Genomic DNA, 1,095,284 nt, shown 5'->3' with positions numbered 1-1,095,284 from the left:
GCGGGTCCCGTGAGTTCCTTCTGCCCTTCGTCTTACAGAGCCCGCTCATTCCACAGCGACCTGGCTCAGCCCTGTGTCCCCACCCCTCCTCCCGGTGGCTTTGGATAGGCTCACTTCGTCTGCTCTAAAATTCTGTGGGTTTGGACAAATGCAGGTGTCGTGGACCCATCGCCACAGGGCGGTGATGACAGTCTCCTCACCCTGAAGAAGGCTCTGTGCTCCATCTCCTCCGTCCCCACCCGCCTTCAAGTCCCGGCAATCACCCGTCTATTTACTCTCTATCATTTTGCCTCTTCTAGAGGCCACGGTCATGGAGGCAACAGCATGGGGCCCTTCCGGAACGGCCGGTCGTACTTAGCCACACGCCCTTCAGGATCGCCCACGTCTGTGTGGCTCAGGAGCTCCCTCCTTCTGTCGCACGTTGTGTATCCACGCGCCTGTCAAGGACATTTTGTTTGCTTCTGGTTTTTGGCAATTACTAATAAAGCGAACACAAACATTTCTACGGAGCTTTTTGTCTGGACAGGGCTTTCAGAGCAGGGGGACAAAATTTCTGCGGCATAAGCACAGGATTGAATGCTGACATTATCTTTATCTTTGTAAGAAACTGCCAGATTACCTTCCGAAGTGGCTGGACCGGTTTGCAGCCTTCCAGCAGGGAGGGACAGCTTCCCTGGGTCTCCTCGCCAGCAGCCCCGTGCTCTCATTTGGAAAACTGTGATAAGATACACATAACATAGAACATATCATCATGACCACTTTTAAGTGTTCAGGGGTGTTAAGTACATGGTGGTGCCACCGATCTTGAGAATTCTTTCCATTTTGAAGACTCAGACTGAACCCCGTCCCCTGCCCCCATTAAACGACGACTTCCACTTCCCTTCACCGGCCCCTGGCACTCACCACCTACTTTCTGTTTCTATGGCTCTAGGGACCTCGTATAGAAGGTTTCTCATGCAGTAGCCTTTTGTGAGGGCTGATTTCACGCAGTAAAATGTCTTTAAGTTTCGTCTCTATTGTAGCATGTGTTAGAATTTCCTTCCTTTTTAAGGATAAATAATGTTCTGTTGTGTGGAGGGACCCTGCTTTGTTGATCCATTCATTCCTCGATGACAGTCGCGTCACGTCACTGCCGGCTGTTGTGAATGTTGCCGCAGTGAACGTAGGTGTGCAAATATCTCCTTAAGACCTTGCTTTCAGGGGTGCCTGGGGGGCTCAGTCATTGGGCGTCTGCCTTTGGCTCAGGTCAGGATCCCAAGGTCCTGGGATCAAGCCCCGAGTCGGGATCGCTGCTCAGCAGGGAGCCTGCTTCTCCCTCTCCCACTTCCCCTGCTCATGTTCCCTCTCTGGCTCTTTCTGTCAAATAAACAAATAAAATCTTTTTTTTTTTTTTTAGATTTTATTTATTGGGCACCTGGGTGGCTCAGTGGGTTAAGCCACTGCCATCGGCTCAGTTCATGATCCCGGAGACCAGGGATCAGTCCCGCATCGGACTCCCAGCTCCATGAGGAGTCTGCTTCTCCCTCTGACCTTCTCCCCTCTCAGGCTCTCTCTCACTGTCTCTCCCTCAAATAAACAAATAAAAATCTTTAGAGGGGCGCCTGGGTGGCTCAGTTGGTTGAAGCCTCTGCCTTCGGCTCAGGTCATGGTCTCAGGGTCCTGGGATCGAGCCCCGCATCGGGCTCTCTGCTCAGCAGGGAGCCTGCTTCCTCCTCTCTCTCTCTGCCTCTCTGCCTGCTTGTGATCTCTCTCTGTCAGATAAATGAATAAAATCTTTTTTTTTTTAATGTTAAGGAAAAAAAAAGATTCTATTTATTTCACAGAGAGCGAGACAGCCAGAGAGGTAGCACAAGCAGGGGGAGTGAGAGAGAAGGAGAAGCAGGCTTCCCGCTGAGCAGGGAGCCCGATGCAGGGCTCGATCCCAGGATCCTGGGATCATGACCTGAGCCGAAGGCAGAGGCTTTAACCCACTGAGGCACCCAGGAGCCCCGAGGCTATTTTCAAGCCTTGTCAGAGCGAGTCTGGGTTAGCCTTTTATTCTGGGGAAGGTCAGCTCTACGACTAAGATGGGACCCTTACGAAATGTCCAGGAGTGCCCTGGGTGCTTCATGAGGTCTGTTGGGCACCGGCACATCTCTCTGTCCCCCGTGAGCCCTGGGAATCGTCCAGCTCCGCCGTTCTGCCTGGGCTGTTCTTTGCTAAGTCTCATGGGGTTTCCTTGAACACAGGTTCAAGTTTAAAATTTACCAAAACCCTTAAGGGAACGTCTGTGCAGATTTCCGGAGCTTGTCCTCGGCACAGCTACTTCCGCTGGGGCGCCCGGGCCGCTCGTTCCAAGCCTCTCCCAAGCCCAGTGTCCGTGGCTCAGTCCAGAGAGCACCTCCCAGCAGAAAGGCAAGAGAGCTGTAGGCCCCGCGTCTTCGCCTTTCTTCTCTTAGGGATCTCACAGTCCTGGGCGGTCTCTGGTCCAACGTCTTCCAAAAGTTGCTGTGTATTTTCTTTTCTTTCCAGTGCTCTGGTTGCTGATGGCAGGACGACACACCCCAAGCCAGTCACCCCGCGGTGACCAGACACCGGAGTGCCCTCTGTGCTTCGCGAGGCACATGTTAACCTATTTTCAGGATATTTAGGATTTAAAGGACACATTCCTCCAGGATCTGACTTTCCTTCTATCCGCACGCGAGTGACCTTCCACACCCACACACGCGGGGCACCTTCTTTGTGGCTGGGCGGTGTTGGGCCGTGGAAACCCACCGTCAGCCGCGGCTCCCCGATGGTTCCGAGGCGGCTCTAAGTTTCTATCACACACAACGTACTGGAGGCAATTCCCGGTTCTGCAACTTTATGAGCTTGTCTGGCGGTGTCCGCTTGTCCGACCCTCTCAGCCAGCCAACCTGGAGCTTGCTCCAAGGGCGTTGACATTTGAGGACTTCACCTAATTTTCGGGGAGAAATTTCTGCTAAAATGGGGAGCTTCTTCGGCACCTTTCTGCCAATGAAGCGAACAGCAGGCAGGCCTGGGGGGCTGGGCTCGGTGAATCACGCGCCCCCGCGCTTTGCCCAGAGAGCCACGGGCACGTGAGCGTGTCCCCGGGTGATCACATACTCGTGAACGTGTCTCGCCGGACAAGTCAGCTGCCCCCGCGGGCTAGGGTTAAAAGCCACCTCGCTGTGATGGCCTGAGCGGTAGAAGCTCCCTGCGCGCCCGCCACCATCCTCAAGGGAGGCTCCCCCAGGTGACGCTCCTGGGCCCATCTGTGGGCTCTTCGTACGTATCCCCAAACTGCTTTCCACTATGTCGTGCCGATTCACAGCCCCTAGGTTCCTCCTTGTCCCCTAAGGTCAGTGGCTCAGGCTCTGGCAACTGGGTCATCCCGTCCCTGAGTCACAGCCCTGGACGTGGCTGACGGCAGGGGTGGCCGTGGGCCCCGTGAGCTCCCGGCATGTGGCACTGGTTGCATTTTGCTGTGTTGAGGTGGCTGGAGCCAGCGGCGGCCGCGGGACCGCAGACTTCCCGACCAGCTGCGCGTTCTTGACCCTGCCCCCGCCACCCCTGCTCACCTGTGAGCCTTCCGATCCCTAATGAAAAACTTAGCTCCTCCGCCCGGGGCGCGTGGCTGGCTCAGGGGGGCTGAGCGGTTGACTCTTGGTCTCGGCTCAGGTCATGATCTCAGGGTCTGGGATGGAGCCCCGTGTCAAGTCCTGTGCTCAGTGGGCAGTCTCTCTCCCTCCGTCCCTGCCCCCTGGTCACACGCGCACGTACTCTCTCTGACTCTTAAAGAAATAAATGCATCTTTTAAAAAATCCTTCTTCCGGGGCTCCTGGCTGGCTCTGTTGGTGAGCACGAAGACTCCGGATCTTGGGGCTGTGAGTTCGAGCTCCATGTTGGGTGTAGAGATGACCTGAAAATAACATCTTTTTTTTTCCTTTTTTTAAAGTTTTTATTTATTTAACAGAGAGAGATCACAAGCAGGCAGAGAGACAGGCAGAGGAAGGGGGAAAGCAGGCTCCCTGCTGAGCAGAGAGCCCAATGCGGGGCTTGATTCCAGGACCCTGGGAGCATGACCTGAGCCGAAGGCAGAGGCTTTTAACCCACTGAGCCACCCAGGCGCCCCAGAATTTTTTAAAGATTTTATTTATTTATTTGAGAACGAGAATGAGAAGAGAACATGATGGGGAGAGGGTCAGCAGGAGAAGCAGACCCCCCCCCAACTGAGCAGGGAACCCCAGCCGGGACTCGATCCGGGGACTCCAGAATCATGACCTGAGCCAAAGGTAATTGCTTAACCCACTGAGTCACCTGGGCACCCCAATAAGTCAAATCCTTAAAATACATAAATAAATAGGAGACGCGTGACTGGGCCTGCATCTTCCTCCTTTCTTTTCTTCTCCCCCCACCCCCAACACCCGACTGTGGGGTGGACTGTGAGCCGCGGGTGACATTCCAGCAGCCACCCAGCAAACCGTGAGGACAAAACGCGGGCCAGCTGCTCGCCGTGTTGGAGCGGAGGGCAGAGGGGTGCGGTCCTGGACGCGGACAGCCCCGCCTCCTGATTTCACGCGAAACCCAGGTCACAGGAGAAAAACCAGCCCCGTCGTCTCCTGTCCCGTTCACCGGGCACTGCCCCGCCTGCGGCTGACTTAGTGCCCGACCCCGACGCCCTCACACCTGCCTCTGCAGATCAACGCGCGTATTCAGAGAGCGCTTGAGGGCTTACAAAGGCTCACCCTGGGGCACCCCAGAGTCATTTCGGGATATGTCCTCAGTCGGGATTCTTGCCGACAGCCACAGACACCCAACCTTGAGAAACAAAGTGCCAGACAGTTTGGTGGATGAGACCGGGCAGCCCACAGAAGCCTCTGGAAGACAGAGGGCCTTTCCCAGGCGGGAAGGACCCCAAGGAAGCAGGCGCCCAGCCCGGGTGACCTGGTGAGGTCCCGTTGTGTGGTCTCCTGGCACCCCAGCCCAGATGCCTCAAGTGCATCCTCAAGACCACTGAAGGAGGCTGAGGGCCATGTCTAGGGAGAGAGTGTGGCTCTTCGGCTGGGATTTTTCTGGAAACCGTTCTGGGATGCCTCCTTCAGACTCGGATGCCCTCACCTTGTCCGGTGTAGATAAGTAATTCTCTTGGATATTTTCCAGATTTCTTTATACCGTAAATATTAATGTGCTGAAAACAAATCCCTTTTTCTGACTCCCACAGATTTTGCCTATCTTGGTGATTTAGGCAAAAAAATGATCCAAACTGTCGGGCCCAAGGGAAGGTCAGCACCCCACCCCTGCCCCTGTCCTGAGGCCGCCTGTCCCCATGGGAGGCATGGACAAGAGAGGTCAGGGGCCAGGCCCTGCTGCCTGCCGGGGGCCTCGTGGACCAATGGGTGTCCACCGCTATGGACAAACGAGCCAGCTGCCAGGACAGCACCAGCTCTGACGACACCGCCTGGGGAATGGCCCGCAGCCCAACTGCGGGGCGTCGGGGAGACTGGCACGGGGCCTTCCGCGCTGGGGCCCCATGACATCAGCCGTCCAGGGTCGGGAGATAATTTGTCAGCTCTCTGCCCCACGTGGCCCCTGTGGAAATCAAAGAAGCAGTCTCGCCCGTTTTTAGAGATAAATTAAACGCATCAGTATGAGGAAGTCAGACAGCGAGGCGGAGGGGGGAGGGTGGGTGGAGCCGTGATTTATCTGCTCTTTAATGAGCATTTCTGGGGCTGCCCTGGCCTCCCGCCCAGAGCCAGGTGCCCGGGAGCCTCTCCACTGAGGTCACGAGTGGGGCTCCCACTGCGACCTGCCACTCGCCGGCGAGAGGCTCATCTCCCAGCTGCTGTCCCGGAGCATCAATACGAAACGGCGCTGGAGCTGATGGGGAAGGAGCGAGGGGCGGGCAGGATGGGGCCGTGGCGCGGGATCGGTCACCCCAGCTACCTGGGACCAGCCCCTGCAGCCACAGTGCCACACCCGGGAGTCAGCAGCCCAGGAGCCAGAGGCCGCCCGCGGGGGAGGACGCCCTCTGGTCCTCAGCGGGGCCCCTGCCCTCCCCGCCTTTGCCCTGCACCCACCTTGTCGTGCCTGCGTCTGCTAGGTGAGAAACGACACCTTGCAGCTGTTTGAGCTGGGGGGGGCGTCGTTCAGCTCCGCTGGGGTCACGGCAGAAGATCTGCTCCCAGCCATGGCCTCCATTTTATTGAAGTGCTGCGGGTTTTCCTAACAGAGGCGCTCTGATGTGTTGAGAATGTCAGCGTTTGGTCGTGTATGTGATACAAAGCAGCCCCGCTTGCTGCTGCGTACTGGTTCTGGGGTGGGGCTGCTGGGAGGGTCGGCCTTGATCTGAAAGGTGGCCTACAGATGTATGGTGGGTTCATTGTCAACCAATACTTAGGGAGGGCCCCCTTCTCAGGATACGGCTGCAAACACAATGGGCAGAAAGAACTCACATCCTAGTGAGGGAAACGGACTTAAAAACCAGGAAACTGCAGCGTGGGGGGCGGGATGCAAGCTTCGGAGGAAAAGCGGGGGGCGGGCGGTGAAAGCTGGAGTAGGGGCTGGAGAAGGCCCCTCTGAGAGGACAGCCTTGAGCAAAGATTTGAAGGAGGGGGGGCACCTAGATGGAAGGGGAGAGAGAGGTCCCCAGAAGCACGGACACTGCAAAAGCCCTGGGGTGAGAGCAGGCCTGGGTATATTCCAGGGACCACAGGACGGGGGGTGTACCTGGAGCTTGAGCGCCTGGGGCCATGAGGTGGTCAGGGCCAGAAGAGGGAAGTGGTCTGATGAAATGGGGCTGTGAGGGGCCCCTGGGTGGCTCAGTGTGTTAAGCCTCTGTCTTCCGCTCTGATCATGATCTCAGGGTCCTGGGATCGAGCCCCGCAACAGGCTCTCTGCTCAGCAGGGAGCCTGCTTCCCTCTCTCTCTCTGCCTGCCTCTCTGCCTACTTGTGATCTCTGCCTGTCAAATAAATAAGCAAAATCTTAAAAATAAAAAAAAAAAAAAAAGAAAGAAAGAAAAGAAAAGAAATAAAAGAAATGGGACTGAGTTCCTGGGAGGACTTTGGCTTCTCCTGAGAGCTTCGTGGGGAGTCCCCAACTCTCTAGCAGTGCAGTGTGGACAGCAGAGCCGGATTCCCAGTTTGGGTTAAGAGCACTGAGGCTGGGAGCCGGGTGACTCACAGAGGTTTACCTCCCCAGCCCTGAGGCCACCAGCCCCTCTGAGGCCCTCCCTGTCTGCCTGCCCTGTCCTCACTCCCTGTCAGGACCTGGGGCTCCTGAAGCCATCCAGGGGAGCAGAGGGCCCAGCCCATTGGACATGCCCCTACGCCCCCCAGGACCGTGCAACAGAGAGAGGGAAAAGGGGATGGGGTGGTGCTTGCCCCCAAGGGTGGCCCCCCACTGTGCACAGCGAGAGGTGTTATGGGCCCATGATCCTCCCCAAAGTGCTCTCTGCACGGAGCTGGGCTCCCCGGAAGAGTGAGGCACCTGCTTGGCCCTGTCACTCAGCCCATTCCCCTTCCTGGAGGCCCGGGGCTCTCCCTCTGTGGCCGGATCCCAGGCAGGGGGCAGGGGGCAGGGGGCAGAGGGCAGGGGTTTTCTCTGGCCTTCGGCCTTTGTGTAGAGCCTCCCAGGCCACCTGGGCAGGCCCGAGGCGGGGACGGGGGCCGGCTCCCGCCAGAGGCCCCCCGGCTCCGAGACAAGGGCAAGGTCCTGTCCGGGAGGTCCAGGGTCCCCGCCGGCCTTTGGAACCTGGCAGGAGGGCTCTCCGCGGAGGGGCGGGCGCCCTCGATCTGACTGGTTCCCCCTGAAGCAGAGCTGACCTAACGGAAATTCTCCCAAAGCCTCTCCACGGGGCTCTGGGGCTGGGGCAGGGGGAGGCGAGGGGAGGCGGGCGCGGGGGAGGGCGAGGCCGGCCCGCCCTGCCGGGGCCCCCGCCGCAGCGGCCTCGCGGCCCGGGGACGCCTTTGTCTCGCAGATGCGCGGCCAGATGCCGCCCAGCGCGCCCCGAGGGCCGTCTCGCCCATCCCGCGCCTCCCCTTTGTGCGGCGCGCGGACGCCCGCCGGGTGAGGACGCCGCGGCGACCCGGCGCTTCCTCCTCCCGGTCCTGGGTGGAGGATCCGCGCGCCCGGGGCCGACGAGGGGCGGGCGAGCACCGACGCCGGGGCACCCGGCGAGGCCGGCGCGGGGAGGGGCGCCCAGGCTTCCAGAGCCGGCCAGGAGCGAAGCCCGCGCGGGAACCCGGGTCGGACGGGGGCGGGGCCGCAGTGGGTCCAGTGCGCACGCGCCCGCAGCCCCGCCCACCGCGCTCCCACTGGGCGCTGGGCCGCCTCCCTCGTGCGATTGGCCCGGGCCGTCGCGCTGTCGGCCAATGGACGCGCGGTTCCTGGCGGGCCGCGCGGCGGGGGCGGGGCCGGCGCCGGAGCTGGGGGGGGGGAGGCGGGGCCCCTCCGGGAACGCTCGGCTGCGGTCCGGCAGTGGGCGCCGTGAGCCCGCGATCGAGGCCGCGCGCCCCCTCCCTCCGTAGCGGGCCCGTGCATGGGGCGGCGGTCTGGCCGACCGGAAGGCCCCGCGCCGCGCGGGCCGGGGGCGCCCTCGCACGGTGTCGCGATGTCACGGCGGCCCCCGCCGCCTCTGCTCGCCCCCCGCCCCGCTCCCGCGCATCCCAAAGCCACGAGCCCACCCCCGCGGACAGCAGCGGCGTCCCTGAAGGTCGGCGGGGGTGGGGCTGGCGGTGACCGGTCGTCCGCCCCCGACCAGCCGCCGTCAGTGGACACAGAGTAGCGAAGGAGAAGGTCGCTTTCGGGGGCGCCGGGGCTCGTCGGTGCAGCGTCTGCCGTCCGCTCGGGTCGCGCTCCCGGGGTCCTGCGACTGGGCGCGCACGGGACTCCCTGCTCCGCGGCAGCGGCCTCCCCCTTCCGCCTGCCTCTGCCCGGCCCCCGCACAGGCCCCGCTCTCGGCTCGCGCGCACAGACGTCTGAGAAAGCAGGTCCCGCCCTGTAGCCCTCGGGCCGCTGCGGCGACAGCCCGGGGCGGAGGGACGCGGCGGTGGGACGTGGGAGCGCGTGGCCGTGCGGGGCTGGCGCGCCGCGTCCCGCACCGCCCCAGCCGGACGAGGGGGGACAGCGCAGGCGTCCGCGAGCCCCGGCACAGGGGAAGCGCGCGGCGGAGTGTCCCCGCCCGAGGGAGGCCGCTCGGACCCGCGGCCGCACGTGGATCCCGGGGCGGCGCTCACGGACGCGGCCAGCGCAGGGCAGGGCGAGCTTGCGGGACCGCACCCCGCCCCGCGGTGCGCCCCGCGGGTCCCGAGAGGCCGCGCGGGCGGAGGCACCGGGCCGGGTCGCCGCGCCCTGGCGGCGGCTGCTCGGGGACCCCGCGGCGACGACGCGCGCACGACAGCGCCGCACGGTGAAGGCCACCGACTGGGCACGGAAGTGGCCCTACAGCGGCGAGTGTGACGTCAGACACGTGGGCCCGGACTTGAGAAGATGCTGGGACGTGCCGGACCTCGGGGCTCGTCCGGGCCAAGCGGGCGAACCGCCCCAGGCCGCGACCCGAGCACGGCGTCCGCCGGCTCCGCTCCAGCGGCGGCCCGCGGGGCTTTGGCGGGGCCCGGGAAGGACACCGGGGCCGCACGACGCCCCGACCCGGACGAGCCAGACCCGGCCTGACGCGGGGTCCCCCCCGCAGCCGCGCCCGCCCCTCGGCGTCCCCCCCAGAAGGCGTCTCGTTTTTCCTGTCCCACGGCAGCCTCCCTTCGGCTCCTAGATCCCCCCAGCCCGGCAGGAGCGGGGCGCCGGCGGGCGGAGGCGTCGGAGGCCGGACGCTGGGGGACCGCCAGCCCCCGCTCCCCGCCGGGGGTCCTGCAGGTCGGCCGCCTTCCGGGCCGCGGCCGCTGGAGGGCGCCCCCGGACCGCTCCTGCCGACCCGCGGGCTCCCGCCGGGAGGGCCCTCGGCGGCGCCGGAGGTTGATCTCCTGGTTCACGCCAGAATGGGACGCGGAGGGTCGGCGCAGGAGGCCGCGAGCCGTCTTCAGACCTGGTCCCCAGACCCGCCCGGCGGCCACTTCCCGCCCCAAGGCTGCCCCGCAGCTCGCCGGGTAGCGGCGAAGATGCGGCAAAGTCTTAGGAGGCGAAGGACGAACCGCTGTTCGTCCTTTCCAGGGTCCTGTGCCGCCCCGTCAAGGGCTTGGTGCTCAGCAACTCCATTAGCAAACCTGGACTAACCCCGCCCTTACGGGGGGACGGGTGGCCGGGACAGGCCCTCAACACTCACTTCCTCCAGACGCGATACAGAAGGCCGAAACCCACCATGCCTCTCGGGTCCCTCTGGGCCCTTCCCAACACCTCTGTGCCTCCAAGCTCTACCCTCCGGGCGGCGGGGTCCTCAGCAGGTGACAGCAAGGTCCAAGCGAGTGACACCTCCCCTACGCTGTCCCCCACCTGGCAGGACCTCTGTCTGCACAGCTCGGCCTGGAACTCAGGCTGCCTCCTCACCGTGGCCTGGCTGGGAATAGGGCGTCCCCCACACGGATAGGCCCTGCCATGAGCCCCCCCATCATCCAGTGAACTAGCCCAGGCTGATCCCTGGACGTGGGATCCTCAGCCAAGGCCTAACCCCGACCTTGGTTCACCCCAGCGCCCTTTCTCAGCCTCTGCCCTGCGGCTCCTGCTGAGGGCAGAGGACGGTCTCCCGCTGACCACTCTGTCTTCCACAGCTGTTTACCGATAAGACCCTGTTGGCCTCGGTGGTCCAGTCACAGTCACCTGACATCCAGAGACAGCCTTGGGCTGGCTGCTCAGGGTGACAGAGAGAGGGCCATCGCAGTGCCACAGGAGCCCTCTGTGTGGGAAGGTCGCTGCGTGGAGAGCCTCACCTGAGTCCCTGCCGCCCCCACCCCGCCCCTGCAGCTCCAGGAGAAGGAGGGTGTTGAGGCGGTGGCCCAGCCCCCCTTGCTGGAGTCAGGGGACCGTGGCAGCTCGGGGAGGGGCAGGCTCCCCAGCAGTGGCTGGCTCTGGGTCAGCTGGGTCACGGAGCAGCCAGTCCCTAAATCATTCTGGGCCTGCCCAAGCCCGAGGCTTCCGCTCCAGGTGGGTGACTGGGGGCCCAGCTATCACCGTCGCAGTCTGTTTCCTTTTTCCTCTTTCCTCTGCTGCTTCCCTGGGCCTCCTGGGGCGGACTCTTCTCTAGGTGGAGCCTCCCAGCTTCCGGAGGCCTGTGTGTGTGTGTGTGTGTGTGTGTGTGTGTGTGTCCCTGCGCTTGCAATGGGTTGGGAAACTCTGGTGCCCCAGAAGGTCATAGGGCAGGCAGTCCAAAAGCCCAAATGCCTGAATCTTAGGTGGGGAAACGGGTCTCCGTCATGCAGGCACCCCTTACCACTGGCGACTCTCCCCCACAACACTCGGGGTGGCCTTCTCTTCCGTCACTGCGGCGGTCAGCCCCCCGAACAGCAGGGAAAGGGGTGTATGCTCCCATCTTGCCCTCGAACGTGCACCAGGGAGACACCCCGAGAGACAGGCGTGCAGCCCCATCGCCCTCTTCCTGTGCGCCATGCCCAGCCACCGGGACGGGGCCTGTTTAATTGATTCAATTTGTCCGACAGTAAAAACACTCTGCAGATGTCAGCCTCCCAGCACCCCACCCCCAGGGAGGCAGCAGACACCTGCCAAGGCCCTGGGGCTGGGAGTCCTTCCAGGGGCCACTACAGCCGGACCGCGGGGCAGGCCCCGGCTCCCACGCTGCTTGCTGGGAGCTGCAGCCAAAGAGACATCTATGGCTGAGAGACCGCCCCGCGGTGGCACAGAGGTATTCCGAATTCTGATCAGATCAGTCTGTCTGTCCCAGGGAACCATGGTCTGTCTGGACTTCCAGTTCCAGGCAGGTAAGTCCTGTTCTGGTAGAGATGCTATTCCTGAGCCGTTGTTAGAATTTCATCTTCTCCATTAACTAGGGCTTCCGGGCTTTCCAGGTCAATGGGGGTGGAAGGGGGGGCCGAGGATCCCCTGGGGCCTGGCCGGCCCCCCTTCCTAGGGCCCCAGCCATGGCTTGGTGGTCTCCTTGGTGGCCACCTGGTGGAGGGAAAGGAGTTGAGCCTCTGAGCTCACAGCTGGTCGGGGACCTCAGGTCCCTGTGTAGAGATTAGGAGCCCTGGGTCCACAGCCTGGGCAGTCCTGCAGCCTGTCCGCCTGCGGGGTATGTGTGAGTGGCCACTGCCACACTGGCAAATGCTTTGGGGCAGTTTCTAGGGGGAAGGTGGTGAGCCAGGAGGCCGACTCAGACCCGAACCCCTGAGCCCCTCGCCCAGCCCAGAGCCCCTCTCTCCCTGTGTGGGCCCCTGGCCCCAAGAGCCACCACTCTCCACCCCAGAGGGAAGAGCCGGGATGATTTAGGGAGAGTTTGCGCCGCTGGCCCCTCCCCCGCCCAGCCCCAGCGGGACGGGCGCCCGGAATACGGTCTCGGGGACAGGTCGGCCGAATGCGGACCCCGCGCCCGCCGCGGCGCGCCCCCGCCTGCAGCCTTCTCTCGTTCGCTTTTACGTGTACCCGGAGCGCAGGCTCGGTTCTGGCGCGCTCCTCTGCACAGCTCCGAGGACACCGGAGGGGGCGAGGGGACGGGGACCGCGCGACGGAGACCGAGCGGGCCGGGGCAAGGTCAGGCCCCGCACAGGCCGCGTGTCAGGCGGAGGGTCTTTCTCTTGCGTGTGAACAAGCCGGGGGCGGGGGCAAGGCCGGGCCCCCCGCGCGGCCATTTTGGAGGGGCGTCGGGCGGCAGCCGGCGGCCCCCACCACATCCCCGGCGGCCCGGGCCCGGCTCCGGGTGGGGGTCCCGGGAGGCGGGGAGCGGGAGGTGGGGCGCGCGGCGCCGAGGAAGAAAGAACAAAAGGGAGCCTCGCCCCCTCCCCCGGCCGGCCCGCGGCGGCCAATCGGCGCGGCCGCCTCTGAAGGTGACCTCTGATTGGCCGGACGGTGACCAATCCGGAGTCGGAGCCCCGGGCCCGTGCGGCCCCACGTGGGGCGACGCGCGCGGCGGTTCGCGGGCCGCGGCGGGTGGGCGGGGCGTGGGGATCGGGGCCGCGCCTTGGGGACCGGACGGCGACCGCGCCCGCGCTTCGCCCCGGGGACCCCCGCCCCAGGGCTCCCCGCGCCGCCCCAGCCGTCGCCGAGACCCCGAGCGCCGTGTGCGCTCGAAGCGCTGTGCCGCCTTCCGGCCGGTCTGCGGTGCGGGGCCGGGTGGTGGCTGCCCTCGCTGCGCGCGCGGGGCTGCAGTGACCGCCTCGAGGCCACCAGCCTGTTCGGGGCAGGCGGCTGCCGCGCCGCGGGCCTCCCTTCCCCGGGGCCGGGCGCCCGGCTTCGGCCCCCCCCCCCGGCCCCCCCCGCCGCCCCCCAGGCCACTGCGCTCCGGGGCCGGGAGCGGAGGAGAGGGTCTCGGGGCTGGGTCGCGCGGACGGGGGGAGACGTGGCCCGCTGCGGGCGGCGGAGGGGCCGGGGCGGCCGCTTCACCGACGGAGTCAGCTCCCGGTGCGGCCCGCGGCAACGGCCCAGCGGGCGAGAGGGCTGGCCTCCCCGCGGCTTCCATTAACCGCTCCAGGCTCCTCGGAAGGGGACGCGGACCGTGTTCTCTGATGAGGCACTGACGTGGCCTTCGTGCCTCTGGCACCCTCGGACGGTCCCGAGCCGAGCGCGGAGTCAGTGGAAGTCAGTGAATTAAAGGGCGGATGGTGCAGTGCCCGGGCCGGCAACAAAGGGGAGCTGTCACCACTGCAGACTGAAGGGCCGCGGTAGTCCCGGGAGGGGCCCAGCCAGCAGGAGCTGTGACCTTGGGGAGAGGGACACAGCGACCCGGCAGGGAGCAGGATGGGTACACAGACTGACCCGGCTTTCCCCGCCGGCTTTCTTGTCTTCAGGCTCCTCTTTGGCCAAGCTGACACTGTGGCTCCGGGACAGGCTCCGGGACAGGCTCCGGTACCAGGCAGGGCAGCTGGGGCAGCGAGGTGTGCTCTGACCGTTCTGAGGCGGGAACTGACTCATCCTAGAAACGTCGCTGTTTTGGTTTATGGCAGTGCCATACGATGCAAGTGAAACCTGTGAGCATCCTGTGCAGAGATGGCCCCACACCCCGTATCTACACTACATAACTCCTCGCCCCAAATCCCCGCTCCACCCCCACCGGCAGCCCAGGGCTCAGCAGAACCTTCTCTCCCACAGAACCATTTGGAGCCTTTCCTGCCAGGACAGCCTGCCAATGAGGAGTGCAGGGCACGGCAGTGGAGGAACCGTGCTCCTGCTGGTGCACGTGAGCAATGAAGTTAGGTGCCTCCTCCCCCAGGAAGCCTTCCTGGATATTCCATTTTCATTAAACCGTTGCCACGGGGGACTATAAATCTGGTGGTAGGGACTTGCCTTGTTCACTGTCCCCTCTTCATGGTTCCTGGGTCTGCTGGGTGCCCAGTACACACTAGGGCATACGGTCCATGCCAACACAGGCCTGCCCTCGAAGCAGGGCATATTCACCCAGAGAAAGGGGGCCTTCCTCTGCCCAGCCGGGGCTCAGCCCCAGGGGGCCCCAAGGGGAAAAGAGTGTGTTCCAGTCGGGAAGTTCAGGGTCCAACAGCACAGCCACACATGAGTTCAGGATAAGGCAGCCTGAGCCAAGGACCTGGAGAGGTTCGGGAGGGAGGGACTCCGAACAGAATGGAGATAAGGGAAGGAGGTGGCCCATGAGATGGCTTTGAAAGCAGGTAGGAGGTGGGGCGGGGGAGAAGGGGAAGCAAGGGCAGGAGGGAAATCAAATCGTGTGGCATCTGGGGAGTCTGATCTTGAATGCACACTGACGGAGAGCCCTGCCTGTCCTCCGAGGGGCCCCCGCTCAGCTAAGCCACAGGCGGCAGCCCACCACTGCTTCTGTCTGTTCTTTTGCACGGCTGTGTTGTGTTTCACTGTATGGGGCGGCACGGTTTATTCTCTCCGGCTCCCGGCTCCCTCCGGGTTAGGAGCAGTGCCGCTCTGAGCATTCTAGAGCCTGTCTTCTGGGCGTGTGCCTGGTGGTGGGGGGCCGGGGAGGCAAGTGTTTGGTTTGGTCCGGATGCGACCGGTCCTCCAAGGGCAGTGCTGACCACCATTTCCACCGGCAGTGTGGGTGGGTTCCGGTGGCGCTGGACCTGTGCCAGCCCTTGGGATTATCTGTCCCTCACTCTGCCCTTTGAGGGTGAGGGGAACACACGCCATCTCTTGATCTTCCAAATGCCTCCATGACTAAGAGGCGAGGGGTATCATCCCCATTTATAGGACAGAAACTCTGGCCACAACTGCCAGTGAGCACTGGAGCTGCTTCTGGAATTCCCGTCTCAATTCTCCCAGAAAATGACATGCGGCTGGTGTGGCTAGCTGGCCAGCCCGGGGCATGGAGCTCCGGTGAGAGGTCAGGGCTGGTGCAGAACAAAGCGAGCTGGGGAGGGGATTCTGGGCTTTGGGGGAGGGGCGGGGGGAGGGCCGTGGTGTCGGTAGGGTCAGTGCCCGCCTGGTGGGGCTTTGCTGGGTGCACGTTTGTGCGCAGACCCCGAGCTGGGTGCAGGGATATGAGGGTGCACACAGAGGCGGGGGCCCTGCTCACAGGTTAATGGCAGTCCGGGGCAGCGGGCAATCCAGGAAATCCACAATAAATACATAATTACAGGCTGCAATGAGTGCTCTGTGCTGCGAGAGGCCTGCCCCGGCCTGACGTTGGGACTGAGAGTGAGCTGGCCTCGGAGATGGCAGTGTCCCGGGGACTCTGGAGGGAAGTGTCCCAGCAGCACGGGGATGAGGGGCCCGGAGGAGGCACAGAGGTGGAGGGGGAGCCCTCCGAGCCCGCGGGGGCCACACTAAATCCCAAACTCCGGATCCGTCCCCGCAGGAACTCCAAAATACAGTGACTTAAGTGAGGGGGACATTCCTTTCTCTTTCACGGGAAGCCTCCAGGAAAGCTTGGGGGTGCTTCGGGGTCGGCGGGAACCCACGCTCGTCATGCCCTGTTGCTCTGTTATCCCGAGTGCAGCTTCCTGCCCCTGGTCCCCCTTGGCGGCTCAGCTGTCACGTGCACAGGACAAGCAGCTGGAGGGGAGGGCGGAGGAGCACAGCCTTGACACAGAAGGACATGGCGTCACTGTTCACCCTTGCTGGCTAGACCGTGGCCCTAGTGCAGCATCTAGCTGCAAGGGAAGCTGGGGAATGTGACCTTGACGCCGGCCAGGCAGGAGCCCAGCTACACGCTGGGGAAAGGGGAAAACAGATGCAGTCTCTGTCCCTCCCAGTAACCAGAAACCAGGGGATGCTGTTGGGGCCAGAAATGACCAGTGGATGGGCTCCCCCTCGTTCTCTGCACACAACGGGCCCCTCAGGGCCCAACAGCAGCGGCCACAGGGTCACAGGGCACGCCGGAGCCCCCGCCGGAGCCCCCGCTGATGCCCCGTCCCGCTGGCATCTTCTCGTTTTCAGAGATGAGGAACTAGGTCTCAGAAGAGCAAGGGCCCACGGTTGACAGGCCAAGAGAAGCAAGCCCGCTGAGAACTTTCCAGAACTACTGTCCATCTGCGGGGAGCTCCCTTACCCAGGATGCTCCCACTCTCCTAGTCCCTTCTTGACCGGCGCTGTCCCTGCCCCCTCTTTAAGCAGGACATGGGAGTGGCCTTAGGCCCCTTCCCATCTTCCCAGAGCACAGGAGGCAAGTCAGTGGTGGGTGGCCAGGCCCTGAATGACCAGTGTGCCCTCAGCGCTGGGCAGGAGCACAGGCAGAGAGTAGATGACCTGGGAGCTGCGGAACGGGCCAGGGACACGACAGGGCACACACTGGCCCCTGCTCCCCTCCCCAGCTGCTAACCGGCTGCACAGCACCGAGCGGGGTCTGCCCAGTCCGGCTGGGTGGCTGCTGTCGGGCATGTTCGAGCTTCCAGCATTCTCTGGACGTCTCGGCCTTGCAGTACTTCTGCAGGAGCTTGGGGGTGCTCCCCAGAAATTCACCACCCTTTCTACCCCATCAGGCCTCCGCTGGCCCCACCAGCCACCAGAGTGTGCTTGCTGGACCAGAGCTTGGGGGGAGAGGGTGTGCACTGGCAGGAGGGGTGACTGTGGGCCTCTGGCTGCTCAGAAAGGGATGGCAGGCCGGGCATCCGCCCCTCAGGGCTGGTGCACCCAAGCCCCTCCAGTTACAACTGAGGGACTCTGAATGCCAAGTTTCTCAGCGGAAGTTGCTACCAGAGCCGCCAGGGGCAGCAGCCCCGCCCTCTGGGTCTCCGAGGCGATCGGAGATGCTGGGTTTCTCTTGTTGCTGGCTTGGCTTCTCTCTGCGTACTGGCTGGGCCACGCGTCCCAGCTTGGCTATCCAGTAGAAACACGGGTTTTTCACGGCATGTCCAGGAAAGGGCTTCCTCCCTGGGCCAGGGGTCAGCACACTGTGGCCGTCCAGGCCTGGGTCCCGAGCTCAGCGCTGTGCGGGGGGCGGTTGGTGGCTCTACGGAACCATGTGGGTTGGTGAAGGCAATTCTGACAGGAAGCAGGGGCATCTGCCGTGGGAAGAAGTGGCCAGGAGGCCCCACTCTGGCCCCGTGGAAGTCACACATTCTTCCCCCGCTCACACCACGACTCCAGGGGCCCTGCCTGGCACAGTGCCACTGTCTGAGGGTCAACAAAAACGTCCTTCCCAACAGAGGTTGACCTCGGGCACGTGACCGTGGCGGGGGAGGCGACCGGGACCACAGTCCCCTGGGGTGTGCGCACTCCCTGAGTTCTGGTAAGATCCTGCCCAGTGTCTGGAGCCTCAAGTAGACGCTAGAACGACCCACCACCCGCATGTCTGCGACCCGTGCCACAGCGGGAGGAAGGAAGAGGAAAGGAGGGGAGAATAAAATGTGTCCAGCCCCGGGCAAGTCCAGACGATGCCCTTTCCTCTCCCGTGGGGTCGCAGCTACGGCTGGGGTCCGTGACCCCTCTGCTGCTGACCTTCCACGCTGCCCTCGCCTCTAGCCGGTGCTGCGGATGGGTGGGCTCCGCGCCGAGGGGCTCACCCAACCTTTATTGCTGAGGGAGTCAGAGCCCTTGTGCCGTTTGCCCTCCTGGGATTGCGAAGGTCCCCCCTTAACACATCGGCATGCGGCGGAGGAACGTACCTGAGGTCCCCAGTCCCACCCATGTCTTCCTGCCAACTGCAGTCCAGGCTGGTCACCCCAAACCCTCCTTCCCCATGCACTCCGTGTGGCCCCAGCTCCCATTTCCTGGGCTGGCCGTGTCCCCCCCCTGGAGAATGCACTCCAGAGCAGCCCGGCTCTGAGTCAGGACGGAAAGCAGAGCCCAAGCTCGCTGGTACAACGCAGGAAACGTTGCCTGCTCCTCCAGCTCCTGGACATGTCTGGGGCCAAGGGAGAAACAGCCCTTACGTGGGCCTGTGGGCTGCACCCCTTCAGCCCGAGCTGCAGGGCCGGGTGGGCGTGGCACAGGGATGATCATAGTCCTTTGCTCCGAAAGGAGTTCCTCCGTGGCAGGGGCTGGGCGGGGTTTCCTGGGCAGGTGTAGGGGTTCACGAGGCCCATCAGGACGTGTCATGGCGGAAGGGCCCAACGTCACTGACTTGCCGCTGCAGAGCGGCTGGGTCCCCTGAGGTGTGGTGTCACCGTCGGGATGTGAGGTCTGTTGTCGCTGACACTTGGGTATTTGTCGGGGGATCCAGGTGGAGAGGTTCATGGCGGGGTCCTTGTGCACATCTTCCTGCCCACTGTGCTCTCAGCCTGAGCTCAGGAAGCAAGCCTGAGGCTCCCAGGGGGAGGGGAGCTGACAGGCCGCCCTGGGGTGGGTCACATGCTTACTGGACCGTGCAGGACTCTCCTGCAATGGTCCTCTGATGGCACTCACATGGGCAGGCAGATGCCCAGCCTCTGGGCACCGTCCATGATGTCTGTCCACTCTCCTTCTCCAGCCTCCCTGAGTCGAGTCATTTGCTCCTAAGTCCCTCATGGCTGTTGAGATGGCCAAGCTCTGCCCAGGACTCTGTGTACATCCTGGCCTTGGACATCCAGGCCTCTGCTCAGCAGTCTGTGCCCTGCCCCCCACCAGGGCCGGAAGGATTGTCCTGCAAGGCAAGGCTGTGACTGCACCGCGTTCCGCTTGCGGCGGGGGCTGGCACATCTGCACGCCCACACTGCTTCTCCCTTGGTCAGCAGATCACCGGGCTTCATAGAGGCCATGAATTTGTGGCAGCAGTGGCCTCCTGTGCCTTGGGGCCTGCTTGGCCTCCTCTATGTGCACCCTTCTGCTCCGTGCTGGACACCTGCTGGGTGCGTCCGCTGCGGCCGGGGGGCTCGGCTGCACCCAGTTTGACAAACAGCTGGGTTTCGAGGTCAACGCACTGACCCCCAGTGGCAAATCCACACAGGACGTTACAGAGAGCGGGTGCCTGGCTGGCTCCGCCGGTAGCAGTTCCCGACACCCGATCTGGAGTCGTGAGTTTGAGCTCCCGGCTCGGGAGCAGACGGAGGGGCGCAGTGAGTAACCTTTAGCATAAGTATATCCCTAACACCGCCTGGACGGTTCTGACGCTACAATTACTCGTTGATCTGGAAGTCGAATTCGGCTGGCGGTCCTGAGCTTTATCTGGCGACCCCCACGGCTCGGGTGTGCGGTCCTGCCTGAGGACAGCACGAAGCCGGGCACCCAGGTTGCACTGGCGGTCACCTGGGGGGGCCGACGGCCGCACGGCTCCCTTCGCTGGGGGCGGTGATCGCCCGAGAACCCCGGGGCAGGCCCTGATTGGCTCAGCTTGGGTCACGTGCTCACCCCTAAAGCCAATCACCTCCCCAGAGGAAGCGAGAGGCGAGGCGCCGCGATTGGCCCAGCCGGGGTCATGTGACCGGAGGGCGGCAGGGCAGCCCGCGTGGCTCGGCGCGTGCGGGGCGGCGTGGCCGGCGGCCGTGCTGGGCGCCAGCCCGCAGGGGCGCGTCTTCCGCGGCCGGAGGGTCTCGGTCGGGCGCCCGGATGGCCTCGGATGGCCTCGGGTGTCCGCGGGGCCGGCGCGGCGTCGCTCCCCTCGGCGCCCGGAAGCCGGGGCCTGCGGGGCTCGTGTGTCCCTCCCGCGGCGCCTGCAGCCCGGGGCCGGTGGGCGCCGGGGACCTCGCCCGGGACGGCTGCGTCCCCGCCCGGCCCGCTGGCGGCCGCCCCGGCTCTGCGTCCGTGCGGGGGCGCACGCGGGACGGAGGCTCGCAGCCGGTCCGCGGGCGCGCAGGCCGACGGGGCGGGCGACCGTGGCTCGCAGCAGACCGCGTGCGAGGCCCGAGCCGGCCCGTCCTGCGGGGGGTTGGGGCGCCGGCCCCGCCGCCGTCCGGAGCGCCGCTTCCCGGCGGAGCCCGATCCCAGCGCCCGCGGCCGGGCGGGGCGGGAGCAGCTTTGCCCCGGCGTCGGGGTCAGCCGGCGCAGGGTCAGCGACCCGGGCTGGAGGCGGTTTTCTGGGCCCCGTTGTCTGAGGAGACGCGGGGACGGCGGCGCCTGACTCTGCCGCTTTGCCCGGGAAGCGGGAGCTTGAATCCACCTCCGCGCGTTAAACCCGCGGAAGGAGGCCGGGGAGGTGCCCCTGGAAGGACTTGCTGCCGGGGCCGGGCTTCCCGGGAGAGGGGCGAGCGGCTCCCTTCCTTGGGCTCCTCGGCCGGGCTGCTCGGCCTGCCGCCGCCCGCGCTCGTGAGGGGCCCTGTCCGGCGGGGCCTTCCTGAGATGCTCAGCCCTGCGCCCCCGTGCCTGGCAGGGAGCCCGGCACGCAGTAGGTCTTCAGCATGTACTTACGGAGGTGACAGACCGACGGACGGATGGCCCGGATGCGAACAGGTGGTGTTCGTGCCGGGAGCACATCACATCTGCAAGGGCGAGAAACGCTTGCCTGATGGCGGAGCGGCTGCTTCCACGGAGTTGGCCCTATATGGGAGGCGCGGGCAGCCTCTGCAGCCCCGGCTGTCCGCAGCGGCTACTGTGCCTCCATCCCGGAAAACGGGACTGCTGAAGGTTTTCTCTGAACCGTAGGCACGGCCCGGGACGCCCAGCGCGCTGGGTCAGTCCCGGGCCTTTCTCCCTGTGCACAGGTGGTCTGCCTTGGGAGCCCTGCAGAATCCGACAGGAAATGCCCCTAGGAAGGGACCCCCCCCACCCCCGGGTTGGGGCAGCAGGTGACAGAGAGCACTTGAAATTCAGTCTATTCTAGGCCAGAGAAGGGGGGTGGCATCAGGGGAATGTGGGGCCCAAGAAAACAATTTTCCAAGTTCGCAGCTCATTTTGAGCCCCCCACCCCCACCCGGGGCTCCAGGCCGCCCTCGTCAGCTCTTGTCCAAGGCAGTGCGGGCCAGGACGTTGGGTGTTCTTCAGGGATGGCTGCAGCCTCCCGCTTCGGTTGGGAGGGCCTCTCCCCACCCTTCAGGGGTGAACCGAGTGGAGAGGTGTGTGAGCTTCGGGGCCGCTGTAGGTGCTGGGAAGCTTGGGTCTCCGACTCCATCCACTCAGGACCGCACCAAACACAGAGGGGGTGTGCGCAGGCCACCCTGCCCCTTCCTGCCTGAACCGTGCCCCTGCGGGACTCCCAAGCAGGAGGGCTTGGGATGGGACGGCTGTTGAGACTGCAGAACAGTGGGCCGGGGGCCAACCGGCGCAGAGGGCCTGCCCCTCCCCACAACCAGTTACAGCCCCCATGGGTCCTCCGTCCTGCGGCCTCTGGCTGTCCTGGCCAGACTGGAGGTAAGGAGGCCCAAGGATGGTCCCAGGGCTGTCCATAGGGCCCACAGTCACCCTATCCATCCGAATCCCCCTGGGGGGGGGTCTGTCCCTACTGGATCCGATGGAGATGCTCTCCCCCCGGGGGCCCAGACTACTCTTGGGGTCCTGTGCCCACCTGGACATAGGAACAGTGCGTCAGAGCTCCTGGCAGGGCACGTCCCCGGAGTCGGGGCCTACAGACAGGACAGCCAGTGCGGGGAGGAGGAGCGGTCACACCTCCCACCCCAGCTTCTCCCCAGAACTCCCCTCCCTGGAGGCATCTCTGCTCACCTGGCCTGGAAGCCTGGGCCTTGCCCTCGGTTCTCTTCTCCGGGTCCTGTTGGTCTCGGAGCGTTTGCCCCAGCAGCCCCCATGCTCCTTCAGGGCTGGCCAGGGAGCTGCACGGGGCCCACGGCCTCCCAGGCTAGTGTGGGGAGGGGGAGGCATATCCCACGGCTGTAGACCCCTCCAGGCCTCATCCTTCACACAGGGACGGCAGGTGCGTGCACACCTGACACTTAGGAGGTTCTGTGAACATTTGTCAGAGAAGGGGTTGTAGCCCCCCATAGGCCCCCCAGGGAAGTCCCTGCCAGTCCCTGGACTGAGCCCCTGGAGCAGCTGTGAGGACCTGGGTAGAGTTGTGGGGGCACCTCCCTGGGCCCCGAGGGATCCCCGGGTGGCGGGTACCGGGGCCCCTGAACCGGGCGGGGGTAGAATCTGGCTCCAGTGAGTCCATCCTGGGGCCGGGCATGTATCCCCACACTCTGAGTCCTGTCACTGTCACTGCTGGCCAGAGGATGAGAAGACAGTGCGCTTGGAAGGGGTAGCCCAGGGCTGGCTGGGCCATTCTTCGTCCCATCTGGGGCGGTGACGTGGGGTCCAGAGAAAGGGCCCGGTGTGCGTGCGTGCGCCCCCAGAAGCCCCTTCTGCCGCCTCTCGTCAGCTTCGCCTTCATCTTGTCCCGTTCCCGGGGGCGGTAAGAGCCGGCGGTGGACTCGGGCCTGGGCCGCGGCAAGGAAGAGCCGGGCTGCCACCCACCCGCCGCCTCGCCCTGCCTGCCTCCCTTGTCCTCTTTGGGGGCCTGCGTCACTAGGGCCTCTTGGTGCCCCCGCCCGTGGTACTCAGGCCCGGGGTGGGCCCTGAGAGGGTTCCTTTAGTGCCCTCCCGGCCGGTCTGCCCAGAGCCGCCCTGCTTCCGTCACCGTCCTGGGTTTGAGCTGGCGGTGGGAAGAAGCACAGGAGGCCTGGCCTTTAGAGGAGAAGCAGCGCTGGGTGGGGGGCGGGGGGCTGGCTTTCACTAGGACCCCTAGGGGGTGGGGCGGGGGGGGGTGGCAAGGAGGCAGTATGGAGGTCGGGACTCCTGGGGTCCTGGCAGGAAGCAAGGAAGCCTTTCAGGGTCACTCCTGGGTGCCGGCTCTGTCCACTGCCTTAGCTGGCAGCCGGGGCCGCAGAGGCAGGTCTCACCTCTCTGCTGCACAGACACAGGAGGCCGTGGCCTTTGGCTGGCTGAGTGCCCAGATGCCCCTTCGCAGGCCGGGGCACGGAGCTGACCTCTCACCTGTCCGTGGCCCGGGTCTGGGGCCGGCTCCCACCCACCCCAGGCTGGGGCAGAAACAATTAGAGGCCCTCGTCCCGCGATTGGCTTGTGGTGTTGAAAAGGAATGGCGATCAGCCGAGTTGTCATTTCTACCTGATCAAACACCCCTTGTATCGATCTCCGTGCCCAGTGCCACCATTTATCTTGCTTTGCGTTTCACATAATGGCTCGTTTGTCTTGGTCCAAGTGCAGTCCTGTGTATTTAACCCTTGGGGCTCCACTGTCCACCCCCTCCCCTCGCCTGGGGCCCGGTTCTGGGGGGTGGGAGGTTCTAGAAGGCAGGGGCCATTCTGAGTGAAGGTGGCAAGCGGGAGGGAGCAGGGAGGCACCTGGAGGGGAAGGGGAAGGAGCAGGTGCAGCTGCTGGGGGCTCGCCCAATCCTGCTTCGGTCCCCCCTTGCTGTGTCCCTGTGGTCATCAGCCTCTGCCCCACATGCCCCACATGCCCATGTTCCTGCGCCCATCACCACGCCCCCCAACACTCCCAGCACTCCACGTACTCTGGCCCCCACCCAGGCCCTTAGTGCCACTCTTTGGGCACCAGCCCTTCCCCAGGGGCTGGCTGGGCCCCTCTCACCTGGCCCAGCGGGGGTGGTCTCAGCGGGCGTGTGGGCCCTCCGCCTAGAGCCTGTCGTCTGGCAGACCGCACAGCCACCGCCATCGGGCCTGTCACACTCCATCTCTAGCATCGGGCCCCTGTGCCTCCTGGCCGCCGGCCGTGTTCCTCACCGCCTTTCTGCCTGCATCGCCTCCTCCGGGAAGCCCTCATGAGCTGCTGCTCACGGTGTCCTTGAAGTCGCCGTCCGTCTGGCTGCAGCGGGGAGCCCAGGGCGGCAGCTAGCAGGCCTGGCTCAGCCCGAGCCTCCTGGCGGAATTCCACTGGGGACGCCGTCTTGGCCGCAGGACTGTTGTGATGTCCTTTCCTGTCTGCCTCTCAGGGTGCCCGGCATCTCGAAGGCTGTGGCTGGCGCCAGTATCGGTGGAACGGAGGCTTCGAACCCGTGACGGGTCAGGGGAGCTCTCCCACCCGGCTGCCGGGCGGCCACTGTTGCCCTTTCTGGGCATCGGCACCCATCCCGCTCTGGCCCCACCCTGCTCTCTCGCTCCAGAACGTCCACTGTGACCGCCGGTGCCCACCGTGCCCTGCGTCTTGGTGTGGGCAGGAGGCGGCGCAGTTGCAAACCCCGGCTCGTGGCCCCCAGAAGCCCGAGGCAGTGGCTCCAGGCCTTCATCCTCATCCTGGCCCTGGGTGCCCTGGATTCTGCCCCTGCCCACAAGTAAACGTGTGAAGCCAGAGGCTGGGTTTCTCGAGCCTCTGGCCTGGCCCCTGTCCCTCCTCCCCAGCCCAGGGAGGGCTCTTAAGCCAGAAACCTAGGTTAGCAGGCTCTCCTTCCCTCAGAGCTGCCCTTCCTGTTTTATCAAGTCCCATGGCTCAGCCTGGCCCCCAAGGCCTCCTCCAGCCCCATTCTGTCCCTCTTCCTGCTGCGGCCCTTGGATAGTTGGGACCATGGGCCACCAAGACGGAAACCCCACCAATTCCCGTGTGAAGCAGGGGCTGCTGATTCATGGACTCAGTCCAAGGGCAAAGTCTGTCCACCTTCAGGCACAGCTGAATCCAGGCGCTCAGACTTCAGTCAGGGGATGTTCGAAGCAGATGTGTGCCCTGAGTGTACACAGCCCCAGGCCTCCTGCTCAGACACCCCATTCTAATCCTCCTTGCTTGGCAGGCTCAGAACTGCTGAGGGAAGAGCTTCTTGCCCCTTCCACCCGGCTCTGTGCCCAGGGCCCTGTCCCCTCTGCTCTCTCTGGACAGCTGGTCCAATGGAGGAAATGGGGGGGGTGTCAGCAGGTTGGCTGAGGGCAGCCCCAGCGTGGGCTGGTGGTTGTGTGTGGGGGTGTGTGTGCACAAACGGCCCACGGCTCCCTACACACCTGCAGGGGGGGTCCCTGTGTCGTGGCCTCACTCCCCACACTTACCCTGCCCTGTCCACCTGCCCTAATCGGAGTCTCCTTCCTGGGGTCTGTAATTCCAGCCGGGACCTCCCTCCCCAGGGACCCTGGAGGTGGAGGGAAAAATGGAGTGCCTCCTCCCTGGCTGGACGGACAGTTCCAGAAAGACCTTGGGCCTGCAGCTTCACTGGACACAGCTCTCTCTAGCTAGCAGCTTGTTGGGGTGGCTCCCCAGTTCCCCGATGTACCCTGCGTTCTGACCACCTCCAACCTGGGGGGTTCAGCTCTCCATCAACGGTCGGGAGCACTGTTTATTACCCCTCCTCAGGGCTCTCAGCTAAGAAAATGTTTGTTGAATGAATGAATTCCTCTTCTCCCTGAGGAGGTGTCTATTGTCTGGTCTGCCCAGACCCCTCTACGAGCTGGCACTTTAGGGACCACCCATCCCCCCTGTGCCTGTGCCTTGCGGGGGCTGAGCCTCCCTCCTTTCCTCCAGGAGCAGCTGCCCTGGCTGGTGAGATGTGTAAAGAAAGGGACCCTCCTCTTGGGAGGTCTTAAAGGCCAAAGCCACCCCAGGCCCATTCTGGTTGCAGAGTCCCCTCACGTGTGTGAGTCCCCGTGCCCTGAGGGGCTCCCCTCTCGCGGACTTGGCCTGCACGTGGGCATGTTGGCTGAGACTGCCCCCCAAGACGCCGTGGCCTCCGGGGAGACACCGAGGACGTCAGGCGGACGCCGAGGCACAGTTAGGATTCCGGACCACTGACCACCTGTACAATAGTTCATATATTTATTCTTAAGCAAGTTATCAATAAAAAATTTAATACTAAAATGCCTTTACATAGAGTTTGCTGTTCATAAAACCTTTGTGTTTTTTGTTTGTTTGTTTTTAGTGTTTACATTGAAAAAAAAAAATCCAACCATCCTCTTAGTTTACACATTTACAAGAGCGAGCTCCGCCGCGTCCACCCTGGGTCAGAGGGCAGGCCGCATGGCCCACACGCTCCGGTGGAGGGACGGACGGGAGAGTCAGCGCGAGGGCCGGGAGAAGGGGCTGCTCCTTCGCTGCGTGCCCGGGCTTGCGAAGGGCCTCGGACTCTCGCTGTTGCGGCTGGGCCGTCCCCACTCTGCGCCTTGGCGCCGGGCGCGTCTTCTCCACTCTGCTTGTGCAGCCGCGAGCAGGCCCTCGGGCGCCGCCTCCGGGGTGACTGCCAGGACTGAAATATTGCACTCGTGCCGAGACAAAGGGGAGAGCGAGGTGGGAGAGGTAAGCTGGTGGGCAGGGGACCCCCTCCCTGCCCCTGTGCTTCCCGTGGAGCCAGGAGCGGGAGGTGGGGCCGGAGTGGTTTCCCGGCCGGAAAGGAAGGGGCCAGAGAGGGGCCCGGCTGGGGTGCCGGGCACCCACCGACATCCCACATTTTCCAGGGACCTGGGCTGCAGAAACAGTGACTAACTTGGGGGGGGCTTTCTTGGGGTTCCTGGGGAGTGTGGTGGCACGTGAGGACACGCGGCCCTACGTAGGTTTCTGGGATAAGAGCTGCTAGGCCGTGGGTCTGGCTCACCCGGTCTCTCTTGCCACAGGAGGAATGAGGGGGTGACAAGCACTTTGAGGCTCTTGGGTGCGGGGTGAACAGCCCCTCGTGGGCGTGGGTTCAGGCAGACAGGAGGGACCCGAGCGGCCCCATGCCCCAAACACTGGTCTCCCAGCCCGGCCATCGGCCATGCCCAGCGGCCACAGAAAAGGCGCCGGAACCTCCCGGTGAGTTGGCGGGGGCTGGCCCCTTCCCTGCTCCGAGTGGAGGCTCGGGCAAACCGACCATCGCAACGGAAATCAGTAAGAACTTGGAATATTCAGGAAATAAAATCAAAATGTCATTTTTTTCCATATCGATACGTTAAAATATTTGTTCATATTTGTTTTGAACAGAGGTAAGATACACATATGGCTGCTGGGGGACCAGCTGGTCCTGGTTTTATTTCAGCCTCTGGAATCCCTTCTGTCCCCGGGGACCCTCAGGGGGCCTCCCTCACTGCCCTGCACCCCAGCTACGCTTTTCCTAGTAGGTGGGTCAAAAGGGAATAAACACCAGTGTGACTCCATCGCACGGGGCCCCGCGATCAGTGCCGTGACCGAGGGTCCTGTCCTCCCTCCCGTGGCCAGCCCCTCCCCCAGCTGCTTCCGTGGCCACAGACGCCCCCGTCAGAGCTCAGCCAGGCTGAGCAAAACAGTGCATTTTCAACGAAAACCCCCAGAACGAAACCTACACACGCACGCACACACTCACGCACACGCATGCACATACACCCTCATCACGCGTGTGGGGAGAAAAAAAAATCCTCTTCCACTATTTTTTTCCATAAAACTTCCCGCAGAAATACAATATTTACATAGAGAAATAAATAGACAACACACCTGATTTCTGCTTTCCCTGGCGGGAGACAGTCGGAGGTACTAGGGAGAATATGGCTTGGATTCTGATCTCTCGGGGACGGCCGACGGGAGCGCGGGCTCCCGTCCGGGCGGCCGAGGCGGGGGACCCCCGAGGGCCGGGCGCCGCTCCCCGGGGAGAGGAATGCGAAGCCTGGGCCCGGGCGCGCTTGCATATTTGCCGACTCGCTGCGTGCTCCTGCCGCCCGCCGCTCCCTGGGCTCGAGCCCCGGACCCGCTCGGCCGGGCTCAGCCCAGGATAGGCGCTCCGTCGGCCGCCACCAGGCGCCCCGTGGTGGGGTCGTACGTGCCCGCCAGGTAGTAGAGGTCGCGCCGGTCCTGGCACCGGCGGCCCCGCGCCATCTGCTCGTACTGCTCCCGCCCCACGACCTGGCACTTGTGGGAGATGGTCTGCACGTCGTTCTCGTCCTCGTGGCAGGACTGGTACAGCGCGTTCTGTCGGGGGAGCGGGGAGCTGGGCGGGGCGGCGCTGGGGAGCCCCGTCCGGCGCGGGGCCCGCCTCTCGGTTCTGGGAGGGCCCCTCAGATCAGCTCTGGAGCCGTGGCCCCGGCACTCTGGGTCCTGCCCCTCTCTGAAGCGTCTGCAAACCCGTGTCCTTCCCGGGGGAGAACAGAGGGGATGCTGGGGGCCTCCTGGGTGGGGTCTGCTGCGGAGAGGGCCTGCTTGGGGCCGCGTGCCCCCTGCGAGGTGAAACCATCCCCCTGCCACAGGGACCCTGGGAGGCACGGCCGGGGAGGGACCCCGGTGACCTGTCTCCAGTGCCTCCGCCCTCCGCGGGGACGCCTCAAGGTGTGGGGGGCGGGGGGGTGTTCACGGATGGGGCCACTCCTCTGGTTTTGCCTGCCGCCCCTGCCCCCCATCCCCCCACCTTGGGTCTCCACCTCCCCCAGGCCCCCGCCTGCCCCGGCTCTCACCTTCCCATCGCTCTGCCGCTTCCCCAGCTTGGTCTCCTCCGGGTGGTAGAACCACTTGACCTTCACCACCATGTTGCTGCCCCACGACTCCCACATGCTCTCAATGCGGCCGATGTAGGGCAGGTTGGGCCGCCCGGCCGACAGGAACACGGCGCAGTCCCCGACGCGCAGCGTCTCCTTGCCCCGGACGATGGCCTTGTAGAACAGCTTCCTGGCTTTCCCCTTCATGCCCCGGCGCTGCAGGGGACATAGCCAGAGGCAGACGGCAGTGAAAGACCCGGGGACTGGCGGGCAGGAGAAAGACAGGGAGGGACAGAGGGACAGCGGAAGGACAGACGGCACGTCTCGTGTGCAAGCGCGTGTGCACAGACGCCTTCGAGGGCCAGACGGGGCGCTCCAGGGTTAGGGTCACGCCCGTGCCCGCCCTGCACGCTGGGTCATGACTGAGGAGGGATGCTGGACCGGAAGGTTTGGAGGGGAGGAAGCCACGGGGGTGTCCACGGCGGTGTGGCTCCCAGGGCAGAGAGGCACAAACGGCGTTTCTGTCCATAGAGTGCGTGTGCACGCAGTGGGGCAGCACCCTGCAGCCCCCTGAACCCACTCCGTTGTGCACACAGAAAGATGTACCCCCGGGGGTCTGCCGCATGGGAAGCAAAACTCTGGGGGACACGCCCCACGGCACCGTGCAGGCGGCGGGGACTCAGAGGGGACACGGGGGCAGCTGCCTGCCTGGTCACATCACGCACAAGCTTTTGCTCTTCCCAAAGTTCATTTTTTTCTGTTTGTCGACCCGAAATAGAAAAACCGAAAGCAGGACGAGAGGGAGGGAGCGCGCGGGCTTCCGGGCAGCAGGGGCTCCCGGCGGGTGGGGCGGGGGGCCGGGCCACCTACCTGCGTGGGGTTCCCGGACCACTTCCAGAGCTGCCGGGCGGGCAGGAAGGCAGAGATCTTTGGCCGGTTTTCCACGGAGGGCAGCCGCTGCCTCCGCGAAAGCTCTTTGGCTTTGGAGAAGCTCAGAGCCTCCTTGCGCTTCAGCTTGGACTTGCCGCCGCCGGGGCCCGTACCCGCGCCCCCGCCGGCCACGGCAGCCCGGGACAGGAAGCAGCGCTGGGCGTGCGCGTGGGGCCCGCCGCCCTTGGAGCGCAAGGCCTCGGGCCGCGCCAGGAGGGCGGGCACGGGGTGGGTGAGGCAGGTCTGCAGCAGCAGGGCCGGGTCCTCGTCGTCGGAGCTGTAGGAGGAGCCCTCGTCGTCCGAGGAGCAGAGGCTGGAGGTGGACAGGGAGCCCGACGACGAGGAGGTGGAGGAGCCTGAGGAGGACGACGACACCGACAGGCGGGCGAGGAAGCGGGAGGGCACGCCGGGGGCCAGCCCGGGCCCGTCCTCCTCGTCGTCCGAGTAGGAGCTGTGGCAGTCGCTGTCGCAGGGCAGCGGGAACTCGGCCTGGCCCGCGAACTTGCGCAGCGCCAGCCCCATGGGCAGAGGGTGCACGGGCGCCCGCCCCTTCCTGTCCTTGCCCACCAGGGCCGGGTGCGCGTAACTGGGGCTAGGCAGGGGCCGCCCCAGCTTGGGGTCCTTGTCGCCCACGAGCAGCGCCTTGCAGTTCTTGTTCTTGGGGGAGGTCACGCCCTCGTGGTCCAGCTTGACCAGGAACTCGCCGCCCGCCCGCCGCCGCGCACCCTTCTCGGCCTCCGCGCGCTCGGCCTTCTTGGCCCGCAGCAGCTTGTGCGCGCCCCCGGGCAGCCCCGGCCCGGCCCCGCCGACGAAGGGCGCGTAGGCGCTGGCCAGGCTGCTGAAGGAGTCGGCGCGGAAGCCGTTGCCGAACACGGGGGCGGCCACGCTGTGCACGGGGAACAGCGCCTCGCGGGCCCGCAGCTTCCTGGCGCTGCCGTTGAGCTGGAAGAGGTTCTGCAGCGCGCCGGGGCCCTTGCTGCCCGCCGCCGCCACCGCCTTCCGCTTCGTCTGCGCCACCGCCGACCAGCTCAGCAGCGGGCTGCCCCGGCGGCCCAGGAAGTGGTCTGCGGCCCCCGCGGGGGGCTTGGCACCTGAGGTGAGGAGCTCCGCCTTGCCTGGGGGGGGCAGGTGGAGTCAGAGGTCCCACCTGTTCCCCCCCAACCCCCTGCCGAGCTCTGGGCACTCCGCCCCCTCCCCCCAGGTGCTTCCCTGCGCCTCCCCCATGGGTACCGGCTTTGTCTTTGCTGACGGACTTCTTCCCGGGGGTCTTCGAGGCTTCGGGGCCGTCATGCACCTTGGGGGACAGGCTCGGGGCGGGGGCCTCGCTGGGTGGGGGGACCTCGAAGGAAGATTTCTTGGTCCTCCGGCAGCTGCTGGACACCAGCAGTGCGGGCGAGGGCTCAGTGCCTGCAGAGTGGACGTGCGGCCTCAGCGTGGCCCGGCTTTCCCCCAGGTCTTGGGAGGAACCAAGGGAGGGGAACAGCGTGGTGGCAGGGAGGGGGCAGGGAGGGGGCAGGGAGGGGCCCCCCGCAGCAGCAGCCCCAGGGCTCACACTGGATTTTGAAGTCGGGAGGCAGCAGCCGGATGTTGGAGACGGCGATGTGGCCGGTGTCGCCGTCATCGAACTCCACGACCACGGAGTCCAGGTCCTCCTCCTCGTCGCTACGGGAGCCTGGGGGTGAGGCCCAGCTGAGCAGGGGGCCCTCTCCGGCTCCGCGCGGCTCGCCCCGGCCGCCAGGTGGGGGGCTCCTGGCGCCTCGCAGACACCGGGACCATTCTGCCTCCTCGGGGCTGCCCCGGCTGCCAGGACACAGACAGCCTCGCCGCAGCCACTCACTCACCTGCACGACCCCGGGGCTCCACACCCTTGCTTGTGGCCCAGGGGACCCCACATTCCCTGTTGTTCCCGGCCGGGCCACGTGGATGGCCACAGCCGCCCGCCCTGTCCCCACCCAGGGCCCAGGGAGCCGTGTCTGCGGAGCCTGGACGCCGGACGTCGGCCCGGCTCACCTCGGACCACGTTGCCCGGGTACAGACAGCGGGACTTCTGGCTCCAGTAGGCACAGACCCTCGTGCCCGGGGGGAGGTAGCGGCTGGACTGCGGCCGCACATCCAGAACCTGCGGGGCCGGGAGACGGGCAGTGAGGGGGTGGCGGGGCCGGCGGCCGCGGGGCGTCCCCTCACCGCCCGCTCCCGGCCCCGCCGGCCCCGCACCGCCTCCTGCAGCAGCTGTTCCAGCGAGTAGATCCTGGGCCGGTTGCCTCTCTCGCCCTCGATGACGATGCTGTAGCTGCGGGAGCAGACGTGTGAGCGGCCCGCGCGTCCCTGCCCGCCCCCCCGCCCCGCGCTCCCCCGGGCCTCACATGTCAGGGGGCTGCAGGGTCCTGACGCTGCCCGCGTACAGCAGACTGTCCTCCTTGGGAATGAGCACGGGCAGCCCGTCCTGCAGGTCCTCCTTGTGGATGGTGCACGAGCGCGCTGAGGGAGCAGAGCGTCAGCGTCTGCACGGCCCCGCCGCCGCCCCTGCCGCCCGGCACCCAGGGGCACTCCGGGGCCGCTCACCCAGGGCTGCGCTCTGCTCAGCGCTCAGAGGCCGGCTGGCGGCCGCCGGCTCTTCCTCCTCTTCCTCCTCCTCCTCCTCGAAGCTGCCGTTGTCGTCAAACGCAAAATCGTTGTCCACCGCAAAGCTCTCCAGCAGCCGACTCACAGCCCGGCCCTTGCCCTGGGGGGCCAGAGGGGTCAACTCCCACTGGAGGGTGGGCGGGAGAGGCCTGCGTCCTGACCCGGCGCCCGGGGGATGGGGGCGCTACCTGCTGGCCCACGGCCTCGCTTTCCACCGTGCCTACCTTCCTGCCCTTCCCCAGGATGGCCTTGGCGTTCCGAGGCGACAGCGCGATGGACAGGGCCCCATTCTTCCGCTGTTGGGGCGGTGGGAAGGAAGGAGGTCAGCGTGGCCCCGGCCTCCGGCTCCCGGCCAGCCCAGGGTGCGCCCAGGGGCCTGGTGTGTGCTGACGCAGGGCAGCCCACCGTGAGCAGGGAGAGAAGGGGGAGCGAGCGCTCCCTTGGCATCACTGCCCGCCCACGGCACCCAGGACCGCCGGGGCCCCCGTGGCCCTCACCCTCAGCCCCGGCTGGAGAAGCGTGCTCTTGCGCGTGGCTCTTTTGAGACGCTCGCTGGCCAGCTTGCTGCCCTCCTCGCGGCAGGTGAAGGCCCGGGCGGGGCTGAAGAGGGTGTCCCTGCTGGAGGCGGCCCCCGCGTCTGTCCGCAGGCTGCCTTTGGCCTTGCCCTTGGCCTTCTTCCTGCCTGGGGCGCCCGGGGGCCTGCGCCCTGGGGCACGCTCCAGCTTGGCGCCCACCTCGGTCTTCACCACACGCCTCTTGACCTTGACCTCGCTGTCTGGGCTGGACAGGCGGCAGGCCCCTGTGGGGGGAAGGCGGCTGTCCCAGGGGTCCCCGAGGCTGGGAACCTCCCCCCACCCCGAGGCAGACCCCTGGCCCGCCCGTGCCTCCTGGTTACCTAGCAAGCCCTGCCTCTCCTTCTTCTTCTTGGCCTTCTGGTTGGCCTCCATCTTGACCACAGAAGAGGGGGAGGGCCCCAGCACGGTCACGCTGGCCCCCGCGTGCAGCGTCAGCCCGGGCTCCTTGGGGGGTGCCTCTGTCCCCAAGAACCTCTCGCAGTTCTCGCTGTCATAGCCACTGCCTGGGGGAGGCCGAGGGCTCAGGTGACTCGGCGTCGGGGCCACACCGTGTTGGGGTGGGGTCGGGGGCCCGACGGTCTGGCGCACAAGCTATGTTGGGGGGTGGTGAGGGGGCCGTCACTGTTGCCCTTGGGGCTACTATAGGGGAGAGGCACCTGGGCCAGGCACCTGGGGAGGATGTTTGCTCCAGGATGGGGAGGGTGGGCCTCTCTGACCTTCCTCTCCCGGCCTCTGCTTGCCTTTCTTACGCCCTGAGCAGCAGGGCGCCCGCCTCTGGGCCTGGGCACGGCCCTCCCCAGGGCAGCCCCTCCCCCAGCCGGCCTCCTGCTTCCTCTTCCCTCCCTCTGCTCTTTCTCCAGCGAGAGCGTGGAGGGGGCGGGCAAGGCCTGGGGCGGCCGAACCATTGATCTTCCCAGACGCCGGTCTCCCTGGACACGCGGCTTTGCTGGGGGCCAGATACCCCTCCGGGTCAGACCGGCCGGACGCTGCAGGAAAGCAGCCTTCAGCAGGCGGAAGGCCTATTTTTAGCCCCTGTCCAGGATGTGTCCGGGGGCTCCTTCTCCCCATGGCCCTGCAGAGAGCCACTGGGCTCAGCCTTGGGGCGGGGGCTGCTTCCCCCGCAGCTGTAGCGGGAGGCTGTCCTCTTCAGAGGTCCTGACCCGGCTCTGAGGGCTCTCTCAGCCGTGGGCCCTCTCCCCCAGGCCCTGGGGGACCGCAGTGGACGTCCTGGCTGGGGCCCTCATGCCGACGACTTGCCTGCCTCCTGTGCTGTGGCCACCGAAGCCTGGGCCGGGAACTTGGGTGTCTCCCTGCTGGCGCCACCGTCCTCGGGCTGGGTGTGCCGGGCTGCCCCGGGCACCTTGGCGGTCTTGCCTCGGGACAGCTTCTTCCGGATGCGTCCCCCGGGGGCAGCCTCCTTCCGCCTGAAGGGGCCGAGGCCGGCAGGAAGCCCCTTGGTCCTGACCTTCGGCTTCAGCTGGGTCACTTTGTGGGCTGCGGCGGACGCCAGCTCGCCCTGCCCACTGCCTCTCTTGCAGCGAACCTTGTCCTAGAAAGGGCGGCAGCGGTCAGTGTCCCCACCCCGAGCCGCCCTCCCCCCACCGGCCGCCGGCCCTCTGCCAGGGTCAGCGCCAAAGCCGCACTTCCCCGGGTCCTGCCCTCCGAAGTCCAAGGGGGGGCTTCACCACTGGAACCTACCCATCCCCCGCCCCGCAGCAACCCCCAGACCGCTCCCTGACTGCGGAGGGAGCCCACGGGCCCAGGGGTCTCACCTGTCCCTCTCAGGGCCCTAAAGTGGGGGATGGGACAGGGGGTGCCCTGCACGCAGAGGAAGGGCCCACTGGCAGCGAGAGAAAGCCCCTGAGGGAGGCCGCCCACTACGCAAGGGAGCGGTCCAGTCACCGTGGACAGCACGGGCTCTCACGGCTTGGAGTCTGGAGCCCAGAACAGTCTTTCTCTTTCCGCTGGAGCACAGACGTGGCGGACGCACGAGCGGCCGGAGCCACACCCGGCTACCTGCGGCTCCGCAGGCCTCTACTTCCTCATCTGGCAGGGGGACCCCAGCTGGGGGCCAGCACGGGGCGGGTGTGTGGCCTGCAGCCGTCTGCCCGAGTCCCCGAGTCCCCGCGCCCGCGGAGGCTGCCGCAGTGCTCACCGCCGATGGTGCCTGCAGGCCCGCGTAGACACCGGCCTCCAGTCGGCTCTGCTTCTTCGGGGGTCCGTCGCTGCCCCGCAGCTCAGCACACAGCAGGCTCAGGCTGGACCGCACCGCTCTGGGGGGATGGGGTGCCGGTGGACGTGGGTCAGATGCGAGCCTGCCTCGGCCCCCGGGCCCTGTCCGCCCAAGGGTCCCTGTGACAGCAGCTAAGAGACCCTGCCCCGCCCCCACATGGGCTCTGCTTCTTTCCTGGACTGGACATAGCTGTTGGGTGGTCCCAGGGGCTGAGCCCCCCGCTTCCCGGCCAGGGCCTCCGCTCGCTGACCAGGGAGGGCAGCCCAGACTCAGGACAGGGCCCTGAGGCCTGCTGGACCACTCTGTGAGCTAGCTGTGGCCTCAGTCTTCACACCTGGAAGATGGGGACAGTAATGACTGTGGCCCTCTGCAAGCCTGGGGTGGGGCCGCGCGTGGTCCAGGCCTGGCCCTCGGTGAGTGCCAAGGCCACCTGCCCCAGACTTCAGAACAAGGAGGGAGCTAGAGAGGCTCCTGAGAGTGGGGTCCCTTCCCTTCAACTTGGCCACTGCCAGGAAGACAACGGGGCCCAATGGCCAGAAAAACTCACGTCTAGGCTCTGCCTCCCAGCCTCCAGGGACCCCAGCTGCCGGGCTCACACCCCTGTCCTTAATTCCAGGTCTGGAGGGAGGGGTGCCCCACAGGTGTGGGCTGGGAGCTTGGCGGCCTGAGGGGCTGGGCCTGACCCCACCCCATCCCTCACTCACAGGGTGGTAATGAAGAGAAGTCATAGAGGGAGGCTGAGGGCCTTGGCTTTTGGGGGCCCAGAGAGGCAGCCAAGCGAGAAGCCGGCCCATCCAGTGATGCTGCGCCCCACTCCCACCCACGACCTTCTGCTTCCTGCTTGGTCCCCACTGCCGGCCAGCAGTGCTGGGCCAGGCCCCACAGCAGGATGGAGAGAGAGTAGAAGCCCCAGATTCAGGCAGGAGCCCTGATCCTTGGGAAGAGAGGGTCTTGGATGCTGTGTCCCTTTTTGTCTTGACGCCGCTACCCTCTAGCTGGGACCTGCCGTGGTGGGTCAGCGAAGAACGTGGCCGCAGTGCAAGAAGCAGGACGGAATTTCCAGGGCCGGGGCTCAGGGCCCCGGGGACCCCGGGAAAGCGTGGGGCAGCCTCACGGGGACTCCGACAGGGCCCCGAGCCAACCCCCCGCCTCCGTGGGCTCCGCCTTCGCCAGAGGTCCCAACGGCCTTAGTTGGTCCACAAAGGGAAACTCTGGGGGGTCCCCCGCTGAATGGCACCTGGGCAAGGGGGAGGGAGGGCTGGGGAGGCCCCGGCTTCTCCCGCCCCTGCCCACAGGCGGGTGGACTCCCCCTCCCCGTAACCTTCCCTGCATTTGCTAATGTTTTGTGACATAAAGCCCTGAGATTAATTTTTTGCCTCTGTCTTAATTGAAGAAACCATTTAGTGCCGATTTAACTATTATTACCAAATCATCAGGATTGATGCAGGGCGCACACGCGCTCGCCAATCGGCTTTGCAGGAGCTCGTAGGATTTATGCAAATAGGTCTGCCGGGAGAGGCAATTTGCAGCCGAGAAGGACAATTATGCCCGGCCCGGGAGCGTGCCAACGAGTGCGCCGGGCGGGTAATGGGTAATAACACGGCGCCGCAGCGTGAGCAGCGCCGGGCGCGACCAGCAGCATCAGACGGGGCAGCCCGAGAGGCTGCTCCGTGTGGGCAAGGCCACGGCCAGGGGTGTGGGCCTGCTGTGGCTGCGGTCCAGGCCCTCTGGGCTTCCAACAGGAAGCAGGGAGCCTCGAGCGCAGCACCGGGAAGAAGGTGGCGCCTGCAGCGGGCTTCGTCCCCTGGACGCTCACGGGGACTAGAGCTCTGGGGGGGAGGGGCTGGGTCTTCGGGGGCGCTGGGGGCGCGAAGAGGGGCCTAGAGGGAACTACAGCCCCACCCGGCCCAGAGCGCCCTGCTCCGCCTGCACACGCACCCGGGACTTACTTGACTTTCTTGCCGTCGCCCCTGGGCAGCTGGCCCCCAGGACGCAGAGGGGACAGCAGGCTGGAGTACTTGCGCTTCCTCGGCCGGCCGGGCCCTCGCCGAGCGGGGCTGCGCGAGCTCTCGTCTCTCCTGGAGGCCGCAGGAAGGGCGGTCAGAGGCTGGCGCCCACCTGACTCCCCAGCGAGGGTGGGGTGGTGTGCAGGGGGCAGGGGCCTTTTGGAGGGCTATGAGGGTGGGGCAGGCCCTCCCAGGGAGCCGGGTCCCCATGCGCAGGCTGGTTCCTCATCCTTCCTTCCACTGCGTCTGGAGGCTGCCCCAGACCCCAGCCTGCAGTCTAGGTTGGCACCCGCAGGGGCCCCCGACCTTGAGGTGGCGGCCCTGGGCTGTACCACTGGGCCTCCTCCCCGCACCCCCGCGGGCCTGGCCGTACTCATGGTCATGCCTGCGCTGCAGGCGCGCCAGCTCTCGCTGCTTCTCCTTGTAGCGCCGCTGTAGCTCCGCCAGCCGCACACGCATCTCCACTTCCTGCGTGTCCAGCCGCTCGATGGCGGCCTTCAGGGGGCACACCTGCTGGGCAGGTGCACCATGAGCCCGGCTCAGGCCCCACCATGAGGGTGGCCAGTGGAGGGGGAGACTCGGGGGTCCCCTGGGATTCCAGCCCCGGGGCAGCCAGGCCCCCTCACTCACAGGCTTGGTCTTGGGGGTCCAGGTGTCTTTGCGTTGCAGGATCTGCATGCGGGGGGTGAGTGTGGGTGCCCTGCGGGCGTCGGGAGCCGGGGGCTGGGCGCAGGACGGTGGGCTGTCCAGGCCAGCAGCCTCCACCAGGGACCAGGCCGAGGCCAGTGTGGCCAGGCGCCGCAGGTCGAACGCCAGCATGTCCTCTTCCTCTGCAGAGGACACGAGGGTCAGCGTGTGTGTGGGCGGCAGGCACATACTGCCCCCTGGACAGGCTCTCGATGTCAGCCGGCATCTCGTCCTGGCCCAGAACCTCCAAGCTTCCCAGTTCCCCAAAACGTGGGGACTGAGGACCAGGGTGAGGTGGCTGAGAGCCACGAGGTGGGCACAGGGCCAGGCCTCCAGCAGCCCTCGCCTCAGCTCCGAGGAGGTGGGGGGACATTTCTCTTGGCTGCTGTGGGCCAGGCCAGCTGGGATGGCCCAGACCTAGGGGCAGTGCCCAAAGCATTCACGCACTAAGAGACCGGCTTCTTATGCTTCCGACAGAGAGTGCCCGTGTGTTTCTGCCACGTGAAGAGTCGGGTGAGAGAGAGGAATGGCCCAGTGCAGGGTCAGAGCTGGGCCCGTGGAGGGCAGCATCTGTCCAGTGGAAAGGCCCGGAGCCCGGACTCAGGACAGGAGGGTGGTGGCAGAGTTGGGGAGTCAGGCACGCAGGGGCAGGCTGACCCCACAAAGAGCCACAGCCAGGGAAAGGGGGCCAGCCAGGGGGAGCCCTGGGCGGTCAGATGGGGTGCCTGGGCTGGAAGCTGTCTGAGGGTACCTCAGGACATATAGCTCAGGACATATAGCTCTGCCCTCTGAGAGGCAAAACCTCCGAGGGGCAAAACCCCAGTTGCAGTGAGCACCCCAACACTCTGAACTTGGCTTCTAATACCATCCCACCAGGACAGGGCCCGGGCTTCTCAGAGAAACGGCTGGTCCCAGGGGCAGGGGAGGTGTGCGCAGAGCCAGGAAGGGTCCCTCGGTGACAGGGACACGTCGGCGCCCACATGGGCCAGCCATGGGAACACGATTCCATCACCACATTAAACAGTGAAGACGGGTCAATCACAGCCCATCAGAGAGTGAGACCCCATGAGCCACACGGATGTAGGAGATAAATACACAGGAAGACGCACGAGGGGTGGGGAAAACACCCCACTTCAGCCACCGCCTGCGAGATCCTTGCTGTGTGCCAGGGGAAGTGCCTAGTCATGCCCACAGCCACGGCCCTGCAGGGAGAGAGCCTCCGCCACAGGACAGAGTCGCCCGGCGGGTGCCAGGAGCGCCAGCCTCTGGCCGCTGGGCGTGAGCCGCGGCCGCCGTGGAAGTCTCTGGACACTCAGAGTGCTGGGAATTCAGAGGTGCCCGGGCACGGGAGCCAGAGGGAGGCTGAGGGAAGCTGGCTCCCTCAGCAGCCAGGACAGGGCTATCCCCAAGCCCTATATCAGGTAGAAATCCCACACTAGGTCCTATCTGCTGGGGTCACTGTGGCAGCCAGAAGCCCCTCTGCTCTACCCCCCCCCCCGGACTCAATCCACCCCCCAGACTAGGCCTGTGGAGACCACAACCCCGCGGGTGAGCCTGGGAGGCTGGTGCCAGTGGGGAGATGTGCTGGGGACGGCTCTTCTCAGCTTCAAACTACACCCTGCAGACACAGCTGGGGAGGGAGGCTCGGGCTTCCCGCCACGGTCCTGTCTCACGGGGTCAGTGGGGTGGGGGGTAGGGGGCCGCCAGGACAGGGCTGAGGGTCGGGCAGCAGGGGAGGAGCAGACCCGTACAAAGCGGGCTCTAGTTTGGGATCTTGGCTCAGCGTCACCCGGTTTCAGGCTCACTCAGGACAAAAGGGGCATCGACCCCCCGCGAGGGACGGGACTGGAATTCCGAAATTCCGGGGAGGACGGGAGGCTGAGGCGGTGCCTCCAAGAGCCGGATCGCTGGGAGCCTCAGGGCCGGGCCCCCGTGAGCAGGCCTCACCCCCCGAGGACAGACAGACACAGCGTCTGGCGACTAAACCCCTTTCCGGCTCCCAGGACTCAGTGGGGGGGGCCCGAGTCCCTTGGCATGGATCCGGTACGGAGGTCTGGAGGCCTGGCCACCTACCCACCCACTTCCCCCAGCCCGAGCCCAGGTGGGGGCAGGCCAGGCGTCCTGCGGCTGAGGCCTGCTGGGTGGGGCTGGAGGGGGTCTGAGCACCCTGGCCGGCGAGGGTGCCCACGAGCCAAGGGCTTGCGGTTTGAGCCCCTGCTCCACCATAGCCCAGCTGCCAACCTGGTTAGGTCCTCACCCCCACTTCCCGGGGGCCCCTGGGGACTTTCACCAAACGCCACGCCTGGCCGAGGGGGAGTTCAGGGCGTCCCTTCTGGGGAGGATGGAGCAGGAGACTCTGCTGTCCCTCTTGGCCTCTGCTTTCAGGGAAGTATTTCTCCCACGTTAACCCTCTGTGAATCTCCCTGGTCATCTGAGAACACAGCTGATCTCCAGATTCGCTTCAGGCACAGCGCTCACTGCGCTCACCGCGCTCACGGAGAACAGCTCTGGTTCTGAGAGAGTGGACGCCGCTGGGTGGGGGTCTGTGGGGTCCAGCAGGGGAGGATGGGGGGCTGGGAGCAGCAGGGAGCTGGGAGTCTGGAGTGGAGGCATGGCCACCGCGTCTCCCTTGGTCGGCGCACAAGGTGATGGGCATCTGGCCCGGCCCGGCGGCAGCGCCCACGCTGGGCCGCACGTGGCCTCCACGTGAGCGTTCACGCAGTGGATGGGCGCCCGTCCAGCGGGTGCTCGTGTGCACCGACGGGCTGGACACACACCCCGCCCGGCTTCCGCTTGGCTCCCTGGGCCGGCGCACGGGGGCTCTGGGCCTGTCCGGAGGCCCCCGCCGCACCCTGTAGCCCCAGCCCTAAGCGAGGCCCTCAGGGGGTCTGGCGCGGAGCCGGCGGCACAGCTGTGGGTGGACAGCCCGTTTGGGAGGACAGAAGAGTGACACCGAGGCCTCTGGGGAGATGACCTCCACGAGAGTTTCTGCTCTCCTCCCGGCAGCACTGAAGGCGCCGGCGACGGGCCGCGGGGAGCCTTATGTGTCAGGGAGACAAGCGGACAAGACCGGAGAACTCTGGCAGGTTCCTTCTGTAAACATCACGGACGCAGTGCCTGGCTGGGGGTGCTCCCTCCAGAAGGGGGTCTCCTCAGGGGCCCCTCGAGGTTCCTGCTCAGGCGGGAAGGAGGGTCTGCTGGCCTGCGTGGGGACCCCACGGGCTCCGGTCCAACGCTCCCCGCGGGCTGGCACAAGACCCTATGCCTGCGCCCTGGGGTTCTTCCGCGTGCTGGGAGCCCAGGAGCCTCTTCACCTGCAGGTCGGCCCTGGGGCAGAAAGGACCAGCACCCTAGCCCTCAGCCCTGGGGAAACTGCGGGGGACATGTGGGTCCAAGGCCTGGAGACGGTGTGACCAGCCTCAGGCCACCTCCCCTGGGCCCGTGTGGGAGCGGGTCAGAGCTGAGCACCTACAGAGGAAAACACAAGCATCCCTGCTTTCCCAGTTAGCCACCCGGCCCCGATGGCCTTGGCATCCTTGCGGGACACCCGAGTCCCCCGAGGGCACCGTGAACACCATGACTAGGGGACGTCATTGACCGTCTCCCCAGCCAACAGCTTCAGGTGGGGCCAGGGTCGGGGGGGGGAGAGCGGTGGGGGCCCCATGGTGGGGCAGCTGAGCTGAAGCCCACAGCCCGACCCTGGGCCCTAGCAGGCTCCCCGAGGCTCGGGCGGTGCTCACCCTGCAAGGCCGGCTCCCTCCTCCGCTGCTGGATCTCCAGGTCTGCCAGCTCACTGAGAAGGGCGATCCCGTGAGTCCCCGAGCGACAGGGCGCAGGGGCGGTGCGTGAGGGCCCCGGGACAGCGGCAAGCTGCGGGTCCCGCGGGCCGATGCCTGGCAGGTCCCCCAGGTCGATGGTGGCTGCGACCAGGGCATCCAGGCCCAGGAACGTCCTGGGCAGGTGGTGGCTCCTGCAAGCAGAGCCCTGGCCCTCTTCCTCCTCCAGCTCGTCTTCCCGATCCTCAGCCCCCTCCTCCGACCTGGCTTCCCTGGGGGCCTGCTGCTTGCCAGGGGGGGCCTCGTCGAGGGCGCCGGGGCTTCTCTGCTGCTGTAGGGCCTGGAGGCCGGCCCCCGACGAGGGCCCGACCGCCTCACCCCCCTCCGCTGCTGCCCCTCCCTGAGTAGAATGAGCCTGGGCAACGGCCTCAGGGCCCCCTCCCTCGAGGAGGGCCCCACATCGCAGTTCTCGAAGCCCCTCCAGTGGGCTGGGGTCTGCTGCCTGCCCCAGGGGTCCCCGCTCGGCAGGGTGGGGGGTGGCGGCGAGGTCCTGGGTGGCCTCCCTGGCCCTTGAGGACAACCCCGGCTCCTGTGGGCTCTGGGGGCTTTGGGGGGGCAGCTCCCTGGGTGGGAACGTCCTCGCTGGCTCAGGCTGGACCCTGGGGGCTGCAGTTTGCATAGTTTTGGGGTCCGAGAGGTCAGGAGAGTGCGCGCTGGGGGACAGGGCGAAGCCCGAGCTGGCCGTGGGGCAGGTGTACCGAGGAGGCAGGCCTGTGGAAAGAGCAGGTGTCGTCGGGGGAAGCCGGGGGTCTGGGGGGCTCTGTTCTACATGGAGAGAGGGTGGCCTCCGATCCCTGACTCACAGCGGGGAGGGAGGGTCCCCAGCCAGCCCTTGGCCTCTGCCTTTGAAGCAGGGGAGATAGGAACCGGGAACACATTATATCGAAGGGGGCTGAGAGCCAGACTCGGGGCTGTGAACCGGTCCTGCGGCTGGGCCCAGCCTCGGCCACCTTCCCCGGCAGGCCAGACACTTTGTCACCGCTGACCCCCGCTGCAGGCCAGTCCCCCGAGCCTGTCCCTCATCCTACCCTGCCTGCCGGGAACTGGGGAGGAGAGGTCAGAGGTCAGAGGACGGCGGGGACCCTGAGCTTCCACCACGGAAGGACTGTGGACGGGGAAGGAGAGAGAACAGAGCACAGCAATGGCGCCCTGGGCCCTACTAGGGGCCCTGGGAGAGGACGGGGCCCTGCAGGGGCCCCACGAGGCGGTCCCTCAGTTCGGCTCTGCACATCCACAGGTGGGAAGAGACCTCAGAGTGGAAGGGGCGGGCCGAGGTCAGCCCAGCGTCCGCCGCGCTCACCTGCTTCCAACGTGCTAAGGTCGGCTCCAGCCCGCCGGCTCTCCCCACTCGCGACCTCGGAGCTGGGCAGCTTGGAGCCAGGCCCAGGGCTGCCCGAGGGGCCGAGAGAGAAAGTGCACGGGGCGCTGGGGCGTGGCGGTGTCACGGGGCGGCTGGCGGGGGCCTTCGGGCTGGGCGAGTGGCAGCAAGGGGACAGCTTGGCGGGGCCTACGGCGGCCGGGGAGGGGGTGCCCTTGGCTGTGGGGGTTAAGGCAACTGGCTTGTGGGCAGACTTGGGGGTCTTCTCCTGGGCGGGCTCCTCCAGCTCCGGGAGATGGTCCTCAGGCTTCCGCTGTCGGGGTGAGGGAGAGGCTCAGGGCGTCATCCCGCGGCGTGCGGGGCGAGGGGATTCTGGGGCCGCAGCAGAGGGAGGGAGGGGCACCGCGTACCCCCTGGGTGCGGCCTGGGGCGGGTACCTGGACAGGAGCCGTCCGCTGCTGCTGCTGCAAGGCGTAGAGCTCTTGCTGCCGCAGGAGTTGGGACCGCGAGTACACGGGGAGCTGGCTGGGGGGCTGCACGTGCGCGGCGGGACCCCGGGCCCCGTACATGGGGGGCCACAAGGAGGCCTGGTCCATGACGTCGGCTGTGGGCAGGGCCAAGGAGCCATCAGACCCAGCGAGGATGGGACGCAGGCAGCCCCCCAGCCCCCCGAGGGCCTCACCGCCACCCGCCCGCTGTCCCTCCTCCCTGGCAGCTCCTCTACCCGCCTGCTTGCCTCCCAGGCGGTGGCCGGGGGCCTGCCCTGCCACCCCGTCCCCCTTGCGGGCTGCTCCCTTCCTCAGACCTGCTTCCTACACCTCCATGTTCAGGCCGCCCGCCCAGGAGGCTCTTACCAAGCGCGTGGGGGGCTGTGTGGGGGGTGGGCTCCGAGGGCAGGATGACGAGCTGTGCAGGGCTGTCCTGGGACAGGGGGAAGACGGAGGACATGGAGCCTGGCACGGAGGTGGAGAAGCCTGGGGGCAGGTTCTGGTGTAGGGCAGGGTGCCCAAGGCCTAGGGACACAAGGCACAGCGGTAAGGCAGAGTGGAGTGGGGAGCCCGGTCTGGCCAGGCCCTGAGCTCTCGGGCCTCCCGCACCGGGCCAAGGGCCGCTCAGCCCCACGCTGGCCCTGCCCCACGCCCGCGGACTGCCCCCTTGCTTGCCGTCGGAGCACTGACCGTAGGAGTGGCCCCCCATCCACAGGGAGGGGCTGCGGGTGCGGGGCAGCCAGGGGGGATGGGCGGGGTGCGGGTGGGAGGCCGGGTCGCCGCCCAGCTGGCCGGTCTGCAGGGAGGATCCGCCGGCGATCATGAGGTGAGGGGCCAGGTCCCCGGGGCAGCCGCCCGACGGGGGGATCCGGGAGAACTCTAGGCGGTCCTTGTTGTCTCTGTGGGTCACGGCGGGGATGGGGGTGTGTGGCGGGGCTCAGCACGGCCACTGGCCACCCAACCAGCCCTTCCACCCCATCCTGCTGACATCAGCCTTGGAAGGAGGGGCTTGGAGCCTCATGGGGACAGCCCAGGATCAGGTGGGCCTTGGTGGTGGGGGTCTCCATCCCAGCCGCAGCCCTGATAGCGGAGGGAAAGTCAGCAGAGCTCCCCCACCCCCAACAGGGGCAGAAACCCCAGCCCCGCGATGGCCTGTCAGGCCGCTCTGTCCCAGAGCTGTGGTCCTGCTCGCCCCCGGAGGGTGGCCAACACCCCGTCCTTACGGCAGCAGCAGCTCCCGGCCGGCGAGTCCCAGGCGGTCCTCAGGCAGCCGGGCCCTTTCCTCCTCGGCCTCCAGGTCCAGCGCGGGGGTGGGGCGGGGCGGGCCGCCTGCTGCACGGGGAGGAGAAGGCAGAAGGCTCGAGGGTCTGGGTGGCTGGGGCGGCTAAAGCAAACAGGGACCCCGCTTTGAGCCACGGGGGCCGACGAACAGAGGGGTGGGCTCTGCCGAAGGCTGGTGCAGGGAGCCGGTGGCCCCGAGGGATGGGGGCGGGCCGGCCAGTCCTACAAGGGACGGGACCGCCGACATGGGGAGGGGACAGCAGGAGAGCCCAGGGCCCATCCCAGCTAAGCTTCAGATGGCACGTGAGGGCCGGGGAGCCCCACTGCCCACCTCCCTGCCCACCAAGGGTCCTACCTTTGAAGGCAGGGGCTGCCCGGCCCTGCCGCCCGGTGTTGGCGCCGTAGGCTGTCTCCGGCCGGCTCACCGTGTCCTTCTGCCGGGACAGGGCCACCGCGATGCCCACGGGCGGCTGCCTCACTTCTGTGTCGCTGTGCGCGGTGTCGTGCTCCCGGCTCCGGGCACAGTCGGGCCTCTCGGCCTCGCTGGGGGCCTGCGCGGGGCCTTTGGGGGCTGGGAACTTCATCTCCTGCTGGGCACAGCTGGCCTTGAGACTGCCCAGGCCCACGAAGGGTGCCTTCCGGCCGGCGACCAGCGCTTGGCTGCTGTACTTGAGCAGGCTCTGCATGGCCGAGACCTCGTCGGGTGGTGCGGGCAGGTCCTGGGGCAGGAGGCCGGCCTGCTGGAGGCCGCCGCTGAAGGGGTCCAGGTAGGCACCGCCCTTACGCTCCTCGCCCACGGCCATGGCGGCGCCCTGGCCCGACTGGATACTCCATGGGGGCAGGTGGGGCCCGCCGTAGCCCAGAGAGGACAGTGCCAGGGACTTGCGCTTGGCTTCAGCCCCGCCGCCGCCCCCCGGCTCCCCCTCGGGGGTCACCAGGTGCTGCTGATGCCGGATCCGGGCCACCTTCTGGGCCCCAGGGGGGCCTGCGGAGGTCTTTTCTAAAGTGCAGCAGGCCTGGGGGACCTTCCCCCCCAGCGGGTCTGGGTGACCTGGCCGGGCACAGTCCTGCGAGTGGGCGGGCAGCTCGAAGTAGCCACTCTTGTCCAGACCACGTTTGGGGAGCGTGGGGAAAGGCGTCTCGGGGCCTGTGCTGTTGAAATACTCCAGGCCCTTGAGCCGGGGGTTGGGCGCAGCCTCGAAGCCCCCAGGCCGCCGTTCGCCCTTGCCCTCGGCTTTCAGCTGGGTGTAGGGGACCCCGTAGGGCACGGCGTGCTCAGGGCCCAAGGCGCCGTCGAGGTGTCGATCTTTGCCCTCACCTGCCACGGCACAGGCCTCGGCAGCCTGGAAGGGGCGGCTCTTCTCAGCCAGGTGTCCCACGGAAGGCACGAAGGTGGGCCCGCTGGCCTTCAGGTCTCGGGGGACTTTGTCCTGCAGCGGGCAGAGCCCGTCAGGGCCCGCGTGCAGCTGCAGGCAAGGGAAGGAGCCAGCGGCCGTGCTGAGGGGCGGGGGCGGCCCGGCGGGCAGGCCGGACGGCACCGTGTAGGCCACGGCGTGGTGCAGCATCTGCCGCCTCTCCAGGCACTCGCTGAAGGCCGGCCCGGGCTCTGCAGGGCCCGCCGCCTCCTTGGCGCAGCGCCCGGGGGCCGCCCCCGCCACGCCAGGCCGCACCAGCATGCCACCCGCACAGCTGGCCAGTGCGGCCTTGCCCATCTCGCCGTTGAGCACCTTGGTGTTGAGGAGGCAGGAGGCGAGGTGCTTGGGGCGGCCCTCGCAGGCTCCGCGGGGCGCGACGCCGCCCTCCTTGCAATGGCCGTCGGCGGGCACGGGCAGCACCAGCTTGTGCCGCTGCTTGCCGCCCTCCTCCTCGGCCGCCGGCCGCTCCTGGCCCTCCGCGGCCTTCCCGGCCTTCTCTCTGCCCAGCAGGAAGCGGTCGAACTCCTTGGCCCCCTTCTGGAGGGGACCAGCCTCGCCCCGGTCACGGCTGCAGGAGCCAATGGGGTGACCAGGGGCGGCCCGGGCCACACCGGGGAAGCTGTGGTTGGCAGGCAGGAGGGTGGGCTGGGGGGGCAGGTAGAAGTTATCTGCATGCCAAGAGAACCGAGGTCACTGGGAGGGCTGGGCCGGGGGCAGGAGAGGTCAGACCCCCCCCCCCCAACACAGGCTCTAGGAGCCTCTCCCCTCCAGCCGCTGGTAGCGACCCGCGGCGGCTGTTGCAAAGAGCTTATGCCGTGAAACCACGTGCAGTTCCCCGCGCTCGCCTTTTGTGAGTGCACACGTCAGAGCACGGAGCCCACTCACGCACGCGACCCCCACCTAGACTTGGGCGTCACCCCAAACCGAAGCTGTGCTTCCCCTGAAGGTTCTGACGGGCGTGCAGCCCCCCGGAGACAGGAGCGGCGAAGGGTCTGGCTCCCCTGCCCGGTGCCGAGGCGCACAAGTGGGGGAAGGGCAGGAGCAGAGGCAGGGTGCAAAGCCCCGGTCCCCCGCTTCCCAGGCGACGCTAGCAGAGTGAGGACCAGGTACCCCGCTTCCCGGGCAACGCTAGCAGAGTGAGGACCAGGCCAGTCTTTACAGCCACTGGAGCCTTAACACCGGGCAGGGCGCTGACCCGCCGCCGTGGGTGGGCTATGTGGACGGCGCGCACAGCGGGAGAGAGCCTGCGGCCTGGGGACCGCACACGGATGACCGCCCAGCGCTGGGCTCTGACCAGGCCCCCGTGAGAGCTAAGACCCCCCAGGACGAAGTGAGGCCTTGTCTGATGATGGGCCCCTGGCTCCTCTGTACGGTGGTCACCGTGGACACCTCTGGCTGGGGCTCCAGTGACAGTGCAGACGAGGAAGTTGGCCCCCCCCCTCCAGACGGCCGGCCGTCGCTACTTCTAGCCTGCGATCGGCTTGCGACAGCCCTGCAGCTCAAGGTCCCTCCAGGAGCCCCGGCCCCCTTGCTGGGCTACGGCTTGCTGTCCAGCCTGGGCCCTGGGCCAAGCCGGCCATACCATCCCTGGGGGTCCCTGGCCAGCCCTGGGGACACCCACTGCTCCCAGAGCAAGGGCTGGGCTCCTGTCTCCGGGGAGCTGGGAGGCCACCCCCCTGCAGCCAGCTGGGGTGGCAGACAGAGGAGGGTCTGGAGCCCAGAGGGGGCAGACGAGGGAAACAAAGAAACATTTGGAACTTGTAAAACTGTCCTCAGTCGCAGAAGTTCCTTGTCAATTTCCTGCTAATTAAAACAAGGGGGAAGAGGGTAGCCTGGGTGAACCCTAATTAGCTTGATTTCCGAAACCCAAATGTTTGGATGGGACGCTGCCACAACGCTGAACGCCAAGAGGCCACCAGCGCTCGGGATGCCGGCGACCCACGGCTGGAGGGGAGTTTCTGGGCTCTGGTTCAGCCCCTACAGACGCCGTCAAAACAGCTGCACATGTGGGAGTCTGGGGGACCGAGCCCAGGGCTTGTGGGGGGCTGACCATCCCCTGGGGATGGGGCGGGGGGCTTTCCCGGCCCTGCCCACTGCAGGCAGGTCTTATCTTCATCAATCCCCACCAGCCAGTCCAGGGCGGGGTCAAGGCCGCGGCTTTCCCGACCTTGGCCACCCTGCCAGGCCCAAGGCAGCAAGACACACCAGTGTCCTAGAACAGGAGGCTCTTCGGGAGAAAGGGCTGGGGCGGGGGTAGGAGGACACGAGGGATGGCCGAAGCCTCGCTCCCAAATCTGCCACACTGGGGTCGTCTCGCTAAGGTCCCCTTCCTTGCCAGAGATCCGCTCTGGCACACTCTGACCTGACCACTACCTCCTGAAACACTGCCCGGCGTCCTGTCTACCACGCCGTGGGCTTGGGGGGTGCCTCCTTGGCCTCCACGAGAGCCCCAGTCTCGGGGCTCCTGAGGCTCCCCCGAGGTGTGTCTATCCTCACCCGGGGGGCTCCCCTGGCACCGACCCCCACCATGTGTGCCCAGCCACCACCTGGATACTACTGGGAAAGACTTTCTGTGTGGGAGGTGGCCTCCCCTCTTCCCCTTCTCCACAGCTACACCCCTCCCAGGGTCTGGCCACGGATGGGGGTTCATCGAGGACCTCCTGACCCTCACACACCAATTCAGTCTCGTGTCATCAGAAACACGTAACCAAACCAGCAGTCTCCCTGCCTGTCTCCTGGGCACCAGCCCAGAGAGCCCTTTCTAAAACCCAAACGAGAGGCCAGTCCCCCTGGGAAAACTCTGCAAGACAGGCCACGAAGGCCTGCAGCCACTCCGCACACCTGTCCCTTCTCTAGGGGCCACACCTCCCTCGGCCTCCTTGACAGGGTTCATGTCCTGGACATCGGGCCTTTGCACAGTGTGTGTGCGTGTGCGTGGGACAGCTCACACGCATGTGCCCTCCCCACCCTCCAGGATGCCCTGTGCCCCAGACCCTAGCACGGCCCCAAGCCAGCACTTGCCTTTTTGGGTTCCATAGAAACGATGTTGCCCATAGAGAACGTTGCTGTTTCCATGGTGATCCAAGTGGCTCATGGGTAGGAAGGTGGATGCCAGACCCCCCGAAAATCTGGGGTACCCTGGAGCTAGGGAAGGAAGGAGACTGGCTGCAGAGGCACGGCCAAGGCCCTGGCCCGCTCTGGCCCTGACCCCAGGGAGGTGAGAAGCAGCGGGCGGCCCAGGGGCGACGCCCTGCCAGGCTTGGTGTGTCGTCTGCCGGTGGGAAATCCACCCCTCAGCACATCACATTAGCTCTGGCTAGACCAACGCCATCCCTCCGGTGCGGTACAAATTGAATTGCTGATGGGCCGGGAGGGGAGGGCGGACGGTGGAGGAGGGGCTCGTGGTGCCTTCCCCAGCTGCCCATGGCGGCGTGGGGGCTCTGGGGCGGGCAGGAAAGTGGCCCTGGAGAGGCACCGTGGGAGGACATGCACACCGGACACGGCCTCAACTCCCAGCCAGGACAGCCGGGGCCGGACGCCACCTTGGCCTGCGCCATCCAAGCTACCGGGCAGCTCCGGGGTTGGGCGGTCCACACCCTGGGGCTGGCGCGGTCAGGGTATGGCCGAGGACCGTTTGGCTGGAGGCTGCCGGCCCTGTGGTGTCTCCGCTGCCTGGGCCTCCTCTGTGCTCGGAGATCTACAGAGGGAGCTGGCCCCCAGCCCGGAGACCCTCCCTGGCACTTCTGAGTCATGCCTGGCAGGCCCTTCTCTGGGCCCCAGGGCCTAAACTGGCCTCTAGGCCTGGCCCTGTCCTGCCCGAACAGGAACGCCAGCCACACCCTGTCCCCCATCCCCACCCCTGCCGGTCTTGGACCTTGGGAGCTCCAGCCACCTGGTACACACACGCTGCCCCCAGGGGATGAAGACAGACAGGAGTAAGCAAGGCCTGGGAGGCCCTTCCTGGACCCCTGCCCTGGCCAGGCCCGGCTGTGTCTGCGGGACGCCCAGAGCCTCCAGGCACCTTGAACGTGGCTCTTCACCGCTGGTGATTCCTGACCTGGGCCAGCAGGGAGGGGTGGCGCTGGGGCCCAGTACTGGGAAGCCGGGTCACCTGCTGGGCCGAGGCAGGAGGACGCAGTCTCACGCTCTGAACACTTTCTCCATGGAAAGCTCTGCAGGAGTTTCTCTCGGGGACACCGGGATTGTTGTCCCTGGAGGGACCGGCTCCTGGAGCAGCTTCCCACCCTTCTGGGTGGCCTTGGCTGCAAAGAGGGAGCTGCCATCCAGGGGTTTCCCCAGAGAGGAGCTGCTGCGGGGCCCTGCAGACAGGCGTCCCGGAGGGTAGGCGAGGCCAGGTTCCCAAGCGAGTGCCTGTTGTGGCCAACTCTGGGAGCCACATGCTGGGGGCTACATGCTGGGGTGGGGGAGGGGCAGCCGTACCCCTCGGAGTGCGTCAAGGGGGAGTCCCTTCCTTCTCACTCGCCCTCTGTTTCCCGAGCTGCACTTATGACCGAACCCCTCTGCCGACCCAGTGAACGTTTCTTGTGCCGGCTGGTGGCCGGTAAGGCACCAGCTGGTGGCTGGGCACTCCATGGGGTACCCCGAGGGAACCACCTTTCCAGAAGGGGCAGGGTCAGAACCACAGGACTGTCCTCCAGGCCCCCATGCCCTAGTCCTCGGGCAGGGACATTGGCTCATGGCCTGAGGCGGGCCTGGCTGGGCTGCGGGAGGGATGGGGGGTGGAGGGTTGGAGCCGGGGGCTGGGCTCTAGGTCAGTGCTGGGCTGCTGCAGCTGCGCGGGGGTGCGGGGCAGTCCGCAGCTCACCTTGAGCGTCAGGGGTCCGGGAGGCCCCTTGCCAGGCCTGAGGCTAACGGGGAGCCATGCTGCCCCAGGGCAGGCTGAGAATGGGTTGCAGGGGCAGAGCTTGGACTGGAACATGGCCAGCGTCGAACGGGAGCCCCCCCCCGGGATCAGGCCCCTTTCAGACCCTAATGATGCCACGGGTGGTTCTCTGGCCTAGCGAGTCTGAGGTGAAGCTGTGGAGTCTCCTCCCCATCCCCACAGAATGTTCTAGGCAGATCCCACAAGCCTGACGCACTCCACTACAGCAGCCCCATCTGCAGGCTCCAGAACGGTCCAGACAGAGGTGTCCCTGCTTAAGGCTTCCGTCCCCAGGCTCATCCGAGGGCTCCGGAGAGGTGCCGACCACCACCCTGGCCCGTCCCCTTCCAGCCCCTCCCGCGGAGGCAGGGCCGGGTCCGCAGAGTCCAGCCAACTGGCCCGGTCTGTCTGCAGAGACGCATCTGGGACAGCTGCTCCCCAGATCACACTCAGCTCCTGGAGGCCCCGACAACAGCCGCGAGCGGGCTGGGGCAGGGAGCCGCGGGGCGGGGGGCCAGGGGAGGGGGAGAGGTTCAACCACCACAGCTGTCCCCTTTTAATTGGCTGCTGTTAAATGTTTTACGGGCCTCGTTTTGGTAAACAGAAGTCTGTAAATTCCTCCTGCTCAGAACCCGTTTCCCGAGCGTGGACCCCCCCCTCTGTGACCCCCGGGGAGGTCCGGGCCTGCTGCCCACCCGCTGCGGGGTGGCGCTGTGAGGGTGCCCGCCGTGCGCAAACCTGTCCTTCCGGGCTGGTGGCCGTCCAAGCGCAGGGGCCCCCTCCCACCCCCAGCCTGCCTCTCGGACACCCCACAGGGGGAGTGGGGGGAGAAGGAAGAAACAGCCGAAGGGCACGGACCCGGGCGGGGGAGGGGGCTGCAGGGGACTGGGGGCAGGGGGCCTCCCAGCCCGGACACAAAAAGGTCCCTTTCTTTCCCCCAACACGACCATCCTCTCTGACCTGAAGAAAAGAAAAGCCGATTTTACACAGCAGCTTTTAACACAGGGCCGCCGTGGCTGGAACCCACGGCCGGGTCCTTGAAGGGGCTATGCGGGGGACAACGTGGGGGCTGTGGTCGTCAGCAGGGCTCGGGGCTCGAGGCGCAGGGAGAGGGTAGGGGGCTGGACACCAGAAACGCAGGACCAGAGCTCCTCAAGTCCACACCCCTGCAGGGGATAGTGTGGTTGGGGACCTCCTTCCCGGACCCCTTGTACCCCTTGGGTTTGGGGCTGCTATGACCACCTTAAGGGACAGGGGGCAAATGTGTGTAGAGCAACAGCCCAGGGTCAGGGGAACCAGGCCCCAGACCTGTCCCTGGGCTCCGACTGCCCTCGAGGCCCCGGAGGGCCTTGATGAGCTCTGAGGAGGAGCCCCGAGCCTCGGTGGGCGTCTCACGACTCCACAGGATGGAGGACACCCTGCATCCTGTCCCTGCCGCTCTGAGCCACAAGAGACTCCGGCCAGTCCTGTGACATAAGGGACAACGGGGCAGAGGGCCAAGGCCTTCACCCGATGGGGGCAATGAAGCAGACGCAGTCAGGCCCTGGGCAGGGGCAGCACCTTCCAGGTCCCTGGGCTGCTGGGGGGCAGAGCGACCTCACACTGAGCCCCCTCCCGGGATCCCCTGGGCCTTTGCTGGCTGTCCGGGGAAGTCAGGGGTGCTGGGGAGACAGGTGGGGAGTGGGCAGCCCTCCCATGTAGGGGCTGCCCAGAAGGCCGGGTCTGACGCGCAGAGGGGATAGGAAAAAAGGCAGGGACACTTTATGGGGGACCCGGGCAAGAACGATGGGGCGGGGGCTTCTCCCGACCCTCTCCCAGTGAAGAGGCGGGCGCCTGGGAGGACCCAAGGTCTGCGGCTTCTGAATGAGAGAGGAACACGGGCCGCACCCCCATGTCCCCTCCGAGCGGGGCCCCCCGGACCGGCCCGCAGCACCTCCCTGCTCCCGGGCCTCACCACGCTACTCCCCCAGCCCGACCTCCCAGAGACCACCCTCCTGGGAGGCCCCGTGCCCTGCTCTCGCATCTCTCGGGAAGCCAGGTCTGGGGGTGTGGGGGCGTGTGGCCAGGCAACCAGAGGACTGGGGCTCTCTGGGGGAAGCTGCCCCCCAGCCCAGGCCCAGAGTCCGGTAAACTCTTCTGGGGGCCCCGGCCACCTTCCCTCCCCCAGGGTTCTGCCTTTCTGCCACAGACATCCCATCCCCCAGGCCACCCTGACAAACAGCGGGCCGTCTCTCTGGAGGGTGACCGTCCCCCGCATCCCGAGGCTCCAACTGCTGGAACGTTCTCACCAACTATCAGGCCTCGAGCTGTGGCTGCGGGTCCCAGGAGGGTCCCAGTGCCAGACCCCGAAGGCAGCTCCCCACAGCACGACCGACCCTGGAGGGCCGGCTCTGAGGAACCCAAATGCCCATCTGGCCAATCAGAGGCCCATCTCCTCTGGGCCAGACCACTGGGGGACCAGGGTTCAGCAAGGGTCAGGGCCTCCAGATGGAGCCCAGCGGATGTCCCACTCCCACCTGCAGATCCCACCCGCCCGGGGACGCTCCTGCCACACAGGCCCTGCTAGGGGTCCCGGCCCCATGACCGGACGCTGGCTCGCTCCCGCACGACGCCCCTCTCAGGATGTCGGGGATTCCAAGTGTGGCACGCAGGTCTACCAAGTGACAGCGACCCCGCAGAGTGCTGGGTTAAAAAGGATTCTGAGAGGCGCCTGGGCGGCTCAGGGTCCTGGGATCAAGTCCCGCATCGGGCTCTCTGCTCGGCGGGGAACCTGCTTCCCCCTCTCTCTCTGCCTGCCTCTCGGCCTGCTTGTGATCTCTGTCTGTCAAATAAATAAATAAAATATTTAAAGAAAAAAAGGATTCTGAGGTTGCAGCCACATGCACCTGGAGTGCCATGATTGACTAATAACCTCTGTCCTGGGAAGGGGAGGCATGGGCCGTGAGCAGGAGACGTGCCACCCCTGCTCGAAATAGCCTCGCGACGGCCCCTCCCATGTCCTCCCAGCTTCCGTCCAGAGGCCCCCTCACACTCGGCGGTCGGGCCGAGGCTGTCCAGGCTGAGCTTCCAGAGGGAGACCCCTTCCCCAGGACGGAGTGGGCTTTGGAAGCTCGGCCCTCAGGGAGTGCCCGCACCTCGCCCTCCCACAGCTGGGGGTCAGGGCCTAAGTGTGGGCTCGTGGTGGTTCCAGGTTCATAGCATCTGTCAACGTCCCGGTTCAGGTGCCCCCCGCTGCCCAAGGTGCAGGGCCTGGCAGCGCCGGTCTCGTCCCAGGCCCACAGCAGTGCTAAGAGCCGGGGGAAGGTGCCAGGCCCTGCACCTTGGGCGGCTCTGGCATGAAAGCAGCGGGCAGCCTGCCCGGGATCCAGGCAGTTTGTGGACAGCCCAGGCTCCTGGCACGTGCTGCCCTGAACACAGATGCAGAGCTCTCTCAGAGAGGGGCGGGGCCTGAGGGCCTGGGAGGGCTGGGGGCAAACTGGCGTGATCCCCAGAACCTTCACTGAGATCCCCCAGGACAACCCTGGCTTCTCGGGAGCCCACCAGGCCGGCCTACTCGCCCTCTGGAGAGCTCCAAGCCCCAGGGTTCGGGTGGCCTGGCCACAGGTGGTCACCAAGCCTAGAGGATCCTGGGGGCCACGAGGACACCCCAACCCAGCCCCATCTACAGTTGTGCCGCAGACAGGTCGTCTGCCCGGGCAGTGACATGGGGACCTCTCCCCAGCCCAGACGGTGCTGTCCTCACCCGTGCTCGCACTACAGGCGTCAGCCCAGGAAGCGGCCAAGGCCCCGGCCCAGCAGTGGACAGCTGCTACGGGGGACACGGCAGACAGACACAGCAAGCGCTCGGGGAGGCCTCTGCCGGGCACCGGCTGGCCAGCAGGCTGTGTGAGACTATACCACCCTGGGTCAGGAGGGCTCTCCCGGTCAGCCGGGTGCTTCTGGGGCAACAGAGGCCCAGGGGTGCCATGGCTCCCCCAGCCTTTCGGGACCCACTCTTGAGCAGTGAAGGTGACCCCTGCAAGGGCCAGCTGGTCCAGCAGGGTCCTGACCACCCCCTGCCCCCCCACGGCTGCCCGGGACACGCACACTACCTGGGTCCCCGCAGGAGCTGGGAAAGGGGGTACTCATTCCCGACACAAGGAAGGCGGAGGGAGCCCGGGCTGGGGGGACCTGGGGCTGCCGAGGAAAGGGGAGGGGTGGACAGTCTCTCAGTTGGGCTGTCTAGACTCAAAGCCCGCCACACACTTTCCCCGGCCTGTTCCCTCCCCTGTAGGACGGGTGAAAAGCCGCCCACCTGCCACGGCGTCGCTCCGAGAAGCAAACGAGGCACGTGCCGTCCCTGGGCCAGGGTCCGCACAAAATGCCGTCATCCTGAGCACACGCGTGGGCTCCCGGCCTGACCTAGAGCCAGGGACTGGCCCGGGCCTCCCGCCCTCAGGGCCACCTGTGGCGGCAGGACCCGGAGCAGCGCAAGGCAGGCTTGACCGGCAGAGTGACCCTGCCTGGGACTAGCCTCCCAGGGGTCAGGCGGGGACCTGTGCCCTCAGCAACCACTGCACAGGTTAGGAGTCACATGGAGGAAGCGGGCCTGAGCGCCAGACTCGGGCCCATGGCGGGGGCGGGGCGGGCGGGCAGCAGGGGACTGGGACCCGCAGGAGACAAGGACCAGAGCAGGGAGCAGCCAGGGCCGGAGCACCCCGTCAGGGTCAGGGAAGGCCACGCAACAGCCCCAAGGACGCTCTGTTGGGGGTCCGAGGTCCGCAGGAGATGGGCCTCCCTGATTTCCACGTTGGGACCAGGGGAGCTGGGGCCCTTCCCACACTCTGTCCTCAGATCTCAGAGCGGCCAGCCACCCCACGAGCCACCCCCTTCCCTCCAGCAGGGGCCGGGGTCAGGGGGGCAGGGTGAGGGCGACCACAGACACGGGCGGTCGTCAGTGGCTCTGTGGGGTCAGAGTCCCAGGCCATCAGGGGAACGGAGGCCAGGAGAGGGAGAAGGAGCGGACAGGGTCGGGGGGAGAGGGGCCGGGGCTCAGGAGGGAGACCCGCCTCACACGGCTCCTCTCCGTGGCTCTGGAACACACAGTCTGGGAGGCAGGATGGCCGGAGGTCCCACAGAGGTGGGGGGTGCTGGGCGACCCTTCTGCCCTCGCACAGACATGCTCCAGCCTCCCCAACGTCTGCATGGGGAAGCTGGCGAGCATCAGGGAGCACCCACTGGAGGCTGGCCCAGCCCCGGGGGAGAGCAGTAGCCGCCTCTGCTAGAGAGCCCCCTGGGGGCCACTGCCGTGGACGGCACAAGGGCCTGCTTCCTCCCACAGCCTCCAGTCCAGGTGGCACTAGAGACCGCAGTGGCCTGTGGTGCGTGGCCGCTGGGGGCCCCGCCCCTCCCCAGCTGAGCCCCCAGGAACAGAATCTCCTTTCGCGGCCCTGTGGGTGGTCCCAGCCCGCAGCTGGGGGTGGGGTGGGGAGAGAGGGGCCAGGCTCCATGACCATGGGACCAGCTGTGCTGTGCCCCCCCGCCCCCCCACTCTGACCCACCCAAGGCAGGCTTGCTGGACACTGGCTCACCCCTGCCCGCACTTCCGCAGCCCACTCCCACCCTAAGCCTCAGGGGGGAACGTCCAGCTTCTGGCAGGTCCCTTCCTTTGGGCAAGCCTGGGAGGCCAGGAGGCCTGTGGGCTGGACCGCCAGGCCCTGCCCCAGGCCAGATGTTCCCGGCGGCTTCTCCAGCCCCAGCCTCCCCGGCACCCAGCTGCTCTGCCAGGGAAGCAGGAAGCCTGGGCGCTGCTCAGATGGCTGCCCCCCAGATGCCGAGCCGGGTTCCCCAACGGAAAAGTGGGCAGTCCTGCCTGGAGCTGGGGTGCCGTGGGGTCCCTTGGACCCCTCCCCTGACTTGGCCCCCACCTGCCGCCCGGTCTGGGCCTCCTGGCCTTTCAGGAGCCCAGCCCCGGGCCGGCCCCCGGCCAAGGAGGGGCGGTGAGCAGGCGCTGCTGGGCGCCTGCCAGCCTGCCCAGCCCGGGGGCGGCGGAAGGAAGCAGGACGAGGGTGAGAGCCAGCCCTCAAAGCAGCCCGCCCAGGCAGCCCACCATGCCTGGCGGCCCCCGCTCTCCGGCCGTGTCGCGTGCCCCCCGCCCGCCTCACCCCCCTTCTCTGCGAACACACACGGCAGAGAAACAGGCCCCGGCACGCGGGGAGCCAGCTGGCACCCAGTGAGACTAGCAGCCGGGCACTGTGCCAGGGCAGCCGGCCAGCAGGCGCTGCCGCTCGCTCTGCCCCCCCGCCCCCCACCGCCGGCCTTCACGCTCCGAGCTCACGGCGAGGCAGCCGGCACCACGTGGCCCGTCGGGGAGCGAGGCTGCGGCAGGCAGACAGGCAGAGGGCGGAGGGCAGGGGAACCCCCGCGGGAAGGAGATCCCGAGGCGGGGCCGCTCCGTGGACGGCAGAGAGAAGGGAGGTGGTGAGGGGGTAAACTGAGGCACGGGCCTGGCCGGCGTCGGTGGCTGCACGGTCCCCAGGACACACACACACGGCAGCTTCCCTCAGGTAGGACCGGGCAGGTCGGGGGGGGGGCACTCTCCCTGCTCCCTCTCCCAGGCCCCGGCCTCGGGCTGCTCCGCACACGCCCCAGCTTCGGAGGCCGCCTCCTCTTCTCTGTCCTCTGCCCACCTGCCTTGCCCACGGAGCCCCTCGCCCTGGCAGGCACCAAGCGGCGGGCGTGTGGAGCCCCAGCAGGTGCAGGCCGTGTCTGTGCGGGGGAGGGGGGTACGGACAGACCTCAGGGCCAGCCTGAGAGGGAGAAGTGCCCCCGGGGTGCTCTAGACTTGACCCCCTTCCCGTTCAGGCTGGCCCTGCCTCCGAGAACCCTCTGGAGCACGTAGGGCAGGGTGGAGGCTGCAGAGGCTGGGGCAGAGGCTGGGGGGCCCCACCCCTCCAGGTAGCTGCCCCGGGGCCCGCAGCTCATCTCACGATGCAGAGGCAGCCGTTGGCTCAGGGGAAGTGAGTGGCGGGAGGCCGTTGAGGGCGCTGTTTGCAGGCGCCTCCCTCCCGCCTTCCCTGCAGCCCCCCGGGGGGCAGGACAGGGACACCTCCCTGGGCCCCAGGGCAGGTGGCGCTGCCCACAAACCGCCCTCCACGCTGACAAGGTCCCCAAGGGTGACACGGGGTGGGGGTCCATGCCTCCTGGAGCAGAGCTGCTGACCGGACCACGGGCCCCCCCACCCCCCGCACAGAGGGGAAACCGAGTCAGCTAGCCGGGGAGCGCCCGTGCACCTGCGGCTGGACCCGGGTGCAGCATGGCCGTTACTTCGTTATTTGGAGGTGGTTCCGTGGCTGCTGCAGGCCTCCCCCTGCCCGACCCCTCCCGGCCGCCCCCCTCCCTCCCACAGACATGCTTCCCAGATGCTCCCGCCAGGGCTGGGAACTCGCCTGGCAGACACAGAAGGCGGAAGGGCTGGAGGGGCCCGGGGGAGAGGCGCAGAGTGCCTGGGGCCCACCCACGGCTGCCAGCCAAGCCTCCCGCCACCCCCACACCCCTACACCGGGCTGCGTAGGGGCCAGGGGTCCCGCCCTGCCTGCCCGGCCGCCCGGCCTCCCTCCGCGGGGAAGGAGAGCGGCTCCTTATCGCCCGGCCGTCCTGTGCGCTCCGCACGGCGCTTAAAGCCCAGATTATTTGAACAACTGTCCCTCACTTGTCACCTGTCCTGTTTGGAAAACAGCCCCTTTCTTGTTGCACAAAGAAGTTTCTCTGGCTCTCCAGCCGCGCCGGGCGCTAATCTCCCGGCCTGGAACACGGCGGCAGGCGCGGTGTGTGGGTACGCGCTCTGCAAACGCCGAGCTTGCCGCCCAGCCGTCACTGAGTTACGGCGGCGCCGGTGCCAGGAGCCGAGAGCCCTCCGTGCCCGCTGCCAACTGCAATTACCTCCCCGCGTGCCAGCCAGCGCCGCCGGCCTTAACCCTTCCGGGGCCGCAGGGAGCCAGCAGGCACGGGGCTCGGCTGCTCCCGGGGTCGCCGCGCCAAGGGGCTGAACAGACCGGGGAGAGCGGGGGATGCTGCGGGGAGCCCCAGGGTCCCAGCGGGGGGCCGGGGCCATGGCCCATGTGCCTCGGGCTGCGTTCCACGGGGAGGCCGGGAGCCTGGGAGGGACTCCGCTCCCGGCCAGGCCCCCAAGGTGGCGGGGTGAGCATGTTGACAGCTCTCCCCTCCCCTCCCCTGCCTCTCTCCCAGCTGGCACATCTGGAGCCCATACCGCTCCGAGTCTGGGGAGGTGGGTGCAGCCCCAGGCAGAGGGTGCAGCCCGGCCCCGGCCGGCCCAGCTGTGTTCCACATTTCCTCGCCTCTCCCAGAGCCCTCTCGGCCGCACCCCTTCCCTCCCTCTGCTCATCTGTGGTGCGCATCTGGCCAGGACCACTGCTTGGTGCTCCCCCCCACCAACCCGTTTCCAGCCAATTACCACCTCCCCCGTGGGGGCTTCCTCGGCAGGCCACAGCAGGGGAGGGAGCCCCTCTGCTCACGCCAGCCACCCCCCGGGCTTACCTTCGTGGGAGTGGGAGAACCAGATCTGGGAGGTGGCGGGGTGGGAGGCCCGGTAGGCCTGCTCCGAGGGGGCTGGGGTGGGGCCGCTGGGGTGCGCGGGGGCAGCTGAGCCCAGGCTGCCGGTGAGAAAGCTGCCCATGAAAGAGGAGGCCGGGGAAGTCCCCATCAGACGGCTGCCGGCTGTGGACACGGGGGACAACAGTGAGTCTGAGCAGAGCTGCCCCGCCGCGGAGCCCTGCCCCGGTGCTGACTCTCGAGCCCCCTACTCTCTGTCCTCAAAGAGCTCGGAGGTCACCGGCAGGAGAACCCACCCATCCAGGCCCCCGACAGGCACACTTGGGGTCCGCTGCCCTCCCGTGACTGTCTGCACTTCCGCCGCCCCCCAAGCCGGATGCCAAGCACTGTGCCCGCGGGGAGCCAGCTGCTCAGCGAGAGTCCCCAACTCTCCCAGGCCACGGTACCCCCGCCACGGCCGACTTGCCAGACCGCTTTGCCCACACCTCCCAAGAGAGCTCCAGTGTCCCCGGTCCCCCTACCCCAGCCCGGTGGGCCCCGCAGCCTCGGCCCACCGTGCAGGCAGCACGGGGCTAGAATGGTCTCTCCCCACAGTGGGGTCCTCAACCTCCTGCCCCATCCGACAGGCTCCTCAGCCCCGTCCCAGGTGAGCGAGACGGGAACGAGGGCCACAGAGCGAAATAAGAGAAGCCCGCGGAGAAGGCCAGGACCCGCTTTTCAGAGCCACGGGGGGCTCCCGGGGTCAGGCCCCAGCCGGGCTGGCAGGCGACCGCACAGTCATCGGCCTTCCAGGAAACCTCTGCGCTTCCGCTGGACGCCAGCCTCGTGGCCCTCCAAGCACACCTGCACCCTCGCCACTGGGTGTCCCCTCTGCCCAAATCCAGAGGCCACGGCCAGGCCGAGCGGGCATCCTGGGATTTGCACGCCAACCGGCCATGTGTGTTCACAGACCGCGCGCAGCCCCGGGTGCCTGGCTGGTGGTTTAGGGTTGGGCTGGGCGGCCCCCCACTCTGGTCGCACCTGGTCCCCTCTGTTCCACGGGCTGTGAGTCAGGCCTGGGACCATCCCAGCGGACGGGGAGCCGGGACCTGTGGGCTCACCACCCCGTGGGGCTGAGTGCAGGGGCCCGGTGGGGTTCGCAGGGGCTCGGGGGTCTCCACGGGCAGCAGGCCCTGCCCCAGGTGAGTCAGGGCGGCTGTTTCCCAGCCCGGGAGGCGGGGGGAATTTGTGACTCCTCATCCAGCCTGGCCTGGCCCTGGGAGCTTCCCAGACACGGGGTGACTCAGCACAGAGGAGGCCCAGAGCAGCGGTGAGGGAGGGACGGCCCCGATGGGGACCCTGTTGGCTTCCCACCCCGCCTGTGAGCGAATGGGACATCACGGGAGGAAAGAGGTCTTCCCTGGGCAGAGGCCACTGAGGCGGGTCTGTGAGCACTGGCGGGGGCCGGGCTTCAACCTGACCTGTGTGGTGGGTGTCAGGCTGCACGGAGACCCCGAGAGGACCCAGGGGCAGGGGACGAAGGTGCCCATGAGCCAGGGACTTCCCGAACCACAGGGCTGGGACTGCCATGGGCCGCTGCCAGACCACAGGCGTCCAGCCAGAGGAGGGACTCTGGGCTGGGAAGGGAAGTGTCGGCCTCCAGAGGCCGTGGGCGGAGGGGCAGGAGTGGGCGGAGGGGCAGGAGCGGGAGGGCGGCCTCTGCTGGGCTCTAGGGACCCCGGGGGGGCCATGCCTGGCGGATGAGCAGGCCTCTTCCTGCCTCGCCTGGGCCAGCCTGAGTCTCCCAGGGCTTCCCACCCCCGCACCCTCCCAGGGAAATCCCTCCCACCCTGCTCCTCCCGGGACACTGGGAGGCAACCGAGTCCAAGAGTTGGGTCTGGATAAAGGATTTCTCCAGGAGCTCAGCCTGAGAAGCCCGCACCTTGAGCTCTCCCACACCGCGGGGGCGAGGCAGAGGGCCAGGCCTCAGGCTGGGCGGGAAATGCAGCTCAGAGTCGCACAGGGCCCTCTGGCCCTCGGGTCCAGGGACGCTGAGGCTTGGAGGTGGGTCCAGGCACCAGGCAACCTCTGAAGACCCACGCCAGGGGTCACCACCTGGGGCCAGGACAGACGGGGTGCAGGCCTGAGGCCTGGGGCCGGTCCAAAGCTGAAATCTGGGTTGGGCAGGTGCCAGGACACCATGGCCCTGGGTGACGGATCCTGGCCCTCGGGTGGGTGGAGACTCTCGGGGTGCCCTGCTCTGACACCATCCCGGTGTGGGGGGGGTCGCACTGCAAGGGGTGTGGGGGAGGGGCAGCACCTCGGCTCAGCCAGCCCAGGCTCTCGGCTCCACAGGGCAGGAGACGTACTTCCCACTGAGCCAGAGCCCCCAAGCCTGGGGCCGACCTCGCCCGACACAGCCTATCTCCTGACCGGGGGTGGGGGGGTGAGGGGGACCTTCTTGGGGATCCTCAGAGAGATGGTTTCTCAGAATCCGGAGAAGCGACCCGTGCCTCAGGGCATGGGCCATGAAGGGGGTGGGACAGCCTGCCAGCCTCTGCCCCCCCCGCCCCCCATGGAACCCTGCTACTTCTGGTGGCCCCGGCCCTGGGGAGCTTCTCCTCTCTTTCCCTTTCATACTGAAAACAGAGGAGGCTCGTCATACAAATGTGAGGCCTGCACCGTCACTGTAAAGTGCCCTCCAGGAAGGAAGCAGGGGTCACTGGAGGCCTCTGGCCCCAAGGGCACACCACAGGGCCCTCGCCCAGACACAGTGCCACGGGGGCTTCCGGCACCCCCACTGCCCACACGGACACCCCATCCCTGAGCCACCGTCACAGACTCACTCCTAAATCCCCAGTCTGCAGCACCAGGTCTGGGGGGGCGGGGGGTTCACACACCCCTTGATGCACAGGCCAGTCCCCTGGCCCGAATCCTGTGCCGTGGGGCTCCACACTCCTTGCTCAGAAGGGCTCAGTCTCTACCCTGCCACTCGGGCTGAGCAGCTCAGAAGTAGCTGAAGGTCCAGCCGGCCTTGCCCGGGGCGTGGGGGGTGACTATGGGGGGTGGGGGGCAGGGAGTGGTCTGATGAAGCCCCCCCTAGCTGGCTCTCACTGTCACCTCCACCTCCAAGGAGCCTGGAGATGGCAATGTGCCTGGCCAGCAGGGGCCTGGGCTGACCTGGCTGCTGCCTCCCCAGCCCCTCCCGCCAACCAGTAGCCAGCCCAGACAGAGCGTGAGCTGAGGCGGCCTGGGCCTCGGCCAGGGCTGAGCCTCGCGGCCAAGTCTGGCCGGTAACTGGGCTGAAGGGTTCTTTCCTCTTGGCAGGGTCCTTGCCCACGGTCTGTAATGGTCACCGGCCTGGGAAGGGACAGTGGGAGCCCGGAGCATCAGGGAAGGCCAGAGGGGTGCTCGGTTAGGACACCCCTGCCCCCGGCTAGGACCCCCAATCCTAGAGCCATTGGCACCGGCCCTTCTCAGACCAGGGGCTCTACAGACCTCCCAGTAATTGCTTTCAGGTAGCCCCGACGGCAGGCCCACCACGGGGCATCTGGACTCCATGGTCCCAAGGACCTCTGCTGCGGTTTGAATGAGGCCTGTCCTCTCCAAGGCCGCCCCAGCCCCACCAGTGTGCACGGTCCGATCTCATCACAGATAAAGTACATGTGTGGAATGACTTCAGGAAAGAGGCCTGGACGCGGTGCGAAGTGTTCGTGGGCCCAGAAACGGCCCATCTGTACTGCACATTCAGGCCCCCAGTGCCTGACCAGCCCCAGCTGGACACAGGGCTCCTGTCCTGGCTCCAGCACTGCCCAAGCTCGCCTAGTACCCCGCGGAGGCCTGGGCGCCGGGCTGGCTGAGGAGACGGCTCCAGGGGCCAGGGTTCCTGGGAGGGCCTGCTGACACCCCCCAGCGGCCTGGCTCCTCAGGCACAGCCCCGGCCCTGAGCCCCATCTGACCCCACATCCCCAGGCCCAGACGACCTGGGCTACGGCTGTGGCGGCTGTGTCCCTCGTGGAGGCCGGCCCAGTGGAGCCAGGCTTGAGTGACCATGGAGCCCCGCCTCCGCCCACAGGCTGCTGCGCAGAGAGGCTGGCGGCCGGCCGGCGACGAGCTGCATCGGCCTTGGCAGAGGTGGCTCCGTGTGGCCCGGACAAACAGCCCAGCTGGGCCTTCCACGGCTGTTCTGTTTGGGAGGCCTACCTGCCACGGCCCAGAGCACAGCTGCAGCCGGGGGGGGGGGGGGGGCCCGTCTAGGGACCACGGAGACCGACCAGCAGCAACGCGGGGTTTGGGGTGCCAGTACACCCTAGGCTTGGGGATTCGGGAGGTCAGGTGCCCACAGTACCACCGCACCCCCTCTCCGTCCGGCCCCCACCTCCGCACCAGGCTGTCCTACGGTGGGAACACGGGGAAGCCGGTCTCCTCTCTGTGACCCCAGGCTGATGGCAGAGGGAGTCGAAGAGGGAAGACGGGCAGACAGAAGGGGCTCAGAGAGCTGGGCACAATGAGTATTTGCGTTGTCTTGAGTAAGCCGTGGGGACAGCCGCCTCCCTTTCTGGAAACCCAGATGTGCTGCAAAGGAAAGGCCTAGACGGCTGTAGCCGCCCCCGAGAACCAAGCCCTTCCTGGAGCCCAGCCGAGGGGCCGGCACGCCACTCCCCGGCTCCGTACCCACCAGCTCCCACTCACACCTGCTCGGGCTCCCCACCGCCCCAGGCCCTGCAGGGCTCCCCAACTCCCCCGGGGTCATCCCTGGGTCTCCGCCAGCACACAAAGGCAGCTGAGACACTGGAGGGACGGGAGGTCTGCCTAGGGAACCAAAGGGCTCCTCCGTGCCAAGCCAGGCCCGGAAGGAGCGGTCAGGAGGAAGAGGCAGGCAGGACGGGCAGCCACGGCAGAGCCTGGCCGCAGCCCTCTCGTTTCGGGACAGGACACGAGGAAGGAGTGCAGCCAGCTGGTGTCCGGCCTCGGTCCCGCCTGGACGACAACGGAGAGGACTCGGCCTAGCCTGCTAGAAAGCAGGTGGGAGAGGGGACAGGGATGGGGCGACCCGGCCCTGGAGGGAGGGGCCGCTCTGGGACCGCCCCTGCCCGGCAGCCCCACAGCGCCGCCCAGGGAGCCGCTCTGGGTGTGCTCTGGAGGCTCCGTTTCCAGATGCACCCAGGGGACCGTCCCGCGGGGCTGGCACCCACCACCAGCCCAGGCGTGAGACGATGGTGAGCACGCGCACGGGGCAGGGGGCGGCCCAGGGGTGCTGTGCGGGACCCGTGTGGCGTCTGGGCCTGGCTGCGTGGCTGGGAGCATGCGCACGTGGCCATGGCTCAGCCCGCACCCTGGGTACAGGTGTGGACACGCGGCTCTGAGCGCGCACGCCGTCGTGTTCTTGTGTGCGGGGCCCGAGACCCACCTCCCACAGCTCGACTGCCACAAACCGGTCCCTTCACCGGCTGGGACCCGGGAAGTGGCTCCTGGCCTTTGGTTCTGTCTGCTCCGCGGGGTGCCACGGGAGGGGACCGCAGGCGGACTGGCTACCTGGGTCCTGCCCACCTCCTCCTCCATCCCGGGAGGTGGGAATGCGCCCTGGCTCGGTGGTGGTGGGAGGAAGCCCTAGTTGGCACCAAACTATTGCTCCCGCGCTCCCAACTCCCGCGCCCCAAGCCAGCTGCTCAGCCCCGGTCACCTGGACCTGAACGTGGCTCCAGGAGTCATGTGGATGCCGGGGGACAGCTGGCAGGCCACGTGGCCAGGCCCACCTCCCCACAAGCAGCCCACCCTCTCTGCCGCAGAGAAGCGGCTTAGATTGGCACAAAGCCCTCTCTGATCAGGGATTCGCCCCTGCAGGGCCAGCCTTGCTGCGCTGCCTCGCCAGGACCCACGCATCGTCCAGATCTGGGGCAGTCCCCTCCGGCCGCAAGCGGGCAGCCCCCGGATGTCGGCCTGTCCAGCACCATTCCCTCACTCGGTCTGGCCAGACCCAAGCCCTGCCCGGCCTCCAGGCAGCCCTCTGCCACCACGGCCCTGGGAGTCCCCGAGCGCCCCTCCCAGCGACGGCAGCTGCTGTCCACAATCCGAGACGGTGGCCAGACAAGAGGAGCCTGAGACAGGCACCGGGAGAGGGGAGGGACAGAGACAGGAGGCAGGAATGTGAGGCCGCGGGGGAGCCTCCTGGCCGGCCCAGCCCTACGAGGCGGAGGCAGCCCAGGGTAAGGGGCACCCGCCCAGAAGCACGAGTGCGTCACATGGGAAGCCCCTTTCCAATGGCCCAGGAGAACCTTCCAGAAGCCCGGGTTGGCCCAAAGGCAGCGGTTCTCAGGCCGTAATAGGAAAATTCTGTGGTTGCCGAGCCACCCAGCGGACAGGCGCGGAGGCAGGATGACAGGCCCAACCACCAACAGCCCAGAACTAACAAAAGAAAAGGAAAATCGGATGTAAGTCTGGTTCTTATTAAAAGGGTAAATTTAGCCCTTTGGCTGGGCAAAGGGGCCGCCCTCGGACTCGATGCTGAGAGTGACTCAGAGGGCCCCTCGGCCGGGGGGTCCAGGCAGCAGCGGCCAAGGGCCGCCCCCTCGTCACTCGCCCCTGCCCTCCCGCAGCCTCCCTTCCCTGCACACGCTCTCTGGCAGGCAGCTGGCACCTCCGCCTCCAGGACACTCCCGAGGGCAGGAAAATATTGGGGGGGGGGCATGGGGAGGTGGCCAGGGCTGGTCAGCACCACCCCCGCACGCCCCAGCTGGAAGAGTGGCCTCGGCCTAAGCAAGGCAGCTCCCTCCCACCATCTTGAAAGAAGCCAGCTCCAAGGAGGTGGCCGCGCGGGTCTAGATGCTGGTCTTCTGCCCCCTTGTGCCCTGGGCCCGGACCCCCATGCCCTCCAGCTTCCCCTGGACCTGCCCTGTGTTAGGTGAGGTCAGACAGAGGCCCAGGCAGGTCTGCTCACAGGGTGGTGTGAGCGGTCATGCCAGTACAGGATGGACCCCAATGGAAGCCTCCATGCCCGAAGGGTGAGGAGTCTGCCCTGCTGGCCAGCCCCTCCCTGTCTGCCAAGTGGACCCGGCCAGAGTGTCGCGCATGGCCTGGCATTAGACCGATGTCTGGCAGGTGTGAGCTTCTCCCCCTGCCCCAGCCCCATGAAGGCGACATCATTGCCTGCATCGGGCAGAAGCTCCAAGGGCAGAGGCAGGGGAAGTTAAGGGGTAGGAGACAGAGTGGGATGAAGGCCCCTTGGGGTCAGGCTTACCACCATCTGGGGCACCTTCCCAACCTGTGGGTCCGTCCATCCATCCGTCCACCCATTCGTCCACCCAACCGTCCACTTATCCCTCCCGTATGGGTAGTCACAACCCTAGACCAAGGTACCTCCTAGACCAAGGGCCCTCCCCTACCTGGAGGCCACCGCCATTGTAGGTCAAGCTGGGCACCAGCTGTGGAGCCGAGGGCATGCGTGCTACAGCTGCCCAGGCTCTGGCCGCGGAGCCGTCCCCCAAGCTGTCCCCGAGCCCGCTGGCCACAGAGGCGGTTCCCTCAGTTCTCCAAGCAGGACCAAAGCCACCAAGTCCAGCCTCTTGCTCCCAGTGGAGTTCACAGACCCCTCTGCTGTCCTAAGTAAAGGCAAGATTCGCACCCTGCCCGGAGGCTGGTGGCTTCGGGGTGGGGCGCTTAGAGGCCCCACATCTTCCTGGGGGAGGAAGGGGACACCCCACACCCTGCCCCAGCGCCCCTACAGCTCCCACCTTGCACCCCGCAAGGCCCGGAGGTTGGGCTGGCTTGGTGGGCGTGGAGGGATCCAAAGTCCCCTCCCGGAGACGCCGAAGGAGGCTAGAGGCTGAGCCAGCCCCCTGCACCCACACCCGGGCGGGAGCTCCGTGGTGGCGGGACCTGAGGCAGGGACAGCTGTGCACCCTGGGGTCCCGACCGCTGGCCGTGGGGTCGCCACCATGTTGGGCTGGGAGAGCTCCCCCGGGGCCGCTGCAAGCACTCGGGCCGGCTTCTGCGGCCTCGTGCCTGAGGACAGGGGACCAAGGGCCTGACTCCCAGAACAGGGCTGGCTCGGGCTGCGGTGTCCAGGCGTGGGGCCAGGAGGGGGACCCGAGACCGCCGCAGGTCGCTGCACGCATCAGCCTCTGGTCTCTGAGAAAGAGAGACCGGTGCGCTCTCAAGGTCGGTGGGTCCCTGCTGCCAGCGCCGCTCTCTCTCCTTGTGTCCCTGCCGACTCCGGCAAGTACGGGGCTCACCCTCCTGCCCCTTCCCGGAGACCATGCCCCTTCCCGACTCTGGACTTCTCAAGGCCCCATTCGCACCAGCCCCCTCTGTGAAACTCAGCCAGGGCCCGCACAGGGCCCGGCCTTCAGCACCCGGCCATGCCCCCGAGCCGTTCAACACCCTCCAGCCCCGGCAGAAGAGGCCCAGGGCCCGCGTGGGCGCCGGGCGAGTCTAGGGTTCCCAGGACCTCAACCCGATGGGGAACAAAGCAACAGCGGCAGGCGGACCCGGGTGCCCCAGTGAGCACGGGGTGTGGGCAAGGCGGGTGGCCAGAGGGACTCCAGGGTGAGGCCGTCTGACCCCAGCCCCCCGGGGAAGCTGGTCCTGCCTCAGGCCTGGTCGGCACCAGCCCCCCGCGGGTCCTGACAGGGCACGGCTCAGGAGGGGGGCCTCTCAGCCACAGGGGTCTGCTCACAGCCAGGCAGGGGCCCTGAAGGAGGGGAGGCCAGCAGGAAGCGCAGAGAGCCAGGGAGCGCCCCAGGGCAAAGGCCACAAACAGGACAGCCTGGGGATGCGGAGGGAAGTCCTGATGGGCACGTGAGCCCCGGCAAATGCTCTGTGGGTGTGAGACAGGAGGGTCGGGGAGGCGATGGGGAACGGGCGGGGGTCTGATTAGCGAGAAATGCTGTATTTCTCAGTGAGATTGCATCGCCGTGCAGGGCTGGTGTGGGGGGAGGTGCAGGCAGAAGAAGGGGACCCGGGGAGGCCTGCCAAGCCCATGCCCTCGGCCGCGTGGAGGCCTGGGGGTGTCCGGCTAAGAGAGCCACGGTGACTGGCCCCCGAGCCACCGAGTACGACCAAATCCCCAAGGGGCCCCAGGAGGGAGACGGGGTCTGGGCCAGCCCGCGGCACCCACAGCCGACACTCCCAACAGAGAGGCGGGCCAAGCGACCCGGGGCCTGGGCCTCTCCTGGCACAGACCTCCAGGGAGCCCGAACTTCGGAAGGCCCAGCCCTCCCCACTGCCTCTTAGTCCCCAGGGCCAGAAGCAGGAAAAGGCCTGGCCCCCCCGGGGCTGCTCCTGGCTCCTGGCGGGAGGCACAGACCTGGCCCCATGCACAGTGCTCAGCCTGTGGTGCTGGGCCCACGGTGCTCGCAGGGCAGGGCGTGGACGCGGGATGGAGTGTGCCCCATGGGCATCCTTCCAGCTTCTTCTAGAAGGACAGACATAAGGAATTCTCAGCTCTAGAAACACCGAGCCGAAAGAGGAGGGAAACCTCACTTCTCAGAGGTGAAACTATGGTGTTTCCGGGGACTCTTGAGGGCAAGAAGAGCAGCTCTGGGGTGGGGGACAGCAGACCCCGGATCCGAGACCCCTCCCAGGAAGAGGAGCAGCCCTGAGGAGGGAGGGGTGGCTTCCAGAAGGGCCGGATTGACGGCCAGCCCAGGGGAGCCCCTGGGGGCCCATGCCTGGGGGAACCCAGCAAGAATTTCCCCCAGAGCGAAGGCTCAGCGGTGTCCCCTGAAGCTCCCACCTCAGCGTCCAGCCCTTCGCTCCCTGGTTCCCGGAGGCCTGGGGCCTGCCAGCGGCCAGGGCAGGAGGCACAGGGGCAGAGAACCAGCCCTGAGCCCCGTGCTCCCGCCCTGCTCCCAGTGTGACCTCAGGGCAAGCAAGTGGTCTCACTGAGCTCTGTCACTAGGACCCCGTCAGCCCCGCGGGACTTGTCCCTGAGCCTAAGGACTGATGCCCTCAGCCCAACTCACAGCCTGAGCTCTGAGCAAGTGTTGTGTGCAACACAATCAGAAGAGGGAAGGGCTTTGTGCTGGGCTGCCCGGACAGGACAAGGCCCCAGTGGGTACCTCACACGCAGCCTCAGAGGGACCCAGGGCCTGGCGAGGTTCCCAGGGTCTGCCCCGACCTGCACTGGCTCCCAGGGGCGGGGCGGGGGGCAGGTAAGCCCAGGGCACCTGCTGACCTCCCCGGGGCAGGCACCTGGCTCAAGAAGAGCATGAAAAGTGCTGCCCAGACCTCACCAGGCCACGTCCCTGTCACCCAAGCCGCAGCCTGGAGCCTGGGCTCCGTCCGGACACGGAAACTCTAACCCAGGTCATTCACTAGACAAACGATTACGGAGAGCACGCCCCACACACAGGGTCACCCAGTCCCACCGCGGCCCAGCCTGGAAGCTGAGGAAACCACAGGCCAGGCACCCTGGCCTCTGACAACGGCCCTTGGATCTCTCAGTGACCTGCACCATCCTTGAGGCCATTTTGGGGCTGAGTCACAGGCCTGCCGGTGGCATGTCTTTTTTTTTTTTTTTTTTTTTTTTTTAAGGTTTTATTTGCCAGAGACAGAGAGAGAGAATACACACAAGCAGGCAGAGAGGCAGGCAGAGGCAGCGAGAGAAGCAGGCTCCCTGCTGAGCAAGGAGCCCGATGCGGGGCTCGATCCCAGGACCTTGGGATCATGACCTGAGCCGAAGGCAGCTGCTTAACGAACTGAGCCACCCAGGCGTCCCCCGGTGGCGTGTCTTGAAGCAGACGTTGCACAGGTGGTCAGAGGACAACATGCCCAGCCTGCAGAGAAGCAGGTCCCTGTTGGTCTGGGTCCTCTACAGAGCAGGCAGCAGGCTGCTGGAGGGGACAGGCCAGGGAGGGGTCACCGTGAGGAGATGATGACAGAGTTGCAGAGCAAGGAGGGGGCTGAGCTGGACAAGAGGGGACAGAGGCTGAGAGGCTGGGCCAGGTCCCATGCAGGGAGCCCGGGAGGGTGGGGGGAACAAGGGGCCAACCTCCAGGGCCTCCGGGGCCGTGACAGCTTCAGGAGGGTCCAGATCGAGTGGGGCTCCCAACGCCCCCGACCCCTGGTATTCACGCCTCTATGCAATCCCTCCCCTGGGCGTGGGAGGGATTAGACTTACTTGTACAGAACCGTTGTCCCCAGCCGGCCCCAGAAAGGAACTGAGGCCTGTGGCAGCCACGCGGGGGGAGCTTGGAAGGGGACCCCCCAACCGCCGAGCCCTGAGATGCCCACAGCCCTGGCTGCCACCTCGACTCCGATTCCTGATCCCCAGGGAGTACGAGGCAATCGTGTTGGCTGCATTAAGCCGCCAAGTTTGAGACGATCTGTTACACAGCAATAGCTCACTAACGCATAGAGAAGCCACAGAACCCGGGCGAGGAGAGGTTCTGCTGCATTTACAGGGGAGCCCAGGGCAAAGAAGGAACCTTCAGGAAGGATCAGGAGGGGAGTCGGCAACTCAGGGTACAGATCTGCTTCTGCAGAAAAGCCCAACATCTGGGTCTACGTGGGAAGTTCCCCCAGCCCCACCCTGGCCGGACGGCCACCTCCTGACCCCGGCAACACAGACACACAGGTGCCCCCCAGCTTCCCGTCAAGCCAAGCCTGAGGTCACCTCAGCCCTTGATCCCTGCAGGCGCCAGCAGCCACAGAGGCCCCTGTGTGGGGTCGCGTCCTGGCCCCTCCCCTTGCGTCGGGCACTCTAAGGACCGTCTGCCCGTCTCCCACTCGAGGGCCCTTCGGACTTTCCGGATTCCTGCTGGGTATTTGCCATCAAACCTACAACAGGTTATGAGGGATGGGACAGTCTCATGAACGTCTTCCCAACTTTTCCCAATCCTTTCTGTATTCACGCACGTTAAGGACTTTTAAGAGCTGGCCTAAAGATGCGTTACAATTTAATTTAGAATTAATTCTAATGTTAATTTAAAATAAATTAAAAGCTTATTTTTAGGAGGCCCAAAGGGATGCAAAAAGTCTCAAAAAGGGGACTGGCTTCAGGCAAAGTGCCCACGAGTGACCCGCTGGCCGGGGTGGCCGGGGTACAAGCAGGCTGAGTGGGCAGGATGGCTGTCCCGCAACTCCAGAGGCCAGCTCCTTCCCCTCCCTCCCGTGCACCCTGGCCAGGGACGAAGGGATCTGCTGTCACCCTCCTACAAGGTGCCACTGCTGAGGCCAGAAAGCAGGTGGGAGCCCCAGTTCTGCCCTCACCATAGTCACACCCAGGCCCGGTCCCGAACCCGCCGCCTGGGGGCCACCCGCGCCCTGGAGAGTGCTGCGGAGGCGGCATCTGGGCTGGTGCCCTGCCGAGTGCATGGGCAAGGGTTATGGGGGCCACAGGGAAGGCAGGAGCAGGGGCTGGGCGGGAAGCAGGACTGAGGGAGGAGGGTTGGGGAGGACCTCCGTGAGATGCTCAGGCTGGTGGAGGGTCCGCGGCGCAGAGGGGGAGTAAGAAGGCCCAGAAACCACGGGAAGCTCGGGGCTCCCCCGGGGGCAGGGGGCAGTGGAGGGGAAGGGGAGTGGGATTTGCCTCCAGAGGACACACATCTTCTACCCACCGCCCCCCGGGGCCACCACACGCCTGGGCCGGGGTGGCCGGCCGCCCACCGGGGCTTCCCAGCAGATGCACCCAGGTTAGGTCAACAGACAGGCTGGGCTCTAGGGCTGTGGAGAGCCCGAGGACGGGGCATGGAGGGGAGGAAGGAGAAAGGAAGGCCAGCGCTGGCCCCAGAGTTGCCAGGAGCTGAGCGGCAGGGACAGAGCCCGCCCGCCGTGGGTAGGTGGCCGTCCCCATGCGCAGCCGGTGGTTGCCCCCCCCCCGCCGACTTCCTCCCTGGGGGTCTCCCCGGCTGTCCTCACTGAGCCTCACTCTCATTGGCCCAAATCACAGGGCTGGGCACAGGTGTCAGTCTGGGGTCAGGGTTTGGGGGTATGGAAGAGGGGGAGCAGGGAGGAGGCTGCAGGGCACATCCACGGTGGGGCAGGGCAGGGGGCTGAGGACAAGGAGGGCGGGCCGGGAACAGACGCGCAGGCAAGGGAGAGACCCCAGGCCCGCTCGCGGCGCAAGGTGGCGTCCCGGCCCCCGTATGACGAGCACCTCTTCCCGCTCAGACAGAAATGACGAGAGAAGTGAGAGCTAAGACAGGCTCACAGACGCTTCCTCCTCTCCGACCCCGGGACCTGCCCGGGCCCTCGGCCTAAAGTTCCCGCGGGCTGGGCGCCTGGGGGGCTCCGTGGGTTAAAGCCTCTGCCTTCGGCCTAGGTCATGATCTCAGGGTCCTGGGATCGAGCCCTACATCGGGCTCTCTGCTCGGCAGGGAGCCTGCTTCCTCCTGTCTCTCTGCCTGCTTGTGATCTCTCTCTGTCAAATAAACAAATAAAATCTTAAAAAAAGAAAGAAAGAAAGAAAGAAAGAAAGAAAAGCCTTAAGTTCCCACGGGCCATCCTGCCTCTGGCCTTGGACGGCTCCCTGGGATCTCCAGACACGTGCTCAGCACCCCTACCTATAGGGCTCCGCACCCCTACCTATGGGGCTCCCAAACTCGCAGGCCGCCCTGCCCAGGCCCGGCATCTCCACCTCCAGCCCTATGATGTCAAACCCTGTGGCCCCGAAGCCCAGAGACATCTGACGCACCCTGGGCGACGGCCGCCAGAAGCCGAAGCCAGCCAGGGGAAGGATGGCAGGACCCCAAAGCTGGGTGCCGCTCAGGCCCTCTAGACAGACACCATGGGAAGCTGGGGGACTGGGACCCGTGAAGGGGGTCCCCCAGGAGGTGCCCCATGTGCCTCTCTGCCTGTCCCCAGGGAGGCAGCCCCTCCTGCAAGACACAGGCACCAGTCATTTTCTCTCCAGGCCTCTGGGCACATCCTGGGGCCAGGGTGTGTACAAGTGTGTACGTCCAGCCAGCTCTAATGGGCTCCTAAGGGACAGAACAGGGGCGACCAGCAGTCAGAAGGCCTGGACACGGCCGGTCCTGCCACACAAACCTCCCAGCCAGGCGCCAAGGTCCAGAGAGCAGAGTGGCACCGTGTGGAGGTTCGCCTGCCTGGGATGGAGATGCCATGCAGGGCAAGGGGGCAGAACCACAGCCCCCGCCTTCTGCCAGCTCCTGTGTCTCCACTGCGCCCTCCTTTTCCTTGGGTTGGTGGCCCCCACCACACGCAAGTCCCCCGCCTGGGCAGCCGCCCACAGCCACCAGGGAGGAGAGCGGCAGCCCCCCCCCCCGCCCCCCGCAGCATCTCTAGTCACTCACCAGTGCCCTAGGACTCAGGTGAAGCCTCAGGTCTCTACCCCCAACCCCCGCCCCAGGTGTGATACTAACAGGGGGACAGCTTCCTCTGTCCATCTGCTTAGTGCTCGTACCTTTTAAAATGTGGCACACACAGCTTGGGGGCCTCTGCCAATGACAGAAGATGCTTCTGGAAGGTGAGACGCTGACCCGGCCCCCGGGAGGTGTCCACACAGGCTGGGGACACGCACAGGGCACTGCCAGCATGCCGTCCCCATGTCATGCTCAGGCAGGCGGGCAGGGCACCTTGGTTTTTAGTGAAGAGACCTACCCCCTCCCCCTAACTGCCTTCTCCCGGAGACGGTCCTCATCTTCCCTCTTCTCCAACGTGGGAGAAAACCCGGACGAGGCTCTCCTTGTATCCCCAGACACACGCGTGCTCCCCAAGTGCACACCCCCACCTGGGGGCCCCCATGGTCCTGGGGGGCCCAGCGCCGGCAGAAAGGAAGGGATGGAGGGCACCCCAGACTTAGGAGTCTGCAGCCCCATGGGGAAGGGCTCCAACTCCACCAGCACTGGTCCGGGGAGCTGGGCAGAGCCCGCTGTTGGCCTGGGGGCACAGGGCACCCAGGGGGTCAGGGCCAGAAGGCCATGCAGCCTGTGGGACAGGGGATGGGCCAGAGGCCCAGGGAGGCCCTCCTGAGAGGGAGAGGTGGAGTCTGGGCAGAACGTGGGGGCACGTTCAGGATCCGCACAGCAGGATCACCGGGAGGCTCTGAGAGTGGGTGAGGCCCGGACCTGGTGGGGTCAGCTGCAGCGCCGAGCGTGTGACAGGGTCTGGGCACGGGCGGCTGTGTCGGCGGCCCCCTGGAGACCTGGCCGCGGGCCTGCTCCAGAAGGGGCCGGAGCCCGTGGGTGGCTGGGCGCAGACGTGGAGTGCTAAGTACGGTGGGGACTCCGTACGGGAAGCCCTTCCGGCAAGGGGAGCGGGGGGTCTCCGCGGGGCCACGGTGGGAGAGGCACAGAGGGGCTAAAGCATGGTCCACGGCTCCCCAGGGCCCAGCCGCACAGCAAGGGCCCCAAGTGGGCTCCGCCCTGCCCGGGGCCCAGGACCTCAAGGACAGAGCAGGTGGCAGGAAGTGGCACCAGCAGGCGCTCAGGTCACCGGACAGCTGGCTCTCCCAGCGGCGCCGGAATCGGATTCCTGGAAGGCTGCTTGTGCGGGAGTGGGAAGGCCTGTCCGGCAAGGAGAGCGGGGGCGAGCGGGAGGCGACCTGCGTCCACGCACCGCGGCCCCTGGGAGCTCGGCCAGGAGATGCGCCGGTGCCCCCGTCGGGGTCTGCGGGGTGGGCCTCCACCTCTGCCCACAGAGGGGATGGGGGCTGTGCCAGGAGGCGGGGCTGTCGTCAGTGCCCGAGGCGGAGCCCGTCCTGCCGTGGGCGGGTGCCAGGCGGGCAGCGCGAGCCCAGCCCCCTCCCACTCCCACCACTGCATCCCCGCCCTGGGCTCCGCTGCTCGGGTCTCCCGTCCAGCTGTCCCTAGCGGGGCTTCTTCTCGCCCCTGCCCAACCGGGCTCCAGCACACCCTCCTCCACGAAGGACGGGCCACCCCGCTGCCCACTGCCCAAGCTGCCTGTGGCTGTGCCCAGGAGGAAAGCCCCTGGCTTCCCTGAGGAGCCCGCAGAGGGACCCAGCCGTGACCTGCCCTCCCGGGAAGATGGCCCGGGGCGTACAGTCCCGACGTAATTCACCCTGGGACTCTCTCGTTCTGGATGGGGTGCCCCAGCAGGGCGCTGCTCCCAGGCCGCCCTCGGGGACCCCAGCTAGCTGCTTAGAGGCTTCTATGGGCAGCACAGGGGTCCTCTCCGCCCCTCCCCCATTTCTGGAAATTTCCAGTGGAAAACCAAGTTCCTGCCCTAGGGAGGGGGAGGGGCTGCTTCCTCTTTCCTTCCAGTTCCGGGCACACACAGTGGGTCTCCCTCCCCACACCGAGCCTCAAAAGCCTTTGCATCTAAAGACACTGGACTCTTTGTTGGGGGGCCAGGGAGGGGGGAGGGGGGAGGGGAGGGGGGAGGGGGGAGGGGGAGGGAACCCAACCCACCTGTTCGTTCCCTTCTCCTCCTCTCCCCAGCCCAGGTCAGAGTGAAAAAACCGCTTCCTGGCTGATTCCATCTGGAGCCTAATCACCCAGACAGCTGCAGCGGGCCTCGGCCCTCGGCCCTCGGCCCTCGGCCCTCGGATGCCAGCCCCTGGCTCCCAGCTCGCGTGCTGGACGCCTCCCCGCCAGGCCCACGCGGCTCCTCCAGCAACCCTCCTCCCCAACCCCCCGGGGTCGCCGGGGCCTCCGGTGGCAGCTGCTCAAGGGCCGCAGGACGCACCCATATCGTATATGACAACAGACAGAGGCGGCCGGCTGTCCCACAGGCCTGCGTGATCTGACAGTGTATTACCCCGTGAAAACGTCAGAGTCGCGGCGGAGCGGCGGTCCCCCCTTCCCGGCGGGGCTGGCGGGGCACTGTGGGACGTGTTCCGGACGCTGTGAGTGGGCTTGGATTTTGAGGCGATCCCCCCCCACCGCCACCCAGTCTCTGGGATGAGAAAGGAGGCCCCAGAGATTAAGTCGGGGCTGAGGCACCTGGGAGCGGCTCCCTGGTGCCGAGCAGGGGCGGGGGGCCATCAGAGCACATGGCCTATCTGCCAAAGGGGGTGTGCCCTGTGCTTCCTGCCACTCTGAAGTCACCCATGGAGAAAGCAAGGGGGTGACGCAGGAGGACCTCGCAGTGGGGGAGACCTGGCGGGGGGGAGGTTGTCTCCAAGGGGCACCTGGGACAGGCCCCCTCTCCAGGGGGCTGCAGGTGGCAGCCAGTTTGAGAACCTTCTTTGGACAGGTGATGACGAGCCGGGCCGTCCTAGGAGCCCAGGGCGTCTGTCCTGGGGGGACGGTTTCTTCTCAGAAACTGCCAGACGTCGCTCCTAGGCTGCGCGCAGACCCGCCTGGTTTGGGCAAGGACTGAGGACGCGAGGCCGGGAGAAGGCGCCACGCCGAAGGCTGTGAAGGGTGTTCTCATGGGACTCCAGGACAGAGACCAGCCTGGGGGCCAGGCAGTGCCCCCGGCATCCCTTCCACACCAGTCCTCAAGGAGGAGACCAGGGCCCCTCTGAGAAGGCCATGCCGAAGGGAGGCAGGAAGCGTGGGCTGAAATGGGGAGGGGCACTGGTGGGAATCCCCAGGGACTCTGGTCACGCCAGTCAAGATAGCGGCCATGCAGGTCCAAGGTTGCGGGGCAGCTCCCCACTGCCGGGGCCCAGGAGCCTCTCCCAGGAGGCAAGCAAGGGAGGCTCCAGGGGGGTGGTGACCAAGGACCCTCTCTGGTCTGCTGGAAAGCACTCATTCTCAGTGGCACTGGCTGAACTCTCAGTGCCTGGGAACCACCCCCACCCCCAGAGCTGGACCAGGGGCATCCTGGGAAGTGTAGTCTTTTAGGAGTTAGGAGAGCGGGCAGGGATTTCCAGGGGCGGTCCTCTAAGGAACAACGGAGGAAGAGAAGAGACCAAAGGGGATTACTCGGACCCTAATCCCTGGGTGCAAATTTGACATTCCTAAAGTGGCTGGATGTAGACATCTGCTGCCCAAAGTCACCAGCCTCAGGTCCTCCCGCAGTGGCTTCTCTAGCAAGATGACCGAACTCTTATTTTGGCGGGGAGACCCGATGTTGGAGACCCAACGTGTCCCCCCACTCCTATCCTCCTCTGCCTACTGACCCCAGACACCAGCAGAGAGAAGCGCCAGCCAGGGGACAGGGGTGCTACCTGCCGGTGCCCGCCGAGGCTGCCGCACACTCCGCGTTATTTATGCTCACAGCCCGCTCTGATGACATATGTAAGTTGACAGCGAACATCCTATCAACTTGCTGGAGTGTATCTTGATTGTTAAAACACACTCTTAAAGGTGTACGATCGTTTATCAAATTAAAACAGCCGCACCTAGCCCGTCTCCTTTCTGCCTCCCCTGACCGCCCACCCCCAGCCCTGCAACCTCCCTCCTCCTTCTGCCTGGCCTCCGGGGGCCGTTGTGCCCTTGCACCCAGGCCCTCCTCCCGAGGAGAGGCCATCCTGTGCTTCCAGGGACCCCAGGCCCTGCACCCCCTCCCCACCCTGCCCCAGGCCAGGGCAAGCCCACTAATAATCGCCAAGAAGTGACAAACGCCAGAAACCCCACCAATTAAATTTAAACTCATGCAAAGCTCAGTGGCCAGTAAATTATTATTTTTATTAGCTTGAACCAAGTTCCCGTAAGAGAGAAAGTCGACTTGCTCCCATGAATGGCTCTTGTATAATTTATTTAACTCTGTGCTCTTTGCCAAAGCCTGGAATATTTTTAGCTCGTTCTGTTGTTGGATTTGGCTTTTTTATGTGTGTTTCTGAGGGGTATTTTTAGCCTCATCCATGTTATTCTAACAGACTCCTATGCGTTCGGTCCTGTCTGTGCGGGCTGCTGAACCCAGTCTCGAGGCAGAGGAGGGAGATTTCTAAGAATAACCGGGCGGCGTTTGGGGTGCGTGTGTTTTCCTGGGGAGATGTGCTATCTGTACGAGGCCGCTCCCTGCCTCGCTGGCTAATTTGTTTTATTACTCACGTGACCTGGATATTCCTATAGGAATATCCTTATAGGCAATAATCAGACATGGCAGCACAAGCCCCACTGAGAAAAAACCCACATTCCAAAAATGGCTTCGGAGGGGTGGGCAGGGCGGCTGTGGCCGGGCTGGTCTACGCGGCCGCCGGATCCCCGGGGCTCTGCAGCGGGGCGGCCCGCTTTGATGTCTGGTTCTGTCACTTCCCAAGCAGGATGGGTAGAGTCTTCAGAAAGTAACTCTTTTCACACCTACTTAATGTTGGTAACTGTTGCAGAAACACCATCGTGTCATTGAGTTAATGAGGTATTTACGAAAATGTATTTTTTTCTTTACAAAAAAATATCACATGATGAGGGAGGGGGAACCTTTGATGGGGTCTTTTCACACTAGGAAATTATCTTTCTTCCTCCAGTGTTTTGCTTTCTTTCTTTTCAAGGTTGGCAATCCGAAACGCCTTTAAGCAGGAAAGGAGTCTGCGTCCTCCCAACAGAAGGGACCTGCTGCCGCCCTGTTTATTCCCAACGCCCCCCTTCCCCGCGGCCCCTGGCCTCCAGGCCGGGCCCGTCTACACCCCAAAAGAGACAAGAGAAGAGGCAGAGAGGAAAACCCAACCCGCAGCCAGACTGCGGAAATCGGCACCTCCGCCTGTCTTGGGTAGAGGCCCGGTGGTTCTTGGAGGCTCGGCCCAAGGCAGGGGGGTGGGGGGGCGGTGGACAGGGAAGGATGGAGGACAGGCGCTGACCCGGCCGGAAGAGGGGGTGGGCACCGGCTTCTCCCAGGCCCCGCCGCCTCGTTTTGAAAGGAGCCGGGAGAGGCGCGGTCCCCAACCGCTCCAGGCGGTAGTGCTGATGGAAAATCTTGGGTTGATGCGTTGTTGATTTTCTTTTTTTTTTTTTTTTCCCCTAGACTTCACAGCTTTGCCTCTGGACCATCTGTATTAGAGACAAAATCTAACACTGCACTAAAAATAATGATTCCAAACATTTTAATTGCACCTTTTGGTGACAAGGTTACTGGAACAGCACTTTACCATAAAACCCTACAGCCCGATTATAAAGCTACCAGCACTTTCATTTTTAGAAAAACAATAGAAGAAACCCTGGAGCCCAACGTCCCATCAGGGTCCTCAAGCTGACATCTTGAAAGCACTGGGTGGGGCAGCACAGGCAGGCGGGGTGGGGGGGGTGGGGGGGGACAGGGAGCCCCTTGGCTCAGCCCTGCAGGCCCTGCCGGGGATAACGAGTCCTGGGAAGCCGGGACTCCATGCTTGGTGGCTGGACCCCACTCCCGGTTAGACCTGGACACACAGGAAAAAGCTTCGGGGCAATTTTCCTTTCGGGGGCAGTCGGAGCAGTGCGGGGAGGGAGGGGCGGCTAGGCTGCGGGCAGCCTGGCCTGGCCTGAGGATCGGCGGCCATCTGCGGATATGGGAAGCAAGTCCGCCAAACTAGCCATTTGGAAATCTGCACCCAAATGGGGAAAAAAACGTTTTTAACTTAATTATACTTTTTTTCCTTTCTAAACTAGATCATATATAGATACAGTCCAAAGCAAAGTGATCTGGGGTATAATTCTTTTAAAAAAATGATGCAGCTAAATTTTAAAAACCAATACAATATTCTGGCTTTCAGCAATTTCAAAAGGCTTTCGGCGGCAGACATTTCTCGCTGGACGCCCATTCGGGCCAGCCTTTCCGTCACTAATGGGTCGGACACCTCCAAACACAATAGCACTCTGGTCCCCCAGGGGGTGGAAATGGCCTCCAGGAACAGGGAACACGTGGCCCTTCAGCCCCCTGTCGAAGGGTGCCCTGGGGACCTCCAGCGCCCTCTGGAACACCCTGCATATGGGAAGGAGGGCCGGGTCTAGGTCAAGGACACAGACCAGGCCACGGCCCACCCGGGATCTCCAAACCCAGCAAGGCCTCTGCTCCAAGAACCACGTGGTCAAACTTGGAAAGATCAAGACAATGGTCCGGGCCACCCCGACCACATTCCCACCTGACTTGGTGATGCCTGCATGTGGCAGAAACAGCAGAAAAGAGACATGGTGGCTGACCAAGACCTAGGTTAGGCTACAGGTTTGGGAGTGGGGACCGGGGAGGCAGCCGTGACCTGAATGGATGGGGAATCCCACCTGCTGGGGCCTCTCCCCAGTGGGATAGCCTGGGGGAAGCCTAGGCATCAGGCGCCCTTCAGACCCTCTCTGGACCCTCATTTCAGGCGGTGATGCTCCTACCTGCCGGGCTAGCAGGCACAACGCTGGGGGGGGGGGGGTGTTGCAGCTCCTCCCTCCCCATCCCCCATCCCCCAACCTGCAGGCTCAGCCTTCCCACCCTCAGCAGGGCTGCAAGCCTTCGGGCTGAGAAAGGGGGCTGGCAGGGAGACCACACTGTCCCTGTGGCCAGCAGGAGCCCCGCGCCGCAGCCCCCCAGTGTAGGCTCCTCCCGGTGGGCACCACCTCCAAACCCGGGGCAGGAGAGTCACTAACTCCAGGGACAGCCAGCACAGATATTTTTAAATCACCCATTTCCCAAGCAAGTACGTTTCCTCTTTCCAGTTATAAGTCTAGAGAGGAGAAAAGAAAAGAACAGAAAGCGGAACCGCACCAAAGAGCGGGAGAAGGGCGGCCTCAGGGAGGCCCCTGGCCGGGGCTGAGCGCCCGACGCCCGGGAGCCCAGCCCCTCTGCTCCCGCCTCCATCTAACTTTCTGAACCTCTCCGTGTTGTACATGCTAAAAGCCCATTAGTAATTAAGGAATTCTGCATATTTTTTTCTTTTTAGGAAATTTCGGTTTTTCTGTCCGCCTGCCCTCCCTTCTGACATGTTCCCTTCTAGCCCGAGTCTTCCATCCGTGTTAATCCACACACTAATTGTAATCCCATTAAAGCAGATATAATTTTATTAGTATTCACAGTTCATCAAGCTAGCAATAATAACTGTTACTGCCAAATTAACAAACAAACCCCAAAAAGCGGCAAACAGCATTTCCGATGTTTAGAACAAACTGTAAACAAAAGCAAGCCAGCCTTCAAGCCTGACCGGCAGGCCCCCACCCCAAGCCCCAAACCTTACTCCTGCAAACTCTGCGGGCTAAGGCCGGCGACCTCCAGGGTCTCCCCGAGATAGCCGCCCCTGGGCCCCCCGCTCCCTCCCCTGACCTTGCTCAACGGTAATATCAGAGCCGCCCCGGAGGGGCGAGGGCCACTCGGGAGGCCTGGGTCAGCCCTGCCCAGGAGCAACGCTCCGCGGAAGGGGATCCGCCAGGACGGGAACGCCGGGCAGGCCCGTTCACTCCTCTTGGAGCAAATTCGCGGCGCACTCGCCTGCACCGAAATGCCGAGGCGGCCCCGCGCCGCCCCCAGCCAGGCCGCCGCCCGGCGCTGCGCTCCCCCGGGGCGGCGGGCCTCGAGCCTCGGCCGCGCTGCAGCCACGCTCTGTCCGGCTTTAGCAGGATACCGGACGCACTTGTTAAAGCCCAGGCAGCCCCTGCAAACCCATTCTCACCCTGACACTTCAAGGCTTTATATAGAAACAGGATTTGCTCGTCTTACACCAGCAGTCCCTATTAGCGCGCACCCCGCGCGCACACCGCCCTAATCCGCCGGCCGCGGCGCCCCCCGCCCCCAGGCACAACAGCCGTTTTGTTCCCGCAGAAAGTGCCTCGTTGTCCCGGCCCCGGAATGTCTCAAGGATGTGAATGCAGAATGCAGAAACGAGGTTTCCGGGGGAGTTTGGGTTTTCTGCAGGAAGGGGTGGGGGAGGGGGCCGGAGGGGAAGGCTTTATTTTTAGCCGGCTCCGGGGCTGCCCTCCGAGACCCGGGGGACCCCGGCAAGGCCGCTCTAAACCGCGGCTCGGCGGCTCGGGGCCCCGCCACCGCGGCCCCGGCGGGGAAATGAAAGCGAAGCTGCCCCGCGAGGGCTCCACGGAGAGGAGGGGCGCGCGCCCGCTCCCCCCGGACCGTGCCCGCCTCTCGGCTGGGCCTCCTCTCCCGCGCCCGCCCCGGCCGGCACTGACCTGTGTGCGAAGCCATGGGCAGCGGCGACGGGAAGTACTTTCCGGGCTGGAAGTGGGCGGGCGGCTGCGCGGCCGGCCCGGCGGGGGCAAGGCGCGCGGCGGCGGCGCTGCGGTGGCCCAGGCTCCCGCGCTCCGACAGCAGATGCGGCGGCGGCGCGAAGTCGCGGCCATCCATGCCGGGCCCCGGCCCCGGCCCCGGCCCGCCGCCGCCTCCGGGGAGCAGCGCGGCCGGGGCCCCGGGGCGGCTCGGCGTGCGCGGGCGGCGCGCGGGCGGCGCGGAGGAGGCGGCGTCCGGGGTCAGCGGTGGGGTGGCGGGCGGGTCAGCACGCCGGCGGACTGGGCTCCTCGGCGGGCAGCCGCGCGCCGAGCCGGCGGCCGCCGTGCGGGTCCATAGTCTGCGGAGGCAAGCAGAAGAGACTCGGTGACTCGGGGGGCTCGGCTCGTCTGGGAGGGGGTGTCCTCGCCCCGCCCGCCGGCCGGACCCGGGACAGTCCGCGCGTCTCCCGCCGCTTGCGCGCGCGCCGGGCCACCCGGGCCGCCCTGTCCCCGCGCGCACACGCACCGTCCCGGCCGCGCTCGGCCCGGAAGAGCCTGGGGGAACCCGGCTGCAGCGCTCGCCGCTACCCCTTCGCGTCTCCGCGGGTCCCTGCGGCGAGGGCGCCGCGGCAAAAGGCTGCTGGCTCCGCTGGGTGATAAAAACCCAAATCTGCGAAGCCATCACGCACACACACACAGACACACACACTCACACGCACACCCCCTCCCCTCCCCCGCTGCCCAGAGGTGTCTCGGAGGAAAAGGCCTGAGGTCCACGCTCGCCTTTTTCCTCTCCCCCCTTATGCCGAGGTCCAGCTTTTACTACATTCCGCTTAACCGAATAACCATGCTAATTAAGCGAGTAATTTTATTGATTGTAACTCAAGAGTTTTTTTTTTTTTTTTTAAATAACCTTCCTTTCTCCCCTGTTCCCATCCCCCCATGCGTCTTTCGGCCCATTCTTTAGAACCCGCCGCCCCCGACAAGGCCCCCACCCCCAGCTCCCAGCCGGGACCCCGGGGCAGCTCCCCAGTGTCCCAGGAGTCTGCGTCCGCCGCCGGTGTCACCTGGGCGGCCACGCCGCAGTGCCCGGCCTGCCGTCCCCGAGCCGGGAGCTTCCCGGCTAGGCTGGAACAATTACCCCGCCCCCCAATCAAATTCGCCCAGGATCTTCCACTGCGGACTGGGGACTTTGGGGCGGGGGTGGGGTGGGGGATGCTTTGAGAGTCAGAAAGTGTTCTCTCTTGGCTCCCCGAATCGGCCACAGAATTCCTCCCTGCAGCGCCTGCCCCGGGTCGCCGAGCCCAGTCGGTCTCCGAGCGGCCGCGCGGCCCGGGCACGCGGGGGTCTGCGGCGGCCGGCTCAGCCCTCCGGCCGCGGGGAGTCGGCCCGGCCCCGCGCAACCTTCGCCCCAGCTCAGGGCCCAGCAGAGCCCGGGACTCAGCCCTGGGTTTCCCCCTCCCGGCAAAGCCACTGAAAAACACCCCCGCCTCCCTTCCTTCCACCCCCGCGCGGCCGGGGGAGTGCACTGGGAGGCCGAGTGGGCAAACACGGACCCGGCGACAGAAACTGCACGGCCGGGCGCGCGCGTGGACCGCTTTCACTTTGCATATTTCCCCTCATCTTCCTAAATCTGCCTTGTTTCGGCGTTCGGTGTCAGCTCCCGCCGAAGGGAGAGGGGCAGGCTCGGTACTCTCGCCGGCGAACCCCGCGGAAAGCCCGGCTCCTGCCTTCCCGCCGTCCCGCCGTGGCAGCAGGGCGACCAGGATGCTCTCCAGGCCGTGAGCACCAGTTTAGACGGCCGTGTCGAGCGCTACGGGCTCCACAACGTCTTATTTGCAGACTATTTTGTGTTTGATTTAATCTATAACCGAAAACATAATGTATTAAGTGAACACATATTTGCTCAGCTGATAAGCTTTTCTCCATATTTATCCGGAGAACTTTCGCATTGTAAATAAATGGGACCTGCACAAAGAGTTCTCTTTGTCTCTCAACTTCATACAAAGGGGTTTGGGGTTCCCTCGCCGCCAGGGATCGCCGGCTCTCTGCCCCGGTCTAACAAACAAACCCGATCGCCGCCGCGCGGGCCTGCAAAGCGAGCGCCGCGCCGCCAGGGCCAGGGCAGCGCCGACGAGCGGGCTGCCGGCGCCGGGTCAGGGGAGGGGCGGCCCGGGCCGGGGGCCTCGGGGAGGGACAAAGACAGAGAAGGAGGGGAGGGAGGTCTGGAACCTGCGACTTCAAAGGCGCCGAGGGCCTGGGCTGCGCCCGCGGGGGCGCGAGGCTTGCCGGCGGCCTCCGGGGACTCGTGCGCGCTACGCTTTTGTTCGTGGGTCCTTTCTTCCCGCAGGGGACTGCGACGCGAGCTGCTCGCGATTCTCGGGACGCGGGCTCGGCCGCGCGCAACGGTCTCAGTCTCGCGCGCCCCGCGGCCGGATCGCGGGCTCACCGTCCCCGCCAGACTCGGTACGCACCCTGGGGGCGCGAGGACGGTCGCCCGCCCCTGCAGCTGCGATTCCTACGGGGCAGGAGGGACTTCCCTTTGTGCTCTTCGCTCCCGAAGAGGCCGCGCGGCGCCTCCGCGCCGGTCGGCGGGCGGCCCTGGGCCTGCGGAGCCCCGGCGGAGGACGGCGCTGGGCGGAGACGCGCGGGCGCCGCGGCCCGGACCCGAAGCCGCCGAGCCGCCCCCCGCCGCTGCCCGGGCTGCAGCCCCCTCCCCCAGCGCCGCCGCAGGCCGCGGCCACAGGCCTGGCGGGTCTGGAGCAGGAACCGCAGCGAACGCGGCAGAGGGCAGGGGCCTCGCGCCGGGCGTAGGAACGACGAGCACGGTTTGGAAAGAACCGAACTTCGGACCGCTGGGACGCTGGGCTCCTCCCGGGGGAGCGGGCTCGGTCCCCAGAGCTGCCGCCCCCACTCTGCGTGGCTCGCGCGCTCCTGAATCCGGGGTTCCTGGGGTCTGCCTCGCTTCTAGCCGAAGGACCAAAACAACGCGCCGCCGCTTCGGCCGCCCTAGGGCTCGGAGCACCCTCTCTGCGCGTCCCTCCGGCGCAGTCTCGCAGCGCGCGGGCGCCGTGGGGCCTGCAGGCTGGGCTGGAGCCAGGGGCGCACCGGGGCGCGGTCGGCTCGGGCGCCGCCGCAGAACCCGCTCCCTGCGAAACGGCCGCGCCCGCCCCCGCGGGAGAGGACCGAGGGCCGGGGCCGCGCGGGAACCCGCACCCCCAGGGCGCACTCGCCCGCAGACCCCGCCCGGCCGGCCGTGACCCGAGCCCTACGCGCTGCCCGGGACGCACGCGGCGAAAACGCCCCGCTGCGCTGGCCTCGTGCCCCCCTTCCCCGTCCTCGGCACCCCCGCCTCCCAGGAAAAGAATTTCTGAAATGTTCTGCAATGAATTAGGCTCTGGAAAGCGAAACCCGAAGAACTCGCATCACCGCTCCCCACCGCGGGCCCTCGCGGGCGGCCGGAAAGCCCCTCCGGCCAGCGGCCCGCACCGCCGCAGCCTCTCCGAGCCGGCGCGTTCCCAGGGCCGCCGAGCGACCGGGCGGGGCCGAGCCGCGGCGGCTCGCGGCGGGGAGCGAGGTGGGGGGCGGACAACCGGGGTCCGTCCGTGGTGCCGCGGGAGCCCGACTCGCGTTGGCGGCGCCCGGGTCCTCGCCCACGGCCGCCCGGAGCCACCCGCGCAGCTAGCGCTGGACGCAGCCTGGCGGTCCCTGGCCTGTCGCGGTTATTTATTTTTAATGCTGGGTGTCGATCGAGACAACAAGCGCTCAGAGCAAAGCAAGGACGCGTTACGGGGGGAATTTTAAGCCGATCGATAAGATTTTTCAGAGGAAAAAAAAAATCGCTCTTATATATAGTCCATCTTAAAAAAAAAAAAAGCCTACTCGACATTATAACGGAATTTTCAAAAGGGAAGATATATACTTCTTAACATCGCAACCCTGAATTTCTCTTGCTAAAAAGAAAAAAATGTAAATCCCCAAAGCCAAAATAAAAAATAAAATAATAATAAAAATACAAAAACAAAAAATGAAAGCAATTTCAGTTACTTACTGGAGGCTGTTTCCTGGATACAATTGAATGCAATACAATTAAATCAGTAAATGTGACTTTGTTTTGTATTCCTATTGGTATTTTCAATGTGCTGACTGTTGCACTGTAAATGCACCGCTTCCACAACAACGACTCTAGCGAGCCCATCCAGAGCGACTCTCAAACCTGCAGCCCGGCGCGGCGAGCCACGGGCCCTGCATACTAATAAGCTCGTGCCACTCAGCCCCGAGCAGCCGGCGCGCTGATTGGCTGCGCGGCCCTCCGCGGCCGGGAGCTCGTGCCACTCATTCGGCGTAAACAGGCCTCCCAATAGGCTGGCGCCGGGCCAGGGAGCTGCCAATCAGGGAGCAGCAGGGCTACTACTGAGCCCGATGGCGCCTAATTCAAGCCCGGCGACTGCGCAGCTCCTCTGCGCAGATCGTTGCTGCTGAATGGGAATGTGGTGGCGCAGGGCGGGAGAGGGAGCAAGGCGAGTGGGAGCGCGTGTCCGCGCATAGGGGAAGGCTTTTCCTTTTTCTTTCTTTCTTTCTTCCTTTTTTTTTTTTTTTCCCCAATTTAATCCAGCAGGCCTAACGTTTGGCTTCTGGTGCACAGAGGCCGAGAGGAGAAACAGCAACACCCGTGAAGAAGGCAGATGTTTTTTTAATACCTGGGATCTGTCTGGCAGGTGGCTGAACCCCGCGCAAGTAGGCCCGAGCTCCAGACGTAGAGGCCTCCTCGGGTTGCCGGCCCTTCCACCACTCCGAGACGTTCGCCTGCTCCGGCCGAGCTCAGGAATGCCCCCCACGCCCGAGGCCTGGGCAGCGCAGGGTCCCAGAGTCACCTGCCTGGTTGTCTCCTTTCCCTGCCTGCGGATCAGACCTCAGGGAGAGGGTCCTGCCTCTCTGGCCATCTATCTGTCAACTCTCATTTTTATCTCCCTCGGCCATACTTTGCAACGGAGCACTGATCAAAACGAAAATAGGGGAATTTATGGCCAAGACAAAGATTGCCCTTTTCTGCATCTGCAACTAGATTTTAAAAATATGTTTACCTTCATATGCACAATGCGAAAACCCTGCGCGGTATTTTTCAATGCCACTCTTCTGCATATCCGCTAAATTATCTCCCCCATTAAAAAGAGCCACTGAACGATTATCTTCATCATTATTAGACGCAAAGCACTTTTTAAAATAGTCTCCAAATAAATATTTCTGTTGGAATTTGGTTTCCCAACAAAATGCTATTTATTCTCCGGGAGTCAAGCTGATGTCTCAGTAGGGATGGGTACATTATTTTTACTCCTCTTTCTTATCGTGAATCTCTGCCTCCCCCTCTGGGGGATTTAAAAAAAAAAAACGATATTTAAACTAGATGCTAACCAACGCACGCACACGCATTTGAAATTCTCCACCGGCTCATTCCGATAGGGACACGAAAGGGTTAAGCCCAAGGCCTTCTGTTGTCTCCTTCCTTTTCCCGCCCCCCCCGCCCGCTCCCGCGGGACAGCCGCGATTGGCTGGCACGCTGCCAGCAGGCTGTCAATCACCGAGTGTAAACAAGGCGCTGATTGGCTGTTGTCCAGTCCGCACAGGGCCTCCTGAAAAAAGCAATTACTGGCTCCGCGGTTTCAAGGCGCCCAAGGCCGCTTGATGAAAGGAGATAAGCTGGGGACGGTTTCCAGGACCCCCACGGGCCGACCCCGGCAGCCCGGGAGCCGAGGTGCGCCGCGGAGCCCGCGGATCAAAGGAATCCGGAGAGAAAGGGGAAGCAGGCGCGCGGCCCGGGCCGGCCTTGCCCCGCGGGCATCTCTGACCTGGGCTGGGGGGCTCGGGCGGCGGGCGTGGGCTTCGGGACTGGGCGCCCGCTTCGGGCGGCGCGGCCGGTGGAGCCGCTCCGGAGAGCCGGAGGCTGGCAGGTAAGCGCCGGGACGCGACGATCGCGGACAGGGCGCGCGGTCCCGAGGTGAGTCCCGGGCGAGGCCGCGACGCGGCGGGTACAGACCCCCCTGCGGCCCGAGCCCCCGGCCAGTCCCCAGGCCGACGCCTGCGGAAACGACCCCGGGCGGCGCGCGGCGACCGCGGAGAGAAGGCGGCCGGAGCAAATCCGTAAAGCGCCGGGCGATCCGATTAGCGTGCGGCTATTCATTAGGCCGCGGGCGATTGAATTAGGTCCCCGTTGCGGACCCGTGGGAGGGGGGGGCTCGGGCTGGCGCGGCCGTCGGGGCGGGGGGTGGCTGACGCGGGCCACCGGGCTCGGGCCGCGGCTTCCGGAGGATGGAGTCTGCGTGGCGGCCTCGGCGTGTGTTGGGGGGACTGGGTTCCTCCGGGTCCCGCCCCTGTGGCTACCTACCGAGGCCCCCGCTTCCCGCGCACATCCGGGAAAGCCGGCCCGGCTCGGGAGAAATCAGTCTCACCTGTGGGGGGGGGGCAGGGGCGGCCGCGGCCTGCGCCCCGGGACCGATGGCAGGGCCACGCGGGGCGGAAGCTCGGCCTGGGAGCGGCTTGCCGCGCGTCCCGGAGCGCGCCGGGCTCACACTGCGCCCCGGGCTCCGGTGGCCTGGTGCGCGGTGGTTGCCGGGTCCGTGCGCCTTGGGGTCTCCACCAGCTTCTTGCAGCCCCTCGGCCCAGCTCTCCAGCCCTGGAGTCCCGATCCCCCGCAAAGCGCCCCTCGCTGACCGCGTATTGCCTGCTTTGGCTCGGAAAGGGACTTCCCCATTGCTGACTTTCTCCAATAAGCTTGTTTTCTGGTCCAGGAACCTTTTTTTTTTTTTTTTAATCTTAATATGTAACATTATGTATTAAAGCTCCATTTGAAATTAAATATATACGTGAGCAAAGTACTTGAAAAAGGATCCTCCATGCAAGAGAACACCTTGGCGACGGCCGGAACCCTGGAATTTCTCCGAGCTCCCCGAGTGTGCCGCTGAGACCCGGGTGCCCATGAGCCCGGAGGGGATCCCTGGCCTCTCAACCGCCTGCTGGGGGAGACACAGGGGCTTTTAGCCTCCAGGATCCCCCACCGTGTGCGCGGAAGGGTGCCGCCTGGGAAATCCTAAACCCTGCTCCCACCCCCTCGGGCAGAAGATGGTCTGAAGGTCCTGGAGCCTGGCTGATGGGCCCCACCCCCGCCTCACCGGAGACAGGCTGGCCTGGCAGAGAGCTGCTCCGGGAACGCTAGGGTAGGGGAGCTCCCTGCTGTCTGCGGGTTGCAAATCGCCCTCACTGAGGCTTTCCAGCTCACCGTCACCAGTTTACTCATCCAGGGGGTGAGAGCTGGCTTTCGGAGACTCTCCAGTGCTGTGCCCTGCCCCTGGTGACTTGCACCGGGATGCAGGCTGCAGGCCTCCGGAGGGCCTGCCTACCTTGGATGTGCCTGGGCCTCACGCTCCCTGCCCAGCCATGGCCCCCAACCCCTCCTTCTTCCCCCGGCATCACTTAAAACCAATCTGGTGGGCTCCCCCCCCAGTGCTGTTTCAAAACAGTTGTTACAGCAAATGACTGCAGACTGCCTCTGGATGCGGCAGCGGCTGGCAGCCTCCCAGCTCGGGCACCGGGCCGCTAGGCAGCTCCTGAAGTGCCACGGAAATGAGCTCCCAGTGTTCCCCCTTGAGGCTGGGGCCGGGCATGTTTGGCTGGGAGCGCTATCAGCTCCAAGGAAACCTCCAGTTTCCTTTTCACTCTCTCTGCTGTCCAGAGCTAACAAATGTTTTTAATTTTAGAGGAACGTGGTGTAGGGATCTGTAGACTTGCCTTCCACCCGGGCGGGAGAGAAAACCAGGGAGAGGTCAGAGAGGAGGAACAAGGGGTCCCGATGGCAAATCGGGTTGAGCTGGGGTGTCCAGGCCCTGCAGTCACCCTCCGTTTCATGGGGGAAGGGGCTCTCACACCCCAGCAACCTCTATGCCTGCCCCCGCCTCAACACCACTAGCAGGGTGAGCCCCCAGCAAGGTCCCTCCCTACAAGAGCCCTGCTGGCACACGCTGGCACACGCCTCTCCTGGTGAACACCCCTCTTGGCTTGCCCTCTGGCCCCAAGAAGAAGATAAAGAGATCCCCGAGCCGCCAGCCCTTCTTGGACACTTGGGCATGTGCTCTCCCAGACCACACGACACACATGTGCCCTCTCCCGCATGCTCATGTGCCCCGCGTACACATACATCACACGGGCATACACTCGGGCGTCGCACGGCACATGACATCCCGTGTGCACAAAACGTACGTGCACCCACTTCCATGCCCCACGCTGACACGTGTTTACAGCAGGCCCGTGTATCAGCGAGTATCTGGAGAACCTGCCTCCCCCAACGCAGCCTGGGCCCCTGCCGGCCAGAGCCCATCCCCAGCATCGGCAAGGGTCCCTGGGAGGTGGTGACAGATCTAGATCTCTCAGCTCCCGAAGGACCGCGATCCTGCTCTGTCTGAAATCATGAAATAATCATTTTATAACACCAGAGGGTGGGGTTGTTGGGTGAGTTACATAAAATTGTGAATTAGTCCCTGCTCCAAATAGGCACCTGCCTGGGCCAGAGAGCCACGGAGCCGCGTGCTCTGTAATTGTGCGTCAGGAGTCTCGCCATTGTTCCCTGGGCCATTAGTCAAAGGGCAAATTAGGAACAATTTCTTGACAAAAATTGACTCTTAATTCTACAGCGCCCCCCCCCCCCAGCTCAGGGGGCCAGGTCCAGAGGGCAGGCAGGCCGGCCTGCTGAAGGGGGGGCCCTGTACCCACAGGTCTGTACTTGCCCAGCGTCTAGAGTTTGTACAGGAGAGCAAAGTGGGGTGAGCTGAGCCAGCACCCCCTCCCCTGGCCCAGGAGGAGAATGGTGCACATCTGCTCTTTCCGAAGACGGTACAAAGATTTGGAGTTTGGGGTCACCTGGGTGGCTCAGTTGTTAAGCCTTGGGCTGAGGTCGTGATGGGGGATCAAGCCCTGCATCGGGCTCCCTGCTCAGCGGGAAGCCTTCTCCCTCTCCCACTCCCTCTGTTTGTGTTCTCTCTCTCACTGTATCTCTTTTTCAGTCAAATAAATAAATAACATCTTTGAAAAAGAAAAAAAAGATAAAGAGTTTGCACCCCCCTGCCCAAGTAAGAGGGATTTAAAAAAAAAAAAAAAAAAAGGAGAAAAACCAGACACATTCCCCGGAGCACCTCAGCTGGAGGAGCTTGGCCCCAGCACCCCGAATCCGGGCCTCCTCACGGTCTCCTTGAAAGAGGTCTTCTGCCACCAGATTGGGGGGTGGATTCTTTTCATCAAGGCCTCTGGCTGGTGCACTGGAGGGAGCAGAGGTGCTGGGGGAAGGTCAGTGTGGACCAGCCCCAGCCCAGACCCCAGAAGCACTGTCCCCCATGTGGCTCCCTCACTAGGGCAGCTTGGACCCCCACAGGCCCTCCCCAAGGTGCTGTATAGGGGTCTTTGTGCCTAGACTGGAAGATGGTCTTCTTGCCACATTGTCCTCTTTGGGGGCTTAAGCTTTGTTAAGGCAGCCCTGCTTTGGAGGGGAGAGGAAGGCAGAGATCCCCTCCCCCAAAGAAAGGGGCCCTCCCCCCTCCCCACTGGAAAACAATGCCTTCTGTCACCGAAGGCCAGGTGATGGGGAGGGGCAGCAGACAGAAGGCTTGACCTGGGCCAGGCCAGGGTGGGAGGGTCCTTTCTGCACCTCCCCCAGGAAGTCTCCCTCCCTCAGTGCCAGGCCCCGTGGCCTGGGCGGAATGTCTCCCAAGTCCCAGCTCTGGCCTGAGCAAGGGGCCTACGTGCTGAGGCCAGACACCACCCCCCACCGCCCCCCATCCCGAACACAGCTGGTCCCTGCAGGCCACAGACAGGCTCCAGGACAGCCTTGGGGATGTGGCTGGAAGTTTCAGGAGCTGCTGGGGAGCCAAACTTTGAAATTGGATGAACAGCTTTCCCAGGCCCCTCCTGCCTGGGGGGGTAATTCTGTTTCTGGTTGGTCCAACCAGGTCAGAAGGCTGCCCAGCCCCCTCAGCTCTGGGAAGGTGCTTGTTAAACAGAGCCATAATTTGTGGCTAAATATAACCCAGTGTGTTCACACCTACAGTATAATTCAGGGTGCTGGTTGCGTGAGGTTATCAACAGGAGACCCATCTGGGTTAAATCGAAGCGATTTTCATAAAAGGGCAGGAGCGTCCCTGTTGCCCAGCTTCCTCCCCCCAATGGCAGCGAGGCTCTTCTGCTGAAGAGGATGAAGGGCCGGGAGACGCCTGAGACCCCCAGGGGTGAGGAGGGCCCGAGGAGAGGGAGCCTTACTGCCCGCTGTCCCCCGCCACCCTCCAGCCTCCTGGACACCTTTACACATGGGCTACAAGAAGGCCAGGGACCCCGCGGGGATGTCCGGGGAGGAAGCAATAGCGTGTACCAGGCCGCCGGCCCCAAAGGCCAACGGCTCCTTCCCGACCTATGATCACCCTCCATAGCCAGAACTGTGGAGGGGTGTGTTTCGGGATCTCCTTGCAGGAGTCTGGCCCAAACCGGGCCCTCCTCTTCCTGCCTGTGTGGAAAGACCCGAGCCCCAGCCCCAGCCCAGGGGAATGGAGGTGGCCTAGTGGCTGGAACAGCCCTGGCGGTGGGGTGGGCCGGGCCAGGGTGGGGGACAGAAACTGCTGGACCTCGTGAGGGGCCAGGTACAGAGTGCTTCTGGGCACTCGCCCCCTGCTCCCCGCAGAGACTGGCCACATGCCTTCTCTTCGAGGACACCTGCCTCCTCCCAGACCAGGCCTCGCACTCCCGCCAGAGGGAGAGCCAAGTAAGCAGTTGCTGTGCACTGCTCCTTCCCGGCCGGCCGTTTGGGTGTGTTTACACATATCGCTGTCAGGGTATGTCTGGACAGGGTCTCTGGGGCCCGGCTTCCTGAGACTGATCTCACATGGGGGTGGGGGGGCTGAGAGAGGGGTACAGGCTGGGTGTCAGGGTTTCCTCTGATAAAATCCAGCTGGCCCTGGCGAGCCAAGACAGACAGGCAAGGCCAGGAGCAAAACCTAAAGGACGCGTCTGGGACCAGGCTGGCCCGATCTTCAGGGGCTGAGCTGGCCACAGCTCCTAGCTCATCGCACCCCACCCTAACATGTGACCAACACAGTTCCTCTGGCACCAGTTCCCCCCAGATGTAGGGGAAATGGCACCTGCCCCTTCTCACCCCAACCTCCAGAGTGGCCAGGAACCTTGAAGCAAATTTCCCTGCTGGACTTTTTCACATTCCCGAAGGTGGGAGACCCCGCCACCCCCCACCGCCCTGCTAGGCTCCCCTTCCTGCCTCTGTCCCAGCAGAGGGCTCCAGATGGTCGGGGCTGCCTGGTGCAGACTGGCCTCTGACACACAAAGCCAGAGGCCTGGACGGTTCAGCCTGGCAGCCCTCCTGTTCTCTTCCTGCTGTGAAGTGGCGGCTGGCCTCGCTCCCCACTCACATCCCAGATCCTGCTCCATGGGGCGGGCACACCTCACTACCTCCCCTTGTCCCTGCGCTCCCTAGGACTTTTCTCCCAGTCGGATGGCCAAGGCCGCGCAGGCTGTGTCTAGGAAGAAACCAGGGCTGGGCAGGTACCAGGTCTGCCTGTTGGCTGCCTCCTTACTGCTGGGGGGTTGAGCCCTCCGCCTGTTAGCCTGCGGCATATATGAACCAACAATAAATGATTCCCCTCAAAATTCCCATAGAGCAGCTGGGGACTGTGGCAAAGCCCTTTCTCCTCTCATTCCTCCCAGGCAAGAAAAGGGCTTGGCCCAGGCAGGGCCACAGGACCACCACTGCAGCCTGCGCACCCCGCTTTTTGAGGACAGTAGATCCATTCAATTGAAAGATCTTTCAATAGCCCCGTTTATTATTACTGTTGTTGTTGTGGGGTTTTGACCTGCAGGAATATGTGCCATGTCCCAGTCCATGACCCATCAGTGCTGCGGGGGGCGGGGAGAATCCCCGGGAAAGTCCCCCTTCCAACAGGGCAAGGCAGGATGGGCAGCGGGGCCGCACCCAGGGCAGCGCCGAGGCCGGCCCCCTGCGCCCAGAGAGCCACCTCCGCGGCGGCGTCCCCAGCGCGCGAGGCCCCGGCTGCGAGCCCAGAGTCCGGCGGGCGAGGGGCCGCGGGGGCGCGGACGGGTCGGTCCCCACGCGCGGATTCGGGCCCGGGGAGGCGCCGCCCGTTCCGGGGTTTGCGCTCGTGTTTTCCGGGAGCGCGAGTGCCCGAGGCCCGGAGCCGCCGCGCGAGGCGGGTGGGAGCGCAGAGCCCCGGCGGCGAGCGAGAAACAAAAGCCCACCGGGGGCGGCCGCGTCGGGAGGAGCCACCGCTCCGCGGCTCCGTGTCCCCATCCGGTCCCGCTCCGGGTCCCCGCGCGGGAAGCGGCCGCCGCGCTCCCCCGTCCCGCCCGTCCCCGGGGCGCGCAGGCGGCTGGAGGCGCCACAGTCGGATTCACGGCCCGGGAGGCGCCCCCCCCCGCCCCCGCTACGGGCCGGCGACAGCGAACGGGAAACTGACGGGAGGCGAGCGGGGTCCGCCGTCCGCCCCGCACGCCGGCTCGGCTCGCTGCTCGGGGCCGCCGCTGGCCGGGACGCGGGGAGGCCGCCGCGCGTGGGAATGGGGGCCCGCGCTCGCTGCTGCCTCCCGAGCTCGGCCGGGTCGCCGGGGGTGGGGCGAGACCTCGCCCCGCTTCCCCTCCAGCCCCCACGCGCGGCCCGCCGACCCCCGCCGCATTCCGCACCCTAGTGCCACCCGCTCCGCCGCGCCCCCGGCTGCCCCATCCCGCCCCCACCGAGCGAGTGACCACGCCGGGCGCGCCCCGGGTGGCTGCGGGGTTGGCCGCGGACGCCCGCTCTCCTCCGCCCGCCGCGCGGCTCCCCCGGGGCTCGCCCGGCGCCTCCTGGCACCGACCCCGCCGCGCCGCGTCCTTAAAGGCGCCGCCCGCCCGGCCGGCCTTTGTCCGCGCGGCGGCGAAGGTCACGCCCGGGGGGAGGAGGGGCGCCGCGGGGCCGGAGGTGCTGCCGGTGAGCTGGGCTCTATCCCCCCATCCCCTCCGCCAGCCCAGGGGCAACATTCCGCGGAGGCCTCCCCCTGCCCTGCTGGCGGCCTGGAGGAGGCCCCGGGCCCAGTAGCCACCAGGCCAGAGGCTTCCTGAGGCCTCCAGGCTGGGGCGGATTGTCCTGTGGCCCTATGCAGTTGGGGCCAAGGGCCTGGCTTTCAACGACTGAGGGCGAGGGGTGTGCTTCTGGGAGAGGAAATGAATGAGGGACCCCAGTGGGGCAGCTTGCAGAAAGGAAGGCTCCCATCCTCAAGAGAAAACACAGTACCAACCAGGCTGGCAAACTGGCTGAGCTGGGCTCTGGCCAAGAAGGGACAGTCCCTGGGGAGGGACTCACTCCTGGTCTAGGGACCAGACCAGGATCCAGAGGGCAAGACTTGGGCCAATTCCACTGGTCTACCTCTTTGATTTATGTGACTACATGGACATCTGGGGGCCAAATGGTGTCCTGGACCCTCATTTAATACTCTGGGTAGCCGGGGATACAGATGGCATGACGATCATTCCCATTTTACAGATGAGCAAATGGAGACTGGGACAGTCGGGAACTGGCCGGCCTGTGTTCTTACCCAGGGGCTGGGTGCTGGGGTCCCAGATTCTGCAAAACCTCCGGACATGGATTGACTGGCCTGTGGTCAGTCTTGATAGCCCCAAGACTCATGGACCGGGCAGACTGTGTCCTGACGTCTCCAGGCCCTTATGCTTGTAGACGGAGAGCAGGAAAAGGTGGGCCTTATAACCCCACACTGTGGGCCACAGCACCCACAAGCAGGATGCCAAGGGCCCCGTTCTCCCTGGGAAGTCCCCTCTGCAGCCTCTGCCAGCCAGGCCTGTTTTTCTGAGTCCCTGGGATGAAGGCACAGCCAGGCAGGTCACCATCTCTACAGCTGGGGAGAACTGCTAATATATGGGAAGAATCTGGAAGCCAGATTCCAAAAGGTCACATTGGACTGAAACCAATAAGATTATGTTTAACAGGCTGGGTATGAACCTCCACTTTTGGGTTCAGAAATCAGCTGTAACAATGCAGGCGGTTTGCACCCGAGGCTGGACGTGCGGACTTGCAGCTGTCTGTACCTCTCGGGCAGAACTGGCTTCCCCGGCAGAGGCCCCTTGTGAATTTCTCTGAGCCCCAGCCCGGCAGCTGAGCCTGTGCCCTTGGGGGCCCTCCCGGGGTGTCAGGCTCACTGGGGGAGGGGACACAGCTGGGCACAAGAGAGAATGGGGTCCTTGTGCTGCTATCATCAAACCCGGGGCTGGAAGAACACAGCTTTGTCTGCACCCACACTCCCGTGGTCACCACGGGACCAGGGATCAGCGCCTGGGGCTGGGGGCCCCGGAGAACAACAGTGGCTCTGCTTTTTGGCCTCAGTTAACCCTTGAGTGGGTGTTGCATGCATAGTTTTTGCCTGGCTCTGTGCTTGGGGGCTGGCGGCATGTGGGAGAAGGGTAAAAATCAGTGTCAGGACCCAAGGTTCAAAACAGTGTCCTGAAACCAAATGTTTTCTGGATTTAAATGGCTGCAGCTGGGGGGATGAGCTGGTGGGCCTTGGCAGGGGGCGGCGGGGGCGGGGGTGTTCCAGGTGGCGGTAGCTCTGACACGCACTCAGCCTTCCCCAGATTCCCCTTCCTGTACTGGGCCCGTCTGGGAACAGAAGCCCAACCTGAGGGCACCGCATTCCGGAGCTGGCTGCGGCCCGCACCTCACTCCAGGGGAGTTCTCCGTCGTGTAGAGCAGCTCCCGCACCGGGCAGCCGTCAGCTCTGCCGGATCTCTTCCCTGACCACAGGGACACCCAACTGGGAAAAGAGCCCAGACATCCTTGGCTGGAAGCCGGAGGACCTTGCAGGGACTTCAGAGCGAGTTGGGGTGGGGGTGGGGGGTCAGGAAGGGCTTCCTGGAGGCAGGAAGGGCGGGTGGAGGTCAGGAGAGGCGGATGAGGGTGATTTGCAGGCTTCCAATTGGGCGTCTGGGCTTGAACTGCCAGAATCTGGGCCAGGAGTGGGGTCCTCCCTGCGACTGTGGGCTGTTCTCTCGCAGTAAGTGGCAGGGGCAGCAAAGGGCCAGCGAGGCATACGGGGACCCCAGGGAGCCCCGGGGCCACAGCATCTCTGGCCCAGGCCACCGTACCTGTCTGGCCCACTGACCCAGACTCAGGCCCTGTGGTAGGGGCAGGACAGTTGTCTTCTTTATAATTTCCTAGGCTTCTCACATTTCTCTCTCTCTCTCTTTTTTTTTTTTTTTTTTTTTTAAGATTTATTTATTTATTTATTTGACAGAGAGAGATCACAAGTAGACAGAGAGGCAGGCAGAGAGAGAGGGAAGCAGGCTCCCTGCCGAGCAGAGAGCCCGATGCGGGGCTCGATCCCAGGACCCTGAGATCACGACCTGAGCCGAAGGCAGCGGCTTAACCCACTGAGCCACCCAGGCGCCCCCCCCCTTTTTTTTTAATTTATTTATTTGACAGAGAAAGATCACAAGTAGGCAGAGAGAGAGAGAGGGGGAAGCAGGCTCCCCGCTGAGCAGAGAGCCCGATGCGGGACTCCATCCCAGGACCCTGAGATCATGACCTGAGCCGAAGGCAGCAGTTTAACCCACTGAGCCACCCAGGTGCCCCACACATTTCTCTCTTGAAAGGTTTTTTTGCGTGTGTGGTTTTTTTTTAAGATTTTATTTATTTGACAGAGAGAGAGATCACAAGCAGGCAGAGAGTCAGGCAGAGAGGGGGGAAGCAGGCTCCCCGCTGAGCAGAGAGCCCGATGTGATTCGGGGATGTGATTTGGGGCTCGATCCCAGGACCCTGAGACCATGACCTGAGCTGAAGGCAGAGGTTTAACCCACTGAGCTACCCAGGCGCCCCTGAAAGTATTCTTTCTGCAATCAGAGAAATCCAAAACAATAGGCATGACCCCCGACACATCTCTGGGCAGAGGCCCCCGGCCGTGCCGCTGGGGGTCACTAGCTCAGTGTCCTCGGTCCTCGGTCCTCCCCAGGAGCCTCGGTCCTGTCCCTGCTCCACGGACCCCTTGATGGTTTGTAGACCCTGGGGTGCCTCAGTTCGCCCTACAGCCCCTTCCCCAGGCCCTATGGAGACTGCCAGCTGGGCTCAGGGGGAGTGCCCCCCGCTCTGGCTCCCCAGGGTCCAGTCTGGTCCACCAGCTCCCAGAAGCCCATCGCCAAAGCTGGGCGCTTGTCTTCTGAGCCTGCACGTGAAGTGAGCCCTGGGCTGCAGGTCCCGCTCGCGAGAGGCCCACAGCCCCGCACATCCCATGCCGCGGCTGGGCAGCGAGCTGCGCAGTGAGGGCCGTATGGGGGGCCCAGGCCTCCGCGGCTGAAGTCAGCCCAGACTCCTGCACCTTGTCAGGGCCCTGGGAAAGCCTCACACAGGAGTCGGGGTCCTCTGCCGGCAGGCACACCCTCATGTGGGGGCCCATGGCAAGAACTTCCTGATGTCTCATGGGTGGGCACGATGAGCTGAGGCGGGCACGGGGCTGGGTGCCCTGACCATGCCTGGCCTGCGGCCGGCTGCCCTATTTTCACCACAGGGATTGCTGGCCGGACTGGCGCTGACTCTGCCCTGCCCCCACCCTGGGATCAAGGGCCATGGGTTAGGAGCCCCCATGAGGGTGACAGGTGTGGGGGTGCCGAGGGATTTCCCGCGGAGGCTGCTGGACGAGAGGCTGGCTCCGGGGAATTGCTGGCTTAGCATGCACTGGGGTGAGGGGGTGCCGGGGGTCCTGGGGGTGGACAGAGCAGGCCTAGGGCCCTCCCCTGGGGAGGGGCAGAAGAGATTTCCCTGCACGGAGTCAGAAAAGGAATCTGTGGGGGCACCTGGTGGCTCAGTCCGTTAAGTGTCTGACTTCAGCTCAGGTCATGGTCCCAGGGTCCTGGGATCGAGCCCCTGCATCGGGCTCTCTGCTCAACGGGAAGCTCCTTCTCCCTCACCCACTCCCCCTACTCGTGTTCCCTCTCTCGCCGGGTCTCTGTCAAATAAATGAATAAAATCTTAAAAGAAAAGAAAAGAAAAGGAATCTGGAGGGGGCCTGGGGGGACGGAAGTGGGAGAGGATGAGAAAGGGCCGGGTCCCTCGCTAGGCCTGGGGACACAGCAGCCGGCCAGCCTCACTGACCGAGACGGAGAAGGGAGGTTTTCCGAGCGCGAGCCGCAGGCTGACCCCTCACCACTGGCTGAGGCCGCGCAGGCAGGAGGGAGCGCAGCCGGCATCTGGGCCCAGGCGTTGACCCCCGTCTGAGCTCTAGCTGCTGCCCACCAGCCCCGAAAACGGAGAAATGTAGGATTTGGGCAATGGGCTGCCTCACAGGGGCCCCTGCTGGCCTCTGGCTCAGGACAGCCAGACTTGACCCAGACAGCTGAAGGGCCAAGGGGGCTCTGCAGAGTGTTTTGGGGGGAGCAGCTGTTCCTGTCCTCATCCTCCTCCGCGGCCATGCCGCAGACACCCCCCGGCCACCCTCAAACGCAGGTAGGGTAGGACAGAGGCGTCTTCCGCCTTCTGCCCTGTGGGGCTCAGGTGCTCAGCTGTTTCCCCAAGGGACAGGCCCCTTGGAGGTGGCCAGCTGGACTTTGGGGTTTGTGGGGAAGGGGCTGAGTCAGAGCCCAGGGCACCTGGGACAGAACAAGGGTGAGGCCCGGCCCCAGGGTTGAGGGGACATGCGGGGACCCGGCCTGCTTCTCCCTCTTGTTGGGTGATTCACATCATTAGTGAACCCACAATACAAAGTTCAAAGCTCCAAGGGGCGTGTCCGCTCAGAATGGCTCCCCAGCCCCATGGGCCCCATCTGTTCTGGGCCATGAGACAAGAGAGGCCCCATTAGGCCTCAGTGCATGGGGTAGAAGTTGGTCCCCTGAACCCCTCGTGTCTCTGGCTGCCTGGGCCACACACAGCCCCACTGTGTGCCCACACCTGTGCCCGTTCCCCACCGCACACACCCGTCCCCCACCACACACCATTCCAGAAATGGAATCTCTGGGGGCACTTCCAAGGTCCCTCTTCCTCTGTTTCTCGGGGGCTGGCTGGTATCTACAGGGCCCAAGTCCCCTAGGTCTTGGGACGAGACCTTCTCTTCCTGCAAACTCTTTGTAGCCCTGCTGCACCTGCTTAGGTTCAGCCCACCGCCGGGCAGGCAAGGGCCTCCTTGGGCTCAGGAGGTCTGGGCCCACACCCAGGTCTGCCATGTCCTGCTGGGGCACCCCACCTCCCTGAGCCCAGCGTGTCTCCCACAATCACAGGGAAGACGCTCTCTCGGTGGGGATGAGAGGGTTAGGTTGGATGGCAGGGTGGTCCCGCTGACATGGAGAAGCCTGGAGGCAAGTGTGTGTGCATAGTGGCGGCCTGTGTCCCCACGGCTGGCGTTCTCCCTGGCCTGAACCGCTGCCGGGGCCCCTTCCCCACACAGGCCTGTCCTCGTCTGGCTTTGGGGTTGAGGCCCTTGGTGACTTGCCCACAGCTCTCAGACCCCACACCCCACTTCTGTAATCACATGGCCGGGTGACTGTGTCCCCAGGGCTCGGGAACCCTCCTGGAGTGGCTGGATGGTGACCCCAAAAGACAGTGCACCTGGCTCCTGTGGGTGTGTGCTGGCGCGGGAAAGGTGTGGGGGCGGGGGGGAGGGTGTTCTGCGTCAGGTCGGGCCCCAAACCCACACCCAATGGCAAGTGTCCTTTTAAGAGAGAGGCACAGGGGCATTCGGGGTGGCCTCATGATGACGGAGGTGAGGACCTCGTAGGGTCACCAGAAGCGGGAAGTGCAGGAGGCTGAGCCTCTGGAGCCTCGGGAGGGAGCGCGGCCCCGTCCAGCCCCGGATTTGGAACCGTGGCCTCCCGCGCTGAGATAGTACGTGTCTGCTACGCCAGGCACCCAGTCTGGGGTCCTCCGCGTGACCAGCCTAGGACGCCAACCCCCATGCGGGCCTGGCTGTGGGCAGCTCCTCCGCGCCTGGGCACACGGTGAGGGTGTGAGCTGGTCCCTGGGAGGGAGGTGTCCGTCTTCCTCTGCGCTCTCAGGCGCTCGCTGAGCGATGTGGCCCCATGGCAGGCTGCGTCTACCAAGCGCCACGACGTGCCGCTCTTTAGGAGAAGACATAATTGGTTAGTCATCTTGAGATGAGGCCACCGTGGTGAGAGCCGGGCCTAAGCCCGGTGACAAATGTCCTCATTCCAGCGGGACTCATTCCAGGGGGCACAGAGGCAAGGCCACGTGGCCACAGAAGCCGAGACTAGAGTGATGGGACCCCAAGCCACAGGGTGCCGAGGATTGTCGAAGCCCCCAGAAGCCAGGAGGGAGCTCCGGACAGAGGGACCGCTGGACACCTGTGGCCTCCCAAACTGTGATGGGGCATCTGTGCTGTTCTGAACTGGCCACTCCGAGGGCCTCTGGGGACGGCAACCCTGGGACACTGGTGCAGGGCTCCAGGGGACAGAGGGAGTGCATGTAAGGAGCTGGCCACACAGTCCCGCGGCTAAGTCCGAGGGCTGGGAGCTGGCCGCTGGAAACCGGGCCGTCCCCTGTCTCCGTGTGAGTCCTGAGGCGGGAGAAAGGGGCGCCCAGCTCTAGTATGCGGTTGCTTCCCTGATGATTAAGGGCGCCGAGCTACTTTTCCCCTGCGTGTTGGCCACTTGGAAAGCCCACAGGTCTGGGCAGTACCTGTTCAAGTGTTGTACCGGATTCAAAAATTGCTTGATTGTCTTGTTTTAATGGTTTTGTGGATGTTCTTTATGTATTCTGCTCAGGAAGGCGGCTTCGGTTGGGTACCTGTCTGTCTATCACGATAGACAGATGGGGGGGGGCGCCCGGCTGGCTCTGTCCGTACCGCATGCAACTCTGGATCTTGGGGCATGTGTCCGAGTCCCGTGCTGGGTGTACAGATTACTTAAAAATAAAATCTTTTTAAAAAAAAGATACACAGATGTATGGAGTGGATGTTGTCTCCCTGTGTGTGGCTTACCTTTCCACTCTCTAAATGGCGTCTTTTTTGTTTTTTAAAGATTTTATTTATTTATTTGATGGCAGATTGTAAGTAGGCAGAGAGGCAGGCAGAGGGCGGGGATGGGGGCAGCAGGCTCCCCGCTGAGCAGAGACCACCCCTCCCAACCCCCCCCCCGCCCCGTGTGGGGCTTGATCCCAGGACCTTAACCCACTGAGCCACCCAGGTGTCCCTCTAAATGGCGTCTTGATGAGCCAATGTCCTTAAACTCAATGAAGTCCAATCGTTCATGGAGAGAGCCTTTTGTATCTTGGAGCAATCTTGCCTAGTGATAAGGTCTTGAAGAAGTTCTCTTATTTTTATTCTGGAAGCTTTTTTTTTTTAGTTTACTTTTCACATAGCGGTCTGTGATCCATTTTTAATTGATTTTTGTCTATGGGGTGATGTCGGGATCAAGGGTCCTTTCCCCCCATCAAATCCAGCGGACACGGCGCCTCGGATGAGAGGCCCAGACTCAGGCCATCTTTTCACCCTGCGCCACAGCGGCCCTTGCGGTGGCCCCGCTGATCGGAAGATGGGGTTGAGGGGTTCCTCATCCTGACCCTCCCTCCTGTTCCATTGGTCTGTTTTGCTGTTTTCGTGCCAGTCATCAGAGGCTTCTGCTCGCCGCCCAGTGAGTGCTCCCGCCGGCCGGAGCAGAGGAGGCCGCTGGAGAGCTTGTCTTGGGCCCCAGGCCTCCACGTGTCCATCTGCCCAGCTTACTTCTCTCCGCCGCGGGCTGTGGCCTGCTCCCCTCCCACACTGAGTGCCGCCAGCCCCACCGCGGTGTCAGCAGAGCCCAGATTCCGCGGCCCGGAGACCCAGCCGCTGCTCCCAGGCAGGTTCCCAAGGCCGAGCACGCCTTCTGGAAGATACCTGGCATGCAAAGTGGGGGTGGCTCGCAGGGAAGGGGCGTGCCGAGGTCAAGCCTGCCTGCCAGGCAGGAGTCCCCCCTGTGGATCCTCACACTGTCGCCTGGCACCGGCTGTGGGCCCTCCTTGGGCGCCCGGAGAGCTGGAACCTTGAGGAGATGACCCCCGGAGCTGACACTGCAGTGGGGGGGCGGGGGTGAGGCGAGAGCTTGCACCAAGCAGTCATCTCTATAGCACGCTCAGGGAGTGCATGGCCCCCAGGAGGCTGGAAGGTGTTGCAAATTCAGACAGGGCACACGCAAGACAGCATTTGAGCAAAGCAGTCAAGGAAATGAACCAAGTCATGAAAGTTGTGGCGGGGGAAGGGGATCATTTCAGGCTGAGGGGCTGGCAGGTGCAAAGGCCCTGAGGCTTCTAGGAATGAAAGGGGGCCAGTGGGCCTTCAATGGCGGTAGAGGGGAGAGGAGATGAGGAAGGGGCTGGGGGAGCCGGTGGCTGCATCCCGGAGGTCTTTGTAAGCCCTGGAAGACCAGCACGAGAGGCCCGGGGAGAGCCTGGAGTGTGGAAGAGATGGCTGCGACTGTGGGGGGCGGAGGGCACTGGGTGGGGGGAGGGGCAAGCCCAGGGGAGGCAGCTGCAGGTCAGGGAATGGCATTCAGCCTGGGGAGGGCCGGAGCTGGAGCAGCTGGGGGCGTGTGGAGTGAGCGAGAGCCAGCCCCCAGCTTGCAGAGTCGGCCTGGGGGAGTCCCAGTGTGGTTCGGATGGAAAGCAGAGGTGTGGATGAGGTCCGTGCAGGGGTGAGGAGGGACAGTCTGGGTCCTTCCTGTAGAGGGCGGGGGAGAGGCAAGAGGGCCACCAGGCCAGGGAATGGAAGCCTGGAAAAGGAAGGTCTTACCAAGCAGGCGTGGTCCCCTGGGTCAACCAAGAGCAAGACCGAGTGCCACCCCACCCCACTGTGGGGACCCTCCCTGAACTGGCCTCCTGGCCCCAACCTCTCACCCTGTGGGGAGGCCCCAGCCCCGAGGTCCAGCCCCTCTGGGCCCGGTGAGCCCGGCAGTGTCCCTAAGGTGCCCGGGGCCCTGCTTACAGCAAGCCCTCCTGGCAGGGTAGGACTCCCTGATGCCCTGGTCGGACCCACGCTGGGGACAGAAGGGCTCCTGCCTCCCATCCCCGTGACCCCAGCGGTGCCCTGGTTCCCACCTTCCCCGCCCCCCATACCAGCAAAGGGGCAGAACTTGGAGGACTTGGGTGTGAATGTCACCGGAAGGCTCAGAACCACTGATGTCCTCTGGCAGCTCTAGAGGCCAGAAGTCCCAGGCCATACGGGGCTCTGAGGACAGTCGGGTCATGCCTCTCGGCCTCTGGTGGCCACGACAGTCCCCGCCTCCGCCATCCCGCCGTCCCATGTCTTCTGAGTCTCCCTTAGCCTCCCTCTTCTTTCCTCTTTCAAGTTTTTACTTATTTTTCAGGCTGTGGTGAAATGTACATGAAAGGGGCCACGTCCACCGCTTGTAAGCACAGCTCGGCGGCTTCAAGCCCCTCCATCCCTGGCACCTCACTTTATAAAGACTCCGGTCACCCCGTTAGGTCCTGCATCCCTGGGAACTGGGGAATACCGCCCCCCCCCCCGCACCGGCAGGAGCAGGGAGCCCCTGGGACCCTGCTTCTCCCCCTCTGGCTCTACCCCCCCAACTCCTGGCCAGCAGGGGCCCTGGCTGGCTCCATCCTGCCGAGCCTCCTCTGAAAACTGGGCTCTCCAGCCTCCCTCCAAGGGCACTGTGAGCGTGAACGGCCCGCCTTGCAGAAACAGCCCCGGAAGAGCCAGCAGCTTCCCTGAGCACCCCCAGGCCTCCTGCCCTGGACCCCACCCTAGAGGAGAAGCACGGGGAGCACAGAGGGGTTAGGGGAGCCGCGGGCCCAAAAGGCAGGACATGCTGGAGCAAGCTGGCTGCTCCCCCCGGGGCGGATGGGGGTGCGAGGCAATGGCCCCAAGTCCTGACAGGTGATGTCCTGCATCAGCCCCTCCTGTCCCAAGTGCAGGAGGGGAGAGGCGGAGCCCTGGGGAAGCCAGGCACGGCCCCGCGTCCCGCAGGCCCAGGGCAGCAGCTGGTGATCCTCTGGCCTGTGGGGAGAGCCGCAGGCCCCCTCTCTGGGCCCTGACATGCTCCTAGTCTCACCATCCCCCTGTCTGAGGCGGCCCGGATGGCTTGGTGGAGGAAGGGCCCTGCCGCTGTGTCCCCTGCTCCCGGCCTCTCGGCCGTGCAGGCTGTGACACAGCCCTCAGTCTCCTGTGCAAGCTTCGACCTGATCCTGCTTCCGAAAGGGGGAAGTGCATGAAGCCTTTGTCGAACGCAGGCCCCTGGCCTTCCCTCCTCCCCTGGCCCTACACCTTTGCAAGTAAGGGGACCCACTTTGGGCCTGGCCACCTCTAGAGCTGGGGGAGCACAGAGGGCTCAACAGGCCACCTGCTCGCTCCTCCCAAGGCCGCGTCTTGGGTGAAACCTGGTGGCTGGGCCAAAGCAATAGCCTGGCTGCCCCAGGACCCCCAGTGGATGGGGCCTCCAGGTGAGGAGCAGAGGTCACCGGCCAAGGCCCCAGGGCTGCAGAGGGCCCAAACACTCGGACCTTACCGGCCCCTCGGCTCTGTGTGGGCAGAGAGCCACCCCAGGAGGGGCCGCTGGGACAGGCGGGCACCCCCCACCCCTTGGCCCCACTTGGTCTCTGCAGCACCTGGATCTGGTCTCAAAGAGACCTCAGCACTTCTCTGTGGCTTTCCTGCCCTGGTCCCAGCCAGGGTGTCCCGAGCCCAAGGAAAGGGGCGCTGGGAAAGCACCCAGCCACATGGGCACCTGCGTGCTGAGGCTCCAGCCAGGCCCAGGTTCCTCTCAGGGCCATGCACCTGCATTTCTAGACTGGGGGCCGGGCTCCAGGTCCGCGGTCCCTCCTGGTTCTGAATTACATCCCATTTTCACATGAGGTCGTCCTGGACTTAGGCTTGGCCCTAAATCCAATGCTAGCGTCCTCATGATCAGAGAAAGGTAGAGGGACATTTCAGACTCAGAGGCACCGGGAGGGAGATGTCCAGTGAGGGGGAGGCAGACACTGGGGAGGAGCCCCGGGAAGACCGGTGAATTCCCCCTCCCAAAGCCTTTGGAAGGTGCTTGGCCCCGCCCACACCTTGATTTAGGACCTGTGGTCTCTCCAGTGGTCCGAGTGCCAATTCCCGCTGCTTTCAGGCACCCAGTGAGTGGGAAAGTGTCACGGAAGTCCGAGGGAAATAACACAATACTTAAAAACCAAATCCACACGGTAGAGACGGTAGAAATGACCGAGGGACCGATGCTCCAGGGGCCTGGTGCCCTCCCGGCGGCCATGGGGACATGCGGCAGGACAGCCCTGCCGCCGGGCCGTCCTCAGCCAGCCCCACGCTGCCTGCCTCCCCGCTTAGCCCCCCACAGCCCCTGAGTCCTCCAAGCCAGAGCGGGCGGCCCGGCCACTTTCCGAGGACTGCTCTCTGCGACTCTGCCAGAGGGCTGGGCCTCTTAGGCAAACGGAGGGTGTCGGTCCTCCGGTCCCCATCAGGTCCGCCCCACAGGAAGAGGTGGAGGAGGGGGGCGCTGGAGCACAGGAGGCCGCGGGCTGGGTGCGGCCGGGAGCGAGCACAGCTGGGCCCCCCCAGGAGGCTCCCCGCCCGCCTCTCCCCGCCCCGGCCGGTGATGGACGCGCAGTTAACCGGCCTGCGGTTCTGCCGGCGGCGGGAAGGGGACAGGAAGCGAGTGTTACAAACCAGGGCCTTCCAAGTTATGACAGATTCATCAGACAAATGAACCTGCGAGCCCAGAGGGCCGCGCGCCTCCCTGCGCGTCAGGAGACAAGGGCCACTCCGGCTCCGAGGGCGGAGGCGCCTTCCAGCCCTTTCGGGCCCTTCCCCGAGCTCCAGACTGAACGGTGCACAGGGCAGGGCCCGCGCTCCCAGGTGTGTGATCTCGCTTCGGGCCTCAGTTTCCCCTTCCGAGAGCGGCCGGCAGGCTTTGATTTCCCTCTTGAGTTCCAGATGCCAGGCTTGACCTGGTGCTGCCAAAACCAAACAGGGTCCCCCCCTCCCCACTCCGCTGCTTGAGGGAGCAAGTTCCAGAACCTTTATGCTAAGGGCTGTGTTCATCAGGGCAGGTTGTCTTTTAGGTTTTAGGCCCAGGGTGGGTTCGATATGGCTCTGAGAGCACCGCAGAGCCTGAACAGTGGTGGCAGGGGACAAGCACCGATGGGGCAGGGGTGCTGGCGTGCGGCCCTCGTCCCACTGCTGGGATTCTGAGCCAAGCAGTGTCCGGCTCGCACGCACGAGGCCACTGGCTCAGACGCCCTGGGCCAGCATGGGCTCATGGCTGCCCCGGCCCACCGAGGATGGCTCTGGCTTGTCCGGACCTGAGACCCAAAGCCGCCGCAGCCCTGAGGCCAGAATGAAGACAGGTTCCCTTTTGGGGCTCTGAGCTCAATGCTGGCTGCCGTGTGGAGGGTCCCCCAGCCAGCATGTCCCCCTTGTCTTGTGGGAGAACCTATTGGCATGAATTGTTTTTTGTTTTTTTTTTTAAAGATTTTATTTATTTATTTGACAGACAGAGATCACAAGTAGGCAGAGAGGCAGGCAGAGAGAGAGGGAGAAGCAGGCTCCCCGCTGAGCAGAGAGCCCGATGCGGGGCTCGATCCCAGGACGCTGGGGTCATGACCTGAGCCAAAGCCAGAAGCTTTAACCCACTGAGCCACCCAGGCGCCCCATGAACTGGTTTTTTAATATACAAACAAATGCTGGGATGTGCGAGCCGCGTGCTTCTTGGCTCTGTCTGCCCAAAGGGCCCAGAAACCGAAGTCCCAGGGGCAGTGAGAACACCTGGCGCCCAGACCTTGACTTCCAAATTCCGTTCTCCTCTAAAAGGAACGAGGCCTTTTTGGAGACATGGCGGGTTCCAGGGCTGGGGCAGGGAAGGCTCCAGATGTGCCTGGAAGGCCTGTGGGGCCACAAAGGCAGGCAGTGTGCAGAAGAAGAAGGTAAAGGCATGGGAGTCAGAAGAGGCTTGAAGAGGGTCCCACTGGCCACACCGGGACAAGCCGAGCAACAGAATGAAGACCGTAACGGGCCACCATCCTCGTTTACAGTCGAGATCGGCCGTGCTGCCACTAAATGAACGAACACAGAAACAGGACAGGAAGCAGAGTCTGAAATGCCGAGGGCACGCCGCAGTCGGCCCAGGTGAGCGGGGAAGGCAGCACGTCCGTCCCCGGTTCACGGAAGAGCCCGCAGGAAGCTGCCGGCCAGCGAGAGGCTGGAGAAACGGGGTGTCCACGCGACTCAGCACATCGCCCCACGGTTTCTACTAATTATTGCTTACTAATTTTGTGAGTTCAAAATACGAATTAATTGACCTTATGGTGGAGAAACCTGGCAGACGTGACCTTCACCGGGTGGCAAATGTTCATACCGCGTGCACTGGGGCAGACAGATGTCGCGTGCCTCCCGGTGCCACCACCAGGAAGAACAATACGTCGTTTCTGGGAGATTTCACCAAAAGCGCAGAAGTGGGGCCCAATGAGGAGGAGACATCAGACAAACCCAAACAGAGGGATAGCTTACCAAGTCAGTCACCTGTACCCCTCAAGAATATCACGGTCATGAGCTATAAAGACCAATTCTCAAGTTAAAGTTTGTTTTTGCCTTTTTTTTAAAAGATTTTATTTATTATTTGACAGAGAGACAGCGAGAGGGAACACAAGCAGGGGGAGCGGCAGAGGGAGAAGCAGGCTTCCAGCCGAGCAGGGAACCTGATGCGGGGCTCCATCCCAGGACTGGGGACCACGACCTGAGCCGAAGGCAGACGCCTAACAATGGAACTACCCAGGCGCCCCTATTTATCACATTTTTAAAGTAAGCTCTATACCCAGCCTGGCGCAGAGGAGAGAGCCAGGCACCCCAGATGTATCACATTTTTAAAATTTTTATTGAAGTGTAGTTGACAGACAGCATCATATGGGTTTCAGGCGCAGGACAGAGTGATGCTACATTATACACGCTACCATGTTGTTACAGTATCAGCACCGCATTCCTCACGCTGTTCACGTCCCTGTGGCTTACGCTCTCTGTAACCCCAAAATCACCCCCTCTGTCCCCTTCACCCATTTGGTCCACGTCCCTTCTGGTAACCACCGGTCTGTACTCCCTACCTGAGTCTGTTTCTCTCTCTGTCTCTTTTTTTTTTTTTTTTGCGTGTTTGTTTTGTTTTTTAGATTTCGGCGTTATAAGTGAAATCGTATGCTATTTATTTGTCTTGCTCCAACTTATTTCACTCAGCGTAATACTCTTTGGCTCCAACCATGTTGTTGCAGATGGCAGGATTTCATTCCTTTTTTGTGACTAAGTAATATTGCATTGTGTGTGTGTGTGTGTGTGTGTGTGAGAGAGAGAGAGAGAGAGAGAGAGCTCACACGCACAGCACTTTATCCATTCATCTATCTGTGGATCTTTGGGTTGTTTCCACGTCTTGGCTATCATAAATGATTGTGCAACAAAGAAAGGAGTGCATGAGTCTTTCCGAATTCGTGTTTTTGTTTTCTTTGGATTAATACCTAGACATGGACTTGCTGGATTGGACGGTACTTCTACTTTTAGTTTTTTCAGGACCCTCCATACTGTTCTCCAGGGTGCTGCACCAGTGCGCAACCCCACCAACAGTACATGAGCGTCCTTGTTCTACGCACCCTCACCAACACTTGTGCTTCTTGTCTATTTGATTTTAACCATTCTGACGGGGGAGGTGAGATCTCATTGTGGTTTTTATTTGCATCTCCCTGACGTTGAGTGATGAAGAGCATCTTTTCAGGTGCCTGTTGGGCATCAGAGTGTCTGTTCAGGTCCTCTGCCCATTTTTTAATTGAATTATTTGGGTTTTATTCATATCAAGTCACATAAGTTCTTTACACATTTTGCATGTTAGCTGCTTGCCAGGAACCCGATTTGCAGATACCCTCTCCTGCTCAGTAAAATACCTTTCCGTTTCACCAATTGTTTCTTTGCTGTGCAGAAGGTTTTTTTGTTTTTTTGTTTTTTTTTTGGTTTTGGTTTTTTTTTTTAAGTAATCTCTACACCCAACCTGGGACTCGAACTCAAGAGTCACATGTTCCACCGACTGAGTCCGCAGAGCACCCCAGTGTGCAGAAGCTTTTTATTTTTGCGCAGTCCCACTTGCTAATTTCTGCTTTCCTTGTCCTGCCTGAGGAGACAGATGATCCAAAAAATACCACGAGGCCGATGTCAGAGAAATTACTAGGTTTTCTTCTAGGAGGCTTGTGGTTTCAACTCGTACATTTAAGTCTTGAAGCCATTTTGAGTCTATTTTGCGGTATGTGTAAAAAAGTGGCCCAGGGTGTTACTTTTTAAAAAAAAAAATATATATATATTTTTAAAGATTTTATTTATTTATTTGACAGAGAGAGATCACAAGTAGGCAGAAAGGCAGGCAGAGAGAGGGGGGAGCAGACTCCCCGCTGAGCAGAGAACCCACTGAGCCACCCAGGCGCCCCAGTGTACCAATTTTTAAAGTAGATTTTGGAAAAGCAACCCTTTTACCCTCTGACCTTTCGGATTGCCTTATCAGCGGACAGCACCATCCAGAGTCCCAGGGTGTGTGCGGCCTTAGGGAAGGGGCTGGCGAGCTCGGGAACCCCGCCGTCCGCCAACCATGCCGCACTGAACAAGCCCCTGCATTTTCCTGGCCTCAGTTTACCCTTCTGCTTAGCTTGTCTTCCTTCCTGACTGCCGAGGCACTGACCTTGATTATCAGACCAAAGTGTGGCCGGTGAGCTTTCCCAAGCCTGCGTGACGAAGTCACAAAAAAAGACTCGGATTCCAGATCGAAGGAGACTGTGGAATGGGACAATGACTGACCTGTGGCCCCGCGCTGGATTCTGGAGCTCTCTAGGACACGTCTGGGACAATCCGTGAAATGTCCCGGGGTTTGTGGTTGAGGAGTAGCGTCATATCAGTGTAGTGTCCTGATTTTGATTGCTATGCCGTGGCTGTGTGGGAGCCTGTCCTCGTTTGAGGAAACCCACGCTCACTGTGAAGGGATCACGGGCATCGTGTCTGCGACTCTCAGTGGTTCAAAAAAGCTGTAAAATGCTAGGGCAACACAATGTGGCGAAATGTTACTACTTGAGGAATCTGGGCGAACAGTACAGAGGGACTGTGTCAGCCACTTTTCCGTAAGTTCGAAACTGTTCACGAGCACAAAGTTAAGGGTGCCTGGTGGCTTAGTCGTTAAACGTTAAAACTTAAGTCGTTAAACTTCTGCCTTCGGCTCAGGTCATGATCCCAGGGTCCTGGGACCGAGCCCCGCATCGGGCTCCCTGCTCGGAGGGAAACCTGGTTCTCTCTCTCCCGCTCCCCCTGCTCGTGTCCCCTCTCTTGCTGTCTCTTTCTCTCTCTGTCAAATAAATAAATAATCTTAGGAAAAAAAAAAGAGTACGGAGTTAAAAAAAGGAATTAGGTCCATCCACAGGCTCGCGTGGGTCCCCCAGCCCAGCCGTGGAAAGACAACAACTGGGTTAGGAAATGAGCAAACGGCATGAACAGACAGTTTCCTGCAGGGGCCCTGCGGGCGGCAAGTGATCCCCTGAGAAAACGCTCGACAGGGAGACTCGAGCTAAAGGCACACCGAGTCCCCAGCACGGGCCACAGAAGGGCTCCCCCGTGGCAGAAGCCACAGCCGGAGAGCGCGGGGGTCGCCGTGGTGCAGCCTCTCTGGACAGCGGCCTGGCGGGGTCTCTTAAAACCGAACCTGAAGGGCGGTCACGTGTGTGGGTGTCACTGTCTCAGAGAAGCCGCGACCTGTGTTCACACCAAACCCCGAGTTCCAGCGCACACCGCGGCTCTACTGGTGACGGTCAAGACCAGAAACAACACCCGTGACCTCTGGCGGGTGGGGGAGCTCCCAGGATGATGGTGGGTGAGGAAAGCCAGGCCAGAGGTCAGCGCCTGGGTGACCCCTCCTCCACGCCACTCGTGAAACCGCAAAAGTATAGAAATGGAGGCCGGGCGGTGGTCGCCGGGGGTGACGGGGCGGGGGGTAACGGAAGGGCGCGGGCCTGACCCGGGGTTCTGTATCTTGACCGCATCCAGGCCAATACCCAGGTCACGATGCTGCGGGATCATTTCGCAGGGTGTGACCACAGGTGGAACCTGGGGAAAGGGGAGGCGGCTCTCTCTGTGCTATTTCCCACAACGGTGCCGGAATCCATAATCATTTCAAAATAAAGAGCCTAACAACAACAGATCCTAACTGATGCTATGTGTGTGTGTCTAATGTGACTTTGTATAGTTGCCAAATATATATGGCAGTGCGCTAATTATTATATACATTTGCATATGCAAATACAACTTTAAGTGTTTAGGAAGAAAAGCCCTTGGCGGGTTGTCTCCACAGCCTCTCAGGTGGATTCCCTGATGGCCTTCCGGAGCTTCCCATGTCGGTCCTTTTTTTATTTTTTATTTTTTTAAAGACTTATTTATTTATTTATTGGACAGACAGAGATCACAAGTAGGCAGAGAGGCAGGCGGGGGGGGGGGGGGGAGCAGGCTCCCCGCTGAGCAGAGAGCCCGATGCGGGACTCGATCCCAGGACCCTGGGATCATGACCTGAGCCGAAGGCAGAGGCTTAACCCACTGAGCCACCCAGGCGCCCCCCCCACCCGCCCACGTTGGTTCTGCTGTGCACTCAGACGGAGAACCACCAGCTCTCTGGGGACAAAAGTCTTCTCAAGCCCACAACCCTGGCTAAGCCACACACACACACACACACACACACACACACACACAGCCGATCCAGACCATTCCAAGGATTTATGGAGGTGCTGTGAGCAGGTGTTGGGCTAGTGCTGGGGGACAGAAAACAAGGAGGGCCCTGCCTGCGTGGGGCTCGCGGGCTGCGAGGGACAGAGGTGAGGTGGCCAGCGAGGCCGAAGACCGTGAGCCCTGGCCGCCATCTCTCGCATCTCCCACTGGTGGCGGACCCCTCGTTCCAAGCCGGCAGCCAGGCCTGGGGCCCGCCCCTCCATCACGTATCCACCCAGCTCTGGCGGCGGCCGGGTGGGGTGATCTTGATGGCTCACACTAAGTTTGGAAAAACCCGGAGAAAGTCACTCTGATGTCTTTCAAAGTGAGTTTCCCCTGGGGACCCTGCATCAGAATCACTATGGGAGCTATTCTGCGAGCTTCCCAGGCCCCACCCTGAATTCAGGGACCGAACTTCCGGGCCTGCAGTCTGAATTTGAAGCGGGCTCCCCCGGGGATCTTTCTGCATTCGAACGGGACTCAGCGGTCGGATTCTCCCTGCCTGGAATTTCCACTCCGGCAGAGCTGAGAGAGGCTCGTGCGACATTCCCTTCGCCATAGTCTGAAAACAAAAATGCTCACAAACTAGTCGATCCTCTTTCCATTAGTGGGTAGACCTGCGTCTCCCCAGCCCCGTCGATCCGGGTCTGGTCTTGCTGACTGGGCTGGCTTGGTCAGAAAAGACCAGCAGCTTCGGCTCAGTTCTCTCCCTTCCCAGGCCAGGACTGAGCTGTAAGCAGCCCGGTGCTCCAGGCTGCAGGGCTTGAGGCCACAGGAGAGACTCACAGCTGGTATCGACTGCCAGAAATAGGAATGCAGGTGTTTCCAGATGATTCCAGGCCCCAGGCTGTTCAAGTCACCCCCAGCTGTCTTCCCAGCCCAAACCTCAGACTTCGCAGAGCAGAGATCAGGACCCGCTGCACCAGGTCCAGATTCCGGCCCACAGAAACATGAGCCTAAGGGAGTGGGGGGTTTAGCTGCGGAATCTTGAGGGTTGTCATGCAGGGTTAGTGGCCAGAGCAGGGCAGAAACTTCCCTTGGAAAAGCCTGAGCAGGAGGTTCCTGCCCCCTAGATTCCAGGAGCACCCCTGCTTCTGTCCTGGGCCGCTGGCCCCTGCCTGGTTATGCAGCTCTGCCCTCCAATCTGTGAGCCAGCCTATATCCTCCCCAGTTAGCTCCAAGAACCCGTGTCGACACAGGGACGCCGATCCGGAGGAGCCGTGGACATCCGGGAGTTGGCCAGAGGGTGGATCCGGACGTTCTTGGCCCGTAGGTGTGGAAGACCCAGCCCACAGTGTGGTCCTGCAGAGAGAGCACAGAGCGCGCAGAGGGCCAGGAGACGAGGGCCCACTGGGTGGGCGGCGAAAGGTGGGGACACAGAGGAAGGTGGGGACACAGGAGAGCGGGCTCAGCGAAGGAAAGGCCCAGGCCTCCAGGGAGCTGCCCAGGGAGGGGAGGCCTGGGAGACCTTCTGGAAGCAGGGCCCCGGGCTGTGGATTCCGGAGTGGGCCAGCACTCCCCTGCAGCAGGACACCAGGCCCGGCTGAGCAGCCCGGGAGCCCAGACAGAGCACTTAGCAATATGCACAGTGAGCTGGCAGGGCTATGGACGGCTGCGGAATCCTGCAAGATTAGGGCCCCGCACTGGGGATGCCTTTGGGGTTTTATTTTATTTTTGCAGTCATTCATTTTAGTCTGTTTGACAGGGGTACTTGTTCCAAAGGACTGGGGAAACACCAGGACAGGACAGAAGCCTTGGAGTGGACGGACTACCCTTTCCAGATGTCTTGCGGAGGCGAGAGGTTGCGCAGGCTAAGGGGAAGTCGTGCACAGGAGGCGTTTGGGGTTGGCTTGCTGTGCGGACGCTCTTTACTTTCTGGTGCGTCTATACATGGAGAGAAGAGCCAGTGGGGAAAGAAGGGTGACAGGACGCAGCAGAGATGTCACTGTCGGGGTAAGGGCCCCTCTGGAGCTGCAGGAAGACCCCTCGGGAGTGTAGACACGCGCGCGCACACGCACACAAGCACGGGATGGGGAAAGGGACCAAACATACAAATGCAGAGCGGGGGTCTATTTGTTTGAGCAGGAGAATGTGTGGTACACCAACAAAAAAGAAACCGAAACCTAGAGTATTTCCTAGGAGGAAGAAAAGCTTAAAACTGACTCAAGAAGAAGTAGAAATGATCAGTGGAAATTGTCGAGAATCTAGCCATAGAAGTGTCACCAGGCTCAAATGGTCTTAAGGAAGGTTCCACCACATTTTCATGGGACAGGTAAGTGACAGATAGGGAACCCCCCCGCCCCAAAGCACAGAAGACAGGGATCGTCCTGACTCTTCTACCAACCCAAAGGGGAAAAACCAAAAGAAATGTTTCAAGGTCCTGTGTTCCTTTATGAACACAAATGTAAAAACCTTACCTAAAATGTTGGGATTTCTTTGCTCCTTTTTATAAACTTCTCCACTCGAAGGCTGGATTTGTTCCTTTTCAGTCTTTCTTGCCTTCCCATAATGTCCTTAGGGTGCACATTTTCAGTTATTCCTTGGGGATAAGCACACAGGCTTATAATACTCTCATTGCTTCTTCATTTATAAATAGTTTACAATTGCTGTTTTGATTTCCTCCTTTAGCCAAGAGTTATGTCAATGTCCTTAAACATCCAAGTGATTAATCTTTATGTAAACTACTTCCTCTTAATTTCTATATGACTTCGTTGTAGTCAAGGAATGTGAACTGCATGGTATCTGCTCTGGTAATCTAGTCGATATATTTTTTTTCAATTAAGTAGGCTTCGCTCCCAGTGTGGGGCTTGAACTCACAGTCCTGAGATCAAGAGTCCAGTGTTCCACCAACTGAGCCAGTCAGGTGCCCCAATCTATTAGATTTCTTTTGTGACCCAATAAATGGACAGCTCTGTGACCAGTCCATACGTGTGAAATAATAGAGCTTCTGTTCATCCATCACAACGTTCTCTTACAGAGATCTGTGGGATCGCATTTGTTAATTGTGCCTTTTAAAGCTGTCATATACTTCATTGTTTTCTGTGCACTGGGTCTCTCGATTTCTGAGACTGATGTGTTAAGATCTATGCGCAGCTTTGTGTACACTATAATTTTTTTTTAAAGATTTTATTTTTAAGTCATCTCGACACCCCATGCGGGGCCCGAACTCACAACCCTGAGATCAAGATCCTGTGCTCCACCAACTGAGCCAGTCAGGTGAACTCTGTGATTTTTTGCTCTCTGTGTTTTGAAGACATGTTAGTTGGTTTATAGCAGTTTGTGATTGGTGCCGCAGACTCTGCCTCCCTGGACGATAGGAGTGTCCGTGTGACCTAGTCCTGACCAAGGAGATGTGGGCAGAAACCTCTGCGGACTTCTCCACCTAAAAATAAGGGGAAGCTTTGTGGAAATAAAGCTTTACCCCTTGGCCCTTTCCCTTGCTCATTTTTGGAAACAGGATGTGACTAGAGGCACAGCAGCCATCTTGTAACCATGAGGACATAAGCCACATGCTGCCAAAAGACAGAATCTGTGCCCCTGACAATTTCCTCAGGTCGCTCTGTTAATCATAGACTTCCAATGTCTGCACTTCTTGCCGCATGAGACAAACAACGTGCAGGTCAGTGTTAAGTTTTCCGTCATTTGCAGCTGAACGGCTACAGGACAGCCAATGCACTTGGCACGGCTCTGTGGCGGCTGGAAGGGAAATGCAGTGCACTTTGGGGGATCGCTTTACACGCCTTTTGCCTTGAATTCCATTTCTCTTACTAGCATTACTACATATGTTCCCTTTTGTTAGCATTTGCTTTAGCAATGTTTTCTCTAATCCTCTGAAATTTTCTTCCTTTTTGTTGTGGTATACTGTACATACAAAATTCACCATTTAAAGCATTTTTATATACGATTCAGTGACATGAAGAGCCGTCACAATGTTGTGCAACCATTACCATTGGTATGGCATTTTTAAATTAAATTTAAAAATTTTTTAAAGATTTATTTGACACACAGAGAGATCACAAGCAAGAGGTAGGCAGAGAGAGAGGGGGGAAGCAGGCTCCCCGCCAAGCAAAGAGCCCGACACAGGGCTTGATCCCAGGACCCTGAGATCATGACCCCAGCCAAAGGCAGAGGCTCAACCCATCGAGCCACACAGGTGTCCCTGCTATGGCATTTTTCAAAACGATGAATTGAAGGACAGTACACGTACACGGATGGGAACCGGTATTAAATGTGCAATTCTACCGGGCACCTGGGGTCGCTGTCGCTTGAGCCACCAACTCTTGGTTTCGACTCTGGTCACAACCTCAGGGTCTTGAGATGGAGCCCTGCGTAGGGCTCGGTGCTGCTCCGACTCTGCTTAAGACTCTCTCCCTCTACCCTTACCCCCTGCACGTTCCCTCTCTCTCCCCCTGTCTGAAGTAAATAAATCTTTAAAAACAGACGCATGCAGCCCTACACTTCTCACAGCGCGGCGCACACAGACGGCGGAGCAGCCCGTTAGCCCGCTGTCACCTTTGACCGTTCTCTCTGCTTGCTCCGTGTTTTCTTCCGGGCGGGGGTGCAGGAAGCAGAGACTCCGTCTCCCTCTGGCATCAACAGTGATGAAGTTTAACATTTCACACGAGGAGGGGGGCGGGTGCCGGAGCTGACAGCTGGGGTCCTGCAGGGTCTCTCGCAGACCTGGGCTCCTGGGCTCTGACTACAAGAGGTGGAGAGGGGCCGGACCGCCCTCAGGCTGGGTGAGGGGACTGGTGGTTGCAGGATTCTCACCCAAACCCAACAGGATCCAGGGGAAGACCAGAGCATCTGCCCACAGGAGCACTTACAGAAGTAACGGGTTGTCCTGGAGTCCTTGGAGCGCGCGTCCCTTTGCGTGCGTGCGTGTCCGCCCTGCCCGGGTGTGGGGTCAGCAGCTGAGTCACGGAGATTGGTGGCATTTGGGGGTGTGTGGATCCCTTCTCAGAATAAGGTTTTTAAATACAGAAAACACATAGGATTATAAGAGAAACCAACTATATTCAAATACAATCATCAACGTCTATATGATTTTTTATGTTTTGTACACGTGTGTGTTAATATATCATAAACATCCATATGTGATTTGAGCTTCTTCGTTAATACATTACATAGTTACAAAATTTGGAAGCGTTAATGGACAGAAACAGTACTTCAAGATGCCTGCACCAAACACCAAGTTGCAGTGGGAAATGAAAGAAAAGAAGGGTGATGACTCTGTCCTAGCCCTCCTCATAGGCCTCAGGAACCTCCTGCCTGGGCTCTCTCTGTGGGCCCAGGCTGGGTACTGGGGTCAGCCTCCCTGACAGCCGGGGTCTGGATTTTGAACCTTTATTTATCCCAAGCGTCTCTGCCTTTGAATGCATGACTTTAACTCCTTCGTGTTTATTGTGACCGCCAGGGTCCTGAAGTCCAGTCCTGTGATCTAGCCTCAGCTTTCCATCTGGAGGCTTCCTGCCAACCCCCCATTTCCTGTTTCTCTTAGATTCAAAAATCATCTTTGCTGCAGCTTTCCCTTCTAATGGCTCGGAAGGCTTAGACCATACTTCTATGCACCTAGTGGTTACTTAAAATTTTTAGCATGCATATATGCGAACTTACCTTTTCCTACCGATGTTGAGAGTTAATCAGGATCCAGATTGTCCCCAGGAATGAGATACACTTTCCAGCGTTTCCACACTTTCCATCAGGATTTTCCTCCCAGGCTGTTGAGAGGATTTTCCAGCACGAGTTCCCCGATAAAAATAATTTCACTGACTCCTGTACGCCCTGTCTTCCTCTTGGATTCATTTTTCGTTTTGCTAGAGCATATAATCTAGTAATTATGTCAGATAGTATTTGTTGGAAATAAACTCTCTGAACACTTGGCATGACCCAAAAAAGTGTTTGTTTTTCCTCCCAGCTGAATGGCTGTTAGGCCTGGCAGAGAATCACAGGCTCAAATAATTTCCCCTCCAAACTGTGAAGGTACCCTGAATTGTTTGGAATCCGAAGTTGCTGATGTCTGACATCAGGCTTATCCTTTTCTTTCTTTTTTTGGAAGTAACTTGTTCTTTTTTTTTTCCCCCCACTGGGAGCTTTTATTTGCTCACTTTGTCTGGGTTCCAAAGTGTTGTCATGTGTGTTCTCGAGGCCGGGGCGTTTTCCTGGACTCTGTTGCAGTAGATAGTTTTCCCTCTAGTCTCTGTGCTTCGGAATTCCGTCTAAATAACGGGATATAGGAAACTGTGGAATTAATTTTTATGCTTCTTAAATTTTCTTCCTACTTTATAACTTTTTACATTTTACTCTGTGTTCTAGAGAATTCTCCAGCGCACTAGTTCGTGGCTCCACTGTTTCTATTCTACTCTTTGGCCTTCCCCCCCCCCCCATTTTTTAAAAAAGTAATCTCTATGCCAAATGTGGGGCTTGAACTCACCACCCCGAGATTAAAAATCACATGCTCCACTGACAGCCTGCCGGGTGTTCCTGAGTACTTTTTTTTTTAACCTATTGTTTATTTCAACGTCCACATTTTTTATGTCCCAAGATACTTGACTTCTGGAAGGTATCTTTTAAAATTCATTTTAATTTTTTTCACAACAAACCTGGTTTTGTTGTTTTCGTTCCTCTGAACATATAAACAACATATTCTTGTAAAAATTGTGTGATACATAAAATTATTAAAAAAGAAAAAGAAAACAAAAATCATCTGAGAGTTTGTTTCCCCAGATGCTGTTTTTAAAGGATAAAATCAGGATGCCTCAGTGGCTCAGTTGTTAAGCGCCTGTCTTCCACTCGGGTCATGGTCCCAGGGTCCTGGGATGGAGCCCCACATCCACTGGGCTCCCTGCTCAGCGGGAAGCCTGCTTCTCCCTCTCCCCCTGTCTGTGTTGCCTCTCTTGCTATGTCTCTGTCAAATAAGTTTAGGGGTGCCTGGGTGGCTCAGTGGGTTAAGCCTCTGCCTTCAGCTCAGGTCATGATCTCAAGGTCCTGGGATCAAGCCCTACACTGGGCTCTCTGCTCAGCGGGGAGCCTGCTTCCCCCCCACTCTCTGCCTGCTTGTTATCTCTCTCTCTGTCAAATAAATAAATAAAATCTTTTTTTTCTTTTTTTTTCTTAAGATTTTATTTATTTATTTGACAGACAGAGATCACAAGTAGGCAAAGAGGCAGGCAAAGAGAGAGGAGGAAGCAGGCTCCCCGTCAAGCAGAGAGCCCGATGCGGGGCTTGATTCCCAGACCCTGGGATTGTGACCTGAGCCGAAGGCAGAGGCTTTAACCCACTGAGCCACCCAGGCACCCAAAATAAAATCTTTTTAAAATAAATAAATAAATAAAACTTAAAAAAATCTTAAAATAAAATAAAGGATAAAATCTCTTTTTTTCTCTATGATGGTATTACAGATGCTGTTTTACACGTTCCGAGTGTTCTGGAAATTCTTGCTTCTTTGTAGGCAAGCACAGCTCAAGTCCTGTAACACCGAGACCCCGCATGTAACTGTGCATGTTAGAACCTTCTGAAGCTCTCACCTGCCCAGGGCAAGCATCCCATTTTGGGGTAGGAGGTCCTGTTTCCAGCAGGTGGCTTCCTTGGTCGCTTGGACTGTCCCTGCCCTGGCCGTGGGAAGGGGAGTCACAGAAAAAGTCTCAAGAGAGGTCTCCGGGCTCGTCTGAAGGTGACGCACATTGCTTCTCCCACATGCTCTTGGACAGAACGGCTTACCTGGTCACACCGATTGCAAGGGGAACCCAGGGAAGGGTCGTGCCGCGGGGGCCAGGGCTGGGCAGCTAAGACATCTGCGCTTTGGCCTCCAGAGGTCCACGAGCACCCAGGTTTCCCCCAGGGAGAAAAGCACCTCATCTCCATGGAGATGGCCCAGCCCAAAGCCCAAATCTCTCTCACGCCCATGCAGCCTCCCCCTCTCAGAAGTGCGAGCGCGGGGCTCTTCCAACCTGCAGTCCCAGGCCCTCTGGGCCACGCCGCCAGCCGGCCATGGCTTTCCGGTGAGGCCACAGGGAAGCTGCAGAGACCGCCAACGCGCCCTTGCCCTTGGGGCCTTGGCGACCGCTGCCCCAGTTTTTCCGAATGTGTTGCCACGACCTGACAAGGGAAGTGTGTTATTATTTCCAGCTCGCCAAGTCTGCTTCCCGGTCCCCCGCGAGCTGAGCACGAAGCCAGCGCCACATGTTTTCGGGCTTTGTCACACCGGCTCCCCGGGCACCCGTTTCTGCCTTAGCTGTGGTGGGCGGGTTAGGCAGCCGTTGCCACAGCGACGCCGCAAACAAACCACCCGACGTCCGGCGGCAGGGCCACAATCACGGATGCTCAGGCTCGCAGCCCTGAGGGTCGCTGGGGCCTGGACGCAGGCCCGCCCCTCGGGCGCCCCCAGCACATGGCACTGTGCCCTCCGCCCTTCCAGCGCAGCCTCCCCAGGCGCCGGCCGACAACCCGCAGGCTGACGGGGTCGCACTGCCAGGTCCAAGGACAGCAGTGCCTCCCACTGCCCAGGGGGCCACGGCCTGCAGGTGGACGTGCAGGGCAGTGAACCTCGAAGGGGTTGCCAGCCCCAGCGCACAGACCTGGCGTGACTGCACAGACCTGCTGTGACCACACAAACTCGGAAAAGCTGCTTTGTCTCCGGAAAAGCCACACCAGGGCTCCGAGTGGCGGTGGCCTGAACCCCGGCCTTCAGAGTCCGGGATGGTGACCCGCAGTCTCTGAAGCTTCCCGTCACCCTCACCGGGCTTGTCACCATTTAGGCCCCCAGGAGGGGGTTTGGGCCATTCCCAGACAGGGCACCTGTCCCGTCTGCTCAAGTTCCACTGGACAAGGGCTGGTGTCCCGGCCACACCTACTTGCTAAGGAATTTGGGAAACGGAGTCTAGCCCGTGACCAGGGGACCGGGGAACCCGATCCCCGCAGACAGCTGCGGCCTCTGCCCTGCTTCGGGAACTTCCTGGGCGCCGCCGCCTCCAGGTCTGTGGTCCTCTTCAGACACCAGGCGTTCTGTTTGTCCATCAGCACATTGTCAGTGGCCTATGGCCACTGTGTGGAGGGTCCAGCAGGCCGCTGAGGGGCTTGGGGACCGCTCAGGGGACAGGGCACTCCATGTTCCTTCTGGGCATTAGGCACCCGTAGGCTCTCCTCTTTATCTGCTGTCTGGTGCTTGGCAGCCAGGGGTGAAGCTGCCCCCACAAGGCCCCCCCCCAGGAGTCACCCTGACAGTTGTCCCTGTGGCCCCACAGCAGCATCCCCTGACCTCCTGTCGCCTGCCAGCAGTTGCGGCCTCTGCTTTTTTTTTTTTTTTTTTTTAAGATTTATTTATTTATTTGACAGACAGAGATCACAAGTAGGCAGAGAGGCAGGCAGAGAGAGAGGGGGAAGCAGGCTCCTCACGGAGTAGAGAGCCCGATGTGGGGCTTGATCCCAGGACCTTGGGATCATGACCAGAGTCGAAGGCTGATACTTAACCCACTGAGCCACCCAGGCGCCCTGGCCTCTGCTTTTAGTTCAGTTTCTCCCCTCGGGGCAGAGCAACCGGTTCCACCACCACCCATCTCCCTAGAACCCCTTGGGATCTCTGGTCCACTGAGGGCACCCTTCTTGTGCTCCTGGTTAGAATGGATTTTCAATTTTTCTGTCGTTTCCTGGTTTCAAGGGCAAGTCCAGAGGCTGCCAGGAAGGGTCCAGACCACCATCTTTACTCATCTCCTTGTGGCATCCGAACCTGGTCAGTTCTCAGGATTTGCATCCCAGGGAGCAAAATCTCCAAGGACAAGCTGATGGGGTCTGTGGGCTGCCACCAGGGTTAGGGGTGGCCTTCCAGGCCTGCCTCAGGATCACCTAGGCCTGGAGTGGGGAACCCCAGAGTGGGGCCTCACTGTCTTGAGGCCTTAGATATGAGAGTTGCATGGTGACTTTGGTGACATCAGCTCCAGTAATGTGTGGACCGAGAAACCTCAGCCAAACCTGATGAGTTCTGGGTCCGTGTGACATGGCAGGTCCCTGTGGCAGGCAGCACCTCATCCTGGTGTCCAACTCACCCCCCAGAGTAGGACCTTCCCAATCTCCGCTGTGGAAGAGAACCACCCACAAGTGCTGTGCTCAGGATCTTACTCGGGTTTATCCGTGATTGTACTCTGAGCCCAGATTTGGAAGCCACCCTCTCTGCCATGCGTGGTGGCTGTTGCTCCTTGTGGAATGAAGACCATGTCTTCTACTTTCAAAGAAGGTACCGGAGCGGCGTGGGCAGAAATCCCCCATGAAGAAGCAAGCCGACACGCTGCGTGTGTGTGTGCGTGTGCGTGTGTGTGCGTGTTTCCTCGGGAAAGGGGACCAGAGGAGCGATCCGGCGTCCTGGAGCTTTTCACCTTCTCCCTCGGTGAGGAGGCAACAAGGACACTGTACAGAGGTCAGAACCTTTCTCCGTCCCACAGGGCTAGCGTGCGGGCACAGGCAGACCCTTCCCGTGACCCGGCCGTCCAGGGGAGCTGGAAGCCCACCTGCGGGAGGACACCAAGGGCGGCAGGTGCGCAGCCCCCAGATCTGAGAGGCTGTGGGTGCCGCCTCTTGGCGTTCTGACATTTCCCCCTCAATATGACCCCGCTCATGGGGACAGAGGGCCGGCCACTCCTTATCCAGGGTGACCTGAGAGCCTCCAGGCAGGGAGCGCGGCCAGGACTGGCTCCTGGGCCCCACTCCCACCCCAGGGGACCCAGTTCGGGGAGGAGACGCCTCTAAGCGGCACGTCCCTCGGGGGTACCGGCTCTCAGGGACCCTCGCGCCCTCCCGCTGTGCTGCCTTTCTCTGCAGGGCGCCGGGCGCGCGGAGCCCCTCGGGCCAAATCCCCCAGGGCCTCGCGCTCCAGGGCGCGCCGTCGTCCCGCTCCGCAGTGCCATCCGCCCTCCCGCACAGCGGAGGCGACTCCGAGAGGGGAGACAACGCTGCGGGCCGCCGCCGGCGGGCCACCTGCCTCGGGGCCGCCGTCCCGGCCGCAGGCGCGGGCCTGCCCGAAGCCTCCCAGCCGCGCGCGGACCCCCGGGGCCCCGGCGCCGCCCCGCGCGGCCCGTCCGGCCAGCCCATTGGGCCAGACGCGCGCCGCCCGCGTGTCCGCGCGCCGCCATTGGCCCGAGCCCGCGGCCCAGACAAAGGGAGCGGCGGCGGCGGGCGGTGATTGGGCGGCGGCGGAGGGGGGCGAGGCGCGGCGGCCCGAAGTGGGAGGGGGCGCCGCGGGGGGAGGCGCGCGAGGGGAGGACTCCCGAGCGGAGGCGGGGCGAGGGCGGGGGCGGGGCGGGGTGCCCTGGAGGGCGGCGGCCGCGGGGCGCGGGGAGCCCGCCCGCCCCTCCGCCCCTCCGCCCCTCCGCCCAGCACCCCTCCCGCCCCGGGGCTCCTGCCGGGACCGCGGCCGCTGCCGCCTCCTCGTCTTCCCCGAGGGCTCCGCGGCCGTCTCCGGAGCTCGGCGGGGAACGGGGGAACGCGGAGCCCAGGCCCGGAAGGATGCGCGCGGGCCGGGGGCGCGACCTGCGGCGAGAGCCCCTGCCCAGCGGCGGGATGCGCCGCTCCCCGGCCTCGGCGCCCCGTTCCCGGCCTGCAGGGCCGCGGGGATCTTCCCCGGGGACGGCGCCCTGGAAGCTGGATGCTGCGCCCGGACTGGAAGCTCCTCGCGCTTCCTGAGGACTTGACTCGGAGGGGTGCGTCGCCGGGGAGGGAGGGACGGGCCGCGGGGCGACCGGCCGGGCGGGGAGTGGCTTCTGGGGGTCCCCTTGCCAGCGGAGGCCCCGCGAGGCCGCCCTCGGAGCGCCGCCAGGTACGTGTTTCCTTGTTTCCAGCGCGCCCGGAGCGCACCCGGGTAGCGAACGAATAAAAACCCGGTTGGTGTGTAAGAGCCTTTCGCTGCAAGCGTGTCTCTCTGCAGGGCTCTGGGGGGGCCGCTGGAGGCGGCGTGGACGCCGGCCCGGGTTGCGCCTGCAGGCCCTGAGGGGGGACCGTCCTCCGCTCCGCTTCGGGGCTGGGACCTCGTGCCGCTCTGCAAAAGCTTGTTTTCTCCAGGTTCCGTTTAATTCGCCGAAGAGACCACGAGCCCTGCCTGGGTCCCAGAGCGGGTCGACGGCGCTTTGTTCCCTGCAGTTTCTCACCCTCATCCCCTGGAAAACCCGGATTCTTTTCAGAGCTGTGAGGCCCAGTTTGGGGAGGGTCGGAGGGAGCTCAGAAAGGCGAGACCCAACCTTGGCTCCATGCTGGGCGGGCAGCTCCCCTAGTTCCGTAGTGATCCCTCCTAGCCCCAGGAGCCCCGAACTTGCCGGTTAGCAGAGGCCGCGGGCTTTGTTTTTTAGGGGGGTTGATAGGGGAGGCCCCGTAGCCGCCCCCCGGCGGGCTCCTTCCCCTCCCCCATGCCCACGTCAAACAAAAGAAGTCCTCTGAGAATCGTTTTGGGGGGAGAACTCTTCTGATTGTGAACCTGTAGCCCCCCCCCGGCCCCCGGTTCTTAGGATGGGACTGAGTCTTTGCAACAAAGGGGAGGTTTGGAGAGCGCTGAAGGAAAGGGCGCGCTTTTATCTGGGGGACGCTTTAAGGAGGAAGATGCACCTCCTCCTGCCCACTTTTGATGGGGCTTTAGGTGGTGTTTGGATTTGGGGTGTTTTTGTTTGGAGCCTGATTCACAAAAGGAAGAGTCCTACGTGGGAAACTGGAAATGTGGTCTCTGCCCGGTGGGGAAAAATCCCCCATGGAGTGAAATGTATTCTTTGCCGTTCGGGGGAATGCTGAAAATGAAGCGACGGAGGGGGTGATTTCGTGTCCTTTTCTCCTGTCCGCCCCCCCCCCCAATGAGAACAAAGGGCCTGGGCGAAAGGGGTGGGGGTGCGAGTGAGGCACGCCGTCCCTGTGGACACTCGAATATTCTCCTTGGAGCTGGTCTGGAAAGAAGAGGAGGCCTCCCGCCCCGGAGTCGGGTTCTGGACAACACCCAGCCCCGAGACCCTGCTTCACGTTGTCCCAAGTCGTGGGTACCGGGCCGCGGAGAGGGGCCGCGACAACAGGAAAAGCCCCTCCGCTCGGCAGAGCGCGCAGTTTCGGTTTCCACCTTCCGGGGACGGAGACGAGGGGTTCCCGGCGCCCTCGCTGCGCGCGGCCCGGCTCGCCCCGGCGTGGGGCTCCTGGCGCAGACCCGCATCCACCAAAGCCCTGGAATAAAACTCAACAAACCGTAAAGGCTCCCGATTCCCGTAGAAAAGGCGCCGAAGATTTATGGTCCCCCGAATTCCCCACACTCTAATTATCCCTGTTTTTAGTTGACTTACGGGTGGTGACCACTAAAGTCATTTTCCATTTTAGATTTTTTTTTTTTTAAAACATGAAAAACGAAAGTTTCACTCCTTAAGTCTTACCCGCTTGGGCGGATCTTTTATCTGGTGGGAAGAAAAGACATGCGGCCTCCCGCTGCCTTCTCTACCACCCCGGGTCGGGGGCACCCGGCCCAACGCTCTCCATGAACCCTTCCATTGCAATTTAGGGGAAAGTATTTCTCTTTCTCCTGCCGCCCAAGGGCCTTCACGGGGATTCCTCCCAAGGAGCCCGGCCTGGCAGCGCCTTGGAGACGATGCGGCCTGCGCGAGGCGCTGAGACCCGCTGGGGGGTCGCGGCTCCCACCCTAACCAGTGGAGGAAGCTGAGCCGGCCTGGAGAGTGAGTCCCTCACGTCCCGCTGGGATCACCCTTCGTCCTTCGACTTCCCGGAGACCCACGCAGGGTAGGAGCCTGGGGCTCAAGGGGCCCCCACTGTGCTGGGGGGGGACCCCGCGGATCCCTCCGCTGCCGAGTGGCCCCATCCCCCATCCTCTCTTTGTTTGCTTCTCTGGACAGAGTCGAAAGTGGCAGGAACAAAATGATTAGATGGAAGTCAAAGATTAGGCGGGTGCGCTGGCTGCCTCCGGGAGGCCTGGCCGACACCCCACCGGCACCTCATAAATCTGCGAGGGCCTGACAGAGCCAGTCCTCGGTTACCTGGGAGTTTCGAGCTTCTCCACCTCCTCCTTGCCTGCCCCCCAACACCCCTCTTTGGGAGCACTGATGGAAAATCTTTGGGGGGCCGGCTTCTGGCCAGCGCACGATGCCCCCAGCCCAAGCCTGGAGTCCGTTAATTCTCAGAGGTGGAGGGTGCCGCACGGGGAGGGCCTGGGACCCCGGACCCTCATGCAAGGAACAGCAGCCCAGACCCGACCCCGTTTGCCAAGCAGATCAATACTCCCAGGGTGTTCCCTGTTCCCTGCCCCATGCTGCCCCAGGAGGGTGTGGGGTGGGGATGGAGAAGGGTTGGGGGTGGATTAACCCCTCCTGAGCGACTCCTTTGTCTGGCCTGGCCACTGCGGAGGCCACGGCGGAGACTATCTGACCCACAGCGTGCTAGGCCTCAGGGCCCAGCACAAGTGCTGGAAGGAGCGAGCTGGTCCCCCAGGCACTTCTGTGGCCCAGGTGCACAGACTGCGGGCAGGGACGCGGCCGCTGGTTGGGGCTGAGCCAAGACGTCCCAGCACCAGGGGGTCCGGAGGTCCAGGTGTCTGGCCGTCGAGATCTTCCGGGCCCAAGTGCGATCCATCCGGGAGCTCTGCCCTAGACGCTCTGCAGCCTCGGAGCTGAAGAGGACATGAAGGAAGCCTTGGCCCATTCGGATTGTTTTAGAAACTCGAATTAATTGGTGAAATAGTGGCGGCGCTTCCCAACACAGAGGAGAGGTTGAGGGGGAAAGTCTTTCTTTAATTATACCCCCTTGTTGTGGGGGTTGTACCTGACCTTTTCCTACGATTAAAAGAAATGTTGCCATATTTAATTTTTGTTGCCATGAGATATGGAGAGGGTAGCCCCACATTTTGAAGTAATTTGATAAGCCTTCAAGTAGCAAATCCAGAGGGGAGGCGGGCCCCAGGTATGGCTGCCTGATAGCCCGAATTTACAACGAAAGCATTCTCCTTTATGGATACAATAGATTGGATTTCACAACTTCATTCACCGGAATGGCTCCGTTTAAGGGAGCTCCGGCTGATTTTATTACGCCAAGCCAAATTGGATGTTTGTGGTCTTAACGAAAAGTGATTGTGACATAAAATATATAATTTTTAAAGTAAAAAAAAACCCAGCGGGTTCGACCCTGTCCCTCCTCTCTCCGGCCGACCTTCTCACACACACCTGCCCCCCAGCCCCGCCTCGGTTCCCCAGTGTGGGAAATACCGAGAATTATTTGTTTGTTGATTTGTGCCCCAGAGACAGGAACTCACACCCAGGGCGGGAGTGGGGGGCACACCCGGAGCTGCAGGCCTTGTGTCCCCTGCGGCCTCCTCCGCCCGGCTCCGCCAGCCCGCCCTCCCGGTACCGCGCACTGGGTGCCCTTCTCCCCCACCAGCAGGCTCGGGGCCGCTCCTCGGGGTCCCTGGAAACGTCTAAATTCCCAGCACCGGCTTCGGAGTCTCGGGCCCCCGGAGCACCCAGGGGGGCCGGAGGTGTGCCAGGACAGCGGCTCGGCGCAGGACCCTCCGCGGGACCCTGGGGACCGGGAGCTGCGGGGCCTGGCCACCGCGTGCGAAACGCCTGCGCTCCGGGACGACCGGCGCTCGCGGACCCGCTGCGCCCTCCAGCCCGGACCCCGTGCGGCCCGCGGGGAGTGGGCGCCAGCTCCAAGAACTTTCCAGGCCCAGCCCGACCCCCGCCGCCTCTGAGCCCACCCCGGAGCCCGCGCTCTCCGCGCCCCGCGGAGAAAGGCGCCCCGTGTGGCCCGCGCGAGACAGGGGCGCGGATGGGGCCCGCTGGCCCGGCCGGCCCGGCCCGCCCGCGCCCGCGGCCCCTGCTGCTGTCACTTCTGATTGAGGTCGGCTCCGCTCTCCCGGCGGCGGCGGGTCCTGCTCCTTCCCCTCCCCCACGGGCGGGCTGCTTTGTGGATCACCGGGGGAGCCCCGAGCCTGCCGGCGCCCGGTCCCCCGTCCGGGGTCGGCCTCCGGGCCGCCGCGACAGCCCCGCAGGGCAGGGCCTCGCCGAGTCTCGGGCCACGACGCGGCCGGCCCGGCGCGCGCCCCGGTCCTGCCGGGCCGCGAACCCCGCACCCGGGCGCGAGGGCGGTGCGTGCCGCGGGCGGTGCGGATGCCGGTGCGCGCCTTAAATTAGATCTTCGCGGCGCCTGACCTGGTTTTTTCTCGGCCGGATCGCGGCAGCAGCTGTTTTCTCCAGAATTCCTGCTGCTGGGGGAGGGGCGTTATTATGATTATTTTGGGGCCGTCACAACCTCCTGGAAAAATTCCCTGGCCTCGGAAAGTGTTAACAATAGCCCCGCGGATTTCTGGAGGAAGCGCCCCCGCCCCCGCTTTCTGCCGGGACGCCTTTGCCCCCAGGCTGCTGCGGGGACCTCGGCAAAGAGCCGGGACCGCCGCCCCTGCCCCTGCCCCTGCCCCGACCCCCTGCTGGGCTTTCTGCTCCGGTTCCGCAATCTGCCTCCGCCCTGGGGTCCCGCAGGGCTCGGGACTGGGGAGATAGGGCCCTTCTCCAGCCTCGGTGGGGCGCGACGCTGGGGGGATGAGGTGGAGCCTTCCGCCCCCGCCCCTAGCCGGAGTGTCCCTTCCCCAGGAATCCTATTCCTGTTTGCTTTCGGGGTCAGCGCTAGCCCAGAGGCAGTTAAAGATTAATGGGCCGCGGCCCTGGGGGCTGGGGCAGGGGCGCTGGGGATGGAGTTCAGCACAAGTGGTACAAGTGGTAGTGGCTGGCTCTCAGTCTCTCTCTCTCTCTCTCTCTCTCTATCTCTCTCTCGGTTGGGCACATGGTCTTGTTCCAACCGCGACGTTGAACAGAGGGTTTGGGAGGGCCGCAGGGCCTGTCCACCTGCGGGCCGGGAGGAGACGGGGGAGCTCTGTTGCCCACCGCTGCCCTTACTGTGCTTTCGGCCTCAGCCCTGCAGACTCCCAGGGCAAGTGTAGAAAGAGGAGGGGACTCTCGCCCTCCCAGCCCCTCCCATAGTGCTGCAAGAAGCCCCAGAAAGTGGCCATGCCCCGGCGGGGCCCAGAAAAGCCAGGCTAGCTCCCGGGCCTGGGGCGTGCGGCTGATCCGTCCCACTCTGCTCCCCTGTGCCGGGGTGTGGGGGGAGTGTGGAGGGGCTGCTGTCTCTGCAGTCCTCCTCTGTCAGGAAGGAGAGTGGGGAGGCCCCGCTCCCCCCACCCCCCACCCCAGGCCCAGAGGCCTCTCCAGGGCCCCCGATCCATCCCTCAGGAGGCAGGGGCTCTACCTGTCGCCTCCAGGACTTTCCCGAAGCCTCTGGCTCTGCCCATCGATGTATTCACGCTGCCGTTCCGCCCGGTGCGTGGCCGGGAACCGCATCCCCCAGCCCGCGTGGACGGCGGGCCCTGAGCCGGTCTCCAGGCGAGTAAGGCTACAAGGACTAGACTTCACGAGTGGCTGTTATGCACTAAAGGCGATACCATCACTCCTCCTCGTGATTTCAAAATGCAATTTATTTTAATTTACCTTTTTAAGAACTTCTGGGGCCTGATGGGGGCAGCTAGGGCATTGGTGGAGGGACAGGCACGGCCTGGCTGAAGCGCGCCGGGGGCAGCAGGAGACGGAGAGGCGTGGGCAGCGGCAGGCTGGGCCTCGGGCTGGCAGAAGTGGAATATTCTGGGCTGCCTTTAAAAAGCGGAGAAAAGTCACCTGGAGGCCTTGCCCTTCTGTTCCTGGACGCTGCAGAGCAGGCTGGGGACAGCGTTCCTGAGCCAGACATCTGGAAGCTTGCTGGGCAGGACTAACCCCCAGGGCCCTGGGGTCTTGGGCGTGGTGGTCCCCGGCTCATCCCGAGGGAAGCAGGGCTGCTTCCTCAGGTCCAGAGGGAACCTGCCTGGTGCCCCTCCCCCCACTGTCAGGAGCCCCCCTGTGGCTCTGCCCCCCTTCTCCTTCCCCTGCGTGTGGATCACATTCCGGTTCCTGATGCCTCTGGAGGGTCCCCTGACTCCCGCTGAGGCTCTCTGCGATGCCGAGGCCTCGGGGCCCAGACAGTCCGTGCACGGGTGTCTCCTTGGTTCCTTCTGCAGCACCCGGACCCTGCCCACCCCACGCCCAGACTGCGGGACAAGGCAAGAGCAGGGACAGGGGACCCGTGAGACTCCTTGGGGGAGCCAAGGCTGCCAGGGTGGGACCTGGCATTGAAGTGGAGGGGCCTGACTTTGCACAAAAGTGAGAAAGTGAGAAAAGAAAGCACATGAAGGACCAACACTGTGGCCCTGGCTGTCACAGGACCCACGGCCACCAGCTCTGCCAGTCAGACCTGGCGCTGAACTGTCAGCGCCGTTGTTGTTCCCACCTATAGACTATGAGAGCTGGGGCTCCCAGTCCAACCCCCACAGCACGTGCACACGCGCGTGCACACGCACACACACAGACACACACACGCACACACTTTAGGAGCCGTGGCCCAGAAGACCAGGACAGCTTTGCCTCCTGCCACCTGCTAGTGGCATGGGTGGGTCGGAGCTGGGGAGGCTCCTAATTGCTGTGTCTGTGCCCTCCAGTGTCCTGAGGATGACGGCGTCTATACCCGCTTCCCCCACACCTCTCACCAGGACTGTCCCGGGTCCCTGCCTGCCTCTCCCTGTTACTCTGGCCACCTCGGTTTGCGGAATTAATTGGCAAACTTCCCCAGAAGTAAACTTGAGGATGGAAATTAATAATTTTCCTGGCGTTGAACTCACTGCTAATCGTGCCAGCTGGGAGTCGGGGGCCCGGGTGCACAGGGACCCCTGAAAAGCCATTAGCATGACGAGAGCCTTCTGAGGAGCCGGGAATCCCTCCCTCAATTTAGGGGCTGAGCTGCCCGGGGGGGCCAGCGGAGCCAGGGCAGGCGTGAGGGTGCTTCCGAAGGGGCCGAGCCAGCCGCCCCTGCACCCTCCATCCTGGCTCTCTTGCTGTGTGACCTGGGTCTCATGGGGGCATCTGGAGTACTTCCTAGGGACACCAAGGACATCCTTCACGAGGGAGGTGTGGGGGGGAGGGGAACCCTGACTGGATGCCCAGAGACCTCCAGGCTGGGGGTGAAGGATGCCCTTGGGAGCCGAGGAGGAGAGGCAGGGGAGGGCGGCCAGGGGCTGGGGTGGGGAGCAGGGCCACCTGCCCCCATCCGGAGACAAGTGACCGTGGTCTCGTAGGTCCACTCCAGCAGAGGGTGCCTGGGGCTTGGAGAACTTCGCCAGGACTCCCCCATCCTGTAGAGAGGCCCAGCCCCTTCTCTCTCATCTTCGCGCTCTGGGCCAGGTGGGCCTTGTCTGGCAGGGGTGGTGAGGGGAGTTAAGTCTGTGGCCGAGCAGGCCTCCGCACATCAGGGCTCAGCTGCCCAGAGGCGAGGCGGGCCCAGCGCCCGTGGTGGGGTCCCCAGCAGGATCTTGCACAGCCGGAGGCCTTGCCTGGCCTTCAGCGCCTTCTGAAGGATGTGACCGTGCAGGGGCCCTCCAGGGTCCCTGGTGAAAACCCAGACGCCCTGGAGAGAGGCCTGGGAGGCCTGGGGGTGACCAGCACGCCTGTGGACGGCTCTAGCATGGCCAGTCCAACTATCACCCAGGACCCTGGATGGGCTGCAGGGTCAGTACTGGGGGCGGGGGCCTGGGACGCCGCCCAGCCCACCGTCCAGGCCTCCCCAGCACCTCCAGCTGTCGCAATGGGACCACCAGGAAGCTGGGAGAGCCAGGCTGAGATGGGGGGGAGGGGCGAAGACGGGGGCAGAAGGTGGGGGCAGGGCAGCGAGAACAGCAGAAGCCCTGCTAGGCTGCAGGAACCAGGCTGCCAGCTGTCTGCCCCAGCTGGACAGGCCATCCCACTCACCTGGCAGGTGCAGAGACCACCTGTGGCCCCCCCTCGGCCATCCTCTGTTCACCCTTAGCCATGCTGACCCCTCCGTGGGCTTGGTTGTCTTCGGGTGGGCCACCACACTGCCAGCCCCAGGCCCGCTAAGAGCACTGCCGAGCTGCCCTGTCCTGTCCTTGCCGCATTTACAGCATTGGCACTGTGGGTCTCCACAGCCGGCCTGCCGTGGAAATGACTGTTAACCTTGAAGACAAGGTACACAGAGAGGTTTAGTCACTTGCCCAAGGCCACACAGCAGGACTGAACCAGGTCTGTCCAATGGGGAAGCCTGCCTTTGTCCAAGACACAACTCGTCATCCCAGCAGGGCCCCCCATGGGCCCTTCCTCCCACCTGGGGCTGTGTCCATAGCCCCGAGCCACCCAGCTGACCCGGGCTTCCTGCGCTTGGGATCACCTACCATGACCTCCGCACACCCAGGCTGGGCCCATTCTAGTCACTGTGGGAAATGGTGTCCTGGCCTCAGGAAAACTGTCGAAGTCTCCGTGGGCTTTGGGGCATTGTCCTGACAGAGCCCCCGCCCCAAGACATCCCCAGGCACCCTGGGATAGGCGTATGATAAGAGTGTGGCCCGCAGAGCAGAGGGCTGTAAGAGCCCCTCTCCCCACCCCTAACCTCGGGTTACACCAAGTCCCTCCCATCCTGCCCCTCAGGTCTCCTATTCTCAGCCTTGTCCCTCATGTGTCATTGCCGCCCCCCGCCCCCTGGCCTCCCGGACCCACCCGTAGCCAGGAACCTTAACAATTCACAAATCATCCCCAAGGTCTTGGTCTAGTGGCCCTTGGTCCTCTCGACCCCAGCCCGGCCCAGTAACACGGTGGACGTTCAGGAGGGTGGCGCTGGTCTGCTGGGGACACGCGGGAACCAGGCTGGACAGCAGAATGCACTGCCCTCCCCATCGGGCCGATGCTGACAGGTGGGTGAGTGAACCCAGCTGGGCCCCGGGCTCTCCGACCCCGTCCCGGGGCTTGGGAATCTGCCATTTGGTGATGTTTTCATTGAAATGGAATTTGCTCTATGCTTGTTTATCGATTTGAGTTCCTGGGGCCCGATGGGCCTGACTTGCACACCCTGCTTCTGCCCTGCTGTGCACTGTTCTGACCCTGGGGGGGTTGCTGCCGCTCCCCTGGCATCAGGGCCACCTCCCCTGGGTGAGTGGGGCCAGGATGGGGTGGAAGAGGGCTCCCGACTCTGCTCTCCGTCCTGCAGCAGGTGTTCCCGCGCTGTCCTTGGGTGGGCCTGAGGGGCCCCGGCAGACGCCAGCCACACGCTGATCTGATGTCCTAGAACTTGGTGCGGCACAGCGTACTTCACGTACTGGGAGAGCCAGAGCAGCAACACAGAGGCCTTCCCAGAGGCCCTCTGAGCCCCCACACCCGGGGGCTCAGACCTGGCAGGGGCCCGTCTCTCTGCCAGCCTCACCACCTCTGGGATTCCGTCAGAGAAGAGCTTGGGAAGTCAGGGATGTGGCCACTTCCCCAGCCCCTCGTCCTCATCCTGCTCGCTGGGTACCCGTGGCTGCAGAGAGAGAGAGAGAGAGAGAGAGAGAGAGGTCAGGCTGCTCCTGTCTTCCCGTCGGACACAGCCCCTCGCAGGTCCTACCCTGTGCCCCGAGGCCCCTTGCCCCACACCCTTTGGATCTTCCTGGAGACTCTGCCAAGGGAAAGGGATTTCTCCTGGTGTCCCTCTGCTCCCAGCCCTCCAGGGAACCCTGAGCCCCACACCTCAGGCTCTCTGCCCTTCACCTCTAGCCCTCCTGGGTCCCGCCTCCTCCCTGTGCCCTGCCCCGCGCCCCTGGGCAGCTCAGAGAAGACCCAGCAGGTGCCGCATCAGGGAGCCTTGTCGTTGGGACCTGGGTGTGGCTGACAGTGCCCATGGGGGGAGGCCAGACGTACCGGGGAGCGGGGTCTCTGCTCTCGTCCAGGATACCTACCCTGAATGGAGCCGTAGGTCCGACAAGGGGGAAACCCCGGTCACAGGACGCTGTGCAGAACGAGCACTCTGGAGGCTGTCCAAGGTCAGTGGCGAGGAAGACGGAAGGGGGGGGTGTCTCTTTTACAAGGAAGGCGGTTAGAGAGATGGGACAAGTAATCGCAGTGCGAGGCCCAGGCAGTGTGCCGGACCCTCAGGGTTGGGGGGTCTGCTGTCTGGGACTATGGACAGAGCCAGGGACCAGGAGCAGAGCGGGACCAGCTGGTCTCCTGGGTGCGATGATGCGTGAAAGCCGTTCCTGGACGTCGGCAGCCCGCCTTTACGATTGCCTGCCCGACGGCCGGCCGGGTGTGCAGGACATGGTCACAGCACCTGCAACCGACTCCCAAGTGGTTCAGAGATTGGCTTTCAAGGGAGGAGAGGGAGCAGACGCCACGACATCTGTTTAAAAAGAGCTGCCGGGAGGGGGTGGGGACTCTTGATCTCGGGGTCGTGGGTTCGAGCCCCACGTTGGGTGTAGAGGGTTACTTAAATAAATAAACTTTAAAAACTAAAAGCTGTTGGATACAGAATCAATATACACAAATACATTTTATTTGTATGTCCTTACAGGGAGATCTCTCCTGGGGCCCTCAGGCAGCACCCAGCCTACAACGAGGACTTCACGGGGATCCCAGCGTGGGCCCTGGTTTCCGGGGCCCGAACTGCCACTGCTCTGGCTCCGCAGCGTTGATGAGGGGGCGGTTCTGTTACTCAAATGCAACTGAAAGGAGTGACCACAGCCCTTAGACACCTGTCCGTACCCCTGAGGGCCGAAGGCCTTGACGCTCGCCAGGAGGCCCTTGAAGGGGAAACCAGGGTAGTTACGAAATCCTGCCTCAAATACGCACACCAGGAGTTCGCTGTCATTAACTCATTTCTAAAACTTTAAAAAAAGATCGTATTTATTTGAGAGGGAGAGTGTGTGTGTGTGAGAGCGAGTGTGGGCGCAAACAGGGAGAGGGACAGGCAGAGGGAGAGGGAAAGCCGAGCTGGGAGCCCGACGCGGGGCTCGGTCCCAGGACCCTGAGATCACGACCTGAGCCGAAGGCAGCGGTTTAACCCACTGAGCCACCCAGGCGCCCCAATAAACATTTTATTTTATTTTATTTTTAAGATTTTATTTATTTATTTGACAGACAGAGATCACAAGTAGGCAGAGAGGCAGGCAGAGAGAGAGGAGGAAGCAGGCTCCCCGCTGAGCAGAGAGCCCAATGCGGGACTCGGTCCCAGGACCCTGGGATCATGACCTGAGCCCAAGGCAGCGGCTTAACTCACTGAGCCACCCAGGCGCCCAAACATTTTATTTTTAAGTAAGCTCTGCACTCAACACCCAACACGGGTCTCGAACTTCAACCCCCCCAGATCGAGTTGCTGGTCCACAGGCTGAGGCAGCCAGGGGCCCTGGGGTTATTTTTATCATTTATTTGTTTGTCTGTTTATTTTCAAGAGAGGGAGAGTGCGATGGGGGGGGGGGGGGCGACGGGCAGAGGCAGAGGGAGAGGGAGAGTCCCAAGCAGACTTCCCCGGGAGTGCGGAGCCCAGAGCCGGGCTCCAGCTCTGCACCTGAGATCACAACCCGAGCCGGAACCAAGTCACACGCGTAACCCGCTGAGCCACCCAGGAGCCTGTTAACATGTTTTTAAACAGGAAACTGAGGCCAAGAACGACTAAAACTCAGGAGCAGCTGGTGCTCCCCATTGCTCAGATGAGAAAGCAGGGGCACAGGAAGGCGCCGGCGGGGAGCAGGGAGCTGGGCCCTAAGCCCCCTGGCTTCTCCCCTGCAGCAGCCCCTGGGTGGGGGGGGGGGTCCTCACTCGGCCTCCAGCTCCAGGCCCCCGGCTGACGCCCCGCATCAGTGCCCCAGACCCGCTCTGCACACTTGCAGGGCAGGGGCTGCTCCGGCCGTAGGGAGGGCTCCAGGGGCCTGAGAGTGTGACGGCCACCACCGCGTCTCTCTCTCCGGCCAAGAGAAAACCGCAGAAGAGAAAACGGGCTCAGAGAGGGTCTGGGGCTTGTGGGCTGGTGTGGACTGATGGGGACCCCCCCTCCGCACCCCAAGCTCCAAGGCCCTGGGCAGGCTCTTTGGTGCCCCTGAGGACAAGGAGCTCCGTCCCTGGGGGAGGGCACCGTCAGCCCTGGGCAGCACCCCTGCCGCCACAGGGCCTTCTGCATTTTCACGAGGCGGCTCAGACCCAGACCCGCCCTGGTGGCCTTTGCTCACCGGGCTGGCTGCGGCCCCGTTTCTTCTGCTCCTTGAGACCCCAGTCAGCCTGCAGAGCCCCTCAGCCTCCCCCACCGGCTGCACAGGCCTCCAGGCCCGCTCACCAGATTTTGCCTTTCCTCCTTTAATTTGCTTTTCCTGTGCTTGAGATCCTGCAAGGGGCCGGGCCGGGGTGGGGCCTGCAGGGGGCTCAGGGCAGGGACAGGGCTCCGGGTCCGGCCCATCTGCTCCCTGCAGCCTCAGCTGTCCCTGGGGCCTGGGAGCTCCAGGCAGGCGGACGGACAGACAGCCTGCTCCTAAGAGCTCGCCTCGCGACCCCCTGCCCCTCCAGGCCCAGTCAAAGATGTCCGGCCGTGGCTGGCTGGGCCGGCCTCCCTCCTCGGGCCTCTTCCTGGTCAGGACGTCCCCTCTGCTTCCCCCCACTCTTGGGTGCGCCTCACTCATGGCACCAGGCTCCCCTTGGTCCCCCTGAGCCAGCAGGCACCCCTGCATCCGTGTGTCCATCCCTGGGCCGTGGTCAGCAAGCTCGAGACAAGAGCCGTGTTTCTCCGATGAGGGGTGGGCCCCGAATGCAGGACTGGCATCCTGTGTGACAGCGGCAGCGGGCTGGGGGCGGTGGGGGGCTCTGAGCCCTTCATCCGGGTCTTGCCGCCCCCTCGGGATGGCTGTTACCACGTCGCCGTGAGGCCAAAGAACAGGAGCGGAGTCCCCCAGCCAGAGGGGGAGGCTGGCAGCGGGGCTTGGCATAGGGCACCGTCCTCTGCACCCCAGTGCCGGCAGGCCCTGGCCATCTGCCACCCCTGCTCCCTGCAACAGTCCCAAGTCCTGCTTCTCAGTCCCCCAGGCCGCGCCCGTCTGGCCCCGCCCCGGAGCCTCTGCTCTTTGCTCTGCCAGGAATTTGTTCCTGGTTCCCAGGAATGTTGTCTCCCTGAGGACTCCGCCCGCTGCGGAGAGGCTGGGTGTCCCCGTGTCCCCCCCCCACCCCCCTATCCTGACAGCCGCCTGGACCCTGCCCCACCCCTCCCCAGCTAACCCTGGGGCCAGCCTGGTGCCCGGGGCCAACGAAAGGAGGGGACAGAGGAGGAATCAGGGCCAGTATGCCTCGGTGAGGCTGATGGGGTGCTCCAAGCAGCACCCCCATGAAGGGTCCCTGGGAGGGACACCCCCCACTCCTAAGTGGTCCAAGCCCCCTCCACCAGGGAGGGTGTGGGGAAACTGACGGATCCTGCCCTCTGCCCTCAGGGCCGGGACCTAGCCCTGTGTGGTTGGTGGGGAGGGTGGGGGGAAGCTGAGGGGCGCTGCTTCTGGGTCTGAAGAGAGCCGGAGCCCCAGTTTCCAGCACTGCTGTCAAAGCAGCGGCTCCCCACCTGGGTGGGGCCTCCCCACCTCCTGCCTTTGCCCCTCCCCGCTGAGGGCTTGGGACTCTGGCCTGGATCCTGGGTCCTAGGCCCAGGGAGCCATGGTTATGGCGTCTGCCAGGGGAAGCTGCCAGGCCGGTGTGGGTGTGGGAGGGAGCCTGCCACCCAGCCACACCTGTCCCGCCGCAGGCCCTGGGGTGGGGTTTCCCATCGGTGCTGGAGTAGGGTCAGGCTTCTCACTCTGCCCCGGGGCAGGGTGCAGAGCAGATGGGCCCCTGCCAGCTAGGAGTCACCGCCCAGCCTCTGGCCGGCCTGCCCCGGCTCCGACAGACGGGAAAACCTGCGGGGAGGGGATGGGCTAGCCTGGAGCGTCGAGAGGGAGGTTGGAGGGGCTCCCTCAGGCCCCAGGGGACAGCTCCTGCCCTGCCCTGCCTCTCCCCGCTCCTCACCCAAGCCCCTGCGTGGCGGGAAAGGGGGGCCACGCCCTGAACCTCAGTGTGTCCGGACCCCGAACCACCATTCAGACCACGGGCTTTTCTTCCTGATCTCGTCCCAAGCGTATCTGTGAAGTCAGAGGCGTGATGTGTTGGTTTTATTTTTTCTAAGACATGCTCAAAGAAGTTATGCATTTTATTTTATTTAAGATTTTATTTATTTGACAGAAATCACAAGTAGGCAGAGAGGCAGGCAGAGAGAGAGGAGGAAGCAGGCTCCCCGCCAAGCAGAGAGCCTGATGTGGGGCTCGATCCCAGGACTCTGGGATCATGACCTGAGCTGAAGGCAGAGGCTTTAACCCACTGAGTCATCCAGGTGCCCCAAATTTATGCATTTTAAAGAAACTTTGCAGGGTCATCTGTGGACATGCCCGGCAGTCTGGCCTGGGGAAAGGCCAATCCCTCCTTTGGAAATGCCAGGCATTTCCAAATTTCCGGGGTCCGGGCAGCAGTTGGGGTAATCCGGGCAGCCCCAGAGCAGGGAGGCCAGGGTCTTGAGTCCCTTGTGAGCCCCTGCCTCATCCTTGACAGGCCAGACCCCCAGAAGCAGCCTCTCTCGGCAACCCAAGTCCTGTCTGCCCTAGGAACGGTGTGGAAGGCCAGGCACCCCAAGCAGACTCCCCGTGGCCCCACAGGCATCCACACCTTCCCTACGATCGCCTGTTCGGGCTGTTCCCCTCGTCTATAAGCACCCCCACAAGCCCCTTCCAAGTGCCTCCTCGGCCCACCCAGGGTGAAACAGTAGACCCCAGTGACCTCGGCCCCTGGGGTCCATGGTCGGGAGAGACCAGCATGGCCAGACCTTCGTGCTGGGCTCTGCAATTCAGGGGAGATGCATACGCGGGGTGCACCCCAGGCCCAGAGCCAGTGGTTTATGCTGGACCAAGAAAGAGCCCCCCACTGCCCTCGGGAAAGGCCAGGACCATGGCAGAGCACAGAGGGCCCCTGCTGGACAGAGCCTTGGGCCGCAGGTCAGCCCCTCCCAGCCTGTCCCCTTGCCCCCAGGGAGGGGCAGGCAGTGAGGGAGGGAGAAGCCTGTGCCCCCTGCTCCCCACCTTGCCCCGGGCCTGTCTCCAGGCGGCCAGATCCACTTCCGAGCTGGCTCTGCCCTGGGGCCCTCGGAGCACTTTAGAGGGAGATGAGCCAGACTGTGTGGACAGGGTCTTGGAGACTCCTGGGCTGGGTGCTGGAGGGTCTGCGACCTTCTTCCCCAGAGGGGAGCTGTGTGTCCTGAGGCCAAGGTTACTGACGAGGAACCCGTGCCACACCTGTCTCCACACTCAGGAACCTCCAGAGAGGTAGATCCTGTTCTAGCCGCCTTGGACAGATGGGGAAACCGAGGCACAGAGGGCTGGATACACCACTGGGCCGGGTTGGGGGTGGAGGGGAGGGTGTCAGAGCTGGGACTGAGATACAGGCTGGTCCAGACTCCGGGCAACCGGCGGAGGGGGCAGAGCGCCCCCACACCACTGCCCACAGGGCCCGGCAGCTCAGAGCTACTACTGGCCTGGGCTGTGAGTGTGGCCTTTCAGGTCCCCTACCCACCTGCCGCAGCCCCTCCGCGTTTCCCACCTTCCTGGATTCCCCTCTGGTCCAGGACAGGGAACGGAGACAAAACCTTTATTTATTTATTATTTATTGGACAGACAGAGATCACAAGCAGGCAGAGAGGCAGACAGAGAGAGGAGGAAGCAGGCTCCCCGCTGAGCAGAGAGCCCGATGTGGGGCTCCATCCCAGGACCCTGAGACCATGACCCGAGCCGAAGGCAGAGGCTTAACCCACTGAACCACCCAGGCGCCCATGGCCCCAGGTCTTGATCTCAGAGTTGTGGGTTCAAGCCCTGCGCCGGGGTTCCATGTTGGGTGTGGCGCTCACTTAAAAAAATGGTTAAGGGGCGCGTGGGTGGCTCAGTGGGTTAAAGCCTCTGCCTTCAGCTCAGGATCGAGCCCCGCATCAGTCTCTCTGCTCTGCGGGGAGCCTGCTTCCCCCTCTCTCTCTGCCTGCCTCTCTGCCTGCTTGTGATCTCTGTCTGTCAAATAAATGAATAAAATCTTTTAAAAAATGGTTAAAATGGTGCAATTATCTGTTATGTATGTTTTAGCACATGAAAACGGGTTATAGAGGAAAGGGCCTGGTGAGCGTCTCCCTGGGCTCGCCCCCTCCCCGCCCGCCCCATCCCTCTGAGGGTCAGAGTCCCTGCCAGGCCCGCCCGGCTTCCCAGCAGCCGAAAAGCAATTCTGCCCACTTCATTCTTCTTCAGAGACGGCTGGGGAAGGGCGACCCCATAGGCATAGACGTGGGCTGGGCCTCGTCTATAGGGTCCCCATGTCGGCACCCTCCCACGGCTCCAGTTTTGGGGTGCTCTGTTGGCCCACGGGCCACCGCAGGAATGTGAGCCTGAGTCAGGGCCCGTCCCCTACCGCCTGCGGGCTGGTGTTGGGCCCGCAGCCTCCTTCCTGGGCCATGGAGGCTACACGGAAATCGCCCCACGGGGTCTGTGGGAGGAGTATCGGTCTCCATGCGAGCCTGTGCTGCGGCTCCTGGTGGGGCTCCTGGTGGGCCTCCAGGACCATGCTCCCCCTTGCGGCCCCCATGGGGCATTTGGATGCCTGTGACTGAGCCCCTGCTGGAACAAAGCCATAGGGTCACCCTCGGGCCTCACCTAGTCCTGCAGGAGAAGGCGGCGCCACTGTTTCCAGGCTGTGCTGCCTCAGGGCAGATGCTTAAGCTCTCGGAGCCTCATTTCCCTGACCTCTGAAGAACCTAAGGCCGGGACTGGAAAATGCCTGTAGGACAAGCACTTACTTGTCTGACCTAACTCGGAATACGGCTTCTCAAGGGTGGGGTCCAGGGGAGGCCGTCTCTATGTAGGGGGTTCAACGAGAACCCCACTCCCCATCTCCCCAAAAGATACGCTCACCTGCAACCTGGGAGTGGGCGCTTCCTTGGAAGATGGGTCCTTGTCTGACCACCGTCAAACAACCCGCAGGAGCAGATCCGTGGAGGTCATGGTTACCGTCCTGGGGAAGGAGCCATAGGCCCCAGTATTCTGCCTTGTCGACTCCCTGGAGCCCAAGGCCTGAGCCTCGAACTCCCTTCCAAGAGGGCCTGTGCCCGGTCTGACCGGCAGGCTGCGCACGAGGTGCCCGCAACGGACCCCCACGTGTCCGAGGTCCTCTGCGACCCTCCGTCTTCTCATCGGCCAAGCAGGGCACCCTCAGCTCCCTTGAGCATTGGAGGATGCCCACCAAGTCATATTTCCCCAAAGGCTTGGTGGCTTGGGAGGCAGACATGTGATCATGGCTGTGAGCGTGCAAGGTCCCCAACGGTCACGGTCTCGGGAGGGCGCGGTCCGGGTGAGAGAACCCGCTGAGGCCTCCTCAGGCCCAGGCGGACCCTGGCTGAGCGGGCTTCAGCCCCAGCATGACCCCAACTCCCCGGCCAACTCTCTGAGGCCTGGACCGGGGGTGACCTGAGGGTCTGGCCCTTCTCGCCCGGCTCTCCAGAGTCAGGGTGGGCATCCCAGAGAGAGCAGGAGCCCTTGCGGGTGCCCCCTTGTCCCGGCCATTCTCGCCCCCCACAGGAAACAGGCCCCAGCGGCGGTGGCCTTGGCCTGGGTGCCCAGGTTCGCGCACTGGGCTGCGCAGGCCCGCGGGTGTGGAACCGATTTATTCGGTAGCTTTGCTGCTGATTAGTTGCAGGTGAGTGGACGGCACGTGGTTCGTGCTGTAACAATATTTTGGGACAATTAGATTGAAACCACATTGCTGGAGGCCTGCTGGCAGCTCGCCGCAGCCCTGCACTCTCCCTGCCCCTTGTGGCTCCCGGGCCGGCCGGGCCACCCCCAACCCTCCGGGGGCCTCAGGGCCTCCCACCCGCACCCCCGTCCGGCTCTTGCCCTGGCCTCCAGCTGACCCCGGCTTCCAGTTGCTCCAGGAAACAATCGCTGGGGTCTTCCAGGGGCAGGTGGGGGCCCTCGGGGGCCCTGAGTGGGGCTTCCAGGCTGGACAGCCACCCCCTCCCCCAAAGGTTTTTCTCCACACACCCCTACCCCTGCCCGGGCTACAGTCCCTGGAGCGCTCCTGCCCTCCGTCCCAGCCAGCTGCTCCCCTAGACTGTGCCCTGCAGGAGAGCGGTCCCAAGCCCTGTGACCCCCGACGGGAGGGCACAGCTGAGGCCGAGATGGCCCAGCTGCTGGTGGGGGTCCTCTGTCTTGCCCCCACCCCTGGACCATGCTGTGGGCAGAAGGGCCTAGAGGCTGGGTCGGCCCTCTCACTGCAGGCGGGAGGGGGACGTGCTTCCTCCGCAGGCCCTTGGAAAAGGCCGAGGGCACAGGGTCCATCCTGCAAGGGGACCCCTCGGGCCAGGCTCGGACTTGGGGAAGGGGGTAGTCCATGAGGTCTGAGCACGAATTTTACACCAGACAGACCAAGTCCACTTGGAGTCTGGGGACATGTGCATGTCCGGAGGGGATGGGGAGGGAGGCGTGTGGCACCTCCTGGGGCGGCGTCAGGGGCTCAGGGCCCTCCTTCTCTTCCTCAGACGCTCGGGGGTCGTGCTTCGGGCCCCAGCCCTGGCGCAGAGCATGCTGGGACCCTGCAGTGCGGGTGGCGTGTGTGAGGGGACCCCTCAGACCAGGGGCTCCTGGATCTTTCAGCCTGCTGGGTGTGAGGGGCACAGGTGAGGGGCCGCGCCCCGCTCTGCTCCTGCCTGCCAGCCTCTGGCCCAGGCACCTGCAAGCCCCCCAGGACCCCCGCAGACATGGGGGCGTGGGGACCCCGAGCCCCAGTACAGCTGCGGTAAGCGGAGAACCCGCTGTTCGCTACCGGATGACGGTGTTTATCGGTCTTCCGACGTAATCTCAGAAGGCTCGTTAGCAGGCTGTGTTTCTAATGCTTCCTGAGCACTCAGAGGGCTTTTTCAGAACGGGGTTTTCCTGGAGTTCTGCTCACTTGCCCACGTTTGTTCCTTCCCTGGGATCCTTGGCTCTCTCTGACCGGCCTTCTACTCCAGCGCCGCCCGTGACATGTTCAGTTCCAGGAACACAGATCCGGAGCCTGAAACCTCAGGCGTGTCTGACGTCGGGGGGCCGCCTGGCCGGCCCCGGCACACAGAGGGGGGAGCCGGCTCTTCCTCCAACCCCGCTCTTCTCGGCCTCCCCTCGGCTCCATCCTGGGGGGCCCATCTTCACTCTGGGACTTGAGGCTTGGTACTGTGGAGGTCGCTCTGGGCCCTTCGCTCCCTGACTCTCTCTCAGAGGGACCCTGCCCTGTGTCACTGTCCTGCCTCTGTGTCTGTGTCCTACCAGAGCCCCTGGACTGGCCCAGGAATGCAGAGGAGAGAGGGGGTGTGAGGGCCAGGAACGACCCTGTCCCGGGTGGGTAGGAGCCTCTCAGAGCCCTTCGGAAGGTCCTGAGCCTGGCCGGCCTCTTCCTTTCTGGGTGTCCCCGGAGCAGATCTCCAAGGCCCGCTGCAGCCTCGGGGCCCAGCAGGGAGAGCACCTCGGCAGGATCCCCGAAGGGCAGAGAGACACCGGCTCCCCGGCTGCGGCCTCGAGGACGCCTCACGGAGCTGGGGCGGGAAGCATCCAGAGAGCACCCCTCTGGGCTGAGGGGAAGCAGCCCGGGCTCCCAGCCCCCAAGAACCGAGACCCACTGTCAGCAGACATGCGGTGTGGGGCGGGAAACGTCAGCCGGTCAGTGGTCACCTCTCCCCCCGCAGCCCGACAGTCCCCAGGCTTTGGTGGTCCCGGGCATCCCCGTGGCTCCGAGCGGACTCTGGCCGCTGCCCTCACCCTCACTGGCTCCCAGGGTGTCTGGAACGTGGGGAGCACCTGTCCCACCTGTGGCCAGGGACAGAATCTACTAGGGCGTTTGCCACATCTTGGGGGCCTAGCCTGGGTCGGGGTCCCTGTGTGCTCCTCACTATGTGGGCGTGTGCACACCCAGGGTGACCCCACATGAGCCGGCGTGGGACAGGAAGCAGGAAAGGTGGTGAGGCTCCTCCAGGAGCAACCCACTTCAGCGGCACACAGGGGTCCCCTGGGAACCGAGTCCCCTCTGTCCCCAGACTTTGGACTGGCAGCCCCTGGCCTGGCCTGGGAAGGGAGGGTTTCCCTCCAACCCTAGCTGTGGGGGCGAGAAGGAGTCCCCTGCGACAGGCCCCGTGGGGTGCCCAGCCCATCGCTGGTCCTCACCCCGCCAGCACAGGGTGGAGGGGAAGCTCCCTGAGCGTGCGGGGCTTGCCTGTCTGGGTTGAAAGGGCAGAGGCACACGCATGTTTCCTTCTGACGAAAGAGTGGGGCTCGGGGACACCCCCGTCAGCAGGTCAGCCTGCCGACCGTGGGACTTCTGGAGTCGGGGCAGGTGCCCGGCCCGGCCGGCCAATCAGAGCAGGCCGCGCGTGGGTCATGTGCGGGGTCCCTCGGCCTGCCCAGCCTTCGGGTGTGGTGGGGTGGGTCCAGGCAGTGGGCAGAGCTCCTGGCCGCAAGCGTTGGGCACAACGAGAGACATTGCCTTCTCGGTGTGGACCCAGGACTGGCAGCAGCAGCCGTGCCTAGAGTTAGAGATGCAGACCGCGGAGCCCGGACCTGCCACAGTGGGTGGGCCGGCAGTCTGCGGCTCGCTGGGGCGGGGTGGGCGGTGAGGCCCGCTGGGTGGTGCCGCCAGCCGGACCTCCTGCAGCCAAACGAGAAGCACCCCGTGTCCTTCGCCCACAACTTGCTCAGTCCCAGGGTCTCACCTACATCCCTCTTGCTGTCCTTGCCCTGCTGTGTCCTGGGAAGGTGCCTTCTACCCGTCCTTCCAAGGTAACAGCGGCAGGTCCCCCTGGGCCGGTGCCCTCCCTCGCCAGGTTGGGGCTGTCCGGGGTTGGGGAAGGGAAGGGGGACTTGGCGGTGGGGGGGGGATCGAGTGCAGTAGGGAGTGGGGGTGGGGGGAGGCACCGGGTGGTCCTGATGCCCAGTGTGGCTCCCACGTGAACCAGGGCCCACGGCCCACTGTCCTCAGGGGCTGGGGCCAGGCTCTGTCCCCCAGCATGGCCTCACTGCGGCGGGCTGGGGACACTGCTTGCTTCCAGTAAAGTGTAGAATCAGACTTGGGCACTCACAGCGAGAGCCCCCGCTGGGCCTGTAAACCGGCCACACGGGGGCTGGACCAGCCCTTCCTCTGAGCCGCCGGGACGTGCGTTTGGGGGCTGTGTCCTCGTGAGGAGGGTGGACGTGGGGGAGCCTCCAAGGGGAGCACCTGCGGGAGCCAGCGTGGGAGGCACGCGTGAGAACAAAGGGCCAGGGTGTCCCAAGGAGAGTGCGGGGAAGTGGAGGCAGGCGGGGTGGGTCCCCCAGGACAGGCCATCCGGGGAGGTCCCAGCAGGGGCACTGGGCAAGGGACTGGGAGCCTGGGAAGGCCGGGAGCCACCCCCGGGAGAATGGGCCCACGTGGAACGCATCATGGCCCTCCGGAAGCACCAAGTGTCAGATTATTTCCAGGAAGTTTTGGCAGCCCTGGTTTTGCCTTTGTCTGCCTGGTGGGCTCTCTAGCATGACGGGGGGGGGGGTGCTCCCCCGGGGGGTGGGGGGCTGCACTAGGGACCCAGAGCAGGAGCTTGTTTCCTGAGAGGCAGAGGCTGCTGACACCCGTCTGCCCACCGAGTCCACGGGACGGTCCCAGCACGCCAAGTGTGGGCTTCTTGAGCACATGTCCACTCTGGTCACCGGTGTCCCCAGGTGTGAGCGTTCATGGAACTTCTCTGACCCATGGGGGATGCAGCCCAGGCCCCTGTCAAGGCATCTGTATCAGGCTTCCCTGTGTCCCCACATTCTGGGGTCACCTCCCGGGGGCTATGGGGCTCTTGCTCGGGACCTGCCTTAGGGGGTACACAGGGGCCCCCCAGCAAGGGTGCTAGTCTCCCGGGGCTGCCATCACAGAGGACCACGGAGTCAGTGGCTTTGAACAGCGGACGTGATTGTCTCCTAGCTCTGGAGGCCACAGGGCTGGTCCGTCTGTGGCTCTGGGGGAGAGCCCCGCCTGGCCTCTGCCCCAGTTCCCGGGCCATTCCCGGCACGCCTTGGCTTGTGGCTCTCTCCTCTTCCCAGCATGAGGTGTGTCCTGCCGTCTGCTTACAAGGACGCCCGCCACTGCTTTAGGGGTCGCCTACCCCAGGGGGATCTCTTCTCGGGATCCTTACCTTAATCACATCTGCAAAGGCCCTACTCTACATCAGGCCACGTTCGCAGGCTCTGGGTGGACACCATTCACCCTGCCACAGCGAGGGACCCCGGAGTACCCCTGGCCCCGTGTCAGGGAGTTGCTGGGAGGCAGCTGACCGGAGCTTGAGTGAAAGGTTCAGCAGAGCAGGTGTGACAGGAGGAGGGATGAGTGGAGAGGGGCTTCTCCCCGGGGGTCTGCCTGGGAGTGGGGGGCCCTGGCCGGGAAGGGGGAGCAGGCCGTGGAACAGACCCTGGCCGGGCAAGGCCCGTGGTGACCATGGCCACACTTGTGTGCCAGGAAGAAGAGGGGACGGAGGTCGGGTCCCCTGAACCCTGGAGGAACGGGCAGCTTTGACCCACTGGTCAGGCCTGACCCGGTCAGGACTCCCTGTGCCCATTACACACTGGCCCGCACCCGGCTCTGTCTCTCCAGCCCCAGCCACTGCCCATGGGCTCGCTCTGAGGGTGCCTGCGGCTCACCAGTTGCTTCCACCGGGGTATGGGGCCTGTGGTCAGAGGAGTGACCGTCAGAAGGCAGGACAGGACCCTTGGTGTGGGTGTTGGTGTCCCTGGAAGGGGAGGGCACTGATGTCTGTCTCTGTGCTGCTTCTCCCTGGTGGGCCCGGTGTGGCTGGAGAGGAGGGCGGTGGGGGGCTGTGAGCCTGGGTCTGGCACTTTGGAAACCCCTAAGAGTAAGAGGGGATCAGCCTGAGGGGCTCATTTCTGGGGCCTGAAGCCATCACGACTGGGGACTAAAGGGAAACTGACAAAACCCCAAACCACCGACAGAAAGAGAAACTTATTACACAAAATGCTTTGAAATTTCTGCCTGATAAAAGCGTCGTTATTAACAAATCTCGAAAGGCAGCAGACTAATCAGGAAACGCAGACAGAAACCACAGTGAGACTGGGCCACACAGCTCCCAGCTGAGAGCCGCGGAGCCGGGGATGGAGAGCCTGTGGCGGGGGGACCGCGGCGTGACGGGGCCAGGGAAGTTCCACGCGACCCAACCGTCTAGTCCGTGGCATCCATCCGGGGGAGAACACATGTTCACGTGCAGCCTTACCCCGGAAAGTTCCTTAAGAGCCCCGCCTGGAACAGCCCAGATGTCCAGCCACAGGGACCTGCCACAAACATGGTCCCCCAGGCCATGGTCACCAGCCCACAATAGGAGGACACACCTCATTAAGAACCCCGATGTGTCTCAGAATCGCTGGGCTGAGTGTGGGAGCCGGTGCCTTCCACATGATTCCATTTGTTAAAAATATTTTATTGAGCAGCGTCTGGATGGCTCACTGGGTTAAGCCTCTGCCTTCGACTCGGGTCATGATCTCAGGGTCCTGGGATCGAGCCCCATGTCGGGCTCCCAGCTCAGCGGGGAGCCTGCTTCTCCCACTCCCTCTGTCTGCTGCTCCCCTGGCTCATGAGCTGTCTTTTTCTGTCAAATAAGTAAATAAGATCTTTTAAAGATATTTTATTTCTTTATTTGAGAAAGAGAGAGTGTGCACAAGCAGGGGGTAGGGGTAGAGGGAGAACCAGGCTCCCCGCTAGCCGGGAGCCGGACAGGGGGCTCGATCCCAAGTCGAAGGCAGAGGCTCTACCGACTGAGCCCCCAGGTGCCCCCTGCATGAGTCCATCTACAGGAAATTCTAGAAAGGGCGAAACCATCCCAGAGCGACAGGAAGGGGATGGGGCCCGCGGGGACTGCCATCAGGTGCGCGACCCATTGGAAAGCAACGCGAAGAGCTGTCCTGGGTCGCCGGGACGTTCTGTCTTGATTGTGGTGCCGTTGCATGCCTGTAGACATTGTCCAGAGTCATCGAACTGTACACTTAAAATGGGTGCATTTTATTGTATCTAAATCATATGTTACTAAAGATTAAAATAGAACAAAATAAAATAAAGCCCCACCAGGACACTAGCTGTCCCCTGTCAGATGACGGGGGTCAAAACAGCTGGGGGGGGTCCAGCTGTGCCAAGAGGCGGGGGGGGCGGGGGGGCTATGTTGGCACACGCCTGCCGGCAATTTGGCAAGAACAATCTAAATTTGAAACACGCTTGCCTTTTCGCCTAGCAGTTTCTCTTCCAGGAACTGAGTCTTCCAGACGGGCTTGCACAAGGGCACGAAGATGATGCGAGAGGGCCCGTGCACAGCCAACACTTGGTACGTTGGGAAATGAGAGTCGGCCAGCAGGCGCCGGCCGGCTGAGCACCAGGAAGCTGAATGTCGGTGTCCCGGACCGTCCCGGACTAGCACCCGAAGTCCCGAGGCCTGGGAAGCCCCTGGGGGCCGAGAAACAAAACAACCGAGTTGCGGTGGCACAGGGCCGTTCCTGGATGTCGCCTCCGGAAACCCAGGGTGCTGGGGACACACTACGTTCTTCCCAGCCCATCGCGCTGTTGGATTCATTGGTTTTCCGTGTATACGGATTTTATAATTAAAAAAATATTTCTTTAGGAAATGTGACCTTGGTCTGCGTCCAAGGCAGGTGGGTGGGGCGTCTGGACCACCAGCCGCAAGGAGGCAGGTGTGGTGAGGGCGGGGCCCAGGCCCCTTCGGCAGGGGAGGAAGGCCAGGTTGGGGAGGGGCATCTCGAGGTCACAGTCTAGGGGACCCGGGCAGTGGAGGCTGTGGACGTCTGGGCGGCCTCCAGTCTTCCTCTTCCTTCCCCTGGATGTGGACCCCTCCGGAGGTGCCCCTCGCCCCGGGACCGCCTCCCAGAAATCGGCTCGCCCGCCTGGCTGCCTTTGAACCCCTCGGCCTTCAGCGGCAGCCCCCCAGCCTCAGCCAAAATAAGGCAGACCAGGATTGTTACACAAATTGGCTGGTGGGGCCCTGAGCCCCGCTAATTCCTGTGTCTTAATGAGTGGGAAGATGAGGTTTTTATTCATCACTGGGGCTTTAAAAATTGCAGTAAAGCGGCCCACTTTGTAAAGAAAAAATCAATAGAGAAAAGAAAACAGGAGTATGTAAATGGACAGAGTGACAAAAAGCAGGCCAATTACCCCCAAAACGAGACACAGTTATGCCTCCATTAACTCAATTATATTTTCAAAAAGATTTCTTGCGAGGCCCCCACCCCAGCCCACCCCCACACGCCTGTAATTTTTACATCAACTTCAACCCATTAAGTTGCATTAAATTATTTTGTGGGAGAGAGAGGTGTGTCTGGGGAGGGGAGCGGCGGGCCTGTCCGGCTCCGCTGGGGGCCTGGGGTCAGCGGCGGGCAGGCTGGGGGCCCCGGGGGCGGGGGGGATCCAGCTCTCAGCCCCTGTGAGACCATGAGGAGGACGGCCACCGGCTCCCCCCGCCACATGGCCGCCCCAGGACCTGCCGGTCTCCCCTGCCCCAGAGGCCCCCCACGCCCTGCCCCTGCCCTTTATTCCCAGACCATTCTCTGCTCTGCACGTCCTCCCCCTGCCCCCGGGCGGGGACCCACATGTGCCAATCCACAGTGGACACCTGCCCTCGCGGCCTTCCCGAGATTTCTCTTTGTCTCGTTCCAGTTGGAAAACTTAGTTTTTTTGAGAAATAGGAAAATGAAGTATTTAAAATAAATCACCGCCCAAACTGGGGACTGAACAGGGTAGAGACCGATGCCTGCCCGACGGACTGCCCTTCCGTTCGCCCGGGGTCCGGCGGCCCAGCCGCACCCGCCTTCCCTGACGGTTCTTACGAGCTGCTGCTTCTGTGGGCCCCGCGGCTCTGGGCTGGCTGGCTCTAACCTGCTTTTCTGCCAGCCGCCCCCCGGGAGCCGAGGTCTGTCCTACATAAGCCTGTGTCTGGGCCAGCCCGGATCTGGAGCTTAGTATCAAGGACTCCAGGCGGCGGCTAGAGGAGGAGGGGGTGGGCTGGGGCACGGAGGGCACAGGAGCTGTCAGACAGGGAGTCGCTAGGCACGATGTCGAGGGACACAGGGCCAGGTCTCAAGCCAGGGAATATAAAACCCAGCGAGACTCAGGCTGAGCAGGGCATGGGTGACCCCGAGACATAGGCCAAGACCCCCTCCAGGGCCGGCAGAGTGAAGGTTTAGACCACAATACAAGACCCCCCAAAGAATCAACCCCTTTGTCCCTTGGGGTATGAGATCCACGTAGCAAGGGACCTGCCCGGGACAGGCTCTAGGGTCTGGTCGCCAGAGGTTTCCTGCGCTGGCCTGGCCGTAGGGACAGTGGCAGGGAGGGAGGAGGGACAAGGCACGGAGACAGAGAGAGGCCGCTGTGACCTGGACGGGGTTCCGCGCGGCCAGCCCCTGGGTGATCGCGCCGTGGGGACACCGGTGTGAACTTCAGCCCCTCAAAACCTCCGTCGCCCACGAGCACCCCGACTCTGGAGCTGAAGCAGCCACAGCAGTCGGACGGCCCGCAGCCCGGGGTCCACGGCCAGGGTGGGACGGGTCAGGTGCCCGGACGTCAGTGTGGGCACGCGTGTGTGCGTGTGTGGGAGTGGCAGCCTCCGCGCCCACCTCCGCTGCCCACCCCCATGCCCCGGGGGCCTGCCGCTCGCTGCCGGGTGCTCCTGGGCCGAGAGGCAGACATGCGGGCTGGACTGCAGAGTCCTGGCTGGAGAAGAGCCCGCAGTGGGGGTCGTGGCAGGGTGTGGGAGCCCCCGCTGGGCTGGGGAGGGGAACTGGGAGAGACCCTGCAAAGAGGGAGCACCCCACCCCGCCTGTAGCCTCACCCCGGACCAGTGCTCCCCGCATGGGGACCCCCTTTCGGCCCCCAGAACCCTAAGGATGGAGGATAGCTCAGAGAGGGGGCCGGTCCTGCCTTCCCTAGCTGCCCTCCAGCCCCTAGGGGCCCAGCACCCCAGGCCTCTGGGGAAGTGGGGGGATTCCGCCTCCCTTGGGACTGGATCCGGCGTCTCCTTGCTCTGTTTTCTTTATCAGTCATCTGTCCGCTCACTGCCGGGCCACAGGCCGCCAGGCAGACCTGCCCTTGCCAGTGAGTGGCCTGAAAGGGCCATTGTTCTGGAGCAGATTCGGGAAGGGCATGGAGACCCATCTGCCGTCAGTCAGGCCCACGGGGTCAGACCTGAGGACCTGGGTCAGGCCGGTCTCAGGAAACTCCCCAGGACCGGCTGTGCCTGGGCAGCTCGGGGGTGGGGGGGGCAGTGCCCGAGTGAGGGCCAGCTTGGGGGCCAGCTTCCCTGTGTGGAGAGTCTAGGACCCCAGCCCCCGGATCGGCTGAGAAGCGGGGGTCCTCCCTGGGGCAGCCCAGGGTTCATCCTCTCCACCTCTGCACCCCATGCCCATCCTGCCCCGAGCAGACTGTCCGCACAGGTCGGGGGACGATGGTGGGTGCAGGTGCTGGGCCCCGGCTGACCGTGTGGGCCGGCATGGGGGCCTCCTGGCTCCCGCCTGCCTGTTCCCCACACCCGACCTACCCCCTCATTCTTTTCGGGGTCCTGCCCAGCCTCTCTGCCACCTGGGGCACCTTCCTGAGAGCCGTGCAGGCTGGGCCGGCTCCTGCGCTCGCCTGGCTGAGCAGCTGGGACGCTGGGCCCCCCCGGAGGGGAGAATGTCTGCATCTTCCCAGGAGCCTGTCGCAGGCCCTGCTTCTGCCGGGGTCCTCTCCCTGGTTCTGCTCAGGGCTAGGCCCCTCCCTTCATTTCTCTTAGCCCCCCGCCCCCAACAGAGCGTGACCTGGGATTCCTCAGGCCCCGGGAGCTCTGTGGGCATGGTCTGGCAGCCAGAGGGGGCCAGATGGGTGGCGCAAGGCTGGCTGAGCCCTGGGGCTCTGGGGAGCCGTGGTCCAGGCTTTGGAAGACCGTCAGGAGGATGTGGGTGGCCCAGCTCCCGGGAGCAGCAGGCTGCCGCAGGGTCTAGGTCTGGGTGGTCCGAGCCTTCCAGGGCTGGTCCCGTCTCAGGCTGCTGCAGGTGCAGGGGTCACCTTGGTGGGGGGCGTGCCCGGCCAAGGGGCCACAGCCTGCCCAGGCTCTGTGTCCGCCGTGCTCACGCCCCGTGCCCTTCCCACACAGAGCCCCCCAAGGTGATGAGGGCGACCTTGAGGGCTCCAGCTGTCCCACACCAAGGTCCAGGCATCAAGGTCACCGCCAGCCTGTGCTGCAGGAAGGGGGAGGGGTGACTGGAGGTTGGGGAGGGAGAGGGGGAGGGAAATAAAAAGAGATTAGATTTTGTAAAAGGTACTCGAGCTGTCTGCTGACACCGTCTCTGGTCTCCATCCGTTTTATAGCCTGACGGCTCCGCGGCTGGGCCTCCTCCGTCAGGGCAAGCTGGGGGTTGGGGGGTGAGGAGCGCCCCCCCACCCAAACCAGGGCCGCCTCGTAGATGTGCCAGTTCTTCCCCTGCCCGGCCTCTGCTCAGGGGCGGCCCCAGGTCACAGGCGCCCAGCCCCCAGCAGGACCAGGGCACTCTGCGCAGGTGGGACCCGGAGGCTGCCCGAGGACCCGGCCCCCCGCTGGCGGCCACTATCGCGGCCCATCTATCCCCCTGACAGGTCAATTTTCTCCCGTGTTTTACAGAACCTTTCAGAGCAGGAAATGTGATCCCGCGGCTGATTTATGTCCTTACCTGGTCTTTGTTCACAAGCTGCCCTCCACGGGGCTGCGCTGAGTGTCCAGGCCCGGCTGGAGGACGTCTCTTGACCGAAGGGAGTCCCGCCCTCTGCCCCTCCTGGGCACCGCTTTCCACAGAGCTCGCCTGGGACACGGGGCGCTGGGCTGTCACCGTGTTTCCCAAGACGGGCCTTCTTGGGGTGTTTTGGATTCTGGAGGGTGGGCAAGCCCACTCCTGCCCTGTGAGCATCCTGGGGCCACATCCTGGCGGGGAGCCCGTCCCTTGGTCCCTTCGCCTCCCGGCTTGCAAGGGAGGGTGCCCCGGGTAATTGTGTGTCTTGTTCCTCAAAGCGGGCTCTTCCTCGTTGCCACAGCTGAGCTCTCAGGGCGTCCTGGGGACAAGGGGCCCCTCTTTCCCTGTGTCCTCTGGAGGAGGGAGTCCCTCAGCAGCCGCCTCCCGAAATAATGAGGACCTTTTGTGTACGATTGTCGGGCTTGCAACCTTCTGCAAGCGGTGCACAACACATCCAGAGACTCTCCACGGACGTTCCGAGTGGGGACTGCTCAGCGCCACGGGGCCCTGCCCTGCCCCCTCTGCCAGTGGCTACCCCCCACCCCTCCCAAAGAGAATTCTGGGAACCGGGGGCCATGGGGTCTTTCTGTATCCCCCCTGGTTCCACATGGTTTTGTGAGGTGGGAGCTGCAAGCGCAGCCCGCTGGGGGCTCCAGGGACAGATGCTCCCGGCACACCCGCTCCTGAGCAGCGGCCTCTGCCCCCGAGACTAGCAGGGGCCGTGCATGATTCTTGGCAGGCGGCGACCCCGCACAGCTCTCTGGCCTCTGATCCCGCAGGGAAACCCAGACCTTGGGCTCAGCCTCCCTGGTCACACATGTGTGACCCAACCTTCGGCAGACAGACTCTCCCCAGCTCTGGGTGTTGACCCCTGACCGGGTCACCAGGTGAAGACACGGGCAGAGTCGTCCTGGTGTAGCTGCCCGGGTGTCCTGTCCAGGCGGGGCCGCCCTCCTGCTTCTCCTCTTCCCAAGCCCACATTTCAGCCGCCCGTTTCAGCAGTGAGAGCTTCCACTACCCCTTCAACCTGACTGATGGGCAGAACCACGCTGGTTGCTGTCGCCAGAAGCTGACCGAAAGCATTGGCTGACACAGGACCCAAGGCTGGGTCTTCAGATTCCACTGCGGGGGGAGGGGACGGCGCCCCTCAGCCCACTCACCCATCTGTCCGTTCATCCACACACGCACGCACCCATCTGCCCCTCTGCCCTGGCATCCGCCCTGGCATCCATCTGCCCCCTTCCGCCCACGCATGTGTCCATCCGTCCGCTCACCCATCCTCATCTACTCCCTCTCCCTCCTCACTTTCCTGAATAGGGCACTAACCCTATTCCGGGCCTGGTGCTAGGCACCGAGGCCACAATGGTACAAGAGCCCTTTATTGGTTCTAATCTGGGGGAAGAGACGACAGCATGTAAGTCCAGGGGGCTCTGGGCAGGCGGAACCCAGCTGCGGGAGGAGAGGTCCAGGGAAGCTCCCAGAAGGAGACAGAGCTTCGACATGGTAGGGAATACGGGCTTGCTAGGCAGAGGCCAGGGACGTTTCGGTTTTTCCAAGGCGCGTGGCTCGAGGAGGTCAGAGAACAGGGTTGGGGGCCAGGAGGTGCGTCCGGAGTTGCACTCGACATGAAGGCTCCTTCCCAGTCTGTCTACAGACGGGAGAGGCATCGACAGTCTTGTGCTTAGGTGGCCGTGGCCACTGCACTAGCGGCAGGGGTCCGATAGGATGTGGCATGCCAAGTCGCTAAGGCACCCCAACTCCCAACACCGACCTCTAAGGCACTGCCTGAGATCCCGCAGGAGCCCCGGGCCGGCCCCAGGCTTTTCCCCTCCCGGCAGCCACCGGTCCCAGCCTCGGGCCACTGCTGGCATTTTAGCAAAAATCTCCCAAGAAACAGGGGGACTGCACAGGCCCCATGCACAGAAGGGCCCCGTGGTCTGTGGTTGTCTTGAAATCCTGAAGAAAGTCCACTTCTAGCTTGTGTGCTCTGCGGGGGACCCTGGGGCAGGTGGAAAGTGGAAGGGACACTGCGTCCGGGGTGTCCCTGCTGTGCCGCACGCCTGTAGGCAGAGTCCAAGAAGCCCCATGAGCAGATCTGGGGGTGCCCCTGAGGTGAGAACCCCAAAGTGAACACAAGGTAAGTGTGTTGCAAGGAAGCCGGGGGGGCGGTGCACCACAGCCGCTGGGGCCACACTTCCCCTTAGAACCAGAGATGCCTCCTCACACGGGAGGGGTGATGTGTAGCAAGAGCACCGGGAGCAAGGGCCGCCACACGCGCTCTCAGTGGTGCCCTCCCTGCCCGCCGTGCCCTCCCTGCCCGCCTCGCCCCAGAACCGTGCCGATGCCCGGGAGGGGACGGGACAGTGGGGCCGCCAGACCCCCTCCCAGGCCCTCCCTGCCCTGTTTCCCGGATGCGGATGGAGCAGCAGGCAAACAGCCGGCCCAGCTCCGCACTGTGCGAGCCCCGGGGCTGGTAACGAAACCCAGGAGCCTGGACGCCAGGCGCGGGGGGCACTGCGTGGCCTCAGTGCTCCCGCCCGCACTTGCGGTGCAGAATGGCATCGCGCGAGGTGAGAGTGAGCAGGAAACGTGTGCCGAGAGCTGTCCACTTTCTGTACTTAGAATAGCGTTAAAGAGCAAACACCGCCGCCAGGGACGGAGGGCGGAGAAGGGGAGCTCTGGGCTCTCCCACCTTCCCGGGCACTGTCCGCAGCGTGTGCCGTGGGCCCTGCCCTTGCTCTTCCCCGTGGCTGGGCGCGCAGCGTGAGGAAGGCCTGGCCTGCGCCCCTCTCAGGAGCCACCTGCTGGGGTTACTTCCGCCCCCACCCCCGCGTCAGCTGGGGGACGGAGGTGACCTTGTGGCTCAGCGCCCCCCCCAGGAGCTCAACACACAAAGGGTTCCTTTCAAGAGCCCCTGTTCGGGGCTGGAGGCCCCCAGGAAGGGTGGGGACAGCTCCCTGAGGCTCTGTCCTGTGACTGTCTTCACCAGCCTGGGCCTCCCTCCCTGCCTCCAGAATGCTGAGCACAGGGTAGTTCGTCGTCTGCGCAGAGAGGAGGGGACAGAGGGCTGGACCGAGCCGTGATAAAACGGTGTGGAATAGCCACTGTGCACTTTGAACCCACTGATCTGCGGAACGGGGCTGTGACCACCCACGTCCCGCCTGGCCTGGGGGCAAGAGGCCGGGCCCTCTTTTCTCAAGACACACCCACCTTCCACACCAGGAGAGGGGGACAACTGGGGGGGCTTGGGCCAAGAACCTGAGTCTGGGGGATCTTCGTCATCAGGCCCCACCCCTGGGGGCTCTGGCTGTGCCATGGGAGACTGAACTTGGGCTCAGAGCCCCCCCAACCCCCGCCCCAGCCTGGAATTTCATGAACTCACCTGTGTCCTATGCAGACTTCATCTGTGCTCGTCTGGGCACCCGAACAACAGGGACAATGACACCAGCCGCCAGGGACCGTGCCCCTGTGGGAAACACACCTGCTGCTTCCCTTGCGGGGCCTGCTTCACCCCTGACACCGGCCCTGGCCCGGCACGAGGCCTGCGGGCCACCAAACACGAGGCTGGCTTTCACTTGCAGAGACGGTAGTGGGGCCCCCACGGCCACCTCCGGAGGGAGGGACGGGCCGCGCTGGGCGTGGGGGCTGAGGGACCCCGGGCCCTTTGTGGGACTCCATGTCCTGTCTCAGCCCTGGGAGGGGGAGGGGAGCGCCTCATTTCAGGAAAGGAGACCGAGGCGGTGGAGATCCTGGTCCAGCCGCTGGCAGGAGGGTGGGGGAGCTTATGGGCTGCGGGGAGAAGGCTGAGGCCGCCTCCCCTGCCGTGCCGGGTGGGGGTCCTGCGGGGGCGTTAGAGCCAGAGACCACTCCGTACCACGGGAGGGACCTGAGGCCACACAGCCCTCTGGGAACTCGGATTCAGGGGGCCTGGCCAGACCCCTGCCCCCAGGAAGGCCGCCCTCCCCGGGCCCCGCCCCCCCCTCCTCCCAGGGCCTCCAGGGACAGCACGTCCCACACCTCCCACCTGTGCTGCCTGACTCTGTCTCCCCCAGGCTGCCGAAGGCTCGAGTTACCCAGGCTCCATCTGCCCAGGCCTCTGCACAGCTGGGGACGCTCTCGGAAGCTCTGTCCCTCGCCTGGGCATGTCACATTCCTGCATACCTCCCCGTGGCCCACTGTCCCGCTCACAGTCAGGACAGCCATGGGTGAGGGAGCCTGGGGGGCTGCAGCTGCTGGATGGGGGAGCCTGGATGCGGCCCAGCCGTGCCCCAGGGCTCCCAGCTGCGCCCCCTCACCTCCCCCGTCAGGGCCCTGGCTCCCAACCCAGCACAGGGAAGGCAGTAATTCATCACTGGGGTCCACTGGGGCCACCTGGGGGAGCTCTGGTATCTTGAGGGCAAGGGAAGGACTTCCCCAGAAGGGGTTGTCCCATGAAAGGCAGGACCATGGGACGTTTCCAGGGTCTCCCCTCATCCACTGTGGGTCACGGCCTTCCCCGGGGGCGGGGCGGGCCCCGCAGGCTTTGTGCTCTCCGGACCAGCCCAGCTGGGGGCACACCTTTCAGGGGAGACCGCAATAGCCCTGATCCCCGGGTCGCTGCCCTGGGAGAGGATCCGTCTGGGGAGGTCTCCCCACTTCTGGGGGCCACCCAGGTGGGCCAGTGTACAATGGGCAGTTCCCACTGAAGTGGCCGGAGAGGAAGGTGGGCGGGGACCCCCCAGACCTCCCCACCCCCTGCCTGCCCCACTGGGACTGCCACGGCTGTTGCGTGCTCTCTGACCCGAGTGGAAGCTCCTCGGTGCAGAGAAGACTGTAGCCATCCAGGAGACAACTGATGGGAGCCACGTGGACGCTCTGGTCTGATCGGGCCATTCCACTGGTGAGAAAACTGAGGACCCAGGAGAGGGTCCCTCTCTCCACTCTGCTGAGCCTGGGTCTTCCCCCAGGACCCGGGTCCCAGCGCCACGGATCGCCAGAGTCCTGGATGTCCCGACTCCAGCCTCAGCATCGCTTCCACTCTTGGGGCTGGAAAAGGAGTGAGAAAGCTTTTCGGGGGGACTTTCCTTTCTGCCTTCCCACAGCTGGGAGGGAAGGGTCCTGCTTCTTCAGTGCCAGCGCCGAGAAGCACGGTGGGGGGGGAGGCAGGTGGGAACCCCAGCCCCTCTGCTCTGTCCCGACCAGGCCTGCCCCTTTGTGCCCCTTCCTCCCCCCATGAGAAGATGCTGGGGACTCACTCCGTGGAATGACGGCCTTGGACCTCCGAGCAGTCTCGAGGGGCTGCCCACTCACACCCTTCCTCAGAGGCTCTGGTCACTGCAGCCCCCCCAGCCCCCCTAGCACCCCCCACCCCCACCCTGAGCAGACCTTGTGCAGTGCAGACCAGAAAGCTCTAAGAATGGGGGAGGCCGCCAGTGTTGAGCCGGATGCCCTCTAGTCCTAGAATTTGCTCCAGGAGAAGAGAGCTCTGGGCAAAAGGGCAGAGGGGCCTCGGATCCCAGGACCCAGCGTGCTTCTGTGCGAGCGGAGCCTGGCAGGAACTCCGGGCCTCCGTGGGCCCCGTGCCCGCTGGGCCGGCCGACGCTCCAGACAAGGGCAGAGGCTGGAGAGGCTGGAGAAGGCTAGTCTCATGCCACAGGCCTCCCCAAGCGCAGCAGAGAGGCCAGGCTCCGGGATCCGAGGGGCCTTCCCACGGGGCGGTAAGGGTCGGAGCTAAGGACGAGCAGGAAGGGTCTGTGGGGGGCTCCCTAACTTCTTCAGCTGCGGGCACCTGCTGGAATTGGGGCAGGTTTCTCCTCCGCACATGCCTTCGTCAGGCGAGCCCCTGGGGATCTCCCAGTCGAGTGCGGCCAATTAGGTGGTGCTGTGAACCGGCCCCGCAGGGGTGTGCAGCGGCTTGGGCGGCCAGGGCGGCCAAGGGCAGCGAGGAGGGATGGCAGGGGAGGGGAGGGCAGGCAGAGCAGGGGAGGAGGCAGCAGGGCCTGAAACCTGGGAGTGTCTGGGGCAGGCCGCAGGCCACCCAGGGCGGTCCTGGGGCTGCCGTCGCAAAGTTTCATAAACCGGGGGCTTCCAACCACAGAGCTCCCTTACCTCCTGGGTCTGGAGACAGAAGTCTGAGCTCAAGGTGTTGGTGTTCCGTTCCTCCAGCGGGAGAAGCTGGTCCTCATCTCCCAGTGCGGACGCCGCCGGAGACCCTCGGCTTGCAGGTGAATCGCTCCGATCTCGGCCCGTCTTCACACGTGTGCTTTCTCTGTCCAACCTGGAGCCTTTTTTGTTGTTGTTTTTTTTAACAAGTCACCAGATTAGGGCCCACCATTCTCCTCTTAAGCGATTCTACCTGCAAGGCTCCTATTTCCAAATAAGGACCCATTCCAAGGCACTGGGGCTAACATTGTGCATAAGAATTTGGAGGGCTGTAATCTAGCACAGCCACGGCTCACCGCCCCGTCGGACTTAACTGTGGGAAACTCCCCTTGGCCGTCCCCCCCAACAGGCACCGTGGTGTAGTCTCCTCAACAAGGCCCCCAGGAGGGCAGAGGGAGGGCACTGGGGCCAGGCTGGGATGGGGGTGCACCTCCCCAGCAAGAGTCGTCTGGATGCAGGGGTGACCGGTGTCTGAGACCCGAGGCAGACGCTGCCACCACGCCCGCACCCCTGGATCGCCCAGGCCCGCGCAGCCCGGGGCCAGAGCAGCTCTCCTGTCAGCCTCTCCCCAGAGCCCGGCCTGCTCAGCACAGCCTGCGCCTCAGCCCCACTCCCAGAACCCAAGCCACCAGGGGGTGACCACAGGCGGAGCTCTGGGAAGAACGCTGGGGTAACAGCTTCTGGACCTGGAGACGAGGATGGACCCCCAAAGCTGGGCCACCCAGCCCCCAACACTCAGCCCCATCTGGGCTCTGGGTATCTCCAACCTGGGGGTCCCGACAGGAAGAGGGCATGTGTTCACCTGGGGCCTGCCTGGGGCTCTCCCATCTCACAGGCCTCCCCGCCTCTCCTGAAGGGGCCCAGGAAATAATCGGAGGAGCGGACATGGGGAGGCACCCAGGGCTGGGGGAGGGACCACATCTGAGCCACTGCTCCAACCTCATCAAGAGCCAGGGGCCTCCACCCTGCCCCCACCCAGGAAACCAAGACCAAGGCCAAGTGTGTGTGCTGGGGAGGGGGTTGCATCTCAGGACTCCGTGCGCCGCTGCCCCTGGGATGCGGCCCTGGCTGCCCCGAGCTGTAGGACGGGCTTGGAGGATTCCAATGGGCACCCATCACGGGGATACTAAATGACGTCTCCTCCTGTCTGCTGGGACTCTGGTCAGTGTTGCGGCTGTGGGTTGTATAAACGGCAGGGGGCAGGGACGGAGCCACCAGGTGGCGGCTTCCCCCATCCCTCCACGGAGCACCTCCCTGGATTTGATGCAGGCAGTCTGAAAGGGGGGAGCCCCCGGGGTGGGGGATGGGAGCTGTGGCTTCTAGACGGTGCGGCCACTGGGCTGGAGTGAACGCAGAAGCCCTGCCTGCCAGGCCCCACGCAAGGCTCCCCCACACCGCACAGCCCAAGTCCTCCACCCGGGTCCCGGTCCCTGGCGCTGACTTCCGAGGCGACATCCCGGCCTCCCGTCTTTCCGCCAATTTGGAAGCTGGAGGCAGATGAAAAAGCAGAGAATTGTCCAATGAAGATGCTCTCTGGGAGAGAAGGGGCCAGTGCTCCCTGGGACGTTATGTGCCCCTCACAGGGTAGCCCCGAGTGGGGTCATGGGCTCCACTGTCCACTCACAAACACGGAGGACGGACTCTGCTCCCTGGCCCGGGGTCTGCCGGCCGCTGGCTCTCCCAGACCCTTCTCAGAAGCAGCCACAGCTTCCACGTGGACGGAACCTCGCTGGGCCCCTGTATTTCTTTGTTGAGGATCAAGGTTGGGAGAGCTGGAGGGGAAGGAGGGGTTAGAGAAACAACCTGCGCAAGGCGGCACCCCGTCCCCCGCAGGGGAGGGATAGGACCCTCACCTCAGCACAGACAAGTGTCAGCGTCCCTCTCTCTTTGAACATGGAGGTTGGCAGTCCCCGGTGTCGGGACCCACATCCGGCCTCCACCTTCCCCAGACAGTGCCCACAGTTGTTGCCTCCAGAAACCCAACGGAAAGTTGTTGCCCTGGGAGCTGCCACTTCAGTGGTGGGGACCCCAGGGCAGGCTCAGGGAGGTTCATGAATGTGCCTGAGGTCACACAACCTCTGTGTTCCCAAAGCCACAGATGCCTCCCATGGGACACGGGCATCCCATCAATCGTGGCGACTGATCTCACGGGGGCGTAGTAAAGTCCACCCCTGCGGACGGGGTGCAGGGTCAAAAATAGCCACGGGGCTTCCTTTCTTCATCCCTTCCTGTGCCCGACGTACACTTCAGTCCTAAAAATGTCAGTGGGGCAGGATGAAGGGAGTGACCGAGCCTGCAGGGACTAGGGGGTGGGGAGGTCTCGCAGAACAGAGTGGATGGGGCGGGGGCCGGGTGGGGGTGGAGGCAGCCAAGGGCAGGGTGTTGGAGCCAAAGAGGTGGGACAGCATCAAGTAGGAGTTATGAACGCAGAAGGGGGACTTCTAGGCCCGGGACCTCCGGGAATGTTTGGAGGTCCTGCCGGGCACTTGGGGCTTTCAATACACGCAGACGGGCTTTGGGAGACGTCGGGATGTGAGTGCGTGGACCGTACACACCAGCCTCCCAGCTCAGTCCGCTGCGGTGCCCAGGAGCAGCGGCATCCCGTGGCTGTGAGCACACTGGGGCGCAGATCTTGGCTTCTCCTTGGAGAAATGACTGACGGCAGCAAAGGCCAAGATGAGCGGGGGACATCTTACGGAGCAAGAAAGCAAGAAAGTGCTCAGGTAGTGACTGGGACACACCGAAGGACCCAGAAGCCGGCGGAGGGCTCCCGAGGTACAGGTCCGGGGAGATGAGGGGAACGGAAGAGACAGCGCTAGCCGTGGACTGCGGCCATCGAGTAAAACAGGAAACTGTGAGTCTGAACCGACAGAGAAACTGATGAATTAAAAGTCTGATGGGACCAGGATGTTTGGTCTCAAATTACCCGCTTCCAAACCGCTGCTTAATTGCAAAGGAGAAATCGGGAACTTGACGGGGGCAAAGCGGATCTCATCAAGCCGTCCAAGAAAACATCATCTGTAACTGAACAAAGCAAAATCTTCCAGCGCCTGACAGGGTCCCCTGAACACACGGCCCCACTTGTACGGTATTCCTGCCGAAGAAACACAAGGTAAGTCTCCAGGTGAGTGTTGTGGGTAGAATAATGGCCTCCCCAAAGATATGCACCTCTCGGGGCCTGGAGCCCGAGGCTTGGAGACGGAAAGATGATCCGCGCTATCCGATGAGGTCGATCTAATTCCGTTTCCTTAAAATTGGAAAACTCCCTGGCTGGGTCAGAGGCACGTGCTGGGAGAGGGAGCTGGGCCCTCCTCAGCGCCGGCTACGGAAGTGGAGGAAGGGGACCATGAGGAGGCCTCTAGAACCCGGGACGGCCCTCAGTGTACAGCTGGGGAGAAAAGGTGTCTTGGTCCTCCTGCCCTGAGGAAGTGAATTCTTCCAGCTGCGGAAGGAGCCGGAAACGGATTCTCGCCTCGGGCTTCCAGAGCGGAGGCAGTCTGCCCACACCGAGATTTCAGTCGCCAAGATCCCTACCGGACTTCCGACCTACGGAACTGTGAGGGAAGGGGTTTCTGCTGGGTGAACTGGTAAGTTGACAGTGATTGGTCCCGACAGCAGTGAAAGACTAACAGTGAGGAGCAAGTGGGTGACCCAAGTCGAGGGGCACAGCGTTAGTGATGAGCACACAGAATTCCTCAAAATTCATAAGAACAAATATGAACAGCTCTTTAGAAAAAAAACGGGTGAAAAGGAACAGGCATTCGATAAAAGAAATATAAATGGACGATGACATTTGAGTAGGGTGATTAACTTCATTTGCAATTAAGGAGAACAAAGTAAAACCATGATGAGATTTCATTTTATTCACCAGCTTGGCCACCCTGAGGATACCAAATGAAGGTGACAGTTTGGAGCAGGGGACTGCAATGTACAGCCTTCAGCCAGACTGGGCCAGCCAGTGCTTTTATAAATAAAGTTTTATTGGAACACAGATACTCCTCTGGTAGGTACTGGTGAGGGCTGCTTTCAAGCTACAACAGAAGAACCGAAGAGTCGTGACCGAGACCATATGGCAAGCAGGAAATATATGCTGTCTAGATTTTTTAAAAAAGAGAGATTTGTTTATTTATTTGAGAGACAGAGAGAGCCAGTGAGCACACAGAGGGAGAGGGAGAAGTAGGCTCCCCACTAAGCAGGGAGCCCAACGCGAGACTCGATCCCAGGACCCGGGGATCCTGACCTGAGCCGAAGGCAGACGCTCAACCGACGGAGCCACCCAGGTGCCCCTACTATCCCTTTACTGAAAAAAGTTTTCCAGTCTCTGATGTAAAGGAGTCCTCGTAAGTACTTTGAACAGCCCTTTGGCGAAATCTGGTAACGTCAAAGGTGTGCATAGGCTTGAATCTACAATTCCACTTCTACAGGTCTGCTCTAGAGAAACTCTACGGGAGGACAGAGACCAGCACTAACGTTCACTGCACCACTGTTTCTAAGGGCGAATAACGGAACGGCTCTGGTGCCCTCAGCAGGCGCGTGAGTACATGTATCTTGGGCCGTTTGAACAATAGAATTCCAGAGCAAAAATGAATGGCTCTGAGGAGCAATTTGACAATGAATCTTGCCAACAGCTGAGTGAAAAAGGAAGTTGCAAAAGAACACATATGTATAAACCCATTAGTATAAAAATAAAAAATGCAAAAACGCTCTACCCCAACACGCAGTTCAATTAGTTAGGCTATAACTTTTGGTTTCTTGCAGCGAAGTCCAAAGTAACAATGGCTTAAAGGGGGTGGTTTGTCTCTCTCTGGTATGGAGGATGTAGCTAGGGGCTGGGATGGCGGCTCTGCTCTGTGATGTTGTCCAGAGATCCAGAGATGCAGGCTCCTCCTAGCTCGCTGTTCCACTCCCACCACGGTCCGCATGGCCCAAGACGGCTTCCTCCCACAACCTCCATGCTGCAGACAGTAGGAAGAAGCACCCGTAGCTGCAAAGGAGGCTGCGGAGTGCGCTCTCTGTCCTAGGCAGCCGTACATGCTGGCAAAACTTGGGAGACTGCGTAAATGAACACGAGGACACAAGCTGTAAAGTTCCCCACAGTCTGGGCACATGCCCACGGGTGGTAAACCTCTAAAGGAAAGCACGGGAGTGCTAACGTCAGGGTAATGGCGATCCCAGGACAGCGGCGAAGGGGACAGGAAGGTGGAGGCGAGGAGGCGCCACCAAAGGGCACGTCTAAGTTTCCGTCTTAGAGCCGAACGGCGGAGTCATGAGTATTCCTTATTCTCTGTTAACACATACTTTCAAGCTTCATACTCCATCATAAAAGTGAAAAAGGTTACAGAACGTATGTGTGATTTATACAAAGGGCAATGAATGGCACGTACTATTGTGGCTTTGAATTAAGAACTTATTATTATTATTTTTTTTAAGATTCTATTTACTTTAGAGAGCAGAGGGGGAGGGAGAGGAGTCTCTCTAGGCTGAGTGCGGCGCTGGGCCTGGGGGCTGATCCCCGGACCCCGAGATCACTACCGGAGCCTAAAACCAAGAGTCCGGGACTGTGCCACCCAGGTGCCCCTGCATTAAGTACTCCTGACCGGGCATTCCCTCCTCTTCCCCTGGTGCCTGGGGGTGCTACAGAGCTTTCCCTACCTAGCGGCTGGGAGAGTGGAGCTGAGGAACCAGCTTCTGTTCTAAGACATAAGGTCCTCCTGGGTGCCTCCTGGGTGGCTCAGTTGGTTGGGCAACTGCTTTCAGCTCGGGTCATGCTCCTGGAGTCCCAGCATCGAGTCCCACATCGGGCTCCCTGCTCACTGGGGAGTCTGCTTCTCCCTCTGACCCTCTCCCTCTCATATTCTCTCTCTCAAATAAATAAATAAATAAAATCTTAAAAAAAAAAAAAAAGGCATAAGGTCCTCCGGGTGTCCACAACCGGGGGCGCCCTTCTACCCTCTCCCAGCAGCCTCGGGTTCCTGGGGCGGTCCACCCTGCTTGGAATTACCTGCGTGGTCCTGAGAAGGCCCTTCCTTCCCCGCCCTCCGTGGCCGTGCATGCCTTCAGCGGACACACGGTGAGCATCTGCCCGCGCCGGGCATCCACAAACGCATCAGGGCTTTTCTCTGTTCTCTCCCCTCCCCAAGCCCTTCCTCCTCCAGTCCCATCTGTTTCTCCAGGCCCGGCGGAGAAGCCACCTCCTTCTGGAAGCCCTCCTAGATTTCTCCGGCCCTTCTGTTCCCCAACCTTGCTGTCCTCTCGGCGCGTGTCCTTTGCTCCGGCGCCGCTGGGACGTCAGACCCGCAGGGCGCCGACCCGCGTGCCCTTCCGAGGGGCCGACCCGGGGAGCGGGTGCCACGCTCTCTCCTGCGAGCTGTGTGCTCCTGGCGGGGTCGCCAAGCCGCCCTGCGCCTGCGCGTGTCCCCCGTAACCCGGGGTGCCCGCTCCTCCGAACAGGCTCAGGGCGCAGCTCCCCCGCTAGCGAGCCCCGGCCCGGGTCCCGAGCGCGCGCCCGCACAGCCGTCCCGCGTGTAACCGCTCAAGGTGAACCCTTCCAACCGCTCTCCTCCGAAGGCGCCGCGCTTCTCGCCTGACCCCCCCGACCTTGTCCTGCAGCCCCTGCAAGGCGAGGCTCGAGGGACCAGACCCGCGGGCGAAGCCGCCTGAAGCTCGGGACCCGGGCCGGACCGCAGAGCCGGGTAGGCCCCGCCCCCGCCCCCGCCGCGGGCCCCGCCCCCGGAAGCCCGCACCCGCTTCCCATTGGCTTGCGGTCCGCCGAGGCCCGCCTCTCCGGGCCACGCCGCAGCCTTCCCCTCGCCAGCCCCGCGGGCCCGGCCAGGCCGGCCTCTCATTGGTGCGTGCGCGCGGAGCCCCGCCTCGTGCCGTCACTTCCGGGCAGGGAAGCCTGCGGAAGGCGGAAGTGTGCGCTGAGAGGCGGTCGTGAAGAGCGGCCGAGGTGGCCCGGGTCGGTCTCTGGCTGCGCTTCCGCGTCTGGGCGCCGGGACACGGAGGCGGCCGGCGACAGCGAGTGGGGGACGATGCCGTGAGGCAGCCGCAGGGCCTGGCGGGGTCTGGAGGTTGACCGTCCCCGCCGCCTTCGCGCGAGGCCGCCGCCTCCAGGCAGTCGCCCGTCCGTGTCAGGGTCTCGCATCCCCGGTGCTCCCAGGGCCTCGGACCGGGGCGCCCGGGCCCTAAGCCCCGCGCGATGACCGCGGCCGCCGCCTCCAACTGGGGGCTGATCACGAACATAGTGAACAGCATCGTGGGGGTCAGTGTGCTCACCATGCCCTTCTGCTTCAAACAGGTGCGTCCAGCGGCGCGGGGTCGCCCGCGGGCCGTCGGGGGCGCTGGCCGGCCGGCGGGCGTCGGGGCGGGTCGGAGCCGGGGCGGGGTCGGAGCCGGGGCCCCCGCCGGCCGGGGCCCGAGCGTCCGCGCGGCTCGCGACTCGGACGCGGCTCGGGCGCGGGTGCCGACCGCAGGGTCCCTGCGTGTCTCCGAGCGCGCGCTTGCTTGCGGGGCGCCCGGCTGCAGCCCTGCGGGCCTCGGGGGTGGGCGGGGGCGTGGGCGCCGAGGTGACCCCAGAGTTCGCCCACTGAGCCGGGCCGTACGTGAGTGTCCGCTCCGCCGAGAAGCCTCTGGAATCGGTGCCACGCGACGGTGCGCCCGCGGGGCTGCACCCCCCGGCTTGCGTGGGGTCCGCCCGTGGACCGGTCTTCGGCGCTTCGCCCAGGGGAGGCTGCTGAGCTCCTCGGCTCGGGCACCTCCTTCCCTCAAGCCGAGCTCCTGGGCCTCACGGGTGCCCGGGCTGGGCTTGCCGCGCCCCTGCGCCCTGGCGGGGGCCGCGCGTGTGCGGGGGGCCGGCGGCCGGCGGGAGGCTGCGGCGCGGACCAGTCTGGGGATGAAGCCAGGCAGGGAGAAGTGGAAATAAAGTGGGCGCCATCGTTTAATTTTAGGCTAAACACTTTGCATTTTCGTACTTAGCATCTTCGGGGTAAAAATAGCACCAATTTTTTTTTAAATCTGGAGATTATTAATCCCCCACCTCAGCCCCGCGGCCTGAATTGCTTCCCAGTTCCCAGGCGAGTTGTGGTGACTGTGCTGGCAGACGGCGGGCGGGAGGACAGGGACTCTGGCCGCTGTAGAACCAGGGGCAGCCCCTGTGACCTCACACTGAGTCCCAGCGCGCCCGGCCACTCGCGGGCGTTTCTGGAAGGACTGTGGGCCCCAGGCTGCACGGAGACTTGCCCGGGAGCCGCGTCCCGGGGCCGGTGTGTGTTTGGGTCTGTAAAGTGCCGTGGCCGCACGGCTCTGCGGGGGCTCCTGGGCAGCTGTCGGACCCCGGTGACTCAGCCCAGCGCAGATCTGGGTCTGGCGCGTGGTGGGCACGAGGCCCCGGCCAGACTAACGTGCCCAGGAAGGCTCCCGCTTAGTGGTGGAGGCCTGCGTGCGAGCACAGGACCGCAGGGGGTCCCCCGTGCTGAGGGCCTGGCCCAGCGGGGGCAGCCTCTCATGTGGGCGCAGCACCTGCTCCCCAGGAAGGCCTCGGCTGGGGCACCGCGGCAGGCCAGGGGCAGTTGGAGGACGTGTGTAGTTGGTGTCCGACAGCCGTGTCATGGTTTTGGGGTTCTTTCTGTTTGTGTGATTTTAGTAACTTGGGTACTTTCCAAAATAAATTAACATTTCACTCAAGTGTGACACGTATACAGAGAAGTGTGCTCTTGGGTGTGTTCTTGGTGATTTTTTAAAAAGTGAACGAACACACGGCACTAACTCCCAACTTAAGGAGCAGAGCACGGCCAGCACCCCGCGCCCTCCCGCCGGGCCACCATCCCGCCTGCAGCGCCGCAGAGCAGTGCACCTGTGTCGTGGAAGCAGACTCCTGCATGTCACCTGGTGTCCCTGCTGCGGACTCCTGCGTGCCCTCTCGTGTCACCTAGTGACCCTGCTGCGGCTGTGCCGGTTTCAGTCCTCTGCCTCCGCTCGGCATCCACGGCGTCGCCTGCCTGCGGCTCCGTGAACACCTGCACACAGGCTCGGACGCTCTGTGCGTTTCCCGGGGGTGTTTCTCAAGGGCAGGGTGTACGCTCACCTCCAGTAGAGGCCGGTAGGACACTTGTTTCTTCGGCTTTTAGATCACGGATAAACCCCTCTAAACACCAGCAGACAGGTGTCTGCGTGAACACTTCCGTCTCTTCCGGGTGAATCGCGAGGAGTGCGATGGCTGGGTGGGAGGGTGTCTGTCAAGTCCTAAGAAAGGCGACAACGTCATTTTTCATCTCTTCCCGCCAGAGCGTGTTCACCGCTGCTGGCTGCTGGTCCAGGGGGCTGGAAGGCAGCATAGTGGGGGGCGCTCGCAGGGAGCCGCGGGCGGGGGCGGTGGTTGGCAGCGCGTAGCTAGCTGTGCGGTAAGACTCGCCGGGGCCACGGAGGCAGTGGCGTCTCTGGCACTCTTTCAGGGTCACAAAGCACGTGGTCACCACCTGTAGGGAATTGGTCCCTTTCAGTGCTGGGAATTATCACCTGTAGGCAGGGGAGTGAGGCAGAGCTGGGGCCTGGCATTGGCCAGGGTCGAGGGAGGCCGAGGGGGTGCTCGGGAGCCACGCGGGTGAGGCGGCAGCACCGGGTCACTTTGTTTTGTCTTATTGTCTCCCTCCCCTCCAGTGTGGCATCGTCCTGGGGGCCCTGCTGTTGGTTTTCTGCTCTTGGATGACGCACCAGTCCTGCATGTTCCTGGTGAAATCTGCCAGCCTGAGCAAACGGAGAACGTACGCGGGCCTGGGTGAGGACGGTGGCGCTGGGCACGGCGGCTGGGCGTCCCCGAGCCCTTGCCTGGGGAGTGCGGCGTCCGCGACCCGGGCGTTGGGGCCTTGCTCCTTTTTTACTTACTTTCCTTCCACTTCATGCTTAAAGAGCTCCTTGAACAGCAGGTTTTCTTCCTTATTTTAAAGGTTTTAAAAAAGATTTTATTTATTTATTTGACAGACAGAGATCACAAGCAGGCAGAGAGGCAGGCAGAGAGAGGGAGAAGCAGGCTCCCCGCTGAGCAGAGAGCCCGATGCGGGGCTCCATCCCAGGAGCCTGGGCAGAGGCTTTAACCCACTGAGCCACCCAGGCGCCACTTATTTTAAAATTTAATGCTGTTTTTCAAAACCGTAACTAGAGGCAATGGTCTTCCCCGAGGAGGTGAGACTTGCTCTCCTGTTTCCCGTTGATGCAAACACCTGTAGAGGGCCTCCCCTTTGACATGCAGGCAGGACCAGCGGCCCCCTGCTCCCCTGTGCACTTGCTCCTTGTCTGCCTCTCCTGAGCACCCGGAGCCTTCCTTCGGGGCCGCCTGCTGGGGGCTGTGGTGCTTTGCTACTTTGAATGTCGTGGAGGAGATGACCGTTCCGCCCGGGCCGGTGGCCGGGATCCAGCTCCCTATCTCTCTAGCGCTGCTGTTTCCTGATGCTCTTGGTTGTAATTTCATTTCCTGTAGGTCTTTTTCCTTTGATTTCGGCCAAGGGCCAGGAGGCTGTGCTTTCTACTTCCTTTTGGTTTGCGCTGTTTCCTGGGGCACTCGGCTCGGAGGGCAGGGGCCGACTTTCCCGCCACCCTCAGGCTGCTGTGCTGGCGAGATCCGGCCTGGGGGCTCTCAGGAGCTGGGGAGAAGCCCTGGGCCCCGGATGGAAGCCCCCCTCCCACCCCGCTGCCAGTGTGTGGCCGGGACACTGGTCCGCTTGTGCTCTCAGAGCAGAGAGGCGGTGGCGAGAGGAAGTGGCGTGCGCGCTCCAAGGGGCCAACTAGAACAAAAACACGTGCAGGGTCCTCGCGCGTGGGCTGTGGCGGTGCCACCTCCGGTTTCCTCCCAGCTCGTCTGCTTTGCATCAGTGCCGCGGTCCTGGCGTCTGTTCTGAGCTCAGAGCTGAAGGCGCGCCTCCTTCCCTCCTTGCCCGTGCGAGCGGTGCTGTCAGGCTCTCGGTGCCGGAGCCACACCAGGAGGTCGCAGTTACAGGTGAACGGATCCCGCGGAGAGCACCTCCCGCAGCTCGGGATGACGTGTGCTCCGGGGCGCCCCTTCCTCCACCTGCAGGGCTGTGACTTTTGGGGTGATCTTTTTCTCCCCTCTGAGGGTCACCATTTGGCGGGGTTCCCGGAGCAGACGTCCCATGAAGGCCTTGGCTGGGCCATGACAGAGGACATGTGACCCTAGACCGCGGAGACTGGTGGCTTTGGACAGCGGTCTGAGTATTCTTCGAAAGTCCCTGAGAAGGCAAACCGGTTTGGCTGGATGAGAGCGTCTGCCAGGAAAGCAGACGGGACACCCTCGAATGTGGCTGCCCGGGGCTGCTGCCCTGGGCTGCTCGCCGTGACTGGAGCCCAGCTGCTGGAAGCAAAGACGATCCCGGTCCACCGGCTGTCCTCGGTTGTGCCTTTGCGAGCCAGACAGCTCCGTCGTGCGAGCTCCCACAGACCGTGTGGCCCTGTGGGCAGCGTCAGATGCCCTGGGTCCAGCCTCGGGCCCCGCACTGTCGCTCAGAAACAGAGGCCCCGCCACTTGCATGGGAGTCGCGCACGGGAAGAGACGAGATTCTCTAGGGCGCTTGGTCGGCGGCCCCACCGCGCCGGGGCAGGCTTACTGAAAGGGCCTTTTCTTCTCACGCTCTGCCTTCTCCTGGCCCAGAAACCCCGTGCGAGCTTGCAGCACAGTTGGAGAGGGTGGCCTGAGACCCGTGGCCCCGGGGTTCGGGATAAGCAGCCTCTGTTGGCAGAGCCCCCGGCCCCAACACGCGTCGCCTGCTGGATCCGTGGGTGCCAGGAAGGTTGGGGGCAGGCATGTGGCCGTGTGGCCTTCGGCCAGACCTGGAGACAGAGCGGGGCCCAGAGGGGCCGACACAGCTCCACGGCAGGGGTGGAGTGTGCGTGGGGCTGGTTTCACGGAGGATGTCTGCACGTGCAGACGCCGGTGAGACTGCCACCGTGCCTCAGTTTGGTGAGCCCCAGCGGTGACCCCAGTGTCGCCCCTTCCCCGTGAGCGGTGTGCGGTGTCTGGTGGGGAGGGCGCCCTCCCTGCGGGGATCACGGCGCTGGGGCCGTGTCTGTTGGGGGAGCTTCTGTGTGTTTGTGGTGGTCTGGCGGCTGCGCTTGCGCCAGGTCGGCGCGTGTCCCCCGCGTCTCACCTGCTCCTCCCTCACCGTGTGCATTGTTTCGCGTAGACTTTTTAAAAAGACTTTATTTATTTATCTGAGAGAGAGAGAGAGAGAGCACGAGCAGGGGGAGGAGCAGAGGGGGAAGCAGGCTCCCCGCTGAGCAGAGAGCCCGACGCGGGACTCGATCCCAGGACCTTGAGACCATCCTCCGAGCTGAAGGCAGACGCTTCACTGACGGAGCCACCTGGGCGCTCTCATGGAGACTTTTCTAAATCTCGTTTTCGGAAGATGGCCCTGCCAGCCAGTCAGCCTCCCGCAGTGGTCTCAGCCCCCCAGGGCCTCCCCAAGGACCGGACCCCACTGTGCTGAGTGTGGCCTCTGGGCTCCCCGTTGTGTGCTCCAGATGCTTCTGGCACTGTGTCTGGGGTCCTGGGGTCCTGGTCAGCCTGCCACCCACTCTGGGCCTGGGGTGGGGCCTGCCGAGGGCCTGTCTGGCCAGTTTTCTCCCTGCCGGTCTTCGGACGTGTGACCCACATGCGTGGATATGTGGCTCGGGCGTGAGGGCTGTGGAGCCAATCTTTCTGGTGCCCGGGGGTCTCTATACCCTCATTGGCCCAACAGACGTTCTTCCGGCCTCTGTGCAGGTGGCACTGGGGAATCACGTAGTCCAAGGCCTGGCTCCGGGGGCGGCTGGCTTGAGGTCACCCTTCTGTCTCGAGCAGCACAGTTTGGTGTGTGAACCACCTTCTCTGCCCTGCTGATGCTGGCGTTCATGAGGAGGAGGCTTTGGAAAGCTGGTGGAGAGAGTGGGAATGGGGTCAGGGTCCTGCGCTGAACCGGGAAGTCTCAGCGTCAGCCCTGTGTCCTCAGCAGCCTTGGAGCCACAGGCCGGGCAGTGGCTCCCAGGAGGAGAAGCTCCTGCCCGGCCTCCCAGGGAAGGACCGGGAGAGGCCTCCTGACAGCAGTCCCCGCTCCGCACGAGAGCACTGGCTGGACTGGTCCGAGGCCACACCTCCTCCTCGTCCGCATGGCCCGGCTGCTGGCTGCAGAGTGTCTGTCCCAGGGAGAGGCAGAACCCCTCCTCAGATACCTGCTGGCTCGCTGGGCCTGGCCCGTCACTGTGGTTCCTCCCCCGAGGGACAGTCCCGGGCCCGCTCAGCCATGCCAGGTGGGAGGCTAAGGCGGGGGCTGCTGGGCATTTTTGTTTGGGACTCGGGGTTGGAGGTTGCCGAGGGATCCGCCCTGGAGGTGGGGAGTGGGGGAGCCCAGGTAAGGAAGTGGCTGAGCGGGGCGGCCCGAAACTGGGATGGCCCCGTTGGGTTGTCCTTGTGGGTATCTGGGTGAAGAGAGCCACCTCCCATCTTGGTCCCCTGACTTGCTGAAGTATTTTCCGGTTCCCCGTTCTCCAGGGTGCAGGTGTGTTCTGGAATGTTTTCTCCGAGCATTTGGAATGCGCTGTAGCTGTTCAGCTTCCTCGCAGAGCACGATCGGCTGGGAGGGGGCCACCTCTGCGGGGCACTGGGTTGTGTGGTCCCGTCCGGAGGCGCGCTGCCCAACGGCTGTCCTTGGGAGCCTCGGAGCGCCTCCCTTGGGCGACAGCAGGCCTTGGGGTCCTTAGTCTGTGAAGGGCTCAGCTTGGCCTGGCGTCTGTGACGAGTCAGACAAGCCGGGAAGGCCAGCGTGCCCCTCAAGGCTGGTGCGGCTTACCGGCCTTCTGCCTGTTCATGGCCTCTGTCCTGTGTGTGACGTGCCAAGCTCCCCTGCACTTGGCAACACTGTCCCTCTTCCTAAGTCACTGGGAAGTGGCAGGCACCAACTGGCTACGTGTTTCCTGCTCTCTGAGTCTCCTCGGAAAGGGAAGCTGGGCTGTGCTGCTGCGCGCACTCCTTCCTGGCCTCTCCTGGGAGTTGGGAACTTCCTAGAGGGTGGGGGATGTGGGGTTCCCGGGGCCACGGTCGGGTCCTGGGGGGCCTTGCCTTCGTCTCTCGGCTGCTCAGGGCAGTTCTGCTGTCAGGGAGGAGGGACAGGCCTCTCTTGTCCGCTGCGGGACACGCTGTTCTCAAGCCCGGCTCCTTGATCGTCTGCCTCGAGGGGGCAGGCCTGAGACCTCTTATCCCTTCGCCCCCCAAAGTGCCCCACTAGAAAGGATTCTCTGAGTTTCCCTCTGGAATCACAGTGGGTGAACCTAAAGCCTTTAGCCAGGTCCCTCTGGCGTGGGCCGCAGAAGTGTGGAGACCCGTGGGCACTGGGCGCACCCCCGACTTGGGCTTCCCCAGCCTCCCTGGCTTCCCGGCCTCCCCCGACCTGGGAGCCCGCGCGGCCTCGGTCACGGGCACCCCTCCCCCACGGCTGCAAGCAGGGGACCACTGCTTCACAGGGACAGGTCTCCTTGGTTATTTCTAGTGAAAAAAACCGACTGCCTGTGCCTTTCTCTCCTTTTTATTCTTTTCTCTGTGGTTTCCGTTTGTTGAGTAGACCCGAGAAAAGCATGGGACCAGAATCTTAAAATGCCCTCCCTACACCCCCAAAATGCCAGACCAGCAGGTTTTTGTCCAGGGGCCCTTCAAGGCTTCCCGCGGGGGGGGGGGTGTGCGGGCGTGGCGTCCGTTCCGTCCGACTGACCCCGCTTCTCTCTCTCCGCGCCAGCGCTGCACGCCTACGGGAAGGCGGGGAAGATGGTGGTGGAGACCAGGTACGTGCTGGCGCTTGGCCACCTCTGCCCCCCTCTGCCCCCTCTGCCCCCCTTCACCGCCCCGAGGAGAAGCCTGAGGGCCTTCACACCCTGAGCCGCGCGTCTCGGACCTGGACTGCTTTACGCGGTGGTGCTTTTCTCGAGTGTCACTTAGTGTTGAAAGCGGCATTTGTCGGCACCGTAAAGTAATCTGGGTTTGGGCCGAAGTCCCATGTAAGTCCTGCTAGGGAGGATGTGAGAATGGGGAACTCGGGGAACTCAGCCCCGCTCCCGAACCCCATGTGTCCCCCTGCTGCACACGTGGTTGCCTCGAGGCCGCGCGGAACGGTCCTATCCTCCCCCTTGGAGTAGAGTTTCGTGAGATGACAAAGTTGCTGGAAATGGAAAGTTGCCCTTTTAGGCTTGTAAGTTAGGGAATTGTGGACTCAGGGGAGCGGCCCTCTGAAGGCAGTTGATGGTTCTTTTCACTCGTGGAGCATCAGGGCGCGTTCGTCCGTTCGCTGGGAAGAGCGAAGCGCCCGGGTCCCAGCCCAGGCCCGCAGGCGGGCGTTTGCAGGACACTGCCTCTTCCTCCAGCTGGCCTCGGCGATCACGGGCCAGCCGCGTGGTGGGGACGGGTCTCCGTGGGGGGTGGGGGGTGGGGGCTGGGGGGTGGGAGGCGAGATGGCGGAGTCCGGTGAGGATGGGGCCCTTCAGCCCGACCTCGTTCTCTGCAGCATGATCGGGCTGATGCTGGGGACCTGCATGGCCTTCTACGTTGTGATCGGCGACTTGGGGTCCAACTTCTTTGCTCGGCTCTTTGGGTTTCAGGTGAGGGCACGCGCAGGGGCCCGGGGCCTTAGTGTGCTTGTGGCTGCTCGTGTGGCAGCTGCTGGCGACACCCCTGCAGGGTTGCCTCTCAGCCCCCGGGGGTGGGGGGCAGGGGCAGGGTGAGGCCAGCTGCCTGCGGTAGGTTAGGAGAAGCTTCTGGGCGCTCTGGGGTTAGTTCCAGGCCCGCGGGTTGGAAGCTCTGGGGAGCCACTGGGGTGGCGCTTGCCCGGCCTGCTCGGCTCCCCGCAGGTGGTCGGCACCTTCCGCATGTTCCTGCTCTTCGCGGTGTCCCTGTGCATCGTGCTTCCGCTCAGCCTGCAGAGGAACATGATGGCCTCCATCCAGTCCTTCAGCGCCATGGCCCTCATGTTCTACACCGTGTTCATGCTTGTGGTGAGTGCTCCCAGCGGGGACGGGAAGGTGCTCGACAGCCGGGCAAGTGGTGGAGTCGTGCCCGTGAGCCCTGGCGGGGCACGGGGGCCGCCTGGACCTGGGCCGGCAGGGCAGCGATGGTGCCCAGGCAGGGGTGCAGCCGATGCCCCAGGAAGCGCGGTATGGAGGCTCCTCGTTTGACGGACATTTCATGTGTAGTTAGTGATCGGGACTCATGGCGCGGACGCCTGGTCACAAGGGGGCAGGTGGTTTTCTAGATGAACATGCTTTGCCATCCAGTTCTGGGTGGCCGGCGTGGAGTACATGCTTGGAACACTTGTGTCCTACCGCGTGCCTGGAGGCCTCTGAGTGGGAGCCCGTGGGGCCTGAGCCCGGGGCCTGACCATCATGGTGAAGGTCGGACGGGCCCACTCCTGAGTGAACAGCGTGGAAACCTTTGCCATGGGTTTTCCTAAGAAAGCTGAGCCCTTCCCAGTACCCCAGCGACCTCCTTGGGAAGGCTGCCCAGTAAGGTCACGCTGTTCTCCAGACAGCCCTGTTCTCTGGGGCTTTGTCTTTTAAAATGGGTGGGGGGGCTGGCTGCCTCAGTCGGTGGAGCGTGCGGCTCGTGATCTCAGGGTCGTGAGTTCGAGCCCCGTGTTGGGCGCAGACCCTACTTAAAGAAGAACAAAGTGTCCAGATGGGCCTGGGAAGGGCCTGCCGAGTTTGTAGGGACCGTCCTGTCCCCTGAGGCAACTGAGAGGGGTGGCAGGTGGGCCTCACTGTGCCCCGTCTGCCACGTGTGTTCAGGGCATGGGCAGCTGCCTCAGAAGCCCCGCTGGCTGTGTGTGTCCAGCTCGTGGCACAGCGCAGGGCAGGAAACCACGGGTGCGGGACCCCAGCCAGCGGCACCAGGTCTCGCCACAGGGAGCGTGCGGCCATCTTCCGGTAGCGTGGCCCGGGCCACAGTACTCGCCCGGCGCGGGGGTCCTGATTCGCATCCCGTGTGCCGATCTGCCCTGAGCTCGCCTTTCTCGTCCCCGTGCAGATCGTGCTGTCCTCCCTCAAGCACGGCCTGTTCGGTGGGCAGTGGCTGCAGCGCGTCAGCTACGTGCGCTGGGAGGGTGTCTTCCGCTGTATCCCCATCTTCGGCATGTCCTTCGCCTGCCAGTCGTAAGTACCGTCCGCTGCCCGGGGGCCCGAGGCATGGGGGTGTCCCTTGGGGCGGGGGGTCGCGGGGAGATGGGCGTCCTCTCTTGTCTGGAATTGGCGATGCAGGCCACCGTCGCGTGATGCCTCGTTCTGTTGTGACTTGTTCCCCTCCAAGCTGAGGGAGAGAGCTGTGTGTATTTTTATCGAGAGAGAACTCGACTTTATTCCCGAGATGTGCTGCCGGCAGGACTGGGGACAGTGCCCAGTACGCCCCCCTCCCCCCAGAAGAGTTGGCTGTGGGGAACACAGAACAGCCCAAAACCATCTGATTCACACAGTCCCAAGCATTTTGCCAGAACTGAGCTGTTCGTGTGAGAATATTTAAAAGGAAATTGCACAAACATTGACTTCCGACTGCCGCCGGGGCGCCTTCGGAGGCGTGTGCGCGTGCGCGAGTGTGCTTTCTCTCTGGCACGCAGAGCTCTGGGAATGCAGATCAGGCTATTTCCATAATTCCAGCAGCATTACCTTCGCCACCGAGTGACAAGAGCCAGTGATTCATGCCCGGTCGGAACGGTAACCCGCTCAAAAGAGAGGCGTAAATCCGGCACGGACGGGAAAAGACCATCAGTACCCGGGGGGGCCCGCTTCTGCCAGCCCCCCCGCAGCTCCAGTGGGCTTGTATTGTGCCAATCGTAAACTAATGTGGCAGATAAAATTTGCTCGTGCTGCTGTGTTTACACCCACATGCGAGATCCAAATCGTCATTTCCCACTTACTGTCTCTCTTGGCAGCTTGGGTTCCACCAGAACACGCTCTACTCTTGCTGTTTAATGTCCCCATTATACTTGGTGACAGAAGTTCCACTCTCTCACGGCATACCTTGTTACCAGTTGTCCTTTTTTGTCTGTGAGTTTGCTTTTAGAACAGAAGCCAGTGGTTGGGCTTTTTGGTGGCAGCTGCAGAGTAGCCAGCCCACCTCGGTTGGGTTTGGGTCCTAGGTCAGATGGTACGTTCTGGAAGGTTGTCCTGCTCGAAGGGAGCACTGGCCCTACGGAGAGCGCCCATGTTCTCCCCAGTGAGCGGCTGGCAAGGGCGTCCACAGAGCTTGGAATGACTGGTTTGGGGACCTCCCCTTAGAAACACAGGCATTTACCAAGGGCGGAGACCAAGCGCTCCACTCCCGCTACATCTCCGCACGGGCGTGCGTGAGAGACGGGCCTGCGGGGTGACTGCCTGCGTGACTGGTGTCCTTTCTGCGGGGGTGGGCCAGGCCGCTGCTTTGCTCTTGCCGTCTGGCCCTGTCTGGTCTTACTTCCTAGTAAACGAGTCCAGAACCACGAGGCCCTGTGGCCCACAGAAGCAGCCTGGGGAGTGCCGAGCACAGAGGGGCCTGGTCCACACGGAGGCCCGGGTCTGTGCGCTGGGGCTGCATGTGGGAAGCTTTGACTCGGGTAAAGCAAGTCTTGGAGGCCGCTCGGCGAGGTGGGCGGTCTGGGTACGCTCCGTGGGGTGCCGAGGTGGTTCTCATGGACGTCTGTGGCTCCCAGCAGTTGTTCCGGGAGCACGGGCAGGATTAGGGGGGCCTTTCTGCACTTGTTCATGTGCCAGCGTGGGGCACGACCCACTCCCCACGGTACCTGCAGCTCCTGGTGTGTGCTGGGGGCCGGGGGTTGGGGGAAGTCCCCGTCCGGGGGTCTGACTCTGCTTCCCCGAGTTGTCACTCGCTGGTATGGACCCTGGCTCAGCCCGAGGAACCGTCTGGCGCTGGGATGTTGGTGCCGTGTCCCCTGTGGGCCCTCTGCCGTCCGCTTGGGCTGCACGGATCGGTGCTCCCTGGCACCCTCCAGCTGGGCCGAGGGGAGGGCAGCTCTCCGGGGTGACCCCTGGCCACGGTGGGTGCCCCAGTGGGACAGTGCCCGAGCTCCTGCTGGCCGGTTCTTCCCACCAGTTCCTGTTTGCTTTGCGGTGATGTCTCCTCTTACTTTCTTGAAGGTGGTTTCGGGGTTTGGCTTCACTTACCGCTGTGCTTGTCCATCTATTGGCGACCATTTTCTGCATCCTGGCGCGTCCCTGCCAGCTGGCATTCCGCACGCATGACCGCGGGCTGTGGCGCTCTGTCCCCCAGCCGCTGGGATGCCACAGTACATGGGCGGGAGAGTGGCCGCCTTCTGTTTGGACACCCCCGAGCCCGGCTTCCCTTCCCCGTCTGCACATAGACCTCTGCTGCCCACCCCTTTTCCTGGCCCTCCCCACTGCTCCCCACAGGGACTGTCCGCTGTTTGCAGAGGGCCCGACGGCCGTGTCCCTTCCACCGCCCAGCAGCACTGCGCCGCTGGCCCTGGGCTGTGCGTGGGATAGAAGCTGCCTCTCTGTCCCTGTGGGCTCCGACCGACAGCGCTGAGGCGAGGGCAGGTGGCCCGGCCCTGCTTATGTTTGTTTAACTTTCTGTTCTTTTGACGGCGGCGCTCTGCACTGCTTCCTGCCTCCCCTGTAAACACGTGTGGCTTCACTGCCGCCTGGCACTCTGTGTGGTGGTCACGCTCCTGCTTCTGCGGGACAGCCGGCCTTTCATTCTGTGGCACTTCTGCAGCGTTTGCAGATAGCTCGTGAGGGGGTGCTCGGGGCCACCCCGCCGTCTGAACCTCAGTTGCAGCCTGGAGTTACCGTGGTGGCGGGTGTGATTGGAAGGACCGTGCTGGAGACTCGGGGGTGGGGGGACTGGGGACCTGGGGACAAGGGCAGGCAGAGAGCGTGTCTTCCTCTGGAGTCTGCTTGGTGAAGTCGCTGGTGTTTATACAGTCAGGTTCTGCCCACCTACGACAGCCTGGATGAGCCGTCGGTGAAAACCATGAGCTCCATATTTGCCTGCTCCCTCAACGTGGTCACCGCCTTCTACGTCACGGTAGGAGCCCCTTCAGCTGTCCCCTCCTCTCCTGTGTCAGAAACCGCTGGGCTCTCGACCCCCTGCAGGCCTGCCCTTTGCTCCTTTCCTATCGGGGACCAGGTGGCCACGGGGGCAGACCCGCCCCTCGGCTCCGCTCCAAGGCCGCGCGCAAATGCAAACACGCTCTTCCCCCGGCGGCAGCCGTATCTCTCCCGTTCCGGGGGCCCCCATCACGCTGGCCGGGGGTCTCTCCTGACTCCTTCTCTGAGTGAGACCTTTGCTTATCTGCGCTGGAAAGAGCCCCGTCTGTTTACTGAAATGGGGACATAAAAAAAGCAGAGGAAAAAAATAACCTTCGATTTGGGTAGATTTTTCTTTGGGTCCCCATGTTGCCGTTTGTCCTATGAGCAGTGCACACTCTGGCCCGTGGCCCTGAGCCGCAGAGCACCCGTGCTCTCGTCAGCTTCCCCAGCGTTGTCCACGGGGAGTGGCCGTCCGTGGTGGGCACGGTTTGCCCCATGGTGCCCGGCTTTGGCTGTTGCCCTCGGGGAAGATTGGCTGCCCTGCGGGGCTTGCCGGGAACCCTGAGGCTTCCTTTCCACGTGGTAGCTCGCTGCCCTGGGGCTTGCTGTCCGCACGGGAGGCAGACTGGAGCCTCCTGACAGCCGGGCCTTCTGGGCACGTAGGCTGTGGGCCCGCGGTCCCATGGGCGGTGTGGTCCTGCGGACACTGCTCAGGGCTGTCTCCATGACCGTGCGCCCCCGCTGTCGCTCTCCCGCAGGTCGGCTGCTTCGGCTATGTGAGCTTCACCGAGGCCACTGCGGGCAACGTTCTGATGCACTTTCCCTCCAACCTGGTGACGGAGATGATGCGAGTGGGCTTCATGATGTCCGTGGCCGTGGGCTTCCCGATGATGATCCTGCCGTGTCGGCAGGCCTTGAACACACTGCTTTTTGAGCAGCAGGTAAGGCTCTCGTGGCCCTTTAGGCGACCCTCCACCAGCAAAATGCTGTCCTGCTGACCTCCACTGTGTCCGCTCTGTTGGATTGGGCCGGTTCTCTAGCTCTCCGGGCTGCGGCAGGGAGAGCTTTTTCTACTTAAAAATGGAAAAGCTGGGCGCCTGGGTGTCTCAGTGGGTTAAGCCGCTGCCTTCGGCTCAGGTCATGATCTCGGGGTCCTGGGATCGAGTCCCGCATCGGACTCTCTGCTCAGCAGGGAGCCTGCTTCCCTCTCTCTCTCTCTCTGCCTGCCTCTCCGTCTACTTGTGATTTCTGTCAAATAAATAAATAAAATCTTTAAAAAAAAAAAAAGGAAAAGCTTCGGTTGAAGTGAAATCTCTTATTTTTTAAATGTTTTTAAAATATTTTATTTATCTGTCAAAGAGACAAAACGAGAGAGGGAATATAAGCAGGGGGAGCGAGAGAGGGAGAAGCAGGCTTCCTGCCGAGCAAGGAGCCCGATGCGGGGCTCGATCCCAAGACCCTGGGATCATGACCTGAGTTGAAGGCAGAGGCTTAACCCACTGAGCCACCCAGGCACCCCAAAGTGAAATCTTCTAACAGGGATTTTTAAAAAAATCCCTATTACAAGTAGGCAAAGAGGCAGAGCAGCAGCAGAGGGGAAAGCAGGCTCCCCGCTGAGCAGAGAGCCTGATGCCGGGCTCGATCCCAGGACCTTGAGGCCATGACCCGAGCCGAAGGCAGGGGCTTTAACCCACTGAGCTACCCAGGTGCCCTTCGGGATTTTTTAAAAACCAGCTTTGGAGAAAAGAGACCGTGCCAGAGCACACAGGGGTCTGTCCCCACGGGAGGCGTGGAGCCCTGACTCCCCAGTCCCCCGGCTGCCGCCTCCGAATCAGGTGGAGCGGAAACCCCGAGGGGTGCGGGGGTGCTGGCAGTGTGGAAGAGCTGGCTTCGTAGGCAGGCACTGACATCTGGGCCCTGGGGTCAGCGCACTTTGCTTTTACGTTTATGTAACTGGACATTTTAACAGTTCGGATCAGAGACGGCACGAGAGGCTGAGTTCTCTTCACTTCCGCGTGTGCGGGCATGAACCACTGAGTCTTTAATGAGAAGTTTTCAGAGGTGTGGGTTGGAGCTAAGAGTCTCCTTTGCTGTTGCCAAGTTAAAAATAGAAGGTCCGTGTGTAACTTGCGTCCCAAGACGTGCCCCGAGATGCGCCCACTTTGGGAGCCCACGGACCCGCCCACAGTTTTTCTCCATGGCGGTGTCTTGTGTCTCTGGGTGGAGGTCCTTGAGTGTGGTCTGCGGTCAGCCGGGACTCCTGGTGGCCACACACGTGGAACTGCTTAGGCCACAGGGTGGGGGGTGGGGAGTGAGGGGGTGGGGGGCTCTCAAAACTCCAGGAGACAGTGTGTCCAGTAGCCACACTGGAGAAGGTGGGCCCCTGGGCCTTTGGAGCAGCTAGAACTGGGCTCGTTGTCCACAGGGTTGTCCTGTGCTCAAGGCAGCTTCCCGCTGATTGTGCATCGAGACGGCCCCTGGTGGCGGAGCCAAGCCCTGAAGGACGGGCCGTCTTCCCCATCCAGTCCGAGCCCTCATTCCCGACCCCGTTAGCTGGGCAGGCACCTGGGCACCAGGCGTGGCACGATTTAATGCCTGGTCCCTCGGGGGCAGCGGTGGGGACAGCTCTTGTCTCCCCCACGCCCCCCGCCCCCGCACTGTGAGCCGCTGGCCTCCAGCTTTCCCCCTTTGATGCTCTGTGTGTGAACAGCATTTGTGTTTCTGTACATAATTTTTACCGTTGAGGAAGCAGTCCACAGCGGCATTCGAGGCGCTGTTAAATCGGGAAGAAGATTCCCCTTCGTGCCTCCGTCCTCCCCCAGCTGACGTGGCGTTTGTGCGCGTCTCCGTAGAGTCCTTTCGCCGAGTCTCCTGCCGTCGCTGGGCGTCTCCATGGAAACCCGTGACGCCTCGCTCTTGCTCTTCCGGCTTTTGTGGGAGACTCTGCCGCGGTGGGTCCTTCATGCTTGACCTCCCACGGGTGCTCTCTCCCGACCACACGTACCGCTGCCCCTTCTCCCTCTCCTCTTGGAGTATCGGGTAGACTTGTAGGCAGGAGTTCTTGGGTCAAACGGTGTAGCCCCAACGCCCCTCCTCGCCGGACCCAGTGCAAGCTGTCATCCTAAGGTCGATCAGAAATTTGGGCTGCAGCGCCCCCCAGTCCATCCTAAGAAAGCCACCTGCATCGAAGGTCTATTATGGAAATGGGGTGATTTAAAATTCTAGTTACGGAAGGTTCTGAGGCTCCCCTGGAGTGGTATTGCCCGGCCCAGGAATAGGAACTATGGTCAGCCCTTCCTGTGTGCCCAGTAGTGCTCTAGAAGCTTCACTCCGGCTACCAGACCAGAAGATGGTTCTGGTGAATGGGCCTTGGAGGAGGAGTAAGTTTGGGTTTGGTTACATCATGTCCTATCATCTTTCCTTCTTCTCCGAAGCACCTGGAAATTAGAGCATGCACGGGAGTGTGTGCCCTGGGTGGTTCTGCTGTACCCGGAAACCATCAGCCTGGCTCTGTGGAGCTCCCTCTGGCTTCTGGTGGTCCCGTTTTTAATCTGGCTTGTGCACTGCCCCAACGGAAATGGAAGGTCCTGCTGCTAACATTTTGAAACAAAGTTGTAAACTCTCCGTCCTGTTCCATCCCATGCCTGCCGTGAGGAGCAGCCTGGGCCTTCCCGGCCCGGAGCTTTGCTGGGCTGGGTTACTGGTTGGGTCACCGTCTCGCGGCAACACCGCTCAGCCAAGTCATACCGTGTCTGGAGTCACCTGCTGGCCTCCCATGCACACCTACCTGGGCCACCGGCAGAGCCCTTTACGGGCATCCTTGCTGGAGGGCGGAGAGGCAATCAGTCATTTCAAAACCATTCTGTTTTTGTTTCCTCTCACCCAGCAAAAAGATGGGACCTTTGCTGCTGGAGGCTACATGCCGCCCCTGCGGTTCAAAGCCCTCACCTTCTCAGTCGTGTTTGGAACCATGGTGGGTGGAATCATGATCCCCAACGGTAAGTGGGAAGACTGCCCCGGGGACTGGCTTCCCGCCCGCTCTGTCCTCTCCCCGTCCTCCATGCTTGCTGTGACAGGGAGGGACCCCAGGGCTGACGCTGCCTGGAGTCTCCGTGTTCAGCTGACACCCAGAGTCTCACAACCCTCTCTAGTCCCTAAAAAACATGTAGAGGCCATCTGTGAATCTTTCGATTTCCCCCCGGGAAAGGCGTGGGTCACTGTAGTATCCTCAGGGAGCCGTGGGCGTGTGCAAAGCTGAGCTAGTGACTGACACGCAAGGACACCAGCCTGGTTGGTGGACTCGGTGGGGATGCTGTTGGTTGATTCCTGGTTTTGAGGACACATCACCAAGGGACAGGGAAGGGCCTGAGTGAGATTTGCGCAGTCACACATGGTGGGGAGGTTGGCGATTCAGGACAAGCCATCCGAGAAGCCCCCGCTGGGCGCCCAGAGGCTCTGAGAGGAGCCAGTGCGGTGCTGTAGGCCTCGCCCTGTGCTGGGCCCCGTGGGAGGACACCTGCTCCCCGTGGCTCACCGAGGTTCACGCAAGCAAGGGAGGGAGTCACGTTGCCCCCATTTCACGGGCCAGGAACTGAGGTGCAGGGAGCAGGGAGCTTGCCTGGGACTCCTGGCTGGGAGGTTGGGGCCTCTGGTTCTCACGGGGCTGCGGATTGCTCCCCAACGCCCGCGTAGCAGCCAGGATGCCCCTCACGTGCCTGTGGGCACACAGGCTGGACTTGCGGAGGCGCGCGTTCCCCAGGCCCGGAGGCAGGGCTGGCTTGCCTGCCTGTGCTTGCTAAAAGCCTGTGCTCCGTGCCTTGCCGGAGCCCCTGGCGCTCACCCCCCTCCTGTCTTTCTCATTCCCAGTGGAGACGATCCTGGGCCTCACGGGCGCGATGATGGGAAGTCTCATCTGCTTCGTCTGCCCGGCTCTGATCTATAAGAAAATCCACAAGAACACCCTTTCCTCCCAGGTGAGCGCCGCTCAGCCCCACCCAGGACTGGTGTGGGCCGTGTTCTCAGATGAGAGTTTCTTCCTATAGGAGGCCCTTGGTTCGGAAGGTCTGGGAGATGCGGGACCAGGCCAGGCGGCTACCTCTGTACGTATGGAGGTTCCCACGGGCCCAGGGTGCGCAGGCGCGCCTATGTGTGTGAGACCTTCTTACTTTGCCTGAGCGTTGAAGACCGAACCGCTTTTCCCCAAGCATGTGTGTGTGTGGTGACAGGGTTATCCGTGCCTGTGTGCCGCACTCTCCAGGCCCCTCCCCGTTCCTATCCCCGACTGTCTCACTAGGGGACTGTCCACGGGGTCACTTCTGCCATGCTCTGGTGTCATAGGGAAAACCATGCCGATTCTCCACGTACATGAGTGTTAGGATGCGTTTGAGAGCATGTCTGTGGGAAGCTTTCTGGAAGAGGAGTCCCCGTGTCCGAGAGGAGGAGCACGTGGGCACGGGAGCTTTTACCCACAGCCCGTACAGAGGTCAGTGCCGTCACCGCCTGGCCGAGCCCAGGCCTCTTTCCCCGTCAGCGGTCTGCGGGGGTGTCAAGTGTCTTCTCGTGTGTTTACGAGCGACTGCATTTCTCTTCCTGGGAGCCACCCTTGCGTTTTGCTCACCTTCCGCGGGCTTACGGAGCTTTTTGTTTTTGGGATTTCCCCATGATGGTTTCAGGAGTGCCGCAGAGCGAGTGTACAGCAAAGCACCCGATTCCCCATACAGCGTGAGGACCGTTTGCCAAGTGAGCCCAGCCATGGAGCCACCATCCAGGGAAGGTTTATTTAGAACATTCCAGCACCCAAAGCTTCCCCGGGGTGTCTCACGGTCTTTCCCCTCCAAAGGTTACCGCTCTTCTGTCTTCTAACGTTTGGGAATAATTCTGCTTGTCCTTGGAGTGGGCGTGGACAGAGTCTCACAGTACGTGCTGTGTCTGCTTCCTTTCTCGGGCGTCACGTCTGAGGTCAGCCGCGAGGGCCGCAGCCTGCCTGTTCTCCGTGCTGCGGGGCTCCACGCGGGCCCCCAGAGCACACAGTGGGGCTCTCTGTGCCGCTCGTCCGGGACGTGCATCCGGCGTGTGGGTTACTCCCCGAGGCGGGTGTACCGGATCCTGGGCTTAGGGGTCTGTCCGGTTTCAGGAGATTTTTCCAGGCTCTTCCAGGTGGGCCTCTGGCCTCGGGTTGGACTTCCAGTTGCGCTAGCCCTCTGCCTCCCTCGCACGTGCTGGCCCTTCTGAGGGGTGAGCAGGGGCTCCGTCTGGGTCTTCAGTTGCAATTCTCAGGTGACTGATGATGTTGAGCATTTCATCGTGGGCTTCTCAGCCGTGTGAGTGTCGGGCACGTCCTGCCCTGTCAGCCGGACGGTCTTCTTCTGAATGATTTGTGGACATTTTTCAAGCTTCTAAGTCTTTTTTCAGAAGTACACATTGCAAGTTCTCTCTGGGCTGCCTCTCCGTGCCTTCTGTGATACCTTTTCACCAACACGTATTCTTCGTTTTGTTTTCTTATTTTATTTTATTTTTACTTAATTAATTTTTAAAAAAAAGATTTTATTTATTGATTGGACAGAGAGATCACAAGCAGGCCGAGAGGCAGGCAAAGAGAAAAGGGGAAGCAGGCTTCCCCCTGAGCAGAAAGCCCCATGCGGGACTCGATCCCAGGACCCTGAGATCATGACCCAAGCCAAAGGCAGAGATTTAACCCAGGCGTTCCTATTTTATTTTTTAAAGGTTGATTGATTTTAGAGAGCGCACACATGCAGGTGTGTGCAGGGGTGAGGGGCAGAGGGGCGGGAGGGGGAATCTCCAGCAGACCCCACGCTGAGCTTGGAGCCTGACCTGGGGCATGATCTCACCACCATCAGGTCGTGGCCTGAGCCGAAATGAAGAGTCGGACACCCAACCAGGCATCTGTGCCGTCTGTGACGACTGTGCCGCCAGGTGCCTTGGTGTTCTTCATGCCGGCGCAGTTCCGTTTGTCGCCTTTCTCTCTGGCTGGGGCCTTTTATGTGCCGCCCGTTACAAGGCCCTGCAGATAGCCTTATAGGTCATGTTCTAGAAGCTGCTTGTTTTCTGGACCGCATTCACGTGCAAGCTCCATCGGGTGGGGAGGTGGGGTGAAGGCCCTTAGCTGGTCGCACCCCCCCTTTCCCCGGCACTGTGGTGTCACGGCTGTCATCAGTCCCGTTTCCCCAGGGGATTGCTGGGGACACCTCTGTTGCTGGTCTGTCAGTCTGTCCTCGTCCTCATGGCCCTGCTCCGAGCGCTGCGGCTTTACAGTCTTCACGGCGGGCGGCAGGTGCCCTTGACCTTCATTCTTCCCGGGGTCTTTCCATCACTGGCCCTTAGCATCTGCAGCGGAGTCCGCTTGCTGGCCTCCTCCTGCACAGCCGTGTTGGACTTTGATGGGGTTGTGCCAGACCACGGACCAGAGGACTGACCCGACCCTTCGTGTCACAGCATTTCCCAGTTTTCCTTATGTCTTCTTTTACCCGTGGCTTCTTCAGATGTTCAGACTCTGGGGGATTTCCTCATAATCTTTTGTACTGATCTCTAGTGCGACCCCATTGTGCTGGGAGAACACACACTGAAGAATATGAATTTCCTCCTTTGACCTTCTTGAGACTTGCTTGCAGCCCAGCTTATGGTTTGCGCCGATGGCTGCCGTGGGCTGCGGGTAGCTGTGCGGTTAGGTCAGCTGTACTCACTGCGATGGTCAGATTTCACATGTTCTTGCTGTTTCTTTAATCTTGTTTATCAGTTCTGGGGAAGATGTAACAAGTTCACTGTAATTGTGGATTTGTTTATTTCTCCTTTTAGCTGTATCAGTCTTTGCTTTTTATCTTGAAGCTGTGTTATTGGGAGCATACAGTTTCAGGACACTTACATCTTGTTAAACTGACCCTTTTTCTTGTGAAATGTCTCTGTTTATCTTTGAAATGCTTCTGTCCTTAAAATGGTCTTGTCTGATACAGTGTGACTAACCCAGCTTTGTTTTGGATTTATATTTACCCAGACAAGTTTTTTGTCTTTTCTTTTATGATCTTTCTATGCCTTTATACTTATGGTGTATCTCAGATAATGGCATATGGTTGGCTTTTGTTTCGTTTTGTTTTTATCCAATTTGTTAATAGGAGTATTTAAGACTCTGTATAGTGAATGTAATTACTGATTTTGGGGGGATTAAAGCTTCCATCTTACTCTGTTTTTACTTGTCCCATCTGTTCTTTTTTGTTTGTTTCTTTCTTGGTGACTTGGATAAATCACACATTTTAAGTATTCATGTTTTATTTGTCTTTTAGCTGGAGGTGCACATTTCTGTTCTAATGGTCACACAGAGCAGTTTAGTATGGGTCCTCGATTTATTAGAGTTGACTGTAAGTTGGTTTTACCAATTCACAGACAAGCCAAGCATCCCATAACGTTTTACTTCCATTTACCCTCCTCTGGCCTGTGGTGCCATTGTTTCTGTGTATTTTAATTTTATGTATGTTTTAAACATTGCGAGATGTTATTATTGTTTTAAAATTGCCAACATTTCATTTTATTGAGCCTTTGCAGCCTCTTAGTTTTCTGTCACTTGGTCCTGTCTTCTGGCATGCTTGGTAGTTGGTGGCCATTGTGTTTGAGAAATGGTAGAGGTTCTCGATGATGCTGTCTTCCAGCAGACAGAGGATGGCAAAAGGCCTGTGTTCACTTAAGGGGAGGCTGTTCCTGGTTTGCCTCACTCCTAGGGCACAGCCCTTCCAGGGTCTCAGCTAAACGCCCTTGCCCTCACATTGGTAAATTCTCTGCTTAGCTTCTGTTGTCTCGCACCTCTCTGCGTAGTTGGCATGTACCTTAGGGAGAACTGCATGCAGAATGTGGGTGCCCTTCTATGAGGATGGTGGCTGCCCGAGTTCTGGCTGCCCGAGAGCCCCTCACCCTCCCCTCTAACGCCTGACTCCGGCCTGAGCGTCGCAAGCTCCAGGGTGCTGCTCTCCTGCCTGGTGCTCAGCACTGCAGGTCAGGAGGAGCCTGACCTCACGGCGCCTCCGTGCTTTCCTCCGTGATCCGGGGTCTCACCAGCGGTCTTGGTGGCCAAGGTTGTCTGCCAGTTGGGCGATTTTAGTGAGTTTGGGGAAACTCCTGAGGGCATGCGGAAACTAACCAGCTGCTGCCTCCAGATTGCAAAGGTTTTTCTGTTTGTCGCGTCCCAGAGTTTTAGTCCCTCGGACTCTTTCAGGGGGAAGAAGTCATTGTTAGAAAGACCCTTCCTCTTCAGTATGATTTTTAAAAATTCTTTCTTCAGTTCCAGGGCTTTCATGACTTCATTGTTTTTCATGTAAATCCTTGATCGTCTGTGTTTTATTTCAGGGTAAGAACCCAAGCAGGCTCCATAGATGGCAGCCCCGGGGCTGGGTCGCTGCTGGGTGGTGGTACTGCTCTCGTACTGGACCTCGTGTGGACTTGGGCCTGGTTTGGGACTTGTGTTCGAATGTGCTGCCGTCCGTGCTGCTTGCCACTGTGGCCATGGTAGTGCCCCCTGCTCTGTGATGCATCGCTCTGGAAACTTTTTAAAATTTGGATCCAACTTTTTTTTTTTTTAATTTTATTGATTGATTTGTAGTAATCCCCACATCCAGGGCGGGGCTAGAACCCACGATCCTGCAATTGGGAGTTGCACACTTACTGACAGCCAGCTGGGTGCCGGCTTGGGAAACATTTGAATTCTGATCCTTCTTCCTCACTTTTACTTATGACATTTCTGGATATGTCGCCTGTTCATTCTCCAGAGGCGTGTTGGAGTTAGCCGATCTGACTCTTGCCAGAACAAAGTCCAGCTTTTTGTTTCTTTGGTCTCATCAGAAGTCTTCGAAGCTGTAGATTAATTTGGACGGTGTCGTTCCCTCTGCACTCTGGCGAATCTGCAGTGCGTACCTTGCAGTCTTCCGTGCAGTTGCAGGCGGTGGGGTCCGGCCCGGCCCGCACCAGCCAGACCGCGAGACGGCCGCACCGCCACCTCGGAGATGCCCGAGGCTCCTCTTCTGCCGGCTTCTTCCCTGCCTGTTTCACGGGTCTGCTCTCTGCCCTCCCAGCTCCTTGCGGTCCGACGGCACCTCTGGACTATCCCACCTCCTCCTTCCCAGTTGTTAGGGCTTCTCTTTCCTGATCTGTGTGTCCTGCGCATCTGGCCGCGGGGCCAGCTCCTGACTCAGCGGCGAGAGCCCCTGGTGTCGAACTGTTGAGCCTGGTGTGGCTGTGGCTGCGCGTATGGGAACAAACATGCACGCCCACACGCCTGCACACGGCGTACGTGAGCACCCGTGGAACTGTGCTAAGACAAGTGTCCATCTGTGCCTCCTTTGCTCTGGTTTTGAAATCCAAAAAACACATTGAATCGTCTTAACCATTTGTGAAGATGGTAAAGTTTGTCCCTCCAACTCAGTGCTCTGATGACTCGGGTATCACACGTCAGTTTGGGGATGGACCGTCTGACTGTGGTGTTCTGTTCGTATGTGCTGCTGTGTTTTATTTGCACACAGGTAGCTTTAGTGTTTTGAGGGAAATGAATCTTCCAAGGCACAAACTGGGCGATGTGGCTAGAGTTTGGTGCACACAAAGCTCGGGTCTGGAGGGCACCTGCTTGGCTCCTTTCTGCCTTCTGTCCCGAGAGCTCTGGCTGCTGCTCCTGCGGAAAATGTGGGCCCAGTGCCAGGCCCAGGGTCCGCTCCCCCTGGCTCGCCTGAGGGCTCACTGGACACAGACCTAGAGAAGAGCTGGACAGGGTGCGTGGCTGATGGACATGTCAGGACTGGGCAGCAGAAAGTCTCAAAGGGAGGAATGTGCTGAGAAGCATCCTTGTAGGTGGAGTGAGCCTGTGACACAGTGTGCCCTTAGTGCATCAAAAAGGAACTTTCTCTGCCATCATGAGTTCATTCTTTACCTTGAGAATCTGAGAAATTGGACGGTCTCTCCAGTCTCCACCTGGATGGAGGTGTTGGGAATTAACATGCCACAGCCTGGAAGCCCGCAGAGGGAGCAGGAGCTGCTGGTGGGGCCCCAAGGAGAGAGCAGGGGCTGCCCAGGTCACAGCCGGTGCTGTGCCCCCAGAAGGCTGTAGGTGAACACATGAGACCGAGACTTGGAGACAGTGAGCCACACACCGGTTGCCATCCGACCTCCACCAGAGCCCAGCACCCAAGGCCTTCCAGCTGGGATCTGGGGGCTGGGGGTGGGGTGCACCCTGACGCGGAGACCCGAATCAGGGCGTGTGGTTGCACGGCGGCCAGAGCCCCCGTCTCCAGGTGTGTTTCAACAAGAGGTGCGGAATTTGAACCCGTGTGGTGTTCAGACAGGCTCCCGTGTAAGAAGTGAGTGCTTTTTTGTTTTTGAGTCGGGAACCTCTGCAGATCTGGAGGCTACATGCAGGTCATGGCTTGAGGGGTTCTCTGGGACACCATGGTACTTGTGGCCCCGGGCCAAGCCCCGGGTTTTGCTAAGCCTGGGCTAAGCCCTCGGAGTGTGCTGTGTTTCTCCTTCGGGTGGCCCTGCTGGGGGACTGTGGAGTAAGGCTGGCACACCGGACACGCTCACCGCTCTCGTCCTGTTGGACTCATGCAGGGCTGAACCCAGAAGGGGCTGTGCTTGGGGCGCCGGAGGTGAGGTTGAGCTCCAGGCCCAGCTGACCCCCTCCCCCCGTCCCGAGGCCATGGCACCCCTGCGCCCCAGGCAGGCTCCAGGGCAGCTCCCAATCGTCTATCCGTGGCCAGCCCGGATGGCACAGACCTTGGCCCCTTCTCCAGGGTCAGCATGCCTTACTCAGGACTTCAGAGAACCCGCGATCATTCCTTTTGGCGCCCATTCCACAGCCAGCCTCCCACACTTCAGTGGCGGAGTGGGGGCCCTGGGACCTCTCGCCGGTCACGAGATCCTGGGGCCTCATAGAACTCAGGTCTGTGCCCATGGTCAGCATGTAGCCGTTACAGCTGCCCCTGGGGACTGGACGCCCCTGTGCCCTCTCCCCTGGCCTGGCTCTGGCTGACTTGCTTCTACTTCGTGCTTGCCGGGAGATGGCAGCTTGGCTGCTGCATGCGCCATTGCCCCGTGGACTGGAGCCCACCGTGTCCCCGCTGACAGTCTGCGCGCATTCATCTCACGGCCGCCCTCCAGCCGGGGTGGCTTTGGCTTCCCTGCCTGGGGGTTTCCTGGGCCCGTGGTGTTTCTTCAGAGAAGCGATGAGGATGGCAAGCTGGGGTGAGGGGCCGGTTCCCGAGGCTCTGCCTGGCCTGCAGGCTGCCCCCGCTCTGGCCCGCGGTCGGCTGCTGGGGGCCCTGCAGAGCCCGGAGCAGCCGGGTGAGCCCGGTGTGTGGGGAGACGAGTGGGGTCTCAGCACAGGGGGTGTGGGGGCTGCCGCCGGGTGTGGGAGCGGGGTTGGAGCTGGAGGACACACGCCCAGGAGGGGGCATGGGAGGTCCGGGCAGGTGGCAAGGGCAGGTGTGTGGGGGACCTACTAGAGCTGGTTTCTCTTCTGGAATTTCCGGGCTCCATGCAGGCCGTTCTTGCTAAATCAGCCTTATGTTAACGCGCTCTTGGTTTTTTTCAGGAAGCTTGCTGTCTTCCAGTATTGAAGGAGTTAATGTTTATTTATTCTGCCTGTGAGGTTTTTGCTTTTAGACCAGGAAGCCCAGGGTTGAAAGAAAAAATTCCGAGTCATGAGTGAAATGCTGCCATTCCAGTCTCCCGTGGGGCTGCTCGGCGATGTGGTAGGAAAGCAGTGTAGTGACCGACTGGGCAGGACGCCTCCTGCTTTGTGTCCCCGTCCTGTCGGGGTGGCCCCAGGCGGGTGCCGGCCTCGGGCTACTCTAGAGTGGTCTCCTGCCCGAGCGGCCGCTGGAGCCGCAGAGTGGCTCGCGCCGGGGGCTCTTACCCACTGCTGGTCACTGTCCTGATGGTGCCGCGCGCTCCGAGTTAGGAGAAGAACTTCTCTTGTTGCTTCTCAGCGAGGTCATTTCTGCTGTTGGTTGGGAAGTATGAAATGCAGGGGATTTGAAGTGTCCTTTCCTTTTAACTTTTAAAACGACCTCGGTCACTTGTGGACACCATCACTGCCCCACGAATCTTCCCTTCTGGGGAAGATGTCCTGTGCTAGCGCTGAGCGTGCTCAAGCTTGTAGGAAAACACTTGGGGGGGAGGCGGCGTGGTCACAGTCGGGAGCTCTCGACCCCATGCTGCGCGGTGTGGAGTCTGCAGATGCCGCGTTGGCTTCCCAGATCTTGCTGCGAACCTTGGGTAACCCTGTTGCACCAGCCGTGGCAGGCTGGAGGGGCACCCCAGGGCCTCCCTGACGTGTGGCCGGCCTCGGGAGAACGGCCTGTCCTCGGCCTCTGTGAGCGCCGGGGCAGCACAGTGTTTGTGGAGCGGCTGCGCAGAAATGGACACGTCCTGCAGGCTTTGTCCCCCGGCCTCGCCCGCCTTTGTGAGTGGAGGCTGTTCCTCTGAGGAGCGCCCCTTCTCCGGCTGGTTTGCCCCAGGGAGGGCTCACTGGTTTTTTTTTAACTGGTCCATTTTAAAGTCAACATGACTTTGGGAAAAAAGTTTGAATCCTGGCTCTGAGACTGCATGGGGTGAGCGGCAGGGTCTCCCTGGCTCTTGGGGCAGGTGGCCTGGCAGGGGGACGTTCTGCAGACTCAACAGGACCAGGCGTCCCTGCTCCGTGGGGACAGCCTGGCAGGCCGGGCGCAGGCGGGGCAGAAGTAGCTGCAGAGATAATGGCACGCGTCGGGCCAGCGTGTGCATGTCTTCACGGAGACATTTCTGGAGGGGACGGCGTCACGCAGGGCAGGCTTGGTCCTCCCAAATCTCTGAGCTGCGTTTGTGACCTGCCTGGCTCCCTTGTGGGAGGGATGGGCCCAGGGGCGAGGACCCTCGGCAGGCAGCAGCATGGGCAGCACGACTCACCGGGCAGCCGCACTGGGCACCCACTGCTCAAGGTGGGTGGGGAGCCGCCTCCCCCTCTGTGCCGGTGGCTCCAGGCGTGTCCCACGCAGGACGACATGGGAGGCAGACCGACTACGCCCTGGGCCCGCTGCACAGCTGTCGGGTGACACGCGGGAGGCTGAAGTGCCCCCTTAGGGGAGGGCACTGCCCTGAGATTCTTCCTCTTCTGGGCGGAGCCATCAGGAAGCCCTACCTCGGCAGCCACAGGTGTCGGCAGGTCCAGCTCCTGCTTTCCAGGAGGCCTGGCCGGTGGGCGCGGGGGTCCACTCTTTGCAGAGAACCTGCCCCTTCCTTCGGGGCCGGCCTGGCTCTGGCAGGTTGGGCCAATGAGTCGGTCACGTTGGCTAGTTAGGGACCCCCACCTCCTAGCGGCCAGCATGGGGGCAGGCCGGCCAGCAGGACCACGGCCTCCCGCTCTGCGCTGTGCCCTCCTGCCCCTTCCTCCCCTACGTGGGGCAGGGCTGCAGGGATCGCCCGACCCCTTTGACCCTTGGGTCTTTGTCTTGTCCAGCTGGTGTTCTGGGTTGGCCTGGGCGTCCTGGTGGTTGGCACACACACGACCCTGTCCGTGAGCGAGGACGCCCCCGTGGACTTGGCCGAGGAAGCCCCGGCCGGCCGGATTGAAGAGGCCGAGGGCATCGTAAAGGCAGAGGCGGCTCGGCTCCCAGGTACGCAACGTCCAGGTATGCACACGCCCCAGCCCCGCAGCTTTCCCGGGGCGCCCCCGCAGCGCCGTCTCAGGGTCACGGCGCACGAGCGGTACTTCCCGGCTGTCTCCCCCACTCTGGTCCCGTTTGGCTGGTCGAGTAGGGCCGGGAACGGCTGCCTGCCTGTGCGGGACAGCAGGATGGAGAGCTCAGAGCCCACCGCTCGGAGCGCTGACAGGTAAGCAGGTGTGTGCGTGTTGTCAGGTTTGCTTGCTCTGGTTTGGGGATGAGGGTTCAAGCCAGGTGTTGCTTGGACAAGGTCAGCGATGCCCCATGGCTTTGTTTGATGGCCCCCCCCCTTGCTGCTGGCCCACCGACCCGTGGGGAGGGGGGGCCCGCGCGGCCTTCTATAGCTGCAGGCCGGCTCAGAAGGCCTGCTGCCGTATGGCTCCATGGCCCACCCGTGGCCTTGCTCTCCGGGGTGCAGGGTGGCTTCTGAGCGTGGCTTTCTGGGCTGCAGAAGGGGCTCCATCGTGTCCCGAGTCGGTGGGAGAAGAGTTTTCTTGGAGCCTCTGGCGGTCCCAGGCAGAGCTGGCAGGGGTGCAGGGAGGGCTTCCTCAGCCTTCACCCCGCAGCCGCTGAGTAGCATCAGGCTTGGGTGCTGGGGGAGGGGTGTGCTTCATTCTGGGGCTTCTGCTCCATGAAGGTTGGGTTTTAGGCGTTCACACTCCTGGTGTGTCCGCGCGTGTCTGAACCCTCCCCCACAATAGACCCCCACCGCGGATCGTGCTCTGCCCGGCTGCCGCCCGGCCTGCCCTTCTGGGAGAGGCCCCTCGGGAGCAGCAGTGCTGTTTGCCCCTGGGTTTTGGGTGTCTTTTGCTGGTGATGGCTAAGGAGTGCCTGCCCTAGTAGGAGCCCGGTCTCCCTGCCTACCACGATCGACAAAAGGTCCCAAAAGCCTGGCAAGAGAGTTGAACTTGCTCTAGGTCCTGGGCAGCCAGGCTGCCAGCCGTGGAAGGCATGTGGCCCTTAGATTTGTTGCTGTCTCTGTCCCCGGGCTTAGAAAGCCCCTAGCTGGTGTCCATGCCCCCCACAGCCTCCCCTCGGGGGCACAGTCTCTCCTGGGGCTCGGAGGAGCAGGCTGTGCTCTCTTTTGTCTTCCTGGGAGGACGGGCTGGCAGAAAGATTCCCCTTTTGGGGGTCCCTGCGGAGAGGGCCCCGGGGAATGGCGGGGTTCCCCAGAGAAACAGATCAGAGTGGTCAGAAGCCATCTGAGTGTCCTGCGCCAAGTTGCATGGATTTGGCAGTTAGGATGGAGGAAGTCCCCTTGGAGAGGGACACACACACCCAGCCCCTGCTGGGTCCCTCACCGCCGGGCGTCTCGGCCTTGTGTGCTTCATGGATGGCTGCGGCCGAGGTGGACTCGGGTGCCGCCGACCTCGGCCGGCCGTGGATTTCCTGGCATTGGTTGGCTCCGGGCTGCCCGTCCCCCCTGCAGTACGCACCCGCGGTCTGCGGCCTGTGCCAGCAGCTGCGGCCTGTCGCGGAGCCGGGCCGCGAGCTCACCTGGAGCCCGCCGCGGCCACATCTGGTTTCCATTGCTTCCACGAGCCTGTAACAAAACACATGGCCCCTCAGAACCACACGCCGTTGGTTTTTAGCGCGTCCTCTGTTCTTCTCAGCCCTGGCGCCCCCATAATTGATGGGTGGCCTCGTCGAAGCAGAGCCGGGGCTGCTGTGGCCTGCGCCGTGTGCGCGCCTGTCACACTTCGGCCTGTTGGCCTGGAGTGGGGCTTTACTGGTCTCTCTGGTGGTGCCGAGGCCAGAGCAGTGCAGGTTTCCTTAGAGCCGGAGCCGGCCCCGGGGCAGACGGTGGCAATCCTGCCCCGCCGGGGACACGGACTGGGACCCGTGGCTGGCACTCTTGGAGAGCGGAGCCCGGGACGCGTGCTTGCTGGGGTGGTGAGCAGCGGCAAGCGTGGAGGAAAGAGGTCGCTGGGCCCTGTGAGGCGATTCTCTGTTAAAAAGGCTAAGACCATTGCTCTCCTATCTGAGCGCGCCCCACAGGGCCTGGTGGGTCAGGTCGGGTTCTGGAACATGCTTGGCTCCCTCCTCTGAATGCGGCCCCGTCCCCTCTCCTCCTTCCCCCGCAGCGTGCCCACCCCATGCCCGCAGCCCGTGTCATGGTGTCAGAGCACCCGTGGTGCGCGCGCTGCCCCTTGGCCACCCTGCAGGGGTGCGGGCTCTGCTCTGTGGGGAGAAGCCCCAGAGGACCAGGATGGAGGCTCTGGTCAGGCCGGCGCAGGCTAAAGGCTGGGGCAGCAGCTTGGCTGTGACTGTAGGTGCAGGTGGCCGAGGGTGACCACAGGCTTGCGTGAGAGCTCACCGCAGGGTCCCCTGCCCTGTACTCGCTCTCGCGAGGACTCAGCCCTGCACGCGGGCGGGAACGTGTGCACACTCTGCAACAGGTGCCAGGCCGTGTGTGAGGGACGGGCCCGGCGCTCGGCTCTCCTCAGCTGGGGCAGACGGTCCCACCACAGCCCTCCCAGTCTCCGCCGACAGGGCCTTTCACTGGCCGCTGTGCTGCGGCACCTGACCCACTCACTGCGTGTTCCTCGGGCCCTCCCAGGTGACTCGGTCAGCTCAGCCACACCGCCGCCTGGGGCAGGGAGGCCGCTGTCTCCCACGTGCAGCCCTGAGTGACCCCGACCCGCCCTCGGAGGCCCTCGGGGAGCAGCTCACCTCCTCTGCCGGTGGGGGGCCCTGGCGGCTCTAGAGGACCGTGAAGACTGAGGCTCGGGCCGCCGCGGCCCCTTGGTTGGGACGCTCGGGTCTGGGGAGCCGAGGTGACTCCTGTGTGCTTGGGAAGATGCAAGGATACGGCGGTCACGCCTGCCCGTGCCAGCCACGGCCAGCAGAGCGGGCTTCAGGAGTCTGCACGCCCCGACCCACTCTCGTGGCCACCTTGAGGGTCAGGAAAGTCACTTAAGGGCCAGGCCTGGCTCTCGGCTCTTGCCTTACAAGTGCATGGCCCTGGGGTCCCACATGTCTCTTGAATCGTGGTTTCTCCGGGTGACACGTACCCATCTGTGGGCTCAGGTGTGATAGGAGCAGTCCCTTTGTTTGGGTGCTTGCTGACTTAACTGAGCCCTGGGTCCCCGGAGAGAGGCTGTTCGATGCCGGCCGCCCACAGCAGTCGCCTCTAGCCCAGGTGTTCAAGTGCAGACGTCCTTGGTGTAGAGGTTGTGACCCCCCCGGCCCCCGCTGCCGACGCCGCATCCCCGATTCCAAAGACAGCCCAGAGCACAGGGTCTGTCCCGCTGAGCTGGAATTGCGGACTCGATCCCCACGCCGGGCCCTGGAAAGGAGAGCCTGGTGGGGAACCATCCGTGGGCCTGTCTCAGGGCGCTTCCAGCCTCTCCATCAGGCGGGTGAGTAGGTCCCTTGTCACCATGCGGCCTGGTGCTTCTGAAAGCCAGATCCGCCCCCGGCAGGGTCTCCCACCGCCTGGCAGAATGAGGCACGGACCCGGAACTGTCCTGGGTCTTTCCTGGGTCATTCTCTGGTTGCTGGGACCCAGCAATGACCCTGAAGGTGAGCGAGGTGACCGCTGACTGCTGGGGACGCCGAGGTGCCCATCTGCTCTGGGCCCGTCCGCGCGGCCCTAGCTGCCTGCTGGGTGTGGTCAGCTCCTCTGTCCCTCGTTCTGGGGGTCATGTTTGGTTCGCTATGCTGGGAGGCATTGCCGGCTGTCTGCGGCCGAGAGCCCGGCTCCCGCCCGGGGTGTGCTGGTCGTTGCTGTGGACCGGGATGCCGGAGGCCGGAGGCCGGGTGCCGGCGGCTGGGGGTGCGGGAGCCCCAAGGCACCTTGGCCTTGCTGGGAAGCCGGCTGCCCCCACAGCTCTGTCCGAGGGCCCTGGCGGGAGACTCCTCGCCGCTTCAGGTCCCCGCCATCTTGCCGCCCATACGGGGGTCCCCCTCAGCCCAGCCCATCAGGCTGCCCCTGCTCTCACGGGGGACTTGCCTTGGTTCCTGCTGAGACAGGGCCACACGTAGGTGACTTGGTCTTGTGATGGCTTAGCAGCTTTTCTTTTCTTGTGTTTTTCCTTTCTTTTCTGGCCCTTTTTGTTTTTTAAAGATTTTGTTCATCAGAGAGAGAGCAGGAGCAGGCAGAGGAGCAGCAGAGGGAGGAGCAGACTCTCCGCTGAGCAGGGCGCCTGATGCGGGGCTCGATCCTAGGACCCTGGGACCATGACCCGAGCCACAGGCAGCCGCGTAACTGATGGAGCTACCCAAGTGCCCCAACAGACCTTTTTTTTAACTTTGTGATCCATGAGATAGACGCCTTGATTTATGGTGACTCCTGTTGGAGCACAGGGCCTCTGGGAAGGGGTGAATTGTGTGACAGAGACCAGGGTGTTTTCATCCGCTCAAGCGATGGTCACCCGCTTACTGTTACCAGCCCCTTGGTTCAACTGTAGAGTCCAGAGTCTGCCTGCGAGCCCGCCACCTGGCAGGGCCCCGTCCCTGCACTGGTCTGGTGAGGGCACTGTCCCAGCTGCCTCCTGGCGCCCACGTGGTGAGGGCACCGCCCCGGGCTCATAGGTCCTGGGCTGCATAATAATTTCCTCTCCTTTGGGACCAGCAGGGCCCTGTCCGGACAGGACACCATGACACCACCACCCCCGCCCCAGCCTCACCTCCCGCCAGCAGCCCTGCTGCCCGTGGAGGGCAGTAGTCAGCCCTTCTCTGGGCAGCTCATGTCCTGTGATGGGGAACAAGAGTGTGCTTCCAACCTCTAGGGTAAAATGATGGATTTTTAGTTTCTTTTCCCAGGATGTTTAGTTTTTGCCCCATTTGCCAATTTTTTAATGGCAGCCGCTTCCTAACAGGCTCTGTTTCGGTCCTGCGGGGGCCCCCGGTTGCCATGCGGGTGAGCTATTGCACAGGACTGTGTGGGGACAGGTGTGGACAGGCGTGGCACTTGGGGGCAGGGGAGGCGTCGTGCGCAGGCTCTGCCCGTGGCCGTCGCCGCTGCTGCCCATCTTCGCTGTTGGCAGTGAGAGGCTCACAGCTTCACCCGTCGGCGTTCCCAGCGGCGTTCCCTCCCCGAGCACCTCCCAGCGCCACCAAGCAGCGGGGCTGCACTTTGAGGTGTGGCAGGCTGGTTGTCCCAGAGAAGGGGGGACCCTGGGCAGATGCCCGCCCCAGGCTGCCACCCCGTCCTGCCGCAATCCGCGGGTTCGTGCTGCCCTCTGGTGGTGACGGCCGGTATTCCGCAGCGCGGTGCTCTTTTGCGCCCAGTTAGGTGTAAATTGCATTTTGACATATTTTTGTTATGAATGCACATGAAAAATGACAGTTCTCTGTGCTACTTAGCTGCTAATGATTGAGCAGGAAAAAAATAACTGCTTAGGCTCTGCCATCCGACTGGGAAACGTGATTACAATCTAGGGACAACCGCCCAGTCCCTGTGTGGGGTTGGGGGGTGCGGCGTGGCCTTGTGGAAACTGCTCAGTGAGCCGCGCTCTGCTTGCAGGCCTGAATCCAGGCGTGGACACGGCCGCGGACGGCCGAGATAAGCCGAAGCTGCCCAATGAGAAAGATGAGATGGAGCAGGCCCAGATTAAGGGCCCCGTGGACGCGCCCCAGAGGGAAGGTGCCAAGGAGAAGCAGGAGGAGGCGCAGCTGGACCGGCCGGGCCGAGGTGGGCGGTGGGCGGCGGTGGTGGGCGGCGGAGGAGGGGCCTGCCTGAGTTCTGGTCCTTTCTGCTTCCTTCCTTCTGTGACTCAGGGGCAACTCAGATGGGGGCCCCGCCCCCGCCAGCTGGCTTGCAGCTGCCCCGTTGTAATTCTCTACAGGTAGCCTCCGTGCTCAGGCAAAAGTCCGGTCTGTGGGAGGCGGCACTTGCCAGCCTGCGTCACACCGTTGGGCACTGGGACGCAGCTCACGCTCTGGGGAAGGAGAGCCGGGCCGCCCCAACCTGCCTGCTCCACGACGCGTCTGTCTCCCTCCAGGTGTGGCAGCACCCGTGGGCGAGGCCCACCGCCACGAGCCCCCTGTCCCTCATGACAAGGTGGTGGTGGACGAGGGTGAAGACCGAGAAGAGCCAGCGGAGAATGAGCGTTCGTCCAAGCACGTGGAGGAGAAGGCTCCAGGGGGCAAGGCTCAGATGGCACTGCCTCTGCCAGATTCGGAAAGAGAGAGACCCAGACAGGACCAGGTCTTAGAGGTAGCAGGGGGTCTCCCTGAAGACCCCTGGAAGGTTCCAGAAGGCAATGGTCAGCCAGCTATCGAGCCCGTGAAGGAGGACCAGGGGCCAGGCGACGGGGGTCTGCAGCCAGGGCCCCAGGCAGTGCCACCCGAGGGGCAGGACGCCCCAGCAGCTGGTGCGGCGGAGAGAGCCGGCGGGGACCCGCTGCCGGGCCGGGCTGCAGGCGCCGCGGGCAAGCTGGTGGACAAGAGTGAGCCCGGTGGGTGTCGGCTGCGCTTGCCTTGGCAAACTGCTCTCCCTAAGAGGATCCTCGGGGTGGGGGGGGTGGCAGGAGAGGCCGGGTGGGCGGGCCTCCTCCCGCCCGCACTCCCGCTCGGCTGCCCAGGTCAGCACGCGGATGCGCGAGAGCAGCGGCCCTTCCGCAGCTGCTGGGGAAGCCCAGAGTCTGGTGATGTGACAGCTCCCGGGGTATCTGTCACGCAGTTGCTTGCCAGACCTCTGAGTGTTAGGCGGCGCGCTGTCCGTGCGTCTGGGCCCTCGCGGGGGACGCTTGACAGGTGCCGCCCCGTTCAGGGCCGTGCGGCGCGGCCGGGCCGGCTCTCGCATGTTAATTGGCGAAGGTGGTTAACGCTGGCTCGCTGCCACCAGCCCGCGAGATCGTTAAATGTGTTTTCATTACTTGGCCGGCAGTCATCAGGCGGATACAAACTGCTGACAGGGGGTGACGCGGAGGCTGGTTTCCGGAAGGCCCCCCCCCCCACCCCGTCCCTCTCCCGCCTTCTGCCCCCACCTGCCCCACCCACCGCTTCCTCCTGACTCTCTGCAAACCTCCCGCCTCTCCGTGTGTGCAGGTGGGAAGGCCGCCCTCCCGGTGAAGCTGGCCCCCGAGGCCGGGCCGCAGGCAGAGCCGCAGGAGCAGGGGGATGCGGAGGGCCAGGCCGGAGGCCACGCCGGCAGCAAGCTGGAGGGTAAGGCCTTCGCTCTCCTGCTGCATCCTCGCCGGGGCCGGAGCCCTCTGCCCCTTCCTTCCAGACCCGCAGCGAGGGCTGGGGGAGGCAGGCGCAGGTGCCTGTCCTCCCGGCCGGGCTGTTCGAGCCCCCACCCCCGGCTCTGGACTTGCTGGCTTCCTAGTGAGGAAAGACCCGAAGTAACCCCCTTTCCCCCAGCAGCTTCCTCTGGGTACCCCCGCCCCAGGTAGTCTGTGTCTCTCTTTCTTCCCTTAAAAAAGCCTCTGTTGTGCTGTCACAGGGTTTTCCGTTCGCGTGGGTGGCACTCTCAGGGCGGCCGTGCCACTGTTGCTAGCACGTGCTGGTCAGCTCCCCGGCTGGGGGTGTCTGTGCCCCCGGGCACTGCTTAGAGCTAGGAGCTGCCCTTCCGGCGGCCCAGGTGGGAGGACAGATGCCACCTGCCTCCCCTCAGCCCCTGTGTGTCACCCGTCACTTAGGGGGACGTTTGTGCCCATCTGTAGCGAACACCCAGCACCGTCTGGAAACAAAAGCTTGTCGCGCACTTTTATCTCCAGCGGCTAATCCTCCTTCGGACCTCTGTGTCTGTTTTGGGGCGAACCCTCTCCTCGTGACCTCGCCGCATTAGGTGCTGCCTCTGTAGTGTGGCTGGTGGCAGCCTTCCTGGCTGGTGGTCTCCTGTCCTCATTTCACTGGTGACCAAGGGGCCTCTGCACACCTGCTCCCTGGTTAGCGCCCCTCCCCACCCCCACCCACCTCCCGGGACACCGAGTCTGTTTGCAGAGGGGCCCCGTGAGCCGTGCCAGGGCGTTTCTCCCTGAGCCTCCCCCGGGTCTGTGCGTGTAGATCTCGGTGGCACAGCCCTGGGGCTGTCGTGTGTGACATGCACCCCGCGGCGCCCCCCAGCGGCCCCCCAGAGGGTCCTGCGGGGACAGCCCGCCCAGAGCACTGGGCTTGGGGCTGCCTGCTGAGCCCCGGGGGCAGCCAGGGGCCTGAGCCAGGAGTCCCTGGAGGTTTTCTGGGGTCTGGGGGCTGCCCTGGGGGCTTCCTGTCTGGTTTGTCTCCCTGTGCTCACGGATGCCAGTGCTTATCCTCTGTTACCTAAACCTGTTTGATTCTTTCGATTTTTTTTCTTTCTGAAAAGACAATTCTCACGGTTTCCTACTCTGCCTTTCTTCCGTGCGCCTCTCAATGGGATGAGCAGCCGAAATCAAACAGATAGTAGCAGGTACGGACCCGGAGGGCACGCTCCCGCCGAAGCCTGCGCGGGGTCTGAGATGCGAGAAGGGGAGGGCGCAGGCCGGCCGGCCACGGGCCTCACTTGGAGCCGCCGCTGCAGCCCGCCCCCCGCCCCGGGCTCGGCTCTAGCCCCACAGCTGGGGTTCCCCCGATGCCCTAGCTCCCTCCTTCCCACAAATGCCCCGGTCCTGGAGGACGGTGGGTGCGGTCTGCACACGCCGCCGGCTTCAGGCCTCCCCGAGGGTAGGGCCTGCATGGAGGTTCTTCCGTGTGCATGGCCTGGGATTAACGTGTTTTGCATGCGTGTTAACATCCATCTGGGGTCCTGGCGGGACAGGCTCCGTCCGTGGGCACGGCTTGTCACCACTCTGGTCCACACATGTCGCTTCTGGCTGGACCTGGCCTGGCACCGCTTCGCTCCTCCTGCATCATCGGTCCCGGGCTGGTCCCCCGAGGGGCCGGGCAGGCTGGGGCTGCTCCTCCAGCACCTGCTCCGGGGACAGGCCGTGTGGGCGGCACGCGGGGCTGTCGTCATACTGTTGACTGTTACGTGGCTTTGAGCCGTGGGTACCCGGAGTGACAGTGAGGCGCATGGCTGAAGTGGCTGGTCTAGAGCCCTGGGGGGGCGGGTGCCAGCACAGCGCACTTCCCTCCACGGAGCCCCAGTCCTGTCCACAGGATGTGGCCTTTCTCAGGCAGGTGTCTTCATGACCGTAGGGGGTTTGGAGGAGGGCCGGGTGGGGGTGGGGACCGCCGCACAGGGGACTCCGCGCGGCTCCTCCTCCCTGCCACGTGGTTCCGCGTATTCCTCACGGGCCTCTGGCTGGAGGGAGGCCGACCCCGCGCTACCATGGCAGGTCACGGGTCACCGTCGGCGAGGACGGGCGAGCTTGTCCGCGTGTGCAGCCTCGCCGGAATGTGAGCCGTCGCCACGCCCAGAGCGTCCTTCCTTCAGAGCTCGCCCGCCCCCCACCCAGCAGCCCACGTCGTCTTCCACAGCCTCCTGTTGAGAGGCAGACGGGTGGTAGCAGCTACATAAGCCGTGGCTGCGCGCAGGAGACGCTGGTGCTGAGGCCTTTGTAGCGAAAGCCGAGCTCCCCGGTGCTCCCGCAGGTGGCCGCTGCCGGCTGCAGGCTCAGACTCGGGGCCTCTTCCTGGGCCCACGTTCTGGGTTGGGGGCGTGGAGAGCCGGGCGGGTCCTCGGACGCACGCCTGCTGCGCGGCCTCCCCCCGGCCCACCTCCCTCTGCGCCTGCCCGCAGCCAGTCTCCCGGGCGGTGGTCAGTGGGGTCAGGGCCCTGTGGGTGTTGGCAGCCGGCCTCTGCCTCACGGAGGGTCCCTTTCTTTCTTGTCTCTGCGGGAAAGACCGTTCTGTTTGTTTCCTAAATTCTCACCTTGGAGGAAACTTCCTCACAGTTCTGGGATTCTGTTTTTAGAGCAGTCTGTAGCTCGGCGCGCCCCAGCCCAGGGCACGGCAGCATTCCCACGGCACAGACCTCCCCTGTAGCTTCTCTCGGCGTCTAGTCCCAGGGGGCGGCCATCTGAGCAGCTGGGCCCCTGCTGGGCATGTCCAAACCTCAGGCCCGTGTGAGCCCGTGCGAGCGAAGGGCATCCCGGGGAGAGCCCCCAGGCGAGCCGGCGCCGGCGCCCCGCGTCCCTCTGCCCTCCACCCGGCCCAGCGCCTGCGCGGACGGGGCAGGCTCCGAGTGTGCGTTCTCCCCTCCGCAGAAGCCGGCCGTGCGGAGATGCTGGACCATGCGGTCCTCCTGCAGGTGATCAAGGAGCAGCAGGTGCAGCAGAAGCGGCTCCTGGACCAGCAGGAGAAGCTGCTCGCGGTGATCGAGGAGCAGCACAAGGAGATCCGACAGCAGAGGCAGGACGGCGAGGACGGCAAGTCAGGGCCTATCGGGCCGGGGGTCATCACCGAGCGCGCGGCTGCCCGTGGCGTCTCCTGGGGACTCCGTGGGGCCGGGGCTGGGGCTCTGGGGCCTGGGGTCCTGCTGGGCAAAGTTCTGGCTCGTGTTTAATTGCCGGCCAGTTCACCTTTCTAGCCCCGTGTTGGTAGCTTCCGTTCGCTCCCGTGGTTCAGTTGGCGACTGACTTCATTTGCAGCCGAAGCGCAGCCAGAGCCTGGGGTGCCGGCGCCCAGAGGGAAGGAGCAGGAGACCCAGGAGGGGCAGACCGCGGACCACCCCCCGCAGCAGCCTGTGGAACTTGCACTCGGAGCCCCCGGGCGTTTCCCCGCTCCGCCCCAGGGCCACGGCCCGGGCGCCTTGGAGGAGCCCAAGTCGGCTGTAGGCAGAGCTCCAGCGGGTCCTCCTGGCGCTGCCGACATGGAGCCCCGGGCGGCCCAGGCTGACCTGAGGGAAGGCCAGCGGGGCGCTGTGGCCCAGGCAGCTGGCGCTGGCATGCCGGAGCGGGTGCCCGTGCCGGACCCTGCCGAGGGGCCCAAGAGCCCAGAGAAGCCCGTTGCTGGTGAGCTGCCCGAACAGGACACTTTCGGCAGAAGCTCCCACGAAAGGAAGAAATCCCGGAAAGAGGTGGCCCCCAGTGCCAGTGCTCAGGAAGCGGGTGTGCTGGGGGTGAGGGAGAATGGCGACCCTCAGGTGAGGTCCCAGCCCGTGAGCCGAGGCCGGGGACCCGCAGGCCTGTCCAGCAGGTCAGGAGGAGCAGCCCCCGGGGCCCAGGCTGAGATTCGGCAGCTGGAACACCGGGCTGTTTCTGTTGGGACTCAGGGTGGGCAGCAGGGCGCTCACCTGGAGGCCAGAAAGGAGGCCATCGCCGGGGACCGTGCACGTGCTCTGGGGGAGGACACTGCCGTCCAGGAGCCGGAGCGGAGGCAGAACCCTGATCCGGGGCCCATCCCTGGGGCTCAGAAGCTAGAACATGCCAAAGCCAACCGAGACCTCAAAGTCCAGGCCGGTTCTGACCTTAGGAGGAGACGGCGGGATGTGGCTCCTGGGGCAGGCGGGGACCCGGCCCCAAGGGACAGGGTCATCATCAGCTTTAACCCTCTCCCAGACGTTCAGGTCAATGACCTCCGTCGTGCGCTGGAGACCCAGCTACACCAGGCCGCGGGGGGTGCCTTGTGGGTGGTCCACGGCCGCCAGGTAAAGCAGCTGGTGGGAGCCCCAGAGGAGCCCTGAGCGGCCACCAGCGGCTGCTGTCCTCTGTTGGTGGGTCTCAGCCAGCCGTGCAGAGGCCACATGGGTGCAGAGTCAGAGTCATGCTGTGGCTGGGGGTCTCAGTGGCCTGTCACCGCAGCCTCGCTGTCCAGGCGGCCCGTGCCTTCTCCGTCCCGCATCTTCAGCTTGTCCGAGTGACCGAGCTCAGCAGGTCCCAGATGACGCAGCGGCCGGCTGGGGAGCACGGCCCTGATACGGACACGGGCTGCCCTGAGAGCCCGCTGCACGCCAGGCTCCCGCTTTCTCCAGTCGTCACAAGCGAGACGCTGCGAGGGTTGCAGAGAACCACGGCGAGCTCAGCCCACGCTCACCTCGCTGGACGCAGCTTCATGGCTACGGGTGTCTCGAGGGTCAGAGCCACCCGCCGCGCGCCCGCCTTGGCCCCTGTCACAGCCCCTCTGCTCTCCATGTTCCGTCTGCTTTTCTAAACCATAAAGTTGTTTACGAATTAGAAACGTCCCGGTGTCCAGTCCATGAAGCTGGTGTCCGCTGTGCTGGTGGTCGTGAGGCCGCCTGTGGACCAGGCCTCGGGGGGCGGGGAAGCCCGATGCAGCGCGGCCTCCCACAACCCTGCGAGCAGCTGGGGGGTGTTTGTGGTGTCCCGTTTTCAAGAACGGGAGAGCCGATGGTCGCCCCCTGGCCGAGGCCAGCGGGCAGGTGTGGCCACGGTGGGCTGTCCACCCGCAAGCCCAGGGCTCTCACCAGCTCGCCTCGCGCTCCAGACCCCGCTGCCAGGGGCCCCAGTGGCTGCTGGCGGGCTGCTGGCCAGAGGGGCCCGGGCGCGTGAAGGATCACAGCTGCCCGGCAGCTCCAGCCATGGCTTCTGGCCTCGACTTCCCCTGCGCCTTTGAAATTACATTGTTTATCGTAGTCCCGTGTCCTCGGACAGCCTGACGACTAGAAACAAGTACCAAAAGGCCAAGGGTCTTCCTCCTGACCCCAGGAGCTGGTGCTAGGGAGACTGGAGCCGACGGACACTGCTCCTGCTGTGGAAAGCCCCGGAGAGGGAGGTGGGTCTTGGGGTTCTTCCTGTGCTTAGGTAAGAATTGCCAACAAACGCTGCTCACTGGGAAAACGCCTTCTGGATGTTGCCCCGAGATCAGAACTCCACTTTTTAGAGTGGGGTGTATTTCTGGACACATTTACCTGGATCTCTTACCTTGACCCGACGTTCGTGTCTTCTGGACGTCAGGTCGTCCTCCTGCAATCTGCAAGGTCCCATTCTACTCAGAGTGGGGGACCCAGTCCCCGCTCCCCTGGACACTTGAGGTCTTCGTCCCAGGACACGCTTCCCCAGCCTCCCCAGCGTTCACCCCCTCAGGGAAGGACCCAGGACCTCAGGGTGAGGTCGCCTTGCCAGGATCACAGGGAGCTGGAGGGGCTGGGAACTGTCATTTGCCTTCTGGCCCCAGACCACTGGTGCCAAGACTGACAGGTGCAGGGAGCGCGCCAGGCGAGCACCGTAAGCACAGCCGCCAGTGGGTGACCCTCCTGGTGGGTAGTTGCCCTAGGCGACTGGGGTAGGATCTTGCCTGTGGGTCCTGTTCTAGCGCAGGGCCAGCGACTGGAGGTAGGTGGGAGTGAGGATGGACCCCGGGGCAGCGAGGCACACAGAGTTGCGTGCGATAAGGCGGCTGCAGGAATGGCTGCATCCAGACACCAGTTCTGTGGCATTTCCCTCAGTCAGAAAATAAGGACGAAGGCCAAGGAACATGGAAGGGGGGTGGGTGTGTGGCCTGAAGGGGGGGGGACACAGGTTGGACTAGAGCTAGGAGACATGGGGGCAGGAGGGCACCTGGTAGGACTGTTCCAGAAGTGGCTTGGAGCCAGTGTGCCCAGCAGAGACCCATGTGCGGGAGCACAAGAGGCTGCCAAAGGTCAGAGTGGAGAGTGTGAGGGTCTGGAAAAGCCCACCCTCAAGGCCACAGGAGGGAGGAGAGTCGTGGTGAGGAGCGCTGGGCTCCCAGGCCCACCCCTTCCTGCTCTGGCCCTCGGTGTGTGTGGGGTCAGGGCGCGACCGCCCCCCATCAGTGCATGGATGCTGGACTCTGGCGGGCCAGGGGCTGTGGACCCCAGGGGAAAGGTGACCTCCAGGCTCCTGGAGCACAGTCCCCAAGCGTCCAGCAGGCGGCGCTCTGGACCTGTGGAATCCCTGGATTGCAACCGATTTCATTCTCAGGTGGCAGGGCTGGGGTGCTGGATGGGGACTGTCCGGAGGGCTCGGGCTCTGACCTGGGGGGCTGCGGAAGGACAGGTGCCCCACACAGTGTCACTGTCGCTGGATTCCTAAGCCAGACCCTCCCTCGGCTGGCTGGCGCCTCTAGAAGGGCAGCCCCTCCTTTTTTGCTTCCAAGTCCAGAAAAACCGCCTGAGTGGCCTTGCCTACCCATGGCTCTTTCCCTCGTGGCGGCTGGACGTTGGCTCTGGCACGGCCTGTAAAGCGGCAGCTGCATCTGCTGCCCCGGTCAGGCTCAGGTAAGGTGTTTTAGATGAAAATTCTCCAAAAAGTGACCATCCCGAGCGGCGCGTCCCCACGGCCCAGGGTGCTCCGCGCTCGACAGAACAGCCTCTGGTGCGGTCCGCCTGCTCTTTATTGTGGCTTCCCAGGGTCTCACGCTAACCCGAACCCTCACACGCGCGGCGCAGGAGCACCAGCTCGCCCCCTGCCCCAGTCCTTTTGGCTCTGAGCGCTCCGGGTGTTTCCGCCGTTTGCCCTTTGGGGCCGTGGGCGCCGCCGGGCTCTGCTCCCTGGGGCAGCAGACAGAAGTGCCGTGCTGGCTCGTCCATCCTAAAGGCCTCCCCTCGGGCTCTTCTTGGCCTGGAAGGAAGAGGATTTGGTATGAACGGGGTAACTGAGATGAGGCCGCGGAGTCAGGAAACCGCCCACACCAACGCTGTCTGCAGCCACTACCTTCCCGAGAGCCTGGCCGCCGGCGCCGGGGACAGGGACGCCTAGCAGGGGGCGTGGGCGCTCGCAGCTGCCACGGGCCACGCTCCACCTGCTCCACACGGGCGCCCCCAAAGCCACGCCCCCTGGACCAGGCCCTGTGCAGATGCCGCGGCCCCGACACCCCGGGCCGGTGCTCCGAGGCAGCAGAGCTGCTTACAGAGAAGGCTGCAGCCAAGCGCTGAACACTCGCCCGAGACAGGGCTCCCGGGACGCGCTGGACGGGAGCCCGCCGCCCTTTCTGCCTCTCACGCTGCTCCCCACAAGTGCCGTGGAGTCCGGCAGGAGGGGCACGTCTGTGAGAGAAACACTCAGGTCAGGCACTAGTCCCCGAGCCTGTCCTCTTCCGTCACGCTGGCGCCTGGAACAGCTCCCGAGCGTGGGGCACGGAGTGTGGGGACCTCTGCGGGATCAGAGCAAAGGCGAGTGCGGACGCCGGGAACGGGGAACTGCCAGCACAGAAGGCCGTCCCGAAAACCTCGAAGTATCACGGCCGGTCCTCGTCTCACACGTGGGTTCTTCCAAGCAGTGACCCCTGTGCTCTGGGGAGGGCTGTACCACGAGAAGCCACCGAGACGACAGGTGTGACCGGAATGAATGACCCACGTCAGACCTGTGGCTGGTGACAAGGGCTGACCAGGGATGGGGGCAGGACGAGCCCAGAGCGAGCGGCCGTTACGATCACAGGGAGGTCCCCGGGGCAGGCAGCACGAGCCCTGTCCTCTCCCTGGAGGAGTGGCCAAGCCGCGGAAAGCCGGTCTGCTCGGGGGACGCTGGAATGCCGGGAAACGGCCTCAGCAGCCCTAATTCCTGCTCACCCGACTGCCCCGTCTGTGGTCCAGGTCTCTCGCCAGCAGCTCCGGAGAACATCATGGCCCAACCCCGACCCCACGCAGGGGGCACCAGCCCAGGACCCGCGCGGCAGGCAGGCAGCCCCTCCTCACGCCCTCTGGAACCCCCGCCCGCCTCCCTGCGTGTGTCTGCAGCTCCTCCGACCCGACCTGCCGCACCCTTCAGGAAGACGTGCGGACGCTCGGTCTTCCCTCGCGCGGGGCTGGTGACCTTCAGACTCGCGGCTCCCACCTGACCCCTGGGATCACCAAACGCCTCGGAAACAGAAGGGACGAGCCGCTGAGCGCGCAGAGTCCCAACCAAGAGAGGCGCCGACGGGTGCCACCACGGCCCCTCCGGAGCCCAGCAGAGTGCCCTGCGCGTGCCCCTGGGGCTGTCGGGGCAGCGACGTCCTCCGCGGCCGCTGGCGGGCTTCGGGGCTGCAGCCGCGCGCCCAGCACACCCGTGCGGCGCTCACCGCCCGCGAAGCGAAGACCGCGGATGCGGGGCGCCCGGGGCTCCTCTGGACACCGCGGCCGCCGCACCCCACGAGCTCCAGGCGCCCTCCGCGCGCGCCCCGCACCGGCATCCGCGCGCGGGGGCTGCCGTTCGCCTCCCCCGACAGGCGCGGGCACACGAGGTCCGGCGCCCGACGCCCGGCCAGGGAGGGCAGGCCTGCGGGCCCCCCGCGCGGCGGGTCGGGGAGGGAGAGGCCCGGGGCGGCGCCCACCTACCGCGGCGGCGAAGCAGCTCCGCAGGGCCTCGAACTCCCGCGCGCACAGATCCTTCGTCAGGCGGCCGCCGGGGGCCGTGGACGCCTGCACGCACCTGCCGTAGGCCGCGGCCTGTGGGCGGGCGGGGACGGGCGAGGATCGCGGAGGCCCCCGCGCCCGCCCGTCTCCCGGGGCAGACCCCGCGCCCCGCCGGTCACCGCCCTGCCCGCGCGGGCCCTCCCCGTCCCGTAGGCACTGCCCCGCCCGGCAGCTCCTCACCTCGGCCCCACAGGCTGCGAGGCGCTCGGGGAAGGCGCGGAGGCGGCTTCGCACGCGCCCCCACACCGCTCCGTTCCCCGACATGAGCGGTTCCTCCCGGCACCTCTGGACGCCTCCATCTTGGGCCGTCCTCTTCCGGCGTCCGGCGGCTCGATAGGCGCGCCTTCCGCCCACAACCGTCCCTGCGGTTCTTGATTGGCCAGGCTTCAGTCCCCGCCCCTTTTCCGGGGCGGTGTCGGGTCTGCCCGAGCTCTGCAAGTGGCTCTCGGATTTGTCTGTCTTGGATTGGGACTTCAGATTGGCTCAGGCTCAAGTTATCTGTCGGCTCGGCGCAGGGACCCGCCCCGCGCGAGCGATTGGCCATCTGGGCCAGGCGCGCGCGCTGATTGGAGGGGGTCCGGGGCCGTGGCCGCGGGCGGGGCCGGAAGGTGACCGGCAACATGGCGGCCGCGCCGCTGCTGCGGGACCGTCTGAGCTTCCTGCAGCGGGTACGTGCGGGCGACCGCGGCTCCGCCCTGCTCCCGCTCGGCCCCCGTCGGGGCGTCCTCCGGGGCTCGGCGACCCCGCCGCTCCCCTCGGCCCTCCCCGTCTCCACGGCCGCGGCGTGGGCAGGGTCCGAGCCACGCGGGACGTTGCGGCCGCGGGGCCAGAACCGAGCGGGAGCGGCGGCCGGAGGCCCCGGGGTCTGGCTTCCTGGTTTTGCGGAAGCGCAGCCCCGGGGAGCGGCCCCGCTGGACCTAGGCCGGGGAAGCCCCGCGCGCGGGCGTGTCCGCGCCGGGAGGACCGAGGGGCGGCGGGCTGGGCAGCGCCGGCGGCCCGCAGCTGTGTGCGGGTCGGGGCCCGTCCCGCGCCGGCCCGGAGGCGGCTCCCGGGGACGGCCTCGGGGCCTCGACAAGCGGCCCTCCTGCAGAGACCGGGGTGACGGTCGTGCGCGCGGGGGCCTGCGCCTCGTGCCGGGACCGAGGCCGGTTCCCGCGGCGCTCCCCGGCGCTGTCCGCGGGGCCGGGCCGTCAGCTCCCGCTCTGGGCCGCGCGCGTCACGGTTCCACGGGCCTCTGCGGCTCCCCCTTGGCGGGCTGGTGCGTGAGGAGGGCACGTCCGCAGCCTCCCGCGCTTTCCACGCACCTGTTCCGGGGCTCCGCTGTCCCCAGTAAGCGCAGTGCGGGCGCTGCTCGGGCCGCGTGCCCCGGAGGCTTCCGTCCCGCCCGCGCGCCGCGGCGGCCAGGTGGGGACCGGCCTTGGTTCTGTCCCGCGGCGCGCTCAGGGGGCTCTCGCTCCCTTCCAGCTCCCGGTCCTGCTGAAGGGAACGTCGGACGACGATGTCCCGTGTCCCGGCTACTTGTTCGAGGAGATCGCTAGTATCCTTCCTTGTGCCCACACGCGGGGCCCTGGCCCGCCCCTCTACCCTGGAGACTAGTGTGTGGGGCCCGAAGCCACATTAGGACGCCCCGGGGTTCAGGAGGTCCCCAAGCCCGGAGCTCTGGAAACCAGGGCCGGGTGGGTGTTGGTGGGAGGGCTCCTGGGAAGCCCGGTGGCGGGAAGGCCGGGTTCTCTCCCCAGCCAGGCCCTAGCGTGGCCCGGGCTCGGCGCGCTCCGTCCCTAACCCAAGCGCCTCCCAGAGATCTCCCACGAGTCCCTGGGCAGCAGCCAGTGCCTCCTGGAGTACCTTCTGAACCGTCTGCACAGCGGCTCCGGCCGCGTGAAGCTCAAGGTGAGCCCCTGCGCGGCCCCCGCAGACCCTCCCCGGGGTCGTGGCCCCAGCTCCCGCCAGTGGCTGGCGGGGCAGGAGGCCGCAGCGGGACGTGTGCCGGCTGCCCCCCGTGACCGCCCTCCGGTGCCGCCCCCGTGACCGCCCTCCAGGTGCTGAAGATCCTGCTCCACCTGTGTGCCCACGGCTCCGCGTCCTCCCTGCTTATCCTCAAACGCAACCCGGCTTTCATCCAGGAAGCCGCAGGTACTGGGGGCCGGGGGACAGGCAGCCAGGGTCCCCCCTCCCCCCACTCAGCTCAAGCCTTCTCGCCTGCACCCCATGCCCCAGCTGCCACCGTCTCTGTCCCGCGCCTTCCCCTTCTGGCCATCACGGCAGCACGGGGGAGAGTGGCCCGTTTCTGCCCGCGTGCCCGGCCGCGCCTTGGCGGCCCAGAGCTGTTTTGCCTGTTCTGGGGCCTGGCACACCACAGGGGATCAGCACCGCCTCCCGGTGTCATGGGCTCGGTCTCCTCCCCAGGGCCCGGGACGGGGAGCACTATGAGCTTCTGCTTCAGGAGGTCTGTGGGAGGCCATCAGGGAGGTGGGGCTCTGGCCTGTTGGGGTCTAAATGCATGTCTCACCGCCACCCCCGCTCAGGCCGGGCGCTGTCACCTGTCTTGCTCCTTAACCAGGACTTGGGGGGATGCGGCCTGAGACCTTCCCCTCCGTTAAGGCAGGAGCCCTGGGTGGTCTTGGGGACACAGACCCCAGCACATGGCCTGAATGAATCGAAGTGAGAGCCGTGCCCACTGAGCAGTCCACGAGAGGGAGCACCAGGGAGGGGGACTGAGTTGCTCTGGGCCACCTGGTGCTCACAGGGGACCCTCAGCAGTTAGGGAGCACGTCCTACCTGCCAGGTGCTGGGGTACACCCCCGCCCTGAAACCACTGTCGGCCCTTCACTGAAGGCAGGGCTGGGAGCGGGTAGGTGCTTGGCGCCCGAGAGAGCATCACCGCACAAAACCAGACACTGCCCCAGGGGTCCGTCGGGGCTCGTCCTGGTCCCAGCGAGCTCCCGAGAACTAGCGCACAGAAACAGCACACTCCGGGATTCTCGCCAGCTGGTGGGTCCCAGCGGAGTGCACCGTGGCCCGTGCGAGTCATCACCTGGGCCCTGCACCCCCGGAGCATGGGTGGAGCGGCTCGGTGGGGCCGGTGGGGGTGGGCAGACCGCGGTTCTCTGTTGGCACCACGGTCTCTCTCTCCACGGGGCGACTACCACGTAGCAGCCTCGGTCCGCCGTGCTCTTAGCGTCGACCCTGCGGGACCGTGCCACTGGCCGTGGGGAGGTGGGGCTGGGCCCGCGGTGGCTCTGGGGCAGGGGAGCCCACGGAGGACCGCCTTGGCTCACACAGGAGGGGCCAGGTGCTGTCCCTTGTCCATTGGTGGCTCAGTTTCCGGCCGCCAGTCTCGGCTGGGCCCAGGGGCTGATATGTGCACACGCTGGGCCGCCTGCCAGGGCGGAGACGGGCAGCACCAGGCCGCTGTGGGACTGTTTGTGACAGAGGAGACAGGGGGAGCCTGGGATGGTTTAATTTTTTCTAAGAAAATTTCGTTTGCTGCGGCTGGTGCTCCTGGGAAGGCCGAGCTTGGAGGCCGTGATGAAGACCGGTTCGACCCTTGAGCCCGGGGGGACCTGCAGGGCTGGAATTGGATGGGACTCACTGGTGTTCTCTCTGGGTGGACAGTGGGTCGAGGGAGGTGGTTAGGCCGCCAGTGCAGCGGCTCCGCTGAGAGCGACAGCAGTGGGGTCGGGGAGAGGGGCCCCCGTGCTGCGCTCTGCAGGTTGCCACGCGGGCCTGGCTGCTGTGTGCATGCGCGAGGGGGCAGCCGGGGCCGCGGGTGTGTGGCCTCTGTGGGCCAGGAAGGTGATGTGGCTCTGAGGAGAAGCCTGGGGCAGTGGGTTCTGGAGAAGGGGCTCTGGGAGCTCCCAGGCTTGGACCAAGGAGCAGCAGTATTCTGCGGAGTGGCGGGTTCCCCAGGCTGGTGGCTGCCGTAGGGACCAGGAAGCCGTGTCACTGTAGGGACTTAGACCAGGAAGCCGCATCACGTGGGGGACTTGAGGACAGACCTGAGCTTTGGGAAGCTTTTCGGACCCTGGGTGTGCAGGGTCACCTGCCAGGGCTCAGAGCTCTAGGGACCGATGGGGGGTGGCCCGGGCTGGGATGGGCTGCAGCTCAGTGTCCCGGGGGCCAGCCACTCAGCCCTGTCACTCTGGCTCTGCCCACAGTGTTCTCGGGGCCCCCGGATCCTCTCCATGGGAACAGCCTGTCCCAGAAGGTGCGCGCGGCTGCCCAGGTGAGTCCAGGACTCAGGTCAGCCCCAGGACAGCTCATCGTCCCTCCACCCGGGACCCTGGCTCTGCTCCTGCTGTGGGGCCAGATCTGGGCTGCTCCTCAGAGAACCATGGGGTCGGGGGACAGCAGCCAGACCCCATGCACTGAGCGCCCTTCTGCTCGTCTAGGACTTGGGGAGCGCCCTGTTCTCTGACAGCTTGTCGCCTCCGCCTCCCTCGCAGCCGCCCAGGGCCCTGCCTCCAGCGGGTAGGCGACTGTGTCCATCCCTGCCCCCGAGTCTTCCCTCGGGGTCCCTCGGGGTCCCTCCTCCCCACCTGACGTCCTTGGCTGCCCTGAGCGGGGCTGGGGGTGGGTGGCCACACTTGAGGCTGACGTGGGCCTCGTCCCCAGGCATGGGCTCGCAGTCCAGACCCCAGAGCGCCCTCCAGGGCTTCGGCTACAGCAAGGAACGGGGCCACGTGGGTGAGTGCTGCAGGGGCTCTCGGGTGCAGGGTGCCTGGCAGCTTGGGCCTGCTGAGGCATGGAGGGTGGTCTTGCTGGGCTGCTGTACCTGGCGGCCATGGTCTTCTCTGCCCAGCCCTGCGGGGCAAGGAGGCAGGGCGGGTCTGCGCCAGCAGGCAAGACGTCAGGCCGAGCCTCCGTCGCATGTGTGGGCGCCCGGCCCTTGGCTCCTTCAAGGGCCGGAGGACACAGGGTGCTGGGCCTGGCGGGGACAGAGGCGACCCCGAGTGTGGGTGGTGCTGTTTGGGGTGGAAGCCGTGGTGGCCCACGTGCTACCCGTTCTTGTCCCGGCGTTCGGACTCCCCCCTAGCGCTTGGGAAGCCTGATGCCAGACCTGCTTGGAGGTCTTGTCTCTTCCTGACACGGGGGTGACAGGGTTGGTCGCGGTGGGGCATTCGCGTGGGCCAGGGCCCGAGCCGCCATGACGCTTGTGAGTTCCAGCACGAGCAGCACCTTGTCCCCTGCTCCCACACAGGTTGAGGGGACTGGGGGGCGTGGTTCTGCTGTAAGCTGTGGAGCACCCGGGCTCCATCGGGCCTGGGGATACACTGAAGCAGAATTCCCCAGGGAAGCGTCCGGAAGGCCCCAGATCCCCTGCATAGCCTCTCCTCTGTAACTTCAGCTCAGGTCTCCACCTTTTGATCCCTGAGCGGGAGCACGGCATCCCCCCAGGAAATGTGGGCGAGCACGGGGGGACAGGACCGAGAAGGGCCGTGACCCTCCTCCTCTCCCTCTGCTGCAGGCTCTGCGGGCGAAGGCTTCCTCTCCGCCATCCAGAAGGCCGCAGAGGTGGTGGCCAACGCTGTGCGTCCTGGGCCCGAGAGCCCCCGCACCCAGAGCTCCCTACCGCGGGGAGATGCCTACCAGCCGGCCGTGACGCTTTCAGCCAGCCACGGGGGCCCGGGTGCTGGGAAGCCGCTCTCTGGTGCCCTCCCAGGTGCCCGAGGAAGTGGTGAGACTCCTCTGGGGGGTCTGGCTTTTCCCGGCCTGCTGGGGTCTGGGTGAGCCGGCCTTCCCTGTCCACTGAGCGGGGAGAGGGGACAGTGGGGTGCGGAGAGCGAGACCCCTTTAGTAGCGAGAGCCACGGGTTCGCAGCTCCGGGAGGGGCAGTCGAGGTGGGGGCTGTGGAAGGTGCCCGGCGCGGAGCGGGGACTCTGCTGTGCCAATCCGGCTAAGACTCAGGCAGCACGTGACCCGATGCTCCTAAGGGCGTGTGGCCCCCCCCGCAGAGCCTCCCACTGGCCTGCCACTTGTTTGCCGTGGTCTCTGCGGTGGCTTCCCTGTCACACAAAGGTTATGCACAGCATGTAGATGCTGCTTTGCCAGTCTCTTGCCTGGAGCTCCGGTGTTACAGTCCCAAAGCGGGTGGGGCTCCTAGAGCCCCTCGAGCCCCTCCCCCCACTCAGATACAGACCCGGGACCCCAGCCCAGTTGCTGCTGGTTCAGCCGGGACAGCAGGGGTGCACGGCCAGGGCCAGCGTCCACCCCGGGGAGTAGACAGCGGCACCGGGGGTCACAGCCGGGTGTGTGTCCAGGAATGTCATTGGGACAAGGGTCAGTGTGATCGGTCCCTCTGCCTGTAGCAGAGCCTTCTGGGAGCTTTGCTGTCTGGAAGGGCAGCGTCAGGACTCCCCGAGAATTGAGTGCCGCCCTGTCGGGCCCTGCACCTCCTGCCATGGGCCAGCGCTCCTCCGGCCTCGGGTGCCCGGCGCTGCTGGGTCTGCGTGAGCTGGCTCGAGGGCAGGCATGTCCCAGGCTGGCGGTCCCCGCCCTGAGCCACCCATGTGACGGGTGCCCCCCTCTGTCCCACATCGCCTCGTGCCGGGTGTTTATCTGGAGCTCAGGCCCTTCCCTGGGTTTCCTGGTCCAGGTGCCCGGGAGGGGCGTGTGAGGCAGGTCAGAGGCCGCCCGATCTCACCCCCAGTCCCGTCTCGCACAGTCCTGAGACCCCAGCCCGGGCAGGCTGGAGGGGGCTGGGACGAGCCGGACAGCAGCTCCGGCTCCCAGACGTCCTCCCAGGACAACGGAGAGCCCCGCAAGGCCTCGGACTCAGGCAGTCGGTCTGGCAGCGACAGCCCCTCAGCGGCCAGCCCGGCACCCAGCGACCTGGCGGAGCGGTGAGTGGGCACCACGGGGCCAACCTGGTCCTTTACTGGGTCCCGGCCCGCAGGGAGTCCTGGCCTGGAGGGGTCTCCTTCCGATCCGGACCGCTGTGCCCACAACAGGGTGGAGGCCGTGTCCCCGAGTGACTGCCGGCAGGAGCGGAGCCTGGTCCAGACTGTGACGCGCGGGCCACGTGCCTTTCTGAGCCGAGAGGAGGCCCAGTGCTTCATCAAAGAGTCAGTCCCCTGCCATTCCCCGCTCCCGGCCCCCGGCCCCGAGCCCCCCGGCCCCGCGCCCCACCTTCTGGCTGCCCCCCTGCAGGTGTGGGCTGCTCAACTGTGAGGCCGTGCTGGAGCTGCTGACCCGCCGCCTGGACGGGACCAGCGAGTGCGTGCAGATGGTGAGGCCCTGCCCATGGTGGGTGTGGACGGGGGCGGGGGGGCGGGCAGGGGTAGCCGGTCACCTCCTCACTGGGGGTCTGACCGGGGCAGGAGGGGAAGTGAGCCCAGGACTCCAGGGTGGCCTGCCCCAGGGCTTCCCCGCCTGGGAGCCGCAGCTGGGCCAGGAGGAGGGGAGCTGGCCAGATGGCCCTGGGTCCTGGGGGGGGGGGGCCGTGCTGACCTTCTGTGTGCCTGGCAGAGAGCGCTGGGCGCCATTGCATCTCTGGGGCACACCGACCTGCTCTCCCAGGAGCACATCCTGCTTCTCACCCGGCCGCGGCTACAGGAGCTCAGTGCGGGCAGCCCGGGACCTGTGACCAACAAGGCCACCAAGGTGGGCGGCAGCCGGGGCGCAGAGGGCGGGTAAGGGGGTGCCTCGGCAGCCCCACTCCTGTCCTGGGCAGCCTGTCCCAGCTGCTCCTTGCTGTGTGGACAGCTCGCGCCCTTAGAGCGGCAGCTGGGCTTCCCGGCTCTTGGCACTCCACGCTCCCCAGCCTCTGCGGGAAGCCCTCCTTGCTTGCTCCTGTTCACCCTGGGTCACAGGTCACGGGGCCATGCTTGGCTTCCAGACCCCTCCCTGGCTCCTGGAGGGCAGAAATGGTTTTGTTCTCCCAGAGTCCTTTTTCCACTGAAGCCTGAATGGTGTGCAGGGCACCTGACTCTGGGGAGCTTCTGGGCAGCACCCCTGCAGCCAGGCCCCGGCCGCTGCTCTGCCTGTTGGCGTCTCTGGCTTCTCCATTGCTCTGTGGCCCCAGAAAACTCAGACCTGGAGTTGCTGGCCTTCAACAAAGAATTAGTGACCCAGCAACATCTGAGTCCCAGTCGTAGTGGGGTTTGTGGGGACGAGAAGGCAGGAGGAGGCCTTGTGTGTAGCAGTGGGGAAGGGCATCTGTGTCGGGCTGGCGTGGCGCCCGACGGGCCCGCCTCTCCCCGAGCTGGCTCTCCGCGCAGCGAGGTTCGCTGATGGGGGAAGTGTCGGTTGTGTCGGCAGGCCATGTGTGGGTGCAGAGGGCATGACCGGTTTGGAGCAGGTGGGGGACAGCAGCAGGAGGAGGAGGCCTGGGTGGGCAGCCGAGCGGCCCGCTCTCAGGGCCGGAGTGCTTGGGAGGGGTGTCTCTGCACCCCAGGGGTGCACGGGATCCCTCAGCCAGTCCCCTTTCCTTCATGTCCAGATCCTGAGGCACTTCGAAGCCTCCTGCCGACAGCGGCCCCCAGCCCGGAGGCCCCCGGCTGAGCTGGGCCCCGCTGCTGCCCCCATGGGCCCGTCTGACCTGCTGACCGATGCTGTGCCTTTTGCTGGGAGCCAAGCCTTCCTGCGGCCGCTGAGTCCCACCCTCCTGTCGCCCAAGAGCTCCGCGCAGTCCCCTCCCTCGGATGGCTCCTCCCTCTCAGTTCACGGGGAGTCTGGGGAGGTGGAGACCAGACTGAAAGGTCCCAGAGAGCAGGGGGCCCCCTCTGAGTGGAGCCCATTGGGCACAGGCTCCCCAGAAGGATCACCAGCACTTAGCCGGGAGCCCGGCCACGGCCTGCAGAGCCCAGCGGCCAGTGGTGGCTGTAGCTCCTTGTTCGTCGGAATGGAGCTGGTGGCCTGTCCCCGCCTGGTGGGGGCCGGGACTACCACAGGAGAGGCCCCCCAGGCCCCGCGGACGTTGTCACAGAAGGTGGCAGCGAGAGAGCCTCCTGGCCCACAGTCTTCCGCTTTCCCGTTTCTAAACTCATGACCTGGCCGGCCTGGGCTGCACATGGGGTCCTCACTGCCTCTGCCCTGTAACTCCCAGGACCCCGTGACTTGTACTGCCCTGTTTGCACACAGCCCCCATGTCCCACTGAAAAGAGGTTCCCCTTGGGCGTCTGCTACGGACCCTGCTCGCCCTCTGGCTGCTTCCTGTCGCTCGCAGAAGACGTGGGGCTGGTGGCTCGCGAGCCAATCTGAGCCACTGGTCAAGCCTGGGTGATGCGCCAGGAGTCCGCGCGCCAGGCAGAGCCAGGCAGCACGTGCAAAGGAGTCCACGGGGGCCCGCTCCCAACCCAAAGACCACCTCCCCGATTTCCTGCAGGGGAAGATGGACACCCTCACACACGGGCCCTTCTTGTGAGCATGGTGGCCGCACAGGGAGAGCCGTGTGGGGTTCTAGGCAGAAGTAGATGCGGAGCAGCTTGTCGGATGGGCGGCTGGGGCGTGGACGCTGGGTCTCCCGGCACGCAGCCATCTGCCTGGGGGTTAGCCCCGTCTGCTTGGCCCCATCTGCGGACGGGCCCTGCTCCCTGCGGCCAGAGGGAAGGGAAGGGGGAGCTGTGGGGCAGGGGGCACAGCAGGGCCTGCCTGGAGGGGACAGGAGGGGACCCTGCCTGGGTCCTCAGAGCACACTCAGGCACGTGGAGAGGAGCGGCCGGCTCCTCTGTGGGGGCCGCGTCGGGCGGGGGAACGGCCCAGGCCACAGCCCTTGCCACGCTGCTACTGCTTCCAAGTGACCGCAGAGGAGGGCCTGGTGCTGCCTCGGTTTCCATCGCATGTCTCCTGTGCCGGAGGCCAGCTGTTTGGACTCGGATCCCTGGAGAGCAGGCAGGCTTACAGCAGACCCTCGGCGATGCCGGACCTCAAGGTCCCCTGGAGACCCGCACCTGCCTCCCAGAAACAAGGATTTGTGTGGGTTTGGAACCACCGCTTGGCTCTTTATTTCTGAACTCAGACCCCTGCCCCTGTGGGGTTATAAGCAGGTGGGCGCTGTCTGTGATGTCCGGTCACTCAATGAGCCACGTGTGGCTGCTTGCCACCGACTGCCCGGGGAGGTCACGACACCTAAACGTCCTAAGTAAACGCTGGTGTGCACCCGGAGCTGCCTGGCCCTGTTACTCCTGCCCGGGGCGCATGCGTTTCGGGGGAAACGGCATTAACGAGGCCGCACGTAGAGGACTCCCCCCCGCCCCCGTCCCCCACAGGACAGATTCCTTCTTACTTAAGTGCCGGGGGCGACTCGCTGGTCGGAGTTCTGGTTCTTTAATGTTACTGGCGAGGTTTCAACTATGAAATGAAGTTTCTCTCGCCTGTGAAGGGCTCTTCAGGTTATGGTCCCACATGAAGGTCAGGAGCTTGTCCTCCAAGGAGTTGGTCTGTCGCACAGACGCCGCTGTCTGTAGGGTCCGTAATGATGTTCCATCATTATTCCACATGTTGATGACTTTTTCCCACTCTTTCTTGGGTAGTCTGGTTACAAGGTCATCGTTCTTTCAAGAACAAAACCTTTGTATTACTTTTTCCTACCTTTTTTATGTTTTGTATTTCATTGCTGTCTACATTTTCTTTCCTACTGTTTTGGATGTTTTCTTTTTTTTCTGGTTTCTTTAAAGTGGAAGCTTAGATCATTGATCTGAGACCTTTATTATTTTTCTTTTCTTTTTTTTTTCAAGATTTTAATTATTTATTTGACAGAGAATGCAAGTAGGCAGAGCAGCAGGGAGAGGGAGATGCAGGCCTCCCACTGAGCACGTAGCCCGATGCAGGGCTCTGGGATCATGGCCTGAGCCAAAGGCAGCCACTCAACCGACTGAGCCACCCAGGCACCCCAATACCTTTATTATTTTTCTAACTTTGGAAATATTAATGCTACAAGTTTTTCCCAAGACACTGCTTTGATTACATCCCATGAATTTTGATAGTTTTATTATTTTTTGAAAGATTTTTATTTATTTTAAACATAGAGCAAGGGGAGGAGCAGAAGGAGAGGGACAGGCGGACTCTGCTCAGTCCCACGACCCTGAGATCATGACCTGAGCTGAAATCCAGAGTCAGACAATTAACCAACCGAGCCACCAGGAGTGCTCGATAATAGTTTAATTTTCACTTGTTCAGGATATTTTCTAATTCACCTTGAAATGTCTTTTTGTCTAGTGGGTTGTTAAATGTGTTTTTTCCCGTTATGCTTTTAATTCTGATATAGTAAGAACATTTTTTCTATAACTTCAGTTCTATTGTTCAAGATTTGAAACTTTTGTTGAAGTTTGTTTCATGGCCCAGAATATATAGTCAGTCTCGAGGATTGTTCCATGTGTATGTGGTCTAGAGAGCTACCGACCAATATCCTTCATCAGCCTCTGAGTATCAATCTATAATTCATCAAACTAACATTTGTGAAGAAAAATCACATTTTATGCAGAAAATGCCAGAGACAAAAGCCAACATTTCATTCATGAAAAAAAACTCTGTCAATGAGAAATACAACGATCTCTGACCTGGTCCCAGAGCTAACGTGCATGCTTAATGGTGTGGGACTGAAAGCTTCCCCCCCAAGATTGGGAACAAGGTGGTTCTATCCATCGTAACTACTCCCGTTCAGCATTGTACTGGAAGCCCTGGCCAGTTCACTGAAACAGGAGAAAAGGGGGGCAAATAGATTGGAAGGGAGATTTATTCACAGTTATTACTGTCTATGTGAAACTCCCATAGAATCTACAAAAATTCCTAAGACTGATAAGTGAGTTTAGCAAGGGCATAGGTTATGGGGTCAATTATATGCACCACTGTATTTTACATACTAACAATAACACCATATGCCGAAAAATACTGGAGACTGGTAAGAGAAGTCAGTGAAGGCCTATGTAACGGAGAGGTATACCATGCTCATGGACTGGAAAATTCATACTATTAAGACATCGGTTCTTCCCAAATTCATCTACAGATGAATTAACATAATCCTCATCAAGTGTCACTGGGTGGCTCAGTCAGTTAGGCGGCTGCCTTCAGCTCAGGTTCTGATCTCAGGGTCCTGGGATCAAGCCCTGTGTTGGGCTCCTCGCTTGGAGGGGAGCCTGCTTCTCCCTCTCCCTCCTGCTCCCCCATGTTTGTGTGCATGCGCTTGCTCTCTCTCACAAATAAGTGAAATCTTTAAAAAAAAAAAAAAATCCTCATCAGAGTTCCAGCTGGGTTTTTTTGTTTTGTTTTGTTTTTTTGTTTGTTTTGTGGATGGTGACAAGCTGATATGAAAATTTATAAGAAAAGTAAAAATAAATTGAAAAGCCAAGGTAATTTCGAGAAAGTAGAACAAAGAGGACTCCTATGATGTGATTTGAAGATTTACTGTAAAGCAGCACTAATCCACGATGGTGGAAGTTGAGACACAGATCAATGGGCCAGTGTAGACAGTTCAGAAATCAATCCATGCAAATATGGTCAACTGATTCCACAAAAGTGTGGGGGTAACTCAATAGAAAGGGGATGACCTTCTAACAGATAGTACTGGGATAAGTCGACATCCATGCACACCCCACCTCCCCGACCCCCACCCCAGAAAAAAATTATCCCATATTTCACACCTTACACAAAATCTCAGTTGAACCATAGACCTAGATATGAAACCGCCGCATCGTCTTGGCAGGGCAGTGGCCTCCAGTCTATGACCAGGTCCTGGGACAGGGCGCCTGAGAAAGGGCACCAGCCTCGCTGCTGCTGGATGTGCAGGTGCCAGCCCTAAATGGAGCTCTGCGGGGTGGGGGGTGGGTGTGCGCAGCAGGATCTCGCGTCCAGACGGGGCTCAGCGGGGTGGGAGTCTGGACCCGCGGACGGCGTGGGCACCGGGGAGCAGCATGGGCGATCCGGACCGTGTGGCAGCCAAGGGAGGGCGTGGAGTCCGGGGGACGGTGAGGGCACCGGGGGACAGCATGGGCGACTGGGGACCGCGTGGGAGTCCGGGGCCGCCTGGGCGTCGCCGCGGACGGCCGGGTACCGCGTAACCGTGCCGGGAGCGCCACGCCGTCCACGCCGCGCCCGCCCCGCGCCTCCCTGAGGCTCCGCCCATCCCGCCCCCGACTAGCCGAGGCCCCGCCCTCTCCGGCTGGTCCAATCGACGGCCCGCTGCCCCGGGCGGGCGGGGGGGCTCCGCTCCTCCCGGCTCCTCCCACCCCCGAACGCCCGAAGGACAGCCAGGCGCCCAATGAGCTCTTCGGACGGCCGGAGCGGGCACCCGGACGGCCAATCCGGAGGCGGCGCGGGCGGGAAAGGCGGGCCCCCGTGACGGACGGGGGAGGAGGCGCCCGGCTGGAGGCTGGTTGCTCCGGCCGCCGCTCGCCCTGCGGCCCCGCCGCTTCATTGTCACCTGGGCCTCGGAGCCTGCGCCAGGGCCGGGGCGCGAGGTCGCCCGCCCAAAGCCGGCGCCTCGGGCGTCCCACCCGGGAGGGCCTCGCACATCCGCCCGCCGGCCGGCCCCGCAGGCCCCGCGCCCCAGGCCCGGCTCGCGCAGGTGAGGGGGCCCCGCGCAGGTGAGGGGGGCTGGCGCGGATGCGCGTGTGCGGGGCCCGCGCAGGTGAAGCCTTTCCCCCCTCGGGCCCCCGTGCAGGGGCGGGCGGGGGCTGCACCGGGGAGCGGAGTCCAGTGGGCGGTCTCGGGTCCCACCGGCCCCCTTGAGCCGAGACCTTGGGGGACCGGGAGCTGCTCCGCGGGGGCCCTGCTCCGCCGCTGCTGAGGACGGGGCAGGGGCTCGGGGGCTGGGGCAGTCTCGGCGTGCAAGGCGAGGTCTGGCCCGCAGGTTTCCAGGGAGAGGCTGTGTTTACCTTCCCAGAGCCCGCGCGCCGCCGCTGCCCGCGTGTCAGCCCAGCAGCCCGCGGCCGGCCAGCCCGGGGCCGGCGGGGTGTGGCCAGGGCCCTGGGGAGCGGAGGGCGTGACCATCACCCGCGCGACCGGAGACGCCGGAGTGGGGACACCTGCGGGGTGAACGGCGGGGACAGATCTGTGCGCCACTCTAGAGAACAGAGGCACTGGCCCTGGCCAGGGGCCCCCGACTCCGGGCGTGTGGAGGGGGCGGCCGCGGGGACCCGCCGTGGGAAGGGTGTGTGGCTGTTGGCCCACCAGCGTCCTCCATGGCCGGCGGGGCTGTGCTCTCCTCCGTGGTCATTCCGTCTCCCGCTTCACGGGCTCCACTCCTGTTGCTTGTGTGCCGGCCACGTGCCAGGGGCTGGGGCTACGGGGTCCTTGTCCTCGTGGTGCTGATGTTCCTATGAGGAGTCAGACAACACAGACTGACCTGTGTGGCCAGGTGAAGGGAACTAAAGCAGGAGGAGGGAGCCAAGTGATGGGGACCGCTGGCTCTGTGACCGAAGGGGGAGCCTGGTGACATCCCAGGGAAAGTGGCCGCAGGCAGAGGGGCCCGCAGGTGCACGGGCTGGCCATGGAGACAGCCCGGCCCCGTCTGAGGGGCAGCAGGATGGCTGGTTTGGCTGAAGCAGAGCGCAGGGCGGTGGGGGTGGGCAGTGAGGGGTCGCAGAGAGAGCAGGGTCAGATCTGAGGGTGCTGGCTGTCTAGACTTTATTTTCTGTGCCAGGGAGCCCTGGGAAGGTCTTCGACAGGGACGCGGTGTGATCTGGGACCTGGTAGACAAAGATGGGCTCTGGCTGCTGTGGGGAGGGCAGAAGCGGGGGGCTGTGTGCTTGTCCCGGTTCTAGGAGAGACCGTGGAGGTGGGGGGTGTGGGGAGAGGGCACAGGTGTGGCAGGGAAGGGCAGGGAAGGGCAGGATGTCCGCTTGAGATCCAGTCCTTGGCCTGAGTCCGTTACAAAACATGACCCTGGGGCGGGGGAGGCCGGAGGTGGACGTCAGGGTTCTGCTTTGGTCCTTTTGGGGCTGGGGCACCAGATGCACAGCTCGTCCTGTGGCAGAAATTAGGGAACAGAGTGGGTCAGGACCTGTCAGCCTCTGTTTTGAAGCTTGGGGGCCAGACGTGGGCCCCAGTTGGGAATCTGGGTGGAGGGGAGGCCAGGGCAGAGCCTGGGGGTCCTCTGAGCAGAGGGGCTGGGAAGAGGAAGGGACAGCCAGGGAGACGGAAGGTTTATCCTGGGGTGGGGTGGGGGGGAGCAGATGCCACAGCCAGGACGCTCCGGGCGCTCTGGGGAAATGCAGGGCTCCCACGGCCGGACAGCAGGCCAGAGCTGTGGCCCTTGGGTCGGGCAGCATGCGTCAGACCACGTCCCGGCTAGACCATCTCTCCTGGAGCCTCACCGCTGCCCTGTCCAGGACGGCCCCAGGAAGAAGCACTTTGCTTGTCTTACAGATGGAGGAGGGAGGCTCGGACGGGTGCAGAACCTGCCCCGTGGCGGGTGGGGGGCTGCCCCTGGCCACCCTCGGGCAGGGTGGGTCCCCCTGGAGAGCCGTTACTCGACCCCCACCCTCTCCGTGAGGAGATGGCTGGGTTGCAGCAGGCTCCTGGCCTGGCGGGAGGGGGTGTGTGTGAGGAGGCCTGGCTCCTCAGAGGGCATCCCACTGCGTTTCTTGCCTGCTCAGGGCCTGCTCCGCCTCCATGAAAGGCTCCCGGGCCGCCAGTGGTCCCTCCGGCAGCCCCGAGGGCAGCTCAGAAGGGGTGGACCTGAGCCTGACGGGCCTCCCTCCGCCTGTGTCCCGGCGTCCCAACAGCGCCTCGGCTGCCAAGCCCCTCACCCGCTCCTCCTCTGTGGTCACAGGCAGTGAGCCAAGGACGAAGGTGCTGGTGAGTGCTGGGGCCGGGGTTGTGCGGGCGCCCCCCGGCACCCCCACCTCCTGAAGGGCCGCCCCACCTTTCTACAGGCCCTCCACCCCTTGTCTGTTGTCCTTTCCTTGCCTGCGGCTGCCCCAGGCTCAAGAGGGACTCCGTTCATAGACCAGAGACCTAACTTGAGAGAGGTCAAGGCCAGGGTCGGCCGAGGGTGGACCGGGCCCAAGGCAGAGTAAACCCTGCTGGCGCCGACCTCTCTGTCCATCTTGCTCTGCCACCACCGGATTTGTTTGCGTCCTCAAGGAGCAGGGTGACTTGGGGGGAGGGAGACGAGCTCCTTCCGGCCTTGAAGAAAGCCTGGTGGGCTTGCCGGCAGCAGGGGCTTGGTGGGAGTGAGCTGGCCGTGCTCTCGGGTAGCCGATGATGGTCACGACCGGGCCCGGAAGCCATTGCCAAGGCCCCCGGGCCAGGCCCCACGTGCTTCCTCCTGGGCACTCACCAGCCAGGGACGAAGGGTCCCCACATTGTTCAAGGAAGACGAGTCCTCGGGAGGCCGAGGACCTGGGCCAGGTCACCCTGACCCTCACCCAGGACCCCACGCTGCTCTTGTCCACAAGAACCAGGAGACCCTCTCCTCTCCCCACATCCGTTCTCCGAGGCCTGGTGTGGCACGGGGTGAACGGGTGAGCGTCTGAAGCCTTTGCCACGGGGCTGCTTGCTCCTTCCTTCCGCAGGAGGGGCCCGGAGGGGCCCGAACCATCAACAACCTCCGCAGATCCAGCAGCACCACACAGGTCCGCCAGCCGCCAGCCAGCCAGGCCTCGGCCGACCCCCTCAGGTAGCCGCCGGCCTGCCCTGCTCCTGCCTCTGTCAGTCCCCCTTCCGTCCTCACCGGGTTGGGCCCAGGCTAGACACCGGGGCCTGACGGGACGGGCACTCGGTCCACCCCTGCCGGACGGGGTGGCGGGGCGGGTGCAGGCGGGACGCATCTTGACCCGTCCTATCTGCGAGTAGAGATGCAGACCCCCAGGCCAGCGTCCCCTGCCTGCTTCTCTCCCTCTCCCTCCGCGCCCCTCACGTGGGTGTCCAGGTGGCTGCAGCTCCGGTGGGGGCATTTCCTTCGGGCGTGGTCGTCGGATCATAGCTAAGCTGCGACAGGCCAAGCTGTGGGCTTGGGGACAGGATTCTCTGTGACCTGGCTCCTCCCGTCCCCTTGGAAGACCTGCCCATTTGTGCTCCTGGAGCTGGCCTCCCCGGACTGACTGTCCCTGCGTGCCGTCCTCTCTCCCAACGCAGGCCGGCCGAGCACCCCCACTTCCTGACCCTCTTCGAGGGCGGCTCCGGTGGGAAAAAGAGACCGGCTGGTGTGAACAAAGCTCCCAGCGAGAAGGGAGCCACATGGAATGTCCTGGTAAGGACCGAGTCTGTGTCCCTCGGAGAGTGATGGTGGGCCCCCGCCTGCCTGGCCAGCGGGGAGGGGTCGGTGGTAGCCAGCTCGGATCACCGCGGGATGGGTGGCGGAGGAGCGCAGAGACTCCCAGCCCCCGGACCATCCCGTCTGTGCGTGAGGCCGTGGGGGCACTCGCCAGGGGCTTGGGGTCAGTGGCCTGTGCAACACATCGTGGTCTGAGGTGGCTACTGTGTCACGCAGGATGACCAGCCCAGAGCCTTTGCCGTGTCGCCGGAGTCCCGGAGTCCCAGCACTGTCGATGCGCCGGTGGGCCCGCGGAGGAGAGAGTGCACCGTGCCCCTGGCCCCCAGCTTCACTGCCAACAACAGGTGGGCCCCGCTCCTCGTGGCCCTGACCACCCGAGGCCCCTGGGCCGGGGGCGGGGGTGTGCTGTGTGTCTGCCCGTGGCAGGACCTCCCCGCTCTGGAGTGAGGGAATGAATGAGGGAACGCGTGGCCGGCTTTCTCCGCCCAAGGGCCCGGGGAACGAGGCTGCAGGGCGCCGTCTTGCACACAAGGTGGGGCTCTTCTGGCCTGGCGGGGAGCTCAGAGGGCGCACACCGCCGCGGGCCCCCACCCGCCCTCTCCTCCGTGGGGCAGCTTTCCTCCAGAGGGCCCGAGACACCCGGCTTCATTCCTGAAGGGGCCGCTGGCCGCCATATGAGGCCCAGCTCCACGTCTCAGGAGGGTGGAGCGTGTTTCCCGGGGCCCTCCGGGCTCGCTGTGCGCCATTAGCCGGTCTGCGTGCCGGCTCCTGTGGTCCCGGGTCGGCTGCGCCGCCCCCCACCGCGAGACAGAACCAGGTGTTCGCAGAGTGACGGCCAGCGTGCAGGGGTCTGCAGAGGCCGGGGAGTCGTCGGGACGGCCAGGCAACCGGGAGAAGCTGCAGCGGAAAGCAGGCTCGGCTCGGCGTCCCCGGGCTGCTGGGGGCGCGGGTGCACAGGGACAAGGGGACGCGTTTGCTTCTGTGCGAGGAAGAGCTGCTTCTCGACGCAGCTGCTGTTTGCCAAAGGAACAGTCTGGGGGGGCTCTCGGGGACAGGTCCCCAGAGTCGGTGTGGCGAGAGTTCCTGCTTCGGGTGTGAGAACTTAGATGAAAACCTCGTCGTAATCTCCGAGTGACGCGTGCGCACGGCTAAGGGAGGAGCCGGAGCCTGGCAGACCTGCTGCCCTCCCTCCCCGCCAAGTCCCGCTCTCCGGACACAGCCGCGCTCTGGCTGCTTCCAGTCTTTCCAGCGTGTTCTCCTGCGGTCTCCTCCCTTTTCTTTGCTGTGCTACCGCGTGGCCGCCGCTGCCCGGTGCGCCTCCTGGATGGACTCTACAGCCGGCCCTACCCCGCTGTCTCCTCTGCCTCCAGCTTCGGGACCCGAGGGGCCCGCGTACCCCTGAGCTGCACGCCCGCTCTTGCCTCTGTCCCCGCGTGGCCGAGCCGCATGGCCCTGGGGCCCACAAGCTCCTCCCGTCCCCAAGGGCGGCGGTTCTCGCCCCGTCTGTGATGATGTGGCTGTGACGGCCGGGTCACCTGCCCCAGCTGCGGAGGCCGGCTGTGCGCTAGGCCCGGCTCCACGCGTGTCTCGAGTCCGCCGCGCTGGGAACGTTGCAATCGGCAGACCCCAGAAATACGAGCTATTCCCGCAAACAGGCTGTTAAACATTTGCCGGCGAGCCTGGTGGCCAGTATGGATTCTCGACCACGCCCTGTCCTCTGCCGGGCCCGTCCTGTGTGTCTGCTCTTCGCGTGTGTGTCTGTCCTTCGGTGTCTGGAACATGAGTTGTGCGGTGGCTCACGTCAGGGCGACTGGGCAGGGGCCAGGCTGGTGTCCCAGGGGGGCTGCACCTGTCCCCAACTGGGGCTCTTCTCGGGGCTGCTGCGTCTGTCCAGGGAGGGATTCTCTGGTCTCCTGACTTGGGGTTCAGTTCCTGCCCACCACTGCTGCGCACCCCGCGGGACAGCGGACACAGGCGTCCTGCTCGGCACCCAGACGTTGCTTCCCCAGGCGGGCCAGCCTGCATCCTGGTGCCGGAGTGCTGACGGCCAGGAGGGGATCTGGGGCCCAGCATTGCCTTAGAAGAACCCGGCGGCCCCACTTCCTGTACCTCCACGGGGTCCTGGGGGCAGAGCGGCCACTCCCACAGCCCCGCGCCCCTGCATCTCCTCCCTTCCTCCCCAGGTCACTTACCACGGGCCCTTCTGGGCCCTTCTGCTTCTCGTCCTGTAAAACACTGTGGTCACGTGTTTGCAGCTGTCTCCGCCACGTCCTCTTTGTCCACGTGTGTCCGTACCACGTGTATCCCTTCCGGTGGGTGGGAGGGCGCGGAGGGCGGACTGCGGGTCTGCCGTCCTGCGTCGCCAGTTCAGGAAGGCGCATCCTGCACGGACTGAGGGTCTGTGGCTGGCTCCCCGCCAGCAGCCGTGTCTGCCCTCAGGGGCCTGGGTTTTCACGGCCCGCACCGGGCTCTGCTCCGTGGAATGCCGCGGGTGGGGCTCTCCCGGGTCCCGAGAAGCCCCCGCTGGCGCTGTGGTGGCCATGGAGGGGCCCCCAGGGACGCGTGGGTGCTGGCGTGGCGAGCATGCTCCAGGGGTCTGACGCCGCTCCCGCCCCCCACAGGAGCAACAAGGGAGCCGTGGGCAACTGCGTCACAGGCATGGTGCACAACCACTACTCGCCCTCGGGCCGGGCGCCGCCCCCCAAGAGCTCCAACCACACGGCTCCCTCCCTCAAGTAAGGCCTGGCTCTGCTCGGGCGGGTGTGGGAGCTGGCGCGCCGGGAGCGGCCCGGCCCGGGTCCCCATGAGGCCTGGTGCTGTGCCCACAAGGGGCACCAGGAGAGCAAGAGCGCATCCAGACAGACCCCGGCAGGCATGCGGCCCTGCTAGGAGCCCGCAGCAGCCCCCCTCACGGCATCGCCTTGCCCCTGCACAGCACACTTGCAGGAGGGGGTGCCCGTGTAGTGTCTCGGGTCACTGTCTGGCTCAGGGGTCCTGTGACTCGACATCTGTCTGCTTTTTTGAATGGGAAGAGGCCATGCACCCCGGTGCTACCAGATGGGCCCGTGGGAGGGGGTCGACCAGCATTTGGCACCGGGGAGCAGGCTGTGCCTCCTCCTCACGTGCGGTGGGTGCCTCCTTCCAGCCCCAAGGCGCCCGGGGTGAAGCCGAGGCCGCCCCCTCTGCTGGCAGGCAGAGCCGCCGGCCGGGGCTGTGGGGGGCCTGGGCGGGCGTCCCCAAGCCCCTCCTGCCCTTTCCGGTTAGCAATATCCTCAAGGCTGCCGCCGGCGAGGGAGAGAGCTGCGGCTCGGCAAAGCCGCACGAGAACTTGGCCGGCAGCAACCGTGTGGCCCAGAACAACGCCGGGGGCGCCCCGCTCAGGAGGAAGGAGGTGACAGAGGAGGAGGCCGAGAGGTGAGCGGGAGGGGGCGGGAGGGGCCTGGAGCTCCCGGACCGGAGGGGGCGGGAGGGGCCTGGAGCTCCCGGACCGGAGGGGGCGGGAGGGGCCTGGAGCTCCCGGACCGGAGTTCTCGCTTGAGTGGTTGTTCTCAAACTCGGACGCTGACGAGCTCCCGGGTCGCCGGGGCCCGTCTGTTCTAAATGTGGAGAACAGGCAAGTCTGCGGGGTGGGGCGGGGGCCCTTTGTGGGGGGAAGGAGATGCTCTAAACCGGGTCCCACCGGCGGGTACACCCACCTGTCTGTTTAGGCAAAGTCCTCAAACCGTTAACTTGATGGGTACGTCTCATAGTACGTCCCTTGCAGTTCGCTAAAGCTCTCAATTAAAAAAGGATTAAGGGGAAGGGAGATAAAACAAAACAAAAGCCACTAACAGTCTTACTGCGTCTTACGTGGTGACCCCTGGTCCACGGCGTTGCTCCTGGTCCGGAAGCTGCGTGACCTGAGTGTGGGCTGCTCGGAACCCCGCCCGCCGGGCGGTCACTGCCCCGCAGCGGGCCCGGGGAGCAGGCCGGGAGCCCGCAGCCCTGTGCTGCGCCCCTCTGTGCGCCTGTCCCAGGGCCGGCGACCGACCGGGTCCTGGCTGCTCCATTAGGGCCTTCAGGCGGCCCGAAGAGCCGAGCTTTACTGGCCTGACCTGCAGTAGGAACCACACGTGTAACGCGTCGCGTCGTGGAGACTTTGGGCAGCAGCGCACACCCGTGTCGTCTGCAGGGAGAGCCGCCCAGACAGAACGTCCGCCTCGCCCAGAACCCCCCACCCCGCTTCTCCAGGCCTGACCTTGGCCACGCCCAGCTGCCCCCTCAGGGCTCTATCTTTTCTAGAACGCTCTGTGGCTGGGGCGCCGGGCCTGTGGCCTGTACCTGTGTGCGGCTCTCTGTCCGTGAATGGCGTCCACCGTCAGGCCTGCAGTGTTCACACGGCCAAGCCACAGGCCTCTGGCTCATTTCCGGCCGCGGTGATGAGCGTCTTCGGGAACGTGCGGCTGTCAGCTTGTCCGCTCACCTAGGCCTTCGGGGGCGCGGGGGTGGGGAGGCTGTGGCTCGGCTGCCGTGAGTCCACAGGGGCACGGGGCTGGGCCTCGGTCCTGAGCCCGGCTGCCCCTACCCCCCGGCAGGTTTATCCACCAGGTGAACCGAGCCGCCGTCACCATCCAGCGATGGTACCGCCGGCAGGTGCAGCGACGCGGAACCGAGGCTGCCCGCCCAGAGCACCTGCTCGCGTCCAAGCCGAAGGTCAGCGTGGAGTGTGAGCCGGGTGGCAAGGGTGCAGCGTCCCAGGGTCCAGCGTCCCAGGGTCCCAGCCACGCACAGAGGGGTTTCTGGGACCAGTGCCATTGCAGCCTGGGATTGCCCCGTGGGTCTGTGCCCCGTCCAGCGGCCCAGCTTCTTCCCTGCTCCGAGTCACAGCCTGGGTGTCAGGACACAACTGCCAGCCAGCGGCACCCTGGGCCGAGCGGTCCGAGCGGGCTTCCGGCTGCAGGGCCCTGGCTCCTAGAGGCAGAGCGGCCTCCCCAGCTGGAAGAGCCCTGCCTGCCTGGAGGGAGCCTTGTTTTCTCTGGGCAGAGAAGCGGCGGTCGGGGGGGCCATGGGGTCCTGTAGAAACCCGGGGCTGCATCAGGCAGCTCCACCTTCCCCGTCAAACCAGCTGTGACTTTGACTTCTGCAGGAGCAGGGGCGGCAGCTCGGAGAGGGGCTCCTGGGCCTGCACCAGCAGAAGGAGGCAGCCAGGAAGAAGGCCCGGGAGGAGAAGGCACGCCAGGCCAGGCGAGCGGCCATTCAGGTGCCCGAGGTGACCCAAGCAGCGTGGAGAGCCCAGTGCCAAGCCAGCAAATGCTTGCTGGGCCAACCCCCTGTACCCTGGGGACCCCTGCTTGCTGCCTTCCCTGAACCTCCTTCCCCAAGCCACTCGACGTTGGGTCCCAGGGCAGCAGGGCTCAGGAAGGATTAGGGGCCTGGCTCTGTCGGGCGAGGCTGCTCAGAGGGGCCCCCCACGGCAGGAGCTGCAGCAGAAGCGGGCCCAGAAGTCAGGTGACCCAGAGCCCAGGCCGCTGGAGGACGCCCAGGAGACGGAGAAGCCCCGGCCTGCCCAGGAGCCGCTCCCGAGGCCGGGGGGCACCACTCACGCCCAGCAGACCCAGAAGGCCAACAACGCTGGTGAGCGCAGCGGGGCCTGGGACCGGCCTGCCAGCCGGCCTGGCTCTGGGCACCCTCAGGACGTCACCCCACCCCAAGCCCAGCCCAGACAGCCCTGCCCCGTCCCTCTGGGAGGGCTGTGGCCTCTGCTGGTGCCACTCGCCCCCCGGAGCCCCCGCTCTGCCGTGTAGCAGACCCTTAGGCCCTGCCTCTCTGCTCCTGCCTCTCTTCTTCTGGAGCTGGACATGGGGGCACCAAGGGTTCTGGGGTCGCACCAGTTCCCCTGACCCTTCATCCTAGTAGGTTAGCGCTCCCGAATGTTCCGTGTTCCACGCGAAGTCTGCCGTGGCGCCTGCTGTCACGTGCTCTGCCTCCCCTGCGTGTGGCCTCTCCTTAAGGGCTTCCCCAGATTTGCTGCCCCAGCTGAGTGGGGGGCGGCCAATGCTGTGCTGTGTTGTGCAGGGTCTGGCTTCCGAACGGCGGGCCCAGAGGACCCCTGCCAGTCTGCCTCCAACTCCTCCCCAGAGCCCCGGCAGTTTCCAGAAGACAAGCCTCAGGTGTCTGTCCAGCTCCTCCCGTCCACCCTCCCGGCTTCAGCTTCGGGGCGCAGCCCTGCTTGGGTGGCCCAAGCCTGCCCCTCCATGGCTGTGGGGTCCCTGGTGCCAGGAAAGGCTGCCCAGCGTGGGTCTTGTCGCTCTGATGCAGGGATGGGGTCTCACGGGTCAGTGTGGAAACCCGCTGGGTTGTCACCGAGGCTCCGGGGTGGGGCCCGTGCGCCTGTCTCCAGAGGGAGCAGGAAGCCCCGAGCTGGGGAGGGTCGAGGGGCAAGGTCAGGGGCGTCCCACGCGGCCGCTCTTCCTGTCTCCCTGGAGGTGGGTCGGGGCGAGTCTGGTCCATGTGCTTACGAGGGCACGAGCCTGTGCAGAGGAGGCCTCCCCTCCCCCGGCCCATCTCCCCTCTAGTGTCCCCCCCTCCCCCAACGGCTCTCTGGCGCCTCCTAACGGCCTTCGTGGCTCTCCCTGTACGTGTCCACTGCAGGATGCCAACTCCCGAGATGTGGCCAGCCAGGATCTGGAGGTGGTGGGTCCTGCCGGGGGCAGGGCCAAGTCCAGGGCCACCCTGGATGAGCTGCTGGACACTCTCCGGCTGCTGGAGGAGGAGCCCGAGCCACTGCCCTGCCCCAGGGCCTACCACCAGGACAGATACTCCTGGACCGACCAGGTCCGCACGGGTCATGGGGGCTCCTGCCTGCTTCGGTCGGGACCCTCACGAGGGCCCAAAGGGGCTTGTTAGGGCGTTCAGAGTAATCCTGGGTGGGCAGTGAGTATTGCCTCTGCCCATGGTGCCCCAGTGATGCCCCACAAGCCTCTGGGCAGAGAAGCCCTTCCTTCCGGACCAAGCCCTGCGCTGGCTTCTCCCCCGCCTCCCCTGCCTGGGGTTCCCCGAGCGACTCCCAGGAGTCCCTACCCAGGTCCTCGGCTGCCCCAGCAGCGCCTGCCGCTGTGTCCCTTCCCCGTAGGAGGACGGCGGCAGCTCCCTGACGGCTGACAACCTGGAGAAGTTTGGGAAGCTGAGCGCGGGCTCCAGCCCTCCCGAGGACGGGACTCTGCTGTCCGAGGCCAAGCTGCAGAGTATCCTGAGCTTCCTGCACGAGATGGAGATGGAGACGTCGGGGCAGGGCCGGCCGGCCTCAGCCCCTCAGGTGCGGAGGGGCCCCGGGGAGGGACGGTGGGGCCTCACCAGGTGACCAGGGCCTGCCTGATGCGCGCGGCCTTCCCAGGGGCTGGTGCCGGAGGAGGGGCGTCTGGGGCCCACGTGCACGGCGAGCGCGTCTGTGATGCGGCTGAAGCTGGAGGTGGAGGAGAAGAAGCAGGCCGTGCGGCTGCTGCAGAGAGCGCTGGTAACGTCCTGTCCCCACCCCTGCCGTCCTGTCCCCACCCCGCAGACCCTCGCCCGCACGCGGGGGCCGTGACCACTAGGGCCCCGCTCGCCAGCCTGCCCCTTGAGAGGGCCTCGCCCCCGTCCCCTCCCCCTGGTGCGTGCTGCCCGGCCACACACCCCCACCCCGGGCCCCTCGCAGGTGCAGCAGCGGGACCTGACTGTGCGGCGCGTCAAGGAGACTGAGAAGGAGCTGGGCCGGCAGCTGCGGCAGCAGAGGGAACACTACGAAGCCACCATCCAGCGGCACCTGTCCTTCATTGACCAGGTGCCTCCGCTTGGGCAACGGGGCACCCAGGGAGAGGGGCCAGGACCTGCTGGGCCCGTGGGGTTGTTGTTCCAGACTGGCTTGGGCCTCACGGAGAGTTCCGGGCCCATGGGCCTTCCTCGCTGGGCCCCCTCCCCTCTGTGGAAACGGGTGGCATCTTCCCGTGGGAACACTTGCCGGGCTGGTCCCAGACATCGCTGGGTGCTTCCCCAAGGCCGTGACCCACCCCACCCCACGGCCGTGTCCCCCAGCCACAGCCCCTGCCCGCTGGCACGCCTGCCCCCTCAGCCCCAGAGTCCCCCCACGGGCTCTCGGGGGTCACGGCGGCGGGGCCCCCCCCAGGGCAGCAGCTCTAGCCCCCGCCCTTGGTCGCAGCTGATTGAGGACAAGAAGGCCCTGGCCGACAGGTGTGAGGCTGTGGTGGCGGAGCTGAAGCAGGGGGACCAGCGGCACAAGGACAGGGAGGCCCAGGTGCAGGAGCAGCACGAGCTGGTGAGTCCCTCGGGCCGGTGGCCTGTGGCCGGGGTGACCGGCCTCCACCACTGTCCCCGCAGCCTGCTCCCAGCCCCAGCGAGCTCTCAGCACCTGTGGGAGGGAGGCCGCCTTGGAGCATGAGAGTCGCCGGGGCTTAGGAATGAGACCCCGGGACCCATCATGCAGCCTTGGGACCAGGAGCACACACAGAAGAGCCTCAGGCCTGAACCCCACATCCGGGGGGCCAGCCGGGGGGCCGGGGGTGACGGAGAGGAGCTGCCCCAGCACCAGTCACGGCCCCTCCCGCCCCTGGAGCTGCTTCCCTCTGCCCTGCTGGGTGCCAGACCCTGGGGCCCAGGGACTCACAGCACCCCTCCAGGGTCACATATGAGGAGGGAGGGCTCAGAGCGGCCCCCACCTGCCACCCCCTCCCCCCAGTGCTGGCTGCCCCAGCTCTGGGTCCCTGGACAGAGGGACCACACATGCTTTTCCTGGTTTTGTCGGCTGAGGACCAGACCCCTGCCTCATCTGGCTTTGCTGGTGGCCACCGGTCACAGGCCACCCCGCCCCAGCTGCACCTGCCGCAGTGTGGGCGGCGATGGTCCCCAGACCGGAAACTGACTCTGGGAAGTCAGTGGCACCAGCATTTTTTTTAAAAGATTTGTTTATTAGACAGAGAGAATGCATGTGCCAGCAGGGGGAGGGGCAGAGACCAAGGGAGAACCTCAGACAGACCCCTGCTGAGCCGGGACGCCCCCCTACACGGGTCTAGATCCTGCTACCCCGAGATCACGACCTGAGCCAGAACCAAGAGTCGGGCGCTTAACCGACTGCACCACCCAGGAGCCCTGGCAACAACAGTTTTTAAAGTCCCCCCTGCCATGGCAGGGGGCACCAGAGTTGGGGACCTAGGGGTACCCCAGTGGGGCCTCTGAAGACTAATTACTTCCCCCTCAGGCCTCCACGTCTGGGGAGGGCAGAACAGGCTCCCTGGCTTGTGCAGGGGAGGGGGGCGGGGGGTTCGGCGCCCCCCACTTCCTCAGCTGCTGGGGACTTCTTGTTTCCTGCTTGGCAGGAGATGAAGAAACTCAAAGAGCTAATGAGCGCCACCGAGAAAGTCCGCCGGGAGAAGTGGATCCATGAGAAAACCCGAAAAATCAAGGAGATCACAGTTCGAGGTGAGCACCGGCACCCCCGGAGCTGGTCAGAGGCTGACGAGCCGCACGGCCCAGAGGCACGGGATGGCAGCGTCTTTGAGCAAGGACAGTGGTGGTTTCAGTCATAGCCACGGTACCCTCAGGTGACATCTAGCGGGCTTGGAGGCGGGGAGAGGGCCGGCCCAGGACCCAGGACAAAGGGCAGTTGGAGAGCATGGGCCATGCCTTCCCTCTGCCCCCTGAACTCCTCCACCTTCCCGGGGCCGGGGGTGCACTGGGTGGAAGCATGGGGGGCACCCTGGGGTCCCTGCGACCTGGGACTGTCTCTGCTCCCCGGCTTAGAGAATGGGTCTGAGGCTGGCGGAGCTCCCCAGCTGTGGCCACTAATGGACGCCCACACCCAGCCCACCTGCCCCCGGGGATCCCTCCTCCAGGGGGAGCCCCACCAGGGGTGGGAGGGAAGGTGGGCCTAGGGGGACTCCATGGGGCTTTCTCTGGGGTGGCTGGGGTGGGGGACCCCCTGGATGGGCTGGGGCCCCTGTGTCCTAGTGGGGGAGAGCTGGGGGTCCCCTACAGTACCAGAGGCAAGGGTCAGGGCCCCGGGCAGCATAGCCGGGCGAGGTGAGGGGCCCGCGGTCGCGAGAGGCTGGAGGAACAGGCCCCTGCTGTGCGGTGCCGTCCTCCAGGCCTGGAGCCCGAGATCCAGAAGCTGATCGCCAAGCACAAGCAGGAGGTTAAGAAGCTCAAGAGCCTGCACGAGGCAGAGCTGCTGCAGGCGGACGCGCGGGCGGCCCAGCGCTTCGGGCGCCAGGTGGAGGAGCTCCGGGAGCAGCTGGAGCGGGAGAAGGAGGCGCTGGGCCGGCAGGAGCGGGAGCGCGCCCAGCAGCGGTGGGTGTCCTCCCCGGGCGGGCCTCACCGGGGACAGGAGGGAGTCCAGGCCAGAGCAGAGCTGGGGTGTGCCGGGACCCGCGGGAGGAGACGGCGGACGCTGCGGGCACCGAGCTGGTGCCGGGGCAGGAAACCCCGAGGGCAGGACGCGCGGCCCCAGTGGGGCTCTCTGCGAGCCCCGGGAGGACCGCAGCTGCGGGCGGGGCGGGGCGGGGCGGGGCGGGGCGGGGGCGGCGTCCAGAGCCGGAGCCGAGCCTCTGGCCCCACAGCTTCGAGCAGCACGTGGAGCAGGAGCAGCGGGCCCTGCAGCAGCAGCGGCGGAGGCTGTACGGCGAGGTGGCCGAGGAGCAGGAGCGGCTGGGCCAGCAGGCCGCCAGGTGCCACCCGGAGGGGAGCCGCCCGCCGCCCGCCGCCCCACGCGTGCGCCCCGCGCGCTGACCTCTCGCGGGCCCACAGGCAGCGGGCGGAGCTGGAGGAGTTGCGGCAGCAGCTGGAGGAGAGCAGCGCGGCCGAGGGCAGGGCGCTCAGGGCCGAGTTCGAGAAGGGGCGAGAGGAGCAGGAGCGCCGGCACCAGGTGCGCGCGTCTGCCCTGCGCTGTGCGTCGCGCGGGTTCTGCGGGCGCGGGGGTGACAGCCCGGGGGGTGGGGCTGGGCGGAGCCTGGGCGCGCGCGCCCGGGGATCGAGGCCCGCTGTCGTGGTGCCGCCCGCCCCCCAGGTGGAGATGAAGGCCCTGAAGGACCAGCTGGAGGCGGAACGACAGATGTGGGAGGCCAGCTGCGCCAAGAAGGAGGTGGGGAGCGGGAAGCAGCCTCCTGCGCTGTCCGGCCGCCACCTGTGGGTTCCCCTTCCGTGGCCTCCCGTGGGCATGGTTCTGGGTTCCACTGCTGGGGGGCTGGTGGGCATGTTCTCGTGTGCACTCAGTGGGGGGCTGAGGAGAGACCGGGGCCAGGGGCCAATCTGATGGCAGAGGGGGCGGTCCTCCCCCTCCCCCACCCCCGGTGGCTGCCCTCCTCATTCCTGGTGCCTTCCCCAGGAAGCACCAACCTGCACTGCCAGACGTTTCTGGAAGAGGTCAGGGTGGGCAGGTGCCTAGGGTCACACATGAGGCCGTGCGCATGGGCCAGATGACAGAGGCCCGTCAGTGGCCGGGCAGCCTCCGTGTCAGCTCGCAACCATGCACGGGGGTCACTGTATTTGCGTTAGCAGATGCTGGGCAGCCGGGTCAAAGGCTGTGGTGTGAAACCTGAGGGGAATTTCCAGAATCGCCTTCCCAGAGCCTGCCCCGTTTGGGCCCTCGCCCCCGCCCCCCAGGCTGGAGGTGTCCAGCCCGAGGATGGCCCCCCTGGGCGGTGCTGCTGGTGCTCCTCCTGTGCCCTACCCTGGGTCCTGAGGGGGCCCACGGCGGGCGGGGTCCTGCCACCCGGGTTCCGTGGGGCCCACCCCGCGCGGGCCCCAGCTAGCCCCGTGCGCCCCCAGGAAGCGTGGCTGCTGAACCGGGAGCGGGAGCTGAGGGAAGAGGTCCGGAGAGGCCGGGATAAGGAGATCGAGCTGGTTATCCACCGGCTGGAGGCCGACATGACGCGCGCCAGGGAGGAGAGCCAGAGGGCGGCGGAGAGCCGGTGAGCCTTCTCCCCGCGACGCGCGCCGAGGCCCGAGGCCCCGGAGCCCCCTGACCCCGCCCCTGCCCGCCAGCGTCCAGCGCATCCGGGACCAGCACGCGGCGGAGCTCTCGGAGCTGGAGCGGGCGGAGCGGACGCTGCAGGAGCGGTGCAGCGAGCTGAAGGGGCGCCTCGGGGAGGCCGAGGGGGAGAGCGGGCGCCTGCGGGGCCTGCTGCGGCAGAAGGAGAAGGAGCTGGCGCACCTGGCGGCGGTGAGCGCGGGGGAGGGGCGGGCGGCGGCCTGGGGGGGCCCCTCGCGCCCCCCAGCCCCGCCCGCTCACCCCCGCCCCCGCCGGCCCAGGTGAACGAGCAGCTGGTCAGCGAGAGGAGCGGCCTGGCCGAGGCGCTGCGCCAGGAGTTCGCCGACCGCCTGGCAGCCTCCGAGGAGGAGAGCCGGCAGCTCCGGGCCGAGCTGGCCGAGCTGCGGGCCCGCCAGCGGCTGGAGCTGGAGCAGCTCACGCGGGAGAAGCAGGCGGAGCTGGAGCACGTGCACGGGAGGTCGGCGGTGGGCGCTGGGGAAGCGCGGTGGGGGGGGCGCAGCTCCGACCGGAGGGCGCGGGACCTGAGAAAAGGAAGTGGACTGTGGGTCTGCCTCTCGCCGCTGGCGGGGAGCTGGGGCTGTGGGCCACCGCTGTGGGCTCCGGGTGGCACCGGTGTCCCGGCAGGACGGGGTGGCTGCTGCCCCCGGCGGTCTCTGGAGGCTCCCGGGTCCTGTGTGGGAGGAGTCGGAACCCTGGGGACTCAGCAGGGGGCAGCTCCCCCAGCCCCGCGGGACCCCGGGGTCCTTCCAGAGAGGCGGGGCTGAGGGAGGGGTCCTTCCTCATCTCGGCAGGGAGCCTCCCTCTGGGCTCTAACTCACCCAGGCCGGTCCTGTGGGCAGCGGCCCCGGGCCCAGCCGTGGGGGTCACCACCAGTCACCAACACGCACAGACGGCCCGGTGCCCGCTGTCAGCAGGGTGGGATGGGGTGGGCGGGCACAGCCACCTGCCAGCTCTTCCGGGATGGAGGCCCCTCCTGGCCCCCCTGCTGCCCTCAGCCTCCTGCCGGCCACGGGGTCTGGGGGGAGCTGCCCCAAGGCCCACTGAGCGCTCCCCTGCAGGGTGAAGGCGGCCCTGGCGAAGAAGGAGGAGGCCGTGCTTGGCCTCCGGAAGCAGCACCAGGTGGGTCCCCGAGGCCCGGCCTGCGGGGGGCGGGGGGGGGGGTGGCCCAGGCCTAACCTCGGGCGGTGTTGCAGGCGGCAGTGAAGCGGGCCGAGCACCTGGAAGAGCTGCTGGAGCAGCGCGGGTGGCCGCTGCCGAGCGCCAAGTGACCCGCAGCCCGGACGGGGAGACAGCAGCTGGGCGGAGGGTGCCTGGTGCCAGGTGGAGCCCGTCCTGGCCCCGCGGCGTCCTTCCGTCCCTCTGCCCTGGGCTGGGCCATCCCGACGTTAGAGCGCCCAGACAGCCTTTGAACAGTAAAGGTGGTTTTGATACTTTGTGTCGCCCGGCCTTGTCTCTCTCTCCTGGGCTGGAGGCCAGGCGTGGGGTGTCCCCGGCCCAGCTCTGCTCTCGGGCTGACTCCCGTGCCCCCTCCCTGCTGCGGGGCCTGGGGTTGGGTCCCAGTCCCCCAGCACAGAGAACAGCGCCCCGGCTGGCCCGCCGCACCCCCAGAAGGAGCTCGGGGGCTCTTCCCCGACCTCCCCAGCTGCCCCGGCTGTGCCCCCGCGCGGGTGGCCGGGACAAGCCCTCCAGGAGACCCTCGTTGTCCTTCCGCGTGCCACTGGAAGTGTGACAGGCAGGAGCCCCCAGGAGTGGGCGCTGGACAGGCCCTGCCGTGAGGAGGATGGAGGCCCCCCGAGAGTCGGGGGGCTGCCGAGGGGGCTCCCTCTCAAGGACTCGCCTCCCCGTCCTTTGCCGGCACTGGTCACGCCTGCTGCGGAGCCCCTCCGGCTCACGCGGGGCGTCTCGGCGTGCCCTGCAGGGAGGCCGAGCCCCACCGACCCACGAGGGCTGAGGCAGCTTGCGGGACTCTCACCTGTGGGGCCTCTCCCGTCACTGTCGTCCTGTCTCGGGGCGTCCTGTCTCCCCTGCACAAGAGCGTCTCCTCTGTGTTTGGTGCCGGAGCTGGTGCGGCGGGGATACACGCCAGTCCCTCTGGCCTGACCCCTCCCTGCGTGTGTGGGCCTCCGTGTGGCCCCCAGGCAGCCTATATGAGCCCTGTCTGTGTCCCCTCCTCGTGGGGCTGGCTTGTCCTGTGACATGACCAGGTGGGGAGAAGGTCTTGTGGCTGTCTAGTCTGTGTGCCTGGGGCGCCCAGTTCTGGGGCTTGAGGCGAGGAGGGCGGTCCTGGTCTCCACCGAGCTCCCAGGCCTGCTTCCTCCCTCTGGGGCCGCCGTGGCCCTGCAGCTCCCCCCGTCTGCCCGCTGTTCGGAGCTCCGGGCTGGCCTTTGGATGCGTTCCTAAGTCCGGAGAAGGGCGGGTGGCTGGCCCCCAGGGGGAGGGGGTGCCCCTTGAGGGGAGGGGTGGCGGGCACCGGCTCTGCCCCCCCGGGAGGGAAGGCTGGCTGTCCAGGGCTCTTGGCTGGGCTCCCAGGGGTGTGTCCAGGACCACACAGGGGAAGACGGGCCTTTCTATGGAGGCTCTGGCCCACCAGAAAAGATATTTTTGTCTGAAGCAGTTAGGAATTGCTCCGGGGGAGTGGCTGGAAATTACTGAACTATGTATTTTGCAAGTAAGGTGTTCAGCAGTTGGAAAGAGGGGGTGGTGTCCAGAGAGTGGGGCAGGCAGGGAAGCCAGGAAACCTGCGGAAATGGGCAGAGGTGAGGCTCCAGCCAGGGGCAGGCCTGACTTCCCAGCCTGGGCAGGACGGGCCGCCACCACCAGGAGGAGCGCCCCAAAGCCTGCTGTGGGCAGGGGATGGGCGGACACCCTTAGTTTCTGGTGTGGTCCCTTCCCTGGATGGCTGTGGGTTATAGGGGCAGCTGGGGGGGATCTGGTGTCACCCCACCTGGACCCCCTCCCCAAGGCCACGGAACTCATGCCCTCTGATGGAACCTGCTCTGACCAACCGTCCTTTCAAGAAACAAGTGACAAGCACAGACAAATCCTTGAAGTTCCTGTTGGGTCTGTGCTGGGCAGAACTGTGGGCCCAGCAGACCAACAGTCTGCCCTGTGGGTTGTGCCCTTTAGCGGGGGGCAGGCCAGGGGGCACTGGCCTTGACCTTTCCGAGTTCCTCTGCGTCCCTTACTCTTCTTTAGACGGAATCATCTTTTCTTTCTCTGACTCGTCAGGAGGTGTTCTCAGGCTGTCGATGCTTGGTCTTTCCCTTCCAAGCCCATGCAGCAAAGACTGAATTTTCCCCCAAACAATGTGAGGTCTTGGTTTATCGTAGTTTTGTTATTCACAGTAATTTCCTAATTTCCATGGTGGTTTCTGTGAACGGTGGGTGGTTTTGCACTGCACCGCTTTTCTTATCTTTTTGGTTTGTGGTTTAACTTGACTTATCTACGGTCAGAAAACATGTCAACTCTGACTGATTTCAAATCTGATTGCTCTGCGGCCATCGTGCAGTCCGTTTGGTAAGGGCTCTGTCTGTTGGGTTAAAGAGGAGGAGGTTGTTGGATGCGGACGAGATCTGTATCACTTGGGTGGAGTTAATGCATCGTGTTTCTCGCCTCCTGTATCCTTACCGATTCTTTCCTCCTCGCTCTGTCGGCTCCCAAGAGGATCGCTAAAGTCTGCCGCGGTGCGCCGTGTCCTTCTCACCTAGCTGGCTCATTTTTGCTTTATGAATTCCGAGGCTCTGTTAGCGGGTGCGTACACATTCGGAGCCGTGTGTTTTCCACTAAACTGATCCTTCATCTTTATGAAAGGGCCTTCTTTGTCTGGCAGTACCTCTTGCCCTATGATTCTTCATCTCCTAGAAGTAGCCGCACCGGCTTTCTCACCGTGGTGTTTGAGTGGTGGATCTCCACCACTGGTTTTACTTTCAGGCTTTCCGTGGCATTCCGGTGAAGCGTAGCTTGAAAACAGCCGCAGATAATGCGCCAGAACATGGCATGGCCAGACTGCATTGAGCTGTGTTTGGCCCCAGTCCAGAGGGATTTCTTCTGCTCTTGGGGGCAGTGAGGGGAAGGATTGGGCTTGCTGAGGCCAGACTCCGGTCTCTGTGAGGACTGGCTTGGTTCCCCTGCCCTCACTCCTTACTTCGAGCCCCAAGACAAGCCCCTCCCCTTCCTCCTTGGCAGGTACCAAAGACCAGGGAGGCCATTGGGTGCCCTCTTCAGCTCTCAGCCTCTTGGCCACAGTTACCAAGACCTGATGGGGAGCTGGTGACGACATCAGGCTCGCCTCTCAAAGCTTTTCTTGACGCTTTTCTTGCTCATAACACGAATAACGAATAAGTATCACGGTATATCAGGAGACGGAGAGCACTGCGAGGGAAGACGCCTCCCCTCCCCCTGCACAGAGATGCAGAGTGTGTGGCGAGGGCAGGCGTGCTGTGCAGGAGGTGGGTTCGGACTCACTTCTTCGGGATGTGACATTTGAAGAAACTTGGCAGGAGACACGGGATTTGGTCACGCGGATGTAAAGCTACAGAGGGGCACGCCAGGCCGGGAGGGCCACACAAGGGGAGCCGAGGGGGAGCCGTGTGCCCGAAGCCGAGCCTGGAGGGGAGCAGGACATGTGGGCGTCCCGAGGACGGGACTTGACAGAGGAGCCTCTAGAGGGTTCTGAGTGGAACGAGGCAGCTTTTTTTTTTTTTTTTTAAAGTAAGCTCTGTGCCCACCATGGGGCTTGAACTCACAGCCCTGAGATCAAGAGTCGCCTGCTCTGTCCACTGAGCCAGCCGGCGCCCCAGATCTGACTTCTGTTTTTAAAGGAACTCCAGCTGCTGTGCTGAGACCCGACAGTCCGAGGGTGGAGGCAAGGAGGCCGGTCCGGGGACCACCGTGGCCCCCCAGGCAAGAGAGGGTGGGGGCCAGGATGGCGGCAGGGAGTGGGGTTCTGGGTGGCTTCTGAGGGTGAAGCTGCTGGGATTCCCGCGAAGGAGAGGAGGTGAGGTGGTGTGAGTCGGGCCCTTTCCTGCCTCGGCCCGGCGGGGGTGCTCGGCCCGGCGGGGGTGCTCGGCCCGGCGGGGGTGCTCGTGAGGGACGGTGCCATCGCTTCTCGGCTGGTCCAGCCCCCTCGACCCCTCCTTCCTGGAGGCTGCAGAGTCCGGGGGAGCGGCTGAAAGAGGAAGCCCACTCCCGCCGCGAGTGACACGGGCCCCTCCCCTTGCCCCTGCGGACATGGGGGACCGGAAAGGGGGCCCAGAGCTGTCCCCGGACCGGTGCCCAGGGTGGAGGGAGAGTGGGGCCAGCACAGTGCCGGGGGCCGCAGAGCTCCTGGCCGGATGGGCCCCAGGAATGGCGCAGCGCTTCTGGGAAGGCACAATGGCGGGAACCCACGGAGGGCGGAGCCCAGCCTCGCGCTGCAAGTTCTAGACGCCTTCTTCACGTGCAGTGGGGTGTCTGGAAGCCACGGCGGGCGCAGGGGTCAGGAGCACGGGAGAGAGGTGGGACCGGGGCCACGGCCCACACCTGACACCTAAACCATGGGACTGGAGCCCACCGGGTGGGCAACTGCTGGGGCGCGGAGGCTTCTGCTGGGGGTGGGCGAAGGCGGCCGGGGGTGGAGGACTGACCCGGAGCACAGGCCAGGGCACAGACCAGCGCACATACCCAGGGCACAGACCAGGGCACAGACCCAGGGCACAGACGAGGGCACAGACCAGGGCACAGACCCAGGGCACAGACCAGGGCACAGGCCAGGGCACAGACCAGGGCACAGACCAGGCTTCTTCGGCTGCAGCCCGGGCCCGCAGGTGCCCCCGCTCTGTGTTCACACGGCTGCTGTGTGAACCCTGCAGCCTAGCAGAGCTCACCTGGGGAAGGGAATCCTGCCCCGGTCTAGACACAGAGAGCACTGTGCTGGGAGGGGCGAGAGCTGGCGGTAGGACCCCACTGCTGCAGGTGCCCCCCGTGATGTGGGGACAAAGGTGAGACAGAGGGGCGGGGACTGGGTGCATCTGCCCGCCTGGCCTCCCCTTCCCGGCCCCATGCATTCCCGACCCCGGCCCCACCCCCACCCCCGCTCATACACTGCCCCCAAAAAACACTCGGGCTGCGATGTTCATTTAATGATGCTTTTCTTCCATTTTCCTGGCACGTGCTGTGTCCACCCCACGGCCTCCTCGGTCGGCCATGCCGATGTCCCACGATGCCCCATGGGGTCCCCTCCCCCGGCCAGGGACTGGCCGTACACTACTTCTTCTTTGGAACTTTCTCCTTTTTGATCAATTCAGAAAATTCTAGAATAGGAGACAGATTTCTAGTAAATAGTCCCCTTGCCATGTGCCCCTTGAGCCCTGCAGACCCAATGGGGAGGCAGGCCCCACCCTATGAGGGGGCCTCCTGGCATAGAGGACCCTGCATCCTGCCCTCCTGGGCCCTGGGGAGCAGGAGCGACCAGAGCCCTGTGCCCCCACCCCAACGGCCCTCTTGGTGGAGATGAGGCAACCCCCTTTGGGGGCTTATGACAGACTGGGTCTCTGCAGTGACTCTCAGGAATTCTTTTCACAGCTCCTGAGATCATCCTGCCTTTCTCAGTGGGGGAAACTGAGCCACAGAGAGGCTGGGGGGCTGAGTCCCGGGCCATCCCCCGAGCCAGGGCCACCCTGCTGCCCTCTGCCTTCTGGCCCAGGGCCAGCAACTGGGGAGGGGGCGCTGTGAGATGACCAGACCCCACCGTCTGGAGCCATGGGGGGCCTCCGTCCCTGGTTCAGATCTTCAAACCTCCCTCCCTACCTGAGACCACTCCCATCTGGGGTGTCTCGGACCCCTGCCCCTGTCCAGCCAAGCCTGCCCATGGCCATCTCAGCCTACCTCTCCCCCACTGAGCAGCCCGCAGTGGCTTCCTCCCCCCACTCAGCACCCCCAACACTTTCCTGTCCGTGGTGGAGGATGGCGCCCAGCAAAGACGGCTGTGAACTCCGTGCCCGGGGAGGGGGAGCCTACACAGTGTTGTGCCCAGATGGGCACTGAACGGTTTTGGGGGGTCCCGGAGGGGCGGGCCTGGAAGGTCCTGCGAGGTCCCTCCAGCCCTGTCGACCGCGCTGACCCACCTTCGAAGTCAATCCTCCCGTCCCCGTCCGTGTCGGCCGCCTGGATCATGGCCTCCGCCTCCTCATCGGTCAGCGGGGCGGTGGGCCCGCTGCTGGGAATGGTGGAGAGGATGTACCTGCGGCGGGGGTGGGCTCAGGTTAGAGCCGAGGGGGTGTCTGCCCGGTGCCCAGTGGTTTGCAAGATGCTCACTCCCCATTTTACAAGTAGGGAAACTGAGGCCCAGCTGGAGAGGGGTCTCTGGGCCTGGCACCGGTGCTACGGACCTAGACTGTTTTGGCCACCCCCACGTCCCCCAAGGCCAGCTGGGGTCTCCTGAGGGGGGTGCCAGGTCTCCGCAGGGGTGGGCGTGGTGTGCCGGACGGCCCGGCCCGGGTCAGAACCCCGCCCCCCGCCGCCGGCCGTTACTTGATTTCGTTCCACTCGATGAAGCCGCTCTTGTCCTTGTCCAGGGTCTGGAAGGCCTGGCGGATGGCGCTGTCCAGCTGCCCCGAGGCCTGGAACTTCTGCATGTACTCCAGGAACTTGAGGTAGTTGAAGGAGCCTAGGACAGCCAGGCCCAGGTCACAGGGGCCCGAGGGAGGCTTGTGGCCTGCTCTTCCCCCTCCCCCACCCTGTGTGTCCCCGGGCCGCTCAGCCCAGGGAAGGGGGAGCCCGCAGAGGGACTCTGGGGCCCACGGGCCTGGGGCGGGGAGGCCACGCTGGCGAGGAGGTGTGCATACCGTGATGCCGCATGTCCGTGGGCAGCAGCTCTATGTCCTTGTCCGACAGGGACGTGCCCATAGCCAAGGCCATCTTCTTCATCTGAGAGGAGAAGTCGCCGTCCATCCTGGCCCTGTGGTGGACAGGGAGCGGCTTGGGGCGTGCGCACGGGTGGGGTGCGGGCGCTCTGCTCAGACCGAAGCAGACAGAGCCCCACATGGTGCCAGCCCCTGCGTCCTGAGCAGGGTCCCCCATCCCGGGCTGCAGAAGCCCTTGGGGCATGCAGAGCCCTTGGGGCCGTGCAGAGACTCTGGTGTCCAGGACCCTGGAGGGAGGTGTGCCCGAGAACCCCCTCTTGGCTGGCTGTATGCTCGGAAGGTCACTTCCGTCTCACAGAAAAGGCTGAGACCCCAGAGAGCAGGTGACGAGCACGGGGTCCTTTGCTCTGCTTGGAAGCCGTGGTGGCCGCCGTCAGACCCGTCAACTCTGCCGGGAACTTCGCTCTGTCCCTGCAGGCCGATCTCCTAGCCACGTCCTCTGGGAGCCCTACCAACTTCCACCATGACTCAGGGCCCGCAGCCAGGGCCTTGTTCTCCCAGAATCCGGACCGGACGGACTTGGACCTCCCAGCTGGCCACTGGCCACCCGTGGCGCATTGGATCGGGATTGAGCGATGCCCGGATGCTCTGAGCCAGGAGGGCCACTGCTCCTTCCCCGGCATCTGCCCACAGGCCCCGTGGACATCTGCGTGTCACTGCCAGTTCAAGGAGAGTCGGTGGCAAGCAGGAGCCACCGGGGCAGGCCAGGACTCCAACCAGGCAGGTGGGGGCCTGGTCGCAGGCTCAGGGGCCAGCAGGTGGGGACCAGGCTGTCCTGGGGCCCTCAAGGCGGTGCCTTGTGACCTGCTGGGCTCTCGGGTTGCTGTCCCCGGGGTGGGGTTGTGTTCTGGGGCTTGAGGCAAATCAGCTATTTCAAAAGCTCCTTGGCCCTCTTGAAAGTTCATGGGGTGGCAGAACCTTCTGGAACATACCCCCATGACCAGGAAGAGCAGCCCAGTGGCCCGTGCATCCTGAGTGGGGCTGGACAGTGGCCGGGGGAGTTCACTCTCCTCCGAAAGAGAAGCCACAGATCCAAGGTGGCAGCTCCAACCTGACAGCCCGGGGGTGCAGGGAGCGCTGGGTAGAGGCCCAGGACCACGACCTCCTTCCTGACTCTGGCCGTGCCTCACAGCTGTCCTGGGCCTCAGGGTCAGCATCTGTGAAATGGAGAGACCCCTGCCCATCGTGCCCCTTCTCAGGGCCTTGGGAGGAGCCAAGAGAGAAGGTCCCGGGGAAAGGGATTTATGGCCTGTAGGGGGCCCGGAGCTGGGTCCCCCGCACATCCTGCCTGAAAGCTGGGTCCTGGGGGGCTGGCCTGGGAGGCGGGGTGGGGGTGGTCAACCGCGAGCCAAGGCAGACCTGGGCCACAGAGGCCCACAGGACAGGGCTTGAGCAGAGCCCCTGATTGGCCTTCCCATCCCCGAATCTCAGAACTCCATTCTGGAAGCCGGAGCCGCCCCGCCTGCCCCTTGGGCCGGGCCAGAACCAGTGTCCCACGCTCCGGGAGGGAGGGGCTGGGCCACATCCCAGGCCAGGTCTGGCTGAAACTGGGGTGGCCGTCCTGTCTGCAGAGCACGCCGGGTGCCCTGGGCTGTGTCTGTTCCCACCCAGTCCCAGCCCTCTGCTCTCCTGGGTACCCCCCACGGGAAGGCAGAGGAGCCGGAGATCAGAGCTGGCGTGGGGACAGGGCCTGGGGCCTCAGTGTGCTGGCCGTTTATTTATAGCCCCAGTCCAGGCCCTGGGATGGCGTCTCACTCACCCCCAGAGCTAAGCCGACATGTCCCGCCACAGCCAGGGGTGGGAATAGCAGGCACCACCCCCAGCCAGCCGTGCGGCGCCCTGCGGTTCCCTGTGGCCCTCTGCCCGGCCTCCTGGGCTGCTCCCACTTCGTCCTTCGCCTCGGACAGGACCCCTCTCTGCTCCCAGCTCACTGCCTTCCACAGCCGAAGCAGGACTGAGCTCGAAAGCCTGGCTAGGACCCCCCACCTGTCCCCAGCATTGCTGTGCTCTGAATGCCCTCCCAAGGCTGCCAGGGACCTCGGCCCACCCCAGACCCCTGTGGACCACCATCATCAACGCCGACATGAGAAAAAAATGCTGCGTGGGCTGGAGGCTGGGGTAGGGTCATTGAGCCGGGGCCCCAGCAGCTGGGGCCTGAGTCCCAGGGTGGGCTGGCAGGGGAATGCGGCAGAAACGGGACCTCATGGGATGGGGACTGGGTCCCAGAGGGTCCTGAGCTGACTTCGTGTGCCCGCCGGAGTCGGTAGGTCGGTTGGCCTTGGGCCCTCTGCCCTGCCAAGCTCCCTGGCCCCCCACTCAGCACCTGGGGCCCTGAGGTCAGTGAGCGGGTCTCAGCCTCCCTCCCAGCCCTGCTCCCCAACTCCGAGCACTCTCCCAGGGGCCCACATAAGCGCACACGAGCCCTCGTGCTCACCCCGGCAGACCCAGGCACACACGGCTGCCTCTAAGCCTGGGGCTCCCTTGGGGCCGCCCCTCCCTTTCCTGCCTCCCCTGGACCTCCCTGGGGTCTCCTCGGTCCCTTGGGCCTCCGAGTGTCCTATGGATGAGAAGGAGGCTGCAAGCTTCGGCCGTGCAGCGTGGGCAGCCCTGGCTGGGCCCAGAGCCCATAACCACCCCTCCCGGGGCAGGGCTCACCTCCGCCTGGCTTCCCTCGAGGGTTCTGGGGAGGCAGGTCGGGCTGGGGGTGCTCAGAGCCTGTGGGGGCCCCTGCTTTTATACCTGTAGCCACTGGGCCTGTTTACAGCTTGGCTGCACCTGTCCTCTCCGCCCCTGCCCCTCCCGGGCACTCCGGCCTGGCACTCGGGGCCCCCAGGGGCTCGCTGGCGCTTGGCTCAGCCACGCTGGGCCGGGCAGACTGACCGCCCGCAGCGCCCGGCCTCCCCAAGCCCAGGGCGGGGCTGGAGAGAGTGGACTGCACCGGGCAGCAGGAGAAGTTTCTGTCTACTGATTAGGTACACCCCTGCCCTCTGGCCTTACAGGGTGGCAGGAGTGTGGTGGGCCCAGAGAGGGGCCCAGAGGCCTGCCAGGGTCACCCAGGGGTTGCAGGCTGGCCAGCATGTCCGAGAAACCGCCAGAAGCCACTGGACAATGGGACCTCCTCCAGCAAGCCTCCGGGCCGGGGAGCTGTGCTTCGTCCCTGGGTCACTGTGGGGGTCCGGAGAGCCGTGTCGGGGCCGGCCATAAAGGTGAGGGGAGAGGAGGAAACCCGTGAGGCCACACTGACTTCCGCATTCAGGGGAGCAGACCTGTGTGACCTCGGCCAGGGCTGGCCTCTCCGCTGGGAGGGGACCTCGCAGGACCGTCGCCAGGCTGAGAACGGGGAGACAGAGACGGATGCACCCTGAGAGCCCCTCCTGGCTCTGGGCTGGCTGGAGGCCCCCCACGTCCACTGACCTTCACGCACAGAGCCATGATCCAGCACCAGCGCAGAGACCCCGGGGCGCAGCCCTTCCCAGCACCCGACCACCGCTTTCTCTGTGCGGATCTCCCCGGTCGTTTTGCACAGTGTGGACGCGGCCCTGAGACCCGCCTTCTCCGTGGGAGAGTCGCTCCCACGTCACTGGGGAATTCACAGAATGTGCTGGGCGCTACCTTGTGTTGCAGCTTCGTGTGAGGCCACTGAGCTGACAAAGTTCCAGAAATGTCCGACAGCCATCAGCGGATGGAGTCCGAACAGATGCCAGCGTTTTGCTTGTAGAGATGCTACTTCAGCGTGTCTCTGTCCAGGGGAACGTCTCCTGCTCCTGGGTCGAGTTCACAAGACTGGGATGACTGGGACCGACAGTGGAGGGTTACACACTCGGCCCCCGACGCTCGCCAGCACACCCGTCCGCACGCACCCCGAGGCCCCCAGCGGGCAGCACTGAGCGCCCCTGGACACACTGTCCCTGAAGTGGGAGGCTGTTCTGCACCAAAGGGATGAACCGTGTGCCACGGACATGGTGCACACCCCCCAGCGAGGGGAAGAAGCCGGTCACAGAGGACCACACAGCACCTGGTCCCGTGTGTGCCACATCCGGAGTCGGCAAATCCACACGGACGGAAAGCGGGTTGCTGGTTGCCGAGGGCTGGAGGAGAAGGAGTGAGGAACTCATGTTTAACGGGATGGGGTTTTGGAGTGGGGAGAATGTTCTAGAACTGAGTAAGGGGCTGGTTGCACATTCTGAATGTGCTAAATGCCACTAAGTTGTTCATGTTTGAAAACAACGGTTTGTTTTGGGGCGCCCGGGGGGCTCAGTCGGTGAAGCCTCTGCCTTCGGCTCAGGTCATGATCTCGGGGTCCCGGGATCGAGCCCCGCATCGGGCTCTCTGCTCAGCCGGGAGCCTGCTTCCCTCTGCTGCTCTCCCTGCTTGTGCTCTGTCTCTCTCTCTGACAAATAAATAAATAAAATCTTTTAAGAAACGAGTTTTATGTTATATGAATTTCACCTCAATTTAAAAAAAGAAATACGCGGAATGGGAAACGACGCTTTGAATAAAGCCTGAATCAGACAGAAAACACGGACCCGCAGGCGCCTCACCGAGGGGCTGGCCCAGCGTCGAGCCCTGCCCCACCTGCCCTGCGGGGGAAGCGTCTTCCGGAAGGCCCGGCCTGCCCCTTCGGCAGGCGCTGCTCAACCCCACCGCGACCCTATGGTTGGGGACACGGGGTCCCTCACTCGGCTTCTCTCCCGGAACACGGCCGCCCCCGCCCCAGTCAGTGCTTTGGTGACACCCAAATGTCTCCCCACTTCTCGTGCCCGCTTGCCTGCTGCCGGACACGACTTCCGAGCTCCCGGGGTCCCCTGGGCACCCTCCCCGGCCGCACGCCCCCCTGCATACGAGTCACACCCCCTTCCCGGCCAGGCCCACCCCTGCGGGTCCTTCCAGGGACAGGTGCCCTCCCTCTGCCGTCCTAAACGTGGGCAGGCAGGACTCGTGCCGGACACCGTCTGCCCCGGAGGTCTCTGTGACCAGAGGCCCGGGGGCATCTCGCCTCTGACCTCGGTCTCCGCGGGCCTAGGGCCCACGCTGCCCTGTGCTAGCAAAGCTTGGCCTGGCCTCTGTGGTGCACACCCCTCGGGACAGGCCGGCCCCTCAGCCAGTGGTTACTCAGGCATGTGGCACCCCTGCACCCCCCTTTATGGGGCTCAGCCCCTGCTGTGGCCGCGGAGGACTCCGGAGCCTCCTGCCTCCCCGCAGGTCAGGGGAAGGAGTGGGGCATAGTTTCAGGACTCTGGCCATCGCAGGATCCGCAGAAGTCACCCCTGCGGGAATCTTGGGGTGGGCTGGCCACCGGTCACCCCCAGATTGGTAGGTCCACCCCTTCCCCCCTTTCACCCCCACCTGCGCTCTGCACTGGGACCCGCCTCTCCACCGCCCCGCCCCTGCCGCGGGACAAGCAAGGTCCCGGAACTCAGGACCTGCCCACAGTAGCGCTTTTTCCTGCTGGTGTGAGGGTCCTTTCCTGTCCTGACTTTTCTCAGAGCTCAAGGGCCTGGACCTCCAGCCGGAGGCCAAGGGAAAAGTCCGCGGCAGCCTGGCCGGCCCCAAGGAGCTCCGCTGTGCCCACCACAGGGTCGAAGAGCCTGGTCCTGCCCCGTTGGCTTCCTCATGCCAGCGTGGGGCAGGCTCCTGTGGACCTGGAGGCCTTGGGCTAGGAGCCCCCAGAAGCACAGCACTTCCTGCCTCTGCCTACAGGAAGGGAAGCACACAGACCCTCCCCTGCATTCCAGCGCCCGCCTCCCTGCCCCAAGGGACAGACAGATGGCAGAGAGTGCTTGCTGCCCGGCCTCACATGGGAGCCCCAACCCAAGGAACAGACTAATTAATGGTGCAGGGATCTGGGACATCTCTAGTTCAACGGTCACCATGCCCAGGGAGCAGCAGGGCTCCGGGTTCCAGGAAAACCTCAGAGGATCCTGGTTCCCCGGGGGCGGGCTGGGGTGGGAAGGGGAGTCAGTAAGGTCGGATGTGGTGGGATTGTTGCACCTGGAGCCCCCCGGGTCTTCTCCTGCCCTGCCTGGAGCCCAGACGATGGTCCAGAGCCCCAGAGCTCTGAAATCGGCCCATCCTCAGCCCGAGGCTTCTGCTACAGGGGCCCCTGAGTGCTGGGGGGTGCGCGTGCACACGTGTTCACAGGGGAACTGGCGTGGAGGACTGTCTTCTGACCCTGGTCACTGAGGCCAGCCACAGTGGTGCAGAGGCTCTGGACAGAGGCTACTTAGGGCTACTGGACATCTCCCCTGCCTGTCCCTAAGGGGTGCCCCTGGATTGGTTGGGGTCCAGGTATGTGGGGCACCTGCTCGGGCAGGAAGCAGAGATCCCTGACTGCGGGGACACGCCAGATCACAGGCCTCAGACACCCCACCCTCGGGGGCCTCCTGCCTTCCAAGCCCCTGGGGTCTGAGCATTTGCCGCTGACCAGGCCTCTACTGGCCACTCCACCTGTGGCTCCTTCACCGCCCCCCACCTCGGCCTGGGGGCCAAAGCTGCTTAGAGCAACTTCACACCATTAGGGCCAGAAAGAAGGGTCTGGATCCCCTGACCCTCTGCAGGCCCCTGGTGGGGTGGGGCTGCCCCTTCAGGGACCCCACGGGACCATTCCTCTGGCCATCAGGTACTTTCTACACAAGAGGCCCACTTAGAAGGACAAGGTCACGTTCTGACACCCTCTCCCTACGGGGCGACGGCTCTGCGGGGGGCCCTGACCAACCCGTGCTCTCCCCAGAGCCCCGCCAGCCCTGCTGGGGGCAAGCGCCCCTCCCGCCCCCACAGCACCGCTGCCCCCAGCGGCCCTGCCAGGGGCTGTGCTACTCCGCGGAATGAATGGACGCATGAACCAGCGCGATCCGAGTTACGTAAAGCCCAGCTGCCCGCTACCCCGCAGCTCCCCAGCGCCACAGGGAGGAGGGGCGTTGGCCGCAGCACCCCACCCCGCCCCGCACCCCACGGGCCCCCCTGCAGCGGGCGCCGCAGCCGTGCAAGATGGCGCGGCCTGGGGGGGTGACGGTCGCCGGGTGCCCGGCGCCGCCGCGCCGCCCCAAACGCCCGGCGCGGTGCACTCCCTGCGGGGGCGACCGCCTCCTCCTCCCCGGTCGTCGCGGCGTGGCCCAGCGGGGGCGGCCGGTGCAAAACACCCCCCGCTCCCCCCCCGCGCGGGCGCCGCCCCAAGGGCGCGGGGCCGGACCCCGATCCGCCCCCGAAACCTGCGTGTGCGGGCCGCGTGCCAGGCCCGAGCCCCGTGCGCGTGGCCCCCCGCGCGCCTCCGGGCCCCCCTGCGCGCGCTTTCGTATTCCTCCTGCGTGCCACGGTGCCCACCCCCGCCTGTGCCGCCCTGGCCTCGCCCGCGTCGCGGGGCCCCCTCCTGCCTCCGCGCCCCCCAGCCTCCTCCCTCCCCCGCGTCCCCAGGTCTCCCATCCTGCGTCCCTCTGTCCCCCTGCCCCAGCCTCCGCGCCTCCCCCCTCCGCGCCGCCCGTCTCCGGGCGCGCCCCCCCCAGCCTCCCCCCTCCGCGCGTCTCCGGGCCCCCCCCAAGCCCGGGAGGGAGCCCCCCCTCGCCCCGCGCGCGCTCCCGCCGGTGTTTTCGGACTGCACCAGCCCCGGAGCCCCGCGGCGCCGCCTCGTCCACCGCCGCCGCCCGCGCCCGCACCGCCCCCGCCCCGGCCCGGCCCCCGCGCCCGCCCCGGGCCCGCGGCTGCGGCTGCTGCGGTGGGCGCTCGGCCGGCCGGCGGGCAGGGCGCGCTCCGCACCTGCGGCGGCCGCTCGGGCGATGGCGCGGCGCGGGCCGGGGCCCCGGGCGTCCTGAGCGCAGCGTCAGCCGGGGATGCCCGCCGCGCCGCCGGCCCCGGCCATGTCGTCGTCCTTCTTCAACCCCAGCTTCGCCTTCAGCTCGCACTTCGACCCCGGTGAGTCCGCTGGCCGCGCCCCTGGGCCAGCCCTCTGCCCAATGCGGCTGCCCCCCAGCCCCCCCCAGCCTGACGGGTGCCCCCCCAGTCCCCCCACTGCAGACATGATGCTTCCTGAGCCGCGGTTTCCTCTTTTGCATGGAAATTAACCCTTTCCCCACCCTGAGCAGAGCCCGGCAGGAGGAACCGCTGGCAGGCGGGAAGGACCCCTAGAGACCCCCAGCTCGGTGGAGGTGGGCAGGCCTTGGTGTTGGCGCGGCCCTGCTGAAGCCTCTGGTGGGGGGGTGGGCAGCGGAGGTGCAGGCCAGTCTCTTGGATGCCTCGGGCTCAGGTAACTGGGGCAGGAGGGCCTGCATTGGCCCCAGGTGTCCAGGGGAGGAGGTGGCCAGGACCAAGGGCCTCCTGGAAGGGGTGGGAGTGTGGCCTTTGGGTCCCAGGCCACCACAGCCCTTTGCCTGTCTGTGGTCTTGGTGCAGGAAGCCCCTCTCCAGGCTGGGAGCCAGTTCTCGGGAGCCCTGCCTGGCTACCCAGCAGCCTACATGGGGAGCTGGGATGAGGTGGCTGCCCACAGGACAGAGCCCACCGGGCAGAGGCTTGGAGGAGTTGGGCCTCAGTGGGTACCTAGGCCTCCCGGACAGCGGGAGAGGCCCAGGTGGCCGCATCTAGCTGGCCAGGGGGAACCTGGGGTCCGGCGCCTGGCTCGGCCAGACTGGTGGCGCCAGCCGCGTGTTTACCGGTGGCTGCCTGGCCTCCTGGCAGTGGTGGGCAGCTGCGGTGGCCACAGGGGCCGGGGGCGGCTAGAGGCCAGCGTCTGCTACCAGGAGGGGCTGGGCTTTCTTCCCCCGGTCCTGGCCCACTCTAGCCCTCCTCCACCAGCGTGGGAGGGGGTCCCTGCCCGGGGCCATGGCCCTGGGGCCAGAGTCCCACCCACATGTCACCGGAGCTCTGGCACAGGCTAATCCAGCCGAAACAAAGCCGGGAGCACATGTGACGGGCTCTCCGGGGTCTCCCCGCCTGGAGCCGGGCCCAGTGTGTGTGGCCATGCGCAGGGTCCCCTGGGCACGGCCCCATCTGAAGGCATTTGCTCCTGGGGGAATGGAGCTGACGTGAGGTCTGTCTGTTGGGTTTAGGGTGTGGGTGTCAGTCCCTCAGGAAACACTTGCCAGGCAGCAGAGTCCCAGGGCTGGGAGAGCATGCTGTCGCCGGGGGATGGCTCAGAGTCTGGGCAGCAGCAGCCCCAGCTGGCCCCGGGGGGCTGGAGAGCAGCAGCCCCAGGCCCGGAAAAGCTTTGGGGACCGGCATCCGGGCATCCAGGTGGCCCAGGGCCAGTGCTCCAGGCAGCCTGCCGGCTGGGAGGTGAGGGTCCAGCCTTAGGATGCGGCCTTGGAACTACTGGCAGGCGTGGGGTGTGTGTGTGTGTGTGTGTGCGCGTGCCGGGACTGGCCCTGGGATGGAGGCTGTCCCCCACGTCAGCCTCTTGCACTCTATGTGGAGCCCGGGCTGCCCTGCGGGGGGGCTCAGCACGCCCCTCCCTCCCCTGGGCTGTGTCCTGGGCACCCAACCCCTCCCCCACTCCAGAGAAGCAAGGGGCTTTGCGTGTCTCGCAAGTGTTTGCGTAAACAGCTGCCGTCCGTGTAATTACAACGTGTCGGTGCAGTGACTTACGGAGAAAGAAGCTGCCAGGAGCGCAAGGGGAGGTCTCCTTGGCGGCCCGGGAAGGGCAGAGCTGTGTCCCCCATGGGAGGGTCAGCCCTGGCTGGCGGCGGCGGGTACTGGGCCGGGGTGCAGGGCTCCGTGCTGGTCCCCACGTGGGTGCTGGTGAGAGCAAGCGTGGGGTCCCCGGCTTCCTGATGGACGCCCGGCATTCAGAGCCCCCTCCCACCCGCCGGAGTCTCCCGGACATGGTCTCGTCTATAAAAGGTGGCAGCGGCCAGCACCTCCCAGACCCTCATGCTGGTTAAGCGCCGGGGAGGCTTGGCCCTGCGTGAGCAAAGACTGTGCTGGAGGGGGCGGCGGGAAGACCCAGGGCTCTGTGGCGTCCCTCTGTCCCCGAAGTGGAGAGAAGGGGTTCTTTCGGAGGGCGGCGGGGGTGGGGTGGGGCGGACCCTGCTGGGGGCCACCAAGCCCAGAGGGCAGGGCAGACCCCTGTTGCCGGCCATCGGGAAGTTTATTTCTGTGACTGCCCCACAGTCAGGGGTGGAGAGAGAGGCCGGGCCCAGGCGGGGCGTCCTCACAAAGTCACCGGGCCCGGCCACAGTTCCTTCTTGGGATTCGGTGGTGGTCCCTTTTGCGGTGGGGACCGGGATGGTGGTGGTTACGTTGAGAAAGGGCCTGCGCTGGAGGCTCAAGTGAGGCCCGGGGCTGGGGGTTCTGCACCTACACCAGAAGCCAGCTGGGCCACCACCTGCTCTCAGATATGGGCAAAATTGGGGTGCCGCGAGGGGCAGGCTCGAGTGCGTGCTCTTGGGGCAACGTGGGCCGGTGCAGGCTGCTGTCGGACTCTTTCCCAGGATGTGAGGCTGTGCGGGGTTTCTTGGTGCCTCAGCTGCGCGACTGCAGTGCTGTGTGGCCTGGGGCTGAGTCCTTCATCTGTCTGAGACTCAGCCTCCCGTAGGCGACACCCCATTCTGGGGGACACCAGCTGGGCAAGGGGTGGGAGCCAAGAGCTGAGGGGTGCTGGGGCTGCCGTGGGATGGGTCGGGAGTGGTGGGGCCAGTCTGGGAGGAGGGGATGGTGTGGCCTCCAGGGAGTGGGGTCACCTCTCCTCCAGGAGTGTCCCAAGGCAGGGGACTGGCCAGGTGAAGCCTGAGGGACCTCAGTGGGTGCCGGGCGGGTGCAGAGCTCACTCAGGCTGCTGTGGTTTCTGGGAAGAACTCGGAGTCCCTGATCCTGGGGGGCCTGGAGCTGTTCAGGGGCTGCCTTCTGGCTCTGGCTACCCCGGGGATCCCCAGCAGTGGATACCGCCCCTCTCTGGTCACGTGGTCCTCTCTGTGCTGCCTCCGTTTCCTGACCTGTAAGGTGGGAGTCAGTGCAGTGCTCACCTCCGAGGGTCACGTGAGAGTCCCCAGGGTCTGTGGCCCTGTGAACAGAGCAGAGCGGATACTCGAGCCTCGGGGCCGCAGGGGACCGGATGGTGGGACTGGGAGTCCAGGGAAGCTCTCGGCACACCAGTGCCCCGTCCCCCCACCCACCAGGGGCTTGTGCTCTGCTGCTGCTTGTGCCTGTGCTCGGCCCAGGGCTGGACACGCCTCCATGGGGAGAGTGCCCCCGGGGCACTAGGGGGACAGGCTAGGAGCCCTGCTCCAGGGCGAATGCACCGTGGCCACAGTTCTCAGCCCCGGTGGCTTCTGCTCCCCGCCTGCTGCCGTGGGGCCTGGCTGGAGGCAGACGCTCCCCAGGAACCCCCAGACCCGCTCAGGCTCAAGGGTGCCAGAGCCGCCCCTCTGCCCAGTGTTGCTTCCTTTCCTTGTGCCCAGGAGGGGCTGGGGTGGGCCATGTCGTGCGGCCAGCGAGGGGAGGCGTGACCCTCTGGGCAGGGGGCCAGGGGAGGCCCTGCCTTCGCTTTGGGCACATTCTGCAGCCGGGCTCTGCCCTTCCCTCGGAGGGGCCGCTTCTCCCCCGAGGGCCCCGCACCCACACAAGCAGATACGCACCCAGGCTCACACACGCGAGGACACGTGTGAACACACACGAATGCACACAGCCCTCCGTGAGGAAATGTGACCCACACCTACATCTGCACACGCACACACCCCCCCGCAGATACCTGGAAACACACAAACGCTCTCACACACCTGTGCGCCTCACGTGCACACACACGCACACGCAGGTGACCTCGGTGTGTGCCCCCGCACACGATCTCTTCACGCAGCGGTGCACACCCCCCGTGGGCAGAGCTTGCTGCTTCAAACGTAGGGTCACCACCTTGGGGGGCGGAGGGGGCGTCTTGGACGAGTTCGCCCGAGTGTGGCCTCCTGATCCCCCGGCCGCCGGGGAACCTCTCACTCCGTCTATCAGGCCGAGCCTGGACTAGGGGCCTGGCCTGGACTCCGGTCCCTCCGAGGCCAGACCACCTCCCTGGCCTTAGGTGACCTTGAATCAGGCATGCCGGTGCCCCTGGCTTTCGTGTGTGGACTCTACTGCCACCTTGTCCATGGGGGTCCCACCCGTGAGGCCCACTCAGCCCCCGCCAGGACCCATTGCGCCCATGGCCCTGACCTCCCGGGTGTCACGCCCACAGTCCCGTTCCGCTGTTGACTTCTGCTGCCCTGGGGCCGGGGGTGGGGGCACGAAGGCTTCCTGGGTGGGGGTCCGGGCTGAGTGGAGAGCCACATTGTGCCTCACCCGCTTGGGCCCCCGCCCCCGCCCCTGCTCTCATTCTGACCTATGGACAGAGTCGTCTGTCCTAGTGGCTGGTCCTCTGCTGTCACCAGCTACAGAACCTTTCCCGGGGTGGGCTGGCCTGGCCCTGTCCCGGTGGTCACTGCCTTGGGGTGCACGCACTCCTCCGTTATCTGGGAGACTTCTCCGCCGACCCGCTCTTCCCCATCTCAGTGGGCGCCTGGATACACCACCGACCCCTGTAACCCCTGCCCAGCGGGGACCTTGTTTGGAAACAGTCTTTGTGGGTGTCGGGCGTCCAGATGACGTCCTGCCGTTCGGGGAGGGCCTGGGGCCCGTGGCTGAGGTCGTTACAGAAGAAAGCAGAGGGGTTCGGGGGAGCAGGAGGCCGCAGGGCGCCTCTAGAAGTGGGGAGAGGCCGGCAGGACCCAGAGGGAGGGAGGCCTTGATGGAGGGGTCCTGAGAGACCCCGCAGGGCTGTGGCTGACCCCCCAACTCGTGATTTGTTCCAGAGTCCCTCCCTGGGGGGTCCCGGCCTGCCTCACGCCCTCAGCCGGCCTCCCCTCTCCACTCATGCGGCCGCATCCCCCTGGAGGAGGCTTGGGAAGAGCATGAGGGAACCGATGTGCAGGCAGCCTGGGCACCAGCGCGTCCACGGGCCGGGCCTGCCTCTCGCACAGAATGGGCACCAGCAGGGCGGTGGCCTGAGGCCTCCCCGCCCCCGGCAGAGGAAGTGAGAGCAGGGGACGCTGGGCCGGAGCCAGTCCCCGGTGGTCGGTCTGGGCTATGTCCACGCCAAGCCCCTGGGTTCCTCCGCCAGGGCCGGGGCCGAGACAGGGCACCTGGGGGTCCGAAGGGGGGTTGGGGGCGTCTCCTGATGGTCACCCTGGGGTTAGATCAGCAGCCAGAGCCACGTGGGAGCAGCTGCCCAGAGCTGGGCACGTGCGGGTTTCTGGGAGGACGTGGGCCCCTGTCCCCCCACCAGCCCCGGGCGTGGTGGGGGCTTAGAGCCTCGAGGCCCCGGCCACGGCTCTGGCCCTGGCAGAGGAACCAGCCCCAGTGCAGGGGCTGGTTCTGGGCAGCCGAGGGGTTACTCACCTGTCACAGGTTGTGTGGGGTGGGGCAGTGTTTTCCCGGGGACTGGAGGACTGGGCGGGGACCCACAGGTCCCCCCACAGGATGCCGCCGGGCCTGTCCTTGATCACCCCTGGCGAGGCTGTGGTGCGCCTCCGCCTTCCCCACAAAGAGGGGCCGCGCAGCTGTCGCCCACCTGCTGGCCTGGGCACATGGCCTTGGGCAGCCCCGACAGCTGGCCCGGAGCTGGCCGAGGAGACGGCCAGCCCATCCTTGTGAGTCAGGCCAGGAGCGGGGGAGCCGGCGGCCCAGGCCCGGCCCCTACCGACGTCTCCCCTGTGCCGAGGGTGGCGTGGGGGATGGGCAGCAGAGTGGTGCCAAGGACACGGGCCCATGTCAGGGAGTCCTCCCTGGGCGGCCAGCTCCGGGGACAGGCCTGCTGGGCATCATGCCCCGTTCCTGCTGCACGACGGTTCTCAATGAACCTGAACAAGGGGCGCTACGGGTTGTGCTGCTGGGACCCCCTGGGCCGCCGGCCAGCCTCAGGCCCCAGTAGGAGGGGCGGGGCGGGGGTCGTCTGTAGAGGGATGCGGTGACTTTGCAGTGCCGGGCACCTGCTCTGGCAGCCTGGGGCTCTGGGTCCACCTGTGGTCCCCGGCAGGCAGCTGGGCTCTGCTGGTGGGGAGACCGGCCAGGGGTACCCCCCAGCCCCGGGAAGAAGGAATACGACTTCTCTGGGGGTGCGGCACCCGCTGCCTCACGCCGGATGGCCCTGGTGGGGTGGCGGGTCGCGGACCCCGCTCACTCCGCGGACAGTAACCCCCCAGGGGACACGGCGCGGAGCTTTCACGGCCCAGCTGTGGACGGTCCTCGCCTTCCGTCCCCCCTGCTCTGTGACGGTTTCGCTGAGATGTGGGTCGCGCTCCGAAGGACTCAGCCCTTCAAAGCTTCCGTGGCGTTTCTGGTCATTGCAGGTTGCGCAACCGTCACCACCAATTTTAGAACACACTCTGTCCCCGAGGACGAACCCCACGCGCCCTGCCAGTCCCACTCCGTTCCCGCCCCCCCAGCTCCCCCACGCATGGAGGGGTCGCCCCACGAGGGCACATCCTAGCAGCAAATTGTGCAACACGGGGTCTTTGCTGTCTCCCCGGGTTCGTGGGTCGGTGCTGGCTCCTGGAGCTCGCGGACTGGCTTCTCGCTGTGGCCGATCCAGGGCGCAGCTGCCGGACTGCCGGGTGCCTTCCTGGGGCCTTGTCGCCCGTGTGGCGATCTCGTCCATGAATGCCCCCTGAGCCTCTCTCTTATCCATTGGGGGGACAGATTATCTCCCTTATCTGCTGCGTACCCTGGGATCAAGCCCTTGGGCAGCTACGTGTGTCATGGCTCCTGGGCCAGTGCCGGGGGCCCCACTTTTCCTGATTCCCAGCTCCGTGATGCCCCTGGTTGCCCGACAGGCCACTGTGGGAGACGGCCCCGCTGGAGGCAGCAACGGCCACGCGTGGAGACCTTCCCTGTCTCCGTTCGTTGTTTCCAGAATGCTGGCTGTGAAGCCTTTGGGCCGTCGTGTTTATTCTGGGAAGAAGCCTGAAGCCTTCCTGGGAGGAGTCACCCCCCTACCCACTCCCCCCCCCCCCGCCCCCGCAAGACGCAGTCTCTGGCCCAGAGGCGCTCGGGCTTCTCAAAGCTGCTTGGCCTTGGAGGGAGCTGTCCCAGCCCTTTGGTGGGTCCCGCTCTCGGCAGGCAGAGCTGGGCTCCTCTTGCTGGGCCCACGGGTGTGAACCTGGCCTGAGCCGTGCTCCTGCCAACCCCTTTCCTTGCCAGCCTCACCCCAACTCTGCCCTGCACGGGGTCCAGGCAGAAACTTGGCACCAGGATGGTGCGAACTAGGGGGCCTGAGCAAATGTGAGCCTGGTGGCCATTTGGCCTCTTCCAAGCTGCTGTCCCCAGGGCCCCCCACCCTGGCCACGCTCAAGAGAGAGAGGACTCATCTCTCCAGCTCAGGTCGCTTGGGAGGACCCGGTGCCCAGCATGTCACGGCGGGTGCCGGGGAACGAAATGGTCAGGACTGTCTTCCCGAGGTGTTACCCACAGGCCCCCAGGGGGCATGGGGGCGCGGGATGTGTGCGTCTCCGCAGGACAGGTGGACGAGGCTGGGGCCAAGTGGGAGGAGCCAGTGTGTCCGTCAGAGGGGAATGGGAGGCAGCACCCTGGTAACCCGTTCTCAGCCAGATCCCCCAAGCCCCCCCGTCCCGGGACTGGCCAGAGGGCTGGGCCCCATGGTAGGAGGGTGAGCCTCTGGTGTCGGTGGGGCTGGCCAGGCCTGAGTTTTCTCCTGTGTCACTGGAAGACACGGAGGTTGCGGAACTTCCTTCCGTCCCTGTGTCTGTGACAAGCTGGCCTGACGCGGGGCGGGGCGGGAACAGCAGCTCAGCTGGCCCCAGAGTGGGGTCCTGGGGCGGAATCCTGATGGAACCCCTGAGGCCACCCCTGGACGGCCCCTTGCGTGCTGCTGAGAGCATGTCCATTGTGTGCGAGTGTGCGTGCCCACGCGCGCGACCGAGTGTGAGCACGTAGGAGGGCGTGGTGGCTGAGCTTGGTGGAGTGTGTGCACACGTGGACACGTGCGGAGTGAGCGAACGTCCGTGTATTTCGTGGCCGTGTGCGCGTGTCCACGTGTGCGTTTGAGCGCCAGTGCCTGGTGCGTGCCCCCCCTCCTCCAGAAGGAAGGCCCAGGCCCTCCTGACCCTGGGGAGTTAGAGCCCGCGGGCCCCCTCACGGGCTCCGGGGAGGTCCGAGGCCCGACTCCCAGGGAGAGCGGGCGGGGCTGACACCGGCTGCAACCACCGCCAGCTGCCCTCGGCGGGTCTGTGGTCCGGGCTCTGGGAAGGGCCCCCCCGCCCCCGCCTACCCCGTGAGGCGTGGTCCACCGCCGCAGCGCCCCAGCAGGCCCGGGGCACCTGGCAGGGGTGGCCTGGGTGGGCCTTGGAGCTGCGAGTCCTCATGGGGTCTGGTGGGCTCGAGGCCGTCGCTCAGGCTCGCGCCTCAGCTGGCGGTCGTCCTGGGACACTCGCGCCCTCCCTCTCAGCCCCACCCCCCGTCCCCGGGGTGCAACCCTGTCCCCCACCCTCTGTCCTGCACACAGCAGGCGGCGCCCTCGTCTGTCTGGCCGGTGAGCAGACTGGCCTCGGGGCCCCAGAGGTGTGGGAGGCTCTGGGGAGGGGGCAGTGGGGCCCAGTCTCCCCACCCAGGCGCCCTGCGGGCCTCTCTTACCTGGGGGGGGTGGAGCCCGGGCAGCTGCGGGTGTGAGGTCGGGCTGGGCCCTGGCCCCGAGTCAGTTTCTGAGGTGGGGAGGCCTCCGTTTCCCCGCTGGGCTGTGGTCCGATGAGCCGGTGGTGGTCCGGGACGGCTCAGGATACAGCAGCAGCCCCTGGGCGGGGGGTGAGTCCTGCAGGTGTGGCTTTCGCCCTGGGAGGCCGGGGCGGGGGGAGGTGGGCGTGCTGGCGCCTGGGGACCAGAAGCCAGTGTGTCTGAGCCCGCGTTTATGGGCCCACGTCCTCCAGCCGCTGCTCCGGCCCCACACGGGAGCCTCCCTTACGGACGAGTTGGGGCCCCGTTGTAGTCCTTGGTCTGTCCTCTCACGCGTGGGGCTGGCCTCTGAGAGTTGGGGGAAGCCAGGACGCAGAGGGGTCTGGGTCCTGCGTGCGAGGCGCCCGGCCACACGAGTCCCAAGCCCGGTGGAGGGCCGCGGTGTCCCTGCTCGGGACGCCCCTCCTTTTGGAATGAACGTCCAGGTCTGGGCCCACGGACAAGCCTTGTGGAGAGCCTCTGCCCCCCAGGCCCCCCAGCCCCGGGTCTGTCTGCGGTGTGGCCTCCCTCTGCTTGCCCCGGGAACCCCAGAATCCTGCCAAATCCTGCGGTTTGCTCGGCGGGGGGCTGGGAGGTGGGAGCGTCAGGGCCACACAGTGGGACACTCTGGGCACCTCTGGGACCTCGGCCCCGACAGCCCAGGCACACGGGCCACCGCCCCCAGTGCTGTTCTCTGGCCTGATCCCCTTAACTCGGCAGAATGCCCCCTGGCCGAGGGTCTTTCCTGGGCAGGACCCTGTTGGCGTCACCAGGCAGGTATGGGGGCCAGCAGGCCGGTGCCAGGGTTCCTCAATGCCTGGCCAAGACCCCGCCCAGGACTGCCGCTGACCCTGGAGCCCAAGTCCCCGTGGGCTGGGCTGCTGGGCCACCTCCAGGAAGGAGCCCTGGGCTCACCGACTGGGCCGTGCTGGGGCCCCTCCCGGAGGAGTGAGCCCCCCATGGTGTGGCAGCCGGAGCATCTGGCCGCGACGGGCAGGACTTTCTGCGGTGGACATGGCCGCCGTCCCAGGGAGGTTTGGGCAGCGCCCCGAGGGGACGGGGTGAGAAGGGGGGCTGTGGGCACCCCATGAAAGAGGAGTGAGCCGGCTGGGGCTGGGGGTCGGCCAGGGCTGGCCTGCTCTGACCCGGCCTCCGAGGCATCACAGGGCTCGCGTCGCGCTTTCTTAAGCTGAAGTGAACCACGGCAGAGGGAACAACGGGGCACTGAGTGCGTTCCCAGTCCCAGAACATTCTCCTCACCCCGTAAAGACCCAGGGAGCCACGCGTACCCCTCCCCACCCCAGCCTCGGGCAGCCGCGCCCCTGACCCCCCACACCAGTGCAGCCGCCCAGCGTGGCCTGCCGTGGCCGCCACTTTTCAGAGCGTGACTCGTGGAGGACGAGGCTCCCTACTCCGCTTCCTCGCTCACGTCCCGTTAGACAAATCGTGGCCACCGTAGTGGGTCAGACGGCACACTTGTCGTTCAGAGCAGCTGCCTGGGGCACGGCAGGGTGCGGCCCCTCTGAGCGACCCTGGGGAACCCGAGGCCCCTGGTGTCGAGGCCGGAGGTCTTGACCTGGCCCCGCCCTTGCTCTGTCCAAGCGGTTCGAGTGTCTCAGGCGCCGGCGTGTGCCCTCAGGCTGAAGGGACAGGGAGGGGAGTGGCCAGACTCTGGGCGAGTGGGGTTCGCGTGCGGGGCTCTCAGGCCGTGCCGGGGGTGGTGCTTTAGAAGGTGGCTCCGGCCGAGGGTGAGGAAGGGCAGGGCGGCTCCAGACCCCTGAAGTGGGGCAGCGTCCTGGCTGCGCTGGTGGTGGTCAGTGGCCTGGGAAGGGCTGGATGTGGGAGACAAGAGGGGTCTGGGGCATGGGGTGTCTGGTTCACGGAGTGGCCGGCACGGGGCCGGGGAAAGGTCTGTGATGCTCAGGCTCACCGGAGGGAAGGGCCGGGCCCAGAGGGCTGTGGGGGTCTGGGGCCCCGGACTTAGTGCCAGAATCATGATGGGGTCAGGAAGGGGGTGGAGGCCCAGCCTCGGCCCCCTTGGGGTTGGGGAGGAGGGTCCAGGTCAGGCCAGCGGGGTGGGTGCTGAGAGGGGCCGTGCTGGATCTGCCCCAGGGCCCAGAAGGCGGCCCAGCCCACTGTCCTTCCTGCCGCTGGAATCAGGGCCAAAGCCCAAGTCCCCGGGTGGTGGGAGCCAGGGTTGCTGCCTCTTCTCCTGCCTCCTCCTCTCCTGTGTCCCCACCGCGTCCCCGGGGAGACCTCAGTGACCTCCGGCTAGGTGACTCCCCGGGATGGGGTTAGAGGGGGGTGGGGGTGAGGCCCCAGGACTCGCTGACGCCGGGGCGTTATTCTGTGTGTGCTGGGGCCGTGCGGGTCTTAAAGAGGGAGCGGCGGTCATTGTGTAAAATTAGGCACGTTTGATTCGAGGTGCACCGCACGCTTACCGTAGGGCATCGGAGCGTGGACGACCAGGGGAACTGTGCGTCCAGACAGGCACTGCTCTGCTCTGAGATCTTTTCTCTCACGTGGTTTTTGTTTGTTAACATGGTTGTGACTCGGATTCGTCCACGGTAAACGGTTTTGCAATCCTGCCTGTTCCTTCCAACCTCGTCGAGGTAGACCCGAAGCAGAGGGTGGGGTGGGGGAAGGCAGGGGGGGGGGCCTGTCCAGCAGACTCTGTGCCCAGCGTGGAGCCCAACGTGGGGCTCGATCTCCCAACCCTGAGACCATGACCTGAGCCGAAATCAAGAGTTGGTTTCGCCCAACGGACGGCACCACCAGGCGCCCCTAAGCCGTGCACGGTCATGCCCTTTGGGGGACTTTGTGCATATGTTCGGGGTCCCCCCAACAAGGCCGTGGCCCCATAGTCCCGTAACTGACGCTTCGTGCCCAAACACATCCTCGGGGCCTTTCTTCTGAGTAGCACGACCTCGAGCTGTCCTTGTTTAAAGCTTCTCCTTTAGTTCACTTTCACAGCTTCTTGGCAGGTGTGTCAGAATTTCTTGTCATCCTTCCTCTGCGGGGGGCCCGTTCGGGCTGTTTCTGTTACAAGTGTCACCAGGACGCGCATCTCCATGAGGGGCTTCGGTCTGTGCTGGTAACGCTCGTTCCCGGCTTCGCTCTTGCTCTGGGTTTGGGGGTCCTCCGGGTCAGTGTCTTGGGGTAAATTCCCAGACGAGGCGTCCCTTGGCCTACGGGCAGGCCGACCCAACGGGCGGGTCTGCGGTGGCTCTCCGGCTTTCCCGTCGCTGCTGGGACGCTGTGTGGGGTTGGGGGGCTGGGGCAGGGGCTGGCGTTGGGGTCGGGCTCCTTTGACGTCTGGTGCGGGCTTCTTTAGTTGGCTTGTTTCTGGTGGGGGTCCTTAAGGTGCTTTTCTTATTCTTTGCTGACGGTGGGTCCCCTGCGGTTGGGGCAGCGTCTTCCAGTGTGTGTTTTGTGAACCTTTATCCTGGCGCACGGTGTGCCTTTCACCTGGGCCAGCGCCGAGCGCACGTTTTCACGGAGCCGAACCCGTTGGCATTTTGCGGTTCCTCCATCGCTCTGAGCGTGAGCTTTCTTCTCCAGGAACAAACCTGCCTTCGACCCGTTTTCTTCTGCGCTGCTGTGATTTGCCTTCGACTCAGTCTGAGGTTCCTCTGCTGAGCGGCCAGGCGGCTGTTCCCCTGCCGGCCCGTCACCAGTTCTCGGAGGCCCTGGGGGCCCCTGGCGTCCCGTGTCCTCCAGGCGACACGGAATGTGCCCCTTTCTCACACGGGATCAGCTCCAGGCCGGGGCCTGCCCTCTGCCCCGTGTGGCTTCCTTCACGGAGGACAGCTTCCTAGGGTCACAGGACAGGTGCTTGGAGAGGACACGGGCGGGGGCTGACCCTGTCCCATGACAGCGCCCCCCGGACACCACTCACCTGACGGCAGGCACGAGTCACATTTCCTTTTATGGGACGCCCAGCCCAGGCTCTGGCTCTGTTCTGAGCTGTGCCCCGCACTCCTCTCGTACGCCCAGCCCAGGCTCCGGCTCTGTTCTGAGCTGTGCCCCGCACTCCTCTCGTACGCCCAGCCCAGGCTCCGGCTCTGTTCTGAGCTGTGCCCCGCACTCCTCTCGTACGCCCAGCCCAGGCTCCGGCTCTGTTCTGAGCTGTGCCCCGCACTCCTCTCGTACGCCCAGCCCAGGCTCCGGCTCTGTTCTGAGCTGTGCCCCGCACTCCTCTCGTACGCCCAGCCCAGGCTCCGGCTCTGTTCTGAGCTGTGCCCCGCACTCCTCTCGTACGCCCAGCCCAGGCTCCGGCTCTGTTCTGAGCTGGGCCCCGCACTCCTCTCGTACGCCCAGCCCAGGCTCCGGCTCTGTTCTGAGCTGTGCCCCGCACTCCTCTCGTACGCCCAGCCCAGGCTCCGGCTCTGTTCTGAGCTGTGCCCCGCACTCCTCTCGTACGCCCAGCCCAGGCTCCGGCTCTGTTCTGAGCTGTGCCCCACACTCCTCTTGCTCCGGCTCCCTGGAGACCCTCCATCCCCTTTGCAAACTGGCCGGGAGAGCTCGGTACACAGCAGGTGCCCAGTAAGTGTGCGGTACTGTTCCTAAAGGTGGCGGTGGGGTTTTACAGAACGCCGTACCTCGCCTGGAGATGACCGGCTGTGCCGGGCTGCCCGGCCACAGAGGAGGCGACCCTCTCCGGTGCGGGCAGGGGCAGAGCCGTGGATGGCGGCCGGCGGGCCCTGTCCGCGTTGCTTCTTCGGTAGGTACGCGTGACCGACGGGACAGGGTCCGCGGCCGCAAATCGCCTGACGTGAGTGTACCTGGGAGGCAGGGCCTGGGCCGGAGGACGGCTGAGGCCACTGGGTGACTCCGGTCTGCAGAGTGGGACGCGGTTTGCAGGGGTGGGGGGGCGTTGGGAGGCGCTGGGGTGCACTTAGCTTCTGTCATTACTTGTCACGAGTGTTTGAGCCCACGGACATGGTGGTTGAAGGACTTGTGATTCCACACGACGCACAGGGGACTGGTCCCTCCCGTGGGGACTCGCCTGATTACAGCAGTGGCCATGCTAACAACGCAGGAGAGCTCTTCCTGCCGGCGCTGTGACCCGTCCAGCCCGCAAGGCTCTGGGGGCGGCAGGAGTGGACTCCAGCTGCTGCTTCCAGGAAGCCCCCATGGGGTTTTCCTCCAGAACCCCCAGCCAGGCCCCTGCCTCCTACAGCTGTCCCCCGGGCTTCAGTGGCCCTCAGAGGATCTGGGCCCAGGGTGCCTGAGGCTGAGGCTGGAGGCCAAGGACAGGGGCTGAGGGCCGAGGCTGCGGCTGAGCCTCCTGAGGTGGGCCGGCCCGGCCCCGCAGTCTGCAGCCCCAAGGGCTGGGTGCTGCTGGACCGTGGTGCCCGCCGTCTTCCTCAAGGACCCGGTGGGGCAGAAGACGGCCCCAGGCTCCAGGGCCCGCCAGGAGAGGGAGGTGCGAGAGGCCCTGGGGACAGGTGGAGGGCGGGGGAGGGGAGGGGAGGGCGCGGCAGAGCCGGTGGAGCCCGCATCTGGGGAGGGTCCGCCGTGCGGGGGCTTTTGTGAACCTGGTGTTGCAGGGGGCGGGAGGCGGGGGTCCCTGCTGTTCCCAGGACAGAAAGTACCGGGGGGCCCTTGATGGTCACTTCAGCAAGAGGGTAACTTGGACACGTCAGGCTGCATGCAGGAACTCTGTGCCCAGCCAGTGTGGTGCCGCCTTCTTGGGGAGACAATTCTCCCACGTCAGGGCGCTGACCCCCAGCCGCACAGAGCCTGGCACGTGGCCAGCCCCAACGCCCCCCACCCCCATCAGCGGGGCCGGGTCCCTCCTCCTGGCCCCTTGAGGTTCTGGCAGGGGTTACCACGCTCAGAGCTTTGGCAAGGTGACCATCGATGGGGAGGCGGGGTGACCAGAGTCTGGAAGAGACACGGAGGGCCATTTCCCATAGCCCCGAGACCCTGACCTCTTGGACGGTTGCCCATGAGCCCCCTGAATTGGACCCCGGGGAGGTTCCGGCTGCTTTGCCCCCCGCATCCTTTGGGTGAGGTCAGAGCGGCACCCAGTGGCCGTTCGGGGAACTGCAGGCTAGGGCCGGGGTGGCGGCTCCTGTGTCCACCTGCCTGCCTGGGGCCTGGCCACCCGGCCCGTGGGTGACAGGACTGGTGGGTCTCAGCAAGGGGTCAGGGTGCTGAGGCTCAGGCCTCTGTGAGTCGGGGTGGGCCGGGGAGTCAGGGGTTCGGCTGGCCCCCGGGTGCAGCTGCTGGGACTGGGCGAGCATGGGGGCAGGGCCACGGAGGCTGCCCGGTAACCCCCTCTCCCTCGGCAGACGGCGCCCCCCTCAGCGAGCTCTCCTGGTCGTCCTCCCTGGCTGTGGTGGCCGTGTCCTTCTCCGGGCTCTTCACTGTCATCGTCCTCATGCTGGCCTGTCTGTGTTGTAAGAAGGGTGGCATCGGGTTCAAGGTGAGGGCTGGGGGATCCGCGGGGGATGGGGACGGGGTCCCAAGAGTCGGGCCCTCTTGTGCCCACTCAGTGCTGAGCTTCCTCCCTCCTGGGGTCACTGCAGACCATACAGACCTGGGACCCCACAGCCTGACCCCCGGGGGTGGCAGCGAACAGGAGGGGCCTGGAGGCTTTCGGGGACTCCAGCCCACTCCCTCCCCCACTTTGGGTCCCTTCTGTGTGGGCGTGGCCTCTAGTCCTGTGCCCAGGTTGGGCAGTCCCGGCCATGAGGATGGGTCTTCTTGCCCGAGGCCCGCTGGGCTCCTGAGCCGGCGTGGGAGGGGCCCCCTTCCTCTACTTGGTGGTGGGGGAGGTGCCCCGATCACCCGAACCAGCAGCCACCCAGGCGCGCTGCCCCCGCACCAAGGCCACCTTGCCAGCTGGAGTCACCTTCCTTTGGGCGTCTTTTGCCCCACGGGGAGGGAGCCATGTGCTGGTGCTACACAGCGGGGGGACCGTGCCCTGTTGCTGTTTGTGGGGCTTCGGCTAAAGGCACGGCCCTGTCTTCACTGAGGCTGGCCCCCAGGTTCTGTGTCCAAGGCGCCTGGGCTGGATCCTAGGGCTAAGGTCCCCTCCTGAGGATGGTGGCTGAGGGGCATCCCTGGGGGCCCGCAGCTCTGAGACGGGAGGACCAGGCGGAGAAGCTAGTGGCCGAGAGCCCCCGGTGGAGCCCCCCCCCCCCCAACCAGCCCACATGGGCTGAGTTCTTGCTGACTTAGCGAACAGCGTGCTGGCCTGTGGCCATGCGGTCATTCCGCGCCCGTCCCCTCCTGCCCTCCCCTCCCGGGCTGGAGGGCAGATTCCTCAGCCTGCTGGGTTTAGGAGGGGCGGGGCTGTCCTGTGGCCCCCATCAACGTCGCACGCCCCAGCCGTGTCCCTCCCAGGTTAGAGAAACAGCGCCCCTGCTCTGGCATGCCGCGTCACGGAGGGGCCTGCAGAGGACGCCCCCCTGCCCAGCGAGGATGGGGACCTCGCCTTTGACAGAGGTCACCTGCCCAGATCCCTCAGGGTCTCTAGGCCAGGCTGTGGCCGTGGGAGCTGCAGGGTCCGTGCTCCCGCCCACGTTCTCCGCTCCCGCGGGGGGCTGACCCGTACGCACACCGTGGCGTGTCCCCCAGGGTTCTGGGGCCCAGACCGCGAGGGAGGTCATGGGGGGCAGGCGTGGGGGACCTCGTATAGGTCAGCCCCTCCTCAGGGCGCTTCGAGAACAAGGCCCCAAACAAAGGCCAGGCCCCGGCCCCTCCCTGCCTTGCCCTCCTCACCTCCTGGAGAACACGGTGCCCAGAACATTCCAGCCCTAGCCTGCCTGGGTGGGCGGCCCTGCCTGCACCCGGGGCTGCTGCCTCGTCGCTGGGGGCCCAGGGCTAGGCACGCCTGTGGAGCTCGCTGGGCGAAGGGGCCGGGCCGCCATGCTCACATTGTCCTACTTGATCGCCCGCTGCGCTGGCACGATCCGGCGGGCTGCCGGGCGGCACCGTCAGGTACGGGCCGGGTCCGACGGGCGCGGATGGAGCTGCAGCTGCTGCGGGCCCCCGGGGCCTCAGGGCAGGGGCTCACGGGCCCCCGGGAGGGGAGGCGTTGCGGTCCCCTTCCCCCAAGGTTCTGTCCTCTCTGGGTAGGGACCAGGACTGGCCCACAGGGACGCCGGCAGAGGGCTTCCGGAAGGAAGGAGAGTCCCCCGGGGCACGCAGGGCCAAGGGACGCACCTAGGCCCCCATGGCTCCCGGTCTATCCCCCTGTCCACAAGGTGGGGGAGGGCTCTGGGCTCAGATGCCCCTTTGGGCAGCGCCTTGTGGGCGCCAGGAATGGGGGCTGCCCTTGATTCAGTAGCAGGGGATTTATTTTTTTTTTTAAGATCTTATTTATTTTTTTGACATAGAGAGAGAGATCACCAGTAGGCAGAGAGGCAGGCAGGGGTCGGGGGGAAGCAGGCTCCCCGCTGAGCAGAGAGCCCGATGCGGGGCTCGATCCCAGGACCCTTGAGACGGTGACCTGAGCCGAAGGCAGAAGCTCAATCCACTGAGCCTGCAGGCGGCCCAACAGGAGAGGATTTCTGAGACTTGGGCTCTTCTCTGGAGAGTGCCCTGGACCTGGGGGCAGGGGTCCTCCCCACAGACAGGTGCAGCAGCCGCATTTTGAAACACTCCAGTCACGTGGGGCCCAGCCCCAGGCTGCAGGACCAGGCTCTTAGGGAGCCCCGGGAAGCAAAAGCAGACGGCCTGGCCTAGGGTGGAGATGGGGGGTGGGCTCCTTGTTCTGGGCATTCAGGAATTCTCTTTGTCTGGAAGGGGCAGGCTGGGGGTGGGTGATGGAGCCCCAGTCCCCGCTCCCCAGGCCTGTCCCTGAGGTTGGGATCTCTGGCTGCTGGGGGGGAGGGGTGGCAAAGAGGAGTCGGGGGCAGACAGGAGGGACCTCTTGGTCTCCTGGCTCTGGCCCCACCCCTGTCAGTGTGGGGCCAGCCTTGCCCACTGGTGGGGGCCGACTGGGCTGGGCGATGGGCTGCTGCCCTGGGGCCCGAGGACCCCTCCCCATGCTTTGGGGAGGAAGATCGGCCTCGTCTACAACCAACACAAGACAAACACCAGCTCTCTGTCCGCCAGGCAGCCGGTGTCTCTTGGGGGGAAGGGGGCTAGGAGCAGGGCGTGTTCTCTGCCCTGAGCAGTGAGAAGATGGGTAGGAGGGGTGGCTAGCGGGTGCCCCAACTCCAGGTCAGGTCCCAGCCCTCACTGTCCCCAGCCCCAGAAGAGGTGAGAGCTCGGTCCTTTCTGAGTCTGGTCTGCACCCCTTGGCCCTGCCCCGTCCCGGGAGCCCCGAATCGCTGCCAGCCGGGCACCCCTACCACCGCAGGAGTTGGAGAATGCCGAGGGAGAAGAGTACGCCGCGGGCTCCTCGGCACCGGGCTCCCCTGCGACGGGGGCGCAGGACGGGCCAGACGTGTACGTCCTGCCGCTCACCGAGGTCTCCCTGCCCATGGCCAAGCAGCCGGGGCGCTCAGGTGAGTGATCCCCCGGGAGAGGCCCCTGGTGTGCACAGGGGATGAGCTGGGTTCCAGCCTGGCCTCTGGACTCAGCAGCCAGTGCTCCCGGGGAGGGGGCGGCCAGGCTTCAAAGCAAGCAGGTGGATGGGCTTGTCGGTGTCTCCTTCTGGAAGGGGCTGGGGCACCGTGGACAGGCTCAGGTGAGCCTTCCGCCCACCACCTCACCCACCTGGGGGCTGCTGTGCCGGGGGCAGCTCTGGGCACCAGGGACAACGGACCAGTTGCCTTCGTGCTGGGCTGGGTTACCCCCATGCTGGGAGGAGGGGCTCCTCCGCTGTCCCTGGATGCTTGACCCCAGACAACCCCTGGAGCACTGGCCAGGCATGCAGGGACATGGGCTCCATTGTGCCTAGTGGGCGGGACCCACCTACTCAGGGAGGGGGGCTCTCTGGGGCCCCTCTATGGGCGGGGCCCTGAATGGGCCTCTGACTCCAGCGGGGCCGGGGCTGGAGCCCGGAGGGACCTGTTCCCACGGCTTCCTTACCACGTCTCCCATTTGTTCCCCATCCTGCCCCCCAAGCCCTGGCCGCCCTGCCCCAGGGTGACCCCCGAGGACAGATGTGGGTGCAAGCTGGAGGGGTTCCAGGTTCGTGTCGGAGCCGGCCTGGGAACGCCTCGCTGAGTCTGGGGCCTGTGGGGTGGGGCTCCCATGATGTCTAATCTCAGGGCCTCTCCCTGGAAGCCCCTCGGCAAGGCCCGGGCCCACCCTTGGCTCCTTCAGGGGTGCTGAGGGAAGGGGGTGAGCCCTGCGGGCGCTTGGGGGACACTGGCCTGTGGTGGTGATGATGGCGCAGGCCCATCCCATCTGCTTGCTTTGAAGCCGTCCCCTGACCTCTGTGTTGTCCACTCGGAAGCCCAGACTTCATGGAGGCACTGGTCTGGGCCCTCAGAGCAGCCCCGGGGCCACCAGGGTGTCACCTCTCACCGTCCAGCCAGCGTCTCCTGGGAGACACGTCGGCGGCTAGGCGGGAGACGGGGCCCGGGGCCCGGGGCTCGAAGGCCGCTGCCGACCGACCCGAAGCCCCTGCGGGAAGCAGGCTGCGGCAGGAGGCTCCCGGCTTTCCTGGACGGCACGGGGGGCTCAGAGCCCATGCCGGCCTTGGACGCTGGTCACTAGTGGGGAGCCGGGGGTCATCCCAGGGAACACTGGTCCCCCCCAGCCTCGGCCTGTTGCCCATAGGCAGTGCCTGGGCCCGCGGCTTCTCATACCCCTCAGGGCACTGTCCCCGAGGGTGGGGATCTGGGACTGGGAGACAACAGCAACGTAGCTCATGTCACCCTGTTTCTGGGGAGGGGAGAGATTTCAGGTGATAGGGGGCAGCCCACGTGGAGGTCAGGGTTAAAGACCTGAGCAACAAGGACCACCCCTCGAGACTGTGGCGGGGGAAGGTGCCGCCAGCAGGTGGGGACCCAGGGCGAGGAACCCCGAGGCTCAGGGCCCAGCGGCCGCCCCCTAGATCCTGCTCAGCGTGAAGGTCAGCATTCCCTGGGAGCAGACCCCATCTCCAGGGCGCTCCTGGCATTCTAGGCCCCGCCCTGTCCCCCTGAGCCCTCAGGGCGGTTGGCGTGGGAGCAGAATTCAGGGAATCCCTGGGGCATGGGGGGCATGAGTGGGCTCGGCAGCCCTGGCCCTTCCTCCGGGGCCCTCACTGACCCTTCTTCCCTGCTGACCTCACCCAGCCCGGGCGGCAGGAGAATGGGCCCAGTGTGCTCTGTGCGGGGCTGTGCCAAGCAGCGTCCGACAAAGGGGCCTTTGGTGCTCCTGGTGCTGGAATGCCAGCCTGCGGCAGGGGTGAGGGGACGGGCTGCTCTGGTGCCCTCCCCTCCATGGGCTTGGCCTCAGCCATACTGCCCGCCTGGCCTTGCCTGTGCACGGCTCCTGGCTCTAGGCCCCGCCGTCTTCACCCCGGCGTGTCCCTGTACTTTGGGGACCAGCCTTCCCTGACCCTCCCAGAAAGATGCCCACATGTGGCTTGCGGGTCCATGGCTCCCTGGGGCAGCAGGCACCCTGCTCCTGACGGCAGTCCGCAGCCGTGACCCCGCTCTGGAGGGTGCAGGGCAGCTCCCCAGCACAGGCTGAGTGGACTGCTGGGAAGGGCAGCTGGGGGCAGCGACAGCCTGAGCTGGGGTTCCTGAGCGCCCCATCCCGTTACAGTACAGCTGCTCAAGTCCACAGACCTGGGCCGGCACAGTCTCTTGTACCTGGAGGAGGTGGGCCACGGCTGGTTCGGGAAGGTGAGCTGCTGGCCCCGGGCAGGGGTCGGGGGAGGTCGTTGGCAGTCAGAGGGGCAGGGTGGAGACCTGCTTCTCTTGGGAGCTGCCCCAGCCCTGGGGTCCCCTTTCCTGCTGGTCCCCTTCCTGGGGCGTCCCTTCTGTGCAGGTCCTGGTATCAGGTGCTGGGAGGCGCCCCTGAGAACGCCAGGTTGGGGGGCCGTGTCGTGGTCCTGGCTTCTCCCTCATGCCCCGCCGGGGACCCCCTCTTCCTCGCGGCAGACCTGCAGAGACCGTTGGGAGGAGCTGGGGTGACCACATTCGGCTGAGAGGGTCCCCGGCAGGGGCCCAGGACCCTCCTGCAGACAAGTTCGGGGGGTGGGGAGCAGGGACCGGAGGCTCTGCCTGGGGGGGCCGTGGCTCTGCCTGGGGGGGCCGTGGTGACGCGCAGCCCCGCAGGTGTTCCTGGGGGAGGTGAACGCGGGCGTCGGCAGCGCCCCGGTGGTGGTGAAGGAGCTGAAGACGAGTGCCAGCGTCCAGGAGCAGGTGCAGTTCCTGGAGGAGGCCCAGCCCTACAGGTGGGGCCCCGGGCCGGGCTCCCGCGGGGAGGGGGCGGGAGGGGGCTGCGGGGCACGGGGCCCTGGGGACAAAGGCAAGCTCTGTGCTGTCCCTGCTCCTCCCCCACCCCTGCAGAGCCAGCCCCCCTCCCCGCCCGCCCGCCCCCTCCTGCCCTGAGTTCGAGTCAGGGGGGCAGCCTGTTGGCTCCCGCAGGGCCCTGCAGCACAGTAACCTGCTCCAGTGCCTGGCACAGTGCGCGGAGGTGACGCCCTACCTGCTGGTGATGGAGTTCTGCCCCATGGTGAGTGGCCGCGCCCCGCTCTGCCAGCGCCCCTCCGTCCGTCCTTCCGTGTGGGGTGGGCAGGAGGGGCTCACCCTCCCACAGGGGCAGATTGGCTGAGCGGGGGGCGGGGGCCCTGGGCGCCATCCTCCCAGAGGCAGCCCGCGGGGAGCGGGCGATCCCACATCATGGGGGCAGGTGGCCGCTGCGTCTGGGACCCCACTGCACTCTGGGGCCGCCCGGCCACCTGTCTGGCGGAGTCAAGACGCTCTCCTGTGAGCCGCCTGCCACCACGTCCTTGGTCTCCCGCTGCTGGGATGTCCCCTGCGAGATGCCCCTGGGGTCCCCTCCCCCACCCTTCCCGGCTCCAGACCTGCTTGGAGCTGCCCTTGGCCGACTGGCACCCTGAGGCCTGCAGGGCCGCACCGCCCAGTGTCTGGACTCCGGCTAGAAGCTGTGACCTCCTGGGGCTTTCCCAACATGGCCAGGCCCCTCCTGGAGCCAGGCACTGGGCGGTGTCCCGCCGGTCCGGGACTCTCCAGCTGTCCCTCTAGTCACCTGCCCCATGCTCCCTCCTGGCTGGGCGTCACAGGGCCTGTCTGATGCTTGTGAGCAGTGAGGGGGCAGGCCTGTGGGCCCGGTGGTCTGCACCCAGGACGGGGTCTGTGGGGACCACAGAGAAAGCGTCCACTGTCCGTGGGGTTTTCCCACGGAGGGCTGGCTGCTGCGGGGCAGTCTCGGTGGTGGCTCCCTGGGCTGTTCTGGAGTCCTCTGTGGGGAGGGAGGGCCTGGGTGGCAGGCTCGCAGGGTCCCTGCTCCCCACGGGCGGCTGACGCTGTTGCTCCTCTTGGCAGGGAGACCTCAAGGGCTATCTGCGTAGCTGCCGGGTGGCGGAGTCCCTGGCGCCTGACCCCCTCACCCTGCAGCGCATGGCCTGCGAGCTGGCCTCCGGGGTCCTGCACCTGCATCGCCACAACTACGTGCACAGGTGAGGCGGGGCGGGGCTGCTGGCTCTCTGCCGCTGTGGCCCCTGCGCAGAGGGGTGCCAGCTTCCCGCCTGGAGCCTTATGTGAGGGCTTGGCTGGGTTCCTCTTCATCTGGCCTTTTGGGACCTGCTGCAGAGGCGTCTTCTGGAATAAAAGACAGACGGGGGTGTTGGGTGCGGTGGACACCTGCTTCTGCAGGACGTCGGGCTGGCCTGGGCAAGCTCACAGCAGGGCCCAGGGCTCATTCTCTGTTCCCGGGGCGGCCAGAGCCACCTGGCGGCCCCACGCTGGGCCCTGCTTGCCTCTGTGTCCCTGTGTCCCGGAGGCCCCTGGGGGGAGGGTTGGTTCTGTCCTGCTTCCGCCTTGGCCCTGGAGTCGGAAGGAGGGAGCAGGGAGCCCCGCGTAGGGGGACATGCCTGACGAAGCGGCGATGGAGCAGGGGCCCCGCCAGCCCCGGGCGCCGCACGGGCCGTCCTCCCCAACAATATCCTGGTGCTGAGTGATGACACGTGTGACTCCAGCATCAGAGATTTTGTTGAAGATGGCAGCTGCCAGCCTCCCGACCTGCCCGCTGGGCCCGCCCTGCCCCGAGCGCAGGCCCACCTGCAGCCCCTGGTGGGTGCGTGCTGACCCACGTTTGCCGGAGCGCCCTGGGCCCCCAGACACCCCTGCAGCCCGCAGCCCGAGGCCAGCCACTGGCCGGCCATGGTGCGGTCACTCCCCGCCCTACCCTGCCCTGGGCCGGGAGGGGGCCCCCCGCCCTGTGTGAGCCGGGCAGGGTCAGGATCCCCCGGGAGACTTGGGATCTCAGGATCCCCACGGGGGAGGGGGAGGGGGTCCTGGGCAGGAAGAAAGATAAGGCAGTAATAAGGCAGTATCCCTGACTGGCTCGGTCCCGAGGGTGGCTCAGTGGGCCGGCGAGAAAGAAGCCGGGGGCGAGAGCTGGGGTCAGCAGGGGGTCCAGCAGCGGCCGGGCGGGGCCTTCACTGAGGGCCCCCAGGCATGCCCCAGCCTTTTCTGGGCCTTGTTTTCCTTGTCCACCTTGTAACATTTGAGGCCCCGTCCATGCGGGCCCTCCAGTGCGCCTGGTGCCCCGCGAGGGCCGCAGGCTTGGGGCCACGGGCACAGGGGCTGCTGCTCAGATGCCCTCTCCCCCCCACTCCCACTCGCGACAATGTCCTCGGGGACAAGCGGTCCGGCCCCTCCGTGCCCCGGATGTCCCCGGCCTGGCCCTGCCACTGACCCCCACCCTCCCGCCCTCCAGCGACCTGGCCCTGAGGAACTGCCTGCTGGCGGCCGACCTGACCGTGAAAATCGGCGACTACGGCTTGTCCCACGGCAAATACAGGGTAAGAGGGCGGGGCCATGCTGGGGGTCAGGGCCAGCCGCCCGGCTCCTCGTGGCAGCCCTGTCCCCTGTGCCCACAGGAGGACTACTTCGTGACCGCTGACCAGCTGTGGGTGCCGCTGCGCTGGATCGCACCCGAGCTGGTGGACGAGGTGCACTGCAACCTGCTGGTGGTGGACCAGACCAAGGCCAGCAACGTGTGGTGAGCGGGGGTGGGGGTGCGGCGGCGAGGGGCGGGCCTGGGCGGCGGGGGGCGGGCCCGGGCGACGAGGGGCGGGGCCCGGGCGGGGCCGCAAGGAGACGCCCACAGGCCTTGCCAGGCCCCGTGCTGGTGCTTGTCCGACGAGGACCCAGGGCTCTCAGGCCCGCCAGGCAGCAGGCGACCGAGTCCCACCGGCCTTACACGTGCAACGACATGCTTCTCCATACAGTCTCCTCGCTCTGCGGGAGGTGGTCGCTTCTGACCCCAGGGCAGGTCATGGGGCTGCGGGGGCCACCTGCAGCTGTGCAGTGCCAGTGGCCCCTGGTCTTGCCCTCCCCCCGGGATCCCCTGACATCCAAAGTCGCCAGAGCCCAAGCACACGCTCAGGTTGGAAAGCCTGTTGGGAGTGGCGGGAGCGCTCCCGTGACTGGTCTGGAGGGGGTCCCCATCCTGGGAACCAAGCAGCACACGGAGGAGCCATTCAGACCCAGTACTTGGCCGCTGGAGGCTCTGCCATGGTGGTCTCTGTCCCTGACCAGGGTCTTCTCCCCACCCCTCTGCCCCCCAAGCCTGTCTGGTCTCCTCCTTCTGCTCCAGGGAGCTCTCAGAGCCTGGATCCCCGGAACCCCTCCTTCCTGAGCAGGCCCGAGGCCTCTACCCACAGTCCCCTGCCACCCCGTCCCCTCGCTTTGCCCACCGGCCCACTCTGCTGCATGCTGACGGGGGTCCTCAGGACGGCTCTGGGCCAGGCCATCTGACCCCTCTGTTGCCCTATTGGCTCTGTTCCTCATGCTCCCTGGCTCCCGGGACAGCCTGGGGTGCCAGGGAGCTGGGTGACACACGCCGGAAGGAACCTAATGTCCTTCTGGTCCTGCATGCTCCAGCAGCCCTGCCTATTCCCTCACCACCACCACCACCCCCCGCCCCAGCCTCAAGGCCTTGGCTCCGCCGGTCCCCTAGGACTGGGAGCTTCTCCCCACGGTAGCTCGTACCCTGGCTGTGGTGTCTGGCCTTCACCGTGGCTGGGGAATGAGTACATGCACCGATGAAGGGACTGGGGTCTGTGGAAAGGCCTGGTAGCTTTTATTTCCCTAAATGACCTGGGCACAGATTTGGGCCCGGCTGGGTGGCGTGTCCTGACAGTCTACTGAAGGAAGGTGCTGTCCTTTGGGAGGGGTGTCCCAGGGTGCTGGTGTGATTACAGGAGCGGCCCTGTGGTGGCTGTGCCTCTGAGATCCGTGCAGCCACGCCAGCCCCTGATGGCCACCCCCTCCGCAGGTCCCTGGGCGTGAGCATCTGGGAGCTCTTCGAGCTGGGCGCGCAGCCCTACCCCCACCACTCCGACCGGCAGGTGCTGGCCTACGCCGTCCGGGAGCAGCAGCTGAAACTCCCCAAGCCCCAGCTGCAGCTCACCCTGTCTGACCGCTGGTGAGGGCCTGTGAGGCCAGGCGGGGTGTAGTGTCCCCGGCAGGAAGGGCAAGACTGAGGGGGTGCTCCGAGTCAGACTGCCTGGCTTCTCAGCCAACGCTGGCTCCCCTCCCCTGCCCCGCGTCCACAACGGGTGGTCTTTACCCAAAACAGAAACTTGCCTGCCGCCTGGGTGGAGATGGGCTAAGGGAAAGGCTCCTCCGCCCACTGTGGGCTCCCAGACCTCGGAGCCCACCTTGGAAGATCTGGGGTCTCCTGCAATTAAGTTGGAGGTTCCCTTCCCTGTCCTTAAGGGAGTCGGAGTAGAAGGAGAGGCCCCCAGACTTTCCTGCGGAGGGCAGATCTGCTCATCCCTGCGGGGGCTGGGGTTCCTGGCTGGGGGCGGGGGCAGGTCCTGGTGGGCGAGGCCTGAGCCCTGGGCCTCCCTCCTTGCAGGTACGAGGTGATGCAGTTCTGTTGGCTGCAGCCTGAGCAGCGGCCCACGGCCGAGGAGGTGCACCTGCTGCTGTCCTACCTCTGCGCCAAGGGCGCCACAGAGGCGGAGGAAGAGTTTGAGCGGCGCTGGCGCTCGCTGCGGCCGGGCGGGGGCGGCACGGGCCCCGGGCTGGCCGGCCTGGCTCTGGGGGGTGCGGGCGAGCTGGCTGCCGCCTCGTCCTTCCCGCTGCTGGAGCAGTTCGCGGGCGACGGCTTCCATGCGGACGGGGACGACGTGCTGACAGTGACGGAGACGAGCCGCGGCCTCAACTTCGAGTACAAGTGGGAGGCGGGCCCTGGTGCCGAGGCCTTCCCGCCGCCCGGGGGCGCAGCAAGCCCCAGCTGCACCGCGCGCCTGCAGGAGCTCTGTGCCCCCGATGGCGCGCCCCCCGGCGTGGTGCCCGTGCTCAGCGCGCACAGCCCCTCGGTGGGCAGCGAGTACTTCATCCGGCTGGAGGAGCCCACACCCGCCACCGGCCACGATCCTGACTGCGCCGGCTGCACCCCCAGCCCCCACGCCGTGGGCCTGCTCCCCGATGGCGGTGACCAGGACAACGACTCGGAGAGCAGCGCAGCTGCCTCGTTGGCCATGGAGCCGCTGTTGGGCCCCGTGCCGTCCCCCACGGGGTCCTGGGGCCACTGTGACTACTACCTGCACGGGAGCCACGCCCGGGAACCGCCCTGCTCTCTGGGCTCGCCCGCCCCGGGGACCCTCATGCTGGCAGAGCCCAGGGAGGAGGACAGTGACTGGGGCGCAGCTGCCTTCTGTCCACCCTTCGTGGAGGACCCACTGGGCACTTCCCCCTCGGGGAGCTCCAGGGCCCAGCCATCCCCGGGTGGGGAGGTGGTGGGGGAGGCCGAGGCGTGCAGGGCTGCCCAGCACAGACACTGGAGTTCCAACGTGTCTGCCAACAACAACAGTGGCAGCCGAGCGCCAGGTTCATGGGACACGGGGTACGTGGGTGGGTGCATGGGCTGCTGTCCCAGCACAGAGCACACAGGACAGGCCGTCCCTGAGCTGGGCCGTCCTCTGGCCCTGGAGGACACCACGGAGCCTCTCCTTGGGCTACAGGGGGTCTCCTCTGGCCAGGAGCTCAGCCACTGCCTTGGCCTCCGTCATCTGCGTCCTGCTGGGAGCCTGCCGCCTGTCGCCTGCCTGCTGCCATCCTCTGAGACACAGGCGGCCATAAGCGGGGGTGACCACCCCCAGACAGAGCCCAGGCTTGCTGCGGAGGCTGAGGGCTCTGCCAGACCTCAGAGACCCCTACCCTCCCTCCCTGCCCCATCCCCGGAGGGAGCCCTGCTTCCTGCTGAGGAGGCTGGTGCCCTCGCCAGCCTGCCTGCCTTGCCCATGCCCGCTGGCAGCTGGGAGACTGCCCCCGAGGTAGCCCCGAGCCTGAACAGCTGCCCTGGTTCCCCCGAGCTGGAGGTGACAGTCAGCGAGGACGAGGACGTGACAGAGGCCACTTCTGGCATCTTCACAGATGCGTCCAGTGACGGCCCGCCCACAGAGAAGCCGGACGTGATGCCAGCCTTCCGCTCCCTGCAGAAGCAGGTGGGGACCCCCGACTCTGTGGACTCCCTAGATATCCCCTCTTCTGCCAGTGATGGTGGCGGCTGCGAGGTCTTCAGCCCCTCCGTTATTGGCACTCCCGGTGGGCAGCCCCGGGCCCTGGACAGTGGCTACGACACGGAGAACTACGAGTCCCCTGAGTTTGTGCTCAAGGAAGCGCACGAACCGTGCGAGCCCGAGGTCTTTGGGGAGCCGGTCTCCGAGAGTGAGAGCCCCGGGCCCCAGACGTGGCTCTCTACCTCCCTTGGAGGCCTCAGCGGGAAGAACCCCGGCCGTGACTCAGCCTACTTTTCGGACCTCGATACAGAGCCTGAGTCCACCTCGGGCCCCCAGGAGAAGGGAGGAGGTGCCTTGGCCTCGAGGCTAGAGCTGGACCTGGAGAGCCCTGGGCTGCCGTCCGCACAGCCCTCCCCTGAGTCTGGGTTGCCCCAGGGGGCACAGGGCACGGGCCCCACGGGCGTGCCACCGCTGCTACTGCCGCCGCCAGAGGACCCTTCTCCAGAGCCCAGCAGCACCTGCCCAGAGAGCCCCAGACTGGAGCCTCCTTGGCCCCAAGGCCCTGCGGGAGGGCCTGCAGGGCCCAGTCCGGAGCGCTCCAAGGTTTTCCTGCTGACCCCAGTGCCACTGAGCTCAGAGAGCCACCGCCCTGACCTCCAGGAGGCCGCAGTGCTGCTGTCCGGGCCCCCCCAGCAAGAACGGACAGGGGGCCCCAGCACCCCCAGAACCCCGCTCTGCCTGGCTTTGCCGGGACTGCCCGCAGCCCCCGAGGGCCGGTCGGAGGAGGAGGAGGAGGAGGAGGAGGACAGTGACGAGTCCGATGAGGAGCTGCGCTGCTACAGCGTCCAGGAGCCCAGCGAGGACAGCGAGGAGGAGGCGCCGCCGGTGCCCGTGGTGGTGGCCGAGAGCCAGAGCGCGCGCAACCTGCGCGGCCTGCTCAAGATGCCCAGCCTGCTGTCCGAGGCCTTCTGCGAGGACCTGGAGCGCAAGAAGAAAGCCGTGTCCTTCTTCGACGACGTCACCGTCTACCTCTTCGACCAGGTGGGTGGCCGCGCTGGGCTCCGCGCGCGGGGGTGGGCCCCCGGGGGGTGGGGAGCCGTGCGAGCCGCCGCGGGCCGATCTGACCGGGCCACGCGCCGCTCCGACCCTCCAGGAGAGCCCCACCCGGGAGCTGGGGGAGCCCCTCCCTGACGCCAAGGAGCCGCCCCCGGCCTTCCTGGCGGGCGGACCCCGCACCCCCGGCGCCCCCGCCCGGCCTCGGCGGGCGGACCGCTCCCCCGACGGCTCGGCGGCGACCCCTGCGGCGGAGGACGGTGAGCCGGAGGCGGGGCTTGTGGGGCGTGACGCCACGGGGAGGGGCCTGTCGGCGGGGGCGGTGTCGGGGCGGGGCAACGTCGCGGGGGGCGGCGGCGGCGGGCGGGGCCGGGCCGGGCCGGGGTGGGGCCGTGACGTCCGCGACGCGAGTGACGCGCCTCCGGCTCGCAGGCCGCGGGCTGGCGCGGGACGACGGCTTCCCGCAGACGCCGGGCCCCGACGCCGCCCTGCCCGCCCCCGCCGCGCCCCCCAAGCCGGCTGCGTCCGGCCCCTTCTCGCGCTTCACCGTGTCGCCGGCGCCCGCGTCCCGCTTCTCCATCACGCACGTCTCGGACTCGGACGCCGGGTCCGTGGGAGGTGAGGCTGCGACGGGGCCGGTGGGAGCGACCCCGAGGGGGGCAGTGGAGGGGGCGGCCGGGAGGGCCCCTGCTCGGAGCCGAGGCTCCGCGCTCCTTGTTTCTCATCTTCCGGACACGCGCGGTTTTCAGGTGGGTAAACTGAGGCACGGAGGGGCGCCCTCTTCCCCGCCAGCTGCTGGTCCAGCACCTGTCTGGGCCCTGGCCCTTCGATGCCCTCTTGTCCCTCCTCTGGAGGCACCAGGCTGGACACGGAGTGCCCCCCACTCTGCTCTCTGCCAGACCTAAGCGCCCTGAAACCCGCAGCGGCCTCCGCCACCAGAGCCTGCCCGGCTCCGCGGGTGGGGCTCGTCCACCTCCCGCATCTCCGATGCGGCCGCGCTTGCCCGGAGGTGCCCAGCTCGCACCTCCCTCCCTGCCCCACCCCCACCCCAGCTTCAGACCAGTGCGGCCCGCCAGGCTGCCCCCACCCCTCCTTCTTGACCGCGTCCGTCCTGCATCCCGGCAAGGCTGCTCTGGACGCCCAGCCACAGCAGGAGACTGCTGTCCCCCAGCAGACTCAGCCCCTTGTGCCCTGCCCACGGCCGGTGGCTGCAGCCTCGCGGGAGGGCCAGGGCACTCATCGCGGGCTCACAGCACACCCTCAGTGGCCGCCAGGAGGCTTGTTCGTGACCGTGACCAGCCCGCCCTGTTTGGGTCTCCGTTTCCCCACCTGTATAAGGAGGACCCAGAAGGCATTTGCTGGGCTCTGTTGGGCCCGAGGGCAGGCCTGGGCCTGGTGATGCCGGGGAAGAGATGGGTGTGGCTCCCACGAGACAGCTAGGCAGGCCGGCTGCAGTGAACGCCCAAGGGCTGTAGCCCCAGCTGGTCCTTTGGCCCCTTGGCTGAGGATGGAGGTCAGGTGGCAGTCCTGGGGCAGGGCAGTCTCAGGAATCTCGGTCCCTGGTGTCTCCAAACGCTCACGTGGTACCTCGCGTTTGCCAGGGCCTGTAGCAGGAGCTGGGGGCAGCTGTAAAGAGGCGTGAGGCCCAGGCGGGCCCTCTTGGAGCCCCTCCCGTCCTGCTCCCGGAAGCAGCGAGGATGGTGACTGACAGCGGGGACCTTGGCCTTGGTGCCCCACGCAGCACCCTGGAGGAGCAGGGCAGGACAGGAGGCCTCCCTGGCCCTGGATGGTGGAGCAGCCCTGCGCACCGATCCCGTGCTGCCCCATGCAGGGGCAGGATTTGTCCTGGACACTCGGGTTTGTCCCTAGCTGCTGGGGATGCCCTTCAGCCTCAGGTCCGAGCAGCTCCTTCCTCTGCAGCCTCTCCCTCCACCCTGCCCCTGCTCATGGGCTGCTTGGCTTCTGAGGCCGGGGGACCTGCTCTTGGCTGGGGGGCCTTGCATGCCCTGCCCACCAGTTCCCGTGGTTCCAGGAGATTGTCCTTGCCCAGCCCGGGGAATGAGCCCATCCCTGCTGGGGTGGCCCTTCTCTGCCCGGTTCTGGGTTTGCTCTGTGCAAGAGGACCCTGGGCTTGTGTGTCGTGCCCCGTACCTCAAAGTCTGGCTGTCTTTCCCTTCAGCGACTCAGACCCATCACCTCTCTCTCCCCACGCAGCCTGGGCCAGCTCCCATCAGAGTCCACGGCTGGAGCGCGGGCGGGCGGGTCGAGGTGGGCTGCCTGGAGGGGGCGGCTGCCGCCCACACCTGTTCTAAAGGTGCCTGCGGCAGGCTGGCGTGCCCAGCTCCCCTCTGCGGGGCGCTGCCCCGACCGGCCCGGCCGCAAAAGGAAAGTGGGGGGCTGCACCCCCCAGTGTCAGGGGCTCCTGCCGCAGGGATGGGGGCATGGGAAGGGGTGGGGCCGGGAGGGAAGCGGGGGCAGGGCGGCCCAGGGAATATTTTTGTAACTACTGTCGTCCGAGTGACTGGAAATGGGAGGACTTTAAGTTATTGTTGCCAAAGAGACGTAAAGTTTATTGTTGCTTTGGGGGTGTGGGTGGGGGACTTGTTTTGGGTTTGTGTTTTTTGGTTTTTATTAGTTTGAGGCTTAGGATGCTGGTGCAATGATTCTCTTGTTCCTTTTTTGTTTGTTTTTTAAAAGAAATCAAGCTAAGAAAAAGCCTTCATGCTCAGTGTGTGTTTCTTTTGTGGTTTGCACATAAAGCCCTGGGGAGGAGGGGGCCTGGTGGTGCTGAGGGGCGGGCCCAGGTGCCGGCCCTACCCAGGGCACAGCAGTCCCTCCTGACGGCCGTGTGTGTGTGTGTGTGTGTGTGTGTGTGTGTGTGGCCACCCCCATCCCCTTGCCAGCTGCCCTGGCACAGCTTGGTGGAGGGGGACAGTGACTTGAGAAGGGAACGACTGCCGCAGCCCTCGCTTCCTGGGAGGGGACCTGCGGACGTCCTTGGGAGGTTCTCGCCCCTCACCTTCCCAAGCACGGAAGCAGGGGTGGGGCGAGCGGCAGGCAAGAGGGTCTTTGAGGAGTTTGGGCTTCTGTGCGTCTCCACCCCAAACGTCTGCCCTGAGACCTCACCTGGCCCATCTCTAGCTCCCATGAGGCCAGGGCCCTGTGTCCCCACCTGCCCTACCTGTGCTCCCCTTTTGCTTCTCTTCCTGGGCCGTGCACGGGCTCCGGTCAGACTGCAGACCCCTCCTTCAGGAGCCTGGCAGGAGCGGGACGGCTGCCCGGAGTGTTTCCCCAGATGGGCGCTGCTGGCGCCCATGTTGGTGACTGTGGTGGTCACCAGGGTGCTTCAGCCACAGACACCGTGGAAGTGGCTGGGGTGGGTGTCCTCCTCACCCCCCCCAGAGGCACCCGCCATTTACTCCGGGGACACGGAGGAGAGCAGGGGGCCCAGTAGCCAGTTCTGGGGGGGGGGTGTGGCTTGGCTGGGGCACAGCGGCCCCCCAGAATGCTAGTGGGAGTGGGGAGGCTCAGCAGAGCTCCAGTCGAGAGCACCTCATAGCTTCATCTTCCAGAGGAAGGTGGCGGGGTCTCCCCTGCCTCCGCCCCAGGCCTCCCGCCCCCTTGGGCCCACAGAACACAAGCGGGCATGGTGGGGCACAGCCTCTTTATTGACCAGACGCTTGGGGGCTACGCGCGGTGGGGAGCTGAGCCCCCTTCCAGCTGCAGGCCGACCCGACACCCTTCCCTGCCCCTGAGGGGACCACGACACGCACAGCCAGGGGGTCCTGCCTGAGAGGCCAGCCGCACCGCCCGGGGGCAGCTCCCAGCCGTGGGGCCGCTCGGCCACGACTCCGAAGAAAGGGCGGGGCCCTGTCCGGGCCAGACTGAGGTGGGGGCAGAGCCAGGCGGGTGAAGGGCACGGAAGCAGAAAACTAAACAGGGGTCGCACAGACTGTTAGAAAAGGGCTTGTGTTTGGGGACAAGGGGGGTGCCCAGCGGGCAGCGTGGGACTTGGCCGTCAGCTGAGGAGGGGGGCAGACCTGTCGTTGGTCACTGTCGGCTTCAGCTGGACGCTGGCGAAGGGATTCCTGAAGAGAGAAGAGAAAGGCGGTCTCAGCGCGGCGGACGCACCGTGTCGCCTGGGCTGCCCCGGGGTCCTCGGCCGTGCGGATGGCCCGGCCTCAGCCCGGAGCTGGGCGGCGACGCAGCCCGCAGGGACAGGCAGGGCAGGGCGCGGTGCGCAGGGCCGGAGCTGCCCGGGCAGGGTGGGTGGGCGACCGGGCAGCGGCCGCTGGGCTGGGGGCTGGTTCTCCCTCTGAACCGGAGGCGGTCCTGGGCGGGCCTGTGCCCAGCTTCGGTGAGCCGCCCCGCTGCCCCAGAGCAGTAGGGGCCCAGCTGTAGACACGCCATCGACACACACAGACAGCTCAGCAGCTCCCACGGACCCGGCCCATGCATCCCGGGGTCCCCGAGGGTGGCTGGGTGCAGACACGAGGCCTCGGGCGACCCCACGCCAACACAACACACATTGGGTGTACGCACACGGGGAGCCGCGGGGCTCAGCCCCCATCACCCCACCCCCATGGGCCCGAGGCCACAGCGGACGGACAGATGGACCGGCCAGACAAGAGGTTGAGACAGGACGAATGAGCACAGCGGAGGCCACACGCAGCCTGGTCCTCACGGAAGCCTCTTCTTGGGGTCCCTGCCAGGCACACAGGGCGCACCTGCCTGAGCAGAGTCAGCACGGGACGGCAGCTGGGGTCGTCAGGCAGCCCCAGGGGTGACAGCACAGATGGAACGTGGGACACGGAGGGCTCGGCACGGACAGGACGCACTCCTGGCCAAGCGCTCGGCTCTAGAGCCATTACCTGGGGCGTCACAGCTGGGCGGGGTCCGCAGGAGCTGGGCAGTGGGCGCTCTGTCCAGCGCCCATGAGAGCACTTGAGGGTTGGGGTGCCTCCCTGGGTTTTCTAAAATGCCGAGATGCTTCGGACTGAATTTTTAGAAGGATCAACTCGGGAAAGGAGCCAACTCATTGGAGCACGGCTTCCACACGTGCACACGGACGGTCTGGAATCCCGCGTAGGCGCGGCTCGCACGCATCTTCAGGCTCTGAGGACTACAACCCCCCCGGGGCTCAAGGCTGCCTCCAGCCCCGCACGACGGCTTGGCCTCTTCACGTGCGACAGTCCTCTCTCCAGCGACCCGTGCCGACGAGCTCCAGCTCTCACGTTCAGGGGCAGCAGCTGCCTCAGGGCTCCCCTGGGCACAGCTGCTGTGGCTGGGGACATCTGCCCCAGGACAGATGGCAGAGGGTGGCCCACACCTTGACCGTCACCTTGACTAGACTCTGGTTCTGGTGGAAGGCTGCAGGTCCTTGGCTGTCCCCAGAGGGGTCAAGGCAGGGCGTCTTGGGGGGCTAGAATGGGGGCAGGTTTGTTCATTTGGAGTTGGGGACCGAGCAGCGGGAGGAGCCCCGCGGCTGAGGAGGGCGGCTCTGGCGCCGAGCGGAGCCCGAGCGGAACGGCCAAGTGGGTTCGGGCAGCACACACTGTCCTCCTGCCCTGGGCACACCTGACTCCTCAGCAGAAAGGGTGGGCGGCCAAGCAGCCTCCGCAATGGCGGGTGCCCTGCGAGCAGTAGGGCCAGAGAGGGCGTCTGGCCCCTGACCCCACTTTTCTAATCTCCTTCCCCAAAACCGTGTGGCTGCGGAGCACAGTATTGTCCGTGCTGCGGGACCTGAGGAAACGGGCCGGGGCTGGACATGCCCCAGGCCTACCCTCTGCAGCCCCGGCCCGAGCCTGACCAGACACCGCAGCTGGACGCGCCCACCCCCAGCACCGCGAGAAGGCGCGACCCTCTGGGGGCCCACCACCTCCTGGGGACGCGGGGACTCCGGAGCCACCTGAGGGCAGGCGGGTCAACAGCGGCCCGACTCTCAGGACAAATTCAGCCCTGAGGCCCCCTGCAGAGTCTCTGGCCAGGCAGACACACTCCCTGCTGGGAGCAGCCCCGGGCGGAGCACTGCCGGCCACGCTCCGCCACAAACCACCAAGACACAAAGTGGCTCGTGTCCTGCCAGCAAAGGGCAGGCGACAGGAACCACGTGAGCGCTGCAGGCCCGGACTGCAGGGTCTGCTCCACATCAGGGGTTCCTCCCGCGGCACGGCTGCGACACCCCCCAGCCCCGTGAGAGCACCGCAGCATGGACGGGGAGCAGATGGACACCCAGCAGAGCAGGCCGGCGGTCCCCGGCATGGCTAACGCCCGAGCGGGGACCCCTCCCTGGGGGGCGGATCCAGTACCGGTTTCCCAGGGCCGCTGTTCAGGGCGCCACGGGGCTCCTGCCTGCAAACCCTACAGCCTGAAGGGGGCCGAGCGCCACGGCCCAGGATTTTCCCATCTCTGGCCACAGATTCAGGGGATCGCCTGTAACTGTCTTGAGTCCGCTATGTGAGAGCGAGGCAGACGGTCCTCTGACAGCTGAGTGGTTTCAGGGTGCGGTTTCCATCCTTCTGTGACTCGGAGAGCAGATTCCCACTTTCTCTGGATCGTTCTTCTCGGAGGCACAAGTGGTCCTCCTGGGGTCGAGCCCATGTTGCTCCGCGTGCCCCAGGACCACACCTCGGGGGGCGGGCACGGCTCGGCAGAGTGGGCCTGGGGGCCTCAACCACCCCAGGGGCTTCTGACAACCCCCCCCCAGCTGGGGACTCTCCGATCTCAGGGCCAGGCCCGCTCTGCAGTGGGGAAGACAGCTGGTGGTGCAGGGTGGACGCCCACAGTGCCCCCGGGGTGGGGGGCTGCCCTACGCTGGACACGAGGGCGCAGGCAGAGGCCAGACCGGCCTCCAGAGTGACGGGGGCTGCAGGGGCAGCGGGGCAGGAGGCGCAGCGTCTGAAGGCCTCCGGGAAGAGGAGGCATCTGGAGGCAAAGAAGGCCTTTCCACCCATCCCCACATGTCAGGAGCATTTGTCTCCAGAACTTTCCGGAAGTCGCTCATGCCGCAGCTCAGAGACAATGACAGCGAGTCCGGGACCTGCTGGGGCAGTCGCTGCCCCTGGGGAGGACCACACCGTCGGGATGCTCCAGGGGGTACAGAGGACGCAGGTGCCGGCTTCATGGGGAAACTTGTCGGTGACGGGGCGGGGATGGGGACATACGGCAGCAGCGCCCCCGTCCCAGGCACAGGGGCCCAGAGTGCTGGGCTCCCCAGCGCTGGCCGACGGCGCTTGCTTTCCCAGAGCCGAGCACAAGGGATCGTCAGAGGATGGGCTGTAGAAGGCCAGCCAGGGCCGCCCATGGGGTGGCTGGAGGCCTCGTCTAGAAAGCTTGGGGCAGCCTCGAGGAGCCTCTCAGGGCGGATGCGACGTGAGTGCCGGCAGAGCAGGCGCCAGAGACCCCATGTCCACCTGCCCCGGTGTGCCTGACACACCCACGTGGGCTCCAGCCACAGAGCTGTCCCCAGGATCGACCCTGGTCTCCCCAGCCCCCGACGGGCTGCGGTACTCACCAACCAGATCCAGCCAGGCCCGGCTCAGACCCACACCCGCAGGGGCTGGTCGGAGGGAACCCTTGGCCAAAGGAGCCCAAAGCCAGCCTCCTGGCCAATCACAGTGCTCCCCCCAACCCGGATTGTGGCCAAAGCGCCCCACAGAGGCAAGAGAGAGACCCAGGCAGATGGCCAGGACCGGACCATGCCCAGGGGTGCAGGGGTGGGGAGGAGGAGCCGGTCAGGCCCACAAGCTTCCAGACAGACGGAGGAAAGCCCAGAGCCCAAGGAGCAGTCCAAGAAGCGAAAGCCCAGAGCCCAGAGCAGAGGCAGGCTGGGCAGACCCTCGCGCCCCGTCCCCATCCGCGCCTGCCAGGGCCGGGGCCAGAGCATCTGCACAGTCACTGGGAAGGCGTCCGACCAGCGTGGGAAACCCCGGGCAACTTACTAACTAGTCAGGGGCGGCTCAGAGTCGGGCCACGTCCACGTCCGCGCTGTAAGGAGACACAAGGGTTCAGCTGGGGCAGGTGGGGGGGGAGGGGCCTGAGGCCCCCCCCCCCCGCAGGGGGTGAGGTGGGGGGTGGGGGGTGGGGGGTGGGGGGTGGGGACACCGCCCGGGGCAAGCGGCCCAGCCATGGGGCAGCCGCAGGGAGGAACAGGAAGGGGCCTCCCGTGGCAGGCGTCCCCAGTCAGCCCAAGCGGCCCAGCCCCCCCGAGGGGACAGGGACGGACGGCGCTGTCCGGCTGGGCACCGCGGTCCCCGGACAGAGGCCGGCTCGCCGTGGCGGCCCAAATCTGCGCGGCGGGCCTGGAAGGAGGCGCCACACCCAGCTCAGTGCGATAAATAAAACTTTTATTCCAACGACTGCAGTACAGGGCGCAATCCAGATAAAAAAAAGAGGAAACAGGAAACAGGAAACAGTTTGAGCACTTTCCGTGTCCGCGCAGTTCGCAGTTTTGTGTCTACACTCATCCGTTGAGCATGGGATCCCCTGGATTTGAGGTCTTGAGCAAAACGAGAACACCGGCACGGAAGGCTCTTTGTACACGGGGCCGCGCTCTGGCTTCGCGTTCTCCTTAAATACGAAACGGTCTGTGCCTTGAGCTGCTTCTCTCCAAACTCCCGGCCCCATCCTCGGCCCCAGGAGAGCGGGCGGAGGGCTCCGTTAGAGCACGTCAGACAAAGAGGCGTCCACAGCTTCACGGGGGCCCGTGGCAGGAGGGGCCGGGCGGGCTGGGCCCTGGCTCCCTCCTCCCCAGGTTCAGGGTGTGAAGAGGTAAAACCAGCAGCCACGGAGTCCAGCACGTCTGTTTCGAAGTCACCAAGACACACACAGAGGCGAGAGCGTTTAGGGAGGACGGGGCAGGGGCTGCCCTCCCCAGGGCCAGCCCCGGGCGGCCTGGGGGCCGTGATCCCCTCACGAGGCTGTCCACCAGTTTCCAGAACACTTGGGGGGAGGTGGTCTCTGGAGCTCTTTGGAAAGTCCGCGAGGGGCTGCGCCTGCCCTGCCCTCTGCCCCGCCGGGCCCCGCGTGAGGTCACACGGCCCTGGGGTCACCGCCCGCCCGTGCTCTGGTCTCTACACTGTGGAGGACGTGCAGAAGGCCGGGGGCTGTCGTCTCCCTCACAGGAGCGGCCAGCTTCCTCAGGAGGCCGCCCCGGCTCGGCACGCACCCGTCCGTCCGTCCGTGCGTCCGTGCGGCCCTGGGACGGGCCTCCCCTTCCCGGACACCGAGGCCAGCGTCCGTCTGCGGGGGGGAGGCGGATGCAGGAGTAACAGTGTGCACACCGGAGTCCATGCAGATCGGCTTTAGTTTTTCAGGAAAGAAAAGTCCTTTTCCTGTTTTTTCTTTTTTTTTCTTTTCTTTTTTTCTTTTTCTTTTTTTTTAAATTTTTTTAATATTTTTCTTTTTCTTCAGACTTTAGGCCTGGCTCGCAATGAGCCATCAGGAAGGGACAGCGCGTCGTGAGCACGGTGGCCGCAGAGCAGAGGCGAGGACGCCGGGCCCCTGCTGCCCGGCCGGCAGCTCCCGCCAGGCGGACACACAGGGCCGGGGGCGTGTAGACACGGGGAGCAGAGATGGGGCAGCACCATGGACCCTGGGGGGATCTCAGAGTCTGGGGTCACCAACCGGAAGGCGGGACGGGGCAGGTGAGAGAGGAAAAGAACCCGAGAACAAACCGACGAGGGCGCGGAGGAGAACCGACGGAGGCCAGACAGATGGGGGCTCTCCCGAGCAGCGGTGGCCCGTGGTCAGCGTCCTCACACTGTGGACACCAGCGTGCCGCTGCGGAACAAAGCACAGGACGCTGCGGGCCGCACGCCCCTCCTGCAGCCGCTTGGGGTCAGCCAGCTGCCTGCCCCCCACCATGCCCCCTGAGCCAGGACAAGGGCCAAGTCCAGGCGGGGGACGCAAGAGCAGCAGCCCCAGCCGACCGTGCCGGCCAGGCCACCAGGAAGGAGCAGCAGGGCACGCACCGGGCTGAGGGCTCCTGGAGGACAGGGAGCCCCGGTGACTGTAGGGAGCACGGGACCAGGCTGGGCTCCAGCGGTTCGGGGCCTGCTCCCACCCACCCGGTGTCGGAGCACGAAGGCGGATCTCCGGACTCAGCTGGCGCTATCCCGGCAGGGCAGGCTCCTGCCTGGACACCCCCGCAACTCAAAGGAGTGAGAGGTAGAGAGGAGCAGTCCCCTGGGCCCCACCTGCCCCAACCCAGAGCAGGGCCTCCACGTCCCTAGGCAGGTGCCCACGGAGCAGTCCTGAGAGGGTCTGCAAGAGGGGGTCGGCCCTGCCCACCCGCAGCTCCCAAGGACTAGTGCGAAAGCCCTTACCTGCTCACAGCCCGCGCTCCGTAGTCATCTAGACCCTGGAGGAGGGGGAAGCAACACATGTCAGGTTGGGGGTCCTGGGGGCGAGGCGCGGTCCACAGGACCAGAGGAAGCTGGGCGCTGCCCCCGGCCCCAGTGGGCGCACGCAGTGCTGGCTGCAGCCGAGGGCCTGGAAGGCCCCTCCCACGTGCACAGCAGTGACAGCCCCAACTCACGGGGCATCTCCTCCTCTGGCCAGCGGCAGACCACGGATGGTGTGAGCTCACACTCACAGGCACCCGTGAGACAGATCCCCCGCTGACCCCTCCACACCCGGGTCCCGTAGCGAGCGGACAGAGCCCGAGCATACCCGGTCACCCGGCATGAGCCTGGGATGACCCGGGACGACCTAGGGGGCCTCTCCAGGAACCAGTGACACTCGCAGGGAGGGGCTGATGGCCGGGCGTGGAAGCTAGCCTGGGCCAGCCCCTGGGCAGAACACACCCCAGCACCCCAAGACACCGGCTGCAGCCCCAGCTGTGTGGCTGAGGGCGGTGCTGTGGGCGCCGCCACCAGGGGCCGCGGGGGACACACCCTCCTCAGCCATGTCAGCGCCACGACCAAACCCGGACGCGGGGCAGTGGGAGCAGCGCGGTGGCCAGGCCTGCCTAGGCCCAGGCAGCCGTGTCCCGGGGCCGGACGGTGCTAGAGCAGCTCCTGCCTGGTGGGCTGGATCTGTGCCCTCGAGGTGCCTCCCCTAAGCTGGATCGCTCCCCCTGCTACCGCCCTGCTGCTGCCCAGAGTGCCAGCACTGGCCTCAATTTCTCTAGAAGGTTCTATCCCAGGGTCTTAGCTACACCTCCTCAGGCTGGTCCTTCTCACCGTATCACTGACTCCACCTTCCCGTCCACTCTGCCTGGCCATGAACTCCTGGAAAAATGCTCCCTTCCGGCACACAGCTCCCCACTCCTGCTGGTTAAGCCCCTCATGGGAGGGGGGGCACGAGGCTGCTCAGGACCGTGCTGAGCAGGGACCTCCCTGGACCTCACCCACCTTCACCACCACTCACCCCAGCCCCAGGCAGGCTCAAACCTCGGTGGTCGCCCCTGGGGTGCACATCTTAGAGAAAACCCCTTCTTCTCCCCCGTTCCGGGGGTTGGGGGCTGACCCGGAGCCTCCAGCGCCCGAAGCCTGGAAGCAAGAGCGAAGCTAATCCCAACATGGTCACAGCAGACCAACGTTCCAGAAGCCCTGGGCTCCGGGGGTATAGCTCAGGGGTAGAGCATTTGACTGTGGAAGCCCTGGGCTCCTACAGCCTCTGAAGCTTCCCACATGGAGCTGCACCGTCCTCACGCTCACACCCTGGTCCCACCAAGACTTTACAACCACCAGCATGCCCTCCAGGGGCTCTACTGGGGACCCTTGCTGTTGCCCAGGCCTTGACCTTCTGCCTCTGGCCACTAGGTCCTGGGTGACCTGGGCATGAGTGCCTAGCCCTGCCTCCCGAGCCCTGAGACATAATAGAATGTTCTGGCCACGTCCCAGGCCTCGAACACAGTTGCTCACATCCACACTTGGACTCGTGACTGCCGGAGCCCAACAGGCTCGGGAAGGGGGCTCCTGGACACGAAGTCCTCCCCGATGCTTGGCTCCCTGAGGTGTGGGGGGCCTGGAGGCCGCTGATACCCCAGCCAGAAGGAAGCCTGGGCACAGGGACCACCTTGCCTGCAGGAGCCCCTTCCGGCGTAGGCCCCTTCTGGGGTCGCCCTGTGCTGCTCACCTGGGAGAAGGCGGGCACGGCCACACTGTAGGGCCTCTGCTTGAAGGTGCCGGCTGTCTGGGCAGGGAAGGCGCGGGACGATGCGTTGTAGTCGGGTGGGGGGAGGGCCAGCTCCTCCTTGTCCAGGAGGTTCCCTGTGCTGCTGCTCTTGCCCTGCTGCAGGCTGTGGGGGTGGGGGGCGTAGAAGCTGCTTCAACCCAGGCCCCCAGGACCCCGTCTGACCCTCCACCTTCCCCGTGCCTCCCTTGGACCCTTCTAGAAGCCCTAACGAGGGGCCGCAGACTCACTGAGCCCATGAATGAGGCCTGAAGGAGTGGCAGGAAGAAGTTCCTAAAGCCCGTGTACCCTACCTCAACCCTGGCCCTCCTGGGGCAGCTCATGCCCCCACACCCTGTCCAAGGAAGGCTACAGCAGGGCTGTGCTCCCAGGCCACGTGTGGGGCAAGGGAAGCCCCCTCCCCACACAGCAACTGCAGACCCTTCCTCCAAAAGCAGCCTGCACCCAGCCCCCCAGGAGCCTCCATGCGCAGCAAGCCAGGCGTGGGGGCAGGCCTGTGGGCAGCGAAGGGAGCAGAGCCCAGCCAAGGCGTGTGAGCAGAGCGGGAGCCACGGGAAGACGTACGGTGCCCTCTGCCCGAGGCAGCCTCTCAGGGCGAAGGGCCAGCGGCCCGGGCCAGCACGCTCACCTCATGTGCAACCTGTCGCTGCCGTCGCTGTCCAGGACGCGCGTGTAGGAGAAGGGAAACCAGCCCCGCCTGCGAGACAGGACGCGGTGAGAATGCGCAAGGCCCGGGTGCCCGCGGCTCCCCCGTCCGGCTGTCGGTGCAGCCAACACAAGCGAGCCCTCCGGGGAGACAGCAGACCCCAGCCTGCACCCTCGCGAGCCCACCGGCCCTGAACACGAGGCTGGGTGTCTCCGGCAGAGCTCCTGTGGCCGCGGCGGCCGGGGCTGGTTTCCAGCCACACGGAGCAAGCTGGCAACAGCACAGAGCCGTCTGGAGGGCGGGAAGGTGGGCGATTTGGGAAGGGGGTGTCCTAGCAACCTCCCGCCCCGGGTCGCTCCCTCCCTAGACGGCAGCTGCCCCGCCGGGAGGAGCAGCTCCCGGCCAGGGCGGCCCGAGCCGCAGGAGAACGACAGGCTGGCAGAGTCTCAGGGCTGCGGGTGTTGCGCTACGCTGTGAAGACAAGACTAAGCCGTGAAGACAAGGCTCCCGTGTCCTGACACGCCAGCGACAGGCTGACCAGAGACTCGGGGGCAGCAGGGGGCCTTGGGGCACACGGCCGGCCTCTGCCAGCCGGGAAGCCACACGCCCGGCAGCAGGGAAGGTGCCAGACGGGCCGCGGTGCGTGTGTGTGTGGGACCCTGGGCCAAGCGGGTGACGCAGGCGGTGAGGGGGACGGGCTGGTGAGAGACGGCGAGGCCGTGGCTCTGACGGGGCGGTCCCGTGCGTGCCGCCCCGCTCTGAGGACTGAAGACATGCGGCGGGACACTCGGTCCAGAAAGGACCCCGAGGCGCCGGGCCAGCTGCGGGCCGCGGGGTTGGCAGGCCGCTGTCCCAGCCCCACACAGGCCGCCCAGCCCCGGGGCTCCCTGGGGGGTCCCGCTCACATTTTGGTCTTCTCGCTCTCCCCGTAGTGCCAGCCGTCACGGGCCTCGGGCACCAGCAGGGTGATGAGGTCCCCCTCCTTGAAGCTCAGCAGGGTGCTGTTGTCCCCGGCCGCGTGGGAGAAGATGGCTTTCACCCGCATGCGGCCGTTGCGCTCCAGGCCGGCTGCCATGGAGCTGGAGCGCGGCAGGGTCTTGTTCTCAGCTGCAGACGACAAGGCGGGAGTGAGGGGACGTGGCCGTCCTCCTGCCCCTCAGCCTCCTGACAGAAGATGCCGGAAGGTCCCAGGTGGGCCTGGAGTGGGACGCTCGCGTGGGCCGAGACGCGGAAGGACCCGGCGGCGGACCTGCAGCTTGTGAGCCGCAGGGAGCTCGGGCCCGAGCCTCAGCTTTCCCCCTGCTCATCGGCAGACCCTGGCTGGCTGGGGGAGGGGGCGGGGTGCCATCCACGGACGGGGCTGCAGAGCTGAGGGACCTGGGTGGGGGAGGGGGGCTGTCCCACGGTCCACTACGGCCCTGCCAGGTATCACCGGCGTGCTCCAGTCACGGGCGGAGCCCTGATGTCCCGGTCCGGCCCTGTCCTGCTATGGGGACTTGAAGGGAGCCAGGCAAGGCCTGAGGGGCCAGGCCAGAAACCCTCGACGGGGCCCAAGGGGGCCGCACAAGGGCCCGCGCGTGCTCGGGGCTCTGGAGGCTTCCCCACCCCCCTGTCGGGTGTGGCACGGTGGCCGGGGGCGCGTCCCAGCCCTTACTGGCCGCGTAGCTGTTCTTCGGGGCCACGCTCTTGCGCACGGGGAGCGTGTTGGAGTACGAGTCGCTCAGCTTGCTCTGGGACTGTGGAGGAGACGAGGTCTTGGGCTGGGCGGCCTTGCGGTCGGCCCAGGGGCTGTAGTCCTCGCCGTCTGGGCCCGAGACGCCATTCATGACGGGCGTGCTCTCCTGGGCAGACAGCCGCTGTGGGGAAGAGGCGGGGGGTGGGGGGCAGCGGCGCGGGAGGGCCCGGTCAGGCGCGGCCGGCGTGGGGACCCCTCACCCCAGCCACCCCGGAGCCGGGGCGGGAGCCATCTGTCCACACCCAGGAAGCCTGCGGGAGGCCGCGCACTCACCCCCACAAACGGGGCCAGCTCGGGGGGCACCGGCAGGGGCTTGGCCCCTGGGATGGGGTCTGAGATGACCAGGCTGGACTTGGAGGCCGACAGGGCGCTGGGGAGGACAGAGCCGTTGCTGGGCACCTGCTGCATCAGCTGCACGGCGCGCTCCGGGATCTTGTTGGGGTCCGCGCACGCCTGTTGCCACAGCGGCAGCTTCTGGGCCAGCAGCTCCTTGCCCTGGAGCGGAGGGAGCGGGACAGCACAGGGTCAGGGCCGGCCGCGCAGCGGGGCCACCCCGCAAAGCTACGAGAGTCTGGGCGCGCTGCGGACCTCCCCACCCACGCTCCCCGGAGCCCCTGCCTGGTCGCGAGACACTCCGCCTCTCAGGAGGGGCGCGCCTGTCTGGCTGACGGCTGCCCCACACCCGGTGGTGCCTCCCAGCCAGAAAGGCCACCTGGAGGTCCCTGAGCCCCGGCCTGGGAAGGAGGCGGGCTGCTGCATTAAGCCAGGTGGTCTTGGGGCCACTAAGACTGAGACAAGACCCAAGGTCCAACCTGAGCAGGGGCTGCCAAAGGAGAGAAAGGAACAGGGCTCATTAGCCGTGCGACAGGCAGACGCTCCAGGGGCCACCACAGGTCCCGGGGAGAGTACCATCCCGGGGTCCCTAGCCGCGGTCAGGCTAAGCTGCGGGAGGGTGCAGGAAGCTGATACCCCAACAGAAGGTACTGTATAGATGCAAGGTGCTAGTGGTCCCTGCCCCCAACCCAGGGGCCCAAGAGCCCAGCTGTCCCTTCAGTGTGCGTCGGGGTGTGCCCAGGGCACAGCTAGCCGGACAAGCACAGGGCTTAGCAAAGGATGATGAAGCCACGGGTCTGGCAGGGAATCCCAGAACGAGGGACAGCCGAGTGGGCGCCAGCCTGTGGGTCCCTGGCGTCTGATGCCCACTACATGGGCCTGTCCAGGGTGCGGGGACAGCTGTGCCCTCCATCCTCTGGTCTGCTTGGCCACAGTCGCTGCTGGGCTTGTAGCAGATGGGTCACCTGTGTCCCACTGCAGAGCCTGGAGCTCCCAGGGCAGACTAACTCAGGCAGTCACTGTCCCCAGGGCCTCTGAAGGGGCCATGTGGCCCTCACTGCCTCTCCCTGCTTCTGACCTGTGTCTGGGCAAGGAAGGGGTGTCTGAGTGAGAAGTGTGGTAGAAGCTAGACAAAGACCCTGCGAGCAGGCCATGCCCTCCACCACCTGCTGGCTGAGACCAGGGACCAGCGAGACAGGGCCCAGGGCTGGTGCCCTGTTTTGTGATTCAGATCTGATGCGAGCACAGCTCGTCCCCATGTCTGGGGCTGCGTCTGGGGCAGCTTCTGCTGCTACGGCCCAAACCCAAAATGGCACCTGGACCCTGGATGAGAGAATTGGTGGACAGCTCTGGGTGGTGGTGGCAAGGCAGGCCCATGGAGACCCAGCACCAAACAGGGGCAGCCCTAGGGCTCCCCCCCCGCCACCCCCGGTGATGAAACCCGCCTATGGGGCTGGGATGCACCTGCCAGGGACATGTCTGGTGGCCTGCTGCAAGGAAGAGCCTGGGGGGTTCTGCCCTGGTGCCCCGGCCCCTGTGCTTGGGAGGGCTGCATCCAGCTCCCTGGGAGGTCAGCTGTCACCTCGTGCACAGCAGGAGCTGCTTCGGGCCAGACACCACGGCTTTCCCGCTCTCGGTCCCCCCAGCCAACACAGGAGCCCAAGCTCTCCCTGACCTGCCATGGGGCCCGGCTGCCACCAGAGGGCGCCACCAATCACCGCAGCACAGCCTCGAGTCGGGGTGTGCGGCTGCCCTGCCCTGCCCTGCTTGCACGGCGGGCGCCCCGCCACCGCCCCTGCTCACCTGCCCCAGGGAACCCTCCCAGGGAAGGCTGCTCTCCCCTACGCGGCCCTGCCCATGCGGATCTCAGGGCGAGTCCTGTCTCAGGCACACGGGTGGGAAGGTGTGTTTACCCTGCCGCTCTGCAGACACCTTTACTGAGGAAGGACGGGAACTCGGTTGCCTAGCCTCATCTGCTGAGCTCTTGGAATGTTCTGGAATGTTCCAGGGGACAGATCTGCTCCCTCCCCAGCTCCTATGAACTCTGACCAGGGGCTCATCTGGAGCTGCCCCTTCATGCAGGGGACCCAGTGTCCTCTGGATTGCCTAGGAGGAGCTCCCTGGCTCTGCAGCCGTCCCTGAGAAACACCTGCCAAGCCTCAGAGACATCTGCGGCATCTGACCAGTGACCCTCCTACCCGCACGCCATCCCTGGGGGTATCCAAAATGCACAGCATTCCTTTCAACACAGCTCAACAGTGGACACGCCCTGATGGCTACCAGGGAGAGTCCACTTCTGCCCATGCCCCAGTGTGGCCCGCAGAGCTCACCTTGGAGTGGTAGGCGGCGGAGTTCTTGGCCACGGCGCACTGCTTCTCCACCAGGAAGCAGAACCGCCTCCTCTCCTCGGTCAGCGCGGTCTTGTAGCCGTCCGACACGTAGTTCTCCAGCTCTCCTTGCTTGTTGCTGATCGCGTCGATGTACTGGGGGGCAGGCAGCGTGGGGGACGCACATGAGCCGCAGACGGGACAACACAGGACGGTGTCCAGCTCTGGGCAGCCCCCACCCCTGGAGCGGAGCGCACCTCCCACCGGCCCACGGGGCGGGGCATGGCCACAACCTACTTGGACCGAGGAGGCAAGGGTAGAGTGACGGTGGGGCAATCCCATGCCCTACTGGGCCCCTGTCCCCCAGCAGCTTGAGTCCCTGCCCCCTGCCCCCTCTGTGCCCAGAAGCCACACACATGTGGACCACGCTGGCAATCAGGAGGCCCGGTGGCATCGTGGCCTGCCTCCCCGTGGATCCTGATTCCAGGCATCTGAGACCGCCCCACGGGTGGCCCAGGAAAGCTCGCCTGGCGTGAAGTGCTTGAGAATGACTCATTCACACCCAAATCCTGCGGGGGTGGGCAGAGAGCGCAGGAGACACTGCTTGGTGCTACAGCACACGGGAACATTCTGATTTTGCTGGAAACTTGTGGTAATAAAGCACCCTCAAGACTGTAGGCAGCCGTCACAGGGAGGCGGGAGCACCCCAAGCCCTGGGGTCTGCAAAGCCCCGTCGGGGTGTGTGCTGGGGTCCGTGGGATCCTGGCTGTTTCCCCAGGCAGCTTGTCCGACACCTTCCCTCCGTGCCCTGGGGCCACCGCCTACGTGGGGAGGCACCGCAGGGCCCGCCCAGTCCCTGTGGTCCTGGGGTCTTTCCTGCCTTGAGGGGCGCCTCCCCCACGGGCTCTGACTCAGCGTGGGTGGGCGGTGCTGAGCTGCGGTGGGCGCTGGGGGAAGCGCGAGGAACAGGCTGTTCCTGCTGCCTCCCTTCCCAGCAGGAAGCTGGAGCCCCAGGACCCGCCTGGGGGTGTGGCTTGTCCCCAACACAGCCGCCAGTGCCCACCAGGGCACAGGCTCAGCTCCTGTGGAGTAGCCACACCCCCCAGGCAAGGCCTGCCTAGCCACCAAACCGCGGGGGGCCCCCACCCTCTGCCCCTGCAGACCACCCAGCTGGCCCCGTGGAGGCTGCCGCTGAAACGGGCCTCCAGATAATAACCCGCTGGCCCCCCACTGCCGGCCCAAGGGCACAGCCTTGAGGAGTGGGCCCTAGGCTTCACGGGCAGCCTTGGGTTCTGCCGCCGGTGTGCCTGAGGGGACCCAGGGCGGCTCTTGGGGACCAAACCTGCCAGCCTGGGAGAAAAGTCTGAGCCCAGGTAAGAGCCACCCCCTCCCTGCCCTATGGGCTCTCTGCTCTGCTCCCCGCAGCCCTGCGACCTCCCCCCCGCCACGCCATTCCCCTGTGCTGCCAGAGGACTTCTTCCTGGTTGTGAAACATGTGCCTGCCGGCACCTTCCCTGCACTGCAGCTCTTCCAGGAAGGGAAGAGCAAGCCTGGAGACTGGCAGCGCCCCTGGGGGGCCGTGGGGGCCCAGTGGGCAAGGCTGAGCTCCACAGGGAGGACCCCAGCGATGGCTGTGGAAGAGGGGGGCTGCCCAGGGGACCTCCTGCACCCGCACCCCCTCCCAGAAGCCCCACAAGGACAAGAGAGCCCAAAGGCCCAGGACAGAACGCGCTCTGGATGGAAGGTCCCGGAAGGGGCACACACACCCCAGGGCCCCGGTGCCAACATGCTCTGATCTGTGGCCATCCCGCCCCCGCCCCAGGGGCCTGTCAGGGACACGGCTGTGGCCCACAGCAAAGGTGCCTTCCTCGACGCCACGCTCAGGCTCATCAGCTCCGAGCCCAGAGCCCCTGCAGGAGACATTTGTGCAGGTTCCGAAGGGTAGGGTTTAGCCTCCCAGGGAGACCCCCAACCCGTCCTCTGCTAGTGCCACCTCGTCCTGTCCCTGGGGGCTGCTCTAGCAGCGGCGGCCCGGCCTGGCAGGGCTTTGGGCTGGGGGGCAGCTGGGCACGGGGACAGTGCACGCCTGGGCGAGACTCACACACGGGATCCCACCGAGGCCTGGCGCAGGGAGGCGGCCTGGAGTGAAGCCACCACGCCCGCTGTCACCTAGTGGGGACCCTGAAGGACCGGGGCCACTGTGAATGGTTGGCACAGGACACGGCAGAAACTGGGACACGGGGCCCCTGGGTCTGCTCGTCCTGAAGGCGCACAGCCCCCGAGGCGGCCACGCGGCCTGCCCCACACATGGTTTCTGGGTTTTTAGGCTGCGGCGCGGCTGTCGCTGCAGCGCACCTGCTCCCAGGAGTGGGGGGAAAGAAGCGCGGACCCGTGCGGTGTGGGGCGCCGGCCTCATTAGCTAGGTCTGCTAGCCTCCCGGGCCGGGGGAGGGAGTGGGGATTTATTTTTAAGATTTCCATTTCTTCGAACAAGCTCCGAGAACGGCCGGGAGCAGTGCAGGTCTCGGGGCGAGTGGGACTGAGGTGCAGCGCGCGGCCCTGGCAGAAGCTGGCGGGGGACACCCCGACCCTGGGAACCACAGGTCCTGCGAAGCCAGCAGTAGGGCCTTACGAGCTATGCCCCGGGGGCAGCGGACAGCTTCCGCCACAGGCCCCTGGGCTGTCCGGTTGCCCTGAGCACCCCAGCCAGGGCACAGCCTCGCCAGTGGGGACACGCGGCCCGCACTTCTGTCGAGGAATGCCAGCGGCTTTCCCGACCTCCTCCCGGACGTGGCTCCTTGTGCACAGACCACAGCTTCACTGGGCAGGGCCCGGAAATCTGGGCCAACTGAGCAGTGTCACACTGAGGGGGACGGGAGTGGACGAGCCCCACCCACAGGGTCCGGGCCACGACACCCACACCCCCAAGCACAGAGGCCAGAGCGCGGCCTGGCCCCCCACCTCTGGTGGCTCAGCGGCCGCCTCGGGCAGGCAGGCGGGTGGGCAGGCAGGGGAGGCGTGCAGGGGGGCTCGGGGGCCGGCTCCCTCCTCACTCCCGCCTGCCACCGCCTTTCCCCGCTCCCGGCTCCGCGGTGCTATGGCGACCGCGCTATAGAAACCCCCGGCTGAAAGCACGTAAGACCACGGGACACTCCCACTTAGTCACCCTGGGCTGCACAGCCCTGTAATCCGAGAAGACAAAAGTGATCAGAACACATGTCTCCTCTCCAAAGCCGGCGGTGACTCAGAGGGGGGAGGGGCGGCGCTGGTTTACCCCATCCGTGCGGCTGCGGCTGCGGCTTTCCCACGTTTCTCAAAACCCAGCGCTGCCCCTTTGGGTCCCTGCAGCTCATGAATGAGAGAGTAGTTCTGGGCCTTCAGCTGCCACTGCTGGAAGCCGTGAGTCCCAGGAGATGACGACGGAACCCCAAGGGCTGTGATGCTCAGGAAGGAATGACAGAAATCTGACCCCCACGTCACATTCCATAACCAGGCCCGTGTCCCCTCTCTGGGGGATGGACCCTGCACCCGAGCACAGAACAGGAACGGCCTCAACCTGTAGGGCTGCAGGCGCGGCGGGGGGCCGTGGCTGCGGCGGGGGGACAGAGAGCAGCTCCGCGGATTGAAGGACCCTCAAAACGTCATTTAAACCTGAGAGGCCAGAGCAAGGCTAAGGGCTGGGGCAATGTGCCGTCCTGCCCATAGGTGCGTGGGCGGGAGAACCGGCTGTTCAGCTCCTTGGGTCCTGGGGTTTCTGTTTTCTGGCAAAAGGGCCCAGGGCTGTCAGCAGATTGGCAAGGAGTCTGTGACTAGCGGACCCCAGCTGCAGTTACGCTACCTAAGTACACTTACATGCCCAGCGTCCCCTGTGCCAAGAGGCCTAGGAAAGAGTTGGGGGACACGGAGCTCCACACCAGGGGGCAGATGCTCTGACGAAGACTTTAGGTCCACAGATCAGCATGTTCCCAAGACCCAAGGGGATGGGTCTCCGCACACCTGAGTCAAGGCCGTGGGCATCGCCAGCACTCCCGGACCCACACCACCCGGCGGGCTCTGCCTGCGGACGTCGCTGTGCCGGGCGACCCTGCTGAGCTGGGAGGGACTCTGGGTCTCCGCATCTCTGGAGCGCGGAGGGGCTGACCCGTGCCACCCATGCAGCCATGGCCCGGTGCGGCGGCCCTTGCCTCCCGTGGCCGTGTTCCTGCAGTTCAAGGCCCACGCCTGACTTTACGGACTTAGCAGGAAAGAACATGACGCATCTCACCAACATTCTCCGTGGTGACCCCGGGTCGGAGCTGTGCTCGAAGCGTGTTCGCGCAGAGTGTCGGGAACGACTCAGTTGCTACAACGAACGCTGCGAAACCCACAGCGGCTTTCCACGCTCCTCCCGCGCCCAGGCCTGGGTGTCAGGTGGCGAGGGGCACGTGCCCTCCCCCAGGTGGCCTGTCCTGGGAACCTCATGGTCCCCGACGCCACCTCTGGACACGGGCTAAGAGGAGAGGGTGCCCCGCCACAGAGGCGCGGCTGACCGTCCGCGGAACGCCCTGGGGCGGAGGAGCTTCGGAAAAGCGTGACAACAAGAGCCGCATAAAGGGCTCCAACGACCGGCACAGCGTCAAACTCCGCACGGCAAGGGGCCAGCCTCTGCCATGATCTTTTTTGAAGATCTAAATTATGGTTATTTTGTTTTTGTTTCGTTAATTACACATCCCTTTAAATAGAACAAATTTCCCCCTTTCTCCCACTGCAATCTGGATGTGTGTGCCTTCGGGGACTCGCGCACCCAGGGAGTGGGAGCCAAAGTGGCTGAAGGTCCCGGCGAGAGCCTGTGCGCCTGCACAGAGAGGCCTGCCCCACGGCCTCCAGGCTCAGGAACTCACTGGACCTCTGCTCCTGCACAGCCGGCCGGGGCTGCGGGCCTGGGAGGAGGGAGCGGAAGGGGGACCTGGGCCCGGACAGATGTGCCCTGCGCCTCCAAGTACCCGACAGCCCCGGCTCCCCAGCACCCTCCGCCCTTCCCAGCAGCCAGACCAGCCTGGATCAGGGGGTCCCAGGGCCAAGCTGCCTGAGAACCCCAGATGGCCGTGGCCCATTGTGCTCGGGCCAGCAGGCTGGGTCCACACGGCCTGGGTCACTCTGGACACGGGCCCACTCCTCTGTCTCATTTCTTCTTCCTGAGCACTCCCCTCTGCCTCTGGGGTCTTGGTAGCCCCTCCCTCAGTGCACGGACCCCTCACAGAGGTTGGGAGGGACACACTGCTTCCCCATGACCCCAGCGCACTGCACACCCAAGATGCATCCCGGATTTTCTATCAGTCATGACCCCCTCTTGGAGACTGAGGTCTACTGCCTATGCTCCATCCTATTCTAGTCAGAGCTGGGCCAGGGCTGGGGACAAACAAAAGCAGACAATGTTAAGGGGCGCCTGGGTGGCTCAGTGGGTTAAAGCCTCTGCCTTCGGCTCGGGTCATGATCCCAGGGTCCTGGGATCGAGCCCCGCATCGGGCTCTCTGCTCAGTGGGGAGCCTGCTTCCTCCTCTCTCTTCCTGCCTCTCTGCCTGCTTGTGATCTCTCTCTGTCAAATAAATAAATAAAAAATCTTAGGAAAAAAAAAATGCAGGCGATGTTGTCACCCACGCCCTACAGGATTTGGTGAGGGGAAGATATGCTACTTCCATACCTAGGACCAGAAGCCCTGGAACCACCGGCTGCCCAACAGGACTGGCTGCCCTTCAGAATACCCAGAAGCTTTGAGAACCCTAACAGGACCTAAACCCTAACAGAACCCTAACAGGCCCCGGTGTAACGCTCACACTCTTGTGCCTGGGGGAGGGGACACAGGTTTGGCAGAGACACCGAGGGCCAAAGGGACAGGGTCACCAAACGAGGCTCCACCATACCCCACCAGACACACAGCCCGTCCTCCCCGACCACATGCCCCACAGCGCCCTCCACACGGACGGGCACTTCCATGGGTGCAGAGGTGGGGGTCTGGAGAGTGGCCTTGGCTGTGGGGACAGCACGTGGTGCCTTCCCTACTTCCAGACGCAACCCTTGTCCTAGTTAGTGCCCCAAATGTCTCTGAGCACCTGTTCCCTGACCTACAATCAGAATCAGTTCTCCTCATGGAAATCCCAAAACACAGTTTCAATTACCAGCCGTTCTTGAGAACGGCCAGCTCTGACCCAGTCCCGTTCACAGGGAGCCCACCCCAGCCGGACAGACGAGCGCTCTCCATCTCCTGCCCTCTGGGGGGCGGGTCTGGTCAACTTCACCTCCCACCACCCCAAAGAGCTCCACTCCGTGGGCAGGGCCCCCCGCTCTGGCATGGCCTGGCCACTGGCTACCCGACTCCGAGGCTTCACGAGAGGAGGGAGGCCAGGGTGTGTAAGGGCCCGTGGCCAGTCGGCCGCTCCAGAGGGGACGAGGCTGCCTGAGGAGCCCCAAGCAATGGCCCCTGCCTGGCGGGCAGCCCTCCCACTCTCCCTGCCCAGTGCTCCGCGCACATGCAGCTCAAGTCCAGGACGAGGGACACGTGGGCTGGAGGCTCTGGCAGACACACAGGGGATCCCAGCAGTCGAATCTCACGAAAGCCCACCCACCTCTCTGCAGCACCGAGCAAACCCACGCCTGGGCCTGCACTCTGGACCCCCGGCCACGATGCCCAGCCCTGAGAAAGCCAGCGCGCGGACTCGCGTGGTCTGGGCACGCCACCTGCCACCTGCCCAGCCAGAGAAAGACATCAGGGCAGCGGCTCTGCTGCAGCCTGAGGTTCCCCGGGAGGGACCGCCGTGTGAGTCATGGGCTGCGGGACCTGCCTCCACCTGCACACACAGCCCCCCCGCCCCGGGAGGGGCCTGCCAGGGAGGAGAGTCCCCAGGAGTGGAGGGGGCAGGCCATCCGCTGTGCTTGGAGCCCAGGTCACTCCCCTCTCTGGGGTCATTACTCTCCTCCGCGTCAGCCCGAGAGCATGGCCCCAGCAGCCCACGCAGGTCAGAAGCCCACCCCCCGCCCCGGCACAGCCCCTGCGTCTCCTGCTCTTCCTCAGGGCTGGGGACAAAGCTGAAGCCCCTGCAGCCTGCGCACAGGAAGCGCAGGAATGAAGAGCTCAGATCCCACGCTGCGTGCGGCCGTGGGGATGGCCGGTGGGACTCCGGGAGAGCTGGGGCCGGGTGCTTCCGAACACTGAGAAGGAGCCAGCGAGAGGAGGGCCTCACCCTTCCCCATGCAAGGGTCTCCAACAGGCCCTTTCCAGGGACTGCCAGGACCTCAGCCCCACTCCTGGCGGGCTCAGTGCACCTGCCCCAGGGAGCAGTGGGGAGGGAGGCTGGCCCCACCCGGCGGGCTCTGCAAGGCCTGCCGCCACCAGCACCAGTAGCCCCACGCGCCCTGGGACCGGCAGGTGCCAGGGTGGGTGGGCACCGCGGCAAGGCCACCGGGCGGGTCGGCAACACCGACTCCAGACAGACAGCCAGCGTGTCTCCCACCAGCAAGGGGCTCTGAGGACGTCCCCGCCGGCTTCTCAAAGCTCCACTGCTTCCACGGTCCCTTTGCTTCAGCCCTCAAGAAAGGATACCAAAATCACTGGGCACAAGCTGGCGGTCACTGCGTGGCCACCCCGGGCCGGGCACCCCACGGGACGCACCTGCAGCACAGAACCCAGCCCTCCCTGCGAGGAGTCAGATGCCGTGGGCACAATCACAGTGAAACCCCTGGGTAGTTCTGGGTCCAACGGAGAAGGAAGCTGGGTTTGGCGAAGCAGGAGACGGAAGGGCGGCCCGGAGAGAGGAGTCGGAGCAGGTGCACGGGAGAGGGACGGCGACCCCTGGTCAGCGTCAGCACAGGAGGACAGGAGCGGGCCAGGGAGCGCCGGGAGCCCGCCGGGACCACAACCCTTGGAGGGGGCAGAGCCGGAGTGCAAATCCAGACCCAACTGTCGGCGCCTCACAGCAGAGCCAAGGGGAGCAGAGCTGGCGTGAGGCGTCCGCAAGCCGCACAGCGGGGGGATGAGGTCCCGTGCCCGGCAGGAGCACAGGGAGGAGGAGGATGAGACCGGGCCATGCTGGAGGCGTGGTGGGGCTTGGTCGGGGGTGACCCTTCAAAGTGGGGAAGACGGTCAATCGCGTGTCTCTGAGAATGAGCCCCAGGAGGCCAGGGCCGCCGAGTCTCCCGACTCCAAGAAAGCAGGTCTCAGGCCCCGCTGCGCAGCTGGAGTGAACCCCGAACCCCGTCGAGGCTTCCACCCAGCCCAGCCGTCCTCCCGCCAGACCCCACCCCGGGGTGGATGGCCTCCGCGCCTTCCACCCTCCAGCGGCCGCCGGCAGAGCTGCCCGGCCCGTCCAGGGCCCGGGCCCACTCAGGACAGCCTCCATGTCTACGGCCGTTAAAGGGAAGGGAGCACGGGCACAGGCCGTGTGCATGAGCCCTGGGAACCAAGTGGCAGGGGCCCCTGCGGGGACTCGATCACACACGAAGCCCAGCCCGGCCGCGGCGCGCACAGACAAGAGGGGGGGTCTGCCTGGGGGGTGGGGGGGTGTCAGCAGGGGTGTCCTCTCTGGTGCGTGGGGACAGCGGCACACTATACAAATGGCCACACTCAAAATCACCCACTGTCCCTTCCATGACACGTGAACCGGATCTCAAACCTGATGCCAAGCAAAGAAACGAGTGCCTCCAGAGGGGCGCACAAGCTCCCAGCCCCTCCCGGCTGGCGGCGGAACCCTGGACGTGCCAGCCTCGGTGTCCCCAGCACCCCTGCGAGGGAGCCCTAGTGCAAACACGCCTGCACCGAGGGGGTTCCTGGCCTCCAGGAGACAGGGGCACTGTTCACGACTGAGATTTTTAGGGAGCAACACTGCAAAAGACATGGTGGAGGCGGGGAGCAAAACGGAGAGGCCCAGGGAAGCGTGGCTTCCCCCGCCCCAGCCTCGGGGCCTCTCCCAGAGCCAGCTGTGCCTGCAAATGCCTCTGCGGACAGTGCCAGGGACACAGGCCTCCAGGGTGATGCCATGTCAGGGGCAGTCCCTGGACACAATGGTGGCAAGAATCTGGTGCAAGTCCGCCCGTCTGGCACAGGAAAAGTGCAGGGGGGCGGCAGGCAGTTCTGCTCCCCTCCCCAGGCTGTGGGGCTCTGTACGCAGGGTGGCGGGGGGGACACGGTCACCTCTACTGCTGCCAGGTCCATGCGCCCCACCCAGTGGGCCCGCTTACCCGCACCACGCTTGGGGAGGATGCAGGGCACGGGCTCCACAGGCACCAGCAACCTCGCGGGTGCACCGAGGCACTCAGAGGCAGATGCACATACATGGGCTGAGAACAGGGGTGCACGGTGCACCTCCAGGGTTGCCAACCTGACAGCCGGCACAGAGGGTGAGCCCAGGAGGTAGAGGTTAATGCCTATGCCTGACCCCAGGGGCTCCCCGTATACCCTGAAGCAGCTAAGGAACTGGGCAGAGGTTTTCTTGGTGTTTCCTTTGGAAACAACCAGAATCCTGTTTTCTCTTTCCTTCTTATCTGAGTCCCGTGTGGCCTCAGGCAGTGGGCACTCTGGGCGGGATCTGTGTCAGCCGGCCCAGGCTTCCAGTACGTCGGGTGTATCAGGGCCACGCTGTCCTGAATCCCTGGCCCGCTCCGCACATGGTGCCTGCGAGGCTGGGCACCACGGCGAGGGCAGTCCCACTGGGGTGGGCCCCTCCACGGCCTCCCGTGCCATCTGCCTCCTGCCTCTTCAATGGGGTGGCTGGGACACTTGACCGGCCAGCGTCTGCCCACAGAGGCTCCGGGCCTGGTCCTAGCGGTGGGTACGCAGGAGTTGATTTGAGGAACAGTCTGACGTCTTTCTCAGAGGCAGAACCCAGAGGTACAGAGCCGGAAGATGTCCTTGAGGTTCCTGCCCCTTTGGCAGCAAGCCTTCCGGGGCCTCACCACGGCTCCGAGTGCAGGCCCAGGGCGCCGCAGGCCCACGCCGCCCCCCCGCCGGCTCCAGGACGGGAGGTACTTGCTGCCCCAAGCGCGCCAGGAGAACAGAGCCCAGCTCTGCTCAGCCCCACGCAGAGGGCGCCCAGGGGAGCACTGCCTCAATGCTGTGGCCTCAAGGGCGCCCACTGGGGCGAGTCCTACCTGCAGCTCCTTGTCCGAGTACTTCTGCGGGTTCTTGCTGCCCTGGCTCTTCTTCCGCAGCTTCTTCAGCTCGGCCTGGCACTTGTCCAGCGCGTCGCCCTTGCTCCTCTGCTCCGTCTGGTACTTCTTCAGCGCGGCCTGCGGGGCAAAGACCACACAGCGACTGCTGAGCCCACCACCCTGCCTGCTCCCGCCCAGCGGCAGCCCAGCCTGCGGGCGCCGGCAAAGCCACGGTGGGGAGGGCAGAGCCCACCCAGGCCTCGCCCTCCCACGCTGCCCCCAGCCGGGGCGCCTCCTGGGAACTCAGGCCACACGCCCCGCAGAGTGCGGCACCTTGAGCCCCTCTGGCCTTGGGGAGAGGTGACGGCACAGGGACAGGACCCCAAGGCCCCCAGGTCCGACACGGAGTCTGTGCAGGCTCTCCAGGGGGCAGGGACAGGGCTGTGCTGTCCCCGCCGCGGACAGCGGCGAGCTGTGGGGGCGTGGGAGCTACGCGCACGGGGCGTCGGGCGCGCCGGCGTCCCCCCCGCGCGGCGCTCTGTCCCAGACCGGCTGGCACGGGCAGGGCTGCGGGGAGCCTGCAGGGAGCCCGCTGTGGGAGGCCGGCGGTGAGCTGCCCACCCGGGAGACGCGGGGACGAGGGGCGGCGCGGCGCGGCGGGGGCGGTGCTTACGCTCAGGTACCGGGCGTCCAGCTCCACCTTCTGCTCCAGCTGCGTGAGCAGCTCGTTGTGGAAAGACTTCAGCTGGACACAGAGAGAACACGTAAGGGCCGTGAGCACGACACGGGCCGGGACGGGCGGGGCGGGGTCGGGGGAGGCTCCCAGAAGAGGCGGACGGTCACCGCCACGCCCCGGACGTGGGCCACCCTGAGGGGCAAGGGGCCCGTCGGATCCCTGAGCCAGTGACCCTGCACAGAGGCTTGGGGCCCGGGCAGCTGGGAGGCTCCAAGCACCGGCGTGGAACAGGAACCCGGAGTCAGGCCATCCTGGCCTTGGACAGCCCCGGGGGTTCGGCTTCCCAGGGCGGACACCGGAGCAGCTCCCCCGTCACCCCCTTCTCTTCGGCGGGGAAGAGTTTCTCAAGCTGACACGGGCAGACTAGGAGGGACCCACATGACCCCTTGCTCTAGACCTGCTGGGTCATGGCCGGGCCTGGACTCTGGGCAAGCGTGTGCTCCCCAGGCCTGCCCCCGTGTCGCTGCCGGACCCCTGCGGCCAGCTGACACTGAGATCCTGCGTGGCCTGGGCCCCACAGTGGATCAGCTCCCCACTGTGTGACTGCCGTCCCGAGCCTGGGATTTGTGCCCGTCTTTCTGAGTGCAGCCACACGGCGATACCAGGTTCCCAAACGGACACGGGGCCAAAGCACGCAGCTGCCCTTCCCTCCGCTTCGCCCGACCTGCCCCTACGTTTGCCCCTTCCTTCCCACGGGCCTCACCATCTCTTCCAACTGATTCTGAATCTGCCTGTGGACTTCAGCCATCTGAAAGAGAACGTCTCCTGGAAAGGCCGCGTGGAAGAGAGGAGAGAGAGAAAGGGTCAGGACGCTGCGCTACGGTCCCTCCAGCTGCCCGTGGCCGGGGAGCAGGGAGCAGGTGGGCCAGTGCTGGGACCTGGGCTGTGGGTGACCAGAGGCAGGGCAGAGGGCGCTGTTTCTCCTGGTGACGAGACAGAAAATTCTAGAATAACAAGGGATGCCACTGGGTGACTTCGGGGTGGTGGAGTAGCAGCTGAGGTTCACGACGTTTGCACATCTCAAGCCCACGAGTGAGCCTGTGAGCACACGCACCTCTTACCCTGCGTCCTGCTCCCGTGTGTAGCTGCCAACAACCGCCATCCCCCCCACTCTGGGCCAAGATGGCAGTGGGACCCAACACACTTGCCGCCCGTGCTGCACATGTGGGTTACGTGGGGTGAAGGCAAGACCTGGCTGCAGGCCCCACAGGCGAGGGGCCCGAAGAGGCACCTGAGGGCTGCAGCGCCAGGGGCCTCGCAGAGGGGCTCTGGGGACAAAGGGAGTGCGCCGTCTAGCTCTGCACACATTTCCCGAAGCAGGGACGGGGGAGGGCTCAGCCTCGGTCTTCCTCCTCCCAAAGCTCTGGAAGGTTCCACCCAGCTGCTATCGTGAAGTGTGGCCGCTAGGACCAACAGGTGCGCAGCACTTCCAGCTGCGGCCACGGAGGGGAGGTCGCCACACAGCCCACGACATCAGCATGCTCACCCCCAAGTCAGGGCCCACGGAACAGAAGCTCTCGGCCAGAGGCTGCACAAGGGCCCCCAGCCCTGGAAACCCTCAGGGCTGCCCAGCTGCCCCGCAGTGCTGGTGTGAAGGACCCCCCCGCCCCCGGGCAAACGGCTCCATTTCCTCGCGTGCAGCAGGAACAGCTGCAACGGGCAGCGGGACGTCACTTGCTCGGCGCCACGCAGAGCTCATGCTGCCCGTGTGCCACGACACGGTGGAACAGGGGCCACTCTGTCCCCGAGGGCGCTCACCCCTGCTGAGCCCCGCCCCTGCGGTGCCGCCCACACCAGCTTGCCCTCTCTGATCACACCTTCCGCTCATGCCTGGGCTCCCTGACCCAGAGACCGTTTTGGGGGGCAGCCGCAAGGGGTACCCCAGCAAGGCCACCCGGAGATGGAGGCGAAGGCCCACAGCCCTGCACCCTGACCGGGTGGTGTGGCCTCCAGCCGCACAGAGGGCCCCCCAGGGTCCCTTTCCCTCCCAAAAGCACCACTGGGCTCTGGGGAGGTCTGCTTCTCCTGGTCACTGGCTGTTCTGCGACGTCCACAGGGCACACTGAGCCCCGGCTGTGACTAGGAGCTGAACAGACGGACCTGTCAGTCAGCACAGCCTCGGGGTCCGCCAGACTCCCCTGCAGGGCCCCGAGCTCTGCTGTTCGAACCTCAGTGCCCTGGACGTGTCCCCAGACACCTGCTCTGCCCCAGAGAGATGCACAGATTTCTGTCAGGGTTGGGGGGCGGGGGAGGGGACTCCGCACGTCCTAAGGAGCCGACCCCCTGGGCGGTTGGGACCCGGTGTCACGCCGCAGACGGTGTGCGGCTGACATGAGCCTCCTCAGCCGGCCTTCAGCCCAACTGCTGCAAAGACACCCTCAGGCCTGCTGCTCGGGTAAGTACAGACCCCCAGGGCCTGGCCTGCGGGCAGGCCTGGGATGGAGGGGAGGCACCCCTGCTCCAGGGAAGGGCCAGTGCCCTGGCCACAGAGTGTGAGTGTGTGGGGGGGTGTGAGCGTGTGTGAGCACGTGCCCCACGGACACCGGCAGCTCCAGGCCCGACACGCCTGGAGGGAGCGTGTGGAAGGGACACATGCACGAGCAGGGGCAGCCGCCAGGAGCTGTGCACAGACCACCCAATGCGGTCGTGGAGCCTATGGCACAGGCCACCCCAGACGCCAGGGCCGCAGCTGGGGAACGCCCGTCGGCGCCCTGTGCTCTGGGAAGCCGCTCCGGTCCTGCTCCCAGTGTGGGCCTGCCCTTGGGCCTGATGGCACCAGAAGACGGGGCAGGGCAAGCACGGACGGCCCTGGGAAGAATGCCCTGCCTCTGCCGTGGCTTCCTGTGCTCAGGAACCAGCAGCACACGTGGTCAGCGGTCAGCTATGTGCGGCTGAGGGAACGTGAGCAGAGCAGCCCTGCAGGAGAGGTCGCGCCTCCCCTGGCCTGGCCTCGTCCCTCCTCCTACCCGATCCCGACTCCGGGGCCTTGACGTGTGAGCGAAGAGCCCAAGAGGGACGGGGACACGAGGTGACAGGAGGGGCCCGATCGCCGGCCTTGGCGGAAGGGAAGCCGCCGAGACAAGAGGAGTGAGTGGCCACTGGCCAGGGGTCCCCGGGGACGGGGCCAGGCCGCTGTCACCCCGCCTGCGACAGAGCGTGTGTGCGGCGGGGATGCGTCCCGGGTAGCTGGACTACAGCTGCAGTAGCTGCCCCAGCAGGCCCCGACCCACAGGTCCAAGCCCTGAATGTCCAGAATCTAAGACCCAAGAGGACAGCATCAGCTTGATTCTGCCTCTCTACGCTTTTGGCCTTCTGGAACTTTCCCAGGACACACACTCACCACTCTGAGATGGGGAAAACATCTGGGGTCTTGTTTGTGATACGGGGGACTTGCTGTGTTGAGGGCCCTGGACCCACCTTCTGGCCCTCTGCCTGCGGGCATCTGGGAATTGGTTAAGCCGAGGCCAAAGGGGCGCAGCGCCCACATGGCACGAGGTCTGGCCAGCCTGGGGAACAGCCCAGAATGCGGCCCTCACACCCATCCTCTGCCCCCCCAGCCCTCGTGAGGGCCATCAAGTCCAGGAGTAAGACACGGAACAGGCTGTGGCCCAGCACAGTCTCCCCGCGGGGGCGACTCCCACGGCGTCGGCCATGCTTCAGGCCCCGACACAGTTAAGTCAACAACAGGATCCAATGAATAAACACGTATTTCCTGAAAAGTCTGACGCGACTGGCTCAGGGAGGGTGCCTGAGGAACGCTAAGAACCCCGCGGAAGAGCCATCGCTTCAGCAGAGCAATTCCTCACGTCCAGAAAGCGGCCACTGCACCCCCGGTGGCCGATGCGTCAGAAGCACCCGGCGTGTCCCCCCCGCCGCTGCCTGCACCGACGGGCCCGGCTCCCCCGCCAGCCCGCGGCTGTGCCGTCGGTCACACAGCCCGTGCGCACACTCAGCTCTGAGCTGCAAACCCACGGCTGCACAACCAGCCCACACAGTCAATTTTTAAACTGCGTTTCACAAGCAGCTGCTAGAAGCCATATGCTCACGAAACGCGCGGGGTGCTGGGAGGAGGGGAGCCAGCCCCGGCAGGCCCTGGACCCCTGGGGGCGCAGCTGGGTGCCCTGAGCTGGCTGCAGGGGTCAAGGGCAGAGCCATGCCCCGCACGACACTCCCCGAGAGACACGGAGAGCCCCGGCATCCGCACTAGCGCTCACTCGTCTCCTCCTCCGCGGTGCTTTCCGGGTCCCGAAGGCCCGGACGGTCCTGAGCGCCAGTGAGACGGCTGGGGCTGTGTCTGATTTCTGGGTTCCGTGACTCTCTCTGTCCCATCTCCCCCACATGAGGGACAGCACGGAGTGGGGACCCCTCCCGGGAAGGAGACCGCAGGCTGAGCCCCGGCCTCCTCTGAGCGCAGACGCACAGGCCCCGGGGCGTCCACGTCCTGGGTTCACAGCTCCGGCGGGCCGTAAACTTGAAAAACCGGGTCTGAGGTGGCAGCCCCAGCGCGGCGCTGCCAGAGCAAACAGCAGAGGGGCGGGCGACTCTGCCCCGGAAACACCACCTGCAGGAAGCGCCGGCGCTCCACAGAGCGTCTGCAGAGGGGTGCCAGGCGGCAGGTGCCCGCACCCAGGGCGCAGCGGGCGCTGGGAGGGCAGGTCTGCCACACCCGGGGCTAGTGAGTCAGCAAACCCCGAGGCCTGGTGGCCCTGTCGGAGCCGGGGGGACCCGCAGGCCCAACAGCGCACAGGTGCAGAGGACGATGTGTGGGAGAAGGACCGAAGGCCGGCGGGTCGAGAGAAGAGCCGCCCTGCGTCCTCGCCAACCCTCCCGCCAGCTACTGACCCTGCCCGTCCTGCAAGCAGGTCAGCGGCGAGCCACCCCCGCCACCGGCCCCTCAGCTTGGAGATCTAACGTTCCGGGTGCTCTCCGGAGCCTCGGTCCTCGCCGGCGCACACACGGCCATGCCCGTCCCCCAGGAGCAGCAGGGGCCGGGCAGCCAGCACACGCGCGTGAGATCCATGCACACACAAGACACACGCACGTGGGTACACGCACACACGCAAAGGTGACTCCACACATATGTGCACATGTACATGCTCAGGCACGCACACACACACGCACACATGGAAACACACTCGCACATGCACGCACACACGCTCAGGCACGTGCACACGCGCGCACACACACGGAAACACTTGCGCACACGCGCACACACCTACATGTACACACATGCACACACGGAAACACACGCGCACACACGCAGACATGTACACACAGGTACACGTGCGCACACTCAGGCACACATGCTACACTTGCTCACAGACACGCGACGAGCGGCTCCCCTCAGCACAGCCCCCTGTGGGGTGTGAAGGCAGAGGAGCGCCCGGCCGCGCTTCCGCCGGTGCTGGCTCTCGGGGCTAACACAGGACAACGGCGGGATGGTCGGGACCCACCTGGAGCCTGAGCGTCTGGACACATCCACGTGCTGCGGAGGAGGGGCTGGGGGCCAGGCAGCCACCCGCGGGAGGGTGGGGGCGGTCCTCGCGGGAGAGCAGGCGCTTCTGCCAAACCCTGGGATCCCAGCAGGAGGCGGCACCGGGGGTCGGTGATGCTGCTTTCACCGATTCTACCTCCACTACACACAAATTCCCCACCGACCCTCAAAAAGTCACACTGGTCCCGGCAGGAACCTCGGAGCCGGGCAAGCAGAGAGGGCCCCGGCGGGCCCCACAGGGTCAGGAGCTGCTGCGCCCCTGGGGACCGAAGGTTCGCACCGAGGAGAGAAAAAGGCGGAAACAAGGGCCCAGCCGCACGGAGGAGCGTGGGGGACACGAGAACGCAGAGCCTGGCCGCACCCGTGGGACGGGAAGGGGGCCCACGCCGCGGAGGAGAGGCGGGCAGGCCCGAGGCTCCCCGGGGGGCCCTGGAGAGCCGAGAGGGGGGTCCCACCTGGGGCAAGAACGGAACCGCGGACAGGACAGTGCCCGCCGGCACCGCCGTGTCCTGGGAGCAGGTGCACAGAAGCATCGGCCACGCATCCCAGGGTGTTTTGGGAACCACGACAAGGGTGGCGTGGAGGGTGGGCTGCTGGGGAACACAGAGCGGGACGCGGTGAGCTGCTCCCCGTGTGTGCAGCGTCGCAGGACCACACAGGCGATGTAGCTTAGAACCAGGAAGACCTTCCCGTGTTTCCCCAAACTGAGCTCTTTGGAAAAAGAAGAAAAGATTCCAGAAAACTAGAAACAAGTACACATACCCAATTTTTGAACGTTACAGAGTCTGCAGGGCTCCGGCCGGTGTCTGCTCGTGAACCGGCCACAGGGGATGGTGACTGGCTCACAGGCCGGGCGCCTGCGGTCCTCTGCGGTCAGGCATCCCCGGCCGTTCAGTGAGCTCCTGCTCTGTGCCAGGTGCTGCCCAGGGGACACGGTGACCAGAGGCTTTCCTCGTGGCGCCCCGGCATTCTCCTGGGATGCGCAGATGCAGACGACAGGCCCTGCGGATCTGGGAAGGAAGGCCGCCGACAGCGGGGCCGCTCAGGGTGCTCAGAGAAGGCCACGAAAGTCTGTGGGGCTGGCAGCAGACAGGGACACAGCCTTGTGGGTCCCAGGGCTCCTGGTGGCCACCACGGGGCCCGGAGACCACAGCACAGTGAGCGGCCGGCAGCAGGGAGACCTAACTGCCTGGCAGCTTCTCCGAACCCAAGACCAGCACCGGCGCAGCCTCGCCGCCCGTGGGAACCAGAGGCGCAAGGCGGCCCCCACCCCTGCGGCTGGCTGGCTCCTGGATGCCCGTGTGGGCTTCAGGAAGGCCTGAGGGCACATCTGAGGTCCATTTCACAGTCCCACACCCAGATGTTCCCACTGGTGGCCCTGGGTAAGCACAGTGCAAACTGCCGGGCCACCAAGAGGGCCGCAAGCCATGGCTTCAAGTGCGTCTGCTCTTCCCCGTGGCCTGGAGCACACACTCTCCTCCCGGCCCGACCCTCCCCACCATCCCGAGGTCGTAAGAATAACAAACACCCCCCCAGGTCCCCTGGGCCTCAGTGTTTCGCCGAATCTGCTGTAGTGTCCTGCTTTTCTGTGTGCACATGTGCATCCTGCTGAACCTGAACCCGGGAGACGTGGCCGCAGCGTGCCAGCCTGCGCGCTGAGACGTGGGCCTGCCGCGCCCACAAGGAAGGCAGACCCCTCCCCGCAGCAGACCTGGAAGGCCGGCAGCCGCCCGTGGGCCCCTCCCCAGCCAGGACGGCAGGCCCCTCGCGTTTCTCTCCGTTAGGAACTCTGCGTTCTGTCCGTCTGAACGCGGCTTCAAGCACTGGCGCTGCTGGGCCTGCACGGCTCACAGGCAGGCGCCCGGGAACACGTGGGGTGGTGCTGGGACTCGTGCCGGGCTCCCTGGGCGCTGGGGTCTTCGTCTGGATCTACACGGCCCTCCCACGCCTTCACGACACCGACATTTGTGAAGATTCAAAAAAAAAAGCTTTTTTCTTTTTTTCTTTCTTAATTTTTTTTTTTTTTTTTTTCAGAAGATACGACGTGTTCTTAAAACCCTCAAAGGACAAGAAGCGGAGAGGGAGGGGAATCTGGCAGACGGGCGAAAACACGGGTGCGGGGGGCGTGGGGCCGGAGTCTAGACGGTGTTCCGTGTGTACCCACGACAGCGGGACAGGGCCGGCGTCCTCCTGAGAGCCCCCCCAGAGCCACTCTGCGGGTGCCTGACCCCCAAGAAGTGAGGATGGCTTGTCAGCAGGGTGTGAGGGAACGCCCCGTGGAGGCTTAAACAAGGACCCGTTTTTGCCAGCACCACGCAGGCCTGAGGACACCAGCTTAGGGATAGCTCTAACAAAGGGGGCCCGAGGCCTGAGCGGACCCTACCGGGCAGGTGAGCAGCTTCGTGTGGAAGAGCGGCCGCCGGAGGCCAGGGCTGTGCGTGCCCGCTGGAGGGCCCCCGAGCATCAACCCCACAAGGACGGGTGCCGTAAAACCCGACGGATCCAAGAAACAGAGAAGTGGGGACTCCACGTGGCAGCGGCCGAGGAGGGCGGTTTCTTTCTTTTCGTTCTGGTTAGTTGAGGTCCAGGATAAGATCAGTCTCACATGTACGAAGCAGTGATTCAGCACTTGCAGACGTGAGCCGGGGCCACCGGACAAGCGGCCTCCGAGTCCCCGTCACCTGCCCCCCGCCTCCCCTCTGTAACTGTCAGCGAGCTCTCCGTGGAGAGTCTGTTTCTCAACATGTCTCTTTTTCTCCTTCGCTCGTTTGTTTCCTAAATTCCACGTGAGCGAGAGCACGAGGCACCTTCTCGGACGGACACGACTCGCTCAGCACGACACCCTCCAGCTCTGTCCCCGTTGTCGCAAACGGCTGGACTTCACCTTTCTCATGGCCGCGGAACATTCTGTCGTGCACAGATACCGTGGCGCACGCCCGCATTGCCACCATGGTTCGGCACAGGCCTTGCCCCAGGGACAGGGCCAGGGACACGCTGGCCTCTGCGACCAACAGTGACAGTGACAGCACGGGACCCTCCATGCACACCCTCCCCCTAAGCAGGAGGATGATGGTGCTTGAAGCACTTAGGGAACAGGCAAGATGGGGGGAAAGACCCTGCGGGGGGCCGGCATTCAGTCCCCATGGGGCCAGGCCGGTGCCCGTGGCTGGGCCACTAGACACTTGTGGGCCACGGGTAGGTACCATGGGCGGCCTCTTCCCTCCTGCTCCTGACGCCCCTCATCCCCAGTGACCAAGTCAGGGCCCGGAGGGGTCTTCCCTGCCACGCCCGCCAGCCTGTCTCCTTCCCATGACAGGAAGTCACCCGCGTGTCTGACTCTGGCTGTCATAACAGCATAGGGCCCTGCAGACGAGAGGGGCTGGGCACGGGGTGTGGGGAGCCCGGGGGAGCCGATGCCACAAGGAAGGGGGGATCTTCAGGAGTGCTACAAATGGGTGGGGAGTGACAAGGCCAGGCGCCTGGCCCACCAGCCCTCAGGAAGACCAGCATTCTCAGACCACGAGGGCTCCCAGCGGGCACTCAGCTCCCAGGAGGGGCGTCCAGAGGCACGGGGCCCGCAAATGTGAGGCCTGGGACCCGAGTCACGCCGCATCTCATCTGAGGGTCTCCCTCAGGCTGCCACAAGCCCTCCAGTTGAATCCCATAACCTGCTAGCCTGTGGTCAGGGGACAGTCAAGCCTCTCTCAGCCCAGATAGGCCCCCAGGACAAGCCGGGCCTGGTTCTGGGGGAGGGCCCTGCACAGACCTGCTACCCCCTCCCAGGGCACCGGGGGCTGGCACGGAAGGCCTGGGAAGAGACATGGGCCACCTGCCACGGCCCCCACGCCAACCCCAAGCGGCCATATGCCTCCCTCCCAGGGGGCAGCCATGCCCCAGTAGAGTCAGATGTGACCCCATGGCAGACGCAGGAAGGGCCCTGGGCTGCAGGCGCTGCTCTTGAAGCCCAAAGCCCCCCAGGGCCCCGGTGGGCCATCACACCACGGAGGCTTGTGCTTCTTGGAACTGAGGCCACACGGACCACCACAGGGTTCGGAGGAAGCACGATGAACCCCAGGAACCTAGGGGCCACGAGGCGTGATTAGAGAGAGCTGCTCTCATCTAGAGCGTCTGGCCAGGCCAGGGCTGCCGAGGGGGCCTCGCTTGGCGAGCCTGAGGCCAGGGAGGGCAGAGGGCGTGGAGCCCGGTGAGCCCACAGGCGGGAGCCCCCGGGACAAGGGTGTGTTGTTCATCGGTCAGGCCCCGGGGAATCCTGGGATCCGGCTGGGCTCTCCCGGGCTGAGATGCAGAGTCTGGGGAGCAAGGGCCGCGGCAGCCATAGGCCCGCCGGGACCCCAACCCTGCCTGGGCCCCGCCACCAGCCCCCAAGAAGCAGAGCTGGGACCGAAGCAGCTACGGTGTGTGCGCCCCGCTGGGGCGGGGGGGGGGGGGGTCTGCTGACCGTCTCTGCCTCCCCCTGGGACAGCCACACGCCAGAAGAGTCCTCAGAGCCCCACATGGTGCCAGAGGGTACTGGCAAGGAGCGTGACCTCCGTCCGGTGACTCCGCCTCCACCTGGTCTGCCCAGAGCTGCACGGACCCGGTGGAGGGACACACTGTCACTACTCGGAGACCACGGTCTTCCCTGCGGTCTCGAGTGCCCACCAAGGACACCAAAAGCTCATGTCTCTGGTATGTCATTTCAGGAGGGCTCCGAGCCAAGGGGTCAGCTGCTCACACTCGGCAGGGAACATACACCACCTTCTGGAGCCTTCTGAAGCAAATATCCATAATGCTCAATTATTCTGGGGGCTTCCAGAGCGGAAGGCAGCTCCGAGAGCTAATTAGCATATGCGCGAACAAGACACAAATACAGAGCTCTGGTATGGAGAGGACGGACAGCGGCGGGCCTGGGGGGCTGCGCTGTGAGGCCACCGCGAACGTGGAGTTCGGACAGCAACACGGGGACTCGGCCCACCCCCACCCCCGGATCCGTGGCCAGCACCACCCTCTCCGCCGGCCTCGAAGCCACCAGCTCCTCCCTGGGAGAAGCGGGTTCTTCTCCTGCTCACAAAAAAGGAAGAAAGCAGTTGGTGGGGGGAGGGGCAGGGCAAGAGAAAAATCGATGGCTGTGTTGCCATGGCGATGACAGCAGCCGGCGGTCCTCCCCGGTGCACTCTGCTGAGGCACAGTGAGACCGCACAGCCCCTTCCCACAGTCCGCGCCTGGGTGTGGGGCCTCCAGGCAGGGGCAGAGGCGAAGCCGACCCTCCGGGCCCCTCCAGCCACCCCGGGCTGCTGGTCAGGTCCTGGGCGGGCGTGGGCCCCACCTGGAGTCCGATCAGATCTCAGGATCTCAGCGGCCTGAGGCCTCCACAGGTGTGTCCTTCGGGGGTCCCCAGGCCATCTATCCAGGATGGCAGAGGGGCGGCCTCAGAGGGACAAGCCAGGGCAGGAGGATGTGCAGGCGTCACCTGCCAAAGACATGTTTTGTCCTGGTCCGCGGGGGCGGGCAGGGGGCTTGGTGGGGGCTCCACGTCCATTCTCTTCTCCCCACAGACCCCACGGCATGGGCACGGGAGACATGGGCAGCCACCATGAGGAGGCTGAGGGGAAGCGCCCACACAGCCGCCCCCCGCCACCGCATGTGTCCCACGGGGCTCACCTCCAGCAGGCTCGCCGCCTGCCAGTCCCGTCTTGCACCTGCCTAGTGTGACTTGCCAGGAGACGCGCATGTGAACAGAGCCGAGAGTTTCGGCCTATGTTTCCCCCCAAAGCAGACACCGGTGACCAAGGTCACCTGGGAGAGGGAACCGACACCAGGTCACAGGAGGCCACCTACCCTCATCAGGACAGGACAGAGCAAGACCAGAAGGGCTCAGACATCCCCATTGGTCACCCAGAGCCCCGGCCTAGTGCCGAGCAAAGACGCTGCTGTGAGCCCCTCATGGGCCCCCACCAAGGACCCTCCCTCGTCCGTGAGTGACAGTGGCTCTCCACGAGCCTGCCTGTCCCGCTACCTTGCTAACTGCCCAGGCAGGTATCGGCTCTCTGGACAGCTGCTTCTCAAGCACTGACTTGCTGGAGCTCATGCAAGACGCAGACAGACGGAGGCGACCCGCAGAGGACTGGGCATCCGTACGCCAAGTCACCATGGTCAGGATGTCACAGCTCCCGACGTGCCGCCCTCTGCCAACGCCAGGGACTCCAGGTACCCACACCCCCAGGGCTGGCACCCGGGGGAGGGGTGGAGACCTGCCTCCCAGGCTCCCGAGCCAGCACCTGCACCAGCCCTCGGGCCACCGCACTGCGGAGAGTTCTGCCCCAGCGAGAGAGCGAGGGAGCTGCTCTCCTCAGACGCTCAGGGGCACGTCTGGGGGACACGCCCAGCTCAGCGCACGCGCTCTACTGGCGGGGCACGTGGTGGGGTCATGGGACAAGGTCCAGGGGCCAGACTGGCTGTCATGGGAGAGCGCTGGGCCCCGGGGTCCGGGGCTGGCCTGGGCATGCCGCTGCAGGGAGGGGTTTACGAGGCCTCCGCAAGCTTCCCGTGGCATGCCAGGGCAGGAACAAGCTGACAGCAGAGGCCCCAGGCCAGGTCCTCACAGACCCTACCCAGCCCCGTCACCCCAGAAAAGGGGCTCAGGACAGAACTATGGCTGAAGGCCCCTCTTTGCCCCTTCCAAGCAGGAACCCCGGTAACCACACGAGAGGACCCTGGGTCCCCAGCCTGTCCTCAGGAGGAGACCCAGCCATGGACTGCTGTGCCCCACTGTCATTCCTGCCCCAGAGCAGACCCCTGGTTGCCAAGGGACAAGGAAACGTGCTGGAAGACCTCTCCTGCTCTCACCAAAGCCACTGCTAACAAGACAGGGATCCGATTAGGACCTTTACTAACGTCTCCTGGCAGAGGCTCACTCTAGGCCCTAACACTCTCACCAGGGTGGGCTAAGCTAGTACCCTGGAGGCCCCCAGGGGGAAAGCAGGTCGTCTGAGCCCAGGGGACCCTGAAAATGGACCCCCTCAAAGACCACCCCAGCCCCAAGGCCTGGGCTGCCAAGCAGAACCGAGGGAACACAGCCCAAGACAGAAAGGCCGTGCCACCAGCTCCCAGGCTGGCTTCGACCCTTCCAATCCACACAAGGCTGAGCAGGAGAACAAAGTCCAGGAATCCACAAAGGGCTGTCCAGTATCAAGCCCTGACAGGTCCCCGTGGCCCAGGAAGGCCAGAACAGTGTGGTCCTGACCTCTGGGGTCGCTCGGCGGCTCCTGACCCAGCCACTTCTTCACGGGCCAGTGGAGGGGGTCTTGGTGTCAGCCGGGAAGGGGAAAGAAAGGCAGGATCTCGGCATGAGGGGTCCTAGGTGTGGGTGATACAGGGCCTCTGAGCCAGGCCCTCGGGACTTGAAATCGCTCTCACGGTGTGGATCTGACTCAGCCTCCTGGCACGTTCCTACTGTCGGGGTCCGACAGCGGGGGGCCACATCAGACCGACTGCGGTAGGGTGCCTGACGGGGAGGCGGGGACACACGAGAGCTCCTTGGCCAGGTGGTCAGCTCCTGTGGTCAGCTCTGCCAGCCACGGCCGGGCACGGGAGGAGTGGTGCAACCAGATCACCTCTCGGCCTCGTGAGAGCAGGCGGGCAGCCTCGGGTCCCATCCAGAACCGTGTCTGCCTTCAGGGGCCCTCCAGCCACCGCTGCAAGGTCCCTGGGGTCACACTGCCAAGGGCCCTGCAGCCCAGCCAGCCTTGCTCAGGCCAGCAGTACCTCTAAGCGAGAGGCCAACTTTGAGAAAACCCAGCTCTGTGCAAAGAACCAGAAAGAGGTGCCCAAATCCCACAGGGTTCTCCGTGGGTGACATGGGAACGCCGGCCTGGGCTCTTCACTTGGGGAACCACAGGTGGAGGGCGGCCAAGGGCAAGGCAGTGCCCAGGCCACACCTTCCTTAATCCAGTGACTCAGGGGCCAAAGCAGGCGGGTTTCAGGCCGCCTCCCAGCAGAAGTGCCTGCTGCAGGGCCGTGCCCCGCACACAGCTCTGGCGCTCCCGGTGAAACCAACGGCGGCCCTGTAGGCGCACACGTGCCCCAGACTGCTAACAGCGGCAGGGCAGGGGACAAACACAAAACGGCCGTTTGTACAGATGAGGCAGCCGGGAGCAGGCCGCGGACAGGACCGGTGGGCTGGATGGGAGCGTGACCCCGTGTGGGGGACATGGGGGCTCAGTGCAGGTTCTGCCGCACAGCTCTTTAAACAGCACTGCCTTCATGAAAACTCCAGAACCCTCCAGACTTCCCTGCAGAGACAGGAGGCCAAATGGTGGGCGACGTGATCCCCTGCTGCTGCCCGAGTGATTCCAGCACCGAAAGCCCGAGTCCCTTCACGCGTGTGCCGGGACCACCCCCCTCCTGCTTCCTCCCTGGGTTCTGCCCGCTCCGTGCACACAGTGGCCCTGCGGACAAGAGCCCGGCCTGTAGCTATAGGCCTCGTCCAGCAGGCAGGACGTGCTGTGGTACGCGGCCCCCTGGGAGACCACAGATGCCAGCAGACTGGCCTGTGCAGGGGCCCAGAGCAGTGGCTGCCCCCCTGGGAGCAAAGCACCCCTGGGAGCCAATGCTGGGGACAACAGTGCATGCCACGGCACAGACTGGAGCCAGGAGCCAGCCCTCCATGCCCGGGAGGGGGACACACCTGGCCATGGCTGCCCGTGCCTGTGGCACACAGAGCGGAGCCAGAGCAGAACCGAGGTACTGTCAGGGCAAGGGAGGGGCAGCGGTCCAGAAGAGACGGCGGCAGGGGCTCTTTCCACGCCTCCGGCTCCTCCCTGAACCGAAATGTCCCATCGCTTGACCCTTCAAGGAGTGCAGAGCCTGGAGGGACCCCGGCCGCCGCAGCACGTCCTCCCTGGCTCAGCCTGCCATAGGGCAGGTGGTCCGATGGCCTGTGTCCCCACCCCGCCACGGAAACCCCAGCCTCCTTCAGGATGAAGAGAACCTGACGTGTTCCCCCCCACGGACCCTTCTAGAAACATCTGCAGCCCTGTGCATGCTCCCAAATCAGGCTGATGGCATTTCTAACTGCTTGTGGTCCGGACAGATCAGGAAGCGGCCCGAGCACCCTCCAAGGGACTCAGATGGAGGGAGTCACGGGCGGAAGGGCCGCAGCCTCTCTGAGATCCGGCGAGTCGCCCCCCCCGGCCCCCCGCAGGGACCTGGGACAGGCACACAGTCGGGGCCACAGCCTGGGGACTGGCCTGGATCCTCAGACCCAGCCAGCACGCCCATCACTGGAGCTGCCAGGGAGCCCGGCGCCAGCAAGCACAGAGCCCACACGGAGCCGAGCAGAGTGGGGCCTTGGAAGAGCTGCCCCGAGCATGCAGATCAGAGGCTGCTGCGCTCTGTAATTACCCCGCGGCAGGCGGGGGGCACACGGGAGGCGAGCCTCAGCAGAGCCGGGAAGGCCGAGGTCTGGGAGCCGCAGGCAGCTGCCCACGGCTGAGTGTGGGTGGTGCCGGCGAGGGGGTTAGAGGCGCCGCAAGAAGCTTCTGAAGGCGGCCGTCCCCACGCTCCCTGATGAAGCCGCCTGCGGGATCAGAGCAAAGGCCTGCCGGCCTTGCTGCGGGGGGCAGGCCCGAGCGGACAGAGAGCCCTGGAGCTGGGGGCACAGAGACCGGCGGGAGCAAAGGCAGAGCGGCCGGCCGCCGACCGTGCGCGGAGATGGGCAGAGTCTGGGCAGCCCCAGCCCAGGAGCACAAAGGCCGCCGTGGGGCCAGGCTCGCACTCAGAAGTGGGAAACACGTTGTGGGAGGCTCTCCACTCCCACAACCTCGGGGTCTAACTCGAGGAGCGCGCGCTGCTCGAGACCCTCCCTCTGGGCAGAAGGGGCACTGGGCTCCGCAGGGGGATGGGGGGGTGCAGTGTCCTGCCGCAGTCCGGTGAGGGTCTGCACGTGTCACTCTAACGGGGGACTGGAGGAGTCAGAACACAAAAGGGAGTGGGGCCAGGGTCTCCGACCCTCCAGCCCCCAGGAGGGAGCACACCTGAGACCCAGGCGGGAAGTCGGCAGCCAGAAGGCCGGCGAAGCCCACTGAGCCGCGCGGCCAGATCACACTTCTGAAAACGACCTCCAGTCAGAGAGCCTCCTTCCCGGGCCTGGGCCAGCCGCCCACCCACACACTCCCCCCGGAGACCGGCTCATTCTCAGCAGGACTCCCAGCTCCCCACTCCCGTCCTGGGGGGGAAGGCCGTGGCAGGAAATGATCAGAAACAGCAAGTCCACGGCACCGCAGAGGGGAAGGGCAGCAGGAAGCCAAAAACTCTAGCCCAGACAAAGGGACAGAGAAAGTTACCACGTTGAGACGGGGCTCAGCGGCTCAGGATGACGTGTCATCTGCCACTCACATCCCGCAGAAAGCACGACCGCGGGAGAAACCAATAGGCCCTTTGTCCCGGGAGCGGGGTGGGGCATGCCTTGTCGGCTCGCTGATCAGCACGGGGGGCTCTCGAGACTGGGACGTGACACGGAACCCACATCTGTCATCGGGGGACAGGTGTGCTCTCTCCCCGAGCACACGTGCGCACACGGGGCCCCGGGCCGGACAGAACAGCCTGTCAGGAGTCGAGACGCAGGACCATCCGGAAACCCATGTGGGCCCCTCACCTGGGTCGTGACCAGCCTGCAGAAGGGGAGGGGAGGGCAGCCCACGCTGATGCCCCTGGCAACCCACTGAGGGAGCCGGGCACGGAGGGGCCAGGACAAATCACGTCCTTGGCGGGTGACCTCAACACCTGGGACACCAATGACGCTGTTGCGTGGGGACGGTGGCCGAAACAGGCCACCGAACCCCAACCCGTCCACACAGCCAAGAGCAAAGCATCCCAAATGTGAAATTTCCACCAGGGCCTCAAGGCGGTGAGCAAAGCAAGAGACTCAGAAGGGCCCAGAAGACCTCTTCTCTCTCAGCAGGTCACTGTGTGGGCCAAGTTCAGGCCAGGGGTTCCCCGGGCGGCATCATCTGTCCCTGGTACATGGCACCTTGGACGCCCTGAGTTATGACAGTGAGAACAAGTGCCTCCTAGCGTCTGAGAAGCGAGGCTAGTGTACCCCCACAACACCCGAGCTGGGCTGGCCAAGGGGGCCAGTAGCTGCGCTGTCTGGGCCAGGGGTCAGGGTGGTGGGGGGAGGGGGTCCTGTCCACGCAGATGTGGGATAAGAACGTGAGAAGGGAACGTGGTTGCCAGAGCCACACTCAGAGGGGAGCCCTGCCAAGACCCACAGAAGCCGCCCGAGCTGGGAGCAAGCCCATGGGCTCACTCCCGTCCCCCGGGGGTGACGTCACTTCCGTAGGGAGCACCCGGGGCTGCCTGCCCCGCAGCCCAGCACCACGTCTGAGGCGGCCTAGCAGGGCAGCACCGTGGAAGTCACCGTGGGGCAGGGCTCTGCATTGCGGTCCCGTGCACACACTCGTTCAGAGCAGCAGAACCCCCAGAATAACCCAAGAGCCGACAGAGAGAACACAGAAACGTGGTGTTCCCGGTACGTTCGTGGAATGTTCCACAGCAGCCAGCAAGGGCACTCGCTGCAGGGACGGGCTCCGGGCAGCCCCCGACAGCACAGACCCACGAGGGCTCAGGTGCTTTCCTACACACGTGCCCAGGATCCCCCAACTGACGGAGAAACAGAACCAGAGCACGTGGTCCTGGGACTGGAAAAGGGACTCCCAGTGGACGCGGGGGGGGGGGGGGGTCCAAGGCGGGAGGGATCCGAGCAAGCGGGAAGGTGGGGCTGGGGACACGCTCCCGAGGGGGAAGAAGCAGCTGCACGAGCCAGCACCGTGGCCGAGGGTCTGGGAACGAATCAGCAGAAGCAAACCGAGAACGAAGCAAATGAAGAAAACAGCCAAGACGGAAGTTATAAGCACAGTCACAGGAGCGATAAAAATCCACACCCAAAAATCAATTAACCGGACTTCCCTGAAAACAGACGCATTTGTTCTCCCAAAACCAACTCCAGAACTGGAAAGCGAACGGGAGCCCCGCACCTCCGCCCCGGACAAAACCCAGCCGGGGAGGGCGGGAGCCCAGACCCAGCCGAGGAGAAGCAAGCGCGGGAGAGACGCCGTCGCGCTGCCTCACGAGCAGGATGCAGATCTGGAAATGCCCAAACTGGAAACAGCCCAGACGTCGCTCAGCAGAAGGCAGAACCAGCCGGCGCCTCCATCCAGCGGGAAGCCCTTGGCGCCGAGGTGCGAGGGGCCGCTGGCGTGAATGACTTTCGCGAGAATTCTGCAGCTAGAAGCAGCCAGGCCCAGAGCAGACCACGGCGCACGGCCCGCAATCCCACCGCTCACTTCCCGTGCAGAAACAAGCCAGACTCCAAGGTCACGACGGGTCACTGCCCGATGTCCGGAGCCGCTGAGCACGCAGAGGACAGGGAGGAGTGGCTTCCAGGGGCTGGGAGGGCCACTGGGGCTGGGGTCCTCCGGCTGGAGTGGGTGATGGGTGAGCTTTGGAAGCAGATGCCAGTGAGCAGCCCCGACCTGCGGGGCCTCAGAGAACAGGAGAACTGGCTGACCAGGGGAGCCCCATGTTTGCTGCCGCAGCACGTGGGGAGAGGACACAGGTCTGTTTGCCTAACACCTGACGCACGCAGAGGGCATTTCTGTCCAGTGCCGGCCCTCCACGCAAGCCTCGGGAGAGAGTCCGAACACTCAGGAAAGCAAACTGGAAACTCCCTCATTCCAGCCGGGATGGGCCGAGCTCCTGGAGCGGTGAGGGGCCGTCCCTGCCCTGGCGAGCTCCCTGCCTCGCCGCCCGGCTCTGCAGCACAAGTCCGCCCTGCTGCTCACTGGGCCCCGCCACCAGGAAGCTCTGGGACCTCAGGATGGTTCCGCACACGCCCACCTTCCTCCTGGGGCCACAGAGACACCCATTTTCCCGTGGGCAGACCCTCGCCCTTCTGTGAGTGTGACCACAGGGCCCATGTGTGACCCACGTAGCCACAACTGACCCCACGGTCAAATGCCCTTCTTGCAGACAGGAGCCCATGTGCAAACTCACATGGGTCACGCACAACCCCAGCTCCCCTCCGAGGGGATCAGAGGCCCAGCCCGTGGCCGCCAGAGCTGCAGCCAGGACGCCCAGGAGGTGCGGGCAGGCCCACAGGTGGCCTCTGAGCCCGAGCGTCCCCCATGCCACCGGTGAGGCCGCACCTGCACGCCTTGGGCCCCCCCTGCGTCCTCCCGTGTCCGCCAGGGGCAGGGAGCCCCATCGTGTCCGTGGCGGCCAGACGGCTTCCCTCCACGCCGAGAGCGCAGCACAGCCTCTCAGACGCCGGAGGAGGGTCTGCCTGGCGCCCACGCAAGCAGAGCCCACCCATCGTGCGGGGTCCGGCCCCAGTCACGCGTTCCACCCGGCAGGTTGCCCCCGGCCCCGTAAGTCTCCAGAGCTGAGGCAGTGTCTTCGCTGGACACGGCCTGGGCCTGCCAGGGAACTGGGCCGGCTGGGCGTCCGCGTCCCCGAACAAGGCAAGGCCAAAGCCCCCGCAGAGTGCCACGGTGGAGAGGCCCCACATGCGGCAGCGGACAGTGTGAAAGGCCATAAGGGCCGTGGGGGTGCCGGGGGAGGGAGCTGGCCTGCGCCGCCCGCGGACAGCCCGGTGCCCCACACCTGCGGGCACGCCCAGGGCCTCTGGGAGCGTGAGGGACACGTTCCTCACTTCATTCTTGCGCCCGCGTGAGGAGCGACATGAGCTCACAGCACAAAATTTGCAAAACAGTGTAAGTGCAGAGAGAACAACCCACGCCAGGGTCCCCTGCGGCACTTCCTCGGGTTACCACATGGCGCGCACACACCAGGTCACCCCACGTGGGCTGGCGTCCCGTCGCCCTGCTATGCCGGGTGTGCTCCCCGTGACCTCAGTCCTCCACGGGGCGCTCCACACCAGCCATGTGGATCTGCCCGGGTCCTCACCCCATGCTCTGCTCCTCGGGGGGACTGACCCACCTGTGTATACCCTGAAGCTGCCCAGCGCACCCCACAGCCTTTGCCGGCCATAAGGGTCACGGTTCTCTCAGAAAAGCTTCTTGTTTGACCAGACACAGGAGAGGACCCCAGCCCTGCCCCGGCACAGGTGGCGACCCGGCCCCCACCTGGGGGTCTCTGCCGCATCAGAGGTCTTACCGAGTTCTTTGGAGCCCTGGCTCTCGCTGGCTAGCTCGCCCATCTTCACGAGGGCGTCGAAATAGCCTTTGGCAGCGTAGGTCACACCTGAGAGAGGAGAGAACAGCTAGTGCCCTCCCTGTGGATGGACAAGACCCTCAGCACCCACGCCGAGCTCGCGGTGCGCGCCAGTCCCCCGAGCTCCGCGGCCCTTCCACCTGGGCTGAGTGTACCCCGTTTCTTGCTAGCGTTCTCCACTCGCTGGAACCGTTAGAGCTGCTGCTCTAGGAACCTGACCGCCCTGCCCAGTCAGGCCCACCAGCCAGCCGGGGGCTGCCAGTCAGCTACTCAGGTCAACTGCTGGGTGCCATCGTCAGCCCCGTGGGCTGGGTGAGAGGTGGCAGGGCCCACCGAGGAATGTCGCGAGACCACACCCTGCCAGGCAGGACACAGCAAGAAGCTGTGCACACAGAGACCCCCAGCCAGCCGTGGGCAGACAGCGCCCCTCACCTCTCCAAGCTGAGGCCACACCGCGGGCCCACCACACACACCACGGCGACTGTGGCCACCCGGGATGTGCCCCTGGCGCCCAAGGAAGAGCCCAGTGCCCGCCGACCCCGTGCAGGGGCCTGCCCGCCCTGCAGGCTGGGGAAGGACAGGGTGCTGGGAACAGCGCCAGCCGTGGGTGGCCACCCTCTTATCTGCTCCCTCTGGAGCCCTGGCCGGGCGTCCAACTGGGCACACCATCACATCTGATCTAGATGGCTTCCCACGAAGCGCGTGCCCAGGAGCACGCCCTCAGCAGCCCCATGGCTGGACCATGTCTGCTGCTGGGAGGGGAGGGCTCCTCAAAGCCGATCAGAGAAAAGCCAAGCCCGGCGCGAGGGGGCATAGGGGAGGCCAAGTGCAGCCGAGGGGACAGGGGCGATGTGTCTGGCTGAGAAAGGTGCCAAAGGCCAGTCTGGAAAAACGGGCAGCGGGGGGGCCCTGATTCTCCATACCCGACCCCTGGAGAGCCTCACAGGGGTCCCCAGTGGGTGCAGAAAGGCCCAGAAGGAGACCTGGCCTCACATCAAAGGGCAGGGCGTGGCCATGACTGGGACTGACTGGGAGTGACATGACGTCTCCCCAGGAGGAGGCCAGGTGAGGCTGCAAAGGGTCCTACAGAGGGCGGCTCCAGAAGGGCAGCCCCATCAACCACGTGCAAGGCCCCGCATGCTGGGGCCCAGGAGAAGTCCGCCCCAGCCAGGAAGAGAGGAAAGCCCGGTCCGGCTCCACGGGCACCGCGAGGGCCTTTGCTCGCAGTACCCGAGGCCCCAGCTCTGCCCTCCTGCCCCTTCCCTCTGCCGCTGGCCTGCAGACTGGGCGCCTGTCCTGCGTGCAGCGTGCTCTGGCGCAGCAGACCTGACGGGACGTTCACCCGCAGGCTGGGCCGGCTCTTAGCTCCTGGCAGGCGGAGAGGTCGCCACCAAAGCCAGGGACCTGCCATCGTCATTAAGACCCTACAGGCCAGCTTTCAGCTTGAGGCGAGCAGCTGGGCCTCCGTTCTTGCGGGGCTCCTGGGGCAGTGTCCCTGTGCACGGGGCTGTGGGGCGGAGGGAGGGCAGCTCAGGAGAGCCTGCGTGGTGCAGAACACTGTGTGCGCCCCAAAACAGAAGGCCGTGCAAGGCCCCACCCCTCCATGGCCACAGGGAACCAGGGAGACGCCGGGGGCTGCCAGCAGCGCCGTCCATCTGCACACAGCAGGAGCCCTGCCCCGCACTCCTGGCGTGATCTGTGTGCCACATCAAGGCCACTCTCCTTCAAAAGGGTCAGAGGGCAGCAGCCTCGCTTAAGAGGACCAGGGCCGCGGTGGAAGGCTATGTCGTAGACCCGCACACAACCAGAGACCCTCCCTGCCCGAGATGGGGCCAGTGGGCAGGACTGTGGCCAGACGCAGACCAGCAAGGCCGCTGTCCAGGAACCCGGTTCCACTGGCTGCTCTGTCCCCAGGTGACCATGAGACTGCCCAGCACTCTCCTCACCGTCCCCAACCCGAAGTCCCGCCCAACTGCATCCCCACAGGGCCGTGCACAACCCAGGACAGCAGTCAGACGGTGGTGTACGCTCTGCACTAACAGCCTCCCTGCTGGGGGGAGCGGCTGTGCTGACGAGGATGTCACAGCTAGAGCAACAGCCTGACGCCCACCCTGCAGAGACTGGGTGGGGAAACCAGCATCGGGCCCTGAGAAGCGGGCGTCCCTGACCGCAGTGTGACTCGGCCGGCCCCCGCTGGGCTGGAAGGGCCCAGACACACCCGCAGCACATGCTGGCACCAATGCCCCCTCCCCGAGCGAGGGCCCTGAGTCCCGGGTCTCTGTGAATGGTGCAGGCCCCAAGCCCTACGCCCAGTTCTACAGACGAAGGTTCTGAGGACAGACATCCACAACCACCTTCTTCAGGCACCATGGGCTGACACTGGGCCCAGCCCCCAGGACTGCACACTGGGTGCAGCCTCCAGGGCTCACAGGCCTCCAAGGCGCGGCCCCCAACCTCCCCCCACCACTGCATCCAGGCCCCCGAGCCGCTCCCACGCCGCGGCCTCACCCGCCAGGGCCTTCTCGTAGTTCTTCCCCATGGCAACGAAGTTCCGGAGACTGGGGTTGAACTGCTCCATGATGGTCTGCGAGAAGCGAGAAGAGAAAAGGCGTGAGTGACCCCGGTGACCAGGGGACCCCAGGAGCGTCCCAACAGCAGGAGAAAACCACAGGTGAAGACCACGAAGGCCCAGCCTGGCTTCTGAAGTACAGACCCCAGCCCTGCCCTCCGGCAGACCCGGCCCCAAGCCTTGGGTGTCACCTCCGCATGGTGGGGACAAGGACGCGGCACTGTGCTGGGCTTCTGCGGATGGAACAATCCGCCCCGGAGCACGGGCCGCGGCTGCTGCTGGGGCTCTGCTCCCGTGGACAGGGGCTGAGTCAGCCGAGGAAACCCTCCTGCCGGGCACACGCGGCACATCAGTCACCAAATGTCAGCTCTGATGAGAGGGACCCGCAGCCTGGTCTGCAAACACCCCGCGGTGAATGACCCACGGGCCAGGTCTTTTGCCCGACAGACTGCACTTCTTCGCCGAAAGAAATCAGATTTCCACCACCAAGGCCAAATCAAGGTTTTGGTCACGAGGCACAAACACAGGTGCCCGAACGCCAGCAGCAGGCGATGGCCACGGGCGGCAGGCACCGCCCGCCGAGAGCCGGCCCAGCCGGCAAGGACACCGCACGGAACCTGCGAAGAAGACCCGTCTCGGCCACATGCTGTGTGCTCAGTCCACGATGACAACGGGCACGTGTCCGAAGTTTCCTGAGGATGGGCGAGAGCAGGCGCCCCCAAGGGCAACGCCCCGCCCTGCCCCCGGACACGGGGTCCTAGAGGCTTCTCCATGAACTGAGGCGGGCGCCCTCACCCCAGCCCCGACCTGTGCGCGGCTCCGGCCCCCATCACGCCCATTCTGGCCTCTCCTTGCCCTCGGCCCGCGGGAAGGGCTCTGGCGCTGCCGCCCGCCCTGGGGTGCAGCAGAGGGACGCGGCCCCGCGCTCACAGGAGCCGAGGCCGCGCAGAGCTCGCACTCGCTCATGGACGGGGCCGGACCGAGGCTGGCGGAGGGGGCCTGCTGGGCGCTACGCCATGCGGGGAACAAGGGAAGGAAACAGGGTGTGCGTGCCTTCCCGTGGGGACACAGCCGAGGGACGGGCACCTGCTATGCACAGCCCCAGCACTGAGGGTGCGGGGGGCCAGCAGTGTCCCTGCCACAGTCCCACCGCTGGGCAACCGGCCGCCGGAGCGCCAAGGCCCGCCAGGACCACACAGCAGGCAGAAGCGCCCTGCGCGGGCAGAGAGCACGGCAGCGGGCCACGGGCTCCTGCAGGCAGGAAAGCAGGGGAGTGGGGCCACTGGGGGTACCGGGCACAGCAGAACAGCAGGCAAGCCGAAAGGTCGGTGAGGAGGTGGGAACGGGCCAGCCCACCGCCCCACAGCTTCACCGCCCGTGTGCAGAAGGCCCTGCTTTCCAGGCTGGATGGGAAGCCGAGGGAGGGGCTAAGCCATGCAGTTCAGCGACATTCCAAAGAGAGACTCTTGCCAAGGGCCCCAACAGATGCGGGGACCCCCACTGGAGCTGCTCTGGGACCTAAGAAGCGGGGCCCTTGGGAGAGGGGCTGGGCCACGTGTCCCGCGGATGTGGCACCGTGATGTGGGGACAAATGGGGCATGCGGGGGGCCGGATGGGGGGAGGCAGGCGAGATGCAGGTGGCTGGGCTGGGGACCCAGGAATCTAGATGTGCCAAATCCAGGGAGGACCTGGGAAGAGGAACCGGGACGCCCTAGCGGGCAGCAAGTTCGAGCAGACGAGGAGAATTCTGAGTGGGAAGCTGGGTTTGGGGGTGGTCCCCATCCGGGGGAGAACGCAGGGCCTGTGGGAGCTCAAGCTGCCTGCAGACCTGGGAGCAGAGAAAGGCTCGTGATTCATGCGTAGCTGTCCTTTCTCTTCCTCTTTTTTTTTGAAGATTTTTATTTATTTGTGAGAGAAAAAGGAACAGAAAGAATGCTAGCAGGGGGAGAGAGAGAAGCAGACTCACCCGCTGAGCAGGGAGCCCGACTCGGGGCTCGATCCCAGGACCCTGGGACCATGATCTGAGCCAAAGGCACCCCGTGTGTCTGGTCCGGAAAGGAGTCAGGGTGCGGCAGGGCCCTGAGTCTGGTGTTCTTGGTGTCTGCAGGGTTGCAGAGTTGCAGGAGTGCGGGGGTGCAGGAGACCCTGTGCTCCTGTGTGTGCACGCTAGTCCACTCCTGTGTGTGTGCACGCTAGTCCACACGTGCACAGGGTTTCAGCACAAAGCGTGTTTCTCACTGTGGGGCTGGGCCCAGGTGTGAGCCACTGCCCTAGTAGGTGCTGGTGCCAAAACACGCTGCCTTCTCAGGACTGCGGCCCCCCGGCTCCCGGGCAGCACCCCAGCCTCCCGGCCAGAACAGGACGCTCTGCCCAAGCTCATCCTTCGAGCCCCATTAGCATCCTGAGCAACAGCCGGAAACAGGCCAGGAGCCACCCAGGCCGAGCGAAGGGATCACCGTGGCAGCACGCCCACACCCTCCCAGCGACACACGGGGCAGCCGCCAGGTTTCGCTCCCTCAGCAAGGCAGCTGAGCTCATGCGCCAGGAATGCAGGAGTGAGCAGGCAGGGCAGGGCGGGCGCTGGGGTGCCGGTCAGGCCGCCTGGGCAGGGCAGGTGGCACGGACACCAGGTCTGGTCACGCAGTGGCCACTCTCTCACCTAGAGGCGGCGGCAGAGGCGGAACTGTGTCTGCCCCCGGCCGCTTGCTGCTCTGTGCAGAGCCCACTCGCTGGTCTCCCAGGGAAGCAGCCGGCCACCTGCCTCCCAGGCACTGACGTCCTCGAACCCTGGCAGTCAGAGGCCTGGCACGGGGCTCCTCTGACCTCCCTGCACGGCCCGCGGCCGTGAGCGCGCTCTCCACCCGCCCCACCACTGGCTCCGCTAACCAGGCCCCCAGCGAGGCAGGAGCATCACGGCTTCACCGGTTCTCACGCAGAGAAGGAGGGCTCCGCGGCCTGTCCCTGGCCACCCTGTACTGTTTCCCAGAGGGGAAGGGATGTTGCTAACTTTTCATGGGCTCTGCACGGAGCTAGCTGAGACCCGAACACCCACACCCTCCAGCAGGGGTCTGTGTGCTTGAAGAGGGGAAGGGGCTGCTTTTCCTTGTGGAGACCCCGCCCAGGTTGCTCAAACAGCAAGGCCGGGCGCAGCCTGCGTCCTGACCTGTGGCCACGTGCTGCCGGCCTCACGCTGGTCCGACGCACAGGGCCCCAGAGCGTCATGGCGCACAGAGACGTGCCACCACCCCATACTCCAGGGCCACGTTCCCCAAGCCAGGCCACCATCCCACAATGTGAGCCGTGACCAGCTCTGGCCCTCGTGCCGTCTACACAAATGAGAGCCGCACGCCGACCTCAGCTCTGCCGTGGCACCCGGACGCCGTGTGTGTGTCCCTCTGGCAGCTTTTGTGGGCTAAGAATCAGCCCGCGGACGGTGAACCACAGAGCGGACGGCGCTCACTCAACATCGGGTTCTTTTCTCAAAGGACACACGACAGCACCAAGAGCATATTTTCTCTAACGATTCTCCTTCTTTTTCTTCAAGATTTTATTTATCTTGGGGAAAAAGGGGGAACGCAGGCACAGGTGCACGTGAGAGCGGTGGGGGGGCAGACGGAGAGATGCTCCGACAGACGGCCCACCGCGCCCGGAGCGGGACACGGAGCTCAGTCCTGGGATTCGGAGATCCTGAACTGAGCCGAAACCAGGAATCAGATGCTCAACTGACCGGGCCATGCAGGCTCCCCTCTAATGACCTTCTCCAATCAGGTTTCTCTTCTCCAGCTAACTCCGCCATAAGAACGTAGCATACGACGCTCAGGACACGCACGACGTGTTAACTGCCTGTTCACGTGCTCGGTCACGCTTCTGGCCAGCGCCGGCCTCTCGGCCGTTAGAGGCACAGGTCGCAAGCGGATCTCGGACGGGCAGGGGCTCGGCCGCCCGGCCTCCACGTCACTCGCGTCACGCCTGCGTTTACCCTCAGTCGCGTGGCTCACTCACTGGTTCGCATCTATCACGGATGCCTGGGGTACCGACAGGGCTGCGGGGAGATCTGCCCAGGGCCCCTGGACGCCCTCCAAAATACACACTGAGAGAGGGTTAGAGAGAGGAGGTGTCTCTGCCGGACACACTCACAAGCTCAGACGAGCTGGGCAGTCACCCTCCTGCCGGGACATCCCAGTGCCAGATGCCCCGGGCCCCCCGGAATCTAACCGGACCTCTACGCAGGGGTGCCCCTGAGGACCCCAGCCACACTCTTCTCTAAGAGCACCACGGAGGAGACGAGCACCCCTGCACAGGTAGCTGTTGGTAGGACCCCAGCACGCTGGGAGCCCCGGGAGCCTTCCTGCCTGGGTGCTCTGGGACGCTCCCCGGGCATTTCGATTTCCTCTGCAGCCACAGGTCTGCCCGGCCAGTGAGAGGCCTGGTCTCCACCTTGGGGGCTGAGGAGACGGACCAACACGCTTCCTTCCAGAAAGGCGCTCTGGCGAGAGGCTTTGTGCCCACCTGCTCCCGGGCCTGTGTCCGGCCATGCCGCTCGCTCCCTCGGGAGTTCTGTTCACGCCTCAGCCCCGGCTCCGAGGCACAGCCCCCTCCAGCACCCTCCCGGCCGGGCACCACAAAGAGCGAAGTCCCTCTGCTGACAGGGCAGGTGACCCGCCTCTGCTTCCCCTCCGGCCCCTCCCACGCGGCGAGGACGGCCGGGCTGGGTGCGTGGCCGCTGCCCTGAGCACACGGGCACGTGCGGGGTGAGGCCGAGCCAGGCTTCCCTTCCCTCAGCACCTGGAAGAGCTCCTCTAGGGGACGAGGTGGCGCCGGAACCCCGGCTGGCCTCTAAGCCCCGCCACCCTGGACCGTCACCCCACCGATCCGGGGGCACCACCACCCCATTCTACAGATGGACAGAGAGAGGCCTGGGGAGGTCCAGAACCCGCCCACTCGTTCCGGGAGGACCCAGATGGCCACATGGGTCTGAGCTCACCCTTCACCGCACTCGGGCCGCACCTATGTCTTGACGGTTGGAGAGGGTGCCATCCGACCAGCCCGCCGGCTCTGTGCTGCCTCAGGATCCCTCCAGCGATACCAGAACAAGGCAAAGGCCAAGTTGATGGGCATCTGCTCCGTGACCCCTACCGGAGGGCTGATGCCCGGGTGCCCGCCCCTTCGCTTACCCAGGACGCACAGCCTTCAGCATGGGAGGGGCCCGCTGTCCAGGAGCTGCCCCGGGGTGGGGGCGGCCATCCTCCAAGGGAGGTCTGCCCGCCACGGCCCCCATGAAGAGCATGGACTCCCTGGGGCCCTGGGGGAGGGCGAGGGAACAGGGTGGGCGGCGGAGGCGGGGGGACCACCAGGCTAAGTCAGGAAAGCCTGGCTTCTCGGGGCAGCTCTGAACGACTCCCACCTGGGGGCAGGGGCAGATGGAAGGTTCTATCCCCTTTAAAAATAGGAACAGCTGTCCTGACGGTCCTTTCTGAAGGAATAAAACCAACCCGGGGCATTCAGTGAGTGTGTTGGGGGGACCTTCCGGGAGGAGGCGAATCCTGAGTCGGACCTCGCTGGGTCAGAGCCGGAGGAAGGGTAAGACTGTGTTCATACTTGCTCAGAAAAGAACCGCGGTGAAGCTTCCAGAACAAAACAGCCCCCACGGTGATGCTGGGAGAGTGAAGGCCTGCAGACGACGTAGAAAATGCCCCCCAAGGGGCAGGGGCAAACCAGGCAGACCCCAACCCACACACGTTACCCTTCCACAGCATCAGCACCCCCATTCCCTCCACGGGACCCAGGTCACAACTCCCCGCCACGCGCACACAAGGCCTCGGCCCCACAGCCTCCCACAGAGATGAGGGCCCCATGGGGGCCCGGGGAGGCCGACCCAGCCGCAGACTCCAAGGAGGGAGCGTTGAGAAGCAAGGAAACGACACCGGACTACTGCAGAGTACAGAGGCTGCAGTCCTGCCCACCCCCCGCCTCGGGAGGGCGGCAGCCGCGGGACCCCAGGGAAGGGAGACTGAGCTGCCTCCCCGCCCTGAGGTGACGCTTCCTGCCCCATCAGCTTACAGTCAAGCGACAATTCATGTCTCTGGCCTGGCACCTGGTGGGGTCGGGGGCCCTGAGGCCCCAGGAGCAGGGATGGCCAGAGGCACTGGCAGAGCAGCTCAGGGACAAGGGACGAAGTCTGGCTGTCTCTGGAGCCCTGGCCCCCTGCAGGGAGGGGACAGCCCACCCAGGAGCGAGGAGCCGCCCGAGCGGCCGCCGGCGACCGCACTCCTCTCTCCGCAGCCTCAGAAGGCCGTCGTCTCCTTAGGCCTGGACACTGGACACACCGCGCAGCAGGGTCCAGACACGGCCCCCAACAGCCCGGCCACCCCTCTCCTGTCTGGGAGACACACTCCGTCCACGCTGACTTCAGGGGGGCACGGCCCCTTCTGGCTCCCACCGCAGATACCTTCCAGCAGCTGGTCACCTGCCCCTGACTGCTGGGCCCCACACCAGGGAACCTGTGTACTTAGGTCACTTCCTATCCACGCTTGGCACCGAGCTGAAGCCTGTGTTGCCTGCCCGCTGCTTTCAGGATAAAATTGCAGTGTGCTCCTGTGGACAGCTCAGTGTCGCCGTGACCCGAGATCGGCTGTGTGACTGAGGCTGGAGAGAAACCATCCTGGCCCCAAACACGAGCAGCCTGGAAACCTGTCCCTCCGATTCAGCAACGGAGCATCCAGGACACCCCGCCGACCATACCAGCCCCATGCTCCTCGGGGGGGCCCCCCAGTGCCACACCTGGTGCTAAAGGCTGACTCAGTCCCCTAAAAATGCATGTGCTGAAGTCCCAGCCCCCAGCACCCCAGAACGTGACTGTACTTGGAAAGACAGTCTTGACAGAACTAATTAGGCTGAATGAGGTCATCAGGGTGGGCTGTGTTCCAGTCTCACTAGTGTCCTTCTAAGAAGAGATCAGGGCACAGATGTACACAGAGGCACTACCCGGGGTGGGGGGGACTCGGGCAGAAGGTGGCCATTGGCCAGTCCAGGAGAGAGGCCTTGGGAGAACCAGCCCTGCCCATGCCTCGCTCTCAGACTCCAGGCCCCACCGCCATCAGAAATCAGTGTCTCGTGGAAGCCGCTGCCTACAGGGCCATGTCACAGAGGCCGGAGCACCCGGATCACCCAGAGACACTAGGCCAACCCCCGGTCACCACGTGAATGCCCAGTGTTGACAACACAACCAAGTGTGGCTCCTGCTTGCCCAGTTAGAACGTTCCACTGACCCGTCCTTGCCCTGCTGAGGCTCTGACCTGACTTTCACAGGGCTGGGCGCCCGCTGGATGAAAAATTACCCATGAACAAGCAGAAAAGCAGCCTCAGAAGGCTCTGGAACCGCCCCCCCGACCCCCACTGCCCTCATGTTCTACAAGATGGACGGCCGGTAGGCTGTCACGCTGAAGGGAGCAACAGACCACCGGGCACCTAGGAAGTCACCGGCAGCGCGGAGGCCTCTGCCTGGGCCTTCCTGCCCTGCCGCTGCCCGCCCCGTCTGGAAGCCAGGGATGACAACCAGCGCGTTCTCGGTGCTCGCGAGTCTCCTACGGGCCCGTTCGCTCGCTAACAAGAAAACGGCCACACAGAGGCTGAAAACTTGCCTGAAGTCTGCGGGAGCCCGAACGGAAAGACAGACGGCCCAGGCTTCAGCAGGCCTGCTTCCAGCCCGGGCTCAGCCACGGGCCAGCTGACGGCCTTGGAACACGCTGCTTCACCTCCCTGGGACTCCCCCGCCAGTGGGGAACAGCCAGGACCCCCTCGAGAAGCCGGCTGAGGGTAAAGGAGGTCACGTGCACAGCTCCCAGCGCGGTGCGTGGCCCGCGGCCATCGAGGCTCCCCACGATCACCAGCCGGCTGGGAAGCGCAGGCGGCCCGTGGCCGGAGCTCGGTCTGCCCCCACCCCCGAGGCAGAGCCAGACAGAGAGCGCGGGACACAGCCCACTTTGCAGCCCCTCGCAGGACTCCTGCTGTCAGCCTGACCGCAGCCGTTGGCCGAGAGGTGCCGGCCCGCCACCCTAGCCCGGGGCCAGCAAGGCCCTGATTCCCAAGGGCAAGATGGCCACGGCTGGAGTGCAACTGGTCCCTGCACCGGAAAGGACAAGGCTTCTGTGGGTGGGCGGCAGGGACTGAAGGGGGGACAGACAACAGGCCTTTTCTGCCAGACAGCATCTCGCAGGGCAGGGCCTGACCAGCCCCAGAGTGGGCTCACGGGGGCAGCAGAGGACCCTTGGTCATTCCCCCGTCCGGCAAGGAGACTTCTGGCTCTGCCACAAGCCTTCCATTTCTTTCTCAGATTTTACTTATTTATTGGGGGTGGGGAGAGAGTGAGCATGAGGGGGTAGGAGAGCCGAGGGGGAAGCGGGCCCCCCACTGAGCAGGGAGCCCGACACAGGGCTCGATCCTGGACACTGAGATCACCACCTGAGCCAAGGGCAGTCCCGGAACTGACTGAGCCCCCAGGGGCTCCAGAACCCCCTCTTTAAAGAGCCCTGCCAAAAGCAGGCCCGCTGTGACCGTGCGTGGTTCCCAGGCAAGGCACATGCCCTGTTGGACAGAGTCCCGGCTCCGGAACAGGGGTGCTCCCTCCTCCACCCTCACACCATCCTCACTCCCAACTCCAGCAGCAAGACGTCAATTTTGTTTTAAAAGATTTATTTAGGGGCGCCAGGGTGGCTCAGTGGGTTAAGCCTCTGCCTTCGGCTCAGGTCATGGTCTCAGGGTCCTGGGATCGGGCCCCGCATCGGGCTCTCTGCTCAGCGGGGAGCCTGCTTCCCTCTCTCTCTGCCTGCCTCTCTGCTTACTTGTCATCTCTGTCAAATAAATAAACAAAATATTTTAAAAAATAAAAGGTTTATTTATTTATTCATTCACTTGACACAGAGAGATCACAAGTAGGCAGAGAGGCAGGCAGAGAGAGAGAGAGGGGGAAGCAGGCTCCCCCTGAGCAGAGAGCCCGATGCGGGGCCCGATCCCAGGACCCTGAGATCATGACCTGAGCCGAAGGCAGAGGCTTAACCCACTGAGCCACCCAGGCGCCCCAAGACATCAATTTCTTTCACAGGGTAGACACCTGTGACATCCGGTGCGTCTCACGGTCTGCTCCCCGTGTCTTCACCTGGCCCACGCCTCCCTGTGACTGTCCCTGGCATGCGGGGCAGAGGCAAACCTGGGCACCATGTCCACAAACCACTGGCAGCTCAGAAGGAGCAGGGGTCCCGGCTGGTGCCTGAAGCCCTTCTTCGGCGGAGGAACAAGAAAAGGCAGGAAGAACGGCAGGATGGACGTCCAGGCCTGGAGAACGCTTCGGAGGCTCGCTCAGGAAAACTGGCCACTGATTCCCAAAGGCCCAGGTGACAGTGCTAGGGACACGGGGACACTGAGGGCTGGGACCCGAAACAAAGCTCAGAAGAGCCAGACTCCGCATGCAAAGTGGTGTTAAAAAATCCGTACGAGTTTCCTTCACAGATACTTAATACAAGCTTTTCTAGAAATCGCCGAAATGATTCTAAAAACTCGTCCCTGGAAGTAGGAAATCAGTATCACACGGGAAGAAGCAAGGCCATCCTGCCCTGTGCTCTTGTTTCCTCCTGGCGGCCCGCACCGGCCCCGGCATTGCTCGGTTCGGAGCGTGGGGCCCGGTGACCCGCGTCTAGACACCTCATGTGCTCTCCCCCCGGGTGCGCAGGGGCGCCCTCGCGAGGCTCGTCTCATAGCAGAAGACCTCGAGCCCGGTTCCGCCGGCCCCCCGCTGGGCGCTGGAACGGGAAGGGGCACCTGCAGGGACCTGCGAGCATCCTGGCCATCGTGCACCTGCAGAAGGACTGAGACCGCTGGGCCACAGAGCCAGGGCACGGGAAGGCCAGGCAAGCCTCCTCCCTGGCAGCCCACGGGAGCCCGACGGCTGGACGGGTTTCTGGGACAGATGGAGGCTCCCGCGGTGGGAGCCCGGAGGAGGAGCTGCGGCAGGAGGTGGGGTCCCGCAGACAGTGCGGGCACAGATCCCCTGGCCCCTGGCCCCAAGGTCACCTCGTAGAGACAGGCTGGGTCTGGCCCCAGTTCCCGCCTTCCCACCCCAGCTCTTCTCTTCACGGGCCCAAGTGTCCCCCCACTGTGAGGACCAACACCAAGGCCCCAGGATGCGACAGGGCCGACCACTTCCCAGCCAACACCCAGCCTGACCGTGGGCCCTGGCAAAGAGGGACACAGACCTGCCACAGCCTCCAGAAGTCGAGCGGGACGGAGCCGCTGTCCTTGGAGCAGACAGCCAGGAGAGCAGACCCTGGCAGAGACGCTGACGGCCACGCAAACACCAGCACCCCAAAACCCAGCTGTTTCAACCCAAACAGGGTCTGAGGTCAAGGCTGGCTTTACTTGGCAGCAAGTCATGCAAAGACAGAACATTCTGCGCTTTAAGAGAAGCCCAGGCCCCCACCTCCCCTCAGGCCACTGGCCGGGGCCACCTGTGTCCGCTGCGCTGGGCCCTTCGAGCCATGTCCAGGTCATGCCGCACACTCAGGGTCAAGAGTGAGCAGCGCTGGGGAGGTGGGGGTTGGCGGGGTCTGTGCTGTCCCCAATTACTACTGCTGTTGTCGGTGGGCGGTAGCACGGCGCTGACAGCCCTGGCGGTGTCCCAGGGCTCCGTCTCCATGGGACACACGTCTGCATCCTAGCAAGGACAGCCTCCCCACCCTCAGGGACCAGGAAGGCGACACAGGGCAGGCCCTGGCTCAGCGCACCTGGGGGCGAAGAAAGAGGACAAGAGCCAGCCCGGCCGGCGGCTCAGGACAGCCCCGTGCTGCACCGAGAGCTCGGGTGTCCCCACTGCGGGATGGCAGCAACGTCCAGGGCGCCAGGCCACGCTGACTGGGGACAGAAGAGCAGCAAGGCCGGCCCTGCCTGCGGCCCACCCAGCCCTGCAGGGACACTTCAGGGCTCTCCAGAGTGCGACCCAGATCTGCAGACTCAGGAGTGCCAGCCCGCCTCCCTGAGCCCGGGAGAGGGGGTGAGGCCCTCTCGCACAGCAGCTAGTCCTCCCACAAAAGGCTGCCTGTTCCAGCCAGCACACCCGGGCCAGGGGCGGTGGGAAGAGATCAAGCCCTAGGAGAGCTTCACCGCAAAGCAGGGGTGTCACCGTGAACCAGACAGACACGAGACGTGCTCCTGCACCACCGCCACTGCCTCACCCTGCTGACGGCGGCCCCAAAGCCCAGGGCCAACACTGGCCACCACTGTGACCTGGAGCACCAGGTGCCCATGGGTCAGTCCCAGGAGCCAAGCCAAGCTCTCAGACACAGGACATGTGTTCAGAGTAAGACCCCCAGGAACAGCGCGGACAACACATGCCCGGAACTCTGGAACCACAGGCCTGGGCCCGAGGGCCTCCAGGCCGTACACCAGGTCCCCCGTAAGCCAGCAAGGGCCCTGTGCATGGAGCCGATGATCTCTGGGATGACTTGGGCATGAGGAGCTGCCACAGCCAAACACCTCAAGGTCAGTGCAACAGAGAAACTGCCCTTCACTGCCTCAACTACCCCAGGAAGGGGCGGGAGGTGCACCCCTCAAACGCTAGCGGCAGGGACGGACAGGCACCACGTCGCACACGCAGGAGAGAAGCTCAGGCGGTCCCGTCGGTGACAGCAGGCCTTGCCACCTTATCAGAACATAGGACCCCGACAGGGCACCCCAGACAGTACCTTTAAAGCGCAGCCAACAAGCACCGCACAGGTGTGCTCGCAAACCCGCGTTCACACGGACACGCACCTTCTTCAGCCGGCCTCGCCGGACGCCAGGCTGCTGAGGGCAGCAAACACTTTTGTGGGACTGCCCAGCTGTGGGCAGAACCGCTCTGCAGCTCCAGCCCACCAGCGCCAGCCCTGTGCCTCCCCCAGGCACAGGGGTCGGCAGCACAGGACTTCCCAGCAGCACAGGGCTCCCCCAAACACCCACCTGGAGGAGCGGCTGGGACCCAGTGGAGGGGAGTGGGAACCGTGGGGAAAGCCAGCGATGGGCTCTCACCTGCCCGGGCCGGCTCCCCCCCACCCAGTGCCAATACCCCCACCTGGCCCCCACCTGGTCTCCCCACCCCGGCTCCAGGAGCCCCATATCACCCCCAGGGCAGCCATGGTGCGCACAGACCAGCTTCCCCACAACAGCCACGGGCTGAGCACAACCGGACAGCCTCCAGAGACCAGCCTGGCCCTGCTGGCCAAGGGCCCGAGACCAGGCCCCCAGAAAACACCCAGTCCGAGGCTCTCCTGGGGAGTCTTCCTCCTCGGGCTGTCTCCCAGCTTCCCATATCCTCAGGCCCAGCGATGCTGCTGTTCCTAGGGAACCTGCCAGAGCCACCATCCTGAAAGGTCATCAGGCCAGCCACAACCCAGCTTCTCTTGGCATAGAAAACCGTAAGAAATACCCAGCTGACAACTGCTCCCCAAAACCCCCGCCCCAGGGACGTGAGATCAGCTACTCTAGAAGCCTCCCTCCAGCACGGGGAGTCACTCACAGGTCTCTCCCGGGAGAGCTGTGGTTTGGCTTAACTCTGAGCGGAGGACACCTGCCCCGCCCCCCTCTGTCCCTCACTCCCGGCAGCCGCCTGGGGCTGCCCCCAGACTAGGTCTTGGAAGCCAGGCTCGGCTCTGCAGCTCCAGCCCGCCAGCGCCAGCCCTGTGCCTCCCCACAGGAGGCTTCAGTGCATGTCCCCTACCCCAGGTCAGAAGGTGAGTCCCAGCGGCCACCTGGAAGCCATTCCACTTCTCTCCCTGTGCTGCTTCTGAAGGGCCCCAAAGACGAAGCTCCCACAGGGACCGGGCCCCGACGACAGACACAGAAGTCCATGGGCCTGATTGTCCAGGAAGGAGCACATTCCATTCCCACATCTTTAATCAGCAAGGCCAAGGACAAGCGGCCCTTGGCCCACCGCTGCCTTCTCTGCCAAAGCAAACAGAGCTCAAAGCTGCCGCTGGAACAGTGCAGGGGACGCCGAGCAGGGCCACAGCCCGGCCACAGAGGCAGCACGGCCTCCCCGACAGGACGGTGGACCAGCCAGGACCACACGGACGGCTCCGGCTGCGCCCTGACCGCCTCAGTGCAGGCCGGTCCCGCCAGCCCCGGGGACCCACGCTGCCCCACCGGGGCCGGCTCAGCCACCGAAGGCTCAGCCACAGAATGCTGCGTTCCCCGGGGACAAAACACAAAAGGGTAAGAGAGCGCCAGCACTTGAAGACTTGGCAGTCGGGCCACGGAGCGTCAGGAAGAACACCGCCCACAAAGGCAACCTGGCTGCCTGGCAGTGCGGCGGGCAGCAACCAGGAGCGGCCGCGGGGGCACAGCCCTGCGGACACCAAGGCCTGCCGGGGCCAGCCTCGCCGAGCTGCGGGCTCCTCGCCACACTTGCCCCCCGCGAGCTCACCAATCAGCTGCCCCGCAAGCACAGAGCATGGGCTCGCCTGTTGAACGTGCACGGACACCCTCCAGCCGGCGTCCAGAGGGGTTCGAGGCCCCACACTCAGACCCTACCGGCTTCCTGCCGCCATCCTGCCGGCGGACCGCACTTCGGATCTGCAGAGAAATCACAGCTCCCTCCTGGAGCTGCTCAGCCGTAACGGCACGCCTCACTGCCCAGGTTATAGGAGTTTAAGTAAGGACGATCACGGGGCTCCCCAGAGTGTAGCCACACCACGCACCCCTCGCGACCGTCACCACGGAAGTTCCTGTTTAAGGATTTCAAGGCAGAAGCGGGGAAAATGGGAAAGGAAGCCGCCGGCCAGCACTTCCCTTCCACCCCCTGCAACAAGGAGCAAGTGGTTATGGAACTAATGACTAACAATTGAATAAACGTCTCTTCCCCGACAGTGTTCGCGGAGCAGCCCCACCAGAAGCGTAAGCCACGGATCCTCCCTGCTACCAAACACAGACACCCCCGGGGCTGCTCCTTCTTCCTGATGACTCCTCACCGGCCTTGGGCTCCGGCTCGCCAGCACCGCTAACATGGCTCCAGGACTGACTTGGCCAGTCCCACTGGGCTGCAGGCTTCCTGCCGTGATCTCGCAGTAACTTTAAAACCCCGACCAGAACGCGTGTTAGAGGACAGCCTACCACCCGAAACCCAGCGGAGAGCAAAGGGGGCCACCCGGGAAGTGTCCCGGGGGCCGCCCAGAGCCGGAGCGAGCTTACCGGGAGGGCTTCGCAGGCCACTGGCTAGGAAGGCACGGCCATAATTGTTTAACACAATTAGAAACTGTTGCTCTGTCGGGGCTTCCCACCCCCCCTTCAGGGGCCGTGAACCAGCCACTACCACACACACACCAGCACCTCCATCTCCCAGCCCACCAGCTAACCTCCAACCCGGTTCTGTAAGAAGCCTCTGAGCACGCCGGGGGCGGGAGACTCCCTCTCGGGAACATGCCCGCGTGGGACTGCAGAGGACCTTGAGTCCCGAGGGGTTCTGGGTCTGTGGTCCCCGCGGTGAGGGTGTAAGCGGGCACAGTGGACACCGGAGAGACGCCCAAGGCCCTGCTCAAGTGGCCAAGCACAGAAGGACCTGGGAGGGCGCCTCGGAGGGGTCTCCCCGCGGGGCTCTGCGGCCCTCCGCTGTGACGGTGACAGCGCGCAGGGGAGGACCGAACCCACTCTTCGCACACAGCAGAAGCAGAGGCAGGCGCGCCAGCCTCCTACACAATTAGTCTTCTCCTCCGCGGTTACATAAGATGACGGATTATCTGTCCACCCATCCAACCTGCCCGCGCGCGACCTCCCACCTGGGGCCCGTCCGTGGCCGCCCGGGAAGGAGTTGGGCAAAGGGAAAGCCTGTTGACAAGAAAGTGCCCAAAGGCTTGCGTAACCGCGGCTGGAGGGGCCGCCACGGGGCCCCCACGCCGCCCGGGGGCGCAGGGCGACGGGCGGCGCGGCCCCCGCACCCCGCAGACCCCCGGCGGCCCCCGCCCCGCTCCGCGGCCGTCCGAGGGCCCGGTTCCCCGGCCGCCGGGGCGGACGCGCGGAGGGGCGCGCGGGGGCAGCGCGGGGCTGTCGGAGCGGGGCGCCCGCGCCCACCTGTGACCGGCTGGCGGCCGCCGGGTCCGCGCGGCCGCTCCGAGAAGACCCCCGAGGGCCGCGGGGCCGCGCCGGTCGGGCCGGTCGGGCCCGAGAGCGCGGGCGGCGCGGGGCTCACCTTGTAGACGTTTTCCGTGAGCCGGTGCATCTCCTCCGTGCGCGACAGCGACATGGTGCTGGTCCGGCGGCACCGCGGAGCGGGGGCACGGGCGGCGGCGGGCGGCGGGCGGCGGCGGGCGGCGGCGGCGGCGGCGGCGGCGCGACGGGCGCGGCAGAGACGGGCGGTCAGCGCGCGGAGCCGGACCAGAAACGCGGCGCCCCGTCGGCGACCGCCTTTATAACCGCCCATGCCCCGCCCCCCGCAAGCCCCGCCCCCCGCACACGGATCACCGCCCCCGGCCGCCCGCCCGCCCCCGCCCGGCCGCGCCGCTGCCAGGCAACCGGCAGGCCCCGCCCCCGCGCCGCCCTTCCCATTGGTGGGTTCCGGAGACGGGGGAGGGGGCGGGGCCCGAGGGCGGGCTGCAGGCAGCGATTGGCCGGCGGCGCTGTCGATCTCAGGGGAGGAGGCGGAGGCGCGGCGCGGGCCGCGGCTCTGGGAACAGCCTGGGGGCCGGGCGACAGCCGGGCTGGGGGCGGGGCGGCGTGGGCCGGAGGCGCTGGAGGAGGGGAGCGGAAGGTGGGGGAGCGGGGGCGCTGCGGCGAGCGCGCGTGGGGGCGGCTCTTCGCGGAGCCGCGAGTCGGGGCGGCCTTTGGGCGCTGCTCCCCGCAGGCGGCGGGGGGTGCCGCGGGCGGCCGTGCGGCGCGAGGACGGACGGAGAGACCGCCCGGCCCAGACCCGGAGTGTCGGAGGTGAGCGTGCGGCCGGCGCGGTCTCGGGCGCAGAGGAGGATGGGCAGGAGGCCCTCGGGGGGTGGGCCCTGGGGCGGGACCTGGGCGGGGGGTGGGGGGATCCTGGGGCGGGTCCTAGGAGGGGTGGGCCCGGGGCGAGGACCCTGGGGAGGTGGGCTGTGGGGAGATGGACCCGGGGTGGGGGTGCGTCCTGGAGGAGGACTGGGGGGTGGCCACGGCGGGGGGCTGGGCCCTGAGGACAATCCTGGAGAGGGGAGCGTCCTGGGAGAATTTGCCGGGAAGATCGTCGAGGGGGTGGACAGGGGGGAGGTGCGGAGAGAACCCAGGGGGCTGCGGGGGGCGCCCAAGGGAGGAGACGACGCTGCTGGGGTCGTTTCTGTGGGGAGGGATCAAGGGGTCCGACAGAGCTGCTGGTCTTGAGGCCTTTGGCCGGGAGGGGGGGGGGTCGGCCGTGGAAGCTGACCACGCTGGCCCCGGGGCTCCCGGTGCCGCTGCTGCTTAGAGCGTTGGCGTGAGTTGGAGTGACACGGAGGGGCAGATCCGAGCGTTTCCCTCTAACGAAGCCTGACACTCTCTGCCGGTCTCCCGTCTAGGACAGTCGCTTCCACGCGTCCTCGAGCGCAGGGGCCCCGGGGGACGCAGACCCGGAGCCAGCTGTGGACAGAGCAGGACGAAGGCAAGTGCTGAAGTCCCGGCGCCCGGACCCGAGGGGACTGCGGCCCTCCGGGAGGAGTGCTTCGGGGAAGGGAGCTCTGTCCCCAAGCCTCCGTCACAGGCAGCTCTTCTACGGCTGTTTCCTTCCTGACCCCAGGTCTGGCTTCCTCCTGGCCCTTTAGCGCTCGGGTGCTTTCAGACGGACTCTGTGTGTGTAGGTCCCGGGATTCTTCTGGTCGCGAGCGACAGAAAGCCGGCCCATATCAGATCTGACTCCTGGGATGTTGACCGGCTTGTTGGGACCGTCTTCCTGCTCTTCTCTGCCTTTTTTTCAGGCCAGCGTGGTGCCGAGCCTGCTTCCAGCCAGCCAGCCCTACGACTGACATCCGTTGACCTGACCGGGGTCAAGGGTGGGTGGAGGGTAGAGCTGTTGCCCGCCCGAAGGGAAGTGACGTGGTTGAGACCAGAAGAATGACAGGCGGAGGCTGGCAGGAAAACCGGGGAGGGGGGGGTTCTCATCCCTGTGGGAGGGGAGTCCGCCTGGAGAGTTCTGAGCTGTCTGCTGCCATCAGTCTCAAGGCGGTAGAGGAGGAGCGGGTCCTCTCCAGAGAAGCATCCCTTGGCCCAAGCCCTGCCCAGCCCTCTAGGAGCTCCTGCTCTTGGCTCCCCACCTCCCGCCCCGGGGAGGGCTCACCCACTTTTGGTAGCGGCTGAGGTAGGGGGCCCACTCAGAGCCTAGCTCGCCTTCCTGGTGTGCGGATGGCCCTAGCCCATCCCGGGGAGGGAAGCCGTCAGTCAGCAGCTGCCACCAGTGAACGGGAAGGAGCAGTGCGCTGAGCGTCCGCGAGAACCCCGGCAGGGTGATGCGGAGTGAGCCGTGGGCGAGGCCCTCGTAGCAGGGCCTGGCGACCTCTCCGAGCCACCACACTCCAGAAGGGTCTTAGCACAGGTGTGCCCACTCCTTCGACTACAGGGAGACTGTCAGTGGGGGTCTGAGCCCCCGCCTGGGAGACCCCAGGGCTCTCTGAGGGTTTTCTTCCTTGTGTGGAAACCCCTTTCAGTGGTGGTGGTGTTTGGGGCAGGGCTAGGGCCAAGGGTAAGGGCCTAGGACCCGAGCCGTGGGCAAGGCTAGATGGTGGGCTGGGTGCTGAGAGGTCGGCTCCAGTGCCAGCCCCCGGAGTTAAGGGGGCACCCTTGTCTTGGCACTTTTTATTTGGGAGGCGATCGGAGCCCTTTATAAAGCCCGCGTGGCTCTTTCTCCTTAACTCAGAGCGTGTGGGGGGCTGTGGGGTTGAACGCCTCGCCTGGAGGCCGGCAGGCAGTGCAGCTGCGGATCATTGCCTACACTTGGGGTCTGGCCCGCCCCCTCCCGGACCAGCAAGAGGAAGCTGCTGTCGCGATGGAGAAGTTGGAGAGGGTTAGCGTGAGGGCCGGCGCCGGCGCAGCCGAGGCAGGCAGCTCCCAGCGCGCCGCAGTCCAGGGCGGTGTTGGTCCTGCACTCGGGCCAGAGCTGGGAGGCAGCTCAGGGAGCCCGGAGAAGGCACAGGCTCCGGCCCCCTGAGCCACCAGCTTCCCCGTCAGTTCTCACGGCCGGTTCTCACCTCTGCGGCCTGCGTGGCCCGGGCGGTGTGTAGCCATGTGGGTCTTCAGCACCCAGCCCTGAGCACGAGGGTCCCCGGTCGGGATGCATGTGCGCTGTGGGGCCGCGTTTGGAGGCGAGAACCGGACGGTGCCCACCCCGGCTCCGTGGCCCACAGCCCCGGCGGCCCAGGAGTCGAGGGCTGGGAGCCGGAAGAATAAAGGAGCGCGTCTGCATCAGCTTATTTTAGGCGCGTTACATAAGCGGCTTCATCTCGGCGTCACGTAGGGAGGGGGTCTCAGATTTAATTACAGGATGACAGCCTTTGCTTTTCAAGCAAGCTGTTCTCCTGGCAGGCACAAGGATTGGTGAGTTTTTGCTAAACAGAAGGAGAGCTTTCTGAGGTGGCTGCCCAGCAGAACTTCGAAGGGCCTTCCCCTCTGCGCCCCTTTCTGCCTGACCCGGTGTCTGCTGAGCTTGGCCGAAGGGGTGGCCGTTCGGCTCCGACCACAGGGACGCGTGTGCTTGCTGGGCAAGGGGCCGCTCCTCTCTCCCTCCGCACTCCTCCTCTGGCTCTCAGAGAAGGAGCCGCCAATCCAGGCTCCTCCTCCTCTTCTCCTTCCTGGATTAAAGCTCTTAGAATGGGTAACCAGAAGGTTCCTGGGCCCAAGGGACGGGTGTACCTATCAGACCTCGCCTTTCCCATCCGCCCTGGCTTGCCCTACTGACCGCGTCCACACCAGGCGCCGCGGCTGACCAGCCTGGGCCAGGGTTCTGGCACAGCCGTCTGATTGTGTCCGGAGGACTGTGTTCTGGGCCCCGGCCACGCCCACGTTCTCCGTGACCGCCCGCTGGATCAGCAAGAAAGCTCACAGGTCTGGGGGACTCCTGCCTCCTGCCAGCAAGGAAGGTCACCTCTGCAGCCTCTGGCACAAGAGGACAGCCGCATTTCCTGCTTCCGGTGAGGCCTGGTGTCACCGGCACCGTCTACTCCCCCGGCCTCCGTGAGCCGCACCCTGGGGGGAGACGGGCAGAGCCTGGGGAGACTGGAGGTGCAAACAGCCAGGGAAACACCGAGAACTGTACCTTCCACGTGACGAGCCCTCAAACGTTTGAGAGATCGTCAGGGGCCCTTAGTCGGACGTGTCTAGCAAGCACCCGGATGCCACGTCAAAGAGTCTACATGCAAAACTGCCCTTTAAAAGGGGGTTTCTCCAGAAGACTCCGCAGCCCTTCATGTGGGCTGTGCGTGGCCACCGCCTTCCCGCAAGCACGGGAGGCAGGTGAGCTTTTTTTTTTTTTTTAAGATTTTATGTATTTATTGGACAGACAGAGATCACAAGCCGGCAGAGAGGCAGGCAGAGAGAGAGGAGGAAGCAGGCTCCCTGCTGAGCAGAGAGCCCGATGTGGGGCTCGATCCCAGGACCCTGAGACCATGGCCTGGGCAGGCGAGCTTTGCTGGGAGACGCTGACAAGCACTGTGCAGCCAGGGCCGCAGCTCGTCCCCGTGACCCCGTGTGGCCCCGACGTGAGAGGAAACCCTTCAGCTCCGTGGTCTTCCTCCCAGAACCTCACCCCAGTGTAATCTCCATAGAAACATCCCACAATCCCCACGGAGGGATGGCCCCAGAGCCTCCCTCCCCCCCAAATTGCCAGGCCGCCCCAAAACCAGAGGCATGAGAGGCGGCTCGGCCCAGAGGAGCCTGGGGAGGCATGAGGCCCGGGGCGGAGAGGGAGTGACAGGCAGACCAAGGACGCCTGAGCAGAGTGGACTTCGGCTACCGACAGCCAGGCGGGTTCCTGGTCTGGCCCGGGCAGCGCCGCGTCGGCGGGAGGTGGTGACGACGGACCACGTGGAGTGGACCTTCCTGATGACTGTTTATGTTGAAAACTGCCCAGAAACGAAAAGTGTATTCAGGGGGGCACCAGCCTCTATGTGGCCTGCAGCCCCCGAACCCTGTGCCCCCTGAACCCCGCTTCTGTGGGGCCAGCGGGTGGAGCCGTCGCCCCGTCCCCACAGAGGCCATCCTGGGCCGGGTCTGTGGACGGCGGCACGGCTCCGTGCGGAGGGTGGCCCCGGTGTGAGGCCGCCAGCGGTCAGCGAGGGCAGGACGGGGTGGCCGCTGTCCCGCTGCCTAGGGGAAGGCTGTCTCCCTTCTGCGCCCAGCTGGGTACGTTTGCACTTTCCTCAAAACCTGCTTGTCTTCGACCCGAACGCAGCTTGAAGGCTTTCTCCTCTGTAGTCAGCATGTGGCCCTAGACGGGGCCGCTTCAGCCCGGGCCCGGAGGGGTCTGTGCTCAGGGAGACAGACGTGGGAGCACAGGGCGTACGTGGGGCGGGGGGGTCTGAGCGGAGCCCCGCCTGGGCAGGGCCCCCGTCTCTCCGGTCTCCTGGGCGGGGAGCGCGCTCAGCTGTCCCACACGGAGGAAGACCGAGGGGCACCGGACAGGCTCAGGAGTGGCGTCCAGCCCGCCGTCCGGCCTGTAGTTGCGGGGCTGCGGTGTCAGCCCTCCTAGCCAGGCAGCCTAGAACGTTCCCCCAGCTTTCCCGCTGGCCAGGCCTGCGGGAGGGCCGGAGGGGGCTCCCCTCGGTGGAGGAGACGGAGGTGCTGGCCGCCCGGCAGGGCTGGGTGGGAGAGGTTCCCCAGCAACCAGCCCCCTTACATAATCGCCTCGGCGTGACTCCAGGGGCCGTGGGAGGCGGCGCGGGGGTGAGCACCGGGGCGCGAAGAGGCTCCGACTTTCTCTCGGGGGCTCCTCCCCACTCTGCATGTCGGCGTCATCCCGCGTCGGCTCGGGCACCCACCTGCCCATCGGAAGGCGGGAGCTGACACGGCAGATTGAAACAGTCGGGTCCCTGGGCCTCCCTGTGGGGCGCAGGGCAGGCCGGGCGGGCCGCTCTAGGGCGCCCCGGGGCCCCCTCTGTGCGGGGTCGGGTGCGGAGGGGCCCTCGGGGAACTGGTGAGGCCCCAGGGAGCACCGCCACGTGGTGACCCAGGGAGGGTCGGGAAGGCGCGGCTGCCCGGCGCTCGCTGCCCCTCCTGCCCGACACACCGTCTTCCAGTCCTTCTCTGTGTCTCCACGGACTTGAGCTGCCCGATGGGGAAGGGAAGGGTGGTTTGGAGCAGGGGGGAGGGGACGTGTTCTCTAGAGTCGGGGCTTGGGGGACACCCTGGAAAGCGGGGCCTGGCCTGTCCCGGCAGCCCTCCCCGTCGAGGCAGCCCCCAGCCCGGGGCGCTGCCAGGAGCCCGCAGACGGCACTGCCTGGCGCACGCAGATGGCTCCCCTGCCCAGGGCCGCTGCTTCTAATTTCAGCTGCTGGAGGCTCTGCTCACTCTTTTTTTTTTAATTCCATGTTTATTTAAAGCCGGATTTTAAAATGTTGTCTTCAGCCCTGAGATCTTTTTCTTCTCATGGCAGGTCTGAAAGCCCCGGGGGAGCACGGAGGCCCACTCGGCCTGGGCTGCGGGTGGCCTCCGGGGGTGCGGGGCAGCCCCACTGTCCCGCATAGTCATGGACGTCTGCCAAGACTGGCCTGCACGTCCCTGGTTACCACTGCGGGCTCCGTGTCGTCTCCGTCTGGGGGGCTCCTCTGCAGGGGCCTCTCTTGGGCCAGGTGTGTCCCCTGGATGTGGCCCCGGGGCCAGGGGGCAGCTCCTGCCTGGTGAGGCAGCACCAGCTTCTGCCCTTCCTGGCACTCAGCAGCACCCGCCCCCCCCCAACGTGGTTGGGAACGAGGGACGTCCGGAGGGCACGCTCGCTGTGTGGACGTGACGCTGGGCCAGCGTGACAGCCATCCGTGTGTGCACATGCCGGACGGCGGGAGGAGCCACAGGCCCAGTCCGAGTGGGTGACCGGTGCTCCAGAGGCGTGAGGTCCTGTCCCCTTGGGTCCCATATGAGTACAGTTGGCCTCTGCCGCCGCTCACCCTGGAATGTGCTGGGATAACCAAGATAGAACCGGCCAGGCAGAGGACAGAGCGGGCTGAGGGGGCCAGGCTCGCTACTAGGCACCAAGGCGTGTGCAGGTGGACACCCGTGGGGGACAGAGGGCATTTGGCTACGAGCTCCTGGAGCAAATGGTAGGGAATTCTGGGAAGAGAGGGCCGGGGTCTTGGGGAGAGTGACGACCCTAATCCAGGTCCCCAGAGCAGCCAGACCAAGAAGCCAAAGAAACACGGGCCTTTGGCAGGGGCTGGGTGGGCAGCAGGCCTGGGACCTTGGGCCAGCCCCTTCTGGGGTCCCTCCAGGACAAAGGCTGCCCCTGGGCCTGGCGTCTCAAGGGAGCCGGGCCACCGCCACACTTTCAGATCTCCAAGAAGTGTGGAGTCTCAGCTGCTTCCCTGCCAGGTATGGTCGGAAGGTGACATGGCTGAGAAAAATCCTATTGGTGTCTAGCTCGGGATGTGATTTACTCCACCAGGCTTTTCTCTCTCTCTCTCTCTTTCTCAAAACGGGGAAGAAACAGACATCTGTAGAGAAGCTCCTGGAGACTCGGCTGTCGCCTGGATGTCCATGTGAAAAGAACACTCCCTCCGTGGGGAAAAACCACTTAAACAGCTCGGGGGTGACATTTAACCCTCAGGCCGACCATGTGGCCTTGCAGAGTGTCGCTCTGTGGGGACAGAAGGGAGGCCCCAGGGGAGGTCTGGCAGCTCGGCTCCTAATTCACACCCAGATTCGGTTCCTAATTCACACCCAGATTCGGGACTCTCTCCGTGCCCCAGGCACCCGCAGTCCTTTGTGTGGCCTTGGGCTGGTGTGCTGGGCTCAGCTGTCATTTCCCCGCATTCTTGGGCTCACAGATTTCCCTCTGGGAACGTTAGTGACCCTGATTCTGTTTCTGGAGGTAAGAGCCAAGACTCTGCCCACAGGGACACGGGCTCCTGGTTGGAGAGCCGAGGTGGGCTTTCAGGGCAGCATGACTGGAAGTTCATTTGCGGGCGGTGGGGACAGGTCTGGTCGATTGGGAGTGTCAGTCCTGGACACGCCTGCGGGGGCTTTACTGGACGTGCGCCTGCCCGTCTTCTGAGGGAGGTTCAGAGGCCGCGGCGGCAAGTGCGTTTGAGTTTGTGGTAAGCTCCGCCCGCAGGAGCAGGGTCCCCGCACCCCGGCTTCGGGTCTGCAGAGAGGATGCAGGACACTGGCCTGGGCCAGGGGGCAGGGACTCCGCTTCGGGGAGCCTTCACTGCCACCTGGTGGATGGCCCAGAAGGGTGATGTGGGCCCGTGGCAGGTGCAGAGGGGTGGCCGCAGGCAGGGCCAGGTCTGGAAGGTGCAGAGCATCCTCGAGGCCAGCCCGGTGGACAAGGCTGCAGGAGACGGTGGGATGGTGACAGGGATGGGGCAGCCATGGGCTCCGGGCGTGGCTGTCCTAGTGCTTGTCCCTGAATCTGGGCAGTCGGCAGGTGGCCGCAGGGCTGGGTCTGAGGGCCGAGAGATTCTTCCATGATGTTCGACCTCCCGGAGCCTGTTCTGGGGCGCGGCGAGGAAGGAAAGGCCCTACATGTGCGAGAGGAGGCTCAGCGTGGCGCAGACACGGGCTGGAGACTGCGGGGGGGGGGGGGCGTCCCCTGCCCCAGCAGCCCTGGCTGTGCCCGGAACCAGCGGGCCGCGATCTGCGACACCTTGTTTAAGATGGAGGCGGAAGCCCCGTAACAGAGCGAACATTTTTTAAAGTATGCGGTTCCGTCCCCGTGAGACGCCTCTAGGGTGTTCATGGGGCTCCACGTACCAGTCCCGGAGCCGTGTCAGCCGCGCAGAGGGCGCCCCCCCGCCCCTGCCCGCTCCGCTTGCCCCGGCAGCCTGCGCTCCCCGTGGCCGCGGCGCCCCACGCAGTGGACTGTCCACGTCGGGCTCCTTTCTTGGGGTCCGCCCGAGCGGCAGCTCCTTGCACCTACAGCGCATGGGGGTCCCGCGCGCTTGTCCGTCTGCAGCGGCCCGGGGAGGGTCTGCGCCTCCCGGGAGGACCGGGGGCCACAGGGCCGCCGCATTCCCGCGTGCGCGCCGGTTCTCGGTCCCCGGCGGGTGTCTCTGGGGGTGGGGCTGCTGGGTCATGTGGTGCCCCCGTGTTTGGTTGTTTCTCCTCGTGCCGCGTGTCCCCCCAGCACCGCGCGAGGCTCGGACTTCACCGCCTCCTCGCCAGCCCGTGCTCTTTGCTGTTTGGTTCTGGCCATCCTGGTGGACGGAAGGTGGTGTCTCCGTGTGGTTTCGGTTTGCGTTTCCCTGAAGCCGCGTGACAGTGGGGACCTTGTCGTATGTGTGGCACTTTTCTTGGAGGAGCCAGATTTCTCCGGAATTTCGTGGCTTTATTTCCGAAGTCCACCAGCAAGTGAGCCCCGGAGGCCAGACGGCCGCTCTCAGAGGCTTTTGAACCAAACTCGGCCCCATCCCCCCAGCTAACAGAGGGACCCCCTGGACCTGGTTCAGCTGTGTCCTGCAGCCCAGGCAGGACCCCAGAAGCAGCAAGGACCATGGGCCACTCTGTGAGCTGAGCATTCCTGGGTGCCTTCCAGTTGGAGCCCCCGGGCCTGAAGACAGTCCAGGGCTGTCCGGCCTCTCAGATCTGTGTGAGGCCCTGCAGAGCCCCCTCGCCCCCCGCCCTGCCCGGTGCTCTCGGGGAAGACACAGGGCAGCCGCCGTCAGACACGCAGAGTGAATGGAAGGGCTGACCTACTGCCCACGGACGCCGTGGGTGGGAGCCCAGACCATCTGCGGCCCTGGCAGGACCAGGCTGCCAGGTGGTGGCCAGGAGCCGGGGAGCCGGGCTCCAGCAGCCTGCCCGAGGCCGCTCACCGCCAGCCCCTGGGACAGCCTTGTCACACGGAGGCCGGGGGCGGGGTTCCCTCTGTATTGAGGGGAGCCTGCCTGGAAGCTTCCTCGCCGCACCCCCACAGAGAGCTGCTGGCATCGAAGGGTCGCGAACCAGATTTTCTGAAAGCGACGCTCCCGGATGCTCCCCCAGGGCGAGCTCTGTACCTTGTCCTTCTTCCTGGTTTGGAGCGGGAGCCCTGGCCTGTCCCCTGCTTCTCTGTCCTGGGTGTGGCGAGTCTGTTTCCCGAGGCTAAAATTCTGATTTGTTTCCAGGGTTCGTTGCTAGTAAACAAGCATGTGTGGGATTCTGTGCAGTGGCCTGCTAGCCCGTGAGCTCACTAAACCTGCTGGGGAGGTCTCGCAGGCCTCCTGTACGTTCCTGCGGCGTGTTCTGTGTTCACAGCCGTGTTGCCACAACTAGGCGCTTTCCTTCCTTCCCAACACGTGGGCTTCCGAGTTCTCTCCTGCTGCTGCCGGGCCTCTGGGGGACACCGAGTAGGCGCCGTCAGAGCAGTCCCTGCGCCTGGTTCCCCATCTCGCGCGGGAAGGGCTTCCAGCCTTGGCCAGTGAGCCTGCTGTTAGCCGTCGGGTTTGCGGATGGCTTTTATAGAAAAGTTCCCTTTCTCCCTAGTTTGCTAGGTTTTTGTTTTTGTTTTTTAATGACAGATGTGGGATTTAGTCAAATGTTTTTCTTGCATCTGCCGAGGAGGTCTTCGTCAGCCCGCCTCCTCCCGTCTGCCGATACGGAGTCACACCGACCGATGTCCGCGCGCTGAGCTGACCGGACGTTTCCGGCGTAAACCCCGCGGGATTCACCCCAGCACCGTCATGCCGGGATCAGAACCCGTTCTTACACACTCCTGGCTCGCCTGGCTCCTATCATGCCGGATGCGGGCGGAGCTCGCGGGGCAGCGCTGCATCGGCCGCTTTCCCTGAGTTCCGGCGGAGGCGCGGGGACGCCTGCCCTCGGCGTCTAGACGGACCCGATGCTCAGCAGACGCGAGCGCGCGGCCCATGCCCGCAGCCTCGACGAGCTGCCTGGTGTGGGGCTTCCGAGAAATTTGTCCGTTTCTTCAAGACTGATGAATGTACACGCATAAAACTGGTATTTCCTCAATGTCCTTCTAATGTTTACAGGGTTTCTGGCAACGGTTCCCTTTCGTTCCTGATGTAACTGGTGCCTCCCTTCCCCGGTGGGTCTGGCTCAGGCGCAGCACGATGACTGAGCTTCCCAAATAACTCTTTTTGCTGTCATGGATTTTTTCTTTCACGTTTTTGTTTTCATTGATTTCTGCTATGATCTCCTTTGTTCTCATGATTTTGGATTTAATTTGCCCTTTTTCTAATTAATTAAGGTGAAAGTTTAGCTTATTGATTATTAAGTTCCCTTTAAAAAAAATAAGCATTTAGTATTATGAATTTCTCTTTGAGAAAAAAGGCGGTACTTCAGCTGCCGTCCACAAACGTTCATGTGTTCATGCTCGTTCCGTTTACAATATTTTCTTACTTCTTTTGGGAATTCCTTTTTCCCCTGTAACTGTTTATATCTGTGCATCTTTCAGAGATCGGTCATTGATTTCCAGAGTCATTACATGATGGTCTGATCTCATTTTGTAGGATTTCAGTTTTTCTGTAATTTGTTCAGGTGGACGGCACGGCCCAGCACACGGTGCACATTGGCGTGTGTCCCGCGTCACGTGACAAGAAGGTGTGCTCTGCTGTGGGCGACTTGGTCCGGCCGGTCTGTACCCTGGAGAGGCTGGCGGCGTGTCTAGCCTCCGAGAGACGGTCAGTCCTTCGGTTCCGCGGGTTTTGCCTCTGGAGTGTTGAAGTCCTATGGTTTGGGGGTACGCGCCTTGGGCTGTGATCCCTGCCTTTGTCACTTAAGGTCCCGTCTCTGGCGATATGCGTCTTGAAGCCCGCGCTGTCTGGTGCTGACATGACGCCAGCTTTCCCGTGATTCGTGTCTCCCAGAGGTATTTTCCTCATCTTTCTCTTTTTTACCTGCCGTTACATTAAAGTGGGTTTCTCCGAGATACCATAATCAGGCTTTTTCGTTTTTATTCCTGTCTGGCAATGCCTTCACTTGGTGTGTTCGGACCATTCATGGTTAGTGTAGATGTTAAGAACTGAACTTAGATCTACCCCTTTATCGCTCTGTTTGTGCCTCGGTTTCCCCTTTCCTGCCTTTTCCCGAAGTGTTTGAAAATCCCCTCGTGTCTGCTCGCACGAGGGGGCTCGGCCACGCGCCCGGCCTCCCGCGTGTGGGATCCGGAGTTAACCAGACGCTCTGCCCCTCCTGTCGCGTCACCGCTGTGGGCGTCCGCAAGTGTTAGGGTTTTTGTTTCCGACAGTCACGTGTCTGTTTAAAAACGAGAGGACGTTTCTGCTGCTCCTCCCCCGCTCCCGAAGCCCCACGTCCCCGTGGCGTCGCTCCCTGGCGGCCGGAGAGCGTCTCTGGCAGCTCCCTCTGGAGCGCGTCTGTCGCCGCCTCTTGCCCTTGGCCCAGGAGCGTCTCCGTCTTTCCTTCCTTCCCAAAGCATGTTTGGACGACACTGAACTGCGGCCTGACCGCCGGCTGCCGGCACGTTCCAGACCCTGCTCCCCGTGTTCTGGCCTCTCTGGTTTCTGGTCGCAGCTGCTTGTTCGGATCGTTGTCCTCTGGACAGCTTTCCTTTCCACCCGGAGCCTTCTAGGTTCTTTTTCTTTGCCTTCAACTTCTTACCAGTGTAGTTACATGTCCGGGCACGGCTTTCTTTGGATTCGCCCCGTTTGGGAGGGGGGTCACTGCAGTTCTTACGTCTGTAAGTTGAAGTTTTTCCTCAAATGTGAGAAATTTTTGGTCAATCTTTCTCCACCCCCCCCCCACTATCATGTTTCTCCTCTCTTGGGATTTTTTTTTTTTAAAGATTTTATTTATTTTTATTTATTTATTTGACAGAGAGACACAGCGAGACACGGAACACAAGCAGGGGGAGTGGGAGAGGGAGAAGCAGGCTCCCCACCGAGCAGGGGCTCCATCCCAGGACCCTGAGATCATGACCTGAGCCCCCCAGGCGCCCCCGTCTCGGGATTTTCATAACACAGTGTTGGACCTTCTCGCCCTGTCTCACCGGTCCCTGCGGCATGGATGAGCCCCCGCTCTTCTGTCTCTTTGCCAGACCTGACGAGTCTGGTGGCTGGTCACCCGGCTCACACGGGCTTTCCTGGACACCTCCTCTCTGCGATGGAGCTTGTTAATTTTTTGGACGTTCGGTGTATTTTCTGGTTCTGAAAAATGCATTTTGCTCTTGTGTCTTCTCTGCTCCCCAGCTAAGACTTTCCGTCTGTTTCCAGCATGTTGAACTTGACCTCCTGGGAGCTAGTTGCCGTCCTTGCTTTCATGTGCTTGAAAATTCCACCACCTGGATCTGAGCTGGTATCTGTGACTGTCTTTCCCCTGGGAAACTGGTCACAGACACCAGCTTTGTATGGAGTGACGGGGTTTTAAATCCGGCATCCGGGCTGCCGTGTCGACTCTAGGTCGGTCATGATCCTCAAAATGGTTTTTGTCCGGCAGCCTGTCAGCCTGGCTGGCTCAGACCACAGGTTGTGCCGACCTCCAGTGGCCACCATGGGCTTCGAGTGTTCTTGTGCATGTGGATGGGGCAGCAGGCGTCCCTCCTGAGTTTGTGGCCAGTGAGTGACCGTGGAGAGCTGACACCACCAGAAGCCCATGTGTTGTCAGGACAATGCCCCACACCCTGCCTCAAGTCCCCCAGTTTTCTCCCTGGGTACAGCAGGGTTTCAGGGAGACCCTATGGGGGTGGCCGTAAGTGGGGAGGGGGACATGCCTCCTCAGGGCAGGGCACACGGGGGCCAGGGGACCCCCATCTACAGCTGGCAGCCCCCGTTCTGTAGCTGGGTGCCCCCCCCCAATTCCCCATCCCCTGCTTTTAAAACTTTCATGCTGCCTGTACTGGGGACAGACGTCCCCACCAAAATGGTCCCAGTGCCCAGTCCTCACCCCGCCTTCCTGCCCCACGGCCCCACCGGAAGCCTCTCCCACCTGTTTCCGCAGCCCCCACTGATCTCGGGTAGGATCCCAGCTCTGCCACCAGGGCTATGAACTCAGCTCTCACTTCTCTGCGGTGTTCCGAGTTCTACGCCCCGTAGATTAGAACGAAGGTGGGTCATGGTCACATAGGTGGTGGTGTTTCAGGACCAGGGTTCAGTGCTGGGTAGCATCAGTGTGAGCTCATCCTAGCTCCCTGCACACTCACGCACACACACGCACACACACGGGAGCTGCAAGCCAGGCAACCTCCAGGGTCAGAGCCTAGGAGGCAGCTCAAGGTCATGCTGGGTTTCAGGGCAGAACCTCCTTAGATGAACAAAATAAACATGTACAAAGAGAAAAGGTGATTAGTTGGCACATGAGGCCTAACTTCTGAGACACTGAGAGAGGACAAAGTTCCCTCCCCAACTTTCCAGCTGTTGCAGGAGATGCGGGGACCCCTTACCCGGGTCAGGAGGACGCCTGGGCTGCTGTCGGATGCTCGCTGGGTTCCCCATGCCCCGGAGCGGGCCATGCACACCCAGGCAGGTTCTCCAGGCACTCACCGCGGGAGGGGGGTGGTCGGAGCGCTGACCCCACCGCACAGCCCCCATGGTGAAGCCCTCAGGGAGGCCAGCCAGTGACTGCAAGGGGCAGACTCTGCCGCCAGCCCTCAGCTCCGGGAGCAAAGGGAAAGGAGAGGGGTCCACCCTGCCAGTGGGGGGTCGGCACTTCCCCTACCCAGGCTGCCCACTCCCTCCATGACCTTGGACCGGCAGCCGCAGAGTAGGGCAGGGTTGCTGGATGCAGAGGTAGCCTGTATCTCCTTGTCTGTCAGAAACCCCTGGACGGCCACGGATGGCTGTTACCAGAAACACACGGGTGGGGCCCGCAGCCAGACGGACACCGTCAATGCCAGTTTCCTGCAAAATCCCCCAAATGAGCTGGCAGAGAGCCCCCTCCAGGCTGAGGCTGGCATTACACCTCCAAATCTGGTTTTCAGCTCTTGTCCCCCCCCACCCCCCGCCCCCCGGGGAACTTGGCTGCAGCCCACGGTGGCCTCGAGTGCAGGACACGGCAGCCCCTGGGAGTGGGACACCCCCATCCTTCTTGCTGTTGCCTGCCTGCTCCCGGGGGCATGTGGCTTCCCACCTGGGCCTCCAAACCAGGCCCCCTGCTGGAGGAACCCAACCGACCAGCCTCCCTCACCTCAGTGCACGCAGAGACCGCGGTGCCTGTTTCCCTGGAGGGGCCCAGGACCTGACCCCGCGCCTCGCTACCGGCAGCTGCCCAGAGCGGACAGCCAGAGCGCAGGGTGCCCTCAGTGCCAGAGCCCCGCTGGGTGCGCTGAGGACCCTCACCTGCCCCACGTCCCCAGCCCCCAGGCCACTCGAGGCAGGCGCAGTGGAGCAAGTGCCCGGTAGAGGCCAACGTGCCGTGTTTCAGGGACAGGAGAGGAGCCGCACTCGAACCCACCAGCTGCCCCCAGGGACCCCATTCCACGAGGCTGCAGACCATGCAGGCATCAACTTTAATACGGGGCTGACCTGGGAGGGGGCTGGGAGGGTCCCCTTTCTGTTCCAGGTGGCAGGGAGATGTCATCGGGATTGTCTAATGCCAGGATGAGCCGTCGGCCAGAGAGCCGCGACCACCCCCGACAGCATCCACCTTGTTGGAGCGCCCCGGGGGCCCAGCAGGCTCCCAGGCGACGGGGGCCGCACCCCCGAGCAGGCCCATCAGCACCTCCGGGAACCCCCGGGAGACCGCTGGCTCCTTAGGAATGTCCCTTTGCAGCAGGGTTGAGCTCCCGCTGGTGCCAAGGACCGGTCGGGGCTCGGCCGCTGTCAGCCCAGCCAGGGTGCGTCCACCCCCGCCAGCCCAACACTGTCGAATGTCGACACAGAAGAGGGGAAGTTTCCAGCCGTGAACCGATGGGGAGACGGGGCAGGTGAGGAAGCCAGGCCAAGGCAGGCGCTCCCTAACTGAAGCCCCGGCCAGCCGGCAGGAGCAGCAGCAGTGAGGGAGAGGCGGGCGAGGAAGCCGGGTCGACGCGCCCTCCCAAGAAGACAGCAAGCTGCGGAGAAGGCGGCCCGCGGAGCCTTGCAGGGCCGGGGACAGGAGTGGCCAGCACCAGGAGCCTTGGGCCTGCCTGTGGCCGCGTGGGAGCCGCAGCGTCAGAAGCTGCGTGTGGCTGGAGGGTCTGAACGTTGCCATTTAATCCAGAAGCGAGAGCAAGGCCACAGTGCCAGGGAAGCGCTCCGCAGAGCCCTCCTGGTACCAAGCCCACGGCGCCACGCTGCGCCGTCAGCACCTGACCGGCCTGGCCTGGCGCCGGCCTCCTGGGAGCCGGGTCAGGGCTGGCCACGCACCCAAACTCTATGGGCCCCAGGCTCTGGGGAGTCCCCGCCAGTCCCGCGAGAGGAGGCCGAGTTACGAGGCCGCCACCAGCTCCACCTGCCTGGGCTTGGCCTCGCGGGGGACTTTCTCTGTGGAGGAAAGAAAGAGGTGTTGGCCGAGGAGAGAAGACCAGAGAGGCAGACACTTCCAGAGAAGGAGGTGGTAAGGAGCCAGGACCCAGGACAGCGCGCTCTGGACAGGGCCTGCGGGGCCCAAGGCGCAGGCAGGGGCCTGATGTGGGAGGGGCAGGAGGAAATGTGGCGGGACCAGCAGCCACGTGGGGCCGCAGCGGAACGCAGCCCCGCAGGGCCTGCTATCTAGAGGACGGCTCGTCCTGGGCTGGACATGGCCTTTTCCCAGCTCTGCTTGTGGGCTACGCCTCTCTGAACGGGGTCAGGCCCGAGAAGGTCACCCCATCCTGGAGACCCGGGCCCAACCCCAGAGCGAGGCCTGTGCTTACCTGCCCCACTGGGGAGGAGGGAACCGACTTTCCCTGAGTGGGAAGGGGGGAAGGACCTTGTGGCCCGGGCATTTTGCTTTGTCTGGAAATCTGTGTTCTCTAACGGACAGGACGAGAAGCATACCTGGTTTCTTTTCGGGAAGGGGCTCTGAAGGAACCTCTGGGAGCTCTATCTGCTCCTACAAGAAAGAGGGCAGAGGCTGCAGGACACCATTGGGGCGGGAAGTCCCCCGCGCTGAAGCCCCGGCAGGAGCTGGCACTACTGAGACCTCAGTTGCCCCAGGGGGCTTCCCAGGAGATCTCAGCTGCAAACCTGGCCGTGCACTTGGGCACACGTATGCGCACGGGCCCCGGAGCCACAGAAGCGCCCACTGTGCTCGCGCAAGGGCAGGTCTGTGGTGGAGCTGCCTGTCCCCCAGGGGCCCCCTCGTGGCTTGGGGCATTCGGGTCCTCGGGAGGAAGGACATCAGGAGGCAGCGTCCATGGGACACCGAAGTGCACAGAGCAGCGACATGAGCTAGTGCTCCTCCCGCGGGCAGGGGGAGCGGCAGGCGGGGGGCACAGGGAGAATGCGGCACCCCTTGGCAGGGCCCAGAGACAGAGACCGCTCAGACAGGGAGCGGACACAGGCCTCAGGCCTGCACGAGACGTCAGCAGCGTCCAGGGTTATGCATGCAGGCCCCGCGCACGACAGCGAGCCCCTGGGCCTCAACGGGAAAGGCCACCTGAGATCACAAAACCACACTCTGTCCTCTGGAGGGGCCGACGGAGCCAGAAGTCAGCATCTCTGCGCTGTCCCGGCCGCCGGGCTCCAGGGGGCCCCAGCCTCCAGCAACCTCCTCGGGTGGGCAGCCCGCGAAACCGTCTCCCCGGGCGGGCTTCTCCCTGCTGTCAGCCAGGCCCGCGAGGAGACAGGCCTCGGTGCAGCACAAACGCTAGTGGTTTCCGGAACACCGACCGCAGCGACAGGACTGTGTGCTCCCCAACACCAGTGACCACCACGGGCAGAAGCCGCCTGGGGTCCTGTCGCCCGAGGGACCGCGCCCAGTTCTGGGAGGTCCCGTGGCCTGAGGGACTGCGCCCGGCTCCGGGAGATCCTACTACCTGAGTGATCGCGTTCAGCTCCTCCAAGATGGCCTCCTCATCCTCCTGAGTGAAGCTTCCGGCCAAGAGCTCGTCTATTTGCTGCGAGAGGAGGAGCAGAGGTGAGGACCGGGGCCAGGCTGGGGAAGGAGACCGCCCGTGGCTCAAGGCCCCCCCTTGAGAAAAGCGGACCACCGCTGGCACAGGCAGGCGCGGCCCGAGGGCAGCCGCTGGGCACTCACGCGGGCGGCAGGCGGCCCCGTGGCCCGGCAGCACCTACCCGCTGGTACTCCACGGCCTCCTGCGTCTCCTCCAGTATCCGCTCCACTTCCTCTATGGACATCACCTAACAGTCGGTTCAGAGGGAGTCTCGTCAGCGAGGCCCTGGCAGAAGCCCTGGCGGGAAGGCCACCCGGACCGGAGGGCACCAGCCAGGCCGCGCGGAACACGACACGGTACTGGTTGTCTCTGCCGTGGGCTGGGCCGGTGCAGAGACTCCGGAGCTCGGCCCCCACCGCTCCGCTCAGACTCCTGCCGGCCCTTCGCCCCAGACCTCCGGCACCTCAACCAGCCCTCGGAGGTCGAGGCAGAAATAAGCAAAAAGGTGTCAGAAACTTCCTCAGAGCGGCTGACTTGATCTCGTTTGGGTTCAAAGAGCCTCTGCTTGACCGGCAGGGACACACTGGACGGACGGGCGGAGCAGCTGGTGGCTGGGGCGCTCTGTGTGGCCCCTGCTGTCCCCTTACCCGGAGATCAGGGCGGGCTGGGGCACGGCCTCTCCCCACCTTTTGCCACCACCTCTACGCCGCATCCTGTGACAAGGCTGTATTCACCTCCTCCAGGAAGCCCTCCCAGTGAGTCCGCCACACCCTTCGTGCACCCTCACCGGACTACTCTTCCAGTCACGTAAGCATCTGTGGACCCAGTTTCTGGTCTGCGCCCATCAGCCCAGTCTCAGGTCAATACCCTGAGTGTGTCCGCCACCATCGCTGCCTCCTGGGAGCACTGGCTTTCCCACGTTCCTGGCTGGCACCAGCTACTCCCGGCCCGTGGCCTGGGCACAAGTGTGGCCTGGGGCATGAGCCCGGCCCCTCGTTCGCCCAGCTCCCCTTCCTTTCTGCCCCAGCCCTGCCAGGGCCCACCTGGTGCATCTTTTTCAGACACTCGTTTCCGATCTGCAGCCCTTCGACCACCTTCATCTCAATCTGGGTGAACTCGATGCTCTGGACCTGGGCAGGATGTCGAGGCAGACCCAGTGGTCAGGTGTCTGCCCTCCCCTGCTCCCCCTCCCCCCGCCGCTCGCCCCACCGACCATGGTTTCCAGGCTGGTGATCTGGTTTTCTGTCTTGTCCAGAAGCTGCTCCCGGTACCGCTTCTTCTTGAGCAGCAGCTTGGCCCGTCTGCAGAGGGAACCCCGCACGGTGACCCAGTGGCCGGCATGCCTGTTGGTGGCCTTGCTGGGCGTGGACTGGCCTCCTGGGCCTACCCCCCCGCCGGCTCCAGGACCACAGGGGAATGAAGCCCCTTCTTGTCCGGCCTGCCCTGGGCCCCACTCACTCCTTCTTCCCGTCCCGCAGGAGCTGCCTGGCGATCTCGCGCTCGCGCTCCAGCTGCTGGGTGATTCTCTTCTGGTACTGCTTCAGCTTGTCCCGCTGCTGCTTCAGTTGCTGCGAGAGAGGAGGCCTGGGTCGGCACACGCCCTCGCTGCGCCGGGTCCTGCGCCGGCCGCGGGGCACACCCTCTAACAGAGTTCTCCGTGGGGACAAGGGGCACATGGGGCAAGGGCTGGCGACATTTATGGCTGTCACCACTGGGAGGGGCATGCTCCTGGCACCATGGTGTGGAGGCCAGGGGCGCTGCCCAGCCTCCCGCAAGGCCCAGGAGGGGCAGCCAGCCCCAGGGTCCACAGTGCGGAGACGGAGAGCCTGTTCTCAGTGGCGTCACTGCACAGCAAGGCTGTGGGTGCTGGGGACGGGGGCAGGTCAGAGCGCCGCCACTGCCTCCAGGGTTCAGAGACAACCCAGAAGGGCCACCGGCCCACCCAGCCACAGCGAGGGTTTGGGGCCTTCCAGCCCGGCTCTGCGGGCTTCAGACGGGTTCCCGCTGCGTGCAGCTCCCCTGCCTCCGCCGCTCATCACCGTGTCTTTGCCGACAGCCGCCACCACGTTCGCGTGGTGTTTGCGTGATCGTGCCAAGCAGCTGGGACCCCGGGTGCTGTCCCAGAAGGGACGGGGGGGGGGGGGGGGCCGGGCATTTACCGCGTCAGTCAATCCTGCCCTAGTCTAGACCACTCACATTTCTTTCAAATTTCGCCATTTCAGAGGACGCTGCGGTGAGCGCGTGCGGGCACAGGGCATTTCTCCTATGCGGCCTTCTATCTTTAGGAACGATTGCCCTGAGTTAACTAATTAAGCGAAAAGGTCGGTACACCTGTAAGACTCGGTGTAGTGAGAAATCCACCGCCAGTGTAGACGCGTCTGTAGACCCGCTTCACGGCTCCCTCCACAGCACGCCTCCTCAGCACCTGCCCAGGGCGCCACATGGCCGGTGGGGCCGCCCCGACCACCGCAGTGGCAGGTGCCCACTCTCCCCGCCCGAGGCCCAGAGACACGGTGGCCAGCCTACGAGCCATCCTCTCCGCTCTGGCCGCTGTTCCTCCCCGGAACTGGGCCTCCACCCCCGGCCAGGGCCACGGTCCCAGCCGGGTGCGCCCAGAGCACCGAAGACGAGCCGCAGGACGCAGGTACTTAGGGAACAGACGCAGCGGCGGAGGGTCACGGGGGAGTTCCCAGCTTTACATCCGAGCGACCGGCCAGTCGTCGGGTTTACTGTGCGCGGACCGCGCTGCTCCGTCTGGGCACGCCCAGCGGGGCTCCCGGCCAGGAGAAGGGCCTCCTTGAAGAGAAGCCCGGAGCTGCGTCCTCGGAAGGAGAGAACCGCGGGGCCTGCCGCGGGGGCTGCCGCGGGGGGGGGGGGGTCCGCCAGGCGCGCCCCCGCCTCCGCAGAGCCCAGAGCGCGCCCCACCCCGGGCAGCACCCCCGCTCCTCGGGTTTCCTCCAGGGACACCCGTGCCCGACGCGGCTCCAGCCGGGGAGCCTCGGTCAAGGGCCTTCACGACAGGAGGTCCCTGCAGCCAGCGCGAGGCCACCGGAGACCGAGCCCGTTTCCCTCTCAGACCCGACGCCGGGCCGGCAGGAGCGCGAGCCAGGGTACGCGGGGCGGCGGTCCGCGGCCACCCCTCCTGGCGCTTCCTAGGCCGTCCTGCGTCCGGGCCGCAGAGACCGAGCGCGCCGCGGGGCAGCCGGAGCCGCGGGGCCGCCCGGGGTCTGCGGGGTCCGCGGGGGCCGCCCGGGGTCTCCGGGGTCCGCGGGGCCGCACGCCCGCACCGCGGGCCGCCGTGTGCGGGCTGGCAGCGCGGCGCTCCCGCGGGCTCCGGGGCTCCGGGGCGCCCGACCACCCGGCGGGACCGTCCCCCTCCCGGGCCGCGGCGCCTGCCCCCCGCAGCGCGCGCTCGCCCGCCGACCAGGAGCGGCTGCGACACCGCGCGACTCTCCGCGCCGCCCCGACCCCGCGGCCACCGTCCCGCCCTCGCCCGGGTCGCCCGCCGCCCGCGGTCCCGCGCCGCCGCCCGCGGCCAGAAGCCCGCCCGGCGGAGCGGCAGGCCCTCCCGGGGGCCGCGCAGCCCCGGCCCGCTGTCCCCCGCCGTCGCCGCGGGGCCCGGCTCTCACCAGGACGGCCTTGTCTTGCTCGGTGACCGGCTCTGCTTCTTGCGGCCGAACAGGTTGCCCATGGCGCCCCGGCCCGCCGCCCCGCCCGCCGCGCCCCCTCGCCGCCCTCGCGGCCTCCGTACCGAAGCCCCGCCCCCGACGGCGGCCGCGCGAGGCCAGACGCCGCAGAAGGCGAAGCGCGTGCGGGCGAGCGGCCGGCGGTCCGGGGATTCGGATCCGCCCTCGCGGGCCTGGGCGACCGCGGCTCGAGGACGCCGCCGGCCGGGCCTGCGCAGGCCTGAGTGCCGCATTCGCGCGCTCTCCGGAGTGCCCTCCAGCCGCAGACTAAGACTCGAAGTTGCGGTCTCCCGTGTAGGTGGGATCCTTGCGAGGTCCGGGGGCCGGAAGCCGTGTCCGCGAGCCCCTGCGCCCCGGCGGCTGCGGCCACGGAGCGCTGCGCCCAGCGATCCGGGGCCCGGCCCGCGGGCTTCCAGGTGTGTGCGACGGCTACCGGGCCGGCCGCCGGGCCTGCGCCCTGCTCAGTCTGGGTCCCCCCGGCCTGCGGCCCAGCCTGGGACGAGAGCCCGCGTGGGGCCCCGCGGTGCGCAGCCGCTCGCCGGCCGCCCCGGCCCGCAGCTGAGTGTCCCGGCCGTGCGCGCCGGGTTCGGGGGCCACACGGCCTCTCCGGCGACAGCACCCAGCCCTGCCGGGTCACCCCAGCCGGTCCTGTGACGGAGTCTGCCCTGCGCCAGGCCCGGTCCTAACAGCCCAGCGGCTCACGGGCGGGGCGCGGGGGGTCTGAGAGGAGCCGCTGGCCTCACCTCTTCGGTGGGACGCCGAGCCGAGTGGGCACCGGGCTGGCCGGCTTCCGCGGGGGTGCGCTGGCAGGGAGCCCTGCAGGTGGTTAGGGAGGTCCGTGTCCAGAGGAAGCGTCCATGCGGCGAGGACAAGTCCACTGCCTCAGGACGGAAACCCGGAATAGCCGGCTGGTGTGGCTGGCCGGTCCCCCCAGGACACGGTGGTCTGGGGGCTCAGCGCTGCTGCGCGGCTGGGCACCCCACACTTGTGGGGAGCAGGCGGCCGTCGCTGGGGGAAGTCTGTGTTGCTGAGCCCACAGCCTCTGCCCCGGCTGCCATGGCCACTTTGTGAGGGACCGGAGAACGGGGAAAGCCCTCCATGGTGGTGACTCACGGCAGGTTTGGCCACAAGGCCTGGAGTTCTATTTCTGTTCCACAAGATGGGCCCCAGTCTAGGTGGCCACCCGAGTACTTCATTCTGGACACCCTGATTAGCCAGAGAGCCCTGCGAGAGAGCGTGCTGCGTGTCCCTGTGTTCCAGCCGCCTGCTGGGGTAAGGTCCAGCCTCGGTGGGAGGCGGCGTGGCCACTGGGACAGTGCGGCCTGCCTGGGGCAGAGGAAGGGTCCAGAGGCCGAGAACCAGAGTGGTCTGCAGGAGAGACCACCCTTTGGCTGGGAAATTCACTGGGGTGCACACCGGGGCTACAGAAACTGCCCTTCAGGGCTGAGAATCTTGCTGGGCACAGGACAGGCTGCAGGAGGCCCGCCCAAAGCAGCTGCCGGTGGAGGAGAAACACCGAGGGGCCTTGCATCCACCGGCCCCCTGGCCTTGCACCGCAGGAAGAGAGAAGCAGCTAGCGCCAGGAAGGGAGCCCCCTCCTCTGCCCGGCAGACGTGTTGCTCCAGAGCTCCAGTGAGGAAGCCCCCAGCCAGCTAGCCGGCCAAGGAGAAGCATCTGCAGGTCTGGCTCCCCATCATGAGGCGGCCAAGGAGAGTGAGTCCCCGCCCAGCCCGTACCTACTGCGGCAGTGGCGCTCTTCGACTCCCGAGATCAGGTCCTAAAAAATGACACAGCCAGTGGAACTCAGCCACCCGGTCAGCCCGGAGCGCCCCCTGCCCTGGGAGGAACTGGCAGGCAGCAGCCTGTGCCAGCTACTCAGGCACCGGCTTGCACAGGCAGGTCTCTGTCCCCACGGGCGGGGCCACGCTAGCTGACACCACGGGGAGCGGGGTTGCGCCTTCCCTCTGGACTCGGCCAAACCTGCAGATTCCTGAACAAGACCGACGGTGGTGGCTGTTCCATAGCAGCAGGGCAGCGGAAGGACGGAGTAGGCACTGTGGGCAGGCCGGGCGCTTGTACTTCCTGGAATCCTGCAACGTGGCGCCCCGGTCGTGGAACCGGCTGGGGCTGGGGGCTGGTGAGGGGTCGGACTGTTGGGTGCGTGGTGTCAGATCTCTCCTCGCCCCATCTGGGTTATTTTTTCACTGATCGTGTGCGCTTTCCCATCATGTCCATTTTGTTCAGGCTTAGGGGCACCTGACGCAGCTGTCAAGTCTAAGACCAAAGCCAGAGAGCCTGGCACTGTCCCTCGTGATGGCTGCCCCCACAACCCTGCTCACCTGACCTCTGGGCCTGCCCCCTCGGGTGCCCAGGGGAAACTGGCACTGCCACCATCATTCCTGGCCCACAGAGGGCTTTTCGAGAATATGTGGTCCTCACCAAGGGCTCTGGCCAGGCCTCTGTCAGGGCAGTGTGGTTTGGGGACACAGTGAGGCATTCAGTGAGTGGGCTGCACCTGACAACTCACAGCAGGTCCTTAGCTCCCAAAATTCCTGGAGTCTTCCCTACCTATCACACCAAGGGACTTTTGGCTCAGCTCAGCTGTGCCAAGTCCAAGCTTCCAGCAACAAAGGACCAAACGGGGCCTCTGCGGCTCTCGGTGCGAGTCAGCAAAATCTTGGTGTTCCTGGGGTGGGGCCCGGAGGAGAAGCAGCCTCCCCTTAGCCAGCGACTGCCTCGGTGTGGTCTGCACGGAAGGGGGTGTCTCAGGGAGGAGGGTCACCTGTGCTGGCGGGCCAGGCTTTATGGGGTGAGCTCGGGGGTGAGCAAGGTCCTTCCCCTCCACTGTCTCGGTCCTCACACGTCCTCGGGCTGCTCCGATCTGGACCTGAGGGGACGGAGACCCCGCTGTGTGTTGGAATCCTGCCAGCCCCAGGCTGAAGCTGGGGCACGATTTCCCGATACCGCAGTGCTGCCACAAGAAACCAGATCTCTTATAGCAGCCCAGTAGATTTTCCCATTTTCTGGTTCTACCCTGGAACTGAGAACTTAAAGCTTGTCTTAAAAACGTCATGTCGGCGCAGGAAGTCTGAAGTTGCCGGCCTGCCCTTCTGACCTCCTTTTATCTTAATCACCTCTGTCGAGACCCTCCGTCCTAACCACATCACATTCAGAGGAACTGTGGGTTGGGACCTCAGGACCTGCATTTTGAGGGGACACGGTTCAACCCACCACACACAGATGAGATCATCACTTCCTATCACCTGTCCTGGACTTCTGCCTCCCAGGCTCTCCTGGAGCGACTTGTGACAGGGCCACTGCATCACCCGCCTTCACTCGGGACAGCTCTCCGGGCGTTTCAAGCCGAAAGTGTTTAGTACGGAGGTTCGGTGCCTCTAAACCGCGGATGGACAGGAGCGAAGGGAGGGGCCGCACCACTGGACCCTGGCAGGGGGGCGGGCGGGGGCACAGAGACTCTGCAGCTTGCGAGAAGCGGGTCCTGTCAGTGACCGCGGCCTCCTGCCCTGGGCGTGCTGCCCCATCTCACCTGCCAGAGCCCCCCAGGTGGCCTGTGACTGCCCGGGCGGGGGCTCAGGAGACTCCTCCTGTGGGTGGACAGTAGCCCGGGATCCCGACGTGGCCTCCAGGGAGGGTGTCAGTGGGGAGGTGCCGTTTGGGGTGGCCGTCCCATGACGCGCAGCCCCGGGGGACGTCGGTATGAAAACATGGCCCTTGGGCGGGCCACCATCCACAGGGCCGCGGGCGGCTGGTAGGGTGCTGGCGGCCCGCATGGAGTGACCCCCGGCCTTGTGGTGCAGATGACGTAAGCTGCACGCGAGGCACCTGGGAGTGGGCGGTCGGGGACCAGCGCGGGAAGCCGCCGCCTCGGCCCACCTGCTCTCCACCTCCGAGGCCCGGCTCCCCGACACGAGCTCTGATTGGCTTCCCTCCCTGGGCCAATCGGCGGTGGCCGTGGGGGGGGAGGGGGCTGATTGGCTGAGCCGAGTGTCGTGCCCACAGCTGAGCCAATCCGCAGAGGGGAGGGCGGGGCCCACAGGAGGCAGGCGCGCCCACTCGCGTACACCGAGCGGAGGGAGTTGCCTCCCGGCGCCGACGCCAGGTGTCCCCCGACGCCAGGTGCCCCCGGATGCCAGTTGTCCCCGGATGCCAGGTGCCCCCGGATGCCAGGTGTCCCCGATGCCAGGTGTCCCCGGATGCCAGGTGCCCCCGGATGCCAGGTGCCCCCGGATGCCAGGTGTCCCCGATGCCAGGTGTCCCCGGATGCCAGGTGCCCCCGGATGCCAGGTGTCCCCGATGCCAGGTGCCCCCGGATGCCAGGTGTCCCCGATGCCAGGTGCCCCCGGATGCCAGGTGTCCCCGATGCCAGCCGTCCCACGCTGCTGCGTGGGGGCTGTGGGGCCAGGGCGCCCCGCGGAGGCCGAGCTGGGGCTGGCTGGTGCGGTGCGGGGGGGACACGCGCGGTAGGTTTTCAGGGGCCTCGGGGGTCACACCAAGACGGCGCGGAGAGAAAGAGCAGAGCATGTGGGATGAGCCGGAGACCAGCCTAGAGCGAGTCCGAGGAATCCAGGCGGATCCCTGGGCGGGGTGCGAACGCAGGAACCGGCGTTTCGTCCGCGTCCGTAGTGTGGACGCTGCAGTGGCCACGCGAGCGGCCGCGGGGGTGGGCCCGTGGGAGACCCCAGGGCGCGCATGCTCGGAAGGGCAGGGAAGGGAGGCGACTCCCAGAGGCTGGGGCTGCAGAGGGGGGACCCGGGAGAGACTGCAGGGGGGGGCCCGGGAGGGGCTGCAGGGGGGACGCCGCCAGGCCCCGCAGGGGTTTGCTCTGCCGGTGACCGCTGCAGGCCCCACGGGAGAGGAGACCGAACCGCAGCAGGTCAGGTGTCCAGACACGGCTCTTAGGGCCTTGAGAAGAACAGACGCGGGTCCGCAGGGGCGTCCACAGCCTTTCCGGAAGCCTCGCGGCTGTGCCGGGCTGCGGTCGGGCCGCGGCGAGCCACCCGGCGGCCACGCGGCGGCGCTGCAGGACAGCCTGGCGGCCGGCCCCCCTGCGGAGTGTCCCCGCGCCCGCATCTCAGCACTCCAGCACCTGGCACCCAGCAGGCAGTGGCTTCTGGGGGTGCTCGCAGGAAGGGGGGTCCAAGAAGCCCGGGCTACAGTAGAGAGCTTCCTGGACCGGGACTGCCCTGGGCTCCCGGGCTGGGAGAGGTCCGCCCTCTGTCCACTCATCACCAGTTCCTCCTTTGGAGATCATCGTCGCAGACACAGGCCCGTCTACAGCACTGTGAGGGGTGACCGGGAAACCGGCGCAGAGGGACCGGTCGCCGGCCTGACCTGGAGCTGGACTCTGAGACCCTGGCCTCAGTGGGAGGAGGGATGGGGGGGGTGGCGGCCTGCACAGGGGCGGGGGGCCGGATGGACATGTGTCTAGAAGCTGTGGCCTGCGGGGTGGAAGCAGGTGGTGGGTGGCCCCGGGCTGGCTTCTGAGTCCCTCTGGTCACGCTGCACCCGCGTGCTGCTGTCTCAGGCTCAGGGAGGGTGTCTGGGAGTGGGAGAGCCGAGAAGGGGCCTGTGCTGGGGTGGGGGCGGCATGGGTGCCGGCGCAGGGGCGCCGCTGGGCAGGGCTGTCCCGCAGCTGTGCCACCACAGGGGCTGCAAGGGCCGACAAGTCCAGAAGGGCCCTTGAGTGTCCCCTCACACGCGGTGTCAGTGCCTCTTGGAGTGACCACAGAGTGCCCAGTCCTTCTGAGACTGGGCCGTAGAAGCACGGGGGCCTTGTCCTGGCCTCCAGCTGGACGGCAGCCCGCAGAGGGAGCTCGGGTCCAGCCACTCACTTGTGACTGCTGGGCATCCTCACACCCGGGGCGCCCGTGGACCTGTGGTGAGTGGCCAAGCAGGGCTCTTGTGACGCACCGGGGACAGCAGGTGCGCTCCACGACCCGCCCCTGCACTCCGTGCTCAGAAGTATCTCTGCTGCCCCCCAGGGCTCTTGGGGCCTGTCCCCAGCTGGCCTCGAGGCAGGGGGGTCCCATGGGGCTGCCCGATCCCCAAACTGCTTCCTCTAGAGCTGGCCGTCTGCAAGCCTGGTGCGGGGGCTGCAGGCTTCGTGGCCCCCCGGCGCCTGCGTGTCCCCAGGTGCCAGCGTCACAGGCCCTGTGTGTCCCTGCAGCCTCGCCCTCCCTCGGGACACACGCAGTGAGAGGAGCGTCTGTTTCCCGCAGGCGCAGCCCGGATTCAAACCCAGGCCGGCCCACAGACCCTTCGGGAGCCGCGCTCTCTCGCCTCTGGGTATTTTGTGCATTGAGGGGACGGTCACGTCACGCACAGGTCACCATCGGAAAGCCAACAATTCAGTCATCTGGTGCTTCACAACGCCGTGGGACCAGTACTCTGTGCATTCTAGCACCTTCTCCTCACCCGGGAAAGCATCTGTGCCTGTTAAGCAGTCACTCCCCGCCCCTCCCCCCGCCCCTGGTGGCCCCGGTCTTTCTGTTTCTGTGGATTCCGACTCCAGATCTCTCATGAGAGAACAAGTACACGACACGTGGCCTTTGGTGTCGGTCCTGTCCCCGTCCGGCCACACTGTGGTGTCGGTCCTGTCCCCGTCCGCCACACTGTGGCAGGTGTTGGCACTGGCTTCTCAGAGCTTGGGCATCAATGCTCTGCTGCGGAGAGACCGCGTTTTGTTTATTTGGACATCAGTGGAGCCGGGCTGTGTCCCCCGCTCGGCTGTGGTGACCAGCGCAACCAAGAACATTCGTGCGCGAGCCCCTGTGCGACCGCGTGTAAAGACCTTGGCACCGCCCTTTGGATCACCGTAGCTCCGTAATGAGTTTCCAAACAGGGAACTACCAACACTTCAGGGTGTTTTCTGGCTATTTTCAGGGCCCCTTGCATTTCCATGCGCATCTGAGGGTCAGCCTTCTCATTTCTGCAAAAAGGCAACAGGGGTTTTCATTTGGCTGAGATCGCCGGGGACTGTGGCCATGGATGGCCACGGGGCCTCCGTGCCCGGAGTGCACAGCCACAGTGGGCGGGGCTGGCTCTGCCTTCACGACAGGACGGGAAGCCCTTTTCGCTGCTCCTTTGTTGGGGCGTCATTTGCTTTTCCCTCAGTCTGGAAGGTTCTGATACTCAGCAAAAAAGAAAGAAAAACCCACGTGGGGTTACCTCTTCCTTTGGTTTTAGCTGTTGCTGGCCTCTGCCCCCCTTTCCTGGGGAGCCTGGGGTCCTGTGCATGGCTGGGGCTCCCTCGAGCTGGCTGGGGCCCCCAGAGGTGCCTGGTCTGAACCGTCCAGTTAGGAGAAAGTGGGGTTCAGAATGCATGATGGGGGATGGGCCGTCATGGTCCCCGTGGCCCCTCCCCTGCGGGGCCTCTGCCTCTGGACCCCCGTCCCCCTGCCCATGTACCAGGCTGTGCGGCCAAGCAGGCTGCTCACTGGTGCAGGTCGGTGGTCGTGGGGCCCTGGCAGGTGGGGGCCTTGGGGGCAGCCCTAACCAGGATGTTCGGGCTGGAGAGGTGGGGGGCGGCACGGCGCATGCCCTTGGTCCTGTCTTGGAGACATGAAGCCCACCCCTCACGGGAGGAAAGAAGGGGCTGTAACTGATTTCCAAGGGGCTTCTCTTGAGGAGAGATCGGATCCGGGGAACAGCTGAGGGCCTGACACCAGCTGCCTCCTCAGCCCAGAGGCCGGCCACCTGCCAGGAGCCCCAGTTCTAGGAAGCCCCGATGTCAAGCCGCGGCTAAAAACTCGGAGACTGCGTCCGCGGGGCTGTCCCCGCTCGCTGGAATTGGCCGCGGCAAGGGCGCCCCAGCCCCGGGCCGTAACGAATCACCCCGCACTCTCCGCAGGGCCGCTCGTCCTGAGACCGGGACCGGCGCACGCGGGCTGCCCGCACCGTCCGCACGCCGTGTCCCCGCGGGCAAGCGGCGCCCGGCCGCGACACCGGAGAGGGAGAGCGCGCGTGTGCACCTGCCGTGCGCGGTGTGTGCGGGCGGCGCCCGGCGCGGACAGTCTGCGGACGCTCCGCAGGTGGCCCCGAGCCCACCGGACCCAGCTGCCCGGCGCGGTGGCTGCAGGTGGCCCAGCAGGACGACCCCACGACATGCCACTCCCCGAGGACGCCCCCGTCCCCTCCCCCAGGGCGCCGCGGCGAGGGGGGCCGGGCCTGCGGGGGAGGGGAGGCGAGTCGCCTGGCGGGTCCCTGGCGCCGCCCCGTGGCCAAGTCCCGCCGCGCATCCATCTGTCCTCTGTACGGACACCCAGGGAGCGCTCAGGCCCTGGCGCCGGAAAAACCGATGTCGATGGGAAAATACCACTTGCTCTGCGGAAGCACGGACGTGGGAAGGCTGGGTTTCCTTCTCGCAGAAAGCAGTGTCACCCGGGTCGGGAACGCTGCGCTCAGACCCCCAGGTTTCCATGGCGACGGCCGCCCTCCCCCTGTGCGGTCCTGAGCCCAGCAGGTGATGCGCGGGGTCCAGGCTCTGCCCCGCGGAGGGAGGGCCACCCCCAAGGGGGTGGGGGAGGGCAGGAGCCGGGGCTGATGCCCCCCCAGGGCAGGACAGACGCTTTCCTTCCCATTCCCGTGGCCACCCACCTCCTCTTGGCAGAGGGTCCCCTGCATTTGCGCGCTCTGCTTGGTGGGGGTCTTTGCCCCGAAGCTTGCAGACAGCGGGAGCCATAGGCTGATTAAAGCCCCTTAAGGATGTCTGTGTCCTAGTCTGGAGGCCGTGACGCCAGGGCACAGGGGCCAAAGGAATGTTGTAGGTGGCCCTGAGGCCAAGAAGCTGCCTGTGACGTTGGGAGACTGTCCCCTAGGGTCCTTACAAGTGGAAGAGGATGCAGAGCGCGTCAGAGAGCCGGGGGTGCGGCAGACCCTGGAAGCCGGGAGAGGCAGGGAAATGCAGTGCCCTCTGGGCCCCTCCAGAGCCAGTGACGTTTGCGGTCCCGGCAGCCTGGCCGTGGTGGTCTACGGCGGCAGCCACGGGAGGCCAGCACAGGCGTGTCATCAGTCTGGGGAACCCACGGTGCTGTTCCCAAGCCCTGGCCACTCTCTTCCACACCATCCAGCCCCTTGCTGCAGCCCACTGTCGCAACCGTGTCCGGAGGCCGGAGCCCACTGCTGTGGTCGCTGGGCCCAGGTGCCGTGCTGCTGGGGTGTGAGCATTCCTTTTGGAACGAGGACCCACACGGAGCCCCCCAGAACCCTCACCCCAGCAGAACCAACCAGGGCTTAGTGGGCCGTGATTTCTCCAGGAAACCGGCCAGCTCCTCCCAGGGAGGCCCACAGCGGGCAAGGATGGTGACCCTGGGTCCTGGGTGTCACGTGGCCCCTTTTCTGTGAGGGCCACAGTGCGACCTTGGGGCATCGGCTCCTCCTCTCACTGCACCCGGTGCACCTAAACCTCCCCATCGCCCCCCCCTTTGGGGCTGGTGTGCATAACTCGTGGACCTGGGTGCACCATGCCCTACGCAGCACCCCCAGCCTCCGTGGAGTGAAGGTCTTCAAGCGGGCGTCGGGGTCAGGATGCCTGAGTCGTGATCCCAGTTCTGCCGCCACCCAATGGCCATGGCTTTGGGCGAGTTACTTAATTCCTGTCCCCCCACTTCCTGTCGCAGGGTGACCGAGGGCCTGTCCGCGAGTGGCGTCCCGGAAGCCACAGCCATGGAGGGATGGGGGACCTTCCATGTCCCACTCGCTTTGCGGCGCGTCCACTCGCGTCCTCAGACCCCCGGGGAGCGTCGGGGCGACGTCCCCACGTGGGAGGCAAACCGGGGCCGCCGTGGGGCCGGGTCATCGCGGGACACGCCGGCCGGGGGCGGGGAGGGCGGGGAGGCGGACTTGGCCCCCGAGCCTCGGGAAGGAACCGGGGCAGCAGCCAGCGCACCGCTCGCGGCCCCTCCCGCTGCGAGGAGGCAGGTTGTGTGGTTTAAAGTCGGCCGCGGGAGGGGGCGCACCCGGGCTGGAGGCCCTGGGAGGAGAGGCTCCGCCCCCGCCGCGCGAAGGGCCCGCCCAAGCCCCGCCCGCCGCGCGAAGGGGCCGCCCAAGCCCCGCCCCGCCGCGCGAAGGGCCCGCCCAGGCCCCGCCCCGCCGCACGAAGGGCCCGCCCAGGCCCCGCCCCGCCGCGCGAAGGGCCCGCCCAGGCCCCGCCCCGCCGCGCGAAGGGCCCGCCCAGGCCCCGCCCCGCCGCGCGAAGGGCCCGCCCAGGCCCCGCCCCGCCCCCAAGCCACGAGGCCGCAGCCGGTCACCTCTGCACTTGTTTATTGTCATGAACAGCTGTCGTTGCTCTCACTCACTCCGCAATTCTCGTTCGGTAAAATAAATAGAGATAAGCGAACCTTCAGGGCGTGCTCTGTGGAGCCCCGGTTAACTCCATGATTGGACTTTCGCGTCGGACCCGGGAAGCCCCTGTCGGCCCCAGGGCGGGCGGATCCGCGTCCGCACAGACCGCCCGGCTCGGCTCCTGGGCCCGGAGTCCGCTGCTCCCGACCCAGCCGATGGCCGGGTGCCGGCGGCCGGGGAGCTCACGCGGACCCCGGCCCGGAGCCGGCTCCTGGGGGTCCCCCAGGAGGGGGTCTCCCAGGCCGCCAAGGCCGGTGCTGCCCGGTCCCCGGGGACACAGCCCTGGCAGAGGCAGTGCCGGCCGCAGCTCGAGGGGACTCACATTCCCACGATTATGGCCTCGAAGTGGCAGAATTAGTTAAGCCAGCTCACTCCTCTATCGAATAATCTTGATTCCCAAGGAAAATGGAAAAAATGCTTTTCAGAATATCGTCATTGTGGTTTTGTTTTACAAGCGCTGTTTGTAATTGCTTAGCACATTCTCTGTTGTCCTTCCTGGGGCTACACCATCCCCGTGGCCCCAGGTCGTGCATGCACACGTGGAGACACACGCACACCTGTGTGCGGACAGGCACAGACGCCGTGACTCACGCCCAAGCAGTCACCAAGAACCTTCTCTGCGTTACTCGCTGCAAGACACCAGCGAGTGGCGGCGCAGACGGGCCACTACTGACCCACACACACGTGCCCTTGCACTGTGCGCATGTGTGAAGCCCGTGCAGGTGGGAGGCCTCAGGACCGCACAAGTGTGCACTCGTGTGTGGGCTTGGGTGTGCAAACCATGGGCTCTGCACATGCGTGCACACCCGTGTGGGAGGCCACAGGCCTGGTGGCTGTCACCGCACCTGCCTGGGGAACAGCAGCACTCAAGAGAAGCGGGGCCTGTGGCCCAAGACGGTGGCCGAATGGCCAACGACCTGCCTCACCCATCCAAAGCCACAGGCCCCTTCTGCTAGCGGGTCTGTGAGGAGAGGGGCCTGTGCCGGGAAGGTGGGTTGCGTGGTGGACAGGCACTGCCAGTCCTCACACCATCTGGCCACGAAGGCCCCTAGTGGGGCAAGGACTGGCAGTTGGCGAGGGGCCTTGGACTGTCTCCTCGTACGCGCGCCGGCTCTGTCTCTTGAATGCCCCCGCCTCCCAGGGTTCTTGGAAATGCCCCCAGGAGCGCGTGCGCAGAAAACAGCCCCGGCTAGCTTCCAGCCAGGGGGAGGCGGCCCAGGCCGGCTCATGGCCAGGCAGCGGCCCAGAGACCCATGCTGAGCCCTAGCGCTCCCCCATCCGCCAGGGTGGCTGAGCCCTGGGGAGCTGGCTTCTATCTCGGAGTTTTTGTGGAGCCAGTGCTCGGGTCCCTCGCAAAATAGAACGAGTGTGTCTCCCTCTTTAAAAATCTCAGAAGCAAAACAGGACGGGAAGGGTGCTGGGATGTCTGTGACTGTCCTTGGGCTGTCACACGGCAGGACTCCACCAGAGGCCCCTTCCCTGGGCTCCCGGGCATGACAGTGACCACAGACGGACGGACAGACAGCGAGGGGCCTCCTGGAGCCCTCAGCAGCAGGTCAGGACCAGTGTTCAGGGCGGCGCGGCGGGTCCACTATGTACACGGAGGCCTGGCGGGGTGGGCGCCCGCTATCTGGCGCGCTTCTCCACCGAGTACACGGAGATGTAGTAGTCATTGCTGCCCACGGCCAGGTGAGGCTGCAGAGGAGAGCAGGGCGGGTGAGCGTGTGGGCGGGGGTGGGAGGTGGGGAGGCCACCGTGGGGCTTCCCCACCCCCACCCGGTCCTGGCTCTCAGCAGAGGCCCCACACCTCATCACGAGGACATGGGGGCTCTCCACAGCTCCCTGCAGGGATTCGTCTGGGAGCCCCAGGCTGCATGGGGGCCTCTGGTGGAGCCCAGACACTTGGGGAACGACCGTGAGGGCTGGGCCACCCCTCCCTGGGGAGCACAGGCCGGGCAAGGGTGTCCCGGCAGCCTCCTCCCTGCTGGGCTTCTCCAGGGCTGGGATCAGGGCAGAGGCGACGGGTGACAGGAGAAGGGGGGCTGTCTCCTGTCTGCGCAGCCCAGGACTCCCTGGCTGACGGGGCGCCTGGCGCTGTTCCCGGAGGCGGCTTGGGGTGGCCCAGGACCAGACAAGATCCTGTTTCGCGCCGTTCTTGGACACGGGGAGGGAGAAGCCCAGGGCGCCCCCCCTGCCAACTGTGGGGTGGGCGGGGGCTGGCTGTCGCCCCCCTGCCCGCGGCTCCTGTCCCCCCCCAGCTCTCCCGAGCCCCCCGCACCCCCCTGCGGCCCCTCGGCCCGGGCGCGGGCAGGCACAGACCCAGTGCGGGTGGAAGGCCAGACAGCTGATGGCGCCGACGCGCTGGCCCATGAAGCCGTCGTAGTACTTGATGTGGCTGACCAGCTCCCCGCTCCCGCTGTAGACCGCCGTGAACTGGTTCATGGAGCCGCTGCGCACAGGGGGTCGGGGTGAGCCGGCCGCCGGCCCAGGGATGAAGCACGGGGGGGTGGGGGCAGCTCAGCGCAGGGGGGAGGCAGGCGCGTGCTCTCACCGGGGCACTGTCCGGGACACAGGGCTGACCTGCCCGCCCAACACCCACCCGCCGTCCCGCTGCGACGTGGCTCCGAAGAGCTCCCGCTCCCAGGCAGGGGGACGTGCCTGCTGGTCACGTGGACACCTGGGGCTGACTTCGGGTGCTCTGAGATGGTCGGGGCAGCCAAGGCCCCTCATTTTCTCTTAGGGGCGGCACCTACCAGGCGATCAGGTTTGCTTGGGGGTGGATGTCGAGGGCCGTGAGCCCCTTCACGATCTGAAGGACATTCACAGACTCGGGCATCCGAGGGTCGAAGAAGCGTACGTCCCCGTTGACGCTGCCGGGAAAGGGGCACTGCTGGGGAGGCTGGGGCAGGCCGGGCCCCGAGGGCTGGCCTCATGAGGTCAGGGGCCCAGGTGCGCAGGCACTCCTCAAGGCCAAGGCCCGCCCCCGAGTGACCAGCGTGGGGAGGAGCCCGCCCCACCGGCCGCTGCGACCAGGCCTGCCACCGAGCCCCCCCAGCCTCCTCCCCAGAGCCAGGAAAGGCCCTGCCTCCACGGTGCGAGGCGGCAGCAAGCAGAGGCCCGGGGGCGGGGGGACGTGAGTTATTGGTTTCATTTGCAGCCCCGGAGATGAGAGTCTGTGCAGCTGGGCTGCGGATACAGGATGGGAGGGCGGCGGGCGGCCGGGAGGCCGGGAGGCCGCGTGTCGCCCCTGGAGGCCATCTTTCGTGCCCTTGGTCCCTGGCGGGTGTCGCTCTAAGAGCTATGTTCTGTTTTTATGCTACAAACAAGAGACAGAGCATCTCTGAAGTAACGGTGGCTCTGTGACGGTCACTAACATCGGCTGTCCCTTTAACGGGCAAGTAAGCACTCGCCGCTCTCAGTGCGGGGTTTACCGAGCAGGAGAAATGGATTTACGGGCAGACGACGCAGACGACCGCCCCACGCAGTGGGCCCGCAGGAAAGGGCTGGAAGACGCCCGCCCCCTCCCGCCGCGCACACCCTGCAGCCGCCACCGAGCCAGCTGCGGTGAGGCTCTCCAACGGGGGACCAACGTGTCCCTGCCCTCCCACAGGCCCTGACCTTTCTGGCCAGTCCCCAAGCGCAGGTTAATCACTGCCCGGAAATGCCATCCTTCCCGGCTGTTTAAATACCAAAGACATATTTTAAATGTAGGAGAAAATAATGTTTTTACAGCAAAATGTCTCATAAATATTCTCAGTACCTCACGCTCATGATGTGGCCCTCGGGGTGCTTCTGGAGGTAGGCCTTCACCACCCAGGCTGTGTGCTCCCGGTACGTCATGACGCGGCTGCGGGGGGGGGTGGGGAAGGACCGGGTCAGAGCCTGGACGGCGGCCTGGACAGGGGAGGGGACAGCGGGCCGGCCAGCTGCAGCGGACGGGACAGCGGGCTGCCTGGGCGGGGGTGGGGGACAGCGGGCCGGCCACTGGCACACACAGCACCGGACAGGAGCTAAGAAGCTGAGGATGTGACTTCATTTTGAGTGTTTATTTAAGGCCCTCAGGGTCTACTCTCTCGGGGGGGGCCAGTGGCCTCCACCCACCCTTCGCCGTCATGTCGGGAGCACGGCAGAGCCGCCCCAGAGCCCCTGGACAGGGCCTTGCACCGTGCAGCTCCCAGCCCACGACACTAAGGGTCAGGAGTGAGAACCCCAGCCAAGGGGCGGCTGAAGCAGAGACCCCTGGCACGGAGGATGTGCCGCACACGGCAAGCCATGAGTCCTAGCTGGGGTGAGTGGGTGCCCGTGTCGCTGCCCTCAGCACCTGGGGACCCCAGCCGTACCCTCAGGGCCACTCCATGACCCTCGGCTCTTTCTGGGCAATCTGGGACTTCACTGCCTGCTCAGGGTAGCCAAGAGGACATCTTAATGGAGAGAAAACTCACCCTTTCAAAGCGCGCCACGAGCGGGTTTCCGTGTGCTCACGGCCAGCCCAGAAGGAAACCCCGCTCCCCACACACGATGGCGGCTTTCTGGGGGTGCTGCCTGTTCTCAGAGAACCTGCAGTGCGTGTGCGGGCCCAGCCAGCACCGGTCCAGCCTCGGGTCTGTCCTGGGAGACCCACCGGATGTCGGGCCCAGCACCAGGGCCTCGCAGCCAACAGTTCGTCCCATGGGCTTCCTTCAGCTCCAGTCCGACACCTGCCCGCTCGCCCCTTCCTCACCCCTGAAGGCCAGGCCTGGCCAGGCCGTGGCCAGAGACGACACTATCATGTATCAGCCATGGGGCCCGGGTGAGTGACCGCCGGCCGGACCCAAGCACCTCACCTGCCCACAGGTAACAGCACTCGCCCCCCAGTGCCCGGCTCCACCTGACTCCCAGCCTAGGACGTGCCCCCAGAGCCCGGAACAGGCACAACATGCATGTCACTCAGCCCAGCGCAGGGCCCACGCGGGGACTCCCTGACACTGTCCTCTTGGCCGCCTACCACGCACAGGAGGGAGACTGAGCTCAGAGAGGGCGGTGTCTTGCCAGGCTCCCTGCCCGGCTGGTTTTCCCCCTCCACGTGCCGTGGGAACGTGGCCTTGGTGGGGGGCGGTGCCCGGCAGGCTTCGGGAGGCTCACTCTGGGCCCAGAGACTTGGCAGCGACATGAGTACCTTGTCTGGAGGGTGCTGGGGTGTGGGGGGGCAGATTACCATTCGCTGAGCGCCATCCTCCGGTCGTAGACGCGGATGGAGCCATCGCCGAGGCCAGCCACGATGAGGGAGCGGTGCGAGTCACAGGACAGGCTTGTCACGCAGCTGTCAGCGCCCGTGGGGATGTCCTGGGTGTGGACACAGGGACTGTGGTGAGGGCCCCCAACAGCGGCCGGTCACGCCATCACCCCGGCAGGGGAGCCCTGCCTTCTGCACCAGAGAAGGCTTGGAAGGCCCAGGGAGCCTGAGGGGCCCACAGGGGACCCGAGTGAGTCAGGCCACACCCACCCAAGAGCCAGTCCCCCGTACCCAGGGCTGCAGCCAGTGCACGACTCTGGGAACCGGCTTTTGGTACCAATTAAACTTTCCAGTGTCTCCCTCTTTCCCAAAAGGAAGACAAAATACATTCTGGTAGGAACGGATTGTCCTAATTAGTTCAGCGGAGGGTCTAGGGAGCTCTGCCTCTGTAAACTGCCTCCTTGCCACTCCTGCTGGGGCAGTAAATGCAGGGGTGAGGAATGCCGGGTAGGAGGGCGCAGGGAACTAAAGGGACCACCAGAAGGAAAGCACTTTCCCCTCATCAGGGCTTTGCTGCTATCGGGCGCCCGGGGAAGAAATCCCACACGTGTGGCTCCTGGTCCATTGAAAAGGCATCAGGACGAGGGCGGCAGCTGCACCTCTGGGACACACGGCCTGCTCCGAGGCTTGCAGGGGGCCGGGGGCCAGGGACGAGCCCCGGGCAGCCGAGCTGAAGACAAGAGCCGCGGGCACGGGCTCCCGTGTAGGGGCTGCCGGCATCAGGGACTGGCCAGCTCCGGGGCCCAGAAAGGACGTGTGACAAAGGCTGACTGTGCCGTTGCAGGACCTGAGCACAGGGCAGAGGGAGGTCGCCTCTGCTCAGGCTGTGGCAGCTCGGACAACTGTGTCCCGGCCTCACGTCGGCTCCCCATCCCCAGCCCTACCCGTTCGACCTGGGCCCGTCCTCCTCCGCTGGGTGCCTGTGTGACTGGGGGCTTGTCGGGAGGCCCAGGGCCGGGCCGGGAGGCCAGGAGGGCGGAGCTCCTGGGCCTCAAGCCACAGCCAGCACCACCACCCAAAACCCCGGTGGTCCCCAGCTCACTGCAGCCCTCCGACCCCTTCCAGGATGGCTCTGTCAAAACCAATTCTGTCCTTGCTCTGCTGATTAAAACTGGAAATAAAAGATGCTTTAAGAAGCACGCAAATAATTCACCATTCCAATTTAAAATGTGCTCACTCTGCTGCTTCCTGATATTCCCTAATTTGCATGGATAAAATACGTTTGGAAATGATTAGGATTAGCATAGGCTTAATCACGCTGTGATACAGGGTCAAAGTGTCACGATAAATGGGCCGTGAGAGGTCATTAGCGCCTGACAGCGTGAAGGCCCACGACCCCCAGTCTCACTTCTCCGGGACAGGGGCCTGTCTGGGGGGGCGGGCAGCAGCGCTGGGAGGCCGGGCGGGGCCGCGGTTACCTGCACCTTCATCTCCCGGTCCGTGTCCCAGATCCGGACGATCCGCACGTCCCCTGAGCTCATGAGGAGGCCGGTCTCCTGCTCCCAGTCCACCACCATACCGGCTCCTGGACAGACACACACCATTCCGCCATCAACTCGGGACCCTGTCCCGGGCAGCCACTCAGCACCACGGAGTGCCACGCCGCCCCAGCCACGGCCGGGTCCCCAACCCCACGGGAGCTCCAGGTTCGCCGTCTGGGTTGGGGCAGCAGACTGGGGTCCCTGGATCCCCGCCCTGCCCAGTTTTCTGCTGCTGGGACAGCGCCGTCCTAGGACTGTCAGTTCAAAATGCCCGTTGTCCTGGGCACAGTGGGCAGCTGTGCAACTTCACAGCGGGCACGGCGACACTGCTCTCGGCCATGTCAAGGCTTGAGCACGCGGTTTCTCGGGGCTGCGCAGGAGCTCTGCAGAGGCCGAGGAGAGCCCGCCGGGCATGAGGCCCACGCAGGGCTGCATGGGGTGACTGCAGCGTTCCTAAAGGCAGCACGACAGCCTCACGGACGGTCTAGTCAAGCCAGTCTTTAGATATCCGGGGAGGTCCCGTACCCCCCACCCAGATCAAACAGCAGCTGGCGCTTCCCTCCTTTCGTTCTTTTGAAAGGAAGCAAGACTTCAGACCAGTGAGAAAAGCCTCACTTGCCTGCTCTGATCCCGGCTGGACCGTCCCCAGGCCGCAGGCACCTTCCCACGCCGGGCTGTGCGCGTCCCCCACTCACGCGCCCCTGTCCACGCACCAGGATGGTTTCCGCCGATGCCCCCAGTTTTATACGGGGCGTGTTTTCTAGGAACCGCGTTCCCCTTCCAGGCCACACGGTGCCGACTCCCCCTGCCCCACAGGCTGGGGTCCGGTGGACCAGTTAGCACTTATCCGTTCCCTGACTCCACACCCCGTGGCTGGAGCGGCAACGTCTTCTCGAGGCCCGAGCACACTTGTGGGGGGTCAGGGTCCCCAGGCAAGGCCGCACCTGCAGCCGCGGCAGAGACCCCCACAGGGGCCCCCCCAGACCCCGCGGCTGCAGGTTGCTCCTCCTCCACTGATGCGTGCGCTGTGACCTGCACGGTGCCACCAAGGTCTCTCCTGTTCTGTCACTCACGTGATGACCTCATTTGTATACTGCTTTGGTCGCACTTGCCAAGCTCATTTCTGCTGCTCTGCGGCCCCCGCGGCCCTGGGCATCCTGTTTTCCAGGCCTCTCAGGCAGACCCCATAACGCCTTGCTCCCTTCTACGTTGTTCTTTTTGGGCGGTGGATCGCCCTCCAGGCCCCGATCTCCCTTCCGAACCCCGGGCTACCCCCTAGGTGCCCCCAGGAGCAGTGCCGGGCCCTGGAGAGACATCTAAGTGTGGACAACTCGGCCCAGATGTGGAGGTCTTCCTCTGCAGGGAGGCACTGAACCTGTGGGCACAGGGTTTCCTTCTGGTGCATGAGAATGTTCTGGAACATTCTTATGCAGATGGGTGGGGGTCTTCCTGACCAAATAGTCACCTCCTGGATGTGGACACAGGGCCCCTGGGGCGGTCCCTACGGGCTGTTCCGTGCCAGGACATGATCTCCCCCATGCCAGGGGGCCACACCGAGCGTGCAGACATGGCCAGCGGTGGGGAAGGGCAGACAAGAGGGGGCGGGGTGTTCACAATGTCGGGGGTGACTGTGCAGGAAGCTCTCTGACCCAGGAGGGAGGGAGGTGGGTGGGTGCTGAGGGCCTCCGTCCTGGGGTAAGGAGTGTCTGAAGCCCCACTGTTCCCGACCCCATGTTTCCCGGGGCTTGACGTATTTGCTAACATTGAGGACGGAGAGCATGAATTCTGACCTGGGCCCTTTGGTGTCTCCTGTCAATCCTGGGCCCCTCAGCACGTCACCTCTGGAGTCAGGACCCGAGAGCAGTGGCGGGCAGGCGGCCCACGGCATCACTCAAAGCGGCAGCCCGTCGGGAACCAGCCGAGGGACCCCGGGAGTGGTCCTGGGCCGGCCCTGCTGGCTTGCCCGGGCGGCTGCTCCAGCCCATGTCCCAGGGGCCAGTCCCTCCACGGGCTAGGGAGGGAGACAGACCCCATGCCTCTGTGAGGTTCTGTCTGGAGCCGCTGACGCAGCAGAGAAGCAGCAGACGTGCCGAGGGATGGACGGCCTGGCACCACGGGGCAGGGACACACACACAGCCGGGCGGCACACAGCTTCGTATGGTGGGAGACGGACAAACCTCCTCTATGGGGACACACCGGGCTCAAACGGAAGCTTGTTCAAGGCCCCGAAGACCCAAGTCTAAAGGGGGCTGAAAGGTCAGGTGTGACCCAGGAGAACAATGAAGCTGGACAGGCACGAGTTGGTCACATGGGGGTAGTTACGTCCGCCGGTCTGTGTCCAGCTGGCCTTGGGAAAACCTACACATCCTCCAGCTCCAGGCCAAGGAGAGGCCCAGGTTTCCTGCAGTGACTCCAGCCTTGAGAAGCGTTCTTTGTAACGTGTAAAACTCCAAGTCATCTGCTTGGTACAGACTCTGTGAGGGTCTTTTAAAGAACAGGCGGACTCCCAAGTCCAAAGTGCTGTGGTCAGACCACAGACGTCAGCCTGTAGGCTGTGGCCTTGGGGGAGCAGCGGACGGGAGCAGGGGTGCCAGTGACAGAGCTGGGACAGGCTGCTGACAAGGCTCTCTCCTGGCGGGGACATGCGTATCGTCCCACGCAGTCGCGGAGTACGCGGGCCCCCCGAGGTGTGGACGTGTGGGGCGGCTGCCGTGGCAGACAGCACACCGCCTGTGCGTTCAGACGTCCCTTGCTGGCTGCCTGGTGTCGGCGTCAGCCCCGCCGGGGACTTAGGAGCCGGGCAGTCAGTGAGTGTGGAGGCCAGAGGGCATCAGGACGATGGTGTCCATGTCTCAGTCCCACAGTCTGGGGTCACGGGGACAAGTGGAGAGGGGACGCAGCGGCCCTGCGCCAGGGGGTGAGCCATGCAGGCCTGCTCCGGTTTGCTCTGGGCGGCCGACCCAGGCCCCAGCGAAGGGGCGGGGGGCAGCCTCCTTCCTGTGGCATTTTCCTGATGGGAGCCCGCCTGGGCCAGGGCCGGCTCTGACGCTCTTGTTCTGACTTCATCACCGCTCTGAGGACGCTCTCGGGCGCAGGGAGCTGGGTGCGGGCACCCCCGGCCTCGGTGCCTCCATCCGGTGCAGCGCCTCTGGGAGCGCAGGCTGGCCGGCGGCTCCAGGAGCGCCCGGCTCAAGGCGCCTCTGCCGGGGCCATCATGGCTCTCCCGTGGCCCTCAGCCGGCTTCCGAGCTGCTCCCGGCTGATGAATATTAACGCCAAAGGCCCAAGGCTGATGTCGCCGTTCACACCCCCCAGGCGGGACGATGTGTTCTTGGCTCTCGGGGGTGCCAAGGTGCAGAAGGGCCCCAGCTTTGTCCCGTCCTGGGTTCTGTCCACAGCAGCAACCCCAACGAACCCCCAAGCAGCTGAAACGGCTAAACCAGGCGCCGTCCGGCCTCCCGCCTTCCCCAGCTCCATCCGTGGAAGGCGGTCCTCTGGCTTTTCTCTAGGTTTCCAGAGACGGTGACCCTGTCGCTTCTCCTTCCGGAAGAGCAGAAGCCTGTCTCCTGTCGGCTGCTGCTTCCTCTCTGGAGCCTTCTCGCAGGCACTGAGCTCCCAGAATGGTTCACAGGACGCTGAACCGTGAGTCTGAGGTCTGAAGGCCCCTCTCGCTCAGCTCCTCGACCCCTCACTGTGGCGGCTCAGGGGCCCCCAGACCCACGGCCTCGTCTGCCCCCTGCGGAGAACGCCACCAGCTCCTGCGAAGGGCTGTGGGACAGAGGCCAGGACGAAGGCTCTCCACGCTTCGACCTGACCCCGTGAGTCACAGGTCCGGGTCACATGTGCGCCTGGGTCTGCGAGCCCCGTCCCTTCATGAGGTACCCACAGGTGGACATTACGAGAGAAAAGCAACGGTCACTTGGGATCGTTCAGGTTTTCCGTTTGCTAACCCGGCTGGACAGCTCTGTGTCCACGGCCAGTTGAGTGTGGGAGTTCTGCTGGCTGTGAAGCTTATATATGGGTTTTTCAGGTGGAGACAGATGCTATAAGAAACTTCGGATTAAATTCTGAAAAAAATGATTTTTCAAAAGTTTAGGTGGAAAAACCAATCTCGATCTGGAACGACTTCTCTGTTCTCATGAAACCGAAATGCTCTTCTTGGTGTCCAGCCTGCAGACCTGGGCCGTTCAATGGGTCTGGGGGTCCAGAAGGCTGTAGTGTCCACACCCTGCCTCCAGGGGGTGCTGTCGGGTCACCCTCCGTCCTGACCGAGGCCGGCTGAGGGCGGTCTGCAGAGCACGGTCCTTGAAAGCTGCAGGAGCCCCCAGGAAGGCAGCGCAGCAGAGGGGAGGGATAAGGTCCTGAGCCCACGGGAGGCAAGTCCCCATGTTTGGGATAAAGGGACCCAGGAGATGCAACCACGAGGCCTCAGACCCGAGGGAGCTTCCTCTCGACAGCTTTCCTTCCAACTTCTCAGCGCCTTCCACAGCTACCTGACTTGTCCTGTAACCTCTGCGTGCCGCTGCCTGATGCTCTTTTAGATGGGAGGGGACGGTGTGCATGGGACAGATATGCAGAGTCACAGCCCTAACCATCTGACGGCCCCAAAGAGCTCCATGGGCGTGAGAACAAATGCCACCCGTGCAGGAGAGTGGCCAGGCGGGATCCCACCCGCCGCCAGGGTGGTCTCAGGGAAGAGAGAAGGCACTCCTGTCTCTGCTTACGGCGGTCGAGACACACTGAGGCCTCTCGGGCCAGACCTCCGAGGACACAGGGATCACGGGTTTCACATGGGGCTAGTCAGCAGTCACGCAACCCCAAAGGGCAGGAAGAACACTCAAATCAAAAGAAGCAGGGGAGGGGGCAGGTGGGGGCGGCCCGGGCCACAGGGTGCCACGGTCCCAACCGCAGGGGCTGACCTCGCCCAAAATGGACCCGACAGATGAAGAATCTCAATTACCAGGGTTTTTGGAAATCGGAAGGGGCTCTGGCACATCGTGAAACCCAACCACACGCGCCACTAGAACTTCCAAGTGCCGGAGCGCTCGTCAGTGCTGCCGCGAAGTCCACTGCGGCCGGTCCTGGGGGCCTCCGAGGGCGAAGGCGCCGACGGCTCGGGCGGCTCGGGGCCAGAAGGGCATGGGACCGGTGTGGCCAGTGCAGGAGCTGCCCGGCAGCTACACCAGCATGGGGACGGGGGCGGAGGAGCCCTGAGGGGGGCCCACCTGGGTTCTACCTCAGGACATGCGCACGCGGGTGGGTGTCTGTGTGCACGTGCGTGTGCCCAAGGATGTGCGTGTACGCACATGTCAGCCAGAGGGACCTCAAGCTGAGGGCACACGGACCCTGCTCCCGGTTCCCCTGCCTCCTGTGAGAAACGGCGCCTCCTCCTCTCAGACCGCGGATTCCAACCTCCAGCGAGCGGTCAGAGTGGATTCGGCCAAGGGGTGAGAGCCTTCCCAGCTGGCGGCGCTCTAGCCACCTGGTCACCCTGAGTTCCCTGGGGGCGTTCTCCGAGGATGTTCTCAGGCACGCGCCTCATGGCTGGTGGACGCGGTAGGCTGCCGCGTCTCCGCAGACAGCTTGCAGGCCCGGCTGGAGCCCCGTGTGGGGCAGGTGGCTTCGAGCACCTGCGTGGGTGACCTGGAGCGGGGAAGGTCCCCCAGACCACGGCCAGCACTCAGAAGGGTCCTGACTCGTGCTGCGGCGCGTGCCCCAGACGTTGAAGAGCAGCGGCCATGGAAGTGGCTCGTGGTGGCCTCGCTCCGTGTCTCTTTACGTGTCTCCCTAGGGTTGCAGCCCAGACCTCGGCTGGCTGTCATGTCAGAGGCCAGGACTGGTTCTGGGTCGGGCAGGGGAAGAAAGCCAGTGGCCGACAGGCACCAGGTGACCAGTGGTTGGCACGAGGGCCAGAATGCCACCAGACGTGACTCTTGGCTACAGAGCTTAGATCCCGAGACGGGGGTCCCCGTCGGGGTGGCTGTGGCCAGGAGCACCTGGGCCCGTCCTGTCTTGACCTGTAGAGCAGCTGTCCCCTGGGCTTCCCACCCCTCTCATCCTTCCGGTGCCTCAGGAAGAGCAAAGGAAATAACCATTTGCTAAGCCCATGGCTGCCTGGCTACAAGGCAGAGGACAGGACCAAACCGTGGCTCTGTAGCCGAGGAGAATCGGGGCGCCCCCCCAGGCCCCTCCCCCGACCTACTGATAAAGACCAGGAGGCAAGACCCTTGCTGCTGCTCCTGGCCCCTTCCCAACTCCGCCTCTCCTGGGGAGGTTTCTGAAAACCTGGGGGGGGGGGGCGGGACCAGTAGGACATGCACGTGGACGCCTGTGGAACCAACTAGCAAGTCAGGCCTGCGGTGGACAGCTGGGGCCAGGAGAGGCTCTCCGCACCCCAAGTGACACGTGGGGTTTCCTGATGGGCAGGAATAAGTGCAGGGGCACCTCGGACCTAGATCGGTCTCCTCGGCCCAGCTTCCTCCGCTCCCAGTTAGACCCCCCACCACACCCGCGAGCCATGCTCCCCGGCGTCCCTCACCTTGGCCGAAGCAAAGGGAACGGCATCATGGGAGAGACGGTTCTTGGTGTCTGGAAACCACACCCACATCGTTTGGGGGCAGAGAGGCGGCGGTGGCAAAATGAATCAAGAAACAATGTACCCCAAGCCGCCGCAGGTCTCCCGCTCTCCCGTCCTCTAGCCTGGCCCTGAGCCCCTGCCACGTCCACACAGGGGTCTCTGGCTCTGTGTGCAGGGGCTGGAGGGGTAGCTGGGGCCTGGGGTGTGTCTCCTGCTGGACGGCAGTGGGAAGTGAAGGACCAGAAACCTCGTCTTCGGGGTCAGCGCCAGCAGTGCTAGCCGCGAGCACGAGTGCCCGGGTCAGGGTGGGCCGCCCCGGGGCGTCCTGGGATCACAGAGCTGCCAGCACGGTGGGGGGCAATGGGGTCTGCGGGGGAGACACGCCTTCGCTCTAATCCGGGAACACTGAGACCACAGTGGAAGGACATGGTGACTGTCGCTTCGTCATGGGACCTGGCCTGAAGGGGCCCAGGCCACACAGAGGTGGCCGTGCTGGGGCCTCGGGGAGGGGCTGGGGGACAGCGTGGATGACTGTTTTATTCCAAAGATAATTAAAAAACCGCAACATTCTAAAGCAGCCCACAAAAAGCTTTCTGCCTGGAGCCGCCCACGCTGGGGTTCGGGGCCTCTCCCGCGTGAGGTCACCTCCCAGGGGCAGCGACTCCTCAGGACAGGTGCTGGGACGGAGGGAAGAGAAGGAGCCACGGAGATGACTGGCTATGACGAGCACAGCCACGCGACGACGGGACACAGACGGGGCCGTGGGGGAAGTGCACAAAGTCGCAGCAAGGCCAGGCTGGCCGCGCAGGGGCAGGAGGACGGAGTCGCTTTCCCTGTCCATTCAGCGACAAGGACCCTGATCCCCACAGCTGGGCTTCTCGGGAGCCAAGACCTGACACGCTGCCAACGCGCGGCGGCAACACGGCGGGCCCTCGGAGGAGACGAGCCGCCGGTCCAGCTCCCGCTCCGGCCCCTGGACCACCGGCCTGCGGGGCGGCGTGTGGGCCCAGCCCATGGGCAGCAGGCAGAGCCGGTCAGTTGCGCCGCAGCCACGCCAGCTCAGCTCGGCTCCCAGAACGCCTCTGTGGGCCCCGTGCAGGCGGGGCCAGCGTCCTCGGCCTCCGGCACCGGCCCGCATGCCCACCCGCGGTGCACCGTCCCGTCCTCAGGGAGTCCCTCCGGGAACGAAGCACAGGGCGCAGGTCCTCTACCAGCCCCGGGCCGCGCCTCAGGCAGGCCATGGCCATGGGGGCGAGGCGGCCAGCTGGCTTACGGTCTGGGCACTAGGAAGTGCCAGGGGGACGTGGCGGCTGGGCCCCCGGGGAGGACCCACCTCTAGTTGTCGGCAGCATGTCCGAGAGCCCCTGCCAGGCAGTCACCATCTCTGGGTTCTTTTCCAAATCTGCGAAGTTCTTCCAGACTCTGATGGCGCCGTCATCTTGGGGAGAGAAGAGCAGGAGGTGAGAACATGGGCCTGGCCGCCGGGGCATGTGGAGGAGCCCCCTGGGTGACAGGTGCCCTCCGCGAGACAGGAGACCACGCGGTCTCTGTGAGGCGGCCCAACGTGGCAGCAGCAGGGCTGCTCCTGGGAGGTCCGTCTCCACCTGGGCATCCTCCCATCTGGGCCGCCGGGGAAGCCGCAGCAGGCGCGCTGAGGGACCACTACCCTTGACCTCTGACCCCAGGCGGCCCTCCTTCCCTCCTGTGGTGCTCTCGGCAAAAAGCCAGGCCTTCCGCGGCACCCCTTCCCGTCTGCTCCACACAGGTGGGCCCTCAGTGTGTGGCCCACAGGCTCCCCACATGAGGAGGTGGGCTGACCGCCCACCCAACACATGACCCTCAGCACAGAGCCCTCATGCTCTCCTGGGAGCCTGAGCAGCATAAGCGAGCCTCCCTGCCCCGTGTCCATCCCCCCTGCGGTGCCCACAGCCCAGCCCAGCCCTGCTCTCCGACGTGCTAGCGCTCACGTGTGGCCTTCAGCACCCCCAACCTGGGCCATGACCACTTGCCTCACAGCACAGACGGAGGACGAGGCCACTTGGGCCCGCTGGACTGCGTGCCCGCTGACACCCATCCTGCCCCTGGCCTCGGTGACTGTGAACTTCTCCTGCTCTGGACCCTGAGCCCTTGTGCTCCTCCACCAGGACTCCCTGGGGACCCGCTCCTGCGCCCGCTGTGCCGGGAAATCGCTCTCTCCCCACCTCCTTGGCGCTCAGAGGTGCTCAGTGCGACCTGCCCTACGATCCGCGGAGCCGCCCCGGCCGCCCACCGCCCCGGGTGCCCGGCCGCTCCTTCACTCTCACACCTGCGGGGGACGCAACTGCTGTGGCTTGACTTCATCTGGTCCGAGCGGGCGCTGCCTGGGAGAGAGGCCACCAGCAGGACCTTTCCCCATGGACACAGCAGGGCCCAGGAACGCTCTGAAGGAGGGGAGGCAGCCCGCCCAGTGCCGTCCGCTCAGCCATGCTGATGGCTCAGGTGCTCAGGCCTAACACAGGCCAGGGACAGGGCCAGGTCAGGACGGGCCAGGGTCAGGATAGGACGGGCCAGGGTAGGGTTAGGATAGGACGGGTCAGGGACAGAGCAGGCCCAGGAGGACGGGCCAGGGAGATGCCCAGGACAGGACGGGCCAGGGCAGGCCATGATGGGAACATGCCCAGGACAGGTCAGGGCCGGGCCCCGGACAGGATGGGGCAGGGCAGGCAACGCAGGGAGCAGCCTGCACGTCCACCCTCTTCTTGCCTCGTGCGCCCTCTTTCTCCCTTCCCGCCAGTCCCTCCCCAGGGCCTGTCATCCCTGAAGGAGGTGCAGTTAGGCCAGTGGTGACGTCTCACCCCCCACAAACAGTGAGGTCTTGTCTTTAAACGGCTAGGGGAGACGCTGTCCCCTGGAGTGGCTCACTGCGGCAGGAGGGGTGGAGCGGAGACATTCCAGACCCAAAAAGCAAGGGTGAGGCCCAGCACCGGCAGCGGCCCGCCGGGAGGCAGGAGCCTGGCCCACAGGGGAGCCGGACGCACGGTGGCGCAGTGGGGAGGGCCGGGGACCCCTGGGGAGCCGAGGTGGCGCCTGCTGCCCTCATGCTCTGTGCTTGGGACCTTTACTCCCTCCAGCCTCGCCTCCAAGAGCATCGTAGAGGCCACAAGGAGAGGCTGATGGGCCTTTCCCGGTCAGGGGAGGGCCGGGGGTCCCTGGACATTGCCGGTCACCGGTCACCTGCTGGCCCTGTTGTCTGGGGGTGAAGCCTGCTTTGTCGGAAACCTCCCCCCTCTTCCGTGATGGTGTGTTTCACCACGGGCGGTGCCCTCTGCCAGAGCAACGCTCAGGGTCAGAAAAGGCTGTGCGTGAAGATGTGCGGGGTCCCCACGCCGGGTTTGGGGCCCGGAGCCCGGCCCAGCACACCGCACTCACCCGTGGCAGTGAGCAGCAGCGAGCAGTCCTGGCCGTTCAGGTACTCCATGGCCGTGACCCTGGTGTACCGAGGGTTCCCGTTGTGGAAGTAGTCCAGCTTCTCCCCTTTCTCCCAGTCCCAGAAACTTCGGGGAAGGAGAGATCAGTCGTCAGGGAAATGCAAACCAAAGCCACAGGGCGATCCCCCTCACGCCTGCCAGGGCGGCCACTCTCACGGAGGGCCATGAGCTCTGGCAGGATGTGGACAAGCAGCCCGAGTGCCCAGGGGGTCTGTCACGGGGGTGCCACGGGGCCCGGAGTCCCACTGCTGGGTGTGCCGAGACATCGTCCGCCCACGGTCAAGCCACCAATGGTGGGACAACTGTGAGAATGACACAGGTACAAAGCGGGAGAGCACGTGTGTCTGGGAGACCCCGAGCACGTGAACAACATCGCGTATCACAGTCCTAATTTCACTCGCCCAGCAGAAGCCTTAATAAAGACTCGCTTCTACTTTAAAGGGAGCTGTTGGGGTGTCTGGGTGGCTCAGTGGGTTAGAGCCTCTGCCTTCAGCTCGGGTCATGATCTCAGGGTCCTGGGATCGAGCCCCGCGTCGGGCTCTCTGCTCAGCGGGGAGCCTGCTTCCCCCTCCCTACCACTCCTGCCTCTCTGCCTGCTTGTGGTCTCTGTCAAATAAATAAATAAAATCTTCAAAAAAAAAATAAAGGAGCTGTTGAAAATATAAAGAGATGGGTGTTTCAGAGCAGACCCGAATCTGAGATAAAGCTGAGGTCCTCTGGTATCAGGTGGAAGCCACTCGGGGGCAGACCTGCAAGACTCTGCTGCTGTGATTTACATCCACTTCCTTTTCTAACCAAACCAAACCCAATATATCATCAAGGCAGACTTCGTTCTGTTTTACGTTTTGCCTTCTTCTAAGTTAGAAGCGGACATATGTTTTACAAAATAAAAGCAGAGCCTGACCATATGAACACACTGAAAAAACAAATGTGGAAATGACCCACGTGTCCATTGCTGGATGGATGATAAAGTGTGGTCCGTCCACGCACGGGCTGTCACCCGGCCTGTGCAGGGGACATGATGACACCTGCCACAGACCTCGAGGGCCCTGTGCTCAGTGGGAGGGGCCAGACACACAGGGCAGGTGAGGTCGATGGGGCCTCAAACCCTGGAGAGACAGCAGAGGGCGGGCGCCCGGGAGCGGAAGGCGGGCTTAGGGACCGACGGGGACAGCTTCAGTGTTACAGGACAGAGAGCACTCTGGAGGCGGACGGCGGAGGCTACGTGGCCTTGTGAATGTGCCTGGTGCCCCCGAACGGCTTACACACGGCTACGGCGCTGAGTTTCTGTGCATTTTGCAGGATAAAGCAAAGGGGAGGAGCAGAGGCGAGAACACCCCAGACGCCGTCCCTGCGGTGCGCGTACGTTCTCCACGGCCACAGGGCGAGGCCCGCTGTGAGTTCAAGTCGGTGTCTACGCGCCCCACAGGGAGTAGCCGGAGTGGAGCCCTCGTAGGTGCGTCTCCCCCTCCGTGTGGCTTTGGGGAGCCCGTGACACCGGAGAGCCCATCCCCACCCGCCCACTCCTCCGCACGCTCCAGAGCCTGCCCGCCCCCCTCAGAGGGCTCGTGGCCATCGCGGGCACCCCGCCTACCAGATGCTGTCTTTGTCAGCCACGGCCACACACGGCGTAAAGGGGTGGAACTTGACCACGGAGGGGACGCCGGGGTTCCTATTCAGAAAGATCTGGTCGTCCAGTTTTGCGATACCTGCCCAAAGAGACACAGCGACGGGCCTCAGCATCCGGCACCTGGGCTGACATCACGCCACCGGGACCGAGGCTGCGTCTCCTGTCCGGGGACCCGGGAGGCTGCCGGGGACACACAGGCCAAGCAGGGGGTCGGACGAGGGTCTGGATCCTCGACCACGGGGTCCCCCCCACAGCTCCCAGAGTGAGGCGGACACACGGCGAGTTTTCGGTCAGAGCTTGTCAACTCGCACGCACGAGGACGCCTGAGCTGAGCTCAGAGCAGCGCGACGGGCCGGGGCCGGTGAAGAAAGCCAAGAGCCGTGGCTTTTGGCTCAGCCCGGGCGGCAGCCTCAGGCACGCGCGCGGCCAAGCCTGGGGGCCCCTCGGCCCTTGGGAGGGGGGCCCCGAATCCCCACAGATCACAGGGGAACCAAATGGGCCCCACACAGCAGGCCCGGGGAAGGAGCCTGTTTTAGAGAAACAGTCGGAAGAGGCTAAAAAAGCTAAGAGGTCAAGGCCGGCTCAGATGTGGCTCAGGCGGCGGCCGGACACGAGGCTGATCTGGTCTCCGGGACGCAGTGGCCTCAGGCGCCAGCTGCCCCTGGAACCCTGGAGCGTGCTGGCGCTGGCTTCACGATGATTTTGGTCCTTCACTCCCTCCCCCTGATTTCAGCGGCAAACACCAGGAACCACCTGATAACAAGCGTGGGGGCAGTGTGACAGAGGCAAAGAAGCCCCAGAGGCTGTGCCCCCAGCGGCGACAGGCTCTTCCCCAGAGTGGCCCTCACCCCGACTGTGGGTTTCTGTGGAGAGGTCTAGACTGTGGGCTACTGGGAGACGCGGGGGACACCTGGGTCCCAGGTCAGGGTGCGCCGTGCGTACGGGACAACACGGGTTCTATTCGCCAAGGCGGCTGGGGCGACACGGAGCGCAGGTCACCTGGCTGACCTACAGGCCCCGTCCCGTTCCTCCCGCGTGCACAGCGGCTCTCAGACAGAACACTGCACGCGGAGTGCAGAGGGGGACCGTGGTGTCACCAGCATCCCCGTCTCTGGGGGCTGGGGCCACCGCACAGATGGCTCCATCTCCACGTCCCGCCAGCTGGCGTCTCCAGCAGCGGCGCCAGGCGCTGCCCTCACTCTGGTCTAACAAGGCGGCATCTTCTCCCCACAGCGACCGGAGAAGAGAACCTGACTATGGTTGACAAGGAGTCATTTGTTGTTGTCCGGAGAGCCAGCTGCTTCTGGAGAGCCCCCGGCTCCGTCGCCCCCCGTCCCGGCCGGTTCTTTCCCGGAGAAGGCAGCCGCGGCTGCAGCAGGCCCCGGCCACGTGTTCCCGTGGGACCGCATGGGCAGCAGACACCGAATTCCAGGACACTAGAGCTGCCCGCAGCCCCTCACGGAGGCACGGAGTTGTGAGTAGCCGAAATTAGTTTTCGGCAGAAGTGACTACACACGCTAACGAAACATGGCCCCAAGGCAGTGCGGGGAGCGGGCAACACAGCCGGCGGGGCACGTTAGTGGCCTCTAACGTCGCCACCTGTGTGCTCAGGGGCACGGGGCGTGCCGGCTGTGGCTGCCCAGCCCCGCGTGTCTGCAGGGACAGCCTGCCTCGTGGGCCCTTAGCCCCAACCTGAAAATCGTCACAAAACCGTAGAGGACAGAGAGGCAAGGTCAAAACAGTCAATCAGCAGAAAGGCCGAGAGCCCGTGACTTCCCGCTCTGTGCCGGGGCCGGGCAGCGTCGGTCCACTGTCTGGCTCCCCAGGAGATGCGATCGCACCCGGCTCTGTGCACCCAGGACCGCGGGACTGAGTCAGCCACAGGGGCTGGGCCCTTATGGTGACCCATCCCCGGAGTGGGGGTGGAGAGGCTGCCTGGCATCCCTGTCCCTGACCCCACCACACGATGGAGGCCTGAGGCCGCCCCTCCCTCCCTGCCTCATGCCCTGGGCGTGTGGCCCAGCCCTGCCCGCAGCCCTCTGAGGCCGCCTCCCCACGGGTGAGGCTGGGGGCACGCGCAGGGGCCGTCTGGCATGTCTCGGCAAATCTGGTCACAGTTTGGAAACTGGCCCAAGTGCAGCTTTGGTTGACAGAAAGTGATTGTCCCGGGGACAGGTGGGGACCAGCAGGATACGACCAGGGCCTCGTGCCTGTCTTGTGTCCCCAGAGAGAGCACGGGGCTGGGGGTGGGGCGCTCGCTCCTTCCCCTCAGGAAACGGCAAAGCGCCCCAGCCACGTGCCCATGAGAAGCCACCAGCCATCCGGGGCTTCCCTTGGGGGAGAATGGCAGAGGACACTTGGGGGTCCTGGGGCCCAGGGCGTATCCCCAGCCTCAGGACCCCGTCTGCGCCCCACACCATGGCGGGCAGGCGCCTGCGTTACTGAGGCCCTCAGAGACCCCACCCCCCGCGAATCCGGGCGGCTTACCCTTCTGGATGAGCTGCCGCGCCTGCTGTCTGACCCGCGTGTTGCGAAGAAACCGCCACTCGCGCTCCTTGCGGGTCTGACTCTCCAGGTCGTGCTCCTCCGGGATCTTCAACAACAAACACATGCGTGAGCCTCGGCGGGAACGGCTACAGCGCCGTGTGTCAGTGCGCCTCACAGACGCTGCGCCTGTCCCTCACGGGAGGTCTGCGGCCACCCTGCGCCCCGCTCGCCCGTGGGCACCGCCTTCCCAGCAGCCAGTGCTCCCCCCGGGTCCCTGGTCACTCTCACAGCACCTCACACCGTTTGCTGTCAGTACGTTTGTTACGGGGTCTGGGGTCAGGGACTGTGACTCGGAAAGCCCACGTGACGGCCGGCCTCCCCTAGCCGGGAGCCGTCTGTCCACTCGGTCTACAGGCTGCTTTAGCTCCCGTGCTGCTGCGCGCTCGGTGGACGGAGCGTAGGGCGAATGGGGCTTTTACACGCCCACGCCGGCTCGTTTACTGTGCACTCTGGACCCAAACCTGCCGTGTCTCCAAGTACTGACCCTATGCCCGAAAGAAAAGTCCGGGTTCTCGGGTCTGGCCAGAGCACCCGCTGCCTGCCGGGAGGTACAGAGCATGATCGGCGGGGCCACAGGGTCCGGGGGCTGACGGAGCGCCGGGATGGATGGCAGTGGAGACTCAGGGGCACCCCAGTCCTGGAGGGTCATGCACTGTCCTACTCCTAGGAGCCCAGTGCCCTGACGGGGCAGCTGGGCGGCCACTTCCGAAGCAGACAAGGAGATTCTGGGAGAAGGAACCGGCGGGATTCTGCAGGACGCGCCTGTCGGCCTGAGCGCGCTGAGAAGCAGGGGGATGTGCTCTGGGACTTTTGCCCGCGTTCCTTCTCTGATGCGGAGAACCAGGGCTTCTCGCTTAACAGAAAGGGCGTTAGGGCAGCAACAGAAGGGCCTGACTGGACACGGCACAGGCGGAAGCCCATAGACCCCATGAGGGGTTGTCAGGAACGAGCAGAACTGCTCAGCTTCCCACGAGCTCCCGAGAACCCTGCACTCTCCCGGCCAAGCCACGGCGTCATGCGCTGAGCCATGTCCCCTGAGCGAAGCAGGGCCTCCACCAACCGGCCCGCTCTCCGCTCCTTGAGCAGGAAGGCCCGTGTGTGCACATGCGAGTCCGCGAGAGGCCCGCCGCTGGCCAAGAAGCCAGGACCGCAGTCTCCTCGTGCAGTAGCGGAGCATCTCCTTAATCCTCACAGGTCGGTGAGTAAACTGGATGGACTCGGACTCTCTACTCCAAAGCCCCGGTCTGTGAAGTCCCAAGACAGGAGAGAAGTGAAGCAGCCCCACCGGCTGAGCCGAGAGCTGAGCCGACCGTGACGGGCCTGCGGTCGGCGAGAACAGAGCACACGGGCGCCGACAGCCCACACTCGGTGTTTACAGTCTGTTTCCTCTGCTGGAGAAACCACCGGCTGCCGGCCAGTGAGTGTGGCCACACGCACGATCTCCTGTGCAGGCACGGCTGTGCAAGGACAGGTCCGCACGCAGACAGGAACCCAGGTCCCGCTCAGGGCGGCTGCGACATGAGCACGGCAGCACAGGTCTCCGTCCGTGCCAGGAATGTTCCGCGCCGTCCGGTCACAAACATGACCACCCGACCTCATGCTGGGGCCTGCGACTCTCTCTGGCCAGCATGTCCGTGCTCTGCTCCTATCTTTCCTTAAGAGTCACAACCCCACCCTGAACAAAACAGCAATAGCCACAACAGGGAGAGGACACAGAGAGACGGTGTTGGCCTTCACAGAACGATCCTTGGTCTGGAAATAACCCCCGAGGGCAGACGGGTTAGAGCCCAGGTTTCTAATAGTTGGTTTCGTTTGCGACAACCTGGAGCTTTTACTAGAAAAGAAATGACCGAGGGTCAGTACTGTCGAGTGACAAGAACAGCCCAAAGGAATGGAGGGCACCTGATGGCGGAGACCCGGCCTCTCATGGACTCTGGTTTCTGTGGGAACGCGCCGGCGGAAGCGCAGAAGGTGCTCTGGGCAGGACGGGCAGGACAGACATGGAGCTCCTAGACGCCCACGCCCCAGGGCCCAGGTGCCGGCCAAGGACCGGGGGCCCAGGGACAGAGCTGGGGGCTCCGAAGGACACAAGGCCGTGGCCGAAAGGACGGTAAGAAGGTTGTGGACATGCAGGACCCACGCAGCCTGCAGGCCCCCACCCCCCGGGCCCTGTCACGTCCCTGCGCTCTTCTGACAGGAATGTGGTGCCCCCAGAGCAGCAGCGTCCACTGGTGTCCATCGTGTCTGCCCCCAGGGCATGCGGAGCTCATCGGGGATGGTCTGGCCTGCACCCAGCTCTGTGACTGCGGCGGGCACCGTCTGCGGACCGTCCGCGAAGAACCACGGGACGGAGCGGCAGGGCGGGTGGGCGCGGGTGTGGGGCCGTCTGTACGACTAGGGCTGGGACACCTTGGTCCCTGCAGCTCCCGGCCTCTGCACGGAAAACATGTCCCACCCTGACGCGTCCCGGAGATGCGGGGGCGGGGGCCTCCGGTCTGGGCTGGCCCTGGAACAACTGGAGCAAGGATCAGTGGGTCCCCCGAAGGCAAAAGGGGAGACAGCGCCTGGGAAGGCTACCAACGAGAGGTACAGGCTCAGACCCACAGACGAGGCCCCTTCTGACGACACAAGGCAGCGCCTCACCCCAACACGTCCTGTGATTTTTCCGGTCGTGTGGGAACAAAAGAGGAGGTGGACTCCGGCGCAGAGAGGCAGCGGATCCTGGCGACACGGCACCCGTGATTTGGCCAGGCATGCTCTGCGCTGGTGCCGCCGGTGGGAGCAGCACCGAGGTGAGGCCCGGGTGCCCTGAGCGCACCGCGGCCAGACGCGAACGCCTTTGTCCTCCGACGACACTCCCTGCAAAGCATCAGGCTGGCGGAGACGGAGTCCCCGTGCAGGTCACCCGCCTCTCCTGGTGGAGAATAGAGCCCGGCCCGGCTCCATGGCCCTCTGGGGTCGGCCGCCCAGCCCCGGGCCTGGCAGCCACCCCGCCCTTCTGATTTGGCTTTTCTGGAGCGTCAGGTGTGTGAGCCTGGCGGCGTGCAGTCCTCCTATCTGGTTCTTTCAGTGAGCACTAACGCGCGAGGTTCAGCAACGTTGGGCGCGAACCATTTATCCGGAAAACCTTCTCAGGTGACTGGTGGTTCCCTATGTGGCCCCTCACTGCTCACGCACCAGGGGAAGGACGCCTGGCTTCTGTCGGGTTTCAGTGATTATGAATGAAACCGCTAGCGGCTGCGCACTCGGGTTCCCACTGCCCCCGGGGGAGTGCCCGTCCAGCAGGGGTGCTGGGTCGTGGGTCAGTGTGCGCTCAGCTTTATAGGAGGGGCCACACGTCTCTAGAGTGTCTGTGATACTCGTCCTCTGCGCACGGGGGGAGTCCCAGCAGCTCGGTGCCCCTCGTCAGCCCTTGGGCTTCACGGGTCTGAGACGTTTGCCATCGTGCGGAGGCGCGCTGCTGTCTCCTGTGGCAGCTCGTGCCCCCGGCGACCTCCTGTCTTAACTGCACTCGCCTTGTCCGTGCTCCTTTGTTGTCTGCACACCTTCTCGGGAAACGGTCTCGGCCAACCTCTTGTCTGTGGTTTTTAAGGGCGTCGTGTCCTGTATGGACCCTGGGAGTTCTTTCTAATACGGATGCAAGACTTTCGTTACACGTGTGTTTTACGGTGCTTTTCTCCAGGCTGTGGCTCGTGTTTTCATGTTAACAGGGACATTCACAAAGCAGATAATAGGACGAAACCCACCTCCCATTTTCTTCTTGTGTCTTTTGAGAAGCTTGTGCTTTTCAAAGATCCATTGTTTCTAGAAGTTTCCTGGCTGTAGGTTTCACGGCAGGACGAGATGGTCTTGGAGTTGGTTTCTGGATGTGGTGTGGGAGATGGACTGACATTCTTCTTCTGGGCAAGCGGACGTTCAGTCACCGCAACGCCCCACGCTGAAAGACCATCTTCCGTCTGGGGCTTTGTGGAAGCCCAATGGGATGTGCCGCGGCTCCGTCTCGGGGCTCCGTCCTGTCCCCCCAGAGCCCGCGCCTGCCCTCCCCAGCGCACTGCTAAGTGGCCTCTTGAGGTCACACAGTGTGGGTCCTCCGACTGTGCTCTGTGACAAAACTTCTTTCTTTAGCTTCTTTGCTTTTTCCTGTAATTTTTAGAACAGGCTTGTTGATTAGAATAAAACGCGGTGGGACACGGAGTGGGCTGGCGTTGACCTGCGTGCCAGGTTAGGGAGACCGGACACCTCGGGTCACCGAACGCTCTGGCCCCCGAGCGCGCCTCGCATCAGGCCTCCATGCATTTTCTTCATCGCTGTTTTGTATTTTTCAGCTGTCGGGTCTCATGTGTATTTTTTTAAAAGAAGATTCAGTTAAGTATGTAATGTTTTGGGGGTGTTATTATAAGTGGTTTAATTTCAGTTTCCAGGAGTTCCTGCAGAAACGGGTTCGGGTGTCACGACCGTGTATCCCGCAGTGTCACCGGCTCCTCTCCGCTCATGACATTAAGCAGAAGCCCCGGGGGTCCCGCACACACGACAGCGCAGCGTCAGCAGAGCTCTCCCGCCTTTCTGCCTGCACGCCGCCCTCCGGCAGGCTGAGCACCGGGAGCGGGAGATCAGACGGCCTCGCCGTAGTTCCGGTTTTGAGACAAGACAGCGTGTCTTTCGCCGGTGAGAACGGCAGCTGGGCGTTCTGCAGGGGCGCGTACGGGGAAGGCAGCTTACGTCGGGTCCTCGTTTGTGGACACTTTCATGATGGACCGTTGTTGATTCTGTCAAACCCTTTCCTGCAGCTGCGGGGACGATGAGACGGTTTCTCTTCAGTCTGCTGAAACACTCGACGACGGTTCATTTCACACAACTTGGCATACTTGAGATATAACCCGCTTGGTCAGCAACGTCTTGTCCGTTTTATGTTTTGCTGCACTTGGTCTGATAATATCATGTTGGAGGTTTGGAGGCCACATTCCTGAAGGACATTGGTTTGTGGTTCTTTTATTCTTTAAAGTCTTTGACTGGTTTTGGTATCCACGTAATGCTGTCCTCAGACTGAACTGGGAGGTGTTGGCTCCTTTCATTTCCTGCAGTAGATTATAAAGAACGCGTATTATTTTTTCCCTAAATTTGTGTAAAATTTGCGAGGGAAGCTTCCGCAGCTGGAGCGGTCTTTCTCTGTTGGACGGCTGTGACTACACTCATTTCCCCTCCCGGATGCGGGACCATCTGCGTTCTCGTCACCGTGCGGCGTGAGTTCTGGTCGCTGGCGCCTGTCACGCAGCGCGTCCATTTCCACTAAGCCGTCGGTCTGCGGCTGTAGCGTGTTGCAGCGTGGGGTGCCTCTGGGCTCCTGCTCGAGGCCACTCACCGTGCGCCTGTCCTTAAGCCAGCACCATGCCGTCCCCTTCCTGCCGCTGGGCAGCGGGTTTGAAATCGGTTTTGAATTTTGAATTATCTTGTCTTTTACAACCCTGCTTCCCCCCAGTGCCACCCTGGGCCTCCTGCATTTCCATCTGAATGTTAGTCTCAGCTTGTCAGGTTCTGCACAAAAATGGCAGCTGGGGTCCTTCATGTCACAGGGCGGCCTGCTCCAGAACACAGTTCTTTCTGGCCACGCAGACCTGAAGTGGCAAGAAGTGGAAACTGCCCGGCCGCCACGGGGTGGGCACCAGGTCCCCCAAGCACGAGGGCCCCGTGGTGGTGCGTGGACACGCTGGGGACAGTTCTGCTCTCTGGTGGCGAGCTCAGTTTCCCACATGGACCTGACGCGGGTTAGCGCTCGGACTTCTGGGGTACAATCCTAGCTTTGAGCTATTCTTAGTTTGTGCGTGAAACAGGCTAACAAAAAAGCTCCTGGCTCATTCGCTGCCCCCGCATGCGCCATTAGATGATGAAATAAAGGAATGAAAGAACACCCTCAGGGTGAGCCCTGGAACAAGGGCAATTCTTAAAAAATTACCATGAGATAAAAGCGCTTCCTCCTCTGACGTTTAGAAAGGGTCTCTGACTAACGTAGAAGTTCCCAGGCCCTCGACCACCCTCGACCACCACCCAGGATCTCAGCCACGTCAGGAACTGTGGACAAAACCGGTCAGAGACAGCTTCACTTCCAACCCGGACGCCGGGGCTCGGCCCTTAGAGCCGCCGCTGCGCGACAGTCTGTCCAAGCGAGATGGCCTGGCTTACGCAGCGACTTCCTGGCCGCCTCCCGTGGGCTATGCGGGAAAGGCCAGAGGCGCACCCACGAGGGTGCTCCTTCCCCAGGCCACGGCTGTGTCCGTGCTCTGAAGCCGCAGGCTCCCTGCCGGCGATGCGCGGGCTGCCCCCAGCGGGCCCTCCAGGACACACTCCGGGTGCACGAAGAGGGCACCAAGGCAGCGGACCTGTGGCCACACGGGAAAGGGGGCGGTGCCAGCTCTGGGCATGCACGCGAGTAGCACGGGAGCGAACCCCCCGGGCTGCGCTCAGGAAGCCGCTCAGTGTGTGCTGACTGTGCTCCCAGGAGGCGCCCGGCTTAATCTGGCCCAAGGACCCGCGCGGACCAGAGGAAACCAGAGCCTGGGAGGACCACGCTCGCCTCCGGCCGGGGGGGATGGAGCTTGGGGACCCACGGCCCTTGTCCCCGCTGGCAATGTGATGGCCTACGGCGGTTTCAGATGTCAGGAAAAGCCACTCACCGCCACACCAAGAAACCCCCATAACTTACAGGCGATGCCACTTCAGTGAGAGGCCGAGCAGCCCCCCACCCCTGACCCCAGGCCCCCACCCACTTGGCCTCGCTTGCAGGAGACTGTGTCAGCGAGACGAGCTTCTGCAGACACTGAACAAAACTCCATTTCCCCGAAAGCAGACGGCAGCAGAGCTCTCAGGTCGGCTCGCGGCCCACAGCCGCAGGGCCCCCGCGTCGGGGTGCAAACTCCAGCATTTGCTCACTCGTTCCTTCCTCAGCGAGGGCCCGGGTGGCAGCCTGGGGGCCTACCCGGTGGTGGCAGGCAGCGCGCCGAAAGTCCGGGAGGTAAGCATGGCCTTGGCTGCCTCGTGTTTGCCACTTTCGTACTTTGCCCTGACTGTGCCGGTACTTGGCGCTTAGTGGGACCAACAGAGAGCAGACAGAGGATCAACAGGCTCAGGGCCGGGCCGGCTGCCTTGGTGCGTGTCCCATGTGCTCTGGTTCCCACGAGGACCACCCTGTGGCCGATTTATGTCCTGTTTTTTCCCCCTTCCTGTCGGTTTTAGCACGAGCATTTCCTTAAGATACTAATTTCCAACCTTAACTTTCTAATAACAAGAAACATCATATCCAACAGTCCGCCGTGGCTAAGCCCTCGTCCCCAACTGGGCCTTTGGGTGGGTCCTTCCCGCTATGGTAAACAGCACACGGACGCTCCGTGACCCGGATCCTTTCCCGGAGTCGGTCATTGCAGCAAGTGAGTCGCCGCGCCGAAGGTAGCAGCTGCTCCGGCTCCCGACGCTTCCTGCCAACCACTGCTGGGAGTCGCGCTCAGCAGACGGAAGGGAGGGCTCCCCTTGTCAGCAAGGGGCTCGGTGAACTACAACTCCGTTGTCTGCCTCAGGTCCCCACGACGACCGTCTCGTGCTTCTACTGACAAAGATCAGCGTCGCCATGGGGAATGAGGGAACGGGACGGAAGTGGTCACGCGGGGTCCAAGCCCTCCTCGAGGAGCTTGCTCCGACGTGTAGCTTGTCACACAATGAAGAAGAAACTGCAGTTTTCAGGGCCCTTCGTGAGGGAAGACGGAGCTCTCTAAGAGCGGGCTTCCGGGAAGCTTGCCACAAGCCCCGCAGCGCTCCGGGGCAGAGACAGCAGGACAAAGCGCGGCCCGCCCCACGCCAGCCCCTGGATGCGCGGCTCGAATCTGTGGTGACAGGACGTGTCTCTGGTCAGGGATGTGGTAGAATGTAGCACCAGAACTGGCCCTGGTGGACGGGTCAAAGCCCAAGCCTCGGGCCGTCCTCACCAGGAGGCCGCAGAGGCCCGGCGGCCTTGCCGAGTGGGACAGCGTGACGCGCTTGTGCAGGTGGCTCGGGGAGGGCAGGCCGGCCTGGTCTCTCTCAGAAGACAGGGCGGAAGAGGGAGTCCGTTCCTTTGCTGTTCCGACTGCTCACATCAGCCTCCGGACGGCAGTCTGGGGCGGCCCTTCAGCAGCCGTGAATGTGACGGGTCGGGAGACCCAGAGGGCCAGCGGCTGGGCCAGCGGGAGCCAGGCGGGTGGCCAGCGGGGACAGTGTGCAGGCCCGGCAGGGTCCGCCATCGGCTGGGAGCAGAAGGCTCCGACCGCGGAGGCCAGAGGCCGGGGCTCTGCGGGAAGGAAGGAGGGCAAGACGGGAGCCGAGGGCAAGGCTCTGCCCGACCCGTGTCTGCACGAGAGGCGGCCAGCGGGCCCGCTGCGCACCCGGAGGGGGTGTGTGTGCCGCGACACACGCTACCTTCATGACAGGCTGGGCGAAGTACCGGGCGCTCCAGTCACAGAAGCCGGTCTGCATCGTGGCCGGGACGAGGCTCCTGTGCCCCGCGGCGTCGTCGGCGTCGTCGGCGGTCTGCACGGGCGTTCGGGGGAGGGGAGAGAAAAGAGAGACACAGTCACACACCCCACACACCTCTTTGTGCGCCCGAGAGGACTGGAGAGGAGGCAAAGGCAGCGGTCTGGCTGCCGAGAACCTCTCTCTGCCGGCCTCACGCCTGTACCCTGGTGGCAGGGGACCAAGTGTGTGGCCAGGGCTCCGGGGAGCCCACGTTAGGGAGGGCCATGGAGCCTGCACTCAGGGCACCATCCCCCGGGCCAGCCACGGCGGTGTGGGGTGCAGAGGCTGTCACTCTTCCATCAGATGCACAGGCCAGGTGAGTGAGGTCAGCAAGGCCCTGCGGCCTCTGCGGTCTGGCAGGGCAGCGGCTGCGAGTGATCGGGCCCCCTGCTGTGCCAAGTGGCTCCGGCACAGGAGGGCCACACAAGCAGCAAGACCTACACGGCTTGGTGCTGCTGCTTTGAGGTGCGACACGTGTGTTTCCCACGGCAGGGTCTAAGGAAACCGGGGTGGCCGCACTGAAGGCATTCCTGACAGGGGCCCCCATTATCCAGGGAAGCCTTGCCTGGGGCCAAGTCCCCCAGCTGGGACGCAGTGAGAGGGTCTTATCCCGACAGCTGCGGGAAGCTCTGCCGGGCCCAGCCCCTGGACGCGTGGCCCCAAGGACAGAGAGTGCCCCCGAGCCCTGCCGCTCCCGCTGGCTAACCCGCGTCAGGGTCCAGCCAGGAGAAGGAAGCTCTGACGGGGGCTCACGGCCACATCTACCAGCAGAGGCCTTGAATGCCAGGGTGGGTGTGGGTCTGGGGGCACATGTGCCTTTGCTCTGGTCCCCCTGCAGGCTGCTGGGAGTTTCCTGTTAAAACTGTGGGTCACAGGAGCTGCGACCCACGGCTGACGTGGCGTCCACAGCAGCCCGACTCCCTCGGTACGTCCTTGTTGGTAAGCGGCAGACCGTCTGGATGACAGCCAAGGCCCAGCTCCTGTGCTCACGGCGCCCAGGCACACGGGGACACCACCTCCTCCCGCTCCCGAGGTCTCTGAAATCCCAGCTGAGAGGCAGAGGCCGCGGCCCCCTACGTGGCACAACAAACGCTTACGGAGAAGCCAGTGCCCCGCTCAGAACAGCCACTTCTGTGGGGCAGCTGCCCCGGCCCGTGGACAAGGCTGCCCATCCACGAAGGGAGAAAGCGAACGAGTCCCAGGAGCAAACGAGCTCCGGCTGCGTGGGGGGTGCCGGCACGGGGAGCCCACCACCAAAGGCCACAGGAGAAAGGACCCCGTGACAGCTGTGATGCTGGTGCAAACCGAGCGCTCCCGCTGGCGGCAGAGGGGGCGGCGGCCCTGGGCTCCAGAGTCTGGGCTCACAGCGAGGGGCGTGGTGTGCGGCCCCCACACTCCCGAGGAGCGCCAGGGGACGGTCTGAGGGTACCTGGTCTGGGCCCTTGTCGAACATCTTCCGCGTGCGGGGGAACTGCTGGGAGTGGGGCGTGTACTGCACCCCCGCAGTGCCTGGGCCACCAGGGCGGCCCGCGGGCAGGTCTCGGCCAACTGGCTGCTTGGCCACGTCGTTGGTCAGGCTGGAGCTGCTGGCGCTGGACGTCGGCGGGGAGCCCCTGCCGTTGGGGAAGAGGACACGCTGCGTTTTACCCAAACGTGAAATGCCTTGTCCGCACGCCGCCCACCTAGTCGCGCCAACAGACCCGGATCAGGAGCCCAACATGTCCTCACTCGCCCGGCACGTCCCCATGCCTCCAGACCCCAGCTGCCAATGACCCTTCCAGGCCCTGCCTGCAGGTTCTCGGAGTCCCCTCTCCAGAAAGCTGGGGTAGCCCCAGGCAAGCTGCGCCCCCTAAGCAAACCAGCCGGGGCCCAGGCGGGTGCAGCAGCCCACGTCTGCTCACGGCTTCCTGCCTCTGGACACTGTGTTTGTGGGGGGCCGACCGGCCAGGTGGAGACCCTCGCTTCTGAACTTCTGCGGGGCAGCAGACGTCAGGCTCAGGTCAGAGGAAGGCAGTGAGGGCTTCTAGCCAGGGGCCCAGGCGAGGCACACAGGCCACTTACCCCGCCTGGTGGATGTGGATGCCCTTGTTGGTGGGGCTGGCGGGGGCCGACTGGGTGAGTGAGGACGTGGTCAGGACCCGCTGCGGCCGGGCGTTCGCCGTGGCCTGCAAGAGCAAAGGGACAAGTGGCGCGGACGGTCAGCTGCTGGCTGCCTCCGAGGCTGTGGGCGGCTGCGGGGTCACGGCCTCGTGACTGGAGGAGGGGCCTCTTGGCCGGGGAGGTGGTGCTCGCGGCAGGAGAGCCCTGCAGGTGAAACTGTGCTTGTCCGCTCTTCTAGAACCAGGAGGCCCGAGGGCTGGCCCTCCTGGAGCTGCAGCCACGAGACCACGCCAGGGTCAATGGCGAGTCAGGGCGCCGGGACCCCGTCCCAGGATGGCTGAGAACACTGCACCCCAGGGTTTGCTTTCCGCCTTCCCCTGCAGGGGCTCACACCGTGTCCCCGGACACAGCACGTCGTGGACAGAGACGAGGTAGCAGACTCTGGAAACCTCCGTGACATGCGCAGCATGTGACATCTCCCTGCAGAGAAGGATCTGAGCCAGCCTGAGACCAGCGCTCCGGGAGGTCGTTCAGGTTTGCGTGGATCGGGAAACCAGACGTCTGCTGGAGGAACACGTGACCAGGAAGCGCAGCGAACGCCTGACGGCGTCCTTTCCTGGACGCTCTGCTGGGCGTGCAGGGCTCGCTGGGCAGGGGGCCCTGCTGGCTCCGGACACCCCAGTGGAGAGGGTCCAAGGATGGCCGTGGCCACCCAGGTGACACTCGGGACAGGTGGTGGCTGAGGCGGCCATCTGGGCTTTCCGAGTGCAGTCAGTGCCAGACGGGGTCACAAAGTTGGCCGCCACCACCGGGCCAAGCAGAACCTCGACCTTTGAGGGGCCTACTCGGGGCCCCTCCCCACAGCAGTCGGGATGCTGTACCTCCTACGTTCAGCCAGCAGACAGAAAAACAGCAGAAAACAAAACAACTGTAAGACTCTTCATTTACAGGACACCAGTGTCGCCCTGATAATCCACCACTCAGAAGAAAGAACAGCAAGAAAACGGAACCATAATCAACCTTTAAAAATCATGAAAAAAGCTTTTTTGAATTACAAAAGTTACACTGTGAACTTGCTTTTGCTTCTACTTAAATTACCTGGCTAGCTCCCTTCCCCCCAAAACCTAAGAGCCAAGCGATCCCCAAGTAACCAAAGGAGGGTGAAGAACCCAAGAAACTGTCAACTCCTATGTGTCTCCCTGGAGTTCCAGCAGCGGCAGGGGGGACAGAAAGCCTCTGTGCTGAGATGCAGACCTTAGCAGAGCCCCCCAGCTTCCCTGCGCCCCCCGACACCTTCCCACCTGCCTCTCCTGGGCCTGCTGCCAGCCTGCCGCCCCTCAGGAGGCCCCGCGGACTAACTGGTCCTGGTCCCTCTGCCAGGGCATCCCAGATAGGGCGTCCACAGCCCCATGTCCACACCGTCCACACCGTCCATGCCCACAGCCACCTGGCTCTCCTCCTGTGTCCGTGTTAGAAATCCTGAGCGGTGGGCCTGCTCAGAGCCTTCACACTAGCGATCACAGAGCGTCAGGCTTCGAGGAAGCTTTGTTTTAGGCTCTGATCTGCTGATACACTTTGACAGCCTTGATAGGCCTGCAGGATGAGCGCAAGGGGACCCGCCTGTGTGCAGACCTGCTCTGGGGACACAGGGCACGGGGTGAGGCAGGGTGGCGAGCTGGGGAGCCGCAGTGGCTTCTGGAGTGGCTCCTTCCTGCGCTGGTCCCAGCTGTCGCGTCACACAGACCGCACACGGCCAGGGAAGGTCAGCAGGAGGGCAACAGCACTTTCAGGCTCCGAGCAGAGGACCGGGCCCGCCGTGAGCCTGTCAGCCCCGCTGACGATGACCTTTGCTCATCCTTCTCACGGTGAAGGCCCGTTACTCTCTGCTCCAGGATGCAGTCCTGAAGCCACTGGAGGGGCTTGTGTGCCCTCCCTGACAGGCGGAATCCCGACGAGCAAGGCCGCAAGGAGGGGTGGTCATGGCTATAGGTCAAGCTCTCGCAGGGCCGCAACCGTGACTTTGATACAAGCGAATTCTCAGGTCAGATGTGTGTTCTCTGGGCCCGGGGCCAACACCGAAACGTTCACAGGGACACACGTGGCGGCACATGCAGACACATGAGCCCGTCTCTGCTCTCTGCCCTGTGCAGCGATCAGGGCGTCTGGAACAGGGGCCTGCGGCTGCGGCAGGCTCGTCTCCAGGTCCCCTTACTCTCTGGTTCTTCCACTGGAACGCGTCACCTCACAAGGGCACACAGAGTCTAACCCAGCGCAGAGAAAGATGCCTGGAAGCCGCGTAGAGGACCTTGGACAGCGGACTTCGGCCGGACAGAGTCAGGTTCGGGCTTCCGGCTGCTCTTTCCTGGGGGAGTGCGGCACCTGCAGGACTGTGCAGTGGACTTCCTAGCCAGGACCTGGGCTTGTGTGGGAGAAGGTGTTTCTCACGAGGGTTATCCGGAGGGAATCTGGGGCTGTATGAGGCACAGCCCGCTGGCCGCTTGCTCACTGACAAGATACCTATAAAAGCCAAATCTATTCACCCAATAAGTAATTTTTCTATAAGCTACAGCTCCTAGATAAAGAATGAAAGTTGGGGCGCCTGGGTGGCTCAGTGGGTTAAGCCTCTGCCTTCAGCTCAGGTCATGATCTCCGGGTCCTGGGATCGAGCCCCACATCGGGCTCTCTGCTCAGCAGGGAGCCTGCTTCCCCCCCCCCTGCCTCTCTGCCTGCTTGTGATCTCTGTCTGTCAAATAAATGAATAAAATCTTTAAAAAAAAAAATAAAGAAAGAACGTAAGTCTCCATCTGGAAGGCTGACTCTAGGGAGTGCTCTGGGCACCAGCGACGGTGACCAGCAGAACACTGGCCCACGGTCACTGACGGGCATCGGAAAGCCTCAGTCCGTGGCCCCCAGGAAGAGAAGCCCGCAAGGTCGAGGCCAGAGAGTCTCAGCGGCCCCTTTCCAGGACCAGCCGCACGTGCACAGAGGAAGGAAGACAGAGAAGGAGGAGACGCGCTCCGGCTCGCGGGACTACCGCGTTTACTATCCCGCAGGACCTCCAACAGGCCCCACTCCGCGGGCGAGCTGGGGGAAGTGAAGTGACAGGCTACGGGCTGACGGAGCGAGCGGGCCCCATGGGCCTGGAGGGCCACCCGGTACCTGGTGGCCGTGAGTCCATGTGCGGGACACATAGAAGGCCCAGGGCAGCATCTCTGTGAAACACATTCCCAGCGGCCACCCCAGAGTCACTGGGTCTGAGTCCCTGAGGGAACCAGCTCTCCTGGGGCTATTCCCACACCCGGCCTGGCAGGGCCACGGGCCGGTGACTCTCAGGGACAGCCCTACTTCCGTAAGCTAAGCTAGTTGAGTGAAGACGCCGTCACCCCTGGGTCTGCAGGGAGGCAGGGACGGACAGGTGCACGAGAAGGTACAAATTATGTGCGCAGATGCCTCTCGGCATGGTCGGTTCGCGGGCACTGCTGCGGCCTGCAGCTCCCAGGACCGGCACTGGCCTGACAGTTCTCGGGGTCCCTCCTCCTGGTGGAGGCAGCAGGAAAGAGTGGGGCCAGGGAGGCCAGGGGGCACATGGGGCGGCGGCCCAGGACAGGCGCAGACAGCACCGTGCCTCTGAATGGTGGGGCTGGGGGCAGCTGCGGGCCTTCCAGGGAGGAGCTGGGTCACGGGCGGCCTTCATGCAGCAAAGGGATCATTCTAGGGGGAGAGGCCGACCCGGAACTTCCACCTCCCGGAGCCGAAGGCTGACTCATGTGGAAAGAAGTCAGGATGTTTACCCACGTACCACAGATCCCACGGGAAGATGGACGGAGAGGGGCCTGCGACAGGTGCCCTGCGTGTCGCTGGCCGTGAGGCCACGTGCAAACTCACTGGGTGAAATCAGATTTGGGACAAGCACAGTGGGCTCCCCAGGTGCTGGCTGAGGCCACTAACTTGGAGGAAGAGGGAGTCCCTGCGCCATGACACGCTTCTAAGAGAAACGTAAGAAGCGGACGCTATGACGGTGAGTGGGGTTTCAGTCGCAGTTTCCGTGGCACTTTACAAGGTGCTGTTCTGGGGACGACCCCAACCTTCTCCGTGTTTCTTGTCGCTCAGGCCTTCAGTCTCTAAGAAAGGCATTCAGCCTCGAACCGCGCACGCTGACCTCCGACCTCCGTCACACCCGGCTGCGCGCGTGCCACAGCAGGCCCAGCGGTCGCACTCTCGTTCCTCGGGTGTGGAGACGCGAGCGGACAATTTTTAGGTGAGTTTATGTGCTGATCCATTTTCCCATAAATATTAAAAGTAGCGATCATTATTATGTGTGACCCTGACATCTGAATGCCGGCAGCTCGAGACTTCCTTCTCGGAGTTTTCCCCAAACTACAGGTGGCGGGAGCGGCGCGGGGGAGGTGGCTGGGGCCAACACGGTTCCCGGGGGTCATCTTGCTCTCCGTTGTACTTGCACACGGTTTGAAATTTTCCATAATAAAAAAAAACTACAGGCAAAATGTAAACCCCAAGCCTGTGTGGAAAGGGGATATAAATACTCAAAATTAGGCCACAGCTCTTGAGCTGTGTGGGTTCCCAAGCTGGAAGCAATTTCTATATTTGAATACAGAATCCTACGGGGTATTCCAGAGTAATAAGGCGGTTTGACTATGATGAACAAAAATCTGCCTTCAGAGTTGAATATCAAAAATAGGTCCATTTCTCTGTAAACCAAAATGTAATCTCCTCGTTGGTTACTAGAGTAGAACGTAAGACATTTTCTGTAATTAAATTGAGGACAGGAAAATGTTTCCTTCATGTTTATGCTTCCAAATCCTTCAGTAGCCATGCTTGCTCTTAAAAGTGAACATACGCAGACACACCCACGGACGTACACCAAGACGCTCGCACACACAGGCTGTGCCGGCCCTGAGCAAGGCTCTGGGAAGCATGGACTCTGGAGGAGGCCCACCCTGATCTCTGTCCCTCCACCTGGGCATGCCCTCGGGCGTGCCAGCTGCATGTACTGGGACGTGTGTGTCCGTCTAGATCAGCACAGCAGGCAGAAAGCCACCTGCCCCTTTAAAGTATCTATTCGTGAGTGCCATTCTGCAGGTATGAAAGGCTATGTTTCCGGTTGCTGTAATTGGCTGGCATGGCTTTGCCTGGCAGGAGCGATTATACACACAGCATTTAATTACCATGAAGTGCAGTGAGGGGAGTCTCTGGCTTACGGCTCCACACTTGACACATAATCCAAAAAGACATGGAGACGTGGTTTCTAGGCTGCACGTACTAGAGAGAGATTCCTAAGAGAAATGTATTTGACATCCTGGCATCAGGTCTACTGTGATGAATTTATAGTCGTTAAATTTTAAAATTAGGCACTCAAATCTTATTTTTAAATAATTCAGGTTGATTTTTAGTAAGGTTAACTACATAAAAGCCACTGAAAAATAAAGTTATATAAGCTGAATATGGTTTCATCATGACCAGGATAACCAAGGGTTGGGGGAGGCTGACCGGAGCCTCTGATTAACACGCGAGTCACGGCTGTGCTGACCACGGCCAGGAGGCCGTCCTAGGCCTCAGAGAGAAAAGAAGGTCTCGAGGCGGCTCTGTGTGTCACACAGTTTCAGGCAAAGGTAATGACCACAGCTTCCATCTGAAGAGACTAGAATCAGAAGAGCAAGTTACACTAAGACTAAACAAAAGGAAGGGAGTAATGAAGACAAATTGAGCTATTGATAAAATTGGACGTAAAAAGCAACAAAGAAGTAGTAACGAAACCAAAAGCTTGATCTTCAAGGTTTCCTTCAGCCAGAACAGTTGTGAGTGGGAGGAGCCACAAATCACGGGTACTGGGAACGAAGGAGGCATCACTACAGACCACAGAGACCCCGAGAGGATCACGAGGCTAATGGCAGCACTTAACTAACGTCCTGGCACCCCAATACCACAGGATGGCGCCCCAACTGAAGCTACTCGTAAACAGAGGCCGGGGTACGCTGTGAAGTGCTTGATGGATGTCTCTAAACCACAGTGTAGACCTGATGGTGCCCGGTGCTCCCCGTGTGCATATCCATCACGGAGACGCAGACTCGTGGGCTTCACCGGGAACGCCATCACACGTACCTTGTAGGCGATGCTGTTGAGCACCTTCATGGCCAAGTCGGAAACATCTGGATAGGGATCTGCAGCCAGATGCAGTAAGACTCTCCAAATCTGAGTGTACACACTGTTGAAGGAAACACCTAGGAAAGAGAAACAGGGTGTTTCAGTAATAGGTAGCTGCCCATGTACTTGGCCTGGCTGCTGCTGGGGATGGACACTTTAAAGAGCTGGGGCTAGGGGAGGCTTGTTTTTGTTTTCTGGTCAGGGGCCCAGAAATTCAGGGATCCCAGCTGGTAAACAGGCTCGATGACTTCATCTTCTGAGACTGGCTCTTTCCAAAAGAAAAAGTGAGTTAAAAAGGCTCACCTTCCTTGAAGCCCTGGCTGACTGGACAGTGCCATCTCGCTTCGGAAGACCACTCGATTTTATGCCCAAGCTCCCAGGAGCCACGAGTGTTAGACAGGAGTCCTGTGTACACCTTTCTTGCACTCAGGGTGTGCTCTGGGCTGTGACCACATGTAGTACTATCCTGAGTTCCCAGGAAATCTCAAAGGGTATGCGTGACGTGACCCAAGCCCTCCAGGTCCCCACCAGGCTACACAATGTCCCGTCTGCAAAGCCGGACACCATGGCAGATGAGATAGGACGTAAGCGTGGACGGGGAGCATCCCAGACATGAAGGAACAAATGTCACTGAGGGCCTTACCCGGGGGTCCACTCAGCCCTATTTAACTCTCATGATCTCAGCCGCTGGCACTATCCTGGGTGTCACAGAGGGACAATGAGGCCCAGTGTCCAAAGGATGAAGGATCCAAATGCCCCTGTCTGAGGTTCAGGCTGACACTGCGTCTATAGCATGGCCATTGTGGTGGCTCTGGGAAAAGTGACTCCTTCTGTCAGGAATGGGGCCAGGAGGCAAGGAGCCAGGATGGCTTTATGGAAGCGGCATGCGGGGGGCTTTGAGGGGAAGCAGGACTGCTCTCCTGCAAAGACCTTCCTGCAGGGAAGTGAGCAGAGCCAACGGACTGTCACGGAGGTGACGGGAACGCATGCGGTGTCTGGCGAAGCAGCGCGACCATGACCTGGGGGTGAAGTCAGAACAGGGTGGGGGGGCAGCTCAGAGACCCAGGGGACAGAGCAGGTGGGGCTGGGTGCAGGCCTCTGGGAAGGGGGGGCCGTGGAACGGGCTCAGTGCAGGCAAGGAAGGAGAACGGCAGCCCTGGGAGAGGCCATGTGAGCCACGGCTGGGACTGGGCAGCGCAGTGTGGACGCCGCACCCTTGCGCACTGCTGGGGGGAGCCTGGGGGCCAGACACAGGCAGGGTCCTGCTCCCACGGATGGCGTGATGAGCAGGAGACAGCAGCGTGGAACGGCATCCTTTTTATCGGGGGAAGCTGGACCATTCATCGACAACTGCGTGTTTGGCCACAGAAAGCGATGCAACGAGCATTATTTGGATCTGCCGAGACCACAGGTCAGCCTCTGGCCAGTCCGAGCACAGCCCCTCTTGCGCTGGTGAAGGACCTCAAGCATCATGAGTGCTGGTGGACCACGGAGCATCTCCGATGGACACGGTCCTGCACGCGGAGCAGGTCGCACCAGAGCGCTCCAATCAGAGGCAGACTGGACGAAGGGCAGGCCATGCCCGCACAGCCGCACACCTGCAGCTGCAGGGTGGGGCGGGGGCAGCCCATCTCTCTCGAGGTGGCCTCAGGGTGACCATGCAGAAAGGCACGGCTGCGCAGCCAGGAGGGGAGGCGGCGAGACGTTGGGTGCCGCCGCCAGCATTCTGCTCCAGCGCCGGCATGTGTGCAGATGGCGGCTCACATGGGCCTCATGGGCCGGGGGTTGGGGGGGACAGGGGGCCCTCGAGGGACCAGGGCTCCGCATGAATCTGGACTTCAGCTGGGGAGGTGTCAGCTGAGCGCACCCTCGCTTGGGGGGAAGCTTGTGTCAGGGTTCGTGACCCATGCGGCAATGCGTCCCGTCTCCCAGAACGCTTTATTCAGAGATGGGCACAGGCGAACACCTTTGACCCTGACCCCACAGCTGTAGGACAACCGTCCGGATCTACGACCAAAGTCTGAAGAAGCTGTTTGGTAACATCAGCCCAGAGACTCTGGGAGCATTTCCTAAAGTCCACTTTCACGTCGCGGCGGAGCGCCCACCAGCAGGAACTGCGCCCCCACACCACAGAGGCACCGTGTCCATGAAGACGCGGCCCCCACGTCACCTGCACGAGGGCTGCAGGATCACGGCCTGCAGGGACTGGGCAGTCACTTTCGCGGGGTCAGCGCGCTCGGAAGGGGAAGGAGAACCATCCCCGAGGGGGGCGAGGGGGCCTCATCACCACCACTGACCCGGAGGTTCTTGGGCAGGGTTCTCAGACTCACCACGGCCACTGTGTGCAGTCTACCCCCTCCATACATTTTGGGCTCAGCTCCCCTGAAGTGTGGCCACCACGGGACAGAGGGCAGCATGGGGGTGTGCTCTAGAGGACAGACCCCACCACACTGTCACAACCCCCAGGGGAGGGAGGACGGGGACGTGGTGCTAAGGAGCCTCACTGCGCGCGTGCCTGTGGAAGAGCGGACACCCGACCTGGTGGACCCTGGCTCAGTGGTGCCTCTGGCGTGAGCGCGAGGACGGCGCACGGGGCTGTGGCGGCACAAGACCAGCACCAGCCAAGGGGAGGCACGCCCTGCACCAAGGAAGCAGGGGACATGGTGGCTGGTCCCACCCGTCACGTTGCAGAACGTTGATTTTTTATCACAGTTGTGGCCTTCCTTGCAGAAGATTTCGGCCTTGATTTAACAGCTGTGATTCAACAGAGAAGGAAAAGGCTCTAATTTTTGCCAGGGTCTTGGCCACAACGAACGGTGTAAGTATATGCTGGCGAAAACAGGAAACTGGCGCAGAGAAGTGGTCTGTGCATGTCACTGTCCCCCGGTCCAGCCGCCGCACTCCTGGCCTCGCCGTCCTGCTCTTAAAGCTGCTGCCCACCCGATGCCAGGTTACGAAGGAGCCGGCAGAGGCTGGAGCCCGGGGGAGGAGGCATGGGGTGCCCGAGGGGAGCCTTCTGGGCTGCTAAATGCTCCGACAGGACGCCTGTCTCTGCCACTCATCAACTCCTTCCTCGTGAGCGCAGAGAACCTATTTCCACGTCTAGACTGAAAGTAATAAAAGATCGCAACTAATGGCTTTTCATTTATTTTTCAGAGCAACGGCCACCGCTTTCCAAACAGCATAAGATGTAAGAAAATTTGCTCGGAGCTCTGTGGCCAGCTCTGGACTTCGAAGTCCCCCGGGCTGGCCGAGCTGCGCGGAGAACAGAGAAGCGGGAGCTTGCCTCTCGCTCCGGGTCTCGGGGGTCCCCAACGCTGATGCGGGAGCCTGTGCCCGTCCAGCAGCTGGTGCCCGAGGCCTGAGGACACTGCCCTTGGCCGTCCCTGTTGCCGGGCTGCCCCTCGTGACGGACCCCTTCAGGGCCTTCCTCCCTCTGCCCACGGGAGGCGTGAGCAGTTCTGGCCCGAGACCCCAAGGCCGAGCTCCGCCTAGACTGGGCAGTCACCCTGTGTGCATAATCCCGTCCGCCATGGTCCTCAGGGCCCCTGTGAGACACACGTAATAATGGCCTTTAATCAAGGGCTGTGGCCATAAAACGGAACGGATGTGGCGTCGGGAAACGAAGCCGACCTCCCTCCACCGCCGCTCCCCGCCGGCTGCGAGACATCAAACTAACGGGCTGGAAAGCCTCCCCCGGGATTGTGTGGCTCCTCTGGAGGCGACCGCTCCCCTGCTCCTGATGGATGGGGCCGCACACTCCCCCGCCCCTCTGCTTTTCGTGCTCGGAGCTCGTGGCTGTGGGGCCCCCAGGGCTGCTGGGGGCTCGTGAAGGCCTCCTGCTAGGACGTCTCAAGGTCGCGGGGAGACGAGATGGGGAGGGAGGAGATGCTCCTTTTTGGCCAGTCACGATGCAACAGGGACAAGCGGCCTCAGGACGAGCGGGATCCCCAGGGGCCCCAGTGGGAAGTCAGCTCTACTGGCCAGGCCTCTTCCTCTAGTGGTATGGGCAGTGCCCGCCCATGACCCCCCTGGTTCTGAGCAGGAACTTGGGCCCAGCTCTGGGCGCACAGCTGGGGCTGCGGACAGGCTCCAGGCCGGCGAGAGCGCGAATCCCGGCCCTCCCCTTCCCTGCCCACCTCCGGCCGGGCTTTGTCACGGGGAAGGACACTCCGGGTGGTATCAACCGTCACAAAACTTGGTGAAGGTGTGATTGTCCCCCCTTGGCCAGGTCTCTGACTCCGGCTAGCTAGTGCTTTTGCGGTGAGGCACTCACGGCCGCCCTGGTCCGCTCCTGAGTCCGCAGAACAGAAATGACCCCCTCACCCCTGCAGGCTGCTCCCGCGAAGAAGCAGAGCGACTGTCCCTGCCCCCGGACCCAGGGTGTGGAGCAGGGTGACTGACAGGGCGGGCGGGGCGCGTCCCGGGCCTCCTGACGTCAGGGGCTGCCTCTCCGCACCCTCCCACTCCCACCTCTGGGCACGCCGAGGGGCTGAGGCTCAGGGCGGGAGGGGCACACAGGGCGGCCTACAGCGCACGGAGCAGGAAGCAGCAGCTTCACCAACACCGAGTGATAAAGATGGGGAGTTCCGGTCATGGGAGGTCAGGGACCGCCCTCACCCTACCCCCGCAGGAATGCAGAATGTCACCAACAGGGAGGACCAGGCGCTGCTGGTTTGGAGAGGCCATGCGGTGAGTCACAGAGGCCGTCCGTGCCTCGCTCAGGGGCCACCGTCCAGCCTGAGGGCAGAGGGCAGCGGGCAGCGGCGGCGGCACGGGCTGAGGGCGGCGATGATGAAGGTGTGACTGTTTGCAGGCGCAAGGCCTTGAGTCGGGAGCTGACGGCAAGTGCGGTGTTCACGGCGGTTCTGCGCAAGGCTGCCATCGGACAAGCCTGGCAGCCGGTAGACGCGTGGGCAGGATCTCGGGGGGGTCTTGGCATGCAGCGTGCTGAGATGGTCCTGGAGTGGGGGACCCAGAGACAGGGAGGACCGACGGGGCCCACATGGGGGTCAGGCCAGACGGCTGGGGAGTTAGGTGTGTGGGGTTCCAGAGGCGAGGGGCTGCGGAGACTGGACACCGGCACGGCTCCACGACATCAGGCTGGCAAGCTTTAGGCGCCGCGGGGGTCCAGGCGGGGTCAAGGGAAGCCCGGGCCCGAATTCATTCCTGGGCACGCAGCACAGCAGGCGCGACCACCGGGAGTGCCTGCGGCAACAGAGCAGGGAAGGGGCCGCGACGGACCTGGAGGGGCTGGCGTTTCCGGAGAAGGTGGGAAGAATGGACGTCCCTAGGTTGCCATGGTTTTGAAAACCTCTTCTGCAACATCCAGTGAGAGCCTAGAGAGATAGTCGTCCTCTGGCTGAAATGAAGCAGGCAAGAGCTGTGAGCCACGGGACTCGGTGGGGCCACGTCATAGGTGTGTGGTGGACGGGCCACGTCGTAGGCATGCGTGGACGGGAGCGCTGGCTCAGGGGACGTGCTCGAAGTGGCTCCATCAGCTCTGGCCCGGCTCAGAATTCTGACGGACACACAGACATCGCTCGGCTTTCTCGGGGAGTCAGAGCTTGTGAGCGCGGAGGCAGGGCCGCCGGCTCCCTGGAGGAAGGCAGCAGGCAGGGTAGAGGCGGGAGGGGCCCGCGGTGCAGCCTGGAGAGGACGGTCCGGGCCTCTTCCCTGTGCTGCCGTGCTCTCCAGCCCTGATGTGGCCTCCGATGACATTCTCTGTCCTTACAGCCGCCGAGAAGCGCTTCCCCGCCAGCACCCAGGACAGGAGGCTGTCCCCTCATGGAGAGAGCAGCGCCATGTCCCAGGCAGGACCTGCACCTGCCCTGTGACGCGGCCCAAACCTGCTGTCGCCTCCGCCAGCGCGCGCGGTCAAAGGCCCGGAAGACAGGGACGCGCCGTAGACGACAGGAACCTCCCGACGGAAGCTCTCGGAGGTCCCTTGATGACATGCGGCTTGACTCTTTCTCACACTGGTCCCATCTGACACGTGACAGACACTGTTTCTGCGGGTTCTGTGACCGTTTCGACAGTTTCTTCTCTTGGTGGCCAGCGTGTGTATGGGCAGGAGGCCGCGGAGCGGGCTCACAGCCACGGACACAGGCAGTACTGGACGGCAGGGCCACAAGGCACAGGGACACATGTCATGTGGCAGGACACAGTCAGGACGAGGCCCCGATGAAGGTGACAGACGGTCAGGAGAAGCCCGTGGGAGCCAGCGCCGGGGGATGCTGGCCTGGGGGGCGAGGCCAGGATGCAGGGCCGAGGGACAGAGGGGAGTCACGGACAACACCTGGCTCTGGGCCGGGGCCCTGGGTCCACCGTGCCCCTGCAGTGGAGGTGGGGCAGGGGTGGAGCCGCCCGGTGTGGTGACTGGCTTCAACGTCAGAGGTGTTTCTGCGCTGACTTCTCCCACGGTGGGGTGGCCCGGACGCCCACATGCTGGCCGTACTTGGAGCGCCGCTGGCCTCCCTGTCCTGAGAAGGAGCAGCAGGGGACGTTGCCGGACCCTGCAGGGGCAGGAAGGGCGCGTCCTGCATGCGTGCGAGCCACGGCCCGGCTGCTTGTTCTCGGATGGCTTGCAAAGGAAGAATGGTTTTTATGCTTTTTAAAGTAGTTGGGGAAAAAAGTTAAAAGGAAAATAATGTTTCATGACTTGTGACTATTTCAGGAAATTTACGTTTAAGTCCGTAAGTGAAGGCTGATTGGAACACGGCCAGGTTCACTTGTTTGCAGGCCGCCTGCGAGACTGAAAACCCACATTCTCTGGCCTCCTGCGGAGACTGTCTGCCAACCTGGCTCCGGCGAGGGTGGGGCGGGGGTTGCCCTGACTCTGGGGGAGGGGTGGGCAGGGAGGGAGTGGTGCAGTGGCCGAGCTCACCTGGCTGGTGGGTCGGAGCCACAGCGTGTCCCCGAGTTTGCCCCGGGACTTCACGCTTCCTCGTTGTAGATACAAACACAGAAATACTAATTCAGGGTCGCACCGACCTGGGTTTCAAGCCTCCTGTGGGGCCAGCCTGGGAACTTAGCCACCATACACAGTGTTAATTCTGTTAAAAGAACATGTTCTAGTTCAAAACAAACACCCTGCACCGGACACTCAGAATGCGTTTTACTGGTGAGTCAGCAGAAATTGCGTTTGGGCCAAGGGCCAGCCCTATGCCTTCTGGGCACCTGAGATATTTTAGCAAACAACCAAACCCACGAATCTGCGATGTCATTTCTCAGTTTAGATGGGCAATTCAAGTCGGTATTTTTGAGCCAAGTTCTTGGTCATGGGTCGGTGTGTTTGGTGAGCAACGATCCCTTTCTGGTTCCTGCCACCCTGGGGGGCACGGTGGCCACATGTGAAACCCACCGCCCGTCCAGGCCCCGAGGGGACGCCACATGGACCCGACCTGCAGGGACTACAGTAGACGTCCTGAGCCCCGTTCCAGCAGGGTGGCAGACTGGTGTGGCTCACACGGGGACAGCAGCCCTGACCCCTCCAGCTCAGGGCCAAAAGTCAGAAATACTGCCATCGCCACGTGGTGTGGACAGTGTCGGCACTAGGGCTTGGGGCTCGCCACGGAAACGAGCCGACGACTTAGCAGCGACACAAGGACGGACGAGGGGCCGACCGGGAAACCGCAGATGTGAATGCTGGTGTCGGAACGTAGAAGAAAGCCCCAGGGCGTGAGCTTTTTGCATTCTCAGCCCCAGAAATGAAAACGCACAATGAAGGAAAGCTGAAGAAAGGGAAAGGAGTAACGAAACGAAGCTACGGGAACAAAACGTAGAGATCTAATGAGGCGACGGACAAAGCAGAAGTTGGGACTGGGAGACACTGGGAAACAAACCAATGTCTTGCGGGATTAGCTGCAAACAAGGAGCAGAAGCAGGCAAACGGCAACAGGAGTACGGGGGACGCAGCGGGACAAGGTCCGGAGAGCACTTGGCACAGCGCCCTGGAGCCAGAACATTCGGCTGAAACGGGCGTCTTAGAACCACGTAAGGCGCCGAAGCTAACCTAGGAAGAGATGGCCAGAACGATCCTGTGGGGGTTAGCTGAGGGCTCCGGTCAGCCCTCTGCCGACAGGACGGGCGAGTCAACCCTGAAAGACGAGCAGCGCCTGGCTCAGAGACAGCAGCGGGAAGGAGCCGCCCCGCGGGGTGCGAGCCGCGGGACAGGTTTCCATGAAGCCCTAAGGGGCACCGCGCTTGGGGGTCACCGGACAGTGAAAGAGCACGGACACCGTGGCCAAGCTCTGGGGATTCGGCTCCACGTGTGATGCCTTAAGTCAGGAACGAAGCACACACGGAGAACGGCCCGTGAGCGTCCCTGCGTTCTGACATGTGGAGTGTTTCCCTGCCTGCAGGTGTGGCGGCCGCTGCTCTGCCCTGGGCCCGACAGACAGGGTGTCTCCTGGGGCAGAGTCACTGCACAGCCAGCCACTGGGCTGTGGCAGACGGAAGCTTCTGGAAGCCTCCCCCGACACGCCCAGAACGGCCTGTAGATCCCATCTGAGTGAACGCGATGGACACTCGCAGCTGCCTGCAGCCCCCGCGCCCCAGCCGACGCCTGCGCTCCCACCAGGGCTGTCCCGAGTCCCGCGCGCCCCGTGAGCCCCGGGGGCCAGCGAGGGGGGAAGGGGGGCCCGGCCGCGGCACTCACCGATGAGGGAGTTGAGCGCGGAGTAGGAACTGACGCGGCGCATCTTGTCGATGGTCTCGAAGGACAGGATGTACTCCTCGCTCTCGGGGCTGCCCAGAGTGCTGCTGGCGCTGCTGCTTGTGCTGAGGTTTCCGGGGGAGAACGCCACCGAGCTGCCGGCTGGCCAGACAGCATGGTGGGGACCGTCAGCACAGGTGCCTGGACCAGACATGTGCCTCCCACCCCCCACCTCTCCTTGCAGCGGTGCCTGCGCCAAGGTGAGACCTTGGGGCCAGCGGGTGGGACAGCGGGACATGCCCTCAGGGCAGAGAGAGGGGCAGGGCCCGCGTGTCCCTAAAGTTCTGCAGAATCCGACCCACGACTGTCCCAACCCAAGGACCCAATTCCCAGCGTCTCACATTCCTCTGTCAAGCTCAGGTTCTGCAAAGATTTGTTCAAGCTCCTGGCGGTGGTGACGGCTCGAATGTTTCCATAGGAACTCACGGAGCGGAGTCTGGGGGTGCACGGGCTGTCCCGCACTGGGGTCAGACTCCCACCCTCTGGGAGAGAGAAGAAAGAGTTAATGGTGGGCTCTGGGGCCAGCACACCCTGTTAGCGGGGAGGCCACCACAGCAGGTGATGGGAACTCCCCCCGGGCCAGCGTGAACGGCACCAGCAGGCCCACCACTCAGCCGGCCGGACAAGGCCGGACACGGGCACGCCGGGCGGAGAGGGGAGGTGTGCGAGCAAACAGAGCCCACGCTGGCTGCTATGCGGGGACACCGTTATCACAGACCTTTCAGAGCAGGCCTGGCGACGGGGGCCGCCCCGAGGGCAGTGCCAGGCACTCTGCAGCTTGGCTGCGGGGTGAGTGCCGCAGGCCCTCCCCTCTGACGCCCGGGCCCTCCTCCGGCACGCCAGCTGTTTCCGCTAAGCAAGTTCATTTTCATTTCCCTTCCCTGATGTTCTAAAAGCAGTAAGGCTTTTGTTATTGATCACAAGCCCTCCTTCCTGCAGAGAAGGCTGCGTTCTGGGAGAGGGGGCAGCCCAACACGGAGAAATAGAAATCCCGCAAAAAGGACAAACAAGAGGAAAGCTGCTGGCTCGCGTGACTCATGAACAGGAAACCGACAACAGCTCATGGCAGGAAGAGCGGAGTGCGTTTCTGAGAGCGCCCGCGGCACGCGTTCCGCTCTCCCTCAACATCTGCGGGGGTGTGGTTCCCAAAGACGATGAAAACAAGGAAAAGAGTCAGAGGGTCCGGGCGGCCCCCTTCTATTCTGCTCAGTGCCTGGCTGGACAGGAGTCCCAGGGGCCACTTGGAGCGGGCAGTGAGCTCAGGCCCGGCTGCAAGGGAAGGCAGCTGTGGTCCTCCCCCGGGGCCCCGGCCGGCTCCCCGCGCCACAGCGCTGTACCTGCGGCCGCCGGAGAAGGCAGGGGGTAGTTCTTCTCCTCCTCCATGAACTGCAAGGCCACCGTGCAGAAATTGCTTTCGTACTGGACGACAAGATGACTCAGGGCCACCACCAGCTCCTGCCGAGAGGGACAAGGACAATAACACTTACGGCAGCTGGAGAGGATTGAGGAAACACAATGAGGCTGAAAGTTCACGCCGAGTGCTCGGGTCACTGTAGAAAAAAGAAAGGTTAAGACAAGCTCTGCACTCAGTGCTGGCAGCAGGGACAGGCCTTTCCAGGGAGGCACGCGGGGGTGTCCGGGGGGAGGGGCGGATCGATCTGAGACCTGGGCTGAGGTACGTGTTGATTGAGCTCTGCCGCTGGTGAGCCGTCTGAACTCCGGGTGCATTAAAGCGGAACACGGCCGACAAGCCAGGGCACGCTCCTTTCATTAAATGTAAAACTTGGAAAGATAAATTAGTTTCCAGTCCCTAAAAGGCAAGAAAGTTCTCCATGACCCTCGGGCCTGACGCCCGAGGAGAGGAACGCAGCAGGCCTGTTGCATGACGACCTGGGGCCCCTGGTTTGCACGCAAACCCCTGCAGCCCCACGCCGGGGGCCGTTCTGTGCAGGTGCATGGCACCACTGCCTGGTGCCTGGAACCCTCTTGGCGGCTGCCCCCTCCTCTCCTGCGTGGGTCTCTCTCGCCTTAACCCTGCACGGGCCCCTCACCTCCTCCTTTCGCGTCTGTGCACCACACGGCTCCAAACCCACCCCCCGCGTCCCCCACCTTCCAGCTCAATCTGCCAGAGTCTGACTGCGCGAACCCCCGTGTCCGCTCATGCCCACTGCGGACCCCCCGTCTGGCACTCTTCTGCGGCCCCTGTATGCCTGCCCATGCCCCCTGCAGCCCGGAGCACATGCTTGATGGGGCTGCCAGCGGGTCGCTCCCAGCAAACCAGCTGCCTGTATTGTCTTCCAAGAGCACCGACTCTTCCCGTCACCCTGACGCGAGGCAAGGAAAACCCGTGCCGGGCCCTGGACCATGAACTTGCACCCGGGTCCTGGACACTCTAGTGCAGGGAACGCCATCAAAGGTCAAACACTGAGCTCACTGCTCACGCCCGGTGGCTCTGGGCCAAGCACGTCCTGCTGGGGTGGTGGCCACTACAGGTAGCCACAGCTGGCGACAGGCTCTTGGCACGCGTCTGACCACAAAATGTGGATGCGGGGTTAGTTCTTGCAAGGACACACAGGCTTCTGGAGGCCTCTTCTGGCACCCCCGAGACACGAGGCCCGGCACCCCTGAGAAATGTGGCCCAGCCCCCTAGCACCCCCACAACACGTGGCCCAGCCCCCAGTACCCCAAGACATGTGGCCCAGCCCCCCTAGCACTCCTGAGATACGTGGTCGAGCCCCCCAAGACACGTGGCCCAGCCCCCCACCCGGCATCCCAAGACACATGGCCCAGCCCCCCGGCACCCCGAGACACGTGGCCCAGTCCCCCCAAGCACCCCGAGACATAGTCCAGCCCCCCAAGACACATGGTCCAGCCCCCCCGGCACCCCGAGACACGTGGCCCAGCCTCCCCGGCACCTGAGACACGTGACCCAGCCCCCCGGCACCCGAGACACGTGGCCCAGCCCCCCACCCGGCATCCCAAGACACATGGCCCAGCCCCCCGGCACCCCCGAGACACGTGGCCCAGCCCCCCGGCACCCGAGACACGTGGCCCAGCCCCCCCGGCACCTCCGAGACACTTGACCCAGTCCCCCGCACCCTGATACACGTGGCGCAGCCCCCCGGCACCCCGAGACATGTGACCCAGCCCCCCGCACCCCGAGACACGTGGCGCAGCCCCCGGCACTCCGAGACACGTGGCCTAGCCCCCCGGCACCCCGAGACACGTGGCGCAGCCCCCCGGCACCCCGAGACACGTGGCGCAGCCCCCCGGCACCCCGAGACACGTGGCGCAGCCCCCCGGCACCCCGAGACACGTGGCGCAGCCCCCGGCACCCCGAGACACGTGGCCCAGCCCCCGGCACCCCGAGACACGTGGCCCAGCCCCCGGCACCCCGAGACACGTGGCGCAGCCCCCCGGCACCCCGAGACACGTGGCCCAGCCCCCGGCACCCCGAGACACGTGGCCCAGCCCCCGGCACCCCGAGACACGTGGCCCAGCCCCCGGCACCCCGAGACACGTGGCCCAGCCCCCGGCACCCCGAGACACGTGGCGCAGCCCTCCGGCACCCCGAGACACGTGGCGCAGCCCCCGGCACCCCGAGACACGTGGCCCAGCCCCCGGCACCCCGAGACACGTGGCCCAGCCCCCCGAGACATTTGGCCCAGCCCCCCGGCCGGCAGCGCGTCTGGGCGTCATACGGCAGGGTCAGTCCCACAATCTCCCCAGCCCCCTGCCTTCCGCTCACACACAGAACCAAACAAGGCCTTGCCCACCTGGGCCCCGGCCACCCCGACCCCTCGTGCCCACCGTCCTCGGTCTTGCAGGGACTCCTGAAGGGGCCACCGCCCCACCCCTGCTGTCCCCTCGGCCTGATGGGCCTCCGCAGCGCACCCCGTGTTTCCTTCAGGCCTTCACTCAGACACCTCCCTGAGCGCCCCGAGTTCATCCAGGCCCCCCCCAGACACACTCTTTGCCTCCCTCGGAGGGGGTCGCTCCCCTCCACGTCACACACGGGTCTGTTCAGTCTCCAGCGTGCCCCACCGCCAAGTGCAAGCTCTTGGGAGAGGACCCAGGTTCAGCTCCCCGCTGGGTCATCAGGCAGCCTGGCCACCCAGGGCCCAGCACGCAGGTGCCTGATGAGTGCGCACCACATGGACAGAACCTCTCCCTCCAAATACCTTCTAATCTCCAGCACGCATCCGCTTTACGGAGCGTCCCAGGACTCGGACCGCATTCCTGGGCACCTGCACTGCCCCGCGGGGAGTGAACGCTCATGCGGCTGCCCGGAAGGTCGGGCCCCACATCTGCCCAGGGTCCTCCCTGCGGCCGCTGTGTGCCGGCTGCCGCCTCCTTGCTTCCTCCCCCAGGGCCGTCCCCGCTGCGGTTCCAGCAGCGCACGACTGGCTGACACCTGGTGGCCCGCAGTCACGGAGGAACTGCGGCCAGATGGAGCCGTGTCGGGGCAACGTGTCCGCTCCCACAGGCGCGCCCTCCGAGCTTCCCACTGGCTGTGGGTGCTGTGGCCCGGGCAGCGTCCCCTGCTCATCTCCACCAGGGACCCAGGTCCTGGGGTGCTGATGCGTTTCGCCAGTCCCGCTTAGGCTCAGATGTGCTGGTGAAGGAGGTAGACGCGGATGTGGGGCTGGACGGGGACAGGCTGGTACACCCCGCCCGGCCCTTCAGAGGAGGTGGGGGTGCCGGTGGACCGGGCAGGTGGCACTTTGTCCTTCAGAGACAGGTTCCCGCCCGGGGACACCTGGGAGGCTGGGGTGGCTGTGCTGATGCCGATTTTACCCAGCACGGCCAGAGGCAGCCGCAGTGCCTCGGCGGGGAGGCAACACGCTCTGACAAACTGGTCATCTCGTCCACACCAAGCACACGTGACTTGACGGAAGCCCCTCCATCCCTGCTTCTCTTGTGCCGCGAGCCAGACACAGCAGCGGCTAGCTGCCCACGTGACCAGGGCCCGAGCTGCAGGTCGCAGCCCACGACCCTGACCGGGGCCCCACGCATGGTCTCCCGGACCAGAAGGCTGGGCCCGAGCTCCCTCGGAGTGCCACACGCCATGCCAGTCCTGCCACATGGCTCTGGACAAGGGGAAAACCCAGTGCCAGCAGCGTTGGGGTTCTGCAGCCAGGGAAGGGCCACTCTCTGAGCCGGCGCCACTTCCCCCGCTAAGCGTCGCCTGCCCACCCGCTCAGACGGCACCAAGGGTTGCCTTCCGTCCCCAAAGCCCCCACGTTCCCATAGCAAACATGGCTTCACTGGCTTATGTAATAGGCTTGCTGGGGGCTGTCTGTCCCCCGTTAGAGCACAAACTTGCTGAAAGCAGGGCAGGGTCCCAAGGCCTCTCCAAGGACCTGGAGTGCGGCGGCACTCAAGCGTTTGCTGGAAGAATGAAGTACTTTGGCGGGCGCGCCCCCCATGCACGGGGGCCGGCGGCGACGAGCCACTGTCCCCCCTTCCCCCCCGCACTGCCCCTCCTGCTGCTCACTGCCACAGCCACGTGAAGGGCAGGTAGCCCGGGTCCACCGTGGGACTTCGCACCTCTGGACCTTTGCACACACTCTGCCTGCCCCACCCACTCTCCCTGTCCCTCACCTCCCCGGCCCCTGGCTGCTGCTCAGGGATGAGCTCCCATCTGTGGAAGACTGACTTCGTGACCCCACGTCCCCGGCGAAGCAGGGTAGGTGCCACTCTGACCTGTTCCCGAGAGCTCTGCGCCCACCGCTGAGTCCTGCATGTCTGTGGACGCTCCAGCACCACCGCTGGCCTCTGCGTCTGCCCCCTGAAGGCAGGCTGGTCTTCTACTCTGCGCTCCGGGGCCTGGGATGCTAAGAGCTCGCATGCTGAGCCCGGGACGGAGGAGCACGTGGGAAGGAGAGCCGTCCTCTGCCTCCAGATGGGGCAGCCCTCAGGAGAGGCCTGGCTACACTTGGGCCAGCGGGTGGCGGCCAGCCAGGACTGGGATGCCAGAGGCTGCACGAAGCACTTAGACATCCCTGTGACTTTGGTGGCCACTGTCCCAACACTGGAAACCGAGAGGGACAGTCTTGCCATTTTTATTAACGTTCTTTGTTATTTTTAAGATTTTCTGGAAAGAAGGAAAAAAATTTTCCTTCTTTAAAAGGGATTTTAATGGACAATTACAGAAACTGCTATGTGCTGGTTCGACCAGTGGCTCCGAGTAGAGGCACTTTGCTGGCGGGCCTGCAGGAGGAGCCGCCCGCAAGAACGCGCGGGCCAGTGGAACAGGCTCGGCCCCGGGGTCTTGTGTCGCAGTCCTGCTGGGGTGTGGGCCAGCGGGCACATGAGCAACGGCTTCACCCCCCTGAAGGGAGCGTGAGGGAGAGACTGAGTTCTCCCACGTGTCGAGTCTGGCCGACGGGAACTTGCCCAGACTCCGTCCCTCCCGGGAGAACCAGGGGGGTCCCAAGGGACCCACGGCCCCAGGCCACACGCAGCCTCCCTCGCCCCCATGCGGGGGTCTCGGGCCAGCCTGTGCGCAGCACCGCGTGAACACGAGCCACCCACGGGAGAACCGCCTCGGCGGCACAGGCAGCCTTCCAAGCGAACCGCGCGGGTCCCCGTGGCGCTGCCGCCTGGGGTGGGGGGGCGCCTAGCTGAGGCCGGGCCAACCTTGGGCAGAGGTGTGAGGTGTTGGCCGGGAATCCGTGGTATTTCCACATCTGCACAGGCGAGGACGAGCTCTGAACTTTAAGAGCGCTCCGCTCAGCCGCGGACGAACACGGGGGCGGGGAGGGGAGGACGCCACACAAACCTTGCCGGCGCGCTGTGCGCATCTACCGCTCTTTTGAGTCTCCGGGGCTGTGTGTGCTGCTCCCGGGCGGGAAGGGGCCTAGTCTACAAGCTGCCGGAGACGCAGCCCTGTTAAATGCCTTTAAATGAAGCAAACACACGAGTATCTGGTGAAGAAACGCATTTTGTAGAGCATTAAACACACACTTAAAGGTCTGCTCTGTCAAGGGTGCGTGCCAGTGCGAGACGAGGGCTCGCAGCGGCGGTCAGGGTCACCGGTCAGACCCCGGGCGCCACGGGAGACCTGCCGCGAGGCGCTCTGCTGCCGCCTGCGACCTGGGGGCCACGCACCTTGCGGACCACGGGGCTTCCGTCGTTGATCAGCTGGGCCAGCATCATGGCCACGTTGTGGTCGATGGTGGTCGAGTGGTCAGTCCTCTCTGCAGAGTTGCCCACGAATGTGCCAAGGGCGAAGACGGCCGCGCAGCGCACCTGCAGGACGGGCCAGACAGCGGTCAGGCCGCAGCGGGTGGTGGGGTTGTGCCCCCGCATGGGGTCACCTGTTCCGATGGGGCAGCAGGGCACGGGGAGGCGGCAGAGCACCAACAGGCACCGAGAGAGCCGTCAGGGAGTGAGGGACGTGGGGACCTGGCCGCGGGGAGGCGTAGTCTCTCGGCATCCCCAGGTCGCCCTTCCTTCCCCCTGCCAACAGGCGGCCTCAGCTGACCCCGACACGCCGGCGGCGGGCTCACCTCAGGGATGGGGTCCGAGAGGAGGCTGCAGAGCTTCTCGTGCGCGCTGTCCCTCACGCCACACCACCTGGCCGAGTCAAAGTTCTGCCAGATGCGGCCCAGGCAGATGGCCACCCACTGGCGCAGCAGGGGGTGGGGGTCGTTGAGCTGCTCCAGGCAGATGGCGATCAAGTTTCCCTGGAGGCAGGCTTCCTGCGGGAAGGCAGACAGCAGCCGGCGGTCACCCCTGACCCAGGGTAGTCGGGTCGCCAGCGGGGTGGCGGCCCCGTTGCTCAGGGAAACGCCCACACGGCAGCTTAGATCAGTTTTCCTCCTCCCAGACACGGCCCACTGCAGCGTACCTCCGAGCGGCCACACGCAGGCCCCCCCGCCGGCGCCCCCTTCTGAGGAAGACTGTTCCACAGACGGGGAACAGGGTGGCGGGGCCAGGAGGCCCTGGAGGGGCGGGCGGCGGCGGCGGCACTCACCTGCCCTGTGTTGTAGCTGTTGACGATCACGGCGAGGATGAACGCCGTCATGGTGCGGTGTTCGGCCTAGAAGACAGAAGGCAGCCTGGTTTCGCTCTCGCCCGCGGCGGAAACCCATCCTCCCGCGAGCACGGCAGAGCTCTCCTTCCTGAGCTCTGTGCTGAGCCTGGGGCCCACTCGCGCGAGTCGGCCTCCTGTGCACCGGCGTCCACAGAGAAGAGGAGCCGGCTGAAGATGGGCCGGCGGCTTCGGGCTTGGAGCTTCTGAGCGCAGGTTGTCCCCCACGGTGCGAAGGCTGCAGGACAGGCGCGTCCGCCGTGGCCCCGCGTGGGCAGAGGGCCGTCCCGCCGGTGGGAAGCGCCCGACCACCCCCCATGCCCCCTCGCCCGAGCTGTGCCGCACGCTGCCCTCGCCGCGCACACCGGTGGGGAACGTGTGGATCCCCCTCCTAACTCAGTTCCCAGCTCCCTCTCGCGGCCTCCTGTCGCGTGGGCCGGTCTTCACGCTGCCCTTCCCTCTGTGGGCCTGTGGCCCTCCCGAAGGGACCCAGTCGGCCTATCCCAGTGGTTCTGCGGGGCCTCGCGTTTTTCATGCGCACCCCAAGCGGACCTGGACACGGCCCCTTCTTGCTCGCCCTCAGATGCGTCGAGGCCACTACAGGGCCGATCGCAGCCTTCTGCCCCCGCCTTAACCCCTCAGGTCCGTGAGGACCGCCGTCCGTGTCCGCAGCCAGTGCGCACTCCGATGTGCCGACAGGTTCGCTGGTTCCTTAGTCTTGTGCTGCTGTCTTGCGTCCCGGGGCACCGTCTTCACACGGGTCTGCGCTGGGGGTCCACATGCGGTGGGCTCTGAGCCTCTGACCACGTGTCCTGAACGCTGTGTGAGGCGGCGGAGGGTCCCAGGGTGACGGTCCGTTTCCTCTGGCGCCAGCGTCCACCGCCCGCTGAAGCGGCCCGCTGCTGTGCAAAGGCCCCCTTGTTCTGGTTACTTCTAAGACTCTCCCTTCTGCTTGGAGACGTGCGACTCGGTGAGGATGCGTCTTCGTGTGGATTTGCTTGTGTTCGCCTGTTACAAGGTTCCCTGCGTTTTTTACAACCAAAAACGCATTCCTTTCTTCGTGCCGGGAGAATCGTCAGCCGTGGGCGCGCCACATCCTGCCGCTCCCCACTGTCCTGAGGGCACACTCTGGCCTGGGGCTGGAAGCAGTGGGACCCCCTGCCCCGTAGGCCTCAGCGCCCCCTCCCGCCTGCTGTTTGCTCCGTGCTGGGTAGCGTCTGGGTTCCCTCGCCCACGGGCCGCCTGCTGTTTGCTTCACTGCGGAGCTTTGAACAGCAGAGACGATGGCTTCCACTACAGGCTCCCCCAGATCTGCAGATTCACCAAGAGAATCTACTTGGTCATTTTTTAAAAAAGATTTTATTCATTTGACAGAGAGACGCAGCAAGAGAAGGCACACAAGCAGGGGGAGGGGCAGAGGGGACGCAGGTTCCCACCAAGCAGAGAGCCTGATGCGGGGCTCGATCCCAGGACCCTGGGATCACGACCTGAGCCGAAGGCAGAGGCTTAACAACTGAGCCCCCGTGGCGCCCCTCTAGGTGGTCACTTTTGAGGATGAGTAAAAAGAAAAGAACAGATGGTTTTCTTCTAGAAGGGACAAAAGTAGTTCTGAGGAACCACACGGTGCTGCAATTTGGACGTAACTGAATTCTTCCCATTCAATCGTCTTACACACACGTACTCATGTGGGTTTTACAGTTGTTCTCAGAGAACTCTAGTACTTTCGGTTCTCGGGGGCTGATTTCCTATTTGCCGACTCTACTGGCTCTCCTCCCCGCTGGCTCGACCACCTGCGGCCAAGGCTCTCAGGCTCCAGGCTCTGCACCGCCCGTGGGGGTTCTTCCTTTGCTTCCAGGACCCTGGGGATCTGGGCTGCTGTCTCCCCCTGGGTGTGGACCCCTGGGAGCTGCGTTTCCGAGTGCCTCCCCGCATGGGGCAGGGCACACCTTGCAGGCTCCTGGCTTTCCACGGGGGTCCGTTCCTGCGCTGTGGCCACTCAGGCCCCACCCTGGGCTTAGGGCAGGAGACCCCGGGGTCAGCGTTCCCTTCCCACTGTGGCTCTCCTCAGACTTCTGGCTTCAGTTTTTGGCATCTGGCAATCTTCTCTTTTGAATTTCACTATGGGCTCAAAACGTCAGTGTGTTTGCAGCCGAAGTGGGGCCCACCTGTGCCGGCCTGGGCTGCCACTGAGCCATGATCGGCAGTGCAGGGGGCTCTGCCATCTGGCTGCCTGTGCTCTGCTCATCTGGACGGCGGGGAAGCCACTACCCCCCAGCCTCGCGAGGGTGAGCTTCCGCTCCCAGGATGGAGCTCTGTCACCAGGCTTCAGTTCAAACACGCGGTGCCACTTGCCTGTTACGCAACAATCCTGTCTTTAACGTCTTCTGGTTTTTCTTCGGTAACCAGCATAGCTTAGAACGCCAAGGCTGTGAAAATGAACTTTTACGCTTTAGATATGCTGGCAAAACCGAGTTACATCAAGGATCGACTCCGGACGTCTGTTTTGTTCTCTGCCACACTAGGAGCCGCAGGGAGGGAGGCTGGGGGTTCGCTACGGCGCATCGGCAGCGCTCACTGTGAATGCCGTTCATAGATGACTGTTGCTGAAGCATTTTAATAAAATAACATAATTTGAAACGTAAACGCTCACTCTCGTCTTTCCTGCCCTCCCTTCCTTCCTGATTCATAAGGCACACTGGCAACTTGTCATGTTCCAGAACCTTCCCTAGGCCTGTGAGCTGTCAGAGAGACATGAAAGCGCTCATTAATCTCATTCCGTCGACAGGATGTGAGCAGGCAGGGATACTCCTCTGCTGCACAGATGTGCCAGGGAGACAGACGGTCATGAACAGCCGAACCGACCTGCTCAGAGGCAGAAAGGAACCTGCTCTGAAACCAGCTGCTCTTAGGCAAAGGCCGACCGCCCGCCCACACCCGACGTGGCCCTCCGCCCCCAGGGAGCCCCTCGCCACGGAACCCCAGAGTGAGACACGCGTGGGAACAAACAGCGCAGCTCTGGACACTGTTGAGGGAGAAGGGAGGGTCATCTTACTGGCATGTAAGGGTCTGCCAAGACCGACAGGAAGTATTTGTGACCGTTGTCCTTCACCAGGTCAGCTTGGCACGACTGGGGAGAGAAAGAGACGGAGAAACCGTGAGTGCGGGTACCCAGGGGCTCCTTGCTTCGTGGGATGTGTGAATCATGGGCGAGCAGGGGATGTTCTATGCCTTCCAGATTCTATGCCCTCAAGTCCAGCGTTCGACTGGGAAGATCAGCTAGAGCCGCTGCTAGCAGACCCACCCTCCTCGGCCGCGGGAGAGGGGCCGGCACCTTACACACACTCAGGAGTGCGGAGGCTCCTAGACATTCCCTGAACACCTCCGGGACCTGCCGGGAGGGGCCCCTTCACCCCTGCGGCCCACGCCCACACCCTCCCACGCGCCCTTCCTCCTGCCCTCCGAGGGGGAGGCACCCGACACTCGAAACCCTCCCTGGTTTCTGCAGACCCTAACCCCTGCCGAAGCTTTCCTTAGAATTTTGCCTGGACTTACAAAACACTGGGAAAGGAGAATCTGTGGGAGTGTAATTGTGTGAACCATCTGTGTCACACATTTCAAGAGGTGCTTCCTGGAGCAGAGGCCCTACTCCTTACCCCAAAGGCAGAGCCCTGAGGTGGGAAGCGTAAGTGAAGAGTCAGGTGTACAGCTCTTCCCAAATCTCCAGGCTGCGCTGCACCAGCACACTCCAGCCCACACCTGCACACCTGCACGTATGTGCACACACCTGTACGCACCGGCACACCTGCATGTATGTGCACACACATGTATGCACCGGCCGGCACCTGCACACCTGCACGCATGCACACACACCTGTACACACCGGCCCACACCTGCACACCTGCACGTGTGTGCACATACTGGCCTGCACTGGAACACACCTGCATGTATCAGCACACACCTGCACACACGTGCATACACACCTACATGGACTGGCACACACCTGCATGTAGCAGCACACACCAGCCCGCGCCTGCATACCTGCATGTGTGTGCACACACCGGCACGTACTGGGACACACCTGCATGTACCAGCACACACTGGGGCATACCTGCACGTATGTGCACACACCTGTATGCATTGGCCCGCACCTGCACACCAGCATGTATGTGCACATACCTGTATGCACCCGCCCGCACCTGCACACCAGCACGTATGTGCACACACCTGTATGGACTGGCACACACCGACCCACACCTGCACACCTGCACGTACGTGCACATACCTGTACGCACCGGCACACACCTGCACGCACTGACCCGCACCTGCACGCCTGCACGTATGTGCACACACTGGCACACCTGCACGTGCGTGTACACACTGGCCTGCACTGGAACACACCTGCACGTATCAGCACACACCTGCACACACGTGCACACACACCTACATGGACTGCACACACCTGCATGTAGCAGCACACACCGGCACGCACTGGGACAACCTGCATGTATGTGCACACACCTGTATGCACCGGCACACCTGCACATATGTGCACACGCCGGCACACACCTGCATGTGTGTGCACACACTGGCCTGCACTGGAACACACCTGCACGTATCAGCACACACCTGCACACACGTGCACCTCGCATCTACATGGACTGCACACACCTGCATGTAGCAGCACACACCGGCATGCACTGGGACACACCTGCATGTATGTGCACACACCTGTATGCACCGGCACACACCTGCTCGTGTGTGCACACACTGACCTGCACTGGAACACACCTGCACGTATCAGCACACACCTGCACACACGTGCACCTTACACCTACATGGACTGGCACACACCTGCATGTAGCAGCACACATAAGCCCGCACCTTCACACTTGCATGTGTGTGCACACACTGGCACGCACTGGCACACACCTGCATGTACCGGCATGCACTGGGGCACACCTGCACACACCTGCATGCCCCGGCGCACACCTGCACATCTGTGCGTTTGTGAGCTGAGCTCTCATTCAAGGGCCTGCCGGTGCTAGGCACTGGCTCAGTCCTGGACACAGAGACGCGACCCACACACACCCTACCCTGCTCGCAGTCTCTGGAGGAGACCGCTGTGTGTGCGTGATGGCACGGCAAGGAGACCCGGGGGACGTGGCGGCTCAGCGCCTGTGCTGAAGGACGGTGGGATCTTCTGCCAAGTCGGGACGGAGGGGAAGGCGAGCCTATCCTGTGGGATGCGGGACGCAGAGGGCACAGGGCTTCAGATGCTGCATGGAGGCCCTGAGGTGGCCGGCAGGGGCTGGCACCGGGGAGGGTCACGGCAGTGGGTCCGCAGGACTGCAGCGGACGGTGAGCCGGACTGAAAGGGGGCAGCCGGCGCAGAGGGCGTGGGGATGACCCTGGAGACGGGGACGACTCTCGCGGGATCTGGGCAGGAGGGGCGGGTGGCCCAACTGCTTGGAAGATCACTAAAGAGCTGGGGTGCCGGGTGCAGGCCCTCAGAGAAGGAGGGTTCTATGTGGGGCCGGTGCGTCCGAGGCACCTCTGAGACACACGTGGTGCCGTCAGGAGGAAGCTCGCACACACACACATGCCCAGGAGCAGAGCGTGAGCCAAGCTGACTTTCAGATTGGAAGTCACGCTCACGTGGGGAGGGAGCCCGCCGCCGCAGACGGGGAGGAGGGTGCCCTGCGCCACAGGGACAGCTCCCCCACTCCACCTGCTTCTCGGGGGCTCTCATCATCCCGGGTTTCCTCCTCGCACCAGGACACGGGCAAGGCAGCCTCCCACTGGCCGTGTGAGTGGGAGCTGAGCAGGGAGGTGTGGGTGCTGGTCAGGAAGCATGGGCACCAGGGGCTCAGGCCAGGGGGCTGATTCCCGAAGCGCCAGGAAGCTGATTAAGCGTGAGTTTCCAAGTGATCCCACAGGGATGCCCTGCTCTGAATGAAGGTGGTGACGGAAGATCTAAGAAGGCATCAACACGCTGTCCGCCCTGCAGCGTCGCCGTCCAAGGGGACCGGGAGAGGGCATCTCAGAAGCCCCTGGGAACAGCAGCCGGCTGCCCGATTCTCAGAGCAAAGGCTCCTCTTTGGTTTTAAACCAGAGGTTGGACAAGTCAGCAAGGCCGACACATGTACAGTGAGCCTCACCAGAGGGGAACATGGGGCCACTGATTCATGCTCCACTCATTCTGAACCGGGGCGTGAGCATCCGAGGGCCTTCAGTGCAGAGCCTGCGCTGATGAGGGGTTGCACCAGGAGGGACCCCCAAGAGCCACCTCGTCACGGGCCTCCTGCCCCCCCAGGCCTTAGCCAGACTCGCTTACCAACGGCTGAGAACTTGCTCAGACTTTCTCCAGCTCAGCTGTCCCTCCCGCGCCCTCTATCCCCTGTGGGCAGGGGCCTGGGACACACACACCCTGGCCAACCGGCTCATCAGAAGGAGGGACATGAACCCTTTGACTACGAAGACACAGAAAGGCCACGCACAGACACACACTCCCCACGGACTGGGCAGAAAGCCTCCCACGGAGCCTCGGGGGCCGTGGCAGCCAAGGAGCCCCCGAAGCTGGTGCGTCCCCCAGACCCAGCAGCAGGAGGGAGGCAAGGGCATGAACACCAACTGGTTTTGCCTGAACAGGCCCCTGTCCCAGCACACACGCAACCACCTCCGACGGCTTTCAGTTCTCACTACAGCTCTGCTCTCCTCCGGATTTCAGGGACTTGCGCTTTTAAAACGAGGGACGGGGAGGTGAGGAGGAGAAGCAGAGCGAGCAGATGAGCGAGCACTGGGTTCCCTGTGACGCCGGCCGAAGACGGGGTGCGCGGACACAGAGCAGGAGGGGCGGCGTCCGCGAGGCCGAGTCCACCAGGCGGGCAAGGGGGGTGGCCCGGCAGGGGTGAGGCAAGGGAGTGGCCTGGCAGGGCACGCTTCCTGCTCTTCCCCACAGATGAAGGTCTGTTACGGGGCTGCCGGGACGTCGGCGGGACGGTCCTGAGCACCGGTGGGCACGGCTGCTGGTGACCTGCCGTGAACTTGCAGAAACTGACGCGGTGGGAGAGCCCCGCTTCCGGTCCGTGTGGGTCCCAGAGTTCAGATCTCGATGAGAGAAAAGATCCAGAGGGGCCAAGGGGCAGCCGTTCCCAGCGTGACGGGCGCCCGTGGAGACAGCAGGATGGTGTCGGGATGCACAAACACCGTTTTAGAAATGGTGCGAGGTCCTACAGCCAGCGGCGCCTGCGAAACGAGACCAGGGCAGGATTTCTGCTCACTGGTCACGAGAGCTCACAGCCCCTCGCAGATTCCACAGCAAGTTCACCGCGCACGTTCTCGGCCCTCCGCACGCCTCGGACCCTGGAGCGACGGGCTTCCCATGGCCAAGTGCAGAAGACACTGAAATACACGGGGCGCCGAGCCGGCGCGGCGCAAGCCTAGGACTCTTGATCTCAGGGTCGTGAGTTCAAACCCCACGCTGGGTGCAAAGATGACTTAGACCAATAAATGAACCTAAAAAAAATTCTCGCATCGGGCACTCTTGTGTCAAAGCTAAACTCTGGAATGAAAACACACCATGAATGCTGTAAATAACCAGGATCAATGGGAAAATCACTGGCGCGTACGGATGCTTTTATGCCTTCAATCTACTTTTTCGTACATGTTCCAAAATCTGTAAATATACTTAAAAGTTCAAAAAGTCAAAATGTTACAGAAAGGCATGGCTGGAGAAGGCAGCTTCCCTCCGCAGGGGCCGCAGAGTCGGGACGACGAGCCTGGAGCGTGGACGGCCGGCGTCCGGACATAGAACGTGACACAGCATGCGAGGAAAGCCTCCCTCCACCGCTGCCGCCGGTGCCCTGTTCGCTTCTTACCGACTCTCCCGACCCTTCCTCACGCGAATGTAAGAAATAGGAACAGAGACCGAGGCCTCCTCTTCTCGGACGAGAGGACGCTCCCCCGTGGAAGGCAGCCTTCACGCGGACAGCGCCCTCTCTTCACCGTGGACGTGCAGCCGTCCGTCAAGAGGAGAGCCTGGCTTGCTCAGACCCAGCGGGCAAAGCCATAACTTCCGTAAGCAATGCGGCCCCATCACAGGACACGTCCGTCTGCAGCCCTGACACCTTGTGTCTGAGCAGCACAGCCGGCCACAAGACACCCGAGTGTTCGCCCGTCTGAGAAGTGAAAACCCAGACTCAGGGCCGCCCGACCGCACACGTCCCCCATCACAGAGGGCACCGAGCATCTCCGCTGCGTGTAAACGAGCGTCATCTGTATCTTCTGACCATCTTCTGACCCAGCTCTGCTGGACCGTCAGTGCTGTTTCTGATTTCTTGGAGCTCCTTACGAATGATGACGGCTGGTCTGTCACCTGGGAGTGGAGGTGTAAATACCAACCCCCTGATTCTTTGTTTTAAGACTTTGCTCATGTTCCCCACCCCCATGCAAATGTCTTATTGCTCTGCAACCAACTCTATTAATTTTCAAAGAGATCTAGACTTTTAAGTTATGGTTAAAAAGGCTTTCTTCACTCTAAGGTTAAACAGAATTTTCCTGGGTTTTCTTTTAGTACTTTCACAGTTTCATTCTTTATATTTAAATTATCTTTTAAAGTCAATTCTGGGGGCACCTGGGGGGCTCAGTCGGTTAGGCATCTGACTTTGACTCAGGTCATGATCTCAGGTCCTGGGATTGAGCCCCGCATCGGGCTCCCAGGGAACCTGCTTCTCCCTCTCCCTCTGCTGCTCCCCCTGCTTGTGCGCTCTATCAAATAAATGCAATCTTTAAAAAAATAAAAATTAACGTCAAGTCTGGTGTTTGGGTAGCACAGTTAGATAGCTAGCTACCCCAACACCGGAAATTCAGGAGCCCGCCATCCTTACTGAGCAGATCTGAGCTGCTGGCTCGACCCTGAACAATGCCCTTGGACTCGGAGGTCCGTCTCTGTTCGCCCGTTTGTCAGCCCGTCTGTGCGTGACCCAGCCCCACAATGCTCCTCATCACCGAGGCTTTGTCCCAACCTCCGGGATCCGGCAGGGTTACTTCCTTCCCTCCTCCTCTCTGTTCAGAGTCTCGCTGGCGATCGCTATTTACTTCTCCACAGGAAGCACAGAGCATGTCTGCCTAGTTCCCCAGAAGAGGGCGGGAGAAAGAGCCTGCTGGTAGTTTTATTGGGATTGTATTAAAGCTTAGGTTAATTTAGGGAACGCTGACATACTGCTGATGACAAAGCCTTCTGTAAACAAACGGCGTATGTTTTTCTTTGTTCGGGGGGCGTCTGTGTTCTTCAGGAATGCTTTACAGCTTCTCTCTTGGAGGGTTTTCATGTCTCGGGTCAGGTTTTCGCCCAGACTTAGGGTTCTTTCGTAAACGGGGTGCGCGTATCTTTGCTGGTTGTTCTTGTGATTTCTGTACGTTGATCCGGAGTCCCCCTTCCTCTTAACGGCCCTCACTAACGGCCTGGCACTGACTCCACTGAGATTTCCAGGCATATCGTGTGGCAGCCGTAGTGGTTTGCTTCTACTTTTCTAGGCTTTGTGCCTTTAATTTCAGCCTCTGTTAGCGGAGAGTGACCGTGGCTTCTCCTTCTGCTGCTGTCGCTCTCAGTGTCTCCCCGGTAAGGTCGAAGCTGGCTTCCGGGCCTACGTGGTAGAGGAGCAGCTAACGACGTGCTCCTTTCGTGGGGATTTCTTCCTTCACGAGAAGATCGAGGTCAGCCTTCTTCTACTGATCAATATTATTACTGTAATGGCTCGGCTTCTCGGGCTGACCCAGGACCAACCCTGCACCCCGGGAGGAGCCCGTCTGGCAGTGCGCTGCTGTCCCTTCCACGTTCTGCTGGGTTATTTCCAAACACAAGTATGAATATCATGTGGCTTCTTTTTCTGTGTGATCTTGTTCCGTTCTGTGTGTGATGATGTATATAAAACAAACGTTACCAATTTATCGACACATGAGGCACGCGGGTCGGTGGCATTGCGTGCATGCACGCAGTTGTGAATTCGAGGTTCGGTCGTCAACGCCCCCCTTGCTCCACAAACAGAACGGCGGCATCTGCCTGCCTTCTCCACTCCGGAGGAGCTGGACGCTGCTGCAGCTCTCCGCCCTCGGGAGTGACGGGGCACAGCGGGTTCTTCCAAACGCCCCTCCCTGTTCGTTCTGGGGAAACTGGTGAGTTTGCGCCTCCTACTTCTTCTGGGGTCCACTGATAAGTTGTCTTTTCCTGGAAATACGGGTGCCGTATTCAAGTTCACACGGCACTTTCAGAGATGTGCAAAACGGCCTCGCGAGTCAGCGCGCTCTCCCTCCCGCGTCCGCTCTTGAACGCGCTTATCTTCAGCAGTCGAGCTGGTTCCCGCCCCCCAAGAAAGAGCTTGCTATTTGCTGTTGAATTTTTGTATTTTTGTTTGCGAACTCAGAGAAGTCCTTCTCGGATCTTGACCGAACAGCTTCTCCCTGTGTGCCTGCAGCTCCTTTGCTTTGCTGTTGTCCTAGCCGGTGGCTTCCTCTTCTCTGCTTCTCTGTCGGGGTGACACGGGGACTTAAGGCCACCAAGCCTTCTCTGAACGTGGCTGTAACTGCTTTCCATGGGTCTGACGTGCATGATTTTTATTATCTGTACTTCCAGAACTATAACTTTCCTTTGACTGAAGACTGAAGGTGACTGCTGAAAAAAAAAAATTCTAGCTGGAAGGTCCATCTTGTTTTCTGCACCGTGGTTCCCCTCTCGTCCTACTATGCACATTGTCTGTACTATTTCTACTTTTTGGAAAGTCTTAAGGATTCGCTCATGGCCTAACATACCGTCAGATCGCGTACACAGAAGTCAGTTTATAATCCGCACGCGGGGCTCTGCACACGTGGTCTGCCTCACTTGTAGGCCCAGCTTATTCTTTAATTTTTTTTTTAAATTTATTTGACAGACAGAGATCACAAGTAGGCAGAGAGGCAGGCAGAGAGGAAGGAAAGCAGGCCATATGATGCACTCTGTGGCAACGGAGACGGAGGCCACCGCGGGCGCTCCGGCGCCACCTTGACAGGCAGTTGTTAGAATCCCCGTTTTTATACAAGGAGGCGAAGGTCCAGACAAGGAGGGATCCGCCGGAGGCCCACTGGCGGCGGAGCTGCGACCCCACACTGGGGCTGGTCCGGATCGGGGCCGCCATCGCTTCACCGTCTCCAGAGACTTTAAAGGTTCACCCTCTCCATTCTGCACGGGGACAGGGGACTCGTGGGCCTCCAGCTTGTCACCTGATTCTCTCCACGATGGCTGTGGAAACACCCACGCTGGCGGAGCGACGCGGCTCAGACGCCCTCACCGGGAGGCAGAGGTTCGGCTTGTCTGGGTCTGGGCGTGCGCGGCTGGGACTGTCTCCCCAGGGTGTGCCTTGTGGCTTCTGTCCTCCTGGATGTTTTTTTTTTCTTTAAAGGTTTTTATTTATTTATTTGACAGAAAAAGAGACAGCAAGAGAGGGAGTGCAAGCAGGGGGAGCGGGAGAGGGGGCAGTGGGAGAGGGAGAAGCAGGCTTCCCGCTGAGCAGGGAGCCAGATGCGGGGCTCGATCCCAGGACCCCGGGATCATGACCTGAGCCGAAGGCAGATGCTTAATGACTGAGCCCCCGGTGCCCTTCCTGGATATTCTTTATACACAGATTAGCTTCCGTTTTTATCACATGAACACAGGTAGGAAGCAGAGCAGCACTAGACGGCCTAGTCCTCCCTCCCCAGGTCCAGCCCCCCAACAGCAGCCAACGCAACTCTTTCCAACAGTTTTTACAGAATTTACTTCTAGGGGCACCTGGGTGGCTCAGTTGGTGAAGTGTCTGCCTTTGGCTCAGGTCATGATCCCAGGGTCCTGGGATCAAGCCCCACATCGGGCTCTCTGCTCAGCGGGGAGTCTGCGTCTCCCTCTCCCGCTTCCCCTGCTTGTTTTCCCTCTCACTGTCTCTCTGTTAAACAAATAAGTAAATAAATAAAATTTTAAAACCCCTATAAAAAAAGAAAGGATTTCCTCTAGATTTTGAAATAACGACTGTGTCTTTATTTAGCGATGTTAGACATTCACGACTCCGTCACTTTTCGCTCTTCTGCTCTCCCGACTGTGCGTGCCCTCACCAGAGTCTCTGGTGAACTCCGCTCTCATTAGCACTCGTTAACATCACACGCAGGCACATCTGTCTCACGGGCGAGTCTGGCTGCATTCTTCGATGACATTTTCTCACTGTAAACCTTTTGTTTCACTTGCGTATTTTTCTAATGCGTCTCTGGCCATCAGACAAGCCCTGCTCCCAAGTTTGTACCTGCTCAGCCTATCAGATCACCGTGAGCTTCTGTGTCTCTGTCCACCTGGCCCAGGGAAACTCTGCTCTGCTCTGGGCAGATTCTGGTCTAGCCCTGGAGCTGGCTCTTCTCCTGGACTAGCCCCCGTGTTTCTGGACCTCATCAAGGATTCCTGGACTCCTCTCAACCGGCCTGTAGCATGGCTCTGCTAGTGTCCCAGCCAGGCCCTAAAAACTGTCCCTGAGGGTCACACTCAGCCATGACACAGGGAGTCCATCGTGGGGCCAGGACAGGCAGTGGCACGCACAAGTGCATCGGGACAGAGGAACCTTCCTCCTCTCCTTCCGGCTACAGGGGCGCTGGGACGCGGTTTGTTTTCACCTCAGTCACCACCGTGTGTGTGCGTCTCGGCTGCCGACCCTGTGGTGCGCACCAGAGCCGTCGGAGCGCTGTCAGGAACAGCCTCCCAAGCTGGCCCAGCCACCCCTGGGCTCCTTTCTGCTCCCGCTGAGGACAACTTCCCGAACCCTGCCTTCGGGTCAGCTCTCTACACTTGTCCTGCTCTGCTGCACGCTCTGCTCTTTGAGGCCAAGGACCCTGTATTACTAGTCTTTATGGTGCCCCAGTGGGGCATAGCCAGGTTCCTCTCAGATGCCCACTGAGCGTCTGCTGACAAATAAAAGAGCCGATGTGTGTACAGAGGAGCATTAGGATTCCCGATCACGGATGCTAATCTTCCCCAGTAACGGCTCCCGGTGTGGACGATTCCGTCCAGCGGCCACGGAAGGAGGAGAGACTGAGCGGCAGAGTCAGGATGCTGAGGCCCGGCCTCTCCCCTCCGCGCCCTGGGGGCTTCCACCCTGACCCTGGGGCACAGGTCATGGCCAGGTACAGCCTCATAGTCCTTGGTGGCCAAGGGGTCTAAGCTGCTGCTTCCTGCACCGTGCAGTAACCAAGCCTTGACTTCAGGCTCCACAATCAAAACCGCGTCCGCCCCACTCCTAAAACATACAAGACTGGAGTCCTGCGGGCCAGGCTCTTGGGCTGACCGGCACCACCGTCCCCATCCCCGCTCTGATCAGCTCTGCAGAGCCAGCGGTCCAGCCCAGCCTGACCATGAGTCACGGGCCCCTGAGTCATCACCCAAATAAACGGCCTCTCTCTGTTGCCCTCGGCGTCGGGCTGACGCTCCGGCTCTTCTCACCATGACATCCCCTGCAGCCTGAGTCACAGAGCCCATTCCCGCTGCGGAAGGATGATCCGTCACCCCCCACCCACACCCAGGCCTGTCCGCCCGCAGGGGACCTGACGGCCGATGGTGCGCGGCAATGACAGCCTCCTGCTTCCTCCTGCTTTTCACTTCACTCGGGGACATCCAGAGCTATCTGAAAACAACTGTGTCCCTCCTTCCGGAGACAGACAGATACCCTCGGCAGTGGCCTCCAGGGCCTGAACCCATGCTGAAGGGGCAGCCCCAGCTCTGGTGATGTGGGGGTGGGGGCTCAGATGTCTGTGTCCACAGTTCTCCCGGGGCCCCTCGAGGGTGGACCTGCTTCTCCCCCAGACTAAAGCCCACTCTGAGAGCCTCTGAAACGCAGCCTCGTTAACCCAGATGATGGCAAGGAAGGACAATAAAACAGCACCTCCTTGCCGACTACAGCTTCTCTGAGACACACACACCGTGGCTCCCTGACACCGAGACAGTCTGTTTCCTGCACTTCATGACCTGCGGTTCGGGAATGACACGGACCATGGAAGCAGCGCAATTACTGATGTGCCCACGAGCAGGCGTGAAGCTTAAGGGACACCAGCACCCGCAGGCAGTGGGGCTGGGGCTCTCCCGAGGACCCAGGCCACAGGGCAGGTTCGGTGCAGCAGGGGAATGGAGCGGCGGCGGACACAGAGTCCCGGCGTGCACCACCACTCCAACAGCAAACCTTACCAAACAACCTAAACCAGCAATAAGGGACAGCAATTAAAAGGACGATACTCAGATGTAAAAAAAAATTAGTGAAAATGAGTAAAGGAATTGTGGTTGACCTGGGACACGAGGCAGGTCCGGTTACACGTATCCCAGTGAACCACAGTGACCTCCACGCCGGGGTGACACGTGGACACACCGGCAAACGCTCCCCAGCCAGGTGACGTGACATCGAGAGCAAGGAGGGACATCGTGCTCCTTGCCAGGAGGTGATGAGGGGCCCTTCAGCGTCGTGGGTCTTTTTTCCCAAACCCAGCACCAGACATGTGCTGACGGAGGACCGGCCCCAGAGCTGCCAGGCCCCCGCAAGCCGGGCTGCGAGAGATGGCTCAGCCCAGAGTCGCCCGGAGAGAAGTGATGACTGAGCGGGGGGAGAACCAGCAAAGCGGAACGAAGCGTGGACTTTGGCCCATGATGCGTGTCAACATGGCTTCCTTCAGACACTAACAATAGGGCCCTGTGAGGGTGGGCTCTGCGGAAACTCACTTCTATCTCAGGTTTTCTGTAAACATAACCTGTTCTAAAAGCAGTTTCTTAAGACAGAACCTGTGGGAACAAGGCACTTGGAGAGAGACCGACGAGCTGCCGGCACAGGAGCGCCAGCCCCAGCCCCGAGAGGGCCAGCCCCTTGCAGGCACCGGGCCATCAAGACAGCAGGCTCGGGACTGCAAACTCTCTGGCTGTCCTGGTTACACTCAGATCCCGGGGACGCGAGTCATCACAGGACTGAAGCCACGCACGCTCATTTTGTCTGTGGTGTTTTCTGTGCAAACCTGGAGGGGTGGTGGGAAAGGGGTGCAGGGGTGCAGGTGCAGGAAGAGAGGCTGCTGGCGTCAGAGCCGAGGGGCGGCGACAGGGTTACTGTGCAGACAAATGAGTGTGCGTTTGGGGACCTGGAGGGGACCCAGCGCCGGTGCGGGGGCAGAAAGAAGATCCTGGTCCCCTGTGATGCGCTGTCACTTGGCGTGTGTCCTCTCCTCGCCCCGCAACAGTGTCAGGCACGCTGAAGCCCTCGCACCCCCAAATGCGGGCTGGCTTCACGAACACGGCAGGGGAGGTTGCTCAAGCTCACGGACATTGTGCCCTCGGTCCCCTGGCGGCTGCGTAAGTGACCGTGTATGACCATAACTTGAACTGCGCGCTGACGGTGTCTGCGGAGGAACCCCCTGAACTGCTTACAGCTCACAGGAATCCTTCACGGCCGACTCCGCAGCCCACCACCCCGTTAATGAGCAGAAAGACAAATGATAAGGAGGCTTCTGAGGGTCTGACCGAAGCCACCAGCGCCCTCCCGCAGGGCGGCCACTTCTACAGGCTGCCTCATCCTCCTGCCATCCCGCTCCGGAGTGTGACCCCGTCCCGCGACCCAAAGGGCAATTTAATGAATTCTCTGCAGCGTTTGCTCTCTCTCTCCCCTCCCTGGTGCTCGTCTGCACTTTCCGAAAGCCGCAGACGGCAGGACGCTCTGCCTGGAAACTTTCCTAAGAAAAAGGCAGTTCTTTTGCACAACCACAAAACCGAGATCGCTCTCAAGAAACCCAGCTTTGGTACCACGCTGTCACCCGACCCTCAGTCCGCACTCAGATTTCTCCCAGCTGCGCCAACAAGGTCCTTCACAGCTTTCGGTCTGGGGTCTGGGATCCATCGTGGGGGGTCACGCTTCGTGAGTCTTCATCTAGAACAATCTCCCCACAGTCTCGTCTTTCTTGGACGGAAGATCCAGAAGGGACAGGACAGGACAGCTGTCCACGCACGGCCGCGCAACTCGAAGTTTTTAACAGCTTTCCCGGGGTCGACGTGACCTATGACGACCGTGTGCATTTACAAGCACAGACAGGATAACTGGACGAACGTACACACCCGGGAGGTCGTGGCTACAGTCAACACGAGGGGCCTCTACCCTCGAGCGGCCTTGTGCCCCTCGGGGAGCCCCACCCCCGCTGCTGCTCACCCGCTTTCTGGGACTAGTTTGCACTTCCTAGAGTTCCACGTAAACGGAGTCGCACAGAACACGCCGCCGGCTCCTGGCTTCTTGCGCTCAGCATCTCGGGGCTGGTGCACTCTTCCTTCCGCGGAGTGCTAGTTTGCGGTGCGGATGGTCACCGCGGGCTTTCATGCACAGCTGATGGTCACTGGGCTGTTTTCAGCACTCGGCGATTACGGACAAAGCGCTGTAAACACTGTGGACAATTTTGAGTGGACACACGCTTTCGAGAAACCAGAGCTGCTTCCCAGGGCGGGCGTGAGACCTGCGTTCCCCACACACGGCGCGGTCTTCTCGTTTGGGACGTCCCAGCGGCCTGGGCTGGTGCCGAGCTGGCTTCGCCCACCATGGGCAGGGCGACACACAGCATACTTCGCTGGGGCTTCTTGGCCAGCAAATCACTCCCTTACCGGAATGTCTCTTCAGACCCTTTGCCCATCTTTGGGTCTGCGTGTTTCTTTCTTTCTTTCTTTTTTAAGATTTTATTTATTTACTTGACAGAGAGAGAACACAAGTAGGCACAGAGGCAGGAAGAGAGAGAGGGGGAAGCAGGCTCCCTGCTTAGCAGAGAGCCCGATGCGGGGCTCGATCCTAGGACCCTGAGATCATGACCCAAGCCAAAGGCAGAGGCTTAACCCACCCAGGTGCCCCTGCGCGTTTCTTTCCACACTGAGTTGTGAGAGTTCTATCATCTCACTGTGAGTTTTCGTCAGATAACTGATTTGCCAGTACCTTCCCGTTCTGGGTTGTTTCGCGTAGCACCAGGTGTTGGCTACCGTTCACTTTGGGGACACGATGTCCGGCTGTCCCCGCCCCGCGGGCTGGACAGACGGTCCATCCTCCGTCGAGCGGAGTGCTCTGCAGGTTGGTTGATCACCAGCGGGCCGTGTCCGTGCGGGTCTGTCCCCTGCTCCTCATGGGTCCCGCAGTTTGTCCGCTTTGCTGCTGCTCCAGTCCTGACTGCGACGGACGCACAGGAGGCTCGAAGTCAGACGCTCCTAGTCCTTCGGTTTTCTTCTTCTTCTTCTTCTTTTTTTTTTTTTTAAAGAAAGTTGTGGGCGTGTGGGGGGCTCGGTGGGTTAAGCCTCTGCCTTTGGCTCGGATCGTGATCTCAGGGTCCTGGGATCGAGTCCCTCATCGGGCTCTCTGCTCAGCGGGGAGCCTGCTTCCCCCTCTCTCTCTCTCTCTGCCTGCCTCTCTGCCTGCTTGTGATCTCTCTCTGTCAAATAAATAAATAAAATCTTAAAAAAAAAAAAAAAAAAGACAGTCATCCCTTTTCCTTCCCGAGCTGGACGCCTTCCTTCCTCCTGTGCCGGGCATAGCTTCCAGCGGGTGCCGGAGACAGGACATGAGTGCGGGCCCTGTCCTGCTCCCGAGCGCAGTGCTCAGACAGGCACCGGGGCCCAAGACATCAGCTGCAGCCGTCTTGGGAGATGCTGGTTGTCACACTGAGCAAGTTCCTTCTGTGACTGGTTTGTGGACAGGATTTTTAAAAACTCTGACACGGGATTTAGGTTTGGCCGAACGCTTCCTTTGTGCCGTCTCTGAGATGGGAATGCGGCTTCTGTTGCTCCTGCTGTTCATAGGGACGTTACAGGGATTTTTCCCGTCGTCCTGCCGCCTCACGTTCCTGAAATACATCCCCCGGGTCATGGTTTATCAGCCTTTCTAGAGGTGGCTGAATCTGATCTCCTGGAGTACTGTTTGGAAGCCCGATCGGTCCTCATGAGAGACGCTGTGGGGACGTGGCATCAGGGCACTCACTGTCGGTCTCACACGACGACACGGGACGGCGCTTCTCCTCGGTGACCTGCTAGAACCCACCACTGAAGTCGCCTGCACCCGGGAAAGTTTTAAACTACAGATTGTCTCTTTAACAGACGTGCTGCTACTCAGACTCACTTCCTAGCTCAGAGGCTCCTGCCATTCAAGGAGTGTCTGTCTCTGTCGGGCTCTCGAGCGTCCTGGTGTTGAGTCGTTCACAACATCCGCGTACTGGTCCCTGGAGGCCTCTGGAACCTCCCGGGATGCCACCTCTCATTCCTGATTTGGGACGTGGGGTCTACTTCTCTTTCTGTGCCGCCACTCGGGGAACAGGATGGAGGGACCTCAAGAAGCTAAAAGCAGCACGGCTCTCCGACCCAGCTATTGCACGAACGGGTGTATCGTCAGAGGAAATGCAGCCCAATCTGGGGGCGGTTAACTCATTTTATTGATCTGCTCTAAGATCCAGCTTTTGGTGGAACAGGTTTTCTCTACTGCCTTTCTGCTCTCTTTTGCACTGATCTCCACTGTGATTTTTACTTCTTTTCTCCTACTTCCTTCGGGTTTAATCTGCTTTTCTTTTAGCAACAGCTCAAGGTTGAATCTAAGGTCAATGATTTAAAGCCTTCCCTCCCTGCCGACGGACGCAGGCAGAACTGTAAGGTTCCCCCACGCCGCTCAGCTGTGCCCCACGAATCCCAATGTGCTGTTCTCAGTTCCCTTCAGTTCAAGGTACTTTTAATTTCCCTTCAGGCCCTTCTGGAAACTGTTTATTTAACAACTTTTATTTCACTGAGTTTTTCCATGTGCTTATACAGTAAACTGTAATCAAGTAGATGAGTATAATTTGTGTGTTATATCATAAGAACCTATTTTTTCCAGCACTGACTTATGTTCAGTGTGTAAATGATACACCCACATGCTGTGCGACGGTCACCACAATCAACCCTGTTAACACATCTGTCAGCTCACGCCATGACTACCAGGCTTGGTTTTGGGCATGTAAGAGTCCTAGAGATGTACTCAGCGTCCTTCAAGCGCACAGCACAGCACTGCCCCCGCGGTGCTCCCCAGACGGACGGACGGACACCTGCACATCTGACCTCTTTGGCCCGCGTCTCCGTTTCCGCCACCCGCAGCCCCAGGAGCCGCTGTCTTGCTCTCTGGTTCGGTCAGTCCGATGGTTTTAGATTCCGCAGATAAGGGACGTCAGCCCATGTCTGTCTTTCTCCGTCTGGCTTATGTCACGCAGCGCAGTGGCCTCCAGGCTCGATTGTCGGGCCCCAGATGGCAGGAGGTTCTTGGTCTTTTGGGCTCAGCAATACCCCAGTGTGTGTGTTTCCTTCCTGCGTCCCCTGACAACGGACACTCGGGCGGGTTCCACGCTTGGCCCTCAGGAATGACGCTGCCGTGAACACGGGGCGCGGGTCCCGCTTCGAGGCAGGACAGCAGCGGGAATGCCGGACCCATCGGGGCTCCGCTCTGGTTGTCTGCGGCGCCGCCATAGCGTCTCCCACGGAGGCTGTCCCAGGTCACGCTCCCGCCAACAGTGCCTGTCTTGCCCCTTCTCTCCATGGCCTCGCTAAGTCCACAGCTCGTGCCTTTCTTACAGCACCAATCGGACTGGTGGGAGGTGGGGTCCCCGCAGGTCCCCGCATGTCCCTGGTGATGAGTGGCGCTGGGCATCTTCTCACGTGCCTGCGGGCCGCCTGGACGGACGACTTCCTTGGAAAACCTCTCGTCAGGGCTTCGGCCCATTTCTCAGCTGTTTGGGTTTCTGCAGCTCTGCTGTAGGAGTTGCTTATACACATTCTGGATATTAACCCCTGTCGGAGAGACGGTTTGAAAGCATTTTCTCCCCTTTCACAAGTTGCCTTTTTATTTAGTGAACTTTCCCTTGCGGTGCAGAAGCTTTTAGTTTGATGTCGTCCCACTTGTGTATTTTATAAATATTTACAGCTACGCATATTATATTCCATAAATATTTGCGCCACCTGCATAATTTATTCATACAACACACATATTTCAATATTAAATATTCTATATATTTTATAGTTATATTACTTATTAAATTTTTATTTTAAAATTTAATCATTTAAAAAGATTTCTTTAAAAGCGTGCTGGCTGGTCTCCAAGCGTCTGGAAGTTCTGCTGCTGCCCACTGCTCATTGTCGGACGGCGGCTGCAGAGCACGGTCGGTCTCAGCGCGTCGGACTCCGGCTGCCGTGCGGACCCTCGGCCTCCCTCTGTCCGCCAGGGGGGCCGAGCGCGCGTGACGTCTCAGAAGCTGACACCCCCCCCCCACTTCGCTGCTGCGACCACACACGTTGCCGACCCCGCAGCGCGTGGCGGTTACCCGTGCTACGTCCCTTCAGTGTTGCGCGCCCGACGACGTCCTTACTCCAACTCCACTTTCAGGGGTACGCAGCGGCCACAGCAGGCCAGATGGCGGCTTCTCTTCGGGGACGTCAGGGCGCCCGCCCCCGTCCCCTCCTGGCGTCGCTCCCGGCCGGGGACCAGCCGTCTTCCTCCTCCTCGGTCCTCTGTCCTCTACCGGCTGCTTCCGAGTCCTTAAATGTATCCTGTTTCAGCAATTAGGTGAGGACTCGGGGTGGTTTTCTTCATGTCCCTGCCTGTGGGGTTCGCAGGACTTCCTGGGTCTGTGGTTTGTTGTTTTCATCAAACTGGAAAATGTGGACATTTCTTGGCCACCAGGTTGTCGACCACTTCTCCTGCTGCCCTGCAGCCGTTCTGGAGAGACTAACGCTGTCACCTGCAGCTGTCCCGCGGCTCAGTGACGCCCCTTCCCTGCACACAAGGTCCGTCCTCGCTGTGCTCGGGGCAGCTGCGATGGCGAACGTCCTGCCACGATGTTTAGGGGTCGATCCCGACCGGCATGTCTTCCGGGTCACACTCTGGCTTCCCTCTCCAGAAGGTTCAGCAGGGCCCTGGATGCCTTCCATGTCTCGGAGGAACGTCTTCCGTGGAGACTTCGAGCAACCATTTCCGTGTCCTTGTCGGCTAACCCTAACCTCTGTGAGGACGCACTGTGGGTTCGGGGGCTTTCCTCCTTGATGCAGGTCACGCCTTCCCCATGTCACGGGCCTGGCCGTTCTGCTTGGCAGTGGGGGGTGCAGGGTAACCTGGCACACGGGTGACCTGGGAAGAGACCCTCCTGGGACCCGATTCCTCGGGGAACAACAGGAAGGGCTCTCCTCATCCCAAGTCGTGCCTTCTGTCCCATCACTGTCCCCACAGGAGGCCAGATGGATTCCTGCCTCTCCCCGAGGCCTTCAAGGTGGCACAGTACTCTACACATGCCCGTGGCTCAAGAGGGGGCCCTGGATTCGCCCCCAGCTGGGGCCCCACCTGACAGGCCGGCCCCATTCTCAAGCCCGGGAAGTGCCCTGAGGGGAAGGCGGGCCTCGGTGCCGGGACCGAACCCGGGCACTGCAGACCTCAGTGTGCGCTCCGTGCGGGCTTTGATCCGAAGTGTGCGCATCCCTGCGTGGAAACACCATGCGCTCTGACCCCCGCGGTGGCCGCGCCAGCGACACGGGGGCTCTGCACGCAGCACGAGCGCCCACAGAGGCCGGCGGGGACCCAGCGTGACTTCGGACGCGAAGCACACGGAGCTTTAGTCTCTGGAAAACCACCCGAGTAGCCGTGAAAGGGAGGGACGAGGTAAGCGGCCTCAGCCTCAGCCACAAGCCCGTCGACGTGTCTCTCAGAGGGACGGTCGCCTTCGAATAAGCAGGCGCGGCGAGCCGGCGGAGAAACGAGCTCACGGACAGGTCCCTGGCACCTGCGGGCACTGACAAGAACGCGGCGGGCGAGGGCGTCTCCCGCTGGCCGCGGGGACAGCTGCTCAAGCTGCTCAAGCGTTACTGAACGTGTAAACCCTTCAGCGCCGGGCCCACGGGAAGCACATGGCCTGAGGCGCCCGCACAGCCGCGGAACAAGGCCATGGCAGCCGGTGTGGCCGTGGCTCAGAGCTCGCCTCTGGGCGCTGGACAAGCAGACCCTGGACACAGGCGGGCCCGGGAGCTGGTTTCCTCCGGGTTCCTGACACCCAAGACGGGTGACTGCTGCAGATCGCACGGGAGTACAGTGGCGAGGGGCGGCTCAGAAGGGCTCACACTGAAGCCAGAACAGACCCCCAGGACTAGAAGGAAACACGGTCTAGTCCCGGGTCCTCAAAGGTCCTAAACATCCTATGAGGACAAGAATGTGGAGGGCCCGGGGCGGGGACGTGGGCTCGGGGGGGCACCCTCCTCCGTCCCTCCTTCCACGGGCTTCGGTCGGAGGGGGCCCTCCGTGCACCCACGAACCGAGTACCGGGAGCGATACATTTCCAAGCGTCCGGAAGACCGAGGCGCTGAAGGAGAGCGAGCTTCTGAGTGACTCCCCGGGAGCACCTTCTGTTCGCAGGCTCGGTGCGTCGGGGACAGCGTGAAGGGCAGAACCGAAATGACAGCGGGGCAGCTCCCCACCCGGGACAACCAGCTCCTGGGCCAGCGAGAAGAGGTTTCCTGGACCCAACACAGCGGGCAGATGCGAGACTCAGGCTTGCATTCCTTTTATTCTAAAATTTCCAGGGCGGCTTTCCGGGTGGTCACGGCGCTCACCTCCGTCCCCGCTGCTGGGAGCTCGGCGGCGACAAGCGTGCGGAGGGCCCGGCGACGGGAAGTGAGAGCTCGCTCAGGCAAACGAGGGCCAGGGGACTCAGACATGGTCCTTTAGCTCTGAAATCTAGTCTTTTGGTCCATCTTTGAGGCCGTTGCTTATCTGAAGTCAGTTCAGTGGGCAGAGAAATAAATATTTTGTCAGAACGTACGATGTCCTGAACATCGCTGTGAAGCTGACGAGCGACAGAACATTCTGCAGACACAGCGTGTGTGGGGCGCTGGTCCCAAGAAGGGTCAGGGTGGAACGGGGGTCAAGGTTAGGCTGGGAGGCCCCGACGGGGAGGGAGGGCGTTCCCACCACCAAGACGACCACGGAGACCAAGCCCGTCCATGGGGAGAGGCTCACTGCGTCTGACCAACTGCATGCCCGGGTCCTGGTCGGTACCCCTGGACCAGGAACGTCCCCAACAGACGGGGACAGAGCCACCTCACTGGCCTTGCTCGCAGACAGTACGACCTCCTGTGCAGAGAGGCCAAGAGAACCTACCGTCCACGGCCGGAACTACAAGATCCAACAAGGCTGCCACTGGAGATCAGTACACAAAAGCAGTGATAACCGCGCGGTGCGGCTGGGGGCCGCTGCCACCTGGAGGTGCCTGTGCTGTGACACGTTCGCTGGGAGCACCCGCGACACTTGCATCCCCTGCAGCCGTCACCCCAGCTTTGGGCCTCATGGAAGAGCTCTGGCTGCCTCAGGGGTGTGCAGGTGGCCGAAGAGCCCCGGTGCGTGAGGACCTGGTCCCCTGGCAGCCTGGAGCGGCAGGGGCTCGTTCTCGGGACAGCAGAGGGTGTGGTGAGCAGAGAGCAGCACAGCAGGACCGAGGAGGGAGCACGAGGGCTGCCTGGCCGTGCCCAGACCCAGCCACCCACTGGGTGTGCCCAGGGAGGGGCTGGACCAGGGAGGGGTGGCAGGGTAGCATCCCAGTCCCCTCCCTGCCCACTGAACCCTTCAAGCAACTGACCCTCTGGCCATCGGCACTTTCTCCCCAGCTCTGTCCACAGTTCTTCGGAAGCTGACCGCCCCGTGTGATGGCCTCTTCTGGGGGTCTCTGTTCCCCGCCCAGCACCCACCCTCACTCTGGAGCCCCCTCTGTGCTCTGAGTCAGACCGCCAGCCCCGGGAACCCCCTTCACTCTCCTTTTGTAGCTCTTTGTTCTCCACTCCCCATCGGGGTGGTTGTGCGGGCTCGGGGGCAGGGTCACGGGGCATAAGAGGTTCCCGCCTCCACCCCTCCGGCACGGGTCCGCCTCACCCGGGGTCTCCCAAACAATCACTCATCACGTGCGCCCCTCCTCCCCCACGGCCCCCCCTCAGCTGACCCAGTCTCCTTTAGACCAAGGCCAGACATTTAAAAGCCACAGTTTGGATCTTGCTGTCTTTCTTCCTGAATCTTTACTTTGTTCCTGAATCTTTACTTCACTCTCGATGGGCTAAAGGAAGTGGGACACTGTCCACTTCGGGGGCTCCTCACACATGCCTCCAGCGCCCCAGCCCAGGGGGGCCACCTGCCCTCCCGGTCCCCTGCACAAGCTGTCCCCCGTCTACACCCATCAGTGCCCCTTGCGCTGAGTCTCAGGTCCCCCAACCTCCCGGCACAGCCTCCCGTGGCGTGGTGGCTCCCCTGCAGCAGAGGGCTTTGACCCACAGGACGTGAGCCCGTCCAAGGCAGAGACCACCGCCTTCTGCGTCCCCTACAGCCCTTAGCCTGATCCTGCCCAGCCCTTGGTGGAGTCCGGGCGTGACTGCAGCCCCGCAGGCACGAGGACAGGGAGCAGGATGGCTACTGAAGAGCAGAGCTGCAGGAGACTGTCCCCAGGGTCAGGGCAGGGGTGGGAGCAGCAGAGGCTGGAGACGGAGGGCATCCAGGGAGGCAGGGCTGAGTTCAAGAAGGAGGGGGTCGGGGTCATTTCCTGCTGGAGGCCTGGAGGGGATGGGGAGGAGGCAGTGTGCAGCTTAGGTGACCAGGACTGGGCCCCAGAGGGATGCACCTCCCTTATTCTGGGAGGAGGGGGACCAGCAGTGCCTGGAGAAGGGGTGGGGAGCAGCAATGGCACCAAAGGCAGACGCTGGGGTGAGGGCAGGAAAGAAACACGGGGTGGTCGCAGGGGGAGAGAGGACATAGCGTCAAGGCTGGCAAACCAGCCGCGCGGCCCCTCCGTGAGCCCCTGCTCTCCGCGGCCGCTGCCCGGGCCAGGCCGGCTAACACACAGGGACCGCCCGGCACCAGCAGGGGGGGACGCGGACTACTCACGCTGTCCACGGCAAGGATCTTGGCCCAGATGAACACCAGAAGGGGCCGCAGCTCTCTGGCTGAGCTCTGGAGCAGTTTCAGCACGTACGGGAAGATGCCCACAGACAAGGCCTGGGGGAAGGAAAGGGCGTGAGTGGGCCCACTCGTGGGGGGCCCGAGCCGCACTGGTGGTAGCCGGCGTGGCCCAGGACACAGTGCGGTGCTGCCGTCAGCCCGGGGGCGGGGCGTGGGAGCGCAGGGGCCGCCTCTGGATCTCCGCATCTCCGTCCCCCGAGACGCCGTGGTGCGTTTCCAGCCCCGCCTGGTCCAGAGGCCACGGTTCATCTCGTGAGGAACACCTGGCTTCCCGTCCGGGCCCCCTGGCCTCACCCTCCCACAGCCTTGTTTGCGCTCAGCGGCAAAGCAGAGGGCCCTTAACTGTGATTCTTACATTTCAAACCACAGTGCTCCTGCCCTGTTGGCTCCCACTGTCCCATCTGCCCTTGACATCGGCCTTCAGAGCGGGACTTGAGCCTCGAGGCGGGACAGTTTGCTGGCTGAGGCGGGGAGCCGCTGTGGGCGTCCGTGCGGCCCAGACTCTCGGGGCAACATCATCCCGGGGGTCCTTCTGCTCTCAGGCAGGGGAGGGTGGCCACCTCACGAGGACAACTGAGCTGAGCCCGGTTACGCCGGTCCTCTCAGCGCAGGTGCTCTGTCCTTATCTCCAGTTTGTTGGCATTCCAGAGAGATGGCAACGGTGGCCCCTTCCCAGGTGGGTGAAGGGGTGTGGCCCAGGCTGGAGGCCACTGGCGGGGCCCGTGTCCATTTCTTGTTAAAGGCCGTGTTTAAGAGACAAGCGTCCTGTGTGTGGTTCGGGCAGGGGGGTCCAGCCCACACGTGCTGCGGGGCCTCGTCTGTCTAGCGCCTGCGCCATCAAGATTTCCAGCTGGCCTAAGCTTCCCTCTTTAAAGGGCCAAAATTCATTTTTTAAAAATTCACCGTATAATAAAAGTGTCTCTAAAATGTTATTAGTACTTGCCTTCCTGAAGGGCAAAGCGACACACTGTGAGCTCGTCCCCGATGACAGAGCGACAGTGATCTGCACGAGCACGTGCGCAGGCCACGCAGATCGAGAGTCACGCGAGACCCTCCCCAGTGATCGACACGCGCTATGTTGTCTGCGGCCCAGGCGGCCCGAGTGTGAACCGCCCCACGGTGGGTGGACGATTCCTCCTGATTCTTAGGCTTTTCCTCTTTCCACCTTGGACTATCGATTCTCTGATGACGTTATACGATGAAAAGCTCAAATGTGCGCAAACGGAGCTAAAACAATCGGCTGCCCTCCCACTCCTGCGTCACGCCACTTTGGGGACATGAACCCGATGGCCGGGCGCCAGCGTGCTCGCCGTGCCCTCCCAGCGTATCTGCAGACATCGTGCGTGTCACACACTTTCCCTGTGTAGACACAGTCTTCACCTCTAAAAACTAAGGTGTCTTTCGTAAAAGAACCACATGCCATTACACCTAAAAAAATAAACAATTACCCTTTAATGACAAGGTATTCAGTTAATGTAAAATTTCTAACTGCTCCATGAATGTTAATTTCTCAAACTTCAACTTTCAAACATTTATTTGCGCACAGAACCGGAAAGGTCCCTACGCTGCAGCTGGTGGGGGGGGGGTCTCCTGGACCCCCCTGCCCCCTGGAGGTTCCCCATCGATATCTGCTTTCCTGGTGATGTAGTTGTTGGAAAACGGGTCTCTGTCTGACCCTAGTTCTGTCCGTGTTTTCCGCTTTAAACGGCTGGTCCCACTCTTGTGCAGAATGAGTCAGCAGCAAAGTGTTTCCAGGTCGTGCTGAGCCCCAGAGTGTCAAATCGGTGCACGGGTGTGTGCTCGGCCCTCGGCCGGTGCAGGGGCACCCCGCTTCTCGGCTCAGGCAGGGGTGAGCAGGGGTGAACCACTTTCGGTCCGCAGAGGTGAAGCCTCGTGGCGGGAAGAGAGGGCAGAGCAAGTGTGAAGCCCGGAACGCTGTGGGGACGGAGGCCGCACAGCGCGTGTTCCTCGAGGGCCGCCCCCCACACAGTCCCCCTCCGGTGACAGGTCACTCCCAGGCAGAGAGGCTTGTCCCCCATCCACACCCGGGACTCTTGCCGGCCCCGCACGTACCAGGCTCACCGCCCAGGGTCCCAGGTCCAGGAAGCGTCCCAGCAGGTCCAGGGCTCTCAGCCGGTGCACCTGGCTCAGCAGCACCTGAGGAAGAGGAAGAGGAAGAGGACGGGTCACCTCGGAGCCCCGTGCCACGTGCCAGGCCCTGGAGCGGCCGAGCGGGCTCACACCTGCCCTGGCTTCACGCCGCCCTTCACCCGCGGCAGGTGCTGCTTTCTCCGCACGTCTGAGTTTTTCCTCAACAGCTAAAATATGTGCCCATTGAAAGTATCAGAACAAATCCTTCGAAACTACATTTAAACTAGATTATCATCATCATCATCATCATTATCATCTATCACGGCACTCCTCATCGCTTCTTAAAACTAAATAAAACACTGTGGCTTTGACACGAGGGCTTGCTGTGTCTTCTCCGGTTACGTAACGTCGGGCCAATGACTTCCTTGTCTGAACCTTCATTTCTTAATTCACAGGAAAGGACAACACAAAACGGACCCCTGCAGGTGTTATTAGATACCAGATTGAGAGCTGCTGGGCACCAGAAGCCCAAGCCAATTCGGTAAAGACAGGTAAAAACAGCGTTTGGCTCGTAACTTCCTTGACTGGGAGTGAGGCTGATTAGCCTCTGTCGCGGGTTAATGGCCCATTTCCCAGGTGACACACATGTCCTGACTTTCTACTCAGGTGCTGCCTTTTCCTTACTGGTGTGGCAGGGCTCTCCCGAGCGCGCAATCCTCGCCCCATCTTTCCCCCTGCCCTGTTCTGTCGGAGTTTAACACCTCTACTGGGGTCACTTACACTGACTTGTCCCTGGTCTTTACACCTGAGGCCGCGGGCACGGAGACCCTGAAGGAGCCTTCGGTTTGCTGTTGCCCCCAGCCACCCAGTGGGCGCTTGTGGGGCGCACTGGGGACGGCGGGGAGCCCCCCACCATCGTTCAGCTGCGGGGACAGACGGCAGGAACGGTCCTCTGCAGCGGTGGGCGAGGCTGCGGATCCTGCGAGCCCCCAACCTGGGGTGCGGTCAGATCCCGGGGGCTCCCGGGGCAGCGGGCAGAGGGGAGGGGAAAGCTTGGGGCGTCTGCAGACTGGTCGCAGGCCGGGGGTTTCCCGTGAGCCGTCCAGGGTGCTGCGGGGGGAGGGACGGGCTGGAGCCGGAGGGAGGATGGAACGGGGCGGACGTGGCCCCGACTGACGGGGAGGAGGAGACCCAAGACCCCGGGGGACGCGCCCATGGGACCTGCTGGCTGAGCGAGAAGGCGGCTCGGGGACGGAGACTCTGGAAGAGCAGGTTGGGAATGAGGCCAGAGAAGGACGGGAGGACCGGCGGGCGAGGGCCCAGGCGTGCCATCCGCGGCGGTGCTCCTGGCGCGGGGGAAGCTGGGTGGAGGGACCGGAGAGGGGGGCAGGCTCCCACGGTGTCACCTGCTCCTATAGTCGGTAGCAGGACCCGGGAAGACGACCCCTGGGCACAGGGTGTGGATCGTGTTGGGGTCGGGCGAGGACGCAGAGCAAAGCAGAGTGGAACAGAGCGGCGGTGAGGAGATGGGGCAGCCAGAGGGAGAGGTGGGGAGGCGTCCCGAGGACAGGCAGCCCAGGGCCCGGGAAGTGTGGAGGGGAAGCAGCCGCTGGCCGCGGCCCCTGGAATGCCGTCTTTCCTTGCCAGCACCTGCCCTAGACCCGCGTCCACACCTCTGCCTCCAGACGGGCACGGTCACCCAGGGGTGCTGAGTCTCTGAACAGGAACCAGAGAGGCGACGGGGGACCCGATCCCCCTCCCACTGGACTCGTGGCTAGCACGTGCCGCTGCTGCCAGACACTCCGGTCAGGAGGGCGCCGTGGGCGGGAGGGCCTGGTTTTCACCCTGTCATTCCCGGATGGTACAGCTTAGACCTCATAGCCTCCGCAGACTTCCGTGTTCTCAGCCGCAGAGAGGCAGCGGTCACACGGGACTCCCGCTCATTTCCAAACCGGAACAAGCAGAGGCCCGTGGCAGCACTTGGCATGTGCCGACCACCGCAAGGGTGCGTCCTGGACACTGACCTCCCAGCACGGGCATGCGGCTCAGGACGCCTCCTCGTTCACAGGCCACTCACGGCCTTTGTTCTAAAGGAAACCAAGCTGCCCGAGGGGCTACTTTCCAGGCGACCCAGGCTGAGCCGTGCCCGGAGACTGGGTTGGGGAGCGCAGACGCAGTCCGCCCAAGATCAAAGGCGGCCTGCAACGCCCCTTCTCTCCCTCCTACAACATGCGGGTCCTTCCCTCCCCGTCTGGGGCTTCTCTGCACCCCTGGCCACCCGAGGGGGAGCAGACAGCGATGTCACGTCCACTGCGAGACCGCGAGCCCCTCTCCTTGGGGAGCCGTGGGGATGGAGAGACTTCCTTCCTACTCCTTTTGTTTATCCTTCTAAAAGGCAAGAAAAGACCCCGGGGCTGGTCAGGGAAAGATTTCCAAGCTTTCATTGACAGGAGGGACAGCCAATCAGGTGGCCTGAGAAGACACTTCATTTGACTCTGAAGGTCACCAGCTAAAGCCTCTGCGTCTTCGGGCACAGAAAATTCCCTCTGGCTCGCAGGAAAAGTAGCCGAGATTGGAAAAGCCACAGAGTCTGCATGAAAATTCTCCTTCCTTAAGCAGTACTTTCTGACTTGCCAAGGCCCTGGAGGATAACTTAGGGGTGACGGGGTCCAGGCTTTGGCAAAAATAAACCTCCTTAAGAGAAAGCAGGGTGAAGTTAACTGAACTAATGAGGAGGAGGCCGACCCCACGGGCTCCAGCACGCCAAGCCGGTGCCGTCTGTGCTCCGTCCTTCCCTGCTTGTTAAGGAAAGGTTCCCGCATCGATCCGGCCGGGCACAGCCCAGGAGACCGCCTGCCAGGATGACGCAGAGCCCGCTGCTTCCGGCTGCTTGAGGGATCACACACAGCGTCTCCCCTCCGTTCATGCTGAGCGCTGCCCCTCCCTTCAGCACCGGCAAGTTGGCTCTGTCGAGGCCTCTCTTTCCCCAAGGGAGTGTGGATCGTAAAGGGAACATTTTGCTCCACGCGCAGCAGGCCTGTTTGCCGAAGCCAGATCTGACCCCCGGGGCTCGGCATCACATCCCCGCTTTGGAAAGGACAATGTCACTCGGCCGCCCCGTGGAAATCACAGGCAGGTCAGTGGGACCCTCACCGGTGAACGTGCTGGTAACCCAGGAGGGCTGGAGCCCAGTGTGTCCCACCTGTGCCACGGCCACTGCTGGAAATGTGCCCGTTCACAGCCAGCCACGCGCCGAGGGAGGGAGTGCTGGCGGCCACCACACCGTCAGCTGTGTCTCGTCCTTACGACAGATTCTCTTCTTACTTGTTTTGGCTTCGAAAACGTGTTTGTTTACAGCTCAGGCTGCGAACTCGGGGTAGTCCTGAGTAATCTGGAAGCTAGCGATCTCTACGCTCAGACATAGTACCCACGGAGCCAAGACAGGTCCCGCGGCTACTCCGGACCCCTGCTCGTCCCTGCGGCATGCCTACCACACGTCCAGCACCCAGCCCCCCAGCCCCCTCTGCCATCTGAGGGCCCCGGCGCACAGGCCTGGACCCGGTGAAACCTCGGTTCTGTGGCCAGCAAATGGTCTCCGGGGCCTGCGGTGCGGCGGACCCCCAGGCGGTGGACCGTGCCTCCCCCACAGACATAGCCTCAGCGACACTCTGGGGAAACGTTCTCCTCTTCCCGCCTGGGAGGAACCTGGTACTCTGCCACCCTCTCCCGTCTGACCTCTTCTGCCAAATAAATCAGCCGAATGAGAGCCACAACCCTGAGCTTCCCAGCCACTAGTGGGCCACGGCCTCCGTGAGCATGGACACAGGCCACGCGAGGGGCTGGCACGTGCCTCCATGCAAGGGAGGATGGGGCTTTGGGTCCGGGCTTCCCGCAGTCCACGGGCGCCTGGCGAGGGGCCACGAGGGCCGTCTGTGATGTGCTCACGGCTTCTGGCTCTTCCCCTGGGGGTCTTGCAGCTCATGCCCTTCCAAACAGAAGAGCCCGACGGCACGGAGCACATTCGCCCCAGCGTCCGTGGTCCCTGTGGCAACAACCCAAATCAGTATCCAGGTGACAGTGGGGAGGGGACTCAGACGTCCCCAGAAAGGCCCTTCTGGAGTAAGTCCGCAGGGGGACCCGGCGACTTCTGAGGGATCTGACTGATGTGCCCTGAGAGCCACTTGGCTGAGGGCACAGCCACGGGCCTCGCGCACCCGCACACCCCGGGCTCCGGCCGCCCCGCTGGAAGCCGCTCACCTGCAGGACGATGGGAAGCTGCTCGGGCGGGCTCCGGTTCTCCACGCCCATCGTGAGCCACACCTGGAAGGCGGTCAGCTGCTCCGCGAAGAACGGACTGTGCTGTGGGACAGCAGGGAGTGCTAGTTAGGGACCCGCAGTTCCGAATCCGCTCCGCCCTGGTGCACCCGTGCTCCCGGGGGGACTCAACACTGCAGAGATGCCCCCAGCCCTGAACCAAACCTGGGCGGAAGGCCTGCGAACTGGGATGGAGCCCCAAACCGGCTTTCCTGTTTTTAGTGTGAATTAATCACAAATTGATTAAAAACAGCGGCCTTGTTAAGCTCTCCCTCCCCACACGGGGGAGACCGCCGGTCCCCGGGGGCCGCGTAGGCCATTCACATCATTCTGGCTCTTCCCCTTCCTTCCGAGTTAGTTTCTGAATCACGTTTGTTCGCATGCTGCTTCTGGCTGGAAACACGGTTCCACGCAAGAGAACAAGCATTCCTCCTCTTCACCCGAAACTGTCAAAGGGAGAGCCTCTGCCACCAAGACACACAGCGAGGCTTGCCGTGCTCCTTACAGTGTGGGGAAGCGGACAGACGAGGGCGGCCCCAACACAGGCGGGGCTCAGCGTTTCATAAACACTCCACAGAACACTGTGAGAGCGGCCCCACGTGCATCTAACGGTGGCTCGGAGCCGGGGTTCTGGGCCAGACCTCCAAGATCACCTCCACCGCATCTGAGCTCTGTGATTTTGGGGAAATCGGAGCCCAGAGAGGGGCGCTCTGGAGGACAGCTCACACAGACCTGGGCGGAGGCTCTGTCACTGGGCCGTGTGTCCACGGCCTCCCAGGACAATTCTGAGGCCAAGCGGGCTGCTCCGCGGTCAGGCCACGGGTCAGATGGCCCAGCGGCCTGAAAACAGGCACAAGGGGAAAGGGCGGAAAGTGGGGGGTGGGGTGATGGGCACGAAGAGCCACACTGGACCACGGGGGACCCAGAAGGCCTTTTGCTGTCATTGCTGTGGGAGAGGAAGTGGTTAATCTCCGCGACCTCCCTCTTCTTCCCACCTGCCGTCCGAGTCCAGACACACCTACACTGCCTGGTGCCTTCCTGAGCATGCGGGGACCGACTCGCTCCTCGCGGGGACCTCAGCACTTAAAAGAGGAGACAAAGGAAAACCGCGGTTGTCACGGCGTTCGGACTCCGGCCCCCTGCAGAAGGCTCTTTAAGCCCCTCAAGAAAGTCCACTATCCACGCTTCCCACTACGTGCAAAGGCTCCTCCCCTCTCCCTATGCCGGCAAATGCTGACTCTCATCGGGCGCCTTGCCGCTGCTGACTAGAATCCGTCCTCCAGCCGCTGACCTTGGGAAAGTGACACACATACTGGGCTTTGTTTTGGGGTCTGACAGGGAGGTTTTAAGACAAAGCCAGTAATTTACAGGGAAAGTATTAGAACAAAGTCATGAATCTAGTAAAGCTGCTGCACCTATATAGCCTATAAAATCACCTATAAGCCCTATGTATACACAGAAAACCCGTAAAGGGAATTCCGGAAGATACCGTGTGCGGTCATGCTGACGGGGCGGCGGGGGGACTCAACACTGCAGAGACGCCCCCAGCCCGCCGACGGGTCTGGGTAATCCCTGTCGAAGCTGTTTTCGTGATCGAGCACACTCAATACCTGTGCAAGGACAAAGTGACCCACGGGGCAGAGCAGAGAACCCAGAAGCGCCCCCACGAAGACCTGATTCAGGGTAAACAGCACCAGGCAAACAGAACATCTGTGTGTGGGAATGCGCACCTCGAGCCCTACCTCACGCCATCCACATGAGTAAATCCCAGACGAACTGCAGGTCTGAGGGTAAAATAAAACAATCCAGCCTCCGGAAGACAAAGAGGAAGACACCGTCTCAGGGTGTTCATCTCAAAGTAAACATTCCTTAAACAGGAAGCTGAAAGTCTTAAGCAAAAGGGAAAAACTGGCAAATGGGATTGTGTTAAAACAAGAAGCTTCTGTTCAAGGAAAAAAAAAAAACACGGAAGAAGTGAAAATACAGACAAGTTAAAAAAAAAAAGGAAACACATTCACCATGAGTGACAAGGGCTTTGTATTCGGGAGATACACGCAGTCACTACAAGTCAGTAGGCAACACCGAACGTAAAGGAAAAATCAAAAGACTTGATCAGGCAGGTCACAGAAGAGGCTATTCCAATGGCCAATGAGAACGCAAAATGGCGCCCGACAGGGCTGACCGTCAGGGAGATACAAGATGCAACCTCGGTGGGACGCCTCCTCCCAGTAAGCCGGAACAGCCAAACGGGAGAAAAGGGTAGAACACGTCGAGTCTTTATGAGGATGTCAGGTGACCGAAACACGAGCTGCAGGTAGGAGCGTGAACGGATCCAGGCACTTCGGAACGCCGTCTGCCGGCACGTACTGAAGCCGACCACACGCGTGTCTGGCGACTGGGAATTTCACTCCCTCATAAGAAATTAATTAACTAAGGAGAAGTGAGCCGCGCCCGGGCAAGGCTGGGCCAGGCTGCAGTAAGGGAAGCATTCACCTCAAGAACAAAATTTAAGGGGGCACCAAAAAACTCAGTAATTGAGACTAAAAAACACTTGAAGGCAATATTTTAAAAATAGTGAAAACCCATAATGAACAAAATATCAAAATTTCAAATGAAAACAGCCTCAGAATTACTGATTTCTCCCTTGCCTCGGGCTCCAGCGACTCGGCTTGGCCCAGCCGGCACCACCTGTGAGGACGGCAAGGTGGTGACGCAGTGTCTTCTGGCCAGAGCGGGGCACGTGGCCTCTGGAGAGCCCCACGCCGCGGTGAGAGCTGCAGTCACGGGGGCAGACGTATTGTCGAGTGAAAGCAGTCAGACGCAAAGGCTACGTCCCACAGGATTCTATTATCCAAGTGCACAAAAGCAGACAGGAAAGCAGTTCCTCGGGGAAAGCAGTGGAAGCAGCAGGAAGGGGCTTCTGGGGGCTTCTAACAAGTGGCCGCCTGATTTGGGTGCCTGGTTACTCAAGTGTGTTCATCTGATAAAAACTCCTCAAGCTGCACATTTACGGTGTGCAATTTTCTCTATGTACGTTCTGCTCCCGAAAAAGTGAAAACAAAATAACAACGCTAGCACGCGGTCTCCATCAGTCCCCCCCCGGTCACAGTTTGGGGGAAATGACTCCCACATGCAGAACACGGGCTCCAGCGGACTAGAGACGAGGTAGCGAGCTCCTCGGAGACACACCTGGCGCTGGAGCGGAGGGTAACAATACGGAGCCTGTGCCGTTCGCCACGCCAGTGTATAACTCTGACCCCCTAAGGGTGCAAAGTAAAACCATACACCGTAGAAAAAGCCAAAACCAAATGAGCTTTTCCAAACGTGCTTGCAGCGACTGGCCCTGACCTCCACTGGTGAGCTGAGGCACTGGGGAGGGCCACCCAGCTGCGGTGGCCTCCATTGTCCCCACGGAGTCCCGCGACTGCTCCAGCCTGATCCCCGCCTCAGTGCTTAGCTCCAGCGGGAAGGCCACCCTCAGCGGACGCCAAGCACACTGGTGCGGGTCGGGTGAAGGCTCTGCCAGCTCCCTCTTCAGGGTTTAAAATGCAGGGCAGTCTGCGGGGTAACTTGTGAGCACGTTAAAAAAACAAACAAACCAACAAAACCAAAAAGGCAGCTGGAGGGAGGGATGGATGTGCTCCAGCACGTGCCGCACCTGTCGATGGCAGGGCCGGGCGGCGGGCACACAGGTGCCCACTGTGCGGTCCTCTCATGGGAGTTTGTAGTCTGCAAGTTTTCAGAACGTGAGATGTGAAAAATGCCAAGGAACACGGAGGAGGAGACAGGAGAGAAAGAGAGGGAGGCCTCTTGGCTCATCGCCTCCACTGGGGGCATCAGGATCATCTGAGCAGTTACGTGTCCACACGCGTCCCACACAGATATGCACGCACACACACACACGTGTACATAGACACCCCACACAGACACACTTCACACATGTGCACACATACGTGCACCCTCCACGCCTGATGTGAGCACTCGGCCTGCATCAACTCCTTTAGTCCTCCTGTGCCCCATCACTGGCACACCAGCCCAACTCCCCTGGAACACGAGGAAACTGAGGCACCAGGCAGCGAGCTTGCCCCGGTAGTCTTGGGCGGGGTCAGAGACGAAGGTGTGGGGAGAGAAGGCCAGCGGCTCCGACCCTCTGCCCAACCCTCCACGGCCTAGGCCACTTCACTCCGCTGCCCTGGCCCTCCCAAACCTGGAAGCCTCCCTGCCTTGGGGGTCAAAGGAAGCATGTGCACAGATGTGAGTGACCCTCCTCCTTCCTCAGGGCTCTCGAGGGGGCAGCTGGGTCTGGGGCACACGTGCTCAGACTCCATACGTGAGTCCTGAATGAAGACACAGAGGCCGTGCAGCCGTCGGGGCAAGGGGGGCTCTTGGTGAGGGCTGTGCGACCCCTGGTGAGTCAGTCCCCTGACTGGGTGGCCTGGGGACCAGATGTTCCCGCAGGGCTGAGCTTTACACCCTCAGGCTCCGGTCAGGAGTCTAGGGAAAACCATAATCCGTTCCAGTTAAAAGGCAGAGCCTGGAACTCAGGGTCAGGGAGCGTGCATTAAGGAAAGCAGACTGACAAGAACATCATTTTAAAAGATGACATCTCTTGAGAGCTTGCCATTCAAAATCTTGAACCCCTGGTTGATGTAATCTTTCAAATTTCTGCTAACTGCACCTTTTCCCAGGCAGGCGAAGGAAATCTGACAACACAGCATCTGGGGGTTCTGCGGACCAGGTGCCCAGGGACGGAGCCCCCCCATCCCCCGGTGGACCACAAGATGCCCTTTGTAGGACTCACCCGAAATGCGGTGCCTTCCTCGATGATGGTGGGCAGCTGCGAGAGGCAGATGTCGACGGCGAGGTCCCAGGCTTGCCTGCGAGAGAACAGAGGGACACCCACCTCACCGACTGCTTCTCCGGGAGGGGCCCCGGCTGAGTTTGGGCACAGCCATGGCCATGGGTCCTCAGGAGAAGCAGGAAGACGTCTGGCAGCCCGCTAGAGCTACTGTTTGTTAACATCGTTTCTCTTCAAATTTACACAAAAGCTTGGGAAAAATAAAGGGGCTCGCCTCACTCTGCACTGTAGTTTCAGCCCCACACTGGATTGCGAGAGCCTGTCCACACCCACAGAGCAGCCGTGGCATCGCTGGTGGACAGTGGCAGTAGCACACACAAACACTCCACGTGCTTCATCAGGAATGGCCAGTATGGCACCAGGAGAAGGTGGGTCTGTCTGTGGACCCCCATCCTGCGCAGCGCCCTGTCCTGCCCAGAGTCAGGACTGGCCTGTGCCCCCACCCTCCCCAGCACAGAGCCCCAGACCTCTGCCAGCACGCGCCACTCAGGGATGCGGCAGGCAGACTTGTTTGAGGGGACAGCAAGTCTCTCCTATGTGTGACCCTGGCCACCTCGCCTCCACCTTCTCAAGGCATCAGGACCCGGCTCCTAACATGTACAAAATGGCGAATGCACCTGCTGGCCTGGCTCTGGGGTCTGGCTCCCCGGAGTGCACTTCCCCATCTGTAAGGGGTAACAATCGTGCCCGCTTGCAGGGTGCCTGGGAGACCTGGGGTAGCAGGCACGCTGGCGGGGGCACTGATGGGAGGGAATGCTCACGGCATTCAATGTTAGTTCTAAACTGATGCAATGACACCTCCCTTTCTTTACAGCCACAGATGGAAGTCGTGGACACGGCGGTTCCTTCGCCCCTACTCTGCCCCTTCCCTTGCTCATGGAGACAAAATGGGGATCAGCGTATGTATCCGGCTTTCAGCACGGCCACCTCTCCTCCCAGGGAAGTTCCCGAGAGGCAGGATTATGAGACAAGTGGCTCATCCCCGGAGACGACCACCGGGAATGAAAAATGTCAACAGCCAAAAACACAGGAAACGTGGAAGACAAACGAAAGCCTATGGGGCTCTCTGTCACTACTGAGGTACACGGAATGCAGTCCGGCTGTCCCGCCCAGACCCTCTGAACAAGGGCGCCCTTCCCCCACCAACCTAATTAAGAGGCAATCAGCGCGTAATCAAAAGTGCCTCAAAGAACAGGCGATAACTGGTTCCCGTATGGTCAGTAAGTACCCAGGCTGCAGGCGACGCGGTTCTTCAGCAGCACGGAGGGAGATACCGGCTCTTCGTCACACAGAAGCAGAGTCAACTACTGCAATTAAACTCTACAAACATCCTGGACTTTAATAAAAACTGAACGTCAAGAGGTGGATGGAAGTGTGCACAAGCTGGGCGTGGGGGGGATGTCCAGGGCACTGGCTGCGAAGCCTGGCTCCGGGCCCCGGCGGTCAGCTACAACGGCCGTGGGTGCGCCTGCGAACAGACCCTGGTGGGGAGGAGAGCCGGTGACATGTCCTCGCAGCCCCAGCTCCGCAAGACCGAGAGGCAAGAAGCAGCCGGCAGGGAAAATGCGTTCCTCTCCCTGGCAGCTGTCCGTGGTCCTGGCTGGGTGTCGCTGGCAGCTGTCCATGGTCCCGGCTGGGTGTTCTGGACAGAATATTGGGGGATACAGGCTGCACTGGGAGAAGCCGCCAGGCAGTCTCCTGATGCCCCCCTTCCCCCAGTCCCTCCAAAGAGTGAAAGCCCATGGAGCCCCATCAGGGCCGACGGGGGCGCCAGCCCTCCCCGAGAGCGTGCTCTGCATCAGCTCCGGCTGGCCTGACAGCTCCAGAGGCGAGGGCTGGTCCCTCCCTCAGGGACTGAGTCATCAAGCAGCCCAGGACGTTTCCTTTGTTCACAGGGACTCTGGGGGTTGCGAACATGGTTGGGAGCCCTGGGACAGGGGAGCCACTGAGCTCGCTGGGAGCAAGGCAGAGAAGCTGTTCTGGGCCATGGACAGATGGACACAGCTGTCTGAGTGCAAGAGAAAAGGGACTTGGCCCATGGTGCTGAACATGGCAGCACTCAGGAGAACACTGAAGACCTAGGGACACCTGACGGTCAAAGGTGATGGCCAGAGCATGTGGAGCTGCTGCAGGCCGGTGATCCTCTTCAGGCCTCTGGCTCCTGCCACTTATGAGGGGAAAGGGCCTGCTCAGGAGAACTGAGCTCCACGAAAGCCCAGCAGCACAAGACTGGTGCTCTCCGCCAGCATCTCATCAGTTGTCTAAAATCGGCTGTATTTTCTAGGGTAAGATCAAAATGAACCTGGAGTCTTAATTCGGGTTCTCACTCAGGGGGAGTGGGAACGTGAGTCCTTGGAAGTCTGAGGCCCTGGCGGTGGGGTGCTGGGCTCCGCCCGCTCTGGCGCCCCAGCAAGCGCCAACCTGGGAGGGTGTCTGCGTTCGCACCTCCTACAGCCCGTGAAGGGGCTGCACTGCGGCGGGAGGGGTGCAGCGACAGCCTGGCCAGCTGATCCGATCCGAGCGGTGTGGAGCAGAGGCTCCCTGCGCTGTGGGCTGCTCGATGAGTCACTGCCCGGAAAACGTGCCGTGCAGGCAAGAGCTCGGGTTTTCAGGAAACGGGCCTCGGATGGCAGCCGCCCAAGGAGGGGGCTGGCGGGGGCGCCTTCCAAGAGCACGCGGCCTCCATCTGCACAATGGCTCTGCGGGAAAGGCGCCCTCAATGGGAACAGAAAGCACAGGTTTTTACTGTGGAGAGAGGCGAGCTTTGAGGACCTGCAGAAATCGAAAGTAAGGAGGATGCGTCCCTGATGGCTTCACATCAAAAACTGCACAGGCGCCAGCATGGAGCACCCGCCACCAGCACGGAGCACCCGCCACCAGCACCCCTGCCTGAAGCCAAGTGCAAATGCAGATTACTTTTGCTTAGCCTCAATTTCGGCTCGGCTTGTTCCCTTCCTCCCGCGGCTCACAGTGCAACCTCTCCATCAGCACCCAAGGACGGCGGCCACTAGACGGCACGTTACTCATTCCTCGTGCTCTCTCCAACAGCCGAGGGAGCTCAGCTCTGGGCTCACTGGAAATGTGCACACTCTGGCCTGTTTACAAGGAGGGGGAGAAAGAGCGAGGGGCACTGCTTTTCCGCGTTCTGTCTCCGAACCCGCTCTGCTGTAAGCCCACGCGAGCAGTGAGCACCCAGTCACCTTGGCAGAACCTGAGCACGGCCCTCAGCGTCCGGGCCTCACACTCTCCCACCTCTGCACCTGGCCCTTCCACCTGTTCCTCCACGTTCTGTGTGGACAGGAGTGTGAGCTGGACATTTGCTGCGTTCCCAGCCACCGGGCGACAGCAGAAATGAGCACTGCCCGTGGGGCTAGCCACTGCGGGGCGGCCGGAGGCCCGGGGCCCAGAGGCTCACACTCAGGTTGCATTGAAAGAGAAAGAGACTCTTGTTCGCACGAAGCCACGGGGCTCTGTGCTGCCGACTCAACTGCGCGGCAACCACCAGCTCTATCCGTGGCAGGGGCAGGGGCAGGGGGGCGGGGACAGTGGCTGAGTCAGCGTATCTGTATCAGCAGGGGAGAGGCTGCAGCCCCACATCATTGCCGGGCCTGGTATGTACGCCCTGTATTTCTGACCTCTGACTTAGATTTCATAAGGGAAGAGAGATGATCACCTTCTCAGGCGGTTTCCTCCTCCTGAGACCTACAACAAGGCAGCATGGCAGAACTTGAGGTCTTCCAGCTAAATTCACCTGGAGCACCAGGACAGTCCGGGAAGCAGCACCTACTTAGAAACCGTCTTAGCAAATGCAGGAACCGAGCCAAACAGGGCTCACACCCAACGTCTCGGGCCGGCAACCCGCAAAGGGGGGCAACAAGCAAGCCTGACCTTCTGCTCTCTTCCTGCCTGTCCTTCTGCTCTCTTCCTGCCTGTGTGCTCACCGTATTTTCAGCGTGTGGGTGAGTGTGTGTGGGACCGAGACTGTCACCATGGATGTGCCCCTGGGAAGCAAAGACCCTCTGTGTGGGTCTTCTCGCTGCCCCTGGGTGTGAACGGAGAGCAAGGCTTGTCCAAGGTGGCCCCACGGGAAAGCCACAGGCGGACACGAAAGCCGGTCAGTACAAGGGACTAGGACTCCAGTCACTTTGGACAGAGAACTTGGGACAAGCATTTTAGAAACTGGGATCACTCCTAATGCAGGTGGTGGTGGGTCTATCTACCACTAATTCTCTGTGTGCCCAAGGGACTTGCCCTGGCTGGAAACGCCCATGCCTCCACATGCTGTGGTGGCAGCGATTTAGGAAGCAGCTGTGGGGGCACCGGCATGGTGGGTTGCCAGCAGGCTGGCTGCTTGTCCAGGAGCCAGGACCACGGGGCTGCTTCGGCACAGATGCTGAAGCCCGGGGTGCCTGCACTGCCACAGTGACACTAAGGGCAGCTTATCAACCAGATGACGTTTCTGGCCATTACCGCTTCTTCGTGTTCCTACGAGCATCTCCTTGAAATCTAGAGCCTGATTTCACATTCAGCTCCTGATCCAAGTCAGTTAATGGTAAAAATTTCACCATGTAACGGGACTGACTGATGTTTACTTTCTAGCTACAGAATCAGGCTGGCACCGTCGTCAGAAAACCCCTTCCAGACAAAACGTGAGTTACACAGACATGCTCTTCCTCCTTGGAATCCCATCACCACTGATGTCTGGAGGGGAAGCCTGTAGTTTTACTTACATGGGATTTCTCAGTGTATCAGGGTAGGAAGACATGGTATCAAGCCTTTTAAAAACAGATCCCAATTGGATGTGCGCAGTGAAGCAGGACAGGCCCCAGAAGGAGAGCCCGAGCCACCACGCCAAGACGTGGGCAGGAGGCAGCACCACACACGCCTCCCTGCTGATGGCTACCAGGCTTCAGGGAACCAGGGAACACCGAGGCCCTGAATTCCCACCTCCACCCCAAGGGTGTCCGTGGTCACAGCCCCTGCAGTAGGGCCCCCACGGGTTTGGTTTGCACCTCCAGAAGGTTTCTGAAAGTCCTGTATTGGCGATCACTGCACATGTGTACGTTCACATTTAGGGTTCCTTTCTTTGAGAGAGGAAGGCATGTGCACGTGCATGGGGGCAGGGAGAGGAAGAGAAAATCCCAAGCAGGCTCCCCGCTGAGCGCAGGGCCCCCACGGGGCTCAATCCTATGACCCTGAGATTGTGACCTGAGCCAAAATCAGGAGCTGTACACTGAACCGACTGAGCCACCCAGGCTATCTACATTTTAAAATAAGGAAGTTGTAAGTGAAAATATAAATTTCTGACTGCTCTTTAAAAATTTACTGTGGGCGCCGACCGCCATCAGGAGTGGCACTGGAGCGGAGGTCAGCACCTGGCACGGGCGGCGGCCCTCCTGGGGGCCCTCACCCACCCCCGCGCTCTCATCGGTGCTCCCACAGGACCGACGGAGACTCTACAGGGTTTGCCACCAGAGCCGACTGGACACAAGGACACTCCTGCTGCCTGAAGCCCTTCGTGGCTCACTGCCCCTGAGTTCTGCCCAGACAGACAATGTGCTTTCAGGGGTCAGGCCACTCCGCGCCTCACGGCACATTTCCCGAAAAGCTGTCCTTCTGTGGTCTGTGCCCCTGACGGTGGTCTCCTCCCACAGGCGGCAGCTGGCACCCCAGGACCCCGTGCAGTGCCATGCCAGCCCAACTGACTCGGAGGCTGTGTGTGCTGCTGGAGTGAGGGCCTGTGCGAGAGCCTGACCCCAGCCCGGGGAGGCCACGTCCCATCTCTCGACAGGGCGCGACGGGTCACTCACCCACAGTCCCTTCCGACCTGTCCTGCACTGCCGGCGCTGTGGCTTCCTGTTCCACCACCCGCGCTCACGGTGGGGCCCAAATTCGGGGATGCCAACTCTTCCCTCTTGGCCACGAAAGGACAATGGCTCTGACACACCACACCCGCCTTCCAAGCCTGTTCCCTTACGCACTGAGCTGAGAAGAGTGTAGGTCACCAGGCTGTGGCAAGGATTAGTAAGACAATGCACGCTAAGTGCCCGGTAAAGGGTCTGGTGCTTAGTAGGTGCTCCATAAACAGCTACCATGCACATGGTCACCTACATATCTGTCGACTCCCTGAACCTTCACACTTCCAGGGGCTGCTGGACGCACGCTGGCAGGTCCATCCAGCGCCCATTCCAGGCCCGCCCACCGCCAGTGCGCAAGCTCTTGAAGGTGGTTCTGAGCAGCGCTCCAGGCAGAGTCCTCGCAAGGTCCCCTGGTCCTGCCTGTCCTTCGTACCCTAGATGTAATTGGTCACCAGGTCCCGTCCATCTCAGCAGATAAAACACCCTGAAATCTGGCTCTGCACATGGAGCCACACAGCCGCCACGGAAACTGCAGCCCAACACGGGACTCAATCCCAGCCACTTCTGAGGCCTTCTGCAGCCACGGCCCCCCTCCCCCCGCTGGCTCCTGGCCCGCACTGCTGGCCACCAGCACACGAGGCTCCTTCTCCGCGGTTCCAACCACAGCCACACGCCTGCGCCCTGCTCTGGGGGCCACTCCTCCGCTCTCCCGACCACGTCCCCTCCTCGCGCCTGCAGGACCTGGCCCAGCATCACATCCTCCGGGATCCTCTGGTTCGGTGAGCCGTGGGCGCTCTTTCCTCGCCGTGAACGTGTGGTGTAACTACCCCTTCTCCAGGCTGCCGTCCCTCTGGGGCGACACCTCATTTTTTATTATTTCGGTGTCCCCACATCTAGACCCAGCGTGCCGCAGGGCTTGGCCCACCTGTGCCTCCTTGGGCTCAGACACTTAGGCTTGCGCTGGACATGGGCTGCTTGGCCAGGTTAGGACGTCTACAAGCCCAGGGAGGTGAGTCAGGACTGAGTGTTCCCGGGCAGGGCTGGTGCGACCGGACCGGAAGCTTTGTGGGGAAGCTGCCGCCCAGCAGGCTGTCTTGCTCCGGTACCGGGAGCCTCCCAGGTTCTGCTAAGGGCCTAGGGTCAACGAGCCCCCAGCCCCCTTCTGACCAGGGCCCATCCCTCCACAGTAAGGCTTTTGTTTACGAGTGCTCCTTGGCTGTGTCCAAGCTCCAGGAGGAGGGAGGCCGGGCAGGTGTTTCCCAGGCCGGTCCCAGGGCCTGACATTCAGTAGGTGTCTGGGCATTATTCCGGGCATTATTTCATACTTTCTAGAATGGCTTTTTATGACCTCTGTGAGGCTACCCACTGCCCTGAGCTTCGCAGGGGCACAAGGCCTCCCCACACGGGCTGTTCCAAGGACAATCCTATCTGCTATATAAACTCGGGACAGAGCCGAATGTGTGCGAATGATTTCCAACTTGGAATTTTAATGAGCTCTTGTCACAACATTTGAAACGTTTCCAGTGAGACTAAGTCCCGGCACCAAACCTTAGGGGAGTTTACCAGTCATACCTGTTTTGTGCAAAGAAATGCTCAACAATTTCTTCTGTCTCCAGTTTTGTATTTTGACAAATAACATCTTAATCATAATGACTCAATTGTTAAAAAATAGCTTTTGGTGTCTCAAAAGCTTAAAAGAAGTCTACATGCAGACTTAAAATTACAAAATCACTATCTGCTGACTTCTAAAATGGAGAGCCTGCCTTTTGCTCCACAGCGCAGGGGCCCAGGTCCCTCGCCCTGGGTCGCTGCTCTGCTCCCCGTCTCCCTGCGCAGAACATCTGTCATGTGGCTGGGCCTCTGCTGTCGCTACAGCTTGGGGGCTGCTCTTGTCACCTAAACATCTGCTCGGGCTAAGGCATCCTCACAAACACAACGTCAAGTCTGCTTACATCCTTTCAAGTACACGTACGTTCACCACACCCCTGCTCTGTCAGGTACGAGGTTGAGGCCCAATTCTCCCTTCCACAGCTAAAATGCTGACAAACGGGGACGCCTGGGTGGCTCAGTGGGTTAAGCAGCTGCCTTCGGCTCAGGTCATGATGCCAGCGTCCTGGGATCGAGTCCCACATCGGGCTCCTTGCTCAGCAGGGAGCCTGCTTCTCCCTCTGCCTCTGCCTGCCTCTCTGCCTGCCTGTGCTCACTCTCTCCCCCCCACCCCTCTCTGATAAATAAATAAAATTTAAAAAAAATAAAATGCTGACAAACGGCTTTATCAAAATTTCTCAGTGTCTCATGTTCCTTGGTTTCTCCTCAGCACCTGCCAAATCACCCTCCTGAGCGGGGACTGGAGGGCGTAAGGCAGATGGTACAGGCAGGGGCTGGGCCCGGGGCGCCCGAGGCCAGCCAGGCCACGACCGAGGGTGGGGGGGCAGGGTGGGGCTGTTCCACAGCGTCCACCGGCGGGACACAGCAGGACAAGGCAGACTCTAGAATGCTTGCTGATGCCCGGCTGCTTCCAACGAGAGAGGCCCAGGGCTCTGTCCCCACAGCTGAGGCTGGCTGCATGCCAACACGGGAGGGGACGGAGCTGAACCTGGGCTATAGGAGGGACGTGGGCGACAAGGTCCTTCCAGTGGAATCCAGGCCGCGCCACCCCGCCTCACCCGGCGGGGCACAGGGCCACTCCCCCAGCACAGTGTCTAATCAACACGCACTCCCAGGTGCTGCACGAGCTTCCTGGCAGATGATGGAGATGCCGTGACCCAGGGTCTACCCGTGTCCCATCTGACGTCCTGAAGCCTGTGTATGTGGACACATACGTCCTGACGAGGCCACACACAGCCATCAGGGGCTGTGCTGCCTGTCGTGGCCGGGCCCTGCCGTCCGGCCACTCTCTCCCCTGCCTGCGCCTCCCGTGCTCACCTGCAGAGTGGGGCTGTTGGCAATGACCCCTGTCGCGAGGGGCACGACTCAGCGCGTGGAAAGCATTTACAACACGTGACCCACAGGACGTACTGAGTAAGTTACTGGTGTGATTATTTCTGTATTCGGCACCTTTTGATCATGTGCTGTGGCTTGTTTGTGCCTCTGCCTCAGTAAAGACCGCGGCACACCGTCTTCTCACCCGCCCACACCCTGCCTTCCGCGCATAATCCCCGTGGACTTTCCAGCTGTCTGCCTTCAGCAAGACGCTGCTCCTGCTACAGGCTCTGACGGCGGCCGGGGGATGCCTGCCTCCCGGGGGGGCCCTCGCACGGACCTGGAACTGACTTCCAACAGAATTCGGCCAAGGCAACGCTGTCCCTGCCGCTGTGTCACAAAGTGTGGACTGCCGTGCCCTTGCTGGCTGAGGAGGCTTGAGGTGCCTGGGGGACCTCATATGGCAGGGACTGTGGGTCCTTGCAGCCTGGTGAGACCCCCAGCCGACCAGTCCCCTGCCCCCCAGACACATAAGCACGTGTGCTCCATGCCACTCAATGTGTGGAAATGCGGTTGTTCCGCGACAGGTAACGTATACTCCCGATCCTTCCTCAGACAGGAGGATTTCTGCTGCTGACAGAAGAATGCATCTGTCAGGGAAACAGCCAGCGTTTCTCGTAACGTTCATTTGGTTTGTCGGCTGATTTCCGTGTTCCCCTGCATTGCAGCAGAGGGCGTCTGGCTTCCAGCTGCGCTTCCCGGGCTAAGCCTGGGTTCAGTGGGAGCCACAGACGCCTCACCTGTCCCTTCCCACCAGGTGGAGAGCTGACAAAATGGCTTCTTGGCTTTCATGTGAAACGCCGGAATAGCACACGACACATACGCTTAAGGTTCAGGCTCAAAAAGAGAAGGAAAAAGAAAGTCTAAAGCACGTAAGTAAGTTCCTTTGGCCATGAAGGTAAAACCAAAACCACCAGTCCCCACCGATCCACAGGCTCTGCCGCCCCAGGGCCCAGAGCTGCTGGAGACAGGCAGGCTGACCCTCATGTCTACGGTGGCTGCCAAGGGGTGCCTACACTTGTCCTCCCCGAGATTTTACCTTAAACCTTTCCCTCAAAATGTTCCTCAAACGACATTATGGAGAGACCATAATGCACAGCAGAACAGGCTGGAGAGTAAAGTGGGGGCCGGGAGTGGAGGTGTGTCCCCAGCCCCTCCCGCTTCTCCTGCTGGAAGGACTCCTCTGAGGGGACAATCACAAGGCCGCAGAGTGACATCTGTCTGAGCCTGGGAGCCCTGGGATGGCACCGTCACAGTCTGACGTCTACGTCCACTTCTACGGGAACAAAATTCACTCCCAGCACCAGGGGGCTGGGCCGTCCTGCGCTCCCAGCAATGGACCTGAGGGTCTGGTGACAAGCTCCATAGAAGCAGCTAGAACGAGGCTCACTTTTCTGGATGAGGAAGAAAATGTGCTTCAAGGAAACAGGCTGGACAGGAGCCAGGAAGTCGGACGCCTCAAGGAGACCCAATTCCGCTTCATGCTTCTGCCTCTCGGAAAGGTCCCTTGGAGTGACAGGAAGCCCGTAAGATAGCTAGAGCCGACACAGCAGCCTGGCCCCCTCAGGTGACAAGAGCTGTTCTGAAGGGTCACTCCACCGTCAGAGCTGCATGGGGTGGAGGCTTGGATGAACGGGGCCGCCGGGACCGAACTGCTGGTCGACCTTCCTCTCCGCCCAAGCCTGCGGCCTCCCATCCCGGGTCGGGTCAAGCCTCCTCGACAGCGCCTGGTGCCACGGGCCAGCTCCGGGATGAGTCCAACCTGCCATGGCTGGAATCCAACGTCGGGGACTGGGGTGGCAGGCCAGATGGCGCTCTGCACGACGGGAGGCCATGGAGGCTGACTGAGCAGGTGACACCCGTCTTCAGGGTGTGTTCTAGCTGCAGAGGGGCCCTGAGGTGCGAAGGGAGGCCAGACCGAGAAGGGAGGCCAGCCCGGTGTACGCAGACAGCTGCCAGCCATTCCACCTGTCTCAGTACTGCGAGGCTCTCCCCACGCTCACCCGGGCCTCTGTGGACCGCTGTGTCATTCGTTTCTGTGCACGACGCGCAAATACACACGCAGATTGGCTTCACGAGACTCACAGGAGTGACCTTCACAGGAGAGAGGGCCCCATTCCCAGCCTTCGGAGCCAGCAAGAAAAGGTGTCCTTAAGTGATGGCGGGCTCATGGGGTGCTGCTGTCACGTCTAGCTTCTGGACCTTAAGCAGTTCTTACACAAACTCCAGCGTTCAGAAACATTGTAAGAGGCCCATCCTGGGGAAAGGAGTCGGGGAAGACGAGTGGAGGCCGGCCGTCTGCACCCGCCTCTTGCCCCAGCTGCCGGCGCTCCGGCCCCATGTGTCTTATCTGCTTGCTGCTCTGGTCCTGGTCTCTGGTGTCTTCTCCCGCACCACAAGGTTTTTACTCCGAGCCGCTGAGCCTGTCTTCCAGGACGTGCTTCTGCAGCCAGAGGAAAGTAGGCTAACAGGAACAGGCTCTGCCGGAGCTGTGCTGGGCTGGGGTAGAAGAGGGTAAGAGGGTGCAGGCCACGTCCCTGACCGTCGGTGCCTTGTGCCCACTCACGTCTCCGTCTCACGAGGAACCCGCTTGGCCAGCGGGGCCCTGTGGCCTGGAAGCTGCATCCCCAGGCAGCTGGTGTGGTGCCCATTCCTACAGCTTACCCAGTTTTCCTCCCAAGACCACACAAGGCACTGACCCCATGTGATTTTTTTCCCCTTTCTTCCCTTTTCTTAATAATAGATGCTTTATTAAAACCTGGTTCAGAAGAAAGAGACAGGCTTTAAGACACCATTTTTCCTAATGGAGAAGGCTTGTTTGAGGATCCAAACTTCCAGAAACATCGGTCTTCACTCTAATGATTCAGGCTAAGTACCAGGATGGGTTTCGAACACTCTCCCAATCCCGACCCACAGGGCAGCTTGCCATTCTGTGTGCACACGTGACCTCCTTCCAGGCAGCGACTCTGCCCCGGCCTGCGCTCCCCGCGGCTACTCCGGAAGCAGGCGCAGATGAGGCGTGTTCCGGCTCTCCGTGAACAGTCCACTGCTGTGCCCAGCACGGCACGCCCCGATTCCCCCCAGAGACCAGAATATTCCTTCCTGATTTCTCTTCAGTGGATGAGGACACTGGGATGAGAGCACTGGGTTTTCAGTGCCGGGGAAAGCGGTCGTGCACATATTTAAAAAAAAATCACCAGTGGAAATAAGTCTGGCCGTGAAAACACAGCACAAGTGACCTGCTGTTTCTAAGCGTCTACATTAGGGTTTCCCCACAGGCGGACACAGCTCGGACCCACTCCTCTGCGGTCACCCCCTGTCCATACTGCCCCTGACTCTGCCCATGGGACAGAAGCCAGGACACAGAGGGAACCGATGCCTTCTGGTACAACACGGGAGTTAAAGACAGTTCACGATGGTACCCTTGTTACTACTGTCCTAGTGGCTCAAGCAGCAACAGCCCCATTTGGGGGAAAGTATGACCAACGGTCCTGACAACCTCTCCCGTGCGCACGTGTGCGTGAGTACACGCACGTGTGTGCTCCCGTGACATGCGCACACACACGGACCCCACGGTTTCAGACTGGTGGAGCCCTCTGACGCTTCAGAGCCCCGTCCGCAGTCACCCCTCCCTGCACTGGTCCCCGCAAGGTCACAGGCTCACGGGCCAGCCTCTCCGGCCCGGGTCACGGGATGGGTCACGTCTGGATGTGTGCTCCTGCTCCATCTGCAAAGACCCGCCAAGGCACCTGTGCCCTGGGAGGAGACTCAGGCGTCCCGTGTGCAGAGACCTTTACGTAGGCCTTCACCTACTCGTCAGCACCACCTTGGTCTCTAAGCTGGTGGCAAGTCCTGTTTGTTTGCTGTAACTCCATGAAACTCGTCCTGCCATAGATACGGACGGAAACCAAGCCACTCAGAGAACGTCACGCCGTCGAGCATGGCCCGGCTGGGACACTTACCACATGGCGTGCATGTAAGTGGGGGGCAGGCGTGGGCTGCTGACCGGGGTGCAGTTATAGGACCTCATGATCCTTTCTGCCAGGAGAAAATTTCGAAACAGACTAGCCACCAGCAGGTCCTGTCTGAAGAGCTTTTGGAAGAGATCTGAGGGCAGATAAAACAGAAAAAGGTATTTCAGTGATTCATGTCCAGCATTTAAGACAAACACATACATTTACCTCCATCAGAATTTTTTACAAGCAAGTTGGGAGTAACAGGCACATCTCCCACGGGTCACACACACACACACACACACATTCAAGCACAAACACCAAATGCCAGCCAGTCACTAATGAAAAAATACAAGTCTTAGAGTAGCAGCTTTTAAGAAATCTGGTTTTAAAAAACCTGGATTGTGTCAATTTTTATGAAGAAAAGTGAGTCCTGAATTCACCTAGAAACGAACGCCCTGATGTCAGAGCGAAAGCTCAGGTGGGGCTGAGTGTCCGCTGCTGCTCATGGTCCCCGACCCGCGGTGACCCATGGAAACCTCTGGGGGCTCTTGCCTCCTCCTCCTTCTCCTCCTGCCCCTCCGCTTTCCTCACTGACAAGACCTCCTAGCTCATCGCAAGGGTAGGCGCCTCCCGACTGCGAGCCCGCCCCCGCCCCCGCCCCAAGCTGGCCGGCCGGGCCGCCTCACCCCGAGGGAGCACGTTCCACGCGATGGTGTCCGTGATGGCCGTGAAGATCCAGTTCAGTTCTCCCAGGGGCGTCCTCCGGTCGTTCAGCCGGCCGGGAATCCTAGGAGACACGGGGCGCTTCCGTTAGCGACTACCTGGCTGCTGCGGAGGCTGGAGAGAGGAGACGGGGGAAGGAAAGCGGCGGGGACCACCGGCTCGGAGAGGCAGGGGAGGCTCGCCACGCTGGGAGATCGGCCTCCAGCCTCCCCTCCCTCCTCTCGGGCGCCCCCGATGCAGGGGACGGACCCAGCGGCTGCACACACCACTCCGGCAGCCTCCGCGTACAAGACACGGGCCGTGGACGGGCCCACAGGGCAACCCCTGGCGTCTGTACAGAGGAGCCCGGCCCAGGCCTGTGGCTCCAGGCTGCGGAAGCACTTTCAACCCGGCCGCCGGGAAGGAGGGCTCGTCCTCTGGGGTCAACTCGCCTTCCATTCACTCATCGTATACCAGAGCCCCGACTCTGCGGCCGAGTGCTATTCTGGTGCTGGGATGTAGCGGGGGTACAGGGGGGACGCCTCAGTCCGCCGGGGAGGACAGACGGGAAGCCATTCAACAGGCACAGCTGTGACCGCGCGGGGACAAGACCCACGGGGCGGGGTCCAGGGCACCCGCGACAGGCGGGGTGATGGAGGGCCTCGCTGAGGAGACGCTGCAGCACAGGCCGGTCACACCCAGAGGGAGACCGAGTCGGGCAGAGCCCGGACGTGGGCTTGTGTCTGCCGAGTGGCGGCCCCGGCTCTGCATGTGATGCGTTTAATTAGATCCGACAGGAAGCTCGTTTGGGTTTTCTCCCAAAAGGAAAATGTTCACAGCAATCTGGCTCAGAGACTAAAGTGTGACCCCTGCTCTTCGTAAGAGTGAACAGACTAGGATTTCCATCATAGTAGCCGCTTGGTGGCCCCACGTCTTGGCATGAACGACGCCCAAGTGGCCTCAGCGACGGGCAGCGCGAGCGTCCTCACGGGACGGCAGCGAGCGCCTTCCTCCCACCAACTGCCTCTTCCTTCAGAAACAAACGATGCTCCCGATTTCCTCAAGTGGCCTTGGTGACAGGACACAAGGAACAAAGGAGGGCCGGCAAAACATCTGAAAACAGCATTATTGCTCCAATAGCCTGAACTCTTGAAAAACATTTCCCAAATGAAAAAAAAATCGTGTGTCCACAGGGAGACTCCAGTGTGTCGGAACTGAAAGGCTTTTGCAAACACAGTCAAGCTATTGGCTCTGGCATGGCTGACTTAGAAAGGAAAGTTGGTTTTTGTTTTTGTTTTTAAAGATTTTATTTATTTATTTGACAGAGAGAGAAAAATCACAAGCAGGCAGAGAGGCAGGCAGAGTGTGGGGGGAGGCAGGCTCCCCGTTGAGCAGGGAGCCCAATGCGGGGCTCGATCCCAGGACCATGGATCATGACCTGAGCCGAAGGCAGACGCTTTAACTCACTGAGCCACCCAGGAGCCCCGAAAGCAAGTTTTGTTTTTAGGGAGAGAGAGTGTGGTGGGGACAAAAGGAAATAATGTTTTTTTAATGAGATTTTATTTATTTTAGACAGAGTGGGGGATGGGAGAAGAGGGAGAAAGAGAATCTTACGCAGACGCAGGGCTCAATCCCAGGACCCTGAGATCATGACCTGAGCCGAAACCAAGAGTCAGATGCTCACCCAGCCGAGCCCCCCAAGGGCCGCAGTAACCACTCTTACTGGCTCTGTGGATTGGGCCTAAGGATTCCCAGCACTGAAGAGAAGTCGAGCCTCCAGGCGAACACTCGGCACAAGGACAACAGGACGGTCCCCTCTCTCAGCCTGCAGGGCTGTTCCTTTCTCCAGGACAGCACATGCCGGTGGCCCAGTGGCCTGCCCACAGTGCTGGAGCAGGAAGGCAAGGGTCTGTGGACAGCACAGCGGAGCGAACACCGCCAGCCCCCAACCGGCAGTAGCCAGGCGAGCGTGGGGCGCAGCCCCCGAGAGAAGATGGTTACGAAACCCGAGCAAACAGCCCGGGAAGGCATTTCACTGGTGTCCTCCTTCTCGGCCCATGAGTGCCAGTGCCGACGCCTGGGTTGCGGCCCCCGAAGGAACGCGGCACTAGGGGCTGATGGGGAGGAGGGGCCTTCGAGAGGGCCAGAGGGCGGGCAGGGAGCCCCGACACGTTAGCCTGGGGCTTGGGTCCTGCATGTGCGGAGGAGGAACGCGTGCACCGAAACCCTTGCACACGACACATCTGTAGGCTCACCAGCCATGACGCTCCGCAGTGACGCTGCCCGGCTTGTGCGCGAGGACTCTCGCAGCTCCGCTGGCCTCTGCACGGTGGCTCAGGGCGACAAGGCGGTGCGCCGGCAGGGCCGCATTCCGAGGCTGGGGCCGCCGTCAGGACCGGCGGACGCGCGACAGCGGACGCGTGTGAAGAGCAAGGACGGGAGACAACGGTGGCCCTCAGGTCTCGTCACGGCTTCTCTCCGCCCATTATTCAGAGGTCGCCAGACTGCGAGGTGGAGGGCCCGTCCCCACCTCGGCCACCTGCTGCAAGTGCCACGGGTCCCCAAGGCGAGGAAGGACTCTCGGAACTCAGTGAAAGCGGTGACACTCGTGGTTAAGGCTCACTAGAGAGAACTATAAAGAGCCATCGGAGCCAGCGCGGAGAGGGATGCGTGGGGCAGAGTCCGGGAGAGGTACGGAAGGTGGGGCTTCCATGTCCCCTCCAGCACCCACACGTGATGGGGCGCGCAGCACTCTGCCAGCTCGGGTCGGGAGGAGCCCCAGGGCCTTGGTGGCCACCTCAGAGCCCTGGTTGGCTGCCTGGCTGCCCGCGAGCCGAATCGCAGCCTCGGGGCGGACAGACGACATATTCCAGCCCTAAACTGAACTCACACGGTCGGCCTCTCCCGGGGAGCGGGACCCACCCTGAGATGCCCGCGCGTGGCCGTCCCCCGCCCCAAACAATGACGCTCCTGTCGGGAACGGTACAGGCGTTCTCTCTGTGCCGGCCAAGCCCTCGACTACACACCAGCAGTAATCTGTTCACGGTCCGAGACGACCCTGTGCAGCACTAGAGAGCAGGTTTGGAATTCCTGTGCCGTGGTGGGCGCAGCCTCTTCACTGGACTAAAAGCCCAGAGGTGGGCCCGTGGGAGGCTGGGCCAGGTCATGTGCGCAGGCCTCTCGGCTGGGTGGCCTAAGGGAAGCGCCGCGCGCCTCCACCTCCACTTCGGACGACAAATCGGCACAGGAGAAGAAAAACCCGACCCCACGGGACAGCACGAGTCAGGGACGTGCTGGGCCTCGGACGACGCTCTGGGCATGGAGCGAGCACCGCCCGTCTGGACCGGCCCAACCTACTAAAACCACCGCAGCAAGCCTGCTTCCGGAAACCGGCCCGAAACTGGACGCAAGGAATGAGCCCGTGAGACATAGAGGGTTTTATCACAGGGTGAAAAGTCAGAAGCTAGAAACGTTACCAAAACGAGAGAAATGAATAAGTAAACTACAGAACAACCGCGTGACATTACTAGGAGCTAGCAGACTGTGGCGTATGAATATTTCAAGGATATGGGAAAACGCATGCTTCAAAGCATTAAGTAAGGAGGCAAGACAGATCCCACAGTCATCAGCACACGGGCTGTGCAGGCGGGAGATCAGAAGACAAACCCCTAAGATACCACCGTGGGGAGGCTCCTCCTGTCTCCTGCGTGCAGCAGGTATGGTGTGCACCCCACTTGCGCAACGGGGAGCAGCCAAAGCCCCATGCCCTCGCCTCGCCCCCTGGGCCCCCGGTGCTCAGGCCAGGGGAGCGGGCAGCTAGTGGCGACAGGACGGCACTCGTGCAAGAGTGTGACCAAGGTCTATCTCCAGACCCCGACCAAGCGCGTCACTGACATGAGCCGGGTCGTCCTGAATCGAGACGAGGTGACCCGGCACCAGCTGGATCCCGTGGGTAAAGGGATGATACACTCCCAGCGGCACGGAGCTGCTGAGATCCCTGTCTCAGTGGGCAGGCGGCCAAGCCAGTGGGACCAACAGAGGCCAGTCCTTCTCAGGCTAGGGTCAGTGTGCACTCAGGTGTTTAAAAAAAATCTGCAGCTTGTGACCGTCCCCAGCAGGTGAGTGCGCGCCCCCATACCCATCCCCTGGACCCCACTAATCTCTCTAAGCTCGTGAAACCAGAGACATACTTGTCTGCCGATGGTCTCAGACAGACGCAGGGATCTCGCAAACCGACCCGTCCACCCACGTGTCTGAGAAGCGCCTTCTGCACGCGGCAGGTGTGGGCACACATTTGGGACGGCAGAGTCAGACTGAGTCAACTCCCCTCGTGCGTCGTGTCACTTAGAATTAAATCACTCCTGGAACTGTTTGCTTCTGTCTTCCTTTCTGTATCAGAGCGTAGTGAGCAACGTCAAAGCCCAGTGCGCAGGGGCGCCTGGGTGGCTCAGTGGGTTAAAGCCTCTGCCTTCAGCTCAGGTCATGATCCCAGAGTTCTGGGATGGAGCCCCACATCGGGCTCTCTGCTCTGCAGGGAGCCTGCTTCCTCCTCTCTCTCTGCCTGCCTCCCCGCCTACTTGTGATCTGTCTGTCAAATAAATAAATCAAATCTTTAAAAAAACAAAAACAAAAACAAACCAGCACACTCTGGAGGCCATCTGGGTCAAGGGCGGTGGGCACAGGGCCACGGAAGGTCAGACCCAGGCACATTTCATCACCCCCAAAGAGTCTCCTTAATCATCATGGTGGTTCTTTTAAAACTGAAACCCACAGTGTTAATCAAGGACTAACTGTTGTAAGAAAAGCATAAAAAGCCAGAGTTTACAAACAGATCACTGAACTGAGAGATGAGAAAAGCCTGCAGTCCCAGCTGTGCTGTGTCCGGGGAACTCCTGGCAACCTTCCGCTCTGGGTCATGGAGCCTGACCTTATGTGCACAGCAGGGACGAAAATAAGACGGACGGCTCTTCCGAAGAAGACAGAGCAGCCGCATCCCTGCAGAGTGCACGGCCCTCCCTGCACCCCTGCAGTCACCAGCATCCACGTCCCCCACAGCTGGGCTCACGTGCAGCTCTCTGATTCTTGCCAGAAACGATGCTCCGGGATCAGCATACCCAGGTCGTCACCAGCAACCTCCAGCCCCCAGCTTGGTATATGGTAACTGTACCTTGGTGTCCACACTCCAATTTTTAGGAGGCCTGGAAGGGTGAGGCCAACTCTGGAATGTCAGACCGTGCCCTCCTTCTGGGACCACACTCTCCCTCTCCGACACCAGTCTTCCTACCGTCCACCATCTGTGCAACTGGCCCCACACTGGATACGTGTGACTTAGCCTCTGACACGGCCAGCTCCAACCCGGCCATCATCTTCCTGCCAGCCCGACCTGGCAGAGATGGCACGGGCTGTGTTCTCAGGCTCTCCTGATTGCCCCCAAGGACTGTCCTGCCGAGGGGGTGAGCACGCCGCCTGCACCGTGGCCCTTCCCCGCTCGCCCTGTCCTCCCCAGTGTCTCGGCCTCCATTCCTAGCTGTCTCTGCCCAACACCTGCAGGGCCCTTCTGCTGTCCACAGGAAACAAGAAAATGTAAGAATCCTTAGCCCACAAAACCTACCAATCACCATAGGCAGCCTGTCCCGGTGCTGGTGTCTGTCCGTCTGCCTCCTGCCCTAACCTCGCTCACCTATCTTCACAGCTCCCTGCCATCACGACCCCGTCGCTCCCTGGATCTCGTCCCCACCTCAGAGGCCTCGTGGCTTCTCTTCCACCAAAGCTCGAAGCCTCAGAGACACGGCTCACCCGCTCTCCAGCCCCCAAGCTGGGACAGCTCCCGTTTCTGGCTTCCATCCGCCTTTGCTGCCGAGCGACTTTCTGCACCCAGGCCCCTCTGCCTTGGCTCACACCATGTGGGGTAACGGCCCTCCGCACCCCCGTGGCCAGCACCCTGTCAGCTTCTCTGCTGCTGCTGCACGGTTTTCAGCCACGGGGCAGCTACCTCTCCCTCCACAGAGCTCAGGCGGAACAGAGGAAAGCAGAGCTCCTCGGGCTATGTGAGTGGGTCCGGCTGCTCCCCGGCCTCCTGCTGCCCCGGCCCCCCGAGATGGCCTCTGTGAGGCTGCGGGGGAGCAAGGGCCAAACCACCGCCAGGGAAGTCAAGTGGAACGTTTCCCACGTGGCTTCACACCACGGATCATCGCCAGCTTGACACACTAAACTCTGCAACTCTGCTCCCCCGTCCCTCCGGCCAGGTCTGTCACCGTGCTGCTGACCAAACTCGGCCTCCTCCCGCCTGCTCGGGCGCTCCGCGGCCCACGTGGAGGGGCCTCCCTGCCCTCCTTGCGCTGCTTCTGGCTCCGTCTTTACAAGCAAAGCTCCGACCTCACTATTCACGAAGACACTCTTGCCCAGGGCAGCCTTTCAGCCGGACCTCGGCGATGCCCTGCATGTCCGCTCCCGTCCTCTGGCGCTCCGCCGGCCAGTCCCCTCTGTTCCCCTGACCGGGTCACCGTCGCAGCACGCACGCTCGTCGCTGCCGGAACCGGGTCACAGCTTCCTTGCTATAGACCCATCACCTGCAGCCGTAGGCCGCGTGCGAGCGCTCAGCATGGCCCCAGCCGCCCACAGAGGTGAGCCGGGACACCCCCTCTTTACACCACAGCTCTCTGAGGTCCTCGCGGGCTGTGCGGCTGACACGGAGCCGCCCCTCCCCCCCAGACGGCCTGGCTGCTGGGCAGGGAGGAGGGTGGCACTGGGCGCCCAGGCCCATCGCAGCTTTCAGGACGGGTCTCCCAGCTGTGGTGCGGTCTCCTCCAGTCCGTGGTGCCTGCACAGGGTGACCCGTGCTCCACAGCCAGCATGGGGCTGGTCTGCGCCGTCGGCTTCTTTCCCTGCCGCTCCCCAGTCACTGCCCCAAACCTGCGTTCCCCAGCCAGCACAGAGGCCTGCGGGAGATGTTGTGTCTGGTGTGATCTGTGCTTCTTGGGCTACTTTCTGTCTCTCCTGCGCTTTCTCTTTCACTAAATATGCCACATTCCAGCCCCGTGGAACTTGCTGTTTTCAAAAGGTCCAGGAGCCCCCACGCCCGTGCGGACCATTCCCCTCCTCTCCGGGCGTCGGGAGCCCCGAGCAGTCCTCCAGTCGGCCTGCTCGCATACAGCATCCCTGGGGGCTCCGCCCGTCCTAGGGGCCCCCAGGCCTGGGGGCTGCTGCAGAGACTCCCACGGAACTCCGCAGAGGCCTCTGCCAGACACGGACGCGCCACCCAGCCTGTCCACAACCGGGCAGGAGCCGTGGGAGCGCGGCTTCACTGTCTCACCCCGGGCTCAGCACCAGCCGCTAGCGTCTAACAGGTGCTCCATCCATATTTGATGAGCGAAGGAATGATTCCTCCTGTGCGATCGCAAGCTCGTGTAAATAAGATGGGAAGTAAAAAACCATGGTTTCCGAGGAAATGATACTCGCTAAGAATACTCAGGTGATACGAAGATGACACACATCATCCCCAATTCCTTCATTTAAGAACCACTGGACACATCCTGGTGACCGTCCTCTCTTCACGCGCAGAATCAAGTATTCTGAACGCACAGAAGGAACCCTACGTATGGGGCTACTACATTTCTGTTAAAAACACCCACAAAAATACTGAGAAAAAAGGTTTGGAAGGGCAAATGTGCACCAGAGTCCTAGCAGTGAGGGTCTCAGTGTGGTGGATTTTCTAAATGATTTAAGTTCTCCTCGCCTCTCTGTGTCTAATGGCAGATCTGTGCTGAACACAGGCCACTTGCGTAATGAGGAAAAATCAACCTTTCTTCTTCTTTAGTAAGAGGAAGGCTACAGCGAGAGATTTTAAAACTGTGTTATCTTATAAATTTCTATCATCTCACATTCAACTAAAATAAAGGATGAACTTCTATGTTACCTGCTTCAAACAGCCTCACGAACACGGCGGCGTAGAGAGCCTTGGGCTGGATCATTTTCCCACAAGGGATGTGTTGTGTAGAAATGCTCCACGACTAGGAACACGGGGCCAGGAGCCCAACAGCTTCCCTTTGGAATATCAGGTCGGCACTCTGTGGCGGGGTATTTGGGGGGACAAGAGGCGCACCCATAAAGCAGTGGCTCCCGGCCAGTAGGGAGGCGGGAGGGGAGGCCCCGAGGGTGTGTGTCCTGTCCTGTGCATGAGGCTTTCCTCAGTCACTGAGGGCTTGTGGAAAACAAAGTCACACCCGTACAAGGTCCACACGTACTCAGCCTCAACCATTACAAAAGCACAACTCAGCGGGACAAAGCGCCCCATGGAGTGGAGGCTGGGACCCACTGCTCCGGACAGCACGCGTGAGGTTTCTGCACGCTGACACCCTCCTGAACCGGATCAAGCCACATGCCTACAATACTCTTCTCCAGACTTAGAACTGGGTCCAATTCAACTCTCTAAGGTCATCTGATTTCTTTATAAAGTGCCATTTGCAGACTCCAAGTGACCCACTCATGTGCACGAAGCCCGCCGTTTTGCACATGATCCCTGGGACCAGTCTGTGTGTCTGCAGTTCTGCCGTCGGGACCTTTCTCCCGGGTGCAGGACGGTGTCTGCGCCAGCGGAAGGAAGGACAGCGATGGGACGCGGGAAGGAAGCCTGGCTGGGAAGTGAACCTCTCTTGTGGAAACACAGAAAGCGGGACGCAGAGCGGCCAGTCTCCCCGCGGCCCCGGAGGGTCAGCTGCACGGCCACCGTGGTGCTGCCCAAAGAGCGGAGTCAGCCAGGCCCCAGAGCACATCTGCAAACCCTGGGGAGTGCGGCTCCATTCACTGCCTTGGGTTCGGGTGTCACGAGCTCCCTCGCTGGCAATGGCAGGTTAGATGACTCATGTCCCCCGCTGAGAACTAGTGAGGCTGCACACGTACGGCAGGGAGGCTTCCTGAAGGCAATGGAAGACTGGCAAGCCTGTGGGGAATCATGGGGTCAAGACTGGAGAGGGGGCCCTAAGGCGTCCACTGGCATTTGGGGCTCTCTCTCTGAGGCGTCTGGCATCCCAAAGCTGCACGGAGGGAGAGGCAGGCCACCGAGCAGAGTGTGGTGCCCGTGCGGCTGGAGCGCAGACACGGGGGTTGAGGGCCGAGAGGAGGCGGAGCGCTGGCAGAACCCCCGAGGCACTGAGCTGGGGCCCCAAGGATGAACTGGAAGTAACCCAAACCTCACAGCCCAACACGTCCGAACCCCGCACCTTCCACTTCCAGGTGGCAGCGTTGGATCAGAAGGAGCAGACACGTACTGCAAAACTGAACCGAGCCTGAAACCCGGCAAAGCAACTACTAAGGGAAGGAGACGGGCGGAGGGTCCGTGCAGCAGTGACATCAGATGCAAATGTCCCAATCATTTTACCCAGTTTGTTCGAGAAATTAAAGGACAAAAGAAGGCTTGGCAGAGAACCAGAAACTGTAACGTCAAGCCTGGTAACTCCAGCACTTCAGGACCATGAGAACATCATGTCAGTCCCTCAGGAGACGGGCTGAGAAGATGAGGAGCCAGCAGGGAAGACAGGAATGCGCGATGGGCCGGAAAAACACTCAGCACCAGGCACAGAGAGATGCACGGCTGGGACAGAAGAAACACAGGCGGGTAAGGAAAAGATCTGAAATCACCTGCTGGAGTCCCGAAAGGAGAGAACGGGGGAATGGGACGGAAGCAATCTTCAAAGAGAATTTCCTGCAGCTGATGAATGATGTGGAGGGACAGCGTCCCGGTCTGCGGGAGCTGCTGAAACAAAATACCAGACCGCTGGCTGAGCCGACCAAAACGCCTTCGCACACGGCTCCGGAGACCGTCAGTCCATGGTCAGGGGCCGGCGTGCACTGACCTGGTGAGCACCCTCTCTCTGGCTTACAGCCTGCAGCCCTCTTGCTGTGTCGTCAATGTGGCAGGGAGACAGCGCGCCGTTGTCTCTGCCTCCTGTTCCAGAGCACTGGTCCCATCGTGACCACATCGCCCACAGGCCCATGTCCACACACTGTCATGCTGGGAGTTAGGGTTTCAGCATAGGAATTTGGGGGGGGATCAGAGTTCAGTCCATAGCACTCAGGCTCAAGAAATGCTATAATCACAAAGCAGGACAAATACAAAGAATGCCCAGAAAAACAACAAAATCAAGCTGCCAAAATGGTGCAGTACCGGCCTAAAGATCACCGAGACAGCACAGGGCCAAAGAGCGGCACAATCCCGGCCGACAGCCTCCTGTCTAAGGCACTGCTTCCACGGGGAGGAGCCCGTCTTCCTACGGTGCTGCTGGAAGAACCAGACACCCACGCGGAAAACGGGAACCTTGACCTCACCACACACCATGTGCAAAAATTAACTTGAGATGGACCACAAACTTAAACATAAAAGTTAAAACGGTCAAAGTTGTAGCAAAAATAGGAGAAAATCGTCACAATCCTGGTAGGCAAAGCTTTCTTAGGCACAACATGGAAAGTGAATCGTGAAAGAAAAACGTATTAAATCAGATTTTATCAAAATGAAATGGCTCTGCTCCCAGAATACTGTTGTGAAAATGAAAACACAAGCCAGACTGACCAGACAGAGCTGACAATGACTCCTGCAACATACATAAAGGGCTCTTGAAGGCAAACAGCGCTGTTAAAACATTGGCAAGAAATGTGAATGTATGTTTTATTAAAGAATATAAATTAACAGCCAACAGCACGTGAAAAGCTGCTCAGCATCATCATTAGGCAAATGCAAATCAAAGCCACAGGACAGGAGCCCCTGGGGGCTCAGTCGGCGAAGCCTCTGCCTTCAGCTCGGGTCAGATCTCAGGGTCCTGGGAGTGAGCCCCACACCGAAGGGGTAGGTCCCTGCTCGGTGGGGAGGCTGCTTCTCCCTCTGCCTCTCCCCCTGCTTGCGCTCTGTCTCTCAAAGAGATAAAATCTTAAAAAACGAAACAGAATAGGAGACAGCACTACCGATCCACTAGGAACCCAGTGTTGACGGAACGCTGAGTGCCTGGTACCCTCACACGTTACGGGCAGGAACGTCACCTGGCGGAGTGCCGTGAACACAGCTGAGAAGCTTCTGATAAAGCTTCACGCACACCTGCCAGATGACCCAGCCCTCCGACCCCTGCGAATTCACCCTGGGGCAACGAAATGCTTAGACACAAGGATGAGCACAACCGCAGCAGGTCGGCTCATCGTGACGACCAGACTGGAGAGAGCCGCTGTGCACCGGCGGGCGGGCAGGTGGAAGGGCTGCGGCGCACACCGGGGAGCGCGGCTTGCCATAAACGGAGCGAACGGCAGGTGCGCCGAGCCTGGGTAGTCTCAAGGCACCGCGCCGACAGGGAAGAGACAGACGCACAAGAACCCGTTGTCATTTTCTACATACACGAAGCTCGAGAAAAGACAACTCTGAGGTGCGATAAGCAAAAGCAGATGAGCGGTTGCCTGGGCTTGGGAGCTCCGGGGGTGGGGGATTCTCGGGACAAGGCACGAGAGGAACTGTGGGCTACGTTTTGAGTGAAGCTGGTTCCACGGGTGGGTAGAGCTGCCAAAACTCACCAACCTGTACAGGATGCAAGCTGTATTTCAACAAGGATCATTTTAAAATGAAAAGTCAAACGAAGGGGAAATTATGGCATTTTCGAACAATAAAAACAGAATTTTTTCCACCAGCAAACTGGCAGCAGAGGGAGTTCTTGAGGTAAAGAGAAACGATCTCAGGCTGAGATGCAGGAAGGAGCGGAGGCCATGGGAGAGGGAAGCGTCAGCGAGAGTTAACGACAGAACATCAGCGACGTTTATGGTGGTGACACACGGAGCATGAAAATACGTGACAATAAACTGTACCCAAGTCAGGGAATGAGTCAACGCCGTGACTCTGTGCTCAGGTCCTCATATCGCCCAGGGCAGTTGTAAAAGTACTAACTTAGATTTGAGTTTAATGAGCCAGGGGTCGCCAATTATGGTCTGAGGGCCAAAACCAGCCAGGGGCCTATGGTTTTGGTTTGATTTTTGTCTGGCCCAAGAGCTAATGATGGTCTTTATGATTTCAAAGTTGACATGAATGACACATGACAGAGGGGCACTTGGGTGGCTCAGCGGGTTAAGCCTCTGCCTTCGGCTCAGGTCATGATCTCAGGGTCCTGGGGTCGAGCCCCCTGTCAGGCTCTCTGCTCAGCGGGGAGCCTGCTTCCCCACTCCCTGCCTGCGTGTCTGCCTACTTGTGATCTCTGTCTGTCAAATAAATAAATAAAATCTTGAGAAAAAAAAAGAATACAGGATGGCCACTGTACTGTCTGGGCCCGGACAGAAACAGAAGTTGGCCACTGCCCGGGAGTAGCCATTCGTGTGCAGGGAAAGAACACAGAGTTGACAAGCCAACAGAGGGGGAGAAAGGAGTAAAACTGCTAAATCAACCCAAAAGAGGGGAGCAGAGGAGGAGAAAGCAAGATGGAAAGAAAGAAATGGGGGAAAATAAAAAAGTGAACATATTTCAACCCAAGTATGCCAATTATTACACTAACTATAAAAGGACCAGATACTTCAATTAAAGTCAGTGACTTTCAGTCTAAATCTAAAACCAGGAGAAAGCCATGTCCTGCTAAAAAGAGATGCACCTTAAATACATACCGGATTCAGACACACACATATTAGAGCACCTGCGTAAATTCAGATGAGGATGAAAACACACGTCCTCGCCTGCAGTCACGGAGAGGCAGCCACACCACTATGCTGCGAAGTGGACGTTATCCGAGGCAAAGACTGACATTTCTCAGATTCCATCCGTTCCACCAGGAAGGGGGATCGGTTATGGCTAATTTATCTTTCCACAGTGCTGAAGGGCAAAGTGTGTAGTCGGCAGGGGGAATGGGCTTTTAATTTAAAGTAAAATGGCAAGAAGCTGTCAAACTCCATTTCTGAATGAAAGGAGGAAGTCGAGATGCACAGAGCAGCAACGTCTCGAGCAACGTCTAGCAGGGTGTCGGGGAATGGCAGAACAGGGATTTGGGACTGCGAACACAGAGGGATCAAGATCTCAGGAGCACTGAGGATGACCCAAAGTGGGAGAATTAAGGATCAGCGTGTCCAGGTCCCAGTAAACAGCAGAGGCTTTCAGACTCTGGGACCACTCCCAGCAAGAAATGCATTTTGTGCAGCGATCTAATACACACGCCTACAACCACAGGTAAACATACACATTCGATATTCATATACAATCGAAGCAAACAACATTTGTGTTCCTGGGGAAACAATGATATCTTCTATCTTTTCTTTCTTTTTTAATGGTGGCTGTGGCCCACCACACTGATTTCATAGCCACTAACAAAACATGACCTGCAGTTTAAAAATATGGACTTGAGTGAAACTCTTGTTAATTTCCCCAGGAGGCTATCAGCTCAGGGTTATCAAAATGCTGATGGTGAACACTGCTCCCCAGGGAGGTCAGAGATAAGAAAATCACACAATTCTACCCGTAAATAGCTGGCTGGTGGTTTTCTTTTTTTTTAAACCCACACAGCCAGCTTGTTCTCTAATGATTTTTAGAACTCCGTACCGAGTCTCTAAATTGAACAGTTTACGCGTGCTAGACTGCGCCTCAGTCCCTTTCACCCTGCACTTAACATCTCGACAGATCAGAAACCCGCTAATCTTGGGAAGCAAATGGCATTGAAGGAAAATGTATTTTAAAATTCTGAAGGAAAAGGAGTGACGGTTTCCACAGCTCAGTGCTGAGCAGGAGTTAATACGACACTGGAGATAATCCACCTTTGACTGAATTTATTACAGAATGATAAACTGCCGCCCCCCCCCCAGAGCAGCCGACAACGTGCGTCCCTCTGGAGGCTGCAGACGAGGATCAAAGGGAGACATGGGATCGAACAGAGCAAAGGAGCAGCGTCCGTCTGCTTATTCAACATGTGTGTGACGCAATGAAAACAGATGGTTTTTTATTAAGCAGTGCAGGTTCCAAAACTCTTAAGAAATAAATCTGAGTCTAAGTTCATTTTTGAAGCATTTCTGAAAAAGCTGATTTTCTCTGGACATCCTAGTGTCAAGATCGATCATCCGACAGGCCCTTTCCTGAGAGCTAGAGTTATGGGAGCCATGCCAGACCAGTGGCCAGGCAGAATTCTCTGGGAAGCTGCTAAAAAGCCTGTCACGCTTGGGGAAGTCAGCTTCTAAAATTAGGGGAAGGGGCAGGGGCTCTGGCTGGCTTAGTCAGTGAAATGTCTGCCTTCAGCTCAGGACATGATCCCAGGATCCTGGGATCAAGCCCCATGTGGGGCTCCCCGCTCAGTGGGAAGTCTGTTTCTCCCTCTGCTCTTCCCCCGTCCCGACGCTCCCCCTGAGCGCTCTCTCAAATAAATAAAAAGTCTTTAAAAATAAAACAAGGGCACAGAATCCAGATGAATCCCAGGGAGCACATCCCCTGATCCAGACCAACCGCAGGGAGCACATCTCTCTGATCAGATGACTCTGGGGAGCACTACCACCGTGAGGCACTCAGCTACTATCTGGTTGTCTCTCCAGATGTCTCTTCTGGAACATGCTAAGGCACCCTCCGTGAGCTTCTTTGTAAAAATCGGGTCTTAAGAAGGTGGGAACAGAGGCAGGTGGGTGAGTCGCGGGCTGGAGGGGCAGACCTCGCGTCCCGGCGGTAAAACGGATGTAATGCTTCTGCTGTTTAACACACACTGCCACCAGCCTCCCCTGGTGGTTCCTTAGCTGAGCAGAATCTGTCCGGTCTATGTAGGGACCAAAATGCCAAGGTCACTGCAAGCTTGTGCTGAGCAGGACTACTGGTAGCCTTGTCTAAATTCTATCTCTTACTGTGAATTTATCAAAATATCACAAAAGCAGCAGTTTCCAAATACAACTGGAGTATATTTGCTCTTGATCTTCTAGGCAAGCTCTCCTCCAGGGTTTTCCTGCGCAGGTGCACTGAGTAGACGTGCGCTCCAGTTCCTCTGCCTCCTGGGTCCCCAGGGCCCTGGCTGAGCTAACTGGTCGCTCATTCCACCCCACAGCCCCTCAGTTCATCTAATCTGTCCTTGGCATATAAAACTCAGCCCCCCCCATAAGACTGTTCTTCGTATGTCCCCACTCAGAATTTACCTTTCCTGCCTCTGAAACGTCCGTGCGTGAACCTGCCAGACATCAAGTGATTCTTCCGTGCTACACGCAGCACAGAGATCAGGGGATGGGACTGAATGGACCTGGGTGTCATCCCCCAGGCGCTGTCACGTATGGCTGTGTGACTTTGGGCACATTACCTAACCTCCCCGAGACTCAGTCACCTCAGAGATCCCGCCGAACTCCACGGGACACAGAAAAGTGCAATTCACACCTAGCAAGTTAGCCCAGAATCTGGAACACGGCAAGGGCCCAGGAAATAGAGATGCTCCTACTTAATTATTACAATCCCCCCCGACACACACATTTTAAAACAAATGAAGCCCAAAATGCTGGAATTGCCCCCAGGAAACCAAACTCCTAAGATTAATATAAAAAACACGACGATTTCAGGAGCACTCTAGGTTACCTGTAGCGCGTTTCCACGTCTGCGACTTAAAGCTGGCCTCAGAGAGAACATCTGCAGGTCCCATATCTGAGAAGAACCGACCTCTGTAGCACACAGGGACGCCCCCAGCTCACTGAGACGACACCCCCCCCCCCCCCACAGGCAGGAGACTAACGGCCGCGATACTGAGGGAGACGCACAGCGGCAAGTGGGCACGTGAGAAGACGCCTGCCCAGGTGAGCCCTCAGTGACATCCCCGTCACGACCACAGAGAGACCCTGCCACGCCCACAACGGTGACAGTCACGGGCTGATGAGGACGGACGTGGCAAGGGCACGGAGAAACAGAACGTAAATGGCACCGCTCTGGAAGATTCTGGCAACTTCCTAGGAATTAAACATAAACGTACCATCTGCCTCAGCACCGCTACTCCCCGTGTCTACCCAGGAGACACGAAGATGTGCGTGCACGCAAAGCCTGGGACGTGGGTGTTCACAGCCACACTGCTCCCCGAGTCCGTGAATGGCAGGCGACGCGGACGGACAGACTGGTGATGTGGGGTACCGCGCGACAGTACGACAGAGCAACACGGATGCGAGCCACCATGTGAAGGAACTCTGAAAACACTACGCTAAGTAAAAGTGAAACACGAAGCCGGACGCAGACGACCACACAGTGTGGCCCCATTTCTATGAAGTGTCCAGAAAGGTCAAATTCAGAGGGAGAGGATGACTAGCAGTTTCTGGGTTTGGGATGGGAATGGGACTAATGGCGGACAGACGCCAGTTACCATGGGACTGCGGCGGTGGTGGCACAGGCTGGGAGACCTACCAGGAACCACGGAACACTTAGGTGGGTACGTAATTTATAAATTTACGTATAAGCTGCTGAAAAAATACAGAAACTACCACCCCCAAAAGTGTGAACTGAACACATAAATGATGCTACAAGACCACTGTGTACATTTCAGTCTCTTTCTGAAATGCCACGCTTTCTGCATTGACTCCATAAACAGGTGGGGTGGGGGGAAGCCCGTCTGTTGTTGTGTGTCTTCATTTTAAGTCAAACTAAACCGAAGTCCTAGTTTTCAGTACATGTAGAATTCCTCCCCCCTTTCCCTTTAGTTCCCCTAATAAATCCGTGAATTTTTTCCCACCCGGAAAGTCAGTGATTTTTCATCTCTCCCGGTGTTTCAATGATCTGTGCTGCTTAGGCAGGAGGAAGAGCAACACAGCCCTGGCCTGGCGTGTGCCCTGCTTCCCGGCGCCTGGTTCCAGGGAACCCCGAGGCCTGCCTCACTGCGCTAAGACCGCATCTCTAAAGCTTCCGCCAATGGCCCTGGCGCCAGCACTCGGGGTCCTGCAGAAACGTGTGAGTGATCGGCAATTTCATGACTCTTCGATGATGTGAAAACAGGTACCATGTCATCCAGTGTCTTCCTGCCTCCAGGCTAAACCTCCCGGTCCCTTAAGGTGCTCCTCACCCAAGGCACCAAACTGTATCCTGCATGTCCCCGACAGGTCGAGAGAGGGGCCGTCCCCTCCTCCTCCAGAATTGGTCTGGTTTGGGAACAGCTGTTTGGAAGAGTTGACTCAAGCTGTTTCCCACAACCCCGACTTTTTCCACAGGGGCTAATGTTCTATCGAATCTCCCCAACCCCATGCTTGTACATACAATTTCTGAGGACCATGCTGTGGTTTACACACAGAATTCTGACTGCTTGCCTTTAGCTGCTCAGCCTGTCACCAACCTGCTATGTCCTGGTACTGGGTTTGTGAGCAAACCCTTATGTTCTCTCAATCCTTCAAGTAAGTGTCATTATCGTTTATCTGCATTTCCAAAAACTTCTGCGCCACGTTGCTGTACGTCCATGGGTAATTCTGAAATGGATCTTCCTTAGAGTAGAACAGTGCTGTCGTGGAGACCCTGCAAAGGCCAGGTGGGTGGCCGGTGTCGCCGACTACACAGTCCATCCTTCCTGCAGGAGGAGGAGCCTCCTGGGCTCATGAGTCTTCTAGTAGGCGCTGGACTGACCACCTTCCGCAGGGAGAAGCAGGAAGAGCCCTCCCTGGGACCCCCCCGCTGCCCCCACACTCCTGCTCGTAAACAGACCGCACTACGTCAGGCTCTGGACCACCTGCTCCCTTTGCCGGCAGCTGCTGGGAACAGACAGACGCAGGAGCAGAGCGTCACTCCCATTCCTCGCCCTGACCCGACACTCCCTTCCCCCCGAAGCTCGCACGGCTCCTGCTCCACGGTGCCTGCCCATCTCCAGCTTGCCAAGGGCCCCACCTCTTTGAACACCGTTCGCCTATAGGCGTCTACTGACTGCCTGCTACTGTCCTCTACTGTCCTGGCCCTGCAGGAGAGGAGGCCAACCTCTCAGTCGGTGTCCTGTCCCTCTGCTCCGACAAAGGGCCTGCGGGTGAGTGAGCTCAGGCCGTCCTCATGAACGGTTCTCCGGATGTGAGCCTGAGTCCCCTGCTGGACGGTGAGCTCTGCAGACACCTCTGGTGCGTTTCTACGGCCTGTCTCTTCCCTGTCATCATCGCACAGCGCCTGTGGGGCCGCGGGCAGCCGGCTCTCAAACACCGTGTGGCAGATGGCACGGAGCAGAAGGCATTTCCTCGTGGCCACACCGCGGCCCAGGAGTAGAAGGTGGACCAGTCTGGCTCCACCTCCAATGCAGGTCCTGACACAACTGCCTCAGTTTCCCGTCCGATGCAGCGATCTGAGTCAGAGTCTGAGCGGCAGCTGCAAGCCCACCCAGGGCTCCCGTGCTGCTGTGTGTTCTCGACCCTGGAGCTACGCACACCCTCCTTCCAAGCCTGGGGCACCTGGGACACCGCTCCGAGGCTGGGGGACTCGGGTGGGAGAGGGTGCGCGTGTCCTCCGGCATTGTCCTGCAGCCCCCAGACTGCGTGGGGCCAGCGGAGTCGGGACTGACGTGGGGTCTGTACTCCGAGTGACTCTGGGCAAGTCCATGTCCCCTTAGTGCCCAGGGCCTGACTCCCCGGACAACTGTGCAGACCAGAGTGGCTAATCCCCACCAGGGCCTCTCACAGGGCTGGGCTCCACAAGCCATTGGGGGGATTTCGCCTCCCCAACCCACGTGGGCTGGCCGTGTGGACGTGAATGGCCACCCGGTACCAGCCCCGTGTCAGGGGCGCATCTCCGGGAGAGCTGCTTAGCACTAAGGCGCCTCCACTTGGTCTGACGGTGCAAGAGCAGAGTGCTGTCCCTGAGCGGGGCCTCCGGGGGCCGGCTCTGGATCAAGGCTGAGGGGAGGAGCAGGCGAACACAGGAGAGGTGGGTGCCCGCGAGGACCTGCACAGAAATGGCCTGAAGCACTGGCGGGGCGCGCTGTGCGAAGCCCTGCAGCCTCGTCCTTGAACTGCGCGTCGTCGCCTGGCCTCCCCCGCACCACGCCTGCCCTCGGTGAGCGCGAGCCGCTGGCAGGGCCGGCTGCATCCCTGGATCCAGCTCACAGGCGTCCACCAGAGACTGGCAGAAGCACATTTTTGTTAGGACACCGAGGGCACCGGGGCGCCAGGTAGTGAAGACGGGAAATTGGCCTGACGCTGTTCTGTCTGGATGACAAAGGCTGGGACACTGGCGCCACCGTGAAGGTAATGAAAGCCCTGTGCGTGGTCCGCGGGCGCCCCTGCTTGCTGCCTAGTCTTGGCTCAGAGCCTGGCCCACGTCCGGCAGATCATGACCCAAAGGCAGGTGGTGACGGAGTGTGTGCCGCTCTCGGGGACCCAGCACCCCTGGCCCTCCCTCCGGAGTGCTGCTGACGCACACAGCTCCCGTGGGCACCAGGTCTGCGGCGGGCTGGTCCGCCCCTCGCTCACACTGTCTCCACCGTGCAGCGCCCCTGGGGCTTTCCCGCTCCATCTCTAAATTAGCTTCCCGTGACTCATCACTCATCCTCTCCGTGACGGGCAGGCGCTCATGACTTACTGATTTTTCACCTTCAACCCGCTGACATGATCTATCTATGCTGGAGAGAAAGGTACTTTTCGAATGAAGGCTGGTATCTTGTTAGCTTTCCTTTCAAACGTAACACGTGTACGATGCCGACCTCCCAGCGGAGTAAACGCTAATCACAGCTACTGGGCCCAGACGGTGGGTGTGGGTGGCCGCGGGTCCCTGCAGACCCTCGGAGGACGCAGGTCTGCACCCCTGCAGCACACGCTGTGGGCTGGGGTGGTGGCGTGGGTCAGCGCACGGGCTTCAGGGAGCCTGCCTGGCAAAGCCCTGCTCCCACTCGCCCTTGCGGCGAGACATGGGGCAAATGACCTGCCCGTCCCGTGCCTCAGTTCCCCCATCGTTTGAGTGTGGACACTGACAGCGCCTCCTTCAGACGGTCCCAGCAAGGACCGCGTGAGTCAATGTGCAGGGAGCCCTTCATGCAGCTCCTGGGACCCGGCGGCTGCTCAAGATACGTTCCCGGCCGTCCTTCTTCCCGACTCTCAACCGGAAGGACCGCGGGTTACCTTGTGTTCGCAAGCAACAGCTCATGTCCTCCTACGCGCTCCTCCCCGTCCCCCGGGGCACGGCTGACACCGGGGCTCTGACACATGCAGACTGCTGCTAAGTAGCCAAATACTCATGGATTCAAGGTAAAACCAACCCCAGATGCAAGCTTTGGCTTCAGCCTGCCGCCCCGGGCTCAGCAGGGGCCATGGCGCACGCGGTGGAGGGCACAGCCGCTCACTTTATTATCCCAGACACCGGGCTGTTAGCTCCTTAAAATATGCTGTTGACACAATAGATGTTAATTATGAATAATTTTCGGTACGCCCCGCGCCTGCAGTGATCAGAATGCTAACGAACAGCCTTGTGCAAGAGGCTCCCAGCTCCCTGATGCCCCAGCGCTTTCTGAGCACCCTAATATTTCTAGTGCTGTTTAAGCGTTTCATTACTTTGTTTCAGGGCTGAAAAATGTCCCTTAATTTCCAAACATGGATCTTACTGCCACTCTCTCCGAGGACTCGGAATATAAACACGCGCCACAGCGGCAACATGTTTATTCATCAGGCTGCTGGGTTCGTGGAGATAATTAGAAACGGGGGGTGCTCAAAGAAGGTTCGCTCTAATTTACTTCCCGACACAGCAGCTTAATTAGAAAACAAATTCCATCCCCAGCTTTAAAGATTGCTAAGGAATTACAAAACCCACACACCGCCCGTACCTCCTCTCCGGTCTTGTGTTGAGGCTGCAAACAGCACATGTTTTGCCCGTCTGACAAAGGTGCCAGAGGCTGGGAAGGGGCTAAGGCGCCACCCTGGGGAAGTCTGTGCTGAGCGGTCACATGCCGGCGGCCGCTGGAAAGAAACCACATTTATTACCGAATTACCGCACCGCAATTTCAAGTATGAAACCTTTCCACCAGCGTCTCCAGTGATGACAAAGAGGCCACGACGCATTCAGGCGGGGTTTCTGACCGGCAGCAGCCAGGGCAGGCGCTGGCCCTGTCGTGACGGAGGCGGGAAAGGCCGGTCTCGGGGCGAGGCACGGTGCCCCTCCAGCCCCCACAACTGCCTCTCCGGGCCCCGAGGCTGTCCCCGGCTCCCAGGACGCGGAGTCACCGCTGTCCAGCCACAGGGCAGGGCGGGTCATCAGCCCCGGAGCCCTCGGCTCACTCGTTGCTCACACAGAGGAAGGACAGCTTCCGGGGGCAGCGGGACGCGCGCCTGCTGACTCGGTCCACATACACCGAGCATGGCCACACGCCAGACCTGAGCCAGGGCCACCCTTCAACACAGAGCAAAGGCCCTGGAAGCGGGGGCAGAAATGGATGTCATTCTATTTTTTCAGATCGGTAAATTAAGGAAACCAAACCCAGTAAGCCAGGCCCGTGTTCTCCGTCTCATCCCCGCGTTATGAATCGCGCCTCCCATCAGACGGCTATGGTGGCCAGAGTCACGGTCACAGAGGTGACAGTGCTACCGTGTGTCGAAGAGAAATGAGAGAAAAAAACCAGAGGCAAAAGGAAGAGCTCGGAATCCTTGAGAAGCGAGCAACATTGATAACGTTGAGCTCCAGCTTGGCTGACCACGTGGTGGTGTCTGCCCAGGAGACCACGACGTGTGCCACATCCACGGCCACGTGGCTCATACTCTGTGGAGGGCACACATGCTGCCTCCTGTGCGTCCTTGGTGGGGGGCCTCCCCCCCGCCCCCAGCACTCCACAGCCCAGCACGAACTGCTGGAGAGCACAGGACACAGGGCCAAGGAGCCGAGCCAGAGAGCCGGTTCCCATCCAGTCCCGTAAGTGAAATGAAAAATGTTATTTCGCCAAGTAACCTGGACCCATGACCAGACCCCCAGTGAGCTGCACCAAGTGTCCACGTGAACAGCCTCACAGCGTGGTGGGCAGCGGCCACAGCCCCTCACACGGGAGAGACGGGGACAGGGACACGCTCTGCCGGCTTTACTGCAGACGTGACCCCCCAGACCCCGGACCCTGTGGCTCTCAGAGAAGAGGGCCGGTCACCAGAAGCGGGGACACACGGGAGCGGAGCGCTGCCCAGCTGCCACCCAGCTCCGCCAGGTCTCACCTGGCAACCACAGCACCAGCTTCCGCAACACTGTGCAACTGGAATCTCCCAAACTATTAACAATGTATATACTTTGAAATATTCTGCGGCTTCTCCAAACATAAGCTGCTTGTGAATTAAAAAAATCCGGAAGTGTTTACGGTCCCCCGCGAGGCGCAGGCCAGGAGGGATGATGTCTATGCCCCCACCTTGCCCGGTCACGTGGTGGCGAAGGGGAATGCCGGCGTGGACGAGAGCCGCAGGACGCTACTTGGAAGCCCCCCCTACCCCCGGCTCAGTCTGGGGTGGAACATGGCTCCCAGAGCAGGACCTGAGGCCAGGGACGGGCATCGACCTCCCGCCCCTGCCCAGAGTCTGGACGGTGAGTCAACACTGAGCCCGCCCCCGCCGGATCACCCAACTAACCGCTCGCGACTCCACCTGAAGAACGTTTGGAAAAACATGATCCCAAATCCCCGAAATGCGAAGGCTTTTGACCAATCAGCTATGGCCCCGGGTGTGTGCTATGTGTGCGCTTGGAGCCCTGGATGAAGGAACATGGGCGCGGGCCTTGCTTTCAGAGACTCCTCTCCGGGTTTCTGTCGGGGAGCTGACGCCCCTCCCCCACAGCACACCAGTGACAACTCTGCCCTGGCACATGGTGCACAGACCCTCGTCCTCAGGCACAGAGGCCCTGGCCCTTTGCACAAGGCACAGCTGGCCGCCGCCACAGCGGGGCTGATGGGGACTGCACGTGGGAAGCTGGGCTGGGGCTTCTGGAACGACCACCCTGGCCAGAGGCCCACAGTGCCCCTCGCACACGTGGCCTAGGTCTGCACGGCCAGGCCCACCGGGGTCGGTGGGAGAGGCAGCCCCGGGCTGGGCCACACTCAGCAACGCTGGTCGCCTGTGCCCCTCCACACCCTGGGTTCCGTCCTCTGCATTGTTCCATAGCCTGATGAAAGCATTTCACCTTGTACCTGAGTCAAAACACAACACAGAACCCGGCCCGAGTCTGGACTGTGGGATTTTAGCTGTGGCACTGCAGATCATGTCACTTCCTATCCTAAAGGCTCAAAGGGTTGGGAGGCAGGCAAACCTGCCGCGGACGCACCCTGGCCACGAAAACACCATTGGGGCCTCGATGAGACACTCGCACTTCGCAGGCGAGTTCCAGGCCAAGTGCCCACGACGCGCGGGCGCTGTGCAGAGGGAGGGTGTGTGAATGGCTAACACACTAGACGTGTCTGACAGCGGACGACGTGCGAGCGTGCAGCCCACGCAGGAGGGGAGGGCAGTCAAGCCTCAGTCGCCGGCCGCCGGGGCGTGAACCGTCCACCGTACCGCACACTTCACACCATCTGCTCGGTTCTGAGCCACAGGACAGGACAACCGCGGGTATGACATGTCTTTGCGGACAACCGGGTCAGCACTGCTGGGAGTCAGCGGCACGGGCAGGGCCCCGAGTCGCAGGGTGAGGGGGGATGGGGACGGCCCCCGAGAGTGGGAGCCAGACAGCTGCTGATGCAGCTGCCCAGGGTGAGAAGAATCCAATGAGATGCTCGTTCCAGGAATGTTCTCTGAATGTAGACGCCACGGCGGCCGGGGCGGCTCCGTCAAACACGGACGCGCCCCGCTCCTGCCTCGCCTGCCGACTGCACACCTGAGTCTGCTTCTCGGAAGTGCTTCTTACTGGCTGCAGGCACCGCGGGGGAACTCCAAACATTAAAATAAGTGAGTTAACGTTTTCCTGTAAACAGAGGGACCTTGAACGCCGGCGGGCTCTGTTGGTGAAGCCTCTGCCTTGGGCTCAGGCCGTGATCCCGGGGTCCGGGGGCCGAGCCCTGCATTGGATTCTCTGCTCACCGAGGAGTTTGTTTCTCTCTCTGCCCCGGTCCTGCCCATGCTCTCTCTCAAGAAAGAAAGAAAGAAGGAAGGAAGGAAGGAAGGAAGGGAAAGAAAGAAAATCTTTCAGAAAACAGACCTGCATTTCCTCAGAAACGGGTCTGACGGTTAACACGCCTGGGTCTCCGGGAGCGTCACACCTGACTTTGTCCTGGTGCTCTGTAACTCTGGAGTTTGGAATCTGTCCTGGCACAACCCCAAGAACCCAACCCTCACCGTCAACATCGCCCCATCCTTGTCGAGCGACAAGGGAGAGCGGCCAGGCACCGTCTGGGACCCCGTGGGCTGGTGGGCGCTGTCTCTGCTCGACTCTGCGACTTGCATCCAGAGAAGGACTCAGGCCCAAGTGAAGGCCTCACAGACGGTTCCTGCAGGAGAGACCTGAGGTTTCTACACAACCGGCTCACACCGTCTTCCGTCCCTGCCACAGCCCCCAAAGGAAGCTCCGTCCCCAATGTCCTGAGGGAGAAGTGGGGTTCATTCAGGCGCGCCGTAGCCCATCCCAATTACTCTGGGCACTGAGCACCTAAAATGCAGGCCACCCCCCAAATCAGGATCGCCTCTTCTCTGCTGCAGAGGCGGACGTGGACACCGTCCCCCAGAGTCGCGTGGCGGCACCCAGCATCCGTGAACGGGATCAGCGCGTGAGGCCGTTTTCCCTCTCCAGGCTTCCTCCAAAATCCGGACGAGCCTTAGCCTTCTAACCCCCGCGCTGCCGCCCCGCGCGAGGCGGGAAGGGGACGCGTGTGGGGGTGCGGGCTGGCCGCCGGGAGCGGAGACGTAGACCGGAGTCAGGAAAATCATGCTTGACAAAGAACACTGACGTCTTCACATGCGAGGGCGCTTCCTTCTGTTCTGCAACCCTCCTCACCCAGTCCTCGTGAGGACGGTGACGCCGCTTCCCCCGGACCAAGAGGCGCCTCGCACAGACCAGCCGCGGCCGCTCTGGGTCCTGGCCTCAGCGTCCTTCCGCCCCAGCTCCCCGGCCGGGCCGCTCCTGCAGCGCCTCCCCGGAGCCATTCTGCCCCGGACCCCCTTACACGGCGCCTCACTTCCCCACGCCACGTGTTAACTTTGTTTTCTGCGTCGTCGTACAGTAAACCGGCCTCTCTGGGAGTGCGGTGCTCGACTGCAGCACACGCGGCTCCGCGTGGCCACGCCCGCAGCCAGGAGAGCGAACCCTCCCCGCGCCGTCCCTGCCACTGCGGTCTCTGACCCGAGCGCGCTGTCCTCTCCAGAAGGTCACGTGAATGCAATCGGACCAGGTGTCGCCCTGGCGCTGCCGGCGTCACTCCACACGGGGCTTCTGGGGCCACCCGTGTGCTCGTGCATTTCCCGCTGGGTCCCGTCGCACGAGGCGCGTTCTGCTAATCCAGCCACCCTGGGGGCTCCCGCGTCAGGTGGCGATGAATGAAGCCCCACAAACGGTCTCGCATGGGTTCTTCGGTGCCCAGTTTCCTTCCCGTGGACGAATGCGCGGGAATGGGACGGTGGCCCCCTGGTGCTGGCCTCCTGCCACGTGGCCGTCCCGCTCGCCCCGGCAGCAGGGCCACGGGAGCGCCGGTCGCCCCGCACCCTCGCCGCCTGTTTCGTCGACCCGCCTCACGGGTGTTGTGGTTTCTTGCTGTGGTTTACTTGGCGTTTCCCCCACGGCTAGTGGTCTGGAGCATCTTTCCCGGGCCGACTGGCCATTCCTACATTCTCTTTGGGAAAGTATCTCCTCGGGTCTTTTTCCAATTTTGAATTTTTTTTCTTCTTTCTGCTCTGTGGGATCTTTATACACTCTGGGCACAGGTCCTCCGCCGGCCGTGCGGTTCGCACACGTCCTCCTCACGCGTGCGGCTTGTCCCCTCGCCGTCTGAGCCGTGTCTTTCGGAGAGTAAACATTTTAAATTTTGATGAAGTCCAATTTCACAATTTGTTCTGTTGTGGGCCGTGCGCCGGGTGTGAAGCCGCGGCGCACATTTTACATCTGAGAGGGCGCCGGGAGTGGACTGGCTGTCCTGCCGCGGTCCCCGGAGGCCGGTCGTCCCACGGGCCCTGCCGCGGGTGTGAAGACCCGCTGGGAAGCGCGGCCCGACTGAACGGCAGGCTTGTCTCCAGCATGATCAGGAGGCTTAACTACACCACTGAGAAAACACATACTTCTCATTTACGGATCTCTAATTGCTCCTTTTACCCTGGAGGACTCGGAGAACGCGGTGCTGCTGCTTCCGTGTGGCTGAGGACGCACGAGCGGTTGGGGTGGGAGCGTCCGCGCCGCGCGGGGGCACCGGGACGCGAAAGGGCAGCACGCAGACCCGGAGGTGGTAGCCGGGTTCACGCCCTGCCTGGTGGGGGAGGCACCGAGGTCCAGCCACCATGACCCGCCCTGCTGGTGAACGGAAGCTCCCTGAAGTCAAGCAGACCAGTCCCACGATCTCCTTGGACACCGACTCACAACTTGCACCGAGGACGGACACTCGGTGAAGTGTCTGCGGGCGCCCTGGTAAGAGTCTCTGGATTCTTTATTTTACAGGCATCCCATGTGTGTATATTCTTGTAGAAAGATTTAGAAGACGGAACAAACCCAAGTCAGTTAACACAGCTCCTTCCACTCAGAGTGAAGACGGACGCACCGTTTCGTGCCTGTTCTACCCCTACTCCTGCACACGTTGCCATGTGTAGTGTAAAAATCCTGTGTGTACTGGTCTCATCTGCTCTTCCCACTAATGGCACGCCGGGCAGCTGTTCTGTGCCAGCCCAGCGGAGCTGCTACAGAGCGCACGGTCCCCAGAAGGACCCGTACCCTCGTGCCTGTGGACGGTTAGACGTAACCTTCTTCTCTAGTTCTCTGACATACAGGCAGGTAGTTTTCCAGGAGGGAAACCCAGAAGCCTGTTTGCTTTCCCTACCTGATTTAATTAAACTCAGGCCTTAGCTGTTCTCACCCACGATCTTGTGTATCAAGACTTAGAGAACTACCATCCTGTATGTTGACTGCGGAGGAAGCAGTGTCCAGGGCGGAGGGCTTATGAACAACCCAGACGAACCAGGATGAGTCCAGGTGAGTCTCACGCACACGCACACCTGCGACGCAGGTTAAGTCTGGAGCCACAGAGTAGCTCAGACCCAGGGAGGTCCACAACAGGAGGCAGCCGGGCCGCCTGATCACCTGGAAGCACGCGGAGAGGTCTCACGACCACAGTCCACGAAGGGCACTGCCGGACGGGACTGCAGCGTGTCAGCCCTGAGGCGGAACACAGACCGGGGTCGGGGGCTTGCAGAATATAAGCGGGGGTGCTGGGAGAAATGAGCCAGCTACAGCAGTCGGGGAGCAAAGGTGACCTCTGTGTGCAGCCGTAGGTTTCTGCTTTGACTGAATGTGAGGAGTGTTTGTCAACGTTCAAACGAACCCAGCTTTTCTTCTGTTCTTTTCATATGGCCGCACACGGAGCCGTGTCCCACGCTGGTCACCAGCACGGCAGTCACAGCATGGCGGTCACCGGAGAGCAGGAGTACACACCCACACGCTGGGAGACACCCCCACGCTGACCACAAGGGCCCCTGGAACCAACAGTGCTCAAAGAACCCCCCTCAGACCCCAAAAGCCACATGGCTTGAAAATCTGACTTACTTTTCTATTAAATCCAGTGTGACCCCGGGCACCAGGCTCACGCATTTCTGCATGCAAAACCTGCAGAGAAAGGAGAGAGAGTGAGTCGCGCTGCGGGGGTATTTAGCAGGAAATACAACAGTGCCCAGGACGTGAGGGCATATGGGCGGGGGCGGGGGCAGGCTTCTCACTCCCGGCGGCTTTCAGATTCATGAAGCAATCCCGACGGTCAGCCGGTCAGTGGAGGGAGGGAACCCGGACACAGGGTCCCGGGCAGGGGTACAGGTGAGAAAGGAAAGGCAGCGTCTGCGCATGTAACGGACACAGCGGCTTCTCTCCCCTAAGAAAGCCAGCCGGGGAGCGCCGGCACGATGAGTGAGCACGAATGACTTCCGGGCACACAAAGGGACACGTGGGAGGAACCAGACACCAGCGAATTCCATCATGTCACTTGCTTATCCAACCCCTGACTGCGTCACACAGGGACCGGACTCTGCAGGCCGCCGGGCCGGACCCTGAGGGCACTACCGGAGGCTGGGAGCCACCCCCTGCCTCCTCCCTGGGCTGCGGGCTGCGGGCACACGGCAACGGAAGAAGCAGCCAATTTTGAGCTTGTCGTGGGAGAAACGTGAAACATTTAATTCACCTGCTTCACAGATTACACTCCAACAACCCACCCGACCGCCAGGAGGCATGCGGCGGGTGCACACCTGCAGGAAGCACTTCCGTGCCTCCCTGGCGGGACACGAGAAGAAAGTCGGAGAGGAAAGTCGGAGAAGGCCAGTGGGCCCACATGGGAGGGACGGGTACAAGCACCAAGCCACGTTCAGGGAGACAAGCTGTGACGTGTGTGAGGCTGCCGGGTAGGAAGGGTCACAGAGAGACAGGAGGATGGTGGCTATGAGAACGAGGGACTCCCGAGGGTAGCCTCCAGGTTGGGGGGAGGTGGGGCTCCACTGCTGTCCCCCCCCGCACCACTGTCCCCCCCACACTGCTGTCCTTGTGGCTCCAGGACACAGGCAGCTCCTGTGGCGGGTTCAGGTAAATCAGGATCTCTCGGTGGATAAAGTGGATCTTCAGGAAAGGCATTTTCCAGTCTAACCCTGGGTTCTATGCAAACTGTGCCACTCTGTCATTTGTCTTTTTATCTGAAACGTTCTTATCCATTTCTGGATTCCAGTGATGACAGAATAATTTGTATCAGGCTAGTTCTCTTATCAATAATAATTAGCTCTGGACAAAACACAAAAAACCACCACATAAAAGCACCAAGAAGAAAACGGATTCAGGGAGAAACAGAAGAATTGCAGGGAAGTGTACCATCACCCAGTGCATCCCGCAGGCACGCCCAGTCCACGAGGCACACGGGGCAATGCTCTGCCGGAAAGCGGCCCCCTCACTGGCTCAGTGTCTCCCGAGTCCTGGCGGGCTGCTGCCGGGCACACATGTGGGGCGAGACTCCCAGGGGCCGCGTGGAGACAGTAACTGGAAGGCTGAACGGAGACAGTCCACACCCACCCCCAGGTGTGCACCGACAGGGAGAGCCAGCCGCTGCTTTAAGGGGGCTTGATCCACACCTGGCCATCCACTGACCTCCTGGGTGGTGGGGGGAATCATGCCTTAGTTACCACCACGCTCCCGGACTCAGAGCCACACCCCTACACTAACAGCAAAGCCAAAGGTCACCAGTCCTACCACCAAACTGCCTGTACACCCTGACAGAGACCGCCTCAGGGCCTTTGCACTTGCTGTTCCCATGGCCTGCAGTATCTTTGCCCCAAAAAACTAAGATTTACTCCTTTATTTTATCTAGATTTCGACCTCCCCTGGCCAGCCAAAGGAAAACATCTCCATTCTCCAACCCCTCACTCTGCATTTCTCACTCCCCAGTGTTTTGTTACACAGCTGTTGGCATCTGTCTTTACCACGGAAGGTATGTTCAGGGTATAAAAGGACCTCTCTCTTCTTGTTAATCTCTACAGCTCTGGTGCCAGGGACAGTGACCAGCACACAGTTCTGCTGCTTACCAAATACATGTGAGCGACTGGATACGGTAGGAGACTGATGTGGTAGTTTTTATGGCTTTCTAATATTTCACCCACATTCTTGTTTTCTTGTCACTCTTGAAAGCAAGGAGCTTCAAGATTTTATGAAAAACAAATCATAATCATTTAGTATTTAAAAAATAAAAACAAACCCAGCTCTGGAACCTCATGAAGTATCATGTAACTGCTGGGTGTTGAGTCTGAGAACGGAAAGACATGAACTATTTTCCTAACTAAAAACAACAAAAAAAGATGTATTTGCCATAAAAAATTAAGAGGTACAGAACATTACAAGTGACAATTACCCCAAATCCCAAGACAGCTGTTAAAAAACACTGAATCATTCCAACTGACTTTGTTCAAGGATAAAGGGAACCTCTGTCCCCGTACACCCCACTGGGTGCTGCTGGGGGAGCCCAAGTCTGTCCCCACTGCCCTCAACACCGCCACCCGCTGCACACGGGGGTCCCGCTTCCACACGTGCCCCGCTCCTGGAGACAACCAGCATCGACGCGTGGGTTTTTGTTTCTTTGCACAAGAGAAGCCTTGTGACAGCTGTTTTTCTAAATATCCCCCCCCCCCAACACCAATTCTTTCCAACATTGAACAAAGCTGGACGAGTTTTACAGGAAAGGCCTGCGTCCCTCCGCCGGGTTCCACCACCGGCTTCTGACTATGTTGGCTTTATCACGTCTGTGTCTCCCTCCACAAGTCCACTCTCCTTTTGGTGCAGCTGGACGTACCACACACTGCCCTCCAGATTCCACGTGTGTCCTTGAGTTAGACCGCACACAATCAAGTGCACACATCTTCGCTACACATTCGTTGACTTGTGACAATGCATACAGCCACGTAACCTGGACTCCCGACAGAGAGCACTGCCGACGTCCCAGAACGGTTCCTCCCACTGCCCCCGGGGACAGAATCGGTTCCGACGCCTCCCCCGACTTGCTCCTCTGCTCTAGAATCTCACAGAAGCGGAGCTGTCCAGTGTGGACGTCCTACAAGGCGGCCTCTGGGCAGCAGTATGTTTTCCAGGTTCGCCCGTGGCCATGTGTGTATTGTGAGCTGATTCTGTTTTACCGCTAACCAGTGCTCTGTCACGGGAATATACTGCCCCGTACAATGCTGTTTTGTAACTTGTCCTCGCATGTCTTGGGCGGTATGAACACTGGTATGCAGAACGTCCCCTTGTCAATGTTTGAATGAGCCCTGTTCGTATGGACACCAAGTTTCTTGTCCTCAGGACGCATTCTTAGAAGCGGACCTGCCCAATGGACAGGTACACTAGACCTGAATTACTCCTCATTGTCTGACGGCGTTCCAGAAAAGAAGGCCAAAATGCCCATTTTTTCACTTCTTGCCAACACTGGGTTCATCATCATAAAAAAGGAAACCGCTGTCTGCCTGACTGACAGGTGGGGAAATGACATGTCGTTTGAATTTCTCTGATTAGTCCAGAGGTTAAATGCCAGTCAATAACTTCCGGGTTCTTTGTGTTTTTCTTTTGCTTGTTGCCTATTCACGCCCTTTGCATTTTTATACTGGGGTGCTCCTCATCTTACCAATTTTTAAGTGTTTTATACATTAACAGAACCAAGAACCAACCTTTGGTTACATGTCGCAAAATTTTTCTCAACTTATAATTTTACATTGACCCCAAACCAACACAGGGGTGAGGGGCACTGACCTCCCACACAGACAAAATCTGCATGTAACTTCTGACTCCCCCAAAACTTAACAACTAGTAGCCTACGGAAACCTCACCGATAACAATTAAAACATATTTTGTACAAGAATCATATCCTGCATTCTTACAATAAACTAGAGAAAGGACCGCGTTACTAAGAAAATCATCAAAGGGGTGCCTGGGTGGCTCAGTGGGTTAGGCCTCTGCCTTCAGCTCAGGTCGTAATCTTGGGGTCCTGGGATTGAGCCCCACATCGGGCTCTCTGCTCGGCAGGGAACCTGCTTCCTCCTCTCTCTCTGCCTGCCTCTCTGCCTACTTGTGATCTTGTGTCTGTCAAATAAATAAATAAAATCTTTAAAAGAAAAGAGAATCATCAGAGAAAGCACACTTACAGAACTTACTGTCCCGTGTTTACTAAAAAAAGCCGGCCTCTATGTGGACCTGCACAGTTCAACCCTATGTCGCCCACACATCAGCTGTGTTTTAGATTTTATCTACTGTTTTCTTGGCCGCACGACACTTAGAGTCTGTGTTTTATAAAATCTATCCCTGCCTTTATGACTTTTTAATTGTCCCCCCTGATCATTTTCCCAGTACTTTTGTGAGTTCTCCTTTTCACATCTGAGGCTTTGTTACATTCGGAATTTATTACATTAAGAGGGAGGGATTTGAAAACTTCAAATGGTGAGCCACGTGGCCCAAATAGCAGATACTGAGCAATTCATTCTTTTTCTGAATCACACGTTCTTCCGACACACACAGACTCTGCTTTTGGAACGAGATCTCTGTTCTGCTCCACGGACGTGATGGTCCACACTCTCATTTCAACTGTGTCTTCGGAACGTGCTGGGGACGGCAGGACGAGCTTTCTTTCGCAAACCCGGTTCCCAAGGCTGCTCTCAGACAGCGGTTTTTCCAGCTGACCTTTACAATCAACTTATCAGTATTGTGTGGAATTTATGATTTAATTTAGGGAGAATTTATAACCTTCATTTACCGGGTCTCAACATGTAATCATGTGGGCAAGTCCCGCTTTTATTCAATTTCTTTTCGTTTCAATCAGTAAAGTTTTACAGGACTTTCTATCTAGGCACACGGTACGCGCTGAGCCAGGCCGTGCCCGTCGCTGTCGGTTACTGTTGTTATAAAGCGGATTCCTTTCCTTCCCGGCACCCACTTGCTGGCTATTTCTAACATACAGAAAATAAAACACATTTTAAGCGACTGCTGTGAAAAATGCCCTATGTGGAAAGCATAAAACGTGATGTCAGCGTAAGCACTAAGAGAGTCAAGGGCAGCCAGTCCCGGACGAGGAAACAGAGCACCCCAGTCCCCAGGGCCCGTGCGCCCAGGAACCCGCCGTGCCCTCAGGAGGCAGTGCTTCCGCAGTGCTGTCTGCAGGTGCGCTCGGTCAGCCGCTGGCCACTGCGTGTAGTTTCCCCGTGTTTTAACTCTTGTTTGCAAAGCTGAGGTTCGGCTCACACATGAATAATGCAACTTCGCCTTCTCCTTCGAAGACGCACACTGTTCATGTGACTTCTCAGCAGGTGATGCCACTGGTCGGCATTTCTAGAACAATGCGCCGACGGACCAGAGCCAGGCCACGCCCTTCTCTGGGCCCTAATCGCGCTGATGGGGACCCAGAGTGATGGGAGCAGCCGGTGTGGAAGACGTTCTCTCACACAAAGCAAGTAGCCTTCTATTTTTGTTACAAGTTTTCATTAAAATTCATTTTTAATTTTATCAAATAACGTTTCTCCTTCACCCACTAACATGATGGATTATGTTAATAGGCAGCCTGATGGAAAGTCATCAAAGCCGCCTCGAAAGCATCTCACGGAGAAGGTCACTCTTCTGCACCGCAGGGCCCTGGTCACTGAGAGTTTACCTGAACTCAACGGTAGCGGCTGTGTGTGTGTGTGCGTGTGTGCACCCGCACACCTACATGTGTAAGTGTGGTGTGGGTATGTGACTGTGTGTCTGCGTGTGTGAGCCTGTGTACCCACGCGTGTGAAGTTTGTGTGTGCACGTGTGTATGTGTCTGGTCTGTGTTGCTGTGTATGAGACTGTGCACGTATGTTGCTGCCTCTGTATGTCCCCATATGTGTGCATGTGAGTGTGCACACATGCCGCGTGTGTCCTGGCTGATGCCCCCCCATGTGGTCACCTCTGACCAGGGCTCAGAAGTGTGCCGTGGCCACGTGTACCGTGTGCTCACGGGCTGCTGGGTTACGCCTGCTCCCTCCTGGATTTGAGAGACAATTACCTGCATGTTGAATCTTTGTTCTTCTGTTTGTCAGCTTCTCCTTTTTTATTGCTTTCCATTTCCTGTAACACCTACTCACTAGTGCCTGATTTTAAGGTCACTTAAGTTTTAGAATTAAATTTTATTTCTTAAACCTCTTCCTTCCCGTTGCTAGTTCTCTTTTTATCTTGCTGTATTATTTTGCCAACTTAATATTTATCTTTCTGTTCCACAGAGACAATATTTATAGAATTTCATGGAAGGCATAAAGCACGGGACGCCTCCCCTGCCCAGAGACAGGACAGCCGCTGGTTACTCAGGGGTCCCTTCGGGCCATAGCCGAGGCCATGCAGACGAGGGGACACTCACCAGAAAGACCAAACACTGGATGCAGGGGGACCTCTGACCTCCAGGAGGCGGGGAGGGGGCTGGAGGCTGAGCGCCACGAAAACCGGGGAAGCCAGAGATGGGAGAGCTTCCGAGTCCGGAAGGACACCCGCGCTCCCTGGGGGATGGCACAGGCCGGCCCTCCCCGGGAGCAGGAGCCCCGCCCCTCTGTACGACGCACCCCCGGAGGTCTTGCCCTTGCTGTTCCATGCTGGCCCTGCACGCGGCCTGCCCCTGGCCACGGCTGGGTGACAGAGGAAGGACCTGCAGAGTTCAGGCCCACCACAGGCTGTGGCTCAAGTCTGACATACGCTCTGGGTTCCGACCAGAGGCTGTGCTTGGTGGGAGAGATGGGCCGGGCACTGTCGTCATGGGTGGCACACGGCGCCTCCCAGAGCCCCCGACCCACGTGCCAGGGAGCTTTCCTGTTCCGGACTGTTCACTCCGAGGCCTCCCCTGCAAGAAGCACCCGCCAGAGACACTGGGCCTCGAGTATTACCCTTTTGAAAAGGAACTTGGCGGGGGGAGGGCAGCTCAAAGGAGCAATAAGCACACTTCAAACAAGCACATTCCCTGGCGTTTCACTCACTCCAGCAGGTTTCAGAGAACAAAACCCGACACGAAACCAGTGTGTCCATCACCGGTATCTGTAGCCAAATTAAGTCTGCCGTTTGGTACCATCAGGTCCTAATTTACTGACTTTAAATAGCTGCCCTTCGAGCGGCCCAGAGCGGCCTGTTCTCCCGAGGCCGGCCAGGCTGTAACGAGGACAGGGCGCGAGTGCGGCCCGGGGGCGGCTACTTCGGGCCTGCCCTGCTCCGAATCATGGCTGCTGAGAGCACAGCCGGTGACTCCATCGGTCGGAGGGGCACGACACCCCTTCCTCCGAGCTTTCTGCCCTGCGAGGCAGGGAGCTGACCCCCACTGTCTCCTGGCCACAGCCCGGGGGCCAGGCACCAACGGAGGGGCCCTGCGCCCCCAGAAGTACCCACCCGGTGAGCATGCCTGGCCCGTCATCGGACGCAGCTATCACGGGAGTGCTGTGAACTTCACAAGGCTTCTGACTTTTTAATTTAGAAGAGATTAAAATGTCGAGACAATTGCAGTTAAAAGGAAAATGACTTCAAAGAAAAGCATAAATATTTGCGGGTAAACATCATAATGTCTGTAATTTACTAAAAATAGCCATAAATACAAAACAATGAAGCAAGCAACCTGGTAAAGTTGGGGTGATAAGCCCGGGGGATTCATTTCATGATTCTCTCCACTGCTCTCCAGAGCCGCTGGATGTTACCCCGAAACCATCCACAGAGAAGGAGACGGAGACGCACTCGCATGCTGATGGGTCCACAGCAGGAGAACATTCTAGGGCAAGATCTAGTTGTTCAAAACCTTGGCAGCGTGTCCCCATTTCGGAAGAAGGCCAGGTTCCAAGGGAGGCCCCAGCCTCTCCCACCTCGGCTTGCCGCAGAGCTCGTGAGCGGCGGGTTCTGATCAGGAAGCCCGTGTGCGCCCCCGCAAAAGCGGAAAACCCGCACGCTCTCCTGAGGAGCCGACCTTGCCCACGCAGGTGACTCTCATGACCAACACCCAAGGGAAGGAGACAACAAGGCACATGATGGGCTTCCGAGGGACACCCCCACATGGCCCGGGGCCTGTTCCCGCAGATGCCACCGTGTGAACTTGGGACCCTGCTCGTCGGAGGTGCCCCAGGTTCCCCAGGCTCCTTCGTCTGCTTCCGATCCGACCGGAGACTCAGGAAAGAACACGGCCCCTCACCGGAGACGGGAAGTGAGCAGACACTGACCTGCCCAGAGGACGCCCGGCTGAGTCAGGAAGGGGCTGCCTCGGAGGACAGGCACCCAGGGCTCTGACCCGTGCACTGGGGGCCCCTCAAAAGCCCCCCCCAGCTGACTTCGGAGGCTTCTTCGGGTGCCCTGGGAAACCGGCCAGCAGAGCAGAGAGGGGAAGGGACGCCGGCTGTGGCCGGGAGCCCGGGAGCCCTGGCACGCGGGCACGGGGAGCACGGGGCGCGTGGGGCCAAGAGGGAAGGTCTTCCACGTCTGCACCTGTTTGTGCTCGCACAGAGTGGCTGGGCCTCATCCCTCTTGGTCTAGCTCAAAGGGGGCCTGTGGCAGATGCGTGAGTTTCAACGCAGGTTCACCTGAAGGGATTCGTTTCCACAGAAGAACCAGACACTTAAATTACAATCATCTACACGTTTATTCTCTTCCTATTTCTTTCACGCCCTCAGACGTGCTCTTTCTGTATTAAGAAGCTATGCCCTTGACCCCGGTCTGTCCTCAGGGCCCTGTCGGGCCCGTGTCCCCAAGCATGGAGGAGACAGTGGCCGCCCTGCCTCAGGGAGTGAGGGCGGGGGTGCCGTGTGGCACCAGACTCCTTCCCGCTCACCTGAGAGCTGACCCTGTTTAAACCCACAAGCCTCTGACGCGCTGAGACAAGCGGGGCTCACAGGCGACACAGGCGGCTCTCGCACGGATCACTTTAAGTCAGCCGGTCCCTATTATGGGGACCGAAACCGATGTCGCTGTGGAACTCTGAAATCGCTGCCCATCCGCTGGCCCCATGCCAGGCCCAGTCTCCTGCACACGTGACGGAAGAGGCGGCCGGAAGGAATTCACACGGGCCTGGCGACCAGGGCGAGAAGAGCACTACGTCAGCCCCTCTGCAGGCAAGACCAGCACAAGCCCCTGGGCCCCCCGAGTCACACACACCCAACCTCCCCCTCCCTAAACGACAACGCCCGTCCCCGTCATGGGAGGGTCAGCAGCCCCGGCCACCGTGCCGTCCGGTCGGCTACAGGCGAGGCTGCTCCATGGCTCGTGGGGGATGCCGGACTCCCACCCGGGACTGCACGCAGCAGACTTTGCTCCTAAAATGCGGGAGCCTCTTTTGAGGAAGTCCCCTGCACTGTAAACCTGCCAAGCTCTTCCTGTTAAAAAATCGCAACTACTTTCCAGTGGCACCAGCTTGAGTCCCTGGGTGGGGGGGTGCATGGTGTGGGGACTAGGGAAAGCGGCGGGTGGCTCCCGGCGGCGACGTGACGACAGACCAGCTGTGGTGTGCTCCCCCCGTGGGCATACGCGGCTCCAGCTGCCCCTCCACCAGGACTGCGGGGCCGGCCCACGACAGCACCACTGCCCCCGCGGCTCCCGTAGCCCGCTCCCCTGCTCGCCATTATCAGCCCCGTTCCCGGGGTAGAAGGCAGAGGTTCAGGAGGTCCTAAAATCACCCCGCCAGTGGCTGCCCTGAGCGCCGTCCTCCAGACCCACACGCCACATGTGCCCACGTGGGCCAAGGCGACTGGATCCTAACTCAGAAACCGCGTTCGCGGATCCCTCGAGGGCTCTGGAGAGCGCGTTCAATGCCTCATTTCAGGTTCCATCACGGAGCGCGGGACAAACGAGGGCAGAAGAGGATGGGGCAGCTCGGGACAGAGGACCCCGGGGGCAGCTCGGGACAGAGGACCCCGGGGGCAGCTCGGGACAGAGGACCCCAGGCAGCTCGGGACAGAGGACCCCGGGCAGCGCAAGGCAGGCCTACGGCGGGGCTGGGAGCTGCCGGGAGGCCGGTCGGACCCCGGCTGCACAGAGGCAGCAGAATCAAAGGAAACGGACAGTGTGCCTGTCCCGTTGGCCTTTGCCAAGAGCCGTGGAGGACACCACGCCCTGAGCGCCAGGCCGCCCACCACCGTCCACAGGCTCGCCCTCCTCTGGACTGAGAGCGTGGTGGCTCTGGGTTTAAGGGGAACCCCCCCAGACGGCAGCTCCCCCCATGTGCTGGCCTCCGTGCGTGCCCCGAGCTGTACTCAAGGAAAGCAGAACACCCAGAAAGTCTCCAAACATTACCAGCACATTTCTCGTGATTTCTCGTGAGAGAAACATCGATCAAACCAGTGGACTGGTGAGAACCAGACGTCTCCGCTGCTTTATGAGCCGCGAGCCTGCGCCTCTCCCCTTCCTAGCAGCAGGTGACATGCCGGCCGCCTGGCTGGGGCTGGCGGCGGGGGCTGGGGGGTCAAGCCAGAGGCGCGGTGTAATGTGCCGCTTACCCCGAAGAGCGAGATGGCCAGCTGCTTCTCCGTGCTCGCGACCCTCAGAGCCACCAGGGAAACGTTCCAGCGCGTGGGGCAGAGGAAGAACGCCGCTGAGAGACGGAGCTCATTCCGGACGTTCTGGGAGCAACACGTGAGATCGCGCTGCTCTTCTAACTCCCTCTTCTGCGCAAACTGTGTCTCCTGCCGGCCTCGACACTGTCCTCCGGCCCCTTACCCCGGGAGGCGGCTCGGGAATTATGCCGGCAGAGGTCACTGTGACACTGTCCTCCGGCCCCTTATCCCGGGAGGCGGCTCGGGAATTATGCCGGCGGAGGTCATGTGTCACACTTGCTGATTTTCCCCGTTGCGCTCCCCGTCTATGTTTTAGAGAGCGAAGGTCAGCGACCTGGGGCCTCACCCCGCAAACCTGCCCCGATGGCTTCCAGAAACAGAAGGATCCCCCACTAGGAAGGGGCAGTGTCTGAGCCCACAGCATTTCGAACTTCTTCGCTGCCCCAGGAAAATCCCTTTTCCCTCCATGTACATGGAGGCTCCAAGGAAGAACGAGTGAGCAGACGCGGCCCCCAGCGGTTCCCTTCCGGACAGCCAGGAAGCCGAACGCATGTCCGCCCGGCACAGACAGAGGAGCACCTGCTCCCGCCGTTGCCAGAACGAGACACCAGACCGGCTGAGGACGTCCCGGTGTCCTGCTCCAGTGTCACTAACGTTTGTGCATAATCCGTGTGTTTTGACATCCACGCGTGGAAAGCCAGCCCATCGCAGCACCGACGATTTCAAGCTGCTCTGCCTGGTCCGGTGCGGTCCCTCAGGCTGTGGCCTGGGCAGGGAGCTGGCTGGCGGTGGCCACAGGGATGAAATGTGTGTCTCCACACAAATCTACGGCCCTGCTTCTCCGGAGACAGCAGCAGCAGGGCAACAGGTAAGGTCTGGCTTTGTCCTGAAGCGCAAGAACGCGGCCCAAGCCACAGACGGCGGCCGGGACGAGGCCGGAGCACCGCGGTCTGCCTCTTGCTGCAGAGGACGGACAGCGGCACGCGACCCGCCTCACAGGCGGCGCACACCTGAGGCTCGAGCTGCTATCGGCCTCCTGCCCTCCAGTCCTAGTCCTGAGTGGACATTCTCTTCGTGGTTCGCAGCATGTGGAGAGAGACCAGCACAGGAGCATTAAAACTAGAGAAAGGACACAGCAGAAAGGTGTTGTCTCTGGGATTTCTCTACAGCTGCTTCCCAGAGAGCTGGGCAGGTCATGACCCCCAGGGGCCCGAGGCTCTCCTGCTCCGGACGCCTGGGCCACGCGCCCACCGGGGAAGAGCGTACGGCTTTGGGAGGGTCGCTCCTGTCATCGGGAAAGGCTGATGCTCTGACACCGATTTTCCGCTGCCGCTACAAACAGGATCCTAAGAGCGACTCCAGCGGGACTCACAGAGAAGAGGCCTGACATCCTGGGGCACGGAGAGAGGGTGACGGTGTGGTGTTAAAGATATGCTGGCAATTTGATGAATCCACAGAGAAAACACATTATTCAAGCTGTCACGTGATCATCACATGAAAACTGCAAAGGCTTATGGTCCCAGCGGTATCAAGGACATCACGGTGTCCTGCTCTAGTGTCAGGTGAAAAACTGAACAATGGGTCAACGGCTTAAGTTCCTACACTAAGCTGTCCCCAGCCAGAGTCTAGACCAAGCGAGGCCCTCTGCAGAGGAGAATCTGCCTCGTCCTTACGCAGTTCCAGCGGCCGGCTAGGAAGGCGCCGGCCACACCCGCAGGAGGCGCTCTCTGCGTCAGAAGCGGACTCCGCGTGGAGGTGAGCTTCCCCGGCCGTCATCACCCCGTCCACAAAAACAGTCAACGTGGAGCAAAGACCTAAATGTAACCTCAGAGGACACACAGATGCGTAAACCTTGGCGACTCGGAAGATGACATCAAAGGATAAGCAACGAGTGAAGGAAGGCAGGTAAGACGGAGAGCCTTCCCCAGCACGGGGCTCTACCGAAGTGGGAAGACGGCCCACGGAATGGGAGAAAATACGTGCAAGTATGATTTGCAAAACGTATTTCTGATCGGATATTCTAGATTCTAGCATCTAGAACATGTAAAGAACCCCTACAACTCAACAAGGAAAGAGACAACGCAGTGAAAAAGCACACGTCAGATCTGGACAGATGTGGGACAACACGGGATCTCAGGACGCAGGAGGCAGGCGAGATCGTGTGCTGCTGGTGAGGACGCCAGGCTGGGCAGCAGCTGGGGAAAAGCCTGGCAGTCCGTCAAGGAGCCGCCCTGGGACCAGAGTATCTGCGCGAAGCTAAGGGACACGTTCTCTCTGAAAATAAAGACCATCCTGCGTTGAGACGGCATTTCCAGGCATGGGAGCTGTGGGGTGGCATAAATTAGTCCATCTTGGTGAAGAAGTTTGGCAACCGACATCACAAGCTCCACGCTTTGCCCTACTGACCCTGGTCCCAGAAATGACTCTAAGAAACAGTCCAAACGCGGCAAAAGTTCGGGGGCGCACCACAAGGATGAACAGGGGGAAACACCTGCAGATCCTTGAGTTTTGCAGGAACAGGGAAATGCTTTAAATAACGTCGTGCACAAACGGGACAGAGTGTTCTATTTGGGAATAACACCCTAGCTAACAATCGAGAATGGTAGTCCGAAAATTTAAAAATAAAATATAAAATACGCGTGACTGTAGGTCGGGGAAATTGGGTGCACATACGGACAAGAAGGATATAAAAATAAGAACGTTCATCCGCAAGGTGCCTGGCACTCTGGGCGACCCTTCCCCATCTTCCGCCTTCCGCTGAGTGCACGTCATGCTGTCCGTGCAGGAGACCACAAGGGAGCAGCGGCCCATCCCAGCGCCCTGGCACCCACGCGCATTTCTGGGCCGTGTGGTCTGAAGAGCAAACGCGGGGGACAGCCCAGACTCCGTCTGCCAACACTGCGGTCCAGCACTCTGCCACCGGCAACGCTGAGTCTGACCCTCTGGGGTGAACGTGAACGCGTTCTGCCCTGTGTCTGGTGCCCTCGTGCTGCTCTCCATGCTCTCGCGCCCGCCCTGAAGAGGCAGAGGGGAAGACGGCGCAGGGGCCCAGATCGACGCACGAAGACAGAGACCAAGAATAGGCTGGAGGGAACAGAAACAAGGCATCTGCAAGAACAGTACAGGGAACGTGGCTGGAAACAGAGAAGGGGATGGGGGGCTTGAGCCCAGGACATGCTGTTCCTGATCCGCAGGGCACACGTCCCCTGTGCCAGACTGGAGCCCATGGCGGGGCGGCACGGTGCCCTGGCACGGCCGGGGGCAAGGCACAGGGCTCCACGGAGGGAGAGGCCTCAGTGTGCTGCTGGCAGAGGGGCACCGTGGGGGCGCATGCGGAAGGACGCAGGAGGCACCGGGTCCGGGAGCAAGTGTGAGGACAGGCCGAGGGACCCTGAGAAGGACGGACGCACAGGAGGGGTCTGGTCAAGGAAAGCTCAAACTGGAAGCACGTGACCTGAGGACCTGCCAACTTCCCAGGGCAGTGGGGAGAGGAGAGGCATCCCTACGCCCTGGGCACGTCTGAGTCCTCCTTGAGGTCTCCGGGGCACCTTCATCCCCTGCCCCAAGCATGTGTCCCACAGCGCCACAAGGACACACTACCGGAAGGCCTGCGCGGTCCCCGAAGGTCAGCTGGTTCTCAGGGGAACTCCAGACGGCGTCTATGACGACACCGTGTCGCCACATCGGCTGCCATGTATGAAGCAGGCAGAGCGGGGGCCATGGCCAGGACACAGGCTCGGAACAGAGGGTCTGCGCGCCCCGCGAGCTCTGCTGTACGTGAAGCTGAAGCCGGCAACCACACGCCGAGGAGCGCAGCCTCCATCCTGCTTCAGCTCGGCTGGGTCCTCGGGCTGTTCGCGAAAGCGAACGGGAAGCCACGTGGCAGAGCCCTTCGAAGGCTACAGAGCGTTCCGCAGCTACCGTTAGAAAGCCCGCACGTCACAGAAGCACTCAGCCAGTCTCCCCTGTCGCCTCCACGACAAAGGGCAGTACGGTCACCGCACTCTGGTCTTTGTGAGCACTGAGAATCGCTGACGCGCGCTTACAAACGACAGACGGACCAGAACGGCCTTCAGGGTCCCAAAGCCCCGGTTTCTTGGGATATCCTGGTGTCCTACAACACAAACAGGATAAAAGTCCTTTTAAACCCTGAGGTGTTTCCCATAAACGCAACAGCAGCACTCCTGTGAGCAGAAGAACATGGGGACAGTGGTGTGGCTACAGCTGACTTGTCCCAACGAAGAGCCCACGCACCCGCTCAGGGCTGGCCGTGTCGCTGGCCCGTGTGGCCCCGCCCTCGGCACGGCTGCCTGGGGGGCCCGGCCAAGTCACACGGCCCGAAGACAGGGCCGCTGTGCATCCCTCTTCTAGGAAGAACGACTTCCTGGCAGCCCTAGGGTGACGACGTGTCCCTGACGGGTGGCACACACGTCCTGTGTGCCCAGAGCGCCCACGAGAAAGGGTGGCCTGTGCTGGGGCAGCAGAGCCAGGTCAGCAGCAGCCGGCCCAGAACAGAGGCAGCGTCAGCTCCGGGGGCAGAGCAGACTCCCGGCCGGGCCTCTGTGGCTGTTCCAGCAACGTGCTCGCTGCACACAGTGCCCCTGGGGGCAGGCCCTGAGCACAGCCCAGGCGGAAATCAAAATGCAGGGAAGCCCTTGCCGCCAGCTTCAAGCTTGGCAATCGGCTGGGAGCGAGAAGTGACCTGTGCAAAGGAAGCTATTTGAAATGACTACTGCTCCTACGTTCACGGAAATACTGTGTTGACAGCCAGTCCACAAACCACACCCCAGGCCAGGAGACATCATTTCCCGCTTCGTAATTCAGAGGCCATGGCGGCGTGCCAGTACCCGGCCCGGGGAGGGACAGGCGGCGGTGCGCGGGCCGAGCCCCGTTCCTGGAGCAACAGAGGGCGTGCGCGCCGGCCAGTCCGCCCGGCGGGGAGGAGCGCTGCCCACCCGCGCCGCCCAGCCGCCTCCTCCTGCCCCCGCTCCCGGGACGGGGCCGTTCCACCATAAAGACTCTTCCAGAGTCGGATTTTAAGACCCGCATTTCTGCAGGCCCTGAAGGGTGAGCAGGGAATAAAGAACCACCTCGGGACAGTGCGCCTGGGCTCCGACTGCGCCCCGACCCTGGGGGCACTGCGGAGCGTCCGCACGCCAGTCTGGGGACACGTTCACCTCCGCCCCGCTGCTGGTTCTCGCGCACCAGACGAGGACGGCACGCGCGTCCTGATGGCAGCCCCCGCCGTCCCTGTCCCTCCGGCCTCGTCCTCCGTTCTTCCTAGTTTCGGGGGGGGTGTGGTAGGGGGACATGGGGGGCACTAGAGACCGCTGAGCAGGGCGCGTCTTCTTGCTTGACAGCGTGGGTAGTGGCCAAACCACCCGAAGTCCCGTGCGGTGCTCGTCCCGTACAGGAAGGGTGTAAGCGCGCCAGCGCGTCCAACGTCCCCCCGCGGGCTCCACGCATCTGCCGGCTTGCCGCAGCTGTGCCGGGACTAACCGGAGAGGCTGTGCTTACGAGGGATGGTGTGTCATCCTCTAGCAACAGCGGGGGTAACAGAAATTCCTAAATCCCTCCTCTTATAATTAATTTTAGCAAAACCGTAGATTGCAGCAGAACGTCTACTAGTAAAGCATGACGGGTCAGTGGGAGGACAGAAAGGGACAGCGGGGCACGGCGCACTCTTGGCCTTGGCTACAGGCGGTCCTGTTCAGCCCACGGGACAAGCCGGCCCCGTGGGGGCTCCGCCGGCCTGTCTGTGGCTCTGTGGCTGGGGGACGTGGACCTGGTGGCCCTGGTGGCCCTGACTGCCGCCTTCCCTGGAAGCTTCCACAGAAGCTTAGTGTTGCCTCCTCCTCCCGGAGCCCGGAACCAGCCCCCTGACCCTCGCTGCTCCCCGACCTCCTGAGCGTGCCACCTGCTCCTCGGGGCTCCCTAATCCCCACTGGACCCTCTCCCACCTCTGGTCTCGTGCCGACCCGCCCCTTTCTGCTGCCCCTGGTCTCTGGCACAGAGGCCCTCAGCTGCTCCTCTCTGGCTGCTTCTACCCGCCCGCGGGACGTGCTCGCACCCCTTCTCCACTCCGGTTCTCCCTGCCAGTCACCCCAGCCCGTCTACACAGTGGGACGGGGTCCAGCCGAACACCCCTCCCCCGCCCCACAGAAACCTCCCCTTCCTCCTGTCATACTCACCCGCAGCCTCTCGTGCCTGAAACACGAAACTCCCGCGACCCACAGGCAGCCACGGATGACCCAGCCTCCCATGTGGTTGGTGAGCCCAGCACCAGACGTAGCTGAGCACTGCAGCCAAGGCCTCCCCCACTTCCTCCAGGCACTCAGACCTCCCGTGTCTAACGCCCCATCCTGCCCGGTCCCGTTTGTACAACGGGGCTCTTCCCCAGCGGTGCGTTTTTAATGAGGAGGGCATCAGAATGCCCGGGAGAGCATGACAAATCACACCCGCAAACTCTGTGCCCTCCACCGCCTGTGCCCCGTCAGGTCCTGGCCGCTCCGAGTCGGGTCCACACTGGGGGGTGCCCTGCGCCCAAACACCCGTGCACATTCCCAGCAGGACCTGCGCCCTGCTACTGCTGGTGGATGTGCTTGTCTCCCGAGGCAGGCCGCACGTCCTGGCTCTGCAGACCAGACCGTGGCCCAGCACTGCACCTGCCATCACCCAGCAGGTGTCTCCAGAGCAAGACCCGCTCCTAAATGTCATGTTTGTGGACCTCACTCTCCTTCCTGGTTCGCAGTCACCATCTCTTCCCTCAGACGTCAGGGCTCTGCCATGCTGGCCCATTCACCATCACCCCAACATGGTTCGAGCCCATGACCCGGCCAGGACTGTCGGCTCAGAAAGCTGTGTCCAACCGTCTCACCGTCTGGTGGGACTTCGCTCATCCCTGCAGGCTTGGAACCGTCAACACCCAGCACAGGCAATGCTGCCTGCTCTGGGGCAAGCAGAAGGAAGCTGGCCACTGTCCTCTCCGTTCCGAGAGCCGCGTGATGAGCGTGTGTGTCTCCCTAGAGGACAGGGACTCTGTCTCACAAATCTTTATAATGCAAGTCCTTCTAAGGCAACCTGGAACAGAACAGGCATTCCGAAGAAGCTGTTACTACAAACGCAGAATAAGCAAACATTAGGCCATTCCAAAGACCAGGTGACAGCACGAGACAGCTCGCGGTGACGGGACACGGCCTCTGCATCTGGTTCAAACGGTTCCACATCAAGTATGTAAACATCAGAGGGACAAATGACAAGGGGCAAGAAAACCAAAGAGGCTGGCATCCCGTGGCTTCAGTGACACCCTCTGTAAACAACTGGGGACACCATGCTGCCCTGTGCATGGGCCACACGTGGTCACTGGACTCTGGAATTCGAAAGATGCTCCATTCCCGAGGGACCATCAATCCCATCTTAGCACAAAACAAATGAGAAAGAAATGGCTTTCAAAGTAAACCAATCAAGTGCCTGCTGTTTCATGCCCACAAGGGTCATGAGTGTCCACTACAAAACCGGCAGCTGTTGTGCTGATGCTTTCGAGAGTGACGCGGCTTGGTGTTACTGACCACGTGCGGAGGCCGTGCGTGCTTACACACACTGTCAGTAAGAAGTCAAAGTATCAGTAAAATGCCCGGAAGCCGAGTAAGAAGACACACAAAGGCAAGTAAATAGTTAACAAGTCACTGTTTTATCAAACACGATGTGATTCCGTTGCTCTGCAAGCAGGATTTCAAGCAGGGATTGAAGCTAATTTGGAACCCGGCGAGGAGGGTAGGCCACCATCAGAGGACAAGTGGCTTTCTTCCCATTGGCCACGGACAGCGGGAGGACTGGCAGGGGTGGGGAGTGGGCTGGCGGGGGCAGGCGCTATTTTACGAGTATCATTTCAGCCAACACTGACGTCCTGGAGTTACGTTCCTAACTCAGTGGCTGCGAAAGCCCCACTGTGAGTGAGTCACACCTCACCTTTGGTCTCTTCTGAACATTCCTGTTATGTTAAAAAAAAATTCCGTTCACGCCTGTTGTCTTCCGTCCCCACTGCATACTGACGCATTCAAACGCTCACAAGATACTCCTGGATTCACTAAAATTCACCAAGATCCTGTCTGAGGATCTTGTAAGATAAACACGGAGGAGAGAGGGTGTGAGCCAACAGGAAATTACTACCAGTTAAGTAAACTCCAACATGAACCAATATTAAAAAGGCAACTTGTGCTTTAAAAAAAATTATTTAAGAAAATATTTCTTAGGGAAATAAGCTGATTTTCCAAAGGCTCCATGTGCCCGAAATTCGGTCTAAGAGGTCACCTAGTCAGCAATTCCATGAACGGCATTTCTTAGCTTTTAGAATTATTGATGACCCTGAGCTTTGGGGCGGCTCTTCGCACGGTCAGCTGATGTCCGAGAGAAACAGAAGGAGACATGGCTTAAAGTGCGGGCATTTCATAAAGGGCCGCCCGTCCAGTGTGTGACACATGTGACCCCCTGTTGTTACAAACTGCTTGCTCCTCTGTGTTAGTTAGAGGTCACACCCTGTGCGGACGGAGCACAACGTGACAATCTATTCACCTGCGGATGGACATCTGGGTTGTTTCAGGGTTGGGGCGTCCACAACAGAGCCGCTAGGAACACTCACGTGCTCCTCTTGACGTGGACAGGTTTTCCTCCCTCGGGTCAATAAACAGGTACAGAACTGACGGGCCATGTTTAACATCAGTAGAAACGGCCAGACCCAGGTCTGGGGCAGGTGTACGGTCCCGCGTTCCCCCCGGCAATGTCGGAGCACTCTGGATGGTCGGTTCTCCTCGACACAGCACGTGCCTTTCAGGTGTCCATCAGCCATGCATGTGCCTTCTTTGTAAACCGCTGTTCCAATCGTTTGGCTATTTCTTTCAAATTTGGGTTGTCTCCTTGACTTTTCAAAGGTCTTTCTATAGTCTCTGTACAAGGCTTTGTCAGACACACGCATGGTAAATCTTTCCAACGAGGTGTCTTAACGGTGTCTGTGAAACAGCTGAAGTTTTTAATTTTGACGAACTTCAACTAGCCCATGTTTTTAACGGTTTATGCTGTTTGGGTCATGTCTAAAAATGATCAATAATTTCTCTTGTGTTTTCATCTGCAAGTTTCATAGTTTTAACTTGTAACAGATCAGAAGGTAATTTTTCTGTAGCGTGTAAATGGGGGTGAGGGGTTTTGAGTATCCGGAATGAACGGGAATCACTCGAATACTGTTTGTGAAAAGACCATCCTTTCTCCATCAGATTCCCTTGGAGCCTCTGTCCAAAGTCAGGCGGGCGAACACGCGTGGGTGCCCGGTGCCCATCCCGTGCCACGGACCTCTGTGGCCGTCCCTACGCCAGTACCGCAGGCGCAATGACTGCAACTTCGTACTAAGCCTTGAAATAAACCGAAGTGCCTCTTCTTCAACATTGTTTTGGCTAACATCCTTTGCATTTCTATATAGAATTTAAAATCAACTTGTCGATTTCTTTTTTAAAAATAGGGTTAAAAACTAGGATTCTGATTGGGATTGAACTGGATCTACAGACCAAGCACAGTGCAATTCTCCACATACTTGCTTCTTTCTCTGCGATGTTCCTTCTGTGTGTCATGTGCACAGGTCTGGCACATATTCTGTTACGTTCATCCCAAGTATTTCATAATCATGAAGCCACAGCAAATCATATTTTTAAATTTCAATTTCCAACTGTTTGTCATTTCTATATAGAAATCCAACTGATGTGGGGGTACTGATCTTGTATCTTAGAACCTTGCTACAATAAATTACTAGCTCCAGAAAGGTTTTTGTAGACTTCTTATATGATTTTCTACGTAACAGCCATGTTGTCTGTGAATAAATAGTTTTATTTCTTTGCCAATCGGCATGCCTGTTAATTTTCTTCTAGCTTTACTGCACTGACCAGAACTTCTGGTGCAGTACTGAACAGCAATGCTGAGAGTGAACATTTTAGTCTTGTTTCCAGCCCTCCAGGGAAAACGCTGAACCTTTCATCAGTAAGTACACTGTTAGCTACAGGCTTTTCCTACATGCCTTTCAGGAGCTTGACAATGTTTGCTTCTATTCCTAGTTTCCAAGTTGTTTCGTCATGACAGGGTGTCAGATTTTGTCAAATGCTTTTGATGCACCTATTGAGATGATCATATGGTTTTCTCTTTTATTCTGGAAAAGGACAGCGAGATCATTCATAAAACTGTGTACATTATAATGAATTGCGTGTATTGATTTGTACCTCTTGAATAAACCTTCCATTCCTAAGACAAACCTTGCTTGATCCTAACACTTTATCCTTTCTATATATTCAGAGACTTCATTTGCTAATATGTTGTTAAGGACTTTTATATCTGTGTTCATGAGGAATCCTGGTCTGTAAGTTCCTTTTATTCCCCCCTTGTATAGTCTTTGTCTGACTTGATGTTCAGTGAAAGTCAGCCTCCAGATTGGGATAGAAAATGATCCCCCCTCTTCTATTTTCTGAAAAAGTTTATATAACATTTGAGAATTCATTGGTAACGATATCTGAGCCTGGAGTTTTCTTTATGAGCCTTTCAACTGTAATTCTGTTTCTTCATGAGGTATAAACTCTCCAAATTTCCTTTTTCTTCTTGTACCAGATTTGGTAATTTATGTCTTTCACAGAATTCATCCATTTCATCTAAGATGCAGAATTTACTGGAATAAAGTCCTTCCTACTTAAAAGGATTCCCTTATAACCCTTTTAATGCTTGTGGGGTCTGTAGTGATGCCTCATTTTTACTTCTGATATAGGGAATCTGTGTCTCCTTTCTGGTCTTCCCCATTCTGAAGAGAATTTAAACAATTTTATTGACGTTTTCAAAAATTATCACCTAGTTCATGGGTTTCTAGATTTTTCTGGTGCATTTTCTGTTTATTTTTGCTCCTTTTTAAAAAAATTTCTTTTCTTCTACTTACAGTTTAATGCGTCTTTCTTTTTTCTGGTGTTATAAAGACCATACAATTTAGACTGTTCAAATTAAAATCTATAGGTATGATTATGGTTTTGAGTTCAGTTATACGTGTGTGTATGTGTGTGGAGATATACGTACACATATCTACCTCGTTCACCAGTTCTACTTGCTGCTTATCTGATATTTTACTCCTGATTCTCTCATGCTGAAACTTCAGTTAGTTTATCTCACAAACAGCGCAATGAGAAAGGTCATAGTGAATGTCTCTAAGTGGACTTTTGTAAGCATTTCCATGTACCACTACGAAAGAAAGGGTACTCCCAATTACACAGGCATGTGATTGTAAGACATGGGAAAACGGGCATCCTAGAATCGACGGACTGTGCCAGATGACCCATGCTGTACAGAGATAATTACACATTTTTGTTTTCTACAACTTACTTGTCTTATTGATGACTAGCAATTCTAGGAGTGCAGAAGTGCCAGAGGGAAATCCTGCCTTTTTCCCAGCCTCAAAGGGAGGGTGCCTCAAGTTTCTCCACTAAGACATTGTTTGCTGAAGAGCTTGGTGCACCCTCCCCAAGCCAGGTGAGCTGCTAAGGTCTCTACTCAAACACGGAGCTCAACTCCCTCCACACCAACTAAACTGAAAGAAAAGGAGCAAGACAAGAAAGAGCCCTGGGGACAAAATTACAGCAAAGGATAGATGTGGGGCACCTGGGTGGCACAGTCAGTTAAGTGTCTGGCTCTTGGTTTCAGCTCAGGTTGTGATCTCAAGCCCCACACTGGGCCCTGCACTCAGAGTGAGCTTGAGATTCTCTCTCCTTTTCTCTCTGCCCTTACTGCTCATGCTCCTTCTCGCTTGCTCTCTCTCTCTCAATAAATCAATAAAGCTTTTTTTTTTTTTTTTTTAAAGGGAGATCGGCAGTCACCAGGCAGACAGGCAGAACCCGTACCAGTGTCAGGTGCCCACCCAGGTCTGCATCCTGGCTCTACCAGTTACTAGTCGTGCAGCCTCCTGCCCTCGTCCTGACAGCAGGACCAGAGGTGTCCCGTCCCCCAGGCGCAGCATGCGGTGGCACCTGAGCCCTGGACAGGGAAAAGCCAAAAGAAGTCAGCTGACTCCCAGAGCGGACCGTCGGGACGCAGGGAACCAGGCACCAGGCCTGCTTGAAAGAGGAGCTGCCAATGAGAGTGAGGGTCTGACCTTGTATGGGGAGCGGTGGGAGCCCCAGGACTCCCCTTCCTATCGTGGGATTCCGGGGCGTTTCCCAGACCTGCCGGGGTCGTGGAGACACCGTGAGCAGCGCGGGGTTGCCTCTCCCTGCAGGATTTTCTTTCTCCAGATCACGGCATTCCCCCTGGCTTTGTAAGGGGAACCTTTTGTCTTTCTTCAATGTTAACCTTTGTTTTCCGACTACATGTACTACCTCTGAACCCGCTTCAGCCGTGTCCTAGACGAGAAAACTCCGCTATCACCCTCAGCCAGCTTGGTGTAGTTCACAGTGCTCTAAGAGTAAGAGTTCTAGTCTTCAGAGCTTTCTTTCTAGCTCTTTTTCCGTTCCTGAGCTCTAACTTCACACCATGGTGGTCCGAGAGCAGAGCGGACACAACGCTGAGGCCCGCGGTTATGCAGGCTTCCATTGTAGCCCCGCCCACGGAGAATTTCTGTGGATCGGCCACATGTGCCACAACCGTACACGTGTGTTTGGCACCGATGTGGTCCTCTACGCCTGTAAACACACGGTTCGGTAATCCTGGTGCTGGAATCTTACCGACTCCCCTTACTTCCCATCTCCTTGGTATCACTGTCTTCATTCCTGATTTGTCCATGGCTCTTTCCGCCCCCTGTCGCCGTTCCAGGCCACATTGTCAGGTGTGTAGAGAGTCCCATCGACGTGTCTTCCTGGTCTCCTGCGCTTTCTCTCCACAAGACACTCTTCCTTGTCCCCCTCACAGCTTATCCCGGCCTCTGCTTTGGCTCACTAAAACAGCCACTCCGGCTTTCTTTCAGTTCAAATTTCTCTTCTTTCCAAATCCTGTGGTTTTCAGCCTTTCAAACCTTTTGTTTGCTGCGTCACAGTGAATTGCATCCAGCGTGAGAACCGCCGTACTTTGAGAGATGAATTCAACTCACAGAGCATCACTCTTACTTCAGAGCGGATTTGGGCGGCCTTAATTTACGTTTTCTATTTCCCATGCATTTCTTTTTTCTTTTTCTTACTTTTTTTAGAGAAAAGAAATTTTCTCTCCTCATGTGAAAATTGTACTTTCTGTTTTCATTATTTTGGTGGTTTGTCTAACACATCGGACGGATCCAACAGCTCCCATACCGGACACCTTCGTTCTCTTCCTGTCACTCGTCCTCAAGTCTCTCCCTCTCCCCGTCTCTGTCTCTTTGGTGGAAGCCGCGGCCGTGCTTCGGGTGCGCCCGCCTTCCGCGCGCCGCGGTGCTGCCTGTCGCGTACCTGCTGCGTTTCTTACTCTGTCGGTTCTGGTCGTCCCGCCGCCGCGTCCTGCGTTTGTCCCTCACGTCCGCGGCGTTGTCCTTTGTCACCCTGCTGCCATGCTCACACTCACTCCTTCCTCCACTTTCTGCCCGTGCAGGCGGGGGTCACCGCTTTTCTCTCCTTCCCTCCCTCCTTCCGTCCGTACCCATCCGGCACAGCCCGGGGAGCAGCGGCACGCGCGGCCACAACAGCCGCCCTCGGCCTGCCCTCGCCCGCACCCTCGAGGGCTCGCACCCCTGCCATCCCCAGCCCGGCCCCCTCTACCCTCCCCCAGCGGTCTCAGCCGTCCGCAAGGGTCCACGCACTCCCGGCTCACGGCTGGACGGCTTCCCACCCGTGGCAGCCCGAGGAGTGGGTCTAGGGTCGGAGCCAGGGAGCGGCCAAGAGGGGTCGGAGGTCAGCAGCCCTGCCATTCCCGCTCCTCCAGCTCGGCTTCTGAGCAGCACACGGCAGGTTTCCACGCGTGGCCTTTCTTTAAAGAAGCTCTGTCGCGGGCGCTGCAATCCTGCCCTGACCAGCTCGGGCCGGCACCCTGCCGCAGGGAGCACACACGGTCGGGTCTGCAAGAAACGCCGTCCTCCGTGTGGGCACATGACCCATCAGATCCGGAGAGACTTGGGAAGCTCCTGGGGCTCGTGCAGCAGGACCAGTGTATGTGAGGCCTCGCTGTGGAGCCCTCCAGAGAGGAAAACCATTTCGTTAAATTCCAAGTGAAACTTGCCTCTACTGAGGCCTAAGACGCAACTTGGGACATTATGACAAAGTCCTGGCGGGACGGGGTTGTCTGGTACGTCTGGATTGCCTCATTCTCCGGGAGGGTCCCTGGGCATCTCGGCCGTCAAGCGTTGGAAATAAGGCAGAGTCATTTTAGTTTTTACACGGAAGCTACACAGCTCCTACCACCCAGAGCACTGAATGGGAGGCAGGAAGTTTGTTCTTAACAAAGCAGCTGTGTTTTAGACAATGCTACAGAGAACAAACAGTTAACCCCATCATCAAAACCCAGCAGGAATTTATGTCTAAAGGTAATTCTGATGCAGCCTTGGCTGAGTCTTAAAGAAACATAGAAAGCAGGGAGCGCCTGCATGGCACAGTTGGTTAAGCATCCAGCTTTCGATTTTGGGCTGGGTCATGACCTCAAGGTCGTGAGACAAAGCCCTGCGTCGGGTTCCGCATTCGGCACAGAGTCGGCTCGAGAGTCTCTCTCCCTCTCCCTCTGCTCCCACCCCCCTCACCCACGCTTGTGCACGTACACTTTCTCTCTCAAATAAATGAATTAATTAAATCTTAAAAAAAAAAAAAAAAAGGAAGCAAGCAAGCAAACAAATGTCACAGCCAGGGTTCAGATGAGGTGGTCACTGCACTCTGTTCAGCCCGGCCAGACGCACGATGGCAGCACCTGGTTCCCCGCGTCCCGACGGTCGGCTCTGGGGTCAGCTGACTTCTCTTTGGCTTTTCCCCATCCAGGGCTCAGGTTTCAGCCGTCTCTTGTCTGCTGAGTCGTTACGACCAGCCTGACTTGTTCTTCTGTTTGGCTGAAATGTTCACGTGTCCGTAAAGGGGGTGGCCAGCATGTACCAGGCGTCCTCGGTGCCACCTCACGGATCATCTCGGTGCCACCGCACGCTGCACCTGGGGGACGGGGCACCTGTGGTCCTGCTGTCAGGATGAGGGCAGGAGGCCGCACGGCTAGTAACTGGTAGAGCCGGGACTCAAACCTGGCCGGGCCCCTGACCCTGGCGCGGGCTCTGCCGCCGCCTGGGGACTGCCCTCCCCTTCGTCTCTGTCGCTGGGTGAACGTGAGGCCGGACTTCCCATGTGGACAGATCGACATTAATTCTGCGTCGTTAACATTTAAACTCCTTGAAATTCCTCAATTTAATTGAAAGGAAAGAAACAAGTTTTCTTGACCTCTATTCAATCCAAAATAATGTCTATCATTTTCTTTAATAAACAGTACGATTCCATGCCGTGCAATACAAAAGGCATCCATCTTTTTTATAGCAAGTCCCACAGCAAATTAAATAGCACTGAGTTATAATTTTCAGTAGTACACAAATATACCCAGGATAAATTTAAAATGGCATTCTGCCACCAATCCAAGAAGAAGAAAAAGCCAAGAAACCATATATTTTGGACCCTTCTACTACGTTGATACACATGGTGAGCAAGGTAATCGATTCTTTAGGGAACAATGTACTTGCTCATTTCAGAATTATTGAAATGATCAGTTTCTGAAAACAAGAAAGACTGAAACAAAACATGAAGAGAAAATCAGAAAACAACAATTTCCAACAACTATTTCATCGTCAAAAAAGGTTCATAAATGCGCAGACCACCTACCACGAACTCCCACACCTCGTACGTGGAAAGCAAGACTATGGTGTGTGTATACAGCACACAGTGGTCTGCATAACCGTGCCTGGTTATGTCAAAAGCCCTCCTCTGCTTTACATCAGGAGAAGGAAGGAGGGGAGGAGGGGAGGCCTGCTGTTAGGTTATTTCCTGACCCCTAGAGGAGGACTGCGGCCATCTGCAGTTAAGATCCTGGTTCTGTTCTCTACGGTACAAGCTGGCAAGGTAGGACCCGCTACCTGTTTCCACAAATAAAGATTTACTGCAACACGGCCGCACCCACCTGCGCACACACTGCGAGCGGCTCTTCCATGCTGCACCAGCCCAGCGGGGACCCTCGGGCCCACGGAGCCTAAACGACTCGCTTCCTGGCCCTTTACAGAAGTTGTTGGATCCCTACCCTGGAGGTTCTCTGAGCTCTCCTTTCTATATTTACCAGAATCCTAAATCCTAAAGTCCTAGGTTTCGATTAAATAAGACACAAAACATTAACACAGTGAAATCTTATACAAGCATTACAAATGATGTTTACTAAGAGTTGCCTAATGGTCTAGGATAAATTTATTATAACACCAAAGATTAAGTAAAAGAAACCGCGGTGGCAGTCTCACCGCACCAGTGCAGAAACGTCCACGCATGGAGGAGGACACGGACAGGAACTGACCCAAGAGTTAACACGGATTGTGCTCCCGATGGTAAAATCCTGAATAATCTTCTCTCTCTCTCTTTTTTTTTTTTTGCTTTTTAGTTGATTTCTACAAAGGGATATTTCACTTTACATTTACTTTTTACATGAAAAAACAAAACTTTCATCCTAATCGTATAAATGAGTACCACCTACCAAATTACTTTCCTTTCTCTCTTCAAGAAAAGCTGGTGGTTTTTACCTCAGCCGTGAGAGACAAGAGCACATTTTACTCGACGAGGCTCCCAACGGTGATGGTTCGTCATCAGCAGCAGGACAGTTCTGTTCAATCTAACCTCCGCTGCTCGGCGCGGCACACAGTGGTTCACTGTAAGGGGTCTGCCCGCCCGGGACAGCCTCGCGGTTCCGGACAATGGTCATCTGACGGCTGTGCCCTGCAGCTGCGGCCCATGGACCCCAACGTCCATCTGATGGTGACCTTGTGAGTTTGACTTATTCTTCACAGTGCTTCCTGTAAGTTTTAGTCATTTCCCAACTCCAAAAGGACCTCAGGCCGCTCCTGATGTGACGCATCAGGCAATGGCAGCATGAAGGCCCATGCACCGGTCAGAGGGCAGAGACTCACTCTGGAACTTGTGCGGATCGACCGGTGTCCGCGTGCCAGCAGCTTCTCTAGTGAACGCCAAGTCCCTCCTGACCAAGACGGAAAAGCGCACGCTGGAGACGTGGGCGAGGAACGTCCACTCACTGTGCTGGGGCGCATGTGCCGGGGGCGAGGGCCACAGATTCCCTTCTAGGCTCCTCGTGCCTTCTCCCCTGCCCCCTTCCTGCCTCTCCATCACCTGCCTGAAAACCTGCAAACATGCCCCGTGTGAGTCGCACTGTATCAGCCCCAGCCTGGCTGGGGGGTGGGGTGGGGGCCCAGGCAGGGGTGGGTCGGAGGCCCTGAGCACACTGGCTCGCCACATCATTCCAGAGTCGGGGTGCACAGAGGCAGGAAGGGCAGAAAACCCTAGAGAGAGGGGCAGGAAAGTGAGCGGAAATGAGGCCTGCTCTCCAGACTTCAAGGCGCACATGTGGGGTCTCCTGCCCACAGATTCCCACCTTCCTGCTGCCGCCTCCCACCCCATCGGGACCAGACGGGGACCAGATCGGGACCATCATCCCACAGATCATCTCCCTGCCGCTCTATTCCTACTAAGTCACGTTCCCACGGAAACCATCCAGGCTCTCCCGGCCGATCCTCCAAGTCCAAGGCCACGGCTCAGCGTTCAAAGCACCCACATCTCACGCAGTCTACCCGACCTACACCCAGCCCCACACCTTCCTGTGTAATGAGGCCAGCGCACATGCTCTCTTCACAGACATGCACGTCACCCCCGGTGACAGCCAGCCCGCCGGGCTGCGACTCCTCCACACGTCCCGTGGGCCCTCAGAGTGTGTGCGTCCCTGGGAACACCAGAGCCCCTGGTGCACGCGTGTGTTCAGTCTGACCCGAGCTGCTTTTGACGCCCAGACGCGCTCTGCCCGTGTCAAGCTCCCACGTACACTGTTCACTTTCAGGCCGCAGCTTGTCCCCTCAGCTAGACTCCAAAGGCACGACAACACCACGATCCTCTGCACCTCCTACGGCGCTCGGCGGAGGTCTGACGGACGCCGTGGGATTTTGTCCGTTATGCTGTGCATCCTGAGTGGAATGAATGGACTCCAGGGTCCTCTGGACCAGACCTTCTGCAGTCCTGTCACACGGACCTGTGATCTTTCTTGGCAGCCTCCAAACAGGGAGGACAGTTACCGAGAAAACCTCACCAACCCCTCGCAAGAGGAGACCCACGCGCAAGAAGCTGCAGCCGTGGGGACGCAGACGACGGGGGGAGCCCGTGTGCTCCCTGGTGGGCGGGCGCTGCTCGGACTGAGTTCTGCCTCTTCCCCACGTCCTGGGAACGTGGCCGCGTGGCCCCCGGGAGCAGCACCTCTGCCGACCTGTCCCTGCCTGTGGGAACGTCCATCTCTCCCTGGGCCACCTGCCCTCCTGGCCTGTTCTCTGCCGCTCCCGGCTGCCGCCCTGACGTCCCTCCGTGTGCCCTCCCAGCTGACCTGGGTTACAGCTGCCCTCGCTGCCACGGATCCCAACCACTGGGTTCCTTCTTCCTGTGTCTCCGCTGGGCACGTTTCTATGTTCCTGCCTCGGAGTCCCACCTCCGGCTCCTAGCGTCTTCCTTCAGCTCTCACCAAGTGCGCACGCTTGTCGGCCGACATTCGGCAGCCTCTCTCTGTGCTGGCTGTGCCCCATCCCATTGATTTCTGCTTCTCGGGGCGCAGTGGAGAGCGTCCCTCGGCAGGTGTTGGCCTGTGTCAGCTCGGGGATAAGCCCAGCCGCTGTGGAGCACAGTGGGTCACCCCTGCCTGCCCCTCTGGGCAGCTCCCCCTCCCCATTCACTGCTCAGGGCTACGTCATCCTACAGGAGGCTCTCCCTGGGCTCCCCCGCAGCCCTGGGATTTGGGGGCGAGGGTGAGGCTAGCAGAGGGGTGCTGCCCAGCCAGCCCAACACCGATAACCTCTCACCCCAGGGCGCTGGGCTTGCTGGAGACACTGCTTCAGGAGCAAAGCAGCCCAGGCCCTCGTAGGTCACCCCAGTAGCCAGTCACTGTGCTGTCAGCCCCCAGGGCCCACGCTTGTTCCGCTGCATCTCTGGATGGTGGGAAGGACCAGGGGTCTGTGTGTCTCCTGGCAGAAAGCCCCGGAAAACAACCCCCCGAGCCCCGTTAACAGCGCGCAGCTGTGTGCTTTCCCTGCGACCCTGGACACGGGCTCTCTCCCGGCCGCACGACTACTCCGTGGGAGCTTCCCAGCGAGAGGAAAACGGAAAGGAAGGAATGAAGGAGCAATGGGGGTCGGCGGCACAGCCCTGACGCGGAGGCCCGAGCACGCACGTCCCATGGTGGCGCCCGTCAGCGACGCGAGGTCTTTAACACAGGCTCTCCCGTGTGGAGCACACCACCCACGTCCTCGGTCACGTTCTCCAGAGCGCCAGACCGCGACAAAGGGCGTGGGAGGCAAGAGTCGTGACTCGGTCTATGGCCAGCAATCAGTGGCAGGATCCAGCTTCCGGTCTGCCTCGGGGTCAAACGGCTCTCCGTGTCGTGGCGGCCCGAGTTCCAGAACACCCAGGGCTGCCGCTAGGACACGCCCCAGCCGACCGGCACGGAGAGGGTGCTCTTGGGCGCCACAAGGCAACAGACCACACGAGCCACTCACCCAAGAGGCAGAACGTTTCCTTCACTCTCTATGAGTAAAGCCTGAGCCTCAGGAGGCTGAGTTGACGCCCACCAGTTGCGTCTGTAGGGTCGGTCCCTGGGATCTGCGTCCCTTGGGTCCCCGGGGGAAGCCCAGGTCATGGCACGAGGCACTTACCAGCGCAGGGCGATTTTGATGGGGGTGGTGAGGCACGAGGTGAACAGGTCAGCCGGGAGGTCGGGGATCATGGGCAGGAGCTCGCTGGCCTCACAGGCCGCCAGCTGGATGCAGTTCTTCATGGACGGCGGCAGGGGCATCTGTGCGAGCGGGTGGTTGGGGTTGATGGCAGCGACCTGCAGGGGAGGACAGGAAGGGAGAGAGAGGCTCAGTGGCCACAGACGGCTACAGCACCCACTGGAAACGTGGGCCCGAAGCAAGGACCGACGGGGCAGCCCCCGAGAGGCGGCCGGGGCGTGCCCTCCTGCAGTTCGTGGTCTCACGCTCGTCACCGAGGTCCCTCCAGCAGCTCCACCAGGCGCGTCTCTGGGAAGTAAGTTCTCGCCCCGGATTTGCACCGGGGCCGGACCATCCCAGCGTCCGTACGTCCTTCCCTTCGGGCCCCGCACGGTGTCTGAGCGTTTATCTTACAATCCAGTCTTCATCCAGCGTCCCTTGTTTTGGTGTGTTCCCTGACAAGGGCGCGGCTCAGGGTAGAGAGAGTGACCCCACCAGCCGCAGCAGCGAGCAGACGGCAGATGCGGCGCCCGCGGCAGGGACGCTGGGAACACACGAGGGTCAGGGCCCAGGGGCCGACCGGCTGCTTCCAGCCCCCGCAGGCGTCACCCGACATCTCAAAGCGTCGTAACGAGATACTTATTAATTCTGTAACCAGGGAGGGGGACTCTTCTCATTTTATTTTGACACAAAACTTCACCTGTCCTTGAAGCAGGGGGACTAGTCCTGCTTGCGGTCTCCTCCACTGAGACTTTGGTCGGCAGGCCCCAGCCCTGAAGCCTGGCGCACACCACGCTGCGGGAGGAACGGCAGCCGCTAGTTACCGTGGACCGACGGGGCAGCCTCCTGAACAGCAGCAGAACTCCCCCAGACCCAGGACCTCACACAGCCCGACCGCCTCTGCCAGCACACGGCCTGGGACCCCTCCCCCGCCACACTCGGGTGCGATCCGGTCCTCCCGTCCTCCGCCATGAGCTCCCTGGGGAAGGCCTTCTGTGGCGGGGCAGCGGGCCCGGCTGGGGGCACGGAGGCGGAGGGCAGCCCTCCTGGGACCGGGGATGGCACGGTGCCGCAGAAGGCAAGCGGACAAAACCGTATGGTGGCTGACAGGCTTTACACGTCCTGCATGTCAGTTTGCTGCGGGATGAGGCGGCAGCGTCACAGGTCACTAACAGAATGAGAATTAAACCCCAGAATGCCAGCTGAGCGGGACGTCCACAATGTCCAGGACCTGCTCACCCACTCACCCACAAACAGCCACAGAAAGCTACGTGCCGCGGCCCGAACGCAGGCGGTCCCCACCCCACAAGGGCAGGGCGGTGACGGCATCCCCCTACCTGCCCCGGCGCCTGGTGGTGCTGCCCGCAGCCACGAGGCCTGAGGCCCCCGCACAGTGAGGCTCGAGAGCGCAGGCACGTGGAGGGGATCCTTGGGTCCACGCACCAGAGCGGCAGGACTCCCTCCTCTCCCTGTGGACCACCATGGCTATGGGGGCGACAGGCTGTGGACCACCATGGCTATGCAGGCGACAGGAGGGTCTGTGGCGACTCCTCACTCGCCGGGACGGACTGGGCGTCACTCTCGCGCCCCCTCCTCATGGACCAGCCCTCCGCTGTCGACGTTTCTCCGAGCTCTTTCCCAATCACGATGTCACGTGCTTTTGCGAAGGGCCCCAGAGGTGAGTTTTATTTCCATTCCTGGCGATCTCTCGCGGTGCGGATGCGGCACCCCACGGAAGGCGTGTGCGCCGCGTCCCTCGGTCTGTGCGGCGGTCACGCAGTAGGAGGCCGCTCCGGGTTCCGGGCCACGTGTGCCCCTCTGGACACCACTGAAACCCCAGCCGGGGACACGGGCCGGCGCTCCACGGGCTCTGCCGACCGGGCCCGGGCCTCTGGGGCCATGTCCGCCTGCTTGCGAACGGCGCGCCGGTGAGGACGTGGGGCGCCGCCACCGCTGAGGAGACCCCGCTCTTCGCCTCCGCTTTCTCCCACGGAAGGAGGAAGGGCCGCGGCCGCACGGATGACCTCCTGCAACAGGAGCGCTGCGCCCAGAACACCCCGCGCAGCTGTGCTTAGTCATAAAGAGCATTTTAACTCCCGATAAAAATACAACTTCCAGAGCTGCGCGGTTTTTTTAATGGTGGTAAAATACCATTTTAACGTGAAGGTGACGTGAAGTTCACGTTGTAACCACTCTGGCTGTGCGGTTCGGTGGCCCTGAGAGCAGTCACCCCGCGCGGCCCTCACCAGAGACGGGTTCAAAGCAAACGCGGCACCCGGGTGGCTCAGGTGTCACCTCGGGGTCTCAGCGAAGGTTGCGATCTCAGGATCGTGGGATAGAGCCCCACGTCAGGCTCTGCACTCACAATCCGGCTTCTCCCTCTCCATCGGCCTGCCCCTCTCTGTCAAATAAATAAAATCCTTTTAAAAGCTTAAATCAAATTAATAAAAAAGATTCTCTCTGTTCTCCCGCCCTGACTCTCACTCCCTCGCTCTCTCTCGCAATAAATGATAACGCGGAGAGGAAGAGACGGCAGAATAAATGATAACGCGGAGAGGAAGAGACGGCAGAGTCGCACCTCTGCTCGCGTCCCGCTCCCCGCTCAGGCAGCCGGCAGAGCACCTGCCCCGCAGGACACTGGCTCCCAGCGCTGCAGGGACGGCTCCCCAGAAGGACGTGGGCAGAGCGAATGACCTCCTGAGCCATCTGGACCAGAGATTTTCCATGCCAGGTGGGTCTGGGGCCCGTCAGGCCCGAGGCACACAGGGAGGCTGGCAGGTGTGTCACAGGGCTGGGGCAGATGGGGGACACTCCGGGCCTTGGCACTAGGTGCGAGCGCCCTCTCCCTGGCCCCATCACCGGGCCACCAGGCAACTCTCTGCGGAGTCTGGAGGGAACCGCTGGTGGGCGGCAGGCTTTCGGGAGCACCAGCGCCCACACGGAGAAGCGCAAACGGGGCAGAACTGCAGCGGGAGACACAGCTGTGATGCACGAGGCCGATTCCACAGTCTTGTTTTCCTTTTCAGAGAGACGTCTACTTTCACAGTAGGAATCTCGGAGGTTCCCTGGTTTGAGGTTTCTGGTTAATGACTTGCTTCTGTGTTCAGCTTCCTCTCTGACAGCGTTGCGAATGAGCAGCTGGGCCTCCGGCCACAGGCGCGGACACTGCGCTCTGTCCCCCTCGCGTCTGCACTGAGCGTCTGCAATCTCACGCGCCCGGGATTGGAGCACCACGTGCTGGGCACCGGCCCCGCAGGGAGGTAGGGAGGGGGGCGGTTCGCATGCCAGCCACCACGGCGGAGCCCTGGCAGGGTGGGGGTTGACGAGGCCTCCCCGGCCCTGCACAGGTCTGTCCTGTCTGGCCCAGGGGTGGTGCTCCCATGGCACTGTTGGGGGACGAGGCCACACAGTCTACACCCCGGGCCTCACCAGCGTTTGGCCCAAAGCCTCCCAAGTCCTGGGCCCCGGAGGTGCTCCGTGAATGGCAAAGGAGGAAACGACAGGTACGCGGAGAAACATCTTTATTCCAAATACATCCACTAGAAATTAAATCTCCCAATTCAAAATAGGCATTGCTAGAAACCCCGATGGCTCCACAAGCCCCTCACAGCACGTGGTCACATGGACGGGAGTGGGCGGTAGGTCCAGCTGTAGACGGCCTGCAGAGACCGGCGTGGTCGCCTGTCCAGCGGGAAGCGTTCTGTCACTGTCCTCTCCTCCCACCACACCATCGGGCGCCCAGAAGGCACACGAAAGCTCTGCTTTAGGGGTCACTATGATGGCACCATTTGAAAACAGTGACATTCAAGGCAAAGGAGTCTGTGCCCCAGCAAACCGCTGGTTTCCAGGCTCACTCACCTGGGAAGACAAGCACCTACCGTACAGAGCAGTTTTTCCCACACGCTGTCTTGGTTTTGTATGTACCTAAGATACTGACTGACCTTTTCTTTTCTTTTTTTTTTTTTTTAAGATTTTTTTATTTATTTGACAGAGAGAGATCACAAGTAGGCAGAGGCAGGCAGAGAGAGAGGGGGAAGCAGGCTCCCCGCTGAGCAGAGAGCCCGATGCGGGACTTGATCCCAGGACCCTGAGATCATGACCTGAGCCGAAGGCAGCGGCTTAACCCACTGAGCCACCCAGGCGCCCCTGACTGACCTTTGCACCGCACTTACTCTTTGGAGACAGTCTGCACGAGCGCCAAGAACTCTGCAAAGCCACCCGGGACAGCCGTGAACACACCAGCGGGGGCCACTGCACAGCCCGAAGGGCAGGCCCGACTCCCACCTCCGCCCGGGGGGGGCTTCTCCCAGGGAATCTAGAGACTCAAACCCAGGAAACAATTTCAAATTTCAAAACTCACTAGGGCCTTCTGGAGGATTTGGGAAGGGTCCAGAAAAGTCTGGCAACGTGACACACGGCAGATTCAACAGAGACATCTGCTACGTGTCCCACACGTGCGGGTCACGCGGAGCCGGTGAGGGCCAGGAAGCACTCATCCCAGACGCACAGTGGCTGGGGCTCGTTTTCTCGATAGAACTCTGACATCGTGCTGCTTTGTCCTACGGACATACATAAGCACGAGACACCTAACCTCAGGGCCTTTACCCAGTGCATCTGTGAGAACACCTACTCGGTAACAGCTCGGGTTCCAGCAGCTTCTGCACTCGGTTCAACAATGTCTGCTTACGGTGGACATATTGCAAAGTGCAGAGAGACTGAGATCCGCAAAGGACTCCGTGCACTGCTGACCCAGCTCCTTCCAGAGGGCGATGCGGCCTCTGTCACGGGACAGACACTGTACCAAGACCAGCAGCTAAAAGCTGCAGTAATTTCCCATAAATAACTTACATGAGTTTCTGTGAAATACTAAGTAGCAATTTAATAGCCTCGTGGTACTCACGGCTGAGGACGGGCTGTCCAGGAGGGTACTCACTCCTGTTGGACAGAGGCCTCCCTGGTGCCCAGGAGCCCTCAGAGCTGCCCATCAAAGGGCAGAAAAGACCCCCTATAGAGCGAGATTGGGGTGATCACCCGGAGAGCTCACTCGAACAGACCGTGCGCTGTGCGAAGCCTTTTGGCTGTTGGCAGCTGGACAGCTGTGAACACAGCTAGTCCTCAGTGAGGACCTTAGTTCAAACCTGGAACCAAATTCTACCCCCCAGGGACTCCTACACGGCCACCAAGCAAAGGAAAGGCACCGAGCAATTCTGCAGCCTTCTACTTCAAGAAGAGAATTTCCATTTCTCGGCTTTGTGAACAGTGCTGCTACGAACACGTGTGTGCACATTTCCGTGTGAGCATGTTTTCAGTCCTCGCGGGTAGAAGCCAGGAGTGGATCACTGGGTCGCACGGCGGCTCCAAGTCTAACAGGTGAGGAGCCGGCGGGCCGTCTTCCAAGTGGCCGCAGCCCCGATGTTCCGCCTGCAGGTGAGGGCTCCGAGTCCGCGGCGTCCGTGCCAGCCCCGAGGATCACCCCTCGCTTTACTTCAGCCGTCCTGGTGCGCGTGCAGGGTGCCCCACTGTGGCTCTGATCTCCTCTCCCTGGCGAGGGCTGCCGTCCTTTCCCGGCCGTCTGGGGCGGGCCAGGACCGCCAGCACTGTGTGCAGTGAGAACGGTGGGGGCAGACAGCCCTGCCGCCTCTCTGATCTCAGCCTCCCGTAAGCATGGGACGGCAGGAGGCTCTTCAGAGATGCTCTCTGTCTGGCTGAAGGAGGTCCCCCCCTTCCCCTGGCGTGCTAAGAGGAATCATTCTTAACATGAAAGTGTGCTGGATTTTGTCAAATGCTTTTTTGCATCAACTGATTTGATCATATAGTCTTTCTTCTCCCGTCTGTCGGCAGGGTGGATCCTGTTCATTGATTGTTTTTTAAACCAGTGAGCCAGACTTGTAGAGCTGGAATGACCCCACACAGTCATCGAGTGTAATCCCCTCTCGAGCTCACTGGAGCCGACCCGCTATGGCTTGCTGCAGGATTTCTGCATGTAAGTGTGTGAGACGCAGTGGTTTGTGGTGTTTTATATTTTCCTTGTGTCCTGCGCGTCCCTTCCGACATCAGGGTAACGAAATTCCGCCCCCTTTGCACCTCTGGACAAGCTCTGTGCACACCTGGCGTGACCACACGGCAAGCCTCATAGAGCTTCCTGACGGAGACTCAGCGCTACGGGTTTAGAAGTGGCGGTGAGCTGCTCCATCCCTCCCGCCAGAAGCATCCAGATGTAGACACCCGGCGGAGGGCTGAGAAAGAGGACCCCCACGCGCCTGTCCTCTGGGTGTGACCTGAGGGTCTGCCCCAGCAGAACGAAGGAGAAAACCAAGGAAGGCGCAGAGGTGCGCTCTGGAAAACCGTGGCTGTGCCCAGAAGGCACTGAAGGGAGAGCCCAGGATGGCAGCTCTGGGACGCACCGTCACCACGGCCACCCGGACGAGGAGCGGGGAGCCGGCGAGCAGCTCGCTCCGGGAAGGGCTCGTTCCGAGATGCTCTGTGATCCCAGCAGCTCCGGGAACCCAGGAGACGTGTGAGAGCTAAGTCAAGGAGAAAAGAGAAAGTCTCTAGGAAAGTCAAAGGGACAAAAACCGTGACAAAATAGGAAACCAGGGCGCCTGGGTGGCTCAGTGGTTAAAGCCTCTGCCTTTGGCTCAGGTCATGATCCCAGGGTCCTGGGATCGAGCCTCACATCGGGCTCTCTGCTCAGCAGGGAGCTGCTTCCTCCTCTCTCTCTGCCTGCCTCTCTGCCTACTTGTGATCTGTCAAATAAATAATAAAAAAAAATCTTAAAAAAAAAAAAATAGGAAACCAAAGCACCTGGTTCAGCTGTGTGATGAGCGACCTCCACATGGTTGTGACATTTCAGAACTGGCCCACGTACCAAGCACGGGGACTCAGTCAAGGAACAGAAGACGGCCACAGAAATCCGCACGGAGCCTAAAACCCGAAAGACGTCACCGACTACTGATGGAACTAGAAATACACAGAAGGGTTTTGTTTAGATGTGCAAAGGCTACAACGTTCACTGAGCCTGAAGCCCGTGATTACAACTAAAGGGCCGAGAGGAGGGGAGGGGCAGTGAGCGGCCGCCCCCTCAACAGCCCTGGAGAGCGCACTAACACAACCGGCAAACACTGCCTCGCGGCTTCTTGCTGCCGGAGCTCTATGTCCCTTCGCTTCTCCAACCGAACAGACCGGTGGCAGCGGCCTATGGTTTCTCCGATGGCCAAAAGCTCACAGACAACCCAAATCTGGGAACTGAGAAGCACCAGGACAGGCAGGTTATCTGCACTTACAGAGCTGCTCAGCAGGGGAACCAGAGCGAGAGGTTCCCTTCGGAGTGAGCCCTGACGGGGCGGGCGCGACCAGGACCCACTCTACCCTCCACTGCCCCTCTGTGCCAGCTGATCTCCAAAATTATGGCGTATGCTCACTTGGTAATAAAAAAACTACTTATTTTAAAAAGAACATTGAAAGCACAGAGACTTGAAAACAAACTCTTAAAGCTCAAACTACAAAGTGACGGGACACAACGAAAAACGTGTGGAAGACTGCTGAGTGGCAGCACATGCTCCTGGCGGAGACATGGTTCGACCCGCGAGCAGTAGCTTTCGCGGTGCTCTCGGGGGGTCAGGGAGGGCTTCTGCGGCACCAGCAATGCTCTCGGGGCGGCTCCCGGTCCTCGGCGCGGCACGGGCCCATGGAGAATGTGAAAGCCGACAGCCGCCCTCCAGACCCACGCCCCTCGCCCCTCGCGGTGTCCCGCCCTGGAGTCTCTCCGTCCCAGGAACCACCTCCGTGCAGTCACGGTCACCCTCTTCTCCCTACAGGTCGCAGAGCCCATCGCGCCAGCCCATTCCTCGCCTCCCCGGGAAAGCCGCGACAGTGCGCCGGGACCAGCCGCAGAGCGGGGAGGAATGACGCGGGACAAGGAGGCGAAGAGGCCGTACTAGACTCCTCTCCATCCGGCACACCACGGCACGGCAGAAACAGACACCGTACTAGACTCCTCTCCGTCCGGCACACCACGGCACGGCAGAAACAGACACCGTACTAGACTCCTCTCCGTCCGGCACACCACGGCACGGCAGAAACAGACACCGTACTAGACTCCTCCCCGTCCGGCACACCACGGCACGGCAGAAACAGACACCGTACTAGACTCCTCCCCGTCCGGCACACCACGGCACGGCAGAAACAGACACCGTACTAGACTCCTCCCCGTCCGGCACACCACGGCACGGCAGAAACAGACACCGTACTAGACTCCTCCCCGTCCGGCACACCACGGCACGGCAGAAACAGACACCGTACTAGACTCCTCTCCGTCCGGCACACCACGGCACGGCAGAAACAGACACCGTACTAGACTCCTCTCCGTCCGGCACACCACGGCACGGCAGAAACAAACACTAAGAGATTAGCTGGGAACCAGTTTTATCATTTATCATTTTAATTTCCGCTATTTATGCAACAGACCAACTGAACAGGAGCCGATCACAGCACGTGCGACGGCAAACAGGAGACTTCTCCGCACTGTAATTACAGAGGAAGCGAGATGCAAGTCAGAGCTAATTATAGAACACACGGCGGGACGGTGCACCGCCATCTATCTGCCACTTCAGATAACGGATTTCTCATTTGCTCTCCCCCATGAGAAATTAGTCAATTAAACATTTTTTTCCCAAAAAAGATGCATGGAAGGCTTTCTCGTCGCACTCACTGAAACGAGCAGTTTCCGAGGCTGAGTAAGGCTCGGCGACATACAGAGAGCACGAGGTGGTGCCGGCGCAGACCGGCAAGTTGGCGCTCAGGCCCCCGCCCGGGGGAGCACCTGCCTTCCGCGGGGGACGGGGCAGAGGCCACGTCCACTGCGCCGCGGCCCACGGAGGCCGATGCACTGTCCTCCTTCCCCGGCCTGAAGCTCGGGCACTGGGACCAGAACCAGGCAGCATCCTCTGGCATTTTACTCACATATTTTACATGCAAAAAGGAAAACCTTTTTTGCAATATTTGTTACTTGATGTGAGGAAAAGCATATCACCTCTCGGGGCTCTGAGTCTTCCGCACTCATTGGATGACCCGTGCCTCGGGTAAACGTGCAGGAGACGCCCAGAAGCAAGGCAATCATCGGACGACACAAAACGTGGTCTTCCCTCCTCTCGAGACAGAACGCAGAAACCACACCTCGCGGAGCCGGGCTCTGTCCCCAAGGATAAGGGGCACCGTAGACACCAGTCGCTCTTACCCCATGTTCTGCGCGAGGACTTCATTTATAAATATAAAATCCTAAACTGCATGACATGTTAATTTTAAATTCTACCACACAGAATTTCAAGTTTTATTGCTGACTATGTCAGGCACCGCCTCTGATGACACATGAAGGGGGCACAGTATCCCATGGAAACTGAACAGACACGAACGGACTGGAGGGAACACGGACTCGGGATGACGTTGGCTCCGGAATCGAGCATTTCCTGCACCGCCACCGGTCGGAATTCATGATCCCCTCGAGGCTGCAGAATATTTGATTCCCACACACCCGCGCAGACCACGGGATGGAGGTCTCTTAATTGAAAATGCCTCTGCAATTTCTCTTCAGGATTCACTGTTCAGTTCAAACATCAAATATTAACTGAAACAACCGAGTGAGCCATCTCTCCACGAGCAGAGCACGGCCCTGGCTCTCCAGCTCCTCGGACAGAAGGGGCTGGTGGCCATGCTGACACTCGTCTTCTGCACTGAGCTCGGTGGGTGTTTTTAACGCACGCGTGCGCACGCACACTCATGCACACGCGGCGGGGACGATGACAAAGACGTGGAATTGATGGCTATGCCCGGCCACGGGTCCGTTCCTCCCCAAATCGATGTGTCTGCTGTATTTAAGCATTTATCTCAGAGGCAGAGGCCACTGGAGCGCAAACCAGTCCTGTTAATGTCATCACTTAATTAATGTTTAGATTAAAAATGACACTGAGTAAAAGGAGATGTAAAATGCGCCCCGAGGCTCGTGCCGCGCGCCTCCAGCTCTTTGTCACTGAACCCACCAGGGCCCCCCAGTCGCTCGGAGACGACAAAGGGAGCCGGCCCCCGCCCCGGCCTTGAGGAAACCCGCGGGAGACTCGGCCCCCGCCCCGGCCTTGAGGAAACCCGCGGGAGACTCGGCCCCAGTCCTGGGCACGAGGGCCTCACCTCCAGCTCCTGCTCCCTCTGCAGGGCGAACTGCTTGAAGGACTTGACGATCAAGCCGGCGTTGGAGCAGTCGTAGACGAATATGGACGGGCTGCCCATCCACGTCTGCAGGTCATACACAGACAGCGGGATGTACTGCGTGTAGTTCTGGAAAACAAAACCGTGCACGTGTGACTTACGCCTCCTGCACAGGACCGCCAACCCGCCCCCTGCGCAACAAGGGAGGGACGACACCCCGGGCCAGGTGGCACGGAGGGCTGCTCACGGCTCACAAACGTGGGAAGTCACAGCCAACCACACCCTCTGCCACATGTCCGCATGCCACTGGGCCGTGACCTGTGAGCGCCAGACGGCGGCCCCACTCCTGAGCCCGCGCCGGAACTCCCCAGCTGTTGCTGCCAGATTCAGCGGCTCGCTGTCTCCTGCGAACCCGGCCACAGTCCTGCTCGTGGCGGGACTTCCCTCCACGCGTCCAACCAGCAGGGCTTCCCCATCTACCTCCCTCTCCCGGGAACCAAACCACGGCCCCTTACACACTTAGAGGACGTGCACCTGCCCCTGTCTCTGCCTGCCGTCCTCCTCCACGAATTGTGTGCGCTGCTAGAACAGGCCGCGTCCCTCACGCGCCAGGGAAACGCTCCGAGGAGCTGACTAGGCTCAAATCTGCATATTTCCCCCAAAGTACCTTCTATTTCAGAGAACCGTAAGCACTTAATCCTGCAGATGACTTGGAAATCACACTTAAGGGATACAAGCGGATTTGGCACTCAGATTTTTTCAAACCACTGAATAGAAACTTATTAACATGAATCCACTAAGTGAAATTTTTTCTGGACACACTGTACTGTTCAGTACTCGAAAACACTCGGGAGACGACTGGGAATCAGAGAGCAGGATGTTCTCACCTCCGCAGAGAGACGAGGACACTCCTCGCTCAGAGGCTGGGGCCTTTCGGCACAGACCACCGCCCACATTTACCCTGCCTCGCACACCCCGCGTGCCTGGCGGAGCTGCCAAAGCCAACGCCATACGCTCGCAGCGAAGGGGACTGTGTTCCCCGCAGCTGAGCCTCTGGTGTCACCACAGGGACGGCGAGAACGGCCTGGAAAACAGGCCAGGAGCCCAGAGGACCCTGCAGGGCCCAGCGACATCTGTGACGGGATGGAGGCGGCCGGCAGAGGCTTTCCCAAAACACACAGCAAATAGGAGATCTAAGTCAACCCAGACAAGATGAGGCGACGCGTGGACAGCACAGGTGTGTGTGGGGGGGGGGGGGGGCAGACGTCTGGGTCCCGAGAGGGACCCCGCTCCGCTGACGTGGGCCGCTTGGCCAGGCTGCCCTGCCCCTCCCGTGGCTGGCAGGTGTTACTATCGAGAACGTTTGGAGATGACGTCCCTGGGCATGCTCACCGGACGCTTCCACGCGTGTCGAGGCTTCCTGAAGGAGCCTACCGACTCCACGCACGCCCAGAGTACCAGCGATCTGACAGGCTGATCCTAAAGTCAGCACGGAACAGAACTGCACGAGAACGTCGCGCGCACATGCACCATTTTCAAATAAAGAAATATGAGCAGGAACCCGCACAAGACATTAAATACGCTATAAATCCATGGTAATTACAGGACAGTATCAGGGAGGGCGGGAAAAACAAATCAACAGAAGAGAACACCCAGAAATAGACCCTCAGCATAATTCCAACGAGGGCGGCACTTCAGCTCCGCGAAGGAAGAAGAGTTCAGGAAGTGACACCACAGGACCTCACCAGCCATTCAATATTGCTGAGGCTCCACGGGCCGAAAATCCAGGATAGATTTTAAAACTAAATATAAAAACAGAATAAAAGATTTTTATTTATTTTGGTTCAAGAAAGTCCTCCTACAAAACTCAGAAGTCTTGAAGAGAAATAAAATAACATAATAATCATGTAATTCTGAAAAAACGCACACCAACGACAAGCAATTCAAGAGCAAAGAGAGTACAACCCACTGACAGGATCTTCCTGGTGTCTGTGGGTGCGGGAGCTTCTGCCCAGACCCACGGCGGTGAGAACCACACACACCGGCAGCCGCACCCGCAGCGGAGGAAGGGCTGTGAGAGCTGCGCGCTCTCGACGGTCGTGGGAACACACGTTCCGGTCGAACCAGCCATCTGCACACGCGTCCGTCCTCGCCCCGCGAAGCAGAAAGACGTCCAGGAGACGGACGGAGCAGGAAGCGTGCGACAGGGCACCCGTCTGTTGCTGGCAAGTGTGTGAATATGGAAGCTTTTCCGTTTTTAGTATTATTATTTTTTTAGAAAGATAGCGTGTTGGGGGGAGGGGCAGGGGGGGCAGAGAGTCTCAAGCCGCTCCCTGCTGAGCACCGAACACGGAGCCCAACAAGGGGCTCGATCTCATGATCCGGAGATCACGACTTGAGCCGAAATCAAGAGCTGGACAGACAGCCGACTGAGCCCCCAGATGACCCAGGAAGCTCTTCTGGAAGGCCATCTGGGAGTACGTACCAGTGGTACATGCACATCCCTTTGACTCCTAGGTGTCCATCCTACAGAAATACTTGCCTCTGCACACGGAAATGTACACGGTCGAACGATACTCCTGCTGTAAAACCCTGTCAGCCATCGAAATGCCACCGCGGAAGGGACGGCGAGTCGGATCTGTGTTTCCTCCCCTGCCCCACCAGTGCACGTCCCCGCTGGGCGCGCGTCCCAGCTCCCTCCGCAGCTCAGTCTGACCTCGCCAACTCCAGCCAACGGGACGCGACCGGAAGCAATGTGTGCGAGTCATCAGGGCCACCCCCTGCTCCCCTCTTCCTCTCTGCCCCCTGCAGGAATGCAGACAGGGTGACGCAGCTCCAACCACGCAGAGGACAAGAGCAGAGGGACAGAAGGGGACGGTCAGGTGGAAGAGGCCTGGGCCCCACATCCCGAGGAGGCCCCAGCGAGCCCCAACGACCTCCGTGGACCAGCACAGCCCACCCCGCATCCTCGCACGTGCCACGCGAAGGACCATCAAGCAGAGGAATGTCCACACATCCATACCCGGGACACCACGCAGCCCTGAAAAGACTGGGCTCACTGCTGTGGATTGAGGCAGAAAGATGTTCAAGCCGTATGATGATTTTAAAAGGGCAAGTCTTAGAACACTGCCCAGACGACGATATCATGGGGGCGGGGAGCGGGGAGGAAAGGGCTCTGTGTGGGAGCACGCGTCGCCGAGCTTTGCTCCGCACGCGACGGGGACCTGGGAAGTGTCTGTCACAGAAACGGTGCTGAAGGGAGAAGCGTCGAACTACTAAGCAACGTCCACAGCACAGCTGTTCCTCCCGGCCCACGTCACCTCGGCGGAACCAGCTGTCCAGGCTGGAGGGGCGCAGGGCCTCCTGCGTGCGGGAGGCCGCCGGACACCCCCGGGCCCGCCAGGCGGACGTCTGGTCTCTCCCCCGCCAGAGCTCCCCGTTCGGAGAATGCATCTCTCCCTTCTCTTGAAAAACATACTCAAGGCCAAGTTTTCATTTCAAACAAAGACACTGAAATGGGTTTAGGTAATTTATTCATCACAATCCACTTCATCTGCCAGGTTATATTAAACACGAAAAAGAAGGGTCCCCCCGCTTCACCCGACTGTCCTCTGGGCTGAGCCAAGCAGGGGCGGCGCCGGGACAGGAGGCGGTGAGAGCGGCCCTGGGCTCCCGGGGGAAGCCGTGCACCTCGGGGGAAGCACCTCCCCATTTCTGAGAAGACTCTGGGTGCATCTTTGGCCAAAAACGTCCAGGGGTGAGTCAGAGCTCTCAGCCACAGTGACGCGCCTCCTCCTGACGGCTTTCCTGGAGGGACCCCCGGGGCGGCGAGCCTCCTTCTGACCCTGCGTGTGGCCCAGCAGCCCCGCCTGCAGAGGGGTCCGCAGGAAGACGCAGAAGATGCATTTTCCTTCCACAGGGCGTCCTCCGAACGCAGGACCCCCCCACCGCCGCCGTGGGAGGGGACGGCCCGGAATGTCAGGTGTGGAAGAGCCCGGCTCCAGGTCCAAGCGCGGCCGCCAGCGACTCGGGAGCGGGAGCCCCAAGCAAACTCTCCGTCCCTCAAAACCCTCCCGGCTGGAGGCCCACTGGCTTCGCGGACCCTCCGTCTGCCTCTCCTTTGTCACAGTCAAATAACCGGGTGCTCCGTCAGTACTTGTAAACAGGTATCACCGAGCAACAGCACACACTGGTTTTGAAAGGTGTGCTCTACCGGCGGTGGCGGGCTCGCCCTTTCCGCTCCGTGCCCAGCGCGTCCTCGAGGCCGCGGAAGGCGGAGGCTCCTCCGTGCTCCGCTATCAAACTCGCACACTTGGAATTCTAGAGCCGTGGCGGCGCCAAATCCTACCGAATCATTTCTCGTAACTACTGTACCCGTACGGAGAGTGCCGCGGGCTCCAAGGGAAAAACAGCTGTTAATTTAATTGTAGACCTGACTTTTCTGAGGATTTCTAGGACTTGATGTTTGTCTGCGACCACTGAAGACGGTGGGTGCAGATCCCCTCTTTAGGAGAAGTGCTGGAGAACTCGGGACTATTTCTTTGTGAGAGCTTCAACGTTCAAAAAAAAAATAGGATTCCCCTGATGCTCAGAGATAAAACCCTAACCTGTTCCTGGGATGTCTTATCCTATTTGAGAACCGGATTTATAGAGCAGAAGTTCTCAACGCCACGTGCATCAGCCCGGCAGGGCTGGGGGAGGGCGGGGCGGGCAGTTACACACACACCCGGTCCCTCCGTGGCCGCCGCCGGGGTGGGACCCGCTCCTGCAGGGCCTGGGCCGGCTGGCGAGGGTGGAGGACAAACTCGGGGGCCTCGTGCCTCACTTCCCGCGGCCTGTGCGCCTCCTGCTTTAGGAGGAACACTCCCCAGATGCCTTTTTTCCCTTAATGATTTCACAGTTTACACACACTGATCAGGAAACAGTTTGCTGTACGATAATTTTCAAAGGAAAACGCGCTCGTCCACCAGTCGACTGTAAGACTTTCAACCACAAATTCGGTCTCTGATGGATACAGGGCTCCTCGGGTTTTCTGTTTCATTCTGGGTCACTCTGGGTAAGTTGTGTGTTTTAAGGCATTTCCCATCTAATCTAGGTTGTTAAACATACTGGTATACAACATTAATCCGCCCCTCTCCTCTACGTCTACAGGGCTCGGGGTGGTGTCGGCTCCTTCCTTTCCTCACGTGGGCCCTGTCTTCTCTTTCCTCCTCGACCCGTCCAGCTAGAGCCGCGTCCTTCCGAAAAGCGACGTGAGCGGTCGGCCCTCCCCACGGCCGCCTCCACTTTGCTCCTCGCTGCTCTTTGATGCGTCTCTCGTTCTACTGGCTTTGAGTTTAGTGGGCCGATCGTTTTCTAGTTTCTTAAGGCAGAAACCGCGATTCCAATTTCAAACCTTCCTGCCTCTCTGCATAAAGATTTATGCTAACCGCATTGCATAAAGATTTAAGCTAACCGCATCCTGCAAATCTGGTGAGCCCCAGTCCCACTGTTCAGTCTCAATTATCTTTATTTCCTTTGTGGTATCTTTCTTGACACACGTGTTACTCACTGTGCAAATAGTTGAGGATTTTCCAGATACCCTGCAATTCTAGCTTCTGTGCTCAGAGGGTAGGCGCTGCAGGAGGCTGATCCCCCAGGCCTCACGGAGACGTGGGGGACCCGCACGTGGCCCTCTGGGGGACCCACCAGCCACGCCTGAGAGGGCGCACGGTCTGCCGTGTCGGCAGAGGCTGGTGTCCGCTGCGCAAAGTGGCCGACAGTGGCGTTCCAGGCTTTCGTGGTGGTAATGGATTCCTTTTTAACTAGAAAACACATACTATGTCTGGAGTTTTCTCTGTGACAAAGTTTTTAATTGCCCACTTTAGCTGTAATTTTAACTTCCATTCTGACCCGCAATGACTGACAGACGGTTCTTCCAAGCTCTGACGAGGACTGTGGATGCGCAGCTCTCTCTGGGGCCGGCAGGCTAGCTCTGTGCACGGAGCGCTCCCGTCAGGTACACACGCACTCGGGGCGGCTCACCCGACCGCGGGTCGTCATGAGACGTCCTGCTCCTCCTCTGGCAACACACGGTCTCCAAGTCCGTTCTCTGACTGCCAACGGGGCCAGGCCGGCCCTCTGACCGCTAGTACCTGTGAGACACACCTTCGTCTCCATATGTACAGCGCATCCCTGTGGGTGGCAGGAAGTGGGGTCAGACTCTCAGTCCTGTCTGCTACAAGCTTAGGACAAAACATTCTAGAGAATAGCCGGTCTGGAGCCACCAAAAAGTCGATGTGCCGTGTTGGGCGAGCGAAAGCACGAGTCGCGGAGCGGGAGAGAGAACTTACAGAGCAAACACCTGATAAAGCGCTCGCGTCCGAAATACACAGAGAATCTTCAAAGTGAGCAAGAAAACAACCCTATTTAAAAGTGGGCAAAACAGGGGCGTCAGGTCGGCTCAGCTGGCCAAGCACCGGACTCAGGGTCTTGTCAGGTCTTGATCTTGGGTCGTGAACTCGGGCCCCACTGGGCTGCATGCCACGCCTGGAAAGCACTTGAAAAAATGAGTGGGCAAAGATACGGACACCCCACCGCAGAAGATACACAGATGACCAGGGAGCAGGTGAAGACACTCCACATTACATGTCATTAAGGAACTGCAAATTCAAACCACAATGAGACACCACCGTGTGCCTAACGAGAAGAGCTAAACTCCCAGACACTGGCAACTGCACGTGCTCAGTGGGACAGGGGACACCAGGCACTCTCGTCCCTGCTGCTGGGAGGCCAAGTGACGCAGCCCCTTCGGAGGACAGCTTGGAGGTGGCTTAGAAAGCTGAACATACTCTTGGATCTAGCAACGTGCTCGGAGGTATGGACCCAAATTAGTAAAAAACCTTGTCTAACCAAAAACCTGCATTCACAAAAGCCAACTAACCCAGAAGCAACCAAGATGTCCTTCAATCGGGGTCCATCCAGACAGTGATGCGTCACTCAGGGTAAAAAGAAGTGAGCCATCAAGACACAAGAACACGTGAGAGAACCGGAGATGCACATCCCCAGCCGGAGAGAGCCGATCCGAGAACGCCCCAGCCGGAGAGAGCCGATCCGAGAACGCCCCAGCCGGAGAGAGCCGATCCGAGAACGCCCCAGCCGGAGAGAGCCGATCCGAGAACGCCAGAGACCATGATCCCAGATACCCGCACTCTCGAAAGCGGACGACGGCGAGTGTCCACGGATGCTGCTGGGGGGCGGGGGCCGTCCAACTGTCCTGCACAACACAGTAATGATTGATGCGTGACACCACGCATCTGTGTGAACCAACGTTCAACTTCCTGAACAATCTATTTTCTACCTAGCGAAGAGTCTATTAAAACAAGAGAAAAGTGTGTGTAGATAAATTATGAGAAATGATAAGAAAACAGAAAATTGATAAACATAAAATAAATGTACAAAAATCAACTGCCTTTCCATACACCCTGGTAAAAACTTAAAAAATATAATTTTATAGTAAACATTTATAACATCAAAAATATAAAGCAGCCAGGAATATATCTAACAAATGATGAAAACTTTTGTGAAATTATTATCACAATTATTTTGTGAAATACTACTGATACTTAAGAAGAACATAGTTTGGGGGCGCCTGGGTGGCTCAGTGGGTTAAGCCTCTGCCTTTGGCTCGGGTCATGATCTCGGGGTCCCGGGATCGAGCCCCACTTCAGGCTCTCTGCCCAGCAGGGCGCCTGCTTCCTCCCCGCCGCCTGCCTCTCTACATGTGATCTCTGTCAAATAAATTAATAAAATCTTAAAAAAAAGAAGAAGGAGAAGGAGAGGGAGAGGGAGAGCAAACCTCGGCGGACTCGTCACGAAGACCCTGGGTCTCCCCGACCACTAATCAGCTGATGGACAAGTTAACGCACTAGTTTAAAGGAAGACGTAAGGCGCAGGACAGCCGAGAAGAACTGAAGAGCGAGGCGGGGGGGGCGGGGGCGGGGGGGGGGTCTGCTCCCTAAACACCAGAAGCACGGGGAACCCGCCTCGTGAGCAGTTTCCTGGCACAGAGGCAGACCCATGGAGCAGAGCTCTCAGAACGTGCCCACACACTGGGGAAACGCGATTTTGTTCAAAGTTGGCATTAAATAATAATGGAACTAAGAGGTATCCATTGCGGGGGGACAAAAAAGAGACTATAAACTCCTGCCTAAAAGTACGTACGAAACCTGTTTCAGGCAGATTAGGGACCTAAATGCAACGGACAAAAATACAAGCCTTCTAGAAGAGCATCTAGGGGAACACTTCTGCAACCCTGGCACGAGGGAGGACGTCTTAAGGAAGACACGAAATGTCCACACCATAAAGGGAGACGGACGACGATGACCACGTGATAACAAAGAACCACTACGAGGGGACGCTATTAAGAGGCAGAAGCAAACCAACAGACCAAGCCGTAAGTTCAGAGAGGACACTCACAATTCACAAAAAATGATAAAGGGCTGCTGTCCAGGATATGAAGATTTCTTCCCAATCAATAAGAAGATGACACACTAACCCAAGGGGAAAACGGAGAGGACTGTGCACTTCGAGAAGGGGAAGCTCCACGGCCGACCAGTGGTCAGAAGGCGCTCAGTGGCACAGCCCCTGGGGAGACCCTCATTACCCCCACGCTGGGCAGAAAAACCAAGTCCTGACCACAGTGCTGGGCAGGAAGGTGGGCAGTTTAGGAAAACCACAGGAACCATGGAGACGTCTGCCTGTACAGAAGGCACTGAACAGGTCCCAAGATGTCCCCCCAGCGGGCCTGAGGGATGGGCACAGGCACCGGAGCAGCAGGGACAGATGCTCAGAGCGTAACCCGGGCGGGAGCAGGCTCCGAAGGATCCCCATCCCAAGAGCCTGCAGACACCCAGACCCCACGCGCCTGGATGGCCACAGGAAGGGCAGCTGCTGCAAAGGCAGGCAAGGTAATGAAGACCCGAGATCCACTGTGCCAGTGAACCCAGCGGGCAGGAGGGAGCCTGCGCTGCGGAGGGGCACAGGGGCTCCAAAGCCCTGTGGTGCCCAACACGGCACGCCTCCAGGTACTGCCTTGCACACCGTGTGCAAGGAGAGCACGTGGCCCCATGGGCCGGGGCGGGGGGGACTGGCCACTCCCGGCCAGGAAAATGGTGGGAGGGTGTCGCCAACCCCTCACATTCGCCCCCCACGGTTGGTTAAGGAGCCGCAGGAGGCGACCCACCTGGCCGTGGGGAGCGTGGAGCCGAGGCCACGTCTGCAGGTGGCCTGGTGTGAGCTCCTTGGAATCCGCACCATTTTCTTCCCTAAGGAACCTCTGATTCTCAGAGGAACACTCATGGAACTGAGAAACCTGGTCACCGTGTGACGCACACGGCAGATGCACAAGCAGGTCGTGCCTGCTGCGGGAAGAGGGCACCGTGGGCACCACGCCACAGCCTCCAGACGACCGCTCCGTGGCCACGCGCCTCGGTCCTGTCCCAGCCCTGACAGCTGAGACGGAGCTGACCCCACAACTCCCCAGCGCGCAGCCCGGCCGGACCTCGCTGCGTCTGGGTCCGTGGATGCGGAGTGACCAGCAGCGGAGCCGCAGCCGACCACCAACACCTACACGCAGCTGGGCAGCCGGAGAAAGGGCGGGGCTCCCAAGGACCTCTGAGGGGCTCCTACCTTGTTGAAGACCCAGATCTCCCCGTTCACAGTGGGCCTGGGCACCCCGTGGCCGTTGTAGTGGAAGAGGACCCGCTCCTCCTTGGCGTTTCGGCGTAAGGACGTGCACAGCTTCTTCACTTCGTCCACAGTCGGGTCGAGGCTCTGCTTGTACCGGGCCTGTCGCGGGAGAAGATGAAAGAACTCACCGTGGAGTCAGGGATGCGTGGGTACATGCCCCGTCCCCACCCTGAGTTTGCGCTGAGCAGCTATGGGACCCTGGACAAGTGACCCCGAGCTGCTCCACCTGTAAGCCTGGGGTGACGCCTCCCTCAGGGGCCGTGGGGCTTCGTCCAGCAAGCAAGCCACCCGAGGAGGCGCGTGACGAGCGCGCGAGATGAGTGAGGGCCGCGCGGCCACACCGAGCCACTGTGACAGCACCCGCATCTCTTGGAGACACCGAAGCCTCCTGAGGGAAATCCTCTGAAGGGGAAAGGCAAACTTTGGTAAAGTGCAAGAGGCCGCGGGCCGACGCGGCACAGCAGCGCCGAGAGAAAGCGCCGGCCGGAGGAGGGAAGCTGCCTGCCCCTCCTCCGGGCCACGCTGGCCCTGCCGAGCCCCTGCTGGCTCCAGCCGGACCCGCGCTGACGAACGGCAGGAATTCGCGGGATGAGCAGGACCTGAAATCAACTCCGCGTCAACAGCACATGCACGTGACCGACACGCGGTGAGGGGGCGGGGTCTTCCCTCCCCGCGTCTCCCCCTAACAGGCCAGAACGCTGCCCATAAAACAAGGGGGCCGCCCCGGAGGCCCGAGAGGACGCTCACACGGATGTGAGGTGCCAAGTCTCCCCCCCCAGGGGCGCAGCAGTGTGCGTTCACCTGACGCTGATGCAGGCTGTGGGTCCCCACATGGGGGCTCCGAAGGGCCGACTGGCGGGGAGACGGTTCGAGTCAAAGCAGGGGCTCAACCCCGTGTCGTGGAGGCCCCGGCCCTGGTGCGTGACCCCTCCCGGAGCCCCGGGCTGGACGGACCATCTTTTCTCTCCCTGACATGCAGCCGTCATTACATGTCCGTGGGCGACCGCGGCGGGCCCACAGACACCGCGAGCACCGAGGCAGGCTCAGGTGCGCCCCCAGCGCTGGCTCTGTGCCCGCATCCTTCCCACGGCCTCACGACGCGCCCCGTCGCCAGCACACAGCTGCCGAGTGACCGACGACAACACTCAGTGACAAGAAGGGGAGAAGGACGCATCCGACCTGACGCCTCAGTGACGCGCGTGGCCCCCAGCGCAGCGTGGGAAGGCGCGCCCACGGGCATCACCGGGTCTGGGTGGCGAAGTGTCCTGGAATCCTACAGAGTAGACAGTGACGAAAACAACGCAGGCTCGCGCTGCGGACTCCTCCCCGACAAACCGCGGGTCTGTGCTCTACACGAGACCGAGCCGGGCACGGAGTCCTGACCCCCCAAACAGCTCAGTTTCGGTTGACGCCAGGAGGCGAGACGAAGGCGGCTGACCAGAGAACTCCAGCTCCGGGGCCGGCAGGGCGCACCTCACTGAGACGACTCAGACATGGGCCCCCCAGAACCGCACCGCACAAGCACGCCGTGAAGTCAGCGAGTGGGTTGGAGGGGAAGACCCCACGCTCAACCCCACGCACCGGAGCCTCCTTCGCCCGTGGCTGTCCTGCTCCTCCAATACAGAACCCCAACCTACGGCAGGCAGGAGCCGCTCCCAGGCAAGGCGCCCTGAAATCCCCACAGGCCACGCCATCCGCCGGCAGCAGGAGGCCGTCCGCTCCGTGGGCCTGCGCTCACGTCACGGCCCCAGGTCGCTGGGCATGCTTCGAGGGGACATGCCAAGCGCCCCCCTGCCCCACTGCTCGCTCCCGGCTCTCCTCAGCTTGGCCTCCTTCCTGCAGCAAATGACCTGAGGTTTGCGAAGTCCCAGCTCCGGGGAAGGATGGTCCGCCTCCCCCAGAGATCAGTCTGAAGGGGGGGTGCTGGTTCCCCCAAATCACATGCAAGGCCACGGGGTTGACATTCCTCAGAGACAGCCATAAAACCAGATTCATGACTGCTGACCTGGCCTCCACCAAGGTCTTCTCCCGTGGGGCTGCAGAAAAATGATTTAGCCTCACTTTGCCACCTACTGCTCCAAAAGGACCATTACGGACTAGCACAAAAGGTGCTACGGATAGGAATAATATGCCTCCTGGGGTTTTATGGGAATTAATTAATATTTTTAAGGGCTTTGGAATGAGAAGCACTAAATTAAATGTCACCACACCGTGTTCGGTTTGGTTTTGAAACTACAACGCCTGGGTCCCAGCCCCACGGTCCGAGGGGCGCAAACGGCAGAGGAAGCACCGAGGCCCTTGCGGGACCCGAGACCGTGTGAGCGACATAAGCAAAGACACCACAGTCTCGCAAACACGGCTTGTGGTGGTCAGGATTCCGGCTCCAAGTCCAGACCTCAAGATGTGCTTCAGCCGCGTGTGGATCCTGTGCAGGAGGCAACGGGGGGAGACCAAGGCTGCCCCTGGCTGGATGAAGGAACGTGTGGCCCGTGTCTCCTGTCCTCGTGATGGCCACCGGCCCGTCGCTGACATCCAGCAACCTTCTGCACTAAGGAGGACTGAGCAGGGCGGCCACAGCCAGCTTCTGTGTCCCCGGGGCAGCTATATTCTTCTCAGGCTCCTTGTGCGAGGACAGAGTGCAGGGCCCGGACAGTGCAGTGGCCGCTCATGGTCAGGCGAGGCCGCCCCGGATGCCGCCAGCGCACCCAGGGCACAGGGAGTCGGGGCGGTGCTCCGGGGTCTTCTCTCCTGGCAGACCCCACAGCAAAGAGGCCTATGTCTCCTTGGGGTGTCCAGTGAAGACCACTGCCGCCTCGTCCGGCCGCGCCCATGACCTCATTTCCACCCGTCCGTCCGCCCTCAGCGACGACGACACCTCAGCTCAGACCGGAGAAAGGAAATGCCCCCGAGATTTTCTCAGGACCATCTAGGAGGAACAAATGTAATGTTCGAATTTGGGCCACTTTTGCCCCTGGTCTGGGGACTTGGAAATGTTTCACTCTCTGCCCTTTCCCAAGTAGGAAGGAAGGACTTCCGGGGAAATGCGGGGCAGAGAGAAAGGTCAGGTCTGCTCGAGGGATGCCTGTCCTAGACGGCAGCCCGGCAGGGAAAGCTCCGGGCCCTGGCAGTTCAGGGACTTTACATCCCCACCCTCAAAAAGCCCTTTCCATTCCCAGTAACACCACGCAGGGCAGGCCACTGCAGGTGCCAGCACCGTCGCCATGACCGCCACCACCATCCTCGCCACCACCCTCACCATCACCACCACCACCATCCTCACCCCTGACGCCATCATCATCCTCACCACCAATCTCACCACCACCACCACCACCATCATCCATTCCTTAGATGACTCAAACTTCCCAAGTAACCCGTCGGTACTATTTTGCTCTTTCCAAACCCACTCCTCAGCACTCAGTAGGTCTCACTTGCTGAAAACCCTTTGATGGCTTCCCACTGACCCACGGCAAGTTCTTTAGTCCCGATCGAACCTTGTCTCTATAACTTCTGGGAGTCTATGCTCCAACCACAAGGAAGGATCTTCCAAGTCTACGCTCCCCCCACCTTCTAGCCCTCTGCCAGACCCTCTTCCTATTCGTCCTCTAACCCCAGTTCCAAGTCCTGCCTGGACATTTCCACTTCCTTCTTCAAATATCAGGTTAACTGTCACTTCTCCAGAACTCACTTTCTGGCGGCCCCAGACACCTGCGTCACGTACCCCATGCCAAACGCTCCCAGAGCACGTCTGGCCCCCCAGCTACAGCACTGAGGGCCCCTGACTCCATCTGCCCACTGCCCATCTGGCGGCCCTTTCTCCTGCCCTGACTAGTGTCCTGAAAAGGCCGGGATGTGATTTCCCTGGTCACTACGGCCACCTTGGGTAAGTGCACTGCCTGAAACGTAGCTGGCACTCAGTAAGTGTGCAAGAACCAAAAGTGAGCCCCGTTCAGACTTCCTGCTCGAGAGTGCAAAGCCCAGTGGGCTTCTTCGAAAGGAGCTGGGAGCCGGAGGACTGGAGTTTCTGCACCGTGCATTCGGCTCTGCTGGGGACGGAGTGCGCAAGCTCTTCGGCTACCGATGACCTTCTGCCGCTCCAGACCGGGGCAAACGCGGGCGCCCGCAGACGCAGCCAGCTCCGGGAGTGCAGTGAGACGCAGCTGACACTCCCCTCCCTGTGAGCGGGACTGCCCGGCAGACAGGTGACCCTGCCAAGGGACAAGCTGTCTGTCTGGTGCAGGAAACAAGGAGCGCTGTCTGCAGGCAGAGACCGGAGGAATGAAGATTCCCTTTGTCACCGGCAAATGTGTGTGTCTTCCAAGGTTTGCAATGCATGAAAAGTCACGAAAAGACATTCCCCTGCTCAGGACAGCTCCCTGGAGACAAGGGGATGGAGAAGCAGCAGTGCCCCTGCCGGGCTCCTGGTTTGGGACTACGAGGGGTCTTGCGGGGACAGAGACTAAGGGACAAAGGCTAAGGGAAGGGAGCAGACGAACGTCAAATACTGACCGGACAGGAGGGCGGGGCGGCTGACTGGCGGAGCCCATTCCTCTCCCTCGGCCGGAGGGCCGGAGTGAGAACAGCACGGCCCCCGGCACGGGCAGGCCTGTGTGCACGCCGAGGGGACTCCACACGCATGAGGCCGTGCACCTCTCCTTTCCAAGCCATTCCGGTATGTCCCTGTTGCTCCCAGACTGTCCTGCAGGGTCGCCAAGCCTTGACGGACAAGCGCTCTGAGGTTCCTGCCACCACGAGGTCTCCATGACCCAGGCGGCCCGTCGCTCTCTGGAGGCCGGTCCCCGTCCTGCCTCCTCCCTCCGACTGCCGAGCCGGTGGCCTCTCCCCTCTCTCCCAGGTCCAGCCTCTTCCCTCAAACCTCAGGCATGGCTGTGACTCGGCCTCCCCTCTCCCACGCGACACACTCGCCCCGGGCGGCGTCTTCGAGCACAAACCGACGATGCTATTCCTTCTCTTGGTCCACACTGGCCGACCCCTCTGGGCTCCCTACCTCATCCCCAGCATCCACGCTTTTTTGAATCACCCAGGCCACACACCCCAAGCCCACTGTCCTTCTGCTCCCCCTCTCTCGGGCCTTTGTCAGGGGTCTCCGGGCCTGTGGCCGGGCACTCACACACGGCTGTCCCATCTCTTCCTGTATCCGGGGTCAAAAGCCCCCAAGGGTCCTCAGGACCCCATACTAGCCATTCTTCAAGTCTGTCCAGGCTGGCAGAGCTTCTTTTCCAAGCACACAATCAGGCCATTTGCCTTCTAAGAGCAAATCCTTGGTGGGGATGTCCACTGCCCCCAGGAGCACAGCCATGCCTGGGTACGGCACACAGCCCCTCCCCCACGCGCCCCGGCGGGCTGTCTGCAGGTCTGGTGAGGCCGTGCCCTTCATGACTTGGGACCTCTGCCCACACGCTGCCCTCCCTGGGCAGCCCCGTCTCCCTGCCCAAGCCTGCACAAACGCCCACCTCCTGCCGCAGCACCCCGCAGCCCTGCTGGCCCCCAGGGGCTGCTTCTCGACTTCTCTGCGGGAATGACACAGGATCGGGATCCTTCCATACGGACCAGCCTCGCCTTCCAGACAACATGCTGGTGAGGACAGACGCTCTGAAGCTCCCCGAGTCCTGACCTCTGGTTGCACAGAAGTCACACGGGAAAAGTGTGGGGCCTGAATTCCCGGGCATGTCTGAACAACACTGACTTTATTAACCTATCGTTTCCCTGAGACTGACCGCCACAGAGCTCCACTATCCCCGCATAACCCAGCAGGGCCCAGCCCAGGGCTAGTCTGCCGGCAGGAAGGCTGCTGCACAGCCCAGATTCAATGTCCCCATCCGTCCGCATATTTCCTTCTCTCTGTCACTGTTCCCACTGTCTCACTGTGAGATGCTATCTGCGTAATTTTTGCTGACATTATTATAACATTGTGTTCCCCTCAAATCCTTTCATTTAAAGAAAAAACAACAACAAAAGCTACCACATATCTTCGGAGTCCCGCCGGAACACTGGGTCCCTGCAGCCTAAACAGGCGGCAAGCAACCGTGTCTCAGCCAATAACCGTCCCTGAGGAGCTGCGCCACCCCAAGGCCTCGCTCCCGGGGCTCAAGCCAATGGCGGATGCGGCACTGGCTCTGGGCACCCACACAGACACAGAATGTGACCAGTATCCTCTGCAAACTCGTCACCGAAAGACTAATCTGAGACTGACTAAAACCATCTCATGAAAACCAAACAAAATAAGGCAGCCAGAGCCCGTGGCAGGGTGGAAACCAGAGTCGTCCTGAGCCACACCCGGCCACGAGGGCAGCCGCCATGCCCTGTCCTTCTCGCCAGCAAGGTACGCCCGGGCAAACTGAATCCTGGTCTCCTGTATGGGCCCAACAGAGGTCACTTGTTTTTCAGAAGCAGAAAGGGTAAACTTAGAAGAAGTCCAGACACACCGACGTCACCCATCACTTTCCAGATCTTCTAGGACCTTTTCCTGTTACTCTGGAATTTCAGCTAACAGAAATGGAATGTTCCTTTACAGTGTCCCCTCAGGAGGGTCTGGCTCCGGAAGGCCACCCGCCTGCGCGGGGCAGCGCTCCAGTGAACAGTGGGACTCACCCGCGCGCCTCGCCGTGCTCCTCCCGCAGACAGCTCTGACCGCACTACATGCTTGCTTGCTTCGATGGGCCGGGGCTCCCCTCTACACCTGAGTAGTAAATTATCTCCAAGCCATATTCTGGTCCTTCAAAGACCCCTCCTCTTGGTTCACAGAGCTCAGTCGGCGCTCCAGCAGGCCCTGGCCCAGCGTCGCTGACGTCAGCTGGCGTAGCTGCTAACACAAATATTTCCGGGTTTTCCACCCCACACGCCCCACCAAGATCTGCCCACCACAGAGCAGGTGGCCGGAACATCCCTGTTCTACAGCCGGGAGCTGAGACGCAGTGGGGGTCAGTGACTACCACGGGCCACACACGGTGTGCGGGCAGGGCCCACTTCTAAGCCAGACTCCGCGGTTTTACTACTCGGTGCCCTGAGCCCATCAGTGGAGACACGGACATGACCGGTGAGCTCGCTCACACAGGCGCAAACGGGGACAAGCAGGGAACAAGAAGGCAGAGGGCGAGGTCTGGCCACCCCAATGTGATGATCCTGTATGGCTGAACATGGCCTCTGGGCCCCACCAGGGAACCCTGCCCCCCCATCTCACGAAGGGTGGAAACTCGGCAGAGCCGGAGAGTACGCCCTGACTGGGCAGCAGAGCCAAGCACCGCACACAGCCCATCAAGGCTCTCACGGAGCTACGGGAACAAAGCAGCCGAAATCTCCCTCTGCTACTGATTTTTGTCCATTTCCAAATAGCACGTTAGCACTGAAAACACTGCTCCCTCCTGCCGTTAATGTCAGACCACCTCCCAGCAGGGTCTGTAACTGCTAGTTACAGAGCTGCCCGGCAGGCGCAGGGGACACTGGGCCCCAGGGCCCCAGGACCAGGGCATCCGGGGACACAGGGACTCGGGCACACCAGGTCTGCAGCCTGTCTGTACCACTGCCGCAGCCGGCAGAGAGCTGCTGAAAACAGCCCTCGGCGCCACCGTAGGCCTAACAGTAACAAAATGCGTAAGGAAATAAACACAGTCGGAGCACTGAGACCCTCACACTGAGGAGGAAACAGTGTTAAATGGCTGCCAGACCAGGCCAGCAGCGCGGTCAGCTGGGGCCGCACCCCTGGGCTCGCCCACCATCTTGAACCTCGCTCCGATTCATCCCGAGAAACAGCCACCAAAGTGATTGGGCATAGAGTGATGGCTGCCTGATGCTTTGACCCCCCCCCCGAGTCCACTCAGAGCAAAGCCCCGGAGAGGGCTGCCCCCAGGCCCAGCGGCAGCCGGCGGAGGGCCAGACTAGCTGAGCCTACCGTCCTCTGGCTGCGGCTGGAAACCCAGATCTCCGGCTGTCACAGAAGCTTGCTGATCCCATTTATTTACTTTTCCAGGAAATCTCTCATTCCCATTAGGTGCGTGTTGTTCACGATGATCCTGTCAGCCCTAATCCGATTTCCAAGTGGGGCTTCGGAAGTCTGGGCGTGACGTGCGCAGGTGAGCTGTGGCCTCCGCAGCTGCTCCCCGCTGTCCCCACCATCCCCGCGGTGCCATCCCCAGGCGTCGGCCACCGCCCTCCAGCCTTGAGCTCATCTGCCCCACCCATGGTTTCGAGGACGGTACTTGGGACGGCTTCACTGGCCCTTGGCATCCTGGCCAAGGCTGGTCCTGGCTCCTTCCCACAGCCACCCAACTGTCCAGCTGGACTGTGGGGACAGCAGGGGACCCGCAGCATGCACGTGTGGCAGGGAGCCATGAGGCCCTTCACATGCTGCGTCTGTGAACCGCTGCTCAAGGCGGTTTTCTCAGTCACATCTCAGGTTTCAACACGCATCTTCCCCGGAAGAGCAGTTTCCCATGAAACTTACCAGACCCTCGCCTCTCTCTGCTTTGTGTTACTCAGTAACAGCCCTTCCTTAACACACTAGAGACGCTAGAGACCCACGAGAGCTGGTTCAGGGGTCCAAATCCAAACGCAGAAGCCAGAACTTCTGGATAGGGTCTGAGTCCACTTCTGCAACAAAGGGGCCCACGCGGTCCCTGGAGAGGCCCCAGGACATGCCCCTCTCAGCAGGGAGCCTTCTGCCCCCGGGGAGTCTGGTGAGGTCCGGACACAGCCTCGGTGGACGGAAGGCGGGGAGGGGGCTCCTGGCACCTGATGGATAAATGCCAGGGAAGGTGCCAAACATCCGACAACCGTCCTCACAGCATGGCAGGGGAGGGGTCACTGTTGCCACAAGGACAACACATCTGGCCCAAAAGGTCAACAGTGCCCGTTTGGGAAACCCGCTTTCAAGGGAAAACTGAAGCCTTAATTCTAGGGAGGACACACCGGTTCTAATCGAATAAGGTGAAAATAGCACGACGGAGAAAACTGTGTACACGACACTCCCATTTACGCAAGAAAGAAGCAAACACGTGTGTGTGTAAAGAGACACACCTATACATATGTGTGCGCTGGGAAATGTTAACGGGCCTGCCACAGAAGGAAGCCAGACACAGGAGGAAGGGGACAGGACAGGGTGCCTGGGGGCTCAGTCGGCCAAGGGTCCGACTCTTCATCTCAGCTCGGGTCCTGATGGCGCGATCCTGAGTTCAAGCCCCACACCGGGCTTCGTGCTGAGCGTGGAGCCGACTTTAAAAAAAGAAAGACAACAACAGGGATAGACTCCTTGGAATGTACCTTGTTTTGTGTATGTGACTTGGGAGCCACTAAATATTTTACCTACCAAGCAAAATTAGCATTTTAGAAAGTAGTCCTTAAAAACCGCGAGTCAAATGAAACAAACGAACTCAACTGTGCCTCTGGCTGGCTGTATTCCAGACTGAGAGGAAACCCTCCACGGGCGTTTAAAGTGAACGACCCGACTCCCCTGCCACGCCCGGCGGCGGAAGGAGCCGCAGCCACGCTGCAAACTGTTTCCGGGAAAAACACCGCGGGTAATGCTGGTTCTGCTTCCTGCAAGTGCTGCGTGTGGTGTGGGGGACAAGACATGACTGATCACGTGGATGCCCGTGAAAACTCCCAACGTTCCGTGTGGGAGCAAGCAGATACGGCTGTAGGACCCATGGGGTTAGGTAAAACCTTGTAGCCCTGAACCTGAAGCAGTAGGAGCTCACGACAAGTTCTATCTTTAAAAACCGAAGAGCGGGGGTGGGGGACGGTCTGAGTGTGAGCAGCCCAGGGGCCGATTAAGCTCTAAATACCACCCCCACTAAAGGAAGCCAGGACTCCTTAGGGACCGGGTGACTGCAGGCCTAGAGCAGGAAGTGGACATACCCGACGGGGAAGATGGCTAGAACGGTCTCGAAAAGACTCGGGGGCCACATTCAAGAGGCCCCACTGGCCCAAGACGAAACCGTAAGTGCACCAATGGTGAACAGATACAACGGTTAAGCTTCTACTGCGCTTAACACCCCAGACCACCTACCTCTGGGGGCGATTCACGATTTTGAAATCTGCTAAATAAAAGGACGTAAGTATTGACATTGGCTTTCCTAGATGAGCAACACTGCAAGATGCCGAGTGACTGGTGAGAAGCGGCTTTTCTTCACCGATACCCCAGGCGACGCACCGGGCACACGGGGGAATGACAGGATCATTCTGCAGTCGCTGACGGACGGCCCCAGGCGACGAGCACCCACGGCTGCGAACGTCAGTGAAAGGACACGGCAGCCACGACACACATGCTAGCGGGGGAGCCCCCCAGGAGACACCGTGCCCCCGGGACCCCTCCAACTTGACCGAATCTGGCAAGGCCTCTAGGGTTCCCGTGGCATAGAGGAGAGTCAAGGGCCGGTGAGTGTGGCCCAGAGCAGGCGAGGGGCGATGCGCAGGCCCCAGACGGCAGGGACCCTATAGCAGCTCGCCCGCCGCCTGGTTTCCGCAAACAGGAAATCGCGGGGAGACAGAACGTGGAGCAGGACAGGAGCTGGTGACGGACTTTCAGAAGAGTCTAGGGACCAACGGATCAACCAACCACAGAGAACTCGCCTCACTCGAGTCCTGATTCAAATGAACGAACGCTGCACATGTGTGTCTTTCAAAGTAACGGTCGCCGTTCGGGATGCACTGGAAGACTTACAGACGGATCTACAGGGTGTCGGGACTGGCTGTGAGACAAGCCGGGGCGTTGGGGGGGGGGTGGCGGCACCGAAGATGGGGAGCAGGGCGGCAACTGTCAAAGACAGACGATGGCTAGACGCGGGAATTTTCCATCACGTAAGTTTAAAAGCACACGGAAACAAATAAAGAGACAAAAACAAAGAGGCAAACAACACTTCAAAATGTTTCCACGATCAAAACGACTCCCTTAGAATCACTTACATAAAACTTAATGGGAAAGTCAAAACTGGCCATTTTTGACTAAAATGTGCATATATGACGCATTTGTCCCAGGCTTGGCCAGGCACTTTAAGAAGGGGTCTAGACAGGGAAAATCTGAAATGTGTTTTTAAGCACAGGTAAGATACATAGCAAGAATCTGAAAGAGTAACACATTTGGAAATAACATGTTTCATGAATGTAAACCATATCGATATGCCTCAGAAAAACCTCAAGTTTGCTACACAAGAGGAAGATATAATAATAACAGAAGATATATTCGACTTACTCTTAACCTGGGAACTTCTCTCCAGTTAAGTGTTTTTGTTTGTTTGTTTAAAGATTTTATTTATTTATTTGACAGAGATCACAAGCAGGCAGAGAGGCAGGCAGAGACGGGGGAGGAAGCAGGCTCCCCGCCGAGCAGAGAGCCCGATGCGGGGCTCGATCCCAGGACCCTGAGACCGTGGCCTGAGCCGAAGGCAGAGGTCCAATCCTCTGAACCCCCCAGGCGCCCCTCCAGTTAAGTGTATCGCTTTTTCACTGTGAGTCACTGCTCTCTCCCATTCCCACGCTAAACTGACAAAAGCCTTCCTGTGCGGCCAGCTCCCCGGAACAGGGAGACTTTGTGGCTTACAAAGCACCCTGACCACGCCGCCTTCTCTGACTGCATGAGGAAAGCAGCACCAGTCCTGAGCCAGAGGCCAGATTTGGGCCAAGGAGGCCTCTGTGTCCTGAGGGGCCAGAGACACCAGCTCTGCCTCAGGGAAGGGGGGTGGAGGGGCACAGGGCCCTCTGCTCCCGCCCCAGGGAGAGCTCTTCCCACCAGCCCGATCCACGGTTCCTGTGAGTAAATAAATGATTTACTGAGCAGACTGAGAGATGCGTGCAACGTCCCCAAGAGGGACACTGCCGTGGGGAACAAAGACGTCCACAGGTTCATCTGCTCACCAGCCTTTGCTGTCTGGGAGCCACCACAGTGTCGACCAGCCTCAAGATGGACTCCTGCTCGCACAAAAAGACTCCAAAATATGTGGGGCGCCTGGGGGGCTCAGCTGGTTAAGCAGTACCTTCGGATCAGGTCATGATCCTGGAGTCAAGGGATCGAGTCCTGCGTCGGGCTCCCTGCTCAGCGGGGGGCCTGCTTCTCCCTCTGACGTCTCCTCTCTTGTGTTCTCGCTCTCATTCTATCCCCAATAAATGAATAAATAAAACCTTTAAAAGCAAAACTCCAAAATATGAAATAATCTGATAAAACTTCAGAAACGTTTGCAGTAACAATTCTAGGCAAAGTCTGACCTGAATAAAAAAGGCCCCTTTCTGAGTCGCCTGGGTGGCTCAGTGGGTTAAGCCTCTGCCTTTGGCTCAGGTCATGAACTCAGGGTCCTGGGATCGAGTCCCGCGTCGGGCTCTCTGCTCAGCGGGGAGCCTGCTTCCCCCTCTCTCTGCCTGTCTCTCTGTCTACTTGTGATCTCTCTGCCAAATAAATAAATAAAATCTTAAAAAAAAAAAAAAAAAGGCGGCTTTCTAGTACTTCATTATCTCACAGTCCCCAGGAACTGCGACAGGCCGGCTGCTGTTTTATTTAAGAGGCCACCCCAGGGCCAACCCCAGCCCTCAAGGGCCCACTGTGTCACTGAGGCAGTCGCTCACCCAGTGGGGCTCCAGCCAAGGGGCAGAGGCTGGACGTCTGCACTGGGCACTGGAGGGCCCGGCCCCTCGACAGGCTGCAGTCCGTTCTTGTCACAGCCCGGGAGCTACATCCAGCCTCGAGAACAGAGGCAGCAAACCTAACTGAAAACAGGCCTCCCTCGCCTGTTGCCCCTCCCGCAGAGCTCACCTGGCCCCGCCGGAGAGGTGGAGCGTCTCCCAGCGGCAAGGCTGACCAGCCAGACTCGGGAAGCCAGCGGACGGTAGGACAGTGCTCTCCTTGTAAGAAGACAATGGCTCTCTCTCCTCCTTTCTCCCTCTGGACACAGCTCTAAGGATGTGATGCAGGGACCCGCAGCAGCTATCTTGCCATCATGAGAGCAGAGTCAAGAAACAGTCATCCAGGATCCTGACAATACCAAACTGTCGACATAACCCGTCCTGAACCGTTCGCCTTCGGACTTCACAGTAACCCTGGACTGCTCAACTACAGAGAAGGCACGGCATTCGGGGGCAGACAGAGCGCAGGGCACCCCCGCTTTGTGACCCTGGCACATCCCGTTCCCACGTCCCCCACGCCTTCCTCTGTGAAACGGAGGGACCGGAGCGAGCGCCCACCGCACGGTTTTGTGCAGACTGAATGAGTTCACACAAAAATGTGCTGAGGACAGTCCCAGGCACGAGGTGCCCACCGTGCAAGCAGTTCCGAGTACCGCTCCAAGAACCTGTCACCAGAAACAATCCCCGGCAATCCATGTCCCGCTCCCAGCCCTCAGCCCTCGTAAGCGCTCTGCCCCGAGACTGGCACCCCGCCCTCTCCTCCTGGGCACCGGCCCGGCATGCCTGCACACGCCATCCTCCAGAGTGCCCACCCTTGCACGCCTCTTGCCATGTGGACACACGGACTCCCCCACCTTCCGTGGCCAGTTAACGTCAAACATCCAGAAATGGACCCGGACTGGTGACTAGAGATACGGCAGTAAAATCCTAAAACATCCGTAATCTTCCATAAAGTCAAAACTTTCAAATAGCCAATGTTTAGGACCAAAAGCGTCATGAAGAACAGAAGTGGTAACCCTGACCCTGACTCCTGGTCCACGCAAGCGGGCCTGTAGGCATTGAGCCCTCGCGCCTGAGCTTCAGGCTCAGGCCCCAGGGAGGACACGGCTGCCACGCTGGGGGGTGAGAGTGCAGAATCGGAGCGAACGGCATAGAAGCTGGAGGCCCTGGAAGCCGTGAGATGACACCAGGAGGACCCGTGAGGAGGCCGGGCCCTCACAGGACCGCAGCCGCCCCACACGCGGAGGGGCCGGAGGGCTGCAGCCCTCCGGCCCCCGAGCCTCCCGGGACCCACTGCTGGCCTGCTGCGCTGGGAGGTTTGTCCTTCGGTGAGGGACGCCCTCACATGGGACGGAGTCAGGACCTGGCCCCCCGAACCACAGCCCCTCCTCGCCACTGACAACTCGACGGCTATGCTGTGGGCTCTCAACGGCACGATTCTCACGCGGATGCCCGCGGCCGTGACCGAGCATCCCCTGAGCACGTGGTGTCCTGTCGGCGTGGCCGGGAGCGGAGGGCTGGGCCCGCCCAATGACGGGCTGGGAGCCCCACGCGGCGCTGACGCACTGTGGCTCTGGAGCACACAGACAGGCAGACCCACACCCTGGGGACTGACGTGACACAACAGGAGGGGCCACCGGCACTAGCTAGAACAGATCCGCTGGAGACGCCACGTGACTCTAACCCTCACGGCCTCCACTTTCAAGTCTCCCGCTAAGACAAGTCTCACTTGAGTTTTAAAATAAATTACATCTGAGGGTCCAAAGTAGACGGGCCCAAGTCCAGACTAAAGCTCAGGGCCATCTACCTCGGGGGGAGCCGCATCCTCTCGGGCATCGGCTCTGTGGAAGCCAGACAAGCGCAGCTGCGGGAGGACCGCGCCCAGACGGCGGCCTCATTAGCAGAGACTCGCAGCCCCGACCTTCGCGGGAGGAACACTTTCCAGCACACTGACTCACTGCAGAGAATCTGAATCATGCAAATGGTTCTGGAAAGAAGCCTGGGGAGCCCAATCTTTTCTCGTCAGCCCTCGCTGTTACAGGGGCAGGACGAGGCGGCCTGCGGGCTGTCTCCCGTCTGCCCCCAGGCAGCGCTGTCCGAGCTGCGAGCCCAGGCACGAGCTCGCCAGGACCCACGCCACCCTCCCGCCACCGCTTCTTTGTCTCGGAGACACAGGATCTTGGAAATAGGAAGCACAGACGGCTCGGGCAGCCCGACGGCGCTCACAGGTTCGCGTCTTTCTAGGAAACCCTGATGACAGCATCCCGCCGGCACCGGCCTCTGTGCTTCCCATCCCTGGAGCGTCCCTCGTGTGTGGGGCAACGTGCTCCCTGGGGGCGACCCCAGCTCTGCTCTGCCGAACGACCCTGCTGTCCACCTTCCCGCGTGGGAACGCATCCGGGGGCCAAAGGCAGTGGGGGTTTACAGGGCACAGCAGCTGGCATCCGTGAACTTAAATATTATGGAAATAAAACATACTCTGCGAGAAAAACGGGCAAAAGACTTGAAAAATCCACAGCCAAAGATCTGGAGATGGCCGCTAAGGATACGAAACAGCTCGACTTCACTTAAAATAACACAGATAAAAGCAGCCTGAGGCAGCACCGCCACCTACCAGGCCACACACATCAGCGGCCGTTGGAAAGCACCCCCAGGCGCCGTGGCGAGTTGCCAGTGGAGACGCAAAATGGTGCGCGAGCCCCGTGCAGGGGGTTCACCAACCACCAAGAGCGCTGCCAGGCACCCGTGTGGCCACCTGCGCCATCACCAGGAATTTGCCTTGACGACGCGCCCATAACAGAACAGAGCCCACGCGAACACTGGGCGCAGCACTGTTTGGGGTCACCGCGTGTCACCGGCAATCTGACCGCATTTGCAGGGGACGGGACAGCCTGTGTCACGGCCACAAACCGGAGTGTGTGGCGCAGCTCTGAGCAACATCGGAAAGGTCCCAGAAACTGAGACGGAGGGCCAGGACAGCCTACGAAGGGGTGTCTGTCATAGGATACCTCCTGTGGACAGAAGAACAGGAAACAAGAAGCAAATGCAGACCCCCCCATTCTAAAAAGAGCCATAAGAAAGATAAGCCCACAGATGGAATCCGTCGCCCACGGCAGGCGGACGGACAGCGGTGGGGACGTGACCCCACACGGGGCCCAACTTTTCATAAAGTTGTGACTTGGGAAATTATGCTCATATCTTACATATTCAAAAAATAAAATAAAATCGAGATGAGGGAGCCCAGCAGGGAGTACAAAGAACCACAAATGAGCTCAGTGTCCTGCCAAAGCCCATCAAAGGCGCCGCCGGGACAGAAAGAACCAGCCCAGAGCATCCTGGACACAGAGCTCCGAGGACAGGCCCTCAGTGACAGACGACAGCAGGTGCACATGGACCCCGAGGCTGGCTGGAGAGCTTGCTCTTCCTGACTCTGAGGCAGTGATGCTGACGCCGCTTCCTCTGCGCTGGGGTCGTGGGGTTGGGGGCCCTGAGCCCACGACAGCCCGGGCGCTGGCTCCCAAACCCCACCCCGGCCAGGGCTCCCCAAGGAAGCACAGCACAAGCCTGCTACATCCTGTCGTGCCAGACAAGGAAGGGCGCGCGGGTCACACGGGAGCACGCCGCAGGGGCCACCCACAGCCGGAGCCGGCGCAACCAGATCCGCGGGTACGAACCCATGCACAGCGTTCTCAGAACGGAGGAAGCACTGTCTACCCCATGCTGCTGTAAAGGAAGGAATGAATGATGAATGGGGTGAAGAAAAGGCATTCCTCGCAACAGAAGTCCAACAAATATAGAAGGACAGACGGAATGAGAAAATCTGCATTTGGCAACCATCATGGCAACGACCAATTTGTGGAAGAGAGATGGATGGACGCAAAAGCAGCCCAAGGAACGGGGCATTTACACAGCCTCAAAGTATCCCCCACAACCGCTTCTTACTCACAAAGGGGGAAGTACGGACGCGGGGAGGGAAGCTGCTTCTTCAGCAACTGCTCGACGTGCACGGCCGCGACCGCGGGACGAGGGATGGCAGGCGCCCGTGCGGGTGGCCGAGCAGGCGAGACACCCCCCTGCGGGGCTCCCACCACCAACGCTCAGCCCAGGGCTAATGCTGGGAGAGCCACAGGGAAGTGGGTGAGGGACAACGGGAGAAGAGCGAGTGGCAACAGAGGCCATCACGGTCTGAAGCCCAGACGGGGCAGACAGGGCCAGTGGGGATTCAGGCCGTTCCTGGAACAACCGGAGAGGTCTGGTTATGAAACAAGTAGATCCTAGTCTTGAATCACTGTGAAATCCCCTTATTTTGATAAATGCACAGTAGTTACATAAGAAAAAGTCCTAGTTCTGGAAAACTACACAAGGAAGTGTTTACGGATAACATGATGTTTGTAAATTACTTTCAAATGGTTCAGGAAAAAAACCCTATCTGTATCGGATCTTTACAGGAGCACAGAAGATAAAGGAAACAGGTCACTCCGGCAGTTCAAAGCCCCGTTTATTTCCTCCCGGTGCCACAACAGAAGTAACTACTCCAGCCGCACTGGCACACAGCAGGTGGGCAGTAACGTTGTTTACGTGTGAATAATGAATGTACCCGGGCAAACAGTATCTGTTTGCTTCCAGAGAAAATGTGCCTTCTCCGCAGGGAGTCCCAGCTCCTACACTTTCGTGCAGAGGTCCCTCCTGGCCGTGGGAGGGTGGGGGCTGTCTGCGGTGCGGGGACATGTGCCCGGTCTGAGGGACCACCTGGACAGGAGAGAGCCCCGGGAGCAGAACCCACAGCATCTGGCGAAGGAGCGGGCACGGTGGAGGGCAGAGCAACCGGGAGCGACCCCAGGGCTCCGGCATCTTCTCAAGTCAGGCCCCTCTGGATCCCGGCTCCCTCCCATGCCAAGCACAACAGGAGCCAGAAGCCAGCCTCCCGGAAACACCTGCGGGGGCCTGACCATCAGCCACAGCCACAGGTGTGACCGGCGAGCAGTGTCGTGGGCAGGGGGAGGTCATAGGTCTACACCAAGAATACACACGCATCCGAAACTGTCTCCTTCGTACGTCTCGCAACAACTGCCGGCCTTGTCAGCGGGGAGCAGGAGCGGCCACTCTTGCCAGCTCCCGGCCACCACGCAGCCACACTCGCTGACCGCGTCTACACGAGAGAGGCAAGGCTTCCACACGGCCGTCTGCATTAGGGTTCTGTGGCTGCTGGGCCAAATCATCACGCACTTGGGGGTTTAAGAGAAGAGAAATGGACTCTCCCAGTGGCGGGGCCCAGAGTCCCAACCAGGGCATCGGCAGGGCCACACTGTCCTCAGGCTCTGGGCACGAGTCCTCTCCCTGCGTCCTCCAGCCACTGGTGGTGGGCAGCATGTCCTGCCATTCCTTGGCCTGTGGCCACCTCACTCCCATGTCTGCCTCTGGGTTCACATGTCCCTTTCTGCTGGGTCTGTCACAAGGCCCCTGGCCTCTCTCTCCTAAGGGTACATGTGATTTCATTTAGGGTCACTCAGAGGGGCCAGAATAAGCCCTTCCCCTCAAGATCCTTCATGGGGTCCCATCTCTGCCACATAAAGTAATGTTTACTGTTTTGCCATAAGAGGTAACATTTGCAGGTTCTGGGGATTAGGATGTGGATAAACATCTTCTAGGGACCAACCAGCCCCCCACATACTTAACTGATTGATGGACACTACAGGAAGATCCCCTATCACTTACCAATATTTTAACACACCGACATAGTATTTAGACAAATTCATTCATCATTGTTCATATAACAGGAAAGAAGATCATAAATACAAGAAAATTTTTCTTTATCATCTTATTATTTGGCTAAGTATTTCATGAAAACGAGCAAATGAAGTCCAACCATGCAGAACACGTACCCAGTGTGCCCTGGGCAGCGCTGAGCCTTCAGGCCCGGACAGAGAGGGGACATCCGCGCGAGCTCAACCCCCCCCACCCCGGGCTGGCATTCGGTCTGAGACAAGTCTCAGGGGCGCTCCTTCCCTAGGGAGGCACGGACCCCAGTCAGAACGTGAAAGCTGTCACCCCACGGCCAGCATTTAGAGACCACGGTCACGGGATGAGGCCACGTGACCCTGCACAGAGTACACGCAGGTGCTATGGAGACCCGCCCCTGAGAGCCACGACCTTGGGCCAGGGCTCACCCGACGCGCCCACACGCGCTCCTGTGCATGGTGAGCAGGGCCGGCGACCCGCAAGGTGTGTTGCTCCCCGCGTAACCCTTCCTACTTCCACTTACTGAGTTTATAAAGGAATCTTAATATTCCTCAGCCCTAAATGATGGAAAGAGGAAATAAAAACTTATGATAACATCATTAACCACGACCACTGCCCCCTCTAATCTTAACTCAGGTTAAAAAAAAAAATCAAGGAGGGAAAATCAGGATGTGGGTGATGTGCAGCTGCTGGGGCTGCGCCTCGCCTCGGGTGGGCCGTGACTCTTCCTGCGGGACACGGGTCCCCACGGCTGTCTTTTCTATCATTAATGCACGAGACAGCCAAGCTCATCCAGGGAAAAAGGAGAAGACGGAAAATCGGAAGAGCGAGCAAGGCCAGTTCTCAGGAAGTGAGGGAGAAATGTGCTGCGGGACGCAGTCTCACTGGAGAGAAGCGATCAGGAAAAATCGCCCCAGCACAGCGGCAGTAAAACCACCGGCACGAGCTCGGAAGCAGAGGGTGGCGATGACACACGCGAGTAGAAAACGTGTCTGGAAGATTCCAATCCACCCAGAGCAGGAGTCACTGAAGCTCGTGACGCCAGGAGTCCGCAGGGACTCCAACCTATCGTTCTGGATTCCCAGCCCGACTCCGTCCACCCTCCCCCGGCACTTTTTTTTAAGTGTCCATATCTTGAGTTAGAACGCGGGAATGGCTGTCTGCTATGTGTCAGATGCTGTGCAAAGCGCAGCTGTAAACGGACGGCATTCTTGGTTTCTCCTGAAATCGTTTTAAACACCCAGCAGAGAATCCCCAGCTCGCCCTTGCGCAGCATCCCAAGGCTAGTCGTGTCGTGTCCGCCGACCGAGCAGTGCCTGAAATCAAGATGTGCTCAGCGCACCCGCCGGCCCTCCTCGAATTCCGGCGGTCGGGCCCGCGGTCCCGGTCCCCCAGGGTGTCTGTCCTCACGCCTCGCCATCTGCCCCAAGCCGTGGCGGGTCGTCGGTCTGGGTCGTGCACGAGATTCACAGCTGCGGGAAACACGGGGCAGCTACCCTGTAGAATGTTCCTCAGCTCGGGTCTCTGACACTGACTCACGCTCCGACGGGTGAGACCCAGTTCTACGAGGAAGAGGACAGAGGCAACGAGTGTCCTCCTTGGCACCTGATTGGCTGGGCCAGCACACCGGCTCGCCGGGGATGAGCACTTCGCACCCCCGACGGAGGCAGAGCCGTTCCCACGCCGACAAGCTGCCGTTCCGCCCTCCGTGACGAGTCCGCACCTCCGTGCAGAGACCTAGAGACCCCTCGGCGGATCCTCAACACCCTTCCCAGACCAATCCCAGCCTCTGGCAAGGACACCTGCCTGCCGCCAGCAGGGCTCCCCACCCCCCAGCAACCCTGAGCACGTGTCTGTCCTCTGCAGGTGGGCCTCAGGGTCAGAGCCCAGAGGCGGAGTCTCCAGGCATGGGCCCCCGGCCCCAAAGGAGGGCCGCCCCCCACGGCCTTGCCAGGAGGGCGTGTTGTCCCCCTTCTTAACTCCCACGGTCTCCTGAGTGAAGAATGACTTCTCCAGTGACGATTTTCAACACGTTTCCACACTCTAAGCGCCATTTTCTTCTGCGGGGGTGTGCGGCCCACCCCCCCCAACCCCCCCGCTCTGGGGCAGCTGCTTGTCCCCACGGTGGCCAGCCACACGCCCTGCGCCTCCCCCAGCCAGAAAGCCTGCCCTGCACGGACGCCGGAGGAGGCCACCCGGGCTTCCTTCTGTGTTTGTGCACTTGCACCTTCTGCCGTTGGATCCTGACCCGCGTGTCGCTCGTTGCCCTACACAGGGTGACGTCTGGTTAGAACTGTACCTTGTTCCAAATGGCCGCCGTGGTCCCAGAGCCTTCTGTCGGAACGTCACGCTGCCTCCGCTGACCTGTCGTGGACGACACCCCCTACCTCCCTGTGCGCACGGGTCTCCTGGGCTCTCCGTCCCGCTCAGACCAGGTCCCCGGGTCCCCTCTGCCGCCGACGGCAGCAGCCCGCGTCCTGGCTCTGCTTCAGGTTTGTGTTCCCGCGCAAACGGTAACATCCACGTGGGCGACTCCACATTCTAAAAATGTTGGTGTTTTTGCTGGAACCGCACAAAATCGTTCCTGAGCTCGGGGGATGCGAGCCTTGAGAGAGCGGAGTCGCGCTCGCCAGGAGCAGCGGGCGCCTCTCCGCTGGGGCAGCTGCCGTGGCTTTCTGGAGGAGCTTCCAGCTTACCTCAGCATTGTGCACACGCCCGCCACGCTTCTCCCTGGAGCTCTGCCGCGGCACACCAGCAACCACACAACATCGAAGCCGATGCCTGCGGCCAAGCTCCCCTCAATCTTTCTTCGCAAGAAAGGCGACAGGCTACATCTGGCACCACCGGCTTTCGGGATGGTTTGTCCGGGTAGTGAGGGTTCGTCACGTGGTCTCAGATTTGGGGGTTCTCTTTGCCGCACAAGACCCTGGGTTCTCCCTTTCGCTTCTTCCCCACCCGCGCCCACGCGCCGCATCTTCCCCACCCGCGCCCACGCGCCGCATCTTCCCCACCCGCGCCCACGCACCGCTTCTTCCCCACTCGTGCCCACGCGCCGATTCTTCCCCACTCGTGCCCACGCGCCGATTCTTCTCCACTCGTGCCCACGCGCCGCTTCTTCCCCACTCGTGCCCACGCGCCGCTTCTTCCCCACTCGTGCCCACGCGCCGATTCTTCTCCACTCGTGCCCACGCGCCGATTCTTCTCCACTCGTGCCCACGCGCCGATTCTTCTCCACTCGTGCCCACACGCCGACACTCCCGTCTTCTCTCTTCTCCTGCGGGCTCTCACCCGCACTGAGCCCACCGCTGTAGCCCGTGCCCCGCTCTCCCCAGACTCTTGCCCCGTGCTTTCTGATCTTCCTGCAGGGAAGCCGCAGGCCCGTCCCCTGCTCGCTTCTGGGCTGCCTGTGGTCTCTACTGGTCTGCTTTGCAGAGCCTCGCAGTGGGGAAGGAACAGCAAGGGAGCACCACACACGACACGGAGGGATTTGGGTTCTTCCTTGTTTTCAAGTTTGGGCACGTTGTGTCTTTTACGCCGAGGGCCTGGTTTTTGTATAGCTGAATCTCACCCTCTTGTTCTTCTGAGCTGTTTGGGGGAAAGGCTGGGGGACAGGAATGGAGGACACCCCCGCTGTCCTCAGCCACCTGGAAGTCCCCATTCCTTTCCTGAAGCCTGGAGACCCGTGAGCACTGACCCCAAGACGACGAGGATGGTAAGTCTTCTGGTGCAGAACATCTCACGGAGTGAAAGTAACACCCTGTGGGACAGGGAAGGAGCAGGCCGCTCTCCGAGTGTCTGTGTAGTGATTTGCTAGAGATGGTACAGGTCAAGGATTCAGGGATGGCGCCACAGAAAACGACAGCGAAGACGAGACTTGAGGGCCGAGCAGAGTCCAAGGGACCGAGGAAGAAAACGCCGGTCAGCAGCAGCAGGGAGCCCGGGCACACTGAGCCACCAAAGGTTGGGCTGGGGGTCCGGCATGGGCACAGCGAGAGCGGGAGCCCCTCCAGGCCCAGCTGAAGAGCTTGCACTTCGCACAGGGGCCAGCGAAAAGCCATCACGATGCCTCAAGGGGCCAAAACCCCTCCCAAACGTCGCCAGGGTGGAGAGCAGGTCCAAGTTTAGGAACTGTTGAACAGTTACAGGGTCACACTTCCTTTGCTGCAGCTCAAACACAGACGTTACACTGATCTGAAAAGCACAGAATTTCTAAATTTCTCTAGGAGCACACCCTAAAAAACAAATGTTCAGATGGAGGCGTGTCCTCACCACGGTAAGAGCTTCTCACAAGAACCGGTCACACAAACAAGCAAGTGGCATCTCGCTCCCTGATTCCCGGGGACAGTTGGCCGGCCGTGACCACAGACGGTGCCTCAGGGGGCTCTCACCCAGCTCTGCCACCTTTCTCCTGCTCAGGTTTTCAAGACCTGCCTTAAACTGATTATCAACACCCAACTTCCCCGCAGGGTTGACCTCAATGACAGAACGGTGTCCGGCGGTGCTGCATGAAGACCACTGACCGGAAATCGGGACGCCTGCTCCCGGCTCCATCCCGGCACCTGCCGCGCCTCCTGGGTTCCTGAGACCCGCGAGGGGACGAAGCCAGAGCAGTTCTGTGGCCCGTCCAGGCGTCCCCCGAAAACACCTGACTTCCCGCCGGCTGCTCTGCTGATCTTCGGCACGCACCGACAGGCGCGCCCAGCTCAGCTCAGCTCAGGGAGCAGCCACGGTCACATGGCCTCCGCTACTTCACGCCCTGCTGATGCGTCCGTTCAAAGAGGACTCGGGGCCTTGCTCCCCAGTTACCCGGCTGGGGCTTGTGCTCACGGACCCGAAAGCGCGGTCGGCTCCTCCCACGTCAGCCACGTCCCCTTCCCCGACGCTGTTCTCCACCATCTACATCAAAGCTGGGGGTAAGTCCCTGTGAGAAACACTCTGACTCATCTAGTCCCATTCGGCACTCATCCATCCATAACATTTTCATCTTCTGGAACCTTCCGTCAACAAACCGAAGCAGGACGTCCCAAGTTTTGCACAGACAAACTGCCCCTCCTCTCTCTGACCTCTCACTCACTGAAGGTACTTTCTGGAACTAGCTTCAGTCCTTAGGTTAACTCAGTATTACCCACCTACTGCAAAGCGGAGTCCATCACTGAAGATGCCTACACTTGATAACAGGCACTTGGCTATTTTTTCTTCCGGAACTGCCGGGTTAGGCCATTCAGCCACTTTGATTTAGTACAATTCACGTTCTCTAAAGTACTTCATCATCCCGCTCAGCATTAAGGTCAAGAGCCGACACTGCTGCCTTGGAGAAGCAAGAAGGACACCGTGTCTGCAGGAGCGGACAGGCCACTGGTGACAAGGCGTCCTGCGCCCTGCGGACCTAAGCCCTGGGCTCCCCTACGCTACAAGCTGTGGGAGCAGCTGGGAGCGGGGCGCCGTCTTCCAGACCAGGATGAGCAGGCATAGAAGTCAAGAATGCCCAGACCGTACACTGAAGTCAGAACCAACACGTGTGAATGGGAAGAGCCGGCCTTCCCGGAACAGCAGCTGCCAAGCCCGGAGCAGGAGCACACACGGCTGGAGCGACCAGGCACTGGGCCCCGGGTGAGGCAGGGAGTCCATGAGAAGGAAAGTCCCATCTCTGGCCCTCATAGAGCAAGTGGAGAGAGGGAAAAACTGGTCTTGACCTGGATCTGTAAAGTTATACCACCGAGGTGGGAGATGAAGACCCTCGGCCAGGATTCTGGGTAACCTTAGCTGTCGGGGCCCCCAGTGCTCAACAGAAGCAAACCAAAATAATTTCTGGAAGGAAAAAAACCAACTTCATCTCAAGCTTCAAAGATTTTATGTAGTTAAATTTGCAAAGGGAAATAATTCATGGTCAAAATTTTTACAGTACTCCGGGACAAAAAGCCAACTAAATGAATGCTAGCCAAAGCAGACGCACGGAGACTGTGGGAATCCAGAGAGACGAAGACACGAGACAAGGACAGCAGGTGTGACAGATAACGATTGGGATTTTTTTAAGTTTAATGTCCTCTTAGATCTTAAATAGAAGTGGAAAGGCTTCCCAACAGACTAGACAGAGCTGAAGGAGGAGCACGTGAACTGGAAGACGGAGCTCAAGAAACGGACTAGGCTGTGAGCACAGGGACGAAGGGATGAACAGACAAACGCGGGGTTAATGAGGAAAGCGTGAAACACAGTGCGGAGGCCCAACATGGCTTCAGCGAGGTCCTATGCAGCAGGGAACGGGGCGCACATCTGGGCAGAGGATGGCCGTGAAGCCATCAGAATGGACAGAAGGTGCCAACACCCAAGTTTCAGAAGATCACGGGGTCCCAGGAAGATGGACAGAAGGAAATTCACTCTGTGCACGCGGTCATCAATCCACAAAGCCCTAAGGAAAGAAAGGCCCCCAAAAACAGACACAGAGAAGAGTCAAACAGTGGCTTGGGCGTGGAGGAGGGGGTGTTCTGGGAGGAGGAGCCTGTATGCAGGTGCTTGTCCTGCCTCTGTTTGCCTCTTTTTAAAATTCTTTATTTTTTATCATCTTTTTTATGTTGTGTTAGTCGCCATACAGCCCCTCATTAGTTTCTGATGTCGCGTTCCCCGATTCATTGTTATTCATTGTTCATTGTTCAGGTTTGAATCTGTTAGTCCACCAAAGGACACCACAGAAACTCAGTGCGTTTGTGTCCCGTGTACACCCTGGCCGTGGACATGTGACTTACTTTGACTGGAGAGGTTAGGAGGGCACGAGCTGCGTGGAGCACTGGATGTTACACGCGAACAATGAATCCGGGAACGCGACATCAGCAACAAGCCGGGCACCAGGGAGAGGGCGCGACAGCCCACAGGGTCAAGCCCCTGATCCTCCACGTGGCCCCAGACGTGGTCGAGAATTCCGGATGTTTGTATTTCACACGCATGGGAGCTGCGAATGTCTAAACAGCGCCAGTGTCTGCGGACAGACCTGCAGCGGCCCTGTCGCTGGGCTCTTCCCCTTTACTGCTAGAAACGGGCTCGCAGCATTCAGGTCTGGGGGGCTGCCAAGTAAGGCTGGGCACCAAATATGGAAAACTTCGTTTCTGGAACTTCTACATTTCTGAACTTCAGAAAGACGGACCTTACAATGACCTAACCTTTTTACTTTTTTATAGCTTTTTTTGACCCCCTGGGAAAACCTAAGCAAATATTAACGCGAAGTATGACCAGCTCCTGCGCATAAAGGACGTTGAATACAGATACTCATCACTGATGTTTAGGGAATACGTTTTATACACACGATGTCACTGATGTCACCAACGCCTCTGTTACTAGCAGGTACACAGAGATGGGTAAACTGAGGCCTGATGAGGAAAAAACTGTGTGCAGGGCCCCACCGCCAGTGAGTGGCAGGGTCACCCCACGGCAACTCCCACAGTAGAAGGAGGAAATCTCTACAGCGGGGAGGTCCCTGGAGAGTGCAGCCCTTCCTGTCCCCAGCCGCGAGTGTCTAGTACCCTCTGGCAGTCCTCTCCCTGAGCCGTCTTCGCAGAAACAAATCAGCTAAGCCAAGACTTACAGTAATCTTCCGGAATGTGCAGCATAATACAAAGTGCCTACAAGCAGTAAATAATCTTATGACACGTAAGCCAGGTCCGCTCAGCAGCGAGGAGTGTCCCGAGGGTGGTCCCTAGCTCGGCGTGGCGCCAGAGAGCACCATGAGCCACCCCCAATGTCCCACACCTCTCCCATGTGACTCCCCGACCAGAGCCAGGGGGTGAGGTCCTCACCAAAGCCAGCAGGCCACTCAGTTCTTCTGCCTCCTGGTTCCCGGGCACTGCCACCAGCATAATTCATTCTCCTCTACTGACGCACACTGGGCCTTCTGGTGTGGCAGCCCGGAATGTGCTTACGCCAGACACCGCAACTTTCCTCGAGTATCCGTGCCACCCTTCTCCTGAATAACAGAAGCCCATTTTGCTGTGGGCCCAGGGCCACTCAGAAACCACTTCCCAGTCTCCCCATGAAGGTGCCAAGTGCAACCATCCTTAACGGTAACGAGAGGGCCCTCCCTCCCTCCTTCTCCCTGTCTGCAAGGTGGAATGCATTTGGAGTAGCTGGAGCCCCGGCAGCCATCTTGGACCACGAGGTGACCAAAAGCATAGAATCCTTGCTGGGAGCCAGGGCCACAGCCCGGAATGATACTCTGGGACAGTCTGACTGTGAGTGAGCGAACGAACTTCAGTTTTACTTACAATGCTGCCCCCCCCCCCCCCGCCGCACCCTAGGAATTCTACCAAAGCGAACCCTGAAGCCGTGAGCACGAGGACCCAGCGTGGCGGCCGCGGAGGGAGCACCTAGGGCCGCTGTTCCTCTCCTTCCGTCTCTGAATCAGAACAGATTTCACAGTCGAGGAAGTGTCTGCTCAGACACTACTTTGTGACACCAGCCCTTTTTAGAAAAGATAAACCCGTCTACCAACCATCATGCTGTAAACAGAAGCCATGGATTTGACGCACAACGTGAGGCGTTGCTGGAACGCAGCCGAGGGCGTGCAGCGCTACAGCAGCGCCTCTCAAGTCAAGGCTGCGGGGAGCCCTGCCACCCGCAAGTCCCCCGGTCACCGCCGTGCACAGCGCATCAGGCACGCCTCAGCCCCTTCCCCACCGTCCGCACCGTTTTCAAAGAAGGAAAGGTGATTCCGTGGCCAAGTGGCATGACTCGGGACGAAAACAAGACATCGGACAGGCCTGGAGAGCAGTGAGACTGCAAACGGGAGGCCCCAGAGAGCATCAGCACGAGAGCACCAGCAGCGCTGGCCTCTTACCTTCTTGTGAGGGGGACCCGCCCCACCCCAGGTCCCGAACACCTTTTCTAAAGGGATCCCAGCCTCTTCGAAATCACCACAGATGTCACTTCCCAACTGCACTGTCCGGCTCAGCACTGTCACACGGGGGCACACACATCACACGGAGGGCACACACATCACATGGGGCACACACGTCACACAGGGGGGCACATCACACGGGGGCACACATACACACGTCTCATGGGGGCACACATGTCACACGGGGGACACATACACGTCACACGTCACATACCAAGGGGAGCAGCTGCGAAGTAGCAAGAACTCTAGTGGACCCAGACGCCTCATCAGGAACGCTCGCTTACACACTCGTGTGCACACGCACGCAGTCCCACACAGTCCCACTCCTTCCCATACACACTCACCCACGCGTATACACAGTCCCACAGCCTGTCACATACACATGCTCGCGCCCCCACAGCCATGACCCTCAAGAGCCCCGTGCCCCGGCCGAGGAGGGATGACGGCGCTGGGCACAGCGGGCGGGCGGGGAACGGGCTGAGGCCAGGCGTGGCGGGAAGGGAGAGAGGACAAGCAGAGTGTGCCCCGCCTCTGGAAGTGAGAGCAGGAGTCAGGAGGCGGTCGGAGGGCAGGAGTGAAGGGCTGGGCCACGCGCTGGCCACCCTGCTGGCCCCACGGCATCGCACACCGAGGGCAGGGCCGGGACCGCGCTCACGGCAGGTCCTCCTCGGGCTGAGCGGGACCTGCCCCCCGACAGAGGAGACCTCGTGGCTACGTGCCTTGCGCTCAGGGGCAACACACGCATGAGTGGAGAAGGCCCGACCACCCAGGTCAGGAGCCGAGCCTGGGCCCCGCACAGCCAGCAACCGCGGACGAGCAGGCCTGCGCGGGGCGTGTGCCCGCGGCTGGGCCCGCCTGCAGCCCCGCCCGGAGGCCCTGCCCGCCCGGAGCGCGGTGGCACGAAAGCGGCGCAGGGAGTCCACGCCGCGGAGCTCGGAGCCCTGGAAGGGCGAGAGGACCTTCCGGAGCGACCAGAGCCAGGACGCGGCTCCACCGCCGCCACGGGGAGTGCTGCCCCCGAACCCCCGGGTCCTGGAAAGCCCGAGAAGCTCACGCTGAGCCAGCAGAGCCGGCGGCTCGCCCCCTACACCCCCCCGAGAAGCTCAGCGCAGACGCCCGGCCTCGCAGGGAAGGCCCCAGCGGCAAGGGAGCCCGGCACACGGGGGCAGGAGTCGGCCGCCACGTCCACCGGGAGCCCTAACCTGCTGCCCTTAGTGGGGACCCGTCGCCCCCTGAACGCTGCGCAGGGAAGGAGACAGAACGTGCGGAAGGGCTGCTGTGGACACAGGCGGTGTGTCTGGCGCTCGGACCAGAAGGAAGAGGAGCCTCGGCCCCGGGTGCACAGCAGGCCCCACCAGGCGCGTCAGCCCTCGGGTGGCCATGACCCCGGCCACACTCAGCCCCAGCTCAGGAAAACAAATCATGAGAAGGGCTGCCAGGACACCGGGCAGAGAAGAAACACGGAACAGCAGAGGAAGCACCGAGCTCTGAGCTGTCTCTCTCAGAAGAGACAAGGAAGGGGCACTCTGCCTTCCAAACATGAGCTGGCGACCCTCGTCACACCAACGATGCGCCAGGCGGGTCTAGGGGACGGGCGTGAGGCTCATTTCCACGGCGCTGCCCTGTGAGCTCTGTCCCCAGCAGCGAGGGCCACGACGCCCCCGCGGGCTCTGTCTGGCACAAACCTGTGCCGTGGGGGACACAGGAAGAAACCACCCCCTGCTCAAACCCCCGCCTCGGAGCCCACAGAGCCACCGCCGCCTCCTCTCCAGACCTTCCCACAAAAACTGTCTGCTCTGCGAACCCAGCGTCGTCAGGACCGGGTCCTCACGCTTCCAAAATGACACAAACTCGCCCCTGCACTTCACAGGGGCGAGTGACAGGGGAAGCGGGGTTAGGAAGAACCCGGCACGTACGGGCTGCCGCCGAGAGCCAGCCCACCCCGCGGGCCCCTGTCCTGAAAGCCCGTGGAGCGGCCCTGCCTCTCCTGCTCTCACTCGGTGCCAGAGAGCTGCATCTGCCCACAGCCCGGCGGGTGACCTGGGTTTTCGCCTCGCGCTTCCATCCCGCACGGAGGCCCTCGGCTCCGGGCTCCCAGCTGAGGTCACTCTGGCCCAGGCGCACGTGCCCCAGATGTCACAGGAAGCTTCTTGTTTCGGAACATGGGGCCACCGGTGGGAATCGAACCCGCTACTGCCTGAGCCACGTTACGTGGTGGCAACCACCTCCCCGGCCCACCGAGACTCTCCTGGTCACTGTGACCTTGTGCCAAACTGCATGAGGACAGAACGGAGGGAGGAGCCCTGTACCTGCCCCGGGAAGCCCTGTCCCTGGGTGGCCAACGCCCTGCTGTCCTGGCCCCGGCAGACAAGGGGGACAGCGGACGAAGGGCACAGGGGAAGTTAGGCCTCAGCTGCGAGCACACGCAGCACCGAACCCCAGAGAAGTGCTCAGACGGGGAGCGGGAATGCCTCCCTCCCGGCTGTGGCTCCGTGCACAGAGCAGCTTAGAGACAAAGGCCTGGGCATCCGCTGCTCTTCCGCTGGCAACGCCGCCTCCGCAAGGGTCGAGGCCCGCTCCGGGGACACAAGCGGGCTTCGGGCTGGGAGGGAGTGTCCCCAAGCACCGCAGCTGCCCAGCCACGTGCAGGCCCCCGCCCCAAGCGCCAACACCATGGACTCTGTTTCCCTCGGCTGCTGGAAGACTAGTAACTCCTCCGCCTTGCAGTGGCCCCGGAGGCGGGACAGCGACACAGACTGGAGAGGTCGGCCGGTGCCTGGGGAGGAGCCAAGGAGAGTCTGCTCAGGCCGGCAGCCTGGGAAAGGTGAGGCGGGTGAGCATTCCGAGCGTCCAGGCTACCGGGAATGTCCACGCCCTAGTTCGACGGTGCCCTAAGCAAGCAGCCCGCACCGGCGAGGGGCGGCGACCCCACCCCTTCTCTGAGCACAGCATGGTGATGGCGGGGAGTTGCTGGAACAGATCTAACGCCTCCTTGGGGACAGGCAGGGAGCACGGTGGCCAGCAAGCCTCCGGTCAGGAACACGACGGGATTCCACACTTCTTCCAGGGAGGACGCCCGCCACCCTGTTCGGGGACTGGACCCTTCGTTTCGGGCCCTTCTCTCGGCCTGCTGTCATCCCCTTGCTGCGACGGCAGGCTGCTACGTGCCCGCTAGACGCCATGATAAACAGTGGCAGGAACCGCATCTGGTTTGCTCAGAGTCTGAGAGTCGTGCGATGCCGACATGCTGCTGCTAAATGCATGCACCGACCAACGAATTACCGTCTACTCTCCCTACAAGGCATGCCGTCCCTTGCCAGGAGGAAGCATCGTATTTTCACAACCACAGCAACAAGCAAAGTGCCCCGTATATGGCAAACACTCAATATTTTGTTGCGCAGAATCAAGTCGGCGTGAGTCATGTGCCTGCCTCTCCCCGGGCGGCCGTCTCACTTCCGCTCCCTGTGAGCTGAGCAAGCTTCTCGTCTGCCCGGAGGACAGCAGCCGCCTGTCCTGGGACCCTCCCTCCCTCCATCGCGTGTGTCTTCACCAGAAGACGGGAGGGAACAGAGTCGTCTCAAGTTCATACCAGGAAGAGAGGGGAATAATCAAAGCAATTTATTTTTGAGATCCAAATTTGAAGAAAGGTGATTTTTAGGTAATACCACGCATTTCATATTGAAAGAGGTGGGAAATGTGGTTCTCTGGAGAGAAGCCCTGAAAATGAAAAGCCCGTCCTCCTCCTCACCCCCCGCGAGTCCTGTGAGTGACGGTCGGTCACAGATCACAACAGACGGTCACAGGTCACAACAGACGGTCACAGGTCACAACAGACGGTCACAGATCACGACAGACGGTCGCAGGTCACGACAGACGGTCGCAGGTCACGACAGACGGTCGCAGGTCACAACAGACGGTCACAGGTCACAACAGACGGTCACAGGTCACAACAGACGGTCACAGATCACAACAGACGATCACAGATCACAACAGACGGTCACAGGTCACAACAGACGCAGAACTCGGGACAGAGCCTGGAGGCCAAGCCCAGGAGCGGTCCCGGCCGGCACAAGTGAGACTTCGCCACTCCTCCAAAGGTCCTCCTCGAGGGGCTGATACACCACTTTTAGGGGGAAATTTCTCAGAACGGTGGTCAGGACGCAGCCCAGTAACTAAGCAGGGTCTCCGATTAGCTTCCTGTCCCCCATCTCACCGCTGCTCCGAGAATGGAGTCTTTGACGCGGAGCAGCCGCGCTGGGCTAATTAGGACAGCGAGGAGGAATCCCAGGGGACGCAGGCCCCAGTCCAAGCGCCCCTGCTCAGCAACGGCAACGGTACCTCAGAGATTTCCTTTCAAGGACTTTAACTGGCAGAGAAAAATGAGGGAAGAAAAGAGGAATGCTGCCCAAAAAATAAAATAAAAAGAGACAAAATCTAGAAGGTCTCCGTAACTCAGAAAAAAAGACAAAACTTTTTTGATTCCTTTTGAGGAATAACGCGATTAAAACTGTGTCGATATTCTGGACATAAAACTTATAAAACCACACTTCTCCTTGTAAGAAGAATTTCCAGTCTTTCTGAAGCAAATGAACCCTATACATGTTAACAGCCCGCGTGATCATAAATGCTCGCTCCTCTCACCGCCGCAGAAGAGGCGCGGCTCCTTCCGGGACGGGAGCTGCGTCCTTCCTCAGTCTCAGCTCTTCACTGACCAACACCTCCCGCGGCTCCGGCCAAGGACTGGGTGCCACAAAGTGCTCCTTAGGAGCAGGGAGAGATGGGGCAGAGGGCGGGGAACGGAGGGAAGTCAGGGGAGGGAGAGGGGAGGGAGGGGGACAGGGGAGGGGAGAAGGGAGGGCAGAAGAAGAGAGGCCGGGGAAGGAAGGGGAGGGGAGGGGAGAGACCGGGAGGGGAGAGGGAGGGAGGGACGGAGGCCGGCTCTCTGGGCTCTCTGGGCCCAGCAGGGGCAAGAACCTGCAAGGAGCAGTGGGGTCCTGAGAGCCCCAGGCGGCCAGGACAAAGCTCGGAACCAGCGCCGTGGCGGGCCGCGGTCTGCTCGGGGGCTTGCCGGCCGTGCTTGCGAGCGCAGGCCAGCCTGGAGAACGCTAAGGGAAGGCCCACAGGCCAGTCCACCGAGTCCCCGCTGCGGGGGGCCTCCGAAGGGGTCACCTTCTCTTTTCCAGCCCAGCAGTGGGTCAAAGCAATTACGCTATTATTTCCTAAACCGTGCGTATCTATAAGCCCACATGGCCGCCTCCTCCGCACCGCTGGGGAATGCGCACCACTGGAGAGCAAGAGGACGTCCCGTGCCCAGCCTGAGGGTTCCCGCAAAGACAGCCGGACGCCTCCCGGCTCCCGCCTGCGCACCTGCGCGTCTGCAGAGCCCATGGAGACAACGGCGAACGAGGCTTCTCTGCAGACCACTGGCTCTGCAGAGACAAACAGGACCTCTGCCACCTTCCAATTTAGAGCTGCCTGCAAAACACAACAGAAAACAGACAGCCGCCCCACGACCTGCAGTCCCAGTCCGGGGTCCCCGAGAGAATGCACACACGCGCCCACACGAGGACTTTCACACGGACATCCACAGCGCCCTTCTTCGTAACAGCCGACCGCTGGGAATCAGCCAGACGTGCCCCGCCGGGGAAGGGACCCACAAATCGTGGTGCAGCCACACCGTGCGCTGCTCCCGGGTCACGGACCAGGACGAGCAACGGACACGTGCAACGAGACAGCCGTGTCTCGGAGACCGTGTCGCGCGGGAGGGGGCAGGTGCCCCAGCCTGTGACCCTCCGCCCGCACGTCAGGACCAGACCTGCTGCGCGCAGCCGCCCGGGCGGGGAGTCTGTCCTTCCCGGGGACCAGTGATCTCTGACCCCAGGGGTGCAGACAGCTCTCGGGGCTCACCCAGCCAACGCCTTCAGAGTGTCAGCACGATCCCTTCTCCGCGTGGCGTCCGCTGACCGCTGTGAGAGGCGTCTGCGGGATGGCACGCAGGAAAAGGGACGTTCTAAATTCCAAAACCCGAAGAGACGTGAGATCTACAAAACCAGAACCAGTGCGGACCTTCCTGAACACCCGCGAGTCAGGGGTTCTGACTGGATCCCGGCAGCCCAGCTGCGCGGGCGCAGAGTCTCTGGGGGCGCAGAGTACCGGGCCCGGCACCCCGAGGCCGCCACAGCACCGTCACAGCCCGCGTCAGGGCCACAGAGCACAGGGCCTGGTGACAGCGTGACAACCGGCGCCGCATTCTCACGTACCATTCGACGAACCCACAAGAGACGCTCAGGTTAAGCGCTCTTTCCCGACAGCAACGGAAACTGGAAACTCGTCAGAACCTTAAGGGATGCGTCAGGTCTCTCGAGCCCCGCTGCAACGGGAAAGCGCGCCATGGCTGTGGCTGCAAAGAGCTGCCTCTCCCCAGGCTGACGGAACGACTGTGCATCAGCCCCACCAGAACCCCAGGCATCGGGCACTGGGCCAGGAGCAGGCCAGTCTGGGGCTCCACTCAGGTCCAACCCCACGCCTGAGACGCAACATTGCGTGCGCACCCCCCATCCTCCCTCGTGTCTGTCTGTCCCTCCCCATGTGTCCCGCCGAAGGCCCCAGGATCAATACTGACTCTGACAACTCACTTCCCATCGCCCGGAAACCTAACCTACACCAGGTCGGCCACACCCAACCACGACTGGCCTCAAGCCCCCACTCTGTCCCCTCCACTCCTGGCAGTCGAAGAGAGGGGGGCATCGGAGACGGTCTGGGGAGCGTGGCTTGAGGGGCTGGCTGCATCCAGGATTTCTGGGCAAAGGACACTAACTTGGATCTCCTATCACCTGTCACCTAACAGGAGCGTGGTGACTATGAGTCGGTCACTGCCTGGCCTCCGTAGCCACATAGGCAGGATCCCTGCAAATCCTTTGCTGAGAGAGAGCAGAGTCCAAAGACAACAGGAAAACGGGCAGGGGGCAGAGCCCCCAGGGCAGAGTGGGATTCTCTGCATTCTTAACCTCCATGGAGCCCCATTCTGTCCCCAGCTCTGCTCCTCAAAAAGTATGGCTATGATAGATGTATAAAATAGACGTTGGGTTTTTTTTTTTTCCATAAAATTCAAGATGCCAAAAATTGTAAGACGCATCATTGCTTCATGCGTCACTAAGGAAAAAAAAAAAAAAAGAAACACTGACCATTTAGCTCTGACATGGTGCTTTGTCACCGGCTGGAATTCTTACGCGATACCTGGGACCAGAGCTGCAATCAGCTTAGCCAGACAAGATGCTCGCTTCGCGTGCTCTGCTCAGGTGCCCACACGCCTCTCGCATGCGCCTGGAGGTACGCTCTGCGCCAACTCCACATTTCTACTCAGCCTCACCACGGGCCAGGAGTGTGGGGGGCGTACCATCTCCACGGTGGTCTCTGGGGCTTCTTCCAGGTCCAGACCCCCATCCACAGGCCTTCCACAGTAGGACTGAGCCCCCTCCGCTAGCTGGCTGAAACACAGACCACGTCCAGCTACGTCCAGTCACGCCATGAACTCACACCTGGCCACGCCAGCACTGACAACTCGGTGCACACAGCCAGAAGTCAGCACCGTTGGAAACACGCCTCCCAGGCTCGGAGATGGTCACGTAAAAAGAAAGGGCGTCTGAGCACAGATAGCCGATGTGTTCAAGACGGTGAGTAACAAGGCACAAGGTGTCCCCAGAGACCAGGAATCCACAGAGCGCCGAATGGAAATTATGGACTAGAGAAATACGACGGAATATATAAAAGTCGGCAGGTTGGCTGAACAGGAGACGGGATGCCAGAGCAGAAGAGCGTCTGTGACTACGACGTGGTCGGGAGAAAACGCCCGGACAAGTGCACGGAAGGACGAAACAACACGGAACGGACAAGCGCACGGAAGGACGAAACAACACGGAACGGACAAGCGCACCGAAGGAAGAAACAACACGGAACGGACAAGCGCACCGAAGGACGAAACAACACGGAACGGACAAGCGCACGGAAGGAAGATACAACACGGAACGGACAAGCGCACCGAAGGACGAAACAACACGGAACGGACAAGCGCACGGATGACGAAACAACACGGAACGGACAAGCGCACGGATGACGAAACAACACGGAACGGAAAAGCGCACGGAAGGAAGAAACAACACGGAACGGACAAGCGCACGGAAGGACGAAACAACATGGAACGGACAAGCGCACGGAAGGAAGAAACAACATGGAACGGACAAGCGAACGGAAGGAAGAAACAACACGGAACGGACAAGCGCACCGAAGGACGAAACAACACGGAACGGACAAGCGCACGGAAGGAAGAAACAACACGGAACGGACAAGGGCACGGATGACGAAACAACACGGAACGGAAAAGCGCACTGAAGGAAGAAACAACACGGAACGGACAAGCGCACGGAAGGAAGAAACAACACGGAACGGACAAGCGCACGGAAGGACGAAACAACACGGAACGGACAAGCGCACGGAAGGAAGAAACAACACGGAACGGACAAGCGCACGGAAGGAAGAAACAACATGGAACGGACAAGCGCACGGAAGGAAGAAATAACACGGAACGGACAAGCGCACGGAAAGACGAAACAACACGGAACGGACAAGCGCACCGAAGGACGAAACAACACGGAACGGACAAGCGCACGGATGACGAAACAACACGGAACGGACAAGCGCACGGATGACGAAACAACACGGAACGGAAAAGCGCACGGAAGGAAGAAACAACACGGAACGGACAAGCGCACGGAAGGACGAAACAACATGGAACGGACAAGCGCACGGAAGGAAGAAACAACATGGAACGGACAAGCGAACGGAAGGAAGAAACAACACGGAACGGACAAGCGCACCGAAGGACGAAACAACACGGAACGGACAAGCGCACGGAAGGAAGAAACAACACGGAACGGACAAGGGCACGGATGACGAAACAACACGGAACGGAAAAGCGCACTGAAGGAAGAAACAACACGGAACGGACAAGCGCACGGAAGGAAGAAACAACACGGAACGGACAAGCGCACGGAAGGACGAAACAACACGGAACGGACAAGCGCACGGAAGGAAGAAACAACACGGAACGGACAAGCGCACGGAAGGAAGAAACAACATGGAACGGACAAGCGCACGGAAGGAAGAAATAACACGGAACGGACAAGCGCACGGAAGGAAGAAACAACACGGAACGGACAAGCGCACGGATGACGAAACAACACGGAACGGACAAGCGCACGGAAGGACGAAACAACACGGAACGGACAAGCGCACGGAAGGAAGAAACAACACGGAACGGACAAGCGCACGGAAGGACGAAACAACACGGAACGGACAAGCGCACCGAAGGACGAAACAACACGGAACGGACAAGCGCACCGAAGGACGAAACAACACGGAACGGACAAGCGCACCGAAGGACAAAACAACACGGAACGGACAAGCGCACCGAAGGACGAAACAACACGGAACGGACAAGCGCACGGAAGGAAGAAACAACACGGAACGGACAAGCGCACGGATGACGAAACAACACGGAACGGAAAAGCGCACGGAAGGAAGAAACAACACGGAACGGACAAGCGCACGGAAGGAAGAAACAACACGGAACGGACAAGCGCACCGAAGGACGAAACAACACGGAACGGACAAGCGCACGGAAGGAAGAAACAACACGGAACAGACAAGCGCACCGAAGGAAGAAACAACACGGAACGGACAAGCGCACGGATGACGAAACAACACGGAACGGAAAAGCGCACGGAAGGAAGAAACAACACGGAACGGACAAGCGCACCGAAGGACGAAACAACACGGAACGGACAAGCGCACGGAAGGAAGAAATAACACGGAACGGACAAGCGCACGGAAGGAAGAAACAACACGGAACGGACAAGCGCACGGAAGGAGGAAACAACACGGAACGGACAAGCGCACGGAAGGAGGAAATAACACGGAACGGACAAGCGCACGGAAGGAAGAAACAACACGGAACGGACAAGCGCACGGAAAGACGAAACAACACGGAACGGACAAGCGCACGGATGACGAAACAACACGGAACGGACAAGCGCACGGAAGGAAGAAACAACACGGAACGGACAAGCGCACGGAAGGACGAAACAACACGGAACGGACAAGCGCACGGAAGGACGAAACAACACGGAACGGACAAGCGCACGGAAGGAAGAAACAACACGGAACGGACAAGCGCACGGATGACGAAACAACACGGAACGGACAAGCGCACGGAAGGACGAAACAACACGGAACGGACAAGCGCACGGAAGGACGAAACAACACGGAACGGACAAGCGCACGGAAGGAAGAAACAACACGGAACGGACAAGCGCACGGATGACGAAACAACACGGAACGGACAAGCGCACGGAAGGACGAAACAACACGGAACGGACAAGCGCACGGATGACGAAACAACACGGAACCGACAACCGCACGGAAGGAAGAAACAACACGGAACCGACAAGCGCACGGATGACGAAACAACACGGAACGGACAAGCGCACGGAAGGACGAAATGACACGGAACGGACAAGCGCACGGATGACGAAACAACACGGAACGGACAAGCGCACGGAAGGAAGAAACAACACGGAACGGACAAGCGCACGGATGACGAAACAACACGCAACGGACAAGCGCACGGAAGGACGAAACAACACGGAACGGAGAGAAATATGTGCTCGGGGCAGGACGGAGGGTCTGACGCTGCCAGCACAGCTCCCGGCGCGGAGGCGGCGCGCAGAACAGTCTGCAGGGCACTGACGACAGCCGGCGAGCCCACCGTGAAGGAGCCCCCCACACAAGGAGCCCCCGTAGCCACACCTCCGAGCGCCCGGTACTGGGTGGAAAAGGCCGCGAGCAGACACTCGGGGAGTCGCGCGGCCGCTGTTGAACAGAAGATGGTGGAAGCCTGCAGAGGAAGCAGCGCGCGTGAACGCCTCTGAACTGGAAGGAAAATTGCTGGAGTTCCACACCCAGCAAAACTGTCCTTCAGGTTGGACAGAGGTGAAATAACAACATTCCCAGGGCACCCGCACGGCTCCGTCAGTCGGGCGTCCGACTTGATTTCTGCTCCGGCCATGATCTCAAGGTCAGGAGACTGAGCCCCGCGCTGGGCTCCGCGCTCCGCAGGCGTGTCTGCTTGGGATTATAGCTCTCCCTCTCCCGCTGCCCCTTCCCACCAACCCCCCCAAAAACATTTTCAGATAAACAAAAACTAAATGAACGTGTTGTCAGCAGATTCACAACAAAATATTTTAAACATTCCAGGTTGAAGGAAAATGATCCCAGAAAAGACAAAGAAGCAGGAAGGGGACAGAGTGCCCAAAGCGGGGAGTAAATGCGTACACCCGCGTACCACCGGCCGCCCCAACAACAGCTGCGCTGCCTCCTGGCACAAGTCACACAGGGACCAACCTCGCAGGCAGCCGCGTGGGCTGGGGCCAGCAGAGCGAGCTGGGGCCCCGCCCTGTGGCACCGGCAGAAGGACGGGGCGTGGACGGGCGCGCAGCTGCCCTGGGGGCACCCCGACACCCGCACCCAGCACGCATTCCCCACTGCGTCCCGAAGGGAAGGGAAGGGGAACAGCGTTCTGAAACCTGATGAGTGCGAAGGCAGTCAAGGGAGAAGACAATGAAGAGCAGCTGAGACGAAACTTAGAAAGAGGAAGCCAGACGCACACCCAGGTGTGCCACCGTTACATGAGAGGAAACGGAGATCCTCCAACGCAAGGACAAGGACCCCTGCGACCCGCAGGTGCACGGGCCGGCCTCCAGAGACCACCCCCACCCGCGCGCAGGGCCCCCTTGGCCATCTGCAGTCCCGGCTGCACCCCAGATGAGCCGAGCAGAGCGGCTCAGGCCACCCGGGAAATGAAGAGGCTTCCCATCCCCTGTGCATTCACCGTCCGAGCCCCTGCGAGTGCTCTGGGGACTCAAAGGCGAATCAGCAGGTCAACTGGTGATCAAAGCCAGATGCAACAGACAGACGTGAGCCAAGGGGTAAAAGATGCGGCCCCAAGACCTGGAGACTGTGGCCTCTCCTTCCAGGCAGCCGGCCCTGTGGGAGCCGACATCCACTCAGCAAAGCTGAGACCCGCTCTCCCTTGGAGCCCCCACCCCGAGTGAGCCACGGCTAAAGCCCCCCGTACAAATGTCCAGGGTCTGCAGAGTCCCACAAGCCCCAGTCCCCTGCTCCTTGTCCCCCTCAACGTCAATGGTAAAGAACTCCCATCAGCCGAGCAAACAGAAACACAGTCGCATTAAAACGAGGAGCAGCGCAGCTGTGAAAAGAAGGCGCTTCTGATTTCACAAGCAGGAAAACATGGAGAGACCCAGAATGAGGCCCGGCTCCCGAAGCCTGTGTTTTGGGGACATGAGGCCCAACATTGTCCAAAATGCTCACCTTCAAGAAGATAATCTGGCTGTCCTCGATAACACGGACTTTTCTGCCAGGTTAAGTAGATGAGAATAAACCCCTTTCAGAACCAGAGTGTGTCAAAGCTGAAATAAATTCTGGAGACTCACCCAAGGTCACAAGTGTTCAGTGGGGCGAACACCGGTCCCCCAGCCGCCAGGTGAATGCCGAAGGACAGTGTTTGTAAACAAAGGGACTTCTTTGGGGTTATTAAGGCCTAGAAAACCCTGGGCCACACTTAACTGCCCTAGACTGCTCTGCTCCCAAGTTCCCTGTGCTCCTGCGAGAGACAGAGCGCTAGGACAGTGGGGCATCCCGTGCGGACCCCACCACGCAGACCATCACCGTCCTGAGCAGAGGACAGCAGAACTCGTGATCTCGTCCGCTGCCTGCAGCCCTCTCGGTTAGTGAGTCGGTGTCCACTTACCCGTGGTCATGCACTGATCATGGCGACCGACACTCGGATGAAGACAGCCAAATCACAACAAAACCACTGCCCCTCGGACTGGAGGCCGCAGCCAGCGCCCCCAGCATAAGCTGCGCCGGCCTCACCGCCGCGTCCAGTCCCATGGAGGAGTCCGCACCTCCGCCCGAGAGGACTCGGGGCAGACCCTTCGGTAACATTCTCAGTTTCTCTCATGTTTACAGATTTTCTATCTTTTCTGAAGTCAATCATGGCCATTTAACTCTCCTGGAAAATTCTGCACCCAGTTCAGGCTTCCCTATTTATTCGCAGTTTTGCAAAGTGTCCTTCATGACTCTTTCAATTTCCTCAAAGCCTGGGGTACTTCTCAACTGTCTGGGTTCTCTCCTTGGATTTTACTCAAATTTGGCTAAAACTGTCTTTATAAAAGCAAAACTTAGAACTAAAAATCCATCAAGGAATCTGCCCTACCCGCAGCTCTTACATGCCCCTGCCCCCGACAGGAGCCCTGTATGATCATGCCAAATCAGCCACATGCCAAATCAGCCCTCTGTCATCGGGCCCCCGGGTCACAGCCGCGTATGGGTGGGAACCTCAGGTCTCTGTGGGATCCATCCACAGACCAGCCCGTGAACGCAGGACCATGCAAAATACCTAAACAAACACGAGGTACGCTGGACCCACCAGTCTCTCTTTGCTGGGAACCGCTGGGAAAGGCAGGCTAGAATCTGCCTCAGGCAAGCACACCTCCTTACGGGGACACGAAGGGCCCTCACAGCATGCACCAGGCTCATGGCCTCGGAAGGGGCTGTCCTGCCTGCATCAAACTCAAGGTGTGCCCCAGGGGCCCTCAGGTACCCACCAGCTTTCTGGGGGCTCCCTTCATTGCAGTGAGACGGAGTTGGGGGGCAGCCACACAGCCTAGGTGGGATCAGGGGCAGAGTGGACCAACCACAGGCGGAGGGAGCCAGGGGTGCTCAAGGCACGGGGTGTGGGGGCCTTACTCTCTCCTCTGCATGTCCTCTGGTCTGTCCCCTGGGGTAGTACGTGCCTTTCCAACCCATAGCCTGGCCCACTAGAGAAAAGGGAACACTCTCCTGGGGGAAATGAATCTTGAAGATCCAACCAAAACACGCAGCCAGCAGAAAGCCGAGGCTGAAGCCGTCGAGGGGCGCGGTCACAAGGTGAGGTCAGAACCGGGGGCTCACGGCCTCACAAACCATGACCGTGACAGGACGCAGGGGGACAACCACCAGAGTGTGAGCCCCGTGGAGCGGGGCAGCGTCGGGGTCGTACCGGGACCCTGCACCCAGGCAGGGCCTCCCCCAAGCAGGCAATCAGCAAACGTGTCCAACAGACAAATACATCAGAGAAGAAAATCCAGTCACTGGGGACTGAGGGGTCCAGGGATGATGCAGGATTCGTAAAGCGGAAGGAGACAAGAGACCCGGGGGCACAGCACGTTGGTGACCAGCCACCAGCTCGGAAGTGCCCCTGACGGCTGCTGGCCCCCCCAACCCACAGAGGTCACCGCCCCACCACTCCACACCCGCTGACCTCGACAGGAAGTTTCTCCCTCATGCAGCCCGGGCTGAGCGACCACCGCTTTCTAAGCTCAAACGCCTCGTGAACCATGCGGAATACACGTTAAAATACTAATTACAGTCCGTGTGCTCTTGTCGTCCTAGAACCTCTTAATAAACGTCTTATAAGTGGGACAAATGGAACAGGCCAGAGAGTATTTGCGGCCTCAGAACGCTGCGAGGAGCCTGTCCGCAGATAGCACATTACCGGAAAAGGACGTTAGTTCTCCCAACAAAAACTCGGGCTCCGTCAGTTTAAAAATCTCCATGTGACCTCTCACAACTCAACAGAAGACAAATAACCCAACCGGAGAACGGAATGTTCCCAAAGCAGCTGCGCAAGTGAGCGACCGAAGAGCTCGCGAAAGGAGCTCACCGTCCCTAGTGACCAGGGAAAGGAGTTCACCGTCCCTAGTGACCAGGGAAAGGCGAACCCAAACCAGAGAGATGCCTCTGCACACCCACCAGCACGGCTGCTGCAGTAAGAGTGGGTTTTTTAAAGACTGTATTTATTTAAGAGCGATCCAAGGACCCCAGGATCATGACCCAAGATGAAAGCAGACACGCAACCAACTGAGCCACCCAAGTTTCCCGGTAACAGTTTTAAAACAAAACACACAGAAAATGACAAGTGTCGGTGAGGACGGGCAGAAGCAGCTCTCGCCCACCGCCCGAATGGAAAATGGAACGGCCGCTCCAGCAGTTCCCCAGAAAGGTCCACACGGAGTCACCCACCACCCGGGGAGAAAAAGAGCTGAAAGCACGCGTCCCGCAGACACTCGACGCAGACGCTCGCTGCCGCGTCACTCGCGAGAGCCGAGGGGCAGCAACAGCACAAGTGTCCATCAGCACCCGGACACACACATGTGGTGTGTCCGTCCGGTGAATTCACCCAGCCGTAGGAGGGGCTACAGTACCGACGCACGCGACAGCGCGGGAGCGGCGACCCGGCCTCTGAGCGAGAGAGGCCAGGAACACGGCCACACGGGGCGCGACTGCTCCCTCCTGCGCGCCGCAAGTCCTGTCCCCACGCCTCAAAGCTCCCTCCGGTAGCACACCAGCCAGCAGCTCCTTGACATTTAAGAGAAGGGTACCCAGCAGCCATCGTGAGCGCCGATTCACGACCACCACGGCGCCATCTGGTTTCGCGATGGAACGAATTCAAGCGAGCAGAGCGGCCACTCCCCTCCAGTCTGCGACTACCCCCTGGATCAGACGCTCTCATCTGGCTGCAGCCGGATTTGACAGCCCTCCCAGGCACATATGGTGCGCATACGGTGGGCTCCTCGCGGCCGCCCCCAGACTCTGCACCCCACCGCCGCGGGCTCCGTAGCGTCTCCCCTCCCGGAGCCGGCACTTCCTCACGCGTCCCCAACCTCCCTCCCCAGCGGGCCTCGCATCGCCGGGGCTCCGGGTTAACTCAGGAAGCCGCGCAGCACAGGAACCCGGCGCTGTCAGACGTCTGAGCGGCAGGGTTAGCACGCAGACAGGCAGCGCCCGGTCCTCGTTCGCAAGTTGTCACACCTGGAGACGGATCTCATCGGGAAGAGGACAGACCGGATCCCTGACAGGCTTGTTAAGGACAGAGTTAAGCCCGATTTCTCGGTAAAAACACGATACTGCCAGCGAGTCCGTGCGCAGAGGTGGGCAGGAGGAGGGCCCAGAGCAGGGGTGCCGGGTGGTGTAGGACCGGGCCCCTCGGGAGCCACAGGCTGCCTTGTCCTGTTCTCCCCGCTGAGCCTCCCTTCTCAGTTACAAACCCTCGGTTCCGCGCTAGCCGCTCCACTTCCATTTCTAGGAAGCGACACAGCAACAATTCAACAAGTGCGTGTTCCTCCCACGATCCCACAACACCCACCCCTGCAACCCACACCCCCCATGGCAGCAAGATGTGCCCATCCCGGTCAGCCCTCCCTGTCCGGAAGGTGCCCCTGCCCACAGCAGACAAGGAGCGAAGCGCTGCCGGTGACCTCTGCCGCAAGGACATGAGGGGCGTGCAGGGACGCCTGACTAACCCAACTCCCGACAGCGGCCCTGGCTTCACATCCGTGTGGCGCTGCACCGCTCACAGCCGTGGGGGCCCGGATCCAAGGAGCACCGTCACATGTCCGTGCCGGCTGCCTGGTGACTGTGGAGGCCAGAGTCACCACGGGGACCACACTGCAGCAGCCCAAAGAGGGGTAACCCTCAGACCGCGGCAGACAGCTGGGGATCTAGCCCTGCAAGCTGTGCACCCTCCAGACCAGCTGCAACACCACTTCCCCCTCCTCCCTCAACGGGCTCGTGGGCTCTCTACGGTTCATCAGTGGTGCTCGAAGCTGCTGCCGCAGCCTGAGGGCTGCCGGAATGCGCTGGCCGGCGGGGTTAGCAGCAGGAGCTGGGCGGACACAGGGTCCGGGGGACAGGGCCGCACAGGAGCACAGATCGGCAATGCGGTGCGTGGAGAAGCTGTCGGCGGGCGGTGAGAGAGAAGGGGTGGAGGTGGGGTGCGGGGACGCGCTCGAGGCCGCGGCAAAGACGTGACTGAGGTGTCCGTCGTAGGCGCGGAGCTCAACGCTCCGAGGGAAGCACGAAGTCATGGCCAAAGCCCAACGGTTGACCCCAAGAGGACCAGAAGGCTTTGCCGACACCGTCACGCAGACTCAGCGGGCTCTGGTGCGAAATGCTTCACGCCAGACCGGAGCCACACGAGCAGGAGCCGCCCCCCAGCGCCCGCTGTGGTCGTGCGTCCTCGTTCACGGCATGTCCCGGAAACACAAGCAAGTGCATAAAGGCCCGCGTGAGGACGTGTGGCAAAGGAAGCCAGGCTGGGGAAGGGAGGGGGGACAGCAGGGCGTGATGGCGGTGTGGGTCAGGGACCAAGCTCTCCCTTCAGGGCGTTCTCACTGGCCACACCGCAACATCCGTTTGGGCCTGAGGTCACAGCGTGACTGTCCCAACAGGAGCCACTACAACAAACAGCCCACACTGGCCTGTTCCACACATCCACCCAGACCACCTCCTTAGGTGAGCGGGACAGAGTCCACTGGCAGAGCGGGCTCCTCCCTGGATAACCCACAGCAGCTCTGAAAACCCCAAGGCAAGGTGGAACCCGCTCAGCCAGGAGTCTTCACCGCGTCCCGCGCAAGGTTCACTCCAGAACCCTGAAGGGAGTCCGGTGGGACAGTGGCCCGCCTTCATGTACGCTGCTCTGCATGTAACTCCCACCCCGAAACAGGTCCCAAGAGCTGTGACCAGCCCCAGGAAGGACACCGCAGGCCGGGCCGGTGAGTCACCCAGCCGCATCACGGGCTACAAAGCCCGACCGGCAACCTGGCCAGACGGGGCCCTTCCCCAGCACCTCCCAGGGCAAACGGCCAGCAGGTCACGCGACGGGCCTCTGGACGCTCTCCCGAGACCAGGGTACCGCCGTGAGCCCCGCCCCAGAGAAGAAGCGAGGACAGCGCCTACCCCTGCCCCCGCCCGAACCTAAGTGCTGGGGTTGGCCAACAGTACCTGTGCCTAAAGCCGGCGGAACGTGCCTGCCAATGCCCCCGTGTGAACGAGGCTGTCCACGGCCTCACCCCCCCGACGCCCCCACACACCCAACGGTCCAGGCAGCGAGGCTGGCTCAAGCCGGCTCTCCGAGGCACGCACGCAACTCCTCGATCAAAACCGAAGGAAAGGCCTTTGTCACTCAGATGAAATGCGACCATAATCTCCCCGGGCTGGTGACCAGGTGGTGGGGCCCTGCTCTGTCCCAGACAGACTCCCGGGCCCCGCGTGCACCCTGCGGGGTGGGGAGCGCGTAACACGTGTCTAATGGGCACACGGACCTCCCCTCCCCAGCCGCACAGCGGCCGTGAGCGGCCAGGGGAGCATGGAGAGCTGAGGCCAGGACAGAACGCGGACGCCACACGTGGGCCTCAGAACTGCCCAGCACGCCCGCCCCTGCGGGTCCCCGCCGCACCCACAGACCTGCCTCCCAGAGGAGACGCTCCGAAGACAAGCAAGGCGCGCTCCAGGGAGTCTCCAAAGGGCACATTCCGTCCCCCTGCCTAGACAGGAGCGCTGAGATGTCACCGGGACAGAGGCGCTCAGTGAGGGGACGGGGTCACTTCAGACGCCGCCAACGGTGGGAGGCTCAGCGAACTCCTCTGCCTGCTCCGCGGGTGGTACACGTTCCCACCTCCCTCAGCTCCCGGGTCGGCAGCGCTGTGGGGAAAGGCCGGCAGGACCGGACCCTTGACTGTGGCCCCCATCAGCCCAGGCCCACCACGCCCCACACGAAACCGCCAGAAGCCCGACGTGCTAGAGGAAGCCTTAGAAACACGCGTTCTACACTGGGGAGGCCCCGATCTGTGGTCCCCGCTGCCGCCGCCCACCCACACGGCCCTGGGACCTCCCGGGACAGGCGTGAGGTCTGTCCCCCTCCCGGCCGGCACCCCTCCTTCCGTCTCCTGCAGAACACAGATTTATGTACCTACGAGGTAGAAAGGCAGAGCCTTAAATTTAATCAAAAGAAATACTTCACTGGTGGCAAACTGATCAATTATTTAGACAAGGGTTCAATCGGCCTGGAAAGGAAATCCGGGCCTGACGGGCTGGCAGCCTCAGGAAGAAAATATCATCACTATGGCTTCTCTGAATTCCTTCTTGACCCCAAATCCCCTTTACCAGAACGTTTCATCCTGCCCAGTCAGAGCGAGGAAAGGAGGAGTAGGGCACGCGAGGAAGGACACCGACTCCCGCAGGCACGAGGCGGGCCCGTGTCCGGGGCTGGTTCTCTGTCCCTCCTGAGTGGCACTGGGGTAGCTCGGGCCCACGTGGCCCACCCACAGGCACGCAGACGCCCGCCAACACTGATGAACAGGGCCTCATTTCCAGCTGCGCCACCTTTCTGAGCCTCAGAGGACAGGACACGGAGGAAGAGAAGACCAGATCTGGGGAGTCTACCTCAGAGGTCTGGAGATTTCCTAACACCCCCGTTGCTTTACTGCAGGTGGTTCCTCGGACTCTCTTACGCAGAGCACTCGAGGACCCCGTAAACGCAGTCAAGTGCTGTGTGTTTTGCTCTGCAACGTTCCAAAGGACCCTGATTGACAGTTAGGAACACACCGCCACACACACCAACGTCTGAGCTCGCTTACTGTCTCCTGTCTTGTGCAAACTCTGGGAGGCGACGCGAGGCCAGCCTCCCCTCCCGTCACCCACAGGAGCTTCCAGAGAGCGGAGGAGCATGCCGCTCACCCCAGAGCATGTGTCGTGACCGCCCAGCACACAAGGCACAGCCCCACAAGCCGCCCTGGCCAGCCCTCCTGACGCATCCTGGGCCTAAGGCTCGTTTCCGAATATATGCATCCCACTAACAGGTAGAAGCAGCAAAATTTAAACCTCTTTATCGTACTGAAGAATGAACGCGACCGTCCTGACGTTCAACACAGAAAATACTAAGTATTCATCGCCACGGTTCTGCTTCCTGAATGCGGGCTCAGGAGCCCAGTCCGTTGATGTGAGTGGCCCCTTCCTGGGTGCGGCCGGCACGCTCTGGTCCCTGCCTGCAAACCAGCTCCAGTGGGGCCCCACCCACACCAGTGCACCCTACAATCCAGAAACACCGTCCCTGACCAGCCTTGTGACCAGTCTCTCCTTCAAAACACCCCCCTGCAGATCCGCTCTTCAAAGCCCACGGACCTCAAGCACGTGTCTCGGCCGAACGATATCCATCTGGAGGGCCGTACCGTCTCTGCGACCACTCGCCCCACGTGGCCACCCCCACTGCAAGAAGGTGACTTCTCAACCCCATCCTGAGTCTACTGTCGTTTTTGGATCTGTGATTGTGTGCCTATATGTAAATGCAGCCTTACATGGTAATGCCTCCTCCAGATGCCACGGGGGAGATCTACTCTTAAACAGAGATTTAGATTAAAAATCATGGATTCCACTTTCGAAGATTCCACTTGAAAAATCATGGATTCTACTTTCGAAGATTCCACTTACTGCCAGCTAGCACAAACTAGCTGATGCCTACCGAGTTAAGCTAATAGTAAAGCGAGCAGTAAACCCACTCCTAGCACTCCCCGCAATTGTAAATCACGGCCAAGGGAATAAACAGGCAATATCCAGAAATACTGACCCCGTATTCTGAAAGACCACATCTTCTCATGTGATACGCCTTTAAAAGGAAGAACGTAATTAAAATAGCAGAGCCTGTTCCGTGAAGAACGCAGTCGGTAGATCTGAATTTATCTGGCTGCATTCTCCTTTAAATAAATGAACCCAGCAAAAAGCCAAAGCCTGAAGTCGAACTCAGGATATGGTGAGATGTGGGTAAGTGAGAAAGGCGTTCTTTTACATTTCAATATTGCTGGTTCTCCAGCTTCCAGATGCCAGTGACGTCAAGTCTTCCGACAGACGTCACCTGTGTGTGTTGTCACACATGGACGACGTCTGTCCAAACCGCACGCGCACCGGAAGCCCCTGGAGAGTGTCATAGAGCTCTGGAGCGCCTTCAGTGTCCTCGGAGAAGCGCGTTTCTACTGACAGCAGGACGCATCTCAACTGTCTTTAAAGGGACACACCATGGAAATCTCTCTCCGCTCCTCATCCAAGCCCCAAAGGCATTATGAAGCCTCCTGAGCTTTTATATAACCATCAAGAGGTAACAAATCTAACAGAGGGAAAAGCAAAGTCCTTAGGCATAGATCAAAATCATCACTAAGAACCTGACTTCTGACGAATGGGAGTCTGCGGTTATTAACTCCTCAAGTTAGACCTGCTGCCCCCTAAGACACAAGGGGACATGGTTGCCACCACTCAGTCTATGCAGACTACAGGCAGCAACAGAAATGACCGCAGACACGGTGACAGGCACCAACAGGTTCACTTCTGACCGTTCTTGTAGGATGTGGATGATGTACAGACTCCCTAATCCCAGATCACCCAGATGAAGAGTCCGCAGGTGAGGCCCAAGCACGCGGGCTCACCCGGCCCCCAGCCGCCTGCCCCCGTGAGGCAGACGCTCAGAAAGGAAGGGCGATGACCACAAAGGCTCCTGGGCGCCGCGTGAGCAAGGCCACCACGCCCAAGTTCCGCGCGCTCGCGCCCTGCAGAGGACTCCGGAGCCAGCCCGCCACACAAAACGGAACAGAGAGCACCTCCATGAACACCCCAAATGTCTAATCTGCTGCTACAGTTAGTAATCTTCAAGCCAGCTAAAGAGCAAGGCTAAAGGACACAGGTCTTGGGGTGGTTCAGGGGAAAACTTAAGATCTTAAAAGGCAACCTGCCACTGTTCTTTGAAAAAACAAAACCACAGAACCGTCAGATATAAGCAACGAAAGCATGGTAATTGGCAGCGGCCTCCCGAAGAGACCCCTACCTTTTGAATCAAAGACCGAGCTTATAATAGGTGTCATCTTTTCAATGCTGAGTGCTTTTTTCTCAACTGTTTGAAAATGGAAGACAGGAGAAATAGCTCTAACTAGCTGAGGTTGTAGGAAAGTTACTGAAAATAGGTTTCCTGAGAAAATCTGTGATCTAAGAGTAACACGAGAAATGCTTTTCAGTGCCTAAAGACTGCAGGGAGAAACTCAGGCCAAATGAGCAGGAGACCATCCCGCCCAGGGCCCCCGCCAGCGCCTGGCCACCTTCACGCACGACAGGGTGCGTCCACGGAGCTGGGGAGGGAGGGCGCAGCGAGGAGCGTCCAGCCACCGAGGGACACGAGCTGAGGCTCCGTAAAAACCTCCCGCTTGGATTCGAAGGCTGTTTGAAACCAAGGAATCGAAGCTTCCCTGTAAGAAACAAGAGGAAAGCAAACGAAGCGCACTCACCCGTGGCTGCCAGTTCTCGTACTGCTTCTGCAAATTCGCACCGATGGTTTCCAGAGCTTTCTGAGGCCCCATCGACAGAGGATCTGGAGAAGCAATAAAAAGCAGAAAGTCCGTTACCCATTCGTTTCCTCCGCGGCTGAGCCTGTCGCTCACGGTTTCCTCTTCCATCACGCACTTCAGAGTCACCCTGGACCGAGCAAGACACACCTGGGGGTTTTCTGTGTTTAACCAGATGTAGGGAACTGCTATGTCCCCAAACAGGACAAAACGCCACACCCGCTCACCTTTCGCGAGGAAAGCTGTTTGGTCAGACTCGCTCGGTTCCTGCACTCCTGGCAGGCTGTGCGGGGTGGGCCTCGGGCCTGGCGGGGGCCTCTGTGCCGAGGAGGGGCCAGGGGAGGGCCGCACCGTGCTTCCCTCTCGCAGAGGGCCAGGAAGAAGACGGAGCCACCAAGGCGACGCGTTCCACGTGCCTTCTGTCTGTGCTGGTTCCTCCACAAGAACGACTGGTCAACGCGCCTGTGTTTGTGGCTTACCCGCCCGTTTCAGGAGTGGCCTCTAGGGCAAGGAACTCTAACCAGCCATTTCTCAGACTTACGTGGTCTGCAGACATCCCTGCACTGTTTACAATGCTGAAGAACCCCAAACAACCTTTAAGTGGTTGTCTCTATTGGTATCTGCTGAATTCAAACTCAAGACGAGAAATTTTAAAAACTGTATCCATTCATACAAAAGTCATAACAAACCCATTACCTTTGAACATAAATACTTATTATGAAAACTGACTTACAAAAAACTGAGGAGAATAGCACTGTCCTACCTTTTTGCACGTGTCTTTAACACCTGGTCTCACACATCCGTGCCTGCATCCGTCTGTTACAAAATGTGGTTCCGGCCGACACAGAGGAGGAAAATCCCGCCTCACACACCCACACCCGCGGGAAGGACACTTTAAATCGCCTCTTGAGACAGTCATGCTTTCTTTGCTGCTGCACCGAAACTCGACGCGTGGCAGCTTCTCTGCGGCTGTCGGCAACGGGGAGTCCGAAACCACAGCGATGAGCCCGTACTCCGCGGCATTAAAATCCACGGGCCTGTCGTGCGCGTGGAGCAGACCCCGTCTGCGGGTGACTCTGTGTCATCCTCACTGTCACCTGGAAAGCACTGATCACTGAGCTGCGCAGACCTTCTGTATCTCGTTCTCCAATATCTCAAATCTCGTCACCAGCTATAAACACTCTGGTTGTTTTCCCCAAAATGCCCACTCACTTTGTTCATTTTCCAGAAAATGCGGCCAAATGCCCGAGGCCCAGCAGCTCCTCCTCCAGGCCAAGGACGTGCCACGGAAAGGGCAGCCAGTTGGTCCCAGGACGCATCCGCCACGTGACGCCCTTCCTCCCCGGGACCAGGACCTGCCACTCGGGGGCCCCTTCATCACGCCACCTTACAGACGCGCGTCCAAAGGCCGACGTCCATGCATGAGCCCGAGCGTCTGCGCCGACCCGGAGCGCCGCACCTGCCCCTTCCCGGAGCCCCTCGCTGTCCTTGCTTCCCACGCGCCGACGCTAATTCTGCCCCAACTTCCCCAGCCGCCCTCTCAAACGCCGCCTCCCACACACGAGGGTTTCCGCTAACCTCCCCGCTCCCTGCACTCCCTGGACAGCCCCGGGCCAAGCCCACTTGTGGCGAGAATGGACAACCCCACGCTGTAGAAGGGGAGCAGCTCCCAAGAAAAGAGCCTCGAGGGACCAGGGTACAGTAACGCTCACGTCGTCACAGTCTCACAAGGAGGAAAGTAAGGCAGAGCTCAAAAGCACTTGAAGATGTAATGCTTGACCACTGCCCACATCTGGCAAGAGACATCGACTTACAGATTCAAGGTCAGTGAAGCACAAACAGGATTAACCCTAGAAAATCTGTATCCAGACACATCGTAATCAAACTGCTAAAAACAAAGACAAAAAAAAGTCCTTAGAGAAAAGTTAGCTCACGAAAGATCAGGACTGAGTCTGGATTTCCCCACAAGACCGAAAGCCGGACAGAAGACAGACGCCTTCACATCTTGAATGAGAACAACCACCCTATATTCACGTCAGAGGGTAAAACACAGGCCTTTTCAGACCCGCAAACACTCACAAACTCTGCCCGTGCTCCTCTTCTTGGGAAATAAAGCACAATAGAAGCCAGTGAAGGACCCAGGGAAAGAGAGAGAGAGAAACCACAAGACGTCCGTGAACCAGATCCAGAGACAAAGCCTGTCCAACAGGAGCTAGGGTGGTATTGCTTTATTAAAAACAGACAGATTTCGGGCACCTGGGTGGCTCAGTGGGTTAAGCCTCTACCTTCAGCTCAGGTCATGATCTCAGGGTCCTGGGATCGAGTCCCGCATCAGGCTCTCTGCTCAGCGGGAAGCCTGCTTTCTCCTCTCTCTCTCTCTCTGACTGCCTCTCTGCCTACTTGTGATCTCTCTCTGTCAAATAAATAAATAAAATCTTTAAAAAAAAAAACAGACAGATTTCTTGAGCACTGGAATAATTATTGATGGCACTTGACAGATCTACTGGGATATACGTAAAAAAATAAACTCGTAAGTTCACCAAAAATTTAGCAAATAAAAGTAACTGGCAAATGTGTAACCACGAGGAAAATTACACACTGGGATGAGAAAGGAACCGATCAGAGCACCCCCTCTGGGACGGGCAGGAACAAGAAGCAGCTTTCTCTCATTATACTTTGCAGTACTGTGTGATTTTAAAGCTGTATGCACGTATTACTTTGATTTTTTAAAAGGTAATTATAAAACTAAGTATTGGGATTTTAGAATCGGGAGGGACCTTTACCACCAGAGCATCAAAGTCCTGAGGACTCTTCCCAAAGCGGACGCCGGGCCCCACCCCGGAGCGACGGAGTCAGTAGCTTCGGAAGAGCCCCGTCGGCTGCTGAGCACCTCTGCTGAGGAACCGAATGAAAACTGGGCCGTAACTAACTTACCCGGAGGAAGCGTGGGAAATTTCTTTCAATCCGTGCATAACTCAAGAAGTTAGAAGTTCACCCTCATCTCTCTTTGTGCTGGTAGGAACCCAGTGCTAAGGTCTCAAAAGAATTAAAAGGACCTCAATCAACCCTGTGGTAATCGAAATCACAAGACGGGCCAGAGACACGAATAAGTCGGAATCTGAAAAATAAATCCAGGGCCACCGCAGAGCACAGGCAAGGCAAAGGGAAGCAGGCAACAGCGTCAACAAACAAGAGACCATTCCTAGCAGCCGCGCCCTGTGCGTGAGCCCAGGAGAGCAAATGCGGGAGCTCGTGTACGTCTGTCCACACTTGCATGCAGCATCCACACGGCCAGTGCTACGGCTGTGGAAGAGACTGGAAATGATTTCCTCTGTAAAAAGATAAAAGGCCTGATCAGTAGCAGCTCCCGGGTGTGCCCTCGGTCCCCAAGTCGGGGGGAAGGACCAGAGCCAGCCCCCTCCTTGGACTTCTCCCCTCGGAAAGCCCGGGCCCTCCAGCCCCACACCATCCTCTCCCACGTGCCCAAGGAGGGCATGCCGAGTATCTGCCAGAGCTGGAGGGCACCTGCCACCAGGGCAGCGGCCCCTCACTAGGCATGGGCGCCTGAGAGCAGCACCCCTACCCCTCCCCAATCTGGATGACGATTCCTGCCTTCCCAGGGAGGGGCAGGCGCAGTCGCCGGCCACTCATCAGATGGGGATCAGTCCCGTTCCTGGGAAACCGTGACCAATTAACCACATGGTTTCCTCCAAGGGTAGGACAGAGAGTGGGGCGGGGGAGGAGAGGGATCAGGAAGGGGAAAGAACCAGACAGGGCGACGGTGCCCTGACTCCACGCTCACTGCAGTCAGCCAAGTAGAGAAATCAACTAGAAAGTTCCTGGAGGGTGGCGCGGACAGTCCGGTCCGTCTGATGAGGGCCGGCTCTGAGGCTACAGCACTGTCCTAACTAGACATTTCTCCTCTGCCACCCTCGGGGGCGTCCACGGAGAGAATGAAGTGGGCGGGAAGGTAGGGAAGAGAAGAGGAGACAGCAGATGGCATCCGTGTAAAATCGGAGCTTCGCAGCGGCCTTCCGGCAAGCTTTCCAGCCTAAGCCCCCTAGGTCTCATGGTGCACAGAACTTCACGTTGACGGGAACTACAGCCAGCCTACCCCGCGGCACAGGAGAGAACCTAAGGTTCTAAGTGGTCAGATGACTCGGTCAAGTCCACAGAGGCTGGCCGTGACGCTGGCAGTCAGCCAACCTGCAAACTCTCCGCTTCTCTCCACTGTCCTTCAGAAGAGCCGGTGCGCCACCACTAACTACTGACGTGCTGGTCCCGACCGCGGCACCTGGTGCCGGCACGGAGACTCTCCCTCCTCCTGGCTAAGGTTCTGGAAGATTCTGAGAAGGGCTGAAGCCCAGGAAGCAGCCCAGGAAGCTGACCCGGTGCCATCTCCACCCACTGGAAGATGAGCACAGGTGAGCCCTTTTGAAACAATTCCTCTGTGATGTCACTCCTCCCCGGAAAAGCCTGCAGTGAGCTGCCACCCGGAGAATGTGCAAATAAGCACGACTGACTGGCGTTGTCAGGGCGCGACCAGGGGCAGGGCTGGATGGGAGGGGCCGAGAGACGGGGCTGGACTTGGGGGCCGTGGCTGAGACTGTTTCTTGACCGGTAATGGGTCAGCCTGGGAAGTGTGGTCCACCTCCGCACCGGGATCTGCACCCCTTCCCACACGTCTGCCATCCTTCAAAACTAAGGGCTCCTGCGTGGCTCAGCCGGCAAAGCGTCGGACTTCGGCTCAGGTCGTGATCCGGGATGCAGCGCCGCGCCGGGCTCCCGGCTCCTCCGACAGTCGTTTGTCTCTGCCTCTGCCCTTCCCCCTTCCCTGCTCGTGTTCTTTCTCTCTCTGTCTCTCAAGTAAATAAAATCTTTAAAAAACAACTTAAAAACATGCAGCGCTCACTGCTCTAGAACGTGTGCACTTCTTTGTAGCTTGTACATCTGCTAATGGACTTGCTGACTGCGCGTTCGTACTGCCTCCTGGATCAAGTACAGATTTCTCTGCCTGGCGTTCAAGGACTCTGCCACTAATTAGCTGTGTAACCTTGAGCAGCTAATTTCGATGGAGAAAATAATCATGGCAAAGGCCCACTGTGAAATCAGAAGTGCTTTGTTGTGGCTCCGAAAAGCATCAGCCATGTCACCCCCACGTGTTTCACCATTAGAAGCGCACAGAGAGGGAGGCACTTCGCCCGGCTGAGGCAGGGCAGGGCGGGGAGCCCTGGCAGTGAGGCTCTGGCTCGCGTCCAGACGTGGCCCTCCCGGTGCCTGTGGGTGCCGGGACAGAAGCCTCCCCCCGACCACCGGCTGCACAGCCGGAAAACAGATGGGGTTCCTGCGTCGCCTGTCACTGCGCCCGCACCAGGAGCCGGGAGGATGTGCCACAGAGGGGCCAGCTGGGATGCCGGCTGGAAGGTGCAGGTCCCACCGCTCACACAAGCTTCTCTGCATACGGGGTGCGGGGGAGGCCCCGAGACGTTATGCACGCCTCCTCCGGGGGACACAGAGATACCCCTGGCCTGACCGGACCAAGAAAACAGGGTCTCCGCGGCAGGCCCGGGCATGCACCAGGCCCACGACAGTGGGTACCCCAACACCGACGCTTGCGGGGGGCCGCCGGTGCTACAAGAGCTCCGCCCCCATAGCCGGGGCCCTTCTCCCCCTCGGGGGCTTGGGCCTCGCCTCTCCTGCAAAGGCCCCTCTCTCCACCCGGCCTGTGGTGAGTCGTCCACCCGCAGCATTTTCTGAGCTCCCGGGCTGCCCAGGGTGGCACCAGCCCCGCGCCCCGGCCCTGTCGGTCAGGCTCCTTGCGAACAACGAGCAGCGCCCTCTTCCTTCTGTGCCTGTGCGGAAGTTCCCCTCGCGAGCATCTGTGGCCAACCTGACGGACGCCGCCCCGGGTTTACTGTAACAATCGAAGGACGAGGCCCAGGGCAGGGCTCCGGCAACCCGAGGACGTGTGAAGACGGTCACTCCGTCTGTGGCTCTGCACCATGTCCCTCGGTGACCCCGTGTATTGGGGTGGCGGGGGGCAGAAAAGACTTTCCTCTGAGGACAAAGAGGAAAACACAGCCAGATGCCTCCCGAATATTTCCTTAGGATTCCAGAATTTTCCAGCACCTGGAATATTTCCTTAAGATTCCAGAATTTTCCAGCCTCCTCACCTCCGGTGACACACGGCTCCCGTCACGGAGCTCATGAAAACCCTCTCAGCTACATGAGTCACCCCTGCTCTGCAGGCAGCTCACCCGTACCCGCTTCCAAACAGATATTTCTCCAAGAGGTACGGGCACGCACCGTTCCTCGGTGTGGTGCTTTTTAGCATCACGCCGCAGCATTTAGTGCCAGGCCATAAAACAAAACAGCCTCTCCCCTGCTTCTCTGACAGGAGCTAAGTGTCACTTCCATGAAATGAAACAGCATCTTATTATCGGGCAGAGCGGAGGGGCCGGCACGGGGAAAGAGGCGTCGACAGCCAGCCGTGCGGGGCTCCGGGCGCCCGAACCTGCCCTGCGCCGGGGGGGTGGCGGGGAGCCCGTGCGCTTGGGAGCGGCCGGCAAACCGGCTCCTTGTGCGTTACGGCAGCGACGACCACGGTCGCCATCAGAACACCTAAGGGGCCACTTGCCAAACTTGGCCAGGCCCGGGCTCGGAGTCGCTCCTGTGTGTGCTTGCAGTGCACGCCTGGGGCCACCAGAACAGCCTGGAACGTGAGTCGGCCCCCTTGTCAAGCTACCCGCACCCGTGGCCCCTGAGCTCAGAGCAGTTTCCGCTAGCACAGACCGGCTCTGGTGCTTTGATGTGTGTGCATCTGCGGCCAGAATGCCGTCATCCTGCAACCCTGACCCCAGCACCGAGACCCCCCTGCACAGGCCTGAGGGGAAGCGCGGGAGATTCCGCGGTCACCTGACACAGGTACCGTCTGCTTAGGAAGAGGAGCGCCCAGCACTCTGCTCTCAGACGTCCGCTAGAGCCCTCTGGCCACGGAGCAGCCGCCCCCTGGGCCGGCGCAGGACAGCACCAGCGCGGGACGCAGGCCCCCTCGCTCCGGAGCCAGCGCACGGGGGCGGAAGAGAAGCGGCCACAGGAAGGGTTGCGGTTCCCACGCCGCCCGGGGTCAGCACTGAGCCACATCGCCCTCCCCGTGACCGCTGTCCCCAGCCGAGAGGTGGGTGCCGTCGCCGCTCCGCTGCCGGATGAGGACCTGCTGACGTGAACAGCTGAGAGGAAGAAGGTGAGGGTCCCGACGGACACAAACCCTTCAGACTTCGGCTGACGGCACAAAGCCGAGAGGGACCACCGCGTGGGGACGGCTGCCTTCAAAGCAGCAGTGCCCTTGATGCTACCCGGCCACCCCGGCCACCCCGTCCCCTGCAGGGGGTCTCCCTTACGAACCCTTCCCCAGCCATGACACACCTGGATGTTCACATCCTGAAAAAGGCAGAAGCAACCCATCCTTGGGCCCGGGTGGCCTCGCGCCGCCAGCCGAGCCGCTCCACGGCCTTCACCGCCTGAACCCCGGGTCCAGCACCTCTCGCCCCCCACACTCAGGGCCCTGCTCTGCTGCTTTTCCTCTGGGCGCTGCTGGTTCTGGGTCGGCAACCTCACCAGCCCCCTTCCCCGACCAGCTCCCCCTTTGTAGCTAGCCCCTGGAAGCTGCCCCCTTTCTAGCTGTCTCCTGGAAGCTGGAAGCAGCTCCGCTCCCAACACCCAGAACGCCAGCCCCCGCTAAATGCAACCCCACCATCTCCACGGCTGGGTCCCAGCTCTCAGGTCCGGCGGCCGCTCTCATCACGCCTGAAACCTATAGCCCTTGTTCAAAATGCTACCCTCTTCCTACGTGAGCCCGGAGCACGGGGCCACGGCCAGGCGGGCAGCCGCTCGGGGATGAGGGGCTCGGAGCCCGTCCACAGGCCGGGAAGAGGCATCTCCGTGGAGGGCGTGGGGGCCTGGCAGGGAGGAGCACAGACCCCCGTGGGGGAACGGAGGGTACAGGGGCCTGACGGGGTGCAGACAGCGGGAGGAGAAGCCGTATCAAGGCTGTCAGAGGAGGGAGATGCAAACACGGAAAAGTCCTGCCGGGCTGGAAAGGAGATGGTTCTTAACCTGCACCCACAGTACAGAAATACAGACGTGAACGTGGGTACACAGACACACGTGTGCGCACACACGCATCAGGGAGAGGGAGCAACGAGGCACTGGTTCCCATGAGGACACCAGCACCCAGATCCCAGTTTCTAAATCTGGATGCCGCCGACGGGAACTGGGCTCCTGGGAAGCGTGCTCCGTGCCCAGACGGGGCGGAAAGCAGGAGCCAGAAGTCAGGACTACTCGACAGCAGCACGAGACGAGGGCCACACAAGCCAGTGGAGACAGGGCAGCCTGGCAACTGGGCACGTGGTGGCGAGCAATGGCACAGCAGACGGTGACCCGAGTGAAAAAGGAAACCGTGAGTTCACGCCGATGCGCTGGACGTCAGGCGAGGCCCACCCACACAGCAGAGCCCTCTTCTCCAGACCGCTCTGATCTGCAAAGGGGGAGGGGGGCGCTCAGAGCAGAGGGTTCCGGCAGCACCGCTTCGTCGAGCGGTAGGCAAGTCAGCTGCATAGCCAGTAACAGGACAAACATACAGTGTGCCACCCGACACAGGCCGTGGAGGAAGGCAGAGCTCCCCGGGACACTCGGCTACTCCTCAGGAACAACAGGGCGCTCCACCACACCCAGCCTGTGACCCCCCGGGTGTCACGGTCATGGGCGTCAAGGAAAGACGGTTCAGAGGGACTCCACCTGCTCCGGTTTAGAGGGACTAAACCCAGGGCATCGCACGGTGCTGAGCCGGGTCCCTGTGCCACAAACAGCATCCTGGGACCAGGGACACACCTGAAGGCGCCCCGGTCCCCCCTGGTGGTGAGGGCCACACTGGGGTTACGCTCGTGGGAATCACAGTAACTCACGGGGAGGACGGGCACTGTAGGAGCTAATGCTCCTATGGACAGGGAAAAGGCTCCTTAGCTGTGTGCTGGCAAGCTGGAGAATTTTTTTCCAGAATAAAAATTAAAATATGTCCTGCTAGATACCACTGCAAATTTGCCGAATCCAGGGTCCAGGAATCTTCTTTCTCTTACTCCACACTGTGAAAACCACATCAGAAGGGCCAGCCCCATTCACTTTTGAAATAAAGGACAAACACGAATTTTTTAACGTAGAAAAGGTGTCCGTCCTTTTGAATTCAAAATCCACTGCAATTAGTGCAGAGTAGATCACATTGCTAACTGGCAGAGTAATTTTAAAAACGTGGTATAAAAAATCTATTCACCCCTGCTCGGCGGGGAGCCTGCTTCCTCCTCTCTCTCCGCCTGCCTCTCTGTCTACTTGTGATCTCTGTCAAATAAATTAAAAAAAAATTTTTTTTTTAATCTATTCATTTCAAGGCAAGGAGGAAATAAGGAATTCCTTTCATTTTCACAGACATTGTCCCATAAACACCCACCGAAGACACTGTGAGGGACCAGGGAGGGCTCTTTTGATTTCTTGGGGGGAGCAGAGAGAAAAAGCCCAGAGAATCGAATGGAAGCCGAGGGTCCTCACCAGGAAGGTTCCCGACAATTCCACATTCAGACACCTCAACCCACAGGATCCCAGAGGGTTCACGCATCTCCGGGAGCACACCCTGAGATCTGGGTTGAGGAGCATTGTTCTAGAAACCGAAGGTAAGAGTACTTCAGGAGGGGAAAATAGAACACAAGTGGTAAAATCCAGCTTTCACAAGGGGTAAATGAAGTGGAAACAGTCAGTGGTGGCTAATAAGAAGTCAATTTCACCGGCACAGACACCGGGATGTGGCAGAAAGCCAAGAAGGTCTCTAGGGAAATCAGCTACAGGAGCAGCTACTCTGTCACTGGGCGTGGGGAACAAGAGGCCCGGGCTGCAGGCGGGGAGGCTGTGAGACAGAGACGGTCACCCTAAGACCCCAGAGACAGTGAGACTGGCAAGCGAAGTGAGAAAAACAATACCGTTTCCAATTCAGACTAGAATATAGGCTTCCACGCCCCCTTCCACCCAACCCCGTCCCAAACAAAACCGAGTGTTCCTCCCACACCTCTAGTAAGCCAATCACCACTTCCTGCCAGCAAAACCCTCTCGGGGTTGTTTCAGTGAGCAAAACCAGCCTCTAATGGAGGTCTTTTCCTTAAATCCAAGCCCCACAAGGCTGGCCTTCACATAGCAGAGGAAATATGTCATTTGCAATTTTCGTTTTTTAAAGCAGATGAAGGGATTTTCTGCTTTTGCTGAGAGACGGAGAAAGCTGGAGGGGGTGTGCTGTGGCCCCCAGTCCGATCAAGAACTAAATGATCCACAAAACAAACAATAAAAACCCCACACTTCACTGTTAAACTGCGCTAAAGTTTAGAGAGAAAATAATACCCAATTCACTGCAAAGTCTTCCGTGAAACGGGGCTACGTCTCCACGCATTTAAATGAGGGCATCATTATCCTGCTTCCAAAACCAAACAAACACATTGCAAGAAAAGAAAACCACAAACCAATACCACTCACAAACACAGCTGGAAAAACTCCTTAACAAATTATTCGCCATCGAATCCAGCAATATATTAAAAAGATAACGCCAGGCATTCAAGGTTGGCTTAACACCCAAGACTCCATCAGCGTCATTCACATCAACAAACTAGACAGGAAAGCCAGGTGATATGTCCGAGACATTGAGAAAGCACTTCGTAAGAATCGGCATTTTTTTTTAAGGATTTATTTATTTATTTATTATTTATCTGAGAGCGAGCACAAGCAGGCAGAGCGGCAGGCAGAGGGAGGGGGAAGCAGGCTTCCCGCTGAGCAGAGAGCCCGATGTGGGTCTTGATCCCAGGACCTGAGCCGAAGGCAGCCGCTTAACCCACTGAGCCACCCAGACGCCCCTCGGCATTGATTCTTGATGAAAAAACTTCCAGCAGACTAAGAAACATCCTGCCGAACGGTGACGGCCGAATGCCATCCTCCCGCAACACCGAGCTACGAAGCACTGGGCAGGCCTTCCTCAGGGAGAACCAGGCCTCCTTCAGTGCACACACGAAGCAGCCGCTCCGTTTTTTTAAAAAGAATACAAAGCTACTACCACGTGCAAATTTAAAGGAGAAAGTGCTATAATCCAAATAATCATTACTTCCTAATTGTCCCTGAAGCGCTTCGTATAGGACAACTCCTACCTTAAAGGCTCCAAAAGTTCAAAAAGGAATGAAACTCTCTGATTCACAAAAACCAGGGCCGGCCTGCAGCGCACTCAGTCAGTGGGGGCGGGGGGCCGAAGGGGTTAGAGCAAGCCCCGCCCAGCCCAGAGCCCATAGGGACCCCCGCCCCAGCCCACGGAGGAGGGAGGGGCCGCACCTACCGATCCAGCACTCCAGACGCGCACAGGGGGTGGTCTTCACCACGTCGGGAGGGTCCACGCCGACATTCAGGCATAAAACTAAGGCCACGCTGACCGTCTTCATCTGGAAACACAACAGAAACAAAATTATTCAATATGCATCCCAATGACACACTCCTCCAGCTCAGAGATGCTCCTAGAATGCATGGAGCCCTGCCCCCATCGCTGGCCTCTGCAGCTGTCCTGGGCCACCCCAAGGTCCTGCCCGAGTAGCTTCCTCTCTGGAGGGGTTTCGGAGCAACGAGAGCAGGCGGGAAGAGGTCCACAGTGGGAGAGGCCTCCGCATGCTTCCTTACAATACGTGTCCAGAAACAGAACTACTTGACTGAAAAATAGGAAGGCACTTGCTACATTCTGCCCAAGTCCTTTGCAAAAATGTTGCACAAACTTACACTCTGACCAGGCTATGCTACTCTCATTTAAAGTCATTCTGACTTGGGGAGAGAAAAATTGTCATACTCCTTCGGTAGCATTCTTTCGGTATTAGTAACACTGGAACTTCTTCCAATGTGTGGTCACAATTTGTGACTTTCTGTTTTGTGGATTTCCTACTCGTGTCTGTACCACGGCACTGGCAGTAATGACTATTCCCAATTGACTTTGTGTACTCTTTACATATGAAAGGCTCCATCCACATTTTTTGCTGCAAATATTGCCCTAGTCTGGTGTTTGCCATCCAATTCATTTCCTGCCTCTGGACGTACCAAGCCTTGTTTCTATCATCTGACGCAGCTTCCTGAAGATCTGACCTGTTCCTTCTCCAGCGGCCCAGCATGCAGAATGTCAGCCCTCCAGCCCCAGCTGCTCAAGCTAGAAACCTGCAGCTCATCCTTCAAACGATTACTGAGCACCTGCTAGGTGCCCATCACTGTTTTCAGGTGGTGAGGATACATCCATAAATCAAAGGAGCCAAAATGGCAGCAGAGGGTGGTAGGGGTGTCACTTAAAACAGACGAGAGGGCTCCGAGCTGGTTATCAGCCCTGACACCCCACCCCCCGACTCCTGTTCCTGAACATCAGAGACCACCCCTGACTCCCCACCCTGCCTGCTTCGTCCTGCCTCTTAACTGCCTCCTGGGCCCGTCACCTTCGCTATCTCTGCTCCCAGCCACAGCCAAGTCCACGCCAGCTCTGGGCTGCAGCGGCCTCCCCTGCCGCCCTGTCCCCTGTCCGCGATACAGCAGGAGCATACCTTCACACGCACCTGCTCACTGCCCTGCTCCGTCCGTCCCAAACCTTCAACACCCCCACCTGAACTGCTCAGCGCGCCCAAATCTTGAGAACGCAATTCCTGCTGAGCACGCCACCCGCCTGCCACGGCCCCACCCTCAGTGGCTCCACATGCTCCGCCCGCTTGGCATGACCTGGGGTGTGACCTGGAAGCCTGTCTTCCCGCTCCACCAACCCCGACTCTCCCTTGCGGTCTCTGTGCAGACAGCCATGTTTCCGGAACGCTTGTCCCCAAACCCTAGTGGGGGCAGTGCCACCCAGCACCGTGCTCTCCTGCTGGCAGGGTCCTTGGACCTGGGCTCCCGAGACCAGAGCTGACCCCCATGAACGCCAACATCCCGCACATGCCCGGGGCCCGGGACATCCCGCTCAGTGAGGGTGCAAGTGGATTTCTTGGGTGTTTTACGTTTAACCCTACAAGCCATCTGGATGTTGCTGTGCTATATGACACACCAGGAGGAAGAGTTTCTGTCTCAAAACACTAGCCAATCACACCAATTCCCCCTGTTAAATAATTCCCAAACTCCCAGGTTTGTAGGATGCCTATAGCATATATAAATTCGCAGATAAAACAAATTCTACTTCAGGCTAACTGAATGTATCCGTCATCACATCAACAGTGCTTGTACTGGCACCACACTGATTTAAGTTCTCTTTACAACATTTCACAATGCTTGGGAGGGAAGTTTTCCTTTCTCACAATCTTTTTTAAAGTTTTACTTAGCTTTCTTTATATTCATCTGTTTTCTTCCCACATTAATCAGTTAGTTATTCAATTCTTTAATCCCATAGAGACTTTGACTAAAGTTGCATTAAACTGCATATTGGTAACACTGAGCATTTTAAATTGTTTTCTTTTTTTCTTTTCTAAGATTTTTATCTATTTATTTGATAGACAGAGAGAGATCACAAGTAGGCAGAGAGGCAGGCAGAGAGAGAGGAGGAAGCAGGCTCCCTGCTGAGCAGAGAGCCCGATGTGGGGCTTGATCCCAGGACCCTGAGATCATGACCTGAGCCGAAGGCAGAGGCTTAAACCACTGAGCCACCCAGGCGCCCCTTAAATTGTTTTCTTTATCCGAGAATTCCACCTGTGAGAATATGTCAGACAAAAATACCAAAAAATATAATAAAGGGGAAGTCTGTGTGTAAAGATTCTCTTCACAGCATTTCTTATCATGAAGAACAAGTAGAAACGACAATTTTAAGCAGATAAGGGAATGTTCAAGCACGCCATTATATTCTCTTAACAGAATGACACCTGAATTCTTATAATGTTAAATGAACAAGAGTTGATTCAAAAACACCCAAAAAATCGTACTAAACATATAAATTAATTTTGGCAAGAAGGGACAACCTCCTAATACTCAATTTCTCTATACAGGAACACAGTGCGTTTCTCCATTTATTCAAGTCTGCTCTTGTCAGTACTGTTTTCTTAGTTTTCTTCACCAAGAAGTCCTGCTCATCTCCTTTAGGATTATCCCTGGACACGTCACGGATGTTTGGGGCAAGTGTGCTTCGAGGCATGTATTCTCCCCATCGTGGTTTCTCGGGATAGCCGCTAGCGCCTCCGTTAGTCACTTTATTAAATTCCTCATTAAATGTAATTACTTCTTGGTAACCCTCCACAGGGCCCGTAAGCTGACAAAGAAACTGCTACGAATAATGAGTCTGTCTCGTCCCTTCCAACGGCTCGTTCCTTTCTACCTGCTTCAGGTGTAGGCGCTGCCCACAACTTCCAGAATACGGTCGCTAACGCCTACAGAACATGGCAACGGCGAGCTTCGTGCTGGTTTTAATGAGATGTCATGAGTGTGTCTTCACGGAGAATGCGGCGGGGACAGGAGACACACGTATCACCACCTTCCCGAAGCTCGTGCTGGCGCATTTCACCGACGAAAGACCTCTGAGTGCAAGTACTGATGCACCTGTTCCCGACAACCAAAACCCAAAGGGGGTGTTTGCTTTTATGAGACAAGGGGAAAGGCAAGAAGTGGAAAGGCGAGCGGACCTGGCCATGCGGCCGCGGCCGTGGAAGTGGTGCACCTGCCCGGGGCCACGCACGGCATCTCGCATCCCGTACCCCCCATCCCGGGCTCTGGGCCGTGTCTGAGAGCATCGGGGTTTCACCTCCGCTTACTGCGTGCATTAGCAATATGTGTCCCTAAGGTCTCAGAAGAGCCCGAGAGGCCATTTCTGGGGTCTGGGGACGCTCAAAATTGTTCTCGCACACGAATGAATGTTCCTGTGCTTTCTGCCGTTTCGGCTCAGGAGAGGTTTCATGGGAGTGCATGGGTTTCGGAGAGCAGGGAACCGGCATAATCTTTATCGCATCAAGAAAAAGATACCTGTGTTCAAAACAGAATTTAAAGTGTGTGGGGGAGCGTATTCAGTCTTAAAATATATGTATTTCTTAATGGTAAGTCGCTTTCTAAAGGAGCTGTACGCCTGCTGCCAGAGACGGCCGAAAAGAACAACACTATGGACACAGGCCAGAATCTTCTTGTTATGAACCATAAAAAACAAATGGTCCCTTCGTGGTCAGGAGAAAGGGCAGAAAATCAATCAGAGAACAGCAATGGCTATTGCTTTGCTTCGTCATTTTCCAATATTTAAGTGATCAGTATCGATGGTCCCACACCGCTGACCCGCCGTCTTACGGCAAACTGGGCCTTTGAGCAGAAGCTGCTCCAAACTGGGAGCCCCGCGGAAACGTCTCTGTGGCCTTCCTACGGCCGTGTGGGTCATACTGACAGCCGCCCTGCAACATCTTTCAAGCGAGGGGTCTGTCCTGCGCTCTGGAACCGGGAGGGGTCAGGAGGCGGTCACCCTCACCCTGCAGCGAGCTCCAAGCCGCTTCACTCTGTCACCCCTGGGCCTGCCGGAAGGGATGCCTGCTCCGAAAAAACATCCGCCTCTACGGGTCAGGTCTTATTTCCAAAAACTCGGTCTGCCCCACCGGAGATTAGAGGCTGTCCGTAGTCTAACGTGGCCCTCCACGTAAGGGGGGAGGGGATCGGGCTCCCGAACTGCCAGGGTCCTTCACAGGGCCCAGCCGAGGGAGCGAACGCAGCTCCGTGATGGGACGCCAACTCCACGGGGCCTCAGGTCCAGGTCGGCGCCTCCGAGCCACGGGCCTCGCAGCCACCCCAGCTGGCCCTGGGCCCTGGGAAGGAAGGGGGCACCCCGCTTCGGGGAATGTGTGCTCAGTGAACCCCCACACTCCCCCCACTTGTGCCTCGGGGATTCAGGGCAGGCCCCAAGCTAGGTCACTTCTGACCACTTGCGAGCAACCGCCTCTAGCTACACTCACCCCCCAACGGGCAGAGGGCCGAGCGACCTGAGCCCTCGGCCCCTGTAATCCTTTCCTAAAGGGCCCGGAACCTGGTGCTCATGTCTCCACCTGCTTTTTGGCATAGCCTCCCTGGGGTCGGGGGGGTGGTGCAGGACGAGGTAGGGCATCCGCACAGCGCCCGCCAGCCCGGGCACGGGGCCGCCGTCTTCCTCCTCAGCCGACACTCCAGACACATCCCCTTCCTCCAACCTCTACAACCGCACTTCATAAGCTTAAACACACAATTCTCGGCCAAATCGTTACTGATCTAATTACAAAATTATTATGTCAGGAAGTCTCTAAGGGCTTAGACAGAAATATTAATGGAAGCCCAGTGATCACCCTTTCATCCACGAGATGCTAAAGGGCCCCATGTCCCCAGGCCTGTTACCAAGCACAGTCTTCGATGGTGACTAGATGTCCCCGTGGCCACTCTGCAGGTGAGCAACAGGACAGCGTGGCCCTCAGACGTGAAATCCGCTCCCCTCCATCAGGGGAAAACGCGGAAAGAGAGAATCTGACTTGTCCTTGCTCATAGAACACACACCTGACCCTACATCTTGAGTGATGACTTTTTAAGAAAACAAAAGAGATGAAGAGTATTCGGACACGCGGATTAGAAGAACATACCTGGCAGAACCAATTTAATTCCACCAGCGGGAAACACTACCAGTGAATATCCTTAAGCCAATCAAACACGTCTTGTGCCTCCTGCAAATTTCAGTCATGTTGGCCTGATCCCAAACACGGTAAGTTCGAAATTCTTAGCTAGACTCTAAAGTGCCTTTTTGATGTTTTATTTTCATTTCTCATTCCAAAAGTTCCAGATTAATGTTTTTTAATAATACAGTCATAGCATTAAGAGAACGTAAGGGCCATGAAATTTAATGTACCAAAAACTGCATAATGGTATATAAAATAACCATTTGGGGCTTTAAAACATTTCTTCTTCAGTGCCATGTAATTGAAGATGACAGTTATGTCCCCGGAGGTTAATTCTGAACTTGAAAGAGTATCATCTCAAGAAGCTATGAAAATTAAGTGGTCATGGAAAACGTGACCTTCGTCATGTCGTTAGTTCTAATCGCTCCTGAACAAGAGCCTAACCCTGAAAGCGAGAGGCAGGTACGGACGACCTCTCAGGGCCTGGGGGACCTCTCCAATCCTCGCCTTCTAGTGCCAGGCTTGGGCCCTCCGGCCATACCACAAGCAGCCCTGCAGGCACGGAACAAGCTGCCCTACAATTCTGGGCTCCACCGTACCGTGGCTGGGAGGGACAGCGGGCAGCAGGGAATGGCCCTCCTGAAGTGCCTGGCCAGCATCCTGTCCTTCAGTCCGCCGGCACCGGGTCTGTTTTAAAATTCAAAGGTTTTCAAATTTACAAAAGGATAATACGGTACATGACTCATATCTCATAGAAGATACCCAAAAGGGAATGCATACATTCCATATTCAAAACCATTAAAATTTCCACAGTGAAATGCACAAATATCCACTCCCCACAGGATAGAGACTATTAACCAGGTCACACCCACTTTGTCACAAGACAAGAGGTGAACACCTTGCCAGTGTTCAGAGCTCTCTGGGTTCAGAACTGCAGACCGACCACCAACCCAACCTGTCCCCAAGCATGTGGCACCTCAATGATTAAAAATACATTCACGCCTGCCGCCATTCAAAGAGTTCAAAACAGAATCACAGCAATTCCTTTGTTTTCTCCTACTTGACTGATTTGATAAACCATGTATATTTTATTTTATTTTATTTTTAAGATGTTATTTATTTATTTGAGAGAGAACATGAGAAGAAGGAGGGTCAGAGGGAGAAGCAGGCAGGGAGCCCGATGTGGGACTCGATCCCGGGACTCCAGGATCATGACCTGAGCCGAAGGCTGTCACTTAACCAACGGAGCCACCCAGGTGCCCGACCACATCTATTTTAAAAGATACAGCTGATCAAGCAGCACAATCAAACCTAAATATAGTAAATTCAAAGCCTACACACAATGGCCCGCAAGCTGTATGCAGAATGAAGACACTACAAGTGTGTTAAAGCGGCCCGTCACTGCTTTCCGCGCCCCCCTCGGTGAGCCCGACTCACAAGCAGGTGTAATGGGAAAGCACCAGGAAGCAGGCTGGAGGCTGCCCCACCATCCACTACCCCCTGCCTGTCTGAGGCAAAGCCACCCAATTCCCAGCAGTGCTCGTTAAGATTCAGAGCATCAAGCAAAAACTTTGAGCAGAGTCGAAGCTACACAAATGCATAATTTATAAAGGAAGTCGGAAACTAGAACACACAGCAAACAGAGCAGATACACCATGGGGCGGGGACCGGGTGGGGGGGTGTCGAGTTGAGAAAAAGGAGAAGCAGGTTTGCCTCCTTACTCCCATCCCAAAGACGGCTAGAGAGACGTGAACAGTAAACCTCGCAAGGAGCACATCAAATGGAATTTCCGCCGCCCGGCCCTGCGGCGCAGCACAGATCTCGTCAGCAGCCACCAGCCACGGCAACCTGGCGATTCCCCATCTGCATATTCCTTTGTTCATTTCCGAGGAACCGAGCCAGCGAGGTTCCTGAATTTATGAGTCCGTTCCCTACCTTCAGCCAGAAGCCTCGTTTAGGTTTCAGCTCTCTTTTTTGAGGCTAAATTCTCTCTATAGTTCCCTGCATTTAAAATCTGCCTCCACTCCTGTAAGGCAGGCTAATGAAAAGGGAAGAGACAACAGGTAACTTTTCAACGTGGAAAATCACAGCCGTGCTCACAGCCCTCCTCTCCATCCTGCGCGCCACAGCGCCCCTTTCTCACCTCTCCCACCGCCCCAAACCACCCGGGACCCTGGGTGCGCTCTTACTTCCTGCGTCCCAGGCCCTGGAGAAATTCAGGTCCCTAAAAATCAAATGAAAGAGTTGCACACAAAATAGCTGTATTATAGAGATCGTAACTGCTTTAAAGAAACTGGAGAAATCCCTTCTTGCAGGAACCCTACACTGAACCTTTCTGTGACGCCTCCTGAAACCGTGGTCTCGCTGATGCCACCTGGGCCAGCCTGGACGTCAGTGCGGGCGTCCGTCAGGGACACAGCCCACCGTCCTCTGAGAAGTCACCTTCTCACAGTAGGCGGAGGGAGAGATGCCTCTTCTTACAACACCGTATGGGGTTAAAGTTTAAAAAGAAAATCCAAGTAATTACCAGTCTCCTTACCTAAAAAGTGAAAATAAAACTACTTTGTCACAGAGAACAGGAAGATACAGTCGCTTACAAATTAACTCTAAATAATTCAACAACGTAAAATCCAAATATGCTAAACTTCAGTGCTGTTAGAGCCCCGGGTCAGACAGGCTTGCGGGGCAGAATTCAACGGCAGACAGAAATGATGCCATCTCTTCCACGACGGACCGTGACAGTGCCTTCAGAGATGCATTTTCCGGGGCGCCTGGCCAGCTCGGTCGGTGAGGTGTACAACTCTGGGTCTTGGCTCAGGTCATGATCTCAGGGTTCTGAGGTGGAGCCCCACACTGGGCTCCAGGTTCGGCAGGGGGTCTGCTTGGGATTCTCTCTCCCTTTGCCCCTCCCCTCAAAATAAAAAAATCTTAAAAAAATATATACTTTCAGGTCGCCCACGTCTGATGGCGGGCTCCATTGGTAAATGGGTAAACTGTACAGTATATGAATTATATCTCAGTAGAGCTGTTAAAAAGATGTATTTTTAAGGACTGCTAAGCGGCACAGAGGCGCCCCAACAGAACTCGGGTGGAAAGAGGAAGGCACAAAACCGCGTCCACATCGTTATTATCCCGAGTGTGTAAACACGCACATGCAAAGACGCAGAATAAAAACCCGAATGTCACAAGTGGTTTCGCTCTCCGAGGAGAGGAAAGTGCAGACGATTCCTGGTTTCCCTCTGTACCCGGCCTTTCTGTGTATTTTCTAATTCTCCAGCGTAAACAAGTTATTTCTAGAAGCAGGGCAAAGCCATCAAATGATTCTATTACAACAGTCAAGGATCTCTCTCGTGCGTGCGTGCACGCGCGTGTGTGTGTGTGATTTTCATGACATTCTGAGGCAGAGAAACAGCTCGCCGGGCCAGCGGCAGCTTAGACGAGTATCCAAGGCAACGAGCGCACTGGGATCGTGAGAGGAAACGCAATGCAGGCGGCGGCGCGCTCCCGGGGACAAGCCGGGGCTCTGGCCCGAGCCTCCAGCCTCACAGAATCCGGTCCTGTGACCCGCAAGCACCCGGCGCTGGCAGCACGCGCACAGCGAACGGTTCCCAGGCCCCTCTCCTCCAGCCCTTCCCGGTTTAGCGCACACCATAAACCCTGCTGCGGAAATTCCTTTCCCGGGAATGAGATTTTCCTTCAATAAATGGGCTGATTTCAAGGCTGCTTAGAGATTTCTTTCATTGGCTAAGACCCTGGGTTGCCGCTTTCCCACTCCTGACGCAAATTAAAATGGGCAGCAGCACCGCGGGAGCGAGCGGTTTGTTCAGGACGAGCTGCTCCCCCCTCTTGCTTATCCAGCGGTCTGATCCCGAGACACGCACTCGCAGAGACAATCCCACGGCAAAGAGCATGACTCAGAGCTCCCACGCAGGCTGGGGACGCAGCCCCGGGGGGCCTGGGCCACCCTGATAACTGGCACTCGCAACATCTTAGTCCAAGGGTGCGAAGTGGAGCCACTTCCTGCTGCTCCCACCCCGGGTCCTGGCTGGCCGGCAGCGCTGACGAAGCAGCTCTCACAGGGCCCGCAGCTCCAAGGGGAGGGCCCAGGGCACCCGGATCACGGGGCCACGGAGAGGGTCCCAACCTCATGAATACTGTGGGGCAGAGCATGGCTCGGGGGCTCTCGGGAAGGCTCCTCCAGGGGATGGGAAGGCCCGCAGGGTGCCGCGGTAAAAGAGAAAGGCCTGCATGAGGCGCGGCAAGAATGCAAAGGGACAGCAAAGAACCAACAAGGAGGGAAGAAACTCCTACCCCAAAGAGAACAGGTGCAGCGCGTGCAGCTACGGGGCGGCAGCGATGGAAGGCACAGACCCGGCAGAGGTCTGCACGCTGACACTGAGAAGGCTCCGGTTCGGAGGCTCCCGCGGGAAAGGATGCTGCAGACATCTGCCACCTGTGGCCCCCTGCTCGGCACCTTCTGGACATCAGGGCAACTTCCTGTAGTATGGGCACTACCTTCCCAAGGGAGAAAATGGAGCAACTGTGAATCACTCTTACAACGAAGGGGCCGGCGTGTGGCCTCCCTCCTCCGGGCAGACGCATCTGTCTGATCCAACAGGGCCAGCCCACCCCCCCACAGGGAGTTGCATGGCAGGGACACCATGAGGACGGCACCAGAAGGTGTTTCCCAATGTCCCCGCTGTTCAGCCCCCTTGGCGTCTCGTAACTTCAGAGTCTGGCTCTAAGTCATCCTAGAGAGCCTTCAACAAATTCCTTTTCGGCTCACCTTGCATGGACTCTGATGGCTGTAACTAAGAGCTCTGGGGCTCTCTGGGGGACGAGACAGGACATTCTGAAGCTGAAGCCATTGTTGGAGCTCAGGAAACGGGCACGTTGTAATCATCACCTGCCCGAGGGTCATCACACCCGGGGGTTTCCAAGGTGCCATTACCCAAAGAGTGGGACCCTTACCCCCCGTCTCACACAGACTAGCTGACCGTGTGTCAGGGAGATAAGAAGGGAGTGACAGGTCCGAGCTGGGCCATCAGGGAACCGCCACCATCAGGAATCTCCCCACGCCCTGAACAGACCACAGTCTGAAGTGGCCGAAGGAGCACCTTGACCTCACGGCGCTTCGGGTCCACAGCTGGTGCTGGACGGCAGGTCTGCAGGAGGAGACTCGGAAGGCTCCTACGGGAGGGCCCAGGAACGAGAGCCGCAGGGGCCTGTGCACACCGGGGCAGGCAGGGAGGCCTGGGTGGGAGGGGGACCGCGGGCCCGCAGCGGGCGGCCAGTGACTTTCCCGCCACCCACAAAAGGACAAAGGCTTAGCAAGCCTCATCTTCCTACAATAATGTCAGAACTGCCCCCGTAGGGCACTTCTCTAAGTGAGCAGTGACCACAGGACAGGGCCACAGGTGAGAACATCAACACGAAGTCATGAACGTTGACGCTCCAACTTCTCTGGAAGTCCCGCCGGTGGAGGGGACAGCGCCGTGAACTTCCTGGGGGCTGGGGGCTGCTAGGGCAGCTGACCGCAAGCCCGGATCTACGGCCAGGCCCACGGCCCAGAAGTTAAAATCACGTGCGAGCACAGGTCCGTCTCCACCCCCTGCTTCAAAGCAGGAGTCCGGACCCGAGCGCTGAGGCGTCTCCTGCAGCCCGCCAGGGGCCGGCCCTCCTCTCGACACTCCTGCCTCTCGGCCCAAAACATTTTGTCTTCGACATTCTCCATCTGCCCCGCTCTCAGAAACTGTTGTGAAAGCATGCGACGCACCGTGGTGCGTGGGAACGAAGCAAAACCTCACCTAAAAGCACGGGTCTGTGAAGGGGGCGGGCTCTTCTGCGGACTGCCACGCACGAGGGTCAGTCCTGAAGAGGCCATAAAAACCATTAACAATCCCCACAGAACCTCTGACTTGAGAGACAAGGAAAGAAAGCAAGCTAGGTGAGTGCTGGTGGCAGAAACTCTCCTCTTGATAGATTAATTTTAGAGAAAAATCCAAGTGGAACCTCAGAAAAACAATATCTAGATTGATCATTTTTCCTTTAAAAAAAATTTGCAAAATCAATTTCGAAAATGAATGACACCCTGCAGGGAGCGTTTTGAACATGAGTCACAGCCAGGCCCCTGAACCTCTGAAGGCCAGTCCCTTCCCTCAGGGAGGCCACCCCGCTGCCCCCTCTCTGTGAACCCGCCCCTGACCCACCAGGCATCTCGGACCGACGCACGGGGCTGCAAGAGCCTCTATTCGTGGGTGGGCCGCTCCGGACTGTGGGCCTGTCCACCTTCCCAGGTCACCTTTGAAGCCCCAGGCCCTGGGACCCTGCTCACAAGAGGAAGGCCCTGGATAAACGTGGGAAACAGAGACGACGCGTCTGCTCTTTCAGAAGCTGGAAGACAGCCAAGGACTCCCCACTATTCCAGCAGTACCTCTGGGGCCCTCGGCAAATACCAGGAAGAGAGTCAGTATTCTTCTCCTGTAACAGGAAATCCACCTACGACAGCCAACCCTGGGGACTGAGACAAGTCATCTTTGCAGTCATCGCCACAGAACACGGGGCCCAGCTGCAATCTTAATGCCATTTCCCTAGTGCTTCCCACCGGGAAACCACGGAGACTCTCCTGGATCCGATCTGTTCTTCGTGGAAGTGTCCACAGATAAATGCTGTCGCATATTGAACGTAAGCACAAAAAAGAAGGCATAAGAGGTGGGGCCTTCCTCAAACGCCTGAGGCATCGGCGGGAGTCACGGGCTCGTGGGATGACACAGGCAGGGCTCAGCGCTCAGTGTGTCTGACACAAATGAAGACAGCTCAGCAAGGAGCAGTGACATTCAGCCTGAGTCTGGAGAGAGAACTCGCAGGCCAGCCAGCAGTGCGGGGCAGCGCAGGTCACGGGCGCGAGGAGGGGGGACAGCTGGGCAGGCTGCGCGGCGCGCCAACGGGGTGTCCTTCACCCACATGAAGAGGCTACCTGGGGGATCCCTGGCTCTGGGGAGCCGTTGTGACGTTTCTGAGCTGTGACATTTCAGGTGCTTTTGGTTCTTTTTACAACTGCACACATGCACTAATATATATGATTTCGCCCTTAAAATCCCACCCAGTTTTGGGGCCTTACATCTTCGACAACAGTTTTCAAATCAGCTTAAATTAAAAGTTCAAAGAAAAGTACTCCTATCACCACAAGACACAGGCTTCAGAGAAAAAATGAGTCTCCGAGAGAAAGCCGGGAATCAGAATGACTTCAGAGATCTCCAATGGAAGGAAAGCAAACCAGATTTCCAACCCAGGATTTCACTACTAGGCAATCGATTAAGCGTGATGAGCATAAAATTAAGACTCATATAAAAAGCCCGTCCTATTTTTAAAGATAAAGGAGAGGACTGTGTACGGAGTTGTAAGTGGATTCACGAACACAGTATGAAGTCATCACCAACACACCGACGTGCTGGCCCAAAAGGCTGACACTGAACATGACCGTGCCTCACCATGAGACTGCCGGTCCGCACGAGATGCAGGGGACAGAGGAACAAGTCAGACGACACCAAGAAGGCAAAATCAGCAGAACCTAAACGTGAGACATTCTCCAGCACCAGCACAACCAGCCTGGGCCCCTTTGTCAAAAAGTCAACTTGTTACCTGGCGATTCACAGACCTATACCCCTGGGGATAAAATATATGTTTATAAAAAATAAAAAATTTTTAATAAATAAATAAATAAAATAAAAAATAATCATTAAAAAAAAGTCAACTTGTTAAAAAAAAAAGTTCTACTATAAACCACCGTAACCAGTAGAACTTGGCTTTAAAAACAGCTGTGAAAGATGTCATGAAACAGCCAGACACATGTGGACCGGGGTGAGGCATCTGACTGTGACAAGGGGGCGGAGCTGACGCCTCAGAGTGAGCTCTGGGTCAGGGCCGGCAGGAGGGCGCGCACTCCACGATGCTCTGAGTTCAGGAGGAAAGAGTCACCCCGTGTCTACTTGCTCTCGCGTGACTCAAGAACACGCAACGGGAGGAAGGCAGCCAACACGGCACACCGTGAACGGACTGAGCAGGAGCTACGGCGTCCGGCACCGTCCCAGTCTCTCGACTGTTCCAGCTGTCTGAGGGCTCTTCCAAACAGACTGCAGCCACCTCGCTGAAGAAGACAAAACCGATGCCAAGATCCGAAGCAAAACTATGTCTGTTGCTTCAAATCAGCTTCCAGGTAAATAAAAGTATTTTAGTTCCCACGGAAGGGTAAGTTCTGGAAACCGTTCCAAGGCCCAGACTGCATGTAACTGCGCCCTCCAAAATTCAGCAGGAAGACCAGAGCTGCGGCAGCCCCTCAACCTCAGACCCGCTTCCTGCCGACCCTGCTGACCTGACGGCAGGCACGCAGCACCTTCAGCCCCAAACTAAGCCTGTGTCAGAGCTTTCTGGGCTTTCCTTCAGCAGTGAATTCCAACCTGTCCAGAAAGCCGAGCTTCCTCTGGCCTCCTCTTTATCAGCGACACGGGATGCCCCTTCCAGGCATTTCTGCCGTGGGCCCAGAGACCCCATAGGGAAGGCCCACAGCCCACTCACCCCCTCAGCGGGCGGCTACCCAACAAGGACCACCCAGGAGCCCAGCTCTGAGACCACCACCGGCTGCCCTGTCCCCAAAGGTTTCCTGCCCAGCACTCCACAGCAGGCCAGTGAATCAGGTACCCCCCCGCCTTAGCTGACCGCACCGCCCCGAGGGCAGGGAGCATTACAGCCTCATCGCATTCTAATTACTAGCCAAGTAGGTGAATCCCACTGAACCCTCCCTACGAACAACAACACTCGCGCGCTTTAATGAGCTACGGTAATTGACAACAAGGGAACATTATACATCACACGAACAAAACTCAGAAGTGTTTTCCGTCTCTATCACATTATGTTGTATAATTGAGCTTTTGCTGCCGGTACCAGGAATAGGAAATGTTTTCCATTCTGCTTAGCTGACTGTATAATGCAAGTAGTAAAACCGCACAGATCTACGGGGGATGGGAGGCGGAGTGGGGCGAGCAGGTAGAGGAGGAAGAGGGGGAGCTGGGGGGGGGTGCCTCCCCCTTGCAGTTCTCTCCTCCTCAGCTTAGTGTCCTGCTGCCCTCTGGCCTCTCTCTCTCTGTCACCGTCCCCTGCTCTCACCCACCCCAAATCTGTCCCTTGTGCATCACCCCCTGTGTCAGGGACAGGAACTGCCAGTCACTCGGCTCTGTCAAAGAGCACTCCTGGTGCTCTGTCACAGTGACATTCACTCTGCACTTCCCGTGTCCCCTCGGTTCACTGCCTTAGGCGTCAGCCTGTCTGTCCTCCGGGACGACAGCACGTTCTTAACTGCTCCCTCCAACCTGGCCTCTTCCATCCACCGGTGCGTGGACACCGCCGTGCCTCCCCTCGCGCACGCTGGGAGCGCGGCCGCCGCCGGAGACAGAGACACGAAGAGCCACTCCCCAGAGACAGCGATGCCCGCGTGCACTCGCCCGGGAGCCTCAGGGCACGGGAGCCTGTCGCTGCCGGGAGCACAGCACAGGTGCCGAGGAAGACAGAAGTCTGAGAACCACGGGCATGGCCAGGTGCCCGCCCCGTGCTGGAGAAGAGCTCCCGAGCCTCGGGCTGGACGTCCCTCCACTCTGCACACAGAGCAGCCGGTCCCAGGCGATCCGGCACAGCTGCTTCACAGACACCAGTGCACGATGGTTTCACACTTACTCCAAGACCCTCGTGTGTTTCAGAAAGTTACGCAGAAGCACCCACACGCACGCGAGAAACTAGTGTGCGCGACAACAGTGGCACACCCAGCTGAGGACGAAACAGTGGTCCGGGAGCAAACCAGATCTGTACGGCGGACCCAGGAGGAGGCGGCCTGAGACACCAACAGCAGGACCGGAAAACGTGTAGAGAAGAAAGTGCGCAACAGCCGCAGGGCCCGGGGGCAGGGGCCGGGGTGCAAACAGACGAGCAAAGTCTGCAGCCAGACACGGCACAGGCGGGAGAGAGGACGGACCGAGAGTGCAGACACGCAGAACTCGTACACACGCGCGCACGCACACACGACCTTTACATGCATGGATGGACGGACAGATGGGCAGGTAGGCACACGGGTGGGTAAACAGGCAGACATAGAGGTTACGAGTGAATAAAGGGGCTGGGGCACAGACAGCGCCTGGAGAGACGGACGAGTAGATGGACGGCGGGTGAAATGCATAGACGGATTAAGAGAAAACACACTGGTAGGTAAATCGTGCATAAGTAAATGGGTGGGTGGGTAGGACAGACAGACAGAAGTCTGAAATTAGCCTCGGGCAAATAACCTCCTACGGTGTCATCCCTAAAACAAAACCGCGCAAATACAAGGGACAACAGAACTACTCCCAGAGTCCAAGTTACTCAAGTCCGTGGACTGGAAAACCGAGAGTCGCAGGGACCGCCGCCTGGCCGCGCCCATCTGTGAAGACCACGTGGGAAACCACCAGTGAGCAAGAACACCAGCTCCTTCATAAGTGACTGGTAAGAGACGCCCACAGAAAAGGACCCTGTGCCGCGTCTCTACCGCCTCCTGAACCCTTGACCTCCACAGGATCCTCACCTCGAGCTCGTGGGTAACAGGACAGCGGTCCAGGGTCAGAGCAGCTCCCAGGCACAGCTACGGTCTGCTCTAGAGCGAGCCAACCCCAAGGCACGCTGGCCGCACAGGTCAGACCCCCACCACAGACCGCGACCAGACTGAAGGAGCGCTGTGTCCCCGCGCCACCTGGGTCCTCCCCACACAACTGTCCATCTCCAAACACGGGTGAGCGGTACTGCCGCTCCCACACATTTCCGGACGGCAGCTCAGGAAGAGAAACGCCCCAGCCAGGACCGAAACCCCGCTGGGTGCTTTCTGCAGCCAACCCGGCCCGTGTGTCTGGAGTGGTCACTGGACAAGACACCTGAGGCGGTCCCTCCAAGCACACGCCTCCACTCGGGACACCTGCCAGGGCGCAGCTACACCGGAGCCCTGCCCAGGGCTCCCAGGCACCAGCCGACGCGTTTTCACAGCCTCTGGAAGCTCGGGAAGGGTTTCACAGAGCATCTGCTCTGCCACCTACCACCTCCCCACATTCTCCCCCTTCACCTCCAAGAACACGAGACCGGCAAGGTCACATCACTGTCATCACAAACTATGACTCCGTCCAAGAGGAGGACCGAATCCCAGGCCGTCCATAGTTCGACTCTGAAATACTGAGCTGAAGGTACTGTTTCCTTCCTCTTGACCTGGCTGCAACCTTAACCTTGGGCTCCAGCAACACCTGCCCCTAAAACTCCAGCCCCAGGGCCATCTGGGAGCATCGCTAGCTACGGACCAACCTCAAGACCTGGACGGCACTAACCCCTACTTAGCCGCATTTTACTTGAATACAAAAGAATCCACCAAAGTCATCATTCTCTAGACCCACGCCGCATGGACCTCCATCTGAGAAGCGACTGGACAGACAGGGGAGCCCGGCTGCGGCACGCAGGAGGCTGGCAGAGCTCAGGGTCAGCCCGCCCCACGCGCCTTGGGCTGGGGGTGGATGTTTCCCCGCAGGGACCCCTGGGGGTGCCGGGCCGCATGCAGCCTGCCTCCCGCCTTCTGCTCCGACAGCCCCCCGCCTCCTGCTCCGACAGCCCCCGGGGCAGCTCTCTGCTCCCCTTCCATCGAAACCCCAGCTCTGGGAGTTGTGCCAGGACAGTCTCTCCATTTACAAAGACGGGGTATGGGCTTCGAGCCCTTCTGGAATGCAGCTGCACCTCCCCGGAGACCGCCACCCAGTCACGAGGCAAGGCCGGTCTCACATAACGACTCCGCCCGCGTTCAGCGCCCGCACAGAACACAAGCTCAGGAAAGCTCCCTTTCTTTCCAGCGCTTCACAAGAAATTCTACAACACGAAGTCTCTTCTTCTCCCGGTGAACCTGCTACTTCCCTTTCGTGACTATGCTTACAGCTCAGTGCCCGACAGGAGCTGGCTCCGTGTTCCTGGGGTTTCTGTTTCTGCCAAGCAGGGGTGCCTCCATGAGCAGCCCCCGATAAAGACGCCGGGTGCTGAGTGTCTGTGGAGCGACCCTAGTCGGCAGCATCCCACACATATTGTCCTAACTCGCTGCCGGGGACTCAGCGTGTCCGGGTCCCGCTCTGGGACAGGACCCGCAGAAGCCCGTACCGCTAGGCCCTAGCCCCTGCCCTACGTCCCTCTTCCCTTTGTGGTTTCACTGAGGTCGTGGTGGCCACAGGTACGCGCTGAGTCTCGGAGTCCTGCGAGTGAACCAGTGGAGGAGGGGGTGGCCTTGGGGCCCTCTGCCCACGCGTACCCCCTCTGTGCAACCAAACGCTAGTCAGCATTTCTCCCCTTCATTCCCTCAACCCCTCAAGGAATGCACCAACCCCTCCCAACCCCCAGCTTTCCTACAAATAGCACTGGATGGCTCGGAAGGTACCCTACTCTCCAGGTCCCTAAATTTAATGTGTATTAGTACTCGACTACAAAGCAGACCTCCAAGCAGACCTTCTGCTCCGAAAGCCCGCGCTCTGTGACGAAGCCTCCCCGCCCCGAAAGCCCGCGCTCTGTGCCGAAGCCTCCCCGCCCCGAAAGCCCGCGCTCTGTGCCGAAGCCTCCCCGCCCCGAAAGCCCGCGCTCTGTGCCGAAGCCTCCCCGCCCCGAAAGCCCGCGCTCTGTGCCGAAGCCTCCCCGCCCCGAAAGCCCGCGCTCTGTGCCGAAGCCTCCCCGCCCCGAAAGCCCGCGCTCTGTGCCGAAGCCTCCCCGCCCCGCGCGTTAACTGCTCTCCCAGCTCCTGGGCAGCTCCTCTCCCGGCGCGACGGCAGAGTAAGCTCGATTTAAGGTCCTTCTACGTTTATCCAACAAAGTCCACAGGTCAGACTGCCTGGGTACAAGTGAGATTGTCCTTGTATCCTTGTGTCCGTGTTTCTCATCATGAAAGTACACGGCACGGCGGGCAAGGCGGGCGGCAGATCCCAGCCCCACCACAGTCCCCACTTTTCACGAAGCTCCGGAAGAATCCCCAGACATACAAATAGGGAAAGTGTAGCGTGCAAGGTGGGCGCCCCAGGAGAGGTCCGCGGCGGCCGCCAGGGGCGCAAAGACCAGGGAAAAATACTCCCGGGCAGCGCGAAGCACCGTCTGCTCGGCCGGGCCGCCAGGGCCAAGTCCCGCTGCGTCCACAGCCCGCTGAGCTGGGGACCCTCCACGTCAGGCATCCAGGAAGGGCCCGAGGGGCGGCTGCCTCTGCTCGGCGATGTCTCGGCTGGCCCGACGCAAAGGCGGCCGCTGCCTGGCACTGGAGCCACCCGGAAGCTGCTTCTCTGACTCGTCAGTAGGAACACCACCGTGTGGCCCCCATGGGCTCCCCAGGAGGGCTGCTCTGGGAACCCTCGCAGCTGGTGGCCTGGGCCCAAGCACCGGTGTCCCTGAGAGAACATGACGGAAGCTGTGCGGTCTGTAGCCCCCAAGACACAGAGCGTCATTCCTCCCACAGTCACACCGGCCCAGAGCCACGGCAAGGGAAAAGGGACATGGCCTCTCAACGACGGGAGCATCACAGCGACACGGCAGGGACAGGCTGCGGGGTGGGAGCCACTGTGTGGTCGTCTCTGGAAAACACAGCCCCCCAGGCTCCCCGCTGGACACGTACCACATCCTTCCACGTGCAAAATGCACCGACGCGCCCCCAAGTCCCCTGGGAGTGCCACCTCAGCCTGAAGACCAGGGTGTCCCTGTCCCCACCGTGCACACGTGCAGGCCAGGCCGGGAGCAGGAGGTGGCAGGAGGCTCCTGGGGCCGCCCTCTCGGGGCTGCTCCAGGAGCCGCAGAAAGCAGCCCACGCCTGCATGGGGCGCTTTCGCCAGCCTGCCCCCTCCCCTCAGGAGCCCGGGGGCCGGGACCCTTCGTTCCTGCGGCCCCCATGTCTTCCAGCCCAAGCAGACACACCACTTCTTTACAGACTCAGGCGGCTCCGGGAGCGCCCACTGACGAGCCCCTCGGACACACAGCTGAACCCACAGGCTCACGCCCTCTCCGCCCTCCCCCCAAGGACAGGCCAGCGGCCAGTGCCCGCTGTCCCCCAGGAAGGCCGGTGCCGCAGCAGAGACCCCCTGGGACCGGCCTGGCCCTGCCGCCTGCCCGCAGCCCCCTCTTCATCCACAGGCCCTTGGCCTGGAGACGAGGCACGGAATGAGGAGGGGGTTCTGCCTGAGCCCAGCAAGCCCTGTCCCCTCACGCTGAAGGGGCTCGTCGCCTCCCGCCTCCCCTCCAAGTCGGTCACCGGCAGCAAGCGGAGGCCAGACAGCACGTGGCATATTCTGCCCAGAAACGCCCCGGCCTAGGTTACCAGGTACACGGAGGACGCCGTGCGTGTCCCCCAGCTGACAGAGCACAGCCTCAGGGGCACTGGGCTTGCCGCCACCACCACGGGGACCCCTTCCCTCCAGCTTGCGATAAGGTGCTCCCTGTCTCGCTTCCGGGTGTCGGCTGAGTCCGGCCTGTTGGGGACCAGCACCGCGCACTACCTACTGTTCATCGCAACCGAGGGAGGAGACAGACGCCGCGCGCTCGAGCCCTACCAGCCTCCACGAGGCACTGGGGCTTTTGCCCTCACCTCATCCCAAAACCTCACCCCAGAGCCAGTGGCACAGGCTTTAGGATTTTAATATGGCGACACCAGCTCCAGCTTCCCAAATGTGTTCAACAAACTCTCCTGCCTGGCGGTATAGAACAATCTTTTTTTTTTTTTTTTTTTTTTAAGATTCTATTTATTTGTTTGACAGAGAGAGAAAGAGAGAGGGCCACAAGCAGGGGGAGCAGCAGAGGGAGAGGGAGAAGCAGACCCCCACTGAGCAGGGAGACTGACACGAGACTTGAACCCAGGATCCTGAGATCATGACCTGAGCTGAAGGCAGAGGCTTCACTGACTGAGCCCCCCAGGCGCCCCTCAAACAACCATATTATTATGTTCACTGACTCCGCAGGTTGAGAACAGAGGAAGGCCCTGTGGGTGCTTCTGACCCCAACTCCACAGGCCTGGGGCCTTAGCCAGAAGCCTTAGTGGCTGGGGGCTGCATGCCCTCTGGAGGCCTCTCCCTATGGCCACAGGCTTTCCTTGACTCCAAGGTGACTGCTCCAGAAACCAGAACCCCAGCAGACCCGAGGGGAAGCCTTTTAGGACCTGGTCTCGGAGGTCCCATGGCCCCTGGTCACAGGGGCAGATTTAAGGGGAAGGAACGGAGACCCCACCGTTCAACAGGCAAAGTGTCAATGTCACTGGCTGCATGGGGACAACACAGTCAACCAGAAGCAGGGGCCAGACATTTTTTGTCTCTTGGCCCACCTGTCAGTCTGGCCCCCGTAGCAGGAGAGCTCAGGCCAAGCAGGCCTGCACACGGCACGGGCCCAGCTTCCACCAAGTCCTGTGTGAAACGGCTTCTAGAGCTCCTCCGGGCCGCGGACCGTCCCACAGAGCGACTGCCGCCCGCACAGCGCTTGCGGGTCTCGCTCGGTCCGCAGCAGCCTCCTCCACAGGGACCTCCCACACCCCGTGCTCTGCTGCCAGCCCAGGGGCAGACTCCAAACACAGAAGGAACTCCCGCGGTCAGCATGACCCCTGAGCTCGAAGTTGCAAAGGCCCTCCGGAAACCGAGAGGAGCGGCCCGGGAGAGGGCCACCCTTCGAGAAGGTGAGCAAACACTGACTTGCACTCGGAGACGTCCTGATATGAAGAGGCTACTGAGGGGTGCCCGGGGGGCGAGTCGGCGAAGCGTCTGCCTTCGGCTCAGGTCATGCATGGTCTTGGGGATCTGGGACTGAGCCCCGCACCGGGCTCCCTGCTGAGCGGGGAGGCTCTTCCCTCCCTGCTTCTGTCTCCCCGCCCCCGCCCGGGCTCTCTTTTGCTCTCTCTCGCTGGCTCGCTCTCTCTCAAAATCTTTAAAAAGAAAAACTAAAGGCTACCGGGGATCTCTTCCCCAATAAACTGGATAGCCTTACGGTTCTTAAATTCCTTTGTAGCTCCCAGTAAGAAACAGTGACCACGGAACACTAGCACACCCCAACCAGCTCAATCCAGAAACCTGAAGGCATTTTCTTCTGTCACTACCTGGGCCTCCCCACGCCCCATCCTTTCTACTGACTAAGCTGTCAAAGGCTCTGACTGCTCCTTTCTTAAATGCCTCCTACCTGAGTCCTTCGCCATGATTCCCACCTCTAAGCCTCTGGGTCCAAGGGCCGTCTCCAGGGCCCGCTGCCCCCCAGCAAGCGCGTGCGGATGGCACCCACGGGCTCCACTTCTCTCCACGCGGCCCACGCACACTTGTCTTTAGAAAACCCAGCTTCTGCCTGTTCCCAGTCCCCACTGCTCCCCACCACCTTTAGGAGACAGGGCCCCAGTGGGAGCGCCCAAACGCAGAATGTGCTGCGGGGTCCGAGGCGCAGCCCCTGCAGCCTGACTGCCGAGTTTCTGCTGATGGGGCTGCGTGGTCCCAAGATCACAGAACTACGTCTTAACCTTCTTTCAAGCTCACTCCAATGTCAAGCCAGAGAGGGCCAGACGAGTCAGCCATAGACATGCATCTGCTGAGGGCGCACCTGTGCAGCGCGGCAGAAACCAGAGCTGTTCCCGCTGCTCTCGTGAGCGCCCGTCCCTAGCGGCCAGGGACACCGAGGCCTCCGGGCCCAGGACAAGAGCAGCTGAGAGGCAGGCTCCTTCCTCGCCCTCCTGCAGGAGCAAGCGGCCCCGCGCCCCGACCCCGGGCTCTGTCCACCGGGCATGCGGCCACCCGGCTCGCTACTGCGAGTCATCTTGCACATTCGGCTCAGGAAAGTCCATTTAAACAAGAGAAGGCGGTTTCCGCGTGGCAACTGCGCAGGCTCTTCTCCAAAGGGCTTTCTCGACAGGAGTTCCAAAATACCAACAGCGTCATCGAGGATAAAGGGACAAAACTAAAAGGCACGCGATCAAAGAAATAAGCTAAACAAAATACGAGCCCCCCCACCCCCCAAGAAGCACTACATATGGTCGGTAACCAGCCCTAAGTGCGAGGCACCACATGTCCCTGCAGTGACCACAAGTGTGCCCGTGAGAGGACTCCCAGCTGCTAAGGCGAACCAACCAGTTGGGCCTCACAGTGCCTGCCGGTCTGGAAGAATTAGAGCAGGAGACGGAAAAGGGAAATGCAAGAAGAAAACTTGACAACAGATTAGCCGAAAAGGTAAACATCCTGCTTTCTTACTCCGGTTTTGTTTTTTTTGTTTTTTTTTTTAACAGATGGGTCGATCCTCTGTTTATCGATTCCGATTCCAACTAGAAAGATGTGAGGACTGGAAGGGCAAGGCAGGAATAAGCCGATCTCCTTAAAATGAAATGTAAACATCCATGACACAAAACATACACAGAGTAGCGCCCCGCAAAACTGCGTCCGGGAGCCCACGGTCTCCAGCGCACCCGGCTTCACTGCACCTGCCCGAGCTAACTGAGCCCTAACGACCCGGCACAGATGCTCAAACTAGTCTCTCCAGCCCTGAGCTTTACATGGTAATAAAATGAAAACTATGACAACCAGAAAAGTTATCAAGATTTAAACTGATATCAGCCCAGAGGCTAAGTGAAGATTTCAGGGATACTGGAAGAAAGTTCCCAGCAGGGTCTCCCCACAATGCTGCACCCCTAACCAGCAGGGCACTGGTTGATGACCAAAGCCCTTACAAGAAAAACCCATAGGGCTTGGCGATACTGGTGAAAACATCAAAACCCCAACCACATGCCATACGCCTTACCCACAGAGGCTGCAAGTACTCAGAAACACTCCATTTAAAAAAAAGAAAAGAAAGAAAGAAAGAAAAAAGATTGTATTTACTTATTTTTATGAGAGAGAGAGAAGAGGTGGGGGAGGGGCAGCCAGAGAAGCAGACTCCCCGCTGAGCAGTGAGCCTACGGGGGCTCCTGCGATCAAGGCCCGAGCTGAAGGCGGATGCTTCACCGGCTGAGCCACCTGGATGCCCCACAAGCACTTCTGCCGGGAAGCCACGGCCTCGGCACCTTGCCACACCCCACGTCCTCCTAGGGGACAAGCATGGCTGTCACCGCAGGGGTCCAGGCCTCCCTCCCTGTCGCATAAAACCAGATGTGTAAGAAAAGGCTGGGAGCTGGTTTAAGGGTCCATTTCTTTTTATAGAATCAGAAAACCCATCTGAATCCCACGGTTACTCTGCACGAGAAACCCCCACTCAGCCCACATAGTAAGTTTTTTAAAGTTTTAGAATTCTAGCATCCTTCCCCAATCTGAGCAATTCTTAGTCTATAACAACTTCAAAGGCAGAAAGACCAGGCCAACTTCCCCCTTATTTCATTTTAAAAACATATAATAAGTAAGTCTCTATCTCTATGTATAGATACTATGAATAGATACTATGTATAGATACACGTGAATGAATGAACAGGAAAATAGAGGGTCGTAATGTTGAACCCTCTAGCCTTTTCCGACAGAATAATTGGGGGAAGAAGTTAATGTCTCAGAGACAGAACTGTGTGCTGGGGTACAACACGCAGTACCTCTCACACCCAGACCACGAGCCGACCCAACAGGTCACCCAGCTGAGACGCGGCGTGTGCAGAAATGGGTACAAAGGGGCGCCTGGGTGGCTCAGTGGGTTAAAGCCTCTGCCTTTGGCTCGGGTCATGATCTTGGGGTCCTGGGATCGAGCCCCATGTCGGGATCTCTGCTCAGCGGGGAGCGTGCTTTCTCCCCTCTCTCTCTCTCTGCCTACTTGTGATCTGTCAAATAAATAAATAAAATCTTTAAAAAAAAAAAAAAAAAGAAAAGAAAAGACATGGGTACCAAGGAAGTCGCGTGTTTTCCTTCTCTGACTCCGAGGCCCACACCAGCACGGCAGGCATTTCCTGAAAGTTCTCGTAACCTCCCGTCTCTAACTTCTGAAAAGCACTTGAGCCAACACTGCCAGGGACCGTTGTCACAAGAACAGATGTTGCCGAGTTCCATCTACAAGCGCTTCACGGGAAGAAATCCCACTCACCAACTGGCAATTTACTGTGGCACCAGGCGCAACCACTGCTTATTAACATTCGCCACGCTCGAGAAATAAAGTAAGAGAAGAGCCACCCTGTGATGGATATTTTTAATTAAAATGTTCGGTTTTCAGTAATGGCTGGTTCTCTGCTGATTTTTCAAGGTTTTATTCTTGTGCTGTGCCCACGGCCCTCAGACAAGCTCTTTCACACACACACAGGGCACAATACTTTTCTGATTTAGGCCACAGAAGGAGAACGCTGCCGAAGTAGCCTCCTGTGCAGGGCTCACAAGGCCAAGGGGCATGGTTCTGCGCGACGCGAGCACGACCGCGGGGAGACGTCTCTGTGACGGCAGGAAACGCTAACGTCCGACTGCGAAGCCAGAACTCAGCCCTACATTCAGAGAGCTGACAGATCACTAAATAAATGTCATCTTCCTTTTCACAAACCACCGATTCTCAAACTTCCTGGTTTCAGGACCCCTTTATACTCCTAAAAATTATAGAAGATCTCAAAGAGCTTTTGCCAACTAAAACTACTAAAGTGTAGCATGTTGCCAGTTAAAACTGCGTTTTTTTCACTTTTATTAATTCATTTAAGGTTAGTAATTACAAACCTATTACATATGAACATAAATGATACATTTTTATTAAAAAAAGAAAACACTATCTTTCCAACAAAGAGACTTTAATGAGAAGAGCAGCAAGGTTTCTGGTTTGTTTGTTTGTTTGTTTTGGGTAATCACTATGTACTCAGCAATAATAATTTCAGTCATGCCTTTTTTTCCCCTTTTTATTGACATACAATGTATTACTTGCTTCAGGGGTGCAGGTCTGTGACTCGTCAGCCTTACACACTTCACAGCTCTCACCACAGCCCGCGCCCGCCCCAGTGTCCGTCACCAGCCCCCCAGGGCCCCCAGCCCCGGCCCTCCAGCCACCCTCAGTTTGTTTCCTGAGATGAAGAGTCTCTTTCGGTTTGTCTCCTTCTCTGGTTTCATCTTGTTCCATTTTTCCCTCCCTTCCCCGATGCTCCTCTGTCTTGCTTCTCAAATTCCTCGTGTCTGTGAGATCACAGGAAGCAAGGTTTCTTGTTTCCACCACTGGCTTCCGAGTCTGGCCCAGAGGGCACGGCGGGACCCCGGCGGTGCCCGTCGTCGCTTGTCACACGTTCTCCTGACTGCAGTATATGAAGGGGAAAGCCTCAAGCCGACGGGTAACTGCATCTCTACCGTCTTCAAACCATTGTCAATATTTGTTGATGCTACACCAAAACTCAGCAAGTGGCGTGTTCTCGAAGGCTATTTGCAGTGTAGCATCTGAAACCATTTTAAGACGCTTTTCATCCCGTTACGCCGCAGTCTGCGGCTCTGCTGTGTGCCCCCGGGGGCGTGCGGGCCCGCCTGCGATGCTGTGACACTGCGCCCGCCACCAAGAGGAGAGACGGTTGGCCGAGTCATCAGAGCTGCTGAGGCTCTGTCCGCCATGACATGAGCAGCCACGCGCGTCCCTGTCACCAGAGACAGGCGGGAAGAGCGGCTCCGACCCTCTGCACACCGCCAGGGCGGGACGATCCGAACCACGTCTGCTCGCTCAGTGGGGGAGACAGCAGATCGAAAGGCAAATTTCCGGAGAGACACAGCTCCCGAAACACACTCACCACGGCATCAGAGACATGAACATGTCCGTAACCATTCAAAAACAAACCGTAATCTCCGTTCCACAGACACAGCTCTAGACCCCCATGATTAGTAACTGGGAAGTTCTACAAATCTTACAGAAAGCCAGAGAATAAAAAAATAAAAAACATTCCCCAAAATCATATTTTTTATGTGAGTATAAGCTTGGTATTAAAACTCAACAAAGAAGTACAGGGGGGGAAAAAAAAAAAAATATATATATATATATACATATATTATATATATATATACAGGTTATTCTCATCAAGAACACAGATTTTTTTAAAAAATCATAAGCAGGGGTGCCCGGGTGGCTCAGTGGGTTGAAGCCTCTGCCTTCGGCTCGGGTCATGATCCCAGGGTCCTGGGATCGAGCCCCGCGTCGGGCTTTCTGCTCAGCAGGGAGCCTGCTTCCTCCTCTCTCTCTGCCTACTTGTGATCTGTCTGTCAAATAAATAAGTAAAATCTTTAAAAAAAAAAAAAAATCATAAGCAAACCACAAACTTGGCAATGCATAGGAAGTGTAAGATGTGATGCCCATGTTGGGTTTTACCTGAAATATAAGATAGGTTTCACCGTTAAAAACTGTGTGTGTGTGTGTGTGCACGTGTGTGTACGTGTGCACGCGTGTACACACACGCATGCCTTACCACATGCCAAAGGAGCAAAAATATAATCATCTTAGCCATTGCAGGGTAAGTGATAAAATCCAACAGCCGTTCATTATAAAAACAACTCTTCAGCAAGAAAAGGAAAATTCCTTAATCTGATAAAAAAAAAATTACAGCAAAATCGTATTTAATAGTCAGAGGCTGAAAGCGCCCTCTCTGAGGCGAGAAGCAAACTGGTGACACCCCCACCACAAAACCCAACACCAGTGCTGTTTACAGAACACGGTCGAAAACAGAAAAGGAAAACTGTAAAGATTGGAACAGAAAAAACAAGACTGTCATGACTTGCAGAAGACTAGCCTATGTTTACAGAAATCCAGAAGAACATGTGGATAAACATGAAATAAGAGTCAGCAAGGCTGCGGGACACTGAATCAGTACATAAAACCAACTGCTTTCCTGTGTACCAGGTCCAACAACATAAAATGTCTAAGATACCATCAAAATAGTATTTAAAAATTCAAATATCTGCAAATAAATTCAGCAGAAGGCACAAAATCTACATGGACAATTGGAAAACTTAATATTGAAATACATCAGTTCTCTGCTCAAATGATCTGTGGTCCTACAGATCTGATTAAACCATAGTCAGAACTGCTGCAGGTCCCAGGGCACCTGCTGGCTCAGCTGGTTGAGCGTCCGACTCCTGGTTCCACCTCAGGTCACACTCTCCTGGGCAGCAAGATCCAGCCCCGCGCTGGGCTCTGAGCTCAGCACACAGTCTGCTTGACACACTCTCCCTATGCCTCTTCCCCCACTCCCACACACCAGCACCCGCACACTCTCTCTCTGAAATAAACAGATAAATCTTAAAAAAACAAAAAATAAAATCATTTTTAAAAAACAGGTTCTTGAGGTGCCTGGGTGGCTCAGTGGGTTAAGCCTCTGCCTTCGGCTCAGGTCATGATCTCAGGGTCCTGGGATCAAGCCCTGCATTGGGCTCTCTGCTCAGCAGGGAGCCTGCTTCTCCCTCTCTCTCTGTGTGCCTCTCTGCCTACTTGTGATCTCTCTCTGTGTCAAATAAATAAATAAAATCTTTAAAAAAAAAAAACAAAACAGGTTCTTTCACTCCTTCTATGGAATTTGACCAACTGATTCTAAAATTTATATGGAAATGGAAAGGGACAAGACAAGACAAGATACTCTTAGTGAGGGTCAAATGGGACTGTTTGCTTTTTCAGATTACATGAAGCCACAGAGAGAGTGATGCTGTTACAGAAACAAACAACCCCCAGGATAGCACCCAGGAGCCAGAATCAGACCCAGGCAGAGACAGCACTGCCAAGAAATAGCAATAATCCTTAGCGATACAAAATGCTAGGACCTTCTCGTATACTCATATTTATATTAAACAAAATGAAACAGGCCCCTACCTCATGCCATATATAACAACCAATGCGACGTAGGCAACGGTTTGATCAAACAAATGATCATCCAAGCTGCACACTCCAGAGAGTGGAAAAAGACGCCATGACAGCAGGTATAAACCAGGAGTGCCCTCGGCACTCTAGGACTTATAGTCCTCTAGTTATAAATCTAAACACAAACAGCAAAACTATAAAGTTTTAGTACACGTTATAGGACAAAGCCGTGCCCTCAGGGTAGGAACCCAAAAAGACGAACACAAGCATGAACCATGGGAGAAATAATTATACTTTCAACTATAATATAATTATTTCTGTTTATCAAAGGGTCCATAAAAAGATTAAAAAACTCACATTACAGAGTAGGAAAAGAAATGTGTTATCCATCAAACACTTAAAAAGGACTTAATCAGACACCTGTATGGCTTGGTCAGCTAATCATCCGACTCCGGTTTCAGCGCAGGTTGTGTCTCAGGCCTGGGATCAAGCCCGTGTCAGCTTCCACCCTCCACGAGGAGTCTGCTTAAGATTCTCTCTCTCTCTCCCTCTCCCTCGGCCCCTTCCACTCAGGCTGACTCTCTCTCTAGCAAATAAATGAAATCTTTTTAAAAATTAAAAATTAAAAAAAATAAAAAGGACTTAATCTGGAACAATATGAAGAATGCCTACATATCAATAAGAAACAACCTAACAGGAAAATGGGCAAAAACCCTGAACAGGCATTTCACGAAGAGGCTAGCGGCCAGGAAGTCTGTGAAAAGGGATTCGATCTCATTAGCCATGAAAGAAATGAAAATAAAAATTACAATAAAATACAAGCCAACAAGAACGTCCAAGTGAAAACAACGGTGCCGGCCAGAATACAGAGCAGCCAGAACACACATGTGCCGATGGCAGAATCAACGGTCCCTCTGAAGGGCGACGGGGCAGCACTGCCTAGAGCCGAACGTGGGTATGGCCAAGCAGCCTGCCACACCGGCCCTGGGCCACTCCCTGGCCCTGAAAAAGGCCCCATGTGCGCTAACCACAAGACATTCAGAAAAACGTTTTCAGCAGCACTGCTCTTAACATACAAAATCTGCCCCAACCTAAGTATCTCCACAACTGTGGGATGAATGAGTAAGCCACAGTCCATTTGGTCATGCACTGACCTCGGCCCCAGGATGAATAAACTAGCAGCACACACAGCAGGCAGACTCCCCACGCACGAGGCTCTGACGTGCAACTGCCAGTGGCTGGAGACACCTTCCGGGCACTCCTTTCCCTCTATCTGTTTTACGTATCTTTCTGTATAGAGATCACATTTTTGAAAACTTATAAAGGTTAAAGAAAACACAGATGAAACAGTACACATTTGGCTCATGTTTTTATCCCCAAGAAACATTTTTTTTAAGATTTTGTTAATTTGGGGCGCCTGGGTGGCTCAGTGGGTTAAGCCGCTGCCTTCGGCTCAGGTCATGATCTCAGGGTCCTGGGATCGAGTCCCGCATCGGGCTCTCTGCTCAGCAGGGAGCCTGTTTCCTCCTCTCTCTCTCTCTGCCTGCCTCTCTGCCTACTTGTGATCTCTCTCTGTCAAATAAATAAATAAAATCTTTAAAAAAAAAAAAAAGATTTTGTTAATTTATTTGACAGAGAGAGAGAGAGAAACAGCAAGAGAGGGAACACAGGCAGGGGTTGTGGGAGAGGGAGAAGCAGGTTTCCCAACGAGCAGGGAGCCTGATGCAGGGCTCAATCCCAGGACACTGAGATCATGACCTGAGCTGAAGGCAGATGCTTAACAACTGAGCCACCCAGGCGCCTCCCCCCAGGAAACATTTTTTGAAGGCCAAACGCAGCCTGTCCTCTAATGGGGGAAGGAGGACTTTCTCACCATCAAGAATGGTAGGATCTGGGCGCCTGGGTGGCTCAGTGGGTTAAAGCCTCTGCCTTCGGCTCAGGTCATGATCCCAGGGTCCTAGGATGGAGCCCCGCATCGGGCTCTCTGCTCAGCAGGGAGGCCTGCTTCCTCCTCTCTCTCTCTCTGCCTGCCTCTCTGCCTACTTGTGATCTCTGTCAAATAAATAAATAAAATCTTTAAAAAAAAAAAAAAAGAATGGTAGGATCTCGTCAGGGGAACGTGAGCCGCTATAATGCCCAGCACGAAGTAATAAGGCCGACAAGAAACACAACCTAGCAGAGGAAAAATCAGACATTTGAGCTAGACCTTAAAAAAGCTGGAAGTATCTGGGCACCGCACTTTGGGACAACCTTTCAGCTGTTCCCCAAGCCTGACCCATGTGAAAGGGAGACAGAAGTCACCTCGGGGCCACTCTCCTGTACCCACCCAGGAGCTTGAACCACAGGCCCGGAGGCCAGTGGTGACAGTGACCTCCCATAAAGCAGACACAGAGGTTTGAGCCCAGTGACTGACGGACTCTTCTAGAAACATGAAGGAGGCCCATACACCGCGCTGGCCTGGCCTTTCCACGGCTCTGTCTCCTTTCAGTTCCTTCATTCTTACTTTCTCCGAAAGGGAACTTCAGTGCAGACTTTTGGCCGCAATGAAAGCAGACATGCACATCTTGGAAGGTGACTCTTCCCCATTTGTCACCTGTGATCGTGACGCGGATACCACGGGATGGAGCGCCATCCAGCCAGTTCCACTAGTCTCAATTTAGCAAAATCTGTGACAACTCGAGCACGGATTTTTGTCTCCCAGCCTCAATTTCAGAGAAAAATAGGCCTGCATAAACCTGGCATCTGCGGGCAGACCAGGACGAGCTGAAGCAGGCCTTAATGTATGACTTCCCAGTCGAACCAGACAGTTACACCCGCACCGGCGCCTGCGGATTGATGCCCTCGCAGGCTCTCAGCATCCTGCCTCTCGGCCCCTCCATCTGCCCGGCGGCTCAGCGCCTCTGGCAAACGGCGGACACGCTGTGATGTGTGCGGGAAACGCCAGTCTGCAGCCCCGACGGGGCACGGGGCTCCAAGAGCTCAAAGACCGTTCGTAACCGCAGCCTGGCTAGCGTCTGCGGCTAGCCAGTGGAGGGCAGGGGGCAGTGCGTGGTGGTCACAAACCCTGCCGTGCCTGAACTTCCAGGCACCACGGCATTTGACTAACAGGCGTCCCAATATTTTAAAACCTAATTAATTTCTAGATTAAGGAAATCTCAGGTTGCTCTTCACAATCATGTATCATAAAATGTCTTATTTCTCAACTATCTGCAAACAGCCCTAAATAAAACTCACTTTGAGAATACCATTATCCTGAAACTATGTAATTCTGCGAGGCAGAGGAACTCGGCAGCAACGCGCACCAACGGCGTCACAGTGGCCCGGAGATGAGCCGCAGGGCCAGCCCTGTGCTCTGGACACTTGGGGCGCAAAGGGAAAAACACTGCGCCAGAGGCCCGGGACAATGACACAACACTCTAAAAGTAAGAACAGGCTTACATATTCGGGGTTTCGTTCAATTTCCAATGGACCCCCTTACTCAACTTCCTGTAACTATCCACACAAAAGCAAATCCTCGTTCTCTATTTTAGGAAAACGCAAAAAAGCGGAGAGAACGAATGCAAAATCCGAAGAAGCTCCTGCGCCTTCTGTGTTCTACACATGGGTACAAATAATCTGTGGCTCTGCTTAAACGTTTGAACTTTGGTAGCTTCTTGTCAGTAAATATTCAACACCTCCGAGATCATTTATTTTAATAAAGTTTCATGACTCACAGCTACCAAAGACTTGATTTAATTCAAAGTTCAAAACATAATTCCCATCTTCTCATGATAAAAAATCATTCTCAATAAATAATAGATCAAAGCAGCGTCACAGCGATGACTTCGACATCCCAACACCCTACAGCCAGTGGTCTTCGGAAGAGGGGGGAGTCACGAGGAAACGAAGAACGGGGACGGCCAGAAAATGGGACTCGTGTTGTCACTTGTGTCCCTGTGCTGAGGACAGGGATGCCTGGAGGAAAAGGCACCGTGCTGCCGGACTCGCCACATGCCAGGTTAGATGGGGTCCCGCCGAGGGCCCGCGGCTCCATGTGGGCAGGAACCCCACAGCGCTTCTCCCACAAGGACCCCACTCATCTGGAAACGCAGTTATCTACGAGTCACCCTTAAAGCTCAGATGTTTATGTTTCTACATATTTTTTTCTAGTTCCCATGAGTTCTGACCTTAAAAGCTCAAAAAAAACTGCAGCAAGCCACCACGCTTCTTGGAACCCCCAGGTGAGCAGTTTCTCTGTAGCTCTCTGTAAAAATCCCAACCAACAAAAAATAAAGTTCATTAAAGTGCAATTTGGGATGCTAATTTATTCCCCTTTACAACTCAGAAAGAACACCGCATTCAGGACAAAAAAAAAGTTAAAGATATAAAAATGTGGGTCTGCCAGATCCGTCAACCTGGCGCAACAGCTCGGCCGCCAGGAAGCTCCTGTCCTGGCCCAGGGGCCGCAGGAGCATAACTCTCGACAGCAAGCCCCCCACCCATGATGGTCCCTGCGACGTGTCCGCCACAGCACCCACGTGTGCTCCAGCATGATTCTGGGAGGGGCTTCCAGCTAAATCGACATGCAGAACGGCAGATCCTAAGGAAGGCAGACCGCCCTCCACCGTGCGGCGGGCCTCATGCAACCAGCTGAAGGCCTGACTACACGACGACCTCCCCCAAGTAACAGACGACCTCTGGCCTGGAATCACGTGGGTCCCCGGGTGCCCAGACGGCTGGCCCGCCCCAAGGACCTGACCTGTTAGCCTCCTTCCCCACATGAGCCGATCCACTACCCATTCCACTTCTCCGGAGAACCCTGCTGACCCACCTCCGCCCCGCAACGAGTCAGGGCCGTGCTCCAGAGACGTTGTGAGTAAAAGGAATGGAACCACACACTGTCCACGGGTCTCGGAGCCAGCAGGCCGCTGTGCCCGCCACGAAGGTCCGAGAGGCCAGAGGAAACAGGGCAAAGTGAGCAACATGAACTCAGAACTAAGAAAACTTCCTCTCTGGCCACCCCCTCCAATGCAACGGACGCCCAGGCAAATATCTGAGCGTCCACAACACGGATCACAACAGAACAAATCCCAGTCCTCTGTGTGCCCGAGACCCGTGCCAGCTGGAGGCTGTGTGGGCGTGAGCGCCGTGGGGAGAGCCGGTCAGCACCCCCCGGTTTCTGTTACACGGCGCCTTTCCCCGAGGGGCACCGAGTCGCTCCTCCGTGTCACCCAGCTTCGGACCGAGGCGGCCACCGTCAGCTGTGGCCACAGACGAAGGTTCTGAAGGACGGGGAAGCCCGCTGGCCCCACAGGCACGGCGACGGAGCCCAGCGACGGCCCCGACGGCTCAGCCCTGAAGACGCCTCGCGGCCCCACATGGGACGGACGTGGACAGTCAGCCCTTGCCATATTGACAGACCCTCTCAGAGGCATTGAAAGTATATGGGACGCTGAAAATTCGGATCAATTTTCTAATAAAAAGGGCCCAGATTTCGAATGACCTGCCCGCCCAGTGAGCGCACAGCAGCCGCGGAGCACACGTGTCACTCGGAGGCGCAGAGACTCGCGGCGGAGAGCTACGGGGACGCCGCAGCCACAGCGGCCTCCTGGGAGGTCCCAGCACGGCCTCTCCAGCCCTCCCCGCAGCCACGGGAAACAGGCATCAACACCCACTGGTGGGGATCCTCTGGGCGAGGAAAGAATCGATCACTCTGAGGCCACACGGCCGGAACAAGCGGGCTGCGCTGCGCCCTCAGGTCCCCCCAGCGACCTCCGTGAGGCGTCCTCCCGGCGACAGAGAAGCCCTCCCTGGCCAGGCCATCCAATTCCTCCCAGAACCTTTCCCACACGAGTGAGGTGACTGGGGAACCATTCCGCGACACTGGCCGTGGGCTCTGTCCCCAGTGGCCCCTTGGGAGCCGCAGGCCAGTGTGCTCCCTCACAGACGACCAGCAGCAGTCCCTCCGGGGCTGGGAGGGGCCGGCCGCGTCCCTCCTCGGTGACCGGCCCCCATTCCATCCCTGTCTTTCTAACTCGCCCCGGGCTGCTGCTTCCAGGAGCCCTGAGCCACTGGTCTGTTCCGTGAATACCCCTCAGACCAGAGCAGCCAAGGGTAAGTGCGAGGCTCCACATGGGGTCTCAAACCCCCAGTGATGGGCAGGAGGGGCCCACGGATGGATTTCCACACAGCGGTCAAACGTCCTTCGGTCTTTGCGCACGAACTGCTGAACGTGTATCTGTATCGGCGCAACTGGTGGGAAAACAGGGATGGAGGAACAGAGGGGGAGGGGGGAGGGAAGGGAGAGGGAGGGGGAGGAGGGGGAGGGAGGGGGAGGGGGAGGGAGGGGGAGGGAGGAGGGACGGCAGGAGGGAAGGAGCTGCACGCAGGACTTGGCGGACTTGGCGATGTGTCCCTCCTCTTCGGCCACAGCCCCAGCACCTTGTCCTAGCAAGGTCGCGTTTGATCCCGATGCTGTCACCCACGTTTCCACCTGTCCTCCCCAGTTTTGTATCGTCAGCAAACCTGGTAAACACACTTCCCAAATCTTCACGCAAGGAGCTGGCAGAAATGTTCACGGGCCAGGGGCGGCACCTGAGCCCCAAGCAGCACCCCACCCCCGGCTGCAGGAGGGCACAAAACCACCCTCAGAATAAGGGCGGCACAGAGCACCCCGCGACTGAGGCCACGCAGGCACCTGCCTCACCGCCTCACTCCTACAGGGGCAAAGGGCACCCCCAGTAACAGGAGGACCACAACTGGCCCATAAACATGTAAAAATGTTCAACTGCACCAGTAATTGAAAAATGCAATTTCAAAAAAATGCTCAGGCACTTACTAATTGTAAAGATATGTTCCGTGGCAGGGCAGGGGGTTGGCAACAGTGTGGGAACAAGTCACCCAGACCCACTAGCGAGTGTGTAAACGCGTCAGACCTGCAGGAACCACACCTTCCGTCTTCTGGGTTCCCGCACTGCCACCACTGCCCCTCCCCGGCTTCATCCAGTCCTGCAGGGACTCGACCACTGCCTCTGAAACGCCAACCAACCCGCCCCGCTGACCAGCCGCGGTGCCCACACCTGCACCCACACCTGCAGTGACCTCCTCCACTGGGCTCTCATGCGCCGATCGCCCCGGGGCCCGCCATTTGATTGACAAATGGGGGCAGCCCCTGGGCCCCAGAGCCTGCCAGCCCTAAAGCTGCCTACCCTGCCTACCTGCCTCCCCCAAAAGAAACCACCGCGTCCCCCCACAAAACCTCTGCCGCCTGGACCCCCTTCCCTTGGGGACTGTGGGTAATACGGCTACCTTTTCAATAGTGACTGTCTCCTGATCTGCTGGTCCGAATGCACCTTAAATTTTCTACCAATACTACTTTATTTTTTTTTAAAGATTTTATTTATTTATTTGACACAGAGAGAGAGATCACAAGTAGGCAGAGAAGCAGGCAGAGAGGAGGAAGCAGGCTCCCCGCAGAGCAGAGAGCCCAGTGCGGGGCTGGATCTCAGGACCCTGAGATCATGACCTGAGCTGAAGGCAGAGGCTTAACCCTCTGAGCCACCCAGGCGCCCCTACCAATACTACTTTAAAACACACTCTTAAACAGCAATTTCGCAAACTATGTCGGTATCCCTTAATATGCTCATATCCAGGTGCACATGACTTCTAGAAACCTAAACTAGAAAAACAACCAGAAATCGGGACAAAGATGTACATACAAAGACCCTCCTCGTCACATTACTTCCAGTGCTGAGAGGTCAGAAGCAGCCTTGGTTTCTGACAGTAGAAGTACACACACACCCCGGTAACGGTAAACTTCAATATTAAATAACCTTAAGTTACTATGAAATAAGCAAAAATCAAGTTTTTAAAGAATGTGTAAATGATAAGGGTAACATACACACCTTGATATTAAGTGAAAAAAGCAGGGTATAAAACAGTCTCTAGAACATGATCTCAATTCCTGCGTAAAAAGGGGTCGGGGAGAAAAAGACGTGCATAGGATTCCAGAGAAACGCTCCTGGAAAAGGAAGCAAAATCGGGAAACACGGGCTGCCCTTCAGGACAATATATGCACATCAAGTGATCGATTCTATTCTAAACATTTACAAGTCGACAACTTTAAAATCCTAGTTATCCTTCTAAAATACAGAAAATATCCTTCCAATTTGCCAATTACAGATGCAAAGCTGTGGGTTCTCCTCCTGGCGGGAGATAGAATCTTGGAATGAACCACCACGGACAGAAATAGAGTTAACAACCTACGAACTTCGCACAAGTGTACTGAGATGCTCTCGGTTCTCGGAAGGTGGCTACAGCAAAGCCCGAACACGGCTTACAGACCTCCGGCAAACAGCTTCCTTCTCTCTGTTCTCTGGAAACAATCACACACAGGCGAGGCCAGCAGACGCACGCCCGGCCTGCTCACACGGGGTTGGGCTCTGACCACCGCCCCGCTTCGGAGAAAAGACTAGATCTTCCTCCCCACCCCACTCCGTCCATGGTGACCACGTGCTTCCCGGGCTCTGGTCAGCCCCCGACGTGCGGGGCTCCGCCGAGGTCCGGAAGCCCCCATCTGGGCGAGGCTGCCGGGCTCTCCACAATCTCGCAAGGTGCCCCGCACGGGTAACAGCATCTGCGGGATGAGGCAGAGGAAGGCCGGCTCCTTGCTTGCAAAGCGAACGCTAAAGCCACCCTGGCCTCAGCCCTACCGCTCCTTCCGCAGGGGCTCTGTCGGGGTTCGGCCCCGGGGGGCACTAGAGGGAGATGACAAGGTGACAGGAGGAAGCCCGGGTCCTCCTTCCGCTTGCACTCCGGGACCCGCCTTGTCGCATGCCCGCAGAGGGGCCAGCAGCCGGCGTCCCTCCCTCAGGGGCCCGAGCCCAGCTCCTGGGCCCCCCTCAAAGCCTCCGGATTTTCATAACTCTGACCCCTTCTCTTTGTCCCCCAGCCCCGGGGTCCCGTATTGAACAGCCCAGGCTCCCTGTTTGCCCTCCGGCTCCTCTGAGAGCACTGCCCTAGGGAGTCCCTCCGTTGCTCGGGCCGCGTTCCCGCTCCCGTCCTGGCCCGACCGATCTCCTTCCTCGCCAAGAGACGAGCACAACCGCGTCAGAGCCGCAGAGCTGGGAGAGCCCCGGCGTCCATGCTGTCGCCTGGGTCCAAACCCCGGACGGGAAGCCGGAAGACGACCCTCCCTTTCCCCGGCTCACCCCGCCGCGTGGGACATAGTCGGGCCTGAGTTCGGGGGACCCTGTGCCCATTACTTCCCCCCTCCGCCTTGATTCCGTCCTCGTAGACTCAGGATGCGAGCAGCGTCCACACCGCGGGAGCCGGACAACCACCACGGCACCCCCACCACCAGTGTCCACAAAAGACTCTGCACCGGGCCACACGGCCCCCCTGACCGACCCTCCCCGGTGACGCCGCCTTGACTCCCTTCAGGATCCCAGCCGCACAGCTTGAATAGATTTGAAATCTCGCACGGGCTCTCTAAAGACACAGCTTGTTTAGAAACTGAAACCAAAACCAAACCAGCTCATCACAGAAGCCCGTCCCGCCCCGTGTGCTGGCCGCCGCGGCAGACCAGTGCTCGGGCGCGAACGTGCGTGAATGTGCGCGAATGTGCATTTCTGGCCGCACGTCGCAGCGTTGCACCCCGCCTCGCCGTCCACACCTCAGACACGTGGACGGGCCTTCGGAGGCAGCAAAGGGGCTCACACGGGTGGTCCCATCACTACGGGCACCTTCTTGTGAATGAGAACCACCTGCATCTCAGAGGGTTGCCCTGCGCCCGCCAGAGGACTCGGCCTCCGGGCCCGTGGCAGCGGCGACAGCTGCAACCCTGACACATGGACATGAGAAAGCGCGGCCTCTGCACACGGCGGCCGGTCCTGACGGCTCTGTCCCCGCCAGCAGCCAGTCCCTGCCCACACCGGCTCCCCTGCCGCCCCGGCCTCCCACGCCTCCCCCTTGAGAGGGACCCACACCTCGCACCTCGCGGAGCTCCTGGGAGGGGAATGGGGGACGGAATACACGTACAAAGATGTGCATAGGATAGGATAAGATAAGAAAGGTAAGATACGGTAAGCGCCTGAACTGTGCTCGCCCAAAGCCCCTGCGGGCCAGACTGGGACCCACGTGAAACACCCCTGATGCTGAATTCGGGGACAGAAAGACGGTGAATCAGCAGCAGGGCAGGACCCCCAAGGCGGATGGCTGCGCTCTGGGCCGCTTGGAGAGAAACGCCTGCAGCCAGGATGAAGGGGACGCGGCCGCCTCCACGGGCTCTTCGGCCTGACAAGCACCGTGAGGGCAGCGACATTCGGTTCAGACTGCTATGGCTGCGTGTGTGTGTGTGTGTGTGTGTACGTGCATGTGCATTCCTGGGTGTGTCTATCTGTGTGTGTGTGTGATGTGCACATGTGTGTCTATATCAACGGTCCTTGACCCTGGGACCTTCTGTCACACCGAGTTGTACGTCTGTGTAAGTGAGGCCCCCGGGTGGCCCCACTGGTGAAGCGTCTGCCTTCAGCTCAGGTGATGATCTCGGGGTCTGGGCTCGAGTCCTGCATCGGGCTGCCCGCTCAGCAGGGAGTCTGCTTCTCTCTCTCCCTCCCTCCTCTCCGCTCTTGCTCTCTCAGTCAAATAAATAAATAAAAGTCTTCAAAGAAAAGAAAAAAGTAAATCTGCAAATGCCTATAAATCCCGGAATAAAACAGACTGCAACACACACACACGAAAGCCCTTTAGGAAAAAAACTGTGCAAATTAATGCACAATAAATTCTGAACTCAGATATTTTATTAACCTCATTTTAATTCACCAACTCAGTAAATTTAGCTGTTTTGTACTTTTAATTTAGTGAAGGGACGATCTCATGTATTGTGCTGCTCACGCTCTATTTGTGATCTTTGTCTCTTCACGTCCATCTGTGTCTTCACTCGACTCTTCCGTGTCACTTGTTTGATTAATAAATGACAAGGAGAGGGGTCACGGAGCACTGGGCTGTTAGGAGGGGCGCAGGAGCCGAGGGGGCGGGGCAGGACCCACACGCCTGCGGCAAGGGCAAGGCTGCCCAGGCCGGGCCTTCTGATGCCGGGCGGCAGGGCCAGCAGCGGGCAAGGAGGGGGCCCCCGGGTCTAATGTTCTGCTTTCTTCTGATAGACAATCTCCTCACTAGTGCGGAGGAGCTGTCAAGACAGTGAGAAGCTGCAAGACCAGAATCTAAGGGACAGCAGGGCCCCCAAGGCAGCAGGAGGCCAGAGGGGACGCACGTGCAGGGCAGGGGAGGAAGGAACCCAGACAGCCCGGAGCAAGAAGACTGTGGCAAGGCTCCCACGGCAGCTGGGGGCCCCAGGAGCTGCACCCTCAGGGCAGGGGAAGATCACCAGGAGGCACCCCTCCTGCTCCCCAAGCAAACCTGGGCGCTTGGCAATGACAGGGCCAAAAAAGGAACAAAAGGTGGCCTTGCGGACACACGGCCACAGGGGCCTTCGTGTGCGCCTCACGCAGCTGTACTGAGTGGTACTCCAAGGGCCGTACACAGACGGTCTCAAACAACAGGGCATTTTGCCACCGTCACCACAGGCTAATTTCAGAACATTTCTATCACACCAGAAAGGACTGTCGTGCCTGCGTGAGTCCCTCTCCATCTCCCGCCCCCAGCCCAGCCTAGTCTGGCCATGTTACATGGAACCAGACGACATGTCACCTTCCATGTCCTCCGTGCAGGTCTGCAGGCTGGGCTCCCAGCTCTGGACGGCCCAGGGAGCTCAGCCCATGAACACAGCTTACGACGATCCCAGACGGGGATCGGCAAAAATGAACAAGAACCACCCTGGAGGGAGGCTCCTTCAGCCTGCACCCAATCCCCACAGATCACTTCCCGAGGCAAAGGCAGTAAATAATAAGAAATAACGCAGCACGGAAATAAACACATTACCAGAGGCAGTGATTACTGTAAACAACAGAACGGAAGACTCCTGCGTACCTGACAAATAATAAAATGCTACACTTGCACACTCAAATAAACAAAAAGGCAAATTAAAAATTACAGCAGAGATGGGGCGCCTGGGTGGCTCAGTGGGTTAAAGCTTCTGCCTTCGGCTCAGGTCAAGGTCCCAGGGTCCTGGGATCGAGCCCCGCATCGGGATCTCTGCTCAGTGGGGAGCCTGCTTCCTCCTCTCTCTCTGCCTGCCTCTCTGCCTGCTTGTGGTCTGTCTCTCAAATACATAAATAAATAAATAAAATCTTTAAAAAAAAAAAAAGTAGAAAAAAGGAAATTTTTAAAAGTGGTCTGGCAATAAACCAAATGAAGTCCTAAAAAACGAAAACTAGCAGCAGCAAACCATGTTAAGAACGGAGCGCAGCGAGAGGATCAAAGAGAACACAGGAGGGAGCAGCCAGCGGACGACTGACGGCAGCGGACACGGCGCCGGAGAGATCCCCTGACCCGGATCAAACAGAAGAAACTGCGCACTGGGCCCCACAAAAGGACGAAACAGGAGAAGATTCGGACGAGAGACTCGGAAAAGAGAGTGAACGGGAACCTAATTAGTTTTGCAGTAAGCTGGGGAGCTGGGGGAGGGGACACGTGACAGTCCTTGGGCGGCCGACTGCTCCTGGGCGACAGTGGGCGCAGGAGGCGACGGAACGAGGCCTCCCAGGCGCGGCAGGGGCCCTCGGCCTCGAACTCGGAGCGCAGGGACAGCGGCCGGTCAGAATCCGGTCTCATTACACATACTTCCCCGCAGCAGACGCGCGACAGGAAATTCTCAAATCTTCCCGCCAAATAAAAGTGACCCATTTAAAAGGTCTGAGACGCAAAGGGAATGAAGACCAAAGTGTCACAAATAGGACACTTGGCGTGAACCTGAGTGTGCGGTGACCGCGCGACACGAGACGACGGACGATGACTCGAGGCGGGCGCCTGGGCGGCTCCGTCAGTGCAGCGTCTGCCTCCAGCTCAGGTGATGATCCCGGGCTCCCGGGAGAAAGTCCTGCGCCGGGCGCCCCGCTCAGCGGGGCTCCGCTTCTCCCTCTCCTAACGCCCCCTCCTCCTGGCTTGTGCATTGACTCTCCCGCTCGCTCTCTCTCAAATAAATAAAACCTTAAAACAAAAATACTCGTGGTGCTGAAACACAGACACAGACGCCCAGCAACACCGGCTCACAGGAAACAGACGTGTTGAGTGGCTTGTCCAAAGACGGAAGTTGTCCAGGAAAAGGCATAAAGGCCTTGATCAACGTTATAATATTTTGGGGTATTACTACGATGATTGCTAGGGAACTACGGTAAGAGAAAAACGGTACATTATTTCAAAAATAGTAAAGAGAAAGAAACTAACAAAATATTTTCAATCCAAAAAAATGTACATTAGAAGAGCAAAAGAGGGGACCCTAGGTGGCTCGGTTGGTGAAGCATCTGCCTTTGGCTCAGGTCATGGTCCCAGAGTCCTGAGATGGAGCCACGCGTCAGGCTCCCTGTGTAGCGCACAGTCTGCTTGTAACTCCGCCCGCCCCTCTGCTCCTGCTCTCTCTCAAATAAATAGATAAAATCTTGAAAAAGAAAAGAAAAGAAACACTCCAGGCAGGACTATGTATGTGTGTATACACACACACGTAGTTACGATGGCAGATTTAAGCCCAAATAAAGGTAAATAGACTAAGTGTTCCAATTAAAAGACAAAAGTTGTCAGACGAGGCGTTTTCTTGCTCTACCTACAAGCTGTTTACAAGAGACATGCAGGACGTAAGGATACACAGAGCCTGACATAAATAAAGAGACAGAAAAACAATCAGTGCAAACAGCGAACCAGAGAAGACTGGTAAGACTACAGTAACGAGACACCACACACCTTACAGCACCGAGCGTCCCTGGGGACAGAAAGAGATTCTGTCGCAACACAGACCGTGCCCACGGAAGACACAGTTTCAGATGTGCGTGACCTAATAACGTCACCTCTAAATACAACCCAGGAACGGACAGAACCATAAAGAGAACGAGACACGTTCACAAGCACGGGGAGGGGATCTAATACACCGCCCCCCGGTGCTGCGAGAAGCCAGCGGACCGCGTGACGATGAACCCCGGAAACAAGACACCTGACCTAACGCGCACAGAGAGCGGGGCACTGACGGCTGCAGGGACACCCTACGTCCAAGCACACAAGGGGCGTTCACAAGGACGCAGCACATACAAGTTCTTAAGACAAAGTGCAACAAATTTCAAAGGACTAAAACTCAGAAAACACACGCCGGCGCACACAGAGTTGTGCAAGGCACGTGGCCCGCAACACCAGGGGGCGCCACACACATGAGTCAGTGAGGAAAAAGGGCTCCCCTACAGATGAGCGGCGCACCTGTTACCTCCTTGAAGAAGTCATATCGATGTTCTCCGCCCAAAAATGCAACTAAGCCAAGCATCAACCACCAATCCTAGGAACATTCGTCTATGTTTAAAATCACAAAGCATGGGGCGCCTGGGTGGCTCAGTGGGTTAAAGCCTCTGCCTTCGGCTCAGGTCAGATCCCAGGGTCCTGGGATGAAGCCCCGCATCGGGCTCCCTGCTCAACGGGGAGCCTGCTTCCTCCTCTCTCTCTGCCTGCCTCTCTGCCTGCTTGTGACCTCTGTCTGTCAAATAAATAAATAAAATCTTTAAAAAAAAAAAAAAAAGTATCCACCCCAAGAATTTCCTCCTCAAAAACAGAGTGTTACAGCAATAAAGCAAATCCAAGGAAAGAATCAGATTTAAAAATGGACAAACTATTACCAAGCAAACTATAGCCTATCAACAAAGCCAAGAGCTGGTTATTGAAAGACTAACAAAAGTGACAATCCTCTGGCACAAACAGAAAGAATGCTGGGGCGCCTGGGTGGCTCAGTCAGTTGGGCACCAGCTCTTGACTTCAGCTCAGGTCGTGATCTCAGGGCTCTGGGATGGAGTCAGATGCAGGGATTGAGTCCTGAGCCCCGGTCCTTGCTCAGCGGGGAGTCTGCTTCTCCCTCTGCCCCTCCCCTGACTCATGCACGTGCTCTCTCCCTCGAACAAATACATGAAATCTTTAAAAAAAAAAAAAAAATGCTCAATGTCAGGGATAAAAATCCACACACTTTTAAAAAGATCCCAGGAAGAGGCCATGAACGTTATACCTACACATGTGAAATCTAGATGCAATGGACAATGTCCTCTAAAAAAATGTCCTCTAACTCCTCAAAACTGACTTTAAAAACACAGAATACTATTTTTTTTATTTTTTTTATTTTTTTTGACAGAGATCACAAGTAGGCAGAGAGGCAGGCAGAGAGAGGGGGAAGCAGGCTCCCTGCTGAGCAGAGAGCCCGACGCGGGACTCGATCCCAGGACCCTGAGATCATGACGTGAGCCGAAGGCAGAGGCTTTAACCCACTGAGCCACCCAGGCGCCCCCAGAATACTATTTTAAAAACCATAAATACCATCCAAAACTTTTAAAAACCCTTTTTGCAAAGGAAACATTAGGATTCTGTGGCTTCACTGGCAGGTGCTACCAGAGTTCACAGAGCAGATACTCCCAACACTGAGGGGTCATTTCCTGGGGCTCAGAGTTTCCACGAAGTCGGAAGTGTCCACAGAGCCACAGCGGAAGGCAGCACAGTGAGACTGACCCCTCCAAGCACCAGTTCGCTGGGCAAATGGGGAAGGCTGGTGCTCAGCGCTGGCTCCCTGGTCTGGGGGTCGCACCTGAAGCAGGAGGGCCTGTGGAAGCCAAGACCAGCTACCCTGTGCCCGCACCCCATCATCTCACGCCTAGCGGCCTCACACACGTGGTGTGGGGGGCGGGGCAGGAAGCTGTGTGTATGGCCCGTCGGGGCTCCCAATGACATGGAAGACAGCACGAATGCTGCTAATAAAACAAGATACAAAAATAATGTATGCGCTTGTGTACCAGCAAAAAATTAAAAACAATCAATACAACTAAACCATTCCATTTTTAAAACATGCTCTTTAGGAAAGCATCAAGATAATGTCGCGTACCTAAAAGAAAGCCAACAAAAGACAGGCGACACCTCTACAAGGACAAGGATGCGACTTCACTCAGGGAAATCAATGAAGACCTAAATCACGGAGCCGCGCTACACTCACAGGCCAGAGCACTCAGCTTTGGGAAGACATGGAGCCTCCCCAAACTGCAGTGCAAGCCTGATGCACTCTCAGTCAATATACAACACATCTGCTCTCTTTGAACCTACAAACTAATTCCTCAACTTCGTAGGAAGAGCAAAAGCACCAGAGCCAAGACATCCACGAAGAAAACAGTGTGAGGACCGCCCTCAGCCAGGGTTCCATAAAGCCCAGTAACTCAGCAAGGGCTGATGCGCGAGAACGAACCAAAGCCCGGACAGACCTACATCGACACGGATGCCTGACACACGACAAAGCCTGCGGCTGAGGGAAAGGACAAGCTTCTCAGCAAAATGCACCGAGCTGACTGGAAATCCACGTCGGGGGCGAGGGGGAAGGAAACTGAGCCCCTACTTTGTACCTCACCCACCAAGTGTATAAGGACCTATACCGTGGGGAAGCCCACAGCCTTCCCAGGTTCGAGAGGAGACGCCCTCAAACCGTCAGGTAGGAAGGGTGCTCTAAAGGGAGGCACAAGCAAGCACTAGGCTTCACGAGAAAGAGGGAGAGACCTGACAGCACTGAAGTCCAGGAGCCAAAGACTCCCCAAAGATCGTGAAGACGCGCCTCGGAGTGGAAAGGTATTTACGGACACGGTCAAAAATACAAGAGCTCCTAAAGTCAGTAAGAGAAAGATGACTCAACAGAAAAATGGGCAGAAGACCTGACGGGCTATTTTTTTTTAAAAAATAAACGGAGGGGCGCCTGGGTGGCTCAGTGGGTTGGGCCGCTGCCTTCGGCTCGGGTCATGGTCTCAGGGTCCTGGGATCGAGTCCCACGTTGGGCTCTCTGCTCGGCAGGGAGCCTGCTTCCTCCTCTCTCTGCCTGCCTCTCTGCCTGCCTGTCATCTCTCTCTGTCAAATAAATAAATAAAAATTTAAAAAATAATAATAAAAAATAAATAAATAAACGGAACTTAAAATTCCCCTGCAGCCGTACGTGCACCTTCGTGGTGCATCGGAACACCTAAGAATATTCAGCATGGTTCAGGAGTGGGACGGATAAACTGTGACACAGACAGGTCACGAGATATTTTACAAAGTGAAAATGAATTAGTATGCATATATCCAACAACCGGGGTGGCTCTGACAAACGTTAACACCGAGAAAGAAGCGACACCCAAAACATCAACGTGGCGCGACATTCGTGTGAAGTCCGCAGTGACAGAACTGGAGCGCCACTTCCAGACACGCGCACAGGGAGGAAAACCATCAAGGAAAGGGAAGACGTACGGCTCACCCCAAAGCGCTAAGAACAGCGACGGAGCCGTGGAGGGACAGAGCGACGCTGGTGTGGCCAGGACACGCACAGACTCCAAGGGGCTGCCGTGGTCTGTTTCCTGACCTGGACAGGCGTTACACGGGCGTGGTTTTTATAAATAGTGGTTAAAGTACAAACAGACATTTTATGCAATTTATTACCTCATCGTTTTTTTAAAAGAAAGAAAATCAAAATGAATCAGTTGGGGGGGAAAAAAACCTTCTTCAAGAAAACAGCGAAATGTTAAGAGCAATTAGACAGCCCTTCCAGGCCCATAATGATTATTAACACGGGAAGAGGATTTCCACAAGTAACTAAACCCTTCTGGTAGCAGGTCACAGCCAGCACTCAGACTGCATGACCAAATGCCCGATGTAGATCTGCAACACCCAAACAGGGAAGGATTTTATTCTTAAATCCTCTTACACGTTAAACAATGATTTCCGTTTCACCCTCTGACCCACCTGGCTTTATAAAGCCCAAATGAAATGCACATGTTTCTATCCAAGAAAGGAGGAACTCCGAATCCAGCCGTGTCAGTCACCTGTCTAGGGATCCTGCCAGCAGAGCTCCCTCAAACGTTGAGCTGTACTACTAGTTTGATACACTGATGTGATCTTAAATGTTAACACCACATTTAAACTGGAAAGTGAAATGCCACTGGGGGGGACATTTGGTTCAGTGAAAACAACGTGAACACATAACAGTTTATTAATGCTAAAGCGTCAACTGTCAACGAATGTATTTGATAAAAGGTGATCTCCTCCTGCAACATTCTCTCCTACACTTCCCATCTTCCGTGACTCATGTGTGGCTCATCTGCGCTATCACACTGAGAAGACCTCCACCTCCAGGAAGATCAGTAACGAGTACCAGACTGGTCCTCCCACCGTACAGGACCAAAAAACTGAGCCAAACACATACAACACTTTTTCAGCATCAAACAACACGGAGTACAGGAATGCGGTCCCTGAGAGAAAGCAAGCAAATGAGGCAAGCCCCACAATCGCCAAGCTTTCTGTGTGGGCAGATGGGGCTTCCGGCAGAGCAAGGTAGCATCCCGACCTCTGAGCTGAGAGACAGAGATCAGAGGTCACGGAGGCTGACGCCACGGGGCCAGACAGGCCAGAGTACCAGAGGGAGCAGCAGAAACCTACGTGCGGCCCCTCGTGTCCTTGGCTAAGCACTAGGCTGAGCATACAGTCGGCGAAACCACAGGAGACCAAGCACAGAACAAGAGCTGGGAAAGGCTGGGAAGCTGAGTTCCAACAAGTCCGAATGAAGAGACCTCACCGAACAGCCGGCACACTCTGCAGAAACACGCCCGAGGCACGGGGCTAACCTAGACCCAGAGCGAAGGCTTCTCCAGACTACAGGCTGTCCCATTTCTCCTGCAGAGAGCCGGGCACTAAATATTTTAGCCTTGCGGTCCGTCCGTCTCAACTGCTCCACTCTTGACACCGTAGCACGAAGCAACACAGATAATAAATGACACGGCTGCATTCCCCCGGGCTCGATTTACAGAAACAAGCAGTAGGCCAGATAAGCCTACAGGCCATAGTCTGCCATCCCCTGACTGAGACCTGCCTTAACAAAGCTAGAAGACGAGCCTTGGAAGAATGACACTGATACAGAACAAAACCCAGCACTTGAAGTGGAGACAATGCCAGACAGCCCACAACACAACATTCACTGTGTCCAGCATCCGATCAAGAATTACTAGATGGAAGGAAACGCAGGAAATGTCATCTGCAAACAGGAGAAAATCAGTTAACAGAAAGACTCAGAAATACCAGTGATGATGGAAGTAACAGACAAGAGCATTAAAATGGTGTATAAATCTGTTCAAGGATTAAAATGTGAATATAAAGGAGAGAAATATAGGGGCGCCTGGGTGGCTCAGTGCGTTAAAGTCTCTGCCTTCGGCTCAGGTCATGGTCTCAGGGTCCTGGGATGGAGCCCCACATCGGGCTCTCTGCTCAGCGGGGATCCTGCTTCCCTCTCTCTCTCTGCTTGCCTCTCTGCCTACTTGTGATCTGTCTGTCAAATAAATAAATAAAATCTTAAAAAAAAAAAAAAGGAGATAAATATTAACCATAAAGAAGACCCAAACAGAATTTCTTGAGAACAGAAAACCAGTATCGGAAACGGAAACTACATTGCACGGGCTTACCGCAGGATCGCACGCTGCAAACGAGCGGATGAGACCCTGAAGACTTGGCGGCAGACGCAGTCCGACCGGAAACAGAGCAGGAAAGGGCCCGAGCGGGAACGAGCCTCAACAGGGTGACGTCAAGCATCTAAAACAAATGTCACTGGAGGGGCGTCTGGGTGGCTCTGTCAGTCGAGCATCTGACTCTTGATTTCGGCTCAGGTCATGATCTCAGGGTCACGAAGGTCGAGCCCTGTCAGGCTCTGAATTCAGCATGGAGTGTGCTTCTCTCCTCCTGTCTCCCGCTGCCCCTCCCCTGCTCACACACGTGCACACGTGCGCTCCCTCTCTCTCAAATAAATAAGAAAACCTTAAAAAAAAGAAAAAGATGTAATACCATAAACTTTAAACTTTTTTTTTTATATTTTTTTAAATTTATTTTTATTTATTTATTTGACAGAGAGAAATTACAAGTACACTGAGAGGCAGGCAGAGAGAGAGAGAGGAGGAAGCAGGCTCCCTGCTGAGCAGAGAGCCCGACGCGGGACTCGATCCCAGGACCCTGAGATCATGACCCGAGCCGAAGGCAGCGGCCTAACCCACTGAGCCACCCAGGCGCCCCCATAAACTTTAAAACCACCACCAAACCTCTGCCCACAGAGGACACAGCCTAAGAGTCATCTTTTTTCATTAACATTAAAAAAAAAAACATGCAGACGATTTTAAAAATTAAGTACAGGAAACAAAAATGTTTTATAAATATAATTCTACCAATGCCTGCTTCCCATACTGCCTACAAGCGTGTATGCTCCATAAATGTTTTACACAGATAAGCACGTATTGTTACATGAACACACAGCTTTTTAAGGACACAGACAGGACTGTAGCATACAGTCTGTTACATGCCTTGATGGCAGGTTTACATCAGGGTTTATTTTTAGTTATTTAGTAACAGGTCTTGAAAACCTTCCCCTGAGAGCACACATAGAAAGATCTCGCTGCAGCAGCGGTGAGGAGTCCAGGGTACAATGTGCCTAATTCAACCGGGTCCCTCTTGCTGGACACGAGGCTGCCCGCAACCATTCAGGAGACACTCAGGGAGCGAGTGAGTGCTGCCACGAATCTTCTTACAGGGAAGTGGAATAACCCGAAAATGCCAGTTTCCTACATTAGCTTGGATTTATTAGTCCTGGATTTAAAAGAGGCTCATAATTCGATGAAGACAATTCCTTAAAATCAGGCCATTTGTGGACATATTAACCCAACACATCTCTACGTTGAAGCCATCAAATGAAGAATAAAAATAATCTACAGAATCGACCTTAATCTACTCAGCATGAAATTCTTCTTAAAGGAGAAAAGATATCATCAGGCATAATCCGGCAACTATTTCTCAATAAATTTACTGAAGTGCAAATACATTTAGTTACGTGAAAACTCTCACTGCTTAAATAAAGCAATAAAGTGGATCATAAATTAGGATCCTCTGAGTTTTGTGTAGTAACTCGAGACACTCACAGGGCACTAGCCAATGTGCCCTAATCAAGCACATCCCGGTGGAGCTGCGGTAAGCAAGGGCAGAGCCAACCCCAGGCAGAGGAGCACAGATGAGTGTCAGGGACGGGGACCAGAGCAGTGGCCGAGAGGATCAGGCACTCTCCAAGCCCAGTCCGGCATGTCTTTTGGCACCTGGGGTCCGGGAGAGCATCTGAGCAGACGCAGCGCTCGGAGCCCAGACCGCGCAGGGCTCACTGCCCGACACGCCGCGCTGCGGGACGGGACCCGGGCAAGCCCGAGACCAGGGAGAGCCAGTCGGGGACCCAAAGCTGACACTCAGGAGAACACGAAGCAAACCGGAACTCATGGAGGAAACGCAGGCTCTGGACTCAGGAACAGGCAGCCCCACTGGTGGGCGAGCAGGGGTTGCTGCACAGGGAGAGGAGGCCCGGCGATCAGCCCCAGGAGACAAAGGACCAGATCGAGGTCACAGAAATGTGGCTTCAGGCGCAGTTCCTAAGTCCAGGGGTCAGCACCAGGCCTTCGACTTCTGGGTCAGCCCCCACGCCCCTGCTCCCAGTGGGGCTCCAGGAGAGCTAAAGTACTTCCTGCTGGGCTCATTTCTCCTGGGACCCAGGACAGCACCGGGCCAGCGAGCCCACCCGAGGGAAAGGCAGCGCAGTAGGAGTCAGGACGTTACCAGCGGCGGGGAAGGGCCTCGCTGCACATGTCCAGAGACTTCCGCGGCGGGCCTCACAGGGCAGGTCCTGCCGGGATCGCTTCACGTTACCTCCGCAGCACCTTTACTAGAAAGAAGGGAGCAGTGATGGTGACCTCTTCTTCCCAGCCTGTTCCGGGAGACTCCCAGAACTGTTTTTACAAAAATACCCATTCTGAATGAAATGAACTTGAAAAACGAGAGAGCTGTTACTGAACACCTCATACCGGCCACGGCGGCTCACAAGAATCTATCATTTTCGGGAACGTTCACAAGCACTGATTTACGGGAAGTGTGCTATAAAGTCTAGCTTTAGATTCAGCCACAACATTTACCAGCACCTCACATAAACACACTCGGGCAGAGCACAGAGCCCAGGAGAGCTCACACCTTTGAGGGAAAGGGGCTGGCATCGCTGGGAAAGGTTAAAGAAAACAGAAAATCCAAAACTGCCCCGTTTGGAGCTCCTCGCAGGAGGGTGGTCACCTGAACAGCTTCTGCCCTTACCAATGGATGAAAATTGCAGGCACAGCTTGCTGCCTCGACAGGGGGCAATTTTCACTCTTTTTCCTCCAAATAGTTGATATTTAAGCTATGGCACCAAAATGGGATGGAGCTCATTAGTAGCTCTGCAACAGGAGGCATGCGGAGGAAAGCGTAGGTGCACACGCTACCACCCCTCAGAACAGGAACACCGGGCCAGGCGTCAGCAGCCATCAGGGCTCCACAAAACACCGTCCCATGAAATCCCCACATCCACACTGTCAGAGGTGGCCACAGGCCCCCTATACGGATGAAAACACTAGGACGGAGACCCCGAGCACACAGTCCCTGGATATGCGCCAATCCAAACTGCTCCCCCCACGGCCTTCACCCCTCCCTAATGAAGAAAAGCATCATGCCTCCTGCCGGGCACCCAAAGCACGGCGATGCCCGCCACAGCCAGTGCCCCCCACCTCGCCTCTGCAGCCACCGGCACTACCCCGCTGTGCTCTAAAAGGCCCTCCTGTCACCGACGACAGATGCCCTCCACACAGCTCCCTCCACGTTCTGGCTGGTCAAACCCAACTCCGTGTCCAGCTTGGGTCCCACCTCCTCCCGAAGCCTTCCTCAACCGGACTCTTCTAAAACCCCTCCCAGCTCCCCGTCACCCCGCTCCTCTCCGCCGAGGGATAACACAGTCTGCAACCCCGAGTTGAACAACTCAACGTGATCGATCTCACCCGCTGAGCAGGTCGCTGCGTGCACTTTACAGAGCTTCCAGAGTTCTGGACCAGCTCACACTCCCTCTTCTTTCCCGCCAAGAGACTGGAGCTCACTGGGTCGTCAGCAAGTCAGCAAACAATGGGTGAGCACAGCCAGCCAGCCCAACAGTGCGCGCCCTCTCTCCCACCCCAGCCCCGGGGCCTGCGTGGGCAAATCATCTAAGGTCAGGCCTCAGCCAACTCAACCACGAATGCACTTGCTCACAGGCTGTCCGGTAAGGAAAGGGGCTGTTGATATGCAAAACCCCAGACAACCCCTGACACACCCAGGTACGACTTAAAACAAAGCTAGTTCAGATCTTCTTCAATTTACAGTGGCATTAAATCCCAAGAAACCCATGTCACAACCTACCCTATGGCCAGAGCCCAGCCCAGCCCAGCCCCACATGTGCAGGGCACTCCCGCAGCCTACAGCCGGCCCGCACGAAGCCTCTCTTACCACAGCGCGCTGACCACCTGGCACTTGGTGAACACTGCACAGAGCGTGACAAGCGGTGGCCGTGTGGGGACGGGATGGCTGTCACCGTATGGGCTAGGTGACCCTGCTGATCGCGGGCTCACGGGGGGCTATGCTCGCTGCCCAGCATCACGAGAGAGGGTTGGACCACGTATGGACACCAGCCCAGGAAAAGATGCACATTCGGAACCGTGAGGAGGGTTTCTACTGAGCACGTATCCCTGTCACACCACTGTAAAGTCGAAAACTTGCAAGCTGAGAGCCATCAGAAGTCAAGGACGTCCCAGAAGCAGAAAAGATGTTAAATCTGGTGGCTGGGACAGTGTTAGTGCTGATCTAGTTGTTGGGCATCACGGGGGTTCCCTGAGTGTTTATCATTATGCTCTATATCCTACAATCGTAAGGATATCACAAATGGGGAATTCAAAATGGTCCTTCAGGGACACATACGGTATAATCTCGGTCGCAGGAAAGGGGAAGAGGGATGACAGAGAAGTGGGAATCACGCCAAAATATTATCAGTGCCAACGTGGGATTTTATATAATTTTTATTCTCATTATGTTTTTCTCTATTTTCTAAAAATTTTACAACGACATGTGTTATTTGTGTACTCGGAAGGAAAACAAGTTTTCGAGGAACTCAGTTTGTCCGATAAAAATGCTAAAATATTTTTCCAGCACTAAAGCCACGCCCGGGATAAAGTTCTGTTTAAAGGATGACACTCCCTGGGGCATCCTGCCTGCGGACCAGGTAATGGCGCTTTCTCCGGATGGGAGAGACGGGGGCGGCTCTCTGAGGGGGCCTGAGCCCCACTGCAGGTCTGAGCCGGGCGCCACCACCCCGAGGCCAGGCCGGCAGCAGACGGGACCGGCGCAGGGCACTCCCGGGCACCGATCAACCACGCGGCGGACCGCGGAAGGGCGCCCACGAACTCGCCGGGGCGTTCGGGACACGGACACGGAGAGACACAGGACGCCTCGCATCTCAGAGCGGCTCCCGGCTCTACAGAAACTAATTCTGAACCTGAGCCAGGGCTCCGAGGGGGCGCAGAGAAAGGAAACGTCTAATTTACATTTGCCGGTGCTTTCAGGCTCCCGTGTCTCTGAACTGCGGGTCTGATGACTCTCGAGGAGGAAAGAAGAAGCGATCCAGGAGCACAGCGAGCTGAACGGCACTCGCTGCGGGGCTCCCACCGGCAGCCAGGGCGTGAGGACGCTGCGTAGCGGGGATGAATGCGGGCCAGACACCCAGGGGGCCAGGGGGCCAGGGACCCATTTTAAGCAACACTTTCAACATTTCCCTCTGAAGCGCTCTTTAGAGGAAGTGCTCTCAATCTCCGGAGTGAGGCGCCTGTTCTCTCCCTTCCCGAGTGCCCACAGGAGCTCGCCCCTCTCTCTCCTACGTCCAGCCGGAGCCTGCAAGTCCCTCTACGACCTCCTGCACCCAGTCGGTGGCCGAGCGCCACCATTCCCCGCCCCAGGGGGATCTCGGGGCCGCCCACGCCTCCCTGGCACTGGCCTGGCTCAGTGGCAGCCAGCGTTCCTCGGCTCCCGCCTCCCCACACCCTCCACGGGCTCCTGACCCATGCCCTCTCCCCATTCACACACACACACACAGGGTTGTGCACGACACACACTCCCATCCTGTCTCCCTCTCTCATTCTGCAGCCAGTGAAATCTTTCTAAAATCCCAATTATGTCACTACCCTGCTTTAAAACATTTCTTAATCATCCTTAAAACAAAACCCAAATTCCCAGGGCTTTGTGAAGCCCGTCAGGACTTGCCTTGTCCACCCGTCCGTGTGCAGAGGCCCTGACCATGTCTCCCAGCACTGTCCCGGCCCCGATTCATCGCCTGATCAGTAAGTACTGAGGACCTCCTACCAAGCAGCACTGCGTGAGAAGTCGGGGTGCGGCAGTGAACAAAACCAAGTCCCTGGCTGAGTGGGGCTGACAAACCAAATACAGAACCTGGTGTTAGGGTGGCGGCAGCGACAGAGGGAAAACACAGCAGGCAGGTGGCCGGGGGCAGGTGGCCAGCTGTCGCCTTAGGAAGCACGGAGGGAAACCGGTACCAGGAGGCCCAGCCTCAGAGAAGGGCGGTTCCCCAGAGGCCATGCTCTCGCACCCCCCACCTCTGCACACCCCGGCTCCTGGGCCTGGCCCTCCTACCCTCTCCCTTCGCTGCCTGGCAACCTTCGGGTCCCTTCCAGGCTCTGACTCAGAGTGCCAGTCTTCCAGGAGGCCCTTCCCGCACTCCGTGTGCAGCCACCACCGGCCAGCACCCCACCTCCGGCGTTGAGTCAACGCATCTTCCCCCCAAAACTGGTAAACGCCCTAAAAGCAGGAGTTGTTCAGCAATGAATCACCCACACTTAGCACCCTGCCTGGCACAGAAGGCACTAGACAGACATTCGCTGAATTACTGAGTTCTAGAAATGAGCGGTTCCGACCTAACTCCCCTCGCCCCAGCCCGCCCCGCCCCGCGCACGCTTCCGCTCATCCTTCGGCGCCGCACACGGGCTCAGCCGAGCGCCTTGGGCATGCAGACACGGGAGCAATATCCGGCCAACAGAATTCCTGAAATCACTAACTTGTGACTCAAGTGCAGATACATAATCATTGCATTGTGCTTTGATTTTGCTTAAGAATGCCATTTTTCTCAGATCACAAACAAACTCCTCCAGGGCCACACCCACACCCGTGTCTGCTCAGACACACGCCAGGCTTGGCCCGGAAAGGGCAAGGTCCCAAACGGGCATGATGAGTGTCACACCCAGCACGGAGGCGCCTGGAACTCACGTGGAATCGCATATTCCACTAGTTAGGGTCTGGGCACGTCGCTGGATGCGGACTGTGCCTCCAACCACAATGTGAGTACATATTAACCCTTAGCAGGTCTGCTGCCCCAAGTGCCAGGGTTATCAACCCAGAAACTCCCCTCTGTGCGCCCCAGCCTGGGGCCGTGGAGCCAGAGACAACAATAAGCCACAGCATGTGCTTTCTTTTGTTTTTGCTTTTTTTTTCCTAAGATTTTGTTTATTTATTGGACAGAGATCACAAGCAGGCAGAGAGGCAGAGAGAGAGAGAAGGAAGCAGGCTCCCCGCTGAGGAGAGAGCATGACATGGGGCTCGATCCCAGAACCCTGAGATCATGACCTGAGCTGAAGGCAGAGGCTTAACCCACTGAGCACCCAGGCGCCCCTCTTTTTGTTTTTTGTTTTTTAAGATTTATTTCTTTATTTAAGAGAGAGAGAGAGAGAGAGACAGCATGGGAAGGGCAGGGGGAGCGGGACAGAGACTCTCAGACGGACTCCTGCTGAGCACGGAGCCCAGCAACGTGGGGCTCATTCCCACAACCCTGAGGTCATGAGGTGGGCAGAGACGAAGAGCTGCCCAGGCGCCCCCCGGCACCGCGTGTCCGACACGATGCTCTGCGCACTGCACGTGGCTTCAACTGCTTTGTGACCCGGGACACACACCCTGACCCTGCCTAGGACAGGGCAAACCCAGCCTGAGGACGTTCTACAAAGTAACCTCCGGTACCCGTGAAGAATACCAAGGTCAAGGCATTCAGAGACAGCAGGACGTCTGCCGCCGGGGGCTGGGAGGGGCGCAGGGAGCTGGCCAGCGGGCGGTGAAGTTGGGGGGCGGACGATGGACGGACGCACGGGGAGCGAACGGACCCGACGCCACCGCGCGGCTTGCTTACCCAGGATTAACGCGCTACAGACCTTAGTGCGTTTTACCACGAGAAAAAACTGTCAAGGGCAAGAAATTCTAAGAAAGGCTGAGAAACTCCTTCGATCAAAGGAGGCTGCACAGACAAGACCGTTAAAGGCAGTGAGCTGAGCGGCCCTGAGGGGCGGCGGGGAGGGCAGAAACTGCTAAGAAAGGGGCACTGCTGCGACAAACGCCAGCACGGGGACATGAACGTGCATTAATAACAGTGATGTACCGATGACCGATGTCCGGACTTCCACCAGCCTGCGACCGTGCGCTGGTTGCGGAAGACAGTCCTTGCTCACAGAGCCACACACGCGACGGCACGAGGGCACGCAGAGCCTTCGACTTAGGCCTCAGCCGCTCGCGGAGGGAGCACAGCCTGACACAGGGAAGCGGGGAGCGACCACGAAGGGGAAGAAGACGCAGACAGCCGGCGACTCTGGGCAAAGGGCGGAGGGACCCGCTGTCCCGGCCTTACAGAGTTTCTTTAGCTTGACGTCATACCCGAACCTAGGGACAGAAAACTCTGCAAGTCAAGAAAGCAAACCGATGGGGGGGGCGGTCAAAGGAGCCCAAGTTCTCCACGGTGGCCTGGGGGCGCGCGCGCTCCCCGCCCCCGCACAGCGGCACCCGTCGGACAAGTTGCGGCTCAAGAACATGATTAAAGCATTAATTATCATATCAAACATCTCCTGGGATGGCATCTTCCACGCATCTAACGAGACTCCCACAAAGAAAAGGTGTCGAACTTCAGCTCTCCTGAAACAAGCCTGGTAGACGGCCCGAGTCCCTTCTTCATGTCTCCGGAAGAGAAGGAGGAAAGAGTCAGAAACCTGGAGACGCCGTCTATACATGATCCACGCGCCACCTTGTTAAAACTCCAGCTTTAGAATTCTACAAGGTGATAATGAGGAGAAATGTTCTTATCCATTTCAGGACTCTTCCACAGCACGTTGTTCAAAATGGAACACGGCACATTTTTTAAAGCAGGTTAAAAAAAAAAAAGTCCCTGTAGATGGGCCCTTTGTGGCTCCTGAGCCTCCTGTGACGAGTGCCAACGGCAAGTTCACACGCTTCAAGTGCAGAGGCTGGTGCCCGCACTGGCCGCCCACTCTGTAACCCACAAGACGGGACCAGACCCCAGACCCCACCTCCTCGCGGCCACCCTCCTGCCGTGGCTGCCTGGCTTTGGGCCCCGCTTCCCACCTGCATTCCCGCAACTCCCCTCTCCGGCAGGTGTTCCCACCTCCCGGACCACCCCTCCAAACCCTCCACTCCACCCACGGTCACAAAGATGCTCTGAATCACAAACCCCGTGTGCTGCTGCCCCACGGAGACCCGCAAGCAGCTCCCCACCGTCAGGCCAACAGTCACTGAGAGTCCCGCGCTGGGTCAGCGGGACGGATTTGCATCTCATAAATGCGGTTCAATGCCAATAACTGACTGATTTAATATAAACGCAAGTTTTCTCTATGATCATGCCTTTCTCACCTGTGAACCCACGTAACAGTGTATTACAGCTTGGTGTTGACGGGCCTGTCTGTCCTGCTAGATCCTAGGGTTCTGGAGAGCATAGCACCCCGTAAGAGAGCAGCACACGTTTGTCGTCCTGAAGTGACGACTTCTGGCCACCTTCCCCTGCCATACTTGGAAGGATGTTCCTTGACTCCCAGGACAAGACGCTACTGAGTGAACAGCAGAGTGACCCCCTCCAGGACACACGCCAGGAGTCCCGGGCAGCAGGAGGCCCTGATGATGGCCGCGCAGTCACGGATCCGGTGACTGGTCTTTATGAACACGAGCTCCAGGATGAAAGGGACAAACAGATCCCTTCTAGGCCTGCTACCTAATCTCTGGTCCTCTCTGCTTGGTATTTTTGGCCAACCACCTGATATCCTCAAGCCCTGCTTCCTAATTTAAGTCTGACGCCCACTTTCTTCTAACTACACCAACGAGTCTCAAACTCTTGGTGATGGGACACTTTTATGCTCAAAGATTACTGAAGACTCCCAAAGAGCTTATGTTATAAGCAACATTATCAGCACTTTCCACGTTAGAGGGTAAAGCCAATAAGGAAAAATAAAAGCAATGTATTTCTTTATTGATTCATTTAAAAATTATAAACTCATTATATATTTAAATAGATAGGTCTATGAAAACCGTATTTTTAAAAAATTGTTGGGGTGCCTGGGTGGCTCAATCATTGGGTGTCTGCCTTTGGCTTGGGTCATGATCCCAGGGTTCTGAGATCAAGCCCTGCATTAGGCTCCCTGCTTGGTGGGGAGCCTGTTTCTCCCTCTCCCACTCCCCCTGCTTGTGTTCCCTCTCTCACTGTGTCTGTCTCTGTGTCAAATAAATAAATAAAAATTTTTTTTAATTGTTAGACCAGTGGGGCGCCTGGGTGGCCCAGTGGGTTAAGCCTCTGCCTTCAGCTCAGGTCACGATCTCAGGGTCCTGGGATCGAGCCCCATGTTGGGCTCCCTGCTCCATCGGGCTCTCTGCTTCCCCCTCTCTCTCCGCCTGCCTCTCTGCCTCCTTGTGATCTCGCTGTCAAATAAATAAATAAAATCTTTTAAAAAAATTGTTAGACAAGTGACAGTTTTTTGCAAATCTCTTTAGTATCTGCTTTCCCAGAAGACAGCTGGACCTCAGACTGTTTCCATCTGAGATGACGCATTGTTTGGTCGAAGTAGACACACAAACTCTGACCTCACAAAGATGTACCAACAGATCCAAATTACTGAGAATATTATTCTCTCAGACCACGTCAAAACTCAGAAAATTGCAGTTTCTTAAAGGTTAGCAGCAATCTATCTGAACAGAACACAAAGTAGGATACCTGATATAGCCAAAGCCACAGCCATGGGCCAACCCCACTGGCCTCACTCTCAGTGAATCTTTTACCCACGGATGATTCTGTGATACCACGGGTCGGTCATCTGGAAACACCAGCTCACTGAATTATGCAGATGTCCCAGATGAACGTCCTTCTACATTTCAAATACAAAAAAATTCCTATTCCTTCTGCCCCCATGGTCTCATTGGAAGAGTCCTAAGGTGTGGGAAGCTGGGAAGCTCGTGGCAGCAGACACGGGTTCTCCAAAATTCTCGCCTTTCACCTGAAAACTCAAATTTCATCCCTCGCAACAAATCCTGTCGGTCTTTTTCCTTGAAGCGACAGCTCATTTTTTCCATTTTCGAGACACATCTCTGCCAAAGACCCAAGCCTGAGTGCCCAGAGCTGCTGGTTAGCGAGCCAGGTGCAGCTGGGCTCCCCGGCCGGCCCAGCGCACCCCTGCAGCAGAAGGACACGCGCAGCCTGCACACGGCGTGGGAAGGCGACACTAGAGAGCCAGGATCGAGTAGGACCAATACGTTTTACTGCGTCACCAGGAGCATTCTCAAGCCGAGTGGGGTTTTTTACCGTGAATGCACAGCAGTGAACAGAAGAGCGGACCGGCACCGTCTGGTACCACCGCCCCGCCCCGGTTCCTGCGAGGGCGCCAGCAGGCTGACCCCATGACTCCTGCGCTGTCCGCGTAGATCCCAACACAGAGAGCACAAAGGCCAGTGCCACCTTGCCTTATTACTTTTTTTTTAAGATTTTATTTTTAAGTAATCTCTACACCCAATGTGGGGCTTGAACTCATGACCCTGAGATCAAGAGTCGCTTGCTCCACCGACTAAGCCAGCTGGGGGCCCCTGTCTTATACTGCCATTGAAATAAGGGTCGGGGGGAGCCCGGAGCCCACCGCAGGAACAGCCGAGCTGCACACCGGCACTGTCCTCTGCTTTTCTGCCCCACCGCCATCCCAGCAGCCTTCCCGACACACTTGGTTTTAGACTCCGAGGCCACAAAATGTGGACTTGTCAGTGGAACGTTGTGACCCCGTTCTAGGCCTTGTTTCCCGAGTGCACCTCCCTCATCGCTGGCCCTGCAGCTTAGGTCCCTTCGGCAAGCCGCGGAGTTAAGGCCTCATCTCCTCATCCCATGGGGACAATCATTCCCAACCAGGTAAGGTGCGGGCGGCCTTGGAGAACACGGCGTCTGTGGGAGCCCTTTGCAAACTACGCATTTTTTCTTCAGTCCGTCTTTATCATGTGTTAGCACTATCCATAAATGAGGTCCCTGCTTTATAATAAAAAAAACCTCTGTTCCAGGGGTTAGGATATAATGAAAAATCCAGAGAAAGCAAGAGTGACCATGAGTGGCTCGGGAGTTGCTTTAGGTGAGGTAATCCGGGAAGGCCTCTCTGAGGAAGTGAGCCGGCAGCTGAGAGTGGACGACCGAGGGAGCCAGGGGTGCAAAGAGCCGAGGAAAGAGCATTCCAGGCCTTTCCATCCAGGAAGCAGAAAAGGCAGGCAGGGCCAGATCAGGAAGCTTTGCGCACCGGGGTGAGGAACCCGCGTTCTCCTCCAAGCACCCGCGAAGCCGGGAGAGGACCAGCCCGGCAGGAACAGGATCGGCTTCCACCTGGGAAAGACCCCCCCGGCCACCGCGTGAAGAACCGGCTGCGGGCAGAGTGCGTGTAGGGAGACCGGTCGGCGAACGGGTCTGGTTGTCCAGACAGAAGGCGGCAGCCGCGGGCGCTGGGCTGCGCTGGGCAGAGACGGAGCGCCGCAGCCCCGCGGAAGCTGCACTGGGAGGCAGGGCTGGAGGCTCTATGCGTGAGCGGACAGGGCTGCGAGCAGGGGAGGAGGGAAGAAGGCAGGGGAAATCCGGGGTGGACAGCGTGAGTCGCGGCCGCGTGCTGGGGCGGAGCGCACCGCGGCAGAGCGGGCGTCCAGGAGCTCCAGGCCCAGGTCAGAAGTGAGGCCGGCGCGGGGCCGAGTCGCTCGTGCGTGAACACGACCCGCTGGGGAGGGGCCTACACAGCACAGCAGGAGGAACCGAGATCGCTGTCCGCCAGCAAACGGGTCTGAGGAGGAGGGATGAGACCCCAGAGGGAGACCTGGACTTTCGGGGAGACGCGGAGGCGGGTGAGTCTCGGGAGGGAGCGAGTGGCCCACAGCGGACGCCGCGGAGAGGTCACACAAGAGATAGAGACGTGACTTTCGGATTTAGCAACCAGGGTGGCCTGTGGAGGGCGGTCTCAAGGCCTAGCAGGGAGCCTAAGCGGAGCAGCTGAGAGAGGACGTGGGGAGCGAGCACTGTGGGGCGAGCCTTCTACTGTCCCTGCGCGACTCCGAGGCACCCACGCGGCTTCCTCCACGGCTGCGTCAAAGCACGGCTTACAAACCCAGGGGACAATCAGCTCAGAGACCCGTCTGGGAAACGGCTCATCATTTTATACCTACGTCCCCTACACACGTGTAATGCAGCATGTGTGTCCGTGGTTTTGAGGGCAACAGCTCCCCAGTGTCCCTGATTCTGTCCCACACGTGTGGTAAAGACCCATCTGAGACCAACCGTTCCCACAGGCCCACTTTCCAGTGGGAGAACGAACTGGGGGACAACCATGAAGTATCATAGCAAAACACAAACGGGGCCGTGCAGACCTATCAGCGTTGGCCACAGGACTGTGGATGATTCATTCCGAGCTGTAGCTTATGTAAGGCTAGTTATTTGCCAATGACAAGCCCAAGGTGCTACTGACGCGTCTACGAATCATTCACTCTACACAGAACTCACCACACAACAAACTAACTTGATAACAGCGTATTAAACCAACAACAGCTTAGGAATTAAAATGCAATTATGCTGGCACTGGAAAACCAGCACTGATTCCAAAGAAAAATCGTGGGAATCCCACGAGAGTGGGCAGCTGCGGGAGCTCTCAGCAAAGATGCCGAACGCTGAGTGGCAGAACACTTTTTAGGGCCATCAGTCAACTTCAGTGAAGATGCCGATTTTAGGAATCCTTAACAACTTCACTCAACAGGCACCAGCAGGTCACCACTAACATACATGCAAGATAAGAGTCACACGTGGTCACAGAAAGATGCAAAGGCTGAGTCTGGGTTTGGGCAGTCCATGGCTCACCAAGGCGAGTGGAATGCGTAGGGCCTACTCCGGGACGCCTGGCCCACGCATGTCACTTTACCCCAAGGCCGCCCCACCACACCGTGGGAGGGGCCAGGGGAGACAGCCTGGCCCGGATGCCTGCGTGCTCAAGATTCCTAGAATCAGAGTGGCTGTCTGGTGTTGTGGGAACAGAGCAAAGTCACACCCAGGTGACCCACCGGTGAGAACCAGCCCCACAAATGGGGTTCGTGTAGCCTGCAGTGTTGGACTCCTTCGTGTTTTAGAACATCTGAGAGAGTGCCAACAGTTTTAAACCAGAAGGCGTCTCATTTAAAAAAAAAAAAAGTCTCTGGTTTCTCCAAGCAGAAGAGAGAGAGAAAGGACAAGACCCGGCTGGGACCCGCCTGCCCCTTCAGCTGTTGTGGCCGTCTGGCCGTTGTGGCTGTGCTTTCCAGAGCCCACCCTCTAGACAACCAGACACAAGTCACTGTCAGCTGCCACTTATCTCTGACCCTGTGCCGCCTTCTTCTATCTGGCCCACTTCCTTCACTTACGCTACCTCCCAGCTGTTAGCATCATTTGGATTTGCAACCTTTGCCCTGGCAGGGGTGCAGAAAGGTCCCCTGGGGCTGAGTCTGAGGAAGAGAGGACAAGGCCTGTTAGGTTGCCAAGCTCTCACAAACCGACCTGAAAATATCAGCTTCTGATTTTCTTCCTCACTGAACACCTTGCAAAGGTCAGACACAGCCAACGTCCTCCCCTGGCTCTTTCCTAAGGAAGGACCTCAGTAATTACTCAGATTCAGAACTTTTCTCTTAATAACCTATGATGAGCTTATCAGGGAATGCTGATCATTCACAAATTAATGTTTTAATTAAAAGGTCAAAAATATATCCATTAGTCAGTTTGAACAGTTTGAGCTTTGGTACAGGGTAGCAGAGGGAACCACATTTCAAAAGAAAGAAAGAAAAAAAATGTCCTCCAAATAGTAGAATGGGGGAAAAAAAAATGATTAGACAGCTACTTTACAATAAGTTTCTTTTCATATAAGCATAGCGAGCACAAAAGCTTTGAACTATGAGTTAGTACTAAACATGTCCGTAAGACACACTTTACACAATCTCTTCCAATGACTATCTCCTCTGCTCCTCAAACTACCTCTGGATGGAACAAATTTTCCTAAGGCAAGTCAGTAACAGAAGGACTGGTTACTAGCGACTAAGCAGAATTACCATCACGGAGATCTTCCGTACGTTCAACATCATATACGAGAAACAATCATCTCGCCCAAGCACGTTCTTCAGTCCAGAGCAATCACACTGCAATGTAACACCAACTACCTTTCTTATACCACTGAAATGTTTAAATAAAGACAGTCTTGAAGGAGAAAATAAATCACAAAAAGACAAACTAAAAGTGTGCACAGAGGAGCGGGTCCCCACCTTCTTACTTTAGACCAGGAGGTAGACAGAGGTTAGTTAAGGACAGGCTCACCAAAACTGGCTCATTTCCTTCCTACCAGCTGCTTAGGAGTCACTGTTCCCACTCCCAGGACCATGGAGACCCCCTAAAACCAGGACCCACGCTCCAACCCACCATCCTCTAACTCAACGGTGGCAAAAATCCTGTCTCCACGCTACAGCCCCAGGACACCACATAAAAGGAGGAAGAGTCTGGACGCAAGACAAGCCGCGTGGAAGGCTAGGATGAAGTTCTTTGTAACTTTAAAATAACTTTGCATTAATTTGTTACCAGCTAAACCTTCCCCGTAATGTTGTTTCCCAGCACAGCCATTCACAGAGCTTGAACAAAAAAAAAGGAACCCGGGCAGGCTAACCACGTGGGCACAAGTAATCTAGCCCGAGGGGTCCTTGCTCCAGCGCCAACAGCGCTCAGTACACCGAAGAGCGTGGGAACACTCGCCGGGCTGGACGCTGGAACTCGGCTAACTCTTACTGTCCGAACGAAAACTGTTTGAATCAAAGTAACACTATCCGGCGAGCCGCTCCCGACCACAACACCCTTTTTCCGTTCGCCACCAAGAACGAGTCTGAAACGGCACCCGTGCCGCTCAGCCCACCTGCAGCATGTGGCTGGGGACACAGCGCCGCTTTCCCAAGGGCGCTCCTCCGGCCCTGAACTTCCTCCGCGGACCGAACCGCCGAGGTCCAAGGGCGCGGCCGGAGTCACTTACCCGGTCCTTCATCCTCCAGCTCTGCGCTAAGGACTTGGAGCCTTCGATCTTCTCACAGTGCCTCTTCTTCATAAAAGCCAAAGGCAGGTTCCAGTCCGTGAGGTCGGCCTCGTCTTCCTCCCCGAGCCCCAGCAGAGGGGACTGCAGCATCTCGGACTCCATCAGCGGGGGAGGGGGCGGCGGAGTCCTCGGCAGCAGGCGCTCGAGAACCTCCAGCCTTCAACACGAGCGTGCGCCGGCAGCGGCGAATAACCGGGAAAGGGGCGGTGCGGGCGGAGGGAGCGGGCGGGGCGCGGGGACCCCCGCTCGGGCGGGAAGCCCGGGCCCCTCGAACTCTGCGCGGGCAGCGGAGCGGGGGAGGCGCGGGGCGGGCAGCGGCGCCGGCCGAGCGGCCCGGCAGACACACGCGCCCCCAGACCCCGGGCCGCGCGTCCCAGGAGGCGCGTCGCGCGGAGCTGTCAAGGCGCGAGGGACGTGAGGCCGCACGATGACCCTCCGCCCGGCCTCCAACGCCTCCGCCGCTCCGAGGACGGCAAGGCCGCCCGCTCTCGGCGCCGGTTCGCCGACTAGGCTGAGGTCTCCGGCCGACGGGAAGGGGCTCAGAGCGCGTCGGGGCTCCCGCGGCCGCTCTCAGCCCTGCGGGTCCCGCACTCGCCGGAGCTGCTGCACCCTGAGCCAGGACCGGCCCATCGTGCCCGCCCGCAGCCGGCTCCTCAGCCCCGGATCCGCGCGGCCTGGCCGGCGCTGGCCTTCGGGCCCCCGGCTCTCTCCGGCCCGAGAACCGGTCCTGAGAGGAGCGCGACACGGAGGCGCGAGGAAGACGGGCAGGGCGGGCTTATGGGGTCCGGAGAGTTTTGCCCTCTGGTTTGAAGCTACAGTGAAACTCCTCTCATCAGCACATCAAGGAGGACGCCATGTTGCCAGCACCCAGCATGCATCGCGACCTACGGCGTGACCGACGGGCCAAACTTCCTCAGCGCGTTCTGGCCGCGCTTCCCGAGATGCGGAAACAGAGATTGCCCCCTTCTTCGTTACTATGGTTACCACAATTCAGCTTTCCGGAGTTTATGGCGTTCATTCAATAGATGGGTGATATCAGTCAATCCTACAAATGAAACTACGGCAATTTAATTAATGTTGAAAAAAGCTTTTTATTGTTACATGCTCGAAATTAAAGCAACTGACCCCCCGGGGGTTTCTTCCAGATTTTGAAAAGGCGGCAAAAGCTTCAGAAAAATCACTGACGTTATTACAAAAGATGGGGAGCGGGGCGGTGCGCGGAATATCCTCCACAGTATCAGGTTTTCTTTTCTTTTCTTTTCCAGGGAATACCCTGGGGGGGATTAATTTCAGTGATACAGTTTCTTATTGAATTCGTCTTATTTTCTTAGCAGTTTATTCTTCTCTTGTGCAAACCAGTAAAAGCTACAAGTGCCTATGCGTGGAGGCACGCTTCCCACCTTACTTTATTTTTCACTCAGGAAATATTGCTTTAAAAAAAAAAAAAGATTTTATTTATTTATTTGAGAGAGAGCGAGAGAGCAGGGGGAGGGGCGGAGGAAGAGAGAGACTCCCGAGCAGACTCCCCTCTGCATGTGGAGCCCAGGGCAGGGCTGGATCCCACGACCCGGAAACCAGGAGTCAGACCCTCGACCAGCGAGCCACCCAGGCACCCAGGAAACGTTGCTTACTTACAGCGTGTGCAGAACTGTGACCTTCTGCCCTAGCAAGGACCACAAACCCAACCGCAGTGCCTGCTCCGTGAACACTGTTAGTGAGACGCACATGGACCCGTTTAATAAAGCCGGGCAGGAGGCAAAGAGGCGGGTCTTCCCCTGTGCCTCTCGGCTTTGGTGCCAGGTGCACCTGGCCCCAGATCTTGACTGAATCGCTTTCCGTTCCTGGAACCCTGGTCAATTCTCTAACTAGTCCGGCCTCAGTTTCCTCAAATCTAAAACCGGGATGATAATACCCAGCCTGAAGGATGCACAAGACTGGTGAACCCGCCTAGTCCGGTATGAACGCCCGATCCGATGCTAGCATGATCCTTCCATAGCAGAGGGAAACCTAGCAGCTGTGCTTTATTCATCTAAAAGTTCAGCTTGGACTCTAGAAGATACCCAGTCTCTCTGTGGTTTCCCAGGTCTTTGACCCAGTGCGGGAGTCCATATCAAAATCCTGATGGCTTTTGTGTTCCTCTCTACATCGGAATGAAGCGTGAAATCCCAGATCTTTCTCACCTAGCGCATAGCAAGTATGCCAAGACTTAATTTCAGTTTACATCTGACTGAGCTGGATTCTCCCCCTTAAAACTCAGGGCAAACCCACCAAAACACAGATGGAGGCTAAAACCTTCCTTTTCCCAGCTCTCAGAATTGACCAAATATCCCCATAGGCACCAGAAGTCTTTGGGACTGCAGGGTCTTGGGAAGACCCTAGTCTTAACTCAACAGATTTAAACCCATTCATTCCTAACTAGCCTGTGACCTGGGGAAAATCCGCTCAGTCTGTGTGAGACTCAATTTCCTCACCTACAAAGTGCGTGTAGCCTTGGGATAGCAATCACCTTGTCTGATATTCTAAATGAAGGTCATATAGGCGCCCATGGAACCCGAATCTGGCAGGTCGTCAGAATTGCCGGGAAACTATTTAAAAATAAAGAGGGCTGAATCCCAGCCCAGACCCACTGAATCATGGGGAGTGGGAAAGCAGGGGTTCAGGGCCTCTATTTTTTGATCAGGTAACCCTGATGAGAGCTTAAAACCAGTCAGATCCGGGGATATTGGAAAACATTTCCTCTAAAGATATTAGGCAACGCTGTCCTCTAATGTTTCCATTCCGACCGCATGGCAGGCCCTCAGTCGGCATTTGTAGCCAGTGAGTGAGCATGACGGAGCACATCCAATCTTCCACCAATTACATCAGAGCAAGACTCGCCCTCTCCTCTGACTCCGGCCAAAACACACTCTACTCTCTCCTGTTTGACAAATGTGACCCCAGAACCAAGAAGCCATTTGGGGTCCATGTCCCGGACAGAGGGTCCTGACGCACACATTCTGGGCCCCAGCCGGGCACCAGTTCCCGCAGACAGTAGCAAAGCCTCTACCTCCTCTGCCCTCAGCCTCCACCTCCGTGGCATGAGGAACTGGAAGAAGGTGAAATCTAGGCTATTTCGGGTCCAAAATTCTGTGATTCATGTGAAACCCAGAAAGGGGCTGGCAACAGCCCACCCCCAACCCGAAGGCCCAAGAATGGGCTTGAATCATTTCATAGCATCATGACATTTAAAAGAACCCTCTTCCAGTATGTCATGGATGGTTCTATTCGAGTCCCAGATCAGCGTTTGGAGCTGTGGCTCCAGGCTGCTGAAAGGTAAGGAGTGTCTATGACTAATGACGGGCTGGAAATTCAAGGCCCACGATTTCTCACCTGGGTGATCTCATCCCCACCGTGTGTGACCGGCAGGGCCACCAGAGGCTGCAATTCCAATCTCCGGCGTCCGATCCTTCACAAGCAAGGACATCTCCTGCTTTCCACAGAACCTCGACATAAGATGCTTTAATCTTGAAAAGAGTTTTATGAATCTCAAAAAATGCATGAAACCTGGTCTGATTTTCCAGCTACAAAACCGGGGGAGGGTGTCGCTGACATCCTGCGGGTGGTGAACGCCAGGAGGAACTGGGAGAGGAGGGGACTGTAGTCCCAGTGCTGGTGGGGAACAGCGGAATAGCCTGGGACCTGTGTGTACAGGGAGGGGACAAGGCCGGGGCGGGGGCTGAAGGTTGACCGGCTGGCCACTTCCAGCCCTAAAACTTGAGCTCTTTGGCAACCAGAAGCCAAAGACACTGCAAAGTGAGCACGAGAACAAATGTAAAAACCCAAATGTGTGAGTCGAATACAACAGAGGTCAAGGGTAAACATAAAAGGGGGGGAAATGGGGCAGGGAGAGGGTCTGGATAATTGCCTCAGGCCCAGAGCTCGTGGCAGGGGGGAGTGACTCCCACCTCACCTTCTGTCCACACACAAGACCAGCTCAGGCCAAGCTCTCAGGTCTGCACGCGGCGCGGGCGGAGCGCCGTCCGATATCCCAGCTTCTCCACTCAATCAATCAAGGGCACGGAATGTGTTTTGTCATCAAGAACCAGGCGCGAGTCTGGAGGTCAAGAAGCGGGGGCCTCGCTGAGCTATACGCTTTCCACGTAGGGAGACCGGCCAGCTCCTTCCCTTCCAGAGAAATCTGTGCTTAGCTTAAAAGAAACCAAAATAGACCTAAAGCACTTCGCTTTTGTCTGAGCATCATTACTCTGTTTTTAGCAAGATCCAAGCCACCCCCCTCGGCAGGTCAGATGTTGTGTTGACAGCGAAGTGAGAAAGAGAACTAAGGGGAAGTGACGGCCCCAGCATCTCCGTCGGAAACGCAAGGTTGCAAAACACCGAGTGCGCCTGTCTCCCTGCCTGCCCGTTTCTCCCGTCTAAAAATACGCCGATCTTTATGTATGTGATTTTCATCCCTACAATATACCTGTTTTTCTTTCTTATTTTTTTCCTACCCCGAGTGGGTATGGTTTTGATAAGCAGAAACAATGTTACTCCATTTAAAAAAGGAGGTGACCCCCCAGGGGTCTGGGGACTGGGGCGAAAAGTGCTTCTTACTGAACAAAGGGCAGCGGCTCCCTGCGCTTCTGCTTCCAGAGCTGCGAGACTGCATCGCCCCGTCCTCAAGATCCGGCCTGAAGACGGCGCCGGGGAGGAGAGGCACAAAGCCCAGGAAACAGAAGTGGATCCTGGACAGAAACGTGACCTTCACCCCCAGCACGTTCCTTCTCGCTCTGGGGGCTGTTTTGTGGAGAGCGGTGAAGAGCCTGTCTGGGGGGACCTTGAATTTGGAGCAAGGTAGAGCACAAAGGAGCAGGAAGCCCGTGTGGCGCGGCCCCGGCCCCCCTGGGCCTGGCTTCCCGCATGGGCCCCCCTGGCCAGGCAGGCAGGAGAGCCTCGTGCCCCCAGCTCCAAGCCTTTACTGGGTCAGAAGCGCTGTCCTTGGCTCTCAGGAATGCTTCACGCAGAAGGGACGAAGTCCTGCCCTTTCCCAGCTCCCAAGGTCCATTCACGGGAGCACCCTCCTTCCTCCTCAGGGCCTGACGGTCAAACGGCCGCCATCTGGCCTGCGCCCAGTACACACGGTGTTTGAGAAGGGAAAAAAAAGGGAACGCTTGTATGATAGAGACTATACTGAAAAAATTTGTTATCCCATAAAAAATATACAAACTGAATTTTATAACCTTTTATTTTAATAGAATTGGCTGCAGTAAGATCGTACCTTTATGAAAACACAAATAATAGAACTGTCTCTTTTTAAGCTCCCCATTTGTTCGTTTATGTAATACTCACATCTCATCAGTGATTCTCAGATTCTCAGCAAACACGAGACCCTGGGGGAGCCAAGGCTAGCCCGACCATCTCCTCTGCCTTTAATAAGGGGATTAGGGAAAATGCCTGTAACTAAAATATTATAATCCTGGTGGTGAGTGTCTGTGGTGAGCCAAGCCCTTTTCCTGAGAATTAACTCATTTAATCCCTTAATAGGCTCATTTAAAGGCTCCTGTTTTAGATCCGTTTTACCAGTAGGAAATTGAGACACAGACCAATTAAATAGCCTTCTCAATTTCTCTCTGCTGGCCAGGGCTGGGCGAGGGCCCAGTCAGCTCAGTGGAAGGGCTCAGCCCGGGTTGGAGCACCTCCACAGGACCCTAGGTTCCAATCCCCGCTCTGGCATTACCGGGCCCCGGACCAGGAGAGGTGTTCCACGCACCCCTGTCCCAGTTTCGTGGATAAAGTAGGAAACTAACAATTTCTATCTCGTGGCGATGTTGTAACTATTAAATGAGCTAGTGCCCAGCGCACAGCAAGCCCTCGGTAAAGGTGGTTATTAACAAAGTTCTGTAAGAAATAAATTCCACTTGCGTTGATTGAAAAGCCTTCCTGTAGAACACAGCATGCGTGCCTGAGCCTCAAAAATGATTTCTTTTTTGGAATAATTTTAATTGGTTTTTCTAAACGGAAGCCTTACACGGGAGGGGGAAGGGAGATGGAAGAGAAGCGTCATGCTTCGTGGAGGTCAGAAGATCAGACCTGAAACTGATTTTTTTTAAGTGAAGAAACGCACCGGAAATGTGCTAAGCCCAGTGCTGAGGGGAGTACGAGTAGAAGCAGCCAGACCCAGGGCCGGCTGTTCCCGGAGCCGAGGGGCGACTCGGGGGCCAGGCCCACCATCCTGCCTGCCTTTAACCCCAGAAATAATACGAGGCATTTTTAAACAGTACCACGAAGTACTTTGACAATTTTTCGTAAGTTAAAAAAATAAAAGTAATAAATTCCTGCGGGAGGAAATTTGAAAATGTCAAAATGAATAAAGAAAAAGAAACCAAAAAGCATTGTTCCCATTTTGTGTATTTTCTTTTTGCCTTTTCTTTCTGGCATATACATACATATATATATATATATATATAGAGAGAGAGAGAGAGAGAGAGAGAGTTTATTTTTTACATTTAAAAAACCACATTACCCTGAAACATTATTTCAAAAATAAAGACTAGAACAAAGAAACACTTAATTCCACTGCCCAGACATAACTGCTACTAATATTTCTCTGTATATGTTATATATAGGTATCATAAATAGATGTGCTCATTTGTACAGTTTCAGCAAAAAAGAATCATTCAATTTTGTACAAACAATGCTATTTAGCAAAACATCTCATGTTGTGACTTGTCTCTTTCCCTTACAGCGGGAGCACATTCTCCTAGCACAGCCAGTAACTAGGGAATGTGTGGGGGGTGACCCATGGTGAAAGGCACAGCCCTCGGGGTCATGCTGTAGGAAGCCCTGACTTTCACCTGCCTTCATGAAACTTAACAAACCAGATTTTTTATTCCAAAGACATAAGGAAAACACTGTTCCATTCATTTCCAAAAATGTCCAGAGTGACAATAAGCCTGCATGCAAAGCCTTGGGGAGGGTAAGTGTTCAATTTATCCCTAACAAAAATAAATATTATTATCCTGTAGTAATAGTGGCTAACTTCATGGAGCATGTACATCCCCGGTACCAGACCCTCTGCTTTCTTTCTTTCTTTCTTTCTTTATTTGACAGACGGAGATCACAAGTAGGCAGAGGCAGGCAGAGAGAGAGGAGGAAGCAGGCTCCCTGCAGAGCAGAGAGCCCGATGTGGGGCTCAATACCAGGACCCTGGGATCATGACCTGAGCTGAAGGCAGAGGCTTTAACCCACTGAGCCCCCCAGGCGCCCCCCACACCCTCTTCTAAACACTTCACACATTAACTCAATATTCACGATATGCCTATTGTCCCCATTTCACAGATAAGGAAGCTGACCCACAGGGAGATTAAGGAACTTGCCCAGGGTCACTCAGTTAATGAGTGTCCAAACCAGGATTCAAACCAGGAGGAAGACTCCAGAGCTGAGGTTCCCAAATTTTGCTGGACATCAGCCTTGCCTCCAAAGGCCCAATGTCCAGGCTGTACCCTCACAGGTAGAATGCGTGTCAGGGGACAGCAGCCCAGAATCCCCAGGGATTCTGTGTGGGACCGCTTTGAGGCCTGTGTTATTCGTACACAGGGAGTTTGGTGCCTGCCTGGGAGCAGTGACGTGGCTTCCCGGGAAGTGAGACTCTGTCATGTCTTGGAGAAATGTGTGGTTGTGGTGTCTCATCCTCACCGAGCGGTCTACACCCAGATGTTGGCGAAGGGTCCACAGCTGGGAGGAGCTGGTCAGAGAGGGCTCGTGTGGTCTTCCTCACATGACCGCATGTCCTGGTTTCCTGAGACAGTCCTGGTTCTCTTCCTCTGCCCCAACATAATTATCAATAATTCTTACATTCTCGAAAATGTCCTGGCTTGGGTGCTAAGTCGCTGTCCCTCCAGCTCTCACCCCCCGAGACTCACCGCTCCTGACTCACTGCGCAGATCATTATCCTAAACAAACGTTTATTTGTTCTCAGGTCCCTTCCCCCAACTAGATAGCGGCTCCATACAGACGGGACCGATGTTCTCATTCCCGCTCTGTGCCCTGCAGAGAGCACAGAGCCCGGTAGGGCAGTGGGCACGGGGTCTGTTGAATGACTCCAATGAGCAGGACCGCAAGGAACCCATTCTGGAAGCAGAAACGAGGCGAATACTCAGGGCACGAGGCACAGCAATCACACCTCAGAGTCACAACAGCAATGACGGGTCCTTCGGGCGGAGGAAGCGCTGGGGGAGGGGCGGAGCTGGGGAAGAGCTAAAGGCCCCCCCCCATCTCACCCCGAGAAGAACGGCTGCCCAAAGACTTAAAGGACAAGACTCGGGGCCACTCTGACCTGGGTAGGAAAAGAAAGTGACTTGACTTTGAACCCCAAGTGGGCAAAACAGACCCTGAGAACATCGTTGAACAGGAATCTTTGTTTTTGTCCCTCCCTTGTATAGGTCAGGCTATGCTAAGTGCTGGCATCCTCCCATGCTCACCCACACAGCAGTTCAGTACAGGTGTCTGGGGTAGCCCCGGGGTACCCTTTCCATTTCATGGTTCCTACCATCCCCAGAGTCGCTGGGCCCTCTGCCAGACGTCTGCTCCCAGCCAGCAGGCTTGCAGGGGAACTAAGGCTTCTATTGGCTGGGCCTACGGCTGACATCATCTCTGCTGCACTCTATTGGCCAAAGTCAGTCACATGTCACAGCTAGCTGCAAGGGAGACTGGGAAATGTAGTCTCTATGCCCAAGAGGCGCTGGAAATCAATTTCGTCAATAAGGAGCTACAAGATTTTTTCTAGAAAAAGCGGTCAAAAAAGCCAAAGGTGTGTGTTTATCGACTGGGGCTGCCGTTATAAAGTGCCACAAACTGGTGTCTTACCACAGCAGTCTGGAGGCTGGAAGTCTGAACTGGGTGTCAGTAGAGCAGCACGCCCCCTGCTATCCATGGGGACATTTCTTGGCTTGCAGCACCCACCTCCAGCCTCGGACTTCCCGACACATAGTGTCCTCCTTGTGTGTCTCTGTGTCTCCCCTCTCCTCAAGGACCCCAATCAAACTGGATTGCAGTTCCCCTACATCATCTGCAAAGACCCTATTTCTTTTTTTTTTTAAGATTTTATTTATTTATTTGACAGACAGAGATCACAAGTAGGCAGAGAGAGAGAGAGAGAGAGGAGGAAGCAGGCTCCCCGCTGAGCAGAGAGCCCAATGCGGGGTTCGATCCCAGGACCCTAGGATCATGACCTGAGCTGAAGGCAGAGGCTTTAACCCACTGAGCCACTCAGGCGCCCCAAGACCCTATTTCTAAGGAAGCCCACGTTCACGGCTTCCAGCACTTAGGACTTGGCTCTAGGTCTCTGCAGGATATAGTTCAACCCATAAGAAATAAAGGTCAAGAAACTTTTTTTTAAAGATTTGTTTATTTGGGGGTGTCTGGGTGGCTCAGTCGTTAAATGTCTGCCTTCGGCTCAGGTCATGATCATAGCATTATGGGATTAAGCCCCACACTGGGCTCCCGGCTCTGCAGGAAACCTGCTTCTCCCTCTCCCACTTCCCCTGCTTGTATGCCCTCTCTCACTCTCTCTCTGTGTCAAATAAATAAATAAAACCTTTTAAAAAATTATTTATTTGTTGAGGGGGGAAGGGCAAAGGGAGAGACAGAGTCCTAAGCAGATTCTGCACGGATCCAGCGCCAGACACGGGGCTCAATCCCAACACCTGTGAGATCAAGACTGAGCCAAAACCAAGAGACGGTCGCTGACCCGACTGTGTCACCCAGGCGCCCCACGGCATGAACTTTTTACAGGAGCCTGAGATGTTCTCACATTGTGTCCAAAAAGATCATCATACTCTGCAGACAAACTAGCAGCATGGGAGAGGACAGGTATCGGGCCACCTTCTCCAAACCGAGGAGACATATTTGGGTTTTCTTCCTTGGCTTTATGACCTTGATTCTTGGAAATTTGATCAGTGAACAATGGCATCTCATTTTTGTTCCGATAGGCACCTCTCAGGAAAGACACAGAAAAGGGGAAAAGTGCTCAGGAATCGCGTCACCCAGGCGAGGAAGCAGAGGGTGTAAATTTCCATGTATCCATCTGAAATTAATGTTTCCAGCGAGGAGGCCTAGAAGGCTTTGTGCAGACAGCCAGCTGCCGCGGTCTCGAGTCTTGTCTGGTCTGCCTGTCACGGTGGCAAGTTCGGTCTGATGGTTGCAAGGGATGGACGTGGCCGTGACTCTCGGATTCGAGCCATCCACAGAGCAGCTCCTGGAAGCCACGGATGCCATCACACGTCAGGACACGGTGTGCTCGGTCCAGAATTACCCCGCGCCCGTGAATTATTCATACCAGCCACCTTATGATATGCGATCACATTCCAGGCAGAATGTCAGCGGGGGAGAAATGGGTAAATGTAATTTGTAGTCTCAATGTCTGTCATAGTTTGGGTCATTATTTTTCTCTCGTAACTCTCCATCTCCCGGCTGGATTCTGCCTTCTCGAGTTTCTAATCAGAGGGTATGTCGGGAGCCAGTCTGAAAACCTCTGCCTTCCTTCCCACCATGCTCTCCCGTGACCAAGAGTTAATATGCTAGGATACATATTTTATTACCTTTGAGTGCAAGTAATTGCTATGGTTATTTCTGTTGACCTTAAAAAAACAAAAGAGCCAGGTATTTTGCCAGAAAATTAAGTGTATTGAGGACTAGAACAGCGATTGCAACCTGGCAGCAAGCGAGCTTGGGTCAGCCGCAGACAGGCACCAGGATCTGTGGCCAGGGGTTGGCTTTTGGGGGGAGGGTGCTGGGTGGGGCCATATTGATGAGCTCTCATTGGCTGGGCTGTTGCCAGGCAAGGGGAAATTCTGCCTTCCTCCTCTTTGAGGTCTGATGGCAGTGTGGGAGAGCGCCCCCTTCAGGGCTGCCTCACTCCACTTCAAGTGAGGTTTCCCATGTCCTCACATCTTCGTAAATACCTGTTTTCCTGTCCTTTATTTTGAGCACTGTTTGAGTTCTCGTGCACCATTCTATCTGTGCTCCCAAAAGCGGCGTGGAGGGGAACCCTTCTCACCCCCACGCGCACCTGTCACCTTCATGGCACGACCTTCTCAGAGAAGGGGACAATCTCCCTCTCTGCTCAGTGCAGTGGGTCAAGAATTCCCTCCACCACCCACCCCCAGGGAAGCCCGAGAACCCCGCTGTAAACGAAGCAGGGAGGTCAGTAGAATGAAACGGAATGAAAAAAAAGCAAAAAAGCATGTAACTGCCAATCTGATCTCCATCGGATTAATAATTTTTGTGATTAGAGATTCAAGGTGGGCCCCAGATCGTCTCCGAACCAGAAGCTTCATCACCGACCTAAAGTCATGGAAGGTACTCAAGGCTTAAACCCTCCTAAATTGGGTCCGAGGCTACCGCTCAAAGAGTCTGCCTGTGGTTCCTACTTCCCTTTAGCCTTTCAACACAGAGAGGAGCCCCATCCGACCCTCCCTGAGCACGACGTCAGAGCTCATGGATAATGAGATCTGGAAAGGAGGCTGAATTTCTCCTGAGCCTGTTGACTTTCCCAAGAGACAGGTTGGACCCTGCAGCCACACACACTTCATGCCTCCTGTACTCACTTCCTTGGGGTCCCCGCTGACACCACCACTCAGAGGAGCCCTCCAACCGCCCAAGTTCCTGAGTCCCCTCTTCCTGCTCTTTCTCACTCCCTAACCCCATAACCACCTGGCACACTTCCCATTGACTGCTTATCTATTATTTCCTGCTGATCCCTCTGGAAGGTGAGGCAGGGAGGGGCAGGAATGGTGGTGGGTGCTGGTTGGCCCCAACCCTACTGTCTGTCATGGCGGAGGCAGGCGTCTGGAGCGACTTGGGAAGTACGGTGGGAGCCTGGTGCTTGACTGGCTGGGGTGAGGGAGAGGAGGACTCAGAACTCACCCACACTTCCGGCTCAGGCGGTCTGGGCCCAGGGCACATGCGCCATGAGGCAACTAGCTGCGAGGTGCTCCCCAGACCTGGCCTCGGTGCTCCCCAGCCAGGCACAGGAGCTGCTGTTTGAAACTAAGGAGGAAAGAGTCTGATTTGGGCATGCGGGGGAGGTGAAGATGATGGAGGCTTGGCATATGCTCTTAGCTGTCTGGAACGGAGCTAAGCCCAAACACTTAGATGAGGAAGGTACCAGCTGGAGAAGCTGGAACTGGGGGAGACTGGGAGGGACCTTGGGGATTCGGAGCATTAGCAGGGACACGTGGAGCCAGAGGACACACTGTGGCGTGGGAGTAGAGGCTCATTCTCTAAGAAGATAGCTTCAGTGTGTCCTGGGGGACCTGGGCACAGACATTGGCTCTTATCTGAGGGTCCCTGACAGCAGAGGCTGTTCCCTTTGAGGGTCAATGTCAAATCACAGTGGGACAGCTGGGAGGGACAGGATCTCCCCATGTCACCACTTGGAGTGTGGGTGTGACCTTCCTTCGGGATGTGTGGCTATCCTAGTGTCATTCGGGATGGGGACTGGAGGTCCTATGGGTACTTGCGGGGCAGACGGAAGGACTTCGGGCAACCACGGTTCTGTAAGATGTGACATTTGGCAACACATGCGTGAAGCAGCCGTACGCACCCCTGCACGGCCATAGCTACTCGTGCAAGCCGACCCCAGCGCGCCCCACACAAACACTCGCACCAGGTCTCCTCGGCCGGCGCACTACTGACATTGTGGACAAATGATTCTTTTTCGTTACTGTTTTGGCTTACATCTTAGCGTTTTGTAAATATGCATGACAAAACGGTGTTTTAACAATTTTTCAGTGTCCCGCTCAGTGACCTTAAGCACATTCACGCGGTTGTGCGTCCGTCCCCACCGTCCCCACCCCCAGACTCTTCATCTTGTTCAACTGAAACCCCAACCCATTAAACCCTGACGGCCCCCTCTCCCCTTAGGCAGCCCCTGGCGCCCACCGTCCACTTTCTGCCTCTGCGCACGTGGCTCCCCTAGGAGCCTCACGTAAGAGAAACCCTACAGTAGTTGTTGTTTTGTGGCTGGCTTCTTTCGCGTAGCATCATGTCCTCAAGGGCCATTTGTATTGTGCCACACGTCACAAGTCCCTTCTGCTTTAAAGCTGAGTATTCTTTTCCGCTGCGGGGCCGTCCTACACCCTGTAGGATGCGCAGTGGCGCCCGTGGCCTCTGCCCACTAGAGGCTAGAAACATTTCCCTCCTCCCAATTACAGCAACCAAGAATGGCTCCAAGCTTCACCAAATGTCTCCCGCCCACCCCTCCCCCACTGAGAACCGCCGCTCTAGGCAGCTCCCCTCTGACTCTCCCCTGCGTGTACCTGAGCCCCCCCGCCCAGAGAGCAACCACACCTCTGCAAAGGGGCAGGGACACCTCGGGAATGTGCAGCCGGCACCCGCGACAGCTGGGGTCCCCCCCCTATCCACACGCTTCTCTCCCACCAGGATAGCCTGATAACATTAGGGCAGATTTTCACAATAGCCTTCTTTAAAAAAAAAAAAAAAAAAAAAAAAGTCTCTTTTCTTAAATCCACATTAAGCATATGGCGAGCCGTGTGCTGGCTGCATTGCCGGCTGCAAACTGAATGCCGGCCTCTGGCTTTCTACCTTCCATCTGGGGAGACATAAATCCTACTTAGAGTCAAACCCCAGGAGATCCGTGAAGCATGTGAGAGTCAAAGATAAACAGGCCGGCTCTGCCCTTGGACACATAAGCTGGATTTTCTTTAGTAATCCAGCCTCTTCACGGAAACAGCCAAGAGCAAGGAAACTTACAGCACAATCCATAACAACACACACACACACACACCCCACACACAGTGAGTCTGGCAGTCCAGCGGCTGACAGCCACAACTGGGGCAGGGTTTCAGCCCGGGCTCCCCCCTCCCGGACCCCGCCGGCAGAGCCCCGTTCGGATCCATACAAATTCCCGGGTTCCACTCGAGCCCCACATAGCTCTGCTAATACACGTGCGTCCTCAGACAAAATCTTTTATTTCCCAAGTAAGCCTGGAATAAAGAAGATGAATTTGCAGGGCTTTAGGGATGAAAACAAGACACCAGAGCCCGTCAGGATTGTCTTGGTAGAGAGTGGGTCTCGCTTGCTCATGTACGGTTCGTCGGGCCTTAATTAAAGTTATGGAATTTTGGCACTGGAATCAATCAGAGCACCGTCAAGTGGAAACCAAACATCTTCCCTTCCAGGGCCAGAAGGAACCGTGGAGGGGGCGTCATTCGGTTTGTGCTGGGTCATCCCAGAGAGCGGCCAGATCTGCCCCCCCATCTTCAAGCCTTCCTGTGTCCTCGCCCCTCCGCTGTCACATGACCCTCCTGCGGCTCTGTCCAAGAGGAGAATGTGCTTCCCCGACCCTTGACTTCTTGGCCTGGGGACTTGTTTTGGCCCATGAGACTGTGGCGTGGCAGAAGTGGGGACTGGTAGAGTGCTGGGAGGTCGCCCGTTTCTCAGAGCCAGCAGGTGCCGCCCCCCCCCACCGCCAGCCCACAGACTCAGGCACAGCTGCTGCGCTGAGCCATGGGGCAGGCCTGGCTTGTTCTGCCTCCTTGCTGGACCGAGAGCTGGCCAACTCGGGCGCGGCCGGCTCACGCACCTGCGTGGGACACCGCTCAGCGAGGTCAGCTGCTCACAAAAGGGCAGATACCGGAGGGTTCCACTGACCCCCTGGAGTCGTCCTTTGTAGAGACAGAGGGTTGAAGCCAAGGTTGCCAGGGGCTGCGGACGGGAAGGGGAAGTTAGTGTTGGATGGGGACAGAGTTTCAGTTTGAGACCACAACGTTCTGGTGGTGACGGATGCACAGCAGGGAGAAGGTGCTTAATGCTACTGACCGGTGCACTTAAAAATGGTTAAAATGGTAAATTTTACATAATGCATATTTTACTGCAATTTTTAAAGCACGACCTGTCCCATGTCCTGGTTCCTGGTGGCCCAGCTGCCCCCTGGCTCTCAGACAGTGGAACCCGCTGGTGAGCGGCCTCACAGGTCGGGTGTGCCCTCCGCCAACTGCAGTCTTCCTCGGTTTCCGTGGGAATCCCCAGCGCCCTCACAGCTTCACTCCCGGTGATTGCTAGTGGGCACCTCCCGGGGGTCGGGCTGGGCTGGTAGGGACATGCGGGGGACAGAGAGACCGTCCCCTGATACTCTTCTGACTCCACACAGAGGCCGCAGCCCGCCCCGCCGTGGCAACGCTGTGCCGACTCTGGTGGAGGGGAGGGCCCTCTGGGGCTGCGGTCGGCCGGAGGGTTGGCGCGTGGGCAGGCAGAATTTGTTTGGATGGGGAAGGTAGGTGGGAACAACCAGGACCAAAGCAGTAAGAAAGACCTAGAAGAAAGGCAGGGGAGGCCTTCGGAGCTGCAGACGGGGGCTCACGCCACGTATAGGCCACGTGGGCCTGAGCAGGGCCCCTCCCGGAGCCACAGGGTCCTCACCTGCGAAGTGAGCACGGCACCACGACCCCTGCCCGGCAGGCTTCGCGCAGGGCACAAGGAGACGAGCCCTGCGTCACATAGCGACGGCGTCATTACCGTCAGTCCTTCAGCACAGCCCCCGGGGTCCCGGCACCCGTGAGCCCTGCCCTGTGGGATCCCTCCCTGGATGTGGGTGGACCAGGGCCTTGCGTCTGACGACAGGCTGCGGCCACGGTGACACGACAAGCCACGTACATGCTACGTACATGCTCGGCTGCCCGCGGCTGAGACTTCCGTCCTGCTGGCGCCCTTGCTGGCCCCGCCTCGGGCCCTCCCGCGCTGCCACGGGTGAGATGCGCCGTGGGGAGGCCCACGTGGTCGTAGCCGAGCGAGGAACGGAGGCCGCTGGCAGCCGCTGCAGCCCCGAGAAAGGGAGCGGGTCCTGCCCCAAGGAGCCCTGGAGGGGCCTGCAGGCCACGGAAGACCCCAGGTGAGGACCGGCTGCCACGCCGGCCGCCTGCCCCCCAGCCCCGTGGGACGGTACCTGCTGCTGCTGTCGGCCACGTCCTGGCAGCCGGTCTGCTCGGCAGCCGTCGGAACTCGGACTGCGCCGCCCGACTCCGCCCGCTCCTGTCGCGGTGACCTTGTCACCCCAATGCCCCCCCCGCCTGGCCAGCCCCCAGCCCCGCTCCTCGGTCTCCCGCACATTCTCCCTCTGGCGCCGCACACCCACATCCCGCACGTGCCGCACTGCCACAGACCCGCGCACACAGGAATACGCCACGCGCTGCGGTACGTGCGGGCTGCGGCCGCGCCTCGGAGGGAATCCGGCGTCTCCGGGGAGCGGCGCGGAGCCGCGGCGGGAGGCGACCGCACACGGCCTCCAGGCGGCTCCCGCAGGCTGTTTGTGCAGCAGCAGGAGCCGGGCCTCTGACCCTCCAGTCCCGAAGCAGAAGTGGCTTGGGGCGAGTCGCTGGCCGGCCACAGCCTGTGCCGGGGACACCCAGCCCCCGTGTCGGAGTCCGCCCGCGGCCCCAGTTGGAGCCCGACGAGCCCCCAGCAGCGGCGCCAAAGCAATCCTATCCCCTCGGTTCATTTTCTGGGGCGGGATCCCATGCCATGCCTTTGCCCCCCACACAGAATTTCATTCGCCCCATGGTTTGGTCTCCAAGGAAAAGCCATGGACATCTAGGTTCTTACGACGGAGTTGGGAGCCTTGAGGGCGAGGCTGTGATGGGCCGCTGTGCCAGCTGGAGAGGACAGGAGGTGGACGAGGAGCTCTGGGCTTGAGTTCAAGTCCAGCTCGGGCCCGACAAGCTGAGCCTCTTTGGGAGCACTCTTGTCCCTCAGCGAGCGTCTGTCACAACCCCGTCAGGAATCTGCCATGGGAGACTTCAACAAGGTGACATGTGTGGACCCTTCCTTTCTGGCGTGGCTTTAGAAGACATAAGCTACCGCAGGCCAGAGGCCCCCACTGTGGAGTACAGGCCTCTCTTCCGCTGGGGAGAAGCACCCTGCCGCTCCGGTCCATCAGTCAGCCTCTCGTGGTGTGGGTTACCGGGAGTCGGCTCCTGAGCTGTAGAGGGCAGCATCTGGGTCTGTGACATGGAGAACGTACCCACCCCCCCCAGGCAGTCCTGCTCCCGATTGCTGAGCACGTCAAGGCTCCTCCGTCGTGGTGTCAATCCTGTAGCATCACCACACCCTGCTCTCGCTTTAAAAAGAACAGCCCTTGCTTGACCCGCCGCTCGAGAACTTGTCTCTAAGATTCCGCCTGGCTCTGAAGGGCACACTAAGATGTAGGCTACAAATCTGGAGCCCTCATGATATTTAGATCCTTTAATCCCTCAAAAGAAGATTTGCTCCCTCTCCGTGTCCAGAGAGACACCGGATATCCCCTCCCCCAGATGCTCTCCTGGAGGCTCACACACAGTGAATTCTCTTTGTCCCGGGATCTTCGGGAGCTCACGGGACGTCAGCGCTCTGCAGTGGGCCGAAGCACCTGCAGGGGTACCGACACAGGAAACAGGCAGAGGAGTTTGTTACCAGGTGCCTTTGCCTGTTCCCAGACTGTGCATGAGGGACAACGCTAATCCCAAAATGACGAGACTCTAAACCACCCCCATAACTTACAGGACCCAAACCACCTTCCAGACTGGGAGTTCTTTGAAAACTATCTTCAGCACTTAGTCCTGGCAATGCATAGATGCACGGGTGGATGAGTGGATAAATGGGCCGGTGGATGGTTGGGTAGATGGAGAAACGGATGGGTGCTCGGGTGGGTGGGTGAGTGGATGGATGGATGGATAGTAGGACGGACGGATGGGTGCTCGGGTGGGTGAGTGGAAGGTTGGGTGGGCGGATGGTTGAGGAAGAAATGAATCTCGGACCAAGGAAAATGTTCTTGCCCAGAATTCACTACTCAAGAGCCTTGTAACTTTCCTCATTTGAGAAATGGGGTGAGGGTAGTGCTTTCTCTGTCCACCCCATAGGTTGTTGTGACAATGAAATCAGATGATCTAAATACGGGTTTTCAGCCTCCTCCATAGAATTAAACCAATAAGAGGAAGTACTGTCCCCCCAAAAATGTTTTCTTCAGCCTAATAAAATGTTCCTAGGAGCATCAGTTGTTTCGATCAATGTCTTAACAAACCCTCTTGGGGGAAATAGCCCTCTCTGAATTCGTTAGAGGGGGCTGCTGGGTTGACCAGCTGTCTCACCTCGGACAGGCTGCACCCGTGGGTCCTCCAAGACTGTGAGCTCATAGAGAGCAGGTACTGGGTCTTAGACCCCAAACCCTCCTTGTCAGGAAAAATGAGTAACTACGGGCGCTCAGATGCCCACTGCAGGGATTTCAATAAAATAACCGTAGTGTTACTTTTAAAAAGGAATAACTTTACAAAAAGATAACAATGCAGAAATGCTAAAGTGCCACACGTGGTCCGTGACCTTATACAATCGTGTCCTTATACAACTTAGAGACTGACATTTGATGTGGCTTTTCTCCCCACGTAAGCCCTATTTTAAAGATGGACATGGGCCTTGCAAGACAGTGTGAGGGGAACGGGGAAGGGAAGAGGCGTGTGTGAGATAATGTGTCCAACGAACCACAGGTAGCCTGACAGAAAAATACTTGGTCCACAGCAGCTTATTATGGTCCCGAAGATGTGGGGTCCGGCCCGCCGCTGTGTCACTTGTCACTGTGGCCCCAGACCCTCTGTCTTCTTTCCCTGTCTTGCGTTATCCGTCCCTCCCCCCGTCCTTTGGATGGGGAGGAAAGTGGTGAGGGTGTTGGTCCAGGTCAGAAGGGGGCGGGAACATCACAGCCAAGCAGGAGGGGCTAAAGCCTCTGTCCGACCACCCCGTCCCCTCTTCCTGCTTGCTCTCAACACTGCACAGCCAGACCCCAACTGCTGGGCCTGGCAGGTCCCACGCTGGCTTCTCGTGGGTGTGCACGAGGGCTCAGAACTGTCCCTGGGTGTGGTTTGGGCCTCCAGACGAAGGCAGTCAGGCCTGGCTGGGAAAGAAAGTGGGAGCGACGGACATGGGCGCACACAGGCTTGTCCTCAGAGCACCCCATGTGCTGGCAGGCCGCCTGCTGCAGGGCTCACCGGGGGACGGGACGGAGGGAACACAGTGGCAGTTTCTATGCATGACAGCTCTGTGAAAAGGGCATAGCATTTACTTTAGCAAATGTGGGACTGAAGATTGGTGAACTGACCAAAGTTAGTAAATATCAAGGGTTAAACAGCAGGCCCCCCATTATCAACCCGGACGCCAAGTTACTGACATCGCGCTTCCGAAAGGACAGGAGCCGGGGGTCAGGACGGACTCAAGCCTGAGGATTTCTAATATCACAGCTCGCACTCGGGGATGAAATGAAACAGCTCTATTTTCACCACGCACCTTCCCCAAGAGCGGGACCTCAAATGATCTCTAATTATTACAGAAATCTCTGATTTCTGGGCCAGTTTCCAAGGCCGTCATTGTGGCCGTTCATCAGAGGCAGCGGCAGCGGGGGCGCCGGGCTGACGGTCAGAGAAGTCAGACGCAGGGAAGGAGGAGTCATGTGAGGCCCACTGCGCGTTCAGGGCCCAGCCTGCGCTCTGGAGGACCGGGGAGGGGGCCTTCCCCTAGCCTCAAGGTGTCCAACCCCCGAACCCACTCAAGCCGAGAAGGTAGATGGGGCTTGGAGCCAGCACCCAAGCACCAGCCTGAGGGTCCATGAAGCTTCTGGCTCTCTGACCATCTTCCCTGAGAGGTTTGCACTCAGAAACCCCTCCACCCCACCCGGCACCTACTTCCCTCCTCCCCAGAGCTCATTTGGAAGTTGCAGGGAGAGGCTGTGTCTTTGGTTGTCACATCTCGGCTCTCCAGGGTTGCCAGATGTCCCTCGATGCAGGAACAGCATCACTGAGATGGTTCACTGTCTGTGTCACCTGGGCCATGGTGCCCAGCTGTGTGCTCTAACAACAGTCTAGGTGTTACTGTGAAGGTACATCTTAGACGAGGGTCACGTTAAACTCCATAGACTTTGAGCAAAGACGATGACCCTCTTTAATGGCCTCATCCAATCAGGTGAAGGTTTTAAGAGAAAAGACTGAGCTCCCCAGAGAAGAAGGGAATTCAGACTCAGGCCCCTGTGGGCTTGAGAACCAACAGCAACTCCTGTTGCAACTTCCAGGCTGTGGCCCGTCCTACAAGTTTCAAATGAGACAGTCCCATGATCTCGTGAGCCAATTCCTTAAAATCTCTGTCTCTCTGTCTCCATGTCTCTCTGTATATACATCCTCTTGGTCTGTTTCTCTGGAAAACCATGACTGACACAGTCACCGGAACCCAGATGCCAGCAGGGCCTCCCAGAAAGCCAGCCGATGACCTGGGTGAGTCCCACGCAGACCACCTGGTCCGCGCCTCTAAAACGAAGAGGCGCCACTTCCTTACACCACACACAAAAATAGACTCAAAATGGATGAAAGACCTAGAGGAGAACAGAGGCAGCAACCTCTGTGATCTCGGCCGTAGCAATTCCTGGCTAGACACATCTCCAAAGGCAGGGGAAGCAGGGGCAAACATGAACTACTGGGACTCCAACGAGATAAAAACTTCTGCACAGCAAAGGAAACGGCTGACGAAACGAACAGACAACCGACAGAATGGGAGAAGACAATCGCAAATGTCTTATCATATAAAAGGTTAGGATCCAAAAATCTATGAAGAACTTATGAAATTCAACACCCAAAGAACAAAGAATCCAATCAAGAAATGGGCAGAGGACATGAACAGACATTTTTGCAAAGAAGACATCCAGATGGCCAACAGACTCATGAAAAAATACTCAAGATCACTTGGCATCAGGGAAATACAAATCAAAACCACGATGAGATCCCACCTCACACCAGTCAGAACGGCTAAAATTAACAAGTCAGGAAATGACAGATGCTGGCGAGGATGCGGAGAAAGGGGAGCCTCCTACACTGTTGGTGGGAATGCAAGCTGGTGCAACCACTCTGGAAAACAGTACGGAGATTCCTCGGAAAGTTGAAAATAGAGCTGCCCTATGACCCAGCAATCACACTACTGGGTATTTACCCCAAAGATACAGATGTAGGGATCCGAAAGGGCACGTGCACCCCAATGTTCATAGCAGCAATGTCCGCAGCAGGCGAACTATCGGGAGAGCCCAGATGTCCACCCACAGATGAATGGATACAGAAGATGTGGTTCATATGTACAATGAAACACTTCATATACTATGAAACACTATGCAGCCATCAGAAAACGAAATCTTACCATTTACAACATGGATGGAACTAGTGGGTATTACGCTGAGCCAAGTCAGTCAGTCAGAGAAAGACAATTATCATATAATTTCACTGATATGAGGAGTTTGAGAAACGAGACAGAGCAGCAAAGAGGAAGGGAAGGAAAAACAAAACAAGACGAAATCAGGGGGAGACACACCGTAAGAGACCCTCAGCCACAGGAAACAGACCGAGGGTGGCTGGAGGGCCGGGGCTGGGGGCCGGGGGCACTGGGTGACGGGCACTGAGGGGGACACGGGATGTGACGAGCACCGGGTGTTGTGAGCAGCTGACGCGTCACTGACCTCTGTCCCTGCAACTGGCAGTTCACTCGGTGTTAATTGATTGAATTTAAATAAGTTTTGGGGTGCCTGGGTGGCTCAGTGGGTTATGCCGCTGCCTTCGGCTCAGGTCATGATCTCAGGGTCCTGGGATCGAGCCCCGCGTCGGGCTCTCTGCTCAGCGGGGAGCCTGCTTCCTCCTCTCTCTCTCTGCCTGCCTCTCTGCCTGCTTGTGATTTCTGTCTGTCAAATAAATAAATAAAATCTTTAAAAAAAAAATAAAAATAAAAACAAAAATAAGTAAGTTTTAAAAATTAAACAATAAAAATAAAAATAAAACGAAACGAAGGGTTGGGATGCACTAAGTTCTGTGATTCAACATTAAAGTGACCCCCGTGAGGCAGCCCGTGGGACAGCAGGTATTCTAGGTCCTGGAACGAGCCCCTCGGTGCCCCCCCTCTGCCCCCGCAAGCCGCTGCGGCCGAGCCCTTCCCCTGACACGTGGAGGCTCGAGCATCTTTGGTGAGTTGCCAAGACCCGATGGTCCCAGGCAACAAAGACGGCAAAGTGTACGCGGCGCGACAGTCCCGTGGTCGATTTCCGGCCCGTTTTCTCCCCGTGGGGTCCTGCAGGGTGTTCGCACCTGCAGGGTGCCTCAGGGCACCGCCTTGCTCGCGGGAGCGGAGGCCCGTGGAGCAGGAGGGCCGGCCCGGAGGGGCCCAGGGGCCTCGGCTCCTTCCTCCGAGACGTCAGGCCATGGGGCCGACGGTGCCGGGCAGGGGCCACACGTCCCCTCGGGAGAGCTTTCCGTACCGGCCTGAGTGTTTAGAGAGCCGGGCTCTCCTCGGGTGGCTCCAACTTTGACTGCCAGAGAAAGTTAATGTCCTTAATTAAATGAAGTTTATTGGGTTGTTTGGGTTTGTTTTTTTTTTCACCATAAGTGCACTACTCGCTTATTCATGGGACAGAAGTGGATCCTGCAGGGTGCTAGGTGCTGGGGACTTCCGGGTGACACACGGGTGACACAGGCCACGGCTTCAAGGAAGCGACTGCCATCATAATGAACAAGTGAAACAGTTACAGGTGGCGGCTGTGGTGGGGGGGCCGGAGGGGTCCTCAGGACCCGGTCTGCCCTGACGGCGCGCACACCCTCCGTCCGAGGAGGACCCCGACCCGAGTTCCCAGCCTCGAGATCCCGTCACCTGCTGCTGAGTGTGTGGGAGCCTCGGTGCCCGCCGGCGGTCGCTTCCCCGACCTGGGCCTCCCAGGCTTGCCCCACTGTCCCCCGAGAAGGAGGCTGAGTTTCCCCACTTCGGACTGAGGCGTCTGTAGCCGCAGGATGAGACAGGACGGGCACAGGCCTGGCCGTAGAGAAGATGAACCCGACGGCGCTTTCCTGCACGCCTGGCAGCACAGGCTCGCGGTCCTGTCCCCAGTATCTTGGAAAGTGCTCCTGTCAGCCTCCTCTGTTCTCTGGAGTTGGATCCAGGCCCAGCTCTGGACTCCACCATCGAGGGATGGCGCTGAGAGCCTGGCTGCCCCGGGAAGAAGGTGCTCGGAGGCTCAGCTGGAACCAGGTGGGCTTAAATCCCAGGTCTGCTCCTCGGGAGCTTGGGCCTGGGCGCGTTTTTCTAGGTTTCCAGTACATCTTCCAGAGGAGCCCCCTCCAAAACGGCGGGATTGCTTTCCACTCCCAGCACCAGCACACCCGGGGCTTCCTGGCGGGGGGTGGGGGGCGCCCTGCCCTGTCCCTACATAGCCTGGCACCCCCCGCATTCCTGTCTCTAAGAACTTGAGTTCTCTGGGGACGTCCCTGGAGCAGAATCACGAGCGCTTGTCTTTTCGTGATGGGCGTGTGTCACTCAGCGTCACCTCTTCAAGGTTCAGCTACTTGGTGGCAGGAAGCGGGGTTTCCTTCCTTTTTAAGGCTGAATAACGTTCCCTACTGTGGAGGGACCACCTTTCCTTTGTCCGTTTCTCCTCCTTTTGGTGACTGTGAGTAGAGCCCCTGCACACATGGGCGTGCACATGGCTCTTCGAGACGGCACTAGTTTTGGGGACTTCGTGGGTCCCGTGACCACCCTTCCTCCCCCAGAGCGACAAGCAGCTGTTTTCAAATCAGACTCCCCTTGAGTTCCTTCCTAGACTCTCTTACCTAATCTGCTCAGCTGGCATTTCTACAGCTGTCTCTGTTTTATAGTGGGGAAACTGAGGCACAGAGCGGCCAATAAACCCGCCCACGGTCGCGCGTAAAGGAGTCTCCTGAGGAAGACGGAAGCTGGGCGGTCTGACGCCGGAGCCCCTGTTCTAAACCACTTTGCTCGGTGGTTTTAGCGTCCCCGAGAAGAAAGGGAGGCAGAGACGTCATTGTCATTCTGAGGACAAACTCAAGTCTTGACAACTGAAGTGGCTCTGAAGGTCACACAGCTCTTATCTCTGACTCCCTTCTGCGACTTCGAAACCAAGGTAGACCTTCCGCCTTCTTCCCTCCTCCCCTCGCCGCCTCTTCAGACGCAATGTCCCAGGACTTCTCTGTTCCTGAACCCCGCCTGCCACCCATCCCACGATCCAACAGAGGCATCACGACAACCTAGTGTCCGCTGAGCCCTGAATGAATCAGACGAGGGAAAGGTTAGGCGGCCAGGGGGAGCTAAAAGCCCCTAAAAGTTGAAAGAGATCCTGCCAAACGGGTGATTGGCTCCCACTGAGACCAGTTTTAATCAATTATTAAGCAACAGTTAAATATTTTAAGAGCTTATGCAATCACAGAGAAATGAAACATTTTGTGATTTTCTTCCCTTCTATCTTCCGGAAGACGGAGCGTAGAACAACGCAGAGTGGCATGGATTCAGCTCAGACGCCGCATTGAATCACTAGGATGTCTTCATGTTGATTGTTCAGCTTCCTTTGTGTTCCCCGCCATGGGCCGCCTTTCGGGAGCCCGAGTGGGTGCAGAGTTCTGTGTGCCTGCCTGACGTTCCGACACAAGCTTTGCTCAAGGAGCACCAGGAAACATCAAAGTGTGCTCAAGCGCCCTTGACCTTCTGACCGAGGCAGAAAGCACCTGGGCCCGGCTCTCCAGGAGGACCACATGGGAGACCCAGCATCTGGTCCTTGAACTTTCACCTTCCTACCTCCCGAAGTCGGCTTCGGGAGACTCAAGCCCTGCGCCCCAAGCCCTTCTTTTCCAGTTAGGAACTAGGAAGCAACAAGTGGAGGGCAGCCAAAGAGAAGGATTAAAGCACATCACCAGCTCCACGATCAGCCCTGGGAAGAGGCAGGTGACAGGGCCCCATCTCTATGCTGTGATCAGTTCCCCTCGGAAACTGATATGACGTGCCATTTTCACCCACACACGCACCTAACCGTGCATGTGTCCATCTACCCGTCCATCCATCACCCATCCGTCCATCCGTCCATCCATCATCCATCCGTCCATGCAACAACATGTATCAAGCTCTAAATCGGGCACTCCAGGAGCTGTCTCTCGGAAGGGAGACAGACCTGGAACCTTACATGCCAGGCAGAGTGCTGGGTGCTAAACCAAAATGTCCTCAAGACACGGAGGACAGAAGGGAGAGCATGGCCCTCCTCAGAACAGGTGCGCTGCACAGGGAAGGGCCCCTGCGCTCTGTCCAAGGAAATCAGCTGGGAGGTGGAGTGGTTCCAGCCGGGTATATGGGCCCGTGAGTCCCAACTGGCTCATCTGTCCTGGTCTCAGCACACTCTGCCTTCCCATATCCAGACTCCTGCCCTGTCAGGTAAGGACACTCCAGCCATTCTCGTGGGGACGGCAGCCTGCGGGTCACGTTGTAATAGTCTACATGCTGGGCAGACCCCAGCATTTCCTGCCACCCCAGTCTTCCAGGGGAAGCTCACGGGACGGGGAGGTGGTCAAGGTTGGGGTCACATCTGTAGATTATGTAGATTCGTTTACTATATCTGGATCATGCCGTGTCCTAATTAATGCGGCCCTTCAAGGTTGTACTGCGTTTGCAAAGTTTTCTGAAATGGGCCAGTGCTTTAAACTCCAACTGCTTCTGCCTCCCCACCCAGAATTTTCTCTGTGTCCCCAAGGCTGCCCCCAGACACACCAACCTCCACTCTGGGCGGAAGTCCTGCACAGCGGGAACACAAGAACCTACTTTTGGCTTTTCTGAACTCTGAGCCTCACTAGCCAAGGGACAGGTTATAACTGATTTGCTTCCATAAGATTCATAGGTGACTAACATCTCCAAGAATTGCCAGGCAGCTCCTGCCTCCGGTTCTGTTGTCACCCCTGCGAGGGCTGTTGTCATCGGACGTCACGGAGGGAATCCAAGGCCGGAGCTGCGGCCACAGAAACATATGGGCAGAGCCCGGGCAGAGCCTTTCCTATATTCTTTGGGTTCAATAACAGGGATTGTTTTAACTCTTCAGTCAGGGGATCTGTATATCCTAAAGACAGCATGTAAAATATTTATTAAGAAGAATATCTATTTTTAACCAGGGATGATCTCAGTTCTGTTATTCATGCGGACTCAGAGGGCAGACTTCCTGCTCGCCAGTGTGCAGGAGCTGCGAGACTGAGCAGAGAGGAACCCGAAATCAGAGGTGGGGACTGGGGGAGGCAGCGGGGTTTCGGGAAGGGGTGGGGAAATGTTGCTCGCCTGATCTCAGCCGAACCTCCCTCCGCGTACAGGTAACTGTCTGCAGGAGCTGGTGATAGCTTTGGCCTCGTTTTTAAACACAAAGACGCCTGTGCCCCCGGCCAATCCTTTTGAGGCTCCCTCTTACAGGGAGGTGACCCTGAGCCATGTAGGATTCAGTGAACAGGGCCCCTTTCGGGTGGCAGAGCCCAGAGGAAACATCCCTGTCAGAGAGAGGCGGCCTCTTTGCGGCAGCGCCATGCTGACAAGGTCTTGACAAACAAGCTTCCACCTGTCAGACCCAAACAAGAACACACTCGGCCACCCACTGGGCTGGTGAAGGCGCCAAGGCAGGGCCCCACTGAGGGACAATGTTCCCATGGCCTCTGCCTCCCCTAGTCCCTGGGGACAAAGCGGCTGAACATCTGGTCCTCCTGGGGCAGGAAGGAGGCCATCCTCGCCGCCGAGCAGGGGTGGCACACGGGAGTATGGGAGGCTCAGCGGACCAAGCTTGAGTCCCACGTTCGCCAGGACCGGCCGCCCACACAGACAGCTCGGAGAAGCAGGCTCCGTGCCAGGCACCCTGGACGCCTGCTCCGGGCTCCGGGGCCGGCCTGACCTTGTTGGGCGGAATCAGGGTGGACAGTGACCTTGGGAGGCAAGAAAGCTCCGTGCCTGGGGTTCAAAGAACATCAGGGGTGGACACTCGGGGCAGAGGGAGGCGGGGACAGGACAACTAGGTCAGCGCCAGAGGCCCCGCATAAAACCCAATTACGACGCCTGCTGTCAGGGGAGCACCGGGCCGTGGGGAAGGTCGCCAGGTCAGAGCGGCTCCTGCCTGGGCCTGCCCTGCCCTGCCTCCTGCTCCACCGCAGAGACCCCGGGAGCCCGCTGCCATCCAGAGCTGCTCCTCTGCGGGGAGCAGGTGGGCAAGGAGGGAAGGGGGGTGCCGGTCCCGTCCTTACCGGTTCCCTGCAGGGGCAGCCGGCGGAGCCCCTTGCCTGTTCTGGGGACCTCCCTGGCTGGCCCTGCCTCTGCCTTCCTCCCTCTGCCCCTGTGTCCCGCCCCCCCCGCCTGCCCCCCCTTGCCCCCCCCCCCCCCGCCTTGCCCTTGCATCTTGCACTCACCCTCCTGGGAGCAGGGACGCCACCCACTACGACTGGCGGCCCCCACCCCCAGGACCGGCCCCCGCTCCCACAGTGACAGCGTCCTGGTACGGCCCCCAGACACCGCACAGGGAGAGCTCCCTTTGGGTGCGCCTCCTCCTGGGTCCCGGTGGTTTCCTCCATTCCTCTGAGCCCACCTTCTGCTCCCTTTTAGCTTTGCAGGAAGAGGTTCCAGCCCCGGCACTCACCTGCCCCTCCCCCCTCCCAGCTCAGAAGCCCCCCCCCCCCGCCCCAGACACCTGTATTCGGGCCACACAGCCGCATTTGGCTAATATCTGTACAGTCTGAATGGTTTCTCACGGACATATATATTTTGGTTTAAAAAAAAGTGTTACTAAGTATAAAAGTAAAAAAAAAAAAAGTGCTGTCACCAATTTTAATGGAAAGAAGACAGAGGCCCAGGGTTGGTGGGTGGCAACAGCCCTCAGCTGTCAGAGATGAAAATTGAGAAGTAAGCAGCCTGGGGACCCTCTGAGCCTTCTCAGGCTGCCGCCTGCCGGGTCTAATTAATGCAGCTTGACTCCAGGCCCCTGGGCAACCCTCGCCCCCCCACCCCACCCCCGGAAAGGAGGCCAGCCCCCCCACCTCCACTAGGGAGCAGCAGGGCTCCTCCAGCGAGCTTTGCCACCAGCCGGTGTTCAGTCCCACCGTGGACCTAAGAAGAGGCCACCCCCTCCCACGACTGCCTGGCTGGTCCCCCTCTGCGCTGGGTGGGAGGTGGGGAAACCCCACAGCCAGCCAGGCTCTCCTCTCGGAGCTGGCCTGGGACGCTCCAGGGCAGGACTCCGCTGGGGGCTGCGAGGGTGACCCTCGGCCCAGCCCCCAGGAGTGGAGACCATCACCGTCTGGATTCTACGCATGGAAGACCCAGGCCTTAGGGAGCCGGTGGGACTTGCCTGAGGACCCCGGGAATTGAACCACGCAGACCAGGACTGGCACCCGGCTTGATGTGGCTCCAAAGCCCATGCCCCCAGGGCCGGGGTTCACCGCTGCCCTCACCCCCAGCTCCAGGTCCTGATCTGCGTGTCCGCGTTGGCCTTTCCACGTGCTGCCGCAGGGAGGAGGGAGGGCCTGCCTCGCCACGGTCCCTGTGCTCCAGACCTGGAGGACAGCCTGGCCCACACCCGGCCCGTGCCGCCCCTGCTGGGGGCACAGAGCCCGAGCCCAGCCCCCGCTCTGCTGGCCGCTCAGCGAACAAGAGAGACCTGACCCAGAACCGGCGAGTGGGAGCAGCCGTTCTCTCCTGCCACTGCGCTCCGGCCGGGGCGTGCTCCAGGCGGGCCGGGGTGCTCCCTGCCGAACACACCGGGCGCAACTTCCTGATGGGTCAAGTTATTGCCTTTATTTACGTCTCTCTGTGGAGAGGCTTGAGGCTTCCCAGCAGCAAAACACTTTAAAAACAATAAAGAGGAGTCGGGATCCTGACCGCAGGAATCCTGGAGGCCGCGGACGCCGAGAGCCCAGGGACACGCCGCGCCTCGGGCCCTGTGGCCGGTCGGGGCAGGCTCCGCGGGCGGCAGGGGGCCGAGCGGACTGGAAGGCTGGCTCCGGGCCCAGAGCCGTTACAGGGACCTCAGACGCTGCGAGGCCAGGCCCTTGACTCACCTCCTCCGGTCGCCTTCCCGACACCCTGTGGGCGCCGACCTCCCCACGGCTCAGGCGCGCCCCCTGGCTTTGGGACGATTAACTCGAACAAGGACGCACAGCTGCAAACGGGGAGCCGGCTGGGCCGGTTTATGGCCTCAGGGTGGCACATTCCTGGAACAGTCCCAACACACACGCAGGAGTGCCCGTTCCCGCGCACAGACACACGACCAGCCGTCTGTGCCCTCACACACAGCCACACTGGCACGTCGTCTCCTTCTTCTGGTTGCTTCCGCAACCCAGCCCCCTCCCTCCTGGCCGACCGACCCCCACCCCAGTGAAACAGCAGACCGGGCCAGCTCGTGCAAAGGCCAAGCTCCCCGGGGCCAGGTCAAGCAGCCGAGGAAATCACTGGGGTTGGTAACATTCAAGAAGAAAGAGAAGCCAGGGAGCCAGGCGTGGGCAGGACCGGGAAGCCAGGCGGGCCCCTGGCCGGCAGAGGCCGCAGGGACACAGCCCTGAGATACCAGTGGCTCAGACAACAGCTTTCCTTCCTGTGTCCCTGGTGCCACAGGTCAGCAGGTAGCCCCCTTCTGCCCTGGTGGTTCAGGGACCCTGTCGCCGGGCGAGGGAGAGGAGAGAAACAATGACCCAGAGGACCCGCAGGGCCCCGGCCCGGACTGACACTCTTCATTCCCACCCAGTTCATTGGCCACAGGAGGCTCCAAAGGCAGGGGACAGAGAGGCTACCTGAAGTGGGGTGGACTCGGAAACACAGGACCAATAGTTGCTAATTCTGGCGCCACCCATCCTCATCCGGGTTCCCTGCGAAAGGGGGGAGTCCTTCGGTCACTACAGGGAACTTGCCGGCCTTTCGGCAGCTGCCCTGCCCCCCGGGGCTGGCTTTGCTCTAGGGCAGGACCAGTCCTGTGATGGCCATAGCCTGCGTCTCCTCCAAGACGAGGCCGTTCTGTTCACCCCCAGAGAGATGCGCGGGCCCTGAGGACAGAGGGCACCCGCCTCGCGCCTCGGGTGGCCCAGACCCTGCGAGCCCCCTACGGCCACCTTATTGTTCGTTGACTCCGCTCCTGGTCTGTCTGCTTGGGAGAACTTGTCTGGCTCATTCACAACCGTGTTCTCAGCCCCGCGGACATGGTCACACCAGCCAAGGCAGCTGGTGACAAGCCACCGTCCTTTGGGCCCAGAGCCCGCTTCCGTGATGGGAGCAATGGTGCCTCTTAGGTGCACCCATGCCGGTTCCTCTCTCCCAGAGGACCTCCCAGAGCGCCGAGGAGGGGCAAAGGGACGGAGGGGGCTGGGGGGCTGGGAGCCCAGGCAGACTTCAGAACCCCTCTGTGTAGCCTCCCTTTCTGCAATCGTAAACACGCTAACCCAAACAGGCAGGACCCTGTCCTCCAGCAATCCCGCTTCTGGGTGTGTACCGCCCAAAGTGAGAGCAGGACTCAGAGAGATACGTGCACGCCCACGTTCGCAGCAGCGTGACCCGTGGCCGGGCCCGGGAGCCGCCCAGGTGTCCACCGCCAGGCGGGTGAGTCAACAGAGCGGGATCTCTCCGCACGGCCTTGGACATGTCCTGACACCTGCTACAGCGTGGACGGACGGGGGGACACGACCCTCGGTGAAGCAACCCAGGCACAGAAATGCTCGATTCCACTCACACGAGGCCCCGAGAGGAGTCAGGGGCACAGAGGCAGGCGGCAGACCGGTGGGCGCCCGGGCTGGAGGAGGCAGGAGCGGGACAGAACTTCAGTCTGGGACAATGAAGGAGCCTGGGTGGGGGGCGGGGGGTGACAGCCCCTCCGCATCAGGAACGGGTCCATGTCACCAAATGGAGTCCTCACGTAGCTAAGGTCAGTTTTATGTCTGATTTGTTACAAATTTTTAAAAAATATACTAAGCTTAAATTAAAGAGGGGTGGTATTGGGCAAATGTCCAGCCCGTGATGTCACTCGGAGGTCCCCTCTCCTTCCTCCTCTCTGGTTTGGCCCTAAAGAGCCCCCAGCTCTGGGACCTTCTTCCCCTCCTATTCCACATCCCGCGGGAAGGCAAGATGGCCACGTGATCATAATCGGCACTTACCGAGGGCTTCCACAGGCCAGCGCCCTTCTAAGAGCTTTATAGGACTTACCTAATTTAACCCTGGATACAGCCCAGAGAGGTGAGGTCCCCTGTCGGAGGTGACCCAGAGTCTGCTGGGAGGAGCGGGGTCCAGCGCGGCCATGACGCTGAAGCGACCCGCTCAGGGCAGGCCCCTGATCTTTATACTGCCCGGGTGTGTCCGGCAGGTGCTCCGAGCCAGTGCTCAGGGAGCACCTGGGACCCTGCGAGAGACCCGCAGTGCCCACAAGCCTGAGTCCCACCTGGTTCCCTGGTCAGTTCCCCAGGAAGGGAGGAGGGTGTTGCAGAGGCACAAAGTCACCCCTCAAAGCACCCCTGGGGTCAGGAGACCGGTCCTGGCTGGCTCCGAGAGCCTGTAAACCTCAGACCTTGAGACGCCAGCTCTCGACCCTGCGGCACCCCCCGCTCGCCTGCGGAAACAGACCCCTCCGGGGGTATTTGGGGCTAGTCTCTCTGCAGGGTAGGCGATGGGTGGCCCTCCAGCCTGCCGGGCACCCTGAGGACTCGCTGGGTCCACCAGGAGCGGACAAGGACACGTAGCTGATGTGAGTAGCGCCCACGCTCTGCCCTGACGTGTGGCCTGTGACCCGTGCTCACGCAGGAGGGGAGAGTCCTGCCGCGCGGGGAGGGCGGTGGCACGCGGGGAGGAAACGCACCGACACAGGGCGAGCTGTAAATGCTAAGGCAGCAAATCAATTTTCCAAAGCAATTTGTCCTCTGTCTCCAGCGGGCCCCAGGAGGCTTAGCTTAATCACTCTGGAGCAATGTCAGAAGATGGCCGGGGATGCACTAACCCCAGCCCTCCGCTGTCGCTGGCCACCAGGGCCACCAAGGCCTGTGGGGACCGATGAGCGAGGGCAGGGGTAGCCGCCAGCAGCTACGGGAAGTCACCCAAGTGTCCAGACAGCCCCTTCAGTGTTGCCCCTCCCCCAGCAGAGCCTCAGCGACCCCCCCAGACCCCTCCTGCCGCTGCACCTGGAAGGAAGAGCAAACTGGCCTCCCTCCCTCAAGGCTCTTCGAAGAAAAGTGTCTGGTCTGCAGACTGCAGCGGTAGAGGGTCCGCGTGGGGACATAGGACTAGTGGTGGGCTTTCAGGCAGCAGCCATTCCCAGCAGGGGTCCGGTGGCCTGCCCCTCGGCCACATGGGGGTGACGTGGCACGGGCAGCTCCTGGGGATCCCCCCTTGGACTCTACAGGGGCGATGAGATAACCTGAGCTCAGAGAGGGCCATTAACCGGCAGGAGGCCACACAGCCAGGAGCACACAGCAGCTCTGACCTTGACTGCTGGCTGAGGTCCTTCCAGAGGGGGACAGGGAATGGGGTCTCTGGTGAAGGCCTCCCCCACGCCACCCTGGCCCTGCTCCAGGACCTGGGTTCCCAGGAGCTGCCCTTTCCCGGTAGCCGTGGCCGTGGCTGAGGAAAAGGGAACCGTGATGCAAGCTCTGGGGAAGCATTTCTATGAATGGTCTGTTTCCCTGCCTCCAGCCTGGGGAGCTGAGGCCCTCGCAGCAGGCAGCCAATAGAAGAGGGACCTACTGTTCCCCTGGGGAAGGCCCCTCCCTCTCCGGAGCCGGGGGGCTTCCCCCTCCCCCAGACCTCCTCTGCCTCCCGCCTGGAGCCCCCCCCACCTTTGCGGCCTCCGCCATCCTTTAAAAGGGAACGCTGCAGACTGAAACCACAAATTAAATTTTTAATGAAACCGCATAAGAGTAGGGCCCGGGTGCACTGCAGTATTGACGGGATCACAGTGTCCAGCCAGCGGGAGCTCGCCCCGGAAAGCTTTTTAGGACGTTATGCAATATGGCACGAGATTAATTATTTGCAACAAAGGGATCCGTGTCTCTGTCGTGCTGCCGGGGCCCCAGGAGTGTAAAACGGGCGCTTTTCATTATTGTCGTCTATAAATGGCAGTCACGGGAAGGAAGCAGTGACTTCACAGACCCAAATACTAGAGTGTGAGCGGAGATCACACGACAGAGTAGGGAAGGGGGGGTGTGCATTTGGACCTGCCAGCCAGACACTGCAACAAAATGCAGCAAACGTCTTGAGAGCAGGCTCGGAGCTCCCCTACCTCTCGGAGGCATCCCCCCCACTTAAAGGGGAAGTGAACACCGTTGGGGGGTCCAAGAGACGCTCCCCAGCCGGGGATGACGGCTGCCCGCGAGGAGGGTCTGTCCACGGGTGCCGGCTGTGAGGCGACCTGAACCTGGCCCGCAGAAGGGGACCAGGGCTCCGTCCTGCTGAGTTACTCTCCCAGCCGCTCCGGGCTCCAGCTCAGATGCGGGCCCCTTCTGCAGCGCACCCCACAGCCCGCCCAGGGCCGTGGAGCCCAGCCCCACTCGAAGCGGGGGGAGCTGGGCCTGCACGAGGCTCCCTGGACGCGCTGTTGCCCACTGTTGGAGCAAACTGCTGCGGGGGTGAGGAAGGCCCAGTCCTGGGTTAAGAGCAGCCCTCCTGGTTGTCCCCGCCCCCTCCGTGCTGGTCCCACGTCCCGTCCATGCCTGGTTCAAGCTTCCCCTCCTGACATACTTTCTTGGGAAGCAGGAAAATCCCTTTCATGGATGAAGAAACAGGACTCGTGAGGTTGAGTGAGTGTCTGAGGTTTGCAGAGGAGAGAGGGCACCGCGGCTCTGGGGCAGCCCACACCCAGCCAGCCACCAAGGACCATGTCCACGACATCTGGGCTACTTCCCACGGGCCACAGCCGGCAGCTGGGCAGGGTCTCCTCCACTTCTGCTCAGTGGGAGGCGGCCACAAGACAGCTGGCTGCGGCTGGGCCAGTGCCACAAAACATGAGTGCTGGGACTGTCCCCACGCTGACATGAGGAACAAGCAGACAGAGGACAAGGGGCCAGCAGTGCTGTGTCCGACGCCCGCGGACGGGATTCAGGGTGGCTGGGCTCGCCAGAGCAGCGCAGAGGCCGGGAGCTAAATACAGTCGTAATTCACGGCATGGACTCTGATTCTCCACGTGGTGTAATTTTGGGATGTTCTGCCCGCCTCCGCTCTTGCTCCTAGCCATCGTTCCAGCCAGGACAAGAGCCTGACTGATCCTCCTGCCTCCACTGGTGCCAGAGCCGGATCCGTTCTCCACTCCGCCAGCAGAATCTTTCTAAAATAGTCACCTGCTCCAAACTCTTATATGGTTCCCACGATGCTAGTGCAGCCTAAACCTTTAGTGTAACCTTTACAAAGAAGGCCCTATGGATCTCCACATCCACCCCTGTGCATCCCACTCTCTGCTATAGCTGGTCCCAAACACCTTGCTGCCTCAGGGCCTTTGCACATGCTGCCTTCCCTCACTTAAAATAACTCTCTACCCAGAAAATTTCCACTCCTGCTTCAGAGCTCAGCTGAAACATCACTTCTTTGAGAAGACTCCCCCAGTGATCCCCAGCCTTGGTCAGGGTCCGGCTGTGTGCTCTCCAGACACCCCTCCATTAGCTGGGTTCCCCCAAAAGCAGAGCTTGACGCTGGTAGGTGGTTTATCTGCAAAGTGGTCGAGGAGGGAAAGGGGACACAGGGCTGAGGGATGGAGCCAGCCACTGCAGTGGGCAGCTGGTGCTCAGGCCCGTGGGGCCTCCCAAGGAGGTCTAGGACCCGCTCCAGGGCCACCAACCTGGGCGTAGAGAAAGGCTCTTGTCCATGGATTGTTGATGCCACGGGTCGACACCCCCCGTGTCTGGAACGTGCAGGTGAGCGTACAGAGCGGATCGGTGCTGGTCACAGAAGCCCGGGGCCTAAAGGCAAGGACAGGCCACCTGCGGCGCCTGTGGGGACCTGGCCTAGACCCGAGGCTGGGCAGTGGCCGCGGTGGGAGGGGACGGATCCAGTCTGTGCTGCAGCTTCCAGAACCGCGATGGTCTCTTCTGCTGATGCCGCGGGGTCGAGACAGGCAGGTGCTCCTCCTGGGGCCACCCCCTGTGCCCAGCTCTATCCTGGCCCCCCAGGTAGGATAGAATCAATGGAGATGAGCAAGCGGCGCCCAGGGGCACGGGGAGCTGGGGAGCCGCAGTCACACCTCACACAGCCTGCATGGTCCCCCTCCCCCGGGAGGTCAACCGCCATGGTAGCTCCTCTGGTTTCCAGAGCCATGGGGAAGGGCACGGCTAAATCTGAACTGGGACCGCTTGGGGACCCCAGCCGAGTGCCCGTCCCCTGACTGGGCTGCTCCCGAGATCGGTGGGGTGGCAGGTGGAGGTCGGCTCTGACCAGCTTCCTGTTTTCCTGCCGCAACCGTGCCTCCCGAACACTGGGCTGTCCCTGTGCTGAGCAGGAAATGGAACAGGAAATGAAAATCTTCCCAGAAAGAGGCTCTTTGACCCCAAGACATCCCAGTAGGAGGGCTTTATTCCTTTATTCCTTTGTTTTCCTCCCAGACGCCCAACAGTGTACGGCTTCCCCCCACTGTACGCGTTTGCACACACACACACACTCACACACACACACACACACACACACTCACACACTCACACACACACACTCACACACACTCACACACACTCACACACACACTCACACACACACTCACACACACACTCACTCACACACTCACACACACACACTCACACACACACACTCACACACACACACACACACTCACACAGGGGGGGTTTGAGGAATTCTCCTCTCCCGGGAGCTCCCCCTACATCCCGATGACATCCCCAGGAGGGTAGGAGGGACCACAGGCCCCACAGGATCTGCCGGCTTCAGACACTGACTCAGCTTGCCCAAGAAAGAGGTGGGATGTGCAGCCTCAACCAAGACACAGCTCCCTGCTTCCTGCGTGTCTTTCGGGCTCCCTCCGGGCTCAGGGACCCTTCCCGGACTGGCTCAGTCCTGCCAGGAACTCAGCTACGTCACCATAATAATAACATCCGCCACCATTGATCTGTGCTGGCCCCACGCCAGGCCTCCGCGGGGTGCCCCCCCTTCCCGTCTGATGACATCGTACGTCTCACGCTGGGTCCTGCAGCTGGCAAATGGTGGGGCCGATGCAGCGGTGGGGGGGTCGACTTTGCAAGCTGAGCCCTTCTCTCCCTACGGGGCTCACCCTGGACCCTTACCAACATTGTTGTGTGTGGGGGGGATGGGCCCAGAAAGCCGAAATCCCGCCTCGCTGAACCATAAGTCGTTTAATGTCCGCGCTTCGGGCCCAGCCAGACACGGTCTTGGAGGGATCCTCCTACAGCCACCGGTCGTAGATGCCAATGTTTCAGGAAAAGTGCATGAAATTGAAACTTAAAACCAAGAAATTTCCAACCACCAGACCTGGGAAGCTCTTGAGTCCCCGCTGTCTGGGAGAGCGTCCCACGACACGTAGCAGGCACCAGAAGAGTTTTTACTGAGTGCACAAGGGAGTGAGTGGGAACTCAGAAGGCCAGGTTGTGCGCGGCTGGACAGGTTGTGCGCGGCTGGACAGGTTGTGCGCGGCTGGACAGGTTGTGCGCGGCTGGACGTCGCGGAGCCGCTTCGGCCGAGGCAGTAAAGCAGGTAAAATAAAAACGAGCATCCCGCCTGCCGTGCTCTGGGAGGCTGCTTCCCCCACCGAACGGAGGAAGGCGTGTGAAGGCGTCTTGTCTCGTGCAGACTTAGAAGCCGCTGACTCGTGGAGTCTCCTCCGTGCCCTAGACGTGCCCAAGGGGCTCCCGGCATCAGCCCCTCGACCCGAGCCCCAGGCACCTGGCAGCCTACAACCCCGGGCCCCCACCCCAAGCTCGTCAGTGGCAGCGGGTCCCCAGGGCGGGGGGATCCCGCTCTATGGGAAGGAGCCCCCGCTCCTCCCTCCCGGCCTGAGTGATGGCTTCCGAGCCCAGGCCTTCCAACAACTCTAATCCCCTGCGGGTCCACACCATTTGCGTTCCGGAACACCTCCACACCTCTCCTCACCCTCTCCTGACCGTTGGCAGATGGTGACCTTGACCTGCGCGGAAGCATCGGGCTGGGGCCCTGGCCCCCATCGCACCAGCCAGATGCTGCCAGCTTGACGGAGAGAACCACGTCGAAGCACGCTGGGGTCGGCCGGGCAGGGGCTCCAGGGCTGTCCGAGAACCGCCTTCCGAATTTACGAGCCCTCGGAGGGCAGAGACGGCCGCGGTGGCAGGAATGGCTGAGAGCCCGCTCCACGTCCTTCCGTGCGGAGTTCAGAAATCCTGCAGCAGGTTCGCCGGAACACCGGGGCCGGGTACTCAGACCGTCCTCTCCTGCACTGCCGACCTCCGCCGGGCTGGACACCAGGCCCTTCTTGGACAGCACGGGACAGCCCCCTAAGTGCTGGCTTCCGGGACAAGCACCCCGACCTCGTTGCTGCCGCCCCCCCGGCTGGCAGACGTGTGTCCCTGTGGGCCTCGACGGTGTCCCTCCGGCGCAGGGGCGGCGCCACACCACCAGTGGCCCCCTCACCCGCCCCACCGGGGAAGAACCAGGACTCACGCGAGCTCCTCCCTCTGGGAGCTCCTCAACCCAAGTCACCAAGTCCCGACCATGTAACCCCCTAACCTATTCTCAAATCTGTCTTCCTGTCCCCGCTGCTCCCCTAACCATCCCTCAGCACTGCCAGCAGCGGCCTTCCAGCCAGCCCCCCTCTGCAGGCCTTGCTCCCCTCAAGCCCGCCCCCCAAGGAAAGGTTCTCAGGCAGGACCCCTACATGCAGGGTTACAGCTGGGCCTCCTTGCCCACAGGAGGAGACCCCGGCCCCCAGCCGGCCTGCAGGCCCCCATCGCCCCCAGCAGGGGCCACGCCAGCCCTCACCCCTCTCCAGGGTCGTCACCTCCCAGGAGGCCCTCCTGACTGCTGAGACCCAGGCACCCCTCTGCCTTGGCTTGGGTGTCTCTGGTCCCCTTGGCCCTCGCCTGCTACCCTGAAGGTACACTTCCACCCGAGCCGCCCGGGAGACAGACGGAATGCTCTCTGGGACAGAGAACACCGCCTCAGTCCTCTCCAGCCCCGGCAGCCGGCCTGCCCCCCGTCGACGCTCTGGAAATATTTGCTGAACTGAGAGTAAACCTGATGAATATTTACACTGTACCACATGCCCACGATTCCGCCTGGCACCCAGAAACTCCCGCTCGGAGAAAAGTGAGACGAGCCTTCCCAAGAAGGGCTCGTGTTCATGTCCATAAAACTCACATTTATTGGGGTCGCCACCCCGGCCCCGGTGTTGGACTCCAGGGGAGGGCAGGGCAGGAGAGAGACCACCCTGAGCTTTGTCCCATGGGAGCCTGGGCCAGCCCGGAGGAGAGAAACAGAGAGTCTGGGGGCCTGCAGGGGCCCCGCTGGCCCAGCTAACAACCGTTGACCATGACCATGACCGGGGAGGCCCTGCCATGACCATGGTGGGTTTAGTAGGGCCTTCCCAGTGGACGTGGACTTGTAAATTCTGTGGAGAAGCAGGGGCCCCGTCTCCTCCATGGGCGGCAGGTGAGAAGCCCCCCAGCCGGGATTCTGTGACCGGGCCCAACGTGCCTCTGCCGCTGGGTGTGAGCGGCTGGACCTCTGTCCCTCCTCTCACGGCTCCTCTGCCACCCAGTGTCACAGATCAGAGAGCTCCTGCCCTTGCCGGCCAGGGATCCCACACTCCGTGCAGAGAGAGCAAGGCTGGGCACGCCAAGGCCATAGCTTGCCCCTCACCTCTCCCTCCACTGGACACGTGTATGGTCTTGGGCTTCTCTGGACCCCCCTCGGTTTCCTCGTGAGTTAACTGAGGACAGTCGCCCGGCCATGCCTTATGGGCAAATGAATGAATATGGACAGAGGGCTTTGCAAAGGGACAGTTTCTTGTTTTAAGGCAGGGTTATTATTGCACAGGTGCCCAAGAAGAGGGCAGGAGGGGCCACTTGGGTAGGGCCCCTCCCCCAGCAGAGCTGGGCAGCAGGGTCCTGTCCCCTGGCCAAAATGGGTAGACGGGTTCTGTCAGCAGAGTCACTCGGCGGAGGCCCCCTGGGGCTTGTTGCTGTCAGAGCTGCCCCATGCCCGCCCCCACCCCGAGCCCAGCGTCATGTCAAGGGGCAAGGAGAAGTCCCATAGCCTGGCTCTGCTCTGAGGGTCGCCTGTCTGAGGTCCTGCTGATTCTCACCTGGTGGCAGCCAGAAGCCCGTTTCCTCCGCTCTGGGGACAACCTGTGGGAGCCACGCACCCCTATACCTCATGTGGGGTGTGGAGCCACAAAAGAAAAGTGCACACATCCCATCTGGACAGCCCAGTGCCTTGTCACAAAGTGAGGTCCTCCACAAAACACCTTCCAGACCAAGAAACAGGACACGGACAGCGTTGCAGGGGCTGTGGAAAACACAGAACCGAAACCAAAACACAACTTGGGAGCGTTGCAGGAAGCGTCTGAAATGCCAGCCCTGTGTTGCTGCAGAGTGTCCCCCCCATCCAAGCTGAGATGCCAGCTCAGCCCACAGGGGCCTGCGGCGTGTCCCCCGGAGCAGCTCGGAGCCCACAGAGCCCACGTGTGTTCCAGAGCTGCCTTCCTCTCTTCCGAGTCGAGTCGGGAGTCCCCCATTCCGACCCCGCCCCTCTGCTCCCCAACCCGCCTGCTTCAGGGGTGGCTATTTAAAAAGGCAGGGCAGACTGCTGGCTCAGAGTCAAGGGGTGGATGGGCCACGTGCCCCTGTCCAGTGTTGTCCTGCATCTTCTGAGGACCCCCTCAGCACCCACCCAGAGGCCCACTCTTGCCCACCCCTAGGGGAGTTTTTCACGTTCAGGTGAAGACTCTAGAGCAGTTCATGGCCTTGGTCTGGGGAGAGGACAGACCCAGGAGACTCCACAGGTGGTCCAGGGTCCTGAGCACAGCACCAGGCTCGGACTTAGGCCCACTCCCCACCAGCCTCTTTTGCCTGCCTGACCTCGGAAGGCCACCCACTTCCACCAGGAGCCCAGGAAGCCGGCGGGCACCCGCTGGTCACTGTGTGTTCAGGTGTTCGCCAGCGGACTGTTAAACGCAGCATTAAAATGTAAATGACACAAACTTATAATTAAATTAACTATATTAAGGATAAAGGTAATGTTCAGAACTCATCCATTTCTAATAATTTTTATTATGTCTTACTATTACCTATGCCTGTGAGGTATCTTGCACCTACTGCATATTTACAGTGGAAGCCCCCCCCCCCCCCGCAATCGTGGGGGACTCTCTGCCCTCTGCGCTCTCACACCCAGGCCAGGAGGGAAGGAGCCCGGCGTCCCGGATCTTCCCACCGGCTGGCTGGCCAGCCTGGGCTCCTTCTCTGAGGGTTTGTGTTTGCCCAGCCCCAGAGCTCTTAGATACCTCCGAGCCCTGGGGCGGAGGAGGAAGCCACAGACTCCACCACGCCTGAAGTCTCCCCTGCCCAGGATCCTGGGCCGGCGGAGTGGATTGAAAGAAGGCAGAGGGATGTGGCAGCAGAGCCCTCCACCTCTGGGTCGCAGCGGCCCCGCGGGCGCGCAGGGGTCCCCCATAGCGCCTTCTGGCGGACACAGCGCTTCAGAGGGCGCCCGGAGGAAGGGTCGGGCCCCTGACCGCCGCCGCCTCCCCTCGGAGCTCCACACCGCAGACACTGCCCCAGGGGCCCTCCTCCAGCTCGGAGGCCCGCTACTCCTTCCCCTGCGGGGCGGCCCTCAGTGCCACGTGCCCGGGTCCCCTCTCGGTGGTGAAAGCCCGGGTCCCCGTCGTGGGCGCGGCTCAGGACGCCAGGCCGAGCCGAGGGATCCCGTTCCGGCCGCGCAGCCTGCGTGTCGCCCCGCGGGCTCTTCTCCCGCTCCCGCGCGCCCTGCCTCTCGGCCCGACAGTCTCGCCCCCGGGGCCCGGCGCGGAGAGGTCCTCCCGAGTTGCCTTCCAGCCTCGGGAGATCCCGGCGCAAACCCGCAGGGGCGCTGGTGGCCAGTCCCCTCCCGCGGCTCCGGGCCCCGAGGCGCATAACGAGCACAGCCCCCGGGGCCGCGGGGCTCGGAGCCCAGGACTGCCGCGTGCGGCCCGCGGGGTCCCTCTGGCGCCCGCAAGCGGAGGCCGAAGGACGCGCGGGCTCCGGGAAGGTTCAGGACCCAAGCGCCACAGAACGTGGGCGGTGGGGCACCCGGGGGCACGGGTGGGACGCGACCGCCGAGTGGCACGGAGGAGACCGGGGTTTCTCCAAAAGGTCTCAATGAAGCCGGCTGCGCTTCGCACCCGCGGGGCGGCGGCCCAGCCCCCGCACCCTACAGCTGCCTGAGGGTCCCTGGGGCTGGGAATCCGCCCCCCAGCGCAGGGCCCGACTTGGGGGGAGGGTCTGGGCCGTCAGCGGGGCTGCGGGACCGCGGCTGTAGGCCGGGCTCGCACCGTCACCCGGAGCCCGACCTCGGGATCCTGGCACGGTCTCCTCCTGCGCGCACTGGGAGCTCGGAACTCCGATGGCCCGGGGCACGCCAGCGGCTTGGGCCTGTCCAGAGCCCCGAACCGGGCGTCCCAACCCGGACGGGAATCTGGGAGCCTTCCCTGGCGGCGCCGCTACTCAGAAAACAGGTGCGGGGAGGGGGGCGGGAGCGGCCGGGGGTGACTCCCGGTGGAGGGTCCACCGTGGGGGGGCTCCACACGGCGACGATCCGGCCGTGCGCTGGGACCCGTCCCCACCTGCCCTGGGCGGAGCAGTGGGCCGAGCTGGGGCTCGCGGGGCCCAGAGAGCGCGACGCGCACACGGACACGGACGTGCACGCGCGCCCCCGCGACAGGAAGGCGCTCCGGGAGCGCGGAGGGTCGGGCCGCCGGGCCCCCAGGAAGCGCGGCCGCTCAGCTCCTCCCCGGGGGCCGCAGGGAACCGCCTGCCCGGAATCGGCCGGCTCCGCGGGCGGAAAGGCTCGATCCGAGAAGTGCCCGCGCGCCCCGCGGGCTCCGGGCGGGGGACGGTGCTGCCATTCCCCCCGGGACGTAGCCGGGTCCCCAAAGCCCCGGGCCTGTGGGAGGGGGCAGGAGAGCCCTGAACGAGGTCGTGGAGAAGTCCCCCGACCCCAGGTGTAGACCGGCTTTCCAACCCCACATGCGCATCCAAGAACCTTGCGGCAGCGCCGCGACCCCCCTCTCTGGACTCAGCGGCGGTGCGAGGCTCCGCTCCCCAGCGCTCCTCACCCGACGCGCGAGTGTAGACACTTTGAGCCCTTGCGGACCCGGTCCCGCCTTGAACGCCCCCGTCCCGGCCCCCGAGGGTGTTCTGTGGGGCCAAGCGGGTTGAACCGAATTCTGTCTCGCGGGCCGGCCGCCCACAACCCCGTCGGAGACTTGGGGACATCATGCAGGTGGCCCATCCTGTAGTCCCAGTCCTCCCGCCACCCCCCCCCCGCCCCGACCCCGCGCGCGGCTCTCGGAGCCTTCGGGGAAGCGGTGCGGGCTCGGCGGGGCGGGGGTGGGTGGGGGGGGGAGACCGCAGGAGGCGCCCCCCCCCCCCCCGCGCGCGCGAACGACCCCCGCCAGGCGCCGCGGGCCGGGCCGCAGACAATTAAAGCGGGATTCCTCCCCCGCTGACGTCGGCAGCGCCGAGGCCCCTCCCGCGGCGGCATAAAAGGCGCGGGCTCCGCAGCGCGGGCGGCAGTGAGGGCCGGGCAGCGCGGCGGTGCGGACTGCGCGGCCGAGCAGCGCGGCGCCCAGAGCGCGGGCCGCCCGCCGAGCCCCGCCGAGCCGAGCCCCAGGAGCCGGGCCGGAGCGCCGGCCCCAGCGCCCGCAGCCATGCCGGCCGGCCGCGCCGCGCGCACCTGTGCGCTGCTCGCCCTTTGCCTGCTGGGCAGCGCGGCCCAGGATTTCGGGCCGACGCGCTTCATCTGCACCTCGGTGCCCGTGGACGCCGACATGTGCGCCGCGTCCGTGGCCGCCGGCGGCGCCGAGGAGCTCCGGAGTAGCGTGCTGCAGCTCCGCGAGACCGTGCTGCAGCAGAAGGAGACCATCCTGAGCCAGAAGGAGACCATTCGCGAGCTGACCACCAAGCTGGGCCGCTGCGAGAGCCAGAGCACGCTGGACGCGGGCGCCGGCGAGGCCCGGGCTGGCGGTGGCCGCAAGCAGCCCGGCTCGGGCAAGAACACCATGGGCGACCTGTCCCGGACGCCGGCCGCAGAGACGCTCAGCCAACTCGGGCAAACTTTGCAGTCGCTCAAAACCCGCCTGGAGAACCTCGAGGTCCGCGCGCGCGCCGCGGTCCCCCTCCGGCTCGGGCGCCCCTCTGCCCTGCCCCACCCCCACTCCCACTCCCGTCCCGGCCCGACACCCCCACTACCCCCCTCGGCCGGGCGCTGGTGCCCGGCCAGGGCCCGCCGGGAGTCTGAGGGGCCCCGCAGACGCAGACGGCCACTCGCCCGAGCTCCCCGCCAGACCGCCCCCGCATTCGCCCTGAGGGGACCGCGCCGCCGGCCTCCCGGCTCGGTCCCCGCGCCGCGCGCGTAACGGTGTGGTCTCCCTCCGCCCTTGCACCCCCGCAGCAGTACAGCCGGCTCAATTCCTCCAGCCAGACCAACAGCCTCAAGGACCTGCTGCAGAGCAAGATTGATGACCTGGAGAGGCAGGTGCTGTCGCGGGTGAACACTCTGGAGGAGGGCAAGGGCGGCCCCAGGAACGACACGGAGGAGCGGGTCAAGATCGAGAGCGCCCTGACCTCCCTGCACCAGCGGATCAGCGAGCTGGAGAAAGGTAACGGGCCTGGAGGAGTGTGGGTGGGGGCTGCTGGCTGCCCTGCCGGTGCCCCGCCGGTGGGACCCTGCCTCAGGTCCGGGCTTCCTGCAGGGCTCTGCTCCAGGCTGTCAAAGCCTGAAGCTTCTCCACCCCTCCAGCCCTTCCCGCTTTCCGAGTCCCTGCCCCGGGTTTGGGGCTTCCAGCCGGTGTTCCTGATGGGGCCGGGCCCCCTGGGCTGGGGACAAATGAAGGGGGGGAGGCGGAGTGAGGAAGGCATGGGTCGGTGTGGTGGGCACCCCCCAACACACACACACACACACAGAGGATTTTTCCAAGTCTGATCATCTGTAAGTTTGCACTGTGGCTGTGGTGCTCCCTGGTAAGAAAGACTGGCTCTAGCCGGTCCCCAACCCCAGCAGGGAATGGGGTGCGGGCTGGGGATGGTCTGTTTTCTCCCACGTCCACGGCACCACTGTTGTCCTCTGGGGATCTCCGGGTTCCCCCCTTTAGTTGAGCCCCTCCCTGTGGTCTTAATTTCTGAATGACTCGAGTGCTAGCATGCTACATGTCCTGTGGTTCCTGGTCACCAACTCTGGCCAGCCCCACCTGCACTCTGGGGCTCCCAGACGAGCTGGGCTCGGGCTTGAAGTCGCAGAAATCAAACAAGGTTGTAAAAGTGGTGGTGGGGGGTGTTCCTGGGCTTGGAGCAGGGCCACGTGACCCCTCTTGGACCGCAAAATGTGCTGGATGGATTTAAACAGTGCCATCTTAAGGCACGTTATGTAACTGAAAAACAGATCAGGGGAAGGGCCGGGGGAGGGAGGGGGGAGGGGAGGAGGGGAGGCTGAGGGGATGAAAAACAGCCCCTAGAGAGGCCAGGGGCTGCATCTGCTCCACCGTGTGCTGGGGGGCAGGAATACAAGCTGGAGATGGTTGGGGGGGCACTGAGGGGACCAGTCCCGCCGTTCCTGATACCTGAATGGATGGGCGGGGGGGGGGGGGTTGTTGCTGGCCCAGCAGGATGCCTTCTAGAAATAATTCTTGGCCTGGGGGGCCTGTTTCCTTCTGGACTCCCTGGCAAGCCCCCAGCACACCCAGGAGCTGGCAGGTGTGTGTCTTCCTGGCTCTGGGCCCGGTGCCTGTGCCCACTGCTGGGTTGGAATGTTTTGCCTGGAGTCAGTCACACCAAACCCAGGGCCACAGCTACAGTGCGTGTGTGGGCTGGGAGGGGGCAGACAAGCTTTCCCCGAGACGTCCCTGGCAGGCAGGGAGCTGGGGCTGTTGGGTAAAGGGAGGCTCTTAGGCTAGGAGCCTGATTTTTCAGGAAGCGCAGAGGAAGCTTTCCCCAAGAATGAGTGGCCCCGTCCTCAAAGCAGTCACCTTGGGGGGCCCTGGCTTCTGGGCCGACTCCTTGCTCCCTGCTGCCCTGCCCTCTCGGCAGGGCTCCAAGCAGAGCTGCTGGACGAGCCTCAGGAGGCCGTCTTTCCCTCCTGTAGGGAAGATAGGGTTCTGGAAAGAGCCAGAGTCCTCAGGGCTCACTGACGGGTTCAGAAGAGCCAGCAGGGCCTGCAGCACACCCGGCCGTCAAGGGGAGTGGGCTGGGCACCAGGCGCCCACTTGTCTCGGGTGGGAATCCACGAGGAGACTTTGTGAACCATATCCAGGAACCAGGTCTGCCGAAGGGGCTGCGCTGGGGGCAGCCCCCTCTTTCAGGCTGGAGGAGACCTCCTCCCTCTGTGGCCACACCACCAAGGTCCAGTAGCCCCCCCCCCCCGCCCGACCATTGTGCAGGGACTCGTTCCCTGCCCAAGCCCACCGTGGTCTCCCTACCCCCATCGCAGCCTCCCCAGGGGCAGCATGGGGGAGCCTGAGCCGAGAGCAGGAGATCTTGGGTCAGCTTTTTTGTTCTGGCTCCGTGCCCTCGGGCAGGGCAAAGCACTTGACCCTGCTGGGCCTCCCTCTCAGCGGCTGAGAATGGAGCTGAGTTTGCTCCTGGCTTCCCAGAGCGGGAGGGGGCGGGGGCGGCGGCGTGCTGAATGGGTTTCCGACGGGAACAAAGGCTTTGAGGTGCAGATGACGGGACTGTGTCCTGTTCTCTCCAGGTCAGAAGGACAACCGCCCCGGGGACAAGTTCCAGCTCACATTCCCGCTGCGGACCAACTACATGTACGCCAAGGTGAAGAAGAGCCTGCCGGAGATGTACGCCTTCACCGTGTGCATGTGGCTCAAGTCCAGCGCGGCCCCCGGGGTGGGCACGCCCTTCTCCTACGCCGTGCCGGGCCAGGCCAACGAGCTGGTCCTCATCGAGTGGGGCAACAATCCCATGGAGATCCTCATCAACGACAAGGTAGAGCCCCCAGCCGTCTGGTCTGGCAGGACAGCAGAGTGAGGTCCCCCAGGCTCCCGCCCCCAGCCCGGCTGCTGGGCCTGCTCTGCAACCACAGATGCTTGGGGGGGGGGCACCAGAAGGGCCAGGCAGGCAGGACTGGGGGAGGTGGAGGGGTGCCCCTGCCCACACTCCATGAATAGTGCGAAGCTGGGACTTTCCCCCACAGAGGCCTCCCAGGGTGGGGGGTGGGGGGATGGCTCAGCACGACTGGAAGGTGCCCGGTCCCTCCCATTGAACCCCGGCTCCTCCTCCCCCAGCTCCATGTAAGTGGAGGACCCCAGAGGCTCTCCTAGAGCCCAGATCGATCCTGCTCAGCCCCTCAGCCCTGGGGGGAGGCCAGATGCGGCGGAGCCCTTGGAGGGCACAGCCTTTTCTCTCCGGGGAGGCTTCCAAGTCCCGGGTTTCTGGGGCAGCACGGGCAGCAACCGTCTCCAGCCCCGGCCGGGAACTGGAATTCAAGCCCTGCTGTTGAGGCCTGGACCAGAAACGGTGGTTCCTTTCTGGGCCCCGTGTCCCCACATCACAGGGTGTGCGGGTCCTTTTGTCTTCGCACGATCGGACCCCCCCGCCCCGCCCCATGCTAGCTAGAGACAGAGTGGAGCCCCAGGGCGGAGGCCTGGTGCGCGGCTCCTGGTGTCTGTCTCGGCAGAGGCCGTGCAGGTGTAGACCCGGCAGATCCAGCAATTTCGTGGTGGAGGAGATCCGAGAGGCCCAGATCGCAGCCGTGAGCTGAGCCCCCGGCAGTGGGACTCCCCGTCCCAGGGCTGGTTGGGTAGACCGAGCAGAGGAGGGGGAGCAGGGGGAGGCCATTGTGCATTCAGGTCCACCCCAGGGTCCCCTTGACAAATCGTCCCGTTTCCCATGGGACTCCGTGACCCGTCAGTGGATGGCGCTGGTGGACGGTAAGGTCGCCGGGGCAGGTGCCGAGAGAATTCAGAGTCGCTCTTGGTTATTTATTTTAAACGTGGTGATAGGAAGAGTCACGTGGTGACGATCGCTGATCTGCGCTGCGGCCCTGAGCACGTCACAGCGCGTGTGTCCTCCCCCTCCCAGGTGGCCAAGCTGCCCTTCGTGATCAATGACGGCCAGTGGCACCATATCTGCGTCACCTGGACCACCCGGGACGGGGTCTGGGAGGCCTACCAGGATGGCACCCAGGGCGGCAACGGCGAGAACCTGGCCCCCTACCACCCCATCAAGCCGCAGGGGGTCCTGGTGCTGGGCCAGGAGCAGGTAGGGGCCTGGGGGCTGGGCCGGATGGGGATGCTGGTTGCAGGGGGAGCCCCAGAACCAGAGGAGGGACAGCCAGGGTGGCTGAACAGGGACCAGGGGGAGAAGGAGGGAGTGGGTCGGAGACAGACGTGGTCCCCCCATTCCCAGAAAGAGCCAAGGGAAGCAAGGTACGCAGTGGTTTGGGCCAAGTCCCTGCTTTGGGGGGGCTTCTCCGGCAGTACAAGCGGGGTGGGCCTTGTCTCAATGCTCTGGGGGCCGCCACACTTTCTTTGGCACAGAAAGGCCGGTCTGCCTTTAGCGATGCATAATTTATTTCCTGGAAGCGGTTTGTGTCCCCTTGGGCACTCGGAGGGACGCGCCAGCAGGAGGGCCCCAGGCCTTCTATTCCCGTGGGGCTCGGCAGAGGTGACATCTGAGCTCGTCTAGGCAGGGGGAGCAGCAGCGGTTCTACCAGGGCCCTGCTCCCATGGTGGCACACGGCGCGAGTGGACCGTCTCACTGGCCGAGGGACAGGCCGCATGTCAGGCAGAGTCCAGGTGTCCCCAGGAGATGGTCGGCACCCAGGACAGACAGAGGTGGCCAGTAGTGGCCCTTTTCCTGGGTTCCCAGAGATAGGTCATGACAGGGTACCTCGAGGTCAATGGGAAAGCCCCTGATGGGGGAGACACGGGCGCATGCCCCCTCGAGAGGCCCCCCCACCCCCACAGCCCTCCACACTCAGCCTCTGCTTTTCTCCGAAGGACACCCTGGGCGGCGGGTTTGACGCCACCCAAGCGTTCGTGGGCGAGCTGGCCCACTTCAACATCTGGGACCGCAAGCTGACCCCCGGGGAGGTGTACAACCTGGCCACCTGCAGCCCCAAGGCTCTTTCTGGGAACGTCATCGCCTGGGCCGAGTCGCACATCGAGATCTATGGGGGAGCCACCAAGTGGACATTCGAAGCCTGTCGCCAGATCAACTGAGGCTCCTGCCGGCCGAGCCTCCTGCCCTCGGCCCGGCCCGCCCGCCTCCCCCCTGCTTGTGCGGTGATGACTCTCTCGCGTCTTCTTCTCTCCCTCTCCCCAGGAGTGACTCAAGGCCCACGCACACGCACGCACACAGCCCGGGTCGCCCTTGTGCCCGGGAGGCGCCCCCCCAGGGTCTCAGCCCACCCCGCTCCCCAGCGGCTGCAGCACGGGGCCAGGCAGACGTAGGTGAGGATGTGCGGGTGCGGCGGGTGCGTGTCGGGGGGGGGGGGGGGAGGCGCTTTCCTCCAGAAGGAGCTGCGTCCTTTCCTCCTTCCTCTGGTGTTGGGAAAGCTCGCCACAGGCTGAACATCAGCACTTGGGACCCTGTGAGCTGCCCCGGGGCCGCGGGGCCTCCTCCACACGCGCGTCTGTCTTGGCAGAGCTTTTCCAGAGCCACGTCTCTACCGGGAAAATAAATGTCTCCCAGCGGTTGATTAAGGCGGTGGGGGGGGGGCTCTCCACACAGAAGTTCTCTTTCCTGGTGGGAGCCGATTCTCTCCGACCTGGGCCTGGGACGCTCTGGCAGCGAGGCGGGAGAGAGTGTGGAGGGCTGGGGGTGGGGCTGGCCTCAGGAGGTGGGCGGACCCCGTCCAGGGCCCAGGCGGCGCCCCTGCCGGTGGCGTCTGCGGCAGCCCTGGGCCTGGGGAGCTGGTTTGCATGCCCAGCTCTCTGGCCCCGGCCCAGGACCGGGTCTCCGGCACACAGTCACGCGCTCTCGAGGGATCCATCTCTCCCTTTCGGCTGCCTGCTCGTGCCCCTGGGAAGGCGGTGGAAGCCAGCCTGCCCTGGTCCCTCTCCTTTGGCCTCTGGCAGTGGGAGCCCAGAGGCGTCCATGGGTCAGCTCGACAGGGGACCTTTGAGACAAGGAAACCCACATTCCGACTGAGACCCGGCCAGTTAGGGCCGATGACCCTGGGACAGGACCCGTCAGTGAGAAGGTCCAAGCCAATTTTGACAGCCATATTCCTCCCCCGCGCCCAGGTCCGCGGGCGCCGGGCGTCCTCCCCGGGGTCGGGGCCTCTGGAGGCCTCCCACGCAGGGCCCGCGGCCAGCACTGGGGCCTGAAGCCCACTCCCCCTGCTTCACAGGGCTCCGGTCCTGCAGCTGCCCCCCGCGGGTCACCAGCCGGTGACGCCGAGACACGACCGGTGTCTAGAACCTTGGACTTTATTTTCCCCCACGAAGAGCACCCACACGCGTTTCCTTCTAGTCCTTCTGAGGCAGGGGAAATGCGTGTGTGCGCGCGTGCGTGTGCGTCTGTGTGTGTGTGTGCGTGTGTGCGTGTGCGCGTGCGCGCGTTGAGAGAGAGAGAGGAAGAGAACTAAGACGGGCCGCACCCCGGGCAGGCTCCCTGCTCCGGAGTCCCACCTGGGGGTCGCACGCCTTGAGGGCACCCCGGACTCTCTCACTGGGAGTCTAATTAGCAGAAGGCTGGCGAGTCTTTCTAGAAATTTTCCCGCACTGTCTGGCTCATGTGCAGCTGCAGACATTCCTTTGGGAGGAGCAGGTGTTCCCCGTCCTCGGCTCCTTCCAGGGGCACCTGTCTCCTCACGCGCAGGCCCTGTTGCGTCGGAAACCTCGTGCATCTGTGTGCGTCTGTGTTGGTGTCTCCGTGTTCGTGTCCGCGTGGGTGTGTGCGTGGCACCCGGTCGCCGAGCTGTGACGCCCACTCCTGCTCAGAGGGTGCGGTCCGGGCGCCGCGCTGCGTGCTGTGGCTCAACAGTGGCTTTTTCTGAGACCCTTGTGCTTCGTCCGAGCCCGTCGGGTTGTGGCATCTTTGGATCTGCAGGGATCTTCTCTGTTTGCATGTTCCCCGGGGTGGCGCGTCCCTGGCTCCCTCGGTCTGATGTGCGTCCCCTGCCTGCATGAACTTCTGGTTCCGTGTCGTGTGCCCAGTGCCACCCATCGTCCTGTGACCATCCGCGTAGCTACCGAGAAATCGCTGGAGAAGCAAGCCAAGGGTGTCGGGGGAGGTCACGGGAGGGACCCGCATCCCTCTCCCTCCTCCCCACTCCCCAAACACACCAACAAGTGTGTTTTTCACGTGTAGGTTGACAAGGAGCCTAAACAAAGCCCATGACTGGGACAGAGCGAGAGCTTGGAATCACCCCTCTAGACCAGGTCGGCCCCACCCCTCACTTCGGCCCCCTCTCGGCTGCTGCTTAGGCGAGGCTCAGAGGGAGCTGGGTGCTGTCCTGCCAGCACCCCCCACCAGCCCCTGCCAATCCGGACCCCAGACCACCCTCTGCCCTCGGGGGCGGGGTGGGAGCTGTCCGTCAGGACCACAAGCCATCCTCTGCCCTAGCTAGAGACGGGCAGAGCACACCCCAGACGCAATGCCTACAGTCCCTTTGGCCTCCGGCCCGTTCACCTTCCTGGCCCTCCCTTGACGCCCCCGCGGTGCCAGGGACAGAAGCTGACCTTCGGCTCCCTTCCCGCCTCTAGCTGGAGCCTGTGCCAAGCCCCTTGACTCCCTCACTGTGTTAACATTTGGCACTTTGCCGGCCCCAAGAAAGGTCGATGACAGCCACAAATCTAATCTACGTAGTCTCCCATGTCCTCCTTAATCTGATCGACACTCCCTCTTGCACTGAATAACACATGCCTATCTCAGGTAAGCCGTTTTATAAACTAAGAAGATACACAGCACTGCCCAGGCGGTGTGAGCTCTTGCCGAGCTGGTGACCCACAGCTCCCTGGGGGTCCGAGGTGGGGGAGCTGCCGACAGAGGCTCTCCGGGCTCTCGGAGCTTAGATCCCACTGGAATTAAGCCTTCTTGCTTTTGATAACACAGTATTATTTCTCTTACTATAGAAGAAAAAGTTTATTACCAAACAAGAGTATTTTTATGAAAGAAAAGGACAAACCTATAAAATTAACTCACCTTATATCTCCCTGGAAAATACTTTCAGGCTCCGCCAAAACATAGGACTGAAAGCATGTATTTTGGAAGAAAGAGATACATTTTGTATGCTTTCTTTTCCTTTTGTAGATTCCCCGTTTATTTTCTAAGAGTGCAAAGATCACTTTGTCACCAGCCCTGGGACCTGAGACCAAGGGGGTGTCTTGTGGGCAGTGAAGGGGGGAGAGGCTGGCGTGAGGTTCAGTCATTCCAATGAGCTCCAAAGGGGGGCCGCCTGCGCTCAGAGGTGTTGGGGACCAGGATGCGAATTGGCCATTTATGGTAGACCCTTTGCCTTGGAGCTGGCTTAAGTCAAGGACTTGATCAGTTCCAATCCTGGTAGGAAAAACTAGGGTTACGTGTTGTTAACACGAAGAGCGTATCCTTTAGAAGTTCATGGCAACCAGAATGTGGCTTGACACAGCCGTGGTTTCATCTCTTCAAACACAGTGTGTAAATCTATTCAGCTAACGACAGGAAATGTGTCACTTCCATGTACCGTGGACTTAAGTGCAATTTGTTGAAGGGGAACAAGTCATTGAGGAGAAAAAAAAAAAAAAGCCCAATACTTAGAGTCCCAATTTTGTCTTATTTGCCAAAAAAAAAAAAAAAAATCCAACAAAGTAAACCCCCTCTGGTTGATATTGTTACAATGTATATACTGTATAATATGAAAGAATCGATGTATCTTACTTTTTCATTATTTGCTAACCAAAGCTGTACATTTTTCATATGATCTGCAGCCTTTTGGGTATCAAATGGGTCAAAACCATGGGACCTGCCACCTCCCATCAGCAATTCTGGAAATGCACTATTTCTACTGGTATTGCTTTTTTTTTCATTTTCTTGCTGAAACGACATGAATTGTTGAGTTTATTTTTACACAGTAAAGAGTGAAGAAAGACGGTGGTCTGCACGGACTGTCTCTTTTCTCAAGCTGGCCAGTGTCCCCCTGACCTGCCTCGGGGAGGGGCACCCAGGAACCCCCACCTGCAGGGCCGTGCAAGCCTCGTGTTTGTGTGGCACTGTGCCCTCGGGAGTTCCATAGCCTTTACTGACACTGGGGCGGGGGCTCCCCAGTTCACAGGTGCAGCTGACAAGGAGGCAGAAAGAGGGCAAGGGACCCCCGGCTGGGTGAAGCCGGCTTGGGGTGCAGAGGAAAGGGCCTCGCCTCCCCTGCAGTCCCGCTCCCTCCTGCGAGTGGACCATCCCACCGCCGACTGGGTCGTGGCCAATAGTTGGTCACCTCCCCTCTTCCGGGGTTCCCAGGCCCCTTCCCTGCACTCGAGGAGTATCCCCAGGTCCACATAACCAGGGAAGGGGGTGCTATGGGGACCCTGAGTCCTGGCCAGAGCTTCCCTGCTGCTCGTGAGCCAAGCTAGGCTCTGGACAGATCTAGAGCTTGGGAGCAGCTCCAAGGGACCAAGTGACCAAGAACCGAAACAGCCCACATGGCTGGTGGGTCTCCCCACACCCCAAAACACACACACGCACCCCCACAGGCTCCACAGACAGGACGAGACCCTCTAGCTGCTCGCTGGCACGGACGCGTGGACTGCAGACGGGCCTACGCCTTTGGCCTTGCCCACAGACTTCCTTCCCCTGCAGTGGCGTGCTCTGTCCAGGACTTGGGACCTGGGGTTTGCTGGGGTGTGAGCGACCCGCCCGTTCCCAGTGAGGTTCGGAGGGAGGAGGTGAGGCCTCTGCAGGGCTGTTCTCCCTGTCGGCCCTGCGGGAGGATCCTGTGTCCTCCAGAGCAGCCTTCGTGGGGGCGGTGTCCTCCCGCAGACCTCACACATGGCCCCGTGGCCAGGCCCGGGGGCGTCCCCAGTCCCGGCAGCCCCAGTGGACAAGCCACCTCTTTGCCTCTCGCTCAGGGAAGCACGTGGTTATGCCCAGGATAACATCTTCAGTTTCTAATTTCTGTGAAGAGCTCATTCAAAAACTCGGGTGTTTTAACCATCATTAGAAACACATTGCTTTCGGCGCCTCTCACACCTGATCCTGGCGCATCAGTGGATGACTTTGGGGCCTCGGACTGAGCACAGCCGCTCAGGAGGAGGCTGCCAGGCCCGGCCGGGAGCTGGTTCCCGCAGGCAGCTGAGTGGAGGGACACAGGCTTAGGACTGCAAAGCTAGAGAGTATCTTGGAAGTCCGTGATTCCCGCAGCCCGTCAGAGGCCGGAAGGTATTCTCAGCTTGCACACTTCTGGTGACGGGGACCTCACTGCCCCACGTAGAGGGTCTGTCCTGCTTTCAGAGAGCTGCCTCGGGGGTTTCCGTTCATCGTGCTGTCTGTTCTCTTTCCTGTATGTCGTGCTCTGTTCCTCAGCTGGACCTGCAGGCTCCTCCCATCTGTCCCCACATGTGAAGACAGCCACCGTGGGCCCTGAGTCTTCACCGCCCCTCAGCCATCCAACCACACGGGGCAAGGGGCCACCTGTCTCCTTCGCGGCTCTAACTCTGCCCTCGAGGAGGGAGAAAGTCTGTATCCAAGGCCTGTGAGATGTCTGGGCTAGGAGAGCCTTGAGTGTCAACCAGTTCAAGACTTCCGCCTTCAGGGAGGGAATCGAGACCCAGGGAGGCTGAGCTGACAGCCCCAGAGCTCGGGTGCCCCAGGCCGGAACCAGAACTCCGAGCTCCCGACTCCCAGCCCAGGGCTCTCCCGCCTGCCTCCCAGCACCTGTACCGTGAGGCTGACGGCCGCGCCCGGCGGGCTCGTGACGAGAGGACACGCGGGTGTGCGCACAGGGCCGGCCCCAGAGCGGGTAAACACCGGGGCTGCGGCCCCCCTTTCTGCTTCGTCAAGACCCCTCGTCCAGGTTCCACTCGAGACGGCTGGCCCTTGCCCCTCACGGCCCCACAGGGCCTTCCCAAAGACTGTCCCCTGCCGGGGTCCTGCATCCTCAAGGGGAGCTGGGAAAGGAAGCCCAGGTTGCGGGGTGCGGTTTTCTCAGGGTGGGGGTTGGGCCGTGGGACATCTCGGCTGCAGCCCTGGGGCCCAGGGACTCCGAGGGAATGGGTCGGCGTCAGCATCTCGGAAGGCCTTGGAGGCCAGTTGTCCTCTCCTGGCGGCTCGGGAGGGCGGCTTTCCCCCAGCCCTCCCCACCACCACCCGGGACCCTGGAGGCTCAGCCTGCACGGCTGACCTGCTCTGGGGCTTGTCACAGTCCCTCCCCAACGAGGGGGAACAGAGAAGCACCGACAGACCGGGGTGGGGGGTTGGTCTGAAGTAACCGGCCGCAAGGACAAGGTCTGTTCGAAGTCCTGCATTTTGCCTTAAACTGCGATGCAGATCTGCCTCCTCCTCCTCCTCAGACCCCTCCCCGTCCCCTGTCCAGGTCCCCGCTGTAAGGGGCTGGTGCTCACCCCCCCCCCCCCGGCGTAGGAAGACAGGGTAAGGCCAGAGGGTCTCTGCAGGCCCTTCAAGCTGTCCCTGGGGCCTAAGCTCCAGCCTCCCCAATCCTTGGTACCAGGTCAGTCCCTCTGCTCTGAGCCCCTCCTCTCACAGGCCCCCTGCCTCCCCATCAGCCCCCGGCGCTGAGACCTGCCCTCGCCGGACCTTTCCACAAGCCTGGCTGCCTTTCAGCATCCCCGCTGTCCGTCCTCCAAGTCTCCTGCCAGACCCCTGCTCTCTCGGCCACGCACGAGTTCACATTTCCAATCATCAGTAGCGGACCCGGGTCACGGTTTCTCCCTGGAACGTTCCTAACCACCACGGAAATCAGGGTACACAGAAGTCCCCGGGGCAGGGCCCGCACCTCCGAGGTCCGGAGCACAGAACTCCTTGCCGGGACCCAGTCACCCCACCCTTTGCGAGCTGGGCCTCCCAGCCTGGAGTCCAGGCTCTCCCTTTCGGGAAGGGTGCAGGGCATGGGGGCAGACAAGGAAGCGAGACAGTGAAAAGTCACGATTCATTTATTTCTCCATGAAGGACACAGGAGCAGGCACCTGGGCCCAGTGCCCGGTGGGTGGGTCTGCCGGGTGGAGGAGGGGCCGTCTCCCGGGGTTACAGGCCAGGAGGCCCCCCTACCCAGGCGGGGGAGGGTGAGAGAGGGCGGGGGAGGGCTGGTGTGAGTTTGCAGGCTTGCATGCCGATAAGACATTGCCAAGGAAGCCGTCTGTCCCCTGTTTGATTCCCGTGCTTCTCAATTCAGGCCAAGGTGGGGGGCCATCTGCTAAAGTGGGCACAGATAAAACATTTTCGCTGTGCAGAAAATTGGCTTCTGAGGGGAGGCTGTGAGCTCAGCACAGAAGCAGCCCGCAGAGTTGCTGCCAGAGGCTCCGGGCAGCGCTGGGCTGCAGGGAGAGAGGCGCTGGGGCGACGCAGCCCTCAGGAGCACCCCTGCACCCCTGCCCCCGGCCCAGGCTCCGGCCCCCACCAACCGGTGCTCCCGGGCACCAAGCCCCTTCTTAAAACCTCAGGGCCGTGGCATAGGGGTCTCTTCAAGTGTCTTAACAGCGTTACTGAGACGTAATCCACCCAGGTTCTACCCACTTCAAGTATACGATTCAATGGCTTTTACGCGTTGCAGTACTAGTTTTTTGAAACGTTGCGGTAAACGCACATAACACGCAATTTAGTGTTACTCAAGTGTGCGATTCGACGGCTCTAATCACATTCACGACGTTGTGCAAACAGCACCACCGTCTAATCCCCCCAAACGCTCTCTCCCTGCGAAGCCTTCACGTCCCCTCCGCTCCCCCAGCCCCCCGTGACCTCTGACCTGCTTTCTGTCCCTAAGAATCGTCCTCCTCCAGGCCCCTCTTAGCAGGGGCACCAGACAGCACTGGTGCTTCTGGTCGGGCTCACGTCCCTGAGGAGCGCGCTCCCTGCGGCAGGCGGCAGGCGGCAGGCGGCAGGCGGCAGGCGGCAGGCCGGCCTTCCTTTTCAGGGCTGAGTCGTACTCCCCCAGGCAGCCGGGCCTTGCCCAGCCTCTCTGTCCACCGGCGGATGGGCCCTTGGGCTGCGCCCCCGCCTTCCGGATGCTGGGAGCAGAACTGCTGTGCACACGGGCGCCCCGGGATCCGTTTCCGGCCCTGCTTTCAGCCATGTGGGGTGCACACCTCGGAGTGGGATCGTCTGGGATTTCTATGTTTAGGGGCTGGGGGAGCTGCCAAACCGCTTTTTATAGGGGCGGCACTGCTCCGCGGTCCCCCCAGCCGTGCACTAGGGCTCCGACTCCTCGACCAACATTTGCTGCTTCTGTTTTCTCTGGTTCTCTCTCTCTCTTTGTCTCTCTTTTTTTTTTTTCGATAGCAGCCGTCCTAATAGGCGTGAGATGGTATCTCGTGGCTCTGACGTGCATTTCATAGTGATCTGTGGTACTGTGACACACGGGTGCGGCACCAGGTACAGTGATTTTTCGTGTGCCCATTGGCCCCTGGAGTATCTTCTTTGGCGAAATGTCCATCCAAATCCTCTGTCCGTTTTTCCGATCAGGTGTTTGGTTTTTTCTGTTGTTGAGTTGTAGGTGCTCTTTACACGTTCTGGTCACAGATCCCTCGTCAGACCTACGGCTTCTGAATATTTTGTCCCACGCCACGGGCTGTCTCTTCACTTTCTCAGTCGTGCCCTCCGAGGGACAAGCGTTTGTTGCATGGATGAAATCCAAGTTACGCATTTTTTTCTTTTCTTCCTCAGGCTTTTGGTGTCAGAGCCAAGAAATCATCTTCCCTAAATCTCACCCATCCCGGCCCCTCGCCCTGCCCGTGCGCGCCCGGGACTCCTCCGCAGGCCACACGCAGGGGGTCTGCCAGGCTCCGTGTCCCCGCCTCCCCGGGGCTTCAAGCAGAAGCCCCTTCTGGCTTGAACATTCTTGGCTCTGGGCTTTGCTCTTCAGAATTTTGGTTCTCTAAGAATCACAGAATGTTAGCACAGATGTAGAAAGAAGGAAAAATCCCAGAAATGCTCTTTGAAGTAAGAGCTGACTTGCTTTCACATTCTAGGGGAACAGCAGAACTCCGACCCGCGCTGCCAGTTAGGAAAATACCCCCATGGCTTTCGTTGATGGGAAAAGGCAGGCCCTGCTCTCCGCCCTCCTCTCCCCTGCCTGCAGGGGTCCAGGCAGGAGGAGAGGGGCGAAAGGAAGAAGGAGGCGCCTGTGGAACAGGGGCGGGGCGAGGAAAGATGTGACATGGCAGGCGGGGGGCGGGGATGGGGGCCTCGGAGGCCACCTGTGCCACCTGTGATGCGCGCTCGCCACCCCTGCCGGACGACTCACGGAGGATGTCCGCCGCCCGGAACTACCTGCGTGAAGGGTGCTTTGCGCCGATGAGGGAGTCGGGTGGCGTCCAGCCTGGGCCACCCCTGAGCACGCGGCAGAGGCAGGAAAGGTGAAGGGGGGAACCAGGAGAAACGTGGGAACGCTCACGGGGCACGGGTTTCCAGCATTTGAGGGTGGGGCTGTGCACTGCTCAACAGTGTTTCCCCAAACTCATGTCCACCCACAACCTGCGAGTCTGGCCTTATTTGGAAACAGTCTTTGGAGACACGATCCAGGTAAGTAATGACGGGTGTCCTCGCAGAAGAGGGAAGTTTGGCCAAAGACACAGAGACACCGAGGGAAGGCCCAGAGCACACAAGGGTGGAGACAGGCCTGACGTGTCCACGGGTGGCAGGACGCCCAGGGGCTGCTGGAGGCTCTGGCGGCTGATGGGAGAGCGCAGGCCAGATGCGGTCTCACGGCCTCCAAAGGGACCAGCAGCGAGGGGCCGCTCAGTCAGCTGAGCATCTGACTCTTGATTTCCTCAGGTCATGGTCTCAGGGTCGTGAGATCGAGCCCCACATCGGGCTCTGTGCTCAGGGCAGAGGCTGCTTCAGATTCCCTCTCCCTCTGCCTCTGCCCCGCTCCCGCTCTCTTGCTCTCTCTCAAACGAATAAATAAATCTTGAAAAGCAAAGCAAGAGAGGCCCCTAAACCTGGAGGCCTGGGAACACCGGAGGGCTGATGCTGGCTGGCCGTGGGGTCCCTATCTCTAGTCGGGGGCCGGATCCTACCACCAAAAGGAGTCAGCCCCGCTGCGGGCAGAGCCACGGGCGGGCTCTGAGCACCAGCTTCTCTGCTGCTTAGCGCTCAGGGGTCACCAGGCTCTGGCCCGTTGGCATCTGGCAGTGGGAAGCGGAGGCGGAAGAAACCGGTCACAACCACCTGTGTCCTTCCCCCGCCCGCCCACCCCAGCTCTGGTCTCCAAGTGCTACAGCAAAGAGAGGGGTTCAGCGTGGGCTCATGGATGCCAGTACAACCACGAGAGGTTTGGGAGGCCTGGGCTCCCCCCACAAGCTGTCCCTGCCCTCCAGCCCGGCGGGGCGCTGGTGCGTGACTCAGAGCCTGCTGGCTGTGGGGTGTGGTGGAGGCACTGGGGACAGGGGCAGGACTTGAGCGGGGCCCAGAAGGGGTGGCAAGAGGTCTGCCGAGTAACCGGGATCCAGGACGGAGCCTGAGGCCCGGCGGGGAAGGCAGGCCGGGCACGGCCACGTGCATCCTGGACAGCGGGACCAGGCAGAGGGACTGGTCACGTTGAAGGGCCTGTGGGGCGCCTGTGCAGCCACAGAAGGGACTGGTGTGGCAGGAGCCGCGCGTGCAAGGAGAGAGAGAAGCAGCGGGGGGCTGGGGGGGTGGACGGGGCAGCGGGAGGTCAGGTCACGTGGGGTCGTGCTGATTGCTGGCCCCTGACAATTTCAGGGCTAAACAATGACACTGAAGGCTGACGTCGACTAGATGTTGGTGACCGAGATGGATCACGACCAAAGCAAGGGCTCCCCACAGTCACATCGGGGCGCGGACAGGGCGCACACGCTGTCCCGACTCAGGAACGGCCACACGTGCCCTTTCCTCCTGATGTGAACGCACCTACCCACGTCAGCCCCAGCTTTGCTCTGTTTTCTTGCCTTCTAGACAAAAATGACTAAGACACAGCCAGTGGAACCGCCGTTTCCTTGCCCCTCCCCCACGGAGTCCCCCCACACTGGGTCTTTTCTGTCCTTGCCGACACCCTCCCTAGGACACGGCCCTCGGCTCCCTGCGCTGTGCAGACTCGCCGGCTCCAGTCCACGGCAGGTGGCTTCCTGGGGTCTGGGGCTGGGAAGCGCTGTGGGTTTTACTTTGAATGGTGCGGGAAGCCACCAGATGGTTTTAAGCAAGGAGAAGTAGGTAGTGATTTTTGAAAGAAACATTCTGGGAGACGAGTCAGGACGCTCTGTCTGGGAGTGCAAGGGACAGCATCTGGGGCAGGGCTCTCCCGGCTTGTGCGGGCGGGGCGCTCTCTGCCCTGCGGGCCGGGAAGGAGGGCGGTTGGGGGCAGACAGGTGGGCCTCTGCGTCCTGGAAGGGGATTCCCAGGGGCTTCGGAGATAAGCCAGCGGCCACAGGGAGCGGGACAGGGCTGTCTGCACCCTCCACGCAGTCCGGAAACAGAGCATCCCACCGGAGGAGCCCCGAGGTGCCTACCCCGCTGCCACCTTTAACTCCCTCTGGGCCGAGAGGCCATCACACTCAACACACCCTTCAAGACAGACTTTGTCGACAGAACAAAACCAACCCCAGCCTGCAGGCACCGAGGGACCAGGACGCCTGTGGTCCAGTCCCCATTCTGCCTCGATGTCCAACATGGTGGCGGCCTCACTTGTGTCCAGATGGATGGTAAAGTCATTCCCATGACCCTGGAGAACAGGGTCGGGGGGACTGCTTAGGCTCAGCCAGGAGGGCTGAGGACCCAGACTTGTGGATCCCTGACTACCCCCAATGTGGGCTCAGAAGGGGGCAAGCTAGGGGCTTCTCCTGGTGGCCAGGCCACAACATGTCCCCTTGTCCTATTAGGGTGAAACCATGTGGTGTGTGTATATGGTGGTGGTATTGGGGTCCTCCTTGGGTTTTCCGTTCTCTAGTGTGCTCTCCAAGTAGATCAGAGGTAAAGGGTTGGGACTCGGCCCCTGGCTGCCTCCCTGTCTGATTTGGCCACTTTTCCTGTTTCTCCCAGGACCCTCCTACACCTGCAGGGTGGGGCGTCAGGTAGGTTCCTCAAGCCTCATTCTGACCCTGTTCCCTGCCCCTGCACCCCCGGCTAACAGGAGAAGGTCAAAGGAACTTGGGGCCATAGGAAGGAGCGTGGAGGACTCAGTGCAGCCCCAGGACCAGGTCCGCAGGATGAAGGTGGAGTCCGGGAACCAGCGGCCGCACCAGCACCCGGCACACTGGTGCTGAGCCCCGGGGCTGCTGCCGTGTGGGGGCGCTGGGGAAGCCACGACTCCCATCCCGTCAGGAGTGGCCATTCCCATTCATACACAGGGGTCCACCCGGCGCTGGAGCGTCCACAGATCTTCCCCGAAAACCGTGCACATGCCAAGAGCCCCGCTCGGAGGGAAGCAAGCCTGGAGAAAACATTCTCAAGTGTTCACAGGGCGTCTGTCTCACGGTGGGATCAAGGGTTTTTATACTTCGTGTGTTTTCCCATTTTTTCATACCGAACACGTGTTAGTTATGTAATTTAAATTTTATTTATTTATTTTTAAACCGACTTCTCCAGCCAACTGTGCTCTCCCCGGCGCGGTAACTTTCCTTTGAGTCAGACTTCTGCGTGAACCCCGGGCTCAGCGCTCCCTCTCGGGCGCACGTGGCCGCGCCTTCCCGTTCGACCCTCGGCCCGGGGTCAGGCCCTGCGGAGGTCCGCGCCCGCAGAGACAGCGGTGCGTCCGCAGGCGTCCTCCCCGCAGGCCGGCCCCCGCGCACCGACCCTGGCTGTCCAGGGTCCGGTGCCTCCGTCCGCCCCGTCCAGCCGCTGCAGCCCTGAGCTCGCGCCGACGGGTGCGGAGGGGACCCTGCGGGGGCTCGCGGCCGGGGCGGGGGCCGGGGGCCGGGCGCAGAGGACCGGGGAGGGCGGGTGCGGGCGGGCCCGGAGAGACGGGTGGCACCCCCCTGCCCCCCACGGCCACGGCCCCGGCCCCGGCCCCGGCCCCGACCCCGGGGCAGGGCGGCGGCGGCTGCGGGGCTTCCACGGGCGGGCAGTGCTCGAAGGCTGTGGGGGCGGCCGGCCGCCCGCCTCCTCCCGTCCCCGGAGCTCCCAGCGAGGGCGCTACTGGTCAACGGGCGCCGCGCGGGCACCCCGGGGACCCCGAGGCCTGGAGGCCGCGCTCCGGGGGTCAGGACCCCCGCGGGGTTCGAGGCGCAGCGCGGTTGCCTCGGCGACGCGCTCCTGCGCGCGTTGATTGGCCAGTCGCGGGGGGGCGGGGCCCGGGAGACGCTCTCGCGAGAGCTCGGCCCCCCGGCGGGCCGGAGGTGGCGGCAGCCGGCGGGGCGGGGCTTCCGGCCGGGAGCGCTCTGGGCCGCCGCCCCGCCCCCCCGCCGCCCCGCCCCCCGCGGGCTGGGGTCCGCTGCGTCTTCGACGTCCGCGCCCCTGAGCGCTTCTCCCGCCCGCGGTGCTGCCCCCGCGCCCCGGGCCGCCCTCTCTTCTGGCCTCCCGCCCTGGCCCCCGCGTGGGGGTCTCCCTCCTGCAGCCTCAGTGGGCTCTGCGCAGGGCAGCCAGTGACCTGCGGTGTCCCCTCCGCTCAGCTCCCGGGTCCCCTCGGAGGGAGTGGCGAGGCCTTCCCGGAACACACTCTCCCCGCCTCCCGCACTCGCTGACCTGCTACTTCTGCCGCCTCCCTCCTCCCAGCCCCAGGGCCTTTGCACTTGCAGGTCCTGCCTTCTGGAACGCTCCTGCTGGGTGACCTGTTGGGCTCTCACCTCCTTGGGGCGTTGTTCAGCATCGCCTCCCCAGCGAGGGGGCCACCTGTTCCACATGACATCCCGCTCTCCCCGTGTCCCCATGTCCCCTGCCCCCTGCCCTGTGTTTTCTGCACAGCCCTGTGTTCTGTCACCATCCAGCATGGTGTTTGCTGTCTGAAACCTCCAGGAAGGTGGCGTGGGTCTCGTTCCGGCCGCGGCAGGTGCCCAGTAAATACCATACACTGAGCAGGTGAACGGAGGCCCTTTCCTCCTCTTCCTCCCCGCCTGGGGCGAGTCTCTGGCAGGGGAGCCAGCAGGAACGAGTGACCGCCCACGTACCAAGTGCCTTACTTTCAATAACTCACTTGGAAAAAGCTCGTTCGTGTGGGAGGCCCGAGGCTCAGGGAATCCTACCCTTCACACTGTCACCCTCTGCTCAGGATCCTCTGGGCTCCAGATGTGCTGACTTGGATGAAGGCCTGGTGCCGCCCTCAAGGCTCTCGGTTGGTGGGAGGGACTGACGGGAAAGTGACAGCTGCCAGGCTGGGCGCGTGTGAGGCACGGTGGGAGGAGAGCGGGTCAGCTGCCAGAGCGGGGTCCTCAGAAGTCCTCCCTGGGGTCCCCGGAGGCCACGTCTGCTGCGGGATGTGCTCCATGAACCGCCAACCTCGATCACTGTCTCTGGGCTCGGTGTGGTTCTGGCTGTCAGTTATCCTTTTAGGAACGAGGGAATGGGCTCAGAAAGGGCAGCCCTTTGACCGAGATCACATCACTAGCGTGTGGAGGATCCAGGTCCCCGTCCAGCTTTTTGTGGCTGAGAAGCCTGTGCTCTTCCCAGGGCGCGAAGCAGTGTCTCAGGCCGGAGGCCAGACAAGCATCCGGGGCTGACCGGAATTGGTGCAAATGGCCTCCCTCCGGGCCCAGGCACCAGGAGAGGAGCTCTTTGCAGGCCCTGTGGCTTGGGCAAGCCAGGGCAGCCATCTGCTGCCAACCTCGTGGGGAGCAGGGCACAGGCCACCCCAGCAGCCAGATGCTCCTGGGCCAGCTCGTGGCTCAAAGGCATTTCCTGCAGGAGATGGAGCCACCTGGCTCCTCCCTCCCTCCTGCCCCGGCCTCCCTCTCAGCTCCAAAGTCAAGGGTTTCAGGGCTGTGTCAGCAAGGGGCCATGCTGCACTGTCCTTCTGGCATGGGGCTTTGTGGCCTGGAACGGACATCTGGTCTGCCTCAACCCCCACAGCCAGGGCATCTGTGGCCCCATGGAACTCAGTGGCAAGGACAGCCGGAACCAGGGAAAGGCCACGCTTCCCTGTGTGCCCGCCAAGTGGCAGAACATCCCCGGCAAGGCTTGCCTGGCACTGCCCTTGCCACTGAGGCTTCCTGAGGGCGACGGGCCGAGGGCCCTGCCATGCCAGGGCTCCCCTGCTGGGTGGGAGGGAGGAAGGGGGCAAGTACATTGGCCATCATTGGTAGGGCCAGGCCAGTAAGCTCTTGAGCTTGGGGATAGTAGAGGGCAGAGGGCAGCCCTGACCCCTTGCCCACGATGTGCCCTCCTGGCTGGCAGGGGCCTCCAGCATCCTCTTTGGAAGTTGGATCTACAGACTTTGGCAGAGGGAGAAGCCATTTTGCAGGTGGGAAAACTGAGGCCATGTGAGGGGCCTGGCTTTGCTCTGTGGGCTTTCTCTGGCTCTCAGCACAGGGCTGTCGTGGGCTTCATTCGCTCCGTCTCCCGAAGGACGGACTAGGGATTGGGGAAGGGAAGTGCCACGTTCAAGTTCTCCTGCTCCAGTCGGTTCTCGGCCCCCAGTGGTTCCGATCCGCGTCGGAGACCGAGCAGCGCCCACGCTCACTTATTTCGCCCCAAGAAGCGAGGCTGAGGATAGGGGAAGTTGAGGGTCAGAGACGAGCCTCCTGCCAGAAGTAAGAGGTTTGGAGGCCCCGGCGGGCCAGGGAAGGTCGTGATGAAGGCAGCCACAGCAGTGGCAGCCACTCTGTCCTCCCCGGGCTGGTCGCTGGGAGTGGCTCGTCTTCACCCGGGCCCCTCCCTTGGGGTTTAGGTGAAGGCATCAGGGTGACCCTGCAGCCTCTCCCCGGCCAGAGCTTCCTCCCTCCTTCCGTGTGGACCCCTGGAAACCTGTGCTAAGGCCAGGCCTGAACACCATCCCAGACACCGAGGGGAGTCAGCCCCCTGCAGCATCATCGGTCACAGGCCTTCGAGGGCTGGGCAAGGTCCAGCTGGGGGCAGGCGGAGCGGCCTGCACTGGGTAACTGTAGCACAGGACCGACAAGACCGAGAGCCAAGGGGCAGAAGAGAGGTGGGGTCCCCTCCCACTGGGGCTTGAGGAGGCATCACGGAGGAAGGGTGTGGTCCCTAAAGCCGGAGAAGGCACGGGGGCCGAGGGCTGGCTCACCCTGAGCGGGCTGCCCCCAAGAGAGGGTCTCTCTGGAAGCTAGGGTGCCCATCGGGGGTGGCGGGAAAGGTCGCCTTTGGATCCGTGGGCCCTGGGAGCCCGGCTGAGCCGTGGGAACTTGCGAGCCCCAGGGAAGTGCCCGTGGGCTTGGAGCCCAAGGCGGCCGGGAGCACAGCCCAGCTTGGGGAAGCAGCTTTTCAGCAAGTGCCTCGAGCTTTCTTGGAAGCAGGCTGAGTATAAATTATAAATAAACAAACGCGCGTCTGCAGGAGGGCGTGGGCCCGCGGCAAGAGGGGAGACACCGGAGGCGGGGACCTCACTAGGACCTAATAGCCCTGAATTTGAACCCACTGGCCCTCTCCTGCCAGGCAGCCCCCACCCCCCGCCCCTGGCCTCAGAGGCTCGGGGTCTCCTGCAGGGGGTGCCGCCTGGGGTCTCAGGCTTCGGGAGCTGACTTGTGCCAGGCTGCAGGGCAGTGCGGACCGCTAAGCGGGAGTGGGGAGGCCCGCCAGGCCCCCGCCACCCGAGGAGGGGCAGGCCCGAGTCTCCCTCGGACAAAAACAGGCCCGGTGGACAGTCATCCGTGTGGGAGGTTTCTTACCAAATGTTTGAAAGGGAAAAAAATCCCATTTTCTTAGCTTTTTTTTTCCTTTCTATTTTTTGATTATTTTTCTAGATGACTTCACTTCTCAGAAGGGTGTGGGGACGGAAGGAGGACAGAGGAGGAGCCCACGGGCCCCCGGCAGGAGCGACAGGGGCGGCAGCAGGGGTGGAGGGAGCCCCGCAGCGCGCCCGGGGCCCAGGGAGGGGCCGAGGCCTCTTGACCGCGGGCAGAGAGGGCGTCCTGTCCCCAGCGGGGTGTTTTCCTCTCCTGACCCCTCAGGGGCCTCCCAGTCAGCTCCGTGCCCACGAGGCCGCAGGGCAGAGGTGAGCGCACCCCCCAGGGCTTGGCAGGGCCTCTAGGGGCTCCTCGCTGGCCCATGGCCTCGGCCCACGGTCAGAGCCCAGAGCCGGTCCCGGCGCCTCCTCCCCCGCAGGCCACTCGGGGCCCACAGAGCCCACTCCGGCCGGCCCCCCCAGAGAGGAAGACATCGCAGGCCGTCAGCGGCTCCAAGAACCTTCTGGAGAGCTGTGGAGTTGCTCAGTGCCGCACACCCTGCAGCAGCCCACGGCCCACACGTGAGACAGCACGGCTGTCCCCAGAGCCACCTTTCAGGGAAGAGACTGCGCCCTGGCCTGTGTCGCTCCCTCTGTGTCTGTCTGCTCGAGCCAGTCTGGCGGGACACCCCATGCTGGGCTGCCCCGGGGTCAGGGAGTCCAGGCGCCGGCCTTCCAGCACGGGGCTGTGTGACGCAGAAGCCCCGCGAGGCTGCCCCGCAACCCCGAGCTTCCCAGAGGCCACTGAGCCCCGAGGGAGGACTGGTTCCGGGCCCCTTTCCCGGCCTCCAGAGGCTGCCGGCAGCCGTGGGGCTTGCTGGCTCGCGGGCACCACCCCGGCCTCTGTCTCCAGCGTCTCGAGGCCGTTTCTGAATCGGAGCCTCCCCCTCCCTCTTCGGACACCTGAGGCGGGGCGGGCCCTAGCCCGCACTCATCCAGGTGAGCTCATCTCAAACCCCGTAACTTGGCTACATCCGCAGAGTCTTCCTCTAAGTGAGGTCACATTCTGAGGTTCTAGGTGGGCACATCTTTTGGGGGGTCACCATTTAATCCACCCCAAGAGGCATGGGACATGGGCACAGGGGCTGGGACGGAGGGGAGGACGGGGAAAGGCAGGGGCGGCGGGTGGGCAGGAGAAACCAGCTGTCCCCAGCCCGGCGTCCAAGGGTGTGGGACCATCTGACCTCCACTTCGTTATTTAAACCCCAACGCAGCTTGTGTGTGTGCAGATGCGTCTTCCCACCAAGGCCAGGGATGTCTCTGCTGCAGGCACCATGAGCACCCCGTTCCCTCTCGGGCCTCGGAGCCCCCTGTACTTGGGAACCCCGGGGTCTGAGTGCAGGAGCTGGGAGAAGCCACCTTGCTCCTCCCTCCCAGGCCAGGCTCGGAGGCCCCCCACGGCCCCCGTCAGACTCCCCAGTGCCCGGAGCTCTCCCGATGTCCCCCCAGAGCCTCCCTGTTGGGGCTGGACCCATTTCTCCGGTTGGTCGTGGCAGCCGACGCTCTCGGAGGCGGAGAACCTTCCAGATGTGCGGTCCGAAGCGGAGTAAGAGCGTCCGCATGCACTTTCATCTCCGCGGTCTGGTCAGATCCTCAGCACCGCCAGCCGAGGAGTCGCCGATCCCCTTTAACGGAGGAGACAGCCCCGGGAGGGGCAATGACTGGCCTAGGTTCCCACAGACAGACCTGAGACGTGGAGCCCAAACACCCCACTCCTGCCCGTAACACCTTCCCACCCGCTCCGCCACACCAGGCTCAATCCATGTCAGCGTTTGAATCCTCCTCGGAACAGGGAACTCACCACCTCACAAAACTGCAAATCCTGCCAACAATCCTAAGTGTCAGGGAAGCGTCCTTCACTGAGGGAAAGCCCGTCCTTGTCTGAGTAACGTGACCCTAGATAAATTCTCCATTTCTTCCCTGTCTTGAAAAGTGGGGCTCTGCCCCTCCCCGCCCACCACCCTCCCTAGGAGGGTTTCTGGCCTCTTGAGGCCCAACCTACCACCCCAGGGATACAGGGTCCTTGGGCCATGAGACAGCTGCAGAGCAGAACTTTGGACAGGTGTCCCCCAGCACCAGGCCTGAGGCAGGTGGCACTAAGGCCAGGACTGTACCCACCGTGGAGGTGACAGGACCTCTCCGCCCGGGACCAGAGCCCAGGGGCAAGGCCTCGTCATTGGGTCACGTCGGCCTCCTCAAGCCGGGGCCAGCACGGGCCGTCACCCTGCCGCGGCACAGCAGCAGGGCCACACTTTGGAAAAGAAAAGGAAAAAAAAAAGGCAACCAACAAGCCGGAGGCTCAGTAACAGCTGAGCTGAGTCACGCCGGGCAGGGCGGAGGCGGCTGCAGGGGTGGGTGGGGGCCGCCGGGGGACGGGAGGGGGGCGAGAGGGGCCCACCTGGCACCCGCTCCCAGGCTTCTGGAGCTGTGGAGCAGGCGGCGCCGGGCAGCCCTCTGGCGGGGTTGTGGGGCCTGCGTCCCCCGGGGAGGAGCAGAACCTTGGCCTCCGTTGGTCTGGCAACCCCTAGCGGGCCCCGGGCCTCTGCTGCCTCCTCCGCCCTGCAGGGCGACGGCTGCCTCCCCTGCCACCGGGAGATGAGCGGCCACGGGGCTCAGGGCTCAGGGCGGCTTCCCGCACGTGACAGGGACAGAGCCAGGCCCCCAGCGTCTGTTCGCCGAGGAACAGGCCCTGGAGCTGCCTAGAGCAGGACTGAGACGCCTGCCCAGTGGGTCTCCCCCTACCCCAGGCCCTCCCGGTGTCCGCCCCACCGAGGGCAGCCCCAGGCCATCCACGGCCTTGGGCTGTGTCCTTGCTAACTTTCCCACCGGGTGCCCCTGAGGGCCAAGGGTCCAGTGGGGCTGGGGCAGCCAGGCCAGGGTGGTTCTCTGTGGCCAGAACCTGCCCAGCAGCCTGGCCGCCATGGGCTGGCACGGGTGTGGCCGTGGGGCTCCTGCCGCTGCCTGTGGGGCTGTGAAAGTGGGCCTCGGGCTCTGCCCTGCAGAGTGCCCAGGACATGGTGCCAGCCAGCCTCTCCGGGCCCGGCCTCGCAGCTCGCAGCAGAGGGGCCGCCCGTGTGCTCCGGCCAGTGCTGGCAGATCGTGCTGGTGTCCCCGCCCCGCTCACGCCCTGGCAGGAGGGCCCCACAGACGGCGGCATCTGTTTGCAGAGGACACCCCTATCCCGCTCAAGCTCCGGGCTTAGGAGCTGGAAGGCTCCTGGAGACGCTCGCCGAGGCCCTGGGAGGGGACGGACTTGCCTGGGGCCACCCAGTCAGTGGTGACAGGAGTCCCTGCCCTGCCCAGTGCCCCCAGTGCCCCGCCCCAATGCCTTACCCCACACCCAGAGCCTCTGCGGTCCCAGCCCCCTCTCTCTCCCAAGCACTCTCCACTCCCCCCACCCCGGCCTGCCTCTCCCGCCCCCACGCTCCGGCGGGAAGGGGTTCCTATGGCACCCCTTCCCCCGCACACACTTAGCTCACTGGCAGCCCATCTGCCCCGAGACAGCTAGCAGCAGATGCCTCCATGCACAGCAGCGTCTGAAGCCAGACAGCCCAGCGCCTGCCGGACATGAGCGCCGCCAGCCAGGCCCGAGGGTTCACGCCACACTTGGTGGAGGCAGGGGACCCGTCCAGAGGGCCCACAGGGCTGGGGACCGGGCTGTGGCTGGAATGCGAGCTGCCCTCGCAGCCCCCAACCCTCCCGCACCAGGGCTCCAGCCGCCGGGGAGGCAGTTGGCGGGTGAGCGGCTCTTTGCACGCTGCGCGCTTGCAGCTCTTGGACTCCCTGGGAAAGGCCCCGAGTGTGGGGCGCTGCTCCCAAGCCCCCAGCCGTTCCTTTCCCCAAGAAGAAGGCTGGTGGCCCCCTGGGCACACCCCACAGGATGCCCAGGCCCTCCGCTGGGGCTTGTGGGGCAGGCCCTCCGCTCTCCGCTGGCCTCCGGCCCGGGTCTGCTGGGTCCTGGAGCCGATTCCAGCCCCCCTCAGCTCCCTCTCTCCAGGGACCTCCCTTACTGCCAGTGGGGACAGGTGGCAGAGCAGAGTCAGGGGTCCCTGGGACCAGGCATCCTGGGAAGTGGTGGCCATAGTCCCTGAACCTGTCAACCTTTTCCAGGATGCACGTGCCCAATTGGCAAAGAGCCTGGTTTCCATGGCAGCAGACTCTAGCCCTGGGTCTGCGAGGAGGGACGGGCTGAGGACCCCCTGGCTCAGGCTCTGGCTCCAGCCCTGCCCGCCCCAGCCCCAGGAGCAGAGCTTTGTAGCCCGTGGGTGCCCAGTCAAGCCCTGGGGTGCCAGCCCCACGCTGGGGGCTGCTGGAGGGCTGCAGTGGCCCCAGCCGCTGAGGTGGGGCGGCGCACACATTCTCCCATCCCCAGTGGACACTGAAGAAGAAACCGGCTAAGCCTGCAGTTCTGGGGACTTTGGTTTGACATTAGGGGGAACTTCCCGATTCTGGAAAGAATCAGAACATTTCCGTGATCTGCACAGGGGGCTGCGGGCTGCTGGCCTGTCTTGCTCACCGGCCTCCAGTGCAGCGTTCGTGGGAGGGGTGAGGGGAGAGAGCCGAAGGCTCTCAGGGCTGGTGTGAGCCAGCCCACCTGGGGCAGAGGGATGGACAACTTGACCTCCGAGGACCCCATCAGCTAAGACCCCAGAAGCCACGAAAACCCAAACCCACCCCCGCACTCCCCACCATTTACCCTACTCTCCCCCCCCGCACCCCCGCAGCGTGGGGCGGGCTCGCACACATGCACACACGCACACACGCACACGCCCCCGGACCGCCTCTGCTCCCCTCACATCTTGTGTTTGTTTGGCTTCAGCGCGGCTCGAATGGGGACACGCTGCACTCTCGGTTGGCAGCTTCCCCCGACCCCCTCCACGGAGGTGCCATATGTCACGTCATGAATAAGCACGAGGCTCCGTGGCTGGGAGGGCTGGGAAGTGGCAGCTGCCAATCACCGCTGAGGCGAGGTGTGGGGGCTGTCACCGGGTGGGGGGCGGCTCCACCAGAGGGGCAGGCCAGGCGCGGGGACGGCCTGGGCCACGGCATGGTCACTGGTCCTGACCAGGAGGGACACAGCCCCAGGCAGACAGGGGCGTTCCTGAAAACCAAGCAAAACCCAGAAGGCATGGTGACAAGGGGTGGCCAGAGTCCCCGAACCCTGCCCCCAGGCCCGTCCGCCCGTGCGCCCGCCGGCCGGCCCACACCACCTGCTCCACGCTGCTCTCCTCCCGCGCCGCATTCCTCACGGGCCCCACTCCCGGCCCCCTTCTGGGCTTGGACTCCACCCAAACCCCCGACCTGGGAGGCGCTTGCAGGGCAGAGAAGGGGGGCCGAGCTCCGCCAGCACCCCGTGGGCCAGGCACTGCGCTAGGCACGTCTGCTGGGGGCACTGTGTACTCTCCCGGCAGTCCTGGGAACCCGGAGTCATCAGCCCCATTTACGGGTGACAGGTGCGGCCGGGAAGGGTTTAAGCAGCTCCCCCCAGGGCTCGGAGCCCGGAAGGGCAGAGCCGCGCCCCGCTCCGTCTGCCGGCTCCCTGCCAAAGGCTCCGCGCCGGTGCCGTGTCTGGGAGCCCTCTGCCGGCTGCCCCCACCCGCCCCTCACCCTGACCCCTGCAGCCTTAACCCTTCTCTCTGCCCTGCCCTGTGGATGCCCTTATGCATCCTGGGTCCTCCAGAGACCGCACAGATCATGACCCCCTAAACGCACATTTGTCCCTCGCAGCTGTCCCACCCCTGACCAGCAGAGACCAGGTGAGGCCTGACTCCGCAGACCCCGCAGGTGGTCACAGAAGGAATGAGCCACGGACAGGGGCAGGCTGGGAGAGCAGCGCACTGGGGCCCCCGACTGGACGGCAGGGGTGTGTCTCCTGGGGAGATGGGGGCCAGGCCCCGCCCACCCTGGGAACCCCAGGCCCCTTCCTTCATTCCAGGCCCTGCTGGAGGCTGAGGCAGGTGACTGCCAGGGATCGGATTAGCCGCTCCAGGTTAACTGGCCACCCCCACCACCAGCGTGACAGATCCTGCTTGACATTTCCCTCGATAGTTAATTGATACCCAAGTAATTTGTCATGGAGACCTTGTTATATGCCAACTAGGTCCCCTAAGCTGTCAGCGTCTGTGCCCCAGAAACAAGATTGGCAAGTTAATAATGGAGGCTTAATCACGCTGTTTCCTGCTGGCATTGGAGGAGAATTACCCAGAGACAGGACGGGGCACCACTGGGCATCGTCAGTGCTTTCTAGGGCCTTGGGAACAAAGTGTCCCGAGATATCCCAAAGCCACTGCACCTTCCTGAGACGGCCCCTCCGGTTCCCCGAGCCGGTGTGTCGTCTTCTGGTGCAGGGTCCTGTCCACCGAGGAGCCCCGTCCAGAGGTCAACGGGGGCTGACTCCACTCCCTGGCTCCGGGCACGGTGCCCCCCTTCCCCCGACTGCAATCTTACCACAGTGATCATGGTCAGGCCAGGTCAGCCAGAACTGAGAGGCATGGCCTGGCGCTTCTGTGGGAGCCTTTGGGATAGTAAGGCTGCACTTTGCTTGGGAACGGAATAGGGGAGAAGATAAGCCTGGGCTCGCTGCCAGCCTACCCGGCCCCCAGAGGAGAGAGGCACCCTCGGAACAGTGCCCACACAGAGGGACAAAGCAGGCCGCACACAGCCAGCTCTGCTCCCGGGAACCAAAAAGCCCAATTTTGTTTACGGTGCTTTACGTTGGTTTCTGTCGCATGTCACCTGGAGGGTTCTCGGCTCAAGCACCTACAGGTTCGTACCCCAGAATGTGAGCCCATCTGCAGAACTGGAGCGTGGTCTGGTCACACAGCACGGAGGAGCGCCTGGGCAGGAAGACAGCCTGGTGCCGGAAAGGGAGGCCTGCACAGAGGGCCAGGGCTGGCAGGGAAGGGGACTTTTCAGGACAGCACAGCCTCTGCCCTGGGGAGGAGGGAGTGCGGCGAGACAGGAGTAAAAGTAGGGCAAAGGCTCCCTCAGCACCCGGGCCGGCCGTGCAGGCGACACACCAGCACTGGCTTCGGCACCAGGGACAGGGGTGGCCTCCAGGCCCATAGCTTCATGGGCCCAGAAGAGGGAACAGCGGACCCTCCCCGGCCCCCGAGGTTCACAGACCATGCAGGTGACAGACACCTGAAAGTCATCACGGTATCCTTGTGCCTTAGAAACAGAAACTCAACCACTTTCCTGGGTCTCCCTGACAGAAGACGGGGCACAGGTTTCTGGGTGAGGGCCAGGGCAGGGCTGGGGCTCTCAAGAAGGGTGCTGTACACCCTTCCCAGTAAGGAGCAGACCCAGGGAAGGGGCCACACGGAACCACGAAGGGGGGGACTCAACACAGGAGAGAGGGGTGGGGAGCGGTCCTTGGTGATGGATGTGCAGCAGGCAGACCAGGCAACGGCGACGGGCGGGCGCGGAGCAGTGGCTCGGAGCTCGTTGTCTTTCGCTGTGTAATAAATTATCCCAGGACGAAGATCTATGGTCTACGCGGTTTCTGAGGGATTGGAACCCGGGGGTAGCTGGCTCGCTGGTCGGTTCAAAGCTGCTCACGAGGGGCACCTGGGTGGCTCAGTCAGTGAAGCACCTGCCTTCTTGGGTCATGAGCTCAGGGTCCTGGGATCTGCCTCTCCCTGTCCCTCTCCCTCTGCCCCTCCCTCTGCTCGTGCTCTCCCCCTCAGAAAAAAATAAATGAATAAAATCTTCAAAGTCTCTCATGAAGTTGCACTCAAGAGGACAGCCAGGACTGTGGACATGGGAAGCTTGACCGGGGCTGGAGGGTGCACTTAGGAGATGGGGGGCTCCTTCCCCGCCGCGTGGAGCACACGGAGCGGCTTCCGACACGGCAGCTGACCTCCCTCCGAGTGCAGGACGGCAGGACCGAGCAAAGTCCCAGCGATCAGCACGGCCAGAGGGTCACACAAACCGCGGGGGCGGCGGACTGCTGGGAGCCGTCGTGGAGGCCGGCTACCACAGGCTCCAAGGAACAACAGATTCAGACATGGCCTGACGGTTTTCACACATCAGTAAAGAGATTCGTATCTTTGTGGCAGGGCTTGGGGGTGAGTAAGTAACAGGTACACAGGAAACCAACCAAACCCAAGACGTGGGGCGGTAATGAAGCCCAGGAAAGAGGCCGCACAGAAAGGAGCCGGAAGCCCACGTTCGTCGCACGGAGCAGCGTGAGCGAGGACCTGACGTGCGCACACTGAACTCGCATTCAGCCAGGAGGAGACCGGCGGAAGGGAACCGTGCGAACAAACTCCCAGAAGGCCCAGGGGAGGGCTGGGGAGCTGCGGGCTCCGGCTCCGCGTCCTGCCCACAGTGGCCCCCGCTGCCTCCCCCATGTTCCCGCCCCCCGCTTTGCTCTAGGTCTGCTGCCTCTGTCTCCGACAGTGAGCCCACCTTCACCGGCCCCTTCCCCACTCTTCCGTCCGTTGGGTGCGGGACGACGGGGGAGGGGGGCCCAGCCCTGTTCCCAAGCAACAGCTGTCCCTGTCCCCAGCGCCGCAGATGGTGGTAGGAAGCTGCCAGAGGTCGCTCCTGCTTCCTGGGGAGGTGAGCCGGGGATAGCGGGCTATGCTCCATCATCGCCACGACACCTCGTCTAATTACCCCGCGCGCTATTCACTTGGATGTCAGCGCTGCGGCGTGCCTGTGCCTTTAATTAATAATTTGGTAAAACTCCACGCAGTGCCGGCCAGGGCAGTGCAGCAGGGACTGCCGGGGCTGGGACAAACCTGCAGGGGCTGGGCCGTGTCTGTGAGGAGCTCCCCCTCCACCAGCAAGTGCAGAGGCCTCAGGCTGGAATGCAGGACTCTGGCTCATTGTCCCCAGCTGTTCCCACCAGGCCCTGAAGGCCTAGGTCAAGCCCCTTCAGGACCCATCCAGGAAAGCAGCAGGAAAACAGACCCTCAGGGGTGGTACGTGTACACCAGGGACTGGAGCCCAGGTGGCCTTTGGGCCCTGGAGACTTGGGGCCCCAGGATCCTGGCGGAGGAGTGAGGGATGGCCGAAGGTGCTGAGGGGCCTGGCTACAAACCAGAATCAAATGAGCCAATGCCTGTGGCCAGAGAGTGGGGGGTGGGGTGGTCCTTGGGACAGTTAGGATCACGGCCAGGCCTCCCTCAAGGCTTGTCTTTGGCCTGATCATGAAGGGTCACTCCTAGCCCTGGTGTCCCCCATTCCTGAATGGGACAAGAGCGGGGAGGGTGCACAGGCTGGGACCCCAAGGTAGGGAGACCCAAGGGGCCCAAGTGTGACCCGCAATGGGCAGGCCAAGCCACCTCACGGGAGCCTCTCACTCCCAGCCCTTGGGCAGCGTGGGGACCTAGGGAAGGGAGGCAGATGCTACTGGGTTAACAGGAAAATCTATTTGGGTCCGACTTGAATAATTGAGTGGCTCAAGACTTATTCTTGGCTCTGGGGCAGTCTGTGGTCTGTGAAGACGGACATCATCTCGGCCCTGTTTTTAAGGAGCTGAAACACCACCCGCTCAGGGCCCCCACATGACCTTCTGTGCTGGGGCAAGAAAGCAGAGCTCCTGTGGTGGGGCGTGGAGTGGGCAGGACATGCCCCCTGAAGCCCCCTCCCCACACACACGTCTGAGGCTCCCTGAGTCTCTGCGAATGGCCCTGGCTGGCAGGTAGGTCCCCAGCTCAGCGTGCCCACCTGACTCCACGGACTCCTCCCTGCCACCGCCACTCTACCTGAACTCCCAGCCTGGCCCACGTCTGACCCCTGCACCCCTCAGCCCCGCCCCCTCTGAGAAGCGCTGGCCGTTTCCTCGCCCGCATCCCCAGGGTGGGCAGGCTCTCCGCATACCGCCCGGCCGTCTATCTCTGATCTTCGCCCTGCGCCTTGGTGTCCGTTGGAAGGGCTGAGGGGCCCCTGGCACCCCCCGCCCCCACTGCGGGCTCTCTTCCTGGAGGCCAGCGTTGCCCTTACCAGAGCCAGACAAAGACATCGCGAGAGAACTACAGACCAATAACCCTCGGCAATATTGATCTAAAGTCCTCAACAGAACATGCGCAGATCGAATTGGGCAGCAGGGCAAGAGGGCTGTACGTCATGACCAAGTGCAATTCATTCCAGAAGCGCGGAGTGGCCCAAAATACGACAGTCCACCCACGGGACGCAGCACACTGCAGAGTGACGGAGAACCGTCAGTCCGACCGGCACAGGGAGCGAGGCACAAACCCGAGCCCCGTTCACGATGGAGACACTGAGACTGGGCGCAGGGAGCCCCCTCGGCCCAGACGGGGTGCTGGTGCGGAGCCCGTGGCCCACACCATCCCCAGCGGGAACCGAGCGCTCCTCCTCAAACCAGGACCAAGACAAGGACGTCTGCACTCGCCACTGGGATTCAACGTCCTACTGGAGTCTCAGGCAAGGACAGGACAGGAAAGGGAGGAGGAGGAGGAACGCGATCTCGGTTTGCACGGGACGAGACCTCACAGGGAGCACAGCCGAAGACTGTGTGTGCACGCAGACGCACGCAGGTGCACACACACGCAGAGCTAGGAAATCAGAGCGCGCCTGCGAATACAGACACAAAAGCCCGCGCTTTCTCTGCATGTTAGCAACCAACGATCCCAAAATGAAGCTCAGGAAACAATTCCATTTACAATTGCATCAGAAAGAGAAAATACTTAGGAACAAATTTAACCAAAGGAAGGGTCAGACGTGTACACTGAAGGGGCGCCTGGGGGGCTCGGTGGGTTCAGCGACCGAGTCCTGGCTTCGGCTCAGGTCATGATCTCAGGGTCGTGGGACTGAGCCCCATGTAGGGCTCTGCGCTGGGTGTGGAGCCTGTGGAGAGTCTCTCTCTCCCTCTGCTCCTCCCCATCCCTTTCTCCCTCTAAAAAGAAAAAAAAAAAAAGTCTTGACACCGAAAACCACACGACGATATGGACGGAAGTTCGCGGAGAAGGAAAGGAAAAGGCCTGGAGCCCGGCCGGCGAGACTGAGCACCACTAGGGGGCAGCGCTCCAGAGGTGGTCAGTGCAGTGACCGCCACATGTCCCGCTGCCTTTTCACGGGAATGGACAAGCGGGTCCTGCAACTCACACAGCACGGCAGGGGCCCAGGAGAGCCGGCCATGAAGGGTCACGCGAAGGGTCAGAGATCTCTGTGCAGGAGCCGGAACTGCAACCCTCTTAGGGGAGGTCTCCGCGACCCTGGATTAGGCAATGATTTCTTTAATGTGACACCGAATGCACCAGCAACAGACACATTGGACTTGACCGAATTCGACAGCTTTCACGCACAAGACACCACCCGGGGAGTGAAAAGCCAGCCCACAGACTGGAGGGAGCCCATGTGTGAGTTATGTAACCCGGCGGGGTCTGGTACACGGAGCACAGGGAGAACTCTCACAACAACACAACAGCCCCATTTCAAAAAGGGCAAAGATTTCTGCAGACAGTTCACCCAGAGGATGTACAAATGGACAATGACTGCATGAAAAGGTGCTCCCCGTCCTCCGTCCTCCGGGAAATGCACACCACACTTGGGGGGCGGCCAGAATCAGAAGCGGCAGGGGGAGACCCGGGAGCCCTGTGCTTGCTGGGGAGCTGCGTGCCCCTTCCCCAGAAGGTAACACACAGCTGCCAAAGGACCCAGAGACTGCTGTCCTCGGCACACACCTGGGGGGCGGGACGCCCGTGTCCATATAAATCCCCACCCGCGTGCGCACGGCCGCGACACAGGCTCTCGCCGGACAACGGAGTTGCAGTGGGCCGTCCGCAGTGGTCCTGCGTGGCACCACACCACGGAGAACTGTGAACATCCTGTGGTCAGACATGGGCCCAGAGATGCGAGAGCAGCCAGACATGAAAGCTGCACACCGCGTGCCTCTAGGGACTCGGGTGCCCAGAGTTGCCACGGCAGGGGGAGTGACGGCTCCTAGGGACGTCCCGCAGGGTGACGAAGTGGCTTGGGAACTCGACACTAGAGCCGACAGCGCGAGATTCTGAACATGCTAAAAACCAATGAATCATACACTTGAAAAAAAATGCTTAAAATGGCAGTTTTTGTGATGTGACTTTAATATCAAAACAAAAACTACTCGGGTGAGTTGTCTGTAAACTCCTCTCCAGGCTCTGGCCTGTTCTTCATGGACGGGGGTAGGGACCCCACGGTGGCAAGTCGGGCGCACCCGGCCCCTCTGGTCACGGAGGAGCCAATGGCTTTCAGCAGAGCCCCCCTCCCGCCCCAGTGGGAAGCCAGGGCCATCTGCCTGCACCCTTAGAGAGGGCGGGGCCCTGGGGGTTGTTGCTGGGACCTGGTGCCAAGCCTCCCAGCCCCCCAGGGAAGCTCTCCTGTCCACACGCCTGCGGGGGGATCCCTAAGGCACGGTCTGGACCCGCGAGGCCTGGTCTGGTCTGTGCAGCCCTCGCAGGACTGGCGTTCTGGGGGCCTGGGGTGGAGGGGAGGCTGGGAGAGACGGCGACTCCTTTCCTTCCTGCTTCTTCCTTCTCACTGGAGCTGTTAGGCAGCTTTGCAGCAGACGGCCGTCCGCCCTGGCCTCCACGAACCACCCCCAACGTTGTCCCTTGTGCAGGACTGACGAGACGGGCTGGGCGCCGCACCCCTCCACACGGTGTACCGGGGTCCAGTTGGTAAGGGGCCGTCAGGCCGTCTGGGCCCGAACTCGACCCTGCACTCCCACCCCTGGTCCTGATGCATTTGGGCAAGAAGAGCCCTAGACCGGGACAGAAGGGCTGGTGTTTACTGCCAGGCAGTTAAGGCCAAGAGCTTTGCAAGTGGGGGTGGGGGTGGGGGGCGAGAACTGCTTGGACAGGAGGACAGAACCTGGTGCTTCCTTCCCACAAAGAAGTCCCCTGGAAGGCATGTGGAACATGCTGGGACCCGCCATGGGGGAGAGCACCTCGTGGCCCTCCACAGCCCCACCTGCCCTGGAGCGATCCTGCCTCCCACGGAGCTGTCCCACACAGGGGCCACTGCCACTGAGTGGGGCCGCCTGACTCAGCCTCCCCCCAGCCACCCGGCCTCGTAAGGGGGCCTCAGGAGCACCACCGGAGCAGGAGGAAAAGGGCCAGCAGCCTGCCTCGCTCACTGCCCCAGAAAAGAGCTCACTTCTCAAAAATGGAAGATGCTGGGGGGGGGGGGTAGTGCTGAGCCCAGGGTCGTCTAGACCATGACGACCAGCTCTTTGAGAAATAGTATGAAAGGCAAGAAGGGCCTCTTAAAATCAGACTTGTCTGCAAATGCCAGGCGTGAAGGGAGGGAACCTGGAGGGCAAGCAGGCACGCAGAGGCCTGGGGGCCGTGGGTGAGGGGCACGGCCCCCGCAAGCTGGGCCTTGCAGCCCTCAGCGAGACAGCAGCCGGGACAGGGCGTGCTGCGTCCCTGCAGGGGAGGCTGGGCTTGGGGTAAGGAGGCTGGCGGGGGAGGGCACTCCAGCCCAGACGGGACGTGTCTCAACTGGCTTCCAGCCTTGCAGCCCCTGGCAGGAGCAGCAGGGCCTGACACCACTCCCCCTGGATCTCCGCGCCAGGCCTCTGGCACCCGGGCCAGCCCACAGGGTCCCTGATCCCCGAGCATGCCAGCGCTGGGCAGGGCAGCCAGGGACCAGGCCTGGCCACTTCAGTCTGCACCTGCCAGGGTCGGGGCAGAGAGCACTCTGTATGGCTGACTGGCCGGGGTAGAGGTGGGGGGAACCGCTGGTTTAGGAATGAGCTCCGGAAAGATAAAACGCAAAAGCAAACACAGCAGCAGAGTGCGCTTAAGGACGGACGGACGAGCAGCCGGGACAGACACACAGTCCGGCAGGCCTAAGCCCACCTGGGCACTTTAAGAACAAAAACAAAACACATCAAAGAACCTCCAGAACTCTAAATGCCCTTCCTGGGCCCTGGGAGGGCACTGCTGGGCTCCTCCTGGGGCCGGTGCTCTGAGGTGGGACATCTATCTCCTGACAGCCTCCTGCCCGAGACCTTGGAGCAGGAGGGACCACCGCCCGGGCCCACGCAGCAGGGCCAAGCCTACAGCCGTCCCTGTCGCCGGAGTGGCCAGCGTGTGCTGAGGCCTGCAGCTGGGGACCCACAGCTCTGGGCAGGAGCGGGAAGGTGGGCAGCCCGAGCGCTTCGCCGCGTCCGGCTCAGCTCCCCTACTGCCGCTGTTGGTCTTTGCGGTGTGTCTTGGGACCTCAGCTGTGAGCCTTGGGGGGCCTGTCCTCACCTTCGGGCTCTTTCGAACCTCCCTTGGGGCACACCTTTGGCCCCTGTGCCTTCTGGCTCCTGGTAATGACATTGAGAAACGGCACCATCAAATGCAGAGCCAGCCCGGAGGGCCCCTGGCTCCCCAGGTGGTGCAGGAAGCCACCGCTGATTCGAGCAGGGAGAGACACTGCTGGACAAGGGCCGTGTGCACTCCAGCTGGCCAGCAGCCACCCCGGAGAGCTCGGGGTCGGGGGCAGCCCATTCTCAGGACAGCTTAGCTGGGCTTAGGACAGTCCTCGACTTAGAAATAAAAGGGGCTCGAGGAAAAGCCGACGGTAACCTCTCTGGGCCTGTAAATGTCACGCCTGTTCTGCGCGTGCACAGTGGGCCACGGGTCTGTCTCGTGGTGTGGTGCCATGGGAGGGTTGAATAACCAGCCACACATCCGCCAGGTCTCCCACCAGACCTTACAGGACAAGAATGACTATGGCTGGCACGCAGTTAAGGAAACCGAGGCCCGGAGAATGTCACGGCCATGGCAGCTTGTGAGGCCCAGAATGAAAACCGGGTCCATCTGACCCCCACGCCCTTCCTGCGGAGCCCTTCCTGTGGACAAGGAGGTGGGGGCAGCCCTGGTGGGCTTCAGGAATTCCCAGCGGAGTCAGCCCGGTCCCCGTACCCTGCTGCCCATCTCTACCATCCCTCCAGGGACTCTGCGTCCTCCTCCCGGCCCCGCAGGGAACACGGCCCCACCAGGATCAGCTGACGCTGTCGCCACCGCCGCCGAGTGTGCGCAGCACTCACCTCTCCTGTGCTGGTGTGGGGGGCTCCGGGGCTCCCAGGGTCCTGCGGATGTAGTCTCGAGAGCGGATGTCAGCCTGAGGAGAGGGGCTCCCGTGAGAGGTGCTGGCGTCTACACAAGCCCCCACCCCACGACACCCCGGTACAAACTCTTGCTTCCTGGACAAAGCCACACAGGTGACGCCAGGCTGTCACAGGCCCAGCCTTCGGGAACAGGAGCTGCAGCCCCGTGAGTGACACAACGGCAGGTCCCTGAAGGGCCCGAGCGGACAGGCTGAGCGGGAGGCCGTGGGTTGTCCCCGGGACCCAGGGGCACCCTGGGGCTCCTGCCGGCTTCATGGCCTGTGCTGCTGGAGCTTGTGGTTCTGCCCCAGCCTGCTCTCCTGGCTCCCGGCTGTGTCTGCTACAAGCCCCCCCGCACCCAAGGAAGTGTCGCCAGGTCTGCGGAGTCACGAGCACGGTGGTCGAGTCCACCTGAGGGACGGGGCTCTGGCCATGGCGGGACCCCAGAGATGCCCCCTAGAGGCCCAGATCCTCACAGCCCAGAGACAGGGAACCAGGGGCCGCGAGTCACAGCCACACGCGGGCTGCTGCTGCCACCTGCGGGCCGTCCTGCGCACCAGCAGCCGGGAAAGGTGTCAGGTCCCCAGGAGGTGGCTGTGGCCAGGATGGGGGAGCTGGGCGGAGCGGCTCTCAACAGTGTGGCTGGGGCCCCTGGGTCACCTTGAGAAGTCCCGGCACAGCTCACGGGGAGATGGGGGAGGCAGCAGGGATGAGGGAGTTTTCCAGGCACTTTGCCCTCCTGTTCTACAGTAGCAGCACTGAGCCAGGAACCTGTGCCCCAGGGCTGGACAATACAACCAGCACCTCTGTCTAGAAGGGCTCCCCCAGCTCCTCTGAGTGGCCCAGAGAGCCACTGCTTGTGACTCACACCCAGGTCCCCGCGGGGAGCCTTGCTGAAGGGCTCGCGCCACCCTGGTTCTGGCGACCCCTTCCTTGGAGCTTCCTGCCGGCGTCAGATTCATGCCCACCCCAGGGCCTTGACAGACGTGGGTCCCTGAACCCGGACCGCCTTCCCGCTTCTCTGGCTGGTCTCTTCCTGAGGACGGTTTCTCTGGGTCCTCACGCCCCAGGCTTCCCTGGGACACACACTTCCCTGGAATGGCGATGCCCCGGCACCACCGAGCCACCAACTTGTGCTCAGTTCTAGCCCCTACAGGCTGTGTTTCTTCTCAGCCGAGTCCACCTGGTCCCCAAAGTTCTGCCCCACACCCCCACCCCCCGTCCCTGATGTAGGTGCTGGGGGCCTGGCCCAGCCACATCCCACAGTCTCCTGACTGATAACTGGTCCAGAATGAGGCTTGCTGAGCACCGCCTGCAGCCCCGCGGAGGACGGGGGCTCCCTCCCAGGCCAGCCAGGCAGGTTGGGCACCGAGGGGTTGGGCAAGGGTGGGCAGGCCGCTCTGCCGCCCGAGCCGCTATCAGCTGATGTTCCCGACGACCCCAGTACGGGACGTAGGACGGCGCAGCAGGCTGACGCTGCAGGCAGGCCAGGGCGCCAGGAGGAGCTCTGCTGCCCCCGCCTGCCCCCAGGGCCCAGCAGGACCCAAGCAGGCCCTGCCACAGGAGCTTGTGCCGAGGGCAGAGCAGCGGGCGCACGCGGCCCACCCACCTGTCGCACGGGCTCCGGGATCCAGAACCTGCAGCAGCCTCTGGTCAGACGCACGGCAGCCTCCAGGCTTATCTTGTGGCCCACAGAGACATAGAGGGGCCTGCTGCTGCGGTCGTGGCTCTTCAGGGCCTAGGACGAGGAAGGCAGAGCCAGGGCGCGGTTGAGACAAGCCCCGGGGACTTCACGACAGGCAATAGGTTGGGGGCAGGCCACAGCGAGGACAGCCCAGAGGTCCCCTCCACACAGCCAGGGGCGGGGGCTCAGGGCACCCCCTGGCTCTGTCAGAGGGGCGGGGGGAGGCGGGCAGGGTCTGGGGCGCAGAAGCGATTGGGTACGTGTTTGTGGGTCCCACCTCCCCGGGGGTGCAGGCCCGGGCAGCTCACCATGCCCAGGACGGTCCCAGAGCCTCCTACCAGAGGAAATGAATCCCCGCCAGCCTGCAGAAGTCGTATCTGGAAAACAGGAAGAAAAAACATGCAAAAAGCCTTTTCTCGGTAGAAGGCAGAGGGTAGGCCTGAGCAGCCACTGGGCGAGGCAGGGGAGGGCCCAGGTCTCCACGTGGTCTGTCCTTGCGAAGCCAAGCGGTCTCGTGGCCATGGGCACACCCATCCCATGAGCGAACTCGGCATCCAGGAGACAATCCCTACACCGCCCGACCCTGACGAGGCCCTTGGAACTCAGTTCTCTCTTCCTTGTTCTGCGAACAAGGAACCGGGGCCTGGAGAAGAGGCAGCAGCTCACCCAGGTCCCAGGACTGATGCCTGGAGGTGCCGGGCTGCCATGAAGGCCTTGCACCTGCCCACCCAGCCTGGCGCTTCCTATGGGCCAGAAGCCCTCCCTGCCACGCTCTCTCTTGCGAGGAATTTAAGGATGTTTGACTCAACCCAACAAAGTCTTTTTAGGGGCGGTGACTGGTCCACTGAGTGACTCAGGAGCCTCCTCAGTTGGGTCTGGGGCCCGTCCACTCCACCACCAACTGTTCTGGGCAGACACAGGTCTACCAGAGGAATGAGACAGATACGATCGCTGTTCTCGGAGTCTGCCACCCCGCAGTAGAGGCAGACGTGTCACCGGGTCCCTCTGGAGTGGATGTCACGTTCCCAGCGCCAGCCTCGAGGGGCCAGAGTGGGGGGCTGCTGGGAGAAGGTGCAGTGAGGAAAGGCCGAGGCAGGCTGGGCAGCACCAACCCTCAGGCCCTGGACTGGGGCTGGCGAGAAGCAGAGAGGGCCTCTCGGGCTCCCCAGTGTCCTGTCCCCAGTGACTGGAGGCTCCTGCCCTACACGGGCTGCCGCAGCAACGCACAGGCAGCAGGGATGGGGGCGGCAAGCACATGCCCAAAAGGCTGGAGAGCTCAGAGGGCACTACTCCAGGCAGCCGCTGTGACCCCCGACCCATGGGGTACACGGGCCTCCACGGAGAACGGTGGGGCTTTCCTCTCTGGGATGAGGAGAGTGCCGGCAGGCCAAGCCGGATCGGAGGTGCCTGTGGGGCAGAGGCCCCTGCGTACCCCCCACAGGCCCTCTCCCTGTCCTCCCCTCGTGCGGGCGTCGCCGCGGCCCTCACCTTCTCCTTGTGCTGGGCATCGTTCTCCAGCCCGTCCACCTGCAGGAGCTTCTTGGCCACCCCAACGCAGGGCAAGTCTGTGAGGACGCCGAGGTGGCAGGCCACTCCGAAGCCTACAGGACAGAGGGTCAGGCTGGGTTGGCGGGTGGTGAGCCCAGCAGTGCGGAGACGGTGCAGGGACAGAGGACAAGCCAGAGCGAGCCGAGTGTCCCCAGGTAGGCCGAGGCTTGTCGGCAGACTGAGCACCGAGGAGAGAGGAGCGGGAGAGCCGCCCGCCCTGGGACGCGGCCCTCTGCCTTCACGGGTGTCAGGCTGGGGCGGAAGAGGCCTCCCTCCCCCTGGCGAGGTCGGGGGCCAGATTCGCTCGCGACGCTTCCCACTGGCTCTCTCCCACTTTCTGGCACTTTCCATCCTCTTCTCCTCTTTGCGGCTGCCGTCAGGCCTCAGTTTCCCTCCCAACTCATTCTTGGGGCTCCTGCCAGGCATGGTGTATGCCGTGACTGGGGGCCTGGCCCCACGCTGGCACCCACGGGTCCCAGGGCCAGCCTTCCTGGGTCCCTCTGCTGCCCCACCCTCAGGCTTGTGGCCCCCCACAGGTCACTCTGGGGTCAGCGTCCCAGGGCGCAGGTGGGTGCAGAGTTTCCCAGCGCCAGTGGGGAATGGGCACTCCGGTCTGACTTCGGTCGAGGGCCTGTCACTGCTTGAGGTGGGACGAGTGGCACGAGTGGGACAGGCTCGCTGGGCAGCAGCCAGGACAACGGGCCGAACGTGCCTGCGACGGGCCAGCGCAGAGCGCTAGGGCAGGCCCCGGGGCGAGCAGGAAAGCGGTGGGAGTGACAAGCAGGGCGGGGTCCCGACAAGGCAAGCATGCCCAGGAAAGCGCGGCCAGGGCCTGGCTGGCGGCAGAGGGCCCGGGGCAGGGCACAGACACAGGCACTCCACAAGCGCACTGGTCGGAACTGCCCCCTCTGGGCCCTGTCTTTCGGGAGCAGGATTACCTCGGTGGTGGAGAACCCCGTTTCCATCCACAAGGAGGACCTGGAAGAGCCACAGGGGAAAGTCAGTCGGCCGAACCGCCCCTCCCCCATCAGGCCAAGGCATCCTGGAGCAGGACGGGCAGGCTGGCACGTCTGGGGGGATGGTGGCTTTTTAGAAAACCTGAGCCCTCTCCTCAAGGTAAGAGTGCCTCCTTTCCAGGGAGTTCCGAGGTCTCCCCGCGTGGCGGGTTGTGCGGCCCGCCCAGCCTTCCCTCCTCGGTGGACACCAAGGCCCTTCTCCCCGGAGTCGAGGTACCTGCCTGGGGCACAAGGCGGGGCTCCTTCTCCCGCAGCCGCCGCACCGCGTCCACCAGGAAGGGCACCTCTCGGAAGGCCAGGAAGCCCGACACGTAGGGAGCCGTCAGGCTAACCATGCAGCAGTCCTCATACACCACCTGTCACCGGGCACCCAGGTCACAGGTGGGCGTGGCCCCCGGCCCTTCGTCCTTCCAGCCTCGTGGAGCTGCCAGCTCCCTCCCTGTCTCCCAGCCCCACCCATCTGGGGGGAGAGTGCCTGGTGACAAGGCGGTCATCCTGCAAATGGGTGAGGGGGAGCCAGCCTGTGGCCTTTCAAAGGTGCTCACACGCTTCCCGCACCGGACCCTCCTGCTCGGGTCCCCGCTGTCCGCCCCACACCCGGAGGCCGGCCGTCAGGAGGCTCAGAGAAGACACGTCTGTGAAGTACTGACAGAGAAAGGACGCCGCTGCTCCCCGTCAGAAGCCAAGGCCAGGCCTTCAGAGGTCACGAGCACAAGAAAGGCCAGCCGGGCTCTGGGAAAAGAGATTTCAAAGAATCCAGAAAAAAACAGGTGGGCTCAGAGCTAGACAACCTGAAAGAGAAAACAGGTCCCAAGGGACAGGAGTCTAAAGAGAGACCGAGAGGGGGCCAGAGAAGAGCCCCGGGGCCGTCCAAACCACACCTTCAACCCCCTCTGGAAGCTGGGCTCGAAGTGCCTGTGCCCCAGAGAAGGGGCCGCTGTCGCCGAGCACGAGGCTGGGGCTGGGCCTCCAGCATCCTGACGGTGGACTCGCGGAAGCTTATCCAACTGCCAGTGACGCAAAGCGGGGGCTCTGGGCCACAGACAGGGCAGAGAAACAGCTTGGCGGTGAGCCGGGCAGCTGGAGTGGAGCCCCAGGACGCTTAAATGTGGCCCGAACTCTCACAGGTTCACGGCTGCTTATGTCCGAATCTGTCCACACGGGCTCCAGAAGCCGGAGATCCACAAGGAGAGGACATGAAGCTCCATGGACACCTCGTCCACGGCATGACCCAGGGACGAGCCCGTGACAACCGTCCGGGCGCACCTACACGCGGAAGCGAGCGGCCGGGAGCGGCAGAGGCAGCTCTCTATCCGGGCTGGGCAAGGACCGCCGGGGACTGGGGGCGGATGGCCGGCACCGGGGGCTGGTCGGAATGAGGCCTGTGGGCGGTCCTGGCCAGCGGGGGCCTGAGGGAAGAGGCGTGGGAGGACACGGGACCAGCAGGGGCCTTGCAGGAAGACGCGGCCTCTGGGGAGAAACAGGGGAACCCTGCAGGGTTGTGCAGAGGACGAGGCCGGGAGTGTGAGGCCCTTCAGGACAAGAGTCAAGAAGCGGAAGGCATGGTGGCCGTCGTCGGCTCGGAAAAGGTCAGCACTTGCTGGAGCGACTACACGTCACTGTCCCTCGCGACCTGAGCAACCCAGCCGGCCGCCCACAGCCCCGGGCCTCCAGACACCATCGAAGCACGGCTCGCCACGCACACGGAGGGCCGCACCAGCTCAGACGGCGATGACCCCAACTCGCGACTCGGTGAGTAAGCGCCGCCGGCTGCCGTGCGGTGGTGGCGGACAGTGTGCGCTATTCCTACGCGCAGACGAGAGCACGAGGCAAAAGTTAACAACTCACGACGGCCAGAACAGCCAGAGCGCGTGGCCGAAGAGGAGAAACAGGGCGATGGGGCCGGGCACATCAAGCCTCAATCCAAGCAGCGTTCCAGAAAGAAAGGAAATCTGACCTCACACATTCAAAGAGCCAGCTGCCGGCTTGGGGTCACAGACCTGCACCGGCCAGCTCGGGAAATACATGAGTGAGCGAGAGGAGTAAAGGAAACAGGCACGGTCACAGGCACCCCCGGCCTGAGTCCACGTGACGTCCACGTGGCGCAAGGGCAGCAGCGGGCTCCACAACATGACCCCTGCAGACGGGAAAACAGAAGCAGCTCGAGAGGCAACGGGGGAAGAGATACAGACAGGGATCCAGGAGGGGCTACGGGACTGTGAAGACTGCTGCCACAGAGGTCTCTCCAGGGACAGGCCTGCTGAGGGGCTCCCCAGTGAGCTGTCACCACCTCTGGGAGACACCAGCGGAGCCTCTGTGGCGCACACGGAAAATGCGACCTCAAGTGGGCAATGGCTGGGTCTGAGCAGAGAGAACAGGCAGATTCAAGGTGTCCCTTACAGTGTTTCAGTGTTTACACGTTTCCCAGTTAGAAATCTGGAAAAAGGGACAAACTCAGTCGTGTAACAGGTGTGTGAGCACGAGCCGGTCCGCGGTCCCTGGGAAGATCTGCAGCTTTCAGCCTCGGTGGTGACGTGGCCCCGAACACTCAGTCTCTGTGCATTTAGACCGGCCGGACTCGGGGGGCACTTGGTTCAGTCCTGGGGCCAGACGTAGAGCCGGATGCCGCTAAGTGTGGGCATCCCGGGGGGCCAGCAGCGGGGGAGCTGGAAGTCAAGTCAGCGAGCCTCCGAGCACAGAGCGGGGCAGAGGGCGGGACGGTGGCTGTGGAGGAAGGCGGGAAAGGTCTGGTCTCCGCTCCCTTGGGCTATCCGAAGCAGGCGTCCAACCACCGGGCCCCGGTGTGCGGCCCCCATCCGTCAGGATGCTGAGGAAAGGGCTCCCGGCTGCGCGGGCCGCCACAGGGACACCTGGTTAAGGAAGCGGACTTCCAGCTTGTACATGGGGTCCTCTTTCTTTCCAGAACTGAGCTGGGGCTCTGGGATTTACGTATGCTTAAAAGCTTTACCGGGATAGAATTTACTACCATGAAGTGCCTTGCTTGGAGCACGCGCTTCAACGTTACTTATGGAGTCGTACATCCTTCTGATCCTAGAACACTTTCGTGACCCCCTCCCCCCAAATAAATCTTGCTTCCATCAGGAGTCACCCCGTCTCTCCCTCTCCCTGCCCCTCAGCAACCCGGCGTTTACTTTCTGTCTCCGGATCCACCGAAGGGGCCTGCGGACGCCTGCGGGAGGCTGAGCGGGCAGACCTGCCACCAGGCACTTCGGGGCCTCCGCACCAGACCGCGGCCGAGCCCCTCTCCTGGTCTAAGCTCCCCAGCGCGGGACGATGAACGCGGGGTCCGCCCAAGCAGCAGGCACTCTGCTCCGTGCCGGGGCTCCAGGAGGAAGACAGGCGCCCCCCACGCTTGAGAACCCCGTCAGCGCGGTGACTTGGTTCCGGAGCCGGTGACGGAGAAAGAGAGCACGGCCGGGGACGAGAGGCGGCGAGCCCCGCAGCGAGGGGAGGAACAGAGACGGACCCTGGGAACTCGGTTCCCCGAAGTGAGACCAGCGGACGTTTATTTGTTGAGGGCCAACGCCTCGCCTGCCGCGCGCTCTCACTTACCCTCACAACCGAGCTGTCTGTTCCCGAGTTAGAAAAGGACGTGAGGGGCGTAGGGGGAGGAGTGGGAGCGGCAGAGGGGAGGGAAGGGCCCCGGCGGTCCGGTCCCCGAGGCTGTGCCCCTTCCCCGAGGCCACCCTACAAACTGACCGGGGGGACCCGGGGGCCAGGCTCCGCGGCCACCCCAAAGCCAGCTCTCGGCTGCGGCGGGCGCTCAGTGCGTGTCTGCACGTTGGGGCTGACAGGGTCCTCCCGGCGAAATGAAAGACACCGAAGCGGGAACACTGGGTCTCCGGGAGCAGCCGAGCAGGGAGGGCGAACCTCGGAGCTGCAGAGCTTGTCAGGCTCTTCTTCAGTCCAGGCTTCCTCAACCGTGGACCCCAAACGAATCCCGGGCATCCCGCGGACTCGGGCGCCTCCGAGTGTCCTCCACGGGCAGGCCCGGAGCTAGGCGCCTGCCGCCACGCGGGTGGGCACGGCCACGAGGCTCCCACCGCTGCGGGGCGCACGGTCTGGGAGGGCAGAGGGACCCGCCACTCCCACCCCAGCACAGAAAAGGGGAACGAGAGGGCGCAGAGTGCTTCCTTGTTTGGCAGGGCCGGGGAGGGCCGGTGAGGGCCGGGGAGGGCAGGGCAGGTGCCTACGGGGACCTTAACTTCTCAGCAAGCTCAGCCCCAGGGACCAGGCGGCCCCAGAGCGCGCCAGGCGGAGTCCCTGAGGACGGTCGGTCGCGCCGCTCGCAGCACCCAGAGGGTCACAGCGGGCAGAGCCGACGCAGGAAACCCCGGGAGGCTGACGGACGGGGCGCGGCCGGGGGCAGATTCCCGAGCACCCAGGAAGGGCGAAACGGAGCCAGCGCGGGACAGGGCGGAGCCGAAGGTGTGCGGGGCCCTGGGGACACGGGGACGCGCAGCCGGGGCAGCTCGGGCGCACGCTGCGGGTCGCGGGGATGCGACGCCGGACGCGGTGGACCCGAAGCCGACCGGGGACACTCGGACGTCAGGTCACGAAGCCTCCCCCCGCTCCTACTTCGCTCCGTCCCGACCCGCTCAGGGAACCCACGAAGAAGGACGCGGGCTCTGCGGGCGCCGCGCGGGGTTACCTCGAGCTCGGGGTAGCTGAGCACCACCAGGGACGCGCAGGCGCGGACGCCGTCGCCCTTGACGAAGGACACGTCCACGCCCCCGACCCTCCGCAGCCCCGAGAAGGCCGCGTCCCGCTGCCACGCCTCCGTGTCCCCGACCACGACGAGGGCCTTCAGCCGGGCTTGCTCCCTGAGGGCGACACACGTCCAGCGCATTCCGGACCCCGCACGTCCGGGCCCGGGGCGGCGGGGGCTTGAGGCTCTTCCCTGGGGCACTCCGGGTCTCACCACCCTCTTCCCGGGGAGCCGGCCTCGGGGACCCCCGCTCCGCGGTCCCGACCCTCCCGCCCCGGGGTCGCCCCCTCCGCGGTCCCGACCCCCCCGGCCCCGGGGTCGCCCCCTCCGCGGTCCCGACCCCCCCCGCCCCGGGGTCGCCCCCTCCGCGGTCCCGACCCCCCCCCGCCCCGGGGTCGCCCCCTCCGCGGTCCCGACCCCCCCCCCGCCCCGGGGTCGCCCCCTCCGCGGTCCCGACCCCCCCGGCCCCGGGGTCGCCCCCTCCGCGGTCCCGACTCCCCCCGCCCCGGGGTCGCCCCCTCCGCGGTCCCGACTCCCCCCGCCCCGGGGTCGCCCCCTCCGCGGTCCCGACACCCCCGCCCCGGGGTCGCCCCCTCCGCGGTCCCGACCCCCCCGCCCCGGGGTCGCCCCCTCCGCGGTCCCGACCCCCCCCGCCCCGGGGTCGCCCCCTCCGCGGTCCCGACCCCCCCGCCCCGGGGTCGCCCCCTCCGCGGTCCCGACCCCCCCGCCCCGGGGTCGCCCCCTCCGCGGTCCCGACCCCCCCCGCCCCGGGGTCGTCCCCTCCGCGGTCCCGACCCCCGGCCCAGGGAGCCCCGCCCCGGGACACCCCCTCCGCGGTCTCGACCTCCTCTTCCCACCGCACCGAGACCCGGCGCCGGAAGCCAGCCCCGCTGACCTCACGGACTACAACTCCCGAAGTCCCTTTCGTCTGCGCACCGGAAGCGGGACGGGCCCCCGCAGCCCCAAAGTCACTCCAGACCCCAAAACTTGGCAGCCAGCCAACCGCCTTACCGTTTCCAGAACGACAGAGTTTCCTCAGGCGGCGGCGCCTCAGCCTCCCCGGCCATGGCGCGCCCCTCAAGGGCCCTTTCCGGTGGTGTCGCTTCCGGCTCACGTCACTTCCGGAGGCCCGCGCGCAGGCGCCCGGCCGTCTTCGTGGGCTCGGAGCGGTGGGCTGGGCTCGGGGTCGGACGGCTGTGCGTCCGGACGCCGCCGCCTAGTGGCGGGAGGCTCCGGGGAGCCGCGAAATGGGGAGTCCGAGCGCGTGCGCGGGAGTCTCCGTCTGGGCGAAGGCAGGGGCAGCGCGCAGAGGGCCGCGAAGCCGAGGGGTGGGCGGGCCGGGGCTGGCTGCGGGCAGGGCGCGGCGGCAGCAGGGCGGCTGGCACAGCGCCGCCTGCTCGCTGCTGGGGAGGGCGCCGGCCGCAGGCTCCGGGCACCGGCTGGTGTGCGGTGCGCGCGGGGGCGCGGGGCGGGACCGGCCGTCCGTCCCGGCCTTCTCCGCACTCCGCCGCTCCGGCTCGGACGCGGCCACCGAGCAGCAGCCCCGCCCCTGGCACTGCGACTTCCGGCCCAGCGGCCGCGGTGGACGTCCTGAGAGCAGGACGCGGCCGACCCCGGGCCAGACCCCTGGGTCACCGCCACACTGCCCGCGGACAGCCGTGGGAGCGTGGACTCCGAGCTCCTCCGCGGGAGCACGTTCACTCCGCGCTCCCTTGTGCCAGCCTCGTGCTGGGCGCGGGGGTCACGGCGTCCTCGCGGGGCTGCAGCGAGCCTGCGGTGCAGACCAGGAGGGGCCAGCCCGCTTGACGCCGGCGGTGGGGAAGCCCTCTCTGGGGGCGCAGAGGAGCCTGGGCAAAGGGCACAGCACGTGCAAGGGTCCTGTGGTAGGCAAGACGGTGTATCTGAGGCAGAGAAGGCGGCCCGCGAGGCTGACGTGGAGGCACTTGGCCCACGGTGTATGTCCTACCGGCGGATCAGAGGAGTGTGGATGGGAACGGTCTCAATACAGACCGCGACAGGAGACATGGGCGTCCGAGGTTCGGGAAAGCCGTGCGAGAGCATTTCACAGCTGCCAGGGCCTTGAAGGACAGGCAAGTGTCCAGCAGGGAGAAGGAATGAGGACCACTTCTGGGTACCACTGCACCCCGGGCTCAGCGCCCTGTCCTCTCCCCGCACTGTCTTCTCTCTCGCCACAGCACTGAGGTGCTGTACACACTGAGAAGCTGGGGCTTAAAGAGGTCAAGGGCTTGCTCAAGGCCATAGAACTGGCAAACGGGAACGCCCAGATTCGCACTGGGGTCTGCCTGGGACGTGTTGTGTATGTGGCACGCGCGGTCTGGATGAGGAGGACCTTGGATTGGGGGCCATTCATGGGCCTGCGGAGCTGAAACCAACGTGGCTCTGGGCAGAGGCTCTGCCATACTTCGGGGTACAGGAAGGGAATGCTGGGCCCCTGGGGCACTCCTCATCAGGCTGGGTGTGGAGGAGTGGGGCAGGGCCAGGGGCAGGTCTGTGTAGGATGTGCCAGGCCTTGGGGCGGCACTGTGTGGGCTCCAGCTGGGGCCCTTCCCACTTCTCACTGCTCTTGCCTCGATGGCTCCCCCAAATCCTCCCACCTCCTCAGAAGCAAGCAGCGTCCTGCTCTCCCCAGGCCCCCGATGAGGTGAGGTCAGCACTTGCCCTTTCCTGGCGCTGCCTTTCCCATTGGAGCTGGGACCCACAGTGCCTGTGCACAAGCTTAATTAGTGACCGAGAAGGGCTTGGGAAGCGTTGCCCGAACCCAGGATTCCCGACACATCTCCCGGCGGTCTCAGTTAACAGAGGAGCCCGGGGCCACACGTACATCTTTGCGCACACACCAAGGTCTTAAAGAGGAGACGGCGATCAGTCATGACGGTTCTCGGGTGAATCACCACCAGCCGAGCGAGCGTCTCTGCCTGGGCTGAGAGGAGGAGCGGCCACTGCGAAGCGTGCAGATGGCCAGAAGCCATCAGAGACGGGAGCAAGGCGGAGGGGGAGGTGGTGGTCACTGAGGACACGAGCAGGCGGGGACGGGTCGGTGGGCGTGAAACAAACTGCGGCTGAAAGAGGGGTCTGACAGCAGGGCAGGCCCTCCTCCGGATGCCCAGGGGTTGTCTCCCGGAGGAGCCTTTCCGTTGGGAAGAGAAAATGCAATTCTCCCCCAAGTGGTGTTTCACTCAAATGGAAGCGGGCCGCTGACCCTTCATCCCTCGCGGATCTTTACTCCCTGTTACAGAGGAACCGTCGTTCCCATCCCGCAGCCCGACCGTGGGCCCAGTGCTCACACCTCGGCGGCAGCACGGCCGGATCCCGGCGAAGGCATCTCGGGCAGGGTGTGCACGTTCGCCCCTCTGACACCGAGGCTGCGGGTCCTGCCCCCGGAGTGTGGCGCCTGGCGATTGGTGGCCAACTAGGGATCCCCACCTCCGCGATCTTTTGGTCCTGACGGACATTTACCTCCCGCCTTCTATACCAGAGTGAACACTTGCTGTCCAGAACCTTCCAAGTGGAAGGTCTACAAAAAACCCAAGCCATTGCCCGAGGCTGAGCTGGTGTCTACTTGCCACACACAGAAGCTCCGACCTCAAAGACGATTCTAAAGCAGCAAAACTCAAGTTTATTAAAACAAATATGACAAGAAAATTTATATTTGCCTGTGCTAAGCCAGTGTATTTCTTTACAAACAAGACAATGCTAGATACGACAGTTAAGGCTTCAAAAGCATAGCACACAAAATACCTTCATTAAAAAATGCTACGAAAAAGTGTGGGGGAGAAAACTCCCAGCCATAAAAAAGTTTCACAGCACAAGACCGAGGCCTGACTCTGCCCGTGGAGGTGTGGCACAGCAAGGACCCAGAGCGGCACCTGAGGGCCACACTGGCTCCGTCCCAGCTTCGAGGTGTCAAAGGAATTCCAAGTGCAAGTGGAGGAGTTGAAGACGCCCCCCGCCCATGACATGGTCAATCCCGGTGGAAGGGGCCTTTGCATAGCGTAGAATGACGGAACAATCGTAGGTTCCTCAGTGCAAGGGGCTGTTGTATCAGATGAACCTCGGAGGGGTCTGGATTCCTGCGCCCCCTTCCTCAGACACAGAAGAGGACCCGAGCGGCTTCTTCTGCCTGCCGCTCCCTCCGCCGCAGCTGCAGGGTCCACAGCGGTCCTGGCAGCATTCTCTGGTCCTGCAGCTCGCACCCCGAGGGCCTGATTTCAAGCTGACGGTTGTTCACTCATGGGGATTGTATACGGAAGACGTCCGCCTCTGACTCGTGAACAGCGGGCATCTCTGTGCGAAAGGTGCTGAGCCCCCGGGGAGCAGGAGTCAGGCAGGCCAGAGGCCACAAGTGTCTGAGGACATCGTGCAAAAGAGACACGACCCTCCCGGGAAGAAAAGAGGTACAAAATCAGAGCTGATCGACTGCTCTCTTTTTCATTTGTCAGAAACTTAGCTGGTTCTGTATTCTCTCTGAGTCTGTTTTTATGGCGTGGCTGAGCTCAGAGGAAGAACCTGACGGTCATATGTCAGGGACATCGAGGTCCCATCAAGACCACACGTTTATTTAGCATGATGCTGGCCAATCCAAAAGTTCCCTGGAAAATGCCAGAACCAAGCCTTTGGCCCAAGGTTAACTGATAAACTTTCATTCAGAATTTAAAAACCCTAGAATCAAACGTGAATCTGGCCACCACACCAGTCTCATGATGGCATGCACGAGGAAATTTCTGACCCGTGACACTCCGGGGGCTGCGTGAGGGCTGGGAGGTGTGGCCTAAGGCACGCACAGAACATGCTGACTTGTATTTTGGGAGGACACAGAAAAGGGTCTGGCACATTTTCACACCTTCACGGAAGTCTACAAATTCGTGTACCACACGCAGGACTGAAGGGACGGGAAGAAGAAACAAGCCGGCTTCTCCTCCGGGTGCAGAATAAATGAGAAGGAAAACAGAAGCAAAATCAATAGCCCTGTCTCCCCCGCCTTTCTGGAGTGAGAGGGGCCGGGGTGGGTGCGTGACGGTCTCCAGCCGGCGAGCTGAAGGCCCCATCCGCCGCTGTCAGGGGACGCTGGGGAGCACGTGCCTGGTGCCCCAGAGAATGGAAGGGTGCTCGGTTCTGGTTTCACGGCGTCTCCGGTTCTCCCCTCCCCATGCACAGCACTCACAATCTGAGGAGAAATGTGCACATTCCCTGAAGCAGCGTGGCCTTCCCGGCCACCCGCGGTGCAGCACACCGGGGTCCTGCGGCCCCCCCCCCCGGGAAGCCCCAGCCGGGGTGGCCGGTGGCAGAGGCTGGCGGAGCAGAGTCTACCTCGCTTGCCGAGCCTGCTTCAGCTCGGCGGCCATGCTCCACACGGGGACGCAGTTGCGCAGCTGTATCTTCTCGGGGAACTGGGATTCTAGTTCAGGAGGAATTTCACTGCCTTTGTCTTCCATGTAAATTACCAGAGTTTCTCCCAGGCTGAAAAACCAAGGAACAAGAGGCAGAAGGTTAAGCGTCTCCCATATTATGCAAGGACACCATCAGGGTCGTCACAGTCCCCAAGTGCTTGTGGAGACCGTCAAAGTCAAGTCAACCAACTAAGTGAGTTCCTGAGCGGGGACTAGAACCCACGGTGCGGGGCTCCAGGACGCACCTGCTGCTTACCGTACTGCACCATACAAACAGCATAGCACAGAGCTGACGCTGGGAATGGCCGGGTCTCGGTCCTGTAAGCACTCTGCTAACGTGACCTGCTACCGAGCCACTCAAAGCCCTGGGGGGCTCAGTCGGCTGAGTCTGCCTTCAGCTCAGGTCATGATCCCAGGGTCCTGGGGTCAAGCCCACATCGGGCTCCCTGCTTCTCCCTCTCCCACTCCCCCTGCTCATGCTCCCTCTCTCGCTGTGTCTCTGTCAAATAAATAAAATCTTTTTAAAAAAAAAAAAAAAGGGAAGAAAAGCAGGAATGGTAAATCCCTCCTATCACACTTACAAAATAGCCTAGTTAACACAGCAGATGTACAACATGAAACTATAAACCACAGGAAGAAAACACGGCAGAATCCTTTACAACCTTCGGGTAAGGAAGACCTGTATGGCTATTTTCCTAGTCCTGATAGAAAAATGGTCAGATCTGGCTTTCTGAAATTAAAGACCAAGGTAGAGCATTTGTAACATAACAAACAAAAAGTTAATCTTCGATCCTTTAAGATTATGATAAAAGGGAAACAGACCAAAGCAAACATGACAGAGAATTCAGAGAAAGATACAAAACTGGCAGCTTCCCTAGGGAGTAGGAAAATACAAGTGAAAATGAGATCTTTTTTTGGCCCTTAGATTGGTAAAAGTGTTAGACAGATCATATCCAGTGTTGGGCATTCTCACACGTTGGTGTGGCTTTTTTCTCTTCCTTCCTTTCTTCCTTCCTTCCTCTAGCCCCCCCTTTCTTTTTTAAAGATGTTTGCTTATTTATTTATTTCACAGAGAGCACAAGTAGGAAAAGCAGCAGGCAAAGGGAGAGAGAGAAGCAGGCTCCCCCGTTGAGCAGGGAGCCCGATGCGGGGTTCGATCCCAGGACCCTGGGATCAGGACCTGAGCCGAAGGCAGACGCTTAACCCACTGAGCCCCCCAGGCGCCTGGTTCCTGTTTTTCTAAACAGACAACTGCATCCCGGCTCCCCTCGCTAGCGTACTTCGTATTTGTGGTTTCCTTCCACTCTGCTGTCTGGCACACACCTGCACACATTACTGTTCTTTGAACTGCTGGTATTTACCCCAAAGATACAAACGTAGTGATCTGAAGAGGCAACTGCACCCCAATGTTTATAGCAGTAATGTCCACAGGAGCTAAACTATGGAAAGAGCCCAGATGTCCAAGGACAGATGAATGGATAAGGAAAAGGTGGTGCATATACATGATGGACTACTACGCAGCCATCAAAACAAACGAACTCTTGCCATTTGCAACGACGCAGGAGGAACTCAAGGGTATCCTTGTGAGCAAAGTCAGAGAAAAACAGTTATAAGATCTAGTGACATGTGGAATTTAAGAAACAAAACAAACGAGCCAAGGGAAAGGGACGGAAAAATAAAAAAAGATGGAATCAGAGAGGAGACAAACCCTAAGAGACCCTCAGCCACGGGAAACAGACCGAGGGTGGCTGGAGGGGCAGAGCTGGGGGCCGGGGGCACTGGGTGATGGGCACTGAGCGGGACACGGGATGCGACGAGCGCCGGGCGTTGTGAGCAGCCGACGCGTCACTGACTTCTGTCCCTGCAACTAACAGTTCACTCGGTGTAAATTAGTTGAACTTAAATAATTTAGCAAAGAAGCTACAGTATATATATGTGCACAGTGGAATATCAGTCATCAAAAGGAAGGAAATTCGCCACGTGCAGTGACGTGGACAGAGCCGGCGAGCGCTCCGCTGAGCGGTCAGTCAGAGAAAGACCAACAGCGCGTGTTACCACTCCTCTGTGGACTTGAAGAAACAAACCGATAAAAAAAGGGAATGAAGCAAACAACAAAGAGAACTAGACCCTTAGCTCTCGGGAACCAACAGTGGTCGCCAGGGGCAGGCCGGGCAGGGGGCAGGTGGGACAGGCGACGGGGTTAAGCGCACACAAGCTGCGACGCACGCGGAGCGCGGTTCAGAGCTGCGGAAGCGCCACACGGCGCACCGAGAACTAACGTGACCCTGTGTTAATTACACGTCAACAAAAGAAGGAAAACTTAAAAATAAAATGCACATCTCTGACATAAGTACACTTGCTATGATGAAAATAGAGGACTTCCGTAATTATTTTAAGAAACCCAACAGAGAGCAAACCCAGAAGGCCAGCCTGCGGGGGGCCTGGGGGGAGTAAAACAGCAGGGCGCGGGCTTCTGAGGGGAGGCGGGATCTTCCGTGTCTGTGGAAGACGGGGACGATCGCGGGAGAGACGGCAGGACACCCGCGTGCGCATGAACCCCTCCGTACCTCCACTTGGGACTGAATTCCTCGGCCTGGGGGGTCTTCAGTTTCAAGATCATCATTTCATGAAGCTCCAGGAGGAAGGAGTCGAGGTCCGTCTGATTCAGGAAAATGCTGAGGCACTTAGCACCTTCTAGGTCAAGATCCTCTTTGTACTCGGCACTGATATCCCGGAAGGGCTCCTGGAATAAACCAGAACAGAGGCAGCGGGAGGCTGGGAGGCGGCGGGGCGGCCCCCATCCAGCGGGGCTGTACTCACCTTCCGCAGCCGGAGCAGCTGTTCTGACCTGTGGGCCGACAGGAGCTGCCAGAGGGCGATGGCGTGCTTCAGCTGGCACCTCTGGAAGGCCTGAAAGCGCAACGGGCTCCTGAGCAGGGTGCGGGGCTGAGTGGGAACCAGCGGGCGGCTGCGGTGGCGCTTCTGCTCCCGCGCAACGGATCCCCCTCTCCACAGACGCAGACGCCTCCCGCACATGTGGACCAGCCGTGCGTCTGACTTTCGGAGTGTCCTGTCGTTCCGTCCACCACCACCCCCGCCCCGGCCCCGGTGTCCTCGTCCTCCGCGCCGCCGGTGCAGGCTCAGCGCCTGCGCTCACACTGCGGAAGCAGCCCTGGCTGGCGTGCCGCTGGCGCGTCTGTGGCCAGCCGGGTTCAGAGTCTCCCGCTGCGGACGCATCTCTGGCTCTAGCCAGAGCACCTTCTGGGGAGGCCCTGAGAGGCGCTAATCCTGGCAGGAAGTGGGGAGAGCAGTGTGGCTTCAGCTTCGAGGGAGCCCAGCCGAGACCCACCTGCAGAGCCAGGGCTGTTTGGTCGCCCATGCGCAGCATGTCTCGGACGTAATCATTCAAGGACAGGTTCGGATTGCCGCCGGCCGTGCTCAGAAACCCCAGAGCGACTTCGATGACGGACAGAGCTTCACAGACCTCGCTGTAGGACAGCAGCTGCCCGCAGATGGCGCTGACGGCTGAGTGCGGGAGGGCTTCCTAAAAAATCAAAGGCAGGACAGGGCTCCATGGCTGGGGCTTCCTGGGCACGGCTACCTGACAAGAGCACTTAAAACCTTGTTCACTGCCAGGCCACAGGGGGAATGACCCCTTAACGATAATGACCCCTTAATAATAATGAACACTTAGTGACTCGTTCGTAGCAGCGGTATTCCAGACCCTTCACAGAAACAGACGTGAAGTCACCGAGTCCTCACAGCAGCTCCGTGAGGACACTCACACGGACACACACACGCCAGGTACACACCCCACCACAGAAACCCAGAGAGCGGAACAAATCAGTTCTCTGGTCATGACATCGTTACCAAGAAACGAAAGCAGGGTTTCAACAAGAATGCTTCTCATTTGTGTCCTGCTTGCCCTCTGGAAAGAGCAGCGGGCCCAGGGAACTCGGGGAGACCCCCCATGGTTCCCGGAGCGAGGCTGCGGAGCCGCCGCAGGAAGGGAGCGCGTGACCAGGCGACAGCACCAAGCACACGATCAGGGTGTCACAATCACCTGTGGCATCTTCTTCCTGATATCCGTGAACAGACGCTCGTAGTTCCAGTCCCGTCTGTACACCAGAGTGGGTATTCCCTGAATTGAGAAAGAACACAGACTCTGGAAGTGGACACCCGTGGAAGTTTCCTGAGTGGGAACCCCGCCGCAGGCCCACACCGTCTGCGCACCGCCGGGCAGAGCACACCGTGATGTCTGCGTCTGATCCACAGTCTATGGAACCAATAACACAACGAGGGACCCGGCCCTGCCTCGATGGCCATGTGGACGCCTCACGTAGGATGCTGTAAGCTTGTGAGCCGCTGGGGACACAGGAACATGGGGCCCTCCCTGAACACGACAGGCACAGCCTCATACAAGGCAGTCCCTCTGCTAGACAACAGGAATGGCAGAGCCAGGTCAGGCGGCCCTGGGCGGCGACAGTTCAGAGCGTGACAGCAGGCAGTGAGGGAGCACCCCCCCGCGCCGAGTACAAGGTCTCTGACCAGACCTGGAAGGAACAGGAGCAGCCCAGGTGAAGGAACAGATGTGAAGGGACACAGTGTGTTTAGGAAGGGAGGGCGGCCTGGTGCGCGAGGTCACAGGAGTCCACGCCATCTGCGAGAAGCAGCTCGAGTCAGGCTGGGACAAGCATGGACTTTACCCCACGTGCACCTGATGCCCGTTGTGGTCGGGCTGTCACCAGGGAGTGACGGGAGTCGAATCTGGCTTCAAAACGTGGCCTGAAGACACGGGAGGCGGGGAGCGGTGGCGGCTGCTGCAGCAGTCACACCTGGGACACATGCTGGGCGTGGAATTTGGGGCTGTGGCAGCTACATGGGTCCCCCAAGGTGCCGGGTGACAGACTGTGTGTAGAGAGAAAACGGAACAGGGCAGCCGCCAAGGACCGTCGGGGCAGGAGGCAGTGCCATTACTACAGCGGAAAAATGTGACAGCGGGTCCACTGGGACCTGCAGGGACCTGGAGGTAGAAGCTTAGAGGCAGCTCAAGAGGTTGATGGGCGCGAGATATGGCCAGGAGTCGAGTCCCAGCCTCTGCGAGGGTGGGTGCTGGACGGTCATCCCTGCTCCCAGCTCACTCTGAAACTGCCAGATGAAAGCCACACTCGGGCCTAATTTCACAGAAGGGTGTCGGCTCAATAAACACCCGGGGTCAGCCATACCTTGAGAGTGAGCCTGGGTTTGCCCTGCAGGAAGCGGCTGGTGACCTGGCGCTGGATCTTCTCCAGATCGAACTCCTGCAGGGTCTCCTGGCCTTTCTCCATCCGGTACTGGCAGTTGGACAGAATCAGCGGCATCAGGTCCTGCTCGAACTCGTAACTGATAACGTGCAGGTCTGTGACCTCGGAGGTGTCGATGGAGTAGCTGCGGGACAGCGGAGCACGGCACTCAGCGTCCCCTCACGCACACTTGGCCCGGGGCTCTGGGCGACACGGAGCCGGGTCCTAGCGGACGTGTGCGGTCCAAGCAGACGAGCGCGCTGCTGGGGCCTGTGGACCCGAGGGCCTGACGAGGCATGGAAGCTGCCACCTCGGCGCTCACGTCCGCCCTGGTGGACCCGGTGGCCCCGGGTGAGCCGGCTCCGAAACCGCTTCGCGCAGGCAGAGCGGTGCCCCCTGCAGCTGCGCACCCACCTGCTGCTCCCGCCGGAGAACTTCTCCACGGCGTAGACCATCTCGTTGTGCAGGCTGATCAAGTAGCTGACCAGCGCAGTGGAACAGAGGCCCCGGCCGCGGCGACGAGGCAGCAGGACCTCGAAACTGGTGTCCGTGTCTAAGTCGGCAGCGCAGTAGTCCTCCGGCAGCTTGATCTCACCTGGGAGGACAGGGGTTCTCAGCAGACAGGCCTCCTCGGTCGCTGCCGCTGCTCCCACCGTGTCAAGGCCGGAGCCGGGGACACGCGGACGTTCCACCTCCCGCCTCTCCCCGGCACTGACTGGCTCTGGCATTCCTAACTCTTCCCCGAGTCCACATCGACACGCCAGGAGGAGTGGGGACTCAGCCTCCCCGGTACGTCATTTCACACGTCCCGGACACCTCCACTCAGAGGGTCAGAGGAAGCCCGCGCGGCGCCCTGCGAGTGCCGGGCTGAGTCGGGCAGGCGCGGGGAGTGCGGCACCTACCATTGGTCTGAAGCGACCTCCGCAGCTTGTTCCACGTCGACAGAAAGACGCCGACCCTCCTGTGCAGCAGCTGCTTCACCCCGTCTGTCAGACAAAGCGCTTCTTCAGAGCCCCACGCCAACACCGCCCCACCACCGCCCCACCAGAGGCACAGAGCCTGACTGCGCCTCTCCCAGCTCCGCGGCAGCGACCCCTTGGAGCCACCAAACATGGGTGGTGCCAACCCGTACCTTCGTGGTGGCTGCCAACGAAAGATCTGATAGATTGGTATTCAGTTTCAGAAACGTTCTGGAACCGCTTCACGAGATCCCTCTGCAGCGCCAAAATCTCCGGCAAGTATCTCACAAGTCTCAGCTCTGCCTCCTGGAGAGGGAAGCCCGGCCACGCGTCAGTTCTCCTGAACACGTTCCTGGGGAAATGGACTCTGGGGCTGGCTCGGGGCTTGCGTCTGCACTGGGTCCGTCTGCCGTGTCACGTGATGCCACAATCAGGCTCCTCAGACACGGGAAGTGGCTGTTCGTCATTCACCAGAGCCTGCCGTCTGGATGCCAAACGTCCTGCACACCAGGGACAGTCCCTGGCCTCCTGGAGCTGACGCATCATGTGTATTTGCCAAACACTCATGAACCAAATCTGTCTTGTGGGCCCTTGTGAGGAGCGGAAAGGCTGGGCACACAGGCAACCAGGCCGGGGATCCCTCCTGTGAGTCCTCTGAGGACGGGACCCAAATTTCCAGTCGAATGGGACGGGGTGCCTCCCGGGAGACCCAGGAAAGCCTTCCCACAGGAACTGCCGCCCTTTCACCAACCGTCAGACATTTCTGAGTCCCTACGCTTCTTGCCGGACTGCAGACACTCGTCCAGGGGGACGGGCTCGACAGACAACTGTGCAAGAGGTGCCTTCACGCGGAACAAGGCTCGCACGGGTGTGTTTATGGTTTAATCGATGGGACTGACTTACCACACTCCCCTCTCCCAAGGCCGGGTTGGGAACAGGGGAGATTCTGGGCTGGCGAAAGCCTTTTCACTCAACTCCCAGCACTGGGGGTCAAGGGTGAAGGTGAACAGACACCACCCGGAAGGTCTGAGCCCTGCTCCTCCTTGCTGAGTGACTGGGGAGCTGCGGTCCTGGCCCTCCCGTGCTCAGACTCCTGCTAACCCTGACCTGCATGTGGTTTTCTCTTCCTTTGTGACTTTATGGTTCACACCGCGTCACGGTCTCATGTGTACAAAGACCCCACCCCCTGACGCCGACTCTTATGCTCCCGGCGTTCCATCAGGAAAGCAAAGCCCTGACGTCGCCAGTCAGATGCCCAATGCCCGACCAAAGGCGGCCGTCGCGCACACGGGGGACACGGACGTGCGCTCACGGTGGGGCAGCCTCACCTTCTGCAGGAACCTCCAGAGGATGGGCACGGCCTCCCGACCATTCTTCTGTTCCACCACGTGCTGGAGGTACTGCACCGTGACCCTCCTCCTGCAGGTCCACATCTTAGAGCACTGGACCGCGCTCTTTGGGGGCAGCTGTGGCAGGAAGGCCGCCGGGTCACCGTACACGATTCTGGCCACAGGGTTGGAGCTGATCCGCTCATCTTTGCTGATGAGGGCCGTCACCGTCAGCAGGGCTTTCTCCAGATGCTGGGGGAGAGGACGGCACAGGGCCTGGAGGTGAGACCACTCGCGCAGAGGGGGACACCCGGTGGCTTCAGCAGCGGGCCACTTAGGGAGTCTGCCCTACTGGGTCCAGCACGCGACCAGGCACTCACATTCCTTGTCTCTCGAGACCGCTCACAGGTCACTGTTTGCAGGCTTCGTCTCCGCACAGAGGAGACTCCCAGGCCTGTGTTCTACACCCAGTCTTTCACTGACTTTTATTCCCCATTGGGCTGATTTACTCTCAGTGCTGTTGTCATCTGACAGAGGAGGGACAAAGTACGCATTTCTGCTGGGTGTCTGCAGGAGGGTCTGTCTGTCTACCTGCTGCTCTCATGTCCTGCTGTAAAAGGCAGGGGAGCGAAAGCCCCTGCACTCACAATAATGTCCCAACCTGCCCGTCTGGCCTTAGGGGCAAGGGTGAGGAGACAGCAGGACAGTGGAGTGGCTGGGCAGTCAACCCTTGGGCTGGGGCTCAGCCAGAGCCCCTGACAGCACCTCTGTGAGGCAAGCTGGCCGGAGTGCCTGGGGGACACCCAGGATACCGGCCCTTAGGCTCCCAGGTGGGCCGCTGGCCACGTACCTCCAGCTCAGGGAGAATGAGGGTCTGCATGGCTTTCTCCCAGCTCATTCTCTGCTCTCTGGTTGACAGCCTTGCATCGAAATCAAAAGGACCTGCCAGGAAACACTGATGGGTTACCCACGGAACAGAAAGCACACAGCTCCATGAACAAGACCTAAAGGTGACCAAGTCGCACTCCTTTTCAGGGATGGGCAGGGCTCATCTTCCTAAATTAACCTGAACACTTAAAAATGGTCCTTGCTGCTCCCGCCAACCCCATGGTCTTTGCGAAGATACAAATAAAAATAAAATAAAGTCAAATCTCAGTGCCAGAGAACTATTTGACTTAGTTATGTTACGGACCTTTCCTTTCTACGGATTTCAGTTTTAAAAATGGGAACATTAGCTCAGTGACCACAATGGTCTGTAGCCTACTTTTCCACACAACGAACTGTAGACATGTCAACACGGCCAGGTAGCCCTGGACAGCCATGTCCTTAGGAAAAGCAGAAGGACCCGCAGACAAGCCAGGGGTCCAAGGAGGACAAGTCCCAACAGATCACCAGACGCTGGTCTCTCGACGGTGAGGACGCACACATCGCCCGTCCGGGACCATACATGTCCCTCGTGCAGCAGGGGCGCTGCACACCAGGCCGGCTTGTGCAAGTGCAAAGCCTCCCCCAAGCACGCACAGGTAACACCGCTGTGTACATGACCGCACAGGTGTCACGGGTCTTGACCTGGTAGGGAAAGGCAAGCCGAGCCGTCCTCCTGTGCTCTCTTCCACCGGCCTCTCCCGGCTTCCCTTTATCTGACTCCGCATCGGCGCCCTCCGCTCCCACCCCCGCCGGTCCTTATGCTCACTCCGTTCAAAGCGGTGGTGCTGGCCTGGGAGAAGGCTGCAGAGCACGAGATGCACCACGGTGACGGTCTCGTCAGCGGTCTTCCCCAGCGTCCGCGCCAGCTGCTGCAGGTCGTTGCGGATGTGCTGCTGCAGGAAGCTTCTGGGGTCCTGCACCGGGGGCTTGATGATGTTCAGGAGAGCCTGGGAGGGCGAGACACACGAGCTCGCATGGGGGGGCTGGCGCACCTGTGCAGGCCCCAGGCAGGGACACCAGCCCCGAGGCAGCTCTTGTGGTGGCGGGAGCGTGGCTCAGAGAAGGCGGGAGGAGGCAGAGCAGCAGGAGTGACCGCAGTCTGGGAGCGACGGCCTGCGACATCGTCAATGCAAACAGTCTCGCAGTCCTGTTCTTAGCTCCTCGAAACCCATCTCTCAACAGTGTCTTCCTTCATCAAGATGCGTAAGAAATAACACAGAGGACACGGGGAGCTGAGAGAAGGGAGTCGAGGGAAACCGGAGGGGGAGTCGAACCATGAGAGACCGGACTCTGAATAACAACCTGAGGGTTTTGAGGGCTGGGGGTGGGAGGCTGGGCCAGCCTGATGGTGGGGATTAAGGAGGGCACGGATCGCATGGAGCACTGGGTGCGGTGCATAAACAATGAATTCTGGAACACTGAAAAGAAATGAAAAAAAAAAAAAAAGGTGCATGTTCATAAGCTTACGTGGGAACAGCCTCACCCCTGACTCATTAAAGCTGCACTGTGTACAAAGCCCCAAATAAAAGAATCTCGAAGCCTTAACATTGGCTATCACAGTTAATCCACTCAGAGGAGACAGTGTGTTTCGCCCAGAGAGACACTGAAGAGGCAGGTGACGGGCGGCGGTTACGGGAGCCTCTCCGCGCCTGGGTGCGCGCAGTCGTAGGTGTTCATTTAAGATGGACTTCAGGGGTGTCTAGACAGCTCACTCGGTTGAGTGTCTGTCTCTTGGTTTTGGCTCAGGTCATGATCTCAGGGCGGTGAGATGGAGCCCCAGGTCGGCTCTCTGCTCGGTGTGGAGTCTGCCTGGGGTTCCCCCTCTCCCTCTGCCCCTCCCCTCTGTGCCCTCTGTCCAAATCAATAAATAAAACGGACTTCCTGGAACGTGATGGGTAGTTCCCTCACACCATCATATGCCACAGTGGGGAAAGGAGGATGCGTGAATGTTCTACTGCTCTGTGGCTTAGGGAACAGTGACAGAGCAGGTGTCCTAATCCACGGGAGGTGGCCAGCACTCTGTAGACAGAAGGACTCACTGAAAAAATCTGCAGTGGGTCTTTCAAAATGAACGAGCAAACACACAGCCAGGCAGGAACAGGCCGGACCGTACCTGAGGGCTCTGAGCGGCTCCCAGGAGCAGGGCCAGGTGAGTGAGCAGCCGGACGAGCAGGAAGACCCCTGGGGACAGCTCTCGGTCCGACACCACGGCCTCGCCTCTGGACACCGGGGCTCCCAGCACGTGGCCCGTCTGTGTTCTGTCTGTGCTGTTACTGGACGAGAGAAGAAGGGGGGAGACGGAAGACTGTCATCTTTCCTCAGCCCTAGGGGCACACCCCAGACTCCTGGGAGCTGGAGACGAGGCTCGCCATTTTGAAGCAAACAGTGTTCCAGGACTTGTCCTCAGAATCCCAGACATCTCGCCGGAGCGTCTTCCATCCAACCTCCCCCTTCTGGCTGAACACAGCCCACAACATTCTCAGTGTGAAACGGCTGAACCGACTATTTGTGCGATCCCTGGGCCATGTGTCAGGCCAAGGTCTGCACCTGCTTTTCCCAATGAAATCATCATGGGGAGGGGAGCAGGAGGCTAAGGATGGCCAGAGTTCGGGACGGGTGACATCAACATCAGGACATGTGTGTATCGATCTCATTTTCCCAAACTGAAAACTACGAGTGAAGGCCTGGCAAAGAATTTCATATCACACCCAGGTGGGAGGCGCAGTATGATAGATACATTCTGTTGCAAAAATACTGGAGGTTCTAGAACTTTCTGAAGGTTTGTGAAGATAACAGGCTCGAGTATTTTAAACTGTAACAGTCCTAGAAGAGCCACAATGTATAATGGCCAGAGGTAGGCCCCACCTGCCATCTGGAGGAGCACGGGGAGCCACGCTCATCTCGAGGGAACGCTGGGAAACGGACAACAGTTATGCGTGTGGATTCTGGAGTGTCTGGTAAGAAGGCCCACTCTCCTTAGCATCCCACAAACAGTGCAGGAAGCTAAGAGACTTTACAAGTGAGACAGTGTGAGCTCAGATAGACAAAAGCCCAATTTGTGCCTTCGTGGACTCCAGTCCCTCTGAATCAGGTCACTTGTGAATGGAGCACGTTTCTACAGGGGCGTGGCCCAAGCCCACACGGAGGACATCCGGATAAGACATTTGAACGTGTGGTCTGCTTTACATTTAAGAGCCCAATCGGCCAGTGGCAGATCAGATCCCTCACTGGGACAGGACTACAGGGACCTCGGCGCTGAGATCTGACGGGACACAGGCCCGAGTGCACGGCAGTAACGAACACTGCACTTAGGAGCACTGCGTCCACTGGGATTGAGTCCACCGGAACACCCGTGCTTTGGTCACTTAGAAAAGAAAGACGCTCTTACATACTTGGCAACTTCAAATCCAGGCTCGGGTTTGTGATTAATCCCTCCAATTAGGGCCCCGCAGTCAACGCAGTGGCTCCGTTCCGTGGGCCTGCCACACTGGTACAAAGACAAAGGTGTCCTGCTCAGTTTCGGAGAAGGCGTGCTTCGTGCACAGACGCCACCCTGCGGGCCCATCCGCGTGTGGCACACGGACTGCTCACTCTACTGCGAGTACGTGCGGCGGCTGCAGGAGCCCCACGACACGGGCAGATGTTCCACGCAAATACGGCGCACAGGAGTAAACGCGGACTTTTTAAGCAGGAGAGACCACCTGAGTTTTCCTCCCACTTTGCAGACAAACACGTAAGGAGCCTTCCCTTCTCAGGCTCGCTGCTCCTCCCGCCCCCGACCGCCACACCGCAGCTTCCATCACCAAGCGCCTGGAGACTACCACAGCCTCCAAACGTAATTCCTGAACTCAGTTTGGACCTTTTTAATTTAAAAAAGATAAAAAGGTAACCATATGATTTGCTCCTTCCAAAACCTCATTTTTCCAAATCTGGTTGTGGGCTGCTGTATCCTGTGAATCACAGCCCGTAACAGGCCAAACCAGCCTCAAGCCCGAGGCCTGAGACCGTCGGAGTGGAGTGCATCTTGGGAAGAAAGTGCTTCGCTCTCCCCACGTCGTGGAGGAGGAAGTGGGTGAATCTGAGAAATGGGCAGTGTATGTAGTCGTGCTTCCTCCGCTAGGTCTCTCATTTACGTTGTTCAATTCCACAGCCTGCTGCTGGGCTAGCCGAGGAGACAGTGCCAAGGGCCCTGCCGGCTGCTGTGGGATGCAGAGAGAAGGCACACACAGATCTCTCCACGGGGCTGATCATCCAGGGTCTCTTTTCCTGTCCTGCGGCGTCTAGAGCACACTGTAACCCCACCTATGGCCCAGTCAACCCCTTGCATGTGTCCCTGACCCCATGTGGATGGAAAGGATGGCCAGCAGCCATTTTGTCTCCTAGAGGGACTTGGGCCATGTCTGGACACATTTTGGGTTGTCCCCCTTGTTGTGCCCCTTATGACCTGTGGAGCTACCGGCCTCTGGGAGTTGAGAGCAGGCACGCCTACCACAGCCCACAGTGCTCAGCCCCACAGTACCGCGGAGGTCCGCAGGCTTCCGCACCATTTAGGTGTGTGGACGGAGCACCGTGAACAACCCTGGAAAGAGTTTATGTTCTCTAGAAGGTCATGACCCTCACTAACCCCTTCCCCATGTCCCTCTGCTCAGACCTAGAGGAATAAACGTTTGAGCCGGGCAAATACCACCCTAAATACTGAGACTTACCTCTCCCACAGCGCACGGGTGACCATTGGGACACACTGTTAAAAGAACAACAGGAGACGCGTGGGCTGGTGAGGTTTTACCTGATGACCCAAGGCAGAGAAGGAAAGCCCACACCCTCCTCTCCAGCCTAACCAAACCGAGACATGGAGCAGGGGCCGAGCACATTAGAGAAAAGAAGGTGTAGCTTCAGCTGACAGAGCAGGGAAACACTGCGTCACAGCCTCCTGCAGGGGCCGTCTGGGAGGCAGCACTGGCCTATTTCATACTCTCTTTAACTTGTTTTTAAAGAGCGGGGGTTTTTAAAAAAGACTTTTATTTCCTTATTTATCATATCGAGAGAAAGAGCGCACGCCTGTGCGTGTGCAAGTGGGGGGAGGGGCGGAGGCCCAGGGCGAATCTCAAGCAGACTCCTGCTGAGTGGGGGCCCACGCGGGACTGGACCCCGGGATCCTGAGATCACGACCTGAGCTGAAACCAAGAGTAGGACGCTTCACCAGCTGAGCCGGCCGGGCGTCCCAAGAGCATGTTTTATCATGACTTTTACAATTCGTTTAAAAGGGTTATTAGCTCAGAGGCACCGGACTAGCTCAGTGGGAGGAGTGTGTGACTCTTGATCTTGGAATTGTGGGTTCCAGCCCCACATTAGGTGTAGAGATTACTAAATAAATAAACTAACTTAAAAAAAAGACAGAGAGAACCAGGAAAGGCCTTGCTTTGTCTATTAAAAAACAGAAAAAGATTGTTTCTCAGACAACAGCAAAGTTTACGTAAAGTATGGGTTACATTACTTGGATTCCTAATTCTATTATTTCAAAAACAATTATCTTTGGGTCACAAACAGCCGAGCCGACCCCTGCCTGAGCTGCTGGCTGGACTCACAGGCAGACCCTCCCCCGGGATTGGACTTGGGAAGGCCCTGACCGCATGCCCTCTGCACTCAGCAGGGCGTCCTGTGCTGCCAAAGCCCTGACAGTGGGCCAGGGCAGGAGTCTGGGACCTTGAGACACAAACCACAGAGACCCCAGCTCAAAGCACCGAGGACAGTGATCCTGTGTCAGAACCTGACACGTACCATACCAGCGGAGTCCTTCCAGACCCATCCAGGTCCGAGCTTGAGTCAGCAAGTCTTCGGGCATCGTTGGAAGATAAGCACTCTGAAAAGGCAAGAAAGCAGAGAAAGCCTCAGGAAGGTGAGAGACTGGGCAGGCTGCCAGTGCCCCGAGGCGACAAGGTGGACTTTGGACTCTCCCTCTTCTCCACCAGCAAGTTCTCCGAGGGGAAAGCAGAACGAGGGCTCTCCCCGTCACCACGGACTCAGGCGTCAGGAGGGACAGGGGCAGAGAGAGGAGCCATGAGACACACAGGCCACCAGGGACAGCCACAGGAGAAACCACAACCTGGTCTTACCACCATGTCCGCCGGGGAAAAGGCCAGATTCTGCAGGGGCTCTAAGAGGTGGCTGTGTCCACACAGGAGGACGACTCCAGTGTGAATAACCAGTTCTGCCACTGGGCCCTCGAGGCTGCCGTCCCCATCACCCGCCCTCAGCAGGGGCAGCGTGTTGGTGACGAGGGATGTCGCAAAATGTCTCATGTTTGGAGAAGACAGGACATTGCTTTCCTCGATGAACTTGTGTAGAGCCTCACAATGCTGATGGGAAAAACGTTTTGGCATTGAAAAATGTATCAAAGAAGAATGTGATACGAAGACAAACAGTTGCTTTCAATTCAGGCATACATGTGACTACGTATCAGATGTGGAGGGAAGGTGGCTGGGGGCGGCGGGGACGACTGCCCAGACCAGAGCACTTCCCCTGCCAGCGCAGCCGCACACACTCCAGGCCTAGCTCCGACAGCTTCTCACGTTCTTGACTTTGTTTTTCATCGTAATTCTGAAAGTTCTGGGTGACACAGCAAGCTGTTCCTCCACAGAAGCTAGTCGAGGGGCACTGGGGGCTCAGCTGGCTGGACGGTGGACTCTGGATTTGGGCTCAGGTCATGGTCTCAGGGTCATGAGATCGAGTCCTATACTGGGCTCCCGGCTCAGCGCAGAATTGGCTTCAGAGTCGCCCTCTGCCCCTCCCCCACCCTCTAAAATAAGTAAATCTTGAAAAAGAAAAAATTGAGAACCTCTACCCTAGATAAAAAGAAAAATTATGGGCAAAAGGTGTTTGTGGCTCTTACTCCTCTTTAGAAAAGTGCCTCCAGATACGGAGCCTGTGGGCACCAGCCTGAACGGGGACACTCACCTCTGGCTTAGGGTGGAGGTTTGCGTTGCGTAATCGGTACAGAGTGGTGACCTCTCTGTAGAGCGCCAGCAGGAAGTGGGCCGCCTGCCGCGGGCTGGGGTTCCCGCAGACCTGAACGAGAAGTGGGGACCCCAGTGAGGCTTACAGCCGTCGCACACGTCTGCCTCAGGGCCGGAGTCCCGCTGCTTCAGCCCTTCGACCAGGCGGAGGGCAGGGAGCCCTTCCCAAGACCCGGACGCCTGCCACCCTGCACCTCAGACTGCGAGGCTCATAAACATTCTGCCGTGAAACGCAGTGCCCATTGATCAGATCACTTAGGACACAAGTAACAGATATCACCATCTACTTTTCAGACCACTTCACCATTCCTTGAAACTTCTGAGCAGAAAGAGGCTATTTATTTACGTTCTCACTTCCTGGCAGTGCCAGAGTAAATAGGGACTCAAAGAGGTAGCAAGACCAGAACTGCCTGAAGATTAGATACTAAAAACCCTGCCCTTTATGAAAATCAACACCCCCATCCGGGCGGCTGGGAATCCTGAATGTGCAAAGGAAGGAATCTCTCAGCTGCTGGCGGGTCTGCCCTCAGGGTGACCCTGAAGGGAGGGAGGCTCCAGCTGGGTCTCAAAAGGAAGTAACACCCATGAGAACTCAGGAGGGAGCTGCTGACGGCTGTGGCCTGGCAGGTCAGCACAATGGAGCAAATCTGTCCCCTAATTCCGTCGCTGACCTCCTTCTGTCTCAGCCAGGCACGCTGAGGCTGTGGACACAGGATGGACAACATGGCACGCCGCCCGGGGGTGCCTCTTCCGCTGGGCCATTTGACATAAGGGCAGTGTTTGGGACGGAAGGACACTTGGGGGCTTCGTACCATCGGACCAGCCACAGCAGCCAAGGGCTTGCACTCGAGCACAGCTCTGCCCACCGCGTCCCGAAGAGCCTTATACTCGTCACCGTGCACGAGGTACGGATCCACCTGGCTTGCATGATCCTCCTGCAAAGCCCAGGAACACACAGGTTAATCACAGGGAAGGGACAAGGGCAGCACAAGCAAAGAACCATCTGGAAAGGTAAAGGACTGGGTAAGTGTCAGAGGCCCAGCCCTGGGCATGACAGTCCCCTACTATGTTGGGAGGCGCCTCCCCCTTGCCCAGGGAAGGGGTGAGCAGGTGAGAAACTGGGGGAGGAGGCAGGGGCGATCCTGTCGCTGCGTCCTGTCTCCACTGAGAGCAGAGACCAGACACAAGTGACAGACCACAAGTATGTGGACGGTCAGCTCCCGCCAGGAGGGAGAAAGAAAGTCAGGATTTTAGTGCAATTGTTGTAACCCCAGGAAAGGACTAGAGAGGGGCCCCTAAGCCTAAACTGCTCCAGTTCTATTATCCTCATTCTCGTGCCTCCTGTCTGCTGAAGAGAGAAAGGATTTCTGCAAGCTGAATTCCTTTTTTTCTTTCTTTTTCAGAAGATTTTATTTGTCAGAGAAAGAGAAAGATCACAGGAGCAGGGGGCAGAGGCAGAGGCAGAGGGAGAAGCAGACTCCCTGCTGACCAGGGAGCCGAATGTAGGGCTCCGTCCCAGGACCCCAGCATCCTGACCTGAGCTGAAGGGCAGATGTCCAACCAACTGAGCCCCCCAGATGCTTCAACCTGAGTTGCTTTTAATTTGCCGAAAGCAAAAGCCACCGAATCATTCTTGGGCTTTCCCCACGTCAAACTAGATGGAAGTGAAGCCTTAAAAACGCATTTCTGCCCGCAGGTGACAGGCCAGAAGCGCACGCAGAAACTGTCCCCCATGCCCAGCGGCCAGCTCGGGGTGCCACAGTGGAGAAACAAGGGGCCAGTGCAGCCATGGTGCCAGGGGCGGGGGGCGAGGTCAGGTGTCCTCACCTGCTGCACCACGGCCTCCGGGGGGAGCACCCATCGCGCCGGCTGACCCTGTCCGCAGAGGCGCTGCACCCACTCCATCCCTCGCTGGCTGGCGAGCTTCCTCACCAGGTACACGCGGTGCCAGTCGTTCCTCCCTTGCCTGCAGAAGCGCTCTACCTGCTGCAGGAAGCGCAGCTTCTCCCCGGCCAGCTCTGCGGAGCCCAAGCGAGAGGTGAGCGACGCTGGCTGAGCAGACCCGTGGCCCACCCACCCGAGACACGGAGTCAGACCAAAGGCACGTGCCCCCGTCACCAGGAGCTCACAGCGAGCAAACTAGTCGCGGAGAAATGGGACATGGTACAGACCAGGGTCACCCTGAGAACGCCCCGAATGTCTAAATTGTGGGGTCTCTAAGCCTAGGGTAAAGACAGGTGCCGAAGGAGACCTGCCTGAGCCCTCCTGAAGCTCGCTGAGGATGTCGGATGCTCTGTCGAGACACAGGCGGACCCTGGCCGTCTCCTGTAGGTACTCCACGGACGCCTCGCTGGCTGGCTCCAGGCTGTGCCGCCACAAGCAGGTCTGCAGGAAGACCCCTTCCTCCCGCAGGTGTGCAGGCTCCTCGCTGGCAGACAGACCGCTGGCCTTCTCGTACAGAGAATCCTAGGGGACAAAGAACCAGGGAAAAAAGGATGTTCCTTTTAGCAGGCACACCCCCAACCTTCCCAAATCTCCACACTGAGCCGGTGGAGAACAAGATAGATATACCGTAAGTTTGAGGGTAACTATTGAATCATGGCAAGAGAATACACTTTTTTATGGGACGGGGCAAGAAGAAGGCATAGAGAAAAGGCATGGAAAAAAACATGTCCTGTGATCGAATTTTCTCACACACCTGGTAAAGTTTTGAGAAGTAACAAGCTAGAATAAAAATGAAAAGCCATCATAGGCTCGCCAGCTGGAGATGAGCACGGTTAAGTCGGGGGGCGAGTTCTGTTCTCTGGCCCAGGCCCAAGCGTGGCAGGACCCACAGCCGCGAGGCGCAGAAACCAGGCTGCGGAGCCCTCGTGTGTGTGCGCCACAGCACGTCTGTTCCTTTCCCTGATGAAAATCATCTCCTGCCAATTTCCAGAGACCCTTTCCCACGGAGTCAACCACATGGTACAGGGTATTTGGGGGCGTCATGCTGGGCAGGTGCGGCGTGCTCACCTCCAGACAGCTGCTGAACAGGATGTACAGCTCAGTTTTATCTTCAGCGAGCAGGGCCTTCTCCTCCAACAGCAACAAGTAAGCCTGGATATAATCTTTTACTTCTTGGAAGCTACGGAAAGAAAAATAGGGTACCTGGTGGTCTCATCGTACCAAGGAGAAAGAGAGAGAGACAGAATCTCTCTACCTACCTGCCTATCCATCTCCATCTCCCTATATAAATATACACATAACCACGTAAATACGTACAACCAGTTCCTAACAACGTCTTACTGAAAATGTTTAATTACTTATTTATTTTTAAAGATTTTATGTATTCATTTGACAGAGAGAGAGAGAGTGAGCACAAGCAAAGGGAGCAGGAGGCAGAGGGAGAAGCAGGCTTCCTGAGCAGGGAGCCCAATGCGGGCCTGGATCCCACGATCTGGAGATCGTGACCCAAGTTGAAGGCAGATCTCAACCAACTGAGCCACCCAGGCGCCCCTTTCGGAGCGTTTCTTGGAGCATCTTGATTTTGTCGTCAACTCAAAGAATGCTGTCAAGTCAGAGCACAGGCCAAGGGTACACAGTGTCCTCGGAAAGAAGCTTCTGAACACAGATCCACTCCCTAAGAATGTTCTAGAAGAGCATAATTTTATAAGACGGCTGAGCACTGGCACCACAGGGACTTCTCTGTCCATTCACAGGATCAGAGAAACTGAAACACTGAAACGAGATGCCAGTGGCATGCAGGACCACAAGGACGAGGGGTCACAGGACTAGGCAGCTGTGTGAGGAGGCTCAGAACTGCCGGTTCCTGCCCACAGTCCTGCACACGTCACACTACCTCGCTCCCCTCTCTGAAATCTGCTTCGTCCTTGCTAATAAGGCACTTGTGGGGATGATGAACTCACGTGCTCACGGGGGAAGTGCAGAACCAGTACAGAAAAAGAATCAGGCAGTCCCTCCCGGAAACACTACCTGAGACCGTGTACTACCTAACAGTTCAGCCAAGGATGCTTGGCAGAAAAGCAGCAGCCAATAGGAGGGAAGCAGGAGGCAAGGCTTTCTAGAAGCAAAGCCCAGGCGAGCTGCGCTCACCTGTACTTCAGCAGCAGTTTCAGGACTACCGAGCGGATGACCGGGGTCTTGTCCACAACGTCGTCGAACGGAGACAGAGATTTGGTGTGCTCGCGGTGTCCTGAAACCAGAGGGAGAGGGGAGGCTCGTGTTCCCATCAGCCATAAAGAAGCGAGACGAGGAAGTGGATTTTCAGGTCTACATGAAGCAAGTGACTTACTTTGGGAAGTGTCTCTTAGGAGCTTCTTTTGTACGAAGAGTAAACTGAGCAGAGCGTCGATCACCTCCTTCTGTGGTGGAGAGTTGTCTCTGAAGCACACAGTGGAGACCAGGTCCAGGAAGAAACTGTTGCACAGCTGCCGGACATAGGCGTGTTTCCGGACGGCCTCCCTTGGGGATGGTTGGAACACACAGTGAATGGGCTTGCCGAGCGCGCTCCTGCACGCGCGGCGCTTCGGGACTTACACGGCCGTCTGTGTTGTTCAGTAAAAACATGCAACCGTCCCCTTACACTGATGGAGGCGGGCGCACAGCCGTCTGACTGTGCGCAGACTCGTCTGTTTCCAGGAACACTTTGGCCCTCGGGACAAGCCAGTGATACCCTTTCATCCTGAAGTCTGCAAAGATCCCGCGCACCGTGCTGGCCTTGTGCTCCCCTTTAAGGAGGCAGGGAGCCACTGCTGCAGCGGAGCCGAAGGCCGCTGAGCCCACAGAGTCTCCACTCGCTTCCACGCCTGCTATGAAGAATGCGGCCAGACAGGAGCTAGCTTTGCTCTCAGGTCTCTGGAGCCAAACTGGCTGTGTCCTAAACTCCCTGGGTATCCTGTGATGCTTTTACCTCATTGAGGACTTTCTGCTTTATCTCCTCTAATTGTGTTGTCTCCCAATTCTGTGCTTGGGGGTGTCTTGTGGAGGAAATAATTTTGAGACACTAGGGGTCTATGAAGGTGGCAGCCTCTCTTGGATAGTGCCCCAAAGTCAGGTTCGTTAAGGTTAATACAGTTTATATATATATTTTAAAAGATTTTATTTATTTATTTGACAGACAGAGATCACAAGTAGGCAGAGAGGCAGGCAGAGAGAGGAGGAAGCAGGCTCCCTGCTGAGCAGAGAGTCCAATGCGGGGCTCAATCCCAGGACCCTGGGATCATGACCTGAACCGAAGGCAGAGGGTTTATCCCACAGAGCCACCCAGGCGCCCCAATAGAGTTTATATTAATAAGTAGGTTAATAAGTTTATGTTTCTGAAATTTATATACTTGCCAAAAAAGGGAAGACATAGAAGAGAAAGGGTGATTTACCTGTGCTCCTGGGACACAGCTAGAGAGTAGTCTTCTGGCAAGTCTGTTAAACAATGGGGGCATCTCATCTGCCCTAGGGTGAGACAGGACTTGACGCAGCTCAAGCAAAACACATGGTCACAGGGCAGGCAGACTGGATCCTGGGTGTCCCCCAGGCAGACGGGGCACGGCTGGATCTCAACCCTAGAATCCATGGAGAGGCACCAGCTCTGAAGCAGAGAAGCTGGCCACAGGCAGCTCCAGACCTCACTCACGCAGCGCTCCCCACCACAGTGATCTCCAACCAAGTGTCTCACCTGGCGAGGGTCTTGCTGGCCTGGTCCTTGCACTCGCGTAGAGTACGCATCACTGCGACAAAAGGCCCGTATGTCTTGATGTCGGAGTCATCCTGCAGATACTGACGGAGAGAGGGGCAATGACCAGGAGGATGACGAGCCATGAGTAAGGGCAAAGGTTAGCCAGGCAAGACCACTTTCCCTGGGCAACCCAGGGCACACCTCAGGTACCCCCCGGCTGCTGGGCTGTGGGACCATCAGGTCAGCCTGTGGGGCAAGGCCTTTCTGTTTCTAGCAGTTTCTTTGGCTTGGAATGCCCGTTCTCATTATGCTGCATTTGGGGGGAAGATGGGATTTGCCACTTCCGAGTCTGCCTTCTTCCTCTCTCTTTCTCAGGTTCACACTTCTCTCACTAGGAGATCATTAAAAATTCAATTTATTTAATGTCTTTTTAAAAATTCTTAATTATTTGAGACAGAGACAGAGGGAAAGTGCAAGGGGAGAGGCAGAAGGAGAGGGAGAAGCAGGCTCCCTGCCAAGCAGGGAGCCCGAAGCAGGGCTTGATCTCGGGACCCAGAGATTATGACCTAAGCCGAAGACAGACGCTTTACTGACAGAGCCACCCAGGCGTTCCGAGACATTTCAAACTTTAAATGATAATATAATGACAGTCTGTGTAACCACGACCTAGCTTTAAGAAATCTTGTCATTTTTGGAATATTTGTTTTAGGTTATTTTTTAAAGAAACAAAACATCCCAGACATAGCTGTAACTTCTTATGTCCGTTCTGAAAACACGGCCCTCCTCGCCTTCCCACAGAGGACCGCCTTCCTGAATTCCCACGTCCACTACATTTGCACACGTGCATAAAGACCGTGGTACCGCTCTGAACGTTCCCAGCCTTCACATCAGTGAGGTCACGCTGTCCGAAGGCCCAGATGACTCAGGTTAGCTGCTGTACGGTGCACACTGGCGGATACGCCAGTTACCTGTTTTCTGGTTAATGGGCGTCTAGAATGTTCCTTTTGTTCTGCAATTCTAGTTCTGCGCCCAGTATCCTTCCATGTGTCTGCCTGAGTACACCAGTGGGAAGTGTCTTTAAGACACGTATTTAGAAGGGGAAGCAACAGATTCTAGGAAACATACATCTCCAGTGACACAATACAATGAGTGTGCTGCATGCGCTTCTGGAATTTGGGGCTCAGGCATGATGTTTGCAATAGATCGCTTTATATTTTACATGCCCTTGGGCATTATTGCCATAAAGAGACTCCCTTTCTCGTCCCGGTCTGCCAGAAGTAACTTTTTTTCCAAATTACAGATTGTATTAAATTCCTTTTTTTTTTTTTTTTTTTAGATTTTTTTTATTATTTATTTGACAGAGAGAGAGAAATCACAAGTAGGCAGAGAGGCAGAGAGAGAGGAGGAAGCAGGCTCGCCGAGGAGCAGAGAGCCCGACGTGGGGCTCGATCCCAGGAGCCTGGGATCATGACCCGAGCCGAAGGCAGAGACTTTAACTCACTGAGCCACCCAGGCACCCCAAGATTGTATTAAATTCTTTTTCTGTACCTTCTGAAATGGGCATTTAAGGTTTCACTTTTAATTTGCTACATAGCTGATAACATTTATGATTTTATGATGTTTGAGCTCTCTTTGAATTCCCAGGATTAATTTCACTTTGAAATGATAATGTGGTTTTTTAAAAAATATTTTATTTACTTATCGGAGAGTGAGCGAGAGAAAGAGAAAGCATGAGCCGGGGGAGCGGCAGAGGGAGAAGCAGACTCCTCCCTGAGCAGGGAGCCCAATGCAGGGCTCAATCCCCGGACTCTGGCACCACAATCCAAGCCAAAGGCAGACACCCAACTGGCTGAGCCACCCAGGTTCCCTTAAATATGTTTTTAATACCCCGCTAAATTTGATTTGTTCAGCAATATCCTAATTCACAAGGGACCAAAGGATTTAAACAGACTTCTCTCCAAAGACGATGCACAAATGGGCCACAAGCACATAGGAACATGCTCGAGGTCATCAGTTACCAGGGAGAAGCAAATCAAAGCCACTATAAGATGCCACTTCCCACCCACTAGGACGGCCATCACACACCAAACCACGGAAACACAGCAAGTGCTGGCGAGGATGTGGAGACACTGGAGACCTGGTGCGCGGCCGGCAGGAGTGCAATGCTGCGGCCACTGGGGAAAACCATTCTGCGGTTCCCCAAAAAGTGAACACAGACTCTCCGTATGACCAGCAATTCCACTTCCATGTAGATCTCCGAAAGAGTCGAAAGCCTGGGCTCAGATACTCGCACACGTTACTCCCTGTTGCCAAAAGGTAGAGACTCCCTGAACGTCTACTGGTGGATGGACGGATGAACGGAACATGGTCCGCACGCACGGCGGACATTACTCAGGCTTAGACAGGAAGGACATCCTGACGCCTGCCACATGGATGGACCTGGAGGCCACTGTGAAGCCAGCCACTCACAAAAAGACAAGCACTGGGGGATTCCACCTGTGTGAGGTCCCTAGAGTCATCAGATCAACGAGGCAGACAGTGGGATGGTGGGCACCAGGGCTGGGAGGAGGGAGGGGAATCAGTGTTTCATGGGGACAGAGCTTCAGTCTCACAAGACAAGCGAGTTCTGGAGACAGCAGACAGTGTGACCACAGTGTGAATATGCTTGATGTCACTAATCCATGCACCTAAAGATGCTCAAAAAGATACATTTCATGTGACGTGTATCTTACCACAGTGAACAAAGAGCAGCAGTCTAGTGGTTGGATGGTTGTTGGTAAGGACCGGATGTTTCAGACTAGGAAGCCAATGGCTTTAAGATCAGCACACAACATCTGGTAAGACTGTCCCCTGTGACTCCGTGATAGGCAGGTCACAGGGCAAGAGAATCTATCTCCCTACCTACAACTGTCCATCTGTCCATCCATCTATCCATGCATTCACCCATCCTTTTGATCAGAAACAGAACACCCATCTTTCTGCAGCTTTTGCCAAAGTCCTGTGGGAGGCCCTGCTGGCTGCTGGCACAGGCTAACCAAGCAGTGGCTCTCAAAGACGGCCCCAGCGGAAGATGAGTTGGGACCCCAGGCCTTGCCCGGTTAACACTTCCTTCCTAGCTGGATGATGGGAGCCAGCCTTGCAGGCAATGCTTCCCCCTCTGGCCTCTTGTTGTGAACGGCCTCAAGGCTGGCTTCGGAGGGGACAAGGAGAGCATGAGGCCATAAAAATGAGAGTCTTCAGGTGTGAAAATGTGTGAGAGAAGACCTCTGGCTCTGATCATTCACACCCGGATCTGACTGGGAAGAAATAATCCAGAAACCCAGTAAGTCCTGGGGTGACGTCATTGCCCTATACACCTCCCCACATACCTAGTCTGCAAAAGCCTGCGCGCGTGTGTGCATACTGGTGTGCGGGGACCTGACAACTTCTCTATTGGCTCACCGGTCACCTGGCCATCAGGAGCCACACAGCACTGGCTGGAAGGTTGGAGCAAGCCCTGGGGCCTGTGGCCAGGGACTGGGCAGGGACCGGAGAGAGGCCACAGCTGGCCTCTGTGTGGGAAGAAGGGTATCATGAGTCCTTGTCTTTTTTTTGTTTTTTAAAGGTTTTATGTATTTGATAGAGAGAGACACAGTAAGAGAGGGAACACAAGCAGGAGGAGTGGAGAAGGATAATCAGGCCTCTTGCTGGGCAGGGAGCCCAGTGCAGGGCTAGAACCCAGGACCCTGGGATCATGACCTGAGCCTAAGGCAGACGCTTAACGACCGAGCCACCTAGGTGCCCAATTTTTTTTTTTTCTTCTTTTTTTTGGAAAGAAGGAGGAAGGAAGGGAGGTAAGCAAATCGAACTGGGTGCCCTGCTGCCGGTCAAGGCCTAGACACTTGGCAGAGTGAGGCTCTTGCCCTTTCCTCCGGGCATAACTCTGGGGCAATCAGGCTGTAGGCAGACCCTCCTGTGCCTGTGGCCTCTGCGCAGAGCTGAGACGGGAAGGGCTCTCCCTGAGCTTTGATCTGAGCTTCGTGGCTGGGCTGCATTTCTTTCCACAAGAGAAAGGTCTCAACTGGGCCATGGAAACTGTCTTTGGCCAAGTTGGTCAAATAGGCTAAGTTGGACCCCGGGTTGCAGAGCGCCAGCTTTTTCTAGAGTTCTTTCTCCACTTTTCTATCAAAAGAACCTCTAGGTCTACCTGATCCTATGACTACACGGCCCGAGGTGTCCCCGACCACCGCTCTGCAGCCAGGCGAGGCTATGACTGCGTTCAGGACGGTGAGCTATGACCCACCGTGGTGTGAACTTACTCTCACCTGTGCTCTCAAAAAGGGCCGTGTGTCATGTCCTGTAGTACACGACAGCAAGAAAAGCCTTCTCAGATGACAAGGGGACAAGTCAGAGGGGCGGGGGCACCTGACGGGGGCTTGCCACCACCCCGGACTGCTCACGCTCACAGGACCATATGAGAAACAGGCTTTCATTTTGTTCTGCCACTGATACTCTGGTCACCGAGGAGGAGACTGGCTCCTGGTGTCCATGTCAGCCTCCGTGGAGCGTGCCCCTAGACGTGAGAGCCTGGACAGCTACAACTGTTAGACGCATTTACGCAAGGCTCTGGGGGTAGCTGAGGCAGAGGCCATCGCTGGCTGAACGGCCATCGGTGCTGAGCGCATGGGCACGGGGCACTGAACTGGAGTCGCTAACTCTATGAAGGGTGTCAGGTGGCAGAAGCCCCAGGGTTTCCCGTTCCCTCCGTTCACCCACTGCTTGGAAGCCCAGAGCCCAGTGGCCAGGCTGAAAACCCGGCCTCGCGAAGGGGGCCAGACTGCTGGGCTGGGCAGGACTCAGGCCACTGGAGGCCGGGGCAGCGCCACCCCTCGGCCGTCCCAGCTTCCAGAGCATCTTTCCTGTCTCAGCCTGAGTCCCTTCCACTCCTGCTGGGGAACCGGACTGGCGCCCACAAGAGGCAGACATGAGCACACGACAGACATCGTGGTCAGAGTGATGAAATCACCCTCCTCTGCACTTCCAGGTACGACCCTCAGCCGGAAGCGAATGTACCACCTTGTGGATGAATGTCCGATGATGTCTTGGGGTCCTGCATCCTGGAAGGAGGCATGTGTGTGCTGCCAGCTGAGCGGACCCGGCCCGAGCACTCACCTTGTTCAGCAGGAAGACATAGTCAGTCACCAGTGCCTGCAGCTCAGGAATCTGGCTCTCGACCCCCAGCAGCACATGTTCCACGAAAAGAGCCACGGGGTAAATGCGGTTCCAGTGGGTTCTGTAAGAGACGGCTGTCACTCCCTGGGCTTGGACAACAGTATCTGAGATGCCCGGGGGGGGGGGCGATCCCAGAAAGGGGTGGGGTGAGCGCAGATGGGAGACTCAGAGAGGAGCCCTTTGCTGCATGCTCCCGACCCCCAGCCACCTCCATGTGCCCCACGCCCTCCCACAGATTCGCAGAGTAGAGGGGCCACAGGGGGCCACATCCTATCCACAGTCTGTGCCGTGTGAGCACTGCCTCTCTCTGGAAGGCCAGCACAGGACCTACCCTGCTGGGAAGCCTAGCCTAACTGCTTGCCCCTCTCCTCTGCCTGCTGGGCCCCGTTGTCCTGTCTGGGGCCCCTTCCCACTGCTCCCTTCTGCCAGCATTTCTCCAGTGAAGCCTCAAGCATCTGCTCCCCTTTCTGTCCTGCCTGCACCCCCAGAGCTCCCTGGATGTGTTCTCCCTCTCTGCGTCTCCAGCATCAGCCTGATGCCTGGCATGGAAGAAGGCTCAGCAGACGTGATGTGGTGGAAGTGACGAGAGGACCCCTTTTTGTGGCAAGAGAACCCCACGTGCCCAGGTCCCAGCCGGTTGCAGGCGAGCACATGGGGAAGGACTGGGTGGGGGCCGGGCTGCTGGTCTCACCTGACCTCCCTGATGACGCCTGTGGCCAGCCTCCCGCAGCTCCGCAGGTACCCGTCAGAGCCGAGGAGGTCCAGTGGCACGGACAGATTCTTCACCATCTGCAGCCACGCCTGGGGACTGGGCTGCAGGACATCCCTCGTCAGCAGCTCTGTGCAGGCCACTGCTGCCAGTGCATCCAGAGTCTGGGGGAACAGAGAACAAGCCCCTGACGCAGGAGCACCGCCACCCCTTGTCACTGCTCTAAGTGCTAAGTCCAGAGGTCCAGGCCGTGACCCCAGTGTGTTCTCCTGTTCTAGGCTTGGAGCCTCAACTTTTCTCGTCCTGGGACCTAGGAGGCAGGAGGCAGATGTGTTCCTCACATCTCTACCTTGCCTGGGCACACCGCGCAGAACACAGCTCCCGGGCGGCCCCAGAACACAACCCACCTGGTCCAGAAAGGCCAAGCCCTGACTCTGAGCACAAACTGTCCCCACGAGGGGCCATACCAGCTCATGTCCGTCCAATCTGACATTCCATGTGCCTTCAGTTGTGTTGTAAAATAGCACTTGTAGAATCTGGGGGAAGATAGTCAAGATCCTGGACAAGTTCTGCAGCCGGCCCCTGAAGCGCTGGTAAATGAGGTGCACCCATGGTAAGGAGACCTCGGCCTCTGGCCGCTCTGCTTGCTCTTGATTGACGCAGGACCCCAGTGCCATCTGCAAAACCTGGGATGAGAAACAAGCTTTTAGTGTACATTTGTCAAACGCAAAGAAAAGAAGTATTTTCACAGTGGAAAATTTGAACTGCTCAGAAATGACAAAAGAGAACTTTAAAAACCACACACAGTTATTGTCCCTGGGCACTTTTTGGTGTCACCTCTTCTGGGCAATTTATATCCAAATCCTGCTCCCGTTTTGTCTTCAAATCACAACCATGGTGCATTTCTGATTTCCCCCCACTTAATATCACATTATGCACATTTCTGTCATTAAACACACTGGAAGAAGACCGTTGTTGATGTGTGCCAATTACAATAAACAATGAGATGGGCGTAAGTGAATTTGCCTGACCGTTTATGATGGACAATTAAATTGTTTCTATTTTTTTCACTTTAAGAAGGATGGGCTCAGTTGTTAAGTGTCTGCCTTCAGCTCAGGTCATGATCCCAAAGTCCTGGGATCGAGTCCTGCTTCGGGCTCCCTGCTCAGCGGGAAGCCTGCTTCTCCCTCTCCTAGTCCCCCTGCATGTGCTCCCTATCTTGCTGTCTCTTTCTCTGTCAAATAAATAAATAAAATCTTTATTTATTTTTTTTTTAAAGAAAAGAACAAAGCTGGAAAGAACATTCCTATGGATAAAATGTACGTCTTCATCTGGTAACGCTTGTGGGACAAAAACACCAGTTCAGAGTTTACAGTTCCCGATCCATCCTCCAGGCTTTTCCGGAAGCACATGCTTGTTCTCAGCCCTGTCAGCAACAGAAGAGCATCTGGCCTTGTCACAAACCAGTCCCGCCACTTGGGCAAGCAAAAGCACTATCTAAAAGCCACTCACGTTCTATTGACTTACCAGTGAGGCTGGCCAGTATTTCTAATGTTTCTAGATCTCTGCATAATTATTCTGTTAATTCCTGGTTTATATAACTTTCATCAATTTTTTAAAATTAGGAGACCTTCTGGGGCTCCTGGGTGGCTCAGCCGATTAAGCATCTGACTCCTAATTCTGGCTCAGCTCGTGATCTCAGGGTTATGAGATCAAACCCTGTGTTGGGCTCCGCACTCAGGGGTGAGCCTGCTCAGAACTCTCTCCCTTTCCCTCAGACCCTCCCCGCAAGCTCCCACCCCTGCCACCCTAGAACTTCAGGATCATGACATGAGGCAAAGGCAGATACTTAACTGACTGAGCCACCCAGGTGCCCCACGGAGACATTCTTATTGATTCCTAAGGATATTTTATTTCACGTTATTTTTTTAAGTAGGCTGTATGCCTGGTTTGGAGCATAGTGTGGGGCCTGAACTCAGGACCCTGAGATCAAGAACTAAGCTGAGATCAAGAGTCAGACACTTAACCTACTGAGCCACCCAGGCCCCCACTTTTATTTCATATATTTAAGTAATCTGTACACCCAACATAGGGCTCAAACTCACAACCCTGAGATCAAGAGTTGCACATTCCACTGACTGAGCCAGCCGGATGCCCCAGGATTCCCAAGAATATTTAAATAACCCTTAATCATGCTGGTTGTAAATATGTTCTCCTCAAATTTGCCACTTTCATTTTTTATGTACTTAAGTTTGAAATCCTTCAGTTGTCAGAAGTATCATAACGTCTACTAAAATTTCCGTTACTATTATTGCCTATAATGGTCAGTTAAAAACACATAATTTTTTTTAAGAGAAACTCCACATTTAAAAACAAGGCGTTAAAGGGAAAATTGGAGGTGTTCTTCGTGCTAATGAACAGCCCGTGGTTTGGGGGTCCCGGGGTGGGTGCTGAGGGTCAAAGCACACTCCGCAGTGGAAGAACGGCTCACCCCTGTCGTGGGACACCATGACCGCCCCGCCCGAGACCCAGCACTCACCGCCAGTTCTTCCCGAGTGGACGCTCTCATTGTCAAGAGGAGGAAGTCCTTCATGTAGCACAGAAACAGTTCCCGCTGCTGCTCCGCACTGAGCTGAGCAAGAAACCTGCCCAGCGGGGTCTGCTGAAAGATTTCCACTAACTTCTTCGACGTTCCTGCGGAGGAGAGCCAAGAAGGGTCTGGAGGAAGAACGTGAGGTGTGGCTCTGGCCCTGCGTTCAGGAACTGCCGCGTCTCCTGGGGAAGGGCCGTGCTGCGAACAGCAGCGGCGCGTAAGGCTCTGCTGAACGCTGGCTCTCAGCAGTGGGGAGCAAGCGGCAGGATCTGAGGGTGCTTTCATTTTAGATGTTTTTAGACGTTTTAGATGTTTTCTCAGCGGAGTACCGGAAACAAAGGTTAGATTTGTCACTAACAGCCGAGCTAGCTCCAAGTGGATAAAACGACCGAAAGCAACCAGGCTCTATGGCCAGCATCATAATGTGCCTCAGGAACCTCAGGACCCAAGTGGGTCAGGAGTAAGTGGGCTGCTCTTCAGGGGCTGGGGTCACATGCTGCTGACACCAGAGAGATCTGCCTCTCGTGCAAGAGCGCTGGCCCCTAGGTCACATGCGATCACAGGAAAGCAGGGTCAGTTAGGACATGGCCTCGAAAAAAAGAAATACTCTTTCCTCAGGATAGAGTCTGCTTCCGTTTGCTCAGAGCAAGTGGCAGAATGTGTACCCAGATAAGTAACGTGTCAAGTATTTAAACCCCCCCCTTTTTTTTTCTATTTTCTAAAGATTTTTATTTATTGTCAAAGAGAAAAAGAGAGAGAGACAACAAAAGCAGGAAGAACGGAAGGCAGAGGGAGAAGGAGGCTCCCCACTGAGCAGAGAGCCCAACACAGGACTTGATCCCAGGACCCTGGGACCATGACCTGAGCCTAAGGCAGACGCTTATGACTAGCCACCCAGGTGTACTGACTTTTTTTTTTTTTTTAAAGGTTTTTATTTACGTATTTGAGAGAAAGAGAGAGAAAGACAATGAGCTATGGGGAGGAGCGGGCTGTGGTAGAGAGAGACCGAGAAAGAAGCAGACTCCCTGGTGAGAAGGAAATCTGGTGTGGGACTCGATCCCAAGACCCTGGTATCGTGATCTAAGCTGAGAGCAAATACTTAACTGACTGAGCCACCCAGGTGCCCCTTGACCAGTTTTTTTCAAAGGCAATACCATAAGTAAACTTTGAAAAGACCATCTCATGTATGAAAGATGACTTTTGCAAAATCATGCACTATCCCCAGATTTCCTGGGACACATGGCCAAGCTGCTCAGCCTGTGAGGGCAGAGCAAAGAGCCCTGTGGTTTAGGACACTGACCGCTCAGTTTGGAGGAGCTGATTCCACTCTGGTCGCTGATGCTGTTGGGAAAGGCTCAACTAGGGATATCTCCTGAGTGCTGGCACCCTAGTTATCCAGAAGGCTCCAAACGGGGATGACCCACTTATGACGGCGAGTCAGCACGTCCTGTTTCCCTGGCTCACCTTCGGCTCCAGTGATATACTGAGCCTGGACCCTCAGCTCCTCCAGATAGTCTTTGATTCTCCAGCTGAATGGGACGTCACTGGACACACCCTCAGGGGGGCTCATACTGTTCTGCACTGTGATGTAGGGTATCTCACTTTTAAACCTGAGTCGGGCAGAGGAGGACAAAGGACGGGGTCAGTGAGTAGTCGCTCAAAGCAGGAGACCCACACCGCTGCCAGTTCCTCTCCATTCTCGACGGCAGGTGCGCCTACAAGGCCTCAGAGGTAGCCTGCTGGTCCACTTCACAGCTCAGGGCTTCTGTTGCAGAGGAACCCAGGACATCCACAGATTACCTCTGCCTCACAGACAAACAGAAACGCACCAAGGCCAGGAAGAGTCAAGCAGGCTACCCAACGTCTGCTGTGCCTGACCTACCCTTGCCCTCCACCTATGCGTGGAGAACACGGCCTGTCCAAGGCGACCCTTTCCATCACGGTCCACAGCGTCTTGTTCTCTAAATAAGCGTTCCCACTGGAGATCCCAAACCCCAGTCACTCGTAGACTCTTTATTCGCCCCCAAATGGAATGGAAGCCCCCGAAATCCAAGAGGAAGTTCTTGGAAGGCCTGCTGAGAATGAGCTATGTAAACGCAGGCCCGGGGTGGGCCATGTGGGTCGTGCCGTGGAATGAGGGACAGGCAGAGCCGCACACATCAAACAGCTCTCCGAAGCGCAGCCTCACGGGTGTAGACAAAGCTGAAGCTGGAAATTCTATCTGTGCTGGGTGCTCTGGAAGCGAGGAAATTAGGAAGGGGAATGAAACCAGGATGTCTCAGAACTTTCCAGAACTCCCATTTGTTACTGCAAAACCATCACCCTCAGGCTGCAAAAGGAGGCCACATTTAAAATAAATGTGATTCAGAGGCGCCTGGCTGGTTCCATTGATGGACTGTGTGACTCTTGATCTTGGAGTTGTGAGTTCGAGCCCCACACTGTGTATAGAGAGTATGTAAAAATGAAATCTTAAAAAAAAATAAATGTGATTCCAAAATGGAAACTTATGCTTTGTCAATTGCTTGGAAGAACACATGAAGACTTTTCCCGCATTACGATTTTTTTCCCTTTCCACAAAATGAAACTCTCTTATTTACCGCGGATCATTTGTCACAAGAGGAATGTTCAGAAGCTTCATGTCCCGGAAAATAAACATCCAAAGATCTCTTGTCCACGAAGGAGAGTCTGGCCTGGTCAGTAGCTCCAGATTGCTGTCTCTGTCCAGGACGGAGACCATGCTCGCCAGGACAGGGGTCACCATACCTTGGACCCGCTTCCAGAGGGTCTGCCTGCAGTGCAGGGGAGAGGAGAGGTCATTCCAGCTCCGTGAGCACAGAGTGCTGCAGGAGTCATGCCTCCTTCGGACATTCGGTTCCTTCTAGGCCGGAACAACGCGTCTGGTCTCCTGATTCCATACTACGGCTAGAGCAGTAAATGCAGACTGCCATTGTCTGTAAGTACTCGAAGAAAAACTCAAAGATAGAAATGTCTAGGGTTGGAGGCAGGACCAGAATATACCTTAATTCTACATGGAATAAGTGGTCATCGGCTCCCTAAAAAGACCAAGTAGCAATTGTTGAACCCTGTCATAGAGCTAATTTCCCAGGGCATGTCGTCCAGGCTCTACAAGAAGAGGGACCATATGCATTTGGGGAAAAAAATAAATTTTACTCTAAAAAAAAAAAAAACAGTTATAGAGAGAATATAATAAAACACAAGGCAAAATAAATGTGTTCCAGGTCAAGGGAAACAGGAAAGTAGCTGTTTCTCTAGAAGGTAACTCTTGCTGATGGCTGAGTGTATCTATGTCCAGAGGGACACTTCTCCGCTTCTATGAACTTCTATGAACTACGCTGTCCTTCGCTGTTATCACAATGTTTATACACGATCACAAACTCTGTAACTCAGTGTAAGACATCTGTTACCGGCTCGTTCACATTGGGGAGACCAATTCAGCCCCATTTTGAAAAGAAGAAAGAAAGACGATTTCCTTCTTGAATTCACGAGCAAGAATTCACAAGCATCTACTGAGGAAACAAATCATGCTGATGATCAGAGAGCACTTGACTGAAGGGAAGCGTGTGCACAGCGGGGAAGGGTAGCAGGCCGCAGGGTGACAGCTCGAAGCTGGCTGTAGGGCACACAGGAAGGTGTCCCTGGACAGGCATGCAGACCTCGGACATCAGGAACAACCAGGACTGTTACACCTTGGATTTTAATCCCAAGAGGGCAAACGACACAGGTCCCGAGTATGTGGATGGTAAAGAGAGACGGGCGTAGAGATTGTGGGAGCGGGCTAGCAGGCTCTGGAGCCCGTCTGAAGGCAGACATAAGGGAGCTACAGGTGTGGTCCTGACCACTCCACGAAGGTGTGTTCGGAAAGCACTGGTGCCTGTTAAGAGCTGGGCCAAGCCCACCGCCACAGCCAACAGCAGAGCAATCAGAAGTGGGGCCACGTGTGCGCTGCTTGGAACAGCTGTCAAGCGTGTACCCAAAACACAGATTTCAAGGAGTATTAATGCGAAATTAAGTACTTAGTAGTACTGTAAGGAGTGAATGAGGGAAAGGATCTAGGTTCAAATGTGAGCTTCTACAATTCCTCACTCAGAAAGTGTAAGTAGGAAGGACACTAAGGGTAACTGAAGAAGAAAACTGAAGCAGAAGCCCCCGCCCACTGAAACGTTCTTGGGGGAACCCACAGCATCCCACCTCTCTCCACAACATGGGTTGTCTCACTTGGTCCTGAGAAGCGGTCAGGTTTTACAGAAAAAGGACCACGGCCACTGAATGAACACTCCCAGGTCGGATGCCTGGGATTATCACGTAACTTCAACCGAACCTCAGGCCTGGGGCGAGCATTTTCTGCCCTCCCTGCTATCACCACCTCTACAACCTCAAACAGCAGCTGCCTCCCTGGGCGGCCACCACGGCCAGTGTTTACATCCCGAGGGCAGGTGTTCTTGTTGTGAGGACAGAATGTAAGCGTGCGGAAAAGCAGAGAAGAGTCTAGCAAATCCAATGTACCACCACCCAGACCACCCTGCATCTTTCGGAGAAAACACATGACCACTCTGAACTGCTCGGAGCTCTAGGAAGAAGTGGGTGGCCAAGCCGATCACGGCCAGGGCGCTCCTGCCCCACCATCGCGTCACGGCTCCCGGATGCCCTTCGGCCCGATACCTGAATGTGCCTGCCTCCTGGAGAGCGTCCTGATTCAAGGCTTCCCTCGACACCCACTCCTTCGTGTTGAAGCAATTCCCTTCCTGCCCCTGCTGGAGGAGAGCGTGGAGGCGCGCCTTGCATGCCTGCAGGAAAGCAGCTGCGGAAGGGCAGAGGGGCCGTGTCCTGGGTGTGTCACACAGGCACTCCTGAGGGGGAGCCTGCCGGTGTGTGGCCCCAGGACCCTGTACCTTTCTCCACGTCATCCTCGTTCAACAGCTGGAGAAGAATCTCCACTCTCCGCATGCCGCGTGGGCAGCCCTCCTGCGGGTCCCTGAGCATGCCCACGGCACCCTGGATGCAGCTCTGCAGCAGGCTGCTGGTGTCCAGGATCTGCGTGCGGGCGGCGGGGATGGTAAGGTCTCCTGGCCCCACACCACCCCCATCCCCTGAGGGCCACGCGGGGGGACTCTGCCATGGGGAACCCTGCCCTGGTTGTGGGCCTCGACTCCAGAGGGGAGCAGAAGGAGGCTACCTGCGGGATAGCCTGGCCTTCTGGGAGGCCCAAGAACAAAGAGCCAGAACTTACCTCACTCCTGCCTCGCTTAGCACATGTGCCGCCCAGTGTCTCAGAGCCTTCTGTTTCCAAGCCTGCCTCTGCTGTCTCCCTTGACCCGGCAGCCTGGGTTTCCTCTGCCTCCTCCTGGCTGTCTCCAGCCCCGTATCTCGTCTCCGCTGCAAAAGCAGCATAGTGAAGCCGCTGGGGACGGGAGTGGCACACAGACTCTCCCCACAGGCCTCCCGGGCCCTCGCCCCACTGCAGGCCCCACAGGAGAGGCTGCGGAGCATACAGGCTGCCTCTAAGCAGCCCCGTCTGTGCGGTCCACCAGCGGCAACACTTGTTCCCATCCACGGTTCCCATCCGCATCCATAGCATAGCTGACATGTGGCCCCGGTGACCAGAGTGTGACACATGGCAGAGACTCCCCCCGCCCCCCACCCCCGGCTTCACAGCCTGCTGCGTCCATGAAGACCTGCTTTGCCATGTGGGACTCCTGACCAGTGCCTGGTCCTGGGAAGGAGCAGGTGTTGCCTGTGGACTTGTCCCCGCCAGGGACAGGCGCAATGGGCACAAGGGCACAGCCTGGCCCTCACGGGACAGCAGTGCAGCTCCCTGCACCTCTGCACCCCTGGCCACCTCTCCTGCTGTCCTACCTACATCCCCAAAGGCTTTTTGCCGACTTACACTCAGGGTTCTCTTCTGGCTTAAAGAGCTGGCTGATGGTCACATCCTGCAACTTAGTCACATCTGAAACCATGACTGTGGACTTCCGGAGATCGTCAATGTGCACAGACTGCCACAGTCCTGTGGGGGGTAAAAGCCATCTAGAGTCTCCCCATGCCTTTCCTAGTGTCCTCTTGTCAGCCACAAGCAGGGACACACCACGGGTCCTGACGTTTCAATACACTCTGCTCAATGATTTGTACCTGACGCCCAAAGCCTGGAACCCACACAGAAACCACCTGTCCCTGCATCTATGCCGATGACCAAAACATGAACACTGGTCCTAAGAATGAAGAGAACTGCCTTTTTGTAAAGGATAACTGAAGGTTCTTGAATATTGTCCATTTTGTATCATACTTGCTGCATCTCAGTTAGTGTGGGAAACTGGCAAGACTTGCTTCTCGTTCCCTAAGCCGTTATTTGTCAATTTCTTAAATGCCAATTTTCTTAACATTAGTTGGTTTAATCCTCAGAAGAATGAGGGAGACAGAAAGAGGTCTAAGATACTATTTCGCTCCCTCCAGAAACAGGCATAAAGTGGCAGTGCTTCTGAAACAGTGCCAGCTGGGAGGATCTTCTGGGTCGTCCGTGTTACGCAAGGCGAGGCCCCACAGAGGCTAAGCAAATGGCGATCTACCGATCTATGAGGGGCAGCCAGAGGCTGGGGCAGCAAGTCCAGACACAAGTGTTTCCTGCGGTAACCACTGGTAAGAAATCTCATCGAATCCAAAATGAGTATAGCTGAAACTAACATCAATGTTCTAATTCCAGACTTGTACACCATGGGACCAAACTAGGAAAAACTCAGACGTGACCTAAATAAGCATTTTCAGTAACATTTTTCATCCTACCTCCATGGAATCCCACGTAGGATGTTCCACTTCCCATCCGGGACAGTTTGGTGATAAAATAGACCAAGATGCGGTCCTTATTGTCTTGTAGCTTGTTGATTTCATTTATGGAAGAATACCTATTTCAAAACAAACAAAGACAAAACAACTCAAAAAACAAAACAAAGAACAAGCAAATAAACAAAACCAAAGTCGTGAAGTGGCTGAAGAGTGTCCTACTGTGGTCGCATTTGACCCTGTGTCTTTTTAGCTTTAAATTTTTTTTTAAGACTTTATTTATTTGACAGAGAGAGAGACTGACCATAAGCAGGGAGAGCAGCAGAGGAAGAGGGACTAGCAGGCTCCCCACCGAGCCCAGGGAGCCCGATGCAGGACTTGATCCCACAACCCCGAGGATCATGACCTGAGTGCAAGGCAGACACTTCGCCGACTGAGCCACCCAGGCGCCCTAGGTAAGTTTCCTAACCTCGTGCCCACTGCTTCCTCTCCTGAAAAGAGGGCAAGCTCTGTATCACCAGGAACATTTTCTTCCCCACTCCCGTGTCCCTCTGCTTTGAAGTGCCATGTCCCTATGGACCAGGAGTTGTGTCCTACAACCGTCGATGGGCCTGCTCTGAGGCTGCTCAGGGTGAGGTGGGCTGGGCTTTCTATCCTGAGATACAGGTTCTGTGAACCCACAAACATGCTATGGAATACGGCTTCCAAAGCCTTCAAAGGCCCAGAAATCACTTTCCCCTAACTAAAGTAGTAAGAGAACACAGTACCTGAGTTCTGATATACTAATACCATAAAAATGCCCAATAAATACAAACGGAAGCTTTTACATACTGATGGCTCTTGAACTTGCGGTATATTCAAGTGGCATTATTTAACTGTAATAACTACTGAGACATGCCTGCAGACAATGTGTTCCGAGGATAGTCTTTTATATCCGGCTAATAATCTATTATTTATACCTCTTGGCATTTTACCACTTTTGTCTTGTTTTAGTCTTTTCTCTAGCCCATATCTTTGGGGAATGAAAAGCGAGAGCCATTCTATTTTTGTTTCCTTGTGTATTCTAATACTATACTGTTTTCAAGGAAGAAACTCTTTAGGAACTCCTGAAGGAAATTTGGGCTTTCTGGGTAGTTTCTGAGAAAAACAACAAAAACTTACTTAGCTGAAGCGATGAGCTGAGCACTGCGGACTCCATCTTCGAAATCTGTTTGAATAATAAGGATTTTGCATCTGGCTGCGTTAGTTAAGCAGTTTCTGAAAGGAAAAAGAAATTGCCCGTCCTAAACAACGGGTGATAAAACTCCTGGGGTGATGGGAAATATGAAGGAATTTATTGGTGGGAGTCACTCAGGTGGGGTCCCCCTCTATGTGGACAGAGAAGCCAGTGGAGAGCGCATAAGTCCCAGTAAATGTTTCCCTAATGAGACAAAAGGCGCTGGCTTCTGAGAAGGATGCCTACGCAGAAGGCAGGACAGACAAAAGGGACACAGGGAGAACGGGACACCGTTCTTCTCCATCGCGTGTCCTCGGTGTTCGCTAACCAGGGCTGGCAATGGCGCTGGTGGCCCCTGCAGTCAGGCACGTGAAGCAGAAAGCCGTCGGAGCTGAGGGGAGGGACGGGGAGGGAAGGGGGAGCCTCACTGCACTTTTCCGAGGAATGAGCTCTCAGTATCAAACTGCTGCAGGAACAGGATCGTGGGCCTCAGAGCTCCGTCCGTCACTTCTGATTCCAAAATTTCACAGTCATGGCTGGTGAGCAGCCTGGAGAAAGTGGTGATCTGCAAAATCAGGAAATGCCAGTTATTGGCTAGAATTCAAGGGAGGCTGTGGGTTTGCTGGTTTAGAAACAGGAGGCTGCTGAGCAAATATCTATGGGCTCAGCATCACTGTGCAGTTGGTACACAGATAGAAAAGCATCCAAACCCAGAGGAGTTTTGAAAAATGCGGCAGTGGTGAGGCATACAGAACCTACGGGACCCAAGGGTAACGGAGCAAAGACTCAACCTATCACCAGGTGCCTTCAAATCTCCTTGGACTCCAGTGTCTCTTCCTGTTCGGCCCCTCCGAGAAGTTGGGAGGACCCCTTAGGGCTCAACACAAAGGCCATTCCTCCCACCCTAGTCTTCTGTATACTTCCGGATGGAGTGCAGCTAGCTGGGGCCCTTTCTGCCCCCAAGTTATGACCAATTCTCCTGTAACCCTGGATCACCATCCCCCAGTCCCCACCCAGAGCAAACCAAAACACTCCTTATGGGCATGCAGCTATCACAGCTCCGGAACCCCCAACTCCAGGCCGGCCCTGCCACTGAGCTTCTGATTCCCATGTCCACCTCCATGACAGACGAGTCTGCCTGAATCCCACAGAGGCAGCAGAGTCTGTCCCGAATGGAATTTACCACCAATATTTGTTGCTCATTCCTGGTTTGTAATTAACCAAACCTCCAGTCATCCAAGGAAGACGCAGGAAGTCTTCCTTGGATGACTTGGAAGTCCCTAGACCCCTTCGTCTTCCAGAGCCCCCAGATGGCATCAGTCAGTAGCTCTGCCAGTTCACGTGCTATCTCCCAGCTCCGTCCAGCAGCGGCTCTCTTTGAACTGGTTCAGCAGCCTCCCTACCTGTCCTTCCTGTGATAGTCTTTTATCAGGCCTTCTCCCTCTCCCAGGCAACCGGACACATCTCCATATGCATTCCTCTCTCTCTGCCCTCTCGACAGCAGACCCACCTCATCAGCACTTCGAAGAGGACCCTCCATGAAGGCTCTGCAGGGCCATGTCATCCCCCACTCTTGGCCCCTGCACCCTCAAGCTCCACACTACACAGCAGCCAGTTCCTGGTTTCCTGCACAGATGGCACTTCTTTCCTGCACCTTGACACCTTTGCTCCAGTAGGGACCTCTACCCATAACACTTCCTCAGCCGCATTTCACAGTTGGCTGGAGGGTCCTCTGACCTCATACCCTGATGTGCATTTCTCCATTCTGCCCCTACAGATAGCCCTGTGGTATGATGCCAACGGCACACGTTCATGAGTCTTACACTGTATGCGGACCAAAGCCAAGAACGGTGCTGAAGCATTCGCTTTGTTAGTTGAAGTGGGCACTGGACACAATGTTACACAGAGCTGGACACAGAGCTCTGCACAGAAACAGGCCCTCCAAACATGCTCTGACTGAATTTTTGTGAGCGTCTGGGTTTTTTTGCACTTAACGGAGAGAAACTAAAGTCCAAACACGTCAATTTATAAATCCTGTACACCGACTAGAAAAGAATCCTGAATTCTAGAAACTAGGGATGCAAGGCCTCAGAAAGAAAACAAAGATAAAATTATCATCACCTCTGTGAAGGTGACACGGTGCCCCAGATCCACTGTGCGAAGCTGGGCCTGAAGGAAGTCTGCAAAGCAGTTATGCTGCTGCCTGTGGTAGTATTCTCGAGACAGGGACTGTGCGGCGAACAGGCCCAGGGAGGTAGCTCCCAGCCGAATCACGGCGTCTGGCGTGGCACAACCCAGCAGAATCAATTTGGCCTCCTCAGACACCTTCTGGTACAGTTCATCAGTCAAAATCCTGGGCCCCAGCCTCTCGGTGACCTGGAGCACCACAGAGGCGCACGCGTCCGGGTGGTAGCCGATGAAGACTTCAGAAGGGCTGTACTTGTGTTCGGCTACAAATGGGTCCGGTTTCACATCTGCAAATCTCTCCACCCAGCTCTTGAGCTCCTCCACGATGTTTTTCTGCCATCTTTCCAAAACAGTGTTGATATCCAGATAGTGTTTCTCCAGCCGGTTAATGAGAGGGATGGGAAAATGTTTGTAGACAACGTCTTTCTCTTCAATGACTATCAAGCGGAAGTCTGGGTGAACCCGACATTTGACCCGATGGGTCCCCAGACCAAGGTCCACGTACTTCTGGCCTCCGAGGTAGACGTAGTACTGATTGAGTGCATCGTAGAGGCTCTCGTACAGGCTCTGCAGGTTGAGCAGCACCACCATCTTGCCTGTTTCCATGCAGATCTTTACTCGGTTGATATTTCTGCAGACCTGGGTGTACTCCTGGTCCCTCGGAAAGCTGGAACCAAAAATGATCTCTGGCTGCCGGTCCTCCTTGAAGAACGTCTGCTGCAGGACCTGCAGGGCCGCGTAGTTTCTGGTCAGCACAAGCAGGTAGCGGGACTCCGAGCCGTCTAGCTCCTTGCCCGACGCCTTCTGAAGGTCACTATACATGTTCTCCCGGATCAGCTGCATGGTGCTGACTTCTTCTGAGCACTTAGCCTCAGGCAAACTGGCTGTAAAAATGTCCAGAGCATGGATGTCATCTTTGCCACTGAAGTTCCGAAGGACAGCCTGCGCAATATCCCGCGGGGAGGGTGCATTATTAGAAGATTTTGCCTTGGCAAAGACCATTTTGATGAGGCTATAGTAGTCACGGAGCCCAAAGAATTCCTTGTCTTGCTTCTCACACACTGTTTCATAGGCTCTGGCAAAGGGTGCAAAGTAGCCTTGGACTCTTTGTTGAACGAGGGGCTCTGAGGAGCAAATCCCCTTGGCACTCTCTATGAGCTCTTTCTTGTTGGGACTGCCACGGGACACAAAAATACCCCGGTTCATCTTGGCAGGGTCCAGGGCCCAATTGGAGATGCCTATGAAGCCAACCTTTTTGTGGGGGGCAGGATCGTCTTCAATGCACCCATATTCCAACAGGGGGTGCAGAGTCTTCAAGGGCATTTTAGGTGAATCTTCTGCCAGTCCAACCTCATCCAACACCACCACAGAAACGTACTGCTGTAGGTCCTTTCCCTGCTGGAAGCGGGCACACTGCCTGAAGGTGCTTATGATGCCTTGAGGAGTAGAGTGTGGGCTGCACTGGAATGATACCAGATGGACCTGCTTCAGGTTCCGGAAGAGGTCCGAGTGAGCTGCCGGGCCTTGCATGGCATCTGCCACAATGGTCTTGGCAAGAGATTTGGAGCTGCCGGGCTTCCCCACCAGGAAGAGGGGAATCTTCAGCTCAATGCAGATAACCATCATGAAGACATTCTCCTTCAAAGCCAAGTTCCTAGCGATGGTTTTCCTTAAAGACACACCATTTAGAAAAAGACTCTGTGTTTGAGCGATCTCCTCCAGAACAATCTTGCTGTCATTATAAGGTTCTGGAAAGAGACTGCAAATGGCTCTCCAGTACGATTCCTTCTCTTCTAAAGAGGCATGATAGCACACCCCGAGGGCCAGCACCAGGGACCAGAGGACAGGATCTCTCTCCACGTCGGACTCTTGGGAAAAGGACTCCAGCTTTGACAGGAGCATCACACTGTGGTCGTAAAACCATCTGAACACTTTGACACAGCGCTCCACATCCCTGAGGCTGACAAAGCTGCACTCGTTCACTCTTGTCCTCATGAAGGCCTGAGAGGCAGAGAGCACTTCTGTGATCACGCGAGTCTCGCCTTCATCTAAGCTGATGGCCTCCACCAGCCTCTGCACAATCTGCAGGATGTAGAGCTTTTCGGCAGTGTTGTTCAGCTGTCCGAAATCCCACACCAGCGGGATCAGGCTAGGCGGCAGAGCGTGCACTCGGTACACCAGCTGCCTCAGGGGGATGGAGCCGAGCTTCTCCACCGTGTCCTCTGCACTGACCCTGTATCCCAAACCGGCTGACTCCAAGCGGCAGATCATCTCCTGTGAGTGCTTCCGGTAAGGGTTGCAGGCCGCTATGATATGCAGGCCCGAGTCTTTGGCTAGGGGCTGGCCGCCCACTGTACGATCACATAGGACTTCCTTGATACAGCTTATGGCTTCTGTCGTATTGGCTTCATCGAAGAACAAGATCGTGTCCAGCTGATGTTGGTCCTTATTGTACATAGCAAGTTTCTCTGCCTCCCGCACTTTGGAGTAGATCATCTCTGCAGTGGTTCCTCCGTGGACCTTGACCAGCTTCATGGTTTCAGCTTTGGTGCCCGCACGTCGCAGGTCACTGAGGAATTTAATGAGCCTGGTCTTCCCGCAGCCAGTCTCTCCCATGATGATGACAGGGATCCCACACCGGAACCGCATCTCGATGGCAAGGATCTTCAGCATATTGTCCATTGTGAGCTCATAGGTTTCATCAGGGTCCATGAGAAACTGGATCCCCAACACCAGGCAGAGCTTTGCAAGTTTCTCAAGTCTCGGAAGCTTATCAAAGTCAACATTGAAGGGCACCCTCTGAAGCAATAGCCCCCGGTACAGTTCCATCCCCATGACATCTTTCTTGATCACTCTCCCACTGGAGAGGTCGATGGCGTCAAGGCCGCCACTCCTATTGGGCTCAATGTGGAAGCCCATGAATGTCATGGATGTGTGGTCACCATTGAAGAACACGTACGGGTGAGGCTCTGACTCCCACCTCTTCCGGAGAGTGAAAGGGGCTAGGTCTTCTTCGGGCACCCCATCCATGGTGACTGTGTTCGTCCCAGGGCTCTGATCGGACGTATGAAGTGTCGGTGTGGCGAAATCTCTTGCCATGAAGATCATGAAGGTGACCACAAAGTTCTTGAAGCCTTGCAGTGTGTCTCCAATCAAGTGTGGGTTGCAGAAGAGGGAGGCCTCACAATCTCTGAGCTGATAATTCAGGAACCCAGCAAAGTTCCGTAGCTCTGCCCAGGATGGATTTATCAACCCGCAGTAAATCAGGAAATACTGGAGGCATTCCCCAGGAGTGCCTTCCACAGAGCCTTTCTGGTACTGAAACATGTCTAGGTTTTGTTTCTCATGGAACCGTTTCAAATACTGATAAGGCCTCTGGAAAGTCTCACTGCGGAATGCTTTCTGATCCATCCCTGGATCACTGTAGCTCTCTTCGGGATTCAGCTCCATGTTGATCACTTCTTTGGGAGGTCGGCAGGTGACTCTTGGGAAGATATCGAGAAAACTGAAGTGGGGGGTATGTGTACTCTAGAAAGGGGAGACACGAATAAAATGGTTATGACTACGTTTCCTAAAAAATCTGCATTTTAACCCTCCACGTGATCCACACTGGCTGTACACATGCAGTGTATAGAACCTTTCGGAGATCCCACTTTCCATAAAGTGGTTTCTGCAGACTCCTTTGTGCTCAGGCTACTGTCTATCACTGGGGCATCATGGGAGCTACCAGTTCCACAGTCAGGTCCTTATCACTTAGAGACAGACTGTGTGTGCCCAGCAGATGGATTTACTGGGTTCTGAGCACCTCTAGCGTTTACTCAGACAAACAGCATCAATCCCAAATCAAACTCTAATACTCCTAACTAGTAAGAGTATTTTTATTCCAGACATTATCAAAAAGTACTTGTAAAGTGGCTTCACTAAGGCAGAAGTGGTTTGTGCTGGCATAAAAAGGCTCTGTGGCACATACCCGTCTTGAAGGTGTCCTGGGCAGCGCTGGCGACCTTTCCAGGGTTTCAATGATGTACAAATGGCACGGGTTCCGATGCCATATTTTCCCATTTATATCCATTAAGTACCGTAGGATGAAGAGTTTGAAAATGAACGCCCAAAGCCCAGTCTGCACCTAGAGACAGAATCGCTTGGGTGTATAAGCACTCACTCAAAGGACAATGCAGTCTCCCAACCCTGAGGACCATTGTGCTCTGTCCTTGGACACAGCGACACTGACTATCATGTAGAAAGAAGAAATTTTTTTTTTTTTAAGATTTATTTATTTATTTGACAGAGTGAGAGAGATCACAAGTAGGCAGAGAGGCAGACAGAGATGGGGTGGGGGGGGAGCAGGCTCCCTGCTGAGCAGAGAGCCCAACGCAAGGTCCCAGGACCCTGAGATCATGACCTGAGCTGAAGGCAGAGGCTTTAACCCACTGAGCCACCCAGGTGCCCCGAAAGAGGAAATTCTTTATATAAGAAGCAGGAAGTGTGAGACATGGGGACTGAGTCTTTCCTGACACGGCCAATCAACTGAAATCCTGGGGCACTTACTGAAGAGGTCACGTCGAAGTGGAAGATCACAGGTCCTGTCTGGTGCTCAGCCTTCAGGAAAGGCAGGAGGGACTGCAGCACTTGGTTCTCATCTACCTCACGGTCGATTAGTCGGATCACTTTCAGGGGCACTTTTTTGCCTCCGAGCTGCATTTTCAATTTGCCATGTAATCTCCGGACATAGAGAGACTTTCCTGTAACATTAAAATATGGAAATTAGGGGGCTCCTGGGCTGCTCAGTGGGTTAAGCGTCTGGACTCTTGATTTCTGCTCAGGTGACAATCCCAGGGTCTTGGGATGGAGCCTCATATCAGGCTCCTCGGTCGGCACTGAGTCTGTTTGTCCCTCTCCCTCTGCTCCTCCCTCCATGCTCTCTCTCAAATAAACAAAATCATAAAACAATGAAATAAAATAAAATATGGAAATCAGGTGCCAGGGCTGTGGACCAGGAACAAGAGAATCCAGATTTATTACAAGTCATTTCTCTGTGCGAAATTCAGAACCGACACAATGTAACACCATGGTAAAGAATACACTTTGGAATCCTCAAATTTTCCTGCTGCTGCCTGCTCAAGATCCTTGGCATCCCCTGGAATGGATGGTGGCCATCTGAGTCAAAGGACAGTGCCTGTGTCACCCGTGTCTGGGGGAGGGGAGGCAAAGGTTTTCCGTGCAGAGAAGGTTGTGCTGTTAAGGGGATAAAGTCAAGAGAAGGGAAGTCAAGGGGCATCTATTTCTTCTCAAGACAAAGCAATCACACCTCTCTCTGCTCTCAAGATCCACATCAACCCTGAAGTGGCCAACAGAGTTTAAAAGAGAGGGAGCAGGGCGCCTGGGTGGCTCAGTGGGTTAAGCCTCTGACTTTGGCTCAGGTCATGACCTCAGGGTCCTGGGATCGAGCCCCGCATTGGGCTCTCTGCTCAGCAGGGAGCCTGCTTCCTCCTGTCTGTCTCTGCCTACTTGTGATCTCTGTCTGTCAAATAAATAAATAAATAAATAAATAAAATAAAAGAGAGGGAGCTTCAGAGAAGCCTGTTTAGAGGAAGGTGACTTGGCTCCCTGGACTCGCCTGAGCCTGAAACCCAGGGAGAAAGGGTGTCGCATTCCAGCATGGGCCCTGATTTACAGCTTCCAAGAATCAAAACCTCCCTGAGGCTCAGTTTCCTCCTATAGAGGGCTCCGCCTGAGTTGCCCCTGCTGGATAGGGAACGTCATCCTAAGGTACTTAATGGATATAAATGGGAAAATATGGCATCGGAACCCGTGCCATTTGTACATCATTGAACACTGAACATCAAATGGTCCCTGGGACCCAAGGGGCACATCCACCCCACGAACTGTCATTACCAACGCCCGCTCGCTTGGAGGCCACAATCCCCACACACATCCGGTCCCGGAACACATCGGCAGCTGATGGCAAGTGCCTGGGGACCTGGAAATGCCGAGCCAGGTAGGCCTGGATATCCTGGAGGGGCTTCTGAGGTGTGACAAGGACCTTGTACTGGCTGAAGGCCGAGGGCAGGTGGCAATGCTCCCGCTCAGAGTCACAGATCATCACCAGCTGGAAGTCATCCCGATGTGGCTGTGAGCACAGGGTCAGGAAAAGCGCCTCCACCTGGCAGGCCACCTCATAGCTCAGCAGGTCCACATACAGCAGGCTATAGACGCCCTGTCCCCGGGAGCCTGGAGTGAGGCAGCGGCGCAGGAGCAGGGCCACTTCCTCAAATGTGGTTCCCGGGGTGCAGAGCAGTACCTCATCAAAGGTGGGCAGTGTCTGATGCAGGGTGTGCATGTAGATGGCCAGTGCGGCCGACAGCACCTCAGAGTGGCCACAGACGATGAGGTTGGGCTGGCCGACGTGCAGGCCGTTGGGGAGGAACCGCGTCACGGCACGTCCACTCGTCCAGTCCAGGTGGGCCAGACAGCGGCCGAGGGTCTCCAGGTCCAGCGAGTGAGGCAGGAAGGCACTCATGCATGCCATGGACTGCTCCAGAACGGCCCTCAGCTTGCCCACCAGGCTGAACTCACGCAGGAGCATCCGCCGCAATTCCTCTACTACTGTCCTCTCGTGGTGCCTGGCAGCGTCTCCATTGGGCGCCTCGAGGGCCTTCGCAACATCTGTCGGGGTGCAGTCACTTTTGATGAAGGACAACATGGTGATAGCAGCATCGCTGGGCATCTGTCTCTTGAGCTCTGTGCTCAGGTACACCAGCTGCTCGGCGGTGTAGTAGTTGAGATAAAAGTACTTGGTCCGCTTCTCTGCCACGAAGCTCTTCCAGTGATTCAGGAAATGCTCCATCTCTCTGCTGACGGCCTCCAACAGCGTGGCCACCGGCCCACTGCCCCTGAGAGGGCTTATGGGCTCCAAGCAGAAATCCATTCGAATGGAGACACTGTGCTGTGGGGAGCAGTATACCTCGGCACCCCAGGCCCTGAACAGCATGTTGCCAGCACAGTAAAGGTCTATGAAGGCCTGGACAAGCCGCTGCACGTTGCAGAACACCTGTAGCACACGGAACCAGACAGGAGGCAGACATCACAGAGCATGTCAGGTCACACAATTGTCCAGAATGACCCAAACAGAAATATAACTTGAAGTACTTGGGTTCATGTCTTTCCACTGGTTCCCTATGTGGCCTTGAGCACACGGGGTAATCACAGTGGCCTTATTTCCTGATTAACATCATCAGCCTCCCACAGGACTCTCTGATAAGGCTAAAGGATGTCATCATAAAGTACAAGTGACCTTGAAAGAAAACACCGGTAACAAAGTCCAGAGCCGGTTATGTACAAAGATATTCCTTTATCAACATGGTTACTTTTAATTTCAATGAAGAATGACTAGCTAAATCTTTAAGTCTTTGCGTGTTCTTGCTGATTTCTAGAGTAAACGAAGGAAGAGGAGTCTCCTTCTAAGACCTATCCATGGAGTTATCTCCTCTATGATGTCGAGGATTAAGAAAAATTCGGTCTGTGCATCTTAGGAAGGGACTACCGACCAAAGGGCCCGTTGGAGCTCAGGCATTTCTTGGGGTCAGGAATTGGGGTGACTTCATTCTGCAGACATGCTGGCTCCCCGCTCCGTGGATTTAAAGCAGAGTGCTTCCTATCAACTAATCCAAAGTCAAACCCTTCTTTCTCTGGCTACTGGGCAGTGACAGTCCTCTGCCCAAACATGAGCTCATCTGGTTGGTGCCAACGTCATCACAAGTCCTCACCTTAGAAAATACCTCTACTTGAACGTTCCTGTGATCTTTCTTCCCAGACATCAGCATCAATTTATTCAAAAGCTCCTTGAGGTCTTCCAAAGAGTAGACTCGTACCTCCTCAGGGTCTCCATGGCTCTCGGGCAAAAGCAACTGTAGAACTGTATCTGGGGAGATCTACGGAACCGCGCATGCTTAGAGGTCACTTTTCTGGAAGAAGAACCCCACCCCCACCCCAACTTGCAGCAGCCTGAACACACCACTGACAGCTGTGCCAGGACTCAGGGTGGCTCACCTTCTGGCTATCCTTGGGGGCCCTGATCACATAGACGCCTTTGTCATTGATGGCTGTTGCCAATGACAGGGAGGAAAGTTCTACCGACCCGTGACTTTCCTTCACAGTTTTCAGCCACTCCAAGTTCCTGGCAGAGTCATGCTGTTGGAACAGGAGGGGAAATAGGCCACGGTATGAGCAACCTTCTTTCTCTTCTTCCTGTGGCTCCGTCTCTGCTCCCCATGGGGCAAGTTCCCCCTCCCCATCTGCTTCCATCTCCTCCCCATGTCCTTTCCGCAGGGAGGCCTTCCTCCCCCACTGCCCTCTCACTTAGCCCTCTCGGTCACTATCTCATGGTGTTGCCCTTTATGTAACAGGCTGTCTGGTGAGGACCAATGGCCACTGCCCTGGCCAACACATGGGGGCACATGGACAGAACAGTGAGGGGGTTCATGCTGCCAGGCCCCCAGGTGGGGGTACTGCTGGATAGAGGACAGCAGTGTGGCCTTACATTCTAAGTGTGCTTCTGGGGACCCCAGGTCCAAATAGAAGCCCTGGGAGAGATTACAGCAAAGACTTCTGTTCAGACGTAAGCTTCCTGCAGCAGAAGTGGAGCTCCCCTGTGCCTGGTCCTCTGTTGCTCCTTTCCGCCCTCACCCTCTGGCAGATCTGGCTGGACATCACCTCTGTGCACCAGCCACGTGAAACGGTATGGGTCTGTGTGGACCCCAGTGCAAATGGTTTACTTACACTAACATATTCATTCGTTTCTCTGATAAAAAAAAGATGAATTTACAGGAGTGCCTGTCTGGCTCAGTCAGGGGAGTATGCAATTCTTGATCTCAGGGCCCCAAGTTCATGCTCCATGTTGGGTGGAGAGATTATTTAAAGAAACTGAATTCATGCCAATTGTGGGAAATGTGGAAAGAACCAAGAAATATACAGTAAAAAGTAACAGTTATCACCATTCAGAAAAAAACACGGGTCATAGATCAGTCTTTTTTCCATGTGTGTTTTGCACAATGGAAATTGCTCTTTTTTACATGAAATTTTGAATCCCACTTTCTATCTACCGTAACAAGGAAAAGAAAACAGTTCCACATATGAAGGAAAACTGGTCTCAAACATCATTTTAACATGGACCACACAGGTGGGGGTGACCTGTAGTCCTGCCCCTTGTGATGCCAAATGAGACCCTGTGCACAGCTTCGTGTGCTCAGATGAAGCCAGAAAGAAGACTTACCAGTTTACGGGGCAGGTGCAGGTCATTCTCCAGAGCCTTCCACAGTTCTTCAAGATGCATCATGAACTCCTCAAATCCGGCACTCACATCCAGCTTATACAGCAGCGACGCATAGCCCTGCACGGCATCGTGGAAGCAGGCTACCCGATCCACATCGATGTCATTCTCCCCCGCAGAGATTGAGGCGAGATCCACAAATACCTTTAGTTCGTTGATGCCTTGGGGTGAGGAGAGACAGGTGAGTGCCTGAGGGCTCTAGGACGATCCCACACTCAGACTTTGAACAAGAACACTTAGGCTATAAATGGATAGTGATGGGTTTTTAGGGTCTAATCCACGTTTTGCTTTTAGTACAAATCTGGGGCCACGTTTCTTTTACTGTTGATGTTGACACCACTGGTCAACATCTAGCCTTACGGAGCAACAACAACATCCAGACATGGCACAAGGCCTCCATGCACTTTGTCGTGTATAATCCACACAACATCACTATTTAATATAAAAAGAAATGGGCTCACCTGGTAAATACAATGTTGCCAGTTAACTATAAAGAAATGAAGCTAATTCTCTTTGGACTACTTACTAATCAAAGGATGTGCATCGGAGTGGGCCAAGGAGCCCCCCACTGAGAGTACTAAGCACCCAGATGAGCACCTGTCCTGCACACCAGAGCTGCTGCCGCCCCTTTCCTGCTTCCTCCACCTACCTTCCTCCCCTCTCTTCCCCCCTCCATGCATCCCCTCCCCCAGAGGCACCTAAGCCACACAGCAAAAAAAGCTTCCAAGCTCTTGGCCAAAAAGAGAAACGCAGGGAACACCAATGAGCTGATGTAATGAAATCTCTTCTGTGGACAAGAGCTTATCTTATCTTCTAGTTAAATCAACCACAGGAAAAAGCTAAAGAGGGTAAATTTGTATGAAAATGATATCCAACTATTCCCAGCAAGCCTCCAGAGCAAGGGCAAAAAGCAGTGAAGGAAACAGTTTAAATGCCAGAACTAATGAAATACTACCCTGACGCATCATGGATGAGGCAGACACGGCACATCTCCTGAAGAGACGCCGACGGCGTGTCTGTTCTTTACACAGCATGTGTCCCAGCAAAGGGAGTGCCCGTGAATTTATGAAACCCTCCCATGAGCCATCTTAACGCTCTCTCCCTTCTCCCAGCAACCTCAATGACCAGCTGTACCTCCGAGAGCCTCCTGGACCCAGCGGATGAACTCCTTGCTCAGGGACAGCTCATGGAGACACTGGCACCGGGTCTCATTGATGTCCTGCAGCAGTTTTTTGGCATGGATCAGCTCCTCGCTGATCTGGTCCAGCTTCTCATGGCAATAGTTGTCGAAGTTGTCAGTCTGCAAGACAGAGCTCTACTGTGAGCTGAACCTGGTTACCTGGAAGCCCAGAGTCCAAGCAGTGGCGCCAACCATCCCAAAGGCCCCAATCTGCCCTTCTTGGACTTGAAGCAGCTAAAAGCAGGTGCATGAAGCTCCTGATGGGAAGAAGGGACACTAGAGCCCTCACTGCCACCTCCCCACCGATCCCTAATAACTACTATTCCTCTGTACCTGGCACTCCATGAAGCAACTTACACAAGAACTCTGCCAGTGCACATTGCTACTTTTCCTGTTTTATGGGTAAAGAAATGAAGGCCCAGAGCAGAGACCTATTTGAGAACACGCTGCTGGGAGCCAAGGCTAAGTGTGCATAATTCCAAATTTTGAGCTTAATTTTCATCATCTTTGTAAGTGTCTCTGTCGTACCACAGATCATGGGCTGCCTTGTAAATGCCCGCCTGAAGAAACACAAAACAAAGCACCTGCTTCTTCAGCACAGCAGAGAAGGCTCACTGTGCACTACCCCTTGCCAGCTCTGTCAAATGTGCAAAAAGAGGGGACCAGAACAAACCCTTCTTTTGCCTCCCCACACTCTAACCTGATGAGACCAGATGACCCTTTCCTAATGCCTGGCTACCAAAAGAGGGTCACTGCCCATTCCCAAACTGTCAACTCTCACGCCAGCCTAAGAAAATGTGCAATTGCCAGGAGCACTCCTGCCATTTATAACCAGGTGAGAGCGAAGCCCTGGGCATGATCAGGCATCAGGTGAAATGCAAACAAGAATTCCTGGGGGAGGCCGTGAAACCATCCTGTCTGGCTTCCATAACCCCGAGAGCCCATGGGAGCTCCCACCCCCACCCTATGGGTCCCTGGTAAAAAACTTACAAAGTTTAACAAAGTGTACAGAACACTGAAGTCACCGGTCAGGCCCAAATTCTCCTTGACCTTCAAAATGACCTTGGCTGAGCCAACAGCCTGGTGCAGGTGATGGTACTCTCTGATCTGCTCAACTCGACACCTGATCCAGTCCCCTTGGTCGCTGGGGTCCAGAACACACATAGTCTTGAGGTCGATGGCGAGCTGGCTATACTTATTCACGAAATCCTTGAATATGGTGTCAACCTCCTGAAAAGTGATCTCTCCTGCCCTCAGATCCTCATACAGACTCATCAACTTCTCGAAACAAGGGAGAAACAGATATTTATATGCCTCCTCAGCCTGAAGAATTGGACTTTCCAGCTCCTCCCCGGGCTCGCTCAGCATTTCTGCCGTGTCTTCCCAGAAGACCTGGAAGATGTGGCTCTTCTTTAGCTGGTCCACCTTTTCAGCCATCTCTTGGACTTGGGGGCTCAGGTCGTAATGTGTTGCCTTCTTCACATCCGGGGAGCTAAGGGACAGCCTCACTGTCACGGCATCACTCAGTCTTTTCCTGCTGAGATCTTCTAAGTGTCTTTCCGCCATCTCTTCCAGATCCACTTTGAAACCATAAAGGAAAGTCAGAAGTCAAACCTCTACTCACCACACCATTTTATTTTACTTTACCCATATTTATTGTCCTCCTCACTGCTCCTAAGAAAACTCACACAAGCACATTTGCTGGCGTTTTTCCTAACTAAGAACCCATCTGTCTCCCTGCCAAACCCTACCCCACTCCCAGTTTGCTCATGAATTTTCACAACAAAGCAAGCATGGTCTTTCCTGGGCAGGGATGACAGTGTGGACGTTGCCTGCTTCACTCCCTCCCCACATCCTGTACTCCAGGGCCAGAACAGACATGGCCTTGGAAAAGTCATAAATGGGCTGGGCAGGGAGGAGCAGAAAATGAGATGACAGCCAGAGCAGGGAAGGAGTCGTAAAGTAGATGTGCAGCAGTGGTGAAGGTCAAGCTGGGCCCCAGGGCATGGAACCCCAATCCACAGCGGGGAGGCCAGGAGTCAGCCAGGCTCCTGCCACAGGATTTCCAGCAACATATACACTGGTCTTATGGCTGCTGGAGGTGGGGAGCTGGTGAGAAGTGAGAAGGTCTGGCTTGAAAGGCTGGAGAAGAGGTCCGACTTTCTTGCCCACCCCGTTCTAGATAGCAGGCCGGCCACTCCTTCCACCCTAGCAAGTGACAGCTGCTAATGTGGAAGGCGCTCTGGGGCCACCAAGCTGGGGACCACAGGGCTGGCCAGCCCCAGAGAAGCCCTAATGTGTCCACCACAGGACCAGTTGCACCACCCTCAGGGTCTTCCATGGATTTGCTGAGTTCCCCTCTCCATACAGAGAACAAAGTAATTCCCAGACATATGTGGTAAACCTTTCATGTGAAAGACAGACATGAAAACATAGCAACATCAAGAAGGCTTGAAGGAAACTAGACGCTCTGGGAGTAAAAGACAAGGAAAACCACTAGGAGTGCCTGGGTGGCTCAGTCAGTTGAGTTCCAACTCTTGGTTTCAGTTCCAGTCATGATCTCAGAGTCCTGAGATCCAGCCTCAGCAGACGTGCTTGGGATCCTCTCTCTCTCCCTCTGCTCCTCCCCCGCTTGCTCCCTCTCAAACAAATGAATAAATCTTAAAAAGAAAAAGAAAAAGGACGACGATGATAAGACCTCTAAACCAAAATTGTCAATAATCTCAGAAAAGCAAGACTGCAGTTATGAACAAGAGCAGGGTAATATAAAGAAAGGTCATTGAGAGAAAAAGCTCCTCCCGTAAATCAAATACTCGTGTGAAGTGAAACGAAAAACACAATGCAAGGGTTGATGGTTAGTTTGTAGAAATCTCTCCAAAAGCAGGGCAGAAACCAAAGAGACAGGCAACAGAAGAGGAAGTTTAGGGAAGTCTGATGGCCGCCCTGTGAGATCAAGCACCCAACGATGTACATTTTCCTCAGAGAAAAACTAACCACTTAAATAACTCAGGAGAATTGCCCAGGAGTCAAGAACATGGATTTCTGGACCAGAAAGACCCACCCTTTATGCTCAATGTGGTAGACGTAAACCAACCCTGACCAAGGCACATCATTATGAACTTGCAGAAGAGTTGGGCCAAAAAGATCTGGAGAGCCTCCAGAGATAGTACGCATGGCACACACACAGGATCAGTAGTGAGATTCACATCTGAATTCTCAACAGTGGCCAGGACGGTGCAGGAACACATCCGAGATCCTGCAGGATTTCTGCTGTGTAATTCCACCGGGCCAGCAGTTACCCTGGTGCAAGGGCAGACATCCTCAGATGTACAAGGATTCGAGATCTGTTTCCTCTCTTGGGGGTGAGCAGGGAACAGAGAACTCGTTCGACTAAAACACAGACATGAGAGACAGCGGAATCACAGGGTCTGGGAAATAGATCTAACTTGGGAGACACAAAGGAAACCCCTAGGATGGCAAAATAAGATTCTAGAATTACAGCCCTGCAGTCTGGGGAGAATCCGTCCAGAAGATCTAACTGATTGTTTTGTGAGGAAATTCAGACAGTTGGTAAAGAGCCCAGGGTTGAATGAAAACAAATACACTGAAAACAAAACACAGGAGAAAATGAGAAGTTTAATTCCAGAGACAACAAAGCTGGTGCAAGAAATAGAAAACAATGATGGTCTATTTCACAGCTTGGTTGTGAACAGTGTATTTACACAGATGTGATCATGGAAGCCTGAGTGGTGATCTCATTGAAATCCTAACAGGACTAGGAAGAGAGGGAGGCTGGAAGGGGTGTGTCTGGAGAAATAGAGACCCAGGCCAACTGTTCCACAGGGGCTGATGCTTCAGCCTGAATGGTGAAGGGGAGGTCTAAGCACACCATGTGGAAGCACGGGTAGAAATCCCAAAAAGAATTAAGGAGGCGTGTGTGACTTGCCTCCCGAGGCTGCCGTGGGACTCGAGTTTACTTACTCTCCCCCCTCTGACCCCCTCTCCCAGGGCCCCCTCAATGTCATTTGTGTTAACACTTAGGAGTATCACCTTTTACCAGATGTTTCACCTGCTCACACAACCTCAGGAGACTGTCCACGTATTCCTTCTCTTGCTTCAGAAAATTCAGCTCATCCTTTCTCCAGTCCAGCACCTCCTTCACGTCGTGCTTTTTCTCTTGGGGCAAAAGATCTTTTTTCTCTGGAAGAAAAAAGTAACTCAACAGAACAAACAAGCAGAGCCTTGTCCTTGCAACTGTCCTTTGAAGATGCTCCACGTTCCCGGCTGCAGTGAGGGACGTGGGGGTGTGTGCACAGCCACACAGGAAAGATGCCTTTGAGCTCGGCTGCGTGGAGAGCGACAGGCCGGGTCTTATGAAGTCACCATGCTAGCACTTTCCCATCGTTTTCCGGAGGCTTCGAAACCATCCTCTCCCCACTTACTGACAGGAAGAGCCACTCATTGTAAAGATGACTAGGGTCATCCCCCTACAAAATACATGGGCAAGTGCAATCATTGCCCACTAACCTGAAGCCCAGACCCCACCCAGGTACTCACTTATCTGCCAGATGTCCAGAAACTGATCTGAGTGCTTCGTGATGAGCTCCAGGTGCCCAATTAAAATGGTGCCGTTCAGGAGGTCCTCACAGACTTTTGTGAACACAGAGTCGGCAATAGCCAACAGCCTCTTGCCGTCCTCAGAAACATTGGCTAATATCTTCTCATCAGTTCCTGATCAGGTGGAGAACAAAGTTCAAACAGTGAACGCCTGCTTCTCCTCCCGACTCTACAAAGCACGGGGGTCCCCAACAGCCTCCTCATTGACCTGCCCCCACGTCCCCAAGGGACAAGTGAAGGTCATTCTGTGTTTCAGACGTGCTTCTCCCTTCACCCAATTCTGCTTCTGCCTGGAAGGCTTCCCAAATGACCTTGATCATGAAGGATTCCTCACATGGTGGCAATAAGCCAGGAGAGCCACGTTGCTCTGGGTTTTAAAACCTGGGCCCCTTCAGTATGCTAATATCATTCTTAAACCACTGTCTCCTCTATGTGCCCCCATCTTGAGAATCCATCCAGGGGAAGAGTGGCTGTACTCGCACACAGCAAGGGTGATGCAGATGGTTTTAAGGGAGTGTTTTCATAGCATATGGAAACAGAGATACATCAATGTCAGGATTTGATTCTGGCACATCTTGGCTTTCTCACAAAATTTTGAATTTGAATTTTAAGAACAATCTAGAAAACAGATTTTTAAAATATATTTAATTCAACCACCAGAGGCCTTCCCTCCTAGTAATTTTAGGGATGTATGACATGATGAAAAGACCAGATTTTTCTGTGCCATTAAAATCACATGCAGCAGCTTTGTTTGTAATTGCAAATTCTTGGAAGCAGCACCAAGATGTCCTTCAGTAGATGAATGGACAAACCGTGGTCCATCCAGACTATGGAATATTATTTGGTGATAAAAACAAAGGTGCTGATGGAGGAGTAGCAGGCTGAGATGACATCAGGTAGCAGGAAATTGAACTAGATAGTTTATCAAAACGTTCCAAACACCTACAAATCTAACAGGAGATCGAAAATAAGAAGAGCAGCCATTCTAGAAACAGAAAATTGACACCTTCTGAAAGGTAGGACCAGCGGAGAAATGAATCCAAAGTGACGGGAAGATAGACCACAGGAGGAGGGACCGGCTCCCGGCAACCAGAGGAGCAAAGGAACACAAAATCAGAACTTTTTAAAAGTCTGCTACACTGAGGGACATCGCTCCAGAGGCTAAGCCAGGGTTAGCCCACGTGTGCACAGTGCGGTCTCAGGTCCCGCAGGGTCACAGAAGGATCAGGGGTGTCCTAGAGCCGCAGAGCTCGCAGGTATTAGAGTGGGGAAGCCGGCTACAGAGACAGAGCCACGGAGTGAGCTCTCAGCTTAGGGTTATCTTAAACTGTGATCCATGGCACAGTCAGGCCACTGCTCCTTGAGCAGGGACCCCAACAAGTGGCAGATCCGGGGATATCCCTGGAAGATCAGCAGGGATCTGCTGGGTTTAGAGACTCCAGGAAGGGCTGTGTGCCAGAGACAGAGACGCTTGGTCATGGGCTGCGTGAGCTTGGGAGTGCAGCTGGAGGCCAGGGAGACAGGAGTGATTGAGCGCTTTTCTCTGGGGGCGCACTGACAAGTGGGGCCCTGAGCTCTCGGCTCCTCAGGGCCAGAGACTGGGAGGCCTCCACTTTCACTCCAGTCCTCCAGAGCTCTCAGGAAGCTTTCAGGCAACAAAAGCGAACCCGAGCGGATTACTTAGCCCGGCCCCTGGCGACGGTGGCACAATTCCATCTCGGCAAAGACACTTAAGAATCACTACAACAGGCCCCTCCCCCAGAAGATCAGCAAGAAATCCAGTCAAGACCAAGTTCACTTATCAAGAACAGCGGAATTCCAGAGGAGGAGAAAAAAAAGCATGGAATTCATGGCTTTCTCCTCATGATTCTTTAGTCTTGCAAAGTTATTAATTAAAAAAAAATTTTTTTCTTATTCTAACCCTTTTTAAATTTTACTCTTTCCTCTTTTAATATTTTTTAACTACTTTATCTTAACAATGCCTTTCATTAAAAACATTTTTTGAAACTTCATTATTATAATCTTATTTTATTATTCATTATATCTAACTTTATTTTTTGTATACACATAGGGTTTTTTCTTCTAAAAAAATCTGGGGCACAACTTCTTTTTTTTTTTTTTTTTTTTAAAGATTTTATTTATTTATTTGACAGACAGAGATCACCAGTAGACAGAGAGGTAGGCAGAGAGAGAGAGAGAGGAGGAAGCAGGCTCCCTGTGGAGCAGAGAGCCCCATGCGGGGCTTGATCCCAGGACCCTGAGATCATGACCTGAGCTGAAGGCAGAGGCTTTAACCCACTGAGCCACCCAGGTGCCCCTGGGGCACAACTTCTAATAGATCAAAATATACCCTAAATCTAGCACAGGGCTTTGTTCTAATCTCCAGCCTGAGAAAATTCTCCCCACTTTTTTTTTTTTTAAAGATTTTATTTATTTATTTGACAGAAAGACATCACAAGTAGGCAGAGAGGCAGGCGGCGGGGGGGGGGGGTGGGGACGGCGCAGGCTCCCTGATGAGCAGAAAGCCCGATGCGGGGCTCAATCCCAGGACCCTGAGACCATGACCTGAGCCAAAGGAAGAGGCACAACCCACTGAGCCACCCAGGCGCCCCCTCCCCACTTTCTTTTTCTTTTTTTTCCAGCCAATATATATATATATATACACATACATACATATACATATACATATACATATACACATACATATATATGTGTGTGTATGTTTCTTTCTTTAAAATTTTGGGAGGTACTTTCTTCTAAGAGACCAAAATACCAAAATTAAGTGGGTGGCTCTGTTCTATTCACCTAATATATACATTTTCTTTTTAATTTTTTTTTCTTTTTGTTATTTATCTATTTTCCCCAAAATTCTTTTTACCCCCCCCTTCCCTCCATGATTTGGGGTCTCTTTTTATTTGGTTAATTCACATTTTCCTGGAGTCTTTGCCACCCTTTTAGTATTTTACTCTCTCCTTCATATATTCTTATCTGGATAAAATTACAAGGCAGAAAAACTCACCACAAAAAGAAGAACAAGAGGCAGTACCAAAGGCTAGGGACCTAATCAATATGGACATCGGTAATATGTCAGATCTAGAGTTCAGAATGACGATTCTCAAGGTGCTAGCTAGGCTCGAAAAAGGCATGGAAGATATTAGAGAAACCCTGACTGGATAAATAAAATAACTAAAATCTAAGCAAGCTGAAATCAAGAAAGCTATTAATGAGGTGCCATAAAAAAATGGAGGCTCCTGGGGCGCCTGGGTGGCTCAGTGGGTTAAGCCTCTGCCTTCGGCACAGGTCATGGTCTCAGGGTCCTGGGATCGAGCCCCGCATCGGGCTCTCTGCTCAGCGGGGAGCATGCTTCCCCCTCTCTCTCTGCCTGCTTCTCTGCTTACTTATGATCTCTCTCTCTCTCTCTGTCAAATAAATGTATAAAATATTTTTTAAACATGGAGGCTCTTACTGCTATGATAAATAAGGCAGAAGAAAAGAATTAGTGATATAGAAGACCAAATGATGAAGAATAAAGAAGCTGAGAAAAAGAGAGACAAACAACTACTGCACCACGAGGGGAGAATTCGAGACATAAGCGATACCATAAGATGAAACAATATTAGAATAATTGGGATTCCAGAAGAACAAGAAAGAGAGGGGAGAAGAAGGTATATTGGAGCGAATTATTGTAGAGAATTTCCCTAATATGGCAACGTGAACAAGCTTCATAATCCAGGAGGTGCATAGAACCTCCCTGAAAATCAATAAGAATAGGTCCACACCCCGTCATATAATAGTAAAATTTACAAGTCTTAGTGACATAGAGAAAATCCTGAAAGTAGCCTGGGACAAGAAGTCTGTAACAAACAACGGTAAAAATATTAGATTGGAGGCAGACTTATCCACAGAGACCTGGCAGGCCAGAAAAAAATGATATGATATATTCAGAGCACCAAATGAGAAAAACATGCAGCCAACAATACTATATCCTGCTAGGCTATCATTGAAAATAGAAGGAGAGATAAAAAGCTTCCAGGGAGGAAAAAAACAAGCTTCCAGGACAAACAAAAACTGAAAGAATTTGTAAACACCAAACCAGCTCTACAGGAAATACTGAAAGGGGTCCTCTAAGCAAAAAGAGAGCCTAAAAGTAGTAGACCAGAAAGGAACAAAGACAATATAGTCCAACAGTCACCTTACAGGCAATACAATGGCATTAAATTCATATCCTTCAATAGTTACCCTGAATGTAAAATGGGCTTAAATGCCCCAATCAAAAGACACAGGGTATCAGAATGGATTAAAAAAACAAAACCCATCAATATGTTGACTACAAGAAACTCATTTTAGACCTGAAGACACCTCCAGACTTAGAGGGGGTGGAAAACAATTTACCATGTTAATAGACATCAAAAGAAAGCTGGGGTGGCAATCCTTCTACCACATCAACTAGATTTTTAGTCAAAGACATTAATAAGAGATGAGGAAGGACACTATATCATACTCAAAGGGTTTGTCCAACAAAAGCATCTAACCATTTTAAATATCTGTGCTCCTAACATGGGAGCAGCCAACTATATAACCAATTAGTAACAAAATCAAAGAAACACATCAACAAAATACAATAATAGTAGAAGAAGTTAACACCTCCCCCTCACTGAAATGGACAGATCATCTCAGCAAAAGATCAACAAGGAAATAAAGGCCTTAAATGAGACACTGGGCCAGATGGACATCACAGATATATTCAGAACATTGCATCCCAAAGCAACAATACACATTCTTCTCTAGTGCACATGGAACATTCTCCAGAATAGATCACATCCTAGGTCACAAATCAGGTCTCAACCAGTACCAAAAGATTGGGTTCATTCCCTGCATATTTTCAGACCACAATGCTCGGAAGCTAGAACTCAATCACAAGAGGAAATTTGGAAAGAACCCAAATACATGGAGACTAAACAACATCCTTCTAAAAAATGAATGGGTCAACCAAGAAATTAAAGAAGAATTGAAAAAATACATGGAAACAAATGATAATGAAAACACAATGGTTCAAAATCTGTGGGACATAGCAAAGTCAGTCCTGAGAGGAAATATTTAGCGACACAAGCCTTTCTCAAGAAATAAGAAAGGTCTCAAATACATAACCTAACCCTACACCTAAAGGAGCTGGAAAAAGAACAACAAAGAAAGCCTAAACCCAGCAGGAGAAGAGAAATAATAATGATCAAAGCAGAAATCTATGAAACAGAAAACAAAACAAACAAACAAATGAAAACAAAACAAAAAAACAACAACAATAGAACAAACCAAAGAAACTAGGAGCTGGTTCTTTGAAAGAATTAAGAAGATCGATAAACCCCTGGCCAGACTTATCAAAAAGAAAAGACAAAGGAGGGGCGCCTGGGTGGCTCGGTAGGTTAAAGCTTCTGCCTTCAGCTCAGGTCCTGATTCCAGGGATCGAGCCCCGCATCGGGCTCTCTGCTTGGCAGGAGGCTTGTTTCCTCCTCTCTCTCTGCCTGCCTCTTTGCCTACTTGTGGTCTCTGTCTGTCAAATAAATAAATAAAATCTTAAAAAAAAAAAAAAAAAAAGAGAGAAAGAAAAGAAAAGACAAAGGACCCAAATAAATAAAATCATGAGTGAAAGAGGAGAGATCACAACCAACACCAAAGAAATACAAACAATTATAAGAACATATTATGAGCAACTATACGCCAGCAAATTTGACAATCTGAAAGAAATGGATGCATTTCTAGAGATGTATAAACTACCACACCTCAACCAGGAAGAAATAGAAAACCTGAACAGACCCATAACCAGTAAGGAGATTTAAGCGGTCATCAAAAGTCTCCAAACAAACAAGCGCCCAGGGCCAGATGGCATCCCAGGGGAATTCTACCAAACACTTAAAGAAGAATTAATTTCTATTCTCCTGAAACTGTCACAAAAAAAAGAAATGGAAGGAAAACTTCCAAACTCATTTTATGAGACCAGCATTACCTTGATCCCCAAACCAGACAAAGATCCCATCAAAAAAGAAAATTACAGACCAATATCCCTGATAAACACAGATGCGAAAATTCTCACCAAGATACTAGCCAATAGGATCCAATAGTACGTTAAAAGGATTATTCACCACGATCAAGTAGGATTTATCCCAGGACTGCAAGGTTGGTTCAACATCCACAAAATCAATCAATGTGATACGATACATTAATAAAAGAAAGAACAAGAACCATATGATACTCTCAATAGATGCTGAAAAAGCATTTGACAAAGTACAGCATCCTTTCTTGATTAAAACTCTTCACAGTGTAGGGATAGAGGGTACATACCTCAAAATCATCAAAGCCATCTATGAAAAACCCACAGCAAATATCATTCGCAATGGAGAAAAATTGAGAGCTTTTCCACTAAGGTCAGGAACACAGTGGGGATGTCCACTATCACTACTGCTATTCAACATAGTACTAGAAGTCCTAGCCTCAGCAATCACACGACAAAAAGAAATTAAAGGCATCCAAATCAGCAAAGAAGTCAAACTCTCACTCTTTGCAGATGATATAATACTTTATGTGGAAATCCAGAAGACTCCACACCCCCAATCTGTTAGAACTTGTACAGGAATTCAGTGAAATGTCAGGATATAAAATCAATGCACAGCAATCAGTCGCATTTCTCTACACCAACAACCAGACAGAAGAAACAGAAATTAAGGAGTCAATCCCACTTACAATTCTGCCCAAAACCATGACACCTAGGAATAAACCTAAACAAAGAGGCAAAGAATCTGTACTCAGAAAACTATAAAGTACTCATGAAAGAAATTCAGGAAGACACAAAGAAATGGAAAAATGTTCCATGCTCATGGATTGGAAGAACAAATATTGTGAAAATGTCTATGCTACCTAAAGCAATCTACAAATTTAATGCAATCCCTATCAAAATCCCATCAATGTTTTTCAAAAAATGGAACAAATAAACCTAAAATTCATATGGAACCAGAAAAGACCTCGAATAGCCAGAGGAATGTTGAAAAAGAAAACCAAAGTTGGTAGCGTCACAATTCCGGACTTCAAGCTCTATTACAAAGCTGTCATCATTAAGACACTATAGTACTGGCACAAAAACAGACACAAAGATCAATGGAACAGGATAGAGCCTCCAAAAATAAACCCTCAACTCTATGGTCAACTAATCTTCGACAAAGCAGGAAAGAATGTCCAATGGAAAAAAGACGGCCTCTTCAACAAATGGTGTTGGGAAAATTGGACAGCCACATGCAGAAGAATGAAACTGGACCATTTCCTTACACCACACATGAAAACAGACTCAAAATGGATGAAGGACCTCAGTGTGAGACAGGAGTCCATCAAAATCCTTGAGGAGAACACAGGAGCACAGGAAGCAACCTCTTTGACCTCAGCCACAGCAACTTCTTCCTAGGAACATCGCCGAAGGCAAGGGAAGCAAGGGCAAAAATGAACTATTGGGACTTCATCAAGATCAAAAGCTTTTGCACAGCAAAGGAAACAGTTAACAAAACCAAAAGACAACTGACAGAATGGAAGAAGATATTTGCAAATGGCATATCAGATAAAGGGCTAGTATCCAAAATCTATAAAGAATTTATCAAACTCAACACCCAAAGAAGAAATAATCCAGTCAAGAAATGGGCAGAGGACATGAACACACATTTCTGCAGAGAAGACATCCAGATGGCCAAAAGACACATGCGAAAGTGCTCCACCTCACTCGGCATCAGGGAAATACAGATCAAAACCACAGTGAGATCCCACCTCACACCAGTCAGAATGGCTAAAATCAACAAGTCAGGAAATGACAGATGCTGACGAGGATGCGGAGAAAGGGGAACCTCCTACCCTGTTGGTGGGAATGCAAGCTGGACGCTCTCGGATGCTAAAAATGCCCCGAGTGTGGGGTGAGGGTGGAAGAAACGGACGGTCCGAGGCGTTGGTCGGAAGTTGTTCATGCGGGAGGGGACAGGGTCGCTGACCCCGGGAAAACGGAGGCGTTTCTACCCGCAGACACACGGGGGGTTGAATTTTGGTCCTTAATCCCGATCCCCAAGAGCCTGCGCGAGACCATCACACCCCAGCGAAGCGCGGGGATCCGTCAGGGCGGCGACAGGGAACCCGCTGGGCGCAGCAGCCCGGCCTGGCCCGCGCCCGGTTCCGACCCACGGTGCCGGGTGGCCCGAATCCCTCGGGCTCCCGCGGCCCGTCCGCTCCCTTTGTCCAACCTCCAGCCAACATCCTAGCGGGGTGTCGGCCCCTGCCCGCGCCCCCCCGGGGTCGGCCGGAGCCGACGCCCCCCCGCAGACGCACCGGGGTGTCGGCCCCTGCCCCCACCCCCACCCCCCGGGGTCGGCCGGAGCCGACGCCCCCCGCAGACGCACCGGGGTGTCGGCCCCTGCCCCCACCCCCCCCGGGGTCGCTCCCCGCGCCCCCCGCAGACGCACCGGGGGGTCGGTCCCCCGCCCCCCACCCCCCCGGGGTCGGCCGGAGCCGACGCCCCCCGCAGACGCACCGGGGTGTCGGCCCTGCCCCCCACCCCCCGGGGTCGGACGGAGCCGACGCCCCCCGCAGACGCACCGGGGTGTCGGCCCCCCGCCCCCACCCCCCCCCCCCGGGGTCGGCCGGAGCCCACGCCCCCCGCAGACGCACCGGGGTGTCGGCCCCTGCCCCCCCCCCCCCAGGGGTCGCTCCCCGCGCCCCCCGCAGACGCACCGGGGGGTCGGTCCCCCGCCCCCACCCCCCCGGGGTCGGCCGGAGCCGACGCCCCCCGCAGACGCACCGGGGTGTCGGCCCCTGCCCCCCACCCCCCGGGGTCGGCCGGAGCCGACGCCCCCCGCAGACGCACCGGGGTGTCGGCCCCCCGCCCCCACCCCCCCCCGGGGTCGGCCGGAGCCCACGCCCCCCGCAGACGCACCGGGGTGTCGGCCCCCCCCCCGGGGTCGCTCCCCGCGCCCCCCGCAGACGCACCGCACAGCTTGAAGAGATGCCTCATGTCCCCACACACGAGCAGGTGCTTTAAAACGGCGTCCAGGTCGTCCGCGGCGTCGCCGTCGCGTCGCGGCCAGGACTTGGTGATCACGGCCGACACCAGCGTGCCGAACTTCCACAGGTCGTGCCTGGAGATCTTCTCGAGCACGCTGGTCTGAGACTGCGGACGGACGCACGCGGCGGCGGCGTGACTGGTCTGCTCGGGCCGTCGCCCGCCGCGCGCCGGAAGCCTTCGGCAGAGCAGGGACTTGCTCACGCGGTCCGCCACCCCAGGGGAGACGGGGCAGGAGGCGGCCCCGCTCGGACCCCCCCGCGCCCCGGGGCTGGAAGCCCGCGCTGAGGCAGGGACCGGGGACGTCGTCCCCCTGACGGACGGCTGCCGGGGGAAGCCGCCCGCGCGAAGCACGCGCTCGCCGTGACGGACGACGGCGTCCTCCTGACAGGAGCCAGGGGAGGACCCCCGCGCCGCGGCTGCGCGTCAGGCCGACGAGCGCGAGCAAGATGCGGAGCAGCCGGGTCGCGAGGGCAGGAGTGCGGCGACCTCATCCGCCCTGACGGCATCTTGTGGCAGGAAAAAGCCCAGAGCGCTAGAGCGCGCACGCACTTTACAAACGCGCGCGCACACGCACGCACGCACGCACGCACGCAGGCGCATGCGCATGCGCACACACGGACAGGCGGAGGCTGCTCCTGGGAGGCCGCGCGGGGCGGTATCTCTTCCCGCCTCGCCGACGAGAGGGTGAGTGAGTTGACAGAATCTTTTCAGCTTCGTCGGCTTTTCCCCTCCCGTAAACGTGCGGTGGGCCGGCGGCGGGTTCCCCACAGGCCGGCGGCAGTGACCGGCGCACACGCACGGGGGGGGGGCGCCCGCAACCTCCCCCGCGGGTGACGGGACGCTGCGCGGCGTCTCGGGGGTGAGGGGGCCGCGCCCCAGGCCGGGAGGCGGACGCCGGGGCTCGGCGTGTGGGAAGCCGCGCGCGGTCGCCGTCGCCGTCGCGGTCGCGGGGCTGGTACCTGGCAGGCCGAGCTCACGGCCTCGACGGCGCACTTCTGGAAGCATCGGGACACGCGGTCTTCCCGCTCCGTGGCGTCCCAGTGCGGGCTGCAGAAGGCGGAGATCTGCACCAGCGGCTTCTCCTGCAACCACAGCGGGCGCGTCGGGGCGGCCTGGAGCCGCGGGGACCGGGACGCTCTTCTGCGCTCGCCGCCCGCGCCCGGCACGGCCCGCGCCCCCCCCCCGCCCCGCACGGCCCGCGCCGCCCCGGCCCCGCACGGCCCGCGCCGCCCCCGCCCCGCACGGCCCGCGCCGCCCCCGCCCCGCACGGCCCGCGCCCCCGCCCCGCACGGCCCGCGCCGCCCCCGCCCCGCACGGCCCGCGCCCCCGCCCCGCGGGCGGCCGCCGCCACCCAGCGGGACTCCCAGCGGGACTCGGGCGCACGGCCCCGCGCACAGTGCGCAGGAAGCCGCTGGTCCCGCGCGGAACAGCTAGGTCAGGAGAACCAGTGCCCTCCCCCCGGTTTCTGCTTCCCCCAAAGCGCCATTTAATAGTCCCGTATCCGCGCGTCTCGGGAAGAAGCGCGCCCTCACTTCCCTGGGGCCGCAAGCTTTAACGAAAAGGAAGCCCGCTTCGCTTTCCCGGTTTGTCCCCGGGCTTAGCAGGGCTTCGGTCACCGACAGGCCACGCGGAGCTGCTGCGTGCGGGGCGCCGGACTCCCCATACCTGCGGGGTTTCCCGCCGGTACGAACCCATCCCCTTCTCCGCGGGGATGTCATCTTTGATGAAACCATTAAGGCTGGATCAGCAAGCAAAGCCCCCTGGCCCCGTGCCCTGCGCCCACCAGGCCTCTCCGTTCAAAGGCCACGTGTTATGGGTAGGTGGTGGGGAAGGGTCCGGCTTCCTCAACACGCCGCATGAAAAGAACGACCCGACTTCTGGTACCTGCTTGATTCTCCCTTCCAGGTCCCCCATCAAGGACTCCTTCCAGTCGTACCCCACGGGGAAGTTGATTTCCACCAGCCGCCTCCAGACCTGCGAAGCACACGTGTCAGCGACAACCTCCGTGACAACGAAGTACCGTGGGGAATTCTATGAGAAAGGGAAGACTTTTATCGCAATTCCAGGAGCAGTGGCCACCCGGGACTTGACCCTGGCCTTGTCCCTGGTGAGCCGTGTCAGTGGCGCGTCAGAGCCACCCTAGACTTTGAGAAGGGCCTGACAGGACCAGCCCACCAGGATGGTGCTTCCACGGTGTAACTGGTTTTGATTCTGAAACTATTTCTCGCGCTTGCCTTATTTCAAAAACCTTCAGACATACGGAAGAAAAAGGTGCAAGAATGGACCAATGACACCCATATTTCTTCAACTGGATTCCCCAGGGACTAATACTCAACAGCTGCTTTCTGTCTTCCATCAGAGACTTGCACAAGGAGGTCACGAGATCCCTGTCCTGTCAGGGCTGACGGGCAGGTCTGCCGGATTTCTCCATGAAGTGCTTTTCTCCTTTGCATTAAATGGTCCTCTGTGGCAGGCTACTCTGGATATCCTGTTCCTTCATACTTTGTGCACCGACCTCAACACCCATGGATGGATTTTGACTGAATTTATTACTCCTGCCATGTTACATGATGAAGGGTGTTTTGGGTCTTCCTTTGTTTTTTTAAGCAGGCTCCATGCCCAGTGAGGGGCTTAAATTCACAACCCTGAGATAGAGAAGTCACTTGCTGTACAGACTGAGCCCGCCAGCTGCATTCTTCATGGAAAGAAAAAAAATGGACAGCCGGTTAACAACCTGGCCCTTGATTTTGGCTCAGGTCATGATCTCAGGGTCATGAGATCCAGGTACAGGTCAGGTTCCACACTGGACATGGAGCCTGCTTAAAAAACAAATACCGAAAAACAAACAAACAAAACCTTTCTCTTCCCCCCCTGCCTTTTTTCTGTAAATAAGTATCAGTGACTTGTAATCCAGTCCTGGTGTTACTCGTTTGGATGATGCAATTGTCCTAGATTTGGCTAATCCCTTCAGACTAGCTTCTGGGTCCTTTTTTTAAAAATGTGGAATGACTTTCAATTTATAGAAATCCTGCAAAGATAAGACAGAGTTCGCATGTATGCTCAACCCAGCTTCCCCTAATATTCATGACTTCCTTGGCCTTGGTAGAGCTGTCAAAGCTAGGACACAGGCATCGCTGGAGCAACATGAACTACAGAAGCAGCCCTTCTCCACCCCAGGGTCTACTCCAGGATGCCAGCCCGCCATTAGTCCCATTCCCACAACTTGTCTCAGGTTGGTGCTGCACTCTTCATGCCACCTCTGGAGCCTGCTTGTCCTTCCAGAAGCACAAATCTCTTCGTGGGGATGGTATTTAGCAGCTTTGCTTGGGGCTCCCACTGTGCTCCTGGGCCTGGCCATCCTGATTTCTAGGCCTTTCAGTGCAGAGAGCTAGGAGCCACTACAGCTTTTTGGGTCATGAATTCATACCATCGCTGGTGGCTCCTGGTCCTCTGCTGCATCTCCCTTCTCCCCAGTGAGAAAGGACTCCAGCTCCCAACAGCGTCAACCCCTATGCTGTTCGCTCAGTTTTAACAGGACACAGATTGCTCCAGAAGTGCTACATGTGTTCTACCACCAATCGTGAAGTTTCTAAATAAGGTTCGAAACTCCGGTGTATTTTCTTCCCTTTGACCTCAGACTTGTTTTCTCTGAGGGAGACTGCTAGAAGTTCTGTTCTCTGACTATTTGGATTCATGATCTTTTCCCCTCCCAGTGGAGAAGTAACAAGTCTGAGGTACAGCGAGGGTCATCAGCCCTGCTCATGTATGGTCTCAGCTGTGTGATTTTATGACCACCCTGTTAAAGTGTCCCTGGAAGGCGACTTCCTGGTGAAATGAGCCGTCTGGTTCGCTCATCTCTCTTTCCACAGCAGTGTCCTAGCGCTAGCTGACAATGTTGAAGAACAGAGCTGGGTTTGTCCCATCTCCCCAAACCACAGTTCCCTCCTCCGTAAGGGGTGAGGCACCAGCCTCAGAGGGGATGCTCAATGACATTCTAATTAACATTATTTCACCATTATTACTGCATTTAGCTGAAAATCATCCTCTCACGTCAATGGATCAAATGCCATCCTGAAGTCATTCTTAATGTTTGGGGGATTATACCATTTGAAATCTTGAAACATTTAATAACTTAGCAATTATAACTCAATAATTCAATCATTTTGTTTTGGTGGGATTTAAGTCTTAAGATGCCTGGCATTTCACAGAGCAATTACAGAAGGCTTTTCTGATGCTTAAGAAACACAAGCTGAAATCTGCAACTTTGGGGAGGCATTTTATTTTGTCCATATTCTAGTCTATTCTATGTGAGAGACCAACATGTACAGTCACCTTCTATCTTGATGGGCACTGACATACAGGCTAGGTCTGATTAGGAGGCTAAGAAGAATCTGGAAATGAGCCGTGAGCCACAGACACTGGTTGCATCACCCCAGGCAGACAGGGGAAGGAAAACCACAGATCGCACCAGGATGGGAGTACAGAACCGGACGCTCAGCACACACACTGCTGGCTCACTGGCCACCAGCCGGGAAAATCTGCAGCCTCTAAGGATTATAAGCTTTCGTGGCCAAGGTTTTCTTACGGGCATTTTCCTCAGTGGCCATCACCTCTCTAGTTTTCGGGGGGAATAAGAAAGAAACGGATAGGATGTGTAGACAGCCCTGCACGACCTAACCCAGTCCTGTAAAGCCAGAGGCGTCACACGGTACATTGATGCGATTGCCCAAAATCTCGCGTCAAGCACGGAGATCATTTTAAGTGGGTTCTTCTCAACACCACGGAAGGTCAAGTGGTAGACCACCCTTCATAACTTGTTGGAAGTAGGAAGAAGACATTAAGCATTAGGATAAAAAACAGAGGAAGTAAGGCACCCCCAGCCTTCAGCACATCCCTTTCTTACCCCTCCATCTCGGATCAACGCATCCACTCCTGCTTGGGTGACCCCTCCACGGGCCAGACCCCTCAGTGGCCCTTGTCCTCCCCCACCTCATCCAGCCTCGTTCTGGAACCCGTCTAGCCTTTCTGAGGCTGATTTCCCTCTTCTCTGACTTCAGAAATCCCTCTGCCCAATCGCCTCTTCAAGTACCTGTTGTCTCCACTATTTCCTGACATTTCCAGCCATAACTACCTCCCACCTTCCTTGCTCAAATAGAGCCCAAAGGCCCCTCGCCAAAGGCCCCGTGTCCCCGCACTTCCCACGAGGCCTGTCACAGGGGGCCTGCAGGTGGTATGACCAGCAATGGGCTCTCCAGTCCTGAGCATGGAGCACCGGCCCGGGGCCAGCACATCGCATCCCTGCTCAGACCGCTGTGGGCAGCGTCTCAGCCCAGCAGGGCTTACCTTGATTTCCTCCTGGTATCGGAATGTGACAGCTGATGTGTAGGTTTGCCTAAAGATGCTCTCCCGAAAAATGTCCCGAAGCCAAGCTCTCGTCGAAGTGACTGTCCCCTGGAATACTGTTTGCACAGAAATCTTCCCAGCTTCTTTTCTTGGCCCTTCGGCTGAATCCTGCTGCAGCAGGGGAGAGAAGGTATGTAATGGTCCCCGAGCTGTGACTCAGGCTACTCTGGAGACAACACTGTCCTTCCCAGTCCACAGCAGGCCCTAGAGAACAGCAACCTCTGAGTCACAGGAGTGCCTTCAGGACACCTGCCTCGCCAGGGGCTACATTCAAGGTGCTTCAATTTTCCTGGACTCTGGATTCACTCTGAGAGCTGACAACTCAGGCAAAGTGGGGGAGGGGCAGGAAGGACAAGCATGCCGCCATGAACCACCCTAGCAGAGGGGACCCGGCCTTACCAATGAGCAGATCATGCCAGCCCAGGCCATGCTGGTACACCTTCTCCAGACTGGCTGGGTAAGGGCGCACCCCAAATGCAGAGCCACCAGCAGCTCAGAGACACCCTTCCCCCAGGGCACCATGCAAACCCCTGATCCTTGGCCATAGAAACAGCCCAAGGTGGGACAGAGGTAAACCCAAATCCATGTTCACCTCCCATGAAGCCTCCCCTAGTCCCTCTCTCCCTCTGGAAAATCTGAGTTCCATGGGGTCGCAGACTCTGGCGTGTCCCCCCACCACAGCAGGAGCACAGCCGTATGAATGCAGGCGTCGGAACGCCCACCTCTGCAGTGGCTGCTCCCTGAGGCCCTGGAAGGGTCTCCCCAGCTCTGTGCTAGCCTGTGTTCCTCAGTGGAGTTCCACAAGTTAGAAGTGTCAGGACCCACAACGGGACTTGCTGCTACTCCTCCCTACGGGATGCTCCCTGAGAACCACTGCGGGCCCTCCCTCCCAGCTGGTGGCCAAGCAGATGCGGTTCCCACCACAGGAGCTGATGCTGCGGGGGAGAGGGCAACAATTCACAGACAGGCAGGCAGGCAGACATCTGGGCGTTAACCATGGTGGGCGCCAAGTAGGGAAAGTACAAGGTATTCTCAAGACATACGAAAGGGAAGATACCCAGCCTGGGACAGTAAGGGGCTCTGTCCCTAAAAATGAGGAGGGTGCCAGATGTGTGGGAGGGTGGGTAGAGGTGTGCCTGGCCAGCACCCCAGATCACTGGATGGCAAGAGGTGGCAATGGTTCTCAGCTGAAATTTGGACATCTCAGCCCTTGTTTAAAATCCCCGAACGATGCAGCACCTTCTAGAATAATCCAGAAGCTTCAGCATGGCATGCCTTCCCTGTGATCTGGCCTTACCTGGATCTGGCTCCTTTCCTGCCATAGTGTTCCTTGCAGGCCCTGGGGAACAGCAGCGTTCCTCCTCCCTGACCCCTGACCCCGTGAGGGCTGTTTCCTCTTCATGGGAATGCAGGCCCTGCCCTTGGTGCCCCGGGCACCTTATCGACCCTCTAGCTTACTGTCTGTCCGTTGTGGTGCAGTGATGTGTTCACTGGGTGGCGCCCCAGAGACCTCTCCAGGAGGCGGGCCATTGTCTCTCCCATCCCCCTGTCCTCTGCACCGGGCCAGGCAGAGACAGGCAATTCAGTGAACAGCCCAGGCCTGAGAATCTAGGTGGGGGCTCACATGAGTGCTTCTTGCTTTTCTCACTCCAGTGTCCTGCCAATCCAGTGAACCCTCTGTGTCGGGACCCATCCGGAAGCTAGTTAAAAACACATCACTTTTGTTGAGTGCTAGTTTTGTGAAACTTTTTGTTTTTATGGCATGGAGAGAGTATTTTTACCATGAGGTAGATTACACTGGTCTGGGATTCTGACCCCACATTTAAGACTTTTTTTCTGCAGGAAAATAGACCCGAGAAAACTAACAAACTTCCTAAACACAGTTTATTTGGAAATAGGCACCCACCTTATGGTTTAAATGGCACCTGATTTATAGAAAGCAATCATCTTAACAATAATAGTTATTTTAAACTGTGTCTTTGGTATTTTAAAGAAGAAAAGAGTGAAAGGAATAAAGTTAAAACATACATTGAATTCTTCTCCATCATTAACATCACAGTTCTGAATCATAATACAGTAGACCAAAAGGTGATTAGTCTAAATATAAAATCTCCTATCATTTTCAAATTAAAGCCCTTAAACTCAAGCATGCAGAGTCCAGAACAAGAAGCAAATGCTGTCGTGAGCGGCAACGGGCGTGAGTCTCAGAGACATGTTGTCGGGTGAAGCAAGCAGACACAAAACACAGAAAGTTCAACGACAGCCAAAACTCAGGTTTGGTGGTAGGAGACAGAAGGTGGTTCCCTCTGGGAGGTGTGTGGAGGGAGTAGAGGGAGAGGGCACACGGTGCTGGGGTCTCCCTACAGCTTTATTCGGGAGGCAGCACAAGGGAGGCTGTGTGCAAGGCCCTGAGATGTGTACTTAGGACGTGTGGAGCGGCTGCTGTATTTAAGGAACAGTGTGCAGGAAATGAGGTCACGTGGGAACATCCATGCATGGATACGCACTTTGGGCACATATTTTGGGTACCTTGCCTGACTTTCCAGCCAGCTGCACTGCTCTTCCGTTAACCCATTCATCTGGTGTTTTGTATTTGGACCCCTGCACTGCCTCTCCACCTCCAGCTGAAGCCCTAGGAGGGCAAGGGTGCAGACTCACTCACCAAAACATCCCCAGTGTATGGAACAGAACCCAGCATGGGGCAGATGCCCAACAAATATTTGAGGAGGGGATCAGCCACTCTGTTTCCCTCTAGCAATCCTAGAAACCAGCCGATCTCTGTTCTGTAGTGAGGCCACTTGGAATTCCATACTTATTGTGGGTGTGACATGGTGTGTGTGTTCCACTTACCACTAGAGGCTTAAGTGAAATAATTCTGCAAACAATCTCAGCAGATAAGGCAGGCAGCTCATAAAACTTTTGGTCTTTTGTTATTCTGCAGACAGTTTCATGAAGTTTCAGGCACACAGTCAAGTAGGACTGTATCAAGGGCTCCTCAAGAATCCTACCCCGCAAAGAGTCAAGAGAGATCATTGAAGTAATTTAGGAGAAGTGAGAAAACAGTACCCATTTTCCCTGACGAGATCCTTCCCTTCAAAATACCTACGAGGAAGACATGGTTCTGATCCCATGTTGGTTAACATTGATTGGGAACATTTCAACAGATCCTGAACTTATGACCAAGATAAAAAAGGAAACAAAGTCCTTTTGGTTTGCCTCCATGATCTGAACTCTTTAGACAAAAGCAAGTCAAACTATTTCCAAGTGTAAGCCCTTATTCGAAAGAAAAAAACGCTAGGGATGTGTATTACTGAAGATAAGGATACTAGATAAACTTGAAAAAATTTCAGAAAGATCCAGGGAGGGAGGCAGGGAGGGAGGGCTGGGGAAAAGTGCTAGAATGGGCACTGAGCGTGGAGACCACATCTCACATTCCCCGGCTGGCAGAGGGCCCGAGCTGGTGGGACCTGACTGGAGCGTGGTGTGGCAGGTGGCAGGAGAAAGGCACCGTGGGGTGCTTCTGTGGGACCCAGGGGAGACCTTGAAGCCGCAGGGCTTGACATTAACAGAGATCTGACACCCCACCATCCTGAACACCCTAAGAATTCAGGTGAGGTGATATGGAAAGAGCTCCGAGAATCTCAGGAAACACCTATCAGCATGTGTGGGTTTCTACTGTTTTGCATTCCGCATATAGTGTGTCCCTTCGGGGTGTCAGAGGTCATACAGGTCTGTAGGAGCAAATGATTTCAGATAACCATGCAAAGCTAAGTTTGATTTTTACTTTCAACCGGCCTGACTTGCAAAAAACACACAAAGACCAACGTTCAAGAAATCCAGAACATGAGCGTGAATATGTAATATGGTGATCATCAAAAAAATAAATGGAAGCAAATGTGTAGGAAAAAGACCAGATGGAAATAAACCAAAATCTTAGCAGGTGATATTATTTTCCCTTAAGACAAAACCAAACCAAACCAGGATGTTCACAGCTTAAAAACAAGGTTGAATATACACTGAGGGCCTTCTGATTTCAACAGTAAATATGGGAGACGGCGGTCAGTTCAGGAGAGGGGGAGGTAACCTCATGCAAGACAGAGGCTGCATTTCACTTTTCTACTTACTTGTCTTGAAAAATATCCAGGAGGTGCAGCAGCATTTGAAAAACTTCCTCAATGTTCTGGGGCAATGAAGAGAAAAGATAGGAAAGAGTTAATCAAGATGCCACCATCTTCCTGAAAACAGAACTGAAAAAACAAAACCAACCTAAATAAGGCAAATATAAGTTTTTTCTCTACATGGATAGAAATGTACCCAATGGGTTTTTTCTACATGGGTAGAAATGTAGTTCTTTTCTTTCTACCCATTTCTACATGGGTAGAAATGGGTTCTTTTCTTTCTACAAATGAGTTTTAAGATGCTCAAGAACCAAGCTTACATCTTTCACATATAAAATTCAGGATTTAAGATTACACTGTTTTCTGCACTGCACAAAATGGGAAAGGAGGGAGCAGCTGTGTGGACCCTGTCCGGACCTCCCCCAACACATACACATATACAGCCTGACCGCTCCAGGGCCCCCCCCCGCCCCGCCCCAGAGTAATGGCAAGCAGAGCAGCCCTGCAGCCCTAAGCAACAGCAGCCCCACCACGTCTCCAGCTTCAAAGTGCTTAACCCTACCAAGATTTCAGAAAAAAGGAATCACAGGTCCTGAATGTCTAGTTTGATCTGCTTTTGCTAATAAGCAAGGACTTGAGAGCCTGTTCCGGACAACAGACAAAAGACAACAGACCTCCTGATTTGTGCTGAAGACTTTTCTAAGCCCTTGAAGCCGGTACCAAGTCCCTAGAAGGCAGTCCAGGACGCGAGCAGGGGAGCGACTCAGATATTCAGTGAAGTTCTTCATATAGTAGACTAAGTTGCGCAGAGGCAGCAGACTGAACCAGGACTGAAACAGACACACATCTACGTCCAGCAAATGGCTCCACTCTCCCATAAGGTCAATCAGCGGTATCCTGGATAAGGGACAATGGGAACAGAAGGGCAGCCATAGGGATCAGCACACACAGATGGAGTGAAGGTAAGTATAGTCAAGTTAGAGACCCATAAAGTTCAAACTTTAAAAACAACTGACTCAAATAAAAAGCAAACAATAAGATATTAAGAATTCACTAAAACGGATGAACCTTGAGGACACGACGCTGAGTGAAGCCCACCAGTAGCAAGGCCAGACACACGGACTCTACTTCCGCAAGGTCTCCAGCTTGGGCAAATTCGAGAAAGCAGCCAGTAAGGATGGTGCTTACCCGAGGGTGGGGGAGTCAGGGAAACAGATGTTGCTTAATGAGGACAGAGTTTCAACTTGAAAAACCTCTGGGATGGAAGGTGGCGACCCAGCCACGCGAGCAGGCCAGATCCCACTGAAGTCCACACAGAAACCCATCAGGAGGGCAACTCAGAGGATGTGTGTATTTTGCCACGCAAAAAACTACACGAGGATGTAAGCACTTTTTCCAGCTTCGCTGAGATATCACTGACATCTAACATCGTAATGTAACATAACGTGTACAATGTGTTGACTTGATGCACTTCCCTGAAGGATTAGTTAGCACTAACACCATGTCACGTGACCAGGACTCCTCTCATGCTAACAACATGTAAGATCTCCTCTCTCTGCAACCTGGGAGTCTATCATACAGTATCACTATCGATAGTCACCACACTGTGTCTTGGGGTCCCAGAACTTCCTCATCTTCTAGCTGGAAATTTGTACAATGACCAACATCTCCCGATTTCCCCCAGCAGCTTCTGTCCTACTGTGTTTCTAGAAATTTGACTTTTTTTGATTCCACGCAAATGCTATTGTATATATCATATTCCCGTGTGTGTGCAAGTGTATGTGTGCGGGTCTCACATCTCTGTTACCCATTCATCGGTCAACAGGCACTCGGTGGTTTTTGTGTCTTGGCTATTATGAAGAATGCTGCAGTGATCATGGGGTTGCACATGTGCCTTTGAGATGCCAATTCCATTTCCTTGGGATACATGTCCACAGGAGGGACCTCTGGTTCAAAAGGGTGTTGCACTGTTAACTTTTCCTCCATACTGTTTTCCATACTCCTCCATATTCCTCCATACTGTTTTCCATACTGGCAGCAATGATGTATGAACTAAGTGTTTTGATGAGCTACTAAGTGAATGCTTCAGATCGAACAGTCCAAAGGAGCCCAGTGAAGGTCTTTAAATCATACAGATTCTGTGACATTGTACAGGAGACCCCCGATGATGACCACTGGAAAATCAATAAAGCTGGGGTGCCTGGGTGGCTCAGTGCTTAAAGCCTCTGCCTTTGGCTCAGGTCATGATCCCGGGTCCTGGTATTGAGCCCCGCATCGGGCTTTCTCTCTGCTCAACGGGGAGCCTGCTTCCCTTCCTCTCTCTCTACCTGCCTCTCTGCATACTTGTAATCTCTGTCTGCAAATAAATAAAATCTTTAAAAGAATTTTAAAAAGAAAAAAAAACAATAAAGCAAGGCACACAGAAGTCCCAGGAGTACGAGGACCCCATGGATGAAGGTTCACAGCACAGTAAAGGCCACGTATGCCTAAAAAGGACGATCTTTAAGACCAAGGCTGGTGTTTGCCATTCCCCACTGTTAACAACTTAATTTCTTCCAGACGGTTTGTATGCCACTGAAGAGTCCTTAAAATGTATGCAATGATATAAGAAATCTTCTTTTTCCTTGATATAAGTAATCTTAACTGGGCTTTAACTTCTAAAGGTTCCAGTAATAGTGAAGGAGCAATAATTTAATTTACTTTAATCCCTAACAACCAGCAGCAGTGTACTGGGTTGCTGGAGGGGTGGGGGCAGGTGAGACCTGGAATCCTTTCTCTGACCCTGACGGGCCAGGGGGTGGGGGGACGCTGTGCTTGCCACTGAGTAGAAGTATTCCTCTTTTTCAAATTTTTATTTCATTTGTGTACTTAGGTTTGATTTACCATTGCTCATTTGTGGATTGTGCATTCTGCGTCTCCTCTAAGAAAGCTTGGCTCACCTGGAGACTGGTACTTCCCTACCCCAAGACTGGCACGTACCACGGGCCGAGCCTTTGACCGGGCAGGCCTGCCTTCAAGGATTGAGCTCGGGGAAAGAATTGGACAGGGAAGCAACAAGGATGCTCGTGGAAGCATGCGTGCTTACAAAGTCAGAAATAACCTTCCCAGTCCTTGCTTAAGTAAAAGTAAATTCTGATGAGTAAGCAGTCATTACAATAATGTAGCTGTGCGTTTACTGACATGGAGTCGCTCACAAAATACTGTGAGGTGAAAAAAAGCCTGTTTGGAAAACAGAATAAGGAGCCAATCATTTGGGGGCGCCTGGGTGGCTCAGTGGGTAAAAGCCTCTGCCTTCAGCTCAGGTCATGATCTCAGGGTCCCGGGATCGAGCCCCACATCGGGCTCTCTGCTCGGCAGGGAGCCTGCCTCCTCCTCTCTCTCTCTGCCTGCCTCTCTGCCTACTTGTGATCTCTCTCTGTCAAATAAATAAATAAAATCTTAAAAAAAAAAAAAAAGAGCCAATCATTTGTCACTGTTATCTAGCATGTCACATGCCCGCAAAGCTGTGTTTGGACAAAATCCTAGAAATGTGCATGCCAAAGTGTTAGCAACAACGATTATCTCTGGGAATTCAGGCTTGGTTTTTTGTTTTTGTTTTTGTTTTTTTAATACTCTTTGTTACATTTCTTGTATGTTTAAAGTTTGTTAAAGAAGTTATTTTAAAAAAGACTGCTAGAAGTGGAAATGTGTGCACCCAGAGGGCCGCTGGAGATCCCCGAAGCATGGCTGTGATTCCAAGATTTACAGACGGAAGTGCAGACGAACTGTAGATCTGCAACTTACCAATCTAGCATTCTTTCCCGAAACTCAGAGAAGGAGATTCCTTCCAGGGCCGCCCAGGTGTCCTCAGGCTGCATCCTGGGGTCCTTTCCTTGGGGCGCTGGCGCCAGGCAGTGGTGCAGGACCGGCAGGGTGAGCACCCAGAGGTCCATTCTTGCCTCCATGCACCGTTGGCACAGATTGACCAGGAACTCTCGCCAGCTGTGAAGGGAGCAGAGAGCCCGCCGTGGGCTGGGATGGCCAGTGTCCTGCCCCCTACGCTCTGACAGCTCCTCACACAGAGGAGGTAAGGAGCACTCAGGGTGGCTGAAAGGAGTGACTAGCCCCAGGAAAAACCTGGTTGCATGGGACATGAGGGCGCCCTTGGCACCCTGCAAAGCGTCGGGCCCTGGACAGGCCTTCTGTGCAGACCCACAGCAGATGTCCATCCCCTTGACAGCTGAGGTTCACGGGCTATGTGACCTGTGAGCCCAGGCCCTCTGGCGACAGTAGGCCCAGATACAAAGCCACTTTGCCCACGCAAGGGGAAGCCTGTCAACCACACACGGCACACTGCCTTCCGTCACAAAACAAGAATGCTTGCCGCTTCTCGGAAACCCTCAAAACACTCTCACAAACCTCGTACATTTGCTGCCAGTTCCTCTCCCTTAAAAAAATGTAGTTTTGCACTCAGTGTTTCAAGTTTGTAAAACCAAGAGACAGATGTCCCAATAAGACTCACTGCTCAGGGAAGGCTGCCTCCTACTGCCCTCCAGTTCTGTTCACACAGCTCCTGAAAACGGCGTAGGAAGGGCCTGAAATCATGGGGTGCTGAGCGGGGCCCCTCCACTCAAACGACAGAGGCTCCTCGGGGCAGGCTGGTGACCCGCGAGGCCCAGGGAGAGCACCCCCCACATGCATCCTCGGGCGTGCCTCACTGAGCCCTCACAGCCCATCTTCAAACCCCAACCCCCGTAACCTTGCACACACAGGGTGATATGGGACATTTTCAAGTTTTGGTGCTTGTGGGCAGGGCTCCTGGGCTCCCAGAAAAGCAAAAGTTTGACATTTACAAAGGTGAAAATGACTTCAACCATGGGCTCTATTTCTGCCAGGAGCACACACAGTGTGTCTGCTTCATTAAAAATAAATAAATAAAAACCAAAAAGGAGCATTCCAAACAGAAAGATAAGAAAAGAGAAAACAGGGACGCCTGGGTGGCTCAGTTGGTTAAGGCCCTGCTCAGGTCATGATCCCAGGGTCCTGGGATCAAGTCCCACTTTGGGCTCCTTGCTCGGCAGGGAGCCTGCTTCTCTCACTGCCTCTGCCTGCCTCTCTGCCTGCTTGTGTGTACTTTCTCTCTCTTTATCTCTGGCAAATAAATAAAATCTTTAAAAAAAAAAAAAAAGAGAGAAAACATGTCCTGGTTCCCACAAGATTAAAGTATTATACATACTAAACACATAAGGAAAAGTCTGTAACTTTCTGAATGTCCGTCTCGATGATCTGTAACTCCTTCCACAAAGAGCACACATCACCCTGCACCACGTGTTCCCTCCCTGGAGCGTGTGTGCTCCTCTTCGTGGATCCCAGTTTTCCGCTTTAACTTGGGCTCAAATAAAATATTTTCCTGTTTCATTCTTCTTTTTTTAAGATCTCATTTTTCTGTGACGTGCTTGGCTGGTTGGGTCAGTGGAGTGTGCAACTTTGATCTTAGGGTCGTGAGTTGGCAGCCCACATTGGGCGTGGAGCTTACTTAAGAAAAAAAAGAAAACTAATAAAAAAATCAATTAGGGGTGCCTGGGTGGCTCAGTGGGTTAAAGCCTCTGCCTTCGGCTCAAGTCATGATCCCAGGGTCCTGGGATGGAGCCCCACCATCGGGCTCTCGGCCCCGCAGGGAGTCTGCTTCCCCCTCTCTCTGCCGGCCTCTCTGCCTACTTGTGATCTCTCTGTCAAATAAATAAATAAATCTTTTTTAAAAAATCAATTATTTTTGAGTCATCTCTACGCCCACGTGGGGCTCCAACTTACAGCCCCGAGATCAAGAGTCGCCCGCTCCACCGGCTAAGCCACCTAGGTGTCCCACTTCCTTTATTTATTTTATAAAAAATGTTTTCTTCATTTTGGGTCACCAGGGACAAGGCATGGTGCAGCATAAAGCTTCTCAAAAGCAGGCTATTCGACAGAAGAGTAATAAAAGTAAAAACAAAACATATGCTAGGAAGAAGGCCAGCAAGGCCAACACTGACACGGCAGACAAGGGAAACCACGAGCAGCTTTACTTCCAGCACATCTGCATCCGACCCACGACCAACACTCATTTGTAGAATCAGATCACTCTTAGAAACAGCTATAGGGGCACCTGGGGGGCTCAGCGGGTTAAAGCCTCTGCCTTCGGCTCAGGTCATGATCTCAGGGTCCTGGGATCGAGCCCCTCATCGGGCTCTCTGCTCAGCGGGGAGCCTGCTTCCCTCTCTCTCTCTGCCTGCCTCTCTGCCTGCTTGTGGTCTCTGTCAAATAAATAAAATCTTTTTTTAAAAAATTTAAAAAATAAACAGCTATAAAATCATTTGACACACACACAATACCTCTGACATGTTCCAAAGATGTGGCTTAGGTCACTGTCAAGGTCTCCTGGCGAGCGCGCGTGGGAGGAAAGAAGACTACAGAGGATCTCCAGGTCATTCTTCAATAAGGGTATGTCAAACTTTTCCACAGCAAAAAGGAGGATCAGGCCCATTCTCAATTTACTCTTTACTGGGCTGTCTTCAAGCAGAGGGTCCCCACTTCTTTCCAGAAACGGTGCCGCCTGCTTTTTCAAATACTCCCACAGGTTTCTCTTCACCTGATCCCAGAAGAGAAGACAGAACCACGGACTTGAAGCCAGCAGGGGTGCGAGAGGGGCCCCTTCATGGCCCTCAGTGCCCTGTTAGCTGGGCAAGGGACCAAGGCCCCCAAGAGGCAGAGACGGCTCCATGGAGGGGCGCCCCACTGCCCTGCCTCCCCAGCTAACCCCGAACACCCCCCACTTCCCAGGTCTCTGCTGGGAGACGCCACCAATGGTGCAGTCCAGAAACTCTGCCTGGTGGAGGGGCCCCTCATGCTTGGAGGGCCCAACTGCCATCTCAAAAATGGCCCCAGGCTCCTCTCCACACTGCCAGGGCCATCCGGCAATGTAGGCAGAGATGACAAAGGAAGGCTCCACCTGTTCCTTCCACTCTGCCAAGAGGCCAGGTGGGGTGAGGGGGTGGGGCCGGGAAAGGACGTGGTTGGGGGTAGGGGGGCCAGGAGAGGAGGTGGGCAGGGTGGGGCCCAGATAACGAGGTGCCGGTCAGGGAGGGAAGAAAGAAAACCAGTAGGACAGAGACTCCACAAGCAGCAGAGCCTGGACCATTGTGAGGGTGAGGTCTGCCCCCGTCTGCTCCCCAGGGATCCCCTGGCCGGTAGGAAGTGGGGTGATGCCGACTGCACAGAAAGAGAGGGGAGGGGCGTACACCCTGACACCCAGTACCTCCTTCTCCTCGTACTGCAGAGAGTGCCAGGGCTGTGCGTGGCCCTCGTAGATCATGGGCACTTTCACGACACAGTAGAACTGCTGGAGCTGGGTGAAAAAGCTCTTCAGGTTGGTGGCGCTCCAGGGCTGCAGAATGCTGAAGATGCCGTCCAGCATGATGGTGGCCGCCATCTGCTTGCCCTTCACCAGGTCCTTCCTTATCCCGTCCGTGAAGGAACTCACCATCCTCTGAAACATCCCCGGGCTCTTCATACGGACCACATCGTCGTACTGGTGCCAGTCTAAGAGTGAGGAGAGGAAAACACCCCACTGCAGGCCATCCGAACGCAGTGACCTAGACACCGCCTCCAGGAGGCCGACAACCCGAAGGCAGGAGGCAGAGGAAGGGAAGGAACTGAACTCATCTGGGCCACGGTCCCGCCAGCGGAGGGACAATGCAGGAGCCGCTGTGTTTAGGACACGGTCCCTTGCCGCCCCACAGCGATGAGAGGGGGACCCAAGGTCCCGTGATCCGGCTGGCGTGAAAATATTCGTAACGTGTCTGCACTAAACCAGACGGCTCAGCACACTTGGTATATGGGATCATTAGAAAACGATCGCACAGAGGTTAAGAATTCTATCCCGAAACCGCTCTCACTAACAGTTACGCACCCCACATGGCTGAATTACTAGACCCAAAGGCTAGTTTCCTCTGTGCTGGGAGCTGGGACGCCCACTCCACGCGGGACAGACAAGACAGAGCCCTTGATGCAGGGCAAGGGCTGAGTCCACCCCTGCTCTTCGGACGAGGTGCAAAGGTACGAGTGTGGATTAGAAAACCCAACAAAACCAGTTGCAAAATAATCAGAAGACCAGGGGTCAGTAAGACGGCCAGAGGCAACATGAACACATGAACTCAGCCACGACGATCAGGACGGGCACGTGTCTGGAAGAGCAGGTCCCCCGCATCCCGCTGTCGGCACCGAGGTCCCCACTCACCCACCTCTGCTCCACCCCAGCCTGGCCAGAACTTGAAATTACTGTTGGGAATTACTGCTTTTCCTACTCTCTGTGCCCGGCCTCCAGGCGCCCACGTGAGCTGCTGGCCTGGCCAGGCCCACATCCCAGAGGAAGAGGGAGTGCCACCCAGGTCACCTGGGCAGAGGACACCTTTGACACCAGGATGGGGGAGAGGGGGCCATCAGAGGTTTTGGTCTCTCAGAATCTACCAGAAGAAAAGAAATAACATGTTTAAGTTTCCAACCCACTAGAGAAAACGAAAGAGAAAGAAATTCTGCAACTTAGAAAAAATACCCAAAAGAGGACATGAAAACAAGGTGAACAGAAAAGACAAGTCAAGATGGCCAAATTCTGTCCTCCAGCCGCAGTCAGGATGAACGCGGGCAGGCCAAGTGCGTCCACTAAGGACAGTCAGACTGAATGAAAAACCACGACAGAAAATAAACCAATGAGGAGCACCTGGGTGGCTCAGTGGGTTAAAGCCTCTGCCTTCGGCTCCGGTCATGATCCCAGGGTTGTGGGATCGAGCCCCACGGATCGAGCAGGGCTCTCTGCTCAGCGGGGAGCCTGCTTCCCTCTTTCTCTGCCTGCTTGTCTGCCTACTTGTGATCGCTGTCTGTCAAATAAATAAATAAAATCTTAAAAAAAGAAAGAAAGAAAGGAAACAAACCAACGAAAGCCCAGTGAAACCGGTGGCCGCAGAGGCAGGCCCCAGAGCGAGGGCCGAGCAGAGACGAAGGCGGAGGTGGAGAAGCAGAAGCCGGTGGTGCAGACAGCAGGCACGCCCCCCGGTTCCAGGCAGAAGAGCACCGGCACGTGGCAGAGGGACTGTGGAGGGACAGTGGAGGGACAGCACAGAGACGGCAGAGGGACCGTGGAGGGCTGTGGAAGGACCGTAGAAGGACCACGGAGGGCCGTGGAGGAACAGTGAGGGACCACAGAGGGACAGAGGAAGAGGACACGGAAGGACAACGCTCAGGCCCCCCCAGGCGCGCGGCCATGGTCTGGGTCTCTCAGAGTGCGGGGCTACAGCCGGAAGCCCCCACTCCGGCGGCCTGGCCACTGCCACTCACGCTATGCGGGGATGCGTAGAGGGAGGAAAGGGGACAGCCACCCCTGCCCGTACCGTGCTGGGAACCAGGTGACCTGCAGTTATTTCAGGTGCTATAGAGGAGCCGCCGCAGCATGGGACAGAGCGGACACGAAGCCCCTGCCATCACCCGGTTCCCGGCACCTTCCACGCCCCTTCCCCAACCGTCTGTAGCGATGACAATGACCTCTGAGGAGAGCCTGCCAAGGCCTCCCCACAAGCTGTCCCGCAGGTCACCAGGCCTCACCTCCATCCCGCTCTCACACTCCCGCAGCCCCAGGTCCGGACCGCCACCCTGCATTGAAGGCCCGCGGCGCTCGGGGCCGGGCAGCAGCAGGGAGCAGCGCCGGGCTACACTCGGGAGCTGACAGACACGCCAGCCTTTCGAGAATAGACTTGACTATCAAACGGGCTTCATCTACTAGATACATGAGGGTCCGCGCGCCCCCAGCTCGCTGCCTAGTCTGGCTCAGCCCACGGGGCACAGACCGGGCACCAGGCCACAGAGAAGGTCCTCGCACATTCCCAAAGCAGAAGCCACGGAGATCATGTGTAAGTGGAACACATACCGCACACGCCACACAGGCCACACACACCGATGTGCCAACGTGCACACCACACACGCCGTGTCCCCACACACACGCCCATACTCCACACGCACCGTGTTCACACACACGCCACATTCATCAACACACCATGTTTACACACATACAATGTTCTCACACACACACACACACACACACTACATACAACGAGAAGAAAACAGAGCAAAGCAAAAGCAGGAAAGACAAGACAAGGAAGCAATCGCACATGAACAGGAGAAAGGAGGCGAGCAGAGCGTGGCCAGGACGCAAGCAGCAGGGCCGTGGGCGCGGGCGGGGGTCGACCCACAGTCTCCGGGGCAGGGGGCGGGCGCCCACAGCTCCAGCCTCGTCCTCCCGCCCTGAGCCTTCTTGCCAGAGCCCTGCGGCCCCTCCGCCCAGCCTCTCACCGCCTCACCCCCGGCGGCTTCACCCTCTCTGCCTGTGAGTCAAAGTCCTTTTCCTGGTTTCCCCTGGGAAGTGAGCGGTTCCATTACACTGATCAAAAACGGGCTTCTGAACTTGGGTTTCTTCAATGCAGAGCTGGAGGCCAGGGGCCAGGGCCCAGGGGCATGGGCAAGGGCAGTGCCGGCCCAGAGTTCCCACGGGGACCCCCGCTCTGCAGAGGACTGGCCACTTTGGGAGGCCCAGCGTCGGCACGCCTGAGCCCGGGCCAGGGGCCCCGCTGGCGACTCACCTCCTGCGCCCAGAAGCTCCGCCTTCACCTGCAGACAGCGGTTGACGTGCTCGTGGCTCTGCTGAGGCTTGTAGATGTACTCGTAGTCGCTGCTCTTGCCCTTCACGACAACATACTTGTACGGAATGGCTTTATTCAGGTGCTGCCGGGAAAGGACGGCGCTGCCTTCCACGAGGAACCCGTTCTCGTACAGGTCTCTGAAACCACAGGACACCGGCCGGTGATCCAAAACACATTCCTAGCTTGAACATTTTACCACTCCTCAAACAGCCTGGAGCAAACCCAGGGCTAGAAATCACCGCTGACCAGAGGATGCTTCTAGAATGAGACACAGTTTGCCGACGGAACCAACACTAAGCGGGCCACGGTGACATGCGGCACAGAAGTGCAGCCGAGGGAGTACCTGTTCGGAGCCGTCGTCTTCCAAAGCGTGAGAATGTCAGCAACGTGAAAAAAATCATGATTTCAATGTATTTCGAAGACTGGCTATTCCGTGCCTTCCCCGACAGTGCCCACCAGCCCTGGCACACTCACTTGGTGCAGTGCATCTCACAGACGTGGAGACCCCACTTGGGTTTCCCAAACTCTTCTCCCCCCTTGACAAACACTTGGTGCACGTTGGGGTCAAAGCTGACGTCCCTGGAAATGATTGCGTGGAAGAACACCGTGATCCTTTCCTGGAAACTCAGTGGGCTGGAGGAAAGCATGAAAGGAAACACAGATTAGATCTAGATCGGCTGCTCCCTGCACACACACACATGCACACTCACACACCATACGTGCACAACAGTGCCTCTGTTTCTTGACTGTGCACACACACCCCGGCGGAGGGCAACAGAGTCCACGCTTCGGACAGACCCATGCCATGTGGGTCCTGCTGGGTGCCCCCTCACGGCGGAGGAGGGGGTGGGCTTCTACTCACAGGGTGGGGGGCCATCTCTGTCCCGCTCTGAAGGCCTGGGGGCTGTGGCGGGAGGGGACAGAAAGCACTCTGGGACATGCCAGCCTCTCCCCTGAGATCCATAAGGCTCATGTGGCCTTGGGGGACCCTGGGGGCTGTATGCTGGAGCATATCACCAGCAAGGAATGGGGACACGTGGCTCCCCCACCGCCCACCTCCTCAGCAGTTCCCCCATTTCCCCAAAAGAGTCACCAAGAAGGGCAGCCTGGGAATCTGTCTCCTGCCCCAGCAGGGATGAGGTGGGGGAGCCTGGGAGGCTGTGCCTGCGTCCCTGGGGCAGGTTGCATCCTTGACCCCAGGTGCCAGGGCTCACACCTACCTCTCCTTCACGTCACATGCTCCGGCTTTGCGGTTCTGTTGCTCCTTCTCCTTTTTCACCGCGGCCGCACAATCCTTGTCACTCTTTTCCGGCTTCTTCGGAGCCCCTGTCTTGGCCTTATCACTTCCACCTGCTTTGTCTCCAGCAACGGCCACCTTCTCCTTGGTTTCAGCTTCCTGGAACAAGTAACCAAGCCCATTTGCCCCCTCCAGTCAATGCTTGTCACAGCAGCCAGAGTGGTCATGTCCCTTCCCTGCTCAGAACCTTCCATTGCCCTCTGACCCACCTGCTATAGACCCCAAGAACCCCTCTGCAACCCTCTTCCCCTCACTTGCTCCTGGGGTCACTGGTTTCCTTACTGTTCCCAGTACAAGTCTGCCACAGTCTGCCACAGGGCCTTTGCACTTGCCATTGTTGCCTGGGGTGTGTCCCCAGAGAACTGCATGGCTTGCCCCTCACGCTTGCAGATCTCTGCTCCACCAGCACTTCCTTGAGGAGACCCTGCCTGGCGACGCTCTCTCAGCACCCACCTTGGCTCCCTCCCCCAGCACCCTGCTTTTCCATGTGGCCCTCCCTGTGCCTAACTTCGCTTTCTGTCTTTTCCCCTACAGAATGTGGGCCATGATGGCAGGAGTCAGGTCTCCTTCGTGGCTGCATCCCCAGCACCCAAAAGGGAATCACTGAATGACTGAACGAAGGATGAACTTTAGAAGGAACAAGGCCCAAAGGAGCAGATGGTGGGACAGACAGCAGGACGTGGCTTCCAAGACAAGATGCCTTCCTACCTGGCGGAGCTCTGGGGAAGCAGAGGAGCTTGCGGGCGGCTGTTTCGTTTTCTGAGTCTTGGCTTTTGCTTTTTCCCCAGCGCCTCCCACGGGCTTAGCGGGTTGGGCTGCAGCAGCGGTTTCCTGGAAGAGACAAAGACCCCAGACGTCAGGACCCAGGCAACAACTTGACGGGAACAGGTCAGCGCTGCTACCAGCCCAGCGAGAGGGACCAGTGGCTCAGGGAGGGGTGTCATCCCGGGGAGCAAGGCCCAGGGGTGCCCTTCCTGGGCAGGGAGGCAGCAGCAGAGCTGCTTGGCCACAGCCAGCGGTCCAGGCACAGTGGACCCGTTCATCACTTCCCGACAACTCACCCCAGAGGCGTGAGCCCCGGCCTGCTGCGCGGGGCTCTGTGGTTCCATCCTGGGCTCATATGCCCGCTTGGACTCAGGAGGCAGGATTTCTTGAGCAGCACCTTCCTTCCCAGGAAGGTCTTTGCTGGCAGAGGTGGTTGGACCAGCCCCCTCCTGGTGGGGGGCCCTGCCCTTGGAGGGCTTGGGGGTGTCATGGCCCTTCCCATTCAGGGGGGCACCTCCTCCGGTCTTGTCCCGCGGAGGGCTGCCACCAGTCTTGGCGTGTCCCATGGGCCCTGGGTGGTCACCACCTTCTGGCGGCATCGGGGTGGCGCCCGGGAGCTGGCTCGGCTTGCTGGTCGGAGCACCTTGCGGGGCCCCGCTCTGGGGTAGGGCTGGGTCCTGGAAGCACGAGTTTCCAGGCCAACTGATGCCCCCGGGGACGGAGGCGGCCTCCAGCAAGGAGTCTGGCTCAGCGGAAGCGGAGGCATTCTGGTTCTTTCTCTTCCTCCCTCTCTTCCTTTTGCTCTGAACAGAAGAGACACTCGTTATATTTCCTGGGGTCACTACACTCTCCCAACACTTTCCTCCAATTTCCTTTCAATGTCTTGAGTACTTCAAGCTTGGCCTGACCAAACCCCCTCATCTCTGTCAGATCTACAAGCTCCTTATCCTGGAGAGACGCAAACCGTCGGCGGGGGACAGAGCTGCAGGACAGGCGGCCGAGCAGTGCCGGCCACACCCTTCGTCCCGGCGAATCACAGCCGAGAACCTCCCCGGGGGCTGCCATGGGACATCCCGAAGCGTGCTGCTTCCAAGTTCCAAAGCAGACACGACCCCCCATGTACCACACTCCGACGTCCAATCCTTTTTGGCCAGGAGGACAGGAGAGTGTGAACGGCCCTTTCTAGCCTGGAGAGCCCTGCTCGGCGGCCGGCGCTCCCAGAAACAGCTTGTGGGGAGCAGCGGGAGGAGGCCCCTCTGTGGACCTGGCTGGCACCCGATGCCCTACCGCTCCTGGGATACAGCTCTGGGGCAAGGGAAGAGTGGCCGGTGCATTAAGGGCCACTGGCCTGTAAGTGCCAGAGACACAGCACTGGGCTCACCACCCACCCCAGGCCTGGGGTCTGTTGGCCCGGTTCTGGGTCAGGGCCTGGGTCTTCTCCAAGCTCTGCCCCCAGTAACCAGCAGGACACACGGGGCCACCCCAGCGCTGCGGCCTTCGAGGGAGACTTCCTGGCCTGTAAACTGACACTTGCTACCGTCGCGCTGGCAGGACCAAGGCCTTAAGGGGCGAGGGGGGGGCCTTGGTCTGCGGTGGCTCAGGGGGTTAAGCGGCTGACTCTTGACTTTGGCTCAGGTCATGATCTCAGGGCCGAGAGATTGAGCCCCACGTTGGGCTCCACACTCTGTGGAGTCTGCTTGTCCCTCTGTCCCTCCCCCTGCTTGCTTTCTCTGACTCCCTCTCCTTAATATAAATAAATAAAATCTTTAAATAATAAAGAAAAGGTCATCTAAGGGCTATGGCTGGCTCAGTCAGAAGAACACGTGCCTCTTCTTCATCTCGGGGTCGTGAGTTCGAGCCCCACATGGGTGTGGAGATGACTTAAATAAATAAAACTTAAAAATAAAGAAAGGTCATCTAAGGCAGTAATTTGTCCAACACCCGTGGGAGTACAGAGCACTAAACATGCGGACGGTAACGCGGCAGGCGTGGGGGACCTGGGGGTCTGCATTTCCAATGAGCTGCTGCCAGGGCCGCTGGAGACCAGGAGGACCCGGGCAGGGCCCGGAGCGTGCCCCTGGGAGCCCCGCCAACTCCACTCCGACTGGACTCTGTGCAGGGACCAGGAGCAAGAGCACAAGGCTTGTTCCCGCCCCACGAAGCCAGTGGTTTCGGGAGAGAAGCAGACTATGTAAACGGATGGTGTTAAGTGTGTGGGGAAGCCAATGGCAAAGGGGCTGGGATCTCAGAGGTGGCCTGTAGCCCGGAAGGCTTCCTGGAGGGGATGGTGCAGGCCGAGCCTGAAAGCCACTGAAGCCCTAATAAGATGGCTTTGCCCATTCTCCAAGGACTCCCTGGTCCTGTACTGTGTGCCAGCGGCCAGAGACTAGCTTACCCAGGTAACAGCCGGACTGTGGCCGGGAGACCCTGCTCACAGCCCGCCCACCTCACCCTGCACTTGTCCTGCTCCCGCCGCCGGTATTAATCCTGGGTTTTATTTTCTGCAGTTTATGGCGCTTTGGCAGTTGGGGGTCCTTGCTAGTCCTGGAGCCCGCCCTGCCCAGGGCTAGCTCACTCCTGGACTGTGGAAGACTCCCTTCCATTTGCAAACCAACCAACCCAGAGCCCACACCCCACACACCTCCCTCCGCCACTGCTCCTCTGCCCGAAATCACCCCAGGGCCGGGGACACGATGGCTGGCAACACCCCGACAGCCCGGGGCCCACCGCGATCACTCAAACCAGCCAATCCTGAACGTGCCCAAACCTGCCTTGCCCCCTCGTCCTCTCGGCCACCCAGGGGCTTCCCTGCACGGCACGATCCCTCCTCTCGTCACGCAGCCACGCCCATCAGTTAAACGCCCGACACAGTCAGGGCGCCTCCTTGCTGTCCTCTCCTGCTTCGACGTCCCTTTCGTAGACACCTCCTTCCTCCTGTCCCCTACCCCGCGCCCCTGGGCAGAGGCCATCCCTCCGGGACAGCCTCTGTAGGAAAGTGAGCCCACCTGGCCCTCCCTCCGCCTGACCCCCACAGGAGTCCAACCTTGCCCGAAAACAATGCATGCTTTACTAATAATTTTCTCTTCCACCCCCTTTCTGCCTCTAGAAAACCTTCCACTCAGCCTTTTGGCGCTCCTTCCGTTGCTGGGTGGGATGTGCCTGATTCGTGACTCATTGAATAAAGGGTCCCGTCCTAGCTCGGGGCCCTGGCCCTTGGTTCCCTGGCAGAGTCCCCCCGCCCCGTGGGAACACCCCAGCTGCACCCACGAGCCCGCTCACACACGCACGTGCCGTCTGAGCGTGGCGTTATGCGGGGTCACTAGGGAGCGGGGCAACGGCCACGAAGCCCCGTGAGTGAATCCCCAGGGACGACCCCTCAGCATTCACCTGTGCTCCCCTGCGCGGGTGGGAGCGTGTGCATTTTGGCTTTTGTTTTCAACCCCTCCTGTGACAGTGCCACACACGGCTTTCTGACACCGGGGTGAAAATCCCAGAACGTACAGTGAGCCATTGCACACATGCACTATCTCGTTCTGGACATTTTCATCCCCCTGAAAGGAACCCCATGCCCTCTGAGCAATGACTCCCCACTTCCGTCCTCCAGGAACAGCTTCTTTAGCGCTTCTCATCCTTAGACATCCCAGAGGTCAAGCCCCAGAACACGGTCTGCAGGGCTCCCGTCCTCCGTCAGAATGGGCGGCATCTTTAGACCCCCCCATGCGGGGAGGGAGTGGGACCAGGCCGAAACCCCACAAACCAAGCTCGGCCACCAGGGCCAGGTCTCCCGCTACTGAGACTTTCCAGACGTGCAACTGAACTTGCGCTCTTTTGCTCAGCGTGGCTGGTGCTTCCCTGGGAGGGACAGGACCCCGCAGGCCCCTTCTCTGCCGTTTTCACTGGTACCCCTTTACCATTCTTGGGGTTTTCTTCTTTTCTCTTTTTGTTTATTTAGTTATGTGATTGGATCGCAAGAATTTTCCCCACGGCTTCCATCTTTGAGAAAATAACAGTCGGAGGCCACAGTGCATTCCGGCCTAGGGACGACCCAGGGGGCCCTGCCCAGGGTGGGGGGATCTCAAGAGGGTTCCAGCCTTTGGGCCACAGAAAATGGGGCTGTGATTAAATCCTCTCTGAAACCTTCAGATGCCTTCCTGGGGTCATTTCTCATAATGAAAGCAGAGAAGAAGAGCACCTGCCTCGCTGGGGTCCCACCAGACGACCCGCAGGTGCACGGAGAGCTCGGCCCCAAATGCTGACTTTACATCCATCCTTTAATTTTATAAGTTTCACATAAAAGCTCGGAGTTCTTTTTATTTTCCAGGTTTGAGTTCAGAGGTGGGAGCTTTATAAATGTATAGACCATTTAGAGACTATAATCTACCATTGACCCACTTTTTCCTACTGGGATGTTTACTGTTTTCTTCTTGATTTCTAAGAGCTTTTGACATATTGAGGAAACTCACTCTTCGCTAAAAGTACTTTCATATAAATAAAAATATTCTATGTTTTTCCTAGATTGTTTGCCCTTCATTTGTGCTTATCATATTCTACGACATTTTTAATTTTAAGTCAAAGACACTGATCTCTTGTTTGTAGTGTTTTCCCTTGCTTTGATTCCCAGAAACTCCCCGTTCAGAGAGCAGACGCATATTTATACATCCCCCATCCCAGTTCTGACTCAGGGATGTCTCTTCTAGTACAACGATCGCCCCCAGAATTCACTGTGTCACTGACTATGGCTTTGTAACTCGTCTCTGTTTGATTCCGTGCAGTACGTCCCACTCAGACTTCTCTTTTTCTTTTCTTTTTCATGGTATTCTTGCTTATTCTTGCCCGTTTTTTAAAAAAGCCTTAAACTCACTCTGGTTACTTCAAGGTGAAAAAAGAAAACCCAGTCCTGCTGGGCTCAGAGTCGGGTCCACTCGCGGTGCCACGTGCCCTCCTGTGGGTGTGCACCCCCCGGCGCCCGCTCCCAGAGTTCACCTGAACCTTCACTGTCCCACGTCCTGCTCGGGACAGCGACGCCCCAAGGGGAAGGACACACACTCACACACACACTCAACAATCACACTCACACCCCTACACACGCAGACTCCTGCGCCTCCACACATCCCACTCACACCCACACGACACAAATCCTACACCCACGCTCACGCACACTACACACTAACACACACACATACCCCGCTCTCACCTCACATCACACCCGCCACACCTCGCACACCCCCCGCACCGCCGCACCCCTCCGCGCACCCCGCACGGCGCCCCCACTAACCGCGATGCTGCCGGCTGCGCGTCTGCCCCGCTGGCCTGACACTGCAAGGAACGACTGAGAAGAGACGGGACACCGGCCCCAACCCCGACACGGAAGGACAGCATCGGGCCCCCGTGTCCAGCGGGAGCCCCAGGCTGCTGGGTCCGCACAGGCCGAGCTGCAGCACGGGACCTTCTGCCGCGTCACGGTCCCCAACCTGCCCCTGAACCTGTCCCCGCGCTCCCTGCAAGCCTTGCCCAGGGCCCCCGTCTGCTCGCGCACTTGCAAGACCCACTCGGGGCCTGGCGTCGGCGGGCGGCCCCGGACTGCTGAGCCCCGGCTCCCCACCCCCACTCGAGGCGAGGAGTGTGTGGTGAGCAGGCGACCTTCCTAAGCAGCGACCCTGCCTCTGTGCCTTCCACACACCTCAACGCCAGCCCGGTCAAGGCAAAGAGGTCCCGAGAGGAGGCACAGCGGGGCAGCAGCTCAGGCTTCCAGACCCAGCCGGGCCTGGCGGGGGAGCAGGAACCCAGAGCCCACGGCCGACCAGCCGCAGAGACGGGGCTGCCCTTGCTGCTGCATCGGGGGCGGGGGGGGCCCCACGGAGCCGCACAGTAAGGATGGGGGGCCCCTTGTTCCGCCAGGGTGAGACCACAGCAGCGGCAGCTTCTGGGCCCAGCAGGGGGGAAATGGGCCATCGCTGCTCCTCACAGACACCCCCGCCCCCCCCACCCCCACCCCCGCCACCAGGGCCCAGGACTACTCACTCTGCCCACTCCTGGGCCAGCCAAGGAGACACTGGAAGCAGGCTCGTCCTGATCCTCCCGCAGGAGGTGACTTGAGTCCGGGGACAAGAAAGGGCCACCGTCCTCCCTCAGCTCCTGTCCCCACTCCATCTCTGCCTCGGGGTCCGACGTCACCTTGGGGCCACCGTCCCCCTTTAGCTCCTGCTCACACTCCATTTTCTCCTCCGGGGCCGGCACCGCCTCAGGGTTGTTGTTCTCAGAATCTGCAAAGGTCCACACATGTGAGTGGACAAGGAAAGTCCCCAAGGAAAGTCCCGGAGTTAAGTCCCGTGAGGACACTGGCCAGATCAGCCCTCTCGGCCAACATGCACTTTCCCTCCGTACAATTTCTGCTCTTGGGTGGGCATGACGGACCCAGGACCCCGGCTCCAGCCCCAAGGAAGGGGCCGAATCCCCGGGACAGCGCGTGCAGTCTGACCGTCCGGCTCTTCCTGACGCTGGACGTCGGCATCAGCAGAGTGGCCCAGCCCTGGGTCTAAAACAGAACGAGCCGCTCCCCTCCCTGCCCAAGGGGCTTCTTCTCAGGGACAGGCGCCCCACTCTCAGCCCCTCTCACTGGGGCTCCTGGCCGGACCCAGAGTCTCCCAGCGCCTCCCTGGTCCCTGCCCCCACTGACCCTTGTACCCCAGCTGCTTTGCTCTCAGAGTGGCTCCTGCTTACAGCCACCATCCCCAGAGGGGGCCCCTCCCAAACGGAGTCCTTCAGGGACCCTATTTTCAAAGCTGGGTCCCCATGCCACCCCCCCCACACAAACTTCAGATGGCTTTCTACTCGGAACCTTCCTTCAGCCTGGCCTCCAAAGCCAAGCCCTGCGGGGCCCTGCTTCTGAAGCCCCTTCCTCTTCCTTCTCCTAGGCCCTATCTTAGGCCCAACCTCCCCTCTGTAAATTCTGGAGGTTCTCTGTAAATTCTCTGGCATTTGGAACTTGGCCCTCAGAAGTCATCCTTTGGGTGACTGTGACAAGACTCAGAACTAATAACAACTACATTAAATGGCTAAATACACATACTCAGAACTGTATTTTCTCAGAAGGAAAATAAATTTCTTTACAGAAGAAAATTAAATTTCCTTACTACCTACAGATGGGCCACTTTGTCATGAAGACTATTTTGAGCTGAAAAAACTCAGAAAGAAATTCTGGCCTTCCCCCAACTGCCTACAAGACTTGAGAAGGATGGGGTGCCTGGGTGGCTCAGTGGGTTAAAGCCTCTGCCTTCGGCTCAGGTCATGATCTCAGGGTCCTGGGATTGAGCCCCACATCGGGCTCTCTGCTCAGTGGGGAGCCTGCTTCCCTCTCTCTCTCTGCCTGCCTCTCTGCCTACTTGTGATCTCTGTCTGTCAAATAAATAAAATCTTAAAAAAAAAAAAAAAAAGAATGGAGAAGGAAGAACTGGGAGCCGCCACACATAACTACCTTAAGCTATGAACTAGGGATGGCGGGATGGCGGGCCAGGAGGAACTTAGCAAGGCCTGCTGGACCACAGTCTTCGTGTCCCGTAGTGTCCTGATGGCGCAGCAAACATCTGTTCACCTCTGACTCCTTCCCACCTCCCTGAGGCCTGCTGTCTTCCCTTTGGCATCCCAGACCCCTACCCCTCCCTTCTCCTGAGTTCGGGGTGACAGAGACACCTCCTTTCACTTACCTTTGCAATCTCTCATCGTAAAGAAATTAAATCTGATTTTTCTCCTGTCAATCTGTCTCAGGTCAATTTAATTCTCAGACCAGCCAGAAGCATTTTGAAGAGTAGAGAAAAATTCTTCCTCCCCTACAATATGATGGCTGAAGAACCAAAGCAGCAAGGATATCATCGCACACAACGCCCAGGACCACGCTCCTTTGATGATAAACTGTGAGCATTTTGGCCTCTACCTGCCTCTTGGTGGTGGGATCCCTGATTAGCCTGATCCAATCAGAACCTGGCATTTCCCCTGGCCCCGGTGACTGGCAGGACGCAGCCGGCCTCCAGGGCTGGTGACTGGGGTTTCAGACACACAGTGACTCCCTCCCTGGTCAGACAGACGGATCCCAGGCACTGGAGCTGGTGAGCCCGTCTGCCTTCATGAACACAGCCAGCCTGAGGACAAAGCAGGGGACCAGAGAAAGACGCAGACACAGAGGAACTCGGGACAGAGAGCGAGCCCTGTGGAAACCCAAGCCCCTGGCTCTGGAGCCGAGTGTCCAGGCAGTGCTTTCCTCCAGCGGACGAAGCAGGGGGCTGCGGTTCTGGTCCTCTCCGATTAAACAGCCTCGACGCCGATGAAGAATCAGTAAGAATTGTTGTAAAAAATGAGCTTCCCAAGAGGAAAACAAGAGGTGGTTCAAAGAAAAAGAGCCTCGAAAACATCCTTGACTCTCTACTGATCAAGGAAGTGAGCAAGGCATCCACGAGATGCCGTGTGCCCCCACCCACTTGGCACGAACCAGCAAGATGTGCAGCGCCCAGTGCTACAGAGGACGCGGGTGGATGAGAAACCTCGACACCCACAGGCCAGAGGGGCCAGAAGCCTCATGCTTATAAACACACGAGGCCGTCCTCCAGACAGACTGTTCCGGGGGCAAGATCCGCCTCGCCATGTCCCTTATGACAAATGGTGGGACAAGGAAGTGCCCAGTGACGTGGGGAACAAAGGCAGAAGGAAAATAAATGTCCTTACTACCTACAGCCCACTGACAAGTCCTTGAAACAGGCAGAGTGACCTTCCTCTAGGGACTCAGCTGCCTCGATGTTGATGCTCTGCTAAGGGCCAAAGGCAGTCCTAGCCCGACCCCCAGGATCCTGTCAGTCGACTTTAAAATATAAATATTTCTCTGGTGGCACCTGAATAGCTCAGTCGGTTCTAAGCATCCAACTCTTCATTTGGGCTCGGGTCATGACGTCAGGCCCCATGCTGGGTGCGGGGCCGGAGAAAGTCTCTCTCCTTCTCCCTCTGCCCCTCCCCTCTCTAAAATACATACATACATACGTGAAATCTTCAAAAATTTATAAAAATAAATAAAAAATAAATGAAAATTCCTTTGGAAGCTCTCTTTATCTTTATCCCCAGGCATATGACCCACGGATATACATCTGAAGGTTCTCATGACTCAGGTTTTGCTAGACGGTAGTAAATGACCTTTTCCCAACACCAGCTGGCCCCTCAAGGCCCTGCAAATCTTGCTTCCAAAATTCCTCAGAGACTCACGATCTCCCTCTCACCCCACCAACTCGAGAGCACATCATGAGACACAGCTCACGACCCCAGCACAGCTCTTTCTGCCTACGGGTCCTGTCCCCGTGCTTTAATAAATCCACCTTTTTGCACCAAACACATCTCAAGAGTTCTTTCTTGGCTCTCGGCTCCAGACCCACTACCCTACCAAGCCTCACCTGTATTCCCAAAATACATCAGCATGACCCACCAGCTTACAGAAACACATATGCATACGCACGTTTCCACGCAGAGGAAACATTCAGAAGGGGACACACCAAACACTTAATAATGTTGGTTAACAGGCAATGCAGAGGGCCAGGGCTGGGAGGAGGTCAGGCCTCATGGCTTTTGTGCCCTCCTACAATGGGAAGGTCGTTCATGACTTGAGGAACAAAGGCAAAAGATATGTACATAAAATTAAATTTCCTTAGGACCTTCAGCCCTATTGACAAACACTCCAGGTGGGCAGAATACAACATTCCTCCAGGAAGTCCCAGTCTCCGGAGATAATGCCTTGCTAGAGGAAATGCTAGCCAGGTCTCCTGGATCCTGTGAGTCTCTGAGACAGGAAAATCTTTCTGGAAACTGCGCATTGTCCTTACCTCCCCCAACTCTAAAGTATCTAATCTCTCCGCAGCTCTCCACAGTCCGGGGGCAGCTCTCTCTCCCCACAGGTCCTGCCCTGTGTTATAATAAAACCACCCTTTTTGTACCAAGAATGTTTGAAGACTTCTTTCTGGACCGATTGCTCCCCAGCACCACTTCCAATCACCTCTGTTCTCACCAGCACGTGTTACTTCCAGCTGGATTCAGGAAGAGCAAACCTGCCGCGGCATTTAGTAGGCGCTCTGTGTGTGAACCCGCCAAGTACCTACCGCCAGTCAACGGGGGAGATGCTTTCCTGGTAGACACAAATATGGAAGGACAATTGGGCAGCAGGGCTTGAACCCAGGCGTTGGGCTGCCTCCCACAGTTTCACAGAAGCCACAACAGGCCCTGGGGACAGCTGTCGGGGTCCTGGTCCTTGCCCGTAGGATATTTTGGCTGAATTGGAACAAATTCCTGTCCCCTAGCCCCGAAGCATGTATGCACGCTGGGATGCCTGTAAGTGAGCAGACCTGGGGGTACACAGAGAGCCAATGGGTCTGAGCTCCCCTTCAGGTCCCCAAATCGGGTCAATGGCTGATTAGCACAGGAATGAGGGGAGACGGCAGGGGCCTCACCGACAACCCCAAATCACTTCTATAAAACGTCACCGAAAATTAACTCGACCCGACGAGATCAGCCACGCGGACTCCGACACCCAGGCTTCCGAGGAGAGCCCCAGCAGCAGGCCTAGGTCTGCAGCGCACGCACCCCTGGGACGGCCGCCAGCTAGCCCGGGGCCCCCTTGCCATCCGGGCCCAGCCCTCGGCTGGAAAACAGGGGCCGCAGCCCTGCAGGTCCTCAAGGCTAAAGTGAGCACGCACGCCTCCCACTCTCACAGAGGTCCCTAGGGCAGTCACATTCCCAGAGACAGGAGACGGTGGGGGACAGCGGCTGTGGGCGGCATCAGTGTTTACTGCAGATAGATGTTCAGTTTGGGAAGATGGAAGGTTCTGGAGGGGATGATGGGGAAGGCCGCAGGACAACGGGAACGGGCCTCAGGCCGCCGAACAGCGACACACCGTGAAAACGGTAAATTTCACGTTATAAATGTTTTACCACGATCGAAATCATAAAACCAGGGCACTGAGCAGTACAACCGTCCAGGTGTGCCTGCCCACCCGGCCGGAGTCCGCTCACTGAGCACAAACCCACGGCCTGTGCCGGTGGCCGTGGAGTCGAGGTGCCCACACCAGCCCCACAGGCACGAACAGGCAGGATGGCTCTGACCCTGGCCAGGGACCCTCCAGGGCTGCCCCAAACCTCCCCCAGCCTGGGGCCCCCCCACCTGTACCTCTCCTGCCTCTGAGCTGCCCCGGGGCCCCCAGCCCTACCCTGGACGCGAACAGGGTTTCAGGTTCTCCTCTTTCTCCCTTATAAAAACATCAAGGAAACTGGGACATAGCAGAAAATGAGAAAGTGACGACGCTGGCCGGAACTTCCTCTCCTGATAACAGGCTTCTAGCACTCAGGAAAGAGTCCGACGGGGGTCCCCTGGGGAACCTGACCTTCCCCCCTGGCCCTACCCTCCACCGTCGGACTTGATGAGGGAGCAGGAGGCTGGCGGAGGACAAAGCCAAAGCTGGCACCTTGCACCCCCTCTCCACCCGCTCCCCTGGGTAACGTGTGTGACATTCCTCAGGCACCCCTGGCTGCCCTAAAAGAAAAACAAACCGTTAACTTGCAGAGATCACAATCGTGCAAGGCAGGAGTCTCGCTTGGTTTACAAATGTCCTAGAGATTTGCAATAAAGCAGCTGTCTTATCAATAGCCCAATTTCCAGAGACAAATAACTCAGTTCCTCAAGCCCTAATGTCGCCCTCCCCTCCATAAAAACTGAAGGAGGCGGAGGCAGAAGGAAATGTAAATAAAGTTAAATTTCTTCTAAACCTAAATCTCCCTAACAAGGACGCTTGATAGCAGGATTGTGACATCCCACCAGGAGACTCCAATGGTCTTCATGCTAGTGCTTCATTAGAGGGAAAAACGGTCTTGGCTGGACAATAACCAGGCCTTCAATATCCTGACAGTCTCTTTACCCCGATAGCCCTTCTGAACACCCCTTTGTCCTCACCTACCGAATTCCTGGGTATATAATCAGCCCCTCCTCAGGATAGCGGGGCAGCATGTCTGTCTGCCCACGGAGCCTGTCCCTGTGCTTTAATAAACTACCTTTTTGCACCAGAGACGTCTTAAGAATTCTTTCTTAGCTGTCGGCTCTGGACCTCACCCCACCGAAGCTCACCTAGATTCTAGAACTTCATCAGACTTGCCCAACATGACTCTGGGCAACGTTGGCCCCTCTCTGCCCAGGATGGGCTGGGACTCTCCACACACCCCATTTCCGCTCCTTTATGTGGTCGGTGCCCGGCCCCCAGCCTCCCCGACCCAGGCATGCAGCCACAGGAGGTGCGAGGCAGAAAGACATGGTAGAGGGAACAGGACTTCCCTAGAACTGTGGCCGCCCGACAAGGAGGCCGGGATGGAGCTCCTCCAGGAGCTCTCAGGGCTCGTCCTGTTACCGTCTTGCCAGAGCCCCAAACTACCTTAGCTCAACAAGGGGGAAGGCCTCCGGTTCCTCTAAGTCTTTAACATAAGAAAATCCTTTGGGAAACTTCCTCGGCCTCTACCCATCCGTCCTCTGCTCAAAAGAACACTCTCGCGGCTCTCCCGGCCCCGTGCGGCTTTCCCTGCACTTCACGCGCCGGCTCTGTCCCCGGGCTTTAAGAAAACCACTTGGTTCTGCCCTGGAAACGCCGGACGAATGCTTTCTCAGCCTTGCACTCCCGAAATGAGCTTCAGATCCCAGCACCTGGGAACAGCGGCGGCACCGGCCTCTCTGGGCCCCCGCGCCAGCTCTGGGAGGGGCCGACAGGAAGAAGAGCTCCTCCGCCCGCACTGCCCCAGCTTGGTTTCGGTTTCCCTTCCTGTAAGCAGAAGCTTGGCCGAGAATGGGGGTGGGGGCGCTGTGCAGGGCAGGGGCACTGGGGGAGACCGCCATTGCTCCTGAGACCCCTGGCCCTTGGGGATCCCTTGGAGTCCCATCCCGTGCGCCCCGCTCCCACCAGCAGCAGGGGAGGCCCCGACGTGAGAAGCCAGCACTCCCGGTGGCTCTCCCGTCCGGCCGCATGCGGGTATCTCAGAGGTGGTGGGGGAGAAGGTGCACCTGACCCTCCCTCCCTACCCGCCGAGGTCGGCGGGGCCCTGGGGCCCTGGACGGTGACCCCTGGCCTGCTGCCAGGACAGGAAGACTTCATGGCATCCTGTAAAAGCACCACACGCCCAGGCTGCCACACATGCCCAGGCTGGCGCGCAGACCTTCCGTTCCCAGTTCTGTCATGACATCTGGGCCACCCTCAGCAGTGCTCCGAGACACCCCCCCACACACACAAAACCAAAGGAAGGCAGAGGTACTGCGTCCCCCCGCAGAGACCACAGAGAAGAGCAAGTGTTTTCCCAAAGAGGTAGGTCTCCATGAGACATGAGGCAATGGACCCAGACTCCAGAGAAGGCCCTCAGGGTCCTCTGGCTGCCTGTCTGGGGTCCCCCTGCTTTACCTGGTCACAGTCGTTCATGTCCACTCTGGGGGCCCACACTCAACCCCTGCCTCACCCCTGACCCCCATACAGGCCAGGGCCCAGGGGTGCCCAGGTGGTGGCACTTCAGAGCAGACGGAGGGGCCACCAGCACCCCCCCCCCCACCCTTCCCTCAGAGGCCGCAAGCCCACGGCTTCCTCCCAGGACTCGAGCTCTGCAGAGCCACCGGCCTGGGCTCAAATCCTGCCTCTGCCAATTGCTAGCTGTGGGACTGCAGACAGTTTCCTTAACCCCCTGTGCCTCACCCCTGGCATCTGTAAAATGGGAATCTACGATGTCTCCTCCCTCAAGACTGAGCACAACGTCAGGCTCACTGACATTTCACCAACTGCTCTGATTTGGGCTTTTATACTCTCTGGGGTCCCAAAGACCCCCTCACAAGGTCTCCCACTCCCACTCACTCTTCTAGTGACCAGGGGTGTGGAGCCCGAGCAGGTGGAAAATTCTGCCTGGACCCACCAAGAGCTCAGCTAGGCCATGGTCCCATATCCAGACAGCCAGGAGCCAATGAGGACAGCGGACACCGAGCCGATGCAAGATCGACTGCATGAGTCAAGTCCCCTGTGTTCCAAAGGAAAAGACAGACTCCCTAGGTCTGACTGTAGCCGGAGCTCCTCCCTAAAGCGGCAGCGGCCGAAGAAAGTCAAACAAAACCTGACAGCAGAACCAGCCGTCCCTTCGCACCTCTTACAGTCCAGTAAAAACATCTGGGATGTAAGCGTTTTGTACACACACAGCAGAGGCGAGAGTACCGAACCAGGGCCTCCCCTTCACACACAGGGCACCCTCGCGGATCACCCCGGGGTCAGCAAGCAAGAAGGGCTGGGACAGGCAGCATTTACGGACTCTCGCGCGAACACACGCACACAAACTATATTTAGAAAACACACACGATCTTCTACAAGCCTTTCTTTGCTGGGTCCGGAAATTATTAGTCAAGCACCTACTCTGTGCCAGGCGCCGTGCCAGGGACTTGGAATAAAGCAGCTAACAAGAGAGCAAAGGTCTTGTCTGAAGCCGCGCGTAGAACGGCAAACGGCCCGAGCAAGCGGGAGTGGGAGTGGGGGGGCCGGGCAGGTGCTGTTCTCACTGGGGGTGGTCAGAGTGGGCCTCCAGGTGGGAGGGCCGAGGAGCAAAGACAGAAAGGAGGTGAGGGGGTGATGGTGCTGTCCTCAGAGGAAAGGTATATTCCAAGCTGAGGGAACAGGCAGTGCAAAGGTCCTGGGTCCAAGAACACCTAGGAAAGGAAGGAAGGCAGCCTGAGGTCCTGGACACCCAGAGTTAAGGACTGACCTGAGCTGGCAGGTGACATGCTTCCCTTTCAGACACTGACCTGCCCCCCATCACCAGAGAGGGTCCTGTCGAGGCTGTGGGGACCCTGCACCCCATCACATCACCTGGGATACCACTTCCACGCAGCATCCTCTGCAATCCAGAAATGCCTCAGCTCTCCCGGAAATGAAATTGAAAGTTTTTAAAAAGCAACAAGAGCTCCCAGTAAAGAACCTGCTGAAACTGTTCTTGTAACAAAAGTGCTTCTAGTAAGAGTCCCTCAGCCACAGAAGACCTCCAACTACTTGCCGGAGCTGCCCGCTGACCACGGTTTCCATTTCGGCGAGGGGAAGCGGGGCTGGGCTGCTGCCCACCCCACGGCCCCCAATCAGCCCTTACCTGGTACGGGGGCTACAGGAGACAGCTTCTGTCCACACTGGCTGCAGAACTTGGAGGTTTTGTCTTCGGGGACATAGCCGCATGAGAGACACTCCATTCCTCCGGGGGTGGGTCCGCTCCAGGCAGGCTCGCTCCTGCAGGTCTGGAAGAAAAAGGGTCCCCAGGCAGCTGACTATATACTGAGCCGCCTGTCACGTGACCTGTTCGGCTTCAGTTTCATTTCCTGGGAAAGGGAAATTACAGTGCCCAGAAGCTCCCCCACTAAATCGAAAGCCTAGTGCTAGCACTTCCTCACCTGCTGCACTCACAGCCCTGAACCCGCATCCGGTACCCGCCCCTCCTGACCCCATACCCGCCCCTCCTGACCCCGGGCATCTCCCCCCTCCCCCACCTCCTCCCCCACGAGGGGCTCCGGCAGGTTTTCTTCCTGCCTCCCCTTCCCCCCACCTCCCAACCCCCCCCCCCGCCCTACCCCCTGCCAGGGTCACCCCTCCCGGGTTCTCCGTCCCTCTGTGAGTCTAAAACTGTTCCCGCTGGCTGGGCCTGGGGGCTGGGACAACTGAGAACTAGGTGTTGGGGGAGGGCGCACTGTTCCAGCAGAGACACAGCCCTCGCAGAACCCTGAGATCAGACACCCTGTGAGAGGGCCCGCTGGGTGCTGGACGAGGGGCAGACAGAAGCGCCTGTGCACAGGTGCCGTGGGGACTGGGTGGGGCAGAGAGCACTTCAGAGATGCCAGAGGGCCCCGAGGGGCCGGCCTGTGCGCTGGGGCAGCTCGGGGCGAACAAGGCCAGTGGTCAGGCTAGCAGGCTGCCCGCCCTGCCTCCCCCAGACTTGGCTCGCCGTCCACTAGCTAGTGAGCTCTTGGGGGCAGGGAGCGCTAGACGGTGTGGGCCAGGTTCCCCGGCTCAACCTGTCCTCTCCAAGCCTCGGCCGCCACCCGGCCCCTCATCCCTGCATGGCCAGGGGCGCGACCACCGTCCGGGTCCGGGTCCGGCCTCTCCACGATTTTCAGTGCCGGCGGGGCCTCCACCCCTCTGCTGCCCTCCGCAAGGCTCTGCTTCCCCGCGCACCAGAAAAGCCACCACAGGTCTCAGAAGTCCCTGAAGGGCCCTTCTGTTTCCAGCCCCCACCCGGGGCCTGAGGCGTAGGAGAACCCGGGCAACGCTCTAGCCAATCAGCCTCCGACGTCCCCAGCTTCAGGAGCGCGCGGGACTCAACGCCCATGCCCCCCCCCCCTCCGACCGCGCCCGCCGGCGGGGCCGGGTCACGTGGGGGCCGGGGGCCGGGAGCCGGGGGGGGGGTGGTCGAGGGCAGCCGGCTCCCCATCTCCGCACTCGCGCCCTCTCCGGCCTCCCCGCCGCCACCTCGGGGCCCTTAAGGACGTCGCGGCATTGGTGCCCACCGTGGTCTGGAGACCCCGGCGGCGGGCAGCGCTGGGAACGCGAAGGACGCTGCGCTCGGGCGGCCACGGGGCGGAGATGCTGCGCTCCGGGGAGCTACTGGGGACGCAGGCAGGGGCGCCCCCGGCAACCCCAGGCAGCGAAGGGCTCCGCGCCAGCCCCGGGGCTCCTCCGCGCCAGCCCCGGGCCTCCTCCACGCACGCCGCGCGCCCACCGGCTGCCGGGGGCTGGGGTCCGCACGGTGCGGGGAGGGGAGGCGCGGGGCGGGGCCCCAGGCGAAACCGAAACCAGGCGCCGCGGGAAAAGGCGGCCGGGAGGGGACGGCCCGCAGCACGCAGGCGCCCCGACCCAGACCCAAGGACCCCGCGGCCCGCCCGCGCTCCCACGCACCCCCCGCACCTTCCGCGCACCCGCGCCGCCCCAGCGTGCAAGCCTCCGCGGAGGCCCAGTTTCGTTTCTCTGGTCCGGGTCCCGCCCCTGCGGGCAGGGAGAGTTCGGGCGGGTGCGGCCACAATGCCCTCTCATGGCGCCCCCCGGTGGACAAGGGGGAGGCGCTGCCTGTCGCTGCCCTCGGGGCAGGGTGCAGGGGAGCACAGATTCTGGACCCGCAGGGTCTGCCCCCGGGTGTCCCCCAGCAGCCTCCACCCCACCCCCACCCCCCCAGTCCCACCCGGAGCCCAGCACCCTGGACAGCGCCCACCTCCCTGGAGAACCAGCCGCCGGCCAGCGAGGGGCAGAGAGGACGCTAGGCCAGACACTCGGGTGCAAAGTATAGGTCACCAGCTCCATTGCATCAGGGCGTTGCACAGATTTAGTGACCTCAGTGGCCGATGGTCGTGAGGGTTTCCAGCCCGCGCCAGCCCTGGGATGGTCACTGATAACCAAGAGGCCCCGTGGCCTGCGTTGCACCCCTACCCCTCCGTCGGACAGTGAGTTCACCCTGCGACATCCCAGGGCTGTGGGAGAATGGAGCAGTAAGAATAGTACACCCAGTGCTGGTGTGCCAGGACCATGATGTGTGTTCCTCCCTCCGCTCCTCACTGCTCTCTCCCGCAGAACCAGCGACCCTGAGAGCACTTGGGGGCCCCTGGGCTGCTACAAACTCCATCTGGCAGGACGACGATAATTTAAAAGGCCAGGGTTCCTTTCCAGCCTGTGTCTCCAACCCACTCGCTTCCACACGCTCCAGCCACGACTTTCCTCCGGCCCGGGAACAGCAGACTCACTTCCTGGGGTTCCCCTCCCGCAGTGCCCACCCCCTGCAACGCTGGCCTCTTCATTCTAACCCCACTCACTGAGTTCAGGAGGTGCTTACGGGGTGCTCAGCACAGATCGCCATGACTGACCTCGTTCTGACTCAAGAGCCACAAACCCCAATTCACGGCCTGCCACGCCCACTGCCTAGTTCATCTGGATCTGGGCAGGATCCAAGCTGTGTCCGCTGCTGTGGCTTTGACCTTGTGCTGACCTTGTGTGGGGCCCAGGAGAGCTTGTTCTGAAAGAAGGGGGCATCAGGCAGGGTGCTGGGCTGGGCAGGCTGGACCGGGCTGTCCCTTCTGGGTCCTAGCAGGAGGGGGGCTTAGTCAGAATCCAGGGAGGGTTCTGGGAATCTGGGGTTCCTCTGGGACTAGCAAGTGAAGGGAGAGCCCAGCCCTTCCCTACACTGTCCCGTGTCACCATCAGATTTGGGGAGATGTCAGCAGAGCAAAACCCAGATGCCCTTCCAGGCCAGTGACCGGCTAGCCCTGCTGGCCAGGCGGGGCACCTCCTGCATGTGCTCTCACAGGCAGGTGTGGCTCGTGGGCTCCAGAACCCGGAGCCCGCCCCCAGTAACAGGGTGTGGAAGGGCCGGCAGAGAGGGCACTGCGGTCAGCACTCTGCAGCCTGGCAGGGTCGGGAGGTCACACCCCGGATGAGTCAAGCGGCTGAGAAAACACCCAACCTGCGTGGTGTAGCCCGTTTGCTGTAAAATGCAACACAGCCTTAGGAATGAGGATGCTTCTGGCAAGAGACGCCCCACCGAGGGAGACACGCTTTGGATTTTAAGGCCATATTTTAATGTCCCCAAGGAATCTTCCCTGTCCGCTTCTCTGTGTTCTTGACCACTCCTTAGCAGAAAGCAGACGGTAGAAGGATGTGTCACATCTCACCTCTGAGAGACGGGCTTGTTGTCCTGCCTTGTCTGCCCCTGCACTCCCAGCCTATTTGGTGGCTCAAGATCAACGAAGCTTCAGCTGGAGTGTCAGGTCACCTCCTCTTCCTTCGGCCGCTAGGAGCCCGTCTAGCCAGGCTGCCTCGGAGCAGGGCTGTCACCTGCATTCGCAGGGTGACTGAAGGACAGCAACCTCCAGAAGAGGAAGCCCGCTTGGAGCCAGGCTCCGACTCCCTACTTTCCGAGAAGTCAGTAAGCGGCATGGGGGGGGGGGCGTGGACCTCCTGTTCCGACAGGTGCAGAGACAAGCCACCAGGGGCTCCAAGGGAAGCAGGGGTTCCAGAGACTTCCGCCTCTGGGTGCTGAGAACCAGGCAGTACGTGGTCCTGTCATCAGGACACCTGCACCATGAAGATGGTTAGCGACCCCAAGAACCAAGTCAGACCGCACGGAGTACACCAAATACAGACAACGAAGAACACACGGAAAAGCCAGGGGTTCTGAGCCCGCTGCGGGGACTCGCAGAGAAGACCCCTCACGCTCCCTAGTCTTGATACACGCCATAAACGTACACGTCGCAATGGGCACACAACTTCTGAAAAAATAATACATACATAGTATGACATAAAATGACATGTACGAGCTAACACCTTTAGGAAATAAGACAGAAAAACAACAAAATACAAGGACAGCGGCAGGCGCAGTCTCCTTGGCGCAGCTGAGCCAGGACCAGAGACTGACGTCAGTGCGGGAGGAGGATGGGGTCGCGGGACGAAGGAAGGAAGAGGCGAGGTAAGGTTTCAGGTGGTGTCAACCTCCCTCAGCTTCGTCCCCGCACATGCGGTGGTGCGAGGCTGCAGGCTTGGCTCTCTCCCCTCCGCCCAGCGTCCACAAAGAGCCTGACCCCTTCTCGGGAACATCTGCTGGCAGAAAGCCTGCCCGCACAATCTCCCCGGTGTCCGCGGCAGGCCGCCAGCGGACGAGCCCGCTGACTCAGCCACCTGGTCTACCTGGCCAAACCCTGCAGAGAGCATCTTCAAGACCCCCGATGGCGGAGCATCTGAAATGTCCTTGATTTCGACCTTGCAGCCACCCGTGTTTGCAGAACGGATTCAGTGGGACCCCACACCTATCTGGTTGGCCGGCCTTGCTCCTCGCCTGCGGGTACTAAGGGTCCTGGGGTCGCCTGTAGGAAGGACGGTCTCCTGCTCGGGGTAGCCAGGAGGGAGGCACACTTTGCAGGGAGCGTAAGTGCAGGCAGGGGTCGGAGGGGCAGAGAACAAGGGGGCCTTATGAGGAGAATCTAGGCCTGGGGGCGTGTGGCTCTGTGGCTCTGGACTGGGTTGGCCTCCAGCCACCTCAAAGCTGGGCTTGTGCGACCAGGCCAGCCTGAACAGAGCGCGCTTGTTCATCTCAGAGCCGTGTAACTAAAAGCCGTGCAAAACAAGAGGGGCCTGCAGCTCTCGACCATGGTCGTGTCTACCCACCAGCCTGCGTTCGGGTCTTCTCTCCGGCTCTGGGTTTTCCCACGGGAAGACCACACGTCTGTTTGAGCGAGGCTTGCTGGTCACGTGGCTCCTGAAACAGGCTTTGGGGTACAGATGGGTCAGGGCTGAGTTTGGCTGGTGGGAGCCAGTGTTTGGGGTCTGGATATTCTCGACTAGGGATCATACTCTTGACCCCACGGAATTAAGAACTGTCCAAGTCCGATGTCCCTCAGGTTGGAACAGTGGGGTCCAAAACCCACCTCCATCGGCACCGGAGTCCCCACGGGGGCTGCAGGCCCGCACAGACAGAAGGGCAGCCTTATGGAGGTGCTGGAGTTCCTTGTTTTGGGGGCAGGGGACACAGAACTGAGAAGAAAGCAGCCAAGTGACTTGATGGCATTCTCCTTACCTATGGGTCTCCATCCCCCCAGCTGTCGATTTAGGGCCACCCCGATCCAGTGTGACCTCCTCTGAGCACAACTAATGACATCCTCAAAAACCCTGTTTCCATAGAAGGTCAGAGTCACAGGCTTCTAGGGTCAAGATCCCTCTTCAGGGGACAGAATTCAACCTGCCGCAGGCATCAGCCCCGTGGGCTTTGCCCGATCTGCTCGGAGACACCCAGTCATCTGGTACCGCCGAGGGTTCCTATGGTTTGGATAAACTTGGGTCCTTCCACAGGATTGAAATTATTCTAAAGCAGGGAGGGGGGACAAGCTCTCTGCCGGCATCAGTCGCTGAATTTACAGAGGGTAGGTACGTCTGTGTGAACAGGGTTTATATAAGTAACCACATCACAGCCAGGAGAAGGTTTGCTGTTGGTTCCGGGTCAGCCCAGGCAGGGTGGCCCGGCTCCAGGGGGATGTTGTCCTGAAGACGGAGGCCCCCCGCCCACTCTGGCACTCATGGGGACACTCACTGCTCCCCACATTAGCATGCGGCTGGCCCTGTACGAGCAGGTGGCACTGGGGGGACTGCTCCACGGTGGCCTCAGACTGCAGGCACAGAGGAACCCTGCCCGGGTTCATTTCCCTGGGGTAGGGGAGGAGCACCACGCGGCAGCCCGGGGCCTAAAGCTCCCCCCACCCCCGTCCCACCCTCAGAGTCCTGCCTCGAGCAGCCTCCAGCGGGGGAGCAGCCCCCAAACACAGGCTCATCAAGGAAGGCCTTGGGTTCATGCTCAGAGCAGAGGACGGGAGAACCCAGGAAGGACAGGGCCGGGAGGTCTGGTTCCCAGCCGCGGTGTCTCCTCAGAGCCCGGTACACGCCCGTCCCTCCCTACCCTGCCCCTCAGCTCCATCCCTGCGACAGCCCTTTGGAGGACGCGGAGATTAAGGGTCAGGGAGATTAGACAATCCACCCCACGTCATGCAGCGAGAGACCAGAGCAGCCTGGACTCGACACAGCTGTCTACCAGCCGGCCACCGCACGCCACCTCCTCTGCCGCCCCCACGTCCCCGCACCAGCGAGTCCCACGACCACCCCAGGGATGGAGTGGAGACAAGCAGAGGCGTGAGCCAGGAGCTCGGAGCAGCCGGGGCCTCCGAACCACGCCAGATGCGGACGTCTCAAACCTGGGGTATCCTGCCCGGCAGCCACAGGACACGTGGCCCGCAGCACTCGAAGCGTGGCTGATCTGATTCACAGCGGGCTGTGGGCACACCATCCACAGCATCCTTGAAACAGGGTTTCAAGACATCCTATGAGCAAACTGACACCAACCGTCCGGTCGGTGAGCTGTGTATAGTCCACGTGCTGAAACGATAGAATCGCGGGTCTAGCGGGTCTAACGGGTCAAACGAAACGTTAATTTCACCGATCCTCATTCGCTAGGGTGACTGGAAATGGTAAGATAGCTCGTGTGGCTCCCATCGAGTCCGTGGACCTGGGCCATCGTCCAGTGTACGGTTGGGGCTCCGGGAGCGGCTGCGATGGGTGGCAGAGCCCATGGGCTGCTGCTTGGCACATACCCTCTTTCACGCCCGTAGGCCCACAGTCTGCCATTCTCAGCACGAGGCTTCCTGGGACACGATGAGGGCCCGACCTGCCAGCACGGAACACCACATCGGTTTGCCCGGGCTGTTGTCACACAGCAGCACACACTGGGCAGGAGTCGGGGGGCACGAAGGCCAGGATCCCGGGCTCGGCGCGGCGGGTCCTCCCGAGGCTGTGAGGCAGATTCCGACCCGGGCCCCTCTCCCAGCTGCTGTGGCTTACTGGCCACCTTTGCTGTTCCTGCCTCACAGAAGCATCCCCCAGGCTTCTGCCTTCTTGATCACACAGCTTCTCCCCACGTGTGTGTCTGGACCAAACCGCTCTTTTTATAAGAGCTGAGCCGTATGGACAAGGGCCCATCCTGCTCCAATAGCACCATCAGCACCACGCGGCGGGCCCCGGGGCACAGGCCAAGGCCCAGAGGGACTCGTCCGCCGATGAGGGGCGTCGGTGGAGCCCAGTGGGCATCCTTGGACAACAAATTCCGAAGTCTTTCTGTGCCGCGATCCATTCCAGTCTTTGCTCTTTTCCTAAAATGAAGCTTTAATTCTGTAATTAATAATCATATAATTATAAATTTAGCAAGTTCAAAAGTTAGTAAATTTCATCAAGATCAAAAGCTTTTGCACAGCAAAGGAAACAGTTAACAAAATCAAAAGACAACTGACAGAATGGGAGAAGATATTTGCAAACGACATATCAGATAAAGGACTAGTGTCCAAAATCTATAAAGAACTTAGCAAACTCAGCACCCAAAGAACAAATAATCCAATCAAGAAATGGGCAGAGGACGTGAACAGACATTTCTGCAAAGAAGACATCCAGATGGCCAACAGACACATGAAAAAGTGCTCCACATCACTCGGCATCAGGGAAATACAAATCAAAACCACAATGAGATATCACCTCACACCAGTCAGAATGGCTAAAATCAACAAGTCAGGAAATGACAGATGCTGGCGAGGATGCGGAGAAAGGGGAACCCTCCTACACTGTTGTTGGGAATGCAAGCTGGTGCAACCACTCTGGAAAACAGCATGGAGGTTCCTCAAAATGTTGCAAATAGAACTGCCCTATGACCCAGCAATTGCACTACTGGGTATTTACCCTAAAGACACAAACGTAGTGATCCGAAGGGGCACGTGCACCCGAATGTTTATAGCAGCAATGTCCACAATAGCCAAACTATGGAAAGAACCTAGATGTCCATCAACAGATGAATGGATAAAGAAGATGTGGTGTATATACACAATGGAATACTATGCAGCCATCAAAAGAAATGAAATCTTGCCCTTTGCGACAACATGGATGGAACTAGAGCGTATCATGCTTAGCGAAATAAGTCAAGCAGAGAAAGACAACTATCATATGATCTCCCTGATATGAGGAAGTGGTGATGCAACATGGGGGCTTAAGTGGGTAGGAGAAGAATCAATGAAACAAGATGGGATTGGGAGGGAGACAAACCATAAGTGACTTTTAATCTCACAAAACAAACTGAGGGTTGCTGGGGGGAGGGGGGTTGGGAGAAGGGGTGGGATTATGGACATTGGGGAGGGTATGTGCTTTGGTGAGTGCTGTGAAGTGTGTAAACCTGGCGATTCACAGACCTGTACCCCTGGGGATAAAAATACATGTTTATAAAAAATAAAAAATTAAAAAAAAAAGTTAGTAAATTGTAAGTTAATTTTAAACTTAACAAATGTGTAATTATACATATTAATATAAATTTAATATAAATTAATTTTGAGCCATAACTTAATTTTTACCTATATATGAATGCATCATTGAGAAACTAAACCACACGTAGACAGTTAAAATGAACAGAAGTCGTGTAATGTCAGCATGACTCCTCGTGTCAGTTGGATGTAGATCTTTCCAGGACTTTCCTTAAGCTCAGACAGACATCGCCATGTCAGTCACACAGACGCATCTTCAGGACATCGCTCTGCAACCCTCTCTTTTTCCTCAAAAGTGGCAGCGAGCAGACGCATGGCTCCGCCGGGTTCCCTCACCTGCCACACGGCCCTGCGGCCAAGGGGACACTCTGCTGGCTTTCACTTCCCGAAATCGCCGAGGCTGTGCTAACCATCCTCAGGTCCGCTCACGGCCGCGGCTCTGGGTGCAGACCCCAGAGGGCAGGGCTGCCAGGGCACCCGGATCTGCCCGCTCTGCCACCGGGGTGGTCTCTCGGTCCAAGAAGGGGCGCGCTTGGCGTGGGGGCCCCGAACCACGGGACGGCTGCTCCACGGGGCCCTGGGAAGAGGCAGCCCAGAGCGCAGAGCTCCAGGACATGCTCGTTTGCACAGAGAGAGGGGCTGCTCGAGGTCAGGAAATCCAGATTCAGGGGTGGGGGTGGGTCAGGGGCCAGAACACATCCTGCCAGGAACGCCGGGGAACTCCGTGGCGCCCGCCTACACGGCGAGTTCTTTCTCGAAGCCCCAGGGGCCCGACCTTCCTTGGCTGGGACGGCGGAGGCAGAAGGTGTCCGTACCCGCCGGGCGAGAGAGGTTCACGTGCCGAGGCTCGGGGCGCCCGCTGTGACACAGACACGGAATAAAGCACATCGGAGATGCTACAGTCCATGTATTCTCAATTTATTATCACAAGGAGTAATTCACAGTGAGGACTGCACGGAACTGTGGTCACAGAGCACCGCGTACGCCATGACCCCGTCCACACGCGGCTGGGAGCACAGGCCCGCGCGCTGACACGGACGAGCACGCGCACCGCGGGGACGGGCCTGGGCGACCACCAAAGTGGACAGGGGGGTGGTTTCCAGTACACTTTACAATAAGCATTTACGGTTTTTACAAAAACAACAAAGCTCTTGCTTTTTTAATTTAAAAAACACTGACAACAAAATTCCTTTTCACAGACACGTTAAGTCATTTGGCACATCTCGGTTTCCTTCCCAAGAACAGCGCAGATGCCGCCACCCAGACTGGAACCCGCCTCGGCGTTGCCCGACCCCGCCGCCCCGGAACCGGGAAGGGGCTGGGGCGTGAAGACCCGGCCCCCCAACCAGGTGGAAATCCTGCCCCCCTCCACTGGGTCAGTCGTTCCAGAAGGCTCTTTGCAAACTGTCCTTCAGGAAAAGGTTCATGCCCAGGAGCAGAGGGAGACGACTTTCCAGTCACCCCGAATGAAGCGCGCGAGTCCCACCGTGCATCCCGATGCGTGGCTCCCTCCTCCCCCGGGGGTCACCTGCGCAGAGCCCAGACCGAGGCGTTCATAGGGCGGCATCTGGCATCACAGCACCCAGAACCTTCTGCGGGATTCCCCAGGCATCAGATGGGCACCAGCCCCCGCTCAGGCCTTCAGCAGGGCGACCTTGTGCTCCGGAACGGAGTCCTCGCCAACGTTGTACGGCTGGGTCCCCGACTCTTGCAGCAGGCTCTTCTCTGCAGAAAATACAAGGTTCCCAAGCTCGAAAGAGACCAAAGTGAGGAAGGGCCACGTCCCAGGATGGGATGAAGGTGGCGCTTCCGAGTCCTGGGTCTCAGGGAGTTGGGTGCCCCTGGCCGGCACTCCCAGCCCAGGCAGCTTCCACCTAAGTCCCTGGCAGCGTCTCATCACTGTCCACGCCCAGATGACCCTTCCTTAGGGCCAAGTGGTCCCCTGGCACGGTCAGGCCACATCTCCCGTCTCCTGTGGGTCAGCGCCTAAGCTGCTCCCAGCAACGACACCCCGTTAAGACCCAGAAATCAGACACAGACCAAGTCCTTCAATTCCAGTTACGTGAGGTTCTAGAACAGGCAGAGCTGACCCGGGGGGAGGGAACGGAACAGTGGCTGCCCCCAGTGGGGGTCACGAGGACGGACTGACAGCACTTTCCGGAACGATGGAAATGGTGCACATCTCATCAGTGCACACCTGGCTGTACCCACCGGTCACACCTCGAGCCGCACACGAGGTGCGTGTGTCCACAGGGTACACGCCACGCGTCATTAACCCCCCCCCCAGATACCTCCCAGAACAGGGGGGCCTGCCCTCCGCTTCGCGCACAATGCCCCTGCCCCCACGCTCGCACTAGGCCGCCCCACCCTCCGGAGCAGTCTCTGTCCCGCGGTCCTGCCCCCGATCCCGCGGGCGGTGGGCCACGTGGCCGCGGCTCTCTCTCCAGGGACTCTGCCGACACCCACCTGCCTCTTCCAGGGTGGAGAAGTACTGGACACCCTTCAGGTCCGCGGACAGCAGGACACGGAGGACAGGAACCTGCGGGGCAGAGAAACTCTAACTCCAGGCGGGGTGGGGGGGCAGGGCCGCTGCTGCCCGCAGGCACAGATGGGCCGGCCCCCAGGCCCAGCACCACCGCGCGTCACAGCCTGGCCTAGCCTCCCGGCAGACACAACTTCACCTCCGCGCCGGAGGACGGAGAGAAGAAACGGGCTTTCCGCCGCGCTAGAAGTGGGAGGCTGTTCACATTCTCACTCAGGGAAACCACGGAGACGAGCGCTGCAAACCCGACAGAGAAGGTGGCACTCGGGAGTGAGCTTTGGAGCCAGCGGGCCCGGCGACCTCGCCGTAGGACCGCGGGCAGGTGGGACATGGGACCTCGGGCAGCTGCTTGGGGCCCCGGCGCAGGGATGGTAACCACACGGCCCTCACGGGCAGGCGTGGGGCGGGACAGAAGCCCGGCCAGCGCCGCTGACGCCGCCCACCTGCAGGCCCACGAGGGCGAGGGTGGCGCCGCGCCTGTGGAAGTCCTCCAGCAGTTCCTCGAGCCCCAGCACCACGGTGGAGTCGACGCTGCAGACGTGCGAGCACTCCAGGATGGCAGAGCGCGGGGGCGACGCTGCGGAGATGGGGCCACAGGTCACAAGGGGCGGGGCGGCTGCGGGAGGCCCTGGCCCGGGGCGGGGGCACGGCGAGGCCACAGGGGGCTCCGTCCCCAGCGGACAGCGGGCAGGCAGGGCTGGCAGGACCCCAGACAACAGCTGTCTGGAGACCACAGTGATTCCCCTTGGGAACAAACAGGTCCCTTTGCTCCCCTAAATCCCAATGCCCCGGACGAAAGGCTGGGTCTTTAGGAACCGAGATTGGGAACAGCCTACCCTGCTGCGTGCAGACAGCAAGCACCGGCTCGGCGCTGCCCTGAGGGAGCCTCCCGGATGCAGGAGCGGGAGGGTCGCCCCAGAGCTGAGACAAGGCTCGGGTCCTGCGGCAGCAGACTGGGGTGCGGAGACATTGGCGGCAGCAGGGCACGAACGCACCCTCCCCACTCTGCCCGCGTACCTTCCAGGGCCTGGGTGATGATCGCCTCCCGGAGGGCCTCCACCGCGGGGAAATGCAGGCCGCTGGCCGGCTGCAGGACCAGCACCGGGCCCTCTGACACCTGGGGACAGGGGACAGCGTGAGGGGAGGCACATCCGAGCTGGCAGCTGGGCTAGGGCAGCCCGACCAGGCAGGAGCCCCCAACCCACGCCCCTGGGAGTTGGGGAGCACAGGGCAGACAAGCTGGCGCATGAGAAGTCGGCACCTTCACCCAGGCCGCTGAGGCCACAGATCCCTCTCACGGGGAGAAGGGCAGGGCTGGTACCTGCATCTTGGGTCTGGCCACGGAGTGCAGCAGGATCAGCACAGACACCAGGGTCCCGGCCAGGATGCCGTACTGGACCTCCCAGAAGCAGAACAGGAACGTCACACAGAGGGGCAGCAAGTCCAGCCCTGGAAGAGAGCCGTCCGGCTGGTTAAAGCCCCCGGGGGACCCCCTGACACCGCTCACAGGCCATGTGGGCTCAGAGGCCTGTCAGCCCCGCCCCTCCCAGCCTGGTGGAGGGGCCAAGACCTGAGGGCCTGGCCCAAGCCCCTGCCCTCTGGGAGCCCATCCACAGTGCACATTTGTCAGGGGCCTGACGACAGGACTTAGGGACGGGGCCAGGCCCAGGACGCTGGGGGCCAGGGAGGCCTTGCGACCTCCCAGAGGCTGACCCTGGGCAACCAGTGACTTCTCTGAGCGCAGGACAAGGTATCCTGGTGCAAAAGGCTTGAGGGGGGGTACTTGGGGGTTCACCCAGGACTTGACCTTGACATGCATCACTCAGACGAGGCCCCCCTCCTCCTGGGGCCTCGGTGCGAGCAGGAAGCATCAGCTGTTGAGGCCACCCAGGTGCCCACGGAGGCACAGCAGCGCCCGTCTCGGGGCTGTCCCAGGGACGTGTGGGCTGAGAACCACCTAGAACCACCACTTCCCTCACCTGGTGACTCCGGGGGGGCCGACGGCAGAGGAGCCCACGAGCCCCATCCCTCCCCCAGAACAGACACTTGCTCCAGGGAAGGCCCTGCAGGCGCGGAGGGTCCCGACCACTGTGACTGGCCCAGGAGCTGGGACTGCTCTGTCGGGACAGGCCGGTCACCCTGGAAGTCTCCCGTTGTCCCCCGGCTGGACCCGGCTTGGGGCTGGGAAAGGAGCAGCCGGCGAGGAGAGAGAGGAGCGGAGGGGGCAGGGAGGGGTGCGGGAGAGGCGGGGAGGGGAGGAGGTTTGGGGGAGGAGGGAGGGTGGAGGGGTGCGGGAGGAGGGGGAGCAGCGGGTACCCTGTCAGCTGCAGGCTCGCTCAGCACCTCACGGAGCTGGTCTGGGGCTCCTGGTGGCCTGAGGGGCTGAAGGACGCCCTGACCCACGGCCGGCAGCGGGACCACCTCCCAGGACAAAGCCCGCCCAGCTCCAGCCCGACCGCCTGGGTCGGCAAAGGCCGTGGGGGAAGAACCCGGGACGCGTGTGTGCGCGAGGCAGGCGAGGGCACACGTACTCTTCACGCGCCACAGCGTCCCGAAGACCCTGGTGTCGAACAGCGGGGCCACAGCCATGATGATGACGGCCGCCAGCGCGGACTTGGGGATGTAGTAGAACAACGAGGTCAGGTAGTTCAGCGACAGCAGCACCAGGACGCCTGTGGGGACACGGGGTGCTCGTGACCTCCAGCCCCGCCCCCCGCACGCAGTCCGGGCACAAGGGGGGTGCTCACCTGTCACCAGGCCCCCTGCCGGGGTGCACACCCCCGACTGGGCATTCACAGCCGTCCTGGAAGGCAACAGAGGCCGTTAGTGGCTGTAGGAGCCCGGGAGAGCAGGGAGGCCAGTCTCCCGGGACAGGAGCGCCTGCCAGGGGACGTCACGGCCCCGCAGACACTGGTGCTGGCCTCGGCACACTGCTCGTGCAGCAGGAGCAGGTAAAAAGTTTTATCACAAGGGAACAGAGCTTTTATCCCACAAAGTGGCCCCCGGCCCTGCTGTACACACTCCCCACGTAACCTCTGGTAACTCCGATGTGGCCCCCGCCATGACGCCTGTTTGCAAGGGGGACACTGAGGATGCCCTGGGGCCCCTGGGATGCAGAGCTGTGGGGGTGTCGGGGGGCCTGGTACTCAGGGTGGGGCCAGCGGGTCCAGGGATCTGGGCCCTGCAGGCTGAGGTGTCCACCCCCTCTCGGCCCCACATCACCCTCTGCCTCGCGAGGGGCCATCAGTGGCACTGCGCTTGTGGACGCTTGTGCGTGACCCTCCCCTCCTTCTGCAGGCAGAGGGCAGTGGTTCCTGACCCCACTTCCTTTATTTAGGAAGGCACCCGCCAGGACACACACGGAGCACGGCCACGGGCTGGGAACATTTTAGGAGTAAACCACAAGGCCATCAGAGAAAACCACGTGAGATCAGGAAGGGCGGCAGAGCAGACCCCCTCCTGCCTGCCACGGGTGCCGCTGATCTAGAGACGCAGCTGCTGGCGGGCTGACCTCGGCCCCAGAGGACAACAAAGTGGGATCGAGATGTGGGCAAGGACCGGGCAGGCTCTTTGAGGCGGACACGGACCCTCAGGCCTGGGCTGGGACCCCCTCCCCTGCCCCCGAAGCACAGAGAAGGAAGGACACGGTCACTCACCGTCCAAAGCTGCCGGTGACCGGGTAGGAAGAGACGAGGGAGCCCAGCACGTTGGTGAGGCCTGGGAAGAAAGCCGAGGGAAGAGGTTTACCCAGGAGAGAGAAGGGTTTGACACAGACTGGGGGGGGTAGAGAAAAGGAGGCCCAAAACCAGGGAGAAAACAGAAGACATGAGCCCAGAGAAGTCACCCCGGGGACCTACGTCTGTGTCTGTGTGCCTGTCTCGGGGAAGGGAAGACAAACCATGATCTTTGCCAAATTCATGGACCCTCCCTTTAACGTAACTTCGGCCCCAGGCCTGCCCGGTAAGCTGAACACCTTTCCCCACTTTCCCCCCTCCCCAGGAGGGGCTGAGCACACTTAAGGCTGCCCAGAGGCTGGCTGCCCACCCGCCGCACCCGAGTGCCTCCAGGCCATAGTCTTCTCGTGAGATGACCAGCTAGGGCAGAAGGTCATGGTTAACAAGGGGTCCGCCCCCGTGACGCTGACCCAGCCCCACCTGACGGAACCTGGCTGGGCCCCAGGACCGGAGAAAATTAGCCCACATTCAGCGCAGACAGCCCCACCGGCATGTGGCTCAGCCTGGCACCTTCACAAAGACCACGGAGGGTCACAGGGAGCAAGCTAGTCCTGGCCAACTGCACATTGCCAGCCACCAGGGTGACGCCCGCCAGCACGGGCTCAGAGATGAGCGCCCCCAAAGCTCCTGTGACCCATCCTGGGGCTCCATGCCCTCCGCTGTCGGGAAACCCAGCAGCTCCGGTCCAAACTGCTGCCATAAGGGAGGGGCCGGGGTGGGGCAGGGGATGGGGGGACGGGGCAGGTTCCCGTGGACTCTGCCGGGAAGGCACCTGGTGCCGCTGCCCGCTCTGAACCGCGCCCACCTCACCAGGAGCAGGAAGGAAAGGCAGAGAGGCCTGGTGCCCACAAAATCAAACAGTCATGATAGCAGAAATGAGCACGCACGTCACACCCTCACAATGAATCACCAGAGAGGCTGGATTCATGCAGACAACACCGGGATGCCACGCACAGGCTGTCCACGCTGGGGCCTCCCCGAGTCTTCATGGAGCTGCCTGCCGGCCTGGAGGGAGGCCCTGGGGCGGGGGGCCTGGGCAATCAAGTCCAGCAAGTCCCACCTGGCCACGTTCCTCAGCGATCTGACCCCAGGGGGGACATTCTGAGCGTTCCTTGACAGAACAAGGCTACAGCCCTCGGGGCTGGGCAAAGAGCCAGCGCTGGACAAGCTGCAGCCAGCAGGGACACCACAGGTGACCCGCCTGCTCCCAGCGATCGTTTACGGGTGAATCAACGCGAGCCTTTTAAAGGGCCCAACTCGGGGCCAGCTCTGCTCCTTGGACCTCTCCACTACCACCCCCGGGACCTGCGCGGCTCAGGCAGACACAGAGACGCACACTGGGCCTCAGAGAGCCGCCGCGGGGCGCTTACCGATGGCCAGCAGCTCCTGGTTGGAGTCGACACGGTAACCACCTTGAGAAGCTACAGACAAAGAACAATAAAAACGTTGTCACTAGACACCTGTCACCGCTGAGGAAACATTCATGGAATGAAGCCCTCACATTCCGAGAAAGGGCAAGGCTGGGAACGCTGTAGGCGTTGTGGGCCACTCTCTGTCCCGACAACTCGGCGCCTATCGTAGCCGGAAGCTGGCATGGGGACCCGTGAACGCATGAGCAAGACCACGTTCCAGGGACACCACCTTCTGTAAACACGGAGACACCAATTCACGCGCTTCTTGTACGTCACAAAATCTTAATCTTCTTTGGAAACTCTTTTCAAACGTTTAAAAACGTAAAAACCGCCCCTGGGCCGCAGGCTGTGGGTCTCCAGCCCCGGTTTCAGAGAACAAGCAGCTTCCACGGTCGGACACGACGTCCAGTGACTTCAGAAGAAAACAGCTTCAAAGCCCCAAGTGGCATAAACGCTATGAGGTGCAGAATCCAGAGGGCCCCGAAGCCCCCCGCCCCGGGGAAAATCATCGGAAAAACAGAAACTGCGCAAGGCAGATCTGATCGGCCCGTGCGGCGGGTCAGGGTGCAGCCGCTGGGGGCTAGTGGTGACAAGCCCGCGAACGCCCATCAGGCACGCGTCTCCAGGAGGACGGGAGACTCGAGCCGTGGGCACAGGCAGACCCGGTCTACAGGGCTGCAGCCATGTACGTGCTGTTCACTGGGTTCATCTTCAGAACTGACCCACAGCCCAGGACCACGGGCATGTGACCATCACAGCACCAAAGGAACGAGTCATCCACGTGCACAGCATGAAGCCGGAGGCCCCGCAGACCCGAGGGAGGGGCCGCGCAGGGACGAGCAGGCTCCGGAGAAATCCGAGGTCTGCGAGTCAGTGGGCATTTAGGCAGATTAATGCGTCCCGGCACCCTAGGGGCGAGGAGGGCTCAGGCGTGCTCCGCCAGCTGGGAAGAGCACACCGCTAGGTTTTTAGGAATTTGGGGAACCTGTCAGACACAGCCCTTACCATCTATTAGGAAAAACTTTCAAAGACATAAGTCATATAAAAAATAAAGAAAAACTTAAACCTCATCCCTTCCTGAGCTACTATGTTTTACCATGACCCACGAAGCTATTTAACCCCCCGTGTCCAGTGGGTGGAAGCTGTGGCGTCTGTCCCGAGATGAGACTGTTCCGGCCCCACCATCCGCTGGGACGCTGCCGGCGGGGACAGGTGGGAGACACGCTGACGCCACAAGAAAGGCGATGGCGAGACACAGGCCCTTCTCCTCCGGGCAGCAGCAGAGCGACCATCACACACGTTACCAGCCACTGCCGGATGGCGGTTTTCGTCATACACGCGCTTCTACTACGCTGTTAAATACACGAGCACGCGTTCCATCGATTGAAAACTCAAGCTGTTAAAAACCAAAGCGGATAAAAGCAAGCAAGAGGGCAGGCCAGCAAGGCCAGGACACCACCGGGGGGCCGGGACGGCGGGCAGCTTACCGAAGGACTTGGCCACCGCAATGCTCTCCAGGAGACCCATGAGGGGCACCACGGCCAGCCCAGCCCCCATGTCCTGAGGGGAGAGGGGACAGCAGCTGAGCCTCCAGGGAAGGTGAGGAGGGGCCGGCCAGGCAGTGACCCACCAAGGCCAGCACAGGCTCGTCACATCTGACCCGAGGCCGAGCTTCAGCTGCAGGGCTGGGAGCTCACCCTCCGGGCCGGACGCAAAGCAGAGCACCGACCGCATCCCTGCACTGCCGGGCCCACAGCGCGAGGAGCACCCTGGGCTCAGGCCAGAACACCAAACGTGGCGTCCCTTGAGGTCCTGCTGTCAGGACCCTTTCGTGCCTGTCACTGCACCCAGAGGTGCCCCATCCCAGGGACTCAGCGGTCCCAGCTGGGCTTGGAGCTCCTCGTTACAAGGTGCAGACCCAGGCCCGGAGACCACCGCAGCTCCGCCCGGCAGGCCTGGCTCCCCTCTCCACCCACCTGCACCATCTCGGCGAAGGAAACTGTCCCGTTGGCCGTGGTCACGGAGAAGGGCGGAATCCGGACGGGAGGGAGCCCCTCGGCAGTCTGCCCCGTTAGAATGAAAGGCTGGTATCCGGTCACCTCAAAGGAGTACGCGACCAGGGCGGCAAAGGAGACCACCAGCGCGTTGCGGGCTAGGACAGAAGGAGACCTGCCGGTGAAAGCTGGCTCCTCTGGGCGACGGGGCAGTAAATACACGTGAGGAAGCACGACACCCGTCCCCAGCCACCACCACCCCCGACACTCCAGCCAGGAAATGCCGCACACACCAGCGACCGAGGGGCAGGCAGGGACAGGGGATGGCCTGGCAAACGCCAGAGCATGGAGCAGGTCCACAGCGACACATACGGCTACCGTGTCATCAACGGGTCACCCCGGGTCCCACCTCTCGGCTCCCGCCCCAGTGGTGCTGGCTGTTTGCCTTTTTATTTTTTTGAAGGTTTTATTTATTTGAGAGAGAGGCGAGAGCGTGTGCGCATGACTGAGCTGGGGGTGTGGAGGTGCGGGGCGCGGAGGTGGAAGGAGCGAGTGAGAGAATCCCAAGGAGACCCCCACTGAGCGCGGGGCCTGACACGGGGCTCGATCCCACCACCCTGAGAACAGAACCTGAACCAAAACCAAGAGGTGGAGGCTTAACCGACCGAGCCACCCAGGTGCCCCCGTGCTGGCTTCTTAAATGGGGGGGATATACCTCTCCCCAGAATCAGACCCCATTACCCAGTGAGCTCTCAAAAGGCTACATCACAGCCTCATCACTGACGTTGTCGTTGGGACAACAGCTTCAGCAGCTTAAAACCTTCCAGGATGGAAACCCAGGCTCAGCCCCAGATGGCTCAACCCGCCCCATGTGGTCTGCGTGTTTTCTCCATCAGGGACCAGCCAGGGCTTCCCGGCCTCACACCGGGATGTTCTGAACCAGCTCATCCTTCACCAAGGCAGGCCGTGCCCCGCAGGCATTCGCTGGCCTCGCTGGCCTCCCCCACCAGGTGCCTGCGACAGCCCCATCCGGGAGTCTCAATCAGAAATGCCTCCGGACACAGCAAAGGTCCCTGGGAGTTGAGATCGGCCATGCTCGAGCATACTGGACGTCGCTCTCCACCCGGGCTGTGGCTCGGAGCCCGCTGGCAAGCTTCAGTACCCCGGTGCCCGGGTCACACCCAGACCAGGGACGGCAGAACCTCGCAGGTGCGGCCCGGTGCGCAGGACAGCCGCGGCCAGAAGCCCGCTCACCTGTGGTGGCCGTCCAAACCAGCCCGTGGCTGAGCCGCACGCCCGGGGGCATCTCCGGGTGCACGGGGGGCACGTGGTCCCGCATCAGCTTCAGCACCAGCAGCAGCAGCACGCACACCAGCCCCAGCACGGCATCACCCGCCCTGCGGACGGACACAGGTCACACCCTGGCTGGCCCCGGGCACACACCTCCACCCTCCCGTCGCCTCTTCTACCGGAAGACCTTCTCTCCCGATGGCGCGCCTCGCTCTTCCCTAAGCCACATGCATCCCTGTTCTACATCGCAGCTTTATTCAACACTCAGTGACATGCAGGCCGGGGAGTCGAGGCCCCGAACGCGACGGTGGTAGGACTAGAGGCTCCTATTAACAGCCACGTAGCCCTGTGGCCACAGGTGCTGAGTCTGTTCCGGAAGGTTCATGTTTCACAGCCTGGCTCTCCGGCCTGTCAGTCTCGATTCCCCTGCCCCCACCCCCGCCCCACAGCTAGGAGGACCGCGTCTGCATGTCCTGGGCCAGGGAGCCCCGGGTTCAGCTGGATTCAGCCCCGGGAAGCCTTGCAGCCGATCAGCAGTGGAGGAAAGGACAGTGGGTCACAGGTGTCCCCGCTCCCTCCCAGCAGCTCCCGAGACCACAGCGACCTCTTGCTCCTCCGGCCACCGAGGCGTCCTGGCTTCCGGCTGGGCCCCTCTAGGAGCATCTCCTGTCTGTTCTTCATCCGAAGAAGGCGCACGAGTGGCGGTCCAGCTCTCATCCCCTCTCCCTGCACGTTCTGTCTGCACCTGCCTCCCCTGCGCCGTGTGCTCTCCTCACAGCGCTACAAACCTTCAGAGACACCCCGGCTCTTCCTCTGCACAGGGCCCTCCCCCACCTACCACCCACGGAATCTGAGTGCAGGGGCCTCGCGGACCGGCTCCTGACCCTGTCAGAGCTTCCGAACCTCGGGTGTGCGCCCCCACTCCCTGGGGCCCTGTCAAGCCCTGACTGATGCAGCAGGGCTGCCCGCGGCTGAGACTGCGTTTCTAACCCGCTCCCCGGACTGAGACTGCGTTTCTAACCCGCTCCCCGGACTGAGACTGCGTTTCTAACCCGCTCCCCGGACTGAGACTGCATTTCTAACCCGCTCCCCGGACTGAGACTGCGTTTCTAACCCGCTCCCCGGACTGAGTCTGCGTTTCTAACCCGCTCCCCGGACTGAGACTGCGTTTCTAACCCGCTCCCCGGACTGAGACTGCGTTTCTAACCCGCTCCCCGGACTGAGACCGTTTCTAACCTGCTCCTCAACGCCTGCTGGTGCTGCTCTGGGACCCAGTCTGGGCGGCCGGGCCGCAGGGGACTGGAATGCATGCCAGCTGGTGGGGGAACGGGGTGGGGCCTGGGACAGGCTCCAGAGGGAATCGAGGACCCCACGGTCGGCAGGTACCTGATCTCTCCGACCTTGCGGAACGTCTGATACACTTGCAGGAAAAACTGCCTCGGGATATCCTGCAGTCCCAGGAGGTTCTGTCCAAACACAGAAGGAGTGAGACAACCTTCCCCTGCAGCATCTCAGCACATCTCAGCCCCCTTCCGGGGCACAACCCAAGGCTCCCTGGGAACCATCTGCCCATTCCCAAAGCTCCCAGGGGCAGGAGATCAGAATTATCCTCCAACGAAAAGGCATTTCACATTCAACAGTCAACGACACTTCTTGGTGAATAATTCTCCCTTGTGAAAAAATCAGCCTAAGTCATCTAAAAAAGAGAGACCAGGACATCCCTGTCCTGGTCCACAGTCCAGGTCACTGTGCCTGCCCCATGGACCCCACTGCCCTTGACACGCCCCGCACCCCCTTGCCACTGGTCTGAGGCCCACCTGCCGGGTACTGCTCCCCTAGAGGGAAAATCAGGTGAAGCTTTGGGCAGAACCACCAGGGGCTCAGAGGGCCTCCAGCAAGGGGACACAAGCAGGCAGGGTCCTTGGAGGGGAAAAGGGGCTCTCCTCTGTGTTTTAATTCTTTATCCCACTTGAGAATGGGTGTGGAGTGTTAGCAGGATGGTTGAGGCCCAGACCCCCACAAAGTCAGATTCCAAGATCCCAAAACCCATGCACACAGCCTGAACGGGGACAGACTCCAGGGTGGAAACACTAGATTCTGGGACCCAGGGAGCTCCTGCCAGGGCAGGTCAGGAGAACCTGTGATTCCTGACCCCCACCCTGGCCCAAGGCTCTCAGATGGCTGTTGTGACTTAGTCAAGATGTTAAAGACTTAAGAGACCTAGCGTTGCCAACCACCCGTACACAAAGAAGCTACCTTCTATATGTTCTAACTGCAAAGGACACCGTTTCAGAGTAAAAGACAGATTATCCCATTAAGCAGCACCCGCCAGGCTCACCCTAACACACGTGCACACGCCACACGCACACGTCCGCCGCACCTAAGGGCTTCCCTCCTCTCTCCCTTGCAGGGGCATCAGGACAACCCAAGGCAAGGGAGGGTCTAGCCCAGCATCCGGCATCACAGGAGCACAGAGAAGGTCCGCCCCTTTCCTCTGGCTCGCCAGGGAGGCTGTGCGGGGCCAGCCCTGACCACGCGAGGTATCCCTCAGCGAGGGAGTGCAGACAGCAGGTCCTGAGACGGGGCAGGCCATCGCCTGCACACCTGGCTCCACTCCGCTCTGCACAGCCCCCTGAGCACTCACCTACTTCTGCACAGAGCACGGGGCTGGCCAGCTGCAAAGCAAAACCACCCCTGTGCTTCGGGACCTCAACCCCCGGTGAAAAGAAAACAGTCGCTGGTGATAACTAGTTCCGGGATTTCTTACAAATTCTCCTTAGAGATTTTACTTATTTATTCAGAGACAGAAAGACAGAGAAAAAGTGCGAGTAGGGGGAGGGGCAAAGGGAGACGGAGAGAAAACCCCAAGCAGACTCCGTGCTCAGCATGGAGCCCGATGCAGCTCAATCCCCGGACCCTGAGATCACAAACTGAGCTGAAATCAGGAGTCGGACGCTTCACCGACTGAGCCACCCAGGTGCCCCCCGATTCGGTATTTCCCAGATGCCAAGTCTCCTTACATTTCTGTTTCTAACACCACCTGTAAGAGAGCACCTGGCTGGCTTAGTCATGAAGCATCTGACTTCGGCTCAGGTCGTGGTTTCAGGGTCCTGGGATCGAGTCCGGCGTCAAGCTCCACGCCCGGCCGGGAGTCTGCTTCTCCCTCTCCCTCTGCCCCACTCACTCCGCTTGTACTTGCTCGCTCTCTTAAATAAATAAAATCTTAAAGGAAAAATACCGAACAAAATGGAGAAAAAAACATTAAAATGAAATCCAGCTAAACGAGCACGAGCACGGGAAGACCAACTTGATCGTCAACATGTCAACAGGACGTGGACGGCCCGAGGCCACGCTGGCCAGGGGGGTAGGGAAGGCAGCAGAACCGAATCGCCCTGTGAGGCAAACCAAGCACACTGGCCCCCAAACCCCAACAGGGGCGAGGCTGTCGCTGCCGGTCACCCCAATAACCTGTCGTACTGTCCCACCGGCACGCAGCATCTCCCCCGAGGGCTGCCGGGATCCGTGGAGACCCACGGGAGCACCTTGTGGTCTGAGGTTTGGAAGAGCAACACATCAACTGGCCCGCACAGAGGGAAGCCAGCCTCTGTCCCGCGACCCAGGAGGGGCCTGGCTGCCAACCAGCGTGCCTACCTTGATCTGCCCGAAGCCGATGGTGACAGTGGCAGCGGAGGTGAAGCCTTTGATGACGGGGTAGGAGATGAAGTCCAGCAGGAAGCCTGGCGGCCGAGAGGGGATACTGAGCTGGCGGCCCCAGCTCTGCCCAGTCCCAGCAGAGGTGGGTGGGTGTGGGCTGGGAGAGGTGGTTTGGTGGGAGTGTGGTTGGGGACAGGTGGGCCACACACCCTGTTTGGACTGGTCTGGACGGTGGGGAAGGGAGGCTAGGGTCTGAAGCCCTGGGCACACAGGCACAGGGCAGGTAAAGAAGGGAAGGCCGAAAGCCAAGGCCTCTCCAGGAGGCAGGTGCCTGGTAGCCCCGGGCAGGAAGGCCTGAGAGTCTCACCCAAGTGCAGGAAGCCCATGGCTAGCTGGATGCAGCCGGACAGGAAGGCGAGCAGCACAGCGTAGGCGGGCTCGTGGAAAGTGTAGAAGGAGACCAGAAGGGACATGATGGCCGTGGGGCCCAGCGTCACATCCCGGGAGGTGCCCAAGAAGAAATACACGAAGCATCCCATGAAGGCAGAGTAGAGGCCATACTGGGGGCGGGGGGAGACAGCACTAAGCATCGAGGTGGCACACAGGGGGCCCCCAGTGTCCCGGGGGGAGATGTCTGAGCACAGGGTCTGTGGAGGCCGTCCCTTGGCGGGCACAGCAGTGCACACAGGGCAAAGCGCTCGCCCTCCGTGAACACAGTGTGGACCCGCAGCGACCAGGGGCCTCTCTCTACCTGCACCCAGCTGGGTGTCAGCAGGGACACAAGGGCCAGGGCGCTTGCTCAGTCTGTGGGCCTAAGAAAGCGCTCTTGAGACCACAGTGAGTCGTCCTGCCCCGATGGACACCCCAGAACCAGCTCAGTTATAATTATGACAAGAGCAGTGACGAGGCTCTGCACCTGCCCAAAGGCCATCACGTGCTACAGACTGTACACCGAGATTTCTGGGGCCCCACGGGGCTGGGTCCTGGCGGCCGGCTTGTCTGCAGCGGAGATAATACATTCCCACCTGCTTCCGGGCAGCGGCTGCAGTGGGGGTGGGGCAGGGGCAGAGATCTCACCTGGGGCGGGAGTCCAGCCACCTCCGCGTAGGCCAGCGCCTGGGGAACCACCGTGAGCCCCACCGAGAGGCCCGCGACCAAGTCCATCTTCAGCCACCGCAGCGAGTAGTCGGGCAGCCAGGCCAGGATGGGCAGCCGCCTCTGCACGGCCGCCAGGGAGCAGCAGCGGGTCTGGGGGGCCATGCCGGCACCCGACGGCCGGGCCTGACCCAACGCCTTCACAGAGGAGGGCATGCCTGGGGGCAACAGGACCAGCGGTCAGGGTCTGGGCTTGGTGGGATGTAGCAACCGAGCGGGGTCTGGGGCCCCGGGAGAGGCACAGGGGTCTCCCGAGGGGTCTGAGCCACAGGGATTAAACACGCCCTTTCGCTGCTCTGAAAGGCACCCACACCTGGGCACGAAGGGACCGTAAGAATAGCTGTCGCCCCCCACCCTGGCGCCTGCTCACTGCTCCCCCTGAATCCCACCTGCCCCAGCCGCGGCTGCCGGCTGTCCACGGACCTCGGCCGGAAAAAGGCGATACACGATTTCTCCGTGAGAAGCGCAATCGCTAATTAGACCCCGTCTCTCCCCCCCTCCCCCAACCCCGAGATAATTTAACTCTTTCTCCTCCCCCACGGATTTAACCCGGAGCAGCGCGAGGAGCGGCAGGTCCACGGGGGCTCCCTCGCCCCGCGGGGTGGGGGCTGCCGCCGCCCCGGGCGCCCCCGGCGTGCCCCGCGCACAGGGCCGGCTCCACCCTCCACGGCGGGCTGCGGCGCGGGCGGTGCGGGTCTCCCAGCCCGAGGCCGCGCCCCACCCCCCACCTGTGGCTCTCTCGTCCCGCAGGAGCGCCCCGGGACTGAGCGGGCGCGGGGACAGCGTCCGAGGCCGGGAATTCAGGACGCGCCACAGCCTCTCGGGTCCCGACCCACAGCCGCGCGCGGAGCCGGCCCCAGACCGCCCCGCACCCCGCACCCCCCACCCCGCCCCGGCGCTGGACGCAGCCCCCTCCCACCCACGAAGACGCTTGCCCCGGACCCGCGGTCTCCGGTGGGGACCCCGCGCCGCCTGACCGCTCCGGCAAGGCCGAGGACGGCGGGGACCGGCGGGGACGCCGTGGGGAAGGGTCCCGCTGGAGGAGCCCGCCCCCTCGGGCCCCGCGCCGCCCCGGCGACCCCGGCCCGTCCCCCGAAGCTCGCCTTCTCCGCCCCGGGGCCCGGGCGCCGGGCGCCGCTCCCCGCCCGCCGCGGACTCACCCGGCGCCGCAGCTCGGGGTCTCCGGGCGCCGCCGCAGCTCGGGGTCTCCGGGCGCCGCCGCAGCGGGGTCCGCAGAAACCGCAGAGGGAGGGGGAGGGAGGAGAGAGGGGGCGGAGCCCGGAGCCCACGTGACCCCGGGGCGGGACCTGGCGCGCGCGTGACCACCGGGGGGGCGGGGCGGTCGCGCACGTGACCGCGGGCGGGGCGGGGCCGGAGCGGCCGCCATGCACCGCCGAGGGCCGGCCTGCGGGCTGCTGCTGCTGACCCTGGTCCTCTGCTGCTGGCACCGGGCGCGTCCCCGGAACGTGCTGCTGCTCCTCGGTGAGTGCGTCGCCGCCGCCCGTCCGGCGAGCCCTGCGCCCCTTCGCGTCTGCGCCTGCGCTCCCCGCTGACCCGGCTCGTTCGCGGCCGCCCTGCGGAGGGAGGCAGGGGCGGCCTCGCCCACCGCGGGTCCCGCCGGCCTCCAGCACCCCCGTGCGGCCCCGCCCTGACCCCCACCCCACGCTGCCCAGCTCGGCGGGGCCTCGGCGCGGGAGCATGAGCGGCTCTCCGGAGCTCAGCGGGGTACAGCCCTAGAGGGGCTGCCGGCGAGGGGCGGGTGCCCAAGTCCGCAGGGACCAATGCGTGCGGGGCGGCCCGCGCCCCTCCCCTGCCCTGGGGGAGCCCTGCAGGTTTGTTTGCAGACGCGGGAGCGCTGTGCTCCGATTCTGGCTGAAAAGCGCAGCCCCCCCCACCCCACTCCCTCTCCCCTAACCGCAGCCCTTCCTCCAAATCACAAGTTCCCCCCGCGCCCTGCTCTTCACGAGACTTGGTGCCCAGGGTCCGGCTGTCACAAGACGGCCCTGTTCTTTCCTCTTTTGAGGTCTGGAGATCTGCCAGACTCACTCTTTCTGATTAACTTTGTGGTCTCCAAGCAGGCCTGTCCGCTGATTGTAGCATGAAACAGTTCTCCCCGACTCCCATCGGCTCCTCCTTGCTGGGGACACGGGTGCAGAAACCCGACCTCCTGTGGCCACAGCGGAGCTGGGACCCCCGGCTCCTGCCCACTTCCTAACAGGGTTGCCTGAGTACCGTGTCCTCGGGGTGCCCGTCCCTCTGGACATCCATCCCAAGCAGCTGTCATGCCGCCTTGGTCGTGCCCACCTGGGTATGCCGCTTGCATGGGCTTCCCTGGCCCAGGCCACCCCGGCCTCAGCGTCTCTGCCTTCCTCAGCGGACGACGGAGGCTTCGAGAGTGGCGCCTACAACAACAGTGCCATCAGCACCCCACACCTGGACGCCTTGGCCCGCCGCAGCCTGACCTTCCGCAATGCCTTCACCTCCGTCAGCAGCTGCTCCCCCAGCCGAGCCAGCCTGCTCACCGGCCTGCCGCAGGTGAGGGCCGCGGGGGGGGGGGGGGGGGGGCAGGAGGAGGGCATGGGAGAGGGAGCACCCCTCCCTGACCGCTGCTGGGACGTTCTCTTCCCCGCCGCCCGAGCCCTGGCTCCCCTGTTCCGTGTGACTGTGAGCGGAGCACTATTTGTGCACCTCGATCGTCTCAGCCGGTAGGTGGGCTCGTGATGACACCTTGTTTGTGGGATCGTTACGGGTGGGCCAAGCTCCTACTTCATACATAAAGCGCCCAGGAAGGCAGGAAGGTGTCCGACACGCTCTCGCCCGCCCAGTGTTGACTCGTGTTACAGTGTCGCTCAGGAGCCCGAGGACCGGGAAGAGCTGCGCTTCCCCCGTGTGTTGTGCTAGGACACGCACAGCGCAGAGCTCACCCTTTCACCCCTCTGCGGGCGTCCCCCTCGCTCACGCTGTGGTGTAGCTGTGGTCCATCTGTCCATCTCCAGAACTTCCTCATCTTCCCAAACGAAAGTGGGGTGCCCGTCAACACTGCTCCTCACCCCCTCCCCCAGCCCTGGCGGCCGCTCCTCCCCTGTCCGTGTCTCTGAACCTGGTCACTCCAGTATCTCATGTAAGTGGAGTCCCGCAGTATGTGTCCTTTTGTGACGGCCTTTCTGCCCTGAGCGTGGTGCCCTCCAGGTCCCCCCATGCCGTAGCACAGAAGAGCCTGCCTTCTCGCAGCTGAAAGGCCCGACTGCGTTCTGTCGTATGGATATGGCCCGTGTTGTGCACCTGTCCCCCTGTCCCTGGACACTAAGGTGGCTCCTGCCCGTGACGATGATGAATAGTGTTGCTGTGAACAGGGGACACGTTGTCTCATGACTTCGTCTCATGGCGAGCCGCTGTGTCTTGTATGTCCCCATCCGAGTCTGATGCCCACCTGGAGAGGCAAGCTGTGACCACTGCCCAGCCCCCCTCAGTCCCCTGAAGGCTCCTCAGGCCGCTGTGGGCCACAGGAGTGAGGACAGGGCTGCCCCATCTCACCTTAAGTCTTTTTCTAGTCTGACTTTGTGATGCGTCGACTGTATTTTTGGTGCTGTAAAAAATGCAGTTAATCGAGGTCTGGTGCTTTTTCTTCCTGCTGTGGTGTGCGCCCATGACCAAAGAGCTGGCAAGTACAGGTAGACAGGATGAAAATAAAGGCCCCCCGTTATCACGGGTGCGCTTTCCCACTGTGTTTCCTGCCGCTGTCCGGTGAAGCGGGTGGGGCTGGGGGAGGCGGTGGCCTCTCTGGGGGTGCTGGCTGCTGGGGCTCCGGGGCGGGGGGCCTGGGAAGGGGCGGGCTGAGAGAGTGGGAGTGGGCAGGGCAGGCCCAGCCTCATGGGCGTCCCCCCGCAGCATCAGAATGGGATGTACGGCCTGCACCAGGACGCCCACCACTTCAACTCCTTCGACGAGGTGCAGAGCCTGCCACAGCTGCTCAGCCAAGCCGGCGTTCGCACGGGTGAGGAGCCTCGTGCCGCAGTGGGAATGGGCCCCGGCGGCGAGACCTGGTCCTGAGCCGCCCTCCGCCCCACGTCTCATCCTCAGAGCACCCCACGGCCGGGGCCTTCTCCCTGGGCCCTGGGTCTGTGCGAACAAGGGCCTGGGCTGACCTCATAGAGGCCACTCCAGGGCACGGGGCTTGGGGGTGGAGGAGGGCATTGGGATACCGTGGGGACCTGGCAGGCCTGTGTCCCCACCTCCAGGCATCATCGGGAAGAAGCACGTAGGGCCCAAGACGGTGTACCCTTTCGACTTTGCGTACACGGAGGAGAATGGCTCCATCCTCCAGGTGGGACGGAACATCACCAGAATTAAGCTGCTGGTCCGGAAGTTCCTGCAGACTCGGGACGACAGGTGTGAGGGGGCCCCGTCCCCTCCCTCGCACGGCCAGATCTCTGGGCAGTGAACCTGTGATGCACACCCAGAGTCTTTAGCTGGGATCTTTGGAGGCCCCAGGTAGAGGAGGGGGGAGGGGGAGAAGGCTCCAGAAACTCAAGTTAAAAGGAAAGGAGGCATGGGGAAGTTGAGGCAGACGCTCCCAGGGAGACTTCCAGTTCCAGAGGAGTGAGCAGTGCTGCGGGCTGTGCCCTCCTAAAGGTCGGGGCTCTCCAGAGTAGAAAGCCAGGTGGCGCGTCTGTCGGCTGACCTCGGGACTCAAGCCCCCCCTCTCTGGGCAGGCCCTTCTTCCTCTACGTCGCCTTCCATGACCCTCACCGCTGTGGGCACTCGCAGCCCCAGTACGGGGCCTTCTGTGAGAAGTTTGGCAACGGCGAGCGCGGCATGGGGCGGATCCCAGACTGGACCCCGCGGACCTACGACCCACGGGACGTGGTGGTAGGAGAGAGCCCTTTGCAGTATTTCCCAGATGCTCCTGTGCCCTTCCTTCTCCGTCTCTTAAATCCAAGGGCTTGGCCGCCCTGGCCCCGGGTGTGTGATTTTGAGCACCTTTAAGAGGAGACTCCGTGACTCACTGGATCCGGGTTCCCGTCTGCAGAGCCGGGAGAGGGAGGCGTCGGGATGTGGAGTGGCGTGTCCAGGAGCAGGGGCGTCCTGGGCTCAAGCGTGCATTGGTGGAGGGTGGTCTTGGGCCCTGGGAGGAAGGCTGGCTCCCTGGTGTCCTGCCCCAGTTCAAGGACTGGCCACCCCCCCCCCCACCGGCCCGTCTGCCTGTTTCTCGCCCTGACCCTGCACCCACACGCCCCTCCAGGTGCCGTACTTTGTCCCGGACACTCCCGTGGCCCGAGCTGACCTGGCGGCTCAGTACAGCACCATCGGCCGCATGGACCAGGGTGGGTTCGAGGAACCCGGGCGGTGGCGTATGCCGCAGTGTGGGCCCCCGTCCCAGACCAGAGCTCTGAAGTCACTGTGTCAACAGGACCGTGTCCCCCCGCAGGCCCTAGGGGACAGGACAGTCCTGCCTCTTTCTAGCATCGGGTGGCCCCAGGCGTTCCTGGGCTCCACGCCACACCCCCCCCATCTCTGCCCATCTTCACAGCCTCTCGCGCGCCTCTCAGTGCTGCTGCCTTTTTTTTTTTTTTAAGAATTTATTATTTATTTGACAGAGATCACAAGCAGGCAGAGAGGCAGGCAGAGGGAGAGGGGGGAAGCAGGCTCCCTGCTGAACAGAGAGCCAATGCGGGGCTCGATCCCAGGACCCCTAGCCCCCAACCTGAGCCCAGGGCAGAGGCTTAACCCACACGCCCCGATCTCAGTGCTTCTTCTGTAAGGACACTTGTCATGGGTTCTAGGGTTCTCCTGGCCACGTCGAGATGATCTCCTTGAGATCCTTGATGACTGCATCTGCAAAGATCCCTTCTTCAAACGGGGTCATGTTCCCAGGTTCCTGAGAGTTTATCTTTGCAGGGACCACCATTCAGCCCCCACAAGAGGTTGGAACCTTTATAGCGTCCCTGTTGGTCCCGTGAGTGGATGTTGACCTAGAGAGGGGGCAGGCATAGGAGTCCTGTCTTCCAGCCACCACCAATACTGCCCTGGTTATCCCCATGGGACAGGCATGAAATTCCAGAAAACAAAACAAAGCCAGCGTCCGGCTGGTAGCGGCTGCGTAGGACGGCATGGACGTGCTAAGGGACGCCCGGCGCCCCGGCCTGTTGCAGGACTCGGTGCCGGGTGGGACAGCAGGGGGCAGGGCCCAGCAGCCGGAGGAGGAAATGTGTGAGCCACGCACATGCCCGGCCCCGCGTGCCCGGCTGTGGCTGAGCTCTGCTGTCCCTTCTGCACTCCCAGGGGTTGGACTCGTGCTCCAGGAGCTGCGCACGGCAGGTGTCCTGAATGACACCCTAGTGATCTTCACGTCCGACAACGGGATCCCCTTCCCCAGCGGCAGGACCAACCTGTACTGGCCGGGCACAGCTGAACCCTTGCTGGTGTCGTCCCCAGAGCACACGAAACGCTGGGGTCAGGTCAGCGAGGCCTACGTGAGCCTCTTAGGTACGGCTCTGCTGCTCACGCAGGGGCAGGGGAGGGGGAGGTGAAAATTCGGGGGCACCAACAAGTCTGGACAGTGCTCACTCTGCTGCCTTACGTGGTTCCCACACCCCCTGGGCAAGGAAGGGACGGCCACCCATTCCACAGATGCAGTCCGGAGGATCAGAGAGGGCAGGGCAGCTGCCCACTGTCACACAGCTTGTGAGCACCGAGCTAGGATTTTAGCTTGGGTCACGGTCTTTGAGGCTGTTGCTCCTCCCACAGGCCCACAGGTGAGTGTCACACCGTCACACCGCACACAGAGCTTGTTAACTCCGCCCCCCAACACACACACCCAAGGCCCCGCCCCCAGAGTGTCTGACACTGTGGATCTGGGGTGGGGCCCGAGAATTCACATTTCTGACAAGTTCCCGGGTGGTACTGATGCTGCAGGCCCCACGCCACCCCCGCTTTGAGGGGTCAGGGCAGCAGGGCCCACATCTCCCTTTATTTCCAAAGCACAAGTCAGGGAGCCCTATGGCCATAGCACAGGGCAGGAATCCACGAGCCCCCCCGTGGGGGCTTCCTTACTGATCCAGAGGATTCTGGTACGATCCTAAATATCACCAAGCGGGGGCCTCTTGTTAAAGGCACTGTGTCCTAGAGGGCCAAGATGACCGTGCCAGGTGTGGGACCTAGTGCAGCTCCTCCCTGTTGGTGATCCTGCGTGCGAGGCGGCCCAGCAGCATTGCAGAATGGCTTGGGAGTCAGAGCGGCTTGGGGGCTGGAGGGCCACGGTACTGAGACACAACCTTCTCTCCAGATCTCACGCCCACCGTCTTGGACTGGTTCTCCATCCCCTACCCGAGCTATGCCATCTTTGGATCAAAGCCTGTCCGGCTCACTGGCCGGTCCCTCCTGCCGGCGCTGGACGCAGAGCCGCTCTGGAACACCGTCTTCGGCAGCCAGAGCCACCACGAGGTCACCATGGCCTACCCCATGCGCTCCGTGCACCACGGGACCTTCCGCCTCGTGCACAACCTCCACTTCAAGATGCCCTTTCCCATCGACCAGGACTTCTACGTGTCGCCCACCTTTCAGGACCTCCTGAATCGCACCGTGGCCGGCCGCCCCACGGGCTGGTATAAAGATCTCCACCGCTACTACTACCGGGAGCGCTGGGAGCTGTATGACAGGAGCCAGGACCCCCACGAGACCCGGAACCTGGCTGCCGACCCCCGCTACGCGCAGGTCCTTGAACTGCTGCGGACCCAGCTGGCCAAGTGGCAGTGGGAGACCCATGACCCCTGGGTGTGCGCCCCTGACGGGGTCCTGGAGGAGAGGCTCTCCCCCCAGTGCCGGCCCCTCCACAACGAGCTGTGAGCATCCTTGGGGGCACCTGGGTGGCTGTCCCAGACCGGGTCCCCACGCGCCCCATGGGAGGAGGGCTCTCCCTCATGCTGGTGTCATTCGGCCGCTGCCTGGAGGGGAGCGGGTGTGTGCCCTGGCCCTTCGTGCCCCCGTGACAGGGGACACTGCTGTCCTTGCGTCTGAGCCGGGTCTCAGCACGGGAATTCCAGGGGATCCAGGAACAGGGTGGGGCCCCCAGTCTGTGACAGGTGAGGATGGTCGTGATCGGGTCGGGACCTGGGGCTTGAGGTCCTCCTCCCTCCTCGGGGCCCCCACATGTCCTGTATCCTTCGCCTGAGAGGAGACGGGGCATCCGGATGTCGCATGGGTGGCAGGAGGGTTCAGACTACACTCCGTGGAGGGACACAGTATCTGCCTTTTATAAATCTCTGGTTTTGAAAAAACCTGTGACCAAGCCTGGGGCTTGTTTTGCTTTGCCCCTCGGTCACGTTCCTGACCCTGGCTGGGTTTCTATGAGGCCACTGATTCCTGGTGGGCTCCCTGCACGCCCAGTTTCAGTCCGTGGTCTGTAGGCCAGACTCGTCCTTTTTGGATGTCCGAGGCTGAAGAGCCTGTCCTCTGGCTCGGGCCGGCTCTGTCCAGCTGGACATGGGGCTGTGGCATGGGTGTTGCCCACAGATGCTCCAGCCCTGCCTGGCGTCCCCCTGCTGTCCCTGGTCACAGAAGGTGTCCCTGGAGAGCCTAGAGCTCGGGGGCTTTTTCCCTTGAGTGGGTGGGCTTCCACCCTCCCCTCCCCACAAGTCCGCCCTGGGGGCACGATGGAGAGCCACAGTGCCCGGTGCCGTAAAGCTTTGTATTTCAGTAAAACACGCACAAGGTTATTTTCTGGCTTATTTACAGTCACGCCTGCCTCAATCCCAGAGCAGCTTCTGGGGCACTTGGGTTCAGGGGCGCCGCTGCCGAAATGGCGGTCAGTCTGCTACAGTGGGGGGCAAGGCCAGGGGGCGGGGGGCCCAGGAGTGCTTGGCCCGGCCATGCCCACGTGTCTCCTGAGCTCTGGAGGTGGAGTAAAGGCTCTTTACTGCCCCATAGAGGGGGGCAGATGTGGGGCTCGGGGCAGCCCGGCCCGTGTGCGAGGGTGTCTGTGGGTGGCCTCTCCAGGGCGCCCCCACGGGCACACCGGGTCTGGTGGCCACCAGGCAGAAACCCACTGAAAACACTGTTTCCGTGCCTGGGAAACCGTATCTCCCAATTGGTACACACGACTCTCCAAACTCGAGCCCCTGAAGCAGCTCTCTGGCCGCTAAGGCAGTCCGTGAGATTACCTCACCAGGGGTCCTGTGCCTCCGCTCTGGGCGGGGGTGCCAGTGACTTCGGGGGCACCAGGGCTACCAGCCTCGTGCCTCAGGAGCTCGGGAACGAGCCCTTCGGCACCCTGAAATGCAAAAGGGGAGATCGGGGCCAGACAGGTGGTTTTCTGGAAACGTCTACAGGAGACGTGTTCTCGGGGCCTCTGGTTCGGACACGGCAACCAAGCCTTGGAGGAGACGGCGTGGCAGAAAAGTGGGCAGACGGTTCGAATGCCTGTCTGTGACCTGCACAGAGTGGGGTTCAAGGTTGGGCCCCAGCGGGAGAGGGGACGAGATGCCCAGAGAGCTGGGCTCGGGCGAGCACGCCCGAGGCTGTGTCCACGAGGCTGAGCTCAAATCACAGGGACTCAGAAGTCCCCGCGGCCCCTGGAAGGGCCCCGGCGCCGTCAGCGGGGGCTCTGCTCCGTCCACACGACCTTCCGCTGCTCGTCCCTGATGGCGAAGCGGACGCAGCCGAGCAGCGTCTCCAGGTCACTCCAGCCGTCGGGGGCCAGGCTGCCGTACAGACAGGGCGCTCCGTCCAGCGCGGCCTCCTCCTGCCTGCCCGCCTCCAGGAGCTGCTCCTCCGACGTGCCGAGCCGCTGCAGGGCCTTCCTGCACAGGCCGGACATGGGACACGCTCAGGGAGAGCCGCGCACTGGCTGCCCGGAGCGGGCCCAGCTCGGAATCCCAGGGGACCGGCGTGCGGACCCCCCCCAACTCCTGGGGGCCGAGTGCCCCACAGAGGAGACACGAGTTGGGCCCCAGGTGACTTGCAGTGATGGGGGGTGGGGTCTGGTTTACATGCTCAGCGACAAGTCGGCGACAGGACGTCGTCAACCGAGTACCGGTTTCCAGCCCCGTCCTCGCCTCACGCGGCCGGGCTGTCAGCGGCGTGTAGCCCACTGGACACGTGCCCCGAGTCAAGGCAGGTTCCAGGTCTCGCCTCACCGTCCCCCAGGCTGTCCCCGGAGGGGAGAGCAGCAGGTCCTTTGTCCCAGAAGATGTGGGGGAACCGCCCTGTCATGCTTCCAGGAGTTCCTGGAGCCCCCCACCCCCGCGTGGCGCCAGGTGCAGACCCCAGGCCAGCCCCCGGGGCCACACCTACTTGAGTTTCTTTGCTGCTCTCTCGTTGATGGGGATGTGGATGACGATGGGGAAGATCTCCATCCTGTGCAGGGCACAGATGCTGTCCAGCCGGACGTCCAAGAGGGCGTGGGTGTTCTGAGGGGGACAGTGAGGAGATGGGCCAAGGTCCTCGGCCTCGACGGCGGCAAGGGAACCCACACCCCAGAGGGGCGGTGGGGAGAGAACCCAGGGATGCTCTGGTGTCCAAGGGCGCTTGCTCTACCAGAGTCTGTCCCTTCGGTTTGTCAATCTGAGCCGTTGGGGCGGAGGGAGACTGCGGGCCAGACCCCGCGGGGTCAGAAGGCTCCGTCAGCCTCTGCCGGGGTAAAGGTTGGGAAGGGGGCGTCTGGCTCTGGCGCCCAGCTGGGCCTGGCCCTCTTAGCTCCCAGAAAGCTACACGGTTCACGGTGAGCTATTTTTCATGTTCACGTGGGCCTCAAATCACGGACTGTTCCCTCATCTTACTCGTTACCTGACAAATACTATTCAGCATTCCCTGTATCGAGGAACCAGGCCTGGGGACATTAAGAGGCTGGCCCCAAGTCCCCTGGCTCTGAGAGGGCAGGGTCAGGGCTGGACCTTTCTGCACCCCTCCCTCTGAACACCGGGCCAGAGACGAGCTGAGCACCAGCACCGGGTGTCCCTGGCCAGCAGGTTGGTGACCAGCGTCCCCCAGATCTCAAGGCCAGTCCTTCCTGCCCTATGCCAGCACGGTCCTCTGGGGATGGAGGCCCCACGCCCCCAGAGCAGCCCCCCCCCTTACCTTTTCCATGAGGGACTCGACAGCCTGGCGGGTCACACAGTAGCGGCCACCGGACGCCTCCCTCTCCTGGATGATGTCCCCTCTCTGGCTGGAGGCATCGTATTCCTCCTGGCTCAAGTACTCTGAAGGGGACAGTGGACGGGGACGTCACACTCTGTGAGGTGAGCTGAGGGAGCCCCAGGCTCAACGCGCTCACCCCCACGGGCCCCGCCAGCTCCGGGCGACACGCCTCCCGGGATGGCCCTTCACACTCAGAGGCATCTGTGCCCTGCACGCGCCCCCACACCAGCGGACACGGCAGGGGCTCGGCCGGCGCCAGGGCGTGGGGGGACGGAGGGAGGAAGGAGGGTAGCAGCGGCGCAGATAAAAAGCCCTCCCCGTCACCCCAGCCCCGCATCCAGCTTCTCACACCTAGCGATGAGCCCGTACGTCAGCGCTTCCCAGCTGTGGGCAGCTGTGCCCCGGGGCCGCTTGACAACAGCTGGGGACATTTGTGGCTGTCACCATGTGGGGGCCATGCTGCTGTGTCTACTAGGAGGAGGCCAAGTGTGCTGCCCCGTGTCCCACAACGCCCAGGATGGCCCCTCACAGAGGGGAAGGCAGCCCCATGCCACTGTCAGGGCCAAGGCTGAGAATAAACAGTCAAAACCAGGGGCACCTCCGTGGCTCAGTGGGTTAAGCCTCTGCCTTCGGCTCGGGTCATGATCTCAGGGTCCTGGGATTGAGTCCCACATCGGGCTCTCTGCTCAGCACGGAGACTGCTTCCTCCTTTCTCTCTGCCTGCCTCTCTGCCTACTTGTGATCTCTCTCTCCGTCAAATAAATAAATAAAATCTTTTAAAAAAAAGATGTAAACAGTCAAAACACAGCCGGCTTTTGCCTTTCTTCCTGGATAGCCTCTGTTCTGAGCACACGTTCTCCTGGGTCAGACCGGCGCCTGGAGTCACGGGGACTCCCGCCACGACAGCTCCTCTCCGAGGCCTTTCCTCCCGTCCTGCCGCACCTGCAGCAGCCCAGGCCTGGGGGCCGCAGCCCACCGCATGGTTGCCTGGTCTGCGGCCTCACCAGCTCCCGCCTGCCCATCAGAGCCGAGCTCTGCCCCGCCTTCCCCAAAGCCCCTGTCTCCCTCCCCAGGCCGCTCGTGGAGCCAACAACCAGCAACCTGTCTCGTCCTCTCTCCGGCTCCCTGCAGGGAACCTGGCACATGCTAGACAAGCCGGACTCACTCTGCCCTTTGCCCTCTGTGAACCCCAGCGGGGTCTGGACAGAGCCCACTCCGCCTCCGCTGGTAACCCAAGGCCTCCTGTCGCCATCGGCTGGCCAGTGTCGAGCTGATGAACAAAAACTCCCACAAAGCGGCTCTCCCGCTCGCCAACCTCAGAACCGCCTCTCCTGCGTGCAGACCCTCAGACCCTGTCCCCTGGCATCTAGGAGTCCAGATGGTCAGTTCCTCTCTGTGACCCTCCACCAAGCAGCTCTGGGGCTGAGCGGGTGAGGAGCCCTTTAGGGGCCCTACCCCGGTTGAGTGCAAGCCCCATCCGTTGGCAGGATCTGCCCCGGATTGAATAGCATCCCCCCAAGACACACGACCATCCAGAACCTTGGAATGGGACGTATTTGGAAATAGGGTCATTGCAAATGTGGTGAGTGAAGATGAGGTCATCGGGAGTAAGACGGACCCTGATTCCATGACGGGTTCCTTATAAGAAGACGGTGTGAAGACACAGAGACACGGGAGGCGGCCAGGTGACATGGAGGAAGAGACGGAAGTGATGCGGGTAATAGCCAAGGACCCCAAGACTGTCGGCACCACCGGAAGCCAGAAGAGGAAAGGAGTGACCCCCCTGAGAGCCTCGGGGCGGAGGGGCGGGAGGCAGCACAGACACGCCTGGATCTCAGCCTTCTGGACTCCGTCACCACTCGAGACTAGATCTCTGCTGTTCCAAGTGGCCCAGACCACGGTTCTTTGTTGTGGCAGCCCCAGGACACTTGCACAGGAACCTCCACGCTGTTCTCCCGAGAAGGCAAGCATTGTGCCAAGGCCTCACCCGGCCACCCGATGGGCAGGCGGGGCTCCCAGGTGACGCCGTACCTGCTGGGCATTTCTTAAACCCTTGGAGGAGGCACAGCTTCTCGCTGAGGATCTTCCCGACCACCCTGGGCACCAAGATCACGGGCCGGGGCTGGCTGGGCCTGTGGGGGTGCACCAGGGTGTAGGGCACCAGGGTGAAGCAGCTCTCGGCCCAGAAGCACGCAGTGGAGGGCTCTGTGGGGGAGAGGAGGCATGAGCAGGCCGGGCGCCGGACCATGCTGTCTGCCAGCCCCTCAGGCCGCAGGCCGGAATGTATGTGTTTGGGGCAGTAACAGAGGCTCGGCTCCCTCCCAGGGACATGTGCATCCCACACCCCGTGGCTGACCATGGAGGTCTCTTCGGGCTCAGCTCCCTGGGCCCACAGTGGGGACAGAGAGAAAGAGTTCTCTGCCTCCCCAGCACACTGCGAGACCCCGGCCGCGGGGCCCTCACCCTCACTGGCCCCACAGGCCCAGGCCTTCCCTCGCTCTGGCTCCCTGCTCTTCTAGGGTTTACTTCTCTTTTCATCAGTCATATGCACCCAAAACACTTGCCAAAAAGAGGAAAATTAACTCAAAGTGATTCACCTTACGCTCGGTCCACTCCTGCTGTCTTCACTGCGGGTTTGACCCCATGGGGCGTGTGCCACGCTGACCTCTGTCGTGACCTCACACCCACACCCATCACACCGAGGCCATCCAGGGCCCCCTTGGCCTGCACCACTGGCCCTTACCTTCCAGCTTGCTGGGCTCCCACAGGGCCCCATCGAAGGACGAGCGCAGAGGGCTGGCCTTGGTTCTGTCCACACTGACGATGCGGACCAGCTTCTGGGGTCCCCCGGAAGACTGCTGGAGGAGGGAAGAGGGACAAGCAGGTGTCCAAGCCATCCGCATCCTGGCGCACTGCCAAATCCAGGCAGGTCCCTGGACGACCAGGCTGTGCTCACTGAACAGCCAGGAGGCTCGGGCCCCATGCTGAAAGGAGGCAGGACGGGGTCCTCAGGCAGAGCCCCCGAGCAGGGCACCCCCTGAGCACGGCGTCTACAGTGAAGGCAGGCTGCATAAAGCGGGAGGGAACACCAGGGGCCCCCGCGGCCTAGTCCTGCCCCAATCCAGGGAAGCTGCCCTAGGGCTGCTCAGGGACAGCTGAACAGTCTGTGTCAGGACCTCATAGGGACTAGGATGGGGTGCAGATGGACGGGCAAATGGGGTGACCTAGGAGTATGACACAGACAACCCAGAGGACGGATCTGTGCCCACAGAGGAGCCTGCAGGCTGGGTGTGCTGTGCGGCCCTGGCAAAGGCCTGGAGGGACCACCGGGGACAGACACACCAGGTCGCACACATGGGGTCAGCAGCCTATGGGCCCTGGCCCTGGGCCCCCAGGCCATTACTTGCCCCTCTTCCAGCTGACCATAGACAGGGCCAGGACCCACCAAGCAGGAACCTCCCCCCACTCCCCAGATGATGTGAGCCAGGAGGAAGAAGGCCAGGATAGAGAGACAGGCCCGCCATGGCACGGCCCTGTGTCCGGGATCCAGTCTGCCGGGTCTCCCAGCGCACCTTGCGGCTGGCGGTGCTTTGCTGAGCCATGTCCTGGATGAGGGCGATGAGCAGCTGCTGAGCCCTGCGCAGAGGAGGCCAGCCCTGACCCAGGGCAAGGAGGGCCCCGCCCAGCACCCCCAAACACACCCCTGTGGCCCCTGCCCCCATCTGCACCCTGGGGGCGGGGAGCGCACTAGGGTCCCCTGGGGCATTTAGAAAACTGCAGCTGCCAATGGAATTGCTCTGGTTAGGACCCCGCTGACTCCGTGGGAGCCTGGGTGTGGGCCACGCTCCGGAACCGTGCAGCAGCCAGCCTGCCGCCACCGAGAGGGACGTGGCTTCGGGGGGCTGGGCAGGGCGCCCTGCTCTGTGCGCTGGGGGGAATCGGGAGCACCGTTCTCCGCAGGGCTGCTGCTGCTCCCAGGGAGGGCGGCCCGCTGTCCCGGCTGGCCCCGGACGGAGAGGCTCCCGAGGACACGGGACTTTCCTGGCTGTAACCGAAATAGTCCCGGACACAGCAGGATGGTGGTCACCCAACCTGCAGGGGATGCTGTGCAACGTCTGGAGATGTTTTGAATCATCTCGGGGGCAGAGAGGCTCCTTGTGTAGCGGGTAGACACCGCTCAACGTCCTGCTGTGCCCAGACGGGCCCCCGTGTCCGAGCGAGCCGGCCCCAGCTGGTCCTGGATCCTCTAGAACGGTCTAGGACCAAGGGGCACCCCTTTGCACAAAGAAACCCCACCTACACGGTGACATTGGGGGTAACCCCCCGGGATCCCTCCTCAGGGTGTCTGGTCGTGCCCACCCTCTCCTCTTGGGCAGGAGGGCTCGCCCACAGGAAGCCAGGCCAGGCCCTTTTGGCCGCGTCCCCGGCCCTACCCGGGGAGGGGGAGGTGTTGGGGCATGCCACCGCGGCTCACCGGGCATAGTTGGGGATGGTGCCGTGCTCCACGCCCTTCGTGCTGTAGGGGCCCACGCGGTGGGCGCGCCAGCAGCCGCGGTCCTGGAACAGGGTGTCGCTGACGTGCAGGATGTCACCGCATCGCACCGCCAGCTCCCCCTCTGCCCGCGCCTCCATGGCCAGGTTCACCCGGATGTAGAAGGAGTCCCCTGAGGTCACCACGTTGGCCTCCAAGTCCTGGACCAACCTCCTATAACCTGGTCAGAGATAACCCCAAGGCCATGATCCCCCTTGGGGAAAGTTCTGGAATCTGAAAGCAGGAGAGAAGGAAGGAGCCTCCCCCAGAGTTTTGGGAGCCATCCCGGTGCAGGAGCCAGTGGGCGGGAAGGGGACCCCCAGCTGCCCCGCGGCCCTCTGCACACTTGAGGCACAGTCTAGTTCTGGGGTGCGCGCTGCCTGGGGCTCGGGCCTCAGGTGGTGGCCTCGCGGGCTGGGCGCAGGGGAGAGTGTGTACCCTCCATGTTGACCTTCACAGACAGGCAGCAGAAGCCGTTGACCCTCTGCAGGAGCCGGACAGCTTGCTCCAGGGTCGTGTCCTCCAAGGTGGCCTTGAACGAGGGCTCTGCTGCTTCATAATCCACCTGAGAGCAAACCAGTGTTGGCCTCTTTCGACCCAGATTCTGTGCTCTGCAGTAGGACCCGCTCACCCTTCCCGGCCAGCCACTCCCACCCACCAGAGCCCTTGCCACTGGTCCTGCTTCAAGACCTCGGGCTCCCCCAGCGACACTCACGCCCGTCCCGAGCGTCAAGCACCAGCACCTTCTGTCAACAGACAACCACGAGGGCCGAGTTTCCACTTCTCAAGACAGAGTCAAGCCTAGAGCATTTCAGGGGTTCTCAGCTCGGGACTATCGACATGTGAGGCCACTGTTCCGTGCTGTGGGGTTGGCCCTGGCCCTGCAGGACGGTGGGCACATCCCTCCCCCGCCCTCCCCCCACCGCCCTAGTGGTGGAAGCCCACGGGCACAGGGTTCCTGCTGTCCGCCACACTCGTTCTCCCAACCCTGGGTTGTTCCAAGTTTAGACAAGTATATATATTTCAGGGCACCTGGGTGGCTCAGTGGGTTAATCCTCTGCCTTCGGCTCAGGTCATGGTCTCAGGGTCCTGATATCGAGCCCCGCGTCAAGCTCTCTGCTCAGCGGGGAGCCTGCTTCCCCCCCACACCCCGCCCTGCCTGCCTCTCTGCCTACTTGTGATCTCTGTCAAATAAATAAATTTTTTAAAAAGATTTTATTTATTTATTTGACACAGAGAGAGAGAGATCACAAGCAGGCAGAGAGGCAGGCAGAGAGAGAGAGGGGGAAGTAGGTTCCCTGGCGAGCAGAGAGCCTGATGCGGGGCTCGATCCCAGGACCCTGGGATCATGACCTGAGCCGAAGGCAGAGGCTTAATCCACTGAGCCACCCAGGCACCCCAAATAAATAATTTTTTAAAAAAATCTTTAAAAAGAAAAGAAGAGTATATATTTTTATAATGAAAAAAAAATTTCAGCAACAGCAATCAGACAGCAAAAAGAAATAAAAGGCATCCACATTGTTAAGAAAACAATAAAACTTTCATTATTTGCAGATGGCATGATACCTTATACAGAAAACCCAAAAGACTCCATCAAAAGCCTGCTAGAACTGATCTATGGATTCAGTAATGTTGCAGGACCCAAGATCAACATACAGGAGTCCACTGCACTTGGATACACCAATAATGAAGCAGTAAAGCAAGAAATCAGGGAGACAATCCCATTTACAACTACACCAAAAACCACAAGATACCTAAGAATAAACCCAACCAAAGAGGTAAAGAGATCTGTCCTCTGAAAACTACAAAACATGACGGGCGCCTGGGTGGCTCAGTGGGTTAAGCGTCTGCCTTTGGCTCAGGTCATGATCCCAGGGCCCTGAGATCGAGCCCCACATCAGGCTCTCTGCTCAGCAGGGAGCCTGTTTCCCCCTCTCTCTCTGCCTGCTGCTCCCCCTGCATATGCTCAGTCTCTCTCTCTCTCTCTCTCTCTGTTGAATGAATAAATAAAATCTTAAAAACAACAACAACAACAACAACAACAACAAAAGAAAAACACTGATGAAAGATATTGTAGACAACACAGAAATATGGAAAGACATGTTAAGTACACGGATTAGAAGAACAAAGATTGTTAAAATGTCTCTACTACCCAGAGCAATCTACACATTTGATGGAATCCCTATCAAAATAACACCAGCATTTTTCACAGAGCTGGAACAAACAGTCCTAAGATTGTATGGAACCACAGAAGACCCTGATAGCCAGAGGAAAGTTGAAAAAGAAGACCAAAGTTGGCGGCATCACAATTCCACACGTCAAGCTCTGTTACAAAGCTGTCATCATCAAGACAGAATGGCACCAGCACAAAAACATAGATCAGTGGAACAGAATAGAAAGCCCAGAAATGAACCCTCAACTCTATGATCAACTAATCTTCAACAAAGCAGGAAAGAATGTCCAGTGGAAAAAAGACAGCCTCTTCAATAAATGGTGTTGGGGAAACTGGAGAGATTTTGTTCTGTGCAAAAGAATGAAACTGGACCAGTTTCTTACACATACAGAAAAGCAAACTCAAAATGGATGAAAGACCTAAATGTGAGACCTGAGACCATAAAAATCTCAGAGCAGAACACACACAGTAACTTCTTTGACCTTCGCTCCAGCAACCTACTGGACACGAAGCCAGAGACAAGGGACTTCATCAAAACAAAAAGCTTCTGCACAGTGAAAGAAACAGTCAACAAAACTAAAAGGCAGCCTTTGGAGTGGGAGAAGATACTCACAAATGACACGGCCAATAAGGGTCAGTGTCCAAAATACATAAAGAACGTACAGAACCCGACACCCCCCAAAACAAATAATCCAGTTAAAAATGGACAGAAGAAAAGAAATGGGCAGAGGACATGAACAGACATCCCTCCAATGAAGACATCCAGATGGCCAACAGATACATGAGAAAGTACTCCACCTCACCCGGCATCAGGGAAATAAATCAAAACCACGGTGAGATCCCACCTCACACCAGTCAGAATGACTAAAATTAACCAGTCAGGATGCTGGCAGGATACGGAGAAAGGGGAACCCTCCTACACTGTTGGTGGGAATGCAGGCTGGTGCAGCCCCTCTGGAAAACAGCATGGAGGTTCCTCAGAAAGTTGAAAATAGAGCTGCCCTATGACCCAGCAATCACACTACTGGGTATTTACTCTGAAGATACAAATGTAATAATCTGAAGGGGCACATGCACCCCAATGTTTATAGCAGCAATGTCTGCAGCAGCTGAACTACAGAAAGAGCTGAGATGTCCATCAACAGATGAATGGATAAAGAAGATACAGTACACACACACACACACACACACACACACACACACACACGATGGAATACTATGCAGCCATCAAAAAGAATGAAATCTTGCTATTTGCAACAATGTGGCTGGAATTAGAGGCTATTATGCTGGGTGAAATAAGTCACTCAGAGAAAGACAATTGCATGATCTCACTCATATGTGGAATTTAAGAAACAAAACAGAGGAGCAAAAGGAAAAAAGGAGAGAGAGAGTGAAACCAACCCTTAACTCTAGAGAACACAGTGATCGTTACAGAGGGGAGGTGGTGGGGGTTGGATGAAACAGGCGATGGGGATTTGGGACTTGGGATGCGCAGCGGGTCATTACGGGGAATGTTAAGTTGCTCTGTTGTGCACTGGAGACCAATATACTGTGTGTTCACTACAGGAATTAAAAACTTTAAAATAAATAAATAATAATAAAATAATATTCAGATATCAGGACTGTCTCTCCAGACATCATAAAAGCTGCTTTAGCCACAATGTAGTCTGTTAGCGGTGAGGGAGACGCGGGGGGCCGCAGGGCCCGGGAGCAAATGCGCCTGCCACCCCCCTTCTCAGCCCTTGTCTCCACCCCAGCTCCCTGCTGCAGCCCAGGCTCCTCCTGGGGGAGCCAGCCTCAGGAACACCGTTCTCTGCTTTCGGGCCACATCGAAGTCACCTCCCTGCTCCCACGTCCACCTGACAATCACTAGTCAAGCCGTGTATTTATGGGTTTTGCAGTTTAGCCAATATTTCCCAATAAAGAATTTTCTTAAATGCCCCCAACAAGACGGTGAAGTGTGCGTGATGGCTGTGTGTTTCACTACACACACGGCATGGTCGGCCCAGAAAGAAAGAACAGGGCTATAGCTATATCAAAAGATCCTGGGTCAGTGCCGTGGCAGCCAGAAGCCTTCTCCGATGGCCGGTGGTCCAGCCCCACGGCAGTCTCGGGCTCATCCACCCCAGTTTGAGAACGTTGGGGATCCAGATGGGGCAGGGCTGCCATGGGAGTCAGCTGGGGCTAGCTTCTAAGTGAGTGTGACCTCAGCCCGCAGACAACACGTCCTTGTCAAGGCAGAGCTGCAGCTTCTGACCCAGCCCCGAGATGGGGTGGGAGTGGGGTGTGCCCGTGGGGCGGGGGACACACTCACCATCATGATCTGGGTGCCCGGGCGCAAGGCCATCTCGTCCGCCGGCGAGCCAGGGGTGACCCGGTGAATGAAGATGCCCGTGTGGTTGCCACCAATGATGCTTATTTGCTCCAGCAACGCGTCCCCCTGGAAGGCCAGCACGGTGACCTGGCTCAGGATCTTACGCGCCTGCCTCCTCCGCACCGGGACACTGCTGCAGGACAGGAGGTGACAGGGCCCACCAGCCACCAGGCGGGGAGGTCGGGACAGGCCCCAGTGCCGCTGGCCCCAGCGTTCTGAATTCTCTCTCTCTCTCTCTCTCTCTCTCTCTCTCTCACACACACACACACACACACAGCCATGACCTCATCCTTGGAGGGGCTGTCACCTCCCAGTGGTGTTAGCACACAGCCCTCACTCTGCCCAGCCACCTGCCGTCCTAGCCACTCCCACCGCTCACCTGGACGAGGCGGTGAGGTCCCCGGCGCAGGGCTGCAGGCTGCTCTCACACTCAGGAAGGTCTGCACGGAAGGGCCGGGCTCAGACACAGGCCAGGCCCGCCCGGGCTCTGCCCTCTCAAGGGAGCTTTGCTTACTGGGGCAACCTGGTCCTGCATCCCAGCCCTGGGCCGCACCCCGCAGGCCTGGCTCCTTCTGCTGAGGCCGGACCTCCCAGCCTCTCCCCTTCCTCACTGCTGAGAACCCTGACGTCATCTTCCCCCTCAGAAGTGGGGTTTGGCCTAGTGTGTCCTCACACGACAGCTGAGTGGCTCCCCCACATTTACAGGACAGGGCACCTGAGGTCTGGATTTCTGGCTCCACTGGAAGTCCGCTCTGGGTGCGGGAGTGGGGGACACGGGACAGGGACTGAGGGGGGCTTGTGGCCAGCGCTGGGCGCTTAGAACAAAATGTGAAAGTATCAAACCCGGCACAACCGGGCGCACTTCTGCTGGCTCCTTGCGCCCAGCTCACGGCGGGACCGAGCTCACCGCGGGACCGAGCGCACCGGCGGGACCTCCCCGTCACCCCGAGTCCCACCCCGAGTACCCGGAAAACGGACCCTCCGGCCGGGCGGCCACCACTGCGCAGGGGAACCGGGACGCTACCCGGAGCCGCGGCAGAGGGACGCAAGGAGCGGCGCATCCAGGACGCAGACGCCCCGGGGGTCGCCCTCGGACCGCGGTTCCAGAGACGCCAACCTTCCCGCTCGGGCGGGGATTCTGGCCTCGTGGCCCGCGGGGAGCCCCGACCCCGCCTGCCCCAGGGGCGGCCGCTCGGAACCATTCGAAGCCTGTGCGCCCCCTGGCGGCCACCGCGGGGGATTCGGACCGGGTGCTAAGCGCCTGCGGTGCCCCAGGCCCACCGCGGGGCGGAGGGGTGGCGGGGGTGGGGGTGGGGGCAGGTGTGCAGGGTGGAAAAGGGGGTTGGCCGTGGGAGTGGGGCCGGTGGTAGAGAAGGAGAGGAGGTCGGTCAAGTCACAAATATGAGGGGTGAGCCCCAGGAGAAGTGGGTCTCGGGTGCCACGGCTGGGAGGAGAGATGCTCCCAACAGGTGCCTCTTCCGGGGTGGGGGTGGGGGTACGAAATCCTGCTGCCTTCTGATGTCGCTGGGAAACCCGAGTGTCCCCAGACCAGAGCAGGGAGGGGCCGAGAGACAGAGGGACCGAGAGAAGGAACGTGTGTCCGGAGCTGTCTGAGCCTTTATTGCTGAGCGGGACGGGAAGATGAGCTCCCTTGGCTTCCAGGTGAGAGACAGAAAAGACGCCCGGTAGACAGGGCCTGGGCTTGAATGACCAGGTACTTGGGATTTCCCAGAGGCCCAGGGCAGGGCAGCAGGGAAGCTCGCTCCCTCAGCCCAGCCTCTGGAGAGGCACCGGCTTGTCTCCCCGGCCTCCCTGGAGACCCAGGTTCTCCCCCCTCCTCCTGCCCAGCCGGCCCAGCCCAGGGGCGAGGGGATGGCTGCAGAGGCCCGGGTGGGCCGCACTCACCTGCTCTGTCCACAATCTCATAATCCAGGTCGGCATCCCCTGCCTTTACCCCCCGGGAGAGTCCTCGGCCCACCTGCTGGATTTCTAGGAAACCACTGGAAAGCGTGGGAAGGCGACAGCTCAGGCGGTGCCGCTGGCTCCCTGCTCAGACCCCCCCGACCTGCCCTCAGCCCATATCCCGGTGAGCTGCCGGGGCCCGAGCCATCCGAACCCCGAGGCCTATCATTACCTAAGAGACCAGGAGTCTTCCCGGAAGTCCTCTGCAGCCCGCTTGTACAGGGACTGTGGACTGGGAGGCAGGGGGCTGCTGGAGCGGAAGCTGTCCACCAGCTCACGGTTGCACGTGGCGTTGAGGTCAGAGCAGAGCTGAGACGGGAGGACAGGGCAGAGGTCGGCACGGGGCTCCCAGGGGGACCCTGCTCACCCCCTCCCTGCTGCTCCACTGGGTGAGGGGCAAAACTGTAACAAACCGTGGTCCCTAACTCTCAGGGCAGAGGATTGAGACGGACACAGCACAGAGCCGGGTCACACTAGCTGGACCGCACTGCGTGCCAGGCCCCTGCCGGCAGCTTTCCACATTCCCTGCTGCTCAGTGCGGATGCACACATCTCCGTGGTGGGTAGCACGGTCCCACTTCACATGCAGAGCCACCGAGGCCCAGAGAGGTCCAGTCCCCAGCTGGCGAGGGCCACATGTGGAGTGAGTCAGGTGCGCGGTGCACATCTGAACACAGGCCTGTGGCCACGTCCCAAGGACGACTTCAGCACCTGCTGTGTGCCAGCCGCCCCCCGCCCCCCCCCGTCTATCCCGCCTGGGGAGGGCGCCGCTGGCTTGACCCAGGAGAGGAGGAGGCACCCGCTGTACCTCCGTGGAGCTGGGGCTGCTGTTGTCACTGTCATCCCGCGGGCAGATGGCGAACATGCGCACGAGCGGCTGCTTCCCCCTCAGACCCGGTGCCCTGGCTCCGGCTTCCTGCTCAGCCTGCCCGAGACGGGCCCCCGACTGCTCAGTCCAGGCAGGCTTCCTCTCGGATGCTCCTGGGGGGTTTCCAGCAAACCCACCTCCCTCCTCCCTCCACCTCCCCCTCCCCGCTCGGGCAGCCTCCCCTGCTCGGGTCCCCTCCTCGGAGCATGGGACCCCCAGCCCTGCAGGAGCCGAGCCCCGAGGACAGCGACCAGCCTGGCGAATGCCCTTTGGTCTCTGTTGCAGATTATGTGTTGCTTCTTACAGATTATACAAGCAACGCCCAGGACGTGCATCACAGACATAACCACACAGCACACTGGGGGCAAACAGAACTGAGCAGAGAGAGAAGAAAATTCTCCTGTCCTCCACACTCAAAGACAGGGCAGTTGGCATCTTGCTGTCTACCTTGTTTCAACACATACATAAATATATATAATTTATATATATGACACATACACGTTTTTATACTTATATATAAATAAATACATGTTTCTATTTCTACACGTATATGGATCACATATATATGTATTTACGTATGTAAGACATACGTAAATACATACATATTTTGGGGGGACGTGGTAGATGTGAGGAGGTAGAGGAAGAAAATCTAAAATACCTACTGCTCGTGGGCATGGGGAAGATTAAGTTCTACGGGTTGAATAAATGTAAGATTTTGCAACTTTGAAGAACCCCATATAACCACATGTATTACAATGTGAAATACACTGTCTTCTTAGAAGTAGCAAGCACATCCTTGGACACTAATTTCTGGAGGTAAAAGCATCGGGTGGTGTTCCCCGACCAGGAAGAGGAGGGTGTGGCTCGGCCTCAGGGAGGTCCTGGCCCCTCTGCCGGGTCTCACCACCCCCCCACCCCGTGCCTGGAGCCGGAGCTGCTGACAGACCATAACTGGAGGTTTTATAATCGTTTTAGCTCTTTAGCCAGTGCTTGGCCATCGGACTTGCAAACATCTCGGGAACCCATCAGCTACAAAAGGGAGTGGCTGCCGCCTGGCCCAGTCTCATCATAGGCTCTCTTTCTTCGTGGAACACCATATGTTACAGGTTCCAGAACCTTCCGCCCAGTTACCTGTCCCATGGCGTGTGTAGACCACCACCAGAGGCAGACATAGGCTCAACTCACCCAGTTGTGTCTTCAGTGATGTGGTAACAAGATTTGCCCGTGAGAGCCAGCGTGCCTGATGTCCCAGCCGGGGCGCACGTGGCCCGGGACCTGTCCCCCACCCAGCCCGGTCTCCTCATGCGGCGGGAGGGAAGCACTTACCCCCTGTGGGGACTCGGCTGGCCTGCGGAGCTGCTGGCGCAGTTCACAGACCTGGTCCGTCAGCTCGAACACTTCCCTGCGGAGGGCGTCCTTCTCCGTCAGGTTCTGAGAAATCTCCGTCTGGGCTGCGTCCCGGGCGGAGTAGGCCTGCCGGCCCGACAGCAAAGAAGGGAGGATAGCACCGAGGGAGCGGGGAATCTGGAACGAGCTGCGGGTGCGGGGCGCCCCATGACCCCAGCCAGCTCCTCGAGGAGCCTGGGCCGGACGGCACATCCTGTCCCCACTGGGCAGTGCCCTGGGGCCCTCCCCCAGCCAGGCACCTGGTCTCTCTCCTTCTGCAGCTGCCGGAGCTGGTCCTGCAGGGCGTTCACCTTCTCCTTGTAGATGTCACAGTCCACCTTCGTCCTCTGGAACTGGAGCAGGGTCTGCTCCTTCTCTTCCCAGTACTGGCCGGGGACAAACACAGCCCATGCAGGCCAGCAGTGTGGGGTGGGGGTGCTCGGGGACAGAGGGGGTGCCTCGGGAGCTGATACGGGTGACTTCCTGCTTGCTCCTTAAGTGCTAAATCTCAGGGTGTGTCTGCGGGGTCGCCGCGCCGATTACAGCGGGACTCGGTTATCAGGACACACGTGGACGCGGCAGGCGGAACCACGTGTGTCCATCTGTCCCACGTCCCAAAAGACGTGAATCGCGTCCCACTGCTGCCTCACTCTCTCCCAACACGTCCTTCCTCCTGACCCTCCCCTGGCCTGTCATAGCCACGAAGTAACTCCCGCCCCACTGAGAAGCAGCCTGAGTTTTGTTGCTCGTGGGTCCAATCCTTTCCTCAGCACCCACAGACCATGGGACCGCGAGCCCGGGGCCGTGAGTCCGTGCCCCATAAAGCTCTCAAGAGGGATGAGCGTTCGTGAGAGCCTGACCTCCCCGCCCCTGCCCTGCGCTGCCGTGGCCGCCTGCCGGGGTCACCTGCTTGCGCTGCCTCTCGGCGGCCACGGCCCGCTCCCTCAGAGAGTGGATGCGGTCCACCAGCTCCTGCTTGCTCTCCAGGGCCTCGTCCAGGTTCTGCTCCAGGATGTCCTTCTCCGCCTGGGACAAAGAGAAGTCGGCCTCCTGAAGGTCCTGCCCCTGGGAAGCGCCCCGTCTTTCTGCCCTGAGAATAGGCAGCAGGAAATTTCGGGGCCGGGCGCATGAATGGATTCAGGCTTATCCCCGCACACGAGGCAGGACAAGATGCAGGGTCAGCAATCCAAATGGGAAATGTGTGTTTTGCTTCTGTTTCTCTGGGCTGGGGACAGAAAGTAAACTGGAAGTCTCTAGGCAGGGGGGCCATCCCCCCCAGCTGGGCCGCGTCAGGCTGCTCTGTGCACAGAGTCACCAGCATGGTCTCCCACGGAGGACCAACCAGGGGACAGGCCATTCCCCCTCCAGCCCGCTTCTCAGGAAGGGGCTTAGGAACGGTGGCACCGTCCAGGCCCCATGACCAGCTGCCGAGGCCCACCCCGCACCCAGGGAGTGTCTGTTTGCTGGACGGAACAGCTCTATAAACAGACATTGGATTGATCGAAAGGAATCCACGAGGAGAGCCGGAAGTTTGCGTAATCCCAAAAGTTGCTGTCACTCAGTTCCGTCACTTCCTTCCCCAGTGTGTGGGCGGGCGGCACGGGACACTCTTCTGCAGGCACAACGGTGCCCCCCCCACCCCCAGATCCCGCCTAATTCCTTCCAGCATCTGGATCGGTGGGGGGGAAGGCGCATGGCTAGGCAGCCCCATAGCTGTTCACCCTGCCCACGCTCGAGGCCAGACAGGTGTAGGAAGGGACATGTAGGGTGTCCCAGGATGGCCTCCTGGCCTCAGCCACCCCTCCAGGGACCACCTCTGGGAACCAACCACCCCATCCCCGGCCCCAGCCTGCGGGAACCCCCCGCCAGCTGCCAGGGAAAGGCGCGGGACCCACCAGGCTGAACGTCAGCGACCGGAGCTTCTCATTCTCCTCCTTCAGGCGGCTCAGCGCCTTGTCCCCGGGCTCCAGGTCCCCGTCCCCGGCCGTCTGCGGGGACCGCTCCCGCAATTCTCGCGCGTGGCAGGAAGACACCTTCTCGCGCTGCAGCTCCTGCTTGGTCAGGTAGAGCTGCCGGGAGGAGGCGGGGGGAGGGCAGCGTCAGGGCTGGTTCTCCACCCGCCCCGGGGGGCCTGTACGCCCTCAGCCTCTGTCCTCCGGGAGGACTCTCTTCATCCCTTAGGGGCCCCTCCCCGGACTTCAAACTCCATGAAGGAGTTCTACCTGGTGAACAGTTCCAGCTCCTGCGGGGGAGAAAGGCATTTCTAGCTTTATTTTTCAGATGAGGTGAGCCATGGAATCACGGGGTGGGGCCCCGGGAACAGAGGAAGGAGCCGGGAAATCAGCCCAGGAAATCCCTCTCTCGAAACTTCGAGTCCCAGCAGCCGGTGGGTGGTGAGTGACCAGGGAGCGAGCCTCGTCCGGCACGTTCCCTGACTTCCCCGCCTTCCCACATTCTGCTGAGCACGCGGCGTAAAGGGACTCGGGACTCGTGGAAAGCGGGACGTGAGAAGAAAGAGGAAATCGAGTCAGACGGAGCAGAGATGCCTGGTCTACACAGACGCACTTGCAATCCCGAGCAAATAGGCGCCACCCCCGGCCCCGCGGACGGTGTGTCCAGGGCTGTGGTCCCCTGGAAGCTACGTGGCCAGGGCCTGCGGGCCTCCACCTTGCCACCCTGCAGGATGGCGCCCCAAGAGAAACTCAGACCTGGAACCCAGGGCCTGGCCTCTCGCCCCCAGGAGGGTGTGGTGCCCCTGGCGGGGGGGAGGGGGCTTTCCCCAAGAGACAAACCCAGAAAGTCTGGGTGTCAGGGTGGAGGCAGCACTCGCTCTGGGGTCAAGAGGAGAAGGAAGAACCTTTCCACTCGGGCTTTTTCCGTCCCGACATCTCCATAGCAAAATTCCCATAAGCAACTGCACGGCTCCGGCTGTGGGCCGCCTGCGTTAGAGCGCGTTAGACTCCATATGCTAACTCACTCCTTGGGACCTGCACGGGGCTGGGGGCGAGGCTAAAATGGAAAATAAACGGAGCAAATGAACCTTATTTCAAACACTGGGGCCACAGCAATGGGACGGAGAGGGCGGCGGAGGGACGGTGAGCCGCCGGCCAGAGCTGCTCGTGAACGACAAACCCTCAGCTCCTCTCCGCAGCTCTGTTTCATGCGGAGGTGTTTTCCGGGGCCTATCGGATGGAGCAGGTGAGCGCTAGTGTGGGAGGGGGAATTCTCACTGTGGAAGAAGGGGCGCCAAGGATGGCACGGGGGAGGCAGGGACACACCCTGGGGACAGGCCGGAATTAGAGGTGGGTGTGACCTCACAGTTTCTTAGATACGCATGTGTCTATGGACATGCATCCTTGCCCGCATAAGTCTGTATGCATATCTGTGCGTGTCTGTGCACGGGCGTGTGTACGTGCACGTTTCCTAGCTCTGTCTGCTGGAAGGGCCGAGGAGCAAAGACACCCCAGGGGCAGGGAGCACCCCCAGGGCCCTGATCTTGGTCTCTGCAAGAATCCAGGGCCCTGGGACGCCTGGGCGGCTCAGTGGGTTAAGCCTCTGCCTTTGGCTCAGGTCATGATCTCAGGGTCCTGGGATCGAGCCCCGCATCGGGCTCTCTGCTCAGCGGGGAGCCTGCTCCCCACCCCCACTGCCTGCCTCTCTGCCTACTTGTGGTCTCTGTCTGTCAAATAAATAAATAAATAAATAAACAGCATCCAGGGCCCTTCAGGGAAATGGCTGAGCCCAGAGCTGGGGCAGGGTGGGGACGAGACGATCCTGGGAACCCGCGATACTAGCAAGGGAGTCTGCGCTCAGAAAACGAGGGGCCGTGCCACAGGACACAGAGGACATTCAAGGGGTCCTCCCCGGCCAAATCTGGGACCATCTGAGGATACTCCTTTGGGATGGTAGTATGTTACAGACTATTGGAAACGGGAATCCACATGCCTGTGCCACAACAGACACAGGAGCGGGGGGGGGGGGGTTGGGGGGGTGGATTAAAGGCTCCTCCTCCCGGCAGGGGTGGGGGCTGCAGGGGGGCGGGGAGAGGGGCAGCACCGCACCTCCTCCTGCAGGCTGCGGCAGCGCGTGGCGGCCAGCTCCTTCTCCCGCAGCGCGTTGCTATAGTGCAGGGACAGACCAAGCATCTCGTCCTTGAGCTTCAGCACCTCGTGGAAGTAGGCGCTGACCTCGCGCTTCATGCGGTCGTGGTCGGCCTCCATCTGGCCCAGGCTCTGGACGCGGGCCTCGGCCTGGCCCAGGTGCTCCTGGAGCTGCTGGCAACGCCGCAGCAGGGCCTCCTTCTGCCCCTTCTCCTGGCTCAGCTCCTCCTGCAGGCTGCTGATGGCCCCGGCCAGGCACTCGGTCAGCTTGGACGTCTCCATGAGCCCTGCGGACAAGGGGCGGGTGGGCCAGGGCACCTCCCTCTTTGGCCACCAGGGGCTTTGCTACCTCTGACCAGACCCTCAAGCAGGAGCCCCCCAACCCTAATCTGTGGGTCTCCTTAGAAACTTCTGGGCTTGGGGCGCCTGGGTGGCTCAGTGGGTTAAGCCTCTGCCTTTAGCTCAGGTCATGGTCTCAGGGTCCTGGGATCGAGCCCCCCATCGGGTTCTCTGCTCAGCGGGGAGCCTGCTTCCGCCTCTCTCTCTGCCTGCCTCTCTGCCTGCTTGTGATCTCTGTCAAATAAATAAATAAAATCTTAAAAAAAAAAAGAAAAAGAAACTTCTGGGCGCAACTTTGGTTATATAAATAGCATGACTGGTGACTGTGGAACCAGGATTACCCCCTTGAGCCTCCCCAGGGGACCCTGCTGTGTCGACCCAGCTCCCCCTCGTCAGCTAAGGTGTGCGTCTGCCAGATCTTCTCCGCGCCACCCTACGAGAGACATAACAAGAACAAGGGATAAAAACCCGGACAACAGAACTCCAGCGAACGTCACCACGGTCTACGATACCAAAGAGGCCAGAATGGTTTTCCCATCCAGTTTTGAGCGATGCTGGTCCTGCCCTTTGCACACCAGAGTCTTTCTATAGCTCCTGCACGGAAGCCTGAAATCACTCAGTGAACAGAAATGGCCGTATCTCCCTTCAGGTCGGCTTGATCTCCGCTCTTCCGGCTGAGCGGAGGTGCGGAAGGCTGCGGGTCTCACTCCTCATCCCCTCCGGCAGGGGCCTCTCCCAGCAGGAGCCGCCCCAGGACCTGGCCGCCCCCTCCACATAAGCACACGGCCGAGGCTAAGGCCATCTCGGGAGCGTGTCTAGGGAAAGGCCATACTCGCCCTCTCCCTGTATCGCCCAGGTACAGACTCTCTGCCCCAAGCGGATTTCCCGTCGCTACTGCATAAGTAGGGACGGATCTTTCCTTTTTAAGATTTTATTTATTTCATTGGAGAGAGAGCAGTGGGGAGAGGGAGAAGCAGACTCCTCACTGAGTGGGATCCTGATGCAGAAGTCGGTCCCAGGACCCTAAGAATGACTTGAGCCGAAAGCAGATGCTTAAGCGACTGAGCCACCCACGCACCCCAAGATCTTTCCTTTTAGATCCAGAGGCCGTGGGTTCCTTCTGCCACCTGCACATGGTTCGTGGGGGTGTCCTCACCCCCGGAGTGCTGGGGGGTTAGCAGGAGAAGCAAGAGTATGCAGGCACTAGGACCCAGAGGCTCCAAAGAAGCCTGTGCCCAGGACCCCCAGCCCCAGGACCCAGCCCTCACCACTGAAGTTGCTGAAGTCCCCCTTGGGCTGCAGCCCGGTGACCAGGGTGTAGATGTCCGGGTTGTGGAACTTCAGGCTCTCCAGGAAGGCAATGGCCCCGTTCTTCCCGCGCGTCTTCAGCAAATCCAACAAGTGCCCTTGGGTGAGAGAATGGTGTCGGGTCGTGAGTTCTGGGGGGGTTTCCCTTGGGATGCAGGATGCGGAGGGGGAGGAAATCCTCGCACATCGAGGGATCAGGAGGTGACAGCAGTTTTCCGGGATCCCTGGGGGCGGGTGCCCTCATTGCTCTTCTGGTTCCTTTTTTTTTTTAAAGATTATTTATTTATTTATTTGACAGAGAAAGATCACAAGTAGATGGAGAGGCAGGCAGAGAGAGAGAGAGAGGGAAGCAGGCTCCCTGCTGAGCAGAGAGCCTGATGCGGGACTCGATCCCAGGACCCTGAGATCATGACCTGAGCCGAAGGCAGCGGCTTAACCCACTGAGCCACCCAGGCGCCCCATCTCTTCTGGTTCCTTTAAGGGACGTGTCGGCAGCCAGTCCCCAGAAGGGCCAGGCTCATAGTCCTTGAGAAGCTATTATAACCCAAGTGCCACGAGTTGGCCATAAAAGAAGGAAAAAGGTGACCTTTGCTCTGAAGAGCTCTCAGCCGTGTTAGTGGACATATGCGGACACTGTGCAAATCTCATGGGACGAAAGAAGCAGAGGACAATGCCCCAGGGCCCGAGTCCCAGCGAGCCCGCCTCCCGGATCTCATGGCTCTCAGACCAGCTTGGTGGCTTGGATGCCTTTCTCCTGGATCTGAGGTTCCTAAACATCAGGCAGAAACAGAATCATGTTCATAGCGACCACTTTACTGCCTGCTTCCCACGGCTGCGGCTTGGAGGTGAGTCTCTTATAAACGGTCTCATCCAGTCTCCCAAAGTTCCGACAGGGTGAGGCTATCGGCTTCCTTGGTTTTCAGGGAATGAACATAGCTAGTCAGACTCTCAGAATCGGCTCCGAAGACATCTAGAGTGGGTTGAATTGTGCCCCCCCCCCAACAAAGGAACCTCCACCTGGAACCTGCCAATGGCAGCTAATCTGGAAAAGGTTTTTTGCGGAAGAGATCGCCCTGGATTATCGGGATGGGGGGGTCCTGAGTCCACCGAGTCCAATAACAAGTGCACCCATGAGACAGAAGAGGAGACACAGAGAAGACCACGTGAGGACAGAGGCAGCCCCTGGAGGGATGTGGCCACAAGCTGAGGGCCAGCTCGGGCCACCAGGAAGGCACAGGCTGGGACATGCCCCTAGAGCCCACACCTGGATCCCAAAGTATGAGCCAATATGTCTCCGCCGGTCTAAGCCACCCCCGGCTGGTCGCCTGTTACGGCAGCTCTGGGAAGGCACTACAGAGTCCCCATGCCTGCAACGTGGGTCCTTAAAGTCCTGCATTCCCTGCCGGGCCCCAGGCTTTGTGGCACAGCCCGTGTGGAGCTGCCGTGGCAGGGAGGGGCCGAGGGGGCGGTGTGCGCCCGGGGGCGGGGCATCCTTACCGACTCGCATGACGGTGTTGGTGAACCTGGGGCCGTGGAGCACCTCCTCCTCGTCCAGCTGGTCCAGCACCTTGGCCTGGCGCAAGTAGGGGGTAAGGCGGCTGGGGCAGATGCTGCGCACGATCTTGTGGCGGTGGCTCTCCAGCAGCTCCCACAGCGCGTCCTCGTCCAGCGCGGTCAGCGTGGACTCTGTCCGGCGCAGCATCGCCATGGCCCCGAGGCCAGGAACGCTGGAAGGAGAGGGCGACATGGCCTCCGGGCCCGCGGGGCCTTTCCAGTCCAACCCCTCACCCCAGGTCACGGGCGGGCGGGCGGGGAGGGTAGTGACCGGTCTGGAGAGGACAGTGATGCTGCCCTGGCCCTGGTGCCCAGTGACCGGGCCGGGGCGCTGATTAGCCCTCCCTCTTGCTGATTTCACATCAATTCCTCTCTCCAAAGAAGAACAAGAACCAGTTTCTTTGGGCATCAGGACACTGAATTTGCCTTTGAAGCCTGGGAAACTGCCCTTGGCCCTGGGGAGCTGATTTACAAGCTTGGTCCAGAACAAGCATTCTCAACGGGGGCGACAGAGCCCCCCGAAACTCTTACCCTGACACGTACAAAGCTCAGCTGTGCACAAACACATTCAGCACACCTGTGACACGATGCTCTCACGGGAGCACGGCGAGGGAGGAAACGTCTAAGACGGCTCCTTAGGGCTGAGGACGGCAGAAGCTTCAGGGACACTGCCTGGAACAAACGTGGGGGTTTGGATGGTCCATCCTGTGCTCCCGGCAACCAGAGGAGGCTCCCACAGGCCATGGTGAGGGCGTGGGGGGAACAGGTGGGAAGCAGGCTGGGGGGAGGCGTGTGTGCACGGAAAGCCCACTGCTTTTGACGTGCCCCAGGACACCCGTCCCGAGATGCTCAGGGCATGTGCTAGGGAGTGACACTTGGCAAGAATGTACTAGAAAACAATTTAGAACAGAAACCAAGGACTCCGAGTAAGTAACACGGGCCGCCACCTCTCGGCTGGCAGGTCTCCGAGGGGGCTCGGCTGCAGTGGGCTTGGGCGGACTCTCTGGCTGGGGCCACAGGCTCTTGGTCTGTCTGGGTCGAGGTCATGGAGCAGCTCACCCTCCACGTACCTGACCAGCCGCTCTGGGGCGGGGCGTGTTGATGCAACTGACCTAAAATCCAAGACCTTCTGTTGGAAGCACCTGGGAGGGCAGCGCTCAGCCTCCCGCCCGGGGAGCTCACCCGGCGCCTCCAGCTTTGCGACGAGCCCCTGGCTAAGTCTCTCTCTTCCCTCCTGGCCCTGGCACAGGGTCATTAGAACATTTTCCATCCAAACGGCTCTGAAATGCTTTTAAATCCTGGGCTGGTTCGAGTGTATTTTTCTTGTTTTGTTTTTGTTTATTTTAAGACATCGACAGAGAGCCCAGCGCGGACCCTGAGTCCGGGCTCGATCTCGCAATCTTGAGATCACGACCTGAGCTGAAATCAAGAGCAGGAGGCCTAACCCACCGAGCCACACAGACACCCCTTAGTTCAAGCTCTTTAAAAAGTCCCACAAACAGACAACACATCTGTGTGCCCGTCATTCAGACTCAGCAGAAGGTTCCTCGTTAAGGGAATGCGTCGTTAGAGTGGGCTCAGTCCTGCTAGCTGCAGCCTGGCCCTCGCCCTGTGCCCAGAGGGAGCTGCTGGGCCGTGTCCCACGTGTGGGTGTGTCTGCAAACAGACGCCCACTTTTACACGATTCCTTGTGCGAGGAGCAGCTGAACATAAATGGTGTCTTTCCTGTTGACTCTAACTTTCTATAAACAGTGTCACGCTGGGCACAGCTCTACACGCCACGTGTTCCCCCCTCCGAGGTTTAGTCGCTTACAGAATCTCCTCCTTTTTTAACTCATGCTGGATTCAATGATATGAACAAGCCACAGCTGACTTCTGCCGATGCCCCCGGGGCCAGCATTAGGCTGTTTCTACTTTTCCTCCAACCCCCTCGGTGCTATGGTGAGGTCCTTGGGCACAGATGGGGATGCTTCTCTTAGACCCCTGAATTCCTGGGATTTGGTTCTTTTCCTTTGGAATAACAAGCTGGAGCAGCTGGAGTCAAATGCCTCTGGAAGAGGTCTGTCCACTAAAAATGCCGGAAAGCCAGAGCAAACCAACCGGTGTAAATTCAGGAAAATGGGAAATGGTGGTGGGAAGACCTCCTCTCCACGAACGCACCCACCCCCCAATCCGTACGGGGAACCCAGGCTACAGGAAGTGCTCACTGAAAATGCTCACTCTTGTGTTGCCAGCAGCTCCTCGCGGTGGGTTGCGATCTGGAGCCCCCTCCGTGGCCAGCTGTGGTGCCCCTCCGTGGCCAGCTGTGGCTCCGCCGCCGCCCCTTCCTTCCCCTGTGGCTGCAGGGCAGGATGGGCCCCCGGCGGGAACAGCCGGCCAAAGCAGCACCAAGATGGGCTTCCTGCTCTCTCCAGCCCCGAGTTGCTCCAGAATTCAAAGTTCAGGCCCCAAAGACTAACGCGAGGAGGAGGAAAAACAAATAAATAAATAAGGCAAGTTCTGATCCAGGAAATCACTTGACAGATCTTTGACCTCTGGTGTGCTCAGTAACTACAGACACCTTAGAAGCAGGTTCCTCGAAGGAACCGGGGGGTGAACCGTGGCATAGCTACCCACCACGTCGTGGGCCACCCGACTGCGACGGTTGCTCATACCTGAATCTATTAGAAGCCATAAATCGCACCCCTTAAATCGGCGCATTGTGTGGCACATGCATTGTGTTTTAACAAAAGTTTTCTTTTTTTAAAGAAAAGTTCCCTGAGCAGCTGGTAACCACACACACCCTGCTTCCCTCTGCCCGCCCCTCCGCCCCGCCAGGATGCAGAGGAGGGTGGGTGATGTGGAGGCCTCCTGGGGAGCTGGCCTGCTTTCTGTAGTCCAAGCTGGGCCTGCAGGTGTCCTGGCCATCTGGGGCCCCCAGCCAAGCTCCGCCCTCACCCCCCGCCCTTGCCTCCTGGCCTCGGCCTTTCCACCCCCTGCTCTCGCTCATTCCGGCGTCTGTGTACCCCCCCGTTGCCCTGCGCCCCAGGAACCCTTCTCCACACGCGTGAAGGTGTCTTCGACAAAGACCAGTGACATCTGGCATGGGGACAGCGGTCTCCCACCGCGTCTGGCTCAGACTCTGGGTCCAATTCCACATATCAAATCAGTCCAGGTGGTAAAGTACCCAATGAAGCAAGACTCAGAATCTCTGCCCCAGCTCCTCCCGAAGTACGCCAGAATCGTAAATAAACACATAAATCATAAACAGCCACAAAATGAGGAAAGGTGGAAAAGTAAATACTTTCCGCCACTCTGAAAAACAGTAAATGAGCCCTGAGACTGATGGGCTGGTACGGGGCGGGGGCGCAGGACCAAGCGACTCCCCCAGCCCCCATCCCAGAACCGGGGGGAGGGTCTCAAGGACTTGCCCCACTAGCTGCTCATCTCGAGAGAAAGGAACCATGGACGTCCGCAGGGCTGAAGAAAGCACCCAGAACGCCCTGGGACTTGCACTAGAGAAAGCTCAGCTGAGGCGGGGGCGGGGGGGACCGTGCTGGGGTGGGAAAAAGCAGGAGCCCAGGCTGCCCTCCTCACTGCGTGGTGAGCCCCGGGTCCGTGGCATTTCCGATCTGGCCCCCAGCTCGGCAGGACTCCCGTGGCAGGTCTGAGAACACCGGTCTTTTCATAGACTCCCGCCCCATCGTGGTGAACACACAGTCAGGTCAGCTCATGCTACCTGCTGTCTCGCTGGGGCAGCTGAAGACAGGGGTCTCTTGGGGGCTTTCTACACCCCAACCAACCGGACCGGCTCCCGGGACCGTGGCCACGCTGGGGTCGGGCGTCGGTGGCAAAACCAAGCAGCAGCCGCTCCAGGCCGTTCTTCGCGCACCGACGCAAAGAATGCGGCTTCTGGCGAAACCCCAAATGTTTTCTGGGGGTTTGCAACTCAGTCCCGATTTCAATAGGGGCTAGTCCTACCAGTGAAGGAAACTTACCCCAGCGATCTCTCAGCATAGTTTAAATTCTCAAACGTCTTTTCTAACCCTGCAGCCATTTCAGAGGGAACCCAAGGTCACAGGAGCCCTGAGCATCTGAGTCGGGGGTCCTCCTGCAGGACCCGCCCGTGCCTCCTCGGAGCTCAGGGCTCAGTCTTCCCTCGCCTGCAGCAGAGGGAAGGAGAAAGCACGCACACGTGCGCTCGCAGGGCCCCAGAATGGGAGGGGGTGAGTACCGGAGAGCTTAGAAAAATCAGCATAAACCCAGAAGCATGACGGGTGAGATGCACGGCCGCCAGGCGTCAGCTAAGTACGGCTCAGCGAAGAGCCCAGCCCAGCGCTCCCCTGGAGATGTCCGGCTGTGTCCTCACCCCACCAGTAGAGGCAGCTGCGCTTAGGAGAACCCTCCTGCCCCTTCTTTGACCGGAGAACCAGGTAGAGCTAAGAGCCCACATCAGAGCCTGCTTTCATCCATCACGCCCGTGCTGCCAAGCTAGACGGCACTCACCAGCCAGAGAACGTTCGAGTCCTTTGACCAAGCCAAAGGGGACAAACTGCTTCCTCTCTCACCCACAAAACAGGCACCTCCACCCCTTATGAGGCGGAAGACCCGCATTCCCCCGAGGACGGCTCTGGGACCCCATCCCGGCCGCCCTCGCGCCCTCGCCTGGTAGGCTGACCTGCTCTCCCGGGGACAGACTCCATGCCCTGGCCGTCCTTGTGGCGGAGAAGCGATGGCTGACCCGAGACTGAACGGGAGGCAGATGAGCAGGTCTGGCAGGTCCGTCCTTCCCGGCCCGGCCCACAGAGCCCTCGCCTTACACTGGGTCTCCGCGTATCCCTCAGGAGCCAATCCGTTCTCGCGGCATGGAGGACACGTGCAGAAGTCTGTTTTGCTTCTGTGAGAACCCTAGGAAACCTGGGGTGGCGGTGACCCAGAGGAGGATGGAGAATCTTGGGGCGCAGGGAATCTTCTCTCCTCCGGGAGCAGTCAGCTCAGCTTAGCGTAAACCCCTCAGAAAAATCCGGAAAGATCAGGATTCAGCTGGAGCTTTTATTTGGTTCTTACAACCCTTTGTGGCCAGTATCTAAGCTATTCCGATGGACCCACCCAAAGTCAACATCGATAGCCACTGTTTGGGGGAGGCTCAAGTCGTGGCTGCTCTGTGTTAGGATAGATCCGGACTCTGGTCACGGTCAGCACTGGCACTGCTGTCCCCTGACCTCTGCAACACCCCCCACCCAAAGCCAATTCTTGGTGCTGCAGACAGAGGTATACCGTCCAAGGACGAGTCAGGGTATGTCATTCCGTCTGTCCTCACTGCTACCCACAGGGCCCTGCTTACCTCATACTTGGCTGCTCTCATACACTTACCTGCCCCGCACACAAGGGCTGCTTGAAAACTCCAGGCACACTCCAGCCCCAGGGCCTTTGCACTTGTAGTTCCTTCTGCCTGAAACCCTCTTTCCTTTGCCTCCTTCTGGACTCCAGGCAAGAGGCATCTTCTCAGAGAGGCCTTTCCAGGCCATTCTACTTAAAATCATGGACTCACCCTGGCTCACCCTCCCCTTCACCCTGCTTCGTATGTGTCTGTCGGACTCATTGCTTTTTTTTTTTTTTAAGATTTTATTTATTTATTTGACAGAGAGATCAAAGTAGGCAGAGAGGCAGGCAGAGAGAGAGGGGGAAGCAGGCTCCCTGCCGAGCAGAGAGCCCGACGCGGGGCTCGATCCCAGGACCCTGAGATCATGACCTGAGCAGAAGGCAGAGGCTGTAACCCACTGAGACACCCAGGTGCCCCACATTGCTTCTTAATATATAATACGTTCCAGTTACTTGCTGGTTTCTTGCCTGCCTCCCCACCATGAGCCCCACACGGTAAGAGTTCTCGTTTCTCCCATTCCCTGTTGCGTCCCCACCCCCAGAGCAGCGATGCGCCGTACACATGGGTTGGGTGAACGCGTACACGTTGGTTGGGTGCCTGTTCCCAACAGACACGGGCCGGTTCCCAAGGTCACACAGCCAGTTGATGGCAGAACAGCCACCAGCAAATCTCCTGCCTGGTGAGGAGAAGCACGAGGCTGAGGCAGCCTGGGGCCGAGCGGGGATGGCGGGGGGCAGCGGCCGGAGCACAGATCGGAGGTCAGACACGGACGCAGGCTCTCAGCCCAGAGTCGTGGCCCTGTTCTCATCTAAGGTGGGACATTTCAACTCCTAAGCCTTGTCTTTCTTTCCTCGGCGGTGGAGTTCATGGGGCGCCTGTAACCATCGGGGTGGGGAAGCATTTCTTACTGGGCCTGGTGCGTGGAAAGTTCTAGATAGTTCTAAAAAACTCAAAGAAATGCCATCATTCTACGTCAGAGAGGAGGCCGGTGGCTCTGACGTAAGGAAGAGCAGTACCAAGAGCTGCAGAACAGAGTTGAGGAAGCCTCCAGGTCCCAAAGGGGCGTGAGCGCAGGAGGAGAGCAAAAACCAGTTCTTTGTCACCACGGCATCGTCAGGGGGACCCCGACCGACCACGTTTCCATACATCCGAGGTCAAGAAAGCGGGGTTTCTGGTAACCTTAGCTTGGTTGAAAGAGTGACTCTGGGGGAACTCGAAGGAGTGGGGCTGGGGTGGGGGTGGGGTGTCCAGGCGGCACGGGGACAGCACCACCTGGTAACCACATCTCACAGCAGTGATCAGTGGACCCTGTGAGCTGCCTGGGGCCAGCCCCAGAGCACCTGAGGGTGACGCCTTCTCCATAAAACAGAGGGAGCTGGCGTGGGGGGCCTTTGGGCTTGCCTTGCGATCAGGATGCCGTCAGCAGGTGGCGAGACGGGGCTGGGCACACGAAGGGCCAGAGACCCGGAGCGCGGGCGGAGGGTGGCGGCGATGGGCCCCGCTGCCCTGCAAGGGCAGGTTTCGGGTAGAGGCCGACACACCGTGAATGCGGACTGTGCCTTCGCTCTTCCGACGAATGCTGGGGGAGGATTCCAGAATTTCTAGGCAGGTTCTCAACCCCACGGTGGAGAAGACGAGTGCGTGTCCCTGGGGCGGGGCTGGGTGTGGCTGTGAGCTTGGCTTCTGGGGCACGGACCGGTCCGTGCGGACGCCACCCCATCTCCGGCCCGCGCCAATGCAGAGTGGGCTGAGGAGGCAGGAAGCAGCCATGCCCACAGGAGCAGGTCGAACCAGTCATTCTCTTACTTTCCACACTCGGATGCGCAAACACCTGCCTGCCACAGCCTCACGTGCCCGTCTAGGCGTCTCGGATCAAACCCGGCTGAATCGGGCGAAATTCACACAGCACAACATCAGCATTTTCTTTTCTATTTATTTATGATTTTGAGTAGGCTTCATGCCCCGTGTGGGGCCTCAACTCAGAACCTGGAGCTCAAGAGCCGCACGCTCTACCAAGCCAGCCAGGCGCCCCTAAAATTAACCGTTTGAACGTGAGCCCTTCACAGTGCTGTGCAAACCTCTAGTCAGCACGTTTTTGCCACTCCAAAAAGAAGCCCTAGGCAGGCCCACTGAGCAGCTCCTACCCCATTCCCGGGAGCCACTCATCTACTTCTTGTCTGTGGATCTGCCTCTTCGGGACATCTCGTAGAACCGGGCATGCGTGACCTGTGTCCGGCTCCTTTCGCTCAGCATAGTGGCCGAATGACGCCCCCTCTTGTGCGGACAGACCACATCATCTTTGCCCACTCATCCCTCCACGGACACGGGGCTGTCCCCGCCTCCCGGCGATCGCGAGTCCTGCGGCTGCCACTGTGTGCACCTGCACTCCTGGGTCTACTCATCTCTCGGCGTCGCCCCCCAGCTCCCCCACACTGCTGTCCTGTGGCCTCCCCGTCTCACCCTGCGGCCACTCAGATGCTTGCAAAGACACCCAGGAGTCCATCTTAGTCCTAGCGAGCCTTGACAGCCCGTCTATCTGCACATCCCGCCTCGGGCCAGCCCTGTGACCTCTTGCCTCCGCCAGGTCAACTCTCTAAACTGCTTATATGAGCACAATCCTCTCTTCTCAAAGAAAAACCACCCTGAAGCGGCTCCCGCGACTGGCCAAATGCATTTAAACTCCCAAGCTGTGACATCTTTATGATCTGGCCGGGCTCACCGCTTCCCCCACCCCCACTCCTGCCCAGGTTCACGATGCCACAAACACCTCGGCTGTCTGTCGACACACCAATCCCCTGCCCGTCCGGGAGTCATCACACTCACGGTCCCTTCTTCCTGGAAGACTCCGCCCTGGGGTGCTGCCCTGGCCACCTCCTTCAGTAACTTGCAGGGCACCGTCCTCCAGTCACTCTGTAAATCAGCAACCCACTGACTCTCTTCCACTTTGCTTTTTTTCCGTTTTGCATCATGCGGTTATAAAACCTGCAATTATCTCATTGGTCTGCAAGTTTTGCCCTCCTACGGAACACAAGCTGTGCGAGGCAGCGCCATCTGTCCTGTCCGCCGCCCCTTCCAGCACCTGGAACGTGCCAACGCCTGAGAGATGGTCTTCTACTTCTGCCGCCCAAATGCTGGACGCCAGCATTGTGTAGTCTTGGGTCCAGCCAGTGGGTTCTGGAGCATAGCAAGCTGCTGCCCTGACTAGGTGGGGCTAGAGAGGTCCATGCGTACAAAGAACCTGTGTTTACCCTCTAATACCTGGTGATGGGCAGGGACCTCTGGCAGGAAGTCCATCTCTGGGGACAGCCCCTCAGATTCAGGGCATCAGCTCCTGTGGTGATGATTCACGGGAGCCCAGCCCAGCAGCCTTGCACCCAAACCTCCCACCCTGGACAAGACCAGCCACTTTGTCTCCACCCCGAGTCCAACCCAGATACAGAGAAAAGTTGGCGGTCTCCCGTGGGGTAGCCCACAGTTCTGTTCCTGTTTTCCCCATTGCTCGGGGATGAACTTGGGGATCTCCCAGACAGCAGGACCCATCCCGCTTCCTCCTGCCCTCCCGCTCCACACGTCCAGGCACACCTACCACATGCTGGATAGTGATGGGGGAAAAAGCAGTCAGGGCCCTGCCCTCCCTGAGATTAGTCTCATCAGGTAATAAGGCAACCACCTTCCCCCAAACATAAATGGAGTGGGAAGGGAGTGCAGGAGGCACAGGCGCTAACAGAAATGGGGGGGTCCCCTGTGGTGACCAAAAGCCCCGGGATGGGGAGCCCAGGGGTAACAAGCCTCTAAATCCATCTTTTAGGTTAGGGGACTCAGAGCGGGGCCATTTCTAGTCTGCATCTTCTAGCTGGAATTGGAATTGAGGTTTCTGAAGACATTATGGAGGTTAATGGAGACATTACTGGGGACGCTGGAGCAGTGGGCTGGTTACGACCCCCAAGCAGGCTGTCAATTCCTGCATTGCAGGCAGACAGATGCTCAGGCATCTACCATGGAGACAGGGCGCAAGTATTTTTTTTTTTAAAGATTTTATTTATGTATCTGACAGACCAAGATCACAAGTAGGCAGAGAGGCAGGCAGAGAGAGAGAGGGAGGAAGCAGGCTCCCGGCTGAGCAGAGTCCGATGCAGGGCTCGATCCCAGGACCCTGGGATCCTGACCTGAGCCCAAGGCGAGGCTTAACCCACTGAGCCACCCAGGCGCCCCAGGGCGCAAGTACTTTAACGAGCCGGAAACAAAAGTCTGTTCTCAATACACAAGTGACTAGATTATACTTCTCTCCGGTGGTAAAGCAAAACCTGCTCCCAATCTACCGACTCTGCAGTGCGTTGCACAGGCTTTGTGGAAACTGGTGCAGGACCGGGGCAGGGGGACACCTCTCCTTAGAGGGACTCTCCCGGCGGCCATTGCCAGGGGCCACCCGTCCCCATCGACTGAACCCATATCCAGCCCCAAGCTCCCTAGGGTGGATGTACCCTCTTTATCCTGCCAGAGGCCTCGCGGTCACCAAGGGGGACCTGCCCGCTAGATTTGGGTGCAGCCCCTGCGTGTCCTGCACCACACTTCACACACTGTATTTTGGGGGGAGAGTGTCATCCCACCGGATTACAGTGACCTCAGGGACAAAGACCAAGTCAGCCTTGCTCCCCGCTGTTCCCGGAGAGCCTGTTCAGGAGACACTGCATGGACGACCACGCCCCTATCCCCAAAGCTCCCGTCCTTGCATGGGCTCTGGCCCTACATTGTCAGAAAGTCCCTGGCCCCAAACAAAAGGAAGAGGCTTTTCCCATGTGTGTTCCAACGCAGGCGCACGGACCTGGGCAGGACAACGGCGCGGAGGCTGGAGGCCAAAGCCGAGTCCAGGGGATGCGACTACGATGGGAAACCCCGCCACGGTGCAAGGCAGCCGTCCTCGCCGCACTCGGTAGGAACGCAAGGATCTTCCCCCTCCTCGCTGACTCCACGTCGGTCGGTCATCTTCGTCGGCGCGCGCCCCGGCTCCGGGCAGGGGACAGCGGGACCCGCACAGCGGGACCCGAGCGGTGTTGGGGGAAAACAGCCGAGCGCCGCGTAACTCGGCACGCACGGTCCGCGGAAGCTCTCGCGTCTCGGAACCCACGTGCGCTTGGCCACGCGGCCGGACGCCCTCGCAGAGGCGCGGGGAACCCTCGGAATCCCAACGCACGCGTCCGAGAGAGGAGGTCGGCCTCAGGAACGCGGACTATCTCCCCAACGCCGGCGTCACGGGCGCCTTGGCCGGGTCCGCGTCGCGCGCCGCTCGGACAGACCCCGCCTGCGGGCCGGAGCGTGGGGAGGAGCCGCCCCGTCCACTCGCTGCCCACGCTGCCCCCGCCCGGGTGCCCCTCCGGCTTCGCGGCGGAGACGGCCGCCCCCTGCACGACACTAACCTCCGCAGCCGGGGAGCGCGCCCACACCCCGAGAGGCCGCGGGGCAGACACGCCCGGGCGCGCGGGCCCAGCCGTCGGGGACGAAGCGAGGGGACCAGCGCCCCGCTCCGTCTCCAGCCCAGCCCGCCGCCAGGCGCTCGCAGGGACGTCTGGGGCCAGACGCGGGAGCGGCTCCCGTGCCCGGGGGAAGCCAAGCCCTCCCGGGCAGGCGTGTCTGCGCCCCCCGCCCGCACCCCCGGCCTGGGGCGCTCCCCCCGCACACTCGCCCGCACCGGGGCTGCGCGCCCGGCCAACGGGTCAGAGCCTGCACGAGGCTTTCCCAAAAGCGGACGCTGGCGTGAGGTTATGCATCGGCGCCAGCGCTGCGTTACCCTAACCCTAACCTCGGCGGGAGGAGGGTGCGGACGGGGCGCCTCACGCGGCGGCGGCCGCCGGCGGGGCGCTCCGGGTCCCCCAGCACAGGCACCCGGAGGTAAACACACACGGACGGAGCAACCCGCTCAACTACCGTTCCCGGCCGCCTCCGCCCTATTTATAGGACCTGGCGCGGTCCCGCGGGAGCTTAAGTCGCGCGAGAGCGGCAGCAGCACCGCCCCTCTCCCTGAAGCCAGCCCCGCTTCCCCTTCACGCGGAGAGCAGCTCGCGGCCCCGACGCACTCTCGTACGCACGCGCGCGGTGACGTCAGTTCCTGGCGCCGGCGGCGCGCGTCCCTGCTTCCGCTTTCCGCTGCGGCGCGCACTCCGCTCTCAGCCGACTCGGGATCATGGCGGCCGCGGCCACGATGGCGACCTCGGGGTCGGCGCGGAAGCGGCTGCTCAAAGAGGAAGACATGACCAAAGTGGAATTCGAGACCAGCGAGGAGGTGGACGTGACGCCCACGTTCGACACCATGGGCCTGCGGGAGGACCTTCTGCGCGGCATCTACGCCTACGGTCCGGGGCCGCGAGGCGCGGGCGGGGAGGGCGGGGGCGCGGCGGAGGGAGTCCCGGGGCGGCCGACGGGCGACCCCCGCCGGCACGCAGCGCCCTCCCCGCGTCGCTGTCGTTCGGCGCGTCGTTCTGGGTGCACAGCTCGGCGCCGGGCCCGGCGAGGGCTGCGAAGTCTTCGGGCGCAGGCGGCGGGTCACTCCTGCCGCGGGAACGGGCTTGTAGCCGGCAGGACCCGCGCCGTCTGGGCCCTGAGGGTTTACCAATGACCCCGGCAGGCTCGGGCCCTAAGGGAGCTTGAGTGGCTTCGGGGAGAAGCGCAGCCTGGAGCCGAGCTTGCTCCGGGCAGTGGTGATGGCTGCGAAGGGACTGGGTGAGGGGAGTAGCGCGGCTGATCGGTAAGGGGGCTCCAGGACGGGCCGACGTTGGAGCTGAGGTCTGGGTTAGGGAGCAGCTGGTGCCGGGACCCTGCAGCTCGGAGTGGGCTGCCCTCCGTGGTGGGAGCCCGGGGAGGACTTGGGACAGGCCGGCAGGGCCGGATCCGGCAGGGCATCCTCTGAGGTGATGAAGAGTTTGAGTTTTGTTCCCAAGTGCAGTGGGAAGCCATTGGAAGGCTGTTTTTTTTAATTTTTTTTTTTTAAGGTAATTTTCTCTTTTTTAAGGTTTTATTTATTTAATTGTCAGAGAGACAGTGAGAGAGGGGACACAGGCAGGGGGAGGGGGAGACGGGGAAGCAGTCTTCCCACCAAGCAGGGAGCCCGATGCGGGGCTTGATCCCAGGACCTCGGGGTCATGACCCGAGCCCAAGGCAGACTCCCAGCGACTGAGCCACACAGGCGCCCCAGCCATTGGAGGGTTTTAAGCAGGGGAATGACAGGGTCAGATTTGCCCTTTTGGGGGTTTTTCTGGGAGTGTGTGGACAGGAAGGGAGGTGAGAGTGAGGCAGGGGAGGAGTGGGGGGCGTGAGTTGAGGAGAGTTGATGGTGTTGAGGTGGAGACGGGTTGAAAGTGAGCAGCAGAGGAAGGAGGATTCCCGGGTGTTGAGAGCGGCTGCTGGGGCGTGCTGCCGCGTGCACAGGTGGGCAGCGCGTGAGGGAGGCAGGTGAGTCTGAGGCCTGTGAGCCGTCTCGCTGGAGATGTCGGGAGCCTGGGAGGAGGTGGGGCTGGGCTGCGGGTGGCAGCGATCAGCACCTTTGTCTGACCCGTGTGGCTGGGCCGCGTTTTACCCAACAGCCCTTGATAGTACTGCAGTGTAGACAGGGCAAGGGGATGGGAGGTGAGAAGGGCCCCTGCAGCCGAGCCTGGTGAGGCGGACAGTCCTGCCCACCTCTTGGCATCCAAGACACCCCTTCCCCAAATGCTGTATTTAGTTTCCCGTCCGGGGGCTTGGTCATTGCGAGGGTTTCAAATCCTCTGTTACGGTTTGAATGTTGGACGGGAAATCTGTCCTACATAGTCAAGCCGACCCAGAAGTAAACTACAGCTTTTGTACGTAAGGTCCTGTTTACTTGAAGGTAACATTTCCTCCCTCAGAGCAGCCTCGTTCTTTGGTAGTGGCTGTGTTGGAGAGTGTGGTGTCGTAGTTCAGGGGGCTGCGTCAGTCGTGGGGGGAGCACAGCGTGGGCCCCAGCAGAACCTCCGGGCCGTGGAGTCGGCACCAGTATAGACGGCTTGAACCTCATGCACGCTCATCCGAGAGGAAAGGGGTAACAACGGTGCTGGGTTCATTTTCCACTCTCGTAGCTTAAAAAGTAGCAGAACAGTACAGAGTGATGCAGGCTGTTGTACCGTCAGTACAGGGAGACTTGGAGTAAACGGCGACCTCTCTACCCGTTCTCAGGAGTACCACCATTCAGACGTTGGGGTTTTTTGGGTAATCTTACTGGAGTCTCTGTGTAACGGTGTTTGCTTTATAGATTTGGTCTTTATGAATAAGATGCATGTTAGTATAAAAATACAGTTCAGCCCAATTCATTCAGCGGCTGTTTCTCAAGCGCTTGGGTGTGTTGGATTTTGGGTTAGGAGGGGTGAGGTGGGGCTTAAACAAGCACACCGTCTGTGCCCCAGGGAGCTTCCAGTGTCCTCACGGTTAGAACTAACTTTCCAACTTTCTCTGTTTCTTTTCACAGGTTTTGAGAAACCGTCAGCCATCCAGCAGCGAGCCATCAAGCAGATAATTAAAGGGAGAGACGTCATTGCTCAGTACGTCCCTGGCGCCGATCGGGGCTAGGCGCTAGTCAGTCAGCAGAGTGCGTTGGGAGGACCGCTTTTCTCGTCCACAGACTCGCCATCAACCTGTCTCTTGACATCAGCCACAGGGTGTCTTGTTTTTTTGGTTTTTGTGTCCTCTACTCTAGAAAGCTGTCATATTTTTAGGCAGTTTTACTTACTAGTTGGCATGTGGCACGGTTTATAATACTCTCTCAAGAGCTTTATTCCTGATTTGTTTTAATTTTAAAGACTTGTTTATAAGGAAAATTATTTTTGGAGGACGGTTTTAGTCCCAAATCGTAGAGAAGAATTACATTGGGAGACAAGGGAATCTCTTTTTCTGCCATCTGTAATGCCTGTCAGCGTTACAGATGCGGCGCTGAGTCCCCTGGTGCACCTGCCGATCTCACCGCCCGTGACCCCACTGAGTCCCACCCCTTGCTCTGAAGGTGTGGGTCCTCTTGGGCCTCTGCAGCCTGCCCCTCGGAGTGCTGCTGTGGGAGGGGGCTGTGAGTGGGACCGGGTAGCCCGTCCTTCACTCCTGTGTCTGTGTTTCCTTTAACAGATCGCAGTCTGGCACAGGCAAAACCGCCACCTTCAGCATTTCTGTCCTCCAGTGTTTGGATATCCAGGTAACTTACACTCTTCAAGCGAACCTTCCTTCTTTCCTAAGAAATACTTCTTTTCTCCTGTAACCGCGGTGTTCTGAAAGGACAGTTTTTGAAAATGTCTGTTCAGTCATCCTAACTCGGATTTTTTTAAGAGACTTTTAACTACGCCATTATGAGAGCTAACTAACACTCTGTCATAAATTCCTGTTTAAATGGGGAGAGATTTTAGTGGACATTCTTGTCTGAAAGCCAGAATCCTGCTGGTTCATACTCGAAGTTCTGTCTGCGTTCTTTTACCTCCATTAGAAATGAGATGTGTGGGGCACCTGGGTGGCTCAGTGGGTTAAAGCTTCTGCCTTCAGCTCAGGTCATGATCCCGGGGTCCTGGGATCGAGTCCCGCATCGGGCTCTCTGCTCAGCGGGGAGCCTGCTTCCTCCTCTCTCTCTCTGTGCCTGCCTCTCCCCCTACTTGAGATCTCTGTCTGTCAAATAAGTAAATCTAAAAAGAAAAGGGAAGAGATAAGATGTGTGGCTATCACATGGCAGTGTTCAGAGTAAATTTCATCTGAATTAGCGTGGTCTGCTTTGAGGATACTGAGGATTGTCTGTTTCCTGACACATTATTTTACCAGGTTCGAGAAACCCAGGCTTTGATCTTGGCCCCAACGAGAGAGTTAGCTGTGCAGATCCAGAAGGTGAGCCACTGGGAGTCCGGGGGGCTCTTTGCACCTGCTTTCAAATTCAGCTGGAAAAGGCCGGTGGGTTGATTTAATCTAATCCTGTTTTTTGGCTCCCTCAAATTTTGTTTCCTGATTTCTGACATTTTGTCATAAATCATCGGTAGGAGTTGCTGGTTTGTGCTAAGTTACTCTCAGTGCAGCTGGTATGATGCCAGGAGCTTTTTGCAGTCTCGGAGGTGTAACCTTTTCAGTAGAAAGTCGGTTCTAATAAAATAATTGTTATTTTGCACTTAACAGCATAAAGACATAATGTATATTAAGATGTTAATATTGTCTCTGGGGGGCTGGGATTACAAATTTTTTGTATGTCTGGGTTTTTTGTAATTAAAGTGTATTTATTCTGTAGTAAGAAGCCAGTAAAATGAACTTCATCTTGGCACAGAAAAGCGTAGAAGAGGAGGGTGGGTCTTTTTGTTGTTTTATGATATAAATCATGGAATCAGTGATCCTTGGGGGTCATCTTACATTGGAGTAGAGGTTTCCTTCACTTTGGGGAAACGCCGAGGTCTCTGGCTTCAGCGTGGACCTGAGGGCAGGCCCCAGACGTGACCCCGGTTTTTATTCAGGGCCTGCTCGCTCTGGGGGATTACATGAACGTGCAGTGCCACGCCTGCATTGGGGGCACCAACGTGGGGGAGGACATCAGGAAGCTGGACTATGGGCAGCACGTTGTGGCCGGCACACCCGGGCGTGTCTTTGGTAAGTGCCTTTGTCTAAAAGTGGTGGGGCGGGGAGCGTTTGGAAGACAGGCTCCGTTGACCCAGCATTCTTCTCCGTTTGCTGGGCTGCGTGCTGGAGTGTGTGTGTGGGTGACACGTAAGAAGTGGACGGAAGGTCCCCGAAATCCTCCGGAGCCCAGTGGAAAGGCTGGCTGCTTCCCCGAAGTCTGGGATCTAACGATTTCAAACTGGCCGTGCAGACATGATTCGGCGCAGGAGTTTGAGGACGCGCGCCATCAAGATGTTGGTGTTGGACGAGGCGGATGAGATGCTAAATAAAGGTACGAGTCACAGAAGCCGGATTTCTCCTGACCTTGAGCTGTTAACGCTCTCACGGCAGAGGTGAAATGTGGAGCAAATGCAAGCGTTCCTGGGTTCCTGGTGTTTGCGGGAAGCCTCATGCCTCGGGGGCGGCCGCGGAAGTGAACCTGCACTTTGCTCTTACTGGGGACAGGTAGGGGGCGTAGGGGGTGGGTGTGAGGCCAGTGGCAGCCAGGACCGTGACACCTCTGCCCAGCCTAGCATGGCATTGCCCCGTGCGTCTGGGGGTCGGCACAGACGGGGAGGTGTGTGCTAGAGATGGGGCGTGTAGACTTCTGCCGCGGATTGCGGGGCATAGCGGTGTGTCAGGGAAGCTGGTATCGTGGCAGCAGGGTATTCGGTCATTTATTTAACTAGTTTCCTTATGGGTTGTCTAGGCTGGTATTTTCTTAACAGTTACTAAGATGAATTTCTAGACTTGTGTACTTTTTGGCTTTTCACGTGTTTCTACCAAAACACATCCGATGACAGATACGTGCTGGTCCTCAGTGATGACAGCTGTGGCCTTCGTGCACAGTGCGGAATCAGGTCGTGAAAGTGTCATCTTGAGCCAGGGCCGTGCTCCAGTGTCCTCCCGCTTGTGTTGCCTGCACACACCCCCCTCCTCGGTCTCCACCTCGTACCGCGGGGTTTTTGGGGTGTTGCCCAGATGATGTTGGGGTCGTGCGGGTGGAGCAGGTGGTGTCCAGCAGTGCAGGTGGGGTTCTCGGGGTTCTCCTGGTGGCCAAGTCTCTGGCGGCTGATGGTGTCCTGAGGGGCTGCCCTTGAGCCGAGTGGGACGCACAGTGACTCTGGGGCACTCGGGGCTTCCTTAGTGTCTGGTGAAGCTGCCGGTGGCTTCTTGTGCTCCAGTCCCGTGGGCAGCACATCTCAGGGTCAGGCCTCCGGACCAGCAGCAGCCGCGTTCTCTGGGAATTGCTTGGAAAGGAGGATCTTGGGCTCTGTCGTTTGTGTGGTCACAGCGTCGTGGTCTGTCGGGGCCCTGGGACTCTGAGCATTGTCACACACTCGCCTGCTGACCCTGTGCTGCCCAGGCTGGGCAGGTGGTGGCCCAGGGCAGCTGCAGCCAGGACTGAGGTGGTGGGCAGCCCAGGGCTGGGTTTCTGCTGCTCTTAACTGTGGGGCTGAGACGCCCAGAGCCCACCAGGGAGGCGCGGGAAGCAGGGCGCGTGGATTTCACGGCTCCGTGGGGAGATTGCTTGTACAGCCTCAGACATCACGGTCACCAGCTCTGGGTCGGAGCGTGCAGCCTTCAGAACTCACCCCGCCTCACCGTCTGTCGCAGGTTTCAAAGAGCAGATTTACGACGTGTACAGGTACCTGCCCCCGGCCACGCAGGTGGTGCTCATCAGCGCCACGCTGCCTCACGAGATCCTGGAGATGACCAACAAGTTCATGACCGACCCCATCCGCATCTTGGTGAAGCGGTAGGAATGCCTTGCTTCCGGGTGGTTTGAGAGCACAGCCACATAGCTTGTATCTGGGGCTTAAAATGAGAAGAATTTTTAATTTCATTTTATTTTCTGTTTTGAAAAGCCAGCTTTTGTATACGCGTTCCCCTCTGGCCCAGTAATTTCCAAACTCTCAACTAGCTGATGGCGTCTGTCCATCAGTGTCGTGGCAGTAAAATACATGATACGGGGGTTCGCGGCTGTTGAGGGCTCAGACCAGCCAGTGTGTGGCCCGTGCGGTGGAAGTGCTGACCGCAGGGAGGGCTGTGGCCGGGAGGGGCAGGCGCCGCCGTGAGGCAGGCAGGCACCAGGATCAGTGCTTGGCTAGTGTCTCCCGCAGATCTTGGCGGAAGAATGTGTTCCCAGGACTTGTGTTTGGTTTCTAGTGATGAGTTGACTCTGGAAGGCATCAAGCAGTTCTTCGTGGCGGTGGAGAGGGAAGAGTGGAAATTTGACACTCTGTGTGACCTGTACGACACGCTGACCATAACTCAGGCGGTCATCTTCTGTAACACCAAGCGGAAGGTACGCGGTCACCCGGGCTGTTCCTTGTGCTTCCGGCCCGAACGGAAGGTCGGCTCTCTGAGGAACGCTGGTCAGCCGTTCTCTGAAATGGCTTAGAAGTGAAGAGTCGGGCGCGGCGGTGCACTGTGCAGAGAAGGCTCGGGTGTCACTGCTTTTAGGTGGGACCTGGGCCTGGGTCTTGAGCCCCTGGTGGCTCCCTGGAAACGGGGAAAGGAGTTGGGCCACCGTCCAAAAAAGATGCGAATTTGAATTTCAAACGAGAACAGTGAGATACGGTCTTTTTTTTCCTTTTTGAGAAATTTAAGAGTCTTCATGCTCTACCGACTGAGCTAGCTGGGCGCCCTGAGAAATTTATATGGAACTTGTGCCCTGATACATGCTGGGGAAAGTGCAATTCCTGCATATCCAGTGAAGATTGGTCTGAGTTTTTTTTTAAGGTTTTATTTATTCACTTGACAGACCGTGAGAGAGCACGAGCCGGGGGATGGGAGCGGGAGAGGCAGGCCTCCCCTCGACAGGGAGCCGAACTCGGGGCCTGATCCCCAACTCGGGGCTTGATCCCGATCTCGGGATCAGGACCCGTGCCGAAGGCAGACTTAATGACGGGGCCCCCCAGGCACCCCGACTGGTCTCAGTTTTAAGAGCGCTTGGGCTGTGCACGCACATCGGTTGCACTGTAGGCTGTCGTGGAAAATCCAGAACGTACCGTCTGGTTTGGTTTCCGAGCTCATAGCGCGTCTGTTGGTCTGATGTGCAGGTCGACTGGCTGACGGAGAAGATGCGGGAAGCCAACTTCACGGTGTCGTCCATGCACGGGGACATGCCGCAGAAGGAGCGCGAGTCCATCATGAAGGAGTTCCGGTCCGGCGCCAGGTGGGCAAGCCCCTCTCTCCACACCCGGTCCCGCCGGTGGTGTTCCCTGGGCTCTTCGTCCGCGGGCTGTGCCAGGTTCCCCTTGTGCTCCCAGCTGTGGTAGGGGCCCCCGGGAGGGCGCCTTCGCTGGGTAGGCCGGTCGCCTTACTGGAACGTGTTTCTTCGTTGCCAGGTAAAGGAGATTTTCTGTTCATCCTTCCGTGGTGGGTCTTTAAATCCCCCTGTGGTCAGAGAATGTGCTCTGTTACTCGTACTGGGGTGTGCTCAGTGGCCCACCGCTCGCTTCCCTTCAGACGCTGGTGCCCGTGTGAATGTGTGCGCAGGCAGAGTGCTGTGGGGTGGCCACGCGTCGCGTCCTGTGCGGGCCTGGAGGTGCAAGTGCTCTGCGTCCTGGCCTTTGGTTCCCGAACCGTCCCATCGACGTTGAGAGTGCCACGGACGCCGTTCTGGGAGGGTTGCTGTGCTCCCGCCGGTGTGTCCTAAGGTCGGGTCTGCACCTGCAGGCTCCCTCTGTTTCTGGAGGAGTGACTTTCCTCACCAAAGCACCTGTGTCCCCGGTCCTGCTGTGATGCCGCCACGGTGGCTGCATCTGGTGACTGTCCCCTCCGGTTGGCTGTCCCCTCCAGGGTCCAGCACACCCTCTGTCTCCTGTTTGCGGCCACAGGCTGCAGTGTGTCTCGGGCGGTTGTCCTGTAGTCTGAAGGTGATACCGTCTTTATGAGCCACCGGTCCGGTTCCGTCGATGCCGACGCTGGTGTGTGTGGTTTAAACGGGCCGCGCGCGTCGTAGGGGCAGTTTGCTTCTCCTGTTTTTTCTCCTTTGTTTCTTTCTCTCGGGTTTCTTCTCACTGTGATTCCTTCTCCCCAGTTCTGGTTTTGGAAAGTGTTTCTACCTTCGTGAGTAGAGCAGCCCCCTTAGCACATCGGCACCTGTCGTGATGTGCCCTGGGGCCATTGTCGCTGCCGGCAGAGGCTGGAAGCAGGACTTCAGGGGCCCTCCCCTTCCGTGGAACCGCACGACGTCTCCGTGTGACAGAAAGTGTTAGTGTACACTGAGACTCGTCCCCTTCCGTGGAACCGCACGACGTCTCCGTGTGACAGGATGTGTTCACACTGAGAGTCCCCTTCCGTGGAACCGCACGACGTCTCCGTGTGACAGGATGTGTTCACACTGAGACTCGTCCCTGCTTGCTTCTCTTTTCCTTTGTCTCTGACCTGCCTGGGTTGGGTCTCCTTCTCCGTGAAGAGTGTCTTTATGTGTTTACTTTGGGGCTACCGGGGACAGGGTGCGGGTTTTAGTTTGTCGGGCAGTGTTTGCTTCACTGTGCAACGGCCCTTGTGACGTCTCGAGGGAGGGGTTTGCCGAGAGAACCCTGGGGTTACGGCTGTCGCCGTTGGGAGGTCCTGCCGCGCCGCTCCCGTGTTTGCATCTCCCGTCCCTTCCCCTGATGGCTCTCGGCGTGGCTCTCGCCTTTGCTTGTGTCCGGCGGCCGCGGGACCTGCCGGGCCTGGCCTCCCCTCCGCGCGTGCCCGGGGTCCTGTTCTCTCCCCCGCGGGGCTGCGCACGGGGGTGGCGATGTGGCTGGGCCGCCTTCCTGTTCCGTCTTGAACTCTGTTCTCCCGCGCGGCTGCGCCCTCGCAGTCTGAGCGTGTCCCCACTGTCACGTCCCATAAGCTAGGATTCGAGCCGTAAGTGTAACCGCGGACCTCTTGGCAGCCACAGTCGCGCAGATGAAAAGAACCAGGTGAAGTTGATTTTTAGTACATTTTATTTAACCTCATGTGGGAAATCACTTCAGTGTTTTCATCGTGTAACTAGCATTAAAAATACTAATTAAGATTTTGCCGATTTCTTTTTGTTCTAAGTCTTCAAAATGCTGTGTGTGTGACACGTCCACAGCCCCGTTCCAGGCTGGGCACATAGCGGGTGCTCGGCCGGCGGGTGCTCGGGCAGCCTCTGTGTTGGACGGTGCAGACCCGGGGTGTGTCCGATCCTGTCCTGGCTGAAGGACAGAGTGGTGCGAGTCGCAGTTCAAGTTGGAACACACAGCGGAGCCCGCACCGAAGTCAGTGACACTGCCGTCCCCCGCTCCTGCCGAGCAGAAGTAGGGTTTGTTTCCCAGTGATTGACGGGACTGGCTTTCCGCAGGTTGAGCGCAGCGCAGGGAGAGGTCCTGGTCTCGGTCCGTTCGAGCGCGCAGGAGGCCAGCGCAGCCGAGGACACACAGTGCCCTGCACACGGGTCGTTGCCGTCCGCGACCCCTCACACCTGTGGGGGGCCGGGTGACAGTGACCCGGCATGTTTTCTACTTAGAGATCCTTTCTTTTTAAGATTTTATTTATCGTGTGGGGAGCAGAGAGAGGAGGACGAGCAGACTGGGCTCTGAGCGTGGAGCCCGGTGCGGCGCCCCCATCCCGGGGCCTGAGGTCTCGGGCTGAGCCGCCCCGCCAGCCTGAGACGTGCGTGACGGAGGTGACCGCCTTCAATTCCTTCTCTTTTCGCAGCCGGGTGCTCATCTCCACGGACGTGTGGGCCCGGGGGCTGGACGTCCCGCAGGTGTCCCTCATCATCAACTACGACCTGCCCAACAACAGAGAGCTGTACATCCACAGGTGCGGGCGGGCTTCGGGGGGTCTGCCGGCCGGGGGGCTTCCTGGCGCCTTCCCCGCCGCATCCTCTGAACCGGTTTGTTCTGCTCTTGAAGAATCGGGCGGTCGGGCCGCTACGGCCGCAAGGGGGTGGCCATCAACTTCGTGAAGAATGACGACATCCGCATCCTGAGGGACATCGAGCAGTACTACTCCACCCAGATCGACGAGATGCCCATGAACGGTGAGCGGCCGCCGGGCCCCGCTGGGGCGGCCCTGGGGCCCTTCTCGTGTTCTTGTTCTGGCTATTTTGGGGAAGTCTGTCGTGAGCCTCCAGGTAGACCTGTGTGTTTTCTTGTTCATATTATTCCTTAATATTCCTTTCTGCCTCTCAGTGGCTGACCTGATCTGAGGAGCCCCCCGTGCCGACGAGGAGCCAGTGCCCGCCTGCCCGCCCGCCCGCCTGCTCACCTGCCCCGTGCTCTAGTGGGGACGGGCTTGGGGGTGGATTCCAGGTGATGGGGTTTGTGCGAACTCTCCGAGAGCCCCCAGGACGAGCGTTTGGTGTTCTTTTCTTACCTATATGTAAATAATGCATTATTCTGAGGTTTTTTTTCATTAAATGTTTGAAACTTTTATTATAAACTCTAATTTATGTTTCTTTTTTTAACATTTATTTAAGTAATTTCTGCCCTTCAACGTGGGTCTTGACTCACGATCCTGAGATCAAGAGCCGCCTGCTCCACTGACTGAGCTAGCCAGGTGCCCCTGTAATTTATGTTTCTCAAAGTGCCCCTGGCTTTTTGGTAACGTGCAGTGTGATCGGGCACCCGGTCAGGCCCTTCACCCCGTTCTCTGGTCTCGAACAGTAAACGGAAGTGGTAGCTCTGCTGGCCTCTGCGGACGGCGCACACTGGTCAGGATGATAGCGCTGTGCACTGTTCACCAGCGATTCTGACCGAAGGCTTTTGCACTGGTCCAGTTTGTGAAGGGGATGTCCTGTGTGAACCCCCGGCCCAGAGAGACGGCACAGGGGCCCAGAGGCAATGCGTGGGGGCACCTCTGCACCAGCAGCAGAGATCGTGACGCCACAGTCCCGGCCACGTGCACCCACACTGTCCCCAGCCAGGACACGGCAGCTGGCCCCGAGTGCCAGACCCCATTTCCTATGGACAGGAGGAGGGAATTTGGAGGTGGAAGAGCAGAGGCCGCAAATACTTGTCCCCAGCTTGGCCTTGGGTTTGTGCACCAGGTGCCAAGAGACAGGATGGGAGCCCTCGGTGAATCCCTGGAAGGACTGGTCACCAGCCTTGAGCTGGTCACCAGCCTTGAGCTGTTCCGGCTTCAGAAGCACCGCCGGTTAGCGTGGAGGAGGAACGGGTGCCCACGGGGAGGAGACGGCAGGAAGCCAACCCAACCGCAAGGCGAGACGCTTGGGGAGCTGAACTCGAATGCTGTCCAGGAAAGAGAGCAGTTAGAAAAAGCACCCTTGCAGGTGACTGGGATGTGATCCATGGCTATCAGAGGTTCCATAACCACCCTAAGTGTTGCAGGGGTGTGGGAACTCTTTATGTTGGTGGTGTCGATAGGTACAGACTTTCTGGAAAGCAGCCTGGCTCTGAGCAGTGGGAGCAATTAAAATTGAGTAATTTTGCCTCGGGCAGTAGTCTGGAATGTAGACTGAACAAGTGCGTTCCCCACAGTGTGCTGCGGCACTGGGAAGGGGAGTGAGTGTTTGGCGCCGGGGGCTCTGTGGGCGAGCGCTGATACTTGCATCGGTATGAGCAGGTGGGGGTTGTTGGGAAGGCAGCTGGCAGCAACCCAGACGGGTTTAGCTGCGTCCCTTGGCAACTGAGCATTGAGGGAAGCAAGAGGGCTGGTGGGCCCCGCTAGACAGATGTTCAGACCATTCAGCATTCCGTGTTGAATATTCAAGTATTCAGTAGTTATTTTTAGCGGTTAATAGCTAGAAAGCGGAAATAACCCAAATATCCATCCCCTGGGAGGTGTGGGAAGTGCCCGCGGAGGAGCTTGCCGCTGGCATTTACCACAGCTCGGGCTGCTGGAGCGCCTGCTCGGGGAGCCCGCCAGGCGCCGGAGGCCACGTGCTGTGTGATGCTGCGTCTGTGAAATGTCCCAGGCAGGTGACTTAGACAGCTAGCAAGCAGGGGGTGTTTTCCAGAGGCTGGGGAGGGCGGCCGGGGAGTGCGTGCTCTGGGGCAGTGTTTCGGGGAGGCAGGAGGGTGGGAGGAAGACGTGGCGTGGACCGCGGTCATGGTCGTGCTGCTCTGAGCGTCGCAGCGCCGGGTAGCGCGTTTGAAAGGCGGTGAGTTGTGTGTGAGCGTGGTCAGTCACAGGTCGGGCGTGGAGCCGGCCGCATCCTCCCCTGAATGATGCTTACACGGGCGTGAGCAGGGTGAAGTCCGTTGTTCACAGGTCGTTAGGTTGGGCTGTAAGACGACACGGCGGCACACTGTCACGGGAAGTCAGGCGCAGATAAGCGAAGAGTGACGCCACGGGAGCACCGGCCTCGGTAGCCCGCCGCCCGGGAGCCTGGAGCCGCGAGCGCGGCATGGACCGAGGCTTTGCTGCCCGAGTGTTACCAGGGGCGTAAGTGAAGAGGTAGGTCATCAGAGACAGTGTGACAGTCCTCCGTGTCTGCGCCTCGAGCGGAGCGTCAGACACTGGCAGCAGCCGATTGAGCTGCACGGAGAGATGGATGGGCCCACAACGAGGAGTGGCTGTCAGGAACCGTGTAGGAGAGAGGCACGATGTCCTCATCTCGCACGTTCGGCATCAGACCGTGGCGCTGGCTGGCGCGGAAAGGCAGCCAAAGGGGAGAAGAGGCATCCGGTTGGAAAGGGAAAGGTCCTTATGCACAGGTGACGCGATCCTTCACGTAGAAGATCCTATGGAACCTGCAGCAAAGAGCCGGTAACTGAGTTTAGGAAACGCAGCCATATACAAGGTCAGTATTCAGAGCTCACTTGTACGCCTGCATGTCAACGGGGCACACTCGGAGAATGAAACCCGGGGGCTCCGTCAGACGGGAGATACGTAAGCTCTGTGCACCGAAAGCCACGGCACATGGCGGTGGGAAGTGTCCGTGAGCGAGAGAGGGGCCGTCCTGCGGAGGAGTCGGCCTTGTCAGCTGTCGGTTCTCCCCATGCTGTCCTGCAGGGTCCGCTCAGCCCCAGTCACAAAACTGAGACTTGGGCAAAAATTGAGAAGCTGATTCTAAAATTTACTTTTTTTATTTTTAAAAAAATTTTATTTATTTATTTGACAGAAATCACAAGTAGGCAGAGGCAGGCAGAGAGAGAGGAGAAACCAGGCTCCCCGCTGAGCAGAGAGCCCGATGTGGGGCTCGATCCCAGGACCCGGAGAACATGGCCTGAGCTGAAGGCAGAGGCTTTAACCCACTGAGCCGCCGAGGCGCCCGATTCTAAAATTTATATGGAAATACAAAGGATCTAGTGTAGTGAGAACAATTTTGCGAAATTGAACGAACTGGACGGCTTCGACTGCCTTACAGCAAAGAATACTACAGAGTGACAGCAGAACCGGGATGCCACGGGGCCTCGACCGTGATACAGAGTCCAGAAAGAGACCACAGATTTACAGGGAGAGGGTTTTCAACAAACGTGCGGAGGCAATGCCATGGGGGAAGGATTATGCTTTTAACCGAAGGGACCAGAACACTGGGGTAACCACATGCAGAGAAGAAAAATCCTCAGTTGTTACTTCACACCATGTAGAAACAGTAGCTTGAGATATAAGGCCTAAAATTACAAAACTTCTGGAAGAGAGCGGGAGAAAAGTCCTTTTAGGGACCTTGAGTTTGGCAAAGATTTCTTTAATAGGACGGAAGAAATAATTATAAATCGGACTCTTTAAAATGAAAAACCCTCTACTCTTCATTGGGCACCGTTGGGAAAGCAAGAAGCTGCACCATGGCCTGGGAGACCGAATTCTGAAGCGCAAACCTGATGGGGGCCTTCAGCCGGAGCCCGCATGCGGGGCTGTTACTCGGGAGGGGCCGTGGTCCCTCGCAGACGCCCAGGTCCTCCTCCCTGGAGCCTGGGACTGTGTCACATTGGATGGCAAGAGGGACGTCGCAGACAGATGTGATCAAAGATTTTGAGACGAGATCGCGCTGAGATACCCAAGTGGACCCAGACCAACCACTTGAGCTCTGGAAACCCAATCATATTCTAGACTTCGGTCGGCCAGAGGGGTCTGACGCGCCCCACCCGCCGTCACTGGGCTTGGAAGCTCCGCGGCCAAGGCGAGCCGCAGCCTCTAGACATGGTTCACAGCGGGCGGGAACCCGAGCCCAGACCTCCAAACCCGTGCGGCCGAGGTCTGCCAGCAGCCTGCACCGGCGAGGAACCGGACTCGGGCCCAGAGCCTGCGGGGAGGAAGCAGCCTGGAGGGAGACCTTGGCCGCCCTCCCTGCCACCAGCACCACAACGAGGTGATTCTGCTGCTTTTAGCCACTGAGCTTGTAGTCATTTGTTACAGTAGCAATGGAAAGACTACAATATCTATGATAGATGTGTAGTGTAAGTCAGTAACAAGGCCGCCACTCCACGTTAAAAAAAGGCCAAAGATTTGAAGAGACGCTTCCCCAGAGAAATTCATGGGTGACAGATAGCCAAAGTCTGCAAAAAGGTGCTTGTCATGGCTCGTGTGCAGGGACACGTGTGTGGAACCGCGAGCCCCATTCTCGCCAGGATGCCGAAGGCCAGCGGACTAGTCCCAAGTCGGCGAGGATGCCGGGCAGCTGGCACTCTGGCTGCTGGCGGGAATGCGGACCAGCACCAGCACCAGCACATTGGAGAGCAGTTTGGCAGCTTCTAGAACGTGAGTCACACCCGCCCCATACGACCTGACCGTGCCACCCTGGCCTGTGCTCAAGAGAAGTTAGGACCCGGGAAACCACTCAGTGCAGCTTTATTCACACCGGCCCCCGATCGCAGCCAGCCCCGAGGCCCATGGTGGCATCCCCACTCGGAGGCGAGCAGGGACGTACAGCGTAGGCGAGTGTCGGAGGAATCCGGCCGAGGGATCTCAGCGGGACAACGTGCGGGAAGCTCCCCTTTCCATAAACTTCTGGAAAACACACTGCAGACTAGTGGTTGCCTGGGGTGAGGTGTAGGGGCCCACCTCCCACCCACCCTGCCTCGGACTCCACGCCCAGTGGGACATTCTCCAGGCCCGAGTGGTGCCGGGAAGGTGGCACAGGGCTCTGCTGCTTTGAGAGCCTGGGGTGTGGCATGCGTGCAGCTGCCCCCACCCCCCCAGAGCATCCAGGGGCAGGCTGGGACGGAGGGGCTGCCTCCATGTGCTGGCCCTGAGACACATCCTTTCTGCCCCGAATCCCAGAAGGACCAGCAGAAGCTTGATTGCAATGACCCCTTTATTAATAATAATTGCACTTAAGATCAAGGGTTTCCCTGGGTCCCGTGAACCCTCCGGAGATCCCCCGGCCCGCTCTCATTGGACGGGGGTCGGGGACAGCTCCCCCTGCTGCCGGGGGGGCATTGCCCAGAAAGCAGGCTGCGGTGGCTGCCCAGCCCTGCCCTTTCACCGGGCCAGAGCAGCACAGCCGCCCGCAGCGTGACCTCGGGGTGCAGGCACAACATCCTCGTCTGGAGCACACCTATGCTGTCTTGGGTGGGGAGCTGGGGGCAGGTGACGAGCTGGGGGCAGGCGACATCATTCTCATTCCAGTGACAAGCTACAGAGAGGTAAGCCTTCCAGAACAGCGCTGCACACACAAGGCAACCCTGGGGCCACGGCCCATGGATCTGTGCGGAGAACCGTCCGCAGGGTTGCTGGCCCAGAGCCCCCGGTCCCAAGAGGTAGACACACAGGCAGACCGGGGTTCTTGAGGGAGGGCGGCGCCATGAGACGTGGGGCAGGCCTGTCTGACCCCGAGGCCCACCCACACGTCCTGACCAGGTCACAGGCGCGGGGGCCTCCGTGAAACCTGTCTCCTCCCGTACAGGATCGGCACACCACCGGCCCAGGTCACGACCAGCTGATGACAAACTGCTGTCCCATCAGCAGGGACACGGGGATGTCCAGGGTCTGGGGAAAAACAAGAAATAAAAATTGACCGGGGCGCCTGGGGGCCTCAGATCATGATCCAAGGGCCCCGGATCGAGTCCCGCGTCAGGTTCCCTGCTCAGCGGGAAGCCTGCTTCCCCCTCTCTCTCTACTTCTCCTCCTGGTTGTGCTCTTTCCCTCTTTCTCTCTCAAATAAATAAAATCTTTTAAAAATAAAAATTAAAAATAAAGTAAAAACTGACCACCAGACAGGTGCCATCAGAGGGGAGGTCCCGAGCTCCGGCACACGGGACCCCGGGCTGGGGTGAGCGGTGTGCTCGGGGCCGGCCCCAGCCCCGGGGGCTTCTGGCTCTGTGCCTCCCCAGCTGAGTTCGGAGGACGGTGTCCTCTGTGTTGGCCGCCCCAGCCTGAAGCGGGCTGGCATTCAAACATGGCCCACACGCCACCGTCTGTGTAGACACCGGCGGAGCAGAGATCCGGGGCGCGCGGGGCCTGTCCTAGCTCTCCTTCCCTCACCCTTGGAAGGCCCGGCTCGGAGGGCACCAGGTCCTGGGGGTCCTTGGCACCTCCTGCCCGACCGTCCTGGGGGACAAGCCCTCTTGACCCCAGCTGTGGGCCCTCTTGCCTTGGTATCGGGGCTGTAGCTGAAGTTGGAGACAGGGACGCCATTGGAGAGGACCTGGCTGGGGGCCACGGCCACCCCCAGGACGGTCACCCTCCTCAGCGGCAGGCCGGCCCCCTCGCCAGTCACACGTACCAGCTCGCTCACGATGGTGTTCTGGCGGAACGGGGACACAGAAGCGAGGTGTCAGCGATGGCCCAGGAAGCCCCACCAGCGGGGGTCGGCGGGGGGTGGGGGGGCTCTGGGCAAACCCTCAGGACACCAGCAGGTGTGTGAGGACCGGCTCAGGGCGGCTGGCCCACAGGCCCTGCTCCCTTCAGGAGGCTGACCCAGGGACAAGGGGTCCCCACGGCGCCCACCAGCCCCAGCAGGTGCTGGGACTCACATTCCTAGCCAGGAAGGTGACCTCCGTGTAGTCCCCGCGCTCCGGCACCCCCAGGCTCTCCCCGTCATCCCAGAACAGCTCCCCTCGGGCCTCCCCGTGCCCGGTCAGGGCGGCGAGCAGGGCCATGGGCTGCTTCCGGGACTCCGTGGTTGTGAGGCCAGGGCCCTGGAAGAGCGGGGGCGCGTGTCACCATCTCAAGCCTGGCAGAGGCCTCCGGAGTCAGGACGGGAAGGACGCTGGGCTGGGACAAGTCCGTGCTGCAAGGAGGCAGGACCCACAGGACAGCCTACACCCGAGGGGCTGGGGCGCCTGTCCTGACCCCTCTGGCCACCGCAGACACCCTCGAGGACACGAGCAGCCCACGGAGGCTTGCACGCTGCTTCCCAAGGAGGGGACACGAGGCAGGACTCCCCGCCCCCCGCCGGCACAGCATGTCAGCTCGTCTTCAACCCTTAGTCGCTGTCCTCTCTGCCTGAGGTTTGGGGACGGACCCTCTCCTGAAGGGGCAGCAGGGGGTCTGGCAGCCCCAGAGCTGGGCGGACAGGCTCGGGGGCCCGGCCCGGGTACCTGCAGGGGGACGATGTGCCCAGCCCGCAGATGCACGTTGATGGTGTCCAGTGGGGCTGGGAGCGTCACCCACTGCCCCTCGCTGTGGATGGCGGACATGAGGGGAGCCCGAGGAGGACGTGGGGAGCTGCCGAAGGCCTCGCCCGGCACCTGGAGGGAGACAGCGTGTCAAGAGTCAGGACAGTGCCGGGGCCCCGGGGCCGTCACAGAGAGCCGGACGCAGGCTTGGCGTGGGAGGGAGAACTGGAGACCGGGGCCTCTCGGGCCTCAGTCTTCTCATCTGGAAAATGGGTCACTGCGAAGCCTGGGTATGAAAACGTACGAGGAGGCCCTCATGCAGCCGGGTCCCCACACACGTGCTCCCTTCCACCTTCTGGCCCACCCCCCAGGCCCTGGAGGAGGGACACCTTTGGTCCCTGGGACTCACCATCTGCAGGTCATACCATGTGCCCCGGGGGAAGTAGCCTGTCACTTGGACCTTCCCGGCCTCAAGCACGGGCGTGATGAGCAGAGCCGCCCCCCACAGGAGCTGGCGGTCCACGGTCCACGTGCGCGGGTCCTCGGGGAACCTTCAAACACGGGAGGCGGGTGCATGGGCCTGGTGACCTCAGCATGTTCAGGAGGCCCTCAGGGAATCACAAGGAGCCAGAGGACTCCAGGCAGGACGGGGCGAGGCTGGTCCCAGCCCCCGGAGCTCGGCGCGGGAGGCAAACAGGCCCTCTCCCCGGCCACACACTCGGGGCAGGGCGCCATCCGTGGCCCCTGTGTGACAAACTTCCGGCCACTGGTCTGCTGCTGGCTCGTCCTGGTCCCATCAACCAGTCTGCGTTGTCCCTGTCAGTTTGGGACACTGATGACCCCAGTGTGTGTGCCTTCGCGATTCCGTGATAAGGGAAGTCATAATGGTCTCAGTTTCTGTTCGGAGAAGTATAACTTTTCTTCCTAAATTCAACCCCCTCCTCCAGCCAGTGGGGGACGTTCGCTTCTGTGTCCCGTGGAACTTCCTAGAGCTTCAGTTTCAATGTCTAAGGGTGTAACCCACCTGCAACTTGCGTTTGCACCGCATGAGAGGGCCTGGGTTTCCTCCCTGCCTCCCTCGGTCTGGGGACAACACTCCCATCCAGCAGGATGGGGGTCCTGCTGGCCACTAGGCCAGTGGTCAGCCGTGGGCCCTCCCTCCCCGACCCCGGGCACTCACTCTAGGAAGAGGGGCCGGGCCACGGTCTCGCCCAGGACGTGGGCCCGGTGGAAGAGCAAGTACAGGTAGGGCAGGAGTGCGTAGCGCAGGCCGAGGGCCTTCCGCATGGCTTCCTGCGCCGTCTCGCTGAACCTGTAGGGCTCCTGAGGCTGCAGCGGGGGAGGGGAGGGGAGGGGGCGTCTGGCTCTTAGGCCGCGAGGTCCCCGCCTCTCCCACGGGAGACCCAGCCTGCTGGCATGGACGCCAGCCTGCTATGTCCGCAGTGGGACCCGCAGGGCAGACCCCCGCCCAGCCCGCCCGGCCCCTACCAGGCTGTTGAGGTCGTTATGGTTCCGCATGAACGGGTAGAAGGCCCCCAGCTGGGTCCAGCGCACACACAGCTCCTCCGACGTGTTGCCCAGGAAGCCACAGACGTCAGCCCCCACCAGCGGCACCCCCAGCAGATTGAACAGCAGGATTTCTGGGGGGGCAGAGCCAGACTGGGGCTTACCCCCCTGCCCCCGCCCCACCATTCAGTACGGCGCTGGCCCTGGTGTCTTCCACTCGTGGTCAGCAGAAGGGGGTCCCTCGCAGACCTCCTGCTGACATCCGGGGTGGGCAGAGCGGCCCATTAGGGTGGAAGTGTGTCCCCACAAAAGGGGTGCTCAAGTCCTAACCCTCTGTGCTCGTGAGGTGACCTTATTTGGAAAGGGGCTCTTGGCGGCGACCACTCAGTCGAGGTCACCGGAGGTCCTGACCCAGTACACCGGTGACCGCGTGACAGGAAGCCCGGACCGTGACGACACATACGGGGCAGATGGCCGAGCGACAACGGAGGCAGAGCTGAAGGGACAGCCCCCCATGAAGGACACGAGGGCTGCCGGCCCCTCCCAGGAGCTGGAGGACACGAGGAAGGGCTCTCCGCTCCGATGCCGTGAGTCGGACCACGAGCCTCCAGGGCTGGGGAAGCCCACGTTTCTGGGCCGTCAGCAGCCAGTGTCAGCTGGTGCATGCGGCCGGGAGCGAGCCCCTGAGCTGCTGAAGGGTCAGGTGGCTGCGGGTCCTATCAGCCGGGGCAACCCGCCACTGTCGGCAGGACCGGGCTGCTCTGGGCCCTCCCTCTCCTCAGGGTCTCCTCGGGGACTGGCACCAAAGGGCAGACCCGACCCAGCCTAGGGCCTGGCTTGCAACAGGTCCCGGGACCAACGTGACCTCTGCCACGAAATGATCAGCGCCCACGAGTGCTACAGCCCGAGAACCAGGGGTGGGCGCAGGGCCCGGAACCTGCTCCAAAGGGCTTCAGAGACTGGCCTGCGGGGCCTGGGCCCTGGCAAGGTATGCCGGCCCCAGGGTGACATTGGAGCTGGGGGCATTAGTGGGCAGAGCCGGGCGGCAGCTTCTGGAGGAAGGAATGGCTCCTCCTCTAAGAGCTCGCCTCGCAGGGCTTCCCCATGGCCCGAAGGTCTGCAGACGCACCCCGCACCGCCGCAGGCCGGCCCCCACCAGAGCGCTCCCAGGATGGGGGGTTGCGGGAGGCCCAGCAGTGCCAGGAGCTGACCCAGGGAGGGCGCCCCGGCCCCTTCTCTCTGCCCAGCACGTGTCTGCAGCATCAGAGCTGTTGGGAACGAAAGTCAAACTCTGCTCCGCGGGTGGGGTGGACGGCACCCGCAGGCTGGGCTCAGGTCGCCAGAAGGGACATCTTGAGAACGGAATCTGACTGCTTCGCTGGCAGCGGCCGGCATTGCGGCCTGCCACGGCGGCACAGCACCCCAGGGAAGCCCACCTGCACGGGTAAGGCCCTGCACAGGGCTCGGGGCACAAGGGCCCACAGGCCTCTTGCCCCGCGTGCGCCAGCAGCATCTCGCTGGGCTGGGCTGGGCCCGGCGCCCCATTCTGAGGCGCTTCTCCGGACAGGGGCTCTCACCCGGCACGGAGCAGGACCTCCGGACAGGGGCTCTCACCCGGCACGGAGCAGGACCTCCGGACAGGGGCTCTCACCCGGCACGGAGCAGGACCTCCGGACAGGGGCTCTCACCCGGCACGGAGCAGGACCTCCGGACAGGGGCTCTCACCCGGCACGGAGCAGGACCTCCGGACAGGGGCTCTCACCCGGCACGGAGCAGGACCTCCGGACAGGGGCTCTCACCCGGCACGGAGCAGGACCTCCGGACAGGGGCTCTCACCCGGCACGGAGCAGGACCTCCGGACAGGGGCTCTCACCCGGCACGGAGTAGGACCTCCGGACAGGGGCTCTCACCTGGCACGGAGTAGGACAGCTGCTCCCAGCTGCTCCACACGTCCCCCGTCCAGTGGCCGGCGTATCGGCCGTGGCCAGCGAAGGTCGAGCGGGAGATCACAAAGGGCCGCGTCCCCCGAGCCTTCACGAGGGCCCTGTGCAGAGCAGGGAGACAGGGCAGTGCGGAGCAGGGCTGCCCGGGAGCCCCGCGTGACCCCGCGCCTCAGGTTGGGGCGCAGGAGGGAGGCAGAGCGGGGAGCGAGCCGCCGAGAGGGCCGAGGCCAGGAGGGCAGGGGTCCGGCTCAAGCCGCTGGGCCGCCCTGCAAGGTGAGCGTGTCACAGGGAGGACAGGTTCCCTCCAGGCTCCCGCTGGGTCTCTGTGTGCTCGCCACCGGGCCCTCCTCCGGGGCGCGGGGCAGCCGTGAGCACGGCCCTCACCTGTGGGACGCCAGGGCTTCTGTGAGGCCGTACAGGTTGTGCAGGTTGTAGTGCGTGGAGAGGAACTGGCGGCTGGAGGCACAGACGGTGGCGGCCCGCAGGGTCCCGCCGACCACCCCTGGAAGAGAAGCAGGCCGTCTCTGTCTGTGGAGCCTCCGCCTGGCCCGCGGGTGCCCCCACGTCCCAGGAGCCCCCTTGGAACGGGGGGTATCTCCCCCCTTCCAAGGACAGGGAGAGGTGGAGGCTGAGGCCGACCTCTGCAGACCGCAGACTGCACGCCCACCTGCTCTTGACCCATTTCCGGTCTCTCCCCTTCCTGTCCCTGAGCCCGAGACACCTTCCCTCTGGAGGGCCTCGGCCAGCAGCGGGTGCCCCGGTCCGCACTGCCTGGCTGATGTCTCCCCAGCCCGACCTTCCTCCCAGGGTCGCCCTCCCCCTCCCCGGGTGGCTGCGCCATCGGCTCCTCGGGAAGGACAGCGGCACGTGGGGGCGGGAGGAGAACGCACCGGGCACGTAGGGCGGGTTCTCCAGCGCGTTGTCGGGGCAGCCGTCCACAGAGCCCTTGACGAAGTTGGACGGCTCGTTCATGTCCTGCAAAAGAGGCCCTGGCGGTGGGCGCCCTGCCCTGGGTGGCAGACGGTGGCGGCCAGTCCCACAGCCCTCGGGACACTCACGATCCACATGCCGTCGAAGGGCACCTGGGCGTGGAACTCGGACACCATGTCCTGCCACCAGTCCAGGGCCTCGGGGCTGGTGAAGTCGGGGAAGGCGGTGAATCCGGGCCACACCTGCAGGAAAGGCCAGCGGGGAGACCAGGCCCCCCCAGAGCTACAGCCTTGCTCGTCCGCCTGGGAGTGGGAGGGCTGTGGAAGTGAGGGGCGGTGGCAGTAGGGGCCGTGGGGGGGACACTCGGCTGAGACCTCACTTTCAGACAAGGGCCCTGGGACAGAGTCACGGACCTCTGCACCCCCGACGGCCTCCCTAAGCCTCCCCTCAGCGGGGGACCCCTTCCCTTGGTTACGGGCACGCTCTGGAACAGGAAGTTGGGGGCTCTGCCAGGCGCCCTGTGGGAAGAGCTGGGAAGCCCCCGGGGGCTGAGGACACAGAGACCCCTGCCGAGGGTCTGCAGAGCTCATGCCTGGGCTGGGCCCAGCTGCCCACAGAGTCAAGGGCCTCTGATGGAAGGATTCGAGGTGGCATCGATCCGCAGCCCCCGTCACTTCCCGCTGTGACCCTCCCCCACCTGCCCTACACTGTCTCATTGGACCACGTGATTTCTTGAATCCTATCCTCTTCCCAACAGTGAGCCCCCTGCTCCCCCAGGCTGGGGGGAGCCCCCTTTCTCACCCCAGGCCCTCAGTGGCCCCCACCCTACCTTCCCAATCAGAGGCTGCCCGGTCTCGTTGGTGATGAAAACCTTCCTCCGCAGACCCTCGTCGTAGGGTCGGTAGCTACCGGGGGGACTTGAGCTGCTGATGGCAGGGTCCTGAGCGGGGTCAGAGGAGAAGGGAACGCCCAAAGCCAGGCACCAGTTAGTGGGGAAACGGGAAAATGCTCCCAATACATCTTTAGGAAGAACAGAGGCAGGAGGGGGCGGGGCGCTGATGCACACGTCTGGGGAGAGACTGGCCCGCGGGGCCCCTTGCGTGCACGTCTGGGCTCTGCTTTACAGGTTTTCCAGTTTCAGAATAAAAGAAGGTCCCCATCTGCCCTCCCTGCCCTGAGCAGCCACAGATGCTGGCCGTGCTCCGAGGGTTGAACTGAGGGAAACGGCCAGTGTCAGCACGATTCCGACCCGGGCAGACCGGATCCCTCCACCGTGGGGTGTCCACCGTGCAGCCCCTCGGCCTCAGCGCCCCCTCCCCGTCTCCTCCAGCCATGCAGCTGGACGCTCGGCCGGGAGAACTGGCCCCAGGAGTGTGGGGCTCTTAAGAGCCCGGCCCTGCGCCCGGCCCCCCTTTCCGGAGAGGCAGCCCCCATGCGGCACGGGACAGGAGGGCCACTCACCACGATCATCACATACCGCCGGCCGCCCTGGTGCAGCTCCCGCACCATGGCTGGGAAGTCCGCGAAGCCGTCCATGTTGAAGGTGAAGTCCCTCCTGGCGTCCATGTAGTCCAGGTCATTCCACTGGGTGTCCTGCGGCCAGCACAGGGTCTGCTGCAGCCGGCCCGGGGGCCTGCGTCCTGGCCCAGCCCCCCTGAGCACGCCCTCCCAGCACTCACCAGGGGGAAGTGGGCCCTGGTCATGTTCTCTACCACCTGGCGGGTGACGGCGGTGGAGGAGTAGCCCCAGCGGCAGAGGTGGAAGCCCAGGCCCCAGTAGGGCGGCATGAATGGGTAGCCTGCGGTCCGACGGGATGAGGGAGGCTCCGTGAGCAGGCAGGCAGTGGGGTGGGGGGGAGGGACCCGAGGGGGCGGCGGGGGCAGGTGGGATGGGGGGCGCGGGGCCGTGGATCAGGCCTACCCACGATTTCCAGGTACTGCTGCACCACGCTCTTGGGCTCAGGGCCCAGGAAGATATACACGTCCAGGATCCCACCTGTCGACCTCCAGCTGAGGGCCGGGCTCGGCTGCAGGACCACATCTGGGGGAGGCAGCCCTGGGGCTCAGGAACAAATACCCGCACCTCCACGGCACCTTGAAGAGGGGTCACATCCCACCAGGGAAGCTGGGAGCAGCCTGCTTGGGGCCTGGGGACAGTTCCCCTGAGCCTGACTCCTTTGAGAGCCTGGAGCCGAACAGACCCCAGGACTCCCCTTCCCGGCCTCTGCTCAGAGCCGGGTTCCCAGAGTGCACCTTGGGGGTACCTAAGGGCGAAGCTGGCAAAAGCCACGGCCCACCGGCCTCATTTCTTGGGGAGGCAAACAATGCCCCAGGCCCTCCACACGGCCCCGTCCTCTGCCGCTGGCCGGTCTGGACAGGTGCCCACAGCCCCGTGCTCACCCCCTGAAGGGGGGGCGGGGTGCAGCCACACTGAGGGAGGCCGCCGGCCTGGGGGCTCAGCGAGCGCTGGCTGCGGGACACGGGGACCGGGTGCCCGCCTGCTTACCCATGGCGTTGCTGTTCAGCAGAAAGACGCCGTGAGCCGACCCGCCGTCCTCCAGCACCAGGTAGAAAGGGTGGGACCCATACAGGTTCACGTTGGGCTGGGCGTGTGGACACAGCTCGTTAGCGCCCGCCCCCACGTGGTGCCTCCAGTCCCCGCCTCGCCGCCCCCTTTACCGCGGGGGCGATGTCCCGGTTCCAGAGGGTGATCTTGGTCCAGCTGGTACTGAGCGTCAGGGAGCCGAGACGCTCGGCGAGGCCCACGATGTGCTGGGACGGCAGAGAGGTGGACAGCTGCAGAAACTGGTCGGCGAAGAACAGGGGCGCCACCGTCGTGTTCAGCCTGCCAGGAAGAGCCCAGCAGCCTTGGCATCCTAGGCGGCCAGATGACCAGAGAGACCCCTGCTGGCCCCTGAGGAGGGCTGGAGTGGCCTGGCCACGCTGTGACACACTGACCCTGGGACAGAAGCAGCCATGGGAGGCCCAGCGACCCAGGGGACCTGCCCCAGGGGTGGAGAGCTCCCCCCACACTACCCGGCTCTGCCCACGTTGCCCCAGGCGGGCATCCAGAAAGGAACAGCTCCATAAGCCCTTGCTGCTAGCAGGTGCCCAGCACCAGCTAGCAGCAAGGGCAAAGGCTGCCCGAGCCCCTCTAGTCCTTGAGGTGGCCTCAAGATCCTTCTGCAAGGACCAAATCTACTCCCAGACGCTGGCCACGTCCTTCCCCAGAGCCCATGGAGCTGTCCACCCAGGGGAGGGCAGGACCCCCTGAGGCGGCACGGTGTCCGGACAAGGCAAGAACCACAGATGGGGCACGAAAGACCTATTGATACTCATTTCATGGGATGACATCTCATTGCGCCTGCCCCTGGGCAAGACTTATCTGTTTTCAAGACCAAAATCTGATTCAATGCTTCGGAAAATGTCTCTCAGATCTCTGCTCAAAGGTCAGCTTCCTAGAGAGGCCTTCCGGAGCCCCTCACTCCAGAGCCAGCCCTGCCCTCTGCATCCGCACTGCGCGGCTCCTCTCTAGAACTTTCTCAGCACTGTTATGACATCGTACGTGGCCTCACTCCCTGCCTCCTTCCACGGTGTCAGCCCTGGGGGCAGCTCCAGAACACTCAGCCCAGAAGGAGCAGAAAAGAAAAACGCATTCCAGGAGGTGAGTTCTCCTAAGGCAAGTCCAAGCTCGCTCCCAAACACGGAACTGCGTCCAGTGACAAAAAGGAGCCCTGTCCACCCAGGGCACTCATTTACATTGGACTGTACAGGCAAAGGGCCCAGGGTGAGAATGTGCTTGCAGAATCCACTATCAGGACAGACAGGGGCACTCTGGCAGGGGACCCGTCAGACACGGGTCACGGCCACCACACTGGATTCCAGGACACTTCGGTGCATCCAACCCCCAGGGTGTGATGGGGAGGGGACGTGTCCCCCGGAGGCGAGGGCATGCCTGACCGATGCCCTCGTCCTCCCTAACCATCCTGCCGGCGTCCGCTGTGGGTCAGAACCTCGTTAGGAGCCGGAGATCCAGGAGCGAGGGTCTGGAACGGGAAAGGCTCCTTGGCGGGCAGACAGCAGCCACGGTTCAGACAAACCCTAGACCTCAGCGGACAGAAGCCCCGGGGGACGGGACACGGACAGTGGCCAATACATGGATGCCGGGGCTCAGGAGCTGCCCTCAGGGCCTGCCTCAGTCTCCCTGTCCGGACAGCGGGGGCAGTAACAGTACCTACTGCTCAGCTGTCAGGTGCCTGATGCACCTGAGTGACACATGCCACTGGACGCTAAATCACATGCACATGAACAGGAAGCAGCAAGGGAACGCTGCCCACAGTGGGGGGACGCTGCCCGCAGTGGGGGTGCCGTTTCACTGCGGACCGAGGTTTCTCAGCCTGGGCACCTTCGACACTGGGGCGGGCGATCTGTGTGGGACAGCCATTGCCAAAGGTCCCTGGTAGGATCCACCCCAGCGGGCCCTCCCTGGGGGACATCAGGGGGCCTCTGCAGAGGGGTGGCTGAGGAGCTAATCGAGGGGAGGGAGGGCTCCCGGTGGAGCGAGCAGGGAGGCGGCCCGAGGGATTGTGGAGGATGGTGCCCTGACCCTCCCGCTGGGGTCGGGACACTGAGACCAGCACTCACAGCACCCGGCCGTCCAGCTTCCGGCGCACGACCACCCCGAAGGGCTCCTCTCCTAACTCCACACTGTAGAGCGTGGTCGAGGCCCGGCTGTGGACACGCGGGGTCTCCAAGGGCACCTCGTAGCGCCTGTTGGCGGGATCTTTGATCTAGAAGTCAGATGTTGGCGCCGTGAGGCTCTCTGTGGACTGGCACGCCTTCCCCCCATCACCCCGCCCTCACCCTCCAGAGGCGCGGGGACTCCGTGCACGGCCCAGCACGGCCGCACGCAGCACGGCAGCGCGGGCGACATGGTCCGCTGAGCCTCCGCGTCCTTGCGTCCCGAGCCCAGGGAACACCCCGCGTGGGTCTCCGGGGAAGACACACAACACCCAGGCAGTCTGAATTCCAAACACACTTCCTCCAGTATGTCTCAAATATTGCACGGGACATACGCTAACAACCATAAGCCCATTCCTCGGTTTTCTGGATTCAAAGTTACCGGCATCCGGCATTTTCACTGGCTGAACCTGGCAACAGCGTTCCACCCAGCTTGCCTGTCGCAGGGCGGCAGAGGGTCAGATCAGAGCAGCCAGCCTGGCTCTGTCTGCTCCCCAGGAATCACCCGGTTAAATGCTAGCGGCTGGGAATCACTTCATTAAGTCACTACGAATTCTGTGCCTCAGACGCTCTTGGCTTGGCCTCCTCATACTCAGCGCCTGGGTTTCCGCCGGGCCCCTGCTACGTGCCAGACGGTTCCAGGGGCTGGAAATCAGCAGGGAGTGAACCAGACAACAGGTCCTGCCCTCAGGGGGCGGACGATCACCAGATTTGGCGGCCCACGGCCCGTTGCATTTTCTCTCTTCTCCACCCCTCCCCTTGCTGACTCCTGTCCTATAGGACTCAAGGCCCCAGGTGGGAGGGCACTTACTGGGGGGAGTCCACTGCGCCCTGGGCCCTGCCCTCCAGAGCACGTTCTAGAACCTTCTGATCGCTGTCTCAGTGGCCACGGCTCCCAGAGCGTGGGCACCGTGTGCTTATTCCTGGGCTCCCAGCGAAGCCACCCAACACATCTGGACACCAGACCAGCACCCAGTCGGTTCCACCTTGACAGGCCGCCCACCCACGTTTCCTCTGCCCCCGTGTGGCCCTGCCCACCGTGAAGTGAAGCCGGCTCTCTGTCTCCAGTAGCAGGTCCAGCCGCAAGGTCAAGATGTCCTTGGGGAAGAAGGTCGGGCTGGTGCGGGTCAGGGTGGCCGTGTAGCCTGTCTCCGTGCTGGTCAGGTTCCCCAGCTTGTAACTCGGGTAGCTGGGTGGGAAGAAGCACCAGGGCTGCCCCATCCGGGGGACCTGAGGCCACTGCCTCGCAGGCTGGTAGCAGCAGCCCCGGGCCTCACACTGCTCCTGGGTGATGGGCTTGTCAGGGGCGCAGTCGAAGCGGCTGTTGGGGGGCACATCGCACTGGCTGGGTGCCGCTCGGGGACTGCCGTGGTGCCCTGCGGTGGGCTGGGGGCCCGGGTCACGGGCTCCCCGCTGGCGAGTGTGATACAGCTGCTCAGGGACTCGGGAGAAGCTGCGCTGCTCTTGGGGGACCACCAAGAAATCACGGAGCAGGACGTGCCCCAGGAAGACAGCGGTGGCCAGGGACACGAAGGTGCAGACCCCCAGCAGGGGGCGGGAGCTGGGAGGCCACCGCGCGGCCATGGTCGCCGGCCCCCGCAGGCAGCCGGCTGGGTCCTGGAGGCCTGCCGAGAGAGGAGCCGGGCTCAGCAAGGACGGCGGGGCAGAGTGGCTGGGGGTGGGGGGTCGCGGGGCTCTCCCAGCAGTTTCCAGACGCGGGCCGGTGGCTGGCCCGGCAGTGCCCGGGGTGAGGTGTGCCGAGAACAGGGCGGGCAGGGAGGGAAGGGCTGCTGGCTGTTTAGAAAGACAGCAGGGAAGGAAAAGGGACAGCCGAGGAACGCCCCAAATAGGGAGTTTCGGGACGCCCTGTACTGCGACTGCTTACAAATGAAAAGCATTTAAAATGTGTGTAAAATGATTTAATGACGCGCAAAGACCTATGTGGTAAGCTCGTAAATCAAACAGACGAGTCACAGCACGCCTGGCGGACACACGGCCCCTCTTTTGCAGAGACTGGGGCTGAGTCACTCGGTTTTGGCAAATGAGCTAGAAGTGGAAGAGCCCTCAGGGCACCCACCACTTTCCCTCGGTCCCTCTTCTGCTGAGCGGGCAGTGGCTACAGCCTGGTAAGAAGTCGCCAGCGCTGCGGCCCAGGGCCACACTCCCGGACGGCCCTCCCTGCCCCTGCGGTTAGGTGCGCGGCAGCTCCTCTCTCTGGGCGCTCAGGAGCTAAGGCCGCTACGACCTGCCTTTTGCTTCTCTGTATGTCCTACGAGTTTTTCTCATTTATTCAGAGACAGGAGAGACGGTCAGAGCACAAGCAGGGGGAGGAGCAGAGGGAGAGGGAGATGCAGGCTCCCCACTGAGCAAGGAGCCCGACGCGGGGCTCGATCCCAGGACCTGGCAATCATGACCTGAGCCGAAGGCAGACGCCTCACCATCTGAGCCACCCGGGGGCCCCTGTTCTAAATATTTTATGATGAACGTTATTGGCTCAGCTCCTCTGAGGAGTAAGATACCAACAAGACCAACGTGCACGGATTTAATTGGGGGGGGGGGTCCCTTCTCTCCGAGGGAAAATGGGAAGGTTGCCAGGAGAGCCAGGAGAGCCGTCACCCCAGGCAAGATCTGACCTCTGACCTCAGCGGCGTCAGATGCCGAGGGGAGGAGTGCTCGCGGGCAAGCATCCTGGACTGCCTGGCGTGTAGGTTGCGGAAGGTCCCGCCAGGCCATGGGTCTGGCAGGAGGACCTGAGCCAAAGCTGGCCGCTCGTGAGGTCAAGGTCTCTCAGCGGTGGCCTGCCCTAGTGTCGTGGGCTGGGAAGCAGCCTGCCCCGGAGCAGACAGGGGCAAGCTCCGCAGGAGGCCTGGGGGCCGCTCTCATCGTGCCCCCAGAAACATGCAAGGACTGGGGAAAAGTCACACGCCAGGGGACGTCCGTGAGGGCCCAAGGGAGTCTGAACCCGCCACACACACACACAAACGGGGCCCCCGGGACACTCTGGCCACAGTGAGCCACTGCTGGATTGGGTGCACGAGTGAACCGCGTTCATTCACAGCACTGCTACCCAAACGTATGGGGTTTTCCCTCACGCCAACGAACGGTCCCGCTCTCCCGACGCCAGCCCAGGGGTTCACTCCAACCCTGACATGAATCCCAGCGTCGGCGCGGACCCCACAGGTGAGGGCTCAGCCCCACAGGACTGCCCCCTTCAGACCCCAGGCACAAGCCCCCCCGTTGTCACTCCCACTTCTGAGCAAGTAACGGGCTATAAATTCAAGGGTTCGGCCTCTAGTTCGATGATTGGCTGGAACAACTCAGCACACTCAGGGAGGAGCTTTGCGTACTGTTACCTGTTTATTGTAAAGGATGGGGCAGCCGGAGGCTGTGGGATGGGGATGGGGTGAGACCGGAGCCCCCACGCCCTCGCTGGGCAGGCCGCCCACCCTCCTGCGCTGAAATGTGTTACAGCTCAGAGGCTGTCCGAACCCCAGCGGGTTTTGGTTTCATTATCTAAGCACAGCTGATTAAATCACTGACCACTGGTGACTGTCACTCACCAGCCCCTCTGTCCTCCCCAGAGGCTGGGGGTAGGGGAAGTGGGCAAACAGTCCCCACGCTAGACTCCTGCCTCCTGCTTCTGGGGACCGGTCCCCACCTGAGGCTGCCCAGAAGCCCCAGCGGCCAGTCATTCTGTGAGCACAGAAAAGACTACCAGAGCCAAGGTTTCTGGCGTCTCAGGAGCTGGGGACCAAGCCTAAATGTGCACGTGTTTATACGACAGTGTCCAGCTGCACCTGCCCCATCCCGGCGCATGGGACACCCTGTGACCGCAAGGCCGCCTGGGGAACCCGCTCTTGGGAGCTCCTGCCCAGGGCTGGTGGCCCTCCCCACCGGAATTCGGGGCGCGGGGGGTGGCCGGGGGGTGGCCAGGGGCACGGAAGGGCCAGGACCCGCCCCTACCGCTGTCTCCACTCCGCGCGGGGAAGGCCCTGGACGCGGGAAGACTGTCCACCGGAGGGCTTGACAATTCAGACAAAACGGGGAAAAGGAGAAGGTCAGGAGGTCAAGCGGTGCCGCCGGCCCAGAGGCCCCGTGACCGCGCTTCAGGGAAGAGCCGGAGCCGCCGCTCCCCGCACCCGACTGGCGGTGTAGACGAGCGGGTTCAAAGTCCAGCCCCGTGCCTCAGTTTCCTCCCCACAACGGGGCAAACGGCCGCCCGTCGCCCAGCACCGAGGGCGCGGAGGGCACCGCGGAACCCCGGGGTCCCCGTCGTCACCGCGGCCCGCGCGCGGACCCGGCAGCCGCGGCCACAGCCAGGCACTCCCGCCCATCGACCCGTCCCGCCCCCTTACGGAGTCACGGCCCCCCGACCGCCCAGCTCCTGTCGCAGCGGCCGCCGCAGACGGTCCCCGCCCGGCCCTTGGCGGGAACCCCCGCTGCCCGCTGTCCGCTCACCTCCGCGCACGCGCGTCCAGCCTGGGGTCGCCCCTCCAGCCTCCGCGCACGCGCGCCCAGCCCGCCTCGCTCTCCGACCGCTCCCCCAGCCCCGTTAGTCTCCGCGCACGCGCGTCCGATCCTCCCCGCCACCAGCAGCTACCGTCCGCGCACGCGCGCCGGCCCACCGCGGCCACCCGGCCTCAGGCGCAGGCGGGCACGCGCCGGGGGGGGCGGGGCGGGCCGGGTGACAGGCTGTCCGCGCAGGCGCCCTGGGAAGGGAGCGCGTCTCCGGACGCGCGCGCCCCCTGCTGGCGGGGCTTCCCCGTCCCCGCCCACCGCCGCGCCCCGAGCCCGGAGTGGGGCGAGCGGCGCGCACCTGCCGGGACGCGCGTGCGGGGCGGGGACGGCGCGCGGGCCTTGGGGCCTCCCGGACGGGGACCGCGGGCTCCCTCAGCGCGCGGCCGGCCCGCGGAAGCCGTTCGGGAAGGGAAAGCGTCTTCGTTCCCCGAGAAGCGGCGGCTGCGCGGGGCGACCCGGCGCTCCGAGGGCGCCTCCCGCCGCCGGGGCGCGGCGCTGGCGGACAGAGACGCGTTTCTCCCGCGTTCAGAAAAGAATTTTATTTTCGTGCTGGAAATTGTTCTGAAGGCCCTTTCCCAGGACGCGGCCGAGAAGCCGCCGGGTGGCAGGTGCTGGGGCGGGGCGTCGCGCGACGGCGACATCCGCGCGGGGACAGCTGGAGACGGGCGGCGTCCTGGGGCGCCTGGCCCTCGCCCGCTCTCCGTCGGGCCCTCCTCCGGGACGCCAGTGGGACCGGGGCGCGAGGAGGCGGCGCCGCGGTCCCCTCGGGACACTCTCGGGGCAGAGGCTCGCGGAGTCCGCCCGGCGTGGGGTGCGAGGCTCCCCGAAGGGCCCCCGGAAGCGCCGGGAGTTGACTCGGTTGGGACGGCCTGGGGGCGGGGGCGCCTGAGAGCATCCGGGTCCGCCGCGCTGGCCTGTTTCTCCGAAAGGGCGTCTCTGGGGGTGGGCATGGCTCCATACACAGATTCTGGTCTCTTCCAGGGGTGGGGGGGAGCGGGCGTGGGAGGGAGGGCCCAGGCTGCCCTCTAGGGGGACTCGGACGGCGGGAGCTTGCTGGCGATGGTCTGGCTGACCTTGAGCAGGGCCGCCTGGAACTGGGGGTTCTCCTTCTTCACCCGGTCGAGGATGGTGCCGATGACGGCCAGCCGACTGTCCAAGCGCCTGTGCTCGTGCAGCAGCGACTGCTTGGAGCGGAACAGGAACACGTACCTCCCGTCCTTCACAGCCTGGAGGTGCTTGACCCGCGTCTGCAGGGCCACCAGCTCCGAGAGGTTCTTGGGTGGGACAAGAGACCGCGCATCAGGTTATGCAGCTTGAAAATAGGACACCCGCTGCTCCCACACAAACTCAGGACTGGAGGAAATGCCAGGGGGAGAAGGGCGAAGGACAGGGATTCTCCACACCGTGGGGAAGAGGCTGATGTGCTGTGACCTGGGCCTTTTCCTTTGCCCATCGTCTGAGAGACCTTTGATAGCGCTGCGTGCCAGGCCCATAGTGGACTTCCCTGCGCTACCTCCCCCGTCTGTGGTCAGGCTCGGACCCTGCAGACTCACTTGACCCCCCTCTACTGCTCACACCACATCCAGTCCAGCAGGAACTCCCACTGGGGCAGCTGAAATTATATGCAGAATCCCACAGCTTCACACTAGCCTCGTGGCTACTGCCCCGGTCCGTGCATCACCTCAATGAGGCCTCCCGTGTTCTCCTCTTGACCCTTCGGCATCAGAGCCAGAGGGATTCTGCTAAACCCAGAGCCATGCCTCAACCCCAAACCCTCCACTGTCTTCCCACCTCCCTGACAAGAGCCCAAAGTCTCCTGGCTGTGCACAGCACGGATTGTGGTGTCTCTGCCCTCAGGTCCAGCCTGCTGGCCTCTGACCGCCCCTCAAGTGGCTCCTGCCCTGCTTTACCCAGCCAGCTCATTCCTTTGCCACCTTCCAGTCTGGACTCAGATGTTTCTCAAAAGACCCAGCCCCCAGTGCCCTTTCTCATCTTTTATTTTTCTCCGGAATATTTATCACCACCTAACACAAGCTATCTTTTTCATTCATTTTGTTTATCACGTGTCCCTCTGTCCCCAAAAGGTAGCCTCCAGGAGCCTGCTCTGTCGCCTTTGCGCCCAGGGCAGTGCCTGGCCCATAAAAGTTGTGCGATATTAGATGTTAGGGCATATGAGGTGAGCGAGTGGTCATAGAGTGCTGGGCAGCACTGGGGTCCCTGCGCTTAACTGGGTCAGGAGGAGGCCTTGGCCGAGGGTGTGCTGCTGCTGCAAGGGGCAGGTTCCATGCCTGGCCGCTTGTGGCCCTGGTGCCTCAGGGGACTGGCCTACCTGTTGCTTGAGGGCCAAGAGCCGGTCCAGGTCGGCCTCGAGCTCATCAGTACTGGACTGCATCACCAACAGCTGTTCCTGCTTCTCCGAGAGGGAGCTGCTCACGTGCTTTTGAGTTTCTTCCAGTTCTAGGATGGTTTTGGTGCACTCCTCGGTAGCCTGGGACATAGACAGGACCGTCCCAGGACCCTGCCTCCTGGTAACTAGGTAGACAGTGTCAGCTGGAGTCTGGGGAGGATCCCCACGAGGGCAGAGGTAGTCCCTGCCCCTCAAGACACCAGGACCTGGAGGGGGGAGTCCCAGTGAGAGGGCAGGTAAGCCCACCCTGCAGACTGCTCCCCAAAGGCAGGCATGGCTGGGAGAGAGAAATGGGGGTCCCCCTCTTGAAGCAGGTCTGTCTGCAAGGGCACAGGGACCAGGGGCTGCTGGGCCCCTGTGTGCCAAGAGTAGGAACAGCAGATGCCTGGGCAGGAGCTAAGCCTCGCGGGGTGGGGGGTGTTGGGGGTGGGCATGGAGGAGGCCAGGCTCCGTCACAGTGAGGTTGGGCAGCCGGGGGTGGGGTGGGGACACAGCTGGTGGGTCCAGTGGATCAATAAATTAGAGGCAACAGAGTGACTCTTGGGGTCTAGCTGGGGACACGGGAGAGTTTGGGCTGTGCAAAGGGCCAGTCTGTGCATGAACGCTGGCAGTCTTGCTGTGTGTGGCACGTAGGGGAGTGCGTGGCAGGAGGATCTGGGCGCAGACCCCTGTAGCTGGAGCTGAGCGGGGGTCGGAGGGCAGGGCAGGGGTGGCAGCTGGGGAGCCCCAGGAGTGGAGAGGAGTGGACATCATGAGTGACCAGCGTGGCAGAGAGGATCGGCCAACAAGGACCAAGAAAAGGCCATTCTGCTGCCTCCAGTAATTTCCAAATGAGCAGGTGGGTCAACCCCGTCATTTCCAGCTAATCTCTCCTCGTATAGGATTTAGGCTCTCCCGACAGTCTCCATGGAATCCTCTGGACAGCTCTAGGAGATGCGTACCCATTCCACAGGTCAGGAAGCTGAAGCACGGAGCTGTCAGGCAACATGCCTGAGCCTCAAGTGGAACAGCTTGCTGGAGCCCAGCGGGGCTCAGAGACCGGGTTCTTTCTCGGGTGAGCCTTCACCTACCCGGGGGGCTACTGCTCATATATCATCCGGCAGAGGCAGAAACGCAGGCTCGGAAAGGTCCCACATATGCCCAAGGTCACACAGGCGGAGGGAGTCTGAGCCAGAGGCCGGTGACGGCCGAGGGAGTGTGTGCTGGGCAGGGCACACGCCATGTGCTCGCTGGTACAGCCTGGTGCACGAGGGTGTGGGCCTTCTGAGTGCCCACCAGCCTGTCCCCCCACCATCTGGGCTCAGAGACACAGGGACTCAACATGAGCCACGGTTCAACATGCCGTGCATCCCTGATGCCGGTTCTGTGAGGTGGTAGGCTGAGGAGCTGAAACCTGGCGCTCTCTGGCCCTGGGTTGTACTGCTCCGTGTGGTTCTGTAAAACCCAAGCCGGACCCCCTCAAGGGCACAGTGACAGCCGCTGCATCTATACCCAGAACTGGCACATGGGTTGTGGGGCTCAGGCCCAGGTGGTACAGGGGTCCGTTGGCTTGTCCGGTTCCGGAGCCAGGCTCCTTCCCCCCCCAGCCCCCACGGCCACTTCTCAGCCTGGTCAGACCGCCCCACACAGGAGCCCTGACTCAGCTCTGGGAATGGGGGCAGGAGAAGGGGCAGTGCTGAGAAGCAGGCTGGCAGGACAGAGGGACCGGGTCCACGGCACGCCCCTCCTGTCGCAGGGCCGCCTACCTTGTGAATGTCCCTGATCTTGCGTCGTAGCTCTGTCTGCTGGTGGTGGAAGTCCGTCCGGGTGAGCAACTTCTTGTCCATCTTGGCCTGCCCCTTGGCCTGGGTGGAGATGGTCTCTCTGCGGGCGACGGCCAGCTCCATGTCCCGGATCATCTTCTCCTGCTGCTTCAGCAGCTGCCCGTGCCTGACCTGGGTGTACGGGGCAGGGGGGCCGTGAGGGAGCGCGTCCAGCGCCACCTCTGCTGACTCGGCGGAGCCCTGACTGGCAGGGGACCAGCAAGGGGGATGTGCCCGAGATCGGAGGGCTCCGGAGCCATCCCCTGCTGGTCAGAAAGAGTTGAAGGTCCATGTAAAGAGTGCACCGACAAGGGGAGAACTAGAAACTGGCAGAGGCCGGGGGGTTGGGAGACGGAGGACCGCCACGCGCAGCCTGGGTGCGATTCCGGAGCAGAAAACGGACGGTAGCCAAGAAAGGGGGGACACCTGTGCCAGCGTTGATTTCTTAGTCGTGGTTTTGGGAGACGGGGACGGGAAGGGTCTGTGGGACCAGGCCTGGGGCCCGGGTTGTCGCGGAGGCTGACTGTAAGGGCCACGTGAGGCCTTTCTCGGGTGTTAGGAGGGTTCCGTCTCGGTCGTGGGGACAGAGACATGGGCCCGAGCTAAACCCGTCCAGCCGGACATTAAAAATAAATTCATCTCCTTGTGTGTACGTCAGTGAAGCCGGTTCAGAATAAAAAAGGATACACAGGCAGGAACCCCCAGGCCAAGGGTGGTGGGAGACCTAGCCCACCGGGGTTTAAGTGTGGCAGCGGCTTTGCGCTCTGCAGGGGCGGGGGCCCAGGGCGGGGCCGGCGCGGATGGGCTGTCGGCAGCGCGGCGTCGGCTGGGGAGCAAGCCCAGACGAGGTGGGAATGCCAGCGAGACTCACACCCCAGCTGAGAGAGCAGCCAGGGGCCCCTGCTTCACGCCGTGTCCACAAATTAATTCCAGGTGGATTCAGGATTTCAAGATGTGCAAACACGTGCAGAGGACTTGGGAACATATTTGTGTCATTTCAAGCTGCGGTGGCCGTCGAGAGCAATCCGGGAAACCCAGAAGCCGCGCAGACGGCAGACACGCCTCACAGCATGAACCCCAACGACCCCGTGAGTGGGGAGAGACCCGGAGCAGAGGGAGAACATGTGGGGCGGGGGCCCAAGGCGGGGCTTAGTCACGGTGACATGCCCAAACTCCCCCGAGTTGCCAAGAAGTAAGAAAATGGAAATAGGAAATTGAGGAAGTACTCCCCACATGCACACGCACACACACCCACACACACACCCGCTCAATAACCCATAACAGAAAACAGGTAAGTACGAAGCTCCTGGAAGAAAATATAAGAGAAAAACCCCTGTGACCGTGGGCCAAGCTCTGATTTCTTAGATGCACCACCGCAAGATGCACAGAGAACAGAGCCGGGCCTCACCGACGTGAGGGGCCTCGGATGCATTCTGGGGTGTGCGAAAAGCCGCACTCGAGATAGTAGTTCACGCTGCACCGTCTGCGTCTGTGACATCCTGGGAGAGTCGGGGACTGGGGCGCGGGACGCAGAGTGCAGGGGGCACGCGGGGACCCGCGGGCGATGGAGATACTGCATGTCACGAAGGGGGTGGTTATGTGGTTATACATTTTTGTCACAGCGCACGGGACCGTGCCACCGGGGACGAGCTTGGTTAAACGCCTCAATCTGAAAATAAAGCCTTGTGGGCTGATGACACCCCAGGGTGCCCAGGCTGTCGGGACGTGGCTGTCGCGGATCACCTCTTGGAAAAATGATCTGAGGGGCTCTGGTCAAGACTGTACACGCCTCCGCCCTGTAATCCCACTTTGGGGAGTCTGACCTGCAGTAAACCCCAGCAAGAAAAGACGGGACGGCCAGCACGGGGAACCGGGACACTGGATTCTCACCAACCCGGGATGCTCCAAGAAGTTAGGACACATACGCAGGACATTGTGTAACTGTTAAAAACTGGGCTAATGTCCGTATTTTTTTGAAAAATAAGTTGCCAAGCTAGACGTGCAGATCCCATTTTGCCGCACGTCATGGGCACGGGGGTGGGGGGCACGCCCGTGTGCGCAAGCGCAAGCCCTTGGTGTGTGTGTGTGTGTGTGTGTGTGTGTGTGTGTGCGTGTGTGTGTCTGACCTGCGGCAGCCAACGCATGTGGCTTCCAGGGTCTGAAAAGTCAGTTAAATGGAGCATTTTAAAAACTTATCAGTAGCATATGCATTTGATCAGCATTCCTGGGAATGCCGCAGGCAGAGGGGTCCTGGTTGAAAGCGGCTTTGTGGGAGTGATGCCCGCCTGCTTTTACTACCTTCCTTGCTTATCCTAGGGCCCCGATTTAATCACCAGCTGTTTTTGAGGGAATGAAATCCAGCTCAGGAGGACGGTGGAGAGAACTCGAGGCTCCCACGGAAAAGATGGGCGTGTTGTCTGAACACATTACCAGGCGAGACCCCTTTCCCCCAGTGGGATGTCTCTCCCCAGTGGGCCGTGAGGTTCAGGGGCCCACCCGCCCTCAGAATCATCAGAGTGCCCGGGCTGCGTGGGGCAAGGGTACAAGTGTGTCTCGCTTAACACCGCGCACAGGGCTGTGGGTCTTGCGGAGTCTGTGATCCTCTCCATGTGAGAAGAACCAAAGTGGACGGACCTTGGCTGGGAGGTCAGCAAGGGAGCAGCCCGGAGTGCTTGCCCTTTGCCCTTCGCTGGGGACGGTGTCCATGCCACTGGCCAGGGTGGCCCGTGTGGTCCCGGGGGTCCACCTGGTTCCCAGGCCCCCAGAGGCCCACCTACCTTCATCCTGTGGATCTCCGCCTTCATGGCTCGGATCTCTGTCTGGCCGGTCTCGGAATCCACCGATGCCCGCATCTCTTTTGCCAGCTGGATTTTTTTCTCCCAAAGCATGATCTGGTGTCTTTAAAAGTGGGAGAGGCAGTGTGAGAGTGGGAGACATTGAGGAGATTTCTTTCTGATGCTTCTGTGAGCTCATGACCTAAGGGCTTGCTCCAAATTGAGACCTGCAGTGGACGGCCGGAAGGCAGGGGTGAGCAGAGGCCGAGCATGGTGGGCTTGGGGCGGGCTCAGAGCAGGGGGGCCAGTACCTGGGACCCTCACGCTCTCTCTCTCTCTCTCTCACTTGGCTTGTTTAAATACCCAGGCACTGAGTGGAGGGCTTGACTGTCAAACAGAAACAAATCCCCATTCTGTTACCTGCAGGTCAACATAAACCCCCGGGGCCAAGGCGCTCTCTCAGATTCCTGCCCACACAACCCAGAGCAAAGGGGGCTCTCCCTCCCTGGTCTGCGGTGCTGTCGTGGCGTCACGTGCAGACACAGCTACGCCACACCTGAAGCCACTGCACCTCTGTGTGCTAAGGATACTTCGGTTAAAAGGAGAAGTTCACATAGCAGCAAAGACGCACGCTCACCACCTGGCTTCGATGTTTGTGCCCCTCTCCATGACACCCAGCACGATGGTGTTTGGAGGTGGCCTCCCTGGGAGGTGCTATGTCACCAGGTGCAGCCTCATGAAAGGGGTCAGCGCCCTTAGAGAAGAGACCCCACAGAGCACCCTCGGGGACACAGCCAGAAGCCCAGTATCCAGAAGACGCCCTCACTCATCCAACCCAACCCCCTGACCTTGGACTTCCAGCCTCCACAATGCTGACCGACGACGTTTATAAGCCCTGGCCAGAGCTGTTACCTCGGCCTGGACGGGCAGCGGGCTCAACCCAGCTGGAAGGAGTGCGCGTGTGGGCTTTGACCTGGCCTGGCGGGGCTGACTCAGCAGCCGGTCCCACGGGAAATGTGGATCCACAGAAAATACATAAAACTGCTTCAGAGGGCAGCACAGAGAACCCCTTTTTTTGTTTAAAAAGCAAGCAGACAAGGAAGGTGTATGCACTGTAGTTTCCCTGCAAAGGGAGGGAGTCGGAATGACCTGTGTCTTTGCAGACATTGTCCCCGTTCACAATGCTACAGTTGGGGGTGGCTTACTCTTACAGCCAGGCGTCCTAAAGAGAGAGTAATTTTAAAAACTTTATCCCAGAGACAAAGTCCCCCGTCAAGGGGCCGCCTGGGTGGCCCAGCCGGTGAAGCGTCTGCCTTCGGCTCAGGTCCTCATCTCAGGGTCCTGGGATGGAGTGCTGCATGGGGCTCCCTGTTCAGCTGGGAGTCTGCTTCTCCCTCTCCCTCTGCTGCTCCCCCTGCTTGTCCTCTTTCTCTCTCTCTCTCTCTCAAATAAATAAGCAAAATCTTAAAAAAAAAAAAAAAAAAAGCAAGCCACTCATCTTCCCCCCAAGACCGGGCGGGCCAGGGTGGAGGGCTGGGACCGCGCGCGCCCTGACACCTGCTCTGCCCTGGGCCCCGCCCCTAGCGTGGCTCCCCGCGGCTGTGAGTGGGCGGGGCTGCGCAGGCGCGGCGGCAGGGGGCGGGGCGGGGGCGGGGCGGGGGCGGGGCCGGCACTCACTCCGCCTCCACCAGGTTGCTCTGCGTGGCCTCCTTCTCCTCCTGCAGCTGGTTCAGCCTCTCCTGCATCTCGATGGTCTCCCTCTCCGAGGCCTGCGCGGGGACGGGGGCGCGGCCGGCTGCTTGGGGACCCCGGCGGACGCAGGGCCCACCGTGTGCCCTCCCGCCCGTGCGCGCCCCCGCCCCCCCCCCAGCCCGGAGCCCGCGCGTGTCGCCGCGGGCGCGCGCCGGACCTTGAGCGCGCGCACGAACTCCTTCTCGGTCACCAGGTTGTCCTGCTGCAGCCCCTCGGAGCTGCTCCGGTTCTTGCTCATCAGCGCGCTGAGCTTCTTCAGGTCGTTGTCCAGGTCCTTCATGCGGCGCTCGATCTCCTTCTGCTCCTTCTTCTCCTGGTCGATCTTGTCTGCGGCGGAGGGGACGCAGGGGTGGCCGCGCTCCCAGAGTAGCCCCCACCCCAGTCAGGGCCCTGCGGGCCACAGGGAAGCGACCTCTCTCTGGCCGCTCCGTTCCCAAAGCCTGGCCCTTCCAGACACCGGAAAGGACCGCTGTGTGGACAGCCAGCAGGTGCGGGACGGGATGGTGGCGGGCAAGCCCCCTGCCCTGAGAACAGCCTGTGGGGAGGTGACTGGCGCTCACGGGGTCTCCAAGAAAGGTGGGCCTTGCCCCCTCCGAGGCGCCGCCCAGCTTAGGGGCAGGGGTCAGAAAACAACCACCCTAATGGGCAGGCCAGGAGGGCAGCAGGGCCTCGGGTGTGAGGGGTCCAGGTGGAGTGGGGCCCGGAACACCAGGGAGCATTTCCTGTGGGGCCACATAGCCGGGCTGACCTGCATGGATCTCTGGTCGGAGACACGGGGGGGACCAGGATGCCTCTGGGGGCCTTGGGGGGGTGGGGGTGGCCAGGAAGGGTGCTCAACTCCCACTTCCAGGCACCCTGCCCATTAGAGACCCCTGGTTTTTACACCGCCTGGGACAAGACAGGGGCTGGGGAGCCTCTGGTGGGACCATTTTCTAGGTTCAGCTGGAGAGGAAGAAGGCTTCTCGTCCCACGACCCTCAGTTTGGGACGCGAGGTGTCCCGTGTCCCCGAGCAGGGCAGCCAGCCCGCGGGGCCCCTGCACCGCCCGGCACTTACTTTCTATCCGCAGCTTCTTCTGCTCCAGGATGTGCATCTCCTTCTTGAACATGTCCAGGGACGCCAGCTGCTCCTCCCGCTCCTGAGTGACCTTGACCATCTCCTGCTGCAGGCGGAGCCAGGTCACCTGGGCCTGGGTCACGCTGGTGGTGTTCTCGTCGATCAGCTTGCTCAGCCTTTTGATTTCAAGCTCCAGAGGCCCCACTTCTTCCCCCTAAAAGTGAGAGTCCCCAAAAAGCAAAGCGAGCTTCCTTGTTTTCAAAGGTCTGCTTTCCGGGTGGGCTGAGGAGGCCTGGGACCCCGCCTGGGATCATGCATCGGTAGGAGGACTGGGGGACATTTCCTCGAGGGCACTGAGGGTCCCACGTCTGCCCCTGACCCGCTGTGGGAGACCTGTGGCCCCCTCCCCATCATGCCACAGCCTTGTGGAGCCAAGGGCAGGGCCTTAGCATGGCCTTCATTACTCAAAGGGGCTTTACAAGTTTTCTTTTAGGGACAGACCATCAAGGGCCAGAGTCTTTACTCCCTCATTGTCCATTGGGCCGCGGCTTTGAGAAGCTTTCTGGTGCTCGGGATCTACCTAAGACCATGCCCAGCTGACCATCTTCCTCCTGAGCTTGAAGCCCATGGAGGGGCCCCCACGTTAGGGATACGTGGATAACCTATAAGGATTTCAGGCCTCAAACTCATCAGATGCCCTCACTTAGAGCAGCGGTCAGATCCCACCTGCTGTCTTTGCTTGACAAGAAAGAAGATTTGATTCCTGGTGGAAGTTCCAGGGTCTCGTTTCAGAGCCCACCAAAAAGACACACAGCCATTCCCTTACCACCTGCCTTTCTGGCCGTGACAGCAGGGGTGAGGACCTTCAGCAGACAGCATCTGGCCTGAAATAGTTACTGTCTGGACCTTGGCAGGAGAAGGTTCGCAGGCAGCCCCCGACTTGGGGGGAGTCCCCCTCGCCGTGTCACCCATAAAAGGTGCGGGAGAGGAATGGCTCTGTTCCGTGTGAGTTCATTTCAGAACGTCCCCGACATGGCCAGGTGCAAATGTCAACCGGGGGCAGCCTCTCCTGGCCCGGAGGTCTTACCCCCAGCTCAGAAACCATCTGCTCCAGCTGCTTATTGAAGAAGTTGATGAGGCCTTGCTTTCTTTCGATCAGGATCGTGCGCCTAGAGATCTCGTTCTCGCTGTTGGTGATGACGTCACTGATCTTTTTCACTTCCTTGTCGAGCTCGGCCAGCGTCTTCTGGCGCATGTCCAGCCTGCAGTTGGTGTTTGTGATGTTCAGGGTGGTCTGAGCAATGTCGCCGTCAATTTTGGAAAGATGTGTCACCTGTATTAGCATGAGGAAACATGTCTGAGCATTCTTTCCCGCTGGGGCAGGGGGTCTAAATGAGCTGGCTAGGCTATCATTTCCGAGCGTCTGCTACACAGTCGACCTCTCCTTCCTTCTAGTCTTTATATAGGACCTCCCCACCTTCCCCCAGAACCGAAGGCAGGATACCCTCTACACAGAGGCTTATAAGCCGCTTTTTAATGAACTCAATCTTGACTTCTATGCTCGTGTCATTTTTAATGGCTGTGTAATACTCCCTTATACCGGTAACCTAGGAAACTAGCCACGGTTGTCGTCCGCAGCCTCCTTCCATCCTGTCCCACAGAATCTGGCGCCCAGGGGCTGGTCTGGACAGCTGGTATGTTTTGGTGAAGGAAATGGATTCCTTTGCTATGGCAAGTTCAACAAGGACTTCTCATTTGTATCTGGTGGTACAGAAGGGTGTCCTTACATTTTGCTGAAAAGCTAGACAGAGTCATAGAAAGACAGTATCTTGCTGTGCTGTCATCGGCCGCCCGGGCGGCGCTGGGCTCTTGCCAGCCCTAGGTTGTGGGGGCAGGAGTCCCAGCCAGAGCTGAGTAGCTGAAGGCTTCTCGGGGCCCGCCCACTGTCCTGAGAGTCTTGACGAGAACCCCTGCCTCTTCTGCTGGCTCTCAGGGAGAGCCTCCAGGTCCCTCCTGTGACCTAGGGTTTACTGGGAGGATATCTGTGAGAACCAGAGGAGGGGGGTGGCAGGCACAGTCGCTCAGGCTTCCTTTGTAAATGGAGTCATTTCCCCGAGCGGTGGCTGTGTCCTGACCCTACGATCTGGCCCCTCAGCTCTGGCCCACATAAATTCTCAGCTTTCTCCTGGCCCCTGGCCCCTGCCAGCTCCCTGTCCTACAGGGTCATCTCAGCTCTGCCCCCAAGACCCCGGCTGGCTCTGTCTCACGTGCATCCACTGACTGGCCCCTGTGGGTGACTCGGCAGGACGCCCAGCAGTCCTGGGTTTTAGAGCCAGACCCTGCCCACCTGGATGTTTCCGGCATCGCGGTCACCCAGCTCCCCACGGTAACGCTCCTGAGTCCTCCAGGCCTCTGAGCTCAGGCTGAGCCACGTGTCTTTTTTTCAGGACCATCTAGGATAGGGTCTCCACAGGGGCTTCCCCTTCCTCTTTGCCCTCCATGCTTGCTGTCCCACGGGGCTCCGACAGGCCCTCAGCTCTGCTCCTGGGCCGTTGGCTCTTACTGAGACCACCCTGGCCGCTCCTGAACTAACTTGCAGACCAGTGCCTGCCCTCCCTCTGGACCCCCTCCAGATCCCAGGGTTTTTTTTTTTTTTTTTTTGAACATTTTGGAAAAAGTGCCCCCTTTAAAGAGCTAGACTTGAATCTCGGGTGATCATAGTGGACAAAATTTGGGAGATCAAGACTCTTTACTGCCCTCCGCTGGACATTGCTGGTAGTGTGTGTACCACCCGCAGGGGTTGCTGGGGGGTCTGGGGGCCTGGGAGCTTGGGGGTCTGGGGGCCTACGAGCGCAGCCTCCCCGAAGGACTGGCGGGTGACTTCACGCACACCGTGCTCGTTGGCTTCTCTGGAGTTTTGCTCCCAGGGGGTAGTCTTGTCCCGACTTCCCAGAGAAAGGATGAGTGGGACCCCCCCAGCATCAGACAGGACCTGCCACGGAGACCCAGCTGAGTCCAGTCTTGGTTCCGGCCCCGTCTCCCCACTTCCTTGCTATGACCAGACCAGGGGCAAGCTGCCCTTCTCCCAGGTGTCCTGGAGGGATGGGGTGCCTCGGGCTGCCGGCCAGGTAGACAGCAGCCCCGCCCTCCCGGAAGGACAGGGGAGCCCGCCAGCTGTCTCAGCCAAGCCTCCTCCTGCCAACAATGGGCAACAGTAGCTGACATGCCGGGGACAATGGCCATCAGCCACTGACATGCAGGGGCGTAGTTTCTGGCTCCCCCCACCTTTGCTGTCACTGTAATCAGCGGTTAGATCAGGTGCTCTAACACCGGCCAGGTGTCTCACACAGGGAAAGAGTAAAGGCCGAGCCCAGGATCACATGGGAGCCCCACTCATGCTCTTAACCGCAGGCTGGGAGGGGCCCACGTCCCCTCAACTCCCGCCCCTCGGATGGAAGCTTCTGGTAGTCTGGAGAGCAGGGCGAAAGGGCTCCCTTCCTCCTGAGACTTGAGGGGCCCTGGGGCAGGCCGTCTGCTGGGCTGTGCCCTAGGCCTGGTGCAGGCCGCGGTGGCCTCCGAGGGTTCTGCAAGGGGGCCCACCGAGGCAGAGGATGCTGGAGGGGGTCACACCATGGGAGGCAAAGAAATGATTCAAGGAAGGGCACAGGGACCCCCGACCACGGCTCGGAGTGAAGCGAGACCCCAGGGAGAGCAAGAGAGAGCTCTTCTTGGAGGAGGTCCCCAGGCCGCGGGGGCCTCGCCTGGTGGGGCAGAGGTCTGGGGGCTCTGCGACCCCACCCTGCGAGCCTGGGTTTTTGCCACAGCAGCTTCTCCTCACAAGTGTGGACAAAGACATCTGGCGAGCACGTCCAGAGCTGAGTTGCTCACGACGTTTAGAACCTGGAAACACGTTCAAGTGTCTCCGCAGAGGGTTTCCAAGCACGATGCGTTCGTCTGTGTGACGGAGTGGCGTGCGGAAAGGAAAATGTAGGTTCGAGGAACATTTCACGGACAGTGTCAGCTGCACGTGGCCAAGAAGGGAACTAAAACAGCCTCCGCCCGGGGAGAAAGCCCGTGGGGACCTGCGCTTCCTCATGCGCTTTCCTCTCTGCGGCGTATTTCGGGGAAACGCAGGAGACTGGACTAGAATAGACATGAAAACTGACAAAGGAGTCGGACGTTGTTTACGGTGGGTGCACGCGGGGGCGTCCACGCGCGCGCCTGCTCGAGGGGCGAGTCCCTGTGTGTGCGTGCGCGTGTGCGCGTGCACCTGTGAGAGTGTCGGCTCGTGGGTGCGACTAGAGCTAAGTGACAAGTGAGCAGACCGGCTGAGGGCCCCTCGCTCAGCCCGCGTCCCCCGCCCGTGGCCCGCCAGCCCGGGCGCCCCCAGGGCCGTGGCGTCGGATGGCCTACCAGGTTGGTCTTCTGCTTCTGCAGCTTCAGGATGAGCTGGCGGAAGTACTTGGTCATCTTGTTGGACGTCATGTGCTCCTGCAGCTTCTCCACGATGGAGGCGTCCATCCTCCTCCTCAGCTCCAGCTCGTGCTGGGTGGACTGCTGGACGGACTGCAGGTCGCTCATGCTGGCCGCGTACTCCTGGACAGGAAGGAAGGGGCAGGGACGGGGCTGTGCGGGGGCGGCTGCGGGGACACACCGTGCGGGCGGCGGGACGTGGTCGTACCATTTGGGCCTTGCCCAGCGCGTCCTCCGTGTCCTGCAGTGCCAGCCGGTAGGTGTTGAACTCGCTCTGCAGCGCCTCCTGCTTGCTCAGGCTCTGCGCCGTCAGCTTCTGCATCAGGCTGGCCTCCGTCTCCTCCCGGTTCAGGATGCTTGCCAGCTTCTCGTTCTGCTCTTCCTCCTTCATGATGGATTTCTTGTAGGCCTCGATCTCCCCGTCGATGGACATGATCTGGTGCTGGCATTCACTGCAGGGAGCGAGAGAGCAGAGCCGGGGCCTCAGAGCGCCCGGGGCCCGGGCTCTGCCCGCGTGCGGAGGGGCTCGCCCGGCAGAGGGGGATGAATGGGGACCCAGCTCTTAGCAGCAGCCAATCTCGATGCCCGCTTCCTGACCTAGTCACAGAACCGCTGCCCACTTTGATGGGTAGAGGGTAAGGGAGAAGGGCTGGAGGGGGCAGGCATTGTCCTGGGCCGGATCCGGCCACCCTCGCCAGTCAGGGGAGCGATCCCGGAAAGGGAGTGTGCTAATCCAATTTCATACACACGGACACGGGAACTCCGAGCCCTTGAGCCGCAGGCCCGTGGCCACGTGCGTGGCGTGGCTGGGAGGAGCACGTGTGGGTGTCACTCCTGACTCGCGGTTCCCGTCTGCACATTGGCTGTGCGAATGCCTGTAACTAACATCAAGGCAAACAGACAGGTGCTGGGTAGTAGAATCTTCATTTGCGTGTGACACATTGTTTCTCCTACATTCTGAGACGTCCTGCAGCTATGGGCTTTTCTCCACTGGTCGTATTTGATCCTTTGAATAAGTTCTTAAAATCAGGGGCGCCTGGGTGGCTCAGTGGGTTAGAGCCTCTGCCTTCATCTCAGGGTCCTGGGATGGAGCCCCGCATCGGACTCTCTGCTCAGTGCGGAGCCTGCTTCCTCCTCTCCCCCCTGCCTGCCTCTCTGCCTACTTGTGATCTTTTTCTCTCTGTCAAATAAATAAATAAAATCTTAAAAAAAAATACCAGGGAAATGTGCCACGTATATTTAGCAGAAGACTCACTATCGTTAAGGCGTTAGTTCTCCCCCAAAAGATCTTTAGCTTCAACGCAATTCTAATTACAATCGTAGTAAGTATATTTTTTCCAGAAATTGCCACACTCATTCTAAAATTATATATGGAAATCTACAGGACCTCAAATTGCCCAAATACTTTTGCAAAAGAAGAACAAGGACCCCACAATCTGATTTTAAGACTTTGTATAAAGTTGTCATTATCAGGTCCGTGTGGTTTTATTGGTGGAGGGAGCAGAATCAGGAGTCCACAAACAGACACACCGACACACAAACACACGTGGTCAATTGATATTTGACGAAGGGGACACAGTCTTTCAATGGAGAGAGGACCGTCTGTTCAGCGGCGGTGCTGGGACTGTGGGCAAATGGACGGAACTTCGGTCTCATGCCGCGACAGATGTTAACTGGGGATGTTAACGTACCCACAGGGAAGAATTAGCAGAAGACACAGGAGGGAGCTTCAGGACCCCGCGTCGGGCAAAGATTTCTTCAAGAGGACACAAAGAGCACGAGCTATGAAAAAAATTAACTGGGCTTCATCAACGTTTAAAGCCTCTGTCCTTCCGAAGCCACTGTCGTGAGAATGGGAAGACAAAGCCACAGGCTGGGGGGAAATACGTTCAGAGCACACGTCTGAGGGAGGCATTGTATCTAGAATATATGAAGATCTCTTCTGAGTCAGTAATGAGATGAGCCCCTCAGTATAAAAAAGAAGGTCTCCGGGGGGCAGGTCAGCACGTGAGAGTGTGCTCAACCTTGCCAATCATCGGGGAATTGCAGAGTTAAACCTCGGGTGATACCACGACTCCCCGACTCCCCGACTCACGGCTGAATGGAACGGCTAAAGTTAAAATGATTGACAACAGCCAGTGTTGGTGAGGACGGGGGAGTTGCTGGGAATCGCGCCCGCTGCTGGAGGGAGCGCAGAATGGAACAAACGAGATTGGAAAAAACACTGGGCGTTTGTGACCACGTCGAATGCGTGCTCAGCGGCGGTCGCAGGCCAGGCGCTCCCCCAGGGGACGAGGAAGCACTAGACACCCAGACGCGTACATGCTGTCCCAGGAGCTCTGCCCACGACACCCCGGACCGAAAACAACGGGGAAGCCCGTCCGCTGGTGACCCGGTGAACGCGGCGGCGGTCTCTTTGGCAATAACAAGAGACACACGGCCGCGCTGGCACCGTCTCACGGCCCACGTGGGGATGACGCTCAGAAGCCGGGCGACGGCCGCGTGCTGCGTGACTCCATCCCCGGGACCTCCCGGGAATGACGGGGCGGGCGGGACAGAGAGCAGATCGGGGCTCGGCGCGGGCTGGAGGTGGGGAGAGGGTGGGACTTGGGGAGGAAGGAAACGGCCGTCATCTTGGGGGCCCGGGGGGGGGGGTACTTGCCTCTGCCCATCTGCCACGCTCGCAGAGCTGGGCACGGGCGAAGGAGAACTTTTGTACATAAGAAATCTGCACATAAATTAGCCTCAATAAACCCAACCTAAAATAAAAAAGCTACTCCGTTTCTTTTTTAGGAAGTAGCAGCCTTATAAATGTCTAAAATCTGACAATAAAAATAAGCCATCCAATTTAAAAAGACACAGTCACAAATTGCATGACAGAAGTCTGAACACGTGGTAAGACATACGTGCGGGACAAGAGATGCCTGTGAGCGCCCAAAATGCTAATAAATTGTCATTGTCCCCGAAGGAAAAAGACGGTGGTATTGTGAACCTTTTCTTCCCGTTTTTCAAATTTCCTAAAATGTGATCACTTATCCTTGATAAAGATTACTTTTAAAAAACACACTTTAGGGGGGCACCTGGGTGGCTCAGTCAGTTAAGCATCTAACTCTTGATCTTAGCTCAGGTTGTGAGTTCAAGCCCCGAGCTGGGCTCTACTTTGACCGTGGAGCCTGCTTAAAAAAGACCAAAAAAAGCAGTATCACATGCTGGTAAGTCAAGTCACATGAAGACAGAATTGGTCACTCAATTTAGTCAATGTATTAACGTGGTTAACTTGATGGGATTAGGTTCAAGAGAGATTAGAAGGAGTTTCTGGAAAAGGTCTTATTTTTGCCTAGACATGGAAGCCACCCCATGGAGACCTTGGATGTTCTGGCCGCCATCTTGAAAAACAAGCTTACCCTGGGCTCCACCCTGGGCATGGAGCCCACTAAAAAAAAAAAAAAAAAAAAATGATGATAGTTAAAAAAATGAATGAAATAAAAATTAAAAAGGTACTTTAAGAACGTCCTTGATTATGGGGAATCAGGCTCCTTGTTCAGTGGGGAGCCTGCTTCTCCCTCTCCCTCTGCTGCTCCCCCTCTTGTGCTCTGTCAGGTAAATAAATAAATTCTTTTTTAAAAAGATTTATTTATTTGACAGAGAGAGACAGAGATCACAAGCAGGCAGAGAGGCAGGCAGAGAGAGGGGGGAAGCAGGCTCCCTGCTGAGCAGAGAGCCCGATCCGGGGGACCATGGACCCTGAGACCATGGATGGACCCAGGAGCCCAGGACCCTGAGACCATGATCTGAGCCGAAGGTCCTACGCCGGGAATGCCACTTGTGTGCTCAAAACCCTTGACTTCCTGGGTGGCTCAGCAGGGAGCCTGCTTTCCCCCCCGCCCCCGCCTGCCTCTCTGCCTACTTGTGATCTGTCAAATAAATAAATGAAATCTTTAAAAAAAAAAGAGAGAGAGAGAGTAAAAAAAAAATAAGTATTCAAAACATTTTTTTTTCTCCCGTTAGTCCGATGGACGCCTTCCAAATGGCCAAGTTCTTGCCGGGCTCTGGGACCCCCTGTGGGGTGTGGCCTTTTGGGGAACCACCTGGCAGATCTCTGCACGGATGTCCCCCAGAACTCCGGGCTCGACACACTGTAACACACTGTAAGAAGCAGGGACGTGGGTGAGACCCTACAGCGGAGAAGTGCGAGGACCCGCCCTGCCTGGTGGGAAGCCCCCCGCAAGCTGCCGCTGGCCACACGCTCCGCTCCGTGCTGGGAAAGGAAGGAATGATCATGCGGAGATCGGGAAAGGTCTCCGGGGCAGGTCGGCGAATGAGAAAAGCAAGGCGTTCAGCGGTGTGTACGCAGCGTGCTACTTCCGTGTGTGCGTGCGTGTGTGTGTGTGTGTGTCTTGTTGGGGGGGAGGGTGGTTGTTTTGTTTCGCTTTCTTCTTAATCGCAGGACCGAAAAGGAGAAAAGTCTCCTGCTGTCCGAGCCCCGGAGATGCAGAGCTGCCGAGAGCGGCTCCTCACTCCTTCCTGCCCACCGCCCCGCACCGGGGTCCCCATCACCTGGGGACTGCAGGAGGGCCCTCTTCCCTCCCCCCGGCAGGGAGATTAAGACAGGATCCGGGAAGGTTTCCGCACACAGGTGATGAAGAGCAAAGCGGGGGGAGACCTTCTCTCCCAGAGATAAACACCCCTTTCTCCTTCTCCCACTGTTTGTCCTAATCTTCCCAGGAAGCCTGAGAACGGAAGCTTTGCCGTCCGGGTACCACGGAAAGTCTGAAACGCTGAATCTTGGTGAACAATAGGGAGCTTTCAGGGCGGAAGCCGGGGCTGTGGGGCTGCTGGTGGGACCCAGCAGGAAGGGCGCCGTGGGCGCACCTGGGCAGGTGGGGGTGCAGCCATCTGAGCGTCCACCTGTCTCCCTGAGCTCCCGGCCCCCCACCGTGGTGCCCCTGAAGGGCGGCCAGAGGCCGTCCCGGGTGTGCCCATACCTGAGCGCCTCCTGGATGGTCCCGTGGGCCTCGTCGCGGTGCTTCATGCCCACCAGGCAGGCTGCCCACTGCTGCAGGACGCGCCTCTTCTCCACGTTGATGGCGTCGATCTCCGTGCGGGCCTGCGGGGGAGAGTTGGGGTTACGGGGACGTTGGTCCAACCTCACGATGCTCAAGGCCCCAGGAGGATGTTTGAAAAGCCCCAAACGTCCTGGAACATCTCCTTCCCCTGTGTCACCCTTGCTTTTCTGACCCCGCACCAGCAAAAGGGTAAGTGTGAAAATAATACAGCTGTAAAAATAATACATCGAAACACCCAGCTGAGCCCTGACTCCGGGCCCCAAGGCCCTCAGTGTCAGGGGTCCAGGAGGAGGAGAAGATGGGGAGCCAGCAGGGAGGGGCATCCATCACACCCAGACCCCAGACGCTGGGGATGGGAGGTGTCGCTGATTCTCGCAGGGAGCACCGTCCACAGACTGGAGTTTCCGTCACAAGAGGTGGCTACAGCCTTGGTGCCTGACACCCCTTCCCGTAGGAGCCTGAGCTGTCAAGAATGACCTGGCAGCTCCGTGGGAGCTTCCGCCGGGCCCTGGTGTGTGTGTGTGTGTGTGTGTGTGCACGCGTGCCTGGGCACGCGTGTACATGGTGTGTGTAATCATATCTCTATGTTATTTTATAGCCTGGAATTAACATGTTGTACCCAGGTTTCTATGTCAGCAAGGGTCTATTTGATTGTTGGGATATATCCTGACTTTTGTGGCTAACGCCCTGCCCTTGGGACTTTGCTATTGACCCCAACACAGTGTCCCCAGTGAATCACTATTCATTTTGCTTGTGGAGTTTTTAATGCACAACATTTTTGCTTGCATGCTGCTTCAGTAGTTTCCTTGGAATGAGGCCCAGGCGATATTTCGGAAGGAGGCAGGGGAGTCTTCGGGGTGGGGTGGGTGTACAGGAGCCCATGTGTTTTTCCGACCGGCCTGGGGGGGCCAGTCCCCTCTACACTGGTTCCCTTCTATCAGGGGTTCCTCACCCTGTTCGTTCACGGTGTCTGTGGTGCACCTGCTGTGGGCTGCGCGGTGTTCTGAGTACGGGAAGGCAAAGTGAATGGGACGCGGGGCCGCCCTGCCTGGCGGAGACACACCCAGCCGCGCGGGGCAGAAGGCACCGAGAGACCCAGCCCGGGCCTATGCCCACGACCGTCCCGTAGTGGCACAGGGCACGGGGTTATTTCCTACTGACTTGCGTGATCTGTTCCCACCACCAAAGTCACTCGTAGGTGAAAGCCTGTCTTTCCTGGCGGGTGTCCCGTCTTTTCACTCTGCTCGTGGCGCCCTCGGTCCCCCGATGCCATGGTGGGCCTGCCTCACCCTCCCCATGGGTTCCGTGGGTTCCCTTCTCCGTGCTGGGCTTCCAAAGGCCCTGCAGCTCCGGATTTAAAGAATATTTTTTCTCGTATTTTCTTCCAGCACATGTTCCCCATTTACATTCTCTTTTTTTTTTTTTTAAAGATTTTATTTATTTATTTGACAGAGAGAGATCACAAGCAGGGAGAGAGGCAGGCAGAGAGAGGAGGAAGCAGGCTCCCCGCTGAGCAGAGAGCCCGATGCGGGACTCCATCCCAGGACCCTGGGATCATGACCTGAGCTGAAGGCAGAGGCTTTAACCCACTGAGCCACCCAGGAGCCCCTCTCCATTTACAATCTTAATCCTAACTAGAATTCATTTTCGTGTCTGGTAGGAGGAAAAGATTTAATTTTTCCCCAAATGATGAACCAAAGGTCCCTCCTCTGTTGGGCAAGATTCCTGTGTTCTCCACTGACTTACAGTGCACTCCAGTTTCCTGCAGCATTTGCTCCCTCCGAGGCTCTGCTCGTGGGCTCCACAGCCCGTCCGTCCCGGACTCCAGGCTTCAGAATGGGTGACATTTAGCGGGGTACCCTGAGGATGACCTACCAGCCCAGGGATTCTGGGACTCTTCTGGCTTTAGCACAAGCCCCACATCTCAGGACACCCCTATGTTCCCGGCAAACCCCCCCCCGAGCTTCCCTTTTCCTGACAGCTCCTGCCCAGTCCTCCAAATGTACGCTTCGCGTCAAACCTCAGAATCTCGGGGCGCCTGGGTAGTTCAGTGGTTTAGGCCTCTGCCTTTGGCTCAGGTCATGATCTCAGGGTCCTGGGATCGAGTCCGGCATCAGGCTCTCTGCTCAGCAGGGAGCCTGCTTCCCTCTCTCTCTCTCTCTCTGCCTGCCTCTCTGCCTACTTGTGATCTCTGTCTGTCAAATAAATAAATAAAAATCTTTAAAAAAAAAAAAACAACAAAAAACCTCAGAATCTCTTCACTAACTAGAAACTGCCTCCTGGGGCGCCTGGGGGGCTCAGTCGTTAAGCGTCTGCCTGCAGCTCAGGTCATGATCCCAGCGTCCTGGGATCGAGCCCCGCATCCCCGCTCAGCAGGAAGCCCGCATCTCCCTCTCCCCCTCCCTGCTTGCGCGCTCTCTCACTGTCTCTCTCTGTCAAATAAATAAATAAAATCTTCTAAAAAATTAAAAAAAATAAAAACGGCCTCTTTTCTTCTGGGATTCTGATCAGAACACATTCTAGATCCCCAGGTTGGAAAGCCCCGGGCGCTTTCCCCTGTGGGCCACGCGGGCCTGTCCATTTCTGCAGGTGTTTCCTTCTCCCCGTCAAAGCGGCTTGTGTCCACGTCCCCGCACACGAGCACGCAGGTGGTGACTCAGACCCACAAAATAGGAAGACACGGCCGCTGCTGGCCTCAGCTGCCCTGAGGGCCCTCTGGCCATGTGCCCGCAGCCCGGCTCAGCCTCCCTGGGACACCAGGGGCCTCTCCTGGGAGGATCCGGCCGACAAGCAGACCCAGGTGTCTGGCCTCGTGGGCTGCCAGCTGCCGTGCAGAAGAGGAACCGCCGCGTCCCCCCGTGGGCAGCCGGACGCCGGACCGCTTCGGGAGACACGCGGGGAGCCCATGGGCTGAGTGGGGCGTGGGGCCCGGCGATCCCCTGGCTTTGGGGGGTGCGGGGCGGCTCCTACCTCGCTCACGGCCTTCCGCAGCACCCGCGTGTCCTCGGCCTGGGCGCAGCTCTGAGCCTCCAGCAGCGCGATCTGCTCCTCCAGCCGGTGTGCTCTGCTGGTGAGCTGGTCCACGTGCAGGTCCTGCGAAGGGGACCGGTTCCTGCGCGCCGCACCGGACGCCCCACCCAGCCCTCGAGCCCCTCGCCCGCCAGAGGCCGGGGGGGGGCGGGCTCCTGGGAAATGGAAGGTTGGGGGGGAGGGGAGGTGGGGGGCAGTGTGGGGGGCAAGGCCACCGCGCGGACGTTGCAGAGCACCTGCTGCTTCTTCTCCACCTCCGCCCGTGTCCGCTGCACCTCCGACTTCTTCACCACCTGCTGCATCACGCGGATGTCGTCGCGCACGTCCTGCTCTATGTTCTGCATGTAGAACAGGTGCAGGGCCAGGCCGTCCAGCTCCGTCTGCAGAGCCGCCACTGTGGGGGGAGGGGCGGCGCTCAGCGTCCCACACACGTCGTCCCGGTGCCCAGGACTCCAGAAGCTTCCCTGCCTGGGAACCTGCGGCTTCCAGACCGCGGAGACCCCGACTTGGCCATCACAGCCTCGCAGTCTGGTCGGAGAGACGCAAGCATAGGTAACCCCCGTCCAGCCATCGTCAGCGACCATTCCAGCGCCCCCCGTGTCTTAGAGGCCCTCCCCGTGTCTGAGGATCTGCTAAGACCCAGGCAGGCCATGAGGCCTCCTGTTACTCCGGCACATTTCTTACCGCGTAGATGTTGGGCGTCTAGGTAGTCCTGCATCCTGGGAGGACACCCGCCCAAGGGGGCGCTGAGCTCCACCAGAGCCCCCCGCCCGGCCCCGGGACTGAAATGGCCTCGTGGTGGTGCAGGCCAGGAGTGCCAGAGCTGTCCTGGGGGCCAGGCCTCACCAGCACAGCACTGTCCGCTCCCCACTCAGAGCCAGATGGTGGATTTCTGTCCAGCGACAAGCCCAGGAGAGAGGCCTAGGGTGGAACCAGCGCTCCCGACGCCTGGCTCCCGGACCTCCAGCCCCCAGAACTTCGAGAAAACAAGCCCCGCAGCGGCGGAGCTGACTGTTCACCCTCCCACCTAAAACGTGTGGGACTCATGTCAACCCTTCCTCAAGGACGCCGAGTCCAACCACCGGCTTTGCTTCTGGGTTGGCTGAGCATTGAAAAGTCACTATTCCCAACGCCCGTGTGAGCTTGCGTTAGTACGAGTACAGCTGAAGCGAGTTTCCCCATTTTAATGGCCATGTTTGTCCCTTCTTCAAACCCCTTGCTCATGCCGCACTGCTGCTGGGACGTTTGTCTCTCATTGGGCGGCTTCTGGGAACTCTTGATGCAGTAAAGGCAGGATGGGCAGAACCCGAAAGGGGTTCCCTCGGCCTTGACTCCCCTGCTGTGAGTCCTGCAATGATGCTGCATTATCTGTCCCAGAGGAACGTACCGGGTGGGCCAGGCCTAAGCAGGAGAGCCCCTCAAACGCAGAGAGTGGTGTCCAGCCAGTGGCGAAAGAGGACGTAATGGAGATTTTCAGGGTGAAGGGACCCGAGAGGGGAATTCCCGGCAAAGCTGACGCGAAGAGGGAAGGGGCACAAGGCGAGGGACGTGGCGGCCTCCAGGAGCTGAGAGCGGCCCTGCCGACAGCCCCCTGCCTGAGCTGACCCTCAGTCCTACGGCCCCGAGGAGCTGAATTCTGCCAACTTTGGCACGAATGGGGCCGGAGTCGGATTTTCCCAGGTGTTCCCGAGAGAGCCGGACACCAGCACGAGTGCTCAGCTTCGAGATGCCCACGTGGGGGGCCCAGCCGGCCGCATCAGGCCTCTGACCTCGGGCCGCGGGAGTGTGCAGACACACGGGCTTGTGCGGGGCCCCGACGTCTGTGGGAATTCGTTTCCGGGCCACGGAAGAGCAACCCGGAACACATGGAGGTTGTCACAGATGCGAAGACGGGGTTTGCTCCCAGCTCCTGTTTGTCCTTTAACTTCGTCATGCTTCTTGTAAGTTTTACGTTTCTGCATAAGCAAAACTGTCCAAGTCCCCTCTCTGGCCTCGTCCGTCACGTCACGCTTCCGGAGACCTGCCCAGCCCGAGACATTAGCAAGAGCAGCCCCACCGGCGACCTTACGTGTTCTTCCGATGCTCCCGTGACTTCCTGAAACATGTCCTGCGACTGACCTTGCTTTTTGTATGGCGTGAAACAGGGTCTAAGTATGCGTTTTCAGATGACCAAACGGTCAAGAAGACACGCAGTGGCTTAAAGACGCCGTCTGTGCGTTCACCGAACCTGCCGACGTGGCCGGATTCCCACGCGAGTTTCGCAGCAGCCTCTGCTGCCCACCTTCCTCCCCGGCGGCTCTGTCCCCTCCGTGCTGTGCTGGTGGCCTGACACCTGATAGGACACCTGATAGGACACTTTCCCTGCAGGTAACTCTCCTTTGCAACTTTTTCTCGGGGAGCCTCGTGCGTTTAATCCTCCAAGTACACTTTCGGACCAATTTGTGGAGGCTGGGGAGCATTTTACGTATTGCTCAGGAATCCTCTCTCGCACACGATGCAAAAACGTCTTTAAAGGAAAGCACGAGAACCAATCGCCTGGGCGCTCGGTCGAGGGTCCCGGGACCTGGGGGGAGGGGGAGGCGGGAGACTGCCTACCCCGGAGCTCTCGACTTTGGGATGATTCTTCTTGAAAATGAGTAAGTTAATGACTATGTTCAATAAGTCTAAGGTCACCCAAAATACCCCGCCGTGGGCTTTAGCGGGAACGGCACTTCACGGTGTGCGGACTGGGACTGTGTCGTGGGGCTTCCCTGCTACTGACACGGGAGATTTATTTATTTAAATCTGTTTTATGTCCTTTAGCAAAATTGGGCTGTTCTTCTCTGGAAAGGCTCACTCACTTCTTGTTAGATCTATCCTAAGTATTTTATGGTCGTTATGACCCTGGTGAATGAGGGTTTTTAAAAAAAAACAAAACAATTTAGTTCTTAACTGGGTATCCCTGGGATAGGAGAAAATGCTAGATCTGGCATTCAGCTACTTTACCTTCTTTACTGTTTCTAGTACTGTTTTTTTTTTTTTTTTTTAAATTGGTAATCTTGGATCTTCTAGGTAAATGGTCATATGACAGGTAGAGCATGAGAATTTCGTGTCCCAAATCCTTACCTCATTTGCTTTGCCTGCTGGAGACTCCGAGGTTGGGCCCACGGGCTGCTGGCAGCTTCCCCCTCTCCCTCCGGATCCTAGCCTGTCCCTTCCCCGTGGTTCCCTCCCAGGACAGCTTTCGGGCTCATTTCCGGAAACACTCTAAGGAACTTTCCTTCTACTCTAGTTCGGGATCGACGGCGCGTGTTAGCCCACCCCCGGAAAATCCTCTGTTTTCCCCGCTCCTATAACTTGCTAATCAAATGCATCAAATTAGCAGCTTTCCTAGTTTCGAATGACCCCCGAATCCCACAGGAAAACCCTCCTTGAGAACCAGGTGCTTCTCTTTCAATACATGGGGCCGAACTCCGTTTGCTACTATTTCATTTTGGATTTTCTTGCCTCACGGGTCGGACGGCTCCGCCACGTCTATGTTGGAGGCGTCCACAGCCAGGGCCGCACTCGGCGTTGTAACCCGTGCCTGGGAAGTTTCCCAGATTCCCGCCCCCCCACTCCCCGCCCCGGGTTGGGCCGCGTGGAGGCGTCTGTTCTTGTCTCGGGTAGCAGGGGGGACGCGTCCGTAACCAACAAGCTGGTGGCTTCGGGGAAATCGAAGTCTGACGACGTTTTCAGTTTCTTCAATGAGGAACCCAGTCCCCAGCGTGGCCGTCTTGAAATGAAGAGCGACAGTCCCTCTGAATCGTCTTCACTCCCTGGGCTGCTCCTTGACGGACAGCCTGTCTGTTCCTCGCCCGGTTTGCCCAAGTTGATCGGCGTCTTGGTCATTTCAAAAACGGAGTATATTTTATCTATCAGGCCAACTTACTTCCATTTTTTTGCACAAGTTTCAGCTATTTTACTTAATTAACTCCCTCCTCCTGCTTCGTTTGGTTTCTTTGCCCCTTTTCAGCCTCTGGAGGGGGATGTTTGATCTCCCGTCTTGTTAATGAGGGTTACAAGCAGTGCAGGGCTTCATACAAGCAGTGCCACCAACCCTGTCGTGTATGTTTGTACCTGTGATTCTCGGCCCCGGATGCACATTAGAATAATCTGAAAGGTTTCAAACAATAAAAACAAAACCAAGGAAAGAAACACAAGATCCTGGCCCTTGGCAGGACAGCTCCACAGGGGACAGAGGGTGTGGGCCTAGCTGTGTGGCTTGGTGACTGAGTCGCCCTGGGCTCCTGCCGGGGCCAGCGGGTTGCTCTCCGCCTGCCACAGTCCAATTGTGTCCGGCCTGGAAACCAACAGCATTTTTTCCTTTAGCTTTGGAGTTTGAAAATCTCAGCAGCTGTGTCTAGGCGTGTTCATTCTGGTTTCCAGCTGTCGGGCCCCCGGGCGCGTTCCTATCCCAGGGCTCACCTTTGCTGAGCTGGCGCAGATGTTCTCCTCTGAGGTCGCCCATGAGTGCCCTTGACCTCCTGGGACCTCGTCTGATGGGCGTCCGCGGTCCCAGACCTCACACCCACGTCCTGTATCATCTTCTCAAAACGTCCGCCGCTTGGGGTTTTCACTCTGAATTCGGGGAAGAATTCCTCAAACTGGCCTTTTGGTTTTCAAGTTCAGTTTTCCGCAGTATCCCTCTGTTTAGTGACCTTTGTTGGTTCTGGAGGAGGGGTATTTTATTTAATTGCAGGCATCCTTTTTCCTGACGGTCCGCTCTGCGTTTCACTGCTGCGACGTTCTCTACAATCTCACGCTCCCTCATTTTTCGGTGTCAGGCCTGGGCCTGTGGACGCGTCCACTCTGTCTGTCCAGCCCCATCCCCTGGAACCTGGGGTGCTGCCGAGCACTCGGGTTTTGACGGGGAGTTTCAGGGACTCCCTCGCAGGGGAGGTGTGCGGTCGTGGATGTTCTCCCGTGGAAAACCCCATGTTTCCAGGCGGCGGCGGCACCGACGTCCCTAGCACTTGGAAGGGAGAGCAGGGGATGTTTCTGGAATCTTGCTTGGTTGACAGCATCTGTTTCCGTGCCCTGGTGGCCTCCAGAAAGAACACCAAGTGCAAGAAGATGTCTGCCTCTCTCCAGAAGCCTGGCTCCACGGAGGGGCGCGGACGTGGACCACGTGGGGGGCCGCATCCTCTTTGGGCTGGTCTAAATTCTGTTCCCGCAGAGCCCGCGATTCTTTATTGCTTTTGCACGAATGTCGGGTTCTTTTTTTCTCAGTATTTTTTGTTGATTTGGTACCCATCAGGGAGGGTGCTTGATAAAGGAGCTCTCAGCCCGACTCGGTCAATCCAGAAAGTTCTGCATTGCTCGGGGTCCGAAATGCCTCTTTGCAGCCACACGTGGGGTGTCCGTGTGGTTCTGTTTTCTCCCGGATCTGTGTAGGTCGTTTTCCCCATTGTGGTAACCACACACAGCGGATAAACCAACTTTGAGCAAAAAGCCCCATAGACTGAAATATTCACAGCAAAGTGAGCAAAATGGGGGTTCACGGGGCCGAGAGCCCGGCCCGTGCAGGGGTGGGGGTGTTTGATGAAGAAGAGCCCTATTGTCTCATCTGGTCCCAAGCCTCCGGGTCTTGCCGGCACCCGCCACACAGCGGACCACTGCTGCCACCGGGCTGCCGCCATCCCCTGGGCCACGGGCTGGCTTGGGTAAGACGCTGTGCTTGAGGTCGGCCTCACTCCTGTGTTCCACTTATTTAAACCCTGCCCACGCCCCGCCGCCTGCCAGCCTCTGCCCCTTTTGTCTCCGTCCGCTTTCCGAGCTGCTTGGCCCCATCAGGTGCCTTTTGAGACGTCTCTGCCGCCTCTCCCTGAAGGGCGGGGCGCTCCCCGAGGGGAGAGGAGGGGACCACGCCGTGTTTGCTGGATGCCCCGAGGCGACACGCAGGGATGCCTTTCGGGGATGAGCTCCCCGGGGGTGCGTGATCCGGGCGGCTGGAGAGGGCACCCGGGGACGCGGGTCTGCACGGGACCCCCAGCCTTACGCTTTTTGCGCTCGTTGTCAGCGGCCTCGCAGGTCCTGGCGTAGAGCAGGCGCGCGCTCTGCAGCTCCTCTTCCCTCCGCCGCCGGGCGCAGGCCGCCGCCGAGTGCAGGTCGTGGCTCCTCTCCAGCTGCATCTGCAGCCGGGCCAGGTGCTGCTGGACCCCGTAGAGCTCCATGCCCAGCTCCTGCCGCTGCATTCGGCTTTGCTTGGTGGCCACGCTCTGCGGCGGGGAGAGAACCGGGTCACGGGAGGGAGGCGCACAGCCGCGCGGGAGGCCGGACGGCGCTACGCACCAGCTCCTGGAGCTCCAGCTTCAGACTCTCTATCTGGCGGTTGAGGTGGTTCTTCAGCGCGGCCTGGAACCTCACCATCAGGGGCTGGAACGGCGGAGAAGCGAGCCTGGTGACCCGCCCGCCCAGGCCTAAGCCGCCAGAGCTCTCCCGGGGGTGCAGAGGAGTTCTGGACTGGGGGCACCCCACTTCTGCCCAGGACACGCGCCGGCAGCCCTAGACTAAGGGCCCCCGATGTCCTGTCCCAGGTGCTGAAGGCCTGAGTGCGCGTTTTGGCACAACGGCAGAGTGAGCGGGGGCGGTGGTCCTGGTTGCTCCCCGGGTGAGAAGGTGAGGCGAGCACGGTTGGAACTCCGAGCAACGGCCCATCTTTCCCACCGGGAGCACCCGGCTTTCCAAAAGGGCTCAGCCCATCAGGATTTGCCTTCCCCGCTTTCCGGAGCTGGGGGGTGGGGTGGGCACGGGACCTCACAAGCTGGGGGGTGCGCTCCAAGCAGGGGCTTGGAACTGGGGTGACTGCACCCCCCACCCAGCCTCCCGGATGTCTGCAGACATATTTGACCTCACGGCTAAGGCGCAGGGGCGCTCCTGGCATCTGGCGGGTGGAGCCAGGGGTCCTGCGCAGGACAGCCCGACCCCAGAGAGTGACCAGGTCCCCATGTCAGCAGTGCCAACGCCGAGGACTGCTGATTCTGGGCGAATGAATGGAAAGGAGGAGGCAGTTCACAGAGCGGTTTTGCCCAGTGGGTGAGGGCGGCGCGGGGCAGGGGGCTGGGCGTGGGGCGCGGGGGCAGCGGGTCGGGGGGCGTCTCTGGTCGCGCTCCATGTCAGGGCACCAGCAGGGTGGGGAGCACGTGCTTACGTGGTCGGGGTCCAGAACCACCAGCTGCTGTCCGTCTTCCTCTGCCTCGTCACTGCCCTCCGACTCTGTTCTCTCCAGGGTCCCCTCTTCGCCGGTGCTCAGCCGCTGGATCCGGTCCAGGAAGGCGGGGACGGCCCCTCTCTGGGGCTGTGCACTGGGTGCCTCTGGGGGGACACCTGGGGGCACAGCGAGCACTACTGAGGCGTTAGTGCAGTGGCTAATGAGGCCACTCTGCTGGTGCTGTCCGGGGACGCCGGTTTCCAACCTCAGGCAACACCACAGAAAAGAAAAAGACAAGACATCACATGGGTTAGGGCTCGGGGCTTACAGCGTCTTCCATTCTGAATCTTATAGTCGTTGGTTTAACATGTTTCATAGAAAGCGTCGCATTTCAAAGGTGATGCATATGGCCTTTACTATATTCCAAGGAGGAAATCTGTTTTGTAGATACTTTTTAGACACAAATAGTGAAGAGGAAGGTGGCTTCTTACTGATGGGCTACACTGATTTTATTTCTTTAATTGGAAACAGTTGATGAGATTGAAAAGAAGTATCAGTAAGGCTCTAGTTCCAGCTTTCCGATCCGCGGGAGCTGGAGAGATCCTGTTCTATTTTTTTTTTTTTTTTTAACTAAAGATTTTATTTATTTACCTGAGGGAGAGAGAGCATGAGAGGGGGGAGAAACAGACTCCCTCTGAGCGGGGAGCCCGATGTGGGACTTGATCTGAGGACTCCAGGATCATGACCTGAGCTGAAGGCAGTCGCTTAACTAACTGAGCGACCCGGGCGCCCCGATCCTGTTCTGTTTTTAACTCGTTCAGGTGTGCACTGTCCTCACGTCCCTGTGAGTGGTGGGAAGCTTTATTGGTTGGACCATCCATGCTCGTGTATCATGAGGAATGAGAAACATCCTGGTCTATTTCCCCACGTTCACAACACGGGGATACGGGATGGGGTGTGCCGTGCGACCTTGGAGACTCAGCAAACACGCAGGCTTAGGGGTGTTGATGCCGAGCCCCTCTGTGAGACCGGGAGGCGGGAAGGGGTGGCGCAGGGGGCTGTGGTCTGGGATGCCATCGGTTCTCTCAGTCAGGGTCTGGTTCTGCTGTGTACTTGGGTAGGTCACTAAACGACTCTTAGGGTCTTTGTAAAATAGGAGAACTGTTCCTCCCTCATTGGGTTACTGTAAGGGTTAAGCGAGAGGAGACAGAACAAATGCTCCATAAACATGATCCCTATCTGTTAATGACAGTTGTATCTTTCAGCTCGCAGCCGAATGGGAAACGAGGTAGCAGACGATGACGATGACGGGGAAGGAAGGCGCTCATCCCGTGGGCAGGACCGCCCCTGGCGCGGTACCTGGCTCCTGCAGGCGCGGCTCCTCTGTGCTCACGAGCAGCTCCTCCGAGCCCGAGGACGTGATGCTGCTTCCCTGGCTCAGTCGGAGGCGCTGTCGCGCCCCCAGAGGAAACACTTCCTGCTCCAGCCCGTCACTGGTCTTTTTCTAGAACAAGAACGACCAAACCTAAATCAACGAGGCCTTAATCAGGACCGAAAAGTTATTTGATTTTGATCTATTGCAGCGTGCAAACATCAACATCACTGCAGAAGCAGTACAACTCGGTTAGTGAAGCGTCTGCCGCTGGCACAGGTCCTGATCCTGGGGTCCTTGGATGCAGCCCCGCATCGGGCTCCTGCTCCGTGGTGAGTCTGCTTCTCCCTCTCCCTCTGACGTGGAGGTGAAGACCACTTGGAGCTTAATTAGCGGTCGTTAGATCATGTTACTCTTTGGGCTCACCATGTGGGGTGGATCGTGGCTTTGTGGTTCCGGATGGTGGGTTTGGAGAAAGAGCAACCGTCACAGCTGTGTGACTCTGGGCAGGGAATCCGTCCACCCGAGTCCTCGTCTGGACACGGGGGTGATCAGTATCCTCCCCAGAGGGTTGTTGTCAGTGTCCCTGGGCCGGAATGTCAAGGGCAAAGGCATGTCCAGACCAGAGTCAAAGATGGAGGAATGTAACCCTACTCCTTGCTTTCCTTCCAGAACAACTCAAACCTGCAGCCAGCATGGGGGGCGGGGGCTGGCCTAATGTGGGGTGAGGAGGCAGGGACTCAGAGGCCATCCCTGGGTGACGTCATTACTGCACAGGTGACAGGCCTGGGCCTGATGACAAGAGTCCCCACCGAGGACAGCCTGGCACAGAGTCAGAGCCCCAGATATTTTGGGGCTGGCCTGGGTGGGGTTGGCCCAACAGGGACCAGGGCAGCCCAGTGTGGGGGTGTCTGGGTTCAGATGTGGTGAGGAGCGTCCACTCGGGGGTGGACAAATGCAGCGGAGGTTCCATCCGGGGGACTGCGCAAATTACTAAGTGCGTTGGGGAGAATGGGAGTAGCCTTCTCATTGCTGGAAAAAGGACTTGGAAATATGGAAGGGGAGGATGCTGAGAGGAACCCACTCAGCGGTGAGCTGAGTTGAGTGGGGCTGGCGTGAGATGTGTGTGTGTATGGTGTGGTGTGTGTGTGCGTGTGTGTGTGTGTGTGTTTGTGTGTGTGTGTGTGGCGTGGATGATGGTGAGAGAGTCTGGGGACGCTGACTAGTGGTGGTGAGATTACCTACCTACTCAAATCATTACTTCTAAATTTTATTTTCCATGAAAAGAAACCAGGCTTCTGGAGAAGCGTCTGATTCTAGGGCCGGTGGTCTGTGCCAAGAATGAGAAAACGTTCCAAAGACGACAGCGGTTAAAACAAAGAATGACTCCAGTTGTGTCAGAAGGACACAAAGACCAATTTAGACTCTCACTGGCCGTACTGGGGATGATTTCTACTCAGTGTTGGACTAGAAGTTCTGGCCAGAGAGAAGAAGGCAAGAAAAAGATATGAAGGGCATCCAGATTGGAGAGGAAGAAGTTAAACCCCATTTATTCACAGAGACCATGATGATCTTTGTGAAAAATCCTACGATTCTACAAAACAAAACAAAACAAAACAGAACAAAAAAAGAGCTACCAGCACTAACAAGGGTGTCTAGCAGTGTTGCTGAATATAAGACCAATATACAAAATTAGTTCTGTTTCTACATACAGCATGGCACTCTGTACAAGACAGTGGCCAACAAATGGAAGCCATTTCCAACGGCATCAAAAGTGCAAAATAGTCAGGGATAAATCTGACCCAAGATGAGCCTAAACACGTGCTGAGAGGAAGACAAACTCCTAACAATATGGTGGTGGTTTGTTGTGATTTTTTCCCTTCCTTTGAAACACTCACTTTTCCTATCTTAAACCAAGAGCACCTTCTTCCTGCGGGTGAAGGGCGACTTCCCAGTGGAGAAGGTCGGTTCTTCTCACACAAGGGTTCGACAGCCTCATTGGTAATGGGACAAATGACATTCAGCACACCACTTCCTAGGACATAAGAAGGAGAACCAGCCTCCCTCTGGGACCCAATGATCATATGATCCCAAGGGAAGATAACCCAGATCGCATCAAGAGGAAAACCAGGCAAATCCAACCTGAGAACCACCTTCAAGATGGCTGGCTGGTGACCTTTCGAAGTGCCAAGGTCACTGAAGTCAAGGAAAGATTATGACCTAAGAGATGGGACGGCTAAAGGCAACATGTGATTCGGAACTGTATGTCTGCCATAAATGATGAATGAGGCCTGAGGGTTATTCAGTAATGTAGTGAAATTTCCTGATTTTAATAGTGATATTTTGGTTGATTGTGGGAAGCATAACTTATTCTCCAAGGCTTAAAAAAATAAAACAGGTCTTTCAATCACACTTCAACTGTTCTATAAGCCCATGCTTATTTAAAAATAATTTAAAAAGGAATATTATAAGATCATACCTCCTGTCATCATAATCATGATTACCCAGAATTGCATCGTCCCATATGGAAACGACCAGCAAAAGGTGGTTATATAAATTAAAATTGATTACAATCCCCATTAAAAATTTAGTTCCTCCTTCTCCCAGGCCACATTTCCAGTGCTCTGTAGCCCCTTGGCACTGGGGGCTACCATGTTGGACAGATGCCGAGCATTTCCATCACCCTGGAAAGTTTCACTGCACGGTGGTGCTCTGGGGACCAGAAGCCTGGTTGCCCTGACACAAAATGTTTCCGACCTTGGGTCTGGGGGACACCAAAGAAAGGTCCAGAAACTCTTGGCATTCAAAAGTGGGTCCTGAGACCTAAGTTTGCTGAGAAATTTCTAATAGGGATTGCAATCTGTTTCTATGATGTGCCTTTTATGTTAAAACAGTAACATAACACTACAGGACGACAAACCACAAAGGCGATCAAACGCTTTCATAAAATCAACCTCAGGGTCACTCACCGATTTGCTGGCCTGGGCTCCGGAAGCATCCTGGCCTACTGGCTCGGAGGAGTCTACTACCTGCCGGGATGGCTGCGTGGAGATGTCCCTCCAGTCTCTGGATTCCGAGGGGCGGGCGGCTTCTCTGTCTTCGGGAACACCTTCCCCGCTTGCGTGTTCGTGCCACGAGCTGGGGCCCGTTTCCTCTTGGGGCACTTCCCCAGCACCCTCTTCTGAAGGAGCCAGATCTAAGGATCTGACTCTCCCTTCAGGGGATGGGGCTTCCATGTCAGACTCGAATTCCCCTTCAGATTCAAATTCCCCTTCAGATTCATATTCGACTTCATTCCCTTCAAATTCGAATTCCTCTTCCCTTTCTCCTTCTCCATCAATTTCCACTTCTGCAGCTTCCGCTTCCCCCTCAGCTTCCCCTCCCCCCTCAGCTTCCCCTCCCCCCTCAGCTTCCCCTCCCCCCTCAGCTTCCGTTTCCCCCTCAGTTTCGATTTCTCCTTCACTTGTGACGTCCCCAGGGGCCGTGATTTCCTCCTCAGAGAGCTCGGTGGCACTAGCAGCCTCATCAGTGTTTTGGTCACTGGTCTTCCTGGTGGGTGACACCTGGAGATTTGTGGCAGGAAAAAGAAAAACCAGGAAACACAGTCAAAGGCTCCCGTGAAGTTCTGTTCATAACTGCGCAATCACACTGGTGGGGACCTGGCATCCGCACACGTCCGTGTCCCCGGGAGAGTCTGCTCCGCGTTCTGTCTGTTCTTTACAGGGTTTGTAAGGTTCTGCACCCTTCCTTGCGGAACTCAGGTTCTGAAACCCGCGGGTGATCTGAGTAGGGAACGCGGGGCAACCCAGCGAGCTGCCAGCACTTAAGAACGGGGAGAGGAAAACGAGTTTCTCTGCCAAGGGACTGAGTCTGCTTTGGGCCGCGTACAGGATCAGGGCGCAGTTTTCTTGAGCAGCTCTTATCTCCTTAACCCCCAGTAAAGACAAGCCCAGCACAGCCTACCCCAGGGGGAACTTTACCCTGTCGCTTTCATGATTCCCGGCCTCCCCGCCTTCAAGAGCTGACTCGCTTTCCTGCTGAGACCTAGGGGCAGAAATACAGTTTAACAGTTTCAAAGAACAGTGTTCTTTCCCTTGGCATTGATTATCTCCCGGTGTCTGTCTATACTATTACGGACTTGTTGATTATCTGCCTCCCCTCTGGGCTGCTGGCTGTTTGTCACCAGCCCCAGCACTAGGTCATGCTTGTCATGTGGAGGGAGCGGGGGCCACACAAGAGTTGTTCCATGAATGAATGAAATGATGGAAACATTCGGAGAACAGCATCGGTAACATTGTAGCAGAAAAGTAACCTGAAATATACTTAAACATACTTTCCGCAGCCCAATGGGGCAAAGAAACGCAGTGTAAGAGAAAGTGGCACAAAAGGGACACAGAAGTACAAGAATATCATGATTTACATTCTTACAATTATTTTTTTCTAATTAAAATTACAAGCTTTCCTTTTTCTTTTCTTTCTTTCTTACTTTTTTTTTTTTAAGTCAAAGTGATACAGAAATGTGTGACACAGACAATGAAAATCCTCCCTGACTTTCCCTCCCGTTCTCAAGATAACCACTAGTAGTAAAAGAGACTTAAGGGTATCTTCTTGCAAATATTTTTCTACACATTTAAACACACACACAATTAGAGGCCACCCTCTACATACTGTTTCCCATTTAGTGTTTTCGTTTAAGGTAACCTGGACCTCTTTCCATGTCAGTATATACAAAACTATATTTTAAAAAAGGAAACACCGCGGAAACGTCTAAGGTAAAAGGTCCAATTCCTCAAAAGAGTTTCTGTCCCCGGCCCTGCCCCCGCCTCCTGGAGGCCTGGCGGTGGCAGGGGAGGTTGGGGTCCCCGCGGTCAGGAAGCCCCCCGGGGATCCTCCGCACTCCGAGAGACCCCGCGCAGCCCCCAGCCCCCGCGCTTCCTGCTGGTCTACAAGGACCGGAGCTCTCCGCAGGCACCGCCGGGCATCGTGGTTGCCATGGTTACTGCGGGCCGAGCGAGCCGGGTTTCGGGAGCCCAGCGGCCCGAGCGCGGGGAGAGAGGGAGAGGACCGGCGCGGACAAAGGGACGGAGACGAGGAAGGGCGCGCAGGGCTGGGGGTGGCCGGGGAGGTGGGAAAGCCCGGGAGGGCGGGGACGGACCGGGCCGAGGCGCGGGGGCAAGGGCGAGAGGGCAAGGGGGAGGCGTGGAGGCCTCTTGGATGCCCGCGACCCCCGCTCGGCTTACCCGCCGTCCTGGTCACCCGGCTCCGCCATCTCCCGTTGCTAGGCGACGCCGTCAACATCCGGCGGGCGGGGACCAAGCGCGGGGCCGGCGCGGGCGGCGCGGCCTCTGTGCCCCGGCTGCGCGCTGGAAACGCCGAGCAGCTTCCTACGTCAATTCATTAAACACTAACACAGTCTCCCGTCTCTGAGTCCGAGCTCTGTCCCGCTGGCTCAGGTCCGTAAAGGACAGCCGTGTCCACGAGCGTCCAGCCAGCAACTCCGATGCCCCAGGGACAGCGCCGGGCACCCGGGGACCTGCGGCCGCTCCGCGCCCCGAAGGTGGCAGGCGGAGGTGGGGGCGCGAGGGGCCCCGGAGCACACTGCACCTAGGGGCTGCCCGGGGCGGTTCCAGCCCGGTGCCCACCCGTCCATCTCCAGACCTGGGGGGCTCGGCGTCCCCTCCGCGGGGACGGAGAAGGGGTGCTCAGTGGCTTTTTTGTGGGTGATGCTCCCTTCTTACCCCCAAATAGGAAACATACAAATGGAGAGGGCGGGACAGAGAGGCGAGCGCGTACGTGAAGCGTCCCAGGGGTCCTGTGTTCCCTGCGGGGGAGATCGGGCTGGGGCTGCCATCCGAGCCCAAGTCCCGGGACTCGGGATCAGGACGTCCGGGCACAGGGCACTTGGTCCGAGGCGATAGGTGACTGGGGCAGCGTAGGGGCGAACCAAGAGGTTGGAGGGGGAGGGCTCGGCGGAGAATGGGGTTGGGCCCGGGGCGGGGTTGGGGTCCGGGTTGGGAGGGGTTTGGGCTGGGCCGGCTCGGCAGGGTCGGGTTCGGGTCCCGGTCCGGGTCCGGGTCCGGGTTGCGGTCCGGGTTGGATCAGGGGCCGGGTTAGGCCCGAGGCCGGTTTGGGGTCTGGATGGGCCCGGGTCCGGGTTGGAGTCCCGGCGGGGCCAGGTACCGGGTGGGCCCGGGGGCCGGTTTAGGGGCCGGCTTAGGCTCTGGGCCGGCCGGGGCGGGCCCGGTGGGGCCGGGGGCGGGCCGGGGGCCGGGCCTCGCCGCGCGTCCCCGCCCCGCCGCGCCTCACTGGCGGCGGCGGCGGCGGCGGCGGTGGCAGCGGCGGCGGCGGCGGCGGCGGAGGCTCCGGGACCCGCCGCGAATCCGGCCCCCGCTGCGGGACCCGGGTGGGTTTCGGGGTCCCGGAAGGGACCGCGCGGGCGGGGGCCGAGAACCGGGGGTGGGGGAGCGGGCGGCGCCCCCTCCGCGGGGACGGGGCGGGGGCGCGCGCGGGGCGCTGGGCCTGGCGCGGCGGGGCCCGGGAGGAGCCGGGGTCCGGCCGCAGGCGCGGGAGGCGCGGGGCCCGGGCGCGAGCGGGACGGCGTGGAAGCCCTACGGCTCGCGCAGACGCGCCCGGGACCCCCTCCGCGGCGGGTGCGGGCGCCCGGGCCGGGAGCGGACCTGATCCGGGGAGACGCCGTGCCCGCCTGCGTGGAGCCGTGGACCCGAGAACTTGCGGTCTTTGTCTTGCTGGATCGTCAGAGCCCGCGAGGGAGAACTTGGAGGGGCCGCCGCGTGCGGACGCGGCCCCCGAAGTGAGCCTCCCGGCCCCGTGGCGCGCTCCCGGCCTTGCGGGGCCTTGGGGTCGGCGGTCTGGCTGGAGGAACCGCGTGTAAGGAAACGCACGTCCCCCAGGCCCGGGCTCTTCCCCCTTGCTTCACTTAAAAAAAGAAAGAAAGAAAGAGTAGAAAAAAGGAGAAGGAAAAAAAAATAGGCAATTTAAGACGGCTAAATATACGCTCAGGAGCTCTGCCAGAAGCCGGTGGATTTGAAATCCTGTTCTCCTACCCTCGGAAGCTGGTGTCGTATGTTGGCCACGATCTAGTTCAGATTCTCTCCGAGATGGAGAACCACGTAGCACGTCCTGATGCCCGCTCGAAAGTTTGTCCTCCTGCCCCACCAGGTTCCTAGGAGGAGCGGGACTGGTCGCCCCCTGTCCCTCACAGGCGCCCCCTCCCACACTGGTCTTATCAATCTTTTTTTGTTTTGTTTTGTTTTTACCACCTGGAAGGCCCAAGTTCTTGCATCTGGAAGGAAGGGAGACACGGTTCTCAGAAATGGCCGTGTGGGGTGGGCGCAGAAGGCGGGAGCCCAGAAGTCCATTCCCAGTCTGCCAATGGGTGGATGAGAGAACTTTTAAGAATCTGTGTTGTCAGGTTTAGAAATTCTTTGGTTGAAATAGTAATTGATGAGTGACTCCTGAAGGCTTTGAAGAACCACGGAAACTTCTGCAAAGAGGATTATTGAAGCGCTCTTGGCTGGTAGTAGTAACTGGGGAGTTGAGCAGCCGCCCCGTGTTGGTACCGGGACGCGGGGGGATGCTGAGTGCCGTTATTACGTGTTCTGTGGCACTTATTGGCGTGTGGCTTGTTGATGGTGGGCAAAATCTCAGGACATGGCAGGTGAAAGTTCTTCAGGGAGTTTAAAAACCCTCCGGTGATGATGGTTGCTGTGTATATACTTTCTGATTATTACGCATGAACTCACTTAGCCCCTAGAACAAGCCCATAAAGTCAGAAGTGAGGTTATCCCCATAACAGAGGGGAACCCTGGGCCTTAGGGAGGTAAGTTCCCCAAGTTCATGCCCCGAGGACAGAACCAAGTTTGTGCATCCTCGGGCTCAGGATGCTGCAGCCCCAGAAACGGCTGTGCATGCTGCCCCCTCCCTTGGAAGCGGTGCCTGCTGTTCACATGCACACGCTCTTCCCTACCCCTCTTTTTGCAGACAGGAGAACACGGTTCCTTCTGCCCGATGAGTCATAAAAAAGCAAGGGAGTGGGAACGAATCCCATGTCACCACCGGCGGCTAGCATCCATTCTCTTTTGTGCAGAAAGAGCCTCCCGGGGCCTCGGATAAAGAGATCTGAGAAGGCAGCCGTGGGGTTCTGGAGCCCACCTGCTCGCGCGGGTCTCTCAGCCCTGGTTTGGGGCGGCTCTGTGCCATGGCGAAAGTGTGGCCTCCAAAGTGAACTGCTGGGTTCAGACGCCAGCCCTGGTCCACGGTACCAACTGCATTCCTCTGTGCCTGAGCCTCTCCGTCTGTGCTGTGGAGATCGTTGTAGCCACGTCCCGGGCATCGGTCATGCCGAGGACCTAGTGCCTGGCGCATACTCAGCATTATACTCGTAACAAAATGTTATCGATGACCATCCGTTGGATTGTTCACAGTGAGCAAATTGGTAAAAACATTTTGATGTTGTTTCTTAATTCCTCGTGTGCGTGGTCCATCAGGCGGAAGCTGATCTGTACAGCCCCGGAGTTCGCCGCGTAGGAAGGGTGACGCTCTTCGCTTCATAACTTCGCGGGGCGCTGGGTCCCACAGGCTGTTCCCCGGGACCAGGGCGCCCAGGCTGTCTGCAACACAGACTCAGCTCGAGATTTGTCCACCTCCCCCTCCCCTGCAGCGGCGGGACCTCAAATTTCTCACAGGCCTGAATCTTCTCGTGTAAGATTAGCCACGTAGTTTCACACGGTGGGGACAGCATGGGGAGGACGGGCTTGCGGCTGCACAGTGAGGCAAGTGTAGCAGCTGGGGCCCGGGTGCGTTTTACTGATAAACATTGTATTTCTACAAAACTGGTGAACGTTGGTGAGCCTGGTGCACAGACTTGAAAGCAGGAATCTGCAGCCTCCCCTCCCCCCAGATTCAGGGAAATAGTCTAGGAGATCTTTTTCATTTCACTTCGGTGGTGGTGGTGGTGGTGGTGGTGGTGTGTGTGTGTGTTTAAGGGTTTTTATTTACTCATGAGACACAGAGAGAGAGAGAGGCAGAGGGGGAAGCAAACCCCCTGCTGAGTCGGGGGCCCCAGGCAGGACTCGATCCCAGGACCCTGAGATCATGTCCTGAGCTGAAGGCACGTGCTTCCCTGACTGAGCCACCCAGGCACCCAGGGGTGGTGGTTTTTTGTTTTTTGTTTTTGCTGTCGACCACCTGTGTGTCCTTGGGCACTGGGTCTTGGGTCATTAAGAAATCTGTTTTGATGAGCTGTCCCATAATGTCCGACCTGAAGCGTATCTTTTACTGTGTCTTCTGACCTGATAGAGGCCTCAGGGAGGAGCAAGGTCCGGCCGCTTAAAGACTCAGTGAGATGCTCCCCAAGCCCTCACCCAGCAGGGTGGTGTGCCCTGCTCTTGCTGAACCTTGGACGACCAGTCTGTCCAGGTGTTTAAAAGTCACACACGTGATGAGCCACCCGGAGGGGTCCGCCTGGCCGCAGGTGCACAGGCGCGGTGTCTACCACCGCAGTAGCCAGGTCGGTCCTAGTTTGTGCGCTTGGCTTTACGTGCTAGTTTTTCCGCCCTGAGTGACCCGGAATGCACGAGTCTGGTAAATTGGTCGTTCCACCTCTGTCTTTCCGAAATTGGGGCCAAGGGTGTACGTAACAGAAGTCATTTTTACACTTTCCTTTGTCAAGTTCTGTATCTAAAATCTTAGGGGAACCATAGAGGCGTCAGGTGCACCTAACCCACTGTTGGGTCGCTGGGTGGCTTCCTGGCTGGGTTTGCACCTTTCCTTGCTTTTGGGGGTCCAGTCCTTCCTTGTTCCTCGATCCTGGCTCATGTCTAAGGTCAGTTTCATCTCCCAGGCCCTACTTCCCCGGCTCTTTGGGGAGGAAATAGTGTTTTGGTATTTGCTGTCAAGGGGGCGCAAGCAGCAGATGGCCTCCCGAGTGAGAGGCAGAGGCCTTGGGGTTTTCCAGGGAGTAGGTGATAATCAAAGTGACAGCTGGGCCGCCGAAAGAGGGAAGTCACAGCGAAGCTGGCCGTCCGCTCCCCCTCCTGTTTCTGTGACTGTCTTGTCTTTACAGCCTCTTAAAGGTCCTTTCCCAGATGGCAGTTGGTCCAAGCCTCCTGCCCTGGGGCTTCTGCCCTACACTACATTCCTTCCTTTTATTTTATTTTATTTTTAAGATTTTATTTATTTATTTGTCAGAGAGAGAGAGAGTGTGCACACACAAGCAGGCAGAGGTGGCACGCAGAGGTAGAGAGAAGCAGGCTCCCCACTGAGCAAGGAGCCCCACGCGGGACTCGATCCCAGGACCCTGAGACGATGACCCGAGTCAAAGGCAGAGGCTTAACCCACTGAGCCACCCAGGCGTCCCTGTTCCTTCATTTTAAATACAAGCTGATCATCTTGTCCTCCCTTGTAGGCAGAGGCCCCGCCCACAGCGACCCTGCTTTTGGGTGACGATCTTCTCCATGGGCATCCTGAACGTGATGTATGTGTCGGGAAGACCCTTTTCTTCCACGACGGTTGCATAACGCGAAGGGGAGCACCACAGGGAGGACAGGCCGTGTTAGCCCACAGGTCTCTTGTCCGCACAATGAGACTTGGAAGACCCAGCTTCCCCAAATCGTGTACCCCAAGGATTGGGTTCTGAGCCCGTCTACCTGTGGGGTGGAGATCCCCCTCTAAACTGCAGAGCTGGGGCTTCCGGGAAGGACCACGGCACACATGCCTGGGAGAGGGCTGGGGTCTCCTGGGACCGGTGTCAGCAGCAGACGTTGGTGGGAGGAACATGATCCTTGTTTTTGTGTGTCTGGCTCCTGGTTAAATAGCATCACCTGTTCCCCGCTCTGCGTTGATCCGGCTTTGGGAGCAAAGCGGGGGAACCGGTTCCTGCCAGCGCCGTGGCAAGGCCTATTGCGGTGTGCCCGTGCCGGGGTCGGGGCGGGGTCATCCCCTGTGGGCTCCTTCCCGTCACACGTTCCCTCACGTGTCCAGCGGCCCTCCACCCCTCCCTGCCTCCCCCCACACGGCGAGCGGCTGTCAGGATGGCTGTGGGCTCGAGCCTCCGGTCCGCAGGAACAGGCAGCCCCGGGACTCGCCGGGACCGCGCTCGCCCTGCTGACAGCTGCATCCCACGAGCCAGGTGGGCCCGAGACAGGTGCACGGCACAGAGCAGCGAACGGGAGAAGTCAGGCTCCTGCTCTTAGAGTGGCTGCCGGCTGCCGCATCTGTCTGGTCTTCCTAGGGAGGTTCCGGGAGAGAACTTTGCACCTTTGCTCCTGTTTGCTTTTCTGGTTGGCAAATGATGGGGCCCCTTAATGCCAGGACAGGAAACCAGGGCTCTGGGTGGAGGAGGAGGCCAAGGGCAGGCCCTGGCGTGAGTGCGCCCTTTCCTCCCATCTGTCCTGCTGGGAGCCGCGTCCTCCTCTCTTCTGGCTCTAGACCTGGGGTCCCCCTCATATTGTCTCAAAGGTGGTCGCCCTGCATAGGCATTTGGCAGTCGGGGGACGAGTTAGAAGTCCATACTTTCCTGCGTCTTTGCCGTGCCGTGCCGTGTCAGTGGTAGAAGGGCTCCCAGAGACGTCTGTGTCCAAATCCTGGGGACCTGGGACTCAGTTAGGGTCCGTGGCATTAAGGTTGCTCGGTCATCAGCCATCCTAGAGATGGAGAGATTGTCCTGGATCCTCCAGTGGGACCAGTGCCGTCTCAGGGTCCTTAGAAGCAGAAGGAGGGGAAAGACAGTGCCAGAGCCGGGTGCTGGGGTGGGGGTGGGGGAACCAGAATGGGCACCAGTAGCTTTGGAGGTGGAGGGAGGGCCAGGAGCCCAGGGCTGTGGGAGAGTCCAGAGGTGGTAAAGGTAGGGACGCGGATTCTCCCCGGAGGCGGCGCAGCCCTTCCCACACCTTGGTTTGAGCCGGGTGAGCCCGGGTGCGACTCGTGGCCTTCAGACCTGTGAGCTTATTTGTTTGGGTTTTCAGCTGTGGAATGTGTGGTGATGGGAAACTTTCAGCAGCCACGGAAAACCAGCGCGCAGGGGACGGCGGTGCCTTCTGAAGGAAGCAGAGGGGCGACTTAGGTCTTTTCTAAAGGACGTCACTTCTTACTGTGTTTTGCTCCTTTCTGGCTTCTCAGTGACTTAGGCTCTGTCTCTGGCCAGGACCCTTCTCCCCAGGTATAAATCACCAATTCCTGGGGAACGAATTTTGGGTAATGGATGTCTCCGCTTCACCCTGAAAATATTGGAGGAGGGCCCTGCACCAGCGCCACCACACTGAGCTCCACGGCCTCTGCTGCCTCTGGCCCGGGGCTGGTGGCAGGTGCTCCCGGGGCGTCTAGGAGCAAGTGCGGTCAGGGGAGACCAGCCACCCCCTGCCCCTGGCCATGACCCAGCAGCAGGGCCAGGTCCAAACAGGGGTGTGAGATAAACACCTGCCCCCTTCCCCGCTGCCCACTCTCAGCCACCCTGTCCTGGGTCCCCAGTTTCCCTTCCCCCGCAGGCTGCTGGCGGCTGAGAACCCGTAGTTCTGGAAGGTATTGGGAGAGCCACCAGGAGCGGGGAGGGCCTTCTGTGGAGGGAACTCGGTGTCACGGACATGTGTGTGTGTTTTGAGGGGAAGCCAAGTTCTGTTCTTTCGAACGACACAATAGCCTATTGGCAAAAATCTGGCCCGACCTCGTGGTCACCATGGCTCAGAGCAGCACAGAGCTCGGCTTACCATCGTGGCTGCACAGATGGCTGGAGACCAGCCCCGCTGTTCTTACTTTATACCTTTTAAAATCACTTTCTTTCTTTTTTTTTTTTTTTTGCACCCGGAATGATGCTCATTCTGGATCTTGGCTTCCTCCATCTCCGGCTCCCTGTGCCGACCGCCAGGCTGGCAGCACTGTCCTTTCCGTCAGCAAAAACCAAGCATGTGGACCTCTACTGCAGGTGGCATTCTGGTGGGCACATCCGTCAGGAAGGGGTCTTGGACTCAGGAGCTTATCACCTATAATCCACAAGACCGACGCGGGCGTGACCGTTTTAAAGTAGAAACGTTAGGGGAACGGATCGGAGGAGAATTAGGTTTTTATCTTCGTCAGGGGTCTACCGGGAGCGGCTTCCCTCTTCACCCTCCTCTCTCGGGGATGGGGGCGGCCCGGGATGTCGGTACGAGGCGCTCTGAGCATCTCGGCTGCTGTTTTGATTCCAGCAAACGCCACGCCGAGTCCTTGCTGGGGGGAGCCGGGGAGCCGCTTCTGGCCGCGGGCTCCTCTCAGGTGAGAGCAGCTGATCTCGTGCGTCTCTGGATCTCCGCTAATGGCACTTAAAGGGTGTGCTGGTTGCGCGCCTGCCCCCAGCTCTGTCCGAGGTAGGAGGTGAGTAAGTCACCTGCCCAGAGACCCCAGACCCACCAGGGCACCTGGTGTTCTCCTTGCTCAGAATCTTGTCCCCGGGAAGACGTTCTGGAGCACAGCTTTCTGGTCTACCAGGAGGGGTGGTTCCCTGTACTCCTCCCACCCCCGCGGGTCACCAGGTCCCAAAGGTCACGGACATAAACTGCTCTGCAGGTTTTGAGTGAAGCCCTCAAGGTCATGTATCTTGCGGACTCAAGGACAGGAGGAAGATCCCCGTCAGGGCGTGCAGCTCTGGCCAGGCCCTGGCATTGCTACTGCTGCCCATCGGCCTGGACACCCGAGCTCCCTTTGCCACGCTGCTGCCCCTCGTCCTGCCTCTGGCTCCCAGCCCGTGTCCGGCCTCCATCCGCCGCAGTCCTCTCGGCCGGCATTCTCCGGGGGGCGGGCACTCTGGTCTCCGCCCTCTTTTTTAAAATTAAATTTTATTTTTTATTTTTTATTTTTTTTCTTAAAGATTTTTTATTTATTTATTTGACAGAGAGAGATCACAAGTAGACAGAGAGGCAGGCAGAGAGAGAGAGAGGAGGAAGCAGGCTCCCTGCTGAGCAGAGAGCCCGATGCGGGACTCGATCCCAGGACCCTGGGATCATGACCTGAGCCGAAGGCAGCGGCTTAACCCACTGAGCCACCCAGGCACCCTTAAATTTTATTTTTTAGAGTGTTTTAGGTTTACCAAAAACAGCGCAGAGAGCATCTGGACACCCCTCTCCAGGTTCTACTATTACGGTAGTTTTCATCTCGGTCAGGGATACAGAGTGGTGCCCACTTGGGCCATTTTGAAACGTGCAGTTTCGTGGCACTGGGGCCGTTCACATCTTGCGCCGCGGGTCCCTGTCCACCCCAGGGATTCCTTATCCTTTTTACCCTGCTCGCGTCTCCCTGGTGCCGCCTGCCGGGCCCTGTCCCCTGCCCCTTCCCTTCTCGCCTGACCAGCCAGCACTGCGGGGGGCAGGCCTCCCTCCTCCCTCCCCGTTCCGCCTCACCACTGCTCTGTGTCACGCCGTGGCCTCTTGCTGGACCTGTGCCCTGTTCTGGACACCTTGTTTTCATCTCCACATTTCCTCGTTTCAAAGGACGCCAGCCACACTGGATTCCGGCCTCTCTAATGGCCTAATCCCAACCTGATCACCTCTGTAAAGACCCGTCTCTGAATACAGCCGCATTCCGAGGTGCTGGGCGGGGGGTTGGAGCGTCATCGTATGGTTCGGGGGTTGGGGGAAGACACACGCTTAGACTCATTAACACGTGGGAGAATGCACTTACCCTGCGACAGAAAGCAAGACTCCGGTCACCCCCGTGGGGCATCTTTGTTTTTTTATAAGACAGACACAGAGGCTAGGAACGGACACGGGAACGGTTTCGGATCCTGCGATTTAAGGCGCTTGTGTTCTTCTTTGTGCTTCTCTGAGCTTGGTGCCTAATTTACAAAAAAAAAAAAAAAAGCATTCAAAAATAGGTCAAGGGCTCTCTCGGCGAGCCGTGTGGTAGCAGAGGCTGGGAACCGGGTTTCATGTCAATGAAGGCGGCTCACGGAGGAGCAAACGCATTTGGAGAGCGCGTGGGAAGTGTCTGAAGAGGGTGACTCTTTGGGGGGGCGTTTGACAGACACCCCCCAGGGTGCGGCCTGCCGCAGGACACTCTGGGGCCGGAGCTGGGGGACCTGTCCGCTCTCCAGCCAGGTGGCGGGGGTGTGGTGGGAGCTGAACTCTGAGCACAGGGGACGAAGGTCTCAGGCGCCAAGTTTCTCTGCTCCCCGAGTGACCCGAACGCTCGGAACCCGTTTTCTCGTTTGCAGAACTTGCTTGTAGGAGGTCGCGAGGGCCAGAGTCTCAGGGCGGGAGAGCGTGCGGTCCGCGTCGGGTGTGCGGGGAAAGGGGATTGTGAGCTTGTGTTTTGGGACGCCCTTCAGACCTTCCAACACGTTCTTCTGATTCTCCTCCGCGGTGGCAGACGTCTTCACTGAAGGGCGGTTTGGGTTCCGGACTCAGCCGACAGCTGTTTGCTGCCCCGTCGGGGTTAGCGAAGGGACACCAGGGGAGACGCCGAGGGAGCCGAGGCCTCGGCCGCAGTGTGGGTCCCGGCTGAGCTGCCCTTAACGCGAAACAGACCCCAGACTCCAGAGGCCGAGGGGACGTCGAGCAGCCCGTTTCCGCATGGATTATGGGCCGAAACGATCCTGTTTGGGGAATGAGGACTGAAATGAAAGTGCGTTACCAAAGTTAGTCTTCCTCCTTTCTGTTCACTTTTTAAAACGTGGCTGGGGGATGTCAGCAAACCGGGCAGCGCTGGTCTAGAAAGAAGGGGCTCATTTTCTTGTACGGCTCGTGAAGGGACCTTGTCGTTCTGGAACGATTCTTGAAGGCTAAAAATATTCTGGACAGCAGAGTCGTCGCTAGAATAACAATACCGACAGTTGCACAGACGACGCGATACGGAGGGCGTGTGATTGGTTTTTTTTTTTTAAAGAATTTTATAGGTGCTGGGGCTTGCCTCCAAGTTCAGACCAGTGGGGGGCTTATGGGGTGGCCACCCCCTTGACCTGCAGAGGCCGGGAGGGCTTCCTGGAGAGGCTGGCCTGGAGGCAGTTGGGGTAGAGCGAAGGGCCGAGTATCCAGAAGGTGGCCTGAGCCAGGGGTCAGCTGTCTGCAGCCCATGGGCCAAATCAAGCCTTCTGCTTGTTTTCTGGTCTTGGAGCTAAGGTTGGGTTTTATATTTTTAAATGATTGGGAAAAAAACTAAAAGGAGAATTTTCTGTGAGACATAGAGATTGGGAGATTCAGGTGACAGTGTCCGTGAGTCAAGTCTCACTGGGTCACAGACACACCTTCTGGTTCCCGTCTGTGGCCACTGTCACACGGTGGGACCGGCAGCCGCGGGGCCTGACGGTTACTGAATGGTCCTTGAGGTCAGCTGGCCGCCCCCTGGCCAGGGGGGTTGAGAGTGTTGGCCTGGGGGAAGCCTTCGAGGGGTGGATTCGGACCCTGGATACGACCAGGAGGGGAGTGATGTCCTCGGCTTGTGGCTGAGGCAGTGAGTGTCCCGGAACCGTGATTTTCAGGGCGATGTCGATATTGGGAACCCCAGTCATTCGGGAGAAGGGCGTGATGGATCTTTCTAGGTAAAGATGCGGACAAGGGAGGGCGACTTTCGGGCTAGCGGGAAGCCGTGAGAAGAATCCTGTGCTTAGGAGAGTTAGTGACTTTCTGGGGAGATCTGAGAACAGAGTTGAGGGCACGGGAGGGGCCCCCAGAGGGCCGGGGGCTGAGGATCCGGCATGGAGCCCCCCTGGCCTCGGACAGGGAAGGGCACCCTGAGCCCGGCGCCCCTGCCCCACGAGCCTGTGCAAACCCTCCAGCAGAAAGAGCCTCACGTAGGGAACCCTGCAAACCAGCTCTGGGTTGGGGGAGAAGCGTCAGAAATGCAGGAGGTTCGAAGAGTTGCTGTCCTGCGGTGAGACAGACAGGACATAAAACTGCACGGCTGTCTTACTGAGTGGCATTAAGTCCCTTCACGCCGCTGTGGGGCCGTCACCGCCATCCGTGTCCAGAACATAGTCGTCGTCCCAAACTGAAAATTTGGCCCCAAAACACTAACTCCCCATCCCGCCCCTCGCCCAGCCCCTGGCGCCCAGCACCCCCGTCCTACGTTCTCTCTCTGTGATTCTGACCCACGACTCCAGTGGCCTCATGGACGTGGAATCCTACACTCTGTGTCTTTCTGTGCGTGGCTGACGTCACCGGGCACAGTGTCCTTGAGGTCCACCCGTGTGGCTGGTGGCCGAGTGTCCTTCCTTAAGGCCGAATAAGGTCCCCCGTGCGGACGGACCCCGTTTAGTCCGTCCGTCATCGACGATGCTGTCGTACTGGCTCTCACCTCGTTTCTTTTCTTTCAACGAGAGGAAGGCGATCCGGTGTCCCCGTCCCGGCCCTGCCCCGTGAGGCTGGCCTGCACCTGCCCAGCGCAGGCTGCGTCTCGCACATGCAGCGCCTCTGGCAGGGGGCGGCAGGGTCTGTGCACACAAGCTCACTCCCGTGGCTCCGTCCACGGCTCCGCTGGGTGGCTGCGTTCTGGGGCTCGACTGATGTGAAGCGTCTGGCCGGTCCACACCGCGAGCGATTTCTGACGGCTGGGCTTTCGGCTGGAATAAAAATTGCTTCGGGCCGTCTGCCGGGTGTGGGGCTTTCGTCCGGACCGAGGACTCCTCCTCGATGAGCTCTCCCGCTCACTCTCCGGCGCCCGGCGCATCGCCCTGCTCCTCCTGTCGGGGAATCGCGAGGAGTTCTGGATGCGTACTGGGTCGGTCCTCTGGTTTCTCGTTTACTGTTTTAATTTTTATTTATTTATTTTGTACTTTTTTTTACTTATTTACGTGATCTCAACACCCCACGTGGGGCTCAAACTCGTGGCCCCGAGATCAAGAGTCACCCCGTCCTCTGAGCCGGCCGGACGCCCCTCTTGTTGCCGGGTTGTAGGCAAACTCGGGTCCTTGTGACACCCTTCCCAGCGGAGATGGCCCGTCACGTGTCAGGACATCAGGCCAGGCTGGGGGTGGAGGAGGCCTGGCAGGGCGGATGTAGGAAGAAGGTCGCTCCCTGGGAAGCCCGGCGGAGGGGCTGAGGTTCAGGACGGGAGGGCTCGTCGACACAGACGCAGACGCAGGGCAAAACTGAGCAGAGACAAGTCTGAGCGTTTCCTGGCATCACCGTGGGGGAGCAGAGCGCCCGTGACAGGTGGTTGGGCCCCGGGGGGACGTGAGCCATGCCTGGAGTCATGGCGGGAAGGGTGCTGCTGGTGGCATCCGTGGGTAGAGACCGGGGTTGCCTTCAGCACTGAGAACGACCCGGCCCCAAATGTCCATGGTGCCACGTGGCCTCGTGCTAGCAGGACCCGTCCCGGAGGTCAGCGAACTCCCATCCGTCTTGCGCTGGCCGGTGTGAGGCAGGACGCAGCGCCGAGGACCCCCGGCCTGACGCGCCTCCTCTGTCTTTCTCCCCCAGCCACGTCCGGACGAGCCCCGCCTGGGCCGACGCGTGCAGAGGATGGAAGCACTCCCCCGGCAATGTCTCTGGGCCGTCTCCTTCGCCGGGCCTCCTCCAAAGCCTCGGACCTCCTGACCCTCACCCCGGGCGGCGGTGGCGGGCCCCTCTCCGTCCTGGATGGGGAGATCATCTACTCCAAGAACAACGTGTGCGTGCACCCGCCCGAGGGACTGCAGGGGCTCGGAGGGCACCACCCAGGTGAGCCCGAGAGATGGGAGGGCCTGGGCGGAGGGGCTTGGTTTCTTTCTAAAGTGCCCAAGCCCCAGCTTCAGAAAGCTTTGGGCCACTTCCCCATTTGTCCTAATTCCCCCATCTCTGAAGGGGCCGGTGACCTTTAACTTGTACACGTGGGGCGGGACGGGTTACGGGGAATCAGCCTCAGAAGAGCACATTAGGTCACGCCCAGCTGCTGGGAGCAGGGAGCCTGCAGGCAGGGACGCGGGCAGCCCTCCTCTGTGGGCACGGACCGGTACCCACGGGCCCCCTCCACTGTGGCACGACCACACCCCTCGAGCTAGGCCTGGTGGTTGCTTCCCTTCCCACGGCCGGGAAGGCCGCGATGAGAACCAGGTAGACTGTAGGGCCGGCCCCGGAAAGCACCAGTCCTGTCTCCGCCTGTCCTCCAACCCCCCGGTTCTGAAATCAGGGCAGAAAGCATCAGCTGGAGTCTGCCGCTGGGAGATGTGGGGGCCGCAGATCCATTCCCCTAGGGCCATGCCCGGGGCACACCAGCACCAGGGCCTACGTGAGCCTGGGCTGGACACTGTTCCTGCGGTGGCAGCAGCTTGGCGATCTTGTGCCAAGTCGCAGACAAAGAAACTGCCTCTTTCCCGGGGCTCAGGCTGTTTCCCGAGCCCTGCTGCGGTGGCCGGCCGCCCGGCTGCGGCTCACAGCACGGAGCAAAGCAGTCGCTTCTCTTCCAGGTCGGGTAACTGGACTGTGGCTGTCCTCGGGCCGGGGCGGGTCTGAGGCTGTTAGATCCAGTCATAGCAACGGGGCACTGACCTCCCTCAGCCCCGCTTGCCTCCCACGGGAAGGACAAAATGATGGGTCAGTGATACCCAAGTCCTGTGTCCTTTGTCGTTTCTGCCGACGGCTGTGACAAGTACATGGTTTGCCTTATCTGTACGTTGACCTCCTGAGAGTGCCGGGAGCCGGGACAGGCCTCCGTTTTGGACGAGGAGGCTGGTGCTCAGAGAGGCTGGGCCGTTCCCAGCGCTAGCCCGGGGAGGAGCTGGGACAAGGGCAGGCTCTGGGCGATCTTTGTGCTTCCCTCGGCCTCCCCGGGCTGCTGGAGGGCCCTCGGGGCCCCAGTGCGCCTGCGGGGGGCCGGCTGCGGCCTGTGGACTCGCCCACCCAGCACAGACAGAAGCCCCACACCAGACGTCAGACATCGAAAAGTTAACAAATGACGGTCAGGCCCGAGCACTTTGCTGTATGCAAATTATGCGTCTGCAAAATACTGAATGAGTGAATTAAAAGACAAAACGTTTAAATTACGTTAATGAGCTGGTCCTACCTCGGTGAGTCTGTCTTTGTAGCCCCCGACGGTCGGGTGCGGGTTCAGAGTCTTCAGCCCCCACAGGAGAAGCAGGAGAGTCCGCCTCCAGCCCAGCTCTGTCCTGCACTAGAAGGGACCGCGGGCACCCACGTGTGGACACCCCAGCCTGCCCACAGCCCCCACAGACAGCTCAGGAGCAGGCCCTGGGAGCCGGCTCCAGGCCGTGTAGACAGGGAATTCTAGCATCCTGTAGTGCGCTCTGGTGGCGTGTGGCCGTGGACTCCTGACCACGGGGCCAACTCTGAGGGTTCGAGGAGGGGACAGAGGTTCTAGGGCCGGATCTGAGAGTGTCAGCTCTTCTGGTCTCAGTCAGAAAGAACAGCGCAGCCCTGGGAGAACGTTGTGCGGATGCCGCCATGACGGAAGGCCCCGGGGTGAGTCCTGGGGCTCCCTTCCCCGTCCCCGAGCCACAGGATCTGAGGGTATGAAACACGTGGCCTCCTCTGCTCCTTACCGTTATCCCGGAGTGTCCCCACCTCTTCTGGAAACGGGAGCGAGGCTCAGGAGACTGGTGCAGGTTCTCGGAGCTCCAGGGGATGTGACTGACGGCCCCGTTCGGCCCTGGGGGCTTTCTAGAGCAGAGACCATGAGGCCTGGGCACCTGGCATGATCAACCCAGGAGTCAGGGCATCCTGAAGTGTCAGGAAATGCCGCTTGTCCCCAGACTGAGCATTCCGGGGCACAGAGAGCCTACCCACTGGCAGCCGCCTCTGAGGGGCACCGCTCTTCTCCGGCCCTGTCCACGGTCTGGTGCCTGACATCGGGGACGCCCCTCCTTCCAGAAAGCTGCATTAAAGAAGACACAATGAGACCCCAACTGACTGGAAAACGCCCAAACACCTTTCTTTGGATTTATTTTGTATGAGACAGAAAAAAAGTCCGCAGCTTCTGTCACTCCCAGGCGTGGTGAAACGCGGGGCTCCTGGGCCCCTGGGCCCCTGGGCTCGCCCAGACCTGGAGGCTGGCTGTGGGGAGGGAAGCTCCAGGGCCGCCGGACCGTGGCCGGGGTGGGGCTCTGAGCAGGAGGAGGGCTCCCCGGGCATGGGGAAGTGGCGACAGGCCACTGCCTGTGAACCCGGTCCCTGAATCGGCTACGTGCCCCCGTTTTCACTCACTGAGCCGACCGCGCCCCTGGCCACGCTGTGCTCGGGGCCGGGCTGTCTGGCCGGGTCGTGTCCTGGCGGCCCAGGGCGGGGCCTTGACCAGGAGCCAGAGGCGCCGCGGTCCCTAAGGCACCTGTCCTCCCGACCCTGGCAGGATACCTGTGCCTGTACTTGGAGAAGGACGAGCTGCTGGGCAGCACCGTCATCCTCGCGTGGGTCCCCAACTCTCGCATCCAGAGGCAGGACGAGGAGGCGCTGCGCTACATCACCCCCGAGAGCTCGCCCGTGCGCAAGGCGCCCCGCCCACGGGCCCGGCGCGCCCAGAGCCTGGGGACCCCCCACCAGCCCTCCCCTACGGAGCCCAGGCCTGCCCTGACCCCCAGAGATGAGGACGCCCTGGTGGTGGCACAGGGCAACCCGGACGCCGTGCTCGTCAGCCCCTCCCCCCCTTCCGAGGACGGGGAGAAGCTGGCCCGGGGCTTGGGGGTGGCCCCCCCGCCGGCCCACAGCGACTCCGGGATCCTGTCGGCCGTCAGTTCGCAGGACGGGGCCGAGGAGGGGCGGGAGCCGAGGCCCGAGGCCAGCGAGGAGGAGGGCTCCCTGGAGCTGTCGGCGGAGGGCGTGAGCAGGGACAGCTCCTTCGACTCCGACTCCGACGCCTTCTCCTCGCCGTTCTGCCTCTCGCCCATCAGCGCCGCCCTGGTGGACAGCGGCAGCTCCGTGTTCCTGGACAGCGAGAGCGGGTGAGTCCTGAGTCCGACCCGCAGGGCCTGCCCTGCGCCTCGTGGGGGGCGATGGCGTGAGTCCGGGCTTTGCTCCCTGAGGGCTGTGGGCGGCCTGCGTCTCGCCCTGCCGGGGTCCGGCTCTCCCGACGCCAGGGCCTCGGCCCCCGTGTCCCACCACTGATGCTGCTCGAGGAGACGGTGAAGGACCCGCGGAGGGGGGGTTCCGCCTTCTCGCCTGTCCCCTTCCCCTCGGCAGCCTCACCTAGGATAAGCCGTGCCCACAGGGTGGACCTGCCCTGTAACCCAGGCTAAACCCCATGGGCCCAGGCCCTGGGAATCCTGGTGCCCCAGTTCTCATCAGTGGGGGGACAGTGGCTTGTGGCCATCCCACAGACCCCAGGCAGGCTCGGAGACTCCTGGCTGGTAGCCCAAGGCCTTTGGGGTTGCAGCCAAACCAGGCATGTGGCCCAGTCCCCGCATCCCGGGGGAACCTTAACCTTTCTGCCCAGACCCTCTAAGAGGCTGGAGCACAGTCCTGCGGGTGATGTTCTTGTCACTCCCTCTGTAGCCTGAGAGCCCAGGGGCACCCGATGCTGGCTCAGGCCACACCCTGTCCTGGGTGCACCTGACCGGAGAGGGTTGTCACAGCCGGTAGCAGCCACCACGCAGCATCATGAAGGGGCCGCAGGGCATTGCCGGGGTGGGTGGGCCCAAGGCTCGGGAACAGCGGGCTTGCACTATCCTGGAGAGGCCGGGGCCTGCGCAGGCCGGGCCACCTCTGACCTCGGCAGCCCCTTCTCATGCTCCGGGCAGGGTCCTTGCTCTCATTAGGTTTCTGGGTGACAGTGGTCACGCCCCTAAGCCCTGCTGTGTTCAGCCGGCACGTGATCACCAAACTTGAGCTGTGAGCTGGGTGCGGGCGAGGGCGGAGGCCTCAAGCACTGGGGTGGGCACCGGGCTTGTGTGCCTCAGGCAGCTCACAGCTACCTGAGACCCCGCAGGGCGGGTCCTGCCATCACCCCCCCCACACACACACACACCCACAGAAAGGGAAAGCGAGGCTCGGAGAGATTATGTAACTTGCTGGAGGTCGCAAAGCCGGCACGCTAGAGGAGCTGGGTTTGAGCCCAGCTGGCTCTGCCCCAGACCCGGAGCGCACGAGGTCACACAGGACGGACAGAAGCGGGGAGCAAAGGAGTAGGAATCTGAGCTTCTTGGGTTTTTTCCTGGTTTTATCCCCTCAATACGATGCAGTCCACTGGAGCCTGGGAGTGGCCTGGTAACCGCTGTCCACGTACCGGAGAGTGCCTGTGGAGGGGAGCGCCGCGTCCCCTGTGCACTGAGCTGTGTGGGGGTCCCCACCAGAACCGGCCTGGGAACCAGAACAGCCTGGCTTCCCGCCGCAGGGCTTGGCCGGAGCGCCCCCTGGTGGTGCCACCGGCCAGCGCAGGGAGACCTGCAGGTGCTGGTCACAGGCCCAGGTGGCGGGGACAGGTCCCGAGTTCCATCTTGACTGTGACTCAGGTGTGCTGGGCCTGGCCTTTGGTCTCATGGCAGAGGTCGTAGTGGCAGAACCGGAATCAGGGCATGATGTAATGGGCCCCGTAGGGACCCCAGTCGCGTAAGGAGCTTGGATTGGGAGTTCGGGAGACCTAGCCGGCGTGAGCCCGGGAAAGCACTGTGTCTTCTTAGAACCTCCGTCTCCTCGTTCGTAAGAGGAGGATAGTAACCTGTTTTATGGGGTTACCTAGTGAGTTCACCGCTGGCTGCTTGCCCCCACCCCCCGCCTTGCTGGGTCTCCACGCCGGCTGCCTGTGGGCACCTCCCAGGGGGACTCGTCTTACTCTCCTCATGGCCAGGCGATTCCAGATGTGTCTAGACTGGAGATTCTCACCTGGGGCCGAGTCTGCCCTAAGGGACACATGGCAGTCTTGGTACACATTTTGATCACAACGGAGGATGGGGACGTGATTGGCCTCTGGTGGCTGGAGGCCAGGGTGCTGCCAAGCACCCCACATACCCGGGACAGCCCCCCATACAGCGCGGTCCTGTGCGCGTCTCAGTGCTGAGGCTGAGAACCCTCCCAGACACGGGGCGGCCCCAGAGTAAGGAAATTTTGTTTTCCTAATTGTGGTAAAATACACATAACACAAAACTTGCCGCTGTAGCCAATTAAAACCGTCCCGTTCCATGGCCTTTAGCACTCCGTGTTGGGCAGCAGTGACCGCTGTCGGGGTCCCGAACATTTTCCTCACCCCAAAAGAAGCCCCACACCCACTAAGCCACTACTCCCCCTCCGCACTCCCCCAGCACCGGCAGCCACTCCCTCACCGTCTGTCTCTGCGGGTTTGCCCGTTCTGGACGTTTCCTGTAAGTGGAATTGCGGCATAGGCGGCTGTTCGTGGGTGGCTGCTTGGACCGAGCGCGGTGGCCCTGATGTCCCTTGACCATGTCCCTGACGTGGGCCTCCTCTTCGTAGCTGGTTGCCACTCCAGGGGACTCCAACGGCGGCTGGATGCCAGAGCCCCGCTCTGTACCACGTCAGGCCCCCGAGGGAAAGCGGGGGGTCTCTCCGGAGCTGGGGTTCTGAGGCCACGTTAGGAGGCCTCTCGGTGGTAAGGCTCCTGGAGCCAAATGTTTGCATTCCAGAACCCCGGGCCCCCCAATTCCCTTTGGGGTCATCTGTTGGCTTGGAGCTGCTTCACAGACAATGGGCCGATCTCTGGGCGTGCGCAGCCGGCCGTGGTGTGGTCGGGACGGGCCGCGTCTACCAGAGAGACCCCGCAGATCGCGACACGTGCTCTTCAGGCCCGAGCAGTCCGATTAGGCTGAGGCTTCGTGCTGCGACGGCATGGAGACGGACGGGAGCCCTCGTGGCCTCCTGGCCGGGAGCCTGTGCTCAGCTGAGGTGGGGGCAGGGCCGAAGCAGACACGGCCTGCGTCCCACATGGGACCTGATGGGTGTTCCAGGGAGGCACCCTGGTTCCCGACCCAGCTGCACGTGACAGGTCGCTGGGGGCCTTAAAAAGCAGGTGTGGATTCTGGAAGGGGCTGGGGTGGGCCTTGGAATCTGCATTTTCCCGGGCCATTGTGACAAGCGAGGGCCAGGTCTGGGCGCTGGGCACATTCACTTGCCCCTTTCCTCTCCGAGCCACCACACCAGAGACTGTGGAAGCAAGGGGACGGCTCCTCTGCTCCTTCCCGCCGCCGCGCAGTGCCCACATGGTGATGGGGCTGGAAATCCCGCACCGAAGGGTCCGCGTGCGGGACACTGTAGACCAGGCAGTCTGCGCCCGGCTGCAGGTGAGCACGCCCCGGGTAGCCTTGGAAACGCCTTCTGCCCGGGTGGCAGCCACACCTCCAGCTGCTGGGAGTGGGGCCCAGGGGTTTGCGGCGTGGCTGCCTGGTTGAGACCCGTAGCTCTGAAGGGGCCCCAGGAAGAGAGGCGTGGTCCGTGAGCCCCGGACCGAGAAGGCGTCTGGCGGAGGTCCAGAATGCCGGCATTGGCTAGAGCAGCCACCCTGCAGCTGGACTTGGCTTTGAGGACTAGCATGTGCCCATAGCGGCTCCTGGAGCCAAGGGTCCCACTGTAACTGGGCACTGGGTCCCCAGGAGGGGTGCAGGCTCATGGGATCCCTCTAGTGGCAGAACCGGAGAACTACATGTGGAGGCGGAGAGGCAGGCTAGGAGGGGCGGCGGGGACCCCCCACCCCACCCTTGACCTGAGAGCCCCTCCAGCATTTCGTGATGTGACGGCAGTGTCTGTTTGTGTGCTACCTGTGGGGCACAGCCGGGCAGGGCCCGGTTCCCAGATGGCCAAGACACCTGCCACACCCCACCCCCACCCACATCCCACCCCCCTCCCCACTCCCAGCACAGTGATGGCCTGAAACCCTCGACCGAGTGAGCGCTCAAGGCCCACTGGGGAGCGGGCGGCCACGGAGCGCTGCTGCCCGGCTGAGGTCCGAGTCCCGGAGCAGGGTGGGGTTCTGTGACTCCCTCGGCAGCAGGAACAAGGGTGTGGGATGGCCGTGCCGGTGAGGGTGACCATTGGGCAAGGTCAGCAACCAGCCCACCGTCTGTCTGTCCTGGGAGGTGCCCAGCCCCGTCTGAAGCGCCGGTAGGTGAGGGTGTAACATAGCAGGACCCCCGTGCGGGCCCCTGGGGGCCTGCCGAGCGCCCCTGCCCCGGGAAGGGCATCAGAGATGTGTATGTAGCTCGGAACGTGGCTGCCGTCTCCGAAACCGTAGTCTTCTGAGTGCCTGGGAAAGAGCCCGAATCACGGAGGTAAAACACATTGGCGAGAAGATGTTCATCGTGGAGCTTTTTACAGCGGAGCCGAGGGGAGGGACTTACTGTCCGACAGGCGAGAAGTTCACCCTATGAGACAAGGGAGTCTTATCAGGGGTCCGTGGGCCCCCCGCCTCTTGGGCCGCTTTGTGTGTGTGCTCACGGAGGTCACTGAGGAGGGGGCAGCACCCGATTTCCTCAGGCGTCTGTGACTCCCGAGCATTCGGACCTCAGTGCCTCCTGGAGGAAGGCCACGCGGTGTTCAGGAAGGCTGAGCCATCAACGTGGACGTTCGTGGTTCTTAGCAGCAAAGCAGGGCAAATCCCACGCATGTTTTGGTTAAAGTCTGTGGAAAGGCCCTGAGCGTGGGTGAGGCCGTCCCGGGCAGGGGTCGGGGGGCGCAGGAGAACCTCCCGCCTCGCGGGACAGACTCCAGCTCTGTGCCTGCGACGTAGTGGCCGCTGGCCTCCCGCGCAGCTGGGATCTCTGGAAACATGGCCGGTGTGGCTGCCCGCATGGGACTTCCACGCTCCGTCATGTTGCGGGATCTAAATTTAAACGGCGTGTGTGGCCGCCGCGTCGGTCAGCACCGGTTAGAGAACAATGTGCCGAGATGTTACCACGTTGTGGTTAAAGTTTTCCTTTTCTCAATTTTCAAAAACGTTATTCTGTGGTTGTATTCATTTTACGGTAAAAACCGAGTTTTTAAAACCAGAAAGCCGGCTGAAGTGCCCGAGTCAGACTGCTTTCCCCCGGCCTGGACTACATGCTTGTCCGTGAAAAAGCTGTCGCGCTGGCCAGTGACTGAGGTCCCGCCGGCAACTGACGCTGGCGACCTGCCGGCCGGTTCCCAGAGCTGCGCCCCTGCCCCGGGAGAGGCTGCTGTTTCCCGTCTCCTGGGGTCCTCTTGCCCTTTCTGGTGCCTGCTCTCAAGGTGGCCATCCCAGGTGAAGGGCGGCGTGTGGGGTTACGGAACGGGCTGGGGGCCTCTCGTGGTGGCTTCCTGGGTGCCGCGAACCAGCCTGCTCAGATGTGGGTCTAGACGAGCAGGGCACAGGCGCTGGGGAGACGCAGGCTGGTGAACACCAGGTGGGGTCCTGTCGGACGCCCCCCTCCCCTCGGGGTCCCGCTTAGATGCCCCCCTGCCCTCGGGGCCCCGTTCGGACGCCCCCTGCCCTCGGAGCCCTGCTCGGACAGCCCCCCGCCCCCAGTCTTTGCTCCTGCCCTTCCCCATGCCCGCTGCCAGCCGTCACCAGCCTGCCCACTGTTCCGCCGTTCCCCAGCCTTGCTGCCCGTGTCTAGAATGTTCTCCCCTGTGCTGCTGAAGCCCCAGGCAGCCCGTGGGCTGGGGACGACCCTCCTCCCCCCCGTGTTGCACTCTGCAGGCTTCCGCCCCCCGGGGACCCTGTTCCTGCCCCCCGTGAAATCCCTGGCCTGCACTGTTGCCGCCCCTGAGTCTTCGGGTCCGTGCGAGCAGCGCCGTGTGCTTCCAAACTTTCTGTGGCGGCAGACGCTGTCCAGGCGGTCGTTCCTGGCCACGTGTGGCTGTGGAGTGCTGGAAGTGAGCCTCTGGTGACGGACCAGCTGGAGTTAATTTTGTCGGTCCTCAACGAGTTTAAATTTTGATAGCCCCGCGAGGCCAGAAGCTTCCGTGTTGGGCAGTGCTGGTCCCCATGAGACGGTCCCCGTGGGGAGGGCCCTCCGATTCTCTGTTGAAGGGAAAGGGGTCACAGAACCAGTGGCCAGGTGCCCCCCCTTGGTGGATTTCCACGGGAGCCGGAGGGTAGGGGGCTCTGACGCCGCAGGCAGAAGCTGGCGACAAGGGGCGTCCTTGCCCGGCTCCAGGCGGCCGCACCGCGGGACACGAGGCGGAAATAAATGGTATCTTAAGTGCTTTTTGCCTCTAGGAGGAAAAGGCTGCATGACACCGGGCGATCAGCTGTAGAGGCTGAATTATTGATATCTGTCTTCCTTGTCGGTGTAACTGGCCCATGCACACAGGGGACACACCGGAGGCGGGAACCCCAGCCTCTCAGAAGAGTCTGGAACTGGCGGGCTCGGAGATCCAGGTCCGAATGCCTGGAGGTGTCGTGTCAGGGAGCCGCCACGGGGAGCTGGGGGTGTCGCCCAGGGTCCCCCGAAGCCTGCTGAGGGTGGCAGGTGGCGTGAGACCACAGCTCTCAGACGGCCTGGCCGTTCCTTTTCTGCATAGCAGCCTCCGGCCGGCTGGGGGCCCCTGCAGGGGAGGGGGCGAGAGGGACATGACCCTGAGCAGCACAGGGCGTCGGGGGGACGGGGGAGCCTCCAGGCGAGGTGACAGTGTGTTTGCACTGGGGGACGTCCCAGGAGGCGGCTTCAGCAGCAGCAGGACCAGACGGGGGCGGGGAGGGCGTGGGGGCGGCCACCACCATCCCGGAGACAGGGTGCCCGGCTGCCCGACCAGCTGCGTGTCTGGACAGACAGGAGGGGGGTGGCCGCGAGCTGGTGGCGGGTGGGGTGGCGGGGAGGTGGAGGGGTGCGTCCCTCCCTCGAGGTTTCGGGGAGCTCCCTCTGCGCCCCGCCGTGGGCCTGCCCGGTGCCCTGTCACCCCTGCGGGTGCTGCAGGAACGCCCACCTCGCCCCTCCTGGGCCCTCAGCAGCAGCCTGGCAGCCGCGAAGCTGGCAGTTTCCAAAGATCTGTTGTTTGGGTTTGTTTGTGCTTCTGTAACTGGGAGCTGAGATGTATTTCTTTAAAACATCCCATCTCCCGACACCCTGCAATCTGTTCTGGGCTTCGTTAAGACTAATCTTGTCTTATGTTTCTGTAGCACTCGGCAGGCTCCGTGCCGGCTCCCCCTCCCCTCCGCACGCCACCCCCCTCCAGTCAAGGTGGCAGTCACCAGCTGCTCCGTCTGCGGTGGCCGACACCCGGGTCTGAGGGAAGCGGCTTCGGGAAGGGCAGCCGGCAGGCGGGGGCCCCGTGGACCGGCCCGCGCTTCCAGGCGGGCAGGCTAGGAAGCCTGGCGGGGGTCCAGGACCAAGGACATACCCTTCACGGTCTGCCCTCAGCCGTGGGAGCCCCTTATGGGGTGGTGCTGCCGCTGGCTCCGGGAGCTTAGAGAGGCTTCCCGGGAGCCTAGGCTGGGCCTCGACAGTGCCCCGTCCTCCGATGTCCAAATCAGGGAGCCATCAGGGCAGGGCAGGGACAGGCAGGCTCGGTCAGGCTCGGTCCCCTGGGTCCCATGGGACTGGGAGCCCGGCCAGCTCTGTGGTCAGACCCAGGTGTGAACCTGAGCCCCACCATGACCCCTAGGGTGTGACCTCGGCAGTGTGTTTCATCTCCCCGTGCCTTGGTTTCCTCATCTGTGAAATGGGGCCATTGTGGGGAGAGAGTAAGGCGGTAACGGAGAGCACGTGGGGGAGACTCGGCCATCGGTGGGTCACCCGTCGCCGTTGCCAGCACGGTCCGCAGGACAGGGACGCCTGCTGGGCACCTGACCGCGTGCCAGCCCAACGGGAAGTGCTTTGTAGCGGTGTCTTGGGGCTGCTTCGAGGAAGGACCACACCCCTGGCAACTGAGAACAGCAGAAACGGAGACTTTCCGTCTGGAGTCTGGAGGCCCGAGATCGGGGTGTCTGCAGGCCAAGCGCCCTCCAGGGCTCTGGGGAGGATCCTTTCTGCCTCTGCCCATTCTGGGGGCTCCAGGCGTTTCTAACGGCTGCGTCCCTCCATCGCCGACTGTGTGCTCACGTGGCCTTCTCCGCCACGGCTCCGGACACCTCTCTGTGTGAGGACTCGGGTCGCGTGTGTTGGGGCGACTCTGAACCCAGGGCCGCCTCCTCTTGAGGCCCGTGGCCGACAGCCTCTGTCAAGACCCCGTCTCCAAAGAAGGTCATGTTGCGAGGTCGCAGGTGGACCCGAAGTTAGGCGACACTATTCAACCCAGCACGAGATTAGGGTGAGCTGGTGCCTTTCATCGTGGAAACAAGGCCCAGGGCAGGTGCCGTCCCTGCCCCGTTTGAGCGAGAACAGAGGCGCTGACAGCCTGTGTCCCTTGCTGGGGGTCAGAGCGCGTGAGTTCCTGGCTGAGAGGCTGGCCTGGGGGAGGAAGCAGCCGCCGGCAGTATGTACCCGGCTGGGCGCGGCCGCGTTCCAAGAAAACTTTATTTATGGACCTGAAATCTGAAATTCATGGAGTGTTCATGTGTCCTGAAATACCGCCTCCCTTTTGATTTCTTCCAACACCGAAAAACCTTCAGACCCGTTCTTTGTGCAAGAACCTGTGCGTGGACGCGGGTGGCCGCCTCTGCCATGGCCGCCAACACTTGGGAGCAAACGTGATGTCCTTCGGGAGGTGAATGGACAAATGCACGGCGGTCCGTCCAGATGAGGGGTTTCTGGTCATTGCCAGAGAGTAGCAGAGGCTACCCTGGGTGATCGTAGTGAGAGATGTGCTGCTTCGGACCCCTGCCCAACCCAGAGTGTACGAGACAGGAGCAGCCCGTGGGAGCTGTGGGCTTTGGTTATTGGCGGTGGGGAATTGCTGGTTCATGGATTGCGACCAGCGACCAGCGTACCGTGCTAATGCAAGGTGTTAATGACAGAGACGTCGCGTGCGCGTGCACGCGTGTGTGTCGGCTGGGGGATATCTAGGAACTTTCTGCTGTTTTCCTGTAGACCTAAAACTGCCCTAACAAATTAAATCTGCTTTCAAGAACAAGTTCTCAGCTCTTGGGGGGTACGGGGACAGACTGCGGAGGCCGTAACGGGTGATTTTGGTCTCGGCCAGCCCTGAGCAGCAGACGTGTAACGTTGAGCCCCCGTACGTGGTTTAAAATTTTCTAATAGTCTTGTTTTTGAACACTAGATTTTGAAATGCAAAAAAAAAAAAACAAAAACAAAAAACCCCATGCACAGGGAGGTCCCACGAACCCTTCAGCCAGCCTCCCCCAATGGCATCACCCTGCCCGAGACCATAGCACGCCTTCCAAGCCAGGAAGCCCGTCAGCGGCTGGGTGCCGCAGAGCTCTGTGCGGTGATGTCATTCTGTGTCACCATCAGCCCATCCGAGATGCCCCATGGCTCCCTTGTGTCAGCTTGGCACCGCCAAGAAGACCATCCCACCGTCGAATTGCTTTTGCATCCGTGCCGGTCGTCGTTTGGGCGTATTTGTGTGGGTCTAACAGCCACCCTTTTTAAAAGTGAAAAAGAGACACCTAAGAGTAATTTTAACGGTTATCCAGCATACCCCAAATATTACCATGGCAACGTGTGATCAACGTCCCATTATTGGTAATGTCTCTGGGGACCGAGTCTTAGGAATCCCGCGAGCACTTCACCCATAGAGCTCATCTCAGGGTAAACTCGCCATCCTTCACGTGCTCGGGGCCATGTGTGGCCCGGGGCCACCGCGTTGGCCGGCTCAGTCTGCGTCCGGCTGTTTTGTTTAGATTTTTCTGGGCAGCCCTTTCCCCTGGACGTCCCTCTCTCTTTGTCTGTGATGGCTGGGCAGCTTCTAGGAGGAGGGCTGGGCGGTGTTCTGTTGTCCGTGCTAGGGAAGTCCTGCGGATCTGACCCCTCCCTGGCTCTGAGCAGGGATTTCCGAGGTCCCCAGCGAAGGGTGTCACCCAGAGAAGTGACCGCACCCGGCGGGTCCCCTGGAAATCATATTGTTGCTGTCTGCCCTGCAAAGGACCGTCCCTCTTCAGAAAGCTGGCCTCTTCCTGTGAAAGCTGTCAGGACGGGGAGGAAGGAAGTGCGCCAGTCCCTCCAGAACCGAGAGGGAGGAGGTTTAGCCTCCCGGAGAGGGGGCAGTCCCCGGGGACGCGGGCTCCCGCTGCAGGAGGCACGTTGGCCCTCCTGCTCTGCTCACAAACCATGACAGCCCCTCTGGGGGTCCTCGATGCAACCGTGGATGATTTGTTGCGCGGGGCCTGGAGGGATGCTCGCCGGGGAGCTCTTCTCTCTGACGGCATGAAGCCGCCTTCGGGAGCAGGAAGCCAGGGTCCCCAGGGCTCCCTGGGTGTTGCCTCAGCAGCCCTGGGCCGGAGCTCCAAGGGGACCGCAGCAGCTTCCGAGAGACGGAAGCAGGAGCTCACAGAGCAGCGACGCGGCAGCGCCTCCCAGGTGAGATGGGGCGCTCACGCTCTGTCTCTGGGGACCCACGTCGGCTGTTGCAATGTAACCCAATACCGATGACATTCTCCCTAAAAGAGAGGAGTAGTGGCAAATGACCTTTGTCTTTTTTTGGGGGGGGGGTTATTTGCTTATTTGAGAGAGAGAGCGTGCGCAGGGGGAGGGGCAGAGGGAGAGGAAGAGAGAGTCCCAGGCGGGCTCCCCGCTGACCACGGAGCCTGACATGGGGCTCGGTCTCACCACCCTGAGACCATGACCCGATCTGAAATCAGGAGTCGGAGGCTTCACCGAGAGCCTCCCAGGTGCCCCCGACCTTTGTCTTTTGACTGAAACGTCCTCGTACCCGTGCTGTTGCGCCAGCACTCGTCCCCAGCAGAGTGGTCCAGAAGGACATTCTTGCTTGGGTTTTCTGTTCGCTTCAGCCAATGTTCCTCAAACGCCTGTGATGCGCAGGGGGACCAAGCGCTCCTGGTAGAGCCCCCACCTCTGTCCAGAACATGCGTCCCGCTTCGGGGAACCCGAAGGTATGGTTTTCCTGATGATCTGGACTTTGAGGGTGGAGGCCTGGACTCCGAGGCGAGCAGGTAGCCCAGGACAAGTCCCTGCCCTTCCTTCGCGCAGGCGGTGACGCAGATCGGTCCCCGAATGCAGTGGTCCCGGACCCGAGCCCCAGGTCCCATCACGGCTCTGTCCGGCCACATGCCCTGGCAAGTCCCTGTCCTCACGGCCCCCCTTTCTCCTCCACACGGTGGGCACAGTGACCGGTGCGACCACAAGGCTGGCATGGGCTGTGGCCCCTCCGTGCTCCTGGGGTCCACAGTAGCCAGGAGCTCCCCCCGCATCTCAGCCTTAGGTCCCGGGAGGGGGGCCTCGGACTGGCTCAGGGTTAGAGGCACAACCTCTGCTCTTCCATTTTGCTCGGTGGCCTCCAAGAAGGTGCGGATCTTTCGGGAAGAGGGGCCTGTCCTCAGGGTCTCTGAGGGTCTTTGGAGCCAGAAGGGGCTTAGGAAGGAGGTGCCTGCCAGGTTTGGGGAACATGGGAGTAAGAAGCTGGAAGGGGGAATGTTCTGGAAGGGGGAGGGGAGGGTGGCTGTCTTCTGGCAGGAGACCTGTACACATGAGGGAGGTGGGGTAAGACAGACCCCGGACCCAGCAGAGGGGGCAGGCGGGCGGTGTGGCCTCTCCCAGGAGCCCCGGGGCTGGTGGCTAGTGCAGGCTCTGTAGACGGCAGACGCACCAGGGTCTGTCTTGCTTCTGTAAATATTTAAACACTGGAAGGATTATTTTTGGTGGCTACGGTCTCTCTCCGAGCCTGGCGGGCTGCCGGGCTGCCAGGAAGGGTGTCGAGTGACAGCGGGCTCCCTGCACGCCCCCACACTCCCCGTCCTGGTGATCCGGGGGCCACCATTTGATTGGGGTCGTGGCCCCCCCTTATGGGAGCGTGTGGACAGACAGAGGCTCCCAGCCTGTCCCCCACGGGTGGGAGCAGCAGGACAAAGGTGGGTGTCACGTCTGAGAAGTTTCCCTGATGGTAGTTGCAAGTGACAGTTCCCTGAGCTTCCAAGCCGCTAGCCGTGACATGCAGGGCCAGGGGCCAGCCCAGCACCCCAGGGAGGCCGCCAGCTCCGCCAGAAACACCCGGAGTGAAAGGGCGCGTTGTGTGCCCCCGGCTCCGGGGGGCCTGCAGAGAGCCCGCCTTGGGGGGCCCGGGCAGGCGTGTGAGGAGCGCACTTCCCGAGCAGCCCCAGCTGGCGGGGGACAGGCGAGGCTGTGGGCACCCAGGGCCACTGGCCCGGTTGTCTGCAGAGCAGGCCGCCCGGCTGCCCGGTCCCGGCCGCGGGATCCGGTCTGTGGGGGACCTCAGGGCCGCGTGACTCCCCCCACCCCAGGAAGGACCTGGCTGGCGCCGCCGCCCCCGAAACTCCATTTCCCCGGAGGTGGCGCTTCGTGTGCCCAGCAGATGGCAGGCTTCCTCCAGATCAGCCGGGTGTCCCCTGCCCGCGGCGCCGCCCTCCGCCTGGCCGGCCCCTCCCCCACGCCCCGCCCCGCCCCGTCCTCCGCTGATGGCCCTGGGACCTCCTCACGGGGGACCCCCCTCCCCTTTGTTGCAGCCCCTCCTTGTTACGTTCCCCTCTGTCCCCCTCTGCCGGTTTGCTGAGCCCCTCCTCGGTGGCTGGGGACCGGCCAGCGCCTGCCAGCTCGGCCAGTTACACAGGGGGCTGCGCGCTGTTGGGGAGGGAACTGGGGTGCGGACGCAAGCTCAGACCCAGGCCCAGCGGCCTCCACCCTGGGACCCCGTTCTGCCCTTCCCCGTGGCCTCTGTCTGCAGCCGCTGCCTTCTCCCCTCACTGACCTTGGCTCCTCTCGGTGCTGTTGGCAGAGTTGCCGACATGACCGCTCCCCAGCCCACATCACGCCAACCACGGCCTCCCCAGAGACCAGACAGGCTCTAGACGGGCTTGGCCTTGGCCCCAGAGCAGAGGCACCGGCTGCTGTTGGACCCAGGAGTGAGGTGCCCCCAAAGAATTGAAAGGAGGGGCTCGAACGGGTACGTGTACCCACGTTCGCAGCAGTGTTCTCACGGTCGCCGGAAGGTGGGAGCCACCCGAGGTCCATCCGTGGATGGTGGATTAACTCAGTGTGGTCCGTCCACCCGGTGGGATGCTGGTCAGCCATAGGAAGGAAGGACATCCGGCCACCTGCCCCGTGGACGGACCCAGAGGACAGCGCGCTCAGCGAGGTCAGCCGCTCACAAAAAGGCAAATACCGGAGGGTTCCACTGACCCCCTGGAGTCGTCCTTTGTAGAGACAGAGGGTTGAAGCCAAGGTTGCCAGGGGCTGGGGACGGGAAGGGGAAGGGGAAGTTAGTGTTCGATGGGGACAGAGTTTCAGTTTGGGACCACAACGTTCTGGTGGTGACGGGTGCACAGCAGGGAGAAGGTGCTTAATGCTACTGACCGGTGCACTTAAAAATGACTAAAATGGTAAATTTTATGTTGTATTTGTCCGCAATAGAAGAAGGGACAGCAGGGCCACTGGGACGGCGAGAAGCCACCCGGGTGCCCGTCTCTCCAGCCTTTTGGGAACCAGGGTTTGCGATGAGATCCTGTAAGCTTGCGTGGGTTGTCGCCTTGGACTTCAGGCTCAGGGAGGTCGCAGGCTGCTGGCCGTGGGCTCTGGTGTGGCTCCGTCTGGAAGGAGAGCCTGGCACGGCCATTGGGGTGCCCTAGCCAGAGGGCTGATGGTAGCCCAGGCTCCCTCAACCCCAGGACTCCTCTGGCTGGCGGGGCCCACCCTGGGAGACAGCCGCCAGCTCTCAACACGGCTTGTTCGGTCCTCATCAAAGCGGCTCAGAGTAAAACCAGAGCCGGGCCCAGGAAGCTGGTTCTTCCGGAAGACTCCCTCCGCCGGGCAGGAAAACCAGGAGGAAGCCAGAGCCTCGTCAGGATTAGTTTAGGGGATCGATACCACCTTCCTGTTTTCCAGAACTTTGAAAGATAGATTCTCCCCCAGTGTCCTGGACCCTGGGGAACTGAGCAGGCCCTTCTGGGCATAGGCACGGGGCCCCGCGGCAGAAGGGAGGTATCCGCAGGCCTGGGGCCGGCTCCCTAACATGACCACCACCCTCCCCAGGACCGTAGGAGGGTCCAGCAACGGCCGCCGCATGGTGCAACCTCTGGGTCTGGCAGGTGTTCAAGTTCTATCATAACTTGCCCTGGAAAGGCCAGCGCCCCTGACCTCTCCGGGGCCCCTAGGGAGGACCTCAGGCCGTCCCCGGGGCCCACGCCTGGCTCATGGGCCGGCCTGGCTGGGAGCCCGACCCCGTGGTGACTCAGCACCTCTCGTCTCTGCCGTGCAGGGCCGTCCTGTGGACTGAGCCTGCTCAGACTCGCTCACAGGGGACCACGGGGCCTTTGAACAGTTCTGAACTCAGCAAAGGCCCTTAGCCTCGGAGCGTTTGGGGAGGGCAAAGACACGAGCCCTTATTAGGACTTTATGGCGGGCACAAAAGCCCGTGTCTTTTCACCCTTGAGCTCAACCAACACCACGCTTCCCTGGGGGGCTCTCTGTCACCCAGGCTCGGAACAGAAAGGTGGCTTGCTCAAGGCCACATTTCTAGAGAGGACAGGGCAGGCGGGGTCCCACACCCCTGCTCCCTAGACCGGTAGGGAACCAGTTAAGGAGGCTTTGGGCATTTTAACCACCTCCCGGGTGATGACCCATATGCGGTGGCCTGTCCCCGGCAGGGACTCAGCTCAGGCCACCTCTCCGGTTCTGTAATGGGCAAAATTTGTTCCTGGCTTCGGGGCTTTTCCACCAGGGGAAGACAGTGCTGCTGGTCAGGGTCTTAAGTCACCCCCCACATCTGGGTGCCCTCAGGGCCCCCTGGAATCCCGTCAGCGAGTGAGATTGACGGGTCAGTGCGCCTTGGCCTTTCAAAACACCAAGTTTGACTTTGTATGATGGACAGTAGAGAGACGTCCCACTGACCCCTCCGCGCCTTTTTTTTTTTTTTTTTCAATTTAAGAACATCCTTTGGGGAAATATTTTCTTTCTTTCCTGATTGAAAGGCTTCTCCTTGGCAGGACTGAGGGGTCTGGGTCCCCAGAAAGAGCCTGGCACGAGAGGGCAGCGGGGGTTGGGCTGCGGCGGCAACAGCCAGCCTGACGGGGACCGGGGAGTCACGGCCAAGCCCAGGGCTCTCAGCAGAACTGGCTAGGACAGGCTCCACCATACTGGGCAGAATTTGGGCTTTGGTTTTTTGAGGCTTTAACCAACAAAACAAGCAGGGGGCCACTGAGTTTTGCTTTGCCGCTCATTGCCAATCAAGGGACCAATATCCCATGCATAGAACCTTCCAGAAAAATACCCTTCGCCCTGAAGTTAATGATTCGGGTTTTGTTCCCTCTGTGCTGGGATTGGTTCGTGGCATGGGATTTCGATTCACCAGGAGAAGCCCCGGCTGGTGGAGCAGGGCGCCCCTGAGCCTTGTCTGACCTTTGGGCAGCTCCGTGGCCAGGAGTCCCCTTCCCAGTCGTGCCCACCACGCCCCTTGGGAACATGCCTGCTGGAGCTGACTGCGGGTTTGGGTTCAACGCATCTGCACTGGACAAAGGGACACTATGTCCAGTTTGGGCAAATTGGCCACAGCCGTGGCTGCAGCCTGGAGACGGGTCCATCAGCTCGTGTGACCTCTCCAGCCAGGGCGGCTTTGTTTGAGGACTTTGGAAAGACCATACAAGACGGGGCAAATGCCCACTTGCTGGGGAGCCCAGGGCTGGTGACCAGGATAGCATCTCCCTGGCAGATTCGGGGAAAATCCTCAAAGTAAATAAATGGGACGATTTCTGCGTGGGTGTGATACCTTCCCCTCTTTCCTAATCCTTGTGCCTGGGGTGCGATCCCCAGGGCAAGTTCTGGTCCTTTTGTTACTGAAGGTCGGCATGGGCCTGGGCAGGAACAGGAAATACCGGCTTAAAACCCACACCTCTGCACGTGTACACGAGCATGTACCCACGGCACACCGCACGTGCAGGCGCCCGCAGACGCACGAGGCACAGAGAGCACACGTGCGCGTGTTCTGATGCACAGAGGCACACAGACATGCGTAGGCACACACAAGCACATGACACGTCCACGCACACGTGTGCACACGTATGCAGACTCCTGCGGCACGCATTACGTACATGGGCACACGTGTGTGCACAGACGCACATACACGCAAACGCGGCGTTTCAGGGAGAAAGCTTGAACATACGTCGTCTGAGGTTTAAAAAAATATTCAACAGCCTCCTGTTCTCTCCTCTTTAGTTTTTTCTTTGTTTTTGTTTGTTTTGTTTTGTTTTGTTTTAAATCACTTTCAGAATGGCTGGGTTAGTTTTCCCAAGTTTAAGATGTTCCCCTGCGTCTCTCCTATTGGCACAGCAGCCGGGACCTCAGTGGGCTCCCCGGGGGTGAGGCCACAGTCCCAGCGCTGGAAGGGAAGCGCGCTTCCCAGGGATGCCCTCCAGGGGCGGGAGGCGCGGGGCTGGTCCTCGATCGCCAGGCACATTCCGGCTCCTTTTTATTCTCTTTTAAAAATAAACTCCTTGGGGCACCTGGGTGGCTCAGTGGGTTAAGCCGCTGCCTTCGGCTCAGGTCATGATCTCGCGTCCCGGGATCGAGTCCCGCATCGGGCTCTCTGCTCGGCAGGGAGCCTGCTTCCTCCTCTCTCCCTCTCTGCCTGCCTCTCTGCCTACTTGTGATCTCTCTCTGTTAAATAAATAAATAAAATCTTAAAAAAAAAAAAAACAAAAAAAACAAACAAAAAAAACTCCTTAAAGAAGAGTTTGTTGCTCACGGGCACCCACATCGATGTTCTGGGACAATGCCCGGTGCCGGTTGGGGCTGGGGTCCTGGCCTGGGAGGATGTCCGGGCTTAGGAGGAGGCCAGGTTCTGCCTTGGACGACGACACTGGCCACATCCCCATGGTGGACCTGGTCCTGTCCTTCTGTTGCCCGCATTAGAGATGCCCGGGCCCCGCTCACATCCAGAACCTTCTGCAGAAACAGAATATATCATGGGGGGCTTTGTTCCAAGGGAGCTGGGAGACAGCAGAGACCACAGGGCGAGAACGTGCCGCTGACCGCTACTCCAGACTGTCCTCTGGGTCGGGACCGATGCCGCCATGGCATCCCCAGCGCCCCTCCCCCTCCCCGCCGCCCCGTCCCCGCGCTGCCCTGCCTGCCCAGGGGAGGGGTCGGACACCAGTCTGGCTGCAGGCTTCTCACTACACCGGGGGTGACATGTCCCATGAAACTCGCAGGACACAGGGCTCAACTACACCCCTGCAGGGTCAGGATGGCTGAGCCTCTGCTCCTGGAGGGAAACCCCTGCTGGGGTTTTGGTTTCCAAGATTAAATCCATCCAGTCCCGGGGGTGGCCCTGCCCTTCAATAAGGCAAAGGATGGGGCGTCTCGGGCATCCTGGGGTGACAGCCTGCCCCCCCACCCCCGTTCATCCTCCTAAGCTTTGCCTTCCAGGATGGGACATGCCTTTGTCAGGGGAAGCCCATGTCCCCTTCTGTTCTGTCTCTGCCCGTGGAGGTCTTGGGGTAGGGAGACTCCACAAGGAAACCCTGCAAGTGGGGGCTCCCGAACCTGTCCTGGGGGCTGGGCCACCACCAGGGTGATGGGGGGATGCAGGACTGAGATGTTTGCTTTTTGTTTTTGTTTTTTAAGATTTTATTTATTTACTTGACAGACAGAGATCACAAGCAGGCAGAGAGGCAGGCGGTGGGGGGGGGGGGTGGCGGGAGGAAGCAGGCTCCCCGCTGAGCAGAGAGCCCGATGCGGGGCTTGATCCCAGGACCCCTGGATCATGACCTGAGCCGAAGGCAGAGGCGTTAACCCACGGAGCCCCGCAGGCGCCCGAGATGTCTGTTCTTGAGCCCTGATTTGAAGCCATGTTGGTGCCCACCAGAAGCTTCCGTGTGGGTCGGACTTCTCTCCTGGAGGACGGCCTGCGTTTAGGAACCGAGCATAGATGGGCAATGAGGACCCTGTGCCCGGCACGTCCTAGAAAGACCAGGTCTGAGGCCAGTGACTAACATGGGCAGTGGCGTTTGACCCCCAGTGGGCAGATGCCTCGGGGCCGTGAGGTAAGTGGCGCTGCCGCGATTTCTACGAGTGTTAATCAAACACTTTTATTTTCTGATTATCTCTCCGTTTGATGGATGGCAGACGCCAGCGCAGTCAAAATAGAAACAGACTCCAGTCAGAACATTTCACGGGAGAAATCAGCCGCTGCAGGGAGCAGAGCACGGCACCCCGTCTGCTGCCTGGCAGAGAGTTGCAGTGGGAAAAATTATTTTCCATAACCTTTTTGCTTTCTATTTAAATTAAGCTTCGCCAGGCAAGTTTGGCAGTAACAGAGGCTCCTAATTTGGTCCCCCTTGACCTCTGCTGCCTTGATTGGCAGTCCGCTGTCGGGCTGGAGGTTGTGCCTGGGAGGTGAGAGCCAGCAGAACAAATGTCCAGGACAGCCCCGCGTCCCCCGAGGACCCGGGCGGAGGGGGGAGTGTGCAATTAGAGAGGTCTTCACACAGAAAGTTAATTAGCTACTAAATAGCATTTAGCACAGTTTACGATGGGAAATGCGCGTCGGAGAGCAAATGGAGGAGGTCTCACCGGAGAGCGGCCGCCGCAGGGCGAGGGCAGTCCCGGCCGGCTGGCATCGCCCCTCCCCGGGGCCCACACGGCACCAGGGCCGCAGGGCTGGAACCGGCGCTGCCCGGGGCGGGCAGAGCGGGGGAGCAAGCAGGGCCCACGAGAAGGACTGGCCGTGTCCCCAAGCACGGGCCCCTGTGAGACAGGACGGGCAGGGACTGTCCCCTGAGCAGCCCACCCGGCCTCGGCATGGCTCTCCCGCACCACCCCGCCCCTCCCCGCCTGCACACGGCTCTGCCTCCCTGTAGCAGCCAAGGCTTGAATGTGTCTCCGCTTGCTGGGGACTGCGTCTCTAGTGGGTTGAGTAGCGTTCCCCCCAAATTCATGTCCACCCAAAACCTCAGATGCGACCTTACTCAGAGGGTCTTAGCCCACGTAAGGGTCGAGTCGAGTCCACGTGGGGTAAGGGTGGGCACCAGGGGCGAGTGTCTTTGTAAGAGACAGAAGAGGCCACAGACAGACCCCGGGGAGCAGGTCTTGTGAGGACGGAGGCAGCGGGTGGGAGGGAGGCGCGACAAGCCGAGGACGCGGAGGTGGCCGCAGCCCCAAGACGCCGGGAGAGGCAAGGCAGGATTCTTCCCTCCTGCCTTCGGAGGGAGCGCGGGCCTCTGGACCCCTCGATTTCCGGGTGCTGGCCTGCAGGGCCGCGAGAGTACACTCCCGTTGTCTTAAGGGCATCGAGTTGGCGGTGATCTGTTCCGGCAGCCCCGGGAAGCGAACAGTAGTACGCCTGGACCTTGTCCACGTCCTGAGGGGCCAGGAGGCCGGTGTGGGTACTGGTGTCTGAAGGCAGAGTATGGCTTGGCAGGCGGGCTGAGTGGGAGCGGGGGGGCCCAGAAAGGTGAGGCGGGGGCATCCGGACAGCCCGTTTTCCGTACGGCCCAAGTACTGGCTTGGGGCTGGTCGTTTGACCTTCACGCTTTATTTCGCTGTTGAAACTACGGGTTGATGCTCAAGGTCAGTTTTTTGTGTGCAGAGGGTAGGTTTTTACTTTGTTTGGGTTTTCCGTTTGTTTGTTTGGGTTTCTTTGCCCTTGATGTTTTTCGGGATTTGGAGGGATTTTGTTTTCTTTCATAATTATAAAAGTCACACGTGCTTGCCAAAGTGATTTTGGAAGAGGGGGGAGAGCTTGCCTAGGACCGGCCGCCCAGCGCGGTGGCCCTCGGTGACACTGGTGTGTTTCCTCCTGCCTTTATTTTTTGTCCGTGTGTGTGTGACGCCTGCCTTACCTCATAGAGCCACGCACATGCTATTTGGAAAATCTGGTTTCTTGGCTTAAGAAAAATAATTTAAAATCCTGTTATATGTGATACGTGCAAAAAGCACTTGGGACATGTGTGAAGGTGCAGCATTGTAGAATGAGCCCCGTCTTCCCGCAGCCGCGTGGACCGGAGCCCCCGGGGTCTCCCGCGGTGTCTGGAAGGAGCCGCCTCGGGACGCGGAGTGCGTGGTCTCCTTGCTCCTCCGCGGGGGCCTGTCCGCGTAGGTGCGCCGCTGCCAACAGCATCCCCTGCCGTGGGTCTGGTTTTGAGCGTTACAAAAAGCTGCCGTCCTCTGCAGTCCCGTGTGACCCAGCTCTGCGTCTCGGTCATGCCTGTGGTCGCCTGTATGGACGGCAGTGCTGGCCTCCAGGCTTTGCCTGTCTCTGGTCGCCCACATGTCCATCCCTGTCTGGTTTGTCTTTGGGGTTTTTCTCGAGGAATAGCACTGTCCTGGCAGTTCCCGCGTCCGTCCGCAGCGTGGGGAGCAGACCCCTGGGGGGGCACACACGGCCTCACACCATGCGATGCCCCTGCGGTCTTCCCCCGCGGTGGGCCCGCCGTGCTCCCGCCCCAGGACGGCACGGGCTCCATCCTGCCGTTTCCACCTCCTCCCGGCTCCGCGTCTCCTTAACGGCAGTAATTTTTAACGCCTGCACAAGACCCTTTGGGGTAGATGTGCGACACTTCCCTCCACCGCACGCCTCTACAAGGACGTTTCCTTGTCTCTGGCGCTCCGGGTCCTGCGAGAAATGTGTCCGGACTCCGCGCGCCAGCGGCTCCCGGGAACAGACTCGGAGGGGAGCACTTTCAGCTCTCGGGACGCGGGACACCTTGCCCGCTGCTGCTTCCCAGGCCTGAGTCTTGGTGGGGGACAAACCGACAGGTGTGTGTGCCACGCACACGTGCACACAGCCTCTGTGTCTCCTTGTGTGTACGCACAAGGTTGAATGTAGACACGTGTGTGCACACAGGCGTGTGCCCTGAAAGGCCCTGTGGTATTATTTATCTTACCAGAAAAAAAAAAAAGAGGAAGACGTCCCAAGTGTTTGTCTATAGAGACTGTCTGCATACGCGGCGCCCGGAGCCGTCCTCAGGAAGAGGTGTGGTGGGCGCCGTCTGGAGGGGACAAAGGCCTCCTGCAGGGTGACGGAAAACGTCCAGCTGAACATGATGCCGACTGCACGACCCTGTTTGCTCCAGCGTGTCCGTGTGCCGTGCGTGTGCCCCGGAGTGCCCCCCGCCCCACTGGCTTTCCGTGCAGGCGCAGGATTGGCTCTGGGCTGGGGCTGGCAAGGGAACGGGAAACCTCATGATTTTGCTCTACCCGCGTCTGAGTGTCTGAGTTTGTAGCAAGCACATTCCTCTTGGCATGAAAGGATTCACGGAGAGGACTCGGGATCTGCCGGTTCACGGTGCCTCGGGCAGGAGGAGACCCCGCTGGACGGCCGACCTCCCAGCATCGCTTTCCCCCTGTTTGGAAATAGCTCCAGCGCCGCTGAAGGCGCTAAAAGCCGCGTTCACTGGCGTTCCTGGGTGACGGACGCCTTCGAGTGGGTTTCTGTGGGTTTATGCACGTCGTTTCTTCTCTGAAAGGACATTGGCCCAGTTTCTCCTGGGGTCTTTGTGGTTTTTATGGAAGAGCACATCACAGAGACAATGCGCTTAGTCCTTGCGTGGAGGTCCCCCAAACCTCCTTCGGACCCTTTTGGAATAGTTTTCGGGGAGACCAGGAGGCAGCAGGAGACCATCTGGGGTCTGCGCGCATGGCCTCCCCGCGTCTCTACCCCTCCCACCCGCCGCCCCACCTCGGAGGGCGCGGGGCGCTACGGCCGGCTGACGGAGGGTGCCACCCCGCCCCCACAACCGGCCTTTCCAAGCTCCCCGGGTCCGTGAATAGACATTTCGCTCTAAGAATACTCTGTCGGCCAATGTCCCGATCCCGGTTTGCCTTAAACACCCTCAGCCAAGCCAAACAGTGGCTCGGGGCCAGGAACCGGGCCCAGGGGATGAAGAAACCGGAGAGGAGTGGGGGGCGTCGTCGGGAGGGCGGGAGGAATCAAAGACAAGGTTGGTGCCGACGTCAGCCGCGGGCGAGGGGCTGTGTGCGAAGTTCAGGTTTGCGGCGTCCACCTCGGGGCCGGGATTTCCGTGATGGTAAACGAGCAGCCCTCCCGAAGGAGGCAGGTGATTTTATTGGTTGTTACCGGGACTTGCTGGTTTCGGTGGGGTGCGGTCGAGTCCCCGGGGCACCGTTCTGCGTGTGGGGGACGGCGTGTTTCGGCCCCGCAGCCCGGGCGGCTGTCTCTGCCGCAGGGGCTCCCGGACGTGGTTTACACCAACCTTGGGTGTGGGAAGGAGACGCGGGGAGTGGCACCGAGCCCGAGCTCTGCATCCAGAATGTTCCCGCCTCAAGCTCTGCTCTTCCTCCCCCGCTGGCTGTTTCTCGGTGGGTCCCTTCACGCCCTGGGCCTCGGTGCCCATGTAGGGAAGCGAGTTGGTTGGCCTCGTGGTCTTTGAGGCACTTCTGTGACCCCGGGCTCCTTCTCTGGACAAGCTGGCCTCCAGACGCCCCCGACCCATCCCCCATAAACCTCCGCTGGTCTTGCCACTTTGGGAAAGGTGTTCCAGCCCGCCAGGCGGAGCTCGCTGACACATAGGGTGGTCAAGGAGTCCTTGCCCGTGAAGCCCAGAGAGAAGATGAATTTGGGCTGAAAGCCTGAAAAAAAAGGAGTTCATGAAATTTAATCAGATGCCTAAGGGGAACACCTAAATTTAGTCAAATTATTATTAGTATTCATTCCATTTTTAAATCGCCTAGAGGAACATCACCAAAAATGTCGGGAAACCACCAGCCTGGGTGGTGAGGCCTCGGTTTCTGCAGAGCCGGGGGCTGGGGTGTGGCGGGGCACCACAGGGGTCCCTAGAAACCACACGCCTGCCGCCGGTGGCGCCCTGGCCTGGAGCTAGAGGGTCTAGGCTGGGGAGACCAGGGGACCACGGGGTCAGACACGCCTGAGGGTTTCCTGCGTTTGGTGTAGTACAGGACCCACAGTGAATCACTTGTTGACGTCGTCAGCCCCAGGCTGTGGTTCCCGGAGCGCCCATGCGCGGCGTCAAGAGTGTGTGAAGGACGACCCCACCCAGGGTCTGCTCCTTGTTACTTGGCTACTTGGTCCGCCCGTTACTTCGTCTGGGCTCTTCCTCTGCTGGTTCTGAGTCTGGGGCGGGCTTCCTGGTGCGTGGGAGAAGTTCCCAGAACAGGTGTACAAAGGACACCGGGGCCCCTTCCTTCCTGCTCCTGCTAAGACGTAAGACCTGTGTGATCTGAGGCCCAGCAGACTGGAAGCGGGGCTTTCTAGGGCTGGTGACCCATGCCAGGCATTTTCTGAAAGGTTTTATTTATTTATCTGAGAGCGAGAGCAAGCAGGACAGAGAGGGAGAGAGAATCATAAGCAGGCACTGGACACAGAGCTGGCCGTGCGGCTCCATCCCATCACCGTGAGATCACGACCTGAGCTGGAATCAGCAATCGGACACATAACTGACTGAGCCCCCCAGGCACACCCCCCGAATTCCAGACATTTTTGCAGAAAAATGACACGAGGCCAACGTAGTACCTGTTTATTGCATTGCAGAACCTGCGGGGTAAGGAGCCGCGCTTCCGGCCGCCCCCGGACACGTGGTGCTGCTCCGGCCTCTCCGGCCTCCCCCAGCATCACATTGTTGGTGTTGGCTTGGGGTCCCAGCTTTGTCCTGAAGGGGTCCCAAGGCTGGCAGGTTAGCTGGGCTGGGCCTGCGTGTGCCCAGCCCCTCCCCCAAGGCTGGGAGCTGGGTCCCGCCGCAGGTGCACATCCACTGCCTTTCTCTGCCAGCCCAGGGGTCTTGCCAGCGTGCCCCCGGAGCCTGGCCTCTGCCAGGGTCTGGCTCTTGCCAGAACTGTGTTCCTCCTTCTTTTCCTCGGGCTTGCACAGCTTCCCAAGTGTGACCATGAGCAGGCTGAGGGCACGCAGCTCACGTGCGCACTTGGCTCTGGAACGCTCTCATTTGCTCTCCTGTGCTAATTCCTGTAAAATCCAGGAGGGGGGAAAATGTGTATCTCTGCTTTTCGTTCTTTTGGGGTTCAGAGAGATCTGCTTCCTCTTCCTGTCTCCGTCAAGTCTGTTTCAAGGATGGAGTCCGCCAGGAATGAAGCGGAGCACCAGGTCCTCAAACGCCTGGTTTGGGAGCAGCCGGGCGTGGTCTCCAGACTGCCGGGGCTATTAATTATTCCGCCTTATTTATTAGATGTACCCAGCGTCCCTTAGCCTCCAAGCGTATCTGCAAATGCCTTAAGGGAAAGAGAACAACAGATGATGGCTGCCGTCCGCGCCTCCAGCCCGTCGTGGATAATACCGCATAACGACGTTAAGTGGGGACGGCCCCGCGCGCTGTCCCGCGCACACCCCGAGTCTACCTGTGTGACAGCCTAATGCATCAGACACGGGGAAATCAGGAACTCGTGAAAGCCGCCGGGCTGTTTAAATGGCATTTTTCTTAATTCTGCTTAGAAATCGGATGGCGTCTTTCTATTGAACTCGGGAAAAAAAGCAAACAGAAACAGCAGCCAGAGGACTGGCATGTTCTGTGCCGTCTACCGTGCGGCCTGGCCAGCCCAGCCCCGCTCCCCCTGGGCCGGCGGCAGAGAAGAAGCAAGGCCTGGCCTGGTTATCTTTTCCTAAATTGTGTTGGTAATAAACCTGAATAATGGGCCGGTTCCCTTCCTCCCCGTGATTTACGCCTTTCATAATTAGCCCTGCACGCTCACGTGATGTCAGGGACAGAGAGACGGAGGTAGTCGCCAGGCTGAGACGCTGCCCTCCTGGCTCGGAGCAGCGCCTGACCTGTGATTTATGCCCCGCTCGGCCTGTCATTCCTCGGCCTGCGGCTCCCCTGTCCCTCTAGGCGGGAGCCAGATTGGCCGCGGCAAGTTCTAGAGACCAGAGCCGCAGACCGCCCGGCCTCCGCTCTGAAAATCTGCAATCACATCAGAAACGACTCTCTTAGCCCGGGGGGACGGGTCCCTGGGGTGCTCTGGGGCCGCGAGGTCTCCGGAAAGCTTGTCAGGCTCCCACGGGCGGCGCAAGGGGCCGGTCACCCAGGCCTCGTGCCCTGGCTGGCCGTTGGGGAGGTGACACCGACTGTCCTCCCTGTGCCCCGCCCGGCTGGGCTTTGCCAGCATACCCCCGCGCGGGCCCCACGGCTGCGCGGTCAGCGGAAACCAGACAGAGCCCAGCGCCGCGGCTGGATTGATCGCACGCTGTCTGTGTGCGTGCGTGTGTGTTTGTGCGCACGTGTGTGTGCTGTCAATTACGGCGGACGTGCCTTCGGTTTTGCTTGGAATAGTCAGCTTAGTGCGCCTTCTAGAAATGGCCAGAGCCTGAGAGCCTGACGGGGTCTCGGTTCCCGGGGTCCAGCCTCTGTGTGCTCCGTCGCTCTGACGCACAGAGGGGGAGGAGGAGGCCGGCGGGGACGCCTCCTTTGTCACCTGCCCACATCCTCCCCCATGCTGGGCCCTGCTGGGCACAGACACGGTCCCTGCTGGGAGCCAGGACACGTCCCAGGGAGGCGCACGTGCCGAGAAGGGACTCGGGGAAGGCGGGTCCCTGTCAGGGGAGTCAGAGACCCCTCGGGCCGGCCTCTCCTCCAGACACAGCCCTGGCGACCCCACCCCCAACCCCCAGTCCGGGTACCGGGGAAAGGGGACAGAAAGGTCTCCGTCCGAAGACCCCTGCCTCCCCATCGCTCACTCACGGAGGGCTTGGCGGGGCTCCCTGGAGAGAGGAGAGGTGTGCAGAGGGGCGCGCATGCAGAGGCCGAGGGCTGGGGGCAGCGGGGGCCGGGCATGGCCAGCACTCTGGAGCCCAGACCGGGAAGGCGACGATACAGGGTTGCAGGGCCCGCGGAGGGCGGAGGGCGGAGGGCGTCCTGCCTGGACCGCAGACAGTGGGCCCGGCAGCCGCACTGAAGAGCGGACGGAATGGCAGTGTCCACGCAGCCTGCGCCGCGGTCTCCCCCAGCCCGCTTTACAGATGAGGGGACCGAGGCCAACCCAGGGTTGGTCCCAGGCCCGCCGGGCGCTGTACTGGCAAGAGGGAGGCCTTCCCCTCAGCTTGTCCTTGGCTGGAAGAGCGTAGGCATGCCGCACACGTGCCTGGTGCACTCGCTCACGCCCTGTAAACACACGTGTCGCGCCGCCGTGCTGGCCGCACTTTGGGTCGGCCCCGTCTAAAAGCCGCACGCGAGAATCACCGGATGCTTGACCTATGATGGAGGGTGCGTCTTCTGCGGCGCATCGCGGCAGCCTGGAGCAGGGGCCAGGACTCCCTGGCCTCGGTTTCCAAATCTGAGAAGTGGGCGTGCCCACGACGCAGCAGGAGGGTCCTGGGTAACTCTTTAGAACCAAGACCGCTGAGTTTCTGTCAGTGATTTTACCTCCTTCTCTTGGCTTTGTCTGGGAAGGAAGAGCTGGGGTGTGGGAGGTCGCAGGTTGTCCCGGGCACGGGGCAGCATGCGGGGGTGCCCAGCACCGTGCGGCCGCCAGCCAGTGCCCACCAGCCAGCGGCTCTCACTGCACGGTGTCCCCACACCTTGACCGGGACAGGCAGACGCTGGGAGGGCCAGGACGAGCGTCCCCGTGACCCAGAGAGGCCTGTGTCACCCTGGAACCCAGGGGCTCTGCTAGGCAGACCCCGTGACAGTCCCGCCCTGCGCCGTGGTCCTTTCCCAGAAACTGCGTGTGTGCTTGGGGCAGCGGGGACACGGTCCCTGGGCTGCCGGCGCAGGTTTGGGGCTGTTGGCTGCGGCCTGGGGTGTCTGCGGGCTTGGTCCACGGGTGGAGCTGCCGGGCCGGGCGAGCAGGAACCCGCTGGAGGCCAGGTCCCGGCTGCCCTCGCTGCCAGCTGGCACCCAGTGCGGGGCGGGCGTGGCTGGCGCTGCCACCCGGCCGATGGCAGAACCTCAGAGCCGGGTGGTTCCGTCTCCCGCGAAGCCCGAAGACGGGCTTTCTTCACACGGCCTTTACCAAATCCGAAGGGAGAGTCGAGCAAAACCTGCTTTCCCAGAACCCGAAGCCCTGCCGGGAGGGAGGGGGGAGGGGAAGCCGTGCGGACCACAGTGGGGCGTGGGGTGTCTCCTGGGTGTTTGTGGGCCCTGCCAGGAGCGAGCCCCTTCTCTCTCTCAGGGCCACCGCCGGCACGGGGACAGCGCGTCCTAAAGCGGTGGCCTTCTTCCATGGCCTTCCCACCCCCAGCCCTGCTCAGCGGAGGGACCTGGGGCCGAGTAAGGGAGGGGACACGGACACACTTTGAAAGCAGGACGGCCGGCCTTCTACCCACTTTCTGAATGTTCCCGAACGTGTTTCACAAACGCGTCATCATCCTCAGGGTGAGGCAAAGCAGCTGCTGGACAGCCCAGGTGAGCAGAGCTGCCCCAGCCCCGCCCGGCTCTTTGCCGGGCTCCAGGCTCCGCCAGGCTCCCCGGCCGCCGGGCCCCGCAGCCCCTCTGGGGTGCGTCCTGCAGACTCAAGCAGGAAAGATAGGAAAGGCCGGAAGATACACGTTAGCTGAGGGCAACAGAGGCTCCAGAGCAGTAACCTGTTTCCTCCCCTCCCCCCCACCTCCTCCTGCTTCGCCTTCCCCTCCCCCACCTCCGCCTTCTAAAATACGCGTAACAGGGGCATCTGGGTGGTGCCGTTGGTTTTGCCTCCGCTCTTGGTTTCTGCTCAGGTCCTGATCTCAGGGTGGTGGGGTCCAGCCCCTTGCTGGGCTCTGTCCTGGGCGCGGTGACTGCGGATTCTCCCTCTGCCTCTGCCCCTCCCACTCATGCCCTCGCTCTCTCCCAAGGAAAGAAAGAAATCTTTTTAAAAACACCCATGAGGTACCTTGAACCTCCGTAACCGAGTTCGAGTGAGCCACTGACGCTGTCCTGCGGCCACCGCTGTCCACCTCCAGAACGTCATCTTGCCAAACCGAAGCTCCGTCCCCATTAAACGCTGACTTCCATTTCCCCCTCCGCCAGCCCCCACCCCCATTTTTTCTGTTTCTAGGAATTTGACTCCTCTAGGGACCTCACAGAAAGGGGATCCTGCACTCTTTGTCCTTGGGTGAACGCCTCAGGGTCCTCAAGGTCTATCCTTTTTAAGGACCTCAAGGTCCTTCCTTTTAAGAACCAGTAATATTCCGTTGCGTGGATGGACCATGTTGAGTGTATCCACATTTGCTTGAGATCTCGCCTTCAGATCTTTGGGGCAACCCGTTTCTAAAACCAATGCCGGGGTCCTTCTCGGAGGGACTCTGACCTGCCCTTCTGGCTTTCTTCTCTTCCCGCACACGTCCTGCACCTGGTCAGGCTCTGCCCTTCCCCCGGAGACCCCCCAAGACCAGCCAGCATGTCCCCCCTCCCCGGCCCCGCCGCTCCCAGCACTGTTCTGCGCCTCCCGGAGCCGTGCACGGTCTGTGCCGTGCCCCGGCCCCCGTGCGCAGCTGAGATCTCCTGCGAGCTCCCCGTCTGCCCGTGGGCAGGGCCCCTTCCTCAGGTCTCCCTGAGTGAAGCTGAGTGTCGCAGAGAAGAGCCATCGACTGGACTGCAGCAGGTCGGGCCGAATGGGAGATAAAGGCTATCTGTCCTCTTTTAAATGTGCCATTATCCCAAAATGACATGAACAGTGCCCTTCAGCTGTATGTAGGCACGTGCGCGGGGCTTGGGAGGCTCTGCCAAACCGCCCAGGACAACTTCTTGGGGGGTATGGGGGCGGGGTGGGGAGGCGTCGGGAAGGGCACGTCCACTGCCAACTCTGCAGGATTTTTATAAAAGTTCGAACCACAAGAGTGAATTTATTTATTGCTTGCAAATTTTAAGCAATAAAAGACTTACAGGGAGTGTCTTTTCATGTAAAATTATTTGCAATATGAGATCATTTCCGTGCCCACGCTAGGAGGGAAGTTAAACTCAACAAGGTGAGGGCACGCGGATTTCGGGTTCCGGGGCAGTGCGGGTTCGCAGCAGGACGGGTGCAAGGACTGCTGGCTTTTCCAGCATCTTCTGCTTATTTCATGTACTTATTCTCCATGGGCTGTCTATGCCGCTGGCTCTTCCCCCTCCCCCCATCTGGGGCCTCGCCGAGACCCCAAGACCCCTGCTCTGGAGTGGCAGCCCCCAGCCCCCCTGCCCTCCTGCTTTCGGGCTCACAGCCCCAGAACAGCCCCCGACACAGCTCCTTGCTGTGTTTGCCACCACGCTCTCCGCCAGCTCGAAGCCCCCCACGACGGGGGCTGCACCTAGCTGCCCCCAGCACCGGGGAGGGGGTGCCCACAAAGAAATTAGTGTTGAATAAACGAATATTTTTTGAGGTCATGCCTGGGTGCATGACCCTTTGCTGGGAGATGTAGAGTGGATCAGGCTGGGGAGAACGGGGACCTGGTGGCTCCATCTTATCACGCTACCGGTGACACAACACAGAAGTCACCCTTCAAAGCACGCCACCTGCTGGCGTTTCATACTTCCACGAGGTTGTGCCACCCTCGCCACCAAGGGCAGAGTATCCCCCATCACCCCACAAAGGAACCCCGTCCCACTGCAGTTAACCAACCCCCTTCTCTCGGCCTCTGGCAGCCACAAATCTTTCTGTCTCTACAGCGTAACAGGCTCTGGGTATTTCGTCCACACGGATCATGCCTTGTGTGACTGGCTTGTCTCCGTGTTTTCAAGGTTCACCTGCGTTGGCGCGGATGTCTGCGTCTCGTTCCTCCCCGTGGCTGAGTAACCGCCCGTCCTGTGGACGGACCCAGTCAGGGGACGGACCTCTGGGTCACTCCCGGTCCGAGGCTGTTGTGGGCGATGTTGCTGGGAAATCTGTCCATGTCGTGTGGACGTATGTTTTCAGTTTTTGGAGTATGTGTCCAGAAGCAGGACTGCTAGGCGACAACTCCGTGTTTAAGTTCCGAGGCACGGCGGACCGTTGCCCACGGGGGCTCTGGTGCCTCCGGGTCCTCCTCAACGCTTAAGGTCACGCATCTTTCTGGTTCTGGCCGTCCTCGTGGCTGCCAGCTGGTCCCTCGTGATGGTTTTGATTTGCATTTCCCCGACACCTCGTGATGCTGGGCTTCGCTTCATGTGCGTGTTGGCCGTGCGTGTGGCTCTGCTGGAGAGACGTCTGCTCAGACAGACCCACGTTTCAGCCGAGTCTCTTCATGGTTGAATTCTGCGTGTTTTTGTGTATCCTGGGCTCGAGTGCCCGTCAGACACTTTCTCCTAGCCTGCAGGTTATCTTTTCACGTGCTTGATGGTTTCCTTTGAAGCGTTAAAAACTTTTCATGTTTACGAAGTCTGAAGTATCTGTCCTTGGTTGCATGTACTTTCAAGTTCATATTGAAGAAGTCGTGATCTGCTCCAAGGCCATGAGGATCTGTGCCTATTTTCTTTTTTCTTTTTTTTTTTTAAGATTTTTATTTATTTATTTACTTGACAGAGAGAGAGGTCACAAGTAGGCAGAGAGGCAGAGAGAGGAGGAAGCAGGCTCCCTGCAGAGCAGAGAGCCTGATGCGGGGCTCGATCCCAGGACCCTGAGATCATGACCTGAGCCGAAGGCAGAGGCTTAACCCACTGAGCCACCCAGGCGCCCCTGTGCCTATTTTCTTATAAGAGTTTTAGAGCTGCAGCACTTAGCTTCAGGCCTCTGGTCCATTTTGAGTCACCGTTTGTAAACGGTGTGAGGTAGGGGTCCAATTTAATTCTTTTGCCCATAAATGTCCAGTTGTCCCAATACCATTTGTTTAAAAAAAAAAAAAAAAAAAAAAAAACAACAACAACGAACTATTCTTTCCTCTGCTGAGGTGTGTTGACCTTGCTGGAAACCAGCTGATCGGACACAGATGGGTTTCCCTTCCGGACCCTCCACTGATCGCTATGTCTATGCTTCCAACAGCATCACTCAGTCTCGATGACTGTAGCTTTGTAGTAAGTTACTTTGATTTTTTTTTAGAGAGAGAGAGTGTGTGTGCAAGATGGGAGGAGGGAAGGGGCAGAGAGAGCGGGCGAGGGAATTTGACCCAGGCTCCACACCCAGCCCAGAGCCTGACATGGGGCTCCGTCTCGCCACCCTGAGATCGCGACCTGAGCTGAAATCAAAAGTCTGGACTGAGCCACCCAGGTGCCTCTGTAGTAAGTTTTTGAATTGGGAAGCACGAGCCCTCCCACCCCCCAACTGTTCCTCTTCCTCGATGTCGTTTTGGCTGTTCTGGGCCCGCAGCATTTCCATATGTGTGTCGGGATTGGCCCGTCCACTTGTAGGACTTGGATCGGTTGTGCTGGATCTGAGGATCAAGGTGGGGAGCGTTGCCGTCTCAACAGTACGAGGTTTTCCGGCCCATGAATGCGGGATGACTTTCCACTCCTCAGGTCTTCTCTAATTTGTCTCAGCAACGGTTTTGTGGTTTTTAGGGTACAAGTCTTGTACTGTATGTGTGTGTGTGTGTGTGTGTGTGTGTTGTAAATGAGATCATTTTCTTAATTTCACTTTAGACTGTTTATTGCTGTTGCATAGAAATACAATTAATTTGTTTTTTTTTAATTTTTAAATTTATTTTCAGCATAACAGTATTCATTGTTTTTGTACCACACCCAGTGCTCCATGCAATCCGTGCCCTCTATAATACCCACCACCTGGAATTAATTTGTTTTTAATTGCTCTTGCGGGGCAAGTCTGGGTGGCTCAGACTCGGCCTTCGGCTCAGGTCATGATCTCAGGGTCCTGGGATCGAGTCCCACATCGGGCTCTCTGCTCAGCGGGGAGCCTGCTTCCTCCTCTCTCTCTCTGCCTGCCTCTCTGCCTACTTGTGATCTCTGTCTGTCAAATAAATAAGTAAAATCTTAAAAAAAATTGACCTTGTATCCTGCAACTTTGTGGGATTCGTGCATTAGTTCTAATAGGTTTCGTGTGGGGGCATTGGAATTCCTAAGAATAGTCCATGTACGAGATTAGGTCGTCTGTGAATTAGGGATACTTTTACTCCTTTCCTTCCAATCTGGACGCCTTTTATCTCTCTTCTTGCCTAATTGCCCTGAGTGGAACCTCCACGGCAGCAATGACTACAAGAGGAGGGAGTGGACATCCTGTGTTGTTCCCGGTCGCAGGGGGAGGCTTTCAGTGTTTCATCACTGAGTATAATGTTGGCTGTGGGTTTTTCATCGTTGCCTTTTATCAGTTTGAGGAAGTTCCCTTCTATTTTTAGTTGGCTACATGTTTCATCATGAAAAGGTGTTGGATTTTTGTCAAATGTTTTCTGTGCTGCTATTGAGATCGTGTGGTTTTTGTCTTTTATTCGGTTAATCTGGCGTATTACACCGATGGCTCTTCCTACATTGAACCACCTTTGCATTCCTGGCATAAGTCCCCCTTGGTCATGGTGCATAATCCTTTTTAAACGTTGTTGAATTGGGTTGGCTAGTATTTGTTGAGAATTTCGTGCCTGTATTCATAAGGAGTGTTCAGAAGGGCCTAGAATGTTACGTTCTTGGGACGTTTTTGTCTGGTTTGAGCATCAGCAAGTGGCTTTACGCAAAGTCCAAGACAAAACACACCAAAGAGATTGATAAACTTTGAAGGATTTCCCGAGAAACAAGGGAAGCCCGCCCATATCGCCCACCCGGCACATGGCAGGAGCTCTGCCCAGGCGCTTCTCCACGGACCCGGAGAAAGCAGCCTGGATGAAACGGCATCAAAGCGGGGAGCCTCGGAGAGTGAAAGGAAGAGGCAGAGCAGGCAGCCCCCAGGGAGGGACCCTGTGAGCAAATGCCCGGAGAGCGGACCTCACGGGTGGAAAGACAGTGAGTGGGTTGAGTAATGTCCCCCAAATTCATGTCCACCTTCAACCTCTGAATATGATCTTATTTGGAAATCAGGTCTTTGCAGATGTAATTAGTCAAGAGGAGATCATTCTGGATTAGGGTGGGCCCTGACCCCTTGGCTGGTATCCTTAGAAGAAGAGAAAACAGAGATGGATCCCCCACACGTGGAGGGGGAAAGGCCACATGATGGCGGAGGCAGAGATCCGGGTGATGGATCTACCGGTCGGAGACAGGTAAGGATTGCCGCTGCCACCAGCCGCTGAGAGGCAAGGAGGGGTCCTCTCCGGACCTTCAGAGGGAGCACGGCCCCGCTGACGCCTTGATTTCGGACTTCCGGCCTCCGGAACTGTGAGGGAGACTCTCATGTGGTTTTAAGCCTCGCAGGGTGGTGATTTGTAGCAGCCGCCGCAGGAAGCCGCGCAGTCGGACACGAGAGCACGTGCCAGGCCAAGGACTGGGCTCCGCCGGCGGACAGTTTCTGAGCCTGGGGCGGAGGGGCGGTGTGGACGGATTTTAGCGGCATCCTTTAAGAGATGCCTTTCGGGCGCCTGGGTGGCTCCGTTGGTTGGGCGACTGCCTTCAGCTCAGGTCATGATCCTGGAGTCCCGGGATCGAGTCCCGCATCGGGCTCCCGGCTCCATGGGGAGTCTGCTTCTCCCTCTGACCTCGCTCATGCTCTCTCTCACTGTCTCTCTCTCAAGTAAATAAATAAAATCTTTAAAAAAAAAAAAAAAAGAGATGCCTTTCAAAACAGAGTTTTGTTTTCCTTCATATCTTCCTTTTTGTTCTTCTGAATTATCCCAACTCATGTGGGAAGTCACGGACCGCAGGCGTCAGGAGCTTGAGTTTAGCTCTCGCCGCACGCGGCCGTCCGTCCCTGCCCAGCCACGTACCGTCTGTGCAACGTCCGCACATCGTTCCCGGCCTCAGTCTCCTCAGCTATAAAACGGCGTCAGGAATATCCCCTTCCATTAGCACCTGGGAAGCCACTGGTAGATGGTAACCACGACGATGTTCGGTTAGTTACACCGACTTTTCCCCTTCATTTTCTTCTTCTTAAAATTATCCTTATTGGCTTTTCAGTATAAAAACCATTAATTAATAGGCTTCTTGTTTAAAAACAAAAAAAGTGGGGCACCTGGGTGGCTTGGTTGGTTGGGCGACTGCCTTCGGCTCAGGTCATGGTCCTGGAGTCCTGCATCGGGCTCCCTGCTCCTCGGGGAGTCTGCTTCTCCCGCTGACCTCTCTCGTGTTCTCTCTCTCGCTCTCTCAAATAAATAAAGAAAGAAATAATCTTATTTTAAAAATAAATAAATAGGGCACCTGGGTGGCTCAGTGGGTTAAGCCGCTGCCTTCGGCTCGGGTCATGATCTCAGGGTCCTGGGATCGAGCCCCGCATCGGGCTCTCTGCTCAGCAGAGAGCCTGCTTCCTCCCCTCTCTCTCTGCCTGCCTCTCTGCCTACCTGTGATCTCTCTCTGTCAAATAAATAAATAAAATCTTTAAAAAAAAAATAATAAATAAATAAATAAATAAAATAAAAACCAAAAAGGCTATAAGTATACAAGATTAGCTTATTATTTCCAGTTATCAAAATGACTCAGTATTACTTATGGAAATTTATGAAATAAAAAACACGATAAAAAATGTATAATCCTGCCGTCTGGACATGATCATTGTGATCATTTGGGGGCCAGTTTCCACTTCAATAATATATTGCGTCGATACAAGGTATCGACTGTATCTTATTTATAAAACCGCCTGTTCAGTTCACAGCATTCTTCATCCTACGTGCTTCACGTCCCGTGACAGTGAGCACCGTCCTCTTTCTTTAAAAACTTCTATAAAATGCTCTATCGGGACGCCTGGGTGGCTCAGTGGGTTAAAGCCTCTGCCTTCAGCTCAGGTCGTGATCCCAGGGTCCTGGGATCGAGCCCCGCATCGGGCTCTTTGCTCAGCAGGAGCCTGCTTCCTCCTCTCTCTCTTCCTGCCTCTCTGCCTACTTGTGATCTCTGTCAGATAAATAAAATATTAAAAAAAAAAAAGAACTCCACGCTCTGATTTTAAAAATATATATATATTAAAAGAAAAGAAAAGGAAAGGAAAAAAACCAAAATCTTTAAAATAGTATCCTGTTGTTAGAAATTCAGTATTAGCCCTGAGTTGAATATTGGTGGGTTTTTAAAATTTATTGAAGTATAATTTATATATATTAAATTGTATACATTTGAAGTGTACAGTTGCTGAGATTGCACACACACACACACACACACACACGCATGTGCACACACAGGCACACCAATAAAACCATCACCACAATCGAGTTAATGAACTTCCCCATCACCCCCAGATTTTCCTTGTGTCCCTTTGTAATCCGTCCCTTCCTCCAGCCCCTGCCCCCAAAAATGACTCTGCAGCTTCTGTCACGGTGGACGGGTTTGCGTTTCCTAGAATCGTACGTAACCGGAGTCACACAGTGGGTACACTTTCTCCCACCTGGGGTCCTTCTCGCTCACGACGATTTGGCGACGTGACCGCATTGTTGTGTGGAGAGTTCCTTCGTTTCTGCCGCCGAGTCCTAGTCCGCTGTGGGTCTAGACCCTAGCTCGTTTATTCATTCACCTGCCGGGTCTTCTCAGTTCCTGGCCACCACAGATGAAGCTGCTCTGGGCGCTTACACGAAGTCTTGCCTGCGGACGGAGGTTTTTACCTGTCTTGGTAACTACCTGGGAACGGAGTGCCCAGGTCGTCGGGTGGGTGTCGAACTTTTGAAGAACCCACCGCACAGCTTTCCAAAGTGCTTGTCCCGCGTGGCCCTCCCCCCCGCCCTGTGTGTGAGCGTCCCGGGGGCTTCCAGTCCCCGCCGGCAGTCGGAGTGGTCGTGGTCAGTCCCGTTCCTTCTAGCAGGTGTGTGGGCGTATCTCACTGTGGTTTTCATTTTCGTTTCCCTGATCACTAATGATGCTGAATATCTTTTCATATAACCTTCTGAGTCTAGCTTTTTTCCACGCAGTACATTTGGGATTCACCCTCTTACGTGGTCATGCTTGTTCCTTTTCACTGCTGACTCGTATCCTTTGTGGGGGCGTACCATTGCCTGTGGAGCCGTTAACCCGTGGAAAGACCTGTCTGCTGATTCTGGGTTTTGCAGTTGTGAGTAAAACTGCGCTAAGCATGCACACACAGACTTTTCTACAAGTTTGTGTTCATTTCCCTTGGATAAAGACCTAGGAGAAGGATTGCTGAGTCGTATGGTAAATGTGTGTTTCCAAGGTGGCTTTCTCGTTGGCAATCCCGCCGGCCATGTGCGAGGCTGATGGCTCTGCGTCTGGCCGGCGGTCTCTACTACCGTTTCTCCGTTGTGCTTTGATCTTTCTCGTAGGTGTGTTGTCCTTTCTGTGACATTACGGTTTCTATTTACATTTCTCTCCTGGCCAACCATGTCACCAGGCGCCTGGCTGGCTCCGTGGGGAAACCTTGTAACTCTTGATCTTAGAGTCAGGAGTCTGAGCCCCAGGTTGGGTATACAGGTTACTTAAATAAATAAAACGTTTAAAAAGTGACCAGGGATGTCAAGTACCTTTTCATTTGCTTATTTGCCCCCTTTATTGGTGAAGTGTCTTCTCGTCACTTGCCTATTTCTAAAATAAAACGATTCACATCATTTCCCTGTTTTTAAATTGTGTTTGTTTTCTCGTTACTCTGAAGTGTCTCTGATCCTTTATCACAGAAGGTGTTTTGCAAGCATCGTTTCTCAGTCTGTGGCTCGTCTTAGTTCCTTAGCAGTGTCTTTCGAAGAGCAGACACTTTTCATTTTAGTAATGTCTTATTTATCAATTTTTTTCTTTTGTGGATCCTGCCTTGGTATCCTATCCAAACAGTCTATGACTAACTCTAACATTGAGTTTTAGGAGCTTCTCATATATAGGCTGGGCATCTGTTTTATTGGGCATGTGTGTTGTGAATATCTTCTCCCAGGCTGTGGCTTGCATTTCTATTTTCTTTAATGGTGAATTTTTGAAGCAGAGTTTTTTTTTTTTTTTTCCAGTTTATTAGTATTTCTTTGATGGCTTATGTTTTTTGTGTTCTAAGAAACCTTGGCCTCGTCTAAGGTGGCTAAGTCATCTTTTATGGATTCTTCTGGCAGTTTTTTTTTTTTTAAAGATTTTTATTTATTTATTTGATAGAAATAGACACAGCGAGAGAGGGAACACAAGCAGAGGGATTGGGAAAGGGAGAAGCAGGCTTCCTGCTGAGCAGGGAGCCCGATGCGGGGCTCGATCCCAGAACCCTGGGATCATGACCTGAGCCGAAGGCAGACGCTTAACAACTGAGCCACCCAGGCGCCCCGTTCTGGCAGTTTTTTAGTTTTAGGTATCACTGGGGCGCCTGGGGGACTCAGTCGGTGAAGCCTCTGCCTTTGGCTCGGGTCATGATCCTGGGTCCTGGGATCAAGCCCCACGTTGGGCTCCCTGCTTGTGGGAAGCCTACTTCTCCCTCTCCCACCTCCCCTGCTTGTGCTCCCTCTCTCACTGTCTCTCATTGTCAAATGAATAAATATAATCTTTTTAAAAATTTAGGTGTCACATCTGGGTCTGGGACCCGTTTTGAGTTAATATTTGTGTCTGACATGAAGGAAGGGGGGGATGTTAATATTTTTTCAGACAGCTATCCAGTTGATCTAACACCATTTGTGGAAGAACTGTCCTTTCTCCATGAATTGCGTCTTTGTCCATAATCAAGTGATCTTACATGTCTATTTCTGGACTCTCTACTCTGTGCCATTGCTCTGAAAGTCCTTGTTTTCACCAGTGCCAGACTGCCTTGATTACTATAGGTTTATAATCAGCCTCAAAATCAGATACGTCCTGGGCGCCTGGGTGGCTCAGTGGGTTAAGCCGCTGCCTTCGGCTCAGGTCATGATCTCAGGGTCCTGGGATCGAGTCCCGCATCGGGCTCTCTGCTCAGCGGGGAGCCTGCTTCCTCCTCTCTCTCTGCCTGCCTCTATGTCTACTTGTGTTCTCTGTCAAATAAATAAATAAAATCTTTAAAAAAAAAAAAATCAGATACGTCCTTCAACTTTCATCTTTTTTTTGTGATTACTTTGGTTGTTCTAAGTCTTTTGCATTTCCATATGAATTTTAGAGTCAGTTGGTCAATTTCTACCTCCCCACCCAAAGGACCGGATTGGAATTGTGCTGAATCAATAGATTGATTTGATAAGATTACCAGCTTAATAATATTAACTATCTCAATCCATGGACATGGTATATCTTTCCATTTATTTACATTTCCTTTATTTCTCTCAGCAAGATTTGTATTTTTCAGTGTAGAGTATCAAATGTCATTGGCTAGACTTATTCTGAAGTATTTTATATAGAGGTTTTTTTGGAGGGGGTGCTATAAATGGAATTTTTTATCATAATTGCCAATTGTCTGTTGCTAAGTTTTTAAGAATGCAATTAACTTGTCTACAGTAACCTTTTATCCTGCAATCTTGCTAAATTTACTTCTTAGTTCTATTAGTTGTCTTGTAAATTTCAAGATTTTTTTTTTTCACATAAAGAATTATGTCATCTGCACGCAGAAACAGTTTTACTTCTTCTTTTTGATCTTCATACCTTTAGTTTCTTTTCTTGCCTTAGGCAGAGGCTAGAGTCCCCAGTGCCATACTGAACAGAAGTGATGAAAACAGATGTGCTAACCTTGTCCTGACCACGGGGGAAACAATCCAGTCTCTAGTCATCGAGTATGATGTCAACTGTAGAATGTACCTAGATGACCTTTATCAACTTGAGGAGGTTCCCTCGTATGCCTATGTTGCTGATGGTTTTTGTGATGAATAAGTGTTGGATTTTTGCCAAATGATTTTTCTGTATTTATTCTTTTTTTGTGGGGGCATCTCTGGTTGTTTTCTTAGGATCAATATCTACAGATGAAGGCAAAGGGTCAAAATGTATAAATATTTTTAAGCCTTTAGCATCCTGTTTCTAAATTGCCAGAAAGAGAAATTTGACCCATATACAGCACCTCCCCACCCCTGCCTGTGTAAGAGTGTCTGTTTTCCCAAAACCTTACCTACACCACATTTTGTGGTTTTCGGTTGTTGCCAATTTCATGGACCTTGACCTCCCCCAGATAGTATCTTCTTTTATTTGCATTAGTTCATTACCCTGCACATGGAGATTTTACTGGTTATTGTATTTATTCTCTGGTGAGTTGTTTTTTTCTTGTCCTTTTGCCACTTTTCTGTTGGACTTTCTTTTGTTTTGGCTTAGTTTACACACATTTTTACCTATTAAAACTATGACTCCTTGTTTGTGTGTGTGTGTGTGTGTGTGTGTGTGTATGTGTGTGTGTGTGTATCTCATTAGGCTTCTTCTTTATTTTTTTTTAAGATTTTATTTATTTATTTAATAGACAGAGATAACAAGTAGGCAGAGAGGCAGGCAGAGAGAGAGGAGGAAGCAGGTTCCCCGCTGAGCAGAGAGCCTGACGCGGGGCTCGATGCCAGGACCCTGAGACCATGACCCGAGCCAAAGGCAGAGGCTTCAACCCACTGAACCATCCAGACGCCCCTCCTTAGCCTTCCTCTTATTTTGTTTTGTTTTGTTTTAAGGGATATTATTTTTCAGAGCAATTTTAGTTTCATACAAAAATCGAGAGGAAGCTAGAGTGACCTCCTAGACACCTCTTGCTTTGGCAGGTGCACAGCCTCCCTCGTTGTCAGCCTCCTACCCCAGAGGGTACATTTGTTACAACTGATAAACCCACATCGACAAATCGTGACCACCCCGAGTCCGTAGTCTACGTGAGAGCTCACACTTGGTGCACATCCGGTGGGTTTTAACAAATGTATAGTGACGTAGATCTACCATTATAGCATCATGCAGAGTACACTTGACCTTTGAACAATGTGGCAGTTAGGAGTGCCAACCCCCCCCACACTCAAGAATCCCCATATAACTTTAGACTCTCCAAAAACTTAACTACGAATAGCCTACTGCTGATCAGAAGCCTTACCATTATCATAAAAAACCAATAACACATATTTTATATATGTATTGTGTACTGTAGTCTTAAAATAAAGCAAGCTAGAGAAAAATGTTATTAAGAAAATCATAAGGAAGTGGGGCGCCTGGGTGGCTCAGTGGGTTAAAGCCTCTACCTTCAGCTCAGGTCATGATCTCAGGGTCCTGGGATCGAGTCCCGCATCGGACTCTCTGCTCAGCAGGGAGCCTGTTTCCCCCTCTCTCTGCCTGCCTCTGCCTACTTGTGATCTCTCTCTGTCAAATAAATAAATAAAATCTTTAAAAAAAATCATAAGGAAAAGAAAATATACTTAACAGTACGAGACTGAACTCATGGGGGAAAAACCCGCGTGAAGTGGACCCGTGTAGTTCAAACCTGTGTTGCTCAAGGGCCGTCTGTAATTTCACTCCCTAAAAACCCTCCGGCTCTGCTTGTTCCTCCTTCTCCCACCGAACTCCTGACAACCACCGATCCTTTAACCGTGTCCATAGTTCTGCTTTTTCCGGGATGTCATGTACTTGGACTCACACAGTTGGTGGCATTTCCCAGCCGGCATCTTTCCCTTGGTGAGGTGCATTCAGGGTTCCCCCACGTCTTTCCATGGCTCGGTAGCTTGTTTCTTTTTAGCGCTGAGTAATATTCCCTTGTCTGGATGTGCTAAAGTTTGTTTGTTTATTCACCTCCTGAAGGGCACCGTGCTTGCTTCCAAGTTTTGGAAATTACGAGGGGCCCCCAAAGGGTGACGTTCTTCCCAGCCCCGTCCCCCGGCCTCCCCCCCACCCCCCCACATCACGCAGCACCACCCTCGCAAACCTGCAACCCTCCCGCACACGCTGCTGCCGCCCACTAAACCCACAGGGCTGGCCACGCTTTCCAGAAAACAGAGCCAGCAAGGAGACTCAGTCTGACACAGTGGGGGGGAGGAAGACCCCCGCTCCACTGCCGTGGCCGGGAGCACAGCCTCCCTGGAGCGGAGGGGCCAGTTTCAAACCAGGAGAGGGCCCCAGAGAGAGGCTCTGCCACACACCTTCCAGGACCAGCTTGTGTCCAGGCAGAAGGCTGCTACGCCCTTTCCCGGCTCCTCAGGGGGACATCATTTGCATTAATTCATTGATTGATCAATTAATTCAAGACACTGTGCTGGGGACTGACCACTGGGGCTCCACGGGTTCAAATTAAAGCAAAGTTGATGGAAGCCTTGGGTCTCCATGGAGTAGGCCACCTCGGTCACCTAGCGTGACATCTGTTTCCCCACCAAGACCCACTGCCACGAGGGAATGACTTCTTGGTGGCGTCTGCGTCTTCGACTCCCAGCGCGGTCCTGGCAGAGAACACGTGGTCGTTGAACCCTCCAGCTGAATGTCTGCGAACTTTGAAGCCGGAGGAAAACAACAGTAAGGACATGAGATCTGGGGAAATGGAAATCAGCACAGTTTGTATTTTTTTATCTATTTGCACGTGGAGAACAGTTTGATTTTAAGAATATTCAAATGCGCCGTGTGTAATTTGGGCTGTTCATAAAATTACTGTGCGTGGTGCATGAAAATGAAGCGGACGGTTGATTTAGGCAATCTCTCCCGAAATGCTGCACGTTAAAAATGCGTCCCAGATAGAGCCAGAAGGCGCCAAACTCCAAGGAATGTAGCATCTCTTAGTTTTTGTTGTTTTCTGAGGATCTCACCCAAATGCAGAAAGAGAAACGAAAAAAGCAAAGCCCCCCCCCGCAAGGTCAAGGCTGAACACAGGGGCAGGGTCGGATTCTCTGCGCGTGTCCCTGCCCTCCGGCCCACCCACCGGTAGCTTTGGCCAGTGGGACTCGGTGTAAGTGACATAGGCGAGTCCAGACCTGGCCGCAGGATGCCGGGCAGCAGGTGCCTCGCCTCGCCTCGCCCGCTGCTGGGCTGGCTGCCATGTAAGGAAGCCCAGGGACAGGTGGCGAGGTGCCACGAGGGGTGAGAAGTGCCACGGACAGCCCTAGAACTTGTGGACAGAGGCCACTTCCGCCCCCCCCCACCTCCACGCACCTGCTACAGCTGCCTGAGCGCCCAGCAGAGTGCCCGACTCAGCCCGGCGCGCCCAGCCGGAACTGGGAGCAAAGAAGACGGGGTTGTCTTTTAAGCTGCTAAGTTGTGGAGTCACTTGTTACACGGCAGCAGGTGACTGGGGTATATATATCGGAAGGGTCTCTTTTCAGAGTAAAGCTTGAACAGGGAGGAGAAAACCGCCAAAATTGTTGTGGTTCTCAAAGTCAAAGAGGCATTGGGGCCAGATTTTAACATTTTTAAAAGAGCCAAACCTCTAAAATCTGTTCTTCTTCCTCTTTATCCTAACCCTTTTGAGTCAGCTGACACGGTAAAGTCAATGGCGCCCCAGTGGTCGGTCCCCAGCACAGTGTCTTGAATTAATTGATCAATCAATGAATTAATGCAAATGATGTCCCCCTGAGGAGCCGGGAAAGGGTGTAGCAGCCTTCTGCCTGGAGACAAGCTGGCCCCCTAAGGTGTGTGGCAGAGCCTCTCTCTGGGGCCCTCTCCTGGTTTGAAACTGGCCCCTCCGCTCCAGGGAGGCTGTGCTCCCGGCCACGGCAGTGGAGCGGGGGTCTTCCTCCCCCCCACTGTGTCAGACTGAGTCTCCTTGCTGGCTCTGTTTTCTGGAAAGCGTGGCCGGCGCTGTGGGTTTAGTGGGCGGCAGCAGCGTGTGCGGGAGGGTTGCAGGTTTGCGAGGGTGGTGCTGCGTGATGTGGGATGGTGGAGGGGGGGCCGGGGGACGGGGCTGGGAAGAACGCCCCTCTTTGGGGGCCTCCCTCCAGCCGGGTTTGGAGGCAAGCCCGGGATGGGCCGGCCAGCCTGGGAAGCATGCGGAGCCCACGATCTCCCAGCCGCTGGGGCCTCATTGTTCAATAAGGAGATTATGAGATGCCGCACGAGTGACGTGGTGGGGGGGCTGTCTTCAGGCCTGCGACTGGCCTTGTTTTGCACACAATGACTGTGTAGTGCAGCCCAGTCAGGGTCCACTCTGGAAGGCGGCAACTGCCTCAGCCTTTTTGGGTCTGAGTTGGCTCCGTGGCCACAGTGGATAAGCTCATCTACCTCCCTTTCCACCCAGCTACCGGAATCCGTCCCGTTGGAAAGCCCAAGGGCCCCCGCGGAAATGGTAGGACCCGGCTCGGCCCACTTCCTGAGACAGGGAGGAAAGAAGATCATCCTACACAGGACGTTGTTCTAGAAGCAGCAACGGTTCTAAACAGCCGGGCTTTATCTTTGAGGAAGTTCCAAGTTATGAGGGATTGTGCTTGAACTGCCAGGAGAGACCGGGTGCCTCCTGGAGGAGGAGGTGCCCCGGGATTGCTCGTCTCCGACACTCTTGTGCTCGGGTGAGAACAGGGAAGCAGGGTGAAGCGATCGCTGTGACATCTTTGTAGGATGCTGGGGTTGGGGGCCTGGAACTGATGCGTGCTTTGCTCTGCTGGCATTTCCGTGGGCATTTGCTAGGTATTGCTGGCGGTATTTAACCTATGGTAGGGCTGAACCCGTGTAAGAGAATAGTTTGCAACTGGGGTTTTGAACAAATTTGTGAACTTTAAATTAAAAACAAAAACAAAATAGGGCGCCTGGGTGGCTCGGTCGGTTAAATGTCTGTCTTCGGCTCAAGTCGTGATCCCAGCGACCTGGGATGGAGTCCTGCGTGGGGCTCCCTGCTTGGCGGGAGGTCTGCTTCTTCCTCTGCCCCTCCCCCTGCTAGGGCACGCACTCTCTCTCAAATAAATAAATAAATAAATTAAATAAATAAATAAAACAGAATAGGTGGGGTTGTGTTGCTGAACTTGGGACTCAGAGACAAAGCATCTGCTGATGAGGACCTGAGCCACAGAGCTGGGTTCAGATCCCAGCTGCGCCACCTGCTAGCTGTGTGACCTTGGGCAAGCTGCTTAACCTCACTGGGCCTCAGTTCCTCTTCTGTACAAGGTGGGGGTCATGACACGACTCATTTAGAAGGATTATTTGAGGATTATACGTACTAAATGAACCTGAGGGCCAGGCCCAGACTAAATGTTTAATAAATGTTCATTATCCGTGTTACCAGCATCAGTAGCCCTCATCTTCTCCTACTGAACCATAAACAGAACCAGAGTTTTTTCGGGAAAGTGGGAACTTCACAGGACTTGCATGGAAGGCCCCTGCTGTCTAATGGGGTTACAGGACAGCAGGGGGCCCGGCGATCCTGCACAAGGCCCTGGGATTATCCCCACTTTGCACCCGGGGACATGAAGGCTCAAAGGGGCCTGGGGACCTGCCCAGGTCGCATAGTGAGGGCTTGTCAGAGTGACCTCATCTGCCATCAGGGCCGCTTACCGCCTCGGTTGACAAGGGGTGCACCCTGGTTGCAAGCACGCTTTCACTTCCACATGAGAACGGGCCTCTTTCATTCCTTGGCCCGCCACCCACGTGGTGCCTCCAGTCCCCTCTGTGCGTGTGTTCGCGTCCGGGCCCAGGTTGAGTGTCTCCCCACACCCTCCCTGCCCTGTGCCTGTGGCTGCGTGGGCAGGGAACCGTGTGGCCACCCTGCGACCTGCCCCACCAGCTCCCCCTCTAGTGCCGACGCCCAGCTGCGGTTCCCGGACGGCCCCGGCCTCCTGCAGACCCCTCGCTGGGATGAGCCCCAGAGGGCCTGCGCCCTGGAGCAGATCTGCGGCGTGTTCCGCGTGGACCTGGGGCAGATGCGCTCCCTCCGCCTCTTCTTCAGGTGAGAGCCTCTGTGGGCCGCTTCCGGGAAGGCGGCTGGTGGTGCCGGGGGTCCTGGTGGGCAGGGCTTCGGGTCTTCCCAAATGTTGGCCTCCCCAGCATCACTAGGCTGGAGGGCAGGGGTACCCCAGGATGCCCACCCCCAGGAACCGGGTTGGGCCAGCTACCAGACTCTTCCACCGGCCCTCAGGGTAACGGTGGCCGGCTGTGGCTTGAGAGTCTGGCTTGGAGAAACAGCCGGACGGGGCCGCACAGAGAGCAGCTGCAGTCTGCTTCCGGGTCACCCAGGGACCGGCTCTGCAATTCAACCTGTGTGTGCGGGATGTGGCCGTGGCTTTCTGGAGGGAGGCTCCCCTTTCTCGTGGGGGACGGACCAATCGTGTCCTGTCTCGTGGCTGCATCCATTCTCTCCTGAAAAGCCCAGTGGCCCAGCCACGGAATAGCCCCAGTGGAAGACCTGGTCCAAGCAGGCGTGTCCCTGGAGGGTCCCGTTTATGGAAGGGCAGGCGAGGGGCTGGGTGTGCAGTGAGTTTCCCCGGAGGGAGAGGGGTCCAGCGCAGGCTGATGGAGGAGGCTGTCTCAGCGCCCATCCCACCTGGGTTCAAAATCGGATTCCACGAATGCCATACCCCCTGGATGTCCCTGAGAGGAGGGAGCATATGGGGGGGGGGGTCGGACACAAGGCCTCTCAGGCAGCTGTCCAGGGAGTGAGGACAGGAGTCCCCAGGACAGGGTTACTTTCCTCCTTCAGCCAAGGGGGTGGTGGTGGTGGTTCTGTGCGGTGCCGTGTTGTCCGCCCGCGGTCAGCGGCCAAACTCCAGGGGCCTTCGTGGGTCCTGCCTCTGGGGTCAGGGACAGAGACCTCTGACTATCCTGGGAAATAAAAGCCCGCGACGGCAGACTCATTGCCCCGTTCCCCTCCCCCGCGCGGCGGCCCAGCGATGAAGCCTGCACCAGCGGCCAGCTGGTGGTCGCCAGCCGCGAGAGCCAGTACAAGGTTTTCCACTTCCACCACGGCGGCCTGGACAAGCTGTCCGACGTGTTTCAGCGCTGGAAGTACTGCGCGGAGACGCAGCTCAAGGACCAGGTAGCCGGGGTCGGGGAGGCCGAAGGGCGCTGCCTTGGGGGAGGGGTGTGGAGAGGCCCCAGCCCCGGCCCCACACACTCGCCCCTGCCAGACCCACCCCCTGCCCTTCAAGCCTACCCGGGGGGTCCAGGGCTCCCCCCACCCACAGAAGCCTCGCCAGGTGCAGGGCGTGACCGTGACCCTGCCCCCCCCACCCCCCGGGGGTGGCTGGTCGCTGGGGGTGCTGGTAGGGCAGGACGCCGGCTCCTTGGGAAGTCAGTGCTCTGCGCTCGAGAAACCATGTTTTGACAAGATTTCCTGCCGTATTTTGCTCCATCTACATACAAATGTGATAAGAACTCTTTAATTATCTGTTGGAGAGACCGTCTGTGCTTATTAGAGAGGGGCCGACTTGGAGCTCCCCTTCCTTCCCACCGAGCCTCCTGCTGGCTCCCCTTATTACAGTAGTGTGGCTTGCTTTCCCCCTACATCGAGCAACCTTTGATTTTTGAATTAAATGTCAGCCGCAGTTTTGCCCTGGATTCGTGACTGCCCGTGGAGACAACCTGACAGGCGGGCTCCCTGCTCGGGGAACAGCGGTCCCTTTGTTTGTGGCCAATCACATGTAATTTATTGCAGGCCCTCCCGGCAGAGGGAAGTTGGGCCGTACGAGGCATTAATTCCGTTTTTTTGCGGCGGGCCGGGGGTCGCGGGGAGAGTGGGGGTGGCGGCCAGGGGGGCCGTGGTCTGTCGGCCGGTGGGTGGGTCGGTGGGAGGGGCGGGAGGAGCCCAGCGACCCGGGAAACCGATGTGAAGATGAAGGTATTTTCATTTTAATTGCGTCTAATTACACTTGCCGGTTAGGGGTTTGTATGTGGGGAGAGCGCCCCGTCCTTTCTGGGGAGGGAGAGGGGTTTTTCCGTCCTGGGGAGAGCAGGCTGGCTTCGGGCGACCCGCCCCCCGCCGGGTGCTCATCTCCTGGAGCTTCCCTCCGGGCCAGCAGGTCGCCGACGAAAAGACGTGCATGCAGTTCTCCATCCGCCGCCCCAAACTGCCGTCCTCGGAGACGCACCCCGAGGAGAGCATGTACAAGCGGCTGGACGTGGCGGCCTGGCTGCGGCACCTGAACGAGCTGGGCCAGGTGGAGGAGGGGTACAAACTGCGCAAGGTGAGCGGGGCAGGGGGGCCGGGGCCGCCTCCTGGGGGCTGCCCCCTCGAGCAGGGAGGCACGGTGTGAGACCGGCTGGTAAAGCAGTCCAGGCTCCGTGTGTTGAAAAGGAACCCTCCGGAGCGGGTTTGGGGTACCCTGCGGCCGGCTGCATAGAGCCGCTCGGGGTAAAATGCGGTGCTTCCAAAACCGGGATTAGGCCATGACGTGAGAACAACACGTTAATCTGAGTGCCCCACCGGGGCGGGCATTGACATTGAAATGAGCCTGGCTGTGTCCTGTATGGGAATGGAGGGCTGCCACTTTCCCTCCAAACATGTGCAAATCACAGCGACCTGAATCAAGGCATCAGTTGTCACCCAGGCCCAGCAAAGCCCCCAAAACACAAATCTCCGGGGATTGGGGGGTGCTTTGAGCCGCCCTGTGTTGGCCCCTCCCCAACTTCTGCCGCTTCCTGCAGGCCATTTTCTTCGGAGGCATTGATGTGTCAATCCGGGGGGAGGTCTGGCCTTTCCTGCTGCGATATTACAACCACGAGTCCACCTCGCAGGAGAGGGAGGCACTGCGGGCGCAGAAGCGTCGGGAGTACGCTGAGATCCAGCAGAAGAGGTAAGCCCCCCCACCCCGGCCCCTGCACCGGCCCTCCAGCCCACCCGGCCGGCCACCCGGGGGGAGTCAGCCGACCAGGCGATGGGCGTACAGTCCCGCACTGGTATTATGTTCCATGACCCAGACTCTCCTGGGAAGATGGGTCCCAGGCACGGGCTGATAGGCTTGGATAAGAGCCGTCATTATCCCTGGGGCTCGGCCGTGGCTCTCCTTAGCTCCGTGTCAGGGTCTGAGAGCTCGTCCCAGCAGGCTGAGCTCAGCAGCGACACCCCGCTGAGAACACCAAAGGAGGGGGGCACCAGCCAATGGCTGAGGTCTGTCCCGGCCTGGCTGAGCCCCGATGGGCAGGCGGTGGCCAGCTTCGCTCCCCCGCAATGCCCTCCCCAAGTTAGTGGGGAGCCAGAGGGTTTGACGGGGCAGCGGCCCAGCCCCCATCAGGACCAGGGGTGGGCGGGCGTGTGCCGCTCGCTGAGCCCCAGGCCCTCCACAGGCTCTCCATGACCCCGGAAGAGCACAGAGCCTTCTGGCGCGACGTGCAGTTCACCGTGGACAAGGACGTGGTGCGGACGGACCGCAGCAACCAGTTCTTCCGCGGCGAAGACAACCCGAACGTGGAGAGCATGAGGTACGCCTTCCCCGCCAGCGGGCTTCTCCCTGCCGGGAGGACAGCCCTGCGTCCCCCTCCACCTCCTCACCTGCCACTCTGGGTCACCTCCCCCCGCGGGCCCCCTCCGCCGGCCACCTGCGAAGGAGCGGGTTAGCAGCAGGGCTGGGGTCTGCCTTCCAGGTCCAGAAGTGGAGGTTCGTGAGCTATTTTATTTAGGCAAATCGGTCAACGTCGTGTGGCCAGTCCCTCCCCAGGGGACCAGCAAAGCCTCCCATCCCCTGGGCCTCCACCAGGCCTGGCTGGCTTGGCTCCCACCAGCCCTGGGTGAGCCTCCCTCCGGGCCTCCCAGCGATGAAACCACACAGAACCCGAGGTGGGCATCTCTGACGTTCTGCTGTCTGGTGAATGATTGCACAACATTAGCAGCCCGTAAAAATGTCCCAGCCAGCCTGCCCTTTGTCCCGGGTGGGCAGCGACCATCAAGAAAATCAGACCCACGTGCCTCTTTCCCCTGCTCTGGAGGTCTGGGCCTGGTAAGAGGCTACCGTAGGCCCCTCTGTTTCCCTAGACTCTGAGGACAGTCCCCAGAGCTGCCTCCCTTACCCTGAGATCGAGGTGAAGGGGGTCTTCAGACTGGGTGACAGGCCACCCAGAGCGCAGCAAGGGCGGGCCATGTCAAGACCCCCCTCTCGCTGACCGCCTGCTCTCTGCCCTGCACCCCTAGGAGGATCCTGCTGAACTACGCCGTGTATAACCCGGCCATCGGCTACTTCCAGGGCATGTCAGACCTGGTGGCGCCCATCCTGGCCGAGGTCCTGGACGAATCGGACACCTTCTGGTGCTTTGTGGGTCTGATGCAGAACACGATCTTCGTCAGCAGCCCTCGGGACGAGGACATGGAGAAGCAGCTGGTGAGGCTGGGGGACGCGGGTTACAGCATGCCGGGGGGAGGGCACACCGCCTCCTGCCCTGGCCGCCAGAGAGCTTGGGGGCTGCGTGTGTCGTGGCCGCTGTGGGTCCACAGGCAGAAAGCCAGGCATTGCCAATGGAGCCTGGGGACTTAGCCATGGGCCTCTGGGAAGACCCAGCTTCCTGGGAGCAACGCAGGCCCCTCCTCAGTCCCAAGCCACAGGGACATCTGGGCTGCTCCCTGCAGGGGTCCAACACAGGATGCAGGGTTGGGAGGGTCTCCTGAGGCCCCCTGGGCAGTTGCCACGCCCCAACCCAGGCCCCAGGCCTCTCCTGGAGTGCCCAGCCCGATCACCCCTTCCCCACAGCCTCCCCTCACGGGAAAGACCCAGCAGCTCTGAGGGGTGGGGAGGTGGGCCGCAGGGTGCTCACGCTGGCCGATCAGAAAGCATCCTCCCGGCTGTCTCCAGAGAGAATGATGGGCTCCTGGTGTGGGAGGGGCTTGAGAGTCGGGGAACCCTGCCCAGCTCCCCACACACGCGCCCCACCCCAGCTGCCCTCTCTGCATGGGGTCCATTGATGTCAGGTTTCCACGGCACCTGGGGAGGTAATTATGGGGTCGGGACACAATTGGCCCTGATGGGCTCGGGCTGCACACGGCCCCGTGACCCTTAGCGGCCAGAGACGGGTCTTCTCCAGGGTTCGGAAGTCAGCAGCCCGAACTGGGCGTTGCCACAAGTAGCCTTGACCTTGTCCCTCGCCCACAGCCCTGGTGGTGACCTGACGTGCCCGAAACGAGTGCCCTCAGGTTCAGAAATGCCCCCTCCCGGCTGGAAGTCAGCTCTGGAGGATGGTGGATCTTGGCGATGGGAAGGTGGTTGGGGGTTTCCATGCGTGATCTGCTCGCCTTCCCCGGAAGAGGGGACGGCAGAAACAGCCCTGTGGGGTGTCTGAGGCCTGGGGAGCCTGCCCGTCCGCGGTGGGGCAGCACGCTCCCCGGGAAGCTGATCCCGCCGAAATCAGGGAGTGGCGAGCCAAGACGGGGTGGGGAGTCGGGTTCCCACAGCAGAATAACGTGGCAGGTGCGGATGCAGCCAAGGGAGGCCCAGGGCCTGGGGTGGGGGCTTCTCAGGCTGGGGGCCCGTGGGAGGGCCTCGGGGGGAGGGGGCATCTTGGGCAGAGCCCGGGGGCTCAGCGGTTCTGGCCTTGCCCCCAGCTCTACCTGCGGGAGCTGCTGCGGCTGACGCACGTGCGCTTCTACCAGCACCTGGTGTCGCTGGGCGAGGACGGCCTGCAGATGCTCTTCTGCCACCGCTGGTTGCTGCTGTGCTTCAAGCGCGAGTTCCCCGAGGCCGAGGCGCTGCGGATCTGGGAGGCCTGCTGGGCCCACTACCAGGTGAGCCAGGCCGGGGCGCTGGGCCCTGGTCTCCGGCCACACCCTGCAAGGAGGGCCGCTTCTGGGTAGCTGTGCACCGGTTCTGGGGTTCCCACCCCCGCAACCCCAGCCTGCAGAGACCACACACCAGCCCTGTACCAGCCCACTGCTTTCTCGTCCCACCCCTTGTCCCCTGTCCTTTGGGGCTGGTTTCAGGCCTATAGCTCGCCTCCCAAGTAACTGAAACGGATGCGAATTGCCCACTGACTGAGCTCATTACCGCGTCCTGCGGCCGCGCTCCCTGCTGCCACAACCAATCAGTGCGAAAGACATCTGTGCGGGTGAGCAGGCCCCTGCAGCCCAGGCCGCCAGGCCCTCCTCTCCCCCACCCCCCGCACGCCTGGAACTGCTCAGGGAGAGAGCCGGAGACCCTGCGTCCCCGTCAGCTCCTCAGGAGCGCCCAGGACACACCACCCCTCCCCAGATATCCGCTGCAAAGCCCCCGAGAGCAGCGTGCGGCCCCGTCACGCGGCTTTAACACCCAAATGAGCAACAAGCTGGCTGTGTTCAAAGATGGGCAAGTCTCTTTGGATCCATCAGCCTTTAAAGAAAGAAAAAAATTGTACCGACGCATCTGGGAGGTGGCCAGGATCCTTTCTGCAAGGGCCAGCTCTGCCCTCGCCGTGGAAGCCAGGAGCTTCCGTTAGAGAAGCCGGCGGGCAGATGGGAAGCCCGGCCAGCCCGCAGACGCGTGAGCCGGCCCACTCCGCTCTCGCTGGCTTCGCTGGAGGAGCGTCTCTGAGTCCCCGAGGCCATGCTGGTGCCCCAAGCCGTCTCCGACCCCACCCGCGCGCCCTCTGCCCCCCGCCCTGCGCCCTGCCTGAATGAGGGAGCCCGGCGCTCTGCATTCATCGGGGGACGCACAGCACGGATGGGCCAAAATGCGGGGCCACATGTGGTTTTTTTGCATCGCGTCTGCTGTGCAAGGCTCCACCGATGTTCCTCCAGCAGCAGGGGACGCCCCGTTTAGGCTCCCGTCACAGGTGGACTCTGCGCGCCACCCAGCCACCGGAGCCACTTGGCCTGGCGCTTTCCATCCCTGTGCTCGTCTCCATCCTAAGTGTCATGGAATCCAGCGGAAACCTTGGGAGAGGCCCCTCTGGGCATCTCTAACGGCCGCCATTCTGCGTGAAGTTCACTGATCAGTTGATGTTTCTCAGACCCTGGACCGTATTGGCCCCACACCTTGATGACATTGTGGTGCAGGGGTTCAGGGGGAGGTGGTCGAATGCTGGGAGTGGGAGTAGGTTACTTCCTCAGGAGTACGCGTCCTGGGCTGGTGGGGGGCTCTTCTGAAGTGAGCCCTGTGACTGTGGGGGCCAGACTGCCCCGGTCCTGTCCTGTGAATGGAGTTAGTCCTGTCCTGCTGCCCAGCCCTGTGTGGGACACGCCTCACCCCTTCCTCCCCATGTTTCTCTCTCCGAGGAGCAGCACACACCCCCCTTCCCGGAATCCCGCTGTCTCCTGCCGTGGCCCAGCTGAGGAGCCAAAGCAGGAACAAATCCATTCCGGATTAGTTCAAAGGAAGGGGCCGGGCAGCCTGGGGGTCAGTCTGTCCCGGGCAGGCAGGGCGTGGGGCGTCTGCGGACTCCAGCCTCTGCCAGAATTGTGGGCTCCGCCCAGCTGGCCTCCCTGTTCCGTCCGGCTGGCCGGTTGACATTGGGAGACTAAACACGGGCTTCCTGGTGCTCCTTACTCTTCCTCTGCCCTCGGGGGCCCACGTGAATCAAAGGCAGCGCCCCCTCCCGGCATCCGGGGCCCCCTCCCAGCATCCGGGCGGGGGGAGCTCACAGGAAGAGCCCTGTCAAGTGTGGGCACACTGACGTCCTGCCGGGTGCCTGGTGTTGCTGGGCCCTGGGGTGAGGTAGTCTCTAGGGAGGGCAGCAGGGTCCTCCGTGGGGTCCGTGAGGAGACAGTGAAAGACAGCAGGATCATCCCGACGCTCCGTGGGGGCCCCCCGGGGCTGTCTCGCTCCTCCCTGTTAGGATCATCTCCATTTCTTAGCAACAAACTTAGGGGTCATCTCTGGGGCAAGAGTTGGGATGTTCAGCCAGGAGGGAGGAAGGTGCTGAGCGGAGGGTGGCTGCTAGAACGTTCTTGATGGCGTGTCCACAGCCCACTGGCCGCGTTCTGACCCATCGCCGATGGTCACGAGCTCTTCTCGGCCCTTTGTGAATAGGCTTCTTCGCGGTGAGCCAGGGCCAGCCTTCCGAGGAAGCTCCCGCCTGGCCCCGTGATGGAGTGTCCCCGGGGGGACCTAGCAGCAGGGGTAGCTCGAGCGGCCGCCCCTTTGCATGTCACAGCAGCCTGTGGGTGTAGTACTGACCTTGGCCGGAGCGCAGGTGGGCAAACAGGGAACGCGGCTCGGCCCAGAGGGCTCACCCCACAGCTCTGCCCTCAGCCGCCACCTGCGCCCTTCTCCCCCTCAGACCGATTACTTCCACCTTTTCATCTGCGTGGCCATCGTGGCCATCTACGGGGATGACGTCATTGAGCAGCAGCTGGCCACCGACCAGATGCTCCTGCACTTCGGAAACCTGGCCATGCACATGAACGGGGAGCTGGTTCTCCGCAAGGTGAGTGCCCGCCCCTCCCCCACGCGGCCCCTCCCACCAGGCTTGCAGAGCCCCGCCCCCTGGCCACAGAGCCCCGCCCACACACCGAGCCCCCAGTATGGGGGCGGGGCTTGAGCGGACCCGGCTCTGGGGAGCTCCCGGCGCAGGGCTGGTCCACCTCCAGGCCGGGACACCAGAGTCCTTGGCGGTGTGGAGAGACCAAGTGGTCCGGCTTGACAGACACTCCCCCCGCCCGCCCTTGGGCTCCGCCGTCCGCCCAGAGCCGGCAGCTTGAGAAGGCAGCGTTGGGGGGAGGGTGGCCACATGTCCCCCGCGGCTAGCGGAGGGGCCGGGGTGCTGCTGACCACTCCCCACTTCCCGGTCTCCGCCTGCGATGCCCCAGGTGGGAGGCCTGTCGTGGCCTTCGGGGGCTGGCAGGAGCGACACAGAGGCCAGCGGTCGCGTGGGTAGGAAGTGGGCACAGCGCTGTCCACGGCCGCGCGAGCGGACTGGGCGGAGGACGAAAGGCGACGCCACGGGGCCGCCGGAGCGCTGGGGCGTCCCAGCCGGGGGCTGAGTCGGAGCGGGCAGACGGAAGGGCAGGGACTGAGACGGGCCCCTGGGCCGCCGGGCTCACCCTCCCGAGGAAGGCGTTTGGGAGCCTGCGCCACCCTCCGCGCTCTGTCCTCTCGCAGGCGCGGAGCCTGCTGTACCAGTTCCGCCTCCTGCCCCGCGTCCCCTGCAGCCTGCACGACCTGTGTAAGCTGTGCGGGACCGGCATGTGGGACAGCGGCTACATGCCCGCCGTGGAGTGCACGGGCCACCACCCGGACTCGGAGAGCTGTCCCTACGGGGGCACCGTGGAGACGCCCTCGCCCAAGCCCGCCAGAGAAGGCAAGAAGGGCCGGAAGACGCCGCGGGAAGGCTTCGGTTTCCGCAGATAGGCGGGGCTCCCCGCGCTGGACGAAGGTGGAGGGACCCCAGAGGGCCTGGGCATGGGGGAGGGGTTGGGGAATGGGTGTGGAGGGGTCAGGGGAGGGTGGAGAGGAAAGGGGGGACTTGGGGCAACCGGAAGGGGACCTTTTTGTATTCACGACATAAGGCCAGAGAAAAGTCACCTAGCAGAAGAGCAGGGCCAGAAGGTGCGGTCCTTCTGCCTGGAGAGGGGGCCGGCTGGCTTCTCGGGGGTCTGCCTTTGGCGGGTCTCAGCGAGCCTCAGGGACTCCTCCAGCTCCGCCCACACAGGCAGCGCAGCCAGGCGGTGTGAAAGGAGCCGAGGGCCTGCTCACCCAGCAGCACAGGAAGGCAGAGCCGAAGGGGGTCCCGTCCAGCCCAGGGACATCTTTGTGAGCTGAACATGCCCCCTCATCAGGGCCCATTTCCTGAGCGGGCCAGTCTCAGCTTTGCACAGCTTCAAAGCTAATACAAAGATGTCTGGAAAAAGAAAAAAAGAAGAAACCCGGTGATTTCAGAACAAACAAGTGTAGGAGCAGCCTGAGGGTCTGAGAAGCTGGGGGCTCTTCAGTGGCTGTTTACGCACTTTATCCTCCTGGGATGTGAAGCAGTCTGCCTGCCGCTGAGCCCGAGACGTGGGCTGTTGGGGGTGGTCGGGCCCTCTCCCACGCTGGGGGCGCGTGTTCTCCATGAGGGTCTCAGACGTCAAGATCAGCCTCACCGAGCACGGCAGCCAGCTGGGGGCCGCATGGGCTGGGCCCTGGGTGTGCAGGCGAAATCCCCACCCTCTGGGGGAGGCTGAGCCCCCGGGACGAGGCATCCGAGAGGCCTGGAAGGACCTTTGCTTTTCTGCAGGGCCTGCTTGGTGTGACCGTGGGCCTTCGCAGGTGGCCGGGCGCAGTGGCGGCCCCGTCATGTAGCGGGCACTCAGGACTCCGCTCCCACCTCTGGAAGATTTCTGTCGGTTGCTCCTTCTGGGATTTAGTGACAATGGACAGAGGAAGGCGTGGGAGCCCCCAGCCGGCTGGAAAGCATCCAGCTGTCTGCACAGAAAGCGATTCTTGAGCTGGTGGGCTCATGGAGGCTCGAATCCTTCTCCAATTCTCCCGCACACCCGGGAAGTGCCGAGAGTCCTGGTGGAGACACCGCCCTACCGAGGCTTCTTTCCGCTCTTCTCCCCGGAGAGCCAGCCACGCTGCTGGTGCCACGTTCAAAAGATGTTTTTCGACGGGAGAGAGCAAGTTACCCGCCGCCTTCTTCGAAGCTTGTCTGTTTTCCATGAGCTCCAACATCTCCGAGTTGCCAGAGCCTTCTGGGGAGAGCCCTCTGGAGCCCCCTCAGTCCCCGGGTCCTGGGGGGCTGGCCGTTTCAGCCCTGCAGCAGGGTCCAGGCTGGGTGGGGTGGACTTCTCACCTGCTCTACGTCTGGGAAAGGGGGTTGGATGCCTTTCTGTGCCAGCCCCCAGTCTGCTGTGGAAAAGATGCTGTACCGATCCGGCACTAGAAACCATCTCGCTGTGAGGAGGAGCATCGGCTAGCCACTCCTGCAACCGTGCCGCGTAGTGAAGAGCCCCCAGACCCATCTCCCACCCCATGTAGGGTCAGCGGTTTAGACTGGGCACCTCTGGTCTTGGCTGGCTGTGTGCCCATGTTTGGCTCAGAAGGGCTGCTCCTGTGTGTAGAGACCAGACCTGGCGCTGTCTCTTGCCCCACCCCACCCCCGCAAGCTGACCTTGGTCAAGACGAAAGTGCAGAAGCTGCCTTCCCAAGCCTCAGAGGAGGCCACCCTCGCTGACATCCCATTGCTAAAGCAAGTCCCATGTCTGGACTCAGCATCCAGAGCTGGGGAGTGGACCTTCCCTTTAGCAAGAGGAGCTGAATGGTGATGGCAGGGGGCTGGGAAGTCCGAGGGGGAGGAACTGGGCTGTGGGTATGTGTGCCATCCCCTCCAGGAGGTTTTGGTCCAAATAGCCCTGTCTGGGAACTCTCCTGTCAGGGGGCAGGACTTCCCTTTGAAAGGCAGGAGATGCCGAGGGCGAAAAGGATGCTTCTCAGCTCACCCCATCTAGGAGGCAGCAGCCGTGCATTTTACTGAGACACCTTGTGCCTTCGGGCTGCTGTGGATTTGTTGGCGGGGGCGGGGGGGCAGGTGTCCAGGGATCCTTTCCCTTTGGAGGGTCCTGAGTACAAGGCATTCATGCTGAGTTCCGGCTCCCACAGCTCCCCGAGACAACATGCCAAGTGCCACACCCCCCCACTGCTCCCGACGCACGCCCCTGTGCTGAGCCGGGCCCCCAGGAGATCTGTGCCTCTAGAACAGCTGAAATCTCAGGAACCAAAGCCCTGGGAGCGTGGGCGCTTGGAGGAAAGGCTGCTCTGGAGGGCTGGGGAAGGCCCGCCTTGCAGGGCTCCCTTAATCTAGGTGCATTTAGAGGAAGCCAGCCAAAAACCCTGCAGCCCCAGGATTCTTCCCAGCCGGCAGAAAGCATTAGGGTGATAATTCCGTCATTAGACTTCTAGCCTTCCCACCTCCCAAACGTGCAAATATGGGATAATCAGCCCGGCACGGCCATTGTCGGTGATGCTGCTTATTTAACCCATTTTTTTAAATGACACTTAATGTTATTGGCTGGTGTGCGTGCGCACGCATACTTAATTTCCCTCCCGCTAATGTCTGTGCTGACGTTCCAGGATGTTGCCGGGGCCCCTGGGAAGAGAGGGAGCCTTTGATACGCTCCTGCTAGTGTAGATGGGGCCGCATGGCAGGGGCTCGCCGGCCCAGAGAGGGTTCCCGTTCCCAGAGAGGAAGGGACGGCGGGAAGGTGCTGGGAAGGGTGGGGGCCGCGCAGGCTGGCAGGGTTGCGTGTTGTTAGGTGCAGAGAACAGTGTTCTTATTCCAGAAGGCTCCAACTCAAGTCCCAGCCAGGAAGATTTGGAACCCACAAGTTGTGGGATTTCTTGTCCCTGAGCCCATCAGTGGGGAGTGGATGGGGTTGGGAGGGGCCCCTCTGCACAGAGGACGGTCTGCGGTCCAGCAGGGGTGGCCCGGTTCCCTGGGGGCCTCCGTCTGCGTGCCATGAGTAGGTGTGTTGTTCTGATCGGCTGCGTGTCCAGCAGCACGGAGGTTTTCAAATCCCAGACCTGAAGCACGTGTCCTTTGAGTTATTCCATAAGAGGCTAACCTGAAGCCCCGTCCGGGGAGGGCAGCCGGACAGGACAAAGCTTCTGGTCCTAAGACGGTGGCTTCTCCCAGGCTAGGTGGTGGGGGCTGGCAGAGGTCAGCCACACTAATCTTTGACAGGTGGCCGTCCAGAAATGGGGCAAAGACTGGGGGCCATCGTGGTGGAGGGTGGTGCTCTGTGGCTTCCCCCTTGTATTTTGGGAGGCCCCTCCAAGCTCTCGTGGCCATTCCTTGTTTGGTAGACATGACCCGGAGCATGGCAGGCTCAGGACGACGGGAATGTGCTCACAGCGGAGCCTGGCGGGAGCCTCAGTCCTCCAGCTGGCCTCCCCTCCCCCGCAGGGACGCTGGCGGGTGTCAGGGACACCAGGGTTCACGCGGCAAAGAGAAGGAACCCTCTCCCAGTTTGCCCAGCAGAGGCCCCTGGTGGCCGCCCCGTAGGGAGGAAGAGGCGTTCCCCCGGGAAGACCCACACACGTGCAGGGGTGTGGAATGGGCCAGAGGAGGTGGCCTGAGGCTGGGCATGCCACATCCCCAGAGACTCTAGGGAACCAGACCCAGGATCCCCCGAGGCCGGTGTTTCTAAGCCACACGGCAAGGCTGTCCCTTGGAGTGAAAACATTCTGTCCCTGGATGTTCCTGGCTCAAAGGGAACGGCCCCAAAATAAACAGCTCATGTCCTCCCAAGTTGTGAAGGCTGAGGCCTGGGCTCCCTCTAGGGGGTAAGTGGGGTTGAGCCTCAGTTTCCCCATCTGAAGAATGAGAAGGTTGACACCCGCCACTCAGGGAAGAGTCCACTGACCTTGGCCTTCAGCAGCCTTGCCCGAGAGCCGCAACGTGCCCCCTGGCTCCAGAGCCCTCCCTGCTTTGGGAGTCAGCAAACCCATTCCCTCTCACGCCCACCTTGCTGCGTACCCGGCCGACGGGAATCTCTCTGTGCCTCTTCTGTAACATTCACCCTACGCCCTCCACTCCTGCCACCACGAAAAGTCAACCACGAACCATAACCTCAGCACCCCTGCAAGGCGTCTGCGTAGGCGTGCAAGGCTCTTCCGCGGGAAAGTGGTCCGTGCAGGCAAGGTCTGACCCTTCCGCAGAAACCCCCTGCGCGGGGACTCTGGCCTCCTGGGTCAGTACTGTTGGACCCCGGGAGGGGCCTCCCTCAGCCTTCAGGGAGCAGGGCAGGGGTGCATGCGACCTGCGGGCATCTGGCCCTTTAAATATGTGGCATTGAATTTCTAGGTGGGGCGGGCGCCGGCAGAGCCCAGGGCCCTCCTCTCCAGCGGCTCTGCTCGGAGGGCAGGGCTCTGCCTTGATCAGGTCCACCTTGATTAACAGATTACTCTTGTCCATGGCAAGCAATTCTTCGTGTTTTGTTTTGTTTCGTTTGTGAGTACAATCACCTGTTGGGCCCGCAGCCCAGGACTGGTCACCACCACCCCAGCCGCGCTTCCGCCTCCCGTGGATTCCCCTGAAAAGTAAATAAAACCACACTGACAACAGACAGACGCTGTCCGGCGCCTCCGAAAGGCCCCGTGGGGTCTGTTCGGCCCCCGTGTGGCAGGTTCCAGTGCTGGGCACAGAGGGCCCCCCAAGAAGAGCCCCCAGATGCCAGGGGATTCCGTGATGGGGAAGGAGAAGGGACCAATGACCGGGGCTGTGCGGGAGGGAGGGCCCGGTCCGGGGCCAGGAGCAAGGGAGGCTCCTGCCTCTGCCTCGGAGGGGTCGGTGGGGGAGTTCAGGAAAGGCTGGGGAAGGCCTGGGAACCCCCGGCAAGTGGGGGCCCCGCGCCCCGGCCCGGCGTGCCTGGAAGCACACAGTGTTTTATTGAGCCTCGACTGCCAGGGCTCCGATTTCAGGAAAAGCTGGAGTCTTGCATTTGGGAACTTTTTTAAGGAGGCAAATAAGGTGAATTTGACCTTGTTGCAGGGCGTGGGGGGGGGGGAGTTGAGAAGCTGTGTCCGCTCCCCTCACCTCACCAGCCCACCGAGCACCCCTGCGAGGCCAGGCCCCCGGGGGGACTG

At 60.5% G+C, this 1,095,284-nt stretch overlaps 26 protein-coding genes and 4 long non-coding RNA genes across 97 annotated transcripts; 15 read left to right on the top strand and 15 right to left on the bottom strand.

Annotated features, from left to right (window-relative positions):
• Positions 1-26,043: 26,043 nt before the first annotated feature.
• On the bottom strand, positions 26,044-83,296 carry BAHCC1 (BAH domain and coiled-coil containing 1). 3 transcript variants are annotated; one of them, XM_032322103.1, is made up of 27 exons: positions 82,343-83,296; positions 59,469-59,648; positions 49,073-49,195; positions 44,992-46,719; positions 44,579-44,687; positions 44,046-44,254; positions 43,722-43,880; positions 43,305-43,471; positions 42,850-43,180; positions 41,454-42,260; positions 37,657-37,856; positions 37,400-37,536; positions 36,970-37,098; positions 34,943-35,060; positions 34,045-34,336; positions 33,108-33,290; positions 32,710-33,011; positions 32,437-32,508; positions 32,153-32,312; positions 31,954-32,068; positions 31,805-31,880; positions 31,601-31,709; positions 31,143-31,262; positions 30,821-30,997; positions 29,531-30,705; positions 28,640-28,876; positions 26,044-28,160 (listed from the first exon to the last, which is right to left on the bottom strand). In XM_032322103.1, the coding sequence occupies exons 1-27, from the start codon at positions 83,058-83,060 to the stop codon at positions 27,954-27,956; spliced, it is 8,340 nt and encodes a 2,779-aa protein (XP_032177994.1). In that variant the 5' UTR covers positions 83,061-83,296; the 3' UTR covers positions 26,044-27,953. The 3 variants fall into 3 exon arrangements, with proteins under 3 accessions (XP_032177994.1, XP_032177995.1, XP_032177993.1); XM_032322104.1 differs by having other exon boundaries at positions 32,437-32,511; positions 44,579-44,684; XM_032322102.1 differs by having other exon boundaries at positions 32,437-32,511; positions 82,343-83,295.
• Positions 83,297-156,289: 72,993 nt separating this feature from the next.
• LOC116578237 lies at positions 156,290-159,325 on the bottom strand. The gene is made up of 4 exons (XR_004280787.1): positions 159,242-159,325; positions 158,658-158,902; positions 157,260-157,343; positions 156,290-156,918 (listed from the first exon to the last, which is right to left on the bottom strand). It is a non-coding gene; the product is annotated as an uncharacterized LOC116578237 (long non-coding RNA).
• A 518-nt stretch (positions 159,326-159,843) lies between these two features.
• On the top strand, positions 159,844-166,717 carry LOC116578312. 3 transcript variants are annotated; one of them, XR_004280813.1, is made up of 4 exons: positions 159,844-160,080; positions 164,443-164,551; positions 165,978-166,088; positions 166,586-166,717. It is a non-coding gene; the product is annotated as an uncharacterized LOC116578312 (long non-coding RNA). The 3 variants fall into 3 exon arrangements; XR_004280814.1 differs by having other exon boundaries at positions 165,981-166,088; positions 166,628-166,711; XR_004280812.1 differs by having other exon boundaries at positions 166,628-166,711.
• Positions 166,718-166,905: 188 nt separating this feature from the next.
• On the top strand, positions 166,906-206,751 carry SLC38A10 (solute carrier family 38 member 10). 8 transcript variants are annotated; one of them, XM_032319413.1, is made up of 19 exons: positions 166,906-167,315; positions 169,673-169,790; positions 174,787-174,832; positions 175,549-175,642; positions 175,892-176,035; positions 177,063-177,187; positions 179,969-180,071; positions 180,835-181,017; positions 183,963-184,074; positions 184,943-185,049; positions 194,559-194,715; positions 194,858-194,932; positions 200,234-200,401; positions 200,712-201,167; positions 201,760-201,876; positions 203,078-203,101; positions 204,840-205,001; positions 205,224-206,291; positions 206,353-206,751. In XM_032319413.1, the coding sequence occupies exons 1-18, from the start codon at positions 167,217-167,219 to the stop codon at positions 206,255-206,257; spliced, it is 3,324 nt and encodes a 1,107-aa protein (XP_032175304.1). In that variant the 5' UTR covers positions 166,906-167,216; the 3' UTR covers positions 206,258-206,291; positions 206,353-206,751. The 8 variants fall into 8 exon arrangements, with proteins under 8 accessions (XP_032175304.1, XP_032175307.1, XP_032175305.1 ...); XM_032319420.1 differs by lacking the exon at positions 166,906-167,315 and adding an exon at positions 171,084-171,232 and having other exon boundaries at positions 169,703-169,790; XM_032319416.1 differs by lacking the exon at positions 194,858-194,932.
• Positions 206,752-208,869: 2,118 nt separating this feature from the next.
• Positions 208,870-211,230, bottom strand: NDUFAF8 (NADH:ubiquinone oxidoreductase complex assembly factor 8). Of its 2 annotated transcripts, XR_004280335.1 has the most exons (4): positions 211,067-211,230; positions 210,809-210,919; positions 209,404-209,539; positions 208,870-209,114 (listed from the first exon to the last, which is right to left on the bottom strand). XR_004280335.1 is itself a non-coding variant. In XM_032319423.1 (3 exons), the coding sequence occupies exons 1-3, from the start codon at positions 211,148-211,150 to the stop codon at positions 209,085-209,087; spliced, it is 225 nt and encodes a 74-aa protein (XP_032175314.1). In that variant the 5' UTR covers positions 211,151-211,226; the 3' UTR covers positions 208,870-209,084. The 2 variants fall into 2 exon arrangements, 1 of the variants encoding a protein (XP_032175314.1); XM_032319423.1 differs by lacking the exon at positions 209,404-209,539 and having other exon boundaries at positions 211,067-211,226.
• A 217-nt stretch (positions 211,231-211,447) lies between these two features.
• Positions 211,448-220,987, top strand: TEPSIN (TEPSIN adaptor related protein complex 4 accessory protein). 2 transcript variants are annotated; one of them, XM_032319422.1, is made up of 13 exons: positions 211,448-211,554; positions 212,351-212,423; positions 212,685-212,776; positions 212,926-213,019; positions 215,044-215,111; positions 215,278-215,356; positions 215,501-215,572; positions 216,354-216,563; positions 217,551-217,728; positions 217,837-217,950; positions 218,036-218,114; positions 218,354-218,488; positions 219,327-220,987. In XM_032319422.1, exons 1-13 carry the CDS (start codon positions 211,507-211,509, stop codon positions 219,873-219,875), a joined length of 1,791 nt encoding a protein of 596 aa, XP_032175313.1. In that variant the 5' UTR covers positions 211,448-211,506; the 3' UTR covers positions 219,876-220,987. The 2 variants fall into 2 exon arrangements, with proteins under 2 accessions (XP_032175313.1, XP_032175312.1); XM_032319421.1 differs by having other exon boundaries at positions 217,482-217,728.
• Positions 220,988-224,164: 3,177 nt separating this feature from the next.
• CEP131 (centrosomal protein 131) lies at positions 224,165-241,487 on the top strand. Of its 4 annotated transcripts, none has more exons than XM_032321745.1 (26): positions 224,165-224,387; positions 226,420-226,621; positions 227,341-227,444; positions 227,903-228,017; positions 228,258-228,385; positions 230,663-230,776; positions 231,306-231,455; positions 232,616-232,733; positions 233,167-233,280; positions 233,498-233,654; positions 234,096-234,190; positions 234,672-234,854; positions 235,153-235,335; positions 235,414-235,533; positions 235,714-235,839; positions 236,182-236,331; positions 237,389-237,491; positions 238,157-238,358; positions 238,628-238,735; positions 238,815-238,932; positions 239,074-239,148; positions 239,835-239,977; positions 240,051-240,228; positions 240,318-240,514; positions 241,116-241,176; positions 241,251-241,487. In XM_032321745.1, the coding sequence occupies exons 2-26, from the start codon at positions 226,436-226,438 to the stop codon at positions 241,323-241,325; spliced, it is 3,303 nt and encodes a 1,100-aa protein (XP_032177636.1). In that variant the 5' UTR covers positions 224,165-224,387; positions 226,420-226,435; the 3' UTR covers positions 241,326-241,487. The 4 variants fall into 4 exon arrangements, with proteins under 4 accessions (XP_032177636.1, XP_032177637.1, XP_032177638.1 ...); XM_032321746.1 differs by having other exon boundaries at positions 224,165-224,406; XM_032321747.1 differs by having other exon boundaries at positions 224,166-224,387; positions 236,215-236,331.
• Positions 241,488-246,158: 4,671 nt separating this feature from the next.
• Positions 246,159-252,248, bottom strand: PVALEF (parvalbumin like EF-hand containing). Of its 4 annotated transcripts, none has more exons than XM_032321760.1 (4): positions 247,881-249,511; positions 247,567-247,702; positions 247,161-247,276; positions 246,159-246,347 (listed from the first exon to the last, which is right to left on the bottom strand). In XM_032321760.1, exons 1-4 carry the CDS (start codon positions 248,140-248,142, stop codon positions 246,301-246,303), a joined length of 561 nt encoding a protein of 186 aa, XP_032177651.1. In that variant the 5' UTR covers positions 248,143-249,511; the 3' UTR covers positions 246,159-246,300. The 4 variants fall into 4 exon arrangements, with proteins under 4 accessions (XP_032177651.1, XP_032177653.1, XP_032177652.1 ...); XM_032321762.1 differs by lacking the exon at positions 246,159-246,347 and adding an exon at positions 251,571-252,248 and having other exon boundaries at positions 246,844-247,276; positions 247,881-248,047; XM_032321761.1 differs by lacking the exon at positions 246,159-246,347 and adding an exon at positions 251,571-252,248 and having other exon boundaries at positions 246,844-247,276; positions 247,881-247,993.
• On the top strand, positions 249,674-251,335 carry LOC116577961. The gene is made up of 2 exons (XM_032321765.1): positions 249,674-250,076; positions 250,958-251,335. The coding sequence occupies exons 1-2, from the start codon at positions 249,702-249,704 to the stop codon at positions 251,321-251,323; spliced, it is 741 nt and encodes a 246-aa protein (XP_032177656.1). The 5' UTR covers positions 249,674-249,701; the 3' UTR covers positions 251,324-251,335.
• A 3,411-nt stretch (positions 252,249-255,659) lies between the features above and the next one.
• Positions 255,660-286,956, top strand: AATK (apoptosis associated tyrosine kinase). 3 transcript variants are annotated; one of them, XM_032321742.1, is made up of 14 exons: positions 255,660-255,863; positions 270,926-271,059; positions 273,946-274,093; positions 276,291-276,370; positions 276,806-276,924; positions 277,040-277,205; positions 278,039-278,172; positions 279,435-279,519; positions 279,598-279,719; positions 280,998-281,147; positions 281,583-284,232; positions 284,345-284,504; positions 284,677-284,862; positions 285,846-286,956. In XM_032321742.1, the coding sequence occupies exons 1-14, from the start codon at positions 255,782-255,784 to the stop codon at positions 285,884-285,886; spliced, it is 4,257 nt and encodes a 1,418-aa protein (XP_032177633.1). In that variant the 5' UTR covers positions 255,660-255,781; the 3' UTR covers positions 285,887-286,956. The 3 variants fall into 3 exon arrangements, with proteins under 3 accessions (XP_032177633.1, XP_032177634.1, XP_032177635.1); XM_032321743.1 differs by having other exon boundaries at positions 255,661-255,863; positions 277,118-277,205; XM_032321744.1 differs by lacking the exon at positions 255,660-255,863 and having other exon boundaries at positions 270,932-271,059; positions 273,835-274,093.
• Positions 286,957-287,893: 937 nt separating this feature from the next.
• On the bottom strand, positions 287,894-349,910 carry BAIAP2 (BAR/IMD domain containing adaptor protein 2). 6 transcript variants are annotated; one of them, XM_032321750.1, is made up of 15 exons: positions 347,346-347,884; positions 334,512-334,587; positions 331,947-332,033; positions 312,981-313,042; positions 312,215-312,286; positions 311,542-311,679; positions 301,427-301,579; positions 299,037-299,258; positions 298,683-298,884; positions 297,934-298,135; positions 297,011-297,079; positions 296,326-296,488; positions 294,570-294,604; positions 292,185-292,230; positions 288,252-288,332 (listed from the first exon to the last, which is right to left on the bottom strand). In XM_032321750.1, exons 1-14 carry the CDS (start codon positions 347,484-347,486, stop codon positions 292,203-292,205), a joined length of 1,650 nt encoding a protein of 549 aa, XP_032177641.1. In that variant the 5' UTR covers positions 347,487-347,884; the 3' UTR covers positions 288,252-288,332; positions 292,185-292,202. The 6 variants fall into 6 exon arrangements, with proteins under 6 accessions (XP_032177644.1, XP_032177643.1, XP_032177645.1 ...); XM_032321753.1 differs by lacking the exons at positions 292,185-292,230; positions 347,346-347,884 and adding an exon at positions 349,778-349,910 and having other exon boundaries at positions 287,894-288,332; XM_032321752.1 differs by lacking the exons at positions 292,185-292,230; positions 347,346-347,884 and adding an exon at positions 348,948-349,323 and having other exon boundaries at positions 287,894-288,332.
• Positions 329,789-331,798, bottom strand: LOC116577960. Its single transcript, XM_032321764.1, has 2 exons — positions 331,497-331,798; positions 329,789-331,459 (listed from the first exon to the last, which is right to left on the bottom strand). Exons 1-2 carry the CDS (start codon positions 331,511-331,513, stop codon positions 330,862-330,864), a joined length of 615 nt encoding a protein of 204 aa, XP_032177655.1. The 5' UTR covers positions 331,514-331,798; the 3' UTR covers positions 329,789-330,861.
• LOC116577955 (collagen alpha-1(I) chain-like) lies at positions 343,979-346,365 on the bottom strand. The gene is made up of 2 exons (XM_032321756.1): positions 344,422-346,365; positions 343,979-344,385 (listed from the first exon to the last, which is right to left on the bottom strand). The coding sequence occupies exons 1-2, from the start codon at positions 345,112-345,114 to the stop codon at positions 344,071-344,073; spliced, it is 1,008 nt and encodes a 335-aa protein (XP_032177647.1). The 5' UTR covers positions 345,115-346,365; the 3' UTR covers positions 343,979-344,070.
• Positions 349,830-352,980, top strand: LOC116576944 (translation initiation factor IF-2-like). Its single transcript, XM_032319499.1, has 4 exons — positions 349,830-349,846; positions 350,026-350,508; positions 351,102-351,184; positions 351,498-352,980. Exons 1-4 carry the CDS (start codon positions 349,830-349,832, stop codon positions 351,635-351,637), a joined length of 723 nt encoding a protein of 240 aa, XP_032175390.1. The 3' UTR covers positions 351,638-352,980.
• A 12,125-nt stretch (positions 352,981-365,105) lies between these two features.
• On the bottom strand, positions 365,106-371,333 carry CHMP6 (charged multivesicular body protein 6). Its single transcript, XM_032321758.1, is given in 9 exon segments — positions 365,106-366,074; positions 366,570-366,624; positions 367,550-367,630; positions 367,809-367,874; positions 368,671-368,757; positions 368,841-368,928; positions 369,086-369,195; positions 371,257-371,282; positions 371,285-371,333. Coding segments are annotated over 9 exon segments (603 nt in total). The 5' UTR covers positions 371,319-371,333; the 3' UTR covers positions 365,106-366,018.
• Positions 371,317-380,016, top strand: LOC116576943. The gene is made up of 2 exons (XM_032319497.1): positions 371,317-371,607; positions 377,553-380,016. Exons 1-2 carry the CDS (start codon positions 371,317-371,319, stop codon positions 378,150-378,152), a joined length of 891 nt encoding a protein of 296 aa, XP_032175388.1. The 3' UTR covers positions 378,153-380,016.
• On the top strand, positions 371,860-376,781 carry LOC116577956. The gene is made up of 2 exons (XM_032321757.1): positions 371,860-375,450; positions 375,668-376,781. The coding sequence occupies exon 2, from the start codon at positions 375,854-375,856 to the stop codon at positions 376,760-376,762; it is 909 nt and encodes a 302-aa protein (XP_032177648.1). The 5' UTR covers positions 371,860-375,450; positions 375,668-375,853; the 3' UTR covers positions 376,763-376,781.
• Positions 380,017-381,577: 1,561 nt separating the features above from the next.
• RPTOR (regulatory associated protein of MTOR complex 1) lies at positions 381,578-688,573 on the bottom strand. 7 transcript variants are annotated; one of them, XM_032322464.1, is made up of 34 exons: positions 688,302-688,573; positions 624,888-624,990; positions 613,421-613,503; positions 563,840-563,998; positions 554,153-554,299; positions 543,917-544,092; positions 513,563-513,622; positions 485,970-486,070; positions 485,290-485,434; positions 472,431-472,506; positions 467,573-467,674; positions 463,298-463,381; positions 461,150-461,260; positions 439,252-439,326; positions 436,143-436,208; positions 435,676-435,867; positions 435,275-435,415; positions 429,499-429,616; positions 428,503-428,643; positions 428,105-428,263; positions 419,404-419,522; positions 413,245-413,348; positions 412,613-412,796; positions 411,088-411,198; positions 402,589-402,694; positions 400,066-400,180; positions 398,413-398,537; positions 396,338-396,442; positions 388,366-388,472; positions 386,870-386,997; positions 385,436-385,522; positions 384,429-384,545; positions 383,995-384,124; positions 381,578-383,370 (listed from the first exon to the last, which is right to left on the bottom strand). In XM_032322464.1, exons 1-34 carry the CDS (start codon positions 688,461-688,463, stop codon positions 383,302-383,304), a joined length of 4,008 nt encoding a protein of 1,335 aa, XP_032178355.1. In that variant the 5' UTR covers positions 688,464-688,573; the 3' UTR covers positions 381,578-383,301. The 7 variants fall into 7 exon arrangements, with proteins under 7 accessions (XP_032178355.1, XP_032178359.1, XP_032178358.1 ...); XM_032322468.1 differs by lacking the exons at positions 624,888-624,990; positions 688,302-688,573 and adding an exon at positions 613,705-614,135; XM_032322466.1 differs by lacking the exons at positions 381,578-383,370; positions 383,995-384,124; positions 384,429-384,545 and adding exons at positions 384,972-384,991; positions 385,294-385,352 and having other exon boundaries at positions 688,302-688,463.
• Positions 688,574-730,892: 42,319 nt separating this feature from the next.
• NPTX1 (neuronal pentraxin 1) lies at positions 730,893-740,115 on the top strand. Its single transcript, XM_032321258.1, has 5 exons — positions 730,893-731,481; positions 731,781-731,988; positions 734,073-734,317; positions 735,413-735,592; positions 736,333-740,115. Exons 1-5 carry the CDS (start codon positions 731,038-731,040, stop codon positions 736,552-736,554), a joined length of 1,299 nt encoding a protein of 432 aa, XP_032177149.1. The 5' UTR covers positions 730,893-731,037; the 3' UTR covers positions 736,555-740,115.
• Positions 740,116-767,047: 26,932 nt separating this feature from the next.
• ENDOV (endonuclease V) lies at positions 767,048-778,457 on the bottom strand. 3 transcript variants are annotated; one of them, XM_032322017.1, is made up of 9 exons: positions 778,310-778,420; positions 777,242-777,413; positions 772,791-772,925; positions 772,492-772,531; positions 771,494-771,606; positions 770,314-770,382; positions 769,931-770,059; positions 768,262-768,335; positions 767,048-767,535 (listed from the first exon to the last, which is right to left on the bottom strand). In XM_032322017.1, the coding sequence occupies exons 1-9, from the start codon at positions 778,363-778,365 to the stop codon at positions 767,445-767,447; spliced, it is 879 nt and encodes a 292-aa protein (XP_032177908.1). In that variant the 5' UTR covers positions 778,366-778,420; the 3' UTR covers positions 767,048-767,444. The 3 variants fall into 3 exon arrangements, 2 of the variants coding, with proteins under 2 accessions (XP_032177908.1, XP_032177909.1); XM_032322018.1 differs by having other exon boundaries at positions 770,344-770,382; XR_004280731.1 differs by having other exon boundaries at positions 767,495-767,535; positions 772,787-772,925; positions 778,310-778,457.
• Positions 777,480-885,750, bottom strand: RNF213 (ring finger protein 213). Of its 10 annotated transcripts, XM_032321986.1 has the most exons (69): positions 885,652-885,750; positions 884,247-884,388; positions 875,103-875,344; positions 869,378-869,884; positions 869,025-869,147; positions 868,240-868,415; positions 867,494-867,652; positions 866,960-867,156; positions 863,590-863,873; positions 862,667-862,923; positions 860,103-860,300; positions 856,994-857,216; positions 856,326-856,381; positions 855,052-855,205; positions 852,142-852,312; positions 848,683-848,772; positions 847,758-847,880; positions 846,723-846,903; positions 837,657-837,830; positions 837,150-837,299; positions 834,090-834,679; positions 833,054-833,219; positions 831,863-832,080; positions 830,641-830,781; positions 830,358-830,522; positions 828,487-829,642; positions 827,140-827,333; positions 826,562-826,717; positions 822,526-826,119; positions 820,833-820,969; positions 820,350-820,445; positions 819,192-819,310; positions 818,302-818,421; positions 817,645-817,790; positions 817,307-817,448; positions 817,077-817,215; positions 814,994-815,185; positions 813,861-814,006; positions 812,343-812,497; positions 810,271-810,489; positions 809,786-809,967; positions 809,035-809,155; positions 803,884-803,984; positions 803,588-803,770; positions 802,507-802,676; positions 802,308-802,407; positions 801,228-801,339; positions 800,471-800,681; positions 800,043-800,233; positions 799,028-799,150; positions 798,157-798,267; positions 797,316-797,558; positions 796,981-797,062; positions 795,909-795,943; positions 794,595-794,689; positions 793,316-793,475; positions 791,969-792,149; positions 791,126-791,217; positions 790,276-790,527; positions 789,121-789,253; positions 788,891-788,974; positions 788,403-788,583; positions 787,932-788,133; positions 786,770-786,847; positions 786,056-786,250; positions 785,527-785,616; positions 785,274-785,449; positions 782,627-782,776; positions 780,916-782,483 (listed from the first exon to the last, which is right to left on the bottom strand). In XM_032321986.1, the coding sequence occupies exons 2-69, from the start codon at positions 884,341-884,343 to the stop codon at positions 782,477-782,479; spliced, it is 15,594 nt and encodes a 5,197-aa protein (XP_032177877.1). In that variant the 5' UTR covers positions 884,344-884,388; positions 885,652-885,750; the 3' UTR covers positions 780,916-782,476. The 10 variants fall into 10 exon arrangements, with proteins under 10 accessions (XP_032177880.1, XP_032177877.1, XP_032177876.1 ...); XM_032321985.1 differs by lacking the exon at positions 885,652-885,750 and having other exon boundaries at positions 852,142-852,309; XM_032321987.1 differs by lacking the exons at positions 884,247-884,388; positions 885,652-885,750 and adding an exon at positions 876,785-877,789.
• Positions 885,751-893,859: 8,109 nt separating this feature from the next.
• Positions 893,860-910,030, bottom strand: SLC26A11 (solute carrier family 26 member 11). 8 transcript variants are annotated; one of them, XM_032322006.1, is made up of 18 exons: positions 909,934-910,030; positions 908,666-908,905; positions 907,956-908,148; positions 907,586-907,671; positions 905,321-905,400; positions 903,899-904,041; positions 902,627-902,802; positions 902,138-902,210; positions 900,609-900,659; positions 899,161-899,221; positions 898,252-898,307; positions 898,036-898,176; positions 896,826-896,903; positions 896,522-896,621; positions 895,948-896,081; positions 895,644-895,741; positions 895,429-895,501; positions 893,860-894,687 (listed from the first exon to the last, which is right to left on the bottom strand). In XM_032322006.1, exons 2-18 carry the CDS (start codon positions 908,897-908,899, stop codon positions 894,596-894,598), a joined length of 1,869 nt encoding a protein of 622 aa, XP_032177897.1. In that variant the 5' UTR covers positions 908,900-908,905; positions 909,934-910,030; the 3' UTR covers positions 893,860-894,595. The 8 variants fall into 8 exon arrangements, 6 of the variants coding, with proteins under 6 accessions (XP_032177897.1, XP_032177903.1, XP_032177901.1 ...); XM_032322012.1 differs by having other exon boundaries at positions 908,666-908,901; positions 909,904-909,969; XM_032322010.1 differs by lacking the exon at positions 895,644-895,741 and having other exon boundaries at positions 895,948-896,095; positions 896,516-896,621; positions 909,934-910,029.
• A 46-nt stretch (positions 910,031-910,076) lies between these two features.
• On the top strand, positions 910,077-917,457 carry SGSH (N-sulfoglucosamine sulfohydrolase). 2 transcript variants are annotated; one of them, XM_032322014.1, is made up of 9 exons: positions 910,077-910,225; positions 911,118-911,278; positions 912,632-912,737; positions 912,982-913,132; positions 913,456-913,612; positions 913,986-914,067; positions 915,026-915,229; positions 915,374-915,498; positions 916,029-916,432. In XM_032322014.1, the coding sequence occupies exons 1-9, from the start codon at positions 910,129-910,131 to the stop codon at positions 916,314-916,316; spliced, it is 1,371 nt and encodes a 456-aa protein (XP_032177905.1). In that variant the 5' UTR covers positions 910,077-910,128; the 3' UTR covers positions 916,317-916,432. The 2 variants fall into 2 exon arrangements, with proteins under 2 accessions (XP_032177905.1, XP_032177904.1); XM_032322013.1 differs by lacking the exon at positions 915,374-915,498 and having other exon boundaries at positions 910,078-910,225; positions 916,029-917,457.
• A 90-nt stretch (positions 917,458-917,547) lies between these two features.
• Positions 917,548-946,060, bottom strand: CARD14 (caspase recruitment domain family member 14). 10 transcript variants are annotated; one of them, XM_032321998.1, is made up of 24 exons: positions 945,128-946,060; positions 942,678-942,924; positions 941,541-941,582; positions 941,002-941,142; positions 940,414-940,643; positions 938,877-939,014; positions 937,231-937,556; positions 935,065-935,238; positions 934,076-934,195; positions 933,430-933,555; positions 933,110-933,256; positions 931,724-931,840; positions 931,089-931,225; positions 930,860-930,954; positions 929,334-929,394; positions 928,895-929,087; positions 924,846-924,972; positions 924,351-924,588; positions 923,449-923,512; positions 922,620-922,860; positions 921,908-922,081; positions 919,817-919,938; positions 919,034-919,149; positions 917,548-918,540 (listed from the first exon to the last, which is right to left on the bottom strand). In XM_032321998.1, exons 5-24 carry the CDS (start codon positions 940,622-940,624, stop codon positions 918,333-918,335), a joined length of 3,135 nt encoding a protein of 1,044 aa, XP_032177889.1. In that variant the 5' UTR covers positions 940,625-940,643; positions 941,002-941,142; positions 941,541-941,582; positions 942,678-942,924; positions 945,128-946,060; the 3' UTR covers positions 917,548-918,332. The 10 variants fall into 10 exon arrangements, with proteins under 10 accessions (XP_032177889.1, XP_032177888.1, XP_032177890.1 ...); XM_032321997.1 differs by having other exon boundaries at positions 941,541-942,538; positions 942,691-942,924; XM_032321999.1 differs by lacking the exon at positions 941,541-941,582.
• A 5,888-nt stretch (positions 946,061-951,948) lies between these two features.
• On the top strand, positions 951,949-962,863 carry EIF4A3 (eukaryotic translation initiation factor 4A3). The gene is made up of 12 exons (XM_032322015.1): positions 951,949-952,179; positions 954,303-954,375; positions 954,950-955,016; positions 955,628-955,690; positions 956,302-956,434; positions 956,655-956,735; positions 958,061-958,202; positions 958,613-958,751; positions 959,509-959,624; positions 962,129-962,236; positions 962,329-962,456; positions 962,608-962,863. The coding sequence occupies exons 1-12, from the start codon at positions 952,011-952,013 to the stop codon at positions 962,622-962,624; spliced, it is 1,236 nt and encodes a 411-aa protein (XP_032177906.1). The 5' UTR covers positions 951,949-952,010; the 3' UTR covers positions 962,625-962,863.
• LOC116578091 lies at positions 959,631-962,066 on the top strand. The gene is made up of 2 exons (XR_004280732.1): positions 959,631-961,689; positions 961,773-962,066. It is a non-coding gene; the product is annotated as an uncharacterized LOC116578091 (long non-coding RNA).
• Positions 962,864-967,616: 4,753 nt separating the features above from the next.
• GAA (glucosidase alpha, acid) lies at positions 967,617-983,568 on the bottom strand. Of its 2 annotated transcripts, none has more exons than XM_032320432.1 (20): positions 983,456-983,568; positions 980,036-980,622; positions 978,902-979,047; positions 976,937-977,102; positions 976,764-976,860; positions 976,179-976,298; positions 975,938-976,056; positions 975,720-975,851; positions 975,088-975,198; positions 974,387-974,500; positions 974,219-974,303; positions 973,713-973,830; positions 973,296-973,429; positions 971,368-971,519; positions 971,060-971,208; positions 970,289-970,430; positions 969,862-970,011; positions 969,295-969,459; positions 968,913-969,065; positions 967,617-968,308 (listed from the first exon to the last, which is right to left on the bottom strand). In XM_032320432.1, exons 2-20 carry the CDS (start codon positions 980,579-980,581, stop codon positions 968,249-968,251), a joined length of 2,859 nt encoding a protein of 952 aa, XP_032176323.1. In that variant the 5' UTR covers positions 980,582-980,622; positions 983,456-983,568; the 3' UTR covers positions 967,617-968,248. The 2 variants fall into 2 exon arrangements, with proteins under 2 accessions (XP_032176323.1, XP_032176324.1); XM_032320433.1 differs by lacking the exon at positions 983,456-983,568 and adding an exon at positions 983,353-983,449.
• A 473-nt stretch (positions 983,569-984,041) lies between these two features.
• CCDC40 (coiled-coil domain containing 40) lies at positions 984,042-1,019,752 on the bottom strand. 3 transcript variants are annotated; one of them, XM_032320429.1, is made up of 20 exons: positions 1,019,658-1,019,752; positions 1,018,398-1,018,461; positions 1,017,387-1,017,980; positions 1,014,405-1,014,549; positions 1,013,046-1,013,239; positions 1,012,187-1,012,270; positions 1,011,894-1,012,113; positions 1,006,111-1,006,268; positions 1,005,815-1,005,937; positions 1,002,764-1,002,885; positions 997,987-998,230; positions 997,719-997,901; positions 994,393-994,638; positions 993,306-993,519; positions 992,408-992,577; positions 992,176-992,267; positions 990,502-990,622; positions 987,668-987,856; positions 985,845-986,003; positions 984,042-984,789 (listed from the first exon to the last, which is right to left on the bottom strand). In XM_032320429.1, exons 1-20 carry the CDS (start codon positions 1,019,684-1,019,686, stop codon positions 984,541-984,543), a joined length of 3,600 nt encoding a protein of 1,199 aa, XP_032176320.1. In that variant the 5' UTR covers positions 1,019,687-1,019,752; the 3' UTR covers positions 984,042-984,540. The 3 variants fall into 3 exon arrangements, with proteins under 3 accessions (XP_032176320.1, XP_032176321.1, XP_032176322.1); XM_032320430.1 differs by having other exon boundaries at positions 984,043-984,789; positions 1,013,046-1,013,221; XM_032320431.1 differs by lacking the exon at positions 984,042-984,789 and having other exon boundaries at positions 985,951-986,047.
• Positions 986,045-991,588, top strand: LOC116577365. 2 transcript variants are annotated; one of them, XR_004280495.1, is made up of 4 exons: positions 986,045-986,976; positions 987,658-987,728; positions 987,842-990,751; positions 990,925-991,588. It is a non-coding gene; the product is annotated as an uncharacterized LOC116577365 (long non-coding RNA). The 2 variants fall into 2 exon arrangements; XR_004280494.1 differs by having other exon boundaries at positions 987,839-990,751.
• A 966-nt stretch (positions 1,019,753-1,020,718) lies between the features above and the next one.
• Positions 1,020,719-1,094,764, top strand: TBC1D16 (TBC1 domain family member 16). 4 transcript variants are annotated; one of them, XM_032319640.1, is made up of 13 exons: positions 1,020,719-1,020,820; positions 1,032,819-1,033,058; positions 1,035,679-1,036,267; positions 1,080,617-1,080,778; positions 1,081,717-1,081,864; positions 1,082,847-1,083,011; positions 1,083,472-1,083,620; positions 1,084,111-1,084,245; positions 1,084,952-1,085,138; positions 1,086,353-1,086,532; positions 1,089,001-1,089,147; positions 1,089,822-1,090,095; positions 1,090,372-1,094,764. In XM_032319640.1, exons 2-12 carry the CDS (start codon positions 1,032,881-1,032,883, stop codon positions 1,090,068-1,090,070), a joined length of 2,289 nt encoding a protein of 762 aa, XP_032175531.1. In that variant the 5' UTR covers positions 1,020,719-1,020,820; positions 1,032,819-1,032,880; the 3' UTR covers positions 1,090,071-1,090,095; positions 1,090,372-1,094,764. The 4 variants fall into 4 exon arrangements, 3 of the variants coding, with proteins under 3 accessions (XP_032175531.1, XP_032175532.1, XP_032175530.1); XR_004280366.1 differs by lacking the exons at positions 1,089,822-1,090,095; positions 1,090,372-1,094,764 and adding an exon at positions 1,086,728-1,086,852 and having other exon boundaries at positions 1,089,001-1,089,088; XM_032319641.1 differs by having other exon boundaries at positions 1,086,401-1,086,532; positions 1,089,822-1,094,764.
• Positions 1,094,765-1,095,284: the final 520 nt, after the last annotated feature.

The sequence above is a fragment of the Mustela erminea genome, chromosome 18, assembly GCF_009829155.1.
Source record: "Mustela erminea isolate mMusErm1 chromosome 18, mMusErm1.Pri, whole genome shotgun sequence".
NCBI lineage: Eukaryota > Metazoa > Chordata > Mammalia > Carnivora > Mustelidae > Mustela > Mustela erminea.
The sequence above is the reverse complement of the archived record's forward strand: the minus strand, read 5'-3'. Positions and strand labels throughout refer to the sequence as shown.

What these genes read in the sequence shown, in the direction of transcription:
- BAHCC1 (XM_032322102.1), bottom strand. Translation starts at nt 83,060, where the DNA reads ATGGCTTCGCAGATTTGGGTTTTTATCACCCAGCGGAGCCAGCAGCCT. An exon ending in GTTCTCCCACTCCCACGAAG is followed by an intron (nt 49,196 to 59,468) that starts GTAAGCCCGGGG and finishes TTCCTTCCCTAG; the next exon opens with CTCCAGGGTACCCCAGATTT. An exon ending in GGCAGCCCCTGCCTTCAAAG is followed by an intron (nt 44,688 to 44,991) that starts GTAGGACCCTTG and finishes CTCCCCGTGCAG; the next exon opens with CAGGCGGCCCGCCCCGCCCC.
- SLC38A10 (XM_032319413.1), top strand. Translation starts at nt 167,217, where the DNA reads ATGACCGCGGCCGCCGCCTCCAACTGGGGGCTGATCACGAACATAGTG. An exon ending in GAGAACGTACGCGGGCCTGG is followed by an intron (nt 169,791 to 174,786) that starts GTGAGGACGGTG and finishes TCTCCGCGCCAG; the next exon opens with CGCTGCACGCCTACGGGAAG. An exon ending in GCTGGACCGGCCGGGCCGAG is followed by an intron (nt 200,402 to 200,711) that starts GTGGGCGGTGGG and finishes GTCTCCCTCCAG; the next exon opens with GTGTGGCAGCACCCGTGGGC.
- NDUFAF8 (XM_032319423.1), bottom strand. Translation starts at nt 211,150, where the DNA reads ATGTCGGGGAACGGAGCGGTGTGGGGGCGCGTGCGAAGCCGCCTCCGC. An exon ending in TCGCAGCCTGTGGGGCCGAG is followed by an intron (nt 210,920 to 211,066) that starts GTGAGGAGCTGC and finishes GCCCGCCCACAG; the next exon opens with GCCGCGGCCTACGGCAGGTG. An exon ending in GGAGCTGCTTCGCCGCCGCG is followed by an intron (nt 209,115 to 210,808) that starts GTAGGTGGGCGC and finishes TCTTCCTTCCAG; the next exon opens with GCCAAGAAGAGCCCGAGGGG.
- TEPSIN (XM_032319421.1), top strand. Translation starts at nt 211,507, where the DNA reads ATGGCGGCCGCGCCGCTGCTGCGGGACCGTCTGAGCTTCCTGCAGCGG. An exon ending in GTCTGAGCTTCCTGCAGCGG is followed by an intron (nt 211,555 to 212,350) that starts GTACGTGCGGGC and finishes GCTCCCTTCCAG; the next exon opens with CTCCCGGTCCTGCTGAAGGG. An exon ending in CCGGCCGCGTGAAGCTCAAG is followed by an intron (nt 212,777 to 212,925) that starts GTGAGCCCCTGC and finishes ACCGCCCTCCAG; the next exon opens with GTGCTGAAGATCCTGCTCCA.
- CEP131 (XM_032321745.1), top strand. Translation starts at nt 226,436, where the DNA reads ATGAAAGGCTCCCGGGCCGCCAGTGGTCCCTCCGGCAGCCCCGAGGGC. An exon ending in AGCCAAGGACGAAGGTGCTG is followed by an intron (nt 226,622 to 227,340) that starts GTGAGTGCTGGG and finishes TTCCTTCCGCAG; the next exon opens with GAGGGGCCCGGAGGGGCCCG. An exon ending in AGCTTCACTGCCAACAACAG is followed by an intron (nt 228,386 to 230,662) that starts GTGGGCCCCGCT and finishes CGCCCCCCACAG; the next exon opens with GAGCAACAAGGGAGCCGTGG.
- PVALEF (XM_032321759.1), bottom strand. Translation starts at nt 248,142, where the DNA reads ATGCCCCAAGGGCTTCTGCAGCCCGGGATGGGGGACCCTGCTCAGGAC. An exon ending in CACGGACATGCGGCATCACG is followed by an intron (nt 247,703 to 247,880) that starts GTATGCACACCT and finishes TGGCTGTCCTAG; the next exon opens with GCTCCTTCAACTACCTCAAG. An exon ending in ATCGAGTGGAACGAAATCAA is followed by an intron (nt 247,277 to 247,566) that starts GTAACGGCCGGC and finishes CCCCCGCCGCAG; the next exon opens with GTACATCCTCTCCACCATTC.
- LOC116577961 (XM_032321765.1), top strand. Translation starts at nt 249,702, where the DNA reads ATGGCGTCTCACTCACCCCCAGAGCTAAGCCGACATGTCCCGCCACAG. An exon ending in TGCGTGGGCTGGAGGCTGGG is followed by an intron (nt 250,077 to 250,957) that starts GTAGGGTCATTG and finishes CTGGCCTTACAG; the next exon opens with GGTGGCAGGAGTGTGGTGGG.
- AATK (XM_032321742.1), top strand. Translation starts at nt 255,782, where the DNA reads ATGCCCGCCGCGCCGCCGGCCCCGGCCATGTCGTCGTCCTTCTTCAAC. An exon ending in GACCCCTGCGGCGGAGGACG is followed by an intron (nt 284,505 to 284,676) that starts GTGAGCCGGAGG and finishes TCCGGCTCGCAG; the next exon opens with GCCGCGGGCTGGCGCGGGAC. An exon ending in GGACGCCGGGTCCGTGGGAG is followed by an intron (nt 284,863 to 285,845) that starts GTGAGGCTGCGA and finishes CGCGTTTGCCAG; the next exon opens with GGCCTGTAGCAGGAGCTGGG.
- LOC116577955 (XM_032321756.1), bottom strand. Translation starts at nt 345,114, where the DNA reads ATGACCTGGACATGGCTCGAAGGGCCCAGCGCAGCGGACACAGGTGGC. An exon ending in CGGTCTCAGTCCTTCTGCAG is followed by an intron (nt 344,386 to 344,421) that starts GTGCACGATGGC and finishes AGGTCCCTGCAG; the next exon opens with GTGCCCCTTCCCGTTCCAGC.
- BAIAP2 (XM_032321750.1), bottom strand. Translation starts at nt 347,486, where the DNA reads ATGTGGGAATGGAATGTGCTCCTTCCTGGACAATCAGGCCCATGGACT. An exon ending in ACTCGGACAAGGAGCTGCAG is followed by an intron (nt 301,580 to 311,541) that starts GTAGGACTCGCC and finishes CCTGCCCCCCAG; the next exon opens with TACATCGACGCGATCAGCAA. An exon ending in GAGAGCGAGAAGACCAAAAT is followed by an intron (nt 297,080 to 297,933) that starts GTGAGCGGGACC and finishes CCTGTCTCGCAG; the next exon opens with GCGGGGCTGGTTTCCCTTCT.
- LOC116576944 (XM_032319499.1), top strand. An exon ending in CCAGACCCGGAGTGTCGGAG is followed by an intron (nt 350,509 to 351,101) that starts GTGAGCGTGCGG and finishes TCTCCCGTCTAG; the next exon opens with GACAGTCGCTTCCACGCGTC. An exon ending in GTGGACAGAGCAGGACGAAG is followed by an intron (nt 351,185 to 351,497) that starts GCAAGTGCTGAA and finishes CCTTTTTTTCAG; the next exon opens with GCCAGCGTGGTGCCGAGCCT.
- LOC116576943 (XM_032319497.1), top strand. Translation starts at nt 371,317, where the DNA reads ATGGCGCCCCGGCCCGCCGCCCCGCCCGCCGCGCCCCCTCGCCGCCCT. An exon ending in TCGAAGTTGCGGTCTCCCGT is followed by an intron (nt 371,608 to 377,552) that starts GTAGGTGGGATC and finishes TGTTTCCCGCAG; the next exon opens with GCGCAGCCCGGATTCAAACC.
- LOC116577956 (XM_032321757.1), top strand. Translation starts at nt 375,854, where the DNA reads ATGTGGGATGAGCCGGAGACCAGCCTAGAGCGAGTCCGAGGAATCCAG.
- RPTOR (XM_032322464.1), bottom strand. Translation starts at nt 688,463, where the DNA reads ATGGAGTCCGAGATGCTGCAGTCCCCTCTGCTGGGGCTCGGGGAGGAA. An exon ending in AGATCTGGGTCTTCAACAAG is followed by an intron (nt 554,300 to 563,839) that starts GTAGGAGCCCCT and finishes TTTGTTTTCCAG; the next exon opens with AACTACACGCAGTACATCCC. An exon ending in AGATCCTTGCCGTGGACAGC is followed by an intron (nt 439,327 to 461,149) that starts GTGAGTAGTCCG and finishes TTCTCTCCCCAG; the next exon opens with TCGTGCCAAGCTGACCTGGT.
- NPTX1 (XM_032321258.1), top strand. Translation starts at nt 731,038, where the DNA reads ATGCCGGCCGGCCGCGCCGCGCGCACCTGTGCGCTGCTCGCCCTTTGC. An exon ending in CCCGCCTGGAGAACCTCGAG is followed by an intron (nt 731,482 to 731,780) that starts GTCCGCGCGCGC and finishes GCACCCCCGCAG; the next exon opens with CAGTACAGCCGGCTCAATTC. An exon ending in AGATCCTCATCAACGACAAG is followed by an intron (nt 734,318 to 735,412) that starts GTAGAGCCCCCA and finishes TCCCCCTCCCAG; the next exon opens with GTGGCCAAGCTGCCCTTCGT.
- ENDOV (XM_032322017.1), bottom strand. Translation starts at nt 778,365, where the DNA reads ATGGCCGGGGAGGCTGAGGCGCCGCCGCCTGAGGAAACTCTGTCGTTC. An exon ending in ATGCCCAGCACAAGGAGAAG is followed by an intron (nt 770,383 to 771,493) that starts GTGAGGGCCGCG and finishes CCTGTTTTCCAG; the next exon opens with ATACGACTTCTGCAGGCTGG. An exon ending in CCCACACCAGCACAGGAGAG is followed by an intron (nt 767,536 to 768,261) that starts GTGAGTGCTGCG and finishes TGTCATTACCAG; the next exon opens with GAGCCAGAAGGCACAGGGGC.
- RNF213 (XM_032321986.1), bottom strand. Translation starts at nt 884,343, where the DNA reads ATGGAGTGTCTCTCATGCGGCTATGTCCCCGAAGACAAAACCTCCAAG. An exon ending in CAGCTCATCGCTTCAGCTAA is followed by an intron (nt 819,311 to 820,349) that starts GTAAGTTTTTGT and finishes GTTTTGAAATAG; the next exon opens with GTATTCTTCCATAAATGAAA. An exon ending in CGAGGATGACGTGGAGAAAG is followed by an intron (nt 817,216 to 817,306) that starts GTACAGGGTCCT and finishes GCCCTTCCGCAG; the next exon opens with CTGCTTTCCTGCAGGCATGC.
- SLC26A11 (XM_032322006.1), bottom strand. Translation starts at nt 908,899, where the DNA reads ATGCCCTCCTCTGTGAAGGCGTTGGGTCAGGCCCGGCCGTCGGGTGCC. An exon ending in CCTTCGCCGAGATGGTGCAG is followed by an intron (nt 902,211 to 902,626) that starts GTGGGTGGAGAG and finishes CTCTCCCCTCAG; the next exon opens with GACATGGGGGCTGGGCTGGC. An exon ending in TGGCCAGACCCAAGATGCAG is followed by an intron (nt 896,622 to 896,825) that starts GTACCAGCCCTG and finishes CCCTGTCCCCAG; the next exon opens with GTGTCAGAGGGCCCGGTGCT.
- SGSH (XM_032322013.1), top strand. Translation starts at nt 910,129, where the DNA reads ATGCACCGCCGAGGGCCGGCCTGCGGGCTGCTGCTGCTGACCCTGGTC. An exon ending in TGCTCACCGGCCTGCCGCAG is followed by an intron (nt 911,279 to 912,631) that starts GTGAGGGCCGCG and finishes GTCCCCCCGCAG; the next exon opens with CATCAGAATGGGATGTACGG. An exon ending in GGCCTACGTGAGCCTCTTAG is followed by an intron (nt 915,230 to 916,028) that starts GTACGGCTCTGC and finishes CCTTCTCTCCAG; the next exon opens with ATCTCACGCCCACCGTCTTG.
- CARD14 (XM_032321998.1), bottom strand. Translation starts at nt 940,624, where the DNA reads ATGGCGATGCTGCGCCGGACAGAGTCCACGCTGACCGCGCTGGACGAG. An exon ending in GGTCGCTGACGTTCAGCCTG is followed by an intron (nt 934,196 to 935,064) that starts GTGGGTCCCGCG and finishes TCTTTGTCCCAG; the next exon opens with GCGGAGAAGGACATCCTGGA. An exon ending in CGGGCACCCAGATCATGATG is followed by an intron (nt 924,973 to 928,894) that starts GTGAGTGTGTCC and finishes GTTTGCTCTCAG; the next exon opens with GTGGATTATGAAGCAGCAGA.
- EIF4A3 (XM_032322015.1), top strand. Translation starts at nt 952,011, where the DNA reads ATGGCGGCCGCGGCCACGATGGCGACCTCGGGGTCGGCGCGGAAGCGG. An exon ending in TCCAGTGTTTGGATATCCAG is followed by an intron (nt 955,017 to 955,627) that starts GTAACTTACACT and finishes TTATTTTACCAG; the next exon opens with GTTCGAGAAACCCAGGCTTT. An exon ending in CACACCCGGGCGTGTCTTTG is followed by an intron (nt 956,435 to 956,654) that starts GTAAGTGCCTTT and finishes CTGGCCGTGCAG; the next exon opens with ACATGATTCGGCGCAGGAGT.
- GAA (XM_032320432.1), bottom strand. Translation starts at nt 980,581, where the DNA reads ATGGCCGCGCGGTGGCCTCCCAGCTCCCGCCCCCTGCTGGGGGTCTGC. An exon ending in GGCGGTATGTGATGATCGTG is followed by an intron (nt 975,199 to 975,719) that starts GTGAGTGGCCCT and finishes GACCCCGCTCAG; the next exon opens with GACCCTGCCATCAGCAGCTC. An exon ending in GGCAGCCTCTGATTGGGAAG is followed by an intron (nt 974,501 to 975,087) that starts GTAGGGTGGGGG and finishes CCTTTCCTGCAG; the next exon opens with GTGTGGCCCGGATTCACCGC.
- CCDC40 (XM_032320429.1), bottom strand. Translation starts at nt 1,019,686, where the DNA reads ATGGCGGAGCCGGGTGACCAGGACGGCGG. An exon ending in AGAAGCAGAAGACCAACCTG is followed by an intron (nt 994,639 to 997,718) that starts GTAGGCCATCCG and finishes ATGCTAATACAG; the next exon opens with GTGACACATCTTTCCAAAAT. An exon ending in AGCAACCTGGTGGAGGCGGA is followed by an intron (nt 990,623 to 992,175) that starts GTGAGTGCCGGC and finishes CCACTTTTAAAG; the next exon opens with ACACCAGATCATGCTTTGGG.
- TBC1D16 (XM_032319640.1), top strand. Translation starts at nt 1,032,881, where the DNA reads ATGTCTCTGGGCCGTCTCCTTCGCCGGGCCTCCTCCAAAGCCTCGGAC. An exon ending in TTCCTGGACAGCGAGAGCGG is followed by an intron (nt 1,036,268 to 1,080,616) that starts GTGAGTCCTGAG and finishes CTGCCCCACCAG; the next exon opens with CTCCCCCTCTAGTGCCGACG. An exon ending in AGGACATGGAGAAGCAGCTG is followed by an intron (nt 1,085,139 to 1,086,352) that starts GTGAGGCTGGGG and finishes CCTTGCCCCCAG; the next exon opens with CTCTACCTGCGGGAGCTGCT.